We start from the raw sequence: 1,153,433 nt of genomic DNA on the forward strand, positions 1-1,153,433 counted from the left end.
GAGACATGGCGGTCTCGATACGGTAAGCGGCTGGACAATCTAGTTTGAGCAAAATTCCATCACGTTGATTTAAATTTGTAATTTGATTTTATAATTTGTATTAATTGTGAGCTGCAGAAGAGTTTATGTCAATAAAGATTTTATTTATTTATTTGAGAGAGTGCAAGTGGGGGGAGGAACAGAGTGGGAAAGACTCTGAGAGTCCACGCTGAGCACAGAGCCCAACACAGGGCTTGATCTCACGACCCTGACATCATGACCTGAGCCGAAACCAAGAGTCGGACGCTTAACTGACTGAGCCGCCCAGGCGCCCCTGCAAAATAGTTTTGAATACATACCTGGTTTTATATTTGTACGTACTGTACTTCAATGAATCTAAGACCACATTTATGTACCACTAAGAAAAACATTATCCTTCCGAACATGATGCTTTTTCATTGATCGTAAGACTCATTTTTGATTTCAGAAATGTTAAAACATAAGAAAAAAAGGCCTAGAAGTGAGTGATTGAACACAGTATTAAATAACAAAAAATTTAAGTCAAATCTGGCAGTTGCTAGAATTTCTTCAGAAGCTCAGATATCACACGAGCAGAGGGGACACACAATGGTATTGGTCCTTGACATTAACCAATTGCTGACACCTTTAAGATGGTTTCCTCATCTGTAAATCGGGCGGCTGGCAAGCAAACCAGAACATCAGCACGCCACAGGTAACTACCAACCACCTCCCATCGGCACCTCAAGGGAATGAGCTCCTCGGCACTGAAATCTGGAGCCGCGGCACCACGTCTGGAACACACAACACGCTCAGTCCATCCAGCACGTCAGTCAGCTGCCTGCGGGTGGGATCGATGCCCTGGGGAGCAGGACTGGCCCGGCCCTGCAGTATCTCCAAGGCTCAAGGTTGGATGCCAGCTCTGGAAGGGTGCAGGTTTCCCTGCTGTGTTCATGACACGCAAACAGTCTCACTGTATGTTAACTGACATTTAAAGAAAAACTTGGAAAAAAAAGAACGTAACCATCGGAGTGACTAGGTGAACAGCACCCATAAAGGAAGCCCAGACCACCTCCAGACAGGGCCCGGGTCCTCCAAGGATCACTTGGTGAGAGCTGGCTTCCAGCACGAACATGGTGTTCAAAGTTCCCATTTACACAGAAATTCTTTTCAGATGAAAAAGGCTGCCCGGGGGTGCCTGGGTGGCTCAGATGGTTAAGCGTCTGCCTTCGGCTCAGGTCATGATCTCAGGGTCCTGGGATCGAGTCCCGCATCGGGCTCCCTGCTCCTTGGGAGCCTGCTTCTCCCTCTGCCCCCCCCCTCTGTCTCTCATGAATGAATAAATAAAATCTTTAAAAAAAAAAAAAAAAAGAAAAAGGCTGCCCGGGTGAAGTGGATCCAGATTTAACAAAGTCCCACACACGGAGGACCCATGTAGAACACAAGGCCTAAGAATAAACCCTGTTAATGAGGATCAGTACTGTGCTGTCAAAGAAAATTTTGAGTATTTGAAAAACTATTTTATTAATAAAGTCAGTGATAATGTTTGCTTCGCGGTCGGGACTGGCTCTGTGCACCATCACTGGGAAAGCGCCACTCAAGTGGGACTTAAGAGTCGACGTGGCGGCCACTGAGCAAAGGAAACCCTCCTTCCTCCTTCCCGCTGGTCCCTGCGGAGAGGGAGGGGTGCGGTCGGGGTCTGAAGGAGGTTCTCCCAAGCCCCCCCCACAACACTTACTGGCAACATTCCTTGCCCTTGAAACGACTCAGTGTTGTGGGATCTGAATCAGATCCTGTCTGCGGTGGACATCAAGCAAGGCCCAAGGAGAAACAGGAAGTGACTCTTAACTTCCCCTTGTCTTCAGGTGGCCTACGGGCAAGCAGCACGGAGAGGAGAAGGCTCTAGCTCTGCTCGGTGCCCCCACGGCACGAAGCCCCCCACTCAAGGTGGGGGCTCTGAGGGTGCAGGGGAGAACAGTCACTACTGGGGACTCTCCTCACAGACCCTCCAAGGCCACTCAGCAGCTGGGGTCGATCGAGAGCCGGCCCAGTCCTGGGCCTCTTCCCAACCGTCCCACGGCCCTGCCATCTGGTGGGCCTGCCAGAGCCCCAGAGCCCCAGAGCCCCTGCGGTCAGCAGGCCGGCCCGCGGCCACCCCCACCCCCAGCGGGAGCCCCCCCACCCACAGAGGCAGGGAAAGGTTCCCTCAGTGGGACCACGTTTTCTTCTTTAAAGGCCACACCAAGTAGCTCGAGGGGTTAAGGTTTGCAGCTATTTTATTTACAAGTATACATTTAACACAATGAAATAAACACTGATATATCGAAGCCTAGTTAATAGTAGTGTAACAATATGTATCATTTTGATGATTACATTATTTTAAACAACAAACTACACTGAAAAATTAATGCCGATAAAATTCTTGGTCATAATATTATTAAGAAATACAATATATAAATTGAAAATATGATTGCTTAAAATTTGAAAATGGAAGTGAACTCATTTGGACAGAGTCAGAGTTTAACATAATCTGAAAGGGGGGTGGGGCAGGAAAAGCTCTGACCCAAATGAAATCTTTCAGGTTAACAGAAGGAAAAAGAAGCTGAGTTTATCTTAAAGGATAACGGGCAGTCTGCTTCTTCGGGCAGGATCGACTCCCAGTGTCCGGTTCTGCAGCAGGATTACATCACCGAGCAGGACGACTTTCCTTGTGAAGCGGCCCCGTCAATTTTTTCTGCCTCCAAAATTATCCTTCTAAAAACATCAACAGCCGTCTGAAAATCAAAGAGAAAACTAGACCGCATTAGTTTTAAAGTGGAACCCTGATGAATACTTCTACTGCTGGCAGAACTGAAGAAGGCCCACTGCCCACCGTCGCCCCGGCGGGTGGAGGTCCCCAGACTCCCTTCCTGCCCCACACCTCACCCCTGCCACCTCCTGACTCGGGACCTAACCTCGCATCACGCTTCTGACCCGTTTTCACCAGCCGTAGCCCAAGAAGTCCCTCCCCGCTCCCCGCTCTGGTTCCTCTAGAGTTTCAGGGTCCACTACGAGCACCCGCTCACCTGCCAGCTCTCATTCCCATCTGAACGCTGCTTTCCCGGGAGGAGGGTTCCCTCTTCACAGCCCTGAGCCACGGGACCGACAGCAGGGCAGGCGCCCTTCCCGCACCCCACTAACCCCTCCAGACCTGTGCCCCCCCCTTCCCTGAAACACTCAGCTTCAACTCGTACGCAGCTCTGCAATGATATAAGCCAGCTTCGAGCCCATACGAGCCCCGAGTCGTTTCCCCTCCCCCTTCTGGAGCGGCGGCACTGTCTCCAACAGCGCTCTCAGCCCCGTGGCCTCCTCTCCTCCAGTGACCGGTCGTTCCCCACCGCCGCTCAGCCGCCTGGGCAGCCCCACGGGCCCTTCATGAGGAGTCACTGGTATTTTGGGCAGGGAATCCCCTCTTAGGCTGAACACCCGTCCCTGATGATGATCAAAAATTGCCCCTGTTCTCAAAAGCCTCAAGGGGCAGCACCTAGGTCTCGTCAATACCAACAGCTACCCCTCCATCGCCCAACGTCAAGTACCCTCCATCACCCATCTTCTTTCTTGCTCTCATTCCCTCCCTCCCTCAATACCCCAAACTCCCCAGTTCTCAGCCCCACAGGGAAGAGTTTCCTTTGTCCGAGGACACTTCTCTGTCCCTTAACCACTTCTCATCCTCACTGTCCTCCCTGGCCGGCACTGAGCCCAGAGCGCACGCCTGCTGTCACCGTACTGCAGCTTCCTTCTCGGCCAGCCGTCGCCTGCTCGGCACCTGCAGCCGCACAGCCGGAGGGGCCCAGCTCACTTTACCGCTGGGACCTGGACTCCAGAGGGGACCCTCGGCACCACCCAACTGCACTCCCCTGGTCTAGTCACTCCCCGGATGCAGCTTTCATGCCTTCGCTTTCTCCCGGGATTTCTAAAGCCTCTCCCCCATTCTCACACTCAGCTGGTAACTGTGTTTTCCAGTTCGCAGCATTCATGAGAGAACTCTACATACTCCGTCCACCAAACTGACCAACCCTTGAGTCTGGGCTCACCGGCTCCGGCTCCTTCCCTGCTGCCATGGACAAGGCACCCCTAATTTAGCTAAAGCTGGCCCCAGATCCCACCCCTCTTGTCTAATCAAGGTCACTGGCTTCAGTAAGGTTTCCTCCTTTCCCATGATTAGACAAACAAAGTGTTTATTTCACTGTACAAAAATGCACAGAAAAATATTTGGAAAAACACGTGCCAAACTCTCACCAAGAAAACACAGTGTGCCTGGAATTTGGCTTTCTAGATAAATCTCAGAATTCTCCCTGATTATCTGTGTGATCTGACTCTGCCCAAGTATGTTCTCTTTCATCCCGTTGCTAAAATACAGCTGCAGGCCTCCACAAGAAATAAGCCAGAACTGCAAGCACGTCCCATAGTTCAATAATAGAGTACAGGATTCTCACTGACTTGATCATTTTTTCCACCAAGCACTCTGTTAACAAAGTCCACTGAATCTGTATTACTTAGGTAAGTAATACAAATGACAAACAAGCTATATGAAAAATTATAAATAAAAAACTTGAGTAGTTCACACAGACTGGTCTCTAATCACATGACTATTGGTGTGTGGTGTGTGTGCATGCATGGTCTTTACTATATAGACAAATTCTCTCCCTACTCTATACCAATAGTAGCAAGCATTCTGGCACATGTGTGGGTTAGAATCACTTACACCTCTAATATAAGGGAATAGAATTACTTGGTTTCTCCCCTTTGGGTGGGGAGAGACTCGCCAGGCTTAGGGTCTCCTGATTCCCCTCAGCACATTCCAAGACCATGTGGGCAGGAGTACGAGAGCGTGACAGAGAGTGGAGACATCTCTAGACATGCCTTTGAGATAAATGCTCAGGTCGTCAGTGTCCCAAGAACTGCATGTCACTGCTGTATTTACCTGATTTGGGCACAAGGATCTTCTCGCCTTAAAGGATTCATTTCCCGTCTAATGAGGAACCTGCTGATCTGAGGGCAGCGCAACAGAACAGATGACGAGTGCATCACCTCATCTTTGTGCTTCTCTGGCTTGAGCTGTGTGAGGCGGCCATACGGGACCCTTGCCTCCCTTGACATGTTTGGCAACTATCAGATCCATTTGCTAAATGTATCAAAACTGAGAAGAATCACAGTAGCTGGAATCCTTTCTCTTTAGCTCTGAGCCTTCAGCATGATTCATGTTTTATCTGGGTCTTCGGAAAGCACCATGCTACCTTCTAAAGGAAGTGCCAAGATTAAAGAATGACCCAATGGAGAGCCACATCACAAACTGGAAGCTACAGTGAAGTACGGCATAAACCGGACGGCGGAGGCCTGCACCCTGAAACCCTGCAGTGGCGTAATAACGTAGCTCTAGCAAACCATCCCAGGTCATTGTCAGAAAGCTACATTAACCCCAGGCGGTGGGCCTTCCCGAGCAAAGCCCCCGAGTCACGCTGGAGGAGGGCCCACAAGCTACTGACGCACGCGGGGCTGCCCTCACACATACAACAGTGCCACAATCCTGCCGCCACCTATGTAAGGACCGTGTCCAATGGAACGACCGCATCAGGACCCCCAGACCTTCACCAGAGAGAAAGAGTGAAGTCAGCAGACAGAACCAAGACAGCCGGGGCCATTCAACTGCACTTCTCCACCCCAAAAAACGCTTTTTAAATGAGGTATGACTGACCTACAACACTGTGTGAGTTTGCGTGTATGACATAACGATTCGGTGTTTGTATATACTGAGAAGTGAGCCACACAGCAAGTCCAGTTCACACCCACTGCCACAAGTTACGATTCTTTTTTCTTGTGGTGAGAACTTCTACGACCTACCCTCTCAACAACTTCCAAATACAAACAAAAACAACACAGTATCGTTAACTGTAGTCCACCATGCTGTACAGTACGTCTGAGACTTACTGATCTTCTAAGCAGAAGTTTTTATCTTCTGACCACCTTCAAATCTTGATTATGCAAAATTTCAAGCATATAGAAAAATGGAAAGAACTGTACAATAATCACCTAGCCCCACTATTCTAGATTCAGCAAATGTTAACATCTTTGCTGTATTTGCTTGCCGTCTCTTGGTCCATCCACCCATCTGTCCCATTTGGAAGTAAGTCGCAGACATTATGAAACTTGGCCCCTAAATACTTTGGTTTGCATTTCCTAAGAACGTGGATATTCTCTTCATAATTCCAATACCATCACTGCATCTAAGGAAATTAGCATTACTTCCCTAATATATACAGAACATAATAAAATCTCTCCAACGGACCAAAAATGTCTTTTACAAGGTTTTTACAACCAGATTCCAATCAAGGCTGACACACAGACCCTGTAATCCAGACAGTCTCTATCTGTATCCCTCCCCAGGAATACTTTAATCTCTACTATGCTTTGGTCATGCACGAGGCCTTCTCTCCAAATCCATCGGAAAGCATGGTGTAGAGGAGAGAGGACCAAATTGTGGTTAGATTTAAACTTTAGTCCTAATTCTTACACCATATAAATAGAGCGATCTTACAAAACTCATTGACCTCTTTGGATCTTACACTCATTTCCAAAATGAGATAGTGCAACTAAATGATTTTAAGGACAGATTAGACACCCAATAAATGTTTGATTTAATTCCATTAGGAAATGAAGGTATCTCTTACTATCTCAACTCTTGGTATCTGAATTCTTACTGTCTGCACTCAAGAGCTGAGCAGAGTCACACAAATCCCTTGTTACCTGGCACTTGGGAACCAATAACACAGATTTAATCTCCCTCATTATCTGAACCCAAGGACGAAGGGATTGGACTGTCAAGGGGTTCCTGGGTTGACTAAGCACCTACCAGACAGGTGTGCCGATAGAGTCCGCCGTGCTAGACATTATGGAGGACACAAAGGTAAACGACACATCTTGGATTTCGGAATGAATTAAGGGGGTTAAGAGAAAAGAACCTTGAGGGCCAGGGGAAAAGTGGCAGAGGTGGGGAAAACGGGCACCAGGCCCACAGTGTGCCAGCCATGCTTACCCAGGATGCGCCACTCACCCTTACTGAATAGTTTCCTCACAGACACAAACATCAACTACTCTTATTTGAGCATCAAACGAGAGAACAAGTGGAAAAGACTTTAAACACTGTGAAGCACCATATGGATGTAAGTGGTGAATCGAGAAAGGACAGCTGAGGTCCGAGGAGAGCACGAAGGAAGGGCGCATTGGGCAAGTGTCCCTCGTGGGGAAGGTGGCGGGCGCACTCTGTCATGCCTGAGAAGGACTGAGAAAGGACGGGGACACAACAAGAGGAACTGGAAGAGCACCAATCTCGCCCGCCCTCCGAATCACTAAGGGCTCTGAGTCTGTTCTCTAGACAACAGGCAACACGCTGACAGGCCTTCTAGCAGAGGGCGACACCATCTGACATGCAGCTTTAAGTTAGTGGCCGCAGAGAAACACTGGAGAGAAAATGGAGGCAGGAGGCGAGCTGGGGTGCTGCGGGGCTACAGTAAGGCCTTGGGAGGAAAAGGAAAGAGAGGCTGTGCGAAGCCTCCGCAGATAAAACCGACAGCCTTCCTAGGATGTGCCTTTAACGGAACATCTGCCAGCCTGACCTGGGAACAGAGGCCTGTAAAACGGTTCTTAACAGATTCTATGTGAGAAACAATACATCCACCACACTCCGTTTCATCTTACAGAGAACGGGGCTTGGTGTAGGCACAAAATTATTGCCAAAATGATTTAAGATCATTCTCGTTTCTTTTCTACGTCTGGACTTACTTCTGTACCAGCCTTTAATATAAAACAAAAATAATAATCTACGTTCACAAAGTAGTCTTTCCTTCACTCTTAACTTCTGTTTATCCTACAAATATTCTAGGTCCCTTTGGAAGCAGAATCCTGATAGCAACCCAAAGGCTGATACGAGAGCGGTGGAAGGACGGACACAGGTAAACAGGAGAGGCAGGGAGGGCGGGGCTCGGCTGACTGAGGGGACACAGGCCTGGGACTGACGGCTGCAGCACGAAAGGAGTTCTACAAACTTGGTACCTGATTTTCTTTAGCAGAAGATTCCAAGAAAGCCGCATTCCAAGACTCTGCTAACGCTTTCCCTTCTTCATAACTGATCACCCTAGAGGAAAAAGAAAATTCTAATTAATGTACTGCGCTCTTTATTTAGAAAACATCTATAATTATTAACAAACCAGGCTCCACTTTTATCAACTGTTTTCTTGTAACGCAGAAGAATTCTCTCTGCTCAGTCTTACCATCCAGTGTGTACCACAGAGGAGCACTTTATTAATGCCTAAGTTGGGGAACGGGACAGATGTGGCCTTCTGGGGTTACCCATGCTCCAGCAAGCCCTCGAGGTTCAGAGAACACGACGGTGTTTTCCAGTACCCAGGACACGGACTATTTCACAGCGAGCTGGGCTGTGAGCACCCGAGGAAGGGCAGCCGTGAAGGGGCCCACAGCTCAACTCTGCTGCACGCAGGCGACGGGCATCCAGCTGGTGAGCCTCCTCGTCTCCAGACTGGGCTCCGCAGCCCTGTTCGCTGACCTAATCCTGGCTGCAGTACTCAGAAACTATTTGTTGAATGAATGAGTGCTTCTGTGGTCTCTTTAGAGTCCACTTTGCACAAAATGGTGGAAGAACCCAAAGCTAATTTCCTACCACCTTTGCTCCCTCTTTTCTAGAGAAAACATTGGTCAGGACGGGTGAGATTTTATATTGGTTTTGCTGCTTGGGTACACTCACTGCCATATTTCCGAACACAGATATGCTACACCTAAGAATATTTTCACCATGAGAACAATAATTACAAAAGGTACTTTAGTGCATACGTCTCAGACTTGATTTTATAAATCAATTATTCAGAAGTTACATACCTTTCCATATGGAGGTCTTTCTTATTTCCAACCAACATAATAGGTATTCTAGTAATGTGAGACAAAAAAGCCAAAGGAAACTAGTCAGTGCCAGATCTTATTGTTCAGAAGACAGAACTATAAGGAGTGTATCTAACAAAAGAGAGAAACTATTACTACTTACTGCACTTTCCCCACCATGTCCAACAATTTGCCATGAATAACTTTAATCACTTCAAAACTGTAAAACAGAAGCATGAAATAAGACATCCATCTTAGTGTTATATAATGTTTATCATGGGAAAAACATATAATGTCATCAACTCACCATTTTAATATAAAATAACCTGAACACAGGAATTCCTTAATTCTCTCCTACAAATCTTTCTTCATGTGTGCATGTATTTGACACTGAGGAACCCTTACTGAGAATATTCAAAATGAAATAGGTGAGGTATTTAAATGGGAAAGTCTAACACTTGGCTGACGAATCACATAAACACGAATTTTAATCTCTATTTGTAGGATGTTCTTTAGCTAGAAGGCCCTAGCAGTCAGCCTGTGATCCACATTAACATGGTGAAAACACACAAAAAGTAAATCAATTTATGTAGTTCCCATTTCCATTAGCAAAAGAGCTCAGATCACGTGCTCACTATCTAGGCAGCTGGAGGGAAGAAATACAGTTTTTATTCTATCAGTGTCAGAGAACGTCTACTGGGATATTTTTTCTCCCTTAACAACCTATTTGCTCCACAAGACAATCACTGAAAAACATTTAGTCTGGTAAGTCTGAGTTACTATAACCAATTCCATCAGATCCTTTCAAACGATGAATGCTATCTATGCAGAGCAAACAAACTCAAGCAAGCAGCAGGAGTGAGTCCTACCTTTTGATTGATGTAACAGAATACACAAGAATGTAACCATTAATATCTATGGAGTACGTCTGAGGAAAGATGGAGTATTCATCCTGTGGGAGAAAAAATAATTCCATTTGAGTAGAAGTCTTCATGTAGCACAACGAGCAATCTGTACCCAAAGTTTTTCACACACGACCTGGTCAAAGAAATCAAAGGAAACCAAAGTGGATTAAAATATTCTTCTAGAAACACAGCCTACACACTTAGGACTTATTTAAGACTGGTTTGGGGCTGATAATTGCTTTAAGCCAACATTCGAAAAGCGACTCTGGCTATTCTAAGACTTTTGTGGAGAAGGCTAGTAACTTCTGCAATTCCTGGGGAAAGAGGATGGAAGGAATGACAAGACAACAGGTCCTGTGATCTTATAGGGGGCGAAAAGGACTAACAGTTCTTTTATGGAGATAAAGTCCAGAACTTAATTCTCATGGGAGATTCATGAGTGCTTCTGGTTTATTCCATAAATCTGTATTTTCCTACCTAAAACTGTCACGTCCTCACTAAATCTATTCTCTGCGTGTAAGTCACAACGGCCGGAGTGCCAGTCTATTGGTCGTTAGTGGGCTGTCCCCAGCACTTGAGAGGGCAAGGAGAGAGGAGAAAATCAAAACGCTAGACCCGGTGTACCCAGACTTCTGAGGATCAAATGAGTTATTTATTGAGCAAGTTTAGGAATTAAAAACAAAGGTACACATTACATAACAATGTATCAGTACCCAGTTTCATAAAGCAGCTTTAGGAAACTCAAAACTCAGCTTTAGAATTATTACAGCATACTAAAGGTCTAATATCAATGCAGCGTGTCTTAGGACACTGCTACTGCCTGGCATAAAACATTTTATTCTCTGTTGAAATATAATTATCAACATGCCACTTACCCTAAGCACTATTATAGAAAATCAGGGCAAACCATCATTATATCAAGTAACTGTCTCTGTTAACTTTGCAATTCCACAGTATGGTTACAACTAATGTTCATGATGGCCCTGAATTACTGCCCCAAATTATTGCTATTTACCATAGTAACAAAGTATCTTTAAAAAATAAAAATCAAAGGAAAATTAAGTTTTACTCTCAGCTCTTTGATATCATCAACAGTAATCATTCATCAGAAGACAGCGTTTCTACATCTCAGGGCTTACCACATTTGCAAAAGAAAACCTTTGTTTTCATTATCAGTTTCATATTAGTTTCATTAAGTTGAGTTCATTTTAGTGTTAAATTCTGAGAATGCATTTTTGTTAATGGAATGAGAGGTCTTTAAACCCAGATTAAAAACAAAATTCCACATGATTTTAGTCACCAGCCGAGCCACAGTATACCCAGAGTTCAAACCACCTTTTCCCTGAAGAGAAGACATGGAAATAAAGAAACGAGTCATCGTATTTCAGAGGCGCGGTGCAAACCACCACCAGTTACAAAGTATCACGGGGGGCGCCTGGGTGGCTCAGCTGGCTAAGTGACTGCCTTCGGCTCAGGCCGTGATCTCCAGATCCTGGGGCTCAGCCCCACGTCGGGCTCCCCGATCAGCAGAGAGTCTGCGTCTCCCTCTCCCCTTCCCCACTCGTGCTTTCTCTCTCGCTCTCAAAAAAAAGGAATAGTATCAGTTGAAAAGAGATTAATAAATTCAACTATATGAAAATGAGAAAGTTCTTCATGACTAAAAACCTTTCAAACAAAAACCACAGACTGAAAACAAACCAAAACCTTGCGGCTCACGTCACATAAAATGCTGATTTTCTGCGCATTATGAAGGGGTCTCTCAAACCAATAAGCCAAGACGGTCCGCCCAAGAGAAACAGGGCAAAGTACACGGACAGGAGAACTCCCAGAGAAGGAAATACAAATGCCCTCAAACAGGAAAACACGCTCAAACTCCTTCCTGAGAAAAAAAATACTTATCAACCGGGCTACTCTCCCGCACCTAGGGGACTGGCAGGTAACGAGATTCGCTAGAACACTGCGCAGGTGCGCGTGCAGGTGGGAGCGCGCACTCGCTCCTTGCGCGCGAGAACGGAACCGCCGGCCGGGGACGTGCTCTCACACGCACGCGCGCACGGCCCAAAATGACGCAAGACGCTGACGGCCGGGCCCTGCTGGCGGCAGCGGGACTGGACACCACGTCCGTGTCCATCAGTCGTCCGAGCAGGCTGCAGCCAAGCGACACCGTATTGTGCAGCCACGCGGACGAAAACCGCGCCCGTATGTATGGCTATGGGATCACCTCCAAGATGGAGACACGGAGATACCTTACTGCAAGCGAGAAAAAGAAAAAACCCCAACTCTCTCTGTACGTTCATGGAGACAATATCCGGGAAGCATACACCATAAACCGGTCAAGGGGCTGCTCTCGGAGGGTGGAGCTAATGCCGCCGGAGGGGGTAAGCCCGCAGTTTTACTATTTTCCGTTTCGCGCTATTTTATTTCTGTAACATGTGCATTTAGTACTATTTTTAAAAAACTGGAATTTAATACTTGTTTTAAAAGGGGGGATTTGACATTATAAACACGACTGCCACTGAGTCACTTGTCACTGAGTCTACTTAAATTAGGCCCAAACAAAATCTTTCATGCAAACTAAAAATAATCGACCTGTATTTAACTATGTTCATCATCATCCCTTGCTGGGCAATGAAACCAGCTACGATACAAACTACTAAGTAAACAGGACTTGCCATCGTATGTTGCTACAGTTTTACTCCTAGAACGTGTACACCAGTGAACAAATGTGCTCTAGATGGCGGTGACAGGATCTGTCCTTTCTTCATCATCTCCCCCGCCACTGGGGGGGGGGGGGGTCTCAGCCCCAGCCCAGCGGAATCCAATTTTCTTTTCTTTTTTAATTTTAATGATTTCCTTTCTTTTTTTTTTTTTTTAAGATGCATCTATTTATTTGACAGCGCACACACAAGCAGGGGGAGTGGGAGAGGGAGAAGCAGGCTCCCCACTGAGCAGGGAGCCCGACGCCGGGCTCGATCCCAGGACCCTGGGATCATGACCTGACCCGGAGGCAGATGCTTAACGACTGAGCCAGCCAGGCGCCCCAGAATCCAATTTTAGAAGCAGCTCTTGGAGCAGCTGTAAATGTGACATCTCATCCAGTTGCCACCGAACGAGGTGTACGTGGTTCTACAGCACAAGGAAGTGCGCGCATCGCATAATCACGGATCACAGATACGAACATGACCTTCTATTCCATAGTCTCCCAACTGAAATATTCTCTGCAAAAATTCTCTAACTATTCTTATCTGGCAGTAAGAGCAAGACAGGCAGAGCTAGTCACTGACCTTGCCTTTGCCATCCCTCACACCATACACTCACTCCCCGAGATCTCTGCTTCTTTGGAGGGGGGGCATCCTTTATTATTCTGTCATTAGAACAGTTAAAGGCATGTGATGCTCCAGTGTACATTTAGACTTTAGAGCAAAATAGAACCCTAGAGGAACACATCTTCTATTTTGATAAGGAGTCAACATAAAGAAATTTTCTCTCCAGAAAAATGTTTTCAAGGACAGCTCTACTCCAAGTATAAGCAACACCCTCACTGTTCCATTCAGTGTCTTGTTAACATCAACATCAAGTTGCCATACTAGGCACTCCTATGGTCTTAGAAGCATCAAAGATCTACAAATAAGGACCAAATCCTCGTGAAACTCACACATCCACTCTAGACCATGCGACAGTCCTGTGAAGGCAGGCACTACATCGCCAATTTACGGAAGAAGAATCTGAGGCACAGAAAGGTTGATAACTTTCTCAAGGTCAGCTGGTTAGTAAAAAAAACCCAGGATTCAAGCCCCGGCAGCGTGACTGCAGAGCCACATTCCAACAACTCTGAAATACTGGTTCTCCTCCTGGCCTACTACAAAATGTACTTCTACAGTAACATCACATAAAAGTGATTTGCCAATTTACATCCTCATCCCCACTTTCCAGAATCTTAATGAAAATTCAAAATGAAGATATAAAAAGCAAACCCAAATCTTGATGATGTCAGAGGCCCACTATGAATGATGTGGCCGTATTTCTTCGCCCAGGACACTACCGTTTAACACCTGCTGTCCCAGCATAATTATTACCAGGGCTCCCTTCACTCTTAAAAGTGTCTTGTTTTAGGCAATAAATTACACAGTCACCTTAACCATAAAAGATACAAACTCTGAGAATCCAATACAATGTCTTATCCCAGAGGCTCTTCTATGGTAACTTCTAAAATAAGCTGTGTCCTCCACATCCTCTCTCTCCTATGAAGACTTCTACTGCTCCCCTTGTTCCTTTAAGTTCCATACCCCCTTTCTGTCACTGACAGGTACCTGCAGAGTAAGAGCCTAGGACGGCTCAGCTCTAAGACAGCCATCGTGAGGCCTGGTGACGGAAGCCCATTATACCCACTACCAGGGGGCATGTGTAGGGTGAACGAGGGAGACACGTGGTAGATCTCTACGATATACACATCCCATTTATTTTCTTTGAAGCTTCCAGAATTGAAACTCCAGGGTTTCTTCAGTGCTCACCCCCCTCAATATAGCTATTTTCTTGCTTCACTAGGGGGCTACACTTTGCTTCTGTGTTCACTTCAAAACATAAAGCAGCGGGAGTTCATTCCAAACCCGTAAGAAGGCCACACCATTCTAGGTCTATCTCAATCTCCCCAGGTTCCAGAAGAAAAGCCTCCATTTAACATGGCAGACCAGATTACACTACACGCACCCTCCTGCTAGTCTGATCCTTTGTCGATTGTAAGATGCAAGGAAGGACTCAGAGACCAACATCCCCACATCCGGCAACTGTTTAACAGATTCAGCCCAACAGAACGGTTTCTAGTAAAGGCTGGACTGGGCGCCATGGGAATGGGGAAGTTTAGCCATCAGGGTTAAGGGGTTTCTTTGTACTCTTCAAGTTCTCTGAACTTCTTTCACCCACTGCTTCTAGTCAATTCCCTTGGTCTTCCATTCCTCAAATCCCTACTATGTTAAACTGTGACTATGGTGTTGGTTTATTTTTATTTTTTTGGTTACTTAATCTTTGGCAATTACCTACTATCTACAAATCAAATCTACACTCCCTAATCTAGTAATCATGTGACCTATCTATAAACCAGCTCCTTTCTGCCCTATACCTTTCTCATGCCTTTCCTCTGGAAAAGACTTACTTTTGTCTTGATGTAAAATACATATTAGAAAGGAAGAAAAAAGTACTAATAGGATCCTGATATAGAACGCAAGTTTACAAAACGGAAATACACTATCCTACGGATAAATACAAACCTTCCCAATGCTATGAGTATATTTCACACAATTCTAAAGTAGAAGAGCAAGTTAATGATTTGGAAAAACTGCCATAAATGTCTTGGTAGACAGCCCGTTAATAAACCCCGAAGGGTTTCCTTGGCATTGCTGTTGTGCTGAAGCATCGATGGTGGGGCCAGGACTGCCAGACAGAAGGACAGCGAGAAGATTCTGAGACACTAGAGACTTACTTGCCCTGCTGTGTCGACAAGTTGAAGATGATATTCTTGTCCATTGACTGTGATCAATTTTGTGAAAGCTACAGGGAAAAAAAGGAATTAAATATTAGTTTAAAAAGTTGACTTCAGATCACTTAAAGCTTGAACACTGATGACCAGCTAAGCAGAGTCCCTAATAAGTTCATAAAAAGATCCCATAAAACAAAATGGAACAGATCACCCCGAGTTTACAGATTCTTCCCCACGTCCACTATTTAACTAAGAAATACTGGCTGACTGATGAAAATCAAGGTTTACTACGCCTTGAACCTTTATCAAAGGAACTGAAATTAGGCAACAATTCATATCCTATAAGGCATTTGAGTGCTCTATCTATGGCTAGGCCTTCCTCTTGTGAAAAAGTGAAATACATGACATTAAGTTTGAGATCTAGAATGAACCCAAAGCACAAAACTTTTCATTAATTTATAGGAAGTCTGGTGTCAGAGCACAAAGAGCCAATATTAACTGCAGTGTTGAGAACTTTCAGTACATAAAAAAGTTAACAATTTTATTGACAGATAAAACAGCAATGGAACAGGTGTTCTGCGTGAAGCCATCATGCCCACTTAGCTTAAGGATCCAAGCAATTTTGTGACAACTTCTTTTCCCTACCAAGGGGGGGAAAAAAAAACCAGACTCAAGTAACTTCCGGAAAAGTCAATTCAGAATTCTGAGGAGATAGACTTCAAACAAATGCAGACAAAAGAGGAAAGAACTATTAATAGTAACAGATTATTAAAGTATAACCATCTGGAACCCTGGCAACGAAAGGGAACTGATGTCTTCTGCATTCCTGGTCCCAGCCATTTGTCTCAGACATGCGAGTCCTCCAATCTCCTGGCTGCCCACTCTACTTCACTAGAACTGTGCAGCAGAATCTATCCCTTGCACGGCTGGGAGAGGACCCACTGTTGCCCACGGTCTCCCACAGCCAAAAAGGAAAGCAGAAACAGACACAGGAATACTAGGAGAGAAAACTTTAAGTGACAAGGGGGATAGAGAGGAGATCTTATCTGAATGCTGAGTTCCACAGGGAGAGAAAGGGATGCTCATGGTAGCATCGTAGCCTCCTAGTGCAAGCAGGGGTGCGGGAAGCAGGTGGGCAAAAATCACAGACCAGGCCACCCAAGCAGGTTGCCACACTTTCATTCTTGTGCCTTTGATGGAGACGACCACTTTAGGGAATAATTAAATCAGATGAAAACTGAATCCAAGTATTTCAAGATAGGGAGTACCCAATATATTCGGTTTCGTCAATTCTAAGAAAAAATTCTACTGTATTTTTTTTTTCCACATTGCAACCTCTCTGAACTTGGGATGCATCTTGCATTGACTGCGCTTTCGATCACTGTCAGCCAGGGGGCAGTCATGATATTCCTGTGGGAATACCTGCCACGGACACCTTACTCAGGTAAGCCCAAAATGTGCATTTTAGACTTGGTGAAAATTAGGGACGTAACAGCGGTGAGCAATAGAACAAGTAACCTCCAATTAGAACTAAGTAATTGTGGTTACGAAGTAGAATGTAATTACTATGAAAACATCATTCATTCATGCAAGATTTATTTCTTGAGTACCTATTATCCCCAGAAGCACTGTTCTGGGTGCTCTCGAAATACTGCAGCTGACCTCAGTGAGCTTCCAGCCCCGAGGAAGGAAGGCAGACCCAGACACTGTCAGTCATCTTCTCTGGGAGAGGAGCATCCAGGCGGAGATCAAACAGCGAGTGACAAAGCGCCATGAGAAAAAGCAAGAAGGTCGGCACAGCAGAGGCTGAGACAGTAGTGGGCAGGTAATCAGGTTGGGGAGGAGGCAGAAGACCTTATAGGAGATGGTAAGGACTTCAGAGTTTCATTCTAAATGTGATGGGAAACCAAGGGTTTTAAGTAGGGGAGTAACCTGGTCTGATTTATATTTAAAGAGATGGCTCTAACTATGCTGTGAGTAACAGAACTGGACAAGAGCGGCAGAGGCCACTGGTGGGCGCCCACAGTACAGTGCCTATACAGACTCGGGATCTGAGGACGACGGTGGTCTGGGTCAGTGGGGCAGAGAGGGGTGGAGAGCCAGGGTGGAATTCTGGGTGTAGTCAAAGGTAGAGCCCAGAAGGATCTCTGACTGGCTGGAAGTAGGGTGTGAGAAGATGGAGAGGCAGGACAACTCCCAAGGTTTTTGGTCTGAGCAAGGAGACCTATGAGTCGCCATTTACCAATTCGGGAAAGCCTGGGGGAGGAGCACTGGGGATGGGGGAGGACGGAAACGAAAAAGCCTACACCCAAGGGGAAGTGAGGGCAGCTAAATAAAAAAGCCCAGAGTTCGGGGCAGAGGGTGGGGCTGGGGCTACTGTGAGACCAGCAAATTCCCGGAGAGAGGGGCTGATCGCTGGTGACCAAGCAGAGAGAAAGCCTGGGCCTGATGTCGGAGCCCACGGGCACCCTACGCTGCCAGGTCCAGATGATGAAGACTCAGCCAAGGAGACGGGAGAAATACTGGCCACGAGCTTAGAGTAGAAAGGGAGGACGTGTAATTGTACATAAGATGTATGAAATAAAATTATTAATCAATGTTTTAGTATATTCTTGCACATAAAAAGGATGTAAATCCTCCAACGCACAGCAGTAAAATGAAATCGAGGCCCTTCCATCTGTCACAGAAAACTGCCTCTTCTTATTACTATAGAAAAAAAAGGAAGTGTAGAGATTTGTCAGTTCCATAAACTAGGAACCAATTCTTCTGCGTGCTCTGTGTCCAACCTCCTGCAGCAGCAGAAAGCTGGCTTTCTCCTCGTCTCACTTTCCTCGAATCCTCTCTCCCTCCCCCTCCCTTTTTCAATCACTAGAGAAATTAATCCAATTTCCAACAGAAAATCCTGAAATTGCCCTGAGCAGACTAATAGCTACTTACTAGTAAAGCCTACTAAAATAAGCAAGGCAATAGATTTCTAAAACTTGGAATTCATAAAGTAAGATTTGTGTTACTAAAGTGTATTGAGGACTCCTAATTCATATCCTACTGAGAAGCCCACCCACCATGCAATGCTTGATAATGCTGCAAAGCTCCTAATTAGAACTTTCCAATTTTCTGGGAAGGTTTATTAGTGCATCAACAATACCACCTTGAGATGGCAGGAGTTGTAAATTGCTATTCCTCCTTAATTTATAAACTACTGCTACTAAATTTCACCATAGCAATTTGGTTTGTATTGAGTTGTTAGATTAACAATACAGTAGATAATAAAAGCACATTTGCGTAGGCAGTATTTTTGGTATAAAAATTTCCCCAAACTAGAAAATCAATAACTTATTGATGTTATTTTCTTATATTCTGTTTTAAAAGGTGACACAGTCCCAGAATTTTTGCTTTTGTGGTGATGCTTCATAGAGCTGTGTCACCACTGAATGTCTGTTATGAACCACTTGGTCTAGGTTATAAAGTTAAGTGTAAAATAATTACCGGATTATTTCCAGATTTACAGAGTGCGGTGCTTCTTAAAACCATCCATTCATTTGTTAGCAACAGGCTTACGACAACCGTTCCATTTCTCATTCCCTGTAATCACTGAACAGTGTTTTTGACCAAACAGTGGAGAATAAGGTGGAGGAAGGGTTTCTGCCTTGGTTAGATGGTCAGAAGCATGGTAAACAGAAACTCATGTCTGCATATGCCTCATGAACTTTTAAGCCATTCATCTACCCTGATATTCATTTTCGCTCCTGCCTAAAGACTTTAATAAATATTTTTAGTCCATTTTTGAGATGAAAAAGTCTATTACTGAACACTAAGTATTAGATAGGAAACATTAAAAACACAATTAAAGATGATGTCGACAGCCTTCAAAGTAGGGTCACCTCATTCAATTTCTGCGATAATATCAAGGTAAGAAAGCTGGACATTCACTGGATCAACTACTTACATATAAAGAAAATCTATTTATATACAACACCATGACTTTCCCTCCACCTCAACTTTAAGTGGTACAACGACACACAATTAAAAGAACCACTTTTATGAGCAGGGCCTACCTACCAAGAAAACTATATTCTACTATTCTATGAATAAAATGCCCAAATGAGCCTTATCTCTCTTTAAGGACACACAATTCTAAACAGTTATATATAGCAAATATTAAGGCCATGACCACAATTTTCTTGCGTTCCTATTACAACGGAGAGAAAACCAAACTTGTTCACGTAGCATTCAAATTAATCTGCTCCTCCCACTGGCATACATACTATTCTGTAAGTGACAGCCAAACAAATCAACACAGGATGTGTATGTAGTCAGGACTCCTCCTTTCCGGATACCAACAGAGGTTACTTTCAAACCCGGGTCTTCCCAGAGTCGGGTTAGCAACCAACAGGCTTCCTTGCCACCAGAATACTGGGACATGAAGGATAGGTGCATATTTTAAGTCAGAGGTGGGCAAACTCTTCCTGTAAAGGGCCAGTCTCTGTTGCAAGTATTCAACAACTCTGCTATTGTAGAACAAAAGCAGCCACAGACACTGTATGAATGAATGCACATGGCTGTGTTCCAATAAAACTTTATTTATGGACGCTGAAATGTGAAATTCACGTAACTTTCACAGGTCACAAATATTCTGCTTTTGATTTTTTTTTTTTTAAAGATTTTATTTATTTATTTGACAGAGACACACAGAGAGGGGAACACAAGCAGGGGGAGTGGGAGATGGAGAAGCAGGCCTCCCGCTGAGCAGAGAGCCTGATGCGGGGCCCAATCCCAGGACCCTGGGATCATGACCTGAGCCAAAGGCAGACACTCAACGACTGAGCCACCCAGGCACCCCATGCTTTTGACTTTTTTAATTATTAAAAAAAATAAAAACCATTCTTTGTGCATGCACTGTACAAAAGGGCAGTGGGTCTTTCTGGCCTATAGGCCATAGTTTGTCAACTCCCTGTTGTAAGCCTCTTTTGAAGTCTCTCTTGCAAGCTCTGGGCAGGTGAGGTCTACAAATCTAGTTGCTGAAGTGTATGAACCTGACTGTTAAGTCAGCTTCATGTCTAATATGCCCATCAGGTTTTGAAGAATCCCATGTTTAAATGTGTATGTTCCTGGTGACAAATCCTGGGTTAAGTCCAGGTATCAAGAATCTGAGACGACTGGTTCTAGGGTCTACTTAGGGTTTTAAGATCGCTTGAAACAAGACCAGCTTCCAACAAACCAGCCTCCCTAGATGAAATGCTTCAGGTTTTCTTCCATGATCCTAGAATCAAGACTCTCATGGTCCTAGAATCCTTCAGGAAGATTCTGAAACCACGGATTGAAAGCGGACAAGGTAAAGGTTGTGGCTGGTCCTGTTCTCTGGTGTTTTCTGCACATGGCCTGAAATGCCAATAGACTTTAGAGCCATCTTTGTTTTCATGCTGCAACTGCTCTCCCCATCCCAGAATAGCTCACTTCTCCACAGCCTTCTTTCAACTCTTCAGGATTGGAAGGGGTTGGGGGGGTAGGGGTGGGGGAAGGGCTAGTGATTCCATAAGAGTAAGGTACAAAGGATCTGGAGTGTTTTCGTCCTTTCTTTTCAAGCGTGGAATCTTTAAGAAGGGCTACTGCTGAGAAGGAGGGGGAAAAAAAAAGATTGTGCTCTCTATTCTTGTTTTCCTGAAGCAGAGTCTGGGATAGGAGGTTCACTGTAGGACTGGATTCCTATGGAACTGAGTAACAATTTCTAGATGGTGGGATCTGGACACTGAATAAAAACCCATTTAGTGTCAATTGGATCAAACTTTTGGAAGCTTTTTGGGACCCCAGTTGGAGATCTATAGGTTTACCCCCAAGAAGCCCTGCCATCGAAGCCTCCAGGAACACACAATGGCTGTTTGTGTGAAGAATGCAGGCTTCTCAGTTTATAAACCCTTCAAAACAATACTTACTGTTTTCTATGGTTGGGTCGTAGGAGTCAACAAATTGGCCTTCAACAAACTGAATCGTCAATGAGGATTTCCCTATAAAAGAGAGCAAAAGCTCAGTATGTATTGGCATATTAAAGTAACAAAAAATTTAATTCTACTATTTTACAAAAAACCCCATTCTAACAAGATGAAGAGACGGAAAGTACTGGGATCACAACACATTCTTTTAATTAACTTCTGGGCAATTTTAAAAAGGAAATAAATTTCATGAATTTGCTCTATACGATAGGAATTTAAGCAATTAAGCTATTATGAATTAAACACTTTTGTCCCATTAACAAATATTACTGACCAACAAGCATATCACATATTCTGCTAAAGGTAAACAAACTCTGAAATAAGGTCTAAGTTAAGCTAATTTCCTCTGGTGTCCCTGAAATGTGGATATTAATTTTAATACAGAAATTAGTAAGACAGGATTTATTTCTTTGGGCTCTTCCATATATGGCTGTTAGAAATGTTACCAGGTACAGCTTTTAAAGAGGGGAAACTGAGAATATGTAACAGAAGTCTTTATTTAAAAAACTACTTGAAGGGGTGCCTGGGTGGCTCAGTCGTTAAGCGTCTGCCTTCGGCTCAGGTCATGATCCCAGGGTGGGATCGAGCCCTGTATCGGGTTCCTGCTTCGCGGAAGCCTGCTTCTCCCTCTCCCGCTCCCCCTGCTTGTGTTCCCTCTCTCGCTGTGTCTCTCTCTGTCAAATAAAATCTTTAAAAAACAAAACATAAAAAACTCCTTGAAGGTAGAAATCCTGTCTTCACCATTCAGTGTCAAAAGGCCTAGTGATGTCTGTCACACAGAAGACAATTAAGAAATGTTCTGGACTTCACAAAATCACTGCTAATAATTGAGCTGTGTGCTAAGAAATCAAGAGCCAGAGCCCTAAGTTCTCACCCCTCTATTCGTTACCTAAAATTTCTACTCAAGGACTTTAGACCAAGGGACTCTGTAAAGACAGTGCAAGAATAGTCCAGGAAATGCCAGAAGTGGTCCTTCCTGAATTTCACCCCAAACCCTTTCTTCTCTTGTACATTCTCAGAGCACATTTTAAAAAGATGCTATGGTTTTAAAATATTTAATTATCTGAGAGAGTGAGCGCACGCGTGAGCAAGCACAGGGGCTGGGGGGGAGGGGCAGAGACAGAGGGAGAATCTCAAGCAGACTCCCTGCTGAGCGTGGAGCCCCATGTGGGGCTCGATTTCACGGCCTTGAGATCACGACCCAAGCCGAAACCAGGAGTCGGCTGCTTAACGGACTGTGCCACCCAGGTATCACAACATTTTATTTATAAGTAATCTCTACACCCAGCGTGGGGCTTGAATCTCCCACCCTGAGATCAAGAGTCGCATGCTCTTCTGACCGAGCCAGCCAGGCGGCCCCTCAGAGCACTATGAATTTTAAACACGTGCTCCACACGCTTGCTGCGTCTCACTGAACTTCCATCTCAAAAGATCTTCAGGGAGAGAGGTTGTACCAGGAACCTTCTGCCCCTGGGGTTTAGGTTGTGCTTGCCCTCCCCCAGTCTGTGCAGAGGGCAGCTGACAGGTGGCATGTTTTCCCAACAAAGGCAGGCCCTACATACTTAGAAATCAATGAATTAATAAACCAGTTTAAGAGCGGGAGCTGTGGGGAGACAACTAAAAAACCCCAAAGTAGGCAGGCCTATTCTACTCCTCACAAGCAGTTAAACACACAGCTCAAATGTTTCTGGAATTATTAAAACCTGAAATCATTCTCTACAAAGCAGCCTCCAAGAGCTTTTGACAATTACATGTTACCTCCCTGCTTAAAATCCTCACTGCACTTAGAATAAATTCCCAACTCCTAACCAAGGCCCACAACACCAGGCCCTCCCTGCCCAGGCCCTGCTCTGCCTATCACCCTAACCTCTCTCCGCCACCGCCCCTCTGCCCAGACCCGCCCAGGCCCCACTCACATCCCCCGTCCCTTTGTTTCAGCCATCTCCGCAGATCTCCGCACATGACGCACTTTGTCATTATTCTGGTCTGGGATCAAACGTCCCTTCTCCAGAGAAGCCTCCGCTAAGACCGCCCCATCTATGGTGGCGCCCACTCCCTACCGGTCATAGCGATCACTGCCATCCTGCTTTGTTTCTTTTTAGTGCCTGACGTTATCAGACGTTATCTCCAACTCATTAGCCCACTGAGACCAGCGTGGTGGCGTATGCACTGCAGACACTGTCATTTCCGAACACGTGACTGAAATTAAAACTCACATGCCCTAAGGGCACTCTCATACACTCCAGATACTACACAAGATCTCAATTTTATATACATACGTGACCAGGAAACACAGTTCAACAGGAATTAAGAAACAGTTCTGTCGTATTTGGTAGCCAACCACAGGCCTGCCCGTGCTCTACAGGATGCAGGGGTCATCCAGGAGCCCACACACTGCAAAGGGACTGTGTTCAAAAGAAACCACGTTATCTAAACTAGCTCATAAAGAGCATTTAGCTTAAAATACAGCAAAACTATTTTATGTAATGAAATAGCAAGGAAAAAACTATTAAGTTTAAGGAATAAGAAAATTCTTATTTACATTGAATGCTACGGCTTGAAGCAAAAGAAATTTAATTAGAGAGAAGAAACTTCTTTTGGGGCTCCTGAAGAGTACTTCTAGGCACTCTGGTGGGCTTTTGAAACCCTTCTGTAGGCTACGGGGGGGGGGGGTTTCTGGCTTGTAAATGGACAGAGGGAAGGAAGAAAGCAGACGGTAATTTTTTCTGAAGGTAAATGGGCAAGAGTTACAAGGGATTAAAAGGATTTTTACACATTTTCCAAAGTAGAACCGGATTAAAAATAGTGAAAGAAAGGGGTTAAGTACGGTGTACGTGATAAGCCCCCCAAGGGGAGGGCAGGCACACACAGCTGTCAAAGATAGGCCTTACCGCGGGAGTGAAGGGACGGGGACAAGAACCTCAGGAGTTATCACAGGAAATTGAAGAAAGTTACATTAAATAAGATCGCATGAGATTAAGTGCAACAATGGAGTTTCAGATAAACAAGTGGACCACGTTTTAAAAATATAATTATTGGTACCTATCCAAAGAGTTCCTTGTTTGCATCACGAAGGGCAGAAAATATTTGGCAGGCTCAATTAACATTTGACTTGAAAAACGCGAAGAATCATTCCAGCACAAGCAGACAGTGTAGTCCAACCCAAATCAGGATGCAGGGTGACGGCAAATTCTCGTCTTCACGAGTAACTGGGACACCTGAATTTAAAACCCTAGTCTGTAGGGAGCAAACTGCCTTTCTCAATCAGCTTGATCCTGGGAGAAGGGGACTGTCCATTAGCAGAGGAGGACTGTAGAAAAGCCTGAGCCTCCCCTGGGTCTCTCCTCCCTGGTCCTCTCCCCTAAGGGGAGATCATTAATTATTTATATTAAGAAAGGACAGGAAGACTACATTTGCTGACATGACACAGCGGGTTTTTTGCTGTTTCCATTAAAAAGCAGAATTATTAAACAACTAGTGTTGAAATTTTCATATTAATCTTAGTAAACAAATCCCACTGCTCGTAATGTTCCCAGTCCTGGTTCCAGCAGTTTCTGGCTTCCAGGGACATCGCTGTCCTCTAGAGCAGCAGCCTGGCTCTTAGGTCACGCTTCTGTGCAGTTCGCCTGCAGCTACGAGAGGCACTGTTGATGTACAAACGATGTTCTTTACCTCATCATCTTTAACATTTTCCCCTCGTTATAACGTCATACATTTACTTTGGCCTCTGCATTCATCAAACTCAGATTGTGAAACACTATAGTTATTTCCTGAAGATGTTTCATGCTCTCTAGGCTCATAAATTTGTACAACCTGAGGAGGACCTCAAATTCCAGATCAACTCTCTGGAGAAATGTTGAATGAAAACAATCCAGGAGTGATCTGAAATAAACTGAAAGGCAGCGCGTACCCAGATGCATGTTATCAATACACAGAGAGGCACGGATTACTCCTTTTATGACAATAACATCGTACTAAAAAGGTGTGAAAACAATATATCCCAACAGGCCACAACTACCTTCGAAATAGTCTTCTGCCAGACTAAAGGCCACCTTAACTTAAAAAAAAATCCTACAGATCATTTTTAATAAGTTTCTTCTAAACTTCTACCAGGTAAACACAGCATTTATGTATTTCTTGCCAAGGATAATACGGCCAGTAAGTTTGTTCACCTGGTATTTTCATTACGGAAGACATACCTGCAAGGTTGTTGACCAAATTTCTCACACTTGTGATTACTGCAAAATAGGCATTGCATATAAAACATTTTAAGAGCTTTCAGATTAATTCTGAACTAGTTTTCATGATTATTCTCCTAAAAAACCCCACTACTTTTACATATTACGTCCATCTCACACCCCCAACCAGCATTCTGTGGAACAGCTGACACGTTACTTGTTCATTGGGACCTAATGGGAAGGAGTAGGTTTCAATCTATCAACTAGTCTGTCAAGTCATTTGGCACAAGGGTCCACTGGGAACAATGTAATGTATCTGGGACACAATCCATTCCGAGGACTGCTTTCCTTTACACCTCAAATTCTCAACATCACCTTATGGGACCCCGCTGTCCACATACATAAGCTAATAGTTTAGCTTCAAAGCTTCACTGGTATTGCCACTGATAATTATCTTCACGCCACCTAGCGCGCATACCACGAAACACTGGCTGGTCACCCCTCCCATACGACTCCACCTCCCAACACCTGCAACCTCCCTCTTACCAACCACAAGCAGGACGGCACAGTCTCCCAGCGCCCTTACTTTCTGACTCTATCTAGGACATCTCTGGAAGCAATGTTTTCAAACCAGGGGCTGTAACCCACCAGGTCATGAAATTAATATACTGAGCTATGATCAGCACTGTTTTTATTTTTTAAATAAAGATTTTATTTATTTGAGAGAGCGAGCGAGCACAGAGGGAGAAGCAGACTCCCTGCTGAGCAGGGAGCCCGATGCGATGCAGGGCTTGATCCCAGGGCTCTGAGATCATGACCTGAGCCGAAGGCAGATGCTTAACTGACGGAGCCACCCAGGCGCCCCATCATCAGCACTGTTTTTAAAGAAAGAGAACACCAGAGTGGACTGCAAAGAATAAAGTTATTAAAATTCTTCTTTCAGTTATCAAACATTTATGACTGGGTCACAATGTAAAATGGGTTTCTCACTGCACGCTGCAGTCACAAAGGTCAGAAATATACTACTCTAAACGATACTATCCTGAATCTCCAATCTCCACCACGTTTCACTTCTTTGCCTATCACTTTAAGCCCCAAGATAAATCACTGTCCACTACTATCTTGTCTACCCTCCAATTTCCTTTCTCTGGGCTCCTTGAAAAACCCTCTGATGTTAATCTCATCATTTGCCTTTTGGTGAGCCTGTTGAGCTCAGCTGCAGAAAAATTCTGCAATCAGATTGGTTAACAACTATTCTCAATCTATGGTCTTTCTGCCTTCCCCCTGGCTGTCCCAAGGCCTTAGGAATCCTCCCTGGAGCCCCCTTTCCTCCTGCAGTAGTAGTGGAAATGTGGTCCCAGCAGCATCCCAGGGTAACCTATTACAAATGCAAATTAGTGAGCCCCAACCTAACCTCCCGAGAGTATTAACAAGCTCCACTCCCATTCAGCTGCACACTAAAGCTTAAGAAAGCACTGTCCTCAGGAAACAAATTCAAACTTAACTGATCACCCTAAGTCACACCTTGTCCACACCTTGAGTTCAGACTTCTGAGCCCACAGCTGTGAGATGATAAAGGTCTGTTGTTCCAGCCCCCTAACCTGCCATTTGTGTTGCTCTCTTGCAGCCGCCCCGGGAAATGAATACACTTCTTTTGCCTTTTGATTTTAAACAACTTTAATATGAAAGAATTCATATACTATATAATTTAACCACTTAAAGAGCATAATTAAGTTTTTAGCATATTGACAAGGCTGTGCCATCATCACCACAACCAATTTTAGAACATTTTCATGACTCCAAAAAGGAACCCCATACCTGTCAGCTGTCACTTCCATTCCCCTGGGTGCTCCCCAGCCCCCCACAACCATTGAGCTACTTTCTGTGTCTGTTATGCAAAATAGCTCAAAAGGAACCCAATAAAAGAGGCAAAAGACTTGAACGGACACTTCACAAAAGATCTATGAATTACCAACAGGTAAATGAAAAGACGCTCAACCTCCCCAGCACTGGGACAATTCAAATAAAACCACAACCTACAGCATTAGCATGGCTGAAGTTAAAGAGTTCGAGGATACTGAGCATCAGCGAGGATGGAACTCTCATTTGTTGCTGGTGGAAGTGTAAAATGGTACAAATGTACTGGGAAACAGTTTGGTATTCCAACAAAATTATACACTTAACATATATGTAGCCTGTGCAACCCCATTCCTAGGTATTTACCAAAGAAAAATAACCGCACGTCCACAAAGACATAAGAAATACTTCTCACAGCTTTATTCTTAGTAGTTAAATACTGGAAACAATCAACAGGTGATGGGAGAAACAGATCATGACATAGCCATATGAGAGAATACTCCTCAGCGATAAAAAGAAACTACTTACAAATGCGACAACCGGATGAATCTCAAAAACATCACGCTTTCTGAAAGCAGCCAGACAAAAAGAGTATTTACTGTATGATTCCATTTATATGAAAACTGTAGAACAAGAAAAGCTAATCCCTGGTGACAGACAGCAGATCCATGCTTGCCTGGGAGTGGAGTGGGGGTGGGGTATAAGGGAACGTTTTGGGATGACAGAAACGTTTTGTATTTTGGAGTAATGGTTGCACAGGTGAATAAATCTTTCAAAACTCATGTAACTTTACACTTAAAATGCATACTTTATTATATGTAAATAATACATCAATAAAAGTTGATTTAAAAAAGTATATTAAAAAAAGGAAGACATTTACTAGTTTAGCTACGTCACTGCGAGCAGTTTTTCTGAGTCTTTCTCCTTGTTTGTAAACTGGAGGTAATAACAGGACCTACCTTATAGATGGCTGTGAGGTTTAAATGAAAATACGTGGGGAGTAGCTGGTACATAATAAGTCCTCACTAAACGTCCCCATTAGTAGCAATACTATTAACTGCTCTTAAGACTAAAATAATCAGCTTTGGAGAAAAATGCATTCAATAATTACACCTAATAAATTAATCTGTAATCTAAGAAAATGACAGATACTAACAACTATTTCAGCTAAAGCCTCAAAATAACATGACAGGGGCGCCTGGCTGGCTCAATTGGTGGAGCATGCGACTCTTGATCTTGGATCGTGAGTTCGAGCCCCACTTTGGGTGTAGCGATTACTTAAAAAAAAAACACGATAAAGAAATCAGTATTTTTATAAGTATAAAAATACACCCCCCCCAGCAGTAAATGACCAACTGCTTGGTCATCCACTGCTGTGTAACAAACCACCCCAAAACTCAGTGGCTAATACCAACAGCTACGTCATCTGTTCTCGAATTCTACAACCAAAGCTGGGCTCAGCTGGGCCCTCTGCTCGTCTGGCAGTCACTCCCTGGTGCGGGGGGGTGGGGGGGTGGGTGGGGGGGGGTGGCTAGCCTAAGCTGGGCCAGCTGGGCCTTCCACCTTCCACACATCCTCCTCGCCTAGCATGCCCACATGTTACTAACAGTTCCAGAGAACACAAAAGCAGCAGTTGCTGATTTCTTAAGGAGTAAAGTCTGGCACCAGCCCATCATTATATCTGCAGCATTCTGCTAATTCAAGAGTGTCACAGGGATAGGGCATGAATACCAGGAAGGTGTTTCTCTGGGAACCACCAATAGAAGGGACATCAATAAAACAACCCAGTTTGCAAACAGCAGAAAGACTGCAGAATCACCTGGGGTTATAAATGGACTGCAACCTGAACATATTATTAAAAGGGCTAGAATAACAATGAACTGTATAAAGGTTCAACAATGTTCTTCAGATGATACACAATGCCAAGTGGACGCTTACTACAATACTGCACCCACTTTAGTCAATGTGTGGTTCTGTCAATGGCAGGTTGTTGCTTTTTTGAGGGGGTGGGGTGATACGCATGTATATATATATATATATATATACGTATATATATATATATCAGGGTCACCAAGGAAGCCTTTTGAAAAAATACACTTACCTCACCATTCTAATTTAAATAGGCGGTGCGTAAAGAGTTCTTGTGTGTTCTGTGTTTGCCGTGATTCTAACATACATACCCACCCCTACAACATCTCCATCAGAGTCAGATGAAGGCATGTGATGCAGATAATCCAAAATTTAATTGTTCACTAGAACCTACAAGCCAGACACTGTTTTAAGAGTTTGTAAAACATTTTCGTATGAATTATCTCATTTGTTCCTGAGTTAACCAGGGATGACATCACCTCATTCTTTCTCACACCCCCTTCCCGATTTTTTAAAATAGATGCTAGGTGAGAAAAAAAATGAAGGTGCAATTATTATTACAACAAAGACAAGACAGAATGACCAAGCAAAATTGGTTCATAAAATTATTACTCATTCAAATACTTCCAGGGTGCTTACTATTGCCAAGCATGATGCTACCAGATGTACGCCACCGAGGAGAATACAATAAATAAGTTTATATTAAAACATAAAGATTTGAGCTACATAAATGCAGAATGTTATTAACTGTCAGGGTTACTAAACTAAAAGAAAAACAAAATTCTGCTAAGAAAGGCTATGGAACCATCTCCCTGAAGAGTTTTGAAACAGGAGATCCATTTCCGTGGGATGATTCAGAGATACAGCTGAGCTGGAAGGCAGGGACAGACCTGATAAACTGCAGGAAATTCAATGTTTGGCAACAATGAAGAAAGAATTTTGCTACATATGTGGCCAAAATTGGGGAGAAAGCTGGGGTTCAGGGTGGAAAAGAGCTAGGGAAAAGCAAACGAGATAAATCCTCAAATTATAACACAATCTTTAATATATTAAAGAACATGAAGTTTAAGACTCATCAAAACTAGTAACAAAAAATTAGGAAAATGAAATGAGACATCAGCACGAATGGTTATTTATAAAAATTATTTCTTCAAAAGTTCTTTAAGAATCTACAATGATCCATTTATGACCACCAATTCATTCCTCCCTATTCCTGTGCTGTCCCACAGTGGGGAGTCAGTGGGCAGTGAACACCTGAAACATGGTTGGTCCTGAGAGGTGTCATACACAGTGTAAAACATATAGAAGATCTTGAAAGCTTAGCATAAAAAAAGTAACAATATAAAAAATATTCAATATATATTGAAATATTTTGGACATATTGGGCTAAATTAAACCTATACTTAAATTATTTCAACTATTTCTTCTTACTTGCTTAATGTGGTTACTGGAAAATTTTAAATTCCCTATGTGGCTTGCACTATATTTCTGTTGGACAGTGCTGCTCTACACCATGGTTTAAGGGCACAGGAACATCCTACTTGTGTGAACTTAGCTGCCTACTAAAAAGACTTCCACAGAAGTTTAAAAAATAGAAGCTATGTCCATTTTGTGTATAGTCCAATTTTTTAGGATAATAGTCATCCAGAAACATGGTTGGATTAAGAAAACAATTTCTTCTATAAAAACACATTTCATACATTTTGGTAGCAGTTATGTAGAATCAAAAAGTCTAGGGGCACCTGGGTGGCTCAGTCAGTTAAAAGTCCGACTCCTGATCTCAGCTCAGGTCTTGGTCTCAGGGTCATGAGTTCAAGCCCCACACCGGGTGTGGAGCCTACTTAAAAAACTAACAAACAAAAAAAGAAAAAGTCTAGAGATGAAGCCCAACTGCCCATCTCCCACCTGCCTGGTGGAGTGAACAGTGTGGGTGTGTGGGGCCAAGCGGGTCTTGCAAGCTCTGGTTTCCAAGGCAGCAGGGAAACAACGCCGCAGCAGGAAGGTGTTTGAGCACAGCCACCTATCTCCAGGACCACGGGAACTGTGTGGGTCCCTGCTAGGGCCGCTATACCCAGAAAGCAAGGTGAGTGTGTCTATCTGGCAGGTACATAAATGAATGTGGTCCACCCCCAAATCCTGGTCCACCCTTTCTCCCTTTAGCCAGTGGCACCACTGTTCATTCAGGCCCTCGTGCGAACCGCCTGAAGGTTATCCTTAACATCTCCACACCCCAGCCTTGGCGATTCCCCCGTCGTCACTTCTCAACTCTGTCTCATCATCCTGCCTGTACTGCACCAGTCCCTCACACCTGGGCCGGTGAACTTCAGCACATGGCTGGTCCTGGCACTTCCGATCCCTCACTGCCCCATCCACCTCAGAGAGCTTGGGAGGGGAGGGATCTTGAGGATACAGGAGGATCAGCAAACTACAGGCCAGGGGCCAAATGTGGCCCACAGTCTGTTTCTGCACAGCCTAGGAACTCCAAGTGGTTTTTACATTTTCAACTGGTTGAAAAAAAAAATCAGTAATATTTCACAATGTGAAAATTAGATGAAATTCAAATGTCAAGTGTCTGTAAATAAGGTTTCACTGGCACACAGCTACATTCATTGATGTACTATCTACAGCCTCTTGCGGGCCACAAAAGGCAGGAGCGCAGCTGACTCCAACACGATGGGTTTGAACTGCACAGGTCCATTGATGTGCAGATTTTTCCCGATAAATAACACTACAGTACTATATGTGTATTTTCTCTTCCTTATGATTTTCTCAGTAACATTTTTTCTCTAGCTTACTTTACTGCAACAATACAATATCTAATATATATATATATATATATATACACACACACACAATACGTTTATAAAAAAAGTCTGTCAATCCTGGCGTAGATGATCATCTTATCTGTTGCTTAAAATCCGTCAGTGACTTTCCTCTCTTTCTAGGGAAAAGACTAAAACTTCCACAACAAGGCCTCCAAGGCTGTTCTTGATAGACAGTCGGCACACAGATAAACCCCTCCTCGCCCACTCCCATCTTACTCTTCTCTGCCTCGTTCACCATTCCCAGGCCCAGCCACACTGTGCCAAGCTCCACTCATCCTTTGGGAGCTTTGCGCATGCCGCTCCTTTTGACTGGAAGGTTCTGCCCTTCTTCCCCTACCCCAGGCACCCCCACCCTCTGCCTGGCTAAGTCCAGCTTTAATGACAGTTCCTTAGGGACCGTTCTCTACCCTCACCCATGGTTACAGGAGCTCTCCCCTCGATGATTTCTCTCAAAGCACTTATCCCAACTGTCTTTAAATAATCATCTGCATAGTGGCCCAATGAGTGCTGGCTTTGAACTATGGCTTAAATTCAGATCCTGGCTCAGCTACTTAATAAATGTTTGACCTTGGGTAAATCATTTAACCTTGTTGTTGCTCAGTTTCCTCATTTGCAAAACAGGCATCATCATCATCATCATCATCATCATCATCATCATCATCATACCTACCTCACAGAGTTTAAGGGCACCCCATACCACTAATGCTTTAAAAACCACCACATTATTAGTAGCAGTACAGTCTCCCGTGACTCCCTCACTAGATGAAGCTCCCTGAGGGCAGGGATCAGGACTGTCTTTGCTTCTGTGACTAAGTATACAGTGTCCGGCTGATTCGAACATTTAATGAACACCTATCTAAATAACATATGACACCTAATCCACACAGTGTCCTCTTCAACCCATCATTTTAGCAACTCAATCTTCTGGGGGACTGAAGTCCTTTGGATAGTTGACAGAAGCCAACTCTTTACCCAGAAAACAGGCCCATGATTTCAGGGAAAGCTCATGACCTCCAAGAACCACTCCTCTAAGTTGGCAATGCTCCTCAACACGTGACACCCAGCACTGAAGAGACTGCTCTACTTGTGGTTCAGGAGTGTTGGTTAACTAAAATGCCCAGAAAATTAACCCAGGTCCTCAACCTGTATGCACTCAGGAGACTTTTTCTGAAACATAAGCATAAGACTTTACATTTCTTTCCTTTTTTTAAAGATTTATTTATTTGAGAGAGTACGCACACATGAGCTGGGGGAGGGGGAGAGGGAGAGAGAGGGAGAGGGAGAGAGAGGGAGAGAGAAAGAGAGAGAGAATCCTGAAGCAGACTCCATGCTGAGCACAGAGCCGGATGTGGGGCTTGATCCCAGGACCCCGAGATTATGACCTGAGCTGAAACCTACAGTTGGCCGCTCAACCAACTTCACCACTCAGGTGCCCCAAGACTTTACATTTCTGGTCGTCCTTTCCTCCAGTAGCCATGTCAGTAATGTTCTGGCTCTTCGTTCACAGAGCTCTGCCGTCTCCAGAGTCAGGCATTCCAGCCCCCTGGTGTACTCAAGGCCACACAAGCCTGGTCAGAGATTCACCCTACCACATACAGTTCTTGTCTAGAATGTGGACTGGAGATTCTAGTGTTTTCCCACTTCCCCGCTGCCACAGAGCATCAGCAGTTTACCTTGGTGCGTCTGGTTTGCCATGGTCATCCTGAGCCCTCCTTCCCCGTGATGTCAGCCACCATGGTTGAATGTTGCCACTTAGGTTTTTTACTCAGGCACCTATACAAGTCATGAACAAGAAGAAGAAGAACCAGGGTGCTTGGGCGGCTCAGTCAGTTAATCGTCTGCCTTCGGCTCAGGTCATGACCACAGCGTCCTGGGACTGAGCCCCATGTCTGGGCTCCCTGCTCAGCGGGGAGCCTGATTCTCCCTCCCCATTCTTTCGCTCTTGCGCACACGTGTGCTCTCTCTCTCCCCCTCTCAAATAAATAAATAAATAAATAAATAAAATATTTAAAAAAGAAAAAAGAAGAACCTATATTTTAAAATATTCTCTTTAACATAAATTCTAAATGTAACTGGATGCATTTATATCTAATACAAGTCTTAGAAAAGCATTTTTGTTTCATCAAACTATATTAACTGTAAGAGCCAGTATTTTCATCTCCACATGCACAAATTATTTACTGTGACGCTGTAGAGTTAACATTCAACTTCTGATCTTGCAAGAAGCAGGATCTTGTTAAAACACCAGTTTCTGTTTCAAAAGTCCCTGAGGAGTCTTTCTGCAAGCAAGCAAGCACAACAAAAAGAAAAATGAGGGAGGGGGGACGGGGAGCTAAGGGGGACATCAACCAACCGAGGACATGAGGGAGTTCATTTTATTAGGGTCCTCAAACTGCCCTGCTTTCACTTGCCCACAGAGCGCCAGACGTCTGCTTCTAGCGCTTCTGTTCTCAATTAATCTCAATTTAGACTTCAAATTCCAATGTCTTATATGGAACCCTTTTTTTTAATCAGAGGCCCAATATACATTTAACAATATTAAAATACTAAAAACAGTATTCCAGGACCTCTGTGTTTGAGATGTAAAATTGTATTTCCAAATCAAGCAAGCAATTCATGACAAAGGTCCCCACCAGTTTGCACTGTGACAGGTATGAGGTTAAGACAGATTGAGGACTGTATTACTTAAGGCTTACTCTGGTACTTCATGATAAACAGTTCTAGAACTAAGAATAAAGGTTCTCCCAATGGTGATCACTCAAGACCTGATAATGGTTTAACTTGCACAATCATGTCCAACTTCAGTTCTGACTTATTCAAATAAATAAAAGTACAATCCACTCATGGACAATATTGAAGTTAACTCCTTATTTTAAACCTTCAAGTAAGAGAAGTGTTGGGTGTTACTGACTTCATAATCACAGGTAGAGATGGCCGTTTCTGATTTTGTGATAATGTTGCTGTTGGTAGTTAAGTACCCCCCAGCACCCCAATTCTCCTGCTTGTATTGGAAAACCATGTTATTAGCATATAGGTCCTGATATGTTGCCATCCGTGGCAATTTTTATTAATCTCTGGGAGCTTCACCATTACCAGATCAAAAAACGACACTCACCCCAAACTGCACCACAATCAGAGGCCACTTCAACTGCCTTTAGGTACCCTAAGTCTCCCCATACTCTAGTAACCCACCGCTTACTACTCAGAAGGAACGGTCTCTTGAACTTCCTGCAAGGCCCTGCCTCATCCATGGCCCCTGACCACCTCCAACTAACTTCATTTCCTACTCTTACACATTCTCTGCTAGTCACCCTGCCTCCTTCAGTTCCCAAGCACGTTAAGTTCTTTCCTGCCCCACCATCCCTCTCTCCTGCCAGGCGACAGGGCCTCTTCCGGAAGGCTCCTCTAACACTGTGGTGACCATGCCCCTTGAGTAGCATCCACGATGCAACCACTCTTGATCCAGTTCTGCACAAATGCAAGGAGCAGTCTAGCAAGGTTCTGCACACCACGGTTCAAGGAGTCGGAGTGCAGCCAGAGACACTCTGGGGGGTCCCTTGAGCCCTATTCAGGGGGCTCATGAGGTCAAAACTATTTCCATCACCATACCAAGATATTATTCGCCTCTTCCACTATGTCCAGATTTGCACTAATGGTGCAAAAGCAATGCGGCACTGGTGGCTTGGTAGCCCTCAGCACGAATCAAGACCGTGATTACACACTGTAGTGGAAAGCACGGCAGTCTTCACAACCATGCTCCCGCCATTAAAAAACCAAACTATTTCCACTTAACAGTGTCCTTGAGGAAGCAGTAAAAATGATTAATTTTATCCTGACCCTTAAGTATGCCTTTTTAATACTGTGTGACCAAATGGAACGTATACACAAAGTGCTCCGGGATACTGAAGTGTGACGGTTGTCTCGAAGAAAAGCACGTGCACCACTGTTTGTGAAGTGATCTGAAAATAGCCACTTTTATCACAGAACAGCATTTTTACTTGCAGGAATGACCAACAAGCGATCATTATTTCAAATAGTTTGTATTCGGCAGGCATCTTCTTGAAATGAAAGAAATGAGACTGTCACTTCAAGTAAGACTGGGAGCACTCTGCCAAGGATCCAATTCAAACCCTCAGGAGGAAATGCGAATTTTGGAGAACTTGCATCACTCATGGTGAGCTTAAAGCTTTCTAATATTTACATTTTTTTGTAATGTAAATAAAATGACTGATGGTGATACTAAAAAATGCGAATAAAAAGTTTGTATGTTGGAGCGCCTGGGTGGCTCAGTCGGTGAAGCATCCGACTCTTGGTTTCGGCTCAGGTTATGATCTTGGGGTGGTGGGATTGAGCCCCCCGTCGGGTCAGGCTCTGCTCCATGGGGAGTCTGCTTGAGAGTCTCTCTTCCGCTGCCCCTCCACTGACTCACACATGCACTCTCTCTCTTTCTCTCAAATAAATAAAATCTTAAAAAAAAAAAGTTTGTATGTTGAAATGTATCAAAATGTGGAAGGATTTGCATAACAGTGAACCATTCTTTTCAAAACAACCAAGATATGACGTTACAAAATCAGTCATGGGTAGAAGATCCATTCAAAGTGCAAAATAAAGCAACGAAATTCAGTGTAACAGAGTAGAAAAAATTGCTCCACATGATTTCAGGTTGTATACTACAACTAACCACCTATGGAGTTGAAACTACCACCAACACCAATGGCGTTCTGGTGAGTATCAAAAAATAGAAACAATTATCTGAGAAAGGTATTAAAATATTCCTGGGGTACCTGGGTAGCTCAGTCGGTTAAGCATCTGACTTCCCTCAGGTGGTGATCTCGGGGTCCTGGGATTGAGCCCCATGTCAGGCTCCATGCTCAGTGGGGAGTCTGCTTCTCCCTCTCCCTTTGCCCCCCCCTCGCTCGTGCGCTCTAATAAATAAATAAATAAATAAAATCTTAAAAAAAAAAAAATACTCCTCTCTTTCCCAACTAGGTATCTATGCAAGGCTGGATTTCCTTCACATACTGCAATAAAATAACTTTTGCAATGGAATGAATTTAGAAGCAGATATGAGAATTCAGCTGGTTTCAAAATCAGACATTTAAAGATAATTGCAAAATTATAAAACATCCTGTCAAAATCCTAGTGGGTTGTTTTTTTTTGTTTTTTGTTTTTTTTTTCAGAAATTGACAATCTAGACCTAAGATTCATATGGAAATGCAAGGGATTCATAATAGTCCAAACAATCTTGAAAAAGACTAAAGTATAAAGACGGACACTTCCTATTTTGAAGTTTACTACAAAACTATAGCAATCACGATAATATGATACTGGCGTAAGGACAGACATATAGGTCAAAGGAACAGAATCCAGAAATAAACTCTAACATTTATGGTCACTTGGTTTTTGACAAGGATGTCAAGATAATTCAGTAAGAATTGTCTTTAATAAAAGGTGCTGGGACAGCTTGATATCCACATGCAAAAGAGTAAAGTTGTACCCCTATCTCCTACCATATACAAAAATTAACTGAGTAGATCATGGATCAAACATGTCCAAGTTAAAATGATAAAACACTGAGAAGAAAACAGAGTAGTAAATCTCCACGGCCTTGGGTCAGGCAATGCTTACTCAGACATGACAACAAAAGCACAAGTCACCAAAGAAAAAATACACTGGACTTTGTCAAAATCAAAAACTTTTGCTTCAAAGGGCATCATCAAGAAAGTGAAAAGACAACCCCACAGAATGGAAGAAATCATGTGCAAGTCTCATGTGATACCACTTCACACCCATAAGCATGGCTAAAATAAAAAAGACAATTACAAGTGTTGATGAGGATGTAAAGAAATTGAAACCAATGTTCAACTGTTGGTGGGAATGTAAAATGGCACAGCTGCTGTGGAAACCAGTTTTAGCAGTTCCTCAAAATGTTACACACAGGGGCGCCTGGGTGGCTCAGTCAGTTAAGTGTCTGACTTTGGCTTGGGTCATGATCTCGGGGTCCTGGGATCGGGCTCCACATTGGGCTCCCTGCTCAGCAGGGAGTCTGCTTGTCCCTCTCCCTCTCCTGCTGCCCCTCCCCCTGCTTGTACTCTCTCTGTCTCTCTCTCAAATGAATAAAACCTTTATATATATAAAAAAAATGTTACACATAGAGTCACCATATGACCCAGCAATTCCACTCTTAGGAATATACCCAAGAGAAATGAAAACATATGTCTATACAAAAATTTTATAGGAATAGCCATAACAGCATTATTCATAATAGCCAAAATGTAGAAACAATCACAATGTTCATCAACTGACAAATGTATAAATAAAATGTGGCATTTTCAAATAACAGAAAATTACTTGGTGACAAAAGGGAATTACTGGTATATGCTACAAAATGGATGAACCTTGAAAATACTCATGTTAAATCAAAGAGGCTCACCACAAAAGACCATGTATGTGTGATTCCATTTATATGAAATGTCCAGAATAGGTAAATTCATAGAAACAGAAAGCAGGTTAATGGATGCCAGGGGCAGGGGTGAGTGGGGGAATGTGTCAATAGGGATAGAGTTTCTTTTTGGGGTAATGAAGGTTATTATGGATAGATATAACCCACATGGAAAGAGCCAAGATGTCCATCAACAGATGAATGGATAAAGAAGATGTGGTATATATATACAATGGAATATTATGCAGCCATCAAAAGGAATGAGATCTTGCCATTTGCAACGACGTGGATGGAACTGGAGGGTATTATGCTGAGCGAAATAAGTCAAACAGAGAAAGACATGTATCATATGACCTCACTGATATGAGGAATTCTTAATCTCAGGAAACAAACTGAGGGTTGCTGGAGTGGGGGGTGGGGTGGGAGGGATGGGGTGACTGGGTGATGGACACTGGGGAGGGTATGTGTTCTGGTAAGCGCTGTGAATTGTGCAAGACTGTTGAATCTCAGATCTGTACCTCTGAAACAAATAATGCAATATATGTTAAGAAAGAAAAAAAGAAGAAGAAGAATGTAGCAGGAGGGGAAGAATGAAGGGGGGGAAATCGGAGGGGGAGAAGAACCATGAGAGACAATGGACTCTGAAAAACAAACTGAGGGTTCTAGAGGGGAGGGGGTTGGGAGGATGGGTTAGCCTGGTGATGGGTATTGAGGAGGGCACGTTCTGCATGGAGCACTGGGTGTTATGCACAAACAATAAATCATGGAACACTATATCTAAAACTAATGATGTAATGTATGGGGATTAACATAACAATAAAAAATTAAAAAAAAAAAAAAGATATAACCCACATGGACATCAAAATAACATTCGGCACTGAAATATCATAATCACAAATGCAAGCTCTGACTATCCTCTTGTACAGAACAAATGATCACCACCAAAAAAAAGTTAATTTCAAGCTTCAACACAAGGTGGCCACTATAGAACTACCCTACCCACAGGTGCACAACCAAAATGTTACTGAGTGCCTGAACATAACTTCACATGTTAATTGACTTCATATATGGCAAAGAACGTTTTACCTTTAGCGTTTTCAATGAAATGTGTCAGGAAAGGATAGAGTAATTAAAAAAGACAGTAAATCAGAATACAACTGGATTGTATTTTATTGGGAACAAATTTAATGACATTTTCCCTATGAAGTATCCAACTAAAAGGTACATCTTCTTTACTACCTAAAACATTTTGACAAGGTAATAATTTGAGTTACTTCTGAATTCTTTTACCAAACCACAGAGCTGTTTCATTTTCTCTTTAATGATCTTTCACATTCCTGTGATCCTCTCCCCCTTTTGTTAACCTCAGAGACTTTTATAGGACAAAAAATTTTTTGATTATAGTCTGATGGTAAACTGGATTATTAAAACTCTCTGCAGAAGATTCCAGTGAAGGATGTACCAGATTTTATTTAAGGATCATTACCGGACACTACATTTTTAACTTAAGTTTAGTTACCTCCTATCATAGGACTACTTGTTTGTGTTAGAAACAATGGATGTAAGGGAGCTCAAACATTTGCCACCACTGAAACAATTAATACAAAGCACTCCCAGAAAGCCAGACTGCGTTATAGGTGACGTGTCCTTAAAAGCTTAACATTGTAAATAACAGGAAAAGTACTTCAGGAAAAAGGGTTGTATAAATTACCTGAGAATTATACATTCCTCAGTGGTAGTTTTATCAATGTTAAAAAAACACAAAAAACAAAAAACAAACGCAAAATTTGAAAGCCAAGTAAAACAATCATAGAATTTAGTAGTTTTATCTGAAGGCAAACTTTTAAAGTTTGTGACACGACAAAGTCACAGTGACAAGTACCTACTCGTCAAACTGGCATAATCAAGAGAACATTCTAAGAAAGGTGTGGTTTCTAGCTGAACCTTTTTCAAAAAGATTTTACTTTTAAGTAATCTCTACACCGAACATGGGCCTGGAACTCACAACCTTGAGATCAAGAGTCGCATTCCGCTAGGTCAGCCAGGTGCCCCCTTTTCTACCACTCTTTACCTTTAGTCAATATGGCACAACAGCTCAGCATCGCAAAATAACACAACCTAGAAACACGTGTACTCAAACTTCTCTAGTACAGCACCACATGTGAGCAAATATGTCCGTAAACTCTATTAAGTCTGAACACTGAATGATTCTCTGAAGAGTGGCTAGTTAGTAGCATCAGGGAAATACTTCCTTTTTTGATGCTGGCAAAACAAAAGACCCACAAACCACAAAGTGTCTTGGTTCCTAACAAAGGTAAACAACCTTAAAATCAAAGGCAAAGGTTGGGAATAATTTAACCTCTCCAAAATACCTTTTAGTTTAATCATCACTACACTTGAAGTAGGATATGGTAATATGACATATGGAAGGCACAGAAAATGGGGACCAGAACTTAGTCTGTATCCCACCGGACGCTAGTTGAGCACAGTATTTCAAAAGCAGTTTAAAATAAATGTTTGTGAACAGAAGGTCAAGGGGTGACCCGTCACATTTGGGTTTTGAGGGGGATGATTAGATGGAAGACAAAACAGAACGGATCTCAACTGGATATAAGGAACTTCTTGAGCAAAATGGCAATAAAACACTAGACTTGCTTATTACTGAAAACTAGAATCACCACCATCTGGAGAATTTCAAGGAGTAAGTCAGTATCTATCTTTAGGACATTCTCTCAAGTTGAAAACAGGTAGCCCAGGTAGATGTCACCTGTAAATTATTCAGAGACTGCTATCCTCAACCAGTGGGCACTATGTATCTATGTATCTGATTAGAACTCACTCAGACAGGATATGTCCTCTTCCCACTCTTCAAAATGCCAAGGAAATAAAGAGAACAGAGAAGCAAGGGCTGGGTGATTCAGGCTGCCAATAAAGGTTCGATTCTACAGGGGCATTTGGGGAGTGGACTGCTAGTGATTTTTAAAAGCCTCCATGTGATGCACGGTTACTTTAGAGCTGCAGCTGCTAAGGCCCCCTCACCCAGTCTTCCCCCACATACAGACCTATGATTTGGCACTGCATCATACAAGTTATCCCTCTGACTCTCGGCACCCCTATGTCTACACAAGCATCTCTCAGCCTTTGATTTCCCCCCATTCTTATGATCCCTTCACCCCCCCACCCCCCCCACCCCCGGCACTTTGACGAGAGAGATGATAAAAGGATGAGTAAGCATGCTGTAGCTGATCTTGGTCAAAGAGCACAGACCCTGGCACCGGCGGTGGAAAACGGGAGTGAGGAAGCAGAGCAGAAAGCGGCGTCGGGGAGTTCATCCAGTGGGTAGCAGGCAGTTACAAGCTTTCCTATGGCAGTTATTGTTGCCTCCTCCTGCAATCACCGTGGACTCCAAACCTTCGCTTTCACCCCCCCCACCCAAGATCAAGTGCACATTTTCCTTAGACAGTTACTTCTCAAAAACAACACTAAAAGATAAACGTAATTTCTCCAGGCTTCCGGTTGTCAAAGACAATAAAGCCTCGCCCTGGAGCATGGTTAAGTTCAACGGTTGTTTTCTCACTCGTCTTCCGGCACCCAGTCCACCCCCGACCCCACCACAGACCACCCCCGTTAGGCAAAAAGGCGACTGCCACGAACAGTTTCAAATATATGTCAACCTTTGGGGGGATGGGGGGAAACCCCAGCAAACTTCTGAATTACTTCAACAGCCCGGTTACAAGTACCTGACCTTATTTTTTCCCGAAGAAAAATAGGACACCGAGAGATCAGAAATCTCGTTTTCTCTGCCTTCCTACTTCGGTCGCTGGCCACATCTAGGGGGCTTTTCCGAAGAGGGCTCTTTCGGGTTCCTTCGGTAGGAAACTTGCCCTCAGTAGCCAAATGTCCTTTAGGTCCCTAAAACGCTGAACTTCGCCACGGATAGAAAAAAACCCAAGGTGCTGTTTCCTTTGTTAAAATCCCACGGACTTTATTTAATTTGGGGCGGAAAGGCCGCTGGCAAGATCACGACAGCCAGCAGCAAATAGGTGGAGAGAAGACAGGTGCGACTGCTCCCTGCGGCGGTTCCGGCCGGGAGCAGACCCCCTCCGCCAGCTCGGCGGCCCCGGGCCACCCTGGACCTCCTCGTCTGCCCGCGGCCTCCCCAGGCACGTCCTCCCGAGCCCGGGCCGCCCCCCGCCGCCGCCGCCACCGCCCCGCGGGGCCCGGCCTCGCCGCCTCCGCTCAAAATGGAGGTGGCGGCGGGCGGGCGGCTGGTTACGAAACGCGCGGCCGCCACATGGCCGCGCCGACCCCAAACTTGGCCGGGCCGCCGCGTCCCGGCGCCCAGGCGAGGCTGGGCCCGGGCGCGGAGGCCGCGCGGCGCCCGCCACTCACCCACAGACCGGTAGCCCAGGATCGCGATCTTCCGGGACTTGGACTGCGGCATCTTGGCGGCCTCCTCAGCCCCGGGCCAACCACATCAACCGCGGCGGCAGCAGCGGCTCCTGTGCTGCGATCGGCGGCGGCCGCGCCGGGGCAGAGCGGCATCCAGGGGCGGGGCGGGCGGGCGCGGGCAGGCGCGGCTGCCTGGGCTCCTCGCTCGCGCGCCCAACCGCCCGGAACCGCCGCGCGGCCCCGCCCCCAAACACGCCCACGTGACCGCCGCCGCCGGCCCCGCCGCGGCTCGCGTCAGCACCGCCCTCCCCGCCGCGGCGGCCACCCCCGCCCTTGAAACGCACGGGGCTGCGTGCGACGTTTCACTTTAAGGGGAAATAGAGGGGACGCCAAGATGCCCCCGGAAAAGTCACGACTGAAACTCGCTGCGTCATGACCCTCCCACCCTCTTCCGCCGCTGTTTAATTACGCCAATTCTTCTCGGGCGCTGATTGGATAATTCTCGCCCGCCCGCGCGATGACGCGGCGGAAACTCCATCTCCGATTGGGGGTGGCTAGGAGGCGGAGCCGAGGGCGGGGCTGCTCGCCCACAGCTAAAAATAAATTCCGGCTGCGACCCCGGGGTTGAGCGCGAGTGAAGTTTGAAGGATTCCGACGTCTCAGAGGTGGGGGGCGGGTGTGAGGGGCGGAGAGAAACTAACTCCCCAGTGATTGGTTAGAGGGGGGCGAGGGGCGGGGCAAACTGTGGGGAGTGCGGTGATTGGTGGAACGTTGAGCGATTTGTGAACTCGCGCCCACAGAGCCCTTAAAAGGCGCGAGGCACGTAGTTATTGCAGGCTGGGTTGTGGGTTGGCTGCTTCCTTTTTGGTGTTTTTTTTAATTTTTAATTTTTTAACCTCTTCACTCTTTTAGAGTTAGTAAGACTAGGATTGAGGTTGTAGGTGGTTACTAGGCGTCATCCTTGGATGAAAGACCCTGGGAAGAATGGAATATGCGTTAATTCCAAATCTTACACACTTCTCTACAAATGTGTGTGCCTCCCCCGTTCTGGTCTCGGCCTTGCCCACGGGCGAACCCGGCACGCTTCACAGAAAATACCCAGCGCGATTCAGCATCTCTTTACCTGTCAACACCTGAGTGGCTAATTAAGTAGGCAAACTCGAACACCAGCCGTCGCTGGCTGAGAACGCTCCAGAACCATCCTTGCAGGGGGGGAGTCAAGTCTGCTGGGCCTGCCCTCCTGTGCGGGCTGACATCTCCGGGAAGGGGACGCCGCTGTATTTCCCACAAAAAGCACACGGGCAACCCCTTTTTCCACTGGTGCTCGCGAAGAGCACCGGTGTTGGAGTAGGGGGAGGGAAGCCAGCGCTGGAGGCCTCAGTCATGGGAAATAAAGGTGGAAGCCAGGCCTGAGAAATGAGGATGCGCTTGGGACCTTTCCAGCCAGGGAGACTTCCATCATGCTTGAGCTTCTTGCCCTTGGTGGTTGCTAAAGAAGCAGATACTCTTGCTACTCCTACAGATGTCCTCTACTGTCCTCAGGCTGTTTGACCGTGTTGGGACAACCACCTGCTGGTCACAGCCCTTCGCCTTTCCCAGGAAACCCAGAGGAGTGGCAGGATTGAATTCCTGGGTATGAAGATTCAGAGGTGTGACTGTCCCATAAATATGCCCTGTTGAGTTAGAACACTGGCATTAGGGCAGAATCCTTCCACCATCTTGCTGAAGTGCTTCTAAGAGAGGGTTAGTGTGTGTTCACATCCTACGAACTCTACAGATTGAAGTCCCAGACAACCAGCTGGAACTGAGAAATATCTGTGAAATTCTGTGTTTTGTCTTAATGGGTTTTGCATTCTACTCTATATTGAGATATTTAAAAACTTCAGGTCTTAAAATGGGAATCTCCAGGAAAATGTATCATTTTTATCCGGTCAACTCGGATGCCCCTTACCACAGTAAACTGATGAACTGATGCTACTAAACTCCTTGGTTGGCTGTGAAATCAAATTTGTGGGTGTTACCTTTTATTTTCTTAAATAGAAGAACAGAACAGAAAACAGGTTGCTCGAATTGGTAAGTATTGTTTTGTATTGTTTCATGATGTTTTGTTGTGTGTATATGTATTTGTAAATGTGTGATATGTGTTTTGGGTACTGAGTTCCATTGTAAAATGTATTTCTTACTGTGAGTTGCCTCACAGAGTTTGAAAGTGTTGCCCTAGCCTGGGAATATTAGGAGTCCAGACTGAGAAGCTCCATTGTAAAGGACAGAGTCCTTAAAGAAATGTTCCAGGTGTCCTAAAGTCATTAAGGTCAGATCCAGGAATTGTGAAGATTCCATTATTCCAGAATGGGGAGAATTTATTTGGTTTAAGAAATGACTCCGGTTCCCTAAAATTACTTGTGATTGACGGTGTGAATTCACGTAGAAGTGACTGACTGCAGCCAGACCTTACAGGAACATGGTGGGGAGAAACGTGCTTGCTTCTGAATTCAGAGTAGTTCTACTGATTGAGATCACTTGTTAACTGTCTAAGCAGCTGGAACTTCGGCCACCAATCAATATCTCCTTTGCAGGTTCTGCTTCTTCAGGACCGTTCTGTCTTATGGTCTCTGCATGCTGCCTTCCCTCTGTGTGTCCTTCCACTATATTCCATTTCCCTGGGATCTAAGAATTCTGTCTCTTCCATTTAAATTCCAGAGAGAAGACATGATTGGTTCAGCTAATTACCACTATCCCTTGAGTGAGGAGCTCAGGCTAAGCCTGTAGATTTGCCAGGAAAGCCTCCATTGGCCTAAGCCTCCAGCATTGCTGGGTATGGCAATTGCATTTTTTTGAAGCATGAACTCGTCGTTATTATGGGAAAATTATAATGTCCAAGTTCAATGACATCTTATTTCTAGCTTCAACATTTTTTTTAAATTCCCTGTGGTACTATACAAAACTTATTTTTATCTAACACTAGGTTAGACAAAGAATAAAACTGCTGTGCTTGCTTTTGCTAAAAGGACATTTGTGAAATGATTTTACCTTTTTACATGTGGAAGGGTGACCCTAAGTGCAAGTGGATATGAAGGTGTTTTGTTGTTGTTGTTTTGCTTCTCAATATTTGATGAAGGAAGACTGGAAAAGAGCTACTCTTAATCATGGCATAAGCCAAATTAGACTGATCTGTTACGTCTCGCTCATATAGGCTATTATTCAAATCAAACAGTGCAGATTTGGGGAAACAGGCCAAGGTCATTGCATTGTGTGGTCTTATGGATGAGAGAGTGGTTTTCTCAGCAGGATCTTGATAGGCCTGTCCTCAGCATCCTGGCAGGAGGCCATCCTAGGGAAAGCAAGTCCCCGACCTGCACTGGGATGAAAAATATCCTTTTCTCTCTGATGCCTGGGATCAGTCTGGCTCAAACCCTGAGGTACAGAGTTGCATGGGGTGCCCCCAGAGGCGGGAAGTGGAGTAAGGCTCTTAGGTCCATGGAGGTAGGCCACGCGTAAGGGAGGAAGTTGGCTCAGCAAGGAACTCTGAGGACAGGTTTAGATACATGCAGTAGTTGTAAAATGTTTGCAGCTGTTAGAGGTTGAACGTGTCCTTCAAAAAGGTGGGCCCTACTCCAATATGACTGGTGTCCTAAGAGGAGAAGAGACCCTCACACAGACACAGAGCCCACAGCCACGTGAGGACAGAGGCGGGGACTGGTGTGATGCTGCCACAAGCCAAGGAACACCTGGGGGTCCCAGAAGCTGGAAGAGAATAAATTTGTGTTATTTTAAGCTACCCAGCTTGTGGCACTTGGTCACGGCAGCCCTAGAAAACAAATTAAAAAAAAAAAAAAATCCAAAAAAAAGAAAAAGAAATCCATCAGTTATCCTCAAATCATCAGTAAAGTTTCATTAAAAGTTTGAAACTAGTTTCTGGTGGGCCGTGAATGAAATTGGCCTCATCCCTAACCTCCAAAGCCAGAGTGCACCTCGTAGGAGCTTTCACCAGTCCCTGGTAGTGGTCAGGCAAGATGGCTGGAGCAGAACACCTGTTCCTAAGAGCCTGGGGGATGCTTGAGACGAGCCAGGAGGCTAATTCTGTGCAATAAAACAGGTGATGGCTTGTGTCAGTCAGGCTTGGATTATATAAGCTCTTCAACTGCGTGTTAGATGTGGAATTTACTCACGGTGTTCACAAGCTACCCGAAGTTATAATTACTGTTTGAGGAACGTGTTCACTATTGGTTCTTCCTCCTATGGGAAGACGTCTCAGTGTGGGGTTTATTCTAGCATGTTGGGATCCAGGGAGTTTCTTTCATTGGTGTGCAGGGAAAAAAAGAAAAACAAAATTTCTATTTTTTTAAACATTTTTTATTTTTAACCTTTTTTTTTTTTTTTTTACAAAAAAGTCAAAATTGACAAGAGCATTTAAAATATAGATTCACATCCACATCATTAATGATGACTATGTATAATTACATCTTGATGTTAGCTAATGATATATAGTGAGTATCCCTTAACAAACAGCAAGATGTTTAAAAACTAAGCATCCAGGGCGCCTGGGTGGCTCAGTTGGTTAAGCGACTGCCTTCGGCTCAGGTCATGATCCTGGAGTCCCTGGATCGAGTCCCGCATCGGGCTCCCTGCTCAGCAAGGAGCCTGCTTCTCCCTCTGACCCTCCCCCCTCTCATGTGCTCTCTCTCTCTCATTCTCTCTGTCTCAAATAAATAAATAAAAAATCTTTAAAAAAAAAAAAATAAAATAAAAACTAAGCATCCAAAACACTATGGCAGACTTTATAAAGTTTTTCTGCAACTTTTTTGGGGGGGGGAGGAAATTTCAAGCATATATATAAAACTAGAGAGATTGGTATAATGAGCCCCACACAGCCTCTTACCTACTCAGTATTTACTGAATCATGGACCATCCTGTTTCATCTATACTATACCTGCTTCTCCCACCCGCCCATGGATCATTTTGAAGCAAATCCTAGACATCATTTCATTCGTAAATGTCAGTATTTTCCCTGAAAGATGACTCTCTTTAGAAAATAAAATGTACCATTTTTACACCTAAAACAAAACCAGTTAAGGACTTGTTAATACCACCAGATATCCAGACTATTCGATGTCTTCTAATGACTCATAATTTAACTGTTTATTCAAATTCAAATCCAAAAAAAGCCCATATAATGCAGTTTGTTGCTATATGTCTTAAGTTTTTAAAAAATAAACTTTATTTTTTAGAACAGTTTTAGACGTACAGGAAAATTACAAAGATAGTATAGAGAGTTCTATGCCTTGTGCCCAGTTTCCCTCATTCTTAACATCTTACATCAGTGTGGTATATTAGTTAGAATTAACCAATATTGCTACTCTATTAATAACTGAAGTCCATACTTCATTCAGATTTCTTCAGTTTTCTCCTAATGTCCTTTTTCTGTTGCAGGATCCCACCCAACATTTACTCATCACATCTCCTTAGGCTCCTTTTAGATGTGATAGTTTGCTCAGACTTTATTTTTTGATGACCTTGACAGTTTTGAGGAGTGCTGCTCAGGAGTTTTGTAGATTGGTATTTGTCTGATATTTTTCTCAGGTTTAGACTGGGAATTTGGGTTTGAGAGGAAGACCACAGAGGTAAAGTGCATTTCCATCACATCATATCAAGGGTGCAGGCTGTCAGCGTGGCTTATCACTGTTGATGTTGACCTTGATCTCCTGGCTGAGGTAGTGTTTGTCAGATTTTTATACTTTCTTTTTTTTTCTCCACACCGCTTTCTTTGAAAGGAAATTACTGTGTGTAGCCCTCACAAACTGGGGAGTTATGCTTTACCCTAGTTTCCTTCTACCTGAAGAATTTCCTTTGGCATTTCCTGGAGTTTCCTGGCAACAAACTCAGCCTTAATTTATCTGAAAATTGTCTTTATTTCATTTCTTTAACTTTTTATTTGAAATAATTATAGATGGAACCGCCTTTGTGGCTCAGTTGGTTAAGTGTCTGCCTTAGCTCAGGTCATGATCCTGGGGTCCTGGGATCAAGCCCCAAATTGGGCTCCTTGCTCAGCAGGGAGTCTGCTTCTCCCTCTGCCTGCCACTCCCCTTGCTGTGCTCTCTCTCTTTGTCAAATAAATAAAATCTTAAAAAATATATATAGATAGATAGTTTTTAAAAATAGTACAGGGTAGTCTTGTGTACCAATATCCCAATGGTAACATCTAACATAAATATACTATAATATCAAAACCAAGAAATTGAAATTGATACAATCCACAGAACTCATTCAGATTTTTACCAGTTTTACAAGCACTTGTGTTTATGTGGTTTTATTCAATTTTATTACATGTGTAGATTTGTGTAACCAAAACCATAGTCAAAATACAGAGCTGTCCCATCACTACAGAGATCTTCTCATGTTATCCTTTTATTTCTTTTCATTTTTGAAACACTTTTTTGCTGAATTTAGAATTTTAGGTAGATAGCCTGTGTTATGTGTATGTTTTAGTACTTTAGAGTTCCATTTTCTTCTGGCTTCCAATTTTTCCTAATGAGAAATCAGTGATTATATTATTTCCTTTATGTAATACCTGCTTTTAAGACTGTAAAATTTTATTTTATTCTTTTTATTTTTAAAGATTTTATTTGAGAGAGAGCATGAGCAAGGGAGAGGGGTAGAGGGAGAGGTAGAAGTGGGCTCCCCACTCAGCAGGGAGCCCGACGTGGGGCTTGATCCCAGGACCCTAGGATCATGACTTGAGCCAAAGGCAGAGGCTTAACCAACTGAGCCACCCAGCGCCCCAAGACTGTAAAATTTTAAAGATTTTCTCTTTATTTTTGGTGTTCGGAGTTTATGATGTGTTTGTAGTTTTCTTTGCTTTTATGCTGTGTGAAGTTTACTGAACTTCTTAGATTTGTGAGTTACTATTTTTGATCTGATTTGGAAAATTTCCCAGTCAATATTTCTTCAAGTATTTTTCTGTCCCATACTCTGTCCTTTTATTTTGAGACTCCAGTTTCACACATATTAGACACTTTGATAGTGTTCTGCCAGTCATTGAGCCTCTGTTTGTTCTTTTCTGTATTTTCCCCCCTTGCTAATTTAGTGATCTTTAAAAGAATCAGGTAACATTTTTCATTTCTAGGATTTCCCTTTGGTTCTCTTTTATACTTTCCCTTTTCTCCTGAAATTCTCCTCTTTCTACCCAACATACCCTTGTTTTCTCTAGGTTGTTTAACATACTTACTGTTATTTTTAAATCAGCTAATGGTAGCATCTGCAGCATTCACAGGTCTGCTTTTATTGAGTGACTTTTTTCTTGATTATAGGTCATTTTGTTTTCACATCTAGTAACTTTTGTAGTGGGCCTTATGGAGGATGTATTATAAAAATTCTGGATTCTGAAAACTAGCTTTGTTTTAATACTTGCATATGGAGAAATGTATGGAGCAAAGTTCGTTTTTTTTTTTTTTTCCACATGAATATCCAATTGTTCCAGCACCATATATTGAAAAGACTTCCCTTTATCCACTGAATTGCCTTTGTATCTTTGTCAAAATTCAGTTGCCCATATATGTGTAAGGCTATTTCTGGACACTCTTTTATTCCATTGATGTATTTTTCTGTCTTTACATCAATGCTGTACTGTCTTGATTACTGTAGCTTTATAATAAATCTTGAAATCTGGTCATTTTATCCCTCCAAACTTGTTCTTTTTCAAAGTCATTGTGACTAATCTAGTCCTTTGCATTTTCATATGAGTTTTAGAATTGTCACTTTCTATAAAAATCCTGCTGGGATTTTGATTGGCACTGTTTTGGATCTATAAATCAATTTGGCATTTTAACATATTGAGTCTTCTGACCCATGAGCAACTGTGAGATAATAGAAAAAAAAAAAAATATATATATATATGCCCCTGGTTCCTGGCACAGAACTCGTAAAACCCTTGTAACAGGGGCGCCTGGGTGGTTCAGTTGGTTAAGCGTCTGCCTTCAGCTCAGGTCATGATCCCAGGGTCCTGGGATGGAGTCCCGCATCGGGCTTCTTGCTCAGCAGGGAGCCTGCTTCTGCCTGCTGTTCCCCCTGCTTGTGCTTGCTCTCTGTCTCTCTCTCTAGCTCTCTCTGTGTCAAATAAATAAATAAAATATTTATTTTTTAAAGATTTTATTTATTTGACAGAGACACAGCAAGAGAGGGAACACAAGCAGGGAGAGTGGGAGAGGAGAAGCAGGCTTCCTGCTGAGCAGGGAGCCCAATGCGGGGCTTGATCCCAGGACCCTGGGGTCATGACCAGAGTCAAAGGCAGATGCTTAACGACTGAGCCACCCAGGTGCCCCATAAATAAAATCTTAAAAAAAAACAAAAAGAAACTTAACATTTATCTAAAAACAAACAAACAAACAAACAAACAAACAAACAAAAACCCTTGTAACGTATTAAGCGATAAGAACATTAGGAGCGTCTCTTGTTCTAATAGTTGTCTTTGACCCCATTCGTGACACAGGGCTCCTAAAACCCTTGTAAATTTCTAAGGTGATAAGAGCACCTTTTGTTCTAATGAGGTGACTCTGGGTGGGCTCCTGGATGGGGGCTGGTCTCTAGAAAGACCAATGATTAGAAGCTTGGAATTTTCAGCCCTCCCCACCCATCTTCTCCAGAAGGGGAGAGGCACCAGAAATGGAGTTAATAATTGATCATGCCTATGTGGGGAAGCCTCCATAAAATCCCAGTAGTACTGGGTCGGAGAGCTTCCGGGTTGGTGAACATGTGGAGGTGCTGGGAGAGTGGCACCCCTTCTCTCATACCTTGCCCTATGCACCTTTTCTTTTGGGATGTTAATCTGTATCCTTTACTAAACTGGTAAATGTGTTTCCCTGAGTTCTGTGAGCTGCTCTAGCAAATTAATTGAACCCAGAGAAGTGGTTGTGGGAATATCTGATTTATAGCTGATGAGTCAGAAGCACAGGTCGCAACATGGACTTGCAGTTGGCATCTGAAGTGAGGGTGGGGACAGTACTGTGGAACTGACTCCTTAGCCTGATGCTCTCTCCAGGCAGATGGTGTCAGAATTGAGTTGACTTCTTGGATACTCTACCGAGAATTGCTTGTTGGTTTTTGGGGAGAAACTTCACACATTTTGGTGACCAGAAGTGTCAGAAGTGAAGTGTTCTCTGTGAAGAATAAAGGAGACTCCCAGGAGAGAAACGCAGGAGAGAAGAACTGGGTTTTTCCCTACTCAGAAAGGAAAAATCTGAGTTTTTCCATTCCAGCAAGGGACATCATTCTACTTATTTAGGTCTTCATTAATTTCTCAGCAATATTTAGTATTTTTCACTGTACAGGCTATAAATATCTCTTATAAAATTTACTCTAAGTATTTCATATTTTGATACTAATATAAATGGGATTAAGGCATTTTCAATTTTTGATTGTTGCTAGTATACAGAAATACAATGATTTTTGATTATTGATCTCTTATCCTAAAACTTTGCTAAACTTGTTTCAGTAGATTTTTCATGGAGTCCATTGGCTTTTCTGCATAGGTAATCATGTAGTTGTTACTTGGAACATTTCATTTTGGGTGCTTTCAATATAATTGTCTTGCCTTGTTACACTATAACATTGAATAGAAGTGGTGAGAGCGGACGTCCTTATCTTGTCCTTGATTTAGGGGGTAAGCAACCCAAATTCTACCATTAAGTGTGGTGTTTATTTGACAAGATACAATTGGATCAGACCCTCAGACTTCAGCAAGAGATATTTGTGTCTTAAATCATTATGAAAAGAGAAACATTGACTGGTATGCCATTTCTGGAGAAATGCCTATTACCAAGGGAAGGACTTCAGTTTCGAATGAGTACCCTGGGTTTGAATTCCTGCTCTGCTTCCTGAAGTCTGCACAGCCTTGGATAAGCTACCCTACCTTCTGTGCCTCCCAGACCTGCTGTGATCTAACTCTGGTGGAAGGCTTGGCTTGTCATCTTGTCCCTTCCCCTCACCTTTCCTCTTTTCTGGGATTGGATTAAATGCTTGATCTGTCCTCAGTGTGACATATAGTGTATGATAGGACACTGAATATGAAGTTTCCTCTTAATCTCATTTTCCAGTTATTCTGTGATATTGACTTTTCCCTGAATTCTTTCATAATAGTAGTTCATTTCTTGTTACTTGTTCTTAATACGTGGTTTTGGTTAAAGATTTCATTTCCGAAGGGAGGCCAACTTTTCCTTTGATTTTAATGGAGGAAAGATTAATCGGATAAATCTTTTGAAATTAAAGCAACTCAACCAAAACACAAACATGAAAGGAGTATCAAATGCTTCCCTGAACTAAAAGGGGTCCCGTCCCAGAACCAATAAAGTTGGGAGGGCTCTTATTGCTTGACCTTGAAGGAGGTAGCCCAGAAGAAAAGAGAACCAACTGCTTAAGTTAAGAGGAGAGAGGAACAGCCAGCTGGAGAGGAACCAACCAAAAGCCTTGGAGGCAGCTCTTGGCTGGGGGAAGAAAGCAGTCTGATCTCAGTGTGTGGCACACAGGTCTTCCCTGACCTGGGCAAAGCCAGGCTTGGTTCATAAGTCTCCTTTGTTAGTCAGATGTCAGCATGACCAAGGTCAGGGTCAAACAGGAAACTTACAATATGGGTTAGATATTTAAAAAAAAAACTGGTGATGTGCCCAGATAAGCTACAAGGAAAGAAGCCAGCTTGAATTTATTGTGCATAAGAAAATTTGGCTGTTAATTTCTTTCCAGGAGGATTAAAATTTTTAAGATTAATGCAAGCATAAAATTAGTCAACTGTCAATGGTTCAAGAAAATTTGTCATTCAGTGTATCATATACTAAACGGTAAAAATATTTAAACCGGATAATTTGGGGAGTAAGCTGTGTGCCCTGGTTGAACAGTGGATTACCTTATGGAATTTAGCTTAGCAATACATAAATTCTAAACTGAAATATCCCACTCTGATTTGGAGTATAACTGTATTCTCAGTGTTTGCTGAGATAGAAAAGCTTATCAGTAACTTGCCAGCTAATATTAGATAAAGGTCACTACATTAGTACATTGTGTCTGTATGCATAGTTTTATTTCCAACTCAACTGAGCAGATCAGGGCAGGTGTTCCCTGGTTAATTATATAGCTGTTTTCTGGGGAGATCTTGGAAGGTTATTCATGCCCACAGGACTCTTCTGGGGGTTTCTTCCTGCATGGGTTGGCATGTTGTGTGCAATGTGACTTTGTAGTTCTGGCCCACTGCTGGCTGGGTCAGGATGGGCACCTGACAAGGAGAGCCAATTTATACGTCGATCTGTGGCCTGCTCAGAGTTCTGCTCGAAAGGGTCATCTGTATTGCGTGGTGTTTGGCTCAGTCAGTCTGGTCCTCTTGGAGTTTGAATGTAAACCATGAAAAGTTGGCTGTTAGAAGCAGCAGAAGCTGAAAGACCCACAGGGAGATGGGAGCCATGAGCAGCAGAAGGCATAAAGCAGAGAAAGGCACAAGATAGAAACAGTGGTGCTGCCGCTGTTCCTGGGGTGACAGCTGGACCACAGTGGGAGAGCCATGCTCCGAGATGCCAGCTCTGCAGGGCTGAGGTTTCTCTCTGCCTCACCTCTCAACATAACGTCCCCAGGGCACCAACCTATTGCTTCTTCACAAGACCCAGGACACCAAACAAAGGCTTAGCTTATTTAACTGACCTGTTCTTAGCACAGGCGCACCTGGGAGACGTTGCGGGTTCGGTTCCGACCCCCGCGGGGAAGCTAAGAGTGCCAGAAAGCGGGTCCCAGGAATGTTCTGGTTTCCCAGTGCGGGGGTTACGAGCGCGCTGCTGCGGTGTGCGGGCTGGGCGGCAGCCTTGCGTCCGCCACGACCACGAGCAGGCCCGCACTGGAAGAGCCCTCCCTGCGGACGGGCCCCCCGCCCCCGGAGCTCTCAGCGGGGCCGTCTTCCTGCCGCTGGAGGGTGGGGGCGGCGCTGGCGGCCGCTGAGCCCCCCGGGTGCCGGGCGCGGGGTCCCCGGACAACCGTGCAGGTCCCCGACCGACGGCTCGCCCGGCAGCGCGCTTTCTCGGCGGCGGGCGCGTCTCCCCCCAGGACCGCTGCCTTCGGAATGGGAGTCGGGCCTCTCGGGCCCCGCCGCCGCCGCCGCATCAGCTGAGCTTCTGTCACGCGCCGGATCCTTTGTCCCCCCGGCAGGGGACTCGGGAACCCCCGTGCTTGGCTCGTCCCGGAGCAGCACCTGCTCGGCCGGTCCCGTGTGCTCCCGAGCTTGCGGCACGTCGGTCCCCGCTTCAGGCCGCGCTCCTCGTTCTGTTCTGCTGCCGCTTTGTCGTCCCGGTTCGAGAGCGCGGGCGGAGCGGACTGAGCCTCGTTCTTCAGCCCCCGAGGGTTTGCAGACCGGCCCTGAGCGCCGGCTTCAGCTGCGGGCCACCGGCCGCGTGAGCCCCTCGCGACAGGGCGGCCTGGCCCGCGGAGCTCGGCAGCCGGGCGCTGCCTTCCCCTCGGCGGCCGTGGGAGGCCTGGCTGGCGTCTCCTTCCGAGAGCGGGCGGCTCCGTCGGCGCTGAACACCTGGGGCTTCGCGCGGCCTCCGTCATCGCTCAGCTCAGCTGGACCTTCTGGAAGACCGGCCGCTTCCCCGCGCTCTCCTGGTCACGGAGCCGGCCTCTTCCCCGAGCCTCCTGCGCCGGCCTCTGCCCGCTTGGGTTCCCTGGTGCGGGTCTCCCCTCTCGGCCGCCCTAGAGCGGAGGGGAGCGCGGGCCTCGCTCCGGATTCGGCTTCGGCTTAAGGGAATGTGTGGCCGGTGTGGTCTCCTGTCCAGACCACTGTCCCTGTCCCCAGGCCAGCAATAAGGCTGTTTCCCTTTCTTATTCATGTGTTCACCGAAGTAGCACTTTTAATTTCCTTTAAGAACGTCTCCTTTGCATTGACAGCGTGGCTCACTGGCAAAAAAAGGTCCACCCTTTGGCCCTCCTTGGCTTTTGACATGCCTTCCTCACTGAGCTTAATCATTCCTAACTTTTGATTTAGGGTGAGAGACGTGCGCTTCTTCCTTTCACTTGAACACGTAGAGACCCTTGTAAGGTTATTAGTTGGCGTGTTTTCAATATCGTTGTGTCTCCGGGACTAGGGACACCTGGGGGGGGTCAGTGGAGCAGTCAGAACACACACAGTGTTTCTTAAGTTCGCCGTCTTATGTGGGCGTGATTTGTGGCACCCACCTGCGATCACAGTAACATCAAAGACCACCAATCACTATAGCAAATATAATAATGAAATATTTGAAACATTGTGAGAATTATCAAAAAGTGACTCTTGGTGTCATTGAGTGAGCTTGGTACAGTGTTGGCTGAGGGTGTTGTCAGTATTTAGCCGGGACACGTAGGGAGGGAGAGATGGGGGGACAAGTGAGTACTACAGGCAAGAAAAATATTAGGGGGTCGGTAACTAAAAATCTGTAAAATTGAATATATCGTAGAATTTATGACAGTTCATTACTTTTCAAATTTTGGATTGTGTAAGTAGATTTCCATTAGACAAGAATTGTTGATTATGACAATAGTCAACATTTCATAATTTTATTTTTTTCCCTCATGAGCCTCTTTCCCCATTTAAGTAATTTGGCTGCAAATAGGGTAAAGAGCAGAGGCAGTGAAGCTTACTCACCATTGGGATGTAAACTGATACAGCCACTGTGGAAAACAATACAGAGTTTCCTCAAATTTAAATATAGAAATACCATACGATCCAATCATTCCATTATTGGGTATTTACTGAAGGACAACTAAGACACTAGCTCAAAAAGATATATGTATTCCTCTGTTTATTGCAGCATTATTTACAATAGCAAAGGATGAGATCGTGTCATTTGAGACAACATGGATGGACCTAGAGGGTATTATGCAAAGTGAAATAAGTCAGACTGAGGAAGACAAATACCGTATGATTCCACTCATAAGTGGAATCTAAAAACAAAAACAAAGCAACTAAAACAGAATCAGACCGATAGATACAGAGAACAAATTGATGGTTGCTGGAGCAGGGGTGGGGAGAGGGGGATAGAAGGTCGGGCAAAATGGATGCAGGGGAGAGGGAGACACAGCCTCCAGTTATGGAATGATTAAGTCATCGGAATAAAGGGCATAGCATAAGGAAAATATGGTCAATGATACTGTAATAGCAATGTAACAGGACAGATGGTACCCACACTTATGGTGAACATAGCATGGCGTATAAACTTGTCAAATCACTAGTACACCAGAAACCAGAAACGAATGTAACATTGTGTGTCAACTATCCTCAAAAAAAAAAAAAAAATTTACTCACCATTACTAAGTAGGTCCATACAACCAAAGGCTTAACCTTTGATTCAGGCTTCTAAAGGCACTGTGTCTCAGTCTGTTTGGGCTGTTACAACAAAGTGCCATAGATGGGGTGGCTTACCAAAATAGATTTATATCTCGTAGTGCTGGAGGCTGGAAGTCTGTGTTCAGGTTACCAGCATGGTTGGGTGAGGACCCTCTTCTGGGTTGCAGATTTCTTATTGTATACTCATGTGGTAGAAGAAATAATAAAACTCTTGGGGGCACCTGGGTGGCTCAGTTGGTTAAACATCTGGCTCTTGATTTCAGCTCAGGTCATGATCTCAGGGTTGTGAGATCAAGCCTTATGTAGGGTTCCGCGCTGGGCAGGGAGTCTGCTTAGGATTTTCTCTCTCCCTCTGCCCCTCCCTCACTGCACACACGCTCTTGCTCTCGCTAGAAAATAAATTAATAATAATAAAATTCTTGAAAATCCATTATCCAGAGGCAATCACTATTAGTGCTTTGGCATAATGCATTTCTAGACTTACTTCTAATCACATGTCTATCTATAGCTTAAAAAATGAAATACTGTCCATACCATGTATGCATCTTTCTTTGACAAATAGGCACCCATCTCCATAACTCTATGTAGTATTCCATGGTATGACTGACTGTAGCATGCTCTACGAGAATAGCAATTTATGGAGCTTTTACTGGATTCCAACTGTGTTATATACATTATCTCAACTAATCCGCATGCCAGCTCTATGGCGATAGGTATGATTTGGTATCTTCACCTAATAAACAGAAAATTGAGGCTTAGGGCTGTCAGCCTGATAGAGTGCACGTCCATCAAGTGCAGGCTAGAATGTCAGGAGTCTGACTCTAGCACCCGCACTTCTAACCACTGTGCTTTTGTGCTTTCTACCTTTGGGCACTTTGGTGGCTTCCAGAAAGACATATGCCAACCATTATTTTGGTATAAATGTAATTTATCAAATCTTATAAACATTAAATTTTATAGAACACGTTTTTAAAGTAAAAGCAATCAAATTTTATGCCTTTCCCACTGACATTTAATAAACTCAAGTTAGAATGTATGCTGATTCTGTTGGTGGGATTGCTGTGTTCATTCTCTCCGCCCCCCTCCTGTAGTCAGACCTTCCCGGATTTGGGAGACCACGTGGTTCTAAGGCAGCGCTGCTTCACAGAGGCCTCTGGCTGAGCTCCTCAGCTCCTGGCAGGGTCTCTTCCTCTCCAGGCTTAGCCTCGAGGGGCAGTGCCACCCAGGAGATGAAGGCACAGTGTCTTTCCTTCCCAGACCCTGTTTTAGGGCCTCTATGCCACCCCATCCCTTATACCTTCCCCCATGCCCCAAAGTCATACTATGGGTGCTGCGTAAGACCCAGTGTGAGATCAAGCCTTATGCTTTCCCTAGTCGCAAAGCAGTCACTCCCACTTGCAGAAGAGCAAAGCACCTCTCCTTGCAAAGGTTATTTCTAGCAACTGCTAGCTAGGTGTAACTTGAACCCAATACAATACTTCTCCTGGAAGCAGAGCGAATTCCTAAGCTGGTAAAGCGGACCTCCCACATTGTTCGATTGCGATGCTAAATGAAATCGGCAGATATTTTCCAATTTGATTGAGATTATCTCTGAGAAATGGCCAGTTTAATCCAGATTTCCTCAGATGATGCTCTAATGGCACTCTCACTGAGGCTTCTAAATGTGTTATGTCAGCTGGTAGAAATCTAGGAAATGTACTTAAAAGGGGGACAAATCGATTCTAGTCCCCGGAGGGATCAGTACACACTTAAAAATTCAAAGTGTTCAAACAAGAGCACAGGTAGCCCTAGGAGGGTGCAAAAGCTTTCCAAGAGACACACAAGAACAGGTAATTTTAAAGAGGATCAAATTCCAGATTTTCAACTTAATGTATACTATTTCCTACATGGGTCTGCCTGGGAATATGCCTGAGTTCATTGTAGTTCTTTTCCCACTTTACGGAAGTCGGGTAGACCCTTCACCAGTCCTAAATCTTACCAGGTCGCACTGCTCTGGGCATACAAAATATTGGAGCCCCAGGTAAAGGGAAAAACTCCTTTAGTGATTAATGGAAATGTCACAGACCCTTAGAACTTTGTATATTCTTTTTTCTCATACATGTTCATGTTAAGATTGAAGTCTGGTGTTCAGTGAGGTATTTGGGCCTGAGTAGAGATGTTCAGAAATAATATGGGGAGGGGTGGTAAGAACAATAATTTTTCATTTACTTTCCTTTTCCAATCCCTGGACTGGTTAACATAAATCAGTTCTGAAGGAGAGTTTTATGAGAGCAAAGCAATGAGAGTGTCGATAAGAAATAATATCCCCCATGGGGCGCCTGGGTGGCTCAGTCGTTAAGCGTCTGCCTTCGGCTCAGGTATGATCTCAGGGTCCTGGGATCGAGCCCCACATCGGGCTCCCTGCTCGGCGGGAAGCCTGCTTCTCCCTCTCCCACTCCCCCTGCTTGGGTTCCCTCTCTCGCTGTGTCTCTCTCTGTCAAATAAATAAAATATTAAAAAAAAATAATAATATCCCCCAAAACCAGCTTTGGGAAAAAAAGCCTTATCAGAAACATAATTCTTTTCAATTTCTCTCATTATTCATCTCTCAACTCTTTCATTAGTTAGAAAGAAAAGACTTTGAAATAGCTAGAGCAGTATGATAGTTAAGCTGATTCCATTAAATGTAGCTGAAAAAATTTCTTAAACCACAAAAATTTTCAATATACATTGGATAGAAACTAAGGATACAACTTTTATATTTCTTTCACAGTTGGTATGCATTGTTCAAAAATGTTAAAACCCCTTTTATCAAATCATCATGAAATATAGGTACTCAATCATTTTAATTTCATCTTTTAAAATGTTTAAAATTTCTTACTTCCAGGGCGCCTGGGTGGCTCAGTTGGTTAAGCGACTGCCTTCGGCTCAGGTCATGATCCTGGAGTCCCGGGATCGAGTCCCGCATTGGGCTCCCTGCTCAGTGGGGAGTCTGCTTCTCCCTCTGACCCTCTCATGCTCTCTCTCTCTCATTCTCTCTCTCAAATAAATAAAATCTTAAAAAAAAAAATTCCTACTTCCAAAGAGCAAAATATAGAATTACATGCTAGCTGCTTGACCAATTAGTGCTAGTGTTACGTAGTCATACTTTTCTCTTTCACCAAATACATGGGAAAATTTTGATCATATCTAACAAAGTTTTTTTTTTTTTAATGTGTGATTCTTTTAACTTAATTTGAAATTTTAATTCCAGTATAGTTAATAGTGTTAAATTAGTTTCAGGTGTAAAATGTAGTGATTCAGCAATCTATATATTATTACTCAATGCTCATCAACGTAAGTGTACCTTTTTTTTTTTTTTTTTTTAAAGAGAGAACATACAGATGGTGGGGAGAGGTAGAGAGAGAGGGAGAGAGAGAATCTTAAGCAGGCTCCATGTCCAACATGGAGCCCCACATGGAGCTCAATTTCACAACCCTGAGATCATGACCTGAGTCAAAATCCAGAGTCTGAAGCTCAATGAACTGAGCCTCGAGGAGCAGTGCCACAGGATAAGTGTACTTTTAATCCCCTTCACCTATTTTACCCGCCCCCCCCTTCCTCCCCTCTGGTAAACATCAGTTTATTCTCTATAGTTGAGTCTGTTTTTTGGTTAGTCTCTTTTTTTCGTTTTGTCTCTTTCATTTATCTCTTTGTTCATTTGTTTCTGACATTCCACATATGAGTGAAATCACATGGTATTTGTCTTTCTCTGACTTTTTTCACTTAGCATTATACTCTCTAGCTTCATCCATGTTGTTGTAAATGGCAAGATTTCATTCTTTTTATAGCTGAATAATATTCCATTATATATATAATATACTACAGCATCTTCTTTATCCATTCATCTATCAATGGACACTTGGGCTGCTTCCATAATTTGGGTATTGTAACTAATGCTGCAGTAAACATAGGGGTATGTATATCCTTTTGATTTAGTGTTTTTGTATTCTTTAGGTAAATACCCAGTAGTGTGATTACTGAATCATATGGTAGTTCTATTTTTAACTTTTTGAGAAACTTCCATACTGTTTTCCACAGTGGCTGTACCAGTTTGCATTCCCAGTTTGCATGAGTGTTCCTTTTTCTCCACATCCTCGTCAACACTTGTTTCTTGTGTTTTTGATCTTAGCCATTCTGACAGGTGCGAGGTGATAGCTCATTGTAGTTTTAATTTGCATTTCCCTGATGACGAGTGATGTTGAGCGTCTATTCATGTGACTGTTGGTCATCTGTATGTCTTCTTTGGAGAAATTCCTGTTCATGTCTTCTGCCCATTGTTTGAATGGGGTTATTATTATTATTTTTTTTGGTGTTGAGTTGTATAAGTTCATATATTTCAGATACTAACCCTTTATTAGTTACATCATTTGCAAATATCTTCTCCAATTCAGTAGGTTGTCTTTCAGTTTTGTTGATTGTTTCCTTTGCTGTGCAGAAGCTTTTAATTTTGATGTAGTTCCAGTAGTTTTTGCTTTTGTTTCCCTTGCTGCAGGGACATATCTAGAAAGATGTTGCTATGGCCGATATCAGAGAAATTATTGCCTGTGCTGTCTTCTAGGATTTTTATCATTTCAGGTCTCACATTTAGGTCCTTAATACATTTTGAGTTTACTTTTGCGTATGGCCTAAGTATTTTGTGTATGATCTATTTCATTCTTTTGCATATAGCTGTCCAATTCTCCCAATACTATTTGTTGAAGAGACTGTCTTTTTCCTATTGCCTATTCTTCCACCCTCTGTCAAAGATTAATTGAAAATATAATTGTGGGTTTATTTCTGGGTTTTCTATTCATTCCATTGATCTATGTGTCTGTTTTTGTGCCAGAACCATGCTGTTTTGATCACTACAGCTTTGTAATATAACTTGAAAGCTGGATTGTGATACCTCCAGCTTTGTTTTTCTTTTTCAAGATTGCTTTGGCTATTTGGAGTCTTGTGTGGTTCCATACACATTTTAGGATTGTTTGTGAAAAATGCTGTTGGTATTTTGATAAGGAGTGCATTAAATTAGTAGATTGCTTTGGGTAGTATGGAATTTTAACAATGTTTGTTCTTCTGATTCATGAGTGTGGAATATCTTTCCATTTGTTTGTGTTGTTCTTAGTTTCTTTCATCAGTGTTTTATAGTTTTCAGAGTACAGGTCTTTTACCTCCTTCGTTAATTTTTTTTCCTAGGTTTTTTTTTTTTTTTTTTGGTGCAATTGTAAATGGGATTGTTTTCTTAATTTCTCTTTCTGCTGCTTCATTATTAACATATAGAAATGCAACAGATTTCTGTATCCTGTGATCTTACCGAATTCATTAATCAGTTCTAGTAGTTTTTTTTGGTGGAGTCTTTCAGGTTTTCTATATATAGTATCATGTCATCGGCAAATAGTGAAAATTTTACTTCTTCCTTACCAATTTGGGTGCATTTTATTCCTTTTTCTTGTCTGACAGGTGTGGCTAGGACTTCAGGTATGATGTTGAATAAAAGTGGTGAGAGTAGACATCCTTGTCTTGTTCTTGACCTTAGGGGAAAAGCTTTCAGTTTTTCACCATTGAATACTGATGTTAGCTATGTGTTTTTCATATATGTCCTTTATTATGTTGAGGTATGTTCCCTCTAAACCTACTTTGTTGAGGGTTTTTATCATGAATGGATGTTGTACTTTGTCAGGTTCTTTTCCTATATATATTGAAACCATATGGTTTTTATCCTTTCTCTTATTGATGTGATGTATCACACTGATTAATTTGCAAATAATGAACCACCCTTGTATCTTGGGAATAAATTCCACTTGATTGTGGTGAATGATTTTTTTAATGTATTGTTGGATTTGATTTATTATTATTTTGTTGAAGATTTTTACATGTATGTTCATCAGAGATATTGGCCTGTAGTTCTCTCTTTTTTTTTGTAGTGTCTTTATCTGATTTTGGTATCAGGGTAATATTGGCCTACAGAAGGAATTTCGAAGTTTTTCTTCATCTTCTATTTTTTGGAATAGTTTGAGAAGAATAGGTATTAACTCTTCTTTAAATGTTTGGTAGAATTCACCTGTGAAGTGGTTTGGTACTGGATTTTTGTTTGTTGGGAGTTTTTTGATTACCGATTCGAGTTCATTGCTGGCCTATTCAAATTTTGTTTCTTCTTGATTCAGTTTTGGGAGGTCATATGTTTCTAGGAATTTATCTGTTTCTTCTAGGTTGTCCACTTTGTTGGCATATAATTTTTCCTAATATTCTCTTACAATCTTTTGTGTTTCTGAGGTGTTGGTTGTTATTTCTCCTTTCTCATTTCTAAATTTGGGTTCTCTCTCTTTGTCATCATCATTGTCGTCGTTGTGGTCTTCTTATCCTCCTCCTCCCCCTCCTCCTCCTCCTCCTCCTCCTCCTCCTTTTGTGAGTTGGCTAAAGGTTTATCAGTGTTGTTGATTTTTTCAGAAACCAGTTCCTGGTTTCATTGATCTCTTGTGGTTTTTTTTGTTGTTGTTTTTGTTTTTAGTTTCTATTTTGTTTATTTCTATTTCTAATCTCATCTTTATTGTTTCCTTCCTTTTATTGGTTTTGGGTTTTATTTGTTTTTCTAGCTCCTTTAGGTATAAGGTTAGGTTGTTTGAGATTTTTCTTCTTGAAGTAGGCCTGTTGTTGTAAGCTCTTAGAACAGCTTTTACTGCATCCCAAAGATTTTGGACTGTTATGTTTTCATGTCTTCATGTATTTTTTTTATTTCCTCTGATTTCTTGGTTGACCCATTTGTTGTTTAGTAACATGTTGATTAACCTCCATGTATTTGTGCTCTTTCCAGATTTTTTCCTTGTGGTTGATTTTTGTTCGATAGCATTGTGGTCAGAGAAGATGCATGGTATGACTTCAGTCTTTTTGAATTTGTTGGGACTTGTTTTGTGACCTAATATGTGGTCTGTTCTGGAGAATGTTCCATGGTGCACTTGAAAAGAATGTGTGTTCTGTTGTTTTAGGATGGAATGTTCTAAATATGTCTGGGTCCAATGTGTCATTCAAAGCCACCGTTTCCTTGTTGATTTTCCATTTAGATGATTTGTCCACTGATGTGAGGATTTAAAATCCCCTGCTGTTACTATATTACTATCGATTACTTTCTTGTGTTTGTTAGTAACTGCTTTATATATTTGGTGCTCCCATGTTAGGTGCATAGATATTTACAGTTGTTCTAGCTTTTTGTTGATTGTTCTCTTCATGATTATATAGTGTCCTTTGTCTCTTGTTACAGTCTTTGTTTAAAAGTTTATTTTGTCCAATTTAAGTATTGCTATCATGGCTTTCTTTTTCACATGTCTGTGCATGATAAATGCTTCTCCATCCCCTCACTTTCAATTTGCATGTGTTTAGGTCTGAAATGAGTCTTTTTTTTTTTTTTTTTTTTTTTTTTTTTGAAATGAGTCTTTTGTAGGCAGCATATAGATGGGTCTTTTTTTTTTTTTAAGATTTTTATTTATTTATTTGACAGAGAGAGACACAGCAAGAGAGGGAACACAAGCAGGGGGAGTGGGAGAGGGAGAAGCAGGTTTCCCACTGAGTAGGGAGCCTGATGCGGGGCTCGATCCCAGAACCCTGAGATCATGACCTGAGCCGAAGGCAGACGCTTAATGACTGAGCCACCCAGGCGCCCCTGTCTTGTTTTTTTTTAATCCATTTTGTCACCCTATGTCTTTTGGTTGGAGTGTTTAGTCCAGCTACATTCAAAGTAATTACTGATAGATATGTATTTATTGCCATTTTGGTGCTTGTCTTATGGTTGTTGGGTTTTTTTTTTTTTTTTTTGGTCTTATGGTTATTTTCATAGTTCTTCTCTGTTCCTTTCTTTCCTTGCTCTTTTCTTTCATGATTGGTTGGATTCCTTGAGTGATATACTTGGATTCCTTTCTTTTTATTTTTTGCATATCTCTTGCTGGTTTTTGATTTGTGTTACCGTTAGGTTTGTAAATAACATCTTCTGCATATAGCAGTCTATATTAAGCTGATAGTTGCTTAAGCAGGAATGCATTCTTACTTCCCCCCACCCCCCACCCCCACATTTTAGGTTTATGTGGCATAGTTTACATCCTTTTATTTGGTGAGTCCCTTGACTGATTTTTACAGATGTACTTATTTTTACTGTTTTTGTGCTTCCTACTTTCTTTACTCTCTCTTTTTTTAAGATTTTTATTTAATTATTCAACAGCGATAGGGAGAGAGCACAAGTAGGCAGAGCGGCAGACAGAGGGAGAGGGAGAAGCAGGCTCTCCACCGAGCAGGGAGCCCGATGCGGGGCTGAATCCCAGGACCCTGGGATCATGACCTGAGCCGAAGGCAGCTGCTTAACCAACTGAGCCACCCAGGCGCCCCTCTTTACTCTTTCTTATGGTCTTGCTTTTCCACTCAGAGAATCCCCTTTAACATTTCTTATAGGGCTGATTCAGTAGTCCTGAATTTCTTTAATTTTTGTTTGTCAGGGAAACTCCTTATTGCTCCTTCTATTCCTTCTTTATCCTTCTTCCAGCCTTGCTGGAATAGAATATTCTTGGCTGCAGATTTTTTTCTTCCATTACATTGAATATAGCATGCCACTTTCTTCTGGCCTGAAAAATTTCTGCTGAAAAATCAGCTGATAGCCTTATGGGGTTTCCCTTGTATGTAACTGCTTTCTTTTCTCTTGCTGCTTTTAAACATTTCTCTTTATCACTATTTTGCCATTTTAATTTCTATGTGTCTTGATGTGGTCCAGCTTGGGTTGATTTTGCTGGGGGATCTCTTCGCTCCTGGATCTAGGATACTGTTTCCTTCCTCAGATTTGAGAAGTTTTCAGCTATTATTTCTTCAAATAAATTTTCTGCCCCCTTTCCTCTCTTTTCTCCTTCTGGGGTATCCATAATGTGAATGTTATTATGCCTGATGGTGTTGTTGAGTTCCCTAAGTCTATTCTCATTTTGCATAACTTTTTTTTTTCTCTCAACTGCACATAACTTTTTTTTTTTCTGCTCAGCTTGATTACTTTCCATTACTCTGTCCTCCAGGTCACTGATTCCTCTAGTCTACTATTTATTCCATCTAGTGTATTTTTAATTTATTTCTTGTGTTCTTTATCTCTGATTGGTTCTTTTTGTTGAGGGCCTCACTGAGGTCCTCCACTCTTTTTTCAAGTCCAGTGAGTATCTTTATGATCGTTATGTTAAATTCTCTATCAGGCATATTCCTTATTTCCATTTCACTTAGGTCTCTTGCTGTGATTTTGTCCTGTTCTTTCATTTGGGACATATTCCTCTGGCTCTTCATTTTATCTAACTCTGTGTCACTTTCTATGTGTTAGGAAAGTCCACTATGTCTCTTGCTCTTGAAAGTAGTAGCCTTCTGAAGAAGTCCTTTTGTGCCCTGTGGTGCAGTGTCTCCTGTTCACCAGAACCTGGTTCTCCAGGGCTGTCTCCTGTGTGTGCTGCGGGTACCCTGCTGTTGTAGCTGAGCTGCTTTTTCCCTTAGTCTGGTCATCTGCAGTGGCTCACTTTGCCTGTTGTGGGCAGTGTTTGGTCCCTGTGGTGTTAGTGTGCCATTCTGGGGCCACCTGAGGTTTGAGTTGAGTCATACCAGGTGTTTGCAAGATACAGTAGCACTGAAATGCAGGGTGCTTTCCCTGTGTTGTGCCCTGAGAAGTTTTCCTTGGTGGGTGGGGCCTGTAGTCAGACCAGCTGTCTGCCCCCAGGCCACTGCTGGAGCGGCAGTCTGACTGCTCTGCGTGGTTATCTTTCCCTGTCCCCAGGGCAGGGGTCCCTTTGGAGTGGTGCTGGCCTCTGTTGGAGCTGCTTACACATTGCCAGGCTTGTGGTACTGCTTTGGAGGGGCTCTGGCCAAGAGCATATTGGAGGGGGTGGATCTGCCACATTCACGGGGCGAGATGTGCAGTGTTTGCGAGGTTTGCGGGTAGGTCCGCTGCGAGAGGGGACCTGTCACTAAGCAGAACTGAGGCCAGCTGGCTTGGAGGGGGCGGCTCAGCAGAGCAAGTGGGGGGTGGGGGAGGTGCGGTATTATCAAGGTTTGCCTGCCGCCGGTCTTCTAGGGGAGGGGACCCAGAGTGCCAGGACTGAGGCAGTCCTGGCTGAAGGGGGCAGATCTGCCACAGCATGGGGTGGGGAGGTGGGGGATAGGGGGTGAGGGGTGGCCTGGGGCTGTGCTATTAGCAAGTGAGGCAGCAAGTGTGGGCGGGGTGCTTCTTCCCAAAGGTGGCCGTGTGTTTACCTTGGGGGTGCGGGGGAGGGAAACGGTGGCAGCCAGCTCCTCTGTTCCTGGAGGAGTTCCCCCAGCGATCCCTGAGACAACAACAACGCTCCCTCTGGTATGGCCCAGGCGTTTTTCAAACTGCCGCCTCTCTGCTGTATTTCTGGGCTTGTTTGTGGTGCTTTCTCTCTAACGGTGGGGACTCTGTTTCCTCTTGCCCTCCAGGCTCAGAGCCGAGCCTGCTGATTTTTTAAATTCCAGGTTTTAAGTACCCTGGTTGTAAGAACTCATGAAATTATACAGAAAAATTGAAAGTAAAATTGGGAAAAGGCTAAACCAAATACCAGCTGAAAGAAACCCTGTGAAGCTGCATTGATATAAAATAAAATAGGTTTTAAAGCAGAACCGTTACTGTGGACAGAGAGTCTCTAAATAATGGTGAAAGCTTTTGTTCACCAGGAACATATTACAGTTCTTAACTTTTATGTAACCAATAACATTCTGTTTATGCAAAATATGTTAAGCAAAACTTGGCAGAATTGCAAGGAGAAATTGAAATCATATAGGATATTTTAATACCTTTTAGTAGTTGATAGGTGAAGTCATTTTTAACAATCAGTAAGGACAGAAAAGTTTTGAACAGCAGAATTAAAAAAGTTGTTCCATGACCACCTGTAGGACATTGCTCTCAACAAAGGAAAAGAAATATACCTTCTTGTCAGACACGTATAAGCCATTTATGAAAATTGACCATGTAGAGGGTCATAAAGCAAGCTTCAACACATTTCCAAGAACTTCTGTCGACCACATTCTCTGACCACAATGCAATCAAGCTAGAAATCAATAACAAAACATAGAGAACCCCATCCATTTGGAAAGTAGGAGATACACTTCTGCATAATTCATGGGTCAAAAAGAAATCATAAAGAAAATTAGAAACTATTTAAACTGATAATAAAAATGCTACAAATGGAGGCATATGGGATGCCATAAAAGGGAAAAAGTTAACCTTAAGTGCTTACATTAGAACAACAAAAAAAGGCTGAACATTACTGAGTTTAATGACCCATTTAAGAAGTTACAATAATATAATAAACTTAAGGAAAGCAGAAGGAAGGAAAAATGAAGAGCTGAAGTGAAAGATATAGAAAAGAGAATTAAATATTATTTTTTAAGATTTTATTATTTGACAGAGAGCAGAAGCGGGGGGTGGGGGTGGCAGAGGGAGAGGGAGAAGCAGGCTCCCCGCTGAGGGGCTCAATCCCAGGCCCCCAGATCATGACCCCAGCCGAAGGCAGACGCTTAACCGACTGAGCCACCCAGGCACCCCCAGAAAATGCTGGTTTTTGGAAAGAGTAAAATTGACAAGCATCTGGCTGGGCAGCAGGTCTAGAAAAGTCATTGATCCAGATGGATGCAGGAGGACTGCAAGGCCCGTAAGTGATATGTCTAAGAAAAAGGGAACAGATGGGTTACCTCACGTTTTTGAACTCAGGGTGAGGAGACTAGTGTTTCTTGCCGAGACTTTGGAGACAAATTAATAGTAGATGATGGAAAACTAGGCACCTGAAGACAGCTGGGGGCCGGCCAGGGCCCTAGGGGGAGGAGGGGCAGGGAGGGGGTTTCAGCCAGGGCCATGCAGGATGTGGGGGGGCAGGACGGGGGGGGGGTAGGGGGGGGCAGTCTGGGCCCTGCGGGGTGCGGCGGGGTGGGGCTTTTTCAGGAGGACAGGGGTGGAGTCAGGCTGGATGAGGAGGCAGGGCAGCCGGAGGGTCAGACTGTGAGGGACTGCTGGGGCGCGGGGTGCTCACAGGGACTTGAGCAAGAGGCTGGGGGAGCTGATGGTGGCTGGAGGAGCAGGGCTTCCCCCAGGTCTGTGCTCTTTGACCCAGTGACGGCCACCTGAAAATGGCGGTGGGTCTGCAGGAGGGTTCAAAGCCGCAGATGAAGCTTCTGGCGGGGGGTGGGGGGTGGGGGGTGATGGGGAGGCCGGCTTGTCATTTCCCTACCCTGCAGGCTCTGCTCCCTGATGGCTCACACTATCATCTTAGTTTCACCAGCAGAAGTGGGGAGCACTCTTCCTCCAGGCAATTCGCAAATAATAGAAGTACACACTGTTCTCTTTTAAAAACTGTTTACAGTTCTTAAAAAAAGCTTATTTCAAAAAATAGCATTTGGGTCAACTAATTTATAGTATAATAAGTAGAACCATCAGATGCACAAGTATAATGAACAAATCTTAATTATTCATCACTAAGTGTTGTGTTAAGATGTCTGGAATCTATAATATGGTTACTTTTGAAGACAACTTTCCTTTCAATGTGCTAAGAATAGGAGTGTGCCCTATTTCTAACAAATGGTTTCACGGTACCAGAAAATGAACCTCTGTCGCCATCCGAGAAACCACATGTCTGCTTTTTTATTCTCAGTTATATCTTTCCTTTTGCGTATTTTAATTTTAATATGTCTAGGCTAAGAGAAAATTACTTTTAAAAGGAAAGCAAATGGCTTACTTTTGTAAAAATTTTTTGGTAAAGTTTTGAAAACAACTTTTTATTATGGACCGTTTCAAGCACCTGCTAGGTGCCCAGCTTTGTCACAGCCATCAGTCTGTCCCTGTCGTCACATGGCCTTCAGTCATGGGATTAGGGCCTGCCCTACTCAGTGACCTCACTGAGCTTGATCACATCTGCCACGACCCTGTTTCCAAATAAGGCCACATTCCCAGGTACTGGGGGTGAAGACTTCAGCGAGTCTTTTTGGGGGACACAATTCAACCCGCAGTAGCTGTTTAGAACTGGGATTAAGAGCATGGGCTTTGGAATGAGGCCTGTTATCAAGCCCCAAAGTCCTCGAATTCCAGGTGGTACCAGCCTGGCCAGGTTACCACCTCGGAGCCGATAAAGACTACCTCAGATGTTGTGTGAGGATCCGAGAGCGCCTGGCAGGAAGCGCACCCCCTGGTTTGTAGCTTCTTCTCCCTCTTGTCCTTTGCGTTGTTGTTTGTGGTGCTAGTAGTTATTAATAGAATGTGGTCGAAGCGGCCTCATCCAGAAGGCGAGGTCGCAGCGAGACTTGAAGGTGCGGTGAGGGAGGTGGCTGAGCTGAAATCGGGCCGGGGGGGTGTTGCTGTTCCAGGGAGAGAAAATCGCTGGAGCAAAAACCTTAAGATGCTGTGATGTTGCTCTACTTTTAAAATTTTCACCCTGTGCGCTAGAGCTCCTGAGGGCCGAGATTTGTCGCGTTCACAGATGTGGCCCAGACCCCTCGGACAGTGCCCGGCCCATGATAGGTGCTTTGTGCACAGCATAATAGTTGCTAAATAAATTAATTAATATGAAATTCTAATTGATCACTACTAAACAACTACTCTCTTTGATGTGGTTCTGGAAAGTAACAGGGATGACGTCATTCCAGGCTGGTTTATTGGAAATCCCCCAACCAGGGACCATCCACCTGCCCCCCCTTCCACCTGCCAACTCCTTCCACCCGCCACTTCTGATTACAAATTATCCCAAGGGCTGTTCCTCAAACAGCACTTTTTTTTTTTGGAAGTTTCTGGAAATTGTTTCAGCTGTTAAAAAGAAGACAAGGTGCAGAAAGATGGTACATGGGAATTCTCAAAATATGGAATGGCTGCTTCTGGATTTTAAGAGGGTCAGGAGTGAGCTTATCAAATCCTCTGCGTCTCTGGAGGTGTGAAGGGCTCTCTTGGTGCTCATGTCTCTCTGGTCTTTTCCACTCCCAGCTCCTGAAGCCAGCCTCATTTTTGTCTCTGAACAGGCGTGGCTGTCCTTTTCTCCATTCTCCTCCCACGGGAAGGGAGCTTGGCCCTTGTGCTGTTCCATGCTCTACTATCCCAACCAGTCGGGGCAGCCCTCTGCTGTGACCGCTCACAGGCGTTGGGGGTCTGCGGGCATCCACGTCCCCTCCTCTGAGAAGGAAGTGCCCTCTGTGTCAGGGAGCAGGGCGCACGCCCTCAGGAGCCTGCCTTCAGAACTCAAACGTTAAAGCATAAGGCAGAGAAGACGGCTGCCTCGGAATTTATAGATGACACTCCATGTTCTGTGGCGCCTCTCTACCTTTATGAAGTAACCTGGCAATTTAGGGGAACGGCTTCACGTGCTTGGAGCATGTCACCAGCCCCGATCCTAGTGGATAGACTGGCTGTTACCAAGCACTCATCAAACGTTGGGCGGACATTCATGAAGCTCCTCTCAGGCCCAGAGATGAGCCAGTGTGAGAGTATGAGCCAGTGTGAGAGCGGGATACCCTTCCCTCCCTTGAGGGACTCGGGGGACCGCAGCATCAGTGAGGACGGGGCCTGCCACTAGCACTGGCAGGTCCTTCCACGTTCAGGGAGTACCTTACATGTGGCAGTGTGCGTGTGCACACGTATTTGTCCATCTCAGTAACTGGACAGAGGGAAAAGCCAGGTCAGGAAAGGCGAGGGGTTTGACAACAGTTTCCTGGTGCGCAGGGCAGTACTGAGAAGCACATCTTCTGTCCCCAGGTGCCAGGGGCCTCCAGCACCACCTCCGCCATCCAGGAAGGAGGCAGGGTGGACCAGGCCTCTGGAAGTGTGGCTCGCCGTTGTCGGAGCGGGGAGGTATCCGTCTGTGAGCTGGGGAGAGTCCTGCGAGCCTCCACGGTGGAGGTAGCTTTTGATTTGGCCCCAGAGAAAGCGGTTGAATGTCTGCAGGTGGGAAGCGAGGTGGGGGACCAGTTCAGGCCGGTGGGCAGGTGTGCAAGGCCTGGTGCTTTGAGAAGGGCAGGGAGCAGGTGCATGGGAGGCTCAGCGGGAGGAGAGGGCTGCGGGGGCCTGGTCCCCACTCCTGTGGGGCCTATGATGGTTTTTGAGCAGTGGAATGAGATGATGAGAGTTTTTTTTTTTTTTTAAGATTTTATTTATTTATTTGACAGAGAGAGACACAGCGAGAGAGGGAACACAAGCAGGGGGAGTGGGAGAGGGAGAAGCAGGCTTCCCCGCGAGCAGGGAGCCCGATGCGGGGCTCGATCCCAGGACCCTGGGCTCATGACCTGAGCCGAAGGCAGACGCCCAACGACTGAGCCACCCAGGCGCCCCTTTTTTTTTTAAGACTTTATTCATTTATTTGAGACTGAGAGCACGAGCCTGGGGGCGGGGGGGGGGGAAGGGCAGAGGGAGAGCGAGAAGCAGACTCCCCGCTGAGCAGAGCACCTGACGTGGGGCTCTATCCCAGAACCCTGTGATCATGACCTGAGCCGAAGACAGACGCTCAACCACTGAGCAACCCAGGTGCCCGAGATGATGAGAGTTTTGGTTTAAAAATGCAACTTAACAGCTGTGACGAATGTAAATTGGAAGGGTCAGCTTTTGGGGCTTATCAGTATGGATGCATTCGAAGGCTGTCAGAAACGCTGCCACTTTATGGTCTTTTCAAGGGGTGGGAAGGAGAGGAGGAGGATTAAAAAGCTCCCAGAAGGTTCGGAGGTTGCCAGCATCTCTGCTTCGTGTGTGAGGACAGCGAGTCCCACGTGAGGCGCCTGCGGGGCGTTTCGGAGAAGGTGGTGACTGGGCAGGAGTTCGGGGGCTGGGGCCGCAGATAGAGGTTAAGGTCTCCTGAGCGGGACCCTCTCCCCGTCCCCCTGGCCAGCCCGTGGGGAGGCCTCGCGGCCCGAAGGGAGCCGACCCCACGGCTCGGGGAGCCTTGTTGGCCAGGAAGCCAAAGCAAGGAGGGCGCCGGCTGTGCGTGGGCCACAGGCAGGGGCCTGCTCTCTCTCGGGTCTGCTGGCCGGGAGGTCGCCAAGGCTCGTGGGCAGCAGCTTGCGGTTCCCTTGGTCTTCACAGCTGAGGCCGCGGCCCTAAGCGCCCAGGGCGAGGCTTCGGGCCACTTCTTGTTTCTCCCAGGCCTCCGCGGCACAGCTGGGAGAGGCATGAAGGAAGGGAGGGGACCTGTTCCCAGGCACGGGCGCTCGGCTGGCGGGGAGAGGCTCTGCCCTGCAGGAGGGTCCGAAGCCTTTCTCCCTGGGGCTGGGAGGAGGGGTGTTGCCCTGCCTTCTGGGACCGTTGTGGTGACCAGCCTCCTGGTTGCCGGAGCAGGGGGTGGCAGACGGCCAGAAGCTCCCGACGCTGGCGAGTGGGGGCGGCTGAGAGACCAGTCCTGCATCTCCAACCTACCAGGCCGACGGAGGTGCCCCTTAGGCTCTGGTGTCAGAGGAGAGTAGGTGATGGTGATGCGGGCTTTGCAGAGAGGGAAGCCCATACTTGAAATCAGAGCAGCGTTTCAGCGAGTCTTCAGATTCCCATCTGTGAGTTCTTGGAGGTGGAGGTCAGCAGTATTTCAAGCACGGAAGGTTCTAGAAGGAACTAGGTACCTTTGAGAACCAGGTGATCATTGTACCATGCCCTTGCTTCGGTCGATGTCTAAGGTAAATTCCGTGCAGTGTGTTAAGTCCAAGAAATAAAATCAGGCTATGTGTATGTAAGTGAAACTTATTTTCCAAGTATTTCCCTCCGGGTTGGAATTTTCTCCTGAGAGCGCTATTATGCAAAGCAATATTTTCTTTTTGGTGAAAGAGCTTTGGAAGTAAATTCTTTGGAATCCACCTGTGGATTATTTTGACTGTCTCCCTTCCCAGAAAGGCTGCCTGCTGAGTTTTTCTTCCCCAAAGACAGATGGATTCAGTAAGGAAGTAACAAATGTAACCAAAATACCCAGAAGATTATACTTGTTTAGGGCAGAGTGTCTAAGCTCATTCCTTACTGACATCTTGGGCTGGATACTGTGTCGTGGGGACCGTCCTCTGTAGCCTCTGGGGCCTCTACCCACCAGATGCCAGGAGGACACGCCCCACCCCCCACCTAGTCTAGTGGTGACAACCAAAAATGTCTCCACTTGGCCACATGTCCCCTAGGCTCCAACATCTCCCCTGGTTGAGAACCAGTGGTTTAAGAGGATTGTCTGCTCATGCATTTCTGTAGGAGAATCTAGGAAATGTCATTGGTTCAGTAAATCTGTTTAGTTTTTCTTAGAGATTAGAATATAAAACGGTGTGGATGCCCTTCCTTTCTGGAACAGATGTGGTTAGTGTTGATACGCTCTTTCATATTCATCACTCATTTGCTCAAAGCCTTTGGGTGCCGTGAGCTCCTCCTTGGTGTGAGGGCCACGGCGGGGCGGGGGTCGGGGCAGGGGGCAGGCCCAGCCGGTGGCAGTGAGCGCGCTGCGCAGGGGGTCCCCTCGAGCCCCCCGGGGAGCAGGTGTAAACACCTGAGGGTCATCCAGCAATGGTGCCAAGGTGGATTCTCTCAGGTCAGTTAGGCCTTTCCCTTAGAATCCTTCCTGCATCTCGCTGAAGTGGCACTTTTCCTTCCTTCTAGAAGGGCACCGAGAGGGCACTTACCGGAACCGTCTTTTTTCACTTGCTGGAAACAGCTCCTGGGTAACAGCCCTCCGCCTGGTAAGTGGCTGGTCCACTCAGGCTGCTGCGCAGGCTCACACCTGCAGGTGTGTCCCAGACTCTGGTGCAGGGCACGCTTGCACAGCCACACCTCCCCTGGGTCGGAGGCCGCCGGGCGGGAGGGCGCCTCGTGGGAGCGGAAACCGTGACCACATCTCCGTAAGTGGCCCCAGACGGTTTTCTGAAGCGGAGCCTACACAGCACACACCCGCGCGCGGGGCACTCGTGCACACTCGTGTGCGCCGCACAGACCGCGGTGGACTGAAAACAGCGGTTTTGAGTTTCAAAACTGTGCCTTGGGGGCTCTGTGCCTTTCTTCCTCTCCCCAAACATTACCATGAACCTGAGTCACGACCACAGTTTCTATGGGGAAACGGACCATACGCTCTCATACTCGGCCTCTCAGGAGATGAAAAAAGTCCCGGCTCGGTACACGACAACCTGCACACCATTAACTATATTCTACTTAATAACTAATGAAATTCTTTTCATTAACTATATTCTACTTAATAATGGAGAGAGGTAAAGTTTATGGATCAAGTCGTTAAGGGTTTTTTTTTTTTCTGATGATGGAAAAAGGGATACGAGAATTCATGTTCTTCATTTGGGGAGAAATACCTGAATGGGAAACTGCATGTGGATTTTTAATATGTGCTGAAAGACATGGTATTTTAAAGAACTTCTTTAACAAAATGGTCGATAATAAGATTTATTTTAATTTTTCAATCTGCCAAAAAAAAACCCCAAAACAAAAAAAATCAAACTATACTCATATATATATATATGTGTGTATGTGTGTGTATATATATATATGTATATATATATATATATATATATATATACAGTGTCGACATTTTCAGAGCACTTACATTAGGAAACATTGTGTTTCTTTTCAACCATATGACAATACTGTATATGCCACAATAAAATTTACAAAAACAGTCGCATCAGCAGTCATACAAACATCATGATTTTACATTTCAATACACAAGAAAAAAATAGACATCTTCCCGGCACTTTTGTTTCCTCATAATCGCTGCCTGTTTCCAGTCTCCACACGTGCTTTCAGACACTTCAGCTTTTAAAACCTAACAGTGGCTATTTTAGAAGTCCTATCCTCTCCAGATGCAAACTTAAATGAGAAATTTGCCATTTAAAAATAACAACCAATGGTTTATTAATGGGTACGGTGAAGCTTCCCCACCACGATGTGTAAAAAATTGCATGAAAGTAAAAATAAATAAAGCTGTTGTAGAGCAGTTTTGTTTACATCATAGTTCAGAACAGACACTTAAAACATAAAACTGTCATTAAAGTTTTATAAAGTAATTATTTATATCCAAATTACAACTGTTCAACAAATCTAATGAAAACAGACTGATTTGGTAAAGGTCCATAGACTTTCACGCCCCAGCACCGTGTGGCTCCAGCTGCCATGGGCCGCGGTGATGACGTATCGCGTGTTCTGACATAAGGCACTAGGTCTGAAGAGGCCATGCACTCGCCTTATGTCATATTACCTGTTACAGACCAGTGAATTCTTTGAAATGAAAAGTAATAAAAATTTCAAGACACAGTGCACTTTAATAACATACAGCATTTGAAATCGTTCAGACAAAGGTCTGAAAACAGTCTTTTAATGCAAGCCTGAATCTTCAAACACATAAACTCTGTTTCTTATGCTCAGTTTCAATATCACTGGAAAAAATACCCATCACTAAACCCTGATATACATTCTTAGCCATTTGACTGTCTTCTGTCACGGTCAGTGTTCATGAGGCAAAGCGTGACCCAGAATCTCTGTTCAGGTTCTCCTCCAAGGGCTTCTCCGCTCACAGTGGTCATTCTGCTTCCGCCTCCTTCTGTTTGGCACCTGTTGGTAGATGGAGAAATGAAAGTCTCAAAGCAACAGAAAAATATGTCGCAGCTGGGCCTGTCCTACACACAGGAGCAGTGGTCGCCCCCCACCCCGCCCCCCGGCTTGGTGGTCTTCACCCGTATTCCGCAGTGACTTAGGAGAATGTTCTAGGTGTCGGGAGGCGGGGACAGGAGACAAGCAGGTGGCTCCAAGCGCCCCACCCCCACCTGCAGTCACAGCAGCCCACTTCGAATCTGTGTTACGTCAGAAGTCGAAATATGCAAGATTTAGTTTGAAAAAAAGAAAAAAGGGTTCTAGCAGCAGAACTGCTAGCATTTTTAAAAGAAGGGACGCATGTGTTTTAGTGCAGGTGCACGGCGCTGCTGTCCCACAGAACCTCCTTCCTTGTGCTTCGCTTTACTGCACGTTGCAGAGCAGTCTGTTCTTACAGCCTGAAGGTCTGCAGCAGCCCTGCATCGAGCCATCGTGTACTGGTGCCGTCTGCCAAACAGCATTTGTTCGTGTCTCTGTCACATTCTGGGAATTCTGTATTTCAAAGTTTTTTATTATTTTACCTGTTATGGTGACCTGCGATCAGTGATCTTTTTCTAAAAGATTTATTTTGAGAGAGAGAGAGACGCGGGGGAGGGGCAGAGGGAGAGAATCTTTCAAGCAAACTCCCTGCTGAGCGTTGAGCCCAATGTGGGACTTGATCCCACGACCCAGGAGATCATGACCTGAGCTTAACCAACTGAGCCACCCAGGCGCCCCTCAGTGACGTCTGAGGTTACTGTTGTAATTGTTGGCACCACGAACCACACATATAAGACGGCAGCTTAATAAATGTGTGTGTGCTCACTGCTCCACCCACCAGCCTTTCCCCGATCCCGATCCCTCTCCTCGAGCCTCCCAGTCCCTGACACAGTTCAGCAGCTAAAGTAGGAGAGAAGAAGGCAGCGCCCGGCTGCCGAGCTCCGCGGGCCAGGCCGCCCTGTCGCGAGGGGCTCACGCGGCCGGTGGCCCGCAGCTGAAGCCGGCGCTCAGGGCCGGTCTGCAAACCCTCGGGGGCTGAAGAACGAGGCTCAGTCCGCTCCGCCCGCGCTCTCGAACCGGGACGACAAAGCGGCAGCAGCAGAACAGAACCAGGAGCGCGGCCTGAAGCGGGGACCGACGTGCCGCAAGCTCGGGAGCACACGGGACCGGCCGAGCAGGTGCTGCTCCGGGACGAGCCAAGCATGGGGGTTCCCGAGTCCCCTGCCGGGGGGACAGAGGATCCGGCGCGTGACAGAAGCTCAGCTGATGCGGCGGCGGCGGCGGGGCCCGAGAGGCCCGACTCCCATTCCGAAGGCAGCGGTCCTGGGGGGGAGACGCGCCCGCCGCCGAGAAAGCGCGCTGCCGGGCGAGCCGTCGGTGCGGGGACCTGCACGGTTGTCCGGGGACCCCGCGCCCGGCACCCGGGGGGCTCAGCGGCCGCCAGCGCCGCCCCCACCCTCCAGCGGCAGGAAGACGGCCCCGCTGAGAGCTCCGGGGGCGGGGGGCCCGTCCGCAGGGAGGGCTCTTCCAGTGCGGGCCTGCTCGTGGTCGTTTTAAAATTCCTTGGATCTGCTTTATTGCGATATTCGCTTTACGGCATTGGTCTGGAACCGAACCCACAATATCTCTGAAGTGCACCTGTACACACTCCTGAAAATGTTTTAAAAAAGTGTAACATTTATGGATATTTGCACAGAACACCTATCTGGCTGGCACGTTTCCAAGCCAGTGGGAGCGCTACCATTTTTCTCATCACAGCAGCTTCTCCTGTTTTAGCTTCAGGCACAAAACGACTTTGGAAAGAGATTAACAACCTATAAAAACGAGGGGCTAGCACGCTGTAGCTCCCGCTTCCAGAGCAGGTACTCACTGGTGGTGTGTGCGCATAGATGTGGTTCCTTTGGACCGTCTAAGTTTTACTTTAGCTGCTGCTAAACTGTTATGACGGCGAGTCGGTGTCCTCCGCGGAGGACTGCGTCTGTCAGCTGTTGAAAAGAAGATGACCTCTGGTACCTTTTATTCGTGTAACAGTGGCCGCTTTCTCAAAGTGCCTCTTCCTGCCCAGTCCGTGAACACCCACCGGCGGCGCGGGCCTGGGTACGGGCGGTGCTTCGTCGCGCACAAGCCGCTTCGTGCGTGGTTCTGGTTTCAAATCCGAGTATCTGTGGCGGGCCGCTCGCTCTACAGCTGCATGGCAGAGGCTACACGAGCTGAGCAGCTTGCCCACACTCGGGCAGCTCGGAGGGCAGGCGGGGGGTCAGGCACATCGGGCTGCACTCGTCTGACGCCCACACGGCGCCGTCCCTCACGGTGCGAGCGTCTCAAGGGCTGCGGAGCCGAGGCGGGCCCTGTGTTCCCGGAGAGTTCTGCTCCCAGTGTTCACTTGTCATCCAGTCATTAGGAACACGGAGCGTCTTCCTAAATAGTGTTCTGCACATTACACTGTAGAGAATTCTAATTCAACTACTATCTTTAGAACGTTATTTCTGTGGTAACACACATTTCAAATTCTGGCTGTGAAACAGGGTTCCTCCCCACAGAGCAGTATTAGGGACTTAGAATTTTTAAAATCTCAAATGTGGAGGGAAATGTAAACTCATGCAGCCCAATATTCCCATTTTAAACTTTTCAAAAAGTTATTTTAAAGTAATCTCTATACCAATGTGGGGCTTGAACTCACAACCTCCACGTCAGGAGTCTGATGCTCTAGTGACTGAGCCAGCCAGGAGCCCCAGGCAGCATTCTCATTCTTATGGCCTGTGACACTAGGCATAAAGACGATAAAGAACTTGACTTGTTTGCTCTTGAGTTTGTAATGCACGAAGAATCTTGGCCACAGGACAGAGGAGGGCTGAAATTCACGCTGACGCTGTTGGGCACATGTGTGTGTTGGCCCAGGCCTGCTGCCCGGGGAAAGGGGTGCCTTTTTCTGAAGGTGCGAAGCTACGTGCCTGCAAGGAGGGGTCTGCTCTTGAGGAGGCCTTTTCCCACTGCGCGTGAGGGAGCTGTGGAAGTTGTAGGTTAGCGTCATCGCACTCCCTGGACTGGTCTTGCTCCTCTGCTCAATGTCACGTGTGTGAGGTTGAATACAGCAATGTGTGTTCATGGTCAGTTCTGTGTGCGGCATTCCACAGAACGAACGTCACGCAATCTGCTGCTTTTGCTAGGTGTCTGGGTTATTTCCAGTTTTGGGTTATTACAAATAATGCTGTCAACAGTCTCATATTCATTTAGTCATTTTATCACTATTTCATGATTATGAAGATTATCGTGAGTTTCAGGTTCCCTAAGAGCTGAAATTGAAAATGACTGTCCGAGGCCCCAGCTCTAGAGTTTCTGATTCTGTGGACGGCCCCCAGGTGTTGCTGCTCTCACATCGTGGAAGGGCTGTTTCTCACTGGTGCCACGGATTCCTTTCAGATGAGCATCTTTAGGTTATAAACCAACTGAAACCTAGTCTTGGCTAGTTTGGTTTCTGAACTTAAGAAAAATCAATACTCTAGTATATGCATACTTCAAACTCTCAGAAGTGACTTAGTCTGCGGTCTTGGCCTGTCTTGGCACAGCTTAGTCCGGCCCCAGGCTGGACTGTTTGTACTTAATGGGGGTGGGAAGGGGAGAAGCAGGGAGGAGAAAGAGGGCTGGTGGTTATCAGACCCTTCAGCCCACCCCTCACTGTTAAACATGGCACACAGGACACACCAACCCCTCTTTTTTTGGAGCCCCCTCCCCCATCTCCCTGCATGCTCCCTGACTGCGGCGTGAACGCTTGCTCAGAGTTGATCTGGCAGAAAACGAGATTAGCCACCAGTGCTGTTTGCTAGTTGATGTAATTTCTAAAACGCTATTAATGGAAAAAAGTTTGTGTTTAGGTCTTCTGTTTCATAGACTCAAAACACAAGTTTTTTTTTTTTTTTTTTAAGGGTAGATAATGGTTTCAATAGTTAGAACCCAATGCATTTCCCACCTATGTTTTCCAGGAAATAGTCCTAAAAATAAATAGTTAGAACCCAATGCATTTCCCACCTATGTTTTCCAGGAAATAGTCCTAAAAATAAAGCAAAACTGAAGAGATCTTAGCTTTTTAATGGAAAAGGTTATGAATTTGGCAATGAATCCTCAATTATTCAGGCACTGTGGTCGTGGATAGGATGCTAAGAATACTTTCTATAAACTTTTCTCTCTCACCCAACTAGAACAGTAAAACTACAAAGAAAAACCACACAGAACGTGCACGTGGTTTCCAGAGGCGTGGGTGCTGGAGCAGCAGCTGCTGGAGGCACCTGCCCCGCTCCCCGCTCGGCCTGTGTGTAAGGGAAGGGCCGGCAGGCGGCACGCATACCTGCGGGCGTGAGTATCAGTGCTTGCAGGATGTCCGACAGGGAGATAATACCCACGATGCTATCTGCTTCGTTCACGACCACCAGCCGATGCACCTGCAAACGAGACAAGAAGCTCCCCTGTCAGTTTACAGAGGGTTCTACCTACAATGGGTATTAGCAAATACGTCTTTCATATACTATACAAGGAATACATCCCACATGTAAGAGACAGAAACCGTGTCCAGAACCATGAAAGTCTTAGGCTCTAAAGTTAAAATGCAATGCTGACTTTAACTACTTGTAGGAAAAATTTCCCAGCTATGTCCCGCTATTCTCAGATTTTAGAATATTGACATATGAATGATACAACCCAAAACATGAACTACGATGTAGTCATAATACTCTCTTAAGCATAAGTTTTTACATTTTTAAAGTAGTATTTCGGTTTCTAGTAACTATCCACTACTGATTTACACGGAAAGACATCCAAGTGAGCGCTGGAACAGAACAGGTCACACAGTTCATTGTTTTATAGTCTTTTCTCCACGAAGTTCATACATTAATATGTTCATATGGTTCAGAGGATAAATGAGCTATAATAAAGTGAAATAGAGTATATTCACATCTCATGTTCTACTCAGGTCTTTTATAAGCGAATGGCCAGAGGTATTACTCTAACAAAGCATCCTTAACACAGGAAAGGAGTGAGCAGGCATCAAGCTTCTCTGAGCATCTCTGACTTCCAAGCTTTAGCACTTAGGCCTGAGGCAGCCACACACCTGCTGGTTACCCTGGAGATGATCCTCTTCTCCCTATGCAACAGTTACCCCCCCACACACACACACTGTGGGGGGCACAGGAAGGAGATGGAAAGGGAAGGAAATTCTGTTTTTAGATTTGTCTCTGATACTGTGTTGGGGATGCTTTTCACATCTTAGCTTGCTTTGGGTTTAAAAAAAAATGACTTTGTTCTTTCTCATGACATGACTTTTGAAAGTTTTTCTAGGGGAGTCTGGCTGGCTCAGTCAGAAAAGCATGCAACCCTTGATCTCCGGGTCCTGAGTTTGAGCCCCACATTGGGTGTAGAGATTACTTAAACTTGAAAAATTTCTCTAAAAAAACTGTAGGGTCTTCAATAATTCTGCAATACAATTATTTATAAATTAAAATAACAGCTTATATCTAGGATCAGAGAATGCTTTATAGTCTATGAGACACATTTTGTTAACGATCAATAATGCTAATTAAATAACTCTCTTTTGAACTACTGAAGGTCAAGGGGTGGCCATCTCACCCAGAGAATTAATTCTACCAGGCAGAAATGACCACCAAAAACATTTTCTTGTCATTTGCTGCTGAGTCTAAACTAGTGAATATTCCTGGGTATCAAAAAGCTGGTGTGGTATTTATGTCATATAAATAAATCATTGCTGATACTGTATGCCCTTTCTCCAACAACTGTATTTAAGGTAAAATTGGCCTTGGTCCCCCAGTAAGGAGTCATTGGGTGAAAGAAATTTTTTTTTTTAATTTTTTTTTTAAAGATTTTATTTATTTGAGAGTGAGAGACAGAGATAGCGAGTGAGAACACTGAGTGGGGAGGAGAGGGAGAAGCAGGCTTCCCGCTGAGCAGGGAGCCCAATGTGGGGCTCGATCCCAGGACCCTGAGATCATGTCCTGAGTCGAAGGCAGACGCTTAACCAACTGAGCCACGCAGGCGCCCCAAGAAATTAATTTAATGGGGGAAAAAGTCAAGATGCATAATGAGAAAAGTATTGAATTACATCTTTATTTTCCTCAATGACCCATTTCCTATTACAAAGAAATACCTGCTTGCTTGCCAGATGAACTGAAAGGACAAGCCAATTACCTTTTTTCTTTTACCTGAGGGATATATGCTCCAAAAAGAGAGCTCAGAATGGAGGAGCCCTGCACTCCCCGTGTTCTCTGCATTAGCCAGAACCCCGCCACCCGGGAACAGCCAGTTAGTACTGTGCTGTGGGTCCTTCTAGCCTCTCTTCTGCACATATATGCATATAAATGAATAAAATCATACTATATACAGTAATTGGCTTTTTCTCTTAGCAATACATTGCTAATGCTTTTTTTTTTCATATCAACCAAATACTCTTCTAGAACATTTTTCACTGTTATGAGGGACTCTATCATATGGACGTCCATTGTCCTTATAAATAGGATCATTACCTATGATCTTCAAAAGGCACGTAATTCTAAGGACCTTATTAAAAGTTAAGATGTATTCCTAAGTCAATGAAAACTCTTTGGAAAACAAGACTGATGGATATTAAATTCAAGTTGAAAAAGTTAAGAGTTCACACTGAGATGCTAGTGAAATAGGTTTCAAAAGCCACAGTAGTGGTAATGGGAGCTGGGGACTCCCCTCAGGTGAGCACAGGGCAAAGTGGAAGTCTTCAGTACCCAATGATGAAAACAGAGCTGTGTTTCTATCTGACGGCTCCAGCAAGGGAGGCCGTCTTCTGATGTGACCCCTACTTCATATGTAAGGTTAAGAACACCTGTTAGCCTAAAAAATTATCAGGGACTTTTCTTCTTGGACTGCATTCTCATATTTACAGTAAAAAGTACCAGAGCAGACATAGCATTATGAATGGATTCTGCCTACTCAGGGATTGTTCCAGAAAGAACACTGCTGCATCCTTCAGTCCTAGAGAGGGATAAATGGGAGAACATTCCTATCCCTGGCGAATAAGAAAGGAAAGAAATGATTTGGGGAGTGGGTATACTGAATTAGATGCGTTATCCAGTGATCTCGCTCATCTTTTATTTTAGTACACCCAAAAATCCTACACGCAGTGAAGTATGAGGGCACATGAGTGCTGAGGGTCAGGAATTGACATTATTAGACTGTCTACTATTATCCAAATCAGGCAAGAGAGAAAATTAACTTAAAAAGATCAAAAGATAATTTTGATTTATCCTTCACTTTGTTAAAACTATACAATCACACATTTTTAACTTCAAATTCATAAATGCCCTAATGGAACTCAAAGCTCTTGGGATATTTGTTTTCTTAATTATGTATTTTTTAAACCATGGAAGTCTCTTACCAGTTTGATTCAACTATGATTATCAGGACTTATCAATTCAATTCAATAAACATTTCCAGATCACCTACGCATCAGGCAACACGCGAGGTTCTGGAGAGGGAAAGCGCGATATCCGACGGAACCTGCCTCTGCTTCCCTGGCCGTTCCTGCGATTCACGATCCCCCCCCCCCCCCCCCGTGGCACCCCGGCCACTGCGTACTTGGGGCAGCGCGGCTGGGGCAGGGGTGGGGAGGGAGGAGTGGCCCCGCTGCCTCACCTCAGCCCGCACTATTCTGTCCACGATGGTCTCCAGGATTTCCAGCTTACTGCATTTCACGACACCCTCGAAATACTGAGAGCGGTGCTGAAGGGCCTGGGTCACTGTGATATCTAGGTTATTGTAGGTTTTTTCAGCAGCAAGGTTCTGTAATAAAGTAACAATGAATTATATCCTTTCATTTCAATTCACATTCATAACCAAAATTAGTAAGTTTCAAGTGACCTGATTTTTAAAAACATTCATGTTCATCACCGTGCCAGGTTATCACATGCCGTTAGCAGTATTTCATCATCAATAATAACTAAAGCTTACGAGGTATACCTTCGTCGTGGAGCACCCTTGTGACATAGCGTCGGCATGTCCTACAGAAGAATCCCCCCATTCTTACCCTGTGAGGCTCTAGAGCCCGCGTGAATAAAGTCTTTGGAGAGATGGACTAACATTTGTAAGGGGTGAGAAGCACCCCAGGGTGCCCTGGCCTGGGGAGCCAGGTTTCCGCTGGGAAGGCGCTGAGGGAGCCCCGGGATCGAGCAGCTGTGGAGGAAGAGCAGGCCAGACAGGGCCCACAGACCCACGGGGCTTTAGCCTTAGACGGTCCTACTCAACCAAATTCCAATCAACCTGTTTTTGGATGTCTGTTATCGTTAAGCAGAATAAATGAAACAAAAGGGTTTGAGACAGCTGGTTGCAAAGAAGTATTTAACACTGCGATCAACATTAGGGCCAAAAATGATGAGCACATTTGGGGCTACTAGAGTTTCAGTTCACTTCCTTAGAAATACCATAAAACCCTAAGGAAGCACATTTAAAATGGGGAAAAGAAAGCAGCCAGAGGAAAGATGTAGCACTACCGCTAATAGATTTATACTGGGGATTAAAAAATAGGACCTTCAATCATTCTCCTGAATGCTTTTTGCTGTCTTCTTTAGAACGGTTGTTCCCATCAGCAAACAATGGGATCCTTAGCAAGGGATCCACAAATTCATGTGCGCACAGCACTTGCCTGCTGGCAGAATGAATAATGTCTTGTGCATGGCAACAGGACCATTTAAAGTATTTACACATGCTATAGTGCTGGATAAACTATCCATATACTGAAAAGACAACTATAAAATACTAACATATTTTTTTACTGCTAAGCCAGTGAACATTAAGTACAATGACTATGGGCAGTCTACGGAATCCTCTGATCCACACATCCACAAAAGCTATTAAATTAGGGAAAACCGCAAACAGATAAGTATGTTTTAAATGCATTCTAGATGACAGGTGTGACAAAATTAAAAATACTTACAATTACATCAAATTTGGAATAAATATCTACAACTTTTCCTAAAAATGAAAACAGAGGTTAGAAAAATGTCCTAGGAACAAAAAATAACATTTAAAATCTATCTTAACCAGATACATACTAGCAATTAAGTATTGCTAAGTAACAAACTTGTCTAACTTTAAATGAACATGAAATCACATGTTAATGGAAGATGTGAAAATAAGCCAGTTAGAATTCTCATTAACCCGAGGGCTCCTTTGTGCTGACTTGATCTGCCTTATCTAAATTTTCATCCCCAACTCCTGCCCGCCACCCACCGGATCTGATCCATTGACTATTTAACAGTAAATTTGCCCCCAGGGGACAAAGTGTGGTCTCCGAGGCCCTGGTGTGATCAAACCCACAGACCTGACTCATCCACCACAGGCAAGGCCGACACTCGTCTCTCTACAAAGACGTTCAAGGCTTTGATGATGGGAGTGTCCGGGTGGATGAAGGCGATGTTGTGGTAGGTCCCAATTCCAAGGGCATCCAGGTTCTGCTTCATGAAGGCAGGCTTTGGCATATCAGACATCTAAACAGGAAGATAAACACAAATGCTCTAGAGCCCAAACAGACCTTTTTAATGTTCACATGTCCACACTTGGACGAAAAACTTACGTATAACAAATTAAAGTTCGTGTTCTCTACCAATCTACCTGGCTGTCTGAATTAACATGGAAATGTTACGTATAAGAATTGTAGTTTTTGTTCAAACTGGTTTCTATTCTAAGCTTATATTTAACTACTCAGTAAAATACCGCACAACACACAGATTGTAAGGTTCCCTTTCCCTTCACTCACTGAAAACGTGGATGGAAGAGGAAACAAGAGGTCTCTTTGGAAATTAAGACCCATAGCCACCCAAGAATCCTTTATTCTTAGTTATTTATGTTAAATTCCTGGTCCTGCCGTCAGCATTATTTACGAAGAACCCACACATTTCCAAACCCAGAGCGTTTGATGGTAATGGTCTGAGTTGCGGCTAAGCTAGTCCTCACCCCATCCCACCCTACATCCTGAACTCTCCTCTGGAGGACTCTAACTTGTGATTACTAGGAGCAAAGAACAAGCCAACTGAACAGAATTAAAAGAACCTTTAAAAGTTCACTTTTCTTTTCATGGGCTGTTTTAGAGGAGGAGGGAGAAGTCAGAAGAGAGAAGTCTAGGGTCACGTTTGACTAAAACAAAATAAGGTCTATGGTTTCAAAAATCCACCTTGTATAAAGGGTATAGTTGATTCCGTCCTCCTGGTGTACCTTATAATTATCAGGAAAAGATGAACAATTAGAAGAAACAAAATGTTCAAGTCAAAGAGTTCATCAATATTCAAATCATGAGAATCCTAGAAATTTAGAGAAAAAAAGAAAGACCTATTAGGTCATCTAGCCCATCCTGACGCAGGTTAACCCCTGTTCCATATTGTACGCCTAGGCTGTCACATGTCTCCACGGGTAAGGCCACTTTTCTCAGAAAATGATCTCAATTTAGTAAAAACCAGGATCTGAAATTTATTTAAAATTCTGTATTTTAATCTGAAAACCTCTCGCTGCACAGTCTACGAGAGTGATTTAATTACCATATTGGCCCAAATGTAAGGCGGCAGTGGCTGAAGCAACCTCCTCTACTCTTCACGGAAGAGACAACACCAAGGCCTGTCTCCAGCTGATACTCCTCGTCCGCAGGGCGCAGCCTCGAAAACGGGCTGGACTCGACCTCGTCACACCTGGGAGACCTGGGGCGGGTTTAACCCTCTGAGCCAGGCACCTCCGAGCTGAGGGGCAGCAGGGGGAGGGAGGCCACGAGAGGCCGCGGGGCAGAAACCACTCTGCCATGTGCCCGCGGTGACCTGCGAAGTCGTTCCACCTCGCAGTTTCACCACCTATAAAATGGGATTAATCAATATACCTACCTGAGAGGGCAGAGGCGAGGATTAGCCGTGTCTTGTGAAGTGCTTAGGACAGTAGCTGCCCCGTCATCAATGCATAAGAGTATGTAGCTCTGACGATTAACATTATTTTACAATGCTTACTCTCTGAGGGGCTGAAAGCCTGTGGGCCCTGAATACATGGCCCCAGCCTGGGTCCCGTCCAGCCTGGACGCCGAGGTGGTGGCCCGAGCAGCGCACAGGCCTGCGCACGACAGAGGTGATGTCTGTCCAGCCATCTCCACACGTCCCTAACTTTCCCCGACACGGTCTCTCCACTAAACTGTGTGCTTTTCAATAAACTTCCTACCGTCTTTCTTAGCATTTATTTAACCACGGAGAGTGTTAGTTTTACCTGTAAACTACTAAAATATAGGACTGGCTTGATGGACAAGGGATTCCTCCCACTTACTAAAACCCCTGTGGTTCTGCCTGCAAAACGGAGGCAGAGCCCCGGGAGGAGGAACCTTGGCTCCTTTCCATCACCCCAGAATGCGAGTTTATTTCCGTAACTGAAGCTGTGTGGAAGGAAATGGGAAAGCTAATGTGATGTAGATTTTTAATGTCTATTAAGTTCTTTCGAAAAATGATTTCACGGGGCAGCTGGGTGGCTCAGTAGGTTAAGCATCTGACCTGTGATTTCGGCTCAGGTCATGATCTCAGGGGTGTGAGATGGAGCCCTGCGTTGGGCTCTGCACTCAGTGTGGCGCCTGCTTAGGATTCTCTCTCTCCTTCTCCCTCTGTCCTCCTTTCTCTCTAAAATAAATAATCTTAAAAAAAAAAATGACTTCATGTGATCTCTTCTGAAGCAGGAATGAGGCCTCCTACTGGTCACAGCTGACCAACTACTTCTAACCTCAAACTCAGTGCATGTAATCCAAAGGAAAAAAATTAAAGCCCTCTTGTAAAAACTCTGGTCCTTCTGAGCCTCTTTTAATACTGACCAAAGAGATCAATATTATGGATGATTATGAAGACATCTCATTCCAAATACAGTTGAAAAAACCTACAGATAACACAGCCCGAATTTGGACCAACATGGTACTCTCTTGCCAAAATTTTATTCGCTTTGTGTTTTTCTATCACAGCAATTTATAATAAGATAATCCTGGGGACAGTATTTTTTGAATGTTTCCAAAACCATGATACCAATAAAGCATCATAAGGCAGTTTGCTATAAATACTGGCTCAATTTATCTTACACAGCACTTTCTTAGACTGACTTGCAAATTGCTTTACTGCCCTCATATTTTAGGTGATAAAATATTCTAATTTAAATAGAGAATTCCAAGTGTTTTTATTATTTTGATACTTGCACTGAAAGGCGATTGCTTTTTAATTGGAATCAACTTGAAGAATGTACAATTTAAATAGAAGTAAGTTGAGAAATGGCAGCTGAGAAACGGAGACCTCCTAACAATCCCAATTCCAAAATTAATGTCTCCTACTGAGGTGATAGGAGCCAACTTACTTGAAGTAAATTAGTTAAAGTAGATGCAACTACGTCTTTAGAAACACTAAAAACTACTTACAAAAAGCTGGAGGAACTTGAGGATTCTTTTGTGGGTAAGTATATAAAGTGCATTCCCACTGATAGGGTCAATAACTGGCAATCTGTGGATTTTATTTTTGATCAACGAGTATACAGCGTCGAAGAGGCTGCGGGAAAAGCCATCAAAGTTGTTAGGAGGCTTTAAAGAGAGATGTAAAACGCTCTGGACCACCCCTGCTTTAGAAGCATTTTCAGTGTTTTTACATCATAGCTTGTAATAAAAGGTTGACTTGACTTAAAACCGTGTTTTGGAAAAGTTTTAAACTGGCTATCTCAGCAAATGTTTTGATTTTTTGGTCTGTGTTAATGGCAGATAGAAGAGCCAGCTCCAGATCACTAGGAGAGAAGTTTCTAGCAGTGCGTTTAACGCTGCTGTTCGAGGGACGGCAGCGGCGAGCCCCTGGGACCGCGAACGGACACCAGCAGCGTCGGGAGCTGTGGACCGCGCCCCGCACTGGGGCTGACCGCGTGCGGCCCACTCCTGGACCGCCAACCAGGAGACCGGTGCGTTTACCTGGTTGTTTGGAAATAAACTAATAAAAATCAGTATTCCACTTTTTCTCATTCATGCTTAGAGTTTGAAGAACATTTTCATACAATGTGGAAATGTATCAGAGCTGTCCCAGAAGGCCTGGATCACAATGTATGTGCTAGAGCGCTACTGAGGGGCGGCGCGTTCTTCTGACCGCCTCTGGACCAATGTCCAACGGAGACTGCCCTTCAACATCGGGGCACATTAGAGCCCCTGGGGGGGGGGGGGGCTGCTGTAATGCACATTCCTGGGCACTACTCTCCAGAGGCCACCGAGCAGGTCGGACGTGGAGCCCAGGCATGGGCAGAATTAACAAGCTCCCCAGAGGGTTTGTGCGGCAGGTGATCAGGATTTTAAAACTGTTTAGTATGACCATCTTCCCAGCCTATTATCAATCCTTTGAGCAAACAATGGCTGAGTCTATGGTCTCTAAATTTATTAAGTTTAATATTTGAAATAAAGGAGGCTGTCCCCTATCTAGATTAAAAAAAAATCTATCAATCATGGAAACAAAACGAGAATCTGAATGAATGTTTTTAAAGGAGAAAAACTTTACATGTTTACCTTGCGTCTGGAGATATATTCACTAAAGGCTTAAATGTTTCTTGTAAATAAAGCTCTGTTTTTATAGAAAGAAAATATACAATTAGTAACACATTTGCTGTTTGCAATTACATAAATTTCTCTTCAGTTTACAGATAACAATTAGAAGGATTAAAAACCGAAATCAAATAAATCTACTTTACCTAACACTACTGTATAAATTATAGTTAGGACTATTTAAACAACTTATAAACTGTTTTCAGGATGTTGCCATTGTGGAAAAATTAAATATTTGAAAACAGTATCACAATAGATGTTTTAAGGAGAAGAAAAGTCAAGCAATTGGATGTAAAAAGCAGTACCAGCAGAGGTCACTAGAATGCTACCAAATTACTATCACCCTCCAGACATGAAGCGCTCATGAAATCCTTTAAAACTAATTTTCGTAGGTTTTAACAAACTTTGTTCTTTAAGCATTCTTAAGTTTTATTTTACCAAACTAATGCTCAAAATCTGTATCTTGGGGATCTTTGTAGTCTATAGAAATTATCTTTCTAAAGATCCACTGTAACTAATTGCCTTGCTGAGGTTTCTCTACAGAAAGCATTCAAGAATATCTTGACATTACCATTATTACTACCAAATACCATGTAATATCAAATTGTAAATATACTTAAATCTTGGTCTTACATTACTTATATAGAATTTGATAAGAAGTATCTCTCTTGGTGTTAAGTTATATATTCATAATAGGCAGTGCTAAGATACAGATTTCATGTTGACTGAGTTTGTTTGGTTTGACTTGATAAAGCCATTAGAAATCAACTGTATCATTCGATGAAACTTATAGGTCAAAAGGAATTAAAAGAGCCCCTAGCCCTTTAGAGAATTCTAATGGACGTTCAGATTTCACAGCTGCCACTCACAAAGGTTGCTTATCATTCCAAGCAGATTTTCCATTTTTAATTAACGTTTTTCTGTCTACAGGTCCCTCCGTTTCTGTCCAGGTTTTTCTGAGACCCCTACACAAGCCCTCCCCCAACGTCCATCAGACTGCCTTCCTCAGTGACTCCCACCCTGTCCAATCCACCCCCCCGCCCCACCGATCCAGCACGATGGGTCTAAGAACAATCACACAGTCGTAGAATGAGAATTTAAAAAGTAGCTCCATTTCAGAAAAGATCCTGTGATTTTAAAGGGTTATTTTTTCATGTGATTTATCCAAATCTTCCAGTTTAAAGTTCATTTGTTCTGTTTCTCCATAATTTGTAAAGAAATAATTATTAAATTTAAGAACAGATCCTTGCTTTTGTTAGTTGTAGGAGGCATTCCCCTGCTGCATTTTCTATATAGAGACATGTCTGTGGGCAAGGACAGCCACACTCAGAAGTGAGTGGTGACTCCGCTGGGGGCAGCGGCTGGGGCCCAGGCGAGCTCATTCGTCCTTATGTCCCAGCCTTAGTATACAGACTCGCTGTAGGTTCTCCATAAATGTCCATTCAACAGAATGGATCGTATTTATAATAGTATGGTACACTACCGAGATTAAAATAGAAATGTTTTAATCATGTAGTTTATTAAGCAGAGAGAGAAGGATCCGTGAAGTTAAAACATATTTTACACATTAAGAACATTTTTTTCCTGATATTAAAAGATTTTTAACGCCCAATTGTGCTTACCCCTCCATGTTTCAATCTTATGTTCCTCTAATTCATAAATCTGTACCTGCAAATGAGAAAAATTCTTATTTACAAATGTTAACATATACTACATAAGAAAAATTACTTCATAACTACTGCAGAGTCCCATAATTCAGCAGGTGGAAACAAGATAATTCAGAAATACTGGAAATATAAAATGCTCTACATTTCTTTGAAGATAAATGTTTTCTAAATTTAAAACATAATTCAGGCGACTGGCTGGCTCAGTCAGTGGTGCGTGCGACTCTTTTGCTCAGGGTTTTGAGTTTGCACCCCACGCTGGGTGTAGAGTTACCTTAAAAATAAAAATCTTAAAAAAAATAAACTAGTTATAATATTTTTGTTATTTTAATATGAAAATTTCTGATACACTTAAATTTTAAAACATAAATGGACATATATACCCATTCCTTCTTTTTAAAGATACAGAAAATTTTTAGCAACTCTAGTTTAAAGGACAAATGGTTAAATTGTGCTAAGGAGAGATAGAGGAGAATTTACAACCAACACCAGAAATACAATTATAAGAGGACATTATGAGCAATTATATGCCAACAAATTAGGCAATCTGGAAGAAATGGATACATTCCTAGAAACATATAAACTACCAAAACTGAAACAGGAAGAAATAGAAAACCTGAACAGACCCATAACCAGCAAAGAAATTGAAGCAGTAATAAAAAACCTCCCAACAAACAAGAGTCCGGGGCCAGATGGCGTCCCAGGGGAATTCTACCAAACATTTAAAGGAGAATTAACACCTATTCTTCTGAAACGGTTTCAAAAAATAGAAGTGGAAGGAAAACTTCCAAACTCATTCTATGAGGTCAGCATTACCTTGATCTCAAAACCAAAGACCCCAGTAAAAAGGAGAATTACAGACCAATATCCCTGATTGAACACGGATGCAAAAATTCTTACCAAAATACTAGCCCATAGGATCCAACAGTACATTAAAAGCATTATTCACCACAGCCAAGTGGGATTTATCCCTGGGCTGCAAGGGTGGTTCAATATCCGCAAATCAATCAACATGATACACCACATTAATGAAAGAAAGGACAAGAACCATATGATCCTCTCAATAGATGCAGAAAAAGCATTTGACAAAGTACAGCATCCTTTCTTGATCAAAACTCTTCAGAGTATAGGGATAGAGGGTACATACCTCAATATCATAAAAGCCATATACGAAAAACCCACAGCGAATATCATTCTCAATGGGGAAAAATGGAGAGCTTTCCCCCTAAGGTCAGGAACATGATGGGGATGTCTACCCTCACCACGGCTGTTCAACATAGTACTGGAAGTCCTCGCCTCAGCAATCAGACAACAAAAAGAACCAAAAGGCATCTAAATTGGCAAAGAAGAAGCCAAACTTTCACTCTTCTGAGACGACATGATCCTCTATGTAGAAAACCCAAAAGGCTCCACCAAGAAACTGCTAGCACTGATAGGGGAATTCAGCAAAGTCACAGGATATAAAATCAATGCACAGAAGTCAGTGGCATTTCTATACACTAACAATGAAGCAGAAGAAACAGAAATCAAGGAATTGATCCCATTTACAATTGCTCCAAAAACCATTAAGATACCTAGGAAAACCTAACCAAAGAGGTAAAGGATCTGTACTCTGAAAACTACAGAACACTCATGAAAGAAACTGAGGAAGACACAAAGATATGGAAAAATATTCCATGCTCATGGACTGGAAGAACAGGTATTGTTAAAATGTCTATGCTACCCCAAAGCAATCTATACATCCAATGCAATACCTATCAAAATACCATGAGTATTTTTCACAGAGCTGGAACAAACAATCCTAAAATTTGTATGGAACCAGAAAAGACCCCGAATAGCTAAAGGAATGTTGAAAAATAAAACCAAAACTGGAGGCATCACAATTCCGGACTTCAAGCTCTATTACAAAGCTGTCATCATCAAGACATTATGGTACTGGCACAAAAACATAGATCAATGGAACAGAATAGAGCCCCGAAGTGGACCCTCAACTCTATGGTCAACTAATCTTCGACAAAGCAGGAAAGAATGTCCAATGGAAAAAAGACAGTCTCTTCAACAAATGGTGTTGGGAAAATTGGACAGCCACATGCAGAAGAATGAAACTGGACCATTTCCTTACACCACACACAAAAATAGACTCAAAATGGATGAAAGACCTCAATGTGAGACAGGAATCCATCAAAATCCTAGAGGAGAACACAGGCAGCAACCTCTTTGATCTCAGCTGCAGCAACTTCTTGCTAGACACATCTCTAAAGGCAAGGGAAGCAAGGGTAGAAATGAACTACTGGGACTTCATCAAGATAAAGAGCTTTTGCACAGCAAAGGAAACAGTCAACAAAACTAAAAGGCAACCCACAGAATGGGAGAAGATATTTGCAAATGACATATCAGATAAAGGGCTAGTATCCAAAATCTATAAAGAACTTATCAAGCTCAACACCCAAAGAACAAATAATCCAATCAAGAAATGGACAGAAGACATGAACAGACATTTCTCCAGAGAAGACATACAAATGGCCAACAGACACATGAAAAAGTGCTCAACATCACTCATCATCAGGGAAATACAAATCAAAACCACAAAGAGATACCACCTCACACTGGTCAGAATGGCTAAAATTAACAAGACAAGAAATGACAGATGTTGGCGAGGATGTGGAGAAAGGGGAACCCTCCTACACTGTTGGTGGGAATGAAAGCTGGTGCAGCCACTCTGGAAAACAGTATGGAGGTTCCCCCAAAACTTAAAAATAGTTATCCTATGACCCAGCAATTGCACTACTGGGTATTTACCCCAAAGACACAGATGTAGTGAAAAGAAGGGCCATATGCACCCCAATGTTCATAGCAGCAATGTCCGCAATAGCCAAACTATGGAAAGAGCCCAGATGTCCACTGACAGATGAATGGGTAAAGAAGATGTGGTGTGTGCGTGTGTGGGTATATATATGTGTGTATGTATATATATATATATATTCCTCAGCCATCAAAAAAATAATGAAATCTTGCCATTTACAATGACGTGGATGGAACTAGAGGGTATTATGCTAAGCGAGATAAGTCAGAGAAAGACAAATACCATATGATTTCACTCTTATGTGGAATTTAAGAAACAAAACAGATGAACCTAGGGGAATGGAAGGAAAAATAAGATAAAGACAGGGAGGCAAACCATAAGTGACTCTTAAATATATGTAACAAACAGGCTTGCTGGAGTGGAGGTGGGTGGGGAGGTGGGGTAACTGGGTGATGGGCATTAAGGAGGGCACATGATGTGATGAGCACCGGTTGCTATACGCAACTTATGAAATACTGAATTCTACCCCTGAAACTAGTAATACAATATATGTTAACTAAATTGAATTTAAATAAAGAATAAAAAAAATTTCCATTTTGTGGAAAACCAGCCATAGAAAATTTTACAAAGACCCTACAAAATCTTTCAAGTGGGAGCTCCCAATCTCACTGAAAATTCAATAGGGGTAAGGTTTGAAAGTAAGACTGGAGATCACCCAAGGAAGAATTAGCACATGTACGATCAACGACACTAAAACCGGAAAGATGAACACAGGGTCAGAGACCTGTGGGACGGCCTGATACACAAGCAACTGAAGTCCCAGGGGAGAAAGAATGAGACAGAGAAAAATATCTGAAGAAACAGCAGTCAAAAACTTCCCAAATTAGGTGAAGAGCGAACCTAGAAGATCATGGAAACGCAGCATACCTGGAGCAGGATACACACAAGGAAAACCAGATGCAGGCGCGTGGCCGCTAGCGCTGAAACCGAAGGAAAGAGACAGTCTTGAACCAGAAGTGGACTATCCAGAGGACAGAAAGATAAACCTTTCTATTGACTTCTGATCCTAAGCACTGGGAGGCCAAAGGACAATGAAATGACATCTTCAAAGTGTTAAAATGTTAGCTCAGTTTCTATAAAACAGCAAAGTGTTCTCCAGGCACGAGGATGACATCAGGACATTGTCAGATGAACAAGAACCAAGATGGTTGGTCACAAGAGAACTGGACGGCGTGGCCCAGACGGGAGCTCCTCGGACCGCGGGCGCCGGGGGTGGGGTGGGGGTGGGGGGCGGTGCACACACCACAGGCAGCGGTGAAAGACGGCACCTCAGCATAAAAACTATGAATGCTTTTTCTTTCTACTCTTCATTTTGTTTAAAACAAAAATAAGGGCAGATTAAATGGAACTACATTTTAGGTAAAAAGCTCAGTATTAACTCCAAATAGATTGTGTGAAGTGAAAGTGGACTCTGAAATTCATACCGCAACCAGAACAGTACAGCGCGGAGAGGTATGGGAAATACCAGTGGAGCTCTGCCAGCCACGATGGAGGGGACAGGGCTACACTAGTCTCCGGCTGCAGACAACTAGAAAATGGGGGAAAATATGTACAACAGCAGTTCTCAGACATTGGGCAATCAGCAGGGCAGGACTGCCACGCCCGGGAGAAGGCACGCAAACAAACCGAGCCCACGATCACCACATCTCTCTCGAGACTGTGACCCAGTTGGGGCATGACACTCCCGCTGAGTTAGAGAGACAGAAATCAAAGTCTGGGCAGATGGAGCCAAGTGGAATTTGTGGGCAGAAAACCAGACAGGAGGAGCTGTCCAGAACAAGAGAAGGCGGCGCTGAGATCTCCTTGCGTTTTTGACTGAATACTAAGCAGGTGTGCCCGGGGTGAAAGGACAGGAGGCCAGGCCAAGACTCACAATGGAAGACATTGCGTCTTGACCAGGCAGAATGGAAAGTCCTCGCTAAACCACCAAGGAATTCCACGGAGATCCCAGAAGTAACAGAACTGAACCAAAGATTAACACTCTAACAAAGCTTAAAAACTGGCCCCCCAATATAAGCATTTGAAAAGATGCTCATCATCATTAGCCATCGGGGAAATGCAAATCAGACCCACAATGGAATAGCACCTCACACCTGTCAGAACAGCTAGTATCAGAAAGACAAGAAATAGTGTTGGCGAAGATGTGGAGCAAAGGGGACCCTCGTGCACTGTTGTGAGAATGAAAGTTGGTGCAGCTGCTGTGGAAAACAGTATGGACTTTCCTCAAAAAATTAAAAACAGGGGCGCCTGGGTGGCTCAGTTGGTTAAGCGTCTTCCTTTGGCTCGGGTCATGATCTCAGGGTCCTAGGCTGCAGCATGATTTACAATAGCCAAGATAAGGAAGCAACCCAAGTGTCCACTGATAGATGAATGAACAAATGCACACACATACACACACACAGGAATATTAGTCATAAAAAAGAATGGAATCTTGCCATTTAAATGCGGCAATGTGGATGGACCTAGAGGGAATTATGCTAAGTGAAGTAAGTCAAACAGAGAAAGACAAATACTAAAGGATTTCACCTAATGTAGAATCTAAAAAACAAACAAGTAACAGAAATACACTCATAGATACAGAGAACAAACTGATGGTCGCCAGAGGAGAATGGGGTGAAGGGACAAGAGAAACAGGTGAAGAGGACCAAGAGGTACAGACTTCTAGTTATAAAATAAGTAAGTCATAGGGGTGTCTGGGTGGCTCAGTCATTAAGCGTCTGCCTTCAGCTCAGGTCATGATCCCAGGGTCCTGGGATCGAGTCCCACATGGGGGGATGGAGTCCCACATTGGGCTCCCTGCTCAGCAGGAAGCCTGCTTCTCCCTCTCCCACTCCCCCTGCTTGTGTTCCTGCTCTCGCTGTCTCTCTCTCTGTCAAATAAATAAAATCTTTAAAAATAAAATAAATAAGTCACGGGGATATAAATAAAACTGTAATTAACTTTGTATGGTGACAGATGGTAACTAGACCTATTATGCTAATCAGTTTGTAAGGTATAAAAATATTGAATCACTATGTTGTACGCATGAAACTAATATAATATTGTATGTCAATTATAACTTAATAAAAAAAGAATTTGGACTGTATATTTAGACAACTGCTTTTATAGAAATTTTGATTTAATTAGCTACTGCTGATTTTTTTATTTTATTATTTTAAGACTTATTTATTTTAGAGAGAGCGTGTTTGCAAGGGTGGGGAGGGGCAGAGGGAGAGAGGGTCTCAAGCAGACTCCCCACTGAGCGCAGAGCCCCACGTGGGCTGAATCCCACAACCCTGAGATCATGAGCTGAAACCAAGAGTCAGACACTTAACTGAGCCACCCAGGTGCCCCTTGCTGAGATTTTTAATAGGGGTTTAGCTGCATTTTATCAAAATATACCCAGTTATTGGGGCGCCTGGGTGGCTCAGTCGTTAAGCGTCTGCCTTTGGCTCAGGTCATGATCCCAGGGTCCTGCGATCGAGCCCCGCATTGGGCTCCCTGCTCCACGGGAAGCCTGCTTCTCCTTCTCCCACTCCCCCTGCTTGTGTTCCCTCTCTCGCTGTGTCTCTGTCAAATAAATAAATAAAAATCTTTAAAAAATATATATCCAGTTAATAATCATATTTGTGTTGATTTTGCTAGTTCAAAAGCAGACATACGATCATTATAAAGAAAACCAATATTCACCTGCATTGGTAGTATTTAAGAAATCAGATACCTCATGCAAAATAAATATGGGATACATACAAAGTCTTTGGTAAAACTTAATTCTAAGAGTATCTTTTTTTTTTTTTTAAGATTTTATTTATTTATTTGACAGAGAGATAGAGAGCACAAGTAGGTAGAGAGGCAGGCAGAGGGAGAGGGAGAAGCAGGCTCCCCGCTGAACAGGGAGCCCGATGTGGGACTCGATCCCAGGACCCTAGGATCACGACCTGAGCCGAAGGCAGCCGCTTAACCGACTGAGCCACCCAGGCGCCCCTAAGAGTATCTTTTTTTAAAATAGATTTTATTTATTTATTTGAGAGAGAGTGAGAGAGAGCACCAGCAGGGGGGAGGGGGAGAGGGAGAAGCAGACTCCTCACTGAGCAGGGAGCCCGATATGGGACTTGATCCCAGAATTCTGGGATCATGACCTGAGCCCATGGCAGATGCTTAACCGACTGAGCCACCCAGGTGCCCCCTAAGAGTATCTCTTATGTTTTTACTTTCTCATTTTATACAGGAATTTAATTATTGGGCAATATTAACCATTACATGTAAAAAGAATAGTAATTAGATTGTCTTTTACTTTTCAGATACCCCAAATAGTAATAAAGAAAAAAAATTATACAATTCAGTCCTTGCCCACCCTTGCAAAAAACAAAAAACAAAAACAACCCCCCCCACAAAGCAAGCAACCCCCCAACGAACAAAAACCAAAAAAGCTGGTAGAATCACAAAAATCATAGTGTTAGATAAAAGGCCTTATGTGGTTCTCAAACTATGCTTTTTTTTTTTTTTAAAGATTTTATTTATTTATTTGACAGAGAGACACAGCGAGAGAGGGAACACAAGCAGGGGGAGTGGGAGAGGGAGAAGCAGGCTTCCCGCTGAGCAGGGAGCCTGATGTGGGACTCGATCCCAGGACCCTGAGATCATGACCTGAGCCGAAGGCAGACGCTTAACAACTGAGCCACCCAGGTGTCCCTCAAACTATGCTCTTATAAAACAGTTGGACCAGGGACCAGGGACCAGGGAGTTCTCCCACTAAAGTAAGCCAGCAGCAGTCTTTTTGTAACTGGCAGAAAAATATCAAAACTGAATTTCTCCAATTTTAAGGTTTACTTCTTTAAAACCACAGAGTACATATGGTTCTTGTGAAAAAAATTAGGGGGTAACTGCATGAGGTTGCACTCCCATGGACAGGCCTGGGAAGATAAGCTCTGTGGCACCAGACCATTCATGGGTCCACGCAGTCACAACACCGCAACACGCCCATAATGTCATTAAAGATCATAAATTTAGTGACTGTATATACACTGACGTGCCCTGCCCGTTATATACATACTTGTAAAAATCAACTACCAGCACCACCACCCCTCTACACATATGCAGAAATATACAGCTCCAATGACCGACATAAGGATTTCTGGCACTTACCATGGGTGACTTATAGTATCTATGTAGTATATTTATGAAATCTGTAATTGTTAGCATTCCTGGAACAAAGAATTATATGTTAAATATAAAACTATGAAAAATTTCACAGGATAAGCAAACCTGGAATATTTTCTAGAAAAGCTTCTAAAACATACTTTAAAGGTATCAAGCACGTTTAATGTATTATATTATTTAGGACTATTAGTCTGTGAATTATCTACAACAAACTAAGATAAATTTAGCTGAAATTAAACCTGACAATAAGTACAATGGAATCAACCACAGTATTTGGCAATTCAGTGATAGAAAACTTACTGATTAACATAAAACCTCACAGAAGACTTGCAGCTACATGTAAATAATTTAATATACTTGACAATAAGCTAAGGTATTCCAGAAGCTTTACACACAGGACGCTTCCGGGGGCATTTGGATTGTTTCCTGAGAAGCATTCTACAAACGATAGTTCTTTAAGTATTGATTTAGCACCTAGTTATTAAGTGCCTACTATGGGCCAGATTCCAGGGCTACAGAGATGAAGAAGATATGAAACTTCTTTGAGGAAACGGTCACCTAAAGCAGGAGGCAGACAAACTGGTAGTTTTAAATCAACGTAATGCATACTAGGAGAGCCAACATCCGCCGCCTACTGTGATCTGTACAATGAGAGATTCTGGAGTTCAGATACTGAGTTACAGGATGTTTCCGATAGGACAGCAATGACTTAGCGCAGGCATCGGTCACGTCTACATGGCTTCATCTGCCTGGTCCACAGAGCAGGGGCTGCCCGCATACACGCGAGCAAAGGTGGCCCACGGTCAGGGGTCAGCACAGCGTCCTCTGCGCACTCTGTTCCCTGGCCTCACAGCAACTGGCAAAGGCAGAGAAGCTCCTTCAGGGAGCCAGAAAGGTACTGAATCAAAAGAAACTGGATAACTAAATAAACATGAAAAAGAAACTCCGTGGCAGCACCTCAGTGTTTTGAATTTGCTAGCGGCCCCACCTGACCCAGACGTAAAAGCCAGGAGTCCTTTAGCCTGGCAGTATGTTTTCGAGGCTGAGTTCCAAACCAGCACCTATTAGGATACCTTGGGCTTTCTGCTTTTAGGTTCCCATTTCAGATTTCTTCCCAGGCCCACACTGCTTACCTACAAAGCTTTGTTTCTTACTCTCCCACAGTGGCGCTGCTCGAACACCATTGGCTACTAAGGCAAAGAAAGCCTTTTTCACCTAAAGACAAACAGGAGAAACAAAAACATACTTTAAAGTCCATACATCAGGGGGAAAAATACCTTCAACCAAAATATCCAACCAGATCTTACCAGTTATTTTCAATGTTAAGTTTTATAAGTTTGAGAGGCTAAAAAGAGCTGAATTTATTAATATCGGCAAAAATACTTTTGTATTATATTTAAAGACTGGAGATTTTTTGAAACTGAAACAATGCAATTCACTTCAAAAAATTTTTCATTGTATCTAAAGACTTTGTACACAGAGACTTTATACAGTTAAAACTGTATAAAAGAACTAAACTTCAGTTTAATTTCTCCTGTATGTGGTTATTAGTTCTTTTCAAAACGCTGAAGTTATACCAAATGACCTGAAATGAAAATCTGTTTCTCATATGTTCAGTAATAAAACAAACAAGCATCCTTTCTCACTTCCTGGAGGCTGAGAAGAGGTATGAGAGATGTAATATCCTTGCACTTTGGTATCGTCTAGAGACAAATGTTCAGCATGTGCCGGAGCCTGTTCAGGGTGCGCTCACATATGGCGTCTCCGTGAGCCCTGGCGACACAGCCCGTCTGGGGCACCACACCAGGTTGCTATGGCACCGGAGGGGGTGGTGTGTGAAAAGCCAAAAGCTCAGTGCTGAAGATGACCCTCTAAATGCCCAGAACAAATAAACACAGGTAAAATGGCTCCCCTTTATTAAGAACTGAAGAAATGAGGATTAAAGCAATTCTAAAGTATCACTCAGAGCTGCTCAACAGGCCAATATCGTTCGGTTGCAGCAGCTAATGCAAATCATTAGAAAAATGGTGGCGCCACAGCGCGTATCAAGAACCACGAAAACATTCATACAGTTTGTGCACTAGCTTTTTCTCTGTTGAATTACGTAGTCATCCTAAATTTTAGGAGTAGGAATCAAAGATGTTCAATGTGGCATTATTTCTAATATTGAAATTGGAAAAATATCTGCCCCCAACAAAAGAAAATGCATTAAGTACTAGATTACCAGTGGGAAAAAAGTATCAAATATTAAAATTAGGAAGACCACGTTGAAGTAAAAGAAAGAAGGTTTATGGCAGTGAAAAACATCGGCTATACAATTATACATTACAATTATATAAAATATGTGTTTAAATGAAAAAGGTCAAAGAGAAGTGAGCAAAAAATTAAATGATATTAAGGAGCTGGGACAGTGATAGTGTTTCTTTGAAAAAATTTCAACGTGATATTTTCTTTTTAACTAAGAAAGAAGGTTCTCTCTCCCACTGTATTCCAAACCCCTGCTAACTTAATAATGAAAAGTAATGAGAGAATTACAGGAACCCAGACCTTCCTATCAGACTAGGATTAATCATTCAGCACCTGTTTATGCCTTTATTACAACACATCTTGCCTTTGTTTGGCAGGAGTTATGTAGGTGCTCAGTTCAGGGATGACGGGTGGGTGAGGAAATCTCGTTAATTATTTTCTATATTTGTCCCAGCCTGGTCCAGCACTGTGTCCTGATGATGTACAAGATCATCGGGGACTCCACCTGTCCGCTGAATGAATGGCACAGGACTGGGAAGAGGCGTAGGGCCATTCAGGTGACATGAGAGAGAAACAGCAACTTGGTGGCATCCATAAACTGGTCAAATATTTTTTGAACCACAGCATGTATCAAGAACCATGAAAACATTCATGCTGCTCTTGTAACTAAATGGCACCCAGGGATGATGGGCCAATTTGTAAGGTCTGCTATTTCTACCTGGATGATGCTCTGGGAACCCTTGACTGTGGTCCCAGAAAATGTTATAAAAGAATATGGGGGAGAAGTCACAGACAAACAGATTTTAAAACACATTAAATATGAACTCAGCTTGTTTTTCTAAACTGGCTGGAGTAGCAAGGGAGTGGGGGGTATCCTGTAACCACAAATTACTTATTGTTTTCCCCCAAAAAAGAGATTTAAAATAATTTATCAAGATCACCCATGACACCCTAAGTGATCACAGCTGTTGAAAACCCATCTCAGAAGGTTGCAAGTCTGCCCAAGATGAAGTACCTACAGAAGCCGTACAAAACCTACAGATCACTGTTTGAGAGCCCGGCGTGTACCACGCAAGCAAGATTCGAGAAGCTACAATTCCCCAGAGAAGAGCAGCACGTGATTCCAACGCAATAGTCATTTTGGAATTTTTTGTGGGCATTTTCCAAATCATCTTCAAATAGGTGAATCTCAACAGAAAATTGGAATCTATCAAAAAGAATGAAATACACCCCAGGTGGGTTAAATAGAAACAAAACCACACCTAAGCACACATCACTGACAAGATGCTAAGAACCGAAGGCCAGGAGAAAATCAAGCTAGAGAAAAAAGACACGAAGACACTTTCAAAGCAGCAACCACCCCACTGACAGCCCAGCAGGGGTCCGTCAGTCCACACTCTCAAACACACGGACTGTTCTTCAGAAACACACACAAGTGGTGCTTCTCCGGGGATCATTTCCCTGACCAACCTTCACCCGAAAAGCTCTTGAACAGCCCTAACTGCTATGAAGTGAGCGTTCGAGCCTCACAGCCAGTGTAGACACACCACCAACGGAAGGATGCACAGCGCTGATTCTCAATGCGGCAGGTCCCCCCCGGGGGACACACAGGCCACGACCCGGACGCCAGACGCTGACACGGTGTGCGGCGACCGTGAATTCTGCTGCAGCCGGTCAGCGGCAGGGTAGGGGGTGACAAAACCCCCACTGAGGCAGCAGTCCAGTGGCCAAGGGAACGCTAAGAAGTTAACGTGAGGAGCGCCGTCACTGCCGCAAGAGAAGGCAGAACAACCAACACTGAGGAGAATACTTGGAAGTAAAATACCTCCCGCTTCTTTTCAGTGGGTCAGTCGCCAGACGCACTAGAAACTTCTGTGGGCTCAGGTCCTTGGCCCTCTCCGAGCCTCGGTGTTCTGAGGTACAACATGGGGCTAGCAGGTAATGTTCTCCTCCCAGGCGACGATGCGGACTAACTGGCCTCGAATGTGACGACATTCAGCAGGGTGCCAGCACGAAGAGCCAAAAAGAGCACACGCTTTCGTGTCCTAGAGTGACCCGGCCAGCAGCAGACACAGATTCACTGCTCTGACTTCACCCGCCTGCGCCGTCGACGCGGCCACACCTCACGGCGGGAGGCACAGTCCACGCCCCACAGGCCCAAGGCGGCATCCGGAAGGGCCGAGACCCACTCCTGGAGCTTCGGCGCAGCCGCAGCAGCTTCCGGCTCTGGCCACGCCCCCCCGGCCGTGCCGGAGCCTCTGAGCTCGGCTTTCTCGACACCACGTGCGTGGGGTTGAAGAGCAACTGCAAACTATACTTAGAAAATTCTTCACAATGACAGAAGGCACAGGGTGTTACCAATGAACCAATAAACAGGATAAAAAGAAGGCTGGCTCAATCCGGTTCCAATCTGCAGGAAAAAACTCTTGGGGGATCCTGAGTACCTTTGAAAACTTTGTTTCAACTGATATGCAATTTGCTCAAAGTGTTATCAGTTTTAAAATGTACTTTTCAGTAGGATTTTCAAACAACCAAATGTGATAATTAGGTAAGGAAAGATGGAAAATAAAATTTTAATATAGAAATGATTTTTTTAAAACCGTAAGCTCTAAGAGATTCTGGCAGTCTAATGCCAAGTGGAACATCTGTGTTCCAAAATATGGGAATCTGGTTCCTCTGACGCTTCACTGTTCTCTATACAGTTTTACCCTGATTTTCAGTAATTAAGCTGATCGTAGGGCTTTTAAAATTAACGCTGATGAACAGCTAAAGCTCTTGAAAACTACCTAATTTGGTTTCTTACTAAATTTTTACATCAGAGCTTGTCCGGTGGATTTAACACTACCCGCTGCACGAGGAGGGGCTGGCTTCTTAGGTGAGGTACCCACGACCTCCACGCTCCAGCCCAGCTGACGTGTTGCACTGGTCTGCCCTTTTTTTTTTTTTTTTGTGGCACTTCTATGTCACAAAGTTCCTTCTACTTCAAGTGCACTTACCTATTACCATTCTACCTATGAAAACCCAGTTGACCTTTAATTTCTAACTCCACAACCGAAGTTACCCACGTCACTCCAGTCAAGGTTGACATTCCCTTCTCTCTACTCCCACAGTACCCCATTCAGCTCCTGTTACTTTTGGAGTTTCCCTCGTGTCTCCTTAGGCTTAAAAATGGCAAAGTAAACACATTTCTGACACGTTTTCCTGCTGAAAAGTTCCCCCCAAACTACAGGGAATAGAAGCTGGAAATGGAATGAACTAGGAGGTCTGTAGGGCAGCAAGCAGATGGAGGGAGGTTAATGAGTGACAGAGCCTTGCTGGGGAGGGGCAAGGTGGGGAGAGAAGCAGACTGACCTCTCCTTGCATGCGGAAGACCCAAGATCGGAGGCCCTGGCAGGGGTGGGGATGGGGCCAGAGACGAACAGGAAGCCTGGTTCAGATCGGGGAATGGCCACAGCCGCCTGCCACCACCCGAGGATCACTTTCTGGAGAACCTGCTCGGCAAATACGATGTACAGATAGATACGAACACCGGGGGCTGCCTATGAAACCGATCAGTGACAGCCGGCAAGAAGCCCACTTGTGCATCCACGCACATTCTTGCTGCACACCCTTCATGCCGAATAGGCAGCCCAGATTCACAGCCCCTTGACAAGACCTGGAGCGCTGAAGCTGCAGACGCTCCAGCTGCGGACACATCTTCCCCGGAGGGACACGGAAACAAAACTTCCCAGAGGTAGAACCAAAGGCAGGGACAGAAAGAGGCAGGATAGAAATATTAAAGGATCACTTCAGGGAGCCCAAGACGAATCGAAGTCCCAGAGAAAAAAAACAGTAGGAAGAAAATTACTGAAGACGCGACACAAGGAACACAAACCCAAGCGACGTCCACGCCCGGTTCCAAAGGGGCATCATGGGCCGGCACGAGGAATACAAAGACCACAATGAGGCCTGTTAGTCTGAAATTCTGGAGTATCAGATACAAAGAGAAAACCCCAAAAGTTTCAGAGGGGAAAACTCATGTAAAGGTGGAGCATAATTTTAAAAAGTCACAACCGATTTCTCTTTAATACTTGCATCCAGAAGTGGTGGAATGATGCTTTCAAATTTCTAAATAAAAATTATTTTCATCATGGAATTCTATACACAGCAGTCTACACAGTGAGTAGGGTAGATACAGATACTTAAAATTTCACATACTGACCTCCCGTACATCTGTCCATGGGAAGAGTTAGGGTTGAATGTGTCCCCCCAACATTCATACGTGGGAGCCTTCACTCCCAATATTGATGGTATCTGGGGGTAAGCCCTTCGGAGGTGATTAAGTTTAGATGAGGTCACTCAGGTGGGGCCCTGTGATGGGATCAGTGGCCGAGCTCTGCCCTGAGAGGACAGTGGGAAGGCAGCCATCTGCAACCCAGGAAGGGAGCCCTCCCGGGGAACTGAATTGACCACCACCTCCACCTTGGACTTACAGCCTCCACAACTGTGAGAAGTCAGTCCCTGCTATGTGAGCCCCCAAGCTGTGCTGGTGTGTTACGGCAGCCCGGGAGCCCGAGTGGGCTAAGACAGAAGCTACGGAAAAATGTGCTCCCCCCGCAAAAGAGGGAATAAATCAAAGAAGCAGAAAGCTTGTGTTCAAAAGACGGGTGTTGCAATGGAGGAGAGGGAGGAGGTATTCCTGGCCTCAGGAGACAGTGATGAGCAGGTTGGGGAGTGAAAGCTGGAGCAGGAAGACCAAGGACCAAGGACCCAGAAGGACTGGCTCCAGATGGAGCTGAAAACATGTCCGACAGGTCTGACCACAGAAGTCAGAAGGTGTACTGAATTGTACAAAGAAGGAAACGTAAATATAACTAGTTTCCACTGGGCTCAGCTGTGAATAAAACTGACACAGTCAAAATAAGGACAGCCAGGAAGGAATTCACTGCCACCTGAGACCCAGCTACGCTGGGACGATGGGGGCAGGAAGGCCACACAAGGAGCAGGAAGCCCCATCTGCCCGACCCGGAAGTAAAACGCGTCTGAAGTCCGTGAACTGAGGTAACATGGCAGTCCAGTCTAGGTTTCACAGCTGAACTGGTTGTTTCTGGGCAGTGTGACAAGGGCGTGAGGGACGGGGACACAGGCTGCTGTGTTTTACTGTAAGCTTTTCATACTACTTGACCCCTGGAGCTACTCCTACGTCCTTCTTTGAAAACCCACACACGGGTCCCTAGTGCGCTGCCTGTGGGGGTGAGCAGGCGCCCTCCCTAGTTAGTGCAGGCTTGCTGAGGGCAGGGCCACCGGGTCTTCATCCCCCCACTCTTAGCACAGTGCTCGGCCCCCACTTTTATTCTTTTCTGGAACACCGATATGCTATCATGTCCCTCGTTCCGTATACCATCTACTTATTCACTCACTGGTCCTAAGAATAATTTAGCTTGTTGAGGAATCTTTGTCTTTTATTCTTAGCTATCCCCCTGGTTTCAAGTCCTCTGTGAAGTATGTGACACCATCAGCAAAGTCAGTCCTGAAGTCATTGTCCCAAATGTTGATGAACTGAGAGTAAAAGAATCCTGTTTCTTAGCCTGGGTTCCCCAGAAAGCAGAGCCTGGCTTGCACGTGCCCGAGGAGCAGGTGTGGAGGATGGGAGCGAGACGGCTAGCAGGTGAGCCAGCGTGCCGATGGGCGGCTGACGTGGCCCCAAGCACGGGCAGGCTGGCTCAGTTCCACCCGAGGGTGCAAGTGGAGGCGTTTCTCCACTGGCTTCTCTCCTCCGCTGGTCAAGGAGGCTGGAGGTATGCCGGCGGGCCTGGGCTGCGGCGCCCCCCCACTGTACCTGAGTGAGGCGAGGGGTGGCTGGAGTCACAGGTGACCAAAGAGGATTTTAAATGGCGTACAAGAGGCATCCAACGCAACCGGAAACCCTCAAAGTTCTTGTGAGGTCCACGCTGAGCCGTGGATTCACTCACTGCGCCGACAGACTGCGCTCTGATGTCTCCTCCATCGGGGCGCCGTGCCAGGCTCTGTCAGCTGTCTAGCTGGAACCGAGCTATGCCTGTCCTGCTTTCACCTATGGAACTGCCCAAAAAAGAAATCGGGCTCGACTTCTGTGACCTGTGTTTGTCAATTCATGGTAGGTTCCTAGAGATTACTTCTTTGACTTACTAATAATTCATTCACACATCTTACCTGGGACTGGCACCACATTCCCCACCCACAGGTTTTTTTGTTTTGTTTTTTTTTGTTTTTAATCTGTTTTCTTTTTTTCATCTCTAGCCTGGGGCCCAGAACACTCTTCACAGTTCCTGTGATATCACCAAGCTTGGCAATCTGCTTTCTAAGTCCCTTTATTGCACTAGAATGTGATTCATCTGGGTCAGAAAGCAAACTGGTTTAGTGCAGACAGGCACCCTCCCATAATCTCTACACCCATCTCAGGCTTCAATTTCCTCTAATCACCATCTATTGCATTTTTTCCATTTTGAAGATCATTTTCCTTGATAGGGAAAAAGTACAAAAAGAGCTGAAGAGCTTTACTTTCTCTTTATCGGCACTTGCAGCACAAATCCCAAGCAAGAGGCCTCGCTCTCTCATTCCTTCTTGCTTTTATTTATTTTTTTGAGGGTGGTGGGGAGGGGCACAGGGAGAAGGAGAGAGAGAATCTTAGGCTAAACACGCAGCACAGAGCCTGACGCAGGGCTCGATCTCACGACCATGAGACCATGACCTAAATCAAGAGTTGGTCACTTAACCAACTGAGCCGCCCAGGCGCCCCCCCCTTCTTACTTTTAAAATAAGCAAGCCCTGCACCCTCTCCACTTGTGAACCTCAATTCGAGTCCCCACTTAAGACCATCCTGGGTGGCCCCTCCTTGTCATGCCCCTCTCTGAGCTTGCTTTAATACTATGCTCTTCCTTCTTTATTTTCTACGTGTTCTAAGAACTTGGGCTTAGCACACGGTCACTCGGATGCCTGCCTGTTTCCCCCCTTCATTTGCTCTCGGGTTTTATTAAAAGTTATATTGACTGAAATAGTTTGAGCAACAAAATAGTGATGGATCATAATTGAATAGGATACAGATGTTCACAAATCTATGCTGACATAAATGATTGAATAAAAAAATCAGTGGGAGAGAAAAATAACACGTCCTTTGCAGAGGCATTCCAACTAACTTACATAGCTACTGTGCTCTCAGGGGGTGGAGCGCAGCCCTGCACCACACACATGTGCTATGCCCCATAACTTCCTAGGAGGACAGCACGGACGCGGAGAAACCTGACGAAGACCACATCAGCCGGGTGACCCATGTTCAGGTCAACAGTGATACTAAGTGTATGGACCCTTGGTAGGACAGGATGAAATGGCACCTTATTCTCTGTGGTCTTCCTTCTAAAACGCCATAATCCCAATCTGACGGTGAGAAAAACATCAGGTAAATCCCAACAGCGGGGTCTCCCCCCGGAAGACCTGCTCAGTGCTCCTTAAAACCGTTAAGACCACAGGAGCAAGGAAAGTCTGAAACACTGCCACAGCCAAGAGGCACCTCGGGAGACGTGGTGACCCAGTGTCACGGGGTAGCCTGGGTGGGATCCTCAGACAGAAAAATGACATCAGGTAAAAAGTCAGGAAATCTGAATGAACTATGGGCTTTAGGTGATAATCTTGTATCAATACTGGTTCGTGAATCATGACAAGCGTTTGCCACACTGATGACAGATGGCAGGAATGGGGGAACCGGGGCATGGGGTGCCTGGGAAGTCCAGACTCACTTCACAGTTCTTCTATAAATCTAAAACTACTCTACAACAAACATTCTATTAAAAATAGTTATTGTCTGTGAAGAGTATTGCTAAAAAAGTCATACTGCCGTTGTGAGGGAAGGCCTGCATAATTCTTGCTGCTCCCCAACCCCCCAATCTTGGGAAGTTTTATTTATTTTTGAGCCTCTCATCACTCCTGAGGTATCACTGTTTAGAATCTGAAAGCACTAACTCCTATCTTTCATTGAACTACCAGGCTTCTCTGGAAGGGCTGGGACACATCCTCCTTCTCCACGGGGCCACGTAAGAAGCTGCTGTCTCTCGGCTCCAGGCCTTTCCTGTCTGGCCTGTGACTGTGTCTCTGGATCAGCCGTGAATTACTGTCAACTCGATCGCGTGGTGACTAGCTGCAGTGACTGTTCCCGATGTGGCATCTTGGGGGACCTGCCACGACTGCCCGGACACATACTTTCTCTCCACAGCGACTCTCAAGGAACCCCAGAAGCAGTCTCTGCTTGGACCTGGCACGGGACCCCTCACCATGTGCCTGGAGGCTGCGCTGCCCTCCTGCTCTCTGCCTTCAAGCGTCTGCAGAGACGCTCATCCTCTAGACCTTCCGCACGCCACCCTGGTCCACGACGCTGAGGGTATCGTGCTGACTGGAGCTGACGGGCAGGAAGAAGCAATACTCCAGATGATGCCCCCATGAGACGTAAGGACGTCAGAGGGTGAGTTTCCAGGGTGAGGGGAGGCTGGGAGCATTAGCAACAGCCCCTGCAAGGGAAATTCAGGTTGTTGCTCTGCACACACCCTGCCAGCCACACATCGAGGGGGAGGTCTTTTGGAAGCAACACGCACCACCAAGTGGCTACCTGACGCATTCGCTGCGTGGCCCATGATTGTTTTCAGAGTGACCAGAGCAAGGAAAGGCTTGGCAGCAAGTCCAGGCTCCTCGACCACACGGGCCTGTCACCAGCGCGTCCACACGAGGGATCCTGTACGAAGCCCCACGAAGCCCCAGCAGGAGACCCCTAGGGCACACGTCGGGGGCTGAGAAAAGCAGCAGCGAGAAACCATGCCTTCTCCTGTAGGCAGTTACCGTCCTTCCGAGAAACAGTTCCTGGCTTGCTACTGGGCCTGGCAGAGACGGAGCGAACCGTGAGACGCCGAGCTCCCACCATGAACGGGGCGGGGGGGAGGGGATGTCCTCTGACCGTCGAGCAGCACAGCCAGCCGTCAGCAAGTGGCAACGGTGCGTCAGGGACGCGGCTGCCTCCCCTTGCTCCTTCTGCGCCCGTGGTCTGGGGGTGCCCCTCACAAACCGCTGCCGACGAGGAGGAACTGGCTTGCTTTACGGACGCTCCTCGTGGCAGGCCGGCCCCAGGACCGCACGGGGCAGGACCGCAGGCTTGCGTTTGCTTTCCGCTCCGTCGGGACGGAGAGATGGACGCTGGTCCTCAGTGAGTTCTGGTATGAAATGAGAATTTTGCCAAACCCAACCATGGAGAGTCGAGCCGGCCTCTCAGAGACAGAAGCTGGAGGCTGAAACTGTCCGAGACTGTTCTTTCCCCTCGGCTGGGGGAGCCTTTCATTCCACTCTTCTCCATGCGTCTGTGCTCATCTCCCAGGTCTGGGTGCATCTAGGAGTTAGGACTCTGAGACTGGTACCCTCAGAATAATGTGGTCGTAATACTTGTCTTCTTCTGCAACTTGCTTTTTTACTTAAAAACATATTCTTTTTTCTTTTTTAAAGATTTTATTTGACAGAGGGAGAGAGACAGCGAGAGAGGGAATCACAAGCAGGGGGAGTGGGAGAGGGAGAAGCAGGCTCCGGCTGAGCAGGGAGCCGGACGTGGGGTTCGATTCCAGGACCCCGGGATCATGACCTGAGCCAAAGGCAGACGCTTAACGACTGAGCCACCTAGGTGCCCCCAAAAACATATTCTTGACAAACACTTCTTCCGTTCTTCTTAATGGCTACGTGGTATTATTCCATGAGATGCCTACACCAGGATTTATTGAACCAATGTCTTAGGATATGTGGGTTGTTTCTGGTACTCTGTCATCCCTGTGCGGTGTTCTCTACAAGCTTTCTTTGCTCTCGAGATGTATCAACGACTACTACTGCAGTCTGCGTCTAGAAAATACTCTACTCATACCTTTCAAATGCATGTTTAACTTTGCTCCACCCATGACAACCCCCAACCCCCCTATTTCCCTGGTAACAAGGTTTAGCTCCTTCAAAGCCAAGAGCCTCCCAAGATTCACGACCGCCAGGGGATGATGCACACACAGCTCATATTAACTCAGGAAGTGACATTACTGGATCAGGGGCCTCCGACAATCCACAAAAATAGCACATTTTTCATGTATCACCCAACTTTGGCTAAATTTTAAATTCGGAAGAAAGTCAATTCCGTGGCAAGGGACAAGCTGAGTAGGAGTGAAAGCAGACACAGGTCTTACCAGCCATCACTGACTTTGCTGTTGGTGGGAAACCCAGGGTCAGGAGATCTGGGTCTTGAAAAAGTAATGAGCCTTTTGGGGAATGGGAGCGAAGGTGAGACGGGTTGACCAAGTAGTTCTTTACTTTGGGAATTGAGAACTTCTAGCTCTTTTACTATGAAATCTATGGTTACAGTTGTAAAGACTAGATTTTCCGAAGTTGCTGTCTGTCACGTTCCCCATACAGTAGTGTCCTGGATGCTTTCCTGTCCTCGTTGTGTCAAAGAATCAGAGAACTTTAGGGGTTGAGGAGAAACCGTGAAAGTTACCTCGTCTGAAGTGAATTTACCTAAGTCATAGGATATAAGGTCAATTTACAAAAATCAGTTGTATTTCTGTATGATGACAAAAAACCAGTTGGCAAATGAAATTAAACAAGAACAATTCCTGAGAGTCCTGTGTAGCTGGCACCAACTGCAGGCAAAGTGGCCCTGAGAGCCCAGGTGTCCTCTGCAGGCCGCAGGGGCAAGCCGCTGGCAAGACCGCAGACCAGGCTGGGGGAGGGATGAGGACGGCCCTGGAGCAAGGGGCAGAGCTGGCCGAGTCTGGGCACCTTTCTCCCAGGACAGCCCTGGACGAATGGAGAGGCAGGGGTGAGCTCACAAGGGCACCTTCCCCTACCACGTCCTGCCAAGGGGCCAGCTGAGGCCAACCTGGCAGGGCTCCTGCCTCTCCGGGTTCTCCCCCAGTCCTTCAGGGGGTCTCCCGGGAGCACACCCTAATAAAGCACTGACTGCCCATGAATTCCTGGTCAGCGGCTGCTTCTGGGATCACAAGTGAAGCCACTCCTTTGTAAAGATTTATGTACAACCACAGGTACTAGATCCCTACGTGTATATGCATATTTATTACGTTGGATGTAACCTGATCGTTGCAGTGAATGTATCATTTAGGACTTTTCATATATGATTGTACATCATATGGGTATAAAATGAGCTGCAATAAGCAAATTTTAATACCAAAATGATAAGGTTCAATTTTTTCTGCTCAAAGAGATCAATAAAGTTCTTTCTCGAGAGATCATCTACTTGAGTAATTTTTTTTTAAACAGTGCTATTTAAAATTAATTTATTACATATTCTACTAAATAACTAAGAGAAAAAAAGATCAGGATATACTGAGGGAGCTGGTACAGGTTAAGGGTTAATAGCTCAGGCTCTAACATACCGGGCAGACCCCATCATGCACCAGCTCTGTGGATTAAGTTACTAAATTCTAGAATTTGTGGACTAAACTTTGTGATTTCAGTTCTCTGACTCTAGAACGATTTTTCTTATCTGGAGAAAGAGGACGGTAACAGCACGTTCCTTCCACGGCTGCCACGGGGACGGAGAACGCAGACAAAAGCTCAGCGAGACACCCAACATGTCTGCTGGTGTCGCTGGACGTGAATTCCCCGACGAAAGAGCCACGCGGACGGCGTGACAGCAGTGCGTGAAGACCGTGCACACTTACTTGTAATGTAGTATCAAAGACCACAAGCTTTGAACTGGTGGGAACGATGTCGTAACACTTGTGTGACCTCATGAAGCGCATGTAAACACCACTTTCTGAGTCTTCTGCTAAAAAGGAAAGAAAAAAGGCAAATATCAGCAACAACGAAGGGCTTGCTCATCAGCTGGTGAGCACGTATGAAAACCTGCGGCCGAAAGACTTATGGACACTGTGACAGGTTTTCCCATAAGCGCGAGAAGGCAAGGGCGCTCACGCGTGCAGATCCTATCCAACACCGCCCTGGAGATCCTCACCTGGACAGTATGGCAAGGAGAGAAACAAAGGCGTACAGACTGAAAAGGAGAAAGCAAAACTGTCTTTACTGGCAGATCATATGATTTTTTTTACAAAGAAGATACCAAAGAAATCGACAAAAGAAGCTCCCAGACCTAAAAGAAATGAGTCGAGCAAGGTCACAGAATGCAGCATTACTAAAAATAAAGAAACACGTAATTCACAAATAAATAATGAATACATAATTTACAATAAACGCTAAATGAAAATACGGATCTACCCAAGGAGACAGGGCACTGAAAACGGTAACTATATGGACAGATACACAGATTCTTTAAATCTCTGTAAATGTTAGTGACAGTTGGCAAAAGGATGGCAAGGATTCGTGGGGGTTCCAGCAGATTTATAAGCGAACGGCACGGTGCCACCACCCAACCGATGATGCAGAAATCTGGGCTTCCTCCTCATCACATGACCTCTGCCACCCTCCCCGGTTTATCATGGGGCCCTGCAGAGTTTACCGCAAATCTCTCTGTAATTCATCCACTTCTCCCCACCTCCACGGCCCCTGGCCTGGGTCTGATGAATGCCCTCACTTCCTAACTGGTCTTTCTGCGTTCAGTCCTGTTCTCTTCAATAGCTGTCCACACTGCATCCAGAATGGTTTTGCCAGATGCACATTTGATCATGTCACTCCGCTGCTGAGAACACTTCAATGGGTTTCAAAAAAGACAGAATCCCTGGTGTAGCCTATGAGACCCGGCCTGAAAGGTGTGGCCCCTCCGACACCCCAGCCTCACAGGTCACGGCCCGCACCCCAGTGCGCGTCCAGTCACCATATCTTCTCTTCATCCCTCCTAAACACTAGGCTCTCTTCTTCCATGGGGCCTTCAACCACTGTCTCCTCCATCTTCAACATTTTGTCCATTTCTTCTTGGCCCCGTTAAACCCTCCTGTGCTAGACTGTGCTCAAGGCCATGACCGAGAAGTTGTGGAACCAGAATTTAAACCTGGACGCCTCGATTCCAAAGCTGCGTTCCTATCCGGGATGATCACCCACCGCCCCCACCAGCAACGGCCCAACTCCTAACCGGTCTTCATGGTTGAGGGTAAAGTATACTACTTCCAAGGGACTTCGACAACCTCACTTAGCCCACACTGATCTGTACATTTTGGGAAGATTGAGAGTATCTGGGAAATATCTGGGAAGAAAAAAATTATTGTTTAGTAATTACCAAAGTAAGTGTTGAACAGCGTTGACACTAACCAAGTTCCTCAACTGTGGAAGGGGCTCGTTATCCCTTGTATGTCCTACAGTAAACGCTCCGCATACGCTGCCTGGTTTGCCAATTTCATGACAAACTATGCAAACACTCCCAAATCTCTATTTCCAATCCTGACTGCTCTCCTAGGTCCTGGAATGCATAACCCTACTGTTCCATGCACCTCCCGGCCAGTTCCTTCTCAAGCATCTCCCTGCCTGCTTGAGCAAGAGTCGGCCATCCTGGTCTAGCATCCATGAACCTCCTCATTCCTCTACCTCCTGTTCCCATGTCCAGGCAAACAGCTCCCTGCGAAGTTCCCGACTGTATTTAATCTCACTTTCTTGTATTCGTCCATTCTGCTTTAACTTAAACATCCTTCTCTACACTTTGTCCAATTTCAACCCAACCTCAAATGCCATATTATCCACAGAATGTTCACTATGGGCCAAGCATTTTTATATTGTATCCCTCACTTAATTTACATAACAACGTTGAGGGGTATGCCTTAACTTCTTCGCTTTACGTATGAGCAAACTGAGATGAGGAGAAGCTGGGGAGCTGGCCTAAAGTCAGGATTTAAACTGAAGCAGGATTTACACCTACATCCAGGACCCCAACACTTCCCGAGAGAACTCTGCAGCTTCATCAATGCACGCACATGTCGGACAGAGGCCTGTGGAGTGCTGCACTCCATCAGGCAAGGTCCCTGGTGTTGAGATGTGAAGGTGAACACAACAGGCAGTCTCTGCCCTCCAAGCCCACGCGCTGGTGGAGAACGATGGCACCCGGATATATGCCACGTGGCAGGAGAAGCCCTGGACCATGAGAGATCACCTGGGCGGACAACCAACCCTGGGTCAGAAAGGCAAGGAAGTTTAACGACCTCCTCCTCTGAAGACGTGCGGACCTCGACCTATACTTCTCATCAGCGGTCACTTCACATCTCATTTGTAGTGATCTGTGCAGCTCTAACTCTTCTCCTTCTGGGCCGATCACTCCTTTGAATGGCCAGGACTTTGCTCATCTACTACATTAATGAATTTAGTTAATAACTACTTATTGCCTATGGTCTCTGTGTGGTTCTCCGAAAGCTGGTCAGTTGGATTTGTATGATCCTTCTCTCATGATCTCAGTCTTGGGGTGATGTGTTTTGGGAGGGAGACCAAAAGGTCAAATGCCATCTCAACCCACCATAGCAAGGGCACCTGTCTCAACATGACTCACCACCTGGATCCCCTGGCTCAGGTAGTCTCGATCAGGTTTCTGCACTATGGTTACTCTGACCTTCTGTCCTGTAGTCTTTGCAAGAAAGTCACCATGTGCAGCCCTTACTGAAAGGTCAGGAGCTAGGCTCCACCTCCTTGAGGACAGAGCATCTCCATACGTTATTTGGAATTATTCTGTACAGAATTATCTGTCTGTCTGTATCAGTATGGATTTATAATACTTATTTGGGTCAGGAAGCCCCCAGGGCGTTCACCCCCCTCTGACAGCTCTGTGTGCTGCTCGGGAGCATGCTCCAAGTTCGGATAGCCTTCTGCCCTGCTCTGACTTCCTGCATGCCCCCCCCCACCGCCCGGACTTCCCTGCTCAGACACATGGCCTCCACATCAGCCGGGAGTCTGTGGAGAGCTGGGCTCTCTGGGATCTCCTCGGTGAGGGCCGCTTCAGTCAGCGAAGGCGGTGTGAGGGGGACTCCCTCGCTCTCTGTCTGAGCACACCCCAGTCTCCATGACAGGGGGGGACATGTTTCGTCCATCACCAGCATCTGACGCTATTAGCATGGTACTTGTTACGGTTCACAAACTGGTAAAATAATGACGAACAAATTCCATTCGTTATTCAGACTTGCTCAGTTTTGATCCCTCCAGGATAGCACATGACATTCAGCCATGGCTCCTTACGTTCCTCTTGGCTGAGGCAGTTTCCCGGACCTTCCTTGTTCTGATGGTCTTGAGGAATCCCGGGAGGCACTTGGCAGGAAGCCCCTCGGCTGGGGAATCTGACCTGCTCCTCACAGTTATTATGGGTTTGGAGAAGGACCTACAACATTTTTTTAAAATGTAAGAAGCCTGACCAAAGAAAGCCAAATGTTAAATATGTAAAACAAATTATAGTAAAATTTATTTTGGTTTGTAATAAGGATAGAGATTATTACTGCTGTAACAAAACCATATCAAGAACAAAGGTATTAGTATTTTAAATTAGGAAAACAAAGTGAACTATTATAAAATGTCATGGCTTCCCTACATTGAGTATGAACTTACTTTCTTTTTTTTTTTTTTTTAAGATTTTATTTATTTATTTGACAGAGACAGAGATAGCACTTCAGGAAAACTTACATGAGTCTGGGCTTTCCCATATACTTTAAGTTCCATGTTCCCCATTTTTGCTTATTTCTTGCTCAACTATTTTAAATCGTTTTCTAAAAAATAAAAGATAGCATATGTGTATAGTAAACTTGTCTTTCAAAATGTAGAATAAAGAATAAAAGATACATTTTTTAAAAACTAACAGGAACACAAGCAGGGGGAGTGGGAGAGGGAGAAGCAGGCTTCCCACTGAGCAGGGAGCCCGATGCGGGGCTCGATCCCAGGACCCTGGGATCATGACCTGAGCCAAAACCAAGGGTTGGATGCTTAATCGACTGAGCCACCCAGGTGCCCCAGGATGAAGGCACTTTATTTTTTTAAAGATTTGTATTTATTTGAAGAAAGAGAAAGACAGAGAGAGAGCATGAGTGGAGAGAGAGGAAGAAGGAAAGGGAGAAGCACACTCCCTGCTGAGCAGGGAGCCAATTCCGGGCTCGATCCCAGGACCCCAAGATCATGACCTGAGCTGAAGGCAGATGCTTAATGACCGAGCCACCCAGGCGCCCCAATGAAGGTATTTTAAAACAAAATTCACAAATCACCCCAAACTTCATTTAAAACCCCCCTGAAACCAAAAGCCCCAACTCCTTATTTCCAATCCCCATAATTTTAACTTAATATATAGATATTTCATTGTAATTCCACAAACGATCAATGTTAGTTTTTTTTTAATTTTTTAAAGATTTTATTTATTTATTTGACAGAGAGAGACACAGCGAGAGAGGGAACACAAGCAGGGGGAGTGGGAGAGGGAGAAGCAGGCTTCCCACCAAGCAGGGAGCCCGATGCGGGGCTCGATCCCAGGACCCTGGGATCATGACCTGAGCCGAAGGCAGACGCTTAACGACTGAGCCACCCAGGCGCCCCAGATCAATGTTAGTTTTTAAAAAATGTATCTTTTATTCTTTATTCTACATTTTGAAAGACAAGTTTACTATACACATATGCTATCTTTTATTTTTTAGAAAACGATTTAAAATAGTTGAGCAAGAAATAAGCAAAAATGGGGAACATGGAACTTAAAGTATATGGGAAAGCCCAGACTCATGTAAGTTTTCCTGAAGTGCTTAGAAACATAAATGTTAACAAAGTCAGTGCTTAAATATCATTTAACAGGTATAAGGTTTACCCCCTTATTGGTCTTTTCCAAGAACTAGGATCTTACTTTTGTTAAGAGGTAGCAAAATAAAGGAAGTGCATTAGATTTTTTTCTCTCCATTCTTTCTGCATTTGGTTTGGTGCATACGGGCAGCGAGTCCCCACCGAGGGGGAAGTGCATGGGCTCTTCCAGGAAGGGCAAAGACTCAGGAGGAAATAAGTGTGGGTGGGTAAAGGCACACAGTCTCTCCTGCTAGTTCAAAACCGGCTGTAATAAATGCCTGAGGGATATCACAGACAGACAGAGCCGTGACCTTGAAATTACATGTGACTCCTGTTCACTTTAAAATGGCTTCATGTTGAATTCTGGGAGCCACACGACTGAAATGTTCACCCCAGCCAACATTCCCTCGTTCTCAGGACACAGACAGACTACTCCGCTGAAGCCGCGGTGAGGATCAAGCCCCGAGCACCCGACACGCCGGCAGGATGGGGCCGCGCTGACAGGGACGATGCCAGCAACTGCCTCGCGGCCACCAGCACCTTCTACCAAGTATGTTTCCAGCAACTTACAGACGTTTCCTTCTCCCTCTAGCTTATTAAGGATTTTGTTAAAGGAACATATGCTGACCTTGCTCTAGTGCTATTTTGGTATCTACTGAGATGACCAGAAGCTCCTCTCCTTTAACTGGCGGATGTTAATTCCTTGGTGATTTCTTAGTAAACTGCGGTCTTCTTACATTTCCGGGACAACACCTTGCTTGGTTACCGTGCAGCTCGGGGCTCCTCCTGCTGATGTGTACTCGGGCTCTGTCCATATTCTCAAGGCCAGGTTAAGTCATCTGTTTTCTTCTGTGTGTGCCATCAACCGGTTTGGATGTCAGGGTCAAGCTCGCTTCACAGAATGAGCTGGAAGCTGCCATCTTTTTCTATGCCCCTAAATAAAGTAAATTGCCTACATGTTAACTGCTCCTTGAAGGCCTTACAGAATGCACCCACTGACGGGCTGGACACCGGGCCTCTTTTGCAGAGGCAAAGGAAGGCTGAGGACTTTTCATTACTTTTTTTTTTTTTTTTAAATAGCTTTGTTGAGATAGTATTCACATCCATACCGTTCACCTATTTAAAGTGTACAATTCAACTGATTTTAAATTTCTTTTATGGTGACTTAAAAGAGTTCTAAATTTATCGATATAGTTTGATATACTCAGGTTTCTTTTAATGCTATTTCCTAAATCTTTGCATTTTTAATTAAGAACCCCCCCTGACTTCTGAAATTTGCATTTTCACTCACTACATTCCTGAACAGACTTGACAGACGTTTGCCCACTTCTTTGGTCTCTTCCAAGAAGTAAGCTTTTGGTGTTGTTGAGCAAGACTACATTTTGTATTCCATTTCATTGATTGCTGCCATTTCAGTAGGATTTTAGGAGGGAAAAGAGATACATGAATATATTCAGCAAATCATCTTGAGTCACAAGTAGGGCAGCCCAATGCAGTCAATTCCATCAGGTGAACTGAAGTCTGTGCGTCAGCAGAGTCCCACACCGGCGTGCTGCAGTCTGAGATTCGGACAGAACGCTACTCCAACCCCTGTGACTCACTACAGTGTGCCAGAGCTTGGACATCTGTCTGTGAAAGCACGCACATCTTTGGGGTTTAGCAATATGGTGGGTCCTTCTGCAGCGGACCCTCTGGTGACCCAACACGGCACATCATTTGCAGAGTAAGGCACTAACAGAAGATCCGTCTAGAGCCTCCCAGGCTTCTGGGGCTTCCCTCAGGCCTGGCAGGCAGCAGGCGGGTCTTCTCCAATGGGAGCTCCAGGTAGTCTGGGGTCCGGCAGGAGGGAATGTAGAAGGAAGAAGAGGGCAGGGCTGGACCAAACCTAGATGAGAACTGTCACCGCCTTCTGTGTGAGCTCGGGCAAACGACTTCATGCCCTTAGCTTGCATTTCTTCATTTGTAAAATGGGGATAACACCGTCTTTCTTGCAGGGTGACTGAGGAATGGGGATAAACCAACTCCAACACCCCATCCCACACAGCACTCACGTGGGGAAAAGTCTGACAGCGCAGGTACTAAAACTGTGGCTGAATAAACCACTGTCACCGCATGACGTGCTAATGGTGACTTCGACCTTTCAATTCCCGCCTCTCTAGGCCTTCTCAGGCCTTCATCACAGGCCAGACCTGCGGAGAGTGTCCTGCTCGGCAGGCGTGGTCGTGAACGCTACACTCATGTTCCTTAATCCTCATAGAATCCTATTAGCTAGGTGCTGCGAGTATGTCCCAGTTACACATGAAGAAGCTGAAGCGTGGAATAACTTGCCTGAGGTCCCACAGCTATTAGGTGGAAGGAACGGGGTTCCAAGCTGGCTCTGACCCGTGCTCCTAGTGACTATGATGCTAATTACACACACAACTTGGGGTGGGGGGGCAGGCCATACACGTGCTCCAAAGCTAGAGAAGTCGTGGGAAAAGCGAGAGCAAACCAGGGTGTAAATAAGCACGTGAGAGTGCGGACACGTGTCTTCTCGAGATCTTATTGGGATGATGAGACACTCCATCAAAAAAAGAAGCCTATGATCTATAAACTGCTGGTAACAGCTTATCGTTAGTTACAAACGACCAATGTAGAACCATGAATCAGGCAGTTCCATAAATTCAGATTCACAGGAAATAGCTTGAGTGGGACAGATTAAAAAGTGACAAAAATTTAACCAAAAGGTCCCCAAATGAGTTTCCTCCCCCAAACTGACTCCCCCGCCCTTCTATTGTCAGGGATAAGCGAGGCTTCTTCTCCTCTGACGTCAGTACCACTGCAATCCCAGCCACAAAGGAAAGACCTAAAAGACGTTTTCCTCAGTTACCAGATTACGTAAGCGAGCCACCCCGTTTCCACCCACTGCTGCCGTCGTTCTGCCACCGAGAGCTCTGCCTCCATATCGGGGGGGGCTCTGCACCTCTGGGCGGCACCCCGAGTCCTCGTCCTCCCCACACGCCCCCAGCTGTCACTGCTCTGTGAGGGGCACACATTAACTTGGCAGATGGATTTCCTCTCAGTCTTTCATAGAAATGCCTTCTTTCTTTATAAGAAACAACTCTAATGACCTGAAATACACTGAGCTTACGTGCCGGAGTAAGAGTTAAAACCTTTAAAATATATATACATGTACATACACACATACATACACACACACGTATACATGTATGTTCAAATATGGAACAAGTATGTACTGAAAACGAAGTCTCATTCATCACTGTATCTTTGAAACATGGCGAGCGGTAAGTTTTCAGTCCCCATCCTCACAGAGCTTACAAGTCAGTGACCAAGAAACACGAGTAACTGCCTCTCTCCTCCGCAGCCCCCATCAAGCCTGAGGGATCAAGAGAGAACCATCAAGTCCCGTCTGGGGCTTCGGGAAAGGCTTCCCCCGGGGAAGTGAAGTCTGGGCTGAGATCTGAAGAAAACTAGCAGGTGGCCAAGGGGAGAGGAGGACCAGCCCGGGGAGGGGGGCGGCCGAGGAGCGGCGGAGGGGGATGTGAGCACAGAGGTGCGGAGGGGGCGCCGGGGGACGGCAGAGAGCAGGTGAGGAAATGTGGACTCCAGCCCAAAGGCGAAGGTGAACCACCGAAGGCTTTCAAGCCCGGGAGCGACATGATAAAATACCTCTAAGGGCGGCGGGGACTCCTGACTGGAGGGCCGAGCCGATGCTGGGAGCAGCACCACCCACGGCCTGGCCTCGAGCGCTGGCACAGGTGACAGTGACGACGGTGACATGGCTTCATCACCAGGACGTGGGAGGGGGAGCGAGCCGGAGCGTCGTGCTGGTTAATACAACAGCTCGATGGACGGGCCGCCGCTCACCCAACTCGGCCGGGTAAAAGCAGGGAGGACGGGGCGCAGGAGGCTAGAACCCGAGGCCACCGCGGGGCAGCAGAGGTGTCGAGCAGACAACTGGGGGCTCGGGGTGTCTGCTCGGGCATCGCCAGTCACGAAGCATCGTGGTGATTAAACACATGGGGTTCAAACCCTGGGCAACAGGCCCCAGGGTCCGTAAGGCGACGGCAGCGAGCGAGGCTGTGGAACACGAAGGCCCACGAGCAAACGTCCGGTGCTCGAGAAAGAAGAGTAAGGACCATCGAGGAGATACGACCGCCCGCCGGCTGTGCCCGAGGGGCCTGCAAGGGTGCTCTGGGGCGCGGGCAGAGGCCGTCGCTGCGGACCGTCACGAAGGGCTCAAAGCAAGAAGAGGCGTGACAGGTGTCCAGTGGAGTCTGCACAGCGCAGACACTAGCAAGCGCCTCGCGGGCTCAGGCGGAAGCAGGCCAGCGAATTACAGGAGGTGGGAAAACAGAAAGAGGATTTCCGAATAAAAGCCGATTTCGTGCCGGTTACGTGCACTGGCTCACAGCACAGGACTGTGTTTGAATCCTGCTTCTCCACCTTCCTAGATACGGCCCCAAGGTCATTTATTTCTCCTCTGACTTTCTTGATTTCTTCCTCTATAAAACAGGGATGATAAAAACGGTTTACCTCTCAAGGCTGCTCTGAGGGTTCGATAAATGTGAACACAGTACTCGATACGCTTCATACATGCTGGTTCTGAGAACCACAAAAAAGGGATATAAAAAATCTTCCATTTCTTTCAAGTAAACTCCAAATGCTCTGTAGTATCGAGTTTCCCCTCTTTAAAAGCTACAGGTGAAACTTAAAGTCACAGAGATGCTGTATAGTATCTTTCAGGGACTCTGCGGCCCACACAGAGCTGTAGGCTGGGCCCATCCCTGGCCACCGCCCCGCCGTGTGAATCGCGGGTCTGGACTGCGGCCCGCGCACTGGTGGGGTCGGACCTGAGTGCCACCCAGGAGCAGGCAAAGTCAGTCTTGAGAGGGAAGGTCATGGAGATCCATCCGTCATGGAGAGATGCATGCAGAATGCTGCCTCAGCTCCTGATGACTTTCCAGTTACTTGTGAAGCCTGGAGACAGGCCCCTCCTTCCAATGCCCCCCAGTCTTCTGCACTCTCCTCTTTATTTCAAGTAGTCAAGATCTTTCCATTTCGGGAAACAAAACCTCCCCAGTCTACAAGACGACTACTCTATCTCATCAAATCTGAGATACCATCAAATGTCAAGCTACAGCCTGACTTCAGAAATATGAAAACGCATACCTTAAAATCCATTAAATATGGCAAGTTTTTAAGTATGGGGCCAGCTGGAGAAGAAAAATTTTAATTGTAAATGTTTCATAAAAGTGTAACTACTTTTATAATTAAGAGAAAATCTCTTGTCTAAGGTGAGGATATAAACTCAGTAGGGAAGCACAGAGTTTGGATGATAGATTATCAGAGCCTTCCAATAATCTATAATAATCTTATCATTACGGAGGAGCGGCGGAGGGGTGAGGACAAGCCTGTCACAGGGGCCTCTCTACCACCAGAGGTCAGCACTCCTCACATCAGCGCCAGCGCCGACCAAGTGGACTCAGCTGAGCCTCACTGAGCAGCGGCTCTAGGGCTGGTGATAAAGGGGGTGCGGGGGTGCTCTGTAGTTACCACAAAAACACAGACAATTCTCCCTGAAGTCCGAGCAGTGTTTCTCAGACTTTTTCACCGTCCAATCCCCCTCTGAAACTTCTTATACATTTTCCCTCTTAACTGTCCCTCCCCCATGAAACTTTAATACCACAGATACACTGTGTATCTGTTCATGTACTGTGGCCCTCTGGAGAACTACAAACCACTGTAACATCTAAGATCTTCTGTCCCCTGACAAGAACCAAGCTTTGCTCACTTTGCTCCCCAGCTCAGAATGAATGAGTTTGAGTGGGCACAAAATTTTGGTTCTCTTTATAGGGTGGCTGGTAGTTGCTTTAGGCCATATTTTTGAATTAGAAGGAAAAGTTCAAGTTCACCAAGTGCCAGGCCTTGTTTTAGACAGAAAACTCACAATGACAGCAGCAACAAAACAAGCCGGCAAAGCCCCAAGAGACTATGGATTATCTGAGGATGCAGCTACTTCATTACCAAACTGGGCTTAAACTCTGAGAATCTTGACTGAAAAATAATGCCTTCCCTCCTAAAAAAGGTGGCCCCTGTTTCTTACATACTTTTGATCCGTGTAGGCTCGGTTGACCAGCCTTGCTAGAAAAATGAGTTAGAGGTGAGCTCTGAAGATTACGCTTTGGAAAATGCTGTGAGGGTGAAGAAGGACAGCCAGGACAGCAAGGGTGGTCTGGGATCAGGGAAGAGTCAGATGGCGAGGTAAGAGGGGAGAAACCGGCGGGAGAGCCAGCTAAGTGGGACGAGAATCCACAGCAAGCTACTGAAAACCTGAACTCAGTGAAGAGTCCGTGACAGCTGAAGGGACAAGAGGGAAGCTGGGAGATAACACACATAGCTCCAAGGGGCTGTTAAATTCTTGAAGTGGTGCCAGAATTATAGATTTACTAATCACGAATGAATGGCTGGCACTTATCTACTTCGGAAAGCATTCCTGGGCTGTGTTTAGGTCCCTACGAAGTACTTGTGCTTGGTCCCGCCATTAAATAAGTCCAAGACAATTAATCCTGATAAAAACGAACGTAAATATGATTGACATGTGAATAAAAAATTGGAAAAGCAAACACATCCAGTGATTGCTATGGGTGAGGCACTGTTCTCATCCCTTTGCATACGCAGAACCATGGAGGCCTCCCAACACTCCATAAAGTAACATTTACGGAGATGCTGTCCTCGCTAGGAGTCCCAACACTGCTGAGCACCTACGATGCGCCAGCCATCTCAGGCACGGGGAACAGCAAGACAGGTTGTGAAAGAGGCACAGAAGGGATTTAGGGGGACGGCCTCAAAGAGAGGGCAACATCTGGGCAGAGCGGTGATGCATCAGTAAGATTGGCAGGATGGGGACAGAGGAAGAGGAGGTCTTGCCCACAGTATGATGGGACATCCAATGTACAGAGACCATGAAAGGTACACAGAGCGGGGGTCTGGCCAACTACACCTGGGAGCCAAATCCGGCCTGCTTTGTATTTAATTTAATTTACTTATTTATTTAAAAGATTTTATTTATTTGACAGAGAGAGAAAGAAAGCAAGCACAAGCAGGGGGAATGGTAGGCAGAGGGAGAAGCAGGCTCCCCGCCGAGCAGGGAGCCGGATGCGGGGCTCAATCCTAGAATCCCGGGATCATGACCTGAGCCGAAGGCAGATGCTTAACCAGCTGAGCCACCCAGGCGCCCCACCGGCCTGCTTTTTAAATAAAGTTTCACTGGAGTGTAGCCTGTTGGATTGAGTTTGGTCTTCCGTGGCTTTCTGCCTAGCTGCTGCACGGGCGAGCTGGGGAGTCGTGACAGAGAGAGAGACCATCTGGCCCTTTGCAGAAGTTTGCCGAGGCCTGTTCTAGAGCCTTGTTCTTCACAGAGGGGTCTATGAAGCAGCAGCACTGGGAAGCTTGGCAGAAATGCAGACTGTCAGGTGCCCCCCTCACCCCCCAGACCCCCAGAATTAGTATCTGCCTCTTAAAAAGATCTCTGGTGATTTCTGGCACAGAACACTCTCTGATCACTGGTGTGTATGGCTGGGAGGAGGTGGTGAGGCTCCAGATGAAGAGAAGCACGCACTTATCCTATATATAGACGGGAGACAGTGGTAAAGATTTCCCGTAAAGGAGTGGTCCCTCCGTCAGAGTGTAATAAGGAGAAGGGTTGGCAGCAGAAAGTGGGCAGGCCACTGGTGTCAGAACCCAGGCAAAAGATGACCGTGACCAGGCATGGTGGATCGTGGTATAGCTTTTTCCTCCTTCCCAGAAGCAAATGACATTTTAAAAGATGACTCTGACTTCACCAGTGCCCCCAAACTGTTACTAACAAATATAGTATCAATTATAGAAAAATACTTGATAACAAAAATATTAGTCATCATGTGTTTCTGTGTATAGCAAATATATCTCCATCTAAGCAATGTGCCCAGAGTGCAAGGCATACATACGTTACGACATTAATTGGATAAGAAGGAAATTTAAAGATTTAATGAGGATCTATTCAACAGCTCTCTATTATGTAGGCTGCTAACACATCAGTTCACAGGATATTTAAAGGTGTAATGGCTTAAACTGTTAGGACTCCCCCCCCACACCACCAAATAAATGTAAGATTCTGCTTGATATTCAGTTTTTCCATACCATGGATGAATAAGCAATATAAAGTTCAAAAGAAACAAAGCAGCATTTTAGACAACCACGCCAACACTATTTCTTCTTCCAGCTCTGCTAACGGCTTCCAAGCGAGTGCTTAACATTCTGCCTCCTTAAAAATCTAGAAAAGTTTGACAGGGTTATTTGTGGGATTCAGCATGCTTTAAAGTAATGACAGCAATATAGATAAAAATAGATGGGAGAAAACAGGAAATCCCCTTTCTTAGATGCTTAGGTTTAATACTTCGCATTCATTATGTTGGCAGAAACAATGAAAAGAAACAAGGCTTGTGTATCGGCTTTGAGAAATACAACATAATTAAATCAATAAATCTCAAGTAAGAAACCACCCCCCCATCAAATCCATGTTGAGAACAATCTCTATGTTAAGATTCATTAATAATAAAAGCCTTAAAAAGTCCATGAATTCAGTAAAGTGGTTAATAGCACTTAAAAAATAATAGTAACATTTCCAGAGCACTTACTATGGGTCTACACTGTATTACCACTCCACAAATTATCTCATTTAATCCTCAACACACCCCAGTATTAGCTCCATTTTATAAAAAGGGAAAGTAAGGCACAGAAGAGTTCAGTAACTTGTCCAAAGTCACAGAGCTGAATAGGAAATGGAGCTAAGACGTGAAGCTGGGACTGTGTTCTTAACCGTAACTGTGGGCACCTTGCTGACACATCTGCTCTCCACTTTCCTCTTGCCCCCACATGAATCTGCAGAAAGTTTAAATGCAATAGACTCTCATCGTTACTGATCTCAGGGACAAAGAAAACCCCCATGGTTTAGACATTCAAAGTCTCAGTTGAAAGGGAGACACACCATATTGCCCTGTGGACAGTGGTCAAAATTTGACCTGCCACACAGAACTGATGAGTAACGGGGTGGATTCGATTTAAGATACTGGATTATTTTTCAGTAGGATAAAATGCAAATTAAGTCCCAGTAAGATTCTGAAATGTATCGTGTAACTGCTGGTTAATAATAAATACGGATGCAGACTTTTAACGATAATTACCACGCATGCATTATCTTCCAGCTAACGTATTTGTGAAATGCTGCAGGGAATGTAAAACATAAAATAAATGTAGGTACTGGCCTAATACTGTCTGGTTAATATTCTCATCTTCGGCTGTGTATGCTTATTTAAGTGACTGCCTGACTGTAAATGAACACAAGTATTAAAGTAAAGTTGGCACAGGGCACAGCATCCACATGGCACATTCTTTGTTCCAGGAGCTTTATTCCATCAATACTCTCAGCAAAAAGACAAGTCACCAAGTAAATAACGCAAGTACACCAGGCAGTGTGGGGTTCTTTTAAAATAAATGCCTCAAATTGTCAAACATCTTGTACGAAGTTCTTTTTCGACTTTGAGCTCATCATATTCCATTTCAAATGTCAATTTTGCCAAAAAACAAGCTTATCCCCTTCCAGTTTTAACAGTTTCAAAATAAGATCCAGGTGAACGCTCATCTATTCCGTTTTAAAATACTAATTTTGCCAGAGAGCAAACTCGCCCCTTCATATTTTAACAGCTTCTAGACAAGATCCAGGCAAGTAAGAAGAAAACAGGGCAGGAAAAAGAGAAACCGAGTGAGAGAAGAGGCGACGGAAATGATGGGAGTGACAGGGTCACCTGAACTCCAAACCAATGCACTAAGCCGCTTCTGGTGTTCCTATTTAACTTTCCCTATTAACCAGCAGACACACCCTGCTGGCGGTATTTTCGGAAACACAGATAAGGGAACCAGTCGGTGTTATTTAAAGGTAGGGGCCATCGACAGAATTTGGGGGTTACCTCTACGTGTACCGTGGCATTACAGCAATTAGGCTGCATGACACCTTGCTCGCCTTCGAGTTCGGCTCGTAAGGACAAAAGGGCCGCCCTTCGGTGTCGGTGCGGATGGCCGGCTTGCGCCGCTCCCCTCCCGAACCCGGCTGGGATTCCAGCCGCGAACGGCACCCGCGGGCCACTGCAGACGTCCCCTGTGCCGGCCCGGCGGCTGCATCCCCGGCCGTGCTCGCCAGGCACCGGGGGCCGCACGGCCTCCGGGGCGTGAACCCCGGCGGTCCCCGCGCCCCGGCCCCTCGGCGACGACACGGAGCGCGTTCCGGCGGGGGGCACTCACCTTCTTCTTCCAACTCGAATTTCTCCAGCATGCCGGCTTCCGCGGGTCCCGGGGCCGCCGCCAGCGCCGCCTGAGGAGGAGGAGGACAGGGATCAGCATGCGCTCGGCGGCGCTCGTCCCGGCCGCGGGGGCGGGGGCGCGGGGGCGCGGGGCGGGGACGCGGGGCGGGGGCGCGCGGGGCGCGGGCGGGGGCGCGCGGGGGTGCGGGCGCCGAGTGCGGGCGGGGACGCGCGGGGCCGCTGCGGGGAGGGGCCTCCGGGCCGGCGGCGGGCGGCGGGCGGCGGGCGGCGGGCGGGCTCGGAGCGGAACGGAGAGGGCGGCGCGGCCCCGGCCCGGCCTTGCCCCCGCCCGGAGGGCCGCAGGTGGCGCGGGCCGCGGCCTAACCTGCCGCCCCTCCCCGAGTGGAACGGTCCGCCCCCCCCGCCCCCGGCGGCTTTGGTACGGACCGGCGAGGAGGAAGCGTGGGAAGAGGACCCCGAGGAGCCCGAGCAGGGCTCGCGCGACGGCGGCCGGGGCGCCCCCCTCCGGCCGCGGCCCACCTTCCCGCCACGGCCGCCGGGCGGCCATTAGCGGAGGCCGTTTTCCCGTCCTTGCCCGGCCCTCCCACCCCACCGCGCTCGTCCGCTCACCTTCCCCGCCACCCACGGCCGGCGCGTCCCCGCAGGGATAACCTGCGCAGGTGTGGTCTCGGCCAGCCCGGGGGTGGGGCGAGAGGGGAGCGCCGCCGGGTGGGCGGGGCGACGCGCCTGGGAGAGGAGCTGGGGGCCGCGGGACCCCGGAGAGGGAGATGGCACCGCACACGGGGCGGGGCGGGGGGGGGGGTGATTGCTTTTTTTTTTAGATTTTAGATTAAACTGTCCATCCTCGTCCTCTATTTAAAAAAGAAAAAAAAAATGTTCCGTGGGTTACACGTATTGTAGATGCACTTTGTAGCTATCAGTTTTACCCAGCCGTGGAAGTCTTAATTTGCTTCCTTTCTTCACAGCTGATTCTCTAGTTTGGGTGAGCCACTGCGAAAAGCTCACACAAATCTCAGTCTGGTCCTGGCCACGCCTGTCACCCTGGATCTTGGGTATCTGAGACTCTCCTATCGACAGCTCACGTTGGCAGGCAGGGAGGCTGCCAGGGCTGCCTGGGAGAGCAGGGCCGCCGGAGAGGAGGCAGGCGCCCGACTCCCGGGGCCCTCCTGTGTGACAGCCAGTTTCTGCCCCATCTATGGCGTGCCCTTTACTCACTGCAGACTGCAGAGGCCTGACAGCGATAAGCTGATTAGGGCTGTAAAGCACCCCCCACCCACACCCACACTCCCACCCACCCACCCCTTGAAAGGAAGCTAGTTTTATCACTCTTTCAAGCCTGGCCTGGAAAAGGAAGTACTAAAATCTCCTTTGCATTTCCTTTTTGCTCTGTCATCTCAGTTGGGCCAATCCCTGTCTTAAGCTTCTGCTTAAAAGGGGCGGGGGGGGGGGCAAGGAGAGGACAAAACTAATTTTGTAAGACCTTTGGTGGTAAAAAAACAAACAAACAAAAAAAACAGCAAACCCTACAGCTATGTCTTCCTTAACAGCAAGAGCCTGAATGCTTGCCCTCTAAGTTCAGGAACACGGCTACTATGCCTCTTTTCCCAGACTACTCTTACTCAAGGTAGTACTGGAAGTTCCAGCCACCGCAGTAAGGCAATAAAGAGAAAGAAAAGGCATACAAATTGCAGAGGAAGAAATAAAATCATCCCTATGTGCAGATGACATGGTTGTCTTCGTAAAAAGTGCCAAGGAATCTACTGAAAAACAAAACAAAAACAAAAAAACCCCCAAACCAAACCAAAACCTAACAACCACAACTAGAACTAGTGAGTTCAGCAAAGTCATAGGCTACAATGTCAACACACAAAAATCAATTGCATTTCTATATACTAACAATGACCATGTGTAAAGTGATATTAAAAACAATACATAATTTATAATCACTGCAAAGAAAATTAAATGTGCAGGTTTTCCCGTAAACATAAGCCTTTGTTTCCCTCCCAGTGCAGAAGGGATCCACACTTGAGAAACCATGTGCAAGATCTGTATGCTGAAAATTACAATATGTGATTGCAATGAAAGAAGACCTAAATAAATGGAGAGACATCTCATGTTAATGTTTTGGAAGACCCAAATTAGTAAGGATGTCAGTTCTCCCCCGGACTGATCTCTACGTTTAATGCAATTCCTACCAAAATCCTAACAAGATTTTCTGTAGACAAGATGAGCTTATTCTGAAATTTATACAGAAAGGCATAGGCTGGAGAATAGCTAAAACAATCTTGAAAATGAACGAAGGAGGAGTAATCAAGACATTGTGGTACTGGTAGGGGGACAGACACAATAATCAAAAGAAACAAATAGGGAATCTAGAAATAGACCCACAGAAGTATATCGAACTGTTGTTTGAGGAAGGTGCAAAAACAGTGGTGTTGGAGCAAAGGTTGATAGGCAAAAAAATAAACCTTCACATAAGCCTCAGATCTTATACAAAAATGAGCTCAAATTGGGTCATGGACTTGAAAATAAGATGTAAAACTATACAACTTGTAGAAAAAAAAATCTTTGGGATCTCCTAGGCAAAGAGTAAGACTTGATATCAAGAGCATGATCCATAAAAGGTAAAATGAACAAATTGGACCTCATTAAAATTAGAAATGTTTGCTCTGTGGCAGACCCTGTTAAGAAGATGAAAGGACAAGAGACAGAGTGGGAGTAAATACTTGTAAAACCACACAGCCAACAAATGACTAGTGTCGGGTATATGTCAAGACCTTTCAAAACTCAATAATAGAAAAATAAAAGTCAGAATTCAGAAAATGGGCAAAAGATATGAAGAGACACTTCACTGAAAAAGATGAATGGCAGTAAGCACATGAAAAGATGTTCAACAACATCAGGGAAATACAGATTAAAACCACAGTAAGCTGTGACCACACACCTATTAGAATAGCCAAAATAAAAACAGTGAGCAACACCAAATGCTGGTGAGGATGACGAGAAACAGGATCCCTTCTGCATCACTGTGGGGACGGGAAGTCGCACCACAGCTCTGGAAAACAACCTGGTAGTTTTTTACGAAACCACACATACAGTTGCCATATGACACATCATTTGCCATCTTGGGCATTTATTCCGGGGAAACGAAGGCTTATGTTTACGGGAAAACCTGTATACCATGTTTCATTTGCAATAGCCCAAACTGGAAATACCAGATGTCGTCCAGCGGGCAAATGGTTAAACAAACTACGTTACATCCCAACCATGGAATAGTCCTTAGCAACAAAAAGGAATGAACTATTGATACATACAACTACTTGCATGAATGTCCAAGGAATTAGGCTGAATGAAAAGCCAATCCCCAAAAGGTACATACTGTGTTATTCCTTTTATATAGCATTGTTGAAATGACAAGATTATAGAAGTGGAGAACAGATCAGTGGGTGCAGGGGTTGGGGGGGGGATTGGGGACAGAGGGACCTGTGGCTATAAAAGGCAGCATGAGGGATCCTTGTGGTGATGGAACCATTCTGGATCTTCACTGAATCAATGTCACCATTCTGCTTGTGATGTACTATATTCTTTCTCCCACAAGTCAAGCCATGCTGACTTAATTGTGTGGAGAAAATAACCAATTGGGTTTTTGTGTTTTTTTTTAAAGATTACTTATTTATTTACTTGAGAGAGAGAGAGCACAAGTGGGTGGAGGGGCAGAGGGAGAGGGAGAAGCAGACTTCCTGCTGAGCAGGGAGCCTGATGCAGGGCTCAATCCCAGGACCCTGGGATCATGACCTGAGCCAAAGGCAGACACTTAACTGACTAAGCCACCTAGGCACTCCGATATTGGGTTAATTTAAAAAAAAAAAATCTTTATTGAGGGGCGCCTGAGTGGTGTAGTCAGTTGAGCATCCAATTTGTTTAAGCTCAGGTCCTGATCTCAGGGTCCAGTGTGGAGTCTGCTTGAGATTCTCTCTCCCTCTCTCTCTGCCCCTCCTGCTCATGCACTCTCTTTCAAATAAACAAATCTTTAAAAAAAAATCTTTATTGAGATAGGATTCACATACCATAAAATATGTCTTCAGTATATTCATAGAGTTGTGCAACCATCTCTGTTTCCAACATTTCATCATCCCAAAGAGAAACCCTGTAACCTCTAGTGCTCACTGGCTATCACTCCCTTAACCCCTATTCCCAGCCCTAGGCAACCACTAACCTATTTTCTGTCTCCATAGATTTGCCTATTCTGGCCATTTCATAGAAATTTAATCATATAATATGTGGTCTTTTATCTCTAGCTCCTTTCACTCAGCATACTGTTTTCAAGGTTCATCCACTTTCTAACATGGAGCAACACTTCCTTTCTTTTTATTGCTGAATAATATTCCATTGTATGCATATACCACATTTTGCTTATGCATTCATCAGTTGATGGGTATTTAGGTGTTCTTCCCGTTTTGACTATTGTGAATATTGCTGCTACAAACATTCAACTACAAGGATCTGTGCGGACATATGTTTTCATTTCTCTTGGGTATAGACCCAGGAATGGAATTTCTGGGTCATATGGTAACTCTATATTTAACATTTTGAGAAACTGCCAAACTGTTTTCCACAGAAGCTGCACCTTTTTAAATTTTCACTAGCAATGTGTGAGGGTTTCAATTTCTCCTGCACTCTAGTTTTGCAAGATGTTACCATTGGGGGAAACTAGGTGGAGGGCACTCATCTCTTACAACTAACTGTATGTGAATCTACAATGAGCTCAAAATAAAAAGCTTAATTAAAAAAAAAAAGCACAGGGGTACATAGTGGAAGTGTCAATCAACCTCATTTTTGAAAAATCTATGTTTTAATTTCTTGTAGTAATTCTGGTATAATTGTAAAAACAAATCCCTAATTGGTGTTTATTGGGAGCACCATCAGTTTCACCTATAATCCGGATGAGTTGGGTTTTTTTTGGGAGGCAGAAATGGGCCATAAACAGGAATATGTGTGTCTGGAGGCAGTGAGCATGCAAACGTGGTCCTCAGACTAAAAAGTCCTGTACCCATTGCTGTGGAAGTTGGGAGAGAATGGAAATTAAAACAAATTACTCTGAGTTTCTCAGGCTTCACTCCACTTGATCATGGGTGTGCAGGAGAAGACAGAAATAAAAACGTTCCTGTGTTATAGGTTAGCGAGGCAGAATTTCTTTCCGGAGCTTGCTTTCACTTGGTGAGACATCTCAGGGATTAAACTGCTCTCTGTAATACACCAGGTCATTTTCAGGAATTTGAGGGTCTGCCGAGCGTTTCAGGCATGCATATACATGTCGACAGGGTCAAATGCGCGATGGATTAGTTAGCACAAATAATTTAAAGTTGGGGGCTGTCAGTTGCCCTGTCGTGGTGATATTTTAGGTGATGTTTTCTTAAAATCTCCACTGACTTATATGCCAGGCTCCATGTGAGCTATTTCAGGGAGACGGGGAAGCCAGGAAAGAGAAGGGTTTGGGCAACGTGCTGCATGCAGAGAAGGGGTTTGCATGTGTGATGCCATCTCATCTCTCTTGAAAACTAAACTGGCAGATCATAGTCGAGAGGAGATGGGTTTTCCTAGCTGGGCCTCGTGCAGATCGCAGTATTTCTACCCGTATTCTATAGGCTTCTACAGCGGGTCTGGGCGGCCAACCTCCAGCGTGATGGGAGGGAGCAGGAGGCTGGAGTTGAACTTTATCGACAGGATGCCTGAAAACCATGGAGCCATTACCAGTATGACTTGCTGGTTGGTGAGAAATGCTAAATTATTAAGGTTTGTCTTACATAACTGTGCCTAGGTGTATTCTGAACGACCATCGGACAGGAAAACCTATTCATGAAATGACTGCCAAAAAAGCTTTCCTTGAGGCACTGAGGTCGGATATGAGTTCACTTTACCTTTCATTTTATCTTAAATAGCTTCTGCAAGAAGTAAATCAACCTTAAATACTGGATAAGTAGCTCCTGAATAATTTAGCATGTGGAAACCTGCAGCTCTGCTGTTCCCGCACCTCCCCACCCCCACCCCCACTGTCTTCTTTGAACAAAGGCGTCCTCTGTGTGGAAGAGGAGGTAGGACGGGGCGCCCACCAGTGCCAGGACAGGAGCTGCCTGTTCTGCGACTTGCTCAGCTCTCGGACCAGCTTTGACCCTCCCTCCTCTGCGCAGACTACTTCCAAGCCTTAATCACAAGCTCCCAGCAAGCCTGAGCTCGGGACTTCTTCCTGGTGGTGTCCTGGAATTTTCTATGGACAACTCAAACTCATCCCTCGAAAGTAGCCCTGAGTCCTCTCCACCTGTCTTCCTGTCCTCAGAGGCCGCCCCCCTGGTCTCCATCTCTGCTGCAATGCTCAGCTGGGCTTCCCCTGTCTCATCTCATCTTGTGCTGGAGCCAGACTGACCTTTTAAACACACAGCCTTGTTCCTGTTACCCCCCGTTTAGAACTATTCAATGGCTCTAGGGACCTTTAGGGATGCCTTGTGAGCTCCTTAGCGCAGAGCAGGGGTCGGATCCTTTCATTTCTTCATCTTATCTTGCCAATTTTCTCTGCGTCCCCCTCGCTTAGGCTCAGAGCACTAAGGGTTTGATCATTCTGGCCTCCCTCCCTACTTCTGACACTTGGCTAGTTCTCCCCATTCCTTTAAGAATGAGTCTTAAGGAGGAAGGCTCAGCCTTCACCAGGAAGCATTCCTGATTCTTGACTTCTTCTACAGCTCACCTGGTTAACTGCTTCTCTTAACCCACCTATTTCTTTCTACGAGGACTTAACACAGGGTTGGGATTTACTTTGCTGTTTCCCCAAATCCCGTAATCTCTGAAGACTGATCATCTTTCTATCTCCTGTGCCTGGCACATAGTAGGCGTTCCAAAAATAATTGAGTGAAGTGAATTGTTCATCCTTAGCAAATTAGAAAACGTGGCAGGTAAACAATTGATTTTGATAGCATCAATGGGCTCAGAGATGATTTCATTCCATTTACTCATGTTTCTTCTGGACCTCATTCCTATTTACCAATGCTTATAGCTGCTTTCCCTTGAGCAATGGAACTGACATTTAGAAGAAAAAACAAAGTGCCTGTGCTAAGAAGGGGTTGCAGGAAACATTTTTATTTTAATAGACTCCCTCCGAGGATGAGACTTGTCCACAGCACTCCACATCCTGGTTTGGAAATCGGTGGGGAGCTCAGCCAGCTCTGGTCCCCACCCCATAGCTTTAATTTCTGTTAAGTGAAAACAATTGATTTTTTTAAAGTGGTGTAGAGATTTGATAAAAACTCAAAAACTTAAAATATTTGACAGTATAACTATTAATTCTTCTGATCGATTTCAATCAGTGTATTTGGAGAAAAGGTTTTATTCATTTTGATAGTTTTCCAAATAACAATTTCAGATGCTACCAAATAAACTTGGTTCCTTCCTAACATTTACGTATGATTGCCTTTATTTTTATTTTTTTTTTTTAAGATTTTATTTATTTATTTGAGAGAGAGAGAATGAGAGAGAGCACATGAGAGGGGGGAGGGTCAGAGGGAGAAGCAGACTCCCTGCCGAGCAGGGAGCCCGATGCGGGACTCAATCCAGGGACTCCAGGATCATGACCTGAGCTGAAGGCAGTTGCTTAACCAACTGAGCCACCCAGGCGCCCGTATGATTGCCTTTAGAGAGCATCTATTCCACAATATTTTTTCAGAGTGGTAACCAATTTTACAGTTAAAGTCTGCTGAAAATCTGTTTCAGACGATTAAATAAGAGATGAAGAAAATGAACTAAACAAACAAAAAAAGTCCCTTTTGCCTGGATTCTTTCTGTTAAACTATCTTCTAACTTCCAAAAAGTAGACAATGTTAAGATTTTGAAGACAGACATCGAGCAAATATTTAATATCTGCTGCATGTCAGGCACCATGGTAGGTGGGTCACTAAAATATCTGGTAAGATTAGAAATTCACATCAAAGAAGGAGGAACCCTACACGTACATAGGGTGAGTCTGTAACTCTTCCAGTTCCACTTCTGTGGACCCAGGAGTCAGGGTCTGAAATACGTTTTTCTCTTGCTTTTAGACAAGTAGACCCAAATTTGGTTTTATTTTCTGCTAACCAAAATATTTTATTATTAGGTTTGTGTTTGACAGGATTTACTGGGAGCTAAATATATTCTATTCTCTTGATAATTCTTGTCATCCCATAATACTTTGCCAATAAAAAAAATAAGTATTGCTCAATAAGTTCAATTAACCTTTCAATTTTTAATGCATCAAGCCATAAACTTTGTGCTGGGTTTCTATTATAAAGCAACACAAAAGGGGGCTCCTGACCGGCTCAGTCAGTGGAGCATGGGACTCTTGATCCAGGGGTTGTGAGTTTGAGTCCCACGTGGGTGTGGAGATTACTTAAAAATAAAATCTTTAAAAAAAAATAAAGCAACACAAAAAATGATCTAAAGTCACAGGAAGGCTTTTTCACGGTTCTCTACTCTTTCCCTTACAACTGGCCTACTTGTTAGCCCTTTCCAGAACAGACCACTGATAACAGTTTTTGTCTTTTTAATCCCTTCATTTATAGAAACTCTGGCCAGAAATTGGTGAAAAGTTACAGAAATGATTAACAGACTACTTCCATTTTTTCTGCTCTGTTCTACATAAAGTGCTCAGAAGGAAGTCCAATAGTCAAGCTGAAATCAAAGGGGCCTGGTTAATGCTTCTGTTGCGTCTTCTGCCCTTGGCTCTGGGGAATTCAGTGATCTTTATTTACTGTTATTTATGGTGTTACATAGCTATCAGGAGGATTGATGTGAAGGGGGGGGCGGGAAGAGGGGGGACACAGAGCCGACCAACTAAATGCAGATGCAGGATCTGCATACCGCAAACTGTAAATCAAAATGTTAAGAAAGATAGAGTCTCTTTCTTATTGATATAATTTACCTACAATAAACCGGATCCATTTCAAGTGCACAGTCTGATCAGCCAACATAAAACCACCACTACAATCAAGATACAAAATATTTTTATCACCCGGAACGTTTCCTCGTGCCCCTGCGTGGTTCATCCCTCCTTCCTTCTGCCGTTTCAGGGCCACCGGTGGTCTCGGTTTTGCTGCCATAGATATTTTCCAGAATTTTATATACATGGAAGCATTTGGTAAACACTTGTTTGCATCTGGATTACTTCACTTAGCATAAGGATTTTGAGATTCATTCACCTGGTTGAGTATAACAGTTCTTTGTTCAGTTTGCTGCTGAGTAGTGTCCCCATTGCATGGATCCACCATATTTTGCATTCACCTGTTGATGGAGCTTGGGATGTTTCCAATTTTTGACCATGGTGAATAAAGCTGCTATAAACAAACAGTCAAATCTTTGTGTGGACACAACTTCATTCCTCTTGGATAAATAGCAAAGGGTAGAATGACTGGGTCATATGGGAGGTATACGTTTAACATGAGAAACAGCCAGTTTTGCATATTGGCTGGATCATTTTACCTTTCACCATATGAGAACTCCAGTTGTTGCATATCCTCATCAAAACTTGGTATGGTCCTTTTGTTTTTCTTTCTTTCTTTTTCTTTAGTTATTCTAGTGGGTGGGTAATGGTTTCTCCTTGTGGTTTTAATTTACATCTCCTTGAGGCCTGATGATATCTTTTTATGTGTTTATTGGACATTCATGTATCTTCTTTAGTGAAGTGACTGTACACATCTTTTGCCCACTTTTTGATCGGACTTCTTTTGTCCATGTTGAGTTATATGAATGTGGCAGGAGACTCTAAGATGGCCCCTGATGATCCCCACCTCCTGGGACTCATGTTCTTGTGTAATCCTGCTCCCTGAATGTAAGTTAGATATAATGACTTGCTTCTAACCAACAGAACAAGCAAAGATGATGGGATATTGCTTCCATGTTTAGGCTACATGAAACTGTGATTTCTGTCTTACTCTCAGACTCTGTCCCTCGCTGGCTTTGATGAAGCAAACTACCATGTTGGAAAGGCCCATGTGGCAAGTAACTGGGGTCTTCTCTCCAACAGTCTGCAAGGAACTGAATCTTGCCATCAACCACATGAGCTTGGAAATGGATCCTTCCCCAGTGGAGCCTTCAGGTCTGACCCTTTGTCGGATACACGTATTGTGAACATTTTATCCCATTCTGTGCTATGCTTTTTCACATTCCTAACCATGTCTTTCAGAGAGCAAAATTTTAAAATTTTGATAAGATCCAATTTATCCTTTTATGATTCATGCATTTTGCATCCTAAGAAATTTTTGCCCGCCCCCCCAAGACTGTGAAGATGTTCTTCAATATTTCCTTCTAGAATTCTTAAATTTTGACTTTTGTATTTAGGCCTCTGATCTATTTTGGTTTAATTTTTTTATTATGATGTGTGGTAGGAGTTTAGGTTCATTCCCCCCCCATGCTGATATCTAGTTGTTCCATATTGTTTATTAAGAAGACTTATGTTCCCCAATGAAAATAAAAGATAGCTTCAGCATTTATCTAAAATCAACCTACCATACATCGGGCATCTAAGTCTGGCCTCTCCATTCTGCTCAATGATGTATATCTATACTTTTGTCATGACCGCCCTTTCTTGATTATCGTAGCTCTGTGGTAAGACTTGGAATCATGTAATGAGCATTCTCCAACTTCGTTCTTCATTTAAAAAATCGCTTTGGCTCCTCTAAGTCCTCTGCATTTCCACATACACTTCAGAATAACAAGAAGCCTACTGAAATTTTGGTTGGGATTGCGTTTGATCTGTCAGTCAATTTGGCAAGAATTTACCTCTTAACAATGTCAGGCCTTCCAATTCAGGACCATGGTGGGTCCTTCTGTTCCTTTGTGTCTTTGATCTCTCTCAGTCATCTTTTGTGGGTTTCAGTGTAGAGGTCCTACATATCTTTTACTAAATTTATTCCTTAGTATCTTAGGGTTTTTTTTGATGCTTTTGGAAATGAAATTGTTTTTCAGATTTCATTTCCCAATTGTTTGCTGCTAGCACATAAAGATATCACTGATTTTTGTATATTAGCTTTGTATCCTGTGACCTTGATAAATTTACTTGTGAGTTCTAGTGGCTGTTTTGCTGGTTATTTAGGATTTTCCATGCAAGCAGTCATGTCATCTAGTGCCTCTTACGTTTAGTTCTTTACACTGTAGTTCCGTGACATGGTATCATTCTATCTATTCTTATGTGTTTTGTGTGTTATATGTACATTCTGATTCTTAGCTCAATGTGTCATTTTATTTATTCCTTGATTCAGAAGAGATAGTATTTCTCATACTCTACAGCATGTTATATATGTAATTACGGATTACATAAATAAGAATACATGTGTGTATATGGGCATGTATATATACGCACATGTAGTCCCCACTTTAGGCTCAGCTGCATACCCCGTATTAGCTCTGTGTACTCCTCAGAGTGTGGCACATTGTACTATGTTGTGCTGGATACGACTGACTGTCTACATAGCATCCATTCTTCTACCACCTTCTTTCCTAGAATAAGGCCCGAATTTTGTCACAGTATATACCCTTTCCTTACATGAGTCACGATGGTGACAATCTTTCTTACTGTCCCGGAGTAAAAGGAAGGGCTTACGGCTGAAGAGAGCTGGCGCCCGCACGCAGGCACGCACAACCTCGCCCCACCGCAGCTTGCCACGGAGAGCACAGGGCCCTGCCTGCTACTGAGGACCAGCCTTCAGCGGAAGCCAGTGCCGAGAAAGAGCTTGGGTCCTTGGTGACATCACCGAGCAGACCTGTATCTCACCCTGCCTGGAGCCTGTCCTACTTTTGTACCTGTACCATTTCTGTTACTTTACAGCCAAAACATCCTACATGATATTTGGGAATTATATTAGATCTAGGCCCTGCCCTCAGGAGGTGATATGCTAATTGGGTGGAGGTTTTAGCCTAATTGTGAAAACTGTATTTCTGTCAAAAATTACAAAGGAGGGGCGCCTGGGTGGCTCAGTCCATTAAGTGTCCGACTCTTGATTTCCGCTCAGGTCATGATCTCGGTTGTGAGACTGAGCCTCTCATTGGGATCCGTGCTCAGTGGGGAGTCTGCTTGAGATTCTCTCTCTCCCGCTGCCTCTGCCCCCGTCTACCCCCTACCCCTGTTCTCTCTCTCTCTCTCTCTGCTGCTCCCCCATCTTGTGCACAAACTCTCTCTAAATAAATAAATAAATCTTAAAAAAAATTACAAAGCAGTTTAAGTAAAAAGAAAACACACACACACACATACAAAAACAACCAACTCTAGCAACAGCATAGCGTATGCAAATGCTAAGGAACACTTTGAGAGGTAAGGCTTCCTTTAGGAGACGTATTGAGGCAGATTGGAAGGAAGTGAGGGGTGGGGGAGCACTTCAGGTGGTGGCCACAGCAGAGGAAAAGCTCTAAAGGTGAAGACACTGGCAGGACACAACAGGTGAATGGCCTTTATCCGAGAGCGGAGTGTTCTTGTAGAGAAATTAGGGACAGATCAGTGGGGACCCCTGGGAGTCAAGGGGATAGAATTAGATTTCATGAGGTAGGACTCGAGGGGCGAATGTAATCTTCTCAGACTGTTTGGACAATATCAGAAGATCTTAATGCCGGTGTTGAGTGGAAAGGGATGGATATGGGAGAGCCTGAACCAGCAAGAATGTTTATGATGTTTTTACAATGAATGTAAAAATCAAGCAAGCTACTCTGAGAAGTATTGCAGAGATTAAAAAAAAAGAGTTTGGGCTTGATATTTCAGTGGATCAGGAAATAAATAGAAGACACTAGGATATCGGGGAAATTGACAGGATGAGCCTATTTGAGGTAAGAAGAAAGGAGAAATGCTGGGGTAAACCAGCAAAATTTCCGATGTTGATTGGCCGTCTAAGAAGTACCCTTGGTAGGTAACTAGGGTCGCGATGATTATGTGAGTGGAGCGGGCGGTGTGTGCCGTGTTGGGTGAGAATGACAGGGCCTGGATTCATCAGTTCTGCTTCCCAAACTCCAGTCAGGTGCCATTTCATCATATTTCCATGCAACCTGTACAATTATTCAAAATTGACTTTAAAAAAATTAGTCTTTAGGCAACAATTCCAGGAAATTGTAGGTATGGATGTTCTAGATATATTTTTTTCCAGATACACAAATATGTAGCTATTAAAATGTTCTTCCTTATATCACCTAAAATCATCTTGCATACCCTAGGGGTATTCATCCTACACTTTGGGAAAACTGCTCTAGGAGAATGAGAGAAGTCAGCACCGAGAGCCAGAACTCCAGGGTTGGCATCCACACGGGCAAAGGGGGATACTTTCAATGAGAAGACAGGGTCCTCTCAAGGAAGCAAGAAGAGAAGTCAAGAGACAGAAAGAGAAGAGACACATTTGACAAGAAGCAGCTCCTTGTCACTCAGCACGAGCACATCTACTACAAGTGGAATATGAGAAACCAGCCTGTAAGAAACCAAGCCTAAACCAGTGGTTCAAAAGCTGCAGAGTGTGACCCACTCATGGGTAATGGAAGTAGTTTAATGGGTCAGGAGTGGCGTGGTTTAAAATGAAATATCATTGGGACACCTGGGTGGCTTGGTTAAGCGTCTGCCTCCGGCTCAGGTCATGATCCCAGGGTCCTGGGATCGAGCCCCGCATCGGGCTCCCTGCTCAGCGGGAAGCCTGCTTCTCCCTCTGCCTACCACTCCCCCTGCTTGTGTTTGTGCTCTCTCTCTCTGACAAATAAATAAATAAAATCTTAAAAAAATGAAATATCATAGACATATCAATTTGCATTGAGGGGGATCATTGTTTCAAGAAAGCTGTCTTAGTTATATGTACATGTGTGTGAGTCGTGGATCAAGATTTTTTCTTACTGTAGTTTTTAGTCATAAAGTGGATAATAAAGGAAGATGGTGTATAACTCCTGAAGAACCCTGGGTTGGAAGATTTAGTCATACGTGTGGGACATGAGTCACAGGAAGTGTTGTTTGTCACTAAACATCATCGAGTTTCCCTTCAACACAGAGTAGCTGGTGTCTATAAGGACTAAGTTCGGCCTGAGGGAAAAATGATTTCAACTCATTCATTTTTTAAGGCACAATAGAGTGAAAAATGAATCTGGACCAAACTCTTCAGACATGTCAGTTGGCACTTTTTAAAGGTATATTCAGGTATATAGTCTACATATCTGGGAGAAAGCCTGTGCACACGCGTGCACATGCACACACACACACACACAAATATGGGAGTGGCAAAGAATAAAGGCGACTTAGCATTTCTCCTTTCATCAAACATGAATAATTTTAAAGGAAAATGGTAATGGCTTATTATTTTCGTGCTGAAACGTGGGTGGTTAAGAACCCTTTCCCTCCAGGGAGTGGCTTGCGTGTTAAGATTAGGTCCAAATGGGGGACAAGGTTATGGTCCTAAATCCTATGCAACTCCTCAGTCCCTGTCTCTGTCCGTGGAATTCTGAGAGATGTACGGGTCGCAGGAACACCTTGCAACAGCAGCGAAACACCTCTGAGTTATACTGGTGGTTCTCAAAGCATGGTCAGAGGACTCCTGGGGGTCCCTGCAACCTTTCCAGGGAGTCTAGGTCAAAACGTCTCATGAGAACACGAAGGCGATATCTGGTGTTTCCCCACCACTGCCCGTGCCCCATCGAAGTCTGCGCCCTGGAAAACTCCACAACCTCATCTCACACCGAGCTGGTGGCAAATAACACTAACCTTCCACTGCGCGGGAAATAAGCCAGTTTCACTTAAGAGCATCCTTGAGGGTGCAGTAAAATTTATTCATTTTAGGGGCGCCTGGGTGGCTCAGTCAGTTAAGGGTCCCACTCTTGATTTCAGCTCGGGTCATGATCTCAGGGTGGTGAGATCGAGCCCTGCGCCGGGCTCTGTGCTGGGCATGGAGCCTGCTTCAGATTCTCTCTCTCCCTCTCCCTGTGCCCCTCCCCACCCCACCTCTCTCCCTCTCTTAAAAAATTTTTTATTCATTTTATTAAATCTCAACCCTTTAATACGTGTCATTTTAATATTCTGTGTGAAAAAACAAGAAGTACACATAAAATACTTGTGTTTCAAGCTGCAATACGATGGTATTCTTGAAGAAAAACATGCGTGTGGTTGAGCTGCCTTTTAAATGAGACATTGAAAAACCAACAAACTGTAGTTTCTCAGACTTGCGTATTTGGCAGACATTTTTTCCAAAATGAACAAAGGGAGCCTGTCACTTCAAGGCAAACAACTGACCATATTTGTTGCCAACGATGCAATGTTTTCAAGCAGAAGTTAGAATTTTGGAAAAGCTGGGTCTGTCATAATGAGCTTGACAGCTTCCCAATACTTAGAGACTTCTCGGAAGGAGATGGGTGGTGTTATTAATAAAGGTGATTTTGCTTTTTGAATACTGTGTAATGAAATGGGTCGACATTTGGAAGATCTGCATTAGTCAGTGACCCAGTATTTTCCAAATGACCAATGCATGATATTACAAAATCATGCATGGGGTAAAGATCCACTCACAGTGCAGGAGAGATGGGTAGATTTTAATGTAATAGAATAGATTCTGTTATGTAGGCTGTGAAGATTTATTAATATGGCTTCAGATTCCACATTGCAACTAATGTTATAAGAAACTACTACTTGTCCAGAAGACTATCCACAATTTTCTAAGAGGCTATTAAAATACTCCTCGCTTGGGGCACGTAGGTGGCTCAGTCAGTTGGGCATCTGCCTTCGGCTCGAGTCATGATCCTGGAGTCCTGGGATTGAGCCCCGTGTCGGGCTCCCTGCTCAGGGTGGAGTCTGCTTCTCCCTCTGCCCCTCACCCCGCTGGTGCTCTCTCTCTCTCTCAAATAAATAAATAAAAATTATTAAAAAAATAAAATACTCCTCCCTTTTCCAACCATATATCTGTTTGAGGCTGAAATTTCTTCTCATACTTCATCCCAAACAACATATATATGGCAACAGAATGAATGCAGAAGTAGACAGGAGAGTCCCACTGTCCTTTCACCCAGGTCTTGACAAGATTTGCCATCATGCAAAGCAATGCCTCTCTTCCAACTGTTTTGAATAAAAATATGTCTATGGTAATATGTCGTGAGTTTATTATTGATCTTTTAGATAAACATATTTTCAAATTGCTCAGTTTTAATTTTTTTTCAAAGACTTTATTTGAGACAGAGAGAGTGAGAGAGTGCAAGCAGAGGGGAGGGGCAGAGGAAGAGGGAGAAGCAAGCGCCCCGCCAAGCAGGGAACCCGATGTGGGACTCGATCCCAGGACCCCAGGATCATAACCTGAGCCGAAGGCAGACCTGAGCCACCCAGGCACCCTCAGTTTTAATTTTTAATATGGTAACTGTCAATTGATGAGATCCACACAAATAAAAGCCCAATGGGTCCTCACTAATCATGAATGGAAAAGGGTCCTGACACCCAATACATCTGAGAACAGCAGACTGACTGCACGACAGCCCAACCTAACTCAGAAATAACTCCTGCACTCATAAAAATTAAAGGAAATACCCGTTTCATCCTCTTCTCCGGAGTTGAAGGCCTTAGATTGTGTTAGGTAGGCATTTCTTTCTATTTTTATTGAGAGAGTCACTTTGATTATTGAAAGGGAAACTCTTAATCATCACCGTAGCGCCCAGCACAGCTACCATCCAAATTCACAGCACCTTTTATGAACCAATGAGTCCCGTCCTTTTTATCCCACTCACATAACGCATCATTTTTTTCAAACTCCTATGAAGTTTGCTTGTTGGAAAAAAAAAAAAAAGACATTAGCTTCTTGCCTAAATGCTTTTCATTGTACGTATTTTCCAGGGCGAGGCATTTTCAGCTACTGTGGTGTTGACCCCGCTTCCTGTGCAGAAGGTCAAGGTGACCGCTCAGCCGCACCCCCACCACTCCCGCCCCCACCGTCCACACGCAGTTACCTGCCTTTTGTGTTGTGTCAACATTCAAGGCTTAACATTGTCATGACTCTGCGAATCTTGTGCACCGCAGTCAAGCTGCATCCTGTGCTATGATCCACCTTCCTTTCTGTCCAATTTAATGCTTTCTGGGAGTTAAATTTTCAATGTGTCTATCACGAAATCATCCCCAAACTCGGCCAAAGCCAAAACTCTTCTCTCAATGTGATCAGATACATAAGGTGATCTGCGGGTTTTGTTCTTTGCTTGGAGACGCTGTCCCAGGCTCTCTAGGCCTGAGAGGCCATCCAGACCCGCCATGTGGTGGCCTCTCCCTCCCCCATCAGTCTGGGCATCTTTCCTAATGCCCGGGTCTTAATTTCTGCCCTTATCGTGAGGGACCAGATGCTCCAGGAACTTCCCCAGGAAAGGTACATGGGGGTGATTTATTTGAGACCTTGCATGTCTGAGAATGGCTCTCAATTTCACATCCTGCCAAAGCCCCAACTTTGAAATCATCTGCCCTCCATTTTGAAAGCCTGCCCCGTTCGTGGCCTTTTAGCTTCTGCTGTTCTGAAGTCTGACTCCGTTCTGATTTCCAGTCTCTCCCTCCTTTTAAGTAAACTCTGTTTCCGCCTCCTCTCTGGAAGCTTTAACTCATTTCTTTAGCCCTGCTGGTTTGAAATTTCACGATGCTGTGTCTTGGTGTAGGTCTTTTTTCTTTTTCCTGTTTTTTTCCCCCCTTTCTTTTTGTTTTGTGCTGGGCATCAGTCTGGGAACTCATGCCCTTCACTTGCTCTCCTGATTCTTCTCCTGTCTTCCTTGTTCTTCCTCTCTGGACTCGTAGGATCAAGAGGCTGAGCCTCCTGGACTGATGCCCACATGCCCTCCCATTCTTCCTTCCTCCCTCCCGCCTTCCTTCCTACTTAGCTTCCTTCCTTCCTCCTTCCTTCTTCCTTTCTTCCTTCTTTAAATCAATTTCTGTCTTTGCCTTTTGGGTTTACTTTCCAGGAGATATGCTCAATTTTATCTTCTTTTATTTTTTAAAAGATTTTATGTATTTATTCGACGGAGAGAGAAAAAGTGCACAAGTAGGGGGAGGGGCAGAGGGAGAGGCAGACTCCCCACTGAGCAGGGAGCCGGATGTGGGGCTTGATCCCAGGACCCTTGGATCATGACCTGAGATGAAGGCAGACACTTAACTGACTGAGTCACCCAGGTGCCCCTCAATTTTATCTTCCAGTGCATGTGTGTATAGATATATATGTGTATTTGGTTGCATAGTTTTACTTTCCCAGAACTCTTGGTCTTGGAATACCCCTTTTCAATCTTTAGAGCCTCCTGCTCTTACGTCATGGCTGCAGTATCCTTTGCTCCCTTTTTTGCTTTTTCAGACTTTCTTTTTTTCTGTTTGCATTTGTCTCTGTCTTTCATAATAGTTTCCTCAAATGCCTGGTTTTCTTTGGCTGCATATTTAATAGGAAGACCCTAAGAAGCTAGAGCAGAAATTAGGGCAGAAATTAGGAGGTCTGTACGTGCGGATGGGAGTCAGAGACGGGTGGGCTTCTCCATAGTGAAATGGAAGTGGCAAGCTGAAAGTTTCAGGGTCTGCAGATCTTTTCTCTAAAGAGAAATCCTCCTTCTCTGCGTGGCTGGGTGCACATGAGAAAAACCCTGCTGCCAACATTCTGGAAGCCAAGCAGGGATGCAGGAGGGCCCATTAGTCCACCTAGAGGCTTTTACTTAATCTCTTTTTGGAACCCATCTTCCATGAGCAAGTACTCTTCTTGTGAGGGCAAGTATCTGGGATTTCTGTATATTAACTTTCAAACAAACTGGCAGCCTCATCTTCAGAGATAACCAGTGCCTTCGAGCCAGAGTCCCCACGCTCCCATTTCATTTGAAAGTGAGTTTTTCAAGAAGAGCAATAATTAAAAATAGAGGCATTCATCAAAAGAAGCCTTTAAATGGGGCGCCTGGGTGGCTCAGTCGTTAAGCGTCTGCCTTCAGCTCAGGTCATGGTCCCAGGGTCCTGGGATCGAGCCCCGCATCGGGCTCCCTGCTCCACGGGAAGCCTGCTTCTCCCTCTCCCACTCCCCCTGCTTGTGTTCCCTCTCTTGCTGTGTCTCTCTCTGTCAAATAAATAAATAAAATCTTAAAAAAAAAAAAAAAAGAAGCCTTTAAATATAGCAATGAAGTCTTTATGGAAGCAAAAGAAAGCCAATAAAGCAATGTTGACAAGATCACAAAAGCCACACAGTGTGGCTATAAATATCACTCCAAAGCTTCTTGAGGTTACCTGCTTGTTTATCGAAGGCCTTAGCCGGCACCTTTTTATTGTTTGGCTTTTAAAATCTGTGGCTTAGTCTCAGTATTCTCTGCAGTTTTAGACTCTCCTGAAAAGAATGCAACTTGAAAATTCGCACTGTATTCCTGGAGTGGCCCTAAATAGTGTTAAGGGTTGTTTTTTTGTTTTTGTTTTTTTTAAACAATCAATTACAAGATTTATTTTTAAAAAGCTTAACATGATCAGGGCGCCTGGGTGGCTCAGTTGGTTGGGCGTCTGACTCTTGGTTTCGGCTCAGGTCATGATCTCATGGGTTATGGGATCGAGCCCCGTGTCTGGCTCCTCGCTCAGCAGGGAATCTGCTTGAAAGATTCTCTGCCTCTGTCCCTCCCACCCCCCAAGTAAATAAATAAATCTTAAAAAAAAAAAAAAAAAAGCTTCATGATCCTTAGCAACTCGAGACCTCCCTCCCCTCTCCCTCCTGGAACCGACACCAGCAACTGGTCACAGTGTCTGGGTGTCTGCTGTTGGGTTGGTAGTGAGGGCTCTTTGCAAACGAGGCGACATAGGCTCGGGAGCGGCCAGGAGAACAGGGCGGCAAGGAGGCTCAGGAGGCGTGCAGCAGTTTAGATTTCCAAAGCAGAACAATTATTCAGAGTAGAAGGAAGAGCGATCCACTTGAGGTATCTGGAGTGTGAAGAGGCAGGTTGCTGAGACTTGCCATTTTTCCCCCAAACTTCGTCCTTGGTCTGACATCTGCGAGCGTGCCTGAGGCAGGAGATGCAGACAAGCAGGGGAGGAGGAGGAGGAGAAGCATCCAGAAGCTCCAGGTCTGGTCCTGCTATTGTGAATTCACTCGTGAAAATGAAATTATTCCCAAATTTCACCTGAGGAGAGTCACCCGAATTATCAGTATTACTTAGAAAATAGGTGAACCAGTAATTATATTTTTATTCTTCTCCTTCTGTGTAGTTTCCATGGGCATTCATAAGAACAGCAACAGTCTTATACTTGTAAAGGGGCCAAAGTAAGAGAAATTAGAGTGCTGGTCTCCGGGCAGCCTTGTGCCACTGTTTGGGAGGCACCAGGCCCAAGAGCACGCCGCCAGGCATCACTCTCCCCGGGTTCTTCTTTAAAAGGACACATTAGAGCCTAGCTGATGCCTCCTTGGGGTCATGAGCCGTTGTCAGTGACCTCTCCCACAGCTGCACCCAAACCATCATCACCTTGAACAGAGTGTGTGCAAAGTAGCTCTCTGGAGGAGAAATCCACAGGCATCATAGCAAGGCGGCCCCTCTTGGACTAGAACTTACTCTCTGAGAGGCAGGTCAGCATGGGTAAGGAGTGCAGGCTCTGGAGCAGACCACCTGGGCCTAATCCTGGTTCTCTCACGCGAACGTGCTATGGATCCCTAGCACCGGCTGCCCCACTTGCCAGGCCTAGAGCAAAATGAAAACACGGGCCCCTTGCTCAAAAATGAAGAATTTCAAGATGACAATAGATAGAGCTTTAAAGCAGGAAGGGGCCCTCGTAAGCACAGGGCAACTGCATAGGCCACATGCCCACGGAGCTGACTGTGCCTCGGTGTCCCCATCTGTACGACAGTGGTCCCACAGGACCTACCTTGTGGGGCCGTGAGGGATATGTGAGTTAACTAACATAAAGCACTTACACCAGCATTAGCCAGAGCTCAAGACATTACCATCATACGCCCACATAGCCTCAACTTCAAGTCACACCATCTCGAACATACTGTCCAAATTTGGCGAAAATCCAGCCAGCTAGTTCTGATTATGGTGACAGACAAATCCAGTTTTATAACTCTGATTAACAACAATATGGCCAAGGGTGATATGCTTTTTAAATCCTGGGATTTTATCAGTGGATAAACTCTGATGACTGAAGACTCAGTCTCATCCAAAAGCCCGAGTAGCACCATATTGGGCTTCACTTTTGAGGATAAGCTAAAAAAAATGTTAAGCACATCCTTATGTATCACGGACACGGAGAAATACACGCATTGTCTGATGAGTCAAGAAAAACTGGAAATAACTAAAAGTTTAAAACAGATGACAGTACCAGATACGCCTCCCGACCGTGCAAAAAACCACAGCTTAGTTCACAGGCAAGGATCTCAGTCCAGCAATATACTCGGCCAAGCATAAATCTTTGAAAGCTGGGATCCATGACTAAGGATCTGAGGAAGGGGACGCCATGTCTTGGAGAGCACGTGTGAATCAAGCCAGCATCAGCCTTCTCTTTCATTATAGTTTCCTGCCTTAGGAAGGGGAGGTGACTTGGGGCACCTGGCTGGCTCAGTGGGTAGAGCAGGAGACTCTTGATCTCAGGGTCATGAGTTCAAGCCCCATGTTGGGTGTGGAGCCTACTTAAAAAAAAGAAAACAAAGATAAAAAAGGAAGGGGAGGTGACCTGGTTGCATCGGGTGAGTGTTTTAATGCAAGTAACATCACAGAATTCAGAAGCCAAGTATGGGCAAAAATCTCAAAAGGGTATTATTCATCAGGCGTTACTTCTTTCAGGTAAGACTTCTAAGACGGATGTCAAAGTCGAAACAGGTGCCCAAAGCATAGAAAAAAATGAAGAAAGCAAGTTGTGTGGATGGGAATAAGGTGTATTTGACCTCAAAGCTCATGCCCTTCGTAAGGCCTGCAGCGGTCCCGGTTGCAAGTCCCGGCTCTGCCACACGCTGGCTGGGGGTCCAGCACATCCTTCTCCGAGGCGCGTGCCAATGTGGGGTTCTCCCCTCTGGCTGGTTGCCAATGAATGCTGCTCTTAGTGTGGGGACTGCTGTTCGGTACTGGGTCTCAAAGGTAGGTGTACGTGTGCACCATGTCTCTACTAGTTATGAGTGGCAAAGTCTCGAGCAGATTACTTAATTTTTCTACATCTTGATTCTTAACCTGCACAATAGAGATGAAAACGCCTCCTTTGCAGAGCTAGCAGAGATCTGGCCGGGATAGCGTATGCCTGGCTCCTAACAGGCATCCACAAGTGGGTTTTGACTGCACCCCTAATTTCATAATCTGCAAACCAGGCAGGAGAGAGTGACTGTATTGTGTTGTGAGGATGGGAAGTCAAAGAACTTGCACTGGGTGTAAGAAATCAATGCGCCGAATGCTTATTGTTTTAAAGAAGGAATAATAAACGATATTATATTCAAAGAACGGTGGGTAAATTTGTTCCACAGATCCCAGAGCACCTATTGTCATCCTATGCGTTCTCCAAATCCACTGAAGATCATTTTAAGACTGAAAAATGACACTTAAAAAAAAAAAAGATTTTATTTATTTATTTGTCAGAGACAGAGAGAGAAAGAAAGAGAGAGAACACAAGCAGGGGGAGCAGCAGAGGGAGAGGGAGAAGCAGGCTACCTCCTGAGCAGGGTGCCCGACACGGGGCTCGATCCCAGGACTGTGGAATCATGACCTGAGCTGAAGGCAGACGCTTAACCAACTGAGCTACCCAAGTGTCCCTGAAAACGACACTTCATAAATTATTTGCCACCAAATGCGCCTTATCTAATTGAATACTGGGCTAAGAACACATGCAGAAACACTATGAAACAGGATTATCCCAAACCCACAAATGAGGAACATGTTATAAGATGATTTTAACTAACCTACAATGAGTATCACGAAGCATCTAGAACAGTGTGTTATAATCATTCCACCAAGGTTATTTCTGGTGTAGATGACTAAGGAGCTGGTTTATATTATTTCAACTGCTGTGCATTTGTGTTAAGGACCAAACTGGAAATAAGGCACAGGATCTGATGGTCTTCTGAGTCAATTCAGAATGTAATTCAAACTGGAGAAGAGAATGAGGTATTACTGATGGTTACAGAATTTCTGGTGCCATACTGAGGTGCATGAAGATCCTGCTTGATTCTCTAAGCGCTGGGGGAAATCTGGTGACGCAGCAATCAACCACAATCCAAACTAACCTGTTGCAGTGCTGTTGGAACGGAAATAAAATTTGACCTTATTCTATGCACTTAACTATTCAACGGAATATATTTGTAAATACAACTCGATCTTCTCCCATTTGGTCTCGGTGGCTTATTTAAAAAACAGTCTCTTTATATTTTTTGTTTTGAATAGACCTTCTTTTATTACTTGTGTTTGTTTTATCTAGGCAACGTATTCCGTGTTCTACTTCAGTTTCTGCCTCCTAGTTCTCAGAAAAATTAAAAAATGACTTTGCTTTGTTGAGGGGAGTAGGTACACCTCCCTCCATGTAAGTCAGGCCAACGAACTAAATGCTGGAGATGCTCTAAGTCCTCGGAGCTACAGGCCCTCTATACTTGCTTTTACCATCTTATAAACAGGTAATGGATGAGTTTTTATGTTGACTTTATGGCTTTTCCTGTCATATCACACAGATACCTTAACATGAGGGGCCCTTGCCCAGTCGCCGCAGACGCATGCGAACCTAATGCATAAGTCAAATGCAGTCTACAGTTTATGCCCAGTGGGAAATAGACGTTTTCTTTAATTGCCCATTTGTCAGATTGAGTAAGTGGGTAGGCAGAGCGATAACACAGCCCCATCTATGGACACGTGTCCCGAGAGCAGGAAGGATCGCAGACTCTTTCTTTTTTTTTTTTAAAGATTTTATTTATTTGACAGAGAGAGACATAGCGAGAGAGGGAACACAAGCAGGGGAAGCGGGAGAGTGGCCCAGACTCTTTCTTGAACCACTAACACCAGGTCTCTATTTTGAAGAGAAATTCTGTCGTTATTTCAGCATGCAGTGCTATATACAGCCCCCTGGGGGGGGTACACTAGGGAAAATCCCGAATGAATAAGTATATTTTTTCCACTAGTGGAAAATTATTTCTGCAATCATTCTTACATTCTGGAAAAGAATAAACTATATTGATTTTACATCCCAATTCTAGCATCTTCAAATACGGGTAGTGAGCACGTAAATTTGTATTTGGGGATCCTCCCCCCAAACCAATCCTCAATTGCCAGACATGATAAAAGTGAAAGGCCAGAATCAAGTCCACGAATAAGGACAGATCTTTTTTCTTTTTTTTTAAAGATTTTATTTATTTGACAGAGAGTGAGAGAGCACAAGCAGGGGGAAGCAGTAGAAGGAGAGGGAGAAGCAGGCTTCCCGCGGAGCAGTGAGCCTGATGCGGGGCTCGATCCCAGGACCCCGGGATCATGACCTGAGCCGAAGGCAGACGCTTAACCGACTGAGCCACCCAGGCGCCCCAAGGACAGATCTTAAGAATGGGAAAATGTGTTCCTTTCATTCACCTGCTCATCTGACTCCTCAAAGCGGCAGCTGAGTCCCCAACCGGCAGGCAAACAGCTCTGGAACCCCTGCGGCCTCCCGGTACCCAAGTGTTGTATACTAGGTTTTTTTTTTTAAAGAATCTGACTGCTAGTGAATAAGTCTCATGAGATTGTACTATCTTTTTTTTTTTTTTTTTTTAAGATTTTATTTATTTGAGAGAGAGAGAGAATGAGAGAGAGCACATGAGAGGGGTTAGGGTCAGAGGGAGAAGCAGACTCCCCGCCGAGCCGGGAGCCCGATGACTCGATCCAGGGACTCCAGGATCATGACCTGAGCCGAAGGCAGTCGCTTAACCAACTGAGCCACCCAGGTGCCCGAGATTGTACTATCTTTTATCCAAATATCACTACGATCTCTGACGGCTTTGGGTATGTTTGTTTGCGGGGTTTTTTTTTTTTTTTTTTTGTAACTTTCTTTTTTTCTTTTCTTTTTTAAGATTTTATTTTATTTACTTATTTGACAGAGAGAGAAAGAGAGAGAGAGCACAAGCAGGGGGAGCAGCAGAGGGAGAGGGAGAAGCAGGCTCCCCGCTGAGCAGAGAGCCCGATGTGGGACTCGATCCCAGGACCCTGGGATCATGACCTAAGCTGAAGGCAGACGCTTAACGACTGAGCCACCCAGGCGCCCCAAGGGCTTCGGGTATGTTAAACGTGCTCTCCAGGCTACATGTAATATTTATCGTTTACTGGGTTAGACCCAGCGGTCTGCTTCATAATTTGAATAGTATAAAGTAATAATATTTAATATGGTGTGACCACCAAATTTTATGAAAATGAGACCTTTAAAAATGACATCCTCCTGACAGCCAGACTCTGTAAACTGAAGACAGGGGCCTGATGACCACATCAGCAGAGTGCTCAGGCTTAAGTCTGACACGTGTCCACGGCTACGGCTGTGTGTACGAGCACACAGCGAAGGGCAAGCAAAACATGCCCCAGCACAGTTCAACTGTCTCGGCATGGCAGAACCGTGTGCAAAGTTTTTCTTCCCTTTATGCTTTTCTTTTTATAAGCAGGGGAATGTTATTATTTAAAAATTTTCGAATTGTGGTAAAATAACATAAAATTTGCCTTCTTGACCATTTTTAAGCACATGGGTCAGTCGTGTTAAGTACACGCACATGGTTGTGCTGCCACCAATCTCCAGGACTCCCTCATCCCAGAGGGATGCTATTTTTTTTTTAAGATTTTATTTATTTGACACAGAGAGAGAGAGCACAGCAGGCAGAGGGAGAAGCAGACTCCCCGCTGACCAAGGAGCCCGATGTGGGGCTTGATCCCAGGACCCCAGGATCATGACCTGAGCCGAAGGCAGATGTTCAATGGACTGACCCACCCAGGCGCCTAGGAATGCTATTTTAAAAAGAGATAATAAAAGACTTCTCCAGATGTACCTAATTTTAAAAATTAAATGCAAAGACGGCCAATGGAACGGCATAATCAGACTAACCGAAGGTAATTGAATAGCCTTTCCAATTTGCAGATGAACACATGATAGGCAATGGGTTTTTAATCTGCTTTTGATACAATGTGAGAAGAGGAACTCGTCAGCCGAGGCGTAGAGATCATCCTGGAATTTACTCTGTGTAGTTCCTTAGAGAGTTGTTCCTGAACCGCCTCTAACCATGCTCATGATGTGCAGATGTCCTTCGTACTCAGGACTCCACCCGATGGTGCCCTAGGGTTCTGTGCTCAGCCTCAGAAATAGCAGGAAGACAACACACCGCCTCCTGAAGCGGGTGGAGCACTGCTGGGGAGTTTGGGTAGTCACTCATTAACAGGTTACACACTGCAGTCTCAGACACCTGCCGGAGGAGGCTTGTTCTAAACTTTTCCACCATTCCAGTGGCTCATTTCTATGGAGTCATTAAGCAACACTATTAATACTGGTGTTAGGGTCTGTGTCGCTGTTGTACCAACAACACTTCACCAGCCCAAGTTAATGCTTTTCTGAGTGCGGTGGGTTAGAGGACAATCCTGGTTCTGAGCTGAAGGAATTCCCATCTAAATGCAAATCAAGACAAGCCCGTCTAGACTGCATGAGCAGGTACAGTAATTTTTCCACCATCTAACGTTCAGCCCCCCAAATGCATTTTCATACAGCTGTATTGGTGAAAAGTGTCCCTCATTAGAATGAAATTCTGGGGGCGCCTGGGTGGCTCAGTCGTTAAGCGTCTGCCTTCGGCTTGGGTCATGATCCCAGCATCATGGGATCAAGCCCCGCATGGGGCTCCCTGCTCAGTGGGAAGCCTGCTTCTCCCTCTCCTGCTCCCCCTGCTTGTGTTCCCTCTCTTGCTGTCTCTCTCTCTCTGTCAAATAAATAAATAAAATCTTTAAAAAAAAAAAAAAGAATGAAATTCTGCTTGCTTTCTCCGCTGCATCAGCAGCTATAAAGGTAAAGGTGTTCAGAGTCTTGATTTCTTTGATTTAATGCATGGCCCGTAAAAGGGACAAAGAATCATTTTTGAACCTCTGCTTCTCTGCCCCAGGCTTACATATCCAGGCCCCTGGAATCAAAGAATGTGTGGCACAAACGGAGTTAACTTTCATCCCAAGATCTACTTCCCCTCCCAGTTTAAGGACGCTGTCATCCAACATTTCATGCCAGAAACTGGAGAGTCACCTCGAGCCCTCCTCCCACATGCCATGTCCCTGGGTCTCACCCAGGCCAGCCGATTTTATCTGCTACATGCCTTCATAATTAACCCCTTCCTCTATGTCTTCACTCCTGTGGCCTTAATTCAGCCCTTTGTTGTGTCTCACTGGACTACCGTTGTCCTTTCTTTATGGGTCTGCTTGCTTAGTCTTCTGGAGGCTTCCTCTGGCCTCTAGCCTGTCCCTGGAACAATCCTTCTATTAAAATACATGGCTGTGGGGGCGCCTGGGCGGCTCAGTCGGTGAAGCGTCCGGCTCTTGGTTTCGGCTCAGGTCACGATCTCAGGGTCGGGAGATGGAGCCCCACGTCGGGCTCTGTGCTCAGTGTGGAGTCTGCTTGAGAGATTCTCTCTCTCCCTCTGCCTCTGCTCCGCCCCCAGCTCGTGCTCTCTCTCTTTCTCAAAGAAATAAATAAAATCTTTGGGAAAAAAATGCTCAGCTGACCAATTCATTCCTCGAAACCGCCGCCAGGGTAGGCAACGAAGACTTCACGAGGCCCATTTGTGCCATTTACATCAAATTTGCATCCTTTCCTCACTCAAGGAGAGTAAGGGGATGAATAAGGGCCCTTCCACCTTAAATTTATATTACCCCTAATCTCCTCAATCCAGTCCCAAAGCGGACTGTATGACATCGTAACGCTCAGAGGGTAAGGGGAATGCAGATCCCCCAGTCCCAACTCTGCAGGACCACCGGTCAGTTTGCCAACTTTACGGGCAGCCCGGCTTCGGGCGGGGCCTGTGGCGGGCGGGCCCGATGACTAACTGCCCTTGCGCTCTCCCGTGGGACCGGCGCTGAGCCTTCAGTGGGGCAGGGCTCTGCCACTGTTGCCTTTCTGGGGACTAGTCTCACCCTGGCACTTGGCGTGGGAGGTCCTATTAATTAATGAGATGCAGGAAAGGGAGGCTCTGGCACAAATTAGTCAGGAGCTGGCAAGTTTTTTTCCCGAAAAAAGGCCAGATGATAAATATTGTGCATTTTGCAGGCCATCTGGTCTCTGTTGCAAGTACTCACCTCTGCTTCCCCGTGAAAGCAGCCAGAGACGAGGCATTAACGAATGGGCATGGCTGTGTATTAAGAAAACTTGAATTACGGAAAGAGATGACGGGCCAGCTTTGGCCCCGGGGCCAGCCCCTGAACCAGGCGTATGTGCGGTAAGACGCTGTGTCCGCGTGCAACGGGTGGGCCGAGAAGCCTGGACTTCTCTAGAGGCCGTAGGAAGTCACACCACGAACATGGGCTTTGGAGCCCCGTTCCCTTGGTTCAAGACTCGACTTCAGTGTTTGCTAGCAACGGAGCTTCGGGAAGCCTACACACACGCTTTCCTTTGATCCTCACGTAAAGCCTGCATCTTTGGAGGACAGAGGAGTGGGTAGAGAGGGTGGGAGGTTCGGGAACCTTTACCTCCCTCCATCAGCACGTTCACATGCTCAGGCCAGGCCCATCTTTGAGAGAAATGCCCTCTGGCTCCCCGCCAGCCCTGGCCCTCACTCATGGCTCCTCTTCACTCCAAACTTCATGACAAAGCTGTTTCCATCTACCCTTTGTCACCGCGCACTCACCTAGTGGCCCCCGGAAGGCTGGCTTCTGCCCTGAGCTTATAGACAGCCATGATCAAGATGGTTTCTTCAACAAGAGATACATTTAGTCAAGGCCTGTTGCACAGTTAGGTGGCGTCCTTGACAATGCCGGCCCAAGGGAAGGAAAAAGCGAACTGCCACGTAGTCCTCCTCCCAGCAGAGGCCTTATCTATAGATCATCCTGAGAAACTCCAGTGAGCATCCCAACTCCACGGGACCCCAATATTTTAACCATTCCCTTGTCCAGCGTTGTTCCTTTTGGGTGGAAAAGTTCAAGATGAATCCTGAAGTGCCTGCTGTCATGATGGCACATTTGACCAACAGAAGGGTTGGCTCTATCAACCGAGACAGCCAAATAACTCACTCTGGGAAATTTACATTTGTGCCCCCGTGATCACAGTGATGCCAAGTGCATATCCCGCATCTGTTAGGTTGTGGTCCGTGAGGGAAGAGGTGGAGGCACCCCTCAGCTGCTTTAGCCCTGGATCCCAGCTCCATGGGACCTGCTCTTGCTGACACTCTTGTGGCAGAAATGCTCTCAACTGTCCCTGAGCACTCAGTACCTAGCCTGCTGTCAGGCAAATGATGGCATCTTAGGAAACCACCATTGAACGAGTCATTTCCCGCATGGGTCCCTGGGGAGGTGACAGAGGTAGGCCATTTGTCAAATTAAAGAAAAATTGAGGTAAAAAGATTCAACATCCTTTCCTGGAGCTCAGCTACCTTGGGGAACAGAATAAATAAGAATCCCACAGACCCAGGCCAGTGCTCAGAAAAAACAGGCCAAGTGCTCAGCCAAGCACATCTCTCTTATTTGGGCTCTGCCTTCTCTCTGCTCATGAAGTCATGATCCTACCAGTGCAGGGACCCAGGAAGGATGCCAATTATAATACCTTCTTTTGACAGCCGGGAGAGTAGATATTCCCTGCCTGCCTCTTCAACACGCTGGCAACACTTGTGTAAGCAACAACTCTCGTGATAACCAATCCCGTTATGAATCAGCTCTCGCTGGCGCTCCTTACTCCTCGACCCAATGTGAATCTTTCCCAAACTATTTTTAAAATATCTAATCTGTTGTGAGTAATGGACTATGGAACTGTTAGTTTGCCATTTCTGGGCAGATGGTCTTAACACCAAGATCTTATTAGGTTGTAATTTGATATTTAAAATGGTAGATGGGAATAAAAGAACAAAATAGAGCCTCTAAAATCTTATCTATTCCTTAAGGTCAAGTGATTTTAAATATTTTTAGATTTTTAGAGTGCTTTCCTATCTTAAAAAAGAAAAAAGGTTAATTATTCCAAATAACAATCTTGAAAGACTGGTTGGTGACTTCCTTCCAAATATTCATACTAGGAAAACCAGGGATCTTAAAGACTGGCTCAGTGGCAAGACAATCAATTTTTAAAACGAACCCCAAACTTCTGAGTTTAATATCTCCCCAGATACATGATAAAGCAGGTACTAGATATCTTTCGATATATAACAGATCACCCCAAAACTCAGTGGCTTAAGAGAATAATAGTAATTTATTATCTGTGATGCATTGAATTGTGTCCCCCCACCTCCAAATTCATAGGCTGAAGCCCTTAGCCCCCAGTGTGAGTGTATTAGGGGATGGGGCCTTTAAAGAAGTAACTAAGGTTAAGTGAGGTCATAGGGTGGGGCCCTAACCCAATAGGACTGGTGTCCTCATGAGAGGAGGAAGAGACACCAGGGATGCATGCGCACAGAGGAAAGACCACATAAGGACACAGCAGGAAGGTGGCATCTGCAGCAGAGGAGGCCTCCGGATCCTGTCAACACCCTGATCCTGGACTTCTGGCCTCCAGAACTGTGAGAAATGAATTTTTTCTTTTTTTTAAAATATTTTCTTAATTATTTATGAGAGAGAGAGAGCATGAGCAGGAGGAGCGGCAGAGAGAGAGAGGGAGAAGCAGACTCCCCACTTAGCAGGGAGCCCCACGTGGGGCTTGATCCCAGGACCCCAGGATCATGACCTGAGCTGAAGGCAGATGCTTAACTGACTGAGCCACCCACGCGCCCCGAGAAATGAATTTCTGTTAAAACCTTTAGTCTGTGGCATTTTGTTGTAGTAGCCATAGCAGAACAATACATTATTTCTTATGGTTTCTGTGGGTCAGGAATTCATGAGCAGTTCAGATGGGTGGTCCTGGATCTCTGGTATTGGCTGGGGCTATAGTCTCATCTGAAGACTTGACTGGGGCTGGAGGATTCACGTCCATGGTGGCTCACTCCCACAGGCGGGGAGTTGGTGATGGGTGTTGGCTGGGGCCTTAGTTCCTCTCGCCCTGGGCCTAATAAAACCCTCTTCATTCATCCCCAACCAACTATCCTGAACCCTTTTCTTCAGTTTAGTTATGTTTTAAATATATCATAAGAAGAAATATGATACCCCTTGTTTTCACCTATCAGAATTTTGGGATCATAAATTGAAAAAAAAAAAAAGTAGAGACTATAAGCCCATGGTTAGAGGTTGTGATGTACCACTCAGATCCCCTTTCAGAAGTGAAGGATTTCCCCCCAGCTATCGGGAATCTGCCAAGTGATGGCCTTCAACTATTAGCCAGCACTGCAGTTGGCTGAGGAGAGTTGCCTTGGCCACGGTCAACCCCCTTCCAGGAGAGCTGCCATCTAATGAGTGGTTGATGCAACAGTAGAAGGGCCTGGCTCCTTTGCCCCAACTTGGGACAAGTCTGGGGAGCTGCCCCAGTTTTAGGGCTCCCTGGGGGTCTGCCGAGGACCTGGTCGAGACAGCACTGCCTGGCAGCTTCTCCCTCAGACCTGCCTCCCTCCTTCCTTTCTCCCTCAGGCATTGATCTTCAGAACGCTTCGTAATGAACACCCTGCACACTAGTTTCTGGCTAGAATCTGCTTCTCCGGGAGCACAAACTGCAGCAGCGTCCTTTTCAGGGAATTACTCTCAAAAGAGTTAACCATCTAAATTAGACTCCTCACACAGAGATAAATGAACCTCTCGACTCCAGTATGTTGTGTTCCATGACAGGCCCGGCTGTTGAAATCAAGTGATAAGGCGTGTGGGAGATCTGAAAATTGGCCCACACTCTTCACCTCTTCCTGTATCCAGGCTCTCTGCAGTGGGACTTTGTCATTTCTGCTTCTTTCTGTTGGCCGAAGCAAGGAAAAAACCCAACCCAGCTTCAAGGGGAGAGGAAACAGATTCTACCTCAGGTAGGAGTTAGGGTACCAGTTCTGAGCCTAGGCCTCAGGAAGACTTGCCTCCTGGAATCGTGCCACTGTCACAAGAACAAGTCTGGGACAGCCTCTGCTGGGGGAGGAGAGACCACACGGAACAGAGGTGAGACATTCCAGCTGAGGCCGCTCGGGGCCGACCAGCCGCCAAGTAACCTTGTAAGTGACCACAGACGTGTGAGTAAGCACGGCCAGGACAAGAAGAATGCCCAACCCGAATTGACAGCCTGCAGGATTGTGAGCTAAAGAAACGGTTGCTGTCTTAAGTTTTGGGGAGGTTTGTTATGTGGCAATAGAAGAACGGGGACGATACAGGAACCAACCAGGCAAGAGAAGACGAGAGACCAGGCCTCAGCTGATGCCTTGCGTTCCCTGTCATGGGCTCAGGGGCCGCTGCTGATGGCTCAGACCTGCAAACTGCTTCCAGGATTGTCCTCAGATGATCCCAGCTGCAGGTGCATTTCCCTCCACCTGGGGCATCACAAAACTAACGGCTGCTTGGTGTGAGGGTAAAAAGGCCAGCCTCCTTGCCTCCAGGCAGGGCAAATTCTGGCACAGTTTACGCTCCAGAGCTCTCCTGTCATCAGGCTGAGGCTACCACATACTCGCCTTCCTTCTTTCCTCCCCTTGCACCTACAGGTTTATTCTGAGCACTCCGTAGTCAACTGACAAACTTGCAGCCCAAACCCCATCTCAGACTCTGCTTCTAGGGACTCTGACCCAAGACGTAGGTCAAGGGTGAAATTCCTGGAAGAAAAAGGGGAGGAGTGGGGGAATGAGTGTTGTGGAAAGGGAACCGGAAAAGCAGTGATGCCTCGAATACCTTCACGTCAAGTCTTCAGTGCAACAGAAGCTGATTCTTCCACTGGCCCAAGACAAACACCTGCCACCACGCAAGAAATCCTACCCGTTTCCTTGACAAGAGCAGAACGTAAGGCTCGCCCTTTCCCTTTGGTCTTTTACTGCTTCCTTCCTACTAACCATGTCCCGATTAGTATTTAAACCTATTCCCAGTTATAGGAAAAAACCATCACCTCCATTCTAACAGCGACAGCCCCATCTCCTCCCCTTCAAAGTCAGGATTCTCGAGCGATCTACACTAGAGATCTCCACTTCTTCACTCTTCACCATTCAGCCCACATTCCATGGCTTCTGCACGTGACCATAGTATTCCTGCCAATGTCATTGGGGCCGACTTCAGTCCTTACATTGCAGGCCACTCGACTGCATTTGACGTCACTGGTCATTCCCTCCGAATGCGTGAGACACAGTGAAACACATTCCTTTTGTTTCCATGATACTGTGTTTGCCTGCTTTTCTGCCTAATCTCAAGGCAATCCAGAATCCTTTTCCTTTGTTTATGCCTGAAATGTCCACGTTTTTCTGGCTCTCTTCTCACCTACCATGTATTTTTCTAGATTATTTCATCTACAACCATGGCATAAATTACCATTCATATCCTGATGATTTTCAATCTTAATTTCTAGCTCCAGATGCACATATCCAACTGCCCTTTGGATACCTCCTCTTGAACGTTCCATGGGCACCTTATTATACTACCACCACCTGAACACACACACACACCTGCTCACATGCATGCATGCACGCACACATCCATAGCCTGCTCCTCTTCCTCCCCTGTTCCCTATCCCAGCAACTGCAACTACCATTCATCTAGTTTCCTAAGGCAAAACTTCTAGAATCATCCTTGATTCTTCTCTTTCCCCCTCAACCCATCAATCACTGCATTCCAGATTCCTTTCATTTCAACCTCTTAAATAGTTCTTAACTTCTTAACATTGGTCCACTCTGTTCCACTGTCAGCTACCACCAGGCCCAGATAATTTCACACTGTGTCCCGTCTGAGCTCCTGTCTTACTCAAATCCAGTCTTGTTTCCATATCCATCCAGAACAGAGCATCCAAAAATGCAAAGCTGATTATTGCTCTCTGCTGAAAAAAAGTCCACTTCCTTCCTCTGGGATTGGCTCTTCCATGCACTCAGACTGGACTGGGTGTTTCCTCCCATCATAATAACCCAGGTTCCATCAAACTCTGTTGTAATTATTTACCTGCCTGCATCCCCCAGAGAGACAAATCTCCCTCCTTTGTTCAACTAGTTATTAGCTATTTCTTGAAGCCCTCCCATGCATAATGCGCCCTTAATCCAGTAGTGAAAAGGACAAACATGTCTCTTCCTCATACGTTTGTCACCCACTTGCCCTTTCTGAGCACAGTTTATGACACACAGAAGTTGCTTAGTAAGTCTTTGCTGAGTAAATAAATGATAAAATGAGTACTTTCTACCAAAGACAAACTAATTACCCTTATCCCCATTCCAATTTTAGAATAAGACTCATGGGAACATATTTTATAAAAGTGATCTTTGGGGTCAATGTTTACAGAAAGCGTCTTTTTGTTCCAAAGGGCAGAGACAAATTATATCTAAATATTTTCAGGCTGACAGAAGTCTTTAAGCAATCACATTTCTCCAATGAAGATTATGCTGGTAGCCAAATTTATGAAATCAGCCAAGCTTTTAAGGAACTTAAGACAATCAACATAGTCCAGTGATAAAGAAGTGCACTTTGTAGAAACTTGAAATGACCACCAGCCCTGCTGCAAAGCAGGACAGACCCAGCTCAATAATGGCTGCAGAGGCCATGACAGGGGCCCCCGGGGACGCCTCCGGTGATAAAGCTGACCAATGGGGGGCGCCTGGGTGGCTCAGTCAGTTGGGTGTCTGCCTTCAGCTCGGGTCATGATCCCAGGGTCCTGGGATCGAGCCCTGCATCGGGCTCCCTGCTCCGCGGAGAGCCTGCTTCTCCCTCTCCCTGCCGCTCTGCCTACTTGTGCTCTCTCTCTATCTCTCTGTCAGATAAATAAATAAAATCTTTTAAATAAAAAGAAAAAAAGCTGTCCAATGGGAGCAAGCCTGTCTAATGTCAGGGGGCCAGTGGGGACATTGTCTTCCGATTTTGAAATGTATCATTGCATAACGTAGTGGGGAGCCTCTGGTGATCACCCAGATTTTCTGAAGCTCAAACTATATAAACATTGTAGTCTTGCCTGGATCACTTTTTCAAAAAATTGTAGTAAAATATACGTAATATAAAATTTGCCATTTTAACCACTTTTAAAGGTATGATTCAGTGGTATTGAGTACATTCACACTGTTGTGCCATCATGACCCCCATTGTCTACAGAACTTTTCCATCTCCCCAAACTGAAACTCTTCCCCACTGAACAACGACTCTCCAGTCTTCCCCGTCCAGCCTCTGGCGCCCACCCTTCTATTTTCTGTGTCTATGAATCTGACTACTCTGGAAACCTCAGACACGTGGAATCACACAGGATTTGTCCTTGTATGACTAGCTTATTTCACTCAGCATAATGTCCCCAAGGATCATCCATGTTGTAGCAGGTATCAGGATGTCCTTCCTTTTTAAGGCTAAGTAAGATCCCGTTGTACAGAATGACCACATCTTGATCCTCCCCTAGGGACATGTGGATGGTTGCTGAAATGTCACTGAAATGTCACACTCACTGTCAGCCGTGTGTGTGGGATCGCAGGCCCTGACCAGGCACATGGCATATCCATCACTGAGTGTCGGATATAGCTGAGGATACTTCCACTCTGGCCCCAGAACCGCCTCAGAAATCCCGGAAGGACTCCGGCTTGTTGGCCTCAGCCATGGGCTTCTGAGTTGTGTGAGGTTTAAACAGCTAAGAACACCACTTCCCAGTCATTATTGTCAGAGGAAATAAGCTGACACTGGACTGAAAGCACTCTCTGGATTCTCTTTTATTTAAACTGGGAAAGGCCAGCAGCAAACTTCTGCAATCATGGACAAGCCTTGTGTCTGTCAGCATAACTTCCAATGATCTAAACCCCAAATAACTGTTTTCTCTTCAAATCGGTGTCTCTTCCTAAATGGGGTTATTCTATCAACTATCACTAATAAATAATGAGAAGAAGCCAATATCTTGAGACTTTCATATCTCCTTTATCTTTGGGAGCCTGCTGGTCACCTCCCTCTTTGGTCCTCTCCTCTGCTCCCGGCCCCCACAGCCTCCTTCCGTACCAGATCGCCTCGCCCACAGGCTTCGGGGTCGGTTTGGCACAAGGCTGGAGGATTTCTATCCCTCTGCCCCAAAGGGCACCTCTGGCCAGGGGCTGCTTCTCTTCTGTGGCTCCGGCTCCTACCAGGCGGACACACCAGGTTCTACTCCCATCGGATGGGCTCTGGTAACCCCACCACCTCTCATTGCCCCTCTAGCCCCAGAGGAGTAATGACTTCCTGCTTTTGACAATCTGGGTTGCCTCACGGTTCCCTTTTTGGATTCTCTTTTTGTTCCATTATCTCTATAACCAAGTTTCTTTGTGAAGTGCCCAGGAGAGCCTTTCTAGATCTTCTCTCATTCCCACCCAAGAACGTGGATGACCTTCCTCCAAGGCCCATAGCTCTCCGGGGCCAAGCCCTGTCCTGCTCCTCATCTGGACTGTTCCTCTGCTTCCGGGTCTTCCTGTCTCCAGTCTACCTCCTGGTCTGCTGCTACGTTCCTGACCCTCAGACATGGCCCACAGCCCGCTCCTTCTCCATGCTGCACGTCCCCCTCATTCCCACCCAAGTCGTGGCGACTTTTCTTCTCTGGAAGGCTTTCCCTTCACCTCTCCCCTCAGTCAAGGCCCACCACTTACGCAAGGGCCAGCTTGCACTGGGGCCTTCGCAGGCCTTATCAGACCACACGTTTCCCTTCCCCACCTCCTCTAGAGCAGACTCTCCACCCCCCCCAACCTCCTTTCCGCTTTGACCTAACTCTTTCATCTGAGTGTTACTCTGCTCCCAGTAAGACGGGAAGCCCTAGAAGGCAGAAACGACACCTTGCATTTGATCCCTCAGCACCTCAAACAACGCTCTGTGAGCCTACATCTCATAAAGCAATCGCTGAATGAACAAGGAGAATAGTGACGGCATGTTCTCTGCATGACAAACACACCTTCTTTCTCTCCAAAGGTAACAACGCCTATGGTTGGACAGTGTCCCCAGAAAGCCACGGTGAGGGGATAGGCTCTGATGCCTGTGAACGTGACCTTGTTTGGAAACACACACTGTGGATGTGATCAAGTGAAGACGAGGTGGGCCCTACTCCAACATGAGTGGTGTCCTTGTAAGAAGAGGACATCGTGAGGACAGAAGCGGAGATCAGTGTGATGCTGCCACAAGCCAAGGAACAGCCGGGGCTCCCAGAAGCTGGAAGAACCAGGGAAGGCTCCTCCCCACCCCCCAGACACTTTGCAGGGAGCATGGTCCTGCCCAAACCAGGACTTCAGACCTCCAGCCTCCGGAGCGACAAGGCAATAGCTTCTGGTTCTTTTAAGCCCCCCAGTTCATGCCACTTAGTTCCAGCAACCCCAGGGGACCACTACAGCCACCAGACCCCACAGTCCCATCCACATAGATGGACTTCAGGGACACGGTTCTTATGTCCTCGCTGGGCACAGGGAGAACACTGAGGACCCACGTTCCTCGTCGGAACCAGGCAGGGATGGAGAGCGTCTCCACGCTTCGGGCCCACTGTGCCGCTGCAGAGCTCATGGGTCCCGTTGCTCAGCCGCCTTCCTCCATCTGCACTCACTGACCCTCAGCCTCTGCGGGGGCTCAGACGCCCAGCTCGCCACACCACTGCCCTCCAAAAGCCTCATCTTTTCAAGAATGCTTCTGAGCACAAATGAAATCTTAAAACTCCAAAATAAAACTTCAATTTAAAAAAACCTTGCATGGTGACTAACATAACATAATAAAATTAAATTAAAAAAACCAAAACAAATAAAAAAACAACCTTTTTTTTTTTTTTTTTTTGCTTCGCCTATCACTTCTTTCTCTAGGCTCCCAATCTAGATAAATTCAAATAAAGCTTTTTATGACTGACTACTTAAAAGAGGCTGAGGCAACACACACTTTCTGGTCAGGTTCCGGGCGTTACCACTTTCTGTTTTGTTGCCATTTGCCTGCTGCGCGCTCTGCGTTTCTTTCTCAGCCCGGGACTCATGATAAAATACACCCAACACGTCAGGGGTGCACAGCCTCGGCTTCAGCGCCCCCCTCCCGATGCCTGGAGGCCCGGCCCACAGGACGAGGCCAGACTTACGGTTCTGGGGGAAGCATAGTATGTCGGCGACGCTGCTGGAGGCCTGGCCACGCTCTGGAAGGAGGACGGGCAGTACCTCTGGCCTGTGTCCGGAGGGGAAGACGAGGCGTAGATGCGATTTTCCAGTCGCTCAGGCTCGTGCTTGTAGGATTCGAGAGGAAAGGTGTGCTGCTTGGCCACCTGGGTGGGTGTGGACGGAGAGGAAGAGAGGCCCGAAGCTGCGGGGGAGACCACAGAGCGCTGTTAGAAGTCTGACTGAGGCAGAGGAAGGCCGAGAATGCGCTTCTGTTTCTTGGTACCAAAAATCTCAAACGGCAAGAATTGGCATTATTAAATCCTGAATGTTGGGGACAAGTTTTTACTTATTTACTTACTTACTTATTTATTTATTTATTTATTTATTTATTTATTTATTTCTGCGTTGCATCCCCCAAATAGCTGTGTTGAAGTCTTAACCCCCGGCACCTGTGAAGATTTGGGAATAGGGTCTTTGCAGATGTCATCAAGTTAAAATGAGGTCACACTGGAGTCAGCTTGGCTCTTAACCCAATGAGACCAGAGTCCATATAAGACATGGAAACCTAGACGCGCACTCAGAGGAGAAGCCATGTCACTGGGAGCCAGAGACCGAAGTGGTACATCTACGGGCCAAGGAGCGCCGAGTGCAGCCGGCGACCATCGGAAGCCAGCAGTGAGGAAGGACGCTTTCCAGGGTGTCAGGGGGAGGACGGCCCGGCTGACACCTTGGTTTCAGACCTCTAGCCTCTTAACCGGGAGAAGAAACTTCCGTTGTTTTATGCCACCCAGTGTGAGGTACTTTGTTATGGCAGCTCTAGAAAACTCATAGAGTCCAGTGGCTGGATTTGTTTTCCAAGAGAAGCAGAATCTGGATTCGGGTCTGGTGACTCACATTTCTGGATAACTCAGTAAACTTTTTATTTTAAATTTGATATTTAAAATTTTTAAACCATGGGAGTCAAAGCAAAGATGTCAGTACCAAGGGCTACCTCTTTGCCACTCGCCGCTTCTGACCCAGACAAAGACGCGTCAGGCTGCAGAGCTGTAAGCCTGGACCTCCTTTGCAGGGCTGCTCCGTCCCGAATTCCAGAGCCCTCTCCTCACAGTCCACAGACCCTGTACACATGTGTGTTCCCTTCTCTGCTTCCATCTTTGCTCCCCGGAGGAACCTCCTATTCCTCGGGAATCAATTCAACCAACCCCTTTCTTCTGACTCTCCAACCCTGTGACCCCTCTACCCTGGACTCATGAGCACATCTCACCCACATGAGGTCACAACACGCTATTTAACACTGAAACCAAATGTGAAAGTATGTAAGTTTCCCATCCCCAACAAAATCCCCCATCTGTCTTTGGGGCAGGGGTTCTGGGTTGGCCTTTTGGGTCCCCACAGCAGCCAGTGCTGCCCTGGTGGGGGGAGGGTGCCTGGAAGATCCTCACCACCCAACAGGCAAGGCGAGAGAAGGGAGCACGGAAGGGTGTGAGGCTTAAGCTTTGTGGGCGTCTTCACTCTGTCCCCGTGCCCAGAGAGTGTTCAGGGTACGTATTTCCCTGGTGGGAATTTCGGAAGGAACCAATCAAAGGAGGAGGGTCATCTTCTAGGGAACACCCTTTCCCATGAAGCCATCCCAAGTGCCATCCCTCTGGGAAGCAGGTCTAGGTGAAAGCAGGAGATAGAACACTTGATCACCCATGGTTTTGTGGGTCTCAAAACTTAAGATACCAAAGGCCTCCAAAAGGAAAGCCCCCAACTCTTTTAGAAACAAAAGTTTTCCCCCAAAGGTCTTGAGAAGCAAAGCCCGTTTTGAGGTGGGGCTTGGGGGTGGGGGAGGAAGGAGAGGGAGGATTAAAAGCAGGAGATCTGGTGGTTTCCAGCTGTTGGGGGAGGGGTGGCCCAGCAGGCAGGGTGATAGAGGAGCTGCTTGGCCCAAGTCTGGGCCCTTCTCTAGTGTCACGGCTTCGATGCTCCCCAGGGGTGCCCACAGAGCGGTGAGGAATGGGGATGCCCGCCAAGGCTCAGAGGGGGCATGCCTGGGCCTTTCAGAGTGCTCTGCTGGGGGGCAGAAGAGGGAAGCTCGTGTGCTACTCTGTGGAGCCCAGCACCCTGTGGGCCTCACGCCCCCAGGGGTGGTGGCTCGTCCTTCCATGGTTCTTCCAGCGAGAGTCCTCAGCTGGCCCACTAGCCTCGTTCCTCACAGAGCAGCCCGGAACAGGCTAGTTCTCACGTCACAGGCTAACAGGGAATTTACGTTCTGTGCTCCCAACACTCGCCCCAACCACCGGACACAGACGCCCCCTGGGTGCTTCCAGGGGCGAGTACTAGAGACCCGACAGACGGGTGAAACAGAGAGGGATGGGGGGCATTTGGACTCAAAGCTTGTGCCACCAACCACGTTCTAACAGCCTGTGAGAGCCCCTTGGGCGAAGCCCCTGTGGGGACCCGGCTGTCCATGTTACGGAGGGGCCGCCCTCAGTGCGGACGCGCCCACGTCTGTCCAAACACAGGGCACAATCCAAACCGGCCCCCCCATCTTGCTGTGACTCTACTCCCAGACCCAGCTCGGACTCTGGCTCCAACCACAGCCCCAGAGCTGTTTTCAGAAGCCGGGACAAAAATGCCTCCGTGGAGGCATTCTGGCAACATCTACCAAAACTGCAAAGGCAATGCTCCTTGACCCGACAGTCTGCTTGTGGGATTTCCTTCCGTAGACGCAGTTGCGCGGTTGCTGAAGGCGAGCGCGTGGGGCCATTCGTTACAGTGGTGCTTTTAACAGCAGAGACTGCAGATGCAGATGCTCGTCGGCAGGAAGGCACGTCCTCTCCTCACAGTCCACAGTCCACAGTCTGTGAACACGGCGACGGCACGTCCACGCAGACAGCCACGGCTCCCTGACGGGCGCGACGCGCTGCCGCCTCCTTCGTACCTCTGAGACCGAGCGGGCAGTGAAAAGGCAACCCCCAGAGCCGTCTGCACAGAATGACCCCACTCACAGTCTCAGAAAGGGGGATAAGAGCGTACATATTCGGCCCGTCTGCACGTGCCCAGAGTATCTGGGAAGGATGCAGAGGCACCGCTGGAGACAGGAAGGGAGGGAAGGGACAACTGTCATCGTCCACCCTTTCCTATTTTACAACTTTCATATCGTGTGGATGCCTTGGCAACTCAGAAAATTACTTTCTTCAGCCCCTGTTCAGCTTTTGAGCCAAGAGGCTGGCTGACACCGTATAGACGCGCCTCCCGCCTCTTGCCCTGATCCCAGCTGCCCGCCCCCAGCTCTGGGGAGGTCTATCTCCCCCTCCCCCCCTCTCCCCCCCCCCCCCCCCGCCCCAGGATGGAAGCACTCCGAGGGCAGGGCCTGGTCTGTCTCTCTCTCTCTCTACGAGAGGCTGTCCCATTTACAACATTCTTCAGGGATGAAGCCCAGTTGTCATTGTGTAAGGGACATTCAAAGCTGGCAGACTTCCTTGCAAGCTCTTTGGGTATAGAAAATTCCTTCCTAAGTGTAAATAATTTAAGAGAACATGACTAAGCAGCTGCCCCCTAACAGGGCTCTTTAAAGCCCAAATGGTGGCTTCTGCTTCTCCTTTGGCTCATCCTCTGTGGGCCATCCTCTGCGTCCTGGAATGGTCTGAACCCGGTGCTACAGAGGCAAGGAGGATGGTGCAGGACACGCACAGCCCTGGACACAAGCTTGCTGAACTGTCTGGGGTGAGGAGAAGCTAAGTGGGCTTCCTGTCTGGTGGGGGTAACAACTGGCTTCTAGCGGAACAGAATGATTCTCCACGCCCCCAGGAAAGCTCCCCTCAGCGAAGTCCCTCCAAGTTCAAAAATGCTTCCATCTTTCCACCTGGCCTTCCTGCCTCCTCTCTGCCCCCTTCTGGAGTGGGTGGTTTCGTTGGGGAAAACGGGATGATGCTCTGGACTCTAGAGGGGGAGGGAACAGGTAAAATGATGTGAGGATTAGCAATATGTGTAGTTTAAGGTACAGGGAAAGAACCTTCCTAGGGCCAAAAATATGCCCCCTCTTTTCCCTGATACATGAACCATCGTTAAGAGGGGTAGAGTCTTGCAATAGTGACATCTTTTTTTGCATAATGCCTCACTGTTTACAAAGTGCTCCTACACACTCTTGCCCCATCTGCTCCCTGAAGCCATGCCCTGGGGGCAGCTTTATTTTCCCACTTTGTAGAGGGAGAAACCAGTGACCCGAGAAGCTGCTGGTCCCTGGTCCTTTAGTGAGTAAATAATGGCAGAGGGCACACCTGTAACCAGCGTCCTGACTCCAAATCCTAAACCCTTCTGCCAGCATTGATTAGGGAGATTGCAGGAGATCACAAAGACTTAAAACAACATTTTGGGTGTGCGAAAGTGGGATTTCACAGGCCAGCAGGCAGGAGAGCTTAGAAAGCACTGGGTGCAGAAGGGAAGTGAGAGGTAGGAAGGAGGGAAAGGGGGACAGGAGGGGAGGTGGGCTTGGAGCTCTGTGGGCTTCCTCCCATGGGGTGGGCTTCCTTGTCAGCCAGCAAGAGTGGAAACGTGCTCAGCAGAGGGGAGACTTTTACTCGCATTTATGATGTTTTACCGGGAAAAGGGGGGATGTCTTATGAAACAAAGCGGGAGGGTAAGAATGACATTCCTAAGTTTTTTTCTTCTTTTGATTATTGATGTCACAATTCTTTTTTTTTTTTTTTTTTTTTTAAAGATTTTATTTATTTATTTGAGAGAGAGAATGAGAGACAGAGAGCATGAGAGGGAGGAGGGTCAGAGGGAGAAGCAGACTCCCCGCCGAGCAGGGAGCCCGACGCGGGACTCGATCCCGGGACTCCAGGATCATGACCTGAGCCGAAGGCAGTCGCTTAACCAACTGAGCCACCCAGGCGCCCTTGATGTCACAATTCTTAAATGAAGAGGAGAATGGGGCAGTGCAATCCTTACTTTGAAATAGACCAATTCATTTCCTAATCACGGGGCCAACTGCCAAGCCGCAAGCTTTCAGGAAGACCAGGGTCTGCTCATCCAGCTGCCAGGGGCCAAGCGTGTGCAGGCGTGGAGGAGGGGGTGTGTTCCATGAATCCGATGAATCCCACCTTTCAGTCCGGTTGGGGAAAGTGAGGCAAAAACCACACCCAAACCCAAACACACCATACCATATGCATACTCCCAACTCCATATGGGAGTTAAATGCGTGGAACACTAGAGCAGGAGATGCTCGGAGAAGGGGTGGGAAAGCCCAGTAGAGACACCAGAAAAGAGCTGGGCCTGCAATTTGGAAAACAAAACAAATCTGCCCCCCAATTAAGGCGACCTTCCGAAGGGCCCAGACAAGACTGGGCTGTGGCAACAGTACCCAGAGCAGACAGGTTTCCCCCGTTTTGTTCTTCTGAGAGGCTTTCCCTCCTTCTTCTGCTTCTTAAGGACTTTGTTTAGGATCACTGTCAGCCTCTGAGAGTGAACAATGCCTTTGATTCTCCTGGGGTAGCAGCCAGGATGAGTGAATAGGCACAGTGAGTGAACAGAAACGGCTCCTGGCAGCCACACAGGACACCAGGCAAGCGGCTCCAGACACCAGGGAGCCATGAGCTGGTGACTTTACAGGGCCAGGCCGTACTGGCATGAGCTACGTCTACAGAGATGGGGGAGGAGGAGGCACACGGGCGCCCCTGGAAGAAAGTGAGCAGACGTTTGCAGAACGACAGCAGTGTGGTGTGGAAAGCGGAGGCCTGGATTTCAGAAGCCTCAAGTTCTAGGCCTAGTTTTGCCACTAAGCAGCCATGGGCCCTTAGGCAAATCAAGCCCTTGCGTTGGTAAAAAAAAAATAAACCAGGTAGACCAGATGGCTGTTTGGGGTGCACATGCTCCCCCTCCCCCCTGCCCTTGGGCAGCACATGCATACGGTCTGAAATAACAAGGATAAAATTCATTCTGTTCCTGTTCTTAAACGTCCTTGCTGACCATTGTCTCATGAGAAGAGCAAATATTCAATTTACGCTGGATGGGAGGCTTACTTAGATGCAGTTTTAAAAACAACTAATGACTCGTTACAGAGATGAGGGGACTTACGACTTTTGTTCCTAACTTTGAAGAGATGGTGACGAGGGTCATGGGGTGGGGGGGATGGTGGCACAGGCAGGGAGAGGCAGGAGTCCCTGCTGCTCAGGAATTGTGCCACAAAGAGGGGCACTTAAAGGGTCAGAAAGCCTGGTAATATGAGCAGCACAACCGATGTGTGCACACGCTGGGTCTGGCGTGGTTCGAGAAAAAGCCCGTCTGCCACTCGCTTTGCTTAGGATGGCTTTTCTCCACAAGTAAATTTACTGCTTCAATTTTTAACCTTTTGCCTCTTGGCTTTCCCTCTGGCCTGGTTATCCTCTGCTCCTCCTGGCACTGCCCTCCACGATCCCCTTCATTTTTGCCCTGAATTACCTGAGGTGGGACCTACCCGAGGTGAGACCTACCTGAGGTAGGAACTAACCGAGATGAGACCTACCCGAGAGGGGAACTCAGAAGGACAAGAAATCCCTTCCCATCTCTTCTCCCTGGGTTTCCCCCTTGAGGAGCCTGGGGGAGCTCGGGGGATACCAAAGGCAGTGGAGGCTCTGTGTCTAAAGGAATAAGAAGCTTCACTATCAGGAAATGTGGGTCAAAACCTGAGACCCTCTTGAATCCTAGGCCTTGAGATCTGAACCCTGATGGTAGGTTTCCAGGTTCTTCTTCTCTAGGAACCAATCACGTCTTATGGCAGCTGGACTTTCTGGGGCATGAACTCTACTTGTGGGGTAAAACTAGACTTCTCTGGCCTCAGTGGGCTGGGGTTGCAATGGGTGCAAACATAAGCAGTCATTCTTACTTGCTCATGAGGAGGGTTTGGCCGACCGTCCCTGGTACATGTATGGTCTGGGTTTGCCCCAGTCCAGTGATCTGCTCTGAGGTTCTGTGTAGAATATTCCTGAAGAGTCCCCAAATGTTTTTCATTGCACTTTGGACAACTTTCTGCCTTCATTTCACATGGGAAGGTTTTGCTCAAAACCCTTGGTCTGGGCAGTCCCTGAGCTCCATCTTCACTGAGTTAGCCCAACACACTGGACACACTGGACACAGTGTCTGGGCCACAAGTTGAGAATATGTTTTATAATCTTTAATAGTTGAAACTATTCAAAATATGTTGGAGCCTGTCTAGAGTCATTTTGGAATCAAAGCATTATGGTAATTCAGTGGGTGAAAAATTCTTTCTATTAAAAAAACACAAAAATTCTTTTAGGACATTTTCTAAGGTTCTTATTCTCCTAGAAGGCATCCAGGAAAAACTAGTTTTACAGGGCTTTGACTACCCCATAGCATTCTGGACCTAGTTGTTAGGTAGCAGGCTCATATTGATATTTGCATAGGTAAACTGGAAAAGAAAACAAAACCAAGACAGGGATAGAGAAGGAAATGGGAATTTGGCAGGGGTTGACTCTAGATCAGTCCCTACAGGGTGGTCCCAGCCTCTGGTGTCTGCCCCGGCCTTTAGAGGAGCTGTGCCCTCTTCATGCTCATCCGGAGGTCTGAGTTCTGCTTTATGGATCCAAAATGCAACCCTAGATACTTCACAAAAGTATATGTGCCTTTTGATATTGAAGCTAAAAGGCAATCCTTGAGGAAAGGAGAGAAAAAAAAAAAAGCCCTCCATCGCTTTGTAAGAGGGAGAGACTCTAGAACAATCCTAAGCCCTCAGTTCCTTTGTAAGAGGGAGAGATTCTAAAACAATCCATTTCAAAACAGATTCTGACAAGCAACTTGCTAAGGATTTGCCAATGAGGGGAAAACAGTGATGCTGGTCCCTTCTGATGACGATCTTTGTGGAATCACAGAAGCAACAGGTGTTAATTGATACTCTGTAGATTAATTCAGCTGAATGAGAAGAGTCCCCACCTAAAGAATCATAGGGGGAATCGGCGGCGAGTGACCTCAGCAGATAAACATCCCATGGCCTCATTTTACAGTGGAGAAAGTGCAGGCCCTGAAAGTGAAGTGTCAGGTCCAGGGGCAACAGCTGGGTCAGAAGCGGGGCCACGCACAGCAATGACGTGACTCTTTAGACCCCCGGTCTGGTGTTAGAGAGGTTTCAGACACCGGTTTCACAACCGTGGAGGGTCAGGGAGCACACCATCTGTGTAGGTGAGAGAAAAGAGCACGTGTTCACACAGGAGGCCGGCAGGTGCTTGGAGTCAGAGGTGGGAGGGTGGGACGCAAAGGATACCCCTGTGGTCCACACTGCTGCACTCAGGCTCTCTCTGGCCTGCCCCAGGCTCCTCCTCCCATGTCCGCCAGCCACCCCCAGAGCTCCTGCAGCCTGCACGGTGGGGGTGGGGGTGGGGGGATGGAGCAGGTAGTGGGAAGCCATGACCAGGACATACTGGATTTGGGAAGAGGAAATGAGGTGACTCTAGGTTCCTTCCTGGGTCAATATGGTGACCACCATCTCCTGAGAGAACATAAGGGAAGGTTCCTTCCTGGGTCAGTATGGCAACTGCCATCTCCTGAGAGAACATAAGGGAAGGACACTAATTCAGTAAGAGACCCATGGGCTTTCAGACTCCATCAGGTGCCCAGTGGGCAGGGGAAAGGTTATCTGGCATTGGCCACAGCGGGGACTGGAAGATTTCTGGGCAGGAGCCCCCTCCTCAGCGCACTGCCCTGCTCGGATGTGCTCCCAGGTCAGGACTAGCTTTCTATGCACGTTCAGACAAGTCTTTCTAACCTCCATTTCTCCGAGATGCCTGCTTATAACAGTGTCGTTCCGGCAAACTATTCTGCAAAGCCAGCCTGTCTAGCACATGCAGGTATCACTGGGATATAAGATGGCGGATCTGGTTGGTGGGCACACTGGGAATGAACTCTGCTGATATGTGACCACAGGGAAGGCCAGGATATAAGATGGCGGATCTGGTTGGAGGGCACACTGGGAATGAACTCTGCTGATATGTGACCACAGGGAAGGCCAGGATATAAGATGGCGGATCTGATTGGAGGGCACACTGGGAATGAACTCTGCTGATATGTGACCACAGGGAAGGCCAGGATATAAGATGGCGGATCTGGTTGGAGGGCACACTGGGAATGAACTCTGCTGATATGTGACCACAGGGAAGGCCAGGATATAAGATGGCGGATCTGGTTGGAGGGCACACTGGGAATGAACTCTGCTGATATGTGACCACAGGGAAGGCCAGGATATAAGATGGCGGATCTGATTGGAGGGCACACTGGGAATGAACTCTGCTGATATGTGACCACAGGGAAGGCCAGGATATAAGATGGCGGATCTGGTTGGAGGGCACACTGGGAATGAACTCTGCTGATATGTGACCACAGGGAAGGCCAGGATATAAGATGGCGGATCTGATTGGAGGGCACACTGGGAATGAACTCTGCTGATATGTGACCACAGGGAAGGCCAGGATATAAGATGGCGGATCTGGTTGGAGGGCACACTGGGAATGAACTCTGCTGATATGTAACCACAGGGAAGGCCAGGATATAAGATGGCGGATCTGGTTGGAGGGCACACTGGGAATGAACTCTGCTGATATGTGACCACAGGGAAGGTCAGGATATAAGATGGCGGATCTGGTTGGAGGGCACACTGGGAATGAACTCTGCTGATATGTGACCACAGGGAAGGCCAGGATATAAGATGGCGGATCTGGTTGGAGGGCACACTGGGAATGAACTCTGCTGATATGTGACCACAGGGAAGGTCAAGACCCCCAGGCTCCAAAAGCATGCCTCTTGGCGAGAGGTCTCCACTGGGAGAGCTTCTGCCTGAAATACCCCCATTCTGACCGGGCCTGCCCCCCGTGCCGGGAACATGGACGTGCCATTGTTCCCCGTGCTCCGTCTCCAGCCCCTCTTAGAATTCCTCGTCATCTACCATCTGCTTATTAGTCTAGCTACTGGGGAAAGTCCCCAGAAACTGGGAAGGGATTCTGTGAGTGTGTTTGGGTCCCAGGACCCTTGTATAGTCCGCTGAAATTGATAAATGAAGCACAGATACACAAATTATTCTCTTTCCGAAATAACCACATGGCAGTCTAACTCCCCAAAGGCCAGGTTTTAAGAATTTGAATTCCAAGGGGTCTCAAAACATTATCATAGTTCCTTTTCCGAAAAGGCGGCTGGACTCCCACCGTTTCTGCTTCTAGCAGTAGCGGTGTCCCCTCTGAGGGACCCTCATGGAGGCTAAAGATGTGATGGAAAATCAGTGTTGAGAACCAAACCGGAACAAGCCAGTGAGCGCACCTCACCAGGACGCTGGCACACTGAGGTTCCCAAGCGGACTTCTAAAATCAGAAACCGGACCTTGAGTTCTTCCTACACTTTCCATAATTTGGGCTATTTGAATCTAATCAGTACGCCTGAGGAGAGCTCCTCCCTGCCACAGACCGCAGGCCCCGGCTGCCAGTGACGGGGACCCTGCGGCTCTGCTTGATGCCCCACTCTGGAGTTTCCTGGGTTCTTTAACCTTACCCTGGGGGGGCACTCCCGATCCCCCCTGCCTCTATGCTCTGGGCTCAATCCCAGTGGCAAGGGGATGTGGGTGATCTAGAAGGTGCTCGGAGCCACCGTCCCTTCCCTGAGATAAGTCTTGGGTGATTTCCAGATGGGCAAGACACATTATCCTAGCAGGCATGATGGTCTGTGGGCTCCGGGAGCACAGTTTCCAAACCTCTACTCTGGAAGCCATGTTTAGCAAAGCAGGAGGAGGGGGAGGTAGAGGCTGGGAGCTGGGGAGATGGTCTGTGGGTGAGCGGTTCCGGCCTGGCTCTCGCCCTCCCGCCGGGGCTCCGGGCAGGCCAGGTGGTGGCTGGCAGCCAGCTGGGGGCATTCCCTTCCAGGGGTGCTGGCTGTAGCCGGCTGCCATGGGACTCCGACCAGGGCTCTCCTGTGGCCTGTTGACTCAACACATCACCTGACACCACACGCCAGGACCTCTGGGTGTGAGGTGCCAGGGAGACTGGACGGGTGTGTGCGAGGCCAGGGAGGCCTCGGGCTGGGCCGGCGTCCAGGTCGCCTCTGCCACCAGCGCTGGTTTCTGTGGTGCTGGTCTGGGCTCTCCACTCTCCTCATTCACCGCGCGAATAAAGGGACTGTGGGCCTGCTCCCGGGGAATTAATGGGTAGATTCCCTGTGAAGGAGGAAGAGGGGAGGAAGGAAAGCTGCAGACAGAAGGGAATCAGGCAGCTCATGCTGAAAACACATGTCCTGGCTGTGTCCTTTCAAAGGCAATCCAGAACCTTATGCCCAGGATCTGCCTCGGCCCTCGACAAACACCACAACAATCCAACAATCCCACAGCAGTTCTGGGAGTTGAGGGTCAAAGATGACAGCATCAGACCTGAATTTTTCCTTGTGCTTTTAGTAGAGCAGTAATGAGTCAACCGGAGGGGACTGGCAAAGGCGCTGTCCTCCTGGGGAGCCCAGAATTCCTCACCTTCCAGTGTCTGACTTACATTAACCACCACTGTCCAAGCTCGTTTTATGGGTAGAAGAAGCCAGCCTCCTATTTGTATGACGTTCAGGTTTGGAAGGTCCCTTGACCTCTTCCAAATACCTCATCTACTCCATCAATCTCTCTGGTGACCAAGCCTCCCCTTTCTCCATGTTATTTTTACCTAAAGGACTGCATGCCTGGTTCACGGCGTCTGGCCCGGATACTGTTACCCTACAAACGACAGCAAGGAGGTGCGGTCCCCAGGAAGGTGAGTGAGGGGAGGAAGGACAGGGGCTGGAGCTCTGGATTCAGTTGTACCCAGTTAGCACACTCTGCCTCCACCTCATTTTCTCTCTGGTGCTCCCCTCCCTGGGTTTCTAGAATTGGGGCAGGAGAAATGATATCAGAACGCTGTGCTTAGGGGAGCAGGTTTTTCCCATTTACCTTCTGATTCACTCCACAGCGTCAGCATCTATTGTTGGCTAAACTCATCTTTTGTAAAGCTGGTTTCTAGAGATCCCTGACTCCTTCCTTCCTCCCTCCCTCCCTCCCTCCCTTCCTTCCTTCCTTCCTTTAAATATTTTATTTATTTGACAGAGAGAGACACAGCGAGAGAGGGAACACAAGCAGGGGGAGTGGGAGAGGGAGAAGCAGGCTCCCTGCGGAGCAGGGAGCCGGATGCGGGGCTCGATCCCAGGACTCTGGGATCATGACCTGAGCCGAAGGCAGACGCTTAACGACTGAGCCACCCAGGCACCCCGACTTCTTTCTTTCTTTCTTTCTCTTTCTTCCTCTCTCTCTCGTTCTTTCTTTCTTTCTTTCCTTCTTTCTCTTGAGCGTGCATGAGTGGGGGAGGGCCAGTGGGAGGGGGAGAGAGAGACTCTTAAGCAGGCTCCTCACCCATTGCTGAGGAGCCTGATGTGGGGCTCGATCTCCTGACCCTGAGATCATGACCTGAGCCAAAACCAAGAGTTGGATGCTTAACTGACTGAGCCACCCAGGCACCCCGAGATCACCGGTTTCTCGAGTTAACTTATTCCTCCTTTTTATGCACCTTGCACATTCCAATATTACAAATTATAGTATGCTGTAGTTACTTCTTTACATATCCTGTCTCCTTCACTAAGCATGATTGGGAGTGAGTTTCACTTACCATGGTGCCCCAGCCTGGTACCCAATCCCAGCATTTGCTCACAGTGCCTATGTGGCACACCTTAGTTCAACAGAATGCCCAACCAGCACAGTCCCTAAAAGAACAAACAAATGAGCTGGGTTTCATTAAAATTTAGAACTTAAGCTCTTGAAAACATACCGTTAGGAAAATGAGGAAAGATAAGTGGCAGGGAGAAAATATCGGCAAAACATACATGTTAAAGGATTTGTATCCAGAATATATAAAGAACTCTCAAGACTCAATAATAAAAGAAAAAATGGTTCAATAAAGAAAGTGAACAGAAGATTAAAACAGATACTTCAGCCAAGAAGACATACAAATGACAAGCACGCTGAAAGGTGCTTATCAACTATTAGTCATGAGGGGTACCCACTTTAAGACAGCAACGGATACCACCGCACACCTAGGAGACTAGCTAAAATTCTCTCTAAAACTGACGATACAAAGTGCTGGCAAGGACATGGAGGAACAGGAACTCTCATATGTTCAGAATGGTGCAGCCAGTTTGGAAAACCATTGGACAATTTCTTACGAAGCTAAACATATACTTACAGTACAGCCCCACAAAGCCACTAGAAAAGGAAGTAAAAACTCACGTTCATACAAAACTGGAATGCAAATGTTTATACTGGATTTATTCATAGTTGCCCCAAGCTGGAAACAACCCACAAAGCCCTTCAACTCGTGAATTAATAGACAAGCTGGCGCATCCAAATGGAACATTCCACAGTAATAAAAAGGAAGGAACCGTTGAGATATGCAGCATCATGGATGAATCTCAAATGCACTTTGCTAAATAAAAGAAGACTGTACACTAGATTTTACCATTTAAATAGAAATTATAGGGGAAAAAGCAAAATTACAGGGAGCAGAAAATTATAGGTTATAAAAATTATAAAGGGGCATGAGCGAATTTTTTGGGTTCCATATCTCGATGGTGGTGGTGACTATACAATTATACATGTTTGTCAAAGCTCACAGAACTGAACACTGGAAAAGGTGAATTTTACTGTATGTAAACTATACGTCAGTAAACCTGACTGTAAAAAAAGAAAAAGCTCTAATATGAGTTTGAGGGCGGCTATCTATGCAGCCTGGGCTAATGGGGGGACCAGGTATCATTTTCCCTGGGCCCTGAAGAAGGGATGGGTAGAGTAGGGCTATGACGCCGACCCGGATGGGGCCGTGATGCAGACCTGAGTAGGGCTGGGATGCAGACCTGGGCGGGGCTGGGATGCAGACTTGGGTAGGGCCATGATGCATATATGGGTAGGGCTGGGATGCATCCCGTGTCTGCATCCCAGCCCTACCCATATGTGCATCATGTAATGCAACATTACAGTTGAGGTGGGACCCTGGCATGTGACCCAAGAGCTGCTCAGTTACAAATAGCAGCTAGACCCCCCCCTCCCTCTGGCCAGAAGATTGTTTTGGGAAACAGTATGGAGTGACCATGGCTAAGCAGGGGGAAAGTGAGCTCTGGGCTCTGGGAGCCCCTGAGCTTGCTGGCCTGTGCCCTTCAGGCCCATTGGGAAGGGGAGCAGATGAGGAGAGTTCAAAGGACAGGCTGGAGGAAGGGAAGAAAGTCCCTGAAGAGTGTGCAGAGAGAAGCAGGCCGAGTGAGGCTCCAGCAGACAGGTCACCCAAGCTCACATTCAAGGCCGCTGGACAGACACAGCTGGGCGTTGCCCAGAGCAGCACTACAGAGTGCGTTCGATGCCTGCCTCCCCTCCCAGGCCCATCCCTCTCCCTGGGAGTCTTTGTCTGGCTCCCCAGGGAGGCCCCTGCAGGCCCAGGAGGTTTCTGCACAATTGCGTCACTGTGGGGGGCTTTCCCCATTTTATTTAAAAATTTTTAAAGATTTTATTTATTTATCTGACACAGAGAGAGAGAGCACAAGCAGAGAAGCAGCAGAGGGAGAGGGAGAAGCAGGCTCTCCGCGGAGCAGGGAGCCCGATGTGGGGCTCGATCCCAGGACCCTTGGACCATGACCTGAGCCAAAGGCAGACGCTCAACCGACTGAGCCACCCAGGCGCCCCGCTTTCCCCATTTTAAAACATCGTGGTAAAATAAGGGTTTTGCTTTGGTTTTTAAAAACTTATATGCCAAGTACAGGAATAGTCATGAATATCTGAGAATATCTTAGTAAACTTTCTGAGTAAGCTAATTTGTGGATCACAACATCTTCAAAATTTTTTTTAATCATAAAATGCAAAGAACATAAAATTTACCATCTTAACTATTTTTAAGTGAACAATTAAGGGGCATGAAGTACATTCACACTGTTGTGCACCCATCAGCACCCTCATGTCCAGAACTCTTCATCTTCCCAAACTGAAACTGTCCCCATGAAACACGCATCCCCGTCCCCTCCCCCAGCCCCTGGCGCCCACCCCTCTACTTTCTGGGTCTGTGAATCTGACCACTCCAGGGTCCTCCTGAATGGGCATCACACAGGATTTGTCCTTCTGTGACTGGCTTATTTCACTTGGCATAATGTCCTCAAGGTTCATCCATGTCCTAGCATATGTCAGGATTTATTCCTTTTTAAGGCTGAATACTATTCCATTGTATGGCCAGACACACAGTACTTCCTTTCCTTCCCTTTCCCTTCCTTCCTTCCTTCTTTTTTAAAGATTTATTCTTTAATTTTAGAGAGAGAGAGAGCAGGGGGAGGGAGAGAGAAAATCTCAAGTAGACTCCCCCCTGAGCAGGGAGCCTGATGCGGGGCTTGATCCCCCGACCCTGAGATCATGACCTGAGCCGAAACCAAGAGTCAGAAACTTCACCGACTGAGCCACCCAGGAGCCCCTCACACAGTGCTTTCCTTTAAAACTCCCTCCCAGCTTTGCTATTGCTTCGTTTCTCTCAAGAGATGGCGAACCCTCCTGGCGTGCAACCGCCCTCCCCTTTGGTGGCAGTCTTGCTGTGGCTCCCACAGTCCAGTTTCTGCATGGCCCCTCGGGTGGGGCACGAAAGGCCCGGAACGAGGAGTCAGGAGTGCGATGCCCACGCCACTCCTAAAGACCCCCTGGGGACGCCCCCACGGTCCTTCCTGGTCAGAATGTCTGTCTAGCTGGGCTATTGCCTGCCCCTTCCCTCTGGGCTCTGCACGTGTGTGGGATGCTGGGCCGCGGTCACAGGACCCTGCACCGGTCACCCAGGCCTGCAGTGGGAGGGAGTCCGGGGAGATGTCAGACATTCCTTGCCTTCCTGCAGCCAAGTTTCCGAAAGCCCTGCCGAGGGCAATGTGACATTTCCATGACACCTGGGGAGGCTGCCGGCAGTGACATAACCGGAGGGGGGAGGGTTGGGGGTGTGTCCCCTGGGCAGAGAGCCTGCCAAGCGGGGCCCAGTCTGATGACTCGCTGTTGTGTAAATTAAAGCAACAGTCACCTGATCTTCCCTGTCTCAGCTGACCCTGCTCCCCTGATGTGACCCCCCCTACCACGTCGGTCACTCAGGCACAGGGGTCTCTTCAAGAAAGCCGTTCGAGAAAATCCCTATCGTCTTCCTGGGAGGATGACACAAATACCATAGGCAGGTTATTTGGAGGGGTCCCCAGAGGGGACAAGCCCCTCCTAGCAGGCACCTGGGACAGGGCGTTCTGTGGGTTCACGGGGGCTCACGGGGGGCTCATGGGGGCCAGCATGGAGCTGGGCGCTGGACCAGGGGCTGCGGAGGCACCTGCGAGGAAACACAGCCCCTGCCTTCTCTCAACTCACCCTGCGGGCACTTCAGCCACAAACTCTAGCTCTACCGCGAACCAGCGTGGCCCACGTACACCCTGGGCCTCAGTTTAGCTCTCAGTGAAATGGACAAATCAAAAATGAACTCTTGAGGGGCGCCTGGGTGGCTCAGTCGGTGAAGCGTCCGACTCTTGATTTCAGCTCAGGTCATGATCTCAGGGTCGTGAGATCGAGCACCGTGTCGGGGCTTAAGATTCTCCCTCTGCCCCTCCCCACTCGCTCGCTCTCTTTCTGTCTTAAAAAAAAAAGAAGAAAAGAAAAAAGAAAGAACTCCTGAATGGGATACCTCCCCTGGGTAGCAAGGCAACTTAGCTCCCAAAGCTGCTGAAAGCCGGTCCTCTTGAGTGGTCTGTGCCCAAGTTGTCAGGCTGGATCCCAGCTTCAACTTTAGCCCGCTGTGAAGGGCAGCCCTGGTCCGCAGACCCTCACACTAGGCCCACCCGGGGGCTTTAGTCCCAGGGAGAAACCGTGGACGCCACATCCTCCAGACTCAGCTCGGCAAGAACCGTCTGGGGCATCTGATGAGCAGGTAGGCCGCCCGCTGTGTACGTAGCACCCCAGCTCTTCCAGGGTCTGAGGGCGCGCGCTCGATGCCAGAACCAGGGTCCAGTGCGGCCTGCTAGAGGTGCCCAGTGGCTTGGCCTCACGTCAGGTCTCCTGCCCAGCCCGGGCCAGGGCTGTGGGAGCGCCACAGACCTTCCTTCTATTTCAGCCCCCAAATACCTCCCTCTTGTTCTTTACCGTTCGGAGTGTGGCTCTGACCAGCTGCTGCCGCACCTACTACTGTCAGAGACCATCGTGGACCATCGTCCACCCGGGGCGTTCTCACTGTGCCCGTGGCAGCCTGAGCACAGGGCTCCATGGTGGCGTGGGACCTTATCGTGGATGTGGCAAAGCGGCTGTTCTGGAGACCGGGGGCAAGTGGGAAAGTGGAGGGCTTTCGGGGGCCCAAGCCAGGCCTTGGCTGCTGTGGTCATCTGCTCTGCCGTCCTGGGCCTCCCGCCACGATCGCGCAGCCCCGAGGGCCGTCATCCCTCCCGTGACTCGGAACAAGGGCCTCTTCTTCTTGCCTAAATATCGTATGGCCAAGGGGAAACTATCACCCTCAGTTGTGAAAGGTTACAGAGGTTCCCCTCAACCTCCCGTCCATCATCCACTTTCAAAAATGCAGGCTCTTAGGTTTTAAACCCCCCAGTCTGAAAAGTAGGTTTGAGATCCAGGTGAGGGTGGGGCTGGGGCAAACCTCCCTGTCCTTTCAAGTCAGAATGAAGCCAGCTGGAAGGAGAGGGTGTGAAAGAGAAGCTGAAGGGGCCAGGCAGAGGAGCAAGCCCATGGCCGGTCTCGGGCTGGCCAGTTCCTCCGTGGAACTCTGGAAGGCCCTGTGCGCTGAGCCGCTGAGACGCTGAGCTGGGCAGCTCTCCTTCTCCAGGCTTCTGCCGGGGCCTGGGGCTGCCACCTGCAGACTGAGCCCCTCCCTCTGGCTCCCCCACCACGGATTCCTTGAGAGAAAGGAAGAAATGGGCCCTGCCCTCAGGGAACTGTTGGGCGGGAGAGAGGCAGTCAGGCAGGGGGTCAGTCATGTCTGGGTCAGGGAGTCCAGGCACCGTGGGAGGCTCAGCCTGGGGGTGGTCGGAGCCAATTCCCAAAGGATGCCTGAGAACAGCCCAGTGGGAGGGTGGCAGCCTGGGGGTTGGGGCGGGGCACATAGGGAACTCCAGGGCCTGAAAAAAGTGGGGTTCAGCTGTGGCTGCTCAGGCAGGCCCGTGGAAGGCCTTGACCCCAGGTGGGCTTCACTCCGAGCCAACAGCAAGTATGGCAGGCGGGCAGGCTGTCGCCCGATGGGCCCGCCATCACACCTCACTGGAGTGCCGAGTACAGAATGGGCCAAGGCAGGTGTGGGGAAGAGAGAACTGATGGATCAGACCATTGGAGCCATGGACATGGCCCAGCCTTCCACCTTTTCACCTCCTGACACAGAGGTTCAAGGGCACCACAATAGAGAAGGGTGGGTGCAGAGGACTGAGACAAACCCAAACAAACTTCTTGTCCCCGAGCCCTTGTCTCTGAGACCACTTTTGAGGGAATCCACATTCTGAGGAGAATGGGTGCCATAACACTGGCATCAAACCCTTGCACACCTGGGAAGAAGAGAGCGTCTCCAGACACCTGGAGCCTGGCCTTCTGCCCCCCACCCCCACCCCGAGGCAGGCTGAGATGCAGCGAGGGTCCCTGTGAACACCCCGTCTGTGGGAGGTCCAGGCACACTCCATGTACACGGTTGCCAAGCTTGAACGGTCACTGGCATCATCTCTTGCCAGGCTGGCAGAGTTTCAGAGAGCGAAGGAAGTAACCTGCAAGTCAGCAGCCCTTCCAGAAAATCTGGGCAGTGTCCCTAAATGCCCTGAGGAGATGTGAGGCCACCCATCTCTGAGCTCCACCCACCCCCCTGTGCACCACGTTGTCTCCTGTCGACAGCCGGGAAAGCTCACCTGCGTTTGCAGCAGGTGACTCTTGAGGAACCAAACGAAGAGTTACATTGAAGGCAAGGCAGCTGTCAGGATTTCTGGGCGGGGGGTCCTGCCTGGTGATTCCTGAGGATCCCCCTCAAAGGCCACCCTGCCCCCGGGGGTGAGGCTGCTGCTGGCCGAGTCCCTAGAGACGTGGGGGAGATGCCGCCCGGCTGGCCCGAGGCCACATGGTGCCCGCAGGTTTTCTGTCTCGGCCCCCTGCTGAGAAAGAGGAGCTGGAGAGACCAGCGGCGCCCCAGATTCACTGGGGCTGAGATGGCAAAGCACTTCTCTTCAACGTTAGATAAAGGAGGCGGGTATAAGGAGGACCCCCTTCCTGCTGCGGATGTTTATTTTTGATTAAGAAATGGCACCGGGGCCTTTCCGAGGATTTTTGCTTTGAAGTAATCAGTTAATCAGTGAGGCAATGGGTGTTTACTGGGCACCAACTGCAGAGTGAAGTGTTTGGAGGCGTACAAAGAAGGCATGAGCCACGGATCCTGTGCCCGGCATGATGGAACCGGGTCCAGAGACAGGAAGAAATGTACGAGTCCATTAAGCCCTGGTGCAAGGAAGCATATGATTAAGTATGCATCAATCCTCTCTGGAAAAGGAAAAAGTGTTCATAAATACGTCAAAGTATCCTAAGATAAGGAGCCTGGTACACAGCGGGGCAAAGTGATGTAGGCATGGAGGGCGGGGGCTGTTCTTGGAAGAGGTTGGTCTTTGAGAATGACTCGAATCACAGAAGTTGCGGGAGAAAGGGGCAGGGAAGGAAGAGGGTGGCGGAGGGGAAGTGGGCTGGTGCCAGACAATCACAAATTAGTACTCCCAAACTGCAAGAACAGGAGACGTCCACGCCGGCCAATGTTTTGCTGCATCCAAGATTAATGAACTAGTCCCAGTGAAATCCTGCACTGCGGTTCTGAGCAGCGTGGCTTCCGTCTTCATATTTAGTAGGAAACAGGCCATTGCATAAGTCATCGTGAAATGTTTTCTTCCCCCACAAGGGGATATGAAGTGAGTTCTGGCAGCCCTCTCTCTGGCACCAAAATATTTTCAGTTGAATGAATAGGGAAGAAGCATATTGTAGGCCTGCCTCTGTTCTGGGGCTGGGAACAGCGAGCAAGAGAAGACGCCCAGCCCTCGCGGAGCTTAGGTTTTTGGACCCTGGCTACTTGGAGTGTAGTCTCATGACCAGCCCCCTGGCATCACTGGGAGCTTGTCAGACATGCAGACTCCGAGGCCCCACCCCAGACCCACAGAATCCAAATCTGCCTTTAACGAGATCCTCTGGTGACTCGTGCAGCTTGGCTCTGGGCCAGTGGTTTAGACTTGACCGAGGAGCATCATCTCTTGCCAGGCTGGCGGGACCTCAGCCCTCTGGGCCCCAACCCCTGAGCCTGGGCTTCAGTAGTTGGGGTGGACCCTGGGACTCTGCATTTCTGACAAGTTCCCGAGTTTCCGGGTGGTGAGCCAGTTGGGCACCCACGCTCTGAGAGCCTAGTGCTCTGAGGGCTCCCTCAGGTTCCGGGGAAGCTGAGGAAGCCCCTGGCCCCCCCTCCAGGAGAGGCAGGCCAGCGGCTTCCCTGCATGGCCAGTTCCTTACTCTCCACACCCATTCCCTCCACTCAGGAAGAGTCTGGCTTTGTGCCTGGCCCCAGATGATCCTCAGCTCCCGTCCTGCCCGAGTAGAGAGCAGACGCCTCTGCAGAACCCAGGCCACCTCCCTGGGACCTCTGAGCAGGATCTTCCGTGGTGCCCGGGTGTTCCATGCAGACAAGGCCACAAAGAACTGGAGGCAGCCTTGCTGTGCGAGTGAGGTCACAAAATGCATCGGGGGCCCATCAGAGTCCCCTTCTCCCTCATGTCTCAGGGGTCAGTCTGCCCCTTCCTCCCTCCCAGCCCTCAGGGGCCGCTGCCTGGAGAAGCCTCACGGGACCAAGCAGGTGACCCCGGCTTGGAGCTGTCACGCGGCTAAGGGTGGCTCTAAACAGAAATGCCGAATTACCCAATTCTCCCTCCACAGTCTGCCGCTGGGCTGACCAGGAGGCCGTCGCTAGCTGCAGGTGGCTGCTGATATTTAAAATTAAATAACATAGAAACTTCAGGTCCTCATCACTTTTAGGGGTTGAATTATGTCCCCCAAAAGGATGTGTTGAAGTCCCGACCCCCCAAAACCTGTGAGTGTGACTTTTTTTGGAAATAGGGTCTTCACAGAGGTAATCGAGTTGAAATCAGGTCATGAGGGTGGCCCTCGTCCAAAATGACTGGTGTCCTTGTGAGGGGAGAGAAATCTGGACACACTTGTAAGGATGGAGGCAGGGGTGGGGCGAGCAGGTCCGTGCCCAGGATTGTCAACCACCACCAGCGGTGGGAGATGGGCCTGCAATGGATTCTCCCTCCAAACCTCTAGCAGGAGCCAACCTCTGACGCCTTGGTTCAGACCTCTGGCCTCCAGAACCTCAAGAGAGAATTCCTGTTGTCTTAAGCCCTCCAGTGTGTGGTGCTTTGTTACAGCAACCCTGGGCACTAATTAATGCAGGCACACTGTCCGTGTTCCTGCTACTCACCCCCCCCAAAAGCCACACGTGCCAGGGGCTACCACGGATGGAGACACACTTCCATCTTTGCAGAAGGTTCTGTTGGACGGTGTCATTCTACAGTACGCCTTTAGGAGAAAGAAGCAAAGATGAATAGTTCGTTTTCAGAAAAAGTCAACGTTTGTTGGGTTGGCCCAATCCCGTCTTCCATATTGTCCATATCCTCAGTCCCAGTCCTTCCACAGGGAGGGGGCCCGTCATTGTCAAGGGGAAACCAGGGGCACGGAGTGGCTCTCCTCCCTGACCTGAGAAAGTAGACCTTGACACTTAGGCCCCCTCTTCCTAAATGCTGACAGCAGATGGTGAGGGTGCGGGTCCACACTGAGCCCGAGAACCAGAGCCCCGGAACAAGCCCGTTCCTACACAGCCTCTCACCACTCACCGCTCCCTGGACCCATTTCCTCTCTTTGGCCAATCTCTCCAGCCCAGCACACGCCAGCTTGCCCAGAGGACAGGGAAGCCGGGCAGAAGGATATCTGCCTGCCCCCGCCCCTCCTTCCAGGCTCTCACACTGTCTGTTGCCGAAAACGGCTCATGTTTCTTTCATGCCACTGGATGGTCTTTGCCTTACTCATCAGTGGGTGCCAGAGGCAAAGAAGAAAGAATTAAAATCGGCCCTTCTCCACATAACGAATACTGCTCTGCAAAGAGATTGCAGCAGCCCTAAGCAAGAAAATCTGTTTGCAGAACTCCCCCGGCTGTTTTCCCAGTGTGTTTCCAGCTTACTTTACCGATGGGCAAATAGGTCTGTGTCTCTAGCCTGTTCTTGTAGGTTCTACAAATGGAACCAGACAGTGCGGACTCTGCCACATCAGGCTTCTCTTGCTCACATTGTTTGTGAGGTTCGTTATATTTGCTGCACGTCGATGCAGGCTGTTTATTCACATTACTACGGAATATTCCATGGTGTGAACTGATTGCAGTGTGTATCTGTCATCTCTACGGCTGTTGGGCGTCTGGGTGGTTTCCACGTCAGGGCCTTGATGAACGCTGCTACCTGAACATTCTATACACACACTCACCGGGGGGCACGCACGCTTTCTGTGGGGGTGCCGCTTGCTTTTATGTGATGTAGTCATTCAGCACGAAAATGTCATGGGAGAGGAGAGGGGAGGAGCCTAGCGCTGGAGCATTGGCGGAACATCTACCATGTGCTGGGCCTACATAACCTCATCTGATGGAACCCATGTGCCACCTGTGGGGTTGGCATTGACCCCTCTGTACCTGGACTGCCGAGGCTTGGAGGCCGTGCGCGTTCTGGCTGAGGGAGGCACAGCAGGAGTAAGGCTGGGGGCCCAGGGTTTGGATCCTTCTGACCAAACCCCAAACCTGTGATTTAGCAGATGCAGCATGTCCCAGAATGCTAGCATTCAACAGCCCGACCCTGGCAGCCTTGGCCGGAGGAAACCAAGAACCCTGCGCCGGGCAAGGCTTCATGGGGTAGCAGATGCTACCTACCGTCGGATACGCCACTGGACGTGCCAGCCAAATGCCGACCACATGATTGACGAATAGCAGATTAGTGAGAATTTCTCAGTGTTCTGATAAAGTGTAAATGCAGTCAGACTGTACTTGCCCCGAACAGAGGCCCTGGCATCAGGGGTACATGACGAATGTGCTGCTATCAGCTGCTTTGGAAACCCCTGGTCTCCGAGTTGGCTGAGGATGTTAGGTTTCCTTTTCATTCCTGATGATAAGAGAAAAATCCACTTCCTTTTGAGCAACACCAAGAAAACAAAGGATCAGTGCTTATGTTCTCTTTTCTCAATCCGATTGTTAACACACACACACACACACACACAAATTGGAGGTGAATCCTGCCGGGAAGGTTGGCTGGAGACCACTAAGCCCCGAACAGGATAACCCCAGCATCCGGCTGCCAACATCCATCATCACACGAAGCTGGCCTTGGGACAATCGGGAACAGTTCCTGCCGCAGATGAGCTGTGTGTGACAGACACTCCTTGGGGAGACAGACAGAGGAGGGGCTGTGTCTGTATGCGGCTACTTAATAAGACGCTACGAACGCACACAAGATCGTTCTGCGGCTTTTTCTGCTGTGCTGTTATTGGGTGAGGCAGGGTCTCTTTGCCCAGGAAGGACTTGACGGCAGGTGTCAGGGATGGCCACACTCAGCCAACCTGGAAGGCAGACTTGGAAGCCACGCGTCCCTGTCAGGCCAGCTCCTGATACACTTTCTTATGTAAGGGACAGCGGACGTGGCTGAATCTGGCCAACTGAGCCCCGGTAAGGGAAACAGGGACTTTTCTCTGAGACAGAAGGGGTGTGAGAGCAGGTGGTCATTGTTCTCAAGGGCCTGGAGAGAAAATCACTCTATTCGTCCAAAAGATCAGCTCCCTAAGCTCCTGGCTTTACCATCCAAGATTCTAGTGAATTTCCATTTCTCTGCCTAAGCCCCCCAGGCTCTGGGGTCCCCAGCCGAAGTTAAAGCCAGAGCCACGGATCTGCCTTTCTCCTGCTGGCTTCACACCCTTGGCAGTCTCAGGGACAGGGCTGGCCTCAAAGTGGCCCTTCTCGGCCAACGGCACCTTACCTATTGCCTTCGGACCTGACATACCCACACAGCAACTTTATGACCTCGCCCCCAAGATCGGTGTTGTTGAGGGTAGGACTTCAAGCCTGGAGCCTGAGTCTCCTGAGTCCTGCTTCTCACGGTACAAAATGACAACCTGCTTTGTGCACTGTAAGGCAGGTGGGAAAGAGATGGCATACTTCCTTGGAGTGAAAGGTTCCATACCAACTCTTCATACAGCTGCAGCGTGACCTAGAGCAGCAGATCCTCATCCTAGGGAAAATCAGCCCGAACGGGTTTGGATTGGGCAAGGGGCAGGGGGCCTGGTTTCAAACTCACCAGGCCTTATCAGAGGCCCCATTTCTCCAAGCTGAGTTAGGCCCTCCCCAGTGCTGATCCCTTCTTTGGCCACCCCCGGGCACATGACCAACAGAGCGCAAATACAAACCACTGAAAGTTACCTGGGCCATCAGCAGGCGTGGCCAGGGAGAGGCCGTGACTCTGCGGTCTCTCTAGCAGTCACACCCCGGGCCACCGTCCCTACTGTAACCAGCTAGAACAGCAGGCCTACAATGCCACGGGGGGCCTGACTCAGCAGGAGTCCTTGGGGCCCGTGCGGCACATTTGCTCTTGCCACGGAACGCCACCTGAACTGCTGGATCTGGAACGTCAGCCATGGTATGTGAGAAGCAGAAAGCTAGAGGGGCCCAGGGGAAACTGGAGGGAGCCTGCCTGCAGGACGCCCAGCCATTCACAGTGATGGTGCCAAGTCATAAAAGAAGGCTAATTATAGTTAACACAGTATTTTGCCACCTGGGAAGGCAGGGGTGCATGGGGGAATATTCTAGAAAGATGCCATTGGAATGGAACACTTGAAGGGCAAATTTCAGTTCTTTCAAAGACTCATTGATGAGAGAGCGGGTTCTCCAGCCCTCTTATAAAGTGGTTATTCCATACCAGGCATTGTTTGGGGTGATTTGCAAACTGTAGCTGATCTAACCTCCCAACACCCTTGGAGGGAGGCTTTGTGGTCCACTGCAGAGGAGGAAACAGAGACCCAGGGAGATCGCGGGACTTGCCCGGGGCCGCACAGCCGGCGGCTGTCAGAGTTGCGGTCACCCCTGCAGTCTGGCCCCAGAGTGCAGGCTCCCAGCCCTTGGCGGCTCCTGTCTCCAGGCCTGCAGCGCCAACGGACAAGTCAAGCCTCACGTGTAGACAGAGTGACTGGCTAGAGGTGGGGGTCGTAAGTCACAGCCCTCCCTCACTGGGAAGTCAGGCCCCGGCTCGCCCCATCTCTGGCCAGTCGGATTCTCGAAGTGTGCACCTTCACGAGTCTCCCCAGGCCACGCCCCAAGGGTCCTGAAAGGGTGGGAGCATCTCCCCACAGCGGGGTGGAGTCAGCCAGGCTGGCCAGGGCTCGGATCCATACCCCAGCGGCATCTCCCTGGAGGGGAGATGGCTCCTCCCGGGCCAGCCTGCAGCAGCTGAAGGCCCCAGGGTGCGGGTCCTTCCCGGTGGTCCCGGGAGCTCCAGCCTAAGTGAGTCCTGCGTTCTCCCTGTTTCTGAGGGAGAGACTCAGGGAGGGACCAGAAGTTGTTTACTCATCCCAGGAGGTTTAGCCCCTGGTCAGAGGACGACCTTAGGCACCTGGGTAACAACCAGGTCATGTCGCTAAGCGCAGTCCCCAGCTCTCAGAAGCTTCCCAAACTCGGGGTGTCTCTGCCTGGGCTAGACAGCAGCTTGCTGCAGAACTAAGGGCAACGTCACCTCACTGGACCAACCGATGAGCTGGAGACCCTGCTGGGGCAAACCCCTGGGGGGCACAGCATGCAGCCGGTGGCAGGGGGTGGGGGGTCCGGGGGGCGTTGCAAAGGCTGCTCCATGTCCAGGGGTCCCTCACACTAACCAGTGAACCACGGAGCACCATTCCGAGCAACCCACCCCACCCTCTAGCCTGCCTGTCAGCTGCCCCAGGGTCTCCAAAGCTGCTGTCTCGGGGGGGGGGGGGGGCGTGGAGAGGAAGGGGAATTCAAAGGCAGCAACCATCTCTTCCTGGAGGGGGAGCGGTGGGGGTGCCGAGAAGGTGATCCAGTTCTCTCAACAAGCCAGCCATTGATGCCCCACCTGCTCCCCGCGCCTCAACGCTATGAAAGGAGACCAAGGGGGGCCGGGCCCCCGATGAGGTTCCCGCTCCCCCCCAGTGGCAAACACAGGACACACAAAGGATCCAGTGCCTGTCCGAGAGCCAAGTTAAACAGGGCCGGTCAGTGAGCTGGACCCGGCTCAACAGAGGGCTCCAAACGGGGCCAGCTGAGCCTGCGGGACCCCCGGGGGCCACTGCAAAGCACCGCCTAAAGGTAGAGGTGGTCGGAAGGCACAGGGAGCCCCAGGAGGGAACAGGGTTGATACTTAGCTAGAAAACTCTCACCCAAACCCCAAAAGGGTGGGGTAAGGGTGTGTAGGGACAGCCTCCCGAGCATCGATCTTGGCAAGCTGCCCTAGACGCACCATCGTACATGATGCTAGCCGCCACCCGTCACAGGGCTGGACCCAAATCCAGGACTCCCTGCCTCCAAAGCCAAATTGTTTTGGTCCTGAAACCCGCCACGTAGTCAGCTCCTGTTCAATATCGAGAAGGAAAAGTACGATGGACATTATTATTATTATTTCTTCTTTATTAACTGGGCTCTGAGAGGCCAAATTAATGAGCTCAGAATTCTAGGCACTATTGATGTCAGGGCTTGTCCTCAGCCTAAACTGTTCAACGAGGCGTTCTGTCGCTTCTCCATCGTCCTATGACCACTGGAGGCCTTCCTACCATCAGTGAAAATAGGAAATAGAAAATGGAGAATATAAATATCTTCTAAGGAGCATAAATGTTTTAGTTCTTTAACCTTCTCGTTTTGGCACGGTGGAACATTTGCCATGACGGTGTTTAAGGTCCTGAGTCAGTGAGGTGGACGACCTAGGCCAGGGGCACGTGGTGCTTGACAGCAGCCTGCATGCCCCAGCCCAGAGCAGCTCGGGCAGATGCCCAGTTAGTGAGAAAACCTTGTCCACATAGAATGTATATTCCTCTTTTTACAGCAATGTGACCCAGTAAATGCTACCAACAACCACAAGAACAGTGAAATGTCTGGGCAGCATGGCAAATTCTATATGGAAATGTAACCGGCCAAGCACAGGACAGTGACGGCTCATAACTACATCCACGGGAAGCCCTCAGCGGTGCAGATAATTCAAGTTCAGTGTGGCCGCCCGGACAGCCAGTGTGGCCTTGGGCTGCCCCGAGTCAACCGAACGCCCAAGAGGAGAGCTGTCACTGCTTGCTGGGCGCCCAGTGGGCGAGCTACGCCCAATCCTGGGGGACTCCATGACCACCGCACATTCAGAGGGTCTTTCAGGAGGAAAAGCGTTTACACTGGGGCCATAACGAGCAGTCCAGAAAGCTGAGCCAAGGCCAGGGAATGGAAATTACATGATGTTCCAACCTCAATTTCCTGGGGAGAGCAACCATCCCAGGCCTTTGGGCCTCTCCCCGCTGAGCTCGTACGGGCAAGTGCAGATACGACAGCGGCATCTCCAACCAGATTCTAAATCTTAGTTCTACACCTGCTCCCCGCCAAGCCCCACCTGGGCTTTCCCTCCCAGCCGCACCCCTCCTGTCCATGCTCCCTGCCCTGCACAGGTGCACACATGGGGCCTCCTTTGCTCCCAGGACTCGCTCACCCCTCGGCAGTCCTCCTCCTCCTCTTTTTTTTTAAAAGATTTTATTTATTTATTTATTTGAGAGAGAGTTAGGGGAGGAGCAAAGGAAGAGGGATAAGCAGACTCTGTGTTGAGCACGGAGCCCGACGTGGGGCTCGATCCCAGGACCCCGAGAGCACGACCTGAGGAAAGCAAGAGTCGGCCGCTTCACCGACGGAGCCCCCCAGGCGCCCCGCCCATCTTCTGCACACAGAAGCTGCCTGAGTCTTCAGAACAGGAGCCAGTTCCTGGCGGCCCTCTGCTCGAAGTTCTGTGACGGCCCCATCACACCTAGAAGAAATCTGGGGGTCACGGATGGGGGCCCACCGGCCCTCACTTCCTTCCGCCTTCACCCCTAGTGGGTCCCCCACCCCCAGCCTTGACTGACAGCCACATTTCCCCCTCGGGCCTCTGCCCCTTCACCCTCTGGTCCCCAGGTGCCTTGGCCCTGACCCGGGCTCCCGCTCAGGGGGAGGCCTCGCTCTCCAAACCCTCCAGGAGGGCACAGCCCTCACTCACCACACACTCCCTCCACCCGCTTCGATTCCTTTACTCCATTTACTGCTACCTGACTCAATACACAAACAGACACACGACAACCTGTAAAACCCCATGGCCTCCTCCCACTGGTGATGGGCTCCCGGGGCCGGGCACTTGGCTTTCTGCACCTCTGTGCTGGTGGCCCCGGGGGCAGGCACAGCAGTTACGATGATGGGCAGGGGGCGGGGGGGGGGGCAGGGACAACCAGGAGAACTAGAAACACGAGGAACCAGTCAGCACTTTGGTGCATGCACTTCAGAAAATATTTGTGTTCATATTCAGTGGGTTAATCTATTTAAACACCTTGCCTATTTGTTTCCTCCGCAGAGCCTTTGGGGTAGGCGCTATCATTTCCATCACACAGACGGTGACGCCGAGGCCCAGGAAGGGTAAGCAGCTGCAGATATCTAATAAACGTTTGTTGAATGAATAAGTGAACAAGTCGGCCATCTCTAGAAATGTGCAAACAGGAGCTGAGGACTGCTTGTTAGGGTGCCTGGCGATTACGGCAGGGATGAGATTTTCAAGAGAGCTACTGGCCTGTCCATGGACTCAAGGCCCCGGGTTCAGACCGAGGACTCTTCCTCACCTGGGCCCCACGGTGACCGAGTGAACGCGGGATGCAGGCCAAGGGTTGGGGGAGCGTCCCTGGCCGGGTTTGGTGCCACCATCCCAGGAGCCTCCCCTTCCCTGAGGGACTTGGGACTCCCTGGTGCTGCGTCGTGGTGGCAGTCACCCCAGCCGGTGGTGGGGCCACCTCTCGGGTGACGAGCAGCTGGGAGGATCCAGTGTCAGGGCGTGACTGGCCACCTGGGGCCCGGCCTTCCTCCCACGGCCTGCCTGTCACGTGCTATAATAGGACCAGGTGGCTCGTGGCCTCCACCCTCACACGTCCCCCACTGTCCCCCACTGCGCTGCCAACTCTGCCGTAAACAGGAGGGGCCTGTGCACTGAGCCTGGGCCTCTGCACGGCTGGATCTGGGGGTCAGATGAGGTGGCCACAGTGGGGTCTTTCTCCTTACTCCTTGGAACTGACCCTCCTCTTGGGCCCCACAAAGCTGCAGATGGCAGCGACGGGGACAGCCCTACAAGGTCCTCTGTTCTGGTCCCCTGGGAGAGAGAGAGTCCCTGTCCCCCACTGATGAGACAAGACAAACTGCCCTTCTCGGCTCTGGAAGCCAACCCCACCGCAAAGCCCCCAGGGCCGGGGTGCGAGCTGCCCACTGGCCTGCCCAGGAGACTGCGTACGTAGGAGGGGAGCCTGGGTGAAATGAGCTTCCTGTTACCAGCGAAGGGGTCAATGCTGGGTAAGAGCCACTGTGCCAGCCACGTGCTCAGTTACCCAGCGCGGTTCCCCGAGGGAAGATGTGACGATCCTCTCCTACCTCGGTCTTCATCTTTCGTGGAGGCTTACGCACAGGTCAATGATTCAGAGGAGAAAAATGTTCCAGTCATGCAAATTCATTCCACTTGCATTTACATTTTCCATCACTCATTTGGGTATAGGATATTTTCAGCAGATTCCCAGCACCCAAAGCAAATCCTATTTATGGGGTGCCCTGTGTGTTCGGGGAGAGTGGCCAGGCCACGGAGGAGAGGGGTGCAAGCGGGTGTTCTCTCCGCTCCCTCCACAAACACTCCTCACCCTGGTGCACCGATCTGCCTCTGGAGGTGAAGCAGTTTCTAATTTCTCCTTTCTGTGGCCGGATAATTAAATCAAGGCAGGATAACAGAATATGGTGGACACGGGGAAGGGAAGACTCAAAGGCAAACTCCCAGAAGGGCAGCGGGTCGGGGAAGAGAGAATTCGGAGCCTGACGTCTTAGAAATCAGATATGCCGGTGTGTAAATCTGAATGCCCTAAACTGCCTCTGGGAGAGGAGGGAATTTGGGGCTTTGTTATCTTTTGCTCTGACTCTCACCCACCCCCGCCCCGCTGTGGCCCCCAAGACAGACTCTCTTCTTTAATTCCAGAGCCTTGGGAATTCCACACCCCTAATCGCAAGCCAGGCTGTTTCTTCAAGGCCTCGGCGCCCGGAGTCTCTTACATATGTGTAATGCAGTGTTGTTTTACTTTTTAGCATGGAAAAATGTGAACACATAACAAAGGTAGAACAGAATCACGAACCTCCATCTTCCCCTCACCCGGCTTCAAGAACTGCAAACTCACGGACACAGTTGTGTGAGCGTCATCTCTCCACCGCCTGCCAGGGAATCACCTGGAAGTCTTGTTAAAACTCCCTGGGCCCCATCCCAGACCGAGTACCTGTCAATTTAGGGGCTAGAGTCCAAGAATCCCTACTTTCCCCATACGTTCCCCCACAGGATTCTCATGCACGGGGAGTGTGGGGTTCACCCCTGAGGAAGGTGGGGGCCGGCTCACTTGGGCAGCATCTTACACTTTCTCAGCTGTCATCTCCATCCGAATATAGATATTATTCAGTTGTTCGGAGGAATAAACACGGTTCATGAGAAAGGTGCTTGACACACGGCAAATGCCCATCACACACCCAATGTTATTGTCCTGCATCACTGTAGTTGGTTCCCAAACCCCGGGGGAAAATGTACACCAAGATGGAGATTTTTTTTTTTTTAAGAGAGGGAGAGGAAGAGAGAGAGAGAGAAAGAGAGAGAGGAGAGGGAGCAGCTGGGGGGCAGAGGAGAGAGAAAATCCTAAGCAGGCTCCATACCCAGTGGGGAGCCCAACGTGGGGCTCGATCTCACGACCCTGAGATCATGACCTGAGCCGAAATCAAGAGTCGGATGCTTCCCTGGCTGAGCCAACCAGGCACCCAAGATGGAGATTTTGTGGGGGATTTGTCCAAATCTATGAGCTCTGCCATCTCTTGGCACCAAGGCAAGGGTATGCATTTCTGTTTGGGGCCCCTGACCAACAGAGAAAAAAAGCAATACACAAACCAGGGAGTTCCCATCTTGCTATTGGCCCCCAGGGGTCAGATATGACACTGAACCTGAGGTTCCCTGGTCCTTTCTTAAGACAACTCAAGGAGATCAGAGGAGGACACCTGTGGAGCGACTTACTATCAGATACCAAGGGAATGGATAGAGACCTTTGGCAATAATGCCCTGTCATCCTAGCCCCCACTGTGACTCTGGGCATTCATGAAAGGGGCAGGGAGCTGGGCACAGCAGGCCCACCTTGTCCAGCCGGGACTGGATCCAGTCGTAAACCTTACCGCCATGTTTGTCATGCACAGAGCTCAACCCATCCCGCACACAGTAGGCCCGCAGCAATCACTTACAAAGGCAGATGGGGGACATGGTTTCCATTACATCACCGTGGAAACCGAGGCCTACACAAAATCAAGCTTCCTGTGGCTCCATAGAAATTCATTTAGAGAATAGTAGGGATTAATGCCATTGTCCTAGCTACTGGTTTGAACTCCTCTAAGGAAAAGTTTCTACAACGCAGAGCATTTCAGAAAGCATGGAGGCCCGAGGCAGGCAACTGGTTCGAAGATTTAAATACCTGTGGGGCAGGTGGGAGCGCATGTGGATCCAGGAGAAGGGACAGCTTCCATACCCTTTTAGGGAAAGGAGTGCTGGCAGTAATGAGAGCAGCAGCAACGTGCTCCGTGCTCCGTAAGAATTTGAGGAAACAAAAGAAGGAAAGAGGTTGCCCTTATAAAGTTAAGTTTTGAAAAGCACATAAAAAGGAGACGTAATTAGCCATTGATGAGAGTTGCCCAAGAGACTGTGATTACATGGCTCAAGAATTTGGGAACACCCATAACTCCACTCAAGGTGACCTGGGTCACCTGCAGGGAGGCAGAAATAATATTTTATTCCAATTTAGTAAGCAGAAACTCTTTGGAGAAACTCCAAGCACAGAGAATGGTGGAAGGATGGTCATCCAAGGGCACAAAACAGGAAGCTCCAAATGCCTTTCCGCACACGGTCCAAGGGAAGGGTGGCCGGGCGCCAGAACATCCTAGATCACACTCGAACTCACTCAGCAGCTGTTGAGCTGGCTCCCCACGTCACTCGGCAGGTTAGGGTGCTGGTGTCTGCACCCTGGTCCACATACCCACGTGTGCCCATCATCTGCACCACGGAGATGAGAAAGCTTTAGATCCTGATGGTTTGATGAACGGAGAAATAGGCGTGTTCTTGGTGTGCTGAAGAGAGCAAGTTTTTGAGCCTACAAAGTTGATGACCCATCCTGAGACCTGGTGACCCACCAAGAAATGTCACCATGTGGGAGAGGTCTCTTGGCAGCTTGTCTCAACTGTGCTGGGGACCTCCCTCAAATTTACCGTCCTAGGTCAGAAGGGGTTTTTGCCCACCCCGTGTCTTTTGCATCTTCCCTACGACTGGCTTCTAGAGAGGGGGAGAGGGGCTCCGAAGTGGGGGGATTCCCTCAAGACTCACTTTTCCAGGCCCCCTGTGGCAATGGCATGCCACCAGGAGACCTAGACTGACCCTTGGACATCCCGAGCCAAACTTCTCAGAAGCAGGTGCAAAGCAGGATCCCCTGGTTTCCAGAGATGGCTGGCTGGATAAATCTGCTCAGGCTGCCATAACAGAGTAGTATACACCGGGTGCCTTCAACAGCAGAAATTAATTTTCCCACGGTTCTTGAGGCTGGAAAGTCCAATGTCAAGGTGCCAGCGTGGTCAAGTTCTGGTGAGGTCTCTCTTCCTGGCTTGCAGACAGCTGCCTTCTCGCTGTGTCCTCCCATGGTAGAGAGTCTCCCTCTTCCCCATTTTATAAGGCCACCAATCCTATCGGATTAGGTCCCCACCCTTGTGACCTCATTTTACCTTAATTATCTCCTAAATGCCCTATATCTGAATGCAGTCACGTGGCGGGTTGGGGGCACACTGCACGAATTGGGGGGCACTGCAGTGGCAGGAGTCGTCCCGGTGTGCCCGGGGCCTGGCCCCCCCAATGCTGTGTGGGAGTCCACTGCCCCTGCTCTGGAAGTGACTTTGGGCACCTCTTGGTGACACACAGCTTGCAGCTTGGTTCTTTGCATGCTGGGGATTCTGTGAGCTACTCAATAGCCTTTGATAATTTGGGGGGGTCCACTTAAACAGCTAGAACTAATTTCTGGGCTAATTCAGAATTCTGATGCCAGGCCAAATAGGACCCCTTTCCACAGAGTCCAAAGCTGGCTTCTCTGAATTTCCGAAGGGGAGTCTCTGGCTCTTGCTCACCATATGTGAAGGTAGGCCCGCCTCCTCCTCCCTCTCGTGGTGTCGCTACATTAGAATCTCCTGGGAAGGGTGCTCTTGGGCTCCAAGTAGCAGAAAGTCTAATTCAAACTGGCTTTAACAAAAACATTTGCCTCGGGACAGGAAGTCCAGCGTGCGGCTGTGTGTCTTCTCTCTGTCCATCTGGGCTTCAGCTCCCTTTGCTCATGGTCACAGACGGCTGCCAGCAGCCGGGGCAGTGTCTATGCCTGTGTCCCGGGAGGAGGGAAAGAAGGAAGAACACTGCCCCACACCTTGGAATGGTGGCCCCCAGCCCCAGTCAACAGCACTCAGCCTGGGCCAAGACTGGTTGCCAGGTCTGTCCGAACCCCCAGTTTGTCAGAGAAGCTGGCCATCCTTGGGCAAGTGCTCAGGAGCTCGGGAGGAGCTGGGCTGGGCTGGGAGTGACCCTTCAGCAGATGCGAGCAAGCAAGTCCAGCCAGCGGGGAGGACTCTGAGCACAAGACACAGACTGACCAGGGTGACCCCAGAGGTGCCCCAGGGGAGCTGGCAAAGTGCAGGGTCGGGGGCAGGCCTCCAGTTTCTGGGGGGGACGAAGCAGCACACAGGCCCAGAGGGACGGTACGGGGGACGAGAAGGCATCCCTTTGGCAGAAACTGGGTACGAAGTGGAGCCTTGACAGGCTGCAGGAAGCAGATGCCAGGACAGAATCCAGCACGCCAGAGTCATCCTGGTTTCCGGGGCAGGCTGAAAGAAGGGAGCAGGGAGAGGTGGGGAGAGCCCCAGGCCGCGTGCAAGCTGACACCCGGGCACGGAGGGGGCAGGGAGGATCTGAGAATGTTCTGGCCAGGTGGGTGGGGAGCTGCCCCTCGGAGTCCCACGTCCTGCAGGAAGAGCCTTCTCCTCTAGACACAAGGCCATATTGCCCCCCGGGTTCCTCTTCTCCCTTCGGCATCAAAACCTGCTCCAGGAAAAGAACCTATTCTCAGTCCTTGCACCTTCTCCCTCACTGGTGGCTCCTCTTGAGGGCTCATCTCTCATTGGAAAGGAGGACTCTGCTTTGATAACGACATGCTAGCTGTTAACCGGCAGGGCGAAAGGAGAATTCCCTCTGTCCTGAAAGCAGCTGGGTTCTGGTGGGACACACGGAGCCAGAGCCCTGCCTCCCCGGGCTTCTCGAGCAGCAAGGGCGCTTGGCCTTGGCCTCCCTGCCTTCAGCCAACAGCTTAGCACAGTCCCCGCTCGCGGCTGTCACGTCAGCCGGCACGCGCCTGTTTCGGACGGTGTCGCTGGTGCCCCCAAGCTGGTGGTGACTAAAGGACATTCCTCCCTTCCCAAAGGCCTCTGAGTCCTCTGACCAGCTCCCCACTTCCGAGCCTGTCACCCCAGCCCCACACCCTCCCCTCCCATCCTCCCTGGGGTCTCTGCCTGCAGACCCAGGGAAGCCAAGCACTGAGGTAAGAGAGGCTGCCACCCTGTTCGGAGGGGGAGCTGGAGTTCTGTGCTGCTCTTCTCTCCCCCAAGCACCTGCGGAGACGTTCTGAGTCTCCTGGGATTGGCATCAGTTCCGAGTCAGGGGCCCTGGACTCCCCTTCATGCAAGGGGTTCTGGGTCTAAACGGGCTCAGGTCTGGGAACTAAGGGGCCGTGACCCTGTTCCTACGATTTGAGTTAGACATTCATGCACTTGACCTAGGACTCGCCCCCTTATGCAGACAAGCATGTATCAGGCTTCCCCTCCGTCTCATTCCCAGGACCAGCGCCATCAAGTAGCGACCCCCTCGTCCGTGTGAGGCAGGCTCCTCCCATCATGCTCCGCCTCTGCTGTCCTGAACCGTAACCAAGCCCATCCTGTCTCTGGTGATTAAGTGGTGCCAGCTGGGACCTAACTGTCCCCCATTGCATTTAGGATTTCCGGGGCAATGGGGGCACTTCCCACTATAATTTCGGATCTGCAGAGAAGGGTGACCATAGAGCTTTTCCAAGGAACTGGGGCTCCCCTTACCAAGTATTTGTCACGGTCTCAGTGAAAAGTGTGTCCTCCGGATTCTCCTGGGGTGGGGGTGGAGGGTGGCGAGCGGGTCTTACATGATGATCTACTCTCGCATTCCAACGTCCCGAAGCCTTTGGATCCCTTCCTCTAGGGAGTCCCATAGTGTCGGACCCTTGGGTCCATGTTTCAGTCAAACAAACTGCAGAGCCCTCTGTGCCCCTAGAGCCCTTCTGCAACCCCTCGGCAAGCCCAGGAGCGAGCATCTCCACTGAGGGAGTCAGCTCAGCCCCGTTCCTGGAGGCAACATGCCCAAGGAAAGAGGGGACACTCCCACGGGCTGTTCTGCCCTGAGTCCCCTGGGTCAGGAAATCCTGCAAGAACCCTTAGAAGGCAGGGCTGGTCCTCTCTCTCCTGGGACGAATGCCAGGCCTGTCTCCATGTTCCACTGCCCCCCTCCCCCCCGCAGAACCTCCCCCCGGCTTTCTGGGCCTCTCTCTACCATTTTTTCTAAGGACCCCCAGGGCCCCAGGCCACCTCCCCAGGCCAGGCCAGTTTCCTAGCCTCCTGCACGTCTCCCAACCCAGAGCCACTATGCCTCTTCCTCTTCCATCCCCAGTGCCTTGCTCTGTGTGATGGGCTAATTGGTGCTTAGCTGCTAAATGCCGATTTGTACGGGCTCTAAGAGACACAGAAGCTTCTGGGAAGGATAATGCAACAGCAGATGATGCCAGGATCCAAACACATGCCACCCGAGCTGAAACTTGCACCTTTAGAAAGTCAGATGTTGGGGACCTGGGGCTGCTCACTGTGTCCCCCGGATCACACTGCAGGTGGCTGCCCCTCAGGTTCCCACAGGGGCCCGATACCCCAGCGATAACTCAGAGGTGGTCTCCAGACTCTCAGCACCTTCTCATTACACACAGCGGTGGGAGTCAGGAGGCCCTCCCGCCCGTGGGTGCACACTTGAAGGGCTTGCAGGCTCGGTGGGGACAGATGGCCATGTTCACTGACTGACAGGCAAAACATGGTGTCCACATACAATGGACTCCTACATCATCTGAAAAAAGAAGGACAACCTGACACACGCCACAACATGGATGAACCCTGAGGACACTGTGCTCAGTGACAGAGGCCAGTCACAAAGGGACAAACGCCGCGGGATTCCACTTACGTGAGTTACTACGACAGTCAAACTCACAGAGACGGAAGACAGGAAGTGGGTCTACAGGGGACAGAGGACGGATGCGTTAGTGTTTAATGGAGGCAAGAAGAAAGTTCGGGGAAGATGACGGTGGTGACTGCACACTAGTGTGAACGTAATTAATGCCCCAGAACCATATGCTCAAAAATAGACAGATGGCAAATTTCATGGTTACATGTTTTTCACCACAGTGTAAAGAAATGCCAAAATGAAAATAAGGAGTGACATGTCACTCACGGGCATGGAGGGTTCCAGTGGCACGGAGAGGGGACTCCCTGGGAAGGTCCACATCCCAGGAGCCCGGGTGCCCCCACCTGCCCCAGGCCTGGGCCCCGAGGGCTACTTGAAGTACCTCTGGCTCCAACCACTCCCCGTTTCAAGCTTACTTCTTGCTGTTACCCTCGTCCACGTTCTATTCTGCCTGAATCTCAGCGCCAGGACCTTGAGAGGGTCTCAACAAATCTCTCATCCAATGTTTAAAAACTCGCCCTTGGCTGGAACACCCCTTGTATTAACAACTAACACTGCTGAGTGCCTACCGTATGCGGGCAGGGTGCTCCCCCTCGGAGGGCCGCAGCCCCACCCCAGCCCCGTGCAGGTGGGCGCCCCCTTGCTGCAGCTCCCACCTCCAGAACGCTGTCCTCCTTGGGGGCCCACAGAGATACTGGGGCACCCTGCATGCTCGTGATTGTGGGGAACTTCCTCTGGCTTTCCAACGCTTTGACATTTTATTTTAGGTTTTAGATTTTTAAAATGTAGTAAAATGCATTTAAAAAATACATATATCTTCATGGTGGGGGTGGTGGGTATTTCTCTCCTGCGAAGTTGAGTTCTGTTTCGCTCCAGGATGAGAACCTGAGGTGTAGCGTAGTCCCCGGTGAGGCAGTGAAAGCAGTGTGCATCCCACGTCCTGGTCGGCTTCCCCGCTAGCGAAGACTCAGGCTCAGCCTATACATGACACGCCGCGAAGCATAGCAGGCGGGGTCCCCGGCGGATCCGGGAGGAACTCCCGCTTCATTAGGGCACTCCTTCAAATCTTGAGGGCTGTTCTCACCCCTCGCTAAGCTCACTCCTGTCCCTGCCAACATTTTCAATTCTTTCAACTCCTTTTCATATGACAGGATTTTCAGGTCTCGTTTCACCCTGATAATTAAGTCCCTGACCTTGAAAAATGTTTACAATCCCACAGAAGAATTAAAATTTAAGATTAAGAAATGGAATAAGGCCCACCTGGAATGACTTAATAATTCAGTATTAAACCCTGTGGCTCGGACCATGAAGGAGAAGACAGAGGAGGTCTAAGCAGGGGGAGGCTTCCGTGCCCCCCCCCGCCCCGTGGCCCCGAGAATGCTTGTAGGGGACTGGCCATCCCACCCCAGGCCTTTCTGCTTTTAGGTGGGTGGTTAAAAAGGCCCGAACAGCTACATCACCACACCTCGAAATCTGTCTGGGGACTCACAGCTGAGCGGACTGGGCCCTCCCCCACTTCGATTTTCTTTGATTTTTCTATCCTAGGGATGAGGTGATCTATTTTTAGTGCAGAGGCTGCTGTGAGGGAGAAGTTGCTATAGCGACAGTTGGTGGTTACAAACCAGGTCCTGCTACAGTTCCCCGTCATAAATAAATCCCAAACGCCGAGCCCCAGGAAGCATGCAGCCTTAGAGACGGGAGTTCCTCCCGGATCCGCCGGGGACCCCGCCTGCTATGCTTCGCGGCGTGTCGTGTATAGGCTGAGCCTGAGTCCTCGCTAGCGGGGAAGCCGACCAGGACGTGGGATGCACACTGCTTTCACTGCCTCACCGGGGACTACGCTACACCTCCATCACCAGGCGAGGAAAAACACCTGTGGTTGTGCAGCGCTGGATGACGGGCAGGAGGCCGGTTGTGAGCGCAGGGCACCAGGTGAGGAAGCTCGGAAAAATGCAGACCCGGCTTCTGCTCAGAGACTAGCCCCGGGGGGCGGGGCACACACAGCTAACGCTGAGCTATTGACTGAGGCCGCCCACGTGTGCGTGCGACGACGAGCAGCCGTCGTATGCGCGCGACAGAAGCATGCAGATGTACAAGAACATTCGCAGCAGCACTCCCTCAGAGCCCCGAGCCGGAAACCGCCATGCCGGTGCAGGCAGGTGGAGAGGAGCTGTGGTCCATGCAGGGGACGGGGCGGCCAAGGAGGATGCACAGTAGCAACGGCATCAGCTGGGCTGCATCTCACAGGGTGCGAGGGAAAGAAGCCGGGTGAAAAAGAACTCTCGTAGGGACCCAGCACAGAAAAGTTCAGCACCACACCGTGCTGATCTTGCGGGGGAAGTGCCCTGGAGGGAGTGGGGGGAGGCTTCCGGGGTGCTCTCGTGATGCTCTGTTCCTTGATCTGCGTGTCGGTTGCATGCATGTGTTCCAATTGCACATTTACCACCTACGATTTGTACATGTTTATGTATGCTTCTACTTTCATAACATCTACGTTAACGAGGTTTTAAAAGTTAGTATTGCATTGTTAGTCAATCTCAACAACGTGGTGCCCGAGGTAGATCTGTTTGTGGGCGCTGGGACCTGCTGGGATGCGTGGACCCAAGCCCCATCTGGTTCCAGCAAGTCCAGGCACAGAAGTGCCAGACCTGGTCATAAGGATGGGGTGACTCCAGGTGACCTACCACCAGCATGGGGGCCCTGCTGTGGGGCCATCCAGGAGAAGGGACGCTGGTGTCACAGGAGACCCCTGGGAAGGGGGACCCTGGACGGGCTTTGGTAGGCGGCGGCAATCACCCCCAGGCTGGGCGCACCTTGAAGGTTCTTGGCCCACAGGCGTCAGCCTGAAGAGACAGCATTTCACTCGTCTTTTTGGGACACCATCTGGGTATCTCCTCAGGTCATGGCCACCGCTGCTCAGAGGTCACCTCGAGGCTACGGCCACTTCTGTTTCTCCTCTGATCAGCTTTGGCTGTACTGTGACCAGGCTGAGTCCCTCAGGAATGAGCCGCAGGGAGGACAGGGGACTTCTGACTCATCCCCCATGACTCATGGACTGCTTGGGGTAGCAGCCGGAGTGTGGGTGAAGAATGTGGCAGAGAAAGGGGAGGCTTTGTGTGTCGTTGCAGCAGAGGGGAGGGGTACCCGTGGCCCACCTCACGCATAGTCAGTAGAGGGAAGCCCTATGGAAAGGGTGCCCAGGGTCTTGGGGCTGAGGCTGCCTGCAGTGGGCGGAGACACTCATCTTCTTTGATAGGTTGCCACGTGGGGCTGACATATCCCTTGGCCTCTCTGGGCTTCAGTTCTCCCATCTGTAAAACGAGAACACCCCTCCACCATCTCCTCTTCCTGCCTTAACAGAGTTATTGAACATAAAACATTGTAGAGCCATGCAACAGGGCTGCCCATAAGCCAGTGGCAGGTGGTGCAAGGCGGGGGCTGTCCCAGGGGCTGGAAACACCTGCAGCCCCTCTCCCGGGGGGAGGCTGAGGGAAGCTGCTGCGGAAGCCCAGGGAGGATGCTTTTCATGCAGAACCAGCCCTGGCTCTCTCCCCCAGGCCCTCTCGTAACACCTTCCCTGGCTGACACCCCTTCCGGGAGCCCCAGCCTGGCATCCTTGGTTCTGTCCAACCTGGCCCCATTTTCTCTTTCTGGAATTTTCTTTGACTGCCCCTCCCCCTCATGTCTCCACCAGTCCAACCTCACCTCCTGGGTCCAGTGCACACAGAGCCCAACTCCACCTGAGCCCCAGAGCATGGGGCACCAGCGCCCATCTGAGGGGCCTCCTCTGTAGGCAGGGGTCCCCCGGCTAGACTGCAGGCAGCCGTGAGCCACATCTCACACGCTCACCTCATTTTCAGCACCAGGCTAACGTGCACACATGATACGTACCTTTATCAGATGGATTAATTCGTAATTTCTGGCTTATCTAATGATGTGCAGCCAGATACACATCATAAAAGAAATGCGTCAAAACCTGGTTCGTACAGAGTCCAGACCTCGGCCCAACAGGCTCGTCTGAAATTTGCCAGCACACGTGCAGTTGAAACATCATATCCATCTCTCTCTGCGGTGGAATCTATTCAAACTAAGTCCTATTTTATTTTATTTTATTTTAAGATTTTATTTATTTATTTGAGAGAGAGAGAATGAGAGAGAGCACATGAGAGGGGGGAGGGTCAGAGGGAGAAGCAGACTCCCTGCCGAGCAGGGAGCCTGATGCGGGACTCGATCCAGGGACTCCAGGATCATGACCTGAGCCGAAGGCAGTCGCTTAACCAACTGAGCCACCCAGGCGCCCCAAACTAAGTCCTATTTTAAATCCACAAAAAGGGATACTAGTAATTTCAAGAAAACGATCGATTTGTATAAAGCATCAACAGGTCTCATACATTTTTATTACTGTAAATTTAGATTATCAGAGTACATAGAGTGAACACACAGCTCTAAGGAATACGGAGCTGGACAAAGGTCAATGGCGTGGCCTCAGAGACAGGGCCCTTATTGCCGCCTGGGCCGCCCCCACCCACCGTGCCTCAGGGTCCTCAGTCTGAAGGAGCTGCATCTCCACGTGGGGAGAAGCTCACAGATCACTTGCGTGGTCCTCAAGTCATTATGGAGTGCCCAGTGTGGATCAAGTTCCATGTTCAGCTATATCACGGGGATTCAGTTTGTTCTCATTTCACAGAAAAATCCAAAATCACAGTGGCTTCAGCAAGGGAGTGGTTTATTCTCCTTTCACACAAAGGGTGCCTGACAGGTAAGTAGTCCAGAGTTCTCTGGTAACCCAGACTCCTGTCTCTAGATCCCACTGTCCTGAGTGTGTGTGTCTTCATCCTCAGCAGTCACCTTAGGGTCCAAGATGGCTGCTAGAGCTCCAGTCATCACAGCTGCATTCAAGGCAGGGGGAAGGAAGAAGGATCAATGGGGACCCACCCTGCCCCTCTTTTACGAGTCTTTCCCATAAGCGTAAACAACATTCCCCTTTATAGCTCAGTGAATAACATTGTCGCAGGCCCTCCCGAGCCATATGCAGGCCACAGAATGAGAACTGGGGTCCTGTTATTGAGGAAGGCGGGTCATGAATGTGGGCAACAATCGGAGATCTGTCACAGGCAGAGAGAACGAGACACAGTCTCCACACCAGAGGAGTTTGGCGAGTCGGCCCAACCAGACTAACCAAACACTGCGCCGAGTTACTGTCTTACTGCCAATGTGAGCAAGACGGTGGTGGGTCCTGGAGCACTTGGGACAGATTCTGTGGAAAAGCACCAAGAGGGTGGTGGGCCTGGAAGAGGAGGGCAAGGAGGCCGAGGAGGGTTCATCCAGCAAGGGGAAAAACACACTCAGCCCCATTCTCTTTAGCTTATCTTCTGAAGACAACGTGGAGCCGGAGGGGACCCCGTCAGCCATGTGACCCAGAGAAGTCACTCTCGGGGCCTCCTTGTCTTTTCTATCAGCCTGGAATGAGAGCAGACTCCCCAGGGGCCACGGCTATCTGGACACTCGGCACCCTTGACCAACCCAAACAATGCGGAGGTGGATTGGGGCCTGCCAAAGCCGCACAGTGGAAACCTCCAACAGAGCTCCACTGTTTCTTGTTTGGGAGAAAACCTGCTTTTCTAGGGTGGATCTGGGGACCTGCCTCCGGAGAGGACACACTGATCTCAGCAGGAACGTCAAGAGGGGGAGGTCGGGGCCAAATGTGTGTGAGGAGTGCTGTGCTGGGTGGGTGCCACCGAGGATGACCTTCCAGGCACTGAGACACCTGTGTTGTTCCCCTGAGCTCTGGGCAGCCCTGCTAAGGGCCTGTGACGCACAAGGCCCCGCCTGGAGCCCTCTCCGCTCCCCTCCCGTTCCTCTCCCCTCCACGAGACACCCAGCTGGTGATCTCTGCCCAGAGCGGCCTTCCCCTCCCCATCTCCCACATCGAAATCAGACCCTTCTGACGAAATCTCCATTTACCCTCTAATTTGTATCATCTTTTATCATACACTTTTGTGACCTATTTATGCATGTTTGTTCAAGTCCACATGCTTCCCCACTGTGTTCCCAGCACCCAAGTCCCACACGCCACGGCTGGAGCTTACAGGAGCGAACCACGGAGACTGAGCAGGAAGCAAGCACCGGCAGGGTCGGCGATGCCCATGCTGGGGGCCGAGGCAGGGCAGAGACGCAGGGAGAGAGCACAGGCCGGGCGGAGGGGTTGCGCCAAGCAGGAGTCAGGTTGGTGAGGCTCAAGGAGACCTCAGAATGGAAGAAATCTGCAGGTCAGCCGGTCTCTTCTGTGTCTCCCGAGGGCCTGCAGGGCAATGCCGGGTCCTCCGTGGGCCCCTGTGTTGGTCTGACCACACCTTCCTGTTGCTTTCTTCCAGAATTAAGGGCACGGTTAGGTGAGTCCCAGACTCCATGCAAATGGACACAAAGCATCCGTGTCATTTGCCCACCACCAGGCAGGTGGCTTTTTCGTGGAATACTGTTTACAACAATGGGAGAGAAGGCCGCATGGCACACTTGTCCACAGATGCTCACGTGGCACTTTCTGTGGCCTAAAGACACCCCCTCAGGACCGACAGCCCTTCACCTTGGTCCACAGGTGCAAAAGATGGTGTCCTTGAAATGAAGGGAGACACACGTGCCCAGAAGGAAGTAACCCAAGGGGGAGCCGGGCATGGAAGGCCCAGGAGGCCAGGGTGTCTGGACTTGGGGGACACAAGCCCCTCCACCAGGACCCTGCATGCTGGAGGCTCAGCTCTCAAGGAGGGCAGATGGCCACCCAGCAGAGTTGAAAACACTTGGAAGTGAAAGGTGAAGAGGAGTGAGAAGTCTGGGATGATACCTCATATGAACTCTATTTTCTTCTTTTCTGTGTTCTTATTCTGGCATCTGGATCCTCACCTACCCGGGAGAGACTGCCCCTCCCAGGCCAGCCAATTCTTAGACTTTCATATGCAAACAAACCAATCCAGAGCCCAGACTCAGAACCCCCTCCCCTGCCCAGTTCTTACGCTCAGAAGGCACCATCCCCCTGCCCTAGCTAACCATCCCAGGGCCAGGGACCAGACAGCCAGAGACAGCTCGGCACCCCGCAGCCTGCCGGAATTGTCCAAGTCCGCCAATTCCAAACCTGCTGACCCTGCCTGGCTTTGCCTTTCCCACGGAAACCACCATAAAGGCTCCTGACCATCCCCTCCCCTCAACCAGATAGCCTTCTGTCTCCTGATCCACCTTGGTGCTGCCCCGTGTGACTCCCCACGGTGTGCCGTGGCCCTGTTGGGAACCATCAGTTCATGGCAGCATCCCCTGACTTGTCTGTTGGCCTCAGCGAACCTGAATAATAATAAAACCTACGTATGAAAACACATCTCCCCATCATCTACGTATTTCCCTGTTTCCTTCTTTGCTCTGGACCGGCAGACATTAAAAGATTTCTCAATATATATACACACAATAAACTGTCACCATAAAACCTTCCAGGGAAACATGCATTCATTCCAACTAACAGAGAATTTCTCAGAAACCCTTGATGAAGGGCACCCGAACTGAAGTGGTTTCCCAAGGCCTTCACTTTCCCGAGTACTGAATGCAGAGAAAGACAACCGGCGCCAAGCTAGCCATTTGGAGCTCCGGGGTCCTGCTTTCTGGTCGGTTCAGCCTCGCCTCCCAGCAAAACTGAGTTTCTAGGAGGAAGGGGCTATACGTGATTTGGTTTATAGATATGAAAGCTATAGGGAGGCTGAACATAGGCTAAGCTGGGTCCTAGGGGTTTTATCACTTATTTGCTGTTCTTGATGAAATCCCTGGCATTAGCTGATTTGTGTTGTATCTTTCAGCCCAGCGTGGGGCTCGGCCAAGTATTTTAGAATCGCTTCTGAATCTGCCTTGAACCCTCTACGTCTTCCTTCCGGGCAGTGCCCTTGAGCTGGAGCCCCAAGACCGGGTTCCTGTGCACCCACTCTCACAGCCAGCGGCCAAGCACAGGTCTGACCTGGGGCCTAACTGAGAGGACACGCCCTCCTGGGGACTTACACTCTGGACCACCACCACTGCCATGGGATACCTGAGGAGGCCAGGGACACGGTGGGCCCAGAAGCCAGCTCGGCCCTCAGGGAACATCCATGCTGATTGGTTCTTGAGAACATTTGGACCCTGTATGTTTTTTATTCTCAATCATTAAAGACAAATTATTACTGGAGGACAGAATTCATTCTGCTCTTTAGATGTACCAAGCTCTTGACCTCATCTAGAAGCGGGAGGCCCATACAATGCCTTCAGGTGCCAAGGCTCCTGGGCCCTAAGACCCAGCCTGGGCCAGGTCCTTCCGGGAGGGTCTGGATGACAAAGCAGCAGGAGTGGTCTGACCCCAGCTAGGCATTCCAGCCCTGAGCCGAGTCACTCCTCCATCACTGTCCAGGGTCACCGTGTTTAAATCCAGCCCCTTTCCTGAACGTTCTCTCTCCTTTATTCCTCTATGTACTCCACGGGCTCCGCAATCTCGTCCTACTGCCTCAGATGTCCGCGGTGCCCGCATCATCTGTGCAGGGTTGAGCGTCTCTGTTCAGACCAGGGCTCCCCAGAGGACAGCAGCTCTCGGAACCACACTGCTGGCGTGCTGCCGAACCCCCCGGGGCCCACGAACACCCATTTCCCTGTCTCTGTCATCCTCGGCCTGTTGCTAGGATGCTCCTCTCTGTCCTGCTGGGATGGAGGAGGGAAGGGGCGTGGACAGGGACAGCCCCAGCCCCCACTGCCTCCCCCAGGCCTCAGTCAACCCTGAAGCCGTCAGTGCACGGATGGGGAGCCGAGGCCCAGAGCGGGTGTGCACGCTGCCCACGAAATGCCCACCTGCAGCCACTCTGCCGCCCGCCTGCCTGCTGGGTGTGGACCGCCTGACTTGCTCAGGGATCCAGGGAGCCTGTGGAGAGAGGATGAATCCGGAAGGGCTTAACTGATATTTTCCCAGGAAGCCCTCATCCGGGCCATGCCTTCCACCTGTTGTCTACCAGGGGCCCGTGTCCCGGGACCGCCGAGCAGTGCTTGGTGACGGCTGCACAGGGGAGGGCGGTTAGAGGAAAGAAGAGCTCTTCCAGCTGGGCGCAGGTGGGACGGAGGGGACCAGCGAGCCAGGCCTCTCTCGAGTTCTAGCTGAGATGAGCGTTCCTAAACTGTGCACTGCTCTGAGGAACACCAGTAAACGCCCTCCTGTAATCCCAAACACCTCCACCCCTGACTCCTACGGAGTCTGAAACCCCCAGAACGCCCCGGCCTTGATCCCTGCAGACGAGATGCTGGGTCTCCAGGAGTCTTCTGTGTGAGCACAGATTCAGCACAGAGAATGGGAGCCGGGGCTGGGCGGTTCCAGGTGGGCACCAGGCCCACGGAGAGGCAGGGTGGGGGCTCAGCCCCAGGGCTGCTCCTGCATGTGGCCGTGGGGAAGGCCCAGCCCTCAGAGCCCATCAGTGCTCTTCTCAGGCCCCCGGAGGCTCCATCTCATGCAGGTACAACCCCGAGTCCTCTGCATGCCCACACGACCGTGAATAACCTGGCTGCCGGGCTCCCCCTCCCACGTGGTGGGAGACCACGCCCGGTCTCCCACCGAGCACTTGGCTCTGCTTCCTGCTGTCCACACACTGGCCTGTTGCTGCTCCTGGAACACAGCAAGGGTGTCCCTCCTCAGTGCCTGGCCTTCCATCTGTCTGGAAGGACCTGACCACCGGGGTCTGCTCGGCCCACTTCCTCCTGCCCCTCAAGCCCTGGCAGAGGAGACCTCCCGCCCAGCTGGCCGCCCCTCGTCCTGCCTCTTCCTCCGCCACGCTCACCACCACCTGGCATCGCAAACGAAGGCTCACTTGTCTGTTGAACAAGCCAGACGCAAAGGACAAACACTGTGTGACTACACTTGTATGAGGTCCTAGAGCGTCAATTCAGAGAGACAGAAAGTTGAAAGGTGGGTGCCAGGGGCCGAGGAAGGATGGAATGGAAGGTGGTGTTTCATGGGTGCGGAGTTTCAGGTGGGGATGACGGAAAGTTCTGGAGATGGATGGTGATGATAGTTGAACAGTGTGAATGTACTTACTGCTACTGGAACTGTGCACTTAAAAGTGGGGGAGGTGGTAAATCTTATTTCACCACAATTTAAAACATCAGCTCAGACGCTGGTGGGACTGGCAGAGCGCCGGGCCTCGCTGAACCTGACAATGGGTATATGACGCTGTTCTCTCTACTTCTCTATATACTTGAGGATTTCCATTACAGAGTGGTAAGGATATGTATTTGAATGAGACTGAAGGAGCACTGGTATCTTTCGAGGCAGCTGCAATTGCACGAAGACCATGAGGGACGAGCAGGGAGCAGAGGGGACAGCTGGGGGAGGCAGGATGGACCACAGACGACATCACTTTCCAGCCCAGCCCGCTGCTTGAGGCAAAGAGCGAGGGATACTTCCCCCTGCACCGTGCCCCGCTGTGGGCTCTGCTTGCGTTCACAGAGGACAGGATTGCTGGGACGGGCAATGTGGGAGGATGAGTGTATCTGGGCATGAGGAACTCTGGAGTTTTGTTCCAGAAATGATTATATATTTATCCGGAGGAGGGCTAACGGAAGGGGAGGCTCCCTGCAGCACAAAGACGCACCAGAGGTTCCGGTCTTCGGCGTCACTTAGACCTGGTGGCATGGGGACAGAGCGCCAGCTTCCTGACGCACCCCTTGGCTTCCCATCTCTAGGGCGGTCCTCAGAAGGGATCTCTTAAGACTCCAGGTACATATATCTTTTACTACTACTCCACTCTAATTGCAGAGGATAGAAAAGTTGCTGCAGCCAATTCTCTCGTCTGATTAGCATGATCCTTCCTAATCTTCCTTTTACATTTTTATTATTATCGCCACAGGCCCTTTGTCTACATAATCTGGATGTCTGTGGACCAGAGAGGCTGGAAAAGTCAAAATCATTACTTATAGATCACACGGAGAATGAAAACCTGAGCCGCTTGCTTTGCTTTGCAGGGGAGCTGGGTAGACGTGAGCCTCTGAGGTCAAAAGGGATGAGATTTTCATGAATCCAAACCCTCAAGGGTGTTTTATCGCAAGGCTTGAAGGGTTCCAAATCCCAACGAGAGCCCCGGACTTCCAAAGGATAATGCCATCCAGGCAAATACAAATGGGCTTCGTGATTGCTGATGGGCTGTGGCCTGATTCTCCCAGTCGCTCTGGCCGGTCGGGAGGCTGTGGAGACAGCTGGGTGCAAGTGTGAGCATGCTCGTACATGTACACACGTGTGCAGCAAAGAGCTGCCTCGGCCTGAGGAACTGCAGGGACACCAGCCAGTGAGACAAAGCGCACCTCGTCCCACGGGGCACAGCTCCACCCTCCACTGGAGCCGAGGACACAGTGAGCGGCTCCTGGGACAGTGGGCACGGCCCTGGGGCGCGCGGAGCCCGTGCCGACTACCGGAGTGTGCTTGAGTTGAGGGAAATGGAGCACAAGGACAGGACAGACATGGTCACCACCCTCATGGAAGCTTTCTTGGGGGCAGAAGAGACCCCCTCTGGAATTCTTTGCTACGGGAATAACCATAGGAAGGAGTAGAGTTCGGAAAATAAGAACCCCGAAGCAATACCTACTCGACAACCAGGAACAAGGTATCCCATGACCAGTAATTCTGCAGCGAGAGCATAATGCGATGGGGTCAGAATGACGGACTGAATGCTCCTTTGGTGCCACATCCCTGTCCCTGAGAAGCCAGGAGATCACAGAACCGGGTGACCAGGCTTTAGGGGAGGGATGGTTAAGCCGAGTCTGGAGAGGTGGGTGAGGGTTAGCGAGGCACAGAGGGTGGAGAATGCCCAGTGGACACACTGTTTTTTCTTCATTTGATGTCTCCCCGCCCAACACCTGCCATGTGGCCTTGCTCTTGGCTCCTTGCGCATGGAGGCCCTGACAAAAAGAAAACCGGACACACCACAAGCCTGGATGCCTGCACTCCGGCCACCTCGAGTGGCCTCAGCCTGCTTCCCAAACCCCAGAGGAATGTTCTGGAGGGAGCCCTGATTTTCCTGACCCTGGTCAGAGCTGGCATTTGCATGTGAGCACTTAGAAAACTTGGTTGACATGCAAATATTATTTTTGATCTTAGAAGCATAGGAGACATGATGACAGCCAAATTTTAAATGCAAGAGGAGAAACCACAGTCTGGCAAATAATAGGCTCTTAATAATGGGCCTGCCCATCCCCGTTAGCAAAATGAGACTTTTAGTTAAATATTGGGTTCAGATTTAATTCTAAGGTAAATGAGTGTTTATTACTTTATTATTATTTTTTAAAGTCTTCTTTTTAAACCACATCTATGAATCAAGTCCAAGACATCTGCCATTCCTTCCCCAGGCAAGGAGCAGGTGTTGAGCTCCCACCTAACTTCCCCGTAGCGTCCGATCAGATACTACTCCTTAGTTCCTGGTTCCAGAGCTGGTCGCACTCCCCAGGGTCACCATCCTCCCACCAGGGCCACCAGAGGCTTTCTGGAAGTAGCTGGTTAAATTGGATTAGCAAGCTATGTCAGCGAGTTTTATATTCACCTTTTTATTTTCGCATACTGCCTAGATGTTTTGCCAAAGTCATTTCCCTACTACACACAAGGACTATTTTTTTTTGCCATGTACCATGTCATGTGCCACTCAAGGGACACAATTTAATGCACTGCTCTGCTTCCCCATCTTCACCATCTCTGGGATGTGTGTGGGGCTCTGTTGCTCCATCTCACAGCGGGGTGCTCGGGAACATCCCACCTCAGAAAGGCAGTAGCCACCAGGAACTTAAAATGAAGAAGACTACCATCTGATTTTGAGCGGGCAGGTCTTAGCCAGGCCTCCGTGAGCTAAGAACACTTTCAGCCAGAGGGGAACCTACCCCAAATCCATAGGTCACTGGAAGTACTGAATCGCAGACCCTCCCCCACATGTCCTGGTCACAGTGGTGCCAACCCTCGTGTGTGAAGAGGCTGTGGAAGGTCCCAGAAGCCAGGGAGACCACAAAGCAAACTTCTCCCCCAGGGGACACAAATCAGGCCGGTGCTTTTCCCTCCCACATTAACCCTTGATCTGTCTGATTCCTCAGCCATATGGGCAAAGGGTCCGTCCCCTTGACCCCCAACACTCATTTTCTCTACACACACACATTTCATCTTGAACAGCCAAAAATAACAGTTCCAACCCATTCTTTCTTTTTCCCAAGCCGCTGGTTTTGCCTAAATGGATGACAATCCAACTGATCGCTAACCTCATTGGGCCAGGTGGGGTAAAACAGTCTCAGAACAGCGTTGGGCAATTCATGATAAGCATTACCGTCAATAAGGAGGCACCTGTCAACCTAGTCCTCTAACTCCTGCCTGGCAATTACATCCGCACACAGCGACTGCTTAGGAGGCTATGCACACGCATGCACGCACGCCATGGGGTTTCCCTCCTACAGCACGGACCAGCAGAGGATGGGGCAAAGGGCAGCGTCCTACCAAAAAGGCCATGGGGCTCCGACTGGCGCCTCTCAGTGCTCCGATTTGGGTCCTTGTGCTTCTTGTTCCCCCTGAGACTGCCGAAACGCTTCATGAGGAGCTGTGGCCACAGGAGCAGCGACAGGTGACCATACCAAGCCCCGTCGAACCCGGCTCAGCACCAGGTGGCAGGGAGCCAGGAGGGGTGCAGCATCAGCCGGCTGGTGTGGGGCACCCAGCAGCCTCAGCCACCAAGAGCTTAGAGACACGGCCCCGTGAGTCCAGGTGTCCTGGCCGGGAGCCCTCACCCCAACACAGGACAGGTCACTCTCGGGGCCAGCAGCCGCCGCGGGACTTGTGGGGCAATCCCACTGCAGTCCTTCCTCCGAGAAAGAGCGCAGCAGTCCTCCCCTCCACACCTCCGGCCACAGCTGCCGGAGCAGCCCGCTGTCCTGAAGTAGGCAAGAAGCTGCCGGAAGCACGGGCAGACGCTGCCAGTGGGTTTGTTTATGTAGCTAAGGTCAGCTGCACACTCAGACACTGCAGGGCTTTTTCCTCCTTAAAATCAGAGAAGGAGGGAAGACTAAATAGGCAAGCGGAGGAGCCCAGGCCCGCCGGTCATGTGCAGATCTGCAGATGTCTCTTTAAAAAGACTGTAAAAGGAAACCGCCCTGGACAGACAATTCTTGGCACCAATTGGCTAGAGCACATTCCCATTATGACATGACATCACACAACTATTTTGATTCATGTGTTCCAGAGCGCCCCGGGGTCAGAAGGCTCCGGCTGCTTCTTGGTGGAGGAGCCACAGGTCCCTGGGCTGGAAATCCCTGAATCTATTTCAGCTCATGCTCCTTCGCGATGAAAGATGCAAGACCACCTGTGAGACGGGGATACGGGGGGGGCCCTGGCATTCACCGGAAGGTTCTTTAGCAAATGCACAATTTGAGCCCTGGGCTTAAGAACTGTAGAATGACAGAGCTTGCTTTAATTTATGTATTTATGTATTTATGTATTTATAAGTAGGCTTCATGCCCACGGGGAGCCCAACATGGGACTTGAACTCACAACCCTGAAATCAAGACATGAGCTAAGCTCAAGAGTTGGACACTTAACTGACTGAGCCACCCAGGCACCCCCCTCGGATGACAGCTTTTAGACAGGATCTAGTCCAACCCCCTTCCATTACAGATGGGGAAGTCGAGGCTCAGGAAGGGGGTGGGACTTGCCCAAGGTCCTGTAGCTAATGGCAGAACCAGGGCTAGAATTCCAATCTCCTTGACTCCTAAGCCAAACCCCGATCTAATAAAACACAACAAAAACCTCATATGCGTTTTGCAACTAATAAACCAAACTATAAAAATATGAGATAGAAAAATAACTTTTAAATTAAAAAAAATTTTTTTTGCTGATATCTTCACTAGATTAAAGGGAAGTTACAGGATGTGCAACTGACCAGCTTTCTGATCTTGAACAGTTACTTCCCATTTCTGGGCCTCAGTTTCCCCCCTCTGTGTATCAAGACAAGACTCGATCACATTAGGATTTCGTCGACTTCCAGAAGTCTGAACTTCTAAATGGCTGTTCGGTGTGCCTTTTCTTTCCTGCTGGGACTGATGGACAGAAACAGTGATCAAATATTTGTAGCAAGGAAGCATGAATGAACAAACAAAATAGTTTTGCCCTCAAGGAATTTGCAAATGACAAGGATAAACTGTAAAGCAATAGAAACTGCATAAAAAAAGCTGTATGTGATCAACGGCAAGTGGCCAGTCTGGACAATGAGTGCCATCAGCACAGATGGACGGAGGGGCAACTGCCTGGCCCCCCTTGGAAGGGAACGCGTGAGCTGGCCTTGAGGGTTGGAGAGTCCGGAGGAAAGGAGAAGCCCCCAGAACAAGTCACAAGACCTACCCCCAGCTGGGTCTCCCAATGTACGAGTGGATCATCTCTGCTGTTAAATATGGTAGCCCATACTTACTGGGATTAAACTCTGAAAAAGAAGCACAGGTAGGTTTTTCCCATTGAGATTTCTTTCTTTCTTTCTTTCTTTTTTTAATATCTTATCAATTCAGGTCCTAACAGAAGTTGAAATGTTCTTCTGATTTAAAAGTAAAACAAAACAAAGCAGGAGCACCTGGCTGGCTCAGTTGGTAGAGCATGTGACTCTTGATCTCAGGGTCATGAGTTCGAGGCCCATGTTGGGCATAGAAATTACATAAAAAGAAAAAAAATAATGAATAAAAATTCACTTAAAAAAATAAAAGCAGGGGCGCCTGGGTGGCTCAGATGGGTAGGCGTCTGCCTTCGGCTCAGGTCATGATCGCAGGGTCCTGGGATTGAGCCCCGCATCAGGCTCCCTGCTCGCTGGGGAGCCTGCTTCCCACTCTGCCTTTGCCCTTCTATTTGTGCTCTCTGGCTCTCTCTATCTCTCTATCAAATAAATAAAATCTTGAAGAAAAAAAAATAAAGCAAAGCAGAACTTCTTTAGGAAAAGGCTACTAAACATGTGTTTCAGTAACAAAGGGGCATATTTGATTAAAAGGAGAATGAAAAGTTTTTGTCTAAGCCAATATAATATTCTTGTACTATATGAAAAAGAATATAGTGAGGGATAACATTTCAAAGCTTGGCGGCTAAACATGAGCGAGTGTAAATTCGCGTGGAAAGTAAACAGTGACTTTGGTGTGTTTGGTGGTTCTGTGCTTTGTTTTGTGGTCACTCACTCATCAAGTAGTTATTAAACCAAATGTACAGGACAGTTGCTGATGGAGAAGATTAGTGCTATGAATAATTCAAAGACATTCTTGTCCTCTAAGAACTGTGTTTTAATTAGTAAAATAATAAATCCCATTTGTTGAGTGCCTACCACAAGCCAGTTGGAGTGCTGGTCACCTCACAGTTATTATATTATTGCAATCTTCCCACCATTATGTGGGGCAGGCATTATTAACACCATTTTATTTAAAGATGAACAATAGGGGCGCCTGGGTGGCTCAATAAGTTAAGCATCTGCCTTCGGCTCGGGTCATGATCCCGGAGTCCTGGGATTGAGTCCCACATCGGGCTCCCTGCTCAGCAGGGAGTCTGCTTTTCCCTCTCCCCCTGCCCCTCCCCCTGCTCATGCTCTCTCTCTCTCAAATAAATAAAATCTTAAAAAAAAAAAAAAAAAAGATCAACAACAGAGTCAGAGAGGTAGCTTGACCAGGATCACACAGCTAATAAGTGGGAGAACTTGTCTCCTCTGCGCGGCTCGGCCGGGACTTGCTGCTGTGCTCAGCTCTGGGCTCCACACGGTCAGAATTCACTCAATAGGAGTGTCTGGGGCCTTGGAGAGGCGCGTAAGGATGTGACAACTTAGGCAGAGAGAAGAACAGTATTACCCAGATCATTCAGGACCACTGTTCTGTTACTGAGATGGTAACAGAACATTCTGGAAAGAAATGGTGGACTTGGTCTGATTCCGCAAAAAGGTTTTGGCCCAGGATAGTTCCCTGTCCTGCATGATGGATCCTGGAAAGCTTGAGATAGAAGGTTAAGTGCAGCTTTCAGCCTGACATGGACACAAATCCCCAAAGAGCCCCCACCTACGCCAACATGTACTTTTGACCTCACTTGAAATGTTCTTCCCAGGGCCAGTTTTACCCAAGAGCAGAGGAAAAAGCTGTTGGCGACACCCGATTTCAGAAACGGAGAAGCAGTGGTGTCCTGGAAAGTGCTGAGCAGGCCGATCTCTGGGAGGCGGGGAGAGGGAGGACATGGTCGGCCACATTCCGTGGTATAAATGCTCCAACAGTGGCCCATTTCAAGGCACCAATGGGGCATGGACAGACTTGAGAAATTCCTGATAATTTAACAACTGGCTCGCTCACCACTGGGGTCTTCCTGTTCGACTCATACGTGCCTGGAATTCCTTCAATTGGGGACAACGCTTTTTATTCCACAATTAGAGACAAACGCTGATGCGCCGGCAGAGGGGACACATTCACACTGCAGGTGAAGTGACCCAGGACCTTGCCTTCAGTACTGTGACTGAGGAGCTGGAAGAGATGGTCACTCACTGCCTTCTTCAACGTTTCCACCAGCTGATGGTCTCAAACGAACGAGGGCAACACGGCTTTACGCAACTGTGATTCAGCTAGCGGGAGGATGTTCCGATGGAAAGTTTTCCTTACATGGGGATTTTTTTTTAAGAGAAGGGCTAGGAAAAAAAAGGAACTAATGGCTCCCAAGATGGAACTGTCCTCAGGACAGCGCTCCCTCACCACTGCCTCAGGATGCCGGCGGACAGAAAGCTCTTGTGCTCTCCCTGTGCGGCCCGCTCTCTCTCCATGCCGTGCGCATTTACACGTTCACAGAGCTCTGTGTGTGAGACCTCTCTGGTGACCCCAGTGGCCCCAAAATGCACATAACCCAGGGCAATCATTGGAAGTTCTCCACAAGTGATCCGGGAGGCCTTGTTCCCACAGCCCGGGGGCAAGCACTAAGACATTAAGGCATCCGTGGTCCCCATAACTTGGTCCCATTCCAGGCTTGTGGTCGTGGCTCCAACCAGGACTCGTCCCCTCTCTGCGGTAGACCCCACGGTTGATGCCAAACTCCCCTTGTCACCCCATTCCTGTACACACAGATGTGTAGCAGCAGGGGGCCCTACCGCTGAGGGGGTCCTCATGGGGCCACGCAGGTCACAGAGACCATCCCATCCTCCTCCTTTGGAAGCTCAGGCGGGGCAGTCCAGGGATGACCCACGGGAGCAATCCCCCCTGAAGCCCACCCTCCCTCTGGATTTCCAATTATATTAAAATAAAATTTTTCCAAGGCCCAAAACTTTATCATGGAGGCCACTTGTGGACCGTGTTAGGTCAGCTGTGAACGATTCACTGGATGGTCACAAGCGGTCACAAGCCCGATGCACCCCTCAAGCGTGCCCTCGCACCTGGGGCTGCAGGGCTGTGGATGAGGCCCAGGTGCAGACAGAAGCAGCCAGCAGGGCGGAGCCTGGCTGCCAAGGGGGCCGGGGTCTCACCCTGTTAGGGACGCCTTCTGCTGGAACAGAGGATACAGACCTTTCCTCAGGGTTTCCCACCACGCAGGGAGGTCGGAGGCCAGCCCTTACAATTCCGTTTAATTAATAAAAAGAAACGGAGGCTCAGAGAAGCAAACTGATTTGCCCAGGATCCCAGGGGAGGCCAGTGGTAGGGCTGGGGTTAGACATGGGGTCACCGCCCCCCCAACCCCCGTCCAGTGGCATTTAGGACCTCGGGTTGCCTCTTCTCTGTCGGGATGTGGGAAGAGTAAATAAAGACACTTGGACTGAAAATTGACTCCGAAAACCTTTGAGGATCATGTGACAGTACCTGAAAAGCACCTAGATCCCTGAGAGTCTGCGAGCCAAACAAAATCCCATTGTGGAAGAGGAAAGTGGGTGCCCTGGGCGTGGGAGCCGCAGTGTGTGGTAGCACATAGTTGCTAGTGCTGTCCCGCTGGTTGCAAAAGACTGTGTCATATTTCATGGAAAGTTCTAAAGGTCACCGTGGCACTTGACTCCGAGTGAGACTGCCGTGTCACCTCATCGGGGCCTTCCGTGTCCCGTCCCAGAGCCGTTTATGCGGCCAAGGCTCCGGAGAGTGACGCATCCTCACCTTGACTCAGGCACCCGTGCCCATTTGTGCGTCACTCCAGCACGGTCACGGTCACTCACCGCTCCCCCACGAGCTGGAGTTTAGAGGTTCCAGTTTGAGTGACAAGAGGGTGATTTTTTTTGGCAAAGACAAACCACCTCAGCCTAAAGAGTTCAGCTCACACCAGTGACACCTAAACCCAGTGACAATGGGGGTATCATCTTTCAGAGTACAGAAGTGTTCAGGAAGAGTGAAAAGCGATGGCAATAATTATTTTTAGCATGCCCAAGTGCAACACCTAAAAGTATGAATCCCTAGATGATCTTAAAGTCTTCCATGGGGCATCATGTGCCCTATGGGGCCCCCCAGTGGGGGCCTTACTTAATCCCTCCTCATGGCCCTTGCAGGCTCTAGGGTCTCTCTGCCAGGCCAAGAGAGGTGCCAGAGACCAGAGCTGCTCCTAACCCCAGCATTCAGGCGATTCAGGGTGAACCCTGGGCTCAGGGGCTGAAGAGCAATGGCTTTCAAAAATTAGATTCCAAAGATTCTAGAGGCCGAGCATCTGGATTTTCCATTTAGTTCATCCTCTGAGTTATGTCTTGGAAAGGCCAAAGTGGTAAAGAACTGTGCAAAAATCCTTGGCAAGGGTCAAGACCTCATCAACTCCCACAGAGTATGGCCACCTAGGCCTTCACCTCCCGAGCAGCCAAGCACGGTTTCCCTTTTCCAGAATCCGGGGCTCCTCAAGGAGGCCCCAGGGGCTTTTCCACTTCTAATATTTGGAAGCCACGGGTTTAAACTATGAGATCTGAGCTGAAGTTTGCCTTTAATCTGTTTCTTTGGCACAGTGAAATATATTATCAAACAAGACGATAAAAAGGAAGGTTTGAAATACTTAGGTCAAACGAAGCACGTAGGCTCACATACCAGGATGTGATTTTGAGCCATTTAGTTTATTCCTCCACCTTTCTCCCCTAAAACTTCCACGGAAGTTTTGAGCAAATCAAATTAGATAAAACTGCAAAAAATATCTTGAAAGCTGCAGAGCATTTCACAGGTGAAGAGCATCGTCTCAACCTTCACGGAAAGATCCCTCTGGGCTCAGACTCCGAGTGCCTCAAGGACACGGTGGGAAAAGCCAGAGCAAAGCCTCAGTTACCGAAAGGCGCCTCCTTGGGCGCCGACCCAGGGCTGGCTGCCTTGGCTCTGCGTCTCGGGGGAGGGGGCTGGATCCGCTAGCCTGGCTGGCTGGGCGGGCGCCGGGACCTGAGCGAGGAGCAGCCCATGTGCCGTTCCTGCTCCTGATCCCGACCCAGAAGTCAGAAGTAATTGGACAAAACCCTGCTCATCAGCCAAAACACTCACAGCATAAGCATTTTATTTCTTCAATGAGGAACCAAGGGACTTCGCTACTAATAATTTACTCTTTTTAACCACATGCACAAAGAATACTGGTTCTTAGCAGTGCATTGCAATGGGGGGCGGGGGGAGGTGCTATTTAGGCAAGAACACTGCCGCAGAGCATGTAGCTGGCCCGAGGAAGGAGACGGGAAGGATGAGAGTCAGAAGCCCTCATGATACAGAGCCTAGTCCCTGCATCTCAGTGCTGGCTGGATACGCGAGGTTGCATCACAGGCAATCCGGCGAGGACCCTAAGTCCTCTGTAAAGAGTGAAGTTATAGTTCATATCTTTTGAATGAGAAAACTACAAAATGTATAGTGCATCGAACACTTAAAAAGATGCAGGTTTTGGTGCTTAATGGTTTAAGTTTCAAATATCTAGAAAGTTAACTTGGGTGGCTGGTTCACTTCTTGATGTTGACAAAATATAAAAATGGTATTCCATAATCGAGATCGTTGGCTAATTCAGATTGGCCTTATCCCAAACCAGTCAGATGTTACTGTAGTCACTGACGTCACTCACTTCGACTTCCTTTCCCATTACATTATTATTCTCGGGGTGGGGGGGCGTTACTGCCCCTAAGGGGTGAAAATGGCTCTTGGGAAGGGGGATGTACTCTTTTCACATATAAAGCACAGAGAGACACATAATACATAAATAATATATGGTATATCTGTTCTGCTAAAATTGCAAGGGGGTGATTGGAAACAAATGTCTAAGGAGGCTCTTTGCGGGGGTAAAAAAAGAAAAGGCTGATTAATTTAAAAAAGGAAAGCAGACGGGAAACTGAAGATTGGAGGGGTGAGTAGTCATCATCCATCATAATAAGAACATATAAGCTGTAACATTGATAAGCCATAAAACAACTGAATATGTACCCGATTTTAAAAGGTTCGTTTTAGGTTTTGGTGGCGTGGGGTAAGGGATTATTGCCTTTCAATATCTCTCATGGCAACTTGTTTGATTTTCTAATCATGTGAGTGAACTGCTTTACTGAAAACTCAAACGTAAAGAGGAGAAAACAAAATAAAACACAAACAGAATCTCGTAGACGGGGATCAGTACCTACAGCAGGGAAAATCAGCAAGGTGCATTCTCAGTACGTTGCTTCAGCAAAGGCTAAAAAAAGAAAAGCCAAATGTTGGGAAACACTGTTGTAAGCAGCAGCATGAAGAAAGAGCATCTCCTGGCATGCATGCCCGTATCTGGCTTTTATCTCTTATCTCTGGCCCAGAGGTGGAAGATTAGCGGGGAACATTATCCCAACCCTCCCCCAGTGAGGAGAATGGGCTAATAACACAGCGTCCTGCCCTTCAGGCGGCTTGGGGCTGGTGGAGCAAGGGTCCCTGCAGGATCAGAGGGCAAGGGGGAAGGTGGGAGGTCCTCCCAGAGGCCTACGAGCCACAAGAGCTGGAGTGGCATGCCCTTCCGATGTCCCCACTGAGAGGAAACCCTGGGAAGAAACTAGACCCACTGCAGTCAAGCAAGGGGCTCCCTGAAGGTCAGAGGATGACACTCAGAAAGGATGCTCCGGAGAATCTGCTGTCTTCACTCTCCCCTCACTGGAGGCTCTAAGGGGATGGTCAGACCCTGAGCCAGCCCGTCACGATGTGGTGACAGTGACGCAGTCCCCTCCTCCATCAGCCTGTCCTGGCGTCTCCAGAGTCAATGAGCTGAGGTCACCGGCACCCCGCACCCCTTCATTTCAACCAGTCTAAGAGTCCATACGGGCCAAGGACTAAGGAGCAACACGTTAAGGTATTTTTGGTCATCAAGACCTTGCTCTCATCAAAAGTAAAAGTTTTTCTACCGCGAAGGACACGATTAAGAGGGAGAAAAAGCCGCCCGCAGAAAGGGAGAAGAAGAAATCCGCAAAGCATGCGTCAGGTAAGTGTCCAGCATCTGGAATGTAGAAAGAACTTCTATAATTCAGCAACAAAAAGACAACCCAATGGAAAAATGAACAGACATGTGCCCAGAGAAGATACACAAATGGCCAATAAGTGCATGGGAAGATGCCTGATGTCCTGAGGGAAGGGCAGGTCAAAACCACAGTCAGATAGCCCCTGGCATCCACTAGCGGGCAACGGGATCATTGAGAAGCTGCAGGTGTTGGGGCAAAGGGATCATTGAGAAGCTGCAGGTGTTGGGGCAACGGGATCAAGTGAGGAGCTGCAGGTGTTGGGGCAACGGGATCAAGTGAGAAGCTGCAGGTGTTGGGGCAACGGGATCAAGTGAGGAGCTGCAGGTGTTGGGGCAACGGGATCAAGTGAGAAGCTGCAGGTGTTGGGGCAATGGGATCAAGTGAGGAGCTGCAGGTGTTGGAGCAACGGGATCAAGTGAGAAGCTGCAGGTGTTGGGGCAACGGGATCAAGTGAGAAGCTGCAGGTGTTGGGGCAACGGGATCAAGTGAGGAGCTGCAGGTGTTGGGGCAACGGGATCAAGTGAGGAGCTGCAGGTGTTGGGGCAACGGGATCATTGAGAAGCTGCAGGTGTTGGGGCAACGGGATCAAGTGAGGAGCTGCAGGTGTTGGGGCAACGGGATCAAGTGAGGAGCTGCAGGTGTTGGGGCAACGGGATCAAGTGAGAAGCTGCAGGTGTTGGGGCAACGGGATCAAGTGAGGAGCTGCAGGTGTTGGGGCAATGGGATCAAGTGAGGAGCTGCAGGTGTTGGGGCAACGGGATCAAGTGAGAAGCTTCGGGTGTTGGGGCAATGGGATCAAGTGAGGAGCTGCAGGTGTTGGGGCAACGGGATCAAGTGAGGAGCTGCAGGTGTTGGGGCAACGGGATCAAGTGAGAAGCTTCGGGTGTTGGGGCAATGGGATCAAGTGAGGAGCTGCAGGTGTTGGGGTAACGGGATCAAGTGAGGAGCTGCAGGTGTTGGGGCAACGGGATCAAGTGAGAAGCTTCGGGTGTTGGGGCAACGGGATCAAGTGAGGAGCTGCAGGTGTTGGAGTGGGGGTGGAGGAACTGGAAGCCTCAGACGTTGTAATAACTGAGGCAGGACTAATCAATGGATGCTAAAACTAGCAAGTGAATGGTGGGGATGCAAAATAGCACTGCCATTGTGGAAGACAGCTTGACCATTCCTCTCAAGGTAAACCGAGAATTACCATAGGACCCAGAAACTCCTCGCCTAGGTATCTACCCCCAAGAACTGAAGACAGGTGTTCAAACACAGACTTGGACGTCGATGTTCATAACAGCATTGTTCACGGTAGCCAAAAGGTAGAAACAACCCAAACGTCCGTCAACAGATGGATAAACAACATGAGGTCTGTCTGTACAAGGAATAGTATTCATCCATAAAAAGGAACGAAACACTGACGCCTGTTACAACATGGATGAATCTGCAAAACGGTATGCTGAGTGAAAGAAGCGAAGCACAAAAGGCTACATTTTGCATGATTCTATTTATATGAAGTGTGCAGAAGAGGCAAATCCAAAGACACAGAAAATAGATCAGTGTTGCCAGGAGCTGGGGGGAAGGGGCATGGGGAGTCGTGGGTATCAGGTTTCCATTTGGGGTGATGAAAAAGTTCTGAAACTGGAGGGTGGTGAAGGATGCACAACCATAGGAAAGTACTTAATGCCTCTGAACTGTGTACACTTTAAAATGGTTAAGATGGAGGGCACCTGGGTGGCTCAGTCGTTAAGCGTCTGCCTTCGGCTCAGGTCATGATCCCAGGGTCCTGGGATCGAGCCCCGCATCCGGCTCCCTGCTCAGCGGGAAGCCTGCTTCTCCCTCTCCCACTCCCCCTGCTTGTGTTCCCTCTCTCGCTGTGTCTCTCTCTGTCAAATAAATAAATAAAATCTTTAAAAATAAATAAATAAAATGGTTAAGATGGGGCGCCTGGGGGCCTCAGTCGGTTGAGCATCTGACTCTTAGTTTTGGCTCAGGTCATGATCTCAGGGTCATGAGATCAAGTGTTATGTCGGGCTCTGCACTCAATGGGGAGTCTGCTTAGGATTCTCTCTCCCTCTCCCTCTGCGCCCCCACCTCTAAAATAAAATAAAATAAAAAAATAAAATAAAATAAAATAAAATAAATTAATTAAAATAAAATAAAATAAAATGAATAAAATATTAAGATGGCAAATGATATGTTGTATTTTACCACACAAAAAAGAGTTATATTAGACCATGCAGATAGTAGAGGAAAATATACGTGAATTCCTCTATAATCCGATTCAGGGAAAGGCTTTCTATTGATGTCTAAGTGCTTTTACCTATGGTCAAAGGGTCATTTCTATGTTTCTTGAAAATCATCTATTTATGTCTGTTGCCATATTAGCTCAGAGATATCATCTTTATGTTTTTTTTCATAGCCGCATAGTACTCCACTGTGTGGATGTCCCTTCTTTGTTGTATCCAACTACTCTCCTAGATGCAAGCGTATTTCCAGTGTGTCTGCTCAGAGGACCTAAAAGCAGTGATGCCTCAGTATTCAGAAGCACACTTAGCACCGGACCCTATTTCTAGATACTCCTGGCCAGTAAAAGTAGCAAGTGCTGTTTAGAGAAATGGCCAATTCCAGGCCAGGGCAGGGAAAGGACAAGATGAGGCTGGAAGACTTTTATTTTTAATTTTAAAGATTTTATTTATTTATTTGAGATAGAGTGAGAGCGAGTGAGCTAGTGAGGGTGCACGAGGAGGGGGAGGGGTAGAGGGAGAGGGAGAAGCAGGCTATCCACTGGGACCCCGGGATCATGACCTGAGCCGAAGGCAGACACTTAACCGACTGAGCCACCCAGGTGCCCCTGGAAGACTTGGTTTTACCAGAAAGTAAGGCACTGCTTCTGACATGACAATGGGGACAGTCCCAGGAAAAAGGGACCAACCTGGGGGGCTCCTGCAGGCCAAGTCTAGGACAACTTGAACGTCAAAATATGATCGTGACAAACCAAATCACTGAATAAAACAGGAGTCCGTGAGTACATATGTACATACATACACAGGAAAGGAAATTTCCTTCCTTAGTAGAATTCCAACCAATCAATACAGAATTCGTGATGAAATCAGAAAATCACCTTTGGCCATAGTAATAACTGAGGCAGGACTAATCAATGGATGCTAAAACTAGTAAGTGAACGTCTGATGAGAAAGAAGATATTTACATAACTCCACAGTAGTATTACTTACAAAGGGAAAAACAGTAATTTTGTTAGGATCTCGCCGTGGCAGATGCTTCCCTTAACCCAGTGATCAGTCTGCATCACTGGGAGTGGGTCTGAGTGACATCACGTGCTTCCCACTATGACGCCAGGACAGGGCACAAGACGTGTGGCACTGCTGCCCGCCCAGCAAACCCAGATCTAATTGTAAGGATGCTCCAGGCAAACCCTGAATGAGGCAAAGTCTGCACAATAACTGGTCCGGGGTCTTGGAAGATGTTGAGATCATGAGAGACAAGACTGAGGGCTGCTCCGGACTCAGTCTCTGGAGGAAGGAGACTCACAGGCAATGCCTGACTGGGTGTTTCCTCTCCCAAAATACGATGCTATTGAGATAATCTGTGAATGGTGAATATAGCCTGTAGTTCAGCGAATACTATCAGATTAATGTCAATTTCCTGATTTTCATCATTAAACTGATTCTTGATGGTTCAGATTTTATATAAACACAAATATTTACGTATTCAGAGGGGGGGACATAAGCCAATGCGTGAAAATGGTAACATTGGGGAATCAGGATGAAGGGTATATGAGCATTCTTTGTACTATTTTTACAACTTTTCTGTAAGCTTGAAATAGCCAAAATGATATGCTATTTAAAAAAAAGAATTCAGAAATAAAGCAGCAGGGCAAGAATGAAGGGTTCATTATTAGCATCTCCTTCCACTCTGCCCCACAATCGCCCAAGCAGGCCCTTAGAGCGCTGGCGAGCCCTACAGTTCTCTGAGGGAAAGGAGATTCTTCTGGAAATTTCCCCTTGGCTTCTCCCAAATAACAACAACCGCCCATTATGATAATACCCCCCCTCCCCCCAGCCCAGCCCGGGGACACGTTTCACGGACACCTGCATGATCGCCAGCAGAGGGCGCTCTCCCAGGGGACCCACACTGGGTGCCAGGCCTCCACATAGCTCTGCAATGTGTTGGCTGAACTTTTCAGGAAACTTGGATGCCACACATACTTTTCCTTTCTTTGTGGGTAGGCGAGATGAGTCACGTTTTTCTGAAGTCGGCTCGGCCCCAGGATTCAGTCTCACCAGCTGCCCCGATCCAGACAGCTCCAGCAGCGGCGGGTGAGCCAGGGCGGCTCAGGGGAGGTCTGAGGACGGGGTGCAGCACTCAGGAGCACGACGCCCCAGGGAAAATCTCACTTAGCCAGGCACAGGGTAAAGCTCGTGTAACTCTGCATTCTGGCAACGTTTGGGACGCCCACCCGCAGTGGCCCTGAGGGAGAGCCGGGCCCTGGCTCACGGCCCCCCGCTGCCTTCTCCCACCTCACGGCACCTCATCAGAGCCTACCAGTCCTTCAGGCCTCGCTGGTCCCTTCATTTGTTCATCCATTGCTCCCCACCCCCTTCATTCACTCAAATGGCCGCTCTGATCGCGGGACCCGGGGGCAGAGAGCTGAAGCGAGGGCCGACACCTGCACCTAACTGGAAGAAGAGGTGTTGCAGGTGCCCTGAGAGGCAGACCCGAGACGGGAACTGGTGGGTAGGAAGTGTATTTTGGGATCAACACCCATGATGAGGAAAGGAAGGAGACAAAACTGAAGGGCAATGAGGACCTGGAGAGGCCCCTACAGAGAGTTCCAGAGCTGGGATGACCCCTCAGAGCTGTCCTGAGTGGGGCAAGGGGGCCAGTCCTTTATACCCACATGCTAACCAGCTGTCAGGTGCAGGCCAGCTCAGGAAGGGGCAGGACCCTGTGTCTGGTGGCTCTCTGTCGTGGGCACGGCCAGAAGATCAAGGACTGAGTCCCTCACTCCTGAAGGGGGATCCGGGAGGCAGAGCATGGTGTCCATCACTGGGACTGGGAGTGTCAGAGGCCAGGGGGGCATGCAGCGAGATGAGGTCGGAGCCAGCCAAGGGCCAGGGTGTGGAGGACGCGGTGAGCCTTCAGATTTCCACTTGAATGTGGTGGGGAGTATTGGGGGGGGGGTGAAAAGGGGATAAGATGATCAGATTTATGTTTTAAAACAGGGGGACCCGATCCCACTGGCCACCTGCTTTTATAAATAAAGATTTATCAGAACGCAGTTTACATTTTGTCTGTGGCTGAGTATCTGCAAGAGACATCAGGGGACTCACAAAGCCTAAAATATTTCCCATCTGGCCTTGTGCAGAAAACATTCGCCAGCCCCGGTTTGAGAAGACCCTCTCTTTCCACCATCTCTCCAGCAGCCGGATGGCTCCCACGGGATCCGAGGCCCCTACTGACCCTGCCCAGTACTCACCCCCACATTCACACCACTTGGTTTAATGGCTGAGTTTACATTCTTTTGCATATGTAATATATATGTGTCACCCACATTTGCCAAGAGGCTGCTCCCGGGCTGTCGGGGCCTCCCAGGCAGGAGGGGGTCACCGGAGCAGGGGAGGGATGGTCCTCGGTATCTCCGCCCATGTCGGGAGCAGCTGGCCCAGCCTCCACCTGACGTTGGCCCTGTCTAACCCTGTGATGAGGCCCCTGTGTGTGCTGCTAAGCCTCTGGGCACTTCCCTGCGTCCGTCACGGGAAGGAAGAGGGCCACACAGATGGAGTCCAAAAGACAAGCTGCTGTGTATGAGAAGAAAATGTGTGGAAGAAAAGAAAGTCAGGCCCCAGAGGCCAGAGGCATGGGCGAGAGGGGCAGGTGGAATTTGGGAGAGTGTGAAAAAGGTGAGCACTGTCTGGTTGGGGTAGGGGCGGGAAGAAGCCGGGGTCTGCCCACCCTAGAGCCTGGCTGGGAAGGGAGAGTTTTAGGGCCCCTTCCAGCGTGGCATGGGGCAAAATTTCCCTGCTCACCACATACCCTCAGTGTCTAGGAAAGGCTGCAGCTTGCTGGCTGAGCCGCCACCGCGCCCCCCGCCCTCCGGCCTCTGGCTGCTGACGCATGGACAGGTCCCGGGACCCCCTCTGAGAGCAAGGTGCAAAACCAGGCCTGCAAATGATGCCCTGTGAGCAATCAGCAAACACAGGGATCTGCACACGAGGAAGCGGCGGCTGGACCACATATCAAGGACGTCCTAGACTCCTTTCAGTGGAGGTGCCACAGAGGTTTACCTGAGAGCCTCTTGGCTTCCTGTCCCCACAGCGCTGGGGGGTGCGCCTGGACGCATGGCACCCAGTGCGTGCAGTCTACTTGGAGGCTGGCCCCTTGCGGTTGGTCCTCACCTGCACTCCTAGCGGGTGCCCTGCTCCGTCCGCGGGGCACACAGGGAGCTGCCCCTGCAGCCGTGCGGCCCAGGCTCCCTTATCGGCGGGCTTCCAGCTAGGACAAGAGAGAGGCCCTGGGTGGCTGCATCCCCTCCGGCTCCCGGTCCCAGCTCCCACAGGTCATGCCTGCGTGCCTGCCCCATGCTGCCCTCCTCCCTTCGCCTCTGCTACCCAGGACGGCACAGGCTTTTTACTAATCTCTGATTAGCCTCCCTGACTCTCGCTTGCCTTCTCAGCAGCTTCCTAACCTTTATAACCATACAGCCATGAAGGTCTGGCTGTTTTAAATACACAGGGACTCCGACTGACATGTAACGTGAACAGATTCCTGAAAATGGTCAGCACAGACGTTCTGCAGAGAAACCAGCCTCGAGGTCCAGACCCACGTGCTGGGGGACGCAAGTCACCGTCTCGGCCCCCTCCCCGCATGTGGGCGCATCAGGCTCCTGGCACTCCCAGGCTGGCGGACTCCACGGGCGAGCCCGGGCAGGGAGCTTCTCGGCACCGGGAAGCCCTTGGCGTGTGAATCAGAGACTTGAGGCTCTAAATTGAAGTTCATTCCTCTGCACACAGTACAAAACCTCTGGCATTTTACGGGAAAACAAACTTTTATTTGAAAAATAAACTCGAGTTGCCGGGAGAGAAAGGAGGAGCTGTCTGTGATCCAAGACAGACATGGTGTGAAAGGACCAGAAGTTTTCCAAGTTAAACAAACTTCTCTGGAACGCTCGTGCGAATTTCAAACGGCTGTCATGGCATCCTTCTGATACAGAGCCCCAGACAAGGAGCCCGGTTTAAATCACGGAGATGTAACTAACCTATTTCAGGATGACAGTCATCCGTGGCGGGATTCCGCTGTTTCAGCTTAAGTACGAACAGAAAATTACATTTATTTTGGGTGTTCGAAGTACCCATGACCTCGGTCACAGCTGTGAGCGGGTCTTAGAAACAGAAAGTTCGAACGTCTAGCATTGCACATCTCTGGCAAAACCCCAGCGCTTCCTTCCACCCCACTGATTCTCTGTGCCCTAGAGGTTCCTGGCCAGAATGCCTTCGCAGGCATTCCACACTCATCCTGCGGGTTATGACCATCTACGGTGGTACCCTCCAAAGTGCACCCCCCAGCCCCGCCCCACCATGAAACCAGCTGTTGGGGCAGAGAAAGCATGCTTTTAGAAATGAGCACTGCATTGAAAATAGAATGCCTAGGCCAGGGTCAGTACTGTTCTTGAGAAATGGTTTTCAGTCGTATGTACACATGTGCTGGATTACAGCATAAAAAGTGTCTCTTGCTGGGGGTTGCAAAGACATTCCAAACGCCACTGCGATGAAGCTGCTGGCCTCATCGTCATGCCCCGAGCTGTAAGTTCCTCCCACTGGGCTGATGCAAACTCCCTGGGTGCCAGGGTCTGTCCTCCACCGTTTCCTCTTAGCCTGTTCTGCAGATACCACGGTCATGACCTTGAGTAGCCGTCGGTGTAATCAGAGTAGGTGGCTGTCCAGGTCAGCGATTTTCAATGCTTTCTTCTAGTAGGACAAAGATAACGTTCCAGGGCCTGGCGGGGCTGACTTCTGTCAGTAGTGGCCACTTGGTGTGAACCCCTGCCCATGTAGGACAAGATACCATTTTTTGCTCAGTGGGGGGGGGGGGGCAGCTGGCAAAATGCCACCCTATCCGAGCAGCCGAGAGCCATCCCTGCACAATCGTGGTGTTCTGGGAAGACAAGTGCTTCCAAAAAAGTCTGGTTTGGGTGCTAGAAATTCTCCCTTAGTTATACGCTCAATGTGTCAACAACCCCCAAAATATGTAATCTTTAGCTTCTATAACGCACATCTTAGTTTGAATACTTCTGTCAGACCCTTCCCAAAGTTAGTTTTGGTCTGAGGGTAGGGGGAAAGGATAAGGCACTGCAGCTCTCAGAGCTGGGAGGAAGAAGATGGAAAAGGGAGCTCCAGGGTCCCCAAAATGACTTTGCCCCTTTACGGAACAAGGACGGCCAGCCCATTCTCTGCAGGTTACAATAGCCTTCCATCCTTCCTCCAGACACACCTGCTCATCCGGATGCATCCTCAGCCCAGATCCCCGTGCTCTGCTCTCCTCGGGGAGAGGAGCAATCAGAAGCCTCGGGGGCTGCGTTGCTTAAGACTCTAAGTGGCACTGGGGCGGGGGGGGGGGGACCTGGAAGAATGTGGGGAAGTAAGAGGCAAGCACATGAAACCTTAAACACACGATTTCCCCGCAGCCTGAAGGTAACAGAAGCATATCACAAGGGAACACAGACTGCAGATGCTGAAAATAACACTTATATTTCAGGGCTCTGGCAGACTGCTCAAGGCAAGCGTAGTCAGGTAAGGCTTTCTGGAGGTGGCAGGGCCCCAGGAGGTCTCAAAGGAGGTGGGAGGCCACCAAAAGCGATCTCCAGGTCTATTCCAGTGGACCCCAGCCGGTCCCCCACTCTCCCTGCCCAGTAGCCGACTCAGTCCGCCAGAGCGCAGGACATTCCCCCAGCGACAGGTGCTGATGGCTTTGCGGATCACTCCGTGAAAACCCGGAATCCTGGCCTGGCCTGCAAGGCCCCACCCACCTCTCTGACCTCACTGCCCTCTCCCCCACCCCCCACTCAGTTCTAGCCACTCCAACTAGCGGTGGCCCCTGCTCAGGACATTTGCATGGCTCCTCCCTCTGCTAGGCTCGGGGGGGGGGGGGGGGGGGCCCACACATCCGTCCGGCTGCACCACTCCCTGGCTCCGTCCCACCCCCCGCTCAGAGCCTCCATATCCCACGGTCTGGCCTAGAGCAGCACCCTCCAACCCTTACCCCTTTACCCCCGTTATTCTCGGTACCATGCAACATTTCTGTACACACAATACATATGGCTCATCCTCTCTCCTCCCTAGAAGGTAATCCCCACGAGGGCAGGAAGTCATTTGTTCCTGGCTGTGTCCCCAGGGCCTGGCAGGTTCTCATTAAATACTGACTGAACAGATGTAGTCAATGTGAGAAGACCGCCCCCCGCCCTTTAAAAGCCCTGGTGGGGCTGGTCAGGTGTGAGGTCCACCTGTCTGCTCGGTAACATCAGCTTTCTTCTGTTTGGGGCGTGCATCTGAAGGTGAACATTCCAAGCTGGAAAAACCAGGCAGGGACAGCAGGTCCTCTGGGCAGGGCCAACTTGCAGGGGCAGAAGGCTCAGCACGTGGGGCTATATCGCCCCCTAGTGGTCACTTGGCCACAGAGCCAGAACAACGCCCCCACATTTTTCTATGGAAAATCAGGTTCAAATGAGCATTCAGGATATAGAGGCAAAAGGAGGGCACATATTAAACTCATCTTGTCTTGAATGTGGGAGAGATTTATTAATTTTTTAAATTAACATATATGTATTATTTGTTCCAGGGGTACGGGTCTGTGATTCATCAGTCTTACACAACACACAGCACTCACCATAGCTCATACCCTCCCCAATGTCCATCCCCCAGCCACCCCATCCCTCCCACCCCCATCACTCCAGCAACCCTCAGTTTGTTTCCTGAGATTAAGAGTCTCTAATGGTTTGTTTCCCTCCCTGCTTTTGTCTTGTTTCATTTTTCCCTCCCTTCCCCTAGGATCCTCTGCTTTGTTTGTCAAATTGAATATGGGAGAGATTTAATACGGACAGCCTTCATTCTGCTGCCGTTCTGGGGAGACCAGCTGCCCTGGGATTCTGGCTGAAGGGGAGGAAGCCAGCCCTTCAGAGCCTCTCCAGGCATTGACCACTACGTAGGAACTTTTCAAAAGGAAACTTTTCTTTTTAAAGGAAACCGTGGAATGAGTGGCACATAAAAAAAGTGAATTTACAGAAGGCAGAGCTCAGACCTAATGATCAGACCTTGCCAAAAGTCTGCCTGATAAGCTTGCTCACTCGCTTATTGACTTCATTGAGGGTGAGTCTGGTAGGAAAAAAAGCTGGGAACAGACATGTATAGTGTGGCTTTTGCTAATCTGCACCAAGCGTTCGCTATGTCTCAAGACCTCTGTACAGCTCTTCGCTGGCTTGGTCACGGTCCCCTTACGGGACTGCTCCTTCCCTCACCATCCTACACAAAACAGCACCCACCCCCATTGGCCCTTGTACCCTGCTGTTTTTCTTCATAGCGGGGGTGGGGGGGACTAAAGGCTGTCTGCGTGCCAATTCTCCTCCCTCCCCCAGCCCTCCATCTGGAATATTCTCAGTTAGCTCCTATAGCTTTGCTTTGGTTGCCCAATCTGGATGAATCTCACCTCTGTCACCAAAGAGATGCATATCAGCCAGGATGCTTTAATGGCATATAACAGAAAAATATAACTTAAAAGAGACTGGACGACAAGGATGTCTATTACCTAGAATACTGAGCTCAGTGATGCACCCGCACTGAGGATTACACTCCCACCTTCCTGCTCCACCATCTTGCATGTTGGCCATGGTTACAGGGAAACCACGTCCTCACACCACAGTCCAAGTAAGGAGAGGGAGTTAGTCCTTGTGTATCTCTCTTTGTTGGGGGAGGTGCCTTTTCTTTGATCCCTCACGGAGTTCTCCTTATATTTTGTTAGCAAGACATAGGTGCCTGGTTTACCTCAAGGCCAGTAACCCCAAAGCCAGGCGCTTCCCCAAATGGGAAAGGGATAATTCCAACTGATCTAGACCAGTAAGTCCTGCCCTGGGGTGGGTCCTGAATAAAACCAGGCTCTGTTATGAAGAAAGGTGGAGCAGCTATCAGATGGGATATCAGAGTCTGCCAACACCTGGTAAGGACAAAACCACGCACTGGAACTTTGGAGAAGGAAGGGCCAAGGGATGGGGGCAGAAAAGGTAAGAGAAAGAGCCAAGGGCAGCACGGCCACCGGTCTGTGTCTCCAGAGCTAGAGATGATCTCAGCAACAGGCAGGAAAACATTTCTAAGACTGTATTTAATGGACGAAGGGGGCTTAGCTATCTGACAGTATTTACACAGATGTGCGCACACGCTCTAAAATATACACGTATGTGTAAGGACCAAACAGGTACAAGAAAGACTATGGTAGCTCCTCGGGGCTCCAGAGGCAGAGTTAATCCAGTGAGGTCGGAGGGGCCGACGGGTTCCTCTTAGGAAAGGGACGGGTCAAACTCTGCTTAGCACCCACCGTGCTCGGGGCAGACCAGCTCCCATGCACCAACGCCACCACTGAGCTTTGTGACCCTGAACGAGGCACTTGTGTCGGGGAGAAGCAGCTGCCCTGCAGGGGTGCCATGAGGCAGAAGCAGGCTCTGTGTGCAGACCTGAACTCGAGTCTACGCCAAGAGCTCAGTTAAACGCTGGGCGGCAGCAGGAAAGTCACGGCGCCTGCGCCACCCGAGGAAACGTGCTTCACGGTGCAAACAGGACATCCGCACACCAGCGATGCAAATCCCTGAACAGCCCAGAGGGGCCCAGATGGCTGACGCGGAGTGATGGCAGCTCTGGGGGGACAGACAGCCTTGTTGGGGCCATGAGGACAAACAGGTGTCCCCAGAGCAAAAACCCAGCCGTCTAATGGAGAACAGAAGCCAACACCCGAGATGGACACAGGCTCGTGTCCCTGCCCCTTACAACCCGTCCGTGCACTTCAGGAGGCCCCCCGGCGGCTCCTTGCCTCTCAGCCTGTAAATGCGTTCATCTCTCCTATCTTGAAGTAAACAGGCCAATCCAAAACTTCCCTTAACTCCAATCCGTCCACTTCCTACCAGTCTACCTCCATTTGCCAGGATAGGCTCAGCGAGGCCACAGCAAGAAATGAGCCCCAGGTTCTCAGTGGTTTGACATAAAAAGGGTTTCTTTTGCTCAGGTCGCCGTCCCACACAGGGAGGCAGCTGGCCCTGGGCTGCCCTCCCCACCGAGAAGCCAGATCTGGGCTGAATGCCTCCTGCATCCTCAGCACCGTGGTCCCAACCCAGCTACAGGGAGGGGGCGGGAGAAGCAGAGACGCGTACCACAGATGGGCTCCGGGCTCCACCACCCCTCGCTCCCCTTCCCTTCCAAGCCACACGCCTTGAAGGAAGACATCTCCGACTCAGCCCTCGGCTGGGTAACACGCTCTCCTTCCCTTCCCAGCCACCGAAACGGCTCTCTTGGAAATCACCCATGATTCTGAAGTCGGGCCACGAGGAACAGGCCTCAGGATGAGACTCCTTTTTCCCAGAGTGGGGGCATCTGAGTCATGTGGCAACTGCCCTCCCTGAAGGCATTCTTGTGATGTCAAGATCTGGAGCCAAATCTGACGTGAACACCTGTTTCCTATCTGTGAGATGGCATCGCTGTCCCGTGGAAGGTCACGGCACCAAAGTACATCACAGTCTGCAGGTCAGAAGTCGGAGATCAAGGTGTCGGCAGGGCCCCACTCCCTCTGAAAGCTGTGGGGGTCCCTCCTTGCCCCTTCCAGCGTCCGGTCTTGCTGGCAACCCCAGGCACTCCTCGGGTCTAGACGCATCCCTCCACTCTCTGCCTTTGTCACACGGCTTCAGCCCCATCTTCTTATAAAACACTAATCATGTTGGATTTGGCGCCCGCCCTACTCTAGGATGACTTTATCTTAACTAGTTACATCTGTAGTGACTTTATTTTAATAAGGTCACATTCAGAGATACGGGGGTTAGGACCTCAACATACCTCTTTTGAGGGGACACAGGTAAACGTAGAAAAGTTATTATAAGGATTAAACGAACTGGTATATTTTTATAATCTACGTAACAGGGTCTGAAATAGATTATTTACCTTACCTGATTCTCCAACGAGCCCTTGCCTGGTAACTTGACTTTGACTCCTACATGACCCCCATACCTCTGCCCCACTAACCTGCTGCTGCCTGTGACCCTCTGCAGCTGGATCCAGAGCCTTCCTAACACGGATGAATAAGTCACTCAGTAGCCTGCAGCCTAGTAATGTACCTCCAGGAACTATAATAAACAGCAATTTCAGACTCCATTTCAGCTCCTTCCTCTGTGACACCACGTGACAGTCCACAAAACAGAAAACTCAGCCCCCTCCCCCCCAGTCTTCTAGATAGATCACAAGATGCCATCATCAATTCTCACGCAAACTTAGTGTGAGGGTGAGGAAGGGGCTGGCTCTAGGCCTCCAGTCTCTGTTCTAGCATCACTGTTGGCAAAAAACAGCATTTATCAGAATCCATCTCCTTTTAATGGGGGGCCCGAGGGGGGTGGATGCAGAAAGACGCCTGTCAAAAGGAGAAATTCTGGAGTAAACCATAATAGGTGGGAAATTGGGAGGGTGGTGTGGAGGCAGGAAGTGAGGCCATTACAAAATTCACCTTCCAGGAAGTCCCTCCTCCCCCCAGGTGTCAGAAATGGTCTTTCTGACAAACCAGGTCTTCTCTGACTGAGGATGGCAAGTCGGGTCACAGCGGCCGCGGGCCCCTGCCTGTGAACACCTGGCAGCTGGTGTCCCAGGAGAAGGGGCCCCGGTCTCCACCCCGTGTCTGCGCTGAGACTCTGCTGGCCACAGACTAGTCTCCCAGCCAAAGCCATTCAGAGGGGAAAGAAAAAGCCAATGATTCCCCCAAGAACCTGACGCTAACAGGACAGCTGGTGGAAAATGTGTTAGCAAAGCCGATGTCTGGCCAGCGATGCTCCAGGCCGGTAATGCTCCGGGCCGGTTAAAAAGAGGAAAATGCTTCTGTGTCAGGGAAGAGTTACGGCCCAGACACCTCCCTGCCCCTCCTGGGACCTCCGACAACCAAACCATCCTGCACACTTGGACACCCCAAAGGTAAGCCCCAGGACAAGGGTGTCTCCAGGGCTAAGGCCAGAACCCCATTCTGTCCCCAGTGTTCTGGGGCTGGTACGTATGCTGAGTATCATCATGCCAGTTTAGACAGCCCCTGAGGGGGGAGGGAAAGGGACAGAAACTATATTAGCATCAACGCCTCTGTGGTTTGCGACTTAATGCATTTGACAAGCCAGGTGTCAACCCCTGGGGCCCCTCACTGGCCCTAACTTTGCTCAGAGTCCCTAAGTGGGACTCAAAGAGAAAGAAAAAAGAAGGATCCAAGGTGAAAAAAACCTTTATTAGGGAGTTTTATGCTCTGCCCTAGACTAGGAATTAAAGCAGAGAAACCTTTAACTATCCCCAAACCTCACACTGTGGATGGTGACATCACATCGGAAGAACAGTCCCTAGTGTGAGAGGGCAAAGAGAAGCGAGTTGGGAGCTGTGTGGCCAAAGCAACGAGTCCAGGGCTCACTGTGGAGAAACCAGTGGGTGTCCTGCTGCACAGGAAGTCTGTGCCCCCACCCCCAAACTTTTAAAAGTAATTTACAGTTAATAAAAGCAGGGTCTCGTGGCTGTGCTTTAGCACTTCTATCATCATATCTTTATCCTAACTTTTGAGCCAAAACATTATTTGCCCAGAGATCCCTTTACCATAAGAAAATCCATCCTCAAAAGCCAAAGATTGCCCATCACCAAAAGCATCCAAAAGAATAGATAATGGTTCTGAAGGCAGTTCTTAAGACTTCCCCAAACGTGAGGAATTACTGTTCCTTGTTGTTGAAGGAGGGAGAGATTGTCCAGGGTATCATACAGGCTTCCTGGCTTCAAGATGACTGGCTTCCTCCCTGGTCCCACCTCGCTCAAGGAGTCCAAGGGGAGGGCAACCAAGCCTCATTCCCCCTGCTGTCACCCATGAGCACCCCGTATACATCGTGTCAATATGGGTGCAGAGGTGAGCTGCCTAACCACCTTGTCAAATTTCCAGGGCCCTTCCCCAGGAGGAAGTAAACAGGACCTGATTTCTCTGGAGGTTGGTGGTCATTCAGAGGCTGAGCCATTAGCGCTCAGATACTCAATTTCATAATTAGAAAATCATTCTTCGGGATTAAGCCAAAACAAGGTCTTTGTTTCTGATGGAAATGTAAATACTTCCCCAAAGAAGCATCTCCCTTTAAACAAAATGCACACTTCCTTCTTCTCAGGAAGGCTTGGAAAGGCACCTGGGAGATACAGTCTTGAATCCCAAGAAGAGAGGGGAACTCTTCTAGAAATGTCAGGGGGGGGCACCTGGGTGGCTCGGTAGGTTAAGATTCCGACTGCTCATCTCAGCTCAGGTCTTGATCTCAGGGTCGTGAGTTCAAGCCCTGCATTGGGCTCCAAAAAGAATGTCAGGGGAGGTGAGAGATCTGGGCTAAGTTGTAATGACTAACAAAGAAGTGTTCATCGGGTGAGAGAATCCATTAGTTCCACAGTCCTCTGTCAAGTGGAGCATGGTATAGACCCCACATAACCGAATCTTGCCCAGTTTCAAAAGCATCATCAAGAAAAATGGAAGTTTATGTCCTCATAATTCAGAGCCTGCCTTGCTCCACAAAGGATTCAAGGCACTTTACACTTTACACCTGGTGGTGGGATTGGCTCAAGACTCCCGTGGGGCGCAGGACCTGAACGTCTGCAGACATGACCAGCTAGAAGCCCTCTACCATTTCGTTTGTCTGTCCTTTATCATTTCTGAGATAGTCGTGCTCACTCGAGCTGCCGGAACCTCTGGGTGAACGCTCACAATGCCCTGCATTCAGAAGGAGCAGGGGCCCGAGCTTGAGAGCCGAGCAAAGTGGGTGGACTCGGGGCGAACCAAGGTACAGGGGTTGCTGGATGCCCCCAGGTGCTGGGCACTGTTCTAGACACTGAGAAAAGAGCCTGGGACCAAACAGAGCCCCTCTGCTCAGAGAGCGTACATTCCGGTGGGGAAGGCAGCCAAGGGGACCAGTCAATTCACAGTAGTCTCGGTGGAGAAGCAGCATGTAATGTGCAGAACGCGTCATTTTGTGCAGACACCAGAGGAAGGCCCTGCTGAAGAGGAGGCGTTAAGAGGCAGGGTGGGAGCCTGGGGTGCGGCGGTCTTCCCCAAACATGGGAACGCCCCTCTAGATGTGTCCTTTCTCTCCTCCGTCCCTTCCCCTCTGTCCAACCCAGCGCAGTGACTGGGCTTCAGTCTCTGGTCTCGCTGCCAAAACTCCCACATCCAGCCCAGCTCAGATCCACCTTCTGGAGTCTTGCCTTCGCTCACCTGACCACCCATCATGGACGTACACGTTCCTCCCTTGGAACGTTCCCTGCCTTTTCTCATATAGGCCATCCAGCTCTTCTCTACCCGGACCACCGTACTGACACTCTGAGCATCAAGCCTGCGAACTTCCAGCAACGGTGAGAAAGCTGTGAATGTTTACCTCGCATTTATGAACATATTTTTGCACCCTTTACAAAGGCCTGACACCCAAAGATTATGATATTTTTCCATTTGGAGGGACATTTGAATAACATATAAAGTTTTGCTCCACATGGAAATTATTTTGGTGTAAGGAATCTCCAGGGAAACCCTTCTCTTTTCCTTTCTCCTAAATGGCTTGCTGTTGCCCGACTATTCGCTTATATATTCCTAAAATCCACTCCTTCAAAGCAGAGTCTTCGCATCTGGGTTAAAAGTAGATTAGGGAGTTAGACCACCTGAGTTCAAATCTTGGTTCTACCACTTACCAGCTGTGTGGCCTTCGTTCCGTGACTTACCCTCTCTGTGGCTCAGTTTTTATTTTGATAAAAATGGTAAAAACGTAACTTTATAGAGTTTTGTACGAGGATTAAAACAATTGTCATGTATGATGTACTTAGGAGGCACGCAGTACAAGCACTTATCATTATTTATGATCGTTAGGCATAGTATTTGTAATTACAATGATTAGAAAGCAAAGTTCAGTGACATGACATTAAGCCATTCTTGAGGTCCTTGCCTTGCTGTCTGTCCAAAATTACCTTGTTATTATTTTTTAAAACTTTAATCTTACTGTTTGAGTTCATGAACATTCTGACCGGGCTTTCCTTTCCTCATCTCCAAAGGCAAGATCCAGTTCTAAAACTTTCCAGAAGCTTCTACCGCCACATGAGCGCTTCAGACTTCTTGAGCTGCTAGACAAGGTCCAAACATTTCAGACTCTGCGGGCCAGATCCTGCTGTTGTAACACGAAGGCAGCCACAATCCAAAGAACCAAATCAGCATGACTGTTTCAATGAAGCTTTATTTATAAAAACAGGTGGCAGGTCAGATTTTGTCCCCAGGTTGTGGTTTGTCCACCACTGTATTAGAGGAAGAGGCAGAAGAGCAGATGATTGTTTTGGGTGGGGTAAGACCCTGACCATCAAGAGAAATAGGTTTGCTGCTACACAGTGGGGCTGGAGGGAGGATGATAAAAACCCAGAATCCCCACGACACGTCTCGAATCCACATGCCACTAGACCAGTAGACCAGAGGGAGTGAGAGACGGCAGCCGCTCCACATCAGCAGGTCCTCCACGAGATAGATCCTTCTAGAACAAAGTTCTCTTTCCTGGGCCACGAACACCAGCCAGCCTAGGAAACTACAGGTCCCAAGACCAGATGTAGCATCTAGATCTATAACTCCCACCTGTATTCCCCTTCTTGTTCTCAGAGTGTCTGAAGACTGAATTATCTCCTTTTCCTTTTTTATGTCGCCTTGGAAGATGACTGTGCTCATAATTTCTATCGTCCTTCTTCCTTTGCCCCTGATCATTGATAACGGTGTTTATCAATCTCAACTATCAGCGCCACCTGAGGAGCTGCTGAACCTTTAGATTCTACGTCCACCATGTGGGCCCTAAGTCATACCGTAGAAAGACAGGCTGCAGACAGGACTCAAGGGGAAATGGGCATGGCCTTGAGAGTTGTGCTTACATCCTTAGTTGTGCCCGTGGGACACAACGCAGGGTTGCCGCCTACTGAGGAAGCAGCGTGCACACTTACAAGTGTATGTAGGGTGACTGGACGGAGTCCCATGAGGTGTCTTTGTAAAAAGGGGCGCTGTGTACGCACACGCACGCTGGGCACTGGGAGAGTAGAGTGGGAGAGCTGCCTGCTGGGCTCTTCTCTGGGAACTTCCGGCCCATGTCCGGTGTGGGGGGTGGGGATCATCGGTCATTCTGCTCTTGCTACAGGATCTGCCCCTCCCCCCACAACCGACTGGTTCAGAGACCCTAACTGGGCTAATCAGATATCCTATAATGACTTTAGCATGGCAAGAGGAGAGACACAGAGATGAGGAATTGTCTGGATCTCATGGAAAGATCCATGCACTCTTGCTGCCAAGGCCACACAGCCGGCCTTGTTCCCTCCCTCCCTGAGTCCTGAGCAGTCAGCTCTTCTTTGAATTCTATAAATACCCCCAAATCCTTCCAATGAGTTGTCTTCCTTGTTTTTTTTTTTTTTTTTAAAAAGTGGTATGAAAGTAAAGGCTGGGGACCAAAACTGGATTCAGAAACGAGGCTAGAGACGCACCCTTCACACCCCTTGTACAAAGGCAGCTCTGAGATGGCCAGCATGTAACAGAGCTGTGACGTGATCAGTGTCCACTGCAGACAAAACAACCCAATTGCTCACAAGTTCAGCTATTCTTGGGACCAAGGCTGGACAGGAATTGTCTCCCTGGGGCCTTGTGGAATGAACAATGTCTTTGTGATGCTCTACCAACGGACACAGCGGGTCTCACGGGCTGTTTCTCGTAAAGACCCTCCATGCAGACTGATGAGTGACATTACTCCCAGGCTCCATCATGTGAAATCAGTACTGGGGCAGCAGGGAGAAATATACAGTCTGGGGACCTTGATCCAGGAACTGATTCAAGTAGGAGGAAAAAGATGGCATGGCCTCCAAGCACGCCTCCTTTGAGCACACGTGTAGACCAAGTGGCAAGAAGCCCAGGTGATCCTCCTCCCAGGGAAGTAGGGCACCTCCCCTGGAAACAGACCTTCATTAATGACAGGCCTGGCAGGGTTGGCTTCCATTTGGGGAAAGCCAAGGTCCTGGGCTCGGTGGTTCAAGGGCAATAGCGTGGGCAGTCACCTTGGGACCAGGCCTACTCTGGTGTGCATATCCCCTCCTGGGGAGCTTCTGTGGAGAAGCCAAGCACCCACCCCCACCTAATCAATGCTGTCTTCATGAGCAACCACAGCCAACCAGGGCCTTCCTGAGCTCAGTCTACAGCTGCCTGGCCAGATGGTAGGGAGGAGCCCTGACAAGCTTTCCTACTCCATAACATCTTAGAAGACAGACCTTTGAGATAGTATTTTCTGGCAAAGAACATCGAAGAGCCTTTTAAAATGCCCAACAGAAAAAGGCAGCATGGACTTCCGCTTCCCAGGGAGCTGAAAGGCCGGCCCATCCTCACCAGCCAACATCCCACCCTCCCGACCCTGTATCTTGGCTGCTCCTTTCTCCCTTCAGAAATGACCTTGGTCTTCACAGGCTGGCCACTCTACACCCACAAATCCTCTCCATCCCCAGCCCATGACGTGACCTGTCCATCTCGGCTTTTCCTATATAACCCATGTACTGGCGTTGACAGTGTCCCCCCAATTCATGCCTTTCCAGGAGCCTCAGAATGTGACCTTTTTGAAAGGAGGGTCATTGCAGACGTAATTCATTAAGATGAGATGAAATCATACTAGAGTAGGATGGTCTGTTAACCCAAGATTTAGCTCTTACAAGAAGAGGAGCAGAAACCCAAAGACACAGACACACGAGGGAAAGATGCCCTGTGATGACAGAGGGAGAGACAGGGTTTGGAATGATGCTTCTCTAAGCCAACGGGCACCAAGGGTTGCTGGCACCGCCAGAAGCCCAGAGGAAGACACGGAACAGATTCTTCCCGAGACCCTTCAGAGGGAGCACCACCCTAGTGACATCTTGAATTTGGACTTCTGGCCTCCAGAAATGTGAGGGTATAAATTTCTGTTGTTCAAACCACCCAGTTGTTACGGCAGCTCTGGGAGGCTAATACAACCTAGTTCTGTTATAACCAACACAGGCGTGATGCCGCCGTTGAAGAAACAAGATATCCTGATGTAGATCAGCCTGCCGTCCCCTCCTCTTAGAGGATATTTGAGAGTTTCAGGATCTCTGTCAAGGAAGCTGGGGATGCTCTCTAGAGCATTAGGACGTCAGTGCCTGGACATGCCCCTCCCTACTGGGCTTTGTATACATAATTCCCAACTGCATGTCACTCAGTAATGTTTGCTGGAGGGCCACTCTGTCCCATGACACTTGTGCATTTACGCTTAGGTCCAGTCATTGAGGGGGATGACGTTAGGGGTACTAGCAACAATACCTTACACCACACAAAAAGGAAAAGAGCCCCCCACCCTTTCTTTCTAAGTCACGGAGACTGAATTTGCACTCTGTGCCTTGGCCATGCTGATCAAGTGCTGCTTTATTCTGCAGGTCCTAAGTGTACATGCAATCTGGAAACAAAGGAAGACGACCGCACACCTCTGATGCCCAAGGGCAAGTTTGTTTTCCAAATCACTGCCGTCCCAAATAGGAGCTTTCTGCGTCATCAGAAAGACTCAGAAGGCATGGCGAGATGCCTAAGACACGGGGAAGGAGAAAATCAACTCCATCTACTTTATGGTTTGCCTCTTATACTTCCGGTTATGATCAACAGTGCTCCCAACTGAGAGTATTTTATCTTTAGGTCACAGATACTCATGAGCCTTAAAAACTCTCTTCTAAACCCACATTCCCTTCCCTTGTTTCTCTAGTAAATCAACCCTAGCTGCCCAGCGCCCCAAACAGAAAGTCAGGATCTGCCAGAAACAGGTCCATTCAAACCCCGCAAAACCATGCCACAAGTAGTGAGGGCCACGTCTGGCATAGCAAACCAAGGTCTGGGCCCTCTGGCCCCGGGTATGCGCCGAAGCTTAGCTTGCTGCCGCTACTGATTTCAGGGAAGGCTATGGGCCCAGGTTTCATGTGGCTGTCCTTACAAGTCACACTGTGAGTGTTGGGATGTTTGCAGTTACCCCTATACCGACCACTTCGTGTAGGAAGAAAGTGACGGGGGAAACCAACCATGTTCTGGAGAGACAGCTGTCCTTGGGGGAGCAGACAAGACACATGCACTCAGCACCAAGTCACAAATCACCGACAGCTACCCGGCCAGCCCGGGCGCCCTGCAAATGGCACCATGGCCCACTGGCCCTAGAAGGTCCCCAGCAGCCCAGCACCCACCTGAAACAATAGCATCAATGTCTTACTTTTTCTGGAGCGGGAGAAGAACCTGATGCCCCCGGGTGAGGTAGACGGGTTGGAGTTGGGGGAAGATTCTTTGGATGAAGAGCGAAAGATCCCACTGAAGCTCATTCGGCGTGGGGAGCGGGGTGGGGACTCCTGGTAGGAGAACGGGAACACGGTTTTGGGAGAGCCAGGGCTGGTCTTGGGCCTCACGGGAGCAGACACGGGGCTGGAGGGCCGGTGCTGGGGGCCTCTAGAGAAGAACCCTTTGGAGGGGCTGCCCGAGCTGCAGGGGCTGTCCACCTGGGGAGAGACAGACAAATGGATGGGTCATTCCGAGCACAGGCACTCAGCCCTCAGCCCTGAACGGATCTGTCCCTCCCAACGTTCTCTATCATCAGGCTGCTCCTCCAAGGCACCCTGCCCCAGAAACAGCCCTGAGTTCTTGTACAAACATAGGTGGCCGCCCCGTGGTCTGGAGGAAAGCACCTGACCCAAGGATGGCCCATCCACAGGCTCCTCAGCACCACCCAGAGGCCCACTGACCTCCGTCGCCAGCTCTCTAGAAAGAGGTTCCTGGAGCGGAGGGGAGGACGGGAAAGGTAGCAAGATGGCTCGAGACGATGCATCCTCTCTGTAGGTCTGTCCCCTGGCCTTTACTTCTTAAAACCCGACATTTTTCTTTCTCGAGGTCTTACTACACTGGCGTGATGTTCTCTTGGCCCTCATTGAAGGAGGAAATGGGCATCTGAAACCCAGTGGCCCTGGGGCTCCGGCCTGAGGTGACCTGGCGCTAGGCAGCATGTATTTTCCCCTCCAAGCTCCTGTGGCATTGGGACGACAAGGGGTTGCTGACAGAGCTCAGGAAGAAAGTGAACAAGGCCCAAAACCTTGGAGGCACACTTCATTGGTGACATGACCTTGACGGTTTGAGAAACCTCTGGACTCCGTCTATAACTTTAAGCCGAGGCACACAGCTCACAGACTTTGAGGAACAGCGCATGTGTCCTGCTGGGGGGCTCAGGGGCTGGCACCTGCAGCCTGAGGGGAAGGGTTTGACCCCAGCTCACCCCTCCCTGGGCCATCCCGAGTCACTTAGTCTCGCTGTGCCTCAGTTTCCTTACCTGTAAGACCAGGTGTCGTGCCCACCCCTGACGCACAGGAACCATACTCTGCACGTGCAGCTGCCATGGCAAACTTGCAACACAGGATCCAGAAGGATCTCAGGGCCTACCTGAGCCCACAGAAGGAAAGAACAGCGGCTTGTCTGCAGGGCTCATGGGGCACAGAGGAGGCCGGGCAGGGAAGCAGCCAGCACGCTGAGACCCTGGGATGCCACATGGCAGGTGGCCACAGGTGAGCCCACGCGCCCAGGGGCAGCATCTGTGCGGCTCTGGCCTCTGTCTGCACGGGGTGCCTGTGGGGGGCCCAGGGCCCCTGTGAGCTGTCCCACCACCAGAGGGCACCCCAAACTGGGCTTGCGGCTCCTTCCAGGAGGCTCTGCCCTCGTGGGGACCCCTTCGGTGACGCTCAATCACAAGTCACTTCTCCCTGCAACTCCCCACCCTATGCTAAAGGGCCCCTGTGGCCACATGGGGGGTGCACAGGCTGGCCCCGTGCCAGTTCCTTGGGCGAGTGAGTTTCCAAGACGGGGGCCGTGCACAACAGCCACATCACGCAAGCACGTCTCCTTCTAGAGAGGCTAAGTTTTTCGTTATCCATTTAATATGAAAAGCATTGAATCCTCCGATCCCTGTCCTCAGAGCTCCGGGTCTTGCCACTCTCCCCCCTACCTATGGGACTCAGGCTTTCTGGAGTTTTTCTGAACCCCAAGGAGAAGCTCTCCAGGCAGTAGATGTGCCTGTGGACGTGGGAGGTGGGGGCGGGGGCAGGGAACAGCACACAAGGGATGGAAAATGACCCTACGGCACACAAGCAAGGAGTCTGGACACAGGGACTGGAGTTGGAATCCCGGCTCAGTTTCCGGCAGTGTGGACAAGTGACTTAAGCTTCAGGGTCCTCCTCCATCCAGTGGGGCTACAAGGCCGACTCCCAGGGTCTGTGGTTGACGGGATCTACGACAGGGAAGCATCTGGTACACTTTCTGGCACACGGTAAGTCGTCCATGCGTATTTGATCCACGCTCCTCGTCATGAATTTGAAAGGAATAGTTGCTTGATATTCGTGGAAGGTCAGGGAGGCCGGGGCGAATTATGGAAGGACGCCACATGTGGTGTAAGAACCTCACTCTTCTTTGAGGCTTTTTAGCAAGGGAGCGGCATAGTCAGATTCGTGCAGGGCAGACCATCTGGTAGCCTCTCCCATCACTCGCCGAGTGCCACTAGCCCGAAGCCAGGAGAAGCGGCCAGCTGGAGGCAGGGTGAAGGTCACAAAGCTGGTAAGTGGCGGCATGGGACTTCAGGGCCCATGGCCTTAACCCTTACACCATATCCCTCCCGAGAGCGGCAGAAATAGCTGGGAGGGAGAGCAGCCTGGCAGATGCAAAATGGAGTCAAGATCAAGTCTGAGGGCAGAGGCAGAAAGTCACGTTTAGGAACTACTTGCAAGGCTAACCCCACAGGGGAGCCCAGTGTTTGCCATGTTCTGCACGGTGCTGGGAGCTCTGCAGGGAGAAGGGAGGACCGTGGAGCAAGTGCTCGTGTTCAAGTCTGGTGGGGGACAAGACGGAGGATGGCAGGCCAGGCGTTGCTGCCATGAGCACGAAGCCAAGGAAGAAAGGGTGACCTGGACAGAGTCAGAGAAGACCTGAAAGCTGATGGGCTTTGGACAGGCTGATGGGCAGAGGGCAACCAGAGCCTGAGAAGGAGGAGACAGAACGGGAAGCACAGAGAGCCACTTTCTTGGGCTGCCACAGATGCGTGGGGCCAAACGCCACCAGGGAGCCAGTCACAGAGGGCCTGAGTGCTGGCTTGAACCTCCTTCAATAAACCAGGGGGAACTCTAGGGTTCTCCTGCCTGGGAGTCCATTCTGTACTGAGACTTCCAGGCCAACTGGGTCAGGCACTGAGGAGGGAACCCACAGAAAGTAGACCTTCCCCATAAAAGACCAAATAACGGTGGACATGGCCTGGCTTAGCCTTCTCCTATGGGGGGGACCGAGAGAGCCTAATCATGCTCCCCAGCAGTGGGAAAACGAGATGGCCAAGCATGCCCACCATCTGCTCCCCGCCCACTGGGTGGGGGTGATGCCGATCCGGGTGCCAACAGAAGCTGCCAGGGACAGGGCCTCGGCTCATGCCTATTAGCAAGCTGCGATCAAACAGAACTTTGATAAATGTCATTGGATGGTTCCCTGCATTGGGATGAACAAAAGGGCCCAGAGACCCCCAAATGGGTGCGGGCTGTGCAGGGGCTAATGGGGGGCGATCTGGAGATCCTGGCATTGACCTTCCCCCAGAGGCTGGCCTGGGAAAATGCACACCTCAGCTGTGCGGGCTCAAGGGGACCAGAAGCTCCTCACAGACACACAGTATGTGAAAAAGAGCTGCCGCCTCGGGGGGCAGGGGCAGCACAGACAGGGGCAAAGTGAGGGGGCCTGGGAGATTGCATGAACTGATATTATGGAACGCCAGGCTGGGGTCCTGGAGCAGTCAGGGACACCTGTGAAGGGGAGCCCAGGTGGGGCCATCTGTCTCACTACGCATGGGCTCCTGGGACGCAGAGGGGGCTGCCAAGCATCTAACTGTTCCCACACATCTGTGCCCGAGGAGCCTAGCGGGACCTCCCGCCCTCTTTGGCCGCCCACATCACGTCCGCAGAAAGGGCTAGCTGTCGGGAGAACCTAACCCACATTCCCCTTCACAGGGGTGTTTACATTTCGATCTGGATTGCGAAGACGAAAGGATGGAATTTGGCAGGGGAAGAGGGCCACCCTTCCAAGGCAGTTTGGAAATTCTTCTCAGTAGTGGCCAAACTCTGCCTTTCAAAAAGACCGGCCCTATGTCTATATAATTTGAGGTCACTGGGGTCTAATGGAAAGGAGAATTGCCAAGGTTCAAGGGTCAGGAGGAGGGAAGGCCTGCCCTCTGGGGATGGGGCAGGGGTGGGTGTGGGGAGGCCAAGGGAAGGCCACGGGCAGCAAGGTCAGTGGGAATCCCAAGCATCCCCGCCCTGTCCACTTGCATCCAGCATGGTTTTCATCCGAGGCCTGTCTCCAGGTTGTGTTGGGGAGAAGCGCCTTCCCAGCTAACCAGGCACTTAGGTCCCCCCCATCTCCTGTGTTGGTCAGACCCTCTGGAACAATTCCCTGCCTTCTCAGGAGTTCACACCCTCCTTTCCCACGAGGCCACAGGCTAGCGAGGCCCGCGTCCTACACATCACCATCACCAATGTCCTGCAGCATTCCCAGGATATAGTAAACCCTCCAAGGTCCCTCTCCGGCTCTGGAGTCACTCATTTGTGACAGTGATTTTGCTATGGGAGCCCCCAAAGTGGGGGCCGGTGGGGCTGGATGAAGCCCCCGTCCTCACTGTGGGTCTTTACTGCATTCACAGTTCTGCCTTAGGTTTTCACTTGAAAGAAGGGCTTCGCGGAGTCAAACCCTTGGAAGCGGCCAGCCTGCGAGGAGGAAGAGCCCACCCTGCAGCCTCAGACCTTGCCCCGCTGGGCTGGGAGCTCTGCAGCTCCTTCCTGAGGACATCCTCTGAGCACCGTCTCGGGTTGGGCCACAATGACTGCTCATCAGGTCACTTGCTCATTCAGGACCGGGAGCTGAGGCCAATGGAAACCCACAGGCCTAAACCACTATGTTGCCTTAATTGTGTGCAATTCAGAATGCTTAGAGAACAGGCTAGCTTTTCCAGCACTGGAGCTCCCGCCCCAACCCCAGGCTGGCAGTACCCAGAGCCAAAGAATTGTGTGGCTCTGTATCTCCACTCTCAGTCACTGCTCACGGCACCCAGGAGGCTAGCCCCCTCCGGAAGCCACCTCCCACCAGGCTGTGGGTAATGGGACCCAGGAAGGACTTGCCACCCAGCTCTCTGTGCACCCCCTCAGTCTTGACTGCAGGCTGCCTTGACCTCCCCTTTCTCACCATGCCCAAAGACCCTTACAGGATACACACTCCTCCTTGGCTGCCTGACCGTACATGGCCACCAGCCTTATTAAGTTGCTGACCAGCCAGTGGGGGAGGGGAGGCAGTGAGCTAAAGAGAGGCAAGGAAAAGTGGCATGGAGACCAAAGGGAAGGAAGGCCTGGAGCAGGGTGAGGGTGGGGCATGGCAGGTGGAAGGAACTCCTGTCCAGGATGCGACAAGCTGAAGCCTCGGATGGTCTCCAAATCTCCCATTTACTGCTACTTTTAGCCTCTCCTCTTGGCTTATTGTTGATCTTCCACATTACCTCTGCCTACTTTGGGGAGCCTAGGGGGCCATGGCTGAACCCAGATGGAGAAGAAGAGAAAGGAGCAAAGCCCAAGAGGCTCTCAAATTAGACAGCCAGCAGGTATGAGGGGCATGGCCATGTGAGGTGGGTGCACCAGTGGGTAAGCAGGTGGGAGTGCAAGTAGCAGCACAGGTGGATCAGCAGGTGGGAGCACAGGTGCATGTGCAGGTGGGAGCAGGTGGGAGCAGAGGTGGATGAGCAGGTGGGAGCACAGGTGTATGAGCAGGTGGGAGCACAGGTGGATGAGCAGGGGGAGCACAGGTGGATGAGCAGGTGGGAGCAGGTGGATGAGCAGGTGGGAGCAGAGGTGGATGTGCAGGTGGGAGCGGAGGTGGGTGTGAAGGTGGGGGCACAGGTGCATGTGCAGGTGGGAGCAGGTGGATGAGCAGGTGGGAGCAGAGGTGGGTGTGCAGGTGGGAGCACAGGTGCGTGTGCAGGTGGGAGCACAGGTGGGTGTGCAGGTGGGAGCACAGGTGGATGAGCAGGTGGGAGCAGAGGTGGATGAGCAGGTGGGAGCACAGGTGGATGAGCAGGTGGGAGCAGAGGTGGATGTGCAGGTGGGAGCACAGGTGGATGAGCAGGTGGGAGCAGAGGTGGGTGTGAAGGTGGGAGCACAGGTGCATGTGCAGGTGGGAGCACAGGTGGATGAGCAGGTGGGAGCACAGGTGTGTGTGCAGGTGGGAGCAGGTGGATGAGCAGGTGGGAGCACAGGTGGATGAGCAGATGGGAGCAGAGGTGGATGAGCAGGTGGGAGCAGAGGTGGATGTGCAGGTGGGAGCAGAGGTGGATGAGCAGGTGGGAGCACAGGTGTGTGTGCAGGTGGGAGCAGGTGGATGAGCAGGTGGGAGCAGAGGTGGATGTGCAGGTGTATGAGCAGGTGGGAGCACAGGTGTGTGTGCAGGTGGGAGCAGGCGGATGAGCAGGTGGGAGCAGAGGTGTATGAGCAGGTGGGAGCACAGGTGGGTGTGCAGGTGGGAGCAGGTGGATGAGCAGGTGGGAGCACAGGTGTGTGTGCAGGTGGGAGCAGGTGGATGAGCAGGTGGGAGCAGAGGTGGATGTGCAGGTGTATGAGCAGGTGGGAGCACAGGTGTGTGTGCAGGTGGGAGCAGGCGGATGAGCAGGTGGGAGCAGAGGTGTATGAGCAGGTGGGAGCAGAGGTGGGTGTGCAGGTGGGAGCAGGTGGATGAGCAGGTGGGAGCACAGGTGGATGAGCAGATGGGAGCAGAGGTGGATGTGCAGGTGTATGAGCAGGTGGGAGCACAGGTGTGTGTGCAGGTGGGAGCAGGTGGATGAGCAGGTGGGAGCAGAGGTGTATGAGCAGGTGGGAGCAGAGGTGGGTGTGCAGGTGGGAGCAGGTGGATGAGCAGGTGGGAGCACAGGTGGATGTACAGGAGGGAGCACAGGTGGATGTACAGGTGGGAGCAGAGGTGGATGAGCAGGTGGAAGCACAGGTGTGTGTGCAGGTGGGAGCAGGTGGATGAGCAGGTGGGAGCAGAGGTGGATGTACAGGAGGGAGCACAGGTGGATGTACAGGTGGGAGCAGAGGTGGATGAGCAGGTGAGAGCACAGGTGCATGTGCAGGTGGGAGCACAGGTGGATGAGCAGATGGGAGCAGAGGTGGATGTGCAGGTGGGAGCAGGTGTATGAGCAGGTGGGAGCACAGGTGTATGAGCAGGTGGGAGCACAGGTGGATACGCATGTGGGAGCAAGTGGGAGCAGAGGTGGATGTGCAGGTGGGAGCAGAGGTGGATGAGCAGGTGGGAGCACAGGTGGGTGTGCATGTGGGAGCACAGGTGGATATGCAGGGGGGAGCACAGGTGGATGAGCAGGTGGGAGCAGAGGTGGATGAGCAGGTGGGAGCACAGGTGGATATGCAGGGGGGAGCACAGGTGGATGAGCAGGTGGGAGCGCAGGTGGATATGCATGTGGGAGCAGGGGGGAGCAGAGGTGGATGAGCAGGTGGGAGCACAGGTGGATATGCATGTGGGAGCACAGGTGCATATGCAGGGGGAGCACAGGTGGATATGCAGGGGGGAGCACAGGTGGATGAGCAGGTGGGAGCAGAGGTGGATGTGCAGGTGGGAGCAGGTGGGAGCACAGGTGGATGAGCAGGTGGACATTTGTCCTGGGCTCTCAATGAGGGAGTCTTGCCTCAGTGGCACCTCAGGTGAGCCGTGAGAAGCTGTGAGAAAGGTGGCCTTACCTTACGAGAAGAATGCTTTTCTGAGCTCTCCAGGTCTCCGTCCAGGAGCGGCATGGCAAAGGAACTCAGGTCCTGGATGGAAAGAGAGCATATGGTCAATGGAGTGGCCCTCAGTTGCCCATCCAGCCTCGTCCAAGGGCAGCACTGGCCCTATGCACATGCCACTGCCCCCTTCTTGAGTCCTCCATGAGCACCGACCCCCAGGGAGGGGTGTGGATGCAAGTGGAGTAAAAGGAGGGGTGACAAGATGCTAGCTTCCTCATAGAATCTGACCATGCTCACATTCCCTTCCAGAACATAAGGCTACACTGCCCCCCATCACCACGGGGGAGGAGCAAGGAGAAGAGGCTGGGACTGGAGGCAGGAGGGAAAGCATCCCAGGAGGAAAGCAGGAGTGGAGAGCAAAGGCTTCTCAGCATCTTGGGAATGGCTGACGGACAGAACCTCATCTCAGGACACAGAACATGGGGCCTCGAGGAAGTGGTCCAGGACGTGAGTCTTCCTGGGAGAGATGACAGGGGTCTCATGGGGAGGAGCACGGGGCTGGCGGCTGAGGGGGCGGGGAAGGTCAATGAAGCTGGGTACCACCGTGGCCAAGAGGAGTGGCGAGTGCCCAAACCCGGGTCACTTCCCCATCAGCCCTGCTCCTCCTCCCCCTGGTCTCACCAAGTCACTGCCTCCAGAGCCCGAAAGAAGCCCCATGGGGGAAGTCTACCAGGATAACTTGCCTGAGTCCTTAACCTTTCTTTTTTCCTGCTTTTTATTGTGGTAAAATGCATGTAATGTAAAACTTACCATCTTAACCATTTTAAGCATACAGTTTAGCAGTGTTAAATACGTTCACATTGTGCCACCATCACCACCATCTGCCTCCAGAACTTTCTCATCTTGCAAAACAGAAACTCTGTCCCCATAAGACAACTCCCCATCCCCTTCCCCCAGAGCCTGGCACCCACCATCCTACCTTCGGTCTCTATGAACATGATAAGGCCACCACCTCATGTAAGTGGAATCATGCAATATTTGCCTTTTTTGTGACTGGAATATTCTATGTAAGCATAATGTCTACAAGTTCCTCCATGATGTAGCCTGTGTCAGAGTTTCCTTCCTTTTAAAAGTGAATATTCCACAGTATTCAGATGAATGGATAAAGAAGATGTGGTATATATATACAATGGAATATTATGCAGCCATCAAAAGGAATGGGATCTTGCAATTTGCAACGACGTGGATGGAACTGGAGGGTGTTATGCTGAGCAAAATAAGTCAATCAGAGAAAGACATGTATCATATGACCTCACTGATATGAGGAATTCTTAATCTCAGGAAACAAACTGAGGGTTGCTGGAGTGGGAGGGGGTGGGAGGGATGGTGTGGCTGGGTGATAGACATTGGGGAGGGTATGTGCTATGGCGAGCACGGTGAATTGTGCAAGACTGTTGAATCACAGAGCTGTACCTCTGACAAATAATGCAATATATGTTAAGAAAAAAAAAAAAAAGAAGATAGCAGGAGGGGAAGAATGAAGGGGGGGAATCGGAGGGAGAGACGAACCATGAGAGACTATGGACTCTGAAACACAAACTGAGGGTTCTAGAGGGGAGGGGGGTGGGAGGATGGGTTAGCCTGGTGATGCGTATTAAAGAGGGCACATTCTGCATGGAGCACTGGGTGTTATGCACAATGAATCATGGAACACTACATCAAAAACTAACGATGTAATGTATGGTGATTAACATAACAATAAAATTTTTTTTTAAAAAGTGAATAATATTCCATTGTATCAATGTACTGCATTTTGCTTACTCATTCAATGATCAATGGACCCTGGGGTCACTTCTACATTTTAGCTGTTGTGAATAATGCTGCTGTGAATGTGGGTATTGAACTGTGTTTCCCCCATAATTGCCCAAATTCATAGATTGAAGTTGTAACTCCCAGAACCTCAGAATGTGACTGTCTTTGGAGATAGGGTCTTTAAAGTGGTAATTAAGTTAAAATGAGGTCATATGGGTGGGCCCTGATCCAGTGTGGCTACTGTCCTTGAAGAAGAGATTAGGACACAGACACAGAAGGAAGACCATATGAAGACACAGACAGAAGATGGCCATCTATGAGTCAGGGAGAGAGGTCTCAGAAGACCCCGACCCTGCCAACACCTTGATTCCGGACTTCTAGCCTCCAGAATGGTGAGAACAGAAAGCTCCCCAGTTCTGTGGTACTTTGTAACAGCAGCTCTAGCAAATGAATAGGTATACACACATTTCATTGCAATCCTGCTTTCAATTTTTTGGGTAAACACCCCGAAGTGGAGTTGCTGGATCCCATGGTAATCTTATTTTTAACATTCTTGAGGAACCACCAGCCCATTCTCCACAGCAGAGGCCCCACTTTGCATTCCCACCAACAGGGCACCAGTGTTCCAATTTCTCCACATCCTCACCAATGCTTGCTACTTTCTGGGTTTGGTTTTGTTTCTACAGAAGCCATCTTAGCGAGTGTCGGGTAGTATCTCATTGTGGTTTGGATCTGAGTTTCCCCAATGATTAATCATGTTGAGCCTCTTTTCAGGTGCTTTTGGCCACTGATGCATCTTCTTCGGAAAAATGTCTGTTCAAGAAGTCCTTTGACCATTTTTAAACCCAGGTTGCTTGTTGTTGAGTTGGTAGGAGTTCTTTCTATATTCTGGACACTAACCTTCTATCAGATACATGATCTGCAAATATTTCCTCCCAGTCTGTAGGCTGCCGTTCACTCTGTTGATCGTGTCCTTTGAGGCACAGCTCTTAATTTTGAGGTAGTCCAATTGATCTATTTTTAGTTCGTTGCATGTGCTTTTGGTGTCATAATCAAGACTTCAGTGCCAAATCCAATGTCATGAAGCTCTTCCCCGGTGTTGTCTTCCAAGACTTTTCTAGCTTCAGCTCTTACGTTTAGGTCTGTGATCTGTGCTGAGTTAGTTTTTCTCTGTGCTATAAGATGCGGGCCCAACCTCGTTCTTCCCCACGTGCATAATGTCCCCAACACCATGCACTGAAAAGACTTTCTCCCAGTGAATGTTCTTGGTACTCTTATCACAAATCATTTGGCCACATATGTGAGGGTTTATTTTGGGGCTTTCTATTCTATTTCATTAGTCTATATGTCTTTCTTCATGCCAGCACCACATTGTTTTAATTACTATAACTTTGTAGTAAGTTTTGAAATCAGGAACTATGAAACATCTTACTTTATTCTTTTTTTTTTAAAAAAGATTCTATTCATTTATTTGACAGAGAGAGACACAGCGAGAGAGGGAACACAAGCAGGGGGAGTGGGAGAAGGAGAAGCAGACTCCCTGCGGAGCAGGGAGCCCAATGCGGGGCTCGATCCCAGGACCCTGGGATCACCCTGAGCCGAAGGCAGCTGCTTAATGACTGAGCCACCCAGGCGCCCTTATTCTTTTTTTTTTTTTTCCACACTTGTTTTGGCTACTCAGGGTTCCTTGAGTATTTCCATACAAATCCATTAGGATTTAGGATAGATTTTTCCATTTCTCCCCAAAAAGGTGCCCGCTCTCTCTTGGGCTGCCTAATTATTCTCCAAGACTTTCGGCCTTGCCCCTTTCAGGCCATCTCCAAACCTCTGCCAAAGAATGATCCCTGAAGGTGTGGGTCTTATATTACATCAGCCCCTCCCCTCACGCCCCGGGGACTTGGCAATGGCTTCCACACCTGGTCGACTAGAACATGCTGGTGAGCTCTTCTGTGTGCAGATTCCAGACTCAGCCTCTCTGGTGTTCATGTCAGTGGTCTCAGGCCTGGTGGCACTTGAGGAGCTTGGGTCCCACCACAGAAGTGGAGTTGATTAGTCTACAATGCAGTATGGGCATCTCCATCATTCAGCCAGCAGCCCAGATGGAGAGCCCCTAGATTCCCACAGGTGACCGTTGGGAGGAGCCATGGACAGGGGCTCTCGGCCAGGCTTGCAGCCTCTGGTCCAGGCCCCATGGATCTGCCAACCTCTGCAGCCTTATTTCTTTAGTCCCTCCAGGACAGGGCTGGCCGCTAGCACAGAGCCTGGCCCAGGGCCATGCATGAATGGCCAGTGCTGGCTGCCATTCTCCACATGCCCCAAGCTCTTTGCCCCCTCCAGGCTTTGGAGCTCTTCCTGCCCTTCACCCCCCAACCGCCAATCCTGGTTCACAGGGTGAACTTCTATGGGCCATGCAAAGCCCAATTCACACATTAGCTCTGGTGGGGACCCACCCTCAGGCAGAATGAATTCTTCTCTTATCTGTGTTCCTACACAACTGTAGACAGACCTTTATTACAGGACTTATCAGGCCATTTTATGATCATTTATCAGTCTATTTCTCTAGCTAGACTTTGAGTTCATCAGGGGCAAGGGAGAGCTATCCGTGTCACTATTCTCTGCCTGTATTTGCCTGGCACGTAGCGGGCATGCAGACGTGTTTGAATCCGCACCCCCTGACCCTCTGGCGGCCAGCATGGGGGGCTGCACGGTCTGTGCTGACGGGCCGGCCGATGAGCAGGCCCCACGCAGCCCAGTTCACTGGGAAGGAGGAGGAACCAGGTGTGGGTGCTTATCTCCCATTTTAATGAGTACATTCCTCTCCGGTTGCAAATAATCATTACCCTTGAACATTCGTGCGGTACAACAGTTTCCACATGCGAAAGCCTTTTCACAAATACTTGTTCCTCATAGAGCCATCGTGCTCTAGCCACCGAGGCCCCCAGCAGTGAAATGACTCATGTTAGACAGTCTGGAAGGAGGGGAGACTAGGATGCTGGTCCAGCTCCCATCATGGGCAGCTGGTGGCCCCAGGCAGCCGTCAGGAGGGGCCGCAGCAAGGCCCCTGCAGCTATTTCTGACCAGTGTGAGCTCCTGAGAGCATCGAGTCCCTCTGACCACGGCTGCGCGCCCACCCCTCAGCACTGCATGCCTGCTCGGTCGAGCATCCCTACAGGGAAGTCACCTGGCAGGAGTGGCGGGCTTTGCTGGAAGGTTCCTCCACCCCACATTCCACGAATCTAATCTTGGCTCTCATCTCTCAGAGCTCACCAAGAAACAGTGCACACCTTGGAGGCCAGGTATGGGAAAATCTCTAACTGCAGCTATGGCCACAAAACTATTAGCTGGTGCAAGAATTGAGACCTGGCCTCCTAGCTCAGCTGACTTTGCAGAAGGCCCAGGCTCCTGGAGCCTGCCCTGTTCATGTGATTTCTAAATATTGAACTCCCAGCAGAGCTTCGTGCTTTCCTCACAGATTTCTCTTCTCCCTGCCATCCCTGAACCTCCTTTTCTGGTCTGCCAGCCAGGCAGGCCAGTCCTGGCGCTGGGTGGGCATTTCGCTGGGCAATGTTGAGGCTCCAGGAGACATTAAGAGCTGCTTGCTGCCAAGAGACTCTGGGATTGTCATTAGCTGCACACACTACATTTTAGACCTTGACCACAGGCTCTGGAGCTGGGTCTCAGGATCTTTGGGGAAAGTGAATTTCAGGATCTGGGCTGCTAAAGTCACCTGTCAGGAAAGCACAGGGATAAAAGAGAAAAGCCCCAAGTTTGAGAAGAGTCCCGAGATGTGAGCTGACCTTCAAGGTAGCCCATTTAACCCCCCACCCCCACCCCTCTTCAGAAATTCAGGCAACAGCCCACATTCTACCACAAAAAAGGTATCAGCAACAGCGCTGTGAATAATCTGCCATTACTGTGCCCTTCTTCAATCTTACTTTGGTCCTTAGAGCAGCCCATACAAGTAGGAAGGGCAAGTGGTACCATCGCAGCCTAGAGCTGAAGATACTGAGAGTCAGAGACATGAAGCCACTTGCCCAAGTCAGACAACCGGACACCAGCAAGCAGGCCCTCTACGCCAGGACCAGCCACTCCCAGCTCAGAGCTCCTTCTGTTAAGTCCCACCGCCTCCTTGGGATGGCTCAGCTCCACTAACAAAAACCAACTCGGTATCAGAGGCTGTGAAGATGTAGAACTCTTCCTTGCAAAATGAGGAGCCTTGGCCCAGTGCAACTTCAGGGGAAGAGAAGGATGAGTGAGGATTTGTCTAGTTCAGTGGCTCATTCCCATAGCAGCTTATGATGCTTTCTCTTTAAGGCCTACTCTTAATGAAAAGCAATGCACGCCGCTGTGGTTAAAGAGCAGCATCCCACCACCAAATGCCATCACTCCACATGATGGCATGTCTACAGTTTGTGGACTCTGGGGTCTTGTTTGCAGCTCCCCCACTCCCCCGGCCACATATCCCGAACTGATTTGTGAATTCCCAAAGGACAGAGGCTGTTTCACTCATGTTTTAGCCTTGAGAGAAGGTGCGAGGTAAGCGTGTATCGATCAGATGCGGTCTGGCCTTTCCGTATTTCTGGTGCTGCGTCTTATAAAACGCCGTTGTTGACGCAGCTGGGACACCCCAGGCAGGGGCCTGACAAAAGCACAAGTACAGGACAAACAGAAAGGATGCCAATGTCAGGGGCCCGTGGCCTGCACCTGAGGGCCGACTAGGGGTTTTAGATATCAGGGTCACAATAGAACATTCCAGTGTAATTACCAGCGGGCTGATTCCTACTGAGGAAGGAACACATGTAGGATGGTTTTCATTCTCCGCTCCCGCCGAGCAGACCTGAGTAAACAGAGCACCAGTGACATCAGGAGCCACCCTGGGCTTGGGAGAACAGCATAGCCGCGTCCCGCATCCCTCCGCCCGCAAGAACACGACCCGTGCATGAGGAAGGAGCCAGGAGGCTGAGTTCCAGCCCCAGCTCTGTTGTTCACTGTGTGGGGGGGTCTCAGGCATGTCTGAATTCAGTTTTTCATCTGTCAAGTGAGAGGGTTTAACTAGAAGATTCCGGAAGAGGCCTTTTAGCTCCTGCTGTCTCAGTTTTTATCGCTGAACTAAACATCATCCTGGGATCCTGGGAAGTAGTGCTGGATTGAGAATAAAATGCAGCTTCTCACCTCCTATGAGGAGTCATAAAAATAATTTTCTTCTACCCTCAGACTACCAAATAATCTCCCCTGCTTTCGAAGCTCAGGGTTTGGGGGCAGAGTCTGCAGGAACATGGGCTGCACCAGTGGAGGGGTGGGGGCATGTCCTGTGCTCCCTGTTGGTACCTCAGAGGTGAGGTGGTTATGACCCGGCCACACGTCTATCCTGACGTACCTTTTTTTTTTTTTTGTAAAGATTTTTATTTATTTATATGACAGAGAGAACACGTCTATCTTGACGTACCTTTTTTTTTTTTTTTTTTTAAAGATTTTTATTTATTTATTTGACAGAGACAGACACAGCGAGAGAGGGAACACAAGCAGGGGGAGCGGGAGAGGGAGAAGCAGGCTTCCTGCTGAGCCGAGCAGGGAGCCCGACGCGGGGCTCGATCCCAGGACCCCGGGATCATGACCTGAGCCGAAGGCAGACGCCCAACGACTGAGCCCCCCAGGCGCCCTGTGACGTACCTCTTAATCTGCTTCCTAGGTGCTAACCTTCTGGTCTCAACCGGTTTCTAAGGTCTGCCCATCAAGCACCTGGGTCATCTGCACAAATGCCAGGTGCGTCCTCACGGATGCCTGGCGTGACCCCAGGAGAGCCATGAGTAGCGTCCTCAGAATCATGGGTGCCCAGTCACTCGGGTCCCACATAGGACGCCCCTGCCCTGCCCGTCCCCCAGGCTCTCCTGGTCCCCATCACCCCACAGGGCAGCTGCCCACGTGGGTTAGCCTCGTCTACGTCTGATCTGTGGGTACGGCGGCTTGAAGTTCACCTCTTGCAGTGAGGGCCTTGGCAGGCACCTCAGGTGGGAGGCACGCGTGAGGTGTCTCCAGATGGACTGGGTTTGCGCAATCCCTCAAAACCGCCCAACAGGCAGTTCTTGGTACCAATGTGGGGGGTGGTGACCAGAGCCATGGTCAATTGGAGCCTTTGAAAAACATTCACATTATATAACTGCTCTCAGAAAAATAAGGAACAAACCCTGAATCACTGGAACTCAGCAACAGGGGAGGGACAGGGGCCAAATTAGGGAAAGCCTAAACTTAACTCTCAGAGAAGTTCCAGAATTCTTTATTTTCCACAGAGGACGTCGTGGTTTCTGACTGCAGTCTGAGAGACTTCCTGATGTAAAAAAGAAAAGAAAACCACTATTTTTCACTCCTGCAGCCACCCTGCCTGCCCCATGCCCCCCACCTGGGGGTCCTGACTGATTGACACAGCTGGCTTGGGCTCCCCAACCAACTGCCCTGGACCTTTGTGCCAAGGAAAGTACTTTAGCCACTGGGGTGGGCTGGCCTTTCTCCAAAGAAAGAAGCCCTGGGCCCCGGGAAAGGCCGAAGTACAGCAGCCTGACCCTGCCCTGGCACTGAGGAAGTACTCCATCCTGGCCCTGAGGAAGTACTCGGCCCTGGCACAGAGAAGTACTCCATCCTGGCACTGAGGAAGTACTCGGCCCTGGCACTGAGGAAGTACTCCATCCTGGCCCTGAGGAAGTACTCTGTCCTGGCCCTGAGGAAGTACTCGGCCCTGGCATGGAGGAAGTACTCGGTCCTGGCCCTGAGGAAGTACTCGGCCCTGGCACTGAGGAAGTACTCCATCCTGGCCCTGAGGAAGTACTCGGCCCTGGCACTGAGGAAGTACTCCATCCTGGCCCTGAGGAAGTACTCGGCCCTGGCACTGAGGAAGTACTCCATCCTGGCATTGAGGAAGTACTCCATCCTGGCCCTGAGGAAGTACTCGGCCCTGGCACTGAGGAAGTACTCCATCCTGGCCCTGAGGAAGTACTCGGCCCTGGCACTGAGGAAGTACTCCATCCTGGCCCTGAGGAAGTACTCGGCCCTGGCACTGAGGAAGTACTCCATCCTGGCCCTGAGGAAGTACTCCGTCCTGGCCCTGAGGAAGTACTCGGCCCTGGCACGGAGGAAGTACTCCATCCTGGCCCTGAGGAAGTACTCGGCCCTGGCACTGAGGAAGTACTCCATCCTGGCCCTGAGGAAGTACTCGGCCCTGGCACTGAGGAAGTACTCCATCCTGGCATTGAGGAAGTACTCCATCCTGGCCCTGAGGAAGTACTCGGCCCTGGCACGGAGGAAGTACTCCATCCTGGCCCTGAGGAAGTACTCGGCCCTGGCACTGAGGAAGTACTCCATCCTGGCCCTGAGGAAGTACTCGGCCCTGGCACTGAGGAAGTACTCCATCCTGGCCCTGAGGAAGTACTCTGTCCTGGCCCTGAGGAAGTACTCGGCCCTGGCATGGAGGAAGTACTCGGTCCTGGCCCTGAGGAAGTACTCGGCCCTGGCACTGAGGAAGTACTCCATCCTGGCCCTGAGGAAGTACTCGGCCCTGGCACTGAGGAAGTACTCCATCCTGGCCCTGAGGAAGTACTCGGCCCTGGCACTGAGGAAGTACTCCATCCTGGCATTGAGGAAGTACTCCATCCTGGCCCTGAGGAAGTACTCGGCCCTGGCACTGAGGAAGTACTCCATCCTGGCCCTGAGGAAGTACTCGGCCCTGGCACTGAGGAAGTACTCCATCCTGGCCCTGAGGAAGTACTCGGCCCTGGCACTGAGGAAGTACTCCATCCTGGCACTGAGGAAGTACTCTGTCCTGGCCCTGAGGAAGTACTCGGCCCTGGCCTTGAGGAAGTACTCGGCCCTGGAGCTGAGGAAGTACTCCGTCCTGGCACTGAGGAAGTACTCAGCCCTGGCCCTGAGGAAGTACTCTGTCAGCCCTGGCCCTGAGGAAGTACTCCATCCTGGCACTGAGGAAGTACTCTGTCCTGGCCCTAAGGAAGTACTCGGCCCTGGCCCTGAGGAAGTACTTGGCCCTGGCCCTGAGGAAGAACTCGGTCCTGGAGCTGAGGAAGTACTCTGTCCTGGAGCTGAGGAAGTACTCCCTCCTGGTGCTGAGGAAGTACTCGGTCCTGGCGCTGAGGAAGCACTCGATCCTGGCACTAAAGAAGTACTCCATCGTGGTGCTGAGGAAGTACTTGGTCTTGGTGCTGAGGTAGTACTCGGTCCTGCTGCTCTTGCCAGTTCCCACCCAGTGGCTTCGCTAGCTCGACAGCAGCATCACACAGTAGAGTCTTTTCTCAACAGAACCCCTCGACTGGGGTGGTCAAGAGGCCTCCATTCCCCCTCAGCTGTCGAACGCAGCAGATCGTTCTAGCCTCCGGGAGTCTCGGGTGTTCAATCCATAAAGCGAGGTTGGATCACAGGTATCGTGCAGTATTGGGATTGTGAGAGCCACTGGCCAGGGACATACCTGGCCTTACCCAGTCAAGACTGAAGAGGACATAGGACGTCACCAGGACACCCCCCCGAATCCCAGGTCAACTGTCCACCTGGGAAGCCCAGGTGGTCTGTCAGGCCCTGCTCAACTGAGGCCTGATATCCAATTGCAAGTGTTCTGTAAAGACACTAGCTGCAGGGCGCCTGGGCGGCTCAGTCAGTGAAGCATCTGCCTTCGGCTCGGGTCACGGTCCCAGGGTCCTGGGGCTCAAGCCCCGCATTGGGCTCCCTGCTCCGCAGCGAGTCTGCTTCTCCCTCTGCCCCTCCCCCTGCTCGTGCTCTCTCTCAAACAAATAAATAAAATCTTAAAAAAAAAAAAAACAAAGACACTAGCTGCTCCTCCTTATAATTAGAGAGCAGCCTTTACCCCGTCCCCACACTGAGAAACAGGCTGATTGATAACTGGGGTGAGCTGTTGTAAAGGGGGTTACCAAGGGCGGGCTGCCCCTGCTGTCCTCTTGTTAAAAGGAAGCTGAGCCTTGCCCGCCTTGTACGCAGCTTGACTAGAGCTCGACAGAAACTGGAAGGTCCCCACGGGCTCCCGGCCTTACAGCCGAGGACGCTGTGCAGAGGGGACGGTGCCTTGTCCGCAGCCTCCAGGGACTTGTGCTCGGGAAGGCCTGAGGGCCCCCAGTCCGCATGCCCGGGGCCCCCTCCCAATCCCCTCCTCACTCAGGCCCCTGGAGTGACCCCTTAAAGGCACATGCTCCAGACCAGGTTGAGGTCCAGCCCCTGCGAACCACTGAGGATTAGGAACCAGAATCAACCCTGTTTCTTGTCTTCTCCCAACCCAGTTCCTCCTGGAAGAAGGGAGTGGGACGGCAGGTTGGGTGGAGGCTCCAGGGGTCTGAGTCAGCTCAGGTCGGCGGTGAGGAGGGAGGCAAGGGGCTGGGAAGGCCCAGGAGACAGTGAGGAGCAAGGCTCGGGTCTAGGGCAGTCATTCCCCCCCGGGCTACCAGGGTGACCTGGATTGCTGGCTGCTGCCTCAGTCCAGAACAATCCGTATCTCCACAGGTGGTATCTCCAGCCCAAGCCAGGTGATGAGGAGGGAGACGTCACAGATGGGGGAGGCTCATCTTGTTTCCCCGGAGAGCCATGACCGGTCCAGAGTCCCATACCTCCTCACGAGGAGGCGCCGGCCGTGGGTGAGGGTCCAGGCAGCAGGGGCAGCAGTGGAGAGGCTCTTGGCCACCCCTGGGAAGGAGAGTGGGGCCCAGTCGGTCGGAGGGGGTCTCTGTACACTTAGCTGAGCCTTCACTTTGCCAAGGGCCACACGAAATCCCCGAAGGAAGTAGCTGGATGAGAGGATAAAGATGGATAGGATAGGTTGTCCATCCCAGCAGATTTAGGAAAAACCAGGACACAGCCCAAGTAGGCCTATTTTTACTGTCCTGGAAGAACCTTTGCCACACATAAAGGAGAGCAGCAGATTTAGGAAAGTCCCGCGATCACATTATAGCCTCACCTCCTCAAGCTTCGCCTGCGAAGTGGAAGCAGCCACTCTTCTGTCCCTGGCTGGGTGACGGGTTTCCGCCGGCACCTGCTCACGCTGTAGTGTGTCTGAGAGCCCTGCTCCTCTCCGACACCAGCAGTCGGCGGACAGCAAGGACCTCACCTGGTTCACCTGAGCGACTCGTGCCGCCACTGGGCCAGGTACACAGCAGGACTGAAAGGAGAGTTTGTCTTTCCGAGAAACAAAACTGATACCGGAAAAGGTGCTAATAAGCTCCTTCGTACTGCGCTATCGGGGACTGATGACGGCTCGGTGTGCTACACACGGAGATCTGAGGGTAAGGGAGTGACGCGCCGGGGCTATCTTGGATTGCTCGGGCCTTCCGAAGGCAAGGACAGACTGAGTACGCCAGCCATCTGCGAGAAGGGCAATAGCCCGTAATTTCCAGGGCTGTTTTCAGCTCTGACATTTTACTAGTTTGCTAAGACAGATCTTACGATAGGGCTTGAAAAGACCAGGCCTGGTTTCTGGAGAGGGTTTATCTACTCACAAATAAAATGCCAAACCACCAACCAAGACTGTGGTGACCTTGAGGTTGAACCCTTTGCGGGTGCCACGCACTGCCTGGCCAACTGGGTGACCCTGGTCAGGGGGGCTCCCCCACTTTAATGTCCCCTTCATGAGGAAAAACACCAACCACGAGGGAAAGTGGAGGTGCTGCTGGGTCTGTCCCACAGACCCGAATGGCCCTGCGTCAGCCCCGAGGACACCGCCCCCGCCCCCAGCCTAGTGCCCCGCAGACAGCCCTGGCACCCCAGGGAAAAGCAGACGGTTTGGGTCTATGCTTGAAGGCAAACTGCAGGAGGGACACTGCGAATTAGAATACCACTGGGCACCCAGGGAACATTTTTATAAGGTCATGGCGCTGCTGGCTGGCTCTGAGACATACCCTCCGCTCTGCAGGAGAGTCTTGTGCAAGCTCAGAGACCTCATTTCTGCTCCCAACCACCTAGCCAGTGTGGCTCTGGGACTCGGCCCAGGAGCTGAGCTGATAGCCACAAAGGTTTCTAGCTCACAATTTCCAGAATATCAAATGTCCCTATTTGTAACACCATGTATCAAAAGGTTCTTCCCGCTTTCTGCAGGAAAGGAGGATTCCTCCTTCATCCCCTCTTGCTGTGCCACCCACCTGCTCTGGGCCAACACGTCACACGCTGAAAAGTACAAGACGTTCAGAGTAAGCAGCAAACACCAAGGACGCAGAAAGAATTCAAAGGCTTTCTGCACTAAGCATAATGAAGAGAGGTGCTTTTCTTTGTTCACCCCTGGGTGAACTGGCTGCTCCAGAAGCATCTGGCCACAGTTTTCCAACGAATAGTCCAAACCCATCGGTGGACCATCGCATTGATTTAGTGGATCACACGACCATGAAAATACGAATTAGAACAAAAGAAGGATGCCTTTCAATGTTTCATCAAATTTTTGATTACACACACAGACGGACATAAATAATGCACGTCTTACTGCACTGTGGACAAAAGAGCCTGAACAGTTGTGCACAGCTCAGGTCATGACCCCAGGGTCCTGGGATCGAGCCCCACATCGGGCTCCCTGCTCCGCGGGAGGCCTGCTTCTCCTCTCTCACTCCCCCTGCTTGTGTTCCCTCTCTCGCTGTGTCTCTCTCTGTCAAATAAATAAACAAAATCTTAAAAAAAAAAAAAAAAAAGAGCTTTGAAGCAGGTACAGGTAGATTTCAGAGAGGAGCTGACTCTTTGTCCCTCGAGACGTCATGAGAGAGGAGAAGGATGAGCACCATCTGTCTTCCTCTGTCCTGGCCGGAGCCTTCTGACCTCTCCTAGAATTTTGTGCCCAGAAATATGCACGGAGTAAAGAGACAGAGCACGACCTCTCTTTACTGTCATGGGAGGTGGGCAATTCCTTCCCTGCCTCCCTTTCATCCGAACCCCTGCGTCCCTCCCGTGGCCCTGTGAGCCGTGGACACTGCTGCTCTGACCCAGCATGGGCAGCGTGGCTTCCGCCAACCCCAGCAGCCCTGGCCACCACTGGACCCAGAACAGCAGTTACGCCCTTGGGACAACCACCCACCCCTGCAGAGTGCTATCTGTCAGCACCTGTGCCCACCTGGCCCAAACCTGCGGCAGACCCCCTGGTCTCCTGACACCTACGCCCAGGGAAATAATGCAGTCACAATATATGACAGTTGGAAAAGGTCTCAGAAATCTTCCAAATCTGGGGCACCTGGGTGGCTCACTCGGTTAAGCGTCTGCCTTCAGCTCAGGTCATGACCCCAGGGTCCTGGGTTCGAGTCCCACATCAGGCTCCCTACTCAGTGGGGAGCCTGCTTCTGCCTCTGCCCCTCCCCCCTGTCGTGTGCGCGCTCTCTCTCTCTTAAATAAAATCTTGAAAAAAAAAAATCTTCCAAATCAATCAATCCCCTTCCATCCCAAGTGGAGTAATGGATGTCTAGAGAGATCAGACCGAGTTGCTCAAAGCCACGCGGCACAGTCATGAACCAAATCCTGGTATTGCAACTTCTAGCTGGGTTCTCTGTTGCGCGATGCTCTTTTTAGCTGATTTTGACTTTCTAGCTTATGTTTCTATTACATAAGAGGACAACAAAATGACCTTACAGAGTCACAGCCCAGTGCGAGCCCCTCACGTGGGCCTGGTCGTCCTGGGCGCACAGTAAATGTCAGTCATGGTCAGGCCATCCTCCGATGGAGGTTTGTTGGCATTTTCACATCTTTCCTCCAGCGACAAAGCTCTGGTTCCAAATTGCCCTTCTTTGTCATTCAACAGCTTTGTGTGAACGTGTTACTTCCTGGAATCCTCCACTTCTATGTGGAGGAGGCCATCAGGGTGAGCAGCTGCTCCAAGAACTTACTGGAACAACAGGAACCTCAGTGTCCCGCTGACGGAAAGCTGGTGGGTGCTCTGCACAGAGGGGCCCAGGTGCTGCCCGCCAGAGTGGTACATGGAGACCAGCGGGCCAGGAGACGGTATCTGGCCGCTTCCCCTTCCTTCCAGGGCCGGGCCTGCCGAGGGCCATGTGTGGCTCACGCCGGGCAGCTCCGCGTGGGAGATCAGAGTTCTCGGGTACAACAGCGCCCTCCTACAGAGCTCGTGACCACGGAGGCTTCCAGGGACCCCATCCTGGCCCCAAGTTGCCCCCAGGGTAAGTTAATGACGCTCAAAATGGCCAAATGACTGGCTCTTTTTAAAATTTACTTTTTGGTCCTGTTTACTAATTTAGCTCCTGTTGTTAAAAAAGCAGCTGAATTGGGCCTATGCCCCTTCCGTGATAGCCCTGGGTACAGACTTCTGCTCCACCCCACCCTGTCGATTGGAAACCCACTTCCCGTGTCTGGCCCTCAGTCCCCTCACTTGAGATAGGAGGTGTTCAGGCTCAAACCCTAGAGATCCTCCAAACCCCCCCAATTCTGTTCCAGGCCATCCCTTTCCCCAGCCCTGTGACGAGAGGACTCCTGTCTACATGGCTGGGTTTTGCTGCCCCACCCAGCACGGGGTCCAGCTCCAGAGGCACCAGGACAACAGCAGTAAGTCAGAGCCACTGTGGCATGGGGGGAGGGGAGCAGGCATTCTTAGGGCCCACTACTCTGTCTGACACTGAAATGGTAAATACGTGTCACTATCTGTGCGTCCAAACCCACAGAATGTACCACACCAAGAGCGAACCCAACGTCAACTCTGGGCTTCAGTTAATAATAATGTATTAATAAAGGCTCATCAACTCTAACAAATGTACCTCAGAATGCAAGTTGTTGATACTAAGGGATACTGGCGGGGAGGGGAAGGCTGTATGTGGGAACTCTGTGTACTTTCTGTACAATTGTTCTGCAAATCTAGAACTGCGCAAAAGAAGGTCTATTAATGAAAGAAAAAAAGCAAGAGCAACAAAGGGCCAGAGCTGAGTTCAGTGCCAAGGGCCAACCAGTCACCCATCCCACTGGGCTCGGCATCCGCCCTGGCCGTTAGCACCAGGAGACAGAAGGGAGCCTGCAGTCTAGCTGAGGGGCCCGCGCACAGCTCCTCTCAGAGGCCCATGCATCACTCCACTTGGGGACAGGAGCTGGTGCGTGGTCACTTCCCCCCACGTCCACGGCTCTGAGGCCTTCCAGAATGCAGGGGAGCAGGTCCTGAGTGGAGAGGATCTAGTCTAAGGCTCCAGGCAGAAAAGATAAATGAGGAGATACGGTGACCAGTGGGGTCAGGCAGCATGAGGGCCAGGAAGTTCTGAGAGCCCAGGTCCCCTCTTTCAGGCCAAGCTGGCCAGTGGGGACCCAGTGGTGGGGTTCGGGCCTTCACGCTCCAGATAGAAGCAGGTGCTAGCCGGAGTCACCAGGCAGCCTCAGAATGTGTGGCGTGGGTGGACAAATCCCAGTGCCAGGCTGGAGACTGAGTGGGCACAGAGAAACTCATGGTTCCTGGTCGGGGACTCAAAGCCACAAACCATGGTGCTAGCGAATCCAAACAAGGAATTTGCTAGGTTTTTTGTTTTTTTGTTTTTTGCTGCCAACAAACCCATTCTGTTCTGGAGGGGCTCATTATATAAGTAGGGGAGGGAAGAAAAATGCTGGACGTGAGGCCAAAGTCACCAAAACAGCAGAAACTTCTAGATCAGCTGCTGCCGCCGCAGGGAGTCAGGTACAAAACACAGGGGTTGTTTGTGGCTTTGCTTTTTCAAGGAAGAAAAAAAACCTGCTTCTCACATCCTAAGAATTGGGTTAAAAGCCATCATCTCTTAGGAGGATCTGATCACTGAGATGTCCCCGTGTGTAGCATGTGTCCCCAGGCCACGCGTGCCTCCCTGTGGGCCAGGATCGGGCTAGGAAGAAACACGTCCCTCAGCATGTCCTCTGCATTTCTCATCTACCCCCTGCTTCAGTGCTTTGGAACCTTTATCTCTTGCTGAAAAAGCACAGAGGATTCTGGACCGGGTCCTGTGGGGATATTCCTAGAGCCAGAGGACCCCGTGGGACTGTCTGTCCCTTAGCCAGGCCAGCCCCTAGTTTTCACTTGTGGTCACTACCAGTGTGTCCTGGGAGCCTCTGGACCACGTATCTCTCTGCCCTCTGCACCCAGGGGGCCCCAGGGCCACCTCCCTCTGCACGCCCAGCTTGGAGAATGGAATCATGGTGAACAGGAGCCTTGCTGGCTGAAACCCGTAGGGTCCCTCCTGCCTGAGGGCGAAGTCGCCACACCCCTGGCCTGACATTCAGCGCGTCAGTTAAGGTTATGACACACAAAGAATGTTCTTTTTTTATGCATTACAATTTTATTTGGGGCTTGACATTTGTTCAACAGTCACGGAATTTCTAGGCCAGTTTCAGGTAACTGAAGAGCCTTTATAATTCGTTCCCATTGTCTAGATCCAAGGTATGCTGCAAACACAGTCTGGAGCAAAATGGGAAATCACATCTCTCTAAAGACGAGCTGAGAAATTCTAATCCAGTAAGTTGTCTCCTCACAGCATAGGGTGCTCTACCTGTCTCCCTCGGCCACGCTGGGGCTCATGCCAACCTTTGCTCAACTAGCCAGAGCTTGGCCATCTCTCGCCGACACGTGACTCCCCCTACACGACGGTTTGAGGCGTACGAGCTGACAGCACACCCCCCATTTGGACTAACCCCCCTCTTTCTCTTACCCACTGGTAAGAGGACCTACTCGTCCTCCAAGAACTAGCTCAAGTCCCACAGATTCGTGATGCCTTTCCTAACGAGTCCCGTTGGAACCCTTCTCTAACTCACGCATTTCAAGAGTTTTGGAGACTCACTTAAGAATTTAAAGAGTTTTGAGTTGAAGAGTTTTAAGAATTTAAACCACTCAAGCATTGTCTGTTTATTTATAAATTTTCTCTCTGTAGAGCTTGTGAGCCCTCTGAGGGCCACAGCTCTGCGATTCCCCTAATTTTTGCATGTGTGTGGGTAAGAGCTAAATTCATGGGATTCAGAAGTAAAAACAAAACGACGCAGAATGGAAAAGTTGGGAGTCCCACTCTTGGCCCCATCCAGGTTGTGCCCCCAAAGGAACCACCTTTAGTTGCACATCCTACTAGGGCTTCTTTATGCACGAGCACACTTTCTAATACTAGGGATCCCTGTTATGCATACATTCTGCCCCACACCTTGCTTATCCAGGACACGTTCACTATCGGCACAGAGAGATTTTTCTGGTATCCGGCGCACACTCCTTTGGATGGAACATTCTAGTTGCACCAGCCCCTGTGGCAGTCCGAGTCTCCAATTTTTGGCCATCAGGACAAGGCTGTTGTGAGAACTTTGCACATTCTTCATGTTTCTAGGATATGTTCCCAGAAGTGTGACTGTGGCTCAAAGGGCCATGGATTTGTGATTTCTGGACAATACTGCCACGTGTCTTCCTTAGGACTGTGCCATTCTGCTCTCCTCACCATGGGGGAGGAGACTCTGCTCCCTCATAGCCTCACCCATAGATTGTCTATGCTGTCCGACTTCAGACCAGTGAGAAATGGCATCTGTGTCACCTACACTTCACCTGTTTAATTTACTCTCTGGCGTGCCATCCGGCAGGCTCAGTACTTGAGCTGTAAGCTGTGGGACAGGCTTTCTCCACTTGCAGGTACGACAAGGGTCCCGACATCAGTGCAGTCCCAACCGGCTTTGTTGCTGTTGTTAATAGAATAGAACCAGTGCCCCAGGAAGCATGTTTTATGGTGTGTCTATCGGACCAGCAGTGATGTGAAGCTCCTGACGCCAGGGTTCAAGTTAGCGGGCTGCTGGGGAGGGGGCTGCATGCAGTCAGCGCGTTGGCTGTGTGGTAGTTTACGGCTCTGAGCACGCGCAAGCCAGCCGCTCCCACCAAGTCCCTCCATCCCCCCCTTGAGTTTGGGCTGTTGAGATCAACAGAAATGCAGCGGGAGGATCACGAGAGAGGAAGCTGGTGGCTTATCCTTGGATCTCCTGGAATCTGCCCTGGGGGAAACCAGCTGTTAAAAATCCGACTGCCTGGAGACCACCCTGCCACGGGGAAGCCCACGCTAGCCAAGGGGCAGGGCCGCACCGAGAACCAGCCGTCAACCAGCCCAGGCACCTGTCGCAGGGTGAGGAAACCTTGAGAGCGCTCCGTTCTCAGCTGCCGTCTGGCCGAGATCGCAGGCGGAACGCTATGCGGGGACTGGGCCTGCTGCGAGCCAGGCCACCCCTGGATCTGCGATGATCCCCAACCATATTTCTAAGTTTTGGGTGGCTTGTGATACAGCAACAGGTGACCAGAAAACAATGCAATCTTGTGGAAGTTAGTTTCTCTGCGCCTTAGTTTTCTCATCCATAAAATGGGACTCATAGGAGTTCCTATCAGATTATGAGTTAACATATATAAATATGTAAATACATAACTCGAGCTAACATACAAAGAGATTACAGGAAAATGCTACCTATTACCTTAAGATACTTCCCTCGTTTTACAGGCAAGATGTCATTATATAAGAGCAGAATGCTGTTATTATTGAGAAAGGTGGGGGGTGATGTAGGCTGGGGGCTTCTAGTCTGGGGTGGGACGCTCCTGCCATGTCTTTCGGTCTTTCAGGAGGTGGAAAGGAAATGCACACATGCTCATGACCACGCGGGCAGTGAGGACAGCCAACCCCTGCTTTCACCTCTCATTTCATCAGCTCCGGTAATGCTGATGGTCTAAGGCTGATCAGGGGGCTGGTATCAGGAATGACTAAATGCAGAAACTACTTATTAGCAAGTGCTTATCAGACAGTCTTTCAAAATGTAGGATGAATGGGAGAAAGCAGAGGAGGCTTGGGAGGATTTTTAAAATACGTAAGAGCTACTGATGTATTTATTCATTTAAACATGGGTCGGGTAGCCTTGTGTGTGTGGAACTGGGCATTCACGGATAAGCCACACACCCCTCCTCAGTCTCAGGATAGGGGCTGGGGGAGGAGACAGACAGCAAAGGGGCCCAAGGGACCTACGGGGTGATGGAAATGATCTCTGTCGTGTGGCGGTTGCATACCCGTGCACATTTATCACAATCTAACTGCACACTTAAAATTGGTGAATGTTATTGTATGTAAACTATAGGTCAAGAAATCCAAGCCCGAAGTGACCCATCAGCCACCACCCATCCCCGTACCTTAGGAGAGAAAAAAGAAAAACGTACAGTCTACAGAACACGGGGAAGATGTCTACATTATTAATCCTGGAATATTGAATGTGCTTTTTCATGCAGTGGGAGTAGAATTTTCAGGAAGCAGCTGTGCGGTGTGGGTGATGGTTATACTCTATTTTCAGCAAAATGCTCTGGTTTCAATTGCCCTCCTGGTGACAAAGTACCTGGTTACACCTATCAGATAGGACACATTTGTCCCTCCTTCCCCTTCCTGGGATCTGAAAGTCTGGCATTTCATCTTCCGGAACCCAGTCCAGACGCACAGTTGCTACAGATCTAGGAGGAGAGATGTGTGGGACACCAAAAACCCAATTTCTCCCAAGGGTAAAACCCCAATAGCGTGAGGAGTCACAATCCTACATGTGTGCTTAAATTTCCTATCCTGAGGCCCTTTATTTGGATCAAGGCAAAATTTAAATAACCATAGAGATAACCCATGAAATGAACCCCTTCTCTGAATTGAGGGATTACTGGTTTAGTTAATCTCAGAAAAGGACCCTGACGGCCTAGGAAGGAAAAGACAGAAATTCGGGTGGAGGAGAGAGGTTCGTTCAGACAGAAAAAGTGTTTGGATAAGGCCAGTTTGGGGAGCACTGGAGTGGGGACCCTATGAAGGCCTTCAGGGTGGAGAAGGGGATGTCCAGAGGAGCTCACGGGCTGAGGCCACCATTCCCCACCACCTGTTAACTACCCCATCCCTCCAGCCAAATAGGAAGTGCAGCGATCACGGAGCACCAAGAACGCGGGGGATGTTTAAATGTGATGAAGAATGTCGATCACAGCTAGCTTATCTCAAGCCGACATCCTTACCCACTGGCACACCAGATTCTGTCCAAGTGGCATCATTACCGAGGACCTAAAAGTATCAGAGACTGGGTGATGTCAGGTTTGTTTCATTGTTAAGTGCATTTATAGATCTCTAATTTTTTTGACAGTTAACATTCCAAATAAGACATTGCTGCTAGCTCTCAGAACTCTGGATTAACCAGAGTCCCGAGGCATTTGGATTATTGAAAAATACTCTTTGGATTTTTTTTTTGCAATTGCATAATGTTTTCCTTATCTATCTCCATGAATGAAATGAGAGAAAGCTGACTTGGGGGGGGGAAACTGTTAGACTCAGTGTCTAGTTGGACCTTGAGCAAGAAGGTCTAGAATTTTCTTTTAAGATTGTATTTATTTGAGAGAAAGAGCGTGAATAGGGAGAGAGGCAGAGGGACAAGCAGACTTCCTGCTAAGTGCAGAGCCCGACACAGGGCTCGACCCCAAGACCCTGAGATCATGACCTGAGCCAAAGGCAGACACTTAACCAACTGCACCACCAGGTGCCCCTAGAATTTTCTTTTTAGATAAAGGAGCAGGAGGGATGATGCTGACTCCAACTCAATCCGTCTAAGTACAGATTCCTGAGGACCCCATTTGGTAGGCTGGAGTGGGACCCAGGAATGCACACTTTAACAAGCCCCCAAGGCCACCCTATGAGAAACACTTAGGGCTCTGGTCCACTGGCAGAAGTCTTTCCTCCCCATTTAGGAGACAGCGGAGGCAGTTGTGTATATGTGTGCGTCTGGTGGGGGAATAGTTCTCATCTACAAAGTAGGGATCTGGGAAGGAAGAGGAAAAACAAATTTTGTATATGGCGGCATGGCCCAGTGCCCTCTTTCTATGCAGCCAGGAGAAGGAGCAAGTCATTCTGGGGAAAGCTGCCATGTGGCCACTAACAAGGTCTGGAGGGGCATCCTGACACTATCCCAAGGGGCCTAGAGGAGAGGGGTCCCCAGGTCCCTGAGCAGGGTACTCAGAGCCCCTGGCCCCACCACAGGCCAGATGGAGCACGTCCCTCCCCTCGTCCCCCAAGACCCACCCTTCTTTCCAAGTGTCCCCCTGGAGTTTGTGTTGGAAGACCAACTGATAAACGCATTTCTATGCTCTGTGATTTGAGCAGATAAGTGTGGGATGACTCAGAGCGAGTGGGTGGTGACAGATGCCTGCAGCGAGCTCTGAGCCAGGCCTGGCTGGTTCTGGGTAAGCGCCTGGCTTGGGTCTTGGCCTAACATGAAGGGCGAATCCCACCAGGGGATAGAGGGCTCTGGGATTCTGAGTGGAAAATCTGTTCACATGGACGAATCCCTGGCCCAGTCCAGCCCCCTCCCACCCAGCCCCAACTCGGCACAGCATCAGCTGCAGGGTCATCAAGAAGCCCTCGGCGCTTGTGTCAGAAGTCAGAACCCATGTGGTCGAGGGGTCCGTGTGGGCGCCGTGCCAGGCCCTCCCACCCCAGCGTCTGGGCGCTGGAAGTTTCCCTTTCATCTTTGTCTGCCAGGCCTTAAAAGCATAATATTCCTGCTCTCTACTAAAATGCAGACACCCCTCCAAGGACATATCCAGATTCCCTGCTGGCTCAGTCTTGACTCTGAAATAGGAAAGCTCATCTGTCTTCAGAGCCTGGCAGAGACTCCTTATTGTGAGGAGGTCCCGTTATCCAGAAAACTCACCTTTGCAGAATTACCTGCTCCCTGTCACAGCTGTGTAGGGCAGGAGGAAGTGCTAGTGATGGTGCTTGAAGGATCACAGTTATAGTTAACTTGACTTTTTGGATAAGCAGAAATCACCCTTCTCATCCTTTTTTTTTTTTTAAGATTTTATGTATTTATGTATTTATGTATGTATGTATTTATTTATTTATTTAGAGGGAGCGAGCGCAAGCCAGGGGAGGGGCAGAGAGAGAGAGAGAGAGAGAGAATCTCAAGCAGGTTCTGAGCCCAGTGTGGAGCCTGACATGGGGCTCGATCCCATGACCCTGAGATCATGACCTGAGCTGAAATCAAGAGTCGGACGCTCAACCAACTGAGCCACCCAGGCGCCCCCACCCTTCTGATCCTTACTGGTGAAAATATTTCTAAAAGTGTCTTCACACATTTCAAAGCTTTGATAAGGAGCATGGGGTGGGGAGCATCTGACTTTAGATGGCCATGGTTTGTGGGAAGCGCCAGGACCTCTACCTCCACCAGCCCCAGAGGGAGGGCAGGGGCAGAGCGGTGGTGGCAAGGCCCAGGGCCAGATGCCCTCTCTCCAGGAAGGCGTCTTTTCGCACCTTGTGTTCTGCCGTCTTTTTTCCTTCTGGAGAGAGTCCCACGCCTGACATGGCTCACGGGAGATTCTGCCTATTGCTCCCGGTTAAGGGGAGGATTCTGTGCTGTCCCGTCACTACGTGAAGGTAACGTTCCGCCTGTCTCCTCACGACATTTTCCTGAACACAATCCCTCCCAGCTCAGCCTTCCACCCTGGAAGTCTCCAAAACCCCAAATGCCCACAAGTGTCAGCCCCAAGTTTACTTCCAGCCATGAAAATGTGACTATGAATGTGACTCAGCCAATGGAGCTCACAAAGCAAGGAGAATGTCTGCATTTAAGGTCAAATACAGGAGCTGTTTGGGTTATGAGGAAAGAAAAAGCCCTGTAGAGTTTTCTGAGGCGTGGTGCTCGTCTTGGTGCTCCTTAGCTCCTGCTTCTGTATCTGGTTCTCTCTGCAAGAAGCAGCAAAACCCTGTCCTCGGGGTCTCAAACCACAGCAGTCCTGAACCAAAAAGAAAAGGTAGACCAGCTTGGGAGAGAATGTGGAGCCCCAACTCCACAGCCTCTGTTCTACCCTCCTCGGGCCGCCTGGAATCCATCATGTTGTCAGCCCCCCAACATGGCAGTGGGGTAACTGCATGCTGGAGGGCTGGCTCTGCTCCGACTCGCCAAGTGTCTGTTCTCTTATTCACGGGAATCTGTACAGCGCGTCTCTAACTCACGGATGACTAACGAGATGAAGCCATTATTACCAGGCAGATGGCCGACTCCCTTAAAAGCAGACACGAAGCAATAAAATGCCACCACATACCTCACTCGCAAAGCAAAATCAAAACAAGAACCCCAGTCTGGTTTTGTTTTCTTTTCCTTTCTCCCTACTTCCCCTTATTGCTCTATCTTAGGGTGAAAGATGCCAAAAGAAATCAAGAAAGCAATGTATGATTCGAGGAAGACAGTGCAAACATGCCCCTGTGACCTTCAGGACCCTGCAGTGGAAGGGGAACCACCCGGGGCCGGCAGACAGCTGTGTCCACATGCGGCAGGTGGGGCGGGAGGGGCGGAGCGGGCTTGACCAGCTCCAAGGACAGGTGGGCAATTCACTAGCTTGCCTGCAGCAGCGACGGAACTACAGGAACCCAACAGAACCCACAGCCCTCCGGCCTTGATTTCCTGGTGAGTAATCGAAGTGGTAAGACCCGGAGAACTCTATCGGAAAACCAGATCGCTTCAAGGCCCTGCTTTGGGAGGAATTCCGCGGGGCTCAGCGAGGGCACGTCACAACTGACCACTCACCGACAGGAAGAGGCCGGCTACTGATTGCGCGGCTGTTGCAGGCAGGGAACTAGCCCTTGTCCATGGGTCTTCCCCCCAATCCTGTGAGGTCTTATGGTCATCTCCAGTTTCAGAAGAAAAACTGGGCTCAGAAAGGTGAAATAATTGGCCCACGGTCCCCAGCTGGTGAAGAGCAGGACACAGGCTCGAGGTCAAGGCCGACTCCCAAGTCTAGTGCCGAGGGTTCTGGGTGTGAGGAGGCAACTTTGCCGGGTTCTCGTGCATCAGGTGCTTATGATTACACCCTTCTCAAAACCCCCAATTTCAGTCATTGAGATCAGAGCTCTGTACTCCGTCATTAACCTCTTTCAGGACTCTACAGCCTTGAGTCAGGCTCGTGGCAGAGAAGTTTGTCTAGGCAGAGGAAAGGTTTACCAGAGACACAGAAAATCCATGGATTCACGCTGTCCACCCCCGGCGGTAGAATGGCAAGGCCTCAGAGCCTCAGCGCTGGGGAAGTGCAGGGCCTTGTAGGTCCTGCGTGGTCGCCATGGCCTGATGGCGGCTAAGACACACATTTTCACTGTTGGAAGTTCGCCATGTGCTTAAAGAGTGCAGTGCGGGGGGCAGGGGAGGAGGCGGGGAGTGGGGGCAGCAGCTTCGGAGTCAGAGGACCAGAATCTGAACCCTAGTGTGTCAGATACTGGCTGTGTAATCTCTGCAAATAGTTCAAGTTCACAGAGCCTCAATTTCCTCCTGTGTAAAATGAGGCAACCCCCCAGGGTCATCATGAGAACGAAGATAATAATTAACACCCATTAAAATGCCATCTGTGGCACCTGGTACCTAATACAAAGTCAATAAATATTTACCAAAGCACAAAGGGCTAATAGCAGGTGATATGGAGACAAATCCCTTTAAGAAATGAAAACCCTAACTGACCATAGGGAATTATCAATTGAATGAATCCACCTACAAGAACTAACTGAACACAATACAAAATAATGCACAGAACAGAAAATAGAGGCATGAACACATCTTAGTCCACAGGCTGCGTACGAGGGAATACTAAGGGGGTTTGCTAGAAGGTACGGGCCAAGACTTTTCGATGTGGGCATCCTGTGGGCGGCCAGACTGCAACACTTTTAAAGGGAGAAAAAGCTATATGGTTCGAAAGAGAACAGTGAAGAGGTTGGAAAAATCCAAGAAGGATTCTATTAGTTAACAGCTGAGCTGAAATCAGGATGCAAAATTAGAATGTCCATTTTCCGGGATCCCCGGCTGTCCAGTACCATTGACAGATGAGGTCAAGACCAAGCATCATGCTCATCTTGGATGGCTACTGCCTGACACACAGCACTCAAGAGCCTGTCTCAGTAAAGGGTTGACCTTAATACTGGCCTGGGGACCAGAGCTCAGGAGAAGTCCATGATGAGGGGGGACATCCACCCAGCCATCCTCAATCTATTCGCCTTCCTCCTCCCACGCCTGCCTCATCGTGAAGTCCAGACTGGGCCTCGGGGCACCCAGTTTCTCTTCCCAGTTCAATCCTGTGACTGTAGGTGAGACAAGAAGGCTAGATTTTTCAATGACCCCTGCTGAATGAATGTTACATTCAGTGTTCTCTTGCATAAAAAGGAGTCAACACCTGTCTCCTAGGCCTCACTTTGGGCTAAAACAATCAACCAAAAACAAACAAAAAAACCCCACCTAAGATTTTTCCAGCCCTCGGAAGTTCCCGTGCAAACTACAGAAGCAGAGGACAGGTGAGAGGCTGCACTACTCTCCTCTCGGGTCAGGAAGTGAGCTGGGCTGTTCTCGGAGTTAGCTGTCAGTGTGGCCGAGAGGCGGACAGGCCCACGGGCACTGGTCCAATCTCGCTGCAATCTGTTCATCACTTCCCTAGGAAGCTTCCTGGCTGACCACTTGCGTCCCTCCCATCTGCCCCCACACTTCTCTCACCTAGCCACACCTGACAGCACCTGAAAGGCCCTCCATTTATGTTTTGGGGTCTCCCCTGCACTCAGACATAAGCCCGCATCCCCCTGTTCCCAGCCCCTCCATGCTGCCCCCTCCCAGCCGCCCCCAGACCACCAGCCCCGTGCCTTCAGCACTTGGTGTTTGCCGCCATCCCGTGCTTGATTCTCTACTGTTCCCCAAGTCTTGATCTAGTATTCTGTTCTCTCCCCCCTAGATTGTTAAGTCCAGAAGCACAGAATCAAGCCTCATTCTTCTATTTTCCTGCCCCCACCCCCGCTGAGTCCCCCCCAATCAGCAGGACTCAAGTACCAATCATATACTCTGAGCTGAATTTCGGTCACACACAACTAATGCTGCCCCTGGCTTATGGAGGGGGCTGTAGGGGGAGGGAAACAAAAAAACTCAGCAGCTTGCTGGGAGCAGCAAGCCTCCGTGTCAGTGGAGGCCGAGGCGAGAGCACCTACGGCCTCCGATTCCAGCCCTTCCCAGTGGCAAAGCTACTTGCTGCTCTGGAGACTTGGGTTCTCAGCCCCCACCCGTCTCCTCCCACCCAGAGAACAGACAAGCCTTGGCTCAGTCCTGGGTGAGCACCTCTCCCATCTTCCCCTTTTCCCTTCCTGCCCGCTCCCTCCCAGTTTCTGTTTCTTCAATGTATTCTCCGTAAGTTAAAAAGCAACAAGTATGCCTTCTAGAGCTCACCCTCATCGGGCAGGAGGCCAGTCGACTACGTGGTCATGAGCCTTCCAAGGGACAACACAGGTGGTGTCCACAGGCTCCCACATCATCCCTGAGCTTTTCTGCTCTGGACAAATTTAATAAGTGATGACTCGGGAAGTGGGAGAAGAAAAGCAGAGGATGTCAGCTCTGCTAAGGCGTCAGCGGGGAACTGTAAGCCAAGGTGGGAAGGTGGGGTGGAGAGCCGCACTCAGGAGCGGGCAGCTCCAGCTCCTGGGCAGCCAGCCGGGTGGGGGAGGAGGGACAGAAGACAGAGAGGGAACAGTGACGAACACGCCCCCGCACACATACCACCTTCACTACTATCCTCTTTAAATCCCGAGGAAAAGTTATGTAAGGAGAAAACATATAGCTCCAAGGTAGGGTAAGAACGCCGAGTTCCACCTGGGGGTGTTTAATTTAATAAGAGCCCCCGCAGAACAAAGCGACAATTCAGCAACAGTCTGGCAAAGAGAGGAGACAAAAGCATCCTAAGGGGGGAAAGCCGCACACACGGAAAAGCACTGTCACCACGCACTCGGGAATCCGGCTCCGGGGGGTCAGCTTACTCAGCCCCAAGTGGTCCTGGAGGTCTCCTCCCGCGGCTGCGGACGGCAGGTGCCCGGCTGCAGGACGCTGGCCCACAGGCTGCTGGTGCTGCAAACACAGCGCTCCCAGCTCTGACAAATCCTGCTGCCTACACCCGAGGCCCATGAGAGAAGGGGTTTCCCAGCCCCCTCAGCACAGGCGAGTTCTAGGGTTCGGCCGCTCCCCGAGCTGCTGCCGCCGCTGCACGTCTGCAACAGATGGGGACCGGGGCTGGGCGGGTTCCCAGTCCCCCGAGCGGCGCACCGAGCGGACGGCAGACAGCATGAGCTGGCCCGAGACAGCGCCGGCGACAGTCTTGTTGGCTAGAGCGGGTGTGCTGCTCAACACGCAGGCAGAGCGCGGGCAGATCCCCTCCGTGACGGGCCTGCCGCCAACTGTCATTACCACCTGCGCCAGGGGCTGCTGGGGAGGCAACTCCGTACTACACAGGCAAGTGAGCAGGAGGGAGGGCTGAGCCGGGTCTCTTAAAAAGACAGGCAGCAGGACAAATGAAGACAGGCGAGGCCGATGATGCAGCAGCCGGTGGCCTCTGCGCCCGAGGTCCTGAGGCCAGCATAGGCCCTGCTCGGTCCCCATCGACACAGGCCAAGGCCTGTTGGCTTCAGAGGACACAGCGCGGCGGCGGCTGCAGCCACCCGGACTCCCCGGGGAGCCCTGCCCTTGCAAAACAGAGAACGCAGTTTTCTCTCCGGTGAGAATCCTGGCGGAGGCCCTTCCCAAAGGCTCTGCTAGGGAACTTCCCATCGGAAACCCGGGCCCTCCACCCTGCGCACACAACCTGAGCATCTGGAAGGCAACACGGGCCCTCCCTGGATTAACCACGTCTTCTTTTCCGTAGTTCTGATGCTTTGACCTCTGCGGCCTTGCTGACCCAGGCAGGACCGCCCGCCCCGGGTTAGCCACTCCCTAGAGAGGGTGAATAGCTCACCTGGGAGCACGCCTTTCAGACGCAAAGCAGCCCATCCGGAGCGCGCACGCCCTGACCTCCTCCCCCTGCGCTCATCCATCACCTCCCGGCCGCCGCTCCCAGCGCCCGAGAAATGGTTCAAACCCGCCAATCCCAAACCCACTTGCCCTGCCTCACCCGTGCCGTCCAGCAGCAACCACAGTAAAGGCCCTTGCCTACAGCCTCCTCCCACACCTTGCGCCCCCTGACCCAGCCCCGTGCTTTTCCGCCTGGTCCCGCCTGGCATGCTGAGCCCCCTGTTTCTAGGGATCTGTGAGTATGGTCAACTTCTTGCTTCACGACAGTTATTTTGGTGTCTGCGTGTCTTACCATACCTGATTAAAACGAATCCTGGGTAGCCTTTGATGTGGGAAACAAAGGCAGGAGAGAAATTATTAAATTTGTTACGACCTACAGCCCACTGACAAGTCCTTGAAATAGGCGGAGTGACATTCCTCTAGGGACTCAACTGCCTCCATGTTAATACTTTGCTAAGGGCAAAAAGCAACCTTAGCCCGACCCCCAGGATCCTGTAAGTCTACTTTAACGTGTAAGAATTCCTTTAGAAATTTCCTTTATCTCTAAATCCCCCAAGATATGTGTTGGCCATCATCCCCCAAGCATATGGCCCACCAATATACATCTGAAGGGTCTCTTGACAAAGGTTTTATTAGACTGTAATAAATGACCTTTTCCCAACAATAGCTAGCCCTCTCAAGGTCCTGGAAACCTTGCTTCCAAAATTCCTTAGAGACTTACACTGTCCCTAACCCCCTCCCAACTTGAAAGTATATAATGGGCCACTCCTCATGATCCCGGCGCAGCTCTTTCTGCCCATGGGTCCGTCCCCGTGCTTTAATAAAATCACCTTTTTGCACCAAAGACGTCTCAAGAATTCTTTCTTCGGCGTCGAACCCTAATGTCGTCCCTACATCACTGTCACACACTTCCCTGGGGAGTGTGCAAGCTGGTTGGGAAGAATTTGGATTAGGAGAAAATTGAGGGGGGGGCCTCCTGGCCGGCTCAGTTGGAAGAGCGTGTGACCCTTGATCTCGGGGTTGTGAGTTCGAGCCCCACGTTGGGTGTGGAGATTACTTAAATATATATTTAAAAATCTTAAAAAGAAAAAAAAAGGAGAAAAAGGATCCTCACTTCAGAACCCTGCAATGTTAACTATTAAACTTACTAATGACTTCAACCTTTCAGCAGTGGAGAAATTGCTTCGAAAGACAGTGAGCAACTCATGGTTGCCGGTCTACAGGCGGAGGAGGAATCTTCCTCAAAGAATCTGTTCTTCGATCCTATGACAGGATTTAGCTGGCAGATTTGTGGTTCGGGAAAGGGTGACAGCTGTGGATGAGGGATGCAGGACGCTTCATGGGGAGAAAGGAACGCTGCATGGCTTCCAAGGCTCATGAACCCAAAGGCAACTAAGAGTTTGGGACTTCGGGTAACTCCTAATAGGGCTGGAAGTCTGTGGCTTTCTTAAGGTTCCTTTCTGCGCAGAGGGTACGGGCTGGTCACTGTGACCCCATGGTCCATTCCGAGGTCTGAGAAGGGATCAGAGGCACTGGGCATGGGGCCAGGATCCCTCTGGGCACCAGGAATGCTGAGGCCTACATGAGAAAGTCGCCTAGAACAACACTTTTCTTGCCTGTAGAAGGAGCAACGTGTTACCAAAGGACCTCCGGGCCCTCTGGGACCTAAACACAGACCTTCTGTGACAACAGCTTGGATCCAAACCATTTCCCTGAATCTCAGGTCTTCCTCCAAGAAACTAATCTTAGTGAAAACACTCACTCTGCACATCTCCCAGGGCTGCTGTTGGGATAAAGGACGAGCAAGCATTTGGACAAAAATAAGCAGCAACTTGGGATGTACAGGGTAATTCTGGAACCAGAGGGCCGTGCTAGTGTAAACTCATGGCTTAGCAAAAAGCTGGTGCCATTTTGTGATGAGTGGAGCACCACCACCCTGCAGCTGGCCCCCTGGCTCTGGGACTAGTGGTCCGCCAGAGACCCAGCCAATCACAACATTTTCTCCCGCTGGTTCTGGAACTGGGCTCGCTGGGTTTGCTGGGCTTGTTTTATTTTGTTCTTTATTCCAAAGTATACAAATAAGCTGGAGGAAAAAGCCTAATTAGTTTTGCTTGGAAAGGCTGGAGATGCCAGGGAAATGGGCTTCACCATCCCAAGCGTTCCAAGGCCGTCTGCACTTGGAGACAAGTGCCTGCAGATGGCTTACGGGGTGTGAGTGACCTTCTGCAGTTCTGAAAGCCAGTGAGCCCATGTGTCAGGTACCTGGCATTATGCGTCAGAGATCGAGGAGCATCGACAACCCCACTCCAGCCTGCAAGCTCCCAACCACAAATATGGTTATTGCTTTGACCTGCATCATTTCCACTCCCCAAATCTCCACTGCACCCTGTGTCCCTACTTCCTCCTCAGGCTTGGAGCTTTCCCACCTACTCCCCAGAGGGGAGAGGCCCTGTAGATCAAAGACATTTGTAACAGCCAAAGACCACTGTTGGCCCGATCTATGGTCTTGGGAATATCCTGCCTGTGAGACATCCCCTCTGACTCACCTCCCTCTCCCTAATTAATCTCCCTAAACACTGCTTTCTGAGCATTGCCCTTAGCACACTCACCAGACCAAAAAAAGACAAAGCAAAAACAAAATAAAACAAAAAATCAGAACACTAGCTCCATGCTACCTGTAGAACAAAGCCACATTCTGCAGTAAAGGAAACCAGGCCCATGATGGGATTCCTGGGGGGGGGGGGGGCACCCTCTTCCTCCTCCCCTGTGACGTGTGTTTCTAGCCTTCTGTGGCTCTTACACAGCTGAGGTAATTCAGGGAACAGTTTGGGGTTTTAGTTTGGGGTTTTCCTGCCACATTTCCCATGTTAATTGCAGTCTTTGAAGTCACTGCTGTGATTTGCTGTGATTTCCTTACCCCGCAGTGGAGGTCAGGACGTGCGCGCTCCGGATGGGCTGTTTTGCGTCTGAAAGGCGTGCTGCCAGGTGAGCTATTCACCCTCTCTAGGGAGCGGCTAACCCGGGGCGGGCGGTCCCCCCTGGGTCAGTGAGGCCGCAGACGCCAAAGCACCACATCCACCCATCCTTCCAGCCGCTCCGGCTTGCACGAAGCTATCACCCGGGGTCCTCACGGGCCCGTCAGCACCCCATGCCTGCACATTACCGACCCTGCAGTTTTGCATCCCAGAGTCCTCATGGGGCCCCCCTACTCCCAACAGACTTTCCCGACATCTGTATGTTAGTACCTGGCCTCTCTCCTGGAACTGATTTCTTGAGTGTACTTTAGTGCTGGGTATTGACAAATGCTATCTCAACTTGCACAACAGGTAAATGGGTAAAATAATACCTTTTTTTTTTAATCAACAAGGAAATTGTAGCTCAGCGAGGCTGAGTTGCCAAGGTTACGAACACAGCAGTGACAATGCCAGGATTTAATCACAGGTGCATCCCCTCCAGAGCCTGGCTCTGTTCCACACTGTTTAATAGGGTCACAACCCCACCCCCCTTTTATTTATTTATTTTTGCTTATTTGTATCTTCTGGTTTTTTTCTGTAGCACAGGTTTGTGTATTACGTAATTAAAAATAAGAGGATATACTCACTCTTGAAGTTGGAAAGTTCCCTTTTAGGGGTCCGTCCCAAAGAAAATCTGAAATGCAAGTGGAGGTTCATGCACAGAGGTGGAGGCGCTAACGCCCCTCCACGTGCAAGCACGGATTCGTGTCAAGTGTGTTCTGATGGAGTCATGCACTGCGGGGTAAGGAAATGACAGCAAATCACAGCAGTGACTTCAAAGACTACAATTAACGTGGGAAATGTGGCAGGAAAACCCCAAACTGTTCCCTGCATTACCTCAGCTGTGTAAGAGCCACAGAAGGCTAGAAACACACGTCACACAGGACGAGGAGGGTGCCCCCCACCCCGGTCATGGGTAACAGACCTGGGTTCGATTTCTGAGCATCCCAGGAATCCAGAACATACCCTTTGCCAAATCCCATGCCACCTTCAGCCGTAAGCCTAAACGCCAGACGCTGCATGCCAACCTCGTCCCGTGATGAGGCGCCAAGTGCAGGAATGCAGCGACAGCCCTAACCACCCACAGCCCCACGTCCATACTGGCCACGGCGCCAAGCCCATGTGCCACGCTACTCGCGGAAACCTGCAGACCGACAGCAGCTGCTCAGCAAAGCCTTATCTCCCTCCTTTTGTAGGTGGCCGGTGCCAGCCCTGCATTCCCGGCAGCGAGCCTGGGGCTGCCGGATCTGTGCACGGGGAAGCCAGAGACACTGAACCCAGAGGGTTCCCTGGGCCCGGTGCCCGGCTCCTGGCTGCACGTGTATTTCAGTCGGGAGCTCGGCAGCCTGGAAGAGAGGGCACGGCATGGTGTTAGCATGGTGTTGGCTTAGCCACCCATCGGAAACGGCGTCTGAGACGTACTGGGTGAAGCAGGGATGCTGATGGTTGTGGCACTTCACTTTGGGATCCCATTCCTACAGCCTGAGGCCAGCCTTCCTGCATCTATTTGCATTCTGCAATATGTTGGGGACAGTTTGGTAGCTTCTAGAATATCCCAGCTAGGAATCAAGATGACAAAGAGGACGATTCAGCACATCCAACACCCTTACTAAAATCTATACCAGAAGACTTGTGAATCAGCTCAAGAAAGGTCAGAGCTCTTTTCTCTTGGTGGAGTGAGTGGTGTTCAAGGTAAGTGCGTGCTAGCTCAGGCTGGCTCGGTAAGGACGGCACGGGGCGCCAGCACCTCTGAATAAATCAGCTAGCGAGTCTGCCCAAGGCAGCCGCAAGACTTCCTTTGAGCTACAGGAATAGGTTGTACCTGTCTAAAATCGTCTGTGGGATCAGAGAGAGAGACAAACTGTAAGAGACTTTTAATCATTGGGAACAAACTGAGGGTTGCTGGAGGGGAAGGGGTGGTGGGGGGATGGGATAACTGGGGGATGGGCATTAAGGAGGGCACGTGATGTAATTAATGAGCACTGGGTATTATATAAGACTGATGAATCACTGACCTCTACCTCTGAAACCAACAATACATTATATGTTAATTGAATTTAAATAAAAATAAATAAATCTTAAATAAACAAATAAATGAAATAAAATCGTCTGTGGGGGTTTGGCAAACTCCGGTCTGAGATTTCCTTTCATTGTAATATACCACCGGGTACCAAGGCTGTTGGGGTGTGGAGTGGAGGGGGGACACATGGCCTTACTCACCTCCAGTCCTGGAGGCTGTCACGATGTACCAAAGCACCCGGATGTTTGCTGGCTTGGGCTCGTGTGCCCCGCAGCCCCTCACGGGACCCCGCCGGCCGAGCAGAACTAGCAGCTCGGCAACTCCTGGACCGTAAGCTCACATGCAGCCCTTGAGCTCTCATGCCCTGGTTTCCATGGAGAGGAACCAGAACCAAACCCAATCCCTCAAACAATAACCATCTCTCCGTCCTTCACAACCAAGTTCTGGACTCTCAGAAGTCTTCTGGAGACTCAGACAACTTCGTGGAGCTGCTCGTGTGGAGATGGCTCTCGGGCCTCAGTCTCCCCCCAGGCTGACTGCGGAGCAGGTCCTGAGCCCCCCCTCCAGAAGCGCTGTGTGTGCAGACCGGGGGAGCGTGAGTTGGAGCCCACCACCTCCCCCGTTGTGGAGTTGCAGCTCTCAGCTAAGCCAGTGAGTACAGAAGCCCTAAATCCCAGGCGACCAACTGGGAAGTGACCTGCCCCCCAGGCCACGCAGCTGGGTGCTGAGGGGGCCAGGATCTTGACCCCAGAACTGACAAGGAAGGGCTTAGCCCTGCCTGCCAGAAAGCTCGCCAGGCTTGTTCCCGTGCCCTGTGCTGACCTCTCCAGACTGAGTCTGAACAAGTCCAAGGTGTGGAAGGTACAGAGAACAGATGGTAGAAAGGGAAGGATTTGCCATCTGTGCCAGCAGCCGAAGTGGTGATGCACACTGAGGGCGTACCGGCGGATCGGGGGTAAGTAAGACACATGCGTGCACACTCGGACGCACGCACACACGCTTAGCGGTTTGCCTGCCAAAGCACGCACGGACCTCTCCTCCTCTCAGGCTCTTCTCTGAGCCCACCCCCAGCCCCACAAAGACTCTCTCGTGCCCCCTGCCCCGGTTCCTCCAGCGTCCGTCGTGTTAGCTTCTGGGGCCCGCCCATAGCTCTGGGGGGAGTACACACTGTTTTGAACACTGCACAGTCTCTGTCTCATCCAGGGTCACCAGCCAGCCAAGGAGAACGCTCCTCAGACCCAAGAAGTGGGAGTCCACCATCTGGGATGCAGTGTCCTCACCTTCAACAGAAACCCCTTGGCACTTGGGAAGCCCCCATCTTCCTCTTTCATTTTGTCGTTAAGAACAGGATGGGCCTCTCCCTTAACACCATGTTCCCTTGGTCTGTCCCCACAGCCCCCCACGGTTCTTGCTCCACACCTCTTGGGGGTCCCTCTCCTATTGAGAAACACTCACGGAGCCCCTGACCACAGAACACAGGAGAAACTGAAGACAGAGACCCCCGACCTCGGGGCTTGAGTCCTGGCTGGGAGGAAAGTCACGGAGACAAGGAACAAGCAAGCTGAAGGTTGATGCGGTTCAGACAGCAGCCTCCCTAGAAGTTTCAGCAGTGGCTACTTTGGAAGAAAGTCATAAAAAAGAGCTTCCCGAAAACAGTAAGGTTGAGGCTGAGGGTTTGAGTGGTAAGCAGGAGCAGGTTAAGAAAAAGAGGTGTGGGAGAGTCCTTGAATTTGTAAGGCTCCCCAGTACATGCTCCCTCTCCTGCCCCCGGACACTCTGCCAAAGGAAGGCTCACAGCCACCAGATCTTCTCTCTAAGCCCAAAGCCAGGCTTGGCACATCCACAGCTGAACGCTGAGGGGCCGAGCTTGGCCATGTCAAGCAGGCGCTCCAGTTCTGAACGTCTGTGACCTAAAACCACCGCAAAGGCACCGCTGAACAGAAGGCTCCGGGCTGCCCAGGTGGCAGAAGGCAGGCCTCTGCCTAACACGCACCAGTCTTCCCGATTTAATTGAAACCAACACAAATCACACTGGGGCATAAAGCAATTTTTTCCTCCAGATTGCCCTCTATCACCATGCCCCAAGGCATGTCCTCTCTCAGGCTGGATGCATCTTCTGGAGCAGACCGTGAAGGGTAAGAATCTTCACGCGTCCTTTTAAACGGACGCTACTTTTCTGCGGATTCCAACTCCAGTTCTGCCATTTACTAGCACGGTGACCTTGGATAAGCACCGAACCTCTGTGCCTCAATTTCCTCTTCTGTAAAATGGGATTAATGACAACCATACCTACCCCACAGGGTTGCCGTATGGGATGTATATGGAGAGAGGCACACGTGTGCGCATACACACATCCGTATTCGAAATACAGAGACACAGCCTGGCGCACAGCATGGGCTGTGTGGGTGCTGACTCTGAGTCTTAAGGGGGTGCACAGGGCCTGGGAGCTGATGGGAACCAACAGCCTGGGAGGCAGTACGGTCCTTTTAATGACATCTGACGCAGGTGTTAAAGGAGCCCTACTTGGCATCTCAGGCTATGATAATTGCCATTGGAGACAGAGCCTCAGAGACTGAACCTCAGGGTAAAGTAGGAAGTGGCGAAAGGTAATCAACAGAAAGTTCTGGAAACACACGCCTGCAGTCACCTCTGGGGCAGGTCTGGGGTAGGAGCAGAACTGGGGATGCCCACCGGAAGCCCCTAGCAACAGAAGGGGCAGCAGGGCCTGGAGACGGGTTTGGATACCGCCACCACCTCCTGGACTGGACCCACTGACCAGGGTGCGGGGAGCCTTCCCCTGCTGGAGCCACACAGGAACTGGACACAGGCCCAGCCCTAGAGAAGCTTTGGACTCCCGCGGGGGGCGGGGGGAAACAAGGCACGGAGCTGCAGAACATGCCCATGTGATGAGCTCGACAGACAGGTGTCCAGTGTGCTCAGAGAGGACGGGTCCCTTTGGGCTGAAGGCTCTGAGCTGGGGACCAGGGAGTGGGCCGGTAGGATGCGACCAGCCACCCCAGTTGGTGGGGGGGCGGGGGGTGTGTCACACCCTGAGGTCAGGCTTCCTTCTTTCTCACATTGGGGAAGGGGAGAACAATGAGTCCGCAACAGGAAAATGTCAGCCCTGACTTAAAAAAACAACCCTCCCGCATGCATCAGCCTTGGGGGAGCTGAGCCTCTGCCCAGCACGGGGCATCGCTGTGGACATCTAAGTGTCCCTAGGACACCTCAGGGAAACCTGGTTTTCCACTCCCATCATCCCCTTCCCCTCCCACGCCCACAGCAGGAGGAATGCACCTCAGCAGCAGAGCCTGCTCCCTGACCTCGCGCCGCCTCGGGCAGGAGCCCAGGGCCTGAGCCGGTTCCCCGGGCGGGGGTGCAGGCAGGCCTCCCACGTGGCCAGGCGTGGTCCTGGTACAGCGCCTGCCCGCAGACACCCCCAGGAAAGATGGAAGAACAGGAAGGTTCACGTGTCCGGGTTTGTTGAATTCCATCTCCGTGAACTTTTCTGAAAATTGAATGAACACTAAAACTTCAGCTGAAACTTTTTAAACATTTTAACAGTTTTAAGAGGAGAATGCACTGTACCCTTCCTTGCTGTCGTGGGTCGACTTGTGTCCTAACCCTAATGCCCCAATACCTCTGAATGTGACCTTATTTGCCAAGAGGGTCTTTACAGAGGTGATCTTACAGTGAGGGCACTGGGGTGGCCTTGGTCCAATATGACTGGTGTCCTTATAAAAAGCGGAAATTTGGACCCAGACATAGACACACAGAGAGGGAAGAGCCACAGGGAAGACAGCCGCCTAGGAACCGAGGAGAGAGGCCTGGAACAGATCCCCCAAGGGCTGTCGGAGGGAGCACAGCCCTGCCCACCCCTGCATTTCAGACGCTCGACCCCGGAGCTGTGACGTGACCCATTTCTGTAGCTCCAAGCCCCCCGTGTGTGAGGCTCTGTTACCACCACCCCTGGAAACTGACACACGTGCTTTTTTTTTCCCCTTTGTGTTTCAACAGCTTTATTAAGACAGAATTCACAACTTAGTCACCATAAGTTCACCCACTTAAAGTGCACAATTAGTTTTTAGTATATTCACAGGCCTGCGCAGCCATCACCACAACCAATTTTAGGACATTTCCATCACCCCAGAAAGGAACCCCATGCCCGTTAGCCATCACTTCCATTCCCCTGAGTGCTCCCCAGCCCCCTGCAACCACTGAGCTCCTTTCTGTGTCTGCGGACTTGCCTGATTTGGACGTTTCCTATAAAAGGAATAATTCACCATGTGGTCTTTTGTGAGTGGGTTCTTACTTTCTTAACTGGAATAAGCCTGGGTATGTAAACATGAGTCAGTACCTTACAGGGGAAACCCCCTGGCTTGAAGATCAGAGTTTGAATCGCTCTGTGCCCTTAAGTGTGTTTCTTCACCTGTCTGACCCAGAGTCCCCCCCGATCTGTGGGGGGCTGTGGCTTCACGGGGCCTGGGGATGTGGGCCTGCAACACTGGTTCTACTCACTGTTAGTCCCCTTCTCATGCCTTGAAGACTCATTGCCACATTATTAAAGTTGTCGTTTACTGAGATGGCACTGGGGTGCTGGGCAGGTAGGGCCTCGTGGGCCCTTCCACGGAATTCCCCAAATTGCTGAGCTTTCCTAGTAGTCGATGAAAAAAAGTTTTATGTCAGGTAGCCCAGTGCTGGGTTCTGCACACAAATTATTACTGTTTTGATTCGATTCTTCTGGCCCCCTCCTCACTATCAGCTTCTAAATATATTCTCAGGTTTTTTTTGTTTTTGTTTTTTTAGATTTTATTTATTTATTTGAGAGAAAGAGAGCACAAGCAGGGGGAGCAGCAGAGGGAGAGGGAGAAGCAGGCTCCCCGCAGAGCAGAGAGCCTGACGCGGGACGTGATCCCAGGACCCCGGGACCATGACCTGAGCTGAAGGCAGACGCTTAACCACCTGAGCCCACCCAGGGGCCCCTAAAGACATTCTCATTTCCAGAGATGTCTCATCTGTTGCCCTGTCTTGGAAGGAGCCTGACCACCATCCATACGTCCGTGACCAGCTCATCACCCACTTGCTAGTTAGCATGTGTGTGTGTGGCGGAGGGGTGGGTGGTGGCTAAGCACAAGCTCTGTGATGGGGAACTCTTCGCGGTCTCCCCACAGCGATTTGTGAGCACTCACCATGTACCAGGCAGGGTGGCAGTGAGCACAGGGCCCTCCGCCATGAACCGGAGGAGATGGAGTCTGGGACCATCAGGGCGGCAGTGAGCACAGGGCCCTCCACCATGAACCGGAGGAGATGGAGTCTGGGACCATCAGACTAGCAGTTGCCCCACCTGCCCCAGAAGCTTCACAACTCAGCCACGTCAGAGGCTGGGGAGGGAGAGGGCAATAAATGACGCCCTCGGTCTGCTCTTCCAGCTTCCTCAGCCTGGTCCTGGGGTCCTCCACCAGGGCTGGGCCCAGAGGCAGGCCCAGAGCCATTCCAGTGGGTGGGAGCTGGAAGGGAGGTCAAGTCAGCTCCTGGCGAAATCCTTCGTCTGATGCTCCGAACCTGCAGGGACCATCAGAAGCCCTGGGGGCACTATTTCATCAAAACATCGATGCCCAGATTCGTCTGGAGAGCTACTCCCTCAGAATTTCTAGGGCTGAGAACAGGGGTTCAGGGGGCCAAAATGCACCCTAATTAAGAACCAGCACCACATGGTAAAGGCAGGGAAATAACACGGTGGTTCATGGCATCATTTGTCCTCAAAATCGAAGGTGCCTTTGAGAAGGGAGATATGAAGTCAGGAATCGGAGCTTTCCCTTTAGGAAAGCATCCGGTTTTGAATCAAAGCAAACTAAAAAGCAATCGCGTGGCCTTAGGATGCTCACGGGCAGTGCAGTCGATCGCTCTCAGTCCAGAATGTTTATAATGACTTAGAAGGCTTCATAACTGGCTCAGGTCAAAGGTCCCAGCTCGGGCTGCACTCTGCTCTGTGTCGTTCTGCCTGTCTCCTGACATCCAAATTCTGAGAAGACAGAGATGTACTTGGGCTGTGTGGACTGGTCTAACACCCAGGCGTGTGCAATGCACGGCAGATGACCCCACAGAGTCCTGGGCCGCGGCTAATAAGAGAGACAGTGGTCACTCGGGAGCTGCGGGCGGGCACCATTCTCTGAATTGTCATGAGACCCCAGTGGCTCTGGCGGGCCCCGCTCTCCGACAGACATCCCTGCCCCACACCCCAGCCCTGACGTCAGGCCCAGCCATGAAGCAGGCTTTTCCCAGGAGGCATGCGCGCCGCTTCCCAAGGGAAGGTTTGGAAGCTCTCCTGTGTTCTAACACACCATCTCTCATCCCTCTGACAGCAAGGACTCAGGGACGGCTCCTGCAGCCTGAGTCCCCAGAACAAACAGGACACACTGACTGGGAGAGAAATAAACCTCTGTCATTGCTCGCCACTGAGATTTAGGGTCATTTGTTAGCCCAGCATCACCGAGCTGACACTCACTGTCACTGTCCCTCCTCCCGTCTTTCTTGGGACCCTCTTCCCTCTCCCTACAGAAGCTCAGCTCACAAACTTGCTGTGGCTGGAAATGTGGTTTTCTTGGCGTATCCCCCGTGATGCTATCTGAATCAAGTCTGGATCGAAGGGGCCCCTGAGATGGCCTTGAACCCAAATACAACACAATTCAACAAATTCACTTTCTCCTACTAATTATTAATACTTTGTATGATTTGTGTCCTCTGTGATATCTTAAGACAATATTATGACAATCTTTCTGTAAATACTCATAACCCTTAAAGTAGAGCCAGATACCAAACACGTGCTCTCTCGGCTGGGTTTAATCCGACAAACACGTACTAGACGTTCCCTGTGTACTAGGCACATGGGTGACCAGGGTACAAAGATGGAGGGCCAAGTCTCGGCCCCTTAAGCAAGTCCTAGTTTCAGGGGGAAAGAAGACATTCGAAGACAGGTGTTTTTGCCTAAAAGGCCAAAGCCTGTTTTCTCAGCCGTCTGTGTCTCTCTGGGGCTCTCCTCGGGTCCACCTCTCAACCAGGGATTTATTCGGTGTTATCCTTTCCTTAGGACAAACGGGTTAGGTAAAGGTCTACCCAGAACAGAGACCCTGGAGCTTCAAATCCATGCCACTGCTAGCCAGGCCTAACTTCCTGCCCCCACCCCAGGACTCCTTCACTTCCCTTTCCTGCCCACAATTGCCTCCAAACAAAAATTAGTAACCAAGCAACCAGTACTGACAGTGACCGGCTAAGTCTTGGTTTGCCCAGGACTGATCAGATTTTAAAACAGAAAGTCCCACATTCCAAGAAATCCTCAGTCCCTGGTGAACCCGGACAGCCGGTCCGCCTAAGGGACAGAGGCTGTTGCCCTGCACCCCCCTCAGACCTCCCCCTCCCCAGAGGCGGTGTGCACCTCTGCGCGTCTGTCCACACCACCGGCCGGACCTCCCACACCCATGCCCACTTCCTGTCTCTCCTGACTTCCAGTTCCATGAACGTTGCCACTTTCCAGCCCTTTGGTAAAGGAGGAAACACCCTCCCACCTTTCCCTTCCTCTCGGGGTTTGATTTATTTGGTAAAAATTAGCCCTAATCATTGAATAAGAAGAGAGCCAGGGACTTGTGTTCATCAGGAAAAAGTAATTACTGTAAGCGAAAACAAAAGTAACCTAATTACCAGGGTCCCCACGTTCCCGGATATATCGAGGATGTCTAGAAGGATTTGGGATTCCTGTGACATTGTCCATTTAGCTCTTTTTCCTCCTCTGAACAAGCCCACTTTTCATAAAATGCAATTTTAGAGATACACAAAACACCACTGCAATTCCATTTTGCCTCTTGCTTTTTAATTCCTACATCCACTGCCCCATCCACCCAGCGAGCGTGTTCCCAGCACGGCAAAGCCACGTTACGGCAGAGACTGCAGCCACGAAAGGCCATGTTTAAGCCAAAGGCCACTTCATTGCCCATCGGCCAACAGAAACGAGGATCAGAGACAGCTTAGGATGGGAAGCCGGAATCAGAGAAACAGAGAAAGTGGGGGTGGGGGACACACTCAAGTCCAGTCAGACATTTGGCTCCAAGTTGCCCATGTCCCACCGGCTCTCAACCTCAGACACACATCATCTGGGGAATTAAAAACAACAACAACAACAACAGAGTTTCTAATTAAATTCACCTGGGGAGCAGCTGGGCACTTGGAGTTTTAAATGCCCCTCAGGTGAGCCTGACGTGCAGCCAAGTTCGAGATGCACGGCAGTAAGACCAAGGCAAATAATAACACGATGGGTTACGGGTGCCCATTTTACACAGAGAGAGAACAGACCAGTTCCTGGGTAGAAACACGGGCTTTTCCTGACACACGTTTCCATAGAGATTTCTTGAGATGGTTTTGAGTAAAACCCGGATTACAGTAGCCTTTCCTGGTGTGGCTTCCAGCACCAGGCCCCGTACGTCCCTGAGCGCAGCCCCAGGGGTCACAGGGCCCCCTCCTGGTGCTGCTTCTCCCCAGTGCAGATTCAGTGAACCCTGCCTCACCCTGCTTTACCTGCCCTGCTCGTCCCGTCCAGAAAAAGGCCAGCAGAGTGATGCGGGGCAACGCAAGCCTGGGTTCTGAGCTCCTCTTAGAATGGAGGGTGAATCGCATGTGGATGGGGGGCTCTGGGCACCACTACTCATTCAACAAGTAGTAAGGAGCCCCTGCCGCCCAGGGGGAGCCCCCGCCCATAACCCTGAAATGAGTGCAATCCCTTGTCCATGGGTCTCCACGCTTGTGTGAGGAAGATCTGCATGTCCTTTCCATGGAACCTTGAGGCAAGTCCCAAGGGTCAGGGTAGCTGTGTAAGGGTCCTGAGAGGAGGATATTGGGATGGACATCAAATACCAGCTGCACAAGTGGGGGTGGGGCTGTCCTTGAGAGCAGGGCCAACATCTGATTCATCGGGCCTCGTACAGGGCCTGATAAACAGTATGTGCTCAGCAAATATTTGTTGAGAGAGAGAACGAATAATGCCTAAAAAAACAAATGACAAAAAGCTCATCTCACTAAGATGACAGCAATAGAAAGTCTGGAAAAGCAAAAATGAGAGGAAAAAAGGAATTTCTGCAGATTTTGGAAACGTTCCTCAACCCTTCCAGGGCCTTCGGCCTCACGGAGATCCCAATTGGCAGGACACCACCAATATGTGCGCCCACGGCGGGGTGCCCTACGCGCTCTGACAGGTTGGGCGCATTCTTGGACACGACAGCAAAAGCACAGGCAACAAAAGACAAAAAAGAGATAAATTGGGCTTCTTCAAAATTCAATCCGCATGCTTCAACAGACACCAAAAAACAGACAGGGGTTGAAAAGACAACCCCCAGAATGAATGAAAACATTTTCCAACCATGTATTTGATAAGGGATTCGCATCCAGAACATCTAAAGAATTCTCAACCTCAACAGTGAAACGACAACCCAATTTCAAAACACGCACACGGTATGAACGGACATTTCTCCAAGGAAGCCCAGGGAAAGATGCTCGACCCCATCGGGCACTAGAGAAATGCAGATCGAAGGCACGAGGCACCCCACTTCCCACCCGTGAGGATGCGCACAAGCCTGCTGCCGCGTCCACCACCGGGGGAATGCCAGCTGGCAAACCCATCTGGAAAACCTTCTGGTACTTCCTCAAAAGTGAAGCACAGAGTGACTCCACCAGCCAGCGACCATTTTGCTCCTGGGTATAAGCCCGAGAGAAATGAGAACACGTGTCCACCCAGACACGTGCACATGAACGTTCGCAGCAACATTATTCCTCATCGCCAAAAGGTGGAAACCACCCCTGATGTCCTTTAACTGATGAACAAAGTGAGGTGTATTCACACCATGGAATATTGTGAAGCCACAAAGAAGGAGTGACGTGCTGATAGATCTACAACATGGGTGAAGCTTGAAAACATAAGTGAAAGAAGCCAGGGGCAAAGACCACATTATAGGATCCCATTTATACGAAAGCCCAGAACAGGGAAATCTACAGAAGCAGAGAGTCATGTCGTGGTTGCCTGGGGGCGGGCGGGCAGGGGAGCAAAGGAACCCGTTGGTAATAGCCTCAGCGTTAGGGGGTTCCCTCGGAGGGGATGAAAATATTCTGGAGTTGACTGTGGTGATGGTTGCACAGATCCGCGAATATCCTAAAAACCACCGAATTGGGCCTTTTACACGGGTAAATTGTGGCTCTGTCAATTGTATTCAATAAGGCTGTTTGAAAAAAATAGGTCAAACAACAGCATAGCAACAACACTGAGACCCATTTGTCACCGATCTGAGCGGCAAAAATGATGAAGTAGGACTATACACTCTGTCAGCCAGCCTGTGGGAAAAGAGGCCATAGCTGTGTTCACACGTTGCTATTGGAAATGCAAATGGATACGACCCTCCCCGAGGGAAATCTGGTGACAGCTAATGGAAGCGCACGCGCGTGCATGGGGGCACGTGAGCACACCGGACCCTGTCTGCATCCATGTCTGCGTCTGGGCCACGGTACGTGCCCAGGCACTGTCCTCACCGGGACACGCAGTGCTGTCTGCATAGGCCAGCCCACACACTGCCCCGTGGGCTTGGCTCAGTGTCCTCGGGAGACCCGCAACTGGCAGGCACATCACCAGCTCAGCTGAGGTCACTGATACCAATCAAGGAGGCAGTGAGTGACCAGATCGACCACAGCCCTGGTCATGCAGAAAGCAAGGGAAAAACAGGAAACCAAGACAAGCCTGCAGGCGGAAGGGGTTGGGATGGTGTTTGGGAAGATGGGCTGGGATTATGGGAAAGGCCATGACCAGCTCTGCCTTTCCCTAAGGTCAGAGACCACGTCTTCTCCTTACTTCACCATGTGGATTCTTTCAGGAGAGGTTTCCAGCAGAGGGAACGGCAAGTGCAAAGGCCCAGAGGCATGAGGAGGCAGGCCTGTCCGCGGCACAGCAGTGGCCCGTGTGGCTGAGGTCATCGACGGGGTCAGAAAGGCGGTGAAACCATACTCATTTGAACACCACAGGGAGCCACTGGAAGGTTCTACCAGGGAAGACATGACCTGACATATTGTAACACGATCACTCCGGCCCCCTGTTGAGAGCAGACAGTTGGGGGCAAAGATGGGGATGGCCGTCAATTCCAGGTGGGAGCCAACCCACGGGTGATGGGGAGGGAGAGGAAAAGTGGGCAGGAGGACCTAATCATGGAAGAAAACCGGGAGGGAACCAACGGGGTCCTGGGACAGTGGCCCCGACAAGGTGACATCCCCGAGTCATCTGCTCCCGGCCACAGTCCCAAAGGTGAGTGCATGTCACAAGAGAAGCAGAAAATGGTTCATAATCATACAGAAATAGTCCATATAGAATTGAGGCACACAGAAATAGTTAAAATAAATATTTTTTAAAGGTTGGACGCTGTCCTGAGAAAGGGGGCAATCATGAAGCCGAGAGGGGGAAAGAGAGGACTTAGAAGGTTCTAGGCTCAGTGCTGCTCTGCCCACCTTGCTGGCAGTCAGCTCTGGAGCGTTAACACCTTTATCATTTCCCTTTAAGGTGCTAATGATCTATGAAGCCCTATTTCTAGCGACCTTGCCCTGGTCCTTCGCTCCTCCTTCTGCAGAAGGCCCCTCTGAAGGGTTAGGGACAGGGACCGTGGTGTCCCACCACCTGCCACCAAACCAACCCGGCGTGTGGGGTGCTAACGGCAGGTGCTCCTGGCAAAGCGGAACGGAGGAGAGACCTCAGTGAGGGCAGGGCTAGTGTGGGAGTTAGCAACGGAGTCTCTGTGAAGGCTTCGGGCTCCGGGGGTGAGCACGGGCCAAGGCAGGAGGGCTTAAGGAGCAGGAAGTCCTACAACCTGAAATCCACCTTTCTGCCCCGTCCAGGTGGCTCCTCCGTTTCTAGAAGCAGCAATGGTGACACACTAGACTAGAAGACTGGAGACCAACTCCTAGCTCTAGGGCGCGCTGGGCTGGGGTCAGCAGGGGCCGGGGCGTGGCACAATCGCGTGACTCTGTTTCATAGACTGCAGAGGGCCTGGTGTCCCCTGGTCCTGGGCAACACCACAGCTCCACCAGGCGTGGCCCGGCTGGCCTCCGTCTGTCCCCCGTCTGTCCCCCCGGCGCACTCAGCCTGAGCAGCCTCAGGCTGTCACCTTGGAGTCGGGCAAGCACGTTTCCTGGACGTGTCCCGCTTGACTTAATTGGAGGCAAGGTCAACATGAAAAAGAGCGGGTTCCTCCAGGGCCAAGTCCGTAGACTTGCAGCTGCCAGATACACGAATCAGGCCATTTCCTAATCGTCTAGGAGTGGAACACGACGTGCTCACATGTCCCCACCTCTGGCCACCAGCGCTCACCAGACCAAAATCTACACAGGAAAACAGCTTTTTCAAGAATCAAAAAGGTAGTAATTTTCTCAGTCATGAGCCAATTATAGAGACTGACCAGAAAAAAGGAAGGAAGGAAGGAAAGAGGGAAGAAGGGAGGCATAAAGAAAGAAGAAATCAATGATGATTGATGGACAGGCAGAGCAGCTTGGCAAAGCCATCGGACTGGGATTCGCACCCGGGTTTGCAGCTAAGGAGCTGTCTGCAGCTCTGCACACATTCCCTGCCCCAGCTTTTGGGCCTCAGTTTCCCCAACCTAGAAAATTATGGTCCATGAATCTGTTACTTTTTTTTTTTTTTTACATGAATCTGTTACTTCCGTTCTTTCTCACTCAGCAAAGTCGTATTCCATGCTGATGATGTATAAGAACAGTAGTGTTTACAATTCCAAAAGCTTTGGGCACACCTTGCTCACATCTGATATTTTGACACTGCTTTGTGGTTTGCCATGTGCTTCACCTGCACCATTTATTCCTTCAATGAGGGAATAAGGGTGTGAAAGAAAGGCTGCCTGGGGCTTTGGTGACCACTCAGGGAGGAAGGAGGGGAGGAAGGCGATGGAAGACCTGGTCCCAGCTGGATCCGCACTCCCGGCTGGAGCTCTGTCCGGACCCGACGTGCCGAGCCCCAAGCTGTCTGTCACACCTGGATGTCACTGGGCAAGGGGAGTGGCTCACACCCCAGGGCGATCTCTGCAGAGCCCGTGACACCAGGCGGGCCAAGAAGCCTCCACAGTGCAGGCTGAGTTCACTCTCTGGAGCTCTGCACATGCCCAAGGATTCCTGGAAAATGGGGCGGGGAGAGTGGCTCAAGAGGGAGACTTGACGTCCCCCCAGTGTGGTGTGTGGAGGCCAGGTGCCTACCCTCTCTGAGCTTCAGGGTCCTCAGCTGTCAAATGTGAATACAAAGTTTGTTAAAGAATGTAAAGTGAACACAGGACTTGGAGATTTCAGGTCAGAGCTGTGAGTGTGGCTCCTAACCCCAGAGGGTGGGGTGTGGGACAAGGGCTGTGGCCCAGGGCAGCGATGGGGGTGGGGAGGGAAGGGGAAGTCCAGCCCACACGGACTATTAACACGTTCCTAAAGCTCACTTATCAGCACTCTCTGTACAAATTTCCTTCTTAAGCGAGTCCTCGGTCTTAGAATTCAGGTGCAGGTGCATCTCGAGGACAGAGAACGGGTCAGCTGTGGGATGCCCTTCCACGTCCAATTCTGGACAGTGCCCACATGCACATACGAGCAGATACTTCCACGTTCGTGCAAACACACAGGCGTGGACACCTACATATGTGCACGTGAATTTACATACGTGGTGCTCTGGTGCACCGAGAGCTTTCGACACAGTGCCCAGGTCAACAGATGGGCCACGCATCTAGAACCTAGAAGAAACCATAAAGCTGGCATCTGAAAGCAAACGGAACCCCGCAGCAAGGCTGTATTTTTCATTTTGTTAAGTTCTGAAGCTTGTATGCACCAGACACCATATGCCAGACCTTGGGCCTGCCCTTCGTAAGGACTGCGGCGGGGAAAAGTCATCCAAGTCAGGCTGAACTATGACACAGCTGTGGCTGTTGCTAGGGTTTCAAATGTGCTGCCCTGTTGTTGTTTTCCCAAAAGTTTAATAAATTATGTCACCAAAAAAATAATTTCTGGAGCAAAGTTGAAGTGCTATCTTGCTGGTGTGCTTCCAAAGAGAATGAATGGATTTGTCCTTCTCCTTCCAGGATCTGGGATCACACAGCCTGTCTCTATCCACGGTGGGGTGAGGCCTCCCAAGGAAGTTTAGCCTGGAGCGTGAGACCACTTATTACCAAACAAATTAACAAGATAAATTTGTGGAATCAGCAGACTCAAGGTCAGGAAGACTTGGACCCCATTCAAACATCTGGACCAGAGCTGATGCTCTCTTTGATTAAGAGCAGATGGAAATCCACCCTTTTCACATCTCCCATCAGCTGAAGAGCCATGACCTCAGGCGCCGACGCCCTCAGCCTTGGGCCGGGGAGCCTGAGAAGAAGACACAAGACTCAGGCCTCAGGAGGCTCCCAGGGGCCATGGAGAGCAGGCCACGAAGGGGGCGGCAGTGGGCCGCAAGGGCCCGCCTATCTGTGGCCTAGGCTCCACATCTGGCTGTGGACAGACTGGCTGAGAAGCTTTCAACATTTCAGATTCCAAGGCCTCGTCCTGAACCTCAACTCTTGGTCAGGGTTGGGAAGGTGGGGGTGCAGGTGGAGGGAGGTCGGGGAGGAAGCACAGAAATCAATCCTTCCGTTCCCCAGGCCTTTCCCACCAGTCCTACCCTGTGTAGGATGGGGAAGCATAGGGGTGTGGTGGGGCTGTGGGAAAGTTAAGGCAGCTCCCCTCAGAGGCCAGTACTCAGGTCTGCCGTCTGCCGGTGACCTCTGGGCCTCAGCTTATTCTTCTGTAAAACGGGGAGATGCTACTAGGCTGTCTCTCATCTCGGACACCAGTCCAGCTCTCAGCTCCTGTGGTTCTGTGAGGTCAGTGGGCTTCCTGGAGGACAGGGGAAGAGGTCTGCCATTTAACAGGGGGGCAGGACTGGACTGCGCAAGAAGACCCTCCCAACGAGGGGTGGGTACCTACCTGAGCAGTGTTTTTCGAACACTGGCCCCTCTAGTAGATCATAAAATTGTCTGAAGTGGGCCATCCCCACCAGTTTTTAAAAAATGACACGCAACTGAAGAGAGACTGTCACAGTGGCGGGCACGAAGTAAGCACGATGGAAGCATAAGGCATTCTTCTTGTCTCTACTGCAGGCTGCGTCCCGAACAAAGTCCCAGCACACTCACTGAAGTACACTTCCGTGAGCTGTTGTCGATGCGTCTACCCCGCACCGGAACGCGAGCCCCGTGCGGGAGGGACTGCCGACGGTTTTGCTCACCGATAGCCCCGGCATCTCAAACAGTGCCTGGCGCCAGCTAAACGCCGAGAAGTACGTTTGGACAAAGGCATCAGTATCGTTTCATGAAGAGGCAAGTTCGGTGACCAGGAGGTGAGAGAGAAATGAAAGGAAAGGTGGTGTGGGACATCTTTAGGCTTCTGCCCGCCTCCCCACCCTCCTTACCAGCAGAGGAGGAGGCCAGGTTACTGGGCACCAAGAGTTGGAGGCTGGGGAGGGTATTTGCCAAAACGGTGTGGCGGGGGAAAAGGACCCACCTAGGAGGTCAGAGTGCTTCCAGCTCCCCAGTGGCAGGACTCCCAAGCTCATCCGCTCCACTGCTCTCTGGTGCGAGTCTGCTGCTCGGGGCCCCCTGCCTTCCTTCTGGGGCCAGGTTCTCCCACGAGCCAGAGGCCTGGACAGCAGAGCTAAGGTGGGAGGTCATCCCAGCAGAGGGCGAGGAGGGGTCTCTGGAGAGAGGCCGGCCAGCCGAGGGCAGGGAGCTGAGAAGCCCCAGTGGGGCTTTCAGGCGGTTCCCTGACGGACTCAGCTTACCCTAATGCTTCCGTGTTTGTTGTCACGGTTTATCGTGAGCCACACTGGCTTTCCATTTCTGCTAGTCCCGGGATGTTTCTTTTCAGAATAGATTTAAGAGGAGCACCTGGGTGGCTCAGTCGGTTAAGTGTCTGACTCTTGGTTTTGGCTCAGGTCATGATCTCAGGGTCGTGAGATCAGGCCCTGCACTCAGTGGGGAGTCTGCTCCAGATTCTTTCTCTCCCTCCCTCTCTGCGCCTCCTGCTCATGCCCTCTCTCTAATAAATAAACAAACCTTTAAACAAACCTTAAAAAAGATTTAAGTTAAAAAATAGTACTTAGATAGGATACAAACTGTGTAGGTTCAGTGAATCACTGCAGTTTGGGACTGAACCTATCCCACGATGCTGCCTCTGTTCTCTGTTTCCCTGAGGGGTCAGTAACTTAGGACACCAGAGGGAGATGGCATTTCAGCCCAGGCATGGATGCCCGTGTGCATGGATGTGTGTGTGCATGGATGCATGTGTGCATGGATGTGTGTGCGTGTGTACATACGTGTAGCTGTGTGTACTTGTGCATGCAGCTGTGTATGTGTATACACGTGTGCGTGTGGAGCTGTGAGCATTCTTCCAATTACCTTCGTAAAATGAATCCTACTCTCACAGTCACCACAGGTTTCAGGAAATAGTATGTTCTAATACATTTTCCATATTTGCACTTTTCCAAAGTTTGGTCTGAGGATGTTTCCATGACTGTTCTGTGAAACATGCTCAGAGATGAGGAGGGTCCCCCAGAGCCCACAGTTGGGAATGGGATCCAGTTGTTTTGTAAGGGAATTTGTGTTTTACTGACACAAATGTGAGTCCCTACCTGCTTATTAGATTGTTCTCTTGCAAAATCACTAAGGCTCTGATAACAAAAGTGGGCATGGGGGTAAAATGTTGGGGAGAGCTTCCCATGTGCAAAGCCTGGGTCTGCAGGGGGCTGCCTACGAGGGAAGAATGGGTGGGTTGGTTATGGAACCTCCCAGGGAAACCGCCGGGACCTTGCAGGAAGACTGTGTCCCTTGCTGGGGCCTCTGGCTACCTGGTGTCGTGCTGGGCACACATCACTAGCTGCACCGTGTGGCCAAACTGGGGCTGGCAGAAATATCCCTCCTGGGCAAAGCAAGGAAGGGGAGTCCCTGGGTTGTTGGTAATTTCCCCCCAGCCAAGGGTCAGCTGTGGTTAACCAGTAGGGGTGGGGTGGGGGGGCTTCCACGCGCAGACATGAGTTAGGTAAGCTGGTCTTAGGTGACCTTCCCTCCATTGTCAGCTCTGTTCCTTTTCTCAAGCCATATCATCATGGGACGGTAGACCCTAGCACTTCCCACCTGGCCGCTGTCCAGGATCTAGTCTTTCTTAGGCCCTCGAAGCCTGAGACCCCAGTAGAGCACTCTGCTCAGGCTGCACCCCCTAGATTCGTACCTTCCCATCTCCATCCCTGTCCTCCATCCCTTTGTCATCCTCTGAAGATGCAGATCTTCCAAAGTGACAATGAGCTAATCTGCTAAACTGGATGGCAAAGAGCTGACAATGCGCCCCATGAGGGCTGGCCTGGCCCTCTCCCTACCCCCAGCAGACCTTCCTCCTGCCCTGCACGGGAAATCTTTTCAAGTGGCTTTCCTTCCAGACACAAGGCTTCCTTCCTCGCGGGTTCCAGGTCAAGAGAAAAGGCGGTACAACCCTCCGACGTCACACCAGCGGGATCCCATTGGGGCAGCTGACATGCAGGCCATTCACATGCCCCACAAACCTGACCGCTCTTCTCAGCCAGGTGTTAACCATTTACCAGCAGCCCACTGGCCCTTAGACCATGCTGCGAAGGTGCACCCCAGCCTCCTCCCCCATCCCGGACTGCGGAGCCAAACTGCAAAGGCCAGGCTTCACAACACAACTTATGTGCACTGACCAGACGGAACCTTGGACAAACACTTTGCATGTTTTGATCATCGCGAAATGAGAAAACAAAACTAAGGATCATAAATAACTTTAAGCTCACATTCACCTTGCACACATCATGTCCTGTCTCCTCCACACCCCATCACCCGTGAGGAAGGGGCGGGGGCTGGTGGGGCCACACGGAACCGGCCCAGGCAGGCCCGGAGCCAGGCTGCCTGCTCCCACGGTGCTCTTCCCAACGGCGTCTGCTCCTGAATAAAAACTAATTACTGTTTAGGAGGTTGTTTGTGATCCCTGATGGAAACGGGGGAGGTTAGCCGCGTCGAGGGAGAGACGCAAGCACGGGCACACTCGGCCGCCTTGGCACGCTCTCAGGCCTTGAGAGGCCACTTGCTTGGGGAAAGGATGGCCTGATGAAGCGTCTTTGGAGAAAGTTCTGGCGGTCAGAGCGCTCTCCCACCCTCGCGGCTCAGGCAGGGCTGGTGACAAACCGGTTTCCTTGAACTCACCTGCTGGAGTCCGAGGGATCTCCAGATACCAGAGGATGGGTGGGAAGCTCAGGGTCAAGGCACCACCTGCCTCGGTTTCTCCGTGTCTCTGCCCGCCTCTGTCGAGAGGGTCAGGAGAGCCAAAGACAGAGGGTGAAGAGAAACACAAACTGCTGCATCCTCATGCTGGGGCGGCCACAACACAGCGCCACACTCGGGGCGGGGGGCGGGGGGGGGCTCCAAACCACAGACATGTATTCTCTCCCAGTCCCGGAGGCTGAGAGGCCCAACTCAGGTGTCGGCAGAGCTCCTCTGAGACCTGGAGGGGACAACTGTCCCTTGCCTCTTGCAGCCTCTGGTGGTGGCCGGCACTCAGTCTCTGCCTCCTCCTCTCTGCGGCGGCGCTTCCTCTTCTCAAAAGGACACAGTCCGACTGGGTGAGGGGCCCACCTTGTCCTCACAACCCACTCCATCTGCAATGACCCTAGTTCCAAATAAGGCCACATTCTGAGGTACTTCCACACATCTTTTTGGGGGACATGATTCAGCCCACAGCACCTGCTATTGCTGGGAGTGGCCAGTGTGGGGAATCCCACCGTAGTCACACCCCAGTGGTCCGCCGTTTTCCAGAGGACAGCGTAGCTATCCCAAAGAGGGGCACCGCTGGGCTGGGGGGCCCTGGGCTCTGGAGGGCAGTGCACGGGCCCGGGGTAAGCAGCACCAGCGAGGCTGAGACCCTTGGCACCGCAGACCCAGGGGACCTGGACGCAGGCAGCTCAGGGACTGCAGAATGAGGCAGGAGGATGCCATAGAAACATGCCACTGTTGTCCATACCGGGCACTCTGAACAACTACCCTGGGACAGTGGAGGTAAACCAGGCATGTCCAGGACAAACCAGGGACAGTCCCCTTACCTAGAGAGTTTCTTGAGGGTTTAACTCAAGGTTAAACACTCAAGAAAGGTACCCTGTCAGAGGGTTTCTCCTGGAAGAAGAGATTCAGTCTGCCTGTTTATTTAAATTGCAAAGTAACTGACTATAGAACATGGTATCACTTCAACTTAGAAAGGGAAGAAACGAACATCAGGTGCAAGGTGACTCATCCTGTGCTCTGCCTCAGAATAATCTGATGTGGTGGCTATTCCCTCTCTTTCAGAGTTTGGTGGGAAACTGAGGCTCAGAGAAGCAATCGTCCTCTTGGGATAAACCAGCCCAACCTCACAACCAGTGGAAGCATCCCGAGCCTGGATTTGAACTCAGGTGCTCGCATTCCAAAACCCTTAAGGTTTCCTAAGCTCCTTCACACTCACCCCACCTCCACAGTCCTGTGTCCAGGAAGAATGCCCATCCCCAACCCCCTGCCTGCCCACCTTGCCACATGATCTGCCACGGAAGCACAGGAGGACCCTGGGTGCCAAGGAGAAAAGGAACATGCCCCTGATCGCTTCTCACAGAGGCTGACAATAATCTGATTGGAAGCCAAGTGTGACAACAGTGAATCAGAAGTCCTCAGTGAGCCAGCTTCTCAGCCTCCAAGGCCACTGACCCCCACTTGCCTCCACCGCAAGAACGCAGTGGGGCTGCAGACTGCGGGCTCAAGTTCCTCCAGCAGTGAAGGCCAGGACTTGCGCGGAATGCTTTCTCTTCTCTCTGCCCGAACGCCTTATTCTGAGAAACGAACGACTTACACTCTTCCTCCTAAGACAACCATCATCTAGCAGATTTTTAATGGCCTAGGCGGGAAACATCACAAAATAAACACACACCGAGCAAAGGGGAAAAATAAAAGAAAAACCAACTCAAAAGCAAAGGCCGGAGTTCAGCCTGGTTATGACAATCAATTGTGAAAGGCCAAACCCACAACTTTCCGGAGCGGGAGTGCGTCTTCCTGCTGACATAATGCACTTGGGCACTTGGCTAAGAACAAGTTTTCCCCGTTTGAGGCTGGCAAGTTTGGGGCCTCTGCAAACAAGTCGCTTCTGCTTTCGCCAAAGCTGGCTTCCCCTTTTCTGGAAACTGCTCCCCCACTCAATGTCAGGGGCACCGCCTCCGTCGCTGGCCAGGCTCTGGGACGCACATCATAAACAGTTCAGTTGTGGGCGAGTTGTTTTTTTCTGATGTTGATGTTTCTCTCTAAAGTCGGCTACAAGTGGAAATTTCCGTATTCCCCTGTTCAGCAGAAATTACAGACTTTGGTTTCATCATCACTGTCAAACCATTAACCATTAACCCCTGACACCCTAAAGGAAACAGCCTGGGGCACATTCCTGGGGCTCCTGGCTGCTGACTAAGCTGGGAGGTCTCAGGTACCAGGATTACGAGGCTGGGTGCTTCTGGAAAGAAGCACTGAAGCCTCACTTTTCATAGATCCTCCTCCACACCTCACGTCCAAATGTCTTACTCTGTATTACTACCTTCTGCAAACTGAGTGCATCTTCAATCCTATCACCTCCGAAACCCACTCGCTCCTCAGATTCCTTGGCTTCCCCAGGGGTGTACACATGAAGGGGCACTGGGGCCATGCCCTATGTTGGCCCAGGTGGGGGGCTGACCTCCACTCCCCTCAGCGGGAGCCCAGAAGCAACAGACACAGCCCAGAGAAGCCTTCCCGTGAGCCCCACATGGGGCAAGACCAAAATGGGAAGTCAGGCCCTGTCCACCTCCTGCACCTCTCCCTTCCCCTCTTTCTAGAATACCCACCTCAATGCAAACGGTCAATAAATACTGATAATGAGTGGATGGATACCTCAGAACCCAGACACCTGCCCAAAGCCTGCAGACTGATAAGTGCCTAAAAAGACACTGGTGGGAGCCTGGCCTCTGGGGGTGGGAGCGGCTGCAGCCTTAGGAGAGTAACCCCCCGAGGGCAGGAGCGCGGCCGCCCTGCACATCTGCAATCCCACTGCCGAGCCCAGGGCCAGTCCAGGGCGCACAGGAAGCACTCCATCACTTGTCGCGATGCATTAGGGTCACGGGGGTCAGCTTATGAGAAGAAGGGCCCAGGAGGGCAGATTCCACCCCCAAGCCCCCTCTGGGGCTCCCACAGGAATGCCATCACCTTGAGCACCCCTGCCCCACGGAAACATGGGAAAGAAGTGGCTCAGATCTTGACCCCCCCTTCCCAGAAAGCCAGGGCCCCGGCTCCTCCTCTTCTCCACCTCATGTGGCCCCGACTCAGCATCCACCAGCAGGAGGAGGGACACCGGCCCTCGGCGGGCACCCCAGGAAGGCACGGGCTATCTGGACCGTTTGTTCCAGCTCTGGACTAAATTTAATTTCACCCTGAGCATTCCGGGTGTACACTGCATGCCTCCGGAATCCGGCCTAGGTCCGTGTTTCAGGAATCCCTTGCAGAGCTCGCCTCCGGGAGACGTGACATGACAACTTTTTAAAAAATAGGTGACAGCTGTGACAAGGCTGACGGGCTGGCCACGTGCGGCTCCCCGTTCACAGGCCCGCATCTGAGGGGGTGGGACCCGCAGGGCCGTAGCCCAGCCTCGCGGCAGGAGCCAGAAAAAGGAAGAGAAACACTCAGTTTCAGCCAAGGGGGCGGGGGAACCAAAATGCCAGGACTGGCAATAAAATAATTCGCAGTTTTGAGTCCTAGCTGTTTAAAAATGATTCTTAGATACTTTTTTGTATGTCAATTTCAACAATTTTATACGGTGGATGGACCAGATATTAGGTTGAACTCTAAGATGATCATTCTTGAGGTTAAAAACATGGTCAAATATGGGTTATTTCATTTGGTTGAACCTCATATGATCAACTGCTTTTCACTGCCGAGGACACGGGGCACGAAGATGACAAGGGATGGATGGGACTCAAACCAAGACTTCCCCTCCCAATCCAGGCTCTTCCTGAGAACCCACCGCATGGCTTCCGGCCCCTAAACCATGACAGAATCCAGGCCCCCTCACGTCACACACACAGAAACTGTGGCCTCAAGGCCAGGCCCAGCCACCTGCCCAAGGACACTCTGATAATCAGCCACAAAACCAAAGCTAAAATCCACTTCTTTTACCCCAGCTCCCTTCTCCTTGCACAACATCACCATTGCTGTGCCCAACTCAGATCATAAAGTCCTCCTGTCCCTCTGGCTACTGTCATTTATTCCTCTAAAGATCGTATTTAAAATGAACCTCCAGGGCGCCTGGGTGGCTCAGTCAGTGAAGCATCTGCCTTTGGCTCAGGTCATGATCCTGGGGTCCTGGGATTGAGCCCCAAGTTGGGCTCTCTGCTCATCGGGGAGCCTGCTTCTCCTTCTCCCCACTGCCTGTCCCTCCAGCTCATGCATGCTCTCTCACTCTCTGTCTCTCAAATAAACAGAATCTTTAAAAATAAAATAAAATAAAATAAAATAAACTGAATCTCCAAGCAGTTTGATTCAACTTGCAAATTCCAGAAAACTGAACCCGGGACATTCTCTGTCTCCTGGTCTATGTCCATATATCTGTATCTACATGACCCTCTCAATCTCCTTCTCTACACACAACACACACATGCATACATGTGACCCTCTAGTGCTCAGGAAGTGCATGAGCCCGTGTCGCCAGCGATGAGGCTGAGGGTGGCATGGTCCTCCACTTCCTCCAGGGCCGTGTGAGGCTTGGGTCCGGAGAGCCCCTGCCCAAAGTGCAGCCCTTCCCGAGCGCCTGTGTGTGTCCCCCGGCACGTCCTAGGCATATGGAGGCAGACTTGGGTGCCCTGAGCAGAAGGACTGTGTGAGACGACCATGCAGCCCCCGCCTCTGCAATGGGGAATAAGGACAAGCACCTGATGTTGGAGCCTGAGGGTTCACAGCATCGTAAAGGCCTCCTAGGATGAAGTCCACAGGGGTTAGGTGACCCCATCTGAGCTTGTACAACTGAGCTGGGACTCAGCTCTCCTGGTCCCAGGGGACAGAGCATTTTCACCTAGACACAGGGACTATCAAGGATCAAAGTCCCTTGTCCTCCTGTCCCATCTCCTTTGATTCCCAAACCACTGGTTTGAGGGAGATATGATATGCACACGGAAGCCCACTGAACGAGGGAACATGCAGGGGCATGCTGCAAGAAAGGACAGAGTTCCGGCAGGGGACAGCCTCTCTGCTTAGCTGGAGATGGCTGTGGGACCCTGCTCTTCCTGGGCTGAGACTGGGCACTGGGATTCCAGCCACCTGACTGCACATACTCCACCTCCCACCTCCACTGGCCACGCACCCCATGACCCATGTCCTGCCATCCATGCACCCCACCCCCCACCCCCTGCCATCCATGCACCCCACTGTCCATGCACCCCACCATCCACACCCCACTGCGCACACCCCACTGTCTACACCCCAGGGTCCACACTCTACCATCCAAGGAGACAGCAGGAAGATCGGTGCGTGTGGGATGTGCCATCAGGGAAGTGGGGTGGTTGGGAGGAGGGAAGAAAAGGGAGGGCAGAAATAAAAAGGACCAGGAATGGGCCCAGCTCCACACTCCCCCTGGCATACGGCCCCGTGGAGATTTGTTTGTTTGCTTGCTTAATTGGAATTTATCAAAAAAAAGAAGAAGAAAAAAGACTTTATCGAGACCCAATGATACTTATTTATAGTTTGTCTCATTACCAAAAGCTTGCTGCAATGCAGTAGGATAAAGCACATTATAAGTAGGAACAAGAGCAGCTACAGAAGAACCAGGCAGGGCAGGTCCAGAGTGACGCTGTACCCAGAGCCATGAGTCCTGGCCTGGCAGACACGGGCCACACATTTGCTCTCAGGGATTCTCCAACATCACAGCCAACAAATGAAGAAGATACTTTAATAATTATAATTCACTCAAGTTTGCTGCATGCCAGGCATTCATGTGATGTCATTTTATTCTCAAAACAGCCCTCAGGTGGGCATTCTTATTGCTGGTTTACAAACCAAGCAACTTAGACTCAGCAGGGCCAAGGGGCTCATCTAGTTAGAGATACAGTAGTGGAAAACCCAGGTCCCCAAATCTCCTTGTTGTGATCTTTACAAGACCCATTCATCTAAGGAAGGGCCCTTGGGAAACGCACAGGTGACAGGCAACACCAGCTCCTGGTGTTTGCAGCTCCTGGGCAGGCATTTCTAGAACCTTCTGCACACACACACACACACCCCCATTAGGACTTGCAGGGTGAATGAGAAGAAATCTTACAGGGAACGATTTTCGAGGCAACCACACCTGCTTTCCTCACCTGCTGTGTCTCGTGGGCAAACACTTAGTCTCTCTGATCCTCAGCTTCCCCAACTGTAAAAATGGGGGCAGTAACATGAGCCTGACCGAACTGATGAAGAGTTAAGTGACAAAGTACGTGGTAGAGGCCATCAAAGTGCCCCATAAACACGTATCTCACACTTTCATTCAAAGGTGACCTGACGGTCAGAGGAAAAATCAGACAAACCCCATGGCACCAGGGCCGTGTCCCCACAGGAACCTGGCTCGCCCGTGCCTCTCGGCGGGTGTGGTCACCAAAGCAAGAGAATCGGGTCAGAAGGCAGGTTTTTCAAGCCTGGTGAAACCTAGCTCCAAAGAAACAAAACAAAGGATGAGAAGAGATTTAGGGCAGGGAGACAGAAGAAAATGAAAAAATGAAAAAGAAACACAAAGTGGGAGAGAAAATAGAGCAAAGGAGGGGAAAAGGGAACGGATGACAAGAGAAACTACCGGAGGGCAGCCTGAGTCCTGAGCGTCCACCTGCGTCTCTCAGCTTTGATAACAAGGGCACTCTTTCATGGATCCAAAGACACCAACCAGGGTCATTTGTGGAAAGCAACATTAGGAAAAACCCCGCGACCCATCAATTCTCAAGTAGCCAAGGAGTGGTCACTGTCGTAAAGGATGTTTGCTGAGGATGAAGAGAGGTCAGGGGCGGAGGCCAAGAAGGTGAGTCAGGGCCCGTCCTGGGCCGAGACAAGAGGCAGGGGAAGGACAGCACCATATACAAGAGGACACGACAGGTCACTTCCTTTGCCCGGGGGGCATTCAGGACGTGTCTTCTCGTGCCAGCTGGCTCCCTGCTGCAGACCACTGAGGTACGCGGGCCTGGCGCTGGGGGGCCGCCTGCCGCGGAGAAGCTGTGCCCCAGGGGCCCCGTCAGCAGGCCCAAAGAAAGCCTTCAGTTTCATTCGTCTACAGTCAGCCTACAATGATGGCTGGAGGTAAACACCCTCATCCCTTCTACACGTGTCCTCAGGGTACACTTTGCCTCCCAGACCCTGGGGCTGTAGGGCTCAGGTGCCAGGCAGCTCCAGCCTGGAGCCTGGCCTCTGTGTGCCTACCTTCCCACCTGTAGAATGGGGACAATAATAGCACTTACTCCCTTGGCTCAAGTAAGCTAAGGCACATGCATGCTCAGGCATGCCGGCTCGGCGAGCGTGAGCTATTTCTCTTAGCCACGGTTTCTCTTCTTTTCTCTCGAGGCTGACCTTGAGAATCATTTGAGCCAAATGCCACCCGGATGGCCCAGCGCAGGGCAGACATGACCACTCCTTCCACTTTGGATACAACTCTGACCTTTGTTTCTGTCCCCAGGAAGGAATGGGATAGAGGAGACACAGGCTAGCAGGTCTGGCCCTTCAGCTGTTCCTGAAAAGGTCCAGTGTCCGGATGCACCTTCCAGAGCCCTCTCCGGGAATGAAGGGCTCGTTCCGGCTGCTGGCCGAGCCGCTGCGCGGTGGTGCTCGGCTGCCTGCCCCTTGTGAGGAGTGTCCGGGCTGAGGAGGCCACTGTGCCCAGGCCCCAGGCAGCCCTGATCTGATGAATGACTAACTCAGAACAACTCTGAAGTGTCTACTGAGGCCTTCGTGAGACTAGAGCATGCCTCGGGCCCTCTTCCCCTCGTGCTGATGGAAACATCCGCACGCTCATCCCCGTGTCTGAGTCTGCTCATCCAAGAGCCCAACCACGACACGTGGGTGTCTTGAGGGACCAGAAAGACCAAGGGAACGTAAATTCCACCGATGAGTCCAGGTGCAGGGGAGGAGGGATCCTCTTCCTGCAAGACTGAGATACAAACGGCAGGTCCAGCCGCCCCTGGCCTCCATCACTCAAGGGGAGTTTTCAAAAGCTCTCGGATCATAGAAACTGAGAGAACCAGAGTCCTCTGAGGAGTGGCTGGATGCACGCCAGGCCTCTCCCATCTGTCACAGGACAGACTCAGAAAAAGCAGGCGCCTGAGGCTTCCACGGGGAGAGGACAGTGGGTCTGTGGGTGACGTCACCACGCCGCCCAGGACCACTGACCTGGGGGACAGTGACAACCGGGCTGTTCCTGAGCAGCACCCACTGCAAATGCAGGTGGCCACAGGCTGGCCAAGCCATAGCATCCCTGCCCTCCCCTCCTCTCAACACAAGTCCCGCATGTGGAAAAAGGGGTGACCCAGAGAGCCCCCCTTGGAGATGTGTGATTCCCTAAAGAAAGTAGCCACGGGGGGGAGGAGCCAGTCGTGGTCTTCTGTGGGCAGGCAGGGCCCGGCCCCTCCTGGGATTTTCGCCCACGTGGCTCATGAAGCTTGACCTGCAGCAGGAGCCGCTGGGAAGGGCTTTCCAGGGGTGACCTGCCAGGTGGCTGGGCTGCCTTCCTGTCCCCGCCCGCTTGAGGCTTTGTCCCCAGAGCTGCCCTTTGCTTTGTCAGAGCCAAGTGGCTTGTGACACTTCACTCGTCTCCCTCACACTCACTCAGACACCCACCAGCTGGGCGGCCTCACAGAGAGTGAGTCCCCATTTATTCAGCGCGATCACTCCGGGCTCCTCCTGTCTGGCCCCATCAGCCTTCTCAGAACTGTGGGAGGAAGGCATCCTCCCGGCCTTCCAAAGTGACCCCACTGGACCCGCCTGTTCCAGGCAAGAACTTTCTGCGAATGCACTGGGGGTTCATGCACATCGCCGTTGGGGACCAGAAGCAAAATGGGTGGTGAATAACAGCCCGGTCCCCACTTAGACAGAGGTCATCGGCGATATCAGAGGGAAATCTCTGGTTATGGGACTTGCCCAAGTCAGCAAAGCTGGCGGATGGATGTGGGATTGGAGCTGGACCCCCCCCTCCTGCCATGTGGTCAGAGACTCCTTCCACGGTGGCCCCAGCCCTGGCCTCCTGGGGCTGCGGGCTGGGAGGGACAGCCGACGGCTGGACACCTGCAGTTTGGCAGGTATCACAAAATCGGGGAATACTGGACCTGGGCCGGGGGGCCCTTCCAGTCCCTGTCAAGGCTCTATCTCCCCATCAGATCCTTCATCCCTCCCTTAGTGAGAACTGGTCATCAGCAGCCTGTGAGGCTCCCCCAGCCCAGAGAGTTTTGGCCAGGAGGGGGGGAGCCAGGAGGGCAAAAATATAGGCTGCAAAGAGCCCCCCTTTGTTCTTTGTGACAGAGATACACAGTGCTGGCTAAAACCCAATGTCCCTCCCATTCCGCTCCCTGCCTGCACGTCCACGAGGGTCCTCCTTCCCCACGGCTTCCCAGCCCCGCCCCAGCTCTGCTACCACCTCTCCATTCACTCCCTATAGAGTGTTCTAGTCGGTTCCTGTACCAGCAGGAGATGAGAAACAGAAGCCACACAGACTCTATCCCCGAGAGTCACACACGGTGCCCGAGGTCTCAGGGGTGCTAGGTGGTGTTGGTCTCAACTCACGGGGGATGAACTAGAAGACACAAGGCAGAGCCCAGCCCACCCCCATCCCCCTGAGGACTAGAGGAGATAGGACTTGGGGGCCCGAGTGCCCCCCAAAAGCCCCATAACACTCACCCTCTGGAGTCAAGATGCAAAATCCCCAGGAAAGCCCTACTGAATGGCAAATGCCCCACAGGGCTGAGGACAGAAACCAGGTACACCAATTCCCAGCAATGCCAGTTGCTTATTGCCTTCTAGACTCTACTATTCTCACCCACCGGAGCACTCACACCCCCAGAGCCCGCCGGCCTGTCTCTGTGCAGAGAGACTCTATGGGCCCTGTTGGCTCTGGGGCACAAGGAGGTGGAGGCAGGCAGGTGCAGTGTTCTGCTCCCACGTGGAGCCTGCCGGGTCCATTGCACCCCACCACCCCAGGCTCTCAGGAACCCCACCCAGGCCTTCCAGTTCCTGCCAGAGGCCAGGTCTAACCATGCTCAGTGAAGGGCTCAACCTCTCAGCCCCCGGGGCTCACAGTGGCTTTCACTCTGGGCTCAGGCTCTGGGCCCTGTGGACCATCTCCCTGTAAATAAGGAAATCTGCAAAAACAAATTTGCAAATGTATTTAGCCAAAGCATTACAAGGGATACAAACAAGTTCCCATTTTAAGGTATAATTAAGAATCACCTCCATTGAAAAGAGTAACATTGTCTTACCTGGAGTGGGATGGTGGCGGGCTATATTCTTAGGGGGATCTTTCCCATGGGCCCCTTTACAGGGGAGACGAAACCAATATTCCCGGGCCACCCCCTTCCTGCTTTTCCCCGTGTATCTCATTTCAGTCTCCCCTGAGCCCTGTGCAGTGGATATTATTTTACCCACCTCTGACAGGTGAGGAGATCGAGGCTCAGAAAATATGGGGAAACTGCCAAGAGACACAGGAGCAAACAGTGACATTAGCATGTTGCAACGCTGGCTTGTGAGGCCCAGACCTACACCCCCTCAGCATGTCACCCTTCTACAGAGCAGAGGAAACCCAGCATGTCTTCCCTGCTCAGGCGAAGGATTCTGTTCTAGAGACTCTCACACAAATGCCAGTTGGGTCCATGTCGGCCCGGGGCTGGGTGGATGCTCTCCCCTCCTATGGTTGAAGGCCGTGAGGCCAACCTTGGGTTGACCTTGGGCCAACCATCCCGTCCCTCCCTGCTTTTGCTCCACATCTGAGGTCAGTCTAGGAGCTAGACTGGTTTCTAATCAAAGGATTATCATGCCACCTAAAACACCCTGGCATATTTATGATGCTCTTACTAGTCAATTTGCCTGAGCAAAAGCCCAATCAAACTTTCTTGGGTAGGAGATGAAGGAAAAAAAAAAACTAGTATAATAACATTCCTAAAAATTGCTCTTTTACTGAACCAACAAAACACGGTTTGCCTGAAAATTATTTTTTCATAAGATTTGCAGATAATGGACTCACCCAGATTTTTCAAAATTAGTTCACAGAGTTAACGAAGCATTTAGATTCTCAAAGAATGTCCATATTTTTTTAAGGTTTTATTTATTTATTTGACAGAGAGAGAGACATCGAGAGAGGGAACACAAGCAGGGGGAGTGGGAGAGGGAGAAGCAGGCCTCCCGCTGAGCAGGGAGCCCGATGCGGGGCTCGATCCCAGGACCCTGCGATCACGACCTGAGCCAAAGGCAGATGCTTAACCGACTGAGCCACCCAGGAGCCCCAAGAATGTTCATATTTTCTTCTTTTCCCCAGTGAGTTGGGCTTTTTACATTTCCTCACCATCATCATCATCATCATCATGGAATTGGCCGTGTGGGAGATGGTTTCCCAGAGCAAGGGTACGAAAGGTGTAGATGCACCCCATCCTTGAGGAGCATGTGGTCTCATTAAGGAGACAAAAGTTTGGCCACCCTTGCCCCAATCTGGGACAATGCTGAAGGGCCATCCCAGTTCCAGAATGTTCCAGCAGGTCAGCGGAGGTTGAATTTTTAGGTGAAGGTAACAAAAATCATGTGATGGGAGCTCACCATTAAACAAGGAATATAACCAAATAGGTCCATTTGACCTGAAGTTGTACTATGTTTAATATTATTTTATTATGGTAGTAAATTCTATGTCTGCAGGCCAAGCCTACAGAGCTTCGCATTGAGCCTTTCCCAAAAGCTGGTGTTGCCACATCCAGAGAAGGAGGGAGATGGATGCCGAATGGACAGACTGCAAGCCTGGAGCCAGGGATCCCACTCTGAAAGGACTACATGCTTCCTGGCTGCCGCCCACAGCCCTTGGTTTTGAGCCACTGAAAACAGATCTGCTTTGAATTTGTTTTCTGCTCTAACACAAGGTGTAGGCATCTCTGGCGGAGAGCAGACGGGCCTGTGGCTCCCCAGAAGCCTTCCCTCCCCTGTAGCCGTCAATGCTGCCTGCCCCAACATTCCTCCAGGAGAAAACCCTTGTTGTCCTCTCTGCCTTGCCCCTGGCCAACCCTGTGACCCCTGGCAAGCCCCTCCCCCCCCCCAGGCTGCCTCCTCATTATGAGGGGTCCCCGGTGAGTCCCACCTTCTCTGGCACCTGGCTGAGGTATTCCCTTAGACCGGTTCGGCACCACTGCCCAGCATTTCCCTCTGCCTGTGAGCTGAGAATATCCTATTACCTGCACCCCACGCTCATTTCGGAATCTCAAAATACACTTAACAAGCAAAGAAGAGAAAAGTGACAAGAAAAGGAGCTTCTCTGTTCTCCTGGCGCCCGCTCCGCCCCAGGAGCACACAGCAGCTCCGATGCTGGCCCGTCTCCGGCGAGGCAGTGGAAGCTTGGTGGCCCTGTCAGACGCCCGGCGTTGGGAGGACCCAGCTCTGCGGCTCCTGCCTCACTCACAGCCCCTCGAAGCCCGCCTGGCCTTCAGGAGGCCCTGCTTCCTCACAGTGATGGTGCTTGAGCCCCAGGGAGACCCAGCCTGCAGTCCTCTTCCACATTCTCAGAATTTAAGAATTATGCAGGGTCCCCTGGGTGGTCCAGTCAGTTAAGCATCTGCCTTTTGTCTGCCTCATGACCTGAGCCCATGAGCTCAGGGTCGTGGGACTGAGCCCCGTGTCAGGCTCCACACTCAGCGAGGAGTCTGCTTGTCCCCTCCCTCTGCTCCTCCCCCAACTCCCACACTCTTTTTTTCTCTCTCATTCTCTCTAAAATAAGTAAAATCTTTTTAAAAGTTATGCGTATATAGGTTATATATATTTCTATATGTTATACTAAAATAAGTATGTATTAATTGTATAACATTAGTTATTAAATAATATCATTAATTACGTCACATATAAACCTATTTAAGATGTTAATATATTAATTATTACACATTATAATTGAGTAACGTGTTACTAGGTTATATTTATAGCTATATTTTAATATATAATTATGTAACAATGTAATCAATACACTGATCATATATAATATTAATTATTATGTACATTATATGTCTTTGAGAAAGAGTGAATGTGTGTTGTTTTAAGTCACTATGTTTTAGGGTGTTTTGATATTTGATAGCAAAGGTGAACTGAATGGTGAGAGATGCTCGAGGCTCCTTGCAGACTCTAAGCCTTACCAAGGAAGGGTTCCAACTGTCCTCTCTGAGCCTTGCACGGTGCCTGGCACACAACATGCCTTCGATAAGTGTCTGCTAACTTAATAAGAGAAAGCTCTGCAGCTATTTGGCAGAAGACCCAACATAGGATTTCCCAATTCCTGGTTTAGCACTTATTCTAAGACTCTGTTAATTAACGAAAAAATGAGAAAGCACTAAAGAGTAAGACCGATGAAGTTATAGAAGGCAGATTATTTTTGAGATGAGAAGGATAAACAATTGCTTTCAATGACCTTCATCTAAAAATTCAGAAGCCATGTAAAGAGTACAGAGACCTAGTCAACCCCAAGGGCAAACCGCTGGAAGGCAGCTGGCCAGACCAGGGGTTTTGTCTTCCGTGTGCCCCTCATGTGGGTGGTGTCTGCTCCCACCCAGCAGTCCTCACCTCCCACCCTCACGCTGCCTGGACTGGTCATGGGGCATCAGAAGCCAGGGCTGGGGTGGGGCCAAGCAGAGACATCAAAAGCCCAAGTAAAACACAACCGAGAGTTTTCCAGGCAGGCTGGGCGAGAACAGTTGTGAGGCCTGGACAGCCTACGCTCGTCTGTCTATGGTGAGGCTAGGAACCCTGATAATAAGAGTAATGCTATTTCACAGGCTTGTTTTTGAGATAGAGAGATGGCTTATATAAAAGTACACGCCTGCCACATAGCGAGTGCTCCATCAATACTAACTAAATCCGATGACAACCATGCCATCCCAGATGGTATCTGATAATCAATGAGATTGGTAAATCATAGCCACTATGAATGAAACTACCCGTTGAGGGATGCTTGAATTTGGAGGAGGAACCTCTGGGGTGTTTGTTTACACCACATGCTGTAGACAAGAACGGGGCCAGGTGATGACAGCCTCGAGCCCATGACCCAAAGGCTGTGTGCATGGCCCATGCCGCAAGGCAGCGTGGAATTAGGCGGGGGGTTTCCACGTCAGCCCAACAGACAGATAGCTGCCAGACTTCTGGAAGCTGAGCAGGAGACCGAGCTGGGCTGCCTGCTCCCTCTCCCTCTGTCTCCACTCTAGGTCCAAGAGAAGGTACTCCGGACAAGCAGGGTCCTGGAGCTGCTACCCCAGCCTCATTACACCTCCGTTTTCTCGAAGCCCTGCCCAGCCCCACCCACCCTGCTAGGATTTCCAGTCACAGAGAGGAGGGGAAGCAAGACCCAGATCTGGGGGAAATGCAGTCAGTGAGCGGTGGACAGCAGAAACCAAGACAGATTGGCAGGCCTTGGGCTACCCTCCTGGGCAGTGCTGGGGTGTCCTGGCCCCTCGAAGCACCTGCTCATTTGGCTCTACCACAACACGACTGGTAGTTCTCGGTCTGTTGCCCCAGCGTGCTTCGAAGGCAGGGACCCTGTTGTATTCGATCTCTGAGGCCATCACAACATGGTGCCACAAGCAAGGTGGCTTAAAACAACAGAGCTGTATTCTCTCACAGTTCCGGAAAGCAGAAGTCTGAAATCAAGGTGTCTGTAGGGCCATGCTCCCTCCAAATCCTCTAAGGGAGGATCCACTCTTGCCTCTTTCAGCTTCCAGGGGCCCCAGTGTGCCTTGGCTGTGGCTGCCCCGCTCCAATCCCTGTCTCTGTCCTCACAGGACCTTCCCTCAGTGTCTGTGCCCACATAGCTCTCTGCTTAGAAGGGCACCAGTCATCCTGGACTCAGGGCCCAGCCTAATGGCCTCATCTTAACTGGGCTAATTATATACACATAGACCCTATTTCCAAATAAGGTCACGTTCACAGTCACCAGGAGTTGAGACTTCAACATATCTTTTTGGGGACATAATTCAACCCCATAACCCTGTTCATCTCTGTATTCTCACGGCCACCACCTCACCTGGAAAACAGATACGAGTTGACTGGTTTCCCAGAACTAGCTTTAACCCTGCCTACCTATAAATATGATTCCCAGCAATTCCCCAGCCCTCTTTTTCTTTCAAAATGGAGAAGTTGGTGTCCCACTTTCTAAATTCTTCCCTGGCCCGGTTGCATCCTTCCTCCTGAGTGCACCCCCCACCTCCTACTGGGCACAAATGGGGTCACTCTGGGGCTGCCCTGAGCTGCACCCTGCAGCAGGCCCAGCCCCCGCTGTGCTCCCCCTCCCTTGGAGGAGGGTAACAGAGTTGCAGGGCTTCTCACAGCTCAGCCTCATGGGAAAAAGGCTGGACCCCGGGGGTTACCAAGAGCAAACTGGTCTTTCTAGTACATTCACCAACAATGTCGCTGCCAGGTCAGAGTATACCAAAACACAGAGGCCCTGGCAGAAACCCCAAAGCCTGGATGGTATTTGATTGGTCTGTGACAAGCCATGAGCTGGCAGAGAAGGCTTTCCTGTCAACAGGAAGGAAAGGAATGGAGATCAAATTATTTTCAAAGTAGGCAGTGGAAGAGAGAGAGAGAGTGAGATTGGGATTAACCATTCCACTTCGGGCTACACCGGCTGGAGGGCCCACAGGGCCCCCAAAGATCCAACCACTTCCTCTGCTCCACTGCACACACTCTGCAGTGGGGTCTCTAAGGGCTCCCCGTGATCAAGCCTCAGGGACACAGCCTGACTCTCATGGGTCTCCTCTGCCCACCTCAGAGCAAGATCACAGGCAGCCAGCCAAGCAAATTAAGGACTCCGCCTCAGCTCTTGCTTGCTCAGCATCTCACTGGCCTTTGTCCTACATTTTAAAAGACTTGACACCATTTTGACATTTGGTTTGGTGTCATGGCGTTTCAAGATGGGTTGGTCCACCGGCTTGAAAGGAGGAGGAGACAACAGGTATTTCGTGTGCAATCATATTCACTGTTCAGGGTCAGAGGGAGGGTAGCTGGAGGAGAATGGGGAAAAGAGCACCGGATCCTGACCCAGGTCTGAGGAGTGTCCACTGCCCTGCTCAGTAACCTGAGTTGCCCCCATAAAAGTAAAATGGTGCCCAGACACAGAACATCGTCGGCCGTGAACTGAACAAATCAAAACGGGAAAACCGGAAAAGTAAAAGAAAATAGTCAAGAAACAGCATCATCTAAAAGCACACGTATTTGTCAGAATGGTTTTAGGGGATACAAACCGACTTAGAAGTCACGGGATGAAGTCTGAGCGGGCGAGAAGGTGCTCACAAGTACAAAGTGCCTCCATGGTCCTCCCATCCATCGAGTGGTTAGGACACCCAGAAGTGTAACCCTGGCTGGAGATTAACCATAGAACATAGCTTTGCTGGGGTTCATCGGAAGAGGGCAGCTCAAAAACTAAAAAAAACCCCCCAAAAAACAAAAAATACAGGCAGGGAGAGATACTTATCAAGCAACGAGAATCCTAACATGGTGTGTGGAAAGATGCAATGTTGAGCACACAAACTATATTGGGTGGCTGCTTCCGGCTTTGCTACCTGACTACTAGAGATGTCCTTTGGGTGAAATAATGATCCATGATGTCAGTAGTGGTCATTAGGGCACTAGGCAGTAGTCAGAGTCTGGTTTGCACAAGGGTCTTGAACCCCTCCACTGATGGGTACTAAGAGTGAGAACCGGACAGGAAGGCTAGGCTAGAATAAAGAATACATTCTGCTTCCCCATGTCATCCAACCATGGGGGATGCACTTGTTCTCAGTTGGGCTATTTGTAAAGTGGGGACAAGAGGACAAGAAAAGGGTACATCCCAGCACTAGGGTACACCCCGAGGCACGGAATGGTGATTCAGCAAATCCCTGAGTTTTGTGCATGCTGTGGTTATATCACTAGAACTGGTCCATGGAGATCTGTGCACACTCTGCAGGGTAGAGCCTTCAAAGAAGGGGACTTCTCTATCCATTGTCTTCCTGCCATTTCCCTCCAAAGGCTCAGGGCTGGACTACACCTTACTGGCACTCAGCCAACGTGCTCTGCCCACGCGTTGGGAGGCTGGAGGGCAGGCACTCACCGGTCTGCCATTTTCATATCCTGCGAGCTATGGAGGTGTCCCCAGTCCTCACTGACAAACCCTGGAGCCACAGGACAGTTCCAGGGGCTCCATCATCGAGGAATTTGGCTTGAAGCTTGAAGGTCCTGATATCATACTCTGGGCTCTATAAGAGCTTACACTCAGGGTACCCAAGATGCGCCAGAGGGCTGAATCAAGAAACACTGCAGTGTGGCCTAACTGCTGGCCCATACGGGGCTACCCTGGCTGGGGGCTGATGCAGGCTCTCATCTTTATTTGGAAGCCAGCAGGATCCTATGTTTAGTAGCCAAGGACATCTCAATGACAGCTGAAAAAGTGCACATGGTAGATAATGATAGATGGATAGATAGAAAGGCAGATACGTCAGTAGATGGATGGATGGACAGATGGATGAATGGATACCTAAACAGATAGAAAGAAAAACTCACAGGGACAGAAGAAACAGATTAGTATTAACACTGGGGAAGTTGGAACCTGATTGTTTTTAAATCACTGTAGGCATAAGAAGCACCTGGAGAACTTATCAGAAACATGGAACCACGGTCCCACTCCTCAGATGTTCTGATTCAGTAGGTCTGGGCTGATACTTAGGATTTTATATCTCAAACACACACTGGGTACTTGGACTTAAGCTGGTCCAGGAACCCCACTTTGAAAAACCCTGCTTGAAACCCTCACCCCACAAATCGTGTTCAAGGGGTAGAAACTGACCAAGGTCAAGGCCAAGATCAAAACTGATGCCCCACTATCCTGCATAGCACCCCTTTCCTTTCCCTGAGGCTCAGTCCAGGGTGTTTTGGTGATGTGACCACAGGTAGTGAGCACTCAGGGCACGCGGTCCTCCGCCCCAGGGGGCAGCAGGACAGCTCCCATTCCCACCTGCAGCCGGACCATGCCCCCCTCCTTTCTGGAGTCCCTGGGCAGAGTGGATCTGGTTGGATGGAAGTCATAGGCCCCCCTCCAGTGTGGAGGGCGCCAGGGCTCAAGCAGCGCAAGGCTTCCCTCTGGGGACTCCACGGGCAAAGTCATCACTAGCGACAGGACTGTCCAAGCCAAGTGGTGTCTCCACAACCTTTTGTGACCAGCCAGCTACTCCTGGCTCTATTTTTAGTTTGTCTACAGTGACTGTGAAGGATTTCTGGAGCACCACTCCCGAGAGGCCCAGGGAAATGTGCCTCCTGTCCGTGGTAAATATTGGGCCACTGCCTCAAGCCCGAGCTCCTCTGTGCCTGCCTCAGTGTCCCCACAGGCTCCTGCAGGGTCCTTCTCTCTGAAGCCCTCCACTCCCCTGTGGCCTCCTGCTCTGTCACTGGCTTGTCAACAGTTCCAAAGACCCACAATATGCTGACCAACAGTCATCAAGTAAAATACAGCTGCGATATATGAATTTCAGCATTAATAGGGAAGGTATTTCTTCTGAGACGGAAAAATAAGGAAAAGAACACCCCTGCTCAGGCCATCAGTGTCTCTGGCAAAGTTCTGGCTGAATGCCACACCCAGCTAGGCTTCTAAAGAGCTATTTTCCAAAACCATTCCCACCACCTTCATTGTTATTCCTGCTTTACATTCGGGATGAAGGCTAAGGGAAGAGAACCAGGGCAAGGCGCCAACCCACAGTGACTCTAAACAAGGCGCCCATCCCGTTCCTTTAAAGGCCCAGTGCAACCTCAGAGGAGTCCACACTCACCCTTCTGCTTCCTCTCCTGCCTCCCACCTTCCCTTTCCCCTGACAAGACCCGAGAGCGTTTTTCCAGAAAGGTGATCCCAGCTACCTAAGAAAGAAGCTAACACCAAGCCAGGCCTCATCCTCCGTTAGGCCCAGTGGCCATTCTCCCTTCGATGAAATTCAATTCATCAGTTACTGTAGTGGCTGATTCCAAGTCCCCATGACTTGCTATAGCCCATAGGCTGGAGGGCCTCCCCTAAAATGGACTCCTCCTTCCTGGTGCCTCAGGGCACACCAGGTGCTCTTGGTAGCGAGGAGGGTAAAGATGGTTAAGACAATCAGAGCCTGGGATGGAGGTCTGCAGGGGTTATAACACCCAACACCCTAGGTCATGGTTCTGTTTATGCACCAGATATGGGGGTAGAGACTGAGGCCAATTGTGTCCAAAAGGGACTTGAACCAATTCAGTGCATAGACAAGCTGTGTGGACACACTAGAGACCTCGGGAAGCCTTTACCCTGCTGGTGGACTGGATGCCACCCAATGACCCACCCACAGGACTGCCAGGGCCATGGTGTCTCAGGAGCCACTCCTCAGAATCCCAAACATCCTTGGAAATGGCCTTCTCGGGACATCAGAGATCAGCTGGTGCTAGGGCTGAGGAAGTGGACGATTCCCCTTTGATTCACCATGGCTGGGCCTGAACTCCCCACCTCTCCCTTGCTTCCTTATACCAACTACCCTGAAGCCATCAGGTTAACTCAATCCGTGGCTTCCTCCCCATCCATCAGGCACACCGCTCATCCACCCTTCCCTCCAATGTCTCACGTCTTCCCTCACCAATCTGCTCCTATCAGTATTGTGTTCAGCCCCTCAAACTCTAATCTCTGGATATTTGCAAGAGCATTTGAGTTGGTCCCCTGGCCACTAGCCCTCCTTCCACGAAGCCACTTTGTGCTCTGCTCCAGGGGCTAACTCTCCTGATGTTGCTTTCATCACCTTTAACTGCTTCTTAATGTGGAATTCCGCCCCCAAGACAGCAAGACGCTGACTTAGATTCAGCAGTCTATCCTAGGCAGTGAGGGAATGAGGCAGGAGAGCCAGATGAGCCAGTAAGGTACATTAATGAATGGACACCAGTGTGGGCAACCATTCCTGGACACCGCTGGGACCCTCCGGGGTTTCCTGTGGAACATACGGCACCGGGGAATGGGGAGGCGGGAGCACCATCCCACCCGCATCCCTCCTTGGCTGAGGGTTGCCCCTTAGGGCATAATCCCAATCCCTCACTCCCACCCAGCCTGCACCGGGGCTGAGCAAACTGGCACCATCCAAGAGGAGTCCTTCAAGAAACCCAGAGGCAAACTGTGGCGTGGAGTGGAGCTGTCCAGCAAGGCTCCATGAACTCTGGGTGAGCCACAGGGGAGCGGGGCAGGGCATCAAGTGCATCCATGGCAGCTTCCCAACGCCTTCAGAAGGAAGTCCTCACTCCCTCAGGGTGCCCTCTGGGTAGAGTTGCCAGATAAAAGGCAGGACACCCGTTCAATTGGGATTTCAGATAACAGTGAAGGATTTTTTTTACTGTAAATTTTCCCAAATGGTCCACGGAATACTCATATACAAAAAAAGTTATTCGTTGTTTATCTAAAATTCTACTTTAACTGGTCATTTAATATTTTTATTTGCTAAACCTGGCAACCTTGCTTCAGAGTCCTCCTTGATCGGGCCCCAATCCATTTCTGAGTACCCTGATTCTCAAACCCTTTCTTCCACGAGAAGGGGCTCTGTGCTGTACCTGAAAGCAGTCATCCAACCCCCAACTCACAGAGGTGCTCAAGCTGGTTCCCTGGTGGGAGTAACCCAGGTTCTCACACGTGTCTCGGTCCCGCCCACCAGCTCTGGGTTGAATGTCTCTGCGAACACGTCAGTCTGCTGTCCCCTCTCCCACTCTCCCCTCTGAAAAGGGGTGCTGCCAGCACCAGTCATCTGATGCCTTTGGGTCATGTGCTAGCATTTGTCTGAACGCCGTATTTTCCCACCTAGAGTATAACTCTCACCTAGCCTGACACAGTGATCAACAGGCCATTACTAGATAGTCAGTGAGAAGACCCCCTGGTCCCACCAGCAAATGCAAGCCCTATAAGGAGGGAGACAGAGCCCCTCTCTTGCTCCCCTAGATCTCACCATCACCCAGAGCAGTACACACGTGTTGTGGAATAATTGAGTCAACAGCACTTTCGGTAAGGGATGGATCATGCCAGAAGGTTGTTTAAAGCAGCCAAAATCATGTCCAGCAAGCAAGAAGGGTGGTCAGAGTATTCCAGCTACACCGTGGCCTTTCCGCTCTCACAGTGTGGCCTCTTAGTCCTTTTCTGGGTTCTGGATTTTGTCCCACACTAACCACTAGCAGCACCCCTCCAGCGACTCCAAGCATATACCCCACACTGTAGTCGGCCTCAGTACAATATGGCCTGACACTGGACAGTGTCCCTTTTTTTTCTCTATGTCTCTTTAAAACCAGTTGCTCTGATGTCAACATGGTAGCCATACATGTTTATAACACTTTAAATTTGCAAGAGCGTTCCCATGACTTGTTTTATTTCACATCTCCACAAGGTAGGCAAAGCAAATTATTCTCTCTGACAAATGGGAGAAAGTGAGTGGTAAAAGGCTCCCTCAAGGGATCACCGCTCCAGGGAGACTTTTAATACCAATGTCTAATTTTTCATTTACAAACATGGCTAGAAATGTCTCATGTTAGCAATGTAAACAAGAATAATCCATTCTAAAATAGAATGCTTATTCCTGCATATTTGGGTCACCACCCTGGTGGCCACGCAGCAGTTGGTTACCTGCTCCCTGAGCTTCCCCCAGCGAGGAAGGGCTGGCTACCTCCTCACCTCCTCTCAACTAAAGGCTGCTCCCTCCAGTGCCCATCAGACCTTCTCCATCAGGGTGTGGGCACACGTGGAAGGGAAAGGAGCTGCGTTCAACAGACGCTGAAGGAAAGTGCCTCACGGGGTTCAGTGGGAAGTGAGTGGCAAGCAGCCCCACCCCAGTCCTGCCCAGTCGGAGGCGGGCCTCGGAGGGTGGGACTCACTGTGCGCTCCCACCCTGTGCCCAGGACCTGTCATCCCCACAGAGAGAACAAAACCACATTCTTCATGGAGCCCTCTACTCTTTGCGTATGCGGGTGTCTGTGCGCGTGCATCTGCGTGCAGTGTGTCTGAACAAACATTCACTTGGTTGGTGGAGCCCAGGGGCGTGACCCAGCTGGGGGTTTCTTTCGGGTGCAGGTAAGGGCTGCGCCGCATGTCCTACCACCTGACTTGTCCACAGGGAAGCTGGGGAACGCCGCGGGCTACCTGGGTAGGCAAAACCCAGGGTGGGCACACGACCCTGTCGGGCGCTCCCTCGGGATGGACAAAGTCGAGCCGCAGACCGATCGATGTCGCCAAAGTCCGGGCGGGGCCGCCGGCGTGGCCGGGGCTGAAGTTCGAAGCAGCTCTGCACGCGTTAGGGAATCCCGAGTCCCCAAATGCCCGAAATGTGCTCCGGGGGGGGGGGGGGCGGGCTAAGGGAACAGCTGCAGAATAGCTCCCCGACCCGCGCCCAGGCACACCGCGACGGGAATTGGGGAGGAGGAAGGTCCATTTGGGGGCGCAGCTACACAGCCACACACCCCTCGCCCGCTGTCCCCGCCCACCGCCCCTCCCCTGCGTCCCCGGCAGCCGCGCGCGGCTCCACCTCTCCCGAGCGCAGTCTACACCGTCCTTTTTCAACAAAACAACACTACGCACCGCCCACAGCACCCGCACCGGGCGGGATCCGGGGCTACGCCCAGCCCGCCACCAGCCGCGCCCCGCGCCCCCTCCCGCGTCCCCGTCGCAGTCGGTCGCCGAGCCCCGGCCGCACACAGCTGGGGAGAGAATGGAGCCTAGGCTCGGCGGCCCAGCTCGACCCTGCGCCGCCACCCATCTCCGAGCGCCCAAAGTGACAGGAGGGGCACGCACGGCGCGCGCGGGGCGTCCCGCGTTAACCACTTCGGCGCCGGGGTCGACAACGACTGGAGGGTGGGGACCTGGGGACCGCGCTGCGGGCACTCACCGGGATGTGCACTCGCAGCGAACGCCTCTTCTGGCTGGGGTTTTTTTTGCCACTGCTCCCACCAGGGCTGGAAACATCTTTCTTCTTCTTGGTGTCCATGGCCGCGCTTCCCATAACTTTAACCAGAAGTTAATTCCGGGTGCCTCGTTCCTGCAATTCGGTCCTCTCCTTCCTAGCCCGGTCCCTGCTGTCGGCCTCGAGCCGCGCGCTCTTTATTATTATCCTTCCACCCGAAGACACCGCGTGGGGACTTCCCCGGGGAGGGAAGGTGGCGCAGGTACCTCGGGCCGCCGCCACTGGGCACGGATGGCGGTCGGCGTGAGCGCGGAGTTCACGTGTCCTCTTCCTCCTTACGGGCTCAGCCGTGCAAAATCAAAGCCAGAGGCTGTCCTGGTTCTGGTGTCTCTCCGGGTTACGCGTGGCAGAGGTCTCCCGCTGGGTGACAAAGTTTTCTTCCTTTTGCAAAGCGAAGCAACATTTTCCACCCTCTCAGCTCCTCCCACAGATTCCCAGAGGTAATCTGAAAGGCAGGTGCAAAGTAAAGACAGTAATGTGGAAAACAAGCCTCCCGTGCCTGCGCCGAAGCGGACAATCTGGCGAGAGGGAGACAGTTTGTATGTAAATATAAGCCTCGGCCGCAGAATGAACCAGCCGGGAGCCTGGAACTCGGCCCGTCCCCCTTCTGGGCGAGAGAGGGGAGGAGGGCGGAGGAGGCGCAAACGCGAACGCCCCGGCAATTGGGCTCCCGCTCGGCTGCACGCAGAACTTCTGGCGGCGGCTCGGCTCGCCGGGCCCTGCCAGCCGGAGGGCGCGCCCGCTGCGTCCCTCCGCCGCGCCGCGTCCCGGGGCCAGGGAGCCGGCAGTGAGGGGCGGCGCGGCCGGACGCAGGCTCGCCGAGCGCGGGGCGGTGGAAGGCCGCGTGCACTGAACAGGAAGTGCACGGCGCACGCCGCTCGCCCGCTCCCCGTGCCGCCCCCGGGTCGCCGCACGAGGTCGCCTGCCCTGCGGGCGGGGTCTCCCCTCCCCTGCGGCCGCGGCGGCGCGGGACTCGCTGGGAGCCGATTTCTGATGCATCTCGTCCCCCAGCCACTCTGTCTACGCCCGACCCCCTGAAACACGCCCCCGCGCCCTGCCCCGCCACCCCCGCTGCGGCGGAAGCCCCGGGTTGCGTGGGGACGCGCACTGACCCGCACTTGCTTCCGGGAAAACCGCGGTCCCCCGTCCCTCTCCACCCGGCGTGCGGACCCCAGTGCGCCCGGAGCGCGGTCGCTGTTGCCGGGGAGTGCGGCTTTTCACAGCCCACCCTACCCGCCCCCCCCACCCGGCTTATCTCGGGTTCGCCAAGAGTTGCGCAGTGGGTCGGCGGTAAGTGCGGGCGCGGTAGCCGCAGCCCCGCGCCGCGGAAAACGCGGAGTTCCTAGGACTGCGGAAAGCAGTGGGTGCGGAGAGGGCTGGAAACCCCGGGCGAGGCTTCCACGTGCCACCGCGCTGCCACTCTGGTGCGGCACGTAGTAGCCGAGGGCCGGGGGGCTTGGGTGGTGCGGTCCCCCTTCCGAGCGCCCCAGGATGGCGCGACCTTGGCTCGCGGCTGGAAATGGGATGAATGCTCGGTCGGGCGACGCCTCCTTTCCCGCTCTAGGTTCTGAGGACGTAGTGACCCCAAAAGTCACTGGAGCGCCCTGAATGCTGACGTCAGCTCCGCCTCTCCCCCCTAATCAGAGAAAGAACGTGAGGAGGCGGCCTTAACTCTTGTCCAGGTGTGGAGATTTGAGGAGTTCTCTCCTCAGAGGAGGAGGGATTAGCCCGCCTCGGGGACACCCCTTAGGTGGCGCCTCCCACCCAGCCAGAAGCCAGGTGTTTCAGCCATCTTTCCTGTGTTCCTTCCATCATCTGGTGTGCAATCCCCTGCAGTCTGGGTGGTTCCTTGGTTCAATGGGGTTTTATATCTTCCTTCTCTTTCTCCCCTGCTTTCTAGTCCAGAAGGAAGCCAGACTGGAAAATCCTGGAGCACTCCTTGCTTGACAGAAGGTAAAGATGCTCTGGAGGGAACTAGTCTGGGTTCAAAAACCAAGTGGCCATTCTGGCCCCACGGGTGTGGAATTTCACACTTTGACCTTTTTCTGACTGGCTGGTGGTGGTGGTGGGGGGTGACATGAGCCTGCGTTATTCTCCTAAATGCTGGAAACACTGCTTAGTAGCAGAAAAGGAGGTGGGGGGGGGCTTAACTTGTGACTAAAGCAGCCCACCCTTACCTGCTCAAAATCTTCCCCAACTGTCACATAAATTTCATCTCTTTAGCTTAACATTTTAATCCCTGTCACAATAATAATTTTCCAGGGCGTGGAAATCACCCCATTTGACAAGAACTGATTTGGGAAGGAAAGATGGAGAGGTGGGCAGGAGCAAGTAGACAGAAGGGAAGTCAGGGAGAGCCACCAGGGAGGATTCAGAACCAGGAAGCCACTGTTATTGCTGCCAATAAAGGCTTTGCCCGGGGCCTGTCCTGGTTGATGGGCAGTAGTTAGCAGTTCTAATAGGTGCTGTTGTCAGTTGCTTTGTATAAATATGCCCAATATTTCATTAATAAAATTGATGTGTTCTCTGAGTTTATTTTGCTGGAGTGCAGACTTCAGTGCCTGGGGATCCTAAATTAAAATGTACCACACTGCCTGCATTTTAAGAGCCTTTTGTTGTTGTCGTTATTACATATGTTAATAGTTCTGAGATCTGCGTGTTTCTTATAGACCACACCAAAGAAGAAGCTTACCAGACATTCTTTTTCCTTCTGAAAAGATATTAATAAATTGATCATATATCTTCCAATCAGTGGAGACTTAGAATTGAGTTTTTGTGATTGTTTTGCTTTGGGGTGCCTTCTGAAACCCCATCTTTGCCTCCACCTTGCTGCACACACAGTTATTTTAGCCAGTGGCTAAACGCTGCGTGCCAAGCAACTGCATCCATATGATGACCCTTGCCACTTGATTGTTACTGAATGCGCTGACCTCTGACTCCCTTCTCAAAAATAATGCAATACGATCTATGCTGAGCACAATATCAAAATTTAAAATAAAGATAAGCATTACTGAGTTTGCCTTCTGCTCAGGTCAACACCATTACTGATCCTGTCTTTATGAAAAATTCTGACTTTTTGGGGTATAAAATAAAGTTTGTATACATATAAGTTTCTATAGATTATATATATAACAAGTTTATATACATAATAACCTTATATGTGTATTTATACATGAAATATAAAGATTATATATAAGTTCATATATAAGTTTATAATGCGCTATATATATATAGCGAAGCTAGTGCACAGGGTCTGAGTAAAGTCTTAAGTCACCAAATATCTATGTGGTCCTCTACATTTTCCGGTGCCCTGGCAGTTAGGCTAAGAATGTGTAAACAATTCTGGCCAATGAAATGTGAGTAGATTTAGTGTGTATTATTTCTGAGTCAGGCCGCGAAGAGTCAGTATGTCTCCCTCACTTTTCTTTTCCTCTGCTGTCGTCATCTTAAAGACCACATGTTCCAGTAAGAAAGGGGTGGGCAACTTGCTTCGGACTTGATTGAAGTGGGTTAAGCCACTGAGATTTTGATAATTATTTGTTTCCACAGCATTGCCTTGCCTATAAAAAAAATATAATTGCATTGAAATATTACTTATCATGATGACTGAGTTTTTTGGCACCCCTTAAATTTTTACCCAGAGGCATCCGCCTCACCGTGGTGTGGCCCTGTCCTTCTGACTGATGGAAGGATGAGAAGTAGAGGCTGGCCAGGATTGTGGGGGGCCGTGGGAAGCACCTTGGAGGTTCCAAGAGTGTGATTTGAGTCCTACCCCAGCACTGCCACTGATCTGCTATGTAACTGTGAGCAAGTCACTTCCTTCCCCCTTCTGCGAGAGAATCTTCTGACGATTTCTAAGGCCTCTTTAATGGGGAGCTTGTATTTTGTCTTGATTATATATATTATACATCCTTGTTAATTGTATTGCTCTGGTAATCCCTTTTTTATTTAGCTTTTCAGAAGTGCCATTGCACAATGAATTGAAAATTAAAAACAAACAAGCAAACAAAAGACCTCTGGTCCTTCACCACAGATGGCTTAGGACAGTGCTTCTCAGAGAAAGGGGGCTTGTGGAAGATGTTTCCACTGAGGTATCACTAGTCCAGGCTGATAATAATGAGAAGTATGGGTATACAGCATCTACTACGTGCCAGTGCTGGGGCTGTTTTACAGGTTTTAGTACATCTACGGGAGGAGATGCTATTAACCCCATTTTATATCACACGTGTGTTTGTGTAATTGCTGGTCCACAATTTTTCCCATTAAAATCCCCTAGAACTCTCAGAGACATTTTACAGAGGAGGGAAACCGAGACCAGCTGTCAGAGCGTGCTCTGATATCCATTTCACTTCTGTCTATTGATTTTAATTTGCAGGGCCCTCTGGAAAGAAACTAAAAAGCATGGCCCCCCTCTGCTTTTAAAAGCTTTGTATGAGGCTAGCGGTACTATTTAGGAAACTCCTTCAGGGTGACCTTGGACAGGCATCAACATCTTAGCTGCGTAGGTCTGTATATTTAGGAAACCAGTCACTCAGTTCTGTGCAGAAAGCACCTCTCGGAAAAATGAAACAGGGCCTGGCCTGAGGACTCTTTGTGAATGCTTTGCTAACGTGTTGGATACCAGGGAGGCGGATGTTGTCACTTCATCACGAAAACCAGGGCTAAGGGTCACATTCAGATGTTTATTTTCCTTTAAACACGGGCACCGATTATGTAACCTTGTGAAAGCTTTTGCTGCCACCGAGGCCACTAATGTCAATGTGAGGGTAGAGGTGGAGACGCGCTCCCGACCAGTTGGGGAGGGCTGCTTTGGGGCAGCCTATCCCTTGACAACATTTGCCTGGGTCCCTTTTGATTTTACGGGGACCCACACAAGCCACCCCCTTTTTCTGTGTTTCAGATTGCTCTTCCTCCATAATGCCAGTTAACCATGGGTCGTCCTGCTCGTGCAATCCAACAAGTACTTTGGATTAAGATAAAGGTAAGCTCTGTGGCAATATTCTCCCAACGGACAGACTTACTGTTCACTTTTTTTCTCTAGAGAACAGCCTGGTGTCTTGACCGGCTCGGGGCCTAAACACACACTCAGCAGTTCTAAAGAATGACAGATTCAGCAGGCAGGATATGTGTGACCCACAGCACTGTGCAGTGGAGAGGCATCTGTTTGCTAAATAAAAGAATAGGTAATCCCAGCAATTATGTCCCCTTCCTTGACTAAGGGTAGTAGTCACGTAAACAGCATTAGCTGGGAATGAAGTCTTTGGTTCCACCAATGGCTGCTTTCATAACTGCTTTATAGAGTGCCCATGTAACTTTTGTTCTGGTGATCCAGCATTTCCTCCCATCCAGGGAGTGGGTTTGGGCTCCCTGGGCTGCAGAATTTGACTAAAGGTCTGTGTATGTTGGTTCTCGACTTCGTTCTGAGCTTTGAACGCACTATCAGCTTGGAATATGGCTCATGACTGATTTCTGACCTCTCACTCAACCTATCATTTTGGGGAATGATAAAATAATGCAAATTAATTACAGTAATTTCCCAAGCGAATAAAATTTCTTTGGCAGTTCTACTAGCCCCAAAGTTCATACGCTGCAGTACAAATACAAACATTAACTTGCATGAGAGGGTGCTTACCGGCACGACTCAACCATTTGCTCATGTAACTTGCAGCTGATATCCAGACCTGGCCACTAGAATGTCAGATACGGTTTTTCAAAAGACTGCAGAAAAAATCCATTTACAGTGCCTCAGGATTGGCCATGTTTGGAGAGCGGAGCTCCAGCGTGTCCTGGATTTTCAGGTGTTTTACAGACTAGAGCTCTTGACATCTACCCATCACCGCAGATGCAGTTTCCATCCTGACTCTCAGAAAGCTGTGTCCCTCCCAGAGGGCCCAGCCACACCTGGAGTTAAACCCGTGCACAAACTTGCCAGCGTCTATCCCTGTCCTTGACCCTTAGCACTTCATATCACAATCAATAAATGCCTATTTGGTACACGGACAGAGCCTTACAAGATGCTCAGTTCAAGGGCTCTGGTTGTACAAGGAGGCTGTCAAGGACACAGTGATTTTTGACAATCCTCCTTATGCCATGTGGGTCAAAAATGTATTTTGTAAGATGTTCCTAAATATAACTCTGAAGAGTTGCATGAGGTCTTGGGAGAGAATGGGGAGAGAGAAACTCCATGCCGCGCCATGGGCTTGCTAAAGGTCATTTTAAATCATTGCAACACACACTCCCAGTGCACCATTGTGCAAAAGGATTTACTTTGTTTTTGTTTTTGTTTTTTTCTATCCCTATTCATTGTAGCATTTTACCCTCTAGGTGAAAAAGTAAAGCATAATTACAAAGTTCATTGTTCTTTGACCAGCCTGAGAGAACACTTTCCTGTCATTGTAGCTTATTCACACATGATGCAAGGGGTTTCGAGAATCTTGTGGACATGGGTGCAGAGTTTCTTGGGACAACCGGAAGGACATTGCGTGTAGCCAGGCTTGTGTGGGGGGCTCAGTGCTAATACGGAGCACTCGCAGAGACCCCCGTGCTCACGCTGGTCAACACCGAGGCCAGCAGCCTGTCCAGTCTTGTGGCTAGGATGCGAGCACAGTGGCTTCAACCCGAGCTTCAACGAGAGTCTACATCTTGGTAGGATCGTTGGTTCTGAGTCTTTTCTTTAGCTTTGCAGCCTTAAGAAATTGACATAATTTGTTCGCCAAGAACGGAGATAGCTAGAGAATTGGGTCATTTTAACCACTCCCTTGTGAGAGACTGGTTTTTCAGCCTGTCTGAAGATCTGTTCTTTTGCGGGGGGGGAGGGGGGTGTTCTTGTGTGGTCTTTTCCCTCTGCCCTTAGAGCCAGTCTCTGTCCCGTCCTACTCTGGGTTTCCGGGAACTAATGTCCCAGGATCTTTAGCCAGCTGATCCCACTTCGTGTCTGGCCAGGTTTGGCCAGAGGGGGGCAGTTCGGGAGACTGGAGTATGGGAGCAGGAGGGAGGCCAGGGGTTCTTCTTGCCTTGTTTTGCCTTGGGGAGCATTTCTTTCCTCTGTGGCTCCAGCCCCACCCTCCCTCAGTGGCTGCCAGGCCACCCTGACTATGTCCCAGAGCCCAGTGGACATTTGAGTGGAAATCAGGGGGACGTGAGGGAGGGAACCAGGTGGGCAGCTGTGGGGGAAGATTCTAGGACAGGTCAGGAGGGCAGTGTGGCTGCGGGTGGCGGGAGGACAGGTGGGGCTTTGTGTGGGGATGATGTTGGGGAACATCAGCCAGAAGAATGGCATGATCTGGCTTCCGTTCTGAAGGATTGGCCTGGAGGCTCTGTGAAGGAGAGAGTAAAAGGAGCTGTGACCGTCACCCAAGCAAGAGACACCGAGGCTCAGACCACGAAGGGAGAGGCAGGGCGGTGAGGAGTAGTTACTTCCGGGTGTATTCTGAAGACAGAATCCCCAGAATTTGCTGATAGATTGGGCACAGGGTCTGAGAGAAGGAAATGGGTGACATACGGCTCTGAGGGTCTTGGCCCGAGCAGCTAGAATGATCCTATTTCCTAGAAGGGGAGGCTCAGGGTGAGGCAGGGGAAGCAGGGAGTCTGCTTTGGGCTGTAGTAAGTCTGAGGTGCCTGTAGGGACCTAAGCGAAGATACCTGAGCAACAGGGAGAAGTCTGGCTGGAGACATCGGCCCACCTGGCATTTCAGTCCAGAAGTGGGAAGAGATGGATGGATGGAGTGGGGGACAGTCCATCGGGTGACAGGAGGCTCGTCACGTGACTGGAGGGAGGGGTGCCCAGAGACACGGGCAGGGAGCTGGGGGATTCTGGTTTCCCCAGGAATATGGAGCAGTGGACCCCGTGATGGCAGAGAAGGTGCAGGGGTTGGAGGAGAGAGAGACGGGAAAGCAGAGCAGGGAGGCGCCGCGTGGGGACCTTTCCACGCACGAGTGGAAGGGCGCGGTGTGCATCTGCTAACTGAGCAGCATGTCCTGCAGGGTGTGCCTAGCAGTTTGCAGCGAGCTGCCCTGTTCCCGGAACTGGCCACGACGTAGTATTCCACTGTAGAAACACCGCATAACTTACTTGATCGTGATTTGTTATTTATTACATGTGTTTACTTAAGCGGTCCCCTCCTGATGAGAATTGAGCTTGCTCCCAGTGCTGGAATGCTGCCACACAGTGCGGTGTTGTGAGGGACACGCACTCCGATGCAGGTGTTGCTCCGTCCACCTCGAGAGGCAGGCCGTCTGTCCTTCGTAGGTGGACGGCGTGCACTCCCGCCGACAGGGCGCGCGCAGGCCTGTCTCGTGAGGCCCAGCAGCCAAGTCGCTTTTCTAACTTTTTGATATTTGCTGAAAATAGTGTCTCGTACTTGGACTGTGTAGTTTTCTTGTTCTGAATGAGGAACAGCTTTTGTGCATTCGTATTTGCTTCCCGTGAGTTATCTGTCTGTGCTTTCGGCCCTTTCTCCTGCTGGAGCTAGCTCTTTCTCTCACCTGCTTGCAGGGGCTCTTTATACCTTCACAGAATTAGCCCCGTCAGTGCCGTGGATCGCAAGCATTTCTTCCCGGTCTCTTTGTCTTCTGACTTTGTTTATCTTGCCTTTTTTTTTGCATGCAGGATTTTCCCCTTTTTGTGTGGTTTGTGTTATTGATTTATTTCCATGGCTCCTGAGGTTTTCTGTCACATACAGAGGAGTGTGGTGGGAGGGGACAGGCTCTGGACTCACACTTGCCTCTGCCACTCCCCGGTGGTGTATCTGCAAGCACGTTGCACAACCACTTGGTAAACACAGGATGAGAGTGTCTGGGAGTGCGTAAGCACCTGCACGTGGGACGTGCCCCTTTCTCTTCCTCAACGTCAGTCCTGAAAGCAGAGCACACAGCAATGACATGTTTGCTGTTTGCTTTCCGGAATTCTTCTGGAAAATCACAGCACCCATAACTTCCTGGGCATGTGCCCTGTGGCCCCCTGAAGTCCACCTGGCCTGTGCTCAGAGGTGATATATTCACCCCAGAGGAGAGCTCACGTCCTAGAAGCCTGTTCCGAAGTTGCCGTCGGTTCCAGGGCAGCCGAGAGCCTGGCTCCTCAGAGAAGGGGTAGCGTTTCTCACAGTGCGGCCCTCAGGCACTGGGCTCCTTCCCCACGCTCTGATTGGGCAGTTTGGGGTAGGCCGTGTGCACCTGCTGGTTTGAAGTTTGAGACCTGCTGGTCTGACCCTTCCACCGATCCTTCTCCTGGAAAGTACTTTGGGAACCAGGGACACAACAGCTGCACAATTTGCTCTGTCTTTCCAGCCAAGAGAGTTGCAGGCACGGTGCCTGCCTGTCACCCACCAGAAGGTGTGTGGCTGTGGAGGGTGCCCTCGAGAAGAGCCCGTCCCCCAGGATCACCAGGCGGGAGAGCACAGCTGCTTCCCACGGAGCTGAACTGAGCCGCCCTCCCAGCTGTGTGCGCTGAAAGCCTGTCTAAGTCCCGATGGGGGGACAGGTGGGGAAGGGGATGCCAGCATGCGTCCCCTTTCCATTTCACGTGCACGACCTCTGCACCAAGGCTTCCCTGAAGAGAGATTATGTTGTATGAGATGTAAATGTGAGTTTAGGGTTTTTGACTTTATAAGTCTTTCTAGAGACTTTTACATTATTGAACAAAAGAGGAATGAGTCAAAGGCCTGGAAATGAGATACCACTTAAGGCCCAAGTGGAAAGAGGGAATTTTATGAAGGCAGAAAAGGGATCACATGGGATTTTAGAAAGTATGGTGGGCTTTGCACTGGGACTCCAGAGGGAGAAGGGCAATAGAGTTATTTGGGGGTGGTGTTTCAAGGAGGGCATGAGACCCTGCAGAGAAATCTGTTTCTACCTAGAACTGTTCCAACCAGAGCTGTGTCTGAAACCCCGACAGACAGGACTCGATTCTATTAGGGCAGGGGCTGAGTGTGGCTAGCCAACATGGGGATGTGATAGTATGAAACATAAAAAAGACATATGTTAAGATCTCCAGAGAGAAATTCCTGTTTGGTTTTAAAACCAACCACAGTGGTCTTTCTCCTAAACTCTTGGTTCGTTTGTTCCTCGTGGGCCCTGGAACGGACCCTCATGTCTTTCTCACGGGTGGGCAGAGCACAGAGCATCAACGCTGAAAGCTGGAACCCACCCACATAGGTGGTGTCCATTCATTGCTTTATCCTCCTCTTTGGGGGATCTTGCCTCCCCTGCTGGAAGGGGCTGCCCCTCCGCCTCAGGGTTCTGGTCCCTGCCCACCGGCTCAGCCAATCACAACCACCCTCACTCGGGGAGCCAAACAGAGCCCTTCCCTGGGATTCTAACTGGAGCTGACCAAGCCCCCTTCCTCCCCACCCCAAGGCTGCAAGGCTTCCATCTGGAGCTGCCCCCCTCAAAGGACAGTAGCCTTGGCCCCTGAAGAGTAGGGCTCTCAGAAAGAGTAGGGAAGGGGGGACATGGAAGCCTTGGCCCCTGTCACCCCAACACCATTTCCTCCTCTCCCTCTCCCTGTGAGCCAACAACATTCCATCTTTTCTTAAGATAGGGTTGGATTTCTGCCTCTTGCAAGACAAGAGTCTTAACTAACAAGCATCTCACTTTTAATTAACTTAATTTTGTTATTCTTTCTAGAACAGGGTGGGGAGGAAAAGAAGGGACACAGGAAGGGAGGAGAGAAGCAAAGAAGGAAGGGAAGGCTGTATGTGCAGAGTTTGTAGCCCACAGGAGTGCCTGTTATCCGGCTGTTATAGCCTGACCCCTCTGCCCCTCGGCAACCTTGGCCACGGTCTTCACTGTGGTCAGGTAGCCTGGCCCTCGTGGCCAGCAGCCTCCCGAAGGCCCTGCAGGATCGGGCTGTTGATTCCCAAGCCCGTTCTGGATATCAGTGGGAACGGAAGCCTCCGAGGCCATGAGACCTGCCGTCCATGTGGGTGGGCAGCTTCCCAACTCCACACAGTGTTTGCGGGATGCTAGGGCCATTTTCAGAGGCTCAGCTCTAGCAGAGGCATTGGATAATCTTGCAGGTATGGTATCTCTGATGGGATCGGAGTGCATAAATCTTCTCCCATAGGAAAAGAACTTTGCCCTTTGTGCTTGAAGAAAGCCTGCTTAAGCTTACTAATGACTAGGATTATCAAGGTCCACTGGTAATTTTTCAAGTTACCTGAGCAAGAAAAAAAAAAAAACAGTGATCACAGAAGCTAAGACCCAGCATCATCAAGCGCACGTTGGTCATTTGCTTCGACAGACAGAATTCAGTCCTTTTTATTTCTGGCTAAACTCCCGTGGCTCTGTAACCAGATACCTCCGGGCTGGGAGGAGAGGCTGCTCCAGGACGGAAGGGTTGTTGGGTTGATGTAAATGGTCAGATTTCTGGTTCAGAGAATTACCAAGACCTGATGAAAAAGAGCCCATTTTCCTTTTGGTTTACTCTTACCACATCCTCATTTTTTTTTTTTTTAATCCTTATACCTCTTTGTGTTTTTACATCCAGATTCACCAAGTGGCTAATCTTAGGGCTACATGAGATCACAAAATGCCCTGCCTCCCTGTTCTACCACTGTTCTGCTTTCATTGAGAGCAAGCGAACAGGACACAAATAAGAGCATTGTAATAGTCCACTGGGAAGATCTGCATTTGCTTGAATGATTTTCCTATTGCTCAAAATATTTTGGAAATCCTTTTAAACCTTTTGTAAATTTAGGGCAGTTTGTGAGGTGCAAAAAAAGCAAAAATACCAATGTCAGTAGACTTCCAGTGGAATACTTGTGCAAACATCTAGCCAAATCGTCAGCGTAGATGAGGCACGTAAAGGATCCAGTAGTGAAATTCCCACATCACAGTGTCTGTCCACATCCCACTAGCCAGTGAATGTTGCTCCAACTGACCCTTATTAATGAAAACTTGGATCTGTTTCAGGCTGAATTGCTAGGATCCCAGGGATTACTCAGTTCATCTCTCTCTCCCTTATTAGACAAAGAAACAGTAACTTCAGAGGCTCCCATTTGCCAGCATATCTGTGTCAGTTGGGATCCTCGGGGAGGTGGATGCCAAGACAGAATTAGACACGTACGAGATTGAATGGGGGCACTGTGTGCAGGGTGCAGGGGAGAACGAGCAGGGGTAGTCGGGGAGAGCCTCAGACCATGGCCCAGGTCTGAGGGACAGCGGAAAGGGCTGGGTAGGAAAAGCCTCAGATCAGCACAGTTCTGAGCACTGTTCACAGCCAGACCAAGGAGGGGGCGGTCAACACACACGAGTGGTCAAAGACATACTGTGGACCCCATGTGTTATGTTGTTGCCTGGGGACAGCCCGAGGAAGGCACGGCCTCTGAGGCTAAGCGGGAGGCTCTGGGGCTTCGGTCAAGGGTGCCTCCGTGGCAGGGCCTTTGGAGGGACAGCTGGGTGTCATCTCCGTGGCCACCACATCCCCCGTTGCAACACATGGATGCACGGTTCTGTGCCTGTGTAGGGAGCAACTCCCCTGTGGTTTCTTAGGTCTCTCCTCTCACTCTTGGGGATACTTAGAAGGGGATGGATGGGATTAACTGTAAGCCACAATTGCTGCGGCTGGTCTGGGTGCCCCATGGGTGCCCATTCCCCCCCGCCCAGCCCCCACAGTATCTAGTCTAAATGGCCTGCCTGGGCGTGTGACCCAGACCTTGGCCTGAGGGTTCGGAGTCCTTTAGAACCACACCGTCCTTGGGCCGGGGCTGCGGGGCCCACAGTCATGCTGAGCCCGCACGAGGGAGGAGCCGCACAGGTCCCTGGCTTCCACGTGTCTTCCTCCCCCAGCGCATTGTACGAAAGCATGCTAACTCCTACTGCTGATCAAGGTCAACTTACCCCACCAGGAGAGTGCCTTCCTTCCTTGCCCACCGGGCCCTGGCCGTGCGGGGCCAGAAGTGTCCGGATGACAGCTGTAGCCTGTAGTTCAGTAGGACCCTGGCTGTGTCCCCTGGCAAGAGAGTGTCCCCTTTTGGGACCCAGACTTTTAGCTCTACAGAGCCCAGAGTTGCAGGGGCAGGAAGCAAAGAGTCTCCCAGCAGGTCACTGGGGCGACTCCATAGTCCACGTGTCCACGTGTTCTTCCCACGGGAGACACAGCGCCATGGAGAGGTCTCCGATTGAAAGCACACGATGCACCTGCAAGGTGTTCCTTCCCAACCCTGCACAGCATCCCCTCCGAGCTTCAGGGACTCCTTCAATCCCCTATCCCGGCTCTCTGTGAGCCTGGCTGCCTCTGGATGGTGTGATAGACCAGTGCATCTTACAGTCATGGCCCCACCCCTGCACCTTCTTAGCTGTAAAGTGATCTGTTGGATGCTCTGTTGTGTGGAGTCCATGCTTGGCCACTGTCCCATAAAACCCCCAGACAGTGGTGCTAGCTGAGGCTCTGTGGGCAGGAAAGACATAATCCACACCTGGAATAGGTATTTATCCTTGTAAGATGAACTGCTGGCCCTTCCGAGATGTAAGGGGCTTAATGTGGCCACCTTGCTACCAGGCAGATGGTCTCCTCAAGGAATAGCACCGCCTGGGGTCAGCAGTAGTCTCAGTGGCTGAGTGGCTGGAAATCCTGAGGGGGCAGTTGCTAGATAAATGGGAGTCCGTGCTGTCAAGCCCACGCGTAGCCTCCTTCTCTGCCACTCTGGTTGCTCCATTCATGTACCCACCTCGCCAGTCCCGGGGTGGCTGGTGACAAAGGCTAGCTGCCATCGACCAGTGAGGCAGTTTGCACACTTGGCTCTCTGGGGACCAAGAGCCTCCCGCTTAGCCTCAGAGGCCGTGCCTTCCTCCGGCTGTCCCCAGAGTCTTGCATGGCAGGTGCTCTCTGGTGGGCACCAACATGGGATTCAAACATCTTTACACCTTGTGCCCGCTCCCATATGTCCATCCACCTGCCTCTCCCCAGACCTTTCTGTCCCTGACCCTCCAGCCTTTTTCCTTCCAGACCCCTAACCAGCTAGCTGGGCCACTGGCCACAGCCCAGGCACCTTGGTCTGGAAAGAGATTTCCACACATGTGGGTGAGCACATGCCCACTGGGAAGAGCTGTTGCCTGGGTCATTCAGGGCTGCCCCGGAACATGACTGGAACGCAGCTGCCGAACACTTTCAGATTCCTCCCCCAAGATGGCCATCTGTCAGTCAAGCTGGGGTTTTTTTATTTGCTCCTTACAGTAGTCATATAGGACGCCCCACTCCCCACATGGCCATAGGAGCGGGCTGGTAGGGGGGTGCCGGTGAAACCGTTGTGAGTGATGCGGCAGTCTGAGATGCCGGCTCGTGCAGCTTCCTCATGCCCTGTGATTTTGCTCAGCCTCCATCCTCTTGCAACGGACTGCTGCTTGTCTGTTCAGCCTTGTGACTCGGTGGGTCCCATAGGCCCTAGATCCCCCGGGGGCCCTTCCAGGTGCATGCACAGTTGGTGTTCCAAGGTCAAGTGTTCCCTCTACCAGGAGCCTGTTTCTTGAAAGGAGCATGGTTCCCTGCTGTAGCTGGCATGGCTGTGCTCCAGACCATTGCTCCTGCATTGGGATTCTCCCCTGGCTGGTCATGACCTCCATGCTGCATTTACTCCCGCTGTTGACACCACCAGCACTGTCGTGGACTCATCAACCCCCTCCCAGACCACTAGCCCCACCTGCCCTAGCTCTCCCCAGCCCCATTCCCCAGTTCTACCTGGCAGTGTCTCCCCCAGGAGGTGGGCAGGCTGGCCTCTGTGGCCCATGAGCATGCTATGGGGGTTGAATTGTATCCCCCAGAGACACATGTTGAAGCCATATGCCTGGCACCTGTGAATGTGACCTTATCTGGAAATTGGGTCATTGCCGATGTCTTCTGGTTAACTAAGGGGAGGTCATCACGGTGGCCCCTAACCTAGATGACGGGGTCCTTATGAGAAGAGAGGAGACACAGACACACAGCGAGGGGAACGCCTTGTGAAGACGCACGCGCACGGAGGCCACACAGAAGCCACGTGAGGGTGGAGACTGGCCGGAGTGATGCAGCACCAGGATCTGAGAGCCAGGCACCGAGCACCTCCTCCCTGAGAGCCTCGTGGGCTCTGCTGATGGCCCGGGTGACCCGTGATTTCGGACTTCTAGCCTCCAGAACTGCAAGGGACTGAGTTATGTTACGAGCCACCCAGTCTGTGACACTTGTGACAGCAGCCGTGGAAACTGATACACACACCTTTCTCGGCTGCCCCCCTGCACTTTGTCCTGCGTCCTCTCCTGCCTGGAGCCCCCCTCCCCCTCTCCTCCACGTACCCACCACTCCCTTTGTCCCTGTCGGGGCACCCAAATTTCCCTTGGAGCACCCGGGCTCTCGCTCACCCCCTACCCTGCTGCGTTCTTACATCTACGGGCGGCGCTGTACCCCTTAGCACTTAATTTTAAACTGCCCCCTTGATTTATGGATATTTCCCACTTGGCTCCGTGAAAGGATTTTAGGCAGCTGCTGCTTCCCATTGCTGGCTAAAAGGCTATTTCTGCTGTATTTTTCAAGACTGCCCCGATTGGTTTTGGAACCAAGTAGGGTCTGACCTCAGCCCTCAGGGTGGAGAGCACACGGCACGTCTCCACATGGGGTTAGGGCCTGCCTGAGAGGGGACCGGATCACAGGGGCGCGGGCCTCCGAAAAACCCAGCTATCGGGGGCCCAGCCATGCCCAACATCTGACTCGATGCTCTGTTATGGTCAGTCTTCAAGGCTCTGACTCTGTGATTTAACCAGCCCGAGTGGCACGGGGACCACACCAGAGGCTATGAGAGACGCAGTCTGTGGGGGATTTGGGCCGAGCCCCATATTTGAACCCACCCGAGCCTCTAACTCCGAAGGTCCTTTAATAGCTCTCAGGAGAAAAAAAAACAAAACGCAGATCTTACCATGTGAGTTAATGCACAGGAAGGGGACGGGAGGACCCATTCCAAATGTAAATCAAGGACAATTTACATTTAGCAACAGCCACATTTAGCACCCATAGGCTTCAATTTTAATTAAGGCAGAGTGTCTCATCTCCAATCAAGGCCAGAGAATTAGCGCATTCTCGTGACACATCATGTCATCTGGCAGAGTGGCTTTGCGGGGAGCCCCTGGTGTGACAGCCGGCTGGGGACCAGCTGTGCTCTTGGTGGCCCGGTGCCTGCGCCCTGCCTCCCGGAGGACTCCTTCTGACCTGCAGTGTGTGAGCTGAGTGTAGCAACAACCCCATCACGGGACCCTCCGAGGCCCCCGCTCTGTCTCCCCTTTTGGTGAGGAAAGATTTGTCACCCGCTCCCACCCCAGCACCGACAGCCGTGCGTGCCTCAGCTTCCTCATCTGCACAGTGGGCGTCTGCCTCTCCTGGCCCTTTGCTCTGAGGCTTGAAGGAGGAGGTGTGTGGGCCAGCAGTTTGCAGGACGTGAAGCCCTCTCTAAATTGCTCATCATCCCCGTATGTCCCGTGTGTCAGAGAAGCCTGTGAAACTGTCATCCTTTGCTTTGTCGTGCCTGCTGGGAGGGGCGTTTCAGAGACCCCGGGCAGGAGTGACGTCCAGCTGGAGCAGAGGCAGCTGACCACGTGGGACCAGGACGTGGGCCTCGGCCCTAGGATGTCTGGGCCCCGCACGATCCTTCTGGTTACAGAATCCGCAGTGACGTCACAGCCCCCATCGAATGGTGCCAGGCTGGCCCCTCCCCGTCCGGTGCTGTGGCCTCCTCACACAGGGACGGGGTCTTCGGGCTCCTCACGAAGGACAGCCCTCCACTTCAGGCAATCCTGGAGGTTTACAGACAGGACCCCCAGAACCCAGCCTTCCTGCCTTACAGTATTAGGATGGCTGGGTGCCTCTTTCCTCTGAGGCTGCTCTTAACTAGCCCAGGGACAGAAACGTCCCACCCTTTTCACCATCAGTGGGCTTTGGGGGGGGTGTGAAACCAGTGCCCACCTCCCACCCAGCCCAGAGGAAGTTGGGTCATAAAGAGCATTTTCCAAAACACGTAGGAAAAAAATCACAGTTCATCACAAATTCACAAATACACACCTGCAAATTTAGCAGTGCTGTCTTCAGAAAGGCAGGTACCCTTCCTCAACCTCAGGAAGTCCAGAGATCAGGACGCTCGGCTCTCTGCGGTGCCGGGGTCTCTGGTGCTACCCCCCAGCTTGCTGTCCAGTCCTGTTTCTGATCCTTGTTTTAGTGGCTCTATTATATTGTGCCTTTTACTGTACATGATCTCAGATGGTTTTCTCCTAAGTAGGAGAGGTACAGATCACCCGTCTTATTTATAACTGCAGCGAAGATCAGAATCAGAGTGTATAAACTGGGGAGGAATGTGGAGGAAAAGATGCTGGGCAAACAGGCTGCTGTTGGCACCTCGTTTTTGCCTCCTCCTTGGTTTCGATGACCCTGTAGCTTTGGCCAGACAAGCGCTCAGGAAGTAGCTAATGATTCGGCCAAAGGCATTTATCGACCAGGTCATTTCCACGCGGCCAGCACGGACCGTGCTCCCTGGAGGACATACAGGAGAAAGTGCAGGCCCCACACCCACCAAGAGGAGAGGAGAGGGGCCCTCGTGGAGGAATGCAGCCAGTCCCTGACCAGTGGGAATTGTCACAGGAGCTAACATTTATTACGTGCCTGTGTGGGACAGCTCTGTGCTGGGTGCTCTCGGCCCACCTGTGACCTCTCACACGTCCTTCGGTGGAGGGTCCTGTCACTGTTTCACAGATGAAGACATAGAGACGCCGGACACTAACTGTGGTCGAGATGGTGCCGGAGCAAGGGCCAGAGAGCTTCAACCAGGACTGGACAGCCTGGATTTCCAGCAGGTGTGCGGGGCCCTGAGGCAGACACCCAGAGCCACGGAGCAGCAGGGAGGGGGTGGCCGGGCCTCGTGGTCGCACCCTGAGGGACCGGCTACAAGCCACAGGGACCCCTGCACTGCCCGGGGCCGCAGCACACCTCCGAGGTACCTTCCTTCTCCCGCTCCCCTCCACAGCCCTTTCAGACTCTCCCCTCCCCTCACTCCAGCCAGTAATCTTTCCTCCTACTTCTCCGGCAAAGGGACAGTCAGAAGGGGACTTCTGCCAGGCTCCCTCCCCCATGGACCCCCTACCAGCAGCGACTCCCACAGACGCCTCTTGACTCTCTCTTTGCTAGAAACCGCCGTTCTGCTCTCCTCGAGCCATTATTCCCTCTCTTTCCTGCTCCATCAATGTTTCTCTCGCCCTTGCAGTGGTTCTTCCTCTTGGCTACACATTGGAGGCACCCAGTGAGCTTGAAAACAAAATGAATGGGGGCCTTGTTCCTACAGACTTTGACTGGAATAGCCTGGAGTTCTCCCCAGGCGTCCGGAGTCATGAAGCTGATTGTGCCAAGCATCCGCAGCCGAGAGCCAGCTTTCCTAGGGCGCCCACCAGCCAGCTCTCTCCCACCCACGCCCCTCCAGCTGCTTACACCCCCCACCACGTCAGTCCTCAGTCCTCATCTTACTCACTTTCCAGCAGCACTGAGCAGTCGGTCTCTCCCTCTTTCTTGAAGCACTTCCTTCCCTGGCTCCCTGACCTCTCGCTGGGGCTCTCTGTCTACCTCGCTGGCCATTGCTGGTTCCTCCTGATCGACTCTTGGTGGCCCTGCTGGGACCTGTTCTCTTCCCCGGGTACACTCACCCCTTGCTGTGATCACTCAGCCTGCGGGCTTTATAAGTCATCCATTCACTAAGATTGGATCTCTGGTCTGACCTCTTTCTTAACGCTAGACTTGTATATCCAGATGCCCACTTGAGCTCTCCACGTGGGGATCTCTCTGACATCTCAAACCAGACATACCCCAAACCGGGATCCTGCCCTTCTACCCACCACACCACAGCCTTACCAGCCTTCCTGTTACTCAGGCCAAAAACTGAGTTGTCTTGGATTGCTTGCCTCCTTAATGCCTACTTCCAATCCCATCAGCAAATCCAGGGGGTCCTGCATCGAAGTGTATCCAGAACCTTTGCTTCTTTTTTTTTTTTTTTGACATTTTCTATTTTATTTTATTTTATTTTATTTATTTATTTATTAGTATTCAATATTCTTTTTTTTTATTTTTTTTATTGTTATGTTAATCCCCATACATTACATCATTAGTTTGAGATATAGTGTTCCATGATTCATTGTTTGTGCATAACACCCAGTGCTCCATGCAGAACGTGCCCTCCTCAATACCCATCACCAGGCTAACCCATCCTCCCACCCCCCTCCCCTCTAGAACCCTCAGTTTGTTTTTCAGAGTCCATCGTCTCTCATGCAGAACCTTTGCTTCTGACCCATCTTCCATGCCAGTCTGGTCTAGACTGGATCGTCTGTCACCTGGTAACTGGTTTCTACTTCCACCCCCCTCCCCTGGTACATTCTCAAAACAATAGTTAGAGTGATCCTCTACCAAAATCCCTCCAAAGGCTCTACCTTTCACTCTTGTCAAAGCCCATGTCCCCACGATGACCTACAAGGCCTTCATGATGGGCTCTCCATTCGTCCCCTCCTCGCCCCTTCTCCAGCTGGCTAGCTGTTCTCCAAGCTCTTGCTCCAACATGCCAGACTCCCTCCTACCTCAGGCTCTTTTGCACGGGCTACTCCCTCTGCCTGGAAATGTGCTTTTCCTAGGTATCTGGATGATCTACTTTCTCCTTTCCTCCAGCTCCCCACTCAAATTCCACTTCTCAGTGAGTCCTTCCCAGACTGGCCTTTTAAAAATTGAAATAGGGGGCCTGGGTGGCTCAGTCGTTAAGCGTCTGCCTTCGGCTCAGGTAATGATCCCAGGGTCCTGGGATTGAGCCCCGCATCGGGCTCCCTGCTCAGTGGAAAGCCTGCTTCTCCCTCTCCCACTCCCCCTGCTTGTGTTCCCTCTCTCGCTATCTCTCTCGCTTTCAAATAAATAAATAAAATCTTTAAAAAAAAAATAAAAATAAAAATTGAAATAGTCTTTCCTGGCATCTCCCTTCTTTGCTCATTTATCATCTCTTTGGCACATGTCACCTCCTAATACCTAATATCTCCCAATGCTTAATTTACTTATATGTTGTGTTTATTGTCCACTCCCACAGGAGGTTTTAAGTCCCATGAGGTCAGAGATGTTTGTTTTGTTCAGTGCTCCATAATCTACTACGGTGCCTGGTGCTTAGGAGACAGTCAATAGTGTTTGTTGAATGAACGAATGTGATGCAGACCAGGAGCTGTGGGGGATGGTGAAGGGAGGAAGAAGGCCTCGTTCGGTTCCACAGGGATTATCACTAATATTTGGTGCTGGGAGTGCTTCCTGAAGAAGATTGGAGCTGAACCTTGAAGGGAGGATAGTCTTTAACGATAGTAATAACAGTTGGGATAAGCAACGGGACTCATGAAGTCCTAGGAACGATTTTGTCAGAACTCTGCTCTCAGAGGAAGGACAGCCCTGGAAAAGCCGAACAGGAGGTAGGGTGAGGAGGTGGGATGCGAAAGCAAGCCCGGGGGCAGGGACACAGTCTCCTGGAACGTGTGGGTGCTGCAGCGAGCTGCCAGGCCCCCCATCCTTGGCCCCCACTGCGAGCTGCCAGGCCCTCCTCCCCCGCCCCGTCCTCGGTCCCCAGCAAGACGACACAGTGCTTCACAGGGAGGGTTAGGAATCCCGTCTGTGTTTTCCTGGGGATGTACCTGTCTTGAAGGAAATTCTTTGTGGAGACAGAAACAAAAGACGTGCAGATCCGTGGTCAGTGATTGGGCATTGATCCCCGTTTCCAGTCACACTTATGTGTTGCCATGACGACTGCACAGTCAGGACCAAGCCAGAGTCTCACTCGGCGTATCAGATGCAGACACGCTGTGTGCACTTTTCCACCTCAGCCTGAAATGTGGAAGCCACAGGTTTTCATGCCAGAAACCCAAGGAGAAGGCCACGGCTCCCCCTTCAGGAAAGGGAGGGCATGGGGGCGTATTCACCCCCCTGCTCGAAAATCTCTGAAAACAGCTTTGACTGCGCCCCTCCGTGGCTCCCTCCTCTTGTCTACTGTCTTCACTCCCTCACGTCTGCACCACTTGCTTTGGCCAAATTCACTTTCTCATAATTTTCTAGATGCACCAGGGAGGAGAACAGTGTATAAGCAAGGAGACAGAGGAATGAAACAGCATGGAATGTTCTGGAAGCACTTGGGGCTGCGAGGGGCAGGTGGGGAGGAAGGACTTTGGCATCCACAGACACTACGCTAACCCCGGCTCTGCCACGCACGGGTAATGGGCAAGTTCCCTCATTGTCTAAACGTGCTCTCCTCACCTCAGTAGGACTGCCTTGCACATCAGCGCTGAGCTGAGTGAGGCTGGCTGTGTCCACGCCTCTAGCATGGCAGCTCCAAACACAGCAGAGGTGGGCAGATGGGGAGGGCATCCTCATGCTGCACACTGAAGACTTGGAGTTGGCTGGTGGGGGCAAGGAGTCAGGGAGAGATTTAAAACTGAGGAAGGGTTGGTGCTGCTATTAATCCCATTTTATAGACGACAAAACTAAGGTACAGAGAGGTTAAGTAATTCGCTCAAGACTGCACACTTAGTAGGTGGCCGAGCTGGATTCACACCCAAGCTCTTAACCACCATAGTGGTTATTCTTCCTCCAACTAAATAGGAAAAGGAAAGGTCTTTGAGGCTAAGGCCATGTTAGGGACTGTGGAAGAATTGACTGAGATCCACAGAAAAGCTGGACTTGGCTTTGCCCCCAACATAGTGGTTAAGCTGCTGAGAAAGGAAGAATTTAGGTGAGGTGATCGGCATACCCATCAACACATTTTCTTTAGCAAGGATGGACCATCGGCCCTCTCCGGAGCCCGTGGCACCACCCCTTACTCCTAGTGCATTGCGGAAAGGCCTGTCTGAAGTCCTCCATGCTCGGGGCCAACCGTACGGCCTTGTGGAGCTTGTCGTAGGAAGGACAGGTTCCCAGCAGCTGTTTCCAGCCCTCCAGGCCGATCTGGGAAGGAGAGGTCCTGGTGCTAGGACTCAAGACTGCTCACACATACACACACACACACACCCAGCAGAGAAGTGTGCACGAGAAAGCCCAATGCCTACATCGGACTCAGGCTGGAAGACGAGAGTGTCGTCTGCAGCCACGGAGGACTATGATGGCCATCTCTTAGTCAGGGGCCACTGCACGTATCTCAGCCAGAAAGAATTTAATATGGAGCATCAAACCCGGGGGCAGGGACACAGTCTCCTGGAACGTGTGGGTGCTGCAGCGAGCTGCCAGGCCCCCCATCCTTGGCCCCCACTGCGAGCTGCCAGGCCCTCCTCCCCCGCCCCGTCCTCGGTCCCCAGCAAGACGACACAGTGCTTCACCAGGCCCCCCATCCTTGGCCCCCACTGGCCCCGCCATCCCCCCAGCATGGTCCCTGCCTGGCTGCGGGCTGGCAAGCCCACGGAGCCGGCCCTGCTGCTCCTGCCACCCTTTGGGCTGGGGCTCCAATAGGAGGAGAGGTGGTTGGAGGTGGTTCTACCAGAAGCCCCCAAACCAGGGTCATCTGACTGTCGCTTGGCCATCAAAGGAGGGGAGTGTAATTGGCCACCAAGGAGGTGTTGCAGCTTCTTCCAGGGACACCCCAGAAAGCAGAGAAATACTCTGGACCTCCTTCAGCTCTCCCCTTTTTTTTCTTCCAGTGCCTCCATTAGTGGGGCAGAGGGGGACTGGGGTTCACGGGGGCCTGGGACATGTCCCTACAATGAGGGCAGGGTGGACAGGGCAGGGAGGGCAGGGATAGATGGGAGAGCAAAAGGTGGTTGAGGGGGCATGCTGTTAATCTCACCTGGAACAGTCCTGGGTTATCTGGAATAATCTAATTCCAAATACACTATCCCATTGTCCTGGGAAACTACTGAAGCTTTCTGGACGTTTAAATATGGGTATGCACTGATATCGGATTTGTCTTCCTGACACTCAGCATTCCACATTCCACTTGCTCAGTGGTACCTGACCCCAAAGTCTGGCTACAGAGTCTTTATCTGAACAAAACCCAGCATTAAAAAAGAATTTTAAAAATTTCCCAAAATTAAAAAAAATCCATAGTAAAACAGTAATCAAATGTTATTTATTTAACATAATAGAAAATATCTAACAAAATCATTGGAACACCAGAGGTATTCTCATTCAATTCTGAATGGTCCAAGAATTATAAATATTGAAAAGGAGACAAGAATTTGATGATATAATCACCTACCTAGAAAACAAATTAAAATTGACTGGAAAACACTTAGAATGAATACGGTAATTCTGTAAAGTGACTGGCTGGAAAATAAATATTCAAAGCGTAATGCTTTTCTTATATAATAACAATAACCAGGGGTTCCCTGGGGGGCTCAGTCGGTTAAGCGTCTGCTCTCGGCTCAGGTCATGAGCCCAGCATCCTGGGATCGAGCCCCGCGTCGGGCTCCCTGCGCGGCGGGAAGCCCTCTTTCTCCCTGTCCTGCTCCCCCTGCTTGTGTACCCTCTCTAGCTGTCTGTCAAATAAATAAATAAAATCTTTAAAAAAATAATAATAACCAGCTGGAAAATTAGAGGGAAGAAAGATGTGGCTCACAGAAGTTAATGTGCAGCTCCTTTACAAGGGACACGACAGACCTTGGTGGGAGGCTGGAAGATGACCAGAGCAAAGGGGGGGGCATGTTCCTGGAAGGGGAGACCCGGAGCAGTGAAACCAGCCCTACTTCCTGGAATACCATGTCCATCGAACAGAATCAGATCCTATCACCACCATCCCAGCCACCACCACACACACACAGGACTTTAAAATTTGGAATGTGTACTTTTAAAATTTCTCCAGAAGAATAAATATAGGAGAAAATCTATTAATGGTTGGGGAGGGGTGGTTAGGAGAGAATTTCTTCAGCTGATTGTACGTATTACATAGTATAATCCTAAAAAGATATAGTCGTGGGACAACAGGAAGCATGCAGGTCAGTGAAACCCTAGTGATCGTGTCATACATGATGATCATGACGCTTCAAATCACGGATAATCATTTATATATTTTATATGATAATGCGGTCACTGTTAAACTGGCGGCTATCAGTGACTGCTTCCGCAGGGTAACACGGCTTCTCCAGTTCCTTCCAAAGCAGGTTATGGGATGGGGAAGGAAGGAGAGAACATGAAACCTCTGGGTCCCAGGAAGATGAAATAGACATCCTGGCAGGAACTCACACTTGTGTCTTCCGTTAAAAGTACTGGGTGTTATACGTAACTCATGAACCATTGAACACTACATCAAAAACTAATGATGTGTTATATGTTGGCTAATTGAATTTAAATTAAAAAAAAGAAAAGTAATCTCGGAGAGGTTCTCTTACATCCACCCGCGCTGTAAGAAGCAACCACCTCTCTCCCCTTCCTCTCGGCCATCCGCTGGGCAGCCGCAAAGCAGCAACCATGCGTGAGTGCCTCTGCATCCACGCTGGCCAGGCTGGGGTCCAGGCTGGCACTGGCTGCTGGAGCTCTGTTGCCTGGAACGCAGCCTCTAGCCCAATGGTCAGACGCCAAGTGACAAGACCACTGGGGGAGGAGATGACTCTGTCAACACCGTCCTCAGTGAGACCGGGGCTGACGGGCATGTGTCCGGGGCAGCATTTGTAGACCTCCAACCCACAGTTGTTGAAGTTCACACCAGCCCCCACCAACAGCTCCTCCACCCTGCACAGCTCATCACAGGCAAGGAAGATGCTGCCAATAACTGTGCCCGAGGGCACCACACCATCGGTAAGGAGATCATTGACCTTGTCTTGGATGGAATTTAGAAACTGGCTGACAAGTGCACAGGTCTTCAGGGCTTCTTGGTTTTCCTCAGCTTTGGAGGAGGAATGGGGTCTGGGTTCATCTCCTTGCTGATGGAACCTCTCTCTGGCCATTATGGCAACAAGTCCAAGCTGGAGTTCTCCATTTAGCCTCCACCCGGGTTTCCACAGCTGTAGCTGAGCCCTACAACTCCATCCTCATGACCCACACCACCCTAGAGTGCTCTGATTGTGCCTTCATGGTAGACAACGAGCCCATCTGTGACGTGTAGAAACCTCCATGCTGAACGCCCAGCCTACACTAGCCTGAACAGGTTGGTAGGTCAAATTGTGTCCTCCATCACTGCTTCCCTCAGGGTTGCCGGAGCCCAGAAGTCCAGACCAGCCTGGTGCCCTATCTCCGCATCCACTGCCCTCTGGCCCCATCTGCTGAGAAAGCCCCCCACCATCAGCCTCTGTAGCAGAGGTCGCCAACGCGTGCTCTGAGCCAGCGAACCGGAGGGTGAAAGGGGACCCTCGCCACGACAAACACACGGCTGTATCGTGGCGGACGTGGTTCCCAAAGATGTCCGTGCTGCCACTGCCACCATCAACACCAAGCATACCATCCAGTTTGTGGACTGGTGCCCCAGTGGCTTCAAAGTTGGCATGAATTACCTGCCTCTGACTAGGGTACCTGGTGGAGACCCGGCCAAAGTACAGTGAGCGGTGAGCCTGCTGAGCAACACCAGAGCCATCTCTGAGGCCCGGGCCTCGCTGTTCACTGGTATGTGGGCCGGGGCACCGAGGAGGAGAGTTTTCTGAGGCCTGTGAGGACATGGCTGCTCTTGAGAAGGATTTTGAGGAGGATGGTGTGGATTCTGTAGAAAGAGAGGAATTACTTCAGTTAAAAATGTCACAAAGCGGGGTGCCTGGGTGGCTCAGTCACTTAAGCGTCTGCCTTCGGCTCAGGTCATGGTCCTGGGGTCCTGGGGTCGAGCCCCACGTCAGGCTCCCTGCTCAGTGGGAAGCCCGTTTCTCCCTCTCCCTCTGCCCCTCCACCCTGCTTGTGTTCCCTCTCTCGCTGTGTCTCTCTCTGTCAAATAAATAAAATCTTAAAAAAAAAAAAATGTGACAAAGCTGCTGCCTTTACAGGGAACCTCATTCTGTTTTAAATATTGAAAAGTTGTGCTCTGATCCGTTCATTTGTAGGTAGCAGTGTATACTCTCATATGCAATTACTGACCTATGCTTTAAAACACGACTCTGTTACAGACCCAAGCTGTCCATTTCTCTGATGGGTTTGAATAAAGTATTCCCTGTCTTAAATGGAAAAAAAAAAAAAATCTGCTGAAAGGACCGCTGGGAAGTCATTATTGGCTCTTCGTGAACAGCAGACTGCCTCCTGGAAGGGTCCACATTTTTGCGAGCCTGAACCTGCAATGTGAAGCATCTGTGTTCGAGGACCCTGAACTCTTGGCGGGGAGGGTCTCTGCCCCCGTGCGCCCTGCCGCCCTCGTTCCTCGCTGTAGGATTGCAGAGACCATGGCACAGGGGCTCTCTCAGGACAAACACTACAGCAGGTAGCAGGATAAGTCCTTGCAAAGAGGCAACATTTTCAGAAAGAACTTAAAAAAATACATTTCCTGGAAATTGCCTCTGACATTTCAGATCTGCTCCAGGGAAAACCTCTATGGAAGCTTTAAGTAATGAACTGTCATCATTTGGATAATCGCCTTTCAACCATCAATGATTATCCCACCTCGCGGACTGAATCAATTATAAAACGTAGGGGCTCTTAACCTTGAAAAGCCCACAGGGATATGCGATACGGAGCCAAATACCAAACAAGCCACTTTAAAACAATTTTCAGTAGTTGCTCTCTAGAGAAAGTTGGGAGCAGGCAGCTTTGTTGTTTGGTTTGTTTTTTAAATAAGTCTGTCCAATTTTTGAGTCTTTAAACTATTTGAGTTTTTAACGGATTTGACTCTTGAAGCAGTATTTGTGTACAATTATGGTAAAAATAAAAACGAAATAGAAACCCCACAGGTGCCTCATTTCCCCACTTTGGCCTCCCATCTCCCAGTATTTGTTACCACGAGGTCACTGTCCCAACAGTCAGCAGTCCCTGGCTCTTCCCGCTGCCGCCAGAGTGCCTCCTGACCCCAGCGTCACGGTGACTGGAAGGTGAGGAAGAGCTCCAGGTCCCTCAGCCACGGATGGGAGCCTGGCTGCTGGCCAGTCCCCGTTCAGCTGATGGGCCCCGTGAGGGAACCACGTTTCATCATTAAAATGATGAGTAACAATGGGAGCAAGAACCAAACCTTTAAAGAATTCTAACACTGGAGTTGGGCCTTAGCCCTGTGGGCGGGTGAGGATGTTGTGTTGCTGTTTTTCAAAAGCTGAGCCTCCTCCAAGTTTGTCATGCAGGTTCATCATGCAGCAGCTACAGCTCCACTTCTCGACGCAGAGACCCTGCAAGGACCAGGCTCCTGGCGATCTCCATCTGCTGAGTTTCCATCTCAGATTCAGCCAGTAAGGGCCACGTGGTCATGAAGCCTCACATCAGGAAATCTGTGTCAAAACCTGAACTCTGCTGCGGAAAAACTCAAGGGCAACCTGTCGGAATTGGCCAGCTAATTCCCAGCAATATTTAGGAAGTCATCCAGCACTAGGTGAGGCCCAGGACTGATCACACAGACCAATCGCTTTACCCGCTCCTCCAGGTTCATACAGGGTGAACGTAGATTAATAAAAATCAGCACATCTGTATGGGTCAGGGTTCCCCAGGGGAGAGATGTATATTTTTTTATTTTAAGGAATTGGCTCATGTGGTGCTGGGGGCTGGCAATTCTGAAATCCAGGCCGGCTGACAGGTGGAACCTCGAGCAGAAGTTGGTGCCACCCCAGTATGTGTGTGGGGCCTGTAAATTTGTCTGTCCCAAGCACGTCTGCAGACCCACCCCATCAGTCTCTTTAGGTATGCTTCCGGCATTTGCTTTCAGCCCCGCATTCTGGCTGTGAGAGAGGCTCCTAGGACCTCTAACCTGGCCGGACTGCTGCTCCCATCCCCCACAAAGCCGTGGCAACTCTGCCCTCACCCCCAAATCTCTCCACCACGAACAGGCAGCACATTTCTGAGCAGAAGTGTAGCGTGAGGGCCTGTCTGGACACCAGTTGTCTCAGTGTGACTTCCTTCAAAAGCAGAGCTTGAGACAAAGAACTTGCAACCAAGTAAGTGATTTGGGAACTGATCTTGAGAAGCAGGACTGATTGAACAGGAAGGAGTCTCAGAAGAAGAAGAAAAAACGACGTGAGTGTGTGTTATGAGGGTCACTGCCAAGGATGCCTGGTTCTGCCGGAACCTCTGGAAAGCAAAGAGAACCTCCCAGAACCACTCGCCCGAAGGAGGGGAGGCCAGAGCTTGTGTCCCATGCTGCACTTTGTTGAGGGCTGCCCTGGGCCCCTGCGAGCTGAGCCTCTGTTGACAAGGGCCTGGGGGCCTAAAACGGGCAGGCCTGGATGGAAGGCCCTGTGCCCAGAGCGGAGTAGGTCACACAGGAGCCATTCTGAGCTCGTGGGGTCGGCCTTTGAGCTGCGCGGAGCTCCGGGTTGGGCTGGTGGGCTGCGAGCCGCCGAGACATCGTTCTGCTGCCCCACGGGGACGTGTTTGAAGGAACGGAAGCTCGTTCAGCCTGGGGGAGAGAGCACTGGGCATGGGACAGAGGGCCTCACATGTCAAAGGGCAGTCTGTGTTAGATACAGTGGTGGTGTGAGGGCTGGGGATTGGGGGGCAGGGGGCAGATTCTGCACCAGACCTTGGCCAGCCACTCCCCAGGAATATTCACATGCAAAGAAGAGTGGCAAGATAAAGGAAAATAATACTCTACGATGGGGGCCTTGATCGGTTCTCTAATCAGGTGCAGAGAATTTCTGTTAGCTGGGCTGGACCTCAGCAAGCATTCCCTCATCCTAGTTTTTTAGGCTTCTGATGAAAGTAGGCCACGAAGCCCTCCACGTCACCTTTCTGAGACCCAGCCCTAAACCTCGATTGTACCAGGCCTAGAGGCAGCCGAAGGTGGTGGTGAAACGCACAGGTTTTGGAGCCAAACTCGCAGAGCTTGGGCTCGAATCTTACCTCCACCGTATGACTAATCATATGACCGTGGGCAAGTTTCCTGGTGTCTCGTTTATAAAGCAGAGGCAATAATAGTGCCTACCTCCTAGGCCTGGGATGAGGAATAAATGAGTTAACTCATATAAAACACAACAGTATCCGGTGCATCGAAAACCCCCAAACTGTTAGTTATGCTTATTAGTACTCCCTGTAGCAGGAGGAAAGGAAGAGAGGGGGACAACGGAAGGAGGGAGGAGGAGGGGAGGGCGAGGAGGACGGGCAGGCAAGGCTAGACCAGGCGAGGCGGCTGCTGCCTAGCACCACCGCCCACCACCAACAGTGGTTATAGCCCGCGTTTTGAAAAGTCTGATTGTTACTTCGCCCCTTCAGAAAAAGCAGGGTGGTGGATAGGAGAAAATCTGAGAGCTACCTCTTGCTTGGGCACCTACCCAATGGACAAGGGAACAGGCTTATTTTGTGGTGTTCCCGGGAGTTAAACCAGGCCAGTGAGGGTAAGGTTTGTTCTCAGTAGCATTACCAACTGTCTAACATCTAAGTTGTTCTCGATGGGATGATGGGCGGTCCACGGGTGCTTCCATATGCTAGGAAATCAAGGACGGGTGTGCCTGTACAAGACCCGGCCCACTCTCAACATTTCCTCCCACGCTCATGAGACAGAACATGGGAAGCGGGGCAGAGAGAAGCCTGTTCTGCATATACCACCAGACTTTTTTTGTAAATAACATTTTCTAATGTGTATTGACAGTGAGCTTGTTCTAGGTAGTTGGAAGCACTTGCAGTGTGTTACTTGATCATCACATGGGCCTTGTGATGCAGGTGGTTTGTTAACAACATCTACATTTTATTTATTTATTTTTTAAAGATTTTATTTATTTATTTGACACAGAAAGAGATCGAGAGAGAGGGAACACAAGCAGGGGGGGTGGGAGAGGGAGAAGCAGGCTCCCCGCTGAGCAGGGAGCCCGATGTGGGGCTCGATCCCAGAACCCTGGGATTATGACCTGAGCCGAAGGCAGACTCCCAACGACTGAGCCACCCGGGTGCCCCATAATATCTACATTTTGGCCCCACAAAACTCATTTTAGACTTTGAACCTCCAGAACGGTTAGATAATAACTTAGTGTTGTTTTAAGCCACCATATTTATCATAATTTATTACAGTAGCAATCGCAGACTAATACGTGCTCCATCCATTTCTTTTAATTACAATGTATCTGTTAAACTCTGGCCTTTTGACCCATGAAATTTCCTAAGGCAGGACTTTGCTGACTAGGTACTAATGGTACAGTTGAACATTTTCCTTCGTCTTCTGGATGTGCCACGAATCGGCAGCTGAATCCAGCAGCTGGGTCAGGCTCAGATTCCATTCCTTTGGCAAACACTATAAGTGACTTGCTTTCTTTTCAGGATGTGTGTGGTTTTTTGTTCTATTTCAGTTGAGCAGCAAATGATGTTCAGGTCTCTGCTCCATTAACAAATTCATTTGGAGTTACAAGCTGGTGGTATTTGAATTCTGCAGTTTAAAAATTTTTATTAGCTCTACTACTTTACAAGGTGATCCATCCCTTCATCTACTGTTTGGTTGTCTAGCAGTACCGTTTATATAGGAAAGACAGTAAATGCTTTTCCTTTGCTTTTGTTTACTCAGTTTTCAGGATAATGAATTGGTTGCCTGTCATCCTCAAAAGGTGATAGTTTTTATTTAAATATCATTATAGGGGCGCCTGGGTGGCCCATTCGGTTAAGTGTCTGCCTGCAACTCAGGTCGTGATCCCAGGGTCCTTGGATAAAGCCGCACGTCAGGCTCCCTGCTCAGTGTGGAGCCTGCTTCTCCCTCTGCCCCTCCCTCCCCACCCCCCCACTCATGCTCTCTCTCTCTCTCAAATAAATAAATAAATAAAATCTATAGAAATAAAAATAAATAAATATCATTATAAATTTATGGACTTATATTTGATGTGTTTCAATCCACTGAAATTCCTGTCTTTATTGAATCTCAAATTGTCCCACCTTTTGGCCAGTGGGAACTCCTGAGTCATTTGGACATGGCCTTAATAGTCTTTGGTAGTTCTTTGCTATTTGGTATCTTGAGATGTTCCAGACTCTTCTGGAACATTTCTTACCTCCAATCGAGAATCAGCCATTTCTCCTAGAATCTCTGGTTTCTTTTAATGGAGAATGATTTTTTTTTCTTTTTTTAAGAGAGCGAGAGCGTGAGCGGAGAGGGGCAGAGGGAGAAGGAGAGAGAGAATCTTAAGCAGGCTTCATGCTCAGTGTGGAGTCCAACAAGGGGCTCGATCTAACAATCCTGAGATCATGACCTGAGCCAAAATCAAGAGTTGGACGCTTAACCAACTGAGCCACCCAGGAATCCCAATAGAGAATGATATTTTAAGAGTACAATCTAGAGGCTATGGCTATGTATAAAAATATGAATATATATATAGAGAGAGACAAAAATATAGAAACAATGACCAGCCAGAATGCAATGATTATCCAGAGTACATCCAAATGATACATAGTACAACCAAAATGATGTACTTTTTGTTCATATATATATTTGAAACTTTACATATTTATGAATGTGTATCTATTTATGGAGATATCTACCTATCCACCATCTATCTATCTTTCTTGAGTTCATAGAGAATTTTTCAATTCAAGTTAAGAAAACAAGGTTTTTACTTAACCACTTCTATATTCCATCTGTATCTTCTTTCTTTCACACTGAGATTCTTGGTTCTCAGTGATACGGGGAAGAATAAAATTAAAATACCCCATAACTTCTCATTTGCTTCATCCCACATGACACATACTATGGTCTCAGAGCAACAATACTAATCCTAGCACATTGATTATGATTACTGAAAACACTTAACAAGTTTGTCTGCCTATGTTATCCCCATTCTCTCTTTATTTGTTGATTTATTTTGTTGACTTACTTTGTTACGATTTACGTCATCAGATCACATAGTCATCACATACTACAATCTCTGCTTTTAAATCCTCTCTTAGTTTTACGAGTAACTATATATTTAATGCTAAGCAGCCGTCCTTGTGCTGATGTTTGCCGACATTTAGTTTTCTAAAGTTCATTCTCTACTAAATTCCTTAGGAAGAGCTCATGGGAACACTATTTCCTGAGTTCTTCATGCTCACCAGAATGTGTGCTTTTTATACTGAAAAGTATTTTACTGTTTTAAAATCCACAGTCCCCATCTTTCCTTGAGTACCCAAAATACATTGTTCTTGTGGCATAAAGCATTGCTGTTGAAAAGCCCAATGATAAGCCTATACTCTTTACAAGTCACTTTCTTTTTTTTATCAAGATACTCAAGGTGTATTTTCTCTTTTTCCCTAAAGTCCTGTACTTTTCCTGGAATATGCTTAGGCATTGATTTTCATAGATAACTATTCCCAGATGGTACAATGTGTTTTCTTTCAATATGTAGTTTTAAATCTTTGTAATTTGAGAAATGTTCTCTTGAATTATAGTTGTTAGTACCTGGTCTGATCCCTTGCTTTCAATTTTCTACTTTAAGGACTCCTGTTCTCATGTGTTGGATCTTCTTCTTCTATCTTCGATATTTTCACACTCTCAAATACGTTTACCTTTTTCTTATCCTTTCTGGATTCTGGAAATTTTCTCTCCCTTTCCCTTCTACTTTTCTTGTCATTGTTTGTTGTGTTTTTTTTTTTTTTTAATTTTTATTTATTTTTTATTATTAACATATAATGTATTATTTGTTTCAGGGGTACAGATCTGTGATTCATCAGTCTTACACAACACACAGCGTTCACCATAGCACATACCCTCCCCAATGTCCATCACCCAGCCACCCCATCCCTCCCACCCCCCTCCCCTCCAACAACCCTCAAATTTGTTTCCTGAGATTAAGAGTCTTTTATGGTTTGTCTCCCTCTCCGGTTTCGTCTTGTTTCATTTTTCCCTCCCTTCCTCTATGATCCTCTGTCTTGTTTCTCAAATTCCACATATCAGTGAGAACATATGATAACTGTCTTTCTCTGATTGACTTATTTCACGTAGCATAATGACGCAAATGGTAAGATTTCATCCTTTCTGATGGCTGAGTAATATTCCATTGTATATATATATATACACCACATCTTTATCCACTCATCTGTTGATGGACATCTGGGCTCCTTCCATAGTTTAGCTGTTGTGGACATTGCTGCTATAAACATTGGGGTGCAGGTGCCCCTTAGGATCACTACATTTGTGTCTTTGGGGTAAATACCCAATAGTGCAATTGTTGGCTCATAGGGTAGCTCTATTTTCAACTTTCTGAGGAACCTCCATACTGTTTTCCAGAGTGGCTGCACCAGCTTGCATTCTTGTGTTCCTTCTGGTTCAGTCTTCACTTCTAAGATTTGTTCCTTCTGTTTTAGTTCTTTTTTATTTCTGTCAATTCAACTCTGAGATTTTTCTGATTGTGACTTACGCCATTCTTTCTCATCTTGTGTCATTTTCTTAATGTCTCTTAGCTTTTTCTGAAGTACCTTCTAAGATAGCCTCCAAGAGACCAGCTGCCTGGTGTACATCCTGTGGGCAGGACCTGTGACTATAAGAGATTTCGTTCCTGTGATTAGGCTACATTTTATGGCAAAAGCGAGAGGATTTTTCAGTTGTGATTAAGATTCCTAATCAGTTGGCTTTAAGTTAATCAAGGTGAAGTATCCTGGGTGAGCCTGACCTAATCAGGAGACTTGTTTAAATGAGAGTCTAAAGGTCAGAGACAGAAAAGTCAGAGAAATTCAAAGTAGCAGAGATACTCTACTGTTGGTCTTGAAAATGCAAGCTGCTCTGTTTTGGAGAGGGCCATGTCACTGGGGACAAGAGACGGCCTCTAGCAGCTGAGGGTCTGAGTCCTACAACCACAAGGAACTAAACCCAGCCAACACCAGTGAGCTGGAAAAGGACCTCAACCCTCAGGTAAGAACACAGTCCCAGCTAACACCTTGATTTCAGCTTCATGAGACTCCAAGCAGAGGACCCAGCTAGTCTGTGCTTGAACTCCTGGCCTATGGAAACTGCAAGATAATAAATATCTTTTAAGCTACTAAGTTCATAATTCATTATGCCACAATAGAAAATGAACACGGTGCATTATAGTTTCTCCCTGTTCAATGTGCATGTCTTTCCAGCATACTTTCATTGTTTGTGTGGATTGTATGTCATTCTATTTCTCTTCATCTTTTTCTAAATAGTAACTTTGTATGAGATTTGACCTTGATATTTTGTGCTATTGATTTTTATATGAAGTTAGTTTTCCTGAACTTTTATAAGAAGGCTTGGTTCTAATAGCTTTTTTTTTTTTCAAGCTTAACAAAGATCCTTCTGTTGTTTTCATGTAACAGCTTGCTTGATGACATTTATTGGCTTGGTTCTCAGTTATCTGGACGTTCTCTTTTCTTCACTTCAGTTATCCCCATTTTCCTCAATCTTGATTTTACTCCAAGTAGTTTCTCCATAGTGTGGGGCCTCAATCAGTAAGGGAACCTTGCTGGGCCAATTTCAAGCATTTATAAGGTTGGACTGATCCAGCCTTTGAGGTTTTCCTGCAGGACCTTCATATGTTCTCTCTATTGAAATGGGCAAACCTCTCCTTGTTTCAGTCATTGTCCACAAATTGGTCTGCCGGCTTCTACCTGTTGTTCTGTTAGATGCCCCGTGACTTCCCTGAGTTCTCCCACACAGATGTTAGTACCATGCAGGTCTCATGGCTGTAGTGGTTTGTCCCACCTGCTTTTATTTGGGCGTTAATGGAGATGCCTTCACAGCTAATTATCTTGTACATGTTGTGCATGAGTTTTTGTTTTTTCTATCTAGTTGTTCTGTTTTTATTTGGGGAATTGGGAGGACCCAAAGACGATGCTGCAACCCCTACTGTGCATCGCCTAGGAATTTTCCTGCTATCTCCTTTTTATGGCCTGAGAAGGCTGAATTCCCAGGGAGATTAACTAATTTGCTTTAAGTCACACGACTAGTAAGTGGGAAAACTAGCATTTGAACCTGGTCCAAATTTCAGAGTTCTTATTTTTTTCTCACTACATTTTGTTTAAAAACTTCTTTACTATAACAATTCCCAGCGTTAAAACTTAATGGTTTCCCATTACCTAAACCAACCAGTCTAAAGACCCCCAACATTCAAGCCTCACCCTGCCTGTCCACCCTCACCACCTCTCCCCAAAGCACGCCCCCCGGTTCTGCCCCCAAAGCTGTCTCTGTTCCCTCCCTGATCCCTTACTGCTCTTTAACTCATCTGTTACCTCTCCAAATCTAGTCCCCCTCTAATCAATTACTGGCAACTCTAGTAATTTTTGTTTATTCATGATTTGTGGGGGAGGGTATTTTAAGGTATTAACCTATGCTTTTCTATTCCTCCGTGTATTCGTTTCCTAGGGCTGCTGTAAAAAAGCAGCATGAACTGGATGACTGAAAATAACAGAAATGCATTGTTTTATAGTTGTGAAGCCTAGAGGCCCAAACTCAGCATATCAGCAGGGCTATCCTCTCCCTGAACCCTTAAAAGAATCCTTCCTTGCCCCTTCCCAGCTCCTGGTGCTCTGCCAACGATCTTTGGCATCCTTTGGCTCACGGATGCGTTACCCCAGTCCTCTGTGCTCGCGTGCTGTTCTCCCTGTGTAGCTCTGTTTTCACATGGCCATCTTCCTATACGGACACCAATCAGATGGGATCAGGGGTCCACGCTACTCCAGGATAACTTCGTCTAAACTAGTTACATCTAAAATGACCCTGTTTCCAAATAAAGTCACCATTTGAGGTACTAGGGGTTGGGACTTCAACACGTCTTTTTCAGGGGGGACACACTTTGACCCCCAACACTTTCCTTCCCATTTCCTTTCTCCCATTTGAGCAGATAATCGTTTTTGTTTTTTGCTTCAGGAGGAACGTCAGAGAGTGGAAAGAACTGTGTCTATGGTGTGGGCTCTCATACATCCAGAACCTACTTCTGTGCTGTCCTCTGAAGGCATCTCCATTCATCAGACGATTGTAAGACTTTTTTAAATCACCTTCCGCATGCAAAACCTGTGCTGGGACCTGCAGGGAATCTGAAGAAGCATCTCTTTCATCAAACTTAAGACACAGTTGATTGTGTGGCACACCATTATTTTAGGTACTTCCAAGAAAGAAACACCCTGACAAACTGATGTATATCAATTTTTAAAGTGTATCCCAATTTCAGAGTTGTCACAGTGCCAAAAAAGGCGTGTCTTAGAATTGATGAAATAATGCATGATGCACCGTGTCTCCTTTTAAACAGCTATAGGCGTGGTGGAGAGAAAACACACGTGCACGTACTTGCATACACAGGCACATGCACACACATGTGCATACACACACGTGTGCACACACACCTGGCTGAGTACGAAAGGAGCTGCAGGGACTCCGGTGTTTTCAGAGCTGAGACCGGAGGTTGTTGCTCTTTGGGTGGATCTTGAGGTGTAGATGGGACGCGTATCATCCAGGTGGAGCTGAGGAGAGCCATCGAGAGGAGAGGAAACCTGTAACACGGGGAGCCCAGGTGTGTAAAAGGTAGAGAGGTGTCCAAGAGGGAGAAACAGGAAATGATTCATTGGATCGCACGTATATCACCTGTCCATATTGGTGACAGTTGGGGATTGGGGAAAGGATGTTGGGTTTGAGCAGAGTGTGGTCGTGAAGTCCAGGACTTAGAGAGAAGGAAGTGGGCGCACCAGCGACCCTCAGTAGGGAAGACAGTTAATTTCCAGATTATAGTCCTCCCTAAAGAGTTTGGATTTTATTCTTTAAGCAATGGGGAGCCATAGAAAGTTTTGGAGCAGAGAGGAGCACGCCAAGCAATGTTTGGGGATTATTAATCTGGTAACAGGCAGAATATATAGAAGGCAGTTAGGGGACCTGTTTAAGAGATGACCTCAGAGGTCCAGGTAGCAGCAAAGAGAATAGTGGTGTGAAATGAAAAGGAAGGGACAAAGGGAAACTTGTGCAGAAAAATAAACAAGCAGGACTTGTTTAGGAAGAGGGGTGCATCAAGACTGTATCTCAGTATTGGTGTGTGGACAGCTAACAGTGCATTGCCAGAGTGAGGGACTCCTCAGGCCCTATTTACCTCCACAAGCCTTCCTGGTCAACACAAAAGTAAGCCCCACACATACCAGGTGAAGTGCCCATGGGCACTCCAGGCTGAAATCAAATTATGGTTGCCATAGTTTTCTATAAAGTGATTCTAGTGATACATCTTTGGTGAGACAATCAGGGAAGTGAGAGTACATCCTGTCATTGTAAGCACCTGAGACATTTCACAGTCTCATATGATTTTATGACCCGCCTGTGTAGTAAAGCAAGGGCAAGTTTTACTCTATGTGCATCGAAAAATCAGATGACCTTTATAGAAACCGCATAAGCCAGAAACAACCCTGGGAATAAATCCAAGGTTTCCTGATGCAATATTTTTATCTACACATGTATGTTTGCTCTACCTTCAGTAAAACAGAACAGAGCACTGTGTAAACATTAAGCACCCTGTAAATTCTAGGTAGTAACGCAGGGGAGAGAGTCTATTCACAGAGTGAGAATTAACCCTGTGGAGGGCTTCTATGTCCGTCCCTAATGCTGTGGGCAAGGGATGGACTGGATGTGCTGTGGGCAGACCTGGCCACCAGATGTGTCAGGGATGCCCTTGACTGCATACAGATCCTAGATTTTATCTCACTGGTGTTGGAGGCCTTCAGGGGAAACATTTCTTTTTGAAGGCCAAGGTCCAGGGAAAACCCTGTATAAGTAGACTCTTTTTCCTTCTTGTTCTTCAAATGCAACTGTATGTTCAGAGAGTAAGTCCAGTCCCATAGTATCTGTTCTATGGACTCTGTCCCTCGGTGAACAAATAAATGTGGAGAACCTTCCATCTAACAGAGCTCAGGCCCTGGTCAAGGGAGCAAAGATGTCACAGAAACAAAGCTCAGTCTCTGTCCTCAAGAAGCATCATTCCAGTAGAGGGAGGGTGACCGAAGGAAGTAGACAAGAAAAGATGATCATTTCAGGTGCAGCCAGGGGCTACGAGGAAGACAAATCAGCAATGTGGCACAGAATGGCTGCTTCAGCTGCGGAGCTCAGGCAGAGCCTCCAATGAGGAGGAGGGATCCAGCAATGACCTGGGGGAAGCTTTCAAAGCAGAACAACATTGGAGCCAGCTTAGTCTGGCCAAGAGGCAATATGATAGTGGGGAGGGCAGGAAGTAGCAGTACGTGGCCTGACATCCTTCATCAAGAGTGTGCCTTTTAGGGCGTCTGGGTGGCTCAGTCGGTTAAACGTCTGCCTTCAGCTCAGGTCATGATCCCAGGGTCCTGGGATCGAGTCCCGCATCGGGCTCTCTGCTCAGCGGGGAGCCTGCTTCTCCCTGACACTCTCCCTCTGTGCTTTCTCTCTCTCTCTCAAATAAATAAATAAAATCTTAAAAACAAAAAATAAAAATTAAAAAAAATAAATAAATAAAATAAAAAGAGTGTGCCTTTTACCATAAGAATATTGGGAACAGCAAAATTCTGTAAATCAATTGCCCCCACAGCTATATGTGGGTGCCCTATATATGCAGGGTAAGGGCAGTAGCTGAGATGCAGAAAATGGTCAAGGTCAGGGATGATGGTCCAGGTGAGGGGTGATGGTCCAGGTGAAGGATGATGGTTAACATGGAAGAGATGGTTCACGTGAGGGATAATTTTCATAAACCTGGATTCAGGTTTTAGCATCAAAGGTGGCAGAGCTAAGATATGAGAGAACTTAGTAAGTTTTGGCTGAGAAATTGCATGGGTTTCATTTACTGAGTAGGGAGAAGACTTGTGGGGAGCAGATCTGCGGGCATTCCATAGCTCTCTCTTGGCCATGTTACGTTTGAGACACCTTTTGACATCCAAGAGGTGACTCGGAGCAGACAGTCAGATAGTCCTCATGGGCCTCAGATCCCAGGCCAGGACTGGAGGTAGCTAGTGCAGAGCCATGCAGGCAGAGATGGTAGATGGAGTCATGGGACGGGCTAGGATGGCGGTATTCGTCTCCTAGGGCTGCTATAACCAAGTGCCACAAACTGGGCAGCTTCAGACAACAGAAATTTATTCCCTGACCGTTCTGGAGGCCCGAAGGCTGAATCGAGGTGTCAGCAGAGCTGTGCTTCCTCTGAAAGGCCTACTGCGGAATCCTTCCTGGCCTCTTCCAGCTTCAGGCCGATTTTTTGTGTCACCGGCGTCCTTGGCTTGCAGCTAGCTGCATGACCAATGGCAATTCCTAGGGCTGCCAGAGGGCATTCTTCCTCGAGGCTGTGTCCCAGTCTCCCTCTCCTTGCGCGGACCCCAGACATCGGACTGGGGCCCACCCTCCTTCCGTATGACCTCATCTTCACAGGATTGCATCTGCCAAGACCCTATTTCCGAATAAGGCCACCTTTCCGGGTTCCAGATAGACATGTGGGGACACTAGGCAACCCAGTGCAGTTACCTAGAAAAAGAGTGTAGATGGACAAGAAGGCTGCCGAGGACAGAACTTCGGGGCCCCGAGAGAGGAGAGAACACGGGTGCAAGCTGTGTCTCCTGTCGAGAGAGGCATACCACGAGGTATCAACCACGTGGCACCCTGCTGGTGGTTATGGAGACTAACCAGTTGCACCTGGTTAACTAGCTTGGGGATGGAGGGCAGATTGACTTTCGGCTTTGGGGATGTGGAAATAGTGGGCAACTTTTAAAAAGACTCTTCCATGAAACGGTAGGGCCAAGGCATGATTATATTGGGTTGAAGACAGAGTGAGGATGCTGAAACTATAAAAATGGTAAGTAGAGACATCTTTTTCTGTGAGAAAAAGGGAGCACAGACATGGGGCGAGGGACAGTTGAAAAGCCGTGTGGAATGGCGGCTTGCTGGCAGGCAGGTGCTGTCCAGCAGGGTCTAGCAGCGGGGGAGAAGCTGACCACGCAGGAGAGAAGGGGTTCCGTCTGAAGTGAAGTCCTTGACCTTGGGAGGGACTGCAGTTTCACACACAGAGATGGGCCAATCAAAGTAATAGGAGGGAGGGCAACGTTTCTCGGTACCCATTCAGGGACATCAGTGGGCCCAGTGTCGGGAAGACAGTGAGCTCTCATTGGATCGCACGTATATCACCTGTCCATATTGGTGACAGTTGGGAATTGGGGAAAGGATGTTGGGTTTGAGCAGAGCATGGTCGTGAAGTCCAGGACTTAGAGAGAAGGAAGTGGGCGCACCAGCGACCCTCAGTAGGTGGTCAGGCTGTGTTGGGGCCCATTCAGAATCGGAGTGTATTCTGTAGACTCTTCAGTGATGAGCAGCAACTCGGACAGATATAGGGTGAGGCCATGGTTGAGTTTGGTCATAGTTAGGGTGCTGTCAGAGGAAAAATGAGAAAGGGAGATTAGGGTGCCCCTGAAGGAGCAGTTACGGTGAGATGTGGGCTTGGCGAGGCAGGAGTGGGAGCCTGGGAGATTCTGGCAAGTGGACAGATGTAGGGCTGTGGATTGGAAGTCCATTTGGGGAGGAGAGCTGTGGTCACAGGGGCACAGAGCAAGTGAGCTGTGACGAAAAAGGTGTGTTTGAGGGGCCCCTGGGCGGCACAGTTGGTTGAGCGTCCAAGTCTTGATTTCGGCTCAGATCGTGATCTCAGGGTTCTGGGATCGAGCCCCTCGTCAGGCTCCGCGCGCAGGGGGATGTGGGCTTGGGATTCTCCCTCTCCCTCTCTCTCAAATAAATAAATCTTTAAGAAAAAAGTTGTGTTTGAGATTGAGCTTTTGGAAGTGGTACAGTGTTTGGTTGTGACAGAGTCTAGTGTTTGGCCATATGTGTGGATAGAGCTGAGGAGGCAGGGAACCAGGAGGCGAGCCAGAGTGTAGGGATCCAATAGGAATGTGCTAATGCAAGAAAAAAATATGGCTTATTTGATTTTTTTTCCCCTCCATGATGGGAAATAAAAGGCAAAGGAAAGAAAGTCAATATTCAGTGCCAGGAACTGAGGGGCCAAAAACCCAGAGAAAAGGGGTCTCTAGGGAAGCAAGCAGTCTTTCCCACCTCCAGGCTTCAGGGCATTTGTAAATCCTAACTGCATGGGGGTGAGGCCCAGAAACCAAGTGGAGAGTGGCCACACAGAGGCGGGGCAGACTTGCTAGTGGTCTCACACAACTGGGGGACATAAAGCCAGAGTTCTGTGCCGGCCAGGGAGGAGGGCCCAGGAAGCACCTCAGCTTACTTGGAGAATTGAAACACCGGAAATAGACTAACATGAAAGCCCGAAATGCAGTTTGAGGTGGAAATGGCATTGGGAAGGAAGGAACCAGACGTTAACAGAGGGAAACAGTTAACAGAACAGGGGTCCCAGTAAAAGGGGTCCCCTCAAAACAAAGCCAATGAGAATTTGCTCCCAGCTTAATATTTCTGAGGCCCTGGGAACAAATTTTCACTTGTTTTACCTGATCATTAATCTCGCAATATAAAAACAGTTCACTGGATAAGATTTCCTCAAGTGAATCAGGGTTTTCCAAGAGATGGATTTACTAAACATTGAACAATGAAGTATTTGTAGAAATTAGAGGTGAACGTGACAGATGTGTTTGTCTTGGCAAAGGGGCATCTTCAGTCACAACTCCACTCCCGTCTCCTTCTGGTGACTCGTCTTTTGTGTCTTTCCATCGTAATCTTAGACTTTCCTTGATCAAGAACTCAGATTGACAATCTTTTTGTGTGTGCATGCCTCTCTTTTTTCCTCCCTCTATGCAATTGGCGGACAAGATCTCTGGTAATCGTGGCTCCTGAGAAAGGGGAGATGTTAATACTGACAAGGTTGCAAAGATTAGAAATGGGGGTGACCCCTGTAAGGACCCTAGTGTTCCCATCTTGCAGCAGGAACTGAGAGACACCGATATATTACAGAGATATATTACCTGACTTGCTCTTAAAACCCGGGAAGTATGGGAGCCGAGAGTCGAAGCCCAGCCCTCGCCTGTGTATCCAGCTGCCTCCTCCCCATGCTGGGGTGGCCCGGGCTGTTGCATTCATCAGCACCCCTGGCGGTCATCAAAGATGAGAGGGATTCTGACATGGTGCCCGTACTCAGCCTTCACTTTGCTGGCTTGTCATTCTTTCTTTTATTTTTTTTCGGTCCAGCAAATATTTATTGAGGAATACTCTGTGCTCGGAGCTGACGCTTCGAAGATGAGACACCCAAGGAGGTCACAGGCTAGGACAGAGGCAGACAGACAGCAAACAGTCACCCACAGAGTGGTGATGGCAAGCCGCTCCACAACAGACCTATAACCAAACCTCTGGGCATCTGGGTGAAGTGCTGGAAAGAGCCCAAAGGCTAAATAAGGGCTCAATGCCATGGCCAGGTAATAGGATGCTCATCGGCCATTTAAAATACCGTTTCTGGAGGCCTGAGAAAAATGTTCACAACACGAGGCCCAGTGAAAAAGGCAGGCTTCAAAACTGAATCTGAGGTCTGATACCCATGATATTGTTTTATAAACCAAAATCCTTCTGGAGGTTAGCTGACTACCTTCTGTTTGCCACCCCAAGATCCACTCTCCACCTTTCTCCACCTGCTCTGCGCCCTGGCTACTGACCTGTGTGGCCTCTGGCTTCCGGTTGGCTTTGACCAGAGGGAGGCTCTGGATGGAGGGAGGAGAGCGAAGTCGGGAATCTGCTCCTCCTGCTCCTTCGCTGCCGCTCGCCTTAGTCTGGCTGGTCTCCTGCCCCCACCAAGGTTCCAGCAGGTTCTAGTAACTAGTGCCCTGTACCTCCTCAGGCCTAGGGAGGAAAGGGGCCTTGCTGTTAGCAACTGCAGGGTTCTGCACCATCTTGGGGGCTTCCCTACATCCTGCCCACACCCTTATAGATGGGCCCGTGTTTAATCTCTTCCCAAATGACCTAAGTTGTGGTGCCAACCCATTTGTGGGATTGTGGGCCATTGTGTTGTTCTCTCGTGTGATTTGCTCGTTTTCTATAATAGTCACCTTTTGGGGCATCTAGTGAACTCATGACTCCTCATTTCCTCTGAGAATCGTCTACCCAATCACAAGGGTGGACCCATAACTGGTTAGTCTGGAGTAGAGACCAGAGACCAGCTGGGCCAGCCAGATGCTCTTTCCTGGAAGGTCCAGTCGGGGCTGGAGAAAGCCTGCCCCATCTTGGTGGAGAGATATCCTATGAACACAGAAAGAGGAGTTAAAGAAAGAAATAGGACAAGAAATGGCCCTTGACCCTGGAAGTCTGTACAGACCCCAGTTCTAGCCCCTTCCTAAGTCCTGGCATCACGGCATCTTGACACCCGTGATACTCAGCCCTAAGGCCTTGTAATAACCGCCCCCCCACCTTTTAACATAAATCAGCTTGAATTAACTCAACCAAATGACTCCTGAGTAATACACTTGTGAATTACTCTCACAATTAGAAAATATAAGAGATATATTTTTATTTTTTTTAACTTTTTACTTTGAAATAATTATAGACTCACAGGAAGTAGCAAGAATAGTACCCAAAGGCTCACATATGCCCCCACCCAGCATCCTCCCATGGTGGATCCTCTGTGGCTCTAGGACAATATAGAAACCAGGACATGGATGCTGCTGCATGGTTGGTAACCTGACTGCAGACATCAGTTCTCAGCATGTTAAAATCTGCACCTGCCTGTATGGATGTATGTGCAGTTCTATGCAGTTTTATCCCAAGAACAGACTCATACGTCCACCACCATCATCGAGATAGAGAACTGTCCTGTCATCAAAACAGAACCCCCTTAAGCTGTCTTTTTGTATTGCACTCACTCCTTAGGGCCACACCCTGGAAACCACTGATCTCTTCTCCATGTCTATACTTTTAGTTTGAGAATGTTGTATAATGAAATTACATAGTATTGGTAATTCTTTGTGGAGATTGACTTCTTTTTGCTAAGCATAATGCCTTTCTGGTCCGTCCAACTTACTGTGCCTACCAGTAGTTCAATCCTTATTACGGAGGAATATTCCACTATGCAAATGTCCCAGAGCTTATCCAACCACTCACCCGTAAAAGAACATTGGGTTGTTTCCAGTATTTTGCTATTATGAATTAAGCTGCTATGAACCTTCACATATAAGTTCTGGTGTGAACATAAATTTTAATGTCTCATGGATGAATGCCTAAGGTCATATGGTAAGTGCATGTTTGGTCAGAAACTGTTAAACTATTTTCCAGACTGGCCATTTGGTACTGGTAATTCGTGGCTACCATTTGGCATTCCCACCAGCAATGGATGAGAGATCCAGTTCCTCATTCCTGTTTCTCTTTTTGGATCTTCTTGTGGGTTACTTGAACTTCTTTAGAATTCCATTTTATCTCCAGTGTTTTGGAATATTGAAAGACAGCCAAGTGGAGATGTAGCGTAAGGGCAGGCAGCTGGGTGTGCCAGTCTGGAAAGCAGAAAAGAGCGTGGGTATCCATGTACACAATGTTCTTGGCATCTGGACGTGTTTAAAATCATGGGAAAGATGAGGCCGCCCAAGGAGAGAGAAGGCTCAAGCTGGGCCCTGAGTGAGCCAAGTGGTCACGTTAGGGAGATGAGGAGGGGGGCCAGCAAAGGACCCTGTAGAAGGAGCTCCTAGAGCATCGAAGGAAGACCTCCTCGGTGGTGTTCATCAGAGATGTGTTTAGAACTTTTTCAACCAAATTAAGGCAATTGTAGATACATACTGTTCTGCCATCACTTTTACAATTTGCTGTTTTGAGAATATTCTTCCTTGTCATTAAAGATGCTTTTACAACATAATTTTTAACAATTGCATAGTTTTCCATTTTAGGGCTGTATCATGATTTATGTTTTTTGAAAGTTTCTTCTAGAATCTTGTCCAGGGTCAAAATCAAATGTACTGGCCTCTATTTTCTGGAAGTAGCTTCTACTTTTCGGAGCTCAGGACTATAGTTGCTTCTGCTGTTTCCCACATTCTTTCAAGCACATCAGACATTCACCAATATCTTCCATATACTTTTCTAGCCCTCCAGAATTTAGTATGTTCAAAGTCCCGTGATCCCTCCCATAAAACTTAAAAGTGCAGTGCTAGATCCGTGCCACCTATTAATCCTCATGATATCATGTTTAACCTTCTGAGCAACCTGTGTGCTCGTTTTTGTCATCCCCTCTTAGAGACGAGGACACAAGCTCAGAGGGTGTGCGTGGTTCCCTCCCATTACAGCAGCTGGGCAGGGCAAACCTCAGGTCTCCTGACCCAAAGTCTAATGCATAGTGCAGCCTCTCTCTGGCCACTGTTGGTTCTGCCCTCCATGCTTTGGAGACCATGATCCCCGATAGAATAGAGACCAAATGAGTTCAGCAGCTCTGTGTTTTCATCTGTTAAATTTCACCATCTGTCTCGGGGAGAGGGGGGCTCTTTCTTGTTTCTCTAAGCATAACTAAAATCTGTTTTGAAAGGTGACCCAACATCGCCTGGGAACCTTAGTGCTCGGTGGCTGGTTGCTTTCTTGACGGTTTTGCCTCTGCCCCCCCTTCATGACCAGTCTAGCGGGAATCGGGAATGTAGGTTTGAAGTTAGGCTGACCTGAGTTTGAATCCTGAATCTTGGCAGGAGCTGTGTGAACTCAAGTGACCACATCCATCTGTACCTGGTTCCTTGGGTGGCCACCGTCTTCCCATTTCCCATGCCCTGTGTGGTCCTCCCACTCCACTTCAGGGACCCACTTAGGAGCAGAAAACAGCAGGAGTGGTGCTGTGCTGTTCCAACTCTAAGCCAGAGGAAGACCTGGTGGCCTCCTCTTTTATGCTTTGGGGAGCTCTGAGCCATCATGGAAGAGGTCAGGTTGCCTACTAGCAAGCCCATGAGAAGAATCTACATGGAGAGGCAGGGAGAAGAGAAAGAGGCCCCGCCACCCCAGAATCCCAGCTCAGCCTGGCCTTCCAGCTGTGCATGCCGGGGCCCCAGCCCCGATGGGCCAGCCAGGCCAGCCCCCAGGTGGGACAGAATGCCCAGCTGAGTCTAGTCAACCCACAGAATTATGACACCTGATTGAATAGCCATTGTTTTAAGCCACTGAACGTTGGGATGATTCTTGAGACATTAATTGTCCACACTAATTGTGAAGTATTAATTAATACAGTGCTTAGCACGATGCCTAGCACACAAGAGCTTAATAGATGAGAGCAACTCTTATTTGACTTTGTCAAAGCCCCAGGTGGTTTGAGAGCTCCTTTGAGACTAACCTCTTGAACACATGCTTCTGACAAATAGATCTTGAGGAGCTATCTGAATCATTGAAGATATAGTAATCTGAGCCATCAGCACCACAACCAGGTAGAATTACCCTCCATTCACTCTCTACCTGGAGATAATAAATTGGCAGCCAGGGGGGTAAAGGCAGATCAGGGGCTGAACCCACTGCCATGATGGTGTCTTGGTTTTTGAAATCTCTGTTGCCTTTACTCAGTCCCTGCTAAGGCTACCCTGGCTTGGTGTCCTGGAGACAGGAGCTTCTTGTAGGCTCTGGGCCACTAGGAAGGTGACCTTCCCTTGTGAGACAGGCAGTCCTTCTCTGGAGGACCTGGGAAGATGCGGTTTGCTTTGATGTACAGGGCAAATAGGGTGGAGGGTCTACACTCTTCAGCCAGTCTCTTTGTCTCATACAGCATTCCTACTTCCATTGGTTAATTTTTCCATATCCTACAGGTCTGGACAAGAGAGAGGGTGGAACTGGGGTGCCTAATTCAGCTTAGGCTGCTCAAGGAGTAATGACAGGTGAAAACTTGCCCTGTCTTAGTCCACTTGAGCTGCTATAACAGAATATTATAGACTGAGTGGCTTATAAACAACAGAAATTTCTTTCTCATAGTTCTGGAGGCTAGAAGTCCAAAATCAAGGCACCAGCCCATTCAGTGTCTGGTGCATGCCCATTGCCTGGTGTGTCCTCCCATGGTAGAAAGGCAGAGGGAGCTCTCTGGGGTTTGTTTTAGAAGGGCACTAATCCCATTCATGAGGGGTCCACCCTCATGACCTAATCATTCCCAAACGCCCTATGTCCATATACCATCACATTGGGATAAAGTTAGTGCCAGAGAAATACTGAAATCTACATTCAAGAGGCATCTAATTTAATATTGCCGACTCAGTTTCAACATATAAATTTTGGAGGGACACAAATATTCAGTGTGTAGCACACCCCAACGAGGACATTGGGGTGCTGATCTCTATGCAGCGATGACCCTGGACTTGTCCCCGACACACAGGGGTCAGGATAAGTCATGCTGTAGTCATATTCAATTATTTTATAATTAATAAGCTAAAACTCTTCCTTCGCAATGATAGTCTGCAGTTGAAAGCCATTTTCATACACAAGGTGTCACTTTTTTTTAAGGTGTAAGTACATTGAGACTTTGATGCATGCTGGTGGAGGAATGGGCTGTTTCCTTTTCCACGAGCTCACAAGAAAAGAGCAGCTCAGACACAAAGACCAAGGTTGTTATGCTTGTCATAGGCACCCACACTTCCTGGAATGTCCTTTCTTAGTGACCTGGGAGCTGGGGGAGCAGATGTTTCACAAGGAGATTCCAATGAGCAAATACCACTGGAGTTTAGGGCCCCAAACGGGGTGTCAGCTGTGGGATATTCACTGCAATGGCTAGAACAAGGGGGCATGTGGGCCAGGAGCTGGGATGGCATGTGAGGTCGGAGCAGGCTGCAGAGGTCTTCCTGGGTGATTCTAAAACTTTAGATCTTTATCCTGCAGTCCGAGGGAGGCAACGAGGTTGGAAGCAGGTGAGTGACATTACTTACTTTGTTTATAGGAGAAGAAAACCAATTCAGTTTGTTAAGTTCAAGATGCCCGATGTCAAGAACATAGGAAGTTGAAGAGATGGGCATGGAAGGTGAGGGAATGAAAGATACTGGGATTTGGGGCTGGATTCATTAGCGTAGATATGGTGAGTGATGTGAGGATAGGAGATTAAGGGGAAAGTAGCTAAAGCAAAGACAGCAGATGTGTAGCATGCGTGTGCCCAGCTCCCTTCCCCTGCCTGTAGCAGGCCTTGCTGAGCGATCACAGCACCCTCTCTTGCAGAGCCCAGTGCTGCGGAAGTCAGAGGAAAAGGATTTCTAGAAGATAGGCTGGTCAACACAGTCAAATGCTTACTCGGTAAGATCAAACAGGATGTAGACCAAAAACGGCTGGGGGGTTGGCATGCAGGAAGGCATTGGAAGTTTCTTACCTCTCTTACAGAAACTGTTTTCTGTTGTTTTAGCTTTATGTTTATATTTTCTTTGATAAGAGTAAACTTGCAGAATTTGAAAATAATATTCACCTATAATTCCACCATGATTGGTAACATTTGGATGCATGTATTTCCAGTCTTTTTTCCGACAAGCGTACAGCTAATATCATTACATACGTGCAGTCATACTGTAGACACAGTTTGTGTCCTGAGTTTTCACTTAATATCATTTCCTATTATTTACTTATCTTCTCTCTTCATGGTTATAAATGTGGGCATTTTCCAGATTTTGCCATTATAAATAATGGCTTTAATAAACTCTTTTTAACGGGCGCCTGGGTGGCTCAGTTGATTAAGCATCTGCCTTTGGCTCAGGTCCTGATCCTGGGGTCCTGGGATCGAGCTCCAGGTTGGATTCCCTGCTCAACGGGGAGTCTGCTTCTCCCTTTCCCTTTACCCCTACACCCCCCACCTCATGCTCTCTCTCTCTTGCTCTCCCTCTCTCTCAAGTAAATAAATAAAATCTTTTAAAAAATTAAAAAATAAACTCTTTTTAAAGCAATCTTTTTAAAAAATTTCAATATTTCCTTAAGATCAATTTCTAGAAGTGGCCAAAATACTTAAAGATTTTAAGACTCCTGATATAATAAAGTGCATTTCAGGACCATTTTACTAATTGGCATTGCCACCAGCAGACCATAAGGGTATTTAAATGAATGCACCATTTTTTACTATCCCGTTGTTGTTTTTTCTGGAACGATACAAATCCTTGATGGAAACCAGATTATAGTATAATACCATGGGATATACAAGTGTATACGTGTATATATACACACATATATTGGTATATGTACTTATGCGCACACACACACATATAAATATCAGTATCAATGCAATAGAACCAATATCGGAGCAAAAGACTTTTATCATCCTCCTACAGGATAGTGCTGAGCAAATCCCTTTCTCCCTGGCTTAGACGAAGAGAAAAAGAAACATCTGTGAAGCCAATCGCTGACCTGGTACACTGTGGGTTCTTAAACACCAGTCAATGAATGAAAACCTTCTACTAAGACCTACTTCATTCTTGGAGCCCCAGCCACATGATGAAAGTAACATCATCCCAGTTTTACAAAGGAAGGGAACGGAGGCTTAGTGGGGGTAATTAACTTTCCCAAGGCCATGTAATTCGTAAGTGCTGGCACCCGAATTCACAGGCACAGCCTGTCTCAGTTGAGAGTCTGTGCTTTCTTCCTGTACCGTGAACTACATTGCAGAGAGCGAGCCAGCTAGGCGCACGGAGAGGGGTGGGGCTGACTGCTTTCTGAGGCTCACTCCTGGTTTCCGGTAGCTAATGTCTTGGTGGAGATGCCCCACCCCCAGTAGGAAGCCCATCCTCTAAAGGCAGCCACTGTCCCTCTTCTCTGTCTAGTGTGTTTTATTTATTTTAAAAAGGTAATTATTTACTTGTTTGTTTGTCAGAGAGAGAGATCACAAGCAGAGAGAGAGGCAGGCTTCCCGCTGAGCAGGGAGCCCGATGCGGGGCTCGATCCCAGGACCCTGGGATCCTAACCTGAGCCAAAGGCAGACTTCTTACTGACTGAGCCACCCAGGCGTCCCTGTCTGGGTGTGTTTTAGAAATATTTTAGCTTCTGAGCGCTCTCCCCAAATCTGCATGTGTTCACCACCCAGGAGCTCTCTGAACCCCATACTCTGGGGGTTTTATGGAGGCTTCATCACAGAAGTGTGATAGATCACTAAGACCATTTCCAGCCCCTCGTCCCTCTCAGAAGAGTGGGAGGCAGGGCTGAAAATTCCAAGCTTCCAACGACTGCCATCACGCAGGGAATTCCAAGGAATTTAGGAGTTCTGTGTCAGAAGCCAGGGCCAAAGACCAAATATTATAACAAAAGATGCTGCTGGTGTTCTTATCACTTAGGAAGTTACAAGGGTTTAAGGAGCTCTGTGCCAGGAACCTGAGGCAGAGACCAATATATATACGTTCTGTTATCTCATGGGGCGTTAGCCTGACTTGTGGGACAAAAGTCAGCTCTCAGATCGTAGTTACTATATGATTGTGTAACAAAACCCTTTACTGATGAATTGGGCAGTTGGGAGCCTTTTTCTGAGAAATTCTGGAGGAGCAGGATCTCTCCCCATGATAAATCTTCCTTTGAAGAGGCCCTTTGTTTACTCTCCTAGACCCTCGATCTAAGAGCTTGCTTGGGGCCAACATCCAAGTCACTCACGTATGGGCTGCAGAATCCACCTTCTGTTTTTGCAAATTCAGAGATGCTCGATTTTCACTCTTCCTGTGGTGGTTTTCTTTCTCCTTGCTTTTTCTTCCCTTTTACCCACTGTTTCTCAGGTGGGAGCAGTGTTCTGTGCACCTTCAAACTTGTGCCCTGCTGAGTTTGGGCGGCAAGGAAGGAAGCCGCACTCCGGGACCTCAGCACAAAGACCTCACTGTTCTTCCCTCACTGCGCCTCGGGCCGCCCGGTGGCTTCTGTGACCCCACTTACCTGGGACACTTTGAATCACTGGGCGGTTTCTCACGTTTCCTCTTTGGTTTCTGTTGGTCACAGCGTCTCTTGGTGATAACCCCGAAGGGGCCATGTTTGGGGGGAGGCAGGACCACACGTGATTGGACCCGGAGCCAGACTCAGCTTCCTGAGTTTAGAGGGGAGCGCAGCTTCAGCCTGTCCCCACCTCCCCCGGAAGGGCCCAGTGAGGAGACAGCTCGACAAGGTCCAAATCACACTGCTTTGCAGCTCAGCTCCATCCTCTGGTGGGCCAGGATGACCCACTTCCCTAGTTTAGAACCATCCAGAGCCTTTCCTGGATGGAACACGGCGTGTTTTACCTGAACAGAAGAATTTGACTCTCCCCAGTTGTTTCTCTCCATAGCATTCATCTTTCCATATTTATTTTTAAATTATAATAAAATATACATGAAATTACCATTTTAACCACTTTTAACTGTGCAGTTTGGTAGTGTTAAGTACATTCACACTGTTGTGCAACCATCACCACCATCCTTCTCCAGAAACTTTTCTTCTTCCCAAACTATAAGTCTGTCCCCATGAAACACTAATGCCCCATTCCCCTTCCCCATCCCCGGCAGCCACCCTTCTACTCTCTGTCTCTAAGAATTTTCTGTCTCTAGGTACCTCATATGAGTGCAATCACACAGCATTTGTGACTGGCTTATTGCACATAGCAGCACGTCCTCGAGCTTCATCCATGTTCTGGCACCTTCCTTTCGAAGCCTGGATACTATTGCATGTGTGTATAGACTGCACTTTGCTTCTCCATTCGTCTGCCAACGAACACTTGGCTATAGAATTAATTCAACAAACATTTTCTGAGTGCCAGTGAGGTATCAGGCACGGTGCTTGCTCCTGGAGATAAGATTGCTATTGAGGTAGACTAGGAGGTCCCACCCAGAGGTGAAGAAGCATTAATAATAATGGCCAAAAGTAATGGCAGTTTCTTTCAAGTTCACAGAGACACCAATGACTATTCCTAATTTATGTATCCTCCACAATTTTTAATAAAACCTTTGGCACCTGATTTAAAAAATGAATAAGTAGGAGCGCCTGGGTGGCTCAGTCGTTAAGCGTCTGCCTTCGGCTCAGGTCATGGTCCCAGGGTCCTGGGATCAAGCCCCACGTCGGGCTCCCTGCTCAGCGGGGAGCCTGCTTCTCCCTCTCCCACTCCCCCTGCTTATGTTCCCTCTCTCGCTGTGTCTCTCTCTGTCAAAATAAATAAAATCTTTAAAAATAAAAATAAAAATAAAAAATGAATAAGTAGCAGAGGGGTGCCTGGGTGGCTCAGTCAGTTAAGCATCCAAGTCTTGATTTCAACTCAGGTCTCAGGGTCCTGGGATCGAGCCCCACATTGGCCTCCACGCTCAGCAGGGAGTCTGCTTGAGATTCTTTCCCTCTCTCTCTCCCCCTCTGCCCCTCCCCCTCTAAAATAAATAAATAAATAAATCTTTTTAAAAAATGAATAAGTAACAGAAATATTAATAGAAAAGCTTGCAAGTCACTATATGCACTTTACATCTTTGAGGGGGTGCTCCTAACGGAAAGTTTCAATCACAGCCATAAGACGGATGTGCTTATCACCACTTGGATTTCTGTAGCTGCAGTGACAAGAATAGCTATGTCGGTATTTCTCGGTGTTCCATGAATCAACAGCAGGAGTTTCTGGTTTCCCGTGCTGTCCCAGGGTAGCAGCCCCCGAGTGCCTGGCCACAGGCTCCCAAGGACACCGTATGTCCCCCCTGCTTCTGCACCCCACTGATCTATTTTCCTCTTGCTGCCCTGTGCTTTGTTCTCTGCAACCATCTCATGAAACCGCATGTTTTAAACACTTTGGTTTACCGCCGCATCCTGCGATGTGTCTTCTTTACCACGAGTGGTTGCTGTGTAGATTTCTGAGCATGTTAAAAGTGCCCTGCCTCAGCCAGAGGAGCTCCAGCAAAGCTGCCCAAGATGCTGTGCGTCCTCATAGAAGTTTATATAGCTACACATCTGGTTGCTGAATTGTTCTAGATCTCCCTCTTGTGGGCCATCGATGAATAAAACACACCAATTATATCTAAGAGATGGGATGAAGAATCTCATAGATGATAAGGAATCAATTTCTGTGAATCCTGTGAGTTGATTGGGACCTTTCATTGTTTTTATTATGAAATGTGATAAATCTATAAAAAGTATGTAGAGAATATGAAAATACCCATGCACCCCCACACCAGCTTTATGAAATCTTATTTTGCTGCGTATGTACTGTAAATCTTTTTTTTAAAAACTAAAATAGAAAAGTTGAGGGCCCCTGTGTACCCTCCCTTTCTGCACATGCCTCCTCCCTCAGGTAACAGTTACTCTGAATTGGTATTCATTACTCCCACACATATTTTTATATTTCCCTACATACATGTGTGTCAAGACGGTACCAACTATTGTTTTTCACCTTCTCAACTTCATGAGGGATGCTATCACACTGGGTGTGTTCTTTACAATTTGCTCTTCCCCTTCAGTGTAATACAGGTAAAGTGTATCCTTGTTATTCCTTTTCTCTCATTTTCCTCCCCTGTATATATTTTTTTAAGATTTTATTTATTTATTTGAGAGAGAGAGTGCGCGTGAGAGAGAGCACAGCAGGGGGGAGTGGGAGAGGGAGAAGCAGGCTTCCCACGGAGCAGGGAGCCCAACGCGGGGCTCGATCCCAGGACCCTGGGATCCTGACCTGAGCCAAAGGCAGATGCTGAACCGACTGAGGCCCCCAGGCGCCCCTCTCCTGTATATTGCTGATCGTATGAATACCACAGTATATTTACCGATTCCTTTATCTGGTTTATTAGGTTGTTTTGAATTTTCCCCACAACAAGCAAGGTCATACCCAGCATTCTTAACTCGCCTCCTGTGTATTTCTCTAGGGTACATCCTAAGGGCGGATTGCTGGGTCATCATGTTTGGTGCACATGTGCAACTTTTCTCCATATTGCCAAGTAGCTCTCGAAAGGATCACACTATTTACAGCCCCCTACCTTCCTGTCTCTCTCTCATCTGCCAGAGGGCAGCCAGGTGGCAGGAGCAATCCCCACCATTAACTGAGCACCGTGTTAGTCATATTAGCCGCCTTAGCGAGAATGTTCTCTTTTAGTGATGACAACAGTCTTCTGAGGCAGGCATTGGCCTGTTTACAAGAAACCAGAGCAGTCCAGGAATCTGCCCGAGGCCACAAGATAACAAGCAGCAAAGCGGCACTAAACCTGACCCAGAGCTGTGTGCAAACACCTGTAAAGAGTCCCCCCCCCCCCCCGCCCCCTCCACCCCGCAGGGTAGAGAGGGATGGAGGGGAGACGCCCCTCCCACAGCAGCCTGTCTGTCTGGTTGCTGAGAGCTGAGAGAGAGAAGAAAGGATCCACCATTTAATTTTTTTTTTTTAGCATTTGATAAAATTCGATGGAAATTCTTTTTTTTATTTTATTATGTTATGTTATTCACCATACAATACATCATTAGTTTTTGATGTAGTGATCCACGATTCATTGTTTTCATATAACACCCAGTGCTCCATGCAGTACGTGCCCTCCTTAATACCCATCACCAGGCTAACCCATCCCCCCACCCCCCCCCTCTAGAACCCTCAGTTTGTTTCTCGGAGTCCATAGTCTCTCATGGTTGTCTCTCCCTCCAATTCCCCCCCACCTCATTTTTCCCTTCCTTCTCCTAATGTCTTCCATGCTATTCCTTATGTTCCACAAATAAGTGAAACCATATAATTGACTTTCTCTGCTTGACTTATTTCTCTTAGCATAATCTCCTCCAGTCCCATTCATGTTGATATAAAAGTTGGATATTCATCCTTTCTGATGGCTGAGTAACATTCCATTGTATATATGGACCACATCTTCTTTATCCATTCATCTGTTGAGGGGCATCTCGGCTCTTTCCACAGTTTGGCTATTGCAGACATTGCTGCTATGAACATTGGGGTGCATATGGCCCTTCTTTTCACTACATCTGTGTCTTTGGGGTAAATACCCAGTAGTGCAATTGCTGGGTCATAGGGTAGTTGTATTTTTAAATTTTTGAGGAACCTCCACACTGTTTTTCAAAGTGGCTGTACCAACTTGCATTCCCACCAACAGTGTAAGAGGGTTCCCCTTTCTCCACAACCTCTCCAACATTTGTTGTTTCTTGCCTTGTCAATTTTTGCCATTCTAACTGGTGTAAGGTGGTATCTCAATGTGGTTTTGATTTGAATTTCCCTGATGGCTAATGATGATGAACATTTTTTCATGTGTCTGTTAGCTATTTGTATGTCTTCTTTGGAGAAGTGTCTGTTCATGTGTTCTGCCCATTTTTTGACTTGATTATTTGTTTTTTGGGTATTGAGTTTGAGAAGTTCTTTATAGATCTTGGATACCAGCCCTTTATCTGTAGTCTCTTCAATAAATGGTGCTGTGAAAATTGGACAGCTATATACAGAAGAATGAAACCTGACCATTCCCTAACACCATACACAAAGATAAACTCAAAATGGATCAAAGACCTCAATGTGAGACAGGAATCTATCAAAATCCTAGAGGAGAATATAGGCAGTAACCTCTTTGACATCGGCCACAGCAACTTCTTTCAAGATTCATCTCCAAAGGCTAGTGGAACAAAAGCAAAAATGAACTACTGGGACTTCATCAAGATAAAAATCTTCTGCACAGCAAAGGAAACAGTCAACAAAGCAAAGAGGCAACCCACAGAATGGGAGAAGATATTTGCATTTAATTTTTTAAATTATGAAAGTCAGCATACATACACAAGAGCATATGTAACACGAATGTATTAGTAAGGAAAAGCAATAAAATGAACCGGGGGTAAGAAGGGAGAAAAACAGAAATTAAGGCATCCAGATATCTACGGGGGGAAAACACATCCCTGTTAGAAAATTATATTGGGGGGCGCCTGGGTGGCTCAGTTGGTTGAGCAACTGCCTTCGGCTCAGGTCATGATCCTGGAGTCCCGGGATCGAATCCCGCATCGGGCTCCCCGCTCAGCAGGGAGTCTGCTTCTCCCTCTGACCCTCCCCCTTCTCATGTGCTCTCTCTCTCCTCTCATCCTCTCTCTCAAATAAATAAATAAAATCTTTAAAAAAAGAAAAGAAAAAAAAGAAAATTATATTGGAAAAACTGGTTTTTTTAAATTATATATTAGCTTTCCCTTCAATTACTAGGAATCAGTGATCGTTTTATGACGGAAACCTGCTTTCCCCTGTGCTTGGCCGAGCTGACTTCAATCCAGTGTGGTGATCGTATGAATACCACAATATATTCTGCAGAGGGGGCGAGGACCATATTACCAGAGGTGACAGCCTGGGTAGCTGCCTGGAAACAAAGAGAAAAACAGAAATGAGAGTCGGGTGAAAGAGAAGGAGACAAGGGAAACGTATTCTATACTCTACAGCTGCTCTCTGCTCAGCCCCCAGTGGAGCTGTGCATCGTGTTTTGTCTCTTGGTTTTGCACAGTTTCTAAAGAAACTTCCCCCTTTTATTTTAAGTAAGAGAAGGACTTAAGTATTCCAGAAATCAATGGAGCCTGATATTTCATCGAAGGTTGGACATCTACTTACAGGAGAAAAACGCTAGGGTGCTTGTCTGCTTTTGTTTTGGTTTTAGCCTATATATTTTACAAAAATATGTCCATTGTGTATTCGAGGTTTTAATGTTTGCTTTAGTTAAAAAGAAAATGACACCCGAAACAGAGCAGTCGAAGCAAACCAGAAGTGAATGTTAACAAGCATTACAGGAAGTCGACAGGAAGCCAAAAGTGTGGGTATGGAAATGAAAAACTTTTCAAAAAACACATCAAGAGCATAGCTGGTGAGGGGGGTAGTTTTCTTAGCGTAAGTCAAAGACTATAAATCACTTCATGTACTTCTTTTCCTCAGTTTTTTATGTGTGGTAAAATACATATGACATAAAATTTATCATCTTAGCCACTTTTAAGTATACAGTTCAGGGGTATAAAATGCATTATGTATCTCCATCTCTGCCATCCATCTCCAGAACTCTCGTCATCTTGTAAAACTAAACAAGAACTCCCCGCACCCCTCCCCGTCCCTCCCCCAGCCCCTGGCAACCACCTTTCTACTTTCTTTATGATTTTGACTACTCTCAACATGTAAGTGAAATCATACAGTACTTGTCTTTTTATGTCTGGTTTATTTCACTTAATATAACATCCTCAAAATTCATCCGTATTGTAGCAGGTGTCAGAACGTCCTTCCTTTTTTTTTTTTTTTAAAGATTTTATTTATTTATTTGACAGAGAGAGAGAGACACAGCGAGAACAGGAACACAAGCGGGGGAAGTGGGAGAGGGAGAAGCAGGCTTCCTGCCGAGCAGGGAGCCCGATGCAGGGCTCCATCCCAGGACCCTGGGATCATGACCTGAGCCGAAGGCAGACACTTAATGACTGAGCCGCCCAGGTGCCCCACGTTATTCCTTTTTAAGGCTGAATAAGATTCCATCATATGTGGATAGCACCTTTTGCCTACTCATTCATCCACTGATGGACACTTGGGTTACTTCCATGTTTCAGCTATTCTGAATAATCCTGTATAAAAAGATTCTTATTTTCCATGTGAATGGAGCTACCCACATCAGAAGTCTCCAAATAGGCTATTTCTCATTAAATTATTAATATTTTGAATAACTAACCTAGGGCCCTAGAATTTATGTAATTCTCATCTTTAGAGCATCTTTGGCAGATATTCTTGGCCTCTCAGAACAAAAGATTATGATTTGGGTTTTTTTTAATTAATTGAAGACGAAACTGATTGTTCACTCAAGAGGCCATTGATAGACATCTACCAAAAGCAATTTTGGTATTATTTATCCACGGGAACTGGTCTCATTTGGCCAAATCTATTAATAGAATTTGAACCAATGTCTTGAACAATGTCTTCTTCCCTATTGGAGATGTGAGCCACTCTAGGATAGGGATTACAGATGCTTTCTTTGTGTCCCTGGTATAGACTACCACAGGTCTCAGGACACAGTGCCTTTAGCTACTTTAACCAGGAGGTAGGTACCTAAAGATAAAAAGCATCTTCCCCCACACCCAAGTATTCACATCTTGTCCTTGCTTACACGTTCCTTTGTCTTGTACTAAGTGTTATAACCTTGAATCAAATAAACAAAACATTGGTTTGTGACAGAAGCAATCAGCACATGATCTACCAAATAAGATGGACCTCCTTGGATATTAGCCAAAGGAAGTTCTCTGTCTGGCATTTATTACCAGATTCTCCCTTCTCCCCAACTCCACAGCCCCAGCCCTGGGCCCACAATAATCCCCCACACTCTAAGACAGCACGCCATTAATTTCTAGAGGGAACCTCTCAAGTCACAACCCTTCTTGTGAGTTGCCTAAGATAACTGCGCACTTCCATGGAAAAGCTTACTACATGGTTATTGAGGGAAATGCTATTTGGACCCTGAGATGGACAGAGATCCAAAGGATGGTTGCAGTTGGTGCTCTGAATGGCTGGGAACCAGAGTGGATGGGGACTGGATTCTTCTGAAGGGTTCTTAGGACAAAGAACATAGGTTGGTGAGTTTGACCAATAGGATATGGAGGAATTTCGAGGTGAGAGCAGTGTGTGGGAGGGTTTGTAGGCCTTTGTCACTGGAGCAAAGAATCAGTCAGAAGAGAGTTTTTAGATGAATGAGCCCAATTGGGCTGGTGGGAGGGAGCCAGGCAGGGCTGAGACTAAGGTTATTTCATTAATTTTTAATTCCCTTTTTCCTTCTTCTGTTTCCTTTTTACCCCCAAAGATATTCACATTTTGGCATTGCTTGCCAATTCCTTTGTCTTACGAGTCACGGTTACTTGAGGATTTATTTAGTGAATGTCGACCAGCACATATCCCATGTTAGGTGCAGCGTCATGGAGCGCAGAGATGGACTAGTCTGGGACCTTCTCCTCCAAGTGCTTACAGTCTCCCAAAATGCTTGGGATGGTATGCAATAATTGGCAAGTTTTATACTGAAATGTTTTTGCCTGTTTTCTTTTGATTTGCATTCCCTATTTCTGTTTCTCTGCCCTTTGTTTTTTGTTCTGTTGTGGGGTTTTTTGCTACCCTTTGTTTTAAGCATTGCTTTTATCCCTCAGAAGACACAAGCCCAGAAAGAAGATGGTTTTCCTGGCTCTCAGTTTGAAGTTTTAACCTCTCATAAGAAAGGTAGGATATGTTTCCCTTTTCCTTCTCAAACTGAAAGTAAAACTCAGGGCTGTTTTGTTTCTCCTTATACTTGTTTAATTAAGATCAACTAGGATAAAACTTGCCTGCTAATTTGAGATAAAACATGCACTGTTTCAGCCTCCTACTTTCTTTTTACCCAGAGGGAAGGTTCCAGGCTTTCTGGTCACTCCCATGGAATTGACCGTCATTATCACAAATGCACCTTACTCTCTCCCCCACATTCCTTCCCCTCTGCAATTTTCATCTTCCTCCTCTGAACCTCCTCTCTTCAGCTCCTACCAGCTACCTGCCTAGGGTCATAACTTTGTTCTATGCCTTTTGTGGGGTTTTTTGTTGCATTATCCTTTCCCCCTTATGAATTGGTTCTGATAACTGTGCCCCCTGACTCTTGGTTCTTCGGGACACCAGCCTGCAGCAACTCAATACACTTCTTACCTTGTATCTCCCCCTAATTTCTCACATGATTATTCTGTCTCCCTGAAGCAACCCCTGGGTAGCACCATGACTTCTATGTCCCTTATACCTACAGAAAAATACTGGACGTCTAGCATGTTCTCTGTTCTCTCATTCCTGGTCCTCCAGGAAGAACCCAACTCATCCTCCCCCACCCCCCCTCCCCCACCCCCACCCCTGCCTCCTACATACTTTGAAGCAGATGTCTGGTCCCAGGCTGAACAGAGTCAGCCTCCTCAGTGGGGAAAAGGTCAAATCTGCTCAGACATGTTAAGAAGACATTTCACAAGCGTTTGGCTGAACTCATGTACTAATATCTAAATATTGAGTAATTTAGAGTAAAAAATTAAAAGGCAGCCAAACAGCCCTTTGGCTCATCTTTGAGTCCCTTGAGGTGTTCTGAAAGCTTCTTTTTTTCATGTTGATTTAAAAAAAAAAAAAAAGCTAAAAATGAGATCTAGCCTAGATTTTGCCCAAGACGAGGCTTTTCCTATTTCCATGGCTGAGGAATGAGGATTCTAAGACTCTCTGGAAGGACCCTTTGAACTCTGGAAGTTCCGGATTCTACCTGCTGCTCGGAGCTTCCAGGCAGGGGCCCCTGGCTGCTGGCGATGCCCCATGTGACATCACAAGGGCTTTGTGACACACCCGACGCTGCATCTAGTGTAATACCACGCAGGCAGGGCAGCTCCGCACACTCAGCTATTTGCTCAGAATCCGGGCACTATAAAGTCAGCCATTCAGAAAAATATCTCGTCTTTCAGATCATTCAACCTAGACTCCTGCCTAATTTCACCTGTGACTCAGCTTAGACAGTTTATCAACTACAGAGCAGTCAATGTCTTAATGGTAGGTGGGGGAGCTCGGTGTGCTGAAAAGTGGGAACAACGTGGGGGGGCTCCTTCCATCTGGAATCAGTGGAAGCCGCACATCAAATCACTGAATCTTGAATGGAATGCTGGCTCTGGGGATTAGGATTAAGAAGATATGAGTTTTGGGGCGCCTGGGTGCCTCAGTCATTAAGCATCTGCCTTCGGCTCAGGTCGTGATCCCAGGGTCCTGGGATCGAGCCCCGCATCGGGCTCCCTGCTCCGCGGGAAGCCTGCTTCTCCCTCTCCCACTCCCCCTGCTTGTGTTCCCTCTCTCGCTGTGTCTCTCTCTGTCAAATAAATAAATAAAATAAAATCTTTAAAAAAAAAAAAAAGAAGATCTGAGTTTTAAAAAAGAGGTTATGGCTACCAGGCTGGATTATGCCACTCTAGAGGCAGGCTGGGCATTTATAATGACTTCAGTTCTCGAAAATCTAATTATTTATAGAAAATTTAGTTGTGACATCATCTAAAGCAGAGTCTGTTTTTCTGACTCTGAAAAGACACTTTAAAACAAACCCAATAACTGAATCCAGATTTAGTTTAGGGTTTCGGTTTTTCAGTGTGTACCTGTATGTGCGCGTTTGTGCATTTGGTGGGAGTGGGGGTGGGGATGGGGGGAGGGGATGGGGGAGAGATGAGGCGCATAGTCCAGAGAACCAGGGGGAGCTCTGCTTTAAGAAACTGTAGTATAAGAAAACTTACATTCGTAAAAATAAAAAAATTGGATGAGGGTAATTTTCCTAAGTGTTCACATGTAGAGAATTTCCTTAATTTTCTTAATATAGAATCCTCCTAGAGAATATGGATTTATTTCCTTCTCCAGCACTAACCCTATCATGAACCCACATGCATATGTTGTCCATTCAATTTGGGTGCCTCCCCTCGCTTACTTTCTTCCTTAGTTTCTAATTGCTTTTGGTGTTTGGTGGAAGTTAAAACAGTCTCAGCAGGTGACATTTATCAGAAGTAGTGGTGGTAATAGAAGTTAACCAGCTTCATTCTCTTCCCACTCATTTTAATCCATCCATTTCCCCCAGTTAGAGGCTACCTTCTCCTCTTAAACATTTGACACTTTTTCTTTGCATAATCAAAGATTTTGTTTTTATTTTTTAAAGATTTTATTTATTTATTTGAGAGAGAGCACAAGCAGGGGGAGTGGCAGGCAGAGGGAGAGGGAGAAGCAGGCTCCCCGCTGAGCAGGGAGCCCGATGAGGGGCTCAATCCCAGGACCCTGGGATCATGACCTGAGCTAAAAGCAGACACTTAACTGAGTCCCCCAGGAACCCCAAAGATTTCTTTTTTAAAGTGTAATTTGTCCAATCAAGGAGACTTCACTGTGCAATGAGGATTTCGTCAGGGTGTAAAAGCCTATGTCTTGGAATGCTCCAATATGAATAAACACCCAATCCAGTTTTATACCCCCTCCCTTGATCTAGGATCCTCAGGACTAAGCCCATGCACAGGCCCCTGATTCCATTGAGTCCTGATGCCTGGGGGGAGGGGGGGTTCTGCAGTTCCTTGGGGACACTTTCTTTCCTCCCTGAGCTGGGCCCAGCACCTTCCCAGCCAGGCTATGCTGTAACTTGACCCTAGTTATTGATCAGGTGGCCAGGAGGGGCCTGGGTAGGGGGAGGGGTGGTCCGGAGGGAGGGCATGTGTTGCTTGTGAAGTATCCTCAAGCAAAGGAGCAGAGCTGGCCTTTAACAGGGGTGAGTGGGCCATTCCTATAGGCCCAGAGGGTGGGGCCCCGTGGCCCTCCACCCATACACCCCCATCCCAAGTCTCAGCGCCTCCCTCTCTCCCTGGACAGAAGAGCCAGATCTGAGAAGCCACCTTCCCTTACCACCAAGCCCTGCACTCGGTTCTCAGCTTTCTCTGCCCTTCCCACGTAGGTGAGTGTCTCTTTATGTGTCGCTAAGGAGGCCAGATTGAAAGTTCGCCTTCAAGTGGGGACTAATCACCCTCAGTCTTTCATTGCCTTTCTCAAATGCATCTGTAGCATCCAACAGCAGCCATTTTGATTCCACAGGTTTTTTTGGTGTGTGTGTGTGTGTTTTAATTTTATTTATTTGGGAGAGAGAGAAAGCGCACGAGCAGGGGCAGAGGGAGAGGGAGAAGCAGACTCCCCGCTGAGCAGGGAGCCCTACACAGGCAGGATCCCAGGACCCAGAGATCATGACTCCAGCCAAATGCAGACACTTAACCGACTGAGCCACCCAGGCCCCCGATTCCACGGTTTTTATATTTGCTACTCCCTGCCCCATCTCTCAAATGCCCCAACCAGAACGTTCCTTTCCACCAGTATTCCATTCCAGTTCCCCACCAGTGAAGTTGGACAAAGCGCACCGCTTCAGCCCACCAGCGGCTGTCAGAGCACCGCCTTCCCACCAGCAATGGGGTCTTAAGGGCCAGGCAGCTAGGGGTGATCCAGCCCCCAAATCCCATTTTGGTGTCTGTTTCCCAGGACCACCCCCACTACCAACTGTTGTAGCTCCAGTTGCTTAGGAAACAGGCTCAGAGACGGAGATTTGCGTGCAGGTCCTTTATTGGCATGGGTTTGGGAGCCAACACCTGCAAGTGGAGGAAACTGGGTCAAGCAGAGTGTTAACCTTAAAAATAAGACCACCAGTTATTTTGCCAGCAAAAATGGGTTTGAGGAATAGCAGAGACTTGCAACCCGGGACAAGAAAGCTATAGCATAATCTTAGGCAAGTCTGCAGAACAAACAGAAGAATGGTCTTTTACAGAATAAAGGGGAAGTTGAGAAGGCGGTAATAAAAAGTTCATTTGGGCCGTATCACAGTCCCTCATTGGCTGAGCAGTGACTGTCCTTCATTGGCTGGGCTGTAGTCACAGGCCCTCATTGGCTGGGCTGTAGTCACAGTCCCTAATTGGCTGAGCTGGGACTGTCCCTCATTGGCTGGGCTGTAGTCAGTCTCTCATTGGCTGAGCTGTGACTGTCCCTCATTGGCTGGGCTGTAGTTACAGTTCCTCATTGGCTGAGCTGTGACTGTCCCTCATTGGCTGGGCTGTAGTCACAGAACCTCATTGGCTGGGCCAGGGGAGGAGGAAACTTTCCTTCCTCTTGCTGGGATATGTGAAATACTATCCCTACAAGGTGCCTCTTTTCCTGTTGGGTCTGCAGTCGACAGGGAGTGCTGGGCAGGAGAGCTCCCCCTGCGGCCTCCTGACTCCCTTCTAAAGGAGATTTTCTTGTATTTTCACAAGAGAAAGAGGCTAGACTGTGATGTGCTTGCAGGAGGGACCTCTGTCAGTCCCATGGGCAGCTCTGGGCTGGATGGGTCTTCAGAGTCATCCCAAGTTGAAACAAGGCAGTCTTTAAACACGAGTTCTCTCGGGGAGGCGGAACCTGGGGCAAAGCAGCTTGCCCCACCAAAGGTAAGCCTGGGGAAGGGACGCGGCCGCGAGCCAGTACTCGGGGCAGTAGGGTGGCATGGGCGCCCCAGCCCCAAGGTATGATCTAGTGGCACCACACAGCACCACTGCATGAGACGTTGTATCCAGGTGTGTTTGGGTCTCTTTGGGGGGCAGGGTGCTGCCCTGGTGGTTTGACGCCATGCACTTGTTGAGAGTACTGGGTTCTGTGGGGCAGGAATGGTCTCTTCTGTGAACAAGAGCAGTAAGAGCCGGGGGCTCAGTGGTTGAGCGTCTGCCTTCGGCTCAGGTCATGATCCCAGGATCCTGGGATGAGCCCCACATCGGGCTCCCTGCTCAGCAAGGAGTCTGCTTCTCCCTCTGCCCCTCTGCCCCTCACCCGCTCTGGGGCTCTCTCTCACTCTAAAAAAAAAAAAAAAAAAAAAAAAAGGGCAATAAGAGCTAGAGCGCGTATGCAGGCTTGTTCCTAGTGCATGCCTAAGGTCAAAACTGGAAGCCAGACTCTTTCCTCCAGTCAGAGAAATCGGATAAAAATGGGAGACAATACCCAATGGTCAGATGCAGGAAGACACTTGGAAGAATCAGAGCGTGAAGAGGACCCACACCAGAGGCTCCTAGAAAGAGGGTGACACTGGAGAGCTCGGGAGGCTCATATCCTTGATTCCCTCTTCCCCCGCCAGGCTGTCACGTTGTTTAAAGGGTTGGGGTGGGAGAGAAGGGGCTGCTCTATGCGTGTGTTTACAAGCATGGGTGCCATTTGATAGGTACTGTGTGTAATCTCCATTTTTAATTTTTTGTTAAAGTAATGCATACATTAAAAAATAAAGCCTAAAATAAAAACAAAATCTTATAGAGTCAGCAGGCCCCTGCCCAGTTTCCACCCTAATCCTCAGTACAACTCCCCAAAAGCAATGACTTTCAACTCTTTTAATATATTTTGTAGGACAGTTGCCTTCATATTTTAAATAATATTTTTAGGCTTCTACTTCTTGGCTTATTTCACATATCAACTTCATTTTTCTTACATGACTTCCATTTTTTAGAATCTTATTTTCCTTATGAATCTGTAGCCAGTGTGTTACATCACTCTACAAATATCATTCCTTAATTTTTAGCATCAGATAAGTCATCTACTTGCATTTCCCCACCCCATATCATCTATCAAATCTGATATTCTTTTGACCCATCTCATTTTTGGGGAGGGGTGGAGTGCCAGAGTTCACTATAGCCTCTTCCAATGTGGACAGCCGCCTTCCGGGGCCCCCCCAGCACAGCCACCCTCTGGGGCCATCTCTGCCTCTCTCCTGGGTTGGATCCACCACCCTGGGCCATGTCTTCTTTGTTTACTCTTTGTTTTGTTGGCATTTGCAATCCACATGTAGTCTCCCAAAAAAGAATACATGGAGTGTAATTCTTTCTGAGTCCTTTACAGATCTGAAAATATCTTTATTCCTCTCTCAAGCTTAATTAAAATTTGACTAAAGAATTCTAGGTGAAATACCATTTAACTTAGAATTGTGAAGCCATTTCTCTATAGTCTTTAAGAACCCAGTGTCGGGGCACCTCTGTGGCTCAGTCGGTTAAGCCTCTGAGTCTTGGTTTCGGCTCAGGTCGTGATCTCAGGGTTGTGAGATTGAGCCCTGCATTGGGCTCTGCACTCAGCAGGAAGTCTGCTTGAGATTTTCTCTCCCTCCAGCTTGTGCGCTCTCTCTCTCTAAAATAAATAAATAAATCTTTAAAAGAAATAAGAACCCAGTGTTTTTGTTGAGAAGTTTGATATCCTTCTGAAACTCCTCCTGTATGTCAACCGTTTCTTCTGCACCTGGAAGCTTTTAGGATACTTTTACGTTCATTGCATTGGGCATTTTGTGAGCCCTTTTAGTTCTGGGGAAAATATTCATATTACTTATTTAATAATTTCCTGTCCTCCATTTTTCTCTGATCACCTTTTGGAACTCTTTTTACTAGTTAGATGTTATACCTCCTAGAATGAAATACCACATCTCTCCATTTTTTCTTATGTTTTCCCTTATGTCATTTTGTTATGCCTTCCAGAATATTCCTTTCACACTATTTTCCAACCTTCTAATAATTTTTTTTTTAGTTTTCCCAATCATGTTTTAGGTTTCAGCAACCTTTTTTTGTTCTGTAATGTTTTCTATATCATAGCCTGCTTCCCTGGTTTTATGGGTGTAGTATCTTCTTGACTCTCTGTGAGCAATCAAAACCAGTGTTTTGATTTTTTTAAAGCTCTCATTTATTTGTTCCCCTTTCCTGGTTCTGTGTATTTTCCCTCTTTCTGGAGGCTTTCTTCAAATGCCTAGGTCGATCCTTGGCATTTGTATCAGTTTGCTAGGGCTCTTATAACAAAATGCCATAGACTGGGGGTGGGGGACAGGCGGCGCTTAAACAACAGAATTTATTTCCCTCCATTCTGGAGGCTGGAAGTTCAACATCAAGGTGCCAGCAGGGCTGGTTTCCTCTGAGGCTTCTCTCCTTGGCTTGCAGATGGCCTTTCCTCTGGGCATGCACCCCAGGTGTCTCTTCCTCCTCTTACAGGGACACCGGTCCAATTGGATTACAGGCCACCCTTGTGGCCTCATTTAAACTCAGTTACCTCTTTAAAGACCCTATCTCCAAATAGGGTCTTTTTAGGAGCCAGTACTTCAACATATGATTTTAGGAAGGACACAACTCAGAGCATAACAGCGTTCTCTTCCAGTTGAAAAATGAGACACTAACCCACTGATGGGAATCTCTGACCACGGCCACAGGTGTGCTATCTTCAAGTGACACACGGGGCTGGCTGCTTTGTTGGGCACTCCATTTCAATGTGGGGGACCTGTCTACTCACCATAGAACAATTCTCCTGTCTCCTACCTCAGGTGTAGCGACCTGGCTGCCAGGAGCCTATGTGTGAGATGGGGAAGTGGGCAGGGTGATCAAACCCTCTGGATCCAAGGGACCCCCTTGACTTCAGCCCTGACCTTCCCTCTGTAGAGGCTGAGCCTCCTCAGTCCCATGTCTCCAGAGAAGAAATTGCCATGCTCCCATCTTGACTTTAAGGCACAGGGAGGGGTGAAGAGAGCTGACTGCTGTGCGTATAAACATGTGGTCTTCCCGAAGCCTCCCCACTCTGCATCTGACCTGCCTGCACCTCCAGGGCCCCGGCTGCCCTGGGGTTCCACCTCAGAGTCCCTTCCCTGTGTGCGTGGGGTCCTGGCTTCCTCCGGCTTCCTGCTTGTTACCTCATGTCCAGCAGCTTCCAGTCTTCCAAACCTGTGTTGAAATCTCAAGTGCACTGAGCTTCCCTCTACCACTCTTTTCCCAGGGGAGTTTTTAGATTTGTTTTTATTCACAATTGAGTCAAGGGGAGAGGCACAGACACACATTTTCAATCTGTCATCTCTAAAGGAAGCTTCTCAAGACTTTTCCTTTTTGATAAATTAGGAAATATTTCCAACAAAAGGGAAATATAGAGAAAAATATGAACACTTGTGGACACATCATCAAGCTTTATCAAACCTTATAATTTTGCCATATTTACTTAAGAGATTAAAAAAAAAATAAGGGACGCCTGGGTGGCTCAGTTGGTTAAGCGACTGCCTTCGGCTCAGGTCATGATCCTGGAGTCCCGGGATCGAGTCCCGCATCAGGCTCCCTGCTCGGCAGGGAGTCTGCTTCTCCCTCTGACCCTCCTCCCTCTCATGCTCTCTGTCTCTCATTCTCTCTCTCTCAAATAAATAAATAAAATCTTTAAAAAAAATAAAAAATAAAAAAATAAGTGTTAAGAACCCAGTAGGAGCCCTTCCCTCTTCCCAGTGCCCTCCCCCCTGGGAGTAATCACATCCTAAATTTGGTGGACCATTTGCCTGCGTGGGTTTTCCCCAACATTTGCTGCATACAGGTGTATCCATAAACAGTTGCGCTGCTTTTCATGTTTTCCATATGCATGCATGGAAAACATGCATCACACCCTGATTGGTTTTTTGTGCGACGTTATTGTGTTTACAATATTGATCCATGTAGCTCCAGTTGATCTGTTTCCTGTGTTGAGGGAATAGTTCACTTTATTAATTCTCCTATTGAGGGAAACTTGAGTTGCATGTAGTTTCGACTACAAACATTACTGCAGTAAATTCTTTTTTTTTTTTTTTTAAGATTTATTTGTTTATTTGTCAGAGAGAGAGAGAGAGCATGAGCAGGGGGAGGGGCAGAGGCAGAGGGAGAAGCAGGCTCCCCGCTGAGCAAGGAGCCCCAGGCAGGACTTCATCCCAGGACCCTGAGATCATGACCTGAGCTGAAGGCAGACGCTTAACCGGGTGAGCCAGCCAGGCGCCCCTGTGCAGTAAACATTCTTGTACAGATCTCATGATCCATGTAAGAGTCTCTTCAGGGCATGTTTCTAGGCATAGAAATGCATCAGCATACCATTTGCTTAAATTCCCCTGAGCTAGATAACTGCTAAAATGGTGGTACCATTTCATAGTCCCATCAGTGCTGGACCAGTTATCATTGCCCACTTTCCTTCCAGCATGTGAACTGTGTTTTTTTATATTTTTGAATTGGTGTCTAATCAGATTTTTAAAAATAGAGATTTAGGTTAACACTTCAAGATGGGTTGAGCATGAATAAGGGATGAGTGAACCTGCTTTCACTGTGTTTCCTTTAGCTGTAGGCTCAGGAGTGTGTGGCAGTTACTTTAAATGAGTGTATGTTTTATAAGCATGTTACACATTTTGATGTTAAGTGATCTTCTGAATATCAGTTTTAAGAGTTTTCACTAATAAAAAACAAGATATACTTTATCTCATCCAAGTATATGGGTAAATACATATCAAAATGATCCTGTTCTTAAGACACTGAAAATTGAATTTAAGCCAAGTAGATGATCTATAAATCATTGAGATATCTAATATAGTTTCTCTTAAATTCTTCTGACTTAGGAAATTTAAAAATGGACCTTCAAAAATGCTAGGTGTACAATGAGAGGTGTCATATTTCAATGTTTATTCTATGGATCCTTGACATTTGGGATCTGGACAGCTCTATTATATATATATATTCACCATAATCATGTAAGCAACTTGGAGAAGAAACCCCAGGGGCCTGCATTAATTTGGTCCCTTGGAAAAAAATTGCAACAGCAAATTACCCATGACGACAAGCTAATCCCAAGATCACGTGCAAGATTTGAAAGGCCTGACGAAGATGAAACTGCAGAATACCAAACCTTTTTAAAATCGGGTAAGTATTTTGATTTTCTCTATTAGCCTTATTTTAAGGGGGAAATATACCATACATTTAATATTTGGAAGAGGCAAAGAATGTCTTAGAGCAATTCAGTTTTTAAATTATAAAATATTTTACATATATACAGAAAATAGTGAAACAGGCATGTATCACCTAAATTTAACAATTTTTAATATAGTTTGCTATATTTATTTCAGAAAGTGTTGTTTTTTTCACAGAAATAAATGTTAATAGGTACCATTAAAGACTTCACCCCCTTCCTCCTACTCCCTTTACCCTCAGAGGTGGTAGTTAATCTGAGTTGATAGATATCTTTCTTCCCTTCCTTTATGTATGATCTCTAGCAAAATACACTATTATGTATTTTTAATGTGTTTGTAGATACTCCTAATGAATTGCAATGCTGCCGTGAATATGGATTATAAGTCTTTGTATGGACATATTTTGTTTCTCTTAGGTTTGGGACAGATGGAATGTACTGTAGGTATATGCTTAACTTTAAAGAAAATGACAACATGTTTTCAAGATAGCTATGTCATTTAATATCCCCTCTGGCAGTGTATGAGAATCCCTTTGCTCCAAATCTTCACTAACATTTGACAAGGTCAGCTTTTTAGATTTTAGCTATTCTAATGGGTAAGTAATGGTACCATTGTGGCCTTAATTTGCATTTCCCTGATGACTAATGATTTTGAGCACCTTTTCATGTGCTTAATGGCCACCCGTATATCTTCTTTTGTAAAGTGTCTCTTCAAGTCCTTTGTCCATTTTTAAATCGGGATGTTTGTCTTTTGATTTTTAAGATTTTTTCAAATGTATTTTGGATTCAAGTCCTTTGATATGTGAGTTGCAAATATTTTGTACAAGTCTGTGCCTTGTCTTTTTATTCCTTTTTAAAATTGAGACATAATTAACATATAACACCTTATTAATTTTAGAAGTACAGCAGAATGATTTGATGCATGTCTATATCGCAAAATGATCACCACAGTGAGTTTAGTTAACATCCATCACACACAGTTACAATTGTTTTTTCTTGTGATGAGATCTGTGTTGGCAACTTTCAGTACGCAATATCGTATTGTTAACCATCGTCTCCATGCTGTACATTTTTTATTCTCTTTTGAATGATGTCATTCAAGAAGAAAAATTTTAAATTTTGATGTTCATTTCATCCCAATTTCTTGTATGGTTCATGTTTTTTTATGTTTTATTGAAGTAACCTTTGCCTACCTCAAGTTCACAAAGATTCCTTTCTATGTTTTCTTTTAGAAATTTTAGATTTTAGGTTTTACTTTACATTTTACATTAGGGCCATGGTCCATTTTGAGTGAATTTCTGTCTTTTGATTTTTAAGATTTTTTGGGATGGGAGGTAAGGATCAATGTTCATTTTTTCCTGTGTGGATATCCATTTTGTCCAGCATCATTTCTTGAAAAAAATCTCCCTTTTTTCATCTTGGCACCTTTCAAAAATCAGCTGACTGTTTTTGTTGGGTCTCTTTCTGAATTCTATTCTCACTCTTTCCAAAATTGTTTTGGTTATTCTAGGTCGTTAGATTGTTCAGATGGGTTTTAGAAACAGTTTGTCAATTTCTTCAAAAGAGACTGCTGGTATTTTTAATTGCATTGGCTCTATAGATCAATTTGGGGAGAATTGACATCTTATAATATGGCTTCAGCTGTATGGCACATATTTTGATATGTTGAATTTTCATTTTCATTCAGTTCTCTATATTTTTATATTCCCTTTGAGACTTTCTCTTTGGATTATTTGGAAGTAGATTGTTTAATTTCAGAATCTGAGTAATTTTCTACTGTCTACTACTGACATCCAATTTGATTCCATTATAGTCAGAAAATACACTCTGTATGATTTCAATTCTTCTAGGTTTTTTGAGGTTTGCTTTATGATCCAGAATATGGTCCGTCTCTGGTGACTGCTCCATGCACACTTGGAAAAACAGTGTATTCGCTATTGTGGGTGCAGTAGTCTTTACGTACACATCAACTAGATCCTGTTGGTTGACTGTACTGTTCAGCTCTTCTATGTCCTTGCCGAGGTTTTGGCTGGTAGTTCTGTCAGTTGCTAGGAGAGGGTGTTGAAGACCCCAACTATAATTGTGGATTTGTCAGGTTCTACTTTATCTCTATTAGTTTTTGCTTCATGTATTTTGAGACTGTTTTTTGACGTGTTTCTGTTTGAAATCATTATGTCTCACTGGTGCACTGAATCTTTATCATAAGGTAATGTCTCTGTCTCTACTAATTTTCTCTGCTCTGAAATCTATTTTATCTAATATTAATATAGCCACTCCTACTTTTTTTTAAGTAGGCTCCACGCCCAAAGTGGGGCTTGAACTCACAACCCTGAGATCAAGAGTCACATGCTCTATCGATCGAGCCATGCAGGCACCGCAGCTGCTTTTTTGATTAATATTTGCAAATACATCCTTTGCTGTCCTTTTATTATCAATCTACCTATGTTTCACTGAAGTAAGTTTCTTGTAGATAGCATATTGTTGGAACACTTTTTAAATCCACTCTATTAATCTATGCTTTTAACTGGTATATTTAGATCATTTGCATTTAAGACAATTATTGATGTCAGAGTTTCTCAGCCATTTTATTTATTTTTTGTTTATTTCCTCTGTTTCTCAATCTTCTGTTTCTCTTATCTTTCTGTGAGTTACTTGAACATTTTCAAAATTCCATCTTGATTTATTTAAAGTGTTTTTTAAAAGATTGCTTTGTATGGTTTTATTAGTGGTTGCTGTAGGTGTTACTCGATACATCTATAACTTACCACAGTCTCCTTGAATCAATGTTTTGCCTCTTCAAGTAAAGTGTAAACAGTTCCTTAGCCTCCTCAATTTAAAAATATGATTGTCTTTGGTATTGAGCACCACATCAGATGGTGTTATAATTGTGGCTTCAAAAGTCAAATATGATTTAGGAAACTCATGAGAGTTTCTTAATGAGTCTATCATATTTACCCCTATTTTTATCCATTTTGATGTTCTTTTTTCTTTTCTGAAGTTCCAACCCTCCTCTGTTACCATTTCCTTGTTTAGAGAACTTTCTTTTGCTGCTCTTTAAGGGTGGGTTTGCTAGTCACAAATTCTTAGTTTTTCTTCACTTGGGAGTGTCTTCGTTTTCTCATAATTCCCAAAGGATATTTTTGCTGGGTATAGAATTTGATGTTGACAGTTCTTTCCTTTCAGCATTCAAAAATGTTGTCACTTCCTTCTCTCCTCCATGATTTCAAATGAGAAATCCAGTCATTCAGATTGTTCCTCTGTGAGTCCTGCGTTTTTTCTCTCTGGCTGCTTTCAAGAGTTGTCCTTTGTCTTCAGTTTTCAGAAGTTCAATTATGATGTGTCCTGCCATGGATTTCTTTGGTTTATCCTACTTGGGGGTTTGCTCAGCCTCCTGAGTCTATAGATGTCCAGCTTTCATTGAATTTGGGAAGTTTCCAGCCTCATTTCCGAGAGTACTTTTTCAGTCCCACTATGACTCCTCTCTTTCCAGGGCTCTGATAATACAAAGATCAGCTCTTTTGTTGTCGGTACACAAGTTCCTGAGACTGTTTTTTTTCTTGTTTTCTCTGTTGTTCGGATTGGGTGGATTCCATTGATCAGCCATCACTCTGCTATTAAGCCTGCCCAGCGAATTTTTTATTTAGACTATTGTATTTTTTAGTTCTATACTTTCCTTTTTTTTTTTTTTTTTATAACTTCTATTTCTTTGCTGAGATCTTCCCTTTTCCATTTGTTTCTGAGCACGTTTATGAAGGCTGCTTTAACATCCTGGTCAGATCATTCGACCTCTGGTTCATCTTGGTGTTGGCACCTCTTGATTGTCTTTTCATTCAGTTTGAGATCTCTGGTTCTTAGTATGACAAAGGATTCTCTGTTGTATTCAGGGTGTTTTGAATATTATGAAACTCTGGGTCCTAATTAAGCTTCTTTATTAGCAGGCCATCCCCTACTGAGATGCAGCACAAGGGTCAAGGGTTGGGTGGGTGGGTATTCTAGGCTTCCTGCTGGGCCTGTGGACACCACCCCACCAACCAGGGAGCAGGTGCACTGCCTCCCTGAGTGTGGGGGGAAGTTCAGCTCCCCCTTTGGTAACATGGGGCATAGACTTGCATGAAATTGTTGTCTCTGAGTTGGCTCCCCAGTAGGCCTCATGGACACCAGGGTTAGGAGACAGGAAGCAGTGTCACTACCCAGCCTTGCGTAAACTGCTTCTCTCTTGTTGCCACCAGGTGGGATAGAGGTTTAGCTCTCCACTGGGCTCTGCTGACATGAGGGGCAGAGGGTATGTGGAGTGTGACTAGTCCCACCTTGCACCCCCTGGATGAGCCTTGTTGCTGCCATGTGGGCTTAGAGGCTCAGCATGCCATTGACATGGCACTATCTTGGGGAGAATCAGAGCTCCACCTGCTTCCCCCAGACCAGCTTATGGAGGATCAGCTCCCTGCTCAGCTTGCCCACACCACCCATGTAGGTAATCAGAGCTCTGCCTGCTTCTGCCAGGAAGGGGGACGAAAAGGGTAGGTTCTGCTCAGGACCCCCCACATCACTGCCTGCTGCTCCCTTGGGTGTGGTGAAACGCCCACTCCCTGCCCACTGCACTGAAGCCACAGGGGTTGGTGTGGTTCTCCCACTGCTGCTTGACTTGACTAGAATAGGTCCGGCCATGGCCGTGTGGCTAAAGGGACCAGGCTTATCTTGGAGTTTTTTTGTGTGTGTGTGCCTATTGGTGGTTCTACTTGGAGGCTTCTACAGACCTCTGTCTGGGATTTATGGGAGGCAACAGGGAAATCAGGAGCTCACCGTGTCCTTCCTCCCTTCCTGAGGTCTGCCTCAGGAATCTGCCTGTTCGTTTCGACCTTTCAGAGAACCTCCTATCCTTATCTGTTGTGTCATGTCCAGGATTTCTCAGGTGCAAGAAAGAGGGCCTAATGGAAATGGGGTTACTGCATCTTGAAGAGAATCCCTTTTATATATAATCTAGCCTTTTATATCTGTTTTGGAAAGCACTTCATAAGCATTGGAAAAGAAAGTTTATTCTTCAAAAACAAAGCAAAATATAAATCCACTAAGGAAATATAATGAATTACATTAATCAAATTCTTTCTCTCTCTCTGATTTAGAGTTGTTCTTAAAATATTCCATTACTGTTTATTTGTGGCAATATATATTGATATTTCTAATGATTTTAATGTATTTTACTGCAGCAATATTTGATGTCTGCAAGCTAATTCTTTTTTTTTTGTTTGTTTGTTTTTTTGGGTTTTTTTAAGATTTTATTTATTTATTTGACAGAGAGATAGAGAGAGAACAAGTAGGCAGAGAGGCAGGCAGAGGGAGAGGGAGAAGCAGACTCCCAGCTGAGCAGGGAGCCCAATGCGGGGCTCGATCCCAGGACGCTGGGATCATGACCGAAGGCAGCCGCTTAACCGACTGAGCCACCCAGGTGCCCCTGCAAGGTAATTCTTATTTAGTCTTTATTGTGACTTATTCTTACTGTGAGTATAAAATGACTTTCCGGATGCTCCTTCCAGTGAATTCTGTACTTTTTTAAATGATATTTTGACTCCTGTGTTCTTAGACCATTCTTTTAAGCATTTTAGTTCATGCTGTTTATCTTTCCTGATTATATTTTGTTTCTTCATTGACATCTAAGAGTTTTTATTTTTTAATAGGAAATTTACTCCATCTTCATTAATTGTTATGACTGGTGTGTTTGGGTTGGCCTCTGGCATCTTGTTTTATTCTCTGCAATGGAATTTCAGGAGAGGGGTTTTAGCTCTCCTTTCCCACCTTTCCTAAATCCCTCAGTTACAGTTATTTCACACGACAGTTGTGAATCATGATGGAACCAAGGAGGCCAAGCACTTCCTTCCCTAAAGAGACTGAATGTCCAAAGGCTAGCTTGTTTTTCATACTTTGCTAAGGAATCTGCTTTGATTTTAGCCTTATCATCTGGAGGTAGTGTAGGTTCCAGGAAAATGACTGGCTCATTATAAAAGGAGTGAATTCAGGAAATGGTTGTTCTTATTATCCTTTATCAAAGTGATGGGAGTAAATCTGTACTTAGGTAACTGTAATTACCCTTTCTTGCAGGTAAGGATTCTAACTATTCAAAACCAGAATATATTGCTGGATTTTTAAAATATGGATTTAATGCCATTCTCAGTGAAAGCTTGGGCAGTGAGAGAGATGTGCCAGATACCAGGAATAAAATGTATGTTAATCCTCATTTTTTTATTGAGGTATAATTGTCATGTAAGATTATATTAGTTTCCAGTGTACAACATAATGATTTGATATTTATATATATTGCCAAATGATCACCACAATAAGTCTAGATAACATTGGCTACCATGCATAGTTACAAAAGGTATTTGTGTGTGTGTGATGAGAACTTTTAAGATCTACTCTCTTTGCCACTTTCAAATAAGCAGTATAGTAATATTAACCATAGTCACCCTGTGGACATTATATCCCCCATGACTTACTTATTTTATAATAGAGCTTTGTTTTGCCCACTGCCTTCCTCTGGCAACCACCAGTCTGTCCTCTGTATTTATGAGGTTGGGTTTTGGAGGTTTGGTTGGTTGGTTGTTTTTAGATTCTACATGTAAGTGAGATCATACGGTATTTATCTTTCTCTGACTTATTTCATTTAGTGTAATGCCCTCAGGAAAGATGTCATTCTTTTTTATGCTGAAAAGTATTCCGTTGTGTATATAATAGCACATTTTTCTTTATCCATTCATCCACTGATGGACAGTTAGGTTGTTTCCATGTCTTGCTATTATAAATAATGCTGCTGTGAACATAGGGGTGCATGTATCTTTTTGAGTTAGTGTTTTCATTTTCTTAAATAAATACCCAGAATTGAAAGCGTTGGATCTTATCTTAGCCCCTTTCTAAATTTTTTTTAAAGATTTTATTTATTTACTTGACAGAGACATAGCACAGATAGGCAGAGCGACAGGCAGAGGGAGAGGGAGAAGCAGCCTCCCCGCTGAGCAGGGAGACCAATGGGGGACTCGATCCCAGGACCCTGGGATCATGACCTGAGCCGAAGGCAGATGCTTAACCAACTGAACTACCCAGGCACCCCTATTTTTAATTTTTTGAGGACCCTCCATGCTGTTTTCCACAGTGGCTGCACCAGTTTGCATTCCCACCAGCAGTGCACGAGGGTTCGCTTTTCTTCACATCCTCTTCAACACTTGTTATTTCTTGTCTTTTTGGTAATGCCATCCTAACAGGTGTGAGAGGATATCTCATTGTGGTTTGATTTGCATTTCCCTGATCATTAGTGATGTTGAGCACCTTTTCATGTACCTGTTGGCCATCTGTCTGCCTTCTTTGGAAAAATATCTATTCAGATCTTCTGCCCATTTTTTAATTGAATTGTTTGTTTGCTATTGAGTTTTATGAATTCTTTATACATTTTAGATATAAACCCCTTGTCAGATATATGATTTTCTCGCATTCAGTAGGATGCCTTTTCATTTTGTTGATGATTTCCTTTGCTCTGTGGGGGCTTTTTAGCTTGATGGAGTCCCACTTATTTATTTATACTTTTCTTGCCTTTGCTTTTGGTACCAGATCCAAAAAATCATCACCAAGACTGATGTCAAGAAGCTTACAGCCTCTGTTTTTTTCTAGGATTTTTATGGTTTCAGGTTTTACATTCAAGTCTTTAATCTATTTCAAGTTAATTTTTGTGTATGGTGTAAGATAGTGATCCAGTTTCATTCTTTTGCATGTGGCTGTCCAGTTTTCCCATCACCATTTATTGAGGAGACTGTCCTTTCCCCATTGTATATTCTTGGCTCCTTTGTCATAATTAATTAATCATATATGTATGATTTTATTTCTGGACTCTCTATTCTGTTCTATTGATCTATATGTCTGTTTTTATGCCAATACCAAACTGTTTTAATTACCATAGCTTTGTAATAGAGTTTGAAATCAGAGAGTGTGATATGCCTCCAGCTTTGTTCTTGTTTTCTCGAAATTGCTTTGCCTCGTCAGCATTTTCTGTGGTTTCATACAAATTTTAGGATTCTTTGTTTTATTTCTAGGAAAAATACCATTGGAATTTTGATATGGATTGCACTGAATCTGTAGATTGCTTTGGGTATGGACATCTTAACAATGTCAAGTTCTTCCAATCTATGAGCACAGAATATCTTTCCGTTTGTTTGTGTCTTCTTTAATTTCTTTTCACTAATGTCTTATAGTTTTCCAGTGTACAAGTCTATCAGTGAATACATATTAATTTTTTAAATAAACAGTTACTAACCATATTTTAATTTTGGCATATTAGAAGTTTTCCTGTTTTTAGGACTTGGAGTCAGATAATTCAAGAGCCTATTTCAAAATTCTAGAGTTTATAGTGTGGAGAACACCTTCCCCAGTTGCACCAGATGTGTTCTAGGGATTTACAAGAATTGCATTGCCCACAAGATCTTTTTATTAAATTTGGCCAAAGGGATATTTCTTATACAAAATGCTTCAGACAGCTACGTATTTTTTTATTCAAAATCTGCTTTTTCTCATTGTTCTCATTTGTGTTGGTGCCTTTTTTTAAACTTGTGGTAAACTGGACATAAAGTAAAATGTACCATTTTCACCATTTTTAACTGTACAATTCAGTGGCATTGAGTACATTCACATCGTTTTAGAACTATCATCACCATCCATCTCCAGAACTTTTTCATTAAACATGGACTCGCCATTCTTTCCTCCCTCTGGTCCCCTGTACTTTCTATCTCTGTGAATATTAACTACTCTAGGTACCTCGTAGAAATGGAATCATACGGTATTTGCCTGACTTATTCCACGTAGCGTAATGTCCCCAAGTTTCGTTCACGTTGTAGCGTGTGCCTCAGTGGTTCTGAGGGCTCCAGCTCAAGAGGGTTGGCACTCTCTCTTAACTAAATGAGAAGCACTTAAGGAATGTAGGCATCTTCCAGTAACACGGAGACAAAATCCAAGCTCCAGGAAACAGGAGAAAGTGGGGCCCACTGTGTCTTGTTGCAACTTGTGTGTAACACGAACACTTCAAACCACAAATATATTGGGGGTATAGCTCAGTGGTAGAGCATTTGACTGCAAACCACAAATATACGAATCAATAAAGCATCTAGGTAGCTAAATACCACTTAAGATGAGGCACACTCGAGAGACGTTGTGTTTACACGTGATGACACAAAGGAAAAGAATTTAAATTTATTCAAGCCATAGAACATGATATGAATTTAATTTAGAGGACTTTTTTTTTTTTTTAAAGATTTATTTATTTATTTTAGGGGGAGGGAGGGGCAGATGGAGAGGAAGAGAGAATCCTAAGCACACTCCCCGCTGAGCGTGGAGAGCGACGCCAGACCTCCACCTCATGACCCTGAGATCATGACCTGAGCCAAAATCAAGAGTCAAAAGCTTAACTGACAACACCACCCAGGTACCCCTGGGGACAACTTTTTTCTTAACTGGATAGTGAACTACCACAAAGGAAAGCCAATATTTTTGAATGTCTGTAAGCTATGAATTTCTTGCCACACCATCAACTCTTCTCCCTAAATCTCATCTCCTAAAATAGTGCAGCTACCTTTACTTCCTTTCCCCCATGCACATGATTGTTAGGAAAACCAGAAACTTTAGAGAGAGGCAGTCCAAAGAGAGAAGTGAACTTGGAAGTTTGAGTATTCAGAATATTAACTTATTTAATAGGAAATTCAATTATGTACAGGGTACACTTGTGTTTAAAATAAATTTCAACTACTGTTGGAGTCCAAGCAGATTTTCAGCCATTGTTATACTAATCCTATTATTCCATTAAGTGGGATTTCCATTTCAGCTGTGCCTTAAAATTCACATGATTGTTTTCACTAGCCATGGAAATATTTGGTACAGATATTTGAAGAGTACATTTTTTATGTTGCTTGGTCTTCTGATTTAATTTTTTATCTTTTAACTTTTCAATTTTGAAATAATTTCAGACTTACAAAATGGTTGCAAAAATACCTCAAAGAATTCCTATATAGCCTTTTCTTAGATTCCCCAAATGTTAACATCTTCCATACCCTCAGAACCAGAACAATGAACAAAACCAGGAAATTAACATTGATACAATACCATTAGCTAATCTACAGACATGATTCAAATGTTTACATTTGCCCCACTGGCGTCCTTTTTCTGGAAGGACCCAACCCAAGACCCCAGATTGCATGTGGTGTTCCCAAGCCCTTGGTTTTCTTTCATCTGAAACCATTCCTAAGTCTTTATCTTTCATGAGGTCTAACCAGTTATTTTCTAGAATGTTCTTCAGTTTGAGTTTGATGTTACCTTGCGATCAAATCCGGGTCATGCTTTTTGGCAGGAATACCATAGAAGTGATCGTGTGTCATCCTCAGAGCACTGCATCAGGAGGCACTTGATGTCCATTTGTCCCATTACCAGTGAAGTGACTGTGGGTGAAATTATTTTCAATCACTTGACTGAAACAGAAGCTGTCAAATTGCTGCACTGTAAAATGATTATTTAGCCTTTTGTAATTAATAAGTGTGCAGATTTCTTTTAAATGTTAATCACAGAAAACCTGGCATTTATATATTTAAAAAAAAACACAAAAAGGGGCAAGTCAACATACCCCCAGTCCTATTGCTTTTTCTCCTGTGTTAGTGCACAAGGTGTGTAAGCCAATAACCTCCCTCCCTACTCAGTACACTCTGTGTCTGTCTCTGTGCCCTAATTTTCCCTTTTTGCCAGGACACCAGTCTATTGGACTAGGTCACCATAATGACATTTCCCTCATCGTTTCTGCAACAATCCCATTTCCAAATAAGGCCACATCCTGAGGTACTGGGGGTTCAGACTTCAACATATGAATTTGGGGGAGACACAATTCAGCCCACAATAGTCCAGCTTTATACTGTACTCTTGTTGATCTGTATGATCAGCAAAGAATAGAGCAGCTAACCAAGGACCACCAAACTTGGGCCTTGTCCAAATTTCTTTTACCCTGAAAAACTGCTTACTTAGGTGAGAAAAGTTTAGGTCAGAAAAGACCACAGCAACATTTATCAATTAATTTTGGAGAGACTCATACACCCAGGGGCCTAAAGAGACCTGGTGTGACATAGTCTCAGGCCCCTTCACTATCATTGTCTCATTCCTCCGAAGGGACTCTGTTTATCTACAGTTTTCTTAAAAAGATGCCCAGGACTGGATATAATGCTAGAGATGTGACCTAAGTAGCACCCGTTCACCCTGGACCATCATGTCCCTCATTCTTGTGCTGTCCTTTCATTGTCCCCCACCCCGTCTCTCTCATCTCCTTCCTCTTGGAGAACTCCGTGATCTTCCCGGAATTTAAGCCTGTGGGTCGTTCTCCTGCTTGTCTCTGTGAAGCCACGTGTAGGATGTGCTCCCCCCGCCCCCTTCCCAGCCGCTCAGCCCTCTCCCTGGTCCCACTCCCTGCAGCACGATGGCAGCATCTACGTGGTAGGCACATCTTCATCTAGTCTTGGGTAAAAGTGTTCACTAGGGAAGTCCCTCTTCTTCCATGGTGACACCTGCCCATGCATACGCTGTGGGTCTGTGTGGGATACCTGTAGGCTTGCCCCCACCCAGCGCCTCCTTTACTGGCATTTCCTGCCCCACTTCTCTTTCCACAAAGTTGCAGTGGGAATAGTGACTTCGATTTTAACCCCACTCGCTGGCCACAGTCCATTAGCCCAGCGACGGGCACCTGAGCCAGGCTGGGCCAGTGAATCCTCACCTCTGACTTTTTGAGAAAAAGCAAGTCTTACCAGTTTCTCCTTGGGTGCTGGACCATAAGATATGCTGATGTTGGCCACATTTCCCACTCTGTGGAATAAAGAAGTGGAAACGAGCCAGGCTGCAGAGAGAGGATAAGAATTGTATAATGAGCCTGGTGTGATTCTTTCTATCTGCCAGGCATTGTTCTGAACATCTGACGTTTTAATTCATTGAACCCTCCCAACCTATGAAGTAGGCTGATGTTATTACAGTTACTATTATTCCCAGATGTAAAGGCAAGAACAGAAATGGACCAAGTGTCCAGGTGACTTTCAAGCCTCTAGCTCCAGTCATTCTTGAAGTTTCCATCGGAACAACTGTCACTACGTCCTGTGGGACATTTGGGTCCCTTTCCAATATACTTCCCTTTCTTATGCTTAAGCTAGCTCCAGTGGGCCTGTCATTTACAACCAAAGTATTTCAAAATACAACCAACTCATGTAGCAATTCAAACAATAATTAATAGCTAATAACTAATATTATTAGAATTCAGCTCTTGTTTTTTTCTCTCATGTGCACAAAAATAATAACACATTTTTGTCAAATCCTTGGAAGAAATCCAATTACACCATATCCACTGCATTTCTTTGCCACAGCAAACTAAAGCACAAGATTTTCTTTGAAGATAGTACAATGAAGTTAATTTGAACCTTTCAATGTGTATAAGTGTATTAATACACTTTTATAATAGAAACCAAAATATAGGTATAATTCATGTTTATACTATGTTCAACATAGACTTATGATGGCCAAAACAGAGTCTCCAGGGAAGAGCAATTATTGCTGACATTAAGAAGGGAGTGATTTAGAAAATACTAGAATAGCATAAGCAGTTAAAGAAGCTTTTGTATTTTAATTTTGGTATTTTCAACTGTAGTGTCACCTTATTATAATGATCAATTAAGGGAATAAAGAGAAAAAATGCAAATAAAGAAAAGTGCTTCAGCGAGACCCCAAATCATTTTTTCTTTCCTTTTATTTATGCCTGCAGGTGTCTTCAAAAACATTACCCAGCCAACCTACCCACTGCCAGCGTGGTTATCTGCTTCCACAATGAGGAATTTAATGCCTTGTTTCGGACCATGTCTAGTGTCATAAACCTCACGCCACAACACATCCTTGAAGAAATTATTCTGGTAGATGACATGAGCAACTTTGGTAAGACAGAGCGCCATCCACCTGTCATCTGCTTTGGAGGCAGTGCGACCTCTGACGGCACGTGCGTGATTTTACACTTTCTAGACGTTTTACATTCGGCGGGTGTCGAGGCAGGCGCTGTTGGTACACCGGTGGGGGTGTAAACGCCGGTCCCTGTCCTGTGGTGGTGGGCTCACGGGTGGTTAGCGCTTCCGTGAGGTGGCTGAATGTAGGGGCACCAACCTGGTCTTCAGAGATCACGGATGACATTCAGGAAGAAGCGACATCTAAACTGAGGTCTGAGTTATCCAGATGGAGAGGAGGAGGAAAGTTTTAGGCAGAGGCGACAGCACCGTAAAGGCCCAGAGGCCAGAGGTAACGTGGTGAGGTGGGAATAGTCCTGTACTTTATGCAGTATATGTATGAGTATAGCATTGGGGGAGGGGTGGACAGAAAACCACAGCTATGAAAAGGCCACACGGCTTGTGTTGGAATTTTCTCTGGAGAAATGGAGTGCTATTACAGGCTTAATGCAGGGGAGTGACATGACCCAAGTCCTCCTCAGGAAATAATTCTTTTTTTTTTTTGAAATTTTTTTAAAGATTTGTTTATTTGAGGGCGCCTGGGTGGCTCAGTTGGTTAAGCGACTGCCTTCGGCTGAGGTCATGATCCTGGAGTCCCGGGATCGAGTCCCGCATCGGGCTCCCTGCTTGGCGGGGAGTCTGCTTCTCCCTCTGACCCTCCTCCCTCTCATGCTCTCTGTCTCTCATTCTCTCTCAAATAAATAAATAAAATCTTTAAAAAAAAAAAAAAAAAAGATTTGTTTATTTGAGAGAGAGAATGCGGGGAGAGGCAAGGGAGAGGGAGAGAGAGACCCAAGCAGACTCCGCACCGAGTGCGGAGACCAACGTAGGGCCTGATCCCATGACCCTAAACTAAGATCAGGCCTGAGCCGAAACCAAGAGTCAGAAGCTCAACCTACTGCACCACCCAGGCGCCCCCCATGAATGAATTCTAATCACACTAACTGCAGTCAAGTGCATGTTCCTCCCTGCTCAGTGGTTTTAAAGAGTTGTGATACTAGCACAAAATCTGATTAAATGCACTTGGCATTTGAAATGAGTTGTCCTTTTTACAACCGAATTATAAACCCGAGGCAAGCCAAGGGGACCCAGATTAATGAAAAGCTTCTTGGAGTCTGCAGGTCCCTGTGGGGTCCATTTCCCGTGGAAGCAATATTTTCAGTATTGGATAGGTTTCCTGCCTAAAAGTTAACCTATTCCTCTGTGAATCTGACCCACTGCGGGCTGGGAAAGGAAATGAGGAGAGACAGAAGGAAGATGAACAGGCAGGGGTAGAAAACAGGACATCCCAGGAGATTCACCTGAGGGGAAGGGACTTGAGGTGTGTCAAGTGGAAGGTGGAAAATAGCTCAAGCTAATGTCGGCTACATTTAGGGATTTCACACGTTGGCCAGGCACTACTGTTTATGACATTATTTCTCCAGGAGCCGCTGTTTCTACGATTGTGCACAGGAGGGGCTGTGTGGAGATGGTCAGATTCCTAATGGGATCAGTAGCACTGAGCAGCAGATTTGGCCGCATGCTGGGCAGGGGACGGGGTGGAGGGGATCTTCTGCTAGACTGTGGAGTTCTAACTGCTCACCTACAAGGACAAGGGTCCTGCTACGGACATACAGTTCCAGGATGGCCATGGGACACCTCCCCAAGCCTTTCAGAACCATGCCATGAGTTCAGAGACACACCCTGTGACCGCTCATAAGTTCTCTAGGCACCAGGGGAATCACCACTGATGCCCAACATCTGGGTGTGCTGCCAGACCAGATACCGTGACTTCTCCTCCTCGATCCATGTTCACCTAGTTTGTGATTTCACCTGCTCCACCAAGGAGGCTACTGTTTGCCCCATGCAGAAGCTCAAACACACACAGGAAACAGGGTGTTCTGTACTCTGATGGGGCTCAGGATACTCACATTCCTGCTTTAGTTCACAGTGGTTTCACACGGGCTCTAGGAGAACGATGCGAACTTCAGCTTGCCTTTCCCAGCTGATACCAGTAGGCACTTCCGCTGGACTCCCTCAGCCTGGGCAGCAGTGGACGGGGGGCCCACTGAGTTATGCGAGAGGCACGTCCAGAGCTGACCTGCTGCCATGCATCTTTCTCATGGTCCTGGGCCCTCTTGAGCACAAGCCAACAACATGACCGTCTCCTGAAGAAGCCAAGCCCTCCACGTCATGTCAGCGATCACTGCGGCCAGAACCGCCCTTACTTCCCCTGAGCTATGGCTCACAGAGTTCCTCTGCGTTCTGCATGTGGGAGAAGTGTTTGCAGACTTCTGGGCTGCAAGCCCCCTGCCCCCTGCCCTGCAGGTGCAGCCCTGCAGCCCTGCAGCCTGTGTTCTGCCTCTGAGTGGGGGGAAGGGGGGCCCTGGCACTCTTTTTAAAGACAAGCAGGAGATCCCTCGTTCTGCCAAGATTATAATAAACCTGCTTCCATGGATCCTCAGCCTCTTGATGCAGATTCCTAAGAACCCTGAGGAGCCCGAGCCCAGCCCCCTTGACCATCATCATATCTCCCTCCAAATACTGAGGGGCCAGTGAGTACCAGGCCCTGTGCTGCGTGACATATCTGTCCCTCTCTCCACGGTCCTGCAAGGCATTGGTGGCTAGCCCTCCTCACAGGACAGAGCTGAGACTCCACGGGTAGGACGCCTTGCCTGAGTTGTTGCCGAGTCAGAAGGAACAGCTGAGAGCGAGAAAGTTGGATTTCTCCAGAGCGCCACAAATCATGTTTTTTCTATTAAAATGACAACAGCGATTTATCAAAATAGAGGTATTTCACTAGAAACACAGAATATGTGCAGTTGATCTCAATGCTGAATCATGTTTCTTTCTCTTCCTCCTGTAGGGTGAAGTTTTTAAAGTTAGAACTTCTGTGGAAGAACATGGTTTTTAGGAATCAGTCAAAATTGTGATGAATTGTTTTATTTTCTGTAGTTCTAGTTTATACATTGTCAGGTGTTGGGTTTTGTTTTGTTTTGTTTTTTCCCAGATGATTTGAAAGAGAAACTAGACCATCGCCTGGAAATTTTTCGGGGCAAGATTAAATTAATAAGAAACAAAAAGAAAGAGGGACTGATCCGATCAAGGCTGATTGGAGCCTCTCGTGCTTCAGGTATGAGCCTTTCCTTCAGGACTTGACCCAATATCTGTGTCCTGGAGACCTTCCTGCCAGTGCAGAAATAATCTTCATGGGGCCCCCTCCAAGTCTCCACCAGCATAAACAAAAGAGTGGAAATGCCTTTTAGCCTGATGAATCTTTGGACCCTGAAAGTACGCATTCTGCTTCAAAATGTAGATTCCTTATTTCAAATGGAAGAAGGTATTTTATTGCAGGGGCCATAGTGTCAGCCCCCGTTATAGGATGAGTTCCCCCAGATACAGACTGAGATGGAGCTGTACATGCAGCCAGGAGAGCAAAACTTTATGGGGACAGTGGGGGGCTGCGGTGCAGTGGCCCGTGCATGGGAAACCCCAAAGCCAAGGAGCTCCAGTGGGCTGTGTGGCTCTCCAAAGGTCAGGTGGGCTAGTGGGGAGCTCCAGAGCACGGATGGCCCAGGAGAGGAGTCCAGCTCTGGCTTTCCACCCCCCAAAACACACACACACACACACACACACACTCCTTAGTCATTGGCTGCGAGTCCCTGGGAGGCTGGGGGGCCTTGGTGTGAATACTGCAGCAGATCCCAAAGCCTGGGAAGCTGTCAAACCAGTTCACACAGCAGGTTCCCTTGAAGGGAGTCTGAGCTGAGAGGCAGCAGCATCACTCCCATCCCTGTCTCTGTGGTCACATGGCCTCCTCCCTGTGTCCGCCTGTGTCCACATCTCCCTTGGATTAAGGGCCCACCTACTCGAGCAGGACCTCATCCTAATGAATTTCGTCTGCAACAACCCTATTTCCAGATACAGTCACCTTCTCAGGTACTGGGGGTCAGGACTTGCATATATCTTTTTGGGGGGGGACACAATTCAACACATAATACTACCATAGAGTTTTGGGTGTCTTTGTTTTGTTTTTTAAGGAGAAAGTCTTACTCATTTTTTACTTTGAAATGTTCAAACCCACAGAACACTTACATAAACCTTCCCCTAGATTCACTAGATGCTAATATCTTACAATACCCACTACACACACACACACACACACACACACACACACACACACACACTGCATCTATGTCCAAAAGTAAGATTGGCTTATACTTTTCTTTTTTTGAACTGTTTTCTTATACTTTGCTTTACTAGACTTACAGAATGAATTGTATGGGGTGAATATCTATGTTAAACAGATTATCTGTGTTTGGAAAATTACATAAAATTGTCCTATAAACTGTCAAGGCGCTGGTTTCCTCTCTAATCCAGGTATTTTTTGAGGAGTGAATTTTAAAGTGTTCAAACATAAGTAAATTCTTGATTACTAGCTTAATTCCTATTGTGGTTGGAATGTGTGGCCTGTTCTGTTGAGATTTCCCTTGCGTCTTAAAACTAGGTCAATTTTTCTTTTTTTTTTTTTTAAGATTTTATTTATTTGCGAGAGAGAGAATGAGAGACAGAGAGCATGAGAGGGAGGAGGGTCAGAGGGAGAAGCAGACTCCCTGCCGAGCAGGGAGCCCGATGCGGGACTCGATCCCGGGACTCCAGGATCATGACCTGAGCCGAAGGCAGTCGCCTAACCAACTGAGCCACCCAGGCGCCCCAAAACTAGGTCAATTTTTCAAAACTTCTATGTGTTTTTAAAAAGAATACATTTTATCTTCTTGGTTGTAGCTTCCATCTATGTCTAATTTTGTTTTTCAAATATTCTGTATTCTCATCCATCTCATTTGACTCGATCCATAGTTATGCTGCAGTCTTCAGCTGCGGTTCTAGATCTGTCCATCTGTCTCCTTGCAGTTTCATCGGTGCTTGCTGTGCACCCATCTATCCGTATTTGCCCGCCGCGCCCCCCATGATGTAGGCATGCTCCCAGCTTCAAAGCGGTAGGGGAGGGGGGGTCCTGTGGGGTGGGCAGGCGGGCAGCAGCTTGTGAGCCCTCATTGATTTAGTCACATGTTCACTCATCCAGTCAAGGATTTATCTAGCACCTACTATGTGCTATCGATGTATATTTGTTCTTTTTTTCTTCATTTGTATCAACTCTGTTGAGATACACTTTATATAAATTCTACCCACTGAACACGGAGATGGGTTTTCACGTGACATTAACGTGTGTGTGTGTGTGTGTGTGTGCATGTGTAGAACCGTTACCTTCCAGAGGAGTTAGTATTTGCGTCATCATGAAGTGACTGTCTGCCGTGGAGGCCTGCAGATCTGTCCCCAGCTGTCGCTCAGACTTTGTCACTTACCCAACTCCCCTCACTCTACTCCGGATGCACTGACCTTCTTGCTGCTCCTCAGAGACACTGAGCATACTCCTATCTCAGAGCCTTGGCGCATGATGTTCTGCCCCTGGAATTTTCTTCGCGTGTCTTCATGACCTGCCGCATCACTTTGCTCAGTTCTCTGTTCAAATGCTACTTTATCAGAGAGGCCTTTCCAAACCACCCTGTGTGAAATAGCAAACCTCTATCTCTCTCCATCATTCTTACTCTGAGTGGTTTTTCTTTCCGGTATTTGTTCCTGCCTGTCATTTGTCTGGGTTGGCGGTGCTGCCCACAGGATGATGGAAGTTGCCTGTAAACCACCAGAGCTGAGACAGAGCGCTGTGAACTCTGTGTTGTGCCCCTGGGAATGAAGGGAAATGACCAGGTTTGGGGAGAGCACTCCATTGGGAGAATCAGAAGGCAGGCATTTTGCAAATGAGAAGGAGAGAGCTATCATCAGATGGTATGAATCTAAAGGGAAGGTTTTTTTTTTTTTTCTTTCTGCATGGGAGCAGAGTCGATATGGTTTGGAGGGAGCCATGGGTAAGTAGGAAATGCCAGTGTTTCCCTGGACCCAACGATTTTTGCCATCTGGGGGGAGAAGGAGGAGCTTCCTATCCAGAACGTCGATGGGAGCCAGCAGCATCTTCTAGGGAGGGTCAGGGTTTATATAAGGCAAGAAGCCTGTAAGAGAATTTTGTGGAAAAAATTAGTGTAGAGAAACTTACTTTACATGAGGGACCTTTGGAAAGGGTAAAACGGTGGCCCACAGTGGAAGAAAAGGTTTTTGGGGGAATACAGGGCAGCCTTGGGGGTGAGAACACAAGAGAGCATCTTTCACTGAATTGGTTTGGATGGTCAGCAAGCAGCCAAGAAGGCAGAGATGAGGTGTTGATTTCAGCTGCTGTCCTACAAGCAGAAGGTTCAAATCTAGCCTGGCGCTGAGAGCGCGCACTGTTGCTTGACATTGACACAGAATGAGAGACTTTTGTTGTCTAGTGTGATAGACAGAATAATGCCCTCCCCCGAGGAGGTTTCCTGATCCCCAGAACCAGCTAATGTACCTTATGTGGCACATGTGATTAAAATTAAAGGCCTTAAAGTGTTCTGTTATTTGATTATGCTAAATTATTCTTCCATTCTACTGCTGAATCACATTTAGATTATTTCTATTTGGGGCTCTTACCAAATATACAAATCCTTGAGTCCCTGTCTCTTGGCAGATACACGCAGCATTTCCATAGTGCGTATGTCTAGAAGTGGAATTGCTTGGTTAGGGAGTATGCAGATGTCCTGATTTACTAGGTGACGACAGACTAGTGATAATCAAATGATAGAATACTTTAGTAACAATGAATGGCCTACACTATACCCAACTTCATGGATGAATACATATCATTTTGAGGGAGCAAAAGAAGCTAAATGCAAAAGAATAAAGTTGGAAAATCAGCAAGACTAAGCTTACAGTATTTTTATGGATGCATAATTAGAGGAAAAACTAAAACAACAACAACAAAAAAAACCCCACAACAACCAGTAAGTTATTGCCATAAACCTTTGGTTAAATCAGAGTGTAGAATGGGAGGTGGTAGGAATTGGGGAACACAAAATCCTAGGATGCTAACCATGTTCTAAGTTTTGATTGAGTGGTAGTTCTATTTGTGTTTACTTTCTGATACATCATGGAGCTCTACATTTATCTTTTATCTCTTTTTTTAATATACATGTTTTTTACAACTAAAAGTTGTGAAATAAAAGTATGAAATAAAAAATACGAAAATATTAAAATTGGGACACCTGGGTGGCTCAGTCGGTGAAGCATCTGCCTTCAGCTCAGGTCGTGATCCCAGGGTCGTGATATCAAGCCCTGACATGGGCTCTGTGCTGGGCATGGAGCCTGCCTAATATTTCTCGCCCTCTGCCCCTCCCCTGCCCCCCCAAGGAAAAAAGAAAACATTTTAACATCTTAAAAATGATTGCTTCAGAGACCAAATCAAGAATATTTTAACGTTATTTAAAATAAACTAAATGTAACGAGCTACGTTTAAATGTAAAAAAAATGTAGAAACTAAAGACAGGCAGAAAAGAAAAGAAAATGAAGGAGGAGGAGCCTGTGTGAGGCTGACGAGGCATGTGTTGTTTTCTAAAACCAGCCACGACCAGAGAGAGAAAGTGCCCCTGGATTGCAGGCGACAAAGCAGGTCTCTCTGCAGGGAAGGTGAAGTGAGCAGTCAGGGGTTTGGCACATCCCACATACACTGTCTGGGAGAAAGGCAGGGAAGGGTCCTCATCAGGTGGATTTGACCTCATGCCCCTCACTCACTGTAGGCCCTATGGAGAAGCTGGCTTAATCGGGGAAGATGCCAATCTGGGATTAAATGGGATTCAGATGAATTACCTCTAACAGCCTATCTCTGTGAACACGAAAGAGCATTATTCTTCCTATAACCGAGGCCAATGGATGCAGAACAAATGCTCCATTTCCTGGCAATAAACTTGAGATTCCCACGGAATCTTCCTGTGAGTGTAGGACTCCTCCAAGAGGAATCCCATGCCACTCTGTGCTCGTTATGGTGTGTAAATTACCCCCATAAAATGCTTTAGGATGAGTGTAAAAACAGTACAGTTCATTGGAATGGAGGTGCCAGGTAGCTTGTGCCCATAGGCTTCATAGTTTAAATTAGAATTAGGAAAAGCTTGATATTGCACCTAGAATAATTTTAATTTCTTTTGCAACTTGATACTATACTTGTGGTCTTTCTAGGTCATTAAATTGTCGGAAGTTGAAATATTAAAATCTTTAAATGCTAAGGGTGCATACACTACATACAATAAATAAGACACAAGTCAGTATGGGAAGAAGGGCCTCTTTGTTGTTGCTGTCATGGTGGTGGTTCGGTTATTTGGGAGACAATTAGTTATTTGGGAAAATTTTTAATCTTCATCTCATACCATAATCTGAATAAATTCCAACTATATCATTAATTTTAGTTTTTAAAAACTAAATCATTAAATTATTATAAGAATTTTAAAATTACAAAAAGAAAACCTAGATCAATACTCACCTGTTCAATGAATAATGAAGAAATTTCGAAGCTTAAACCTGAGGGAAAGGACAGAGCTGACTCCCAAAACAGTAAACCTATTGTGAACAAAAAAATGATAAAATTAAGTAACAGTAGACTAGGGGAATTAGTACAACTTCCATAGAAAAAAAATTAATATCCTCAGTATGTAAAATGTATCTACAAAGCCATTAAAAAAAGAAAAAAAACCCCAGGGCTCCAACACCTAAATGCACAAAGGATATAAACATTTCATTTACTAATGGCTAATGACCTGAAAAATGTTCAACCTCACTAATGATAATTTTAAAAAGATGGGATTTTTTAATTGAGCTACAATTGACATACAACATTGTATTCATGTCAGGTGTACGACATAATGATGTGATACATGTATGTATTGTGGAATCATCACAATAAACCTAGTTAACATTCATTACCTCACATAGTTACTTTTTTTTTCTTGTGATGTGAGAACTTTTAAGATTTATTCTCTTAGCCATTTTCAAATATACAATGCAGTATTGTTAACTATAGTCCCCATGCTGTACATTACATCCCCGGACTTATTTATCTTATAACAAGAAATTTGAACCTGTTGACCACCTTCACCTATCTCAGCCACTCTCTCCTTCTGGCAACCACCAATCTGTTCTCTGAATCTAAGAGTTCAGGGTCTTTTTAGATTCCACATGTAAGTAAGATCATACAGTATTTGTCTTTCTCTGACTTACTTCACTTAGCATAATGCCCTCAAGGTCCATCCATGTCACAAATGGCAGGATTTCCTTCTTTTTTAGAGCTGATATGATAATAATATCCCGTTGTGTACATACTACAACTTCTTTATCCCTTCATCTGTTGATGGACACTTAGGGTTGTTTCTATGTCTTGGCTCTTGTAAATAATGCTGCAATGAACATGGGAGGACAGATAACTCTTCAAGATAGTGATTTCATTTCCTTCTGATGTATACCCAGAAGTGCAATTGCTAGATTATATGGTAGTTCTATTTTATAATTTTTTGAGGAAACTCCATACTATTTTCTGTAGTGGTTGCACCAATTTACATCCCCACCAATAGTGCACAAGGATTCTCTTTTCTCCATATCCTTGCCAACATTTCTTATTTCTTGTCCTTTTAATAATAGACATTCTAACAGGTGTGAAGTAATATCTTATTGCGGTTTTGATTTGCGTTTCCTTGATGATGAGTGATGTTGAGCACCTCTTCATGTATCCCCCTAGTTGGGGGGGAAGAGACAGTCAGGCAGTCACAGAAGTTTGGGTTCTAACATGGGACTGGAAATCCTAATTGCTGAATGGAGAGAGTGTTTCCAACTTCAAGTAACTGTGAGACCTTCAGTTAACCAAAGAGTAACCTGGAAAGTCTTGGACCTGCTCTGGTTAGTAACCAAGGGCAGGGAAAGGACCAGTCCTCCCTGGGGATTGAAAGGAACAAAATAAAGTGGCTCTTCCGAAGAGTCCTGCTTATTCAAGAATTTGGTAGAATAAACATGAACACGTAGATGCCATTTTGGATGGGTAGATAAGAAACCAGTGAGCTGAGCTGAGGGATCAAGTTTCTATCACTTTTAATGATTTACAATACCATGTGAATTGCACATAAGAATAATTGCACTTTGGGGCGCCTGGGTGGCTCAGTCGTTAAGCGTCTGCCTTCGGCTCAGGTCATGATCCCAGGAAGCCTGCTTCTCCCTCTCCCACTCCCCCTGCTTGTGTTCCCTCTCTCGCTGTGTCTCTCTCTGTCAAAAAATAAAAAAATAAAAAAATAAAAAAATAAAAAAAAAAAAGAATAATTGCACTTTGGTTAAGATGTAGAGGATGTACTCTTTCTTTCCTAAGGATGTTAGTGGGGGTTTTTTGAGATATAATTCACATGTAATTCACCCATTAACGTATGCAATACAGTATTTTTTAGTATATTCCTGGGGTTATGCAACCATCACCATAACAGTTTTAGAAAAAATTTTTTCCTACTCCAGAGAAACTCCATACACATTAGCAGTCACTTGCCATCACCTCTCATCCCATTCCCTCCACAGCCACTAATCTACCTTCTACACATACAGATTTTTACCTATTCTAGGCATTTCATTTAATGGAATTATATAATATGTGGTCTCTTGTAACTGGTTCCTTTCATTTCCCATGATGTTTTCAAGGTTCGTCCATGTTGTAGCATGGGTCAGTATTTCATTCCTTTTTATTGCCAAATAATATTCCCATTATGTGGATATATCTCATTTTGTTTATCCATTCATCCATTGATGGGCATTTGAGTTATGACTCTTACTCTTAGGAAGAATGTTGCTATGAGCACTCATGTACAAGACTTTGTATAAACCTAAGTTTTCTTTCTCTTGGGTATTTGTGTACCTTGGTGTGGAATTGTTGGGCTATATGACAACTGTATGTGTAACTTTTGAGCAACTGCCACATAATTTTCAGAAGAGACCGCAACATTTTACGTTGCTATCAGCAGTGGACAAGGGTTCGAATTCCTCCACAATCTCATCAACACTTGTGATTGTCTGCCTTTCTGATTACAGCCATCCTAGTGGATATGAAGTATTATCTCACTGTGATTTTTGGTTAGCTTTTTCTAACGATTAAAGATGCTGAGCACTTTTCATATGCTTATCAGCCATTTGTATATCTTTGGAGAAATGTCTGTTCAAATCCTTTGCCCATTTTTTTTTTAAGTAGGCTCCACACCTAGCATGGAGCCCAACATGGGGCTTGAACTCACAACCCTGAGATCAAGAATTGAGCCAAGATCAAGACTTGAGCCAAGATCAAGAGTAGGATGCTTAACTGACTGAGCCACCCAGGTGTCCCTCCTTTGCCCATTTTTTAAATTAAGTTGTCTTTTTTTTATTATTGAGTTGTAAGAGTTCCTTATATATTCTGGATCCAAGTCCTTTATCAGATGTGTGATTTTCAAATAATTTCTCCCATTTCGTGGATTTTTTTTCAACTTTATGGTGTCAGTTTAAGCACAAAAGTTTTTAATTTTGATAAAGTCCTATATATTTTTTCTTTTGTCACTTGTATTTTTGGTGTCATATCTAAGAAATCATCTAACCTGAGGTCAGAAATGGATGCCTTTGTTTTCTTCTAAGAGTTTTATAGTTTTACCTCTGACCTTTTTAGGTCTGTGAGTCATTTGACTTAGTTTTTGTGTTTGCTGTGAGGGAATCCAGCTTCATTCTTTTTCTTCTTCTTTTTTTTTTTTTTCTTAAGTAGGCTCCATGCCCAGTGTAGAGGGCATGAGACCCTGAGATAAGGACCTGAGCTGAAATCAAGAGTCAGACGCTTAACCCACTGAGCCACCCAGGTGCCCCTCTTTTTCATGTGGATACCCAGCTGTGTTGGAACCATTCATTGAAGAGACTATTCTTTCCCCCATTGAATTGGCTGGGCACCCTTGTCAAAAATCAACTAACCACAGATGTTTGGTTTATTTCTATGCAATCAATTCTATCCCTTTGGTCTCTTTGTTATCCCTCTGCCAGTATCATACTGTTTTATTATTATAGCTTTGTAGTAAGTTTTGAAATCCAGAAGTCCTTCAATTTTTTTCTTTTTCAAGATCTTTTTAGCTAATGTGGGTTCCTTGCCTTTCCATATGAATTTTAGGGTCAGTTTCTGCAAAAGAACCAGGTGTGATTTTGATAAGAATTATACTGAATCTAGAGATCAATTTGGACAGTATTACCACTTCAACAATATTAAGTCTTCTGATCAACCATGGAATGTTTCTCATACCTTCCTATGATTTTATCCAAACTCTGCACCTAAATTTTGGGGTCCCTTCCAATTTGAGCCCATTAAGGTACTTTAACAACATGCATTCTTCATTTTGGCCATGCCAATTTTTCCCATGTTCTCTAAGCAGATGCTCATTAAAGCTTGAACTCAAGAGCAAAAATAATTACGCATTTTTGTATCCCAAGCACCAAAAAATATACAAGTTATCCTTGCATTAAACATTGGCTAAATTGAGTCAATCAATCAAGGCCACACTAAAATAATATTTTTTTAATTAAAGCCCAATTCAGTTCCACCTGCTTCTTTAAAATCTTACCCAAACCACTCTCTAACCCACAGTTCACCAGCTTCTTCTGAACATCTATGGCACATCATGGTACATGATGTAGTACAGAATAAAGTATATGTTTCTAGTCCCCATCCACCCCCGGTGAATCTGGAAGCACTGTAAAAGCCAAACACATAGTAAATGCTTAACAAATACTCCTTGCACTGAACTTTGATTTGGGTTGTCAGCTGTCTTATCCATGTGTGCTAACACTAGCCTATTCTTGCCTCCCCAGGGGATGTTCTGGTGTTCCTGGATAGCCACTGTGAGGTGAATCATGTGTGGCTACAGCCCTTGCTGCACGCCATTGCCAAGGACCCCAAAATGGTGGTGTGTCCTCTGATAGATCCCATTGACTATGAGACCCTAGAATACCGGCCCTCTCCGGTCACAAGGGGTGCTTTCAACTGGCATCTAGAATTTAAATGGGATAATGTTTTCTCTTATGAGATGGATGGACCAGAAGGACCCACTAGACCCATCCGGTAGGAGATTTCTTCAGGTTATGGGAATATGTATTGGGACCTGGGGAGAAAAAGATGTTAGAGATGATTCTTTGCATTTCTTGGGCTTAATGAAGAGAAATATTTTGTTATTTATCTTGTTTCTAAAAGTCTATGATTATAGGATTTGGTAGGTTTTTAATTTCTTTGATTGGAAATGAGCATCTCACCCCAGTTAAGAACACTGCCATGGATAGTGTCCCTCTGGTTTCAGGTGTCTGTCTTTAGAATGTGGGCTTGGTTCTCAGGAGCTAATTGCATGTGGTCAATGAACGAAATGCTAGCACTGTGGATAGCCCAGAAAAAGTAGATGTCTTTGCTAAATTCATATATAAAACATTTATCTAAGTGCTTTCATCTATAATTTTATAGAGATGAATACGATTTTCCTAGATTATGAGTCTTGGAAAATATATTTCTAAAGGAGAACAATTTGATGTTGTGACTTTTAACTGCATCTATGAGGCTAATTTCTGAAGAGACTTCCTCCAGGTCACTCCCCACATTTACTGATAACCGATGCCTGGCTCCTCCTCTTCCTCTACTACTAAGCTCTTTGTTTTACAAATCACATGAGTAAATCTTCTAACACTGCAGCCTAGCAAGTCCTTGATCTCCGTCTCTATTTTAATTTAACTAGAGCTCTGTGACCTTGTGCAAATTACTTAACCTCTCTGCACCTTATTTTCTTGTATGTGAAGTCTGGAGGTTAATGATACTTCACAGGGTTGTTAGGAAAATGACTTAGTATATCAAAGCTTAGAACAATATCTGTCCATGATGAGTACTATATCAGTGTTTATCATTGTTAGCTATTATTATTCCTATAGCCATATCCTGGGCCTTTCATCTTCTAAATTACCAGATATCTGTTTCTTTGGCCACAGCCTAAGATGTTCCTAATTTTTTCCTGCTATGCTCCACCCACACCTACCCCTGGACATCATCGGGATCTCCAGTTCTCTGATTTCTGTTTTTACCCCTCATGGTTTCTTTCTTCTCTCTCTCTTTTTTTAAGATTTTATTTGAGAGGGAGAGCGAGAGAGCACAAGCAGGGGGAGCGACAGAGGGAGAAGACATAAAGACTAAGAATTGGGAAGAATAACTGGGAAATTATTTAGTACTTTATGCTGGAACCATAATGGGATACTATGTAGCCGTGAAGCATGACTACACCTGCAGGCTTCCGCTGCCTACTCTAACCCAGTGATTAACCAGCTCCAGGGGACTCAGCCTTTGTGATGACTCTCACATGACATCTGTCCATCTCTCTGCCTGTCCCCGTGGTCCAGGCCCACACTGTCCCAGGCTTAGACTCTATGCTATAAGGGATAGTCTGGCCTGCAGGCTCCTCTCCCTCATGCCAATCTCTCTGTTGTTATAGTAATTTTCTTAAAACCCTACTTTGCACATGTCACCAAATGTCTTTCCTTTGCTTTTAGGATAATAGATCCCTTCATGCACCTTCCACTGTGTGTAACTCTGATCTTTGCTTTGTTCCAGCATCATTTGTTAGCTGTTTAGGACTGCTATGTACAGCTGTATAGGTTGTGTACTGCACATCTCCATGAGGCATTGTTCATACAGATCATAGGTGATTGGCATCCCTGGAGTTGTGCAATAAGGCAGCCCTCTGCTGGGCCGGTTACCTCTCTCAGCTTCACTGTCTTCATCTATAAAATGACGATGATAATAAAATACATACCTCTCTGGATTATCGAGGACATTAAATAAGCCAATGCTTGTAAAGAACATAGCCTAAGGCCTGACACAGGGGAAGTGATCAATATAAATGGTTGCTCTTGTTACTGTTATAGACTTCAGAATGAAAAAGAATAAAGATAACACTTCATTTAAGTAAAATTTAATATGTAAAAATCTTGATTTACTCAAAAATAAAAAAATAAAGCATCAATCTTTGGAGTTCATCTCAAAATGAACTTATTTAATTTAAAATAAAGTTACTTTTAGTAAGAAGTAGTTGCAGTATTCCATTTACAAAAAAAATTGACATAATTTTATAATATTTCCATATGTCACATATCAGACATGCTTTAGGCTCTAAAAATTTCAATAGGGAAACCATTCCTGATACTTGCTGAGTAGTAACATTTTTGGAACTCCAAGACACTGTTAGTATAGATGTAGTCACACATGCTTTTGAAAACAATTTGACAATCTTAAAATGTTATTCTTTAATGCAATAATTCCACTTCTTGAAATATTTCCCTAAGGAGTTAATGAGAAGTAAGTACAAAGACATCTATTGCAGTGGCATTTATATTGGTTAAAAATAAAAACAACATAAATGAACATTTATGTTCAATATTGAAATGGTTAAGAACTATATTCATATTTTGTAGAATATTATATAAAGTTTTTTGAAAGCTAATTACTATAAAAGGCAAATTCTCACAATATGCTAATTAAAAAATCAAGCCATAAAAAAACTTAGCATGATACCAATTACTTAGAGACTATATATTATACATGTGATCTGTGTTATAACCTACAGTTCACCTTGAACAACGTGGGAGTTGGGCACGCTGACCACCCTGTGCAGTAAAACTCTGAATGTAGCTTTGACTCCCCAAAAACTTAACTGCTAAGAGCCCACTGTTGACTGAAAGCCTTACTGACAACATAAACAGTTGATTACCCCCCAGCATCCCCACCTCAGTGCATGGCAACTCCACCTTCCAGGTACCCAGGCCAAAATGCTGGGGTCAGCCTTCACCCTTCTCTTCCTCCTATACCCACATCCCATCATAAGCAAATCTGCTGGTTCCAGCTTCAAACTACGTCAGGAGTTGGACTGCATCTCATTGACCTCATTGCTGGACCTTCATCCACCATCCTATCCTCTTCCTCCGGGACCACTGCTGCGACTGGTATCCCTGTTTCCACCCTTTTGCCCTGACAAGAGCTGGGACCTTGGCCTGTTGACTCACTAATGTATCTCTAACACATCATAGGTGTTTAATACATACTTTTAAAAAAATGAATGAGTAGATGAACATGTGATCATTTGCGAACTACTTATTTTAGTGTTATCGGGCCCTGCTATTGGTGGACAAAAAAAAAAGATGCTTTGTAACATTATGTTTTTCCCAAAAGTAAATATTATAATTCACTTAATGTGCTTAGAAAGGGAGATTTGTAAACTCTAATACCCAAGTCAATATTTGTCCCCAGGGGTAACTCACATTCTAAAGATAATGTTCCCTTTCAAGGAAAAGACAACATTTAGAAGATACCATTATACAATTTGGTGAGAGCTAAGTGAAAGTTACTGAGGGGGCGCCTGGGTGGCGTAGTTGGTTAAATGTGGGCGCTTCATTCCATGAGGAGTCTGCTTGAGTTTCTCTCTCCCCCTCCTTCTGCCCCTCCCCACCCCCGCATGCTCTCTCTCTCTCTCTCTCTCTAAAATAAATAAATAAATCTTTAAAAAGAAAAGTTACTGTGTACTGTTAGGTAGTTATGGTTTCGATTTGCTAATTTTACATACCTAAATATAAACAATTTTGGTATCAGTATTGCTAGTTTCTAGTTTTTATGTTATTGCTAATATTCAATATAATTTTGGCAAAAAATCCAGAATGACCGAATCTGTAATTTAATATTTATGTGTCCTTTTTTTTTAGGTCACCTGCAATGGCTGGAGGAATTTTTGCTATAAATAGGCATTATTTTAATGAGATTGGACAGTACGACAGGGACATGGAACTCTGGGGAACAGAAAATTTGGAACTTTCACTAAGGGTAATTCAGACTTGGCTTTTTAAATAGTTACCTTTGTACCGAGAGAGCGAACGCTGCGAACTTCCGCTCGGTTTTCCTGCCTGCGCATCTGGTACCGTTCCCATATCACGTGAAATAAATGATCTATGGGACTCCTCGCAAGATGTGACAATAGTTAGTAAAATACCAGCTTTTATTACTGTATGTTTTATTTCTTTTCTTTTTTTTAAGATTTTTTTATTTATTTGCCAGAGAGAGACAAAGCGAGAGAAGGAACACAAGCAGGGGGAGTGGGAGAGGGAGAAGCAGGCTTCCTGCTGAGCAGGGAGCCCAATGTGGGGCTCGATCCCAGGACCCTGGGACCATGACCTTAGCCGAAGGCAGACGCTTAACGACTGAGCCACCCAGGCACCCCTGTTTTATTATTTCTAATGTATGGCATATTGAACTAATGTAATGTTTTTATTTATTTGTGAAAGCTCTTCTTTATTATACTGATTGTCTTGGTGGTTGTGGTATGGTGGAAATAACAGGATGAGGCAGTGGGGGACTTGGGTACACTAACTAGACAGGCTATGTCAGGCCTCAGGTCCCCGTCTGCAAATTGAGAAGACTCGGTAGGGGGTGTCTAGGTTGTCTCTCAACTCCTGAATCCCGGGATACCTGCTACAGCGTGGGTGGGACTTTGAAAACATTATGGTGAGTGAAAGAAGCCAGACACCAAAGGCCACATATTTATATGAATGAGTCCACTCCTAGGAAATGTGCAGACTAAACAAATCCATAGAAACAGAAGGTAGATCAGCGGCTGCCAGGGGTTTGAGGAAGAAGAATGAATGCTGATGGGTCCCAGGGCTCTTTTTGGGGGTGGTGAGAATGTTCCAGAATGAGATAGAGGTGTTGGTTGGACAACCTCGTGGAAATACCCAGAGTCACTGAATTGTATACTGTGAAAGGGTGAATTTCTTGTAGAATGTGAATTACATCTCAAATCTAAAAGTAGATTTGACTTTTAAATATTCCCGTGGTATTAGATCACTAGACATTAGGCATCAGAATGGGTCCTAGCTCTGTCGCTAACTTGCTGGGTCAGCCATTAGTTTTTCTAATTCCCTATTTCCTCACCTGGTAAATAGGAATAAATATAAATGCCATTCTCAGAATTTTGTGAAGATTTTTGTGTTTTTGTGGTTTTTTAAAATTTTATTTAAATTCCAGGATAGTTAACATAGTGTTATATTGGTTTCAGATGTACAATATAGGGATTCAGCAATTCCATGCATCACCTGGTGCTCATCAGAACAAGTGCACTCCTTAATCCCCATCACCTGTTTCCCCCATCCCCCACCCTCTCTCAGTGACCCATGGTCACTGCAATATTTGACAAATGTAGACCAGTTTTTTCCAGACGTTTTCTTGGAGTTTAGAACAACGACCCCGGTTCCTCTTCCATAGCTCTGTTCTCGGTGTCCGCAGGAGTTTCTTCTGTGCATCCCAGAAGCATGCGTGTTCCCGAGACTGGTGTTCTTGTCCGCTGTCCCTTCTTGGCCCATGTGCTCCTCAGGGCTCAGGGCTGACCTCAGCTGTTTTGTACCCATGAAGCCACATTGGTTGTTAATATAGTGCAATATTTCCTTACCTGGTGGGAAAGAACTTCGACTCTGAGCCAACTGAATACTGCCCACAGGCAGCCCACCAACCCCGTGGATCCATGAGCTTTCCATGACCAGCAACTAAAGGGACAGCGCCGGGCAGGGCAGGGGCACGCGACCTGTTGTCGCACCTCTGTTCTGAGCGGCCTGGGTCTGTGTCATCCCTTGCTAATATTTTTCGGGGCACACGTGCATCAACTCCCATGGTTCTCACTAACACCTGCGTAGTGACAGTGCCCAGGTCTACGTCTGTTTAAGGTTAGGACTCTCTCAGGAGTTCTAATTAGGTCATACAGGAGCACCTGCTGTGTTGGGCCAGACCACGCGCTGGGCATTCCTGAGAAGGCACAGCCCTCATCCGTCCGTTCCCTCACTCAGCAATACTGAGAACCTGTTGTGTGCAAAGTGCTGTGTTAGTGCTAAATACAGCGGCACACAGAGCAAACGTGGCTCCTGCTGGCATGAAGCTCCGTGCACTGAAGTGGAGAGAGGTGATTAGTTCTTTGTTTTTGATAAATGCAATGAAGGAGAAATACAGAGCACTACGAGATCAGATAAAAGGGGAATCTAGCCTTGTGCTGGGGGAGGTGTGTGTCTTAGATGGCTTCCCTGCAGAAATGGCATTTTTAAGTTATGGGGTAAAGGATAAAGATGTATTTCATTTATTTGACAAGGTCTTATGTATGTGACATGCACCGCTCTGGAATCTAACAGATACTAACTTATTTAATCTTCCTGATAAGTCTGTGACCTAGGTGCATGATCTCCTACTTACAGTGGAGAAGCTGGGGCACAAAGTGGTGGAATAACTTGCCTCGATTCACGGAACCTGAGGGTATATTCTCCAAACCTATTGTGTCCTGCTTTGTACTATCTACTCAGCTTGAGGTCTGGAGACCTCGCCAGCTCCGTTCTATTCTCCCTAAGTCATTTCTCTCTGGAAGCCTCCAAAGCTCTGAATTTGTTTTAGTTGTCCTGTTACGGTCACTCTGGAAAGTGGGGATGGGCTGGGTGCCCACGGAGCTGCAGCTTCACTCCAAGCCTCAGGATGGTTTTCCTAACTGGGCTGCAGATCCACACTTCGGTGTCCTGGTGGAGTGGAGGCTGGCCTCCAGCAGTCCCCGACAGCCCGCATGGCCTGCTGCTCCATCCTGGTGGCCCCAGATATGGGCAAGGTGCACTGCTCCAGACCCAGAGCCCTGCCATGTACTCTGAGGATCACCGGCCTCACTGTGGGACGGGGTGAGACCAACATCTAATGTTGAAGCCAGCTTAGATTCAGCCCAAGGTGGCCAAACCTCTTTGGATGCTGTGATTTGAAAGCAAACCATGCACTCGCAATAGAGGTATGGTAGACCAAATTATTAGAGTCTACATAAGGGGGGATTGAGCATGCTCCTCAGCAGCCCCCTGCTCTCTGACCATAGCTCGCCATGGGTTACTTCCATGTCCTCAGAAATTCCACCTCTCATGGGTTGCCCCAAGGCCCTCTTTCTCTTCTCCCTCTACCCTCTCAGTAATCTTATCCACACCACACTTCAATGACTACATGCCAATGACACAGTTCTAGCTCCTTCCCAGGTCTTTCTGTGCCATCAGCTTGTGCATCTAATTGCCTACAGGTTACTCTCCTGTAGGATGAATATCCCATGGGTATCCTAAACCCAACATTTCAAAAACGGAGCTCTTTCTACCCCCTTGAACCCATTCCTCCTCCCGTGTTCCTTTCCTCTTTGGGTGGATGATATGCTGCCCTCCACCTGCCTGCAACCATCCATCCCCCTTTCCCCCAGAGGACCTTCTTGGTCTCCACTCTCCCTTTCATGCCCCACTTCCCATCACCATGTACGGTTAGATCTAGGTCTAAGTCATCACTCACCTCTGTCCACTTTGCTCTTTCCCACTACCACAGTCCATAGTTACAGCTTTGGTGTAATCTCTTCAGGAAGGCTTTCTTGACCTTATCCTCACTCCCCCTGCATGCCCACGCACATGTGCGCGCGCACACGCACACACACGCACATCCAAGTCTGGGGTCTCTTCTCCTGTGTGTGCTCACACATCACAGCGTGTACTTTACCCATTACAGCACCTGTTCTGCCGTACCCTAGTTGTCACTTGTCTGTATGTTCAGGGCAGGCTCTGTGGGCATACAACCTGTGTGGTTGCAGGGAGCCACATTTGGAGGGACCCCACACTTAGTGGAATACTCCTGAAACTCGTTATAATTTTTGAATCAGAGACTCCATTTTTATTTTGTGCTGGGCCCCATCGATCTGTGTACTCACCAGACCATGAGCCCTGTTGGGGCAGGGACACGATCTGACTTGCTCACAGCTGGGTCCCTCAGCACCTGGTATGTTGACCACGTAAAAAGTGGTTGGGAAATATTTGTAAGTGGTTGAACCACTCAGAGTCTAAGAAGCCTCATGTCTAAATGATCAGAATAATCGTGTGCATCCACTGAGGCAATGTGCATCAGGCATTTAAAACAGGGTCTGCCACCTAATGTGCCCTCAGCCAATGTGAGTTCTTTTCTTTCTATGTGACAGCTGTCTCAGAGTTTTCATTCTAAATGGTAGCTGGCTAGCAGCCTCTCCTGACTTTCTGCTGAGATGCTTATGGAGACTGGAGAAAGTGGGATCCCACTAGAAAAGAAATCTGATGGACTGCCTGAATCTGGAAGGCAGCCCCATAACTGTGAGGCCAATGGGACAGCCTGAGAAAATCCGACTCTGGCTTTGTCACATGAGGTGCCCCTACGTCACCTAACAAAAACAAATACAGATTACAGAAGTAAGAAAATACTTAGTAATGCCCTGATTTCTCCCTGCAGACTCAGAAAATAGGCAGCCTTCTAACCCATATATGTCAGTGGAGAAGGGCCAGTGAGGCTGGACCATGATGTAAGGAGAGAAGGATAAGGAAGGCCGGAGAGGGGGCAAGGGCAGGACGCCACAGGACCTTGTAAGGACTTAGATTGTATCTTATGCACGGTGGAATGCTGCAGGTAGGTTTTAAGTAGACAGTGATGGAGATGAACAAAGTGGAAGATAAGCAGGGAGAGCAGGAGCTTCTTGTGATGATCTGGACAAAGGGTGACCTTGGATGGAACTAGAGCGGTGGTAATGGAGGAGGAAAGACTAAACAGATTCCAGGCATATCTTATGAGTGGAGTGGTTGGAACTTAGAGACCAAGCAGGTAAGATGGATGTTAAGAGAAAGTGGTGTCCCAGACGAGCCATTATCAGTCGGCTAATGCCGTGACGATGCTATGTTACAAACCAGCTCAACACTGAATCACTTAGACCAATAAGCGTTAGGTTGTTTCTTTCATATGTTCATGGGCTGGCCAGGGTGACTCTGCCTCTGAATTTAGATGGTCTGGGCTTGGCTCTAGTCTTTGACTTTTGTTCAGGTCTGTTCATCATTCTAAGTATTAAAATTCTACTAGTGTTCTACTAGTATTACTATTCTACTGGTATTTGTAGTACTAGTATACGAGTGGTAACTAGTAGCAACTCAGCATATTCTTCTCATTTGGTTGGGCAAAGATGCAAAAGTCAAGCCAAACCACACAGCATATTTAAAGCCTCAGCATGCATCATGCCTGCTCCTGTTCTGTTGGCCAAAGCAACAGAGGGACAAGCCCAAAGTCAGGATGTCAGAGAAATAAAGGTGAGGGATGGGGGAGTGAGCTAATATTTGTGGAACAATATTTCCATCTATCACACCAAGTTTCTGGAATAAACAACCAAGTGGACGGAGGTCTGTTTTACTTAGTGAGTAAAACTGCAGTTAACAGAAAAATGTCCCCTCGTGTATCAGTTAGCTTTTGCTGTATAGCAAACCATCCCAAAACACAGTGGCTTAAAACAGCAAACAATTGTTATTTCTCATAATTCACTGTGTTGCTAGAGTGGCTTTTCTGGTCATAGACAGGATGCCTGATTTATACTGTTGTTGCCTCTACATCTGTGTTCATCCGGAGGCTCAGCTGGTGCCGGCAAGTTTAGGATGACATCATTTGCATGTCTAGACATAGTGATAGCTGGGGCAGTGGAGATGACTGGCCATTTGTCTCTTATATCAGTCAGGCTAGCTCAGGCTCATTTCCAGTGAAATGGTCACAAGGTTCCCAAGAGAAGCGAGAGAAGGCAAGTCCCATGCAGCAAACACTTTGCAAGCATCTGTTTGTGTCACATTTGTTAAGGTCGCATTGGCCGAAGCAAATCATGAGGCCAAGGCCAGATTTAAGAGATGGAGAAATAAGCTTTACCTCTTGATGGAATGAGGTACAATGTTACATCGCACAGAAGTGTGCATATAGGAATGAAGAGGATCTGTGGCCATTCTTGCAACCTACCACACTTGACTACTGCAGAGATACACGCTTATTTACAAACACCAACTCTAAGCATTTTATAAGTATCAAATTATCTAATGCTCATAACAATCCCATGAGGTGGGTACTGTTATTCCCACTTTACAGTTGAGGAAACTGAGGCACAAATAGGTTGAATAACTGCAGTAACTTGCCTTAGTTCATACAGCCGTTGGAGGACTCGAACCATACTGAGCAGCCCCAGAGTCTGTGCTCTTACCCACTGCGTTAGCCTAACTCTCAGTGGGGTACTGGTGCTATTACTACTACTACTAATAATAATAATAACAGTAGAATCTAGGAGCTGGATGGACAACTTCCAGCAAAATATCTGAGGAAGCAAGCTGACCATCATCTACATGGACAGTGAGCCCAGCAAAATGTATGTTCAGATGGATCATGTCCCTCTTGAGAATGAATCAAGAGTAAAAGAACAAACACATGAGCCCTATGAAGATTAGGCTAAATTGCTTTAGCTTCCTTCAATTTGATATATTTTTTAAAGATTTCTTTCTTTCTTTCTTCCAGAAGTGGGGAGGGAGGGCCAGAGGGAGAGAGAGAATTCCAAGCAGACTCCAGTCAGGGAGTTCAACATAGGACTCAATTCCATGACCCCAGGATCATGACCTGAGCTGAAACCAAAAGTCGGACATGCTCAACTGACTGCGCCACCCAGGCACCCCATGATTTTTGAGAAAGTTTTTTTTTTTTTAAGATTATTTATTTATTTATTTGACAGAGGGAACACAAGCAGGGGGAGTGTCGGGAGAAGCAGGCTTCCCGTTGAGCAGGGAGCCCGATGTGGGGCTCGATCCCAGGACCCTGGGATCATGACCTGAGCCGAAGGCGGACACTTAATGACTGAGCCACCCAGGCTCAGTTTTTTGATAAAATTTTTACTCTTGTACCTCTTTCATCACTTTGATTACTTTTGTTTTCTATTCTGTATGCCAGATTTCTTTTCTAATCAAGAAACATTTCAAACATATAATAAACAGTGATTTTCTCCAGTCTAATTATTAAACAGATATTAATGATCTTCCAAATTTCCTTAAGTTCTCACTTTAAAAAAAGAGAATAAAACATTATAGATAGCTAGTACCAGTTAGCTTTTGCTATATAACAAAGCACCCCCAAACAGTAGCTTAAATGAACAACGATGTAGTTCTCAATTTCAGATGAAAATGAGATCCAGGGGTGCCTGGGTGTCTTCGTTGGTTAAGCGTCTGCCTTTGGCTCATGTCATGATCTCAGAGTCCTGGGATCGAGCCCTGCATCGGGCTCCCTGCTCGGCAGGGAGTCTGCTTCTCCCTCTGCCTCTGCTCCTCTCCCCACCACCCCCCACTTGTGTACTCTCTCTCTCTCAAATAAATAAATGAAATCTTTTTTTTAATAAATAAATGAAATCTTAAAAAAAAAAAAAAAAAGAAAGTGAGATCCAGAGAGGATGTGTCTGATCATAAGCATGTGGCTGATCTGATAAAAGAACCTAATGCTTTGGAATTCTGATCTAACGGTTTTTCTAAGGGAAAAGGAATTCCATAGATATTTTTCTAGACATTCTGAGGGGCTTTTTCTGGTTATTTCTAAAGACATATAGAGGTTAGTTGCATGGGTCATTAGGTCTCATGTTATCAGGAGATGCATTTTCTTAAACATCATCCCTTCTGACTACCTGGGGGATATACTTCACCCTAAGTATTGTTCTTACAAACAATGTGAGTATTGTGTTCAGTGAAAGCCTTATTTCCTATTACTGTTTCCTAAATGATTAGGTGGATTTTATAAGAAATTGTCTATAAAACTGGGCTATATGGTCTTGGCCAGTCCGAACAGTGATTTTCATTGTAGCGAGCATCAGAATCACCTGAGGAGCGGGTTAAAATACAGATTTCTGGGCGCCTGGGTGGCTCAGTTGGTTAAGCGACTGCCTTCGGCTCAGGTCATGATCCTGGAGTCCCTGGATCGAGTCCCGCATCGGACTCCCTGCTCGGTAGGGAGTCTGCTTCTCCCTCTGACCCTCCCCCCTCTCATGTGCTTGCTCTCTCTCATTCTCTCTCTCTCAAATAAATAAATAAAAAATCTTTAAAAAAAAAAAATACAGATTTCTGGGCCCAGCCTCACAGTCCCTGGTGCAGTAGGTCTGGGTGGGCCTAAGGCTTTTGGATTTTGAAGTTTCTGAGTGGTATGATGCTGCTAGTTTGGGGACAATACAAGAATCACAGAATTAGAGTAAACAAAAAAGTCATGGCAAGTATACTATGAGATATGTAAGTGTGTGCACAAGACTTATCCTGTAAGCACATTGTGTTATTATTTATAATACTAAAAATTGGAAACTACCAAAATATCTGAATAATACAAAACTTATAAAATAACTTCACATACCATTAAATGAAAAAAACCCACAAGTTATCCCAATGTTGTGTACGTATGTGTGTATACACACGGACCTGGATTAATATTGACTAACAGACTATCAGGACAAGAAGTGATTTTTAATTTCTTCTGTGTACTTTTCACATTTGTTGATTTTTCAATGGGCATATTTTGTGCAGTAAAAAAGCTGTTAAAAATAAGTGTTATAAAGTGTTTTAAGTACAAAAAAGAGGAATCATTGAATTTAGCCCTGATTAGTATTTCTCTTGTTCCCTGCTGACATTCAGCAATACTTAGTCACGCTCAGAATATCGTTTGAGAATATTTGAAGACAAAATATCTTGCCATTTTTCATACACAGTCAGCATCAGAATTGGTCACATATGGGGCGCGTGGGTGTCTCAGTTGGTTAAGCGTCTGCCTTCGGCGTAGGTCATGATCCCAGGGTCCTGGGATCGAGCCCCGCATCGGGCTCCCTGCTCAGCCGGGAGCCTGCTTCTCCTCTCTGCCTGCCACTCCCTTTGCTTGTGCACGTGCTCTCTCTCACTCGCTCTCTCTGTCAAATAAATACATAAAATCTTTTAAAAAACAAACAAAAAAACCCCAAAGAACTGGTCACATACGAGGGGACAGAATCACTTGGTATTTGGAGAGCTGGCTCTGAGGCCAAACTTCCTGAGTTTAAACCCTGCATTCTCTATCACTGGGCAAGTTTCTTAAGCAACGTATATACTAGTTTCTTTATCTGTAAAGTGGGGATAATCACAGTACCTCCATTATAGGGTTGTTGTGAGGATTAAATGAACAACTTAAGAAATGCTAGCTATTCTTATGTTTGTAAAAAAAAATTCTGCAGTTGCCTTGTACTAGCAAACATACACTAATGTTTTCCGGTTTTGTCTAGATCTGGATGTGTGGAGGCCAACTCTTTATACTCCCCTGCTCTCGAGTGGGACACGTCAATAAGCCGCACTTTCCAAATCAACCTGGGCTTGAAAAAGCCGTGACATATAACAATCTCAGATTGGTGCATGTTTGGCTGGATGAATACAAGGTAAAGGAAGTGTCTCTGATTTGGAAAGACAAGCAAGAATACAGAATGGGACTTGCTCTAAAAGAAACCTGCTACTATCTTTCTAGATAACAAGTTTTGGGTTTTTTTTCTCTGTTTTCCTTAAATTAGCCTTCAGCCACTCATCTACCTTCCCCAGACCCTATTCGCGATTGGTTCATTCTAACCTATTACACTGGAGCATTACTTTTTAATTTCTAGGGAAGCTCAAGTTGCTCAGAAGTAAATCAACCACCATAGGAAGTTTGTTTTGTTTTGTTTTGTTTGTTTGGCCCAGATCTATTTTTCCCCCTAAGGATTGCCCCTCTGAAGCAAACACCTCTCCCTGCTCCCCTCCCCACAGGCAATTCTTTAGATTCTCTTCCTCTACTACCAAGTTCTCAAGGGATGCAGCTGCTATGATCTGGAGACCGCGCAAGAATCTCCACTATCTCTTTTCTACTGACAGTCAAAGATTTTTCTATCAAAGCCTTGCCCCTTCACCTGTGCACCTCCCCAAGGCTTCAGTCCCTAGCCAAGACCTAAAAGGGTGCACAGACAGAGAACACGTAGCTGTGGCCTCATTTGAAAGTTGTCCCTCCAGGATCCATGCACGAACTAATATGGCGGTAACTCCAACAAGACCTCATTTCAGATACATGGGGAGAAATATGTAAGAATCTCTCTATGATATTCTATGTTCTGGTCTTAATCTAATATTTCTTTATTATTTTAAATTATAAAAGTAATAATACTCTTTCTCTAGCAATCAGGGCAATGTGAATGAAAACCTCAATGAGATATTTCTACATAGCCACTTAGATTGGCCAAAATGTTTCAAGCCTGATAGGACCAAGTATGGGCAAACACAGGAATTCTCAGACACCGCATGTGGGAGTATTCATTATTACAAACTCACTTTGGAAGACAGTTTGGCAAAATCAAGTAAAGATCATGAATATACCATGATCCAGCAATTCTGTTCTGTGCATACACCCCAGAAAGGCATGCTTTTGTGCAGCAAGAACAAGTGAACAAGAGTGTTTACAAACAGCATTGTTGGTGTTAGCCAACACTAAATACAACCCAACTGTTCCTCAAGAGTAGAACAGATGAATGTGACGTATTTAATTGATATAATTCTATACAGCCATGAAAATGAACCAACCGTAGATACACATACAATAGTACAGTACACCTTAAAGACATAATGGTGAACAAAAGCAGCCAAACACAATAGAGCATATACTGATTTATTCCATTTCCTATTAAGTTAACAATGGGTAAAATTAAGCCATGTAATTTATGGGTGCACAGTTAGATAATCAAAGCTAAAAAGAAAAGCAAAGAGATGAATCCATAATCAAGATACCATTTAAAACCAAGGGAAAGCCTATGCTCAGGACGGGAAAGGCAGGGGACTTCGGGTGCCATTTATGTTCTATTTCTTGACCTAGTCAATATGACGGGGATTGATTTTTCAGCAATTCATTAAGTTGCACATTTAATTTTATGTACTTTTTGTATGCTTATTATATTTCCCGATTTTTAAAAGAAACTATTTTTTAAAAGGTAAAACATACTCATGTTTGAAAGTCATACAGTATTGAAAGAGTACTAAGTGAAAAGCAAGCTTTCTCAGACCATAGTTCGACCCCTCAGAAGTAACATTAAATTAGCAACCACTAAATCACTAAATTTAGTAATCACTAAGACTAATAGTTTCTTGTTAACACACATTTAAAAACAAATATATATCCTTTTACATAACTAGATTCACACAATATTTTGTTCTACAATTTTTCTACCTGTTAGCATATTTTATTTTAAAAATCTTATTTATTTATTTATTTATTTATTTATGAGAGAGACAGAGAGAGAAAGCATGAGTGGAGGGGAGGGAGGGGCAGAGAGAGAGGGAGAGCCGACTCCCTGCTGAGCAGGGAGCCTGATGAGGGACTCAATCCTCAGACCCTGGGATTATGACCTGAGCTGAAGGTAGATGCTTAGCTTGACTGCCACCCAGGTGCCCCTACCTGTTAGTATATTTTAAAAACATACTTTCAAAGTCTTTTAAAATCTGAACATATAAACATAGCATTCTTTTAAATATTTCCTTTGAATGGATCTTCTAAAATTGATCCCATTAATAAATAGCCCCCTACAGATAAACATTCTGATTATCTCAGCTTTTTATTAATCCTTAACATTGCTGAAATGCGCATCCTTTACACTATCTTTTTGTACATTTGTGCAGATATATCTCTGGAGTAAATCTCAAAACATGGACTTGCTGGGCCATGAGAGGTGCATTTTATATTCTGATGGATAATGTCCAAACTACCATCGCTATCACCAAATACATAAGTGCCTGTCTCCCCACAACTTTTCCAACCCTGATTTTAATTAAACTTTATATTCTAATCTGATAGGTTGGAAATTATTATTATTTTATGTTGCATTTATTTATGAGAGATCTTGAGCTTATTTTTATGTTTGTTGATTTTTTTTCTGTGAATTCTGGCCACAGACTTAAGCAGTTGACTTGAACACATCTAGGACTGAGTAGTTTACTGAATTTCACAGAGGATATAGTGACAAAAAGGTCCATCTAACCTAAAAAGCATATAATGTTTGGCATAAAATCAATGGATGTATGACCCGGAACACTGGAAACTGTAGTGAGTGACATTAGACAAGAGAGGGCTTCGCACAAAATGTTGTCTAAGGTCCTCTGCCTTTGCTCCCCAAAGGCAATACCCCCTCCCATCCTCAGGCCCATCCCCTGCATCGATCTGCCCTGGGAACTAGGAGTGGCAAGACATGATGGCAAAGACCTACAATGGTCAAGTGTCCCAGGGAGAATCCAACATGACATGCCCATAATACACTAGCTTGGAGAAGCAAGTTCCTTCTCTTGTTCAACAATATTACTGTACTATATTCTGGGCACTGGGAAACTCAGATGAAAATACAAGGCTTCAGTCTATTTAGAATATCTTTTTTAATATGGGGCAGACTGAATCCATTAGACATCTGTACTTAATACTGTCTTAAATCAGAGCATATAACAGACAAACCAGGTGTGGTGATAATAATGGCCAGTGCTGACATGACACCATGTGCCAGCCTTTTTTCCCCAGTGCTCTGCAGGTATTAGATGGAGGGTTCAGTCCTCACGACAACCTCATGAGGGTAGGGGCAGAGGCCACATAATAAATAACAGAGCAAGAATGTGAACCCAGGCTGTCTTCCCCCAGAGTCAATTTGCCGTTAGCCCCTACCCCATCTCCCATTTCTGAAACCATGGAAGTGTTGACTGGGACCAGGGAGTGAGGGTTTTGTCCTTGAGTATTGAAAGAGCAGGAGAAAGGGGATATATCACAACAGGTGTCTGGGATTCTTGGGCTCCTAAGAAGCAGGACCTGGATCCCTGGTTCCCTTCCTGGACCCCTCTACATCATCTCGCCAGTTTGTGACAGGACATACTGTGCATACGTGTGGGGCAGGTGAATCCCAGGTACTACGTGTGAGTGGCAGAGACCCTCACTCCATGGATGGAATCGGAAGGTCTTCTGTTTTTATTTTCTTAGTTCAGGTGATAGAAATATATACTCCTACGTTAGATATGACTTGTCTGGTTTAATGAAATGACTTTCTATTTCCATTTAGGAGCAGTTTTTTTTACGACGACCTGGTCTGAAATCTGTGGCCTATGGAAACATTAGTGAGCGTGTTGAATTGAGGAAACGATTGGGTTGCAAATCATTTCAGTGGTATTTGGAAAATGTCTTCCCAGAACTGGAGACATCTAAGGGCAGCCAATGAAAAGGAAACAAATCATTTTCATTAATGAAGGGCTAAAAAATCCCCCTAGGTCTTCAACACAGAGAAGAGTGCAAGTTTGGAACATCATGAAATGATGTGACATGCAGTAAGAAATACAACCAGAGTGCTCTAGAACAAGAGTGCCTTTCTGTCTTCTTTTAACAATAGTTCTTAACACTTTGTTACACATGCCACTAAATTTCTGGGGTGGCAAAACCTTGAACATTAGAAATCTACACGGTCACACAGTTAAGACTATCATACAATTGAGCGAGGTAAAGTGTATTCTCTTCATTATTTGCCAAACTCACTTGGTCCCATTAGACCACAGGGAATGCTCCACTCTTGGAGCCTTTGTCAGCTCCATTGCACTCCAGGCAGGTGACCTGGCCTGGTGGCCTTCTCAGTAAGACGTTCACAGAGAGCCTTGGTTGGTACGTACAACTGTGGCTCAACTGTATTGAGCTCCTCTTTTGCTGCCAGTGTAGATTTTGGTGCTGATTCCTTGCTTGGTTGGGTTCCTGAGTTTCTGATGTCCCATCCACTTGCCGTGGTGTCCCAGTCCAGTTCTCTAGGCCAGCCTTCCAGTTTGTGCCTGTCAGTCCTTTTGTCACTTGGAGACAGTCCTTCTTCCCTGCTTCTGATTTTGCCTTGTTCATATTTCTCCCCTCCTGTGGCTCTGGCCTGTAGCTCTCCTGATACTTCTTGGATTGTGTGCTCTGTTGCTAATCTATGTTCTGGCTAAGAACTGTTTAGCTGGGACTGGGGAAGAGGTAGCTAAGTTCCCCATCTACCCTGTGTGAACATACTTCCAAATGTCTAAAGTACTTCTTTTGGGTTAGAGGGATGGCTGTTGTGTTCACCCTGGTGAAGGTGGCTAGAAAGAGGACATATATTTAATTCACAGAGAAAATGAGGGAAATAACACATTGAAAGGAATAAAAGGAATGGGGGAGACTTGGGGTAGGATCACTAAACCTAGCACATAAGCTAGTTTTTACAGAAGGAGACAACTTATCTATTATGCTCACTCAGTCAACAATTGAGTGGTCCTCCAGGGCCAATATCCTTCTTGGTGCTGGGACGCAGCGGACGAGGGAATAGGAAAACATCCCTCCCTTCATGGGGAGTTTATATAATCTCCTTATACATATGTATTTAGTAAAATACTCTATAGAATCTATTGTTAGAACGACATGGGGAAAACCCAGGCTCATATATTACAGGTGGCCAGGGTAACTTGATTGAGCCTTTAAAAAGTCAATCTGGCAACACAAAATAAGCACCACATTATGATTATATTCTTGGCCCATATTTATACGTTACCTGCTTCTAGAAAGTAATAAAAAATGATTATAATAAACCCATGAATCTTAAAATTAGTGTAAAATACAAAATAGAAATCTGTAGCAGAAGGAAAAAAGAATTCTAGTATAAATAAACCATGATTTTGAAATAACTTTTTTCTAGTTTTGAAATCTGAGAATAATTTTTTTCTCTGGTAAGCATAAAGGAGGATGTTGTAAGTATCAGCTTTGCCAAAAGAAAAAGACAAATGTTCTTAGAGCCATGAAGCCTAATATTAGGTCTTCGTTTTCTTTTTTTTTCTCCTTACAGAGATAGCGGGCACACGTGCGGGCATGGGGGTAGAGGGGCTGGAGGAGACGGGCAGAGGGAGGGGGAGAGAATCTCAAGCAGACTGCCCGCAGAGCAGGGAGCCCGACACAGGGCTCGATCTAGACCCTGAGATCATGACCTGAGCTGAATCCAAAGGTCAGGCGCTCAACAGACTGAGCCACCCAGGCGCCCCTTTAGTCTTAGTTTTTTAATGTGAATGTTGGTTCAGGTACCAGATAACAATGTGAGTAAGTCTTAGAAATGATCTAGTATGTTCCTTAAACAACTTCTTCTGAATATTGACTCTGGAATAGAAATCAGAATAAACATCCAAGTATTGGTGTGATTGAAAGGAAATCCGTATTAGCCTATAGGTGGCAATTTTCTGTTTCATGTGGAAACTTAAAAATCTGATTTCTATCGTGGAGCTAGTTGAGAAGTAGCTGCTAACCCACTCAAAGCTATTCTCAAAACACAGTTTTTGGTATGATCAAATGTTCAGACAAGCCTTAAAGTAAGCCTGGGAGTTCTCTAATTAAAGCATACTTCTTGGAATGTAGCCTAAGACACACCAGCATGAAACTGAGCTCCCATTATGTTTCATGCACAGTGGTAAGTACTCTCAGTTCAACCACACCATAAAATAGGCCCTACTGTTATTGCCATTTCATAGATGAGAAAACCAAAGTTAGAATTTGCCCCGGGTTGGGGTTGCCAGTTTTAGCAAACAAAAATAAAGGATGCTCTGTCTTTGAAATTTGTATTTTAAATAAGCAATGTTTTGTTAGAAGTATATTTCACATATTCCACGGAACATACTTATACCACAAAATTGTTCTTTGTTTCTCTGAAATTCAAATTTCAGGCCATCCTGTATTTCATCTGGTAACTTTGGGGACAAACTAACACAGCCCATATAGTAGCAGAATCAGCCCAGTCTCAGACTCTGGGCTTCACCACAACGTTAGGCTGCAAAGAGCATTTTAGTCATTCTTCATAACAGTAAAACGAGCTAACCCAAACCTCAATGGCTAGAATTATACCATTATACATTAATTTGATGGAATAGCATATAAACCCGTTTAAAATAACAGGTAGAGGGCGCCTGGGTGGCTCAGTTGGTTAAAGTAACAGCTAGAAAAAAATTCCGTTCCAGAAGGCCAACATTCCAAGTATCCGACGCTATGGAGGGTCGGGAGCAGGTGGAGCAGTGGCCGCTCAGGCTCGGACCTGTTCCCGAGCACAGGGATTTCAAACTTCAGTTTGCGTGTGAGTCTCCCGCAGCTCCTGGTAAAACGCAGATTTCGATTCCTAGGTAGGTGTGGCAAGGGGCCTCCGATTCAGCCGTTCCAGCCAGCCCCCAGGTGACACCGCCGCGGCTTGCGGTGGCCGCTGTCCCTCAGGAGGCCTCACTGCTGCACCTGACCACCAGCGCGAGGTTTTCCCCCGGCTTCTGAGACGTACACCGCAAGGCCTCCACACTGGAACCCGCATTTCTTTGAGCAAAGCTGACGTTGCTCATCTCTTAATATGTACAAGCCCGCTTGTCCTTAAGGAGGCCTTTTATATACGAGGGAAAAATCCAAGCCGCCGGTCACAGACCTTCAGGGCCACCGCCAGGCCGGGAGCCTCACGAGCGCTCAAGACCTCGCGGGCGCCGCGGGGCGCACACGCCAAGCGCGGACGGTGACGTCACCCGCGCGGGGGGGGGAGGCGGTGGTGCCTTCTATCACGTGACCCTAAGGGCACGCGCGCTCGGTCCGAGACTGCGGCGCGGGCACTAGGCGAGCCCGGGGCCGCCACTGCGCCGGGTGCAGCGTTCCTTCCCGAGCTGCTCCGCCCGCTGTGGCTAATGCGGCTCGGACCCGGGCTGTGGCGGGAGGGAAGATGCCACGGCCCGAGTCCCAGAGGGCCGGGATCCTGCGCTGCCGGCGTCGGGGTGAGTAGCGCGCGGCCTGGCGCGGCGGCGTCTGAGCCCGCGCGGCCTCCGTCGTCCCCTCAGTGCCTCCAGCGAGCGGCTCCGGCGCGCGGCCCCGAGACCCCGAGGGCTGACGGCTGCGCCCGGAGCCTGGTGCTGCCGGCGGCAGGCTGCAGTGTCAGACCGCGCGAGCACGGCCCCCGGGGACGGGGTGTTGACGGAGGAACCCCCTGCGGGGTCCGGCGCGCCCATGTGGGCGGGGGCTGCGGCGGAGGTCGCGGAGCCGTGGGCCCGGGTCTCCCGCCTGTGTTTTCGGGAACGAGGGTCGGAGCCCTGCGGCTCGGTCTTCCCAGAGAAGAAAGTGGTGCGGCAGAAATGGTAACGGAAGATGTCCAACGCTAGAGAGGAGTGACTGATGCGCCCTCCGCTAGTCCTCCCTCCCCCCTCCTCCCTCAGTCCTCCCTCCGCCCTCCTCCCGCAGTCCTCCCTCCGCCCTCCTCCCCCTCCTCCCCTCCTCCCACTCCTCCCCCTTATCTCCCTCCTCCCCCTCATCTCCCTCCTCCCCCTCCTCCCCCTCCCACTCCTCCCCCTCCTCCCCCTCCTCCCCCTCCTCCCACTCCTCCTCCTCCTCCCCCTCCTCCCCCTCCTCCCCCTCCTCCCCCTCCTCCCCCTCCTCCCCCTCCTCCCCCTCCTCCTCCTCCTCCTCCTCCTCCTCCTCCTCCTCCTCCCACTCCTCCCTCGGCCGCCACAATATCCAGGCCGCGCGCATTTCCCGGGAAGGCTCAACAACTTGTATTTACACATGGCATTTGGTTGATGTGCCTCTAGTTTCTCTTTTATTTTTGTTTGCAATATACTTGTTGTAGAAATTGGGTTGTTTGTCTTGTATAATTTCCCACGTTCTTAAATTCCGTGGCTGTTGGATAAATCTGAAAATACCAAGTCCCTGTCCTCCAGGTCTGAAAGACTTCATCCTTTGAGGACTGTTAATATGCTCATGATAGACTAGTTTCGTTTATTTTTACCATCGGAGATTTGGGTCAGCATTCTTTTTTTACTTTGTATTATGAAAGCAATTGTTTGGTTGGTCGGTTTTCCAAATATAAGTGAAATTACGACTTTGAATGTGCTTTTCATAGTATTACTGTGCACTCTCTTACCCCAAATCACAGGTTTAGACCGGACTTTAAAGTGTGTTTGTTTTACTCCACTCACTTCTTTCCGTTTATCTAGAAATTTGTATGTCGAAATCTACTCTGCCTTAAGAAAAATAAAACTTCTCTCCACTCTCAGTATGTATCAGTTGAGCTTTTCAAGTTAAAGGTGGTGAAAGAGTAACCCACAGTTTTCACATCTTCTCGACAATTTCTGTGCTGTTTGTTCCTTGCAATTTGGGTTCTAGTTTTTTGCTTTTTTAAACTTTTTTTTAATTGTAAAATATATACAACATGAAATTTATCATTTTAACCGTTTTTAAGTGCACAGTTCACCTGCATTAAGTACTTTCACAGTATTGTGTCACCGTCCCACTATTTCCAAAACGTTTTAATCACTCCAAGCAGAAACTCTGGAACCATTAAGCAGTAACTTCCCATTTCCCCCTTCTCCCAGACCCTTTCTGTCTCTCAGTTTGACTGCTCTAGATACCTCATGCAAGTGGAATCATACAGTATTTGTCTTAATTGTGTCAGGCTTATTTCATGTATTGTTTCCAAATTTCATACATGGTGAGCATCCGTTAGAGTTCATTCCTTTTTGTGGCTGAATAGTAGTTTCATTTTTTGTCTATATCACAGTTTGTTTATTGGTTCATCTCTTGAGGGGCACTGGGGCATACTGGGGGGTTTCCACCTTTTGGCCACTGTGCATAGTGCTGCTATGAACATAAGGTTACATATATCTGTTTTTGAATCTTTGGGGTATATATGTAGGAGTGGAATTGCTGGATCATATGGTATATCTGTTCGACTTTCTGAGGAACTAACAAACCCTTCACATTTTTAAACTGCTTTTTTAAGACCTTCGTGCCTTGCTATGGCTAAATCTGATGGCCGCACCTCAACTGCTGCTGACTTGACCTCTAAATCTTTGTGACAGCTCATGTCCCTGGTCAGTACACCCTCTTGAGGGTCTCGATTTTGTGATCCTTCTCATGTCCTTTATTAGTACTTCCTTTTCCACCAGATTTTTAAATGTGCATGTCCCCAGAGGTTCAGTGCTTGCTCCCTAATCCATTACGTAAACCCTCTTCTGCTATTATTTCCATGGAACTTGAACTAAAATTTTGGTGTTTATTTTTAACATCGCTCTGAGGCTTAGATTTGAATTTCAAGCTAGATTTTTCCCCCCTTTGTCCCAAATACACTGCTGCTAGAATTTTCTCTTAAGATATATTTGCTTAAAGACATTAGTTAGCTTTTTTTTTTTGCATGCAGAACAAGTTAATTCTCATCCTCAGGGTCAGAGCCCCAGCCTCTCCTCAGAAGTAATTAATTACCTTCCACTAGTCTTAACCAGCCCATCTATTCATTATAGCCAGTCGTTCTACTTGCTATTCTGTTTGGAAAACCGAAAACAAATACATGTTGCAGTTTTCCAAGACTTGAACTTTCTCCTCAAAATATTTCAGTATTTGGCCATTGAAGTCTTATTTTTTAAAACCAAATTTAAATATCAGCTTCTAAAAGAAATTTTCTTCAAGTTTTTCATACAGTCTTTTTTTCATCTGTAACCCCACTTGTCTTACCTCCTGTTGGTTAATTTGAAGCAAATCTCAGGTATCATGGGATTAGATTATTTTAGCTGTATAAAATAAGCTCATTCTGACTTCTAGTCTTCCTTTTTTTTTTTAAGATTTTATTTATTCTAGAGAGAATGTGTGTGTGCATGGGCATGAGTGGGGGGCGGGGGGCAGGGCAGAGAGAGGGGGAGAGAGAATCTCAAGCCACCTCCCCACCGAGTGTGGAGCCCTACACAGGGCTCAGTCTCACAACCCTGAGATCATGACCTGAGCTGATGACCTGAGCTGAAACCAAGAGTCGGACGCTTAACCAACTGATCCACCTAGGCACTCCTCTAGTCTCTTTTTAAAATAAATTTTATTTTAGAATAGTTTTAGATTTATAGAAAATAGCAAAGTAGTACTGAGAGTTCTTTGATATCCCATGCCTAGTTTCTCCTATTATTAACAACTTAGCATTAGTATGGTATATTTGTCACAATTAATGAACCAATACTGATACATTATTTTTAACTAACATCCAGGATTTATTCATATTTCCTTAGTTTCTTTCTTTTTTTTCCCCCTGTTCTAAGGACATTAGGTAAAAACGAAGGGTCCCATCCAGGATACCACATTGCATTTAGTCATCTTGTCTCCTTAGGCTCTTCTTGGCTCTGACAGTTTCTCAGACTTCCCTTGTTTTTGATGACCTTGACAGTTTTGAGAATACTTGTCAGGTATCTTGTAAAATGTCTGTCACTTGGGATTTGTCTGATGTTTTTCTCATAATTAGATAGCATTTCCACTCCAGAGTGGGAGGACAGTGCCCAAAATGCCACCAGGTGTGGGTCCTAGCTGGGTGATTCAAGACCTCTATCTTAAATGGGACCAATGGCACAAATGTTTAAAGACCCCCAGCCCTGCCCAATTGGCCACCGACATCCTGTCGTCTGGGCACTGGCCATTACATTGCCCTAATTTCAACCCTCACTGGCTGATAAGCTTATGCAGTTCTTACTCCTCTCTGGTGATGCAGGGCCAAACATTAAATTATTGGGAACATACAACTAAATTTTCTTTAAAACAAGGCTTCATGTGTGTCCCCAACCTTTACTCTTCACAAGTGGATACCTCCTACGCCTCAGGAGAGCACCACCCAGTCATTTGCGAGGTGTGCCTCTGGGGACCACCCCCCCAGAATTTATTGAAAACTTGTGATACCAGTAAATGCTCCCAGTGGTGCAAGCAAACCTTAATCGGGACATCCCAAATCTGTGCGATCCTGTTCGATCCCCGACCCTCAGTTCCCGTACCCGGGAGAGCCACCCTTCAGGGATGGCTCCCTCCACCTGTGCCCAGTCCTGGCGATGACAGTGCCCCTGCCCATGAATCGCAGGACCCAGCCTCATATTGAATGCTGCCTGCACAGCCTTCCAGTAGAGCAGAGATGACCCTGAGGAGACTGATGGCAGTGGCTGATGAGGGCAAGCACTCCCTGGGACTTGGGTGCCGAACTGACTCCTTGTGACGATCCCACTGCATGCCATTTCGCAGAGCTAACCATGTGTGTACCCCAGGACGCTCTACTTGCTGCAGTGCTCGCTGCTCTAATGCGGGCGGTACTGACTGCCAAGCTGCTCTCCACTCACCTCTGAGCTTCGGAAGGCTCGGGATGTGTCGAGTCTCACAACCTTCGGGGGACCCCTTTCAACACTTCACTTAGTAGTTTTCCTTTGCTTTCCTCATTGGACTGGCGCACGTTGCATCCTACGGAGAGTTAGTGAATTTAATTTCTCTTGCCGGGACCCCTTACCGGCTGCAGGTGCCGCCACCACGGCATCCCCTCTACACCTTCCAGAACCACAGCTGCAGCGTCGCTTCCCTGTGCCCCCAGAAGGACCCTTTCCCATGGTCACCACTCAGGGCTCCATAATCTTCCTGTGCAAGCCCTCCAATAAACTTAATATTTGTATACAGTAGGCAGAAACTGGAGCGCATTTCTTAGGCCACCGTAATTGCTGGGCACATTACCAGGCTCAACAAAGAAGACTGTTTCTGGAGTTAGTGGCCTACTGGCTGATTATTGACCCGGTCCCATTTGCCCAGCAGAAGGCACCTCACATGCCCCTGCAGCTTACCTGGCCACTCCGTGATGTTCAGCTGCTCCCATGCAGGACACTTTGCAATGCAGTATGTGGCATCTGACTGGAGCCCCAACATGCCCTTTGTAATCCTCCATAGCTGCCCAGGTAACACCACCGCGTAGATGAACATGACCTACACCTCATCCCAAGGAACAGTTTTGGGCCTCACGGCCTAGCCATCCAGGGGGAACCCCAGCTTATTTCAGCTTCCCTGATCAGGCGGTTGGTGTCCGCTGTGGGTCCCGTGCCTTGGAGCCTTCACACATCTTCGCACTTCTCTTTCCTTAACCCCTAACATGCCGGCCTCCAGGCAGTCCTGTCTGTTCATACCAATATACTTTAATCTCCCTGGGACTACCCTTAATTACTGAACAGGACCTCTGATCTGCCTCTCTTTCTGCCCCCTCATGTCAAAAGTGTATGTAGTATTTATCCCCATGATATTAGGAGTAGGTCTGCCGCTGTCCCTCCCATGGGCTGGGCTAGTCGCCACTGCTCGGGGCGTACAACAACAAATCAGTAAGGCTGAACGGGTACAAATACTCCATAATCTCACCCAAGGTTTTTAATCAAATACCAATTTAAACTTTATCCAGGGGCTTTTATTTTCTTGGCTGGACCCCAGCAACTGGGGAGAATGGTTATGGACAGGATTTTGAATTTTTGTCTGTTGATATTGCTGATTGGGATTCTTGCTTTGTTTAGATGTTTCATGCGTTGGGTGACCAAAACCATTCCAGTGGCTTTTAATATCTCCACTGTCCAGATAGTACCTATGATTTTCCCTAAAGATTAATGCCTAGGCATCACGGGGTTAATTGTGATGAGAAAAACAACTTTTGAGAAAAGCACCTTTTAGGGAAAAATTTGTGTTTCTGAGTTGCTGCCTAGGCATTTTACATTTATGATAATGCTACTCACACCCAGAGTCTGGACATTTAGGTAGGGACTTGCGTTTAGGATGCCTGCCATAAATTAATGCTTTGTCTTTCCCAGGGCACCTTTTAAAATAACCACTTCAAGTGAATCTGGGGAAAGTTAGTGACCTCTGCCCCAACCACCTTAGAAGTAATAGCTGCTTGCTACTCTGCTCTCTATCTCCTGCTCCCTGGTAACCTGGGATGTAGGACTGCCCTTTCCCCAGCTCGTTGCACTCTATCCCCCTGTTCTGGGAGCTTTAAGTGATAAATCTTGTGACTCTACTTCCTTTGTGTGGGTATATTGAAATTCACCTTCAATCCAAAGGATGCTGGGGGTTTCACGTCCCCAAAGTGGGAGCTCAAGTGCTGAGGAAGTGACCTGCAGGCCTCCCCCTCCCCCCGTGTGGTAGGTTATGCCCCCTCATTCCTAATTCAGTGCACCAGCTCTGCTTCTCAGCACACCACACACAGTCATTGGCTTGTGGCCCTCTTCAATTTGAAAGCCTGCAACAGCAGTGGAGTTCCTCTTATGTTGCATTATTCTGATCTCCTGTTTTGTCTCCCTTTTGCACATTTAAGGATCCTGAGATTACACTGGGTCCACCCAGATAATCCAAGATAATCTATTTTAAGGTCAGGTGATAAGCAACCTTAATTCCTGGGATGTGGGTATCACTGGGGGACCATTATTCTACCTCCACATAGCATATCAGTTACACTTCTTGTAAAGAAGTTTTTGGTGGTCGCCCTAGAGTTTACAATATACATTTTTAAACTAGTTTGAATCTGCCTTCACGTAACAGTATATTGCTAGCATGTTGTACGGGTACCTTATTAATAAAGACCATCCCAATATTTCCCTCCCATTTCTGTGACATTGTTGTCATTCACTTACCAGTATGCTGTGATCACTCAGTATATTGTGACTTATGTTACTTTGCACATTTTCTTTTAAATCAATTAAGAATAAGAAAAATAAAATTCTTGTTTTTTTCTTCTCTGATGTTCTTTATGTAGATCCAGGTTTCTTACCTATGTCATTTTCCTTCTGCTTGAAGAATTCCTTTTAACATTTCTTGCAGGGCAGGTCTGCTGGTGATAAATTCCTCAGTTTTTGTTCAAGAAGGTATTTCTTCCTAACTTTTGAAGGATAATGTCAGTGGGCATAGAATTCTAAGGTGGGCAGATTTTTTCTTTCGTACAGGAACTGTTTCAGTCCATCTCTTGCTTGCATGATTTCTGAGGAAAATCCCACTGTAATTCTTACCCTTTTTTTCCTCTGTACATAAAGTTTTTTCCTCCCTGTGGCTTCTTTTAAGATTTTTGTTTGTCTTTTGATTTTCTGATTATGGTATACCTAGGTGAGAGTTTGAGGGGTATTTATTCTGCTTTGGGTTCTCATTAATTTTGGAAAGTTCTTGGCCATTGTTACTTCAGATATTTCTTCTGCTTCCTCTTTTCTTTCTTCTCCTTCTGATAATCCGATACATTATATGTTATACTTTCTGAAATTGCCCACAGTTCTTGGATGTACTATTTTTCTCCTCTTTGCATTTCCGTTTGAGAAGTGACCAGGCTCACTGCTTTTTTCTTCAGCCATGTAAAGGCTACTGATGAGCCCATGGAAGGCGGTCTTCATTGCTGCTACAGTGTTCTTGATTGTTTAGCCCTGCCTTTGGATTCTGTCTTAGAGTTTCCATCTCCCTATTTATATTTTTCATTTGTTCTTGCATGTTGTCTTTTTTTTTTCCATTAGCGTTCTTAACATATTATAGATAATTTATTATTTATTTATTTGTTGGGTGGGGGAGTGCAGGGAGAGGGAGGGAGACAATCCTAAGCAGCCTCCATGCCCAGCGCGGAGCCCGATGTGGGCTTGATCTCCCGACCCTGAGCTCATGACCTGAGCCAAAATCAAGAGTCAGACGCTTATCAGGCTGAGCCACCCAGGTGCCCCTAGATATTTTAAAATTCTGTTTGATGATCTCCAAATCTGTGTCATCTAAGTCTGGTTCTGATGATTGTTTATGGCTCTTCAGACCTTACTTTCGCTTGCTTTTTGGTATGCCTTGTTGAAAACCTGACATGTTCTATCAGTTAATAGGAACTGAAGTGATAGACCTTTAGTGTGTGGGTTTATGGTGATCTAGCTAGGGGTTTGGCTGTTTAATGTTTGCTATAGGTACAGATGCCAGAGGCCTCAAATTCTTCCAGTGTCCTTGTTTTTATCTGCCCTCTTGACTTTGGGATTTTCTGAGTGCCCTTCTCCAGAGAGTCTGTGTCTTGCAGCTCTTTCAGCTGTAACTCACCTTTCTTATATATGGTGAGAGTTCAGTCATCTGCAGATATGACCGTCACCAGTGTTTGCCAGTGGTGTAGCCTTTTTCCTCCTGCAACCTCCTCCCCTCCCTAGCTGCAGAATTCCCAGGCTGTTTCCTGGAAGCCGTGACCTTTTGTTGATCTTTTCCTCTTAGGTTTGACTGGAAGGCTAGCAGGGGCTGGAGTGGGAGGAGTGCCCTTTCCCAACTAGGAGAAAGCTCTGGCAGCGTCTTTTCCCCTGGAGCAAATGCAAATCCCTTTGCCTTGGAGGCAGCTCTCGGGTGTTGCACAAGGATTACTCTTTTCTTCCCGGGTCAGAGTCAGAGGGGATCTTTCTGTATCTCCACCTTCACGGTGAGGACCTGGCTGGTAGGGTTCCTGGAGGTAAAGCCCACAGAAGTGTAGGAGCCCCCCCCCCTTGCCGACTGCTTTCCCAGAGTTTCTCTCTCTCACGCCAGGTCACACAGTCTGCAGCACCAGTTTGTCGCTCCAGCAGCTTCTGCTCCAGGTAAGAAGATAGCAGCTGTCTGTCTCTAGGTTTCAAGTGGCAGTTTGCCCTATGAGCTCGGTTCTCTGATGGTCCAAAAGCGTCATTGATTTTCAGTTTGTCCAGTTTTTTCTTCTAAGGTTATGAGTGATGGCTTGTAAGCTCTTCTCATGTTGGAGCTGGAAGCTCCATTTTTTAACTTAGGGTTTATGACTTGTTACCATCTTCAGTGAACTATATGCACAGATCCAGGACTGTGGTATTGTATCTAGATTTGATCACGCAGGCTAAATTTGATGTTTCGTATTTATCACCTGATTAATAACGATTTCAAGCTATACTGCACGATAGCTTTTGTTTTCCTTAGAAAAGCTTATCACTTTCAAAGTTCTTTTCTTGCAACTATGAAAATACCTTGCAACTATTCAGAAAAACTTTTTGTATGCATTATTTTGCATTTTATAGGCAACAAAAGCTATACAGGCCCTGTCTTTATTAAATTTTCTACTTAAAAGTAAAACAATAGTACATACAAGAACTTGTCAAGCTATTTCTTTTCTCTTGAAACCTGATTTTATTAGTTTGGGTTTCTCCAGAATCCTGAGATAAAAATTTCAGTTCACTTTGTTTATTTGTGAGGTGATCTCAGGACACACCAGTAGGAGAATGAAGAAGTAAAAGACATAGGAGAGGAAGCTAGGAAAGGGTATGGATTTCAAGCCATTTTCCACTGTAGGCTCCTAAAGCTTACTCATACTGGGGAACTCTGAGAACCAGCATAGAATACAGGTGTTAGAGTTAGCGTCCAGGGCAAGCGTGTAAGGGAGCTAGGGTATTTTTCCCAGTCTGTTGTTGAAGGCTGCCCTTAGGAAGGTACATATTCCCATATACTTTTGGGCCTGCACTGCACATGGGCAGATGGGCTCCAGGGGCCAGAGATGCAGATGCTGGCCATTGGAAGTCAGACCTGTGCCGGATGGTAAGACTCAAGAGGACGTGCAAATGACAGTGTCTGCTCTATTGATTTCCCACAGCTTGATCCAACAGGATGAGCTGGGGTAGAAATTGGCCATTTGTCCAATCGATTAGTAAGTTTGTCAGCTTTCTAAACCTCTTGATCTTGAGGTGGTAGATTGCATTCAGAAATGAGTTTTCCGAAAAATGCTGAAGATTCTGTCACATGATTTTCTGATATTCTCTTTTTGGTGATACCTAGCCGGTTCACTTTGAAATAAAAAAGCAGTAGTTTAGAAAATGACCCTGGCCTTGTGCTTCTGGTAATGGCAGACTGGCAGGACCTAGTTGAAATCAGTCAGTGCTGAAAAGCATCAGAATTCACAGGTAGTAAAGAATTATTGGATTGAGGTTTGGGAGATAATAGAAATCCAGAGAGGTGAACACCTTGCTTGGGCTGCTCTTGTCCCTGGTATTTGCTCTATTAGGGAAGAGCATTTGAAAAGCTGAGCAGTGTATCCACAGACTCACAGGGTGGAGGAACAGAAGTTGCAGTCCAGGATTTGCCATGGTGAGAATCCTGCTGAGCCGACCACGGGTAAAGTTGGAATCTTGAAAGGCTGTAGGCTGGAATACAGGTGGATTGGGAGTGTACGGGGCTTGCCTGAAATGAAATTCTGCTGTGTCATTTAGGGAGTTTAGTATGTCTCCTATCTCAGATTGCTGGCTATGGCAGGTACCTAACAGAAGCAAATGAAGAGCTCTCCAGAGGAAGATAACATCTTAGGTCTCAAGTTGTTTCTGAGATGATTTTTCACATAGTGTCCACAATCAAATCAGTATACTCAGGTGCACCAGGAGACCACCTGAACAAGAACCCACACGGGCAATAGGCAAGAGAAGCAGCCACTTTAGACAGTGGGACTATGAAACATTGCTTAGGATGCTTATGGAGATAAAAGCTGAACTTAAACATATCAGCAGTGAATCAGAGCAAAGGGACAGAACAGATTTGAAAAAGACACAGCTAAATACTAGATCTAAATACAATAACCAAAATTGAGGATTCATTGGACTAATAGCAAATTAGGAAAGTAATGAACTGAAAGATCAGAAGAAACTTCCTTGAATGAAGTATGAGAGAAGAAGAGTCTGGGAAACACTGAAGAGAGCGTAAAAACTATATAGGACGTAGGGGCGCCTGAGTGGCTCAGCCGTTAAGCGTCTGCCTTCGGCTCAGGTCATGATCTCAGGGTCCTGGGATCGAGCCCCGCATCGGGCTTCCTGCTCCGCGGGAAGCCTGCTTCTCCCTCTCCCACTCCCTCTGCTTGTGTTCCCTCTTTCGCTGTGTCTCTCTCTGTCAAATAAATAAATAAATAAATAAAATCTTTAAAAAAAAAAACTATATAGGATGTAGTGACAAAGTGCAACATGTGTTTGATGGGGGAATCCTAGGAGGAGAGGGGGGACAAGGGAGTAGGGGAATATTTGAAGAGAAGATGGCTGAGAACTTTGAAAACTGACGAAATATATCAATCCATGGAATAGCAGATCCTAACGTTTTCCTTCACGTGAGTTTGTTTGCTTGCCTGCTCTCCATCCTCCCTCTCTTTCCAGTTTTAGCAGTAGTTTTCCGCATTCTGCTGAGGGTAAATGCTTTTCTCACATGAAGAATTACATGGTCTTTTATCACATTTATATAATTTATGCTGGGGTTCCAAAGATTTTGATTAGAAAAAAGATACAGCTGCTATTTGGATTGAAATCCATTGAGATAAGAAAATATGGAAGACAAGATAAGCTTTCCAGACTTAAAGAAATGATTCTGTAATGCAGGGATTTCAGGCAGAGTGGGCACTTAGGGGACAGAGCCTCTGCCCTGCCCTCTTGGGACAGGTAGTTCCTACCCCGTCTCCCCTGGACGGCTAGTCAGAAAGCCTCTCACAGGTGAAGGGCATACTCACCTCAGGAACAGAAGTGTGCTTGGGCTGCCAGTGAGGTCTTTTTTTGGAGAACAAGGGGGAACTCGTACTTATCACAGACACCTGGACATACGGTCATTGTAGGTAACCCCAAGGGCAGGGGTTCCCCATATCTTTAATCTTGTGGAAAACATAAATTTTTGTTTAAAAAAGTTACTGGATGACTTCTATTTTTTAAAGGATGGCAAGCAGGAAATCACTGGCCTTTTCCTTGCCAGGTGGTACAACAAAATCCTTAAGGACATAGGTCTGACATCAGATGACTGGGATTCAAATCTCAGTTCCTCCCCTTCCTTCCTGGCTGCATAGGACGTCCTTAAAGCAAATTAATTTCTCTAAGATCAAGAGGAAAAAAAAAGATAAGCCTTGTTTTTTTTTTTTTTTTTTTTTTTTCTGTTTTACACTTGGGACTAGTATTTTCTTTGTTTGTTAGTTTTGATTTGCATATTTGACTTGTGTAGGTAAGGCGCTTTGTCAGCTCTGTCCACTCCTGGAAACTCCTGACACGCCAGCAGAGTAACACACTCAACAGCCGTGGTTTAGGGCGAGTCAGCTCTGCTCATACCCCCTTGGTCCTGGGACAGAGCCGGCTGTAGAAGGCCATGTGGATCGTGGATATATAGATGCTTGTTTATATTGGGTGTGTTTAAAGCCATTTTATCAGAACACGTGTTTTTAGTAACCATCCTTTTTCCTATTCACCTATTTGTTCTTCATCTGATGTACTTTGGGTTTAGTTCTCCTTTTTATGGGCAGAAGGGGAACAAGAAATAACAGTTTTCAGAATTGTGGGGGTTGTAAATTGTTACTTCATATTCCTTCTATGCGCCCCTGCAGGAGTTGCAGTCTGGAGGCTGATCGAACTTTCGACCAAGCAGGTGTCCCAAGATTGATTTACGTGCTTTGTCCTATTAGCTGTCCTTTTAGTTTCCTTTTCTTCGGTGTTTAATTAAATTGGCTGCTTTCTCCCATCAACATTACCATGTGGTTTTCCTCTGCATTTAAGATATAGTATATAGACACTGCATGTGTTTATGTTCTTTCTGATTTTGTTACAGAGAGGAGATTCATAAATGTTTGAGGGATGTCAGAGGATTATTCCCGGGAAAGCATATGATGCCTGGAATTTGCTCTGAAGCTTTCCTAATTCAGTAATCTCCTTACTTGTAGTTATGAAATATGTTAGAGGCAGTGTTTTCTTCTAGTCTTTCAGGTAGATAAGGAAAGAGAAACACAATTTTGTGTGTGTGTGTTGTCATCACCTGGTAATTTCACAGGGGTCTGTGAGAAGCGCACTGTTGTAAATCAGCATTTGTACTCACATGACTGTAGCTCACTTAAAATATGAATGTGTCTCTTTTATGGAAAAAGCTAACAGATGCTTGCTGTTTGACAACTTGGAATGTAGAAGAGACCAACGAGAAAATAGCCAGAAACTACTGAAAGGTAAAGACTTATCATTCAAGGATAGACATTTTAGGGGCCCCTGGATGGCTCAGTCAGTTGAGTGTCTAGCTTTGGCTTAGGTCATGATCTTAGGGTCCTGAGTGAGGAGCTACACTTAGCGGGGAGGCTGCTTGTCCCTCTGCCCCTCCCCCTGCTCATGCTTGTGGGCACGCTCTCTCTCAGATAAAATCTTTAAAAAAGAGAGACATTTTGAACTTCATTAAACATTATGAAAATTTTGTGTTGAAGGAAAATGAAAGCTGTACTGTGTGTGAGTTAGGTAGTGTGGTCTCATTACATCTGTAGTACCAGAAGTTGGATATTGGGCAGACGAATTCAGACTAGTTAGTGATTTGTGGAGGAAAAAGTTTTTCAGATTGTGCTTTTAGAATACTTGTTCAGTGTTCAGATTTTATTCTCAAGTTTTTGACAAATTAATGGAATAAAAGAAAATAGTCTTTCTTTTAATGTGCTAAAATCCCCTTTGCTTCTGAAGTTAAAAGGAAAGGCTATATTTATTTCAAAGCCTTAAAATACTTAATCCTTTCCAGAGTTGTTCTTATATTTTTAAATTAGGTTAAGAAATTTTTTACCTTGGGACACCTGGGTGACTCAGTTAAGCCACTGCCTTCCGCTCAGGTCATGATCCCAGGGTCTTGGGATCGAGTGCCACTCAGCGGGGAGCCTCCTTCTCCCTCTGCCTGCCACTCCCCCTGCTTGTGCTTGCTTGTGCTCTCTCTCTCTCTCTGACAAATAAATAAATAAATAAATAAAATATTTTTTTTAAAAAAGAAATTTTTTACCTTGATTATTTAAGAAATACATATTCTTGGGCGCCTGGGTGGCTCAGTTGGTTAAGCGACTGCCTTCGGCTCAGGTCGTGATCCTGGAGTCCCGGGATCGAGTCCCGCGTCAGGCTCCCTGCTCAGCGGGGAGTCTGCTTCTCCCTCTGACCCTCCTCCCTCTCATGCTCTCTGTCTCTCATTCTCTCTCTCGCAAATAAATAAAATCTTAAAAATTAAAAAAAAAAAAGATTTAAAAAAAAAAAAAAAAAGAAATACATATTCTTTATAAAAAATGTTTTAAATAAAGGAAAGTCAACAGAAAATTATTTATGATACCACTAAGCTGATTCTATTAAGTTTATTTTTCCATAATTGCCAGTAACAGTGTAACATTTTACATAGTATGAAAGATTAAAAATAAGTACTAGAATATATAGCAAAACATTAGCAGTGGTGAAATTTCAGGTGGTTTTTTTTTTTTTAACTTTTTATCTGTATTTTCTGATTTTTTTTTTTTTTAAGCATAGTAGCAGAGCTTAAAATATTAATCCCCACTGCCTAGCATGGTGTCTGACATACAGAGCTCTACGAGGTTCCCATTGTTAGCCCTTTCTAGAGGATTGTTTAATGATTTTCAGAAGAAAAATGTTGTATTATTTAGTACATTTAATAGGCTATGACTGGAAGATGAATGGTTTAAAGTATCATCTATAGAGTGACATTGTGTAACAGGCATTGTCTTAGTGAACTTTACGTAATTTAACTATGGAACATAATTTAGTAACTGGTGTGTACTGTGTTCTTTGTTAGTAGAAGTTAAGGATGACTATGGAAAGCATCTCAAAATGGGTTTTCTTAGCTCAGACAGTTGTGCTGTTGAGAAATACCCCTCATTGTAATGGATAAGGATGCTGGAATTTTGTTTTTATTTTGTTTTGATTTATTTATTTGAGAGCATGTGTGTGCAAAGGGAAGAGGGGTAGGGAGAAGGAGAGAATCTTAAGCAGACTGCCCCAAACGCAGAGCCTGACGCAGGGCTCAGTCTTAATGACTCTGAGATCATGACCTGAGCCGAAACCAAGAGTCGGACGCTGAACCAGCTGAGCCACCCAGGCACCTCGATGGAGTTTAAATTGAGTGAGATCTCATGAGATTTTCGGCCTTTGTCCTATGTAGTTTGCCAGAAAGCATTTTTGATATAACAACAGTAGATGCTAACAGTAGCAATGATCAGTTTTTGAGTGGACTAAAAAGCATATATGTGCTTAAATTGTTACTTGCATATTTTGTATGCATATCTCTCTAGTTTCCTGAATTGCATAGTAGTGCAGGGCAGCTTTTTGCCAATGAGTATGAAGTCAGCCTTTTAGTCCTGCCCCTCCATTCTGTTTCCTCCGTCTCCTACGAGTTTCAACTTTTTTTTAATGGTTTATGGAAGAATGCTAGACATCAACTCAGTATTATGCTTTTGTCCTTCCTTTGCTTTATCTATCCTTTGTTTTATAATATAAGCAGTTATGTGTATGAATATAGATATATTTGTATGTAGCATTCTATATATGCTCTTCTCCATCTTACTTTTTTCACCTGGCAACATATGTAGCAATAACACCATAGTAATATGTAGAGACATTTCTCTTTCCTTTTTACAGCTGCATATTTATTGTTCCTTAATTTGTTCAACCAGTCTTTTATCAGTGGACAATTGGATTGATTTCAGCCTCTTGCTTATTACAAATAGTCCTGTAGTGAATAGCCTTGTGCATTCATTGTTTCCTACTTTTTCCCTCTGTGGTATAGATTCCTAGGAGTCATATTGCTAGGTCAAAGGGTAAATGCATATGTAATTTTAGTAGATGTTGCCAAATTGCCCTGGGTAGATACTGTACCACATATGAGAGCTTCTCCACAGCCTTACTATCAGACTATGTCCTCAGGCTTTTGGATTTTTATAAATCCAACAGGTGGGAAATTGTATCTCAGTGAAGGCTTATTTTGCTTATTTTCCCTTATTATGAGCAAGGTTCAGCATTTTTTTTCACAGGGTTAAGAACCAATTGTATTTCTATTTCTGTGAATGGTCTGAAGGGGTGTTGGTCCTTTTTCATTGCGGCTGACAAGACTGAAGGGTGATCCCCCAGGGATTTCCTGCCACCTTCTGCCCTCACTTTGTGTAATTCTCTCCCCATGAGTGGGCGTGGGACCTGGGCCTTGCTTTTAACCAACAACATATGGCAAAGATGATAGAATGTCAGTTTCTTGATTAGCTTAGGTTATATAGCAAAGATAATGGGATGTCATTCTTGTGATTATAAGACTCTATCTTGGGGCACCTGGGTGGCTCGGTTGAGCGTCTAACTCGATTTCAGCTCAGGTCATGATCTCAGGGTTGTGGGATTGAGCCCCCTGCTTTGGGCTCCACGCTCAGTACAGAGTCTGCTTGAGATTCTTTCTCTCCTTCTTCCTCTGCCTTCCCATGATTGTGCGTGCACATGCACGTGCGTTCTCACTAAATAAATAGATAAATACCTATCTTTAAAAAAAAAAGAAGACGACGACTCAGTCTTCAGACTGGAGGAGACTCCTCATTGTTGACTTGATGAAGTTAGGGACTGTGGTGATGCCCACATGTCAAGGAACTGCCGATAACTGCTAGGGTCTGAGGGTGGCCTCCAACTGACAGGGCCCCTTTGTCATAGAGCCATGAAGAAAGGAATTCTACCAACAACTTGATGAGTTTGGGAGCAGTTCTTCCAAAATCAGGCCTCCGGGTGAGAAAGGAGTTTGGCTGACAGTTAGCTCGAAGACTTGCTGGACCCTGAGCAGAGGATCCAGTTAAGCTGTGCTCAGAGGCTTGCTGCTTAGAAATTGTGAGATAATAAATGTGTGTTGTTTTTGTGGTAATTTGTTACATAGCAATAGATACCTAATACCAAGATGATACATATCTTTTTGTTAAAAGTTGCATGCATTTTTTTTCTCATTGCCTTTTTATTTTTCTTTTAGTGTCTTTTGCTACCCCCAGTTTTTTTGGTCTTGTATAATCTAGTTTATCTGTCTTTTCCAGGATTGTTTTTGGATTTTCAGTTGCAGCTAGAAAAGTTTTGCCTACTTCCAGAGAATAGAGGAACTTACTTTTGTTTTCTTCTGTTACTTGTATGGTTTCATCTTCTGTATTTTTTAAAGTTTTTTATTTTAATTCCAGTATAGTTAACATACAGTGTTATATTAGTTTTAGGTGTACATTATTGTGATTCAGCAGTTCTGTACATTATTCACTGCTCATCATATAATTGCACCAAAAACCATAAGATACCTAGGAATAAACCTAACCAAAGAGGTAAAGGATCTATACTCTGAAAACTGTAGAACACTTATGAAAGAAAGTGAGGAAGACATAAGAAATGGAAAAACATTCCATGTTCATGGACTAGAAGAACAAATATTGTTAAAATGTCTATGCTACCGTAAGCTATCCAGTGCAGTCCCTATCAAAGTACCATCAGCATTTTTCACAGAGCTGGAACAAATAATCCTAAAATTTGTATGGAACCAGAAAAGACCGTGAATAGCCACAGGAATGTTGAAAAAGAAAACCAAAGCTGGAGGCATCACAATAACGGACCTCAAGCTATATTACAAAGCTATAATCATCAAGACAGTATGATATTGGCACAAAAACAGAAAGATAAATCAATGGAAAAGAATAGAGAACCCAGAAATGGACCCTCAACTCTATGGTCAACTAATCTTTGACAAAGTAGGAAAGAATATCCAATGGAAAAAAGTCTCTTCAACAAGTGGTGTTGGGAAAATTGGACAGACACATGCAAAAGAATGAAACTGGACCACTTTCTTACACCATATATAAAAATAAACTCAAAATGGATGAAAAACCTAAATCTGAGATGGGAATCCACCAAAATCATAGAGGGGAACACAGGCAGCATCCTCTTCCACCTTGGCCGCAACAGCTTCTTGCTAGACACGTCTCCAAATGCAAGGGAAACAAAAGCAAGAATGAACTGTTGGGACTTCAAGATAAAAAGCTTTTGCACAGCAAAGGAAACAGTCAACAAAACTAAAAGCAACCTAGAAGTGGAAGACGATATTTGCAATGTCTTACCAGATAAAGGGCTAGTATCCAAAATCTGTAAAGAACTTACCAAACTTTACACCCAAAAAACAAAAAATCCAGTCAAGAAATGGGCAGAAGAAATGAACAGACATTTCTCCAAGGAAGACATACAAATGGCCAACAGACACTTGAAAAAATGTTCAACATCACTTGGCATCAGGGAAATACAAATCAAAATCACAATGAGAAACCATCTCATACCAGTTAGAATGGCTAAAATTAACAACACAGAAATCAGCAGATGGTGGCGAGGATGTGGAGAAAGGGGAACCTTCTTACGCTGTTGGTGGGAATGCAAACTGGTGCAGCCACTCTGGAAAACAGTATGGCGGTTCCTCAAAAAGTTAAAAATAGAACTACCCTATGACGCAGCAAGTGCACTACTAGGTATTTATCCAGAGGATACAAACATAGTGATTCAAAGGGGCACGTGCACCCCAATGTTTATAGCAGCAATGTCCACAATAGCGAAAATATTGAGACACCGCTGATGTCCATGGACAGATGAATGGATAAAGAAGAGTGGTATATACAGACAATGGAATATTACTCAGCCATCAAAAAGAACGAAATCTTGCCATTTGCAATGATGTGGATGGAACTAGAGGATGTTATGCTAAGTGAAATAAGTCAGAGAAAGTCAAATACCATATGATTTCACTCATGTGGAATTTAAGAAAGAAAACAGATGAACATAGGGGAAGGGAGGGAAAAATAAAATAAGACGAAATCAGAGAAGGAGACAAACCATAAGAGACTCTTCATTATAAGAAACAAACTGAGGGCGCCTGGGTGGCTCAGTTGGTTAGGCGACTGCCTTCGGCTCAGGTCATGATCCTGGAGTCCCTGGATCGAGTCCCGCATCAGGCTCCCTGCTCGGCGGGGAGTCTGCTTCTCCCTCTGACCCTCCCCCCTCTCATGTGCTCTCTCTCTCATTCTCTCTCTCTCAAAAAAAAAAAAAAAAAAAAGAAACAAACTTGAGGGTTGCTGGGGGGGGCGGGAATGGGGTAATTGGGTGATGGGCATTAAAGAGGGCACTTGAAGTAGTGAGTACTGGGTGTTATATGCAACTGATGAATCACTAAATTCTACCTCTGAAACTAATAGTACAGTATATGTTAATTAAATCGAATTTAAATAAAAAATTTTTTTAAAAAGAGTCTTTCTTGGTTTCTCTCCCGTCCCCCCCTTTTTTCCTTTGCTCGTTTGTTTCTTCAATTCCACATAGGGGCAAAATCATATGGTATTTGTCTTTCTCTGACTGACTTCACTTAGCATTATACTCTCTAGCTCCATCTATGTTGTTTCAAATGGCAAGATGTCATTTTATGGCTGGATACTCCATTGTATATATACCACATTTTTTTTTAATCCATTCATCTCTCGATGGATACTTGGGCTGCTTCCATAATTTGGCTATTGTAAATAATGCTGCAGTAAACATAGGGGTGCATGTATCCCTTTGAATTTGTATTTTTGTATTTTTGGGGGGGTAAATGCCCAGTAGTGGGATTACTGGATTGTAGGGTAGTCACGTTTTGAGGAACCTCCATACTGTTTTCCGCAGTGGCTGTACCAGTTTGCATTCCCACCAACAGTGCATGAGGGTTCCTTTTTCTCTACATCCTTGCCCGTCTTCTCCAAAACAGTTATTTCTTGTGTTTTTGATTTTAGCCCTTCTGACACATGTGAGGTGGTATCTCACTGTTATTTTGATTTGGATTTCCCTGATGATGCATGATGTTGAGCATCTTTTCCATTGTCTGTTGGCCATCTGGATGTCTTTGGAGAAATGTCTGTTCATGTCTTCTGCCCATTTTTTAATTGGATTATTTGGTTTTTTTTGGATGTTGAGTTATATCAGTTCTTTATATATACTAACCCTTTATTGGATATGTCGTTTGCAAATAGCTTTTCCCATTCTGAAGGTCATCTTTTATTTGGTTGACTGTTTCCTTCACTGTGCAGACTCTTTTTATTTTGATGGTCCCAATAGTTTATTTTTTCATCTACATTTAAATATCAAGTTCATATCAGATGTGTCTAGGTGAATGGTGTGAGGAGTGGACCCCAGTGTATCCTTCAACATACAGCTAAACAGTTGTCCCAAAACCAGTTAGCAAAAAGTCATTCATTTTTTCACTGGCATGTGATGTTATCTATAATCATTTATGCTAAATTTCTAAATGTAATTGGGTCTGTTTCTCAGTTTTTCATCTGCCCCATTGGTTTTTAGTCTGTGCATGTGTCATGCTGTGCCAATTAGGTAGAAAAACCCTGAAGTTTATTATCCAGTAGGGCTCACCCCTGCTTGTACTTGTTTTTCAGGGTTTGCCTGCCTATTCCCTGCTTGTTCATTCTTTCCCAAATGAACTATAATAATCAACTTGTTTAGCTCCAGAAGAAAATCTGTTAGTATTTTGCCATATACGTGTATATATGTGTAGCATATATAAGTTATCTTAAGGAGAGCTGACTTTTATGATTTGGGGTTTCTCTATTCAAGAGTAAGGTACATCTTTCCATGTGATCAAGTCTTCTTTTGGGGCTTTCAGGAGTGTCTTAAGGTTTTCCTCATACATGTTTAAGACATTGCTTGTTAAATTATGATTAGTATTTATCCTTAAGATTTTTTATATTCATAAGATTGATATTCATAAATGAGATGTGTGTTTTGGGAGGTTCAGTTTTTGTCAGATTTTGAGATAAGTGTCCTCATTTTATGAAATAGATTTGGAAGATTTCTTTATTATTATTATTTATGCTCTTGAGTGGCTTAGGTAGCACTAGGATTATTAGATCTTTAAAGGATTGGTAGAATTCCCCTGTGAAACTCTGTCTGCGTGGTGGTTTGTTTCTGTTGTTGTTTTGAGAAACTCTTAATAGCACTTTTTTTTTTTTTTTTTTTTTTAAGAGAGAGCCCAGAGGCAGGCAGAGGGAGAAGTGGGCTCCTTGCTCAGATCAGTGTAGGACTCGATCTCAGGACCCTGGGATCATGACCTGAGCTGAAGGCAGACACTTAACCAACTGAGCCACCCCAGGCATCCCATGTTTTGAGAAACTCTTACAGTATTATTTCTTCTGTGATGACTGGTCTGTTCGCATTTCTGTTGGGACTGGGGTTAATTTGAGTAAGTTGTATTTTCCTTAAAATGTACTCCTCTAGGTTTTCAAATTCATATGCATGGAATTATATGAAGCTATCTCTTGATTCATAAAATTTGCAGTGATTCAAATTTATCATTAAGAAATCTTAGACTGAGAATGGAAGAATTGGGACTTCTGCTGGCATACTGAATATTTTGCTTAATAAAGACAGTGTCTAATGAAACTGTTTAAACTGGTTAGCTGTCTTCTGCTCCTTCACCTCCTCCTCTTGACAGTGGATGTTTATTCCCCAGGCTGTGCTCATCTCACATCATACTTTCTCTAAGATTTTTACATTGCACAGAATCAAGGTCCTGAACCTTTTCTGGAACAGAAATACACTTTGTGTAATTTTTAATTACACAGACAAGTACTTGTTAATTTTTAATACTGGACACTGTGCTTGGTAAACATAATGGGTTTGAAAAGACAGAAATGACCCCTGTTGCTTATGGTATGTATAGTAATGCTTACCCAATAGGCACAGTGTTTATTGGGATATCTCCAGTTCATGCATCTGGAAAGGACTCCTCTATCAGTAACTGTGCCTCTCCACAGCGGGAGTGTTGGCATCTCATTTTCCAACCACCACATTCAGTCTTTCCTTGTTACTCTTTCCAGCAGTTACTCAGCCACACAGGACCTCAGGTCCATTGGCCCTGCACAGGTTTTCATCCTGCGTCATTCTTCCACGTCCTCACATTTCTCCTTGCCTGGCTTACATCTGTGGTCTGTCATCCTGATCAGCACATTGCATGTACTTCTCCCCGGACCGCTGCTTCTGTTCCTCCCTGGTGAAATCCTGACCCTCTGCTTACAAGGCACCTGTCCCTCAGCAGCTACCAGACCATGACTGCCTGGTCTCACTGGAAATTCCTGTACACAGCTGGTTAGCCTTTTATTCATTTAACTTTTGAAAAATGTATTACGTTGACATCTGAGTGCTGAAGTTTTGGCTTTATTAACTGCTCAAGTTTATGATTGAAAGAATTTGTTCACTAGTTGTTTTGTATTAACTAACCTTAAATGTTCGCTTTGACCCTCCTTTTAAAGGCTTTCAGCCTTGGATATTGAAGCCATGAGTAATTGCCTATAGAAGGAATAGCAAACAGCACAAAGCAGAAAAACTTTATTGTCTTTGTTAGCATAGATTAGATTAAAATTTCATCTTTTGGTTTTTGTTTGCATGTTTTAACTTCTGAGGTAGTTCAGAACCTGTTATTTTATTAAATAACAGGTATCTAATTGCTTTGTAGTTTATTCATATTTGTTAGTAACTTCTTGACCCGTCTAAAAACTGATAGTGTCTTTGTTTCTGAAGACTATTATGGTTAATTATATAAAACAAATGATCTGATTTTATAAATTCCTCTCATTTTTATGGGTTTCTTAGTTTAGTATAAGGATTGATTATGTGAAAAATGTTCTCTAAATACTTATCATAATATAGCTTGAGGAGAATTGTTGAGAGTTAATACATTTTACAGTTCAGGAAGCAAGGACTCTTGATGTTTGGGCTATTGTGGTTAGGATTGGGAGGAGTATTCTGGGAAAAATCTGGACAGAGTTGGCCAAATCCTATGGGTGAGGTCTTGAGAACTTTCTCGTTTCGCCCATAGGTCCTGGCAGCCAAGAGGGAACCTAAGAGCATGCAGTGGACAAAATGGAAAGTGGTCTCCTGTTTTTATCACAAAGGCCTTTATTTAACTTATGAAATTGGACAATGAGAGCCTGTTGTTTTTTGTACCTTTTCTAATATTAACTATGACTGTTGTTCTGCCTAGTTTCGTATTGAAATAAGGTAGTCATGATCTTTTTGTATTGCATAAGGTACTGCTTGGCTCGAATGTGACAGCAATACATTCGCTTATAAATACCCAGCATTTTGCAAACATAGTTAACTGTATTACAGTAATTCATTAATTTCCATGAATATTTATTAAGTGTTTGCTACATGCCAGGCATTGTTGTAAGCTCAAGGTGTACTACAGGAAATGAACAGACAAAAGCTCTTGCTAAGGAAGCTTACATTCTAGCAGGGGGATGGACGAGCAATAGTAAGTAATTATGTCCTATGTAGGAAGGTGGAAGTTTCACAGAGTTGGGAAGATAAGAAGTGCTAGTGTTTGGTGGTGGAGTCGCAGTTTTAAATATGGTAGTGTAGAAACTTACTGAGAAGGTGATATTCGAGCAAAGAGTCAACAGAGGTGAAGTTAGCTAGGATGAAAAGTATTCTAGGCAGAGGGAAGAACCGATGCATAATCCCTCAGTGGGAGTATGACACATTTGGTGACCCATAAGGAGACCTGTGTCTAGAATGAAATGAATGAGGAGGGAAATAACAGAAAATATGGTCAGAGAGGTAATTCCAGATAAGGTAGGGACACGTGGGTCATTGTAAGGAACAGATGGTCACATATACCATTCATATTACATACTAAATTTAGACCTAATGAGAAGGAGGAAAACGTTAACGTTGAATTTGTGCTGTATTCTTTCATTCTGTAGATATCGTTCAACAGCTTTTATGTGCCATTCATTGTGCTAAGTGAGGGAATACAGTGAGCACATTTAACAAAAGCTAGCCACAGTGTTTGTGGAGGTTCTCTTGATCCAGTGCAAATTGCTGTGTTTTGTGTGTTAATGATTGTACTTGATAGTCTACATAATCTATATAATTCTGAGTATTTCATTTAATTCTAAGTATCCAGTGAGATAGACAGTATTATTAACTTGGCATACAGTTGATGAAAGTGAGGCTAAGAAAATTTGGTAATTTGTCTAAAGTTGCATAGCCAGTATGTGACAGAATGGGATTAGAACTTAATCTTGTCTTTTCATTATACCATTGGTTCCCAAATCTGGCTGTGCATCAGAGTTCAGTAGGAAGCTTATTATCAAAGCTATAGATTCCTTAACCTTACCTCTACTCTCATTTATAAATTTGAACTATAACTGTTGAATCTAGAGTAGGCATTAGGGCAGGTTTAATCTTTGGAAAGTAGAACTGTTTTCTTCAGGTTGCTTATTTTTAATAGATTTTAAGATCCTTGGGTTGAAAGAGTCCTATAATTTTGTAGTGGAAATCCAGACTTTAGATAGACTGCCATGATACATAAGGTACTTGTATTTTCCTCATGAAAAGGCAGAATCTGAAAAAAAAATTACCACACTGAAAGCAATCCAGACCAAAGGCAAAATATCCATTAACACGGGCAAATGAAGTCAACGATTTTGCTACCATTGATTTTCCAAGCACTAAGACATTGGCCTGTCGTTTTAATTGTTGAATCTTTTTTTTTTTTATTCAGCGCTATCCACATATCTTCTTTTATTTGAGTCTCTGTTAACAGTATGCCTAGGGGTCCTAAGTAAAGAGTTGAGAAGTTCTACTTGGTTGTTGGAAAACTGACTGTGAACTTGGTGGATGATTTACAAGTGTACCGAAGGGTCTAACATAGCTGTCCTTCTCTTTCAGGAGATTGAAGATGGCCCTTCAGCTATGCTAGGTCTATAATGGGAAGTGTCACAGTTCGATATTTCTGTTATGGATGCCTTTTTACATCTGCGACCTGGACAGTTTTGCTTTTTATTTATTTCAACTTCAGTGAAGTGACTCAGCCGCTTAAGAATGTGCCCATCAAGGGGTCCAGGCCCCATGGACCATTTCCCAAAAAATTCTATCCCCGTTTCACTCGAGGCCCAAGTCGAGTGTTAGAATCACAGTTCAAAGTAAACAGAATTGATGATACAATAGATAATCATGTTGAAGATCCAGAAAAAGGCAACATGAAATTCTCTTCTGAATTGGGTAAGTGTATTGGACTTCTAGTAGCATGTTAGAGTATTTAATCATTGGAAGTTTAAATTCAGTTATTCTTTAAATCACGTGTTGCTCAGGGGATTAGAAATGGGTCATTTTCCCCCTCCAATTTATTTTGTTAATGAACTAGCTGAGGTTTTAGGATTTTGCAGATTCAATGGGGAGTTACATTCTAATTTATCCATTTCTGACTTTAATATTTTATGAGGACTTGGGAGAAAGTAATAAGATCCAGTGTAGAAAAGAAAGAAAAAAGAAAGAAAATGGAACTTATGGGGGAAGATTTTAATTGTTAGCATTATTTAATAAGGGAAAGAAGTGGTCGAAAGGTAACTAGACTATATATAACATATTTTGAAAGCAGAGTTAATTAAAACAGAACATACACTATAAGGTTTAGAGATAAGCTGAAATTATATCTAATAAGAGTTCTACTTACAAGAATTGTTAAGATGCTGGAGTATATTAAATATAGGAGTTTATAAAATCTTAGTATAAAGGGAAACTTTTTTCTTCAAAAATTATATTCTGGGGGCGCCTGGGTGGCTCAGTCATTAAGCATCTGCCTTCGGCTCGGGTCATGATCCCAGAGTCCTGGGATCGAGCCCTGCATCGGGCTCCCTGCTGAGCAGGGAGCCTGCTTCTCCCTCTCCCACTCCCCCTGCTTGTGTTCCCTCTCGCTGTGTCTGTCAAATAAATAAATAAAATCTTAAAAAAAAATTATATTCTGTTCCATTTGGCAGCAAGGATCTACTGTATATGCCTTCTGCATACTATAATTTTAGAATTCTGGTTTTAGCAAATTTTATTTTAAGGGATAAATGAGCCATTTTGGTTATCTTTAAAACTTAAAGGTCTTTAATCTTGTCCTGGAAATCTCAAATAATAAGTAATTTAGAAGTAAGATTTTTAGAGATTGAAAGATTCATAAAATATAAAGGAAATGTTAAAACATTTCATTTGATCATAGTTTCAAAGAAATAAAATCAGTTTCTAGGACTTAATGATTTTCTAATACATGGAGTTGAAAATATTTAAAATTATATGAGGAAATGGAAACTAATACCTTGATTTTCATAAAACATACCTTCTGATCTTTTTTCAGACTGCGATTTAGACACTTTAAAAGCATTAATAGGAAAATTTTTAGCTTCTTTGTTTATTATTAGTTACTCTGGTAAAAAACTTTTATAAAGAAGTAACATTGGGTTTACTGTTTTGAATGGACCTTGTATTTGCCTTCAAATATCTGTGACAAACTCAAATTGCTTAGCTGAAAAACTAAATGCTTTATAACAGATATACAAAAAAACCCGTTATAGCTAATAAATGAATTCAGCTAAGTTGCACGGCAGAAGATCAACACACAAAAACTAGTTGTATTTCTGTACATTAGCAACAAACAGTCTGAAAATAAAACTAAGAACGATTTCCATTTACAATAGTATCAAAAGGAATAAAATACTTAAGAATAAATTTAACCAAGGAGGTGTGAGATTTGTACACTGGATACTACAAAACTGCTGAAAGAAATAAAAGTAGACCTAAATAAATGGAAAGACATGTTAGGTTCATGGATTGGAATACTAAATACTATGAGGGTGCTAGTACTACCCAAAGCAATCCATAGATTCAGTGCAAACCTTATCAAAATAAGATGGAAAGGCTGATTCTAAAATTAATGTGGAATTACAAGAGGCTCTGAATAACCAACACAATCTAGGCAAAGTACAAAGGGGAGGGCTCACACTTCCCAATTTCAAAACTCTCTACAAAGCTATAGTAATCAAAACAGTGTGATATTGGCCTAAGGACAGATGTATAGATCAGTGGGTAGACCGAGAGTCCAGAAATAAACCCTATGACATTTCTGGCCACTTGATTTTTTAAAAATGTGCCAAGACTGTTTAATGGGGGAAAAATAGTCTCTTCAACAAATGCTGTTGGGACAAATAGATATCCAGATACAGAGGAGTAAAGTTGAACCCTTATATGTAAAAATTAACTCAAAATCAATTGAAGACCTAAATATAAGACCAAAACCTTTATAAAATCCTTAGAAGAAACCCTAGAGATAAATCTTCTTGACCTCGGGTTTGGTAGTGATTTCTTACATGACACCAAAAGTACAAGTTAACAAAAGAAAAAAATAAATTGGACTTTATTGAAATTAAAAACTTTTGTACATCAAAGAAGACAACCAGGAAAGAAAAAAGACAATCCACAGAATGGGAGAAAATGTTTTCACATCCTGTCTCTAATGGGGGTCCATTATCCAGAATATATAAAGAACTCTTACAGTACAACAATAAAAAGACAACCCACTTTAAAAATGGGCAAAGAATTTAATAGACACTTTTCCAAAGACAAACAAGCACAAAAGATGTTCAGCATAGTTACAGAAATGCAAATCAGAACCACAGTGAGATACCATTTTACATTTGGTAGGATGGTTATAATTTTTTAAAAAGGAAAATAACAAGTGTTGGCCAGGATACAGAGAAATTGGAACCTTCGTTCATTGCTGGTTCCTCAGTAAGTTAAACTTAGAGTTACCATATGATCAGCAATTCCACTCCTGGGTATATACCCAAAAGAATTGCAGGCAGACGTTCAAACAAAAATTTGTACACAGATGTTCATAGCAGCACTATTCTCAATGAACAAAGATGGGGAGAACCCAAATGTCCATCAGTTGATGAAACGACAAGCAACATGTCTTTCCATACAGGGATTTGTTCAGGCATAGAAAGGAATGAAGTTCCGACACCTGTTGTAACAAGGAGGAACCCTGAAAATGTTATGATCAGTGAAAGAAGCAGGACACAAAAGGTCAAACAGTGCGTGATTTCATTTATATGAAATGTCTAGAATAGGCAAATGTGTGGAGACTAGAAGCAGATTAGTGGCTAAGGGGGCTGGGGAGGCAGGCGGGGGAGAGGCTTGCTTTAATGGGTATAGAGTTTCATTTGGGGTGGGGCCGTGAGTAGCTGCGGCTGGATGTGCCGGCGGCACCACACTGTAGATGTGCTCGGTGTCAAGGTAAACTGTGTGTTATGTACCTTTTGCCACAATGACAAAAATGGAAAAACCCACTCAACTTCTATAAAGAAAACTTGATTTAGAAGGAATTAATATAAATCAGTATAGTAATAGTTAAAAGTATGGTGATTGCTGAATAGGGCCTTATCTTTAAACAGTCAGGGGAAAGAACTTGTAAAGTACATTTTAGAAAGATTATCAACAGTAGATTTAAAATTAAAAATAGATTTTCTAATTTAATTTGCAGTTAATTATAAAGAACCTGAAATAGCTCCTCGGAGGCATGGCTGAATAATACCATGTTCTTTTTATCTGTAGTTTACACAGCCAGACACCTGTAAATGCCTGTGATGGTATGGGGAGTTTTTCATAGCTTATCATTTTCTAAAGTGGATACAAATCAATGAACTAATACTAAGCTTGCAGGAGCTTCCAAGTACTAGTTTAATTGAATCATTTTGCTATTTGATATGTTGCTTATATTGCTTTCAAATGCAGTATTAAAATTGCTGTGGTCATACTGAAAAAAATTTTTAAGTTAAAAAAGATAGCTCCTCCGGCATGCTAGTTAATTGGCTGTGATTTTATATGAGCAGGGGAGGGACAAAGGTAAGCTGAAGTGATTCCCCCCCCCCCCAGTTTTATTGAGATAAAATTGATATATATAACATTGTATTACTTTAAGGTATATAACATAATGACTTCATATAAGTATATATTGTGAAATGATTACTACAGTAAGTTTAGTTAATATCGATCATCTCACATAGTTAAAAATGTTTTTTTCTTGGGATGAGAACTTGTAAGCGCTACTCTTAGCCACTTCCAAATATATAATACAGTATTATTACCCACCATTACCATGCTGTACATTACATCCCCAGAACTTATTTATAATTAGAAGTTTGTACCTTTTAACCAACCTTCACCCAATCTGCACCTTCCCCCACCCCACCTCAGCAACCACATCTGTTCTCTGTCTGTAGTTCTCTTTTTTTAGATTCCACATAAAAGTGAGATCATACAGTATTACGTATTTGTCTTTCTCTGTTTCACTTAAGCATAATGCCCTCAAGGTCCATCTATGTTGTCACAAATGGCAGGCTTTCCCTTTTTTCATGGCTGAATAATATTCCTCTGTGTGGGGGGGGGGTGTGCCACATTTTATTTATCCATTCACCTATCAATGGACGTAAAGTAATCTCTTAATATGGAATAATTTTTTTTTTTTTAAAGATTTTATTTATTTGACAGAGAGAGAGACAGCAAGAGAGGGAACACAAGCAGAGAGGGACCCTGAGACCATGACCTGAGCTGAAGGCAGTCACTTAACCAACTGAGCCACCCAGGCGCCCCGGAATAATTTTTCATCAAAAGATATATATTAGAAAATAATCCTTTCAGTATCCAGTATGAGCTAGTTCTTTGATTTATTGAATCAAGGAATATTTATTGAGAATTTAGTTTACGCAAGGCACTGTCCTAGGTGCTGGGTGTCAAGCAGTTTCTATTTTATGTTTTGAACATGATCAAAGTCTCTGCTCTCGTGGAGTTTGCATCCTCTTATAAAATGTTAATGGAGCTTCGTTCTTTTGTATTTAAAAAAGGATGTACTCCACACCAAAAAACCCCAAATCCAATTTAAAAATGGGCAGAAGGTATAAACAGACATTTCTCCAAAGAAGACATCCAGATGGCCAACAGACACATGAAAAGATGTTCAACACCACTCATCATCAGGGAAATGCAAATCAAAACCACAATGATCTACCACTCCACACCTGTCAGGAAGGCGAAAATCAAAAACACAAGAAACAGGTGTCGGTGAGGATGTGGAGAAAAAGGACCCCTCATGCACTGTTGGTGAGAATACAAACTGGTGCAGCCACCTTTGGAAAACAGTATGGAAGTTCCTCAAAAAACTAAAAGTAGAATTACCATATTATCCAGTAATTCCACTTCTTGGTTTATACCCAAAGAATACAAAAACACTAAATTGAAAGGTTACATGTTACCCATATGTTATTGCAGCATTATTAGCCGAATTATAGAAGCAACCCAAGTGTTCATTGATAGATGAGTAGATAAAGAAGATGTGGTGTATATATACACAATGGAGTATTACTCAGCCATAAAAAAGAATAAAATCTTGCCATTTGCAACAACACGGATCTAGAGGGTATAATGCTAAGTGAAATAAGTCAGAGAAAGACAAATACCATATGATTTCACTTGTGTGGAATTTAAGAAACAAAAAGACAAACCAAGAAACAGACTCTTAATGAGAACAAACTGGTGGTTGTCAGAGAGGAGGTAGGTGGGGCTACGTGAAATAGGTGCAGGGGATTAAGAGTACATTTATTATGATGAGAACTGAGTAAGGTATGTATATTATACACGTGAAACTAATACAACATTGTATGTTAACTGTACTAGAATTTCCTTTTAAAAGTCCATATTACAGGGGCACCTGGGTGGCCCAGTTGTTAAGCGTCTGCCTTCAGCTCAGGTCGTGATCCTAGAGTCCTGGGATCGAGCCCCACATCGGGCTCCATGCTCAGCAGGGAGCCTGCTTCTCCCTCTCCCTCTGCCTGCCTGTCTGCCTACTTGTGCTCTCTCTCTCTGTCAAATAAAATCTTAAAAAAAAAATGTAAAAGTCTGTATTACAGTCTAAAACCATGAAAAGTTAACTAGTAACAGTTAAAATGTCAGCAGAATTCTCTGTTATTGACAAAGACTGAAAGTAATCAGGTGATTGAGAATCCCTGTTTAGGGGTATCTTAATACATGAAAAACACTGTAAAATGGAAGCAAAACATGGAATTTTGTTTTCATTATTATACAGCCAATAAGAACAGAGTATGCAAGGACACTAAATACTGCTTTAAAATGAAGTTTCTAGAGTTCTATCAGTAATGAAAATATTCTGTAAAAAAAAAAAATGTATTCCAGCTTTAAAAGCTCATAGAAAAAAGCATATTAAGAGGTAGTGTTTCCCAAAGTGGATCTGGGGACTCTAGTCATCTGTGGTCAAATAAATTGTGGAAGCAATGCATTCTGTACCCCATCCCCTCACACCTGGGTATCTGTAACAGTCAGCATCATTAAAGGATCAGGACTATCCTTCCATTCCAAATAAAACAGAACAAAACCTATTGGACTTTCAAAATCCATTATTTCTCTGGATTGTTTGACCATGAAATCCTTTTTTTCTTTTTAACATCTGTTAATGTCCAGTGGAATTAGATTTCTGTGACCAGACTTTGGGAAATGCTGGGACAAGGGAGTCATTCTGTGAGGAGAGGTTAAAGGTTTGATATGGGAAAGAGAACGAAAAGAGACATTATCCTTCTATGTAAAGGTAAGGTTTCTGAATGTTAGAGCAGGAATGTTAAATTGTAGTGATTTTGATGGGATCTCCCCGGGGAATTTCTTGCCTTTCTTGACTATGAAGCTGATTAAAGTCTGGAATCAGAGACTTTGTAGAAAGGCTTATCAATAATCTCTATTTTAGGGGCAGGGCTCCTATAAAAACTTGGCTGTCGGGGCGCCTGGGTGGCTCAGTCATTGGACGTTTGCCTTCTGCTCAGGTCATGATCCCGGAGTCTGGGATCGAGCCCTGCATCGGGCTCCCTGCTCCTCGGGGAGCCTGCTTCTCCCTTTTCCACTCCCCTTGCTTGTGTTCCCCTCTCACTGTCTCTGTCAAATAAATAAATAAATAAGTCTTAAAAAAACAAAAAACAAAAAACAAAACTTGCCTGTCATTGGGACCTGTTGCCCATATGGGTTCTATAATCTATTGCTTTTATGGAAAAATAATCATTCTTTTATTTCTGTCCATATGTAAGTATTTTTCTTGAAAATATTCTTAAGATTATGGCTAGTGAGCAGGTATTTATGATTAAGGTATACCTGCTTTTTGAGCTAGACTGACAAAAATTTGACTCTAACTTCAATTTACTTTTTTGAAAATGGAGACAAGTTAGAGTTGAGAAACGTGGCTATTTGGTTACAAGGGGTTAAAGTCAGGATTTTCTTAGGATCATAATATAACAATAACTGCAGCAGTCCTTTCCAGATTTAACATACTGACTGTAACTTCAATCTTTTGCAGGTATGATTTTTAATGAACGTGATCAGGAGTTGAGAGACTTAGGCTATCAGAAACATGCCTTCAACATGCTTATCAGTAACCGCTTGGGCTACCACAGGGACGTGCCAGACACCAGGAATGCTGCGTACGTTTCTCATTAGTTGATGCTGCTGCGTTTTAATGACTGCTTTTAGTGGCATTATAGTAAGTCGTGAGGATGGTGCTAATCAGTGCATTTAGGCTTCGTTATTCAGGATACTGGAAAACTTAAGGCAGATTTCCACTCCTATGACACCTGAAGCCTGAGATTGTACTAACAGAGTTCTAGAGCTTACTGTCTCTCTTGAAATTTAAATCAGAGGGGAAAGGCAATTATCAAATGTAATTAGATAACCTTCTGAGCATAAATTTGTTTGAAATGTTTATTGTATTTTTGGCAAAGGAATTAAAAATTGAAGAATTTCACTCATCTCACTTTTTTGTCTTTGTCATTTTTGTTGTTTCAAAGGCTTTCATTCATATGGTTGGTCAGTCAGTCATTCCACAGACCTTTTTAAGCATCTTTGTTTTCTAGACACTGTATTAGGTCTTGGAAGTAAGTAGAGGAAGACATAGTCCCTGGGATCACGGGGCTTAGGGTCTAGCAGGGGAGATAGATAAGGGAATGGGTAATTGCAGTAGTACAAGAATGAGGGCTGTGGTAGGAACTGGTGATGAAGTGGGGAACCGGAGACCAGACGTAAGGGAAGGCCTCCTAGAGGGTGCTGGCTGAGCAGCGCGCAGGGGACCGCTCCTGTGCAAACAGATGGAGGCATTACAGTACTCGGAAAGGCCCTGGAACCGTTCACTACGGCCGTAGTGGAAGAATGTCAGGAGACTGGAGGTAGCCAGGGCCCAGATGTTGGAATGCTTTGTATGCCATGCAAAAGAACATGGAATTCTGGATTTTATTCTTTAAGTTAGTGATTTTTTTTATTGTTGCTTGAAGCCACCTAACCCTTTTTGTCATTTTTAAAGATATTTATTTATTTGAGATAGAAAGAGCACAAGCGGGCAGAGAGGCAGAGGCAGAGGGAGAAGCAGGCTCTCCGCTGAGCAGGGAGCCCGATGCGGGGCTCGATCCCAGGACCCTGCGATCATGACCTGAGCCGAAGGCAGACGCTTAACCGACTGAGCCACCCAGGCGCCCCCATGATCTTGATTTATATACTAGTTTACTCAAATCTTTTTCTATTACTGGGTAAGAAATAAAATTTTCAAATACAAAGTTTTATATTTCTGTTTCCTTTTGAATGTTCGTTGTGGAGAAGCGAACATTACATTAACTTATGAATACTGCATTAAAAACTTGTAGTGATTTCATACAAATGACACATTTTTATATAACCTCTGTACCAAAAAAAGAAAAAAAATCATTTTTTAAATGTTAATCTAAAAATAAGCAGAGTAGCAGGTATTGGAGAGAGAAGTTATTAACAAACTGTAAAACTGTTGAGTGCGACCCCACAATGTATTCTTAAGTGCTTTTCAAGAAACTTTTGTTACAATGTAGGAAAGAGGCTGAGCAGGAGGCAGTTAATATTTAGTGAATAATGACCTAAAACATTTGAGCCTTTTAAGATGTCACATTTTCTCGTATGTGTCTTTACAGATGTAAAGACAAGTCTTACCCTGTGGACCTGCCAGTCGCTAGTGTTGTTATCTGTTTCTACAACGAAGCCTTGTCTGCCTTGCTCCGTACTGTGCACAGCGTCCTGGACCGCACACCAGCCCAGCTCCTTCATGAAATCATCCTTGTGGACGATGACAGTGACTTCGGTAAGGGCTGTTGTAGCTGATACTGTGGGATCTGGGCTGTTGATCACGGTAGGATTAGCATCAGCAGCATCAGCTGACAGTTCAGACGGGGGGTAGGACCCTGGGCCACACGGTTGCAGCAGAGTTAGCAACAAGTAAGTATCTGTTTGTTGATTAGAGGATAATTTTGAGGAAACAGCATTAGCTTTGTGATCTTTTTACAGACTGTGCTATTTTAAGTTTGGCCCTTGAAATTTTTCCCTTGGCTTACATTCTTAAAAAATGTTTATTTCAAAATAACTATAGATTAGTAACAGTGGGTTACGAAGAGGTCCTGTTACCCCTTCACCTAGTTTCCCCCACTGGTATAGTTAATGTAGTTACAGTGCAACATCAAGACCAGGAATTTGATGTCGGTACGATGTGTGTGTACAGTTCTGTGTCATTTTATCCTGTGTGCACGTTCCTGTAACCACCATTGTGATCACGATAAAGACGACTCCATGACCGCGAAAATCCCCCTCGCGCTACCTTCTAGTACTCACATCCACCTCCCTGACCCACTCCATCCCTAATCCCTGACAGCCTTAATCTCTGTGATTTTGTTTCTTTTTCTGATTTTGTCATTTTAAGAATGGTTGCATAAATGGAATCATACAATATGTGGCCTTTCAACATTGGCTTTTTTCTCTTGGTGTAATGCCTTGGGCTTACGTTTATCTAATGAGTCTGTTATACTGACTATCCCCAGATAAAAGTGGATTGCATTGTGATAGCTCTTAGATGATCTCTGAATGCCGGTGTTTTATGATTCAGTATTTATACACTTTTAAAAAATTTATTGAAATATAATCGACACACCATTTTATATTTGTTTTAGTTGCACAACATATTGATTCAACAGTTCTGTACATTACTTAGTGCTCGCCTCAATAAGTATAGTCATCATCTGTCACCATTACAGTGTTACTACAATATTATTGACTGTATTCCCTCTGCTGTATGTTTTCATCTCTGCGACTTACTTTGTAACTGGAAATTTATATTTTATATACCTTTCTTCAGTTCAACATAGATTTCTTAAGAATGGTTTCATGTACACACAGAAGACTCTTTATGCTACTCATTTGGCTCTAAGCTACCTTAAGAGATAGGTTGTATCCTCATTTCATAGAGGAGGAAATATTAAGTAATTTGCTTGAGGTCCCATAGCTGTTAAGTGGTAGAGCTGAAATTAGACCCTTGGTCCACATAGTTCTAAGCCTTCTGCTCTTTTCATTACAGCAAGCTGCAGAAGTACATTAATAAATTGTATGCATGATAAATTGTATGCCAGTTACAGATTTTTCATTACTCAAGAGCTTATTAGCAACTCTTACCAACAACGGAATTGGTCTACCAGTTGAATATATAAAGCAAGGAAATGTACACTGAGCCCAGTGGGAACAAAATGCTTACACCTTGCAAATACTGAAATAGCACAAGAGAAATTTAGAAAGGTTAATAGAAAACAAAACTTAATTTCAAAAATGAATAATTAAAAAGCCAAGATTGTGCGTCGGCATCAGATAGAAGACTGGCTAAGTACTAAATTACAGAATTGACGGTGGTGAACTTTTTTTAATCTGTATTTTGTTTTTCAGTTTATAGCTATTTTTCAAAGTGAAAACTCACGATAACTTAGAATGGTTTATCTACTAACAATGGAAAGAATTACTTATATGCTCTTTGAAGTTATGAAATTTAAAGGTAAATGAGCTAGAATTTTTAAAAAATATTTAGTGCCCTTGGAAGGTACTAAATTAATAAAAGGACATATTTACTGCTGTTATTATATAATTCTTGGTAGGGGCAATAGAAGTTGTTACAACTATTCTGAAATGGAGTAACAGTAAATTACTTTGAAACAAAAGACATACCTCATTTTTTTGGTTTTAAATCTGATTGAATGCAGTCAGCTGAACATTCAGTCACTCAAGGTAAGTATTCTTCTTGGCTAGTGTTTCAACTCTTACCCTTCATTTCTTTACTTTTTCTTCCTTACAAGATAAGTTATAATATTTTTTTAAATAAAGCAGCAGAAGATTCTATATTTGATAATTTAAGCACCAGATACAATCTTAGAGTAGCTATAAAAAAAAGTCTTTGTATATGTCTCTTGTGGTTTTATTATGGGACTCTTTATTTTCAGATGATCTGAAAGGAGAACTAGAGGAATATGTCCAAAAATATCTCCCTGGAAAAATTAAAGTAATAAGAAACCCAAAGCGTGAGGGATTGATTCGAGGAAGGATGATTGGAGCAGCCCACGCTACAGGTATAACTTCTGCTGCTCTTCTCAGTGGGTGTTGGCAACAAGGGCTTTGTCCTTGGTCTTTCCTGATTGTGCCGAGATCTGTGAAAAGTGATAGGAGGCTTGTTCACTTTGGAAAGGGTTTCTTTATAACTCCACCCCGGTTGTCCCAAAACAGACTCCAAGGACGTGAGCTCTAGAGTCCAAGCTGGTCTGTTTTCATAGTGGCCCTTATTGCGAATTATTGTTCCTCATGTAGGTTTGTATCTTGCTTACTTATATAAGGAGAAGAGTAAAACAAAATGTAACTGTATAATTTTTTTTATTTTTAATTTTTTTTACTTTTAATTTTTTTTAAAGATTTATTTATTTGAGAGAGTGAGCGAGCATGCAGGGGGAAGGGGCAGAGGGAGAAGGGAGAGAGAGAATCTGCAGCAGACTCCATACTGAGTGCAGAACCTGACACAGGTTTCAGTCCCATGACCCTGAGATCATGACCTGAGCTGAAATCAAGAGTCAGATGGCCCTTCAGCAGACGGAGCCACCCAGGTGCCCCTGTAATTTTTTTTAAATACAAAATTTAAAATATGTGTACTTAGACTGTTTGATTTGAGTTATGCCAATAATTCTCAAGTACAAATGCATACCTCTGGTGATAATGCATCATGGTTTTTGTTGGATAAATGGACATAATGTTGAAAATTGAGTTACAGGGGCACCTGGCTGGCTCAGTCAGTAGAGTGTGCGACTCTTGATCTCTGGGGTTATAAGTTCAAGCCCCATGCTGGTGTGGAGATTACTTAAAAAATAAAATCTTTAAAAAATAAAATAAAAATAAAAATTGATTTATAAAACTATAAAGGTACTTTCTTTAAAATTCTCTCTCAATCCTTCTGATTCCATCGAAGATAAAGTCTCCATTACAAATATACCTTTAAAACATTTCCAGCGTATACTCATCTCCCCTTAGAAAAAGAAAGAACAGGGGGGCGCCTGGGTGGCTCAGTTGGTTAAACGTCTGCCTTTAGCTCCTGGGCATCGGGCTCCCTGCTTAGCAGGGAGTCTGCTTCTCCCTCTCCCTCTCCCTCTGCCCCTCACCCCTCCTTGTGCTTTCTCTTTCTTGCTCTCTCTCAAATAAATAAATAAAATCTTTAAAAAAAAAACAGGTATCAAATTTAGTCTTTTGCAGAAAATATATCTGGTCAGTCCTCCGTTACCTGACATTGAATCCATTGTTACTTCTTTTTGTGGTTGCCTCTGTAAGGTTAGTGATCCTGATTTTCATTTATGATCTTGATAAAATTTTCCTTTTAAAATTTTATTTAAGTTAAATGAATCAGTTTTAAAATATTAGGTGTATAATAGTGCAGGTAGTGTATGGTTATGGCAAAAAAAACCCATGAAGGTAATTTGAGAATTCCAGAACTTGAGTTGGGGGCTTGTAGTGACATCTCCCACCTTCCCTGTCTGCCCCTTGCATCGAGATAACCAGTCACGGGGGTTTACAGTGGCTGCACTGCTTTGTCTACCACCCTCCTGCACACCCGCTGGCCTACTTGCTGAGTGTAGGCGGGACTTGGTGTTTTAGTCTTTCTTCCCTCCTTTCTCTTAAAGCCACAACAAACTGAAGTAATTCACAGGCATCCAGTCTACAGTCATATGTAGAATGAATTCAAGGCCTATGATTTTTTCTTTAGAATTCTAGTCAAATAAGTACCTAATGACTTGGGTGAGTTGAGATAAAGAGAAAATTGTGGGGAATGGCAAGATTATGCCATTCAAAATGTACTGTTACATTATTACTAAAAATTTGTATTTTTCAGATAACAATAGTTTTTTTCTTTATGGTCTTTTGGTCCTCGTTCAAATGTAGTTTAGAGTTTGTCAGAAGCAACTCAGGGTTGCAGAAGGGGAGGGGGTGGGGGGATGGGGTAACTGGGTGATGGGCATTAAGGAGGGCATGTGATGTGATGAGCACGGGTGTGTTACACGCACCTCATGAATCATTGAACACTCCACCTGAAACTAACGAGGTACTATATGTTGGCTAGTCGAATTTAAATAAATTTTAAAAAATGAAAAAAGCAGCAAGCCAGTTTTGGGGAAGTCAGTCTCAGGTTCAGCGTAACCAGGTATAATCTTACTTCCTTTAGTTAAATCAAAAAAAGTAACATTTTTAGAATTAAGAAAAGCTATGAATACATTTTCTCCTCAAAGGAACCTTGATTGAATTGACTTCACTTCACCTTGAATAGTGAACAGGCTGAGTGCCTTTCTGTATTAAAGGACATCTGCGGAGCTTTCTTGCCGGAGGTATTTCTGCTGTCATTAGTTGAAGTAGGATGCATCTTGTTAAAATAGGTGCTTTTAAGGAATTCATATAAAATCTATATTGATGCATTTCATGGATAAACCTTTAGAAGAAGAAGAATGCCACCTGGTGATGAGATTCTAAGTTTCTCAGTTGCTAAGAATCACCATAAAGTTATCAAAGAAATTTGGAATTATCAAAGAAACCCGCACTTCTGCTCACGTTTATCAAAAGGAGTTAAAAATGTTGGATAAAATCATTATGATTTTTATTTTACTAGCTAGAAGAAAAGATATCCCATTGGCTCGCGAGAGCCGCTACAGCCAACCAGGTTGGGGAAAGGAAGGAAAGGCAGCAAATGGAAGAAGAAATGAGCATGTGGCCATTGAGTGGTGACTTCAGAGGACAGGGGAGCCCATGTCCCTGGCATGGCGGAAGGGGTACATGGTTCTCGCACTCCTGAGAGAACTGCTGTGTTGTGGCGATGGTCGATAATGTGGTCATGTTTCTGAGTCACCAGTGAAAACAGTTATGTTCTCTAGCCTCTGTTCACTAAGGCAGGGAAATGTATCCTAAATTTAGAATTTTTTTTTTAGAGAAGGGGGAGGGGCAGAGGGAGAGGGAGAGAGAGAATCTCAAGCAGACTCCCTGCTGCTGAGCGCAGAGCCCAACTCGGGGCTCGATTCCCAACCCCAAGATCATGACCTGAGGCGAAACCAAGAGTCGGACGCTTAACCGACTGCGCTACCCAGGTGCCCCCAAATTTAGAAATATTTTGATTGTGGTAAGTGTAATAATAACTACACACAAGTGGCCACTGTCCCTGCACCGCACCCCGTACCTTTCTGTCCAACGAACAGAATTGTTCCTGTGAGACTTTGAATCTCCTCACTGAGGAGAATCGGAATTTACGTGTACGTGTTTCTCAGTCAGAGCAGTGCAGTCGAGGCAGAATCCCGGCTAAAAGTCCTCCTCTCTTCCTGGTGGGCAGTGGAGTAGTGGAGTCATCGCTGGGCTGGAGGCGCGGCGATTGTATTTCATACCATGTGGACGCGTCGTCTGACGGAACTGGCAGCCGTACCTCAAGGGAGGGCTGGTCCCCTGTTGTTTGCCTCCTCAGGAGAAGTCCTGGTGTTCCTGGACAGCCACTGCGAAGTGAACGTGGTGTGGCTGCAGCCGTTGCTGGCTGCCATCCGGCAGGACCGGCGGACCGTGGTGTGCCCTGTCATCGACATCATCAGCGCGGACACGCTCGCCTACAGCTCGTCCCCTGTCGTGCGGGGAGGTTTCAACTGGGGTCTGCACTTCAAGTGGGATCTTGTGCCCCTGTCTGAGCTCGGAGGACCAGCAGGAGCCACTGCGCCGATAAAGTGAGGTTTCTCCTCTGGGTGTGGAAAGTTCTGTCAGTACTTCTTCAAACGAGAACCCCTGCTTCGCAGGGAGCAGAAGTGTTGGCTTAATTTGTCCGCTAGAAATTCTTGAGTGCTCACTGGATTTTATATGCTGCGCCAACTCCTAAGGAGAGATTGGTGAATTCGGAATTACTCATGTCCTCAAGGGTGTATCACTTAGAAGGGCAGACAAATAAGAGCAGTATCTTGGGATAATGGCTGCATAGCATACGGTGTTTTTTATGCCGATTATCATGGTTTATTGCTTTTGTCATCTACTTACCTTCAGTTCTTTGCTAGTATGAGTGGTGTTGTGAAGAACATTTGCTATATGAGCCTTCTCTATAATTAGGATTTTTAGGATGGATTCCTGCTAGTACAGTTAAAAGTCACAGGGTAGAAATTATTTTCAGTTCTCATTCATATTCTCAGTATAATCTGCTTATATATTATTTATTATTTTTTGTTTTAAATTTCTCATGTGGATTTCAGAGAGGTTTGTCTGTTTCTACTTTTTAACATTCTTGGACCTACAGTTTTGTTTTTTTTTTTTTTACTTGTGACAAAATAGCATATATAAAAAGTACACATAGGTATGTATGTATTATGCACACAATTTAATAAATGGTTATAATAACATCTGTGCAGTTACCACCCAGGTCAGGACACAGCACCCAGATGCCCTCTGTACCCCTGTTCCTGGTCACAGCCCCTGCCCCTAGAGCTGTCATTACCCTGACCTGGTGATCATTTCCTCGCCTTCCTGGAGTTTTACCATCTCTGCGTGCGTCTCTAAATATAGTTCAGTTTTGCCTGTTCTTGGACTTGGTATAAAATGAAGCCATTGGACTCATTTTGTCTTGCTGCTCTTACTCAACATTGCTTTAAAAAATTCATCTGTATTACAGTGTATGGCTCTCCTTTATAGAGCAGTGAAGGAGGGTCATGTTCTATGATATGTTCTGTCCAGACTTACCCAGTTTACTGTTGGAGGGCAGGTTGGGCGGTTTTCACTTGTCTTTCTTTAATGTCACAGATGGTGCTGTTATCAGCACCGTTATTCCCACCTTCTAGTTTAAGAAGAAAACTGCCTGGTTGTGGGGCATGCCTCTTTTTACCTTTAGGAGATGATGTTTTCCCAGCACTTCAGGTGGCTCTGCAGTTGGCCTGTGGGGACTTGCCAGCTTCCTTTCATCTGACCCAGACTTGGAGGGAGACCTCGGCCAGTTCCTGGGGCCTGATGTGGTCTGCTGGCCGAGCAGGGCCGTCTTCTGCTCTCTCGTGCTTTGTGCGAGAATCTGCTGCAGCTCCTGCGAAGTTCAGTGTCAGAACCTGACACTCGGGAAAGCAGGGCTGCATCTGCGGACTGTCCGTCTGTGTTTCTGGTCTCTACAGCCGCACGTCCTGTGATTGGAGGCAGGCAGCGGTGACTCCATTTTGTCCTCCCGGCTGTCCCTGGTGCTCTCTGTGACAAGGTAAAGACGCACCGCGCAGGAAGACGGTGCCCCGGCTGCTGCTCGCTCTCTGCGTTCGTGCCCCTGCCAGTTCTTGCCTGTTTCACCATCTTCGTGGGCGTTGGTTGTCATTGTTTAATTTTTAATACTTTTAATCACAAATATGTATTCAGTAACAAAATAGTATAGAAGAACTTTGGATGAGGAGTGGCTGGCTCCCTCCTTGCTCCCTGTTCTCAGTCCTTCTCCCCAGAGGCTAATTCTTATCACTATTTTTATTTTGGATCTTCCATTTATTGCTTTTTTCACTCTAGATGAATAACCTATTCCTCTTTTCAATGTCAAACTGACTTTAGGTCCTTTCTGTGGGCAAAGTGAAGATTTTGTTCCTCTGTGTCACTCTCTTCTCTCTGGCCTGGTGGTGTAGTGTGCATGTTTCTGTTGGTACCAGGAGAAAGCAGCACTCGAGGGCTGGGACAGCACCATCTGACCCTCCTCCTCGCATGGCGAGCATGTTAGTGCCCCTTCCTCCTCCTGCCGCTTTCCCCCACTTTTCTCCCAGTTCTTCTGTGAGTTCTCTCACTTTTAGGATTTCAGGGTTGCTAACTTCTTAAGGTGGATGTTTAGATTTTTAAATTGTTCATCATTTTTCCTTTCCTAATACAGTTATTGAAGGTGATAAACTTTCTTCTAACCATGGCTTTAGCTGTATCCCACAAATTACTATTTTTTGTGATTTTTTTTTTTTAATTTTAAAAGATTTTATTTATTTGAGAGAGAAAGAGAGAGAGAGAGCATGAGAGGGGGGAGGGTCCGAGGGAGAAGCAGACTCCTTGCTGAGCAGAGAGCCTGATGCGGACTCGATCCCGGGACTCCAGGATCATGACCTGAGCCGAAGGCAGTCGCTTAACCAACTGAGCCACCCAGGCGCCCTTTTGTCATTTATTTTAAAATAGTTTCATTGTGATGGTTTTTCTGATCCATAGGTTATTTAGCAGTACATTTATTATTCCCCAGGTATATGAGGATTTTATAATTATGTATTCCTAGCTTTTCACTGTGATCAAAAAATATTCTGTATGATTTTAATTCTTTGAAAATTGGTGAGATTTGCTTTGTGGCCAAGCACATGAGTAATTTTTGTAAATGTTCCTTGTGTGCCTGGAAAATTTGTATTTTCTGTGGTTGTTAAAAAATGGGATTCTATATCAATTCAGTCAAGTTTATTCTATTATTCAGATATTCTATACTTTTGTTAATTCTTTAAAAAACTATGGAAGCATAGTTGACATGTAGTGTTATATTAGTTTCAGGTGCACGACATAGCAGTTCAGTGGTTCTGTGCATTACACAGTGTGCACCGTGGTAAGTGTAGTTATACTTGTATCAGTTATTAAATATGGTATATTAAAGTTTCTCACTGCAATTGTGTATTTGTTTCTCCTTGTAGTTCTTTATCTGTTTTCTTCATATGTTTTGAGGCTGTCTTCTGTCTCCATAGATGTCTGAAAATTTGGAGTTATTAAATTATTAGATCTTGTGAATGAAACCATTTATTCTAGACTTTCAGAATAGTAAAACTTTTGCATTATAGTGACATTAATATGGCTATTCTAGCTTTGTTGTAATATTTGCATCGTGTAACTTTCCTTTTGTTGTCAGTCTCTGTGGTCTTCTATTTCGATGTGTCCCTTGCAAGGAGCATGTAGTTGCTTTTGTATTATGATTTGTTGCTAAACCAGTGTGAAAAACTTCCTTTTACTCCAGTTGATTACATTGAATATTACTTGTATTTTGTGCTTATGATTACAGTGGCACTGTGTTCTTTTCTTCCCCTTCCTCTCTTGCTTTCTTTTGATCTTGAGTTTGGATTTTTTATTATTCTGTTCCCAACTGCCACCCCATTATTAGATGTTATATGTTCTTAATACTATTCTTGTAGTGATTACCATAGAGAATACGGCGTACATTCTTGCAACATAATTTGGTACTTCAAACAATGTAGGGTTCTGAGAATGTTCATTCTCCAGTTTATCTCCCCTCAGTTTATATTGTTGAAGTGTGTGTGTGCTTTAACCCTACAAGACATTTTTTATGTGGCCATTATTCATCTAGGTTTACCCACATACTTCCCCTTTTATTTTACTCTTTATTCTCTCTGCACCTGCAAACTTCCATATGGGATTATTTTCATTCTGACTAAAGAAGACATTTTAAATGTATTTCCTTTGGCTGGACCTTCTGGTGATTACTTCTCTCTGGCTTTTTGTAAAAATGTCTTCCTTTCACGATTACTTTGAAGTATAATTTTACTTCATACCCATTTCTACGTTGGTGGGTAGATTCTTGGGACTTTGAAGGTAATCATTCAAGAACCACTGGCTTCCACTGTTTGTGGTGAGAAGCCAGCAACACTCTCTTATTTTTGAAGGCAGCCTCTCATTGGCTGCTTGAATTTCTTCTCTTTGTCAGAAGGGTTTTTCAGATATACATAAATTTGGTTTCTTTTTTGATCTGTCTATCTGCCAAATTTTGCATCTTGTCTTTTATCCTTGCATATATTGAGCAGTTATTTTAAAGTCTCTGCCTGATAACTACATTATTTGAAACCCCTGCACATCTGTTTCTCTTGTAGATTGTTTCTCTTGTTTTTCTTTCATGTGCTTTATCTTCCTGATTGCCTGGTTATTTATTTGTTTAGTTGCTTATTTACTTTTGCTTGGTGGCGGACACTGTCATGAAAAATTATGGAAATACATTCATACCTGAGATGGTGTTTTCTGCCTGCAGAGAAGTTTTGCTTCACTTCCAGCAGGGAGCTTGGGACGCTGAAATCCACCATCACCTTAACTCAGTTTCAGGAAGTGAGACAGCTGGAAGCTGAGCTTGTGTCTCCTTGAGGGCCAGTCTCCTTCAGATTCTCTCATTAACAGTCTCAGTCTTAGCAGTATTGACGTTTTGGGCCAGATCCTTCTCTGTTGTGGGCGCTGTCTTGTGCATTTTAGAATATGCAGTAGCGTGCTCGGCTGCAGCCCATCAGTTGCTGGTAGAACTCCCTCCGCCCCCATTGTGACAACTAAAAATGTTTCCGGACATTAATGAAATGTTTGCTTGGGGACAAAATCATCCTGTTTGAGAGCCACTGGTCTAAGTCAAAGTTTGTCTGGTCTCCCCTTGGTAGGCTCTGGAGTCCAGTTTTTATCCCACTGTTTTGTGAGACTGTCAAAAGGAATTAATTCATATCTCTTTCTAAGAACAGTGTTATAATTTAAAAAGTACTTTTGATGCTTAGAAAAGTAGCCTTCATTTGCCAGATATCTAGTATATCATTGGCGATCTAGAAAATTCAGTTACATGGCCCAGCTCATTCCCTGATGTTAGATAAAATGTTTCATAATAGTTAATCTGGTTTTCATTAGTGATGTTACAAAGGTGCGCTGAATTTTTTTTAAAACAAAGATGATAGCTAATTGGCTGTGTAGAATTGGTACAGTAATTATTTCCTTTTCTAGGTCACCTACAATGGCTGGAGGATTGTTTGCCATGAACAGACACTATTTCAATGAACTTGGACAGTACGACAATGGCATGGATATCTGGGGAGGAGAAAATTTAGAAATATCATTTCGGGTAATTTTTTCATCTTTAACTCTATGTAGTAGAATATAATTTTCATCTACAATCTCATATTTTCTGTCCGTTCTCTTTGATTATCTTTGTTAACAAATTGTCCTTAATGAATGCTACTTTATCATAATCCGTGATGTGGATAATATCCATTCAAAGTGTGGAAAGTATTTAAGCAGCTTTATTTTATAAGAATTTAAAAAGGAAGGTTGTAATGAATGGTTGGGTATAATTTCAGCTGTCTAAATGTGCATTTATTTTTTTTTAAAGATTTTATTTTTTTGACAGAGAGAGACACAGCGAGAGAGGGCACACAGGCAGGGGGAGTGGGAGAGGGAGAAGCAGGCTTCCCGCCGAGCAGGGAGCCCGATGCGGGGCTCGATCCCAGGACACTGGGATCATGACCTGAGCCAAAGGCAGATGCTTAACGACTGAGCCACCCAGGCGCCCCTAAAAGTGCATTTAATCTAATTTTGTTCTTTGTCAGTTTATTAATCTTATTTGTTAACCCTAGACACATATATTTAGGGTGATTGGATTTCCCTGATTGCTCAAGACCATCCTGGTTCACACCTGTTCTCCCAGGAAAATTATTAATAATTCCCCATCCCACTTTCAGGAGTAGCTAGCAGAATCCTTTACATATACAAGTCCATCCAGCCCGAGGAAGGAATTAATCTTTCGTAATTGGGTCTCTTCTCCAGCTGCAAACGTTGGGAAGATGGTGGTATAGGTGGGGTCTGGAACTCCGGGAACTGGGAGTTGGAGGACAGTCTTTGCCAAGGGCAGAGTGAGGGCCAGGGAAAGAACGCGGACCTCTGCGTACTAGCAGATGTCCTCACTCTCCACTTCCCAGCTCCTGGGCTGCGCAGCAGAACCCCCACAATACCACAGTATGTTGTGCATGTGTCATTTTGTATTTTTGCAGTGTATTGACCACAATGTTTTTAAAAGGTAGTTTTTCCTACATAATCTTTAGAATTTTAAAGTTGAAAGAAATAATAGATATCGTTAGTTCAGTCTTATTTTGGACAGAAGGTAATGGTGTCCCACAAAAACTAAAATAACCATATAAAGTAACCCAGATGGCCAAGGGCAAAGCAAAATTTAGACGAGAACTAAGATCTTTTGAATCTTAATAGAATTATTCAGTATATTTCATTATTCCTGTATATATACATGTTATAAGAAAGTACCAGGAAACTGAGATTAGAGGACCAGCCAGTAAGCATTCTTTGTCCTTAAGTCCTGAGGATCAAGTTCCTTGATCTGTTAAAACAGCAAAGTACATGGTAAGTGCGATTTTAGACACAGAGTAGTAAAAGAATATTACACTTTTTTAGAATTTAGTTTCTTTTTAATCATAAAGACATAATTTTTTTTAATGTACCCTTTGACTTTCTTGTATTTGATAGTTATATAAAACATCTTGCAAAGTCTCATAAGCACCTATTTAATAAAGATTAATTTCAAGAAAACACATACATTGATTTCATTGCAATGCGAGGCAACTATTAATACATATTTTGCTCCTGACCAGATTTGGATGTGTGGAGGTAAACTCTTCATCATCCCTTGCTCTAGAGTCGGACACATTTTCCGAAAAAGGCGACCGTATGGTTCTCCTGAAGGCCAGGACACCATGACCCACAACTCCCTGAGGCTGGCACATGTTTGGTTGGATGAATATAAGGTGAGATTCAGTTACTGTGTTGGAAGGGTCGCTAGGCTGTTGCTTCTTTGCAGACGGCTCTGCTTACCTGTCTTTTCACTCTGGCATGTTTCTGTGGGACGGCCATCCCTTTCTACATTTCTTTTTCCTCTCATTTTTTTGTTGTGACCCTTTTAATTTTCCAAGTGACCACTCTATAAAAGGAAATACAGCTAACATCAGAAGAAATTCTCTTTTCAGTGTCTTTGTTCCTCTGACTCCCACAGAACGTGGCTCCTTTTCTTTGCTCCTTGGGCTTTGCTGTGTCCCAGTCTCACCACTTCCCCTGTTCAATCTGCACATGTAGTGTTCCTTCCCACTTTCTCTTCTGCTGTGATATTTCCTTTGTAACATCTTTATTGAGGTATAATTCACAAGTCATTTTATCACCCCAAAAAGAAACTCCATATCCTTTCAACCATCACTCCCTAATCTCCTGCAGCCCTAGACAACTACCAATCTGCCTCCTGACTCTCTAGATTTTTGCCTATTCTGAACATTTCCTACGAACGGAATCCTACAACACATGGTCTCCTGTGACCATCTTAGTAAGCATGATGTTTTCAGGTTCATCCATATTGTACCATGTAGCGTTACTTCATTCTTTTTTATTGCCAAATAATATTCCATTGTGTGAATACACATTGTATCCATTCATGAGTTATGAGAAATGCTGCTGTGAACATTTGTGCACAATTAATTTTTTTAAACGAGCGTTTGAGTATCTACTATATACCAGGCTCTGTGTTGGGTTTTGGGAGAGTCAGAGACGACTGAGGGAATGCAGTGACTTCACATTGTGCGGTACTGGGCGTGGAGGTGGGTGCTGTGTACTGTGGGGAGAACATCACTGCGTGGAGGCTTTGGTCATGCTCCTGGCACACTGCAGGTCGCCTCCCTTCTCCCTCTTCTAGACTCCGAGTTCGTTCTCCGTGTTCCTCAGCTTTGAGTCACACTATCTCCCAGCAGCTCTTAGAAAGTGGTTCACAGGCCCATGTAAATCCTGGCCACCCTTTCAGGAGGTTTGCCAGGGCAAAGCTGTTTTCATAGCCGGATAATACAGTATTTGCCATTTTCACCGTGTTGACTTTGCACTGATGCTGCAAAAGCAGCTGAGTAGTAGTACTAATTGTGTTAAATCTCGATGTGCTCCAAGTGCCGTGAGCATGCTAAGTGTGCAGAAAGCACCTTTTTTTTTTTTTTTAAAGATTTTTATTTATTTGTCAGAGAGCACAAGTGGGGGGAGCAGCAGAGGGAGAGGGAGGAGCAGGGAGCCCGATGTGGGACTCGATCCCAGGACCCTGGGATCATGACCTGAGCCGAAGGCAGACGCTTAACGACTGAGCCACCCAGGCGTCCCAGAAAGCACCTTTTGCTGTAGACCGAAATACAGTGCTCGTTTCAGGGGAAGATGTGTGCAGTTGTTTGAGTTGTGAGCTGAACTAGTCACTTTTCTCCATGGAACACTTTTTATGTAAAAGAATGGCTCACAAACCATGGTTATTTATATTTGGATATTTGGCAGACATTCTCAAAAATGAAGTAATAACTTAGCCTCTCACTTCAACTGTGATAGCATTTGTTGTAAGTGGAAAACTTGTATCCATCCCTGTGAGCTTGATGGCTTCCAGTACTTAAATGCTTATTTGATGAGATTAGGAATATTTATGAATAAAACTTTTTATATTATATAATGACATTTGCCAGTATTTGGAACTTCACAACCCAGGGAGCAGTGTTTTCTAAATGACTAATGCATGATGGTATACAAATCTTGGATGGGTAAAAAATCCATTCAAAGAGCAGGACAGAGCAGTAGATTTTAATGCAACGGTACAAAAACCTCAATGATATGATTTAAAGGTTAGTTACAATGTGGAATATGAAAAGTTAGAGTTTTGGTAAAATACCAAAAAAAGAGGGGCGCTTGGGTGGCTCAGTTGGTTAAACGAGATCAGGTCTTGATTCCAGGGTCCTGGGATCCAGCCCTGCATCGGGCTCCCTGCTCAGCGTGGAGTCTGCATCTCCCTCTGCCTGCCGCTCCCCCTGCTCGTGCTCTCTCTGTCAAATAAATAATAAAATATTAAAGAAATATGTCAAGAATAGCCGTAATTCTCTGAAACTATTAAAATATTCCTTCCAAAAAAAATTCCATTTTAAACTATGTATTTTCATACACTCATATTTTTAAAAATATATTTAACCAAACAACATGACAGTAACAGGTTGAATGCAGAAATGAGAATTCAGCTGACTTCTTTTTAGCCAGACTCTGCACGTGTAAAGCTGTAAAACTGTGAAGCAGTGTCACTGTTCTCATTACATTTTTTGTTGTTGTTCAAAGCGCGTTTATGTTGATAGGTAATGAGTTATTTTTAACGAATTAACAAATGTTTTAACTTTTCATATGGTAAATACCAGTAGATACAACTCACACAAACAGAAGCTCCTTGGAGTCTTCGTCTTTTAAGATTCCGGAGTCCTGACGGAGTCCGAGAACCGCCAGCCTCAGCGTCACCTGCCTCAAGTCTGAGATCATGTTTTACATGTTTGCCGTTTCTGAAATTGGGATGTATCTTAGAATTTAAGATGTCTTACTGTCAGTGATGGACCTAACTGTGTGAAAACTTTATGTTGACATTTTTTGGCAAAATTAAGAAAACACGGTCATGAAAAATATTTTTGCTGATAATCTTTTTTTTTTTCAGTTCTTTAAATGTCAGGTATAATTGGTAATACCCATTTTAAACAAAAAAGCTATTCTCTTATTTTTCATTTTTCTTTCTAAAATTCAGGAGCAGTATTTTTCCTTAAGACCTGATCTGAGGACCAAAAGCTATGGAAATATCAGTGAGCGTGTTGAATTGAGGAAGAAGTTGGGTTGTAAATCATTTAAATGGTATCTGGATAATATTTACCCAGAGATGCAGATATCTGGGCCCAACGCCAAACCCCAGCAACCCATTTTTATCAATAGAGGGCCAAAACGCCCCAAAGTCCTTCAGCGTGGAAGGGTAAGGAAGTAATATCATCAGAGTGTTTGATTAAAAGTTGTATGGTATAGTAAATGACAGTTTAGACTTCAAGTATCCTTTTAGTGATAGACTTTAGCTTGCTTCCATTGTATTCTTTTGGTGGGACCTTCCTCCACTCAGGACCTTAGAAATGTTAATATCTTCACTGTTAATATTAACATCCTTCACCTGCAGCGGTAAAGAGCGCATGACTTCTATAAGATTGTGGTAGCTTCCAAGAGGATGGATATAAATGTGAGCAGACCATTAAAGGCACTGTGAGTGAGTATAAAACTCGTTTGGCAGAGACCAGTCCCAAAAGGAAAACAAAAGGAGAAATGGGGCCGCTCTCTGCTGTTGGGCCGAAGCTCTGGAACCGGCTCCAGACAGCAGGTGAAAGATGGCGGCATGGTCTTCCGGCTCCAGCCGCTGGGCCGAGCGCTCATGTTTCTGTAGATGCTCCCTTTTGTTTCTGAAGGAGTTTCTTCACAGTTCTGTATCATGTTTAAATTTTAGGAGTCTAGTCATAAAATCATACCTTTTTCCTGAATCGTTTCTTAGAATTTGCTTTCTGAAAGTGTAGATACTCTGATTGTTGCCCAGTTTTCTTCTGTGTTAAGAAGTTGCTCCTTAGTATCGTTCATGGCGCCATCTGTCCCTCCGTGATTGCTCACTAGAGCTTTCCCCTTCCTCTTACGAAATTAAAAACAAAGTCAAGGTGTTCTCTTTTTAAGGAAAAATGCGTATCAGGGTTTGTCCATATAGTGGAAATTCTTTCCATTATTCTTGCCTTGTACATCTAAGCTCCTTTAACACTCACAGTAATCCTTTACCCAAACTAGATACGGTCTGTTGCTTTTCTGTGTCTCACCTCTGCAGTTCTTGATCTGTGTTTATCTCAGTTTAGCATGTACATTACATCCGGTTATGTACTGTCTGGTTTGTACCTTTTATTATTTCCTCGATTTCATTTTAAGGTTCTTTAGGGCAGAGATGCTTTAATTTCCTTTCTCCCCTGTAGTAGAATTAGTAAACCTAGATCTTCAGGTAGAATTTCTACTTGACGCTGCTTGCATATATTGTTAAAGTTGCCTATAACCTTGAAGTCTGTTGTGATACCCTTATGTACTGAAGCTAGAATTTAGGAATTAAAAAATGCTTATATTTTTATGACCTTTGAAATTCATAGCTTTGGAGTAATATTTTCACATTATCTAGCATTCTAAGGTGTCTTCTGACAAGAGCAATCTCTCCTTTTACAGCTCTATCACCTCCAGACCAACAAGTGTCTGGTGGCCCAGGGCCGCCCAAGTCAGAAAGGAGGCCTGGTGGTGCTTAAAGCATGTGACTACAGTGACCCAAGTCAGGTGAGTCAAGTCTCTGGACTCAGCCAGTCCTTGGAAGGTGTCCTTCAGTGAAGGGAACTTGCTGGCGGTCCCTGAGGAGGGGACTGGAGGGGACCCTGAAGATTTTAATCTGACTTTCCTTAGATGATCTGGTTTAAGTTGGGAATGACTTTAGAGATCATGCAATACAACTATTTTTGTCTCCTTTGTATATTTTTCCTCCCTTTGCTCACTATTTGTTAGAAGTACACGGAAAGCCTGAAAGCTCCGTGAAGGTTAGAAGAGGCAGAGGAAGTTCCCCATCCTTCTGGGCAAGCACATTAGCTCTGCGAGAGAGGAATTAATATCTTCTGTAGAGTTTTCTCTGAAATCACACTTCTCTGAGTTTTAGTAGTCCCATCAGAAGAAACCACAACAAAATATCAGTTCATTTCATTCACAGAATCTTTTCAGTGGTGTTAAAGTAGACCTAAAAATAAGCAAAAAACTTACGTGAGTTTGGAACTGTAACTTCAGACTGACTCATATCTGATAATGGCAGTCTAATCCCCTAGTTGCAGAACCTCACGCCTCTGCGGTGCTGAACACATGTCATGAGGAGGCGATTTTGTGCTCGCTTCGGCAGCACATACACAAGGAGGTGATTTTCATTTCTACTTGAGTGCTGGGGATGGTGTCACTCAAGATTAAAAAGGATAGATCGCGTGTGTCCTCTGAAATTTCATAGAAGACCTTTTATTTCTAGGGGAGCTTGCAAAGGATGGAAGATGTTGTCCACACCGGAAAATAGGATCTAAAAGGGGTTTTGTGCTGTGTCTGGGTCTGAGAGGTATCAGGGTCGTGGACACTCTAGCGATGCTTTGGTGGTTTCGGTCACAGTGGGATGAGATAGCTGAGATTTGTTCCAGAAAATGGAAGAAATTTGAGGAGATGGAATTATACTCCTGTTTGTTGGGATCACATAGATTTGTACTAATACTGTAACCACCAGCCACCTGGAGCTCTTTACATTTAAATACAATGAAATAAATTAACTATTTTCCTCAGTCATACTAGCCACATGTGGGTCCCATGTTGGACAACATAGGTTGTAAAACAGCATTGTTGCAGAAAGTTCTGTTTATAGAACTCTTCATGTTAATGAAGACAGCACACATACATTTTGGGCCTGGGGGTAGAAATACTAAGGAGTAAAATAATTTGGAGACAAAAGTGTATTCCTTGTAGATTCAGTGAGGGTGCAGTTTGGAAAATAAGTTATTCCTCGCACTTGTCCAGTTCAGCCAATTTTAGGCCTTTGTTCCTGAAAATAATCTGAGAGACCATAGAGAAGACTATCCTCAAAGATCTGCACATCTAAAGAGAACCCTGCTTCTGGGCCCTCCGATGAAATCATCATCTCAGCCCAAATGCTGTCATGATCTCGGATTAGAGTAGAACTTTCCCCAGGATGAGGTGACATAGCAGCCCCCCCATAGCACTGCCCAGCAGAAGAGGAACCTCTGAGAGTGAGCGCCTGTGTGCTTCTGTCCGCAGGCCCGCGGGGCACCTCTGGGGCTGTGCCATCCAGGGATGGGCCCCGGGGATGGAGAGCACTGTGCGATTGTGAAGTCCTAGAATTGGGAAATGTCTACAGTCATGTGCTCAGTTACTTCAGTCAGTTAAGTTAAATTCAGCGAACAAAAGTTCACTGATTTGGTTTCTTCCTGGGATCACACTTCATTTTCCTGTGTTCAGTTCCCTCCATTTTCACATAACAGCGCTGATGCTGCCTGCGTGTGACTCAGGTTCATTGGTCTTTCCCTGCTCTGAGGCCACCTAGAATAACCCCGTTCTTCTTCCACAGATACGTGACCGGGGGTGCAGTCTGAATTCCAAAATCTAAAGCGGACCTCGGAGTTTTGATCTTTGATTTTCTTCCTTAGATTTGGATTTATAATGAAGAACACGAGTTGGTTTTAAATAACCTCCTTTGCCTGGATATGTCAGAAACTCGCTCGTCAGACCCACCACGACTCATGAAGTGCCACGGGTCAGGAGGATCCCAGCAGTGGACCTTCGGGGTGAGGAGCTTGCTAGTGAGGATGGGAGTATGTGAGGAGGCAGGCAGGGCTAAGGGTGGAGCATGGCAGATGCACTCCTAGTTTACCTTGTAGAAAGTAGTTCTGAGTTTGTAGTATCCCTTAGGTAAGTAAAGCATCTGAGATATTCCACACCTCTTCTGGATTTCTGTATCCTCTCTACCACATTCTGGCAGCAAGGTTTTTAAGTTAAAGCAATTAACTGGTGGTGTATTTTTCTTGCTACCTTTTTTCCAGAAGAGTAATCGGCTGTACCAGGTGTCAGTTGGACAGTGCCTGAGAGTGGTCGATCCACTGAGTCACAAAGGCTATGTTGCAATGGCAATCTGTGATGGCTCTTCCTCACAACAGTGGCATCTGGAAGGTTAAAGTGGACGCTGTGGCTGACGTGGTAATTCATCAGTGTTTGCCTCTGTAGGGTGTGAGGCTTGAGAAGTTGCTGGTACAAGAAAATCCCTGATTTCCTGATTAAGTAGAACCACTTTTGAGAGGATGAGACAGCAGATATCCTAGAGACTGGAACACAGAGTGATCATCAGAGTGAGGGAATCTGTTTTACCAAGACATTAACATCATTTCTGAGCTGCTAAGGAATTTCTTGCTTATGGTGAGAAACTAGAATACAATTTTAACTCTCTAAAGGGTCAGGTTTGCACAGAAGGACAAACCCAGGAAATTGACATTTCTGTTCAAACTTATTTATGCTTTTTAATCCTTTTAATAATGGAATGGCATTTATCTGATCAGGAACTTGTCATGATTTCCTTTTTTAGAAGGACTGCATAGGAAACAATTTTTTTTACTTCAATTATCATGTCCTAAATAATTTTAAACAAACTGAATCCACATTACTTTTAACTTCAGAAGGCCTCATTTACAAGATTATATATTTAAGAGGCAGTTAACTATTATAAATTATTTTGATGAATTATGGTACTATCGACATTTAAAATAAAGGGTCCTTTTGATGACTTACGTGGGACTTTTGGTCTGCTCTTGTATTGGGGTCTCTGATCTCTGTTGCGCTGTGTATATCATATGGTGAGCAGGATACCTGGGTTCAGCTAATGAGCCAATAAGCTAGGTCACAGCACCATTCCTTAGCTTGGACTTTGTGAATTTGATGCTGAAAGTCTGTGAATTTGGATAGTTTCTACTGCCTATGAATCATCCAGGTAGAGTTGTTAAATAGGCATTTGGTATAGAGGTCAGGATCCCAGAACATAGATCCCAGAAATACAAATTTAGATTACTTATTCGGTTTCACTGCTGGTATTTGGTCTGTTCAAATTTTCTATTCCTGCTTCAGTTTTGGTATGGTATGTTTCTAGGAATTTATCTTTCTTCTAAGATGTCAAATGTGTTGGCATATCAGAGGTTTTCATAATCTGTTACAGTTGTATTTCTGTGGTATTGGTGGTTATTTCTCCTCTCTCCTTAGTGCCTTTGTTAATTTGGGTCCTTTTTTTTTTTTAATGAGTGTGACTAGAGAATGATAATTTTATTCATATTTCCAAAGAGCCAGTTCCTGGTTTCATTGAGCTGTTCTGTTGTTTTTTTAGTTTCCATATCCTTTATTTCTGCTCTGATCTTTATTATTTCCTTCCTTTTGCTGGGTTTGGGTTTTGTTTGTTCTATTTCCTTTAGGTGTAAGTTTAGGTGGTTTATTTGAGATTTTTCTTGCCTCTTGAGGTAGGCCTGCATTACTATATACTTCCCTCTTAGAAGCACTTTTGCTGCATCCCCAAAATTTTGGACTGTTGTGTTTTCATGTTCATTTGCTTCCATGTAACTTTTTATTTATTCTTTGATTTCTTGGTTGACCCATTCATTTCTTTAGTAGCATGTTATTTACCCTTCATGTATTTGAATTAACCTCCATGAAATTGAACCTATAATCAAAAAAACTCCCAAAAAACAAAAGTCCAAGATGAGACAGCTTCACAGGCAAATTCTACCAAACATTTAAAGAGGAGTTAATACCTATTCTCAAACTTTTATTCCAGAAAATAGAAGAGGAAGGAAAACTACCAAATTCATTCTTTGAGGCCAGTATCACTGTGATACCAAAACCAGATAAAGACACCACAGAAGAGAACTACAAGCCAATATCTCTGATAAATATAGATGCAAAAATTCCTCAACAAAATAAATATTAGCAAACCCAACCCAACAATACACTGAAAAATCATACACCAGGATCAAGTGGGATTTATTCCTGGGATGCAAGGGGTTCAGTATTCACAAAACAACAACATGATACATCACATCAGTAAGAGAAAGGATAAAAATCATATGATCATTTCAATAGATGCAGAAAACAGCATATGACAAAGTACAGCATCCATTCATGATATAAACCCTCAACAGAGTAAGCCTAGAGGGAACATACCTTAACATAGTAAAGACCTTATATTCAGAGGCGAAAAACAGAGCTTTTCCCCTAAGGTCAGGAATAAGACAAGGATGTCTACTCTCACCACTTCTATTCAACATTATTCAACTGGAAGTCCTAGCCGCAGCAGTTAGGTAACAAAGAAATAAAAGGCATCCAAATTGGTGAGGAAGAAGCAAAACTCTATTTGCAGATGACATGATACTATCTATATACAGGACACCCAAAAGACCACCAAAAAACCACTAGAACTGATAAATGAATTCAGTAAAGTCACAGGATACAAAGTCCATGTACAGAAACCTGTTGCATTCCTATACACTAATAATGAAGCAGCAAAAAGTGAAATTAAGAAAATCCCATTTATAATGCACCCAAAACAATAAAATACTTACTTAGTAACAAACTTAACCAAAGAGGTGAAAGACCTGTACTCTGAAAATTATAAAATATTGATGAAAGAAAGAAATTCAAGATGACCCAAAGAAGTGGAAAGACATCCCATGTTTATGGACTGGAAGAACAAATATTGTTAAAATGTCTGTACTATCTAAAGCCATCTACAGATTTAATGCAATCCCTATCAAAATAACAAAAGCATTTTTCACAAAACTAGAACAGTCCTAAAATTTGTATGGAATTCTAAAAGACCCCAAATAGCCAAGGCAGTCTTGAAAAAGAAAAAACTGGAGGTATCACAATTCCAGATTTCAAGTTCTATTACAAAGTGGTAGTAATTAAAACAATATGATACTGACATAAAAATAGATCAGTGGAATAGAATAGAAAATGCAGACGTAAACCTACAATTATATGGTAAATTAATCTTCAACAAAGAAGGAATAAATACAACAATGGGAAAAAGTCTCTTCAACAAATGTGGTTGGGAAAACTGGTCAGCTACAGGCAAAAGAATGAAACTAGACCACTTTCTTTCACAATAAAACAAAAATAAAGTCATATTGGATTAAAGACCTAAATGTGAGACCTAAAACCATAAAAATCCTTGGAAGAAAGCACAGGCAGTAATTTCCCTGACACTGGTCATAGTAACATTTTTGTAGATACAGTCTCCTGAGGCAAGGGAATTAAAAGTAAAAATAAATTATTGGGAGTACATCAAAAGGTTTCTACACAGTGAAAGAAATAAAACTAAAAGGCAACTTACTGATGGGAGAAGATATTTGCAAATGACATATCCGATAAAGGGTTAGTATCCAAAATATATAAAGAAAGAACACAACTCAACATCATCCAAAAAACAATCCAATTAAAAATGGGTAGGGGCGCCTGGGTGGCTCAGTTGGTTAGGCGACTGCCTTCGGCTCAGGTCATGATCCTGGAGTCCCGGGATCGAGTCCCACGTCAGGCTCCCTGCTCAGTGGGGAGTCTGCCTCTCCCTCTCCCGCTCTCCCCCTCTTGTGCTCTCTCTTTCTCTCTCTCAAATAAATAAAATCTTAAAAAAAAAAAATGGGTAGAAGACATTCTTCCAAAGAAGACATCTAGATGGCCAACAGACACATGAAAAGATGCTCAACATCACTCATCATCAAGGAAATGCAAATCAAAACTGCAATGAGATATCACTTCACACCTGTCAGAATAGCTAATACCCAAAACACAAGGAACAACAAATGTTGGTGAAGATGTGCTCTTGAACTGTTGGTTGGAATGCAAACTGGTGCAGCAACTGTGGAAAACTGTATGGAGGTTCCTCAGAAAATTAAAAATAAAACTACCCTGTGATCCAGTAATTGCACTGACGAAAAATGTAAAAACACTAATTCAAAGGGATACATGGACCCCTATGTTTATTGCATCATTATTTACAATTGCCAAACCATGGAAGCAGCCCAAGTGTCCACCAATAGATGAATAAAGATGTGGTGTGTATGTATATACCAAAATTTATATGTACACACACACACACACACAATGAAATAATATTCATCCATAAAAAAGAAAATCTTGCCATTTGCAACAACATACAGAGCCAGAGAATATAATGCTAAGTGAAATGTCAAGACAAATACCATATGATCTTAACTCATGTTGAATTTAAAAACAAAACAAATGAGCAAAGGCAAAAAAAAAAAAGGACAAACCAAGCAGCAGACTCTTAATACAGAGAACACACTGGTGGTTACCAGAGGGAAGGTGGGTGGGGGGATGGCTGAAATAGGTGATGGATGACGAGGATTAAAGAGTACATTTACCATAACGGAAAAAAGAAATAGAAATTTAGGAATCATCTTTTCATACTGCAGATGTCCAAATATAGTGGGAGGTTTTTTCCACCAAAATTGCATCTCAGAGGGGAGACAGTCTATATAGAGTCCTTTTCAGTTATTTTATCTTAAACCACAAAGCACCATATTAGAAACATGTTGGAGAATAATATATTCTATATATTTTTTGTCATTCAACTTCAAAGACCAGATGGTACATACAGAAAGCAGCAAGATGGCATTTAAAGATTTTATCTATTTATTTGAGAGAGAGAGCACAAGCAGTGGGGCAGAGGGGACAGAGGTAGAGGGAGAAGCAGACTCCCTGCTGAGCCTGATGTGGGGCTCAATCTCAGGACCCTGGGATCATGACCTGAGCTGAAGGCAGATGCTTAACCAACTGAGCCACCCAGGTGCCCCAAGAAACTCACTTTAAATATGAACGCATAAGTACAGTAAAATATATGCACGTGGGACACTAATTGAAAGACATCTGAGGTAGCTGTATTAATATTACACAAAGAAGATTTCAAAGCAAAGAACATTACTAGAGATGGAAAGGGTTGTTTCCTAGTGATAAAGGAGTCCGTTAATTAAGAGGAAATAATCCCAACCTTACGATAATACCTAATAACAGAACTTCAAAGTACTTGCCACAAAAATCGATTGAACTGCCAGGAAAGACATAATCTACAACTATAGTAAGATTTCAACATACCTCTCAATAATTGAGGAAATAAGTAGAAAAAAAATCAGTAGGATATAGAAGACTTTATAATACTATCTACCAATTTGACACAATTAACAATTAATGGAACATTCTACCTAACACCAGACAGAATATGCCTTCTTTTCAATTAAACATGAAACATCTACCAAGATAGGTCATGTCCTGGGATATTAAGTCTCAATAAATTTATACAAATCCAACTCGTGCAAATTATATTAGAAACCAACAATAATATAAGTAACATACGTGGAAAATCTTCAGATATGTGAAAATCTACCAATAACACACTTCCCAATATCCTGTGGGTCAAAGAAGTTATAAAGCTGTTTTGAACTGAAAATGAAAATACAACCTACCAAAGACTGAAGGATGCAGCTAATGCAGTACTTGAAAATTTTATAGCACAAGCCACCTATATTAGAAAAGGATAAAAGCTTAAAATCAATGACTTAAGCTTCCACCTTAAGAAAACAGAAAAAGAGCTAAAGTTAGAAGAGCAAAGAAACAGAAGAAATATTAAATGTCAGAACACAAATGAAATAGAAAACAAAAATAATGGAAAAAAAAATTAAAGCCGGATTAAGAACATCATTGAAATGAACCAAATGGAAAGATACTCCATGCTCGTGGATTAGAAGAATATTGTTAAACCGTCCATACTACTCAAAGCAATCTATAGATTCAGTGCAATCCTTATCAAAATACCAGTAGCACTTTTTACAGAACTAGAATATCAAAATTTATATGGAACCAGAAAGACCCCAAAAAGCTAAAGTAATTTTGAGAAAGAACAACACTGAAGGTATCACAATCCCAGATTTCAAGACGCATTGCAAAGCTGTAATAATCAAAACAGTGTGGTTATGGCACAAAAATAAACATACAGATCAATGGAACAGAATAAAAGAGCCCGTAAATAAACCCATGTTTATGTGGCCAATTAATCTACAACAAAGACAAGAATATACAATGGAGAGAAGATGGTACATTCAAATAAATCCTACTGGGAAAACTGGACAGCTACATACCAAAGAATGAAACACTTCCACCATACACAAAAATCAACTCAAAGTGGATTAAAGACCTAACTGTGAGCCCTAAAGCCATAAAACTCCTAGAAGAGAACACAGCAGTAATCTCTTCGACATCAACTGTGGCAACATAGTGTTGGTAGGGATGAAAAAGGAGAGAAAGGACCCCTCATGCACTGTTGGTGGGAACGTAAATTGGTGCAGCCACTGTGGAAAACAGTATGGAGGTTCCTCAAAAAATTAAAATTAGAAATACCATGTGAGGGGCGCCTGGGTGGCTCAGTCGTTAAGCGTCTGCCTTCGGCTCAGGTCATGATCCCAGGGTCCTGGGATCGAGCCCCGCATCGGGTTCCCTGCTTAGCGGGGAGCCCGCTTCTCTCTCTCCCCTCCCCCTGCTTGTGTTCCGTCTCTCACTCTGTCTCTGTCAAATAAATAAAATCTTAAAAAAAAAAAAAATACCATGTGATATGGTAATTCCACTACTGGGTATTTACCCAAAGAAAAAAAATAAAAAGATATATTCTCCCCTATGTTTATTGCAGTATTATTTACAGTAGCCGATATGGAAGCAACCCAAGTGTCCATTGATAGATGAATGGATAAAGATGTGTATGTATATACAATAGAATATTACTTAGCCATAAAAAAGAATGAGATCTTTCCATTTGTGACAACATGAATGGTCCTAGAGGGTATTAAGCTAAGTGAAATAAATCAGAGAAATGCCATATGATTTCACTTTTATGTGGAATCTAAAACAAAATGAACAAAGCAGAAACAGACCCATAAAAAAATAGAACCAGTGGTTGCCAGAGAGGAGGGCGTTGGGGGGGGGGGGGACAAAATGGATGAACGGGTGTGGGAGGTACACGCTTTCAGTTATGGAATGAGTGAGTCACAAGGATGAAAGGCACAGCATAGGGAATATAGCCAGTGGTATTGTAATAGCGTTTTATGGTGACAGATGGGAGCTATGTGTGTGGTGAGCATAATGTATAGACTTGTCACTGTGTTATGTACCTGTAACTAACATAACATTGTGTGTTAACTATACTTCAATTTAAAAAAGAAAAGTATCACTAAAACTTACAAGCCTCTAATCAAAAACCAACAAAAAGAGACATGAATTATCCACATCAGGAATGAGAGTGGTAACCTCACTAGAGATTCTACAAATGTTAAAGAAGGATTAGGAAGCAATAGGAACTGTCATTCATTGCTGGTAGGAATGCAAAATGGTGCAGCCACTTCTGAAGACAGTTTGGCAGTTTCTTACAAAACCAAACATACTCTTACCATACGATCCAGCAATCAAATTTCTTGATATTTGCCCAACAGAGTTGAAACTTATGTCCATACAAAAACCTGCACATGGATGTTTATAGCAGCTTTAGTCCTAATTGCCAAAACAGGGAAGCAATCAAGATGTCCTTCAGTTGGTGAGTGGATAAGTAAACCGTGGTATATTCTTGCAAAAAAGAAATGAACTCTAACAAGCCACAAAAAAGCATGGAAGAAACTTAAATGCATGTTATTCAATGAAAGAAGCTAATGTGAAAAAGCTACATACTGTATGATTCCAACTCTATGACATTCTGGAAAAGGCAAAACTATGGAGACAGTAAAAGATCAGTGGTTACCACAGGTTGGGGGAGGGAGAGATGAATAGAGCACAGAGGATTTTTAGGGCAATAAAACTATTATGTATGACACTATAATGGTAGATACAAGTCATGATACGTTAGTCAAAACCCATGGAATACACAAAACCAGGACACAATACACACAACCTTAATGTAAACTCTGGACTTTGGGTGATAATGATACGATATAGGTTCACCAGTTGTAACAAAGGTACCACTCTGATGTGGAAGGTTGATTGTGGGCTGTGTGTTCAGTACTTTCTGCTCAGTTTTGTAGCTGGGATGATTATGACCAAGTTTATGCCAGTAAATTTGATGGGCTGAAATAAAATGGACAGATTACTAGAAACAAATTATCCAATTTCTCTGAAGAAATAGACAACCTCAATAGCCCTACAGCTATTAAATACATTGAATTTGTAGTTTAAAAACCTTCCCACAAAGACAACTCCAGGCACAGATGGTTTCACGAACGAATTTGATCAAACAGTGGAGAAAAAATTATACCAATACACAACCTCTTCTGGAAAACTTGTGTCAATTTTTTATATTATGAGCAAGGCTTAACTATTCATTTAAAAGCAGTACAGGGACGCCTGGGTGGCTCAGTCAGTTATGCGTCTGCCTTTGGCTCAGGTCATGATCCCAGGGTACTGGGATCGAGTCCCACATCAGGCTCCCTGCTCTGCAGGGAGCCTGCTTCTCCCTCTGCCTCTCTCTCTGTCTCTCATGAATAAATAAGTAAAATCTTTTTTAAAAAAATTAAAAAAAAATAAAAGCAGTACACCAGAAGACTTCAGACCAATATCCTTCATAAATATAGAAGCAAAATTTCCTTATAAAATACTAGCAAATCAAATCCAGCAATATGTACAAAAGGATGATACATTATGAACAAGTGGGTTTTATCCCAGGAATACAAGGTTCCTTTAACATTAGACAATCAGTGTAGTTTATGATGTTAATATAGGGGAAAAGGCATATGATCATGCAGAAAAAAAATATTTGACAGGATTCAACACCCATCTACAAAAAGAACTCAGCAAACTAGGAATGGCAGGAAAAGTCCTCAGCTTGATAAAGGGCATCTATGAAAAAACTGTAGGTAGTCTCATTAAAAAAAAAAAAAAAAAAGACGATTTGGAACAAGGCAAGGATGCCTATACTTAGACTTCCATTCAACATTTGTGGTGAAGGCCTCAGCCAGTGCAGTAGGCAATTAAATAAAAGGTATATTCATTGGAAAAGTAAAAGTGTATTTGCAGACCACAATCAAGATTAGAAAATCCTAGGGAGTTTTCAAAAATACTACTAGACACAGTAAGGTAGTTTATCAGGACCACAAAATAAAAGGTAAATATAAAAATCGATTGTACTTCTATACAATGAGCAGTTTAGAATGGAAAATAATGGTATTGTAATTGCAATTTACAATAGCATAAAAAACATGAAAGTAGGGCGTCTGGGTGGCTCAGTCAGTTAAGCGTCTGCCTTCAGCTCAGGTAATGGTCTCAGGGTCCTGGGATCGAGCCCCACATTGAGCTCCTTGCTCAGCAGGGAGTCTGCTTCTCCCTCTCACTCTGCCCCTCCCCCCTGCTCATGCTTGCTCTCTCTCAAATAAATCTTAAAAAAAAAAAAAAACATGAAAGTATAAGACTTGTACAATGGAAAGTACAAAACGTTGCTGAAAGAAAACCTAACTAGAGCACTATACTATATTCATGGAGTAGAAAATATCATTAGGACGTTAATTCTCCCAGTTTGATCTACAAAATGCCTACAATCCTAGTAGGCTTTTTGTAGAAGTTCACAATCTAATTTTAAATTTACGTGGAAATGTACCTAAGAGTGGCCAAAATAAATTTGAAAGAATAAATTTGAAAAGACTAAGATTGGAGGCCTTGCACAAGTTCAAGACTTGCTGTGATGTTGGCTTATGGATAATGAGTTGACAGGTGGAACAAAAATAGATCCATGTGAGGGGCGGCTGGGTGGCTCAGTCAGTTGAATGTCTGACTCTTGGTTTCAGCTCAGGTCCTGATCTCAAGGTTGTGGGATGGGGCCCTTATTGGGCCCCACGCTTAGTGTGGAGTCTGCTTGAGAGTCTCTCCCCCAACTCCTCTAAAATAAAATCTTAAAAAAAGATCCATATGAATATGGGCAATTTTCTGTAAAGCAGCCATACAATTCATTGGGGAAAGAAAAATACAACAAATGGTGGGCCCCTGGGTGGCTCAGTCTGTTAAGCGGCTGCCTTCGGCTCAGGTCATGATCCCAGGGTCCTGGGATCGAGCCCCGCATCGGGCTCCCTGCTCGGCGGGGAGCCTGCTTCTCCCTCTCCCTCTGCCGGCCTCTCTGCCTACTTGTTCTATCTCTCTGTCAAATAAATAAAATCTTTAAAAAAAAGAAAAACACAACAAATGGTGCTGGAAGAATTATATATGCCTATGGACAAAAATGAAATAATGACCCCTGCTTTACACCATACACAAAAATTACTTGACAATGAGTCATAGATCTAAACAGAAAAGCATAATGCTTTTAGAGGAAAATGAAGATAATCTTCGTGACTTTAGGGTAGGCAAAGATTTCTTAACTCATTAAAAGAACTAGTCATAAAGGATTAATGCATTGGATTTCATCAAAATTAAAAGCTGCTCAAGACATTGAAAAACGTAAAGGTAAGCAACAGTTGTATCCAGAGTGTATGAATAGTGCTTCAAGTTCAATTAAAAAAACCCAATTTTTAAAATGGGCAAAATACTTGAATAGACCATTGGCCAAAAATGTATAAATGGCTCAGCACATGCAAAGGTATTAAGTGCAGTCATGAGGGAAATGCAGAATAAACCACAGATACCTCTTCCCACCCATTAAAATGGCTGTGATACCGACCACCTGGGGAAGTGACAGGGAAGATGGTCGCAGCCCATGTACGATGAGAGACCAAACCCAAGGATGGCATTTTCACAGTAATCAAGTGGCAAGGCAGCTTCACAATCTCTAACGTGGTAAGGCGGACGGCCGTGAGAGCTGTTACCAGCGCCCGGGTGGACGCGGCAGGAGGAAAGAGCAGGGCAGCCAGCGGATCCTAGAGTAAGAACGGGAACGGGTGGCAGGCTTCCACCGGGGACACGGCGGCGGAATCCGCACAGCAAGGAGCCTGGCAGGATTGGCCCGCCCCGTAGTGGCTTTGCAGCCCCTGTGGATGCGTGACGCTTCTGCCAGGACTTTGAGGTCAGGGCCCCCGACTCTGGAGGAACCGCTGGGAGGGAGTAAAGACTGAGCAGGGTAGGGGTGATAGAGAGAGGGTAGGGATGAAGCTTGGGTACGTGGAGGAGGGAAGCCGGTCCGAGCAGTCTGCGTGGTGGGAGCACAGCTGCGGGAGCCGGCGCTCCGTGGAGAAGCTTCTGAGCCACACCTCCTACAAGGTCCGGGAAAACTTAAACCCTCGTCAGAGGAGCACCGGAAGGGGATCACTGTAAATCCCGTACAGAGTTACTGAAAGGGGGGAAAACGCTGTAGAGGAAAAACCCTGTTCGTGGCCCACCTCCTGTGTAGGGAAAACCAGCTCTTCCCTGACGCTGTCCTGTGAGCCCCCTTTCCTGCTACACTTCGCACACTTCGGTCACCAAACGTGGAGGTTGGCAGCGAGCAATTCTCTGCGACACCTGCTGGGTGTCCTACAATTAAAGTCAATTCTGACACTACCCAGAGATAGTGTCAGACCCACTGGTAAGGGCTCGGTCCCACAAGACTGCCCCACCCCCTTTGCCTGCTTGGTCGCTAGTCCAGGTCACCTGTGCTTCTGACCCACCAGCTGTAGATTGGAGGTTCCCATGACACCCCCCACCCTCCACGTCAATTTACTTGCTAGAGCGACTCCCAGAACTCAGGAATACACTACTTAGGTTTTGGTTTATTCTGAAAGGATATGATAAAGGATGTAGACGAACATCCCAATGGAAGAGATGCGTTGGGCAAGGCGTGGGGAAAGTTCCCGAGCTTCCGTGTCCTGCCTGGCGCCACACTGCCCGCACCTCCTCCACGCGGTCAGCCTCGGAGCTCCGCACCTCCCGTCCGTGTAGGTTTTATGGAGGCTTCCTTACGTAGGCCTCACTGATGAAAGCACTGGCCGTTGGAGAATGAGTCAGTCCAACCTCCAGCTTCCTCCCCTCCCTGGAGGTCCTGGGGGTAGGACTGAAAGCTCCAACTCTAATCACGTGGCTGACTCCCCTGGTGCCTTCTCGAAGTCCCCTCATTAACGTAACAGTCGCCTCTTTCCCTCTCCTCACTGAAGTTCCAAGGGTTTTAGGAACTCTAGGCCAGAAATGGGGATAAAGACCAAATCTATATTGCTTATGACAAATTGCAATGTCATAGTTTATCCCTTGTCTTCAAACATAGATCCCTAATAGTAAAACGAAGAGACGCTGGCATGTGACTAGAATCCCATCCGTCGTAACCATCTAGTCCTTCACGTTCTATGAAAATGTCTCACGGGATGAGGCCGCTGTACGATCTGCTCAGGTTTCAGCAGCGGGAGTGGTCTCAGCGACACAGGACGTCACCCTCGCAGGCAGCTGGAGGACTCGAGCTAAGAGACGGTACCGTCGCTGCCGATCCCCCTTCAAGGTGTTAATGTAACACTGGGTTTCCCTCACGACGGCCCACTTATTCATTCCCGTCGTCTCAGCTACTATTTCTCCTCCTCTCCATTTACACGCAGACTTCCTGACGTTCGGGAGGGCCAGTGGGTTGGGTCGGTGAGGCTGGGGCAGTGCAGACCCGGGGGGCTGTCCCCCGCAGCCAGTGCAGAGCAGGCACCGTGGACCCCGATTCTGCCAGACGGGGTGAAGGGCCTCCAGCCCCGGTGCTTGCAGCCCTGGTCCTGGGACCACTGCACCACGGAGGGCAAAGAAAAAGGAGCTGAGGCGACAAGTGGATGACAAAGTACGCCAGAGAGACGCTCACAAAGCTGAGCAAAACTGTCCCATGCCGCTCGAAACAAGCCAAAGGACACTAAGTAACAGGAAATGACAATTTAAAGCAGAATTTGACAACTCAGAAGTGTGACAGGACTCAAGCAGGCATTAGAAATTTAAAAAATGAGTTGAGGAATGAGTAGAAAAAGGGGTGAAGAAACATGATACCTAATGCCTTGAAAGGAAATAGAATTTGACAGGAAGGAAAATTTTAAATCAAAAATAAATGAGAGAAGTTCTTCTGTCCAAGAGGGAGGAACAGGATCTGGGCTTGTCCTCCTGGGCTAAGCATCTAGAAAAGCACAAAACACACACACGACTCTTTAGCCCCGGGCTGGTAGGGACCGCAGGACGGCCTCCTGAGAAACACGGTGAGTCTGGACTCATCCCAGCTTTCCCCCCAGAGACTGTTTCCAGACTGCTGTGGAGGAGCAGGGGAGGAGGCCAGCCTTCAAGAGGCTGGTGGTCGTGGCGACCGGAGACGGAGTGCAGGGAGGCCAGAGCGGCCGAATGTGCAGCACGGAATGTAGGAGAGGAGAAAGCTACACAGGGAAAGCGCCCAGAAATCTGCACAGGGTCTCCGCGGAGTCCGGCTGCACGCCTGTCTGTCCACAGGTGCAGCGTGACTCCACCAGACCCTGCCGAGAACAAGTTCAAGGGAAGAGCAAGTCCCGGGGAAGGAGATCATGCAGGGCTGGGAATGCTTTAGCAACAGCCCAGTGGGTACACCTCAGGGAACATCCAGGACATCCAGTATGTTCCCCAAAGGGCCATACCGCAGTGCTGGAGCTGAATTAGACTCATCTGGGGCTCCTGGGTGGCTCAGTCGGTTAAGCATCCGACTTGGTTTCGGCTCAGGTCATGATCTCAGGGTCGTGAGATCGATCCCCACATCGGGCTCTGTGCTCGGCAGGGAGTGTGCTGGAGATTCTCTCTCTCTTCCTCTGCCCCTCCCCTCACGTGTGCTCCCACGTCCTCTCTCTAAAACAAATAAAATCTTTTAATAAGTAAATTAGGCTTATCCTAAAAATGTGTAAAGAACAAGCTTTGAAAGGAGGAAACCGATTCTCAGCTGCCGGCAGAATAAAGTCTAACACTCTTTAAAGGAACGCAACACAATCCAGCACTCAACAACATAAAAGCACAAATCCTGGAATCCAAGAAAAATTAACCAGACACGGAAAAGGCAGGAAAATGTGACCTGTCGCCTGGAGTAAAGATCCATCAGTAAGATGGGCCCAGAAATAGATGACAGAATTAGCAGACAGTGATACTAAAAGCACCTATCACCCGTGGGCTCGGTGTGCTAAAACTTTGAAAGGACAATCTTAGGAGGAGGAATGCAGCTGTGAAATCCCGTCAGGGTCACACAAGGTGAACCTGAGTTACTGTCACACACCACAGACTAAGGAAACGTGATGACCAAAGGCCATGTGGCGACCCCGACTGGACCCTGGAACAGAACGAGGAGCGACCCAGCTTCCTCAGGCACGCGGCACACGGCCCTTGCGCTCGGCCAGGAGGCCACGGCGTGGCTCCTGGATACCTGGGTGTGGGTACTGGCAGCTCCGTGAGATGCCGGCAAAGGCGTCTCTCGGGAGCCCTGGTCTCCTGAAGTGGTAGCGTGTCGCTGGAAGGAAACGTGGTCTCTTTTCCTCCTACGCCGGGAGAGAGAGGGAGCAGCTCTTGGGTCGGAGCTGCCACCAGCGCGTGTGACGACACCGGGCCACGGGGTGTCTGGCTGCCTGCTCTGCCAAGCTGCCGGGACGCAGGGACTCTCAGTGCCACAGGACGCCCGTGCCCGTGCAGGTGGGTCCACTCCACGTCCATGACCTTGCGCTTGTCTTTTCCTGGTGTTCGCTGGCAGCCGCCGGCCTGGCTTTCGGATGTCTGAGAAGTTGAGCTCAGGCCGGTGTCGGGGCGCACTCAGCAGAGCCCGAGGGTCACCGTGGAGCTGGGGTTTCCTGGAAGAGAAGATCTTTCAGGAGCTATATTTCAGGTGGAGAACATACCCCTTTTTAAAGTTTAACGAACGGGGCGGAGTGCTTTTAGGGAGAAGATTAGAGCAGAGAGATGGGAGGAAAACCAGGAGAGGGTGGAGGGCCACAAAACAAGGGTTAGGGTTTCAGAGAGACCATGGTCAACAGTGTCCCCCAGGACAAGAAACTCTACTGGCCCGAAACACACCTGCCTTCGGTAGCACGTGACCAGACGAAGGGTGTCTGCCTGGTGACCGGAGGGAGGACGGTGCGGCGCCAGGTGACGGTGTTAACGAGGGAGGACAGGAGGGGCCAGGGTAGGGACGCAGAGGAAGAGCCGAGGTCTTTCTGCAGAACGGTCGGACTGCATGCGGTTCTCCTGCCCGCCCGGGGCGCCGCCGGCTCTCCCTGGACTAGCGCAGGGCCTGGGCCTCCGTGCGTCAGCTCAGCTCCCGCGTTCAGCACCCCCCGTGGCACAGAACACGAGCTCGCCCTCAGGGCGCTCAGGGTCACGGCACTGCCCCCAGCAGCCCCCACTGCACCTGCCCATCTGGACCTCACGACTCGGCCCTGCTCCTGACCTCGTCTCCTGCCACCCTGTGTTCTCGGCTTCCCACACTCAGCCTCTCAACCCCCCCCCCCCCCGGCTCCTGCACAAGCTCCTGCCTTGTACCTCCCGTGAGGTCCCCTTCACTCCTCGGGGAGGCCCCTCCCCACGCCCGGCCCAACGCACCAGGATTTCCATCTTAAAAATGGCCTCTCTCGGTCTCCCCAGTGCAAGCTCAGCGATGCCGTCTCCGCTGTGATGTTCTAGGGCTTTTCAGGCTTTTCATGAATGTGGCGAGTGCAGGGTCCACGAATACGGCCACCGTGGCAGCTGACCAGTCCTGTCCACCGCGGGAGGGACAGGGCCTTGCTCTGGCTCCCTGGGGCGCGCGGCAAGGGCACTCCTCCGAGGGGGAGGCACCAGGCGGCCCCCACGGGGCTCTGCGCTTTCCTCCTAGAGACCCGTCACCCTGGCACTGCGTCTCCTGCGCCCCTGCCCCGGGGATCTGCGTTCACATCCGGAGATCCGACGGCCACAGTGCCCTTCCGTGCTTTTCCTGGCCCTGACCCGGCATGAGGAGTGGGACCCCACTCGAGCCGAGCGCGGAGCTCGGGTTCTGCGAGGACGCAGAGCGGTTCCTTCCTCACGGGCCTGACCGTGAGAGATCCACGAGGTCGGGGAAAGGCTGCACCAGGTCAGGGCTTCCAACCCGCGCGGACCGGCACCACTCCAGCCCCGACCAAGCTGGCGATCCTGCACATGGGAGACGCTTCAGAATACTTTTTAAACCTTTTTGTCAGACAAGTGCTTTGAGAATTTCTGTAAAACCACGCAGTAGAAAAGCTTATTTTTGGGTGTTCATGAAGCACAAGCTGAAAACTGGTTTTAGAAATTGTGAGGGGGATTCTGAGCTATTTTAATTCTTAGCAATCCCCTTCAATGTCAAATACATTCAGTACGATAGAAATCGAGTCTCTATCACAGAATAAATCTGAAAAAGGCTGCCTCAAAAAACCCCAGAAAACTAAATTTAACAATTAAACAAAAAGAGACTTTAAACAAGAGAACAGGACACCTTGGTAAACACCCCTCAGGGGAAACTGAAGTTCCCGTCTCTGCTCAGCTGCAGGGAACACAGTCTCTCCATCTGGAAGGACCTGCGAACTTAAGGTAAACTCGTTATCTGCAAAGAAAGAGAACCGAGCCGATCACGTCGCGCCGGGAGCTGAGGGCTGGGCCCGCGGGCAGGACCACGGCCAGCACCCAGCCGGGCACAGCTCCGGCCCAAGGCGGCCGGCGAACACAGACCCAGGCGCTTGGATAGATGTAAAATATTTTATTTGTAAATGGTGATCTTCTAAATCTGTGTCCACAAATTCCAAAACCCATAACACTCTGTATACTTCAAAAAATTCAATTTTTGCCAACATTAGGTACTATTATACAGAACAGAAAACAAAAACCCGGTAGGACAAATACTGGTAGGATGTCAGAATATTGTACAAGAGAAGAAAAATATTCAAGAAACAAATTTCATACAGCTATTTATCAAGAGAAAAATATATACAATTGATTTATTCTGTAAGATAAAAATACATCATGCCATATACATTACAAGTTCAGAACTGCGTCACTGATATACCAACAGTTTACAGCCCACTTGAATTGTGCACACAAAAACTTCATTTATACTTAGCCTGTGAAGTGTCAGTACCAGAATTTTAAGTACAAAATAAAAAGCTAACCTGGTTCAAAATGCTGATTAAGTTTCTACAAGCAAACACAAAACAGTGCTTTTTTTTTTTTTTATTAAAGAAATGTAAACAAACAGTTCATACAAACACATTTTAAAATTACATCTTCCGAAACCCTATTGTCGGGGTCCTGCAGCTGCAAGTGTGACCACAACTCTTTTTTTTTTTTCCTTTTCAAATTTTTGTGTTAAATAGAAGGCTAGAGTTAGGCTGGAGTCCTGCTACACGATCTAGTATGTATACATGATTCTCTGTGGCTTGAAACAAAGTTCTAATCAAAACTACATCCGCTGAAGAAAAGTTCAGCCTCCATTTGGGTGTATTTTTAAGCATTATTCACAGTTATCACAAATTGTAAGCACAAAAAAACCTGACTGAAGAAGTAGGGATGCAACAATATAATATGAAAAAGTTAGTTTAAATTACCAAAACAGCTATAAAAGTCGTAGTCTTAGCCTACACTCCGTTCTATCAGAAGGTGTATAAAACAATTAAGTACTAATAGACCGTAGTTTCCAAAAAACCCCAAATGCTCTAGGTTGAAATTTTGGTTATTACATAATTATAATGGCATATTTAGTAACACAGAATCATATTGTGACATCCCTATGAACATTTTATAAGCACCCGAGCTGCTGCAGAGCTTGGTAGCATTTGGTCAATACTATTTTTATACTGTATTTTTTTCTCAAAATATTTACATATTTGTACAAAGTAACAGGGTCTGTTAGTTCTGCAGGTAACAGCAGCAGCTTGGCTTTCTTCTAACTTTTATTTAAAAATAGCTTCATTCACTTATTCAATAATAAATACAAAAAGTTTCTCTTATTTTACAGAAATCAAAAACTACAATAAACTGACTCATGGAATCAAGTATTTAAATGTATTTTAGTGCAAGTTATTACCCCTTAGCTCTATCCCTAAGGAAGTCATTTCAGTACATTCCTTGTTCAGTGGTGTCTACTTTATTTTAAAAAATCTTTAAGTTAGAGGGCCTGCCCCTGTTTCAGATAAGGCCGTGGCCAGCACTTTGGACGTCCGTCCCCCTTTCGCTGGTGATCTGTCTGTACATTCATAGGAAGGCCCCCACCCCGGGGCAGGGCGGCGAGCGGCTCTTCGCCCCCAAGGGTCTCCTCAGCGAGACGCAAAAACACAAAACAAAACAAAACCCACCCACAGAAAGAAGGAGGAAAGAAAGAAGAAGAAAACAAAAGTGCTGGACTGCTCTGTGGTCCTGGCGCCACTCCGGCCCAAAGACTGAGGAGGGAATCAGAACTCCCAGAGGCGAGTTTTCAGAAAGTCATAAAACAGAAAACAAAAATCTCTTTCTGTCTGCAAAATTCAAATGGTGTGTTGAATCGCTTCTTCCTAGGGACAAGCCGCCCGCCGAGACCGCAAGGAATGCATTCAGTTCATCCACTTCCGGCAGTTCACGGCCCCGCAGTGACACGGAATCTTGTGCTGGTCATCTTCAAAGTCAAACTTATAGTCATAGCAAAGCTGCCCACGGCAAAGACACAGTGTGAGAGAGGCCGGGGGCGGGGGGTCCTGCCTCTATCTGCCCGATCCGCAAACCCTGCAGACAGCCAACCTAGCAAAGCACCCGAGCCACGGCCGCCCCGTGGGCCTCGGACAGAAGCCCACCTGGGGTCCCCACGGGACAGGGACATCGGCAGGCAACGTTTTCAGGCCGCACCACATCTGAGGAAGGGGAGGCCGGCCGGGAGAGCTGCGTTCCCACACCTCCTCGCGGCTCCCCCCACCCCCACCCCCAGGCCTTCCTCCTCCCCACCTGGGGGAGGGACCAACCACCCCTGCCGGCTGACAGCTTCTCTTCTTCTTTCCTCACTTAAAAGAATGTTTAAAAAAGGTCTACTTAGGGTCAAGTTACTGTGCACATCTCAGACCAGCCCTGCTGCCCTGGAGCCCAAGCCCCCGACCCCCCCGACTCTGCCAGAAGAAGGGGAGGCCCAATCCGAGGGCCTTCTGTCACAAACGTCCTAAGTGAGGGGCTGTTTGGAAAGACTTCCTTTCTACACTGAAAGGGAAGACACCAACATTTACTGGGTAGCTTCTCTCAGTAACAAAACCACTTAGTACCTTCTGTTAGGTACTTGCAGAGTTCTTCAGGGAGACTTGCGCCATTTCATATAAATGAAGCAGAGACTCGGAGAAGTTAAGTGACCTACTCAAGAATACTCAGGAAGGGGAAGGAAGGACCCGGAGCTCGGGGGGTCTCCATCTGTCCCAACGCCCCTGGTGGTCGCTGGCACCACGCTGGGTTCTCACATACTTTGATTTACTCCTCGAGATACTTCAAGATGCGCCGTGAGCATTGGGTAAATTCTTGATTTAAAAAGGGAATTTGAAAAAGACCCAAAAATACAAGAAATCATCACCTAGCTCTGATCCAAAGGGCTGGGGGGTTCCAACATAGATACTCAGGCCCCTCATCCCCTGGCCCAGGAGAGGCTCTTACAGAAACCCGCACTGCTCAGCGGCACCGCTTAGAGCACCTCGAGATGTGTGCTGATCGCCTTTGTGGAAGACAGATCTGGGAAACATAAATAAGTGGTCTAGACTAGTAATAATTTTAACAGGTGAAAGAGACCAGAGAAACAAATGTCGAGTTCAGCATCCAGCACTTTGAAAAGATTGTAACAAAAGAGCCAAATTGAAAATCTGTTGAGAAAAACCTGTAAGCTTGTACTGATGCTAAGTGCGAATACAGGAGATCTGGACCCACATGCTGCCCCCAAATCGGCCGCCTGCAGCCTTCCAGTGGCCTCGCGTGAGCATCATGTTCCTGGAGACCACAGAGGCCACAATCCCATCAGTGGGATGACAGGTAGAATCTTTAAAGAGAGGAATCCTGTCAATCTGTGACCAAGGGGGTCAGGCAGGAGCCCGAAGACACAGGGAAGTGATGCCACATGGGTGCTGCGGGGATGTGTGGAGTTTGGGAAGCACAGAGCGAGGGAATCGGGGGGAGCTGGTAGTCCACACTTGCAATGCTGCCACGAGGAGGAAGGCGGCACGTGGATGTCCCGGGTGAAGTGACGGGGTGGCACCCTCTGACCCACCACCAGGAAGAGTTTTTCTAGCACTAAAGCACTGGACAACCCCCGGGCCGGCCGACCGCATCAAGCAGCGAGCTGCACGCGGGGGTATGAGCAGAGCAGACGGGATCCCACACTCTTACCTCTTCTCCTTTCTGGATTCTCCGGTTGGAGCTGATGATGATTTTGTGTCCTCTCTCAAAAGTCACCACTTCAGCCACACAATTAGGCGCACACGAATGGTTGATATACCTGCAAGCCACCGTGTCAGATACTACTGATTATGGAACAGCTGGAAGAAGCTTTACAAACATTCAGTTCGTAGGGAAAACTTTTTCCTGATTACATTTCTACGTGCCCATTCGTAGAACAAGAACACACACAATTTTAAATGAAAATTCTTTTCAAAACTTATCTGCCCTGAATTTTTAATCATGGAGGCTGTCATGGGCACATGGACCCACTGGGCAGGACTTCCTTGACCAGATTCCCGTTGCCTCACCTGGCAGGCCCTCCTGTGAGTGTCGCATCGATCACGTGGTCATTATCCATGCGGAACATGTACACACCACGGTTCTGAAAGAGAAAAGTCAGAAACTCCTCCACGTGCACGTTCAGAGCAGGAAGACTCAGCTGCGAGTGAATGGAAACAGCCCGATCGCACTCACTGTGGGTGTCACACAACCACGTCAGGGGACATGTATGTCCGTGGTGGGAATGGAAATCAATGCATCGGGAGGTTGCTCGCAACGCCAGGCTCATTAATCTACAGCTGTATCTATGTGAACAATAACACCAACTAGATAGGGTGAGACTGACGGAAAAAACAAGGAAAACACAAGAATATCCAGATGTTAAATAAAAATCTTTTTAAAAAGGAGGGGGGTGCCTAGGTGGCTCAGTCGGTTAAGTGTCTGTGTTTGGCTCAGGTCATGATCCCAGGGTCCTGGGATTGAGTCCCGCGCCAGGCTCCCTGCTTAGTAGGAAGCCTGCTTCTCCCTCTGCCCCTCACCCTGCTCATGCTCTCTTGTGCGCGTGCATGCACTCTCTCTCAAATAAATTTTAAAAAATATCCAGATGTGGCTTCTGTTCAAAACAACCTCACAGGACAGTGCGACTTGGCCCTGTTTCCAGCTTTTCGATGGCACAGGGACAGAGGAGGACTGGCCCTTACCTGAGACTCATACAGTTTCTCTTTTCTGTTTGCAACTTCATTTCGAATGATCGTGCCGATATACTCGATGACCATGGTGTGCTTCTCGATGTCCCTAGCAGCATATAGGCCCAGCCCCTGCAAAAAAATAAAATAAAAAATGGGAAAAATGTGTGTGTATGTACTTCAAAAATCACTTTGATTTCTTGGACAACAAACCTGATTCCCTTTCATACAAAGGCCACATCAAAAGCCACACTGAAGATTTCACCTGAACTCGAATGGTCTTTTTTATTGAATATACTATCACCTGAAACAATCTTACCACTTAAAGTCATGCCATTACTATCCTGCTTTGTGTCTTTAACTAAATTCTGAAGGCATATTTACAAAGCTGTACCACTGACTGGCCACCACATTCTGCCAGGCCATCTTCTCTTCCATTCATGCCAAGATCCCACCAACTAAACAGGCTAATAGCTTCTGGTGTTTATCCCATTACTGTTTCTAAAAGAATATGACAGGACAATAAACTTAATCGATAAGAAATAGGGCTAACCCAAGGGACTGTGAATACTATAGTCAGGTTTCGGATTTGGCTAGGAGTTCCTGGAAGCCAGAGCAAAAGGAGAAGCACAAGTTACTCTGCTCTAATTACCAGGAAAGCTGGAAAGAAATAAAGTTCTTCAGAAAGGTGACTTTCTCCCGTAATTTGAAGTTCGGAGGCCAGAGAGAAATGTACGGGAATGTGACCTGGCGAGAAACACTGCCGCAGGTCTCTCATTTGGCAGCTCGTACTATCTACGCTAGAGGCCTAATAAATCACAGACTATGATTTGTTTATGTACTTTTTAAAGTTTTTAGCATTACGAATTCTGGAAAAATAACATACTGAAAAAAATAGATAATTTCCATGAATATGTGATATTTTCTTGTCCCAATGTGAGTTTCTGCCTTCTCAACTCCAGCTGGCCGCCAGAAGACCGCAGTAACCAAGGAGGGAAGAGCGTGTGCTAAATGGGGAGCCTGCCAGGTACAGTGCATCAAGCCCCGCCGTGGGGCACACGGTACCAGAGGCCCGTCTCAGAGACTTTGGTGTGTCAACTGAGTTATCTTCTGGGAAAAGAAATTTTATGCAATTTATCTGTTCAATTCCAGACATAACTGAGGTGAATGAACCAGAATACACAAAAAAGTAGTATGTATAGAGATCAATATAGTTTGGTATAAGAACAGACAAGATCAGTGAAAAAGAACAGAGAATCCAAGTAGATCCATGCATATGTGAAAATTTAATGTGTAATAGTTATTTAGTAGTACGGTGCAGTCACAATTCAGTGCAACATGGAAGGGTTATTTACTAAATGGTGCTTTTCAACTAGTTACTCAATGGAAGAAAATAGTCTTAAATTAACACTTAAAATTTCTGAAATCAAGAAATCCAAGAGACTACATATACAATAAAATCTACTGTCTTAAACAAGACTAGAAACTACAGAAAATTATGTACATTTAACTATGCAAAAACAAACTTTTATAAGAAAAAAGATACCATACTTCCTAGTAGGCATGGGGTGTTTGGTTAAGGGAGAACATCTATTAGCACAAGTTCTTACAAATTAGAAAATGGGCAAAGGATGAATATGTAATTCACAGAAGAGCAAATCCAAACGACAAGCATGAAATGCTGCTCACTGGTGAGCCGTTAGAAACTGCAGTGAAGGAAGCACTATCAGGCTGGGGGAAATATAAAAGGGCAGCAGCATGACAAATGGGGAAAGAAGAGAGAGTGTCTCCCAAACGCAGCAAGAAATGTGCAATGACAGCCCTTCCGGAAAACCAACAAGGTCTGCTAAGATGAAAAGTACATACGTACTTTTACACAGTAATCTGACTGGTGGGAATATTCTCCAAAGGAGTGAATATATCAATACGTGGGGATATTTGTACAACATATTGATGGCAATGCTATTTTGGGAAAAACTGTAAACAAAATAAATGTTCACCAGTCGTGGAACGGTTTACTTAATTACAGTTCATCAACATCAGGGAACGTCACACAGCCATTAAGGAGAATGAAAGAATGAAACAGAGCCACCTCAGTTGCTCTGGAGGATAAGTGAGAAAAGAAGACTGCAGAACAGTGTATGGGAATGAGTCCACCGGAACATCCATCACAGACGTGCCTGCACGGTCAGGACAGTGGCAAGGAACACACCGAACACGGGGGTTAAGAAATCACTGAAATGACAGTAAGGGAATAAAAGTGACACAGAAATAGGAATGGTAACAAGTAAACAAGCTACTTGGGAACATTTAAAATGGAAAAGTAACTGATGGAGCAGATGAGAAAGACACACCACCAGGAGCGGACGGACCCAGGAGCTGGAGAGGCTCCATTCTTGACGCAACAGCAGAAAGAAAAGAAAGATACCGTATGTGTAATTTAAACACACAGTATCAGATAAAAAGATCAAGAGCAGAAAGAGCTCTTAGTTTTTTGTTTTTTTTTTTAAACACAAAAGAAAGATCAGCAGATAAAGTAGAAGCCACAGAACAAGGACAAGGGAACCAAAACCAGAAGGGGGAGAGAAGGAGGGCTATGGAGACAGAAGTTCCCGTCTGTGTTTGCACTGGTCATCTGGGGGCCCCACTGCAGGGGCCAGACTGAAAGGCACACTTAGCAGGTCCCAGCTGACGCTGCTGCTAGTCTGGGGTCCACCCTATGAGAGCCCAGATCTCATGGGTCCGAATTTGTCTAAAGGTTCAAAGAGAAAGAAATAGAGGTAGGAACTTGCAAGAATTAATACAGAAACACTTCTCAGACTGAAGGCCACAATGCTCCAGGTCGAAAAGGGTCATCAAATAAGGAAAGCAATAAAAAAGAAAATGACCCGAACCTAGGCACATTTATTGTATGATGCCAAACATCAAGACTAACAAGAAGATCCTAACATTTTCTCAAGAGGAGAAAAAAAGTTCCAACAAAGGAACAAGAATCCGAATTGAGTAGAGACAATGGAATATAGATCAGATTTATATTCTGAAGGAATCACAGTGGGTGTGAGTGGGACTGGGCAAGAGGAGGCGGGCAGCCAGACCCACCGGCCATGCACACAGACGCTATGGCAGGTAAACACTGTGGCGGAGCCAGAGCGTGGATCGAGAGAGCTCTTCTGAGGGGGAAGGCAACAGAACACTTGAGGATGCTCTGGATCTGGGCATATGGGGCCAGGGTACACAACTCGTGGACGGGGACAACACTTAGGATAATTAGGCTTAGGGACTGAGATGTTTGGCAAAGTAAGCTTTATACTTCCATCCTGGGACATCCAAGGGGAGATGCTGAATAGGCACTGGGTTCTTTAGGTCAGCAGTTCAGCAAGCATGGACTATGGATATAAATTTACATGCTTAGCCTGCAGATGATCTATAAGGTATTCCACAATCTATGCACCAGAAAATACAGTGCTCTCATGAAGAGATGGCTTCCAAAAGAGAACTCCCCATACTGGAGCACCTTTTGAAAAATATTTTCATTTGTATTTCTCACAAGAATTTGAAACAGCTCTAGTGAACGCTCCACAAATCCAGTGAGTACAAAATACAGTGCTACCTGCTTCCCATGAGTGCTCATCGAGATGCAAAGATGTGGATTCCAGAGGTCTTCCCACTGGGGGAAGAAAAGCATCCATGCTCAAAGAGACGTATTCAGTCACTACTGTTACAAACTAACAAGATGTGAATGGATTTTAAAAACAGGATTCTAATCCCGCAGCCCGTGTGAAACCCTTCTTCACATATGGATGCCAGCATCTTCTGACCGCCAGACCCCGCCCTGTCTCTCCTCTTCCCAAGGACAGACTATTTCCTTACCTGGATACGAGACCGGGCCAGATAGACGTTGGATTTCCACTCGGTCTTCATCTTCCGGTACTGCGAGGACTTGGAGTGGACGAACTGCTTACTGTACGGCGCGTTCAGCTCCCCCGTGACCGTGCTCTGGAAGGACTTGGAAGTGCTGGTGCTGTTCAAGGTGTGAGGCCTGCACACGATGGCGCGTCAACAGGAAAGAGTAAAAGGAAAACTGAAGATATCTCCGAATAACGCCCCAGGCCACGCGGATTCGAACTCTTACTGACAGGAACACACACGGAAAGCCGCCTAGCCACACGGCGGGTTCTCCGATGCGGTCGGCACGGACACAGCCAGAGACAGCAGGGTTTGTAAGCAGCAGACAGATCAAGCACAAAAACCACTAATACGCCTAGAAACCCTGGGCTGTACTATGTGAAGTTAAAACAAAATACCTTAACACAAACCTCTTGACATGGGCACTCATTTTAGGTTCGGAACGGGCACAGCCTGTGGGGTTAACGGCAAGAGGGAGTTCCATGAGAGGATTGCGGCCATACCGAAAGGTGTAGTTCTCACACGCCTCAACCCCAGGGAGCTGAAAAGGAGCGAAACAGACACAAGGTTAATTTATTTGACCACGACTGCAGACAATCCTGAGCTGGCCCAAGGGATGGCCCAACTTGAACTTTTGTGGAAATAACTTGTCAACATATTCCCTGGGGACAAAATGGTCTTTTAACTTATGTTAACATAATCAGCCTGCACTCAGATCTAGTTCAATATTAATACACAGATTTCAGTTTCAAAGCGGGACTTTCATAAACTCTGGCAAATGCTCCTTGAAGAAAAGTATTAACCCAAAGAACCACCAGAGGCCAGCCAACATACATGCCTGTGTGACTTCAGATCTGATTATCCCAACCCAGTGTGTCCTGACTTGCAACTTCGTTCTTTCAACTTTCATATATTTGGAATTTAAAAATTAAATATAGTTAAAAATCATTTATATGGTTTGCTGTCTTGATTTCTCACTTCTTCCAATTTGACTATACAATGAGGTTATCACACTCAATGCCCCAAGAGTGCAGGTGGTAAGTTAAGGTTTACCTGTAAAATAATTTTTTGTTAAAGGCCTTTTCTAGAATACACTTCTTGTGAACATATTTCTCTATAGACATAAAAGATTCATATCATTTAGGCAGAGCTCTACCAAAGAAAGCAAGTAGACCTAGAACTTAGTGGCTTTTTGGGTGTCCTCTGCTTCTCCATAAAAAGAGAAAAAAAACAAACCCCACCAACCATCGATGATTTTTTTCTTGTTCAAAATAATGCCTTATAATCACGCAACTTCTCAAAAGCATTGTGTGCAGACTCACTGGCAAACACGCTTATAATCTTAAAAGATTGCAAAGAAAGGTCAGAGAAGACCCAGTGCTCCTGCGGTCACTGCCCTCTGGTGATGGCCGGGCGCGGGGGCAGGAGAGTGGCTACAAACACCCGGGGGTCAGGGTCAGTGCAGGAAAACGTGAGGAAGCAAAGGGGACAGTAGTCCCCTTACCAGCACTGCCTGAGGACAAAACAGCGCCCCTGCCCTTCCCTCTGCCTCATCCGCACCCTCGAAGAGAACCTGAAATTTGTGAGCCACCTCCCTGAGGGAACGTTAACATTTACTGAGGTGTCCAGATGAATCAGATGCCTTGAGACACACGAAGAGAGCAAAGTGCTCCCTCAGAGTATCCTATTACAGCCCGTGTCAAACGGTCACACTGGGGGGGACCACTACGTGCAACCACAAAGGCTCGCCCGACGGCACATCGGGCCCGAGGCACTCACTGACTCCGCGATCCGTGCCACTGCAGATACCGTGAGCCCAAACAGATCTTCTCCCTTTAGATACGCTGGAAAAAGCTGGAGCATTTCAGACTGTTTTCTCACACATGCCACAGGCTCCAATATTTTATCCCAAACACCTACATATGGCCAAAACAAAAACAAGACAATTTAGAACAAACTTGCTCTCTGGAAAACAGGATGCAGTATAAAACAGCAAACTAAAGACGGACCAACCACTCAAAGACTTACCAGTTTCCAGGTAAAGCCTTGGAGGTGGTAATCTAACGACCCTGCTATTACCTGCTTATCAAATGGCAGTTTATTTTGAAGACTTTATGAAATGTTGGGGAAAAGAATGTGTTCCATTAAGGAAATTAAACAATGAAAGTGGAAAAGAAAGTTTAATGTAACAAATTCATGCAAGAACTTAATTCATTTTCACACAAGGTGCCTAACTTTACATTTTTAACTGATTAATCTAATTAGCAGTACTTAGAAGTATGTTTCTTTCCCCTCAGATTTAAATTAAAATATGAAATTGATATTTCCATTGGAATTATCTTCAGGGCATTTTCAGACTTTTTTTTTAAAAACAGCTAGACTTTAAAAAAAAAGCAATTCCCCGGTACTTTGTGCATCAATAAAATGACAGCCTACAGTCGGAATTAAGTGTCCTATTTCTAGCTCCAAATTTGTTTAATAGCTGGTAATACTCATAAAAGACAACGTACACAATATGCTGTAAATACGGCTTCCTGCCTTCTGCCATTAGGAGAGTCCCCAACGCAAACAACAGGCAACCTTTATCTACAAATCACTGCTTTATCAACTGTGCTCAAATACATATTCTGATTTCGAGTCAGTGTAGCAAGTGCCGAGAAGGTGGCACAGCAGAGACAGCAGGGACAGTCACACAAAGAAGCTAAGCGTCGTGTCTGTAAATGAAAAATCCATGTCTGTTTTCATAAAATATGACCCAAAGAGCGAAAACAAGGAGATACGGACATAACACACTCAGCAGCCGGCTCTGCAGGGCACACAAGCGTGCGTCTCACCTTTGGGCGAGGAGCCACTCAGGACGAGATCGTCGTGGCCCTGCTCCACGATCCTGACGGCGAACACCGGCCGCCCGTCCCTCTCCTCGATGGAGCACAGGTAGCGGCAGCGCCTGTTGGCGTAGCGGGTGCTCCAGTACAGGCGGCTGGCCTCGTAGCCCACGGGGAAGAGCGCCTGAGCCGAGTGGAACGCCTGCATCTGCTGCGGCAGCAGCTGACCGATCGTGTGGAAGATAAGGCTTCCGACACGGAAGGTGTGGTCACGCTCCCCGCGCTGCACGATGCTAGCGATCTGTCGCACCTCGTCACGTTGAACGTAGACCCGTCTGAAGACTGCGAAGTAACTTAATTCCTGCTCATGAATTCCCTTTGGTTTGTGCATGGGACAAAGCATAGTTTTATCCTTAAAAAACATGCATTGTGCTTTAATGGCGCAAGTAAAGTGATAAATGTTGGTGCACCGAAATCGGTGACAGCCGCTGGTGGCGCCCATCTTATGGCAGAAGACACACTTCATCTGCAGGCCCCGCCTCAGCGCCAGCTCCACGTTTATGAGGGCCCCAGCCTGGGTCTCATAGACCTCCGTGGACCACAACGCACAATTCAAGTGGACCCACAGGTCTAAGTCAAGGTTGAGCAGTCTTGCTGGCCCATCTGTCAACCCATCTCCCTCCTCGTGACAAAAGCAACACTTCCGGTAGTCTTTGGGCACAGGGTCAGGTTTAAGGGACGTGCCCAATTTCTTCAGAAACTCATCTATTTCGTCCTCACAAGGGGGTTTGAAGCTCCCCTTGGGGATTACAATGTGAATGCTCCACTTCTTCCACTTCATCCCTCTCCACTTTTTATTGATTGGCCTACAGTCTTCAAACCCGCCGTGGACAGTCCTGAGCCGAGGCTTTAACTTGACCGTTACCTTGAGCTCGTCTGGCTTTGCCTCTACTTTGGCTGCTTCAAACGCCGGAGGGAAAGTGATGGGGGGGGAAGCCGGGGAAGAAGCTTCTTCCTGGAGCTGCGGGAGACAGTGCACGTCCAGAGTGGAGATGTTGTTACTGTACTGATGAAACGCCTTGGAAGGCGTCTCTTTCACAGGCGACTGCGGCAACGGCGGGGCAGATTCCTGCAGTGAAAGGGAACAGGAGTAAGGAGAGCAGCTCATCCCCGAGCAGGAAGCCAAGCAGCAGGTGTCACGGGGCCTGTGCCCCCAGGGTGGGGGTGGGGCACAGGGACAGGGTCTCCGGGCTGAGCAGAGGCGGACGCCAAACACCGAAGGTGCTAACAAACACCCACGGGCTGACGAGAGCACAGCCGGGTCGGGAGTCCCGCCCCAGGCCTTCTCGACAAGGCTGCATCTCTGGAGAATGCTCTGCTCCTAAACCTTCTTGGACACTCCTCTCTAACCATAATAAAGCCAGAAAAATCAATGCTGAAGAGAGGAGCTAGTTTAATTTGTACAATGGAACGGTGCTTTTTGTTGGACCAAATAAAACTTCAGAACATAATCTTCTCTGAGCTTATCCCCACTCTCCGAAATTCATGTCTGTTCATCTCAGGCTGAATTAATTGGCATAAATGTGAAGAAAGAAGGGGCAGTGGTCCCCTATCAACATACATCACACGTGACTCTTCCCTGGTGCTGCCCAGCTCTGATCCAGCTGCTGGAAGAGGTGAGCTCAGAGACAAGCCCCAGGACTTTCTCTCTGGGTACCCACAGGTTCCTGTTTTCACACACCCCCCTCCACGGGGTATCTGAGAAGATACACCTCACATAAATCCAGGAGCACGCAGGAACTGCACACCAAATTTAAAAATTATCTGGTAAAAAAGCAATTCCTCCTCTTATAGAAGCTGACATATTAATTTTTTAAAAGATTTATTTATTTTGAGAGAGCATGAGCAGGGGGGAGGGGCAGAGGGAGAAGCAGACCCGCTGCTGAGCAGGCAGCCTGACGCGGGGCTCGATCCCGGGACCCTGAGATCATGACCTGAGCAGAAGGCAGATGCTTAACTGACGGAGCCAGCCAGGCGCCCCAACATATTTTAATTTAAAGTCTAAACCTATTTGGCATATAGCTTGATTTCATTATACTGGAGACTACTGCCTATTACAAAAATAAGTCTCCAGAACATTCTCCCAGAACAGACAGCAGAGCAATGATATGCAGGGAGGAATGACTGGTGGCACCACAGCATGGGAAGGCTTCCTTCAACACAAACAGTCAAAAATGTCTACCCATATCAACCACACATTTAGATACATTTAAATCACACAGAATCAGGTACAGCAGACCATTTCCACCATGACAAGCAAAATGCTTTCTCCCCCAAAATACAGGAGTAGACTTACAATGTGTTTGTGAACAGGTTTTCCCATCAGGTAAGATCAATAAAAGTTGTAAGTCTTACCGTTGTAATTAAAATAAGATATTTATAATTAAGTAAAACTAAAGATGTTATTAGGATTAGTGTTTTATTCAATTCTGAACTTTTAAGATATAATTCAAGTCTACCCCCCTTCTCATCAGATAAGCTGAATTTATCTGGAATAGCAACACGGGCTGCCCTTCCTCAGCCCGCGTAGCATGTGCCGGGATTTCCTGCACACAGAATGCTAGGAACCTGTTCTATCCATCAACGTAACCAAAAATCACGGAAACCACTCATACACTGTTCACGGAGACTATCCTAATCTTACCTTGCTTTCTGCATTTTTTGCTTGTGTAGTTGATGCATAAAGAACGAAGCAATTATTACTACAAAAGACAATGTCCTTCTCCACTCTATTGGAGCTTTCTCGGGAATCCTGAAAAGCAAAGAGAAACGTGTGGGGATCTCAAGTCAAAATTTCATAAAAACAAGATCCATCCATTGTTGGTTTTTATGCTATGTTAAAAGTGAAATTAGCTCTCTATTGTAAAAGTAAAAAAGTAACTCCCTGCCAATATTTAGCATGTAATTTAGCCAAAGAAAAAATAAATGTACAAAAATAAACTTTATTATCCATATTTCACTCTATTTAGTCATATGTGGGTCTCATATTATCCAGTTTACCAGTCTGCTGTCACTGTTTGGTTTGCAGCTAAACACGTCAAATACATGGTGAGGCTACTTGGTGGAACCTGGGGGCCACGGGGCCACCACAGAGGGGCTCTTTCCGACAAGGAGCAAGCCCTGTGCCGGACACCCCAGCGGAGGAACAGCAGGCACCTTGTTCATAGAGGCCAGGTCTCGGAGAGACTTCCTGACGCCGCTCCCGAGAATAACCACCCTGCAGTGACAGCACCACTGCGGTCTGAGTGCCGCGCCTTCTGCGCCGCCACGCCCAGAGTCCCGACATCCAGAGAGACCTAAGTGCAGAAGACTTTGTTAGTGATTCAAATTAACCAATAACACAGTGTAGTACGAGGTGTAAAACTGCCCTAAATCAACTTAGAACATGGCTCATTTAACGTTCCTGATACTATTCGTTATTCATAAAAATCTTATCTTCTCAGCATAAAAGTGGTTACAGGGCATCTATTACATGCATGGCCCTGGAGTATAAATGGAGGGACATAACTATTCTCAAGCAGCTGGGGAAACAATGCTCGTACACGAGGAGCACAAGAGAAAACCAATTCACCGTGATATTAATAGTCACCCTAAGTGCAAAGCGAGTGGGGTGGGGGATACTACTTTTGTTTGAGGGTTAAGACGATAAAAAATGTTTTATGAAAGATGAAGAGCTACATGTACAAGAGTCTTAAATGAGTGTGATTTGGAAAGTGGTAAAGGGCTAAGAGAGTCCCGGGCCCAAGATGAAAACGTGGTCACATTTGGAGCACATCATCCATGTGGGGCATGGAGGCAGAAAGGAGAACAGGGAAAAATGAGTGAGGCAGAAGCAGCTGGAGGCCGAGCTCAAAAACCCAGCACAGGCAGCTCTCCCTGAGTTCACGGATGAGAAGTGAGGAGCTGCCAGGTCCTGAGAGCAGGGCAAGGACCAAAACAAGACTCTGAGAGAGTGGGGTGAGGAGGCCTCGTCCCTGGGAAGAGCAGGGCCCATGGAGACAGTGCACAGGCCCAACGAGAGGGAAGAGGGGGCGCAAGGCACAGAAGGAAGAGAGAACACAAGTACAGCCACTGGCCGGCCTCGTGTGTGCCGGCCAGAGAGGCGGTGGGGGCGGCAGGCCCTCGGGGGGACGCGGAAGCCAACGCTGCGGGGGGTCAGCAGCCCGCACAGAGAGCCGGCATTCCACGACTTCCCGGGGACATCAGATCCCACCACAGAAGACCGCGCACCCACAGAAGGTTCAGTTACCCACGACTACATACCAACACGCTGTTACTCGTTCAAAACTGAAGTGGGATTTTACAGAGCATCAGCTTAACCTGTGAATGGAAAGTGAACCTGAGGGTGGCAAACGTAAACCAGCTCACCATTGCTTGCTGGAGGGAACGGCACATCGGGCTGCTTCAGCCGGTACGAGCAGGCTAGTCGGGGAGGGTTTGCAGGTCCCGGCGGCGGCCCGCGGAGAAACACGTGCTGTCGACACTCCAAGCCTGGGTTCACTCTGCGGCCGCTGACCAAACCCACAGACGGAACATCCGGAGCATTACTAACCTCATAGCTGTTAGGAATTCGGACGTGAAGAAGGTCGGAAAATGCAGCCACCACACTGCTAATGTTCTAAAACGAGAATGTGAACACTGTGTCACCCCCGGAGGCAGGAGTGAGCCACAGAGGCGAACTTCAGGTACCTGCTCTCTGCAGGACACAGACCATGCAAGCAAATCCAACCACTTTCATTCAGACTTAAGAGTCTCAGGAAAAAAAAAATCATTTTAATGGACCAGTATCCCCATCAAGCTTTCCTAAACAGAAATCCTCACGCAGGGACCCCTATTAACACTGAGTATGTGCGCGAGCGTTACAGTATTCTAGCCATAGGACACCGCCGTAAGGAGGGAGCTACACCGCATCAGGTTTCACAGCTAGGCAGAAACTTCCTTCAAGTGGACTCTGTCCGGCTCTGGGCAGAGGTCTGCAACAGCCCACGAGAATGCTGTCACACCAGGGCTGAGTTATACTGACAGCCAAAATGTCCTATCATTGGACCATCGGTATGGTTGCCAATATCCTCACAGAATCAGACAGAAAAAAATTCTCAGCAATTTATTAGTGTTTGATATGAGCAACTGCTACATGAACATTGACACTATTTCTGTAAAAAGTTCTTTTCCATGGCTTCATTTTCTATGTGTAATTATCGAGAGGTTTCTCTCTAAAGGACACACCCTTTAATAAAAACACGAGAACACTAACTTCATTTTGCCCCGGCTTCAGCTGAGATCCATGTGATGCTTATTCAGAGTGCTCAGAAGCAACCCAGACATCCGAATGACTGCTCATCCCAGCTCTGTGAGCTTCTGTCCGCCACGACCCTGCTCTAAGCCACCTGACACCCCTTAAGAATGGGGACACAGTTTATAATGTAAAAAAAGCTATTTCATCTTTACCTCAGCAGCTGTAGGATGCAGAGTAATTGCCACAGATATAAGACCCGATCTGGGACCATTTGGGGACGAACCAAAAGGCGGTGTGAAAAATAAAGTGCCTGGCTCAGTTTTGATGTCATTCCTTCTAGATTCCAAACCTTAAGTGGTGGGGAGAAAAAAGGGAAGAAGGAGGGAGAGAGGGAGAGAAGGAAGGGAGGAAGGAAAGATGGATTGAGTACTAATGGCTTTTCAAAATCAAATTATGAACATTAGTAAACTGGCATACTGTAAAGAAAAATAATTCTGCGGAGCACCTTCCCTACCTTTCCCAGCACTGCTCGGAAGAATTGGGATGATGGGGGATGCCACAGGCTCTGGAGGCTCCTCTTTGACCAGGGACAAATCTGGGTATCTGCTCACTTCCATTCCAACCACACTCTCCGGAGAGGATGAGGGGACAAAACTGTCAGGACTGTCCCGATCACCACCGTGGTCCTGTATCCTGAGAGAAGAACAAAGATAACATGTCAGCACGGGCAAACCCATCACTGGGGCTTCCTGCACAACCCAGCCCTGTCTACGAGTGTGACTACGAGGTTCCCTCGGACAATGGCAACGATGTAAGAAGACAAAGAATAGGTTCAGGGCCAAACAAGAAATCTCTCAGAAAAAGACCTAAGAAACACATTCAACTGTTAAGCAATTTAAACAGTAGGTTTCCTCCTGACGGAACTTCAACATCAAAGTTTAAAGACCTGCCAAAGAAAGAAGACGTTCAGATTACAACACAGTGGAGAAAGGATGAAGACTTACACTTCTGCCAAGTTCCAGATCCCTGAGACTAGGAATAGTCTGCAGCCGGAAAAGGAAAGAGCCTTCTCGCACACCCCACGGCACAGCCGCAGAGCCCGCTGTGCTGCCGCTCATAGTGGAAACGCAGGGAAAACTCGGTCACTAGAGCTTCATGGGCCTTTATTTTTCCTAACTGATCAAGTACGGTGAAAAGAAGAAGAGAATGGTCTAGCCCAAGAAGTTAGAGGTTAACTAGGGTGACTGAGGTCAGAGGGCAAGTGTGGGCTCAAGCTAATGCTGTGGGATGCCCCCAAACCTGGGGCCTCCCACTCTCCCCCCACAAAGGAGACCCTGTTATGTGGAGAGAAGCTGAGTAGCAGCATTACGATGAGACCCGAGAGTGGCTTCCAGACGCAGTCCCTGTGACATCCAGTGGTGCCCTGCCCCAGGGCACCACACATGCACACCTAGGAGGCTGCCTCCCACAACTGCTCCCGATTAACAAATCTAGCAACTTCTAGCAATAAGATGCAGAAGAGAGCAAGGAGACCTGGATTCTAAATCTGGATGAGAAACATCTCATCTCCTTTTTGGTCCACAGTTTTCTCATTAGTAAAGTAAGGGACTTAATCTAAATGAGGTCTCATCAAATAGAGGGTAGTTACCAGATTATCCAAAAAAGAATCACCTGATGAAGTACATAAGAGCCTTTCCCAGATCTAACTAGGTGGGTTGTGGTTATCTACTAAGGACGGTGGTTTTTCCCCAGTCAGAATCTTGGGTCTAAAAAGCTGATACAAAGAAGTACAAAACTCTGGGCGGGATAGTCCTTAAATTCTCTTCCCCAAAAGCATTCTCTGGTATCGGTGACTGCCGCTCTTTTATTTTAGACATCTGGGAACATCAGTAAGTGACAGTGATCTGTGAAATATTTTGCAGAGAGACTCCCGTTGCCTTAATGTCTATTTGGTTATTTGTTGAACTTCCTATACCATCTAAGAATTTAAAAATGTACAAACTAATTACATTTAATAGTAAGAACGTTTTATAAACTAAGTCCTAAAGAAAACTATTCACCAAATTTTTACCCCTTCAATGTTTTTACATGCTATCCCTACATTCTGCTAAATATATATATTTTTTAAAAAATGAAATAACTAAAAAATATGTGAGAAAAAAGGAAAAAAGGACCTCTACCTTAATTCTTCCTGATTATTATGAGGTGGTGTTGGCAGGGAAGCTGGAACATCAACAGTCTTTGGGCCTTGAGCAATAGCTCTGGCTAACAAGTCATCCTGGGGTCGAAATGGCAGCTGAAACGGTTTAGGTCCTAGACTTTTGGTAACTGGAAAAGCGAAAACACAGAACCAAAGATAGATTTAGTCAAAACGGATACATGGGGAGAAAAGGATTGCCTTTTCACCATACACAGCTGACAAAGGCACACTGTGCAAAGGTGTACAACCCGGAGGTGTAGCATCATACCTTCATGGCTCATTAATACGCCAGCTCTTCCAGCAAGTTCTTCAGTTGTCGCAAAACCATTTGCCATCTTCTGACAAGCCATAGGAGGTGGTGTAGGAGGAAGAGAGGCAGGGGGTGTTGGAGGATTACTTAAATTATTCTGCTGCAGGAGACCAAAAAATTTTAAATTATGTGCTACAGAGCAAATATGCCATGACCTTGCTAAAACTTAGTTCTGTGAATTTTTAGCACATGGAAGCAAGGCTATAGACATGTCATCAAGATGCATCTTCATTCCTAAATGCACACCAAGAAGATGAATAAATGTACAAGGCCAGGAGGTTTTTTGGTGGGAGAAATACTCATGCTCATATGGACAAATTAGCCATTTGCTTACTCTGCCCAGCTTGAGTACTTGAAATTAAGAAGCAAAGTTACATTATTCTATTCTGTACATCTCTTTTCAAATTTCATTGTTATAGCCAGTGAAAGACAGCTTTAATAAATTGTAAAAGTTCTCAAAAATTCCATTATTCAGTTCTCATTAAAATATGCCCCAGTTCTATTAAAAAAACAAACAAACAAACAAACAACTTGAGAATTTGTGGTCCTAATCCTATAATTACAACTCATATCCTCAATATTAGAATCTGGATTGTCCAAAACCTCTATAAAAAGCAAAAGTCTTAGCAATAACATGGAAATGGCTAAATCATTAACAAATGGGAGTCCCCTCCAAACATTTTCTCTCTGCTTAGCATGTCATCAGTTTGTCATTTGTTGATTAAGTGATCAGTCTCTCAGGGATTGTTGGAATCTACCAATAATACCATGAGAATCAAGTGCAAGGTGAAATTACAAATCTTGCAAAGATCTGGGATTTCATGAAAGTAATGAAGTTGTGTTGGAGAACAGGTTGCATCAGAAGAGAAGGCATTTACAAGAGTTAGGACAGGTTCTAACTGAAGAGAAAAGCCGATAGTGATAATAAATGGAGCATCACAAGAGAATGACTTTAATACTAAAGTAAGAAGAGAAGCCGTCCAGAAAACCGATGATACTCTCAAATATTTTTGCAAAAAGAGCATTTTACATAAGTCAGATGTGAAGTAAAGAATGTCTAATAAGGCTATTATAAAACGTTGCTAAAATAATAATACCAAAAGATAAATTTGAGTTAGTTTGATATTTTAGTTTAAGAATTAATGTCTAGTTATAATTAATGTCTAGTTAAATCATCAGACAAAATACACTTCTCAATTTTTTTCATTTCATTTTTCAGGGAAAATTGCTAACTACTTTTTTTATTCTATTTACTATGTATTTGGATTCATTTTAAGAGTTAATAAAGGTTATAGGAAAACAGGTATTTTCTCTACCATGGAAATACATAATGGATGTTCTTCACTATTTGTAGTCTTACCTATAAAACATTACAAATATTTATGTTAGAAACTCTTCATCCAGTGAAATTGTCACCTTTTAGCTGAACTAATAAAGTTTAAATGAAACTTGGAAGATTAGATGAAAAACAAGACAAGCTCTACCAATTCTGACATGGTATCCAAAGAGGAAGCAAGGTAAGACCTTGGTGAAGAAACCTACCTTGTAGATCAACTGAGAATAGTAATCCGAAACCCCTTCAAGGGTGGCACTGCCAAAAGTTCCTAGAAGTCGGCTCCCACTATTAAATTGGCCACTGCCATAAGGAAGAAAGTGCGCAAAGTTCACTCCAATGATTGGTTCCATTAGAGGGAGCAGAGAGAGCTGCTATTAAAAAACACATTGAAGAGTAATGTACACGGTCAACAAAACAGAGCGTTTCGCAACTTTTCTAAGACCCAAGGCAACTTAGTCCAATAAGGCTTGAGAAAAACAAGACTTAAAAATTTCGAGTATCAAAATGCTGGAGTAAGTAAGTGAGAGAGACCACAGAATCTCTAGGATATATTTAAAAATGAGCTTTATTCTTATCTGTCTTAAAGGGATGCTGCCAGGCACCTAACAAGAAAAACACGTTCCTTATCTTTGCTCAGCAAGAATCGGGGCGTGAAGGGAGGCCAGGTACCCCCAGTGGCACTCTTAGTGGCTGTCTCCCACCTTCTGTAACAACCACAAAGGTGTAAGAACAGAGTTTACTGCAGGGAGACCAGCAGCTGCATTTCCTTGCATCCAGAGTCACAAGTAACACAGACAGGTTTTTCTTGGTGCTGAGGCTGCTCCTTCTGAACACAAGTGAATCTTGACCATCACCTACCAATCCATCTATCTTACTGCCATTTTCGGGTGCCAATAGGATATGGTGCAGTTTTGCTTGCAATTAGGAAGTCTACTAGACTCCTTGTTGAGACATCATTTATCCTTGTAACTACTTTAATTAGGAAATATGGTGATAAAGAGAAAATTTCAGTTTAATAGGGTTGAAAAAGCATTTGATGCCTCACTTGACTTTTTAAAGGAGCTGCTCTAAGCGACTCACCTGCTTTAGGTGGGTAAACGTGTCTGTGGTGGAGTACACAGCCTGTTTCTCCTCTTCATCCTTCTTCCTTTTCTTGGAGCGAGGTGCAGCCTTCTCCCCTGTCCTCTGAGTCCGTTTGCTTCGAGGTTTCTTGGTTTCACTTCCTCCATCTGTTTTTGGCAATTGGTTGTTGCCACATCCAAAACCACCTTGCATTTGAGCCCCCAAAGTTTGCTAATGTAATTGGAAAGGTTAAGAGATAAGTGAACTATTCACATGCTGGATTTTGCAGTTCATGCTAATCCAGTTCCATTCTATGACACACACTCCTAACAGGGGCACTAAAAGTTGAGGAAAGGCAGTAGCCTCAAATGGCCTGTTCTCTGAAATATCATCCCCTTTCCAAACATTATTCTCAAGTACAGAAATTGGTAAGCTGCAAAGCTTGAGGGAAGAGCAGAATTCTTAAGTGTGGCTACTTTCCCTCTCAGAGCAAGCATTACTCCTCAGGCGGGACCACGCGGTGCCAGTGTAGACCAGGGCTCCTCGGTCCCGCTCCTGGAAGCTGTGGAGGAAGGACAGCCCCTGCACTGCGGTCTTGGGGACTTATTTTGGGTTCCCCTTAGGAACAGTTGAAATACAAGGTCTGTAGAAACAACAGGTAAGTTCCATAGCCTATGCACCTTCGCTGAGAGAACAGTTAGATCAATAAAAACAAACAACACTGGTCATCGAAATTAGCTCATGATCACAACTGTGACTGAGTAATAACTGCTCTATACTTAAAGTCAATGAAAGGGCCTACATATATGCTAGCAAATAACCCCTCCCCTCTTCTTTTAAACCCTTCTCTTTACTTAATGGCCAAGAACCCTGAACAGGTCCTTAAAGGTACTGCTATCAATACCTAAAAATACAGGAATTTTTTTAGGGGCCAGTATTTCTAAACTTTACAGTTATACTTTGTTAGATAGGTAACTACAGTTGCTAGACTTATTTTGATGTGTTCTGCACTGAATCTTTGGAGGTTTGAAGATTATAGTTTCCAGTTTTATTCTAACTGGCTTGGAGCATGCATGGCAACATTTTTCTGTAAAAAGCCAAATGTAGTATTCCAGGCTCCGCAGTACATACAGTACCCATCATAACTACTCGACACTCTGCCCCGCTACCGCCGAAGTAACTACAGAGCATTCATTAATGAACAAGTGTGGCCGTGGTCCAATAAAACTTTTTAAATTCATGGACACTGAACTTGAATTTCATATAATGCTCACATGTTGTGAAATATTACTCTTCCTTAGATTTTTTTTTCAACCATTTGAAAATGTAAAAACCCTTCTAAGCTCAAAAAAGAAAGGGTAAAAGGTCTAAGCAGGCTCAGACTACCCATCCCAGGACGAGATCAATGGTTCTCAAAAAGCAGTCTCCAGAGCAGCAAAAGGAGTACCACCTGGGGATGGTTCGAGATGCACATTCCCTGGTCCCACTCCAGACTTACCGAATCAGAAACTCTAGGAGTGAGGCTCAGTGCCCTGTGTTTCAATAAGCCCTTTAGGTGATACTGATATATTAAAGTTTTGAGAACCACAGGCCCAGAACTGTGCACCTCTCCATTGGCTCTTACTAAAAAACACATTCTGATTGGTAAGTCTGTGCTGGAGAATAAGATTCTGCATTTCTTAAAAAGTTCCCAGGTAAGCTCAATGCTACTGATCCCCAAGGGCTGCACTTCTGAGTAGCAAGGACCTAAGAATTTCTTATTGGCTTATAAGAGATTAATAATGTAGTTGCTTATTAAGTACGTTTGGGTCAAGCACTTTAAGTGCATTGCAGACGTTATCTCTAATCCTCACAATTACCCTAAAAAGCACGTATTACTACATTTCAAAGAATACTTCTAATTATAGGAGAGCACAAAGGTTAAAAATCATCCAAATGTCTGCCTGAGACAAAAAGTTAACATTTTAATGTATCTGTGTTCAGTCTTTTACCTATGCCTACATATATTGTGTTAAAACACAATGGACACACTTTGTATTCTTTTATTTTAGTGGCTTGACATTATTTCCCATGACATTAAACATCCTTATATAGCATAAATTTTAGTGGCTGCAAAAAGAATGAAAAAACAACTCATTCAGATATAGCTTTATAGAAATAATAATTTAATCAATAACTACTGTACTAGACTTTCTTTCTTTCTCTTAAATTCTCTCTCATTTTTTTCCCTCTACTAGTAGACAGGACATTAGCTATTCATTTGGTTACATCTTTGCATATTTTAGAATTTTATATTCCTTATGTCAGATTCCTCCATACGTAATTAGCAGGTCAAAGATATGCACCTTTTCCAGACATTATCAGCAGAATGTGTTTTAACTCTGTTAATCCTTGCAGCAACCCTACATAACAGGGAATAGTATTACTCCTGTGTACAGATGAGGAAATCAAGGTACAGAAAGGACCGAACCTGCCCAGACCATCCTCCTGGTAAGTGATGACACATGAACTTAATGCAGGCAGAGTAGGAACCTCATAAACTTTCCAAAAAGGCTCTACCACTCACTGCACAGCAACTAGGAAGGTGCTCTTCTCCTAACCCCAACTTACATGTAAAGAAACAGACTCAGTATGGAGGAAAACTTGGTGTATCCAACTACTGCCACAATAATTTTGCCTGTCGTGTGACTAGAAAGTAAACGGGATTTCATCATTTGTAAACCGGGGATAATAACCGTTCCTGCCAAATGACTAACTAGTACCTCGGGCAAGTTCTCAGCATAGGATACCTACCTGGAATACGGTAAGGCATCACTACCCCTAGTAATAAGGTACCCGTCCCCTTGCCACCCTCCTAAATGGATATGAGAATACATGACACAGTCCAAACATTTATACATATACAAGTGATCTCATTCCTTTTTCTATCCTAACATCCTCTCTATATAACATAATCATCAGTATTAAGACTTAACTTCAATTCCATACACTGAGTACTTATTATGTGCTAATACTGTATTAAGTACTGAGAACACAAAGGTGCTCAAGATGCAGCCTATGCCCTTCAAGAAGCTATTTGAGTGGTATTATAAAAACTGCTATGTGAGCACATGGGCATCGACACATCTGAGAATGGTTGAGCTGAGAAAGGTGTGGGGAAGATGATTCTAGAACTGAGTTTTAAAAGAAAAGAAGACGTTGGCCAGATGTGAAAAAGAAAGGACAGCAACAGGCAGAAACAGCAGCATGTGGTGAGATCAGAAAGACCTTCAAGGGGATTGCAAGTAGCTCAGTATTCCTAGGGGGACAGAATGCAGTGGAGAAAGTGGTTAGAGACTGGGCATATTTGGTGGCGACAAATATGACTGAAGAAATATTACCACTAGAGTTTACAAGTTACCGGACTCTATCACTCCAGCACTCAATCTCTCCAAAATGGTCAAACACACAAATAAGAGAAACAAAGAGTAAGACAACACTTTTGCTAAAAGAACGGCTTCATTAGCAACCTTAAAATTGAAAATCTGAGCGAAATATACCACTTCACCCCATTCGATTAAGAAATGAAAACTGTACAATCCCAACTGAGAAGCACTACAGGGAAAGCTTTAGGAATACGCCAGTAAGGAAGCACGAGCATTCAAGCAGACCAACCTTACAACCCGGAAACCCCAGTCCGGGAATAGCTCAGGGAAGTTCACTGAAATGCAGGGGATGGAATCTTGTAAAGGTATATTTTCAAAGAACCTCTTCATACAAAAAAAAAAATGAAAAAACAAAAAAGCAAACTCAATGTTTTGTACCTTAAAAAGGGCAGAATATTGACACAAGGGAAACTATAAAGATAAAATAGTGTAAGATTCCATTTGTATAAAATCAAGTATTAATACACTGCAACACAATGGATTCCCAACACGGGTTACCCGAGAGGCGAGTCCCCCCGGGTATTAGCGGGCGCAGGAGCTGTCTTCTGTACTTCGAAGAGGTTAATGGAAACTGCATACTGATGTGCAATAAAGATACACAGACATTCACTTTTTGCCTCAGTTAGATCAGCTCAATGTGGTAATAATCAGCTGACAGGCACGTGTTACATATTAAATGCATTAGTACATGTCTTTGATTTTTGAAGAAAAAGTAAACAAATTATGACTTAATATGGGTTATGGGTATGAGTCAAAACATGGGCTCCTCAGAGGTAGAAACAACAAAATTAATATTTGGCCTTTAGAGTAAAAAGTTGCAAAATCTTGTTGAAATTAGTATCGTGGTTGGCACTAATCGGCTTAACTGTAATTTAAAACAAAGGGGAGACAAGGAAGTTGTAGTTTTCAGGGAGCACACTTACCAATCCTTCGACTGGGTTCTGCCTCTCAACTAGTTTGTTATCCTTTGTACAGTCGTCTTCTGAAGAAAAGCTGCCTTCAGGTTTTTGACTTAAAAGGGAAGATGATTTCTTATTTTTCAGCAGATGCTTCAGAAGTTCATTGCCCGCATCTCCCTTGGGAGCCGGGGCCCCAGCAGACTGGGGAGGACTCTGCCCTGAGGAGACAGGACCAGCCACCACTCTTTCTTCAGCCTTACTGCCTGTCTGTTCCTCCGGCTCAGGCCCATCTTGGCCCGGGCACTGCTGCGGCTCAGCCGCCTCTAGTTTGACCTCCTCAGCTGGGGCGGGGGTTTCCATGGACAGCTTATCCGCCTCTGGGTTTGCATAAGTCTGTGGATTTGGAGTTCCCTGTGATAAATCACTGTGGGGCAGCTTGTTTTCCAATTCTGTACACAGCTGGCCGGCTGCCGTGTTGGGAGCTGACGGGCAGACAGGCTCCGCCGACTCAGGTTCGACTTGCGGAGGAAGCTCGCCAGGCGCGTTCACTGTAGGCGTGGAGGTAGTTTCTGAGATACTCGGGGTCGGTGGAGCAGTTATATCTGAGTGGGGGGTGGATGGCGCCCTGGTGGATTCCACATCCTCATCTTTCTTCTTCTTTCTTGTTCTTTTCTTTTTCCCTTTTTCTTCTGGGATTATGTCGGAATACAACTGGATGAGAGACTGGGCTGATCCTGGATAACTCTGTCCATGGGCTGCGGCAGGGTCTTGGCCACAAGGGAGACTGCTGTTAGCAACTGCAGATGCTGCAGGTAAAGCAGCTGTAAAAGGAGGCCGCACCGGGGACTGCTGGAAGCTGGCCCCAGAAAGACCTCCATGTACCTGCTTGACAGAATGGAAATTTGGGCTTCCACCAGGAATCGATGGTGAATCAGGAACGAAGGAGGGAGGTCCTATCTGCCTTCGCTCACTGGTTTGCATGAAAGTCTGGGCGGGAGGGGAATTAATAGACCCCTGTTGCATACTCTGCGGCTGTGAGCCCTGCCCCATTTGCTGTTGGTGCTGGGGAGACTGCTGAAGGGGCCTGGGAGGCTGGGGGAAGTCACAAGGCAGCTCCGAACTGCAGAACGGCATCTGGGAGCGCAGCGAGCCATGCGGCTGCATCCCCACCCCCTGCTGCAGAGCCCTCTGTCTGTCCACCTCTTGCATGAGCTGGATTCGTTGTCTTTCCTGCTGTTCTCGTAAACGTTCCTTTCGTTCCCGTTCCTGGAAACTTTCACTGAAGGGGTTATTGTCATCAAATTCCACCCGTGGTGGTGGTCCACTCTGTGGATTTGCACTGGACACCGTCCCTGGTGCTGGTGTGCAAGTTCTTATTGGTAACTGGGCAACGGGAGGCTGAATCCTAGCAGGATTGAGGGGGAGGTGGGCAGGAGCACTGGAAGGCTGCCACCCAGGTAAACTCGGCATCCTGGCAGGGCTGGAATGCCCCGGAATGACCGCTGTGTGCTGTTGGTGCTGCAGCTGCTGCGGCACCAGGGGGAAGCTGGGCTGGCTCATGGCAGGGGCGGGGGCACCTGGAACGAGGGGCGGCTGGGGCTGGACACCTGGCATCACGGGAGGCGGGGCCATTGCGCACTGCTGCTGCTTGATCCGGTAATCTTCAATCAACTCGGCGTGCTCTTTCTGTTGTTTACGGATCTGGAATCAAAAAGTGAGGCTTACTCATTTATTTATACTGCAGGTACCGAACTAAATCACCGGCTGACGACTGCGGTGGGGGTTATACATGAGGCAGATCTTGCGGATGCAAAAGTATTTTGCTTAGGCAGTGGGAAAAAAAAAAATTGGATCGATAAGCACTAACGAAAGACTGCGAATCTTTTTAACAACAGAATTTTCCTAAATCATTTGTAAAACTTCTTTACATATGATATACCAAAAACAAATTCGAAATATATTTTTCTGAAATAAATATTTTAAAAACCTTACCACGAAAGTCATAAACTATTTAAGCTACACATCAAAAAGTAAAATAGGACAATAAACAAAGGCTACACAGGAATCAGCAAAGTGACCTGCCTGAGAAGTTACATTAATACACGAGGTCAGAATAACCAAGATTTAACTCAGATTTGAACCATTTAAAACAAGTTAAGATTTCATTTCTTAAGTATACAAAAATCACACAAGATATTAAAACAAGATGAAATACTAGCAGGTACACCACCCCGCCCCCCAGTTAAAAAGACTAGATTGGTGAAACTCTTCGAATTTAAGGGATCACATACTCAAATTATAATTTCTAAAAAATATACAAAACTCTGAGGTAATATTTGAAATAGTTCCTAATATAATGACTGACTCGTGTCCGTTAATTCATTCCAACAACCCTTGTGCCACCACAATGTACCAGATGCTACGGACACACATCAATAAAGATGCAGCCGTGTCCCCAGGATGCAGCTTGCTCAGGAAGGGGAGGAGGTGATGCTGGTGCTACCCAGGTCCTCGGTAACCATCCGATTGGAGATGCAGATTATACCAGTACACTGAGCCCGGCAGCTCTAATGGTTTTTCAACTTATCTTCTTCAGTTTCCCAGACAACGAGCACGTTCTCTGCACATACTGGTTTTGGTGGGTTTCCAGCGGCTGTAGAACTATCTAATTTTCCTCCTTCCTGCCCAGGTGCCTCGCTGGAACTGGGGGATTACCATGGGACTGGTGAAGCAGGAGTACAAGTATTAGGAATACAGGAAGGGGGTCATCCATGCCTTTCCCATGACATTTTAAAATACTTTTAAACATGTCATCAGCTGCTTATCTTAATGGGATTACACTGGATTGTTGGCAACTATACAGTAACGGATGATGTGTTCCATTTTCCAAGTACAGTATTAGCTCCTAAATAGGATTTGATCCATGGGTATGCAAAAGCCAGGCCCTCATCAGAAGGAATTTATAGAAAGACACCAGCAGGCAACAAAAGTGCTAAAATTATTTAGTAGGAAATACCTATCATTAAAAGAATTTTACTCGCAACAAACATGGACCCATAGAGTAAATTTAGAGAGAAGAACCATCTCATTCCAGAACTGTCCTAGTTTTAAACAATAGGGATTACATTACAATCACCTTACTGTTGGAACATTATTGTGGTTGCTATAGCTTGGAGATGACACATCTGAACCAAAAAAAACCCTACCCTGAGAATCAGCTAGGAGCGAACATGTCACCTACCTCTGTGAGGACTCAAGAGACTCTTGTTGTGTAAGACGGTGACAATACTAGCTTCTTCAGAAAGGTGTAGAGAAGGTTAAATAAGACAACATACGTGAATATGTTTACCAGAGTCTTCACTACACTGACAGTACTCCAAGTTTTATTAAGTCAATCTACTCTGGACTCCTCCTTTTCTACTATTAACATTTGGATTACTTTTCAATTTTCTTTAAAAAATTAAAATTGATAAAAAGTAAAACTGACATTTAGAGATTAGAGTAGCCATCACCACAGTCAAGATTCAGAAGAGTTCTGTCACCCCAAAAAGTGTCCTCATGCCACCCACTTATAGCCACACCCTCCTTCCCCCATCCCTAAGCCCTGGCAACCACTAAACATTGTCCATCCTTATAATTTTGTGATTTCAAGAATGTTATATAAGTGGAATCTGTATATAACCTTCCAGAATTAGCTTTTTTCACTCAGCATAAGGCTCTTGCGATCCGTCCAGGTTGTTCTATATCAATAGTTTGTTTTTTTTAATTGCTGTGCACTATTTCAGTGTATGGACATACCAGAATTTGTCTAACTATTCATCACTGAAGGATACCTGAGTGTTCCCAGTTTTTGGTGACTATATGAGTAGAGTGGCTATAAATATTTGTACACAGGTTTTTATGTGAACCTAAGTTTTTAATTCACTTGGGTAATTACTAGGAGTGGGCTCTTAACCCATTTTGAACACTTCTAATGTTTTACTTTAAATAAAAGTTTAAATTTTACTTCTTTTTTAAGTATAATTATTTCAGTATAAGCATTTTGAGAAACATCTGGTTTATAATGGAAGGTAATAGCAAAATGGTTTCATTTGGGACACCTGGGTGGTTCAGAGGGTTAAGCATCTGCCTTCAGCTCAGGTCATGATCTCGGGGTCCTAGGATTAAGCCCAGCGCCAAGCTCCCTGCTCAGCGGGGATTCTGCTTCTCCCTTTCCCTTTACCCTTCCCTCCCACCCCGCTTGTGCTCGTGCACTCTCTCTCTCTAATAAATAAATAAAATCTTAAAAAAAAAAAAAATTGTTTCATCTTTCAGGAATGTGTCTTTTACATAAGATATACCATGTATTTTAAAACCAAAATATTGAGAATAATAAAAACATCCCATATGAAAAAGAATAACCAGAATACTTCAAATTACCTGTTCTAGCTGTTTCTGAACCATGCTTTGCTGTTCGGTAACATGCTTGAGTTGTTCTGCATCCTCTTCTGGAAATTCACGCCCAGCTTTCTTGGCGGTACGTTGCTTTGCTGAAAGGGCTTTCTTAGATTTTCTGTGTGCACCAATTTGTTCTTCAAGATATTTCTGCTGCATCTGAAGAAGCTGTTGGGTCTCCTGAAGCCATTCTTCATACTGCTTACGCTGTGAATCATCTAAGGAAAAAATGAAAAATTCATCTGTGTTAATTTTCTAAAGGATCCAACAATGTAAAAGTTATACAAATCCATTTTGTAAGGAAATGCAGTTTCACCATGACCTTGTAATAGGTGTCATTAAAACATAATACTAAATATTAGACCATAATTTAACTTTATCAAATAGGAGACTTTAGAAAAACATTTATTTGAGGAAAGCGAAAAATGCATGTTCTTAGTACAGTGTTAACTTCATACTCAGAAATACTATAAATCTAATCTTTGAAAAACAGAAGACTTTTATCTAATGGAATGCTTTTCTCTAACCCACATGCCATACTATCTATTAAGTTATATATGTATTATTAATTCAACTTTACAGAATGTAAATAATTTTGGTTTTTTTAAAGACATTTTTTAGAAATGTTTTGTTTTGAAGAAACAAAGTTGGGTATACACTATCACCAGAGCATGGATTAGGTATCATTTCCCATGCTAATTTTCCTAAGTTTATAAGGTTTTCTTATTTCTTAATAGCGAAAAAATACCCTAAACTTTGAGGAAGGGAACCTAAACTCTTTTAGAGGGGACCAACATGAAGTCTATGTTTTATAAAGGAAATCCATAAGTTAAAAACATTGCTAACTTTTATGAATTTTGTAATTTATATTTCTATAAATAAGCAAAGGTATGGAATAATTATTAACCAGGTAAAATCTTTTCTGCTTTTATGACTGTCATAAATATCTCCCCAAATAGTTATATCTCTTCATTTTGTACCAATATTCCTTCTTTATTCTTTAAGGGCACTTTACGTCACTGATGCCAAATCCCAAAAACAAAAAAAAAGTCATCTTATGGTAGTAAAATTCAAAATATACCTTTTGACTCACTATAAGACAAAGAAATGAATAAATACAATTCCAAGAAGGACATTAGCTGAAAAATTACATCAATGATAACAGAATATTGTCATACAGTAAGAATCCAACCAAAGCCAATGGGCACAATAAAGCCAGAAAAAGCCAGTTGGTTATAGCAGTATACTTGTTTTTAATGCAAATATGTACTCAAATTATAATTATGATTAAATGCAGGGGTTAATTTCAAAAGGTCAGACTTTGGGTTTGTTCCTAAACCCAGAAGTTCCAGTACATGTATGAACTTGAAATCTAGTCTACTAAATTTGAAGGGCATTTTTCAAGAACAGGCTTTTTCACAAGATTTCAGAAGTTCTGCTTCTGGTAGAATGAGACCTACCGCAAGGAAAGCCTTTCTGGTTTCTGGAACCAGGAGAGCAGAGGTGAGCAAAATGAAAAATAATGGTGAAAAAAAAGTTAGCTAAACAGTCTGAAGATTTCAGAAAGGTTCAGTTTGGGGAGAACTTTAAATACTATCCTGAACCACCTTGGGACCCCTGAAGATAACTAGAAAGGATTCCGTGGCATCCTGCATCCTTGACCTTCACACCATGCTGCTAACCCAACTTATTTCTAAGCCTATTCCCTTTGTTGTTCCCATTTAGTGTCCTTGTCACTTAGGCAGACAGTCATTAGAACAAGAAGTGGTTTAATTCTACAGATTGTAAAGTGCCCAATCTATATATAAAAACAGCAACAACAGTATTGAAGAGAATGGGGAAGATGGTTTTTCTGTATTAAAATATTGATCTCTAACTAGAATTCTTCATGCACAGAGAAAAAGAGCAATGAAAATACATGCCTTCAGAAACAGATTTCTAATAGGGCAGGGATGTTCCATAAAAGATGAGGGCACTTAGACTTAAAATAACACATCTACACTAACTCCAATTTTTTTTGTTTGTTTGTTTAGAAGAACACAAATATAGCGCAAACAAGCAATCCCCAGAGAACACATAACTTATTAGATTCATACTTACTGACAAAGCCTGGACCAAAATTTGGAGGATTAGGCCTAGAAATCTGATGTGTTATACTGCCATCCTAAAATAAGTAAAATTTACAAATAGGTTTATTCCACATTTCAGTTAAAGGGGGGAAAACTTAAAAAAAGAAACAGAAAAAAAGAAAGAAAAAGAAATGGAAGGAAAAAACCCCTTAATTTCCTAAGACATTTTTAAAGCTTTGATTTTTATAAAAAGTAGGATGAATTTTGTGGTGACAAACTAATTTCTGAAAATTTAAAACTATCTCTGAACTGTTTTATTTTCTAGATTTTAGTTGAAAAACAATTATGTTTGAGGTAAGGGATTACTCATCAGAAATATAGTATTAGGGCAAGTCAAATATCATTAGTACTTAGCTAGAGATCCACATAAAATCCCACTTTTTGATGAAGTCTACCTGGCTTTTTCTGCAATTAAGACATAAATATGGGTTCCAGATTTACTAAAATCCACTCTATAACACAAAGTTATTTACAAACAAGAACTACTGTCCCTAACATGCACAAATAATAAAATATACACTTACTAAAAATATTAGTCTTATTTTCTAATTAAATATCTTGTTTCTTCCAGGGAGACTGACTGACTAGTTATTCACCTAAAAATTCCCTGGCAATACTCTGATAAATAAAATTAACTTTGAAAAAAACATTTACTCAGTTGTTACAAGTTCTGTTAGACATGAGCTGCACACGAGGTAACAATTATCAGCGTTCCTAGCAGCCAGAATACTTCATGTAACCCTTATAATACTGCAAAAGCAAGTGGTGTAACATTTGCAAGATCAGAAAACAGGGGTTAAAGACCTTGCCCAATGTTGCACAGTAAATTCATAGTGGAACTGAGATTTTTTTTTTAACTCCACTATGAAGTCTATGCTTTTTCCACTGTATCAGACGGTGCTCTCTTCTTTTAATAATGAAAAGAATATAATTATCAGCATAGTAAATCTAAGGCACAACTGTCATGGCAAAAAAGAAAATTTCGAAGACATATAGTAAGTAGCTTTCTCTTTTTTCTTCCTAGGCAGGTAACTTAAAAAAAAAACAAACAAACACCTTATATGTGCTATGGTGAGCACTGTGAATTGTGTAAGACTGATGAATCACAGACCTGTACCTCTGAAACAAATAATATATGTTTAAAAAAAAAAAAGAAGATAGTAGGAAGGGAAAAATGAAGGGGGGGAAATCGGAGGGGGAGGCAAACCATGAGAGACCATGGACTCGGAGAAACAAACTGAGGGTTCTAGAGGGGAGGGGGGTGGGGGGATGGGTTAGCCTGGTGATGGGTATTAAAGAGGGCACGTTCTGCATAGAGCACTGGGTGATATACGCAAACAATGAATCAGGGAACACTACATCAAAAACTAATGATGTAATGTATGGTGATTAACATAATAAAATTAAATTAAAAAAAACACCTTATGAAATGAACAGTTCTACTTTCCTGGACACTGCTTGACACTAGACATTTAAATATTACACTTAAAGCTGATTATTATGAATGGAAAATATCTTAAAAAGCTAAATTATTCTAAGGAATAAATAGCAGAACATGACTATCGACAGCCAAGTCGAATGATTATAGTCATTATTTTGCAGTTTCACATGTTATGGATTAATTCCAAAATGCAGGACATGAAAATGTTCTTGTGGAGTTGAAAGTAAATAAAAGCAAAACCCAAAACCCTAAGCATTTGGTTTCCCTCCAAGTGACTTTCTAACTCGTAAATATAGAGGTCCTTTTCAGAAACTGTCAATTTTTTTAACCTCAGTTTGGCTTTCCTTTAAAAAAAGTAATAAAACGTCTTTATTTCTGCTGAGCCGAGAATGCACTCGGCAGGGTTTTAAGGTTTCTACCGCTCTCTACAAGTGGCCTCCCTCTAAAGAGTAGGGTTTGGTGAGACAGGCAGGACAGCGCCCCCTCTCGGTGACTAGCGAAAGCAGCAGTACCTGCACGACGGCCTGTGGGAGCAGACTCTGCCCTTCGCCAGCCTGAGCTCCCGTCACCGACTGGCCCATAAAGGGGAACCTGTGAAAAGAAAGTTCCAAGTATCAAAATGAGGAGCATGTGGAATGATAATTATTTTAAGTGTTTAATAATTTCCTCTTCCAGGGGAGAAAGAGCAATGGCATCAAAACTATGTACAAAAGCCCCATTTTGTGGTGTCTGCCCATGTTTAATCCTCACCCTGCAGCTCTGAGGTGTGGACTCTTTCTACTCCCATTTCATTTATGATGAGAGGAAGACTCAGAGATTACTTAACTTCTACCACAAGAGCCAAGCGGCTGGGATAAGAAGCCAACTAGGCTGCTCCCAGGGCTTCACTCTCTATTACAGGTCTCGCTATGCCTTAAAATAAAATTAATTCAAGTCTTCATTTACTACATACATTCTTAGAAAATTATTTCTTGTTTCAATTATTACTGGCGGAGAGTGGGGGAATGGACAAATTGGTGAAGGCAATTAAGAGGTACAGTCTTCCAGTTATAAAATAAAAATAAGGAACAGGGAGGTGAGAATGTAAGCCGAGGGAATATAGTCAATAACACTTCAACAACTTTGTATGGTGACAGATGGTAACTAGACTTATTGTGGTGACCATTTCATAATGTAGATAAATATCAAATCAGTATGGTTGTGCTTCTAAAACTAATACAATACTCAAAGTCAATTATTCTTTAATAAAAAAATAATTGGTAGCTTATTTTGTATTCTAAAACAAAAGAGGTATCTCAATTTAAAAGTTTCATACATTTTTGTACATTTCTATATCTAATGTTAAGGCAAATCAAAAATTTGTTACTGACCAAGAACAAATCTATATGGTTAAAAATGTCTGGCAGGGGCGCCTAAGTGGCTCAGTTGGTTAAGTGTCCGACTCTTGATTTTGGCTCAGGTCATGATTTCAGGGTCATGAGATGGAGCCCGGCGCTGGGCCTGGAGCCTGCTTATGATGCTCTCTCTCCTCTCCCTCTGCCCCACGCCACCCCCCGCCATAAGTGCACGCCCTCTCTCTCTAAATAAATAAATAAATAAATAAATAAAAATGTTCGGCAAAATGTGACTTATTCTAATTACAGCTATAAAAACTTCATAGAAACATTACTGCTTTAATGAAAACACTTCCTCCAGAGTTACCAAATGCTTTAATATAACAAGCATAATTTCCAAATTATGTATAAAATATTATACATTAGTATTATACTATTATACTATTACAATTTAGAGCATATGCTTTTTAATTTTTTTACTCAGGTTTTTTTTTTTTTTAATTTATTTATCAACCTCCTGTCCCCACTACAACCCTCATCTGGAATGATCTCTGGATCCAAATACCACAGTCTATCATCCTCAGTCAACACAGTACACTGCTTGAAGGAGGGATCATCACCACTTCTTCAAAGCACTCAGGAGAAGAACAAACAACATCCTAAGACATAACTAATGTACCAATGTGTCTCTCACTGGTTGAGGTACCAATGCTGAAAGATCAGGGGTCTGATTCTGAGGCTTTTTTTTTTTTTTTTAAACTTGAGGTCCCTACTTTAAGTGCGAATGAAATTGGCTTTTCCTTCTATTTTGACTATAGCAGCAAACTACACTATTATTAGCAGTACCATGACTTTATCACCAGTAGAATTCACATTCATAACAAAAGTTGCTGCACATACCTAATTTGGTCACTTAGGTTCATCATTACATACTATGAAATAATGGTAGTTATTAGACTTACTGCTAAATTTGTTAATGCATTAAGCACATATATCGTAATTTTAAATTTAAATAACTATTTCAAATATAATTGATTTCCCTGTAATGCTACATTTTTTGGTTTTGCATATAAAATGTTGAGAGGTAATTCAAAGGTTTCACTGGATTGTCAATAATGTTCATGACAAAAAAGTTAAAAACCCCTGTGACAGAGAAATTGTGGTAATAGATGCCATGTAATAATGAAAATCATTAGAAACTACTATCTCTACTTTGATCTCAACAATGCTTCTGGACCATTTCCAAAGTATCTCAACAATTGCGAAGAAATATACCTTTAAGGATTCCCAATTTACCTGAAGTAACATGTTTATCTTAAATTCATGTAGATTTTATATTCAATTCCATAATCACCCATAATCCTTTTTGTGAAAAAAAGTTCTTCAACAAGGTAATTAGGTTAAATTGAGGCTCCATGCTTACTCTCTTGACAGATTCTCAACCGCAACACACATCAGAATAATTCATGGTGCTCATCAAAAATACATATACACCAGCACCATTTCCAGATACTCTGATTCAGGAGATCTGCAGGTGAGTCAATGAACCTGAACTTTTAAACAACTACCACATAATTCTGATGGCGGTCCATAATCAAAACTTAAGAAAGACTGCCCAGCAGTTATCTAATATACCTTCAGGGGCATACTCTAATTTAATTCTTATAGTCCTGTTTAATGCATAATTTCCACTTCTCTGCTAACAGTGAAAAGACTTACAAATTCTCCAACTGCTGTCAACCATCCTCTTGACTTTTCCTTTCCTGATTCAAATTCAGTTTGGGGACATTTTATTTTAGAAATAAATTCACAGTTGCCTTAACCACTGGGGATCTTTACTGAAATGTCCCACTTTTTTCTCTGCATTGTTCCTTTGATGGAATAAAAAATATTCACAGGCTTAAATAAGCTATCTTCTTTTCTCAAAAGAGCAGTTAAATTTCTATTCTGTTTCATTTTCTCATCTTCCTCTATTTTGGATGAAAGATCTCTGTCCCAAGAAGGCTTTAGTTAGATTAACTATTCTAAAACTACTTAAAAAAACACACTTAAATACCCTGATTTCCTGATTAATCAAGTCAACCTTCCAATCATTCCCTAATCTTTTGTTTACCTTGAAACTAATAGAAATTAAATCCTTACACTTGTAAAACATTTTACATTTGATCATATCCAGCTGACATCACAACCAATTTAAGTATTTATTGTTCATTCCTAGAATATAGGTTTTTGAGTTACTGTATGTTTTTTCTAGAAACTAGTAATAATTCATGTACTTCTTGATGCACAGTAAAAATGAGAAATATCTTCACCTACCTGTTCATAACCATTGGTGGCATGCCCATATTGTTTTGTGCCATTACTTTATTTATGCCTTTAAGGGCCACCATTTTGGCTTTCATTATAGGATCTGTAATTGCATCAAAATCTAAAGAAGAAATATTTTAAAGTTACTTATTTCATAGTACTTGGTTCAAGTTAACACTAAGAGGTAATTTAACTATCACAAACATCAGGTAATTTATAGACTCTTATTCCTTATTATAATAATCGCTGTTATAGGTTTCTGTACTAAGTAAGGAATTATGAGATAATAAAAACCTCATCCTGAATCTAATCTCATCTCACTAATCCATACTTGCATAATGCTTGCATACCTCAGTCATGCAAAAATCAGAGCAAGAAGCTTGCCACATTTAAGGGAGACGGTAGCAATGATATAAAGCAATGCAATTCCTTTCCATCCAAAATTTTGCAATGCTGAACAGAATGGCTTCTTTAGTAATGCAACATCATAAACAAGCAATTGCCATTATTTCCAATACTAAGGAATTCCACTAAGCCTAGTTATCGCTTTTTAAAAGAAAAACGTATCTATTTCTTGAGGGTATACCTTTGCAATAAGGATAGACTACTGAAAAAAAGACCTCTTTGCATATAGATGAATAAGAAATGCCCCCCCCATGATAAAATTGGTAATGCCTATAGGACAGAACGTCAGTTTTACTGTTTAGAAGCATTCCTTTGACACATGCGCTTTGACTGCAAATTCTTACTATTGGAGGCACTCCGGTATTTTAATTCCATTGCTATTTTATGGTTTTTTGTTGTTTTTTTTTTTCAAATTAATAAGGTACTGGATATAAGTTAAAGAGCTTTATATGAAAAATTTTGCCAAGCATTTATCGTACACCAAAGACAGCAAGACGTTTATTTCTATCATGACTTCTTTAAATTCATTTTTCAATGACTCTGAAAATACATGGTAATAATGGTTAGAGGGAACTAAAGGAGACCAGTCTGATTTCTGTTAAACAATACCGTAAGTAATAGAAGTGAGAAGGTCTGAAACTCAGAACTTTGAATCTCTTGATCCCTGGGAGGACTTTATTGCTTTCATTTTAAAGCTGAATGAGGAGCAAAAATATGACCCTCATTGCTCTGGTCCACATGTAATTTTAATACCGAAATCTTGGAAGCTTACTGCATGCCACCCTAATGCCCACAGCAATTACTGAAATCCAAGGGAATTCCTACCGATATTAGGGAAGAATGGCTCTGACCGCTGACGAATCATGGCTTGCATCTGTCTCTGCTGTTGCTGTTCTTGTCTCTCTTGATCCAGAAGATCCTGTAGAAGTAGAGGCTGTTCCTCTAGAAGGAGGGGTCTCTCTCTATTCTGCTGGGCTAATGTTTGAGGGATCATTAGCTGCTGGGGTCCAGACATGCCACTGGTACCAGCCTGGTTTGTTAGAGGCACAGTTTGATTTGTAGGTTTTCCTGTCCCAAAACCGTGATTAACTGCTGACTGCCCCTGAATGAATCCTGGATTTACCTGCACACCCTGAGGAAAAGTATGGTTTACTCTAGAGACTACTGCCACATTAGAATTCACGGTATTATCCAAAACGTGACCAGGCGGTGTCATCAAAGGAGGTGGCAAACTCGACACGTGATTGGATGGTGAGGCTGGCAACGCTGGTGGTGGAGATCCCAATGGCCTAATGTCTGCATTATCGGATTTTTCATGAGCAAGTAAACTTGAGAGAACCGGAGTTGCTCCAGTTATGCCACAAGAGTTTATTACATCCTCAGCGGGTAGCTGAGCGGAGCCACGAACACCACTGGTGTTGGAGCCAGCAGTTTCTTGATTAGTTCTTTTCTCAAGTAGATCTGTACCACAGGACTGCAAGGAAGCCTTCTCTCCATCATTTATGTCTGTGTGAGCAGAAGCCTGTGAGCAGGGAGTGTCAACATTATCCTTACTCTCATCACTTTTCTCCCTTCCGCATTTGGTTTCCCCTTTAGAATTTGGAGATGGTACTTCTATTTTTATCTCACTGGTACCCGCGGATTTTTTCCACGGAGAATGTTTATCAGGAGGAACCACAGTTTTGTCCTCTTGCTCCTTTTTTTTTGGTTCAATAGATACACATTGATTATCTATCTTATCATCAATCGGAACACTAAGGTCTAGTTCCTCATTAAACATGCTTTTCTTATCTCCTAGGTCAAGTTCTGGATCTGTATATGCAATGAGATCAAATTCTCCCGACTTTAAGAGGTCATCCAGGTTGGGATCATTAGTTTCCAAATTACCTAAAGTATCCAATTCATCTCCCTTGCCATCCTCTGTATCTAGATTTAAATTTTCAAGATCTTCATCATCCAAGTCTTTGACTTCAACCCCCTCAAGATCTTTAACATCTAGTTCCTTTACAGATGGGTCATCAGAATCAAGTTTTTCTTCGAGACCATCAGAAGATTGGGTGGTTATCTGTAAATTATCAGATGTTGTTTCAGCTGGTGTAGATGTTGACAAAGAGGCCTCTGAAAATTCACCACCTAAGGGATGGGTTAGAGACCTCATGACCATAGAAGATGAATGAGCAGGATGACCTTGGTCTTGCTGAGATGGTGGCACTTGTTCCAAACTTGGATGCAAAGGTAGCTGAGTTGGTAGACCTTGAGAAGGTCGTCTCAAAGGCTCTGTGTGTCTAGGGCCTGGAAAGTCGGGCCGGGGAATGAAGTTTCCATGTCTTGGATGAGAAGGTGCCTCTATAACGCTGCCAGGAGAAGCAGTGAAGGGCAGCCGTGGCCTTCCATCAGGGGCCCGATGCCTCAATTCAATAAATGCTTGGCCCAGTATGTTATGCTGCTGAACCGTCAGACTCTGTGGTGGAAAATGCTGAGGAAGGCCAACTGGATTATTCATTTGTGAGTTATTTAAAGGCCTCGGCATATCTACAGATATTGATCTTCTCAGCTGTGGAGGAACCCCAGATCCTTGTATTTGTTGAGGAGGTACAAGGAAGCGTTCCTGACTTGACAGGGTACCATGACTACCTCCTGGAAATCCAAATCTAAAAAAAAAAGCAGATCATTAAGAATCATGTTGATTTTAGAGTTAGGTTGAAAAAGGAAGAGCTTGAGGTTTAACTCATATACAAAATTAACGTTGCCAAATACAACAACTTAGCAAAACAAAATTATTACCATTAGAAAACACTTACAAAGTATCTATATGCAAGTAACTTTTACTAAGTACCCTATAATGCTCACCATATCTGAGCTCTAAAGGCATATAATCTAAGACAACATAAACTAACTAACTGCCAATAAGCAGATGGAATCAAATGTTTAGAAATAAGCGTAATACTACTGGAGTTGAGTAAGTCTCTTTTTTCTTTATTTAGGGAGGCTGGCTGTAAGGGAAGGCTGATATGGGGGGGATGCTTGAAGAAGGCAGGTGGTCTAACAAATTATACTAGAGAGACTTATAGGTCTCTGTCCTTGAGAAGACAAAGGCACAGGTATGATGACTGGATAGACTAATCTATTTGCTTAAAAGGAATGAGGAAAGGAAGCAGTAAGAGATAATGCCAGGCATCACCAGTAAAAACTTAGATGAATAAATTATAGGACTATTTTTATTATTTATACTGTACCTCATTCTAGAAAGAATTAAAGGTAATTTATAAATAAATATAAAACAGAACAACAGGCATAAATTATAATTGAGGAAGAAAAAAGGAAAATCAAGTTAAGACTGTAACATGGAGATAGGTATTAGACTAAAAAAACATACATGAGAAAACCAAAGCATATCCTAAAGAACTCTCTTTATTATAACATGTTTGGCTTTGACCCTTGTACCAGCCATTTCACACAAAAAAATAAACAAATAATACCACTAACTTTACAACCCTCTCTCATCAAGAAAAAAGCTCCTAGAGGAAAACATCCCATCAATTTGGAAATCTCCACAGTTATTTACAATGTAAATTAAAATGGAAAATTTGGGGCAAGGACAATATTCACCCATCACATCATAGAAAGCTTTCACAGACTGTGGCAGTTACATGCTAGAGATCTGACTGGTTGATAAACTATTTGCCTGTGGCTGCAATGTAAACCTAATACAGTCAATACTTAATGACAGAGGGAAGGTTTTAAGAGTCTGTAGAGTTCTCAGAGGTTAAAAAAAGAAAAATCCATGACCTCTCATAAGTGGAAAATAACACTGATTATATCTCAAAGGAATCAAAAAGTAAAAAGCACTAACAGTGTCTTAAGATGAGCACTGGGTGTTATATGCAGACAACGAATCATGGAACACTACATCAAAAACTAATGAAGTACCGTATGGTGACTAACATCATAAAAAAATAAAAAATAAACAAAAAAATAAAGAGTAACTTCATTTTTCTATTCCCTTCCACCAGTTTAAATCTGGCGTGAAATTAAAAGCATTACCTAAATCCGTGAGGTCTCATCCCCATACCAGTAACATCAGGAGGATAAGGTCCACGTGGATCTTTCGGGAAAACTGTGTATCTAGGTCCTAGAGGAGGGACAACAGGCGATCTGATGTTCCCGGGATAGGGGGGTGGAGGCCTGCTAAAGGCCTGGCCGATGCCCTCGGGCTGCCAGTGTTGCAGGGGGGCCCCATGAGGCACTGCCGCTGGATCCTGCGACCCTTTCTCCTGTCGACCTGCCATCTTCTTCTGCTGCTGCTGCTGGAGAATGATTTCCCGTAACTTCTGCCGCTGGATGGAAAGAAACGAAAATCATGGGGACTTCTGATAATGAGCTGATGGCTTTTTAAGTCTGAATACTTCCAACATGTGACTATGGTAATGCTTAAAATATCTCAATGTTTACAAGTTTGATAACACCAGTTACACTTAACTATTCAGCAGGTTATAAAAACAAAGTAATAATTTGGGTCCTTTTCCTTGCCACACAAGAATGATAAAAGTTTTCATACTGAAGAATTCCCATACAAATTCATGAAGATCAAAAATGAGACACAGAATAAATCAAATTCAATTGTATTAATTTTACCAATTTCCTTTTTCTTCTTTGCAGTATGACAAATTCTACAGAATAAGATAAACTTTAACATCTGTGTAGAAATTACTCAGTTTGATGAAATGAACAGCATTCTCAAATAATACATTTAAAACATCCGTGAAGATATGATGTGTTTTTACCTGTCTCAATTTCTCTGTATCTGCTTGTGACATATTTACGGTATTCTGTGTATCAGTGACTCCTGAAGTTGGTACAGGTCCAGGAAGATGGGAGACACCGGAAAACTGCTGGCTCTGAGAACTCATTGGAGAGTTTGAAGGTGCACTGAAGCTCCCTTCTGATCCAGGCCTTGACTGATCAACAATATCATGAGCAACCTGACTTGTTCCAAAAGAGTCAGACTGAGATCTCGGAGTCATTGGAGGCTGATCATAGGGATCACGAGAAGCAGATGGAGAGACTCGGTTAAACGTGTCTGAAATACCAGGTCCAGGTGGCCTAGGCGTCTGGGAACATGCATCAGGTGTCCTTATCAATGGGCCAGATAAAGCTGCTCCTCGATTTTGTGCTGCTTGCAGGAAAGGATCCTGATTTGGCATGAGGACTGGTCTTGTCATTGAGGACCTAGTAAAACCCTCCGAAATCCTTGGCCTTGGTGTTGCTGGTGGCTGAGAGTAAGGAACAGAAATTCCAGGTCTTGGTGTTCCAGGGGGATGGGCATATGGATCCGAATGCCTCTGATTAGTGGCAGAGGTAACAAACAAGTCTGCCTGTGTAGACGGCCTTGGGGTTGGTGGCTGCTGACTATAAGGATCAATCGTGGTGGGCCGGGGAGTTCCAGGAGGTTGAGAGTAAGGGTCTGGATTGGAGCGAGATGTTCCTGAGGGTTGGGAATAAGAATCTACAATAGGTCGTGGAGTTCCTGGGGGTTGGGAATATGGGTCCTGAGATGTTGGCCTTGATATGGTTCCAGGCTGGGAAAAAGCCCTTGAAGGATGGGCAAAAGATTCATTCATTGCCGGATGTGGGGTTAGGGGAGGCTGGCTATATGGGTCACTTGATTGGTTATGAGAAAAGTTATCTACAGGTCTTGGTGTCAAAGCAGGCCTTTCATAAGGATCAACAGACAATCGCCTTGGTGGTTGTGACACTGATCCATAGGGATCCTGGGAAGATGGAGGGGGCTGCATTGGAGTCTTAAAAGGTCCAGGACCACCATCAAGAGGGGCAGGTGTCAACAAGGGTCGTGTGTATGGGTCAGGTATCCGTTGTCTTTGAAACACATCTGTCCTAGGAGATGGTTTAGTAAAGTGATCATTGGTTCCAGCTGCTAGAGGACCTTTTGCAGTTTGTTCGGAAACTACAGGAGACCGGGGGAGGCCCAAGGGTTTAGGAAACTGATCTGTCATCACAGGTCTAGGTGTGTCTGGAGGCTTTGCATAGGGGTCACTATTTGTTGTGGAGGAGGAACATAAATCTCTGACTGGGGATGGCCTATTCGCTGTTGTTTCACTCATCTGAGCCGGCCTAGCTACTGAAGGCGGCGGGGCACAGCTGTCCCCCAGTGCAGCAGGATTTCTTCTGGAAAAACTATGGCCCCCAGGAGGTGGCCTTGGGGTACCAACCATTTTCGCGTAAGGATCCACTGGAGATGGAGGTCGGGAGTGAGAAGATCCCGGTGAGAACACCTGCGGGGAGGCTGGCTGACAAGCCTGAGACTGCGGCAGGCCCTCCTGGACGGGCACGCGGGATGGGGCTGCCGCAGGAGGGGGAGCCTGTGGTTTTAGGAACACGTCATCTGACGACGCAGAGGTGGGGGTGCTGGGGAGCTGCTTCGCAAACAGGTCTTTATGGAAGGACTGCGCAGGAGACACATTCCCATTGCCCGGCTGAGGAGTCAGGGGGCTCTGCATCCCACTACTCGGTGTGTCCGAGCCGGGCTGGGCCAGGAGAGGCTGGGCCCCGAACTGCTGCTGCTGCTGTTGCTCATTCTTGACCTGCTCAAGTTTCTGCGTGGCTTCAATTTTGGCCTGCTGCTTACTTTTCTGACGCATTTGCTGTGAAACAGGGAAGAAAAAGCAATCACATGGTCGAGAAAAAGAATGTGACAGTCATGGGAGGAAAAAAGCGACAGAAGATTAATTTGTTTGATGTCCTCAGATTGTGCCCATATTAGAGTACAAGCTCCCGAAGAGCAGACATGATTGTCCGTCACCGCACACCTCCCTTGTGCCGGCAGGACCTCGTCTGCGCTGTTCCAGCGAACGTCCCAAATCAACTTAAGTATAGTTTACTGAGAAAGGGAAGTCTATTTTTAATCTCGTTTTTATATCCTAGTAAGAACTAGCTTCTGAAACAATGACATGAACTGCTCTCCTCTCAAAAAGTAAAAATGCAATTTAAAAGCTAATTATTTAAAAACAAAAAACACATACCTGTCTAAATTTCCATTCCTGTTCATGTTCTGATTCTCTTTGCTTTAACGGATCTTTAAAAAGGTCCGAGTCAACTCGAGAACCAGGATCGATGCTGTCCTGCTGCTGCTGTCTCTTCAGGGGGTCATTGGACATCTGTACTTTATTAATGCGTAAAGCAGCTCTGTTATCTCTGGCTTTTTGCTTTGAAAAAAGGAGAAGAAAGTTATCTCCCAGCAGATGTAACATGTTTCAAGAAACAAAACAAAGTAAAATGAATGAAAATGAAAAAGTTGGGTTAAATAGTCGAAAAGAGCTTCCGGACTCTCATGTGAAAGCCTCTGGACACAAGCCCATCTGCTCCCGTTTTTAATGCATGTCACCTCAGTGGAGGATGGGCTTCCACCTCTCTGTCTGTACCGGGCTAGAGAACCCAGTAATCTACTTTCAATCCTAATCTTCATAAAATTAAAAAATGGGAAAATTAACCTCTCCCCTAATTGAGAAAAAAGGAAAATATCAAATCACTCCTCTAAATCTAAAATCTGGAATTTGAAGCTTAGCATTAAACAACTGAGAAACAACTAAAAATATCCTGCCATTACCTTACTACAGTCAAGCTGAAACAAAACAAGGCATTATCAACACATCAAAAACATTATTTTGCTTTACCCAAGCAATCATTATCTCTGACAATCTATGCACTGAAGGCCAAGTTGGAAAATAAATGCATATATTTTTCAAAACTATACTGTCCATTTAATATGCTTTAAAATAGAAGCAAGGATTTGGATCCAGCTGACAATCTTAATTTGGCTTTTTGGGAGAAAATAATTCACCATCTAAACTGTAACTCTTATTATAAAATATCCTGACTATTCCTCACAAAATTCATGTTTCAAAAGCTCTGTAAAGGTGTCTAGGTACGTCTCTTTCAAGATACACAAAGATTCTTCACTAAACCTAACACGAAAAGAGCTTATTATGGAAGAAACTGAGGCACACTAATGCAGCCTCAAAAATTAGTAGTCTTTTGAAGAGATAAAAAGAATTTTAAAGTGAAACGAGGGGCACCTGGGTGGCTCAGGTGGTTAAGCATCTGCCTTCGGCTCAGGTCATGATCTCAGGGTCCTGGGATTGAGCCCTGCGACCGGCTCCCCGCTCAGCGGGGAGTCTGCTTGTCCCTCTGTGTGCGCTCTCCCTCTCTCAAATAAATGAAATCTTTTTTTTAAAAAAGTGAAATGAATTAAACATGCTCCTAAAATAACTGATTTCAACCTTCAATAACCTGGTTCTATTAACTAGCTTATGAAAACACCAGATTCTACCTTAAGATATAATGAATTAGGAAATCACTATAAAAACAAAGTTGTTTATTAGCTGTGCAAGTATTAATATGTATTTTGTGCAACGGTAAATCTTTTTATTGACCTAAGACAATAAAAGTAAGGTTCACGTATTGTGTTTAAGAGTATGACACATGGGAGTTTCTGTAAATACCACGTAAGGCGCTCTTTCCTGGGAGCTCGCTTTTCTCCACAGCTTGGCAATCTGCTTCACTCTCGTAGTCCAGTCTGCAACACAAAAGCATGGTGCACACATTTACAGAGCTGAGGTCAGGATGCATCGCCACGTGGTGCTGACAGCTCAACTTAGTCTGGCTGTGTTCTCATAAAATGAGTAGCCCTAAGTCCAGTTCTTTGTATAGCATAAAATCCCAGGCACACAGTAGGCCAAACAAATATTTGCCGAATGAAGTATTGCCTTATTAACCATCTCACTTGTAGAGTGGGGAAGCTTTAATTTATTATTTATTTTATTATGTTATGTTAATCACCATACATTACATCATTAGTTTTTGATGTAGAGTGGGGAAGCTTTTAAATCAAAGGGGCTAAGCAGCCAAAATAAAGTTAAGCCAAACATAACAAGTTCCCTCAACCATGTAAGATGCTACCAGAACCAAAGCTGAGAGTTTTGTAAAACATCTGTACTCAAGAGAAGTCTATCAACCTGACCAAAAGAAGGAATCATAATTATAAATAAGCATCTCATCAGCATTTGTGCACAACAAAGATAGGGAAAACTAACAATTTCAAGCCACTTCTATGAAATTCACAGTGTCAGGACAGTAAACAAAATGAAATATGGGTGAAATCAACAATGATAAATGTAGAAATGATTTAGCCATTAAAAAAAAAAAGCTTCAAGAAAGCCAATGGAAATGGAAATGAAAATGGTGACATACGAACAGCCTTAACATGGTATCTCAGGAGGTTCTAGATCACATAGCAAAATTATTAAAGAAAATCACTTTAAAAAAAAATCATAGCTCTACTCTGAGGATAATTTATATTGATACAAAGTGACTTAATAGAGCCAGATATGCTCATCTGTAAACAGCAAATAAAAGTGGGATAAAACTGTATTTGAAGAGTATGTACATTCCTTTAACAGACGACCCTGTACTAAACCACTGATTTTTATTGTTGGATAAGGTAGCATTTATTTCTATATATAATGAATAGAGTATCACAAAGAGGCACCTAAAAGACAGGTGTCATCTGTAAGAAAATCCACTTCTGGGTAACCCCCTGGTAATTTAAAAGAGCTATGTGCTGATAGCAGGGAAACTACTATAAGACAGAGTGTGAATGACCTTTTCCGTCCTGCTCTGTCTGGCAACGTGAACTCACCATAATTAACCAATGTTTGGTTACAAATATTCTATAAATGACATTCCACTAATCCAAATAGTTCATCCTCTGGTTAATCAGAATTTTCAAAAATGGCACCATTATACCATCTGACTTTTTCAAACAGACTGGACAGATGGGGAGTAGGGGAAATACTGTTGAGTTAGCTTGGTTGGGAACAGACTCCTAGAATGGAGTCTGATTTAGCCTAACAATACTTTTGACTAAATGTTAAGTTTCTGTTCTAGGAATTTTTTTTTTTTTTTTTGTAGAGTTACACATGTAACACAACACTGAGTTCCACATTTAGGAAGACTGCTAAGAGCTGGAAAATAGATTATTTCATTAATTGAAATTAACTTTTAGGAAATATAGAAATGGATACAGGGTCTAGGACTGAGAAAATGCAAGACGTTTTCAGACATTCATGGAACCTGCACACTGTACACAGTCCTACCTGATGAAATCTAGTGTGGATGCATGGATTTCTACTATCGTAACTAAACAACAAACAGGAACTACACATGCAGGAAAGCTGGCAACACAAACAGCAATACAATATCCGTGAATTACCGGGGAATTCTTCCTTTAGGCTGGGGAAATTGATGTTTGTGTAGAGAACCGGGGCTACTGTTGCCATTTCACCCAGAGCCTCCTCTTTCTCCCACTTCAGTGTACTTCTCTGGGCGTTTGACATTGTATCGTTTTCTCCTTCCCCCGTGGGAGTGGATGATGTCCAAGAGCTGTTAGGATCACTTGCCATTGGATTAAATGCTGGATTTTTATCCCTGGGAAATAATAAATAACTTGACTTCATACACATAAAATTACTTTCTAAATACTATAGTCAAGTACAATTTCATTAAGACCTCTTCTTATTACAAAGTAGCTAAAATGTTAGATAATTTTTAGCCAAAATCCCAATATATGTAACATACACTTATATAGTACACAGCAACTTAAAACAGACCAATTAACATTTATATAATAAAAATTAGTGTAACTTAAGTTTCCATGGAAAACGAAGCCTCTGCTACCTGGCATCAGTGTAAGGAGATTGTGCCATGGCAGAGAAAGCTCCCAATCCATTTCCAGGAGGCAAAGAATTGTGTGGAAGATGAGGACTGGGTCCGATAAGGCCATTCATGAGTGGTATCCGTGAAAAAACATCTTTAAAGAAGAAAACAATTCAGTTTGCATATTATTCATAAATAATAAAAAAGTAGCTTATTTATAAGTAATATTTCTAAATAAAAATTTCTAGCACTCTTTAAAAGTAGGATTTTTATTCCAATATTTAACTAAAATATTGCATAAAGAGTAATTTTTGGTTATGATATTTTGCAATATGGTCTCTGTACTTCCCTCCACTTCATCATGGTAATACTGCAGGTAGCATGTGCTTTGGAGTCTGATAGCCTCGGGCTTGAAGCTTAATTTTTGCTACCTGTTAACAGAGAGTCGATTACTATTTTTTTTTTTGAAGATTTTATTTATTTATTTGACAGAGAGAGAGAGAGAGAGAGCGAGAGAGGGAACACAAGCAGGAAGAGTGGGAGAGGGAGAAGCAGACTTCCTGCCGAGCAGGGAGCCCGATGCGGGGCTCGATCCCGGAACCCTAGGATCATGACCTGAGCCAAAGGCAGACGCTTAACGACTGAGCCCCCCAGGCGCCCGTCAATTACTATTTCTATAACATGAAGGTACTCCGTAATGTTACTGACACAGTGTGCATGGAGTTCTCAGCATAGTGCCTGGCATGCAGTGAGCTATTCAATACATATTAGCTCCACAAAAAGAATGATTCTCACAGCAAATGCTAGTACATTTTATCAAATATTCTTTCTCTTCTTCATTCAAAATTTACAAACAGATGGTTCTTTACATTTTACTCTTGTTGCTATTAATACAAAAAACTATCCATGATTCTTAAATTGGTACATGGTCTAAAATTGTTTGGAACAAGCAATATTTCATCTACCATATCAAATAGATGATTATTGTTAAAAATACATACATTCTGTTTTGGGCCTAGTTTTCATTACTGTGCTTACAGTTTCAGCATCCCCCCCCCCTTTTTAACTCTCATTCCAGCTTATTCACAAGCTTCAAATCCCTGATCATCGTCTTTCTAAACAGCCATTAGTCAAACCAAACAAGACCACCTTGTGCTTCCCCTAACTCTCCTCAAGCTTATTAACTCCAACCTTGATTATTAAGATCTTCTACTGGTCTGAACTATTGAGGAATAGCCAACTGTCCTTATCTGCACAGTGTTCTGCACCTTCAAAAACCTCCTCCCAATTTAGAGACCTACTCTGAAGTAATAAATGCATGGCCTCTGTTGCAACACCCAGAACAACACTAGGAGACCACATCCACATCACCAATCAATGATACAAATGGAAATACAGTTACAGAGGTGGCTAATACTGGCCCAACATGGTGTAATGACAGAGAACTCTTAACAATGACTCTGCCATGCCATTAGAAAAAAGAATAACCAGCAGCAGCGTCTCACCCACATGTTTTGTACTGCATGCTGTCCTATCACCTAAACCAGATCCTCTAACTGGAACAACTCTGAGTATAGACAGCTCCAGTTCCTATGTGAGGATACTGGGGCTGACTACCAGGAGGTCTGCTTTCAGGATTTTGTCTCAAGGACTTCTAAGAGCTATCTGACTTCCAAATTAGGGCTTATTCTACTAAATGGCAGAGCTGGGCCCACTGGATCAGAATACTACAGTGACAAGTGTCTCAGGACATCTATGTTCACTTCAAGGATGAGATTAGGAAGCAACATTTCTGCTTTTCTTCCAAGTAGAATGTTACCTCTATTTTCAATTTCAATGGAAAGTAGGTTCCATTAAGGAATATGAGGTTTGATTGAAAAATGTCAAATGTCCTTCATGTAATTAAGATAAACAAAAGCTTCTTTATTGGTAATGACAATGTGATCCACATCAGCACTATGTTAACCACAACATGACCATATCAAAACCGTTCATAATAATAGCTTATTAAGCACTTCACTATATGCCAGGCACTGTTCTGAAAGCTTTATATGTATTAACTCTTTGATCCTCACAACCACCTGGGAAATGGGTTATTACATGTAGCTCCTTTGAAGCAAAGACCCAGAGGTTAAATCACTTGTGCAAGGACACAGAAGTAAATGCAAAGCATTTTTCCTTTATTACTATTTTAATTAAGAAGTGGTGTCTCTCTCTCTCTCTCTCGTCTACCATACAACTCAACCTGATGTTACCAGCTTATAAAAGTAATCTTTCTCAAGGCATGAATCATAATAATGACAGAAAAGTTACTTCACTTAACCTTCAGCTAAAGTGATTTCAAGTTACTCTATCTCAATCTTGAAATTTCCCTTCTCCACTTTCTGACCTTCTGTATTACTGCTGACATTACATTCTGGCATCCTTCCTTAACCACTCTTACTGAAGTTACTCTATGGAAGATTTCCAACAATTTTACTGTCCAATGAAACATCTTTCAAGCACTCATCCTACCTGACTTTATAACCTATCTCTAACAATCCTCATCTCTAAGATCCTATGCCTCTCATGCAGTCTCCATCACTGTTTTTTCACTTTCACCTAACCCTTAAAAAGGAAAAAGAAAAGGAACATATAATTGCATTATCTAAGATAAACCAGTGAGTTAAGCATATAACTCATCACATTTAATTAAAGAGTTCTTCAAGATTCTATACTCTACAGCAGTGTGCTCTCTTAAGAAATCTCACCCTTCCCACAACTCCGACTAGTGCCACCCCACACACAATTTATAAATTTTCACCTATATATAGCCTTGAACAACTGCAAGTAAGTCTGCCTGTAAGTCAGAACAATGTATATGTCCCATTTCTAACAAACTAACGATGGTCTAAAACTAAATGTTACACTTCCACTGCCCTCTAATACACACACACACACACACACACACACACACTCCTCTCTGTTCCGTGTTTCTAGTTTATAGCCTGATTACCTGTAGGCAAGCCTGGCTCACATACAGTCTAATTCACTTTGTGTCCCACCTTTCCCTGTATCTTACAGCCATTCAGTAGCAGAGTCCTACATATTCTAACATCACTGTCTCTCATATCCATTGCTTCTTTCACTTAGCACTGCAGATATATTTACATGCATGGAACCCGAACTTTCACTTAGTCCCAACCACAATAAACTCATTAGTACAACACTTGCTGTCTCAAATTCATTTCCAATACTGACAGCAGTGCGACCTTGCCAAAATGTGTGACCCATCAGGTCATTTCACTGGTGGGAGATCTTGGATGGCTCTAAGCAAAAAATCTGCAGAAGAAAAGGCCAACTGCCACTGTCTATTTTCACAGCCATTTACATACAATCTCGACCCAATGTGCATTTTCTACTTTTGCTCCTTAAACACTACCCACTTACTCTTCTCCTTTGCTCTGGAAAATGTTCAAGTTGCCATTATTGAATATCTATGTGCCACTGTGTATGTGGCCTGATCACGCTTTGTTCTTAAGAAAGAATTATTATTCTTTGAAACATGACTTGAAATCTTAATGACTCTTAAGGTTCTACTTGAATCATGGTCAACTATGATATAAATTAGCTATATACCTGAAAGTCTACAATACTAGGATTATAAACTCCTTTGGGTCGGCAGTCTCACTCATCTTTGTATTACACATAAGCATCTAACAAGACAAAGGCATCCCTTCAAAACCTTTCAAAGATGAGCCTACACTGTGAAAGGATTTAAATGATGATAGTAAGATCGTTTATTAAAAAACGTATCTTGGGGGTGCCTGGGTGGCTCAGTTGGTTGAGCGACTGCCTTCGGCTCAGGTCATGATCCTGGAGTCCCTGGATCGAGTCCCGCATCGGGCTCCCTGCTCAGCAGGGAGTCTGCTTCTCCCTCTGACCCTCCCCCCTCTCATGTGCTTGCTCTCTCTCATTCTCTCTCTCACATAAATAAATAAAAAATCTTTAAAAAAAAAACAACAAAAAAACGTATCTTGGGGCACCTGGGTGGTGTAATCGGTTGAGCCTCTGCCTCTTGATTTCGGCTTGGGTCCTGATCTCAGGGTTGTGAGATCAAGCCTTGCATCAGGCTCTGCACTGGGCATGGAGCCTGCTTAGGATTCTCTCTCTCTCCCTCTGCCCCTCCTCTCTCTCACTTGCTCTCTAAAATAAATAAATCTTTTTAAAAAATTGAATCTTTGGGGTGCCTGGGTGGCTCAGTCGGTTAAGCATCCGATTCTTGATTTCAGCTCAGGTCATGATCTCAGGGTCATGAGATTGAGCCCCACATCGGGCTATGCTCTGGGTGTACAGGCTGCTTAAGATTCTCTCTCTGTCCCCCTTTCCCTCTGCTCCTACCCTAACGCCCTGCCCGTGCATGCTCTCTCTCTCTCTCAAAAAAAAAAAAAAAAAAAAAAAAAGCATCTTTAACTGATTTGATTTCTAAAATATATACTTTCCATTCAGAAAACATGAATATAGGGGTTTTTTGTTAATATGTTGAGAAGAGAAATACTGAAGTGTTGCATTCTTAATCATTAAGAAAACATATGGGAACAATTAAGACAAGAAGCACTTATGATGAGTCTGTTTTATCCAAATGTAAATCACATGTTTAGTCTAGCAAAAATCAAGGTAAATTTATGTTTAGAGGCTAAACTGGCAGAAATGAAAATATTTTAATTATGTGCATTATGACATTTTTCATGTATACATAAAATTGGTAGTAAAGATAACATTAAATTATTTGCATATTTCAGCGCTTATACAAAAACAGTGTAAGGGTTTATAAAAGTATCATTAAATTACTTAATTCAGTATATCATCATGAAGCAGTGACAACAGGATATAGAGACATGACCCTATGCTCGAATCGCCAAAGACCCACACCACCCCACAGGACTCCAACCACCCCCACGGGGGATTCCCACCCCTGTGGCGCTCTCCTCACCTACCTCCACAAATTTTAAGTCTAGGTTGTCCAATTTCAGCTCTCCAGAAACACAGAGAAATTAAAGCCTTAAACTTATCTGGCAACTAGTTACAAGTAGGTAGAAGAAAACTGATCAAAGAAGGCAGAATTCCACAAAATTAGAGATTTGAAGTTGACAGTGGAGAAAGGTGGCAGATTTACTCTGAAAGGATGTGCTGGGCACACACTCCATGGCAGAGTAGACAGTGATGGGAAGGACATGACCCTAGCCTTCAAGGACCTCACAGTCTGAAGGAAAAACTGTAACTACCCAAACAGGCATCATATCTGTGCTCCCTGCCGCAGTGGAAACACGGGGCTGGGTGTGCAGGTGGTGATCTACTGATTCAGGAAAGGGAAGGGAAGCCGAGACCAGGCAGTCAGGTGTATGTGTGTGTGTGTGTGGGGGGGGGGGGGGTCATTCTCCAAACATGTGTGCAGGAAGGGCTGAGTGAAGGGGAGCCAGACTGGTGAAGGGAAGCAGGGAGGCACTGTTCTCCCCACTGCCAGTAAAGAGAGCGAAAGAACTCTGGTGCCAAAGGATCACAGAGGGCTGGGGAAGTTCACAGAGATAGGTGGATGAGATAAATTCAGATGAAGTATTGTTCCACTGCCATAAAAGAGGGTTTTCTCCTATCAGTTTGTATACATTGTTTCTAAGGGACAAGGCTGATTTGCTTTAGCGCGTGAGTGTACTTACAAAACTTTTCTAGAGGTGACATACCCTGACTGTGTATGGGCACCAGCTGAGGCGCTGGGGGTGGGGGAGGCTGTGGTAACGCAGCCGGCTGGGTGGTCGCAGGACTAAGCACAGCAGTAAACAAGTCTTCGACATCCTTCCCTCCAAGCTCTGTGAGACAGAATTACAGTGACAGTAAGATTACAATAAAAGACTATCAGAGCCAAAGTAGATAGAATGCCATTTTCATAAACTCGAAATACAGAACACAAATACCTGGAATTTTATATAACTTTCCAAGAATTGCTCCTAGGATAAAATAGAGAAACACAAATATTAACAACTACCATTTCAACGTACTGACACAAAATAGCATTTGACACAGAAATGATCAGAAGAGAAGTTAAATTATAAAGAAGCATGCAGAAATCTTTGAAAATCATATTTACTCATGTCTTTTAGAAAGCCTAGATGTAGGGCAAATATTTTACCATCTGTGACCATTTTGTCTAGCTCAGGACTGAGGATTCCATCTAGCTGCTCTTCACTTAATGGTCGTGAACTCGGATTGACACTTGGCTGAGGCAAAGAGGACGGATCATCAGCGACAGGACCAATATCTATTCCAGCTAGAGGAGCAAAGTAAACAGATTACAAGTGAATTCTGAATATTCATGTAAAATGCACAGCACTATTTACTTTCATTAATACACAACAATATGATTAAAATAGAGCAATGAAAAGTTTGTAATTATAAATTAATCATGGTTCTTATATCAATTTGAATAGTCAATCAGTAAAAATCAGGCACAATGTATTTGTAAACTTAGGTGCCACTTAAAGTTATATTTTAATCGAAGTAAATACATTTCCTGAGGAATAGAAGAACACACCTGGTTCTAAACTTCCACAAAAATAAGCACATCATTAATATAGTAATCTATAAGAAGATTCAATATACAGTATTTAAGGTGTAAGTGATTGCTTTAGCTTGGAAAACAGTGGTTTCCAATGTACAGTTCAACTATCACCTATGGTGTGTGACAAAGGAGGGAGAGACTTTCACATAAATTAATGAAATGCTGTAAAATTCTCAATGTTTAGTAAACATTATCCTTTTGTGAATAATTTCAACTACAGATCATATTTTGGAAATACTCTGTAGTCACAAAACAAGATACAGATTATGTTTATAATGTAACATGGTTTATTTCATACAAATTGGTTTTCAGGCAAAAATCACATTTAACAGTGGTCTATCATCTACTTTATCATGCTCTCTCAATATTACTACTACTAAAAACTAAAATTTAGTCTGCCCTTATATGATCTTGTATTAGGAACTAACTCTATAACATGTGGGTAATATTATAAATTACATATTAAGAAGAATAAAATCATTCACTTAAAAAAAAAAACTACTGATAAAGTCATCCAAAGCACAGCACAGCTGTACCATGCTTTAGCTGCACGCACAAAGGGAAAAGCAAGTATGGATTAGTGACAAATTAGCGCTATAACAATATGCATGCACCTACAGGTTGTTTCAGCTGAAATCACTATAAAAAAAGACTACTTCTAGTCAGCCGTCATCCATTGCTCAGTTTCTTACCAAATGGAAAAGGTGAGCTCTCAACCTGGAAAGTGCATAAATCAAGACCTACAAGACCCAAACCAAATAAAATGGATGATTACCACAGGGGTGGGAAGTGAGGAGCAATGCAAACAAAAGAAGAAACAAGATACAGCAAGACTGTAGGGCAACAAGCCTTAAGTTTGATGCAATTAGAAAGACAACAGAAATTAACTTGCTATTTCCTCTCCTAAAGCAGAAAAGCTGAGGTAGATCAAATAAAATGATGAGTTCTTTGACAAAGCCAAAACAAACTTTCTTTCGGTTTCAGAGAAAAGACTAAACTTGTTCCATACACACACACACACACACACACACACACCTCATCGTTATCATAAAACAGACACTAGACAAATATAGACATATATACCTGAATGATCAACTGATTTTGCAAGGTCATCTGAAATTATTCCAAGAATGTCATCATCTGTGTTTAAGACTTCAGAAATATCAGCTAAGGGGTCATCAGTCGTACCTAAGCATAGCAAGTATATTTTTAAAGTCTCAATATTGTCCTAGACATTAAGTTCTAAAACACACTCACTCATTCAACCATTCACTAAACATCTAGACTACCGGAGATGCTGAGTTAAGCGCTAGAATCATAAGATTATTACTTCTAAAGTAAGGAATTTTTCAAAGAAAACACACACCAATGTTTTGAATAACAAAACATTAAAAATTAAGACTATTTTTGTTTTGTGACTGTTCATTAACAATAAAATAAAATTTAAAATAAAGACCAATAAGAGAAATAAAGGCAATAAAAGTGAAATAGAATGCTATAAGAAAGCAAAAAAAAAATGCATTAAGAAAGTGGCATCTCTAAAAGTGACATCTAGAAAATAAAATACAGAAGATAAATATCAAAGTCAAATGCATTATTCAGAAATTCCTTGTAAAATATAAAGTAGGTACCATCTAGTTAGATGCCCAGTTCCAACTTTGATCTTAATACTGATTAATCATTCACTCAACTTATTCAAAAAATATTTCAGTACCCACAGAATTATGTCTATGGGTTATGTTAACAGGCTTTGTTCCAGCCACTGGGAATTCAGAATAACTACAACAACGTGCATGCCTACTTTGTTTACTTTCTCAGAGAGGTTAGCAAATAAATGACTGCAGTGTAAGTGCTAGAAAGGTAACAATAAGGACAAAGGATTAAGAATAAGAGGTGGAGATGATAAAGTATTAGATAAAGTCGTCAGGGAAGACCTTTTAAAGGACATGACCAAGGATAAATGTAAATGAAATAAGGGAGTAATATGCAAAAAGATGGAGAGAACACTCCAGGCAAAGGGAAAAGCAGATGGAAAGACGGGAGCAGTTAGGGTTTTGCCAAGTGTGGTCAGTGTGGTTGACTGCAGTAATGAAGGGAAGGAGTGCTGGAAATAAAAGGCAGCTAAGTGAGATTACATATGGTTTTATAAGTCGTGGTGAAGACTGAGCTTTATACTGAAATATGAAGCAGCATGGGAACTTGTTGGAAGGCTGATGGCTAGAAGGGATAGGAGTGATATTTGAAAGGGAAAGCGCTGGCTTCCAGGTGTAGAACAGACTGGGGGAGGTGGGCGTGGGGAGTGTTGGCAGCAGGGGAGGCCTGGAGATCAGTCCAGAAGCTGCTGCTGTCTGAGAGGGGGCGACAGCGAGCACTCTGGGGCAGGCGGGAGAGCGGAGGTAAGACATGGTTGACTTTGGGCTACATTTTGAAGACAGAGACAAATTTGTGGATGTATCCACTGTGAAGTGTGAGATAATAGGGAGTCAAGGAGGACTCCAAAGTTGACTTCTGGACTCATCAGTAAGACAACAGGCTAGCTTTAATAATTATATTAGTCACTTAAGAAACATCTGCATTTTTTAATCTATGTCAACTGTGTTTTTACTTTAAAGGGGGGGAGACATAAAATACTCGTAAGATCCTAGATCAAATATCCCTATAAGACACGAATAGTCTTGTCCCATTAAACATATACTTCTCAAACAGAATCCATACATAAGAATACTATAATTTTTCAAACCAAAAACTAATGTAAATTAAGTGCCAAATATTTGTAAAGTTTTTAGAGAAATAAAATTACTTCAATAGTATATCTCTAGACACTTTAAGGGGAAAAAAAATCTGAATTCTTTCAGGCACTGTGTGTGTGTGTGTGTGTGTGTGTGTGTGTGTGTATTAAACCAATGGAATTCTACTACATAAATTACAACTAACATTTTTTCAAAAATGTTTTAAAAGTTCACCCCTACCTGAAGAAAGGGATTTTTCTATCTTACCAACAAATCATTAGAACTGATGTGATAGATTATACTGAATGAAATACAACAACAAGCTGCTACTTGAAAGTTTCCCTGTTAGAAAGGCCAGAGTAGTTCAGCTGCAGAGAATGTCCCATTTAGCCTGGGTATTGGAACAGGTGCTATTCTAGTCCTCCACATTCTGGCTTCACCACTGAACCATTCTCTGCAGCTTTTTGAGTTTATCAATGTTTTTCCTGCCACAATATGCCTTCTGTCCAACCTCAGTTCTCTTCCTTATAAAAACTCAAGTGCAAGTAAGTTCTAGTTAAGTTTTTAAATGGCTAGTCAAAATTTTCACAATAAGATATCCTTCACAGTAAGATACTGTTTGAAGGATCCACAAGTCTTTTGCTATATATTAACAATATATTGACATGGATAAGAGCAGGTAAGCACTTAAAGCAACAGAATTTAAGTAAAAGTAAAATCATCTGCTAAGATAAACAAAAAGCATGGCCTTTAGATCAGTGTTTTCCCCATTGCCAACAATAACAAAGACTAGACATCTTGCATGTGTATAAGAGCAGGTAAGACTGCTTCTAATTATTTTGAGAAGTTAAAATAAAAGCCTATATGTCAATCCAGGGTAATGTCAAGTAAATGGAGCTGTAATATATCAAAAGTCATCTTTCAGTAAAAAGTCACCTTAAGATTATTTTACAAATTGAGTTTATAAAATTCACTGAGTTAAAAAAAGTAATCAATGGTAAAAAGGAAGCTTGTCAGAAAAACATTAATTTATAACTGATAGTAGATAAAAATCTAGACGTGGGGAAGAAACTCTGTGATCACAACTCCTACATACTGAACTAGTTAAACTCCTAGAGCCTTGTTGACATTAATACCACTTTATAAATGTATTAAGTTCTCGTACCTTTCCCTGATTCTAAACAGTCCCCACATTCACTATACCTAGGGTAGTGGTTCTCAATCAGGGGCGGTTTTGCAGGGGACAATTGGCAATATCTGGAGATGCTCTTGATCATCATGACATGAGGAGAGAGATGCTGCCAAGTATCCCACAATGCACCACAGGGCCTCCCTCCAACAAAGGTGCATCTGGCCCAAACTGTAAGTAGTAGGAAACTGTGATCTAACACAATATATTTCACTGAATTAACACAGTCTGTCAGCGAGTTCCCAGCTATAGCATTCTTTTTTTCCCCCCTCTTTTGAATTTCTTTGGGTCATGTAATTAACAAAAATCTATCTCACTTAAGTCAAAGATTATTACATTTATTACTCACCGACTATGGCAAAATGAAACCTCCTTACATTATCCTTAGCATATTATAAACTGAACATTCTCCTCTGCAACCCTTAATTTTGGTGGCAGTTACATAGATAAATTCATTTGCCAAATCCTATAACCTGTCCACTCAAAATAGTTGCATTTACTGAATGCATATTATACTTCAAAGAGGTTGACGTTTAAAATGCATGAGGCCAAACTAAAGCATTTCAAAGGTTTAATTACAAGCAATACAAATGTCATATGATAAAGAACGTATCTGTAAATTATTCCACATACCGTGAGTTCCAGGTTTTGCTGGAGTTGAGGATGAACTAAGTAGTGGATCTAAGGAAGGATCCAAGAAAGTTGTGTTCATGTTTGTTTTATATGAAAGCTGAGCTGTATCTTCTGATAGATTATCTAAACTTAGCTTGTTTTGTCTACTTGTATCTAGAAGATCCTTTCCAAAGAAAGCTTCCTAGATAAAGATAAGCACATATGAAAATGATTTAGTTATAAAATTCTAAAATGCTAACAGGTAATTCTTCCATTTTTGACAAGAAGGCAGAAATAACACAAAAACATAAGAATGTTACAGTTTTTTATAAATAGCATTAAAGTCTTCATGAGTCAAAGAAAAAGTGTCTTGCTAATCATGGTATTCAAGAATACAGAAATTGAATACAGAACTATATGAACAATATAGAAATAACCTGTCAATTGCTTTATACAGATTTCCCCTTATTTTAAAAGATTTTTTTGTCGTTTTACTAGAGACAAATTATGCAAATAAAACCACATAATTATGTCAAATGCGTTTCTAGGAACTGCAATATAATAATCCAATAATTCCAGGAGATTAGGCAACAATTAAATTTAAAAACTGATAAATTTATAATACTATTGGCACTTTAATTCATATTATAAGAAAAACTAAGGCTTCACGAATATTATTAATATTTATAGATTACTTGCAGAGAATAGCACAAGGGTTTGATCTACAGCTTTAATATTTACATACTTCAGGTAGATTTAGTAACCTCCTATTGATTCACATAACCACATTAAAGACTTAACATGCTATAAATCTGAAAGAGGGTTTTTATAGTCATTTGAACCATACTATGTGTACAAAATTTACTACTATTAAAGGCTTTTGGCTTTTTATTCATTTACTCATATTAACATTTCTCTATTTCAATCTATTTCCTCTACCCTAGAGACCAGTGTTTCAAGCTGAGTTGCTTACAACTGGAGGATCTCTCCAAAACTTCTCAAGGATCAATAAGGAGGACAAAAGGAAGCCCTTGAGACCCCCCCACCCCCAACCCAACAACCAGAGCAGAAGTTCTAGTTTATTTTCTGTATGGTGGTTCTGTCTAGAAAAAGGATCCTTTGCGGAGGACAATTTTGCAGAAACTCAACATTTAATATACTCTTGCCAAAGACACATATACAGAAAAGGTTCACCTTATATATTTTTATAATACCAAGTGAAAGCAGCTTCAATGTCTGTCAAAAGGCATTATGACTAAACAAATTACTGATACCCAAACTATAAAACACATCCATTTTTTTAAAAGGATCTAGAGCTATGCTGTCAAAGAAAAGCTTTAAAATACAGTATTAAAAGAAAGCAAGTTGAGTGTCCAGCAAAACATCAAAAACAAACCGAGACTACTCTCACTATGCAAAAATAAATTATAAAACAAGTTCTGAAAAGATAAATACCAAACTGTGAACAATGCTAACTTCTGCAAAGGGATGGGGAAGGAGGTATGTGAAGTCCGACAGAGGTATGATATATTTGATTTGAAATTTTCACATTTTTTAAATGAACAAGCTGTTTCACTACAAAAAAGAAATTTGAAAATCAGCAAAGTTAGAGCACTGGGTAAAGTATGGTCTGCTTCTTAAGAGCGATGGTTTTATCATTAGGAAAGATACTGAATAGCAGAGCATCTTAGAACTTTAGAGATCATTTATTTCATGCCTTTGGTATAAGTCTGAGACCCTGATTAGCAAAACACTTTTTCTTTGACTCATGAAGACTTTAATGCTATTTATAAAAAACTGTAACATTCTTATTAATTTGATAGCTTTTTATTAACTTTATATAAAGGAATGGCTCCACATGGCTTCAGATTTGATAATGTGACTCCCAGAACAAACTGGGGATTTTAAATGTACTACCAGGGTTCCTAAGGTCACATAGCAGCACTAGGTCTTAGGAGACCACATAAATATTTCTATTGGGTAGATTATACAATTATTTATAGTTTATCCTGACACTGTTAAGATTAATAAAGAAAAACTGGAAAATGGCTACTGGGTTCCTGTGGGCTTTCATCACTATGTATTCCGTCAATCAGTGGGGGAAAATACAACGGCTACCACAAGATGCCCAAGAAACAGTAGCATTACAAAGGTTTCCTTCACGTCCCCCTGCCCAAAGAAAGGTTAGGTATTATTGATGTACACCAGAGGAAACAATCCAGCTCAACAGATTAAGATTATAGCGGTAATTAGGAAATCAGATCCATTACTTTTAAAACTCTTTTCCAAAGTATAAAACGGTCAGTTTTCATATATTCATAAACAGCTAAAAAAGGCTTCCTAAATACATATTGCACTTTACAGAAGGTTCAATAGGAGGAGGCGGAGGTGGAGAAGCATGTTAGATATTCCCAAGAAAGGATTATTAAAAGAGAGGGGGAGGGGATAGAGGAACCAAAAAGGATGCAATGAAAGATAATCTAAACAAGGGGGGTTATCTCCTGACCAATAAAATGACTATTATATGTTAAAAAGGGGGTACAGTTAAGATGAGTAGGTATTTCAAGGGAATCCGGGGAAAATAAAACATTTATTAAAGAAAGACAACATGTATGGCACAAGTTAAGTGATTTACACACATAGTTCCTGTTCAATCTCTCAACATTTCGGGGGCACAGAGATGGTGAGCAGAATGAGATCACAACGCTAACTGGTAGCAGAGTGGTATTCAAACCCAAGACTCCAACCTTAAAGACTCAACTCTAAAATGGACACTGCCCTTAAGGTATTAGCTGTCTAATAAAAATTTACACTCATGTACATTACTACATAAAACTACACTTAAAAGTTTTATTAAACACAGATGACTTGTTACTCAAGTGAGCATTTGATTTTTATACTTCTAATTACCAAAAGAGAAAACTGAAGAAGCTGGATGTTAGCTAAATGGAAATGTATTTTTATTTATTTATTTTTAAAGATTTTATTTTTTTTTTTTTATTTATGTGGCAGAGAGAGAGAGAGAGAGAGACAGCAAGGGAGGGAACACAAGCAGGGGGAGTGGAGGAAGGAGAAGCAGGCTTCCCGCTGAGCGGGGAGGCCGATGCGGGGCTCGATCCCAGGACCCTGAGATCATGACCTGAGCCGAAGGCAGACGCTTAACGACTGAGCCACCCAGGCGCCCCAGAAATGTATTTTTAAACCAGTAAGAGCCAACTGGAAAAATTAGGGTAAAAAAAATAACTGCGATTCAAGCAATAAAGCAGTAACTCTGTAGGCCATTATACTGTAGGAGGAATAGCCCAGATGGACACTCCATAATGGTCCGCTCCAATCCCACTTCCACACCTGAAGAGAGAGGACTAGCCCGGTCCTATCTCTAATATCGGGCCTTCTCCAGTACAACATCACGGGGTTTGGAACTCTTCTGTGACTTCATGCTTACAGATGAGCTAGAAAGATTTCTATTTTCATGCAGCCTATACCTAGTAAACAATGTCTTCATGTTGAGGGATGTTTTTCTGATGTATATTTTAGAAAACAAAAACAATTCTACTTAAAGCTTTGGTCACTGGCCTCTAAAAGTGGTAAACAATTATTAAAGCTATAACTTGGCTGCTAAAAAGGAATCTTTATTCAGTGAATATAATTACCCTGACCTGTATTGGCAAAGGGAGCTGTCCATGGGACATGGGTTTGGGGAGCACACAGGTGCAAATGGTTTACAAGAATGAGCTTTCCCCAGTTCAAAATGTCCTTGTATGTCTTATGAAATATTTGGAAGTGAAAAACTGGGATTAAAAAAAAACTTTATGAAAAGTATCAAGGCACAAAAAAGGTAAATGTTAATTTTTGTGGGCCTCTGAAAGGTGAAAGCACGAATTAAAACAAATAAAACATTAACAAAAATAACAAAACCATTTTCAAAAACTCAATACATTACATTTCTTTTGTTAATCAACTACACAATACAATGTAAAGCAAAGCATTACTTGTAAATAGGCAGGGAAAGTTTCTTCAAGCTTATTTTTCCGTTTTCGGTATCTCTTCTTTATTTTTTCAGTGTTTTCAGTAACAGAAACAGATTCATCAACTAGAGTATCTGGTAAGTGCTCACTCCAGCCTGAAAAAGTAATCACATTTATAAGTATGTGGTATTTAAAATTTTCAGACAAATCCACCCAAAGTAACTTTATAGCTTATCAACATATAATCAGATCCATATAAACAAACAAGGGGTTTTTCTTTTTTTCTCTCCGGTTTTATTGAGATATAACTGACATACAATACTGTGTAAATTTAACGTGTACAGCAGGACTTGACAAACAAGTTTTTCACAAAAAGATGTCAAAGCAAGTTTATTAGTAAGCTTTAATTATCATAAAAAATACACTGCATGTCTATCTAGTATCAATATCCATTTACTATTGTCTCTTAACGAGCATTTCCTTACTCGCAAAGCAGCAAATTGTTTTAACATCAACATTGTGTTAAAAATTAAAATAATGAAAATACACAATGCTCATGAGTCTGGGGGAAATGGCTACTCATATATATTACTAAAGGCAATTTAGCAGGAACAACCTTTTGGAGAGTTTCTCGGGCATAGCCAACAAAAGTCTTTTCAAAAATGTGTGTTCTTCAATTAAGCAATTCCAAGTTCAGGGATTTATTGCAAATTAGGTTTTTGTAATACATATATATTGTAAGCATATATTACTATCTACAAATATACTCATAAACATGCTATGAATACCCAATCTTAAAATCAATCAGAGAAATGGAAAGAAAACAAAATTTTGATCTATGAAATTAGCAAAGAAGTAAGTACACTATTTAAAGCAGATAGGTGAGCCATCAAACGACAGGCTCATATTCCCAAGGCAAATAGCACACCCCTTCTGAAAATCAATGCAGGCACTTTTGTTGCCAGAATATGTAAGTGGACTGACTCTTCTGAAAACTACAAATGGTGGATAAACATTCTTTAAACAATCTTTTTAAATGTAGAGTAATCTACCAGAAAATAAAGAATCCTCAAAGACCAAAAATTAAGTAAAACAGGAACCACAGAAAGAAATAAGCAAAGAACTAAGTAAAGCTCTCTGAAATTTTGCTAAAATCCAGTGACCTTGAGCTCCAATTTTCAGAGCGTCATGAGGAATGGGGACTAGAAGACAAAGTTTAAAGCCTCTCCCCTCAAGGCAGAGAGATTAACCAGAGGTGCCTCCTATAAAGGTGAGATCCTGAAGGATTCCATGCTCGGAGCTGGTTTAACAAGAAATACACCCTCCCAACCCCCACCTCCCCCATACATCATTCACCTCCCCCTCCCCCTCCCCACCACCAACAGCAAAGAAAACTGTTTGTCATCTTGTCATGGAATTTGGAGCTGGGTAGAAAGGCAAAAAGTGAAAATCTCCCCTGAGAGCTCATAAACTCAGTATAGCCCTAATGTGTAAGAAACCTGAATTTATAACACAGGTGGACCAAAAAACTTCAAGGCAAGAATTTAAGCTAAATCCTTTAAGCTAAAGAAGTCCTGGGGTAGTAGCTCCTCATGTTCCTGGCGTTAACAGATGCAGATATTCTCTGAAAGAAGCCACCTTCAATTCAGTCCTCAAAAAAGTTCAGAGAATGTTCTACAGAATATGAGCTCATGGTTTAAAAAAAAAAAAAATTTAATATATTATGTGTGTGTATGTATGTATCTCAGACAATAAATACAATGAAATGAGTCACTAGGAGAAGGGGCCAGGAGAGACACACAGGAGAATCACACGTGCAAAGGTGTTAATACTTCATACTGTGCATCACTTAGACACACAGAAGTAACAGAGCGCTGAGACGAGGGGGAGTGAGCTGTAAGGAGAAACTAGAAAGTGTTAAAATACTAAAAAGGCAACTCAGAAAAGGAAACAATGCATAATACAATAAACACTCAACAGATGACTCCGGATGCTGCCGATGAAGGATAAAATACTGACCCAACAGAACTAAAATTAGAGGACAGAATAGAGAAAGATGGAAAACACAAAACCAGTCTCATTGAACATGTCATTTCTTTGGGCTTCTTACAGCCATAATAAATCATATTAGAAATTCCTTTAAAACCATCTGGTGCTTCCTTTCAAAAACACAATTTGTAATTTTCATTAATTCACAGGTCAAAACCCCACCCCATAATAATGGAAGAACTCTAATCAGAGCACATCCTGAAAACATCTCTTTCCTTCACATCCTACAGAAAGCGTTTAAAATATGTAAAGCATACAGATTGTGACCATACCCACACAATGTGTTCATTAGAACCAATTCTCAAGCTATGACTTAAGCAATGATTTAGCTTTCTTTGAAGATCTATGTGAAGATGACAGAATATTAACTGGAAGACATATTTCTAAAATATTATACAATTTTGTTAAAAATTGTTGGAGTAGCCTGTGACTTTCAACAAAATAGTCTAAAGTCTCCAATTTTATACCAAGGAGCTAAGACAGGCAAAGAAACGCCTTTTGTGAGATGAATGGGAAGCACCTAGTATAACTAAGTGATCCAGTCCCTACACTGTTTGTATTTAACTTAAGAAAAACAGAAAGTTGTTTAAAAAAAATCTCAGAGGAATATACTTTACTGGACTTAAACCTTTTCCTTCTCAAACCTAATTTCTGTATTATAGGTATGAACTCTACAGGCACTCACATCCTTTGATCAATAAGAAGCAATAAGGTTGTGACTGCAGCATTATTTAATCAGAGCACATCCTGAAAACATCTCTTTCCTTCACATCCTACAGAAAGCGTTTCAATTCTTTTTCTTTTCAATAGGGATAGCAAGAAAAGGGGGTTAAATCCAACAAAATCAGTACCATACCATCATCTCTGTTAGGTAACTGCTCAGAAATAGAGCCTGAGGAATCTTTTCTGATGACAGATCTTTTTGTTTTTCCTTGCCCAGTTCGACTTCTTTGCCGTACCATAAATCCACCAATACCTATCCAAAAAAGAAATTGGGTAACTTTGTAAATAATTGATTTCTCCTTGTATTTTCTTTTTTTTAAAACTTTTTTTTTTTTTTTTTTTTAAGATTTTATTTATTTATTTGACAGGGAGAGACACAGCGAGAGAGGAAACACAAGCAGGGGGAGCACGAGAGAGAGAAGTAGGCTTCCTGCGGAGCAGGGAGCCTGATGCGGGGCTCGATCCCAGGACCCTGGGACCATGACCTGAGCCGAAGGCAGACGCTTAACGACTGAGCCACCCAGGCGCCCTCTCCTTGTATTTTCAAAGTAGGGTGAAATTGCTTGGAGGCATTTCCCAAATTCAATATGGGCTAATTTAAATCAATAGGGTTTGGAAATAAGCAAATTAAAAGACGTCAAAGCTACTGACTGTTACCTTATCACGAACCAAACAGGTATAAAAATACATTATTATAGTAGAGAAAGAACGCATGCATTTCCTCTTCTCAGTGTCAAAGTAAATAGTACAGTAAATTGTACTTGTTTAACAAATATTAAGTAACTCATATTATCATTCAAATTACTTGTACATTAGCTGTGGGAGAATAGATATACAAGATATAAATGAAACTAAATGATCCAAACAAAATCATTATGACGTCAGGGGTAACATGTCTAGTTAAGGCTCTTGGACATGAGACACAAACAGCTCTGTAGTCAAAAGCACAGAATCTGGTTCTAGTTACTTCTAGTTACTACCTGACTCTGGGAAGTTCTAGTTACTACCTGACTCTGGGCAAGTTATCTAACTTTTTAGTGCTTCAGTTCCCTCACTGTTTTAACAACAGGGATAGCGTCTAGCACCTCACCTCCTCATACATATACTTAGTCAAACACTAACAGTTTTCATCGCAGGATACAGCCATCTAATACACTTTCTGACCTAATGGGTCCCTCAGTCACAAGGATGACTTCCAAAGGAGGTAGAAACAGAAAAAAAACACAATAAATATAAGCTCCTAGAAGGAGTTTGCAGTCTAAAAAAGTTTGTGTAGTTATAAGCCTCCTAATTAGGAAGAAATGAAATGATTTTCATACAGTGACTTGGACGAAGCTAATCTAGGTCCTTGTTACAGATACGGCCCGTCTTATGGAAGGTTACCTTTAGGGTCTTGCAGAATACAAACAACAGTGAGAAAGTTTTTCCATGCACATCAAAAGATATTTAGGACACTCTTATCAATAAAATATAAGCAGTCAGAAGGATAAAGACCAAACTGATTCCATCTAATGTCTCACTGACTGGTAAACAGACATTAATAAACTGCCTAAAGAAAGCCTACACATTCTGCATTGTGACCAGTTCAGTAATTTTTTCTAGTAAGGCAAATAAAATTTGACAAACAAGACAGCTTCTTCCTCTGCCTCTGAGGCAGTGAGGAAATAAGAGAGAATTTTATCAGTCATATATTAACTGAACTATACATTTTAGGAGGCACAAGAACCCTGTTTACCTAATTGTACATTTACTGGCTCCCGCACAAACACGGAAATAAGTTTCAAAAACAGAGAATATTAAGAACGAATGTTGAAAATTAAAAGAATTACAGAAGTACACATCAAGGGAAAAATAAATAAGTGGCTTTAAAAGTCCAAGTACAAATAATAGCCAATGTAGTAAAGCATTTAATACAATGGACAGCATTTGGGATAAGGCATTAAAATAATGATTTATTGTGAAGTATTCACATACTCAACCTAAGGAATTTCCACCTTAAAAGCATATTGAAATAGTTCAGTCTTTCAATTTCTACATTCAAGTTTTAGTTTAAAGAGTTAAGGAGCTACATTTCATCCTGAGTATTTAATTAAAATTGAAGCCCTCAATATTATATTTTTCTTCTTTTTTTTTTAAAGATTTTATTTATTTGAGAGAGAGAATGAGAGAGAGAGAGAGAGCACATGAAAGGGGGGAGGGTCAGAGGGAGAAGCAGACTCCCTGCTGAGCAGGGAGCCCGATGCGGGACTCGATCCTGGGACTCCAGGATCATGAAGGCAGTCGCCCAACCAACTGAGCCACCCAGGCGCCCAATATTATATTTTTCTTAAATTAACTAAGTTTTGAATATATTAAAATGTCTAGCTCAGGACTATACCTGGTCTGTACGGTTTCCTTTTTCTCTTTTTTACACCTTCTGTTCCTTCTACTCCCTTAGTTTCATCATCCACAGCTTCCCGTTCAGGACTAGATTCTGATTTCCCATCACAATCCAGAAGTTCTCCTTCTGGGAAAAAAAAAAAAAGTAAATGTACAGATAAAATCAGAAAAATCTATCAAATATAGAATTCCTGTGTAATAGGAAATGCAAGTCAAAGTGGCCACTGAGCCATTCTAACTGTGCATCCCAGTAGGTGGGGAAAGTATAGAAAAAGATGGAAAAGGCCCCAGATGGTTGTAGAACTCATGCTGCTTAATGCATTGTTCTCAGGAAATGAAAGATCAGCATCAGGGAAGGGGAAACACACACAGAATGCTCAAAAAGACAATTATAAATCAGTTTGCAGTTAACAAGTCATTCCCTTACCTTCAATTACATATTCAGGTTCAGGACCCTAAGGCTGTCTCTCTCTCTAGCCTAGAACCCTCTCCTGAAGTCCAACTATAGCTGTGATTATCACCTAGTTACCAAAACCTCTCTACCCAATATTGAGGACAGGGGAGAGAGTGACACTTTTCACTACTTACCCTTATTCTTTTTTAGTTTTACACCATGTGAATGTATTACTCGTCCACAAATCAAATTTAAGAATTTGAGAGAATTAGTGTTAACGTCACAGGCAGTAATAACCTACCTACCTGGCTGCTTCCTCTCTCCTCCCACTAAATACCATTCCTGGCTCCACTCTACCTACCCTCCCCCCTTGCCTGCTAGAGCCTGAAGGCAACCCTAGGCCCACACCTCCAGGTGTCCCCCTCACACTGGGAGGGTCCACGCTGAGGGAGCCACCTAGAGGGGGGAGGCACGGTGTTCCCACTCTTGAGACACACACAGTGTTTCTGTTTGCTTTAGATTTGGGATTTTTTTTTTTTTTTGTACTAACAAGGTTTCCAGATCCCAGATCATAGTAAGTGAGTTAGAAAAAAGCGTGCTTCTGTGGCACAAAGAATTTGTTTCTGATATGCTAAGGTGACTGTTTTTAACTTATTTTCCTGAAGAAACATTTATCAGAAGAGTCAACAGTTAGCAAAAGCAACAACAAAGGGGCATTGTTAGAATATTTCAGGAGCATCCCAAGTTCATTTGGCCTTTATAGACTCCTGTGGAATCCACTATGTATTTACATATAATATCATGTGTGACGTTACTTGTTATTTTTATGCGGATGTACCTTCAGACTGCCTCAATCTGGAAACTGCCCAGTTGAAGAAACATCCATCGAAATCGTGGTACAAAACAATAGTCAAAGGGAAATCCTTCTCAGGCCTTTTTGTTGTTGTTTTGCCAAGTTTTCAAAAGGTTCTATAATCTCATACTTTGGGAATCAATGTGTACTGTCAAGAAATGTTCCAAATTTTGTGAAATGCAGCATTTCCCAGATCTGGGTAAATATGGAATCATTTTTCAGACATCTACTGTCCATAGAAACTAGAATTCTTCACTGTGCTCTGGTTGAGGGTAATCTAATCAATTCCTCCCAGATATAGACTATTTCTTCACAAGCCACAAATCACCAAAACTTCAAAATCAAACTCCCTGTTTAACAGTATTTGAACATCAGTTATACATAAGCATCAGAAAGTTTTTCTCCCAACCACACAGACCCAAAAACACACCACTGTGAAGGAAATGTGAGGACTAACTGGTAAAAGACATCCACTCTCAGCCAGAACGACCTCTCACCTGCCTCCTCCAACAGCCCCCTATCTGATCCACGCGCCACAACTCCTGGGCTCAGTAGTCTAGGCACATTACAGCCGAGTGTGCCTTTTAAAAATGAGTAAGACTAAGCCACTATTCACTCAGAAACCTCCAATTACCTCCTAGTCCATCCACAGGAAATGTAAATTCCTTAAGCATGGCCTTATGGTTCTGTGCTACCTACTGAGTCATGCCTTCTCTCTCCTTATACCTCTGATCTCGGCATCTCTTGCTGTCACCTCTGTCCACTGCTGGACACACTGGTCTTCATGACGTCCCTCAAACATGCTAGCTAGGCACACTCCTGCCCACAGCCTGTGCACTTCTTGCTGTCTGGGATGCTCTTCCCTCAGATAATCCAACGGCTCGCTCACTCACCTCTTTCACGTCCGTGCTCACATACTGCTTCCAGCTCACCTGATGCCTCACACCACCATAAGCACTGCCAGCTCCTCTTACTCCAATGCTAGTTTTTCTACAGCACTTGCCAAACACACTATAATCAACTCATTTATTACATGTTTTTTTTAAGTAATCTTTTCTAACATTAAAAATAAGTTCCATGAGCAGAGAATTTCATCTGCTTTGTTCACTGACATTACTTCCAACATCCAGCACAGAGTAGGATTCAATACTGTTGAATAATGTGATGGAACAAAAGTATTTTTTACTTTGTTTCTGAGTCAACTGAAAAGGAACAACCAACCTAAAAGAAACACAAGTCACTGTGGTAATCTTCTTCAGAGATAAGCAAAATTATAACTCATTGAATTTAATACTACTAAAATTATTTTGTCATCTCAAGGATTCAGCTAGAAAATCCTTAATATCTACTGCGATCAAGAAAATAGCTATAAAAAGTTAAGTTTATGATGAACACCTATGAATATAACTTTGCACTTGAACATTAATAATGGTTTTTCCATGTAGGATTGCATGGATCAAGCTCTACTTCAACTGAGCCATGGCATTTGAGCTCACAGCATCTGAAGTTCATGCTGCCACCTAGCAACCTCGAGTCCAGCCCTCTGAACTTTCCTATCTGTGATCCTCAAAGATATGGTATTCCTGGAGATTTCTATAATGTAAATAAGCCTGTTCTAGAGAATATGTGAAGGAAGAGAATCTAAAAAGTCCAAGAAGACAACTCACTTAGAAAGGCCAAGGGTCATATCAAGGGTTACCTAAGTCAGTAGAATTTACCCTGAGATAAAACATATGTATTCTAAAAGCTATTTTATATGATTTAATTCTTGTGAACATATTGAATGGAAAATAAATCAGTATTACCTCGACTATCATCCATTTCTCCATCCCTTGAATGCTCTGATTGGATGTCTGGAGGGGTCTGAAGAACAGCCACGCTATTCTGATTTATAATCTTCAACTTCAACTTTGGTTTTGACCGTTTTCTTCGTGGAACTGTAACTGTGAGGCTCTGTAACTGAGTCATCCCTGATTCAGTCAAACACACACCATCCTGGGTGTACGTCTTGGGTGGATCTAAAATTACAATATCCCAAGGATACACATTAAAACTCTCACCTTAATTTGAATTGATAAGTTGACTGGTGTTCCAAAATACCATGTGAAGGGAATGTGACTATAAAGCAATTGTGAAATGCACAAATAATTAACAGTACTCAACTGAAACTAAGAAAACTGGTCGAACTTCCTTGGATTATAAGCAGAAAGGTTACAAAGGTCTACCTGGCATTTTTTTCTCCCCTATCAAATTAAGGATTTAGAAAGAGAGCACTGAAGCTAAAAGCAATGCTTCAGCTACTCGACTATGAGCCTTTTCCCAGAGTATCTTCTCAGACTAAAAGGTGAGGATCAATTTATATAAGAGAAACAAGAATACTACTGAGGCCCATTTGGAGAGCCAAGTATCAATATAATCAGTGACGGGGAGAGGTGATGAATAAACAGAAATCCTGCAAATTTTTAAATGTACAAAATTGCTATCCACTAGGACAATTTCTGTACTATCTAAATGTTTTTTATCCAATGATATCAAATAGAATTAGACAAAAGAACGGTAATTTAATAAAAGTATCCTATTAATCACCACTCTAGCTGATCCATTACAGAAAAAAAGTTAATTCTTTAAAAAATAAAAATAAAAAAGGAAAATCATTGTTTGCTAACCCAGCCTTATTTTCTGCTAAGTGATTACTAAGCACAGTAATATATCAATAAAACCAAAGCAAGTATGGAGTCAACAATTACTTTGAGTGGTTACTTCACTGCTATTTTGCTGAGATTGATAGGAACAGTGTCACACGAAAGCTGGATAAGACGAACATTATACGTGTCAATCACGGATATGATTTACAACATTAGGGAACTCGGGCTGAACACTCATATGACAAAGGCGGGTTTCGTGGAACATGTGACAGGTCAGGTGTATAAATAATTCCTCATTTACATGCTCTCTGTAAAGGACAGTCAAGTAAAGTGCTTCAGGTTTTACCTAGCTCTTTCACTTTTGTGACAATCTGTGCTACAAGGGAAGATTCACAGCAGTCTGAGGAAGGCACTGAAATAGAAAAAAAAAAAAAAAGAAATTGTGTAATTTTTTCAGAAAAGGAATATTTAAGGATTTACATATAATTAAATTTTCTATTTCTGTACCCATTTTATGAAAGTAAATACTTAAACACTAAATAGAGTTAAAGGCTGTCTTTAAAAACACCGAGAAGTAGTGGAAGAAACACACATCATGGAGGCAGAAATGGCCAAGATAAGAACAGCACACTGGATTTCTACACATTCTAGTAACTACAAGATGATGAGTCATGAAGGGAAAATTACACTGTGTATCTATAATACATGCTTAATTTATTTCCTTTATGTAAGCCAACAGTTTTAACATATTAAGTTGGGATAAAAAGAGTTAATTTATAACTAAAATAACTTATCTTTCACAAAATACTTGTCCAAATAACTGTTTCACAAAAAGAAAAAAAGAGGCAAGCGCACTCACTGGGCACGGACAGCACGGCACGAGGGACTTACAGGAGCGCAGGCCCACGCTCGCAGTACTTTCTTACCATTTGCTGTAGGCATATAGGGTCGGCACAGGCTACAATCAAAGCCAATGTCTGCTACGTTTTCCACTTCCTCTTCAGTATTTAAGTTCTGACAAACTGCATGCATCCATCTAAAAAGACCATATTTTGTACATTAAAACAAAACCGCAGCAGGAGTTGACAGTTGCCACACTGAAAGCCCCTAAGGCTCGGATGTTCCTATGTTGCCCATGTTGCTCTTTCTCCTAACCACGCCTACTGACCCACAAAAACTATCAGAGCTGAGAATAAGCAAAGAAAAAGGAATGAGATCAAGTACTAGGAAGGAAGCAAAAGCACATGGAGGATAGGATAACTGTTTTAAGATCATATAGTGAATATATCGAGACAGCAAGGAGGCTAGTTAGGGCAAGTACGAAGGAATTCAGAAGTCTGCGAACGGTTTAGCGTGTATGTGCTCCATGTGATGTGCATCTACTGTGGAACTGAGAGAGCTAATGTATTTGAGGCTGAATGTTAACTGGGAATAAAAGGAGTTATCTTGCCTTTGAACAAAGAATTGACAGGCAGAGTCCTGAGAATCCTGTATTACTGATGAAATAATACTATTGCTAACATTACATGTACAGTGCTAACTATTAACAGAGCACAATAATATACCACTGAAACCAAAGAAAACATTCTTGGTTTTGAAGCTGCTCACATGCTACTGAGAGAGGGTGGGAGCTCGTGTACAGTATCTAGACATTTAGTAGCTAGAGCTTTAAGAAAAAATAGTTTAAGGAAAATAAAATGTGTGAGATCATTTGTAGAATCTAATAAAAGATTCAAAAACACTCCATAGAAAAATGCATATATGCAGGCAATAATTCTGCATCTAATTTCAAGGGATTCATAAACCCTTAAAAGCCCCAAGTAAAAAATCTTTGCCTGGAATTGTGGGTATAAAACAGGAAACTTGTGTAAGTTTCTAACTGACAGAAAATCTGGAAAGCAAAAAGTCTTGTTTCTTAAATTTAAGATGGAAGAAAGTTATTTTCCAATTTCCTTTTGCTTATTTAAAAGAGAAAAGTTTGCAAGAGATAAAAGAATTTAAAAAGTGGCACAATACCTATCACACTGTCTACACTGCAGAATAAGGTCTTCTTCTCGATAGTTCCGGTAGCAGACTGGGCAGGAAGACAAGCTTGCACAGGGAGCACACTGCGTGTAATTGTTCTGCCACTCGCACCGCGGGCCTGCCGACGCCGCCCCACAGTGTCTGCACCAAACACACCTGAAACCCAACCCCCACAAGACTCCGTTTTACTTATGTAGTTTAGGTAGTTACCGGCATTCAAGAAGCTACAGAAGAACAGAACGGGGGGGAACTATTTGACGCGTATCTGAACATTTTTCTGAGTAGTGGCATGGCATCTATCCTACTCAACACGTTATTATGCAATGAAGTGGGTGTGGCTAATTTTTAAGAACAACTGTGGGAACACTGCGCGCCTGAGCGGCTAAGGAGGGAGAGGAAGTCCTGGAGTACCATTTGCACTTCCAGCCCCCCTTGGGCACGGTCTGCAGAGGAGGGGCGAGGCAGTAGGTGTGGTAGCTTATGTCACAGTCATCACAGAGCAGGAGTCTTCCGGGGTCACTCGCCTTCCCACAGGCCTCACACACGGTGCACTCCAGGCACCTCCAACCTTTGCTGAGAACAACTTTAGTGATCTGTAAAAGAAACCACCCATCCAAGTGATTTACACATTGACCCACTCCTCATTTTGCATGATCACATATGCCATATAAACGAGTATGTGGTGCTTACGTACCAGGAAGCAGAGGAAAGGCAAGCAAGTAACACGTACTGAGGACCAACAGTGGCCCAACCCTGGTTTGCGAACATGTACTTTCACAAGTGCCCCGACTGGACAGAATAACAGAAAGCAGTACACACTTTAATGCCACTTGTCAGACCACGTTAACTACCTCGTCCTCTGGACTTTATGTCCACTTATAGATGTGGTGACTAGATTTTGAAGAAATCAAGTATACCGCCCCTTTCCTCTTAATACAAGTTTTGAAAATGTATTGGCCTAGTTTCCATCTGTGATGTTTCATGAATTCATACTTTTGAAACTTGTGTACATTGCAAAAGGATCTGTATATTAAAATCAATATTTAAAAATCTAAAAAAATTAGAGTAAAACATGAATTCCCAAGAAAATACATCCCAAGGACACTTCACGATCTTGGAGGATTTTAGGCCATGAAGCTGGGACTTCTGAAGTTCATCACCCCTCTGTTTATTCTCCTCTGCCACAGGGTCTAAGTTAGCAGGAAAGTTTGAGAATCTCTATACTTCTGATAAACTCCTCAAAGCAGCCACACCATGTACAATTATGAATTTGGAACCAAATGAAAACTCTCAAAAAACTAGAATCTATAAGATAGGACAACAAAGTAGTTGTGTTATAATGAAATAGCAATTAAAACACAGAATAAAAACTGAGATCATGAAGAATAAGAAAGTCTAAAAAAAAGAGCTAACTAAAGAACAACTATCAAAATGGCATCAAACTTTCCAACTCTGGATACTAAAATAGAATAATAGTTTCCAATCCTACAGGAATATACTTTTCAAGATACAAATCTTAACCAAGTAAACAAGCAAATTAAGTGTGAAAGCAGAATACCTTTTTGGGATACAAGGACTCAAACTTCAGCTCCCAAATAACTCTTCTAATGAAGTTTGAGACATGAGGAATAAAACAAGGGCGATACCAAGAACAAGGAAGACATGCGATGCAGGAAACAATGAACCCAACAAAGGACCTCAGCCCAGGGAAGTTGAAGAATGAGAGCTGAGTAACAGACCTAGAAGCTACCAGCACAGATGGGGAGAGAGAAAATGGGAGTGTCAGGAGGCGGTAGGACTTTTTCCAGAAAAAGTTACTTGCCAAAATAATTTAATATGATCATGCTTCTATAGTAGGTAAAAAATAAACAACAACAAAAACTAATGAAGAATCATGAATGATTTTTTTCTTTTTGCTATTAAAAATTCCAAGACAAAGCCATAGTAAACTATTTAGGTCTCCAGTGAACACGTACTGAGTCATAACCAACACTGTTTATTAACTAAATGTAGTAAAAGAACTACATTGGGAGGATGCCGGAGAACGGAGGGGGCATATTTTTAAGACCTAAATCGGCATTTATTTATTCATAGCAGAAAGTCAACAAAATCGAACACAGACACAGGAGAAGCAGCAGCGTATTATTTAGAGCTTTCAAGGTAACTCCAAGAAGGACCTGCAAGGATCAGAAGTGGCTGCCTGGGGGGACAGGACTGAAACGTGGAGGCAGAGTAGGACAGAGGCCGGCCAATCATCATAAGCCTTTTAAAGCTATCTGATTTGTAAGTATGTATATTTATTACTTTGATTAGCCTACTGATTCTTTTAAATTAGTCACAGATTATCAAGTTATATGTTATTTACCGAAATGGAGGAAAGAGCTTAGGACAGAAGGAGCAGGGTGACTTAGAGCAGTAACCAGCAAACTTATTTTTATAAAGGGTCAGATAGTAAATACTCTGAGCTTTGTGGGGCATATGGGCCCTGAACTACACAGATGTGCCACTACGGTGTGAGGCCCACAACAGACTACGTCAACACAAGAACACGGTATGTTTCAATAAAATTTCATTTATAAAAACAGGTAGTACGCCAGATTTGGCCTGTGTGATGCGACTGACCGATCTCTGACTTAGAGGAACAGTAAGATGAAGATAAAGTGGGAGACAGATCCAAGCTATCATGTATCTTCATTCCTACTAAGTTTTCCTATTTCATAGACACCTACCCTGTGGCCCTTTACGGCCAAATTCTCAAGTTACTCAGCAATATTCACTCTTCAACACACCTCAGTCTGGTTACTATGCCCACCACCATTCAAACCCCTCAAGTCAGTCAGTCCAGACCTCCTCCCTCCCAACCCTGGGCTGCCGCCATGCTTGTGTCCCATTCTCTGAGCTCCCTGGAGCACTGCCCCGTCTGGACAGTGCCTCCCTCGCCCCCGCCATGGAAAGGCCCTCCCAGCTCCTGGCAGAGTTTGTGGAACTCTAACATCAACTTTTTTTTTTTCCTCCCACTGAACTGGTTTAGTCTTTATTTTCAAAAGCTCTTTCAAGAAAGGAATTATCCAGGGTTTCATTCATGGCACCAGGTCTAAAGTTCTGATAGATGTGCTTAATAGTCTGTGAGATTATCTGCTTCAACTACGATGGAGTACCTGGGATGAGACCTTTCTCCCACCACAAAATACTAGCAAACGGGGCAAAATGTATGAAACACTTGTTTCAGATACTGAACAAAAGGCAGTACAGGACTGTGGTTTCTGAGAAGAGAGAACAAGTGAGGTGAGTCCTACAACATCCTGCTGTAGACAGTTTCCGGAATGCTGCCCAGGGAGGGAGAACTCCAGCAGAGTACAATGGGCTCACTGAGTTTAGGACACATGATGGAGTGAGTTCTGGGAGGCTGAGGCAGTTGCAACTGGCAGGACAGAGTCCTGGAAAGGAAGGAGCAATAAAGAGAAAGAGCTCTAGAAACCTACACAGAATTTCCCTCAAGTGTTTGGCCAAACACCAAACTGCATGTATAGGAGGCCAAACAAGGACACAGCCGGGACAAGAACAGCTACTGGGGATTTCTAAGTTGAACAACTAACAGCTCCCACAATGCTGAAGACATTTGAATCTCAACCAGTCAAAGTAAAGAGATACTAGCGAGGGGGGTCATGGGGTGCTAGTGAGGGAAGGATATGGGGAGAATTCAACAGAGACGTCATAAAGGCCACACCTCATGTCTCAGATTAAACTCGAGCTAGAAAAGCAGTTACCACAGTGTGGTCTAGGAAACCCTAGTGGGTCTGTGAGGTCAAAACTATTTTCATAATGATATTAAGATGTTATTTGCCTTTTTCACTTTAATCCACTCACAGTGATGTTTTGCAGGGCCTACATGATATATAAAATAGAAAACATCATTGCATGACATCATAACAAACATGCTTGTATATTTAGGTTTTAAAATATTCCCAGTTAATTTCTAAAATGGTAAATATTCAATAATTATTATTCTCATAAACACAAACTCTATGGGGTCCTTAATAATTTTAGACTGTTAATGGTTCTAAGACCAAAAAGTCTGAGAACAGCCACCTCAAAGTGAAGGTTCTCTAGACCTACCCCAGAAAGCCTAGAGAAGCTTCAAATGGTTCGAATGTCTACAATAACTGCCTGCAAAAACTCCATAATTTTTAAAGGAACAAAATCCAAACTGCCAACAATACCAAAATGTACAACTGCCACAATCAAAGATTACTAAATAAAAAAAATATATACATCCTTGTAAGGAGGAAGTAAGCTAATACTAGTAATAATAAACTAATAATGAGAAATGTCAGACATGGTAGAATTAACAACAAATACAAGGACTTGAAAGAAAAAAAATCTCAATGAAGAAAAAAATTTAAACCACAAGATAACTTAAACTATAAAACTGTGATTAAAAAATACAATCATCTCTGAAAAATCCACTGGATGGGTTTAAAAATAGATTAGACACTGCATAGTAAAAGTGAGTTTGGAATGCAAACAATGAATCATGGAACACTACATCAAAAACTAATGATGTAATGTATGGTGATTAACATAACATAATTAAATAAATAAATAAATAAATAAATAAATAAATAAATAAATAAATAAATAAAAGTGAGTTTGGGCAGGGGCGCCTGGATGGCTCAGTCAGTTGAGCATCCAGCTCTTGGTTTCGGCTCAGGTCATGATCTCAGGGTCTTGATACTGAGCCCCACATCAGGCCATGCTCAGGGCACAGTCAGCTTGAGATTCTTTCTCCCTCTCCATCTGCCCTTCCTGCTCATGCTCGAACATGCTCACTCTCTTTCTCTCAAATAAATAAAGCTTTTTTTTTTTTAAGTGAGTTTGGGGAATGTAACAAACTATACAAACTAAGTAGCAGGAAGAAAAGCAACTGCAGAAAAATGTGAGAGCGATCTGGGGACAATATCATACAATTTTGTACACATACAACTAAGATTTCAGAAGGAGGGTGTGGGGAACAGAAAAAGAAATATGAAGAAATGGCCAAAATTGCTCCAAAACTGATTTAAAAATACCAACCCACTAATCCAAGAAGCCTAACAGAAAATGTCCTTCATATACAGGTGAGAGTTGAGAAGAATGAACATGGGGAAGAGACCAGGTGAATGAATGGATTTTTATTAAGTTCCGTGGTTGGTGTCAACTTTTTATTATCAGTAGACAGAATGGATCAATTAAACTTCATGCCTTAGCAAATAAAAGTATAAAGTATCTTTTAAAGACATGCATTTTTATTTTTAGTTTTTTGAGACAGCAGGATAACCACTACAATTTAAGACCACAGATTTATAGGAGTTAATTTTTTCCGGTAACATTGAAAGGCAATATTTAAATATTAAATACTTAAATACTGTCATGTATGTCTAATGATACTAACAAACAATAACTAATTATAAGAAATGGAAACAGCATGATACTACTCATATCAAATTTCAATATAGTTTTAACTGATTTAAATTCAAGTATATTTACCTTAATACTGACACAATATGGATGGTAACACTGACCACACTGAGAACAGGCAAGTAATCTTCCCTCTGCTCCTTGGCCAAAACTGCCACAAACTACACACATATCCTGAAATTAAAAACACATGAACATAATAATTTAGGTTGGAGACTCAGCTAAGAATCTACTAGTTTAATTTTTTAAATTACCTTCTTAGCTATTATAGCTCTAAAGCTAAATAGTAAATGACTTCAGTGCATACAGGATAAAGCAGAAAGGGGGAAAGAGGAACTCAAGAGTGGAAGACCATAACTGAGCTCAAACCTGGTGCAAGGTGAACTTGTCACTACTAGAAAACAGCACCACTGTGTTGTGCATGGAGTTTTCTTCTTCATCCTTATTCGATGAAACATCTGCAGCAGACACCTATAAAAAGCAAAATATACAGAGTACACAGTCATACTTTAAACCTGTAGCACACTTAAATGAAAAGCATGAGAAGATTCATATTCAAAATACAATTTTTGCCAAGGCCCAGAATAACAATTCCAAATTAGATTATTATTATTACCAAGATAATCCATAAAGGTGTAAGTCCTGACACTTTATTACCTAATGGTCTCTTTAGAACTACAAGTCCCATAGATCAGGAGCAGTGAGAAAATATAAACTATCTTTAGTAAGACTTAATTAGCCAGAAATTTTAATAAGGAAACAAAAGAAACTGTATTATATTTGTGTATGTGTATAGCCTATGTATCTATACATACATATGCCCACATAGATATGTATCACTCTGTTTTAGAGACTCTAAAACCTGCAATCTGGCTAGTCAAAACTGAGATGTGCTGTAAGTATAAAATACCTACGAGGTTTTAAAGACTTAAGTATCAAACAAAAAAGAACATAAACATAGCTCATAAACAATTTTGCATATTTTATACACTACATGTTGAAATAGTAATATTTTGGATATGTCGGGTCAAAAGGTATACATTAAAGTTAAATTACACCTGTTCCTCTTTTCTTTTTTAATGTAGCTACTATAAAGTTTTAAATTGCATATGTGATATACATATATTTCTGTTGGACAGCACTGCTTTAAAATATTATTTTGAATAACTTATCAAAATTTCAGTCTTAGCCAAAAGATTACCAACCACAGATATTCATTTCTGGACATGGCTAAATTTTACCAAATCAACTAAGTACCTACTGGCTTGTTAATAATTATTTCCAGAATGCTTATCATGAAAAAAGCTCTAAATTAGTTGCTAAAAAAGAGAACAGGGAGACCAATGCCAAAATTTTAAAATACGATCCTCTTCCCTTACAATCTAGCCTGGAAGGACAGACATGAAACATAATAGGTTGAGTTCAAAATAAAAAGTAATAGTATTGTTGTTCTTGAGGAATGACTGAAAGAATAACTAAAAAGAAGGAATATATTACAGGAATAATATTTTTCATTGCAAGTAAGTTTAAAAGCAGTTTTAATGGCCAGTACTACTATTATAGAATCAACCATAAAAGCAATTTACAGTCATAATAAGTCTAAAGACTACAAGGGAAAACTGTAAGCAACCTACATAGTCATCACTAGGGAATTACTAAAACCATGGTAAATCCAAACTGGAAAATTATGCAGCATTTAAAAAGCAGTGGTAGAAATTTGTTTTGATTTCCATCAAAAAAAAAAAAAAATCACCAAGCCACTTAGTTGAGTAGAAAAATAAGCTGCAGAATCATATGTGAGGTAGAACACTACGGTACAAAAACATGCAAAGCAATTATACATAGTCTACTGGCACATATAACAAGTTGAATAATAAGAAACTGCTGTTTTTCCAAGTCAAAAATGGTTGAAGGTTGGCAACTTCATATGGATCAGCCTAATATGTAAAGACACCAAACTGGTAAAAGGAAGAAAATCAAGACTCAAGAGGCAGCAGCGGTCCTGTTGATCTAACAGTATATTGTATTTTTTTTTTTAGGAAATATATTCAAAAATGTTCATCTTGGGGTGCACAGGTGGCTCAGTAGGTTGAGGGTCTGACTCTTGATTTCAGCTCGGTCATGATCTCAGGGTTGTGAGATCAAGCCCCACAATGGGCTCTGCACCGGGCACGGAACCCACTTAAGATTCTCTCTCTCCCTTTGCCCCTCCTTCCGTGTCTCTCTCCCTCACTCTCTTAACAAAATAAAATTTAAAAAAATGTGTATCTCAAAATTAGCATTTTAAGATTTTAGCAAGTTGAACAAGATGATTCATAAAGTAAAATATCATTTCATTCATAATAATTGTCTACCAAAAGTGAAGTTACCAGTAATTCACCCAAAGGACTAAAGATGCACTGAAAACTTATTAAAATATGAAACCTATGACAATAGATAAAATATAGCTAACAAAAATAAAAAGTATCCATTTCTATATCCCCATCTGCAACACAGAAAACAAAACCGGTTTTATAATTGGATGATACCTAGTGAATAGGCTCAAAGAAATGATAAAATTTTATTATTTTCAAAGACAAATTTAGAGAAATCAGAGAACACTTTTATTTGAAATAAAAACCAAGCGTGGACTACAGTATTCCCAGTACAAACCAGAAACAAAGTCTGTACAGAAAGCTGCAATATCACCTAGATTCAAAGAGCATATTTCAATTATAAGTGCTAAAAAAATCAAGGGTTTTGAACAGCAACTGTACATGTAAGAAGGAAAACAGTATCAGGTAGCTTAATGACCCACTGTTTTTTTTTTATACTTCATTTCATGACCTTTAAACTACGAGATATATAAAACCTACCTCAAAGGTAAAGAAGACAATCTTTGAGAGAGTGTCCTAGTATTGCCTACATACATATTAGTCTGATTTAGCCTAAAGGTGACAGAAGTCTCTAACCTAAACCTCACAAGTGGGGGATTTCGAAGCAAGGACATAATAAGTAAACAAAAAAAGAAGAGCAAATTAAACTCAAAGTGAGAGGAAGAAAATAGTAAAGATCAGAGTAGATATCAATGAAATGAAAAACAGAAAAAAACAGAGAAAAATTAATAAGAGCAAAGGCTGGCTCAAGATCAATAAAATTGATAAACCTACAGCAAGACCAATCAGGAAAAAAGAGAGAAGAAACAAATCACCAACACTGGGAATGAGGAAGGTGACATCACTACATATTCTACAGATATTAAAAGGATAACAGGCCAACAGATTTGTCACCTTACATGAAATGGATAAACTCCTTGAAAGACAAATTCATGTAAGAATAAATAGATAACCTAAATAGCCCTATACCTACCAAGGAAACTGAATATATAGTTAAAAATCCTCCCATGAAGAGGGAAAAAGATAGCCTCTTCAACATATCTTTTTGGGAAAACTAGACAGCAACATGCAAAAGAATGAAACTGGACCACTTTCTCATGCCATACATAAAAATAAATTCAAAATGGATCTAAATGTGACCCCTGAAACCATAAAGATCCTAGAAAAGAGCATAGGTAGTAATTTCTCTGACACCGGCCGTAGCAACATTTTTCTAGATAGGTCCCCTGAGACAAAGGAAACAAAAGCAAAAATAAACGATTGGGACTACATCAAAATAAAAAGCTTCTGCACAGCAAAGGAAACAATCGACAAAACTAAAAAGCAACCTATAGAATGGAAGCAGATATTTGCATATAACATACCCAATAAAGGATTAGTATCCTAAATAAATAAAGAACTGACAGAATTCAACACCAAAAAAACAAATAATCAAATTAAAAAATGGGCAGATGACATGAACAGACATTCCTCCAAAGACATCCAGATGGCCAACAGATACATGAAAAGATGCTCAACATTACTTATCATCAAGGAAATGCAAATCAAAACTACAATGAGGGATCACTTCACATCTGTCAGAATGGTTAACATCAAAAACACAACAACCAACAGGTGTTGGTAAGGATACAGAAAAAGGAACCCTCTTGCACTGTTGGTAGGAATGCAAACTGGTGCAGCCACTGTGAAAAACAGTATGGAGGTTCCTCAAACAAGTTAAAAATAGAACTACCCTACAATCCAGCAATCGCACTACTGGGTATTTACCCAAACAATACAAAAATACTAATTAAAAGGGATACGTGCACCCCTGTGTTTATTGCAGCATTATTTACAATAGTCAAGATATGGGAGCAGCCCAAGTGTCCACTGACTGATGAATGGATAAAGAAGATACACACACACACACACAATGGAATAGTGTTCAGGCATAAAAAGGAATGAAATCTTGCCATTTGCAAAGACATGGATGGAGCTAGAGAGTATAATGCTAAGTGAAATAAGTCAGACAAAGACAACTCCCATATGGTTCCACTCGTATGTGGAATTTAAGAAATAAAACAAATGAGCAAAGGGGGAAAAAAAGAGAGACAAACAAAGTAAGAAACAGACTCTTAACTATAGAAAACAAATTGATGGTTACCAGATGGGAAGGGAGTGGCAGGATGGGTGATATGGGTGATGGAGATTAAGGAATGCACTTGTCATGATAAGCACTGGGTAATTAAAATAAAAACTTTAAAAAAACCTTTTCACAAAGAAAACTCCAGGCCAAAATGGCTTCACTAATGATTCTATAAATACTATAAGGAAGAATGTTTCCAATACCACACAACTCTTCCAGAAAATTGAAGAGAAGATTCTATTTCCCAATTCACTCAAGGAAGCCAGCATTATGCCAATACCAAAATCAAAGAAATTAAAAGAAAATAAGACTATAGACCAACCAATACCCTCATGAACATAGACTTAAGAAGTCTAAAACTTTTAGCCATTTGAGTCCAACAATATATGAAAAAGTAAAAAACATCATGACTAAGTGCAGTTTATCGCAAGAACATGGGATGCGTTAGCATACAAAAAAAGCCAATCAATATACTTCATATCAATAAACAAGCCATAAGTGCAGAAAAAGCATTTGACAAAATCCAACATCTACACCTGATTAAAAGAAAAACATCTCAGCAACTTATGAATAGAAAGGAGCTTCCTCAAACTGATTTAGGATGTCTATTAAAAAAATTAAACAAGGGGCACCTGGGTGGCTTAATGGGTTGACTGACTCTTGATTCTGGCTCAGGTCATGATCTCACAGTCACGAGATCACCCATGCTGGGCTCCGGGCTCAGCAGGGAGTCTGCTTTAGATTCTCTCTCTCCATCTTCCTCTGCCACCCCCCCACACACTCATGCAACACGCTCTCTTGCGCTCTCTAAAACAAATTAATCTTTAAAAAAATAAAAAATAAAACAAAACTAGAGCTAACACCATATTCAATGACGAAAGACTAAATGTTTTCTCTCCTCAAGATCGAGAAGACAAGGTTATCGTATCACCTCTATCCAACGCTGTATGAAGATTATAGCAAATGCAATAAGGAAGAGAAATGAACACCCTCCAGATTAAAGAGACAGAAAACTTTATTTGCAAACAACATGATCATAAGTGTCATAGTGTAGAAAACTCAATGGGTTCTACAAATAAACAAGTAGAAGTAATACAGGAGTTTAGTAAGGCTGTAGGATACAAAAATCAATACACAAAAGTGATTATTTCTAGATACTAGCAACAGACAACTACAATTTGAAACTGAGGTAACACTGCCATTTACAAGAGCATAAAAAATGTGGAAAACTTAGAGATAAATCTGAGAAATAATGCAAAAGACATTTATATTGTAAACTAAAGAACATCACTGAGACAATTTAAAAAGACCCAAAGAAACAGAGATACACAATGTTTATGGGTTGAAAGACTCTTCACAGTTAAAACATCAACTTCCCCCAAATCGATCTATAGTTTGAATGCAAACCCAATCAAGATCCTAGCAGGCTTATTTGCAGAACTTGACAAGCCAATGGTAAAATTCATATAGAAACATGAAGGATTTAGGATAGCCAAAACAACTTTGAAAAGGTAAAAAAAAAAAAAAAAAAGGAAAACTAATTGTCTGATTTCAATAGTAGTTATAAAGTAAAAATAGTCAAAATAGTATAGTATTGGCCTAAAGATGGAGAAATGGATCAATATAGCATAGAGATTCCAAAATTAGATTCACAAATACATAGATAGCTAATTTTTAAGAATGATACAAAGGCAATTCAGAGAAATGGTGTTCAAACAATTGGATATTCAAAATATGATCTTCAATCTATATTCGTATCATACATAAAAATTAGCTCAAATTGGATCATACAGCTAAAAGTAACACCTAAAATCATAAAACTTCTAGAAGAAATCACAGAATATGTTTGTAAATTTGGGTTATGCAATTATTTCTGACACCAAAAGCACAATCATAAAAAAAAAAATTAATAAATGGGACTTCATCAAAATTAAAACATTTGCTGTTCCAAACAAGTTCTTTACCATGTCCAGAATACATAAAGAAAATACAAAACTCAGTAAGTTAAAAAACTATTCAAATTTTTTTAAATGTACTAAAGATTTGAAGAGTGACTTTATCAAAGAAATATGCAAATAAGCACCTAAAAATGTGCCAACATCATTAGTCATGAGACAAATGCTAATGCGATATTATTAACATACCTGCTACAGTGGCTGAAATGAAGACGACTAACCACAGCAAGTACAGGTGAGTATATGGAGGAAACAGGAATCTCATGTACTCTTGCCAACATACAATGTCACACCCAACTTAGAAAGCAGACTCCTCTTAAAAAGCTAAGCATACACCTACCATGTTTCCAGTCATTCCACTCCTAGATATTTATTCATGGGAAAACAAAGCATATGTCCACACACAGACTTAAACATAAAAGTTCATAGCAGGCTTTTTTTTTGCAGTTTTGTATTTAACAGCCAAAAAATGGAAACAACCACAATATCCTTTAACAGGTGAACAGATATACAAACTGTGGCACAAACGAAACAATCCACTAGTCTCCTGAACTTAAAATGACGATTAGACTTTGAAAAACAGGATTTTGATAAAATATAAAGTTACCACATGAAATATTTGCCACTGTTTGCCAAATACAGACTTTTTTCAATACACACTTAAAGCCTCATATACATGCCAATGAGCAAATATTTATCAATCTTGAATTAAAATATATCAAAGATAGTCATAAAATCTTCAACATTTTTAGAGTATGTAGTGATCTGCAATATTTCTAGTTTCTTCTGTAAGCTGTATTATAATAAAAAACTTAAAACATCAACTTAATTAAGTTTTTCAAATAAGCTCAATAATATAATAGGAGTTTGCTTTTATAAAAAATAAAGGAGCAAATATATTACATATATACTTTTGGCAATGGTTGCTATAGAAAGATCAGAGTCAAAAAGGAAGGTAAGAAAAGAGAGGATGGGAAACATAAAATATTAAGAAAAGTTTAAAAGTTAAAAAGAAGGCAGAAGTAGAGTAAAATAAAAATTTTGGCTTATTTATGTGACTCTTACAATCTAACAATTTTACAAATGAGATTATCATCATCAGTCAACAAATTAAGGATTATAGCAAAGATAAAGGATATGAGAAATGAGCCTTACTTACCCCAGGTAACACAACTGCCCCAATTCCACTTTTCAATTTTGACCTGCCTCTGCCACCTCGTCCTGACAATCCTGCACCACGGGGTCTCCGCTTCCCGGGAAATCCCGACCCACGGCCCTACGTAACAGATAAGGAAAAATCAGCATTCTGCAAAAGTCCAAAAAAATTTTAAAATCCAATGTGAGATAAAACATTTTATTAAAGGTTACACAAATACTTGCTTCTCTCTTATTCTGATTAGATGATAAATATTAAAGAGACCAGGCTTATTATTTTTATCTTTCAACACATATTATGCAACTTAAAAAGTATAAACATAAAATGCCTATGACCTTCGAATCAAATGTTAGGTCTGTTTTGTGAATGCCCTGTACCAGCAAACTTTGGCCTTATTTTTCCACTTCCTAATCCTACATTCTAGGTGGCTCAACAGCCACTAACTCCATCCAATTTGTATTCAATATAGAGCAAGTATAAGGAAAGACTCACTAACTGTTCTCTCAGTAATTATAGCAGTAGCTGACATACATTGAGTGCTGACGGTATACTGGTCTAAGCACCTTTTACTCGCAACTATCTCATAAGGTCAGTACTATTTTATTATCCCCATTTTAGAGATAAAAGCACCGAAGGATAAAAAAGTAACTTGTCCAGGGGCGCCTGGATGGCTCAGTCGTTAAGCGTCTGCCTTCGGCTCAGGTCATGGTCCCAGGGTCCTGGGATCGAGCCCCGCACTGGGCTCCCTGCACTGCGAGAAGCCTGCTTCTCCCTCTCCCACTGTGTTCCCTCTCTCGCTGTGTCTCTGTCAAATAAATAAAATCTTAAAAAAAAAAAAAGTAACTTGTCCAAAGTCTAGAGCTAGCAACTCTGGCTCGTGTCCACATTCTTAACCAGTATTCTGCAATGCTACTACACTGCATGAAAGCTAATTTTTGCTAGTGTACAACAGTATTTTTCCTGTCACTAAATTTGTCAATTTCCCTACTATTCAATAGCCATCTGTATGAACTGAACAGGTGTACCTCACTCTACCACAGTATTTAGAGGACAATGTATTTAAAGTTTATAGGAAAGCTGATAAAAAAGTAAACAGCTTGCTTTAACTCATCTGGATAATAATTACTTGAAATGCAAATAACTGATCTGAATTTTTACCCAACACACAAAAATATTCTACAGGAAAACAGGTTAAATTCTCTGATATTCTAACAAATAAATACTAGGGTTACTTGTTATTGTTGTTTTCTTGTTTATACTCCGACTTATGTATTACTTTCTGAAAAAGCCTGACATCAACACATATTTATAATATTCTGTATATCTAAAATTATTAAAATAATCAGGAAAATCCTGATTTTTTTTCCACAGTAAGTTAAATAATAATGTCACATTTTCAACTGATACCATTTTTATTGTAGTCTGAAATGCTGAACTCATTACCTATTTAGCACAACAGTTTCCAAGTTGATAATTTATGGTTATAATGTGAGCATAAAACAAATACACATGAACAAAAAGGAAGGGGGTAATCTTTTTTTCCCTTCAGTGTTGATAATTACAAATTGCATCTCCTTGTTCTCTTAAACTACTCTTCTTTTAGATCTCTTGTGCTTTTTTGAACAAAGGATAGGGAGGATTGAACTGGATAGTTTTCCCGTTGATAAGTATGAAAGATTTTTTTTAAAGTTAAGTCAATTATTAAATCAGGCCTATAATAATCTAGTTTTCCCCAGCATCTAGAGACACAGATGAGAATAAGTGAAAATTGGTGGTATTTGCTACAAAATTGTCAAAACATCTTTTATACTCTTCAACCAACTATCTCTACTTTCAACACCTTGCATATCAGAGTGAGCTGAAAAAGTTCTAATAGTGATAGAAATAAGAAAGTAGAATTGAGAACTCCTTTGAAATCCCTGATTAGTCTAAAATAAACAGCCTTATTCCAGAATATAAAATACAGAAGATGAAGAAAATTATCTTCTCTAGGTAGTAAAATATTTTAACTTCTCAGACAATTAATACTTTTCACATTAATTTTTTACCTTCTAAAATGCATCAGACTACATAACTTACTTCAAGAACTAGCAGAGTCCTCCATCAATGACATGAGAGAGAGGCCCTATAATTGTGAGCTTATTAACACAGACAGTGAAATCTGCCGTGATTCTGGTATTTCTTCTCCATTAGCACATAATAGATTAGTGTAGTTTTCTTTTGTTCTTTTCTAAGCAACAAAATTTTATGATTATCGTGAATGAGCAAGTCCTAAATTACTTTATAGCCTATGCGACAAGGATTTTCCCCCATAGAAACACTGGTAATTACAACATAAAAAAAAGCAACCATAAAAAGAAGTTATTAAAAATTCACACTTAAAATCAGTCATGTAAAATTGCAATATAATTTCCTTCTAATCCAGATTTTTTTAAGTGCAACCATGTTGACTCTTCATACTAAAATTTTTAGATTAAAAAAGTGGCTCTGGAATCTGAACTATTTATCTAGAAAAGAAAGGCTTAATTCTTAACTTCTACTTGGACAAAACCAACTAGAAAGAAATGATATATGAATGTAAATGCAATTTTATTTACCACTTTGATGCTCCAAATGGCACTGCCAGGAAGCTGCCGGGGTTTAAAAATTTCCCGACCTTCTGAAATGTCTGGGGACCAGGAAGGTGGGCTCACTGTATTATGGGTACTCCAAGCCCCCTAGGATATGGCAGGTGAGAAAATAGATGTATAAAACTCAGCAACGTAAAAGGTCAAAGCCAGCAACTGAGGAATTTTAGAACAGCAAAAACAAATGCAGACGTATGGAAATTTAGGACAAATTGCTTCAAGATAGGGACAAGAAGCTTATGGCTTACAATGACTTTATACTTAAATGTTTGCAGCTACAATTTACATTAAGTATTTTATTCAGATGGAAACATCAGTACAATGAAACATACTGGGAATTAGGCTTTATAGGACATCAACACTGACTCAGGAACTGCAATTACAGAACCAAAACATAAATAAAAGTCAATTAAATTCTAGGAATTAACACTTTATGTAAGAATCTATTTGGGGATTATTTTCTTCTAACAACTATCACTCTCCTGGAAAAGAGAAATAACCTTAAAGAATGTTATGTACACCTACTGCTATAAACAACCAAAGCAGTAGGCAAACAAATGCAATCAGAAACATGAGTAATTGATAGACACATTCACTTTAAATTGTGGAAAGTTAGTTTGCAATCTTAAGATGTAGATATCAGTTATAATCCTAGCATTTAACTACTCTTCCTTCCAGTGACCACTAGTTGTAGTTTCAGTTTTTATTTTTATTTAGGGGACTATTATCCTTAGATTATATCCAAGGGACTAATTTGTACAGTGAAAAACGTTAAAGCAAATTGTCCTAAATTTGCAAATTAAAATGCCTAAGATACTTGGTTATTTATACAAGAAATAGTACCTTATTCAAATAGTTAAAATGAAAGTAAGACATTTTACTTCTTAATAACCACATTCAGCATTAACCTGAACTAATCTGATGAAGATGCTAAGCAGCATAAATAAAAAGGTCTACTTCACAAAGATAATATTTTAAAGAAAAACACAGAACAAATGTCAAACAATAAAGAACCTATTTTGAATTAGGCAATTCCATACCATATGCTATAACTTTTACCACTTTAATGACCCAAACTTAAGAAACACAGTACTTACCAGGTTTCTAGAATATTATCAAACTAACAAGTAGTAGCCTATGAATCACATAAAACTACCACCAGGAATTTAAATAATCAACCAAAATTAGAGTTTGACTACCCTTTATATTGCAGATAATTAATGCAATAACAGTATTTTGAGAAAAACCACACAAGGAAGAGACTGGTTTCACTTTTAATTAACCTACCCTCAAGCTCAGTGAATGGCTATCCTGATTTTACTGACAGGTAATTACCTCGCTTTCCCAGTATCAGATCAACTGGCATCTACACCTCTGTCTTCTTTCCTGCTGCGTCCAGGGTAACCTGTATTGCTGCCAGAAGTCATTTCTCTATTCTCATTGTACTCCAACTGTCAATGTCACCATACAGTTCTGTTGGGGTCAATGCAGCACACCTGTGAATGTTTCTCTGCCATTCCTTGCTGACCTTTCTGTCCCCCAGGCATGCTCTTCCTCCACATGGCCTCCAAAGCTCCAGTGTTTCCCAGGGCTGAGGCCGGGACAATGTTCCTTTCTGTGTAGTCTCTTCCTAAATGGTATGATCTATCATGAGGGCTGTAAACACCATCCTGAATGTTGTTGTCTCCCAAATTCACATTTCTAGTTCCAACATGTTCTTGCAGAAGTTAGTATGGTTTTCAACTTCCTCCTTAGCACGTCCATTCTGTCACACCAAACCTCTCAACTTAACCACATCTAAAATCTCTCCCTTACCCAGTTCCGTCTCACAATCTTCCCCCTCTTCAGAAACGGATTCCAGACCTCAGGTCAGAAAATGGGGAGTCATCTGATCTGTTCTCTTCCCTCATCATTCTCCCCTGCCACTCCTTCAATCCAAACCATCAGTAAATCAGTATATTCAATCTCCCTACCCCGCAACCCCCTCAAGCCCTCCTCTACACAGCAGCCAGAGGGACTTGGCAAAAACGTAACACTACCTTGTTTCAAACCCTTCCAACAGCTCCTCCGCGCACTTAGTTTACTTCAAACCTTTCCAACCTCATCCTGTGGCCCTCTCTCATGATTGTTATGCCCCAGCTACCCTGGTTTCCTTCAAACATGCCAAGCTCTTCACCACTTGGGGGCTAACTGACTCAGAACAACTGCAACTCTCCAATGAATGGCTTCTTCTTCTGATTCTTCACGTATGGGCTCAGACATTTCCTCATCAAAGATGCCTTTCTTCAGCGCTCCAGCTGAACTATCCTCTACCCTACAACATGTTTTGCATCTTCTCACTGATTGAAATTTGGGGTCTTATGTTTTACTGTTTCTGATTATCTACTGGTAGAGAATGGGGGCAAGAGATATCTAAATTTAGTTCTCTCAAGGTTTCCATTGGTTTTTCTCTGATAATATTTTCTCTGATAAAATTCCTTTTGGTGGATACTTTAATGTTAGTAGAAAGCTCTTAAAACATATTATAAAAAGTCATACTCTCAGATAATATGTTATTCACCATAATTTAAAAGTTAGCTTTGATGCCAAAATTGTGTCTAATTTTAAAAACATTTACACTTCATAGAACATGGATGAACAAAATGAAGGGCTCCATAGATCAAGAATGTTTGGATGCCATTTCAGGAATAATTAGAAAACCATTCAACTGCTATGAAGAACTTATATAATAAAAGCTTGGGTAATTACATTACGAATTTTAATAACTATATTATCGTAAGACATTGGAAGATAGACTGTGCAATTTTATAGGAACTGGAGAAAAATTATGATTATACTTAGATGTTTTGACAATGAAAAAATTACCTAATATATTCTTTAGACCTTAAAACTAATATACAGCTATAATTATCAACTTTAGTTAAAAATTATCCTACAGATCTCAGCTTTGATGAAAAAGAATTTACACAGACAATTCAGAGGTCAGCTCCCCTGTCTACTGAAACATGGTTTACACTGCTGTTACACTTGAATTTATACTTACTACATTTGTATTTATTTGTTGCCATTGGACTAGAAGCTTGATGAGAAAAGACCATTCTTTTTGTTCACTGCTACGTTAAGCATTCTATTCAGTGCTTATTGAATGCCTATTTTTTTCCACTGGGCATGTTTTTTCAGATGAGTAAATGCATCAATAAGCATTGTACTTTGAAACATACTAATTCCCCCATCAGATATAGCCTACATTCCTGAATTTCCTCACCTTAAAAAAAAATTACCAACCCATCCAATGCAGTGCTACTCTTAAACTATAATGAATTAAAAGCAAAAGGGTTCAAAATGTAGCCATCAAGAAACTAAGCTGTAAAGAGAGCTAAAGAGAAGCAACTTGCTATCAAATCCTACAGAAACTTAAAAAAAATACTACTAGGTTGAGATTCAATTAGATTCTAACAATAATTATTGAACCCAAAACCTGTTTAAAGTTGGTATTAAGCTTCTTTCTACCCGAGGCCAACTTCTCAGGTAAATTTATCAACCTGGTAAATTATACAGCTGTTACAAGGGCTGTGGGATAGGAAAATGCAAACAATAATGGCAAGTGGAGAAAAGGATTATTAAGGTCAACTTTCTATTATTAGAAGCCTAATCCTGTTGGTTGCTGGCTGTTAAGTATGATCAATGTCATAATTAGAGCCCAATAGTATCCCAATCTACTGAAAAAGTTTCAAGAGCAGCCAGAGGTTTGGTGTCTCCTGCGCAGACTTCGCACCTGCAAGTCATCCTCATTCAGGTCCAGCCCCTCCCAACATGCTCCGTGAAACCAAGGTTGCTACTGAAGGGGAAGTCTGATTCAGAGAAAGCGAAAACGATGAAGAGAGAGCAGAAAGGACAATCAGCAAGAGAAACAGAAAACCTAAGCATTTATAATTCCTTTTTGGTATATACATTCACTCATGTACATTACAGCCACAGCAGCAAACGACTCATTTTTATGACTTAAGAGAATTCTTTTCACATAAATAAGTCTCATATACAAAACTGAGTTCAACATCAAATGGAACAAGAAATTTAGTCCTGATAGTGCTTTGATAAGATGCTATAAAAATACAAAAACAGCTGTTACCAGCTTTAGCCTTCAATAATTTAGGAATGTGAATTTGGCTGGTGCTAGCAATGGTTTTGGTAACAGCTTCGGAAATATCACAATAGGCACAAGGAAACCAAGAGAAAAGGGATGCTTCTGATCTGCTTGCCACCCCAGACGGCTAGACACTTTTTAGGTTTAAAACTACAGTTTTTCAGGGATTTAGAGCAGTGTTTCTTGGACTTTAGCTGCACAACATGCAAGTCTGAGTTGAGTTTCCTCTCACCCCCTCTGCTTTTCCATAGTACCCTGGGCTTCCTCTCCTACAGGACATATCACACACAGTATAATTAATAGGCTGTTCAGTTCCAAAATCTGTGCAGCCATTACTTGGCTTTGAACTCAAGAAACCTACTACATACTGTATTTACTGTGTCCAGTATTTGACTCACTCAAGGCCTACAGTTATTTTCATTGGCACATTTCAGTATAAATAATTATCAGTCGATCTGATTGGTTCTCCAGAGCTACATTTAATACAGGATTATTATCTCCTCAAGTCGTCATTTTCACAGAATATATGCATTACTCTGCAATTCAAGAAAGCAAGCAGGGCAGCACGACCACTTGCTACATGTCAGGTGCTGTGCACGTGTTATTGTTAAATTCCAACATCAACCGTATGAGGTAGTTTTACAGATGAAGAAACAAGACAGTTGGCAAGGTAACGTTCTTAGTGTCACACAGACAATAATGGAAAATAAGGATCTGAATCCAAGTAATTGCACTACGGAAATGCGCATGCTGAATTTATAGTAACCAATCTTTCCTGGTATCAGTTACAGTAAAAACTGATGTAAACAATACAAAATACTTCTTAAAAGTCACTTTTTAAAAAGGCAGCATAGTATTTAGACTAGACTATAAGTGGAAAATCACTCTGGGCAACTACAGTGCATCTTTTATTCTCCATAAAGAATACAGAATGTGTTATCTGGTTACTAATGAAACCTTTAATAGACTCTAAGACAAAGTATCACAAATGTAGGTTTTACCTTACCTAATAGGTATCCAAGAAGGGACAATTAAAACTACACAGGGTAATTTCTTTCCTTTTAGTGAATATCACCGTGTATAAGTTATATCAAGTAATGCTTCAAAATTCAAACATTTTAATTAAAAGCTGGATATGAAATAATTTAACAAGAACTAAACCTCTCCTTATTTGGACAGTATGATTTATAGATATGCCTTTTTTTTTTAAACCTTAAAAACAAAACAGAACAAAAATTTAAAAAATCAACAGTGCTTCTTACTAAAGGATTTTTGTTTACAAACTAGAAATGGTGTCTACTATTTTAAAAAAGAAAGAAAGTGCTTACTTGTAATTAATTGTTAATAAAACTACAATCCTCTACAGCTCACCACCTTGGAGGTTTGTTTTTCTCTCACAAGAATAGATTATGAAACTGATTTGTTAACTCAAAACACTTCATTCAAAATGCTATTGCAGTAGGCAAGTATGTCATAAAGTTCTATGGTTCATAATAAAATTAGTTAAATTAATAAATATCCACTTCACAATGTAATGGAAAAGTGGTTATGATCTAATGAAGTACTATCCTGGAAATCTACTATATTGAAGAAATTTCACTTTGTCTGAGAACCCCTCAATAAATTTCAGTCTTAGAACTTAATGGAAATTTCTAAGGTTTCCATATATATGATTTTAGCAACAAAAAATGACGGAAAGGTAAAATCAAAAATGAAAAAATTCCAAGAATTGGAAGTTTTCAAAATACAGTTGAGTACTTAAGTTTATTTTTATGAAATTTCATTGAAATATTTAATATTTCAATAAAACCTATTTCATAGGTTTAATAAACCTCTTTCAATACTATCATGAAAGCACTTAGTACATGAGTGTCTAAAGCAGAGCACAGTCATGTGATTATATGAAATATTTTTCCATAAAATAAAGTGATACAAATAGGATAAATAACAGAAGATGGGCTGAGATTACTATTATCTCAGAATTTCCAAATTAAAATGGGTAAATACAACTGTGGAATGAGAGAAATAAGTAGAAAATGAAAAACACACTGTTATTTGATATGCTGAAATAAAAAATGTTTCCATCCTATTTTCCACTGCTTTTTAAGAATCATTTCCTGTAGTAAGTCGTATGCATACAAGTAACAATAAGTAGCACATTTCCCTAATTCAGGACTCTACTTCCAGGGCTAAAATGAAAGAAGACTGTAGGGCTGTTTTAATTGTAGGGTGGGGTCATTGCACTGATATGTTTCTAAGGCTCGCCAGGCAATTATAACATGCAGTTGGCCAATAATGACTTTTCTATACCTAAGGTCCAAAGCGGATATACCCATAAAAATACTAAAAAAAAATGCAGCACTAAAATATATACAAATGAATAACTTCAATAAAGGATGAAAGAAAGAAATCTCAACTGTTCACTGGGACAATTTAAATGAAACCATGACCAATTGGCTGGCTCCCTGTCATTGCTCCACCAATTTTCTTCTCCTACTACCTATTATGTCTATATTCTTCCTCTTTATCTTTGTGAAATCCTGTGTCTGAAATGAGGAAGAAAACAAGAAAAAGAAACTTTTTCTATCCACAACCATCAGAAAAACTTACATTAGTGTTCCTATAGTAAGAAGGATGAAGCATACATCTGAGATATACTTGAAACAGCTCATGAAGAATATAGTACAAATAACACCTAAACCTTCCATATAAAAAGTGTAATATAAAACACTAAACTTGAATGATTAATCTCTTCTAAAGGGAAAATAATCCTGTACAGATTCCACGGTCTGTGTCCTGATATCTCTGACTCAGAATAGTGATTTATATACCCATCCATACTCCAGTATCACTACACACATACTCATATATATGTACTTATATGTGTATATACAAGAGAATATGAACATATATGGGCACATATATATGACTTCTATATTGATAATCTATTACACATTGAAAATACACAGTGAATTGTTGCTACAACAAATCGTTTTTATCATTCATTTTAAAATGTGTTGTAGGGGTGCCTGGGTGGCTCAGTCGTTAAGCGTCTGCCTTCGGCTCGGGTCACGATCCCAGGGTCCTGGGATCGAGCCCCGCATCGGGCTCCCTGCTCCGCGGGAAGCCTGCTTCTCCCTCTCCCACTCCCCCTGCTTGTGTTCCCTCTCTCGCTGTGTCTCTCTCTGTCAAGTGAATAAATAAAATCTTTAAAAAAATAAAATAAAATAAAATGTGTTGTAGACTATTTCTACTTCAGTACTTAAAAGTAGCGAAAATAGAGCACCATTCTTAATTTATCACTCTTAAATTCAGTTGGTATTTCTTTTCAAATGTAGTTCCTTCTGGAACTAAAATCTTCCTGTTTTTAAAAATGCTTGCCCTTGGGGCGCCTGGGTGGCTCAGTCGTTAAGCGTCTGCCTTCCGTTTGGGTCATGATTCTGGGGTCCTGGGATCGAGCCCGGCATCAGGCTCCCTGCTCCGAGGGAAGCCTGCTTCTCTCTCTCCCACTCCCCCTGCTTGTGCTCCCTCTCTTGCTGTCTCTCTGTCAAAAAATAAATTAAAGCTAAAAAAAAAAAATTGCTTGCCCTTGCATTGTCCAGTAAGGTAGCCATTAGTCATGAGACTACAAAGTACTTCTAATGTATGTGGTGGGAAACCAGATCTTGAACACTGTGCATGAAAAGTGAATGTAAAAGATCTCATTAATAATTTTATTATATACATGATTGTTTATATATGTTATATATTATAGTTATTATATATAATTTATATATAATACAATTTATATAGTTATACTACATATATTTATTATATAATTTATTATATATAAAAGATTAAATACTAACATTTTTAATATATTAAGTTAAAACATTAAAATTTATTTCACCTGCTTATTTTTATTTTTAAGTGGGACTACTAGAAATTTTTAAATTAGATCTATGAGGCTTGCCTCGTATTTCTCTTAGACAGCACAGGCTTACCCTTCTACTGGCTAACTCCTTTCTCCAAAAAACATTCAATAATCCAATCATTAGCTGACACCTCAAATTTAAGCTTCCAGATTTTCTCTGTTTCTAATTATTCATTTAATTTCTAAGTGAATTCTTTAGAAAAGCTCACATAATATTAGAAAATGGTTGAGATGAACATAAAGATTTGACGACTGTGAAAAAGAATTTCATCAATGAAATATGCAGTTCTTTGGTTAGGAGAGTCTTCACTATACTGGTAAAGACCAGAGAACCTTCAACAAAATATGGAAACACTACTGTTAACAATCAAAACACAGCTGAACACCAAAGAATCTTGCTTATATCACAATCATTGCCATGAACATCCATCTCATTTTATACCCAGTCCCCACTACCAAGAATATGCAAAATAAACACAAACCTAAAGATATAACACAGGAATTCTTGACATCAAAGAAACTCATATAACAGAGTAACAGACTTCAGGATTTCCAACATAAAGATATACCCTGGAATACTCCCTGGAAGTTATGACCTCAGTACCTCAGCAATGATAAAAAGTAAAAGAGCTGTCTTGTTCTATCCAATTCATACTCTCCACAAAAACAGCAGTACATCAGCAAGCTATGCATCACCAAGTGAAGGCTGTTTGCTACGCAACTAAAACCAAGCGAAAAGGTTAAACACGCCTAGGAACTGCTCATGAGGTCAGCAGCAGTTACGCAGCAGTAATGAGACAATGGCAACAGAAAACAGACTACTCCAGAATTGGGAACTAAAGGAGAACACAGCAGAAGCAGTAACAAATATTAGGACATGGGTCATATAAAATGGGATAAACCTGGAAGACACTCTCACACACATACATTAACACACACTCAGACTCACATGCACATAAATCTTAGAACATTAAGTCAACAGAAAAATAATCCTAATGGTTTCTCAGTTGGAGTAGAAGTCTCTATATAGTAAAATTTGACAGGAATATTTATGATGCAGTATCTTTAAAAGAATGTAAATATCTAACCAAAATTAAATTTGAGATTCAAATTTCTATTGCTAAAGTTTTTTCAGAGCCAAAACCACGTAACTGTTACTTAACAATTATTTTAAAAAAAGAAAACAAGAGTAGGGAGGAGGAGAACTGGTTTGAGAAGAATACCCTCTCTTGGTAGAACGTAAAATAAGTATCACAGGAAATACTTAGAGAAAGGCATATAGGAAGGAGTGTCTTAGTTTACTGCATATGTCTCTGCCACACAGAAATAGTTCTCTCCCATGAGGTAATTACTTTGCCTCTGGTGTGTAACTTCCTGTCTTCAGAGAATAAAATATATCTGGAATTTAGAGGAAACTAATTCTCACATTAAAATAAAATTCTATTTTTCTACTTATCTTCGGATTCCAAAATTGGATGATCAAGATCAAGATGATACTACTCCTATAAAGTCAAACTTTAATCACTGGAGGCAATTTAAATCATGAGACGTGAAACTTCAGATTACCACTGTGACTAAACACTGCACTGTTGGATATCTTGCCATTTTATAAGAACTTCAGAAAATAGAAATTTTGTAGAATAAATATTAGCTACAGCATCTCACTTTGTCTTCTGGTTAGTTTAAATCCCACTAAAAAGAACTGGAACTTACCCTTAAAGGGTAGAATCCACACTACTTAGGTCATGGGAAGAATTCCCCTCACTTCCTAAAGATCAACAATGCAATTCTAAGACTTTTCCATAAGAACACTGAAATAAGTCCTAGGTTGGGAGGATCACAAAGAAGTTAGCAATTAATAGAAAAATCAAACTGAGAAAAACCCACCATGAAAAACTCCCTTAGTAAATTTTGATGCTTAAACAGTTAAAAATACAGACAAAGAATAATATCAATAAACAAATATCGTAGAGGGGAAAAAATAAACGTCAGTTACAATATACCTAAAACTTCACTGTTTAAGGCTCTATTGTTTCTGTGGCATAGAATTTAAAAATTTAAGTGTTTTCTATTAGAAACTGTAATCAAATAGGTTGCATTTGTATGTTCCAACTAAGTGGAAATTATAAGATCACTTTAAGTTTAATAAATTAGTCTTCATTACAGCTTTAAAAAAAAAAAAAAAAAAAAAACTGGCCAAAACACTTTGGTCAACATTACATCTAAGTTCTACCTGAAAACAGGAAAAATTACTCTCCAAAGTTCCATGTACGCCTTATTTTATATAATTGCTCCAAGAGATTTTTCTGTCTATATCATTAAAATCACCCTACCTGTTTGGACCGAGGTCTACCAGGAGAAAATTTTCTTTTGGTAATAGCTGGTTTACCCATGCCGATTTTTGGAGTGACTGAGATATAGGTTGTTGGCACAGTGTTTCCAACAGAAGCACTGAGGGTTGAAGGGTAAGCGTGCAGTATGTCCGGGGAAGGCAAGTCTGCAGAAAGCGGAGGGGAAGACACACGTGCCTTGCTTACGTCTGCTGCTGACACAAGTGAGAACTCCATCTCAGAGGGTGATTTTACAGATTTGTCTTCTCGGCACAAACCACCTTTCACACAGCTCTCCATTGCAGGGGTCATTTCAAAGTCCATAAATGCAGTGGAAGATTCAGAACTTGCTTTCTGTTCCATTCGTTCTTGTACCCTTTCTACAGCCAACTGTTCCTTAGAACATAAAGAAGTACTTTCCTTACACGGGGACACTACGGTTTCTGGTGGAACAGGGGCAGATTCAATGGTGAATTTTGGAGGCCGTGATTCTTCTGTAGACGCCGACATTTTGGGTTCCTCTAACTGCAGGTCCTCGTGCTGCACAATGATCTGGTGTGTACGGACTTCAACGTTTTCTGTCACTTCCATTTTGTTTTCATTTTGATCTTCACAAATATGCATCACTTTAGAAGACATTTCCATTTTTTCACTATCAACTTCATGAGAAATCTGATTTTCCATTTCAGGATTCATTTTATCTTGGGCTGGTTCTACAAAATTTGGAATATTTGTTATGTTAATGTACTTATAAATTAAAAATTTTTTAATTTTCTGACTTAAAAGTAATAGGCTTGGGCAGGGAGAAGGGAGACAAGGGATTTCCAAAGGACACTTATGGTTAAATCCTGACTTAAAACAGAAGGTATTTATCAAAAAAGAACAATTATCAAGTTAATAAAGGCCAAAATATACCAGGATTCATGAATTAGAACTGGTCACAGATCAGGCCAGAAAAGCTATAAAAACATCACCTTAATAGGATCCCCAGAGTTTAAGGTGGTTTCTGGTAAAAATATTAAAAGAGAATTTCTAATATAATTCTATTGAACATATATGATGTTTTACAATTTGAACATTTACAAAGAGATTTACAATTTTGCAGGCAAAGTTATACTCTCAACAGCTACAAAAAGGAGGCTCAGTGATCTTACATGAGGTATCCAAGTTAAAAAGTAAAAAAGACTAGTCTAAAATATAAAGCAATTTTGCAATAGCAGGCACTCAGATGTAAACAACTCAAATGAAGTATCACTGAAATAACTGAAACTCATTCTGCAGACTCAGATGAGTAACATCACAGATAGAAGACTTATTTTACTTATTAGCTGTACCTGCTAACATACACAATACATTTTTTGGATATAAACTTTGTATTTCCTCATCATCAATAATTAAACAGTCAAAGCTTAGCAAGTCAATAAACATAATTAGATATCAGAAATATCAAGTCACTAATCGGTAAATTTTAAGTCAGGGTGCTAGTGTGTTAAGCCTTTAACCCAATCATGCCTGAAAACAAAAGTCAGAGATCCAATTTACATGAGCTCGACATGGCTCTATCAGGAAAGATCACTAGATAAAAAGCACTTATTTCAAATACTATCAAGGTAATTTCTAAGTTACGTTGACAGAGGTATTAATTTCCTCATTTACTATTTACTGTGGTGACTGCACTTAATCTATGTTCTGATATCAAAATGAAATCCAACTTTCATTCCTACTCCGTGAAAGACTGCAGTTCAGGATAAAGAAAAAACCATCAAATAACAGATCTGATCATACCAAATATTTTTACACACAAAAATGCTTAAAAAAGCTTAACATTAAAAAGGAATGATTAAAGGGAGCCTGGGTGGCTCAGGTCATGATCCCGGAGTCCTGGGATAGAGCTCCTCATGGGGCTCCCTGCTCAGCAGGGAGTCTGCTTCTCCCTCTGACCCTCCTCCCTCTCATGCTTTGTCTCTCATTCTCTCTCTCTCAAATAAATAATTAAAAAACACACTTTTAAAACAGAAAATTACACATAAATAATGAGTGCCATCATTTGAGTCATTTGAGTGACTCAAGTGAAAAAACTTATCCTGATGCCACATGAAGCCTAAACTGTGGTTAATAGAAGACCAATTACCTCAAGTCTCACTGAAAAGAAGAAAATGTGCAACACACATGCAGACCACAAGTATATTATTTTTGTACACTAGGCAGGAAGTATTAAAATACAAACATAAACATGCTCTTCATCACAAGCAGTTCTATTATGTTCTACTACTAGTCTTCTATAATGATTTTAACTTATTTTTTTCAAAGATTTTATTTATTTATTTGAGAGTGCGTGCACACGCACACGAAGAGGGGGTGAGGCAGAGGGAGAAGCAGACTCCCCGCGGAGCAGGGAGCCTGACGTGGGGCTTGATCCCAGGACCCCGAGATAATGACCTGAGTTGAAGGTAGCCACTTAACCAACTGAGCTACCCAGGCGCCCCTGATTTTAACTTAATAATGAACATTTGATTTAGCAACTCTACAGAGACTGTAACCTCCTTTAGAAATCCAATGCCAATTCTCTTTAAGAAAAGGATCACTTAACTAAAAGATTTCATTACTATAATGTGTATATGGCAATAGTAAATAATTCTTTGGGATAATTCATTTGAAAAATTAATAGATCGTGGCTCAAATCTGCAAAGCAGTCATAAAAACATTATGCTGTAATTCCATCAAATTAGATAGTATGCTTACCAGAAATGAGAAGACCATGTGTATCAAGACTTTCTGGTGGATTACTCTTCTGCTGCTCTTCTGTGTGGATGTGAACTGCTGTGAATGACACATTTATGGAATCTCTAGCAAGGACTCAAAATTTCTCTTAACACTGCTCTCTCAATAGTAAGTTGAGTAAGATTTTTATCCTACTACCAAATGTCAATTCTCAATATAAGTACAAAACACACTGTTACTATTTATTAGTAAGCAGTATATGGAGATGAAATTAGGAATCTGATTATGCACTATGACAAGATTTATTGTTACAGTTAGCTTTGTCTTATTTTTCTTCACTTTACATCTTATGCAATACACCTTTTAGTGAAAGTTGTTAAATACAAAACTGAAACTCAATCTGAGGCTTTGTGTGTATACACTCAATCTATATAAAATTTCACATAAAATCCCATACTGTCAGATGAGCCCAAGATTAAATTTAATAAGTAGTTTTTCCCCAACCTTGTCTCATTAATTCCACATCCTCAAGTACAGTAATAGCTATTATCAACATTGCAAAAAGCTTAATTGAAATACCACTGAAATAACTGAAATACCCTCAAGAGAACCACTGAGATGATCTAAAACAATAAATTTTTCATTATCTCAGCATGAAACATCTCACAATCAGTAACAGCTCTAGTTAGTAATTACAAGTATAACTAAAGAAAGAGAAAATAATAAATTGCTTTTTAATGAAAATCACTTGGCCCCCAAAGTATGTATTTATGATTAGGTCTAGATTACAACTGAACTATAAATATATATATGCCCTTTCCCCTATTAATTTCTAATGTTATTTTACTAGAAAGCTCCTCTCTAAACAATTTCCTAAGTGACTACACGTTGTGGCTCATTTTTATTTAGGATAGTAAACATATAGTAAATTTCACATATTCACTGTATATACACGTCTTCTTCAGAAAATAAACTATATCCATTACCAAAAACATTCTTACCATCTGGAACAATTCCAGGTGTGGACTCCTGACCATTGACGTCTTTATTAATTGCTTGCTCTGGAAATACCATATGGTCCTCAGGTCCTTCAACTTCCATCTCGTTGTTGTAATCTTAACAGAATATTATTTATTCTTTAGCTTAGAATAAGTTTTTCTGTTTTTGTTAACTATGTAAATAGTTATTACTTTGCTATAGTGAGGGTAAATTATCACCCAAAATGCCATATTCTTCACATTTTTAAATTTTCAACCATAAATATATCTACATTTTAGATGTAGATGGAAAAACATCTAAATTAAGAATTAAAAGGTTACTGACATATTATTTTAAAAGGACATTCCACAACTGTATACTGATGGCATCCTGGAAACAAAGCATTAGTAATTAAGATGTATCTACTTAAACCTCTCACAGATGATAACACAGGACTTTTAAAAGTTGCCATTCATATTGATGAAAAGGAAAAACTATCTGTAAGAACGTCTGTTTTCTTTACCACCAAAAAACTTGTTATTACGTTTCAACCAAGAGTATACTACTAAAATTACCTAAACAAAATTTTGGGCTCAAAAGATATGAACTAACATTTAAGAAGGACATTATAAAACTAAAATTTGTTTGGAGTGAAAGAACCCAGGTTATAAAGCAGAAACTAGGTCATAGAGCCAAACACTGACAACTTGCACTGCTGCTCAAAGAATACAACTGGTAAGGCACATCAGTCCTGGAATTCAAGTCATTAGGAGAAGGGCTGGAGCGTAGCTACATCAGATGTCAGCCATCAGATTCAGAGATGACCCAAATCACATGTATACTTAAAGGTTGAGAAATTAAGAATAAGATGGGACCTGATACACAGGATTCCCTCATCATTACTAAAATTATTTATTGGAGACTGGTTGGCACAACATCAAAACAAAAACAAAAACAAAAACCCAAAATTCTCAAGATTACCTGCAGTGACTTCAGCCATCTCCACTTCATCGCCTGCCTGTAATGGGTCCATCTCAGCTGCTACGTGTTTACAATACATGCAGATATACTCTTCTTTGAACTGAGAATCCAGCTCATGATCTGTTGGTTTGTCACATTCTAAGTGAACCCATCTGCAGTGACAAATATATTTAAATAAAATTTTCTAATTTAAAGACAATTTACTATCCAGGGAAAAAAGAAGCAATTGCTGAAAACTGGGTATAGGAAGGGTTAAGGATGACAGAGGAGAGGTTATAGAGGTTGGCAACTGGTGAAGGTTCTAGAAGAGAAATTGGCATTTTCAGAGGTCATTAAAGGTGTTCACGTATTTTTACTTCCTTATTTTTAAACCATTTCCTCCTTACATTTCCCTCTTAATGCTCATTTCTGGTCTTTCACCCATTCACTTCCTTATGCCTTTCAGACTCATAAATATGTAATTTAATTTCATCTTTAACAGCACTCAGTACCCAGAGGATCATTAGTGATAAAAGCTTGGAACTCAAAGAGACACGGTAGCACAAATGATCACATGGATAAGAAAACTGACCAAAAACTCAATGGAAGAATTGTATCTTCTTACCTTTTGCACATATTACAATGAAGCATGTCTTCCTGCAATTCCGGATGGTTGCACTTCCCACAGAAAGGACATAGGTTATCCTGCTGCTGATAACAAGTGTCACACACCAAGCAATTGTGGTGCCACCGAGAACTAGACCGTGTGCCACACTCTACACATATTCTGCAATTCTAAACACCAGAAAGAAATGAAAACAAAAACAGTTTGTTATGCATTTGTATTGCAGTTCTGGTGTGAACCTTTCTGAAATCAATGAAACATTTGTACATTATACATTAAGCTTTAATTTTCATGACACTAATTTAGGGTATATGTTTTTGAAAAAGCAGTGTGTTTTGAACATCTGATGTGACATCATTCAATTTGCACTAAAACCTCCAGGAAAATGTAAATAGGGGCGAGAGACATCCAAGAAAACATAAATAGGGAAGGAAGAAAACCAAGAACATAGCAACCCAAACTTCAAATAAGAAACATATCCCAGAATCAGGAAGTAGCTTATGTGCAAAGTAGCTTATGTGGAATAAGTCTATTTGACTCTGGATTGTGAAAACAAACTGGTGCTTCTTAACTATTTCATTTGCTTGTAGGTAGCTTAGGAACTAAAAGCAAGAATTCAAACTGAAGAACTATCATGACCCATTCCAAATGACTTGGGAGTCTGAAACTGTGAAAGTAAAATCAAAATTTCGAGGGGCAAGATATTCACATGGTCTTACATATCTTCTCATATAATGTTTTATTAATTATGAGAGAAAAAAAACTGGAGCAATTTGACAGCAGCGTGACCAAATTATTAGAATGCATGTCACCCATGAGGTCGAGATGAGCACCAGGTGCTCTAGCAGAGGCACCCTGACAAGGGCACAACATCACTTTGGCAGTATTCTGGCCAACAATGCAAAACTCCATATAACTGTGAAGAAGTATCAGACAAAGACAAAGTGAGAAAAGTTCTATTTGGCAGAAAAAAACCCAGGTATGTGGGGAAGAACTCTATTCTTCAAAAAAATGTCAATATCAAAAAGACAGAGTAGGACTCAGGAAATTTTCCAGATTAAAAGAGTCCAAAGTGAGAACTAAATATAAAAGCTTACCCTAGAGTAGATCTTGGAACCTACATTGGGGGGGGGGGGGGGAGATGCTATATGGGATGTTAGATCAAGTGACAAAACTGAAATATGGATAATAGATTAGATGAAAATACTTACATTGATGTAAACATATGAAGTTGATAACAGCACTGTGATTATGTAAGAATATCCCTATGATTAGGAAATACACACTGAAGTGTTTAAGGGTAAAGAGGGCACAGTATATGTAACTTACCCTCAAATGGTTCAGGGCAAAAAAACAGAGATCAGAGGGAAGAAGAAGAGAGAAAAAGGGTACATGCAATGATATGGAAATCCTAACAAAGGTAAAAGGTAAATGGCATACGGATATTTTTATTTTTCCAACTTCTAAAGTTTGAAATTATTTTTTAAAAATTCATGATACACCAACACACAAGCATTCTTGATAGAGAAACAGGAAAAAGAAACCTACCTGACAATGACTGGTATAAAACAAAGTTCCTGAAAAGATTACCCTTACTTCAGTGTGAACAGCCTCACTAGTCTGACACCCCACATGAAGGCAGACCTATTTGCCCAGGTGCATCTCTGGCCCCTCCACAGTGTTTGACACACAGTAGGCCTTCAAATGTTAAATAAATGAACAAATTATGACTAAAGACTATAGACATCTATGAAAGAATTTAACAGTAGAGGAAGAGGATCATTCTTCAAATTACTCAGTGGATAAGCCTTCCTATGAAAAACTCCAGGGTAATTCTTTGGATACATAATATCGACATTACGATGGACACTTTATAGGCATCACCTCACTAAATCTAACACCCCTGTGAGGTAAGTTCTAATAACATTCTCTACAGGGGAAAAACTGGCTTAAGGAAGTCAAATAATTTGCCAAAGATCCTGTATTTAGTAACTGGAAAAGTGGAGATCGGACTCTACAGCCTAAGCTTCTACCACATCATATACCTCCATAGAACAGATTAAAAAAAACAAAAAAACTATCCAGTTGTCTTTTTAGCAATATTATACATGATTCAGTCACTGTGAAAGAGCACAGCAGACTATGATAGAGAGCAAGACAAAGATAAAAGAGAACATTGAGAAATAAACCCAGAATTCTGAAAACGTTTTCCAAGATAATGAAAAACCTAACAAAGAAGATAATGAATTAAAAGCAGGAAACAAAATTATCTAGATGTTACTAAACATTATTTAAGAGACTGTAAAGATGGCAAATATTTATAAAAAAAAAAAAAAAGCAAAGTTAACCAACACTTCTTTAGACCTTTTCTTGGGCCTGACTAGAGACTGACAGTGGTCAACATGTTCCAGGCAACACTAATTAATGTAGAACCACAATCAGATACAACCTGGAAGCAAATTCAAAGAACTGGCAAAAACAAAGATCCCAAAGCTCTTAAGTAGAAAAAAGGATTATAGTTAAGTGAACATTTAAAAAAAAAAGGGGGGGGGTAAGACTTTTCTTCTGTGATACCACAAACTGGGAAAACTGGAGGGGGGGGCGGAGTTTCTACAGCTTAAAAAAGAAAAAATTGTAAAATGAAATGATACCAAACCAAGTTCTTATCATAGTCTGAAGACAACAGTCTCTTTCAGATATGCAGGATTTCAGAAAAATTGCTATACCTTAATGGAGCATAACCAAGAATCCAAAAGACTGGGGTTTAATGAGATTGGAATTTATATAGAAAAAATATATATTTTTTTGCAAGGAAAAAGTGACAAGGTTTACAGTCTCAGTTGATTTAAAACAGAAGGGAGAGAAAGGAAAAGAAAATTGCTCATTTCTCCATTTTCACTGGTAAGTGGGGGAAGAAAACATTTATACTTTCAACATTTATAACAATACTCACAAAATAAAATTCTTAATTGCAAGTCACTGCAGAAAATAAAAGGAACAGAAAAACAGAAAGGAAATCAAAAGAACTAGTTTGTCTTAAAATAGCCAAACATTTCAGTTGCAACCATTAACCTAAATAAAATGACACAAAGGGACCCAAAATAAAAAAGATGTGAATAGATCACATTCAACTGGTAAACTAAAGCCCTATGAGGCCATATTGTCGGACAAAAAGAGCTGGTTCAAAAAAAAAGGGCATTACACAATAGAGTAGCTTTACACTAATAAAAAGTAAAAAGTACAACATATCAACACTGACCTGACCTACCTGCTAAATAACAACCAAAAAATATTAGTATTGTTTACAAAAAAAAAAGTAAAATACAAGGAGAAACTGAGGAAAACTGCAGTGGTCAATTTCATCTACATCCTAATACGTTGTCGAAACAGCTAGTCAAAAAATAAAAAGGACTTCATCTATCTAAATAAAATTAATAAACACAAATATTAAGCCTTAAAGTCACTACTTCAAGTATCAAAATATTTGTGAAAAAGAAAACCACACTGGTTAATTATTGGGTTAAATACAATTAAAGTAGAAGTTAACATGCTTAAGCACAACTGAAACACCAAAAGATACAGCGATTAGGTCAGATGTACACAGAGATAGTTACAAATACAACATATTTGGTTGCAGCCAAAGCTATAATCAAAGGTAAATTTATAGTCTTTAAAAAATACACCTTTTTCCTTAAGAAAGTAAAGAAAACGAATTACGAATTCAACTCCCTATTTCAGGAAAGAAAAAAGGCAAGGAAAGGTGCGCGGAGGAGACGAAAGCATGAACACACAGACCTGCCGCAGGCGGGTTTTCAGAGCCGGTGACGAGGCCGGGAGAACGCGCTGAGAGCACCGGGCCCCGCACACCGGGAAGAACCGGAACTGCGCGAGGCCGCGGCGGCTCGCTCCCCGTCCGCCCGCAGGCCCCGCCTTCCCGGAGCCACCCCGGAGGGCAGTTCCAGCAGGCTCCCGTTCCCAGGGCAGAAGGCCCCGCCCTGCAGACCCCACCCTCCCGCCGCGGCCGCGCCGAACTCCCCGCCCGCCGCCCTAGAACCAGGTGACGCGCCCCAAGCTCCAGGTGCCCCTCAGCCGCGATGGCGGGGCGTTGGCGCAGGTGCTCGGCTCCCCCCGCGTCTCCTCTCACCACCCCCCACCCGGACCCCATCCTCGGGGTCCTCCAGGCGAGCTCGCCCCCCTTTCCAGGACCTCCCTAGGACGGCAAACCACCCCCAAGCCCGACTCGGCCAGCGCTTCCCTCCCGCGGCCGGAACGCCTTTCCAGCTTCGGAAGAAGCCTCCGGCTGGCGCCACCTCCCGGCCTGCAGTCCCAGCCGCCCACGAAGCCTCCACCTGGAGAGTGACCCCTACCCTCGGGTTCCAGGGACCATTTCAGGCACCCCACTCCACCCCGGCTCTCTGAAGCCCACCCCGCCGGAGTCAACAGAAGAGCCGTGCACGGGTAACAGGAGCGCGTTTCTGTGCCGCTGGGACAAGAGCGTGAGGATGCAGAGAAATCACAGATGCAGTCTGGGAGGGCTGTTTTCTGAAAAGTGGAAAGTTTTCATAGAAATGCTAACATAAAAAAAAATTTAACTGACCTTCAAGGTTACCACAATGCAGATTTTAATGCCTGCATTTAGCATTTGTATTTATTATCATGTTAGTCCCAAGTGCCGTCAAGGGCGTACAAAAGATGCAAGATTTTACACAGTAAAATTATGGTAAAAAGAATGAGCTGCTGGGATGACACAGGAACAATGCGGCATCCACGGAGCCAGCAGAGAGGATTCTCATCTTCATACACATCAACTGACAACAGGTAAAGGACAAACAACATACCAGTAACTTAAAATGAAGAACTAATGTTCCATATTTTAGAAATAACTGGATTGATTCCCCCATTTAGTAGATTTCAATTGTACCACGATGGTGCACTCATGAACAAAAAACTTGATACTTATTGACACTTCATTACATCTAATGTTGAAGGACTGCCTGCTGGCACTTTGAGGTCTCTCATTATTCTGAACTAGTAAACAGGGTCATAGCATTATCAATACTATTTTTATATAAATACAAAAGGCATTCTCTGTATTGACATTATTAAAGCCAAAGGAAAAGCTTACACACTGAACTGGGCATGAGAAAATATCTTTCTATTAAACCCCAATCTTGGCAACTTAATGTCAGATGAAATTAGTAATTACTTTATAAATTCTATTTAGTTTTATTTTTTAAAAGTCCGTGCAATTATTGAAGATAAAGTTTATGCCTAGTTTCATGTCTGTTCTATAAAATTTAGATATTAAAAAAAACAAAAAACAGAAAAACAACCAGCTCAACCTGGGGGATGTATAGAGATAGCCTATGGATCTGGAGTCCTTAGGTCTACACCCTAATACAAAAAAAAAAAAATTACATCAAGAAATATTTTTTTTTCTTTTTTTTAAAGAAAATTTAATTTTCTTTAAAATTCTTTAAAATTTAATTTCTTAATTCTTTAAAATTTAATTTCTTAATTAAAGAGAAAAGCCCTGCTACTCAATAAGTATGACAGCATAGGGAGAGAGCATCATATATAGGATAAAACATTATAAGACAGGAAACCTGAGTTTTAGTCCCTTTTCTGCTTCTATAAGTAAGTAAACTTGGACAATTAACCACTAGGGCCTCACCAGCTCTCATCTACAATTTATTAAGTTTGCCTATATAGATTTCAAAGGAAGCACATGAACTACTTTTATGACGGATCCATCCTAGAGAACATTTAAAGAAAAGTCATAGTAAATAGTCTGTAAATATCTTCCAAACAGGAAAAAAAAAAATTAGTTTTATTCAGTCAGTTGGGAATTAAAGATAAATTTGTTTTATTCTTCTACTTTCACTTTAAGAGTTTAAATATTTTGTGCTTCCATGGAAAATACTTCTAAAATGTGTTGCTGTTCACCTGGTGGTGTACAAATAACTCTGCCCAGTAGGTAAAGTTGTCAGCCAACCTACAGGGTTCAGAGATACAGACGACAGCCTCAGTAAATTCCTCAGGAAGCGCAAAGAGACCAGCATAGAACATAAGGTCATAAAGATGCAAATAACAAAATAGATGAAAGAAGGGAGAATCACTGACTAAAAGAGTATCCAGAAAAAATTAAAAATAATTGAAAATACATCTTAAAAGTGTCACACCAAACAGAAAGATTGATATCTTAAGCAATGAAAAAAATGGAAAAATGTCTACAGACCTCTAACTCTCAAAACCAAGAGAATCTTTAAACAGCATCTATAAAATAAATATCTAAGTAAATAATCATTAAAACTACCACAGGGGAGGGACAATATACATATGCATATATAGTAGGATTCCAAATATTTAATACAAGTGTATTTATACACATAAAAAATGTGATGTACATATAAAATCACTACATAATCATCAAAATGTAGTGGATTTTAGTTCTGGATTTTAAATTAATGGATTTTAAAACTATTGCTCTGTGTTTTGGTATCCTCATGGGACCACTACACTTCTGAGAGTTTCTGAGATTAAAGATAAATCATTCAAAAACAATTTCTAAGCCATTAAGCACCATACATATGTTTACATGTTCATAACAACATTTTTCATAATAGCCTAAAATGTAAATGATCCAAATGTTCACCAACAAGTTATTTGATAAACAATTTGTGGTATGGCCATTACTTGGCAATAAAAAGGAATCACTCACGGTATGCACAAAAATATGGCTGATTCTCAAAATAATCATGCAGAGTTTAAAAAGCTAGACCTCTCCCCCCAAAAAAGACCATATACTATATGTCATTTATATAAAACTCTAGAAAACGCAAATTAATTAATGGTGAATGAAAGCAGACTGCCTGGAAGACAAGGGGCGGGGAGGTGGGAATGGGTGAACAGTTGGAAAAGAGGGATTCCCAAAGAGCACCATGAAACTTTTAGGGGTGATGAATTTGGTTGTTATCTTGAAGGTGATGATGGTTTCATAAATGTACACGTGTCAAATTAAATTGCAAACTTTAAATACTTGCGGTTTACTGAATATCAATTATACATCAATAAAGCTGTTTTTTAACAAGTTGATGATACTGTATAGATTTGAATAGGTATCCGATTTGTCTGCTCTATATAAAAAGCATACAGACGATATTTTTCTTAAAAAAATAAACAACTTACTTTGCATTTCCAGCCATTGGTTGGTACTGATTTCATAACTGGTTGAAGACAAAAAGTATGATACCCTTTGTCACACGTATCACACACTAGCATCTTGCTATCTTCTCCCGATTGTCTAAAAAATAAGATGGCATAAGATAGCATTAATGATGCCTTATCTTTAAACTTATGTTTATAACATAAGTAATCATGAGAAGAATCAATCCTAGGAACTGCCCAGTTCATCAATACCTCAGTGTCTGTTTTGTCTATGCCCAGATAATGATAGAGGTAACCCCCTAAAGGACGAGACAGACATCTTCCTAAGGTCCCTACAGGATTATCCTTACTGAATGCTCACCTATGGTGAACCTGCTTTAGCCACGTTACAATTCCTGCAGAAAAGGAGGGGCAACAAGATGAATGACTCTGACCTTTACTTTTTAAATATCTCAGTAAATATCCTTTCTAGGGGAAGGAGCTGTAACTGATAGGTGACGCTGCATGGGAAGGAACAAATCTTGTCATCGGGAATTGGAAAGACACTGTCATATAATAAAAAGAGGATCGAATTTGGCATCAGACCTATATTTGTATTCAGACTGCTGTTTTTCTAGTTGTGTGATTCCTGAACAAAATAAGCTTAGTCCTCATTTCAGGAATAAAATGTGAACAATAAAGACACTGAGAATTAAATATAATTCTGGTTGAAGAGCTTAGAATATCCTGTAAACATTAGTGCTAAATAAACAGGTATAAGAATCATCTTGTAATAATTATTAAGAATAATTATTAAGAATTGTAATAATTATTAAGAATAGTCAAAAACCTAAACTCTTTCCCTGAACATTCCTGTGCCCCAAAGATTGGGCCCCTGGCCTACAGCATGAGCTCTGCCTTGATTCTTGGCTATCAACCACTCTCAGAGACTAAGAATTTAATTCAAGAGGAGGGGAAAAGAAAAACTGGGGAATGCAAGAAGAAGAGCTGAGAGAGGAGCCCTGCGTAAAACCTGGGGACAAATAGAAGTAAAAAGGAAGATGGGTTAGTTGGCCGCCAGTTCTTTCTTACTCAGTTTAAACAAATTCTACATATAAAATTGCATGTTTTATCTCTTTAGCTACATGGAAAGATCTTAGAGGAAAGGTAATCTTTCTTCAAGTTCTCTTATTCCTTCCCAAGAAAGTAGGCACAGATATAAGATATCAAATAAGTGTTTGCTGGTATTTTAATTTTTGCCAAAATATAAAAGCATATTGTCCTATTTATTCCACATAATTGTAAGATATTGATGCTTATTGTTATCAAATTAAATTACAAATAAAACAGACTGATCATGGCAGTGGTGGGCATAATTTCTCCTGTTACAAAAGTCCTCAGCTTGTAAACAATTTGAAGACTGCTATAGATGCAGATAACTTCTCCAAATTATCATGCTAATTAGTAGCAGGAGAAAAAAAAAAATCACAGAAAAGATTGGAGAAATAACCAAAGGATGGAATACAACAAATAGGAAAGGATAACCCCATTACAAACTAGGATCGACTGAAGGTAACTGTTCTTCAGATAGATATAGGGTTTTTTTTTTTTCCTTAAGTAGTCTTAGCATAAATTGTTCTTCCTGGAATGGAAATTCAAACATATCACTGATTCTTTCACTCACTCTCATAACTACTTTCTGCAACTGGAGGTTTATTTTCCTATTAAATCTCCACCCCAGTCTCTCTCAAAAACAGTTGCTTTATTTTCTAATGCTTATTTCTTTTAAATTGTTAGTATCATTCATTTAAAATGTTTGGCAAATTGAAATTAGCTTTTTAGGCAACCAGAGGAATTTAAAATTATTAAAATTAGTTTCTGTTTAGACTTGTTTCAAAATAATGTTAATAAATATCTAGTAATTTTTTAAAACATGATGAAGTCAGTGGGAATGAATGGAGCTGCAGTATGAACAATCTTTATCAAATTACACAAACCTTTAGCACCTAGTAATAGGGTCTCTCTTAATCTCAATACACACCTTTGAGTTGAAATTAAAACTTACTTGCAGTTCTGGCACACTTTGCACTCAGGACATTGCCAACCTGCACGTTTTAATGGAGTAACCGCTATATCCAGGCACATTCCATGATAGTGCTGACCACAAGTAGTACAAAAGAACTGATCTAAGAGGTCTCCCGGGCTGTCGCACACTGCACAGTTTGCATCTTCCTTTGCTATAATTAACAGTAAAACAATGAAATTGTTGTATAAGAGTTTAATATTTTTCTGACTTTACAATTTAAAAATCACTTGAAGGGAATTTGCATGGTCAATCTTTCAGACACTGGAGGTTATGCACATTGAACTGATATCCAATCAGAAGAAGGTCTCAGTAAAACCACTCTTAAACATAGAGTTTTGCATATTTGTCCCTCCATCTACCTGAGACCATAAGCAGTTCTTATCTAATTTTATATCCCTGGTACCAGTATTGATGCTGGGCACCTACTTAATGCTCAACATACACTTGCTGAAAAGAACCAAACAGGAAAATATCAACTGAGAAATGCCTTCAGGTGCAAAAATAACCATTTTATTTGGATGTTAAATATATTTTAAAATTAACAAGATAAGTCGAGACAAAATTAAGAAATGTTAAGATCAATTAAATGCTTCTTAAGCATAAACACACTAATTTTTATTCATAGCAAATATATATATTTTTTAATCCTGGAAAACATCGTATGAAGGAGAACATTAAAGATGGAAACTACATATTCATACACAAACACAAAACTTCATATACTAATTCTATATTCATCTATATTAATTGCCAGTCTGTAAAAAGGTATTAACATCTATATAATTATGGATATCATCTATCCCTAAATGTGGATTAAAAGAAAGAGCACTTTTTAAGTTTTTACCACCTAAAACAAAAAATAAATGTAAGAATAACCTGCCTTGCCAACTACACAGTTAAACTCATGTACATAAGAAAAATAATGTGTCTAAAGTCACACCGATTTGATGATATATGTGTCTATATCTGACATTTATGTTCTCAACGAAATGGTTTGATTAGCTGATTATCTAAAGACTGTTTTAAATTGTATATACGAACCTTTTTTTCTCTTTTATTTTTTGAAGGTTTGGTCAGTCCCCTCTGGCTGTAAGCCCTTTCTACCTTCTTTTTTGTCCTCAGTCAAGCATCTTGAAACAGACTAATAATCTATTCCTTTTACTTCGCAAACCAGTTTTACAGGCCATAGAATTTCTGGCACAGAGACTTTTTGTTTTTATTTTAAAGTCCTTTTAAAATGGTAAAAACAATTCATGGTTTGAAGGCAGTACAAAAACAAGTCCCAGAATTTATCTACATGGCCAGCTGGAACCCTGGGGGCTGCACACCCACCATTCACCTGGCGCTACCTTCATGAGGCTACCAATGATCTATGAAATCCAAAGGTTACTTTTTTGACCTTATCTTATTTGCACTCTGCAGCATTTCCATTCCTCTCCACTCCCACATGACAGTACCTTGGCTTCTGTAATGGCAGCTTTCTCCTGATTTCTCCTTAGGTCTCCCATGCCTCCCTGTCACGCTGTGTTGGCTTTGTACCCCTACAATTCCTCTACATGCTGGAGTGTCTTGGGATTTTATCCTGTTCCTTCTTTTAAAATTTCGCACAGTTTCCCTTTGTGATCACACCAACCCCCATGTTATAAAATACCACCATGATTCCCAAATCTGTATCACCGGCCCCAAACTTCTTTCTAAACTACAAGATGTATTTTCAAGTCTCATGGGACCTCAACAGCCAGATGTTCTAAAAAATACTCAAAACTCAACACCTCTAAAATAAAACATTTTTAAAACCTAAACCTCTCCCTTTTTTCTCAACCAGCTGGGTAAAGGCAGAAACTCTACTATCACTATTACTCTTCCCTGACCCAACACATCCAGCCAGACACCAATTCTGACTGAGTCAACTTCCTATATATCCTTTTTCCTTCTGTTTGTACAGTTCAGTTCAGTCCACTCTGCCTTGTAATTATACTATCTTCTAAAAGGAATTCCTGCTTGTTGACCTTTCCCTAATCATCTTCTACACATCTAGAGCAAGTTTTCAAAATTGTGAATCTGTAATGCCCTGCTTAAAAGTTTACCAATAACTCCTTTTTCACGTGAAAAAAAGATCAAAATTTTCTAGCATAAGGGAAAGGAAAAAAAAAAAAAAAAGCCCTTTACCTCCCTTTCTAACAGAATCTCATGGCCACTCAGTATTCCTGGTGATACCAAGGAGTTTGCAATGCACATTCACACAACATGCTGGTCAGTGCTCATGTGCTCATACACATTGCTCCCCACTGCTTGAAATATTGTTCCTTTGCTGTGCTGTGCCCCTAGCTCTTTCCAAAGAAGCCTTCAAAACTCTGCTCACACACATTCCTGAATATCTAACATTACTACACCTAAAGATCCATCCATTTGTTGAATATTCCTTTTCCCCATATACTGAGAATACACTGTTATATAATCAAGTAATTATAACATAATACTCGGAACCCTTAAAGGGTAGGGACCTTGTTTTGTTCAACTTTGTATCCTCAATTTCCTAGCACAAATCAAGTCTTATTAAATATCTTAAATGAAGAACTTCTAAAATCACTTTTAAATGATTCTTTGAGCGGCATTCAAAATAAAGCATTAATTTAAAAATGGAAATGTCATAAATTAGTTCATTTTTGATAGAAATAACACAATAGGGCGCCTGGGTGGCTCAGTCGTTAAGCGTCTGCCTTCGGCTCAGGTCATGATCCCAGGGTCCTGGGATCGAGCCCCACATCGGGCTCCCTGCTCAGAGGAGAGTCTGCTTCTCCCTCTCCCACTCCCCCTGCTTGTGTTCCTGCTCTCGCTCTCTTTCTGTCAAATAAATAAATAAAATCTTAAAAAAAAAAAAGTAGAAATAACACAATAGGGTGAATTTTTTTAATACTAAGAGACAGTGCCAGTATTTACTCATTCAAACTATGTACATTTAAAAACTAACCCTTGATTTTTTGCCTCTCCTCAAAACTTACAGAAATTGAAGCAAATACTGTGCTCTGATTATCAGATACTCAGTTCATCTTTCTACTGTAATTTGCAGGGAACACTGTCTAAATGCTTCTGTGAAATCTTCCAGAGTTTACTATTCTGCCACTTAACTTGCCGTAGCAGCTACTAGTCACATGGGGCTACTGGGCAACTGAAAGGTGATTATCCAAACTTTACTAGGAAAAAAATAACATCAAATATCTCAAAAATTTTATTGCTTACATGCTGAAATACTAATATTCTGGATATACTGGGTTAAATATATATTTTTTAAATTAATTGTAATTTTTAAAAGTTTTTAACATGACTACTAGAAAGATTTAAATTACTCATATTGTTCACATCATATTTCTGTTGCACAGCACTGTTTTATACAGCAAAGCCCATTCTACAATAAGATAACTGTGTATATCACTGTGGCAGAGATTACTTCTTCCTCTATGATAGTTTGCAACAATTCCTTAATGGCAATACTGTCATGTTGTTCAATTAGTATGGATCACTGGTAATAAGTTAGACAAAGAAAAACATCCACATGACACATTCAGTCTAAAAACATTTCCTATGCATTATGTAAAAATAATAATAGAAAAAAAGCACTACATCAAGAAATGAGGTTGGTTCCAACCATTTCCCCAATCAGGAAGAAGATAAGTACAGAAATACCAAAACAGCCTTTTGGAGGTCATGCAAAAAATATTACTACATAGCTTAAGTGTTGTGTCAGAAATAAGCATATGAACATATACATACATATACGCCCCACAGAGATATTAAGTTTGAAGCAATAATCAAACAATGAAGTGAAATTTTTCTTTAAGTGGTTGAAAAGGCAGAAGAGATTGAGTGGAAGACTAAAGCTAAAGCTAACTTAAGAGAAGACAGGAGTTAAATCCAGGCCAATTTGGCTCCAAAGATCATGCTCTTTACAAATCGCTATTTACTCCCACTGGAAGGGCAAATAAGGTGAAGAGTATCTGCGCATGTACAGAAGGAAGAAGGAAAGTGCCAGCAAAGGCATAGAATGAAGAAGCTAAATGACGGAGGAGGAGCAAGAAAAGAGCGGGAAAAACAGAAGGATCAGCTGTGGACAAGGTCACATCCTGTGGCAGCTGCGACAAGAGAAGAGATGGAGGAAAAGACAAGAACACTGAGCCTAAATGAGAAGGGACCGTGTCAGAGACACTTGGTCAAGCTGGAAGGCGAGACTACTGCTTACGCAGGAGAATATAAACCCTGGTGAAGAACAACAGAAGTCACATTGCTGCCAGACTCCATCCTCACAGCTTTGTAACTTCCATCAACATCACAGCACCTATCATCTCTGCTTCCATTCCTGGCAGGACACTGCACTGGACTAAATGGAATCACTAGCAAGAAAAACTAAATCATGAATGTTGTCCGGAGAGGCTGGCCCACAGAGCAGGCAGGTAGGTAAGAAAGTTCAGGGACTGACAGAATTTAGGGTAACAGAAAAGTAGCAGGACTTGGTATCAAGAGATACAAAGACACCCAAGAAAATGAAGTAAGAGAAGTTAAATCTGAGTGATGAGTGAATACACTGGGAAGAGGAGGGAATGAAGAGATACACCACTCTCACGTTTGAACCCTTCCAAAACTTCTCACTGCAGACAGAATATCTAAACCCTTCCCTTGTTCACAAGACCTAGGTGATCTAGGCTTTGTTCACTCTGATGTTGTCTCTACTGTCCACCTAGGAGACACTGTATTCCAGGCACAGTGACTAGCTGTCATTCCACAATCTTGCCAGGCCCATTCCTCAAGACCTGTACAGTAGTTGTTCACTCTTTCTGGAATGTGCTTTCCTCTGATCTTGCATGGTTGGCTCCTTGCCATTTGGCTTTCCCTGAGAGGCAAAATACTACTCAGTAAGTGTATCTGGCTATGTCTCCAAGATGGTATTTAGTGTAAAATTCCTAGACAAGGTTAGTGTATTACTTGCATCATCATGAAAATAATGATGAAGCCAGGACCAGCATTTACCTATGACAAAGCACCCTAAAATTGTTTTCTGATGAAAATCTTGGCCTTGCTTATAGGTTCTCTCTTTGCTGGGATTTCTTTCTAATGAGGTCCATTTTTTTATTCAACTTTCATAAAAAGATGTCAGTCTAACTCCTAACTCAGCTACCTATCAAGCATATTGCTCTACACTTAGCCAGCAGCATAAAGAATTACATGCAATGTATACATATAATTTGGGTCTTAGATAAGAGCTGGAATAGCTACCATTTTGTAAAGCAATTCATATACACAAAGTAAAATGCTACATGGTTTCCATTAATTGTTATTTAACCCTCATAGTAACATTGGTATTTAAGCCCCATTTTTTAAAAATAATAAGTACCTTGTGCTATGACACACAATTAGATCAGCTAAAAATATTTAGGAAAGATTTTATGAAGACTATTGCATCATCTTGTAAATTACTACAATACATTCTACGTGCAAAATTCTCTATATCCTTGGATTAAGACAGGCGGTCAGAAAGCTGTGTATATATACTGCACTGGTTAAGATCCTCGAGGAATAGAATTTACTCAACTGGGCTTTGGTTTCATACCACTGGCTTATTTTGAGGGCTGTTATAAGAAATTGCCCTGTGGGATTTGTTTTGCTACAGTGTATAATGTATATATAGTCTTAGTATAAAGTGAATTCTTTTGCCATTACTATGAATCACGTCACTGTTCATACTCCCTTCTTTGTGTTGATTGCTGGAAAGCTCTGGAGCCAAGTTTGTGGCTTAGGTCTAGAAAGTATGCATTTATTTCCCAAAATACTAGTGTCACTGTTATCTTCATATTTATACTATCCTTATTTTCCCATGGCCAAATTTCCTTCCATATTTTTAGTTTTATTTTATCCTACTATTCGTGTATTTTTATGAGTCTCCATAAATCTGTTTTGGAACAAGGCACAGTGCCAATAATTTCAGGGTATCTTTTAGCTCTGTATGCCAACACAGACCTCTCATTGTATGTGTGGTGAGAGCAGCTCATCTCCTCTCAGTCCTTACACTTCATGACTTTACACAATGTCTACTATGGTCTCGAACAATAAATGAGACTATTAGAACACAGCCTGCAGTAGAAAGTAGGATGGCCATTAACTAACAAAACATTTAATATTAGAAATGTGGTCCCAGGGAAGTCTGTATATTGTTTACTGAGCTCTGAAGTATGACTAAGTACAAAACACTGAATAAAATTCAGATTCTTAAACACACATACAGTTGTTTTATTTGACTGGCAAAGTGCATTATACCACCCGGAACATAATCAACTCTGATCACCGACATCACGGTGCACCTATGTGAAGTAATTCACTACATGACGTCTTAAAATAAACAACACCCATGACAGCTGCTGTGCATGAATGTTCTTTTCTCCCAGATTTAAATATGTAATCATGAACATATTTTAAATTTTAAATCCCTTATTCACCTAAATACAATCTCACATTTCAGTTTGCCCTACCTGTAATTTCTGTCTGTGATTAAGGACAACATGATTATACACATAAACAAAAATAATTTTAACTGAAGATGAAATTATGTTCCTGAGATTATACAATCTAACTGTATTTGAGACTATTTAAGTTTAAGCCCGAGGTAGCTATATTTATGTTTCACAGACCTGGAAAAGATTTTTTTAGAAAAGCTTTCATCAATATTGCTAAGATACAGACAAAAGCTAACACTAAGGTAACTAACAGGTCACATAAAAAAGACTGAATAAAGCATCACAGAGATTTTACAATGAGACTGGAAATTCAATTTTCCAGGGGGAAAAAAATCCCAAAGTATACATGCTCATTGGAAATCCATATACTAAGAAAAAGGCAAGATCTCTGTTTAACAATAAAGATAGGAAAGAGTTATAATTTTCTGTACAACAAATTTCAAACATTTAAATATTTTCATGTAGTTATAAAATACGGTTTAGAAAAGAAAGGAAAAAAGCACAACTGAGGATTACAGGTAACCAAGATAGATAAATCAAGAAGAAGCAGTAACAGAGATTTCTATTATGATTAGCAGGGCTATACAATTACCAAGAATTTCAAAAGTGTTTGCTAAGCCTATTAATGTACACCCTGAAATAACACCTGAGTGAATCATCTTCTAATTCTCTAACTGGATGGTATTTTGGTGTAGAAGACACTGAATACTGTTTAACTTTTTAAATGACTTTATAGTACATACTAAAATACTTTATACTCAGTATTTCTTTCTACAGTGGTTTAAAAAAAATTTTTTTAATAAGAATTTAAAACATGCAAACTGTCTTTGAAATTTCAAGGAAATACCTTTGGTATTTTTCAATGATATTGGTGATAACAGATTCCCCCCCGAGGATCTCTGGCAAAGATCCCTTAGATTATCAAGATTATATAATATTACCTTTTAATACAAGCAAAATAACAATTAGGGAGTTTACAATATTAGTTATTTGAAGTAAGTACACTGATAAATGTTTAAAAAGTAGGTCTATAGTAAACTTACATCTTTCGGGAGCTTGGTCGATGTGCTCTGGACACAGAAGGAAGAAGTTCCGAAAGTCCTGAAAGGTACCAGCTCCCGCAGCACAAGGATAATGGTACATCTGGGTGCATTTCTCTTCACAGCATTTAATAGTGGCTCCAAGGTGCTTACAAAATGCACATCGCTGAAAGGGGGCAAATGGGAAAGAAATCTCTTTATAAGACCTGGAAAAGGAGCATTCAAATGTGGGGCTAGGAAGGTATTTAAAAAAAGTCTTGCATTCACTACTAGTAAAACAATTTAAACCTCCGTAATACTAAATAAAGGATCCATTAAAAATGAGAAAATCTAAAGTACTCAGTTGAGTGCTTGGTATAATACAGGTTCATCCATTCAAGTTTAGAAAGTGAGCATTTCACTTTTTTCTACTGACTTTTGCCAAAAACAACTAAAAACTTTTTAAATTAGTAATATGGTTGAAAAGGCAGGTGTCTAGTTGTGGGTTATTTCAACACATTTTAAATCCCACCAACAAACCATTTAAAATGAATCTATACTGTTTACAAAACCTCTTACTATTTTCACCCTACCTAAAAATAAGTGTGAAATAAACCACACTCAATCGTAGAATACGTTAATAAGGGATGATCCTAGGATTAAAGGTATACCTACAAATCTACACATTTCCCTGTAGCAATTAGTTTCAAGTTTCTTAATAAAAACTGGGAATGGGAAGAAAAATTACATCATCTAGGTATCTCCTTTCCCTATTTCAACCTGCCTCTACTCTCTTGCTAGTGGTAAAAGCAGAGAAGGAAGCTCCAATACAAACACAGGGGAAGTGCAGGGCAACTAAAGGTGTAAGAAGTCAATACAAATTGCCTACAATGTGACCTGTACTTACTCAGCTTTCCCTAAGAATGATTAATAAACTCTCCCTCATCCTCCCAAGGTAATTCTGGGTATCACTTTCTTTGTGGGTCTTTTGCCAGATAGCCTGCATCATACATTATAAAATCTCTCTTCTGCAGATGCCTAGCTGTCTATCTTGTATAGGCTTCTGTTTTAGCATTCATGCCATTGCATGAGAATTATTTACTTGTCTTTTCATCCTAGTCCTGGATCCTTGAGGAGAGGCACATATTTTGCTATCTTTGTATCTGTAGCACTGTGAATGCCACTTGACACAGAAAGCCCTAATAAACAGGTGTTCATATTTATATGTACTAAATGGACTTCACTGTTGGTAATCTCATTGTTAAGTGTGGTTCATGAAAGCATAATTGAAACAACAGAAGCCAAATGGGACAATCTGTGGTAAAACTGGCCCTCCTGAAAGAAGTTGCTAACATTACTAAGAAGATCTTTTTTTTAAAAGATTTTATTCATTTATTAGAAGAGAGAGAGAGCATGGGGGGGGTGGCACAGAGAGGAGGAAGAGGGAGAGAGAGAGAGAAGCAGACTCCCCACTGAGCAGAGAGCCCGATGCAGAACTCAATCCCAGGACGCTGAGATCATGACCTGAGCCAAAGTCAGACGCTTAACAGACTGAGCCACCCAGGCGCCCCAAGAAGATCTTCACATGCTAACATACTTATTCTATATTCTGCTAGTCTATCAGAGGATACAATAGTTTTTATTTTATTATTATTTATCTATTTATTTATTTGACAGAGAGAGACACAGCGAGAGAGGGAACACAAGCAGGGGGAGTGGGAGAGGGAGAAGCAGACTCCCCTCTGAGCAGGGAGCCCGATGTGGGGCTCGATCCCAGGACCCCGGGATCATGACCCGAGCCGAAGGCAGAGGCTTAACGACTGAGCCACCCAGGCGCCCCTACAATAGTTTTTAAATTATAATTCATTCCAGCATTTTATATAAGGTGCCATCAAATTCTTCCATCAGTCCATGGCACTGAACCAATGTAACAATGTTTAGTATCTCTTGATGAGTCTTCTACACATTTTGAGTACTGTCAATAGACCACTATAGCGTCTAGGTGACTCATAAACACTAGTTGTATCTGTGGCATTTCTGTTGTCTATAATGTCCACAAGTTCAAAGACTAATAAACATTTCACTTCTCTTTTTGTACTTATGGGTGCTACATCATTAAAAAGACAAGAAAAGCAAGCTTTATTTCTCTTTGTAAAGTGTAATAACCAGCTTTTTCTGATTATTATTATTTTTATGTTATGACGTCTCAGGGTCTCTAAATATGTTTAGTGTATTAACACAACCCAGAATTTATTTTTTTTTATTATTGTTATGTTAATCACCATACATTACATCATTAGTTTTTGATGTAGTGTTCCATGATTCATTGTTTGCGTATAACACCCAGTGCTCCATGCAGAACGTGCCCTCCTCAATACCCATCACCAGGCTAACCAATCCTCCCACCCCCCTTCCCCTCTAGAACCCTCAGTTTGTTTTTCAGAGTCCATCATCTCTCATGGTTCGTCTCCCCCTCCGATTTCACCCCCTTCATTCTTCCCCTCCTGCTATCTTTTTTTTTTTTTTAACATATAACGTATTATTTGTTTCAGAGGTACAGGTCTGTGATTCAACAGTCTTACACAATTCACAGTGCTCACCATAGCACATACCCTCCCCAATGTCTGTCACCCAGTCACCCCATCCCTCCCACCCACCACCACTCCAGCAACCTTCAGTTTCTTTCCTGAGATTAAGAATTCCTCATGTCAGTGAGGTGAGGTCATATGATACATGTCTTTCTCTGGTTGACTTCTTTCACTCAGAATACCCTCCAGTTCCATCCATGTCGTTGCAAATGGCACGATTTCATTCCATTTGATGGCTGCATAATATTCCATTGTGTATATATACTTCTTTATCCATTCATCTGTCGATGGACATCTTGGCTCTTTCCACAGTTTGGCTATTGTGGACATTGTTGCTATAAACATCGGAGTGCACGTACCCCTTCGGGTCCCTACATTTGTATCTTTGGGGTAAATACCCAGTAGTGCAATTGCTGGATCGTATGGTAGCTCTATTTCCAACTTTTTGAGGAACCTCCATACTGTTTTCCAGAGTGGCTGTACCAGCTTGCATTCCCACCAACAGTAACACAACCCAGAATTAACAACATGTGTAACATCTAAGTAGTCTGAGTATCCTTGAGTCATACTGGAAAGACCAAGAAAATGCTGAAGGAGGAAAGTGCATTTGTATGTCCAACTGATCACTAAAAAGTTTTTACATTAACTCATTAACATAACAAAATAATTTCAGCTAAACTGTTAAAATCTAGAATCTCCATTATTTTTTAGCATATGGCAAGTTGTACAGAAGCCTTTTGCACTAAAAATAATTTTGGCAAATAAAATATGACTTTTATTTAAGAGCATAATAAGGAAACAAAATAATTTAAATTGATCCTCTTCCCAATGTCTATATCATTTTAAAAACATCAACATGTTCTCTTAATCACATTTGCAATGGAAAATATTACGTGACATTAGCTAAACTACTATGAGAAGTCCTGGAATGTATCCAACATACTAATTTACAATAACATATAAAGATACAGGGAATAAAGGAAGGGAAATAAAATACTAACTGCATTTAAGTGAACGTTTCAAGCCCATCTGTTATAATTACATAGCTAATGAAAGACATTTGGCATTGAAAGAAAATGTATCCTTGATATATAGACTGGAATAGATCTTTCTGAACAAAATAAAAACATTTGTAAAATTGTAGAAATTATGAAAGAATAGATTTCCACAGGGAACTTCTCTAACATTAGCATTCCTGTACAACACATATTAGAAATGAAACAAATTATAAACTAAGTAACAATTACAAAGCTAATTAACATTTGGGGAGAGGGAGGTAAAGTAAATAGCTCTTAAATCGTTTACCAACTAAACAATTTATTTGAATCAGTATTTAAAACCCCTAAATAGCATTTTATTTTTTCTTTTTTTAATCATTAAAAAAAGAAAAAGAGAGGTAGAAGAAAAAAAGTGTTATAATATCTTGACAACTGTCCAAGAGCACATCCAAGAAAAAACTCTCAATTAGAGTTTGTATTGCCAACTACTGTTAAGAATAAGTTTGAGGGGGGCGCCTGGGTGGCTCAGATGGTTAAGCATCTGCCTTCAGCTCAGGTCATGATCCCAGGGTCCTGGGATCGAGTCCCACATCAGGCTCCCTGCTCGGAAGGGGGCCTGCTTCTTCCTCTCCCTCTGCTGCTCCCCCTGCTTGTGCTCTTTCGCTCTGTCAAATAAATAAATAAAATCTTTAAAAAAAAAAAAAAAAAAGAGTAAGTTTGAGGAATTTCCAAAACTTTTATTTCACTAGACTGAAATAAGGAAGGTTCTCTCAAAATAAATCTGAAATACAAAACAAAGCAGGATCAACAAAATTTCAGAGATTAAGGTTAAAGATGAGTTATAAAACAGTAACAAAAAGTTTGAGGCTATTCCAAAGTTCGTCCAATTAATTATGAAGTATTTATTCTGTATCAACTATGGCTATGGGCTAAGTGCTTGAGGAAATATCAGATAATATTATAGGTTTTCCATATACCAAACTTTTTAACCTTTCCCAAACTTTTCTTATCAGTCAACTGGGATTCTCACAGAATGCTGAAGGCAGAATAAAGAATAAGGACAGAAAGTAAGAAAAACAAGAAAAATGACATGGAAAACTGATCCACAAAATCCAGTGTCTCTTTAAGCAAGAGTACCAGAAGGAGAGAAAATAGAAGGATTATAACCAGAGAAATTATTCTAAAAAAAATTATGGAAGTATCTAATAATAAAAGCTAACAAGTACTAAGCATAATTTCATTGAACAGGTGGGGGAGCCAGAGGAGTCTTTCTCTCTGTTCACTGATCTTTGTATCACTATAAAAGCACCTAAGCTTAATATCTGCCACGTTGCCTCTCTAATCAGAAAATACCCACTTCAGATTAAAATGTCTCACACCTAGAAACACTGGCAAAATTTTAAGATAACGAAGAAAAGGAAAAATTCCAGTAGCCTCACAAAAGAAAACAGGCCAGCTACAAAGAAAGGAGAATCAGTCATTACTTCTCATTAGCAATATTCAATGCAAAAAACAAAAAAAATCATCCGAGGTCGACAAAAAAATTATTTGAAGCTACAATTTTAATACCTGCTAAGTTTACATTCAAGTCCATGGATAATAAACATAAACAGGTTAAATTCCCTATTAAAAAAACAGTAACTTTCAAAATGTGCAAAATATACTTTATATATGTCACACACACACATGCTAAATATATATACACACACATTTTATTTATGTATGTTTGTACATATATACACGTATGTATGTGTGTATATGTACATATATGTGCATGAGGCACAGTGACACAGCAAATTCAAAAATAAGAGCTGAAGGGAAAAGCACCAACAAATGCTATCAAAAAGAAAGCAGCTATAGCAAAGAAAATTGGATCCAAACCAAAAAGTGGTGAATAGGGCAAAGATAAAGTTCACATTAAAATAAGTCTGTTAAAAAATTCCAACAGAACAAGAAACAGTTATTAAAGTTTACATACCTCGTATGAATTTCCTTGACATATAAAGTAAAACTGAGTAGAAATATGTACATGAATAAGTCAGACTTTAATATAGCTCTCAGAAATAAAGATACAGATATGAAATAAATAATTTAATAACAGTGATCAAGTTTGATTCAAACTTACACATACACAGATCTCCATAATCCAAAACCAGAGAATATATATCCTATTCAAACATACAGAGAATTCTTTTTTTATTTTTCAGAATTATTTTTAATTCACTATACATATAACCATAAAAAAAGTCCACAAATTCAAAAAATCAAATATTTCCTAGCCCATATGCAAAAAAGCAGGTATTTCCTAAACCTGATACATTAATAATTATGAATTTACAACAAACTCAAAAAAAGCAGATTTCTTTTAAATCAAAAGAAAAAACATATTGTTTTTTAAACGATTGAATAAGAAACATGTCAAAATCTTTGAGATGTGGCAAATTTGGTTATGAAAAAAATACAGCTTGAAAAATGCAAAACTCAAGACCAAAGGATAAAAATAAATGAAGCTAGATTTAAAAACTGAAGCAAGTAAGAACCAACATATACTGCATGAGATTAGACATCTCAGGAAGTAAACCCACCCTAAAATTGTGTTTAAGAAGATGTCATTCATGAGATTCGGGTGTTAAAGTCTCTATCAAAAGAATTAGTGTTTGCTTTAGAAAAAATATGCTTAAAATAGAACTGACTGAAATAAAAATCAGGGGCGCCTGGGTGGCTCAGTCATTAAGGGTCTGCCTTCGGCTCAGGTCATGATCCCAGGGTCCTGGGATCGAGCCCCGCATTGGGCTCCCTGCTCTGCAGGAAGCCTGCTTCTCCCTCTCCCACTCCTCCTGCTTGTGTTCCCTCTCTCGCTCTCTCTCTGTCAAATAAATAAAATAAAATCTTTTTAAAAAAATAAAAATAAAAATAAAAATCAATCTACCAAAAAATTTTATATATAAATTGTCTTAAAGTCATGAATATCTTGATGAGTGATTTGTTGTTGCTGTTCTGGCCCAGTTAATTATTCTGGTTTGTACACTAACAAACATACATTTCTGACTGAAACATCTGCTAAAACAAACAAACAAAATTAAATAACATTACAAAATCAAAATGGACAGTGCTGTGAATGAGATTTTTCTCCCACCAGTATCTTCCCTTTCTGACCCATCTTCCTCACTGCTGTCACAAAGGTCTTTTCTTTTTTTTACTAATTTTTTAATTTAAAAAAAAAATTTTTTTTAATTATGTTATGTTAGTCACCATACAATACTTCATTCGTTTTTGATGTAGTGTTCCATGATTCATTATCTGCGTTTAACACCCAAGGCTCCATGCAATACGTGCCCTCCTTAATACCCATCACCAGGCTAACTCATCCCCCCACCCCCCCTTCCCTCTGAACCCCTCAGTTTGTTTCCTGGAGTCCACAGTTTCTCATGGTTCGTCTCCCCCTCTGATTCCCCCCCTTCATTTTTCCCTTCTTTCTCCTAATGTCCTCGGTGCTATTCCTTATGTTCCACATATAAGTGAAATCATATGATAATTGTCTTTCTCTGCTTGACTTATTTCACTTAGCATAATCTCCTCCAGTCTCATCCATGTTGATGTAAAAGTTGGGTATTCATCCTTTCTGATGGCTGAGTAATATTCCGTTGTATAAATGGACCACATCTTCTTTATCCATTCATCTGTTGAAGGGCATCTCGGCTCCTTCCACAATTTGGCTATTGTGGACATTGCTGCTATGAACATTGGGGTGCATGTGCCCCTTCTTTTCACTACATCTGTGTCTTTGGGGTAAATACCCAGTACTGTGATTGCTGGGTCATAGGGTAGTTCTATTTCTAACTTTTTGAGGACCCTCCACACTGTTTTCCATAGTGACTGTACCAAGTGCATTCCCACAAACAGTGTAAGAGGGGTCCCCTTTCTCCACATCCTCTCCAACATTTGTTGTTTCCTGCCTTGTTCATTTTTGCCATTCTAACTGGTGTAAGGTGGTATCTCAATGTGGTTTTGATTTGAATTTCCCTGATGGCTAATGATGACGAACATTTTTTCATGTGTCTGTTAGCCATTCATGTGTCTGTTAGCCATTCGTATGTCTTCTTTAGAGAAGTGTCTGTTCATGTCTTCTGTCCATTTTCTGATTTGATTATTTGTTTTTTGGGTGATGCTGAATATTTCTTCATGTGTCTGTTAGCCATTCATATGTCTTCTTTAGAGAAGTATCTGTTCATGTCTTCTGCCCATTTTTTGATTTGATGATTTGTTTTTTGGGTGTTGAGTTTGAAAAGTTCTTTATAGATCTTGGATACCAGCCCTTCATCTGTAGTGTCATTTGCAAATATCTTCTCCCATTCCGTGGGCTGCCTCTTAGTTTTGTTGACTGTTTCCTTTGCTGTGCAGAAGCTTTTTATCTTGATGAAGTCCCAAAAGTTCATTTTTGCCTTTGTTTCCCTTGCCTTTGGAGACGTGTCTTGAAAGAAGTTGCTGTGGCCGATTACTAGAACTATACACTAACAATGTAACTGTAGAAAGAGAAATTAGGGAGTTGATTCCATTTACAATAGCACCAAAAACCATAAGATACCTCGGAATAAACCCAACCAAAGAGGTAAAAGATCTACACTCTAGAAACTACAGAACACTTATGAAAGAAATTGAAGAAGTCACAAAAAGATGGAAAAATATTCCATGCTCATGGTTTGGAAGAATAAACATTATAAAAATGTCTATGCTGCCCAGAGCAATCTACACTTTCAATGCAATCCCTATCAAAATACCATCAACATTTTTCAAATAGCTGGAACAAACAATCCTAAAATTTGTATGGACCCAGAAAAGACCCCGAACCACCAAGGAAATGTTGAAAAAGAAAAACAAAGCTGGGGCCATCACGTTGCCTGATTTCAAGCTATGTTACAAAGCTGTGATCACCAAGACAGCATGGTACCTGCACAAAAACAGACACACAGATCAATGGAACAGAATAGAGAGCCCAGATATGGACCTTCAACTCTATGGTCAACTAATCTTCGACAAAGCAGGAAAAAAACATCCAATGGAAAAAAGACAGTCTCTTCAATAAATGGTGCTGGGGAAATTGGAGCTATATACAAAAGAATGAAACTCGACTATTCTCTTACACCACACACAAAGATAAACTCTAAATGGATGAAAGACCTCAATGTAAGACAGAAATCCATCAAAATCCTAGAGGAGAACATAGGCAGTAACCTCTTTGACACAACGGTCTTTCTAAGGGAGTCCCAGATACTTCTGGATCAGGTCCAATCTCCTCAATATGGGACTGTGGCAGGTAGACTCCTAAAATGCCTGTACTCCCCACTTTTACCCCCAACATGTCCACCCCTAATCCAGAGACTTGTAAAAAAATATATATATATGATGAAATATCATGACACAGATTATATTACATGGTAAATGGATTTTTTGCAGATGTGATTAAAGCTGCTATTCAACTGATGCTGAATTAATCAAGGGAGAGATTAGTCTATTCAAATTACACAATTCCTTTAAAAGCAGAAAGTTTTCTCCAGCTGGTCGGAGAAAGGAAAGTCAGAGAAATTCAAAACAAGGGAAGGATTCAATACATCACTGCTATCTTTGAAGACAAAAGGAGCCACATGCAAGGTCCAGGAGTGGCCTCTAGGAGCTGACAGCAACCCCAAGTAAGGCTGGCCAACTGGCAAATGGCCAATAAAGAAATGGTGACCTCAGTATTGCAACTGCACAGAACAGAATTCTACCCTCACCTAAATGAACTTAGAAGAGGATTCTCCCCCAGGGCCTTTGGATAAGCACCCAGGCTGGTAGACATCTTTAAGACCCTAAACAAAGAACACAGTTGAGCCTGCCCAAACCTCTGACCTAGAGAAGTATGACCTCATAAATGGGGGCTGCTTTAAGCCATTAAATTTATGGTAATTTATTATATAGCAATAGCTCACATTTACCACATTTCACAAAGTGGTTTGTTCTCTGCCAAATCACTATTTGTATTTTTAAGAAAATTTTTCTATTATACTTACATTACACAGTGTCTTCTTTACTCAAAACTATTAAGTAAACAGGGTAAATATTTTAAACTCCATCCTAGTAATGAAGCAGCAAAACCTAAGAGAAACTCTCCTAACATAACCATTTGAGTCAAGCATTCTGAGTACACAAATGTGCCCTCTATCTATTGCATCAAGGAAATAGTAAATTCTCTAGTTGATAACAACATACATAAATCAGAAACCCTAACCAAATAACCATAATCGCTATAATCTTTAACATAACCATAAATAAAAACATGAATAAATTTGACTACATAAAACTTTTAAACTTTTATATGGTTAAAAACCATGCATATCTCAGAGAAAATCAAATGACAAAAAAAATTTTTTTAAATAACCTGCAATTTGAATTACAAATGTCTAGTATCTTGAATATATAAAAGTTTATAAATTATAAAAATGAGTACAACTTAAAAATAGACAATGACACTTTATAGAAGCACATAATTTAGGGAAGACATAAAGTGGGCCAATAAAACATATTTAACATGCAGGATTTAGTGAACATTATTTCCCAGCAACCAGGTCAACCACTTTACAAGAATGACCTTATTCAAGTCTAACAAACCACCATTTTAGGTGGATACCATTACTGCTCATTTTACAAATGAGGCACAGAGAGATTGAATTCCTTGCCCTCCCTTACAAAGCCAGGAAGTGAAAGAGGAATTGAACTGGAGGAGTTCATAATTAGTTAGATATGGGTAATTAATGCAAATTCCATTAACACACTGAATAGTTTGTCTCACTTATATCCTCACTCTCAGGAGAAGGTAGCCACTTTGGGATGTGAATTCCATAAAATACTAATCCTCACTGACTACCAAAAGAAACACACTATAATGTTCATAAAACACAATTCATAATACTTTCAAATTGAAAAGCCCCAATGCCCAACAGTAAAACGGGTAAATTACAGTATTCTGATAACAGAATACTACAATCTATCAATGAGAATAAATGAATGACAATTACAATTAGCATTTGGTGAATCTCACCAACATAATGGCATGTGAAAAGAGAAAACAGTACTTGTATGAGTCCAATTATATAAAGTACAAAAACAGACAAGACTAATTTATGATGTTAGTAATAATGATAATGCTTGCCTCTAGGGAGTTAAAAGTAGTGACCAAAAGGAACAGAATCCTGGGGTGCTATTATTCATTTCTTGAACTAATCTCAGTTTATGTGCATTGATCTTATTTAAGGGTGTTCATAGAAATGTACACCTATAGGGCGCCTGGGTGGTTCAGTTAGTTAAGCGACTGCCTTAGGCTCAGGTCATGATCCTGGAGTCCCAGGATCGAGTCCTGCATCGGGCTCCCTGCTCGGCGGGGAGTCTGCTTCTCCCTCTGCCCCTCCCCCCTCTCATGTGCTCTCTCTCATTCTCTCTCTCTCAAATAAATAAAATCTTTAAAAAAAAAAAAAAGAAATGTACACCTATAATAAGTACATTTTGCTGTGTATGTATCATACTTCAATAAAAAGTTTTTTAGAAAATTAAGAGAATTTTAGGGGTGCCTGGGTGGCTCAGTCATTAAGCATCTGCCTTTGGCTCAGGTCATGATCCCAGGGTCCTGGGATTGAGTCCCTCATCGGGCTCCCTGCTCGGCGGGAAGCCTGCTTCTCCCTCTTCCACTCCCCCTACTTGTGTTCCTGCTCTCGCTATCTCTCTCTGTCAAATAAATAAATACAATCTTAAAAAAAAAAAAAAAGAAAAGAAAATTCAGAGAATTTAAGGTGAAAACTAAACTGGTAAGGGATAATATTTGCCCTTTTATTTCTCATATGAAATTCTATATAAATACTACTATTCTACCTGATGTGTTTCTATCAGTGGATTAAAAAAAATTTTTTTAAAGATTTTATTTATTTATATGACAGAGAGAGAGACAGCGAGAGAGGGAACACAAGCAGGGGGAGAGGGAGAAGCAGGCTTCCCGCCGAGCAGGGAGACGGATGCGGGGCTCGATCCTAGGACCCTGGGATCATGACCTGAGCTGAAGGCAGACACTTAATAACTGAGCCACCCAGGCGCCCCAGTGGATTAAAATTTCTTATTCGTCTCCAGTAACCTGCAGTATATTAAGATATTAGTTGAGAGAATAATATGGATGAATGCACTGTAAATCTAATTCTAAGATATTCATCCCTAGCCAAAAAAAAAAAAGGAAAGAAAGGAGGAAGGAAAGGAATACATATAACTACCACATAAACCATCTATTATTTGGTTATTACTAAGAGCACAGAATGAAGTAGTACACATTATCAATCACATTATAACAATGATTGTTTGAAAATTAGAGTATTTGAAAACTGAAACATTTTAATTTAAACATAAGTTTAACATGATACTAGAGTTAGCAAGACAACACTGCATACAAAAGAGTTTAAAACTTCTAAAAGAAAATTTAAAAGCTTTTATGTCAGTACAGGTAAACACAAACATAATATGATTACAGTTAACTGGATGCATTTAAATCATGTCCTTTAAAAACTTAAGAACAGCTACATTTGCATGCCATTTGGTCCAAATTTTGATGTCAATTAGTAGATTTAGCCCACATTTATCTTTTTTAAAGATTTATTTATTTGAGAGAGAGAAAAAGGGTGTGCGAGCGCGTGGTTGGTGGGGAAGGGGGAGAAAGAGAAAACTCAAGCAGACTCCCCACTGAGTACAGAGCCCAATGTGGGGCTCAATCCCAGGACCTCAGTCAGCTGAGATCATGACCTGAGCCAAAATCACTTGAGTCTGCCACTGAACCGACTGAGCAACCCAGGTGCCCCTAGCCCACATTTAAAACCTTTACAAGGAGGATGCCCACCTTCATAAAAGATTCCAACGGTAGTATAAGAACCGTTTATTCTTACAAACAATAAACTAATAGAATAAGGTCATCCAAACAGAAGTTATATTTATAAAAAGCTAGTAAATATATCCACACAGTCAATATAGGTGAACCAGATTCTGGATGAATAAAACTCTCGTACCTGACTTTGGAGACCAAACTGTGTTTCCCACCTATCTCACAGAGAAGTGACAGAGCAGACTTCCATTACTGTCCACTGACAAAATGCTACTCAGCAAGTAAGCACGCTAGCAAACATTAGGATCACATAAATATCAGTAAAAATATTAACAAACTAAAATGCTTGTAGCAGCTGAATTATATATCGAGTATTTATATAATCATAGCAAATAACTCAAATATGTTGTACGCCACTCATGGGCTCAAAGGATGATAGCAAAAAGCAATGAAAATATTAAATCTCATTATTGATCTACTACCTTTGGATGTTTATTTCGATTTTTTAATTTTTTTAATTTTTTTTTTAGAAATCTCTATGTCCAACCCATGATCCCGAGACCAAGAGTCACATGCTGCTTCAACTGAGCCAGCCAGGCACCCCATTTGGATTTCTCTTAGGTTGATGCACAAAATAAACAATAATTTTCCTTTTTCTTTTAGTAACTTTTCAATTACAGGAAAAATTAACTAAATTTAAAAGAAAAGATACAATTATAGATTGGATAAGGGAATAAAAATTTTTAAAGATATAAAGAACTACTGAATTAAATTGAAAAATATCAATATGAACTCATGATTTTGAAAAATATCTTTTCTTTATGTGATTTATTTTTGACCAGTAGTCAAGATAATTCAGGGGAACAACAGCCTTTTAGAATGATGCTGGAACAACTGAATATCCACATGGAAATCAAAGAACCTTGAACCTTATATCTTGTATTCTCACACCATACACGTAATTTAACTATAAAATGAATAAAAAACCTTAAGGTAACCTTGGAATATGCAATAATATTTTTATATAAGGCATACCAAGCATAATCCTTAAAAGAAAATATTTGAAAATTGACAAATGACATACTTCATCAAAATTAAACCCTCTGTGCCCCACATCGGGCTCCCTGCTCAGCGGGAAGCCTGCTTCTCCCTCTCCCACTCCCCCTGCTGTGTTCCCTCTCTCGCTGTCTGTCAAATAAATAAAATCTAAAAAAAAAAAAAATAAACCCTCTACTCATCAAAAAGCACTAAAAAAAATGAAAGCAAGATGCAACTAGGCAAAAATACTTAAAAAATTCATCTCTAATAAATGATTTCTATGTAGAATATATAAAAAACTCTTTTCACTCAATAGTAATGAGAAGACAAATCGATTGGAAAAGGGGGGTAGACGCAAAAGATTTGAGCAGACAACTCACAGAGGATATAAAATGGCAAGTAAGTACATAAAGATGTTCAATTTCACTACTCATCAGGAAATACAAAATCAAACCCACAATGAAATATCATTAAACACCAACCAGAATGGCTGAAATTTAGAAACACTGACAATAACCAGTCCTAGGAAAATGGAGAGCAAATGGAATCTTAGCGGTAGAAATGGAAAAGTATGCAGACCCTTTTGAAGAAACTGTCAAACTGTCTTCCAAAGTTAGACACACACTTTCCAAGAAATCAGCAATTTCAGTTCTAATTATTTCCACAAGAAACATAAAAAGATGTATCATGTTGCATAAATGTTCATAGCAGCTTTATAAATAATAGCCACACAGAGGAAGAAAACTTTCAGCTGCTGAATGGATGAATCTCAAAACCACTATGCTAAGTACAAAAGCCAGACAGAAAAGATTTCATATTCTATGATTCCATTTATATATCAATCTAGAAAAGGCAAAACTACAGGAAGATTAGTGACTGCCAGGAACTAGAGTGTTAGGAGGGGACAGAGCATAAAGGGTCATGAGAGAACATTCTGGGATGAAGGAAACATCCTATATTTTGATTATGATTATAGTTATATACATGACTGTACACACTTCTCAGAACATTCAGCTGCACCTGTCTTTAGAAGGACTTACACTGTATGTAAAATATACCTTAAAAGAACAACTCTCACGCAGGAAAAAACCTCCAAATTTATTTACTGGGTAGTGAATGGCAGACAGACTAGTATCAGAGTAACTTTTTTGAAAATAAAATTTGTAAAATCTGAATAAAATATAAAGCCTATCTACTAGAAGTCACTTGTGAATAACCAAAAGCAAGATGGGAATGGAAGGACATTTGATGCTTGGAAGAAAACACTGCTGGCTAAGATCTGTGTTGAAACAAATGTTTAGCTACGGACATTTCCTCATGTGCATGGAAAGGGGGAGACTGGAACCAGACCTCACATAAGCTTCAGTATACTGATGTGAAAAGACAGATGAAGTTCTCAGGGCTATGGAGATTGGAAACTGAGGGGAAACCTTGAAAAGAGGGAGCCACAGAGAAGGGAGCCCCCAGATGAGAATAAACTCTCAAATTTTCCTTATACCCCTAACGTGTACCTTCACAGAAGGACTCTGAGCAGCTCAGGAAAAGCAACACCTGAACTGCTGAAGAAACCCAGCAGAGATTCATCATGCTGATGGCTGAGATGATGTAGATTGGAGTATAAGTCCAGCCATCATAAAAGCCTCCCAGAACAAAATTTGCCATTGAACAGGATAAGGTAAGAGAATCCAGAATCTATAATCTACCCCCTAAAATGTGCAGTATACAATAAAAATTCCTAGACATGTGAAAAACCAAAACAAGAAAATGGGACCCAGAAGGAAGAAAAAATTACTCAAATAAAAAAATGACAAGATGCACAAAGACTTTAAAGCAATTATCAGAAACATGTTCAACAATATACAGAAAAAGCTGGTCACAACAAAGAGTAGCATAATAAAAGAGACATAAAAATTACAACATGAAAACCTAATGGAAATTCTGCAACTATGAATTAAAATAATTTAAATAAAAATGTCAATTGATAGGTTTAACAAGAGATTGGATAGGACAGAAAAAAGGTCAGTGATGTTGAAAATAAATGAATCATTTATCCATTCTGAGAAATTAAATTATTGAAAAAAATTAACAGAGCCTCAGTAACCTGTGGGACAATACCACATGTATTAACATGAATGTAATTGGAGTTGCAGAGGAAAGAGAAAATGGGACAGAAAAAGAATAAGAAATAAAGGTCAAACTTTATACAAACTTGGTGAAAAAAATCAACTTACAGTTTTAAGAAGCTCTGCAAACCCCAAGCAGGAAGAATACAAAGAAAATCACACCTAGGCACATCATAGTCAGACTGCTGAAAACCAAAGATAAAAAGAAAATCCTGAAAGCACCCAGAGAATAATCAAAACATTATACACATAGGAATAATGATACTAATACACCTGACTTCTCATCAGAAACGATGGAAGACAGGAAACAATGCAAGAACCTCTTTTAAATACTCACAGAAAAACACATCAAAGGGCACCTGGGTGGCTCAGTTGGTTAAGCACCTGCCTTTGGCTCAGGTCATGATCCTGGAGTCCCAGGATGGAGCCCCACATCGGGCTCCCTGCTCAGCGGGGAGTCTGCTTCTCTCTCTGCCCCTCACCCTGCTCATGCTCCTCTCTCTCTCTCTCTCAAATAAATAAAATCTTAAAAAAAAAAAAAAAAAAGAAAAACAAATCAACCCAGAACTATATATTCAGGGGGAAAAAAATCTTCAAAACCAAATGTAGGCTTCTACCTCCAGACACAATGGAGGAGAGATGAACCTTTCCCTACATTTTAACTCAGTATAGCTATAAACCTTGAACACGACACATAAGACAAACACAAGAAGACATTAAAAGGTAGACAGAAGTGGCAGAACAACTAGAGCCTCAGGCGCTGAAGAATAAAAAAGCATAAATTTCCTAGGTTTGCTTTCTGATTCGTATACAGAAGAGGTGCTAAAGAAGCCAACAATCCAGAAACACTAACAGGTACACAACAAAAAGAGCCCAAGAAATGCCTGCTGTCTCTAACCAAAAGAGCTGGAAAGTGGCAGGCTAGCAAGACAGAAAACTGTTAGATGATGACCAACCACTTGAACGAAAATCCCACACCCCACAGCAAAGGCCAAAGAGAACCCAGACACCCCTCTCCCCACGGACAGGGTGATATACAGAAGGCTAGGTTGAGAGCCAGGACATTCATACCCACTGGACAGGAATAAGGCCTCCTTCCTCCACCGTGTCAGTGGAGAGAAAGAGGGAAGCCTGGAGTTGAACATCCACACAGTGATCATAAGGTGTCCCTAACCCTATACCTCCCCACTGGGGTGGTGGCAGGGGACACCCACTGGAGAATCAGAACTTAAACCACTGCCCAGAGCTAACATGCCCCCCTCCACTCCCACTGCAGTGTCACTGGGGACCAGCTGAAAAGCGGGAAACTTCTAAGCCAGGGTGGTATCAGCAAAGCACAGAGGAGAGTCTAAACTTTCACTCTTAGGCAACATCCACTAGAGGCTCCTCCCCAACAATCAGTGGAGGTCGATTATGGAACTGGAATTTCCACACACTCAGGAGTAACACAGTGTGCTGCCCCTTTTGGTTTTCAACCCAAAAGCAGTTTCAGATAAAATCTGCTTCAGATAAAAGGGGGGGGGTATTAAATAATATATAGAGTTTTATAACACAATACTACAAATATAAAGGATTTCATCAAAAATAACTTATCATACCATAATAATAAAAACCATTTCAATTAAAATAAGAAAAGACAATCAGTAAATGTGAGCATATATGTGAAGGCATACATATTAGTTATTTCCCAAATACTTCAAAGTATACGTTATAAAAATGCTTCACTAAGAAATTATGAACAAGCTTGATGCAAATTTTTAAAGAAATACAAAGTTTCAGCAAAGAAACAAAGTCTTGGCAAAGAAATATAAGATATCATGAAGAAACAAATGACAACTTTAGAAGTGAAAAATACACTAACAAAAATAAAGAACTGAAAGGGCTTACCAATGGAATGGAGAAATTACCCAACTTGAAGAAGTGAGAAAAACTGGACTGATAATGATTTAAAATGATATCTTTACCATGAAGTAACTTTTTATTATATATTTGGTCTACATCTGGACTTTCTATTCTGTTCCAGCAATCTATTTATGAATCTGATGCCACAGTTGTAATCGTAGCTTTCTAATATGTTTTTAACATCTGTAAGGGCTGCTACCTCTTCATTTTTCTTTAAGGATGTTTACAGCTGTTTTTTTTTCTACTGAAATTTAAATCTCATAAAAATTACATTAAGTTTATACATTAAGTTAGGGGACATATTGTGCTTTTATTCTCTTTGCTTCCATCTTTTATTGAGAAACGTATCACATAGAGAAAAGTGTATTTTTGTAATTTAAGGAATTATTAAGAGAGTATCTGTATATCAGCACATAGGGTAACATCAGGAATCCTGCCAGTGAAACCATTCACGTGATTGTTCCAAAGCCCTCCTCATAGGTACAGACTATCATGGGTTTTGTAGTAATTAATCTTCTGCTTTTCTTTGGATGTCTTACTAGCTACACATATATCTCCAAACAATATAATTTAGGTTTGCTTATTTTGAACTGCATTTAAATATAAACATACTATAGGATTTTTTTGTGACTTAGCTTCAACTCAGTGTACACTTGTGGAATTCAACCATTTGATTTTTGTAGCTGTAGATCATGCATTTTCATTGCTAGATAGTATTCCTTTGGATGCATATATCCTAATTTAATTACCAAGAAATTTACATTGCTTCCAGTTTGCAGCCATCATGAAAAAAATTTTTTTAAATATACACTATACATTCTCAAACATGTATCCTGACACACATGTGCAGATATTTTTCTATGGAGGAGTTCTCAAAGTATGGTCCACAGACCTGTGAGGTAAATACATCTCAGACCTTTTCAAGGGATCCGTGAGGCCAAAGCTATGTTCATAGTAAGACATTATTTACCATTTTCACTGTGCTGATATTTTCATGTGGTGCCAAAGCAATGGTGGGTAAAACTGCTGGTGCCCTTTCAGCAGCCAAGGCAGTAGCACCAAGCCGTACCAGCAGCCATTACATTCTCAACTCGCTCTGCAACTGCAGTAAACATAAATAACGCTAATTTCATTTAAGACTATCACTGATGGGGGCGCCTGGGTGGCTCAGTCGTTAAGCGTCTGCCTTCGGCTCAGGTCATGATCCCAGCGTCCTGGGATGGAGCCCCACATCGGGCTCCCTGCTCAGTGGGAAGCCTGCTTCTCCCTCTCCCACTCCCCCTGCTTGTGTTCCTGCTCTCGCTGTGTCTCTCTCTGTCAAATAAATAAATAAAATCTTTAAAAAAAAAAAAAAAAAAAGAATATCACTGATGAAGCAGTACAATTATTAGATTTCAAAATCTCAATCCATAAGTACACATCCTTTTAATATTTGTGTGACAAAATGGGAAAGCATCAAGTAATTGTGCTGCACCAAAGTACGAAGGCTTTCTGGAAGAAAGGCACTTCTGTGCTCATTTGATTGGTAAGCTGAAATAACTTTATGAAACATAAATTGCACCTCGAAGAAAAACTGACAAATGACTATTCAGGCTTATTTGAAAACTATTTCTTCAAAAATGAATACAGTGAGCCTATCACTCCAAGGAAAACAACTGAGACCACCTACAGCCAATGACAACACTAAGCAAACGTGTATCTACCACCGTGAGCTTGACTGCTTCCCAGTAGTTAGACTCTTCTGATGAGATCAGGGTTATAATAACAAATGTGTATTTTGTTATTAAAATGTGTCAATATTTAGAATATCTGCATCAATGAACCTATATTTCCCAAAATACCAATTAATAATGTTATAAAATCATACATGAGTAAGGGACCTGTTGAAATTGCAAGATAATAGATTATAATATTAAAGAGTAAAGAAATGTTCATTGATCAGGCTTCAGATTCCACTTTGGGCCAAATCTTGAAGAATCTAAGTACTTCTCAAGTTTTGTGCAATATCAACCAGAAATACTTATAATTATCTAAAGTGGCTATGAAAGTAAGTTTCCCTTTTCCTACTACGTATCTTTTTGTGGCTGGATTTTCTTCATATATTTCAACCAAAATAACATATTTCAACATGGAATGCAGAAGCAGATATGAGAATTCAACTGTCTTCAAAAAAAAAAAAAAAGAATTCAGCTGTCTTCTATGAAGCTAGACATCAACATTTCAAAATAAGAGTATAAAGGTGTGCTGAGACCAAAAAGTTTGAGAACTTTGTCATAAACGTGTATAAGTAGGAGTGAAACTGCTGTCTCTTCAGCTTTACTAGTTGTTATACTCTCTTTTCCCAAATGACTGTTGCAGTTTTCACTCTCCCTCACCAGTAGAGCATTAGAGTTCCCACTGATCTGAATCCAGGCCAACACTGACTACACTCAGACTTCAATTCTGCTGATCTGATAGGAATGTAAGGCTATCTCAGGGCAGTTTCAATTTGCATTTCATGATTATGAATGGGATTGTACACCTTTTCATATGCTTACCGGACATTTGGATTATGTCTTTTGTAAATAGCCTATTTAAATCCTCTGCCCATTTCTCTACTGGGTTGTCTTTGTTTTTCTTACTGTAGTTATTTTATGTATTCTAGAAATGATTCCTTTCATTGGCCATACTCGTTGCTTTATAGCCAGTGCTTTCTGTATCTTAAGACTTACTTTGTAAACATATTCTCCTGTATTATCTTTTCAAAATTTTATAATTTTATGTGGAAATGCAAAGGACAAAAAAATAACTCAAGGACATTTTCCTATTATTTGTTCCTTCTCTAGTTTTTCAGTGATTTGGTCTTATTTTAAGTTTTTTTTTTTTTAAAGATTTTATTTATTTATTTGACAGAGAGAGACACAGTGAGAGAGGGAATACAAGCAGGGGAAGTGAGAGTGGGAGAAGCAGGCTTCCCGCTGAGCAGTGAGCCCGATGCGGGGCTCAACGACTGAGCCACTCAGGCGCCCCTTATTTTCTAATATACCTGGCAATTTGACTTACTGTTGAATTTTTTTTTTTTAAACTATAGAGATATCTGGAGACACTAAATTATGCTATTTTCAACCAGAGAGGATTTGTTTTTTTTCTTCAAACCAGCACTTAGGCTAGAGAGGATCCCTTTAATCCAATCTGCAGATGAGCTGATTTGAAGCTGGTTTTACTTCTTTTTTAAGATTTTTATTTATTTATTTGACATAGAGAGACACAGCAAGAGAGGGAACACAAGCAGGGGGAGTGGGAGAGGGAGAAGCAGGCTTCCCACTGAGCAGGGAGCCCGATGTGGGGCTCGATCCCAGGACCCTGGGACCATGACCTGAGCCGAAGGCAGACGCTTAACGACTGAGCCACCCAGGTGCCCCTGAAGCTGGTTTTCAAGTCTTTGTGAAGACAGATTTTCGTCCCCCCTGCCCCGCCCCCGTTTTCCCTTATTCTAATCGTGTAGCTCAGGGATCAGAAAACTTTTTCTAAAAAGGGCCAGATAGTAAATATTTTAGGGACAACTTTGTGGGACAAGAGGCAAAATCAAGGATATTATGTGAGTACTTATCTACCAAGAAAGAAAATAAATTTTCACAAAAATTTTATAACTATTGTTATTATTCAAAATATGTTAACAACTGGGGTGCCTTGGTGGCTCAGTCAGTTAAGCGTCCAACTCTTAATTTCACCTCAGGTCGTGATCTCAGGGTCACAGGATCAAGCCCTGGGTTGGGCTCTACACTTGGTGCGGAGTCGGCCTGGGATTCTCTCTCTCTGACCCCTCCCCTCATTTGTACACTCTCCAAATAAATAAATAAACAAATAAAATAAAATCTTTTTTTAAGAATATGGTAACAATTGAGCATGTTTTTCTTTTTTGGTAATACAGGCTGTTTGTGAAAAGAACGGAATTTGGAAGGAGGATAACATTTTACTTAACTAGAGTTCAAAAAGCTACTCTTTTCTATCAAAACTGATAGTAAAATATTCATCTATTCATTATGATATACAATGAAATTTTACATATCAATCTTTTTTAAGATTTTATTTATTTATTTCACAGAGAGAGAGATAGTGAGAGCAGGAACACAAGCAGGGGGGAGTGGGAGAGGGAGAAGCAGGCTTCCCGCTGAGCAGGGAGCCTGATGTGGGGCTCGATCCCAGGATCCTGAGATCATGGCCTGAGCCAAAGGAAGATGCTTAACGACTGAGCCACCCAGGCGCCCCTACATATCAATCTTTGAAAATATCTTTTCACACAGAAGTACTGCCAAATACTGATATCAATACAGAAGCATAATTTTATCTGAGCATACTCATCTTTGAAAAGCATTTATAAAATTTTATTAAAATCTTTTGATCTTTGCTTTTAGCATGCCATTATATTTCAGAATATTTCAATTAAAGGAGAGGTCGAAGCTCCTCAATTACAGTTAAATGGATTTTGAAATTTGAAAATTTCCTTCCTCGAGGTCCAAAAACTGTTACTAAACTGTAGTTTGAGCTTGGAAAAATTTCCATACTAAATTTATGTGGGAATGGAGATGCTTTTTATTTTAAATTGTGATGGCATGAAAAAGTGTATAAAGCAGCTTGACATTACTTCTGATTCGAACACCACTAACTGTTATAGAATGACTTTACCACAATTTAAGTTTCACATAAAAGCAGTATTTGTCTTGTAATTTTAGGCTATCAATTTTGCAGCAAAAGTTAACTTCCAAATCCATTAGGTATTTCATTAGAGGTTGAGGGCAATCTTCTTACTCAGAAAAAAATTAATCTCAACCCTAAATTCAAAATTGTGCAATAAAACTTTACCACTGCTAAATCATCAAACTGCTGCATGGTAGGGCAGTTCAGTACTTTCAGCTTCTATTTCTAACAAAAATTCCTAGACTTGAGATACCGACATCCACAAGAGCCAATGAAATTCACTATTAACACCATTAGTTTAATAAACCACAACAGATTAAGTGTTTTCTGCAAAGTACCTGCTGATGAATAAATATAATGAATACGCACAGGCTTTTAAACACCATTATGTTTTAAGAAGTTCATAAATTTGTCCAACTAAACCCTTTTTCTGCTCCATACTTATTTTTACCACTATTAATTTTAACACATCTTAGCAGATTCCACTTCAGGTTATACTGAATTAGTTTTTTCTCAACTTCTTTGAAAATATTTTGTCTGTAATTGTTTCATGCAGATAATTCATAAAACCTAAATCTTCAGTGACTTCAAACTCAGCATCAACCTCTAGAATAAACAACTGAACAGTACTGCAATATCTACTGACACATCAACAGCCTAGGAAAACCACTAGAAATCATTTGACCCATTTTTAAAATGACTATTGATATTGCTCATAATGTCCTCACTTTTAAAACTATTCCTGCTCAAAGGCTGAGTTTATTTTCTGTGCACACATTTCTTTGACTGCTGTAGTCAAACATGATTTAATTAACTCATCTGAATAAATGGCTTTCTGTGGTTGGCTAACAAATGAGCCACTCAGAAACTTACTTTAGTTTTAGTATCATTTTCATTTTTCACTTTTCTAAAGAATTTCTGCTGTGATGAGATAGTCCATTTTCATTTACTATTTTTTTCTGATCATTACCTTTCTGTGAGTTTGGAATAGTATGATGAGTGCTCAGTCTGGTAACGTTGACATATATTGTATTCTTTTCCCCAGCTACAGTGTCCCAGCATAATAAATATAATGCTTTGCCATCTAATTTGGTAACAATAGAATTTATTCCATTATGCTTCAAAAGTACTACATATGAAGTCCACTTTTTTCTTCTTCTCTTATTTTAACACGCTAAGTATGCACCAGTAATAAAAGAAATCAGTAAGCTGCTGAGACAGTACATGTGTCAATCAAACACTGATGAACTGTCATTGTGGCACTGTGATCTGTAGCATGCCCAGACCAGTGCAAAGCACGTGTGGTCTCTGCAGCAACAACTCAGCTCTGTCAAGGCAGCACAACAGAAGCCATAGGTAATATGCAAATTAATGAGTACGGCTTTCGTTCCAATAAAACCATTTACAAACACAAAACTTTGAATTTCAGATGACTTTCATGTGTTATAAAAGATACTTTGAATTTTTTTAACTAAACTGGGACACCTGGGTGGCTCAGTCAGTTAAGCATCTGACTCTTTTTTTCTTTTTAAGATTTTATTTATTTGAGAGAGAGAGAAAGAAAGAGAGGCAGAGAGAGATAGCAAGAGAGAGCACAAGCAGAGGGGAGGGGGGAAGCAGGTTCCCCACTGAGCAGAGAGCCTGACAACGTGGGGCTTGATCCCAGGACCCTGGGATCATGACCTGAGCCAAAGGCAGATGCTTAACCGACTGAACCACCCAGGTGTCCCAAGTGTCTGACTCTTGATCAAAGCTCAGGTCTCAATCTCAAGGTCGTGACTGGGCTCCACACTGGGGGTGCAGCCTACTTAAAAAATAAAAATAAATAAAAAGTAAAAACTATCTTGGCTTGTGGGCTTATAAACACAGGTAGTGGACTGGATTTGACCCACAGGCCATAATTTGTTAACCTCTGATGTAGCCTTCAGGCATCCCAAATGGAAGTCTACAGTATTAATGGTACCTAAATCCTATTTTTGTTTTCCTAACTCTATAGACTACCAGAAGCTCTTCTCAGTTTTCCAGCCTCTCAGCTGGTCTTTTATGAACTGGATAAATGCCTCAAGGGGAAAAGGAAAGTTAACATCAGGCTGACCTCAAGGCTTAATCCTTCCCTCTTGGGCTCTCAATGCCTCAAGTCCTCATGTCTCTGACAGTCCTCTGATGCCTTTAAATATTTCTTTGAAAAGCTATTTTACCCAACTCTTCTAGTTGTTCTCAGTGGGAAAGCTGATCTAATACAAGTTTCTCTGCTATACATGGAGGTGGAAGCAGTATATGCCCTACCAGATACTGAAACTTATTGGGAAGCTATAGGAACCATGGTGGTGTGATACTGTCACTAGGGTGACATAAGCATGCAAATGAATAAAAATAGAGAGCTTAGGAACAATCCACACATACACTGAACATGTGCTAGGTGACAGAAGTTATCTTTCAAATATGTGGGGGAAAAGAAAGCGGTTTCAATAGATAACGTACTAACAACTGGCTCTCCATATATGAGAAAAGGACACTGGACTCCTCTATGACACAATACATAAAAATCAAAAATACCTAAATGTTAGGGAAAAACTACAGAAATGAACTTCTGAAATATATTTTTTAAGGACACATTAGAAACTACTGTAAGCAGGGTGCCTGGGTGGCTCAGATGGTTGAGCGTCTGCCTTTGGCTCGGGTTGTGATCCCGGAGTCCTGGGATCAAGTCCTGCATCGGGCTCCCTACTCCTTGGGGAGCCTGCTTCTCCCTCTGCCTCTCTCTCTCATGAATAAATATTAAAAAAAAAAAACTACGTAAGCATTTTAATTTTTGAAATAAATAATCAAAGTTCAAAATTCAAAACTCTCTAAAGGGGTATAATAAAATGGAAAGTGGCCCTGTACAGAGCCACACAGGAGAAATTCCACAGAGCCAAAGAATTTTACCAGTTTCCTATGTAGCCTTCAAAAGATATTTTGTGTTTATATAAGTTCAGGTCATTTTCCACCCCCACATCAAAGGGGCTCTTTATTGTATCAAAGAATACCTACCACTCACCTTATCAGAAAGGTAAATTAATTTCTTTAAATCAAGCTTAATTAAAACTTAAAAAAAAAAGATTACAAATAAATTATGACTTTTACTGAGAAAAAAACTAAGGCCAAGGACATCTTCACTGAAGGGGCCATCCAAATTTGTCTTTCACCAACAGGCATATCAAACTCTTAATTTTCTAAAACAGAAATTTCCAGTTTCCTCTCAGCTCTACCCAACTTAATTCCTAAAAAAAAATTTAAGAATCAAGTTGCCAAGGTATAAGGAAACAAATACATCAATTTTTAGGTATAGGTATACCTAACAGCATTCCAAGGTCAAATCTTAGAAATTTTTTGCTGTATCCATACTTTGTACTTAGTATTCCAACAAAATCATCCATAATAGATCTTTGATGATATAGCTTGCATTTTAGACTGAAGAGATAATGTAATTTCTTACTAAGCAAAATGAAGAAACTGGGTAGAAATAGGTAGCATGACTTGGTAAAGATGTCACAAGACATTCCTGATTCTTACCTATTAAATATAATAATAATGTTTTATTTAGAAAATGTTTTTAGAAAACATTATAATACAAAAACACACTCGAAATCATTGGCCACATGTCCTTAAATATATTAATCCAGACTAATTCCTGGTAAACTTCCTATAACTTTTATTCTATGTCACATCCATCTTTTCACGGGACTTCTTCCTCTGAACATTGACCAGAGGGTCCAATCTTCCACCTTCTTTTCTCCTCTTGTTTAGCAGTTTGCTTTGCTGTCACTACTAGTTAGGAAAACCATCTATGATTCCAACCCTGACACTTAGTCCCAAAGATGTTTCATGGAGTTTAAGGCTCAGCCTAGTCAAAACAAAACTGATTCTCCTACATGCTCAGGCTTGAAACTAGAGACATTTGCAACTCCTCTTGCATCAAATATAACTCATTCTATCCCAACAACATTCGGTCTTTACATTTTACACGTAATACCTAAATTCAGAAACTGACATTCATTGACCTTAAATTACAACAGTAATCCTAAACATTTTTGTCTTCAAGTAAACCTCTCCAATTTAACTACAAAAGGCTAGGAGGGTTAAGAGTGGATATCTGAACAAAATTGAGATCCTTAGGAAGGAAGAAGGTGGAATGAATGTTTTGTAGTTAATTAACAGTGTGCTTCAGAGGAAGCAGGCACCATCCATGGTCCCAAAGGACAATCACAGTTTAATCAAATGGTGGTTGCCCCAACACTTACTGATTATTGGTTTAAGATGTAAACATGGGAGGTAATTCTAACTAACGAAATGTTAGAAGAAATCTGCTAGGGTAGAGGAAACCATTTGAAAAGGGTTTTTCCTTAATTAAAATAATAATTATAATGAAGAAAAGATGTCCCCCCCATCTGTGAATGTTATCATGAAGGTATGATACTTAAAGTTCCTGCCCACTCTCTTTGGACTATGAGAGGAACTGGACCACGGAAGAATCCAATACACTGTGGATGCACAATGTAGAGATAGTAAGAACCTGGAAACTTGGCATCACAATGCCACTGAACTTAGCCATGACCCTAAGTCCTGATTTCCTATTGTGAAAAACCCAGCACCCAACAAGGTAGAATTCACAAAGCCTGGTATCCAAATAAAAATTACCAGTTACGAGATAAGACATTAAAATAGTTCTATAAGTGTATTCAATATGTTCAAAAAGCTAAATAGAGATATAGAAGATATAAAAAGACTCAAATCAAACTTAAGATAAAAATAACATCTGATATGAAATTACACTGGATATGATTAACAGATTAGAAATTACAGAAGAAAAGATTACTGAATTGAAGGAAAAAAACCAGAAACTAAAATGAAACATAAAAAGGAAAAAAATGTATTAAAAAATGAAAAAAAAAAAAAAGGGCGTTAGTAAGCAATGGGAAAACTTCAAATGGCCTAATTTTAAGGTAACTGGAGTCCCCAAAAGAGAGGAAAGATGGGGGAACAGAAGAAATATTTGAAGAAATAATTGGCAAAAACTTTCTAACCATAATGAGAACTATAAACTCACAGATTCAAGAAATTCAACAAACCCCAACCACAAGAAACATGAAAAAAATCACACCAAGGCATAACATAAACAAACTGTCCAAAACTGGTAACACAGTAATAAGAGTACACAGATAAAAAGACATGTACAGGGGCGCCTGGGTGGCTCAGTCATTAAGCGACTGCCTTCGGCTCAGGTCATGATCTCAGGGTCCTGGGATCGAGTCCCACATAGGGCTCCCTGTTCAGCGGGAAGCCTGCCTCTCCCTCTCCCACTCCCCCTGCCTGTGTTCCCTCTCTCGCTGTGTCTCTCTCAAATAAATAAAATCTTTAAAAAAGAAAAAGACATGTACAGAGGAACAAAGATAAGGATGATACCAGACAGTTCATGAGAAAGAGTGCAAGCAAGAAGACTGTGGCACGACATCTTTAAAGTAGTGTGTGTGTGTGGGGGGGGGGGGGGGAGTCAACTAGAATTCTGTACCTGCCAAAAATATGTTTCAAATATGAAGGTAAGATAAAAGCACTTTGGAAGTATAACTACTAAAGGAATCCATCACCTGCAGACCTGTACTGCAAGAAATGTTAAAGGACATCTTCAGACACAAAGAAAATGACAGAAGGTGAAAATCTGCATCTACACAAAGCAATGAAGAACATCAGAACTGGTAACAACAGGGGTAACTATTTTTTTTTAAGTCTCTTTAGGAGATATCTGACAGCTTAATCAAAATAACATTATCTTGGGGTGCCTGGGTGGTGCAGTCAGTTGGGCATCCGACTCTTGGTTTCAGCTCAAGTTGTGATCTCAGGGTCATGAGATCAAGCCCTGTGTCGGGCTCCAGGCTCAGTACAGAGTCTGCTTGAGACTTTCTCTTCCTCTCCCTCTGCCTCTCCACCCACCGTGTGCTTGCTCTCTCTCTCAAATAAACAAATCTTAAAAAAAATAACAATACTTTATGGCATGTATAACACATGTAAAAGTCAAATGCATGATAGCAATAGCACAAATTCCAGGAGAGGAAAAATGGAAGGAAACAAAAGCACATTTTTATTATATATGAAATTATAATATCACTGGAAGGTAGACTGTGATAATAAAAGATGTATACTATAAACCCTAAAGCAACCAATAAAATAACAAAGCAGTTATAGGTAATAATCCAAAAAGGAGATAAAATGGAATCATAAAAAATATTCAATCTAAAAGAATGCAAGAAAAGGAAACAAAGAACAAATAGGATAAAAAAAAAAAAAGGAAAATTTAATCACATTAAATATACATGTCCTAAACACTCCCATTACAAAAGCAGAGATTGTCAGGTTAGCTTTTAAAAAGCGAAACCACTGCCTACAAAAAACATACATTAAATATAAAGACACAAAGAGTTAAAATAAAAGGATGGACTAAGATATACCATGCTTAAACTAGTCAGAAGAAAGCTGCAGTGGATACATTAATATAAGACAAAGTAGATTTCAGAATTAAACACAGGATTTCTCTGTTAGAGTCAAAAGTATCTTTATCAGGATCTTTCTCTGATCAAAGTTACAAAGTTCTATATAACCCCTAGAGCACTTAACACAGCCTCCCTATGATGGGGAATATTCAATGATGTGTACCTACTACAGTCCAGAGAACAGAAATGTTACCGTTGATATACAATTTTAGTTCTGTGCTAAAAAGGGTTAACACAGCTGTCTTGAGACTACTCTCCTTAGAAAGGCCTGTCTGCACAGCTGGTCCCTGCGAACCTGAGTTTTGGGAGGGTTGCCATGACCCCCTCAGTGTAAAGAGCAGTTTACTGTGCCTATACTATCTGTGCAAACAATGTGACTTCCCTTCTGGTGTGTGCTAGGCAAAGGGTGCCTATGTGACTAGCCACCAGCAAAGACCTTGAGCTTCTCAGGGCAGGAGCATCACACACATATTGCTACATTTTCACTGCAAAGACAAGAGGGTGCTCTGTGTAACCCCTCATAGGAGGGTGAACACCTAAGGAAGGCTGTATGTGAATTCCTCCAGACCCTGTCAATATTTTTCTTCCACTGAGATCCTTCCATTATATATCCTTACTATATCACGGCAGTAAATCTTAGCCACAATTACAACTTTATGGTGCATGACACTAGTTTTCCTAGTGATTCTCCAATGTGAAGGCATTCTCATGGACCCCCAGCAAACACAGAATTCAGATCTGTGAATGTTTGCCCTTCCTCTTAAAAAACTATAGGGCAAAATGAAGAATATATAACTTGATGCTTTCTTTGCACTTACATTACTAGGATTATATAAAAAATAACAGTATTGGACATCATTATTGATAAAATAGGTGCCTGCAAATCACCTTACATAAAGATGCAGTCCAATATTTAAATAATCTTATATAAACCTACTCCCAGTTGCTTAGAGGATGGGTGTGGAGAGACTTCCACCATATACTGTTTAAAAAAAAAATTTTTTTTTTTTACCAAAATTACATTACATTGCTTATCTACATTCTCAATGTGTACTGCCACCCACCTCATGATAGAGAAGCTATTTTTGTTCTTTTTGCAATCTACAAAAAGAACCAAAAATATAAAAAACTTACGACTCTTCTCACAGAACTAAGTTGGTTTTATACAAAACACCTGGCCGAAAATCAGTATAATACAATGGAATTTCAATATGGAGTTGTGGCAGGAGGTGAGGGAGAAAACATAAGAAATTATCAATTCTGAGTAGGGAGGTAATATTATTAATTTTTAATGTTTTATTTATAGAGTAATACACTGAACATCTGATTCAGAACTAGTCAAAAGAACAGAAGTATGTGTTGGAAGTTTACTGGTAATATCTTTTGGAGGGCAATGAGCAGAGTGCAGGAAATGCGGGCTTCAGGTAAATAAATGATCAAACATCTGTAGCATTCAGAACCAACTATTCCATTAATAATATCCAAATTATCCAGATCTCCAAGATGTTGGTAGCACCCCAGGGCTCCAAAGAGGAATTTAAAAGAAAAACACCATTACCTTTCCTGAAACATAGGTTCACAGTATAGCATATTCTTCAATCTAGCAAAAGATAAAGGTCCCCCTGGAAAAACTGAAAACAATCTGAAGGAAATTACAGAAAAACTAAACAATCTGATATAGAATGCCATTTAAAAACTGAGGAAATCAGGGGCACCTGGAAGGCTCAGTCGTTAAGCGCCTGCCTCCAGCTCAGGTCATGGTCCCAGGGTCCTGGGATCGAGCCCCGCATCGGGCTCCCTGCTCTGCGGGAAGCCTGCTTCTCCCTCTCCCACTCCCCCTGCTTGTGTTCCCTCTCTCGCTGTGCCTCTCTCTGTCAAATAAATAAATAAAATCTTAAAAAAAAAAAAAAAAACTGAGGAAATCATAAGGGACTCAGGCCTCAGCTCAGTACCCTATGTGTCCTCCCCACCTTCTTGAATAATTCAGAAAGAAAATAAATAAATAAAACCAAAAACTGAGAGAATTATATTAAATGTTAATTTTTAAATAGGAATAATAATATTAATTAAACCAGAATCTCTCAACCTCAGCAAGACTGGCTAGGTCTTTGCCATGGGAAGCTGGCCTGCATGCGGCTGGGGCTTCAGTGGCAGCCATTAGGTGCGGGTAAACACTTCCCGCTCTGTTCAGCTAACTGCCCTTCCTTGGTAGATTTCATTCATGCATACATTTATCCGATCAATAACTCGCTTGTGTTCCAGGTACTTTGCTAAGCACTGGAGATAAAATGATAAACCAAAACAGATTATTATCCATGTGCTCATGGTGCGTACAGCCCTGGGGGGGGCAACTGAAATTAATAAAAGACTCACACCAACAGTGTAAACTTACAAATGTTGGTAAAGTGTCATAAAGGAGAGATACATATTCCAGTAAGAATGTATAATAATGATGCAGGCTCAAATACTTCTTATTAAAAGATACTGACAATCAAAAAGTTTACAGAGCACTACAACCCCTCCATCTGACCTTTGTATCTTGTTCTCCTCTGTCTTCCTAGGTTGAAAGGCCTGATTCTAACGAGTTTATTTCACTATCCGTCATGAGTTAAAAACAAATGATTCTAACAAAAATAAGATCTAAAGAGAAATCGTGCGTCATTTCTAAAACTGTTTTTCAATCCCAACCAAAATTATCAAAATGTAGTTAAATTTTCACCTTCCATAATCAAGTATTAATTTTTTTATTTTTAACAAATGGGTTTGAAACATACTAAAACTCTTCAGAATATTTTTTTTTAAAGATTTTTTATTTATTTATTTGAGAGAGAGACAATGAGAAAAAGCACATGAGAGGGGGGAGGGTCAAAGGGAGAAGCAGACACCCCGCTGAGCAGGGAGCCTGATGTGGGACTCAATCCTGGGACTCCAGGATCATGACCTGAGCCGAAGACAGTCGCCCAACCAACTGAGCCACCCCAGGCGCCCACTTCAGAATATTTTAAACAGAACAGAAAATTCTGTGTCCAAAATTTTTTGACAAATGTGAGAATTTTTGTTTTTTACAAACTTTCATTGTTTGTAAAACAATTTTATTGCTATCCTAGCGATAAAATATCAAACAGAAATTGTTCCAAACATCCATTTTCAAAATGCTCAACCCCCAGCACATGTTTCTTTGAAGTCATTACATTCTCATTGCTGAAATGTCACCTTTATCTTGAAGAGGCAGATGAAATGTTTATTTTCTTTGAGGTAGGTATCATAATACACTCAGCCACATGTCATCAAAATAAAGGTCAACAAATTTAGAACATCTGTCTTTTGGTAAAATAAAAACATATTCCAAGTTCAACAGCACTTCTACATAGTTTGACCCATAGAGAACATTTTGAGATAGCAAAGATTTTCATTGTCATTGCTCTCCACCCCACATCACTTAGGTAGAATTGTAAAGCTTTACTCTATTTTAGAGGTTTCTTTGACAATTATGTATTCATACATTTTTATAAAATTAACTACATTAGTGACCTCCATTAACACTCTGGCACTTTGGATCTTTCCTGTAACTATGAGTGATTCCATGAATGACCTCTAGTGCTATTCATTTAGGCTACAAATAATCTATTGAGGAATAACCAAAACAGAAAAAGATCCTTGGCAATATCACTCTAGTAAGGAAAGATTAACAAGATCATTAAGTAATTAAATACTATGTTAGATGGCAACAAGTACAAAGGAGAAAACCACAGAACAGGGATGTTATTTGAGGCTGAGACCCTTGAAACTCTCAATAGGGAGCTGAGCAAAGCCCTAGCTGACAAAGCAACTCTTGAATAAACTCCTAAAGGACATGAGGAAGCAAGCCATCACATATCCAAGAAGAATACTCAACAGAGAGGGAACCAGAAGTGCCAAGGCCCTGAGGGAAGAGATGTCCGGCGCATCTGAGGAAGAGGAAGGGAGCTGGTATGGTTGAGGGAAGCAAATGAGGGGCAGAGTCATAGTGAGTGAGTGACATCTTAGAAGTACTTATGGGGTTGGTGAAGATCACGAAGAGCCCTGTCAGGTAGTGAGCACTGGTTTTTTTTTTTTCCTCTCTTTCTCTGAATGAAACAGGAAGTCTAGTACTGAAGTGTGGTAGGTAGAAGAGTGGTATGACTGACTTACACTATTCATTCATTCATTCATTCATTCATTCATATCAGTATGGACTCATGTGTACTTACTTTATTCTGTGAATGAAAACCCAATACTGTATTTTTTGTTGTGGCTCAAATTGGTCTAGCTCTTAGGAGCTCCTTCAGGTTGGCTCCTGTGTGTCTTCAACAAGTCTTCACCTTTTTGAGCACTTCCTTACTTTCTGGCACCTCAGGTTGTATTTTCCCCGTACCATGAACTACTTCTCAAGGAACCCAGTTCCTTTTATTGGCGAATAGTGGTTAGGAACCAAGATCTGGGCACCAGGTGTGTTCACAGCTACTGAGGGTCACTATGTCTAGGCCTTCACAGAGGACAGAACTAGGAATTATATGAAAGCATACTGCCTCATGTGTATACACACATCTACACATCTATATTTCTGTATCTGTCTACATAAATATTAAGAACCGTGAGTTTATACTGATACTTCTGATTCCATTTCAACACAAAATTCATTTTAGCTTTTCCTTATTTGTAGCTCCTTTCTCCAACACTGAAAAACCTAGTTCTCATTATCAACCATATATTTAACTAATTTGTTCACTTACAGTATACACATAAAGTAGTTTCAGAATTGCAAACCCATACCCTTGTGAGAAACACATTTACTCACTGGATTACAGCACATACATGCTGTGCTTTTTGTCCTTAGCTTTCCGGCTAACCAGTCAAGATACTGTTTGCCAGTTACTCAGGTTAGTTCTTTTCTTCCCTATTCCCTTTACTGTGAATTTTGATATTCCTTTCTGGATTCCCCCATATCCTAGATAGTTGTAATTGCTTATTTAGGGGGTATGTGAAACACTCCTATGGTTCTAAGAGTCAGAGGAGCTATACAAAGAGAGATATCTCAGAGTGTCTGTCACACCTCACCCATACTACATCAGACCCTTTCCCATTTCCTCTCCACCTCTTTCCTACTCACCTGCCATAGGTAACCAATCTCTTCAATTTCCTGTTTATCCTTCCTGTATTTCTTTTCCAAAATGACCATATGCACATATATTTTCTTATATTTCATCCTTTCTTACATAAAAGGATGCACATCATAAATGGTCTTTTGTATTCTTTTTTCACTTAAAAATACATGTTGGAACCAACTTCACATCATCTCATAGAGATATTCCTCACTGTATTTTTACACACACAATATTCCACCGTATGAACCATACCATAGTTTATTCAATCATTCTATTATGCAGTTCCAGTATTTTACAAGTTAAACAATGCTGCAATTACTAACTTTTAATAGCACAAGTATTTTGCATTATTGGAGGCATATTTTCAGGGCAGAATCCTAGAAAGGTCAAAATTAGTAGTTTTTAGATATCACCAAATTGTTCTCCAGAAGATTTATACCAATTTGCATCCTATCAGCAAGGAATAAAAAAGAGTGCCTATTTCCCCACAGATTTATTAACAAATGTGTTGTTATGGGTTTGAATTTCTGTCAGTGAGACAAACTCTTCTAGGGACAAGCAAATGAGAAAAGTTCTAGCTAAGTCCTGTGCCTATTTGATAATGGAGAAAACCAAAAGACAAAACAAACAAAAAACTAGAAATGGCAACAGAAGACTGATGCTACCCTAAGTCTGGACTGACTTAACTGAGTGAAGATGTGACGGTTTGACGACGTGCCAACAGTCCCCCTGGGGCCCCACCGCTCCGTCTATGAGGGCTCCTCTTCCACTACTCCTGCCCACTCCGTAGCAATGCCTCCATAAAGACATGGAGTGCAGGTCTCCCACGGCCCTTGATTCCTCTGCCAGCAGGAGGGCACAGACTTCATCTCTAAATCCCATTTAAATATTTATCAGTAAGTATCTAAAACACAAAGATGGTATCTTCTATCCAAAAAGGACAGGGGGAGGCAAGCTTTTAACTACCGTCTTAGTGAACAGAGCTAGGAAATATATGTATACATACTAACTCACATGTATACACACATCTATATTTCTGTATTTGTATAAATATTAAAAACCAGGAGTTTACATTGATTCCCTGATTCCAATCAAACACCACAAAGTTCATTTTAGCCTTTGTTCATTGCCTTTCCTATAATATTTTTCACTTCCACAAAATAATCTAACACTACTTCTGAAGTATTCTGTGACAAAAAGAGTGCTCACTGATCTATCACAGTCTTGATCTGGCCATCTAAGTATGTCCAGATTGCAGAATTTATTATTATGCATTATACTGTTCACAATTTGATGACATAAGCATTTCAATGTAATGTCACATTTCCAAAACAAGCACTCTAATTTGACTAAGCTTGAGGTGGGAGTTACTCATCCATGAAATTTAGGTCATTTTAATAATCTGAGTAAAGCTAATATTATACTAATTGAATAATTATTTGAATCTAAGTCCCTATCTTGACTACACTTTGAAAAGTTTTACCTATACTCCATCTGCTAAAGCCCACATAATTTCTACGATCAAATTCCATTTTTAACATTCCTTTGGAAAGGTTGTTTCACTTCTCCCAAATATAACTGTCAAAAATCAAAGGGAATTTGTAGGCAGCTAGCAATTTCACTTCATAGGGTTTGTTTCCTTTATAGATGGAAGGTAAATGTTGCATTTATTTTTGTGCTCATTTCAAAATCACATGAAAATCTCAGTGAAAACTTTAAAAGACAGTAGACTGTGTACATGGTATTACTTTGGGATGGTGCCAAAAAGATGAACTGAACTGCCAACTTGACTGTAAAAAAATATCTGGATCAATTTTTAAAATATCTAACAGAGCTAACGCACACTGTGGACTAAAGACCTGTCAAATGCTGTCTCTTAACGTTAAATCTTAATCGAATCGTTTTGTCTTAAAGAGTAACCACACAGATATATAAATATAGTTAGAAATTCTCATTTCTAAAATTTTTAACTTCTGATTTAAATGTAAAATATTTGTTTTTAAGATTTACATTTATTGCACAGCTTAATATGTATATTCTACTGGTATGCACAAACTACGCTTGGATATAAAATTAAAAATTCCTATTTTAAGGGTTTTTACATTATAGTAATCATTTAATAAACAATTCTTGCAAGTGAACCTTTATGTTGACTAGAGTAAATGTTACAAAACTGTGGCTTAATTAAATATTTGTTACTTCTACTTACTTCTGTGCTCCCTGAGACAACAGCTTTGTCCACGTTCACTAATGATGGTTCCTCCATCTGGCACACTCCCAGTGACCACTCCACACAACGGTGATGGGCCCAACAAGTGCCTAAAATGGTTGAAGTGAAAAGAAGCAAATGAATAAACATGAAGCATATTAATGCTAATAAGATGTAAAGCCCCCAAACTAACTCTGACATGTAGACACACAATGGCACCCTGTATTTGTGATCACACTAAAGCAGTCAGCCCTTCCCAAATGTATCATCTGGGAACTTGTTAGAAATGCAAAATATCAGAGTGCCTGGGTGGCTCAGTCAGTTAAGCATCTCACTCTTGATTTTTTTGGCTCAGGTCATGATCTCAGGGTCCCAGGATCGAGCCCCGCATCAGGCTCTGTGCTCAGCAGGGAGTCTGCTTGAGGATTCTCTCTCCCCCTCTCCCTCTCCCTCTGGCCCTCCCTCCGTGCTCTCGCGCACACTCGTGCTCTCTCTCTCTCAAATAAATATTTAAAAAATTAAAAAAAAAAAAAAAGAAATGCAAAATATCATATCACAACCAAGACCCACTGAATCAAAAAGTTTTGTAGTGGCGCCCAGAAATCTATGTTTTAACAAGCCCTCTAGGTGATTCTGATGCACACAAGTTTGACAATCACTGAAGGAGTGATTATTTCAACAAAAAATGAGTTCTTAGTCATTTTATTTAAATATTACTATATTTTATTTGGTATCTTTACATAAAAAATAAAGGACATTATATAATACTTTATGACAAAGAGGATGAATGGCAAATAAGCTACATATACACCTCCAGTCTGCTTCATCCCACACCAAGAGCCCACATCAATCACTAAAAACAGTTCAGTCTTTCAATTCTCTACCACACAACACTTGAACCACTATCAATCAATATGTAGCTCAACTGAAATTAACTCAAAATCCCAAAAGCACCATATCATGATTATGGGTTATAAGATAGCCACACGGCTAAGATCTACTGTCTTTCACCCTGCATTAAATAGACCCAGACATCCAAGTTCCCCAACTTCTCACAGTTCCTTTTAAAAATTTTCTTTCCTCAATTATCAGACCTCCATGGCCCTACTGTCTACATAAGAATAAACACAAAGATTTATAAAAGCATCCAGCTCAGCGTTGGCCCTGTGCAGATGCTAAATAAATTACATATACATAATTAGACAATTTATTTTACCTAAGCAAGCATACTTAAACAATGACATTTTTTACAATGTGATCATAATTATTTCTAGATAAAAGGTAATTACTATTAAGTTGATAACTCACTAAAATTAAAATGTCTACAGAATCATCAAAAACTAATGATGTAATGTATGGTGATTAACATAACATAATAAAATAAAAATAAATAAATAAAAAATGTCTACAGAATCAAGAGATAGTTATCCACTGAAGACCAGCTCCTCCTACCTGTAGGATCAAATAAGGCTTGGATATCAATAGCATCTGGAAGGCCAACCAGACTGAGTTCATCCCATAATTTACCAGCCTGATCATCTGAAGTGGTCTGCGTGCTTACACTTACACAAGATACTGTATTCTGCAGAGGAGACCGTTCTCTGGAAAAATAAAATAAAACAAAACAGATGTGAAAGTGGTAACAAGTAGATAATTATTTTGTTTATAACAACTTAATATAATGTATTGCCAAATCAATTTTAATTTATTAGGCATAAACTGTCATAAAACAACTTGTAGAATACAACTGTTATTATTCATAGTGTAATATAAAACTGGGTTGCTATATTTTATCATGTAAGCAACAACTAAAAAGAAAGTACCAAATCCATAAGGAAGTGTTAAAAATTACAGTTACAAATTTATTTTGCCATTCTATAATTTTTTTAATGACACTCTAATATTCTAATCAGGAACTATATTTTATCACATAAAATAAATATTCCCTTCAGCCTTACTTAAACGCTTATGAAACATAACTGGATCAGAAATTTTAATTTGCTTTATTGTGAGGACTAGCCCAACGGAGCTGGCAGTTAATGCGATGTAAAGAAAGGTTATTTCCCAGGGGAAATGAAAACCCACTACAAAGTGTGACGAGGGAGGTGGTGGGAGCAGGCGTGTCAGCTGGAGCTCTCTTACAGGCCTCTCAACAATCTCGACAGCTGGTCTGTGGCATGGTGTTGCAAGTACTCTCTAGTAAGACTTCACCTCACAAGTCAGAAGTAAAATGCAAAACCAAAATAGCTACTAGTGGCGTGGGGAATAAAGAAGACAATGTAACAGTAAAAACAGCAGTATAGAAATGAACACTGAATAATAAAGCATACAACACATGGGCGATTTCAGACTTTCAAAGCCTTCAAACTTCAGCTACTAATTGAGATCATTAAGTAAACAATGACTACTATTGTGTTTAAACATTAAATATGGGAAATCAGATGACTGGCACTAAAACTTTAATCTTCTCCTGATATCATAGTATTTAACCTGATCATAATTCTGGATTAAATCACTATTGAATATAGATCATAACTCACTGCACTTCTGTATGCTGGATATTTATCATGATTCCTATTAAGAGAAAATCAGCACAATGACCAGGGTACTAAACTTTTTTATACCTGGAATCATTGAAAGAAAAAAAGTATTAACATATTTCAATAAGTACATTTAAATATCAAACCATATAAAAATAACCAGTATTTTTTATGTTCAGCATTAGAAATGCATAGACTCACTTTTTTAGCATGCTATTCTAACTTTAAATTCTCATTTTTATAAATGCCCCCAATATAATGAGAACAAACTCTTTCCTATAAATATGATCTCCATTCCTACAAATAGATTCTTCATTACTAATCATTGTTCTTTTATTGGGAGGGGGGGAAAAGACGAACAGTTCATCTATAAAGATTAATGTATTGTTCTAAGGTATTTCCTTTGTACCAGTATTTGATGGGGGAGATGGGTATGAAAACGAATGAAATGACTAATCAGTCTATTACTAACCAATTCCTAACCACTAGCTTAATCATATTTCACCTTTAGGTTCTGCAACCAGTTTTTATGGATATACCATATCAGTAAGATGCTGATGTCAACCCTAAGGATGACAGCAGCCCAACTTAGGAAAGACCATCAGGAGAAGACAGCTGAAACACATACCCCCAAAATTTAAGTCTAAAACAAAAGAGAAAAAGAACCCCCAATTACATATTCTTACAATTTAATGCCATCAAGAGAGAAAAATTCTTTTTAAAACCTCCTTTTCATATTAAAAACAAAAACAAGCTTATGTGGTTTCTATTCATCAGTAATATATTTTGTAACTATTTAAAATCATTACCAAATTATGGGGCGCCTGGGTGGCTCAGTTGGTTAAGCGACTGCCTTCGGCTCAGGTCATGATCCTGGAGTCCCTGGATCGAGTCCCGCATCGGGCTCCCTGCTCGGCAGGGAGTCTGCTTCTCCCTCTGACCCTCCCCCCTCTCATGTGCTTGCTCTCTCATTCTCTCTCTCTCTCAAATAAATAAATAAATAAATCTTTAAAAAAAATAAAATCATTACCAAATTAAATTGTCTACCCCTAAATGAATTCCAAATTTTATAAATGTGTTTTATTCCTAAAGTCCATTAACTGTCTTGTTATCATTACTTAATACATTGGTAAACACTAAGTGAATATAAAGACTAAACCAAGGATCCTTTTTACATACTTATCTTAGCCCACAAAAGTTTTCACCAAAAATTAACTCAGCTTATAAAATAAGTAAACGAAGCCCAACTGTATTTCCCAGAATAAATGTTTATGTAATTGCCATTATTCAAAGGCAGAACATGAGGATATGAGATATAAGCTGGTTCAGTCCATTAGATTTGCTAATTACTGATGGACATTACAAGTTTGCTAGACTTTTGATGTATTTTATTAGGATGTGAGCACTCAATTGATTCCAAAAGGAAAAGCTGTTCTGTATGATCTAGCTCTGGCCTTTCAAACATCAAGACACTAAACATAGGACTTCCAAACTTCCTTAAGCTGTTCCACCTTAAATTTTTTAAAAGATTCTTTCTTGTTATTGTTTCATTTCCTACTTCAGGTCTTCAAGGCATTGGCAGCAGTCCAAAAGAAGGAGCCAATCACATAAGGACAACACAACAATGCCTTAGTACCTAAATTTGGATAGAAGCCAGATAAGCACTTGGATGATTACATCATCACCCTCAAGGGGCAGAGCTGGTTGGCCTTCCAAGCTAAATTAATTTTACACTTTCTCATCGACTACAGAAACTTCTACTCCCTTAACTACCAAAGCCAAATCCACATATTAAGATAGCCTTTAAATAAAACTTAGCAACATACAAAAAAAAATTTTTTTAACTCCAAAATTAAACATATCAGAGAGAAGTTTTAGGTAACTATAATGTTGATGAATACAGACACACATGTATAGTTATACAAATACTTTAGTAAATTATTTCATTAAAAAAGAAAAGAGCTTCTTCTTTAACTTTAGAAAGGGCATTCTGAGCATATAATTACTTAGAAAGTTAACCCTGTATTATAACAGATTATAGGACAGCTCAATATTCTCTGAACCATAAAAATAACTTAAATGACAAATTAAGAACATGGGTAGAGAAAAAAAAAAAGAACATGGGTAGAGAAAACCATCTTGGTTTTCTCATTCTGTTAGGTTATATTCTTACAAACAATCAAAAACTTATTCAAAGGAACGAAAGAAAGACTTCACTGATCTGTTTTACCTTCTTTCCATAAACTCCTTCTAGGTTTATGTTATGTTCTTTAAAGATTTCTTCTAAAGGTTAACTTTTGTGATCACACTGATTTTAATATACAATTAAGATAACACACTTTTTTACACAAGAAATTTTGAGAAATGGAGTGTTTTATGGTGGTAATGGTGAGGCATAAAGCATCCTACGAATGTTGAAAAACATGAGAAATGATTCAGTAACAACCCCATTTATCTATTCACTGAGATGAAAATACATTATAGATAGCCTTACTGCATTCCAACCATTTATTCAAAATTGCTTACTTTCTCTGTCCTCTTTGTTTTCGTGGTGCTGAGTTTTGTATTTTCTCACAGGTTCCATTGCTGTTGTCATCAATGTCCTTCTTGCTAGAAGGCTGGCTTTTCCACGGCAACATAAACCCAGGCGTTACTCTAAATTGTTTTAAGTCTCCTTGTCCTAAGGAACTTTTTTCACCACAGTAACAAAAAGCGCAGAGCTGTTCACTGGTTGAAATGAAAAGTAAGAAAGACAGAGAAGGAGAAAGTAGTTTTATTCAACTATTTGTAAAGTGACAGACCATAGGTACTTGTGCTTTAAAATTAAATATTACGACGTTAGCGCAAGCTAAGCTTGAGTATGTATAGGCTATAAGAACAATTAAGTTTAATAATCAATTATACATTAGCAATTCATAGCATGACTTTTTAAAGTAGACCTACCAAATCAAAAAATTCCAGCTTGTACTTAGAAAAACAATTTTATTTTAATCTAATTCAAGAAAAATGTAAGTAATAAAGAAGAATAAAGAAGGTAAAGCTGAGGCTGGGAAAGAGGGAAGAGTTTAATGGCCACTGGACAACATACCAGCTGGAAAACCTGTGATGACAAAGTTTTATTGAAGCACCTGATGGACCATTCTTTATGCATGACACAGATACAAAACACACGTGAACACAGAGACATAAAAATGTAGATTTAAGGGCTTACTGGGGTAAGTAGTCAGTGATGAGGGGTGTGTGTGAAAGAGTTCAATAGGAGTGAAAAAGGGATAAATAGGTAGGGCACAGGCGATTTTAGGGCAGTGAAACTATTTCCCATGATACACTGTAATGGCAAATGCATGACATCAGGCATTTGTCAAGACTGATAGAACTATATAAGATAAAGAATGAACCCTAATGTAAACTGTGGTGTTTCGTTATTAGTAATGTATCAATACTAGTTTATCAATTGTAACAAAAGTACCACACTAAGGCACAATGCTAATAAAGGGGAAACTCAGGGAAGGAGGGCAGGCTGGGAATGGGAACTCTATACCATCTGCTCAATTTTTCTGAAAACGTAAATTTATTCTAAACAATAACATCTACTAACTACAATAAAATTAAAAAGTTAAAAGACAAAAACAATATATGCTTATGGAATAGATGCTTAATAAGGGACCTTAGAAAGAATAGAATTCAAAGACTGCTCCTTGAAAGGAGAACCCTCTTGCACTGTTGGTAGGAATGTAAACTGGTGCAGCCACTGTGGAAAACAGTATGGAGGGTCCTCAAAAAGTAAAAAATAGAACTATTCTATGATCCAGCAATCACACTCCTGGGTATTTACCTGAATACAAAAACACAAACTCAAAGGTACACATGCACTCCCTACGTTTACTGCGGCATTATTTACAATAGCCACAATATGGACACAGCCCAAGTGTCCGCTGACTGATGAATGGATAAGATGTGGTACACATACAATGGAATACTAGCCATAAAAAAGAATGAAATCTTCCCATCTGCAACAACATGGATGGAGCTAGAGACTACTATGCTAAGCGAAATAAGTCAGAGAAAGACAAATACAATACGATTTCACTCGTGTGGAATTTTGTTGTTGTTTTGGGGGCTTTTTTATTTTTTAAAGATCACGTACATCTTTGACTTTTTATTATGGAAACTTTTGAACAAAGATACAAAAGTAGAATAATAGTTCATAAATGCTCATGAACCCATCAATCAGCTTTACCTGTTAGCAGTATTTTGTTTTTCTCATTTTATCCATCCACCCCTTATTTTATTTTTATTTATGATGGAGTACTTTATTTTATTCAAGTTTTTATTTAAATTCCAGTTAGTTAACAGTGCAGTTAATTAGTTTCAGGTGCAGAACCTAGTGATTCTTCACTTCCATACAACACCGGGTGCTCATCAGGACAAGTGCCCTCCTTATAATCCCCATCACCTATTTCATCCATTCCCCAGAAACACACCTCCCCTGCGTAACCCTCAGTTTGTTCTCTAGAGTTAAGAGTCTGTTTCTTGGTCTGCGTCACTCTCTTTTACTTTTTCTCTTCCCTTTGCTGATATGTGGAATTTAAGAAACAAAACAGAAGAACAACGGCGGGGGGAGCAGCAAAACAGAAAACAGATTCTTAACTACAGAGAACACACTGCTGGTTGGGAGAGGGGAGGTGGGTGGGAGGACGGGAGAAACAGGTGATGGGGAGGGATTAAGGAGTGCACTTGTTGTGGGGTGCCTGGGTGGCTCAGTCGTTAGGCGGCTGCCTTCGGCTCAGGTCATGATCCCAGGGTCCTGGGATCGTGCCCCACATCGGGCTCCCTGCTTGGCGGGAAGCCTGCTTCTCCCTCTCCCACTCCCCCTGCATGTGTTCCCTCTCTCACTGTGTCTCTGTCAATAAATAAATAAAATCTTTTTTTAAAAAAAAAGGAGTGCACTTGTTGTGATGAGCACTGGGTGATGTGTGGAAGTGCTGAATCACTATTATTGTACACCTGAAACTAACATTACACTGTATTTTTTTTTTAAGATTTTATTTATTTGACAGAGACAGATTCTCGCTCTCCCTCTGCCCCTCCCTCTACTCTCTCAAGTAAATAAAATCTTTAAAAAAATAAATTGTTTTAAAGTATTACTTAAACTTTTGTCACCATAAAAATGAAAAAACATTTAAAAATTATAATAAAGAGAATAAAAGGACTGCTCCTCTTGGATATATTTTCTCTTCATGACATAGTTACAGCTGCTGCACCCAAACCTTACTTCTCAGGCACTGAAGTTTGCACCATAACCTCGTACTATCTACTCCATGAACTTTCGTAATGTCTTACATTACAGGTAATAAACTATAATATTTTTAGGGAATTTTTTTTTTATCTTAAGTTAAATTCAAATTGTGTCCCTCAACTAATTACCTATTTACATTTTTCAATTTCATGATAAACTGTGTTGTCCACTGAAATAGACGGAAAGACACACATATACATACACACACTTAAATGTGGTCTACTTTTAGAAAAATAAGGTCGAAAGGAAAAAAAAATGGTTCTTGTAATCTGTGTTCTCATTGCAACTCTCATACATCATTAGTGAGAACGCAAAACAGCAGGGCCACACACGGAAGACACGTTGGCATTTTCTTTTCAAATTACCTTTCTCCTAGCCTAGGTATTTATCTAAGTGAAATAAAAACCCTATGTTCACACCAAAACCTGTGAGTGGATATTTATACCAATGGTATTCATAATTGCCCAAAACTGGAAACTACCCAAATATTCCTAAACTAGGAAATGGATAAACTGTGGTAGGAGCCTCCATAAAACAGAATCCTGTTCGGCAATAAAAAGGAGGCAACTACTGATACATACAATAACACAGATGAGTAAAAAGGCCAGAAAAAGAGTAAAAAAGGCTTTAGCTAAGTAAAAAAGGCCAAAATCAAAAGAACACATACTCTACAATTCCATTTCTATGTTATTGCAAAGGCAAAACGACAGGGACCTACAGAAGACAAGCAGCTGCCAAGGGTGGAAGCTGGAGTCAGGGTTGGCAACAAACAGGCTTCAGGGGCTTTTTCAGTATGATGGGCTGTTCTTCATCTCGTGGTGGTAGTGGTTATGTCATTGTATACAACTGTCAACTCACGAAATGGGTGAATTTCACTGTATATAAATTAAACCTCAATTTTTAAAATTGGGGGGGAAGTTAGGGGGTCAAGACAAGGGAAACAGAAATAAGGAAGAATATAATCTAAAATAACTACAGCATGAGGGCGCCTGGGTGGCCCAGTGGGTTAAGCGTTTGTCTTCAGCTCAGGTCATGATCCCAAAGTCCTAGGATCAAGTCCTGCATCAGGATCCCTGCTCAGTGGGGAGCCTGCTTCTCCCTCTCCTCCCTGCTCGTATTCTCTCTCAGTATCTCTGTTGCTCTCTCTCTCTCAAATAAATTTAAAAATCTAAAAAAAAATAAAAATAAAATAACTACAGCATGAGATGCTAGATGAGAGATGCAAAGAGATATGAAAATATGATAAAGCACTTACACTGACTGTTAAGACTAAGAAACCAATTGGAATGGTAAGTTTGAATTCTTTCAAAATTAAATTCAATAGGGTAAAGAGACATGAGGTTTGACTTTTAAGGGAAACTATCTTAAAAAACAAAATATAATGTATAATCAATAGAAAATAATTATCAATCTAATAGAAAATAGAAAAAAGTACTGCCTTCACAGAACTCACATGATATTGATAATTAAATAATCAAATGAACTGTTGAGAAATAACAAGTGCTACTAAGAAAAATAAAGCAGTGGGGACCCCTGGGTGGCTCAGCTGGTTAAGCATCTGCCTTCAGCTCAGATCATGTTCCCAGGGTCCTGGGATCGAGTCTCACATCAGGCTCCCTGCTCAGCGGGGAGTCTGCTTCTCTCTCTCCCTCTGCCCCTCCCCACTGCTCATGCTCATGTTCTGTCTCTCTCTCAAATAAATAAATAAAACCTTTAAAAAAAAAAAAAAAAAGAAGAAGAAAGAAGAAAAAGAAAGCAGGATTAATGGGTAAAGTCTGCTGGGGATTGTTTTATTTTTCAGCCTACTCTTTTGAGACTTTTCAAACCTTCCGCAAAGTGGGGAACAAACCATGTATGGATGAGGTATCTAGTATACACCTCCAAATGGAGATGTCAAACAGACGGATAGGAAAGTCTGCAGTTCGGAGAAAGGTCAGTCCTGGAAATATAAATATGGGGTTCATCAGCACACAGACAGAACTTAGCCATCACACTGAATGAGCATTCCCAGAGAGCGAGTAGAGATAAAAGTATGCATGCTGAAGACTCCACTGAGGACCCAACATTATAAAAGCAGAGAGTCTCTGCAAAAGCCAGCAAAAAATGAGGAGGCAGGGGTGTCAAAAGCAAAAGAAAAAAAACATTTCAAGAAGATGGGAGTATTCAACTGATAAATGATTTTATAGTTTTATTCATGTCTTTCAAATAAGGTCTAAAAAACTCCAAGACTTCAAAGCTGAAGTATACACAGATAGGTTATAATGTCCTCTATTTCTTTTTTTAAAGAATGAAGAAAGAGTAAGGAACAAGAGTATAAAAGTTTACAGGTAAATATCAAAAATCAATCCTTACACTAAAAGCTTGGAGTTACTTCTTTGGCTAGGACTAGCGTGCTGGTGATTCTCTGTTCTGGTCTGTGGAGGGCAACATGCTAGTCTATACTGGTCTGTTCTACAATCACCTAAGCCCACAGACATACTTTACCCCAACAACACACAGAGGCATCAGCCATAAATCTAAACTATTAAATAATAAAATCCCATCCATATTTACATACCAAGCTTGTACTCTCTGAATTCTCTCTATAGCAGCTCCCCACCTGTCACTAATCCCCAATCCAGCTGCATTCATTCTCTAACCTGATTTTGGCTTCTACACCAACAGAGACCAGGGAGCTCGCAGATTCCTCAGACACAGAACGCTGAAGGACTGGGATCGGCCGTTTGCTGTTGTCCACTTCTGCTTCAGCATCTTCTTCTGCAGACTGTTCTTTGATTTCAGCTTAATAGTGAACAAGAGGATTAAAAAAGTCATTTTCGCATTTAAATCAATCTTTGGTGAATTTATCTGTAAACCATACATGACATGGGAAGAAGATTCAAAGAGCAATGGCAGCACTTCACTAATACAGGAAAAGTTTATGTATGTAATGGCATGGTTTATATTTACTCTCTATTGCAACATGATCATTGAAATAATGTGAAACATAGCACACTTTTTTGTGTGCACCTTACAACTGACTCAGTGGAGTTTCACCTTAGTAATAACTGTTAAGAACCTTATTTGTAGGATTATAGCAGTTCATCTACAGAACAAATGTATTTCAAAGCGACTCACTTAAAAAAAGGTTCTTCACAATTTATAAATAAAATTATCATTCATTTAAAACAATCATTACAGCCTAATTAATAGCCATTCTAAAGGTAAATAATTGAAAAGAACACATCTTGACTCCATTGCCTTTTTCATTTACCCTCAAGACTCCAACCCCAAACACTTCACACATACTATCGTAGGAGGCAAGTTAACAAACACTATCACCCATAATATCATGTGTCTCTTTAAATAAAAACGATCTACCCACTCTTGGAGACTGCATCACCAGACATGAACAGGCGCTGTCCCTCCACCAGCGCTCCTGTGCAATCCCACGCTCCAGTCGGTCCTTCTTTCCTAACCCGAAACTTACCTAGACCTTTCCGCACCACCACCCCAAACCAAAGAAACAAATACCAAGCACTTATAGTCCTTCAAACTCCTCCTCTCTTTCTTTCCTTCTCCCAGTAAAATTTAGGAAATGGGACTTTGGAGGGGCCGCACTCCATTACCTTCCTAATGGGCATCCTCCCACTGCAATGCTGTTCTCCCCACCACGACCGACAGCAACAGAACTCACAATCCAGGGGTTCCTTGCAAGCCTTTCAACTTCCCAGAAATTCATCTGGCACCAAGGACAACCTCCTCCTCAGTGAAAGGCTCTCCCACCTTCTATAAGCAGGAGATGTAATGGATTCCTATAGGCTTCAGAATCATCAAGGCTCTCAAGTACCAGTTCTACCACCTATTGTCTATACAATTTATATAAAGTCATCTCCCAAATTCTCCACATCTCACCTGCAAAACCAAAACGCTACCATGTATCTCACATGGTTGCTAACGAAAATTAAATGACCTAATATCTGTCTCTTCATCTGGTTTCTTTTCAACCTCTACATGTGGGAATAGCCCTTAGGATGTCCTTATTTGCTCTTTCTTCTTGAAGAACTTAATGATTATCCAGGTTTCAACAGTCTCCTCTGGACTTCCTGGTCATCAGCTGACACCTGCAGGCCTGGCTCCTCTCTTGAGTTTGAGACCACACTTTAACTGCATTCTGGACATATCCAGCAGTTGAACACTAAATTCCACACCAATTTTGATCTCACATCTCTCAGATCAGCTCTTCAATCTGACTTTCCTATTTTTATAACTATCAAAGTCTCCTAAATTCATAAGGAAGTTTAGGTAAGTGTTTTGACAAATAACTTTGAGAACTATTAATTGTTCAGTTAGAAAAACTACAAATAATGATAAGTCTTGTCAAATCATGAAATGAATGATGAAATAAAGCATCAAACATGCTTCAGACAGTTTTGGTTCTATTTAAAATAACATTGTTCTGGGCGCCTGGGTGGCTCAGGTGGTTAAGCGACTGCCTTTGGCTCAGGTCATGATCCTGGAGTCCCAGGATCGAGTCCCACATCCGGCTCCCTGCTCAGCAGGGAGTCTGCTTCTCCCTCTGACCCTGCCCCCTCTCATGCTCTCTCTTATCTCTCATTCTCTCTCTCAAATAAATAAATAAAATATTTAAAAAATAAAATAACATTGTTCTGGGGCGCCTGGGTGGCTCAGTAGTTAAGCGTCTGCCTTTGGCTCAGGTCATGATCCCAGGGTCCTGGGATTGAGCCCCACTTCCGGCTCCCTGCTCAGCAGGAAGCCTGCTTCTCCCTCTCCCACTCCTCCTGCTTGTGTTTCCTCTCTCGCTATGTCTCTCTGTCAAATAAATAAAATCTTAAAAAAAAAAAAAAATAACATTGTTCTTTCTTAAATTGAAATAGTAAAGTTGACCATAAATCAAGTGCTTCTGGGCCTATCAATCATGTTGTCTGTCCTGTCTACCCCTAGCCACAAAACTGAGAGAGTACCTAGAATCAAATCTACAAAGTATATTTGTATTAAAGGATTATAAAAAGATTTGCAAACTTTACTACATTAAAATACTAAATTTCTATATAACAAATTTCTATATTTTCATGAACAAAATGAAAAAGTACATCATAGATTGAAAGAAAATACATGTGATTTGTATCCACAAATAGGCATTCAAATCTAGAATATGTAAAGAACTTTGCATCATGAAAGATGAACAAGGCACATTACCCTACAGAAAAATGGACAGAGGATTTCTTTTACACCCAAATTTCAAAAGGGCACATAACTTCTTAGCTACTATTTCTCAACCTTCTTTGTAGCTAATTGTGGCAAATTCTCACCAATACAGTATGACCAAAAGTGACCGTGCAATTTCTACGTGACCTAACAGGCAGGGATTTGCTCTAGACTAAATTATGTTCCCTCTTTCCTATGGACAGGAACACAGACACATCAGCAACCCAGATGCAATGCTGCCGATGAGAACAACACTCTCATGAAGGGCAGAAGAACAAGATGAAAGGAGTCTAGGTCCATAAACAACCACAGGGAGCAAAGATGCCTGAACCTCTCACTTTCAGAAATTCTGCATGAAAAAAAAATTAATTTGTTTTATTTACGCCACTGCTGTATTTTGGGGTCTCCGTTTACAGCATTGTAGCCCATGCCCCAATTAACACAAGAGTGGGGAACTGCAGTAACAAACACTTAAAATGTGGGTTGGTGATCAGGCAATGAGAACAGTGATACTAGAGTTTGGAAACCAATTGACCCTTTTTGTGCTGTATCAAAATATTTGGTGGATCTGTGACCTGCAATAACTTGGAAAGCAGACCAGGTGCCTCCAGAGCCTATAGGTCTAGGGAAAGCATGTGGAAAGACCCAAAAGTTATTTTGTGTTGCCTGCCCTCTATGTGCTTTTATAACCAAAGACAGAAAGTAACATGGTTCCACTAGACAGAGTCCTCTGCCTATTATATTCAAAATACTATAAAATGACCATATATAAAAATGCCTGGGGCGCCTGGGTGGCTCAGTTGGTTAAGCGACTGCCTTCGGCTCAGGTCATGATCCCAGAGTCCTGGGATCGAGTCCGACATCGGGCTCCCGGCTCAGCGGGGAGCCTGCTTCTCCCTCTGACCCTATGCCCTCTCATGCTGTTTCTCTCTCTCTCAAATAAATAAATAAATAAATAAATAAAATCTTTAAAAAAAAAAAAAAAATGCCTTTAAGGAAGCATTTCATTTCTACCCAGAGATGCCCTGAGCACATGTGGGATATGCTCTTTTTGTACGATTCCTATTACTAGGTAATAAGGAAGGGTCAGAGTCAAGATAAGAGGAGTAATAACAAGAGTACCTCAGAAGCTCACAGATCCTGAGCCACATGGACTGGAGTCATGTGCCATTATATTGCCCTGGGAGACTTTTCTCCTAAGGGCCAGCTAGCTCTCCTAGCCTCCATCCCTAAACTGCATTCCCTCCAACAGGGTGCAGCCTGTCTGCTCTCTGATATATGCTGCTATCTACCACGTATGGCCTCTCGTCAAAATTCTTCTCCAGGCAAACTAGCACAATCCCAACTACTTCCTTATTTTGCTCTCCTTCAAAAAGAAAATACAGAACACTTTCAATATGTTTAGGAGCTTTTTTGTTGCTTATAACTAAGGGGAAACCAGTAGGTTTCAGTGTCAATCTCTCAGTGTCTGTCTGCTCTGTCTCTCTCTCCCTCTCCTTCTCTCAAATTAGATCAGAAAGAGATGGCAAGGTTAAACATAAATGTTAATGGTAGGCTGGTAGGTATTCAGGTACACAACCTTTAGAAATTAGGCTCCTTGCATTTCAGAGGAGCAAAAAACAGATTCAGACTAGAGGGAGTTTTTTTCCCCTAATGGGATCTGGAACTGGCCTGATCCACAAAGAGGATAATAGTAAGGCAGGCTTCACGAGTTCATCCTGTTCTCCTTTTGCTTCCAGCTATTACTGGGTCTGCCCCATGATCCTACCCTGGATCTGCTGAAGACACACTAGGAATTGATGGGTTTGGGCTGGGTTTTTGGTTTGGATTTTGTTGTTTTAGTCATTTGTTTTTTAAGGAATAAGGAGAAATAAAGAGGAATCTTATGACTGCTTCCTAGGGAGCAGTTCCAGCCACAAAACAGAAACAGGAAAAAGTATCCGTAAATATGTGAAACTATACATAAAGATCGAACCTATCTTTTTTAATTGTCACTCTTCGTTTAGTAGAAAAAATTAGATCTTACTATCTGTCAAAGTCAAGCCAGGACAATTAAACTAATGTTTATGTCTCTCTCTTCTCCTGAAACAGATTGCTCTGGCTGAAAATGATGCCATCCAGATATCCAACCAGAGAGACCAACCAGAAGTGCTCTGGTGAAATGACCGTAAACTCAATGACAACTGAGGGCAGAGTTCTGATGCCAGTACTTCTTATCCACACTTTACTACCAAAAATGCACTCTTGAACACCATCCTGGGCCTGTGCCAAAACCACAAAAGCTAGCCATTCAACCAGTAAAAGAGCCCAGGCTCGGCTACTTTGCAGAGTTTTTGCCTTTCATGGCATTCTATTCGTTCAAATGCCTAACAGTCTAAAACTATGAAATGGGAGTAAGCAGGCACTTTTTACATTTTAAAATTTTCCATGTTATATTTTTTTTTGATATAAAATATTTGGTGTATCTTTCTCCTTACTCTGAACTTGACCTAAAATAAAGGCAATGCTACTTGGTCACAAAATGTTTTAAAGCCAGAAGAGTCCACACTGACCACAGGGATGACAGAGAGATGATTTTATCGGCAGCCCCTACCTGTGTGTAATCTTGAACCACTAGGTGGCATATGTGCAGAGGTAACAATACTAAAGAACCCAATCATGTGTAAGGAAGTTCTGAGAGAACCTGGACGGCCTGCGTACTTCATTCAGTGGCACGGCCTAAGTGCTGTGCAAATCTCTGGGGATGCAACAGTAAATCAGATCCAACCCCTGCCCCTAAACAATGCCATTCCTCCCATGACTCTTACTTATAGTCCCAAACAGTTGCTTCTGTGAATGAATAGCAAAGGCTGTTTAGTTTGAGGTATTAGTTAAAATCAAAGGCTTGGAATCAAATGGTCCAGAATCTGCATTTGCAAGCCATGTGACCTTGGCAAGTTAGCTCATCTCAATTTCAGTTCGTCAGTCATTTAAAAGATAGCTAATACCACCTAGTATAAAACTCTCTTTAGGAGTAAAATAGATATTACACGTAAAGCACTCAGCCCAATGCCTTAAGTATATGGTAAGGGTAGGTATGTGGTTGCTATTCTGATTATCTACATTCACACATGATATTTTAACTATCTATTTACTTCCCCATCTAGTTAGGTATCACTCACTAAGATACCAAACTCTTGATGTTAGATCACACATGATTACATTATGTTGTGGGAAATAATAAGAATAAAGAGAACATTTGTTTAGGCAGCTTCTGGCTCTCTGCTGAGAAGTTAATAAATCATTACTTTAGAATGATTTTTACCAAACAAAACTTTATGAGTAACTACTGTGTACCATATATTCTATTCAAATAGTAGCCAGTTTTTATAACAGAGTCAGGATTCCTACCCTCAGTGGATCTAGTCAGGAGACAGTGAATAATAGATAATAATAGGATAGCACACTTGTCAGGATGGAGGTACAGGTGGGAGTACAGCTTAGAAAGGCTTCAAAAAGGCATTAAAAGGCGGCTGAAACTGAAAAGACAAATATAGGTGTGCACCCAATAGTTCTCTCATTTAATTCTTCTCTTTTAAAGAACAACAGTAATATCTGACATATTATCCTCATTTACAAGGTAAGGAAACTAAAGTCAGGAAGTTAAACAACAAGCCAGAGATCACACAGCTAATATGAAGCAAAATGGGCTTCCAAGGCGCAGGGATGCTCAACCCTGCTCACTTAACTGCCGCGTGCTCCCGGCAGTCTCTCACGGAGCCCAAAGGTTTTATGAATAGATTAACGTTAAAGGGAAATGTTAATATTTTACTAGCACCATGTTACTGAGGAAGCATTTGTTGAATATGAAGAATATGAAATGAAAACTGAAAATACAGTGTATTTCTGTTTATTTTTTTAAAGCCGTGCTGAGTAAAATTATTGAGTAAAGAGAGCATTTACCTCCCAGCCAACTTCATGGAAATAATACATTCTGATTTTGGACAATTAAGAAATTATTTCCCTCAAAGGTTAAGTAATTCTCTGTATGTATCCTAAAAATATATGCAGTAAACTCACCGACCTGACAGAATAGACTGTCAATGTCAAAACTATTCCAGAGTCTACGTATGGCCTCCCTTACTGATACATAACACATTCTTTCAAAGCACCCTATCTTTGAATGAATTTTAAAGATTGTATTTATTTAGGGGCAACCTGGGTGGCTCAGTCAGTTAAGCATCCAACTCTTGGTTTAGGCTCAGGTAGTGATCTCAGGGTGCTGAGATCAAGCCCAGGATCAGGCTCTGCGCTCAGCATGGAGTCTGCCTGAGATTCATTTGCTTTCTCCCTCTACCCGCCCCCCACTCAAAAAATTAAAAAATAAAATAAAAAATTTTTAAAAATGTATTTACTTAATCAGGGGTTCTAGGATATTAGGAGGGAAAAATTTTTTACTAACCTTTGAAATTTAGAATCCTAAAAACTCATTTCATTATGAATATATGCACAAGTAGAGTGATAGAGCAACTATGTCTCTGTCACCAACAGAAAGCAGGTAATTTCTTATCACATTCAGTGTTTGCAGATATCCCACAATATCATTTACCCTCATCACTACTTGAAAATTATGGTAATTATTAAAATTAAATTAGGATTTATAATTTAAGTATAAATTTTTAAAAACACATTATGAAATTACAAATTTGGCTTTTTACTATTTTGACAATATCAATATAATCATTTATCTTTGCAAACGTATGTATTTTATTTTATTCATTTAAAGACATTATTTGGAAAAGAGCCTGGCAAAGCTGTCGATGACACCCTACCAGACCATGCACTCTACAGAAACAGGCAATGTATCTGTTTTACAAACCACTCAGAGCAAAATCTGGATGATGCCCAATAACTGATTAATTACATGTGGTGTAATTAATATCAAGCAAGCAGACAAATCTTACTGTATACATATACATAAAGAATCACAAAAAGCACAGAGAAAAACATACAAAATATTTTAAACATGCTAGTATTTACTAATTATGTTAACGAACACCAGCACTCACTGTCTACTTCTTATCCAAACAACATGCCTTGCTGCTGGTGCTTTAGTCAAACATTGAATAGAAGAAAAATTTTTTCTCTCTCCTAACTTCCTTTACCTCCACAGAACGGTGATGCCTTTCATGCTTTCTTTATACTAAGACTACAGAACAAAACGTATCTAAGAAATTGTGTAATCACGCCCTTTCCTTCTTTTGAACAGCAGTGGTCAAAATAAGCCTGCATTCTGACAGTTCTATTTTACATTCTGTTTGTATCTTACTGAATCTAGTGTATCCACTACATCCAAAATGTGTTGTACAGCGGAAGAATTAGCACTATATTAGAAACAGTTACCCTATATTTATTCACTAAACTACTTAAAATATTGACACTAATAACATGAAGATAGTCACTACTTTCACAGAGCCATGTAAAGATTTAAAATGTAAGCAACCAAAAATACACAAAAATGTGGAATACTGGTTTTCTCTTGGAGTTAACACTTCTACGGCTAACTTAGTCTCTTTATACTTATCCATAGTTCTATAAATTTTCACTAATACGCATCACTGTTATAATTTTAATGTGATTTTTAGAAATTCAGTAAAAAACATTAAGAATAAGAGTCCAACAGTTATCAAGAGCCAAAGAATACACTGATGTTAATTAAAATAGTAATTGTTAAAATTCAACTGCTCTCTGGATGTTTTATTTAGTTATAAAAGTATTTTGTTTAGTTTTCTGTATGACTTTTTTAAAGTGTGTTATTAATGGATATTCATGGTTTGCAATTAATACAAGAAACTAGCGGCACCCGGGTGGCACAGCTGGTTAAGCAATCAACTCTTGGTTTCAGTTCAGGTAGTGATCTCAGGGTCACAGGATCAAGCCCTGCATCTGGCCCTGCGCTCAGCACAGAGTCTGCTTGGGACTCTCTCTCCCTCTCCCTGTGCCCCTCTCCTCCATGTGTGCTCCCACTCTCTCAAATAAATCAATCTTAAAAAAAAATACAAGAAACTAAAATAAAACCAATAAATTACAATATACATCTTCACCATATAATAGTTATGTAGAGCAATCTTAATCTTCTGAGCCTTATCTTTATTTAGGCCTAAAAATTCAATGCAGAGAATACGAAAATACTTAAAACCTTTACCGCTAACTTTCAGTAAATGCTCACTATGTCCGAGGCAATGCTGTAAGTGATTAACATGTGTTAACTCATTTAAACTTTACAACAACCGTATGAAGGTAGCTTCTAAGTCTGGGATTTTACACAAGCTAATAAGTTAGTCTGTTACTGTTCCATAGATGCTGCAGAAAACACAGACTCCTGGATCAAAGACCAAGGACTTCATTACTCACTGCACAGCAAGTGGCACAAACATGAGGATATTGCTGTCAGTTCCCTTTTGGCCCCCAAGTCTTATGGGGGCCACACCATGGCCCAAATAAATGTCTGTCCTTGCAGTGAAATGCATCACAAGGAAGGAACAAAGAGCATAGGGAACCCACTGCTTTTATAGTAAGCATTAAACATGCCTGCTCTTTGTCCCAGAGGGAGACATTGCCTCTTCTTCAAGACTACTCACTGTGAACAGAACCCTGAGAAATGGCCAGATAAGGGACAGTCAAGGCCTTACATTCTTGGGATACACAACAAGATATGTCAAGTGCAAGAGACCATGGAGGAGTATCTCCCAACAGTAGCTACTATGAACATCTCCATGTTACAGATAAGAAAGCAAGGTAAGAGATTAAGGAACTTTGCTCAAGAATAATTAAGTAAAGGGGCGCCTGGTTGGCTCAGTCGGTAGAGCATGCAACTCTTGATCTCAGGGTTGTTAAGTTTGAGCCCCACAATGGGTGTTGAGATTTCTTAAAAATAAAACTCAAAAAAAAAATTCAATTAGCAGAGGAGCCTGGATTCCAACACAGGCAGTCTGGTTCCAGAGCTAAAACTGCTAACCATTGCTTAGCTGAAGTGTGTGAAGAGTGTGAGTTGAAATGAAAAAATTAAAGAAAACAAAATAATTGCAGAACTGCAAACAAGAGGACCTGCATGAAGCAACAATTCCGAAAACAATGTTAGTATGTGGAGGATGAACTAGAGAAAACACACAGAAAAGTCTAAAAACAGTAGAAGTGATAAAGGAAGATGAATAACATGTACAATGTGCATACTTACTACTACTTGACAAAGAAAATTGAACAGAAAAAACATTCAAAGATTCTAAGGAGGAAAACATTCTTGAAACAAAGGCAGGACCGAACCTATGGATTTAATCTGCAGATCAAAGCAGCAGAAAACATGAGCTGCCCACCTCTCCCTGTCCTTCACAGAATCAGATAAAAAGTAAAGAAGCAGATGGAGGATCTCTACAACATGATCTGTAAGTGGGGCCTATGTAGCGGACATCACAATTGCCTTTTTTGGCATCCATTCTATGCCTCTGCCTTGAAGCCATCATTTTGCTCCCCTTCCTCTCTCTAGGAGTGAGCTCTATTATACTGGGATTGCACACACTATCTTACTTTTGAAATGGACTGGGTTAGAGACAGACATATGATCTAAATAAACTAGTCCTAGAATTCTGTTTAGCTGATACACATACATGCTCCCTCTGCTCTGATATGGACAAGAAATAATGTAGCACCCAAGACTGCAGGCAACCATCTTCCATCAAGGGGAGCCAGCCACAGAACAAAGCTGACTAAAAAAGAAAAAAAAAAAAAAAAGAAAAGAAAACAAAAAACACACACAAAGAAAGAAGAAAGGAAAAAAGAAAAAAAGAAAAAGGCAGAGAGATGCAATGAACCAGGCACTTTGTGACAAGAGTAAACCTGAATTAGGTAAACTTACACCCATCTCACCTCTGAACCTGACAGTGTATGACCCATAGATTTCCTTCTTTCTTGTTTGAGTTATTTTATGTTATTTTAATAACAAGATACTAACTGACTAAATATAATAAATGGAAATCAAGTTTCATATACCATGCAAGGGGACAAAAATGGCTATACATTCTATTCAGTGCCCAGAAAAATTTACATAAGCCACATATTACAATTCAAAGAAAACTCCAGAGAATATCTATTTCCACTAACAGCAGACTAGGTAATTTGGAACAACCCTCCCACTGAAGACAAATAAGAAAGTTGAAAGAAATAATTTAAAAGTAAACAAGTCTTAAAAACAACAAAAAACCTAACAAGGTAGTGAATCACAGAGGAAGCTCATGGAGAGAAGCCCAGCACTCAGGGCTGCACTTCCCATGGGGGTGTCAGTTTAGACTTTCGACAGACCTGTGGATGGTTCTAGAAGTCAACAACCACCAGGAAATGTGGGCTCAAGAATGGCAGGAGCCCCAAAGGGCTGGACATTAAGAGTAAGACAGAACCAGAAATAAAACAATGCTTGCAAGGACTGCTGCACAGCTTTGCATCGCATGCTTAGAACAAAAAATAAAGCCATGAAATTGAACTGAGGTGGTCCTATATTACTAGTGCCCTCAAGGTACCAGGAAAAAAAAAAATCAGAGAAAAACTATCTTTGGAAGAAAAAAAACATCAATTTACTTCTATATATAAACTGTCAAACACATTGTCCACCACACAAACACAGATAATCAGTTATAAGAGGGGACAAGACAACATGAGCAATGAGCAGAAACAATGGAAACCAAGCCAGAGGGCTCCAGACATTGGCATAATCAAACAAAAACTCTAAGCCAATTGTATTTACTATGTTGAAAGTAATAAAACCAGGCATTAAAATCTTCAGAAGGGAACTAGAAATCATAAAAAGTGATGCTGCAATTTGAAAAATAATAGTAAAGCAATTTTAAAATATATTAAATGGACTTAATTCATATGTTTAACAGCAGACTAGACAATGCCAAAAGGGGACAGGTGAACTGGAACATCTATCTAGAATGTATCTAAATAAATCTGTCTAAAATAAAGAACAAATGGACAAGAGGATTAAAAAATACAAAAATGAAGGTAAATGGCAACAAACAGTGATACAGTTCAATGAGCATTTAATTAGAAGAAAGAAAGAATGGGGCAAAAGCAGTAATGGAATATATATCAGCTGAGAATTTTCCAAAACCAATGAAGATTTCAAGAAACCTCAAATTCTAAAATGTACAAAGTGTATAAAACCAACACAATATAATTAGAAATTTGTAACAAAAATAAAGAGAAAATCCATACAAACAGTTGGAAATTTTATAAACTTTCTCAAACACCTCGTAAGTCAAAAAAAAGGATCAAAACTACAACTGAAAACCATTTAGAAAATAAGGAATAATAAAAATAATTAATATCCAAACCTAGGGAAAACACTACAAATCATGTTAAAGGACATTCCAGCTTAATCCCTTTTTTTTTCTTTTAGTAAGTAATGAAAATTGATTAAGTAAATATTTACTCCATAAGTTAGAAAGGATATCCACAAAAATTCCTACAGCTAACCTGATACAAGTAAGTGAAATCCAGCAAGATTTCAGAGAACAAGGCAAACATACAAAAATAAATATTTTTATATATTAGCAATGTACAAGTAAAAACCATTTTTAATTTACAGTAGCTCCCCCCAAAATGAAATAATTAGTGTAACTCTAAGAAAATATGAGAGGATCTATATTTAAAAATTACAAAACACCAATGAAAGAAATCAGAGAAGCCTCATATGGAGAGACTTGGCCAAGTTCATGCAACGGAAGACTCAACATAGTAAAGATGTCAAGTCAGTCTTAAGACTGTTCTACAGGCTTAACACAATTTCAATTAAAATCCCAGCAGGATTTGTTTTTTTTAAAGACAAGTGATTCTAAAATTGATATGAAAAGACAAAAGAAAAAAAATGGCTAAAATAGTTTTGAAAAACAATAATAAAACTGATAGACTAACACTTATAAAAACCTATTTCTACACAAAAACCTATACTGTTCATAGTTTTTTGGATAGCCAAAAACTGGAAACCACCCAAATGTCCTTCAACAGGTGAATGATTACACTACAAATTGTGGTACATCTATACAAAGTACTATCATTCAGCAATAAAAAAGGAACAATCTATATTGATACGTATAATAACAACCTGGATGACTCTCATAGGTACTAAACTGAATGAAAGAAACCAGTCTGACAAAATTACACTTTGTATGATTTCATTTAGAGTTTTTTTTAAAGATTTAAAAATTTTTTTAATTAGTCTCTACACCCAACATGGGGCTTGAACTCACAACCCCAAGATCAAGAGTTCCATGCTCCACTGACTGAGCCAGCCAGGTGTCCCTGATCTCATTTATAGGGCATTCTCAGAGACAAAATTATAGTGAGAGAGAACAAATCAGTGGATCGCCAGGGTTTGGGGGAGGGAGGTAAGATATGACTTTAAAGAGATGACAGGGGTGCCTAGGTGGGACAGGTGATTAAGTGTCCGACTCTTGGACACTTCAGATCAGGTCGTGATCTCAGGATCATGGGATGAAGCCCATGTTGGTCTCCATACTCGGCACAGAGTTTGCTTAAGATTCTCTCTCCCTCTGTCCCTCCCCCCAACCCTACTATCTCTCTCTCTCTCTCAAATAAATAAATCTTAAAAGTAAAAATAAAACAGCACAAAGGAGTTTTGGAGGTAATGAAAAAAAGCCAAACAAACAAAAACTGCTCAGGGTTTTTAGTAATAAGCTTTGCTTCCAGATCTACTAGACTTGTTCAGAAATAAAATTTAAATATCATGTCTAGAGTTACAGGTAAAATGCAATATCCACTAAAAACCTCTCCCCATTGAAGTAAGGTACAAACACTTCCGGATATGTAAAAGCTCTAGAAAAATAGGCTTAGTGAAGTCTAATGACCAAAGCAGAATTTCTGAAAAGGGGGGCCAGGTAGGCATTCACAAAGAAGAGGTGATTCTTATAAAAATACTTGGGTAATTGAGAGACTGATCTACACAAAGTGAAAGCCAAGACACAAGCATGCACTCAGTCTGAATATGTTGAACTTCGTTTGTGAGAAATGAGGTCCTCTGGGCAAGCCTCAAGTCTAGTATGAAGTAAGAACTCTGGATAAAACTGTTGACAATGTAGTCTGAAGGTGTCACATAGTGTAATGTTAATTGAAATATGGAAGGAAGGATTCAAGCAAATGCTCACTGACCGTTTAGATTCTTGAGAGTGAAACTGATGTTATCAGGGATAATCTGAGAAAAGTTCCTTCCAGTCAAACATTGAAAAGTCTGTATAGCCTAGAGAGACTAACAAATCAAGTCAAAATTCTAATAAAAAATGTAAAATTGGCAGAGTACAATGGTACCTACCAGGGGCTGGGGGAGGAGGGGTGGGTGGAGATAGGGAAATATTGGCCAAAACACACAAAGTTGCAGTTACATAGGATAAATAAGTCTAAAGAGCTAATGTAACAACATGATGACTATAGTTAATAATACCGAGCTGAATAGTAGAAATTTGCTGAGAGTAGACTGCTGATCAAAAGAAAGCAAAGTTATATTAATTTCAGATGCAGCGGACTTCATAGCAAGTAAAGTTATCAGGGACAAACAGTGCCATTACCTAGCGAAAAAGGGGTCAATTCTCCATGAAGACATAATAATCCTTTACACATATGCACCTAACAAGAGTGTCAAAATACATGAGGCAAAACTGACAGAGCTGCAGAGAAAAATATATGATTCCACTATTACATATGGGGATGTTAACACCCATTTATCAAAAATACAGATCCAGCAAGCAGACAATTACTAAGGACATGGTTAAACCCAACACCACCATCAATCAACTGGATAAAATGGACATCTATAGACTACTTCATCCAACAACAGCAGAATATACATTCTTCTCCAGATCACATGGAATATTCACCAACAGACCACATTCTGGACCACAAAACAAATTTAAAATAACAGAAATCATACAATGTCTGCCCTCAAACCACAAAGGAATTAAACTAGAAATCAGGAATAGAAAGATAGTTGGAAAATTCCAAAATATTTGGAGGTTAAACAACACTTTTTTCTTTTTAATTTTTTAAATTTTATTTATTAAATAGGCTCCATGCCCATAACCCCGAGATCAAGACTCACATGCTCTACCAACTGAGCCAGCCAAGCACCCCCTAAACAACACACTTCTTTTTTTTTTTTTTAAGATTTATGTCACAAAGAGAGAGAAATAGAGTGCGTGTGCGCACAAGCAAGGGGAGAGACAGGGAGAGGGAGAAACAGGCTTCCCGATAAGCATGGAGCCCAATGCAGGAATCCCAGGACCCTGGGATCATGACCTGAGCCAAAGGCAGATGCTTAACCAACTAAGCCACCCAGGTACCCCTACACCATAATTCTAAATAACATATGGATCAAATAAGAAATTTCAAGAGAAATTTTTAAATATTTTGAACTAAATGATAATGAAAACACAACTTATCAAAATTTGTGAGATGCAGTGAAAACAGTGCTTTGAGAGAAATTTATACCACTGAATGTATATATTAGAAAAGAAGATCTAAAAGCAATCAATCAAACTAGAAAAAAAAAGCTAATTAAATCCAAAGTAAGCAGAAAAAAAGAAGTAACAAAAATTACAGCAGAAATCAATGAAATTTAAAACAGGAAATCAATGGAGAAAAATAATGAAACCAAAAGCTGCTTCTCTGAAAAGATCAATAAAATCAATCAGCCTCTAGCCAGGTTTACTGAAAGAAAAAAAGGGTAGAGAACACAAATTATTAATACAAGCAATTAAAGAAGGGACATCACTACAGGTCCTATGGACATTAAAAGGACAATAAAGGAATACAATTAATAATTCTATACCCACAAATTTGATAACCTAGATAAACTTCTTTGAAAGACACAATTTGCAGGGGCACCTGGGTAGCTCAGTTGGTTAATGGTCCAACTCTTGATTTTGGCTCAGGTCATGATTTCAGGGTTGTAAGATCAAGCCCACATCAGGCTCCATGTTGAGTATGGAGCCTGCTTGAGATTTTCTGTCTCTCCCCCTCTGCCCCTCCCCCCCTGCTCGACTCACTCTCTCAAAAAAAATTTTTTTAATTAAAATGAAAAGAAGACACAATTTGCCAACACTCACCACAAGTAGAAAGATTCAATCTGAATATACCTATACCTGTTAAAGAAGTTGAATCAATAATTAATAACCTTTTAAAACAGAAAACTCCTAGCCCAGATGGCTTCATTGGTGAATTCTACCAAACACTTAAGGAAGATACTATATTAATTCTCAATAATCTCTTCTGGAAGACAGAAGCAGAAGGAACCTAACTCACTCTATGAGAACAGCATTACCCTAATGCCAAAAAACAAAGACATTATACCAGAAAACAAAATAAAACAACAACAAAAACTACAGACGAGTATCTCTCAAGAACATAAAAGCAAAAGTCCTCAACAAGGGGCGCCTGGGCAGCACAGTCATTAAGCATCTGCCTTCAGCTCAGGTCGTGATCCCAAGGTCCTGGGATCGAGCCCCGCATTGGGCTCCCTGCTCCGCGGGACATCTGTTTCCCTCTCTCCCACTCCCCCTGCTTGTGTTCCCTCTCTCTCTCTCTGTGTCTCTGTCAAATGAATAAATAAAATCTTTTTAAAAAATAAAAAATAAAAATAAATTTTAAAAATCCTCAACAAAATATCAGCAAAGTGAATCCAAAAATGTATAAAAAAAAATTATACACCATGACCAAGTAGGATTTATCCCAAGTATCCAAGACTTGTTCAACATTTGAAAATTAATTAATGTAATCCATCGCATTGATAGGCTAAAAAAGAAAAATCACATAATCCTATCTGTAGATACAAAAAAAGTACTGACAAAATCCAACACCCATTCATGATAAAAACTACTCTCGGTAAACTAGAACTTCCTTAACTTGATAAAGAATATCTACAAAAGAGCCCCTACAAGCAACAACGTATTTAATGGTGAGAAACTAAAAGCTTTCCCACTAAGGCAAGGATGTCACCCTTTCACCAGTCCTTTCCAACCTTGTAAAAGAAGTTCTTCCAGTTATTGTAATAAGACCAGAACAGGAAATAAAAGGTATACTGATTGGGAAGGAAGTAATAAAACTGTCTTTGTTCACAGATATAAATGATCATCTATGTAGAAAATCCAAAAGGATATACAAAAACACAAACAAAGACCAAAAAAAAAACCCTGGAACTAATAAACAATTATAGCAAAGTTGCAAGATACAAGGTTAATATACAAAGTCCATCATTTCCCTATATACCTGCAATGAACAAGTGGAATATGAATTTTTTTAAATACCATTTAAAATTAGCATTTCCCAAAAATCAAACACGTGTAAGTCTAACAAAATACACATAAAATCTGTCTGATAAAAACTACAAAACCCTGATGAAAGAAATCAAAGAAGAATTAATAAATGTAGAGATATTTCATGTTCATGGATTGGAAGACTCAATATTTCCAAGACATTTGTTCCTGCCAATTTTAATTATAGATTCAATGCAATTCTAATCAAAATCTCAGTAAGTTATTTTGTGGATATCAACAAACTGATTTTAAAAACTTTATGGAGAAACAAAAGACCCAAACTAGTTAACAAAATATTGAAGGAGGGGCGCCTGGGTGGCTCAGTTGTTAAGCATCTGCCTTCGGCTCAGGTCATGATCCCAGCGTCCTGGGATCGAGCCCCACATCAGGCTCCCTGCTCAGCAGGAAGCCTGCTTCTCCCTCTCCCACTCCCCCTGCTTGTGTTCCCTCTCTCGCTGTCTCTCTCTGTCAAATAAATAAATAAAATCTTTAAAAAAAAAAAATAATAAAAAAAAAAAAAAAAAAAAAAAAAAACAAAATATTGAAGGAGAAGAACAAAGCTGAAGAACTGCCTTCAAGATTTACTATATAGCTACAGCAATCAAGACTGTGTAATTTTGGCAGAAGAATAAATAGATCAATAGTATGGGATAGAGAAGCCAGAAATAAACCCAAATAAATATTTAACTGGTCACTGAAACAAGACACAAAGGCAATACAATGTAGAAGAAATAGTATTTCTGAACAAATGATGCTGGAACTGAACATGCGCACACACAAATCCATCTAGACACAGACCATACGTCCTTACAGAAGTTAAAAAAGTAAGTGTGAAATGCAAAATTATAAAATTCTTAGAACTTAGGAGAAAATCTAGATGACCCTGGGTTTAGCAGTGACTTTTTAGATATAACACCAAAGTCATGATACATGAAAGAAACAAATGATAAACTGGACTTCATTAAAATGAAAAATTTCTACTCTAGGGGCACCTGGGTGGCTCAGTCATTAAGCATCTGCCTTTGGCTCAGGTCATGATTCCACAGTCCTGGGATAGGGCCCCGCATCGGGCTCCCTGCTCAGCGGGAAGCCTGCTTCTCCCTCTCCCATTCCCCCTGCTTGTGTTCCCTCTCTAGCTGTCTTTCTCTCTGTCAAATAAATAAAAAATTTTTTTTAAAAATTTCTACTCTGCTTAAAACACTGTCAACAGAATAAAAACATAAGCCATAGACTAGGAGAAAATATTTGCAAAAGACATATCTGATAAAGGACTGTTATCCAAAATATACAAAGAACTCTTAAAACTCAACAATAAGAAAACTAACAACCTGATTTTAAAATGGGCTAATAAATATAACAGAGAGGTCACCAAAGATACACAGATGGCAAATAACCAGACAAAAAGATGTTCCACATGATATGTTATCAGGGAAATGTAATCTAAAATAATGATATACTACTACACACTTACTAGAATGGCCAAAATCAGGAACACTGACAATACCAAATGCTGGTAAGGACTTGGAGCCAAAAGAACTCTCAGTCATTGCTGGTGGCGATGCAAAATGGTACGGCCACTCTGGAAGACAGTTTGGCACTTTCTTATTAAACTAAATATGCTCTTAACATATGACCCAGCAATCATGCTCCTTGGTATTTATCCAAAGGAGTTGAAACTTATGGACTTGAAAACTTACGTACACACAAAACCTGCATGTGGATGTTTACAGGAGTTTCATTCATAATTGCCAACACTTGGAAGCAACCAAGGTGTTCTTCAGCAGATGAATGGATAAACTGTGGTCCATCCCAAAAATAGAATATTATTCAGTGCTAAAAAGAAAGTTCTCAAGTTATGAAAAGACATGGAGAAAATTTAAAGGCCTATTGCTAAGTAAAGGATGTCCATCTGAAAGAGCTATTTACTGTATGACTCCAACTGTATGACATTCTGGAAAAGGCAAAACTATGGAGATGGTAAAAAGATCAGTGGTTGCCTTGGATTAAAGGGGAGGGAGGGATGAATAGGTGGAACACAGAGGATTTAGGGGAGTGAGAATACTGTGTGATACTATAATGATGGATACATATCATTTCACACTTGTCCAAACTCAGAGAATATACAACACCAAGAGTGAACTAAAATGTAAACGATGGACTTAGGGCGATAATGACATGTCACTGAAGTTTCGTCAATTATAACAAATATACCATGCTGTGGGGGATGTTGACAATGGGGAAAGCTATGCATATGTAAGGGCAGGAGGCATACAGGAAGTATCTGGGCCTTCCACTCAATTTTGCTGTGAAACTAAAACTGCTCTAAAATCTAAAGTCTATTAAAAAAAATTATACTAGAGGTAACGAAGTATTAATGTGAACAAGTATTTATAAGCAGATGAATACACTCTCACATCTATGCAATAACTAATATACCACTAAAATGGACTAACATAATTAATTCTCAATAAAAACAATATAATAATTCGCATCCTTAGAGCCCACTTTTTTATCTCTAATACTATTTTCAGCTAAAAAGAACTAGGAGTTCTTAGAGAATAGTCTACTTCATATCCTGGGGTAGAGAAAATTAAAGACAGGCCTGAAAAATATTGTTGCCAAAGAGCAATGAGCTTTGAAACATTTTGAGATGATAATAAAAGGACTTAGAAGCCAGCTGAAAAGAGACTCCTACTGGCCAAACTACCACAACAGTCAAAATAAATTTTTAATTATAATTAGCTAAATTATAATTAACCAATTATAATTAACTAAAACAAGTTTGCAAAGCCCTGATTATATAATAATTCTGAAAAAAAAGTGGAATTTCTCTTCTTAACTTGCACTTCATTCGAGTTGATTTAATTTATATGGGAAAAAACAGACTAGTAACAGCCACCACCTCCAAAAAACCCATAGGGTTTTCTTACCATAAAAACATAACAAACTGCACTGACCTCTACCTCTGAAACTAATAATACATTATATGTTAATTAAATGAATTTAAATTAAAAAAAAAAACTGATTTGTGAAATTTCTTGTGATTTTCCCAATGGCCACTTATAGGATACTCATTCCCACCACTTACCACCCACCCCCACACACAAACCCCCTATACTCATTTTAATAAATACTCTCTTACATTACTATAAGTCATTAAACAAATGTACCAAGACACAAAATTTACAGATATAAGAGACCTTCCAATAAACCTTGGGCCTTGAGACATGCACATGTTAAAACCTTGCAGCCAACTCAAATGTGCTTTTAAACTGACTAGAAATGTATGGAACTCTTCTCTTAAGAGATTTTTTTTTTTAAGTTTCATATTTAAATAATCTCTACACCCAACATGGTGCTTGAACATAGGACCTCGAGATCAAGAGTCACATGCTCCTCTGACAGAGCCCACCAACCGCCCCTGTAGCTTAGTAGTTTTAACAACTGTTCTCTATTCTTTTCTTTACTATTCTCCTTGCCCTCCATGTTCACTAAAACAACTGGATGAAGGTCTTTCCAAGGACAAAGAGCAAAGACTAACTCACTTGATTTTATTTAATTTTAGTATAAAAGGCCAGAATAAGAAAAATATCCTGCTCCTGTTAAAACCTTTCACTAAACTTTATTTGCCTTGATACCTCTTAAGAGATAGTATGAGAAGACAGTCCATTTGTGGGGCTTAGTACTCATCACATAAGGAAAAATTAAATATCAGAACTTTAGTTTTGTGGTGATGTTCCAAGAACAGCAGTAGCTTAGAAAATACAAAACAAAATAAAACTGTAAGAATGTAATACTTCTTCAGTTAGTGAACTGAAGCCTACCATGTGTCTAGAAGTATTCTAGGCACTGGGAATAAATCAATGAACAAGACAAATCCCTAACCTCATGAAACTTGCAGTCTAGGGTGGAAGGCATGTAATAAACAAGTATGTCATACAATGTCGTATCTGTTTAAATACTAGGAACAAAGGAGAAAAGGACAGAGTGACAAGTGTTAGACAAGTTGGTCGAGAAAGGCCTGAGGAGACAGCAAATGAGTGAGGACCTGAATGAATTAAGAGAATAAGTAATATGAGTATCTGGGAACAGGGGTTCTAAACAAGGCATATGAAAAGTGCAAAAGCCTTATAAAAGAATGTGATTAGTGGACTCTATGAATAGCAAATGGGCCAGTATGGCTGGAGCCCAGTGAGCAAGGGGAAGAGTAGGAGATGTGGTTGGACAGGCAGCCAAGGTCAGATTAATACACTCTGAAGATCATGGTATGGGCTTTGGATTTTATTTTAAGTATCACTGGAGACTTTGGATGGTTGACAGAGGGAAATAAGACTCTTAGTTTGGTTCGAAAAGATCCCTGACTATTATGGGGACAATAAGACCAGAATAAAGAGCAAATGCATGGAGTCAGGAAGCTCTTGCAGTAGTCCACACAAGGAGTGGTGGTGGAAAGTAGTGGAATGAGATTAGTAAAGGAGACGAAAAGTGTTTGAAATAGGATATATTGTGAAAGTAAAGCCCAAAAGATTTTCCAATGGGCTCCATATTTTCAGCCTGAAAAATAATGATGTCATTTAATGAGGTGGAAACACTGGAAAAGAAGTTTCAGGATAACAAAAAATAGTGCCACAGAAAACACATTAAGTTTGAGATCCTCTTTAGACATGTAAAAGTAAATGTTAAGAAGGAAGCTAAAGATATAGGTTGTGCTCAAAGCAAGAAAAGAGCTAGTAATATACTTTTTGGAGTCACAGCACATAGGTAATACTTAAAGCAACTAAACTGAAGATGAGCAAAAGAGAATGAAGAGACACCAGTGATGTAGGAAAAAAACAAGAGAATGTGGTGTCCTGAAAATCAAGTAAAAAAAATAATAAATTGTCACTACTGAAAGTGGTTAGCTGTGTGAAACAATACTGAATAGTTAAGGGCAACAAAGACTAAAAGCTGGCTCTGGCAATATGAGATCATGGGTGACACTGACAAGAATGATTTTAGTGGAGTGGTAGGAAGAAAGCCCAACTTGGAGTAGGTTCATGAGAACCTCTCATGAGGTTCATGAGAAAATGACGTTTTGGCAAAAATAAGCTACAGCCATAAGTATAGACAACTCTTTCAAGGATTTTTCCTATAAAGGTGAGCAAAAAAGCAATAAGTAGTTGAAAAAGGATATCTGATCAAGAGAAGGTGTTCGTGTTCAAGAAAGATAATACTGCATGTTCAAATGCTAATGGAAATCATTCACTGAGACAGGAAATGCATGATGCAAGAAACCCAGGAAAACTGAAGGCATAAAGTCCCTAAGAGATGAAGAGTTAGAATAGAGGACACAAGCAGAAGAGCTGGCCTTTGATAACCAGAGACTTTTCATCCCATTTTAACAGTAGGGAAGGTAAAATATATGTGAGGAGCTACAAGCAGGAAATGTGGGTGAACGTAGAATTTCTTTCCTGGTTGCTTCTATTTTTTCTTTTTTTCATTGAAATAAGCAAGATCATCATATCTGAAGAATGAAAAACAGGAGGAGGTGTTGGAAATTTGAAGAGAGAAGAGAAGGTGGTGAAATAACCATCATTGATAATGGGAGAGGAAATTTCTATATAAAAGTAGAATGAGTGCAGAGTAGCAATCATACCCACTTGAGATTTGAGGTCATAAATTTAAAATGAAACCAGTCAGCAAGGTTATGATTTTCACCAGCCATTATCAGCTGCAGAATTTGGGTTTTGTAATAAAAACAAAACAGTGGAACGATGGTAAAGGCGTTAAAGGTGAATAAGAGAAGGACTCCAACAGTGGATCAGACTCTGAGCTAACACAGGAGGGTAACAACCCCATCACTAAGATCATTGGATTGGAGGACTCAGTATGGTTCAAGAATTATTATGGTGCTATACTAGGAGAAAATGAGCTGGAAAAAGAAGAGGTAGTAGTCAGAGGGTAGAACAGCTGATGCCGAGATTCTGGAAGTGAAACAGCAATTGTCATAGCAAGTGAGACAATGAATGACACAAGCTGATCACATATGACCAGAAGACAGACAGGCTGAGGTAGGCTGGAGAATCACAATGTTGAGAAATCAAGGAGCCAAGAGGCCTGGGTACTGAATAGATTATTAACATCACAATGGGAGAAGCAGAGGGAAATAGAAAGGCAGGTGTTAAATCTTCAGAGAAAGAGGGAAAGTACTCAGGAAGACTGTTGTTAAATGCAGAAAAGGGGGCCTGGGGTACAGTCTGGCAGCACTGGTTTAAAGAAATCTGTAAATAATCATTATGTTGAAAAATGTCACTTAAAACTTGAAAAAAAAAAAAAATCTTTCACTAGAAAGTAATAGTATATGGTACAGAAAAAATTTATGGAAAAGAAATCATGAAAAATAACTAGTGGAGAATTTACATAAATTCAAGTTTAAAACAATGTGGTAACGAATTTGCAGCAAAAGAGCAAAAGGTAGAATTCTGCATTCCAACCTTCAGTCATCACTCTACCTACCAAGACCCTACTGAAAAGATGGATGAGAACTAGAGAACATCTGAAGACTTTCCAAGAATTACAGCCATCTAGCTGCAACACACTGACAACCAAAAGTATTTTATGGAAAACTGTATTTCAAGATACAGCAATTTCTAACTCTTCTCTAAAAACTGTATGATACTCTGTAAACAACAAGAAGAGGACAATCAACTTCAGAGAAAAAGCCTATCACTATGTCTAAACTCTATCCAACCATTGTTAAAAAAAAAAAAAAAAAAACATTGCCCATGAGAGACCATCTCACACAGATAGTCTCTGAATATAATATGAAACCTCATCCCTTTGACAACTTAAGTCATTAACTTTATAAATTCTGGAAATTACTTTGGGCAATCTACTCTATGTTCCTTTTGCAGGTACATAATACACATTAGATTTAAGGTACCTAAATGTCCAGCAGACCAGAAAGCATTTGGTCTGGTTTAACCCAGCATTTCACAATATTATTCTTTAATGGAACATATTTTTTTTCCCCTCACACATATACTAACACAATCAGCTTCAAACAAATGCTGGATGGTTCAAAAGCAGAAATATACTATAAATTATCACATTAACAGCCTGGAATTACTGTTTATTCCAGTTTAATTTTGCTTTAATAAGATATTTGTCTACAGGTATTATATACTTTCCACTAAATCAGGGCTGTAGGAAACAAAGAGAGAGAGAGAGAGAGAGAACTAAATTTTTTCACTGTCATGGCCTATCAAACTATTTCAGCACATGGAGAGTTTAGAACTCAGTATATAGACAAATGCTAACTGTGCAAATTATGATGTAGATTTTTAAAAATCTGTTAAGTTTGATACCTGTTTCCACAATATTTTCTGTTTCTGTTGTCTCCAGGCCATCCATGCTGTCCTCATCTTCCACTGTAGTTTTTCCTCTACTTCGAGGCCTACATAGAAGTAAGGACATAGAGTTAAAAGTTAAATTTTAAAGATTACAATTATATTTAACATAAGGAAGTTGAAGGTATACATAATAAAATAATTTTGGCAATTTTTACTACATGTTACCAAATCAAATAGTAAATATCACATTTAAGAGTCATTTTTCCCTCAAACCCAGCCCTTCCTTATACATAAATGTGAGGATAGGCCCAGATTAATATATTTTGTCATTATAACTTACTTCTTTAAGTATTCTTTATATTAGGCTTTGTCCCTCTTTTGAGCTGACCTTGAGATGACCCTCTGTCTATAGTGGTGGTTAGAAACCACCTGGGTTATCTACAAAATTCATGCACCAAGTTATACCTCTATATCTAGTGAAATTGAAGAATGATGCCCAGACAACTGTATTTTTTAAGACACTTCCATACATGAAAGTGATGCATATCCTTGCAAACCACTCAAAAAAATTTTTGTAAATACTGAACATAATCTAATCACACATCTTACAAATGTAATGCAATTTAATTTATAAAACTCACTTCAGTAAAGTAAGAGTCATGGTAAGGTGAGATTCTTTGGCCCAATCCAATTTAAAAAACAAAACAAAACACACTAATGCCTTTAAATTTTGTGAAATCTCAGAACTTAAGGATAGGAGTTAAAAAAAATTTTTTTGAACACATAAAATAAGAAAAAACGGGAAATCACATATTTTAAAAATTCAGAAACTGACGGTAATACTCAGATAATTTCAGAGTTTTAAATTATTTCATTACTTAAAAAGACACAAACTCTGTATTTAAGTTGAAAAACACTAAGGGCAGAAAATAAAGGAATAATAATATGAAAAAATTAAAAAGCTTTTTTAAGCAATTGAAAATCTATTTAAGTCTTTCCTTTAAATGATATTAATCAAAACCAAAAAAGGAGATGTAACACAAGAATTTTTTGAAGCTGAAGCAAACAGAGTCTAAGTAGTTTTATATATGAATTATTGCAAATTGTCAGAAAGTCATCCTTACCCCAAAAACACTTTAAAAGAAAACACTTGAACCAAAATCCTAACAAATATATCCAAAAACTATGGTTGAAAAAAAAAAATCTATGTTGAAAAAACAAAACCTAAGTAAAATACTAGTAAATATTATCAACATGCAAGTATGATTTAATATTAGAAATTAGTCAATATAACAGAGTAGATCAAAGAGCCAAAACAGCATTGTTTCAAACTTCATGAGCAAAGGGGAAAGAGACAGAACTGAGTAAGAGTCTAAACTGACTTACTGGGGCTGAAGGATTCCAAGGTTGATTGTTCTAGTCATGAAAAAAGGGAGAGGATAATTATCTTCAGGATTTATTAAGTAGTTATGTTAAATTTAAAAGAAAACGTTAGGGGCGCCTGAGTGGCTCAGTCGGTTAAGCATCTGCCTTCGGCTCAGGTCATGATCCCAGGGCCCTGGGATCGAGCCCCGCATCAGGCTCCCTGCTTGGCAGGAAGCCTGCTTCTCCCTCTCCCACTCCCCCTGCTTGTGTTCCCTCTCTCGCTGTCTCTCTCTCTGTCAAATAAATTAATTAAAAAAGAAAAAAGGAAAAAGAAAACGTTAAAGCAATCAAAGGGGGAAGAACAGATGGGATGAGGAAAGTCTGACCAATCCAACAGGAGGCAAAAAGGAAAATAAAAAATACATAATACATAGAAAATAAAATAAGAAGATAAAAATTTAAATAAAAATACGAGTTATCACAGTAAATGTAAGTGGCTTAAACCTGGCTGTCATTATTTAATCATTAAAAGATTAATTTACCAGGAAAACAAAACAGAACTACTCACATTGTATAAAGCGAACATTTACAGAACAACAATGAGGAATTGATAGATTCACAATCATGAAAAATTTTCACATCTCACTCTCAGAAACTGAGATGAAATATAGTTAGAAACGTTTTAAGCAATTACTTGGACAACATATTTAACAAGCATCATTAGACAACTCGAACAATCCTCCTGTGTCTGGCTCTGTTAAAACACCGGATACAGGGTTAAACAACAAAATCTCTGCCTTCACTAAACTACATTCTAGTGAAAAGAAGTATCTGTTACTCTTGTAAACAAAACACACATCAAGAAAATACAAATAAAAAAAAGAAGTATGACAGCCTACCATTTAAAATAAGATACTTATAAAATTTATGAATTAAAATTTAATATGAGTAAGGAGACATTTCAGTAGAGATATGAAGTACAACAGAAACCAAACCATGCAGATATCTGGCAAAGGAGCACTACAGTAGAAGGAACAGCAAATGCAAAGTTATGAGTATGTGAGAGTTGGAAGAACAGTGTTTCCAGTGTTGAAAAATATAGTGTGGCTGGAACAGAGTGAGTGAGAGGGGCAGTAGGGAGATATGAGGCCAAAGAAATTTTTTTTTAAAAGGGATGACTTTTTTTAGAAACCTATACACCAATATAAGGACTATGTACAAAGAGACTGGAAATTCTTGAAATAATCCTAACATGACTGCTACAATGGAATTGAGAATAAGGAATTAATTCAAGAGATATTATAGAGATAGAATTTACTTTTAATCTTTTCTTTATGATTCTTCATGATTATGAACACTCACTGCTGAAGAAAGGAAAACATGTATGACTTAGCTGTCTTTGCCATTTAATCTTCCAAGCCAGTGTTTGTTGCTCTGTTTTATGTTTTTTTCCTCCACTATCCTGACCCTTGCAAAGTTATTGTTTTTTTGGCACAACTGGCTTTATTTCAAACTTATTTTATCTAAAGGTGGGAGCGGGGAGTGTGTGCATGTGTATCACTTGTCTGTATTCCTCAAAAAGAAATTCTTAATTTTTGCTTTGCTTCTTTTCCTTCTTATTCCTCTTAATTCCTGGTTTTGGCACCAATAAGGCATGCTTTTTACATTCATCAATCCATCAGAATTTTTTTTCCTTTTGCTCAATGGACTAACTTATCAACATCATGTGATTTTTATTTTTATTTATTTTTTCTAAGATTTTTTTATTTATTCATTCGAGACACAGAGATACAGAGAGAGAGAGCATGAGCGGGGGGAGAGGCAGAAGGAGGGGGAGAATCAGGCTCCCTGCTGAGCAGGGAGCCCAATGCGGGGCTCGATCCCAGGACCCTGGGATCGTGACCTGAGCCGAAGGCAGACGCTTAACCATCTGAACCACCCAGGCGCCCCAACACCATGTCATTTTTAAATTTCCCATATTTCATTCACATCTTTTTATTGCTGATCACTGGCTTCTGGTATGTGATTGTTCTGACTAATCAAATGCTGAATTTATTTTTTTCTGAATGCAACAGATAATGGTCATACTTTGTCAAACCCGTATCAGTAAAAATAGATGTATACATTTTACATTTCCATATTGCATTCAGATGTTCCCAGTTTGGGTTTTTAATAGAACTCTGAAGTCTCATTACAAATGGCAATGTAACAATTATTTATTCCAATCTTTCTTTGGCTTTTATTCCTTCTCTTTTTCTTTTGTATCTCTTAACCTTTCATTTTAATTTTGATTCATTCTGCTGCAAGGAAATTTGAAGTAAAATAATACCACTAACAACTTGAGAAACTTTTCCACCAAAAATCCAATGTTCCATATTAATACTATAAATTAAAGCTAATTTGAGTTCCTAAAATAATATAGTAGACTCCTATTTAAAGCCACATGGGAGTAAGGAGGAGGTTCAAATTACCCTCCAGCCATAAACAACTAGAAAGCCAGACAAAATATAGGGGGAAAAAATTATTAAACATTAAACAAAAGGCAGGGACAGGACTGTAATCCCTGGACAATAGGAAACAAACAAGGTGAACCCTACCATCACAAAGGCTTTCTACATGGAGTTAATTTGCAAACTGTAGCACAGAGAGGGGAACTCAAAGACTGGCAACTGTACTGAAATGAGGACACAGAAATCATCAGTTCGGGCTAGAAACTGTGGGAGAGAGTACACAAGGGAAGGGAGTTGTACAGGGAAACAGATCCAGACATCTGCATAAAGGTACCCTTAAGTTTTTCTCTGAATACCACTCTGTATAAAAGTGGTATAAAACCCCAAAAGGCTAAACAAGAACAAGTTCCAAGGAGAGAACAATTACAGCACAGCTGCAATACAAACAAGTCCCAAAGCTCCCAGAGCCAGGAATCAGTCGTGTTCCCTCTAGCCAGAGTGCCAAGACCTCACTGACTATGTTAACACATTAAGTAGAAACTAGAATAGAACATGACTTTAAAAGTAGGCTAAATGAAGCCTACAACAACTTATCTTCTAGACCATCCCTAAAGGAGTTCACAAATAAGCCTCAACAGAATCAAAATTTTCCACAACTAACTTAACAGGCAAACACACACACACACACACACACACAGCATCTGTGTACTACAACAAAATCTAGCTCTCAACAAAAAAATCACAAAGTATGGCATCCAATGAAAATTTACAAACTATACAGAAAAGGAGGAAAATGTAAGCAATGACCAGGAAAAAAATCAAGGAATAAAACAAGAAAACAACAGAAATGATAGAAGAGACAAGCATGGACATTAAATCAGCTATTATCGATATGTCTCATATGTTTAAGAACATAATGGAAAATGAATGAGAGAAGAGAAATGGAAGATAGTAAAAAATATTAAAAATGGAACTCACAGGTAACAAAAAAAAATCAAATAAAATTTTCACTTTGACTGATTAACATCTGACAGAAATGGCAAAAGAAAAGATGACTGACCTTAAAGATATAGCAAACAATACCTACCCAACATAAAAGACAAGTGAAAAAAGACAAACATAGCTACAGAGCCCTGGGGATGACAGCAACCAATCTAATGTGTGAGGTTGAAGTTGGAGGGAAGCAGACAAAAAAATATACATATTTAGTAAAATACTGGCTGTAAATCTTGCCAACTGTGTAATTATAAACCTACAGATGCAAGAAACACAACAAAATCTCTCTCTCACACACACACACACCAGTAACTTTATAGTCAATTTGCTGAAATAGAGTACTAAAAGAAAATCTTAAAAGCAAGATGTATTACTTACAGAGTAAGAAAAATAAGAGTGACTACAAACTTCTCATGTGAAACTATGTAAGCCAGAAGATAGTGAAATAACATAATTGAAGTGCTTGGAGAAAAAATTAAAGGAAAAAAACCATAAATCTTAAATAAAACATGCGGCAAAAAGCATCCTTCAAAAACAAAAGTAATGTAAAAGCTTTTCAAACAAATTCTTCAACAAACCTTCATTATACGACAAGTTAGGGAGAGTCTTCAGACAAAAGGAAAACGACAGTTAATAAGAATCTAGATCAAGATATCTGTATGCAAAGGAATAAAAAGTGGTGGAAATGGTTAAGTATGTAAATATAAAAGGCCTTTTTCTCATTTTTAACCTCCTTAAAAGTTAAATCACTGTTTAAAGCAAAAACTACAATTTATTCCAGAGTACATAATATATATAATTAAGTTGTATGGCAACAGGTGGTGCCTAGGTGGCTCAGTTGGCTAAGCATCTGCCTTCAGCTCAGGTCATGATCCCAGGGACCTGGGATCAAGCCCTTCATCGGGCTCCCTGCTCAGCAGAAAGTCTGCTTCTCCCTTTCTCTCTCCTTCTACCTCTCCCCCTGCCTTGTGCACACTTGCTCTCTCTAAGTAAAACCTTTTAAAAAAATAAATAAAAATTAAAATAAACTGTATGGCAACAATAGTTCAAAACACAGGAGAGTAAAAATGAAAGTATACTGGTATGCAGATCTTATAGTACATTTGCAGTGATAAAATGTTACTTGGAGGAAGACTCATATAAATTAAAAATGTATAACATAAACCTTAGAGCAACTCCTTATGAAAACACACACCATGCACACCTTGTTAGTCAAATACAGATAGACTAGAATCCTAAAAAAAAAATATTCCATTAACCCAAAAAGGGGAGGAAAAGAATAAAAGGGAATGAAGAAAAAAATGGGACAGAGATAAAATACAAAACAAGTAGATTTAAGTGCATTCACATCAATAATTTTGTTAAGTGTCAACAGGCTTAACACTACAATTAAAAAGCAGAAATTACCAAATCTTGTTAAAATGTCTATACTACCCAAAGGAATTTACAGATTTAATACAATCCCTATCAAAATACCAATAGCATTTTTCACAGAACTAGAACAATCCTAAAATTTGTATGGAACCAAAAAGACCTCAATAGCCAGCAATCCTGAAAAAGAAAAACAAAACTGGAGGTATCACAATTCCCAATTTCATATTATATTGTAAGACAGTAGTAATTGAAACAGTATGATACTGACATAAAAACACACATAGATCAATGGAACAGAACAGAAAACCCAGAAATAAACCCACAATTATATGGTCAATCTATGACAAAGGAGGAAAGAAGATACAACGGGAAAAAGACAGTCTCTTCAACAAATGTGTTGGGAAAAATGTACAGCTACAGGCAAACGAATGAAACTGGACCATTTCCTTTCATGATACACAAAAATAAAGTCAAAATGGTCTAAAGACCTAAATGTGAGACTAGAAACCATAAAAATCCTTGAAGACAGCACAGTCAGTAATTTCTCTGATATCAGCCATAGCAACATTTTTTTAGACATGCCTCCTGAGGTAAAGGAAATAAAAGCAAAAATAAACTACTAGGACTACATCAAAACAAAAAGCTCTGCACAGCGAAGGAAACAATCAACAGAACTAAAAGGCAACCTACAGAATGGGAGAAGATATTTACAAATGACATATCAGATAAAGGATTAGTATCTAAAATATATAAAGAACTTAAACAACTCAACACCTAAAAAATAAATAATCCAATTAAAAAATGGGCAGAAGACATGAACAGACATTTTTCCAAAGAAGACATCCAGATGGTCAACAGACACATGAAAAGATGATCAACATCACTCATCATCAGGGAAATACTAATCAAAACTACAATTAGATATCACCTCACACTTGTCAGATGGCTAAAATCAAAAATAAATAACAGGTGTTGGCCAGGATATGGAGACCAAGGAACACTCATGCACTACTGGGGGGAATGCAAACTGGTGCAGCCACTGTGGAGAACAGTACGAAGGTTCCTCAAAAGTTAGAAATAGAACTACCCTATGATCCAGTAATCACAATACTGGGTATTTACCCCAAAAAATACAAAAACACTAATTCAAAGGGATACATGAACCCCTAAGCTTATAGTAGCATTATTTACAATAGCCAGACTATGAAAGCAGCCCAAGTGTCCACTGATAGACAAATGGATAAAGAATATGAGGTATACATTTACAATAGACTATTATTCAGCCATAGAAAGGAATGAAATCTTGTCATCTGCAACAACATGGATAGAGCTAGAGAGTATAAGGCCTAAGCAAAATAAGTCAGTCAAAGACAAATCCCAGATGATCTCATGCATATGTGGAATTTAAGAAACAAAACAAATGAACAAAGGAAAAAAAAGAGAGAGAGACAAACCAAGAAACAGACTCCTAACTATAGAGAGCAAACTGAGGGTTATCAGAGGGCAGACGGGGCAATGGCCAAAATAGGTGATGGGAATTAAAGACTACACTTAGCATGATGAAAAAATTATATTAAATTTAAAAGCAGAAATTATCAGTTTAAATGTAAAAAGCAAGACCCAATTATATGCAGTCTATAAGACACATGCTTTAGAAAGACACTTATAGGATAAAAGAACAAAGAGAAAAATATAATGTGATAATACTAATCAAAAGAAAGCTACAGGGACTATATTATTAAACAAAGCAGACTTCAAACAAGGAATATTATAAGAACTAGAGACAGACGTTACATGATGATAAAAATGCCAATTAATCAGAGACAATAATCCTAAATATGTATGCACCCAATGCTTCAAAATGTTTAAATCCACAATTATACTTGTATACTACAACACTGCTCAATAATTGGTATAAGTAGACAGAAAATCCAATAAAAGAATACTTAAGACTACTATCAACCAAGTAGACCTAAATTGACCATTACAGAACACCCTACCTAATAACAACTGAATACCTACTCTTTTCAAGTATACAATCCCCAGAATAATCCAAACTGTAGCCCTTTACACAAAGTTCAACAAATTTAAAAAGACTGAAATCATACCAAACATATTATCTGGCCCTAATGGAATTAAATTGGAAACAAACAAAAAAGATATAAGCAATATCTTCAAACATCTGGTAAACACACACACAATTCTAAATAACCCACTAGTCAAGAAAGAAATGAAGGAAATTGGAAAACAGCTTGAACTAAATGAAGATGAAAATACAGCATTTCAAAATTTATAAGATTCAGGTAGCAGTGAATAAAGGGAAATTTACAGTTTTAAATAGTTGTATCAGAAAATAAGAAAGATCTCAACTATAATAATAACATAAGCCTCCATTTTAAAAAATGCGAAAACAGGGGCACCTGGTGGCTCAGTCGATTAAGCATCTGCCTTCGACTTGGGTCATGATCCCAGGGTTCTGGGATTGAGACCCACATGGGGTTGCCTGCTAGGCGGAGAGGCTCTCTCTGTCAAATAAATAAATAAAATCTTAAAAAAAGAAATGAGAAAACAAAAATCAAATCAAAACCATAATAAGGAAAGAAATAATAAAAATCAAAATCAGTGACATAAAAACACAATAGAGAATTTTTAAAAATTAATGAAATCACCCCCCCAAAAAAAAAAAATCAATGAAATTCAAAGATGGTTCTTTGAAAAAATGAAATAGGTGATTTGCCAGCAAAAATTATGAAGAGAGAAAAAAATACATAAACTACCAACAGAAAAAATTGAAAGAAGGGTTATCACTAGAAAGACAATACCCATTAGAAAGAGAATGAGAAAATATAAATAATTTTACGTCAATAAATCAATAACTTAAATGGTCACAATCCTTGGAAAGCACAAATTACCAAAGACTCAAGACTAGAAATGGAAAATTTGAATAACCCAATGTTTATTTTTAAAACTGAATTTGTAAGTATAAATCTTCCCACAAAGAAAATTCCGATCCCAGATGTCTTTATTGACAAATTCTATCAAATGTTTGAGAAATAATACTAATCCTACACTATCTCCAGGAAATAATGAAGGAAGGAACACTTCCCAACTCTTTGAGGTTGGCATTACATTGACAGCAAAATCAAAGACATTATATATAAAATCAATATCCATCATAAACACCTGTTCCATAGAATGAAAACCAGAACACTCCACCATCAATTTTTTACATATATTACAACTGCCATACCAAATCAAAATAAAGATAATGCAAGAAAATAAAATTATAACACGTTTTTCGCTTTAAATACACATATAAAAATGACAAAAGATTATCAAGGGGTTCCAGTTCTAGATAAGATGGAGGAATATGTGCCAAACTTTTACTGCCACTGAATGCAACTACAAAACATGGATATAGGGCAACCCTCTCAAGTCCCCTCCCTCCTCAGGAGCTTTGTACTATCACTTTGCTGTCACTCAATAAACCTTGCTTTGCTGCCCACCACTCACACACACACACACACACACACACAGATATAATGCATGGAACAACTATTTGAGTTTCCTTAAAAATATAGAACAGCAGGATGATCAGGAACAGACACCAGAATTCAAAGAACTGCCAAAGTATCAGAGAATTTACTATTTTACCTCTCCAGTTTTTACCTCTACCTATCCCCTGGCCTGAGATCAGCACAGTCTGACACCCAGAAGTGAGTGCTGAGATGCAGAAAGAGAGAGCCTGACTGAGCTAACCCACAACCTGCTCACGGTAGACCTGATCCTAATAAGTATAACAAAGACTTTCAGGGCTGAGCTAACAGACCTCTGGCCAGGTTGCAGACTGACCACTTGGTACTGCAACACACAGTGCAGACAGAAAGCACTGCAAAAGTTCTGAAAACTAAACTGAACTTACCATAGTCCACAAAAGGCTGGTTGAAACCTATAGCCTTGCGTACCCAGGCCAAGTGCCCACTAAATTAAAAATATCAACATTCTCCATAAGGTGTCTTTAAAACCCACAGTCTTATAACAAAAGATTCAAAATGTTCAGAAAACAATCCAATATTACTTGATACACAAAATGTCAAATCACATGAAAAAAATACAATGAATAAAGGCCAATGATAAAATGACACAGAGGTTGGAATTAAAATGATGAGCACTTTAAGGCCGCTATTATTAAATGTTCAAATGAACAATTTTGAAAACTCCGAAGACAAAATTTAAAATAGATATCTGGGGGCGCCTGGGTGGTTCAGGCAGTTAAGCAGCTGCCTTCAGCTCAGGTCACAATCCCAGGGTCCTGGGATCGAGCCCCAAGTCAGGCTCCCTGTTCCTCGGAGAGCCTGCTTCTCCCTCTCCCTCTGCCTGCTGCTCCCCCTGCTTGTGCTCTCTCTGTCAAATAAATAAATAAAATCTTTTAAAAAATAAAAAAATAAAAAAAAATAAAATAGATATCTGCAAAGAAATAGAAGATATAAAGAAGAACCAACTGGAAATTTTAGAAATAAAAATTACAAAAATCAAAACAAATAATAAACTATTCTTAGAAACAAACAATAAATGACAGGCCTAAACTGAAACAATAATTACACGAAATGTAAGTGGACTAACTATTCCAATTAAAATACAAAGATTGTCAGACTCGATTAAAAAAAAAATGACCTAACTATATTCTATCTACATGAAACTCAATTCAAATTTAATGACATATTTAAGGAAACATACCATGCAACACTAATCCAAATTAAGCAGGAGTAGCTATCCTAATATCATACAAAGCAGACTTCAAAGCAAAACAAAAAAATTACCAGATGCATCAACTATACTCAAATAAAAAAAAAAATTTAAGGTACCAGGGATAAAGAGGGACATTACATTTTTTTTTTTTAAGATTTTATTTATTTATTTGACAGAGAGAGACACAGTGAGTGAGGGAACACAAGCAGGGGGAGTGGGAGAAGGAGAAGCAGGCTTCCCACTGAGCAGGGAGCCCGATGGGGGGGCTGATCCCAGGACCTGGGACCATGACCTGAGCCGAAGGCAGACGCTTAACGACTGAGCCACCCAGGCGCCCCGGGACATTACTTATTAATAAAAGGGCCAAGGGACTGGGTGGTTCAGTAGGTTAAGCGTCTGCCTTTGGCTCAGGTCATGGTCTCAGGGTCCTAGGATCAAGCCCCGCCTCCGGCTCTCTGCTCAGCAGGGAATCTGCTTCTCCCTCTCCCTCTGTCCCTCCTCCTGTCCCTCCTCCCTCGCTCACACTCTCTCTCTCTCTCAATAAATACCTTTTAAAAAATAAAAGGGTCAATTCACCAACAACACATAATTATGAATGTGTATGCAAGTAACAATAGAACTTCAAAATACATGAAACCCCCCCCAAAAAAAACAAACAAAACACACACACACACACACACAAAAAAACCAAAAAACAAACTACCGGGGCACCAGGCTGACTGAGTTGGTAGAGCATGTGACTCTTGATCTTGGGGTTGTGAGTTTTAGTCCCATGTTGGGGGTAGAATTTACTTAAAAAACAAAACAACAACAACAACAATACACCACTACATCGTTCTCACTGAATCCTCTTAACTATCCTGCTGAAGTAGGTACTACTGTTCCCATTTTACAGATAAGCACATTCAAATTCACAAAGGATAAGTAAGTTACTGGAAGTCACTTAACTGGCTGAAGCTAAACAGCAGTGAGGGTGACATACTGGAGAGATCCATGAACTCCTCCTGCTGAGGTCTATAAAACTACTGGTTCCTCCAAAACCTAATTAAAAACAATTTGCTGGAAGTGGGGCAGCTAGCTACCTAGGGCAAGTGCCCATATTTACTACCAAAGCCATAGGTTTAATTCAGAACTCCACTATTCAGGCCTTCACACATCAAATGGGTAAGGAAAAGATCTTATAAGCTCAGAGTCCACCTCTCCTCTAAGTGTTTTAGAATTTGACTACACTGGTCTGGGACACATTAACTCACATATTCTCAAAAAAGAAGTTAAAAGTAGGGACCTAAACAGATAATTGTACATCTATATTCACAGCAGTATATTCCTTCCAGAACTTCACTCCAATAATCCTTCAGCTTTACAGGATCTGCCAGTTCATCTACCCTACCAGCTTCCCACAGTCCAACTAAGAAGCAGCTGTAATGTAGCAGTTACAAGCACGGGCTCTGGAGTTTGACTGCCTGGGTTAAAAAAGCTAACTATCAACTATATGACCCTGTGCAAGCTGCTGAAACTCTGTGCCTCAATTTCCTCATCTTTAAAATGGTAATAATAGCACTACCCCCACAGAATTACTCCAAGGATATGGGTGAAATAGGTGAAGGGGATTAAGAGGTACAAACTTCTAGTTATAAAATAAGTCACAGAGATGAAAAGTACAGCACAGGAAATACAGCCAATGACACTGTAATAATATTGCACAGTGACGGTAACTACATTTATCGTGGTGAGCACCGCGTAATATGTAGAATTGTCGAATCACTACACTGTGCACCTAAAACTAATATAACATTGTATGTCAACTGTACTTCAGTAATAAAAAGAAATTTGTTTAATGCAAAGTATTTACAATGCCAGTTACCTGGTAGGCACTGATCGGTAGCTATCATCACTGTGACCCTCTCCTGTTCCCCTTATCTTTATAACCTCTTTCCCCGTCTTGGATCCCACGTCAGTAGTTATAATTACTCAGTTCCATATATCCTCAGTAATTTCTGCCTTCATTTCATTCAGTTATATTTGCCTGGCAAAGTCAATCCTGACTAAATCAAACCCTCCTTTTACTCTGGCCCTGAATTCAAGCTGAGGAACAAAGACACAACTGGGGCTACTACTTTAGCTTTGTACTCCTAACCCCACACCTCAAGCAGCCCCTCACCACCACCCAGCAGTCTTTCTACTTTGGTCAGTTTACTATTACCTTACAGAACTGTTTCATACCTTTCTGTCTTCAAACATTTAAGACTCCATTCTTCACCCTTCAGCTGATAGAACTTCAATGGCAGAACAGAGGTAGTCAAAAAAGCTTCCATATCCTCTTCCTACCAAATCCTCCAATTGTCCTGAATTCTTTTCCCATATACCCTACCTTCTTTCCTATTAAACACACTATCGGGCGCCTGGGTGGCTCAGTTGGTTAAGCAACTGCTTTCGGCTCAGGTCATGATCCTGGAGTCCCGGGATCGAGTCCCACATCGGGCTCCCTGCTCGGCAGGGAGTCTGCTTCTCCCTCTGACCCTCCTCCCTCTCATGCTCTCTGTCTCTCATTCTCTCTCTCTCAAATAAATAAATAAAATCTTTAAAAAAAAAACAAAACAAAACACACTATCTATGTTCCTAGCTAACACCAATCCCTCTACATGTGTTCTGGATCACATACTCCTTTTCATGAACTTTCCATCTATAGCTATTCTCTTCTTCTCCTGCTTTATCAGTTTTTCCTACTCTGAAAATCAGTCCCATCAGCATATAAAGTTACTGCAATTAACAATGACCTTCCAAGAAAAGAAAATCCTCTCTGGACTCCACATCCTCCCCTAGCTACTGTTCCACTTCTCTGCACCTTCCTTACAGCAAAGTCCTTGATGAAGTTCTGTACCATGTTCTCCTCTTCAGGTCTATGCCTCTCCAACTCAGTGTCCTTCCCCACATTCCACTAAAATGTCTGTAATTGGGGTCACTAAGGTGACCATACAACTGGGTTTGCCTGGACAGTTCCAGTTTAGGCCTGTCATCTGGCATAATGATTGTGTTCCTGTCACATTCAAAGATTTCTTGGTTTGGTCAATTACTCTACCAAGGACTTACAGCTTACCAATTCCAATGGGCAATTCTCAATCTGTCAAATGCTCATGATACAAGGGATCATTTTCTCCTTGGCTTCTTGGACAAAACTCTCCCCTGATTCTTCTACCACACTGACTGCTGCACCTCACTTTCTTTTCTGGTTATTTAAACCAGGAAAAATAGAGTGTCCAGGACTCAGTCATTTGACCTCTTCTCTATATTCAACAGGCTCATTCCCTCAGTAATTTCACCCAGTCCCTTTTCATATATGCTGATAATCCTCAAATTCCTCAGTCCTCTACCTCTCCAATGAATTACAGCTCATATTTAACTGTCTATTCAACATCTCCACTTGGAGTCAAACAAGCATCTCAAAGTTAACATGCAAAAAAACAACTTTCACACCACACCATACCTCTGCAATTTGCTCTTTTTCCAGTGTTTCCCATCTCAATTGGAGCCACCCAAGTAGCTCAGTTCCATACCTTCAGATTCCTCTCTCATACCCCATATATCTTATCAGCAAATCCTGTCAGCTCTACCTTTAAGATATAGTCCAAATATAAAATTTCTCACCATTACACTGCTAACAGCCTAACGTCATCATCATTTTTTTTTATTACTGTTTAATTGGGAATTATACAATTAACCTTTACTGGGAATTTAGTATGTAAGAGGCACCATTCTATTACCATCTTTATTCTACACATGAGTCATATGAAGCTCAGAGAAGATAAGGAATATGCCCAAATTTAACAGAGCTGGTTCCATAACCAACATTCTTAGCCACTGGCTATATTGCAATTAATGGCCCCCCTGTTTTCTCTGTGGCCCAGAGGCTCCCCAGACAATTCTGAATGATCTTTTTAAACCTTACATCAAATCAGGTCACTCCCTTCCTCTCAACCCTCCAATTGTTTCTCATCATACCTAGAATAAAACCCAAAGTCTGTATGTCTTACAAGGGTTTACGTGATGTGCTTGTCCTTCTTACCTCATAGGCAAACATTCTCCTCTAAACTATCATCCTGCTACACTGGCAAACTTGCTCTTTCACAAACATACCTCATATGTTCCACTTCAGGGCCTTACACTTATGGATTCCTCTACACAGAACACCCTTCTCCCAGATACTCACATACTACTCTTCCTTCAATTAGGTTTCTACTGAAATGTCCCATCCTCAGAGAGGACTTTTTTTACTAGCAAATCCACAAAATAGAGCCTGTCACTCACCATCCATTTCCCTGCTTCATCCGTGTTCATGTCCAACATTACATTATATTTACTTGTCATTTTATTAATCTGTGTCTTAAACTAGAATGTAATCTCCATGAGGGCTGGAAGTTCTTTTCACTACTGTACTCCTAACACCTAACAGCACTTGACATAACACAGGCACTGAATATGTGTTTCGTTGAATGAATACAATGGTTTTATAACTCTAATAACTAGAATTGAGATTATTACCTAATCATTCTGAAGACAAGCAAGTTATACTTCTGCTTCCTGTTCAAAAGAAAGTTTCATATGGAGTCAAACTTTAAAAGAAAGCTATGTAACATAATACTGAATGTTGTGCCATTAAGATAAATTTTAAAAAAAAGTTTAATATCACTCAGGAATAAACAAAACTGTCTTTGTTGGCAGATAACATCACCAGCATCTAGTTTAAAAATACAAGTCACAAACAAAAAGCAGACCAAGACCTATAAATACAGAGAACAAACTGATGGTTGCCAGAGGGGAGGCAGATGAAGAGTTGGGCCAAATGGATGCGGGGGAGAGGGAGACACAGCCTCCAGTTATGGGATGAATAAGTCACGGGAATAAAAGGCAGAGCATAAGGAAAACAGCCAATGATACTGTAATAGCAATGTAACCAGACAAACAGTAGCCACACTTGTGGTGAATGTAGCATGATGTATAAACTTATCAAATCACTAAGCTGTACACCTGAAACTAATGTAACATTGTGTGTCAACTATACTAAAAAAAGAGAGAAAGAGATGAGTGCCTGGGCACTGGACTCTTGGTTTCAGCTCAGGTTGGTATCTCAGAGTCATGAGATTGAGCCCTGAGTCAAGCCCCGCACTCAGCGAGGAGTCTTGATTAAGGATTCTCTCTCCCTCTCCCTCTGCACCCCCCACTCATGCTCTCTTTCTGTAAAATAAATAAATCTTTAAAAGAGAGAGAAAGAGAAAAGTTAATCAAATGAAAAGCTGAGTTCTGTAAGACTGTCAGATCAACAAAGAACATGTTAACACAATAGCCTTCCTATACATCATGCTGAACAGCAACAATAATCAATTCAAATGCAAACTGACCTGAAAAGACATACAAAAATTAAGTTTCTAAGAATAATTTTAATAAGAAATAGTATAACTTTATTCAAGAACACAAAGAAAGAACCAAGCAAATTAAGAGAGAAACCTAACAGAAAACAAGACAAAGAATACAAACAAGCAATTCAGAGACAAAATGAATGAACCTGTAATAAATGACACTGTTCAATCTGTGACCAAGTAATCAGGGAAATCAAACAATGAAATGAAAAATGAAAAATACCGATAATATTCAGTAGTAGTGGGAATACAGGAGACACAAAGACTCACACATAACACCTGGCAAAGATGTAAATGGAACAGCATATACTGGAAGGCAATTCAGCAATATCTATTAAAATATAAAAGATGTACACCATTTATCAATTTCATATCTAGAAATGTATATTACCTCACGTGCATATTGAGATAACAGAGATACATGTAAGGATGTTCACTATAGTACAAACATAAAAACTGGTCAAAGGGAACAAAGTATGCTCTATCCATTCAATGGTTTTCCATCTCTAGTCATCAAAACAATGAGACATGTATTTGTACTAATTTAGGAGGATCTCTATGACATAGTCTCATGCAAAAGAGTATATTACAGAAAATACAATTTCAGGAGTGTTTTATAAGTGTATACAAATGCATAAACATGCATATGTTTTATGTGTGTACATTTGTATATGTGTATGCACATACAAATACACAGCAAAATATCTAGAATATGCCCCCTATAACAATGACTTTCTCTAGAGGTATGGAGGAAAACCGGGGGCCAAGGAAGGGCCTTTCATTTTTTACTCCTCATGAGTTTTTTATAAAGAGTACACATTCATCCACAGTTTAATAAATGGGCTGGAGTTAAAAGATGATGTTTTTCCTTGGGAACCACTGGAAAAGTGTTTCATCTTTTATGCTCTAGTAGTTCAGGGGTCATTTCTTATCCCACTCTACATATACAGCAAACCTCCCAAAATCATACAGCGTTCATCTAATGGTACTTCTTAGGAGTCATATGCAAAAATAAAGGAATAGTTTAAGGTTTCTGGGGTTGTTTATAATGATAGTTAGAAATGTCTCTGTGACCAAAGCCTATGGCCTAATTTTCAACCTCTAATACTTTTAACCATTACTGAAACCATATAATGCCAAAAACCACCTGGAAACTAAAAATTTGTACCCACTATTATTTGGATTATAAGACGCAAAAAAACCGTGTAACTATTTTCTTCAATAATTTGACTTATATCTACGTATGAGTATCTATATACACATAGACAATGAAAATCAAGTCACAGCATTACCATTCTATGGTCAAAGTATAATCTGAACTTTATTCCACCTAAAATATGTCACTTATTGGATATTAAATAATTTCTCTTAAAAATATTAGGAATACTGGGGTGCCTGGGTGGCTCAGTCGTTAAGCATCTGCCTTCGGCTCGGGTCGTGATCCTGGGGTCCTGGATCGAGCCCCACATCAAGCTCTCTGCTCGGCGGGAAGCCTGCTTCTCCCTCTCCCACTCCCCCTGCTTGTGTTCCCTCTCTCGCTGTCTCTCTCTCTGTCAAATAAATAAATAAAATCTTAAAATATATATATATTAGGAATACAGTAATATTTTTAAAAGAGAAAAAAATTCTCAGTAGAAAAACAGAGAATATGACCAGCAACTGAAAAAGAGAATGAAATGGTCTTTAAACACAAGACATTCAACCTCACAATTTTAAAAATGGAAATTGAAGCAAGGAGATATCATTTTACATATCAAATTAGCAAAGAGTGAGAACACCTTCAGCTGGGCAAGTTACAGGAACACAGACACTACGAAGAGTGTAAATTGGATGACCAACCAAAAATATCCTAAATACAGAGCATAGAATATAGCTCTTAGTCTCTTGTGTCAAAAGGTTTGAGAGAAAAATCTTTTGATAATTATAAAAACTAAAACACTATACAAGTGCCAAGGCAAATTTATGTAGCAAAAAGGGCATTAAAGCTAAAGCAAAGAAAAATCAAGAGTAAACATATTCCCATTAAATAGCCAGTAAACATCACAGCAGCTCAAAATACGCATAATCTGTTAAAATGGCATCATCCCTCCTACATAATCAATGTGAGATCTTTATACCAGGTCTACTTATAGATGATAATTACATACAATAGTGTCTACATGTGTGACTGTTTAGCTAGGTTTAGGTTTCACAAAGACTAAAACATTTGGAGTGAATAAGGATGTATCATAGTTATCATAAATAAAAAACTTCCTAAGAAATACCTAAAAGATAATTTTTTATTGTTATTTTAACACTTTACAATGAAAGAGTTCACAGTAATTCATACAAAATTTTCCAATGATAGATAGTTGTGAAGTTTGAGCATTTGTTAAGAATGACAGTTCAAAAATTAAAAAAAAAACAAAAAAACCCACAAGGACAATTTTTCAGAAGGTCCCTGAATTAAAAATAATGACAAACATGGGGCGCCTGGGTGGCTCAGTAATTAAGTGTCTGCCTTCAGCTCAGGTCATGATCCCGGGGTCCTGGGATCGAGCCCCGCATTGCACTCCCTGCTCAGCGGGAAGCCCGCTTCTCCCTCTCCCACTCCCCCTGCTTGTGTTCCCTCTCTCGCTGTGTCTCTGTCAAATAAATAAATAAAATCTTTAAAAAATATAAATAATGACAAACTTTAAAATTAACATCTACTTTGTTTGCCTGAAATTTCCTTTTAAATCTTCTTGAGGAGAGGGGTATGTGAAAACTACTTTCTGCGCAATTCTATAAATCTAAAACTGCCCTAAAAAAATCAGGTCTATTTTTAAAAAAGTATTAACCCATTTTTTAAAAAATCTTCTTGTGTTCCAAATAAATTATTTTCCAAACCATGTTTTGTGGCAAAATATAAAAAGACAGGATAAAGAAAAGTACTAAAATTATTGTGAGGAAGGGAAATATATTTACAAAGGATCAAGAATCAAAGCCACCAAATTTCTCAACACAAATATTGTAAGTAGAAAACAACTCAAAATAAAAAAAAAAACACGGAGCAGACAGAAATAAGTATAAATAATAAGTATAAAATAAGATGATAAAAATAAATCCACACATGTACCAATAATTACAAAACATGCAAATGAACTAAACTCCTCAGCAAAAAGACAAACATGACCAGACTAGATTTATGAACAAAATAGTTTTGACCTATAAAAACATCTAAACATAAAGACAAAGAGCAACTGAAAAACAAAGTGAAGAGAAAAAGATGGAAAAGGTGATGAATCTCACAGAAAATGAGAAAAATGAAATCTGAAACAGTATTAAGATATATCTTACCTATGTTCTTGGAAATGTTTTACATCTGATAATACCAAGAGCTAGTAAGAAACTAAAGCAACAGGGACTGTCAGCCTCTAATTGATGGGAAAATGTGAACTGGTATGATCATTCTGAAAAGCACTCACTATTACCCAGGAAAGTTCACCTATGTACATACCTTAGATGCACTGACATGTTTTGTAACCATAATTGAGAGTAAGAAATATATTTTAAATTGTGACCAAGTACATAAATAAAGTACTATACAGAAGTAAAACTATCTTTCAAAGAGGAGGGCAAGTTTTTAGAAAAACGTTAAGAGATTTTTGTGCCCTCAAAAGACGCCAACCAATTTCCTCAAGTTTCAGGAAGAAGAAAAACTTTCCCACAAGGAAAATCTGAGATGAAAGACGGAATGGTAAGGAAAGAAGAGTTGAACTTGTTACTATTTCTAAACAAAACTGATTTCAAGAAAGAAGATGACCGTAAGGTCTGATATATGGGATACAATAAGGACTCAGATGATGGACAACAAGAGCATGTGTGTCAGGAGGCAGGGTAATCAGAGGTAAAGCATTTTAAAGTTGTTGCTGCTCAGGAGTAAGGTGAATTATTGACTCATGTTACATTTTAGATAAATATGTATGTTAATATTTCTAGGGTAGAGACAAAAACAATACACATAAAATGTGTAACTACCAAAGTGGAAATGTGAACATGAGATGAAATATGGGGAAAAAGTCTCAATGCAGAAGTGAAAATGAATAAACTGCAGTTATGTACATAAACACTGACAAATCACACAAAAATGAGAAAAGCAAGTTGTACAAGACTATATACGGTAAATACAATATATGACTCCATTAAGAGAAATGTAAAAAGCACACAAATCTAAACATACATTGTATAGGGATAGATACATATGTGGTTTTTAGAAACTATAATAAGAACCAAGAAAATGTTAAACTCAAACTTCAGAGTTATTACTCCGAAGAAAAAGAAGTGGTATGATCATGGAAAGGCATTTTAGGGAACTTCTAAGAATACTCTATTTCTTAAACTATAAGGTAGTTACACAAAAGTGTTATTCTTTAAACTATATATAATTATATGCAAAATTACATATACAAGAAAGGAATATGAAATTTCACTAAATTTAAAAACTTAAGGGGCGCCTGGGTGGCTCAGTTGGTTAAGCGTCTGACTCTTGGTTTCGACTCAGGTTGTGATCTCAAGGTTGTGAGATCAAGGCCCCCATCAGGCTCCGCACTCAGCAGGGAGTTTGCTTGAGATTCTCTCCCTCTCCCTCTGCCCCTCCCCGCACTCATGCTCTCATTCTAAAATAAAAAATAAATCTTAAAAAAAAAAAAGGTTAACTTAAAAAGCAATCTCCTCCTCTCCAAATATCCCGGATTCTTCCAATCCTTAATTACAGACTTCTAAAATATCCTTGCCTACACATCTCCTCTTCTTCTCTCAAGGCCTATTCAATTAATTACTATTATTAATTATGTCCTATCTTGACATCTTTTACAGATGCCTTTCATTATCATTTAAACTGTGATTTGTTAACTAACTATTCAAGCAATGGATTTTTTTCTTTTCTTTTTACTTATTGTTTCCTATCTAGACTGTAAGCTCTCTAAGGCAGACATACTTCTTTTGGGCTTCCCACCCTGCACAGAAACTGCAGGTTTGTACAAGGTAGATATTCTGATATTTATTCATTTTATACCCAATTCTAGGTTTACATCTGCATATACACCTAGATATTTACTTGCCAGCTGCATGTTCCTTAACCTGTTAATATGAAACAATAATTATGAACCATGCAACCCAATTAACAAACTCAAGTTCCAGTAAACAACAAACTCCAGTTCCTGTTTCCTCACTCTGAAACATATTCTCTTCAGTATATTGTCAGAAGTCCTGGGTTTTGGGGGCACTGCATCTTACCTTTTCTGTGCTCTATTTTCTTTTTCTTCCTTTTTTTTTTTTTTAAGATTTTGTTTATTTGCTTGAGCAAGAGAGAGAGCACAAGCAGGGGGAGCTGCAGAGGGAGGCAGAGAAGCAGGCTCCCCACTGAGCAGGGAGCCCAATGCAGGACTTGATCCCAGGATCCTGGGATCATGACTTGAGCCAAAGGCAGACGCTTAACTGATTCAGCCACCCAGGCATCTCCTATGCTCTATTTTCAACTTCAGTAAAATAAGGATACAAGCACTCTTACTGCCTTTAAAGACTTGCAAGGAATCAAATATGTAAAAGTTGTTTAGTTTTGGGGCGCCTGGGTGGCTCAGTCGTTAAGCGTCTGCCTTCAGCTCAGGTCATGATCCCAGAGTCCTGGGATCGAGCCCCGCATCGGGCTCCCTGCTCAGCTGGGAGTCTGCTTCTCCCTCTCCCCCTGCTTGTGTTCCCTCTTTCGCTCTCTCTCTGTCAAATAAATTTAAAAAAAAAAAAAAAAAAAAAGTTGTTTAGTTTTCCCCTCTTCAAAGAAAGCTCTCCTGAACTCTTCCTATCATAGCCTCGCTTCCAAAAAGAATCCATACACTGCTTTCTTCCACTTCCTCAGCTCCCATTCACCCCCAATCCAAGGACCTCCCAACACCAATGAGAATGCTTTCAAGGCCACTTTTTGAGCATTTTCTAATCTCCATCTTGCCATTCTTTCAGTTGAACCAGTTTTCCCAAAGCATTTTGAAGAAGTCTTATAAACAAATACCTAGATACATCCTGAAATATTTATTGATAATTGAAATCTAGAACTTGTTTCAAAATAACCAGGGAGGGGACAGGGGATGAAACATGCCAGATTGCCCAGAAGGAGGTAACTGTTAAACCATTAAAAGTAGGTGATGGAAACACGGGAGGTTCAATAAAAACTCTATAACTGTTATATACGTTTAAAATTCCATAACAAAAAGTTTTAGAAATACTCATTTACTACTTGATCTCAACTGTATGACTAAAAGTGTATCTGAAGTAATGTCATAAAATCTTCGTATTAGCAGGGCTTATTCAACTTACTACCCAATGAACGAATGAACTACTACAACATCCCAGGCAAGACGTCCAGCCTCTACTTCTATCAATACCCAGCATGTAACAATACCTTGCATCTGCTGGAGATACAAGTCTGAATGAGAGACATTCATCAAACTAACGGCATGTGTACATGGGAAATAAACAACAGAATGTCGTAAGTGCAAGGAAAGCAAACAGATCAGTTGAGAGGAGAGAAACCACAGTAAAGACTTCACCAAGAAAAATGCTTAGGACTTCAGACCAGAAAACAGGAAGGAAAATGGGAGGGGAGGAGAGGAAAGTGATTCAGGTAGCAAGAATGGCGTGAGTAGACAGAGGCAAGGCTAGAACTCAGCCATGTTCACAAGAGAACAAGTAAGTGTTGACAAGTAAAACAGACCCAGAATAGGGAAAGGACGTTTTACAGCAAAAAAAAAAAAAAAATCAGAACCAATTATACATTGGAAAAAATAACCTCATCAGTTCAATAATCCAGATGAGAAAATGAGATCTGAAAGAACTGCTCGATGGACACCCCATTCTGCTCTTCAGCAGCTTGAACACTCACCAAGTTTTGTTCTGTTGTTTATTCAGAGCCAAAATCTGGTTATTCATTTATTCAAAAAATATTTGAATTCTGGTTATGCACTGGGCACTGTTTTAGGCATGCCAATAACTTCTATCTAGTAGTCCCGGCTGTATACTCTAGAACAGTGGTTCTCAACTTGGCAAGTGGAAAGGGAGCAATTGCTGCTCCCCACCAGGACAACTGGCAATGTCTAGAGACATCTAGTGGATCTAGGGATGCTGTTAAACATCCTCAGTACACAGCACAGCCCACCACAATCAGGAATTAGCCAGCCCCAAATGTCAAAAGTGCCAGGGAGGGGAAACCCTGCTGGAGAGAAGTACATTCCATTCCCTTTCCCTAGACAACCATTTAATGCATGTTACTTCCACCTTCTATTTCTTTTTTTTTTTTTTTTTAAAGATTTTATTTATTTATTTGACAGAGAGAGAGAGAGAGACAGTGAGAGCAGGAACACAAGCAGGGGGAGAGGGAGAGGGAGAAGCAGGCTCCCCACTGAGCAGGGAGCCCGATGCGGGGCTCGATCCCAGGACCCTGGGATCATGACCTGAGCCGAAGGCAGACGCTTAACGACTGAGCCACCCAGGCGCCCCTTCCATCTTCTATTTCTATTACAAAATAAAGGTCTTATGATACCCTAAGAAATGCACAACACATTTTAATAATTTGGCAAGTGGAACCAAACATACCAAGAATTTTGAGATTTGGCTTAAAAAAATTTATAAGCTACATTTATTTTACATTAACTTTTGGAAATAAAATTATCTTCCTCTTCTGACATCTACTGTTCTCAAAAACTTAAGCTAAAAGCTTCAAGTAATGTTTGATTATTCCTTTTCCTTTTGTGTCCCTACAACAGTTAATCACCACATTCTGCCACTTCTTTCCATGTAATGCCTCATATCTCAACTTTCTATTCCCTGTGCCATCAGCTAAAATACTTCACTGTTTTCCCTGGAGCTCTTGGTGTGTCTCCCTCCCTCCCTTTCTATCTTCCTCCCTCCCAAGCTACCCTACTCACTAGCACTGCATTTTTCACCCGCTCAAAATTCCATAAGGTTCCCTACAACCTACCAAATAAAAACCTAATTCCTGATACTCAGCGTTCAAGGTCTTTTTTCAACTGGCCACAATCCACCTCTCCAATTCTTTTTCCCAATAGTCTCCTTGGGGAATATCCTCTCTCAGCAAAATGAGTTATTCTGGGGCACAGAAACAACCTTTCCACATCAGAGAAATCAAAAGCCACTCAGGCTTCATTCAGATAAAATATAGGCTTTTAACTCTCAGGATAGCAATAAGGGATCAACTTATAGGGAATCCTGATCTACCCACATTTTTTTTTTTTTTAAGATTTTATTTATTTGACAGAGAGAGACACAGCGAGAGAGGGAACACAAGCAGGGGGAGTGGGAGAGGGAGAAGCAGGCTTCCCGCGGAGCAGGGAGCCCGATGCGGGGCTTGATCCCAGGACGCTGGGATCATGACCTGAGCCAAAGGCAGACGCTTAATGACTGAGCCACCCAGGCGCCCCTCCACAGCTCTTTTTTAATGAAAGATAACCCTAACTAACCCCCTTGGCTCACTGTCCTTACTTAGAACATCCCCTATTTGCCTTTCCCCCTCTCTGAACTCATCTTCCTCTTCAAATTTCCCACCTTTTCAAAAAATTCTCACAGCAGAGTCATCTCTACCACCACCATCTGCCCACCCAGCACATCCCATACCTGTGGCTCTCAGGTCATTTTATTTATTTGGCAATGAAATATCACTTCATTTTTACAACTTCTCTTTTATATCCAGACAGCTAAAATTATGACTGATTCATTCATAAGCCGAATGGGGGATAAGTGGGGAATTCACATTTCCAAACCAATCTTCAATGTTCTTTAGAAGAATTTTTTTAAATCACAATTCCCAGGACTGGCAAGAGGAGAGGGTACATTCACATATTAGTGGTAAGAATATAAATTGGTACAATTATGCTATACTGATATTTGTTAATACTGAGAGTTTAAAATCTGTATACCCTTTTGGTGCAGGAATTTCACTTGGGAATTTATCATCTATCATCAGTAAATAATAAAGTGCACAAAGGGTTAGCTATAAGGATATTCATTTGCATGTTGTTTCTAATTCTCAGAGATTGAAAAAGCAAAACAAAACAAAACTTCCTTGTCCAACAAGAAAAGACTATTCAGATGCATCATTTATTTAAGCAATGTAAGACTCTGCAGCTACTAAAAGCCTATAGTACTATGGGAATTGACATGGAATCTTTTTATGATTATCCTCTTAAGTGAAAAAATATAAATAATATGACCCATATATCTTATTTTATATTTTTATATGTGTGTCCTATTTTTTTAAAATTTTATACATATGTATATATACATATATAATTTATGTGTCAAAATGTATATTAATAAGTGTATGTAAACCTTAAAATAGGACAAATATCTTCATTTTCTTTTGTTAATGAATATTTATATTTTGGCTGTATTAAATTTTATGGATACAATAAACATTTCTAAGGCCTATTTATACTTAAACCATAATCTTACAAAACCTAAGAAACCTCGGCTTAATGTATCTGTGAGAAAAACATTTTCAGTAAGAACACTAAAACACACCCCTACAGTTCAAAGTCACCCGGTGTCATCAGCTACACCAGGCGTTCTCACTCTGACATAAGCTAGGTGGCTAATCGACCAGAAGCCCTAGGAAAGAATCTGGTGATTTAAGACCAAGGGGAGGACAGAGGCCTGGAAAGCCTGGGACGGAGGGATTAAATGACACATGCTATGTGGAATGGTTTGTGTGTGTTGGGCACAAAGCATAAATAAATGGAGATGAGAACGGTGTCATCAGACCCGAAAGGCAATATACTGGAATGCTGTGGGCATGACTTCCAGAGGCCAAATGCTTAGGCTCAATGTCACCCCTGCCTCCTACCAGAAGTGTAACCTTGAGCAAGTCACTTAACTTCCCCTGCGTGTTTGCTCCCCCGTATAATGGGGACAACAGCATGTCAAGAGCAGTGACTGCCACTGCAGGTGAGGGCACCTCTGCATCTACAGCCAGCACCACCATCACCCCCTGATGACAGGGAGCAAACAGCAACCAGTGATGGTGGCTGAGAGGCACTGCTGCTGTGCTTCTGCACTTTCTTAGCCTACTTCCTCTCCTTGCCAGTGGCCCACACTCGGAAAAGACCCTGAGCCAGGACTCTAGAAGGAGTCTGACACGGGGGAGTAGGGGGCGTTGGGGTGGGGGAGCGGGGGGGACAGGAGCAGGGAGTATATCAAGAAAGAAAACCAAGTCTGCATAAGCAGTTCAGGAAAAGGGCACCACGAGTCACTGCCCACAGTGCTGCCACGGTGATCTTCATAAAACGTGTTTCTTACGTCCTTCACCTGGATAAAATCTTCCCTGGTCTCTCCATGGACTTTGTGGAGTTGAATCAAAACTATTCCTTAAATTGACTTAAAATCCATACTACCTCTGCAGCCCCATCTCGACTCCCCTCCACAAGCACACCCAGCTTCCAGCCATACTAAAGTTCCTCAGTTACAAACTCACTCACTCTCAGCCTTTGCATGTGCTGCCCCCTCTGCCTGGAGAGTAATCTCCAACTCCTCCAATAGAAGCAAACTGCTATTCCTCCTGCAAAATACAGCTCAAGATCAACTCCAGAGCCCTTTCCTGACCTTCAAAAGCTAAGTACCTCTGCTGTGTGCTCCCCACTATGCGCGCAACACTATTTCTGCCTCTTTTAAGGCTCCTTGACCTAATTCCAATGTGTGTGTGTGGAAGGGGGGAAACAAAGCAATTCTCGGATGCCAGCAGGGTGTCCCTCTACCACCTTGAGATGCCAGTGAACAAACCCCAGGCTGTTGCCTATGCTTCTGGCCTACTGGCTACAGCTTGGAAGTTCCAATGATCTTCTCCTTAGGTTTGATTAATTTGCTAGAGCAGCTCACAGAACTCAGGGAAACACTTACTTACATTTACCACTTTATTAAAGTATATGATAAGTGATACAAATTAACAGCCAGATGAAGAGATAGACAGGGCAAGGTCCCAAACAAAGGAGCTTCTGTCCTTCAAGAGCTTGGGGCCCAGTTCAGTGGCATGTGGAAGCATTCTGGTTCCCCAAACATGGAAGCTCTCAAAAAAAAAAGGCCTAAAAGCTATTCTCTTAGATTTTTATAAAAGCTTATCTGTTAATTCCCAGATACTTTCCTGCATAGTGACTAATTCATAAGAAAATAAGAATAAGAAAAACTTATTAATCACAGTTGGGAAATGTTCATGAACCAACTGATTAGACTGCAAACTGGTAAAGAAAGAGAAAGAATCAAACATTTATCCTGCCTTTCCTATATAAACTGTTGTGCTAGGATTTTTCTCTTTATAAAAGTATTCCAGCAAATAAACTGAAGGAATAGCAGAATTAGTACATCATTATTTTACAATCCCTGACAAATCAATAGATCTGGGTACTGGTCATCAATAGCTGCTGATATCACAAAGAGACAACCAGACATTATGTGCCCCTGGGAAAGAATGCACCACCACCTAAGAAGCAATCATGAAAAATAAAATTGAATCGGAATCTGACCAAGTTCTACCTACTCATTTGGAAATACACAGAACAGAGAAACATGTTAAACCTCAGGGATACAATCAGCAAAATCCAGATGGTGGGAAACTCTATGGGGCAAATAAACTGCAAGAAAAGGAGGGGAGCAGCCTATAGTTTAAGAAGAGACTGAATCACAATGTGTGGGCCTATGCAGATCCTGATTCAAACAAACTATTAAAGGAGAGAGAAAGAGAGAGAGACCTGCTTAAGCTGAACACTGAATATTTGATGATATTATGGATTTAACTGTTAAGAATGACAGTGGTATTATTATTTTTTTTTTTATCTTTGCTTTTTAGAAATACATTGTCAAACATTTATAAATGCAATTACATTAGGCCTGCAATCTGTTTCAAAATAACATGAGAAGTAGGTAACAGTATAAATGAAACAAGATTAGCCATGTGTTGATAATTGTTTAAAAGAGGTGTCGGGTACTCAGGGATTCCTTATACCATTCTGTACACATTTGTATATGGGCAAATTTTCTAAAATAATAAAAAAAAAAAAAAACGGGGCGCCTGGGTGGCTCAGTCGTTAAGCGTCTGCCTTCCGCTCGGGTCATGATCCCAGCATCCTGGGATCGAGCCCCGCATCTGGCTCCCTGCTCAGCGGGTAGCCTGCTTCTCCCTCTCCCTCTGCCTGCCTGTCTGCCTACTTGTGATCTCTCTCTCTCTGTCAAATAAATAAATTTTAAAAATCTTAAAAAAAAAAAAAAAACAAACAGGTAGAAAGGGAAAAGAAGTGAACATAAGTCTACTGAATACCAGGGCAAGTGCAGGGAAGGAAAAATGATCACAGATGGAGGTGACAGCAATTTGAAAGAAATTATTTCAGCACAAATACCTTCGCTAAAGAAAAGACACCGAGATAAGAAACATTTGGGACACAGTAGAGTGCAGGTTAACTGAAGCGTGTGTGCACAGGACTTTCAGCAGAGCATTAAAAGCACAGACCCTGCAGTGAACACTGCCTGAGTTCAAATCCTAACTCTACAACTCACTCTGTGCCTCTGTTTCCTCAGAAGTTAATAAAAGATTTTAGGGGTGCCTGGGTGGCTCAGCTGGTTGAGCGTCTGCCTTCAGCTCAGGTCATGATCCCAGGGTCCTGGGATGGAGCCCCGCATTGGGCTCCCTGCTCAGCGGGGAGTCTGCTTGTCCCTCTCCTCTGCCTGCCGCTCCCCCTGCCTGCGCTCTCTTGCTCTCTGTCAAATAAATAAATAAAATCTCAAAAAAAAAAAAAAAAGATTTAAAAAATGGACAATAATAGTCTATTTCTGAGGACTTCTGTAGAATTAAATGAATTAATACAGTTGTCCTAAAACAGTATTTCACAGAAGCTCGTGATACACGTTAACTGTCCCCTGCCTCGTCACCACCCTCCCCACTGTACAGATGGAAACACAGACCCCCAAGAGGTAAAAAGTGACTTGCTCAACAACAACCTCACAACCATCTCCTAGACTGAGTACTCACTGCAGATTGGCTGGCTAGTCACCAAACACATTTCCCTTTCCTGCAGGACATGTGGCTAGACTACATTTCCCAACTTCCCTTCTATGTGTATGACTTCCAGACAATGAAGTGTGGGCAAAATGACTAGATACCTCCTCATCGTTCCCAGGCCCTGCCCCCAAATCTCCCACACCCCATATTTCCCCCATCCACCAGGTGGGTATCAATGCCCAAGGCAATCCTGGAAGTCAAGTGTTGAAGACAGCAGAGAACAGATTAGCGTACAGTCCCAGTAGAATAAACTGTTACTGTCCTAAACCCCTGAGATTTCAGGGTTTATCTGTTATAGCAGCTGACATAACTTCAATTAACATACTTTTTATAGACCCATCACAACAATTATTACTCCTCATTTTACAGACAGGAAAACTGAAGCTTGAAAAGGGCCATGATCACACAATTATTAAGTGGTGCATCCAGGATTTGAACCAGATCCCAGGCTCTTAAATGTCGTAAGACCAGTAAGTGGCACCAGGATTTCTAATTTACAATAGATATGTTTAATATATAATTTTGTTATGCATTCCTAAAACACTCACTTTAATCTCTCAGAAGAGTAACTACAGGACAGTGTAGTTACCTTAAAGCAGAAAGACTTTACAACAAACAAGAAACACATCGGAATAAGATATTTTAAAAACACCATATACCAAAAAAAAAAAAAAAAAAAATACCATGTACATTAAAGAGACCACGTTTCCTTATCCTTGCAAATAGCCCCCCCCCCTTTTTTAAAGATTTTATTTATTTTATTTGACAGAGAGATAGAGGGAGAGCACAAGTAAGCAGAGAGGCAGGCAGAGGGAGAAGCAGACTCCCTGATGAACAGGGAGCCCGACATGGGGCTTGATCTCAGGACCCCAGGATCATGACCTGAGCTGAAGGCAGCCGCTTAACGAAATGAGCCACCCAGGCGCCCCAACAAATAGCCCATTTTTAGTATTTTATTTATTTTTATTTTTTAAAAGATTTTATTTATTTGAGAGAGAGAGAGCGTGAGCATGAGTGGGGTGGGGAGCAAGGCAGAGAGAAAAGAAAAGCAGACCCCCACCGAGTAAGAAGCCCAGTGTGGACTTGATCCCAGGACCCATGAGATCATGACCTGAGCTGAAGGCCGCGGCCTAACCAACTGAGCCACCCAGGTGCCCCAAGTTTTAATATTTTAATCCAACTTTTCCCACTTGATTTTACCTGAGCCATCCCTATTTATTGAGAATTATATAACATGATTTTATAACCTTAGTAATTTTTAAATAGGATTTAATAAATGGAAAAATCATTTTATTTCAATCATCACTGAACTGGATTTACATCATTAATCAAGATGTACCTACAAAAGATGTACAAGATATACTATTAAGCAAAAGAAATTATATAACAGTGTTTACAGCATAATTCCATCTACATCTGTTTTTTTTCTTTTCTATGGACATACATCTCTTATCTACAATTGAAAAATATCTGGAAAGAAATATAAGAAAGTTTCCAGTAATTACCGCTGGGGAGGGAGTAGAACTAAGCCCATGATTTATACCTTTAGTTAGAGTCTGAATTTATGATGAACACATATACTTTTAGAATAAGAAATACTTTTTAAAAGATATATCTAGGATTTACAGTAATGTAAAGTTATCAAATTCCCAAAATCCCAAATTACCATGATATGTAGGGAAACACATAGGTTGGGAGAAAAAAAAATTATAGCCCTTTATAATGAATATATCATTTTATCAATTTCACTCATCTATATGGATATATATGTTTACACATCTATAAGTAAATCTATTTTAAAACATTTTAATAGTTAGAAAAAAACTGTAGCCCTTCATAATGAATATATCATTTGATCAACTGCATTTATATGGAGATATATATGTAGACATCTACAAGTAAATCTAATTTTTTTAAGTAAGCTCTATGCCCAATGTGGGTCTTGAACTCACGACCCAGAGATTAAGAGTCGCATGTACTACAAACTGAGCCAGCCAGGCGCCCCAAGTAAATCTATTATAAAACACTTAGGTACACACACACACACACACACACACACACACACACACACTAAGTATATTCTAATCAGGGGATTTTGACAACAGTTAACCAAGCACATTTCTTTTAATGAAATTTTGTTCTAACCTGAAGAATATCTGGGATTATATCAGGACAAACAATATATTAGAATTTTAAAAACAGTTCTCTTTTGGGGTCCAAACTAGATGTCTGGAGACTATTTTAGTCTTTAGGCTTTCTTCAAATGTTTCAGACCCTTCAAAGAGAAAAGAGCGATTCAGAATCAAATCTCGTTTTTCAAGGACCTGTGTCCTAAGCACTGTTGTAGATTAATGTAAAATTATATCACATTCATCAAAACAGTATTTGTGAAGAGCCCAGGGCTTATTATTATTATAATTAAAATGTGTTTAGATAAATGTTTCTTAATCTAGAATTTTATGCAACTGTACAATAGTGAGACAGGAAACAAATTATTATTATCTGTGTTAGTGGAACTGGGGAGGGAGAGATTATGGTAAAAATAATCCAAAAATAGCAACCATTCAAAATAAATTTTATTTGGCTTTAAAATGTCTTTTTAACCCATTTATTTAAGTATGAGAAACTTCCTGATAGTTTGAAAATTCTAAATCAAAGTTGTCTAAAAATAAAGCCACACTATGAAAAGATGAATCTGCAAAATAGTATAAATTATATGTTTGTCTTTTCTTTTTCCCCCCAAACAAAAGGTCTCACATACTTATTACTGGATCAACCTACTGGTGCAGAAGAACAGTAACAGAGAAAAATCATTTCCCCAATAAAACGTGTATTGTTCAGGTGGTAGTGATGTTTGACCTTCACACAGCCTAAGTATGTGTGCCATCTCATGTGCCATCCCTTTCAGACCCAGCTTCGTTCTTCTCCAATGCCTCCTCTTGGAGTGGTACCTGATTTTATTACCAGTTTTCATCTGAATCCACTGGGCAATGGGATGATTCTGCTTTTGTTTCTTGGCCGGTCGTGAAAGTCTTGTGAGAAGACATGGCCAGGAACAGTCAAAATCACACACCACAATGACAGAGAAAAGGAGAGAGCTCTACATGTGTATCTTTAGCCTCTCCCCACCACTGTCCCATCTCCTAAATCTAGAAATGAGCCACAGCCTTACCTACCGCTAAATGTCTATTAATTCCTGAACTTGTTGCTGCTTCTCTAGACACCATATACTTTACATTCAGAGCCAAGGTTCTTTAGAAAGTCTTATCATTTATGCCTATACTTCCTCTTTAATTTACCACCAAAACTCCTGCAATGTGGTTAACAAACCCACTATTTCATGGATATTAGACAGACTGTCAGATCTATCAGACCCTCAAGAAGTTGTCCTTACCTTCCCCCACACTTATCTCTAGAACAACTGACACTGTACATTACACACAATCTCCTGGATTGTCTGGCTGTTCCCTCACAGCCTCTACAATGTTTCCTTCTGACCACCCGTGACATATAGTTCCAAATCTCTCTCCTCTCTCAACATCCACCTTTACATGGACTCCTGGCTCTCCAGTCCACAGCCACCAGCCACATACCCAAACACCCAGTGACCATCTTCATGTGAATGTAATACATGCACCATAACTCCAGCAAATCCCAAACTGAATCGTCATCATCTAGCATCTACCCAATTTGTTCCATCCACCTAGAAACTTAAATCATTGCGGTGTCCTCCTCTTCCTAAATACCTCCTATTAATCCTCCCTCTAAAACCTCTTTTCAATCTGTTGCCTCTCCCTCATCCACAAAACTACTTCAGGTACTCATTCCTCTCACATCTGCCAACACCAACTACTTCCAATCTCCCTCCGTTTATCCCCATACTAATGCTAGACAGATATTTTGAAAATGCAAATATGCTAGCACTCTCCTTTGTCTTTCAATGGTCACATACTCCGAGCCTTAGAGACAGAAATACAAACCTCTTACGACAACATAAAAAACCCTCCGGGATGCAACCTCGGCCGACACGCTCAGCCTCAGTTGCCGTCACTTCCCTACATGTTATACTTTCATCATAGTTCACCTTTTATCATCCCCCTCAAAACTCTGTGCCTTTACATGTGCTATTATTCCCTCTGCCTAAAATACATTTTGGGCAGTCCTCACAAGCTTCAGGTGAAGCGTTACCCCTCCCAGGAAAGCTTCGTGTAAGCCTCAGGGGGCATCAGTGCAGTACGCAGACTCCTCTCCAAATGGACCTCTACTCCTGCCCCTTCATTTAGAATTTATGGGCAGGGGTCTCATCTTATTCTGCATACAAATCTTAATTTACAGGTTACGTCCTGATAAACACATCATGAGTTGAAAGTATTTTAAGTCAAAAATGCATTTAATACCACAGACCTACCAAACATGACAGCTTAGCCTGACCTACCTTAAACATACACAAAACACTTAAATTAGCTTACAGTTGGGCAAAATCATCTAATACAAAGCCTATTTTACAATAAAGTGTCGGAATATCTCATGTAACTTATTAAATACTGTACAGAAAGTGAAAAGCAGAGTGGTGGTATGGGTACAGGATGGATGTCAGCGTCCGGGTTATTCACCCTCCTGATCACGTGGCTGATCGGGGTTCTGCAGCTGCTGCTGCCGCCCAGCATCACCAGACAGAATCACACCACGTATCAGCAGCCTGGGAAAAGATCCAAATTCAAAATTCAAAGTATGGTTTCCATTGAATGCATACTACTTTCGCACCACTGTAAAGTTAAAAAATCCTACGTGGAACCACTGTAAATGGAACCATCGTTAAGTCAAACCATCAAAGTCAGGGACCATGTATGCTTCCAACGCCTAGCATATGTAGCACCTCACAAAGGAGTCGATACTCAAGAAGTACCAAATAAATAAACTCACAGGCTGACATACACACATAAAAGGTTTTAGTGCATCAAGCACTTAAGACAAATACAAAATCAATTTATATTGAAGAGGCTTTAATATATTGGGATGTACACAGACATACACAAACACATATATGCTTCACAAACACACCCCCCATAAATAGATCATGTCTGGTCCCATATAACAAGTTCATTTTCCCAACCTAATACAACCCTACAGTAATTCTTTGCTGCTATGTGTACTGCTCACACTGAGTTCAAAGAAACTAATTTAATTACCCCTAATCATATAAATTCATATGCCCACAGATACAAGGACAGGAGATTTTTCTGGAAATATATAAATAAAAGTTACTAGTGGTTTTGGAGTAGGGCAGTGTTATAGGCTGAATTGCCCCCCCCCTCCAAATTCTTATGTTTAAGTCTTAACCCCAAAGCCCCAGAATGTAACTGTATTTGGAGATAGGTCCTTTTTAAGAGGTAATTAATTAAAATGGGGTTATTAGGTTGGGCCATAACCCCAAATGACTGGTATCCTTAGAAGGTTAGGACACAGGCACACACAGAGGGAGGGCCATGTGAGGACACAGAGAGAAGGCAGCCATCTGCAAGCCAAGGAGAGAGGCCTTGGGAAAAACTAAACCTGCTGGCACCTTCATCTTAGACTTCCAGCCTCCGGAACCATGAGAAAGTAAGGTTCTGCTGTTGAAGCCACCCAGTCTGTGATATTTTGTTATGACAGCCCGAGCTGAATAACAGAGGGGGCTTCTAGTTTATAATATTTAGATTTCCTCTAAAAAAATTTTTAATTAATTTCCTAATCAAGTATATGGAATTTTTTTAAGCCAACAAGAATATGTGAATGAACAGTGGGATTATGGACATTTTCACCTTCTTCTTTATGTTGGTTTGTATTTAAAAACCTAACAAGGTGCACCTGGGTGGCACAGCTGGTTAAGCATCCAACTCCTGGTTTCGGCTCAGGTCATGATCTCAGGGTGGTGAGATTGAGCCCCACTTTGGGCTCCAAGCTCAGTGCGGAGTCTGCTTGAGACTATTCCTCTCCCTCTGCCCCTCCCCGCACTTGCATGCACGTGCTCTCTAAAATAAATAAATCTTTAAAGAATATTAAAAAATAGGGGCGCCTGGGTGGCTCAGTCATTAAGCGTCTGCCTTCGGCTCAGGTCATGATCCTGGGATCCTGGGATCAAGCCCCGCATCGCCCGATCCCTGCTCAGCGGAAAGCCTGCTTCTCCCTCTCCTACTCCCCCTGCTTGTGTTCCCTCTCTCGCTGTGTCTCTATCAGATAAATAAAATATTTTTAAAAAAAAAGAAGAGTAAAAACTAAAAAAATAAAAACCTAACAAAATGTTATCAAATGAAATGGCATAACTGAATATCCTAGACATCAGAGTTGACCATACTCTGACCACAAAAGCCACATTTTTATCTTACTATTTTTCATTTGAAACAAAATAATATACAATGTTGTTAAAATAAGGTATTTTCTAATTTTTACCAGCTCCACAAAGGAACTGGGGAGGTAGACATTGGAGAAGAGCACTACTGTAAACATATCCCTGGAGGTGCCTGGATGGCTCAGTCAGTTAAGCATCTGCGTTCAGCTCAGGTCATGATCTCGGGGGGTCCTGGGATTGAGCTCCCGCATTGGGTTCCCTGCTCAGCAGGGAGTCTGCTTTTCCCTCTCCCTCTACCCCTCCTGCTCGTGCTCTCTCTCTCAAATAAATAAAATCTCTAATAAACAAACAAACATACATACATACATCCCTGGAGATGAGAGAACCAACAGTTATAAAGTACAGAACAGCCGCATGAGTGAATCCTTCTTGTACTGGGGTAAATAGTCACTGTAGCAACTAGGCACCACGTATTAGATCCTGTGAGTTAGGCCTCTTACATACATTATCACTTAATTCACATAACAACCCAGACAGAGCAGCAGAGATGAAAATTCCCCCATTTTTTAGGTAAGGAAACTTGGGCACAGAGAGATTAAGTCACTGGCCAGGGTCATACAGTTAGGAAGTAGAAGAGCTAAGACTCAAACCCAAGTCTCTAGGTCTTAAACTCCCATGCTGCTTGATACTAAGAGCCCTTGAATGCTTAACAAATATTTATTAAACACCTGCTATATGCACTTTGCCAGGTGTGTAAGACAGAGCCATGACTCAAGAAACATAGTCACTATTCTCAAGGACTTAGAATCTCCTCCTTAACATTCTGTTGCATGTGTATTTTTCCTACCTCTGTAACTAGGTTTTAAAGTTCCTCTAAAGAGCTGTAACATAAAAGGGAAAACAGAGACCTTTGAGTTAGAAACCTGAAAAAGTTCTGGCTTTTTCACCTACATAAATTAACAAACTGGATTCCTCATAGTAAACGGTTATGGATTAAGTAATATACATGAAAGTGCTTAGAAGAGTGCCTGACACACAGTGCACACTAAATAAACGTTCATCAAATACGAATATTCATTTACAACCTTCTAGACAAGCAGACCCAGAACTCAAAACTTTCTATTTCATTAGTGCTGAGATTTCTCCAATGGCCTCAGCAGTATTCAAAGATTCCACTCTATCCCGTTCTTCTACAAGACATACTACTTAACACTCAAACCTTAACTACTTAACACTGAAGCTTCTTTATAACATAGTCTTTTAGAATAATGGTCTCCAAAGTGAAATGCACACAAAACACGTTCCTAATCACAGGCCTGAAAATGCTAGAACTTAAGACTAATAATAATAAGGAATATAAAATTTAACTCTACTACTTAATGTATGGACTGTTTATAATACATGTATACAACTTATTTCAAAAAGAAAAATGGGGTGCCTGGCTGGCTCATTCAGTGGAGCGTGCAACTCTTGATCTCAGGGTCATGAGTTCAAGCCCATGTTGGGTGTGGAACCTACTCAAAAAAAAAAAAAAAAAGATATAAATGCTGGGTTTATGGATTCAAATTTTTAATAATGGGGGAATTATTCAAATATAAGCTTGGAAACAACTGCTTTAAAGCCACAATTATATCATTAGTTATGGTTAAGTTCCATGTGGGAACTGTGACATAGAGTATATTGTATTTTTATCAACACTAAACACTACAAATAGGCCTAGCAATTTCCCACTTCTGTGCCACCTATCCTTAAGTTGTTCCTTCTGTCTGGGCACCCACGAACACATAATTCCTACCCTTCTCAGCAAATATCCATTCACTTACCATTAGCCTTTCCAGTTGTGTGCATAGTGAGAGGCAGTTAGTAACAACCCCATAAATCTACAGCTATGAGTTTATAAGTCAAATCATAATATAGGGCTAATATAAGGAATAATGCAGGTACCTTTCTCTTCCTCTAAGATATAACTTCATTAAAGAAAACGATATTGTTTATCATTACACTCCCCTCTGTACCTTCTGGAAAACCATTCCTCTGGGCAAATCTTGATCAGATAGAATACACTGTATATAATACATACTAAACTGATTTTTTCCTTGTAAATCTACACTTAAATCTTCCAGTAAAAAATATTCCTCACGAAAAAGATGTAAGTGAATGTGTATTTATTTTTGACCCCTAACACACTAGACACCCAACAACTGCTTTAACAGCGTGGTAACTATTCACATTATGGTAGAAAGTAAACCGGGTGACTTCCTCAGAGAATCTGTTGTTTTTAAGTACAGAACTTGGAATTTAGAAATTATTCTAATATCCTACCAAAAGTATATTAAAGTGAACACTCTGAAAACAAAGAACTAAATATATTTTTACTGGCCTGCACTGAATTCTCTTTCAGCTGTGCCTAAATTACCATATGCAAAAGATGTAGATGTATCTCACCCATCTGTGCTCCCACAACCCTGTCTATCTTCAATATGATGGAAAATTGGGAAGGTCTCAGAACACCTGCATAACTGTGGAAATGGCTTAAATTCATATACTCACAATTTTGTCTTGAACAATGAAGTGATATATAGTTAGAAGGGGGAAAATACAGCTTTTTAAAAAGTATCTCCTGGGCGCCTGGGTGGCTCAGTCATTAGGCGTCTGCCTTCAGCTCAGGTCATGATCCCAGGGTCCTGGGATCGAGCCTGGCATCGGGCTCTCTGCTCAGCGGGGAGTCTGCTTCTCCCTCTCATTCTCTCTCTGTACTCTCCCTCCCTCTCTCTCTCTCTCTCAAATAAATAAATAAATAATCTTTTAAAAAAATTAAATTAAATTAAAATTAAAAATATCTCCTGTAACAGCTCACAGCTACTTCAAATGACTCTACTTCCCCACTTATAACTCACCTAGGTAGTTACTGGTAATCAACCCTTAGTCAAAAGCAAAAAGGAGCACTTCCCCTTAAGTGTCTTAAAGGCACAGTGTTTAGCATTCAGCACACATTATCTCACTGAAAGCTCGGGGTTTAATTAACTTGCCTAAAGTCAATCAGAAGCACCAAATTGTAACTCCAAGAAGCAGCATTTGCATTGTATTTCATATGAATGGCATCCCCAGCACAACATGAGTGGAGCTGTGCAATGAATGAACTGGTCTGGGTCACAAGCTAATAAGTAGCGGAGTTAAAGCTCAAAAACTCTGCCAGATCTGATGAGAAAGAACACCCAAGTTTAAAGCTATACCACCTCCCATCTTGAAATTGAAGGATGAACAATTAATCATACAATAAAACAAAAATATCTTGTTATAAATAACCCAGTTATCAGCCTTGCTGGTAAAGAGAGAAAGGGGGATCAGGAGTAGAGTCAATAGGTAATGACTACTGAAGAGACAAGCAAGAAACTGAAAAGCAAACCCTACTGAAGAACTTGCCTTGGATGAAAGTGCACATCTTCGGCGGCAGGAGGCAGTAACAACAGAGAGATCTAGGGGGGCACAGAGGAATCAAGGCACTTAGGGTTTTCCCATCCACCCCACTGTTGCCCCTTATAATACCACTACGATAGCTTTATAATGAATGACTAGCCAGCATTTGGATTAAAATGACAAACCCTTAGTAGGAAAAACTATAAATTATGCATCAGACTCTACATTCACCTGTCCCTATTCGTAACTTTGAAAGGATTCATTTATTTCAAAATTAGAAAACTGGTCTCAGAGTAAAAAACTCATTAAAATATATGGTTTAGAAATACTTAGAATCTACTGCAATAAGCGTTTATTTTCTTAACACCCAAAGAGCATTACAAGTCACTTAAAAAAAAAGATGACCAACACAACAGAAAATGGGCAATGACATCCAGAAGTCAGTGCTGGCTACACGACCAACAGTCACCCCCTCACAACTGTTCTTGCTGTCAGAGTCCACTGCCCATTATAAGGCCTTGAAAGGAAAAGGTTTTTGCTTTCCTGGACTCACCCATACCTTTGACGTGGGTACATGACCAATCACAGCCATAGGATCTGAGGAAAAATCTGCTGAGGGCTTCCAGGTAGGTTTTTGTTGTAAATAAAAGAGTAGTGCATGAACAAACAGACCTCGTTTGCACGGGCTGTGGTCATGGGGACTGCTGGATATGCGAACTATGACTCCTCTCTACTTCTCACATCTAACTCCTCAACAGATCCTTTCAGCTCGACCTTCAAAACATACAGAATTACTTCTCTGTCTCCTATCGTTTTCCAAATCATCTCTCACCTGTCTGCTTGCAATGCTCTCGTGACTGCCATTCCTGCTTCAACCTTTATCCCCTTCATTCTCTTCTCAACACAGCAGCCAGCATGAACCTCCTAGAGTCACAGTCAGATAAGGTCAGTGCTCTGCCCCAAACCCCCAAGGGTATCTTATCTCAGGCAGAATAAAAGCCAAAAAGATCTCACAATGGTCTACAAGGCCTCGCATGCTCTGACTCACTGCTTCTCTCTCCCTCCAGTGCTCAGCTCTGCCCCTGGCTCTCCTGTCAGTTCTTTGAACAGGCCAGCACACTCCTGCCTCAGGGCCTGTGCACACATCATTCCCTCTGACGTGCTCTTCCCCACACCCCTGCCCCTGCACTCTGACTACCTATAAGACTAGACTCACATCACCTCACTGAAGCCCTCCCTGATCACTCCACTTAAAATAACCCAATTCAGCCTGGTCTGCTTATTACTTTATTTACTTTATTTTTATTACTTTATTTTTTGACTTTTTCTCCTTAACACTTAACATCTTCTTAAAAACTATTTATTTTACCTACTTGTGTATCCCTTCTTTGCCCCCGCCAAAACATAAGCTCCCTGAGGGGTCTGTTTTGTTCACTGCTATACTTCCCATACTTTACTTTTTATTAAGTTTTTTATTTTAATTCCAGTATAGTTAACATACAGTATTATATAAGTGTCAAGTATACAATATAGTGATTCAACCATTCCATACATTGCTCAGTGCTCATCATAAGTATACCTCCCATACTTTAGACTACTGCCTGGTACCCTGTAGGTACTGAATAATGATTTAAGTGACTTAATCGATCAACCATCAATAACAAGCTGAAGATTAAAAAACAGGAAAAGGGAAAGCATCTGGGTCCTTGAAAATTTCACTGAGTACTTAATTACATCTGGACTTCTGGTCACGTGAGATAAAATTTTACTCACTGTTTAAGCCATTTTAAATTAAGATTTTTGTTATTTGAAGCCAAAAGGTACTGATACAGAATACAGGTGGACAGTTGCAAAAGAAGAAATGCTAGTGACAAATATATTCAATTTAATTCATTCATAAGACATGCAATTTAAACCGCAAAATAATGTCATGCAGCAAAAACATAAAAGCTTAATACATACATATCCCATTCAACATGACTCACTAAAACACTAAATTTAGTACTTTTAAAATTTTATATATAAACAAATATAACTCAAAAGACTGTGATATTCCATTGCCTGTATTTTTCCCCATACTTTGAGTGCTCTTAGCCAACAGTGTAAAAACAATAGTTAACTGATGCAGTATTTCCTCTAAACTCAGTCTCATGCTATCCACCTTTACATGCATTACTTATTGCCCACAACCACCCTACAAGATAGGCACTATTGTTATCCCATTTTAAAGCTGATGAAACAGCTACAGAAAGATCAAGGATCAGCCACAACTCAAGCAGCTACTAAGTTAGGAGACTAGAGTTTGAACCCTGGTGATTTTGTCTACCAAGATCTCTGCAACAGTATCAGCCAATGAGCAGAGCACTCTCCCAAACTGAGCAACACATTTACTCCACCAGTGCCTTTTTTTCCTGCCATTTATATTATGTTCGCGTTCTGACTCATAACAACTAACAAAAGATATTCAAGTGACAGCGCCAAACTTACCAGAAGGAAACCCTTTGACAGAAAAAGATAAAATGAAAAGACAATCAAAGATTGGTGGAAGTCCTTTGTCTCAGTTTTCTCAACTTAAAAAAAAAAAAATGAAGGTAATAATAGTATTTACTTTTTAGATTGTTGTGAGGATTACATAAATTAATACGGCACTTATACATGTGAAGCACTTAGGACACTCACTGCCTGGCACATGTCACACAATCAATAGCTTTTACTGTCACTATCACCATAATAGTGCGGAAGGGCTTCCTAAAGCTGGAAGGACCGGCCACCTGCTGTGAGACTAGCAGCTAGAGGAAACTTCCGCCAGAGACTCTAGGCTTTGACTTCTGGACACTGAAAGGGAAAGGACTGTGCTGATTTTCATCCTGTGAACAAAGTGCTTAAGTGACTTAGTAAAGAAACAATTCCATTAGAACCACCACGTCCACATTCAGAAATGCATGCCCGGCCTGCACATGCTATTGGGGAAAAGACCCTCTCTATTGTGGGACCTCATTTTTGGAGGGCATTTGGTCAGTATAAACCCTCCAATGGCTTCCACTGCACTGAGAACAAAATCCCTGCCCCTCACCATGGCATGAAGAGCACTGTATGATCAGGCCCCTGCTTACGTATCAGATGGGATTTCCTCTAAGTTCTCTTTACTATCCAATAATACCAGCCTTTTATTTTAGGAGGCAGGGCGGTCCCTTGAGTATGACACGCTCATTCTTGTTGAAGAGCCTTCACAATGAACCATATTCTTCCTAAATTTTCTAAACTGCTTCCTCATCATTCAGATCTACTTCAATGTCATCACTTCAGAGAGACCTTCCTAACTACCCCAGCCACCTACATCATTGTCTCCCAGAGCCATCAGCAGATACTGTCCATACCATGACTATAATTTATTTTCTTTATAACATTTCCCACTGTCTGAAATTAGTTACAAGGAATGCACTTATTTTGTATCTCTCACCATTGAAATACTGGTCCATGAAGGTAAGGGCTTGGTCCCTCTTGTTCACCCCTGAATCCCCAGAATCTAGAATACTCCTTGGCATAAGCAAGCACTTTACTCATACTGGCTGATGAATATTATGCAGTTTTTGGGGAAAAAAAAAAAGAGTGATATGTATATGCTAAAACAGAAAAATGTCCAAGATACACTGGTAAGTGACAAAAGCAAATCACAAAGCAATATACACAAAGTGATCCATCTGTATAAAATGAATATGAGCACATTATATACAAAAAGAAACATATACGCATAGCAAAAGTCAAGGACACAAAATAAGTTAAAAGTAGTTATTTCTGAAAACTGGGGCTGAAGAAGAGGGGAAGGGGCCTTTCACCTAAGTCATGCTCTCCTGAGCTATCTGAATATTTTTACCCTCGTGTATCACATTCATAAGTTTTTTGGGACACCTTTCCTAATCCTCCAACTGTTGTAAAAAGTCCAACACACACAGTGGGTACTCTCTTTCCTAAACAGCCAGAACACCACACACAACTTAGAGTTTCTATTACATTTCTACAACCTAGCACATTCTGAAATACTGTATAAATAAGTACCTGAATCTTATTAGTTTTTGCTCTAGTCCAGTCTAAGAGCTGAAGGCCAATCTCTGGTTCAAATAGCAGTTCAAACATACACACTTACCTCCCTTCAATGGAAGATTATTTAAACAGTAGCTTAAAAAACTTTAAGAAATATTGTTGCTTAAAAATTTTTTTTTTTTTTTTTTTTATTTATTTATTTGAGAGAGAGAGAATGAGAGAGAGCACATGAGAGGGGGGAGGGTCAGAGGGAGAAGCAGACTCCCTGCCGAGCAGGGAGCCCGATGCGGGACTCGATCCAGGGACTCCAGGATCATGACCTGAGCCGAAGGCAGTCGCTTAACCAACTGAGCCACCCAGGCGCCCCGCTTAAAAATTTTTTTTTAGGGGCGCCTGGGTGGCTCAGTTGGTTAAGCGACTGCCTTCGGCTCAGGTCATGATCCTGGAGTCCCGGGATCGAGTCCCACATCAGGCTCCCTGCTCAGCAGGGAGTCTGCTTCTCTCTCTGACCCTCCTCCCTCTCATGCTCTCTGTCTCTCATTGTCTCTCTCGCAAATAAATAAAATCTTAAAAAAAATTTTTTTTTAAATGGAGAGTTTTTTTTTCCAAAGAGAAGAAATCAATGGGCTGGGGAGAGGGAACTAGTGATCTAGTGTGGGGGTCAGCACTTTGTGATAAAACAACAGACTCCTAAACGTCAGAATACAAGAGCGGTGGGACGCCTGCGGCTCAGTTGCCTAAGCATCTGCCTTTGGCTCAAGTCATGATCCCAGGACCCTGGGGTTGAGTCCTGCATGGGGCTGCCTACTCAGTGGGGAGTCTACTTCTCCCTCTGCCTGCCCACCGCCCCCCCCTTGTGCTCTCTCTCTCTCTCTGACAAATAATCTTTAAAAAAAAAAAAAAAAAGAATACAAAAGCAGAATTACCAGCTTACCCCTAAAGTAAAGCTTACCCATCATTAATTGTCACCAAGATCTCATAGCAAGCCCTTCCACTAACTCTTAAGTCTGAGTGATACCGGGCACCTGGGCGGCTCAGTTGTTTAAGCGACTGCCTTCGGCTCAGGTCATGATCCTGGAGTCCCAGGATCGAGTCCCGCATTGGGCTCCCTGCTCAGCAGGGAGTCTGCTTCTCCCTCTGACCCTCCCCCCTCTCTCTCTCTCATTCTCTCTCTCAAATAAATAAAATCTTTAAAAAAAAAAAAAGTCTGATACCAAGAATCAGCAACTGTTTGGTAAAAAGCCACCATATAAATGAGATCAAGATAAACAACAACAACAACAACAACAAAATTACCCTAAAACAGATAAGGGGAGGGTGACAACCTTAAAGAAAACTCTTATTAACATTTCAAAGAGATTCAAGAAGATTCTGAACCCAAAAAATGAGAAATGAATTGCTGGTGTGGGGGTGCAGAGAGAGAGAATTCTTGAAAATTTAAAATATGACTGCCAAACTAAAATTAGAGAGTCTAAGAATAGAGGAAATACCCAGAAGAACAGAACAAAAAGACAAAAGGAAGGGGGAAGGGGGCAGGAGTTACTTCAGGAAGTCCAACAACCAACTAAAAGGAGTTATAGAAAGAAATAAAAGGTATCCAAATTGGTAAGGAAGAACTTTCGCTACTTGCACATAGCATGATACTACATATAGAAAACCCTGAAGATTCCACAAAAAAACTACTCGAACTGATCAATGAATTCATAAAGTCACAGGATACATAATCAATATACAGGAATCTGTTACATGTCTATATACTAATAATGAAGCATCAGAAAGAGAAATTAAGAAAAGAATCTCATTTACAATTGCACCAAAAATAACAAAATACCTAGGAATAAACTTAACCAAGGAGGTAAAAGACCTGTACTCCAAAAGCTGTAAAACACTGATGAAAGAAATTGAAGATGACACAAATGGAAAGATCGATTCTATGCTGATGGACTGGGAGAAAAAATACTGTCAAAATGTCCATACTACCCAAAGCAATCGATAAATTTAATGCAATCCCTATCAAAAGCAGTTTTCACAGAACTAAAACAAATAATCCTAAAATGTCTACGGAACCACAAAAGACCCCAACGAGCCAAAGCAATACTGAAAAAGAACAAAACTGGAGGTTTCTCAATCCCAGATTTCAAGATATACTACAAAGCTGTAGTAATCAAAACAGTATGGTACTGGCATAAAAACAGACACATTGATGAATGGAACAGAATAGAGAGCCCAGAAATAAACCCATGATTATACAGTCAATTAATCTATGACAAAGGAGGCAAGAATATGCAATGGGAAAAAGACAGTCTTTTCAACAAATGCTATTGGGAAAACTGGACAGCTACATGTAAAAGAATGAAACTGGACCACTTTCTTATACCATAAACAAAAGTAAACTCAAAATGGATAGAGACCTAAATGTGAGACCTGAAACCATGAAATTCCTAGAAGAAGACACAGGCAGTAATCTCTTTGATACTAGCTGTAGAATAATTTTTCTAGACACATCTCCTGGAGCAAGGGAAACCAAAACAAACTACTGGGACTACCACAGAATGTAAAACTTTTGCACAGTGAAGGAAACCACCAATACAACAAAAAGACAACCCATCAAATGGAAGAAGATATTTGTAAGTGATATATCTGATAATAGGTTAATATCCAAAATATATAAAGAACTTATACAACTCAAGACCAAGTAATAATAATAATAATAAATCCAATTTAAAAACAGGCAGAACATACGAATAGACATTTTTTCAAAGCAGACATACAGAAGACCAATAGACACATGAAAAGATATTAAACATCATTCATCATCAGGGAAATGCAAATCAAAACCGCAATGAAGTAGCACCCCACACCTATCAAAATGGTTAAAATCAAAAATATAAGAAACAAGTGTTGGTGAGGATGTGAGAAAAAAGGAACCCTCATGCACAGCGGGGAAGAATGCAAACTGGTGCATCCACTGTGGAAAATAGTATGGAGGCTCCTCGAAAAAATTAAAAACAAAATTAGCATAAGATTCCATAATTTCACTACTGAATATTTATCCATAGAAAACAAAAACACTAATTTGAAAAAATACATGCACCCCTTATACTGCAGCATTATTTATGATAGCCAAGACATAGAAGCAACCCAAGTATCCATCCATAGATGAATGGATAAAAAAGATGTGGCATATATATACAAGAGAATATTACTCATCCATTAAAAAAAAAAAAAAGAATGAAATCTTGCCATTTGCAACACGGATGGATCTGGGGGTATAACAGTAACTGAAATAAGTCAGGGAAAGACAAATACGTTATGATTTCACTCATATGTGGAATTTAAGAAACTAAACAAATAAAAAAAGGAGACCAAAAAAAAAACAAAACAGACTCTTAAATACAGAGAACAAACTCCCAGAGGGGAGGCAGGTTGGGGAAAGGAGGCATGAGTAAAATAGGTGAAAGGGATTAAGAGTACATTTATCATGATGAGCACTGAGTAATGCACAGAATTGTTAAATCATTACACTGTACACCTGAAACTAATATAACACTGTATGTTAATTATACTTGAATTTTAAAATATCAGTTAAAAATAAAAGAAGTAACAGAGAGAGAGAATGGAGAGATAATTAAAGCAATAATAAGAGAATTTCCAAGAACTACAAAACATCAGTCATTAGTTTAATAATAATCGAAAGAACCACATCCAGACATCTTTGAGCAATTTCAACTTAAAAAGGACAAAATAAGGCTCTAAAGAGCTTCCATGAAGGATGACAAAAACATTATTCACAAAGGAACAAGAATCACAACGTATCAGACTTCTCCTCAGCAACAACAATGGATACTAGAATACCTTTGAGCAGTCTTCAAAACCTCCGAAGGAAAATAATCTTCAACTGAGTTTGGCTTGAACAAAATAATAGCCAGTCAACTATAAGGGCTAATGAAGACTTTTTCAGATATGCCAGGATTAAAAAACTTATCTCCCACATATTCTTCCCAAGAAATTTATGTGAGGGGTGCACTGCATTAAAACAAGGAAGTAACTCAGGAAAGAATAAAGGTCCAGTTAACAGAACCACCAAAGTGCAAAGGCAGTGAAGCGAAGTCCAACACTAGAAGCAGTATGCAACACATCGAGGTAACAGCTAGTCAAAAAATGAAAAGGACTGGGAGAACCTTTTCTCAGGGGGAAAGTACTCATATACATAAAATAGCAGTGATTAAATACAAATCGCTTATAACGCTGATAACACAGAAAAAAAACTGACAGGCAAGAAAAAAGGCAATTACCAATTCAAAAACCAAGAAACAATGCAGGAAATGTAATCATATTCTCCTCGCCTCTGCTATAAATAATACTTCTATCACCGCAACAAGGTAGACACTACTCATTGATTTTCAACTACTAAAACCAAGTCATTGGCAAAGTATAAAGGAATACAGGACAGAGTATAAATGTTCTCAACCTTGATAATGCCAAAGTAGAAATGACAGACGCAAGGGCTTAAAGGGGGAGAAAAAGGTGAAAAGTAGAAGTGCTAACATCCTCCGTTTTACTATTTGGGAAATCAAGATAGACAATCCATATTAACAAGAAGAAAAGTCTATTATATCACATAAATTAAGGATAACAGAGTATCTATTGAGGAAATAGGTATGAGGGAGCCAAATCCACATTTATCAAAGCAAAAATCAACCTGAAATTGATAAATCATAAAATAAGCTTATTTAGATACAATAATACCACAAAATGAAACAATTTAAAAATTTCCTTTGGAGAGTGTTACTAAGGATGAGAAAGGTTGTTGACCTTTATTATAATCATTCTGGTCACCTGACTTTTTTTTCTTTTTTTAAAGTTTTACTTATTAATTTGAAAGAGAGAATGAGTGAGTGACAGCAAGCACGAGCGGGGGAGGGGCAGAGGGGGAGGGGCAGAGGGAGAGGAAGAAGCAGACTGCCCACTGAGCAGAGCAGAGCACTGACCTGAGCCAAAGGCAGACGCTCACCCGACTGCACCACCCAGGCCCACCCAGGTGCCCTGGTCTATCTAACTTCTTTCAACTATACACATATTACTTTGTAAAATTTTTAAATGGATTTAAGAAAAAGCCTCAAGAAATACTGATCTCATGAAAAACACAATGTGTAACACACACATCCTGCCTAATTTTTCTTGATGATATAATGGATAAAATTTCCTCTTTTTCCTAATATTCCTAGATGCCAGATTAAATAATTTCTGAAGTTTTACAATCATCTTTATAGGTATTTATAATAGAAAAATAAGTCAAATTACAAAATGTATATATTACCATTATCAAAATTATTGGACCAATACTCCATATCTAAGTAAAATGTAACTTAAATTTAATTCACAGCACTTCAAACCAAGCCAAATCATCCATATCTGTGGTCTCTCAATTTTAGTACTTATTTTACCAAAAATATGGAAATGTGTCTTTAACACCTTTTTTCTAGATTGCTTTAGATTTTATTGCTGTTAGTGGCATATGCAACAGTATTTTGAATTCAACAAATCTAAATTTACTTCAGTTGTCATACCATCTTTTCCTTTGTGCTTTTTACAAATTTTTAAGTAATACAAAATTTTTTCATTATTTATTTTTTAACGTGTTAGAACTTGAAGAGGAAAGATATTTCTTAAAGTTTATATATAGCACAAGATGCAAAAAGGAACAATTTATTTATTACTATTCAAAACAATTTAGTTAAAACAAAGAAGGAGGTGCAAAACTACAGAATAGATTGGTAGCAGGACCAAATATTGTAAAATAAGACCAAATTCTAGGAGAAATATACCCGATTTTAACCTATCATGGAAGATTCAAGTGAGGTATCAAAAATGGCAATAGGAAAATCTTAAATACGCCATTTGTTTTCCCAGATAAAAAAAGGTTTTTGACTTTTTTTCTGTTGATAGAGATGGTGGTGGATTCTTTATGTAGGGAGTAAAGCAGCTGAAGGGGAGGCCTGCGGCATTACGGTTTGTGGTGTTTAAAATATTCTCAAAAAACAGAAGCTTTGCCTCTACATAAAACAAATAAAAACAAACTGGGATTTATTGCTCAAAATATAAATTACATTGTGATGAATCCTCATATGATGACAACATTTTTCTTTAACATCGCAGTGTGTCATCAATACCAGTTAAACCATACATTTGTGGAACTGTTTCCAAGAAGAACAGATGAGGGTCCATTTCCCCATTAGGAGCCAAATGTCCGTGGCAGCCCACAAAATGCACATGTCACATATCACAATTCAGTCAAGTCACAGACCCACTTTTCCATTATCCATGCAACATAAGACTAAGAAACACTAAAAAGTAATTTACCAAACTCCTCTCAAACCAAAATACAGGAAGCTATTGCATATTTTGACACTTTAAGAGAATTTACATTTTTATTGTCATTAAAATGAATCAAAGAAAAAATGGTTCAGTGCTCTTTAATAAGGCATTAGGTAGCTTAGAAAGAACACACTTGTATCACATTAATCTTTTATTTTACATTTTGCATAGGTCTGAATGGTAAAAACATGTGCATGAGAAAACTACAAGTAGAACAATAATTTTTTAACAAGTATGACACCTTACATTGGAAGCAGCAACTGTTTATTCTAAATTATACAGTATCAGAAAGTTAAAATTCAAACTTATCTTGTTAGAATACACTGTTTCCAAATCAATGGTCCTTACAAAAATTAAAACAAATACTTCACTATTATTTAACCTTTAGAAAAGTGGCCAAGAGGGGCGCCTGGGTGGCTCAGTCGTTAAGCGTCTGCCTTCGGCTCAGGTCATGATCCCAGAGTTCTGGGATTGAGCCCCACACCAGGCTCCCTGCTCCACGGGAAGCCTGCTTCTCCCTCTCCCACTCCCCCTGCTTGTGTTCCCTCTCTCGCTGTGTCTCTCTCTGTCAAATAAATAAATAAAATATTTAAAAAAAAAAAAGAAAAGAAAAGTGGCCATGCAAGACTTGATGACATTAAAAAAAAAAAAAAAGTGGGGGAGAGGGGGCAGGGGGGTGGGGGGAAGCCTGGGTGGCTCAGTCCATTAGGCCTCCAACTCTTCTTGATCTCAGCTCAGGTCTCAATTGCGTTGGGCTCCACTATGGATGTGGAGCCTATTAATTTTTTTAATTAAAAAAAAAAAAGAAAAAGATTTCTACTTGTGAATTAGGTACTGCTGCTTCACTATATAATAAAAATTATTCCAGAAGAGGTAGTTTATCACACTTAACATATACTACAAGGTTCTGTAAGAAAAAAAGATGTAATTAATGCCACCTGAGATTAAATATATTAAAACACATTAAATACTACATTTAAATATTAAATATTTTAGATTAGGTAAGGTGATAGTTTAGTTGTGCACACAATGCAGTTAATCCTATACTATCACAGTCTTACTTAACAAAAAGAGAACTTGTATTTAACTCATCAAACTTTTTCTCTCAGCTTGAAACAAGTTCTCTAAAGCACTTTAGCTACATTATAGTTTGGGGCTTTTTAAAATTTCTTCTAATTAAATTCTAGTGGATTACCAGGAGAGAGAGATTAAAATGCTGGTTAAGAAACCAAAGGTCGTACTTCTCCTTTTTTTCTTTTCTAACTGGGAATTAAACACCCATGAAGAAATAGGTGAAAATCCTCAAACCTGTAATGAAATACTTCAATCAAAATGTTTTCAGAGTTTTCAAATTATATAAATATTTCAAAATGTGTTAAATCCATATTACCCCTTAAAAATTTTACAGAGATATATCTATTCTTAGGTACATACACACAATTTATACAAAACTGGAATCAAAATGCTGAATTATTCTAGAATAACTAATAAAACTACTTAAGAAACTAAGTGAAAAATCTTGAGAACCAAGGAGGCAAAGATATTACCATTACTCTATCAATTAACTTCCAAATCCAGAATATAAAACTTTTAAGACTGTGTTCTCTCCTTATTTTCAAAGCTAAATTTGATTCCGTGACAGAAACACACATCTCAATATCCACTGCCTTCACAGGTAATGCTTTAATACATAACAGAGAAATAAAATAGTTTTGTCTTTGTTTATTTTTAAGGGTAACAAGCCAAGCCACCCTCCGGAATTAGATGCAAAACTATGATCCTCTGAAAAGAAACGAAAACTTTTCACCTTTAGGGCATTTGGGGTTCTGGCTCTTTTTATTGTCATTTTACATTTTTGTACCTAAACCATCTCATAAAAATTGCTACCAAGACTTGGATCAGCCATATTACCCTGCCAGAGCCAATGCCACTTGATAGGAACACTTTCAGCCTCACCATCCAACCTCCGGCAGCTCGATTCAAAAAGGCAAGCTCCGTGGCTCCCAACCAAGCCCTGCCAACCTGATCCCACGGCAGCACCCACACAAGACAAAACAAATGAGCACTAAGAGTCTTCCTTGCAACTTCTCCCACGGCTCTGAGAATCTCCCGCCACACACACCCACCACCAAACACATACACAGACACACTTGAGGGAGCTTACAAGAAAGAGGAGGGGGAAGGTAGGTGGAGGAAAAAGCACGTCTAGAGAAAGTAGATCCGTGTGTAGCGGGCGCCTCAAAAAGGTGGGATGGATTTCTCCGAAGCCCAGATCGGGAACCTTGCTACAGATAACCAACAGAAAGCCCTCAAAGTTAACTCTCTGCTAACCGTTTACAGGAACTCTCCCCTCTGAAGCTTAATTTCAAATAAGTCCATGTTATTGTTTTATGCTATTTAATGAATTTTGTTAGGAGCCAAGAATATAAAACAAAGGGAAACAAACACCTTTCGAATCATTTTGCATCAAAATGGTTAAGACCTTATGTTAACCCTATCAGTAAGTCTCCAAATCCTTTCTAATCTAATATCCCTGGAGTAAGAAGGACAAAATTGAAATATTAACGACCTAAAACGGTCTTCAATGTCTACCAAAAATTTCCTACTCAGGTCTCACTCTCCAAAACCACATCCTTTTTTCCCCATTTAACAAGAATTTTTCCTGAAACAATTCTACTTAACATGGTGCGACCATTTTTGTCAATTTTTTCTTCCTCTTTTTATTTATAGATGTTCATCATTTTTTTTAAATATATGGTTTTGTTTCTTTTTAACCAACCTTTCCAAACCTCAAAACAAGCATCTGTAATTATGGACAATTACCCTCCTGCTCAATAAACAAACAATTCCACTTTTCCTCCTCAAACTTTCTAATCCTCTATAAAGCTGGCCAAGTGTTTTCTACTCCTGGCACTGAACAAATAGAAATATTATGTAACTGTCGTCTACCTCTGTTGTTCTAATAAACTAATAAACTAGCTTAAATGATGATTTAACAGGGGTCTTGGTTACCAAAGAATCCTTATTCTCAAATAAATATTTTAAAGACTATCAATGGGGGGGGGGGGGGTAGCAGGGTAAATGGAATCCAAGTTCTTGACTTTGTTTCCACAAAGGCCAGGTCAAGAAATCTCCTTTTTCAGATCTGGTATCCTATAAAATCTTACCAACTCAGATAATAGATCATCATCTTTCATGTACTATTCTTCAAATCTAAAGTTACAGTAATCCTGCTAAACTTCAGAATGAAAGTGAAGGAGTTAAGATTTAAACTGTAACCAAGAAAACAGCCCTTCTATAAAGATGCTGACTGCTTGACCAATACGTGTGTGCAGATGGACAGACTGCACAGAAACCCAAGTTTTTTGGTCAGAAACAAACCACTGAAAAATAGTCTATTCTTTTATTATAACAAAGTCAAACAATTCCAATAAATCTATAATGAACTGTGAAATTATTTTAAATGGTTTTAGAAGACACAGTGCAAAACAGTTTCTAGTTTTTATTTCCACTGTAACATAATAGGTTGCAAACATGAATAAAATTCTACCCAGTTCAATTCCAAGATTTTTATTCTAATTAAATTAACTTTACAAAAGTCTTTTAGAAAATGTATGCGACAGACAAAAATTTGCCAAGGGTAAAAACTACTCAGTAAGATTTAACAAAAATGCTGTATTTGGAGAAATCATTTTTATTATCATCAATTAACAGACTGCCTTCACTTAATCATTTTGGTCTTGAAGCAAAAACTAAGATGCTACACAATGGCTTACTCTGTGTAATGGAATCTTGTCAGCAACAGAAAGATTAATCAACTACCATGGCTTTAATTAACTTATCACTTCCCCTCATCCACTCCATGGTTCCCCTCACTTCCCCCACAACTTCCCCCACAATCCTAAATATCACATACAAAAGCAAGCTACAGAAAACGCAGCACATTGCAGTCAGGTACCCTGTGGGAGCATAGCACTATGTGGGAGCATGTAGCTACCACTATCAATATTAAGGGAAAAAAGCAGTAAGAGTTAAAGAAAGGAAATATGTGGTGGTAAATAAATCGAACCACTATGAGTTTAGGTTAACACTTTTTTGTGTGGTTTTTTTTTAAAGATTTTATTTATCTATTCATGAGAGACAGAGAGAGGCAGAGGGAGAAGCGGGCTCCCTGCGATGCGGGACTCGATCCTAGAACCCTGGGATCATGACCTGAGCCAAAGGCAGACGCTTAACCAACTGAGCCACCCAGGCGTCCCTAGGTAACACGTTTATTTGTGACTCTCGAAGTATTTAACTATTTTTCATTAACACTGAAATAAGTTAACTTCTCAATATATACACTGATAGAAGGTTCATTACTAGTCTTAGGTTATTTAAAAAAAAAAATAGGAACAATACCATGATTAAAACTTAAAGGAGTTTCTCCTGTTGTATGCTACTAATTGAGAATGGGATTGAACAAAAAGGACATTAAATGAAATGTTCTACCTTTCCAAAAAAAACAGAAATCCTAATGGCATTGTTATCCTAATCTACAAAGATTTTTCTTAATTCTCTTCTACTAAGAACTGAATAAAACTGAATAACTTACACAAAAGGTAATTTTCTATATAGCCAAAGGAGGCAAACTACTTACATCAAATGTCTTAAAATGTTATATAAACAGCTTAAATTAATAGGAAAAACATTAAGAATTCCCCTCCTCAAACAAACTATGCACAAAACATGACTGAGCAATTCTCAAGAAATATAAGTAGTGAATTTCAAGAATGTTCAATACTCCTACTAATCAAGTAAGTAAAAAATTAAAACTGAAATATAGTTTTTCATTTACTAAACTAAGAAGATAAAGGTTTTTAATGTACTATATATGACCAAGGTTCAGTGAAACTGGTCCTAACACACATTGCTGGTGACATTAAAATCTGATACAGCCCTTTTGGGGGAGCATTTTAAAATTTTAATAAAAATATTTAGTAGGAACTTACTGAGCAATAGACACTGTTGCAAAGTTTTCAGAACATGTACCCTCTTGAATTCTCTCAATAACCCTATGGCAGGGATTTTATCATCCTCCCCATTTTATAGGTGAGTAAACAAATACAGAGAGATTCAATTTTTTTATACCAAGTCCCACAAGCAGAAAATAACAGTGCCAGAATTTCAGACCCAGCAATTGGACATTAGAGCACTCACCTTTATGGATCAAGAATCATAGCAAGCTTCTTTCTTTTAAGCTAGTGATCCTGCCCATGGAAATCTGTCCTATAAAAATAATCCAGGGGGCCTGGGTGGCTCAGTACGTGAAGCATCTGCCTTTGGCTCAGGTCATGATCCCGGGGTCCTGGGATCGAGCCCTGCTCGGCGGGAAGCCTGCTTCTCCCTCTCCCACTCCCGCTGCCTTGTGTTCCTGCTCTCGCTATCTCTCACTCTGTCAAATAAATAAAATCTTAAAAAAAAAAAAAAAAAAAGTTAAAAAAATAATCCAAAAACACGCAAAGGATTTTATCTACAAAAATGTCTGCCAAAGCACTTTACATGGTATAATAATAAACAATAATAATAATATTAAGTAGAGAAATAGAGGTGACTGAGGGGTGTTTAAATCAGTTTACTCGGTGGAAAATTAAGCACCTTTCAAAAATGTTATGGAGATTAACAACATGGAAATTTTCTTCCACATGTCAAGGCAGAAAGTAGGTTACAAAATTCTATATATACCATCATTAATACAACAAAAACAAAATATGCATATGAAAAAAGTTGGAAAGAAAACAGGTCAAAATAACAGTGTCTTTGTTAGAGTGGAATGACAAGGGCTGAATTTTTATTTCTTTTTCTTCATGTTCCACATTTTCTATAACAAAAAACTAATTTTTTATATGGAAAAATATTTGAAATAAGATTCCTATGATTAGCAATGCACAGGTTCTATGATGATAGAAGAAATTCAGATTCAAACTGAAAAGGACAAGTGTTTTGACATGTTTTAGTAAACAAAAGGATAACCTAGGTATATTTTCAAAATTTTAGAAAAGAATTATAATCTCAATCATGGTAATTTTAAACTAAATGAATTCTATTTTAACCAAAGTTCAAATTAATGCCAACCCATCACTATTCTCCCAAAGACTCTGAAAGAAAAGGCCTACATTTGACAATAGCCTCTTAACACAGGTAGGTTAAAAGTTACCATGAACTGGATTAGGATTCAAAAGTACTAGGACTGGGAAGAATATAAATAGATCTCATAAACAGAGATTTGATATAGAATTCTGGTGATAAGCAGAGCCTAAAAATAATTTTTAAAATTTGAAATGATCATTAAGTTCTTCACCCGGCATCATTTTCCAATGGCAGCACTGGCAAATACCAAGAATCTCAGGACACTTGTCACCCGCTACCGCAATGTTGCCAGAGCCCAGCTACTCCTCACGAACAGTTCCTCCTGCCCCAGGAAGAATGAACCAAAAGATGAAGGAGCTAAACAAGGGTTAGTTGGAGGAGTAAAGGGTCACTAAAGAGGATAGTACATGGGTTATATGGTAAAGACAAAGGTGGGGCGCCTGGGTGGCTCAGTTGTTAAGCGTCTGCCTTTGGCTCAGGTCATGATCCCAGGGTCCTGGGATCAAGCCCCACATCGGGCTCCCTGCTCCGCGGGAAGCCTGCTTCTCCCTCTCCCACTCCCCCTGCTTGTGTTCCCTCTCTCACTGTGTTTCTCTCTGTCAAATAAATAAAATATTAAAAAAGACAAAGGAAAAATAAAAGCAGAGAAGTTAGGCCAGCAGTAGAAAGAGAAAATAATTCCTGATTTAAATTAGTTACTTTGAGGGGAAAAAAATCTACACTCTGGTTTATTCCCAACCTTCATTACCCTTACAAAAACCAAATCCAACAAATGTGTAAACATAAGGATATCAAAAACTTTGCACACTGTTTACTGGGGATACAATGTTGAAAATCATAGGCACCATCTTCAAGAAGCTCATAGTCTGATCTATTATTTCCTTCAACTGTGTCTTAGCTTACCTGCAAAAATCCTGAAGCTTAGAGTAACAGTTCTCAGTCTAGATATTGCAACATAAGGTTTGCCACAAGTACTTTATTATTTATATTTGAAGTACTGAAGTTTGTGAAAATTTACTTTAAAATAAATTAGAGCAGTTAGGGTTATCACTGTAAGAAACTCACTCCCACTCGTATTTTAACATGCTTTCTTGGGTATAATCATAATATACACTCTGAAATGCACATTACCCACAATCGATCAAAATCTGTTAATACTCATACAAGAGTACCTTCCCTTGAACATCATCTGTCAAATGATTTCCTAAAAGAATAAAGCACTGATGCTGTGTTTACTTCTTAAACTGTTCCGTTCAAGGACTCAGGGTTTTTTTTAAAGTTTTGTTTTGTTTTGTTTTGTTTTAGAGGGGGCGGGCGGAGGGAGGGAGAGAATCTTAAGCAGGCTCCACACCCAGTGCAGAGCCCGGATGTGGGGCTCCATCCTACAACCCTGAGATCATGACCTGAGCCTAAGTCAAAAGTCAGATGCTTAACTGACTGAGCCACCCAGGTGCCCCAAGGACTCAGTTTTGAGGAGATAAAAACCTCCATCTCTTTCTGGAACCAAGGCAGTTTCCTTCAGATGGTACACTATCTTTAGAAGAAAGTTTCTTTTTTTTTTTTTCTTTTTTTTTAGTAAGTAGGCTCCACACCCAATGTGGGGCTTGAACTAACCACCCTGAGATCAAGAGTCACATGCTCTACCAACTAAGACAGCCATGTGCCCCAGAAGACAGTTTCTTATTCTGGAGGCTATGAACTTCTACAAAACTTTTAGAATAAGCTTCACTAAAACCTCCCCCTTAAATTATACAAATTTGTATATCTATATCCATGCATGCTTTCTTCTGAGAATGTGAGGATATATCCAAAAGGATCTGTAACTCCAAAAAAGATTAAGAACCCCCCAAGATCTAACTCACACTATGATGATCTGATCAGTTAGGCAGTTTTCCTTTCTTAAGCTTCCTGCTTAATTCCTCCTATTTAATGTTAATAAAACTAACAAATCGAATAAAGTGCTTACAGTACATCAGCCACCATTCTAAGTGCTTTAACACACATTAATTTATTTCATTTTCACAACAACCCTATGAAGTAGGTACTATTATTATCCCACTTAGATGAAGCAACTGAAGGCCCAAGAAGTCATTTGCCAAGTGTCACACAGCTGTTCTGTTTGAAAATTGTAAAACTTCTCAAAATGAGAAATGGCTATTTGCTGTGTGCACATTTCCTTCTTCTCTTAGTTAATATATCTTTCTGTTTAACCCTCACCTGAGTCAGAGAAAATGAAATGATTTTGTTGTCAAAGACTCATCTCTGCTAGGCTGCCAATCATGCAGATGAACTATTCAATTTGAGAAAGACCTTAAAAGTAAGGGGCACCTGGGTGGCTTAGTACGTTAAGCACCTGACTTGGGTTCAGGTCATGATCTCAGGGTCCTGGGAGTGAGCCCCGCACTGGCAGGGAGCCTTCTCTCTCACCCCCTCCCCCATTTGTGCTTGCTCTCTCCCTCTATCAAATAAATTAAAATAAAATTTAAAAAAAAAGATTGATTTACAGATTCAATGTAATCTCATGTATTGAAATAGAAAGGTATCGGGGCACCTGGCTGGCTCAGTCAGAAAAGCATGCCAACTCTTGATCTCGGGGTCGTGAGTTCGAGCCCCACGTGGGATGTAGAGATTACTTAATAATAAAATTTTTAAAAATTTTTAAAAGAAAGAGTAAGGTATCAATTCTCTCAAGAGTGACCTACAGATTCAATACAATCCCTGTTAAAATCCCAATACATTTTTTGTAGAAACTGGCGGGCTAACCATAAAATTTACATGAAAATGCAAAAGACCTATAACAGGCAAACAATTTTGGAGACCACCACCAAAGTTGGGGGAATTAGACTACCTGATTTCAAATTTACAATAAAGCTATATTAATCAAGATAATAAAGTATTAGCATAAGGATAAACATACAAATCAATGGAAGAGTCCAGAAATAAACCCACACATTTATGATCAAGTGACTTTCAACAAAGATGCCAAGACAATTCAATGAGGAAAGAACAGTCTTCAACAAATGGTGCTGGAATGACTGAACATCCATACACAAAATAATACACTTAGACCTTACCTCACACCATAAACAAAATTAACTCAACATATCACTGACCTTAATGTAAAACCTAACACTATAAAAGATTCTAGAAGTAAACATAGATCTTTTCAATCTTAGGCCTCACAAAAATCATAATTCCATAAGGGAAAAAAACTGATAAACTGGACTTCATCAAAATTAGAAACCTTAGCATTTCAAAAGACATCATTAAAAATTGATTAAGAATAAGCCTCAGACTGGAAGAAAATATCTGTAAAGCATATAACTCATAAAGGGACTTGTATTAAAAATATAAAAAGAAGGCAAACTATGGATATAGTTTTAAAAAATGGCAGTAGTTGCCAGGGGAAGGCAGGGAAGGGTGAAATAGGCAGAACGGAGGACTTTTTGGGCAGTGAAACTATTCTGTATATTGTAACGGTAGATACATGTCATTACACATTTGTCAAAACCCATAGAATGTACAACACCAAGAGTGAACCCTAATGTCAACTATAGACTCTGGATGATAATGATGTGTCGAGGCAGGTTCATCAACCCTAACAAATGTACCTCTCTAACAGAGGGTGTTGATAATGGGGGAAGCTGTGTATGTGTGGGAGTAGGGATTTCTATGAGAAATCTCTGTATCTTCCTCTCAGTTTTGCTGTGAACCTAAAACTGCTCTAAAAAAATAAAGTCTGATATGTATACATATATATAATGAACTTTTATGACTCAAAACTAAGACACATACACACCCAAAATGGGATAAATATTTAAATTCATACTTCACCAATAGAATCGATACTTTATCATAGAAATGGCAAATAAGCATTTGAAAAGATGCTCAACATCATAAATCATTAGAGAAATGCAAATTAAAACCACAATGAGATACCACTATACACCCACTAGAACAGCTAAAATCAAAAAGATTTACAATTCCAAGCATCAGCAAGGATATGAACCTTTATACAATGTTAATGAGAATATAAAATGGTCCAGGAACTTTGGAAAAGTATGGAAGTTTCTAAAAAAGTTAAATATACACTAACCATATAAGCAAGCAATTTCTATTCCTAGGTACCTACCCAGAGAAATGAAACCATTTGTCCAAAACATTTTCCAGCATTGTTCACAGGAGACAAAACACTGGAAACAATCCAAATGTCCATCAACTGGTGAACTGATAAACAAAATGTGGTCCATCCATACAGTGGAATACCACTCATCAACATAAACAAACTATTAATAAATGCACAACATGAATGGACCTCAAAGACATTTTTCCAGGCATATGTCTACATTTCGTCGTTAGCTAATGGAACCTAGGATAAGTACCAGTTATTGACAAAAAAGACCATCATCTCTGGATCTTAAAGTGTAATCTCAGATGTCAAACCTGGCTGTCGGTGCTCCATTTCCTAATCCATAAATTGAAGACACTGGAATTGATGACAGTGAAGGTCTTTCTAGTTCTGAGGTTGGATAATTTGAAAACAAAAGTTAGGCAAGTATTATTTCTTGATGAAAAAGAGTATGGAAAATCACTTTGGGTTCTCACTCTGGTCCCTGTAACATGACACATGGGATATATACTCCCTCTGTACCATCTTCCCTGTTGTTGCCAAGGCTATTTGCTAACCAAGTTACATTGTTACTCTTCTGTTTAAAATCTTCAATGGCTCCCTACTGCCTGCAGTAAATATTCAAAATTCCCAATTTACTTTCCCTTCCTCATTTTCTCACATACTAACCTGGGTTTTGTTTGTTTGGTTAGCTTTTTTTTTTCTTTTTTAACTTTATTGTGGTATAACTGACAAAACTGTAAGATATTCCAAGTGTACATCATGATTTGATATACATATACATTGTGAAAGGGTTCCTCCCATCTAGTTAACTAATACATCACCTCACATATTTATCCTCTTTTTGTGTGTGAAAACATTTAAGTTCTACTCTCACAACAAATTCCAATTCTATAGTACACTGTTATCAACTATAATCACCATGTTATACGTTAGACCCTCAAACTTAATTCACAGCTGAAAGTTAGATTGGAGTTTCTTAAAAAGCAAAGACCAGAGTCAGACACACGGGGATCCAAACCCTGGCTGCATCACTTACCAACTATATGATCTTCCTGAACAGCTCCTTCGCCTGTGCAACAGTACTACCCCCTCCTCTCTTCAGTAAGGTTTGTTTTCATTCTTCAGGACTCAACTCAGATGTGGTTTGTTTTGTTTTGTTTTTTAAGATTTTATTTATTTTTTGTCACACAGAGAGAGTGTACAAGCAGGGGAAGCAGCAGGCAGAGGGAGAGGGAGACGCAGGCTCCCCGCTCAGCAGGGAACCCGATGCAGGGCTCGATCCCAGGACCCTGGGACTATGACCCGAGCCGAAGGCAGACACCTAACCATCTGAGCCACCCAGGCGCCCCTCAACTCAGATGTTTTCATGTCTTCATTCCCCTGCCGTAAGTTCTTCCTTCTCGAGCTCCCTAGCACTCTGCACAATGTTCCATCACAGGACTGGTCACTTTCCAATACAGTGTGCACTGAACTGGTAGAAACTGAGGGTAGGGATTGTCTTATTTTGGTTTCTCCAGTGTACAGTGCATACTAGATGCTCAGTAACATCTTCCCTGGGTAATTAATAGAAAACAAATGGACAAAGTAACCCAGACTGAAAATAAAACATGTTGTAAAAACTTACTTTGGAAAAAAAACAGATTTTAAGTCACCTATAATCTTACTAACATTAAATACCAATTTTAACATTTGATGCCTTTCCTCCTTTCAGGTGGGCAGAAGAAAGTAAACAGGCATGAAGTACAGTAGAGAAAGAATCAAGAACCCAAGCCCTAGGACTCCTGTATTATTTCTACCTCCGGAAAATGTTTTGTATATTTAACAGCATTATTAAACACATCACCTTAATCAATATGTTGTAGTATAGCAGTCTACCAGATGGTCATATTCAATTATAGGTAAAAACAAAACATAACAAACCTCCATATAGGTAACATACTCCAAAGTGAAATACGAATTTTTGGATGAAAATAAATGTTACCCTGTGTGGTGTTTACTAGTGCTCTTCACCAAATATTTCTAGTTCTCCCTCCAGAAATATGATAGGATTTCACTTCTGTGCCCTCATGAAGTTAGGTGCTACCATGTGACTTTCTCAGGTCAATGAAAGGTAAACAGAACCAACATATGCCATTGATTTAAGTCTTTAAGAGCCAGAGCACAGGGGCCCCTGGGTGGCTCAGTCGTTAAGCGTCTGCCTTTGGCTCAGGTCATGATCCCAGGGTCCTGGGATCGAGCCCCGCATCGGGCTCCCTGCTCAGCCGGAGGCCTGCTTCTCCCTCTCCCAATCCCCCTGCTTGTGTTCCCTCTCTCGCTGTCTCTCTGTCAAATAAATAAATAAAATCTTTAAAAAAAAAAAAAAAAAAGAGCCAGAGCACAACCTACGATGTTCTCCTTTTCCTGCCTTGGCAACAGTGGAGGACAGAGATGGGGTCCCCCTCAGCCTGGTACAGATGTCGTAGAGCAAAGCTTCCAAGCCAGCCCATGAGGAACTCATAGCACAAGCAAGAAATCAACTGTTGCTGACTGAAGCAACTAAGACTTGAGGCTGTTTGTTACTCCCACATATTCTAGCTATTCTGATACACACTATATAAAAAAGTTTAGTATTTCTCTACATCATCCCAATCTCCAGTTTTGAGAATGTTCTGCACAAAGTTGGGACTCAGGTTTATTAGCAAAATTTTTACATACGGAATGAATTTTAGGATGTCTTTAAGAGGAAGAAAAAAAAAAGACAGTCCAAAGGTTAGCAAAATAAGCAAATATTTTCAATGAAAAGATTTTAAAAATTGAAGTAGCTACACATAAAAAAGGCTAAAGTATGTAGCATAGCATAAAAACGACAGCATGCTATCATTCCCCTATTTACCCAAAATAAATCCTTCCTCTACTTCCTCACCCTGCTGAGGGCAACAACTAGGACTCAGGCGGGGTTCCAGAGAACACTGCAAGTAGTCACTACCAATCAACTGAGGCTGGCCCTCAGTATGAAATCTATCTGCCATCTCAAGCGGTTCTGTATCATCATTCTCACACTCGAGAAGTCTCTAGAGTTAAACTGGTTGCTCACAGTGGTGGAGACTACTGGCTGTTTCTGCAGTGTCCACTCCCTCCCTTAGCAACAACACTCTAAATCTATTCTAGGCAGCAATGCACTCAGCTAAAGGACTATGTTCCCAGCCTCCTTTGCAGCCATACATGGCCATATGACTAGGCTCCAACCAATTACAAAAAAGCTGAAGCATATGGTACTTCTCAGAAGGGTGTTTTAAAGACAGGAATTGCATCCTTGGTCTACTCTTCCTCCAGTCTACTTCAATGGACATGGGTGTAATGAGTAGTCCTCTAGGAGCCATCATGGAATCTGAGGGCAAAGGCCATATCCTAGAAACATCTGAGCAGAGAGATAAAAGGAACCAAGTCCCTGATGATTCTGCAGTGCAGAGGCACCATACCAGAACTAGCGCCCACCCTCCAGACTTGGATGTGAGAGAAATAAACATTCCTAGTCAAGTCACTGTTACTTACAGTGATACATAAAGCGTCACATAAAGACAAACCTAATCTAGGCCCAGGAACAGACCCCAGGTATCCCGACACAGAGTCCATAAACCTCCAGATATGTAGAAGGTATCTGTAAAAGTCAAAAAAGTAAAATCGTATCTTTTGAAAGCTGATAACCATAATTATTTTCTTTCCATTACATATTATCTAATTATAGTCTGATCTACACTGTGACAGCTAAATTTTTAAAGACGATTTAAATTCCCCAATAATAAAAATCCCAAAATACCTTAGTGAAATGAGGGGCAAAGGTTAGGGGGCAGCCTCATTTAACTATCTCAGTAAAAGAAGTTGGAAAACAATAATGATTTTTATCATTTTATCATTTGTATCTCCAATAGTTTTTGTTCTTACAATGCCTTAATTCACAAAACCATCTGCTTCCATTTTATAACAAACCACCACAAAATCGAACAGATTAAAACAACACTCAGCTGGCTGGTTCCTCTGCTAGTTTTACCAGTGGTCACTTTCATAGCTGCATTCAACAAGGAATTTGACAATAGGCTGAACTCAGTTGGGACACTGGGATAACCGGGCCTCTCTTTTTCATTGTAGTCCAGAATCCCTCCCTGTGCACATGGTCTCTCCAGCAGGTTAGGACCTACCTTCTTTCATGGTGACGAGGGCTCCCAAGTATGCAAGAGTGGAAGTTCCTGGCCTTCTTAAAGCTTTGGCCCCACACTAGCACAGTGCCATTTTTGCTGCCTTCTACTGGTTAAAGTGAGTCACTGGGCTAGACAAGATACATGGGGTGGTGACCATACAATAGCATAAATCCCAGCAGGCATGGTTCATTGGGGGTCACCAACATAATAGACTACCTTTTCCCCCTTTATTTACTATGCAGGTTAAGACCTTGATGGATGATCTATGGCATGCGATCACCTCTCTGAGGCTCAGCTGTCTGCAAATGACATGTTCTTAAAATACTCATCTGGTTTTAACATTTTATGAGTCTCTAAGTATGTAAGTCTGATATGAGAAAAACTTGGCCATACTAACCAAATACTTCAACCTTGGTAGAACAATTAGATGATGAAGCTTTAAGGTAAAAAATACAATTAATTCTTTAATATGTTTCATATTGTTATTTTATAATGCAACTGGGAGCTAATCCAGACATGTGGTATATGCCACTAGGATCCCCAAGATCAGGAAATCAAGGAAGTTGTTTGTTCATTTGTTGGTAGGCTCCACTAAGAGATGGCATCAGCAAAATCACAGAGACTTCCTATGAACACTGGCCATACTGCTTCTCATGCAAATGATTACACGGAGATGCAAAGAGTAAAAACGACCCAGTATGAAAGACATAAATCATTTTAAAACCACCTGATAGGAAGTCTCATTCAGGAAGACCTACTAATAAAAACAGTCGGCACAGTTGTAATATAAAAAGATCACTATGACCACATTCACAAGTTTGGATAATGAAAAATTTTTAATAATTCTGTACTAAGAGTACTATATGTACAGCTCTGAGGGAATTGCTTTTTGTTGTTCTTCATGTGTTCCTCATAATAAGAAACATTCTATAGAGATTTCTGCTGACCTAGCTTTTTTATCTTTCTTCTTTTTGTCTTTATTAGGGACAGCTGTACAGAAAGGAAATCTTTATTGTCCCTTCCCACCCCCAATAACTACTACATTATTTTATGCCATGACATTTTTAGAGTCTGGCATCTCATCACATGTCTGTAACTAACAAGTTCTAGGATATCAGGCAAATGATTGATAACTCATGGTAGAGGCAATAACAAATATTAGCAAATTCTTGTAATAGTACCTCTTAATAGCACTTAGTTTGTGCCACACACTGTTCTAAATTCTACACATACATAAATTCACAACAATCCTAAACTAGGTGTGCTAGTATGTTTAGTTTGCAGATGAGGCGACCAAGGCAGCAAAGAGTCCAGTAACTTCCCAATATCAAACAGTTAATAAGTAGCGGAAACTGGATTTGAACCCAGGCGATCTTGGTGCTAGAATCTGTGATGTCCCCCAGAACTTGGTTTTTTCTCATTCGTAAAACAAGATTATGGTTTTAAGCTATTGGCTTTTTAAAAATTGCATAAAGAGCACCTGGTGGCTCAGTCAGTTAAGCGTCCAACTCTTGATCTTGGCTTGGGTCATGATCTCAGGGTCGTGAGATCAAGCCCCGTATCTGGGTCCATGCTCAGCACAGAGTCCGCTTGGGATTCTCTCCCTTTACCCCTGCTAGCTCTCTAAAATAAATAAAAAGTGCATAGATGTACATACAAGATTATATACTCCACAAAAGTATTAATGATGCTATGTATTCTTCCAAATAATTTTCTTTCTTTTTTTTAATTTTATCATGTTATGTTAGTCACCATACAATACATCATTAGTTTTTGATGTAGTGATCCACGATCCATTGTTTTCGTATAACACCCAGTGCTCCATGCAGTACGTGCCCTCCTTATTACCCATCACCAGGCTAACCAATCCCCCCTCCCCCTCCCCTCTAAAACCCTGTTTGTTTCTCAGAGTCCACAGTCTCTCATGGTTCATCTCTCCCTCCAATTCCAAATAATTTTCTATACACAAAATACATGCATAGTTTGGGGTTGTGTGCTCTTTATAAAATAGTACTAAACTTACTGCTTTGCAACTTTTAGAAGACTTTTCCTCAAGTTTACAAATGTATCATAGACATTCTCCCACTTTGGTACCCACAGGTCCACCTCTCTGTCCTGAGAAGAACTGCATGGTGGTGCACTGATGGGTATTTTGCTGTAGCCAATTTTTCTCTATTTGTTTTCTACTTTTCTCTGCTGCCATGAGCATCTTTGCACGTACATACTTGCCCATTTGTAGGAACATATTCTGATTTCCTTCCTCACTTTTATGGACTTTCTTGGTCCCTTCCCACCCCACCACCATGTCCTAAGAGAAGTAAGCATCCTAATTCTTTTACTAAATTCCACACACTCTCCATATTCTCAGTGACTTCAAGGAAGTCACATCTTTAATCACCTATCCTAATCAAGCTCCTAAGCTTCAATGCTACACCCCCAAATACTCCCAGACGTTTCTATCTCCTCGACATCTATGCCAGAAACTTCAAAACTCCTCCTCTGCATTGACTGAAATCTCTCTTCCTTTCCATCCACATTACCAACAATATACTGTCTGCCTTGATCACCTCACACCATGACTATTACAACAGGCTGTTAATCTCTGCCTCCAGGTAACTCCTCTCTTCATGTTATTACCAGTGTGGCTTTCCTAAAATAACTGCCATCAAATCACCAAGTACTAGAGTACCTACATTCAACTGTATAAAACGCACACAGAATACAAAGTAATTTAATAATGTTCCTGTCCTCTGGAAAACTGCTTTTAAAACTTTAATTTAAAAAATAAAAGAGGGGCGCCTGGGTGGCTTAGCCATTGGGCGTCTGCCTTCGGCTCAGGTCATGATCCCAGGGTCCTGGGATCGGGCCCCACATCGGGCTCCCTGCTCCATGGGAAGCCTGCTTCTCCCTCTCCCACTCCCCTTGCTTGTGTTCCCTCTCTCACTGTGTCTCTCTCTGTCAAATAAATAAAATCTTTAAAATAAAAATAAATAAAAAATAAAATAAATAAAAGAAAAGAACCTGGGGGCACCTGGGTGGCTCAGTCGTTAAGGGTCTGCCTTCGGCTCAGGTCATGATCCCAAGGTCTTGGGATCGAGTCCTGCATCGGACTCCCTGCTCCGCGGGAGCCTGCTTCTCCCTCTCCCACTCCCCCTGCTTGTGTTCCCTCTCTCGCTGTGTCTCTCTCTGTCAAATAAATAAAATCTTTAAAAAAATAAATAAAAGAACCCGCTGGCGGTCCACAGATTAAACCTAACCCACAAGGTGTAGTCCCAAATAGTGTTCTAGATCTTAATGGAAGATACTTAAAAAGATACTTAAAAAGAGATTTCACATAAAATTCCAAGTCCCCAGTCTCTGTTGAAAAACCAGAGTATCTAAAAACAACATCTGATAGTCTCACATGGCAACCATCAGCCAGAATTGTCTATCAGCTGCACCTAAGCAAGGCGTAGATTCCTAGAACCCCTCAGGCAGTTTTTACTCACCATTTTTTCCCCAACTCAAGGCCTTAAGTTATGTCAGCTGTCATTCAGGATCTTACAAGCTGCATGCAATCATTTAAATTACCTACCTGGTCCCTGTAAACAGTTTATAACCCCTGGACTACAAAGCCCAAACTCATTAGCCTGGTATTCAAGGACCATCATGGCACGGCCCCAACTCCCACATTAAGCCTCTGTTCTAGTCACACTCCACCAAGAAAACACATTTTACACTTCCCGCCTCAATAATTTCACTTACATTGCTACCCCAGAACACTCTCTAACTTTCTCACTGTACTTGGCTAAATCCTATCAATCCTTCAAGTTCTAACTCAAGTACTGCTTCCTCCAAATCTTTGCAGAGACCCTTCTTGGCCACAAGAACCTTCTTCCAGAGTTGACTGCTCACCCCAACATACACTTAACACTTACATGCTCCTTGAATAACACGTGCCAAATGAAAGATCTAAGAAGTTATAGAAGAGTACTTCCCGGGCTTCTTAAACAATTTCAGCATTTGTGTATCAGACGTAGTTACTGCTATCACAAAATTAACAGCAAAAGCAAAGTCAAACAATTTTCCCATCTTTTACATGAGATTTTTCTCTAGACAAGTGCGAAAAGAGCTGTGTCATTCCTGTTTCTCTTGTGTTAAGTCCTTCGAATTCTGCAAAGAGAGAGACTGACACTTCCCATCACAAATTCAGAATTGGTCTTTCTACTAAATTTTCACACTAACCACAAGCATACATTTATATGCAGGCCATCGCCAAAAAAAAAAGAGAGAGAGAGAAAGAAAGAGAAAAAGAAAAAGAAATTGTCCCTATTTCACTCCATAACTTTTGCAACTCATACTGCCAAGAAGTTCTGAAAATAGACACTGTAGCACAAACACGATAAAGACAATTTTTAAAAAGAGGAGGAAGGGATTAATCAGCTTGCTGGAATTAAAAGATGGGACAAAACAATAAAGAAAAAAGAAAGGGAAATACACACAACACACAGAGATTGGTAAATTTATTCTATATCAGCTAAAAACTATGTTCAGTCCAACCATCTCATGGATTAAAAACTGTATCAAATCCTACCCAAGGTATCTCACACCTCCCCACCAGGCAAGAGCACAGAGAGCATCTAATATTATCTATAACTAAAAACTGACCTTTTTTTTAAGATTTTATTTATTTATTTATTTATTTATTTATTTATTTGACAAAGAGCGAGCACAAGTAGGGGGAGCAGGCAGAGGGAGAGGGAGGAGGAGGCTCCTTGCTGAGCGGGGAGCCCGATGCAGGGCTTGATCCCATAACTCTGGGATCATGACCTGAGCCGAAAGCAGACGCTTAACGACTGAGCCACCCAGGCGCCCCACACTGACCATTTTCATTTTGGAAATGAGGTTTCATGGAAGCCCCTCAGTCATATCTGCAAGAGGCTTAAGGAAACAAGGTTGGACAATCACTATCTGCCCAAAGGAAATCTGATTGTGCCCTGGGGAATACCATGAAGTTTTGCAAAAAGGTGGGGGAGAGAGGAAGGGTAGAGCAGTTTGTTTGTCACCCTGCAAATGGACTACAAACCTGGCGTGACAGAATTAACTGATAGTAAGAAAATGTATTAAATCACTGTTTTCAGAATTGGAAAAGAAACTATTCTTTTTTTTTTTTTTTTTTAAGATTTTATTTATTTGACAGAGAGAGACGCAGCGAGAGAGGGAACACAAGCAGGGCGAGTGGGAGAGGGAGAAGCAGGCTTCCCACAGAGCAGGGAGCCCAATGTGGGGCTCGATCCCAGGACCCTGGGATCATGACCTGAGCCGAAGGCAGACGCTTAACGACTGAGCCACCCAGGCGCTCCGGGAAAAGAAACTATTCTGATACTTTTAAATTTACATGGAAACCTATGTTTATCAAATTTACATAATAATAACCAATATACTGAACATAAAATTGTATATTACACTAATAACATTCTCAAAGACTAGAGATTCCATGAACAAGACCAACAGGACAAGAGCAAATTACAATGAGGTCAGGTTGGAGAACAACCGCCTAACAGATGAGAGGCTGCCATTCCTGGACCAGCTTTTCAAGTACATTAAAACATTTCAATGCCTATTAAGTGCCAGAAACCAGTAGCTGCCAAAATTTCCATGTATCTAATTTCTTGAAAAATAAGAAAAAGAATTACTATCATACAAATTTGCATTATCTCAAGAAGCATGAATAATAGTGGTATCTTCCAACTATAAATTGTTGCTTTATGAAACTGCATATATTACAATGCAATACACCTTTTTATTACTTATTTCAAGTTCACAGCTATGGAAATGAGATTTTGTTGGGGGAGGGGCCTTACAAATATAGAATAGCAACAGTCATCTGCTGCAGAGCCATTTTTTTGCTGTCCCTTGTATGACATCACTGGTTGTGCCCAATTTTCTACAACAATAAGGCTCAAGGTGGCTTTCTAATAACAGTAATTGCTCTCCGAAAAGAAAGTGGTTCAGAATATAGTTTTTTTTTTTTTTTTCAAAAAGAGTCAAGGATAGTGCCTCAGAAATCCTATCCTCACCACCTGCTTCTCCACCACCCCCACACCCACACCCACCCACCCCATCCCTAACATTAACTTTGTTGACTTGGTAAAAAATATGGTAGAATGGTTGTCTTCCCAATTTAGTAATGTGAATATATATTCCCAAGAAGGAAAAATAAAATCAAAGCTTTGGGAAAAGTTTCCCAAATATTAACAGAAAATTAGACCTCTAGTATGTGCCTACTCTGTGGCAGGAGCTTCTTCACCAATGGAAAGACCTGTATCTCTGATAAAGATTATAAGCTATTCCAAATAACCAATTAGATAGTCCTTATTGTCAAGTAGAACTTCTAAACAAATGTAAACTTCACTGTCCCACTTCACGTTTGTGCAACAGGAAATCCTAATTTATATACCTACTTTTCAAACTCTGCCTCTAAGATCAATAGCTACAGTTCAAAATTCTTGATTTTAGTAAACAACTTTAAGATAACAATAGTTAATTAAAACTAGTAACTATATAGCCTAGACTTTCTAAATGTGATAAAACAAAAATTATCTAACAGTATAAAACAAGAAAATGCTAAGTTTACTTACCTAATTATTAAACATTCAAAAATTCAAACTCAAAAAAAGTGTAATTAGCAGTGCATGGCCACCCTCTTTTTTTAAATCCAAAGACAAAAACACAATCACACTTTTAAAAAAATAGTGTTGTAAGACATCTTCTCTAGCGTAAAACAACCCACTTAGTGACCATCTAACATGGACAATTTAAAAACTTGTATCTCCACTGCATTTCACAAAAAAAAAAAAAAACCACATTATTTTTCATTTCTTAGATAATTATTTGCAATCCCCTGTAATTTTAGCATTTACAAACCTACTTTACATTTGCTACACTGCAGTTTCACTTTCAGGATCTTCACTACCCGACTGCAGAGTCTTTTCTCCAGTGTATCCCAACACTGTACTGAGATACACAATTGAAAACCCTTCCTTTTGCTTTCCAGCTCACATATTAGTTTCCACTTGTATGTTTCTAAAACAAGTGGAGATTCCATTCCCCTCAAAAGACACACCAAATTTTTTAAAATTCACTAAAAAGTTTGGAATCATCAAAGTTACCACTAAATTTCGTGTGAGGAATGCTGTACCAGTTCTCAAATCCAAGAGAGAAAAGTTTCCTAAGACTTAGAATTGTACTAAACATTTCCCAACGTGTTGTTTTTATAATGTTAGCATCACTGTAGAAATCCGCAAATTTCTCAAAGGGCTACTTTTTCTTTATTCATAAACTGAGATAAAAATTAAAATAATACAGTGGTAATACCCTAATCCAACCTTTCTTCCGGTACACCCAGGAGATGCACTAATACAAATGAACTCCTTTCGATCTCAGGGGAGCTGTGCATGTGTGTTTGTGCCTGTGTGTTTGTGTCTGCTTGTGTGTGTGTGCGCGTGCACTTGCATGTGTATGGGTGAGGGGCGTGACAACAGATGGGTCTACTCTTCCTAGAGTAATAATTTAAAAGCAAATCTAAAACATACAATAATCCCAAATTAATATTCAGAAAGAAACCAAGAAGAAATAGTCAAAATGGGAAGCAATTAAGTTAAAACCCTGGTAGGGCTTGATATGCGTTGCTTTAAAGGATACAAAAAAGTGCCAAAGTTTAAAGTGACTTAAAACTCCACCTTCCTCCTCCAAATTCCACTTAACAGGGGAGTAATGATGGCATTTTTACACCAGACGCTTCATTACAATGCTCGCCAGTGGCCTAATAAACCCTAACTTTGTATCACGAAGGGGCCAGCGCAATAATGTATATGTATCCTGTACCTGTTTCCCTCACGATGTCATAGGTGAGAGCTGGAAATAAAATATGGAGGCAAGTTAAAGGGCCTGAATCATTTTCATAGTAATAGGAGAGCAAAGCAGAAAAAGAGAACATCCAGCCGGGCTTCATGGGTCTCCCGCAACCCTGCTCTGCTCTGCCTCCGGGAACACTACTGCCTTCTTCACTGTGTATCCCCAGACGTAACACGAACAGGACTACACGAATGCGCCCGGACAACACACCGCCAGACTGCCCATAAACGTGCCGCTTCCCTGCGCGTCCCGCTGCACCCTGCCACCGCCGACGGTTCACTGACATGATCATATAACGAAATGAGTAAGCAATGCACGCCATTCTACAACTTCCGAAGACATTCGCAGAGCTTCCCGAGCACCCTCCAGAGCCACGAGAGCTGAGCGACTCGCTGCCACTGACACGGGTTTCTTAATTTCCAGGCAAAGTTGCCGAATAACCATTTTGCAGAAAGACATTTCCAGTCCTCGAATAACCCGAGCCGAAGTCCTCGTGCCTGCTGGAAACCAAACGAAAGCCCTTCCCGAGCCGGTACCGGCTCAGAGCGACGACTCGGAGAGAAGTTCGGCAACATTCGCATCTGTCTTCTCTCTGAATAAACGTGCTCTTGCCACTCGGCCTGGTGTGGGAATCCTGGCTACGCTTCCAAAACTTCTGCACGCTCTGGCCTCAGCTGCGCGATCGCACGGGAGCCGAGCTCCCCCGCGCCGGGCAGTGCGGTTCGGGGGTGGGGGAGGGGAGAGGAAGAAGTCGAACGACTTCCTAATGTATCATTAAGGGATGAAAGCACAGGTTGGGAGCACGAAAAGTTAAAGGGGCAGCTGGCTGACAAAGGAGAGCAGCGCGCGTTCCTCCCGCGCCCTCCTCCCCCAGCGAAGCCGGCGGGGCGACCACCTGGCCCCGGCGCTTTGACAGCTCCGCGAGTGTCCCGCAGCGGACTGCTCTGTAGTTGACAATGCGCTCGTCCGGGACGACCCAGGTGTGCTCCGCTGTGGGCTTCTCCAGTGACCCAGCTAGGCCGAGGAGAATCTACGAGAAATTTCTCCAAAGACAGAAGCACCAAGAAAAGCCGGCGCAAGGGCCAAACTAAAAAGTAAAGTGTGGCGGCGGCGGCGCGGGCCGTCGGAGCCCCGCTGGGCGGAGTGAGGTGCGGGCGCCCGCGGGAGGCCGGGCGGGCGGCCGCGCAGGGGGCGCGGGGCGCGGGGCGGGCGGGCGCCCCGGGCCGGAGCCGCGCGGCCGGCGGGCCCCACCCCCACCCCGCGGGGGCGGCCGGGGGCGCGCGGGGGCAGGGGGCCGGGCGCGCCGGTGACAGCTCCGGCCCGGCGCCGCGGCTGGCTCCCGGCCTGGCTCCCTCACACTCAACTTACTTCTTTCTGGCTCTCTGGAAAGGGGAAGCGCCATCTTTGCGAGGCCGGCCCCGAGGTCTTTTGTCTGCGGCTGCGGGGCTCGGGGCCGGGGCTCCGGGCTCCTCGGGGGGTGGTGGCGGCGGCTGCGGCTGCTCCGCGCTCTTGTCCTCCTCCGACGACATCCTAGTCACCAGGAAAGACACATGGATCCCGGTCCTCCTCCTGGGGGGCTCCTCCCGCCGCCGCCGCCGCGGCCGCCGCCGCCGCTGCTGCTCGGGTTCCTCCTCCCCGGCTCAGCCTCTCGCATTTCCCGCAGCCCCGGGAGCAGCAGCAGGTACCGGGAGAGGCGGCAACATGGAGCGAGCAGGACACGCACTCACACACATACGCGCGGGCGCGCGCACCTCGGCGCGCAGGGGCCGGGCGGGGGGCGGGGGGCGGCGGGCGGGGCGCGGACGGGAGGGAGGGAGGGGCCGGCCGGCCGGGCGGGAGGTGCGGGCGGCGGCGGCGGCGGCGGCGGGCGGGGCGCGGGCGGGGGCCGGGCGGTGCGGGCGGGCGGGTGCGGGGCGGGGCGACTGAGGGGGCGCGGGGGGCGCCGGCCGGGGCTGCGCCCGCGCCCCTCCCCCAGCGCCCGCGGGCGGGAGGAGAAAGGGGCCGCGGCGCGGGGGGCGGCGGGCCCGCCGGGAGCGGCGGGCGGGCGGGGGGTCGCGGCCCCGCCGGCCGCCCCTCCCCCGCGCGGGCCGCGTCAGGCCGGGCGGCCGCGGCGAAGTTTTGACAGCTGCTCCAGTTGTTGTTGTGGGTTCCGGGCTGCGCGAGCGCCGGCCCCTCAGCGCCCGCGCCCGCCCTCCCGGGCCGGGGAGGAGGAAGTTTTGCGGGTGTGCGTGTACCACACACAGACACACACACACGACCGTGGCCGTCGCGCGAGGGCCGCGCCGGGTCTCCCCCGGGCGCCCCGCACCACAGACCTCTCAAACTCGCCGCCGTCTCGCCCACACACGGCCGCCGCGACGCCCCCGCCCCCTCCCCCACTCCTCGGCCCCACCGCCCCCCGCGCGCCGCCGCTGCCACTCACAGGGCTCGCTCCGCGCATGCGCCGCCCGCGGACGCGCCGCCGCCGCTGACCTCACCGCCCCTCCCCCGCCCCCGCTCCCTCCGCCCGCCTCCCCCCTCCCGTTCCCTCCCCTTCTCTGACGCGGCCGCCGGGGCTGCGCCGCGACTCCGGCTCCGGCTCCGGCTCCGGCTCCGGCTCCGGCTGGGGAGAGCGCCAAGCTGCGGATGCGGCGATCCGGGATCGGGGTCCAGGGAATGCGCGGCGCGCGCCGGGGGAAGAGGAGGGCCGCGGCGGCGCTCCGACTGCGCCCGGGCTGCCCGCGAGCCGGCCGCCGCGGAGCCCTCTCGGGGCCCCCCACCCCGGGCGCCGCCGCGCCGCCCCCGCGCGCCCACCCGTCCTGCGGCCGGAGGGACCGAGCCCGCGGGCGCTCCAGCAGCTCTCGCGGACGCGGAGTGCGGTGCGACTTCGCTGCGATCCGATTCCAGGGAGAGTTTTGTTATTATAACGTCATTTTAAAAATGGGCCAGGAAGGGCTTATAGAGCTGTCAGACAAAAAGAATGGTGACATTTTGAGGAACAAAACGCCGAAAGACACAACACACCAAAAAAGCCCCAACTTGATTTTGACGGGCAGTGTGTTGGGATGCCCAGAAATTCAGGTATTTCTGAGCCACCCCACGATACGTTAAAATGGTAAAGGAAAAATGGGGCTAGAATGGGAAATGGGCACTTTCTCCGGAAGGACAGTCATACATGTGGACTTCTGGACTTTTTATTCTGAGGGGGAGGTGACTCTTCCGCGCTTTCCATTCACTACTGATCAGTGTGTGTGGATTGGGGGAGAATATTAAGACCTATCAGCATCTGCAAAAGCACTAGGATAAATTCTCATGTAAGGAGCGTGCCCTCCAGGCCGGACACGCTGGGCACCTTCTGATTATGGCTCCTCTCCATTTTCACGGCACACTGCGAGGCTCGTGCTGCATACTCTGGTTTCCCAGCTAGGTTGTTCACCTTCCATTTTTTCCAATAGCCAGAACATAAACTTTGAATTGTGTTTCCTATTTGGGCAAAGTATACACAGATTTCCAGAGTCTTTTCTGACTAAATGCAGCTCTTTGAAATGGCTGAAATGAAGGCTATAATAAGATAGTCATTTGAATTCCTACTGGGTTTAATCCCTGCTGGCTTGTTCAAGTTTACTAAATTTACAGCCACAGGAATTTTGAGATTGGGGAGAAGCTGACTTGGTAAATGCAAACTAAAAATTAAAAGTGTCTGACTATTAGAAATACAACATGTATATACCTAATGATAAATTTATAAAGCGGTATATTTAAAGTTTTTTCATTACTCTTTAACATTTTTTTTCTGCACATTACACTTTCAAACATCAGATTACTGATCCAAATGTTTATCTGAGTTCATTACTGAAATTAGAGCAGTCATTTCCAACTCTGAGTTTCACATGCACAAAATTAAATATCAGGATAATTTATTTCAGTATACTTCTTCAGCACTTGGGAGAATTTAAGTGTCAGTATGGGCAAATTGCAAGTCACTCCTGCTGGAGAGAAGTTTTAAAAGGAAACAACTATGGACTGAGAACAGAAAAGTGGGTAGAATGGATGAAAGGGTAAAAAATAGAGGTTTGTGCAGTGATGCTTCTGGAAAGAAAAGATGATGAAGGATAGTAAGCCCAGCCTTAAATCTCCATTCCTTCAGCTACTGTGAGCAGACAAGCAGTTGGGATCTGTTTAAATAGGATAGCAGCCTTGTCGGACTAAAGTTATCATGGGCAGAGCAAATAAAATATAACTCAGGATGCAAAGGAAGGATTCAAAGAATACCTGTTTAACATAAAGGTCTTCAAAGGTTTTTCCATGTCCATGATCCAAATTTTGGAGCTCTGAGACCACAATGGCAAAAATCCAGGAGTCATGTAGCTGAGGTTACTCAAAATTATAAAATCAGAAAGGCAAGAGTGTCTGGAAGCACCAAATGCAAAAAGAAAAAATTTTTTTTTAAAATCTACTTTTTAATAAGTACACATGTAGGCATTTTTAAAACATGGTAGATATGCACCAAAATGTTAACAGCAACCTATCTCTGAAGGGTTGGATTACAAGGGACTTTCACTTTCTATATTACATTTTTCTATAATGTTTGAATCTTTCAGAGCACATGCAGTATAATAAATATATATTAAATATTTAGAATGTGGTTTGGGGGTGAGGATTGTTATCTACACCAAAGAAAAAGCAACATCTCATAGAACTAAGCAAAATAACCTCAAAGTGTCTAGCGAAAAAGTGATGATAAATAAAAATTCACAGTACAATACCCATTCTTACTAATTGGAGGCCTATAAATGTCATTGATACGGTCTTTATTTAGAGTTTGTCTGTTTTGCTTTGTTTTAGTGAATGTAAAATATAAGTCTCTCCCATAGGTTCACTAGCAATTGTCTCTTTTTTTTGTTTTGTTTTGTTTTCCTGTAAAGTCTTAAACTCCTGAGCGTTTTTTAGGAACGAAACTTTTACAGTTGTAGAGGACCACTGAAAACTTAAATTCTAGATCTTCTGATCTTTATGTTCATATTTTTACTGTTAAAGTTACACTTCAAAAAGTTGCTGTCATAGGCTATCAATTTTTGTCCTTTTTCAGTGAAAAAAGGTTTTTAAAAGAATTTCAGGGGCACGTGGTTGGCTCAATCAGTAGAGCATATAACTCTTGATCTCAGGGTTGTGAGTTTGAGCCCCATGTTGGGTGTAGAGATTGCTTAAAAAATAAAAAAATAAAATTTTAAAAGAATGTCAGTCACGGGGCGCCTGGGTGGCTCAGTCGTTGGGCGTCTGCCTTCGGCTCAGGTCATGATCTCAGGGTCCTGGGATCGAGCCCCACATCGGGCTCTCTGCTCGGCGGGAGGCCTGCTTCTCCCTCTCCCGCTCCCCCAGCTTGTGTTCCCTCTCTCGCTGTGCCTCTCTCTGTCAAATAAATAAAAAATGAAGTCTTTAAAAAAAATAAAAAATAAAAAAATAAAAGAATGTCAGTCATTTAAAATTAGTTCATATTTAGTCCACAGTGTGTTTTTAGCTTTGAAAATTCTTATTGCGTTACATGAGTTATTTCAGTAATGCATACCATGTACCTGCTGGACAGAAAAATTAAAGGAAGAAACTGAGAAGTAATTAAACAGAACATTCACCTTTGAAAAAAATTTGTGTATGAGTGTGAGGCCTAAGTAGATGGTCTGCAGCACATTTCGTACAGATAGGAATCTTGCCCTCTAGGGGTCTATGTTTTAAGCCTGGAACTACTTAGCAAGATAAACACAAAAAGGGCAAGCAGGCAACTGAAAAATAAACATGGGAAAACACACAAATAGAAAGATTAAATATTTACATCCATTGTGTACAAGACCATAGTTTTAATAGAAATGCATCTGGGGATATGGGGGGAAGGGCAGAGGTGGAGAAGTCAGCAGACAATTACGTCTATTTAGAAGAGGGATATAAAAACATTCTGCCAGCCAGTGTTATAAACTAGAAACCTACCCCAGCCTCCCCAGCCCCCCCCACCTCCCCCCACACACTCTTAGGTTCCTCTCCTTTATTGATAATACAAGATTACTATTACATTAGTTTCCCAGGGCTGCTGCAACAAACTACCACAAGCTAGGGGCTTAAAACAACAAATTTATTCTCTCACAGTTCTGGTAGCTAGAAATCCAAAATCAGGGGCACCTGGGTGGCTCAGTCGTTAAGCGTCTGCCTTCAGTTCAGGTCATAATCACAGCGTTCTGGGATCAAGCCCCGCATCGGGCTCCCTGCTCCTCGGGAGGCCTGCTTCTCCCCCTCCCACTCCCCCTGCTTGTGTTCCTTCCCTCGCTGTGTCTCTCTCTGTCAAATAAATAAATAAAATCTTAAAAAAAAAAAAAAAAGAAGTCCAAAATCAAGGTGTTGGCAGGACTGGTTCCTTGTGGTAGGCTCTAAGGAAGAATTTGTTCTATGCCTCTCCGCTTCTAGTAGTTGCCCACAATCCTTGGTGACCTTGGCTGCAGATGCATCACTCCAATGGCCATCTTCCCTCTGTGCCCTCACATGATGTTCTCTGTGTATGTGTATCTTCTCTTCTTGTAAGGACACCAGTCATATTGGAATAAGAATCCACCCTACTACAGTATGACCTCATCTTAATTAATTGCATCTGCAACGATCTTATTTCCAAATAAGGTCACATTCTGAGGTTTGGGGAAGGATGTGTATGTTGCGGGGACAATATTCAACCCAATCTAGCTACCAAACAGCTTATATTGGTGCCTACCCATCTTAGCAGATCAAAATTTCTATTGTTAGAAAAAGTGTATATAATGGGTTAACTGCATGCAATGTTTTCTGGGCACAAGATATTCACATTTATTTTACACCTAATCAATTTATCTGTAGGATAAATAAAATTAAAGTGAATTTAACAATGACAGTGTCCACATAGTAATAAGTAAAATTGCGATAGTAGTTCCTTGGTTAGTCTGATCTATGTAAAGTTAGGGCAAAAAATTTTGGTCCAAAATATACTGTTTGGGGCCTGTTTTCAAAATCAAAGACAATGATCAGATCCTCACTTTCCCCTGTGCTGTGAGGTGAAATGGACGAAGATACCACAACATAAAATTATGTACCTTTACAATGGAAATGGAACTCAAGAATCCCACCCGTCACTCTTCACGTTGAAGTCTAAATGCCTTGGCATGGCCCCCTAAGCCTGCCACCCCCACAGCCAAAGTGTCCGTCCCCCCTTCCTGCCCCCCTTCCTCCTCACAGTGAGCTCCAGCCTTCAGAACTACCTTTGGTGGACTACAAACTTTATTGGGCTGTCCCAACTCCCTTCCCTTCTCATGTGGCCAATCCCTGCTTCTTTAGACCTCACTTCCATCCCTGACCACCGCTCTCCCCATAGCAGTGACTATGTGCGCCCCCCATGCTTCTACAACACCCCTGCTTTCCCCATCACAGCTCTCATGGTCTGGAACGTATTCCACCCGATGCCTTGTAGAGATGACTGCCGTTGTCTGCCTTACTCATCTTTTATCTCTATGACTTAGCAGCAACTCAATAAATGGTTGTGGAATAAGTGATATAAAAGGGAAAATATATGTGAAGTGTAAGAGAAAGAGCTAAGATATCCTTTACATGAGTGTTTATCCCCCCACCCCATACACCAGGAGTGTTTATTTTTAAAAAAGAAATTGTATGGTGATTAACATAACAATAAAAAATAAATAAAATAAATAAAAAAGAAATTGTATCTTTATAAACAATGTAAACATGCATACTTTGCTACATTTTGTGTCGATTGTTACATTTCACATTTCTATAAAGAAACCCGCTAGTTATCTTTGCCCCTATGCCCAGCATTTATTATATGACACTCTTCTCAGGGTTATTGGCTTCCAGAAGCCGGGGCATGGAGGTTCACACCTGTTTCTAAAGGATTCTCCAAAATCAAAAAAAGGTCAAAATAGTTGTCCACGGTCTTCAGACAGCATAATACCTCCTTAGAAATATTTCTCCGCTTCACCATAATGTTGAGGGGGGAAATGATTACAGAATAACTTATATAATAATTATCATACAATCCACTTATGGAAAACTGTAGAAATCCATGACAATCTACTTATGAATATATGTGCAAGGTAACAATGTTCATCAAAACGCAAACAATGATTATCTCTGAGCTGGAATTCCAAATGACACTGGCTTTCTTTGTATTTTTCTTTTTAACTTTTATAATGAATAGCTATTATTTCTACAAAAGCGATCAAGTTGTTTTTCAAAGAAAAAGTTTGTTTCTCCAAAATTATCTCTATTTTAGCCTTAATTATATTTCACTCGCACGGATTTTTTTTTTTTTTTTTTTTTACTTTTCTCTCTTGCCATCATCTTGTCTGTGGAAATATTGTAACAATGCCTACCATACAAGCATGACTCCTGACTGGTATAATCAGGTTCAGAGTTCTCCCCCACCCCCGGGGACAGCTGCTATTAAACAAAGTAAAAAGGGTTTTTCCAAATGAAAATGAATGGTATTGCTTGGTCTTTCCCCTACTCTTTTTTTTTTTTTTTAAGATTTTATTTATTTATTTGACAGAGAGAGAGACAGCGAGAGAGGGAACACAAACAAGGAGAGTGTGAGAGGGAGAAGCGGGCTTCCGGTGGAGCAGGGAGCCCGATGCGGGGCTCGATTCCAGGACCCTGAGATCATGACCTGAGCGAGAGGCAGACGCTTAACGACTGAACCACCCAGGCGCCCCTCTTTCCCCTACTCTTAATAATCATAATCTTCATCTCTTCCAGCTGGTGCGCTGCCTAATGCCTGCAGAAGTTGTATTCATGGGGTGCAAATCTCTTCCCCTCCCTGGTGTCCATGTTCCTGTCCCTTTGTATTCCTCATTCCATTGAACATAGTGGGCACTCAATAAAGATTTATTAAACTAAAAAAGGAGCAATCATTACCCCAGTAGGCTGTACTTGAGGAAAGGAGGGATTGAGAGAGCCAGGGAAGGAGGGCTACTGGAAGGAAGGAACTGAAATTCTGGGGGTTGAGGGTAAGACTGGGGGGGCCTAAATTCATTCCCTGTGGTTTTCTACCTTTCTCACCACTGGGAGGCTACTCACTTGCACTCAGCTGAAACATTTCTATTCGTTTTTTCTGTGGGCAGTCAGCATCTTTCCCTCCCTTGTCTTGACCTGCCTTTGCCAGCTCAGTGACATCGTTGTCACTGGAAGGAGGAGCATCACACACCTGCAACCCGAAAGACAAACAGACCAATAAACACCGTAAAGAACCTGATGAACAGCACCAACGGAAAAGGTGGCCAAAGAGGATAGATAACACAACCTAGCTAGTAGTACACAGTCCTTCACAAGAAAGTAAAACAAAACCCTCCTTCCCACTCAAAAACTTCAACACACATCACAGGCGCCACAGCTTGGTCAGGAATTTGAAGTGGGTGGGTGTTTTCACTTGATTTCCTCTCCACTGTCTCCAAAGTTTAAATGAAACTCTGGGGCCCAGCGCAGACGTGTGTCCCTCCTCTGCCAGATGACCGGGCCTGATTTGTGCCTGCCCGCAGGGCCTCCCAAACTCTAAGCATCCTTCTGTGACCTCATTCTCTGTCCCCTGGTTCCATGTGCCGCTCTGTGACTTCATCACGGTCAGGTCTGTTTCAGCTCCCCGAGCTTCAGAGGCCCCAAGAGCCCCGTTCCTTTCAGCTCAGTCTGGGGGAGTGGTTGAGCGCGGAGCTCTCAGCAGATCATCCCTGCACCCGATCCTGGAGCGCCCACTTCTCCAGATCCCAGAGGGGAGGGGGAGCGACATTCGGCTCCCTTTCCCACCGAGCCCTTGAGAAGCGTCAAAGATCCGCTGCGAAGGCGCCCCCGCCGCGGCCCCCAGAGCGCCTCGGCCGGCGATGGCCCGCAGAGCCACCTCGGCGCCGCCGCAGCTGCCTGAGCGGCTGGCGCCCGGGCGGAGGCGGCGCCCGAGGAGCCCGGGAGCGCAAGAGAGGCACCTGCTCAGCGGCGTGCCCGCGGCGCAGACCTTGGCCAGAGTCATCCGGCCTTGCTACGGCCCCCACGGCCGCCAGAAGCTCCTGGTCACCGCCAGAGGAAGCACCGTGTTCACGGGCTACGCCGCGGCCATCCTCCGGGCCCTGGAGCTGGAGCACCCCGCCGCGCGGCTCCTGCGCGAAGCAGCCCACACGCAGGCGGAGAGCTGCGGCGACGGCGCGGCCTTCGTGGTTCTGCTGGCGGAAGCCCTGCTCCGGCAGGCCGAGCACCTGCTGCGCGCCGGCCTGCCCCGCTCGCAGCTGCGCCAGGCCTACGCCGCGGCGACCGCCGAGGCCCTGGCCCTGCTGCCCTCCCTGGCCGTCCGCTCCCTGGGGCCTCTGCAAGATCCCTTTTGGGCCCTCTATTCGGTGATGAACACCCACACCGCGTCCCAGATGGACAACTTGACCAAGCTGGTGGCCCACGCGTGCTGGGCCACCAAGGAGCTGGACGGCAGCTTCCGCCGCGAGCGCGTGGGGGTGTGCACCCTGCGAGGGGGGAGGCTGGAGGACTCGTGCCTGCTCCCGGGGCTGGCCCTGTGTGCGAAGCCCTGCGGGCAGGTGATCTCGGTGCTGAGCGGCGCCAGGGTGGCTCTCTTTGTCTGCGCCTTTGGTCCTGCCAGCCCAAATGCTCCGGCAACGGCCCGTCTCTCTAGTCCTGATGACCTAACTAAATTCAGGAAAGGAAATGAACAGTTGATAGAAAAGCAAGTAGCCCAACTGGTAGCTGCAGGTATTAATGTGGCGGTGGTATGGGGGGACATCGATGAGAATACACTGACACAGGCTGATAAGTACGGCATCATGGTGGTTCAAGCTAGGTCCCGGAGGGACATGGTCCACTTGAGTGAGGTATTGGGCACACCTTTGATGCCATATCTGCTTCCTCCCCTGACGCCAGGACAGTGCCAGAGGGTATACCTGCAGGAGCTGGGGGAAGGTTTGACTGTAGTATTTGAATGGGAATGTTCAGGCACCCCTGCCCTCACCTTGGTCCTCAGGGGGGCCACCGCCGAGGGGCTAAAGGGTGCAGAGCAGGCTGTCTACCATGGCATTGATGCCTATTTCCAGTTGTGTCAGGATCCCAGACTGCTCCCCGGAGCGGGGGCCACAGAGATGGCTCTGGCAAAAATACTCTCAGAAAAAGGAAGCAAATTGGAAGGGCCCAATGGCCCAGCCTTCCTAGCATTTGCACAGGCCCTTCAGTCTCTTCCCGAAACCCTTGCAGAGAATGCAGGCTTGGTGGTCTCCGAGGTCATGGCAGAGATGAGCGGTGCACACCAAGCTGGGAACTTCCTGGTAGGCGTGGGGGCTGAGGGGATAATAAACGTGGCCGAGGAAGAGGTGTGGGACACCCTAGCAGCCAAAGTCCAAGGACTTCGAGTGGTAGCTGATGTGGTTCTCCAGCTCGTGAGTGTAGATGAAATCATAGTGGCCAAGAAAAGTCCCATGAGTCAACAGGACCTGAATCCTCTTCCTAAGAAGGCAAGGGAACACCCATCTCCTGTGAAGAAATCAACTCCTTGAACATCCTCAATAAAATGGGGATTGCCAAGGAAGGCAAAATCCCCCCCCCCCCAAAAACAATGTTTGCCGGGTTTATTCCCTCCATGTTTGGTACTGTCCAGAGTCAGTTTCTTTAGATAAGAATAGCAGAAAGGACTACAAGATAAAAGTCCTTTTCACTGATTTATCTCGTTTCAGATTCTTGACTTTTTTCATTTCCTGTTTCTCTCCATCATATTCTGTTCCTTTCCTCCAATAAGAACAGGATTCAATTCTATTAAAGATTTTTAAATTGAGTACCTGGGCTTTGGGGATGAAAAAAAAAAGTACAGGAATCTCTTTCCAACTGCTTGAGTTATCCCCACACGATATCCTAATAAATGTGAATTTCTGTCTAGATGTCACATTAGCAATCTGAGAACGTCAGTTCCAGCTCACAGGAGCGGCTGCACATTCCTGTTGTGATTATTTGGGAAAAGAAGGGAATGTTACTTTAAGGCAGAGAAGGAGGAGAAAAGGAGGAGAAAGAGGCGAAGGGAAAATGAACCGGCAGGCAGAAATAAAATAAAATAAATTCTTGGCATGGATAATGAAATAACACACACCTTAGAAGTGCACTAAGGTTGTTGTGTAGGGGAGGAGAACTGGGGAGCACCTGGCACCAGGGTATCCCCGGTAGGGCTACGATTAGGGGTGGATGCCCCTGGGCACTGAAGAGGGAGTTCGAGCAGAGCTGGGAGCAAAGCAGCACATTATTACCCAAAGCCTTTTCCACTTTAACCATCCAAGTTATTCTGCCTCTGGGAAAAGAGCAGAACCTAGGGACAGCATCTAGGCGATGGGAAGCTGCAATCTCCTACAATCATTAAAAAAAAAAAGAAAAAATGCTTTAAGTATCTGGCAAGAGAACCAGACTCGAGAAACAAATGTCTTACAGTGGGCATATTAGCTTCAACAAAGCAAAACAAATGTACAAAGATTCCTTTAAAACTTGGAAGAAGTGAAATCCTGAAAAGCTGTTAGTGAACAAAAGATGGGAAATGGAAATGTATAGAGCCATACTCATTATTTCTCATTTAAGATATATAAAACATCCTTGATGTGTCTTTCCTTGTTTTGTCTCCATTGTTATATTTTAGTGAATATAACTGCTTTCATATTCCCCCCTGCCCTCAAGTTCTGTATCGTTCTCATAGTCTCAAATTCCATAACGGTGATGATGATAGAAATAGCTAATATTTTAAAGCAGTTCAAACACACTTTATATACATTTTATATAGTCATCAAAACAAACTTATAAGAAAGGAGCTTGGTTAACTCTCAATTGCAGGAGCTTCAAAAAAAAGTAATTGACCAAAGTCACATAGTAAATAGAAGAGGAAAATCCATTCTCTTATTTGTTGTTTTATCACCGCAATCTTACATTCCTCAATTGTGATGTTTTCAGAGATACAACCCCTATGATTACAAAGAAAGTATGTCTCAAAGGCCTTTTGAAAATTTACAATGTGTTTTTTAAATCAGACAAAAAGCCTTGTTTATTTTATATATATGTATATATAAAAGACGGCTCTTGCTCACAGAGAACATTTTAGTTATATATCCAAGACATATGTAATCCAAAGAATGTAAGATCATGTATTTTAAAAGTCCTAAGTTTGATATATGGGGCATTTTTTGATAATCTATTTAGGGAGAAATCATATTGCAGCATTAACATCTCCTTTGTCCCTGGACAGACAGACAGACATACACACACACACATACACCATTTGTATACATGTAAATACAAGTTAAAATGATCGAGGATAGTCTTACAAGGGACAAAGAAAGGGATAGCAGACACAAATTCAACTGGCATATGCTGAGAACTCTGAAGGTAAAAACACCTGACCCAGACCTGAAGCTTGAGGAGACAGAATTCAGGCATCTTATGGGATGTGCCGGGGAGGGTCTGGAGCTCGCACTGCTCAGGCTCCTGAACCGCCTTGGTTCCCATCTATCCCAAGACTGGTGGGTCAGCTCTTCAATTCTGTGAACTGCCAAATATCCTTCAGATCAGTCTCCTTGAGTGAGCCAGACTTGCTCTCCCCTTCTTGTACCTGAAAAAGCATTAGCAGCTCTAGAAGGGAAGGAAACATCATAGGACAGTGAAGGTGACCACGGGGGCAGCTGGTAGACCAGGCTTAGGGAAGAGGAGCAGAATGGGGAGTTCGCTGTTAGCTCAAAGTGCTTCGGTTGAGGACACCTCCTTCTCTCCAGCCCGCCTCCTGAGCTCTTGCTGCCCAAAGTGTGATCCCTGAACCAGGAACAGATCACCAATGTGGAAGCTCAGCCCTAACCCCCACTCCCCAGACCTACTATGTTAGAATCTGCACTTTAACATGAGCCCCAAGGGATGGGGTGCATATTAAAGTTTGGGAAGCACTGATTTAAGCAATGACCCGGATTAGCTCTAGCTTGATTATGCTTAGAGTATCTTCTTAATATCTTTATGTTCTGTTTAAGGGTTAAAATATATGACTCGACAAGTTTCTTTTCTCCTGCTGACTTTGGAGAAGTTCACCAGCATTTGACCTCAGTTTTACTGGATCCAATCCTGCTTCCAAGGTTACAAGATCAAGGGTCTCAGGTTTTCCAAAGGCCCACAAAGTTGGCTACATATTTCTCTTCCAAGATGGGCTTCTCTTCAACTCCAGCAGCAGCTGAATTTCAGAAACGACACGTCCTGTCGCACATTCCTTATGGAACTTGCTCCTGGTGTACTTGTCTGTTCTTCCATCCCCAATCCCTTCCAGTTTAGCAACATTGTTTTATGGGACTCTGGGTTGACCCGGCAAACAGACAGCAAAGAAACAAGACCCAGAGAAAATAGGAAAGGAAAACGAGAACTCTGAGCCTGGGGAATGAGAGACATGAGTGCCTAGGTTGGGGCAGTGGAGGCTAGGGGGCTGAGTCATGAGAAATGTTCCCTCCATTTGGGCACTAGAGAGCACAGACCCAAGATTGGAACCTACAAAAATACTGGAGTCCTAAAGGGAAAAAAAAAAAAAAAGAGGCCATTGATCCCAAACTGAGAAAAGAAGATCAAAACAACAGGAAAGTGTTGCTAGCAGTTTGTTTCACTCCTTTGTCTGTATTAACCTCTTCCCAAGAGTCCCTTCTGAAGACAGCCCTTATGACAGGAGCTCTACCTTCTTGGCCTACAAGTCTGAGGTCGCTTAAGTGCAGAAGCCAAGAGAGAGAGAAAGGTAAGATTAAAGAGAAAAAACCCCAAAACACCAAAACTGGGACATCTGAATGGGAAGAAAAGAGAATATGAAAGCTCAGGGACCCGACAATTTCATTTGTAAATAAGCAAAACTAGGGTTTTTTGTGTTTTTTTTAAGATTTATTTATTTATTTGAGAGAGAGCACATGCACGGGTGGGAGGGGCAGAGAGAGAGGGAGAGAGAATCCCAAGGAGATTCCATGCTGAGTGCGGAGCCTGACATGGGGCTCCATCCCAGTACCTCGAGATCATGATCCGAGCCAAACCCAAAGCTGGTTGCTTAACCAACCGCACCACCGAGGCGCCCCCTAAGCAAAACTAGTTTTAAGATTTGCTTGGACCCTATCAGCTGGACTGATGTAAATTGTACATGTTCACACCCCCAGACCACTTCCATTTCTGCTTGAGCCTTTCTGGAACAGGGACCAACGGTTGATGACCCTTCACCATGAATGTGAGGGTTGTGAGTGACACTGTTAAGAATTAACTGATGGGCTACTTCCTGCTGTGATATACGGAAAAATCCCCCTCATACTCAGTTACCTGATTAAGATAACTATGCCAGGGAAAATTGTCCTTGTAGTGCTAAAATGTTGAAACCTGCAGTAGGCACAGATCTCAGAATGTCTGATTCCAAAAATAGCTCACTTTTCTCCCACAACATTAACCCCCCCCCTTCATATACTATAGATCCCCTTCCTAACTGGGGAGGGAGAGGAAGAGGCTGGGTGGGAATGAGGGAAATGTTGGCAAGATGTCTAAGGGTCTCACCTCCCAATGGGTTCTAAGGACTAAAAAACGAGGAACAGGACAATAGAATCTCCAGGACAGTTTGGGGGTCTGAGAACAGAGGAGAGTCTCTGCTTCCAACCAGGAACTCTGGAGCCCCAGAGGAGTTCCGTGTGCCAATGGGATAGAGCAAAAATGCCTGTAGGCGGTGGCAGGAAGAAAGGGCAAGAGAATCTGAGAGCAGTCAGGTTTCCCTGTGCCCCAAGAAGGAGGAGATGAAGAACTGACATGGTTGAGGTCTGGATTGACCGAGGAGAAATGTGAAGGGACTAAATTTACCTGGAATTAACTAGATTAATTATTCTACCATTAGGTAGAAAACAAGCTGGAAAAGAAGTATTAAAATCATTTAATTACAGAAAGACATGCTTCCTATACATTGAGTTCAGGGCTTGAAAATTCAAACTCTCTACAAATGTAAAGACTGAGTAAGGAATTCAGACACTGTCCTGCATGCATTACCAAGGGAACTGGATGTTGGTTATTGCAGAGCTAAGTAAGAGAGACTAGATGCTGGTTAGCAAAACAATGCGAATCTTTCTGTAATGCGGCACATATTCAAGATGCGGTTTTATTCATTTTACAAGTTTTTTTAAAAATGGCTCTCTACAGATGCACCCCGGCCTCAGTAGTGAGGGCGGCTCCCGCCGGGTCTGAGTGCCGCCAGCCCCTCCCCCAGGAGACCGCTGCACTTGGCCGCCCCCGGCTCCTCGGTAACCATGTGCCACCGAAAGGCCGTGATCAAAAACGCTGATATGTCGGAGACGCGACAGGACTCGGTGGCGTGTGCGACTCAGGCGTTGGAGAAATGTAACGTAGAGAAGGACATTGCAGCCCAAATTAAAAAGGAGTTCGATAAGAAGTACAACCCCACCTGGCACTGCCTCGTGGGGAGGCACTTCGGTAGTTCCGTGACACATGAAACCAAACACTTCATCTACTTCTGCCTGGGCCAAGTGGCCATTCTTCTGTTCAAATCTGGTTAAAAGCATGGACTATGTCACACACCTAGTGATCATCCAAAACCAAGGACTGCAGCCTAAATTCCAAATACCAGAGACTGAATTCTTCAGCCTCCTTAGGGGAACACCTCGATCTTTGAACCTTTATTGTGTTGTTTTGTACAGGGCAGTCTCTGTACAAATTTGTTGTGGTTATAAAACAATTAGTAAAACAGCTTACATTTGTATTTATTTTCCATTCCATACCTCTACCCCGTGTTTTTTCTCCTCAAAATCCATTCCTTTCAAAATAAATCTGTTGGAGAAAAAAAAATGGCTCTTGACAAGTTTTCTTTTAACTCACTGAAGGCATCAGAAATGAAAAGTGGATCCCAGTGAGTTTAGGGAAGATAGCCTTTCTAAACTTTACTGAACTCACAATGAAAAACATTTTCAGGGGCGCCCGGGTGGCTCAGTCGATTAAGCGGCTGCCTTTCGCTCAGGTCATGATCCCAGGGTCCTGGGATCGAGTCCCCCATTGGGCTCCCGGCTCAGCGGGGACTCTGCTTCTCCCTCTCCCTCTCCCTCTGCCACTCCCCGTTTGTGCGCTTTCTCTCTCAGACAAATAAATAAAATCTTAAAAAAAAAAAAAGATGTTTTCATATCCAGACTGTCATTAATCTTTTTAAACATCTTAATACCTGTGTATTCTGACTCCTATGTCCAGACTTCAGAACCCCATCTTTGCAGAGGCCCCTACTCTGGGTGCTTACCGGAGCTTACTCTCTTGGGAGGCAACCAAGCTCTGGACAAGTTTTCCCCTCCAGAAAAGATGAGATCTGTCAGCCAATCTCAGTCTTTCCTGCATAGATACAAAATATTACATGGTTCACATTTCATTACTACATTTTTAAAAAGATTTTATTATTTATTTATTTGAGAGAGAGAGTGAGCAAATGAACAGGGGTGAGGGGGAGAGGGAGAGAATTACCAGTCGATTCCACAATGAACACAGAGCCCTACGCAGGACTCGATCTCACAACCATGAGATCATGACCTGAGCTGAAACCAAGAGTCTAGCGTTCAACTGACTGAATCACCCAGGCGCCCCCATTCCTGCATTTGTTTTGATAAAAAACCTGTTTCAATTTTATTAATGTGATTTGTTTACAAAAAGTATAATAATCTATTGCAATATTGTTTCATGAGAAAAATAGTTTCCAAAGTTGCTTGTGATGTTTTTTTACATTAGATTTTGAGAAGAATCTGCACATGCCTTAATTCCTGAAACTAAATAGAAAACATTTCAAAATATAATCAGATGTTATTGGAATTTAATTTTTTAAAAGATTTTATTTATTTGTCAGAGAGAGACAGATATCACAAGCAGGGGGCGCAGCAGGCAGAGGGAGAAGCAGGTTCTCCACTGAGCAAGGAGCCCAATGGGGAACTCGATCCCCCAGGACCCTGGGATCATGACCTGAGCCAAAGGCAGATGCTTAACTGACTGAGCCACCCAGGCGTCCCTGGAATTTAAATTTTTTTTTTAAATGGAGATGTATTTGACATACAACATTGTATTCATTTTAGGTATACAACATAATATTACAAATCTATATCTACCTATGTATGATAGAAATGTTTACCCTAATAAGTTAACATCCATCACCTCACAGTTACAATTTTTTTTCTTAGGACTTATGACTAGAACTAGATCTACTCCCTTAGCAATTTTTTTTTTTTTTTAAGGGAGAGAGTGTGGAGGGGAGGGGTAGGAGAATCTTAAGCAGGCTCCAGACCCAGCAAGGAGCCCAACACAGGGCTCAATCTCACCACCCTGAGATCATGACCTGAGCCAAAATCGAGTTGGACGCTTAACTGACTGAGCCACCCAGGCACTCCTCCCTTAGCAACTTTCAAAAACATAGTACAGTATTACTAACTGTAGTCACCATACTGTACATGACATCCCCAGGAGTTATTTACAAATGGAAGTTTGTACCTTTTAACCAACTTCACCCATTTCACCCACCCCTTTATCCCCTGCCATCCTCTGACAACCACCAATCTGTTCTATGTATGAGTTTTTGTTTTGTTTTGTTTTTAAGATTCCACAAGTGAGATCATACAGTATTTGTCTATCTGACTTCACTTAGCGTAATGTTCTCAAGGTATATCAATGTTGCTGCAAAGGTAGAATTTCCTTTTTTTTTGACTGAATAATATCCCATTCTATATGTTTATATTCATAACTATATATATTATTACATTTTCTTTATCCACTCATCCATCAATGGCCTTAAGTTGTTTTCATATCTTGGCTATTATAAACAATGCTGCAGTGAACATGGGGGTATAGATAGCTTTTTGAGATAGTGATTTCATTTTCTTTGCATAAATACCCAGAAGTTGAATTGCTGGATCAGATGGTAGTTCTATTTTTAATTTTTTTAAAAAAGATTTTATTTATTTATTTGACAGAGAGAGAAACCATGAGAGAAGAAACACAAGCAGGGGGAGTGGGAGAGGGAGAAGCAGGCTTCCCGCCGAGCAGGGAGCCTGATGTGGGGCTTGATCCCAGGACCCTGGGACCATGACCTGAGCCGAAGGCAGACGCTTAACAACTGAGCCACCCAGGCGCCCCTATTTTAAATTTTTTGAGGAACCTCCACAGTGTTTCCTATTGTGGCTGCGCCAATGTGCATTCTCACCAGCAGTGCACAAGGGTTCTCTTTTTCTCCTCCACATCCTCGCCAACACTTGTAATTGTCTTTTTTTTATTTGAGAGAGAGAATGAGAGACAGAGAGAGAGAGCACAAGAGGGGGGAGCGGGAGAGGGAGAAGCAGACTCCCCGCTGAGCAGGGAGCCCGATGCGGGACTCGATCCCGGGACTCCAGGATCATGACCTGAGCCGAGGGCAGTCGCTTAACCAACTGAGCCACCCAGGCGCCCTGTAATTGTCTTTTTGATCACAGTCATTCTGACAGGTGAGGTGATAACTCACTGCGGTTTTGATTTGCATTTCCCCGACGATGAGTGATGTTGAGCATCTTTTTATGTGTCTGTTGGCCATTTGTATGTCTTCTTCAGAGAAATGTCTATTCAGACTTATTTTTTATTCTGATTTTCTGGGGGGCTATTGAGTTGTAGGAGTTCTTTATTGAAATTTAAGGTCTTGGGGTGCCTCGGTGGCTCAGTCGGTTGGGTGTCTGCCTTCAGCTCAAACCATGATCCCACAGTTCTGGGATCCAGCCCTACATCAGGCTCCCTGCTCAGTGGGGAGTCTGCTTCTCCCTCTGCCTCTGCCCCTCCCTGCACTGGTGCTCTTTCTCTCTGTCAAATAAATAAGTAAAATCTTTAAAAAAAAAAAAAAAGAAATTTAAAGCCTTAATTCAGATGTCCCACATCACAACATAAAGGTACCATCCATAGAGATTGGTATGCTAAAGCTACTGTCACAAGCTAAGCTTTCTGAGTTTGGCATACATTTTACTTTGTCCTATGATATGATACGGACTATGTAGATTTTTTTTTTTTTTTTTAAGAGAGAGCGAGTGAGCAGGAGGGAGAGGGAGAGAATCTGAAGCAGACTCCACACTGAGGGCAGAGTCCTACACAGAGCTTGATCCCAAGACCCGAAATCCTGACCTGAGCTGAAACCCAGCAACCCACACTTAACCAACTGAACCACCCAGGCGCCCCAGCATGGTGTAGTAGGGAATGAGAACGTCATTAATGATATAGAAATATTAATGTAAAAAATATTTAGTCAGAGAAAATATTCCTATTTCCCTTTTCATTACAGTTTACTTCATTTTCTATTATATTACAAATTCATTAGGTATAATTGCTTTCCTCCCCCCTTATTTTCTGTTTTTTCTCCACTGGTTCATTTCATCTACTTCTCACCCATTTCTTTATTTCTTTATTTCTATGCCTGTGGTTTCTACTTTTTTCATCAACTTCTATTGGTCTCATTACAGTAATTAATCCTCTTTGCCTTTTATTCTACAGTTGCTGTTTTTTGTTTTTTTTTTTTAAATGAGGATATCAGGGCAGTTTTACTGATAACAGGCTACAAGACCGGGAGCTTGGGTGAGCGGGCGGGATGAGGCCCCACCCAGGCCTCCCGCTTCTCCGGCAGCTTCTTGCACAAGCCTTTACTCATCTCCTTAAACGCTTCGGAGGTGACTGTGGACAGGGTCAGCTCCTCATGTCCCACGGACAGGCCACAGAAGCGGGAGTCTCCGGGCGAGGGTGCCTGTGTGCGTGAGAGTCGGCTTACAGGCCTAAGGCCCGGTGACCCAGGCGTCCTCTCCCTCTGGAAGGGCCCCGAGCTACCAGCCGCCGCAGTCAATCCCACCTGATGGTCTCGCACCTGGCTGGATCAGTCAGCGGAGCATGCGGCTCTTGATCTTGGGATTTTAAGTTCAAGCCCCCACACTGGGTAGAGAGATTACTTAAACATAAAATCTAGAAAAACATAACTACCCAGTAACAAGATTTCAATTTGGTCAACAGGCAAGGACTCTCAATCAGGCAAACTTGGCTAATATGGGACTGTAAAAATACCCCTTAGATCTCCTGCTGCAGGGAGGGCAACTGGCGAAGCCCCTCAGCTGCTGGTCTCTGAACCCAGCACCTCAATCCTGGGAAGGGAGCATGGGCTCCAGCACTCTGGTCAGCCTGGCCAAAGCCATCTCTGAGCTACAGTGCAGTCAGGGACCTTCCTACCCACTCTCCCTCCTCTGCCTCCCCTACCCAGGGCTCAGATCTCCCTGCCTTCTCCAAACCTCTCTCCTTTCTTCCCTCATAGATATTTCTTCCTATAAATCTCTTGCATGACAATCCTGTCTTGGCGTCTACTTTGCAGAGGAACTGAAGTAACACAGGATGGTAAGACATAAATACAAGATGACTCTGCGACAGATTGCCTCTTCCTTGCATTAGACTCGCCCTTCCAAGTGAGTGACTCTCCTCTTCTCAAAAGTCACTCAAGGCTAGAGAACTTCAATTTATAACCAGCTACCACACCCTACCTCCACCTAAGAGCCGCTCCCCACACCACTCCCTAATTGGCATAGCTCAGGTCCCACCTGGACTGCAGCCTGACACCTTCCCAACTACCAAACAAGTGTGTGTGCGTGCAGGTGTGAGCATGCACAACACCCCCCCCCCCCAACACACACACACTTTCCTCTTTCCCGTGTGTTATTATTCACTTCCAGGAGTCAACGAAGCTTATCCTGAAGACCTTTCTCCTTTTACTAAGGCTTTACTACTAAATGAATAATAATTAAAACAGCCTTGCATAAGAATAGCATTTGTTACCTTCTCAAACCTTTCCTAGTAAACATTATCTCATTTGAGCCGCGTGGTAACTGTGACTATAGATAGGACTAGTATCATCAGCCCCACTTCACAGAGGAAGAAACTGAGACACAGACTGACCTCTGTGGGCGTCAATTTCCAAGTCTGTCCAATGAAGACTTGAATCCTATGACCTCTGAGTCCTCGTCTCCTTTGAAAATGGTATTATTTTCATAATTTGTCTGAAATTGCAAAGCTGGTGGTTAGTGGTAGACTAGAGATACGAGATGAATGCCTGTTGGTGCCAGGCTGATTCTCCCACACCAGTTTTCTCTGCGGACAAGACGGGCTAACATTGATGAGCTGTCCCCATCTGCCATGCCCTGTGCTAGTGACTTACAGGGGCACTGATGAATACCTGCGCATCATCCATCCTCCTCCTACCCATCTAAAAGTAGATTTCAGTTCCACACACACTTATCGGGAGCTGACACCACCCCTGCTCTAAGAATATGCTCCTGTTCGTTTAACTTGATCAACATTTTCTGTTCTCCAGGTGACGGTCACTGGTCTAGGGCTGGGCCCAGGCCCAAAAGGTCCAACCAGGGTGAACTGGAAGATTCTGGCCTGGATGCAGGAACAGAGGTGTACTCTCCCCTTCCGGATATAAATCAGGAAGCACTGTCTTTATTGCTTCTGGCAGCCTTTCTACGGCCCCAAGGGGAAGCCACAGGATTCTTGCTTGGGCCAGTAGTTTTTAGCAGCTAAAATCTGAGATGTCTATATCCCCAAAACTGAACAATCAACACAGACAAAGACAGATGAGGTCATTGAGACCCAGAGAGTTACTAGACGTAGCCAGGCTTGCACTGCATGTTTGGGGAGGTGAGGATTACATTTCAGCTCTCCACCAATGGACCCAGGGTTCTCCTGGCCTGAGGAAGTACAGAAGGCACCCCAGTGCAGAGATTCTTGAGAAAAATCAGAGCTGTAGCTGCTGAACAGACCAAAGAAGTACGTTTGAAGGGGGAGGAAGGAGAAACTAGAAGGGGCTTCCTTCTATTCTGCTTTCCTGCCTAGGACAGAAAGATGACAGGGCCCCAGCTGAGCTCAATGGTAACACTGAACCAGAAATCTTTCCCTTCCCCCACCTCAACCTTCTGTGAAGCAAAGAGCCTCTGGGACTGCCCCAAAGGAAGAAGGCGTTGCCTGCCAAGTATCTGCCTACCTGGGGTCAGGGTGAGGGCAAGGCAGTGAGGACATACTATGAACAGCTAGAAAAGAGATGGGCAAAAGGCCCTGTTTCTCACTCACCTTGTCAAAGAATAGCCAGAAATAAAGCACACACAAATTAAAGAAACACAAAACATTTACAAACAGAATACCTATTTTTCCAACTCTTGCTTACAAGGGTTGTGTACACAATTTTGGTGGAATCAGACATGGACAGTTTGGTTAGTCCATTTGATCACAGACAACAGCATTCATTTATTCATCAAGGATTTAAGTACCTACCTTATGTCCTAGAGATGTGCTCACATCCTAATGGTGGAGGGCAGCTGAAGGGGAACAGACCATAACAAGTAAATAAACAAGATGATTTCAAACCCTGCTCATGCTCTGCAGGAAATAACAGGGTGATTTTGTCAGGTGGGAGGGGCCATACTTGAGCTACGCTGTCAGAAATGTCTCCCTAGAGTGACACATGAGCTAAGCCATGTGAGTCTGAAGAAAAGCTAATCTAGCCAAGTCAGGAGACAACAGCAAGTGCAAAGGCCCTGTGGCAAAAAGTGCTTGGCAGAAAGGTGGGCAGTGTGCCTGGAGTGTAGTGAGCTCAAGCTGGAGAGGCAGCCAGGACCCCATAGGGCAGGGCCTTGGAGGACGAGGCCGGTGGGGGCTTTGTGCGGTGCCAGCGCAGCTGGAAATACCAGTCTGCCATTCTTCTGTGTATACTAATGAGCCATGATGGACTCTCCCGATGGACCTCTGGTGTCTGACCTGGGTTGAAGTTTGAGATCTCCCACTTCAATGGCCTTGGGAAAGCTACTTGAGTTTCGTCATTTAAATAATCAAGGGTTTGAAGCCAAAAGACTCGTGTAGGGATTACTTCCAAATCTCAGCATTATCAATTTATCCTTAGAGTCAAAAGCAGACATTTACAAAACTAGCCCAAATTTTAGAAGAAACACAAAATTTAAATTGTTAGCAGAATACTGCATGAACAATCGATGTGAGTACCCCCTGGGGAAAAACGTATTATACTGTCGGGATAATCAACGCTGTCATTGCAGTCTCACTCGGGCCCTTGTAAGAACTCAATCTCCATCCTGGGTCTGGGTGGATCTGGGAATTCCGGCTCATTTTCCGTTTCAAAGACTCAAAGCAATACCACCTTAATACTGACATTCATCGCGTCGGCGCCAGCCCTCCGCCCCGCCGCACCGGACGGTCCCCCCGGGCCGGGTTCGCGGGCGGGGGAGGGGCTGGGAGGGAGCGGGCGTAATTGAGGAGTGGGGCGGGGAAAGGGACCCGCGCTGAAGACCTGACAGATGGACACCGGGAGGAAACCTGGGGAAGACGTTGTCCGCCTCCTATTCGGGGAGAAAGGTGCAGCGAAGTGACGCCAAGAGGTGGAAAGGGGCAGGAGGCGAGCGAGCGGGCAGCGCAGGGCGCGGAGCCCCAGGAGTAGGCGGAGCAGCGGAGCGGGCGCGCCGCGGGGCTCCGCTCCCGGGGCGGCGGAGGGGAGGTAGGGAATGCTGGGAGTGGAGAAGAGGCGAGGGACCCGAGCAGGACTCGGGAGGACGACGGAGGCCGGCCACGGAGGACCGTGGATGGACGTCGCGCGCAGAGGCCAGCGGGGGCTGGCTCAGGAGGGGCCGCTGGGAGGGGGTGGGGCGCCGGGCGGGAGGCCAATGGGAGGGCGAGCCGGGACGGGGCGGGGCGCCGGGCGGCTCGAGGCCAAAATTGGGGGGGCGAGTAGAGGAGGGGGCGGGGCGCCAGTAGGCTTGAGGCCAATGGGGGGGTAGACAGAGGCGTGGGCGGGGCGCCGGTCGGTTTACGGCCAATGGGGTTGAAGTAGAGTAGGGGGCGGGGCGTCGGGCGGCTCGAGCCCAATGGAAACACGAGCTCGGGCAGGGGCGGTGTGCCAGGCGGCGAAAGGGCCAATGAGAGGCTGAGCCGGGGAAGCGGTGGCCGTGCGGACCGACGCCTGGGGAGAGGGACCCGGAAGGCGGTGGGGGCGGGGAGCCGGGCTGACAACCTGTCAAATCCACTTTGGGGCGAACTAGGTCACGCGCCTCCCCGAGCCAGGGCGCCCCCGCCCTGCGAGGCCCGGCGGGTGGCCCGCGGGCCCGGCCCGGCTGCTTCCTCTTCCTGCTGGCGATGGGGGCGGGGCGGGGCGGGCGCCGGGACACCTGCCTCCCCGGCCCTGCGGCGGCCGCTCGTTCTCCCACTGCTCCCAGTCGCTCCTCTGCCCGGCTCTGCTTGAGACAGCCGGGCCCGCCGCGGCTCCGCAGTTGAAAACAGGGCCCGCCCGAGCGGCCCTCCAAAGTTGAGAACTCCCCACGCCGCTGCTCGCTCGCTGGGGACAGTGGCGCGGTCCCCGCGGGCCCGCGTTTGCGGAAGCCGTCTCCCGACGCACTACTTGGCGCGGAAGGAGCCGCGGGCGGAAGGATCCGGCGCGCCGAACCTGGAGCCGTCCGGGGGGTAGGGTGGGCGGGAGGATGCGGCGCGAGCCGGGGCCCGCGGCGAGGTGCACGGAGCGGACCCGCGCCGCCCCCGCCGCCCCGCAGCAGCCCGGTCACCCGCCCCCGCGGGGGAGCGAGCAGGCGGCTGGCAGCGGGCGGGCCTGGGGTGGCGGGGGCGGCGCTTTGTGTCTCTAGTGTAGCGGGTGGAAGGGGAAGCTCTCCCGTCTGTCCGGCCCTTGTCGTCATTCAGACACTTCTCACTGCTTGAGCTCGGACACGTAGTTCTCGAATTGTTTCCAGGCGAATGAAAGGAAATAAAAGCCTCAATTAGAAGTCAGCACTATACAAGTCCCGGGGATTATAAATTTGCTCCAACATCACCATGTGGGATTTATGCCCTTGCACTTCTGCTTAGACCATACGTCCATTTCTCTTCAATATGGATCCTTAATAGAGCTGTATCTGCTTTTTTAAGGTCTTCAAAATGGATGTTGAAGCAGTCTCTAATTACCAATACTTACGTTAATGGATCGATTATGTTCTTCATTATTTCGCAATGCAGATTTACTTAGAACTTTTGCATCGAATGGACAGTAAATATAATGCTTTGTTTAATTTTTACTACTTGGCCATTCAAATTATGTTAATTCCCCCCCAGAACTAGGTGATGCATTGTTTTAAGTAACAATGACCAACTCCTCCTCTACTCCCAGATTGGATAAAACCTAAGGGTAAAATGTAGATTAAAAACGCTAAAATTTGAACGCAAAATTTAAATTATTGACTTAGTAATTATTTGAAGTGTTTCTTTGCAATACTACAGTGAAATGGAACAAATAAAAACATTTCATTTTCATTCAAATACTGCTTTAAACAAATACAGTATTTAAATATATGCAAGCATTCTGCTTAAACATTTGCATGTGTCTATATGGAAAGCATTGTGCTCAAACGTTTTTATTACTTTACCAAATGCATATTTCATCAGTAAAATAATTTTATTTCCCTTGAAAGTCTAGCTTTTAATTAAATGAATTTTAGCTACCACTTGGAGAAGAAAACAATATACTGTATCATCTATGTACAGAGTATACAAATATTTTTTTACATTTACGAGAAACATGGTCATCAAGAAAAAACTGGATAAAGTAAAATGTTCTTTAAATTCAACATAAACAAGAGCTTACTCGTTAATTAGCCGTAGGATTATAATACTTGAACTACCGTATTTATTACTCTATAATATAGTATTACCAATAAAAGGTTGGGATAGATGTCCAACCTTATTATATGAATTAAAATCGAACAAAGCAACAAAAGACCTTTTTTATGTTTTGTTATAGCGAATTCCTTACTGCCAGCTAATTTTCCAAATTGAGTAGTTTTCTATTTTGACCAGTTGGTAACCCAACAGTGTTAGAAGCTCTTAGCCCTTATTGGGGAGGTAAAAAAAGTAGTATCTTTTCTTATTACAGAAGTTTTATTATCAATTCCCACTGAAAGATGTTTTCTTTTTTGTTATCCTTTTAATGCTAATTAATACTCACTAAAAAGACAATAAAACCACAAGTGGTTTTCTTCAACAAATAAACCACAAGATTGTTAGTAACAGAAAGTCAACACTCAAAACATAAGATTGAACTGCATATCTTTAGACAAAAATTGCATGCTGGAATTTAGCCAATATATATATTATATTAATAAGTAAAAATGGAGTTTTAAAATTTAAACAAAGTGCAATACTAAAACTATCATCTTGCTACTTTGGGGTCTATTTTCACTCTTTAACAAAGGGTTTAAAACTGTTTCTTAAAATGAGTGTTTTGAGATGCTAACTCCTTCCATTTCTCTAAATATGAAAATTAGAAACATTCTGCCTTAATTATTTCTTTTTTGTATCCCTTGCTAGGAAATTCTTTTGGAATAAATTTGGGAAATTAATTAGCTTTGTAAATGGAGTTACTGTTTTGCCTAAACACTTCATGTATAATTCCTTACAGGAGGATTTTTCTAATTCTCCACCAAAATGTCTTGGCACAATTTTATTTCTCAGATGGTATTACATTTCCTGGACTAGAAGAAAAGAGCAGGCAACCTCTTTACTTCTTTTGGGGAGGAGGGTGGGTGGCTTTACCCGAGGATAAAGACATCCTCATGGCAGCTCAGCCTATGTAATTGGAAATTCAGCTTGGACCAAAAGGGGTAAAAGATCTGTGAATGGGAAATAAATATGCCTTGAGTTAGAGGTTGCAAACCAGTGGTCCGCAGATGTGTTTCTTTGCCTCTCACAATGTTTAGAAATTTTTAAATTCGTTTCCAAGATTTCAAAAATGGGAGACTTCAGATAAAAATATACAATTGTAGCTTCTCTTGAAAACGGACAGACATGGCTCATTTCTTGCCTGGTTACGTGGTTCTGTAGCTGACTAGCTGCTGCCCCCTTTAGACGGGGTGTGCACTCTATACACTGGGCTCAATGCAATCATTTCTTTCAGCCAGCTGGCCACTGGAGGAATCTGTGTTTGGGGTACCTGCTCCAGGTTATATAAAACTGTGAAAGACTTCATCACAGAGAAGTAAGCTTAGGAAGAAGAGATGATCCTAAGTTTCTGAGTAAATACGACATGCTCAGAAATAGAAAGTTATTGTAATTATAGATGGCAACTGGATGTATCCCATTATTTCTCTTATCAGTCCCTTGGCACAAGAAAAGGTGAAGTTGAATCAAAGAGAAAAAATGTTTTAATAAAGGAAAAAATGTTTTTGTGCTGTACTTCCAACTCGTAAAGGCATGCCTTGACTCAAATGAGTATCACTGGAAATCTTGGCTAATGGAACCTAGGAATAGTAGTCAACTGTGAAAGATTGTGCAAGAGAGGATTCCCCAAAGGGCTACAGAATAACAGTGATGATGACGATGATGATGATGATGACAATGTCTTGACATTATTGAGCAATAACTGTGTGCTGGACATTGTTCCAAGTGCTCTCTGAACTATGTCTCATTGTTATATTTTACTTTCCAATTTGCTTCTACCCCACGTTCCTTTTCTTCTTGTAGCTATCCTGAACTTTCTAAAACTGAGGCATGAGGTGAGTGCTATAATTTGCTGTACCTTAGGATGGCACTGACCTTTGGCCTTTACTGGTTCTGAGTGTCTGGATGTTTTTTCTTTGTGGCCTTTTCCAGACTGTACCCCAAGCTTGTCCTCTCTTAGGCGTCTTCCTGTCACAGTCTGTGTGTCTTTTCCTACTGGCATCAGACTTCTCACCTCAGCAAGAAATATTCTTGGGCAGAAAATGGAGAGAATCAGCCAAGACTGAGGCAACAAATGAGGTAGGAAGAAAAAGAGAGATGAAAGAGAGAGAGGAGTAAGATCGATAGCACTACAGACAGGGAAATGGAGATGGACACAGAGACAGCCACCTCCTGTCCTTCCCATCAACATGAACAAACTCAACAACAAAGCCCAATGAGAACAGCTGCACACTAGAAGTTTCCAAGTTTGTGTCCAGATGGATTATGTGTTTAATGATTGTTGGGAATGTGAAGTAGACCAACTCTGCAGTTACTTACATTCAGGTGGAGTTCAGATACATCTGAGGGAAGTTTAAATAAAACGTGTACCTTCATATGATAGAGTATTTATGAGTGATTTTTTTTTTTTTAAGATTTTATTTATTTGTCAGAGAGAGCACACAAGCAGGGGAAGCGGCAGGCAGAGGGAGAAGCAGGTCCCTGCTGAGCAAGGAGCCCGATGCAGGACTCAATCCGAGGACCTTGAGATCATGACCTGAGCCAAAGGCAGAAGCTTAGCTGACTGAGCCACCTAGGTGTCCCTGAGAGTTTTTTGGTTTATTTTGTAGATTTACTTATTTATTTGAGAGAGAGAGGGAGAGTGTGCACATGCACACATGTGAGTTGGGGAGGGGTAGAGGGAGAGGGAGAGAATCTCAAGCAGACTCCACACTGAGCACCAAGTGCAGAGCCCGATGAGGGGCTTGATCTCCTATCCCCAAGATCATGACCTGAGCCGAAACCAAGAGTCAGATGCCTCAACTGACTGAGCTACCCAGGCACCCCATGAGAGTTTTAATAAGATGGCTCAAGGGGCACCTGGGTAGCTCAGTGGGTTAAGCATCTGCCTTTGTTTCAGGTCATGATCTCAGGGTCTTGGGATCTAGCCCCACATCAGGCTCCCTGCTTTGCAGGGAGCCTAATTCTCTCTCTCCCTCTGCCTCTGCTGATCCCCCTGCTTGTGTGCTCTCTCCGTCTGTGAAATAAATAAAATCTTTAAAAAAAATAAGATGGCTCAATATCATATTAGATGAAGAAAAAAGCAAAATATACATATATATTTACATATATAAACATATTTAGGAGTTAAAATATTACTTTAGTTTTTAATTGGTTAAAGTATTATATGAATATATTTAAAAGGCTAGAGGAAAATATGGCAAAATCGTGGTGGTTCTGGATTTCCAAAAATGCTCTAGTGATCATAAAGTGCTTATATAATCCAAAGAAGATAAAATAATTAAGAACCGGGGGAAAAACTAAAAATCAAGCTGCGAATGTACATACTGAATTTTAGTTCTATGAAAGAAACAAAAAAACTCTACTATAGCAACAGATGTTACCACATCCAGATTTCAAAAATGTTTTTCAACTATCTCAAGGAGACTGAGCAAGAAAGGACAGATGGCTGAGCAGAGCCGACTCCCAGTGCTAGAAAAGTAACACAGAGTACCTGTCATGCTGATGCCACATCTGTGACATCCGCTCTGAGCAGAGAAGTATGGCACATACCATTTCCCCCTCCTGCCGCACCCAGAGCGTAGCGGTCCCCCATGTGCATTGAGGAAGGAGAAGTATACGATCCAGAGCATCGAAGAAGGTATATTAGTTTTTTAGGGCTGCCAAAACAAAGTACCACAGATTGAGCGGCTTAAACAACAAAAATTAAATTTTCTCAAAGTTCCAGTGGCTGGCAGTCTGGGTCAAGGTGTGTACAGGGTTGGCTTCCTTTGGAGCCTCTCTGCTTGGCTTGTGATGGTTGTCTTTTTGCTGTGTCCTCACATGGTCTTTCCTCTGTCTTTGTGTCCTGATCTTTTCTTATAAGGATGCCAGTCATATTGGATTAGGATCCACCCTAATAACCTCATTTTAACTTAATTACTTCTTTAAAAACCCTAAATTGAAATATAGTCACATTCCGAGGCTCTGAGGGTTAGGACTTCAACATGAATTTTGGGGATGCCGCCCATAACAGAAGGTGAGGAACTGGCTGGAGAAGGTGGTTCTTTGAGTGTAAGAATATTGATCAAGGGGCTCCTGGGTGGTGAAGTTGGTTAAGTGTCCTACTCTTGGTTTTGGCTCAGGTCGTGATCTCAGGGTCATGAGATCGAGCCCTGCATCAGGCTGCACACTCAGCACGGAATCTATTTCAGATTCTCTCTCCCTCGCCCTCTGCCCCTCCCCCCCACCCTGTGCATTCGCTCTCTCTAAAATAAATAAATAAATCTTTAAAAAAAAAAATATTGGGGCACCTGGGTGGCTCAGTCGTTAAGCGTCTGCCTTTGGCTTGGGTCATGATCCCAGGGTCCTGGGATCGAGCCTCACATCGTGCTCCCTGCTCCGTGGGAAGCCTGCTTCTCCCTCTCCCAACTCCCCCTGCTTGTGCTCCCTCTCTCGCTGTCTCTCTCTGTCAAATAAATAAATAAAATCTTAAAAAAAAAAAAAAGAATATTGATCAAGACACTTGGGATGGACATTCAGTTGCTGGGGTACTTGTGAGAGATATGCTGTGACTGGACAGACAGACAGCTTTCAAGAGGGTACAGTAGAACTGGTAAAAGTATAGTTAGCTATGTTTCCAGAAACTTTTAGCCAGTTGGCTCTATTTACATTTTGCACGATTGAAGAAAACCATCTTAAGGCATACCTCTAGATTAGACTTTTCCAGCAGTGTCATGAAAATTTACCTAAAGATTATTAGAACTGAAGATTTTTTTTTTAAAGATTTTATTTATTTATTTGAGAGAGAGAGAGCACAAGCAGGGGGAGCGGCAGGCAGAGGGCGAGGGAGAAGCAGGCTCCCCGCTGAGCAAGGAGCCTGATGCAGGACCCAATCCCAGGACCCTGAGACCACGACGCTTCACCGAAGGCAGACGCTTCACCGACTGAGCCACCCAGGCGTCCCAGAACTGAAGAAGATTAAGAGAATAGCAGATCTGTTGAATACCCTAAATGAGCTTTTTGCTACTCTCTTTTATTTAGATATATGAATTACATCATGCCGGCCTGGGGGGAGCTATTAGAAAGTAAATTTATATCACCAGCCAACAACTGCATTTGAAGAACCAATGTCCATATGCCCGAATGTAAAGAATAGTGTGCGTCTTCAGACATTTCTTGCCTTGCCTCTATGGGAAGATGGAGTAGTCTTGGGAAGGTGAAAGAAAAAATGAGGAAAAGTATAGTGATAGCAAACAACGACAACATAAATCTCAACCTGCCTTGGCTTTTTCTGCAGTAGGAGAATTCTGAATTTGAGCCAGAGAACTCTATTTCATTTTGTAGCAGGCTCCAGTCCCTTCTGGAAAAGGTGAGGGTACATATGATGAATAAATAATATCATATTTTGCTTCAGTAGAAAAAAACCTGCATGTGCAAGCAACAATCTCTTCCTTGTTTCAGTATTAAATTGCTTAGTTGGACTAAAGCAAACCTTTAAAAATAAAAAAACTGCTTGGCATCCATATCGGTTAGTATAAACACAAAGGAAATCAATCAGCATGAACAAATGACATTGAGTCAACTTTGACTTTCTTTCCCACTGTACTTCTTTTTACTTAGGCTTCATGGGAATAATATTTTGGGAAACCCTGAGGCACAGAAAGTTTAAAGGATGCTATGGACTGAATTATGTACCCTCCCTTCCCCAAATTCATAGGTTGAAGCCCTAACCTCCAATGAGACTGTGTCTGGAGCTGGGGCCTTTGGGACATAACTAAAGTTGAATGAGGTCATAGGGTGGAACCCTGATCCTGTAGAATTAGTGTCCTTTGTAAGAGACACCAGAGAGGTTGCTGTCCCCACTGCCATGTGAGGACACAGCAAGATGGCAGCCTTCTGAAAGCCAGGAAGTCAGTTGTCACCTGACACCTCATCAACTGGCACCTCCATCTTGGACTCCCCAGATATGAGGAAATGTCTGGTGTTTAAGCCACCCAGTGCATGGTACGGCAGCCCAAGGTGACCAGTTCCAATGACCTGTCTACACACCTGTCTCCTTCTCTTCCTCTGGGTCTTCATTACCTCTCATTACCTTATTTTCTGAAGAAATGACACCCAGTTCCCCCCAGGCTACAATAAGCTCCCTCTCTTGTCAGAGCACTTTTTTTTTTTTTTAAGATTTATTTATTTTAGGGGCGCCTGGGTGGCTCAGTCAGTTAAGCATCTGACTCCTGGTTTCGGCTCAGGTCATGATCTCAGGGCCTGGGATTGAGTCCCGTGTTGGGCTCCCCGCTCAGCAGAGAGTCTGCTTGTCTCCCTCTCTCTCTGCCCCTCCCCCTGATCGTGCTCTCTCTCCCTCTAAAGTAAATGGATGAATCTTTTTCTTAAAAGACATAGGAAGTATTGTGTAATGTAGGTTAGGCGATTAACCTATTAATTCAGTAAGCCGAGGCTACATCAGCATGATTTGGTCCAAATTCTACATTTGAATTGGTCCTCTCACATTAAAAACAGGCTCAAACTGGATGGAAAAGAGAATCCGCTCAAAGTCTGGTCACAGGTTCCACTTGTTAATAGTTGATGATGGTAAATAAGCAGAGTGTATGACAATTTCACTGTGAAAAGGGTTCAGAGCTTGGATCTAGAAAATTTATTCTCCAATTTGGATTTTACTATAACCAGTTGTGTGCCCTTGGCTAATCACCTACCACTTTGCACACCTGATCGTGTCCTGGTCAGATGAGACCACACCAGTGTCTGTCCTACATGCTTCTCTCAGGTGGGGTTCGGGATGCTGAAACAAGATAAGAGAGTTTTAAAATCCCATAGCAAGGGCGCCTGGGTGGCTCAGTTGGTTGGGCGACTGCCTTCGGCTCAGGTCATGATCCTGGAGTCCCTGGATCGAGTCCTGCATCGGGCTCCCTGCTTGGCAGGGAGCCTGCTTCTCCCTCTGACCCTCCCCCATCTCATGTGCTCTCTCTCTCTCTCATTCTCTCTGTCTCAAATAAATAAATAAAATCTTAAAAAAAAAAAAAATCCCACAGCAATTAAAAAAACAGGTTTAAAGAGGTATAGTTGATGTACAAAATTTTGTATATATTTAATGCCCATAATTTGAGTTTGGACACATGCATACACCTGTGAAACCACCAGCACAATCAAGGTACTCATCACCTCCAAAAGTTTCCCTCTGCCTCCCTGTGTGTGTGTATGTGTGTCTGTTAAGAATACTTAACATGAGATCTACCCTTCAACAAAAAAAACTTTTATTGAAATATAGTTGACACACACAACAAATTTAATCCAGATGGATTAAAATCTATGTCAATGTGGGCCACCACTGAAATCTTGACTTTGTGACCTGGGTCCCAGAGAAACGGCACAAATATCCCTTTGGATGACAGAAGTGGATGAGATACTGACATCCTTCATGGTGCTTTTCGTGGCTGTACCCAGGTCAGCCTTTGGCAAAACTGACCAGTCTTCTATCAGCCATGATCGGCTTCACTCGCAATCATTACAGGGGCAAGTTGGCTCTTAGTACCTCAGTGTGCCAAAAGATGCCTCCCACCCACGTAGAGGGTGAAGAGGTGGCAAGTAGAGCTCTTTCTCCCTAGGCAAAGATGGCAGCCTCCCTTCAGAACCCGCTCTCTTCAGAAACTCCCCTACCAGAAAATTAATAAAGGTGTTTGCCCATGAAGAAATCACTTTGGAAAAGTAACGACAGCCAAGTCTGGCCACATCCGCCAATACAGCAATGGGAAAGTTAGCCAAGAAGAATCAGGTAGAGGCTCGTTCAGCTGGGGGCTAATGAGCTGACTGCATAGCCGACAGAAAACTCACAGGCCAGTGTCTTCTCAAATACAAGTGAATTCTGATCTATGGGGCCAAACCTAAGAACCTGTTGGATTTCTTTTTACTATTTTTCCGAGAGGCTAATTAATTCCAACTGTCCCAGCCTTCCCTGGTCAGTGTACCTGGCAATCTCCATAGTTAATTCTGCACCTACAGAAAAGTGTTTTTCTGAGGGATGGTGTAATGTTTAGGTAAAGCCAACCCAGACAGATGCCAAAGAGGTCCAAGCTGGGAATTTAATTATGTAAGTGTATAACTGACCACTTTCTATATTCTACTTTTCCTAACATATGTATACAAATCCTCAAAATGAGAGAGAAGTAAATTAAGGAAGGATGGTTGGAGGGAAGAAGGAAGGAAGTTCAAGTGTTAAACATTAAAATGGCCTACTTTCTTTTTTTTTTTTTTTAAGATTTTTATTTATCTATTTGAGAGAGAGAGCGCGCACGCATAGAGGGAGGGAGAGAAGGAGAAGCAGACTCCATGCTGAGCAGGGAGCCCGACTCAGGCTCGATCCCAGGATCCCGAGATCATGACCTGAGCCGAAGGCAGACACATAACCCACTGAGTCACCAAGGTGCCCCCAAATGGCCTTTCTTGAGTCCCTACTTGTAGATACTCCTCGGGTTCTGGCATTGGCCCATCTTTGTCTGTATTCCGTAACAATTTTGTAAATTACTGTTTGCCAAATACCCAACCTATTTTCAAACACTATTCAGAGCGGCCATTTTCAATTGTCACCTCTCCATGGTAAATTCTTCAACCCACATTTCGAATTTAACCTCAACAACTCCTAGTCTGTATTTCCATTATTTACTGGGCATGTCCATTTGGAAGTTCCACCAACTCCTTGGACTCAGTGGCCCAGAAGGATTTTTCTGTTTCCTCACAAACTAACTTCTGTATTCCCTATTTCTCCTCATGCCTGGACTTTGGACACTCTGGTCACCTACGCTCTCGGTAGGTGGGTCTCAGCTCAGCTGCACACTGGAATGGCATGGGGGAAAATCTTACCCAAAAATGTATGGGCCTTACCTCAGATCAATTATATCTGAATCTCTAGGAGTGAGATCCAGCCTTCAGCCATTTTAAAAGCTCCTTAGGTGATTCAGACGTGCAGCCAAGGTTGAGAAGTACTTCTCCAGGCCTTGGGGCATCTCTGACGCTGCCCGATGCAAGCTGGCATCACAAGTCCGGTCTATGACTTACCCCTAAAATCTCTCAGGGATCTCTCTCCTTCTTCCTGGCCCCAGTGTGGTCCCTTTACCTTAAGCATCATTAAAGTGCCTCTTGGTCTCTTTTCTCCCCTTCGACTCATGCCAGACAAATTCTCCCTGATATATGGTTCTGATCATATTAACCCCCATTTCAAAACCCTTCCAGCTGCCAGGTGCCTCGGTCCCGGTCAAGCATGCCTGTGGCAAGGTGCTAGGTCTCTGCCAGGCTTACACCCACTACTCCCTTTAAGAAACGTTATGACAACCCAAACGTGCTGGCCCTTCCTTGTGTATGTCCCCACGCCTCCTGCTTGCGTGCCTTTGCTCACGCAATTTCTGCTCCCTTCTGTTCTGCACGTGTCTCCATCCCAGGTACTCATCAAGGGCCTCCCCTGATCTTTCCAGCCAGGAGTAATGTCTTTCTCCTCTGATTTGTCTTCGAACTTCTATGTTCTTCTGTCAGAGAACCACTGCAGGGAAAACAGTTTACAGATTAATGTATTCTTTTTCTGCTTTTACTTTATTATTTATAGTAAGATTTTTTTAAAGATTTTTTTAGAGATTTTAAAGATTTATTTTTTAAATTTTTATTTATTTTTTTTAAAGATTTTATTTATTTATTTGACAGAGAGAGACAAAGCGAGAGAAGGAACACAAGCAGGGGGAGTGGGAGAGGGGGAAGCAGGCTTCCTGCTGAGCAGGATCCCAGGATCCTGGGATCATGACCCGAGCAGAAGGCAGATGCTTACCTACTGAGCCACCCAGGTGCCCCTCTGCTTTTACTTTAATACTCAAAACTAGTTACTTGCTTTACGAGGACAATGGTGTAGACATAAGGATCATCTGGGGAACTTGTTTAAAATGCATATTCCTAGGCTAATTTCCAGAGATTCTCAAAATTTGAGACCTAATGCTCTAGTAGAAACACACCAACCTGCAAGGGTTTTCCAGATGGTGTTCCTGTGACTGTACTTTGAAAACTACTGAGATAGAAGGCTCTTTCTAATTTCATGTCAGCTGGATCCCTGACTATCCTGACACGTTGAAATTCTGTAATATATAAATCCACGTGCAGCCATGTAGTAGCACATTGTTAACATTCCTGAAAGCTGTATAAAGTTCTTCTAACACCAGACACTGAAAACTCACATGACTCTAAGGATGGGCAGACTGGGTAAATGAGTGAAGTGGCCTCAGTGCTGGGGGGGAAGAGGGGGATCTCAGGAAGTGGCAGGAGCTATGATGGACCAGGGAGGGTCCCTGCTCTTTACGTCTGGGTCCTTATTTCCATTTCAGAATGGGAAACAAGTAATGCGTGATCTTTCCATTTTCCCAGAAAGCTGGAAATCCAGATGTTTACGTGATATTTCCAGATTATGTTTTTAAAACACTGTGAGTTTTCATATAGTACATTGAGCCTTTGCAACCCTGACTTAAATCAACAATTTAATAACAACTGATGTATAAATAGAAGTAAATACTTTGTGTTTGTTTGTTTTGCTGCAAGAGTGACATGCAATATTTTCTCATCTCTCAACTGACAAATGCAATCCATAGAAATTAAGAGACAAGGACATTTAGGATTTCATAAATCATTGTTTTAGAGAGAGGTCTACCCTCTACTTGACAGAGGCAAGAACCGAGATTCAGACAAGTCAAGTGAGTTATATGACTTATATAATATTAAACTTAACTTTCCGATCTGCAAAGTGTAAAATGTATGTAAATATATCTACATATAAGGTAGATATATATATTTATGGGCTGAATGTTTGTGGCCCCCCCCACAAATTCATATGTTGAAATCCTTCCCTCCAATGTGAGGACGCTAGGAGGTGGGGCCCTGGGAGGTGATTGGGTCACGGGGTGGAGCCTTCGTGAATGGGATCAGTCAGTGCCTTTACTGAGGGGACCCCAGAGAGCCCCGTCTGTCTGCCATGAGAGGATACAACTGGAAGACTGCGGATACAACCTGCGAGGAGACCTTCACAAGAACCCTCCTCCCACTCCATGCTGGCGCCTGATCTTGGACTTCCACCTTCCAGAACCATCTAAGCCGCCGGGGCTAGGGTACTTCATTATGGCAGCATGGACCGATGAAGACACAGTGACTGGATTCTGGAGGCATCTGAACAATATGCTGTATGGAGACTCCTGGCACCACCAGATATTAGCTCTTATTGTTCCTGAGGTCAAGATCAACCTCATAAAAGTCTCACTTCGGACTTTCCCCATTGGCTTTATCTGCCTCAGCCCTCATGCGATGAGATGATTTTTATGAAGACAATGGTTTTTTAAATTATCTGAGTTTCAACTAGTTTGTAGATTAATTTGGTCAAGTACCTGAACCTTGCTGAGGTAGTTTCCTTATCTGCTAAAACAGTTGCCCTAGGGACGCCTGCCTGGGTGGCTCAGTCGGTGAAGTGTCTGCCTTCGGCTCAGGTCATGATCCCAGGGTCCTGGGATGGAGCCCCACATCCGGCTCCCCACTCAGTGGGGAGTCTGCTTCTCCCTCTGCCTCTGCCCTTCCCCCTGCTTGTGGTCTCTCTCTGTCAAATAAATAAATAAAATCTTTTTTAAAAAAAAGTTGCCCTATTTGATCTTTAAGGTCCTGTTTAGTTCTATAATTTTATTTTTATGATTCAATTCATAGACTTTATTTATTTTTTTAAAATATTTTATTTATTTATTTGACAGAGAGAGAGAGACAGCGAGAGAGGGAACACAAGCACGGGGAGTGGGAGAAGGAGAAGCAGGCCTCCTGCCGAGCAGGGAGCCCAATACGGGGCTCGATCCCATGACGCTGGGACCATGATCTAAGCCGAAGGCAGACGCCTAACGACTGAGCTACCCAGGCGCCCCTCAATTCATAGACTTTAAAAATAAATGTTTAAACTGTCAATCAGTTTTTATGTGTCTGAATAAGCCTTATCTACCAATTTAGAGATTGCAAAAAATATATATATACATTTATTCAATGTTTTAGTACTCAGAGAGCTCATTAGTTTCTCAATTAAAGACCAACAACTATATTTTAAATTATAAATTTAGCCCTTTATTGTGCTTCATTATTTGAGATATTTAGCTTATACTTTTATGCCTTGCTGGAACAGTTAGTTCTACGAGTAAATCTTTTCATTCCCCACCATGGCCATCTTTATTTTGTTTTATTTTTTTTAATGTTTTTAAAGATTTATTTATTTGAGGGGGTGGGCAGACGGGCAGAGGGAGAGGGAGAGAATCTCAAGCAGACTCCCCGCTGAGTGCAGAACCAAGGCAAGGCTCGATCCCAGGGCCCTGAGATCACGACCTGAGCCCAAACCAAGAGTCAGATGCTTAACTGACTGAGCCACCCAGGCACCCTATGGCCGCCTTCATTCAGATGTGCCCTGCTCCAGCCCAGCGGTTCTCAGTGTGTGGTCGGTCTGAAGAGCCCTGGAATCCTGGAGACCCTTTCCAGCTATGGATATGCGTGAAGCCAGATTGTCTTCATATAATTCAACCCAAAACATCATGCGGCAGTAGATTGAATGCAGATATGAGAATCCAGCTGTCTTCTATTAAGCCAGATAGCAAAGTGATTTACAAAACCCTAAAACAATACCACTCTTCTCAAACTTTCTGTTTCAGAAAATAGAATTATTTTTCATAAAGATGTGTTATTTAAATTAACATAAAATAGGTTCATTATTGTTCTTTTACAATGAATTAATAAACAAATGTTTTCAAGGGGTCATAACTTTAATTTCTAATACGGTAAATACTGAGAGATATAACCTACCTCATCAGATGTCCTTGGGGCTCTTAGTATTTTAAAGAGTGTAAAAGTGTCCTGAAGCCAAAAAACTTGAAAACCTTGTTGAGAACTTTTTGCTCCAGTAGAAACATATGCCATGTGGCAAATGTTTTTCATATAGGATGGAAAGAAATCAAAATTGTAAAATGAAGAGTTTTGCTCTGGCCCTGAGCTTCATCCTGTTGTGGTTAGTATGGAGCTGATCTAGGCCAGTTGTTCTCAACTTGGAGCCCAAGTCAGAATCACCTGGGGGGCTCCTTCCATGACTGAGTTTCCCACTCATTAGATTTGGGTGGGTCTGAGGGTCTGCCTTTCTAACAAGATCCCGCTGCAACCGAGGGGTCAGAGCCCACACTATGAGTGCCACTGATCCAGGTGCCTGCTTCCAGGATTCCTTCCCCAGCTATTCTACCAACTCCATTAAGTAAATGAACTTTTGTCTGAAACAGTCAGAAACACACATGTAGGGCGCCTGGGTGGCTCAGTTGGTTAAGTGACTGCCTTCAGCTCAGGTCATGATCCTGGAGTCCCTGGATCGAGTCCCGCATCTGGCTCCCTGCTCGGCAGGGAGCCTGCTTCTCCCTCTGACCCTCCCCACTCTCATGTGCTCTCTCTCTCTCTCTCATTCTGTCTGAAATAAATAAATAAAATCTTTAAAAAAAAAAGAAACACACATGTAGCTGGCGTTTTAGGAGGTGTCTAAATCACTCGTAGGTCCTTCACTATGGGGGTTATAAATGGAATGGTAAGTGAAGGGGGCAGTTTCTGTCCATTCAGATGGATCAACGCTGTCTGGGTGAGACGTCAGGTGTCAGGTCATGCCATCAAATCACACTCACGTCCAATAAGAATGTCCTTCTGGGAGATTTGGGTGTCTGTCGCATTCTTTTCATTTCAATTTTACAATACTGATTAGTTACTGAAATACAAAAACATACTGTACTGTGTTAAATAGTGCTCCCCACCCCCAAATTTATGACCTTCCCAGAACCTCAGAATGTGACCCTACTTGCAAACAGGGTCGCTGCAGATGTGACTGATCCAGTTAAGATGAGGTCATTCTGGAGGAGGGCGGGCCCTTATAAAAAGAGAAACGCAGAGACATGCACAAAGAGGAGAGCGTCACGTGTAGACAGCTGCAGAGGGAGGACAGACGTGTGATGACAGAACACAGACTGGAGAGGTGCCCTCACCAGGAGCCTCCCTGCTTCTGCCGTCGGGGCTCCTGTTGATGCCCGGCTCACCAGCGAGTGCGCACAGCCCCACGGGTGGGACAGCTAATACCTCTTGGGACAAACCTCTGAATAATGGAACACCGGACTCAGTGAATAAATCCTTCCCTCTTTCTGCCAGGGAGAGATTTTCCTGGAATGTAGATTATGTAGCTTTTAGGAGAATGTTCTGTGAGATCGAACGATCCGTCACTCTTCAGGGCCCGTGTGAGAACACACATTGGTACTGGCTTCCCTTCTTCCTCTGTCCCTCACCCCTGCTTTCCTGGGACCGTCCTCCCTATGACATCCAGAGCATATAAGCCTTTGCTTTAGGCTCTACCTTCTGAGGAACCCAGGGTAGAACCGGCCTTAAACAGCCCTGCTGACATTTCAATAACAAAAATAATAAATAAAGAAATAAAGTAGAAACACAAACATGGTAAGAAAATTAAAGTTCTCATAAATGTTTTTTAAAAAGGTAGCCCCAGTTTGCTTATCCTTTCTGAAAGGATATATGTTTATATCTTATATATATATAAAATATGTTTATATATAAAAATATATTTTAATATATTTATATATAATATAAAGATATTATATATATATATATATATATATATATATAGTCAGCACCTCCAGAACTACCCCTTTTTTATTTTTGCAAAGTATTCCAATGTATACTACACCATATTTTATTTAGGTAGCCCTCCGAATAATGGACATTTGGGCTGCTTTTAATATTTTGCCATTACCAACAATACTGCAGTCACCAGCCTTGTAAATGTTTCTTGGTGTACTTTTGCAAGTATATAACGTTGTAAACTCATAGGAGTGGAGTTTCTGGGCCAAGTCCAACCAGAAGCCAGAGGGCAGGTGAGCCTGTCCATATAGTCCAGACAAGCCAGCTTCTTGGGGCCCTGAGCAGTTGAGAAGGATAGAATGTGGACCTGGAGAGGCAACTAGAAAACAACTAGTATTATTAGGAACATGTTTGGCTGCAAGCAACAGAAAACCAGACCAACATGTCTTAAACAGAGAGAGGTCTGTTTTTCCCAGGCAATGAAAGATTCTGGGGGTGAGCAGTGTAGGCCTGGTGCAGGTTGTCCAGGATGTCACCAAATTCCAAACTGACTCTACCTCCTGCTGGGCCATCTTCAGCAATGGGCTTTTGTCTTCAGGACTGTAACCAGCTGCTGGACCTTGAGGCAGGGTATCCATGCTTCAAAGCAGAGAAAGGGTGAAAGGTAGCAACAAGGGGCAAAGCCTACAATTGTGGGCAAGCACCACTGTCTTCTCAGTCCAGATAGAAATTTGTTGAGCCCATCTTTGTGCAACACAGTCCAGAGATGTCTCTCTCACTGAAAAACTTGGAAAGGTCACCATCTTCCATCCCCTCTGGTATAGATGACTCGAGATGACTCGTTAAAAAATGTGTCTCCCCAGCTGTGAATCTCCTTCGTGATACTTTACCAATTTTCTAACAAAATCAAGTCTGTTCTGTCGACATACGCTTCTGAAGCTCAGAATCTTCACGGAAAGGAGTGGGGTAGCAGGAAGGGGGAGTGCTTGCTTCATTGCAAGGATGATTGGTGGTGACACTGATGTCTCCCTGCAGATGCTGGTTTCCTCTGGAGCTGTGGTCATTGGCTCTTGCACATAAACCGTAGCGTAATCTTCACGCCAATGTTCTGTAACAAATGCTGTCAAATTCAGTGGTGGTCGCTGTGGCTGGCCCATCAAAGGGAGGAGCCATGGGCTCTGTACCAGTGGAGAATCTAATTGCCTTTTCACTCTTCCCCAGAGGTTCTGATGGCGTTGTAATCCAGATTAGTGTGGGAAGTCACAATGGGAGCACAGGGCTGGCCTCTTCGAAAACAGGCTCATTAAGGAAGGCAGGAGAGTGCCTGCACTGAGGTCAAGTGAGTCCCTTCTAAATAGCTTTCCCAGAGACTTTTCCTGACTGTCCTAGGGTAGAACGTTTCCATGACAAGGCCAACCTAGCTGCAGGGGATTCTAAAGACATGAGCCTTTCTGCTTTCTCACCTCCACTAGAGAGGAAGGCAATAGGATGGGGTTATGAACGACACCAGAGAACCAAAGCACACTGATGTGACTCCCTACAGAATAAACACTAATGGCATTTTCTTAGATTCCTTCTAGGGAAAAAACCCAAATAGCTTTAGGAGATATATTATTACATATGAATTTCTATGATGTTTTAAAAACTGTTTTACAAAAGAGATCATGCTTGTATATGGAATATGACTCAGCCATCAAAAAGAATGAAATCTTACCATTTGCAACAACATGGATGGAACTAAGACGGTATTATGCTCAGCGAAATAAGTCAATCACAGAATGACAGTTATCATATGATTTCACTCATATGTGGAATTTAAGAAACAAAACAGATGAACATAGGGGAAGGGGAGGAAAAAATAAAACAAGACGAAATCAGAGAGTGAGACAAACCATAAGAGACTCTTAACTCTAGGAAACAAACAGGGTTGCTGGAGGGGAAGTGGGTGGGGGAATGGCGTAACTGGGTGATGGGCAGTCAGGAGGGCACTTGATGTAATGAGCACTGGGTATTATATGCAACTGATGAGTCACTAAACTCTACCTCTGAAACTAAAAAAAAAAAAAAAAAAAAAAAAAAATATATATATATATATATATGTAGTAAAAAAACAAAAACAAAAGAGATCATGCTAAACATACTGTTTTGTACTTTGTGCTATTCATTTAATAATATATTTAGGCATTTCCAAATTACATATAAGATCACTTTATTGTATAGCAGAACCATACATAAATTATTATCTAACTGGGGCCATATTGATAGATACTTGCTAGTGTCCAGGGTTTTACTGTTACAGTGAATATCCTGGTGGAATTTTTTTTTTTTTAAGATTTTATTTATTTGACAGAGAGAGAGAGTGCCCAAGCAGGGGGAGGGGCAGAGGGAGAGGGAGAAGCAGACCCCCCACTAAGCAGGGAGCCTGATGTGGGGCTCGATCCCAGGACCCCGAGATCATGACGCCGGCTGAAGTCCGACACTTAACTGACTGAGCCCCCCAGGCGCCCCCACCCTGGTGGAATTCTGGTGAGTGCTGCACAGCTGATCTGCAGTGAGGTCGCACCAGGCTGCAGTGCCCCAAGCTGTGCATGAGTGCCTGTCTCACCACACTGTTGCGTGTCAGATACTGCCAAGGGCTCCCATTTTAGCCAAGTTATTACGTAAGTATAAATATGTAACTTTGGGTGCCCCTTCAGTAATGGTTGGAGCTAAGCGGTTTCTAATTACTGTACTGTAAGCACCCATATCCGTTTACATTTGAATGACTAGAAAACGTCTACTTCCATCTCAAACGTCTTCTGAGCTCCTGAATAGTCAACTATTTATTTGACAGACAAGTGTAAACTAGACATAACAACTCAAAGGGGCTTAAACAATAATGAGATTTAGAATTTCAACACAAGAAACTGTGAGCTGGAGTGTCTGCAGGAGGGTCCATGCAGTGACTCAACAATGTCACGGACACCCTGGATGCTGCCATCATTCCTCAGTGTCTTCGCTTGGCTCCCCCAGTCATCACGACCTCACATCCTCCTCTGGAGAAAGAGAGAGGATCACTGTCCTACGCGTAAGAAACTTTCCCCAGAGACACCTCCAGCAGACTGAACTCTCATAGGATCGGGTCACGTGACTTTTCTCAATCCAATCACCAAGAACAGGAATGTAATGGTCTTGATTTGCTGAGGTTAATTAGGAGTTGGCTTTTAGGAGGTGACTGGGGCCAGAGTTTAGTGAAGCACACAGCCCAAAGAAAAGAATGGAGACCTGCACCCAGGGAAGTTATATTAACAAAAACAAGGATGGCTGCTGGGTAGGAAACATGTAGGTAGTGTCTTCTGCAGCCCACATCCAACCCAATTACTATGCTTCAGGGAATTTTAATGTCTCCTGAGATGTGTACTTCTTTCCGTCTCCACAACCGCCTGTTCTGGTTATCTTTTGAAGTATAACAAACCACCTCAAAACTTAGTAGCTATTTATTATTGTTATTGGTTCAGTTGTGTCCCTGGCAAATTCATATGTGGAAGTCCTAACCCACCAGTACCTGAGAATGTGACCGTATTTGGAAATAAGTTCTTAATAGATGCAAGCAAGTTAAACTGAGGTCATTAGGGTGAGCCTTAGTCCAATATGACTGGTGTCCTATTATAAAGGGGGAATTTGGACACAGAGACATGCGTAGAAGGAAGGTGATATTAAGAATGGAGAAGACAGCTGTCTACTAGCCAAGGAGAAAAGCCTGGAACAGATCCTCCTTCATGGCCCTCAGAAGGAGCCAATGATGCTGACATCTTGTTTTCTGACTCCTACTCCCCAGAACAGTAAGAAAATTAATTTCTGTTATATAAGCCTCCCAGTTAGTTAGTGATGGCAGTCCTTGGAGACTAATAAAATTACCTCTCATGGCCCATGGGTAGACTGGGCTCAGGAGGGCAGTTCTTTCTTGGTATTGGTCATGCAGTTGTAGGCACATAGCAGCTTGGGCTACAGTTATCTGAAAGCGTGGCTGGATTGGTCTAAGATGGCACACTTGCATGGTTGTGGGTGGGGAGCTGTTGGTTCCAGTCCCTACACTTGCCTCTTCATGGGACTTGGGCTTCTCCCGGTATGGCAGCTGAGTTCCACGAACGAGTATTCAAAAAGGCAGGAAGTGGAAGTTGGTAGGCCACATTTTTTGCCCATAACTGACACAATGTCCCTTTTACCATATCTTATTAGTCAAAGCAATCCCACTGCCCACCTAGGTTCAAGGGGATGGAGAAATAAAGACAAGTGAACAGTGCAGAAGAGCATAAAGGATGCTATACTTATCATGGTGAGCATTGCGCAACGTACAGACGTGTCAATGCACTATGTTGTACGCCTGAGAGTCATAGAACATTGTGTATCAATCATACTTCAATTAAAACAAAAACAAAGCAAACATACAGGATGGACGAGACTATTGAGCTCATCTTTGGAAAATATAATCTGACCCTCAAGTCTCAGCCACCAGCCCTTCCTTTGACTGCTAGGAGCCTGCCCCCTTTATTCTTCTAATCTTTCCTCTGAACTGCAGTCAGAATGATCTCTTCTAAATGCAAATGCAACCATTTCCCCTCTACTTTAAACAGTTCAATGGCTCCCCATTGTGTTTAGGATAAAAATAAAACTTTTAACATAGACTGTGTGCTGCTCAGGGTCCTGGTGGGAAAAACACAGTTCACTCAAAGTGGGCAATTTGAGACAAGTTTAAGGAATGTGCTATTTAGAAAGGTATCAGCAGGATTTACTAATATTACCCTTCAATTGTACCGCATGTTATATATTACAAACATCTTCATATTCAAGCATTGTCTCTTTTGAGCCTCACAACAACTCAGCGATCTACTCAGGAATTTTTACTCCAATTTTCCCGAGGCTCAGAGAGGTTACTGTCGAGGCTTAGAGGTTACCGTCTGACTTGTCTAAGATCATCTGGTTAGTAAACAAAGAAATCAGGAATTAAAACTAATCTTGTGGCTTCCCCACCACAGTTTGAAAAGCTTTTAAATATTCTCCTATATTTTTGGTTTCCCTTCCAAGTATTTTTCTATCCTCTTTTTGAACATGACAAGAAGGGAACTGCATAATGGAGACCAGTGGCAAAATAAAGCATGTTTTCCAAACCTTTTGCCTCGCCCCCCCTGTTTAAACTACTATCCTTTCATCATTACCAAAGGCTACGGAGCAAAGGCCCTGGGGCAGCCATTTGTTGCTGCTGCATAGTTTCACATTTATTTGAGTGTTGATCGTGGGGCTGATACCATTCAGAACACCCGATGACAAACCTTGGCTTCTGTCTTATCGAAGTGTTTACAGCAGCAGGAGTAAACTCCAAGTGTCAGTTAATCTTACAATTATTTCTTGTTGGCTTGTCTTCTTTGTCATTACACAAGAATTTGGGTCTGTCTAAAATTTGGGGGCATGATAATACTTCAAATAAAATAATGAACTCATACAGGAGGACTTGGAGTACTGTTGAATTTCCCCAGATTTACCCCTGTGCTCAATTCCTGTCTGCCCCCCTCTCCATGCTGGGGAGACCAGTGTTTCTCATACCAATGCAAGGTACCACTCTGTTACTCTCACATGAAAACCATTTTCTTTCAGGTATCCCTGGGGCTGAAAAAGATAATTAAGAATTTTTTCAAGAGGAGGAAATCTCCAACTTCTCTCTCTCTTCCTCTGGGCTACTGCTCTCATATAAAAATAAGATTTCAGTAGAGAGGACCACACCTTAGATTTTTTTTTTTTTTAAGGATTACTATGTGGAGCTTTCCTTACCTTTTATCAAATATACAGTTTTTGCTGAAATATCTATTCAGTTTTTTTGAAACTTGATGGGTAGTATTGTCAACCTGGGAGAGTAGAAAAGGTTTCCCCAAGCTCTAGATCATGAACCATCCCTCTGTTGCAGGAATAGGGAAGAAAGAGGAGCTTAAAGATGTTCCATTTTTACTTTGCACCTTGAAAACTGCCTTAATTTTATGCAATAAGCATGTCTTGCTCTTGTAATTAAGACTTTTTAATTAAAAAAGAAAATTTTCCTCATTGTTCAGTATCTGGAAAAAAATAATCTCAACTTCAAAGCATTAGCAATTATACTACGTTGTTCTGGTAGAGACTTTTTTTGAAATAAAAACTATTGCCAGCTGATATTTTGCAACCAAGAATCAGAGCTTAAAGCAGGTGCAGACTCTAGATGAAGCAGAAACTCTTTCTTCTTGGAGTAGGTTAACGCTTTGTAGATTCTACAGCTATAAATTATAAGACAATATCTTAAAATATTAACTGTAATCTCCTCCACAGTTTATTGTACTCCTTGTACTTCCCCTGCTTAGGGGGTATCTATCAATAAATTTGCTATAGTCTAATGGAGAAAAACCTCAGGATTCTCTCAAAAGTTCAGGCAAGTATGCAAGTTCAGGCAGTAATCTCCTCTTCGGCACTCCATGTTGAAGCTCCATCTTGGCTTCTCTGGATTTCCAACTTAATCTTCTCAGTTTAGGGAGACTTCTGAATTCTCCAGCTCCCGGTTCCAACAGCGCTCAGAGCAGGCTGTCTGCACATCACACCCCAGCAGTGGCTGGTACCAGTTTAAGGAAGGTCTTTCTACTCCTGATTTTCTAATAATTTTTTATCACCAATGGGTGTTTAACTTTTTCACATACTTCTTCTGAAGATTAAGTTGGAAGTCCAGAGAAGCCAAGACAGAGCTTCAACATGGAGTGCCAAAGAGGAGATTACTGCACAGCACAAGACCTCCAGGGATCTTCGGAGAGTCTCCTCAGCTGACCAGACCCCTACCTATGGCCAGGGGAAGAACCACTTGAAAGGAGCAGGCAGAAGATTCCAAGTTCACACAGGAAGGGTTGTTATTGCCAACAGCCAGTGAGAAAAACATCATAATATAAGGGGAGTCAGGTAGAGAACCAAGAGATTACCTCAGTAAAGGAGAAACAGCCCAAGGCTAAAGGCTGCTCTGATCCTATTTGATAAAGACTTAGAAAGATCAAAGTGTTCCCAAGTAACCTACCTGTGTCCCAGAATGAAGCTCAAGAATATATATATATATATATATATATATATATATATATATGGGAGGTGGGGAGAGGCAGAGAGAGAGGGAGAGAGGGAATTTTAAGCAGACTCCACATGCAGTGCGGAGCCCCATGCAGGGCTCGATCTCACAACCCTAAGATCATGACCTGGGCTGAAATCAAGAGTTAGATGCTTAACCAACTGAGCCACCCAGGTGCCCCAAGAATATTAAAAAGAAATTTTTTAAAAATTAAGTATGCTCCACGCTCAATGTGAGGCTTGAACTCATGACCCTGAGATCAAGAGTCACATGCTCTACTGATGGGAGCCAGCTGTCAGTATATTTATATTTAAAAATATAAAAATAGGGGCGCCTGGGTGGCTCAGTTGTTAAGCATCTGCCTTCGGCTCAGGTAATGATCCCAAGGTCCTGGGATTGAGCCCTGCATCGGGCTCCTTGCTCTGTGGGAAGCCTGCTTCTTCCTCTCCCCCTCCCCCTGCTTGTGTTCCCTCTCTCACTGTGTCTCTCTCTGTCAAATAAATAAATAAAATCTTTAAAATAAATAAATAGGGCGCCTGGGTGGCTCAGTTGGTTAAGCGACTGCCTTCGGCTCAGGTCATGATCCTGGAGTCCCGGGATTGAGTCCCGCATCGGGCTCCCTGCTCGGCAGGGAGTCTGCTTCTCCCTCTCCCACTCCCCCCTCTTGTGCTCTCTCTCTCTCTCACTCTCTCTCTCAAATTAAAATAAATAAATAAATAAATAAATAAATAAATAAATAAAAATAAAAATATAAAAATATCCTGCACCAAGAAGGTAAAATCCACAATATTTAGCATGCAATAAAGAATTGCTAGGCATGTAAATAACAGAATAAAATAGCCAATAGGGTAACCTTACCACTAATTATGACACAGATGTGGTAGACAAGCACATTCAAACAGTTACTGTAACAGTATTCTACATGTTCAAGGAGGTTGAAAAAAAAAAGCATGTTAGGGAGAGACACAAAAGGAATAAAAAAGGCTCGAGTCACACGTAGAGTGAAGAAAACTGCAATGTCTGAGAAGAAACACATGCTGGATGGATAAATAAACTAGATGCTATAGAAGAAAAGATGCCTGAACTTGAAGACATAGCAACAGAAACTCTCCAGAATAAAGCACAGAGGGGAAAAAAGCCTTAAAGAAATGAACAGAACATCAGTAAGTGGGACAACTGCAAGTTGGAATTGGAATTGGAGTCCCTAATATACTTGGAATTGGAGTCCCTCAAAGAGAGGGGAGAGAGGAGGGGACAAGTATATTTGAAGAAATCATGGCCACATTTTTCTGAATTGGATGAGAACTGTAAACCCACAGACCCATGAGCTCAATGAAGCCCAAGCAAAAGAAACAAAAAAACCTACACTAATGCACATTATAATAAAAATACATAAAACAAAACTAGTGTTAGAAAAATCTTATAAGCTGTGAAAGACAATGATGCTGTCTGTCCAAAGGAACAAAAATGATGCTGACTTCTTGTCAAAATGTTGTTATATGAGACAATGAGTTGTGAGCACCATTTTTTTTTAAGCTAAATTTTCTATTTCTAAGAGCAGAAAGTATCCTTTTTTTTTTTTTTTTAAAGATTTTATTTATTTATTTGAGAGAGAGAGAATGAGAGAGAGCGAGTACATGAGAGGGGGGAGGGTCAGAGGGAGAAGCAGACTCCCAGCTGAGCAGGGAGCCCGATGCGGGACTCGATCCAGGGACTCCAGGATCATGACCTGAGCTGAAGGCAGTCGCTTAACCAACTGAGCCACCCAGGCGCCCGAGCAGAAAGTATCCTAACTGGTGAATAGTATTTTAAAAATCTCTGGCATATAATCTGGTAAATGATGTAGGTTACCTTTTTTATTTTATTTCTGTGTTCCTATCACCCAGGAGGACAGAAATGATATGTTTTCTGTCAATCATTTAGGAGAAATTCTTGTTTATGGAAAATAATAAATTAGGCAGTGATTCTTTCAAGGGCGATAGAAATATATACACAGGGAGGATAATCGTTAGTGCTTTGTGACTGTTTTTGCACTGTGGCCAGTACTTTACAGATATAATCTAAATGAATTCTCACCCAATGTCTGTGCCTCTCTTCTAGCAACAGAATCCCTGATTATTTGCTAGCCACGTGACTGTGAAACTATAAAGCTCCACCCTTCTCATGGCTAGTGTGTGCAACTTCTGGAAACTGGCCGTTTCGCTCCTTTCTTCTAGCCAACATGCAGATGAGAAAGCAGGAGTGGAAGCAGGTGGCTTGGGCCTTTGAGGCCAACTTGGTAATGCTCGGGAGCGAACCTGGGAGGAGTCAGTGTTCCAAACACCACGGAGCACTGCACCTGGTGGAAGCCACTGACCTGAGACTTTACCTGAACTTTTATCTCCTTAAGCCACAGTTTGGGGCACTTGCTCATTGCAGCTGAATCTAACCATCACTACTACAAGTAGGTGTCTTTATCTCTACTTTTTCTGAGACACCAAGCAAGTCCCCCATGTGTGGCAAAGCTTGGATTTGAGCCAAGTCTGTCTTTTTCTAAAACCCTTGTTATTTTCAGTAAATTACGCTTCTTACCATTAACGTTTAGAAAGATGGCAGCTATACTATTAAAGGATTTGCAAAGGATACTAAATCAAAATATCCATAGCCACTAAAAGCTTTAACTAAAGCTCTCAGATAAATAAATATTTAAGAACATCTGAAGACTTAGGGCTTTTAAAGGGAGTATTTACACTGGAATAGTGACATAAACGGAATTTTTTTTTTAAATCAGAAAATGCAGAAGGAAGCACTCCCAATATTTTAATTTCTGGAGTGTTTTTGTCCTCCTATTTTGCCTGGCTCTCCCCCTCACGCACACAGTTTAGTGATGAGAATTGGGGGAGAACAACGGTGACTTCTGTGGCTTACAACGTGGTTCTACAGTGGAAGTCAAAACTCCTACCCTACCAGCACAACCTGCTGTTAGCATCTCTCATGAGAAAACCAAGGCTGAATGACTGTCAAGGCCAAGGAGCACAGTGTGCAAATCAGCTTCATCGTGTGCACCAGCTCTGCCCCCAGACAGAGCGCTGGGCTGGGGGGATGCCGAAGGTTTGTCGGGGGAGTGCTGTAATGATGAGTGGTGTCTACAGAAGGGGATTTATGTGCACTCCTGTTTGCCTTTCCTGCAGCATGGTATTGGCTAGTTGGAAATTGAAACCTTTACCATTATTTCTCAATCCACAAGATTATGCTGATTGCCACCTGAAGCTTCTTCTTTTACCTTTTGAAGGGGATCCGAAGAAGCCACCCCAAAATATGCCCCTTTGGCAGACTGTTCTGCTTGGAAGGCCTTGAGAGTTAGCAGATGCAGGAAGGGCTCCCTGACTCCCCCTTTCTACTGATGAACAGGTCTTGAAATTTCCTGCCAGGAAGGGCCCTCCCTGCTCCAGAAAGAAGAGAACAGTCTTATGGCCAGAGACTGAAACGGACCTGGACAAAAAACAAAGCTTCTAAAATCACCCCAATCTCCAGCGCCTGGGTGGCTCAGTTGGTTAAGCGTCTGCCTTCAGCTCAGGTCATGATCTCAGGGTCCTGGGACCAAGTGCTACATCGGGCTCTCTGCTCAGCGGGGATTCGGCTTCTTCCTTCCATTCTCCCTCCTATGCTCTCTCTCTCTCTCAAATAAATAAATAAATAAATAAAATCTTAAAAAAAAAAAATCACCCTGATCTTTCTCCAGTTTCCCGTATATGTCCTAGTCACTGTCCCACAACAGACTACCCCTAATGGAAGTCTCTGTCTTATCAAATTGTTTGTGTAAAAAGGTATATAGGGGCATCTGGGTGGCTCAGTTGGTTAAGCATCTGCCTTCGGCTCCGCTCATGATCTCAGGGTCCTGGGATCGAGCCCCACATCGGGCTCCATGCTCGGTGAGGAGTCGGCTTCTCCCTCTCCCTCTGTGCTCTTGCATGCTCGCTCTCTCAAATAAATAAAATCTTAAAAAAAAGAAAAGGTATACAAACTTTGAGGCTTAATGGCTTCTTCAGATCTGAATCTTCCTTCTGAAGACTCCTGTGTACATGCAAACATGTGAAATAAATGTGTAGGCTTTTCTCCTGTTAATCTGCTTAAGTCAGCTTAATTCTTGGGCCCAGCCACAGATCCTAAGAGAGGAGAAGGAAGTTTTTTCTACCCTACATTTTAATAACATTAGATGTTAATGGAACATTTATTTTATCTGTGTAGAAATTCTATTATTTTAAAGCTGGGTTTCATGTATAAGCATAATAATAAAATCCTAGGGCATCCCAGGGGCTTGATCTCTGGGGTGTTTATCCTTTGCCCTCCAGGGCTCAGACCTGCTCTGAGACGCAAGAAAAGGGACCATACAGCTCCACGGAGGGTCCAGTGCAATATCCTGCCTTTTAGGACAGGCTTTGTAAACTATACAATTTACAAATTTACTTGCTACTGTACATCAGAGGAGAAGATCTTAGCAGGAGGCAAGTCACCCTTTGTCTCCCTGAAACCTTCCCGCAAACCCACAGCATGCTCTCATTTTGGTTTTGTGCCTTTGGTCATGTTATTCCTTCTATTTGCAACTGCTTTCTTTCCCAGTTATCCGCCTCAATGTTCTCCACCGGGAAGCCTTCCAGATTGCTCTAGTTTAAACCAGTAGCTCTCAAAGAGGGAGGAGCTGCAGCAGCAACACCCCCTGGGACGGGGACTCGTCAGGTCCCACCGCCCACCCTAGCGGAAACTGCTGGTGGGCCCATCAGTTGGTCTGGGGTCTCCCGGTGCTTCTGCTGCCCCCCCCCCCCCCATCAGCTAGCGTCAGCTCCAGGGCCACATTGGCCTGTCCCGCCTCTGGACAGGGTGTGGGGACGCGGGGGGGGGGGGGGGGCGCGGATCACAGCACCTCACCTGGAGCCAAGCTTCCCCTCAAATGATTCCTGTGTGGGAGCCCCTCCAGGTGCAGGCAGTCTGCGCCTCCCCCCCCGCCCCCCCCAAAGATTGAGTGCAGGGCTCCTTGACCGAAGGCGGTACTTTAACCCTTTAGAATGATGATAAAAGTCACCTCCGCTATGGATTTTGTCTTCGGTCACTGTGGGCGCCCAGAGCAAGCGGAGAGAGCCTTATAAGGCCTGGTAGGACCCGAAACAGGTATGGCCTTTGGCCTTTACAAGCTAAGATGTGACAAGGCCTGTCAGTCGCACGACGCCATGCGGCACATACGTGTTACATGCTCATTGTAACGGCGGACTCTGTGCGCCTCCTACCCGGCGGGCCCGGCTCTCGGCGGGAGCGCTCACACGGCGTGCAGCGCCCGGGGCAAACGCACACGCGGGCCCCTGGGTGACGACGCAGGGCAAGGGCTGCTGAAAGGACTGAAATAGTAAACATCTTCCTTTCTTCTGTTGTCTGTCTCTGGACTCCTCCTGGTGTTTTTAATTTTCTATTTAATGTCACTCTCCCTGGGGCACAGGGACGCTCCTGGGGGAGCGCAGACCCGGCCAGGTGCCCGCCAGGCAGTGCTCACACTCCCGCCTTCCAGCTGCTGGACCCCCCCCACCCCACAGCCACCAAACCGAAGCACCGCGCGCTGGCGGAGGGAGGGAAGCCTACCCGCTCAGGGGCGGCAGACCTGTGGCCCCAGGGCATTGCTACCTCTGCGCCCGAACAAGCCGGGAGCTTAGATCCGGGCGGGCACTGCCAGCTCAGGAGGGCGCACGCTGCCAGGCCCCCATCCGAGACGCCGAGACGCGGGGACGCACAGGCGGCCCGGGACCCTCGGGAGCGCGCACACCCCCCCGGCGGGGCGCCGAGTGGGGGCGGGGCAGGGCAGCCAGGTGGGGTGGGGGCTGGGGGCCCGGCTGCCTGGAACCTGCTCTGGGGAGGCAGGAGGCGGGATCACTCCCGAGTGCGGCCTCCGAGCCTGGCGCGTGCTCGCTCTAGTGTCCCCTGGGACTTGATTTACAAAACAGAAATTCAAAATGTAAAATTAAGAATTGCAAGTCCATGGCTCCAGAGCATTGAGTCCCAGGCTGGGACCCTTTGGGACACGGGGCCGGATCACTGCCCCCGCTGCATGTCCCTGCAGCCGGCCTTTTGTAGGATTTACTTCTTTAAGTCTCACAACAAGCCTATAAAACTAGGTCTTATGGTCGTCTCCATTTTGCAGGTGGGGCAGTTGAGACGTGGAGGATGGAGGTAGCCTGCCTGACAGTGCTCAGCCATTTGAGTAGGTGGAGCGGGGTTCTAACCCAGGCGGTCTGACCCAGAGCCTGCGTTCTTGACCTTGTGCATGCTACTGCTCGGAACAGAGTACGTGCACGACAGACGCAACGTCGGAATGGGCAGCCAAGCGTCTGCGGCTCCTTCAAGTCCAGCAGGCCTGAGTGCCCTGTCTTCCCTGCAGTTTCCCTCGGGTTCTTTTGCCCCCTACCTAAAACCGTTTTGTTAATCTTCTCCCAAAGGAGAAGTAGGAACAGGAACACAATGTAGGGTTTCCGTTCAGGACGCCGAGTGCCAGTGACATGTCTGGATGTCACTGAAAGGGGTGAGGCTAGCTCGAAGCGGGCGCTCTGCCAGCCGCCTTCCCTCCTGTGGGTTTTACAGCCTGGCACTGAAATGAAGATCCCGGTCCCTCCTTTGTACCTGTCTGACCGCTGACCTGGATCTCTCGCATCTTCCTCCCATCACCCACCATCCTCAGCATCATCGCCACTGTCCTCACCCTTCTGAGCATCTGCTGTGTACATCCGAAGAGGACAGAGTCCAGTGAAAGAGACTCGGCCTTAACTCACTCTTGGAAGGAGTTCCCATCAGGCAACATCTTTACCAAATATCTCTTTCTAGAGTTCGGGAGTGGTTGGAAGGGATGCCTTTCATCTGAGTATACCCCTCTGGAGAATAATCTCATATGGTCACTCCATTCCTTTTTCTAAATCGGCTAGGGTGAGGGACAGAGCGAAGTTCTCATGATCCTTCTAATGTCAAGGAGAGTATTGACATCAGAAATGAGAAGAGAAAATTGTGAAAAAAGTATATAAAATGTACATAAATAAAAACTTCATTAAGTAACATGCACTGATTTTAAATGTACACAACATTCTTGTTACTACTTAAAAATAGAATGATGAAGGATGATTTGGTGGGAGTAATTGTTTAGTTAAAAAAAATCAATTTAACATCACTTTGCTTTCAATTTCTGCTGCCAAGAAAACTCATGCTGTATCTTCTAATTCAAACATAAGTGTCTCCAGAAACCTTTGGATCCCATATTACAAAGCCCCATCTGTCTTACCCTCTCCAAATTAGCATTTTAGCTTAATTCACTTATGAATTTTCTGACATTCGCTTGATTTCCCCCCACTCTTGTTATCTAAAGTTACAACTGGCATCTTTTAGATTTGGATTCAACTTAGAAAATAATTTTTAGCTTTTTAAAATCCTTTTTGGTAGTAAGCAGGGTATAAATAAATAAAATTTAAAACGCGATGCAAATATGTATGCACAAGGATGTTTATTGCGGCATCGTTTGCAAAAGCAACAATTGGAAACAAATGTCTATGAACCCAAGGGTGGCTGAAGCAGTAATTGCTAAAAAGGGTGAGGTATCTATTGATCAATTGTTCAATCTGTTGACTGAGACATCCTGATATGGAAGTCTGTATACGATAAAGGACGTAGGAAAAAAGAAATTGAAAAATCAGTATAAAGACAGTTTTATGTATAGGGAAAAAAGCAAATACGGAAGGGCACAGGAAGTAGATTGCAAGTCACTCCAAGTGCGGAATGTGATTAGCTCTGGGGGGGTTTGGGGGGGGCACAGGGCAAGTGGCACAAGCAGCTGAGGGAACAGTCACGTTTCTTTCTGTAGGCTTGTGTTATGTTTGAGTCTTCTACGATAAGAACGTGTGGCTTCATATTATTTTGTAATTTAAAAAATCCAAACCAAAGCAAAAATTCTTGAATTACCCGGCATAGATAATAAAATCGCAAATGACACAAATAAGGGTCATCAGAAATTCTGAAGGGTTCCTTTCTATTTCTAGTTTGAATAGTTACATATCCACACTTGAGGCAAAGTAAAAAGGAAAGAAATTTAAAACATAGACGAGAGGAAATGATTAGAGCTGAAGAAAACAGCCAGCGTACAACTGTCTGTCTAGAAAGCATAAAGAGATTACAATTTTAGGTAGAATACAAGGCAGAGACAAACACGTATTTGTGCTTGCAGAACTGTGTTTTGTGTTTGGGGAGGACGTTTTTCTAATACTGATGATAATAAGAATACATTGTCATGATGGTATGGCAGGCAATATCTTAAATAATTTTACTTTTATTAACTCATGTGATCTTAACACGCCAGTTAGGAAGAGTCTGTTGTTATTCCCATTTGACAGATGAGAAATGGAAGCAGAGAGAGGTTAAGGCCAAGGTCACATAGGTTGAAAAGGATGGAGCTGGGATTCAAACCCACGCAGGATGAATCCAGAGTCTAGACACATAACCACTCCCCTAAAGCTGTAAAGTCAAATAGACACATGCGTCTACTCGGCAAGCGCATCTATGCAGCAGGGAGTGAGTGCTGCCCCAGGGATGCTGGTCCAGCAGCCTCAGCTTTCCTCTGAGCTCCCCGTGCACACCCAGGCTGCCCCTTGGCAATTTCTCCCCACACATGCAGCCAACTGTTTCTCTGATTGCTTATTTCCCGGTATTTCTATGTAACCGCACTTAGACGAGGAGGCTAGCTTGCCTCAGAAAGCAAGTAGAGGACAGGGCACCAGAGAAGCTGGGGGACTCTGAGTTGGGGTGGTTGTTGGGAGCAAGGACTAGAAAATTGGTCAGAGCAAAGAGACGGCTGGCAGAGGTGGAGGGCAACTGAACGGGATAACTATGATTTATTCATTAATCAGCAGCCAGGACAGGAGTACTCATTCCTCCAGCTTTCTCCTGCCTTGCCTTGTTGAACTAGCTATAGGTGAAGGACGGTGTGAATCACTTTTTTGTAGTTAAAAAGGAAGAAGTCAGAGCCCAAAGTCAAGGAATTTATCAACTATGCTAATATGAGAAGGCCATCCACAGAGGAACACAGAAGACAGAAATAAATACTAAGCCGGGGATCTGGGCTTTGGATTCCGTGCTGGTGCCAGCTGAGTTACGTAGTCACGGGTAAATGACTTCACCCCTGAGAACCTCTGGGAGAACTACACCTGTGTCAGTAGGTCGTAGTAAGGGTCAGAGGAAGTCATGCACACCAAAGTTGGTCAACGGGGTAGAGACTCAGAGCTCACTCTCTACCTGAAGGAGGCAGGTAGGATACAGAAAATAGACTCCTCCCCTCCCTCTGCCCACAGGTGTCACACCTGCATTAAGCTCTTCAGGCCTGACTAGCCTCCTTCTGCTCCCTCTCCTTTTGTCTTTCACAGACTTGCCCCCTCAAAGTCTCCAGACTTCAAATCCCATCAGGAAGTCCGAAACTGGCCTGGGCTAGAGAAGTAGCAACATGCTCTCAAGGATGGGAAACAGGCCTTGAGAAAAGAGGTTGAGGGGTCTGAGGAAGCAGGGTTAGCCTGTTGGTCAGCGACATACTGGCTCATGGCCGGTGTCTCCGAGAGACAACGTTCCCATGCATGACCTTCTGTCATGCTCCAGCTGGGAGACTGAAGCTGCTGCTGGGGAGAAAGACAGCTGGGGGATGCGTATCCCCCGGGATGTGCTGCCCTCCAAGGGACCTCGGGCTCTGCAGCGCTCTCAAGACTGGCAAAGGGTTTAGAGCCCCTGGATGTACACACCCCCCTTCTTTGTTTCCATCCGCCAGTCACACTCTCCCCTCAGAATCTCCCAGTCTTATTTCACGAGGCGTTTAGTCTCAGTCAGTGAGCTAGATTCGTGGACGCCCCACCCACATTCCCATTCCTGGACCGGCACACTTGCCCTCACTGCTGAGAGAGGTCCTTGCCATGAAACTCATGACTCTCCCTTTTTCTGGGATATTGTCCCAGCGGAGGGGGACCAGCTGGCCAGAGTGCTTGCTGTCATGCAACCCCCACCCCAGGGCAACCCCCAGCCACTGACCGCTGACCGGTGCAGAGGTACAGCGGGCTGCCCCTTTGCCTCAGAGCTAGACTCCCACAAATCCCATCCCTGCCTGGCCATTCTCCTTCCCTGCCCTCCCTCCTTACAGGTTCCCCATGCATCACAGGCCCTGGAATCCCCATCTCAGTGTATGGGGGAGACTCTAAGGATGCGATCCAGGGGTTCACTGACCCAGCCGTCCTCGTGGAAAACCTGCCTCACAGGCACTAGAGCACATCCCTGAGGGGCGCCAGGGTGGCTCAGTCGGCTGGGCGTCTGCCTTCGGCTCAGGTCGTGGTCCCAGGGTCCTGGGATCGAGCCCCACCTCGGGCTCCCTGGTCTGTGGGGAGCCTGCTTCTCCCTCGCCCTCTGCCTGCCGCTCTCCGTGCTTGTGCTCTCGCTCTCTCTCAAATAAATAAAATCTTAAGAAAAAGATGCACATCCCTGGGGCACCTGGCTGGCTCAGTTGGTAGAGTGTGTGACTCTTGATTCCAGGATCATGAGTTCGAGCACACATTGGGCGTGGAGCCTACCTAAAATTAAAAAAAAAAAAAAAGTAAAAGGGGTGCCTAGGTGGCTCAACCCGTTGAGTGTCTGACTCTTGATTTCAGCTCAGGTCATGCTCTCAGGGTCGTGGGATCGAGTCTCACCTTGGGCTCTGCCCTCAGTGCAGAGTCTGTTTGTCCCTCTCCCTCTGCTCCTCCCCCCCATTCTCTCTCAAATAAATAAATAAATAAAATTATTTTTAAAAACGCAGATTCCTGAGCCCAATCCTGGTTCCACTGAGCCAGAATCAGCTGGTGGACCATGAGAATTTGCATTTTCTTTCTTTCTCTTTTTAAAAAAGATTTTATTTATTTGATAGAGAGAGACACAGCAAGAGAGGGAACACAAGCAGGGGGAGTGGGAGAGGGAGAAGCAGGCTTCCTGCTGAGCAGGGAGACCTATGCGGGGCTCGATCCCAGAACCCTGGGATCATGACCTGAGCCGAAGGCAGACGCTTAACGACTGAGCCACCCAGGCGCCCAAGAATTTGCGTTTTCAACAGCCTTCCAACTGTGCTCAGGAATACTTAGGTTTGTGCAGCACTGTTACCATCTCTTCTCTCCCATCGCTCATGGCATTTCCACTTAGCACGGTCTCCCTTCCGTTAACATCGCCCTGGGTCCTCTCCCTGCACCTCTCCATGCATGGTGCCTGCTGCCACTTGCCTGGCGTTCACCGCCAGATGGGAAGCCCTCCTCCATGGAATCACCCCAACTCCTCTCCTTCACCTCCCAAAGGGCAAAACTACCTACACCATGAATCTGACACTCTAGTCTATTCTTCTTTACATTGTCAGGAACCTTTTTTCCCAAATACTTCCCCTGATCTGTACTCTAATCTGCTTGAGGACCTCGAATGTGGCTTAAACTTCTTTGTAGCCTCCTGCTCAGCACTATGCGAACATTTAGAAGTGTTTCACTCATTCAATAGATATTTATTGAATATATGTGCCATGCACCATATTAGACTCTGGTGATCCAAAGATAAATAGATTGTTCTTATCTTGGTGGGCCGCACAATTCAATTGATCAAATGCTTTCAAGAGTGAGTTTATTGTAAAAGTATCTCTAAAGACAGCATCAAAAGGCTTTCGTTCATTTATTCATTCAGTAACTATGTATCAAGCACTGATTATGTGCCAGGTACGTAGGTACCAGGTACACGATGGTAAGCAAAACAGACATAGGATCTGTTCTCCGGAAGCTTATGGTTTGGTGGAAGACATATTGATTACATGATTATAGAAATTATAATTACAAAATATGGCAAGTGCTTTTAAGGAAAAGTGCAGGGTGTTAAAGCACCAGGGCTTACCAAAGGTTAGGTAGAGCTTTAAATAGACAGCTTGGGGAGAAGATATGAGGGAACTTGCAAGGTGCACGGAACAGCATGTGCAAAGCCCTTGTGGTGAGAGGAGTTTGGCTTCTGGGAACTGAAAGAAGGGAGCAAAGTGAGTTCCCGGGGCGCGATGAGCAGAAGGGGGAGAGGCAGTGGGAGGTGAGAGGTCAGGGAGGCAAGAATCTGATCTCTGGGGCCCTGATGGCCACATTAAGGATTTTGCTCTTCATTTTAAGAACAATCAGAAGCCAGTGAAGACATCAGTCAATGTGAAAAAGCAAAGGAAAGGGCTCTCAGGCTGGAGTGCGGGGCTCCCAGGCTGGACTGTGGGGCTGAGGCTGGAGTGTGGGGCTCCCAGGCTGGACTATGGGGCTGAGGCTGGAGTGCGGGGCTCCCAGGCTGGAGTGCAGGGCTCCCAGGCTGGACTATGGGGCTGAGGCTGGAGTGTGGGGCTCCCAGGCTGGAGTGCGGGGCTCCCAGGCTGGACTATGGGGCTGAGGCTGGAGTGCGGGGCTCCCAGGCTGGACTATGGGGCTGAGGCTGGAGTGTGGGGCTCCCAGGCTGGACTGTGGGGCTGAGGCTGGAGTGCGGGGCTCCCAGGCTGGACTGTGGGGCTGAGGCTGGAGTGCGGGGCTCCCAGGCTGGACTATGGGGCTGAGGCTGGAGTGTGGGGCTCCCAGGCTGGAGTGCGGGGCTCCCAGGCTGGACTATGGGGCTGAGGCTGGAGTGTGGGGCTCCCAGGCTGGAGTGCGGGGCTCCCAGGCTGGACTATGGGGCTGAGGCTGGAGTGTGGGGCTCCCAGGCTGGAGTGCGGGGCTCCCAGGCTGGACTGTGGGGCTGAGGCTGGAGTGCGGGGCTCCCAGGCTGGACTATGGGGCTGAGGCTGGAGTGTGGGGCTCCCAGGCTGGAGTGCGGGGCTCCCAGGCTGGACTGCGGGTCTTTCACTGGGCTGCAGGAGCAGGCTTCGCCCCTCAAGCCCTTTCCCACCTGGGACCTCTGCCCAGGCAGGTCCCTCTGCGGTGATGCTCTTCCCCACTCTCTGGAGGTGAAGGAGGGTGGCCTTAGGTCTGAACCTGAAAGCCATCTCTTCCCAGAGGCCTGCCCGGCCACACCCTTCAGTGATACCCCTTCTGTTTTCTGTCTTAGCCCTGTGCTCCTTTCCTTCCTGTGCTTATTACAACCTGCAATAATTTGGTTTCCTTGACTTGTTTTGCTTGTTTTCAGGTGTCCTCATGTAAGCTCCCCTGAGGGAAAGAACCATGACCGCCTTGGCTCTTCTTTGCCTCACACACAGTATCTGGTACAACGTGGCTGCTTCTACATATCTGTCCAGAGAGTGGGTGGTTGGGGTCAGAGGGGTGCCCAGCGGGAGTGGGGCCCAGATGGAGGGACGGTAGTGCAGCGGTAGCCGATGGTAGCGACCAGAGAGGAGAGGAGTGGATCTAAGCAGCCCTTCTCAAAATGTTTAAGTTCTGAGATGCTTTTCACTCTTCATGATTGAGAACCTCGGCGACTTTTCTTTACGTGCGTGATAGCTATCAAGATTTGCCATATTAGAAATTAAAGTGGAGAAAACCTAAAAATCTTGATTAATTAATGTTAAATGAAAAATAATAAGCCCATTACATAGTAAGATAATTTTTTTTATGAAAAAGAACTGTTTTCCCAAACAAAACAAAATCTAGTGAGACAAGTGACATTGTTTTACATTTTCCCAAATTTTGTAAATGTCTGGCTTATTCTAGTTGGACTCGTATCTGCTTCTGCACATAATCTGTTTCAGTATCTCGTGCCGCGGAGCCTCTGGAAGGCTCTGCTGTACACTTGGGAGCCAGTGGGAATGGAAAGGGCAAATAACGTCTTAGTTTGAAGGGTTTGGGGCAGTGGGCATCCCGAAAGGACTCGGGGGGATCTCCCCTCCCCTCACCCCCCACCCCCCCATCTCTGCAAGGGACCCAGACAGCCTGTGAGAACTGCTGAGCAAGGAGATATTTAGGAGGCGATATTGACAGGCCTTAGATATGTTACTGTAATTACTGCTAATAATGACTGCGAGTTTATTATATGCCAGGCATATTTTAATCTTCACAACAACTCTGTGTAGAAGGAACCCTTTTACACATGCGAAGCGTTGATGACTCGATGGTGTTAACCAATACAAATTCTGCATATGTGCCCGTGTCTACCTTTTTCACAATGAAATTGGACATTTTTATTTTTGAGAAAGTGACCAAAATGGTTAAGGATGAATTTCCAGCTTTGGGATGGTAAGGCTAAGTCCAACTCCAAACAGTGAGCCTCAGACATAAAAGTACCCTCTGTTACCTTCCACAATTCAATTACTTTGGAAATCTGACTTTGATTTAAATGTATTTTTGAGCCATTTCATTTTTAAAAGCCCATTTGGGGATCTTAAAAAATTAATTAAATCTTTTGTCTTTGAGGCTTAATCTCTCCACTTCTGGCATATTCTCTATGGCTGTGAGAAAACTGCCAATCATTTCGGTAATTTGCACCTAAAATAAAGGTGCAGGAAAGTTGAAATTAGAAACAGCTAGAATAGCAGTTCCTTGTTTTTTTTTCTGTTAAGGTTTTGGACCAAATTTCACAGAACCCTCCTGGGTCTGCCCAGCTTCCTTTTCCAGGTGCTGGGTTCAGTGCTTGCTTATTTTCACCACCTAGCATTCCGGGTTCCTCCAGCTGAATTTCCACCTCTCCTCTCCTGTTGGCTGCCTCACTGCTTTGCCTGCGCTCCTTTTCCCTGGTGATACTGACCACACTTGGCATCTCCCTGGTCCACACCCACCTTGATTCTTACCCTGGAGCGTGGTCATTTTTCCAGAGCATGTCCCCTTTGCTTAGTCATTCCCCACCCCATGTCAGGCACTGTGGCAAGCATTTTACATGTATTCTGTCATCTCGTGCTCACAAAAGCCCCATGAGGTTAGAGTTACCCATTTTGGGGTCAGAAAATGAATTTGAGGGGGCTAAGTAACTTGTTAGCGGGGAGAACCACAGCCCACACAACTTGGGAGCAGAAAGGCATTCCTGGAGCCCACGGCTGTCCGATTCCGAAGCTTTGCTCTAAATCACTGAGCTCTCTTTCACCTCTCTGCCTTTTTTTTTTTTTTTAAGATTTTATTTATTTATTTGAGAGAGAGAATGAGACACAGAGAGCACGAGAGGGAAGAGGGTCAGAGGGAGAAGCAGACCCCCCGCTGAGCAGGGAGCCCGATGCGGGACTCGATCCCGGGACTCCAGGATCATGACCTGAGCCGAAGGCAGTCGCTTAACCAACTGAGCCACCCAGGCGCCCCCACCTCTCTGCCTTTTTAAACGCTGTGTCCTTTGCCTGCTTTTCTTAAGCTTCAAGTGTCTTCTCCAAGGAAACTTCCCTTGACTCAGTCCCAGATGCCCCCTCTGCTTGAGTCGCATCCTGCACACACACCTGCACACTAGCTTGATATGTGCTTGTTTTCTCCCCAGTAGACTGTGGGCGCCCTCGGGGTAAAGACTCTGCTTTTCACCTGAGCCTCCGCCATCTATCTACTCCCTGGCAAACAATGGGTGCTTCCTATCAATAACTGATACATTTTTTTTTTTTGCTGAATTAATTAACAAATGAATGAAGTCCATTTGTCAGCCTATTGTTTGGAATCTGGACTAAAAATAGTGCTTACGTGTTGTTGAAATTGTGCATGCACTTTCAAGGTAGGTCCTGGATTAGCAGAATGAGTGGGTTGACTGTTGTGTTTTCCACAGTTTTACTACATTGTTTCTTCTGGAAAATATGGTCCACATTTGGGGAACTATGGTCCACATCTGGGGAATAGTCTTAGACCTAAGTTTTCGACTGTCACTGACAGTTTGTGGACTCCCCTTGGAGCTGACTACATTTTATCGTCTATTTAGAATTTACTTCAAGGATAACTGGATGGCCACCTGTACATTTTTGTCCTTCCTTCCTTCCTCATCCTATTCTCCTTGTTAAGGGCTTACTGCTTGCCAGCCCTATCCTAGGCATGAGGGCCACAGGTGGGCAACAGCGTCTTGGAAATGAGAGGTCCAGTATAACGGAGACCAGTAGTTACAGCCGTGTGGTAAGAGGAGTGTGACAAGGTGTCAAAGCTCAGAGGGGCAGACACTGGATTCTGCTCAGATTGTCTTGGAGAAGCTCCCAAGAGGTACTTGCACTGAGTCTGGCTGAAGGTCCTAGTTTCTCAGATGCCTGGTAGCTACCACTGTCACTTTAACCTGAATGTGGAGGTTTAAGGACACTTACGGGTAGTAAATAGTTTACAGTAACAGGTATCTATAGAGGGGCTTAGGATTGCACAGGAAGAAAAATGTAGACTATTGCCCTGACGGTGTTGTTCAGTTGTCCAGTCAGTCCTAAATGGCAGACACAGATCTGTTCGCAACATCTTAAGAGAAAGAAGATAAAATCCATTCTGGTGGCTGTGTTGTGAACATCTCATCGCCTTGACTATGCAGGATCAAGACGGTGTCCGCTTGTCCTTTGCTCCACAGCTAAATGCATTCAATAAATAAATTAGGGCGCCTGGGTGGCTCAGTCGTTAAGCGTCTGCCTTCGGCTCAGGTCATGATCCCAGGGTCCTGGGATCGAGCCCCACATCGGGCTCCCTGCTCCGCGGGAAGCCTGCTTCTCCCTCTCCCACTCCCCCTGCTTGCGTTCCCTTTCTCGCTGTCTCTCTCTGTCAAATAAATAAAATCTTTAAAAAATAATTAATTAATTAATTAATTAATTAATGTTCAAGTGATCAGTGTACTCCTGAGGGTCCCTCAGCTCCTCTGAGACAAAGCAGTTTGAAAAAGGGTTAAAAGAAATCATGCTGATTTTGACAAACCTTGACTCCTACTCTAAAGCCTAATCTAAAGAAGAAATTTTCACTGGGTTCCGGAGCTCTACTCCTGGAAGTCAGAGATGGACACACTCATTCCTGTATCCTCGGTGTGGCCTGACACATGGGAAGTGCTCAGCAAGTTGGTTATAAGACGGCTTTGATGCCTGATACCTGCATTCATTGGATTACGTATGTAGTTGGAGGGATTTCATCTGGGGCGATATTCACTGCAAGGAAGGACCCCGACATGCCTATTAATCTAGAAATACATTTGACGGTCTGCTGGGCCCTGAGTGACCATGGTAGTGAGTATATGGATAAGTGATGATCTCCAGCTATCTTGCATATTTTGGCTGAAGCACTGTAATTACTGTAACATCTGAGATGCTGGCGTCAAGACCAGTGCAGTCCATCCTTGGCTTGTCTCCTGAAGGAGGACCAAGTACTATGGTAGAAAAAGCATAAGACACAGACTTTGGAAATGTGGGTTTATATCTTTTCTGGATATAGTTATCTATTGCTATAAAACAAATTATACCAAAACTTAGTAGCTTAAAACTACTGACAAAGACTCTCCTTGACCCAACTTTAGGCTCCTCTGAGCTCTCTTCTCAATGAAGTCTCAATCTTGGCCCAGGAGAACTGCAAAATCTTGGCACCGACAGTTTTATCCACCCCCTTGAGCTTCCAGAAACAAGCTAGTGATTGTTCAAGTCTCCTAGTGTGAGTGGTGGATAAAACTTGTTTGTGTCCCTGGCATGACCCAGCCCCTTCAGAGTTGCTGTCTGGGGGAGCTCACCCTGCCCAAAGAATTTTCTGTTTGGGATTCACCCAGACCCAACACCTGCCTTGCCTAACAGTTCTCATTAAACAGCTCCCAACCTGCTCTGTGTAATTTTTCACTTCTCTGACTCTGCTCAAGGTCTCAGTGGTTTCTTCTCCCTTCCCTCTTTCTTCCCTTGAAACACCCAGTCTCTCTGCACAGATTGGAGCCGAGCCCTGTTTATGCTGACATCTCTCTCCCCGACTGCAGTAGTCCCTATAAAATCCATTTTGCTACCTTTAACAAATGCCTGGCTCTGTCTCCCTCTGACATTGCAATAAACTCTTATTAACTCCTATAATTTCGGAGGGCCAGGGATTCAGGAGAGCCTCAGCTGGGTAGTGCTGGCTCAAGGCTTCTCAAGATGCAGACTGGGGCAGCACTCATCTGAAGGCTTGACTGGGGCTGCAGGGTCTTCCAAGGGGTGCTGGCTGATGGCGGGAGCCCTCAGCGTTTACCGTGTGAACCTTGGCAAAGGGCTGTCTGAGTGTCCTTGTGACATGAGAGCAAGGTGGGAGCTGCACTGTCATTTATGACCTACCCTGGAAGTTATACACATCCACTTCTGCAGTATTTCACAGGCCAGCCCTATTCACTGTGGGAGGGGACTCCAAGGCTGTGGATACCTGGAGGCGGGAGTTACTGGGGGCCCGCATGGAGGCTGCCTGCCATGGCTCTGCTAGCAGTCTGTGTCATGACCTTGGGCAGGTCACCAGGGCTCTCTGGGCCAGAACAACGAGGGGAAGGCTACGCTTAATCTATGAGGCCCCTCCCAGCCCTGAGTTTATCTTTTATTAAATGAGAGAGTCAGTCAGTGAATGAAAGAGTTAATGTGCTTACAAAAGCATTTCTCACAGAGAGTCGCTCGTTTGCCAGGGTCTGGCCCAATTCCTAGAACTGGGTAGCTTGTTTTGTGGGGGAGGGGGAGGGGGTCGCAGCAGCTGTCTGGGTTTCCCATCGTCTCCCCTCTCACTTCCGAGGTCAGGGAGGTGGGAGGGGACATGAACAGGTGGCTCCTGATTAGGCTGGCTTGAATCAATCCTGATACAAAGACACTAAGGATTTGGAAATGAACATGCAAGTGGGGGAAACTGGCAGGCTGCCCTTGGAAGGAGCTGGTCCTGGTTTTGCTCCTTTCAGGAGTTTTGCACCTGATTAATGATTCTGTTCAAGATGGATTAAGCTGCTGGAACTTTCTCCATTTAGCAATACCAGCTCTTCCCCGCCAACCCCCCCCCCCCGCCCCGTAACACTTCTTTTGGCTAATCTTGCCTCCCCCACCCCTGACTTGTTCCTGGGGCAAACCATTGGTCCAGGATGAACTGGGTGAACGGCACCTCATGTACTACTCCCTGAGGTAAGAGACTAGGGGCCATTACAAGTCAGGGGGGCTCAGGTTCAAAGCCCACCTGGACCCTTGACTCAGATTCTCTTGATTCCCTCAGTTAAGTTTCACTCTCAACAAATATTGTCACTTTCAGAGGGTGTTCCTGGTTCTATTCTGCCTTCCCCAGAATGAGCAGGAGGAAAATAGGGAGCAGGCACCCAAACCAGGAAGTTGAAAGGAGTGGCTGTTATTCAAGATGCAAATAGAGCCCCCTACCCGACATCCCTCCTCCTTCTGTCTTCTTCCCCCATTCCTTGTGTGAGACTCTGCGAGAGCACAGTCCTGTGCACAGTCTCAGACAAGGAATGTGAAGACCCAGCGTCATGGCCCTGTGATGGACATTACAGCAGTGGAGTCCAAGTTTCTTCCCTACTCCCCACTTCCTGCGAGAGCACACTTTTAGTGCTGGTTGACCAGTCATCTGGTAAATCCCTCTTCCTGCAGACGGCTGTCAAGAGGATAGGACCTGGGTGACTGTGGGCGGTGAGGGGGCAACAAACAGATGAGGGGCTATGTTTGCAGCCTCCACTCCAGCCCTGCCCATCCCTTTTTCACGGACTTTCTCTGCCCTCCTCCATGCTGCTCTTTGTTCAGCAGGGACCCAAGGATCCCCTCCAGAGAAAGCAGATCGTCGCGGGCTCAGGGTGCCAAGTACCCTGCGGCCAAGGAACTCGGCACAATGCTCCTTTATGCCTCGCTGTGTGCTCTCCTTCCTGGCCCGGCTACCCCGTGCATGGTTTTCCTTAGTCTTTCTTCACCATTTCTTTTCCAGTTGACTTAGTTATTACAGTACATGGATGGTGGGGGAGGAAAGACCCTGGAGGCCGGGCCTGGCACCAGCATCTGAGCGGGAAGGGGGCTCCCTGGCCCTGCTGTGACTTCACTGGGGGGTGGTGCATCATATGCCCACCAGCAGGGCCTTGGACCCACCCACCTTCCAGAGGCAGGGCATGCCTCTTGATCATGGCTTCCCTGTTGGAGTTCTGGACCCCATCAGCCTAGGACATCTCTAGAGAGTGCTGAGTATGGAGTCAGGGGGTGACTGAGGTCCTCCTTGCTCAGCTCCAGACTGGGTGTAAAGTAGGTTGACACACTTAAAAAAGAAAACTGCACCAATTCAAGCCAAGGATGGATGTTGAGGAGACCAGGGACTCAGGGGACTTCCTGTCTGTGGACAAAATCTCAGTGCAGCTAGCTGCGCCTCTGTTGCCCTAACCAGCCCCATTTAGCCTCGCCCTGAAGTCAGGCCAGCGGGGTCCCTGTTCCTGCTCACAGATCTGACTTCCTCCTTCAGTCACATTTTCAGGGGGTTACTAGACCTCCTTTTTTTTTTTTTTTTTTTTTTTTTTTTTTAAATTTATTTATTTGACAGAGAGATAGCACAAGTAGGCAGAGCGGCAGGCAGAGGGAAAGGGAGAAGCAGGCTCTCTGCTGAGCAGGGAGCCCAATGCGGGGCTCGATCCCAGGACCCTGGGATCATGACCTGAGCCGAAGGCAGCCGCTTAACTGACTGAGCCACCCAGGCGCAAGATTTTATTTTTATTTATTTGACAGAGAGAGAGAGAGATAGTGAGAGCAGGAACACAAGCAGGGGGAGTGGGAGAGGGAGAAGCAGGCTCCCCACTGAGCAGGGAGCCCGATGCGGGGCTCGATCCCAGGACCCTGGGATCATGACCCGAGCTGAAGGCAGACGCCTAACGACTGAGCCACCCAGGGGCCTCATAGAACTTCTAAGACCTACACAACACAGCATTGACATTAAATATCTGCTTTACATTTAAATAACTTTTTAAATAAAACTCTTCTAATTTGTAATCAGACAACTGGAGTTTCACTTTCGAGGTCACAGGCTTCATGGGGAAAATACAAAAGTTAATACAGAGAACAAAGTTCAGCCCGAGTCCTTGGCCACCTTGGTGTTCCCCAACATTTATGCCAACCTCAGACAAGTGAGTACCTGCCGGTGTGTATTGCATGAGGACTAGGAGGAGATAACCAACTCATTACAGCTGACAAAATGTAAACGTGTGGAGAGTAACTGGGGGCAAATTTTCAGGTGTGATACTGTTCATGAAATCTGTCCCAAGTGTTGGACATACTAAATGTGATTGCAAGGGGACTCTGGTCTGGTTAGGGGACAGACAGTCCCTGCTGAGATGCCCAGGCTGCTATAGGCAGGGGTGGTGCTACGAGGTGCCTGCACCATTCTACACATTAAAACACTCAAATACATCTCTACCAGGCATTAAACAGATGCTGCTCCCCGTCTCCCCCAGCCATCCCCCAAATCTGTCTACTCCAGCCCCCCTCTAGGCACCTCCTGGAGCTTCTTAAAATGCGGCTACTAAAGGGTTAAGTCCGGCATAGCTGGCGGCCAGGACCCTGTTTCAGTGTTACAGCTAGTATCCCTTGTCAAACATTTCGAGTATTACCCCCGGCTATACGGATGACTATAATATGTGTTGGCAGAGAGATCTGGAAGGAGCTTTGCTGTGGCAATGCTTGAAGGTCTGATTCACTGAATCTGAGAGTGAGTTCTGGTACATGGGAGGGGGGGCCCATGGCATTAAACCCGTTCCTAGACATCGAAATTTGATTTATTAACATTGGCAACAGTTACAGGCCATCTTGCCAACAAACTTTCTGAAATTGAAATCACATGAAACTTTCCTAGTTCCTGCTAGTGCCACATACGCCCTTTCCTTTCTAAAGCAGCAAATTCACTTAAAAATAATTAAGAAAAGATTGATGGGATTTTGGAATTGTAATGAAAAATATGATCTCATTAGTAAGTCATGAGTCAGGGCCAGGCACTCTGTCAGATGTATGCACTTCTGCATAATTAGAAGAAGCTGATACAAGGGCAGCTAATAACGGCATGAATTAAAAAATTAAAATGGTTTCCCTTTATACTTTTTGGCTGTGCTGAGATTCTTCCTTTTGCAAAAATTCAGAAAGAGATCTCTTTCAAAAGAACCCTATCAAAGGGAACAGTTGGTGGAAAAGAAAATGGCAGTAGAGAGAATTAAAAACACTAACTAAAAGGCGTCTTTGCACCAAATCTGTCATTAAGTGTCATTTAGGTTATGGTCCAACATCAGAAACGCTCTCAGCCACTTATCTTCAAGAGGATAAATACACCCCTGAGGTGAGTGTATTTTGAAAAGAACCACTAGATTAATCATATAAACTCTATATAATCTCTGATTCGAACTATACAACACACAAAGCGATTCCCCTTCAGAAGAGACGTGTAAGCTCTGGGAAGGCCACAAAGAGCTGGGAGGGAGACAACAGAATGACAGCCTCGTTTCTGCCACGTCCAGCTGGGTGACCCTGGACCGACCAAGTCTAAGCCTTGATTGACTCATTGATAAAATGGGGCTGGAAGACCAGCCTGTGCATTTGACTGTGAGGTTCAAATGATATAATGTTTACAAAGCAGGCATTCATTCAAAATTGTTTCTCTCTCCCTTTTCCTTCGGAACCTTACATAGGGGGCGCCTGGGGGGCTCGGTGGATGAAGCGTCTGCCTTCGGCTCAGGTCAGGATCCCGGAGTCCTGGGATGGAGCCCAGCATCAGGCTCCCTGCTCAGCGGGGAGTCTGCTTCACCCTGTCCCTCTGCCCTTCCCCTCTGCTTGCGCTCTCTCTCTCAAATAAATAAATATAATCTTAAAAAAAAAGAACCGTACTTAGTTGACATTTGAAAGTTAACAATTTCCCTTTCTTCATTTAAGAGGTGGCTGAGTAGCCTCGAGGTGCAAGCTGCAGCAGAGGAGCAGAGTGAGGAAGGGATTTATAATCTTGTTGCAGGCGGGGTGAAAGGGATGGACAAGTGCACATGGCTTGTACACAAAGCAGAATTAGGTTGGATGCTGCGGAAGCTCAAGGACACTGGAAGCTGCTAAAAGAAAAGTGAGTGTGTGAGGGTGTACGAGGAGCCGAGGCTCAGCTGGTATACGCTCCTATACCCGCGGTTAAAATACTGATGTCCCTCTGCCCTGAGCCCCCCACACTCCCACACCTTGGCTCCCTCCCCTGCCTCCCCCAATCCAGCAACAAAGGATCAATGTCCATCATGGCAGGGCCCTAGAGGCCCTCCTCCTCTACCTATGGCCAGAGTTTTGTTGTGATTGGATGGTGCCTATGATGTGCGCATGGTCAAATATTTTCAGTATCACCCCTGAGTGTGCAAGGGATAAGGGACTTCATAAGCTTGCTGGTGTATGAAGTGACGGTGACAAGAAGAATGAGATTTTGACCAGCAAATCAGAGAGAGGGCATCCCAGGCAGGAGGAACGGCATGAATGAAAATAGGGAAGAAACAAAATAAGGCACTGATCTGAAAAACAGGAAGTGGGAATTCGCAAGCTGGTAGGAGTCAAGATAAAAATGTTATCAGGATATTGTTGAAGGTCTTGACCTTTAAATGAGGAGATTTAACTTTATTTAGTTGGGAGGCGCTGAAGATTTTTGACCAGGGAAGTGATGGAGTATTAACTTTGAAGAAATACTTAAGAAATGACACAAAGGCAGAAAAAACTCCGTAGCCAGGACAGAAGCATGGGAGCCTGAATCAGGATGTTCTTAATGGAAATAAGAGGAAAAAATGGGTGTAAGAGATAAGGAAGTCACTATCAACCAACTAAATATTCTTAAAAGTTCCTGAGAGAGAGGGCTCCAACTCCAGTGTCACTCTCCAGACATGATCCCAGAAGAGTTTGAACCCCGGGAAAGATATTCCATGGTGCTTCACATCCCTGACTTCCTTACCACCCAGAATGTGTATGCCTCCACTCAACTGTATTCTCATTCTCCTACTGGTGAGGGCCCCCTCATCCTCCACACATTTGCATTGTGACCCCTCCTCCCCTTCCATAGTGCCTCTCAATTAACCTTTACTGACCATCTCCCATGTGCCAGCCAGTGTGGGGGGACTTTGTGTACATTATCTGATGGAAAACCTTGTACCTTTTCGTTCAGTCAAAGGCTATCTCTAGAGCTGTGGTAGGTGGACATGGTTTGTTCATGCAAACCCCACATATCAAGGACTTGAGATCAGTGTTCTCTTGGTTCTTAGTTACCCACCAGCATTTCCAAATCATTACACCTCTATGCTAGTATAAAACTCCACATGCTCTTTGTGGATTTGCCATTTGATAGTATTACTTTTTGCTCCTCCTCCTCTATGGTATCTACTCAAATCCTGACCATGCTTCCGTGTTCACTGCAGGCTACTGCACAGGTTTAATCTTCCATATTAATGTTCTGAGTGACTTCAGTGCCCATTTGGACAATCCATATAAAACCAGCCCAGGGTGTCTGGGTGGCTCAGTTGGTTAAGTGACTAACTCTTGTTATCAGCTCAGGTCAGATTTCAGGGTTGTGAGATCGAGCCCTGCATTGGGCTCCATGTTCAATGGGAGTCTGCTTGATATTCTTTCCCTCTGCCCACCACTTCCCACCCCCCCTCCCCCCCCACTCTCTCTCTCAAATAAATAAATCAATTAAAAAAAAACAACCCAGCCCAACATCCCTTCACTTCCCACTCCCACAGACTTCTTCTTTCTCTTTCAGCCACCTATTCTAATGGTGCACCCAAAACTTGCCATCTCTGGAACTACAGACCTTGTCAGAAATAACACTCTCAAACTCCAACTTCTTGTCTGTCCAGTTTCCTCACATCACCACCTACCTCCAACACAATGTTAAACACAAACGGTAAGAGCAGGCATCTTCATTCTGAATTTCAAAGGGAAATCTTTCAACATTTCTCTATTAAGTATATTTGCATAGGTGAATTTTATCAAACATTTTAATGCATCTATTAAAATGATTTTTCTCCTTTTTTTGTTAGTGTGCTAAATTACCCTCTATTTTAGTGAACCAATTTTACATTCATGTTATATACTCAAATTGGCCATGATGCCAATTAGTTTGGAAATATTTGGCATTTTTGTATTTATGTTTATAAATGATATTGGCCTGAAATTTTTATTTTTTTTCATGTAATATCTTTGGCAGGTTTTGATACAAAGTTATGATAGCCTAGTATAATGACTTGAGGAACATCCTCTCTTTTTCACGTATCTGGGAAAGTTTGTGTGAGATTGGTTTGATTTCTTTCTTACATGTTTTTTTTTTTTTTTTTTAAGATTTTATTTATTTATTTGACAGAGAGAGACACAGCGACAGAGGGAACACAAGCACGGGGAGTGGGGGAGGGAGAAGCAGGCTTCCCGCGGAGCAGGGAGCCCGATGCGGGGCTCGATCCCAGGACCCTGGGATCATGACCTGAGCCGAAAGCAGACACTTAACGACTGAGCCACCCAGGCGCCCCTCTTTCTTACATGTTGATAAAGTTCACAGGAAAAGCCATCTGGGCTTGGAGTTTTCTTTGGGGGGATGTTTTAAAATTACAGATTCAACTTCTTTCATAGTTATAGGACTACCCAGGCTTTCTATTTCTTTTGCTGTCAGTTTTTTTCCCCATCAAAATTAAAAAAAAAAAATTTTTTTTAAGACTTTATTTATTTGAGATAGTGACAGTGAGTGAGAGCACGAGCCAGAAGACAGAGGGAGAGGGAGAGGAAGAGGGAGAGGAAGAGGGAGAGGAAGAGGGAGAAGCAGGCTCCCCACTGAGCAGGGAGCCAGATGTGGGGCTCGATCCCAGGACCCTAGGATCATGACCTGAGCCAAAGGCAGACGCTTAACCAACTGGCCACCCAGGTGCCCCAAAATTTTCAAATTTTTACATAAAGTTATTTATAGAATATTATCTTTTGAATGTCTGCAAGTTCTATAGTGATGTCTCTTTTTTCATTCCAAATTTCTTTGTGTTTCCTTCTCTCTCTTTTTCTTTAGCAGTCTTATCAGAGATTTATCAATTTAACAAATCTTTTAGAAGAACCAATTTTTGGCTTTACTGATTTTTCCATTTTATGTTAGTTTTCTATTCGATTTGGTATATTCTTATCTATTTTACTTTCTTCTTTCTGCTTTTAATTTGGTATTTTCTGCTATTCCACTTATAACTTTTAAGAGATGGTTAACTCATTAATTTTCAGCCTTCTTTGTGTGTGTGTGTGTTTTTTAAAGATTTGATTTATTTATTTGAGAGAGAGAGAGTGAGTGAGAGGGAGAGAGAGGGAGAGAGAATCTGAAGCAGACACTGCACTGAGCACAGAGCCCGACACGGGACCTTATCCCACAGCTGCAATACCATGATGTGAGCCAAAACCAAGAATTGGACGCTTAAGTGACTGAGCCACCCAGGAGCCCCTTCTTTGTGTTCTTTTTAAAAGATTTCTGTTTTTGGGGTGCCTGGGTGGCTTAGTCAATAAGCGTCTGCCTTCGGCTCAGGTCATGGTCCCAGGGTCCTGGGATCGAGCCCCCCATCAGGCTCCCTGCTTCACAGGAAGCCTGCTTCTCCCTCTCCCACTCCCCCTGCTTGTGTTCCCTCTCTTGCTGTGTGTCTCTCTTTGTCAAATAAATAAATAAAATCTTAAATAAATAAATAAATAAAATAAACATTTCTGTTTTTAACTAATCTCTACACCAAACGTGGAATCAAACTCACAACCCCAAGATCAAGAGTTGCATACCTCACTGACTGAGCCAGCTAGGCACCCTCATCCTTCTTTGCTAACACAGCACCTAAGGCTACAGATTTTTCCCCAAATAATGCTTGAGGTGCATCCCACTAGCTTTGTATATAATCTTTTTATTATCGTTCAGTTTGAAATATTTTATAATTTCTACTGTTTTCTTTTTGTTACTCCATGAGTTATTTAGAATTATGTTTCTTACTTTCCACCAATATACAGATTTAAAATTTCTATTAATGATTTCTAGCATAATTGCATTTTGGTCAGGGAAAGCATTGTTTACTTCGATCATTTGACAACTGTTGAGACTTCCTTCATGAGGCAGGATATGATTAACTGTATGCAAATATTCCCTATGCACTTGAAAAAGTATGTATTCTGCAACTTTGGGGTGGAGTGGTCTATTTATATCCCTTAGGTCAGTTTCTTAATCTTGCTATTCAAATTATATATTCTTACTGATTTTTTTCTTATTCTAATAATTACTGAAGAGGGGTATGTAGAATCTCCTAGGATAATTCTATTGAATTATTTACTTAATTATAGGATGTGGATCTATTTTATTAGGCTTATATTTATGATTCTCAGAATGTGTACCCCTCACCTTTGAAATTTGCAGATATCTGGAGCATTAGGACACTCTTTTGCCAAACCTCTGTCCACCTTCTTCAACTGCTCCCACCTGCTTTTTGTCTGACCAACTGCTGTTCTTCTTTTAGAACTTGGTTTAATGATGTTTTTTCAAGGAAGACCTGCTTAATTCCCCAGGTTTGTGTTAGGTGATCATCCTCTGTATTACCAAAGTGTTATCTGTGAGATTGAATCAAAAGACTTACCATATTGCATTATAACTCCCTAATTTCTTAGTCTGAATCCTTCAATGTTAAAGGGAATCCCCCAGGGGGTGCTTGGCTGGCTCTGTTGGTAGAGCATGTGATTCTTGATCTCAGGGTCATGAGTTCAAGCCCTACACTGGGCAAGGAGCCTACTTGAAAAGAAAAAAAGAAAAGGGAATCCTCCAATCTTTAAAATCCTGTCATGACAGGAGAAATATAGGTCTCCCTCTTTTTCTTTTTAAAATATGTATGTATGTATGTAATTCTACCCCCAAGACTGAGCCAGCCAGGTGCCCCTAGATCTCTTTTGCCATTGGATTAATTATGCCTTGTACAAAAGAGGCTCAGTAACTATTTATTGTATGAATAAATAAATTAATGCTCCTAAGTTTAGGTGGTTCACTTTCAACTTTTATGTATACAGCTTTTAACCCATTTCTGGCTCTTGACTCCTTTTCTCTGGGCCTATTGTTTTCTACTCTACCTGCTTCAACCTCTAGATCCTTTTTACTGTGGGGCTGCCCATTCCAAATGATCTCACCAGATGCTTCACTCTTGTAGGTCTGCCCTGATTTTTCAGTCCACATACTTTCTATATCTAGATGCCGTTGTGTTACTGCCTTTAATCATAGTTGTGAGGCCAGCTGAGACTTTAGATTGGTTCTGACATGGCAGAAAGACTATAAGAATCATCTAGGGGCACCTGGGTGGCTCAGTCAGTTAAGCACTTGACTCTTGATTTTGGCTGGAGGTCATGATCTGAGGGTTGTGAGATCAAGCCCCTTATCTGGCTCCATGCTGAGTGTGGAGACTTCTTAAGATTCTCTCTCTCCCTCTCCTTCGGTGCTCCTCCTACCTCCCACCCTCCCACCCTGCTCACACGCAAGTGCTCTCTCTCTCTCCCTCTAAAAAAAAAAAAAAAAGAAAGGAATCATCTAGATGGGCCTGAGATATGCTTCAGAATCAAAGTTTCTTCGGAATTATTGTTTCTCTTTTGTTTTCCACTTTAGCCTGCTATGTTGATGGTTGACAAACCTGTTTTCTTGTTTACTTGTTTTGCTTAGATGTGGCAATTCATCCTTCTGTATCTGCTACCTTGTTCCTAGGACTTCATGGATTTTGAGTCATCACCCAGTCAACCATAACTTCAGTCCTGGCTCTCTTTTGGCCATAGCCTCCAGAATGCTATTTGGGTTTGACTAACTCTCATAATCTCCTTACTAGAGGCACACCATGCCTTCCTGCTGCTCACCTTGGTTCTTTGCCAAGTCTGTGATTCAGGGCAGCACTTGCTGACTGAGGACCCCAACAAATCCATTTACCAGCACCACGTCCAACTTGTCAAAAGCCAGTGTTGGGGCACCTGGATAGCTCAGCTGGCTGAGTGTCCAACTCTTGATTTTGGCTCAGGTCATGATCTCCAGGTCATGAGATTGAGCCCTGCCTGGGGCTCTACACTGGGCGTGGAGCCTGCCTGAGATTCTCTCTCTCCTCTCCCTGCCCCTCCCCCCACTCTCCCCCACCCGCTCAAGTGCATGCACACATTCTCTCTCTAATAAAAAAAAAACCCAAAACAAAAAAGCCGACGTAATAAGGGGTCCCCGTTGGCTCAGTTGGAAGAGCATGCGATTCCTGTTCTTGGGGTCATGGGTTGAGCCCCACGTTGGGTGTAGAGAGTACCAGAAAAATAAATAAACTTAAAAAAAAGTCAATGTAGGGGCGCCTGGGTGGCTCAGTCATTAAGCGTCTGCCTTCCGCTCAGGTCATGGTCCCAGAGTCCTGGGATCGAGCCCCGCATAAGGCTCCCTGCTCCGCGGGAAGCCTGCTTCTCCCTCTCCCACTCCCCCAGCTTGTGTTCCTTCTCTCGCTGTGTCTCTCTCTGTCAAATAAATAAAAAAAATCTTAAAACAAAAAAAAAGTCAACGTAGTATCATGTTCACTTACTGAAAAGTTAGTTACAGAGTAATCTGTGTAAAGCCTTAGAAATCAAGGAGTAGGGGCGCCTGGGTGGCTCAGTTGTTAAGCATCTGCCATCAGCTCAGGTCATGATCTCAGCGTCCTGGGACTGAGCCCCACATTGGGCTCCCTGCTCAGCGGGGAGCCTGCTTCTCCCTCTCCCCTGCCCCTGCTCTCTCTCTCTCAAATAAATAAATAAATTCTTAAAAAAAAAAAATCAAGGAGTAATTTACCATTCCAGAACTTGTTTTCTCTTTCTGTTTTTTCTCTTAGAATTTATATTTAATTTCTCTAATCCATAAATTTGGGAGTTGCCATACCTCTATAGTCATGGATATAGCTAGTAATAATAGAAGCATAAAAAGTTAGAGTTGAGGGACGCCTGGGTGGCTCAGTTGGTTAAGCGTCTGCCTTCAGCTCAGGTCATGATCCCAGTGTCCTAGGATGAGTTCCGAATCAGGTTCCCTGCTCAGTAGGGAACCTGTTTCTCCCTCTGCTTGCCGCTCCCCCTTCTTGTGCTGTCTCTCTCTCTCTCTCTGACAAATAAATAAATAGAACTAAAGAAAAAAAAAAAAAGGTATAGGGGCTCCTGGGTGGCTCAATCAGTTAAGCGTCTGGGCCTTCAGCTCAGGTCATGATCCCATGGATAGAGCCCCATGTTGGGCTCCCTGCTCAGCAGGGAGTCTGCTTCTCCCTCTCCCTCTGCTGCTCCCTTTGGTTTGTGCTCTCTCTCTCTCTCTCTGTGTCAAATAAGTAAATAAAATCTTTAAAAAAAGTTAAGAGTTGAAAAAGCATTCAAGATAAAATAGTACAACTTTCTCATTTTATAGATGAAGAAACAGACCTAGAGAAGTCAAATAGATTTGCCTGAGGTTGTTTACTCCACTTCTTCTTAGAGAAGAATGACTGCGTTTATGGACAACTCTACAACACAAAATGCAACGTTGTTTTTGAGTATAAGTACCTATTATTTAAATGTTACTGGGTACTAACAAAGGAAATAATCAACAAAACTAAAAGGCAACTTACGGGATGGGAGAAGGTATTTGCAAATGACATATCTGATAAAGTCTTAGTATTCAACATATATAAAGAACTTATACAACTTAACACCCCCAAAATAAATAATCCAATTAAAAAATGGGCAGAAGACGTGAACAGACATTTCTCTAAAGAAGACATCCAGATGGCCAACAGACACATGAAAAGATGCTCATCATCACTTATCACCAGGGAAATGCAAATCAAAACTGCAATGAGATATGACCTCGAACCTGTCAGAATGGCTAAAATAAAAAAACTCAAGAAAAAACAAGAGTTGGCCAGGATGTGGAGACCAAGGAACACTGGTGCACTGTTGGTGGGAATGCAAACTGGTGCAGATACTGTGGAAAACAGTATGGAGGTTCCTCAAAAAGTTAAAAATAGAACTACCTTATGATCTAGCAACTGCACTACTGAGTATTTACCCAAAGAATACAAGAATACTAACTCAAGGGGATATATGCACCCCAGTGTTTATAGCAGCATTACCCACAATAGCCCAGTATGGAAGCAGCCCAAGTGTCCATCAACTGATGAATGGATAAAGAATGTGTGTGTGTGTGTGCGCGCACACACACATATACACACAATGGAATATTAGTCATAAAAAAGAATGAACTCTTGCCGTTTGCAACAACATGGATGGGACTAGAGGGTATTATGCTAAGTGAAAGAAGTCAGTCAGAGAAAGACAAATACCATATGATTTCATTCATATGTGGAATTTACGAAAAAAACCAAACAAGCAAAGGGGAAAAAATAAAAGAGAGAGAAACCAAGAAACAGACTCTTAACTATGGACAACACACTGATGGTTACCCAGGGGTGGTGGGTGGGGGGATGGGTGAAACAGGTGATGGGGATTAAGGAGTATGCTTTCCTGATGAGCATAGGGTGATGTGTGGAAGTGTTGAATCACTATATTGTACACCTGAAACTAATATTACACTCTAACTAACTGGAATTAAAATAAAAACTTAAAAAAAAAACAAACCCAAAAACAAAATAAATAAATGTTACTGGGTGTTGACCGGTTAAGCAAGACTTACAAACTACTTAGATAAGTAAATGAGGTTGTTTTTTTGTTTTGTTTTGTTTACTTATTTAACTTGTTACTTTTACTTGTTCAAACTAAACTGCGCTGGATTCATATTGCAGTGTGTGCTTACTTGTGAATGATAATGGCTTTTATTTGTAAGCATCTTCCTTAATGAGGCACTACTCTGAGCACTTTATATTTCATCAAGTTATCTGTTTCTCACAAGTTATCTATGTCTCTGTTTCTTACAAGTTAGGAAATAAAGGCTGACATGATAAAGTAGACCCTTTATCACTCCCATTTTGCAGATGAAGAAACTGAGGCATGATGACACTGAGTAATCTGCCTAAGGTCACACCACTAGTTAGTGTCATAGCTAAGCAATCCAGTGCCCAAGTCTGGGTCTTCATCATGGCTACCCACCCTATGCCGATAGCTCTTCTTCCGATAATGACTTTCCTCTGCCTTCGCTGGGACAAGCTTCTGATGCGTCTAGATGCTCTCAGGGGTCATCTGTCTCCTGCAAGTGCTCAGGGAAAGCTAGGACTTCTCTTTTTCCCTCTCGCTGCACTTCTTTGCTCCTGTCCCCCTTACAGTGCCCACCCTGTGACACTGCAATGACTTGTCCACGAGTCTGTCTCATCCTCTGAGAGGGCAGGGTCACGGCTTGCTCCTTTGGTATTCCCAGAAGACAGCACAGTGCCTGGCACGCAGCGGACATAGTAAATGTGCCCTAGTCCCGTTTAATCCATAGTAATTGAAGGAATCTGAAAGATAAGCAATCTCTACAGGCATAAACTCAATGCCCTAGATCTACTGATTTTTTGCCTTAATAATGGGTAATGGATTGTTTTCACTGACTTTTGATGGGCTCAAACGATTAGAAAATAGTCATATATAGAAGTACCCCGAGCAGACTCTCAGCAGAATTACAGAGTTGGTGGCGTCTGTCTTTGGTTTTTGAAATCTTGAGAGCTTCCCACCTCTGCTTTCGGTGGCCTCTCACTAATCCAGGCATCCCGCACACCCTTTTTACATTTTATTATTTTTTAAAGATCTTATTTATTTATTTGACAGAGAGAGACACAGCGGGAGAGGGAACACAAGCAGGGGGAGTGGGAGAGGGAGAAGCAGGCTTCCCGCGGAGCAGGGAGCCCGATGCTGGGCTCGATCCCAGGACCCTGGGACCATGACCTGAGCCGAAGGCAGACGCTTAACGACTGAGCCACCCGGGCGCCCCCCCCCCCCTTTTTACATTTTAGTCCTTATCAAAAGGTCTGGTTCTCTGCTTGTCCTCAAGGCTGGCAAACATGATGAATGAGTTCAGTGTCAAGGCTGAAAGAGCATTCAAGCCTCTGGTCGGTAATGTGTCCTGGATGGAGTTGGGAGTTCTGAATGCTTTTTCTCTTTCTCAATTTGGCAAAACAAGGTGACAGAAAGAGATAATGACTAGGATTACAGTAGCTACTTATGCAGCCAGACACATGGTAATCATTTTACACGCATTATTGTGTTTGTAGTCTTCATGACATTTATTTGAGGTAGCTATTGTCTCCTGTTTCTCACAAGTTAGGAAATAAAGGCTGACACGATGTGTCTACAGTTCTGCAGCTAATGAGTGGCAAAGCTGGAGTACCAACTCTTAACTGTCTTGCTCAGAGCTTGCTCTCTTTACCCCTACTATAAACTTTCACACACCATGACATTTTGTGAGCTGGGAGGCGTGGCCAAAACTTCAATCCAAATGATGAAAATCCTATTGTAGAATTTAGTACGTGAGGGAAATAGTGAGGAAATGTTTTTGGGCATAAGGGCCAAGTTGTTGCTCCTAAAATCCCATCACCTGATCTATTATTTATTTGGATTTGGCGAGTGTGAAGGTAAGAAAATTGGAATGGACAGGTTAGAGAGAGTCCCTCAGGCCTTCTGTAGACCAATTCAATACTCCACTGGCCAAACCAATTATCCCTGTTCAGTTTTTACCAGGAAAAGGCCAGAAGTTTGTCAAGGATCATTCATCCTTCTGCTAGCAAAACAAACCTCCCACCATTCCCTGGAGAGTAAGTCCACTGCAAAGGGAATAGATGTGAGTTCTTCTGAGCTTTCAGAGAACTTAATGGGGAGTTAAAAAACAACAACAACAACAAAAAGCTTCTATAAAATGTAAGAAACATTGAAGGGAAAATTCCCTGGGTAATCTGATTGTTAAAGTGATTGTACCAAAGTTAAAAATCTCTCAGATATTTGAACATTCCTGTTCTTGGAGTCGATAATATTAAACATATTTGTAATATAATTGTTGGTATTTTCATTATAAGTTAACAATGGTGCCTGCGTGTAGTGTTTGCTTAATTGAAGAAGTTGGTTTACAACAAGGAGTATTGTATCAGCATACAGTTTAAAACAACCCAAGCTGGATGGGTTTAGTGCCATAGCATTAGGTACTATGTGCCAAAGAGTAGCCATAACGTCCATTTAAGACTCATTCAGTGGGTGATCTCAGGCAAACCATTCAATTTTCTACTGGTCTCAGTTCCTTCCACTATAGAATAAGGGCTGGAGAAGATGACTTCTAAGAATTTCTTAGAACTTCTTTCTTAGCTGGGAGAGTCTCATACTAACGGCGATATTAATTAGTTAATTTATTAATCCCTTAAGCATTCATTACTTATTAATTCCTTCAAGCATTTATTTATTAAGAGCGCACACTAGGCACCAGGCATTCTGCTCCATGCTAGGAATGGATAAAAGGATGAAAAGACACAATCTCTTCCCTCAAGGAGTTGACCTGCTAGGGGAACTGGGCGTGTCTCAAAGCAGGGTTGAAACTGGGTACACATAGTAAGGGCCACCCATCTGAAAACAGATCTCCTGAATTTTAAATTTAATATTCCCGTACTACATAATCCTTTGGTTTAAAGCCACATCTTTCAGTGTGTATTCTTTGGAGAATTCATTTATTCATTTGACAGGTGTTTACTGAGGGCCTACTCTGTACCTGGCTAAGTGCTGCCTTCAAAAAGGTTCCACCAAAAAAAAAAAAAAAGAAAGGGGCGCCTGGGTGGCTCAGTCGTTAAGCGTCTGCCTTCAGCTCAGGTCGTGGTTCCAGGGTCCTGGGATCCAGCCCTGCATCGGGCTCCCTGCTCAGCGGGAAGCCTGCTTCTCCCTCTCCCACTCCTCCGGCTTGTGTTCCTTCTCTCGCTGTGTCTCTGTCAAATAAATAAATAAAATCTTTAAAAGAAAAGGTTCCACCATCAAGTAAATTTGGGAAATATTGGATCAAATGAAGTGGAGGTTTCTTATGCTCATTAACATGTAATATGACCCATGCTCTGCAGAATTTCTTGTCATGGGGACCTTATTTGGGGGGAAGAGCTCATAGGACACATATTGTGCAGTTCACACTTCAATGAAGTACTGAAGGTCCCTCCGTGTCCCCAGCAAGGGTGGAAGCATGTTGGTGGGGGGCTCATAAAACGGAAGGCTATCCATGCATGTATCACTCAATATCTGAACTAGAACTAGACTATTTAGCTCTATCAAAATATTCTTCCCAGAAACTTGATGTAAGGTCATCTCTTTCTTGAGATAGCATTCATTTCAGGATAGAAGTAGAGGATTAGAGGAACTACATTTTTAAGGTCTTGGGCAAAAAAGCAGCTGGAGCCCACCATAAAGAGCTGTGTCACCTGATTTATTAGAAATAAGGCTATTATTTCTGCGGGTGATGTCTCTGTTCTCAGTCTGCTGGAAGAGAATGGGCCAAAATACACTAATTGGATGAAGTGGAAATTACAGGAATTTGGAAATGGAGCCCATGAAAACACAACCAGCACTAATCAAAGGCTAATTATCCTCAACTGGCAAGATGGCCGCCTGGGGGTGTGAGTGACAGAGCCAGCAGAGGGGGAGCCGAGACCGGTCCTGGAGGCCGCTGGTTGAGGGTGGACGCTTCCAAGAGACTGTTTTCTTCAAGTGTTTCTGATTAGTCAAGACATGTTTCTGGGTTTGTATCCTCTTGTTTACCAGAGGAAGGGCTGGTTGGGGGGCTGGGGTTTCTGGGCCACAGTGCTGATTGCGGTTAAGAGGATGACAATTTACATTTGTACTGCACTCCCTGGAGGACTCAGAGCTCTGGGAGGAGTGTTGTTTGCTTCCTCCCTTCCTAACTACATTTTAATGTTAGATGATCAGATTAAGACGAAGGAAAAAGAACCTTACAGAAGGCCCTGACAATATGACTGTGGAAGGGAGGAGGGCCTGCGTGGGAGGACACGAGGGCCAACTATTTCCCACCATCTCCTCCCCACATGGTCTGGTCCAGTTCTGCATCCAACTGCCTCACCAGCGGCCTCACTGTGGGCTCCAATCAAATCACCCCATTTCTGAAGCAGTCGGGAGAGCTCTGTCCAAAGCTCTTCCCAGGACTTGATTTCAGGCCATCCATTCCTTGAGACGGTATCCTTTTTTAGGGGTTTAATTTTGGTAGTTTTTTAAACAAATTTTTAAACATTTATTATTATTTTTTTAAGTAATCTCTACCCCCAACATGGGGCTCAAACTGACAACCCCCAGATCAAGAGGCGCACACACCACCGACGAATATAATATAGGAAACAGTGAGCTCCAGCTGAAAGTCAGGGTGGGTTACGGCATAACATGACCCCACCTGGAACTCCCTGAAACAATAAGGTGAGGATTTCAGAGTGACTCCACATTTACTCTCAGGTTATCCTAATTCAAGATATGTCCAGAATGCTATCCAGGGTCTGAGATTTCTAGCAAAACCTACACAGAATGGAGGTACTTCAATGAATCTTTCTGAATATTTCTGCAAATAAATTACTCGGCTTGTTACTTCTGGCCTTTTTTTTTTTCAGGCACAGACTGAAATCGCTGAATTTCAACAATGGTAGGAAGGGAGCTCTTTGGAATAATGGGGAAAACTCTTGACTTAGGGAGACCAGACTTGGGTCGATGTGGCCAGGTACAAATGGCTAAAGGAAAACCATGCTCACCTCTTCTCTTGGGGACCCCACTGCCTGAGGAGCTGGTGGGGAGTCTGGTAGTCTGGTGAAAGGAAGAGGGGGAGACCAGATAGGGCTGATACAGCTTCTGATCAGACAATTTAAGAGCCAGGAGTATTGGTGCACAGATTGAATTTAGGGGAAAATAAATCTTAAATTATGGGAGGCATCGTGTTCCTCTAATCCAGGGCTCCACCCGAGGCAATTATCTCTGCTCTGTGTTCGATCTGTGCTTGAATGCATCCACTCAGGGGGGCAGTGCCGCCCAGGCAGCTCCTGTCAGTGGCTAAAAAGTTCCTTAGATTAGGCCTAGATTTACATCCCAGTAACTTTTACCCTTCAAAATAATAGAAGCAAGTACAGTTAACTGTGAACAACAAGGGTTTGAACTGCATGGGTCCACTTATCTATATGCAGATTGTTTTCTTGGATAAATGCAGTACAGTACTTTAACTGCATTTTTTCTTCCTTAGGATTTTCTCAGTAACATTTTTTCCTCTAGCTTATTTTATTGTAAGAATACAATATATAAGGGGCGCCTGGGTTGCTCAGTCATTAAGTGTCTGCTTTCGGCTCAGGTCACAGTCCCAGGGTCCTGGGATCGAGCCCTGCATCGGGCTCCCTGCTTGGCAGGAAGCCTGCTTCTCCCTCTCCCACTCCCCTGCTTGTGTTCCCTCTCTAGCTGTCTCTCTCTCTGTGTCAAGTAAATAAGTAAAATCTTAAAAAAAAAAAAAAGAATACAATATATATTATAAATAACATACAAAGTATTTATGCTTTATGCTATCGGTAAGGCTTTCAGCCAACAGTGGGCTATTAGTAGTTCAGTTTTGGGGGAATCAAAAGTTACACATGGATTTTCAACTGTGGGGGGTTGGGAGCATGGCCCCTAACCCCTGTGCTAAGACTCAACTTCCTTTTTCCTTCTACACCATTGCCTTCCCAGTAGTTGAAGATAGAAACCAGTCCCTATTAATATTCTCTGCTCAGGTGAAGGCAACATCACAAGAAATAAGTAAGTGCTGACCGAGTGTGCTTGGGGTTAGGAGCATCCCTACCAACCCCAACTAGGAAAAAAATTTGAGATATAAATCTTGAAGTAATTTTCCTGACCAAATCCGTCAGGAGATACAAATATTAAACTACCAGTGATAATATTTGGAAAAAATAGTGCTATTTTAAAGATCTTGTTCCCTATTCCTGTCAAACCTCTGAAGTAAAGATTATGAAAGATTCTTAAAAAAAGAAAGACAAGGAAAAAATATTTGCAAAGTATATGGTCAAGATATTATTCCTTTTTTTTTTTTTTAATTTTTATTTTAAGTAGGCTCCATGCTCGACATGGGGCTTGAACTCATGACCCTGAGATTGAGAGTCACACACTCTCCTGACTGAGCCAGCCAGGCGCCCCGAAGATATACTATTTTGATAAAGTGCTCTTATACATCTATGTATTTAATGGGTAAACAACAGCTAACTGACGTTATCCTCATGAGCCAGGGTGATGTGCATGTATAAAGTCACTGAATTCTTACAGTGACTCCATGAGTTACATGTTACCCCATTTTACAGATGCAGAAACTGAACTCGGGATCAAACAGCGGACGAGTGAGACAGGACTGGAGCCCAGGTGGTCCCTGCCTACTCCATGGTGCTGCCTCTTGGGAATAGTGATATAGCCGGAGAAGAGACACTGATAGGGAAAAAAGAGAAGCCCTAGCAGCAGTTAGGGGCATGCGGGTGAGGCCCTGAGATACCATCTCTCTAGAAGCTTCAAAAGAAAGCCTCTGGTATTGTGAAGTCGCAGAGAAATAAGCACTTGCATGTGCTGCTGGTGGTCTGTGGCCTTTCTGAAGAGCGAGATTAGCATCAGGCACCCCAAGATGTGCATGTCTTTTGATTCAGAAGGGCTATTTGCAAGAAATTATCCTGAAGAAATACATAAGAATGTCTACAAAGGTTTAGTTACAAAGATAGGCACAGTGGATATGGTGGAGTCACTGTGGTATAGAAAAGCTAGAAAAAAAATCCCAGTTTTCAAGCCTGGGAGATTGATTAAACCAGGCAGGACACATTCGTGGGGCAGGACACCAGGGCACCCATAGAAAAATGTGCAGAAGAATTTTTAATACATGGCAATCTGTATATGATATAAGTGAATAAAACCCTAGGTTTCAATGTAAGAACAAACTGCTATTTTTTCCTTTTTGGTAATGAAAGAAATGTTTATATATGCAGTGAGAAATGAGTGTAAAGATACATGCCAAGTTGTAAATAACGATTACCTCTTAAGTAATGGCAATTTTAATTCTCTTCTTCAAGTCTATTGTATTTACATTTCCTTCTGAGTTGAACACATAAAAATCTAATAATAAAGTAATAGGCAAATAAAAGTTATTTTTAATTAAAAATGGGAAGGCAAGAATAAGCAGAAAATTCCAAAATGAAGAACCCTACTGGGACTCTCCTATCCTCCATGGCCCCTTGTCAGTGTCCACAGGGGATCTCTGAAAAATGGTGATGACAGTTTTGTCTCACCATTAAAACAAAAATCCCATCAGGACGCAGTAATTTTCTTGTAAAGGAGAGAGGTGTTGGTGAGGGAATCACGAGTCAAATGAGTTTTTCCTCTCCCTTAAATGTGTCCACGAGAGTTTCATAGCTGAGTATGAAATCCCTTGAGAAGAGCAAGGATGTGTTTAGTTTCTGTCTCAGCCACATTTCTAAAGAGGTTCAGACGTCCCTGTTGCCCGCAGGATAGCCCCCTTCACGGGGACTGAGGGTCTCCAGGCACATTCCCCTTCAGAATGGGACGCTGCCATCCTTTAGCAGGTGTCCCCTAAAGTGTCCGCAGTGTAGGGATGTGTGTGACCCTCAGCAGCACACAGTGCCTTTGTCCATTACTGCTGCCTTCAAGCGTGAAGGGCTGACAGCAGTTTTCTGGACAGCTTGAGGCAGCAAGACCCAGGTCTGGGCTGAGGCCTGCGGGGAGGAGTGCTCTTTCTCCCTGGCCGAAGAAGAGAGACCTATTTCCTGCGGGGCTCGGAGGGTCCACACCACCGCTGAGCTCCTCTCCAGCGCTCTAAACCCTGGAGTGTCAGAAACAGTAACTCAGAAATCTCCTTTCTGCCTAGGCATCCTCCTCTTTCCTCCCTGGGGCATTAAAGTTTGAGAGAGAGAGAGAGAGAGAAAGAGAGAGAGAGAGAGGTGTTTTAAGCCCAAATATGGTAATTTAATGGCATTCTTCAAAAGGACATGATTTTTTACAAGTCTCAAAGACTATCAATATTATCTGAATATCCTAAGGCAGGAAAGTCAAACCTATAGACGATTTAGTCTTCTTGGCAGATGATGTGAATGGTTTTCTTGCTTGGACTTGCCAGAAGCACGAGCAGAAAGAGACCTGGGTATTGGGATTCCCCACTGCTCCCCCCACCATCTGGTGTGGTTCCATTTCCCTTACTTATTCCCCATTTCCACTGTGGGTATCATCATCCACACAGTTCCCCAAACTAGAAACTTGGCCTCACTCCTCACAACAAGCCCAACCTCCACTCCAGTAACCAAGCCTGCCGATTCTACCTCCACCATCCTTGGGACATATCACCTTCTCTGACATTGCCCTGGTTTAGGCTTTCTTTTTGTGTTTTATCTACCTATAAAATATAAGTTTAAAGGCCAAGAAAGAAACTGCTTCTAGTTCATCTTTGGAATGAGAGAGAGTTTGTCCTCAGTCAGAGTAGCACGTCCGGCAGCAGAGACTTCCTATAATTACAAAGTAGGAGGTAGGGAGAGCAGTCTTGCAAACAGATGAGTAATTGAGGAAGATAAAATAATAACTGGTGAACAGCAGTAAGAGATAAATCAGGGTCTGACAGCATCATTTAAAATGGACCAAATCAATGTGTTTTGTAGCTTACACATATTTGTCCCACTATGGCAGGACGCTGTGCGAGGCTGTGTGTTTAGAGAACAGAACCCTGAGACAAGAACAAGGCTGGCTGGCGTGAAGATCGCGGGAAAGAAGGTGGATGGCTCACAGAGCTCGAGGTAGCAGAAGAAGAGGGCTGCCGAGGGCGGCAGAGAAAACCAAAGAAACCAGCAAGGACCCACAAGACTAGATTGGACTGAGAAATTGGAGTGCAGAGATGCAAGCAAACCACGGGCCAGGGCGCGGGAGAAGAGGGGCATTCAGAGAGACCTCCAATCCCTGCAAAGACAGCCTTGTCTTAGCTGTTCCTGCCGTCTGAAATGCTCCTCCCCCTGAATTGGGCATGAAGTCCTCCGTGACCACTCAGTGTGAAATAGCCCAGGTCCTCTATCCATTACCCTGTTGGATTTCTCTGACAAGCACTTATCATTCCCTGTTACTTTCTCGCTTCTTTGTTAGTTTTTTCTGTGTCTCCCAGCAAGGATGTGAGCTCATCTCGGGCAGCAGAGTCTGGGACTGCAAGGCACACAGTAGGTGCTCAATAAACAGTACTGAATGACTGATGGAGCCCTTGCCTGTGTCCACCCCTCCCACTCGTTCTTGCATTACCGAGGGCATGACTGCCTGTGAGGTGGGAAACGGACACCTAATTCATCCAATCTACATTTTGGTACTGAATATATTAACACCGACCTGTTGATCTCAAGTTCTTCCATCACCTACGGCTCAGACACGTATCTCTCACTTTCCCCCAACAAACCCTCCTAATCAGCCCCCTTCATCATCTCGTCGTTCTCACGGGCCGTGGGCAGCCTAACCTCCCTGCGTACACACGGTGTCCTCAACACTGCAGTGCTCCCTCTTTCCCCTTCTGCTTAAATCTGACTGCGTTTCAGATTCCAGTCCGAATTTCCCTTAAGGTTCTTTTTCACGGACCTGCAAAACTTACTGTGTGTTTCAAACTATATATATGCTCCTACTTAATGTTAGGAGCATATTGTTTCATGGAGGCTCGTGCTCTTTCCCCAGCACGATTCCCCAAGTGCAAGCAGGGTACCCTAAGTAACCCACCTTCTTACTTCCCAAAGCCCCTCCCACAAAGCTGGACACAGAAACCAGACGTGTAGCGTCGAGATGACACTGGATGGAACTGCCCGAGACAGAACACGTAACTGCCCATCTTTGTCACTTCCCTGTGCTCCAGCCACAGCCCGCCCCAACACACAACTAGTGAAGGCTTGTTCTAAACCTGATGTGGAATCCACCCCGTGCAGTAGACTTCTGCTGTTTTCTCACTGCCTTAAACCCACTTCTCCATGCTCCAGGTACAATTTTAGAGACTGGGATTTGGGAATCTTTCCCCTTCTCCATTCTTAGCCGATTTGGATCCTAAAACCAGGGTGACCACAAAAACCTCATTATTCAAACTGGACACTTAAGAGTAAAAGGGGGGCCCTATGCATAATTCTGCCAGGTCCAAAGGTGTAGGCCAGGCTCATCCCGGGCAAGGTGGGGCGTTTTGTCACTCTGTTTGGAGCTGACTCTACACCGGGGGCCTGGAGCGTCCCGTGGCCCAAGTCGGCCAGTGACTCACACTGCCCCAGCACAGCGCCTGCTCCAGGGACAGGCCCATGACTCCTCAAAGCCAGTGAGCCGCCAGGAGGATTCTGCTGGTAATTCTGGAATTACGGCAGGGGCTCCTTCCCACTGTCCTTGTTTGGAGTGGTTTTGAGGCCTGGAGCTGCAACACTCCTTTGGGAGCCCAAGAAAAGGTCTGCTCTTGGGATGCTCGGTCTTGGATCTCCGTGTTGTAAAAAGCTCAACCACGAGAAGAGGCGACAGGCGCGCACTCTGGCCGACAGTCCCCGCTGAGCCAACAGCCAGCGCGACCGCCTGCTGTGTGTGTGTCCGCCTGGACGTCCTGAACGTGCTGTCACAGAATCATGACACGTAATACATTCGGTTTCTAAGCCACTACGTTTGGGGCTGGTTTGTTATGTAGCAGGAGATAACCAGAATAAAGGAGATGGAGGAGGAGTAAGCATGACCCCTTTTGGGCTTTCTGGAGTGAGCCAGGATATTTCTGCCTTCATGACATTAGCCAAAACTGCTAAGGTGGCTGAGAGGTGTAGTCGTCCAGCCTACTAACGGCGACCTACTGAGCCATCGGGGGCTCTACAGGAAGGACAGAAAGAATCTGGGGAGATAAGCAGCTACCGCATAGCTTTTCTGCATTTTAAAACTTTTGCAGCGTTCCAGTTTATCTCCATCTCTATCACTCTCAGAAGGTGAGATGCTGAGGCTATCTCCCTCCGCCTCAAGACCCTTGCACCCCCCCACCCCGTTCTCTCTTCTCTTGCTCAAGGCCACTCCCTTGCTCTTGATCCTTTCCCCACAGTCTAGCACTAGGCTCCATCTATTATCTCTCTCTCATTCTCTACCTCGTATACTCTGGGGTACCCGGGAGCGAACAGGGAGCAGTGGCAAAGGCCAACAGTGAGGGACCCACCTGGAAAGGGTGGTTGAGGAGGGCTTCCATAAAGAGGTGACATTTAAGTCAAGACCTAAACTGGGAGGAGGGTCCATCATCGTGTGAAGAGTCGGGTTGGCCAGGGTGGGAGTGGCGGCGGGAAGTGTTCGTGCAGAGTAGTGCTACATTTGAAGGAAAAGAGTTAGTCTTTTGGGGGAAATGAAAGAAGAGATGTATATGAGTGCTGTGGGCAAGTGGGAGTGGGGAGAGGCTCTATGTGAAGGAAGAGGGGTAAGCAGTGGCCAGATCCAACGGGGCTTTGAGACGATCAGAGGAGCTGGACCTCACTTGAAAGGTAATGGAACATGGTGGATATGTGGTGAGGAATAAAACGGACATTGTTCCTTATTCCCATTGAGCTTACACTCTAGGATACTCTAAGAATCTTACAAGTGACAAAGGATCACACTTGGAGCTTTGAGGCATACAGTCTTCGAGCTCTTGGAGGGAGGTCTTTGAGCTCCTGGAGGAATATGGGTATGTTCTTGGGAGTTTGAAAAAGCTCCATGAGAATTTTGTAATTTTTTATTTTTGTTTTGAAAAACAACATGACATCTTCTAAAGTATCTGATGATTGCCTTAAAATTGCGTGTTACTACACAATATTAGGGCTAGCGTATGTGTCATGGTTACTGGCCTTCTTCCTCCCTGGCATTCATTCTCCGCCCTTCCCCCTCTGCTCCTGGCCCTGGGGAACCTGGCCTGCATGGATTGTACCAAGAAGCTGCCTCGTCTCTGAGTGTCTGGTTTGGTTCAGCTAATGGGGAGCCCGGGCAGAAGAGGAAGAGGACAGGAGTCAGGTTTTCCTGCTAGCTCTCTCCCCTCAAGGCTGTCCCTGGTCATCTGTGTCCTAAGACCAAAGGCCACATCTCCTTTCAAGGCAACTTCTCTACTTGACTCCCTCCTTCTGTCTGGTCACCTGTTCCTGTCCCTGGATTCCACTTGAAATCCCTGCCCCCAGCAGCTCCTCTGTGGTTACTGGCCCAGCTACTGAACTCCCACTCCCACGTCCCTATACTCCCCACCATGCCTTTAAATAGCCTCTTTGTAAGGAAGTCCTCCTCAGGTTACCCAGGTTGAGTGTGCCCTCTACCTCCTACGGAGATCCTGACTGATAGAAGCACAGAGGGACTTGGACTTTTCCAGGCTAATTAAGAGAGAGGTGGACTGAATCTGGGAATGACTCATTCACAGCAAGCAAAGGCTAACATTGTGGGATAATGGGCCTCGCCCTGTTCAAATAGAGATACTGAGCAGCTGGAATAGAGGAGTCAGTGGGAGAACGGACATCTCACTGCAGGGCCAGGACGTGCCGAGCAGCGGCAGTTGGTGTTATATTCTCGTGTGAAGAGTGATTTTGTTTCATCAACCATGACACACCATTAAACTGGTTCATCTGACTTATTTGTGTTGTGTTTGTGTTTGCGTGTTATTTGCAACTTGTTCTAATGTAGCATTAAGATTTATGATCCTCAGAGCTCATATCTATATTCATGGTTACTATTTTTAAATAACACTACGATAAAATGATATGCTTACATGGGTGATTTGTGAGAATTTCTTTCCCTTTAAAATGGATCTATGCATCACTCAATCTAGGCCTACATTTCATCCACTGCAGAAGCGCTTCTGATCCACAAACGGCTCAACATTCATTTGCCAAGAAGTTTTGACACAACAGTGAAATTTAACATTTTTCATGGCTGGTCCCAGTTTTACCCGCTAGGATGACACTCATGAAGAGTTCAAGCTGTTCATCCCCTGAGACCCCAGCTCTCCACCCGTGTCCCCCTTGCGCCCCCCCTTGGGGGCTCAGCACCAACACCCCTCCTCCAGGAAGTAGCTCCCTGGGTCCTTTCCTGACCGAAGGTGAACTCTCCTTGGCTTGAACTTTCGAAGCGCGTCACATCCCGCTGCGTACTCTGCTCACTGCTGGACATCTTCCTTCCTCCTGTTAGGATCTGTATTTCATTCTTTTGTATTCTCCTTAGTCCTTACCAAGGTGCCTTACGTATTCTGGATGTTTCATAAGGATTTAGTGAACGAATCCGCGAGCGATACGAGCGTGTGTTATACACATTTTGTATGGTGCGTACATACAAATACAGTAACACTGAGAAGTTCTGTGTACTGTGTGACACATTTGCCTGCAGTTCTGAATACGTGTTCCCTCTGCCTCCGGAGCACAGCCCAGACTGCTCTACAGCAGCTCCTTTAAACGCTGTCTCTCGGGGCGCCTGGGGGGCTCAGTCGTTAAGCCTCTGCCTTCGGCTCAGGTCCTGATCCCAGGGTCCTGGGATCGAGCCCCACATCAGGCTCCCTGCTCAGCAGATAGCCTGCTTCTCCCTCTCCCTCTGCCTGCCGCTCTGCCTACTTGTGCTCTCTATCTCTCTGTCAAATAAATAAGTAAAAAATACCTTAAAAAATAAATACATAAAAATAAACCCTGTCTCTTACTCTGCAACCTCAAGCTTCTCTTGGGCCAAGGCTTCTGGAGTGAGATACCCTCCATTTGTATAACCCTGCATCCCCTGGGGCCCCTGCCCCTTCTACCACTCCTTCTACTAATGGACTCTGTCACAAGCAACCTCTCTTCACTGAGTATCCACCGTCAGAGTAGCATTATTCTTTTTTTTTTTTTTTTTAAAGATTTTATTTATTTATTTGACAGAGAGAGAGAGAACAAGTAGGCAGAGAGGCAGGCAGAGGGAACGGGAGAAGCAGACTCCCCGCTGAGCAGGAAGCCCGATGCGGGGCTCGATCCCAGGACCCTGGGATCATGACCTGAGCCGAAGGCAGCGGCTTAACCGACTGAGCCACCCAGGTGCCCCAGAGTAGCATTATTCTTGTGATTTGCGGGGGAAGCTGGATGAAAACAGTTCAAACACAGACTATGCCCTTCAGGAATTTACATGTAACCTACGTATGCTTAGAAGGCCCATGAAAACACTTAAAAAGTACACCCATATGCAACCATATACACCCATGTGCACCCGTGTGCAACCACGAACAACCACGTGAGCCCACGCACACCCACGCACACCCACGTGCGCCCACGTGATTACAGTTTGCAATGTTGCACGTACACCTGAAATCTGCTAATTAGCTTGACTGTGGTGGATATTTCACAATGTATGCATGAAATCATCATGTTGTGCATCTTAAATTTATGCAAGTTTTAATTGTCAATTATACCTGGGAGAAAAGGGTACCCACAAGCATAAAGAGATATTCTATCAAGAAAACTGAATGTGTAAAACTCATAACTTCAAGGCAGTACATAGGGAACTATCGATTATTCATTTTTTTAAACATTTTATCTATTTGGGGCGCCTGGGTGGCTCAGATGGTTAAGCGTCTGCCTTCGGCTCAGGTCATGATCCCAGGGTCCTGGGATCGAGCCCCACATCGGGCTCCCTGCTCAGCGGGGAGCCTGCTTCTCCCTCTCCCTCTGCCTCTCTCCCTGCTCATGCTCTCTTTCTCTCTCTCTGTATCTCTGTGTCTCAAATGAATAAATAAAATCTTTAAAAAAAAATTTTATCTATTTATTTGACAGATAGAGGGTGAGAGCGCACAAGCAGGGGGAGCAGCAGAGGGAGAGGGAGAAGCAGACTCCCCACTGAGCAGGGAGGCTTACGCGAGACTTGATCCCAGGACCCTGGGATGATGACCTGAGCTGAAGGCAGATGCTTAACCAGCTGAGCCACCCAGGTGCCCCTTGATTATTCATTTAACAAGATATATATATATATTTTAATACCTAGCTTCCTGAGGATATTGGAATTGTCCCAGATTTTGAAAGCTGGAGGGACCTTGAAGGTTATCTACTTTCACACTTGCATTTTACAAATGAAGAAACAGGAGCCATCTGCTTTCTCACTCTTACTCCAGGACGCCTGAGCCATGTGAAAGAGTAAGCACACGGCAGAGCAGGTGGGCGTCATTGCCAAGTTGAGGGCCGCTTCAGCCGCGTCCTCAGCACTGCTGGATGATGTCGCAACCTTTTAATTTTCCTTTGCTCACTGCCCACCTTGTCCCCCTTCCAATGCTAACCAGATCCTTCTTGTGTTTCTTTCCTTTTCCACCCCTTTACCCAAACTCACTCTAAACAGCTGACCTTTTCATTCAACAAATATTTAGGAAGTACCTATGATGTCCCAGATTCAGTCCCAGGAGCTGTGGCTACAGTAACTAAGGTCTCTGATCGTAAGAAGCTTCTGTTCTTGGTGGATGCTGCTGCCAGACGACAAACGGGCAAACACACATATTTAAAAAGCTGAGAGTGGAAGAGAATCAGAAAGAGTGATGGGCGGCTATTTTACATCAGGCCTTTTAAAAGGCCTCCAGAAGGGCGCCTGGGTGGCTCAGTCGGTTAAGCGTCTGCCTTCGGCTCAGGTCATGATCCCAGGGTCCTGGGATCGAGCCCCGCATCGGGCTCCCTGCTCCACGGGAAACCTGCTTCTCCCTCTCCCACTCCCCCTGCTTGTGTTCCCTCTCTCGCTGTGCCTCTCTCTGTCAAATAAACAAATAAAATCTTTAAAAAAAAATAAAAGGCCTCCAGAAGAAGGTAATGTTTAATCTGAGTTCTGAATGAACGAAAGGTCCGCTTCCTCACAGCTGAGTGGAAGAGCATTCAAGGTGGGGTGGTGAGGGGAAAGTAGCAAGAATTAGGTCTAGAAAAGTAGGCAGGCACTAGGTCATGCGTTTTGTAATCCAAGGTACGAAGTCTAGATTTTATTCCAAGGGGGGCTGGAAGAAGCCACTGGAATATCTTAAGTGGGGTTGTGACAAACTTTAATTCATACTTTACTTATTTATTTTTTTAAGCAGGCTCCACGCTGGGCACGGAGCCTGACGCAGAGCTCGAACTCACAACCCTGAGATCATGACCTGAGCTGAGATCAAGAGCCAGATGCTTAACCGACTGAGCCACCCAGGTGCCCCTGATTCATACTTTTTTTTTTTTAAGACTTTATTTATTTATTTGAGAGAGGGAAAGCACAAATGGGGGAGGGGCAGAGAGAGAGGGAGAAGCAGACTCCCCGCTGAGCAGGGAGCCCAACACAGGGCTTGACCCAAGGACCCTGAGATCATGGCCTGAGCTGAAGGCAGATGATTAACCGACTGAGCCACCCAGGCATCCCAAGATTGATTGATTGATTGATTGGTTGATTGATTTTGAGAGAGTGGGGTCAGGAGCAGAGGGAGAGGAAGAGAGAATCTCAAGCAGACTCCATGCTGAGCATGGAGCCCAACTTGGGGCTCGAACCCAGGACCCCGAGATCATGACATGAGCTGAAATCAAGAGTTGGCCACTTCACCGACTGAGCCACCCAGGCGCTCCAACAATAAATTATTTTAAAAACCGTTATTAAAAAGAGAACTAATTTTAAAAATCTCTGAAGTAAAAAAATTCAAGTTTAATATTAAAGGGTCAGGAGGTGGGCTAACTGTAAGATTGTGCGGGGCTGAAGTGTGAATTCGGGACCTGGAAGACTTTATTTACTGAAGTCTTCTCTGATGCTGCAGCGTAAGAGAGAAGCAGAGGGACACTACTCCATGGAAGGAAAGTTCTAACATTCCCTTAACAGGAATTCCAGGAGAGAATGGAGAGGGGCAGGTTAAAGGCTTAAAGACCTCGGATGTCCCAGAACTATACGTTCTCATACCGAAGCTTCCAATCAGTCCCGAGAAGAATAAAAACAAAAAACTCTAGACATGTGCTCGTTAAGATTAAAGAGAATCTGAACGCTACCAAAGAAAACCAGGCAGTGACCCAGAGGAACGTGGACGGATGGCTATCAGCCGCGTGGCCTGTGAGGAGATAATGGAATGACATCACCCAGGTGGTGAGGAAATAATCAGCTTTGATCTTAGAATCTTATTCTCCGTCAATCTCCCATTTGATGTTAGGAGTAAAGAGACATTTTTGGACCTGCCCAGCTACAATGGCTTACGACCTACAAACTGTCTGAAAGGAAGAATGAAGGACATTCTCCAAGAAGAGGAGAAATGGATCTTGCAATAGGTAATGGGTTACAAGAAGCCAGTGCGTGCAAAGAAATTAGCAAAAGGGCTTTTGTGTGATAAGCATTGACTACGAATTGTTTTGAGGTTTTAGAAAGACGATCTGTGACCAGAAGGAAAGGGACTTGGAGAGGAAGAGGAGCCTACTCAGTGTCCAAGTTTCTAACCACGTATCTACAGACCCACTTCCCCCCGTATACAAGCACTGGGCCGGACACAGAAGTGCTTAATAATTGCTTGCTGCAAGAATGAATGAATGGATCGATGAATGCTTCTGTCAGCTTGTGGCCTGTCCAGAATTTCAACATTTTCACAGAGTGAGACGTAGCACCTCCACGAGTCTGCTGAGGTCACCCCAGCCGTGAGCTGGGATATGGGCAGCCAGGGAGGGCTTGATGCCCGACTATTCCAGAGACAAGTCTGGATTGTGCTCCTTCCAAGGGCTTCTGGGAAAAACGCCTCTGCTGGTGGCTCTGCCCTTAGGCCTGAGGCCAAGAACCTCTGGACAAACAGTGTGCTGCTTAGCCAGGCAGGAGAGGACAGCCACGTGGCCGGGAGGCACACGCTTCCTGTCTGCAGAGCGCCCGTTGGGATGCTCTTTCTCCCTGTTCCAGATCAGGTCCAGATTCCACACGAAGCAGACCACTCCCCTGCTGCAGCCCTCACTTCTTGCCTCATGAAAAGAAAACGTAAGAAATCCAAAGTCCGCTGCGGAATCTCCTCACCGCTTTTACTTCTGACACTCTGAACCTGAGCCTTCCTAAAAGAAGTAATAACCTGGGACCTGGAGAGGCTGCCCTTAAATCCCATCTAATTCAGATGATGAGAAGCTTTCTGATGCAAGGCGCAAAATAAGCAGTCACCGCTCACATTCTTCTAATCATGCTGTGGGGGGAATAAGCAGAAGGGCAGGGCAAACTCCACCCACTATTTCCCGGAAAGAGATCACCGCAATCTTTTAAGAGAGTGGAGACAAATCTTGAGTGTCTCCACCAGTTTCTTTTTTTTAAGATTTTATTTATTTCTTTGACAGAGAGAGACACAGTGAGAGAGGGAACACAAGCAGGGGGAGGGGGAGAGGGAGAAGCAGGCTTCCCGCCGAGCAGGGAGCCCGATGCGGGGCTCGATCCCAGGACCCCAGGATCATGACCTGAGCTGAAGGCAGATGCTTAACGACTGAGCCACCCAGGCGCCCCTCTCCACTAATTTCTAAGACAACCATTGCATTTCCAAGAGTTCAAAACCAAGCCAAGACAGACAGAAGAGCTGATCCGGCTTGGTCACTGACAGTGTGCATCGGCATCATCTACACTTCCAGACAAGACTGTTTTCAATCTATTTATCGAGACCATTGCAACTCGATCTTGAAGGTCTTTCCAATTCTAAAATTGTATGATTCACCATATTCTGGCTGCAATACTTTCCTGGGTTCCCACTGCCACTCCTGTTCATTTACTCACTTTCAAGTACACCAGTGATGCCCGATGCACACTCTCGTAAGCATTTTTACACAGTTCCACTGCCGCTCTCAAAGTAGCAGGGACACGCACCACAGAAAGGCTGCTGAGCGCTCCTGCGGGAAATCATGGGGTTCTTTTCAATTTCTACCCAATTCTCAGTTACTACGTCCACTTTCTCTTGTCCCTGCTGAGGACTTCCTCAGCTCGCTCTTCCTTAAAGCCAGCTGTACCGCCTCCTCCCTGCAGCTCCCGTGGGCGGAGCCACGCGGAGGGATCGCTCTACCTCGGGCCCCACCACTGGTCCATATTTTCATTCCCTATTTTGGGCTCAGAAGAAGTGGCTCATCTCTTCCTCCTCACTCTAGGACCCCTCCTGCCGGCGCCTCAGGGCTATGACATACCCTCACCTCAGCAGGAGCCAGCCCCCCCTCCTCTGCGGGTGTCACCCCCACCTCCTCTGTGGGTGTCACCCCCACCTCCTCTGCAGGTGTCACCCCCACCTCCTCCTCTGCGGGTGTCACCCCCACTTCCTCCTCTGCAGGTCCCCCCTTCCTCTGCAGGTGCTACCCCCCCTCCTCCTCTGCAGGTGTCACCTCCCCTCCTCCTCTGCAGGTGTCACCTCCCCTCCTCCTCTGCAGGTCCCCCCCTCCTCCTCTGCAGGTGCTACCCCCCTCCTCCTCTGCAGGTGTCACCTCCCCTCCTCCTCTGCAGGTGTCACCCCCCCTCCTCCTCTGCAGGTGTCACCCCCCCTCCTCCTCTGCAGGTGTCACCTCCCCTCCTCCTCTGCAGGTGTCACCCCCCTCCTCCTCTGCAGGTGTCACCTCCCCCCTTCCTCTGCAGGTGTCACCCCCCTCCTCCTCTGCAGGTGTCACCTCCCCTCCTCCTCTGCAGGTGTCACCTCCCCCTTCCTCTGCAGGTGTCACCCCCCCTCCTCCTCTGCAGGTGTCACCCCCCTCCTCCTCTGCAGGTGTCACCCCCCTCCTCCTCTGCAGGTCCCCACCTCCTCCTCTGCAGGTGTCACCTCCCCTCCTCCTCTGCAGGTGTCACCCCCCTCCTCCTCTGCAGGTCCCCCCCTTCCTCTGCAGGTCCCCCCCTTCCTCCTCTGCAGGTGTCACCCCCCTCCTCCTCTGCAGGTGTCACCTCCCCTCCTCCTCTGCAGGTGTCACCCCCCTCCTCCTCTGCAGGTCCCCCCCTTCCTCTGCAGGTGTCACCCCCCTCCTCCTCTGCAGGTGTCACCTCCCGTCCTCCTCTGCCGGTGTCACCTCCCCTCCTCCTCTGCAGGTGTCACCCCCCTCCTCCTCTGCAGGTGTCACCTCCCCCCCTCCTCTGCAGGTGTCACCTCCCGTCCTCCTCTGCCGGTGTCACCTCCCCTCCTCCTCTGCAGGTGTCACCTCCCCTCCTCCTCTGCAGGTGCTACCCCCCTCCTCCTCTGCAGGTGTCACCTCCCCCCCTCCTCTGCAGGTGTCACCCCCCTCCTCCTCTGCAGGTGTCACCCCCCTCCTCCTCTGCAGGTCCCCCCCTCCTCCTCTGCAGGTGTCACCTCCCCTCCTCCTCTGCAGGTGTCACCCCCCTCCTCCTCTGCAGGTCCCCCCCTTCCTCTGCAGGTGTCACCCCCCTCCTCCTCTGTAGGTGTCACCTCCCCTCCTCCTCTGCAGGTGTCACCTCCCCCCCTCCTCTGCAGGTGTCACCTCCCCTCCTCCTCTGCAGGTGTCACCTCCCCTCCTCTTCTGCAGGTGTCACCCCCCCTCCTCCTCTGCAGGTGTCACCTCCCCCCCTTCCTCTGCAGGTGTCACCTCCTTTACTCCCTGCTTCCTTCAACTTTTCTATGGAACTTGCCTGAGTTTCTCCCAAATCGTCACCAACAACCACTCCCCGGGACTGTGCGGAGCGAGCACCCTTTTCCTTCCCTCTCCACCAGGTCTCTTGAAAGAGGAATCTGCCTCTTACCTTTTACTCGGTGTTGGTTGCATTTCTGAGGCCTTGCTTGCTAAGGATCACCAGCAACCACCTACTAACTAGACCTATGGGGCTTTCTTCTGGTCTCACCTCATTTCACCCGGACCAGTTAGCTGCTCTCTCCTGTCATGGCCACGCCCCCACGCACGTGTACCTGGAGCCCCTCAGTCTGTTGCTTTACGGCAGGTTCTCTGCGGGCCTCTTCCTTCCCCTCCCCTGGTGTTCCCAGGGCTCTAGCCTCGGTCCCCTGATTCTCACTTCCCGGGATCTCTGTGAGCAGGGCTCTCCACGGCCCGGGCTTCACTGCTGCTGGAATCCAAAGCTCCCCATCTTCATCTCAGATCTCCCTCCCTCCTTCCCACCTGCCCACCCCCCTCTGTCCTTAGACATCATCTGCCTAGTAGACTTCCTGACCTAGAACACCTAGACATACCCCAACATGGTCCCAAATGGAATCAATGATCTTCCTTTCAAAACTGCTCCTTCTCAGTTGGGTTTAGAAAAGTCATGCTGGCCTCCTCCTCAGGCCCACACCCAGGCAGCTGCTGGTCCTACTGCTCTACCTCCTGACTCATCTCTCCTCTTTCCCAGGGCTACCGTTTTAGTCAAGCCTCCCTGTTTCTTACCTGGACCACAATGGCCCCTGCCGCATTGACCTCACTATCTACAGCTGTTAATCTCCCCAGTTCATTTTCTATAAGCCCCCAGAGTAATCTTTGTTTATTTTTTATTTTATTTATTTATTTATTTTTAAACTAGGCTCTGTGTCCAGCGTGGAGCCCAACACAGGGCTTGAACTCATGTCCCTGAGATTAAGCCCTGAGCCGAGATCAAGAGTCGGATGCTTGAACTGACCGAGACCCCCAGGCGCCCCCACAGTAATCTTTTAACAGTAAAATGCCATGGCATTTCACTTTTAAAATCCTTCCATGTCTCCACACCTCTGGAACAACTCCTAAATTTCTTAGCTGGAATATCAGATCCTTCACGAGGCTCCTGTCTACTTTCTTAACCTTGTGTCACACCATCCTCCTCCATGAACCTGGCCTGACACCTGTTGGGAATTCTTTGAAAATTGCCATGCTTTTTCACTGGCCACCTCATTTTCCAGGCCCAGTGTGAAATGAAAATGCGGGCCTCTTGTTAAACAATCATTAAGGAGTTCAAGGCCGTGACAGCCAACCTTTACACCAAGTGTAAGAGCCTTCTGAGTGAGCCATGGGCTCCATGATCGTGAAGACGCTTTGCTTCTTCCTCACATTTGTGGTTTTCGGTAAACTGCTTGCTCTGCCTGGAACGGCCTTTCCAATGTTGCCTTCCTGGCAAACGTCTAGTTGTGCTCTTAGACAAGCATCCATGCTTCTTGACCTAATGAGATGGCCAGTAAACCTTTTAAAAATAGGCTGAAAACTATGGACCCTCATGATTCCAAAACTACACATCCATTTGACATAAAGTTGGGAATATGATTTTAGAAGCTTTGCACTCTCTCTCAGGCCTGTAACCTGAACTCCAGAGAGGCCCATGAACTTGAGACGGAAGATCTTACCTGAGAGTCAGTTCAAATGTCATCTTCTCTACTGAGCCTTTCTGGCCCCTGCAAGCACTCTGTCCTCTATAGGGCCTTCTCTGTCCCTCTATTATTACAATAATCATTGTAAGTCACAGATGACAGTCACAATTTCTTGAAAGCCCACCGTATCTGAGCCAAATTTCAGCACTTACTGTAACTTGGACAATTAGGTATTTCATGACCATTTTCACAGATGAGGCACCTGAAGCTCAAAGAGTTTAACTACTGAGCTTAAAGAAAGGGGGGAGTGGGGAGGGAACCTGGCTTCTGGTCTGTATTACGGAGGCTGGGGGCGGAGCCTCTCCTGTCACTGACCCTCTGCTACCTCCACCTTCACAGACTGAGGTGGGACGGAGGGAAGATTATAACCTGTGCGCTGGAGGGCTCTGGGCCCCTCCCAAGGACAGTGTTTACTACATAAACTATGGCTCAGTGAAGAATGCTTGGTTCCATCCCACAGCTTCCCTTTGCAGGTACATCCCCATCGAAGCCTGGCATCCACCGATTACTTGAGAGAGCCAGCACATTACTCCACAAAAAAGGCCACATCCCCGTCTCTGAATGGACATGCAACCCCCCAAATAGTGAAACCCACGACTTTATCCTTCTGCCCCAGACTTGAAAACCAGAAGCCCCTGTCTGAGTTTTCCAGCTAGCACGATGGCACAAGGTTTTCCTTAGGAGGCTTGAGAGCCAGGGCCTGGCCCCTGTTTTGACCCCCCGTTCTTCACAGGGGGCTGCTTGGCCTGCTGTTGCCATGTCTTCCAGGACAAATGTGCTAAGTCAGAAGGACTGAGCCGTCACCTGAGGGAGCCGTGTCAGAAGTGACCACCCCCGACCCATACAGATCTGTAGGTGCTTCTTTCTGAGGGGGAGCTGATAGGAACAGACTGTAGGTGGGTGCATCTGCGGGAAGGTTTTACTACTGTTAGCAGCATTCAGAGACTTTGCTAAGGTTTCCCCCAATCCCACAAATGACGCACTAGGAGTAACGAGAAGCTCCCGGTTATCTGAGGGTTACAGCGTTCCAAGTACCACACCCAAGCTTGCAGCACACAGTAAGCCTGGGAGAGATTTGGGGTTTTATTATCTATATTGATGAGTGAGGAAGCCGAAGCATGAGGCTAGGTAGTTTATTCATGGTCACATGATTATCCAGGGGAACAGGCTGGATCTGAAAGAGGCTTTCTTTGGTTTCAAAGCCTGTCCTCTTCATCATTACAATCTATCGTCCGCTGGGTACGCCTGGCTCATGTGTGGCCTCCAGATCCCGCTCCAGCGTCCGATGTTGCCCCTTCCCCCACTTAATCCAGTCCATGGACTGAGGCAGATGACCTCTTCCTAAAATACTGCTTTACTCCCTTCCCTGCCTACTCAAACTCTCCCGGTTGCCTGTAGGCGAATGATAATGTTCAAACTCCCTCCACACTTGAGATTTTCTGTCAATTGTCCTTATTTTACTCAGAACATCCCTTCTACTGATCCAATAACTACAAGTGAAGAACATTACACTCTGGAGCAAAAATCAGGAGAGGAAGATACACACTTTGCAGGAACCTATAGAAAACCTATGACTATTTTCTACCTTCAAGCATTTTAAATAAAGAGAATATCATGACAAAGGAGGGAAGAATATCCAATGGGGAAAAGACAGTCTCTTCAACAAATGGTGTTAACCAGACACCTACATGCAAAAGAATGAAATTGGACAACTTTCTTACACCATATACAAAAATCACCACAAAATGGATTAAAGACCTAAACGTGAGACCTGAAACCATAAAACTCCTAGAAGAAAACACAGGCAGTAATCTCGTTGACATCAGCCTTAGCCACATTCTTCTGGACATGTCTCCTGAGGCAAGGGAAACAAAAGCACAAACTACTGGAACTACACCAAAATAAAAAGCTTCTACACAGTGAAGGAAACCATCAACAAAACTAAAAGACAACCTACGGAATGGGAGAAGATATTTGCAAGTGATGTATCTGATAAGGTATAATATCCAAAATATATAAAGAACTTACACAAGTCAGCACCAAAAAACCAAATAATCCAATAAAAAAAATGGTCAGAGAGTAGACATTGTTCCAAAGAAGACAGCCAGATGACCAAAAGACACATGAGAAGATGCTCAACATCACTCATCATCAGGGAAATGCAAATCAAAACCACAATGAGATACCACCTCATACCCCTCAGAACAGCTGAAATCAACAACACAGGAAACAACAAATGCTGGTGAGGATGTGAAGAAAGGGGAACCTTCTTACACTGTTGGTGGGAATGCAAATTGTTGCAGCCCCTCTGGAAAACAGTACCATAGTTCCTCAAAAAATTAAAACTAGAACTACTGTACAATCCAGTAATTCCATGACTATTTACCCAAAGAAACTGAAAAATACTAATTTGAAAAGATATATGCACCCTTATGTTTATTGCAGCATTATTTATAATAGCCAAGATATGGAAGCAACACGTGTCCATCAAAAGATGGATGAATAAAGAAGATGTGGTATCTATATACAATGAGATATTACTGAGCCATAAGAAAGAAGGAGATCTTGTCCTTTGCAAGAACGTGGATGGAGCTAGAGGGTATTCTGCTAAGTGAAATCTAAAAAATTAAGCAAATGAACAAACAAAAGCAGGAGACCCCTTAAGTACAGAGGACACACTGATGGTTGCTTGGGGCGGGGGAGCTTGGAGGGATGGGCAGAATGGGTGATGGGGAATGAGAGAGACGAGCTTCCAGTTATGGAATGAACGAGTCACGGGGACGAGGGGCGCAGCAGAGGGAGTCTGGTCAGGGGTGTTGTAACAGTGCTGTGGGGGGACGGATGGGAGCGCGCTTGTGGTGATCCCAGCAGAAGAGGCAGACTTGTCACATCTCCCCGCTGCATGCCGGAAACGGATGAACATCGTGTTCAACGCTTCCTACTGTACTTCAGTAAAAATAAATAAATTCGTAAAAGGAAAACTACACAAAGAAGAGAGACAGAATGTCAGTGACATTTTTCACATCATAAATTACGAGTGGTGGCTAATGTACAATTAAATTCTCCTTACCACCTGCTGCTTGCTCAAAACTCTAGTGTCTCTGTCCAAGGCAATTTTCGTGAAGGGCTTGTAAGAAAACAAACACTCCCCCCGCCCCCCCGCCCCCGCAGATATTTGTCCTACAATCTTTGCTGATTCTCCATACAGTTGTTCGGTGCTGCTTTGCACGTGGTTTGTCAGGGAGCCTCACGATGTGGGGATATTTGATTTAAGTCTCCTTCCTGCTGAACGAAGGGATGAGGAAGGCTGCATGCGTTCGCTACGTTATGGCTCCACCACGTTTCTCTGTTCGGAAACGCTCTTCCCAATCATCTATCGATTAGCTGGTGCTTACAAAAAGTCATTGTTAGGAAGCTACGGAAAAATGATGTTGAGAATAAATGCTAGGGCTGACTTTAGGGTGTTTTCTTGGTGTGTGTGTGTGTGCACGCGCGCGAAGGGTGGGGGGGGTGACCTTTTACATTTTTAAATGTTTCCTTCGTGCACAGTGAACAGGACGGCTCTCCCTGACCGACTGCGTGCAGACCCCTCTGCTTGGTGCCCTGGCTGAGACGGGCACTGCCCGGCCCTAGCCTACGAGGAAAGCAGCGGGCTAGGTCCTTGTCACACAGGTCCTCTCTTCCTTTTATCACCCGGGGCAGCTCTCACTATACAGAAAGCTTTTCCTAGGCCTATCAAAAGTTTGTGCAATGCTGAACCTGGGATCTGGGCTTCGCTCCCTTACTAACTAGCTTTGGGATCTGGGGCAAGTCCATCCCTGGGCCTCATTTCCCCCACTTGTAAAAAGGCAAGAACAAAAACAAAGGGTCACACTATCAGAGGATCTAAAATCCAATGGTTACGTGATTAACCTGAGGCCAAACAGAAAATCAGTCTAAGATACTTAACTCACTGCTCTTAGCCAGGGACGGTCCTCCAAACCTGAGACCCGCCTCTGCCCTGGAGGGTTCAAACCCAGGCTCTCTGGCTCCAGGAGCTCCACAGCTGAGCACCAGGCTGCCCTGAGCAAGTTTCTCTCTGCCCCGCCTGCCCCTAGGCCCAGGGCAAGCCTGCTTCTGCAACCACAGAGAGCCCCATAAATATTTAATTCGTCACTACCACCTGAAGCAGGCTCCCTGCTCTGGCAGAAAGGGGGAAAAAAGCACTCTGTTCAGCTGCAATTTACTCAGCAGAGTGATTAATCAATTAATTATTCCATTCACCGAGGTATTCAATAGCGTTTTAGAGTGTTTATCATGTGCTTCCTCGTACTGTTGGAGAACCAGAGGATAAAGAAGGGAGGTCTACTGGGAAAGGCACAGGTAAGGCCTGAAAGGGGTTAAAAGGTTTACAGTAATCTTCGTTAAAAAATATTCATCTGCTTCTAAATTAAATAAACAATTTTTTTTTTTTTTTTAAGATTTTATTTATTTGTGAGAGAGAGAATGAGAGACAGAGAACACGAGAGGGAGGAGGGTCAGAGGGAGAAGCAGACTCCCTGCTGAGCAGGGAGCCCGATGTGGGACTCGATCCCAGGACTCCAGGATCATGACCTGAGCCGAAGGCAGTCGCTTAACCAACTGAGCCACCCAGGCGCCCTAAATAAACAATTTTAATGCAAACAGTCAGTAAGGCATCTTTGCACGAGACGGGTCGGCAAGTGGCCTGGTCCCGGCCTCGGGACTGAGCAGTCGTCTGGGGGTCCTGCCTCTCTTGCCCCCAAACACCCCCAAATCTAAACAATCCTCAAGTTTCTGTCCCTGTTCGTGGACAATGAATGAATTCCCTTGCCCATCTTCAGACCCACCTCATTTCCCTTCATCATTAATCACACGCTGGCCAGTTCGATTTTCCCGCACGATTTTTCTACACAGAGTGATCATTTTAAAGTGAAAATATGCCTGAAGCTCTTCCTTGAAGTTCTTAGGGCTTCCCCAGCCCTTCAAGAAAAAGAGCCTCTTCACAGGCACAGAAGGTCCGCCAGGAGTGGGTCTTAGCTTCTCTGATAACGGTCCTGTTAGCCATTCTCCAGAACTGACCCCAACTGCCCCTTGTGAACACAGACTGAGCCCTACCCCCCAACACTCTCGACAACAAGAAGGCCTGGCTAAGGCATCTTCACTCTCTCAGACACCTGGACCCTGAGAAAGCGTCTCTGCCCTCCTGCCCCACTTGCTCACCCATGGCTTCTTTGCTTCTATGTCTTCTCCAGTCCCTGAAAGCCCCGGGGGGTGTCCTTATTTGTGTGTGTAAGTCGGGGCCTGGTGCAGGGTTTGAATTAAAGCAGGCGCTCCATACGCACGGGGTTGACTGAATAGATCTGGGATGTGTAAATTACATGTCGTGGTCATGCTGGCTTTTGGTTTGGAGAAGAGAGGCAAAGTCTACACTTCCGTATTGAGGAGGTTAAAGAGAGCAGCAGATTTTAGAGCAGCAAGTGGGTCAGAAAGCCGCCGACACAGCCCCACATGGACTGGCCTTGCCTCTCACTAGGCTTTATTGTGTCAGGGTCAGAAGATGCCACTTTGCCTTTTAAGTGCCCGTGACGATCTCTCTCTTTAAAAAAGTAGTATTATTGTATGCCCAGGCCAGGTTTTTTTCTGGGATTGGAATTGTAAAGCCCATCTCAGTTCTTCTTGTGTTTCTTGTTCTCCATGTAGAGATGGAGCTGGGGACATCCCTTCCATCGATGCCCACTCTGCGGGGTGTTAATATTAGATAAAAGACTGCATTTGGAGCATTTAGCATAATGTCTGGCAAGCAGTAAGCACTGAGTAAACGCTAGCTGTTATTGTTGTTGTTAATCCACCGTGCTAGCAATTTTGTTGTGACGTTTCTCCAGGACGGTGCTGCATTGGACCTGAGGATTTGCAGTTTTGTAGAAGGGACCCTGGTCATCGCTGGGATATGAAGCCTGCTTGCCATGGGAGACAGCTGGCCTGATCCCCAAAGTTCTTCATTCCTGGGCGGAGCTACTAGAGGAACCCCTGTCCCCATGGCTTCATGATGCACCTGCACCTGCTGGGAAGCAGCTGCCTTGAACTTCGACGGCGAGCTGCTAGTAAGGGGAAAGTTTCTTTGACAGTCTAATCCCACTCGTGCCGGTGATGTCATGCTTCAGTCTTAATAACACTTTCTCTCTTCATTTTTACTGCATTTGGACATTGAAATTTATCCTTGCTGATTTCTTTAAAATCTCAACTTAGCCCCTTGGAGGTAATGTTTTGCATGTTTTCCTGTTGATGAATGTTACAGACAAACGGAAGGGTGATTAGGCTGCTCTTTACCGGATTTCCCCAATTCTTCATGGATGGGAGAAGGGGGTTGGGGAAGAAGAAATGTAACTTCGGGGGTAGGTGGTATGGTTATCACATCATTTCCCAACCTGTTTATTAGAGGGAAATGTGGTTAAAAGGTACATCAAAGGGGACATAATTGAAACAGAGCAATTCAGTCTACAGGTCAATGTAGAGAGGAAGGAGGGCTAGGACCACCCTTTTATCTTGGCGACAGTGCAAATATTATACGCTGATTTTATATCAAAGAGGCTCAAGGGGCGCCTGGGTGGCTCAGATGGTTAAGCGTCTGCCTTCGGCTCAGGTCATGATCCCAGGGTCCTGGGATCGAGTCCCACATCAGGCTCCTGACTCAGCGGGGAGTCTGCTTCTTCCTCTCCCTCTGCCTCTCCCACTGCTCATGCTCTCTCTCTCTCTCTCTCTCTCTGTATCTCTGTGTCTCAAATGAATAAATAAAATCTTTAAAAAAAAAAAAAAAAAGAGGCTCAAGTTTAAGAAACAAAAATCCAGCTGAGCTCATTCTTGTGCCTTGCCAACTGGTACCATTAGCTACCGCCTAACTTCCAAAGACATGGGAAGTATGGCATGACTTGCAAGCTTGGGACCTGGGCCTTACCCTGATTCCCCACCCAGGCCCTCTTCTTCAACAATCTATGTGGACAACGGCAGCAGCTGCTTTGGAGAACTCCCTAAAATTAAGTTGAGTTATCGTCTTGGCTAAAAATACCCAGGAGAACAAGGTGGGAGTGGATTTTGTGCTCAGGCCAAAGAATTCGCTGTCCTGAATGATGACTCCAAGAATACTTCATGCTTTCGGGGGGACGGCAGCATGGATCCAGTTCCAAGGAAACGGACATGGCATTGGGATTTGAGTATAGGGCTATGAATTTAAGTCAGGTTAAAATTCCAAAGCAAGGGGCGCCTGGGTGGCTCAGTCGTTAAGCGTCTGCCTTCGGCTCGGGTCATGATCCCAGCGTCCTGGGATCGAGCCCCACATCAGGCTCCCTGCTCCGCGGGAAGTCTGCTTCTCCCTCTCCCATTCCCCCTGCTTGTGTTCCCTCTCTCGCTGTGTCTCTCTCTGTCAAATAAATAAATAAAATCTTTACAAAAAAAAAAAATTCCAAAGCAAGCTTCCCAAACTGCCATGGGTTGAGAATGGCAACCTAAATTGCATGAAAAAGCAACAAAGCATTTCTTTTTCTTTTTTTTTTTTAATATTTTATTTATTTGATAGAGACACTGCGAGAGAGGGAGCACAAGCAGGGGGAGTGGGAGAGGGAGAAGCAGGCCGCTGAGCAGGGAGTCCGATGTGGGGCTCGATCCCAGGACCCTGGGATCACGACCTGAGCCGAAGGCAGATGCCCAACGACTGAGCCACCCAGGCGCCCTGCAACAAAGCATTTCAAAGGTAGGTTTTATTTTAAAATAGCTTTATTAAGGTATAATCGACATACAATAAACTGCACGTACAGAAGAGTATAATTTGATAAGTTTTGACATAGGTATACATTCATGAAACTGCCAACAGTCAAGATAATGAGCATATTCATCACCCTGAAAGTGTTTTCATGTTCTTTTATAACCTGTCCCTCCTGCCTCTCCCCACCACTCACCCCACAACACACTCCTAGTCATGTCCCAAGGTAACCTGATCTGTTCCTACAGACTTATGTCTTCCAGAAATTTGTATAATCATACAGTATGGATTCTCTTTGTCTGGCTTATTTCACTTCACAAAGTTATTTTGAGATTCATCCATGCTATTGCCTGGGTTTCCTCGTACAAATGTCCTAGTTTATATCCATCGTCTGTTGAAGGGCATTTCGGTTATTTCTGAATTTGGGGATTTGGAAGACAGTGGCTATGACTCTTGTGTACAACTCTGTGGGTGGGTGTATGCTTTCCTTTCTCTTGGGTCAGTGAGGAGTGGAGTGAATGGCACAGAGTCAATGGGTGTTTAACTTTTTAAAAAGCCACCACATGGATTTCCAAAGTGGTGTGGTACCATTTTACCTTCTCACGCAGTCTGTAAGAGTTCCCATTCTTCCTATCCTCACTAGTACTTGGTAGTGTCAGTTTGAAAACTTTAGCCATTCTAATCAGCGTGTAGTGGTATCTCATTGTGCTTTAACTTTGCATTTCCCTAATGGCCAATGATTTGAACGTCTTTCTTTTTTAAGATTTTATTTATTTATTTGAGAGAGATAGAGAGAGCATGAGCCGGGGAAGGGCAGAGGGAAAAGGAGAAGCGGACTCCCCGTTGAGAGGAGAGACTGATATGGGGCTCGATCCCAGGACCCTGACATCATGACCTGAGCCGAAGGCAGATGTTTAACCAACTGAGCCACCCAGGCGCCCCTGATCTGAACATTGTTTCATGAGCTTGGCATCCATACATCTTCTTTGGTGCAGTATCTGTTCATGCTTTTGCTTGTTTTTTAATTGAGTAATTTACTTTTTTATTATTAAGTTTTGAGAGTTAAAAAAAAAAAAAATATATATATATATATATACATATTTTCTGGATGTAAGTTCTTTTTCAGATATATGATTTACAAATATTTTCTCCCAGTTTGTGGTTTGTCTTTTCATTCTCTTGATGTCTTCTGAAGGGCAGAAATTATTAATTTTGATGAAGTCCAGTTTATAAATTTTTCTTCATTTATGGATTGTTTTCCTTTTCTAAGAAATCTTTAAGTCAAGGTCAATGGATTTTCTCCTATGTTTCTTTTAGAAGTTTCATAGTTCCAGTATTACATTTATTTATTTATTTAAATTTATCTATCCATTTTAGGGGAGGGTAGAGGGAGAGGGAAAGAGAGAGAAAGAATCCCAGGCAGACTCCCTGCTGAGTGCAGAGCTGGACACGGGGTTTGAGCCCATGACCTTGAGATCATGACCTGAGCCGAAACCAAGAGTCAAACACCCAACTAACTGAGCCACCCAGGTGCCCCCCAGTATTACTTTTAGAGTTAATTTCTATATGGTGTGAGGTAAGGGTTTAATTATTATTTTTACATGTGGATATCCAAATGCTCTAGCACCATTTGTTGAAGAGACCATCCTTTCTCTAAATTGCCTTTGCATGTTTGCTGAAAATCAATTGATGTCACTGATATCCATATACACATATATATGTATGGGTCTATTTCTGAACTTCCATTCTGTTCTACTGATTTGTTTATCTCTTTTTATACCAATGTAACATTACCTTGACTATTGTAGCTTTATAATGAGTGTTGAAGTCAGGTAACACAATTCATCACATTTCTTTTCAAGTTGTTTCAGCTATTCTAGGTCCTTTGCATTCACATATGAATTTTAAAATTAGCTTGTCAATTTCTACAAAAAAACCTACTGTGATTTTTTTTTAAAGATTTTATTTGTCAGAGAGAGAAAGGGAATGCACACAAGCAGGGGGAGCGTCAGGCAGAGGGAGAAGCAGGCTTCCCAACGAGCAGCGAGCCCGATGCAGGACTCAATCCCAGGACCCTGAGATCATGACCTGAGCCGAAGGCAGATGCTTAACCAACTGAGCCACATAGGTGTCCCAAGCCTGCTGTGATTTTGATTGGGATTGTGTTGACATTAACAATACTAAGTCTTCCAACTGATAAATATATTTCTTCATTTTTTAGGTATTTTTTTTTTTAAGATTTTATTTTTTTAAGTAGTATCTAAACCCAATGTGGAGCTCGAACTCACTACCTGGGATCAAGAGTTGCACACTCCACCAACTAAGCCAGCCAGGTGCCCCTCATTTTTTAGGTCTCCTTTAATTTCTCTCAGCAGTGTTTATTTTTATTTATTATTTATTTATTTAAGAGCAAGGGAGAGTGCATGAATGCACGCATAACTGCCACTGTGGGGAGAAGCAGAGGGGGAGGGAGAGGGACAAGCAGACTCTGAGCAGGGTGCAGATCCAGGACCCTGAGATCATGACCTGAGCCAAAACCAAGAGTCAGATGCTTAACCGACTGAGTCACCCAGGCACCCGACTGCTAAATTCTTATTAGTTCTATTAGCTTTTTTGTAGATTCCATCAAATTTTCTACATAGATGATCATGTCATTTATAAATAAAGACAGTCTTGGGGCGCCTGGGTGGCTCAGTTGTTAAACGTCTGCCTTTGGCTCAGGTCATGACCCCAGGGTCCTGGGATGCAGCCCCATGTCAGGTTCTCTGCTCAGTGGGAAGCCTGCTTCTCCCTCTGCCACTCCCCCTGCTCGTGTTCCCTCTCTCACTGTCTCTCTCTCTGTCAAATAAATAAATACAACCTTTAAAATAAATAAATAAATAAAGTCTTATTTTTCCTTTCCTTTACCACTTCCTTTCATTTATTTATTTATTTTTCAGACCTTACTGTCTTGGATGTTGAATAGAAGTGACAAGAGTAGACATCCTTGCCTTCTTCCTGATCTTAGAGGGAAAGCATTCCATCTCTCACCATTAAGTATGATATTAGTTGTATGTTTTGCATAGATGCCCCTTTCCAGGTTGGAGAAGTACCCCTCTACTCCTAGTTTGTTGAGAGTTTTTATTAGAAATGGATGATGAATTTTGTCAACTGCTTTTTCTGCATCTACTGAGGTGAAATTTTTTCTTGAGTCTGTTAATATGGCAAATTACATTGATCAATTCTTGAATTTTTTTTTTTTTTCAATTCTTGAATGTTAAACCAACCTTGTATTCATGGGATAAACCTCACTTGTTTATGATGTATTATCTTTTTTATATATTGGTACATTTGATTAGTTAAAATTTTTGCATCTGTGTTCATGAGGAATATTGGTCAATAGTTTTTCTTTTGTAATATCTTTGATTTTGGTAAGAGTAACACTGGCCTCATAGAATGACTTGGGAAGTGTTCCTTTTTGATTCTCTGGAAGAGTTTTTGTAGAATTACTATTACTTATTCCTCAATATTGGGTAGTATTCAAGTGTGAATTTTTATAAGTGTAGGAAAAAAATTGTGAAAGACTGAAATGGACCCAAAAGATGACTAGGTGTATCCTGTCTGGGTCATGCTTCTAGGTTATCTCAGCCTTTCTTTGTTTTTGAGCTGTTTATAACTCTGTGAACTGTAGAACACTGATAATAATGCAAAAGATTCTTGCCCATAAAAATGCAGGTTAATTGTATTTGGTGGAATGCAATTTACTACTGCCCTGAAAACAGACCTATTTTGCATATACTGTAAAATCATTTCACGTCATTGCTTGTCCTTTGAATTACCTTTTGAACCAGATGTTAACATCTAATGGTTCCCTCATTAGTTAACACGTTAAATAAAATCTTTGACACGTGTTCATTTTATACTTGCATAAGAATAGTAATTTTACCTTTAACATCATCTTTTCCCACAGGAATGATGAGAATTCATGGCACAGGCTTTGTTCAATCCAAGTATTACCAGGTTGGTTACCTGCGTAGGTGATGATAACCAGAGAAGAGTTTTAAGATGAACGAGAGGACTGGCATTTGTTTTTTCATCTCTAAAGAGAGGTATTGGGATGGATAATTTCTAAAGTCCTTTCTCATTCTAACCATCCGGCTCTGACTTGGTGATTTCATGATGAACTTCCTTCGATTTGCGGAGTTCAGTTTCATTATCTGTTAAAATGGAATAGTGCCACTTTCTGTACCCATCTCTGATAATCACATGAGATAATAGATTTGAAATGTTGGAAGTGCAGTATAAATCTGGAAGGTTATTATCTGTTCCTCGTGAAAAGCAAAGATAAATGATCCCAAGCCTCATTCTCTCATTCTGGTCAATTGTTTAAAATTTGAAATCTTTGTAATCTTCTAGGAAACCTGAATGAGCTGATTTGAACTTAAACCTTTTTTTTTTTTTTTCCATTGAAGAAGAGTCATCATCTTAAATTAATTTCATCATGGGCTTTAAATAATCTAGAATGATATTAAGTTCTAAAACCAGACATTCTGAACTACATCATATGCCTCTAAGGCTGCTGTCAGATGCTGGGTCACTTGCTCGCACAGTGCTGAGAAGGAGACATTCTCATTTCTATGCTGTAATGAAAAGGTTCACAGAATTCTTGAAAAAGCTCTAAGTCTCACACTTCCTCATGGCCAGTGCTGCCTCCTCGCGAATGGTCTTCCCACACTCGTAGCCCCTTCCTTATTCCAGCCTGTTTTCTAGTCACCTCCCGTAAGGGTCTGGGCATATCCAGCTTGGGAAGGCACAGGATCCACGCAGAACTGTGCAGGGGCCCAGCGTAGGTCGACCCTGCACTTTTCTCCAGGGTAAAAACACTGAATTTATGGTCTGGTTTACGTTCTTAATAGCTAGGGTCAAGTATATATTCTCTTACCTTGTTTTCTTATCCTTAAAATGAAATGAAATCAGGTGATATTAAGTTCTCTTCCAATCTAAACTTAAAACCTTTATGATATGAGAGAAAAATAAGAAATATATCCTATATTTTTATGTGTCTATGTATGTATTCATCCATACATCCATCCATTTATTCTACAAGTATTTTCTGTGTGCAGGGTACTATGCACGCTACCAAAAAAAAAAAGTCTCGGATGTAACCTTGCTCTCAAGGAGGACATGAGAATCCTTCTCCCACCGGAGGGGGGGGCGGTGAGGGGTGAGGGGGAGAGCACCTCTTAAGGTCTTTACTAGCCAGTGCTAGAGGAACTGTTACTCGATTAATTAATTAATTAACAATCAGCAAACAGTATCCAGCGGGGAAGTGTGGCTTAGCTTCCAAATGCTAATTATTGGCCCCTTTATGGTGCTGAGACAGTGAGGGCAAATCATTGCAGGATCCCAGATGAGTTGGCACACAGACATCGCGAGGAGGCTGTGATTCTCATTTGTATCAGCATGCATGCCAGTTTTTATCTAGTGAGATTAATTAGAACTTTTAGAAGTATAAGTTACAGCCATAAAAGATTAACATTCATTTCATTGGTAATCTGTAAATGTACTGAAATAGCCCGGGGCAATTTTCGGGTGCGTTGCTTTGACTGGTATTTGGAGATGGAGTTTTCCACTGACTTTAGTGTTCTGCTCAGTGACTCTGGATAGTCACGAACCTGACCTTTGCCCTTTAGCTTCCCTTGCCTCTGCATATTCTTGCATCCATCTTCCAAACCCCGTTTGTACTTCCCAGAAAATGTCGTATTACTTTGATGCATTGGTCATGCACCTGCAGCTAGAATTCTAGCTGTGACATCTCCGGGAAAACCTCTGGCTCAGTGTTCTAGGTTGTTCCTCCATCATTAACATGACCTATGCTGCTCCATTAACTGGGAAAAAAAGAAGCATTTCTTTCTCCTCAACATGCAATTCCCAATCACTGGATGCTCTGTTAAGGTGATGGTAATGATGAACTTGTCCATTTCCTGACATCTTTCCACGATGCATTTCCCAAGTGTTCCCATCTAGTAATTATTGTTGATCCGTTAACATAAACTTCTAGAGAGAAAGGCCCATGTCTGTATTGAACAAACTGCAGTTCCAGGGACAGTGACAAGTGTAAATAAACGCTTCATGTTTCCTCCATTCACAATTACTGTATCATGGGTTTACATTAAGAGGCGCATACATTGTCAGAACTTCGGCACTGTGGAGATGCTCTAATTCAGATTTCTTACGTACAGACAGGTCAAGCACCTGCCTTATACTGCACTGTGGGTGAGAAGCAGGACCCTGATGCACTTCCCACCAGCACACTGTCTTCTAAAATGTGTGGTGGTGTTTTTTTTCAGAGGGAGAGAATCTTAAGCAGCCTCCACACCCAGCACGGAGCCCGACATGGGGCTCGATCTCACAACTCTGAGATCATGACCTGAACAGAGATCCAGAGTGTGGAGCCACCCAGGCGCCCCAGCACCCTGTCCCCTAAAGCACCCCATGACCCGGGCACAACTGGAACCCAGCAAACCTGACCTGGTCTATTCTAGTTCCATCCTGACGGGACATCTGCCACATTTGGGGCTTCCTATCACTCTTTGTCTTTCTACAGCTGGATAAATTCCCACACTGAAATCTACCTCTCCTACCCAGAGTCAGAACCCGAACTCCCTAGCCACCACGTGGGGAAATGTGGACCTACTTCCCAGGCTGCACCCACCAGATGCCCCTGTGCTAGACTCTGACTTGACAGTGACCATGTGATGAAATGGGCTGTGTGGGCATCCCATTTTGCTGATGCTGGGGGCAGCAGTGACGGTGATAGTGAGTCCCAGATGCAGAAGTGGCACCATGCTAGAAGCATACCTGGGGAGGTCGAGTTGGCACCGTGTGGTTCTCAGTGGATGCTGTGGCTCGGGGCTGGCTCCAAGAGCTGCTTCTGGAAGCTCAGCCTCAAATCTGTTCCTCGGGCCGTTGCACCAGCCTGTTACCTAACATCCGCAGTAAATCCTTTTCTGCTGAAATTAGCCATGGTGGATTCTCTTTCATTTTTTGATTTTGGTAATTAAAACCCCGACCCTTACAGTACTGGTACCAGAAGTAGTGCCAGGCCACAGACTGTCAAGAAAATAATGATCGTAGGGTTGTTCTCTGATCCAAGTGGGTGTGAACACAGTGAGAACATATTTACTGTTGAAAAGTGGGGCTTGGGCAGCCCCCAGCATCAGTGGCAAAACTGTTAAGTCAGAGATCACTTTGTGGTTACCAGGAATGACATATCCATTGAAGGCAAGGCTCTGGGGAAATGCGTGGCCACAGCCACGGAACAATATGACAGGAATGAGAAGGTCAAACCCTACAGAGTTGTACAGTTGCTTTTAAAGAGATGATGTGGGGGGCGTCTGGGTGGCTCAGTCGTTAAGTGACTGCCTTCGGCTCAGGTCGTGATCTCAGGGTCCTGGGATCGAGCCCCGCATCGGGCTCCCTGCTCGGCGGGAAGCCTGCTTCTCCCTCTCCCACTCCCCCTGCTTGTGTTCCCTCTCTCGCTGTGTCTCTCTCTGTCAAATAAATAAAATCTTAAAAATAAATAAATAAATAAATAGATGATGTGGTATTTATACACAATGGAATACTACTCAGCCATCAAAAAATGAAATCTTGCCATTTGCAAGGACGTGGATAGAACTAGAAAGTATTATGCTAAGCGAAATAAGTCAGTCAGAAAGACAATTGTCGTATGATCTCACTGATATGTGAAATTTGAGAAACAAAATAGGATCATAGGGGAAGGAGGGAAAAATGAAACACGATGAAACCAGAGAGGGAGACAAACCGTAAGAGACTCTTAATCTCAGGAAACAAACAGAGTTGCTGGAGGGGAGGGGGGCAGGAAGGATGGGGTAGCTGGGTGATGGGCATTAAGGAGGGCATGTGATGTGATGAGCACTGGGGCTATATGCAACTGATGAATTACTGACCTCTACCCCAGAAACCAATAATACAGTATATGTTAATTAATTGAATTTAAATAAAAAATAAAACTACTTGATGCCAATAAATAAATAGACTGCAGACAAAAAAGATTACAAGCCCCAAATCTTAAATTGTGGTTTAAGGACTTTTCAACAAAGTGGGGAGTTTCTGATTGCTCTGTCAACCACCAACAATCAGCTCGGAGCTGCCAGGTGGCAGGCCCCAGCCCCGGTCCTAACATTCACAAGCTACAGTGAGCCAAGCACTGTTATCACACGCGCGTTAGGACTCGGGTCGGGAAGACGAGGATCCTGTGACTTGGAATGGGGCCGCGTGGGGAGATCTGGACGCCTCGGAGAATGCTGTGAGACCCCAGCCCGCTGACCGCCCCGACAGAAGCCACCCTCTCCTCCACTGATGGAGCTGGGAGCCCCTGCAACAGAGGAAGCTCGTCCTCCTCATGCCAGGCCCTCACTCCACTCTTGCCTCCAGGCCGCTCAGTACGCTGATTCCAGCCCAGCCCTAAGGGAGGTGGGTTTTATTACTTGCAAGCAGAGTCCTAAACAACGTAGTCGCCACGTCAGGCTCCGGAAGCAACTCGGGTTCTTCTGGCAAAACACAACCAACCCTGCTTCCTCAGGGCTCTCCCTTCCCTCCTTCCCCGGCCTTCCCATCTTGGGTTAGCAACGGTGGTAGTGGGTCGCGCAGAACAACGGGCTGGCGTCAGAAATAAGCCAACCAGAAGCCACATAAATGAGTCCAAGGGCGTTAATACAGTATCTTGCCCGGGCCCACCTCAGCTAACCCCATCGGCCTGTCTGTTCTCTTTTGCATCTTCAGCTACACGTGGCCATTCCTTAGTTCCTGGGTGAATATTCTGTGTTTTCTGGTCTCCTGCCGCATGGCCGCCTACAAACACCTCACAGGGATCTCCTTCTCTTCTCCAGAGCAAGCAACTCTGTCCCCGCACAGTTTCTGGACCTGTTTGTGGAGACGTCAGAGAAGGCAGACGTGGACATCTCCACACGGACACCACGTCCTGGGAGCTGTGACCGTGACGATGACAGTGACTGCGCGCTCTTCCAGGCCTGCAGGGGCTGTGGGGCCGTGGCCCTCCTCACGCCGGGTGCACCGCCGCAGACCGAGGTCAACGTCGGCCTTCAAGATGTCTCTTGGTCCGCAATGTGCATCTGAACGCTCATGTCAATTCTTGCTGCAGTATTGTTTCAAATGGAAAAAACAAACAAACAAAACACCCTGGAAAGTAACCTACATGTCGCCAACAGGAGATAGGCCGAATTTATTACGGTACATTTAGAGAAGGGGGATCCGGCTATCAGGCAGATGGCAGAAACAAGCGGAACTGTCAAAAGCAAAATAGCTAAAAGACACCATTTTAAATGGCTGCCCAATGCTTGGTTCTACGGATGTACTATAACTTATTCATCTGACTTCTTATTCTTAAATTGTAAGGTTGTTTTCAGTTATATCTGCTATTACAAGTAATAACCTAGTGATCATTTTTATATACAATTTTCTGTAATTTAAAATACTCTCCTCCAGTTAGATTCCCAGAAGGGGAATTTCCAGATCAAAGGACACGGATTTTAAGGATCTTGATACGGAGTTCCACAGTGCTTTTCACAGTTTGCATCGACGTCTCCTGCTCTGCAGTGCGCGAAAATTTAATTCCACTCTCCCCAACATTATCTTTAATTGGCCAAAAATAATGCTTCATATTGTTTTAATTTTCATTTCTGGATACCAGTTAGGCTCACAATTTTAAATGATTTCTTAGGTTATTTGTGTACTTTCTGAGAATTACCTGTTTACATATTGGGCCCATTTTCCTCCTGAGTTTTAGTGTTTTTCCTATTAATTTTTTTAAGATTATTTATTTAAGTAATCTACACTCAATGGGGCTTGAACTCAAGACCCCAGGATCAAGAGTCACTTGCTCTACCAACTGGGCCAGCCAGGCGCCCCTGTTTTTCCTATTAATTTATATAAAGTCTTAAGTAGGACAGTTTGTGCCGCTGCACACTGCACAGCCCGTCCACTGGTCTTTGGAAACCGTCTGGTTCAGTCACAGCAAACGACCACTGCCTCACCCCAAAAGGCTCGACTGCTAATCCCAAAGTAAAGCCCTCACGCCTCGTGCACGCCCAGAGACCTCCTGCAGACTGTGTGTAACAAGAATGCATTTTTCAGACAGTGTGAATAACTCAAATTATAATTTATTTAAAATGTGTTCAACTTGCATTGTTTGATATGTTAAACCTAAAGGAATCAATAAAATAAATTTATTTTCTATGCAGTGATATAACAAATATATTTTATTTAGACCAAGGAATTGTAAGTGATTTGTTGCCTTTGAAAAATAAGAGTCCCAAAGATACTATACCTATAATTTTGTCAGATTTGACATCAACCGGGCATTTTGGGGATGCTTGTTTGTGATAAGACACCAAAAAGTAGGGCAAGTAAGAGCCTGCAGTGGATAGCATGACTGATCCTTGAGTGTGAATGATGGCACCTCTACATAAATGGTAGGGTACCTGTTTGAGAGTCTTCGTAGCTACTCCAAGGCCCAGGGTTGGAACGGGTTAATGATAAATGAGGGTGTTGGCCTTCAAGAAAAATCTTGATTATTAAGAGACGACTTCTAGAACTGAAAAAATAACATGGCATTGTTCAGGCAATGATTCCAAGGCTCTGTGGAACTGAATAAAAGAAATCTCAAGGGGCACCTGGGTGGCTCAGATGGTTAAGCGTCTGCCTTCGGCTCAGGTCATGATCCCAGGGTCCTGGGATCGAGCCCCACATCAGGCTCCCTGCTCAGCGGAGAGTCTGTTTCTCCCCCAGCTCATGCTTTCTCTCACTCACCCTCTCTCTCAAATAAATAAATAAAATCTTAAAAATAAAATAAAATAAAATGGGGTTGACGGGGTAAGGAAATGGGCAAAATAGGTAAAGGGGATTAAGAGGTACAAACTTTGAGTTATAAAATACATGTCACATCGATGAAAAGCACAGCATAGGAAATATAGTCCGTAACACTGTAATTAAGTTGTATGTAATTATGTTGATGGTAACTACACTCATCAGGATGAGCACTGAGCAATGCATAAAATTGTCCAATCACTATGCTGTGTACCTGAAACTAATATGACATCGTATGTCAACTATACTTCAATAAAATTTTTTAAAAATAATTAAAAATTTTAGGGCGCCTGGGTGGCTCAGTCGTTAAGCGTCTGCCTTCGGCTCAGGTCATGATCCCAGGGTCCTGGGATCGAGTCCCACATCAGGCTCCCTGCTCAGCGGGAAGCCTCCTTCTCCCTCTCCCACTCTCCCTGCTTGTGTTCCTGCTCTCGCTGTCTCTCTCTCTGTCAAATAAATAAATAAAATCTTTAAAAAAAAATAAAAAATAAAAATAAAAAATAAAAAAAAATAATTAAAAAATTTAAAAATGTAGTCAGGAGGCCAGAGGAGGAGCTCTCACATGGTACCACTGGTTGCAGCCCTCTGCAGACCCACGAGGAGGGGGTGCACCTTGCACTCTCCAACAGGAAGCAGCTCACTTCACTACCCCAGCAGGAGGAAAGATTTTCTCCTCCCCCAGCAAAGGCTGCATCCAATGAGGAGCCGTCATGACTCAGCAAATGAGAGACCACCACTCCTGGTCTCCTCCCAAGGACTCTGGTCCAAAGCAGCCCTCCCACCTTCCCCTTTCCTCTATGCAAGCAAACTCTTCTCCTTTGTTCTCGATACTCGCCCAGGCTTCACCAGAGCTTGGTTGTTCTGCATTGCCATTCCTCTGCTATTCCTGAAGAAACCCATCTTAATGGTATTTTCAAGGTCAACAGATACAAAACCGATCCTTAAGAGTCTATAGGAGAAACACAAACTGAGCCTTGAGTAATGGTCACTCCTCTGACTGGTCAGCTCTCAGGAAGTATTAAGAGTTGGTGGGGGCAGGTTTTCCCGTCTTCGCCACAGGTCCCTGAGCGAACCTGCTTTTGCTAGTCGTGTACCTAACAGAAATGCATGATGCTTCTTGCTTCCTTTTATGGTTATTCTTTTCATCCTCCTCCTCGGGCAGATGCACACCATAATCATAATAATGTGGTTTTCATGCAGCTGACATTCTCTTACCACTTCTTTTCCCAAGTAAACACCACCATCATTTTACTCAGGTCAAAAAAAAAAATCGGAGTCATCTCTGACTGATGCTTTCCTTTTCTCCCACATTCTATATCCATGAGCACAACAGTAAAACTATCTGCTGGATGATACCACTTCTCATGTTCTCCCCTGCTACCACCTATCTATGCCACCACCACTACTCACCTTCTCTGTTGAATGAGCTTCCTAACTGCTCCCGTGTCCACTCATGCCTCTGGCGGTCAATTATATACACAGAAGCTGGACTTGACCTTCTTAAGTGTGAATCAGATAATGGCACTGCCCAAGACAAAACTCTCCAATGACTTCTGATCATAGTTAACATAAAATCCAAAATCCCATACCATGGCCTGCAAGACCTTCCATGCCCTAGCCCTGACTCCTCACTGAATTTGAAACTATTACCCTGCCTTTTGCTCAAGTCCCTGCTGTTCTTCATGTGCCAGCTCACCTCCCACTGGAGGGCCTCTGCACTTGCTACTTCCTCTCCTTAGGATGTTCTTTCCTCAGATATTTGCAAGACTCTCCTGCAATGCAGTTAGGACTCTGCAAAAATGTCACCTCCACAGAGATGCCTTCCCTCACCACCTTCACTAAAATAGCAACTTCATCATTCCTATCTCCTCTCCTTTACTTTTCTTCATAGCACTTGTCACCATCTGACTTCGTATTATGTAATTATTTATTTATGTATTTGTTACTATCTGTGTACTGACCCCCCCCCAAATCTTGTTCACTGTTGTACCTACATTCCTACAACAGCATCTGGCCATATCATATGCTCAGTAAGTTCACTATTAGCTGAGTGAATGCATTTTTGAAACTACTTATGCTTTCCATGTTTAAGTCTGCATGAACAGAGACTGTCAGCAGTGACCTAGATGATATGGTAGATGATAGTTTCATTTCAAAGAGCAGCACCCACACGGGGAGCATCATGGACTATGTGTAAAACAGGCCTCAAGCAAGGCTGCAGAGTTCAACTGAATGGGCAGACGGAGAACCTGAAGGAGGAAGTCCATCCGAAGAACTTCAAAGTTAGGAGTTAAGTTGTTTTTTTTTTTTAAGATTTTATTTATTTATTTGACAGAGAGAGACACAGCGAGAGAGGGAACACAAGCAGGGGGAGTGGGAGAGGGAGAAGCAGGCTTCCCGCCGAGCAGGGAGCCCAATGTGGGACTCGATCCCAGGACCCTGGGATCATGACCTGAGCCCAAGGCAGACGCTTAACGACTGAACCACCCAGGCGCCCCAGGAGTTCAGTTTTTAATTCTACATTTAGAAGGTACCAGAGAAGTGAAGCGGATTTAGAAGATTTACATCATTTTGTTACTGCTGTTGTAGTCATCATTTCACTCAAGAGAATTTGTTACACACTTACTGGTATACAATGTTTTTCTGTTTCACTACAACACATGAGCCAAAGCAGTATTAGTCAGTAGGATAGCAAAATGAAATGGAATTACTGAACTGAGGGGGCAAGGGCATGCGAAGATTAGATCAAGACAGCTATGCACAGAAAGGAAAAAAGCAAAACTACAAAAAGCAAGATAAATAGAAAACATGAAGATACTAAAGATCAGACCAGCCATATCAAGGATCATTAAAAATTTTAATAGGTTAAGTTCTATTAAAATACAAAGAATCTCAGATTGCACTTAAAAAGTTACAAGCTTTTTTACAAGATGTACATCTAAACAGAAAACATGAAGATATTAAAAATCAGACCAGCCATATCAAGGATCATTAAAAATTTAAATAGGCTAAGTAAAAAAATTAAACGGTCTAAATCCTATTAAGATACAAAGAGTCTTAGATTGCATTTTAAAAAGTTATACACTTTTTATAAGAAGTGTATCCAAAACAAAATTCCACAGGAGGGCTGAAAACACAGGGATGGATATAGATGAGAAAAAATAAAAAAGCAAGACTTGCAACCATCAAGGCAAAAAGCATTAATGGAACTGAAATATTTATATTAATAAAAGATAGTCATTAAGAAAATATAATAATGATTCTTTGTGAATTGAGCAAGATAGATTTAAAATCGTAAAGCAAAAACTGTTAGAAATGCTAAAATCTGAGGGCGCTGGCTGGCTTAGTCGGTAGAGCATGTGACTCTTGATCTTGGGGTTGTGAGTTTGAGCCCCATGTTGGGTGTAGAGATTACTTAAAAATAAAATCTTAAAAAAAAAAAAAGAAGAAATACTAAAATTTGGTAAGACAGTGACTGAGACTTTAAATCTTAAAAAAAATTAAAACATCAAGTATATAAGGAAAAGGAATTTATTGCAACTTCTTATCAATGAATTTGGAAACAGAAGCATGATTGGAAATGTCTTTTTAGAAAAACCTGAATAAACTAATACTTATGGGGAAAAAATGTAGTCACAGACTTATTTCTCCCAAATACTCTAAGCCAGTTTCATGTTGTAATTGGTAAATTTTACCAAATCTTCCCTAAAGTTATAGATAGTATAATTTTTTTTTTTGTTACTCAACTGCTCCAGAATTCATTCTAGAAGGCTGTAATAACCTTGATCACAAAATTGGGCAAAAACACAGAAAGGGAAACTGTAAACATAGAGGCAAAAAATGCCAAATAAAACATGAGCAAATCAAATTCAGCAATCAATGAAAAGTTTAGTATACAGGGAGACATAAAACGGTGCAATCTATTACCAATGAAATTCACGACACTGATAGAGAAGAGGAGGAGCACGGAAGTATTTCAACAGCCGCCACAGCTTGTCCTGAACGCACTTGGCAGCTGGGGAACAGACAAAGCTCCCCAATCTGGTGGACGGTAAGTGTCAGTAAGTGTCCTGCCCAAGGACAGAGGCCATGTCATTCTTGTTGAACTCAGGAACACGACCAGAGCGTGGGAACCATGACTGCGGGTCAGTACCGTCCTGTGGGCCCTAGTCAATGCAATAAATACTGGAGAACAAGCTACATCTAGAAAAGGAAGTGGGAACTCACCATTATTTACCGATGACATGACGGCCACTTACAAAATCTACAAGAAGGAACGGAAAAACTAAAAGACCTTCTGATAAGCCAGTTATAAGTAAAACACAAACATTAATAACACTGATAATACTGACAAGAAATTAGAAAATTTAATGGAAAAGAAGAATTCTATTCAATAGCAAAAAAAAAAAAAAAAAATCCAAAACTCAAAAACTCAAAACATAAAGTATTTAGGAAAAGCAGAACAATAAATATGTTATTTGTTTCCTACAAAGGAACTCTCTAAAATTTACTCAAGAACATGATGGGTACCTGAATAAATGGATATTTATGTTGGTTCCTGACAGAAAGACTCATTGTTAAATGAGTGTCTCTGTCAAATAAAAATAAATAAATAAATAAATTGAGGTATAATTGATATATAACATTATATTAGTTTCATGAAGTAAAGATTTAAACACTACAAATAAAACTGCAAAAACACCAGAAGGAAATCTAGGAGGGTATTTTTGTAATTTGGTTCTATGGGAAAGGCTCCTCTCCTTCAAGACACCACCCAGAAGCCATAAAAAGTTTCTGATTTGACGACAGACAAAAATGTGAGCTTCTGTTCAATGGGAGATACCATAAATAAAATTTAAAAATGACCATTTAGAAAAAGCATATAATGATAAAATAATAATGAGTCGATATTAATATAGGTGCAATTATCGGCCAGGAACTATGCTAAGCATTTTACATGAATTATCTAATTACAAGTGATAGGTATAATTATTGCTAATATTATTCCATTTTAGAAATGGGAAAACTGAGGCTCAGAAAGGTCACATATATACTAACTGGGTTAATATCTGTAGTTGGCATTTATTGCTTTGCATTGTTCAAGATGCCCATTCTCTGGCCCCATCACTCCTTGGACATGTGAACAAAGTCAGTGAGAATCTTTTTGGCTTTGGTCCTAGAGGACAATGGACCTCGCCTTTGGGTTTAGAAAGCTTGAAGGATGTGAATTTAAAGCTTCCGGTGGCCATCAATGTTTCCTGCTACATAAAGAAAACCTAACTCCAGAAGGACTGAATCACAGAAGAGATAAGCAGAGGTGAAAGGTAAATGGAGAAAAGTTTTGACCAATTGTTTGGGGCCCTCAATCCACCTGTGCCTGAATTATGGGAGTCAGTAAATTCCCTCTTAAGCCAATTTGGATGGGTTATCTGATGCTTAGAATACAATATCCACAGTATATAAAGACTCCATCTACTATTTAAGGAGAAAAAAGACAAATCAATAGTACAATGGACAAAGCATGTGATTAGAAACTCTACGAAGAAGTAAGTGGGGGTTAATTCTAGAACTCTTATCTGGGGATGCCAAGCCTCTCTGTGGGGATGGACCACGCACAGCTTTTATCTGTTCCTCTTGAGGTCTCCCCGGTGTAAAAGCCACATAGGTAAGAACATCCATAGTTAATGTTCAGCTAGAAGTGCAGACAGTTTATCTTGGTATCACTTCTGCCTTATATGGACTTCTTGTTTGGCTCTATGAATTTAAGAAGTAATATGCCTTAAATATGTAGTTATAAAAGATGAGAAATCATTAATCATTTATTATTTCTGAAATATTTAAGAACTGAGGAAAGATCTCCCCCACCTTGGCTTCTGTGAGCTTTATGGAGGCGTGGGGCCTTAAGTGTGCTCCAGAAGGGGTGCTGGTCATTAACTGGCTCCTTCTCGCAAGGTCTTTGACTGCCCTCCCAGGTGGCTTGCTGCAGAGCCCATAATGAAGCTGACAGCAATTGGAGGCACGATTTTTCTTCCTTAATGCATGGCTTCTTTGGAATAGAATCAATTACAGAGTTTTATTTTATTCCATCTCTACAAATTGGCTGTGGGATGATGCGTCTTAGGTGTTGGAAAAAAAAAAGTCCCTGGATGAGAGATTGATATAGAGCAGAAAAAGGAATGTCACCACTAAGTATGTGACACAAATTGGGCACTGTGACAGTTTAGGGGAAAAGTTCATTGAAAACCTACTCGGTGCTCAGTGTGGAGGACTCAGAATGAGTAAAAACATCCTTTCTCTCCAAAAGCTTTCAATCTAGCTTGAGAGAGAAGGAAGGGGACAGGGAGGCAATGGCGGTCACCTGTGACTCATCAACAGGGTGCGGACCAAGATGGAGGACTGTGAGCAGGGAAATGACAGAGCTTGTTCTGGAAGCGGAGATATTAACAGCCTATTTTGGATACATGTTCCTTTGGGACAGGAAGGAAGAAGTTTAAGATAAGTACAGATGTCTATATACCTGTATGATAATGACACCAAGTTGAGTTTAATACAGGTTCATTTTCTCTCTTTAACATGATGTGTTGGGACACCTGGGTGGCTCAGTCAGTTAAGCGTCTGCCTTTGGCTCAGGTCATGGTCCCAGGGTCCTGGGATCGAGTCCCGCATCGGGCTCCCTGCTCGGTGGGAAGCCTGCTTCTCCCTCTGCCTGCCACTCCCTCTGCTTGTGCGCTCTCTCTAACAAATAAAATCTTTTTAAAAAAATGATGTGTTGGCCTCAAGCAATGATAATCTATTAGCAAGGTCTGCCCAGCTCTACTAAAAGGAACCAGAGCTCCTTGGAAAACTGTTACTCCAGACATGGGGCAGAAAAATTTCAAAGACTAATAAAGACAAGTCAAAATGGTATAAAACAAGTCTGAAAAAGCACCACTGATTAAATTTGGAATAATTTTAGCATCAAAAAAACTAGGACTGCAATGTATTAAAACACACCAAACATACAAAAATCCAATCCAGTATCATACTGATACTGAAACATTTTTTTCATAGTTACATTATGAGGTGGCTTAGGGAATCAATTCATTAATCTGGTAAAGGGAAGGAATCCAGCATTTATCCTGCCTTTCCAAACAGGAGGGCAAATTCTTCTCTGTGTAAGAATCATGGCTAATACACGTCAAAGGAATGAAAACATTAGAATACCACCATTTAGGAACCCCTAATGAAATAATCATTCTAGGCAATGACTGTTAATGTCCACTAAAACTGTAAGGTGAAATGATGTCTGAGAGTTGCCCCACTAAAAAAAGAAAAAAAAAGATGGAGGTACAAGATAGATCAAAAAGGACAGCAGAATGTAGAGAACAAGATGATGGATGTATGGGGGCTTATTATACCATTCTCCTACCTTCATGAATTTTTGAGAATTTCCATAACAGAGCTTAAAAAAAAATCCTGCTTCAGTTTCTCCTCTATGAAATATTTCCTGCTACACAGCAGAGTTATGCATTTCACTCTTCATCTCCAAGTACCTTTGGAAATGAAGTGACCCAAGTCTCTCAGCAGTTTTCCAAAATCAAGACAAGCCATCTAGCCCCCAGGAGGAGGCATTCTGCCGGCTCAGGCATCTCTGTGGAGCCTGGGACACCGTGGGTTAACAGCCGGTCCCTGGCAGCTGAGCGGGGGCCCACAGCTGCCAGCAATTAGGCTAGCTGGCAGTCCCCTTAGGAAACTCCTGCTGCCTGATTAGGACTAATTGCTAGCCAGCATCTAAGTCCCCGATCGATAGAAAAGGAAATCCATTAGGGAAAGGCTGGGGCCGGAGAGGCTGCCTTCTGGTCAGTCAGCCTGTGTGAGGACCTGCAGGCATGTTCACTAGTCTTGACTGAGGACTCCAAACGCACCCCACCCTGCCAGTGTTACCGGAAGGACTACACTGTGAGACACTCCCATGGTTTCCCTCTGACCCTGACTTTGGTCTACAACTGAAAGGTGCCTGTTTTACCAAGGATGGCATTATGACGATCGTTTCTTAGAGATATCAGCAATGTGTCCTGGGAGGGTGGCAGAGGGCAAGTCCAACTGGGAAGCCCAGGACAGGTTTCGTGCAGGTGTGGGATTTTAGCTGAGCTTCCGACATCGGCCAGTTGTTCTGTATTAGGTAGACTCGGTTCAGAGACTCACTGGCAGCCACTGAAAATACGTCAGATCCTTGCCAGTTTGAAATCTGTGACTGGACACCAGACATCCTGGAGGGCATTTTCATGGGAGCCGTTTCAGCCAACCGTGCTAGGTTCTGAGTGTACAAAGATGCAGAGGCTCTGGTCCTCACCTCAAGGAGTCCTACAGCCCCCTGCAAGTTCAAACCCAGACAGAGAACACAGACGGACCACCGAAAGCGCTTACACCGCAGAAGGAGGAGGATTTTTACTCCCCCACCACCAAATTAACTTTTCTCATTTTGTTGAGTTTCTCATTATAATGAAACACACACACACACACACACACACACACACGGAGTTTTCAGTTTCAACCTATTTTGAAATTCACGGGTCTTATAATCAAGTATGGATTGTATTATTTGAGAGAATACATTGTGGGCTTACTTTTTTTTTTTTTTTAGGATTTTATTTCGTCTTGAACTCCCAACCCCGAGATCAGGAGTTGCACACTCCACTGACTGAGCCAGCCACCAGTGAGCTTGCTTTAGGTTAAGTATCACAAGTAAGACATGAGACCCGTAAAGTAAAATACCTCCATAGATTATACAAAAACTAGATTAAATTCAAGATGTGAACTTATTTCTCCAGAAATAACATGCATCTGAAAACAAGACAAGGGAAGAACCATACCATTATTCACAACTCTGTACGGAGGCAAATTCTGGTCCCTCTTGCACTAAACGTGTAAAAAGTCTGAAAGATATTAAAGTAAAACTATTGTGAAGAGGAAAAAAAATCCATAAGGATGTGTCCCTAACTTGCTATTTACCTCAAATGTAATCTAGAGCAACTTTTTAAAGCACTTAAGCGCATTCATTTGCTTTAAAATCAAGTTCATTACAAATAATCCGTTTATTAAAGAAAGTCGGGCATCAGCAACTCATTAAAGTTACTGTGTATACATGGGAGTAATAAACTCCATTCCTGTCAAAAGATTCTAAGACTCAGATTTTCCCAAAGTCCTACCATATTGCTGTTCAATTTAGACATCAGATAAAGGACGCCTGGGTGGCTCAGTCGGTTAAGCGTCTGCCTTCGGCTCAGGTCATGATCCCGGGGTCCTGGGATCGAGCCCCGCATCGGGCTCCCTGCTCGGCGGGGAGTCTGCTTCTCCCTCTGCCTCTGCCTGCAGCTCACTCTTTCTGTGCTCTCTCTGACAAATAAATAAAATCCTTAAAAAAAAAATAGACATCAGATGATTGTGAATCATGATCACATTGCAGAGAGCTCCTTAATCGCTCTAGAGGGCTTTCTTCTCTGGTGAATGCTGCAGAAGGGACCTCAGTAGGGACGGTCTGATTGTGCCACACGGTTTTGTCTCTGAGGTTATTGGTTATCAAACATTTAGAAGACTGTCCCGCAGAAGTAAATTCTTACTATTCTTTTGTGTTGCTGAATTGGGATAAGGTCATCCTCAAAGTGACAGATGAATTTGAGTGACTTGGCTCAGGAAGCCATCAAGAGAAGACAAATTGTCACCGGCAAACTTTAAGACTTTACCCTTTTTTTTCCCCAGAGGGTTCCCATAAAAACCCCGATTACAGAGTAAGGAGACTGGCTTTATAAACTACAAAGGAAAACAAATCTCATTGTTTTATGCTCAGAACCCATACTTTGCCATCTGACCCCAAAGAAGGCAAGTGTTAGGGACTGCCCTGGCCAGCGAAGGAAGAGGTAGGGGAAGAACATGATTTATTATAGCAGAGCTGGTCCTGGAATCGGGTTCTCCCATTTCAAATCCGATGCTCATCCTTTACCATTCTTTTGACCTTGCTATTTTTTTTTTCCCCCAAAGTGGTCTCTTTATTCATTTCCTTTTCTTTTATTCCCTATTTATTCCTTTTCTCAGTTAGATGCTTTTGATTTCTTCCCTCTCCTTGAGTTCTTCCCTTTCCAATTATGTGGATTTCCTGGACTCCAGGAGTAGTTGAACTGCCTGGAATTCTGGGCTAGGCGGCCTTAAAGAAGCATTAGAGACTTGGTTCCCTCAAAACTGAAGGACAAATGTGCTGTTTAGTAACTAGAACGTCAAACTCTGTACATGTGATCGTACACTGAAGTTTAATGCAGTTATTAAGAACTCTAACATAAACACCCAGATCCTCAAAGGTCTTGATCTTAAACTTCCACATTCTGTTTTTGCATAACTTTTCAAGGAAGTCCTCGCCATCCCAGTCAGTTTAAAGTGCAGAATGTGGGGTACAGGTCAGGTTTAAACCGCTCTCCTCTGGCGTTCTTCACCTTCCTTTGTGGAGCAGGGCTCTCGAGCTGCGTATTATTCTGCTTTGATTCCACTGTCCTTATTTGAACCCCTGTCATTCTAAGAATCCCCAAACCTTCCTTCTGAACGTGATGGTTTAGCTTCACAGTGCACAGGACGCTTACACTGAGAAACATTCAACACCCTGTTATGAGGTTAAGTGACAGCAAGAGATTCAAGCGTTAACAGAAAACAAAGGATTAAAGAAGGGGACAGAAGCAGCAAAGCAGAGACCTTGGGGAAGCCCGCAGTGCTCTGAGAGGAGTAAGTAGAGAGAGGAGGATTTGGCTCTGGGAAGGAAGACTCAAGATTCCAAGTCTGAAATCTTCCACAGTTGAGTGAAGCAGATTACTGTTAAAAATTAGATTAACTATCAGGGTTTATCTGGGTGGCTCAGTCGGTTTAGCAGCCCACTCTTGGTTTCGGCTCAGGTCATGGTCTCTGGGTCATGAGACCAAGCCCCACCCTGGGGCTTCCCGCACAGCGGGGAGTCTGCTCCACCTCCCACCCCTCCCCACGCTTGTGCACTCTCTCAAATAAGTAAGTAAATCTTCTTTAAAAATGCATAAGCATTTTATTTATTTACTTTTTAACAGCTTTGTCGAGTGGTCTTGTTCCTGATGTTGGAGGAAAAGCTTTCAGCTTTTCACCACCGAGGATGATGATAGCTGTGGGCTTGTCATGTTGAGGCAGGCTCCCTCTACACCCACTTTGTCAAGACGTTTATTGTAAATGGATGTTGAATTCTGTCAAATGCTTTTTATGCATCTATTTAGATAACTGTGTGATTTTTATTCTTCATTTTGTTAATGTGGCATATCACAGTGACTTGCAAATGGCCACCCTTTCATCCCCGGAACAAAGCCCACTGGATCACGGTGTGTGATCCTTCTCGTGTCTAGTAAATTCAATTTGCTAATACTTTGTTGAGGATTTTGCATTTCTTTTCTTTTTTTTTTAAGATTTTATTTATTTATTTGAGAGAGAGTGAGAGAGAGAGAGAGCACAAGAGGGGGGAGGAGGAGAGGGAGAAGCAGACTCCCTGCTGAGCGGGACTCGATCCCAGGACTCCAGGATCATGACCTGAGCTGAAGGCAGTCGCTCAACCAACTGAGCCACCCGGGCGCCCTTTGCATCTATTTTCATCAGGGATACTGACCTGTAATTTTCTTTCCTTGTGTTTTTCTGGTTTTGGTATCAGGGTAATGCTGGCCTTCTAAAATGAGTCTGGAAGTGCTCCGTCCTCTTCTGTTTTTTGGAAGAAGGATTGGTATTAATTCTTCTTAAGTTAATTCTTTTTTATTTTTTATTTTATTTTATTTATTTATTTATTTGACAGAGAGAGACACAGCGAGAGAGGGAACACAAGCAAGGGGGAGTGGGAGAGGGAGAAGCAGGCTTCCCGCGGAGCAGAGAGCCCGATATGGGACTCGATCCCAGGACCCCGGGACCATGACCTGAGCCGAAGGCAGTTGCTTAACAACTGAGCCACCCAGGCGCCCAAGTTAATTCTTTTTTAAAACCAGTTGGTTTTTGTTTTTTAAAACTTTGGCTTTTTTCATGATTTCTATTTCCTTATTGATATTCTCCGTTTGATTAGACAGTGTCATTAATAACGTCCTTAATTCTTCAAGCATTTTTTTCCAGTTCTTTGAAGGTACTTATGATTGACTTTTGCCTCCTCATCCAACATCTGGCTCCTTCAGGGGCAGTTTCTGCTGCCTGTCCTTCGTCATGTGTATGGTCACATTTTCCAGTTTCTTTACATAGTGACATTTTCGATAACACGGTAACTCGAGTGCTGATTTCCCCTCCCCCACCCATCAAGGCTTGTTGTTTCTGCTTATTTTCTTAGTGGTTTGGCTGGACTGTTTCACTAAAATCTATGATCCTCTGCAGGTGCTCCTCAGAAGCACAGCCCTAGGCACACAGGCACACCTCCTTCTGATCTCTACCTTAAGCCGCCTGCTACTTTGGGTATCACACCCAGCTGTTAGTTTTCAGTAACAGCTGGCAAATTGCTCTGTTGTTTTCAATAATGCCCTGGGGCATACATTCCTCCACAGTCGGATCCAATTAAACTCAGGCCCCTCTGTGGTAGCAGAGTTTGAGGCCAGTCTCTTTGAGTTTTGTTCTGACGCTAGTAGAGCTCTTCGGAGTGCCTCATTCCCTGATTCCCTCTGCTAAACTTCTAGCTGGTTTATAATTTATCTTTTTGTTCTACTCCATCTTCCTGCCTCCTCTTAATTGCTTAACATCAAACTTTCCATTATTTTGGGGGACCACCTTGCAGCTTGAACTTCCTCATATTCTGCTCCGAATAAAGTTGGATCTCTTTGGAGCTTTCTATTCTCGTAGCTTCCTCTCTACCATGGCCCCAGAGCTCCTCAGAGTGGCAGTGCCAGCTTCTCTTGGAGGGACACCCAGCTGCTGTTGCGCGGGGACAGTAGTAGCCTCTGCTTTCTCGGCTTTCCTTTCCTGACATCAATCCTCTGCCCTACCAAGGAGCTGGGCTGAGGGCTTTAGAGGCCAGTTCTTGGCCTGTTGTGCCTGTTGAGTTTCCACCCTAGGAGTGGGTACTGGGTAGTGATGAAGACCCAGATCTCTCGAGCTTCCTCAACATGTATTTGAGAGGAAATGAGAAATGCTGCTAGTCTGTCCTTCCTGGAAAGATACTATGTCCCACAGCTGGAAGCTGGAGAGAGAAAGCCCGATGTTCTCTTCTGGATCTGCCCCGGGTAGAGCTTCATCATTCCGAGCGGGGCTGGGGAGGAGGGAAAGCAGCAGCTCCTGCGTCAGATGCCGCAGACACTCCCAATTCTCTAAAAGATTTAGCAGATTTTCCTGAATCAATGTTTCTTCATTTGTGGTATGCCTTTAACACACTTCCAGAGACTGCAGACAGATGTTTCCCAGTTACAGTTAATTCACAAAGGGGAAGGTCTGCAGAGTTCCTTATACCACTATTCCAGAAGTCACCTCGATGGATTAGATTTTTTTTTTTAATCTCATATTCTATTTAAGACAAACTGTATCTTCCAGTATCAGTAAGGCCAACCTCCAATTAAGGAAGACATATCCAAACATCCTTGATTTGTGGTCCTTTAATCTCTGCTAGGTGACAAGTTATTCGTGACTTCCTACACAGGCAACTGGTTTGCTGCTGGACGGCTTAAAGAAGTAAGAAGTTCACTGTGGACTAAAATATGCCTGTAACTGATAATATTTTGAAAGCATCTAAATTGTCTAATCCTTCTTGTATTACACAGTCCTTCAAATATTTGAGACCAAGCATCAAATCCCCCTCTACTCTTTTCTTTTTAAGTAGTTAACCTTCAATCTTTCTTTAAACGAGGAAGTTTCTGAACTTTTAAACATCCTAGTCACTTTTTTTCAATATCTCTCTTAAAACTGGCCTAAATTAAATGAAAACATCTAAATGAAATGAGTGATTCAGTGTATGAAACTATTGTTTTCAGCAGAGATGGGTAGAAGTAAATAGGATCAACGGATCGGTTAATACAGATAAATGATTAGTTGAATACCTTCCTGGCAAAGCTGCTAGCATTTTCGGGCACTTTTGGTATGGCCAGTATGGTATCTGCTCGTTCCATGGTGCTAGTAGAAACCAGAGATGTCAGAGGCCAGGTGAGGGGTTTCCTAAGGGAGATTCCCAACTCTTATTCAGATGCATTATTCCTCATGTCAGTGCAGGTGCACTCTTAAATTAGCCTTTTATTTTTTCCCTTAATAAAGACAAATGAAGGACCACAATGCAAATTACTCACAACGCTTTCTAGGTCTTAGGTAACCGGAGGAGCTCATGAGGAGGCATTAAATTAAGCCGATATCTGTGCTAGAAAGTATTTAGCTGAAGACTCTTTTTGTTTTTCTTCACTATGTCACATTAAAACATATTTGAAATTTACATTTGGAGCCAGAATTTTATTTTATTTTATTTTTATTTTTTTTAAAGATTTTATTTATTTATTTGAGAGAGAGAGAATGAGAGAGAGCACATGAGAGCGGGGAGGGTCAGAGGGAGAAGCAGACTCCCTGCCGAGCAGGGAGCCCGATGCGGGACTGGATCCAGGGACTCCAGGATCATGACCTGAGCCGAAGGCAGTCGCTTAACCAACTGAGCCACCCAGGCGCCCTGGAGCCAGATTTTTAAAGGGCATCAACGAGGTTTTCCATTTGTATGTTTTTGTAGTATAGTTGGGAATTATTTTTGAAATGAAAATCAGCAGATAAATCGTCCTCTGCTTACCATCCTCCAAGGATTCTATTTTTCCATATGAATATAACCTTATTATGGGATAGAATTTCAGCTTGGTGTTTCATCTCTATAACTACTATTAAATTCCACTATGGGTTATAGGTAAATCCTTGCCTCTAATATAAAAGACCCAACATTTTTTGCTTTGAATAATCTCAAATGCAGTGAATTCACATCTGGGAGCATCTGATACTTCACTTCCTAATCATGCCCCATTTTTCCACCACAAATAGCTTATTACTAGGAAGCAAGGGGGCTGAGCCTTATTTTGTGTTGAAGTAACAAGGAAACCTGGTAGAGAGAAGGCATAATGGCCCTATGGGCTAGAACATGAAGAAGAAGAAAAAAAGAAAAGTTTCAGGAATAGGGTAGATTTTAGCACAGCACAGAAAAGTCTGAAAATCCCAAATTCTCTAAGGCAATGATTATCAAACTGCAATCCCAGACCAACATTGAAAGCGCTACCTGGGAGCTTATTAGAAATACAGAATCTCAGACCTTACCCCAGACTCACAGAATCAAAACATGCATTAAAAAAAAAATCTCCTGGGGCTCCTGAGTGGTTCAGTCGGTTAAGGGTCCAGCTCTTGGTTTCGGCTCAGGTCATGACCTCAGAGTCATGGGGCTGGCCCCACATCAGGCTCCATGCCCCTCGGGGAGTCTGCTTGAGATTATCTCTCCTCCTCCCCTCTGCCCCTACCCCACATGCTGGCACGCGAGCTCTCTCAAATAAATAAATAAATAAAATCTTTTTTTTTTTTAAAGATTTTATTTATTCACTTGACAGAGAGAGACACAGTGAGAGAGGGAACACAAGCAGGGGGAGTGGGAGTGGGAGAAGCAGGTTTCCTGCTGAGCAGGGAGCCCAATGAGGGGCTCCATCCCAGGACTTTGGGATCATGACCTGAGCCTAAGGCAGACGCTTAATGACTGAGCCACCCAGGCGCCCCTATAAATAAAATCTTAAAAAAAAAAAAACTCCTGGTCTTTTGTATGCACGTAAACATTTGAGAAACACTGGTGAAAACACCAAGAGTTTTATTCTTCTATGCCTAATGGTCCTGCTTTATTTAGGACTCTTTATAATAGAGTCACCCTAAAGTGTATTTGGACTTAGGAAATACTTGGAACAGAGCTCATGATCACATAGGATAAGGTGGTCATTTATGCTGTTCCTAATTTGGTTTACAGCTTACCCTAATGATTCATTCAAGGAATATTTAATAAACTCCTATGAGCAAGGTACCAAGACACGTGTTATAGGAGATACATTTTTTTTTTTTTTACAAAACCTTAATTTTATGATTGGGAGATAGGCTATCCTCAAAATAGGAAACAATCCCAAGAGCATCCTGTGAGACTCTAATACTCTATCTAGACTTTTTTAGACTCCAACTAGCTGTCATGAAACATAGGCATATTGCTTTAATAAATGTTTCATTCAACCAAATGTAAAATGCATATGATTATATGGAATTAGATTTGTTCTTTCCTTGTGCACATCTTGCTCTTCATTCAATGAATCAAATTTAAATGCCACATTGAAAATTCAAGGGTAGTTTCAGAAGCTTTCTGCTACATAAATACAACTTCAAAATTTTAAGCATACTGTTGTATGAGGAAAACAATTATGGGTATAGATAGCTGAAAAAATGCTGCACAGAAGCTGCAGATCATCCAGAAGTAAATTCTATCAAGTGGCAATGAATCTGATTATCTTTAAAGAGAGTGAGGCAGAGGCGCCTGGGGGGCTCAGTTGGTTAAGCGTCTGCCTTCAGCTCAGGTCATGATCCCAGCGTCCTGGCATCGAGGCCCGCGTCAGGCTCCTTGCTCAGCGGGAAGCCTGCTTCTCCCTCTCTCTCTGCCCCTCCCCCTGCTTGTGCTCTCTCTCTCTGTCTCTAATAAATAAATAAAATCTTAAAAAAAAAAAAAGTCAGGCTGCAATACCTTGTCTCTCTATTGGCCAAGAGTAATCTGCTCTCCTATAAACCAACCAACCGCTACTGATTATGGAACAGTTACTACGTAACAAACACTGAGATATAAAAGTATAGAATACAAAACTTCTCCTCCAGGAATTACAGTCCAGACCCATAGAAAAAGAGATGCACGCAGAAGTGATGGTCAAGATAGTATAGCGATCTCAAACAAGGGGCACACACAAGTCTGCAGAAGTTAACTTTGGCCGTAAAGGATCAGAGGAGCTGCAGGGCAGGTAAGATTTGAGCTGGGTGTTGAAACTCAAAATGAGTTTAACAAAATGACAGAATCAATTACTGTCTTGAGTAAAAGAGTCTCCCTCAGCCATAGTTCTCATGCTGCTTTTCCCAAAAGAAACATTTTCTTGGGACTCTCATATCAGAGATCTGATTCTAAGGTCCAAATCTTGTTAGTCTACTAGGTTAGCTTTACTAACCGTCCAATAAAGAAAACGATCATTTCTGGATGATTACTTGGCTAAGCTGCATGGGGCTTTGTCTGTTTATCTGGCAAAATGCTAATGTATTAGCTTCATTTCATTATCCTTGTTAATTTTTCCTTCCTGCTTCGGCCTAGCAAAATTCCAGCTGAAAACAGTAACATGAAACCATGCAGCAACATCCCCTCTTTACTGTCTGTTTGCTGTGCCCTCCAGAGCCACACTCTTCAAAAACAGGGCTTTAAAAATGTTGTTGGCAGATGGATTAACTAAAAGAACAATTCTCTCTAGCTCATCTTTTTAGCTTACAAGCAGAGAAAGTAACAATGAAAGAAGAAGTAAGGAAGGCTGGGATTTGAGTACCAGTTGGAGTATTTTTACTATTAGTAATATACATTTTTGTTTACCAGTCAACCTAACCTACTTGGAGGCCAAAGTAAAAAGCAGGGGCCTCTAACACTATGCCAAAAATAATTTTCAAAAGGTTAAAAACATGATTTCATATAAATATAAAACGAACATGAGCCCAAAGGTTTTATTCAACTCATTAGATCATGAGGGAAATGGCAAGACTGGGTTCAAATGAGAATTTGAGGGGCTAGGTATTGATAACAATACAGGAATGTTAGGATAAGATGACGAGGTTATACTTAAAACTAGCGAATGTCCCACAGGGCCATGAGCCACAACCTCTGGAGTTATCTTTCCCACTGGACAGAAATTATTTGCATCTTTAAGCAGACGAGAATCTACAAGTTAACCTCTGCTCCTACAGAGTTGTCCGGTAACCCAGTCAATAGCCAGTCAGAGGAGGAAGCCCGGCAGGGCACTGGAAGAGCACCAGGCAACCTCTTGCATCTACTGCAAGTTCTGAGTAATTCTTCTGACACTCAGAAGAGACTCTCAAAAGGTAACGGCAAAGGTCCACCATCATAATGGAACAGTATGCAGATCTTTATAACACAGGTGACATTGGACCAATTATAAAAGAACACTGGTAGGAGCAGGTACTCATTCTGCACAGTCCGAAGAAACAAGAGTTAAGTAATAACACAACTCAGGGAAGGAGGGCACAAAAAATGTTCCAGTGAACACTAATGAGCACAGAGGTCGTCTACATGGCAGCCTCCACGATCTGGAGCCCAGGCGAGAGTCACCCAAATATAAGTTTAAAGGGTAGTTAAGTCCGATATTAAATTCTCACACACTCTCGCTCATCTGGAAAATGCTGGGCACAGTCATACACCAGTGGGGAGACAGCACCGGAGAGGAATACATAACCCACAGAGTACAGGGCCACTTGGTTGTAGCATTTCGCACTAGAAACCTCTGAAGGCATTAGTCTCACAGCAAAGTCCAATAAATCATATTTCTGTAAATGTCAATTATGAAAAATCTTAAACTGTTCGATAAACTCTCTTCAAGAAAGTATGCAAGTATACAATTCAAACATACTTCCATGAAAAATATTTCTAAATGTAAAAGCGCTGTTATTTAAAGAGAACAAATCAATTCAACCTCTTGTATTGAATACATACTAAGTGCAGGATATGTTATTTGGCCAAGGTGAATTAATACGAATAAGATATTGTTCCAGCTTTCAAAAAGCTTATAATAGGGAAGGTATCTCTGCAAACACATGGGAGCGCCCAGGAAAGGACGAGTGATGCAGACCTGAGTCACAGCAAGTCAGGGAGGGCTTCCTGGAGAAAGCAACATCTGAGTTGGGCCTTGAGGGATTCAGCATTCATTTGACTGGAAAATCCCCTGAAAGGAATGACTATGAATAGATTAAAGGTTACTCTAATATTTTTTCTTAAAATTACTCCAATTACGTAGAAAAACATATGTGAAACAACAGAGGCAAGTGACAAATTGAAATAAAAATATTAAGAAAAACAGAACCACGTTATGGACAATTCACAAAAGAAACAGAAATGGCCGATGAATGTCTGAAACTGTATTTGATCCTGTAAATAATCAAAGAAATGCAAAGTAAAATGAGATGCCATTTTGCACAGAGCAGCATAGCAAAGATTAGAGAGAAGATAATACTCTGGGTCAGCAAGTGCATAAAGAAACAAGTGCTCTCGGGGCGCCTGGGTGGCTCAGTTGGTTAAGTGTCTGCCTTCGGCTCAGATCCTGATACCAGGGTGCTGGGATCAAGTCCCACATCAGGCTCCTTGCTCAGCGGGAGTCTGTTTCTCCCTCTCCCTGTGCCCCTCTCCCTGTTTGTGCTCTCTCTCAAATAAATAAATAAATAAATAGATAGATAGATAGATAGATAAAATCTTTAAAAAATAAATAAAAAAAAAGAAACAAGTGCTCTCATATACTGTTACTAGTTAAACTGGAACACTTCCTTTAGAAATGAATTTCCACTCTGAAGACCCTATCACAAAAGTAGACAGCAATACGAAGATTGCATCTACATGAATGTCTTCGAAACACTGAAATAATCTTTAAAAGGACAAAGCAAAGAAAGAAACATCCAACAACTGAAAATTGGTCAAATTATGGATCCATGAAGTATCATGTGCCATTAAAAACTATAATCATATAAAAGTTAATGGTGTGAGAAAAGTTACAAAATATTAAGTGTGAGAAAATCATGTTATAAAACTTCAGTCTGTATGGTCCCACTATTGTTTTTAAAAAACAGAAGAAAAAAAAGGATCTTAGTTTTCCTGTGTCTTTTCAGATTATGCCTTTAGGTCTCATCTCCCACATTTAATAGTGATCTAATTCTAAGCCAATGCATCCTTTTTTCCTTATGACAATCTCTGGAATCAACTAGTAAGTCATTGTTTTTAACTATTATAATGCTTAAGAAAATCTGAAAGATGTACAGTATACCAATAAAGTTAATATAGCTTTTAATTTTCTTTATGTCTGCAATAAACATTACTTTAAAATCAGAATATCAATTATTTACAAACTGAAAAAAATGGTCTTATTTTTATTTTTTAAAAAGATTTTATTTATTTATTTATTTATTTGAGAGAGAGAGAGATAGGGCATGAGAGTGGGGTGAGGGGCAGAGAGAGAAGCAGACTCCCCGCTGAGCAGGGAGCCCGACGCAGGGCTCGATCCCGGGACTCCAGGATCATGACCTGAGCCGAAGGCAGACACTTAACTGACTGAGCCACCCAGGTACCCCCAAAATAGTCTTATTTTATTTTTTTAATTTAATTTTTTTAAAAAAGATTTTATTTATTTATTTGACAGAGAGAGAGACACAGCGAGAGAGGAAACACTAGCAGGGGGAGTGGGAGAGGGAGAAGCAGGCTTCCCGTGGAGCAGGGAGCCCAATGCGGGGCTGGATCGCAGGACTCTGGGATCATGACCTGAGCCGAAGGCACACACTTAATGACTGAGCCACCCAGGCACCCCAAAATGGTCTTATTTTATTTATTTATTTAAAGATTTTATTTATTTATTTGACAGAGAGAGAGAGACAGCGAGAGAGGGAACACAAGCAGGGGGAGTGGGAGAGGGAGAAGCAGGCTTCCCGCCGAGCAGGGAGCCCGATGTGGGACTCGATCCCGGGACTCCAGGATCATGACCTGAGCCGAAGGCAGTCGCTTAACCAACTGAGCCACCCAGGCGCCCAAAATGGTCTTATTTTAAATAGCAATAACACTTTTACAAATTTAGTCTAAAGAATTAACCACAGATAACACAGAAAAATCTGTGTGCTGGCACTATCTTAGCCCATGTCTATGAGGTAAAGCTAACAGGCTAACACCTTATTAGAGAGGGCAACGGGAAGTCAGAAGAGCATACACAAGGGTGCACCACAAGCCTGGTCTCACAGGATGTCTTCGGTGCATTCACAGGAAGTACTGCACCGAGGAGCAGTCCATTTTTGGGGAGAAGGAGAAAATAAGTTATATGCTAGTCCCCTTCCCTTCCCGAACTATCATCAGTCAGAGTCAGCCCCAGAGGGCATTAGGCCCCTAAATTTCCAGGCTGTATTACCTGGCCTCTTCAGGCAGTTAGTAGGGAAGCCAGTAGGCAGGCACAGTAGATGGGCTTTCACGGGAGGTCGGTGCTGGGGGCTCCTCCTTGTGCGGCTACAGCAGCAGCAGCTATGAGCTGGGTCTACCACCACAGGAGGAATGTGAGCCAGCGCTAGTGATGCTCCTGTCCAGAAGGTAAGTGGCCAAGGTGTGTGTGTGTGTGTGTGTAGGGGGGTGAAGTAGGCATGGCCATGTGGATTGCGGTATCGTGGACGACACAAAACAGTATGGCACAGCCAACCCCTTGCAACATGTGGATCTACTCATATCCTCTTATGATAGCCAGATCTCATATGAAAATAAGATGCCCTCACTTCTCCACAGGAAGAAATGAAAATTAACCTAGTTTAAAGATTTTATTTATTTATTTGACAGAGAGAGAGAGACAGAACACAAGCAGGGGGAGCGGCAGAGGCAGAGGGAGAATCAGGCTCCCGCAGAGCAGGGAGCCCGATGCGGGGCTGGATCCCAGGACCCTGGGATCATGACGTGAGCTGAAGGCAGCGCTTAACGACTGAGCCACCCAGGCACCCCCAGTTACTTCTATTTCAAATGCACTATTCACATGTAATCCTATGTATGAATATTCTTGTATAGTCAAGAATCCTCTGTAATAAAAAAATACCTGTATCTCTGGCATCAGTTAGATTTTCATACAATGAACTTGAACAGACAAATCTGTATTTGGTAATGTAGTTAGAATTTTAAGTGAGATGAAGCGTATCACCCTATAAATAATTAGTACACTAAGATGGACTTAGAGGTAGGAGAGACCTCAGAGGTCAACTGGTCAGAAAGAAACAAAAGAATAAACTAAGCCACAGTGAAGAAAACTGTCCCCAAACAGACTTCAGGAAATTCTGGGCTGTATTTGAGATGTAAAGACATGAATTATGTGACTATCCATAAATATTTCTTAATCTTTTAAAAGAGATCCTTTAAGAAACTTCAAAATAAATTAATGGAATCTAATAATTTAAAACTCAAGTGCTGTTATTTCTATGAGATCTTGGGTTATACGTTCATTTGTTCATTGGAAGAAAAATCACATTTTCATTTCTTATATTTTATTTATATTAGCAAGCACTTCAATATTAATTCAAATATCTATCCATTAAATGCAAAAATGTTAATGCAATATTAAAAATGAAATTTAAATGGAAGCAAGGGACTATCACATTAAGGTTCCCATGGCAACTCTCACTATACTTTCCAGCTTCTGAATTGTAATATGGTCATTTATTACAGGCTCATATCAAATTTAATTTTGTAAATATTTAAAGATGTATAGGTTAATTCATGTCAATTCAAGACTTCAGATGCAATGTAATATATCAGGGAACTGCTACTCTAAATATTAACCCATATTCTCAATTTAGACGTATCTACATAAAATACGTGCAAACTTCCTAAATTTTGAGTGATTTGTTAGCACTCACAGGAAGCACAGCATTTTGCTGAAATCTGAACTTTGTGTTACTTAAATACTAATATAGGTAGGTCAAGTGCCTTCCTCTTTAGCTTAGCAAGAGTTTGAAATTACAGATTAATAATCTTGCCGTACTAGGCAAAATGTAAGTTCATTAGTTCACACAAGTTAGAAGTCCCGGAACCGAATAATGCGGGAGATCAAATGATACTGCCAAAGCCTCACCTTTATGATCAGCTCACTGTTTCCCACAACCTTCAGCAGGACATATTAATATACTGAGAACTCAAAAAAGTAAACATCCTTTAACCTAGCAATATCTCTTTATTTACCTAAAGGAAAGAATTGGACCCCTACAAAGCTGTATGTATAAGGATTTAGAAAAATATATAAACAATCTAGATGTCCATCACTAGGAGTGGGTTAAGCAAACAATGATACACAGAGCTTTGGAAATGATTAGATCAGTATGTACCGATGTGGAAAGGTGTCCACAGCACGCTGTTAACAAGTATGTATGTACAGCAAAGAGAAAAAAAAAAAAACGAACCAAGCAAAAACAAAAGCCAAAACACTATCTCAAAAACAATGTGAATACATGCATAAAGACCGGTCCAGAATAGTCCAGAATATTAATAATAGAGATCATTGGATGATGGGATTATGACTGATTTCTTGTTCAGATGAATATAATTAGAAAATAACATATAAAATGTAAATACGTATGCCTGTTGTTACGGTGTGAGATGCCAAGATCCTCCTCCACCGAAGGCAGGAGTATAAACTGGTATAAACCTTCTTGAGACATTTGATAACATGAAAACATTGCAGCAAATGTATTTCCATGTTCTGTTTTAAAAAAATAATTGGAAGGTGTCTAGGTGGCTCAGTCGGTTGAGCGTCTGACTCTTGCACTCAGCTCAGGTCTTGCTCTCAGGGTTGTGAGTTCAAGCACCATGTTGGGCTCCTCACTGGGTGTAGAGCCTACTTAAAAATAAATAAATAACTGGCACATTGGAAACCCCCAATTCAAGAATGATTAGTAAACATCTGCAAAAGGGAATGCCATGTAGCCTTTACATCTCATACTGTAGAATATTTCTATGGGAAAATACTATTGATAACATGTCAGATCAAGATGCTCTTAGCTACAAATAGGAAACCTCGACTCAGTTTAAATTCTAAAATTTCTGGATAATCACAGCCGTTGAACCTATCTATTCACCTCTTAATTCCTCCTGAAATCTGGCTGAACTGTCAGAAAACGGGGTGCAGTCAAAACCCGGAAAGATAAAGCAAGGAGGAAAGACAACAGGCACGTGATCTCCGATCCCTGAAGCTAGAAGGCTGGTGACTGGGGGAGGTCTGTGGACCCAATAAACAGAGGACATGGAAGCCTCAGCAGGCAACCCACAGACATGCTGATTTTCCCATCAGAACTCAAAAACTGCTCAAGAATGGACATGTTTGGAAAGTGGGAGTACAGTAGAAGAATTCATGTGCGAAATGAGAACCCAGGTATCCCTAAGAATCAAAACCTACTTGCAGATTTTAGAGGCCAGCGACCCTCCCACAATCACCAAACTTTTCAAAATGTGGAGGCCAGAGCACCCTTTCCAGCTGCGCCTTTGTGTGTATGTTATGATTACTGTAATGTACGATAATGACCTGAGGCTTATTAAAAATGAACCTTAATGAACTGGATAGAACATCGACAAATCTTATTCTGCTGCTTCCTTCCTTTTCTTTCTAATCTTAGCATATACTGTTTAGTTTTGCTTGTCTTTGAACCTTATTTTATTTTATTTATTTATTTATTTTTTTTTTTTTTAAGATTTTTTTTATTTATTTATTTGAGAGAGAGAGAATGAGAGAGAGCGAGTACATGAGAAGGGGGAGGGTCAGAGGGAGAAGCAGACTCCCTGCCGAGCAGGGAGGCCGATGCGGGACTCGATCCAGGGACTCCAGGATCATGACCTGAGCCGAAGGCAGTCGCCCAACCAACTGAGCCACCCAGGCGCCCTGAACCTTATTTTAAAAAGAATGTGCACATTAAAACTTATGAGTGTTCACAGCAGCATCATTCATAACAGCCCCAAACTGGAGGCAACCCAAATGTCCATACTGATGAATGGATTTTTAAAAAGTGGCATATTCTCACAACGGAATACTATAAGGCAATACAAAGTAAGAGTACTGACTCATGTTGCAACATGGTTGAATCTTGAAAACATGATGCTTTGTGAAAGAAGCCCACAAAAGACCACATATTGTGTGATTCTATTTATATGAGAGGCCCAGAATAGGGAAATGCATGGAGACAGAAAGTAGATTAGTGGTTGCTAGGGGCTGAGGAGAGAGGGTATGGGTTTTTTTGGGGGGAGTGATGAAAATTTTCTAAAATTAAACAGTTGCACAACTCTGGATATACTAAAAACCACCGAAGTGCAAATTATATTTCAATAAAGCTATCAAAAAACAGGTATTATACTGAATATGTTCTTTGGCAATATTTTAAGAAAATTCAACATTATGCTTAAAAATTTATCCAGGGGCGCCTGAGTGGCTCAGTCCGTTGAGTGGCCGACTCTTGGTTTTGGCTCAGGTTGTGATCTCATGGTCTTGGGATCAAGCCCTGTGTTAGGCTCAGTGTTCAGCGGGGAGTTTGCTTAAAGACTCTCTCCCTTGGCCCCTCTTGCACTCACACGTGTGTGTGTGTGTGTGTGTGTGACCAAAATAAATAAATCTTTGAAAAACATATTTATCTGATGTTTATGTACTTCGCAGTAGTGCATTCAATTTTAACACTGCTGAGTGCTTCACGGTATGAACAAACTATCATCTGTTTATCCATACTATGGTGAATGGATGTTTTAGTGGATTCTGGCTTTTGCTGTTAAAAACAACGCTAACTATTTATACATCTTTCCTGATGCATATAAACACGAACTTCTCCAGGACATATACCAGAGTAAAGGGTGTAGGTGTTCAGCTTGATGAAATAATGGCGAATTAGTTTCCCAAGCGCTGCCCCGTCACGGGCTCCCATTGCCACCAGCACCTCAGTCTGTCGCACACCTTCACTGCTTGCTACTGTCAGCCTTTTAAGTTTCTGTCCTCCAACTACGGAAGAGATGACATCTGATTGAGATGACTTCATTTGTATTCCAAATGAACAATGAGACTGAACCTCATTTTATGTTTTTTGATCATTCCCATTTCTTCTGTGAAATGCCCTCAAATCAGTTTTGCCCATTTTTCTTTTCATTAAATTTTCCTTATTGTGTGTATACCATATATTCATATAGTATCATACACATATAAAACAAATTAGGAAAGTTAATGAATAGAAAAATATATACAACGTGTATGTGCATATTCATATGATGCATATATGCAATTTGTTTTGGATACCGAGCACGTTCACATGGATTGCAAATATACTTTGTTTGTAGCTTGTTACTTTATCTTTCGATGCATAAAAAGTTTTAATGTCAAATTTATTTATTTAGATATTTATTTTTAAGATTTTATTTATTTTTTGACAGAGAGAGACGGCGAAAGAGGGAACACAAGCAGGGGGAGTGGGAGAGGGAGAAGCAGGCTTCCCGCGGAGCAGGGAGCCCGATACGGGGCTCGATCCCAGGACCCTGGGATCATGACCTGAGCTGAAGGCAGATGCCTAATGACTGAACCACCTAGGCGCCCCTCAAATTTATGTTTTTGCATTAGTTATTTTTTTGTCTGTTTGAAGTACTTCCCTACAATATCACAAATATATTCTCATATTCCCCTGTGGTTTTTAATCTTTTGCCTTTACATTTATGTCTTTAATCACTGAAATGGATTCTTTTAATATTATATAAGGATCCAGGTTTTTTCCATATGTATCATCTATTCATGCTACAATTTGAATAGTCCATCTTTTCCACAATGATTTGCTCCTTTTGACATGTATCAAGCTCCATTCCTGGGTGGGTTTGTTCTGGAGCTCTTTCTGGTCTACTTGTTTATCTCTGTACCAATAACATTACTTCAATTACTTTAGCTATAGAACATCTTTCCATATAATAGGGTAAGTCTCCCTCCCTCAGTCTTAGTTTGGAACACAGAGCAGCCTTGGAAGGGCAGTGTTCAGACCTCCCTTTGAGAGGGGATATGCCACCACTCACTGGTGGAGTTGACAGCCTCCAGCTAAAGCACCTTCTGGATCTGCTGCAGCATTTGAGCTGAGGTAATGCTCTTCCCAGGCAACTAGCCAAGGCCTGGCCATTTCTGCCCGACGAGGGACTCCCCTACCATCTCTGTACTGGGGCTCCCTGTTGATCAGGCCAAGACTTTCTCAGAGCTCTGCTACCAGGCTGAAGTTCCTGCTGCCAATTCTCCTTCCTTCCCCCCTGTGCCCACCAGTGTCAACCTGCATCTCAGCCTGAAGGCTTTCCCCGCCAAATCCTCCTCTTCCCTTTCTTTCACATTTTATACTTCTAACCACATTTTGGCCTCTTGTCTCCTTAAGACCTGAACTGATACAAGGGTCTTGACTATTTTTGATGCCTTGCTCTATTCGATTCAAGAATCAGATTGCCAAGTTCCAAAATGAAGACAAAAACAAAACTACTTTGTTGGGATTTTGACAGGAATAACACTGGATGGGTTTATCCACTGCAGAACTGATAGCTCGAAAATACAGAGTCTATGTATGAACCTGGTATCTCTCGCCACTTATTTAAGTTTTCTTTAAAGCTTCTTTAAATATAGCATTATAATTTTCTCAGGGTCTTGTGAATTTTTGAGATTTCTAGGGATCTCATATTTCTAGTTATGACTGAAATTGTAAATTTTTAAACTCTATTCTTCTAATTCTGCTGCTAGTATTTAGAAAAAAATTAATCTTTTTTTTTTTGAGAGAGAGAGAGAGAGAGAGAGTGCTGGGGGGGGCTCTGGGTAGGAAGAGAGGGAGAAAGAGAATCCTGAGCAGGCTCCTTGCCCAGCGTTGAGCCCGACATGGGGCCCAATCTCCCAACCCTGAGATCATGACCTGAGGTGAAACCAAGAGTTTGATACTCAACCAAATGAGCCATCCAGCTGTCCAGAACAAGTTCATCTTTTAACTAGCAAATTTGCTAAACTATTAATTCTAATAGGTTTATAGACAATTTTAGGTTTCCATATTACACAATCGTACAATTATGAGTTTTGTCTCTTCCTTACCCCTTTTATTCCTTCTCCTTGCCTTGCTGTGCTGACACTTTCAGGGCAACGTTGAGTACGAGTGATCGCAGGCGTTCTTGTTCTGTTGATTTTAAAGGGAATCCTGCTATTTCACTATTTAATAATGTTTACTATGGGATTTTTGCAGACCTTGTATCTGCTCAAGGAAATTATCTTCTATTCTATGGTAAGAATATCATGAAAAGATGTTGTATTTTATTAAAAGCTTTTTTTTTTTTTTAAGATTTTATTTACTTGACAGAGAGAGACACAGCGAGAGAGGGAACACAAGCAGGGGGAGTGGGAGAGGGAGAAGCAGGCCTCCCGCGGTGCAGGGAGCCCGATGTGGGACTCGATCCCAGGACCCTGGGATCATGACCTGAGCCGAAGGCAGACGCTTAACGACTGAGCCACCCAGGCGCCCTATTAAAAGCTTTTTTGTGTCTGAAATAATCACACTGTTTTTTACTTTTAATCTGTGAAATTTACACTGATATATTACCATGAAGATACTGAATCCTATAAAATACTTTTCTACATGGTCTGAGATCTTGTTTTTCCCTTTAATCCAGTTTATGTGGTAAATTATACTGATTGATTTTCAAATGCTAAACCAATCTGTGTTTCTGGGATAAATCCAACTTGGTCATGACGTAGTATCCGATTTCTATTTCATTGAATTGTTTGTTGATTGTGTTCAGTATTTTTGCATATATGTCCTTCGGTAAGAAGGGCTTGTAATCTCCCCCTCATATGTCTCTGTCCAGTTTTGGCATCAAAGTGTTGGTACCCTGATTAAATGAATTGGAATCTGACCCTGACCCTCTTTTTTCTATTCTCTGAAAGAGTTCACATAAAATTGATACCATTCTCCCTTCAAATGCTTGATAACTCATTGGAGAAACCATCAAAGCCTGGAGTTTCCTTAGGGGTCTTTTATTTCCGGTCCAATTTCTTTAATAGTTAAAGACTATTCAGGCTTTTAAAATGTCTCCTGTGCAGGCTTTAATAAGCTGTTATTTTTCTATTAATTTGCCCATTTTACCCCTTATCAAAAATCTTGAACACGAAATAATTACTAATAACTTATCTTTTGAAGGTCAGTAGAATCTGCAGAGGTGTCCCCTTTCTCATTTCTGATATTGGGGTTATTTGTGCCTAGCCAGGGGTTACCAATTTGATTAGCCATTTCAAAGAAATAACCATTGCCTTTGTCGATCCTTTATTACATTTCCCCTTTTATTAATTCCTGCTTTTATTACATTTCTTCTACACAGGGAAGGGGGTTTAATTTGCTATTCATTTTCAAGTAAATGCTTATTTAGCTCATTTTTTAGACTTTCTTCTGATCTAATATAAGGATTTAAGGCTGTAAATTTCCCCCTAAATATTGTCAATGGAGAACTTACTCTGTGATTTCAATCCTGTGAGCTCTGTTGACAGATTTATGGCCCAGTATAAGGTCACTAAAAAATGTTATAATCACGCTAGAAAATAATGTATTCTGCACTTGGTGGGTGGTACGACATGTGTTGACTGTGCTGTTCAGTCTTCAGTATGCTTCCTGCTTTTGTTTGCTCCTTGTATCAAACACTAGGGTGTTAAAATCTACCCATGATTCTGAATGGACTCCTTTACACTTCTGTAAACTTCATATTATCCTGGTGAACTAAAAGATTTATCAATTTTGTTACTAATCTTTACCTCTAGTAAAGATACTTTCCAGCTTAATATCTTTGGATATTAATATACATAGATCAGTCTTCCCTTGACTCGTGTTTGAGGATCTTTCTTCCATTCCCTTAATATCATTTCTTGTATTCTTATGTCTAGAGGTCTCTTTAAAATAGCAAATATGCATTTTTAAAATCCAGTCTGAAAATGTATGTTAAACCAGAGAACTTAGTCCATTTAAATATAATTATTGGTATACAAGGACCCAGAGTCTGAACACTAACTCCACTGGCCCCCACTCCCACACCCCATGTTGTTCTTCCTAAGTACTCTAGGGCTGTATGAGTTGTGTATGTGTGCCTGTCTTGGATAGTGCATTTGAGAATGCACTTTTAGAAATAATTTGAAGCCTCAGATGATACTATCATCCTCCTCAGAGAACTTTTGTTTTGGTTGGGATATGGGGGCACTAAAAATCTGAGACCACTTTAACCTACCCTCCACCCAGACTTAAGTTACCAACACTGTGCCATTCTTGTTTCTTCTATACCCCCTAGTTCAAATTTTTAAAACAGATTTTGAGAAATTTTCAAGGCTTGTGATTTTTCAAACCACCCAGATGATGAGAGGCCAAGATGTGGCCTGTGCAAGGCTGGTCTACTTCAATTTCACCCTCAATCCTAGGACTCCACCAAGCAGGGTTCCTAGTGAGGGGAGTGGTTTACTAAGGTTCCCCGGCAAAGCGACACCAACAAAGTACAGTGCGCTCTCAGACCCTTCAACTGACATCGGGATGTCCTTCCTCTTCTGAACCTTCATCTGGTAATTCCTCACCAACTGGTTAGCTCTTTGATACCTTAAATATAAATGTGTATTTTATCCAGTTGTTTTTGTTTGGTTTGTTTTACATGTTCTGCTAGTACTGGAAGTAACTCCGACTGGGAGGGTTCAAATTACTAGTTCAACGATGATTATGTATTTTTCAGTTTCTCTCTTTTTTTTTTTGAGTGTTTTGGTAAGAGGTGTCCATTGTCTGTTTTCAAATTTATTGATATAAAGTTGTTAATATGCTAAAAAAAAAATCTGATTCCTAAAAACTGAGCTCTTGCTCATTTGACTTTGTTGTTCCTGTTTTGTTTTCTATTTCATTAATTTCTACTGTTTTCTCCTATGTCCTTTGAGTTTATCTTTTTTTTTTTTTAAGATTTTATTTATTTATTTGACAGAGAGAGACAGCGAGAGAGGGAACAGAAGCAGGGAGAGTGGGAGAGGGAGAAGCAGGCTTCCTGCGGAGCTGGGAGCCCAATGCGGGGCTCGATCCCAGGACCTGGGATCATGACCTGAGCCAAAGGCAGATGCCTAACGACTGAGCCACCCAGGCGCCCTTATCCTGTTTTTCTAACTTAAGCTGTATGTTAGTAGTTTCTAATTGGGATATGACCTTTTATTTGACCTACTGATTTAGAAATTTAAACATTTTTTCCTCTATTTGGAGACTTCTAGCATCCTTTTGTTAACTTCTGACAATTCCATTATAATCAAGAAAAATAATCTCCATGATATGGATTCTTCGAAATTTTATGTCTTCTCATAGCACAAGATCACTTTATTCATAAATTTCCCTTTTGCGTTTAAAATATACATTACTGGGGCGCCTGGGTGGCTCAGTCGTTAAGCATCTGCCTTCAGCTCAGGTCATGATCCCGGGGTCCTGGGATCGAGCCCTGTGGCATCCGGCTCCCTGCTCAGCGGGGAGTGTTTCTCCCTCTGCCTCTCTCTCAAATAAATAATCTTTAATAAAAAATAACGATTTTTACGTATTTATTTGACAGAGAGAGAAAGAGTACAAGCAGGGGGAGCGGCAGACACTTAACCAACTGAGCCAGCCGAGCGCCCCTTCAATCAATTTTAATTGTTTGATCTCCCAGGTACATTAAAACATCTACCGTGATGGTGACTTTGCCAATTTCTCCTTGTGGTTCTATAAATTTTGCTATATAGTTTTGGAAGTTATCTTACTGAAGACATATAAACTTAAAGGATAAATCAAACCTTCTATCTTCATGTAATGATCTTCATTAAAACAAAATGTTACCACAGTTAGAGTCTACTTATGCAGCCACAGAGAGCTTCCTTTGATCTTTCTTAGGCCTTTTTTTATCTTTTGGCTCTGGGCATTTCAGTATCTTTGTTTTAGATGCATTTCTTTAAAAAGCATATTGCAGATTGTTAAAAATCTAATGACCAAGATTTTTTGCAGAAGCGCTCAATCCATTTACAATTGGATTTCTCTCTACCAATTATTTGGCGCTTATTTGTCCTATCCACTTTTCCTCCTATGTGTATTTATTTGTCTCTTGTTTTTCTCATTTCCCCTTGCCTCCTCCACAGATAGCGCTGGAGCACATACTGATTTGTTTCTGCTAGAAGCAGCCCTTCATCTTGTCAAGTCCATACCTAAGTCTAAAGTGGGTCCGTATCTTTACTCTCCTTAACAATAACACCAGATATTTAGATTGATATAATTTCAATTACCAGCTTCACATGCATTAGGCTTACAAGCAACAAGATACCTATTAATATTTCTTTAGATTTACTCAAGTGCTTACTATTTTTTTTTTTTTAAAGATTTTATTTATTTATTTGACAGAGACACACACAGCGAGAGAGGGAACGCAAGCAGGGGGGAGTGGGAGAGGGAGAAGCAGGCTTCCCGCTGAGCAGGGAGCCCAATGCGGGGCTCGATCCCAGGACCCTGAGATCATGACCTGAGCCGAAGGCCGACGCTTAACGACTGAGCCACCCAGGCGCCCCTCAAGTGCTTACTATTTTCTTTACTCACTATTACTTCTTACATCTCAGACCTTCTGTGATAATATTCCTCCTCCTTGAAGTTTATCTTTTAGAAGTTCCTTTAGTGAGGCAATTTTGGTGGAAAATTCTGTTTTTGTTCATCTGAAAACGTCGGTCTTTCACCCTCATTCTTGGATAATCCATAAAGCAGAGTGTCTGCATCAGAATTCCCTGGAATGGTATTAGTAACACCGCATTTGACAGCTGAAGGCTGAGAACTGTATACAAAGGGAGCAGTAAGGTAAGCACTGTCTTAGTTTTGTATTGCATTTATCAGATGAATGTCTGGAATACCTTTCATGTGCAATTTTCTTTCACTAGATTCTCACAATGATTCCAAGAAGTTCACCCCCTTTTTACAGGTAAATGGAACACCCTGAAGATTTGTAAGCCCTCACTCCATTATTCTGGTTCTAACCAGCACCCCTGTATCTGGTATCTGGATAACTTAGGACGTACCATTTCTCTTTCCCTGTAAGTCTCATTCTTTTTATAAGTATTAAATTTTCTGTAGTGTTCAAGAAATCCCATTGGTATAAGTTTTAGTTTAAAAGAATTTTTTATTAACCAGGATTCTTAATTCCTTCCAACACGTCAGATAACAAATCTTTTTAAGATAACTAAGTCTTTGGTCTGACACATTAATATATAATTGATAATTTAAGTTAATATAAAAGTTCATTATTTTTTAATCATGTTCCCTAAGAATAAGTTATAAATCTGTGAACAAGTCCATTAAGTTAATATTTCATTTATATAGATGAGAAATGGAAACAAGGATAGAATTCTGCTAAGAGTTGCTTAGTTTTTCATACATGCGTGTTAACGCATATACCCAGAGCTAGACCAGGGAAGGTAATGGAATTTTCTTATCTTTTCCAAACAGCTAAAAAGAGATGGAACTTAGAGCAGACCAAGAGATTTATCTTATTTTTTAAGATTTTATTTATTTAAGCGTGTGTGCACACACACACTCCCACTGAGCAGGGAGCCTGGGCGGTGGGGGGGAATCCCAGAACCCCAGGATAACAACCTGAGCCCAAGGCAGACGCTCAACTGACCGAGCCACCCAGGCGCTCCAAGAGATTCTCAATCTTACTGATCACACACTTATCCAGGGGGAAACCAGCATATTCCTCCAACATACAAATATTTATAAATTACTTACACGTAACATGTAATAAAAACCACAAAAATACAAAGCGAAAAAGGATGAACTGGGGATAAAATAGGTCATATTCTTAAGTATTTTAAAGTTTATTAGTGGCAAAATAAAATTTGTTGAGGGCATATGGGTGTGAGAGTGTGAATGACAGAAATGTGATCCTGCGTAACTTGACTTGATTGCCCTTGGGACCACCATCGTTTTAAATTTCACGATGTGGCTGAAAAGCAAACACTGGGCCTAGGAGGGCTGTTTGTCTGACAACTTCTTACTGTCTACTGACAGTCTGGTTCCCCCTGGACCCACAACAGAAGTAGCTCCTACCCCAGGACTTGTCCTTCATTAGGGTGACAATCCCAGGAGGCCCCATGAGGGTGAAGTGAGACGGAAGGACAGAAGACAGTATGCAGTGTGTTAATAAATGGACTGCTGCTGTAAGCAATGGGAACCAATCCTACTGGGGCCACTCTTGAGAGAACCTCAGTGTCCTCTCAGCTGAGGGTAAGGAAGCTGGAGTGTTTACACACCAAATCCTGCCCTTCACTGGCCAAGGACTGCCCGGCCTGGCCCACACGCAGCCCAGCAGGCTCTGGCAGCCAGCAGACACCTCCACAAGTGGGTTTTGGGAACTGCAGGTAAGCTAGAGGTGGCACAGGGTCCGTGAGCAGGGCACAGACGGCATACGCCACCTCTGCTGTCCCTGTATCATGAAGAATATTAACTTCAATCTTAATTTCTTTGCAGGATCCTTTCTAAGCCCTTAAAAAGAATCTTTGTTGGGTAGGTTAATTTACAGTTAGTTTTAACTAAATTGGTAACATATAAATGAACATACCCACGAAAACATCACAGTCAATATTTTCCACTTTCCCCACAGGATACTTCAGATGTGAATGCGACAGATGACCACCGACACACAGATCAATGAGCGCACCAGAGTCAACTGAATATCAAATACTGATGCAATTTCATCTTTTCTTAGATTAAAATGTATAAATAGAAGTTCTGAGATTTTCTTCCTCTCCACAATACGTTACCTTGTGTACCTCTCGAGGTGCACGCTCCCCACTCTGGCCACCCCTTGGCCAAAGTACACAGAGCCTTGTCCAGCTCTCAGCTGGAAATAATTTGATTCATTTCATGGTATGGCTGGACTATTCTAAATGGCTAAGAACATACTAGTAACATACAGTTCTAATACAGTTTTAGCATGTGTCTATCACTTAATGAGGAGATGAAAATTTCAAAACAATCTTCACAGAATTCCTTGAATGGGTATATTACTTCCCTGTGTTAAAAAAAATGATAGAGACCCAACCAGAATGCAACTCCATCTTGGACTCATTCTAACTCAGATCAGAATGCTCTGACTTTCCAGTCTTTGGTGTGAAAGGCAGATGGGCAGGCTCCTTGTTTTCATCCCCTCTGCAGAAATAACAGCTCTACAGAACATTTTCCAAAGTCACAGCTTCCTAAAGGAGTTACATATGAGAAATCGGAAATGCATTTAAACTTTCCTGAACAATTAAGTACTTAACTAAATTCCAGAAATGTGACACAAAGTTATAAAAAAGTTCATTTTATTTAGGCTGCAATGTGTAGATTATTTATTTAGTTTTAAAACAAGCTTAATATACAGTTTATTACCACCAGTTTGATTTATCTTCAACAACCTAAGAAGAGAATAAAGTTCTACTGTACTAGTTTAAGAAATCCATTCTGAAAAAAAAAAAAAAATTCCATTCTGTGTAGAAATATTTATATTAATTCTCCCAGAGTTTAAAGCTTTATAATCGAATCATTTTAGCCCATTAAGAACTTTTTAAATTTTGCATAATATCCTGAAAAACACTATTTTATGATACATATCAACAAAACTCAATGCCGCTTTCTCCAATAATAAAAATATGCTTTTTTAAACTGTTACTTTTTAAATGACGTGAAACCAAAGAAAACTGGTTGCTGGTTTTAAAATCCTCTTGTTTGGAGAAAAATATTCTATGCCTTACTACTTGTTGCCATGCCTTACAGAGATAGGGTCTATAGTCCGCATCTGCCTCACTTGGATGGTTCAAGGCAGAAGGAGGCCCTTCTGTCCAGTTTGTGGTTTTCTGCATTATACTCTGTGTTGTTGCAAAAAGAACCAAGCGATACTCATTTACGAGCTTCTCTAAGAACTGAGCACATTTCTTCAGGGTACACTCCTGTAGGTTAACACTTTCTCCTCCATTGACGCGGTCTATCCAGTAAAAAGCAGACAGGCTATCCAAGATCAAAAGGCAGAGGGAAGGGCGGCTACAAACCACGGTTTCTAGTGAGTACAGCGTGAGGAGCAGCTGGGTGTTACTACTGCAGTTCACCAAAAGCAACCTTCCGAGGCAGCATTTTACCATTTCTTCAGAACTCTGGGATAGTCTGTGTTCGAGAATTGTAACCAGCCGAAGCATATCAAAGTGATAATCTGTGTCAATAAATAAGACTTCTACTTCCAGTCCCCCTTCTGATTTTGGGAGTATACATCGTGCTGTTAAATGATAAAGCATTTCTGTTTTTCCTGTTCCCTCTGGACCATGAAATTCAAGAATATCACCTGCGTAAAATGTAAAAATGTCAGTCAAAGTGGAGCAGCACAGTAACGGCAGGCTACAGAACGAGTCTGCAACAATGTGTAAAAACACATTTACTGGAATGTCAAAGAAAAATCTAAATCCATTTGCCAAAATGGATCCACATAAGCAAATACAAATAAATAAGGAAATTAAATCACTAAATTTCACCTCTGAGGAAGGAGCTGGCTATTAATTAGCATCAAGAAAATGTGGAAAACAATGGCAAGGTTGAGGCACCCAAGGAAGTCTCCTGGGGAGGGGTCCACGTGCAATCACACTGAAACTGGCGATAAGCTAAGAATAAAGTGCCAGACCTCTCGACTTTCAAAAATCTATTGATTACTACTATGGTACACAGCATTTCTGGTACCTGATTACCCACTATACATTCTCTCCTTTTCCTTAAGTATAAAACCTCAATTTGGGGGGTGGGGGAAGGCAGTGCACCCAGCTGAAAAACTATTTTTCTTCGTACCCCTTGCAGAGAGGGGTCAGCAGGCATCACGCAGCAGGTATCACCGTTGTAGCCAATGAGACACGCGTGGATTTCTGTTGGGGGTTGCTAAGTTTTGCTTTCCTGGTACAGGGGCCACTTCTGCTCTGCCACGCCCCACTCTGGAGTGAGTACAAAAGGGACACCCTAAGTAGGGTGTCCTGTGGAGAATGTGGAGCAGGAAGACAAGAGGTGCCCAGGACTTTGATGACACTATGGAAACCCACTCAGCTACGCGGGGCCTGCCTCTCTACACTTGTGAGGTGAGGAACATAAGCCTCTATCAGGAAAGCCCCTAGGCTGGACTTCGTGACATGCGGATGAAACAATCCCTAATTAGGGTTTCTCGTGTTACTGGCATTACGGGCAGAACAATGCTTGGTTGTGCAGTTTTGTCCGTACACAGCCTCAAGAGTCCACAGCTCTCAGGCCTAAATGCCAATAGCATCCCTCAACTGAAAACACCCCTCCACATTTCCAATATGCTATCACTTATTCTTTGCTATAAAAATTTCTTGAAATTGTGCCCAGCTGGAATGACATCTGCACTGTAAATTATTTTCCTAGCATTATAAGTGGAAGTAAACCACTCTGAACTTCAAAGACTCCAAATCTTTTTCTATATAGGTTCCAATAACTCTCTTCCAGTGAGGACAACGCAAATTAAACACCTGGGTAAACTGTTCTGCCTCCAGAGCTCTTCAAAATCCACTCTGGACAGTGGCCGTCCAATTCTTGCTAGTTTGTTTCCATTTAATTTATGGCTGAACCACATAATTGGAAACACTGTGTTAAAAATGCAGATTCTTAGGCCCCAAGCACATTACATAGTCTGAGAATCCAACCTGAGAATAAAGTACTGAGAATCCAACCTGTACTTTATTTCCTGTTATTACTAACAAACCATTGTAAACTGGAACGTTCACAAAGAATGTGTAAAAAATCTAGCATGTTACCACTATACCATATTTAAGGTACTGTAAAACTTCAAACAGTTTCTACCATAATCTTACATGCAATTCAAAATTTAAATAAAAACGATCACCCCACACCCCTCCCCCAAAAGATTCCAGACTCAAGAAGTAAAACTATTTTCACAATTACAATTGTTCACTGATGCTCTTGCTGAAAGTTAACATAGTAACTAAAAAACTATTCAAGGGCGCCTGGGTGGCTCAGTTGGTTAAGCGACTGCCTTCGGCTCAGGTCATGATCCTGGAGTCCCGGGATCGAGTCCCACATCGGGCTCCCTGCTCAGCAGGGGGTCTGCTTCTCCCTCTGCCCTCTTCCCTCTCGTGCTCTCTGTCTCTCATTCTCTCTCTCTCAAATAAATAAATAAAAATCTTTAAAAAAAAAAAAAAATAAAAAAAAAAAAAAAATAAAAAATAAAAAACTATTCAAGCCAGATGTTCAGTTTATTCTCTCCTACTACATGACTAAGGAGCTAAGCTGAAATCCGCCCTTTACCTACAAGTCTTTTACTTCCCTATATTAGAGAAGGAGAAAAAACTACATGCATTAGATGAAACATTAACATAGAACAGATATTGATGGTAGTGAAGGAAAGCTGAAAACACAGTTTAGCAAGACTAATCTGAAAACAGTTTGCAGGACACAGTGAACCACGCAGAAACACAGTGGGGAAACCAATCACCAGACTGCACCAGACCTTCCCTTCTTTCCCCAGAAAGAGGCCTATCAATAGCAACTAAGTTTTCTATCATATTTTACAAACGAAAAGAGACAACTTGATGATATCTCATTTGATCCTAATAACAACACTCTGAGGTAAGAAAGCAAACTTTATCACGTTCCATCATCACAGTTATCATGCTATATATTTTTTAAAGATTTTATTTATTTATTTGACAGAGAGAGAGCACAAGCAGGGGGAGCAGCAGAAGGAGAGGGAGAAGCAGGCTCACCAAGCAGGGAGCCCGATACGGGGCTCAATCCCACCACCCTGGGATAATGGCCTGAGCCGAAGGCAGACGCTTAATGACTGAGCCACCCAGGCGCCCTCATGCTATATAATTTTTTAAAGATTTTTTTATTATTTTTTTATTTTTATTTTTTATTTTTTATTTTTTTAAAGATTTTATTTATTTATTTGAGAGAGAGAATGAGAGAGAGAGAGCATGAGAGGGGGGAGGGTCAGAGGGAGAAGCAGACTCCCTGCCGAGCAGGGAGCCCGATGCGGGACTCGATCCTGGGACTCCAGGATCATGACCTGAGCTGAAGGCAGTCGCCTAACCAACTGAGCCACCCAGGCGCCCAAGATTTTTTTATTTTTAATTAATCTCTACACCCAACGTGGGGCTCAAACTTACAACCCTAAGATCAAGAGCCGCACACTCCACCGACCGAGCCAGCCGGGCGCCCCTCATGCTATATGATTTCTGACTATTTCATTATATTTCCTGTATGCTCCTTTCAGGTTGGGACTTTACTATTCTATCTCCAGCACAAAACATAGTATCTTTCGAATGCACTTCATCAGATTACTTTCTTTTTGAGAACTTCTTGAGAGACATCTAAAAAATGAAAATGTACGTCCTATCTGGTGAGGGGTAAAGGCTCCAAAGTGAACTGTGGAACATCGCATTCTGAAGATTTTATTTATTTATTTGAGAGAGAGAGAATGAGAGAGAGAGCACATGAGGGGGCATAGGGTCAGAGGGCGAAGCAGACTCCCTGCTGAGCAGGGAGCCCGATGCGGGACTTGATCCCAGGACTCCAGGATCATGACCTGAGCCGAAGGCAGTCGCTTAACCAACTGAGCCACCCAGGCGCCCCTGAACATCGCATTTTGAAAGGAAGCAAGTCTGATAGGGGAATCACAGGTAGGGGGTGTGGCACTGGTCAGAGTCCAGCAGGTGCAAAGGCCCAGGACCAAGGCTGGAAACAAGAGACCGACACAGGAGACAAGCCAGAACAGGAACAAAGTGCCCAGTGAGTCCAGTGCCCTGCCCACGGCCCCTGGCCCAAGGGGTGCTGACACTTGGGTTCTGTCAGCTCTTCAGCCCCTTCACATATTCAGAAGATAAGGGTAAAGCTAAGGTAGCGTTGTAAAGGTTCTATTCAGAGACAGGGTTGGAAGTACCCATGCAAATCAAATACGTAAGGAAAGCAGGGATTTTTAATTCACATAATCACATAAATATCCTAACAAGAATTTAGCTTTCAAAATACTATGTTAGCTAGATGTCACAAAATAAAAATGGCTTACAACACTAGGATTAAGATTCAAGACAGTTAATAAGAGTGCAGACATAATGATCTGAGAGTAAGCTACACAGAAACAGAGAACAGAAAGCTCAATTTGGTGGGTGAGAGTGAACGAAAAATTAAGAATAGAGGCCAAAAACTCAACTCTTGGGATACATCCACGTTAGAGGAGTCAGCATGAAGACATATAAAAACAGAAATCTAATATAAAAATTAGGAGGAAAATGACACAGAGCATGAAAGGTTTCAAGAAAATGAAACAGTACTAAATAACATTAAATGCAGCACAAAATTTCTAAAAGTAAAAAAATGGCCGGGGAGAGTTTGGGAACAGATCACTGAATCGGTCCTGGATAGTTACCTTACAGCAGTAACTGTGTAGTTTGCAAAACCACTTTTTTTTTTTTTTTTTTTAAAGATTTTATTTATTTATTTGACAGAGAGAGACACAGCGAGAGAGAGAACACAAGCAGGTGGAGTGGGAGAGGGAGAAGCAGGCTTCCCGCTGAGCAGGGAGCCCGATGCAGGGCTTGATCCCAGGACCCTGGGATCCTGACCTGAGCCGAAGGCAGACACTTAATGACTGAGCCACCCAGGCGCCCCCAGCAAAACCACATTTAATATAAATATTATTTTATGAACCAAACTTCAAAATCAGATACTCAGAAGGGCTCTCCAGGGAGCACTCAGCATTCTTCCAAGAATCAGGCTGCAGGGAAGGCAGGGGGCACATGAGGAATTAGGGGAAAAATATGATGGTCTACATTCATTTAAAAAGTAAAAATATTCAAGAGCAGTTTTGTGAGGCTGGAGTCAAATGAAGACAACCGAAGGTAGGAGAAAGGCAACATATTCTGAAGTAAAAGGGAAGAGACTCCACAGGGAGACAGAACTATATGACACTGGCCAGAGAGTAAGTGTGAGCTATCTCTGGATATTTCTGGAATCCTCAGAATAGGAAAAAAATGAAAACCTAGCCAAATATTTTCTTGGAGAGAAGGTGGTGCTCATAAACATCTTTCAGCATAACTCAAAAGAGTAAGTCTCGAGCACTTGCTTACATGGTTTAACAAGGTTTGCTAGAAATAGATTATGTATGTAGTATATGGATTCCTTAGATTCTTGGTTTGGCATGATTGAGATGAGGCAAAGCTTAAGGTGAAATCCTTGGTTAGGAGATGATTAAGGGGTATATAAAAATACTCTTTTCCTTTTACAGATTAATAGCAAAGCAGTAAAAAGGTCATTTGTAACAACTGGGGAAATAAAATGTGCAAACTTGCAAATTACACATAAATATTATCATTAAGGTCCCAGATTCTCTACAAATATGTTTAATGATCAACTGAAGTCAGTTTTGCTGATTTTATAAACATTTACTGTCTAATCATCACATCAAAAATCATATTCAAACATGATGTTCTACAGAGGGGCATAGTCCTTTTAGGGGTATTTGAAGTCACTATCTCGAATGTTTCTGTTAGCTGTTACAAAAGAAATCATACCCTTGTCCACTCAAAGTATTGGGTATGACAACTTGCAGTAAAAAAAACACACCACTAAACACACATACACACGCACACACCCCAAAAAACACCTCTACAGTTTGGCACTTGACAAATTAAACTAAATCAGAAAATCTGGATGGTTTGGCCTTGATAGTTGCTCTCACAAATAGAATGCTGTAAGGGATCTGGGTAACAGATTGTCAGAGTGAGTTTATGAATCTGAAGATCCTTCAAAATAAGGATAAAAAAGAAAAGCCAAAAAATCCATCATCTTGGTACCAACCTACTAATTGTGTAACAATATGTTGAATTTGCAGATTACAATCATTACAGTATGGAAGAGGTAATGAGTTGGTATATACTACTGAGTAACTACTACGAAAAAGCACTTAGAGATGTTCACAATGGCATTAGAGCTTTCTATAATCCCTGAATGTCTTCTGCTTCAGTCTGAGCTTCCCCACACTTTCTGATAAACTACTGTTGTTGATAAACAGTCCTTCTAATACCAGTCTTCAGTCTACTGCTCCCAGGAACACTCATCTAACTGGTTTTACAGCTAAAATATCGACAGTATTTATTAAATATTGAAATTAAGATGGTGTTAATCCAAACTAAGTAAACTTTTTTGTTAGTGACAAGCATGATGGTGTTTTTGCAGTTTCTACAAATGTAATATTCAAATGTATAAGCGGTGCTGTGAACCCATGTTTTTGTGTCAGTTTCATAAGGTCCAACTTAATAATATCCTTTCTGATAGAATAGAAAGTTCAATCTTTTGTCTAACATGTTTGGTCAAAAGTTGTCTTTATTACTGATAGTTCAGAAAATTGTTTGCTAACAGATCTGCTTTATAAAAAATAGTACAGGGAATCTTCTAGGCTGCATGAAAGGACAGTAGAGAGTTACTTGAACCAAATGAATTAATAAAAACCACAGGTAAATGCAACTACATAGGTAAATATGAAAGACAGTATATATTTATATTTGTAACTTTTTTCACTTATCTGACTTAAACAAATGAACTGAGTAATAATTTTTTATTTGTTATAATACATTTTCTTTGCTGTAATGGCTTTTTAATTTCTTGCATTAAGTCAATTTTAGAAGTGTTTATGGACATACAATGTATAGATACATAATTTGTAACAACACAAAGGAAGGGGGAGGAAATGGAGCTACCCAGTAGCCAAGTATTTAGAAAATATTGAAATTAAGATGGTATTATTAATCCAAATTAGATTGTTTTAAATTAAGATATTAATTGTGACCCTCAGAGCAACCATTAGGAAAATAACTCTGGGTGCCTGGGTGGCTCAGCTGGTTAAGCGTTTGCCTTCAGCTCAGGTCATGATCTCAGGGTCCTGGGATGGAGCCCCGTATCGGGCTCCCTGCTCCATGCATGGAGCCTGCTTCACCCTCTCCCTCTGCTGCTCCCCCTGCTTGTAATCTCTCTCTCTGTGTCAAATAAATCTTTTTTTTTTTTTTTTTAAAGGAAAATAACTCAAAAAAATAAAGTAAAAGCAATGACCAGGAATAAAAATGGTACACTAGGAGCACCTGGGTGGCTCACTTGGATAACTCTTGCCTCTTGATTTCAGCTCAGGTCATGATCTCAGTGTTGTGAGATCAAGCCCATGTCGGGTGGGGCTCCGTGCTGGGTGTGGAGTCTGCTTAAGATTCTCTCTCCCTCTCCTTCTGCCTTCCCCCCGCCTTTAACAAAATGGTACACTAGAAAATATTTATTTAACACAAAAGAAGACAGTAAAGGAGGAATAGAGAAACAAAAAAGATATAAAATGTATATAAAAGAGCAAAAGACAGTCATAAACTCCATCTTATCAATAATTCATTAAGTGTAAGTGGCTTAAACAGTCCAAACAAAAGGCAGAGACTGGCAGAATGGAATAAAAACACATGCTTCAACTACAGGCTATCTACCGCAGGCACACTTTACCACGTCATAAATAGACTGGGGACAAAAGGATAGAAAAAGACGTGCCGTGCAAACAGTAACCAAAACATAGCTGGTGTGACGATACCGTCACCAAAGTATACTTTAAGACAACAACTGTTCTTAGAGACCAACAAGGACATTTTTTTTCCCATCATGCTAACAGATGGCATAAAAGTTACCATTTTTAAGTGTACAGTTCAGTAGTGTTAAGTTACATTCACATTGTTGTAAAACAGCTCCAGAACTTTTCCATCATGCAAAACCGAAACTCTACACCCATTAAACAACAACTCCCCTTTTCACCTTTTCCCCCGGCCCCGGCTACTACCATTCTACTTTCTGTTTCTATGAATTTGACTGCTGTAGATAGCTCGTAAGTGAAATCACAGTATTTTCCTTTTTGTGACTGGCTCATTTCACTTAGCATGTCCTCCCAGCTTATCCATGTAGTAGCACGACAGGATTTCCTTCCTTTTTAAGGCTGAATAATATTCCCTTGTTTGCATATACCACATTTTGTTTATGCATTCATCTGTCAATGAACATCTGGGTTGCCCCCATCTCTTTGCTATTGTGAGTAGTGCTGCTATGAACACAGGAATGCAAATACCTCTTCAATACTCTGCTTTCAATTCTTCTGGAGATCTTCCCAGAAGTGGAATTGTTGGATCATATGGCAGTTCCTTTTTTTTTTTTTTTTTTTAACATTTTATTTATTTTGAGAGTGAGCGAGCAAGTGCACGCACGAGCGGGGGCAGGAACAGAGGGAGAAGGAGAGAAAGAATCTCAAGCAGACTCTGCACCAAACCCAGAGCCCAAGCTGGGGCTCGATCTCACAACCCTGAGAGCATGACCTGAGCTGAAATCAAGAGTCAGATGCTTAACCGACTGCGCCATCCAGATGCCCCAATCATATGGCAGTTCTGTTTTTGATTTTTTGAGGAACCTTCATACTGTTTTTCATAGTGGCACCATTTTATATTCACATTAACAGTGCACAAGGGTTCCAATTTCTCTACAACCTCACCAACACTTGTTATTTTGTTTTTTACTGTTTCCATCCTAATGGGCGTTAGGTGACAAAGAAGGACATTTTATAATAATAAATGAATCAATCCATCAATAAGGTAAAATAATAAACTTATACATGCCCAACAGCGCATGAAGCCCCAAAATATATGAAGCAAAACTGAGAAATAAAGGGAGAAATAAACAATTCAATAGTAATCGACGGAAACTTCAATACCCACTTTCAATACCGGATAGAACATTAGGCAGAAGATGCAACAAGGACAGGAGACTTAATGCTAAAAATCAACCAGAACTACAAAACATCAAGAAAACACTCAATCCAACTAGAGCAGAATATACATTCTTCTCAAGTGCACATGGAACATTCTTCAAGATAGACCATACGTTCAGCATAAAACAAATCTCAATCAGTTAAAAAGGTTGAATCACAGAAGACTGCTCTCTGATCAGAAAAGAATGAAAGCCGTAAATCTTGACCTTGGATTAGCCAATGGCCTCCTAGCTATGATACCAAAAGCATGAGCAATAAAAGATAAAACAGATAAATTGGACTTCATCAAAATTAATAACTTTGTGGGCACCTGGGTGGCTCAGTTGGTTAAGCGACTGCTTTCAGCTCAGGTCATGATCCTGGAGTCCCAGGATCGAGTCCCGCGTTGGGCTCCCTGCTCAGCAGGGAGTCTGCTTCTCCCTCTGACCCTCCCCCCTCTCATGCTCTCTATCTCATTCTCTCTCTCAAATAAATAAATAAAATCTTTAAAAAAAATTAATAACTTTGTGCTTCAATAGACACCATCAAGATAGTGAAAAGACAACCCACAGAATAGGAGAAAGTATTTGCAAATCATACTTGATAAGGGACTTGTATCTAGAATATATAAAGGACTCTTACAACTCAGTAAGAAAAACACAACCCATTTTTTTAAATGGGCAAAAGATATGACATTTCTCCAAATTACATATACAAATTGCCAATAAGCACACGCAAAGATGCCTAATATCATTAGCCATCAGGGAATGTAAATCAAAACCACAATGAGATATCATTTCATACTCACTAGGAAGGCTATAAAAACACAGACAATGACATTTGTTTGCAGGATGTGGGAAAATTGGAACTATTCTACACTTCACCCCTGGCGGCAAGTAAAACGTGTAGCTGCTGAGGGAAACAGTCTAGCAGTTCCACAAAAGGTTAAACACAGTTGCCGCACAAACCTAACAGTCCCTCTCGTGGGTATTACCCATGAGAACCGAAAACATATATCCACAGAAAAGCTTGTACACAAATAATCACAGCAGCGTTATCCATAACAGCAAAAACGAGAAACCCAAATGTCCATCAACTGATGAATGGATAAACAAAAAAGAGAATATTACTCAACAAGAAACAGAACTACTGATACATGCCACAATAGAAAACTTGAAAAGATTATGCAAAGTAACAGAAGCCAGTCACAGGAGACCACATACTGTTAACTCAACTATATGAAATACACAGACAAGGCCATCGAGTCATCAAGTAGATTAGTGGCTGCCTAGGGCTGAGGGATGTGGGAGCAAACGGGGAGTGACTGCTAATAGGCACGGCTTTCTTTTTGGGGTGATGAAAATGTTCTAAAATCAATTGTGGTGATAGGTACATAAATGTGAATACTACAAATCATGAAATTGCACACTTAAAAGGGTGAATTATATCTCTACAGAGCTCTTCCACTAAAGAATAGAAACACAATGCCAGCACAGTACCTTTCTGTAAGTCTTCCTTAGTGTAGAAGCACTGCGGGGAGCAAGTGGGCACGTCCTCTCCCTTCTACAGAAGTATTAACAGACAACGGGGTACCTAAGGACTTTCTTGTGATTCTCAAACTTCTAAAGAATTAAAAAATAAATTATAGTAACAAAACTCCCTCAAAAATACTGTGTCGGGATAAGAGAGGTCAGTATTTATTCTGAAGATTTACTGCAGATGAGCCAAACTTTATCTCATCTGACACAGATAATGAAGACTTAAAAGTGTTCTGCCATGATCTATTTCTCACTTTTTAATTTTACAGGTTAATCCATATAGCCGTTTGTTACGAGTATGTACATATAAATGAGTATGTTGGAAAAAAACATGTTTTATAAGCCTTAATGTATGACACTGTATTTTGGTTTGAGATTGTTTTTACCATGTACAGATGAATCTTCATCAGCAAACAGATATGGTTCTATTTCTTTCAAGGAACTTCTACCTTCAAGTCGGGCAAGGAGCTTGCAAAAGAAAAAAGAAAAACTCATTACCTAAAAATATAAAATCTTAGAAATCTACATTTACACAATTTTCCAAAAATCTATAAAAAAGACTAATTTAGTCTTGAGGATTTGGAGGAAATTATGAAACAGGAAATACAATTCAGGAGAAAAATTATGTTCGTTTATTCAAAAAAATATTTCCTTTTTTGTTTATGTATCAAATACTGATGGCATAAAATGAGTTCCTGCCCTCAGAAGAGCTGATAGTATAGTTTGGGAGATAGGACCAAACTGCTAATTACAAAGTATTTACCTTTCTTACGTGTCCCAATTTTCCTTCTCAGCATACTTAATACACTTACATACACCAGCTTTTAATCTGTCTGCCTATTATATTGTCAATTCCTTATCTAGTAGTGGGAGGGGACAAAGGAAAACTGGAGAAAAACTGCCCCTGAAGAGCTCCCGCCTGGATTTGTTGGGTGAACAGAGCACAGGCATGAGCACAGCCAGGGTGCAGAGGCTGTTACTTTGCATGTAGGTGAACTGTAAGCAGATTCACCTGCTAAAGCTTGCAGCACAAAACAGGCAGGAGATAAAGAAGTGCTAAGAGTGGAAGTCAAATCATAGAAGGCCCTACATGCCATGTTTAGGAGCTTATTCTCTGGTTTGCAGACAAGAGCAAGGGATTGTAAGCTACGTAGTGAGAAGCAGTCTAGAATAGTTTACTCAGTAGACAGTTGGGACTTCAGAACCAGACCTGCTAGCTCCCTTCTCTGGGCCTCAGGTCTCTCATCATTCAAGTGATAACAAAGAGAATCTCCCCTCCCAAAGTTGTTGAGGATTCAGGGTATTAAAAAAAGTGCTTGACATAGAGTAAGCACTCTGTTAAGTACAGCACAAGCTACCATCATCTGCATTTCAAATAGATTATCTTGGTGGCTAGGAGGGTATGTATCTGAAAGTAAAACCAGATATGGAGAGTAGGCTGGAGTCTGTCACACTAATCTGGAGGAGGAATGCCCGCACCAAGACAAAAGTAGTTAGGATGACAGCAAGCAGAACTGCATGACTGATTTAAATGTCAATGAGGGACATGTAATCAAAGATATCTAAGCTGATTCTCAAGTTTCTGAGAAATCAGCACAGATTTGACCACTCCTCCATACAACAAAAGAGAAAAAGAGCGTATCACAAATGGGAACAAAAGCAGTCACTCTGTTTTTTTTTTTTTTTAACTGAAGCGAAAGTTTTGAAAAGATTTCCTGAAGTGATGAAAGGGTTCTACGCATTAATTTAGCAAATGTTTACTGAGTTTCTGTTACATACAATGCACCATGGCAGGTAAAATGCAGACTACAAAGATGAAAAAGATAACCTACCCTCAAAGAACTTGCTGTAACCGTCCTCTGGGAGATGATATTTTATTACAAAAGAAAGTAAAGCACTGCTCACTACACAAGAGACACAGCGCGCTGAGTTAGCGCAGACTGGGCAGGCATATCCGAGGTGAAAACTCTCCTAAGTATTTAGACACCATCCTTCTCGCTGAGTGGACACCTGCGCTGACAGCGGACCAGTGGCGGCGGGTGGAAATGCGGGCCCAACCGCAGAAGTGGCACCAAACTGTCCCAGCACACACGCATTCCTCACCACTCACAGAAAACACGCAAAACCAGTTTTTCACAAGAATGCCTTTGATGAGAAGGTTAAAAGTATTAGTTCTCTTAAATCATGACCCCTGAGTACTTTTTAAAATCATTGTGATGACACAGGCCTCATACTAGCAGTAAAGAATTTAACCTTGATCAGAGAGGTCTGGCCTTTGCCCTTGGCCCCTGGGAGGTCATCTGCAAGTCTCCTGGAATATCCTGCCTGATCAAAGTGTCTTTGTTTACCAGGGAACCTTCCGCCACACCAGACAGTCTAACAGTGTGACTCAGCGTTGGGGCTTTGGATCAATTTGACCTCTGGTCTCAGGGGGGGCCAGAGAGTGAGGTCAGCTGCTTGGGCAGCTGACTGTGCCTACATGAGAGAGCCCCAAGAAGACGCTGGACACCAAAGTTCAGGGGAGCTTCTGTGGTTGGCAGACCATCACAAACTGTTGCTGGGAGAACTGAGCACCATCCACAACTCCACCAGGAGAGGACAACTGGAAGGTCTGCATGTGGAATTCTCCTGGACTTTGATCCATTACATCTCCTCCTCTGGCTGCTTTTAAATCTGCATCCTTTCACTGCAGTAAACCATAACCATGACTAGAACTGCCTTCAATGAGTTCTGTGAGTCCTTCTACTGAATTGCTATACCTGAAGGTGGTCCTGGGGACCCCCCAACTTGCAATTAATATCAGAGTTGAGTGTAGTCTTAGGTATCTAACTCTGCAGTTTGTGTCTGAGGTCAAGTCAGCTCCGGGGGACGTCCCCAACTTCACACACAGATGAAGGACTTCTCCAAAATGAAATGCAATCATTTTGTTTTGCTTTGTTTTGTTTTCTCTAGGAAAAGCACTTGTGTTGAATATTTGAGTTGGATGCTTTTTTCAATCGGCTGCCCTTTTATTTGAAAGAACGACTAAAAGACAAACTGATTATACAGACTTTGGTATTTGGCAGACATTTTGTTGAAAACAAAGAAAGTAGGTTTGTCACTTCAAGAAAACTGACAGTATTTGTTGCCAATGATAACATCTGAATTTTGGAAAACTCATCCGCCACTGTGACCTTGACAGCTTTCCAAAATTTAAGGTCCTTTTTGGTGAAGTCACCAGTGTTTTAATGAATGTGATTTTTAAAAATGATTATTTAACAAAACACGCCAATACTTGAAAGATCTGTGTAATTGTGAACCAATATCTCCAAATGACCAATGCATGATGTTAAATCAGTCCTGGTTAAAATATTCACTCCAAGTGTTAGACCAATCAATGATTTTAACATATGAAAAAAAATCACGGATATAATTTTATATTCTACGTTGCAATTAACTTTTAGGAAACTACTATCTTGTCAAGTTTTGGAACAGAATCAAAGAAGAAAACCCACAATTATCTAAAAAGACCTTCAAATACTCCTCCTTTTTCCAACTATATGTATCTGTGAAAGGCCAGGGAGTCTTCATGTACTTTAACCAGAACATACAGTAATAGACTGGATGCAGAAGAGATGAGAACCCAGTCAAGTTCTATTCAACCAGACCTTAAAGAGATCTGCAAATATGTAAAACAAGTGTCACTCCCCACATTTTTTGTTTAGGGAAATATAACTATTTTTCATTAAAATATTTATGGTAATAATCAAAGGGGTTATAATTGTCACTTGTATATGAATGTAAATATTTAAAATTCTAAACTTCTCATGCAGCTTTCTTGAGCTCGCCCGCTCTGGAGATCTTGCGAGTGTATTTTTCCCTTTAATAACCTTCTCGCTTCTGCTATTCAATAAATAGATATAACCCACATAAACAAAAGCTCTTTTGGTGACAGATACTAACTGCACTTATTGTGGTGATCATTTAGCAACATAAATATCAAATCATGATGTACACCTGAAACTAATACTATGTTTTAACTACTATACCACCAAAAAAAAAAAAAAAAAACCTCCACAAAAAAATGCACAAAAGCTCTTTAAAATCCTCAATAATTTTTAAATGTGTAATGCACTCCTAAAGCCAAAAAGTATGAGAACCACTGAGTTAGAAGATGGGAGAGTCCAGCTTGAAGGACAAGAAAGAAACTTGCATGGACAAGATAGAACACATACAATGACTTTAAAATGTTTTAAAAAGCATGTATACAAATAACTATCCTCATCAGAATGATTAACTTAGGAAGTTACTCCAACTGTTTACTCTTATTGTCACTCCTCAAAATATTTTAGAATTCTCTACTGTGAGAATTCCTGGTAAGAAAAGTATTCAAGAAAGCTTTATATTGGCATGACATTTGGACAGAGATGGTATTACTCCTCTTACCAAACTGGCTAAGTTAGCCAGTTTGCATCTGATTTTCCACTATTATTAAAAAATCAAATTCATTTTCAAAGGATGAAAACTTTCCACTATTGAGAATATTCAAAATAATGTTTTACAATGCCAAAGCAGAGTCTGTTTCTCTTTCAAATAAATAAATAGTAAAATCTTTAAAAGAAAAAAAAGGGGGCGCCTGGGTGACTCAGTCATTAAGCGTCTGCCTTCCGCTCAGGTCATGATCCCAGGGTCCTGGGATCGAGCCCCGCTCCCTGCTCTGCGGGAGGCCTGCTTCTCCCTCTTCCCACTCCCCCTGCTTGTGTTCCCTCTCTCGCTGTGTCTGTCAAATAAATAAAATCTTGAAAAAAAGAAAAGAAAGAAAATACCCTAAAAATCTGACATAACCTATTATAGAAATTAAAATTAATGATGTCCAGATTTAAGGAATGAACTGAAAGAAGCCAGGTATAATCAATCTGGAGTTTCTGAAGGGCAGAAAAGAGTTTGTTAAAAGGAACCCAAGTAAGTTCTGCTAGACAAGACAGTTTCTTTTAGGGAAGATTAACACACTGGGCAATCTGAGCTTGGTGATGGATTTCCCTTGAGTCTCTCAGCAATCTTTCTGAGGCCAAATTTCCTATTTAGAAAAGAAGGCACAGTGGACACAACAATTTTAGCCTATTTGGCAGTTTCACTAATATTGTTAATTAATAGATTTTACATTTGGCTTGTAAATCAGTATCTGCTAAGTTTTATCATAACAAGAGTCATCAACTAATAGCTACTATTTGTGCTTACTGTGGTATCAGCAGTACATAATTTATATACATTATACCTTTTAACTGTTACATTAACTCTATTTATCATTCTATTTTTCAGATGAGAAAACTAGTGGATGCCAGAGCCAAGATTTAAGAGATCTCTTCTGGCTCCCAAAGCCTGGGGTTCTGGGCTCCACTACCTCAGAGTCAGCACCACCGAGACTAATCAAGTCTGAGTTCACAGATGAAACGGTTTTTGGACCTACTATGCTGCCGATCAAACCGGTCCAAGATCCTGTCCAGGCAATTACCTGGCCTCTTTCAACCATCTCTGTTAGTACTCCCTCCAACAGCAACAAGGAGCCCTGAATGTTTCAACAGCAGCATTATTGACATAACAAAACAAGTATATAATCTGCCAAGGGGGTAATACTCTATTGTATAGATATCCACTGGTAAACATTTCAGCCAAGTCAAGTGTATCCCAGGAACTGAGTGAGGTGCTAGGGATTCACAGATGTAGCAGACACAGTTCCTATCTTCAAAGAATTTAAGAGGGGAGAGTCAGAAGGTTACAAAAATGCAATAAAGTACTGTAGCTGCTACAACAGAAATCAGGCAGGGTGCTGCGAAGGTGTGGGAACCTAACGCCATCTTGGACAAATCACCTGGGACAAATCACGCGGAGGCCAGTCAGTGACCTGGGACCTCCTGGAGCACAGCACCCCTCCCAACATTCTTTCCTTTTGTTTAACCACACCCTTAGGTACACCCTTAGGGCATAACATCCTTGACCTGCCCTGGAGATCTGACTATGACACACAGCCATTAAACATTCTCCTCTTGGGTGGTCCCACAGCAGTACTCCCAACCTCCGGGCAAGAAAAGCCCCGTCTTGTCTTAAGGGAGGTGGGGTTGAGAAGATTTACTCATCTTGAGGCTGCCCGGAGACAGGCTCAGTCAGTAAGTCCCCTTAACAAGCCATTTCACATCAAGCTGGACTTGTCAGCCTTTCTGTTCAGTCTCAGGGTCAGTTCTAATTTGTGGGAGGCACCCTTAATTTTGAATGAGAGATTTAGTATATAGTTCTTTTAAATACATACAAAATGTGCCTTGATAGAGAAATGCTTTTTTTCTTTCTACAGGGAATGTCCTTTGCCTATTCTCTCATTTAAATTTCTAAGGCCAAGACTATTGAACAAACAATAATATACATTCTTCAAGGCCACCGCCTTCCATGAAACTATTACTGTACTTAACACATTACATCCCTCATCTGGATGTAAAAGCTCAAAAGGAAAAGAATCTTATCTTGGCTCACAATGGACTCCAAAACGCTTTTGTTTGGCAGAAACTCAGTAGCTCCCTGTTAAATTAAAGGTAAACAGGGCACAGGTAGGCAGGCTTGGGAAGGATGGAGAGTGTAAAGAACCTCAAACTATTTTGATTTTCATGTTTGGACAGTCTGCAAACTTCTACCAAAAGTCCATGAGTATTCATGTCGAAATTCTTCATACTAACAAAAGTCCATTTCCAATGCAACTGTATACCTTCAACACCTAGTTAAGGAGAATACCTACCATACAGGTGTTTCTAAAAACCATTTAGTTATGGAAAAGCTTACACAAGAGCAGAAAGACGAACTTAAAAGATCAAACCAACCAGAAATGAATGGCATTAAGGTAAATATACACACATACATAATATATAGCTCATTTGGATAAAGGCTCATTTCCCCTGACCTTTTGTAAATAAATCTGTCTGCAGATGGACCCCAGCAGCAGGGTTGCAAACCGGTTAAGTATAAAAGGCTACTCAAAGGGGCTTCTGGGTGCTTCAGTCAGTTAAGCGTCTGCCTTTGGCTTGGATCATGATCCCAGGGTCCTGGGATGGAGCCCCACATCAGGCTCCCTGCTCAGCTTCTCCCTCTGCCTCTCCCCTCAGTTTGTGCTCTCTCTCAAATAAATAAATAAAATCTTAAAAAAAAAAAAAAAAGCTACCTAAAGAAGCAAACATTCTAAACAAAATATTCCCACCCCTGCCCCATAACAAGCCTGGATTTCACACCTACAAAATGAATACAATTCTTAGTTTTACTACTCATATGCAGAGGAAATTCAGGCAAAAACATGTTAACTATAACACAGGGAATATAAGTGAGGAGCTGGAATAAGGAAGCAAGGGAAAGCAGCAGCTAGGTGAATATGTATGTGATTGATGCAAAATTTGGATCTCATGGTAGTTCCATAAATTAGAGGACCAATTCCCCTTCACATGGGAAATTAGGCTCCTCTGCCTCTTTGAAAATTCAACTGTCCCTTCAGGGCAGAGTACTAGGCCTGGCTCTTCAATCAAGCTGGAAGAACTAATGCTTTTATAAAAGCAATCATCCTGTAAGAGGAAAAGGAAAAATAGATAAAGTAAAGCAAAAACTACTATATATACACCTGACAATTTAAGCAGCATGAATTTCTTTTTTTAAAGTTTTCAATTCCAGTTAACATACAGTGTTATATTAGCTTCAGGTGTACAATATAGTAACTCAACACTTCCATACATCACCCTGTGCTCATCAGGACAAGTGCACGCCTTAATCCCCAACACCTGTTTCACCCATCCCCCCCACCCTCCTCCCCTCTGGTAAACATCAAGTTTGTTCCCTATAGTTAAGAGTGTGTGTCTTGGTTTGTCTCGCTCTTATTTTTTTCCCCTTTAAGATTTTATTCATTTGAGAGAAAGAGAGCATGAGCTGGGGGGTGGGGAGGGAGAGAGGACAAGCAGACTCCCAGCAGAACAGGGAGCCCAATGTAGGACTCGATCCCAGGACCCTGGGATCAAGACCTGAGCTGAAGTCAGACGCTTAACGACTGAGCCACCCAGACGCCCGTTTATTTCTTAAATTCTTAAATGAATGAAATCATATGGTATTTGTCTTTCTCTGACTTATTTCACTTACCATAGTACTCTCTAGCTCTATCCATATCACTGCAAATGGCAAGATTTCATTCTTTTTTATGGCTGAATAATATTCCATTGTATGTATATACCCCCCCTTCTTTCTCCATTCATCAATCGATGGATATCTGGGTTGCTTCAATATCTTGGCTATTGTAAATAATGCTGCTATAAACACTGTATCCCTTTGAATTAGTGTTCTTGTACTCTTTGGGTAAAATACTCAGGAGTGCAACTGCTAGATCATAAGGTAGCTCTAGTGTTTTTTGTTTTTTGTTTTTAAGATTTTATTTATTTGACAGAGAGACACAGCAAGAGATGGAACACAAGCAGGGGGAGTGGGAGAGGGAGAAGCAGGCTTCCCGCTGAGCAGAGAGCCCGATGTGGGGCTTGATCCCAGGACCCTGGGACCATGACCTGAGCAGAAGGCAGACGCTTAACGACTGAGCCACCCAGGCGCCCCTAAGGTAGCTCTAGTTTTAACTTTTTAAGGACCCTCCATGCTGTTTTCCATAGCGGCTGCTCCAATGTGCATTCCCACCAACAGTGCACAAAGGTTCCTTTTTCTCCACATCCTGGTCAACACCAGTTTTTTTTTATATTGCTGATTTTTGCCATTCTGAAGGTGTGTAAGCAGCATTAATTTCTAGCAGAATTTGTAAGGACTAAATTTTAAATTTATGATATCCCACAAATGAGTAATTCCATTAAATACATTCTTTAGATTTCATCAGGAAGTTGTATCAAACTGCTTCAAATTTTCATTTAGATAAAATATAGGGGCACCCAGGTGGCTCAGTTGATGAAGTGTCCAACTCTTGATTTCGGCTCAGATCATAATCTCAGGGTCATGAGATCAAGCCCCACATCGGGTTCCAATGGAGTCAGCTTGAGATTCTCTCCCTCTGCCCCTCTCCCCCTCAAATAAACAAAATCTTTAAAAAAATCAAATATATACACAGTCCCAGAAAGAAACAGAAAGCACAAAATCAAAATTACAGGAGCTTAATGTTGGCAGAACACTTATTCTCACCTTGCATGTAAGGAACTCTGCTGGAGAAATATTTCTGGCATATTCTCCTATCCTCTCATTCTCTCTTCCCCAGGGAAGATTTTCTAATGGGTTATTTTAAGAGCAGGTACTAGACACCCATGGGTCATCCCCTTCCTCCCTCCCAACGGCTTTCCTACAGGAAGTACACTTTCTCCTGTGTTCCTATACTTCAGTCTAAAAGGAGTGCACTCAGAAATGAGTATTGGCAACATAAGTTGGCTGATAACCTAGACAAGAGAACTTTTAGTGGTACAGTGGGAGACCGAAGCCTGATCACCATGGGCTAAAGAATGAATGGGAGATAAGTGAGGCACAGAGCAGAAACTCTTTGCTGTGCTGAGGAGTAAAGGAATGGGGCTGGGTGGGGCGTTGACATCTAGGGAGGTTTTCTGCTTCGCGGTTATTGTTTCATGTTAGGATACCAACGGAAATGACTGGTGGAAAAGAAGACTAAAAATGCAGAAGACAGGGACGCGTGGATGGCTCAGTCGGTTAAGGGTGCTGGGATCAAGTCCTGCATCGGGCTCCTTGCTCAGCAGGTAGCCTGCTTCTCCTTTGCCGCTCCCCCTGCTTGTGTTCTCTCTCTGACAAATTAAAAAAAAAAAAAATGCAGAAGACAGAAAAATGACCATAGGAGTGGGAACATCTGTAGCAGTGAGGTCATTTGAGAAGGAATGGGATGGAAAAAATCCATATCATAAGTGGAGAAGTTGCACTTTTTTTTTTTTAAGATTTTATTTATTTATTTGAGAGAGAGCCCCCGCTTGAGTGCCCACGCAGGGGGAGGAGCAGAGAGGGAGGGAGAAAGAATCTCAAGCTGACTCCCAGCTGCACCCAGAGCCCAAGGTGGGGGGGGTGGGCCCCCCCCTTCAGCCCCCTCCAACCCCCCGCGCCTCCCCTTGATCTCACGATCCTGAGATCATGACCTGAGCCAAAACCAAGAGTCAGATGCTTAACTGACTGAGCCACCCAGTCGCCTCGAAGTTGCAGTTTCTTTTCTTTTTTAAAAGATTTTATTTGAGAGAGAGATTGAGAGAGAGAGAGAGAGTGAGTGAGAGAGAGAGAGCATGAGAGGAGGGAGGGTCAGAGGGAGAAGCAGACTCCCCACTGACCGATTCTGGGACTCCAGGATCATGACCTGAGTCGAAGGCAGTCGCTCAACTGACTGAGCCACCCAGGCACCCTCGAAGTTGCAGTTTCTTAGAAGCAAAAATATTTACTCTATTTTAAGGAGGAAATTCAGAGAAAAATCAGTGCATATATTATCAAGATAGACTTCATGAAAAAGCAGGAATTGCTATATTAATATCTGATAAAGCATACTTCAGAGGAAAGAAAATTCCTAGAGACAAAGAGGGACATTACAGAATGAATAATAAAAGGATCAATCCACCAAAAAAGACATATGATCCTAAACGTGTACATATCAATCAGAGCCTCAAAATACAAGAAGCAAAACTAATTAATACAGGTGAAAGGAGAAATAAAGAAACCCACAATTATAGCTGGGACGTTAACAGTCACCACTCAGCAACGGATAGACTTACAACAGAAAATCATTAAGGATACAGAAGATCTGAACACACAAGATCTGACTCATGTATATAAAACACTGTACCCAACAACAGCAAATATACATTTTTTTCAAGTGCCCATGGAACATTCATCAAGACAGATCACATCCTGGGCCATAAAACCTCAACAAATTCAAAAGAACTGAAATCATACAGAGTATGTTCTCTGACAATGATGGACACAAACTAGAAATGAGTAACAGAAAGACAACAGGAAAAATTAAGGGAGTTCCCGTGAAATTTTTTTTTTCAATTACGCATGAAGCAAGGCAAACGAGGGGAGAGGGAAGAGAAGATATGAAATTTATCCACTAAAGAAACAATTACTGAGTGCCAACTGTGGGCTAATCACTGGCACTAAAGGAGTAAACTCAACAGACAACAAAGTCTGCTCTCATGACCTTTAAATCGATATAAACTGTCAGCTGTGCTAAGAAGAATAAACAGGATAAAAGAATAAAGATTAACAGTAGGCAAGGTAAAAAAAACAGGTTATTTTATTGTAAACTGTAGTCAAATGCTAGTCTTTAAATCAAGGGTTCATTATTAAGTTTTCCACTTGCTACCTGGCCCACCATAATTCCATCTCTAGAATATGTTAAAAGAAAATATTTTTTGCAACTTTATTTTCTTGGAAGACCCTGTATGAAATGTCTTTTCCCTACTACTCACAAAAGGTGGGAATGGTTAGCTGCTTTCTGAAGTTGTAATTCTCATGAATTAAAAATTTAAGGTAGTTTGTTTCTTGGGCTAGCTTTTGACTTCAGTATCTTCCTCAACACAATGCCTCCAAGTAGAATCCATAAAGCACTGTAGCATAATGTGCAAAGGAAGAAAATTGTGTCCAAACAAATTAAGCACTAGCCACTGAGCGCCCAAAAGCACTTAAAGGAAGAGTTTCACTTAGCTGGTTTTCTTAACAAAAAGGAGAAAGAATAAAGTAGCACCTATTGCCCAGCTTCTTGTTCCCCTCCAACCCTCTGTACTCCAAAGTAGTACGAGCCAGGCAATCTGGTTTAGGGTCTCCATGCAGACACGGCAGACCAAGGGTATGTTGCTAAATTTTTTGTTCAATGATTTGGCTGTGTTAGGCTCCCATTTTTTTTTTTTTTTTTAAAGATGTTATTTATTTATTAGAGAGAGAGCGCGCAAGCAGGGGGAGCGGCAAGCAGAGGGACACACACATACACCGACCCCTGGCAGAGAGCCCGACGGGGGCTCGATCCCAGGAACCTGGGATCATGACCTGAGCCTAAGGCAGACGCTTAACCGGCTGAGCCACCCAGGGACCCCAGGGCTCCCATTTTTTAGATACTAGGCTTGTTCTGACTGCAAAAGTCATCTATGTTTAACCTTGGTTTCAAACGATCATCTAAGTAAGTAAGGTTTTAACTATTGTGGTTCTTATACATGCAGTAGCTCTACTCTTAAGGAGCAAGGGTTGGTAAACTATGGCCAGCAGGTCAAATCCAAAAGTTTAAAAGTAATTTAACACAGCCATGCTGGTTTGTTCACCTCTCTATGGATGCCTTCACATTAGAACCGCAAGGTTAAGGAGTTCTGACAGAGACCCCCTGGCCTGCAAAGCCTAAATACTATCCCGCCCTTCACAGGAAGTTTGTTGACTTAAAGAGTACTGTTTCTCCGCCGCCTGGGTGGCTCAGTCGGTTGGGCATCTGCCTTCGGCTCAGGTCATGATCCCAGATCCCTGGGATGGAGCCCCATGTCAGGCTCCCTGCTCAATGGGGAGCCTGCTTCTCCCTCTGCCTCTCCCCTCCACTTGTTCCCTCTCTCAAATAAATAAATAAAAATTTATTTAAAAAAAAAAAGAGTACTGCTTCTCTCCCTCATCTGTATGAGATCCCTCCTAATCCACCCTGGCCTATTTCTCAGTGCTCACTGCCCAACTCCACTCTCCCTCACTAGCTTTGTTCCAACTATTCAGAACTACCTGCAGTTCCCCTAAATAAGCCGTGCTCTTCAGGCAGAACCCACGTTAATTGCTATTCTCTTTGACTGCCACCCCCTCCTTGCTAAACCGATTTCACATGGTTCTTTTAAAACTCAGTCATCTGCTCCTCCTAACTAGATGCCTGCCCCTCTACTGGGCAGCGTGCTTTCCTACACATACTGCAACTTTTAAGTCGGACTCCCTTACTAGTTCTTCAATGGCAGAAGTTGTTTCTTTTGTTTCTTACTCCAATTCCTTAACCAGTGGAACCCGTGGGTGACACACTGTAAGTACCTGAAACTTCCTGGTTCAATTCCTGAATAAATTCTTGCAGGATGTCAAATAGCTGGCGTGTTTTTTGAGATACTTAAGCTGGAAATGCAAGCTGGGAGAGCGAGGGCTTGAAGCCATAAGCAGAGATGCAGCGACTAGAGGGAGAAGGGGAGGCAACCTACTCAAATATTGCCTGTCCTGGCTAAACGTCTATAAATTCTCCAACTGGCAATCCCTCCGTCTTCCTCGCTTCTGTTGCCTGGCTCACCATTTCTAACGGCAGTTAACGTGTGACAGATTCGGACCGTCAGCCTAGCGAACAGAGATCAGAACTGCACGCCTATCTGTGCACGCGGCGGGGGTGCCTTCCTCCGCCTCCGCTCTGCGCGCGCGCGTTAGCCTGCCCATCTCAGCAAACTCCCAGGTACTGGGGGCCGGCTCCGGGTGCGAAGGCGGGAGGGGTCGGCCGGGGGGCTGCAGCCCAGGGCGGCTCGCCTACCCTCCGCCGAGCGCCCCGCGCGCCCCGGGCCAGGGCACCCGCCCCGCCTCCCCCGCCCTCCCGGCTCCCTCGGCCGCCCACCGCCCTGTTCTCATCTCTCTCGCTCCCGTCCCAGACTCGGCGGCTCTCACCTCTGTCCCAGACTCGGCCCTGCGGAAGTCACTACACATCGCCCCGGAGGCTGGGCGAACCAGACACTCAACTTTCCCGCCACTAGCGCCATTTACCGCGAGCGGAAGAAGCCCCGCAGCCAGTCAAACGCGCTGACCCGTGACCCGGAAGCGAGCATGCGCATTGCGCCCGCCCTCAGCCAGGGAGGCGGCGGGCATGCGCAGTAGTGTGTACTGGCGTCTCTCGCCCAAGTGACGTCAGACTCCGTCTCCTAGGAGACCCGGAGACAGCTGGTGATTTTTTTCTTCTCTCATAAGCTTCGATTCGTTTTTATTAGGTAAAACTAGCAGCACGTACCTTTTTTTTTTTTACTATAAAAAAGCAGTTACTGAGTACGCAGGGCTTTTTGTCCGTTGTGGGTTAAAAGCCTCTGGCTGGTTATACATGTGATTCATGGTTAATTCTGAAAACAAAGAATTACACTAAGTTTGAAAGAATCTGTGTAATTAAGAAATAATTATTATAATAGTAATTACAGCTAACACTTATAGTGCTTAGTATGTGTCCTCAGTGCTTTATGTATAATAATTCATTTAATCCGCACAGTCCTATGAGGTAGCTACTGTTATCCCCATTTTACAGACGAGGAAACTGAGGCACAATTTTGGCACACGTGACCAGAGTGTAGTGGGTCAGCACATTAACGGGAAGTAGGAAAAGAAGAGCATGAATACAAACAGTTCTTCAAAGAAACTTGGTTGTGAAGGGAGGAGATAATATAGTACCAAGAAAAATCAAGGAAGAGTCTTTTAAGAAGGCAGAGCCTGGGATATGTTTAAATGCTGGCAGGGAAGAGCTGTGGTAACTTACCGGTTAAAGGAAGAGGAAGAAAACCTGATGGAGTCAGGACCTAGAGACAGTGGAGGGTGTAGGTATAAGAGGCAGCTTTAGCTGTGGGAGGGTATGTCTTTCGCTGTGAGTAGAGACAGGGTTGAGAATGGGTGCAGATGCAGATAAATTTGGGGATGAGAAGCTCAAAGAGCTTGAGGAAGTTCGAGTCTGAGGCAGAAAGCAAGGCAGTGGAAATCCGGGACTCCTCTTGTGAAAGTAAAGTGTGTGCCCACGTTGACTGCCTGAATTAACGTTACCGTCCACAGGCTCTGCCGAAAACCTTCCTCAGAAATCCGTTCTTGGTTCATGCTGTACACAGAGCAGCAGTGACTGACCCAAGTGCTCTATGGCAGTAATTATTTTAACCAGGATAATTTTCCTTAACACTTACTGTCTACAATCACATTTAATACACAACACATACTAGTACTATTTCTTCATTGCACAGAGCTTTTCTCCCTGAGTTACAATTTTCTTGAATTTCAAGATAAATTTTCTGAAATCATCATGGATTTGTTTTTTGTTTTTTTTTAAAGATTTTATTTATTTATTTGACAGAGAGAGAGACAGCAAGAGAGGGAACACAAGCAGGGGGAGAGGGAGAGCGAGAACCAGGCTTCCCGCGGAGCAGGGAGCCCGATGCGGGGCTCGATCCCAGGACCCTGGGATCATGACCTGAGCCAAAGGCAGACGCTTAACGACTGAGCCACCCAGGCGCCCCTCATCATGGATTTTGATATCAGATACACCTGGAATTTTAAATCTGGTTCTGTCACTTATTACCATGATACACATCACTTACCACCCTGGACCTTAGTTATCGTTGTGTTGTGGTGATGAAACTATGTACTTAAAAGCACTAGCACAGCACCTAGCACAAAATATTGATTCCCTTCCTACCTCCCTATCTTTCTTAAATCATATCTTAACATAGTGCCAAAGATACAATAAATATTCAATACCCATCTCCTGTTTACCATGATGGCAGTGATTAGGGCCAGATTAAGAGATGAGCCTGTCTGGAAGTTGTCCAGGGTGGTACATCATAAAAGCTGCTAAAACTTCTCTATGTATTAAAATATCACAGGAATATGAGATGGAAAAAATGATTTTTAATTACAATTCTTTTCAAACAGGATACTGTATGTGGTTGGGAAGAAAAGACACTTGGAAAGATGGTAAAACAGGCACCCTAAAAGACAACGCTTGAGTAACAGAGAGTTACTATGTGTAGGTTTAACCGATTGGGATAGAAGGTAAGGTGAACAAGCTGGTGCATTACCACCACCAACATTCATTCACCTACTCTGCCTTCTCCCCACCCACTCTCACACAAGGAAGCAGGACTGTGAATCTCCAAAAAATATGTCGGCAAATACTGAAAATGCATCCTTTAGAAGATGTGCCAACTTACTTGCTCCCCTAGGCAAGTCTGCAAATCTTAATATAATTCTGATAGTATTGATGATAGTGATGGCTTGTGCTATAACCCCTTTTGAACTGGAAATCCTGGATTTCCTAACTTAAAAATGTGAAGTCTAGTTTTTCTAATTCTGCAAAATATCCAAGACATTTGTGTAATGAACAGCTATGGAAGATATATTCAGTGTCTCCCTCAGGAGCAAAGTCCTGCTTATTGTCCATTAGAAAAGATTTGTGTTCGCTGAGCTGAAATGTCCTCTCCTATAATGCAACCCACTCCACATGCAGGTGTTATCGTACCCTCTTCACATTCTCTGTGCTTACTGCGGCTCTTGGAACCAGTGTACCGAGATGCTGATATTCTGGCTGCTGGTTTGGACTCTTGTGTCTTTTTTTTTTTTTTTTAAGATTTATTTATTTATTTCAGAGAGAGAGAGAGAGAGAGAGAGAGTGTGTGTGTGTGTGTGTGTGTGTGCAAGCAGGGGGAGGGGCAGAGGGAGAGGGATAGGGAGAGAGGGAATCTCATGCAGACCCCTGCTGAGCATGGAGCCTGACACAGGACTTGATCCCTGGACTCTGAGATCATGATCTGAGCTGAAATCAAGAGTTGGATGCTTAACCCACTGAGCCACCTTGGTGCCCCGTGACTCTTGTGTCTTTTATCAGCATCCATGAAATTGTGGTTGACTAACTCATTAGCTTACAGGAAGAGTAAAATCTCAGACTCTGTGTAGTTCTTGATGACCCACACTAAGCAATCTGTAACAGGATAAATTAAAGATTTTGAGTGAGCAAAGAAATTCAGAGAAGCAGGAATGTAATTATAATTGAGAAAGGCAGGATTTAGCCAAAATAGATGAATATGTCTTTCATTCTGACTGAAAGTTTTTTTATGCCTTGTTAAGCTTTCTTGATAAAGTTTTGGGCCTAATCTCTAGGATTTGAGAAACTAGAAATTTAGTCCTGGTAATAGTAATGCCCACTTTTGGGTTCTAAGAGGCAAGAATCTGGAACTAATAGTATTAGCCATTAATATCAAGGGGAAAAACTAGAATGAAAAAGTTTCATGAGGGGCACCTGCGTGGCTCAGTCGTTAGGCTGAGGTCATGATCCCAGGGTCTTGGAATCGAGTCCCGAGTCAGGCTCCCTGCTCCGCGGGAAGCCTGCTTCTCCCTCTCCCACTCTCCCTGCTTGTGTTCCCTCTCTTGCTATGTCTCTCTCTGTCAAATAAATAAGTAAAATCTTAAAAAAAAGGGGCGCCTGGGTGGCTCAGTTGGTTAAGCAACTGCCTTCGGCTCAGGTCATGATCCCGGAGTCCCAGGATCAAGTCCCGCATCGGGCTCCCTGCTCGGCAGGGAGTCTGCTTCTCCCTCTGACCCTCCTCCCTCTCATGCTCTCTGTCTCTCATTCTCTCTCTCTCAAATAAATAAATAAAATCTTAAAAAAAAAAAAAAAATCTTAAAAAAAAAAGTTTCATGAAAAGATATATTTTCACCCATCTATTCTTTAAAAAGCTGATGTAATATCATATACTTATGAAATAATTCTCATAGATAATACTAAAATTGCTCATGGTATAAACTGGAATGTTTTTGGTTACAAATCACAGAACGCTCAACTCTTATTGGTTTAAATAACAAATGAGAGGGGTGCTTGGCTGGCTCAGTCAGTAGAGCATGCAACTCTTGATCTCAGGGTTGTGAGTTCAAGCCCCATGTTGGGTGTAGAGATTACTTAAAAATAAAAATAATAAATACATAAATAAATAAAGAAGTTTATTGGGTCACACAGATAAAAGTCCAGAGGTAAGACAGGCTTCCGGGGTAGTTTACTGGGAGGTTGAATTAAGCAAACAAGTACCTAGTTTCTTTTTTTTCTTGTCAGATTCATATTCTCTACCTTGGCCCTTATAGGGCTATGTGTCTGCACCTGAAACATTAATACATTCAGGGAATAAGGTTGGGCTGGTTAATGGGGGCCTGAGCTACATGCTCCACCCCCAGACCCAGGGCTGGAGGTGTATTCTTTCAAAGTGTATGGGCTCTGTGTAAGGTGTGGGTAACAGTAAATAACAACGGCAACAACAACAACCCAGTAGTTAGGAGAAGTGGGAGTGGGTGCTGGGGAGGCACCCTCCCTCTCATTATATCCTCCATAATGAGGACACATATATACAAAGCCACATATCTAGGTCATCTCCTCTTCCATTCTGTTCACGTCTCTACAAAGCAATTCTTTCCTTACATGTAAGAAAATCAATATTTGAGAAAGAAGCCTTTACAATTGAAGAGCTGCCCTGGGCTGATTGAGCTTCTTGGTCCTCACACTGTTCCTAATGGAGATTATGTGTCAGCTGAACAAGCTAAGTTCATTAAGTGCACACCTGTTTGTATGAGCCATCTTGCACAACATGGTTTTGAAATTCCGTTTCAATGTTCTAGAGATACCACTTCTCTTTTAAAAGAATGTTCAAGGTGTTCTCATAACTTGCTGGTGGAAATGCAAACATGTGCATTCTTTATGGAGGGGAATTTGCCAGTTCATAACAAAACTACACATTCATTAACTTTTTAACACAGCAATCCTACTTCTAGGAATTTATCCTAAGGTTGTACCTCCGATTCCATACGGAAATTTAAAATCCATCATCAACTCTGCCGTATGTCTGTGATGCTGGGTACGCCTCTAATTTCCATGAGATGGTAGCCTCCACTTCTTTCCCTGGGAAATGAGGGATTTGGACTAGATGATAGCTCCCATTTATCAAAAGTCAACTCTGTTGCAGACACTCTGCCTTTTGTTCTATTGTATGATTCCCAACCCTTTCTTGCAAAGTGTTTATTATTCCCCCATTTTATGGGTGAGGACTTTGAGGCTCAGAGAGGTTTAACCATCACACAGTCCTCCAGCTAGTAAACCCAGATTTACCTGACTATAAAGCCTGAGGTCTTCCTAACACATTAAGTTGCTTGCAGAAGATGCAAAGGGGGGCGCCTGGGTGGCTTAGTTGGTTAAGCGACTGCCTTCGGCTCAGGTCATGATCCTGGAGTCTCTGGATTGAGTCCCGCATCGGGCTCCCTGCTCAGCAAGGAGCCTGCTTCTCCCTCTGACCCTCGCCCCTCTCATGTGCTCTCTCTCTCTCTCATTCTGTCTCAAATAAATAAATAAAATCTTTTAAAAAAAAGAAGATGCAAAGGGTCTAAGGCCTTTTGTAACTCCAGGTTCTGTAATTCTCTATGATTAAGAAAGGAACCAACAGGGACACCTGGGTGGCTCAGCCAGTTAAGTGTCTGCCTTGGGCTCAGGTCATGATCCCAGAGTTCTAGGATCAAGTCCCAAACTGGGCTCCTGGCTCAGCGGGGAGCCTGCTTCTCCCTCTGCCTGCCACTCCCCTGCGTGTTCTCTCTCTCTCTCTCTCCGACAAATAAATAAATAAAATCTTTTTTAAAAAAAGAAAGGAATCAACATGTCTGCCGAGGTACTAATAATTCATAACCTAAGCATTCTATCCCTTTTCCTGTGGGAATTAACCAGCAGCGAAGTGAGTATCAGGTTCGCTTACCCTAAAGTCATTGTCACCTCAACCTCAGGGTACTCAGGGTAGTTCATTGTACTTTTTTGGCTTGTGACCAGCTCTCTACTCCTGCAAAGCCCTGCTCTGGTTTCATTTATTTGTTTATTCCCTTTTAGTCCCACTTCTTACTCTTTATCTCATCCCTGCCTGGGCAATGACTCTAAATGTTCTATATGTGTACTTGCGTTTGTAGCTTCCTTACAAAATAAGTAGTTTTGTTTGACTATGTATGTATTTGTGACTCACAGAGAGAAGTGTGCTCATTCTTTGTCCTGGCCGGGATCTGAGACTCTCAAATCCATTTCTTGTCCTTTCTGTGCTCTGCTTTGTATCCCAGGGCGGTGCAGGGTGCAGTGGGTCAGGGTGTGAGCTGAGCTTTGCAAGCTGCATTTCCAGGTTCCCTAGTCAGCTCCTAGCTGCATTCAGCCAGTGGGAGGCACCAATGGGAAACAGGAGGATGGAGGAAGGGAGAAGCTGGTGTGTGCTCCTTCTCTGTCCTTTTTAGGCTCTTCCGCAGCAACCGTGTCTTCTCCAGAGCTCCAGTTCCCACGGAGCAACCCCGCCACAGTTCCAGCTCTTATAGGGTGACCTCAGCCCCTGGACTTAGGTCGCATCACTTCCTGCCCTTGTCCCTCCCACCTCTACTAGCAGAGAGGGCTCCCTGCTGTTACAAAAGCCGAGGCTTCACCTGTCTCCTGTTTGGCTTTCCTAGCTGTTTTGTCATCTGTGCCACCAATTTCTCATATTAAATTCTCTCTGTTTTAAAATACTTAATGTGTTATCTGTTTTCCTAGTTAATTCTCAGCAGATACACTCAATTTTTCCCTTGTTTTAAGGTCCAGCTCTGTTCCTATTTGTCTGTGTCCCTCTCTGATTGCTGCATGATGGTCTACACTGTGTACCCACCACCTTGTGCTTATCTTAGTTATCTGTGTCCTCCATAACTAAAGTGTCTCCAACTCCTGCTCCCACACACAGCACTCTGATGAACGTTCGCTATGTATGTACCCTCACAGATCTTTTGTGAGAATTTTTCTGCAATATATCCTTGGCATGGGGTGGCTGGGTCATGAACACATCAACTCAACTAAGTTCTGCTAGGTTGGTGGACAAAATTTCCTCTTTCCCCATATTCTCAACTCTTGCCATCGAATTTTTTGCCTTACCTATTAAATTTCACAATAATATTACTTAATAGCAGGATTAACTAACAATTTTTGAATGCTGTACCAAATGCCAACCACTTTACATAGTTTCTCCTTTAGTTCTATGGGTTAAGTGCCAGGTGAAGGAACAAGGGATGGGAGGGGTAAGCAACTTGCCCAAGGCCACATAGCTAAGAAGTTGCAGACTGGATTACTATCCAGGCCGATCCATTCTAGAGCTTGAATCTCTGACCCTTATGGCATACTGCTTTTACCTCAGTGCTGATGGCCCTGCTTTATACCTGAAGAACTGAGACTGGAGAGATGACATCAGTTACATGATGACATTTGCGTAGCTGGTTAGAGTTGGGGATTATTTTGACCTTGGGTCTGACCCAAAGCCAGTGCTCTTGACTTCACACACCATCCAACAGGCACCATGTCTGGGAAACAGAGAACCCAGGGCCGTGAACTTGTGACTGCCAGTGAGACTTCTGAATTCTCTGGGTCACGCCGACAGAATACCAGCAGAAAATCGGGTTCACAAAAAGACCTGCAGAGGTAAAATTGCCCTAAATTTAATTTAATTGCTTTAGGAGGTGAAAAGATTGAGATCAGCATCCATGTGAGAATAAGGGTTTTGAGGAGTCTGGGCATCTAAAGCCCAAGGTACTGGAGTTCACCAGTTGACAACATTGATTTCCCAATTAAAAGGCTTTTGACCAATCAAAACCATAATGAGATGCCACTTCACAACCACCAGGATGGCTAGAATAATATAAGCAAATAAATAAATAACTAGCATTGGTGAAGATCTGGAGAAATTGGAATCTTTGTGTATTGCTGGAAGGAACATAAAACGGCTCATCTTCTGTGGAAAACAGTTTGGCCATCCCTCAAAATCTTAGCTGTAGAGTTCCCATATGACCTAGCATGTCCTCTCCTGGGTCTATTCCCAGAGAACTGAAAAACATTGTGCACACAAACACTTGTATACAAATGTTCATAGCAACATTTTTCATAACAGCCACAAAGTAGAAACCACCCAAATATCCATCAACTGATGGGTGAATAAATAAAATGTGGTATATTCATACGATGGAATATTATTTGTCAATAAAAAGAAATGAAATGCTGATTTGTATTGCAGCCTGTACAAACCTTGAAAACATTATGCTAAGTGTTAGAAGCCAGTCACAATGGACATGTACTGTATGATTCCATGTATATGAAATGTCCAGAATAGGAGAATGCAGAGACAGAAAATAGATTATTGGTTGCCTAGTGCTGGAGGGTATGGGGGCGAGTTGGTGGGTAACGGCTAATGGGTACAGGGTTTCTTTTTGGAATAATGAAAATGTTCCAAAATTGTTGGTGTGATGGATGCACAACTCTTAAATAAGCTAAAAGCCATTGAACTGTACACTTTCATAGGTGAACTGTATGCATGTGAGTTTTTCGGGAAAGCTGTTGAAAAAGGCTATGAGATTAAGACTTCTAGAGAAATGGATGTTGGGAATGGACTAAGACAACATTATCTTCTTTATTTACAAAACTGGCATTTTATTATTTTTACACACAATTAATTATACAGACCTCAGCTCATTCCAGAAGAAATTTTTACTTCTCGTTTAACTAAAAGACTTCTCTTTTACCCATCTGTATGTCTTTTTTGGTCTTACAGGATAGGGTTTCCCAATTCCCTCTCTCTTTTTCCTTTTCATTTATATTTGTAGACATATATGAAAAGAGTTGTTATAATAAAAACCTGTTATATAGGTGAAGATGGAAATAGTAGATAGAATTCTCCCACCTTTTTAGGTAAAAAAAAATTTCAAGAAAACTGTCCAGACTGAATTTGAATAATCATTTAAGGGCAGCAGCTCTCAGAATTTTGGGGTTCAGGAGCACTTCACACTCTTAAAAATTATTAAGGACCCCAAAGAACTTTTGTTTATGTGGGTCATATCTAATGATATTTACTGTATTACAAATTAAAGTGAGAAATTAAAAAAAGTGTATATTTAATCAACCTTTTACATGTCAACATATTTTATTTAAAAAAAGTATTTTCTAAAATAAAAAGTTGGCGAGGGGCGCCCGGTTGGCTCAGTCAGTAGAGCATGCAACTCTTGGTCTTGGGGTTGTGAGTTTGAGCCCCACGTTTGGTGTAGAGACTACTTAACAAAAACAAAATCTTTTTTAAAAAAAGGTTTTATTTATTTATCTGAGAGAGCAGAGAGAGAGAGCACGATTGGGGTGAGGGGCAGAGGAGAGAGAGAAGCAGACTCCCCGCTGAGCAGGGAGCCCGACTTGGGGCTTGATCCCAGGACCTTGGGACCATGACCTGAGCAGAAGGCAGATGCTTAACAGACTAAGCCACCCAGGCGCCCCAACAAAAATAAAATCTTAAAAAAAAATAAATTAAATAAAATAAAAAATTGGTGAAAAGAATAGCATCGTTTTACATTTTTTGCGAATCTCTTTAATGGTTGGCTTAATCGGATGACAGCTAGAATCTATCTGCTTCTGAATTCAGTCTGTTGTAATGTCAGCACAGTGCAAATGCCAACGCAAAGAGAAAGGAAAATAACATCTTAGTATTTTTATGAACACAGTTTTGATCTCATGACCCCTGAAAGGTCTTGGCGATCCTAGGATCCTAAACCACTGGTTTACTACTTGCTAAAATTCCTGCTAGTAGTTCCTTTGACTAGGTTTCACATTTCATTTTAACAGAACTGTTATTTAATAATCACATTTCAAAATATGTGCACAGATACCTAGGTATATGTACAAAAATTATTTAATTAAGCACGTGCTGCACAACTGAACATTTACTTTTGCTCTGTGAAAATATAGAAACCAGGGTCGCCCGGGTGGCTCAGTCGGTTAAGCGTCCAACTCTTGACTTCAGCTCAGGTCATGATCTCAGGGCCGTGGGTTTGCTCTGCACTGAGCACGGAGTCTGTTTGTCCCCCTCCCTTTGCTCTTCCCCCTGCTCTCTTTCTCTGTCTCTAAAATAAATAAATAAATAAGTAAAAGAAGCCATTTTAATAACAGAAGAAGAATGGCTAGCAGAAAAAGGAAATCCCTCACAACGACATGATGGTCTTAGAGTTGATGACTCCAAATGCAGAGCACATTTCTCCTGAACCTGAGGTACACTTTTTAGTAATCACATTTGCTGAAAAGCCCAGAAGGAAGCTAGAATGTGTCACCAGTGGTTTTGAAGCCTTGGGTGAGGACCTGGGAGAACAGCAGGAAAGGAGCAGCTTTCAATCCAGGCCAGAGCAGAGGTCAGTAACACAGGAGCGAGAACAGCGGTAACACGGGTCCCAGTAATTCTGGGGGCGATGATATAGCAGGGTCTAAGCAAACCCACAATCCTGCAGCAGTTGGTATGCCATGTACGGAGCCTGGGCACTGAACAAAGTGAACTTTGAATAGATGGATATGGAAAAGGATCTTATCAAAGCCACTGAAAATCAGGGATATAAAATAGGCTATGAATAAGGAAGTGAGGGGCTACACTCTTGTTTCAAAGAACCACATATATTAAAACAGAGGGGTAACTGGCGCTCTCCCCAAAACATGTACACCCACTCTGGAAATACACATACCAGTAGGGAAGATGGCGGGAAGCATTCGGGAAAGCAGAAATGGGGGGAAGGATGCTGGGGGGTTGTTGGTGGGAGAGGAGACCACAGAGCGCCAGGCCACACAGAGAAAATGAGTCATGTTTTCTCAACACGAGATGCAAAACCAGCAGAGGAAACAGAAAGAAGCCTGAACTGTCTGTTCACTGATGGAAGCCTCATTCTGTGGAAAGCAGAGCTTCACACATATCCTTTATGGTCCTTTGTTGGAGATTAAAGTGTTCTAATTTAAACGTTAAATGAGAGGAACCGTTATACAGAACTTCACTCTGACCACGCGGAAAGCAGCAGCGGAAAATGACCGTATTTTAGAGGAAACATGGGTCTAGTCAGATACGTCCCAGACCTAAGAATAGTAGAATTTCAGAGGAGGAAAAAAAAAAAAACTATAACCCTGTGGGTAGACAATTTAAAAGTGAGTTGGGCCAAAGGAAGATGGCTCTAAAAATAAGTAAGTCTCTTATAGAGTGGAATTATCTTTTTTTTTAAGATTTTATTTATCTGAGAGAGAGAGAGAGAGAGAGAGAGAGAGAGCACGAGAAGGGGGAGGGGCAGAGAGAGAAGCGGACTCCCTGCTGAGCAGGGAGCCTGAGGCATGGCTCGATCCCAGGACCCTGGGATCATGACCTGAGCCGAAGCATACACTTAACCGACTGAGCCACCCAGGCGCCCCTAGAGTGGAATTATCTTAAATATGATATATTTTGATTAAACCAAGCATTTAATAGTTTATGAATAACATGGAAAAATAAGAGTGGACAGATAAAACCTTCACTACTGTGAAATCTTTTTTTTTTTTTTTAAGATTTTATTTATTTATTTGAGAGAGGGACAGAGACAGCGCGAGAGCATGAGTGGGGAGGAGAGGGAGAAGCAGGCTCCCTGCTGAGCAGGGAGTCCGATGCGGGGCTCGATCCCAGGACCCTGGGATTATAACCTGAGCCGAAGGCAGATGCTTAACCAACTGAGCCACCCAGGTGTCCCTACTGTGAAATCTTTATTTCTAAAAGGTTTAAAAGAGTACAACCAATACCCCTGGACTTATCAGTTCCCCTCCAAGAATCCATCCCTTGGAAAGACAGTCCAGGTACATAAAGAAATATGTCCCAGGATAAGTGCTGAGGCTTTGTTTGTAAAATAATACCAATGTCTATAAATAGGTGATTGGTTTAATAATTACGATATTCCACATCTTGGAACATTTCATAGCACTCGCGCAGCAGGGAATTGTATATAGGGACATGGAAAAGATAGGAGCACGATGCGGCTGGGGTGAAAAGCAAGAGGCAGAGCCTGGTGTGGTCCGAGGCTGTGGGCGTGTAGGGGTAGCAGCCTGTGAGCACAGAGGGAGAGCCCCGCGGGGCCATGGGGCGGCTGGCCACGGAGTGGAGCCTGAGACAGAGCCCAGCACCACTGAAGGCAGAGAGGCGGAAAGAAAGCAAAAGACAAAACAGGAGGCAAGTGTTAATATTGGTTTATCACATGTAACAAATATACCGTACCACCTTAAGATGGTAATCATCGTGGAAACCAGGTGTCAGGTACATGGGTACGTGGGTCCAGGTACCTTTTGTTCAATTTTATCAATTTTCCTGTAAATGTAACAGTATTTTTTAAAAAATAAAGCCTAGTTAAAAACGTGTGTGTAGGGGAGCCTGGGTGGCTCAGTCGTTAAGCGTCTGCCTTCAGCTCAGGTCATGATCCCAGGGTCCTGGGATCGAGCCCCGCATCGGGCTCCCTGCTCCGCGGGAAGCCTGCTTCTCCCTCTCCCACTCCCCTGCTTGTGTTCTCTCTCTCGCTGTGTCTCTCTGTCAAATAAATAAATAAAATCTTAAAAAAAAAAAGTGTGTGTACAAGGGTGAGAAGTTTGTAGATAAAAAGATGCTCTTTGAAGTGGCAACTTAGTATATTTTATCACCTTTGCATGAAAACTAAAGTGAGGGGTAAAGTGTGACAAATATCACAATATGTTTACTAGTTACATTAGAAAATCCCAGTAACTCAGTGGTGAGAGACTGCAACATTTCATACAAATTACACCTTCCTCATAATTTATAAATTAATGTTTAACTACTGGTAGCAAAGGAGTACTCTTTGCCTTGTTTTAGATCAAGTACAATTGAAGTGGGAAGCTCATTTTTACCCACTGTAGACTCAAACGTATTTTGTTCCTGCTGGTCTCCCAAAACCTCCTGTCAAGCTTGAATATATAACTTTTCTTCATTTTTGATCTCAGCATTTGTAAGGGATAAATAATTGATTAGCACAGGAATTCTGGGAATATATTCAGCTTATGCTCAGCACTAAACTATTTCTAAATGTCCTTAGGCCTCAACCCAAAATGTGCATCACAGAGATGTCAGCTGGAGCTGGGAAGTCAGTGACAGTATGGATTAGAGTCATGAAATGTGAAGTGCAACCAGAAAAATAATAGACATCAGTTTCATTGCTAGTTCAACAGTCAGTGCTTGTGTGCGTAAAAAATTCCCCTAAATGTCTCTCCGCTAAGACTATAACCTCTTTGAGGGTAGAATCTTCCCTTCTAATTTTAACAAAATCTGGTTGAAAGCAGAAACTTCAAAATGCATTGAAGAAAAAGTATAATTTAAATGTTTTTTTATTTTATTATGATAACACAACATGAGATCTACTCTCTTAATAAATGTTTAAGTGTACAATGTTGTACCGCAGAGTTCTAGAATTTATGCATCTTACATAATTCACTTTTTATGCCATTGATTAACAGCTGCCCATTTCCCCCTCCCTGTAGCCTCCAGCAACCACCATTCTGTCTGACTCTATGAGTCTGACTATTTTATTTTGTTTTATTTTAAGAGAGGGAGTGGGGGGAGGAGCAGAGGAAGAGGGAGAGAGGATCGCAAGCAGACTCCCCACTGAGCGCAGAGCCTGAAGTGGGGCTCGATCTCATGACCCTGAGATCATGACCTGAGCTGAAACCAAGAGTCAGATGCTTAACTGACTGAGCCACCCAGGTGCCTCTAAAAATAAAATCTTTAAAAAAAAAAATTCCGTTGTATGTACATGTCACGTTTTCTTTATCTACTCATCTACCAATAGATATTGAGTTTGTTTCTTCATCTTGAGTATAGTGAATAGTACTGCTGTGAACATTGGAGGGCTAATACCTCTTTGAAGTCCCAATTTCAAATTTTTCCTATAAATACCTGGAAGTGGGATTGCTGGATCAGATGGTAGTTCCATTTTTAATTTTTTGAGGCATCTCCATGTTGTTTTCCAGAGTGGCTGTGCTATTTTGCATTCCTGCCAGCAGAGTATAAGAGTTCCCTTTCTCCACATCCCTGCCAACATTTATTATCTTTGGGTTTTTTTTTTAAGATTTTTTAATTTATTTGTCAGAGAAAGAGCACAAAGCAGGGAGAGTGGCAGGCAGAGGGAGAAGCAGGCTCCCTGCTGAGCAGGGAGCCTGACTTCGGGACTCAATCCCAGGGCAGTGGGATCATGACCTGAGCCGAAAGCAGATGCTTAACCCACTGAGCCACCCAGGCATCCCTCTTTTGGCTTTTTTTGTTTTTTTTTATTTTTTATAACAGCCATTCTGACATGTGTGAGGTGGTATCTCATTGTGATTTTGATTTGTATTTCCCTGATGATGAGTGATGTTGAGCATCTTTTCATGTATCTATTGCCTCTTTGTATATCTTCTTTGAAGAAATGGCTATTCAAGTCTTTAGCCCATTTTTTAAAAGCTTCATGACGTTGGCCTTGGCAATGATTTCTTGGATATGACCCCAAAAGCACAGGCAACAAAAACAAAAGTAGAGAAGTGGGATAATATCAAACTAAAAATTTTCCACCCCACAAAGAAAACAACCAATGAAATGAAGAGTCAACCTAAAGAATTCAAGAAAAGATCTGCAAACCATCAAGTAACAGGTATATTTCCAAACTAGATTTTAAAAACTCATAAAACACAAGAGCAAAAAAGTTAATAAGCCAATTTAAAAAGGATGATTTTTAAAACTTGATTTTCTACGCATGTGTAAAAGGGTAATCTTGGTCTGAAAATTTTTCATTCATAAAATTGTTACTTTTTATTTAGTGCCAAAGGTCCCAGGCCCTGCTCAGGGTATAACAGAGGAACACTGTAAATGCCATAAATAGGATGAGCCTCAGTTTTCACATGCTCAGAAAATAACTCAGCCTCTTTTATTCCTTCCCCCTACTCCCCAAGGCATTTCTGGGGAGTCGTGTCATATCCTCAGAAACGGGTCCAGGTAGGTTCTTCTGCCCAGCTTTCTTGCTGAGGATCTTGCCTTGACCTGCTACTGGCGCCCTAGTTGAATGACGACTTGACTGGATCCAGCTGTCCTGCACAGGTGGTTCTCCTGAACCCTCAGAGGGCCAGTGTGCCGACTGCGGTGGATGGACTTCCCACCAATTTTGTGTTGGAGTCTCTCAGCTGGCCCTCAGCGCCACACAGCTGTCAGCCAGAGTCTTACCAGACACAGCCTTTGGGGAATACATCTCTTCCACTTTGAGACCCTACCCCTCAGTCAGTAGCGGCTGGGGACATATGCCTGGCCATCCTCCCTCTTTATCGCATTTCACCCATTCTGTCCAGGCATCCATGCACGCCATACCATATCCTCCCAGCCCCCCACACCAAGACCTCTGTTCATACCAACTCATGCTTATAGGGCATCTGGAGGAATTCTGCCCATGACCATCTCTTATACTCTAAATTCTAGTTTGAGTTTACCAAAGATCTGTTACGTACTCCTAAAGCAAAGTGTTACTTTCCAGATATGCTGGGGGAAGGGAAGCTTGACTAACTCATTATCATTGACCTGCATTCATCAATTATTAAGAATATACTTAGCCTACCATATGCAATATTTAATTGAAGGCATAGAAAAGAATATGAAAAGGACTATATTATCCAATCGTGTTTGTATTACTGGCCTCATCTCTTGCCCCAAACTAGTCATATCATAAGTGAGAGTCTGACCAAATCAGGAGTTTTAGAATTGGCATCCGTAAGACCGTCACTCAGTCCCTATGTATGGCTGGACCACAAACCATAAATGCAGGACCTAGGGGGTGGCCACAGTTGGCCTTGGAAAAGAGAAATCCAGGCTTCAGAAGGATAGCCAAATGAATGCGGAAGGTAGAGAGAAAAGGGGAGAGACAGTACTTCTTGGGTTTCTAATAGTTTTCTTCGTTCTGTTTGGATCCTTTCCTGTGGCCCTTGAGTTCCTTGATATATGCTTGTGTCTTTAGAAAAATCCCACCTTTTTTGCTTAATTGACATAAACTTGAGTTCTGGCACTTGTAATCAAATAGCCAATATCTACTAAGCAGTTACTTAATATTCCAAGCATTGTACGGTACTAAATGTTTTGCGTATACTCACTTAATCTTTACAGCAACAGCGTGAGACATGGAGAGATTATACAGTCTGATTTCAGAAATCACGCTCCTACTATTCTGCTTCCCAAAGAATATTAAGTAATAAACACTGTGCTGTAATTAGTGATTTCTCTTGGCTGTCTCTCCCATTGACTACAAGCATCTTGAGGTCAGGAAATAGGACTTATTTATCTTTGTCCTTACAGCACGATGTTCAATGATTGGGAAATTAATTGATTAGGGCTTTACTATATTACAGTGCAAATGTTTGCACCTTCTCTCCCAAAGCATCTCAAGTCCTTCAGGGGATTAGGGGGAGTGTCATATCATTTGGGAGATGTTTTTAAAATGACACACACCTTCAAGTTCCAGTGTATACCCTTGAATCCCACCTTCTTCAAGTTGCTCTGTAAGGAGCCCACTGTTAATGATGGGAGTATGTCATATAGCTCAAGTGTGCCAAGCTGTGTAGTGAGGTGTTGAGTACCATCACTGAGCTTCTTGAACTAAGGAATGTGCTTTTTCATTGCTAAATAGCCCTTGTCTAACAGACTGCCTGGCACACAATGGATGCACAATATGTGCTGGTTGAATGAATTAATAAGGTTGCTTTTTATCAGGTAGTTTCTAATTCTATTTTTTTTTTTTTCACCACTTTAAAGATATTTCATATCTTCTGGATTCCATTGTTTCTGTTGAGAATTCTGTTGCCAGTGTTAATGTTGTTCTTTGGAAAGCTTTTTTCCCTCTGGCTGCACTTAATATTTTTCTCTTTGTTTTTGGTTTCCAAGAAGTTCTACTGTGATATATCTAAGTGGGAATTTTTCTTTGTATTTATCTTGCTTGGGGCTCATAGGAATGATTGTATCTGTAGCTTCATATCTTTCATCAATTTTGGAAAATTCTCTACCCTTATCTCTTCAAATATTGCATTATCTCCATTCTCTCTTTTCTCTCCTTGGTACTCCACTTACATGTCTTTAGTCACTTCTACCTCTTACTTTCTCTTCTATGGTTTCTGTCCTTTTGTCCCTCAATGCTTCATGCTAGATATTTTTTTCCTGACCTAGCTTCTGATTTATTCTCTTGTTAGCTGTGTCTAATATGAGGTTAAACCCATACCATATACTGAGTTCTTAATTTTGGTTATTATTTTTTTAATCCTATAACTTTCTTTTAATTCTATCTTATGGTTTCCAATTCTTTTTTGAGTTGTCTTTAATCTCCTGGAACATATTCAGCATAGTTATTTTAACACCTTTGAGTAGGAAGAACTCCATTATTTTGATCCCTTATGGGTATATTTCTATTGTTTTTTGTTTCTCCAGGTTTCAGCTGACTTGACTCCTCATAAACCCATTTATTTTTTATTGTGTACAAGACATTGCATACTAATTATTACAGAAATAATTTGAATCTAATATAATGTTATCTTTTGCTAGAGAAGACTTGTATTTGCTTTTGGCAGGTGGCTAGGGACACTAGCAATTCCAGATCAGATTAATTCAATAGAGGCCTTAAGATAATTGGAAGCTGAGCTTTAGTTCATCCTGATTCCTAGGATCTGGCCCTTGAATTTCCCAACCCAGTGTGTGTGTGTGTGTGTTTCTCTAGAGCTCCCCCTCACTGAGGTCTCCCTCAGAAGGCTATTAAAATATCTGTTCAGCTTTTCAGTCTTTCAGTTACTTTTTTTAGGAATTGGCAGATGCCCTGGGACAACAGTAGACCTAACGCTGGATGCCACTCCTTGGGTTTAATTCTTCTCTAGATCCCAGCCCTGTAATCATTTACTGTGTTGTTAGTTCCCCTAATGCCTTTAAACAAATTCTTTTTATATTTTGAGCAGCTTTTCTAATTGTTCTCAGTGAAAGAGTTGTTCCCCATTATCTAGTCTGCCATTTGCAGAAGGTATCTAATTCAATCCTTATTAAAATTTTATCCTTACCAGATAAGCTAATAGTAAAAACAAAACAAAAGCTTTTATTTTTTTAAATGTCATTTACTGTTTCTTTACTCATTGGTGAAGATGCTATTAAAGCACTTTCTAAATAACTGAGAAGGAAGGCAGGTGGCCAAATGAGATAAAGGAAAAGATCTGGTTGATTCCCAAACTGTATCGTTAGCCTGAACAATGGAGATAGGAGAGACATTTCCCAAATTAGGTTGAGCAGACACTCTCCTTTTTAAAAGGCAATCCCATTCTCAGCGTTTATGTGTTATGTGTTACCTGAAGCGAACTTCTCTTTATGCAAAGCATAAAGTAATCAGGTATTTCATCAAGTAGGACCGAACTTGTTTTTTCTTCCTCGATGACCTGGGGTTATACGCACCATATGTCACACTGGGTTAAAGGTGCAAGCAAGGAGATGACCTCTTAAGAAAGGTTATAGCGAAGTCAGGGATCAATACTAAGTATGTCAGCCAAAGCCTGGGCCAGGCTGGGCCAGAGTGAACAGGAGCGAAGGAGGCAAGATGGTGCTGCAGTCAACAGGCCACAGTGCCCGAGGGAGGTCACCAGACCTGGATAGGGCAGTCGCAGCTGGAAGGATCCAGTGAGACATTGTAACTGCGGCAAATCTGCTTTTATTTCCTTCTTGTCCAGAGCCAGCCTCATTCTCAATGGGACTGGCCCAGAGGAATGCAAGGGAAGAGAACTTCACTCTGGTTTCTGTGGCAGAGGGAAGTGGGATTTTATACCTCTCCTGACAGAAGCAATTACAGCCTATAGGAGCAAAACCCAGGTGGTATTTCCCCAGAGTTGATCCTATTTCTCTCCCGGGTTGACAACTACCTCAGGACAGGGATAATGGTTGTTGATACTATCTGCCACTGTGCTGATTTGAAACTAAAAGAGAGATTAAATATACAAGCAGAAAAGCATAAGGAAAAAAAAATCAAGACTAGGTTGCAACTTCCCTCTGCCTCTGATAACCACCATTGATTCTGCATCGGTGTGCACCTGGGAAGCTAACACCCCTTCTCTCTTGGAGCCTGGAAGGAAATGTGAGGACCTCCCCCCTTCCCCTGGCTCGCCTGCCTCATCTACCTCCACCACACTAACCTGCTCATAGATCTCTAAATCAGAAGGGAACTTGGGATTCTGTCGTGAACTGGTCCTCACCCAAAGCAGGAATTCTTTTTAAAGTAATCTTATGTACTGGTCAACAAGACTGTGCCCAAGCACCATCAATATTGGAAAAATTGCTGAGGCATTCCTTTTATTTTCATTTTATTTTATATGAAAACACATGCAGAACAAGAGTATGCTGAGCAGGAGAATTCTCCGTCCGTTCAGTGCCCCTCCCTGTGGCAACCATTGCGACGTTTCTATGTATTGTACCTGGAGGGTTTTGTTCACATGTTCATATGATCGTAGTACCCTTCCTTCAACCAGTGCCAAGCACATACTTTTTATTTAATACGAATGACAACATAATTTCGTATTAAGTTCCATTCTGAGCACTCTAATTGACAGGAAGTTGTACCTAAAATTGAAATGGAATTTCTGTCCTTTCAAATGGTTTAGTCCTTGTCTTGGCTTCTAGAACTTCATGGAATGAGTGGAGCTCTTCCATGCAGTGACGGTTCTGCAAGGGTTTCAAGACAGTGGTCTTTCTCTCCCACCACTGCCAAATATTTTGAGTTTCCTTATTCCTCCTGTGGCATTGTAGAATTAAGATAATTATATGTATTTCTTGCCAAAGACAAACATTCAGAGTAATAAGCTGGCTTTGAGTTAAATGAAACCAGTTAATCACTTCTGGTGAAAGGTTGGTTGGTTTGTTCTTGTTCTTATAGCATTATTATGCATTTGGTTATATGTGGTTACATCCTGAAGACTTTGTGTATCTCAGTTATCTGAATTTTACTTGTATAAATAAGGTATTTATGTGATTTGGGGTTTTTTTTGCAGCTACAAAAGTGAACTTTAAAAATTAAGATAAAAAAAAAATGTATAGACAAGGGGCGCCTGGGTTGCTCAGTCGGTAAAGCAGCCTACTCTTGGTTTCGGCTCAGGTCATGATCTCAGGGTCTGGGATCGAGCCCCGTGTGGCTCCGTCCTCGTCGGGGAGTCTCTTTGAGATTCTTTCTCTCCCTCTGCCTTTCCCCCTACTTGTACTCTCTCTCTCTCTCTTTCCCCCTAAAATAAATAAATAAACTTTAAAAAAATAATAAAATAAAAACGTATAGACTATGTCTCCTAAAGTGGAAAAAAGTTTAAATACATTTTATTGTATAGCATGTTCATAGATACTATCAAATTTACTTATTGAAACGAAAACAATGGATTCAACTGAAAGGCATGGACATCCCCTGCTAAACAAAATCTGTATTAATTGGAAATTGTTTACTATGATCATGGATCAGGCTTTCTTCCTCAGAGTCATGAAGATGGAGCTACTACTGAGGCTACTGTATTTATGAAAGAATTTGTACTTGTTTTTGGTTTTTGTTTTTTTTTAAAGATTTTATTTATTTGTCAGAGAGAGAGAGCATGCACAAGCAGGGGGAGCGGCAGGCAGAGGGAGAAGCAGACTTCCCACTGATCAGGGAGCCCGATGCGGGGCTCGATCCCAGGACCCTGAGATCACGACCTGAGCCGAGGGCAGACGCTCAACGACTGAGCCACCAGGCGCCCCAGAAGAATTTGTGCTTTAACATAAAGGTCAAAATACAAGATTGCAGGAGACATTTCAGGATGGAGGGACTTGGGATTTTTAAGGTGTATGTGTAAGAAAGAAGAACTCTGGATCAGAGTCAGAAGACTATATGGTTTATTCGGATTTGCCCCTGGTTAGTTTTTGATCCGGTCGGGCTATGACTTCCTCACGGTGCTGTCATTTTCATCCCTGACTAGTGTGGAGAGCTACCACTGTACAGCGCCTTCTGCAGGTGATCTCTGTAATCTACATACGATCCCATGACGTTCATGCTCTCATCAACCCTGTGTTACGGGTGAGCAACAGGCTCAGGAGGGTTAACGAGCTTGCTCAAGGCCACACAGCTCAAAGTAAGGGAGTGGGAATTCATAGGCAAACAGCCTGAGCACCTCCTCGCCTAACTCAGCTGTATTTTGGGGATACTTTTTTAAAAAACTGCTTCTTTGCTCATATTTCATTCATTCTCTTCTACAGATCTTCCTACAAGACACTTTTTAGCTCTTTTCTAAAAATCTTGACCGGCTCTTTAACAGGCACCTGTCAAACTCCCCATTTGCTAACCACCTCACCTCTCTAGACATATCCTGTAGAGATTTACTACCTGCTGCATCTTGAACCAAGTTGTGCTTTTCTCCCTCTGTTCCGTCTCCTCTGAGAAAGGCCTCTCTCAGGTGCCACCATTTTGTGCAGCCAGATTATTCCTGTCTGAAGGGATCTCTCCCTACTCCACCTGGAAACCCTTCATCGGGGATGATACCGTTCATATTATTTCCTTAAATACACCATCCCATATAGTTATTTGTGCTTATGAATTACCTCCTTTAAGATCCCAGAAGAAGATAGAGAATAAGATACAGCTCTTTCTGAGCCCCTCCTAGGAACTCAGTGACCATTTCCAGTGGACCTGGATTGTGGGCTTTTCCTGGAAGTAGGAGTGGAGGGGTCTGTGGCTCTGGGGAGGGTAGAATCACCCACAAGGCCTGCTGTAAGCCTTGGAAGCCAGACCACTGCTAGCTTCTGTCCTCATCACTTCTACTTCGTTTTGCCAACAAAGGAAAGCTGGTAAGCCTCAGGCCATAGGAATCAAATAGAAAATTCCCTCTGGTCAAAGCCAGTGACTTGGGCATCATTAAGCTGCAAGTTTACCCCCAAAAAACCATCTAAGCTTTTCTTCAGTTCCAGGACACTTACTCACAAGAATCTCTTTCAAATTCTTGAAACCAGAATTTGACCCTGTGGTTGTGGGTTGAACGATTTATGTAATCCAGTTAACACAGGCAGGCTGTAGTCAAAACAACCTTTGCATTTTTCTCTTGCGGCTTCCCCCATAAAGCTACTATATTTCAATTGCTGTGAAGTAGACAATTAAGAGTGTTCCCTCACTTCTTTAAGATAAAGCTTCAAAGTCCTTTAGCAAGTGGAACGAAGGAAAAAAAAAATCCTTGCAGTTGGCCTTGCAAACAGACACGTAGACAACAGTGCCTCCTAGTGTCGAGTTCAGACACTGCTTGACGCGTGGACTGGCCGCGGTCCGCTAGGAGAGCGAGGTTTCCCAGTAGGAGCGAGCACGTCCTGCCCGCCAACGGAAACATGATGGGTGTAAACGCTTTCTCAGAAAGTGGATCCCAAGCAAGGGGCTTTGCACGATCAGGAATCAAACCACATCCACAAACTCCTATGCCTTCGTGAGCCTGGCAGGTAGTTGTGATCGCAGGAGCCGTGGCAAAGGCTCGCCCCTAAAAGGGCATTCTCTTTCCTCGATTTTTAGAACGTCGCAGGAGCCCCAAAACACTTCTGAGGGCCGCCTCAGGCTGCCAGTCATTAGACCGCATTGAGAGGATTCGAAATGGGAGAGAAGAGAATTTTTTCCTTTTTATTCTAAGACGTTGCCAGAGCTGTGAACTGAGCTAGAGTTTGCAAATACAGGCCGGCCTCACTGGCGCATGACCTGTGCAAATGGGGCTCCACCCTGAGGATGGGCCCACGCTTGGCACGACACCGCTGACCCTTGCTTGAGGTTCTTAACACTTTTTTTTTTTTAAGGTTTTATTTATTTGGCAGAGAGAGAGAACACAAGTAGGCAGAGAGGCAGGCAGAGGGAGAGGGACCCGATGCGGGGGCTCGATCCAAAGACCCTGAGATCATGACCTGAGCCGAAGGCAGCCGCTTAACCGACTGAGCCACCCAGGCGCCCCTGTTTTTAATACTTTTTGAACCAGGGCCCCATGTTTTCATTTTGCACCGGGGCCTGCAAATTATGTAGCTGGTCCTGCCTTTAGTAGAATTGGCTACATTTGCCTCTTGTCTCCTCCCCTCATGTCTTGCCCAATTCTGTGCTCTTGGCGCCATGCTATGGCCCCAGCGCCGAAGACTAGGAGTGTGTGTCTTCTTTAGAGGAGGGTCTGCGGTGGTCACCACTGGACAACCCACAACCGGGGTCGGGGGCGGGGGGAAGGCTCAGCCATTACCATGCTTTGTTTTATTACCACTTACTGTATCCTGTCTAGAGACCATGTTTATTCTTGCTCCCCAGCTGTATTTTTTTTTAAATATTTTATTTATTTATTTGAGAGACAGAGAGAGCGTGTGAGAGCGAGGTGCAGGGGAGGGGGAGAGAGAGAATCTCAGACTTCCTGCTGAGCGCAGAGCCCTCCCTAGCTGTATCTTCCAACAGTTACCCCCTCCCCCTCCAAAGCCAGGTACCAGGTACCAAAGCCCGCGGGGCTGATTGCTCTTTGGACTAGGGAGCTATTCTGCCCCATCTTCTTTCGATTACAAATTTCCTCATTTCCTCGTGCTCCTTGTCATTTCTTCTCTCTCCGCCTACGTCTGGCTTTCTGTTTCTGTTTAGAAAAGAAACCATTTTGCACCTGGTTTCCATTAACTAGGTTTCTGTTCGCCTACATGACTGTCTCCCTATCTCCCTATCATCCTACCTACCTACCATCCCGTCTTCTTCCTCCCTACCTCCTGTAGGATCACACACTGAACACCAGCTACCTGCCGGACTCTCTTAGGAGGCTCTGTACACCCATACCCCTTACTCTTTGAGGTAAGTAGTTTATTTCAGCACTGATTAGACATGCGAATTCTAGGCCCCAGTCCAGACCCACTGAATCAGAGACTCCGAGGTGGAGCCCCGTCCTCTGCATCGCCCTTCAGGGGACACGCTTGCACATGACACCCACTCTTCTATACCGCATGGCACCCCATCCTGGCCTGCCTTCCCCTCTCTGTCCATCCTGGAATTGGCAGTCAGATTTGGGGCTGTCGCATAGTCCCTTGTTGAATCGTGGCCTCTTCACTCCTGCTCCGTGGGGACGTGGCCACTGTAGAGGGCGGATTGCCCCAGCTCCAGGTCCCTGCTTTTGGTCTTCTCTCCACCTAGGAATCCGTGAGCTTCGGGGGGGCACGTCCCAAACCCAAGTCATCTTTTCTCACCTCACACATGCCCTTCCCCTCACTCCTTCGTTTGGGCCCATCGTTTTCCTTCTCTCCCACATACTCAGACTGAGAGCCAAAGTTCTCTTTCAGTCCCTTTGCGGTGCAGAAGCTCTCCTTCGCGCATCCCTGCTCTCCTGGCCCTAACACCGGTCCTCTCAGAGTCCCACCCTTCCAGCCCTCTCCCCCTACCCCTCTCTCGGCTCCTCAGGCTGCCCTGTGAATGGCTGGGAGACTCATCTTTCTACAGAGCAGTTCCCGAGCCCACCAATCAGATAGAAAAAATGTCGGTCCTTTGGTCTTCCCATCCCCCACAGCCCTCCAGGCTCCTTTTAGGGCCCCTTCTTTGAATTGTGGTAATTTGTGTGCTTGTCTGACGTGATGGCACAGTAAGAACATGAGACTGGTTTCCAGAAGCCATTCAATATAAGCAGCTTTAGTTTTTTTTTTTATAGTCACATCAACTGGCTGATTAGACATATGCCATTGGAAGAGAACTTGATGGGCATTACCAACATTTTTGCAGACCAATAACGAACATTCCCAGTGACCCAGAACAAACTCTCAGTAACCCAGAAACCACTTTTCAGTGACTTTCAATAAGAAAAGCTCTGCAAGTTGAAAGCAGAAAGCTTTTTTAATGACCATAGAATCACCTTTGGAAAAGTTGCCTTAGGGCCAATATAAGAAGTAGACAGATTCTCAGTATTAAGGCCTAATGACACAATTAACACCACCCTCCTTGTTCCGTCTGTTTCATTAGGCCCCTGGTTTCCATTAACTAAATCCAGTCCTTTTGTTTCTGGTTGAGGTAATAAATAGTGAATGGCACCTTTCTGCAGCCACCCATTTGATTAGCTTAAAATGACCTCATACTAGTTTTACATGCTAGCATGACTCAGACTGATGTCATATAATCCCGCTAAATGACTGTTGATTCCCCACGGCAATCAGCTTCAACGAGAACATTCTTAAAAGCCTGCTGTTCCAACTCTTTTTTTTGGATGTTGTACAATAGGCTTTAGCCTCGAGTTCATTGTCTCTGTTGACATATTAAGTCTTTAATTTATAGTGTCTTACATGCAAACAACTTGTTGAGAATGAGCCACCCCCACACTTCCAGTTTTAGTAAAAACTATGGTCTCATAAGAGTAAATGGAATAAAAAAAAATCCAAGACCCAATTCACTCTGGTTAAGGAGTATAAATCAGTGTTTCAGTTCATGAATTATTAATAATAACACCTGACATTTGTTATCACTCTTCTCGATTCATCAGAGCACTTTCACATTTATGGTCTCACCTGACCCTCCAATAGTCCTTTCAAGTAGATAGGGAAGGCGTTATTAGTTTCCCTTGTTGGCAGCAAGGATGAGGGAGTTGATCTGGGTCAGTTAGCTAGTAAGTGGCAGAAGAATTTCAGTCTTGTGGTCTGCTTAAGAAAGAAGTGGGTACTAAGAAGTCTTTCTAATTATCAGTAAGTAACACCTTAAAACTTTTTTCAGTGGACTGGTGACCTCAGGAAATAGAAGAGATAAGAGGCGGACAGATGAGGGCAGGAGAGAAAGGAAAGGGGGAGAAAACTGTCTATTAATGGACATCAAATCTCAACAGTGCAAACCTGAAGAGAAATATGTTAGTTTTACAAAATTAATGGGCATCAGTAGTTTCAAATTCACACCCTCCTCTTATTACAGCCAACTTCTAGATTTTTTTAGCTTTATATATTTTTTAAGATTTTTAAGTTTTTAAGTAACTCTACACCCAGCGTGGGGCTCGAACTCATGACCCCGAGATCAAGCGTTGCGTGCTCTACCGACTGAGCCAGCCAGGTGTCCCTCAACTTCTGGATTTTTAATATTACCATAGAGAACAGCTGGAATTTAAATGGGGGGGATGTTTTAAAGGTTAAGAACTGTGAACTCCTGCATGCACGTGGGGAAAGAGTATCTCTGTGCCACAGCCAGAGTCCAGCTGCCTTTAAGGGAGAAGACAGCCTGGGCTCTGTAAGGCCCCTCAGAGCACTCTGCAGTGCTCCCAGCGGCTCCCGCCTCCTGCTCCAGGCTATCGACCTGCTCTCAGCCGGTGAGAACAGCCTTCCACCCACATGCAGTGCTCAGTCATTTCTCTGACTTCACCCTGCCCATCCTGGCCCATTACCCACTTGAATAGATCAATCGTATGTTTGACTCTCATGTAAAAACTCTAAGGTTGATTTGGAAACCTAGCAAGATCAACAATTTGGTATTGGTGTTGACAATGAAGTGCTTTAAAATAATTTGTACTGAGGGTGCCTGACTGGCTCAGTTGGTAGAGCATGCAACTCTTGATCTCAGGGTTGTGAGTTCAAGCCCAACATGGGGCATGGAGCCTACTTAAAAAAAAAAAAACTGTTCTGAGTATGCATCTTTTTTTGTTGTTGTTGTTAGTTGTTTATTTATCAAGACAAACTATTCCATAAAACTTGAAAATAGCATCCAAAGGTGAGTGGCATGTCCTTTCAAAGGCACAAAGAGGTGAAAGTTCACCCGGGGTTTATCGGGGGCAATGCACTCTGGCTCAGGCTTCACTACTGAGTACGCTCAAGGGTAAGGCTCTAGGATAAATGCCTGGCACTTTGCAGGAATACATGCACTATAAATTTTTCTTCAGTTATAAGGTTTTTTCCCCCCACTCATTAAATTTTCTAAACACTATTTAAAGCATTTTTCCCCCCACAAAAAGCTGTTGTAAATTGAGGGTGTACCTTATGATTAAGGCAATATTGTACTATTTTGGCTGAATTTTACTTATATCCTTGTAAGTAATCATATTAACTGATTCAATGTTCTAATTTCCCATTTATCCATCTAAGACATTGACCGACAATAGAATAGCAGTGGCTCACAGCAATCAATCAATTATAAAGCACAATTATGAGAACAAGGCTTGTCAGTGGGTTTTAATTTTCTTCTCCAATGGAGTGACTGTTTTGATTGCTAGATATCATGAAGCAAAAGATATGCAATATTTGGTTTTGATGGAGCATTGAAGTTTCATATTTTGAATAACACAGTAGTAGCTATAAATTAAAAAGTATATATTAAATGCCTTGGGTACAATGGCGTCATAAAGTAAGAAGAGTAAATGGTCCCTTGCTAGTTACATGTCTTGATTTTGAGGCTAATTTAGGCTTCTTGCTTCTCTTCCTCTTAAGAGCCAGTGGGATGAGAATTTAAAAACATTAGGACCGGGGCACCTGGGTGGCTCAGTCAGTTAAGCATCTGCCTTCAGCTCGGGTCATGATCCCAGGGTCCTGGGATCAAGTCCCGCGTCGGGCTCCCTGCCCAACGGAGCACCTGCTTCCCCCTCTGCCTGCCACTCCCCCTGCTTGTGTGTGCTCTCTCTCTTTTTCTCTCTCTCCGACAAATAAATAAATAAATCTTAAAAAAAACCAAACCCCAAACCATTAGGAACTTCCACTTGAAGGTGAGCTGAGAATAGACAATAAAAGGACCTGAAAATAAACCTTGCTGCTTTTTAATATTTCTGAGAACAGGCAGTTTTAATAAATGGTCAGTTAAAATACATGTTTCTCCCCCATTTCATGTTGATAATGGAAAGCAAGCTGTAAGGTTATACACGTGAACATATTCTGAGTAGAAGGGAATATTTGAGCAAAGCCCCGCAATTCCTTGTTTACTATTTACAGGCAGTAACGAAATCGGAAATTATGGGAAGGTTTCCTTCAGGAGAAGGGGATAAGACGCTTCCTGCTTATCTTTGTCCACATTTTCTCCAGACTGTTTTTCGTTCCATCAGAGTGAGATGCCCGCCCTTGCTATTGACATGTTGAAGGTCTGGTGGCAGCTCTGGATTAACTCCATGTGGGAACTTGTAGGATGTAAGGTCCTGAAGGACATCAGTTATTAGGAATCCAAAGTGGGAAGAGCTGGTGCTGATAGACAAATGCAGCACCTGGATTTAGAAAATGAGGAGAAAGAGTACAAGTACAGATTCCAGTCCAGTCCACTGAATTCCAATTCCTAAAAAATTCAGAAAGCCGGGGCACCTGGGTGGCTCAGTCGTTGGGCATCTGCCTTCGGCTCAGGTCATGGTCCCAGGTCCTGGGATCGGGACCTGCATCCGGCTCCCTGCTCAGCAGGGGGCCTGCTTCTCCCTCTCCCACTCCCCCTGCTTGTGTTCCCTCTCTTGTGCTGTCTCTCTCTGTCAAATAAATAAATAAAATCATTTAAAAAAATTCAGAAAGCCACTTGCAAAAATCTCAAATGTTGAGAAACAACAGGTGTTGGCGAGGTTGCAGAGAAAGGGGAACAATTTTGCACTGTTGCTGGGAATACAAACTGTTACAGGCACTCTGGAAAACAGTATGGAAGTTCCTCAAAAAGTTAAAAATTGAGCTACCCTAAGACCCAGCAATTGCACTACTGGGTATTTATCCAAAGGATACAAAATGCTGATTTGAAGGGCCACATGTACCCTAATGTTTATAGCAGCATTATCAACAATAGCTAAATTATGGAAAGAGCCCAAGTGTCCATCAAGAGATGAATGGATAAAGAAGATGTGGTATATATATACAATGAAATAGTACTCAATGATCAAAAGGAATGAAATCTTGCCATTTGCAACAACGTGATGGAACTAGAGGGTATTATATTAAGCGAAATAAGTCAGAGAAAAGTCATAATTATCATAGGATCTTCCCCCTTTGTAGAATTTAAGAATCAAAACAGATGAACATAGGGGAAGGAAAGGAAAAATAAGATAAAAACTGAGAGGGAGGCAAACCATAAGAGACTCTGAACTACAGAGAACAACCTAGGGTTGCTGGAGGGAGGTGGGTGGGGGGATGTGTTAAGTGGGTGATAGGCATTAAGGAGGGCACTTGTTGGGATGAGCACTGGGTGTTATATATATTTAAGTGATGAATCATTAAATTCTATTCCAGAAACTAATACTATACTATATGTTAACTAACTTGAATTTAAATTAAAAAAAATTTTTTTTGAACTTGAACTACATATTTTTGTGTGTATGTATGCCCTATATTTATACACATATATTGTTGCATGTATATGCTACTGTGTTAATATTATTATAAAACATACACAAAAAACAAAAATATGAAAGAATGAAATAATATTTTTAAATAATTCTCATTTAATTTCATCCAGTAATGGAACAAAAAACATTTTACTTTGTGATCGATTATGCTTCACTATTTCACAAGATCTTTATTTAACACTATGATAATTATTCAAAGTCTGGTATCAAATTTGGTTTCCTTCTGTGCTTGTTTTCATTACTGAAACTTGCCTGCATTGCTGAAAAAGATATTTTTTACAGAAATGGAGAAATGAATGGCTTGTCTTTAAACTCAAAGATTCTTTGAAGTACTCCGCAGTGAAAATAACCCCTGGACCTACGTGCCATTCAAAATATTTTCAGGGTCATTCTGCATCTCATTACAAAACTTCTGTGATGATCACACAATTTAAGATAGTGTTATCCATCACCCCCATGCACATAAACAGGGGGGCTTCACAGGGGCCACTGTCAGCCCTGCAAGTGCCCACTCTTCTTTGCTTTCCATTAGGGACACATGGCCAGCTAAGGCACTGACCTGTGTCCACGAAGCTATTAGATATTAGCAAAATTGTGTTTTGTTTCTGTTTATATAAAAAAATAGGTACAATCAGAATTCCTTTTTTTAAAATATGTATTATCTAAGTAGCAGTCTTTTATTTATTTATTTATTTGACAGAGAGAGACACAGCGAGAGAGGGAACACAAGCAGGGGGAGTGGGAGAGGGAGAAGTAGGCTTCCCGCAGAGCAGGGAGCCCGATGCGGGGCTCGATCCCAGGGTCCTGGGATCATGACCCGAGCCGAAGGCAGACATCTAACAACTGAGCCACCCAGGCGCCCTCAATCAGAATTCTTTATATTTCCCTGCAACCTCACAGATTGACTGACATATACCCTGGTTTGGAGACTGCTGCTCCAGGAAAAGGGAGGTGTCAAGCACTCAACAGGTTGTAAAGGATCCGTCACCAAGCCTCAGGCTTGTAACCTAGCATGATGGTGGTAAGGGTCACGCTGAGAGGGGGTCGCTCGGCAGGCTGCCAAGCCCCCAGCCATAACTGCAGTATCCCAGGTCCCATGAGTGAGGGCGAGTGAACGAATTCCTCACCCAGCCATTAGGGATGAATGGAACCATCCCGAATAGTTTTTAGTTTTCTTTTCTCATGAACTCAGGGATTAGGCAGGACCAGACTTAATGGCTACAGATGTTCAATTCTGCGCTTGGACAGAGCTGTGGAGGAGCAGGGACTTGAAATAGTAAGTCACTGAGAAAATCATTTTGAACGTCCTTTATCAGTTTCAAAATATGGGACCTTCAGCAAAGCACATAGCCTCCCTAAGTCTCAGCTTCCTTGTTTGTAAAGTGAAGGGGTTAGAAGAGGTGATCCTTCTCAAAAAAAAAATATGTTCGCTATTTTTATTATTAGACCACTCCCAGCTTACACATGGCCTGAGCTCCAAAAGCTCATTTTACTTTCAGTTGTTTGAACTCCGAACATATTTGCCCACGTAAAGAATATCAGGCATTTGATTTGATTCCCCGTAAATACTACCTAGTGTTGCTGATGGAGCAGGAGCCTGGATGTGCATCTCAGAAGCGGGGCTCTGCAGCGTGGGAAGGGGACAGGGCCCCGTCTACCACACCCCAGGGCTGTTCTCGGGGCGCTGAGTTCAAGAGCCCGCAAGCTGCGTTCAGCCCCCATTCTACGGCAGGTTTTCTGCTTCACTCTGATTCCCTTCCTGCAGCGGTGATGAAATATTCAGTGCCTCTGGCAGTTGTCCAGACCTTAAAAAAATAAACAGCCTCTTCTCCCCGCCACCTTTGCCCTGTGCACCCTGCATCCAATATCCCATTTCCTCAGTAGCTGGCTCAGGAAAGCAACCACTAGTTTATGATGATATGTGAATGCCCCGAATCCCCTTCACCTTCCCAAAGTTGTTTCCATTTTTAAAGAAATGGAATCTAGAATTTCAGGCGGTGAAACAGAGCACGAGCCCAGGATCTGTAGCACTGGGACGTTAAGAATGCCCTTCCTACAACGTTGTTTTGGGGCTCCTCCGACAGGATTAACTGCCCCCTACTCTGTTTTCTTATAAAACACCTTTGCTGACAGGACTTGGAAGCAGACCAGCTGGTCCCTGGGGATCCTCTCCCCTAAGCTGGCCTCGCTGTCTTCATCACCTCTTTCCTTCTCCCATTCCTTAAAGCAGTTTCTCCAAGAGCCCCAGCAGTTTTTCAGCGAGCTGCAAGGTGGAGGGTCTCTGGCAGACATTGGGACCTCAGATGGGGTACGCGCTTGGTCAGTGACTAAGCCAAGGATTGTCCATTATCTGTGGGACACAAGGAGTATGTCCAAGCCAGTGGCAGAATGTGTGGGTTATGGATAACTGATGACTAAGGTACTCGTATTGTCCAAACCAAAAATTGGGACACACAATCTGACAAATACAAACAAATTTATGGGGACAGTGGGGCTGAATCTTTGAAACTGGGATGCAGGCCAGAGATAGGGCGGCTGAAAGAGCTAGGCGGTGGCTGGCAAGGGGCAGGTGACAGGGCAGCGGGCAGGACTGACATGTCTCTATCCCCGGGTCATAGACAGAGACAGGGATGGATGACCCAGCCACGCCCTGTGCCTCTTCCAAACATAACAGAGAATTAATTACATCCTTTTTATGGTACTGGAACCATGAACATTGCCCTGTCCTCTCTGCTTAGCTCCTGGCCAACCTTTCCAACTGCTTCTTAAGTATCTTTCCCCGGATACCCTAGAAGTGCCTCAAAATGATCCTGCTGGTCCTTCCAGCTGAGGTCATGGCTTCACCATGCACAGAGCCATCTGAGCTAAAAATAGCAATTATTTCATCTTCTTCTTCCTCGCTTTTTTTTTTTTAAACCCAAATGGTCCCCGAGACCTTTTGTTTCTACCATGAAAATGTCTTGTTTATCCTGAGTGCCATAAAGATCCTCTATTGATACCACCTCCATAATTTCCTAAATAATTTCCTCCCTTCCCCACCTCCTCCAGGTGCACACACACACACACACACACACACACCCCTCCTTCCTAAAACACTTTTGGATATTTATTGTCGAGAATAATGTACACATGTCATAAAATAGCATTGAAGACGTTTCCCAACTTGGTTTCAAACCTTTCTTTCCAACTTCATCTCAATCAGTGCATCCTGCGCTGGCTCACACTGGGCTACTAGCCATTCCCTGAAATCCTCTGTGCTTCTGCAAATGCTGCTCTTTTCCCGCTTTTCATTATTTTATTTTCAATGGAGCTTGTCCTAGTTCTCCTAATCAGAATTATTTGTTCTCTCCTTGGTGCTCCCTAAAATGTCCCCACTCTGTCCTAGCCATGTTCACAGACCGACTTGTACGCGTCTCCCTCTCTACACACCCTTGCCGGTGTTCATCTTTAGACCCCAATCCCTTAGCCAGCATCTAAAAGGGACTTAATAATCGTGTATAAAATGTGTTGAAAATCTTTTATTTTGGCAGAGGGCGACTGCATCTTGGGGACATCTTCTTTCATATCTCTGAAGTTTGGACCAGAATATGCCACCCCAAAAGATGCCACTTTGGCATATGATTATTTTGAGCTGCAGGCAATTAAGCAACAGCAGATGCAGGAGGAACTCTCTGCCCTCTCCCTTTCTGCCTGAAAGCAGGACATAAATTTCCTTTTGTGCAGGTGCCGCCCCCTTCCTGAGCCAGGGGGAAGGGAACAGCCCGATCCCAGGAGACAGAAAGTCAGCATGCAGATGGGTCTGCATAAACAAACCTTACAAATAACCCTTGTTTTCCGTTAATTTCCCCCATATATTTACCTTCCCATAATGTACTGCCCCTAGAGGCCCACACCTCTTTTATTTGTCTTGTCACTTTCCCCCATGTATTGCCCTCTGTTAACGTGGTATATAAGCTCCCAGGCCTCACTGCTTTTTAGGGTTTTCACTTTTTTGGGGGGAGGCTCCCTGTGTGTATATGAAACAAACCTTTCTCCTGCTAATTCACATGTCCCAGTCACTAACCTAAGAGGGTGGAGGAACAGTTTTCTTCCCCTCCCCTACACTTCCAACCAGGCAAACAAATGTTGACATCCACAGCTCTCCCGGCCCTCACCTCCTGCCTCAGGGTACAATGCTCTCTCCTCTCCACATGGCCCATTTTAATGCCTGGGGGGCAACTCCTTGCCTGCTCCAAACTCCCCAGTGTGGGGCCCTGTGTTCTCTCACTGCCCCTTGCTGTGTTATGTCCATTTACTCTCAAAAGTGATTCACTTTGTGCTAATTCCTACTCAGTAATCATGGATACTAGGTTAATGTGACGTCCATCTCAAAACAATCGTAGTGCAATAGTGGGCTCTTGGAAAACTCAGTTCTTGACTAAACCTAAAAAGAATGGTGACATTTGAGCACTATGGCCAGGCTAGAGGACCGGAGAGTCTGCATATGGGAGAGGAGAGATGTGGGTGAGCTCAGGGGCAAGAGAGATGAGGGACAGAATGGTGGTCCTCACAGAGGCAAGTAAATCAGCAATGGCTCAACAAAGGCTAACAGCAGAGGGAGCCCCGGCGGTGGCCCTGTGCCCGCACCCCCCTGCGGGAAATCCAGGCGTTGCAGGGAAAGGTCGGGAAGCTTCTGCAAGTGAGTCTTGAAGGTGGAAACTGGGGAAGGACGTTTGAAGCAGAAGCTTAGAATGCTGTCTGCAGTGGGAGGGAACATGTTCTGTTCAGTGGAGGGGATGACACACTGAAGGAGGCCACGTGGGGTGTGCGGCTGCCTTCAGGCCGGTAGCTACAGAAATCCATTAAATGGCACATACTGGCCATTTCCATTGGCTTATTAAGGGGAAATTCACTCTACATCAGTGAAGAGGTGACCAGGGTCGTTCTGGTTCTCAGGCAGAAGACCCATTCTCCTCCCTCATTTCACACAACAAAAGGGACTCAGAGGAAGAGTATTTTCTTTTTGGGGAGTGTTCAGTTAAAATGGTGCTTGAGTGAGGGGCACCTGGGTGGCTCAGTCGGTTAAGTGTCCGACTCTTGGTTTTGGCTCAGATCATGATGTGGGATCAAGGTCTGTACTCAGCACAGACTTCTTGAGATTCTTTCCCCCTAGCCCCCTCCCCCTGCTCATGCTCTCTCTCTCTCTAACTAAACGAATAAAATCTTAAGAAAAAAAATGGTACTTGAGTGAATCTTATAGCCCTTCCCTTTCCTTCCCTCCACCCTTCTCTCCCCCTCCCTCCTAGTCCTCCCTCTCCCCTCTCCTCCCCTCCACACAGAGTTGTTGATTTGCCCCGTGTGCCAGGCCCCTGCTGGGTGTTGGGGATTGATTCAGAGATGGGCAGGGTAGGATCCCCTCGTCCAGCAGCCTGGCCTCCACTTCTCCCATGCTGGCTAGGGATGTAAATCAGGATGACTGTCCTGGAAGGTCACCGCTGTAAGACCAGGCATTAGGAGCAGCTACAGAATGGAAATGCCCGGCCCTTGGTTAAAAAGATGATTAAGAATTTCGGGACAGCTGCCACAGTGGAGCATTAAACCAGGCATGGGGCCCTTCTAGTGTGTGCGTTCAGATGACGGCCAACAAAGCCAGCCCTGCCATGCACGGTGTTCCTGCCCAGTGACCCAGGGACAGAAGGGAGGGGGAAGGCAAGAGAGAGGCTGTAACAAAAGGAGGGGAGAAGAAGGTAACTGAAACCTTCTGAGGCTGACGTTCACACTGATCACCCACAAAAGGCCTCTTGTCTGTTTTCTTACAGTAAGTATCCTGATCCCTTGATTATTTGCAGAATCACATCTCAAAGGGACCTTCGGTCATCCTTCCAGGTTTTTAACATTTTGCAGAGGGGAGGACACTGTCTTCTGATTTCTATGCACCAAAGCTGGGTCAGGAGAATGGCTGGGAGGAGGAAGCATGTGAGGAGGGGTATGGAGAAAGGGGAGAAAGTTCTGATACTTGACTAAAGATGGCATTTTCCAAAACTAGCCAGCAAGAATTTGATTGGCAGGAATTCCGTTAGCTAACTGAGTTCTGAATGGAGCTGTGTTTTTGGCTGTGAGACGGATATCCGTATAGAGACAATGGGGTTCACAGTTACCAAACCACAAGTGACCAGCTCCTGTGGTCAGTAGGTTGGTGGTAACCAGGATCTATCTTCATGCAATTGAATATCCAGCCACTTCAAAAGTGTGAAACTGCGCTTACACTGACTCCTGAGTGGTAGAGAACTCTGTATCATGATGGCATAAATATTCATATTTATATATGAACTGTGGGGTGGAGAAAACATTAGCAACCTCCTCTTTGCCCAATGAGGAGAGTGTTGGGAAGGGTTTCAGCTGAGATCAGTCTGAACTACTGCTGTCAATAACCATTTTCTTCCGTGAGCAAGACCTACAGATGGGAACAGAAAAGACAAAACTCTTGTTACAGTCTTTGTTCTAAAGTCTTTTTTATCTGGGGTGCCTGGCTGGCTCAGTAGGTAGAGCATGCAACTCTTGGATCATGGGGTCTTGAGTTCAAGGCCCACATTGGGCTTAGAGCCTACAAATGAAAAGAGTCAAGTCTATTTTGTCTGATGTAAGTATGGCTACTCTGGCTTTCTTTTAGCATGCCAGTTGCCTGATTAATATTTCTCCATCCCCTCGCTTTCAATCTGCAGGTGTTTTTAGGTCTAAAATGAGTCTCTTCTAGGCAACATATAGATGGGTCTTGTTTTTTGATCCATTCTGTCACCCTATGTCTTTTGATTGGAGCATTTCATCCATTTACATTCAAAGTAATTATTATTATTATTTTTTAAAGATTTTTATTTATTTATTTGACGGAGAGAGACACAGTGAGAGAGGGGAACACAAGCAGGGGGAGGGGGAGAGGGAGAAGCAGGCTTCCCACCGAGCAGGGAGCCCGATGCGGGGCTCGATCCCAGGACCCCGGAACCATGACCTGAGCTGAAGGCAGACGCTTAACGACTGAGCCACCCAGGCGCCCCTAATTATTATTTTTTTTAAGATTTTATTTTAAGACTTTATTTATTTGAGAGAGAAAGAGAGCGAGAGAGTGAGTGCACAAATGGGGGCAGCAGCGGAGGGAGAGGGAGAAGCAGGCTCCCCCCTGAGCAGGGAGCCCGATGCTGGACTCGATCCCAGGACTCCAGGATCATGACCTGAGCCGAAGGCAGACGCTTAACCAACTGAGCCACCCAGGTGCCCACATTCAAAGTAATTGTTGATAGATATGTATTTATTGCCATTTTATTATTTGTTTTGTGGAAAAAAGACAAAACTCAAGAGCTAGATGGGTAAATTTTGCAAGGGCAAAGTTACTGATGAGAGAAACGAGTTGTGGTAGGAGGAAGGGACCCGTGTGGGCTGACTTGGAGCTTGGGGCAGGCAGACTGAGCGAATGAGCCTGTAGACGGGGCTTCGGGCCGGTCTGCACGGTGGGGTCATGCAAGGCCCTCATGCCATCCCCCTCTTTAGTGTTTGCTTGAAAGATTGCCACCTAGTTTAGTCTTTCAGTGATTTTAAATACCTGACCAATGCTCCTCTGAATGAGACTGCTTCCAAGGTGAGCACGAGTAAGCCCATAGCCTTTTGTACATTGCAAGTGCAAAAGCAACACAGCTTTCCATGGGTGCTAAGCACTTTTAAATAGAGCTCACTTTCTTCTTCAAGGCAGAAATGAGGTATTCAGCTTGGAATGACTAGAAAATTTTCCAGTGGTAGTTTTTCTATAGCTGGATGGGTTAAAAACTAAGTACTGGGGCGCCTGGGTGTCTCAGTTGGTTAAGCATCTGACTCTTGATTTTGGTTCAGGTCATGATCTCAGGGTTATGAGACTGAACCCCACGTCATGGTCCAAGCTGGGCGTGCAGACTCCTTAAGATCCTCTCTCTCCTTCTCCCTCTGCACACCACCCCCCTGCTTGCGTGCGCACATGAGCACGCGCTCTCTCTCTCAAAAAAGCTAAGTACTAATGAGGTCAACCTGGAACACTTGATTCCCATATAGCAACAATAATTACAACATTAGGATGATAATAACTATTTAATACTTGCTAGGTATCAGGCACCATTGTAAGCGTTTTACCTAAATTATCTCTTTATTCTTTGCACCAGCCCTCATGAAGCAGGTAATATTATTTCCTTAATTTTACCAAGATGGAAGTTGAGGCACGGAGAGGTTAAATAACTTGCCCGAGATCACAAATTTGTAAAATCAGTGCTGAAATTCAAACTCAGGCCATTTGACTTCAAAGCTATACCTTTTACCAATATAAACCATTTAACTCTGAATTAGACAAGTTTTAGCATCATGAGAATTAAGTGAGCCTGGTCATAGGGAGAGCTGGTGAGAGGACATGAATGATTTGATACAGCTCATGTCCACGAATGGAAAAATGTCTCAAATCTTAAGTAATAGTGAGGATCAGTCTATTCAACCCTTTTTAATACCTTAGTTATCATCCAAATAGTCAGAATAGAGACCACAGATTGTGGACACACAAATCTGAGAACTAATCAGAGGGAAAAGCAGCTGCTGGGAGCCAAGACAGTGAGGACAGTGAACACTTTCCCTATTACAGTGCCTGGCATTTTTGTAAACTCACTGTGCAGCTCAGAAAAACCCTTCCTTACCAATAAGGAAACTAAAGCTCAGAGATAGTGAATAACTCATGCAGAAACACATTTAAGTTTCTGAGATGGCATTTGAACACATCCACAAAGACTTCAAAATTTGGGCTCTTTCCATATGCTAATAAAATTAATTTTATACATTTTTTATTGTTATTATTAATACAACTAAAAATGTCTAGATTAAGAATACAGTATAATTTTTACATTAACCGATAGCTATTTGTTATCAGCTACATATATCAGGAACACAGTGACTCTTTTTCTGCAAACTGTCCTTGCTTAGAATTCATTTCGCACCTTGGTAAGTAAGGCGAGCACAAGAAATAGTGATCTAAGACATGGTCCAGTTGCAACACACTGTTGCAACCAGAATTTTGGCTGGATGAAAAGACTCAAACTTAGCCGGCCTGGGTTCTTGCTCCCTGCCCTTTCACGTGCCCCTGTTCAGGTGTTCCACAGCATTCACTATGCCCTCTTTGAGTTTCCCTGAACAACTTCTCTGGCCCAAAAGGACCAAGTCAACATCTGGTGAAGATATTTTGAAGTGGCACAGTCTTGCTTCATTCATTCCAGTTACATAAAAGTTCCTGCTGTGTTGCTTCTAAAAAAACATTCTAGAATGGACATCAGTAAGGAAAGGAGAGGCCCCTGGGCAGCCAACTCCTCCAAAACCTGTTGCTTGTGAGATTGCACAGTGGCAAGAGACATTTGGACTTCGCTGTTGGCAGCACGCTCTGTCCAGAGTGCCTGGCATCCAATTACACTACTCAGCGGTTTCATTCCTATTGGTAAAAGAATTAGACTTTTATTGGATGCTACTCAGTCTCTAGAACATACAGTCATTGCCTAATGGAAGTTCATGGGCAATTGTTACTAGAAATAGAAAACATTCAAGGTTAAGAGCTCAAAATTTTCAAAGTGTCTTTGAAATGATCAAAGGTCCAGGTCAGTCTGAAGGGCAGGCTTTTGGGATCCCTCCCGGCTCCGCACACACATTATCTCTGTGCTTCCAGATGCTGGTGTTATGACACGTTAGCATTTCCCTGTTTTCTCAAGAGGGCCTAAAGAAGGTACCCTGAATGAAAATGAATTAATGAATTAATATATCCTAATTTGAAAAGTATGAGCCCCAGTTTTCTTTTTTGATTAAAAGAGGTATTTATAATACCTACCTCATGGAATGTGATGGAGAGTAAGTGTGACGATGTCCTGAAAATGCTTTGTAAACCAAGACATTATTGTAGTTCAGTTCTCCATCGGAGTTGGATAGGACATCGTTACAAATAAAATTATAATACTGTTTGGTAGAACAGAGGGTCTTATTAATATGCACATCTATAGATTCTTTTCTAGATTCTGACTGGTAGACATAGAACTAGTGATTGATCTGATTAGAGACATAAAGAAGCACTCACCTTATTTTGTTCCTTTGTAAATAAAGGCAGTGGTTTTGAATTGCAATTGAAGGATGAGTGAACTTTGAATGGAATCTTGAAGGATGAAGAGGATGGGTAGGTGAAGAAGAACGTTCTAGACTGACTTGACAACACAGAGCGTTTGGTGTGTGGTCTGGTGTGCTGCCCTGATGTGTCAAGGGCATAACGTGAGATGAGATTAGGAAGGTAACTCAGGAGCGGATTGTGGAGGACCTTGAATGCCACAATCAGGGTTTGGGTCGAATTCCATAGTAATTCATAGGGATTCATCAAAGGCTATGGGGAAAGAGGTTGCTGGCATGATGTACAAACCTTCTGTATTTTGCCACGACATCTCTCATAACAGTATAACTTGCCCAAAAGTTGTGTTGGACAGGCAAAGCATGGAGACAGGGTGGCTGGTGGGAAGCCACCGAATAGTTCAGTCAGAGTGATGGTGGGCTAGAAAGCCGGGCTGCAGACGCAGGGGAAGTGGGCGGACTGAATGAGCTGGACTTGGCCGCTGAACAGGATGCGAGGAGGGAGGCCGAGGAGGACTTCCGGCCTGAGTAAGTGCCACGGGTGGAGGCAGAAACACAGCAGAGGTGGTCTGAATGTGTTCACGATCTCGGTGATTTCCTTACCCGTCCTATGGTTTGGGTCTATTATCAACTTTCTGACACACTCAACACACTCTGGCCAACCAGCTCTGGTTTGGACCATTTTCTCCAGCGGTTGCCAAGACCTCCGGGAAGTCCATTGAGTGTAGTGACAGGCCCTTCCTCTTAAAGGAGAATGCCAGCTACTTTCAAAGGAACGGGTACTGATTTTTTGGTACTCTTCTCTATTTGCAATCTCACGGCAACAGGGAACACACAGATCGTTCCTGCTTACAGCTTTACGATTTAAGATTCACAGAGCGGCGGGGTGGGCAGTTTTTGAAGGCAGCCTTTGGTTTTTATGTTCTTTTTCCTACTTGGCCCAGCACAACTAGTTAAACACAGGAAATTAAGATCACATTGTCTGGGTGCTCACTGATTAAGCTGCATTAGATTGACAATCTCTAAGCCCTGATTATTTTGTTTTAAAGTTGTCTTCATGTGCATAAATATGCATCATTCCCAGCATCAAAAGGTGTTTGTTGAAAGTTCTTTTGAAAGTGGTCCTGGGCGCCTGGGTGGCTCAGTCAGTTGAGTGATCGACTCTTGGTTTCAGCTCAGGTTGTGATCTCAGGGTCCTGAGATCGAGCCCCGCATTGGGCTCTGTGCTCAGTGTGGAGTCTGCTTGGGATTCTTTCTCCCTCTCCCTCTGCCCCTCCTGCTCGTGCTGTCTCTCTCTCAAATAAATAAGCAAATCTTAAGAAAAAAAAAGTGGTCCTGAGTTATTCAGGACTCAGGATAGCAGTTGGGAAACGCTCACATCATGTGCCATGGAAGAGATGCTGACCTTTTGGGAAGTGTTCTGGCTTCCACATTTCTGCCGGTTGGGAGAAGGTGGAGTGGGAGTCATTGTTGGGGAGAAGCGCAATAAAGAGATGCCTCTTTCTGCTTAAGAAAGCCAACTAAAAATCAAATGAGTAGAATTTTGCAAAGTATATTGGAGGGAACAAACCTCTTTGGCAATATTATTACTAGAGATTGTACTTGAAGCGCTTCTTCCAGAACATGAGGTTTATTTCTCTCTGGGTGTTTTGTCCTAACACTGTCACAAGCAAAGCCATTAGTCTCTGATGTATCATTTATAATCTAAGAAGAATGACACAGATGCATATTTATAATATATAGAAAAAAATGGCAAAAACATGAACATAGAAGTTATGCCTAAGGTTTGCTTTCCTTTGCTTTTGATGACAACAAAAAAGTAAATAAAAGCAAAAGTCATGTGTAATTGAGAGCTTTAAAAATTTCCTGATGGCTTTTATTTATTCAATAATCATTCCTTGAAAGTGGCAACAGGATGCTAGGTAGTGTGTAATGAACTGGAGACAGAAGTATATAAAAGACATGCCTCAACTATCAGGGAGCTCCTGTGCATGGGAGTGATGGAAGCGTCACCCTCACGATGCCATCCAATAAGGCAGGGGTGGAAGGGCGCACAAGGCTCTCTGGGAGCACAGAGGAGAGAGTGGTGAGAAGAGGGATAGCTTCACAGGGGTGGCACAGCTCGAGCTGGGTCAACAAGGATGACTTGTTTCAGCGACCGTCCAAAGCAGAGGCTAGAGGAGTGAAAAGGCATAGAATGAGTGAGAATATATGGTTTAGTTGGGAAAATTACAAGCAAAACAGCAACTGTTGATTGTCATTCCCCTTCTTGTTGCTCAAACCCGATTCCAACCAGGAATTGGCAGCCACATGCTTCAGAGGACACAGGTCCCTTTCCAGCCCAAGGGAGGTGGTCTTTAATAGTGTCAGCCCATCACAGCCCATCAGTTCCCTGTACCAATGGCTGCTTTTGGCATAGGCTGATATTGAATTGTGTCCCTAAAAGACATGTAGAAGTCCTAGCCCCTGGTACCTGTGAATGTGATCTTATCTGGAAAGAAGGCCTTGGCAGATGTCATCAAGTTAAGATGAGGTCATTAGAGTGGGCCTGAATCCAATATGACTGATGTCCTTCTAAGAAGAGGAGAACGCCATGTGATGATGTGGGCACGTGGGGAGAACCCTATGTGATGGAAGAGGCAGAGATTGGAGTGATGCATCTATAAGCCAAGGAACACCACGTATTGCTGGCGACACCAGAAGCTAAGAGAAACACATGGAAGGATTCTCCCCAAGTCTTCAGAGAGGACACAACATTGCCAACACCTGATTTTGGCCTTCTTTTCTCTAGAACTGTGAGAGAATAAATGCCCCCCTTTTTTTTTTTTTTAAGATTTTATTTATTTATTTATTTATTTATTTGAGAGTGTGAGTCAGGGGAGGGGCAGAGGGAGAGGGAGAGGGAGAGAATCTCAAGCAGGCTCTGTGCTGAGCGCAGAGCCTGATGCGGGGCTCTAACTCAGCACCCTGAGATCATGACCTGAGCCAAAATCAAGAGTCAGACACTTAACTGACTGAGCCACCCAGGCGCCCCAAGTGTTTATTGTTTTAAGCACCCCAGTTTGTGGGCTTTGTTTCAGCAGCCCCAGGATACTAATTGAGCCAGGTTAATGAAACATGAGGGAAGCAGCTAGGGAATTCTGGGAAAGCATTTCCTCCCTCTCCCTCTTGGGAAGGAAGATGGGGGCATTTCCCCCGGTCCCCGTCCATTCCAGTTATGGTGTGTGGAGTGGCTATGGCCATCTCTCAACAGCAAGGGATAAGTCTGAGGACAAAGGCCAATGTGCTGGTGGAATGGAATGTACAGGCCTACAATATGTCATTTGGTTGAATGGTTGAATTCAAGGGGTTGGATTATCCTGGAGTTTCTGGATTTCCTATCGTATGAAATAAAATGTGCTCATTCCTTGTGGCACCTTAAGTTTTCTGTTATCTGCATATGGAAACATCTTAGCTGATAATGAAGGGTTAGTGGTGTCTAGAGGAAATAATTAGGGTCAGGAAATCTTTTATTTCCTACCAGCTGCTGACTGTGGCCACCATTCCCAATGAGTCCTATGCAGAAGGGACACTCCCCACAAAGGCACATATGCTTTATATATTTATTTTTATTTTTTAAAAAGATTTTATTTATTTATTTATTTGAGAGAGAGACAGAGCACAAGCAGGGGGAGGGGCAGAGGCTGAGGGAGAAGCAGGCTACCTGCTGAGCAGGCAGCCCGATGTGGAACTCGATCCCATGACCCTGAGATCATGACCCGAGCTGAAGGCAGATGCTTAACCGACTGAGCCACCCTGGTGCCCCGCACATATGCTTTATTACGAGCTAGTCCCAGTTCCACTGAGGCTTCTTCTCTGGCAAAGCAAACTGGGCCATATATGAGCCTTGAGGTCCTGCTGGGTTTTGTATATATTTCTCATCCCAGAAATACTCTCCCACCCCACATTCTCCACCATGCAGCTACTCTCCACCCACCCTCTGGGTGTCAGCTTAGATACCATCGCTTTGAGAAGACTTCATTGACTCCCAGGTTTGGGTCAGATGCCCTGTTATTGGCTTTCTGGGCACCCTGGACTTCCCCCATCTTAGCATTTACCACACTGTGTTGTGGTTGCCCGTTTACTGTCTCTACCCCTCACTAGACTCTACAGTTTGGAGGCAAACACTGTTGAGTCCTCTGCTTCCTGTTTCACGCCCAATATAATACAAAGCCCACCTCACTTGATAAATATGTACTAAGTGAAGGAAAATAAGAGACAAGGCAGTGCCACAGTTTGCAACCCAGAGTTTACCTACAACACTCTGACTAGGGCCTTCAAAGAACAGGAGCTGGGCAGGCCCTTGGCAACACACAAAGCAGGCAAGTCACTGTTTGTCCCTGGCCTTGGGGTCCTATTCAGGGATTCCTCCACCCTCCTGACCTGTCATTTCCCTCTCATCTTCTACTCCTCTCTCCACTTCACTTGGGGTGGGCGAGGGGAAAGGAATGATCATGGGTTACCTAGAATGACCAGTACATCTAGTACTTCTTCTAGGGAAAAAACACATTGCTTTAAATATTAGTGATACTACATGAAACTAAGTCTCCAGAAGCTCCTAAAAAATTAATGTCAAGAATTTATGGTAGGGCAGGGAGCTGGAAGCAAGTGGGGCTTTCATGCCTTCATAACATAGTGGGTAGGTACTTGCCTGTTTTGCCTCCCTCTCCCCCACTAACTCCTTTTAGAAGAAAGTTTATTTAGTTATTTCTGCACCCCATGTGGGGTTTGAACTCAGGGCCCGGAGATCGAGAGCCACATGCTCTACTGACCGAGCCAGCCAGGCACCCCTGGTTCCTGGTTTCACTAAGAACTTTGGGAGAATCATCTCCTGTTTGATACTTGCAAACATCTTCCCGTGGTGATCTTGCTGGGGTATTACCTCCATCCAAGGTCACTGATCCATCAGTTCTGACGGTAATTGTTTCATCTTTAAGGTGAAGGTTATTCATTCACTCAACAAACACTTAGGTGCTTCCCATGTATGCACTAACTAGTGTGCTGAGCACCAGGTCACCCACGGTGAGACAGACACCAGCCCCATCCTGGCGGAGCCTACAGTCCCGTGGGGCGGGGCTGGGGGAACCACAAACAAATCAGCATTAAAAATTTGCTCCAAGCGCTGTCAATGAAAGTAATAGGTCCTTGAGATAGAGTAAGGTGCAGGGAGGGGACCTACTTAGGATGATTAGGAACAACTTCTTGAGAAGGTGACTTTCCAGCCGAGATCTAAAGGATGAGAAGGAGCCAGGCCCCGGAAACGAGGTCACGTTCGTGGTAAGTCAGTTAAAAATAGCCCCCAACCGCTCAGCAGCGGTATTGGACGTCCACGCGAGGAGGCCTCGCCGCCAGTAGTAAAGATGGCGGTCGGGCGGCGGGGCGGGGCGGGGCGTGCCCGCAACCTGATTGGCCGGCTGGGCAGCGTCACGTGGGCGGCCGCTGAGCATCCGGGCCCCCGGCGGCGGCGCTGCGGAGGCTCCCGGGAGCGGGCGGCGCGGCGAGCGGACGGCGGCGGCGCCTCCCGGGCCGCCCGCGTGGGCCAAGCGGCACGCGTGCCGAGCATGGCGGGCTCCCTGCCTCCCTGCGTGGTGGACTGCGGCACCGGGTAAGAGCCGCCGGCGCCCGCCCCGCTCCCGCGCGGCCCGCCCCTGCCCCGACGCCGAGCACCTGCTCCGCGGCCCGCCCTGGCTCACCTGGCGGCCGCACAACGCCCCGCCGCGGGGCCCGGGCCCGGCGCTCGGCCGGCCACCTGTGCGCCCCGCCCCCTCCTCCCGGCCCCCGGGGCCACGCGCAGCGACCGCTCACCTTGAAGGGCGCGGATGGCGGCAGCGGTGCGCGCACCTCGCCTCCCACTCTCCCGCGCGCCGGGCCGCTGCAGACCTGCTGACGTTCCTTGCCTCCCGCCTGCCCAGCCGTGCCCCTACCTGTGCCCCAAGTGCCTGTCACTTCTTGCTCATGATTCTTGACCACTTACTTGTGGAGGGTTTCGCATCACTCTACCAACTTGACACCTTTTGTGCAGCCCGCTCTGCTCTCTTCCAGGATCGAACGGCTCACGGCTGAGCGCTTGCTTCAGTTTGCGTTCACTTGCCTTTTCGCTTAAAAACAAATGTTAAAAAGGCTCCATTTTGAAAAAAAAAATCTAAATCTGGGAAAGCCTCTTTGTGGTATAGTTTTTTTTTTTTTCCTCTTTACTTTTTGGTTGAGATTGTTTCTTTTGATGTTGTTACAACATGCAGAAGAGATCTTAGGAAATTTCCTGTATTTTCAGCGGCCCAAGCTTAGCTGATTTTAGGAAGATGAATCCACCTAGCTGGTAGTTTGGAGATTTAGGCATGCCTGCTTGCATTATAGATGAAGTGCTCAATGAAATAGCCTGGAAGTAAATGTAGTCTCTTAAAGATTTTTTGACACGGGACTTTACATATTTTTGTCAGAAAATCTTCCATGGCATGTTCACCTTAGCCTTGATTCTTTCTGTAGAAAAATGCACTTGGTTTGGTTTCCTTGACAACCTTGTGGGGGTGTCTTCTTTAATCTGTTACAGTCCATCTCCTACTGATCATGCTTTCCTTTTGCTGCTGAAGCCACTAGCATTGATTACAGGCTGGAAAAAATGGCCTCTTGGCTTGTGCTAATTCTTTTTGAAATAAGTATTGTATCAGAAGTTTTGTGGCTCTTTATTTTAGAAGTTGTTTTGCTACCTAGAACACAAACGAAAATCAAAATTGATGTAAACACCCCCCCCGCCCCCATTGTTGCCTCCTTATGCCCCCTTCTCCCACAATATGGGTATTCATCCCATGCCCACCTGAGGTCTGGTTGTGTCAAGAGTGAAGGCAGCAGGTAAATGTATTTTTTCCACACGTGCATGTGAAATTTTGGCTTTTGTATTTTTGGTCTTGTAAACCTATTGAAATCTAAAGCATTTCTTGGTAGTAGCATTAAGGTAATGGCTACAGAGTTTGTCATACCTTTAATATTAGTAAGCTGGGGGCCTTACTCATCATTCTTGCTATAAATGTCTAAACCGTGGTGCTGTTCTGACCTTTTGAGGTAAGTGGTAAATGTAACTTGGCTCACTTGGAGATATAACTTCATTATATCATTGTTTTATGACCCCAAATCAATGCAGTTGTCTTTTGTCTGTTGTAGGCTTTGGCAGTCTGTTGTAGACAGTGGCAGGGAATCGTCCCGCTAGGTTTCACATGGACATATTCTGTCGTGGAAATGACGGTGATTTACCATGAATTCCCAGGGTCCAGTATATGGTCAGAAGGAGCAGCCTCGGAGGGCTTAAATTTACTTGAGCATATCAATAGTTCTTATATTTCCCAGAGAGTGGAAATTGTTTTTGACTTTTACATCAAAATAGGATTTAAAAAAAGGTAAAATGCCCCTAAAAATAACCGGGACGAAGGAAAAAGACCTAGGTAGTCATCCTAAACTGTAGACCAGTGGTCACTGTGGTTGGGCCCCACATTTGGCCTTAGTCTGCCTGTCTGACAAAATTAGTAGAGAGTCATTGTCAGTTATGCAATTCTTGTCATCAAGAAGGAAGAGAAATACCTGCTTCTTAGGTGAAAAAGCTTTTTTTCTAGTACTAAATTCTAAAAGAAAAATTCACGTGGAACTACACATAGTGAACAGTAGTCATTTAATAGTGTACCAAGTACTATTTTTTTTATCATAAATAAAATTCGTTCTTGTAGCTGTGCATCCTCCTCTAATAGTCCCTGAGACCAACTCAGTGAGCACAAGTGTGCTGGGGAGGGGGGGCAGGATAATGTGGACCAAGGTACCTCTTTGATCCAAAGATAAAGCTTTGTTTATTTAAAGGGATCACTGGGCTGCATAGTTTTCAGAGACCATTCCACAAATTCTAGTCTCACTTCTCTTACCTTTTTTGGTATTTTTTAAAAAAGATTTTTTTTTTTTAAGTAATCTCTACGCCCAGTACAGGGCTTGAACCCACAATCCCAAGATCAAGAGTTGCACCTCCACTGACTTAGGCAGCCAGATGCCCCTTTTCTTGCATTTTTAAACTTACTTTGAAAAAATTTCAGATTTACTAAAAAACTGCAAGAAGAGTACCAAAAAACACTACTATATATATATTTTTTGGGGGGGGAGGGAGGGAAAGAGGGGTAGAGAGAGAGGGGCAGGCGTGGAGGGAGGGGCAGAGAGAGAATCTTAAGTAGGCTCCACACCCAGCGTGAAACCCAACGTGGGGCTGGATCTCACAGCCTGAGATCATGAAGTGAGCTGAAATCAAGAGTTGGACGCTTAACTGACTGAGCCACCCAGGCGCCCCTGCCTCTACTATATATTCTTCATCCATTTTCACCAACTATTAACATTTGCTTTATCATTCTCTGTATAATCTATACATAGTATTATTTTTCTGCACTGTTTGAGAGTAAGTTGCAGATATTGTGCCCTTTTATACCAAAATACTTCAGTGCATACTAAGAAGAGGGACTTCCTCTTATATAATCAGAGACCAATGATTTAAAGTAAAAAAAGTCTGACGTTTACGCAGTGGTGTTCTCTAATATGCTGTCTGGATTCCCATGAATGGTCCTGTCTGTGTGTTGTGGACTCTTATTCCCCTCCCTCGTCCAGCACTGCACCTGTCTTTGAAGTCTCATCCAACTGGACCAGTCCCTTAGCCTTGTTCTGGTTTTCAGGACGTTGACATTTTTGGGAGCCAGTTGCTTCGTATATTGTCCCTCAGTGTCAGCTTGTCTGGTGTTTCCCCATGATAGATTCAGGGTATGCATTTTTTGTCAGGAATATTGCAGAAGCGACGCCCATCTTTCTTGGTGCATCCCACCAGAATCTCCCCACCCCCGGCATTCCTGAGATATAACTGACATATAACATTGTGTAAGTTTAAGGTTGTACAACATTGTGATTTGATATATTTATATATTGCAAAATAATTACCACCATAGCTTTAGCTCACACCTCCCTCACATCACATAGTTGCCATTTCTTTTTTGTGGTGAGAACATTTAAGTTCTAGTCTCTTAGCAACTTTCAGGTTTATAATACAGTATTACAGTATATATAGTATATTACAGTATATAATACAGTGAACAGTATTACAGTACAGTGCTGTACTGTACGTGAGATCCCTCTAGTCGGAAGGCTTAAAATAGTGATATGCCTCCTCCTTAATGAAGTTCACTTGGGTTATTTGGATGGGGTGACGTCCACTAGATATCCCCACTGCGTTGTTCATTTTTCCCTTTGTAATTAATGTCATTTATGGAGAGATATTTTGAGATTATGTAAATGCCTGTTCTTCGTTAAACTTTCACCCATTAGTCTTAGTATCCGTTGGTGATTTTTGCCCTAATTGATAATTGCAGTGATGATGGCCAAATTGTGATTATTTATACTCTAGTGTCATGTCTACATTTATTAGTTAATGTTTTACTCTAAGCGCACACTTTCCTATAGTTCTCATCTATTTATTTATCATTTGTATGGGTTATTATTTTATTCAGAAGGTTGTTCTTACTATATTTAATGGGTTATTATCTGTTATTGCCATTACTTGTTTTGACGCTTAAATTTTTTGAGATTTGACCAATAAAAGCCCATTCAAACTGTTTCTGGTGTTCTTTAGACATGGCCCTTTTTTTTTTTTTTTGAGCATGTTGCTATTATCAATAGACTGCAATGATAGTCTTGTGTGCGCATACATCTTTTTGTATTTTTTGCTGGGTATCTCTGGGATAGATTTCTAGAAGTGGGATTTCTGGGTCAAAGAGTAACTGCATATGTAATTTTGCTAGTGAGTGTGAAATGCCACTCAGCAGTGTGTATCCTCACCAGTAATGTATGAAACTGCCTGTGTCTTCTTACAGACTCACTAACAGAGTATATTGTCAAATTTTTTTTATTTTTACCAATCTAGAGGGTAAGAAATGATATTATAGTTTTAATTTGAATTTCTTCTTATGTGGGGAGATGGGCATCTTTTCATTTGGTTAAGAGACATTTACATTTCTGTATTCTGTCGTGTCATTTCTCTGGCCCATTTTTCTGTGTGTTTTTGGTTTTGTGTTTCTTTGATTTCGAAAGTATTAGGGTGTGTTGGAGGTCCCACAGACCGCTCCTGGCTTCAGCGATTTGCTAGGAGCAATTCCAGGACTGTAGTGAAAAAGTACAAAGCAAAATCAGCCAAGGGAAAAGGCACATGAAGCAGAGCCAGGAGGAAACCAGGAGCAAGCTTCCGGAGTCCTCTCTCACTGGAACCACACGGACGTGCTTCGTCAGCCTCCGTTCTGACAGCACATCGAGGAAGCTCCTTAAAGACTCCACGCCCAGCATTGTCGAGGCTGGCCATGGCACCCCTGCCTAGCGCATACCAAAATTGCAGAGCCCCATGAGGGAAAGCAGATGTTCAGCTTAAACTATTTGCGTGGTTCAGGCACAGTGAATACCATTGAGGGAATGGCAGGAATCCTCCTGAGCCCAGAGTTTCCAGATGCCCGCTGAGTGGCCAAGCTTGCAAGCAGGATTTCTAAAGAGCACAGTCTTGGGCCTCTTAACTCTTTTCTGCGTGTTGGGCTGTTAGCTCTTGATGATGTAAGTCACAAATACATTTTCCCTATATATCATTTGTCTTTTGCCACGCAAAGGTTTTTTAAAGTAATCAAATTTATTTATCTTTTCCTTATTTTTTCTAGATTTTGAGTCATAGTTAAGAAAGTCCCCCCCCCCCGCCATTCCCAGGTTATATGGTTTTTTTTTCTAATGGTTTCATTACCCCCCCCCCCATTTAAATCTTTAATCCATTTGGAATGTATCCTGGGATATGGTATGAGGAAAGGACCCAGTTGGAACTATTTCTGTCTTTTTTCCTTCTGGCTATCTCATTTATCTCAACATCATTTATGGAAAACAAAACAAAACAACCCTGTGCTTGGAGATTCTGCATTTATCATGTACTAAATTTGTCTATGCAGTTGTGTTTATTTCTAGATTTTGTTTCGAGTTGCATTAATCTATCTATTCATATACCACCGCCACCACAGAGTTTTAATTACTGAGGCTTTAGAATGATTTCATACCTGGTGGGGCTGGCCTCTCCTACATGTCCCTTTTTTTAGGGCTTTCTGGTAAATTTTTGCTTGTTGTTCCTCCTAATGAACTTAAACTCAGCTTCTCTAGTTCCATAGGGAGAATGCCTGATGGTATTTTTATTTGGATTCTATTAAATTTATAAGTTAATTTAATGAGGACCATCATCTTTGTGATGGTGAGTCCTCCCATGGAAGAACATGGCATCTCTTTCCATTAGATCAAGTCTGTTTTGTGTCTGTGGGAATACTGTGTTTCGCTCAGGTGGATTTCTTGTTAACTTTGCACCTAAGTATGTGATTTCTGTTTCGCTATCATAAATGGTGTCTTCTTTTTCATTACGTTTTCCATTTTTCTTCAATACATTAAGGCTCTTAGTTTTTTTCTGTCAATTTTGTAACCTACTTTACAAAATACTCTTAGGTTGTATGAATTTTTCCCTTGATCTTTAAGATTTTCCAGATATGGAATCTTTGGCAAATAGAGAGGGTTTTACCCCTTCCTTTTTATTGGTAGGAACTCTATTTGCTTTTTTTTGACACACTGCAGTGACCATTACCTCCAAAATAATGTTAAATAGGAATGGAGTCAGTGGGCATTATTCTTTTGTTCTTTACTTTAGTGTGGCAGCTTCTGGTGTTTCTAAAATAAGATGCTGACCTACGGAATGGGAGAAGATATTCACAAATGACATATTGGTTGAAGGGCTGGTATCCAAAATCTACAAAGAACTTATCAAACTCAACACCCAAAAACCCAAAAATCCACTAAAGAAATGGTAAGAAGACATGAACAGACATTTCTCCAAAGAAGACAAACAAATGGCTTATAGACACATGAAAAAATGCTCCACATCACTTGGCATTAGGGAAATGCAAATCAAGACTACAATGAGATACCACCTCACACCAGTGAGAATGGCTAAAATTAACAAGTCAGGAAACGACAGATGTTGGCGGGGATGCGGAGAAAGGGGAACCCTCCTACACTGTTGGTGGGAATGCAGGCTGGTGCAGCCACTCTGGAAAAACAGTATGGAGGTTCCTCAAAAAGGTAAAAATAGAGCTACCCTGTGACCCAGCAATTGCACTACTGGGTATTTAATACAGAGGATACAAACATAGTGATCCAAAGGGACTCCTGCACCCCAATGTTTATAGCAGCAATGTCCACAACAGCCAAACTGTGGAAAGAGTTAAGATGTCTATTGACAGATGACTGGAGAAAGAAGATGTGATATATATCTACAATGGTACATTACTCAGCCATCAAAAAGAATGAAATCTTGCAATTTGTAACAATGTGGATGGAACTAGAGGATATTATGCTAAGTGAAGTAAGTCAGTCAGGTAAAGACAACCACATGATTTTACTCATATGTGGAATTTAAGAAACAAAACAGGATCATAGGGGAATGGAAGGAAAAAGAAAGTAAGATTAAATCAGAGAGGGAGACAAACCATGAGAGACTCTTAACTCTAGGGAACAAACAGGGTTGCTGAAGGGGAGGTGGGTGGATGGGGTAACTGGGGGATGGGCATTAAGAAGGGCACGTGATGTGATGAGCACTGGGTGTTGTATGCAACTGATGAATCACTGAATTCTACCTCTGAAACTAATAATACACTACACGTTAACTAAATTGAATTTAAATAAAAAAAAGATGCTGGCTTTTGCGCCACTGCTGGTGTGTGTGTGTGTGTGTGTGTGTGTGCGCGCGTGCATGTATCATGTTAGTAGTCCATTTCTATTTTTTGGAATGTTTATATGGGTGTTGGACGTTGTCACATACTTTATCATAAATGGAACATGTAGTTTCTTCCTAATCCAGTTAATATGATGGGTTGTATTAATGGATTTCCTTGTAGTGAACCACTTGCATTCTGGGATAATCCCCGTTCGATCATGATGCATTATTTTTTGCTGCGTAGGTAGATTGTTAATGTTTTATTTAGGTTTTTGCATCAGTATAAGTGTGAGTGATTTATAGTTTGGTTTTTTGGTGGAATCCCTGTCAGATTTTGAGATCAGTGTCACACTCTCTTCATAAAGAAATTAAGAAATTTCCCTTCTCTTTCCGTGCTCTGGAGTGGTCTGTTTTGGTATTGGGATTACCTGAGTTTTAAGGTCTTGGTAGAATTACCCCAAGAAACTGTCTGGATGGACTTAGTGCTTGCTTGTAGGGAGACTTCTGCTACTCATCCTATTTCTTAAAAGCCTGTTGGACGTTCCGTCTCAAGTGGAATCAATTTTTTTGTGTTGTATTTGTCTAAAAAATTTTCATTTCATCTAGATTTTTCAAATGTATGTATATAGTAGCCTCATGATTTAAAAAAATGTCTTCTGCATTTATGGTTATTTTCCCTTTTGTCACTCAAATTTATGTGTTTTGTTCTCATCCTTTTTCTTGGTTTACCTAGTGACTTGTCTTGTGCATCTTTTTTCAAAGAATGAGCTTTGGGGTTTATTTACTGGTTTTGTGATTTTTCTGTTTTTTGACTCATTTATGCTGCTTTTATTTTTATTTTTTTTCTGCTTTCCTTTGTTTTTGTCTGTTTTTGAATTGGATGTTATATTCATTTTTATTTTTTCCTTTAATTGAAGGTACTTAATACTACAGAATTTTGGCTGCTATATCTTAAGCTGTATGTGTCCCTTAGATTTAGATATATTTTTTATTATAATTTTCAAGAAATTTCTGTATTTTTCTTCCGAGTTTCCCCCACAACTAGTATTTCTATGCTAGCATGTTTTAAAATTTTCAGGTATAGAGGCCTGTTTATTTTTTTAATTTTGTTTTTAATTTCTAGTGTTGTTGCAGCATGTTCAGAGAGTGCTGTTTGCTTTATTTCTATTCTTTGGACTTGACGGTGTCTGAGACGTGGTCCGTCCTGCGCACGTTCTGCCTGTGCTCACGTGAAGATCTGTTCTCTGTTAGTGTGTTCAGCGTTCGACGTGAGCTGCCTTACGCATGGTGTTATTTATGTCTTGCAGTTTTTTCCCCACTTACTCTGTGTTGGGCTGAGGGTGGTGGGTCAGGTCTTCTGTCACTATTTCCCCTTGCTTTGTGAAGGTACGGTACTGCTGCCTCGTGGAGTGTCTCCCCCAGCTGGTGCTGGAGCGTGGTGATGGCGCCCTGTTTCCGGGGGCCTTTCGGGCTCCTGAGAGTCTGAGATCTGCTTTGCCAGAAAGTAAAAGGATGGTCAAATACATACCAAACAAATGCAAAGCAACAGAACGCAGGAGTATTATTTAAACACAATGTAAAAAGTTTTGATAAAAATGTAGACTTCATCTCAGAGTAATGTGCACGCTAATTAAGAGTCAGGTAGTGCTCAGAGGCTGATGCGCAGACATGGGGTGCTGTCCTGCCTGCTCTTCTGTCTTTGCCCAGAAACAGCTACTTTCAGCTTTTCATTCTGTGTCTTCTAGCATTTATGGATTTCCGTGTTTCTAAATAATGGGCATGTGGATCTATCTTTTGATTATCAGTTTTTCACGTTATCTGTTAATTTACTGTTGTTAGATGATGGTGTCTTGCATCCTGCCTTTGCCCTGTTTCTCCTCCCCTGTTCTCCCAACAGAGGTATATTATTACATTTTCCGCTTAATTTGTGATCACTGTTTGTATTCCTACGGCTGTGCAAGTGTACGTCCTCGTTCATGGAAGTGTACCGTAAGGGTTTTTTCTCTTAAATTTTGTTGTTATGGAACTTAATGATTGCCTTCTTTGTTTTGTTTTCTTTGTATCCACTGCTAATTATTTTCCATATTTTCAAGTAGCCACCTTCTCAGTACAGTTTTCCATAAGGCTAATCACATTATACGCCCTACCAGAGTATGTTTGTTTTTGGAGACCTCCCCTTTGCAGACATCTGTCCTCCTCTCGGGGGTGGTTGCTTCCCAGGCCTGCCACACAGCCCGGGACTTTCCTTATAACCTTCTAGGCCTTTCCTTTGTCTTTCTCCTGGATTGAGTGTGTTTCCCAAGTGCATTCCTTCCTGCTCTCTGCTTTCCTCCCTGCTGGTGGTCCTCCAGTAGCCAGCTTTGTGGAGCAGGGAAGGTAACCCGGCGGTGCAGGGGTTCGTGGTGGGTGCCTTTGCCGTGCCCGGGTCCTGGGTCTCACGTCTACCCATCTGACCCGTGCACGTTTGTCATCCTGGCGTCTCCTGCCATTGTTCTGAGGGTTCATGAACCTCTCGCCTGTGTGTCTCTTCCATGTCTTCTTTTTTGGTTTTCTCCTTTGTTTTGGTAGAGGGCATCCTCCAGTAGCTTTCTGGGAAAGGACATGTGGGAGGTAAATTTTTAAAATGTCTTGCTTTTCTGAAATGTTTTATCTCTAGTCCCTCACTTGGTTGATTGTTAGAGTGTAGTATTCAGTGTTGGAAATAATTTTCCTTCAGAATTTTTAAGACGCTGATTCTTTGTTTTCTTGCTTCTGGTTTTGCTGCTGAGAAGTCTGAAGACTTTGTAAATGACTTTGACTCCCCCATTCTCCTTTCTGGGAGCTTTTAGGATTTCTCTTTGTCACTGGTTTCTGAAATTTCACAACAACATGCCTTGAAGTGGGTTTGTGTTCCTTTGTTGTGCTGGGCATTTTGTGAGCTCCTTCTGTCTGGAAACGAACATCTTAAATTCTGGGTAATTCTTTTAGATTATTTCTTCCTCTGCTGTGTGTGTGTGTTGTGTGTGTGTGTGTGTGTGTCCCGTGCTGTTTCTGTGTAGAATTCTTGGGCTGTCTCTCTGATTTTCTTGTCTCTCTCGTTTCCCGTCATCCGGTCCTAGTCCCTTGCTTCCAGGATGCACCTTGTCTCCTTAGCCCTTCTCTTCAGTGTTTCCATTCTGCTCTTACTTTCAATTTTCAAGAATTCCTTTTGTTTCCTAAATGTTCTTTTACTAATAGCCTCTCATTTTGTTTCTTGGTTGTGGTATCTTCTCATAGGGTTTTGAGGATGGTGGTTTTTTTGGTGGTCGTGTTGGTGGGGTCTCTCCCTACGTAGGTTTTTTTCTTCTAAGTTGGGTTTTGATTTGTGTGCTTTCATCTCTGTTTTGTGGTAGAGGCTTTCCTCAGATGTTGGTAATTTCTGGCTGCCCGGTCATGATGGAGAGTCACTGGACTCTCAATGTGTAGATTTGCTTATTGATTTTGAGCTTCACCATGGCTGATATGGGCAGGTTGTTTGTTGTGGAGTCTCCTGGCATTAGGGTCTTTCGATCTTTCCTTTTGAACTGGTCATTTCCCCAGAGACTGTACCTGAGATCCTCTGCTTGGTGGGCCGGGCCTGGGTGCTGGTGTTCTGAGAGCTGAAAGGGGGAGAGAGGAGGGCGTGGGAGAAGGTGTCTGAGCCATCAGCGTTTACACTGGATGCAGTCGGGAGGGCCCTTGTGGTCAGGATGGTGCTGGCTTCCCCCACGCCCAGTGACTTGGAGTCCAGAGACCCTTTGCTTTACCGTCTCCAGAGAATCAGCTTCTGGAGAATGCTGGGGTCAGGGAGGAGCCGCGGCCCCCAGCGCAGGGTGGGGGAGGAGAATCTCACCCGGGCCCCCGGATTTGGGCCCTTCAGTCTCACTTCCACGGCACCTGTGCAGCTACCCATTCTGGAACCTTTAAGGATGCAGGCATGTGTGCTGGGCTGGTTCTCAGCTTGGCCTCTCCTGTTTTCTTCTCTCGAAGCCAGTTACCACTGATCGTCTGCTATCCAGAACCAAACCTTTGCTATCGCCTCCTCTTCTTTTCTTCCTATTGTTGTGGTTTAATATATCTTTCAAAAAATCATTTTGCTTTGATTTTAGTGGGGCTTTGGGATGGAGTGAAATAATTATATTATATATTTAGTCCACCATTTTAATCTGAAAGTTAGAGTTCACTTTATAATGACCAAAATCCACAAAAAGACCATACCTCATGGTCTTATATTTACCAAACACAGATCAAAAAATGCTGCTTATAGAAGGACAAATGAACAAGTGTATTCAGTAATGTAAAATTCACAGATCACATAGACAAAAAAAGGATATTGGATTTAGATAAAATAACTAGTAAATTTGAAGTTATATATTGAACTTTTTGTCCTATAAACAGAGACTACCCTTTTCTATTCAGTAACCCAAGGAATGTTTGAAGAACTTGATCATGTATTAATTTACAGTATACAGTGTAGAGAGGGTGTGTATTATTTAGAAACTGTACTTGAGATCTGGGGATAATTTTAGTTTTATCAGAACCATATTCTAAGGCAGGTGTAGTCACTTTTTTAAACTGAAAACCTTAGGAAGGAGTAGAGCTATTTTGGCTGGAGTTCGGGGTTTAAGACTGGACCTCATAAGGGGTCTCAACCAAAAGAACCTCCCCACAGGATACAGTTTGAAAAACACTGTTCTAGGATGTGACATTTCCACTTTTAAACATAGATTAATTGAGCTTAAGTTGTCACCTTCTGCTCTAGACACATGGTTGTAGGAGGAATTTTAACTATATATAAATATGTTGAGTTGACAGTAGTCAGATTAATTCTCTTGACGGCAGAATTGAAAAGTCTGTGTGTTACTGCTGTGGAAAAATAGTGGCGTTTAACAGAAGAGTGAAAGAAGCTTTGCACCAGGGCTGTTTAAAATGTTTGGGGCAAATGAGGATATATTGTATTTACAGAAAGAGACTTTGGAAGGATACATAAGAATAGGTGGTGGAAGGTAGAAGTGGGGTGGACGGTATAGGCTTGGGAGTGAGACTTCTTAATGGATACCTTTCTACGGTGTTTTGAAGTCTGAACTAGGAGGACATACTTGTGTACGAGGCAGAGTGGTGACTACGGGTTTTGCTCTATGCAGCTCCTCATTCTGTTGGCATGTGAGAAAGACTTTCAGGCCAGGGGATGCACGGAAGTAGCCCTGAGCTTGAGAATGTGGCATAGTTTATGTTTTCTTTGAGAAGGGTGCCTACCTTTACTCCGCTGGCTATCCTTTTGGAAGAGAGTGTTCAAACAAACAAAGAATCAAGGGCTTTTAACATAAAAGTTGTTGGTCTTGATTCCTTATGTACATTGGGAAAATTTGATTGACATAGCTCTGCCCATTTGGATGAAAAGATATACATAGAACTGGAAGAGAAACAATATGAAATTTTAGTATAGCGAGGGACTTTCAAAGTAGAAACTACACAGGAAGTTATTCAGGAAGATAATTGGTAGATTTGATCGTCTAAACTGTCAACAGTTATATTCCAGGAAATGTGTAACTGGGAAAAATTGGTGATGTATAAGAGCAAGGATTCATATCCTCAGTACGTAAGGATTTGCACAAATTGATAAGGTACTAAAGCTCTAGTAGAAAATTATCTAAGGGTAGTATGTGGAAAAATATAGATGGCTCATACACCTCAAATGACATTTTTAAAAAAGATGTATTTATTTATTAGAGAGCGTGCGTGTGTGCAGGGCGAGGGGCAGAGGGTGAGAAACTCAAGCAGACTCTGCCTGGAGTGTGGGCTGTCGCTGGGCTCGATCTCACAACCCTGAAATCGTGACTCTTGAAGTCAGGAGTCGGGTACTCAACCAACTGAGCCACCCAGGAGCCCCTCAAATAACATTTAATAGTAACAAAGAAAATTATCAAATAATGGATCCTTTTACTTTTTGAATTAGAAATTTTTTCTGGAAATGGTAATATTTAATATTTTCTGGAAATGATAATATTTAACATTAGGTAGGGATTATTATTATTTACCTTTTACAGTTGAAGAAACTGAAGTATGGAGGGATTAATTTACTTGCCTAAAGTCACGTAGTGCTGTGTTTGAACCCAGCATTGCCAGCCCCATTAAACTCCCTCACATCATAAATATGTACTGTTTCAAACAGCACATATTGCCTATCTGTGTATGGCAGTAACGTAAATCTCCATTTTTGATGGCTGTATAGCATTTTATGGAATTATTATGATTTACTTAATATGTCCTGTGTTGATGCATTTGGGTGTTTCTAGTGTTTTGTTGTTGTTTGCTGTTACAATGCTGCAGTGAACATTTTTTGTTCCTATCTTTGCCTACATCTAAAAGTGCTACTGTGGGGTAAATTCCCAGAAATGTGCTATTTGGACAACAGGGGATATGCATTTAAAATTCTGATAGATAATGTGAAACTTCCCTGTATAATGACTCTTCAGGCTTTTACTGCCACCCATGTATAATTTACCACCACCTTCTTTAGTATTGGCCCAGAGGTTGAATGGTCTTGAAACCGATTTGTAGCTGAATTTAATGCTATTTGACATTTCTTAAAAAAATATCACTCTTCCTATGTAAGAGTAAGGCCTGTCTCAATTTATTTGCCTGTTTGTGTATCGAGAGTTCTTCGCGCACATCTCTCTCCCCATCTCTGTATCTCCCTCTGTCTGTGTAGTTTAGTCTTGAAGGTAATACGATACTGTGTCATTGCCGTTGTGAATGGGATCTTTTCATTCGGTGTGTATTCTCACTTCTCATTAGGTAGGAAAGTTGTTGATTTTTGTCTATTTAGTAACTGGCCATCTTACTGAATTCCCTATTTCCTTTAATTTTCTACTTAATTTCCTTAGATAGTCCAGTCTGCAATTATCATTTATAAATAAATTTTTGTCTCCTCCTTTCCAGTGTTACTCCTTTTATTTAGTTCTTTGTGATTTGTACTGTCTAGTGATTTCTTTTTTTTTTTTCAAAGATTTTATTTATTTATTTGACAGAGACACAGCGAGAGAGGGAACACAAGCAGGGGGAGTGGGAGAGGGAGAAGCAGGCTTCCCGCGGAGCAGGGAGCCTGATGCGGAGCTCCATCCCAGGACCCCGGGATCACGACTGAGCCACCCAGGCGCCCCCTGTCTAGTGATTTCTAAGCACGTTGACCATCAGAACCACAGGGTTGGGATAGAAGATGTTAAAAATACAGGTGCCCAGGCTCCTTCTCTGGAGATTCCCATCAGTGATTCTGGGGCAGGTACTAGGAATATGTATTTTAGAAGTTTCCCTGATGATCTGTTCAGAAGGTTTGGTACATTTTTTCTGGAAGCCTACCCAGGTGACCTTAAACTCGCCTACCAGAGAAAGTAGGCCATGCTGCAATAAAAAAAAAAAATCAATATGAAATTCGATTTCTAATAGGTAAACATTTTGAGGAATATTTTGAGGACCGGGGCCATGCTTTCCCCCCTCCCTTCTTAGTATCCTCATGGTATGCCTACTACATGTTTCTAGCTAGGAAACTGACAGGGATTAAAAAAAATGCTTCTTTGTTTTCATAAATGGTGTCTTTTTTTTTTAATTTTTTTTTTTTAAAGATTTTATTTATTTATTTGACAGAGAGAGACACAGTGAGAGCAGGAACACAAGCAGGGGAAGTGGGAGAAGGAGAAGCAGGCTTCCCGCCGAGCAGGGAGCCCATTGTGGGACTCGATCCCAGGACCCTGGGATCATGACCTGAGCCGAAGGCAGACGCTTAACGACTGAGCCACCCAGGCGCCCCCATAAATGGTGTCTTGAACATGGTCCATATTTAATAGTTGTGTTTTACTTGTTGTTTTTTTTTTTTTTTTTGGTTCTGCTCTTTATATAGTTGAGCTGTTATAAGATTACCTCTAATGGGGCATGCCAGTCTAGCATTGGATTGTCCTCCTAGGAGAGGATTATAGGATGAGCACTTGTTAGGTTACATTTGCAGTGTTACATTTAATATGTTCTCATTAAAGTTTGGTATGAGCTGGGTTGATAAAGGTTTTATTAAAATTTTAAATTTGAATGTCTCTTTAAAGAAATCTTGTTAGACATTCATTACATTGTGATTATTCAAAGTAACAAAACCTCAAGCGTATTTGATGCTCTATAAGGAGTAGCAGAAAAAATCTAAAGATATTAAGTTACCTTAAGTGACCTGAATAGTTTATACTTTGCCATTGTTTTTAATGGCTTCAGTTTTGGTAGGAGATAGGGAGGATCTCATAGTAATTTGTTTATACATAGAAACACTAATATGTCTTAATGTTAGTTTGCCTTAGTCATGAAAATCATTTGCTTAATGTTACTGATGCTCCGTTACCTGTGTGACTCGATGACAGAAGGCCTCCCTTGCAGGCTGTCTGTCCGGGAGAGCGCCGCGCCTTCAGGATCTCAGCATTCCAGCCGCGGTCGGCGAGCGGCGCGAGGTGGTGGTGTCATCAGTATTCAGTTGAATTTTGGAGCTGTGAGTCTAAATGTGCTCCAGCCCATTTCTGCAGTCTGACCTTTTGCTGCTCCGGGTTACATGTAGTTCATGATTGCAGGGTACAAGACACAGTTGCGGAAGGATAGCTGGTATCCGCTGGGTTTACCATTTGTGCGTTTCATTTCCACCACAATGCAAAGGAGCGTGTCTGTGGTGTGTAGACTCGTGTACAGCAGAAAGACCGAACACAGCCACACACCATCCCATGGGTGTGTTTTCTGAGCTTTTCAAAATTTTAAATTAAGAAATATTTCAAACGGGGTGCCTGGGTGGCTCAGTTGGTTAAGCGATTGCCTTCGGCTCAGGTCATGATCCTGGAGTCCCGGGATCGAGTCCCGCATCGGGCTCCCTGCTCAGCAGGGAGTCTGCTTCTCCCTCTGACCTTCCCCCCTCTCATGTGCTCTCTCTCTCTCAAATAAATAAAATCTTAAAAAAATATATATTTCAAACGTACAGAAAAATAACAATAGTAAAAAAATAAAACTTAATGTAGATAGCACTGTTCTAGTGCTTTCTCTGTTTCCCTATTTATACATAAAACTCGCCCTAGGAAATAGGTTGTATTATTATCCCCATTTTACAGATGGAGAAACTGAGATACAGATAGGTAAAGTAACTTGCTCAAAGTCACACATTTGGCAAAAAACAGAGCTGGGACGTGAACCCGAGCAGTCTCATGCCGGAGTGCATGGTCTTAACCAATACAACACACTCTTGACTTTCAGAAATACAAAAAAATAATAGATAGAAATGATACTTAGCACCTAATTTTAAAAAGTGTTAATATTTTACTGTATTTGTTTCAGGTTTTTCTTTTCTTTTTTTGAAAATAACCTCATCACAGAAACAACTGTTTTCTCACCTATAAAATGAAAGATTATGCTAGTTGATGGGTCTGGTCTTTTGTGGCCCCATCACCTTGTGTTTCTGACTTTCAGCATCCCCCTTTCCAGCGCCGCTCCTTTGCCCAGCAGCTGGACAGCAGTGGCCTTTCCTTACGTTGGTAAGAGCGCACGGCGCAGGTCTCTAGGGAGTGCCCGCCACGTGCCAGGCACAGTGCCGGGGGTGTAGGTGCAGTCGGGAACAGGGACTACGTGCTGTCCTCGTACGTCCTCGTACGCCTTGAAATCTCACAGTGCGGGGAGGCAGATTAAGCGCAAGCTGTGTATTTTTGGGGGGTGGGTGATGTGGCCTTTTAAAAACCATAGTCTTAAATTTGAGGATTTTAGTGTTTCTGACCTGCTTGCTAGGCTTCTTTAGCCTTGGGTCAGCAATTCAGTTTATTTGTATTTATTGTCTGGAAGATACTTCCAGAATGATGGTTGAATTGGGAATTTTTAGAAGTTTAGTATATGTTGCCTGCCTTCTGGAAAGTCCCCGGCTCTGGGTTGGCTTTGAAACCTCCCTCTGGGTCTGGTGAGCCCTGGAGTGGGGTCCACTTGGTTTGTGTGTCTGGTAATTTGTGGAACTTGGGGGGCCCTCAGATGGGTCTTGGAAACTTATTATGGGGCCTGTTGGGTTTCAGAGCCTAGCCTCGCCCAGGTTCTTGTGGCACCAAGACGTCAGATCCTTGGAGACTGAGCAGTAAGGCGTGATTTAAATGGAGCTAACTTGCCATTTTTGGCTCACCAAAGCTTATTCATTCACTGTGTGTTCAAAAATAGTAAAATTAGCATATGGTAAAATACATTGAAAAATCATAAAATTAATTTATTAGAATTTAGAATGTAGTGCCACATCAAAAAATTTTAGTATCGAGCATCTTGAAATAATTTATAAAATAGAATGAATTAATAAGGTTACTTTCAACACTGCTGGGGGGTATTTTTCTTCATTACAAGCATTACTGCGGAACGATGGCTCAGTTGTCCAGACTTTACTGTTCGTTACAGTAAAGCCTAATAAGAAAGGAAGAGCTGATGAGTCTTTTCGGTTTTCAATTTTTTATTTCCAGCAGATGGTTCTCAGTGGTGGTCCCCCCCCCACCACTTTTTTTTTTTTTTTTATTTAAGGGATTAGCAAATGCTTTTGGAACAGATAGTAGTATTTTGGCATTTGTTTTAGTTAAGACTTTTGGAATCCATCACACAGAGTATCTTGACAGAAAATGGGCTCCTTCTGAAATGAGATGATAGAGATGCTCCTGTCAGATATTCTCAGGAGGTGGCAGTAACTGTTTCTAGACATATGCCATGACATTTTAAGAAAATTATATAATCATTTTTAACCTCCCCCCCCCCCCAAAGTTCATGAAGTTTGAGAAGTAAGTACACTTCTTTGAGAGCCAGCTCTGGGATTTAGCCTGCATATTTAGATTGGGTTTTTTTTTTTTTTCCTGTTCACCAGCTGCTTGGCTTTGGGCAGCTGAATTAACTTCCCAGTGCCTCAGTGTTCTCATCTGCTAAATAGGGATAATATTTACTTTCTCTCCTGGGTTTTTGTAAAAAGTAAAAGAGTGTAAAAGCACTTGGAAAGTCAGTAGGGATACACAAATGTGATTTATGTGTTAATGCATGTGTGCAAGATTTTCCCCAGTAGAAACAAGCATAACATGTTATGTTTTAATAACAGCTTGCTTATCTGAAATTAGGGTTTGATTCTCATCATAAGCTTTTTATTTTTATTTTTTTTACATTTCAAGTGACTATTTTGAGGCTTGGTATTTTCAGACTTGGAGAGCTTATAATAGAAGACGCTAAGGGGATGCAGGGGAGAGTATTATTGTCTAAACCTGTGTTGATGACTTTGTGCTTTTAGGTACACCAAGCTTGGCTACGCGGGCAACACTGAGCCACAGTTCATTATCCCTTCATGTAAGTACAGCCCCGCCCTTGCGCTTCTAAATGATTGGGGTTCTCAGCATTCCGATTGTTTTTCAAGGCATATTAATTGACTTGCCACCTGCTTTTAGAAGACTGTTCTGGTGACCGGGGAGGGTTACTAATGTTGACACGCCTAGGGCTGAATATTGCTGTGGACTGTAGCTGCGGCCTACAAAGCCCCCAACTTTCTGACCCTCTGTCTTCTGACAAGCCCCTTGTCACTGTCATTGGAGTTTCCGCCTGGCTGGTTGGCAGGGGCTGTTCATTCAGTCATAAATGTCGGAGCTACTTGGAAGAAGCATATCTGGTCCTTTAAGGTTAATTTGTAGTTTTAAATAAGTGCAATTTTATTAACTTAGCAACTCCGTGGACCGAATATCCATTGTGCTGCACTGTTCACTCTATTGAAAGACCTTTTTTTTTTTTTTGAAATAAGAGGCCTGATGACTGTTTTATTGTGTTCAAAGTATCTGCCTTTGTTTAAATTTTAGTTAGTAGAGAATGATAAACTTAAAAGAAGTGTTCTCATATTTTGGCAAGAGCGCATCCTCCCCACTCTTTGTTTCCTACAACAGCCTCCAAGGACAGGTCAGTTGTTTGTAGGGTAGAATTTTTCTCTGAAACCGTTCAAATTCTGAGTTATTATTTGGAGACAGTTTACCAGAGTAACGTCTGTCCATCCAGAGTGAAGGGAAACACTGCTTCCTAAACGTAGCTCTTGTAAGATGAGTTGTGATCTTAGAAAGAATTCTAAGTCGTTCTGGGGCCAGTGACATTGTAACAACCGGCTCTTGTGAGCAGTATGGAACAGGGAAAGCTCAGGAGAGCTGGAGACAAGGAGCTTAGCATTTATTCAAGGGAAGACTAAAGCCTTTTTGGGTACGTATATGTATTCTCTCAGATTCCTTGAGCACATTTTATTCACCTCATTCTCCTTCCTTGCTGGCTGGCTGAAGTTGATCATGCATTTGATTTCTAGGTTTGAATACCTTGGTACCATGATGCGGTGTCTTCAATAAGAGGCATGATTTGTCTGCTGTATCTTTTTTTTTTTTTTTTAAGATTTTATTTATTTATTTGACAGAGAGAGACACAGCGAGAGAGGGAACACAAGCAGGGGGAGTGGGAGAGGGAGAAGCAGGCTTCCCGCTGAGCAGGGAGCCCGATGTGGGGCTCGATCCCAGGACCCTGGGATCATGACCTGAGCTGAAGGCAGACGCTTAACGACTGAGCCCCCAGGTGCCCCTGTCTGCTGTATCTTTATTTAAAATTCATAATTTGGTGTCCTAGTTTGCTAGGGCTGCCATTACAAAATACCACAGACAGGGTGTCTTAAACAACAGAAATGTATTTGATCCCAGAATGGAGCCTCGAAGTCCGAGATCAAGGTTCAGTCAGGACTGGTTTCTGGTGAGGCCCCTTCCCTTAGTCTGCAGATGGCATCTTCTCACGGTGTCCTCACGTGGCCTTTTCCCTGTGCTCAGTTGAAAGAGAGATCTCTGTTGTCTCTTCCTCTTCTTAGAAGGCAACAGTGCAGTTAGATTAAGGCCCCACCTTACGATCTCATTTAACCTTTATTACCTCCTTCTAGTCCCCATCTCCAAATGCTGTCACACTGGGGGCAAGGGCTTCAACATAGGATTTTGAGGGGACACAGTGAAGTCCATCACAGTTGGCACTTTGTAGGCTAGATGAGTCTTTTGTGAATTTCATTATTACGAGTGCCCCAGAACTTGATCGTTCCATGCTGGATTGATAAATTGAACTTTCTGACTTTTCAGAGCAGATTGGATTTTAACCTTGTTAAGTGCCACAACTCTAAAAGGCTGACCTTGCACCTTTTGCTTTAATGCATTGCCATTTAAAACTGCCAGCAGCATTCAGCTGGCTGGCCCATTTAACCTGTCATCATTAACAGGGAGGAGAACTGAAGTCACTTAGTAGCAGGATTTCATTCACTGTCAGACCGCAAGGCAGCCCTCAGATGGGTGCTGTCAGAACCTTCACAGTAGCAGGAGCTAGAAAGAGCATAAAAATGTCAAAGAGGTGGGAGTAAAAGAACAGTTACATTGTTGGCTGAATTTGTTGCAGGAGATGGAGAAGCCCCAGGAGGCGAGGTGGGAAGATGTTTGGGCAGAAGTGAGGATGCTGAGATAGGTAGAGGGCCTCGGTTACCTCGGGCTGTTGGCTTCCCTGCTCATCTTAGTTCTGGGAGCTGAATCGCTTTTCTGGCTAGAAAGGCTCCATTCACAAGGTGAAGTTCAAGACACGTGCAAAAGTGGCACCTGCAGAGAAAAGGTGGAGTTTGTGTGGACATGTGGTCAGGCTCTCTGATGCTGGTGGACATAGAGGCGAGGTGCACTGGGTGTGTGAAGAATAGAAGTGCTCTCATGGTGTTGGAGATCCCAACTCTGAGCAGAGAGTGGCAGGAAGTGTGGTTGGAAATGTGGAGGAGGGCCAGACGATGAGAGACTTTGTTCTCTTAGTTTTATTTTGCATCCAGGAATTTTCCAGTTGTTCCTTGAGGGGCTCCGTTGGGCCTTCCCCCGGACTAGAGAGGTGCCGAGCCCTGAGCCCATCCTGCTCTACCAGGCAGCTCCACGCGTATCTGATTTGTTTGCACTTGTGTGCAGGATTTTCTTGATTGTTTGAACAAAGGTTTTCCCTACCTTTTTTTGTCTTTAAGTTGTTGGAGTATACTGAGAGTCATTGAAACGTTTCCAGCAGAGGGGTGAGTGTATGTGTGGTGATCATGTCTATAGAGGAGCACATGGGGGGTGTAGGGAGGGGTCAGGAAAAAGTAAGTACATTTCAGACATTCTGTGTTTGAAGAGTAGGGGTGTAAAGTTCCTGTAGGCATCAGGCGAAAGGCGTCATGCTCAAGGGAAGGTCTAGACTGGAGATAGAGACTGAGCCCAGAGATGTTTTCATTTTTTTTTTTAGTGAATAGAGTTCTTTAATTTTTATTTCAGCCAATGAGTTTTGCAGAAGATAATACGGCATAGACCCATGTACCCACCACCTGGAATGAACAAATGCTGACGTGATTTCACCCTGTACATACATAGTAAACACACACATCAGAGTGGGTGCGGCCCTCTCCCTTTTCCTCCAGCCTGACCCCCTTCCCTGGTGCTCCCTCCTCTGCCAGGTGCTTCCTGTGGCCAGTGTGTTCTACCCTGACCTTGTAGGTACAGAGCTCCTTAGCTGTATGTAACGTTGGTCTATTGTTTAAATATTTCCAAATGATACCATACTGTAAATCACTTTCTGCATTGTCCTTTAAAAAAAATCCCTCAATAATGTGTTTTTAAGATTTATCAATGTTGATATATATAGTTCTCGATCACAGTTCTAGCATTTGAATCTCAACAGTTCTTTGTTTTCATTTGGGCATTTTCCAGTTTTCTCTAATATACAGAATGGTGCAGTAAACCTCTCTTTATCCACACGTGCTAGTTTCCCAAGAGAAAATAATGCACGCATCGTCCAGGTGTGCACCTCTTCAGCCTTCTCAGCTGTTGCCAGGCGGCTCTTGGGAGTGCTTGTACTGATTTAAACTCCCATCGCTGGTGGTGGAGGGTTTCTGTTTCCGCACAGCCTTGACAACAGTTGATGTTGGTAGACTTAAATTTTTGCCAGTCTAATGAATGTGCATTTCTCTGATGACTAGTAAGGTTGAGCACCTTTCATTGCCTGTTCATATCTTTGCCCATTTTTCTATTGCATTTTTTAGTCTTTTTGTTATAGAGTTTTATGGAGCTGTTTTTGTATACTCTGAATATTAATTTTTTTGCAAATATTGTCTCCTACTTTATGACATCTTTTTAAATGATTTTTTAAATGTAGAAATTTAAAATTTTGATACAGTTAAAATATTCGGTATTTTCCATTTATAATTTGTTTCCATCTTGAAAAATACATTTCTGCTCCAAAGTCATAAAGACTTTCTAAATTTTCTTCTGGGAAAATTTTGAGTTTATTTTTTGAATATGGTGTGAGGTAGTTATTTTACTTATTTTCCAAAAGGAAGGACACTTGTCCCTGGGCCATTTATTAAAGAGTGCATTTTAACTTGTCATTCCTTTTTAATCATATTGAGGTACCATATATGCTTGGGAATATTTCTGCTGTTTTTATTTTGTTTCATGTATGCATTTATTTATCTCTGCTCTAAATTTGTGCTATCTTAAAATACTATTAATTCAGCAAGTGTCTCGATATCTGGTAGGTGTAGTTCTTCCTCCTTTTTCTTTTTCAGAATAACCTTGGCTATTCTTAGGCCCTTACTATTTTTTTTTTTTAAGTTTTATTTATTTATTTGAGAGAGAGAGAGTGAGTGAGAGAGAGAAATTGAGAGCATGAGCCAGGGGAGGGGCAGAGAAGCAGACTCCCTGCTGAGCAGGGAGCCCACTGTGGGACTTGATCCCAGGACTCCAGGATCATGACCTGAACTGAAGGCAGACACTCAACCCACTGAGCCACCCAAACACCCTTAGGCCCTTACTCTTATTATAGATTAGATCTACTTATTATGGATTTTAAAATCAGTTTAAGCTCCCTAAAAAATTATAATGGGGTTTTGATTAGAGACACATTCAATTTATAGATTAAGTTGGGAAAAATATGACATCTTTATGAATTGGGTTTTTCTATCTATGAATATGGTGTATTTGTTTTGTTTATTCATGACTCATGTTTTTCAGTCATGTTTTGTAATAGTCTTCATAAAGCTTATATACCTTTCTTTTTTTTTTAAAGATTTTATTTGACAGAGAGAGACACAGCGAGAGAGGGAACACAAGCAGGGGGAGTGGGAGAGGGAGAAGCAGGCTTTCCGCTGAGCAGGGAGTCCGATTTGGGGCTCGATCCCAGGACCCTGGGATCATGACCTGAGCCGAAGGCAGACGCTTAACGACTGAATCACCAAGGTGCCCTGCTCATACACCTTTTTTTTTTTTTAAAAGATTTATTTATTTATTTTACAGAGGGAGAGAGTGCACCAGTGGGGAGAGGGTCAGAGGGAAAGGGAGAGAGAGAATCCCCAAGCAGACCTCCTGCTGAGTGCAGAGTCTGACAAGGAGGCCTGATCCCAGGACCCTGAGATCATGACCTGAGCTGAAACCAAGAGTCGGCCGTTTAACTGAGCCACCTAGGCGCCCCAAGCTCATACATCTTTTGCTAGATTTAATTTTAAGTACCTTTATGTGTTTGTTGCTGTTGTGAATTTTCTAAAATTACATTTTCTAATTAGTAATTGCTAGCATATAGGAATGCTATTGAGGTTTTCTGTTTTTTAATCCAACAATCTTTTTTTTTTTTTTTTAAAGATTTTTTATTTATTTTTTGAGAGAGAGAGACATAGCGAGAGAAGGAACACAAGCAGGGGGAGTGGGAGAGGGAGAAGCAGGCTCCCCGCGGAGCAGGGAGCCCGACGTGGGGCTCAATCCCAGGACTCTGGGATCATGATCTGAGCCGAAGGCAGACGCTTAACGACTGAGCCACCCAGGCACCCCTTAATCCAACAATCTTACTTACTTCTCTTATTTGTTCTGTTAGCTTGCAGATTCTTATGTTTTCTATGTAGATTGTTAACTGCAAATACTGGTTGTCTCTTTCAATCCCAATATTTCATGTTTTTTTTCTTGGTCTTTTGTACTGGCTAGAACTTCCCTGCCATAGTGACTAGAACTGGAGGTAGTGGGTGTTTTTGTCTTTTCTGATTTTATTTTTTAATTTTCTTAAACCTTTTTTTAAAAAAGATTTATTTATTCATTTAAGAGAGAGAGAGCACACACATATGTGTGAGCACAGGGTGGGGGGGTGGTGGTGGTGGGGTGGGGGTGAGGGGCAGAGGGAGAGGGAGAGAGAGAATCTTAAGCAGACTCCCTGCTGAGCTGAATGCGGAGCCCAATGTGGGGCTGGATCTCAGGACCATGAGATCATGACCTGAGCCGAAATTAAGAGTTGAATGCTTAACCAACTGACACCCAGGCGCCCCTGTCTTTCTGATTTTAAAGACAATGATATTGGTGTTCCATTAGTGATTACTCTTGGTTTTTGTGGAAATGCTTTTTTCTGGTTAATACAGTGCCCTTTCTGTTCCTAGTTTACTAAGAGTTGTTTTTTTTTTTTTTAATTGTGGATGGATATTAACATTTAAGGTTTTTTGTGTATCTGTTGAGATGATCATATGGTTTTGGACATTTAAGGTCCTAATATGATGAATTACATTAATATATTTTCAAATATTGAATAGTCATTTATTTCATTCTTGAGGTAAGCCCTACTTGGTTATGAAATACCAACTACCTGCTGAATTGTGTTTGCCAGTATTTATTTGGGGTTTTGCATCAACGTTCAAAAGTGAGATTGGTCTACATTTTCCTTTCTTGTACTGTTTTTGTCTGGTTTGAAATCAAAATTATAGTGGCTTTAAAAAATGAGTTTTTTAGCTTTCTTTTCTGTTCTTTGAAACAGTTTATGTAAGATAGGAGTATTATTCCTGAAGACTTAGTCAGTGTGTGACATTCTTGTGGGAAGTGTACTGGATATATTGATTAAAGCATTACCATTGTCTGGTAAGCACTGCAGCAGGTGTCCCTGAGATACGGAGTTTGTACCTACGTCACATGTACCTGCCGTAGACACGCTCTTCTGATGATCTTCCCTGGGTCACCCTCAGGTGACCTTCTGGCATTTGGAAAATAATCCGTCTCTTCTGGTATTCTTCTCTTATTCTGTACCCATGTAAATTTTTTTTTTATCTGCAGAACTTTTACATTTTTCTTTATTAGGCTTAATCTTATGAGTTTTGATTCATCGTTACAGCTAACTGAGGGGTTTTATTTTTTAATTTGTTTAAATAATTCGGAAACTATATTTTATTTGTCTTCAAATATGCTATTTTGAAATAATTATAGATTCACAGGCAGTGTAAACAATAGTGTGGCTAGGTCTTGTGTACCCTTCTCCCTGTTTCATCCCAGACTACATCTTAGGTGACTACAACACAGCATTACACCCAGGAGTCGGACACGAGTGCAGTGTGTGCAGTTCTGTACATTTAGCCCATGTCCTGTCATCATCCCTACAGTCAAGATACGGAACTGTCACATCACCACAACAATCTCTCCTGGACAGTCTCTTTACAGTTACACTCCCTTCCCCTCCCTCCCACCATTCCTAACCTTTGGCATCTACTGATCTGTTTCTATCTCTGTACCTTTGTTTTTTTTTGAGAATGTTTTATAACTGGAATCATACAGTATGTGTCCTTTTGAGATTGGCTTTTTACTTGGAATAATGCCTTTGAGATCCGTCAAAGTTGTTGCACGTATTGATAGATTGTATCTTTATCTGAGTAGTATTCCAGTGTATGGATGTACCACAGTTTGTTTAAACATTCATCTATGGAGGAACATCTTGGTTATTTCCACTTTTTAGCTATTACAAATAAAACTGCTATGAAAATTGTGTTGCAAAAAAAAATTATGTACAGGTTTTTGTGTGGACATAATTTTTCATTTCTCTAGATAAATGCTGTGTAGTGCAATTGCTGCATTGTATGGCAAGTTTATGTTTAGTATTATTAAGAAACTGCCAATGTATTTCCCATAGTGGCTGTATCATTTTGCATTTCCACCAGCTGTGTATGAGAGAGCCAGTTTCACTGCATCCTTGCCAGCATTTGGTATTGTCACAATTTTTTATTTTAGCTGTTCCCATAAGTATGTAGTGATATCTCATCATGGTCTTAATCTTCATCTCCCTAATGACCAGTGTTGTTGAACATCTTCACATGTGCTTATTTTCCATCTGAGTATCTTCTTCCCTTAAATGTCTCTTCATGTCTTTTGCTCATTTTCTAATTGGATTGCTTATAATTTTACTGTGAAGTTTTGAGAGATCTTTATATATACTAGATATGAGTCCTTTGTTGTATATGTGGTTTGCAAATAATTTCTCCCATTGTGTAGCTTCTCTTTCCATCTTCTTCCCAAGGTCTTCTGCAGAGCAAAAGGCTTAACTTTTGATACACCAGCTTTTGGATTCATTGGTTTTTCTCTGTTTTTCTGTTTTAAATTTTATTGATTTCTGCTCTTATCCATATTTCTTTCCTTTTTCTTGCTTTGGGTTTATTTTGCTCTTCTTTTTCTAGGTTCTTAATGTGCAAACTTAGATTATTGATTTGAGACTTTTTCTCTTTTCTGATGTAAGCATTTAGTGTTAAAATTTTCCCAGTTAGCACTGCTTTTGCTGTGTCCAACGCATTTTGATATTTTGTATTTTCATTTTCGTCCCGTTCATGTGGTTTTTAGTTTCCCTGAGATTTTCTCATTGACTCATTTAGAAGTATGTGGTTTAATTTCCAATTGTTTGAGGGATTTTCTTGTTACCTTTCTGTTATTGATTTTTGAGTTTATTCTGTTGTAGTCAGAAAGCACACTCTGTATGACTTTATTTTTTTATTATTTTTAAAAGATTTTATTTATTTATTTGACAGAGAGAGAGAGCATAAGCAGGGGGAGCAGCAGGCAGAGGGAAAGGGAGAAGCAGGGAGCCTGATGCTGGACTCGATCCCAGGACCCTGGGATCATGACCTGAGCCAAAGGCAGATGCTCAACCAACTGAGCCACCCAGGTGCCCCTGTACGACTTTAATTCTTGTAAAATTATTAAGGTTTCTTTTATGGCCCAGTATAAGGTTTATTTTGGTTCCATGGGCACTTGTAAACAGTGTATACTCTGTTCTCATTGGGTGGAGTGTTCTGTATATGTTGCTTAGTTCCCATAGGTTGATGGTATTGTTAAGTTTTTCTGTCCTTGTTCTATCAGTTGTTGAGAGGTATTGATGTCTACAGCTATAATTGTGGATTTGTCTGTTTCTCCTGTCTGTTTCTGTCTCACGTATTTTATATTTCCATTCTTTGTTACATGCACATTTAAGATTGCTGTGTCTTCTTGATGGACTGACCCTTTTTTTTTTTAATGTTCTTCTCTATCTTCTCTTTCTTTTTTTTTAATCTTCTCTTTCTTTACTATGAAGTTTACTTTTTCTGATCACAGTATAGCCACTCATACTTTCTTTGATTAACATTTGTGTGGATATCTTTTTCTGTTCTTCTACTTTCAACCTGCATATATTCTTACATTTGAAGAGACTTTTTTGTAGACAGCATAGAATGCAGTCAGGTTTTTTTATTTTTTATTTTTTTTAGCTTTTAAAGATTTTATTTATTTATTTGAGAGAGAGAGAATGAGAGAGAGAGCACATGAGAGGGGGGAGGGTCAGAGGGAGAAGCAGACTCCCTGCCAAGCAGGGAGTCTGATGCGGGACTCGATCCAGGGACTCCAGGATCATGACCTGAGCCGAAGGCAGTCGCTCAACCAACTGAGCCACCCAGGTGCCCCTGCAGTCAGGTTTTTTTAATCCACTCTGCCAATATCTGTCTTTTAATTGATATAGTTAGACCACTTATATTTATTGTAATTACTGATTAGTGCTTTTTCTGTTTGTTCTTTCTGTTTTTTGTTTCTTTGTTTTGTTTTACCTAAGTTTCTGGGGATTATTTGAACATTTTTAGAATTTTATTTTGATTTATGTATTGGTTTTTTTGAGTACATCTCTTTGTGTAGCTTTTTAAATGGTTGGCGTGGCTATTACATTAGCTATACATAACTTTTCTTGTTCTACTGGTGTCAACACCTTACTAGTCTGAGTGAAAGGTCCCTTTACCCTCCCACATTTCTAATATAATTGCCTCAAATATTTCTTCTACATACATTGAGAAGGACATCAGTGTTATAATTTTTGCTTTAACTGCCAAACATAATTTAGAAAAACTCAAGAGGAGAAGGAAAGTAATTATGCTTATTTTTGTTCTTTCCATTTTTCTTCCCTCCTGATGTTCCAAGATTCCTTTTATCATTTCCTCTGTTTAGAGAACTTTCTTGAGCCATACTTTTAGAGTAGGTATGCTAGTGACAAATTCTCTTAGCTTTTGTTTATCTAAGAATGTCTTGATTTGCTCTGCATTTTTGAGGGATATTTGGGCTGAATATAGAATTCTGAGTGGACAGTTCTCTCAGCACTTGAAAAATATGCCATTTCTTTCTGGGTGCCCTGATTTCTGATGAGAAATTTGATGGAGGCTTTCAGAATTTTTTCTTCGGTCTTCAGTTTTTAGAAGTTTGGCTGTAATGTGTCTTGGCATGGATTTTTTTGGTTTATCCTGTTTGGGGTTTGTTCAGTGTTGAATCTGTAGGCTTATTTCTTTTTTAGTCAAGTTTGGCAGATTTTTAGCCATTATTTCTTTGAATACTTTTCCAGTCCTACCTCCTTTCTCCCCTCCTTCTGGGACTTGGAATGCATGAATGTTAGTGCTTTTATTATATATCCTACGTGTCCCTAAGGCCCAGTTCATTTGCTCTTTAGTCTGTTTTCTTTGTTGTTCAGATTGGGTAGTTTCTATTGTTATATCTTCGAGATCAGTGATTCTTTCCTCTGTCCTTTTCTGCTGTTGAATTCATCCACTGAGATTTTTATTACAGGTATTGTGTTTTTTAGTTCCAAAATTTCCATGCAGTTTTGTCTCTGTGTTCTATCTTTGCTTTCAGTTTGTGTTTCTTTTTTTTTTTTTTAATTTGCGAGAGAGAGAATGAGAGAGAGCACGAGAGGGAGGAGGGTCAGGGGGAGAAGCAGACTCCCTGCTGAGCAGGGAGCCCAATGTGGGACTCGATCCCGGGACTCCAGGATCATGACCTGAGCCGAAGGCAGTCGCTTAACCAACTGAGCCACCCAGGTGCCCCAGTTTGTGTTTCTTTGCTGAGACTTTCTTGTATTTTCCATTGTTTCAAGTGTGTTTGTAATTGCTCATTGAGGCATTGTAAGATGGCTCCTAAAGTCTTGTTTAATAATTCTGTTATCTGTGTCTTCTTGGTGTTGGCATCTGTTGATTGTCTTTTCTCATTTCATTTGAGATGTTTCTGGTTCTCGCTATGGTGAGAGATTATTTTTATTGAAACCTGGACATTTTAAATATTATATTCTGAGATTCTGGATCTTGTTTAAATTTGATGTTTTAGCAGGTTACTTCTGATACCACTCCAGCAAGGGAAGGGGGATGCCCCTTGTTAATGCCATTTTGAGGTTGAAGTTCAGGGTTTCCTCTTGGCCTTTGTTGACACTCTGTTGGGGAGAACTCCATGTTACTGCTCATTGAGGGTGGGAGGTTCAGCTTCTGCACTAGGTCTCAGCAGGTGGTATATCCTGGCCAGGAGGGACAGGAGTGCCTTGTTACTGCTGGTGGTGGTTGAAGTCCTGACTTTCCACTAGGCCTCCTCTGATGAAACCGCAGCATTGGAAGCAGAGAAATGGATTGATTCTGCTGGGTGGGATGGAAGTCCAGCTTCCCCAGGAGGCGTCTGCGCTGTGGGGGAGGGGTGGTTTGACTGGAGTCAAGCAGGTATTGTTTAGAAGTTTTTTTTTTTATCTTTTCAGACTGCCCCTTTATCTTCTTTGGCTGGAGCTAGCAGGCTGTTCTGGAGACACCTTTTTTGTTTTGAGCTCATTGTGTTGCCAGCCTGCCCAGCACCTAGCATGAGCTGCATGAGACAAAAAGAAGGCCCAGAAAACTCACTGCTGTGTTGTTCCTGGGGCCCTGCAGTCCCCAGCTAGTCTGCCTGCTCTTCCCCTTTCAGCCTCTCCATTTCTTTCATGTAGAAAGTCCAGAGGTTCTGGCTGTGCGTAGTGAGAGCAACAGGAAAAATATGTTAACTACCCTTGCAGAAGCAAAAGCCCAAGTTTAATTAATTTTGTAGATAATATATTCATATGCCATGGAAGTTAAATGGTATAACAAGATACACAGTGAGAATTTCGTCTCCCACTTACTTCCCCTCTTAGATGACAGCTGTCATTGCTGGTTTCTTGTGTGTCCTTCCTGAGATACTCTGCACGTACCAGCGGTTTTCACGCACATGGTGGCATTTTGCCACATCCACTGCTCTGCGCCTTGTGTTTTTTCTAACACTGTATCTTAGTGATCCTTTTAGAGTCATATATGAAGACCTTTTTCATTCTTTTTTATGGCTTCATGATATTCCATTGCATGGAGATGCCTCCTCTGTGTAACCAGTTGGAATGTGTCAGTGTTGACTCTATTATCAGTTCTATTTATTGTCCTTTTCTTCTCACTGTCTTCCCTGCTTATCTCTGAGTCAGGGTCTGTTCTGTATGTTGTGGAGGGCCGGAGATCGCTGCTGGGGCCACAGGGATCCTTACTCTGTGATGAGTCACATAATCTGTGAATACTCGTGGATAGTCTTTGATAGCGACTCTCTTAGACACATTTCTCTGTCATGTTCAGAAGGACTGTTTGGACCACATCTTGCTTTTCAGAGGCATAAACAAAAGATCGTGAACATAAGCTCTATATACCTTTACTCTGTTTCATGGATTCAGTTGCTTCATGTATAATAATAGTTAATAATAGTTAAAAGAAGTATACTTTATGGTTTTAAAAAATGTTTTTCTTATTTCTAATGGCCACTAAAACATAGATCTACTGATTTGGGGCCAGAGTACTTTGATTACCTTTTTCGGGAGGGATAAGATTTACTTTGTTTTCATTTAGGGTTTGAGTGTGGTAGTGTCACCTCACTAAGTCTGGCATTTTTCCTCAAGGTGATGATTTTTCTTTTGGGTAATATATTGCCCCCAAATTTCTGGTAAACTTGAATGATGTCATGAATTGCTGAATCTTTTTGCCCTTGTCTCTTCACAATTTTTTATTTTGACTTGGCAGTTTAATTCTAAATTCATGCATAATTAAGTTTGATCTTGCCCAGAGGATAGAATCTGTCCCTTGTACTGGTACATCGTGTGAGGACTGGGAGATTTGCTGCGAGCCATCTTGCCGGGGGCCCTTCGCAGTACAGGACGTGCGCATCGGGTGATGCAGTGTGTCTGTCCGTGTGTGGCGTGGTCAGTTTCCAAAGGTGGTTTTATTTGTTTCTACAGATCGCCTCAGCCAGTTAGGGCCCACCAGACTTCTCTGCCCTCTCACCAGCCTCAGGGCTCTGGACATGCTCACTGCCTCCGACTTGGACACTCTCGCTAGGCTCTGTCCCCAGCATTTCCACACCACACCCGCTTCTTCAGTCCAGCAGAAATCCTGTCCCTTAGATTTGTGCCACCTTTTATAACTCGAAAGCTTTGAGTCTAAATGTGGCAGTGAGTTGGAGTGAGGAAAGGAGGTGGGCAGAGTGGTTTCTGTCCTGGACCTTTCCCTTTTCACCTCTTCCACCTGTTACTGCAAGAGACGCCTTTCTGAGAAGAAGGATTCAGTCACTTGTGAAGCTTTGTTGCGATTCTTCATTTGTAATAAATTGGGGATTTCACATAATCTACTTTAAAAATAATTGTATATGTTTACTAATTTGTTTTGGAATAAATTTGATGAAGATGAATTAATGGGAGCTCAGAGGGTGATCAAGGCTTAGGAATTTAAGTGGGAAATTGAATCTTTGCGAAGCTTCCACATTTCATTAGATGTTAAATTCTGGAGTGAAGTCCTATTTGATTATTTACTACTAAGTATACTCCCAAATACCAAGGTTAACCTCTTAAGGAAATAATGTATCATAAAGCCATTGATACTTTTATATAATACAGCTATTTGATTATTGTACTTATCTTTTCATGATGGATATTAGCCAGCAATCTCTTTATTTTTCCTTTTAATGAAGTCAGTTATTTTCCTATGATAAGATTAAAAATAAATATTTTAAATCTGATGCAGAGTTTTAGTGAAATGACTTAAGAGTGTATAGGTATTATTTTTCAGTTTACTCTTTTGTATCATATTTTTAACTTTGTCTACTTCTGTATTGTATTTTAAAATTTGGAACCTATTGATATATACTGTACTCCATGGGCATTTCCTTTACTATCTCGAGGGATTTTTCCAGATGAAATTGAGAGATTTAGTGATGTCATTTCTGTCCGATTAGCAGCAGATCAGCGAAGTTCCTTTGTGCCATTCTGAAAAGAACGCTGTGACAGAAAACTTGTTTCTGTATTTTATGTACTCATTGATAGTGCGTTTTCTGTGAACACCTCCACCCCCGATAAAACCCTAACACTGAAAATGTACTTGTACATACATGGGGATTATAGTGTCCTTTCTTGATCATTCAAATAAATGTGAATAGTGATGGAAATCTTTGTGTTTTTGTTTTTTTTAAGGTATTGCCATCAGAGAGTCGGCAAAGGTAGTTGATCAAGCCCAAAGGAGGGTGTTGAGGGGAGTCGATGACCTGGACTTTTTCATAGGGGATGAGGCCATAGATAAGCCCACGTATGCCACGAAGGTGAGCTCCTGAGGAATTTGCTTCTTTAAGTGTGTAGCCAAGAACGGAGCCGTAGAATGCATAATGCAAAATGGCAGATTATCTGGAAATTGTACTTACGAGTTAGGGGTCCATTTTTATTCTTATGTTTAAAAAGGTTTGCTGTTTTTGAGTGGGGTATTTCTGATGCGGGGAGTGAAGTGAATTTACAAAACTCTGGAAGGCACACCTGACATGGCAGCTCTGGGTTACACGCAAGAGCACAATCTGCTCCTGTGCAGTTGCAGGTTGACTGATTAACCCATCAGGTACGGGAAGTTACAGATGGATTAATGAAAAAAAAGGACTAAAATTAAGTAGACATTTGTTCTAGGAAAAAAAAAAACCCTCCAGATTAAATGGTATCATGGATTGTCTGCACTTTTCCATCTGTTACCCATTGTTAGGATGGTTCTCCGTACTTCGAAGTGGGTGCAGTAGAATATAAACAGTAGTGTAGCTTAATCTCTCTGCTAAAGTGCCTGTTGTTTCTTTCCGTGAATTCGCGTCAGTCCCCGTGCAGAAGGCCGGACTCTCCACCAACCCAGTCTGTCCTGGGCCGGCGTTGTGGGGCTCTTAGTCTTACTGCTGTGAACTGAAGCTTGATGTATTTTGGTTTCTCTTGCCATAGTGGCCAATAAGACATGGAATAATTGAAGACTGGGATCTTATGGAAAGGTTCATGGAACAAGTGATTTTTAAGTATCTTCGAGCTGAACCTGAGGATCATTACTTTTTAATGGTGAGTAACTGGAACTAAGGGGATTATATCCCTCAGAATTCCAAATTATGTAGATTTTTTTTTTTTTTTCAGATTACTTAGATTTTAAACTCAAGATACTCTTCTCTGGAGAGTTTTTAATTCTTGTTAAATCTGTTTGTATGAATTGGGGTGCTTTTTTGGCAAATAACAGAAAACTCAACAGAAATGTCCAAAATCAAAAGGGGCTCATTATCTCTCAGAAGAGGAAGGCCAGAGCTGGGCGGTTCCAGGGCTGGTTACCCTTGGGCTCTAGCGTGGCCTCTTGTGTTGATTCCCTGCAGGTCCCGGGGTGGCCACCCAAGCCCCTATACCACCTTTCGGTTTATACACTTTCAGAGGTAGAAGCGTTTTGTAAGAATGAAGTTCCCAGCAGATGTGTCCATCTGTTCCTGCCTGGCCTGGTCGCTAGCAAGGGGAATGGAATAACAGTAGACTAATCACATTTCTTCCCTGGGGCTGGGTGGGGGACTGTCTCTGATCACCTGGCCCCGGGACGGTAAGTACCTAAACAGGCCTCCCTCTGTAAGGAAGATGGAGGGAGGAATGCATCTGGGTAGGAAACCATCTGTGTACTTTGATGTCCTCCTGAAGTAACTTGATGACCATGATTTTTGCTTTATAGCAGAGGAAACCGAGTCAAAAGATTATTTTGCCAGGGTTTAAATCTTTTTTTTTTTTTTTTTTAGTTTATTGTTTATTTTTAAGTAATCTCTACACCCAGCATGGGGCTTGAACTCATGACCCCCGAGATCAAGTCTCATGCTCTTCCGACTGAGCCAGCCAGGCACCCCAGGGTTTAAATCTTATTATAAAATAAAACTGAGCTGAGTTATGGGCCCTGATTATGGTACTTAATTGATCTTGTTCAGATAAAATAAAACATTACAAAGATATGAGGAGAAATGTCTCTTGGTTATGGAATCTGTTCTAGTTGTTCTACTCAACATTATGTGTTTCCTTCCATGAAATGTTCTTTTTAAGTTAAAATTAATTACATGTTCACAACACTTGCTTTATAGAGAGCAATTGCATGTAACATAAGCTGCATATTAAAACGTACATAATTTAGCTTTGGATTTTTTCCACACAAGTATATTGTCAAATGGTCCCAGATCCAATTATATAATTCTTTCTAATGTTAAATATGGAGTGTTCTTCAGAATTATCTGACTTAAAATATGTTAACTATAAGACTATTATGGTAGTGGAATCTATATATTTAATGTCTATTAAAGCAAGTCCTTGAAAGTGCTCTGATCTCTCTGGCTGTGTCTTCACAGCTGGGAATTGCCAAGGATGGGTCCCCTGTTCTACAGGCCACTGTAGATTTTCTACGCTGTGTATCTACCGTGGTTTAGGTAAGGTACAGAGCCAGGAAACTGACAGTGTGTCTTTATAGCCAAAACAAATCGCAGGCTCCCACCTGTCACACTTGGCTTTTTTCCTCCTTTAGCACATCACATAACTACCTGTTGGGTAGGATTTTAGGAGCAGGCACCATGCCCAGCTGCTTCCTTCTGTCTTCTCCCGCTCGCTGGGCCCGGCGTTCTCCCCTTCTTTCCACACGCAGGGGGCCACCAGGACATGGCCACACAGGAAGTTTTTCCTGATGAAAGAAATTTTTATCTGATTTAGCTGGCACAAAACCACTTGCCAGGAAGGAATCAGAGGTGTTTGAATATGGAAAAGCTGAAGTCCATTGGCCAGAAAGGAGTATCTGTAATGAATGTTCAGAAAAAATCAAGTTTATTAAAGATAAGACAATATTATATTATTATACACATTGTGCTTTGAATCCTGCAAGTCCATTCATTGCAGGAGGTGCTCGAGGAAGTGGTGAGAATGGTAAATTTCTTTCAGGTTTATACCCTTAATCATCAGTTAATGGAACAGTTAAAGGGGAATAAAACAAGTATAGAGATTTATGGCCAAGTCAGAGAAGTTAATTGAAGACATTTACTGAACTGCTACATCAGATAAGAGCTTCTTGGTGTTAGAGTCTCAGAGGTCTAAATTATAGGTCCCTCGGTAGCTCACAAAATTGTTCTTCCTGACTTTGTGAGCAGACATCTGAACATACCAGGGTGAGGATGAGCTCATTACAGCTCATATCTTTCAAGAAGTTTCAGAGACTCCAGTCATATTGGTCATGTGGATTGAGCAGATAGCAAATGGGAATTGTACTCCTTTCAGTACTGAGTTGCCCAGCGTTCAAAATAGAATCATGTATTTTAAAGAATTGCAGTGCTCTTGAGTAGAAATTGAGTTATAACTTCAGAAGAGATTTGCAAATTTTTTGAATATGAATCAAGCAAGAACGAGCAAGCAGCGCATGCTGCTCAAGAAGGCCCGAGAATGAGGAGCTCCAGTGTCCAAGACCAGGGAGGATGGACATCCCAGCCCAAGGTGGGGTGGGGGGAGAGAGAGAGAGAGAGAGAGAGAATCTCCCATCCTCTGCCTTTTTGTTCTATTCTGGTCCCACGCACATTGGTGAGAACAGATCTCTTTACTCAGTCTACTGAATGCTAATCTCCTCCAGAAACAGCCTCACAACACACCCAGAAATAATGTTTAACCAGTTCTCTGGGCATCCCTTAGACAGGTCAAGTTGGCACATAAAATTAACTGTCGCACGTGGTATGTCCTGACTTGTGAGTGATGTAGACCCGCTCTGTGCAATGCTGTAGCCACCAGCCTGGGCAGAGCTGGACATCCTCGGGCTCACTAAGTCAGTTCCCACCGGCCCCATGCTTCCCCGATTCCAGTATACTGTCCTCTCCTCTCCCACTCTCCTTCCTTGAGGATTTATATTTTTAAAAAGGTTTCTTTATTGCTGTTATAGAGGCATATGGGAGTGGAGCAATATTAGGTACATGTGTTCATTTTGCTATCTTTATCCAGAAATATGGATTGATTTTTATGGTCCTGATTAATTATTCATTTCTGAATTAATACCAGATGATACTTTACCATTGTTATGAACAAAAATGTTTATGTTGCTTGCATTCTTATGATATTTTAATCATATGCTTTAGTATTTAAAAAAATAAAAACTCAATACTTACACTTTAGGTCTTGTTATACATAATGGTTTGGGAAAGTTTTATTTAAATTGATCTGTGTTCACTTTGGGAGCACACACACCAATGTGGGAATGATACAGAGAAGATTAGCATGGCTCCTGCACAAGGATGACATGCAAATTTGTGGAGTGTTCCACATTTAAAAATACATAAATAAATAAATTGGATCTCCTAAAGGAACAGCTACCGGCAGGAGGTGTAGAAGAAATGGAGGATTGAGGAAGAAATGGATTTATGATTGTGTTTCTCAGAACCTTTGAGGATATTGCCCTTAATAATGCTGAATTCGATTCAGGAACCAGGAGAACCTAATTATAATATAAACGTTCCCTTAAGTGGAAATACATAGATTTTAGTGTAAATTCTTCACAGATGGTGAATTGTTTGGCAGTAAGTAATAAAAGTGTAAAAAACAGTCATTTAAACAAGTTAGGGGTTTTATTTTTCTTTGATAGCAGTAGTAGGGAGGCCAGTGCTGGTACGGCAGTTCTCTGGTGTCATTAGAGATCTCTGGGCTCTAGTATCTTTAGCATACGGCTCCCACAATAAGGAAGCCTCATGATCACAGGTTGGCTACTGCAGCTCCAGTCATCACATCTGCATTCCAGGAGAGAAGAAGGGGTTAAGGGCAAGGGGAGTCTACTACTCAAGTCCTAACCTTATAAGGTGCTTTCCTAGAAGCCATACTCTTATCAGCTTTTGCTTCCCTTATTGGCCTGAACTTACTCACTTGGTCATCCCTGTCCACAAGGAAGTGTGAGAAATGCGTCTCCTCTGGGATCGCTGCCACCTCCTGTGAGTGATCGGTGCTCTGTCAGTATGGCAGAGGGGAGAATGGATACTGCATATGATGTGACTGCCTATGAGGACAGTGGCAAAACAAGAACTGAGCTGTTTACAAAACCCTGGCTGGATCCTACCTGTGTGGAGAGGGCCATCCACTCCGGGGAGCCAGCGGGCCAGGGGAGGGCCCTGTCAGGGTGTGCTGCTTCTCCTCCTGCGTGGGGGTCTCTGGCTCCTGTTGTCTCCCTGTGTGGATTCATAAGACAGGAGGTTGTCTTAGGAGTTTCTGTGGCCTTTCCCCAGCAGGCCGCGACCCAGGGCTTCACCCCTCCCATTATGGAACTGTGATTATGACAGAACGTGCGGAGGCCATCTCTGGGACTTCGCGCTGTCCTGTCACAGGAACGGAATGACAACATCTGGTATCTTCACATGTGTTTTGATGATGCAGTCAGTACGGTGTCCCCGGCGCCCCCCTGCCTTTCTCACGCAGTTTCCATCACTCCTGCTTAATGGCCCTGCACTCATCTTCCAGTGGATGCTTCCTGTCTGTTCAGTTCTGCTCCTTATAGATGTTTACTATGTTTACAATTTCTTGATTTTGTTAGAAACAATACGGTCTTTGCACATACAGTTTCTTTCTACATTTAGAGCATTTTTTCTATAAAAAGAACTACCAGTGTTCTGGGGTCCAGAAGTATTAATACCGTATGAGTCTTTAGCTTACCGCCTCAGGCTCTGTATGCAATGTTCAGAGGCCACTCTGTACTCCTGTCAGCGATGGTTGATACCATTTCTGATTATTTGATGGAGTGAAAGTTCACCTTGTTTTTAATTTGCATTTTTTGAGAACTTTGTAAACATTTTTCACATCTGTACTAGTTGTATTACGTCCTGTGAATTGCCGGTTCATGTCCTCTGCTCTCGTGCATTTCAGTGTTTTATTGCTTTTCTTACTGCTATGATTTCTATGAACTTTTTTCTTAGAAATTTTTTTGTGATAAAATGTACACACTATAAAATTTACCATCTTAACTATTTTTAAGTGAACAATTAAGGGGCATGAAGTAGATTCACACTGTTGTGCACCCATCAGCACCCTCATGTCCAGAACTCTTCATCTTCCCAAACTGAAACTGTCCCCATGAAACACGCATCCCCGTCCCCTCCCCCAGCCCCTGGCACCCACCCCTCTACTTTCTGGGTCTGTGAATCTGACCACTCCAGGGACCTCCTGAATGGGCATCACACAGGATTTGTCCTTCTGTGACTGACATATTTCTTCTCATGATGCTCAGGTTCATCCATGTCGTAGCAGGTGTCAGGATGTCCTTTTTAGGGCTGAGTAAGATCCCGGTGTATGCATGTCCTGTGTTTTGTTTATTCTGTGAGCTCTTGCAGATAATGGGAAGCTTTTGTCAGCACCAGATTATGTTTTTCTCAGTTGATTTTTTTCCTTGCTTTTGTAGGCTATGTTTTTTGAACATCTATAACTTTAAATTTTTATGTAGTAAATCTATTTTCCTTTGATGTCTATACTCAATCTTCATCCATTTGGGGTTATTTGGTACATAATTTGACACAGATTTTAAACCCAGGAGAGATCCGGGGAGCCAGGGTTAATCTACTCCCTGCTGGTGCTATCTTCCTGGAGGCTCACCTTTTGCTCCAGACCATGTAGGAAGCTCCTACCTGGTAGGCAGGAAGCACTCCTTGACTTATGTGACCTATGCTCATGCTCTTCCGACATTTTAAACCTTTCTCTCCCCCTTCTATGCAGTTTAAATGCCCCCCTTATTTTTTTTTTTAATAAACTTAACTTATTATTAAGGTGCTTAGATTCCTGTTAAAGGTGAAAAAAAAGTGTAGATCTCTTTAGTTAATGTATGTTATTTCTGCTGGTCTGAATAACATTTATTGATAGTTAAAGCTGAATTTCTTGAATACATGCTATGTGCCCAGGCTCCCTGCCTTCCAAGTGTTTACATGTATTAACTCATTTATTTCATTCTACCAACAACCTTGAGGTGTAGGTAGTTAGTTATTAGCCCCAATTTTTAGACTGATAGGAGGTTCCTTAAGAGAGGGACATTGTAGCCAATACTGTTGGACATCTGCAGCCATTGATCATGTGCTTTAAATGAAATAAACACTAACATTTATAGTGTTAGGTGTGTGCTGCACACTTTACAGGTATTAACAAATTTACTCTCCGCCGTTCAGGGTAATAAGCACGTTAACATAAGTAATATATTGTTGAGTGACTTTTAGATCCCTTATTTACAACCTGCTTTTGCATATGACTTCATTATTTCTCTCCTGTGTTTTAAGATTGCTTTCTCTCTCCCATCCAGGGAATATATTGCTTCTAATTACAGTGATTAAAACTTTCTTGTGGCACCGTGTTTGAGCTTGGTGCCACTTGCTGTGCAGGCGTCTGAACCAAAGCATGCAGCTGGTGGGTCTCTAGGTTTGTTCGTTTGATGAGGTAATACAAAAGCACAGCATTCAAAAGGTGCGGAAGGATTTCCAGTGCAAAGTATGTTTCCTTCTCCCCTCTGTTCTGGTTCCCAGACCCTCCTCCAAGAGGAAACCACCTTTATCAGTTCTTAACCAGCTAATTGTTTCTCTTTCCAGAGGTAATTGTGTACAGGCATATGGATTATACATAAACTCTTGTTTTATACACATGGTAACAAAGTATATACCTTGTACACCTTGTTTCTTTTTTATTCAAGAAAATAAAAATGTTGTGACAAACATGTAATGTGAAATTTACCCCCCCGACCGTTTGTAAATGCGTAGTTCAGTCGTGTTCTCTGTTCACATTGCTGTGAAGCGGAACTCTAGTCCATGTCCGCTTTTGCCGAGCAGCCTCCATGCCTGGCGGGCAGCTCCCCGTTTCCCTCCCCACACTGTTTTCTAAAAAGTTTTTGTTAAAAATCACTGACACCAAAGAACAGTTGAGCATGTGTACGACTTGGAGACGCCTTTCTCTCATGTAGCAGCTTCTCATAGATTGTTTCCTGGGGGCACAGAGAGAGCTCGTTCTTCCCAATTGCTGTGGAGTGTTCTACTCTCTGGACGCCGCATCATTTACCTAATCGCTCCCTTCAAGATGGCATTTAGGTTTCTCATCTTCTCATACGACCAGGGCTGACGTTCGCCCTCTCTGGAGCATCTTGCTTTAGATGGCTGTCTTGCCTACAGAATGTAACTTGATTTTCTTTCATGGTCTTAGCTGAGAGACATTTTTTCTTTTTAGTAGGTGAGTTTCTCACTTGTGTTTGCTAAAGATTTTAGTAAAAATAACTCACTTTCATTGAGCCCATTCCGTGTGCCAGCTGCTGCTGCACACAGTTTACTTAGACTCCATCCGTCTTTCCAGCTCTGTGAGGTAGGTACTAATTCCGGACAGAGAGAGAAAATCACTTTCCTTTTTTTTTTTTTAATATTTATTTATTTATATTAGAGAGTGTGCACACAAGCAGGGGGAGGGGCAGAAGGAGAGGGAGAGAATCTCAAGCAGGCTGCGACTCCCTGCTGAGCGCAGAGCCTGATGCAGGGCTCGATCTCACCACCCTGAGATCATGACCTGAGCAGAAATCCAGAGTTGGCCGCGTAAATGACTGAGCCACCCAGGCGCCCCAGAAAATCACTTTCCAAGCACAGTAAAATTGAAGGCTAGGATTTAACCCAACTACTGGGACTTCAGAACCCTCATGTGAACTCCGCTGGTCTGGCCTGCAGCTACGTGACAGACATGCTTGCTCTTTGATGAGCTATTTTACACTCTGTTATGCTTTCTCTGTTTAATGTGTTTTATTTATGTGTTTATTTTTTAAGACTCCGGCTTGGTGGGGCGCCCGGGTGGCTCAGTCAGTAAAGTGTCTGCCTTTTGCTCAGGTCATGATCCCAGAGTCCCGGGATCGAGTCCCGCATCGGGCTCCCTGCTCGGTGGGGAGTCTGCTTCTCCCTCTCCCTACCAGCTCGTGCTCTCTCTTACTATCTCTGTCACTGTCTCTGTCTCTGTCTCTCTCAACTAAATAAATAAAATGTTAAAAAAAAAAAAACAACCTCTGGCTTGGTTTTCTCTTTGCTTTGTAGTGAGTGTGTATTCTTTCTAATAATTTGGTATTTTTTTAAAACATTTTTTTAAAATATTTTATTTATTTATTTGACAGAGAGACAGCGAGAGGGAACACAAGCAGGGGGAGTGGGAGAGGGAGAAGCAGGCTTCCCGCTGAGCAGGAGCCCGATGCGGGGCTCAATTCCAGGACCCTGGGATCATGACCTGAGCCGAAGGCAGACGTTTAACGACTGAGCCACCCAGGCGCCCCTAAAACATTTTTTAGTGTAACTATGATTGTATATATTTACGTGGTATTTGTTTAGGGGTGATTAACTATTTCCTACTGTGATTAGTGAGCAAGTTGGTACATTTCCACATTTTCTTACCTCCTCTTCCTTCCTTCTACCTCCTGCTTTTGATTGGTTGTTACTGAACTTGTTCTCATATCAACATTTATAACATGATGTGTACTAATGTGATCAGTCTAGAACAATGTGTTTGCTTCCATGATAAGATGATATCACTGTTTTTATATTCTCTCCTTTTCTTTTATACCTCTCAGCTTGATATTATTTCTGCTGTTTTAATTTGTAACATTTGCATTCTGTTGTATAAACCCCAGAAAAGACCAGTCTTTAGTTCTACATCCTACATGGATTAATTGCTCACTGTAAGTCTTTGGCTGTACTTTGTGCATTCTTCTTGTTTGGCTGAACTTTATCTTCTGGTAGAGTTAATTCACTTCTTCAAGTTCTTTTATGTTTAAAGATAATTTTGTTTTTGTAACATGCTTGATTGGCAGTGTGACCATATGTAGAGTTCTTGGGTCACACCTTCCTGCTCAGAAGGCTATATATATGGCCCCATGTGTCCCAGTGTTAAGTGAAGCTCTGCCCCTTCCCCGGGGCCAGCTGTGCTTTTCCCACTTGAAAGGTTTCAAAGTGTGTGCAAACTGCTGAAACAAAGTACCACAGGCTGGGTGTCTTCAACAACAGGCATTTGTGTTCTCACAGTTCCGGAGGCTGTAGGTGCAAGATCCCCGTGCTGTCAGGGTTGTTTGTGGTGAGGGCTCTCTTCCTGGCTGGCAGGTGGCCACCTTCTCGCCGTGTGCGCACGTGGCCTTTCCTCTGCGTTGACGTGTAGGGACGGAGAGAGCTCTCGGGTGTCTCTTCCTTTTCTCATGAAGGCATTCATGATAGCGAATTAGGGCCCTACTCTTATGGCCTTGTTTAACCGTGATCACCTCCGTAGAGGCCCCATCTCCAAATACAGTCACTTTGGGGGTTGGGCTTCAACATACGAATTTTGGGGACACAGTTCGGTCTATAATGAAGGGTCATGTGCACTTTTTTGTTGTTGTTGTTTTTTGCCAAAAGGCCCAGAGAATTTTTATTTATTCTTTTTTTTTCTTTTTGCAGCATTAAATGTGATGTATGTCCGTATTTATTGACATGGAAAAATGTTCACAACATACTGCTGAATGACAAAAAGCAGGTTTATTTATTCTTTTTATCTTTCTATAATCCTCCTATTTGATAATGATGATTTTAAAATGGATATTTGAGTTTTTCAAGCTGTTCTTGGTCTTGATTTGTATCTGCTTTGTTTTTATATCTTCCTGGGCATGCGTGTTTTGCCTGCTGTTTGTTTTTCCTGTTTTCTCTCTCTCCCCTCTTGTTTTCTTTTAGTATTTACATATGGTGTCTGGCTGGTTTCTGTGCGTACTTTCCTCACCTCCGAACTCTGGGGGAGTTCTTCCTGGACTGTGTGCTGAGCTCAGGCTGGGCTGGGGGCTGGGCGGAGTCTGGGTGAAGCTGCCTCTCACCTGCACTTTCCTGCCTTGTAGCTGACGACGAGGATGTTTCCTCTGACCTTGCCTCATGCGCTCTGAGGGCAGGTGGGGCTTGGGAGGCGTCTCCAGCTCTTCTGCTCAAACTGACATTCTGGTTCCAAGCCAGGGCTGACTCATGCTTTTGCTCTTCTGTGGAGAGCTCTATTCTTTGCCTGGGATCCAGAGTCACTGGTGTTCCCTCTTGGTGTTTGTCTTCACGTGTCTTGGTTGAGTTTTTACTGCACTTGGCAGTTTGCTGCAGGTCTTTTCAGTTTCAGGGTATTTTAGATATTATGTTCTTGAAGAAAGAATTTCCTTTTCTGTAACTTGTTCTTGTTTTGGGGTGGTTAATAAGAGCAGAAATGTTTTGAGAGGTCTTTGCCATCTTAAAGCTTTTAAGACCCACACCAGATTTCTTTAATTAATCACTGTAAATATACTCTATCTGTAAAATTAGGGAACGGTACAGCATCCTAATTAACATGCTTTTAGGTTAATTTTTTCCTGGCTCTGATTTAATTACAGGAAATTTGGGTGAAGGCTAAATATAGTGAATGTTTTCTTACAGACAGAGCCTCCACTGAATACGCCAGAAAATAGAGAATATCTTGCAGAAATTATGTTTGAATCATTTAATGTACCAGGACTCTACATTGCGGTTCAGGTAAAAACAAAGTTATTTTTACAATTCCCAACAGACCTTAGCTGTCCAGCGGTGGGAGAAACGGTGATTCCAGAGGCTCTCCATGGGATGATGGTGCGCTATGTTCTTCCCTTTCCCACTTCCTCAGCTCACACCCCAACCCCACTCAGGTTTGAGCTCAAACACTGTAGAGAACGTGTTCTGTGGTTTAGTTTTTACATTTACACTGTTGATATAGGATTTATCTGGCTGTTTTTACATGCATTAAAATCCAACGTATTTCTCTTTGGGTGACAAGATCGGGAAGTAGGTGTGGTTCTTTTTTTGACTTCTTTCACTCCTGATCATAATAGAGGAAAGATACTATAGAGTCTGTTAAAAAATAAAAAAATACTTTTAGAGGGTCCCCCCTATGGATTTTGGGCTCCTGTGGTTCCATGAACTTACAGAACTTCCTTTGAAGCTACTTGTTCATAGCGTGGGGATTTTTGTTGGTTTTGCTGGTTATTTGTCTGCCATCCTATATAAAGGAATTGGCTGAAATTTTGGGAATAATGAGATAGGTGTTTCCCAAAATATTTTCTGCATCAAACTAGTCCCTTTTAAGGAAAAGGAGGAGGAGTTGCATAGGAAAATCATTTGGGAGATCCTGCGCGCTGTAGCCTGCACGTGGTGATTCACAGTGAGTAGCAGAGTAAAGGCCCTGAGAACGCCTGCATTGAAGAAATCTGTTCATTCCAGCACTTCCGAATTTATTTAACCAGAAGTCTCCTCTTCCCCAGGTTATTTACATCCCATGGAGTAGGGAAGTACTTTAGAAAACACTGAACCACAGCCAGTGTGTCAAGGTTGCTTGGAGAAGTTTTTATATGAGAACAGATTCTCAGGCTTCATCTCAGACCAAGGCTTTCCAACCTCAGTGCTTCGGAATGTGTAGTTCTGCGTGGTAGGGGCTGACCTGTGTGTTGCAGGATGTTTAGCTTTCTGGCCTCTACCCACTAGAAGAAGCACTACCACCAGCCTCCCCTTCTCCAAATGCGACAATCCAAAATGGTTCGAGACGTTGCAAAGATCCCCTGGCTGAGCACCACTGCCCTGGTCCTACCAGATTAGAGTTTGTGGGCGTGAGGCCTACTAATCTGTTTTTTAAAAAACTCCACAAGTGATCTTACCGCAGCCCATCTGTGGACCCACACTGGGAATTAGTGGCTTAGAAATTAAAATCCTCTTACTCCATAGTGAAGTTTCTTTCCCATGGGCTTTCCTTTGTAAACGTTTGATTTACTTTATCGAAAACTTGACCCATCCAGTTTAAGTATACTAAATTTGTGTGTTGTGCAATTTGGAATTTGAATTTTGGAGCGGCGGGGGGAGGATGGAGGATAGGGAAGGTTGAGAGTTACTTGGAGTAACTAAGGAAGAGCTTGTCAGTGAGCCTGAGAACAAGCAGGCAGAAGACTTGAGAAACATTTCCCTGTGTGCTAACGGTTTCTGCGTCCTTTATCCAGGCAGTGCTGGCCTTAGCTGCATCCTGGACATCTCGGCAAGTTGGGGAACGCACGTTAACAGGGATCGTCATTGACAGCGGGGATGGGGTCACTCACGCTATCCCAGTGGTAAGCAGGATAGTCAATGCTTCACTCTCTGTAGGCCTCACCTAATTTTGAGGTAAGGGTAGAAATGAAAGAAAAAAACCCCTTGTGTAATTAAAATACCACTTTAAAAGTCATGGCTGTACTTAGAAAAGGTAACAGGAGGTTTGAAAACCAGGTATAGGAGAAAGGACAGATGCCCCTTCACCGTGGCATTGGCGGTTCTCAGTTTGCAGTGGCAGATGTCTGCAGTCAGGACGTGTGCCGTGGTTTGGACTTCGTGGCCTCTGCCACTCCTCTCGCTGTAGAATCACCCGTGGGATTTTCCTGGCTTACGTGCCGAGCTGCATCTTGGAGACCAGATTGTCGGCGTGGGGCACGACCACTTGTTCCGTGACAGGATGTGTATGGCTTTGACCACCTCATGCTTTAGAGGAATTACTTCTTGTTTTTTTAAAATGTATTCAAGAACGAAGAAGGAGAGATTATACATTTTGACTCACAGAATGCTCTGCAATGTCACTTTTTCGTTTTAATTTTCAAAACATTAGAGAAGTGACTCCTCATTCAGGCTTCAAGAGACATCTGTAGTCAGGAAGAAGAAATGCCGGATTTGTCCCATGCTCCATCCTGGGGCCCCTGCTGGAGAGGGGTCGGGAGAGACAGGGCAGGCGCCGGTGACACCTGAAGATCCTGGGCTGGGAGTACCAGGCCTGTCCCAGTACACTTGCTCCTCTTCTGGGTCATTGTGAAGTGTTAGTGCCACTCGATCTGTAACGCTGACTGGGAAATTCTGGCATCGGGCTTCTCTCTGAGATCATGCCCTCAAACCTCAGTGCAGACGGAGCCCCGGGGGTGGGGGTGCTGGAGGGCCTGCTGCTTGGCCCGTCCCATGTCTCAAATGAGGAGAAGTAAAGAAAACAGATTTCACATAGTGTTCAGGTCCACTGAGGAAGTGTTTTTAAAAATTTTTATTTGTGTCTTTTTATCAGTTTTTTTCTGATTGTAAAAATTACATTTGTTGTACAAAATTTGTGTAAAACAGAGAAATGTGGAGAAGAAAGTAACATGACCCATAAATCTGCCCAGAGAACTGCATTATGCTTTGGTTTGGAGAACCTTCCCAGTTCTTTTTCTTAGGTGCACAAGGATGCACACTTTAAGCAAAATTGGAATATTCTGTGTCTGGTTGTGTATTCTAATTGTATAATACGATCCTGAAGTTATGTTTTGCATATTGACTTATCCCTATTATTTTTTCTTATGGTTAAATATTCTGTGAATATTTAATAATTGCATATAGCCCATCATGTAGGTATGGGATAATTTACTCGTTTATTTTCCTGTTGTATGACATGTAGGGTTTTTTTTTTAATGTTTTTAATGTTGTGATGAAGCCAATACCTAATGCTGGTTGACTTCGTTTTAGAAAATGCTACATGTAATGCATAGAATGTAATAATTGTGAATAGTTTGTGTTAGCTAGTATTCTTGTGAGTTTAAGTTAATCTTTATTACTTTAATAATTTGTACATATCTTTTATTTCCATCTTAAATATTTCACAAATAGCTTGGACACTGTGGAGAGGCCAAATCTTTTCTTACTTCTAGAGTTCACGTACGTCGGAAAACACACGAGGGGAATTCGGGCACCTGTCCTTGCAGCTTAACTGCTCACTGGGTCTGGTGCTGGTAATCCTTAGTTCCGACCTGCCCGTAAGGTGAGGTTGGCAGTCACTTCCGTCCCCTGTCTCCCATGGGCACGTGGCACAGAAGCTGGTGCTGGAATGTGGAGCCTGGAGTGTCTCCTCTTTTCGGTTGGAACTGTGGTAGGAAGCCGTCCACTATGGCCACCAGCCCCCAGAGAGCGAGCGGGCTGTGGGCCCAGGCCCTGGCTTCTGGAACAACTTGTGCCCCCAGAATGGCTGGTGAGGGGCTGGGGCCGGCCTGCGAACTCTGCACTGCAGTCCTCTCCTGGTCCCCGCAGTCCAGCCAGAGGGTCCCAACTCCTGACCAGCAGTGGTCTCAAACTGCACAGGGTTTAGGGTAACTTATCAGAATTATTCCTAACAAGTGCAGCTCTTGGTACAGTAAATGGGACCATTTATCAAGTATCAAGTACATCCCCCACACAGTGCTATGTGCTTGACTTACTGTGTTTAAGTCTCTGTTGTAAACCACATGTGGGGTATTGTTTGCCCCATGGTGTGGATGAAGGTTTTGGGGCTGAAATGCGTTGACAGGCTTGTCCGTGGTCACTCAGCGGACAGTCGTGGAACCAGGATTTGAACCCAGGTTGTCTGAGTCTAAGCCCTGTGTACTTAACCAGATTGTTGACTCTTAAATATAAGTAGGTTTATAGTTGGTTTAACAGTTTATAGGTAAAGTTTTTTCCTTGTTGTTAAAGGAACATAAAACAGTTTGCTGTTCTGACAGACGGCATGACTTTTTGGAAATGCACTGGTTTTTCTCTTCACTTTTCTGATGTAATCATTTTGGTTGCTTACAGAGAGTCTCAGCTTATATTAAGGGAATTGTGCATGCAGTCATTTTAAAAGACCTCCAGTCCTGAGCTTTGCCTGGCGTGGGGATTCAGTAAATGCTGTGCTACGAGGGGGTAGGAAGCAGAGAGTCTGGGGAGCTCTGCCTGCTAGAGTTACTCATTCCCGTCGTTCTGCCTCCTCTTCTTCCCTAGGCAGAAGGTTATGTCATTGGAAGCTGCATCAAACACATCCCGATTGCAGGTAGAGATATTACGTATTTCATTCAGCAGCTGCTAAGGGAGAGGGAGGTGGGAATCCCTCCTGAGCAATCACTGGAGACCGCAAAAGCCATTAAGGTAAAAACAGATGGGAAATGGGCCGGTTTGGGGGTGAGAGAGAAATGGTGTTTGGACACTTCCCCTTCTGCCATCACCCCTGCTCCCACCCTCCTTCCTCTCCCCTCCCGAAAATGTGGGTCTTACTCTGTTTGCCACTTGAGTCAAGGGGCTGAAAGCCTCAAAGCTTAGCCTTTTCCTCTGAGCGTGTGAATGCCGTGGAGGTTCTGGCTGTAAATGGGAACAGCTTGATAACTGGTATTGAGCACAGGGTGCATGGAGTACAGCATCATTTAATTGGAGCCTAATTAGATGGAACCTTCAGTTAACGGAATGTGCCTTCCATATCTCCCTCTGTGCTTCATGTCTGGAATAAGGAGCAAACCCCAGCAACAGCGGTGTTGGGAATTCGGCCGAGTCAGCCGGTACTTAGACTGATGGCTGGTACTCGGGTGAGGTTCTGTGTCCTGAGAATGACAGTTGAGAATAGTGCCATTCTAGAATCTCAGGTCATTAAACAAAATCCATCTGCATTTTCTAGACTCTGGTACCACGCTGGAGAAGTCACAGGACGTTTTGCAATTTAAATCAGTAAGATTAGAAGAAAAATGGCTCATTGGTCCTTATTTAAAGTGTCCACGTGACCTGATCCATCAGTTTAGTCTTTGTATTACTCTGTATGTGGCAGCTGACAAACCCTTTCTGAAGAAACTTCTCTTTTTAGGTTTCAAAATCAAGACAAATTTTTTTTTAACCAAAATGCAAGAGACTTTTAGTAATACAAGGATAACTCTCATGGATGAAGAGGGAAGGGTTTTGTTTGTTTTTGGAGAGGAATGTAATTTTGAAGTGACCATGAGCATCTCCTGTTTCATTGAACACATGCTTGTTAAGGGGAGGCGAGCCTAAACCCCCACCTCCTATCTAAGCACCCAGGAGCAGGCTGGTCGAAGAAAAGTCATCAGTGAGGACCCCATGTTTTGCATGCTGCTCTTGGTAAAAACTGGTATTTTTCAGACAGGGTGCGCTGGTATAGGCCAGGGCTCCTGCTGTAGGATGGCTAGCTGCCCCAGCGTCCCTGGGACTGGAGTGTCAGGGGTTGGGTACCCGCAGGGCTAGAACAGTTTGCCCTGGGCAAACCTGGGGGCAGAGTTTACAGCAGTATTATAAGACTTTCTTTTTAGACTAAAATATTTCCCAAGATTTTCCCTTTTTCCTTGCCTTTCGTCAACGAAAGAAATTTGGATATTTGACCCATGTTCTCTTGTCACCCCAAATCTGTCACTAATGTGAATCAGGATTGAACTTCTTGTCCCTGACACTCAGGGGTCCTCCACCTGGTGAGTGTGAAAGTTCCATTTTTAGTAAAGATTTCTGAGTATGATGACTTGTGCAGTCCTGGTCCTTGTAGCAGTGTTTACTCTGCTCACAGGCTGTCCAGGGTCCAATTGTGGCCCTGAAATTGGAGCTTGCCATTCAGGTTGTGACCACGTCTTGCTCAGCGGTGAAGGCCGGGCGTCCTCCTGTGCCCTCCGGGTGAGCTGTGCTGGCCCTGTTGTGTGGCCGAGTCTGCTGTTCGTTGTCTCCTCTCCGCTTTCTGTAAAAGAAAAGATTCTGGCAAGAGTGGTTGGGAGGTACCCCAGTGTCATGTTACTCCCGTGGCCGTCCCCCATGGTCACGAGTAGGCACACAGCATCCTTGCAGCAGGTCCCAGAATTTAAGACTCACACGGCCACGCTCCAGCCAACTCGGTTGAGGCTCTTTATGGATCCGTGAAGCCAGTTGAGATGCCGCAGGAAACGGACCAGGCCTCTGACAGCCTAACGTCTTTGTCTCCAGCCTGGTGGCTTTAGAGTCATATTGCCTGACTCACCCTCTCTCTAGCATCAGGGAGCACAGGGATGGTAACAACCCTGGCTTGTCAAGTCTCAGAATTGTGCGAGAGTCTGTTAAGGATGGTATTAGAATACATTTCGGGAATTCTAAAAAACTTTGAACTTAATATCAGGAAAACACCTGCAGAGGTCCTCCCCAAATGGGTAATGAGCGCGAGCTGCGCGCCCGACGCGGTGCCGCTGGTGAGCAGAGCCCGCTTGGCCCACAGAACGCTTTCTTTCAGAAGCTGGTACCCCAGTGCCACCTGCTGGTTTGCTGAGGTCAGCTCTGGGGACAGAGATTCCCAGTCACACGTTACCAGATGCTGAGGGGACGCTGGGCGCGTCTCAGGTTGGCTGCTGGTGCCGGGTGCCGAGCGTCAGCGGGCTCTCAGCAGCAGTGTGTAGGACCCCGGTCCTCCCGTCTACATCTGCCTGCTCTGTTTCCTCGGGGGCATCCACCGCCTTGTAACATACTGTGTCACTCACTTATTTACCACGGCCGTCATTTACTGTCCAGCTCTCAGCCAGAGCGTGTGTTCCAGCGGCAGGGCTCTGTGTGTGTTTTGTTCCTTTGTAGCTCCCACGTGCCCAGGCCCTCAGTAAATACTTGTCACGGAGCCCGGGACCGTGCGTGTCAGACTGCGCGGCAGGCTCACAACCGAATTCCTGGTCGTGGTAGGCGTGAGGATTAGTCTGCCATCAGGACCTCAGAGGAGTAAAGGAAAGATGACACAGGACACTTAAAGATTGTTCTTTCTTTATTTGAGAGAGCGAGCAAGAGAGATCACAGAGGGAGAGGGAGAAGCAGACTCCCTGCTGAGCAGGGAGCCTGACGGGACCATGACCTGAGCTGAAGGCAGATGTCAACCGGATGGGCCCCCCAGGCACCCCGAGATAGGACACTTAGTAGACATGTTTAGACATTGTTTCAGATCATATGGCAACAAAACGTGCTAAAGTAAGGCTGAGATTTATAGCTGAGCTACTGAGAAAGCCGACTTACATGTCCAGAATCGAAGCACGGTCCCGCCGGCTGTGAAGGAGGACAGATAGGAGGCCTGACGGCACGTCCACACAGTCGTGCTGTGTTTAACGCGTGGGGTCACTGGGTATTTGGTAGCGGGAGGAGACTCTGCCTAGTTAATGCCTGTGGACGTCTCTGTGTTCGTGTCTGCAGGAGAAATACTGCTACATTTGCCCTGACATAGTCAAGGAATTTGCCAAATACGACCTGGATCCCCGGAAATGGATCAAGCAGTACACGGGTATCAATGCGATCAACCAGAAGAAGTTCATCATAGATGTCGGCTATGAAAGATTCCTGGGACCTGAAATTTTCTTTCACCCAGAGGTGAGATCAGGTTTGCCTTTGAGTGTGCAAGTCAGGCGTCCATGGAGCGCTACTGCCACCTTGTGTGCGTGGAGAGCAGCGTGAGGAGGGCCGGTGTGCCTGCGCCAGGCCCCGCGCCAGCCCCGTGCCGTCTGCCATGTGTCCGTGTGTCCGTGTGTCCGGGCGGCTGTTTCAGTCTGCCTCTGCACAGACCCGGTTGTTAAATGGTTCATGACCGATCATGCCGTGGGTGGTTGGGAAGAGCAGTAGAAGGTAATGGAATTAAAATCAATCTCACACTGATAGGAAAACTAGTCAGTCTCAGGGACCAAGTGCAAGTTGCCTCTTTTTAAAAGTGGGGTAACATAGACTCTGTCCGTCTTCCGTGACCGTCCTTCCTAGTCCAGGTTTTCACCAGGACATTTGGTCCTGCGGGGCAGTTACAGCTTCGGTCGGAGGAGGACTAGCCTTTCCGTTAGTCGTGTAGCGTAAGGATTACGATGTCAGCACTTTAACTACTAGTCACAAAGAATTATTACTTTTGCAGGAGCGGTAAGCATGAGGCAGCATTTTAAGGTTTAAATAGAAGGCATTTCATTTGTATTTTGGTATATTTTCCTGCCTAATTCAGTTTATATTCACTAGGTTACAGACTGCTGCCTGTTTTTAGGTGCGTACATGACTATTGTGTGGGAAGTGACACAGGTGTCTGTGTTACTGCTACCTAATGGGATCATGCTCGCTCACGCATGCCTTAGGTCATAATGACCTAAAACAGACATGAAACGGACAGTGTCGGGTGAACAGCTAGAGAGCAACTGGGTGTTACCTTCTTTCCTTGAAACTAATGTACCTTAAAGCTTTTCTTGATTTTTAAAATCTGCTTAAAATGCAATTGATTTATACTTTAGTGTATTTAACTTAGAGAATTAAGTATAAGATTGTTCACTCAGTAGCTTGATCATCACCATGTTGGTTATGTCATTTTAAAGCCCCCATCATCAGGTCGGGGGCACCTGGGTGGCTCAGTTGGTGAAGCGTCTGACTCTTGATCTCAGCTTAGGTCTTGATCTCAGGGTCGTGAGCTGGGCGTGGAGCCTGCTTAAAAAAAATAAAGCCACCATCATCAGATAGGGTACCCCTGCGCCCATCTTCTGGCCCACTACAGTGATCTTTCATTGACTGTGGTTTTGTTTTGTTTTTTTTTTTGGTTATATCTTGGCTAATTACTTTCATGATGCGAATGTTCATAAGTGTTATGCTCATTATTTGCTCATGGTGTTTCTCATTATGTATCATGAACGTGCTTTTATAGTCTCTTATCAGCATGATACACTGTGTATTCCTAACGCAGGGCTGGTCTCTTTGTTCAGTTTGCTAGTTTTCCTTCACTAAACCCAGCCATCTCCTCTCTTGAGGGGACATATGTCTTCATCACTACACACAGTCACATGGGATTCATTTGACATATTATACATTCCAATTGAAGTTTTGAAAGGTATGGTAAATTCTGTATTTGTTAAAGTTACTTTTTAAAAAGACTTTTCTTCCGTATTGAGAGAAATGTATAATGTTTCTTTTATATTTATATAAAATTTAGTTTGCCAACCCAGATTTTATGGAATCCATCTCAGATGTCGTTGATGAAGTAATACAGAACTGCCCCATCGATGTGCGCCGTCCGCTGTATAAGGTATAAGCTGCTTGGGTAAGGTGCTTTGATTTCATTTCAGCATTAAAGAATATGCAGACATTCCTATTTCACTCTTGTTCGATAGGCTTTGTTAAAGGCCAGTGTAATGGTAAAATATTTTTCTTAGACTGGGGATGACTTAAAGATTTGGAAATATGACTCAGTTAACTAGAGATATTTAATTTAAATATTCTAGGATTTTCTAGTCTCATCTGGCAAGCTATATTTTAAATTGGACAACCTTAACCATGTATATTGGTTGAAAGATAGAAGTGATACTTCCCCTCACGCTTTCCATGAAATCCACTGGTCTTGTTTCGTGCATATGTAGGTTTGGTGCCAAATGTGGTGTTGCCAGAAGTTAGAGCCTGAGATGAAACAGTCAAAGAGAGAACGGCCACGTAATATTTTCTCCAAAATTCTTTGATTGCGAGGAATTTTGGACCTTGAAATGAGAAAAATCTAGCCCATGTCATTGTAGGATAGAAGGAGAAATTGCTGACAGCCACGTATTGAGAGCAGAGGGTGGAGGTCCGTTGGCCTTCATCGTAAACTGGCTTCTGCCTGAGCGCATCATGCTGTCAGCCGTGGGCCCCCCGGCTCCGGCCCACCTTACCCGGACTTGGGTGGCAGCGCGTGACAGGAGAGAGAATCAGGCTCAGGGAAGAGGGCTATTAAGTCTTGTTTCATCTGTGCAGTGGAATACTACGCAGTTTTTAAGGAGAGTGAGGTAAATCGTGTTAGTTCAAATTAAAAGATGTCTACAGTGTATATTGTTAAGTGAGAAAGCAAGTTACACGATTTACACATAGTATTATGTCATTTTATGTAAAAATAGAGTTTGCATGTGTATACGAGAAAAGGAGTTGAATGATTGTGCCGTGTCTTTGGGGGTGAGGAATGGATAGCTTTTACTTTCTACTAGTGTTTTAAAATTATTGGAAATTTCATAGTTAACAAATGTTATTTTTATTATTGGAAAAAATTCACTATGTAGGTAACTTTTTATGGGTGAAAAAAATTATAATTCTATTTTTATTTGTGCATATCTTAACATCTTTCTCCTCAAGTAAAATGTGCGAGAAAGGGAAACTGAGGCCAGACTGGGGGATTGAGGCTTCGCGTTTGTACTGTTAGAGTGGCATGTGCCCTGCTCCCCCTTCTTAACTCTCACTGGAGGTTGGCTGTGTCCCCTCGTCCCCAAAGGTGAGGGGCGAGTGTGTTCAGCTCCCAGCAGTGGCTACGGATTGCTCGTGGTGGGGGGAGGGCTTTCTCATGACACTGTAGTTCACGTCCAGTGATTTCTAGGATTCTGGAAGAAGAGATGGCCTCGGAGACTGTGTGGACCGACCCAGAGGTGGGCTCAGGAGGCAAAGCTAGAGGTGCCCAGGCCAAGTGGAGCGGATCGCTCTCAGGCTTTCTTTGGTCCTGCTTAACATCTTTTGTCGCAGGACAGGTTCCTTAACCCCAGTGACTGGAACTGGTAAGGTTGGGCGGGGAGGACAGTCTTTGCTGCTTAGAAAAGAGGAGACCGTCTTTCCTTTCACCGTGCTCTGCCCAGGGTCCTTTAAGGAGTCGGCCTCTTGTGTCTTCCCTTGTGGGGTACCTGCTCCTTCCTGTCTGACCAGTAATTGCACTGGGATGCCATTTCCAGGTGCAGGATCTTTAAGTTGCTAACAGCAGTGTGCTCATAGCAGAGTCATCAGAGAGAAGAAGGATTACAAGTGGGAGAGGATATGACATAAAGTGGAGGAGGGAAAATGAGTGTTGGGGGCTGGGAATGAGAAAGTCTTCTGCAGAGGCTGCTCAGATCGGGTGCTTTGCCTCCTCACCACTCGGGGGATCTAGCCTCCAATTCCATCCACTTTCTAGACGCTCGCAGGTGACTCCCCCGTAGCCGCCACAGAAGCTGATTGTGCACAGGGGAAGCCTGTCCCTGACACTTCACCCGTAGGGCTGGCGTCTCTCCCCGGTGGTGGGGAGGGTGTGAGCTTGGCCGCGGTTGTGCTGAGTCAGTCTTGTGCTCCTTCAGCCACGTGAGTTTTTCTGTGGCGGCCTCTGCAGGGTTATCCCAGCCTTTGTCGTATGGCCAGGCTCTGTGCCCTGTGGGGAAAGAGGGATGCAGAGGGGACCACACCCCTGTGCCACCTTTGTGAGATACCAGAGGGGACTAGAACGTGTTATGGGAAGACCTAACCCTGAGGTCTCTGTGCTCAGCAGCAGAGGTTTCCTTGCTTGCTCAAGGGACACATCTGGTGTGGGGCGTCACCGCCTGGAACATGACCTCACTGGTCACCCTGCAGTGCTGGCAGGCCCCCCCACTCTCCTCCGTGGGCATCCCTGTCACGCGGCCAGCTGTGCCGCTGGGCCCTGGGAGGTGGGGAGGGCGGTGGAAGGTCCGCTGGGCACCGCTGTGTCCTCTGTGGCCACCACGAAAGGGACTTGTTTCCAAAACACGGGCTTCGTGGGACATCGAGAGGCCTCCAGACACCTGCCAGCAAGGGGCTGTTGCAGGGCTTTCTCCTCAGGGTGATTTTTCTGCAAAGGGCCAGACGGTAACATTTTTGGCTTTTCAGGCCATTGGTTCTGTGTTGCATTTACTCAGTTCTGCCAAAGCTGCCGTGGACGACGCACGGACGGCAGGAGGAGCCTCTGAAAACATCAGCCTGTGGTCGAGGTAATTACTTTTGGAAGCCCAACCCTAACACCGTCCAGACCAGGCCTCACCAGGCTGTGTAGGTCAGGTGTGGCCTCTGTTCGTTGGCCCGTGGTCCCGGGCTGCTTTCAGGAAAGACGCCACTGTGTGAGGTCCCGACGGCTCTCCTGGGGCTTCATGGTTCAGATTCACTCTGTTCTTTTGGTCCCAGGGCCTGGCGGCATGGCTCGCCACGTGACAGGGATGGCCACGGAGGAGAGCTGGGGTGGCCTGCCAGCGCCACGGGGGTGCCCAGTGAGGTGATGTTCCAGGCGGTGCGCTAGCCACGTAGGTAGGCCGCCCCTCCAAGCTCTAGGTGCTGGGTTCCTGGCCCTGGAGCCACCGTGCGCCGCCCCTCCAGTCCCCGCAGCCTCACTCGGGCTGCTGTGGTGGCCGACTCGGCAGCAGTGAGACCCTAGAGGCCCAGCAGGAAGGAGCGCCGAGCCAGCTCCTCGCTGCCCTGAGGGTCTGCCCTTGGCTTCAGGCGTAGTTGTCTTCCTGTGGCCGGTTTGCTCCCAGTGGTGCCGTCAGCCCAGCCGGCCAGGACTTGTGAGGTTACCAGACCCGCTCCCGGTAACTGCTGGTGGTTTCTTGGGAGGAGGCTTGTTTTGGGCTCTGTTGAAAACACCTGAGGCATTCCTGGCCCTTGAGTTAACACCTTTCCTCAGGCCAGTAGACAAGAAAGCAGAAATGGTGGACAGATGAGAATAAGAGGTGGCTTTGAAAACTTAGAATCTTTATAAAAGCAAAACAGCTTTTCATTTTTATTTTTATTTATTTATCTTTAAAAAATATTTTTTTAAATTTAATTTTATTATATGTTAATCACCATACATTACATCATTAGTTTTTGATGTAGTGTTCCATGATTCATTGTTTGCGTATAACACCCAGTGCTCCATGCAGAACGTGCCCTCTTTAATACCCATCACCAGGCTAACCCATCCTCCCACCCCCCTCCCCTCTAGAACCCTCAGTTTGTTTCTTAGAGTCCATAGTCTCTCATGGTTCGTCTCCCCCTCCGATTCCCCCCCCTTCATTTTTCCCTTCCTGCTATCTTCTTTTTTTTTTTTTTTAGCATATAACATATTATTTGTTTCAGAGGTACAGGTCTGTGATTCATTAGTCTTACACAATTCACAGCGCTGAGGAATTCTTTATCTCAGGAAATAAACTGAGTGTTGCTGGAGTGGTGGGGGGTGGGAGGGATGGGGTGGCTGGGTGACGGACATTGGGGAGGGTATGTGCTATGGTAAAAAAGATTCTCTACACCCAATGTGGGGTTTAAACCAACACCCTGAGATCAAGAGTTGCATGCTCGACTGAGCCAGCCGGGCACCCCATAATTTTTTAGATGAAAGTAGTCCCAATCTAATTTTTATTTCGTTCTGGCTTGTAGATTAGAAGGTATGTATTTACATGCCTCCTTCTCTGTTCAGCTGCTACATTATGGAGGTGGGGCCTGGATGGGGGGACTCGGGTGAGGGCCCAGTCTTGGTTAGGCCTGTGATTTCTCCAAAAGGCCAAGTCCTTACAAGGAGCAGGTGCTTCTGGAAACAAGAAATTTTCAGCCCTGGCTGCTTATGGCCAACACCCCTGAGTGCAAAAATACACACATGCCTGGGTCCCACCCCGGAGATTCTGATACAACCAGGCTGGGCCTGGACATCTGGATTTTAAAAGCTTCCCAGGTGATTCTAATGTGCAACTAAATTGAATACCACTGTTAGCAACTAGTTCACTCTCGGATTGGTCAGTGTTCAGTAACTTTAATCTTTACTTGAGGGCAAAGCCAAGTTTGAGTTGCTTTGTAGTGTAACCGGATGTCTTCTACTTCTGAATTCCGTTTGTCAGATACATGAGTGCCCCACTAAATGCAAGACTCTGTTGTTGCTGAATTAGAGGATGTGCCTATGAGAGGTGGTTCTTGTCTTCAAGAGCTTATAAAAAAGCTACAAATAATACTGAAATAATTTTAATGGAACCACTACAAGGTAAAATGTCATTAAAGTGAGTCGTGCAAATTATGGTAATTGAGAGAAGGGGCAGATTGCATTTAACTGGAGGGGATCCCAAAAGGCTGCAAAAGGTGGCGGTTGAGCAGCGTCTGAAGGCTTGGCCTGGCAGGGGGTGAGCGGGGAGACAGAACTTCCTAGGTGGCAGTGGGAGAACGGGGCAGGTGTTTCAGAAATCTGTTTCGGGTGGATCCTAAGGTAGTACTGAAGGTAGTTGGAAACAAATCTAGGACGGAGGGCAGGGCCAGCGATAAAATGCTGTTAAATGTGCTTTAGCACATAGTGGGTTGGGAGTTGTTAAAAAGTCTTATTCATTATGTTTGTCAAGCAGATGTGAACACATCTTGATATAGTTCAAGGAATGATTTTTCTGTAACAAATGGCTTGAGTTGGGTATACATATTTTAATTATGGTAATGCCTTTTAAATCAGAGAAGCATATTGCAAAGTAAATGAATTATATTTATTATTTTCCTTCTTAATGTTGAGTAAGTTCAAATATCTTTAGTATTTAAGAGAGAAAAATACATATGTTAAGGTATTACTGTTTTTTTCTAACCCTTTTCTAAATAGGCCCTTTTATTCAGATGAAATCCTGATTCGAGTCTGACATGTGAACAGATAAGAGGGAAACAAACCACAGGGTAGTGGACAGAGAAGGTTCCAGAACTCTCCTAGTCCAGCCCTGACTTTACACTTGTATCCCCCGTAACTCTCCGTGGTGCATCCTGCTGACATGTCCAGAACTGCAAGGTTCTCGCGTCACTGGGGAGAAGCAGGGATGCCCATCACGGGGATGCCCATCATGGGGGTCCTGCCACGGGACGTTGACTTGCCACGCTGAGGATTCTCAGAAGCTCATTGTAACCTGAGTGGTGAAGGCATCAGTGACCCGTCCACTGTGTTGACAATGCCGAGTGGATGTGCACTGAGCACCTGCAGAAGGCCAGGCCTCCCCGTAGGCCCTGAGGACACAGATGGGCAGTGAGCTGTGAGGGCACAGAGAGGATGCTCACTCCGGTGGGGGTGTGGGGGAGAGCTCCTGGTGAGCAGTGTCTGGCCCGTGTTCTTACGCACTTTCCTGGGATGGTGGACACAGTCTGTGTGTGGTTTCATAGAGTGGCCACTCGCCATGTGTGGCTGCGGAGCTCTTGGGATGTGAGTAGTGCGACTAAGGAGCAGCATTTAGAATTTTGTTGACCTTAAACATAAACGGCCATCTGTGGCTAATGGCTGCCACGAGGGACTGCTCAGACCCACTCTGTCCTGAAGGCTGTGTCTGAGCAGGGAATGCGGCAACAGGAGGGGAAGGATATGCTAGTTGGTGGAAGAAACCTGTTTGCAGGGCCAGGGGTGAAGGCCAGCAGAGCATGTGTAGGTCTGGAAGGCATTCAGCATCTCTGGACCGGACGCGGGAGGATGGAGCCTGGGATGTGCATGGGGCCCACAGCAGGGGCGATGTGAGCTGCCGTGTACCAGACGGGGTTCAGAGGTGGTGTGGCATGTCCGCCTGGAGGGACCTTGCATGGAGTTCGTTTTTATCCTAAGGGTATTGAGGGTTTTGTGCAGGGAGGTGACACAATCTGATTTAAGTTTTAGAAGTGCTATACCAGAAGAAATGATTGGGGCCAGGAAGGCTGCAGGCCAGGCAGGTGGGTGCCCAGACTGGGGAAGTGGCGGGAGATATGGAAGAAGATGGGTGGGTGGAGAGAGATGAGAGAGAGGCTCTGGAGTGTCTGATGGTATTTTGATGAGGTGGGGAAGAGGTTTAGGTTTCTTACTTGCACATCTGGGAGGATGGGGATGTCATTTACTAGGATAGGAAATGCAGGAAAAGGGGAGCCCACTGAGGAGTCAGAAGATGAGTTCCAGCTTCCAGTGATACTGAGATGAATACATAGGCTGGAGGTTCAGGAATATCTGAGTTAGATTTTTGAGGATCATCGATGTGACTGTCACCAAGGGAGAGCATACAGGTGACAAGATAAGAAGACCTTGGGTCGAGCCCACAGGAAGGTCAGATTGTAAACGTTGTGCAGGGTTGTGTTGTTACGGAACCTGGATTGGATCGCCCGATGGAAGAACCAAGTGGCACTCAGAGATCTTGGAGGATAGGAGGTTTATTTAATGCTGGTAGGCTCAGAGGAGAGTGGTCTCCAAAGGTCTGAGTCCCAAGCACAAACAAAGGGGGCAATTTATACACTTTTATTTCCGCATACTGGGCACTCTCGGCACGTGCGCGAAGCGGGGCAGGGAGAGGAACCCGGAAGAGCCCCGGGACAGGGGCTGGGACTCCCTTGCTGGCTCAGTGGGCCATCTTAGGACACAGATTTCCCTTATCATTCTCCCCTTTGATGCCCCTTTAAACACCTAGTTTAGAGGGCATCATCTTCATCTTCTAAGGGGCGATAGTAAGGAGTAACTGGAGTCTGATTTTAGCAATTTGAGTAGTCATAAACCTAGTAAGGGCATTAAGAATACAAGGACCAAATGCTACTATGAGGAGGAGCATTAGGAGGAGGCGGACGAGGGGGGCAAACCAAGGGAACCATTGTGAGAGGGTATCCCACCAAGTTGTCCGCTGGAGTGTTTCCCACCGGCGATGTACTCGTTCCTGTAATTGGGTCATAGTTTCTAAGACCACCCCCGACTCATTAATATAGAAACAACATTCCTCCTGTAAGAAGAGGCAGAGCCCCCCTTGCGCGGCCGTGAGCAAGTCGAGCCCACGCCTATTTTGGAGGATCACTGAGGCCAGTGAATCGAGTTGGCGCTGCAGGGCCAGGGCTGACTGAGTGAGGGCAGAAGAACCCGCCGTGAGTTGTTGAGTTAACCCCTGGTACTGCACCTGAGACATCCCGACACCAGTGGCTCACCGAGGGCAACCCCTGACCTGGCTGGCAGGCTCACAATAAGAGCGATGGCCGTGGGGGAGTGTCGAGGGCGGCTAGGAGGTCTCCATATGAGTGGGGCATCGCTCCTGGGGAGGACTGAGAGATCAGGTAAGAGACTGACAAGCATGCATGAGTGATCGCGCGGGGTGACGCAGATGTACACACCTTGATCACAAGCCAGAAAAGTGTAGTTAGGCGCACAGACCCGACTGTGGCCCGTGATGGGAGAGGAAGAGTTGCCATACAGCAGTACCGGAGCCAGAAAGGGATAATCTGAGGTCCCCGGTGCCGAGGTGGGAGGTGACACGGTGGACTGGTTGAGGAGGACACCTAGGTATTGGACGGGACCGGGCTTCATACAGATCCAGCAGTCAGACGCTAGGGGTGGATTCGAGTGGTTAAGCGCTTGGTGGGAGGCATTAATCATACCTAACAGTTGCGCTATAGATGCTTGCTGCGTGTGGATGGGGGACCCGGGGATGTGCCAGGGGGAGTTATTTTCTGTCTGACTCTGGGGGTTGACTGTAAGGCTTGGAGTGAACATGGACTTAATCGTAAATTTGGCCATGGGGTCGGTCCCTATAGGGTGATATTGGCTCAGCAGGAGAATGATTCCTGTAGCCCATGATGTGTTGGGTTCTGAGACCGAGAGGGTGAACGGTATACAGTGATTGTTAGAGCAAGAGGATGGGGTGTCGTTGCGTGACAAGGAAATCCGATGTCACTGCGCTCTTTGAGATGCCACCACCTGGTGGACCATCGTTCCATTCTGGGCCAAGTCGCTACCCATAGCTGACATCCCCAGGCTTGTGAGCAGAACTGAGGGCAGGTGTTGGGCTGTTGAGGCGTTGGGCCCCCACAGATGTAGATATCTACCAGCCGGTAACCTGAGTGAGGGCCATGGTAGGAACACCGTCTGTGAGGTTCCCAGGAGGCATCAAGAAGCTGGCATCCATCAGGATGGAGGTCAACCTTTGGTGTGTGCCCATCCCAGGTGGAAGAAGTCAGTGAGGGCGCTGGTGGGGGATTGAGGGGGATAAGCTGGAAAGTCCATTTGCCAGGAACGGTGATATGAGAGTTTGCCCCCCTTGCCTGGCCGGGCAGCTAGAGGCAGGGCGGAGGAACCGCACACCAGGTAGCAGAAGACCGGGACTGACTGGGGCCAGGAAAACCATGGTGACATGTGCTCAGGAGGAGACAGCAGAAGGCCAGTAAAACAGAGGGAGCCATCGAGGCTAACCCATCAGCAGATGAAACCCGTGGACAAGTAAGTGCAGTAATACACCCTAGGGACACCCAATAAGCAATGACAATAGTAAGTCTCTGGGGGAAAGTCCAGTCAGGAGGGGCAACAGTGTAGAGTCCAACTCCCAAGATGAGGGAAATCACGCCAGTGAGAGGGACCACGGTAAGCAGGTGTCCATCAGTTGTCAAAGGTGAAGCTGGAGTGGGTTCGTGAAGTCTGGCTGGACTCTCCACTGGTGCAGCTCTTCGTCCGAATGATGAGCTTTCTTCACTCTGGAGTGGTGGACCCACAGAGTTGACACCTGAGACCTTGAGGGCAGTAGGGGCGGTTAGAACAACAGTGTGGGGCCCTGTCCACTGCGGTTTGAGGGGGTCTTTCTTCCAATCTTTGACCCAAACTGAGTCCCCTGTCTGGAAGGAGTGTACCTGAGACCCTAAGGAGATTGGAGCCCTCCCGATGGTGTACTTTTGTAATTTATTTAGGGTGGCCCCCAGGGCCTGAAGCTGCTCCTTTATCCCTTTATCTCCAACCTGATGCAAGTTTCCTAGAAGGCTTCCCAAGCACGGGGGAGGCCGTCCATATATTAATTCGAATGGGGAGAAACCTGATGTGCCGGGCGTGCAGCGAGCACGCCGGAGAGCTAGGGGTAGCAGATCCGGCCATGGGAGGTTAGTCTTCTGACAAAACTTTGCTAAGATTCCCTTGAGGGTACAATTCATTCACTCTACTTTCCCTGAACTTTGGGGCCGGTAAGCAGTGTGGAGTCCCCAGGTGATGTTGAGAGATTTGGTCAAGACCTGTACAACATCTGCCACAAATGTGGGTCCATTGTCACTCTGGATTGTTAATGGTAGGCTGAACCGGGGCACCATCTCCCGCAAGAGGACTTTAGCTACTTCCCGGCTTTGCTCTGTCCTAGTCGGGAAGGCTTCGACCCACCCAGAGTCTGTGCATACTATTACTAGGAGATATCTGAACCCCCTGCTCGGCTGCACATCTGTGGAGTCTACCTCTAGATCTTCAAAGGGGGTTGCTCCCATCCTCTGGACACCTGGCGGGGGCCGTGGTGCAGACCGAGCATTATTTTTAGCACATGTCATGCATCGTTCACTCGTTGCTCGGCATAGTGCTGGCAGCTGACTGATGTAGTGGTGCTTCTTGAGAAGGGCCTCTAATGCAGTTTTTCCCAGATGAGTGAGTCGGTGGTGTCCCTTGACCAGATGCCCTCCAGTTGCTGTTGGAACAAAGATGCGCCCGTCTGGCATCATCCACCATCCCTTTTCAGTCAGGGTGGCCCCCTCAGCCATGGCCCATTCCTTTTCCTTTTTAGTGTAACTGGGTGGAGGGACTTCTTCTGGGGGTGTCAGGGCCATGGTGAGGGAAGGGGCTCTGTCCATGTCCTCACTGGCTGCGGTCTTGGCTGCCTCATCTGCCAGACGATTTCCCCACGCTATGGGGTCGTCTCCTTTCTGGTCTCCCTTACAGTGCAGGATCGCTACTTCCTTTGGAAGCCAGACAGCTTCGAGGAGTCTCAGTATCTCCTTGTTCTTGATAGTTTCTCCTGGTGCAGTTAGGAGGCCCCTTTCCTTGTAGATGGCTCCCTGCATATGTACAGTAGTGAAGACGCACCGAGAGTCGCTATAGATACTGACTCGCCTTCACCGAGGGTGAGGGCTCGGACTAAGGCATATAATTCAGCCTGTTGAGCTAACCATCCAGCTGGTGATGCCTTAGCTTCTAGGACTTCAGGGGTTGTGGTTACTGCATAACCCGCTTTCCAGGCACCCTCTTGTAGGTAACTGCTGCCATCGCTGAACAGCGTGAGCTCTGGATTCTTCACGGCTTAATCCCGCAGATCTGGATGGCTCGTGCAGACTTCATCAGTCAATGCAGAGCAGTCATTGTCTGGTTTCCCCTCTTCTGTGGGGAGAAAGGTTGCTGGATTTAATGTCCTTACTGTTTCAAGGGTGACCCGTGGGTTTTCGCAGAGGAGCCCTTGGTATTGTGCTAGCCGAGAGTTGGGAAGGAAGCAGTGTCCCTGTGCGTTCATGAGGGACACAACTGCATGAGGGACCTTGATGTTAAGTCCTTGCCCCAGGGTAAGTTTGTCCGCCTCCTTGATGAGTAGGACTGTGGCTGCCAGCGCCCTGAGGCACGGTGGCCATCCTGCTGCCACGGCGTCCAGCTTCTTTGACAGCTAAGCAACTGGCCGTTGCCAGGGTCCAGCAGCCTGGGTGAGTACCCCAAGTGCTGTTTTTTCCTTTTCTTTCTTTCTTTTTTTTTAGATTTTATTTATTTGATAGAGAGAGACACAGCGAGAGAGGGAACACAAGCAGGGGGAGTGGGAGAGGGAGAAGCAGGCTTCCCGCCGAGCAGGGAGCCTGATTGCGGGGCTCCATCCCAGGACCCTGGGATCATGACCTGAGCCGAAGGCAGACGCTTAATGACTGAGCCACCCAGGCACCCCTATTTTTTCCCGTTCATGCACAAAGAGATTGAAGGGTTTTTCTACATCTGGTAGGCCCAGGGCTGGAGCCTGCCCCAGGGTTGTCTTTTCTCTCTGTGAAAGCGGCTTCTGCTTCCTCAGTCCAGGCAGGGGGTTCTCGATCTGATCCCCCCAAGAGATCATAGAGGGGTCTTGCTATTGCCGAGAACCCAGGGATCCAGATGTGGCAGAATCCTGCAGACCCCAGGAATTCTCATAGACCCCTTTTTGTCTAGGGCTGTCGCAGGGAGATGATGACTTTCTTTCTCCCCGGCCCTAGTTCTCTCTTCCCTAGGGCGAGGAGGAAACCGAGGTATCGGACCTGTTGTAGGCACATTTGTGCTTTCTTCCATGAGGCTCGGTATCCCGAGTCTGACAGGAGCTGTAGGAGGGCCTTTGTGCCTTTTGTGCAGACTTCTTATGTGTCACCGGCGAGGAGGAGGTCATCCACATACTGGAGGAGGGTGCATCGTGTGGTCTCTCTTGGGAAGCTGGCGAGGTCCGTGGCCAGCACGTCCCCAAAGAGGGTTGGTGAGTTTTTAAACCCCTGCGGGAGGCGCGTCCAAGTCAGTTGCATCTGGCGCCCTGTATCAGGTTCAGACCATTCAAAGGCAAACAGTGGCTGGCTCTGGGGAGCTAAGCGGAGGCAGAAGAAGGCATCCTTCAGATCTAGGCAAGTGAACCATCTGGCCGACCCTGGGATTTGGCCGAGGAGGGTGTATGGATTCGGGACCACTGGGTGCAGAGAGATAGTCACCTTATTGATGGCCCGCAAATCCTGAACTGATCGATATCCCCCTCCTGGCTTCTTGACTGGCAGGAGTGGGGTATTCCTGGCCGACTGGCACTCGACTAGAATACCTGCTTCTTTGAGTTTGGTCAGATGTTCTTGGATGCCAATCTTAGCTTCCTGTGGAAGGGGGTATTGCCTTTGCCTCTGAGGTTGGGCTCCTGGGATCAGTTCAACAATGATAGGGGCCCGATTCCGGGCTAGTCCATGTGGGTTGTTTTCAGCCCATACTGAAGGAAGGGCGAGTCTGAACTCTGGTGGGCTGCTCGGTTGGGCCTGGGCACAGAATAGCCTCCATTCTTCTTCCCTCGGCGTGGTAATTGCTAGTACCAGAGACCCCGTCTCCTCTTGCCTTGGGTTCAGTCGGAGGCTAGTGTGTCCGGTGGGCTCAAAGGTTATCTGAGCCCTAAGCTTGGAGAGTATGTCTTGGCCTGGGAGAGGGATGGGGCAATCAGGCAGATAAGGAATTCATTTTGGACCTTGTGGCCCCCGAGTTCACACTGGTGAGCCTGGCAAAAGAGCTGTTGTATCGCCCGCGTCCTGGTGGCCCCAAGGATGGTCGCAGTCCTTTTGCTTCAAGGGGCCACTGGGGAGGTGACATCAGAGTGCTTGGCCCCAGTATCAACCATAAAAGTCACTGGTTGGCCCCCCACCTTCATTCTGACCATGGGTTCATGGGGGCTGAGGAGAAAGAGCCCGGTCCCCCTCAGTCTGAGTCCATTTCCGCAAGGCCTATGAGCTCCTCCTCTTGGGGTTCTTCCTTGTAGCGGCTGGGCTTCTGAACCTTTCCCCAGTTGGGACATTTGTTTTTCCAATATCCTTTCTCCTTACAGTAGGCACATTGATCCCTTGCCAAGGGGGTTCTGGGTTTCCCTCCTTTCGGTGGTCAGGGTCTCCCCACCTTTGTGTTATTCTTTTCTTTCGGGGTGGCGGCGAGGAGGCTGACTTTCTTTTTCATATTTTTGTCAGCTTCCCATTCGGCTGCGACCTCCCTATTCATGTAGACCTCATTGGCAATCTTTATTAGCTGGGTGATATTCATCCCAGCAAAACCCTTTAGTTTCTGAAGTTTTTTTCTGATGTCTGGGGCGGGCTGAGCCACGAAGGAGGTGTTTACTATCTGTTGGCTTTCCTGTGCCTTGGGGTCAAATGGAGTGTATATCCTGTAGGCTTCACATAGTCTTTTGTAGTAGTCCCTGGGGGATTCCCCTGGTTGTTGAGTGACCAAGGATACCTTAGTAATGTTCATGGGTTTCTTTTTTTTTTTTCGAAGATTTTATTTATTTATTTGAGAAAAAGAGAATGAGAGAGAGAGAGAGAGAGAGAGCACATGAGGGGGGGAGGGTCAGAGGGAGACGCAGACCCCCTGCTGAGCAGGGAGCCCGATGTGGGACTCGATCCAGGGACTCCAGGATCATGACCTGAGCCGAAGGCAGTCGCTCAACCAACTGAGCCACCCAGGTGCCCCAAGTGTTCATGGGTTTCTTAGCTTCTGCCCAGATTCCCCAGAGGAGGGCCTCCTGGTACTTGGACAGGTGGGCCTGTCCCTCGGTTGTGGTGAAGTCCCATGCTGGGCGCTCTTCGGGTGCGGCCGTATTAGCCCAGGCAGCAGGGTCGATGACTCCCGCTGGTGCGTGCTCTTCCAGGTACTGCTGTGCACCTTTCATTACTCTCCTCCTTTCCTCTGTGTTAAATAGGGTGTGGAGTAACTGTTGGCAGTCTTCCCAGGTTGGCTGATGAGTCTGGAAGAGGTAATCTATGAGGTCTGCCATAGCCTGTGGTTTCTCAGAATAGGATGGGGTGTTATGTTTCCAGTTGAGAAGGTCGGAGGTGGAGAAGGGCTGATAATACATCATGGAACGGCCGGGTTGGACCGTTCCGTCTTCATTGTGCCTCTCGGGTTCCCGTGTCTCTCGTACCAGCATTTGGAGGGCGCTTGTGTCTGGCCTGGGGTGCAGCCGGTGGATCCTCTGGGCCTGGGGGTGCCGGTGAAACTGATGGCGGTGGAGTTTCTGGAGCTGAAGGAGCTGAAGACCGGAGTAGACGGTCTTGGGGTTACGTATGGTGGGGGCAGGGTTGGTTCGTCCTTGGGATCTCTGGTTAGGATTTGTGGAGACTGGGGCTTTTGCTGATTTTCTTTAGGTCGCTTGGATGAGGCGATTAAGACCCTGACCTATCCCTGCCTATTGTAAGCGAATCGCACCCAGGCGGGAAGGGTCTGAGCAATTCCTAGTCAGGAGTCAATGTACAGAAACTGGTCGGGGTGTCCTGGTTCTCCTGTTAAGACTCGCCATACCCGACGAATCGTTGGGACATCCAATGTCCCTTCTGAAGGCCACCCAACATTAAACGTGGGCCATTCCAATTCACATAGGGTTCTCAACTTGCCGGGGTTCATCCTGACTCCATAGTGTCCCGAAAACCCCTTCTTGAAATTTTTGATCATGGTCTCTAGAACCGTAGGTTTACTTTGCCCTGACCCCATGGTGATGTCCCCGTGTGCGGTGGCGCAGAGACAGAAAAAGGGGGGGGGTGCCTCCTGAGATGAGGAGACCAATCAGATGCCCATCTGGCCGTGTTCTGAAGGAGCTTAGGTGAGGCTTAGCTGTAGTGGTCTCAGTGTTGTGACTTACGATCGGAAACTATTCCGATGCCTCCCTAGACAGTATGCCGTTGACCACGGAATCGCAGATGGACCCATTCAGACTCTGTAGGCTTCTGGGGACCTTAAGGGTGCCCGCCCGTGGAGTCACAGAATCAGTCTGCTTGAGCAAGCCAGGCCGGACTGCACAGTCCCTCACACGTTCACACTCCGGAAGTTATCACATTCCCTCCCTGGGAATCCCTACCTGTGAGACCTCTAAGAGGTCTCTGGGAGGTGATCAGGCTTCCCTTCCACCCCAATGGGGGTGGGCCTGTCTGGGTCCTGGGGCCCCCAGGCCTTACCGGAATCCGACGTTGGGACCAGGTCCTCACCTGCCAAGTCTCCTCGAGTCCTGCAAGAACAGCAGAGCAGGGCTGGCCTGAGGCGACCGGGGCGGGAGACTGCCGAAAATTAGGCAGGGCGCGCCTTCTCCGTTATGATATCTCGTTCTGTCACCGCCCCGCTGTTGCCCCCAAACCGGTGGCAACAATGGGCCAGCGCGATTGGGTTTCCTGGTCAGGGAACCAAATGTTACGGAACCTGGACTGGATTGCCCGACGGAAGAACCAAGCGGCACTCAGGTATCTTGGAGGATAGGAGGTTTATTTAACGCCGGTGGGCTCAGAGAAGAGTGGTCTCCAAAGGTCTGAGCCCTGAGCACAAACAAAGGGGGTAATGTATACACTTTTACTTCCGCATACTTGGCACTTTTGGAGTGTGCGTGAAGGGGGGCAGGGAGAGGAACCGGATTGGTACGAGCGGGAAGCAGAGCAGGGAGAAGAACCTGGAAGAGCCCCGAGACAGGCTGGGACTCCCTTGCTGGCTCGGTGGGCCATCTCAGGACACAGATTTCCCTTATCAGTGTAAGGGTTGAGGCCAAGGAGGCCATCAGTCAGGGTCTCCTGAAGAACAATCAATAGGATATTACCCCCCTCCCCAATCTGTATCTATCTTCTACCTGTCTGTCTGTCTATCTATGTATCTATCTGTCTATCTATCTATCTATCTATCTATCTATCTGATCTTGCTCTAGCTCTCTATATATTTATTTTAAAGAATTGGACTGCCTTCAGTCTGGCAAGTCCAAAATGTTTAGGGCAGGCCGGCAGGCTGGAAACCCAGACAAGGGTTGACCCTGCAGCCTTAAGGTAGGATTCCTTCTACTGTGGGAATCTAGGTTTTTGCTCTTCAGACAGGCCTTCACCTGTGTGAATGAGGCCCATCCACATTATTGAGGGTACTCCGTACATTAACTGCATCTACCAAATACCCTCATAATGACGTCTAGGTTAATGTTGATTAAATCACTGGGTATGATAGCCAGCCCAGGCTGACACATAAAATTAACCATCACAGAAGCTAAGAGGGAGTAGTTGAAGAAAGAAGAAAGAAAACTCTGGAAGCCAAGGGAAGATGACTGTCACCAGCCTTGTCAGGTGATGCTGAGAGGTCACGCAGGATGAGGGTGGAGAAGTGGCCGTCGGGTTTTTGGGGAAGAGGTGAGCAGCCTGGGAGGAGTTGGGCAGGGACACGATTACAGCAGTTGCAGGAGAAAGGGGTCACGAGGGAGAGGGGGTTGTGCAGACATTCTTGTGAGACATTTGTCATTAGTTGTCTCATCCCCCAAATCAGGCAGCTGTTTACAGTCAGCCCTGGAGGTTCACTTGGATTTTCTCTGGGACACGGGGCTGTGCCCTGCGGCCCACATTTTAGAGAGAGGCTTGTTCAAACTTGGCTGGGATTGTGGTCTCTGGGATCCGCCCGAGAGTCAAGAAGCTCTTGTCCCTCAAGAGGGACAGCCTTTCGAGAATACAGTGAGTGGGGGGCACCTGGGTGGCTCAGTTGGTTAAGCGACTGCCTTCGGCTCAGGTCATGATCCTGGAGTCCCGGGATCAAGTCCCGCATCGGGCTCCCTGCTCAGCGGGGAGTCTGCTTTTCCCTCTCCTGCTCCCCCCTCTTGTGCTCTCTCTCTCTCATTCTCTCTCTCAAATAAATAAATAAAATCTTTAAAAAAAAAAAATACAGTGTGGGGGGTGGTGCCTGGGTGGCTCAGTTGTTAAGCGTCTGCCTTCGGCTTAGGTCATGATCCCAGGGTCCTGGGATCGAGCCCCGCATCGGGCTCCCTGCTCCGCGGGAAGCCTGCTTCTCCCTCTCCCACTCCCCCTGCTTGTGTTCCCTCTCTCGCTGTGTCTCTCTGTCAAATAAATAAATAAAATCTTAAAAAAAAAAAGAGTGCAGTGGGGGTTCCCAGGAGGTTCTGATGGGGTTGTCAGCCTGACCTGCAGTGAGCGGCAGGGGGAGACTCCCCTTGAGCACTGTACTGTGCACTGCAGGAACCCAGGAAGTGGGTTAAAGTTACACAGGATGGTGGGTAGGTGGCAGTGTATGTCTGTCAAACTAGGTTAAAAATAAGAATAGAGTCTCTAGCCCAGAATCTGCTTAGCATTACAGGAATGGGAATTTTTGCCATTTTTAATACCATATTAGGTGTTAATGGAATGAACTTACTGGTGATACGTTATTTCAAGTCTTTCTGACTTAGGCTTCAGGTGGCCAAGAGGTGATGTGTGGTGCTAATAATGGTAAGTGCTGCCCTCGTCTCCCCTACATAAAGACAGGACCTTTCTGTTTGTGGAGGGGTTTCATAATTGAGGCTTTTATTTGCCATCATGAAACAAGCATTTGTGCAGCCAAGTAAGGTATTAACTGTAATTGCCCAGGGCCACTGAGAAATCCAGCCACCACAGTGACCTGAATAAACAGATCGAACACAGAGTGAGAGGAGTGCTGTGCAGTGAGGATTCGTGGCCATTTAGCAAGTCAGGGCACCGCATCCTAAGATACAACTTTAGTCTAGAAAGCTTAGACTCCATAGATGAGCAAAGAAGATTATTTACCACTTAAAATGCATTTAGAAAATTTGAGAAATACCAAAATCTTTAATAAAACCGAAGTCACTCCTCTGTAATCATTGCTTATCATTACTTTGACTACCTTTCTTTTTCATGTTTTTGAAACATGAATAGGTAGATCTGTCGTGCTACGTGTATATTTCGTATCCTATATATTAACTTAGCATTATGTTTTGAACATTTTCTTAAGTAATCAACATTCTTCAAAAACATTATTTTTAATGGGATCTAATGCTCCGTCCTGTGTCTGTTTCAGTATCCAACTCTTTTCTTACATTAGGGTTTTGATATTTTGTAGCTGAGGTCAAGATCTCTCTCTTCCCAGGACATCGTCTGGCCCTCAGGGCGGCATGTCATTATGATGCCGTCCGAGCCGCTGGTTGTGGACGGGGCCGCAGCAGCTGCTTCCTGGCTGCAGCGCTCGTCTGGGTCAGCAGGTCTTTGATCACTCGTGGGTTTCCGGCCAAAATCCCGGTGGGCCTGCAGGAGGAATTGTCGGGCACCGATTGGGAAGGCGTCTGTGTAGACGGTCCTGACTGCTGGGAGTCTGACCCAGGAAGCTGACTGCTCTCATTCTCTGTGGTGGGGAATCACTTGGTCTGTTTTCTAAATTAAACTGCCTTTAGAATGAATCACAGTGAACACTGGCTTTTGTTGAACATTTCTGGAGAAGTGTGATGCTTAGGAGGGCGGACCCCAGAGCCAAACTGCCAGGTTATCATTTTGCCTGAGCCACTTGGGAGCAGTCGGGACAGGGCGGGGACTGTTCGTCCGGTGCAGGTGGGCGTAATTAGCGTGACTGTCCCGTGGAATCACTGTGAGGACGCGCTGAGACAGTCCTGACAAAGGATAAAGCGCAGTGCATACTATGCAGTTAGTACTAAGTAAATATTACTATTTTATCAGATTCTGCAAATCCATGGGCTTTGGAGCCAGATCTGCAACTTAGGAGCTGTGCGGCTTTGGGCCAGTTATTTAACTGCTGATCCTTGGTACTTTAATCTGTAAGACAGGGTCACTTCATGATGTTGTTGTGAGGCTTGAATGGGACAGTTCTGTTGTAACATGGTAACGGGCACCCGCTGAGCGTGTGAGTGCTGACTGCTGTTCATGGTGGGACAGACCGGCCACATGACGTGACAGGACATCGATGTGGGTTTAGTGCTGCAGAAATGCTGCAGTTCTGTTTTATTCCAACGAAGTAGTTGTATGAAACAGGCATTTTTCTATTTGAGTTGATTCATTTACGAGGGAAGGGAGGAATTTTGTGACTTAGTAAAGCAGCCATCAGATTTGATATGACTTTCAGCAGATTAATGCATTTTGAGTTTTTCTTCTTGGCCTTCATAAAGACTATGCAGTAAGAAAATACAGGGGAGAGAGATTCCCCTCAGCCGAAGCCGATTGGTTGAGAGTCCAGGGCAGAAGTAGAACCGTTAGCTGGGTGGGAGAAGGGGTGGCTGAGGTGAGGGAAGGCTCTGAGTGAAGACCCTTAGGCAGGGGTGCGCCTGGCTCCTGCACGGGCCTCATGCACAGTCCTTCAGTTCATTTATTCATTGAGCTTGTGGGGACCTGCTGTGTGCTGCTCATTGTTCTGGGCCCTCCGGGCTCAGCTGTGACCAAAACAGGGAAAAAAATCCCTGCCATTGTGGGAGATTCTTCCAGGTGTCTACTTGACTCACTTCCTTGGTACCTTCAACTCCTTGCTCGAATGTCATCTTCTCATGAGGCTTCCTGACCAGCTTGCTGAAAATAGCCTCTCTGCCCTGCCCCTTACACCCTATTTCACCCTTCCTTGCCTTAGTGTGTCCTGCACAGCACTTATCTCTGCTGCCTTCCCCATTTTGACCTGTTAGGTTCAACACTGACCAGCCGTTTCTGGCACTCGGTAGGCTCTCAGTAAATATTGCTGGATCATGCACAAGAGCACGGAGAGCTTCGTGAGCTCAGAGACGGGTGCCTGGGCTGCGTATACGTAGGCAGGGAAGGAGGTGTTGTGAGTCCTGAAAGATGATGAGCATTGGTGTCCTGGCACGGGTGCCACCATGGGGAGGTAGGGAGGACACGGAGCTGCAGGGGCCAGGTGGGCGTGGCCACGAGGAGGCAGGGCAGGTAGCCTGGAGTGAGATCAGGGGGGCCTTTGTAGGGGCGCCTGGGGGGCTCAGGGTCGTGATCCTAAGGTCCTGGGATCGAGCCCTACCCTACGTTGGGCTCCATGCTCAGTGGGGAGTCTGCTTCTCCCTCTCCCTGCGCGTGTTCTCTCTCTGTTGCAAATAAATAAATAAAATCTAAAAACAAAAACAAAAACAAAGAAGGGCCTTTGTATGTGCTCCTAAGGAAATTGGGCTTAATTAAGACCAAATCTAGAATCTTAGTGAAAAAAGTGTTTTGAAGACTAGGCTCAGTAAGTGTTTGTTCAGCTGTCAAAATAAACATTGAGTTCAAAATCTTATTTTAAGAGGTCATGGTGACCTGTGCTTTACAGACAGGGAAAGTAGTGGGATACACTGTTTCTCTAACTTTGAAAATGCTGGTAGAGAAATAGGGCTGTTAAGGTGCTTTTTCTGTGCTAGGTTTCTGCTGTGAGCTTTCTCTCAAGACCCGCGGGCTGTGGTAATCTCCTTCATGGGTCTGTTTCTTTTCTGTCAGTAAAGGATTTGATTTTATAATATTAAAATTTTATTATTTGTGGTGACCTGTGGACAGACTCCCTTCGAAGGACGTTTCCTTACTCTTCCGTGTGGGAATGGAGCAAGAACACTGCTGGGTAAATGCTCGTGCTTCTGAGCACAGAGCCATGGCTGTGAGCCTTATTGCCTCTTTTTGCAGTGAGATGGAGAGAATATGTTTATTGGTCATTTCACTGATTCCTCTGTTTCTGTTTCTGCTCCACCACCCCCTCCCCCCCCCCAGCTCTGAAAGGGAAACAAGCACTAAACCAAACAGATGCTGCTTGAAAGCCAGACGTGAACTGTTAGGACAGCCCTCTGAACACTCACTTGGGTTAAAACTAGCCAGTTCAGTTACCATTTTGCTGCTCTTGAGACGCTAGGTAGGAAACCAGCCCCGTTCGCACGCAGGCCACCGGCGGCCGGTCAGGAACGCCGGCAAGTGTCCAGGCAGATCGCACGCGGTCTCCTTGCCGCGCCCCGCTGCTCCCTGCACGTCTCGCGTCTGTCCCGTCGTCGGGAATCCCGCGGACCCGAGTCAGGAGTGACAGGCCGGCTCTCAGCGGGGCGGATGGTACACTGCTGATGACGTGGCCGAGGGGCTGAGGACCGGCCTCGTTGTGGCTCCTGAGTAACTTATTTCTGGCATCTTCGTGGGCAGGAGCAGCGCGCTGACTCAGGTGCAGGGGCCTAGAGGCTGCGTGGTGAGGTGAGGTCCGACTTCCTGTCTCTGTGTAACTTTGCCACTCAGATTCTGCTTGGGGTGAGGGGAAAGGTGTATTTTTATAGTTGAATGTTGAGAAATTTTTTCCTTGGTTAGTTAAGGAAAAATAGAATTTTTGATCTCCTGTTTGTAATGTCCAGCCTGGTGGGTGGTTGTAAGAATTGTTCATCCTCCTCTGCCCGAGGGACTTGAATTAGTGCGTCCTCTAATTCCTGCTGCTTTGGGTGTAGCGCTTTTATAGCCACCGTGTGGTTTTTGCTCTGTTAGGAGAAGGGAAGTCATTTGGCCTTGGTTGGCCCCCAGGGCAGGACTCCGTTTACCCTCTGGAGTTGTTTATCCTAGGCACTGCTGCACCCGCCCTGGGATTGTGCTGCGTGTGTGTGCGGGGGGCGGGTGGGGGGCACACGGGAAGCGGCTTGTTATCAAGGTCCGCAGCATGTCCAGAGAGGGGTCACCCGGTTATTGAGAGGTCTCAGTGGAGCTGCTGTGTGGGGGAGATGGGAGGAAATGGCTCTGTGGCACTTGAGAAGGCAGATTTGGTGGGGAGCCCCGAGGGCAGTCGTGTGGAAAGGGGTGAGCGGTGGTGCCGGTGGCCAGACTGCGTGCGCGGTGGGGGGGTTCAGCTCTGCAGGGGACAGCTGTCCCACCCGCTGTGCGTCCCGCGCGGCTGGGTCGGAACTCCCTGTGACGGGAGGGACGCCGTGTGCCCAGTGGTTGCGGTGCAGGGGTGCATGTGTGAGGTGGGGTCTGAGCCCTCCCCACGGCTTGTTCAGCTCTGTGACCTCGGCAGCTGCTTGACCTCACTGGACCTCAGTGTCCTCATCGGCAGATGGGGCATATGGTCCCCACTTCGTGCTGCTGCTGGGAAGATCGGTGAGTTGGTACTTGGAAGCGCTTTCACCAGCGCCAGGCCCGTAGTAAGCAGCGTTGCCACGTTCCGTAAATGGCGGCTGGCGATGTTCTAGATGCCCTCGCATCCAGGCCTGGTCGACGGATCTTCAGGACCCATGGTGGGCTCCAGATGATCGAGTTTTCTGTTTTTCAAGTTCCCAGGGATTTTCCTAGTTTCCTCTGCTCTCTCTTTGCAGCGGCTGCTGATTTGGGGATTGTCGTACGGCTGGGCTTAGCTGCAGAGTGGGGCGCCCCTTCCCTGGGGCCCCTCGCCTTGCTGCTGCGCAGGTCTCTTTGGTTTTATTGCTTAACATCAGAGCGGAGTTTCTTAGCCTTGGTGCTGTGGACATTCGGGCCGGATGATCCTCTTCCGTGGGGGCTGCCCTGTGCACGGTGAGAGCTTCAGCAGCATGCGCGGCGTGTACCCGCTGGGTGCCAGGAGCATCCCACCTCCCCGTTCCTGACTATCACACATCTCCACACAATCCTGAATGCCCCCTGGGGGCAAACTCGTCCCTGGTTGAGAACCTGTGCCCTAGGGAGAAGCGTGAGATTACCGAGGTTCAAGAATTCAGTAGAGATGATTACGTACTCTTATTCGTGGTTCCTGAATTACTTGCTGGAGTCCTTTTCCTTCCCTTCCCCCCTTTATTCCAGAGTTCAGTAAAGCCAACAACATCCTTTACTGTTGGGCGCCTCCACTCACCCACAGACATTTGCTGAGGACCCGCTGTGTTGCCGTGCCCGTGCGGAGTGATGGGGTGCAGAGAGCGTAGCCGGAGAGCGGGGTGTGGGTGGGCGTGCCCTGCTCGGTCCTGAGTGTGGCACAGGGTGGCGATGGTCCCACCAGTGTTGGGAGCGCACCCGTGCTCTGGATGCCAGCCCCGGGCCGGCCGCTGTGCACACCTCAGCTACTTCAGTTTCCTTAAAAACCTCGTGGGCTACGTGATGAGGAAGTTCAAGTCCAGGGAGGTGAAAATGTTTGACCTTTGGTCTCAAAACCAGCAGAGGAGTGTGAGCCGCCCTTGGCCCATCATTCCCGGCGCTGGTGGAGTAGAGCAGAGGTTGGGGCTCAGACCGGGAAGAGCTTGGAATGCCTCGTCAGGAAAACAGCATCCCTGCAGTCCGTGTTTGCTCCTCTTTTAGAATGCTGTGTTCTAGTTCTTTTCTTGCTCTGGCCTCGTATTCCTTTCAGGCAGGAGGATTTCCTAGAGCCTGGCCTTCTGCTGTAGGCAGTATAAACAGTGGGTGTATCTTCCTTTTCAAACTGTATCCCCCTCCATCGCCCATGGCAGGCTCCCCATCCGCTGAGCCTCTGCGGGGCCGCGGGGCCGGGGAAGGAGTTGCAGCAGGGTCAGTGTGAGGGGTGCTGTGGGTGGGTGGTAGGCCCCGCCGGGCATGTAGGAGTGTGCAGAGAGGTTACTGACTCCACGTTGTTGCCGGGCTCCGGGAGCACACACATGGACGTGTCCCCAGTAGCTGTGGTGCTCAGAAGCCCAGGCGGGAGCCGAACACGAGAGCCAGACTCGTGACGCGGTCCGGGCACCACAGACCTCCCCCTGGGGCTGCTGTGTCACGTGTCTGTGTGAAGGAAGCTGTTTGCTGGTGGGGAGGCATCGGAGCGGGGGGTCCGGGACAACGGCTCTGTGTCCAGAGGGTGGGCAGTTCCTTGTGGGCGAGTGGGTTGAGATCAAGGGTTGGTCCTCCGTAAGTCCGTTGAGATTACTGGGCCACATTAGAATTTCTCAGCTCCCAGTGAGGCTTGGAACTGGGGTGAGGCCTGGAGCTCCCTGTGCATAGCAGCCCCTGGGAGGGAGTCCAGTGTTTGATATGCTTGGATCTGGGCCTGTGCTTCCTTCCTCACATGGGCAGAGGGTGGTACGGCAGGGGAGGTCTAGAGACCGCAGGTCCCTCCGGCCTCCCCCGCGCGTGGCTCGGTGCGAGGCCTGCCTCTTCAGCAAGTCCTCCATTCATCATAGCTTTCTATTGGATTGCCCTGTTTGTAAAAATTCCACTTACAATGAAACAAACCCAGTTTCGAGGAGATTGGACAAGTCTACATAGCCATAGAATCGGCACCACAGTTAAGACAGAGAACGTGACCATCGCCCGTACACGGTCCCCGTCCTCTCCCCGGCCATCCCTGTCCCTCGGCCCCGGCTGCTGGAGAGCATGGACCTGCTCTCTGTCACTGCACGTCAGACTTGACTTTCTGGGGCTGCACGCACGCGGAATCATACATGCACCCTCTGTTCCCTGTGCTCCGTTTGTGCTTTGGAGCTGCAGCTTCCTCGTTTTTGTGCCAGTTAGCACTGCTGTATGATATCCCACAATGGATCTTTCCCCCCACCGATGCAGAATTTGGCTCGTTTCTAGGTTTTGGCTACCACAGAAAACCTGTGCTGAACATCTGGGTACAAGTCTGTGTGGATATGTGTTTTATTTCCCTTGGGCAAATACCTGGGAGTGCAATTGCTTTGTTATATGATAAGTGTAGTTTAACTTTATAAAGACCAGCAGACTTTGCCCAGAGTGGTTGTGCTGTCTGTTCCTGTCTTAACCTGAACTTGCTCTGTAATGGATTTAATTAGTATGATCCTGATTACAGAGGCTGTTGACTGTCTTTTCATGTTGATCATTTGTGTACCTTCTTTTGTGAAATGTCTAAACTTTTTGCCTATTTTTTTATTGATTTGTTTTATTGAGTTGTAAGAGTTGTGTTTTTCATTCTGGATACAAGTCCTTTGTTAGATATATGTATGGCAAATATTTTTTTCCTAGTCCGTGGCTCGTCTTTTCATTTTCTTAGTGGTATCTTTTGTTTGTTTGTTTATTTTTAAGTAATGTCTACCCCCAACGTGGGGCTCGATCTCATGACCCGAGATCAGGAGTCACATGCTCTACTTACTGAGCCAGCCAGGCGCCCCTCTTAGTGGTATCTTTTGAAGAACAGAAGTTTTTCACTTTATGAAGTCCAGTTTATCCATTTTTATCTTTTATGGTTAATACTTTTTTTATGTGTCATCAAAGAAATTTTTTGCCAACATCAAAGTCATGAAGATTAAAAAAATTTTCTTCTAGAGATTCTATAGTTCTAGCTTTACATTTAAGTCTGATCCATTTTGAGTTACACTGTGTATATGAAGGATGGTAGTGAGTGTCCACATCCTTCCATGGATATCAGTTATTCTAGTGTCATTTTTTGAGAAAGACTGTTCCTTCCCTATTGAAGTGCCTAGGCAACTTTGTCTAAAATCAGTTGGCTACATATATATGCAGTGGCATTTTTATTGCATGAATGAGAAATTGGATTTTACATATTATTTCTCTGAAGGCAACTCAAGATCTTGCAATGCTTCTAAAGTATCATAATGAACATTCATGTTCATACTCTGGTGAATTATTTCTTAATTAAAAAATCCATTACAGAGATATGACAAATAATTGCAGTAACCCTAGACTGGCTCCTGGACTGGAGGGATAAAAATGCTATAAAGACTATTAATAGGTCAAGTGACAAAACTGGAATAGGGATAATAGATTGGATAAAAGTTTTGTGTTCATGTAAGTTTACAAAGTTGACAGTTGTGCTGTGGTAATGTAAGAGAATGTCCCTGTTTTTAATAGATACACACTAAAGTATTTAGGAATAAAAGACTGTGATGCATATAATTTACTCTCAAATGAGTAAAGAAGTGTGTGTGTGTGTGTGTGTGTGTGTGTGTGTGGAGAGAGTGCCAACGATGGAACAGATGTGGTTAAGTATTCACAGCAGGTAAATCTGAATAAAGGGCATGTACCACTTTTGTTACCTTGAAATTACTTATTTCCAAATGGAAAGTTTTTTCTTTTCAAATAAAAAGTAAAAAGAAATCCATTACATCAAATTTTAATATTTGCCTTTTCCAAAAAAGTAGGATTAAATGTATTAAAATAGCCGTTAACAGTGATTTTAAAAAAAATGCTAGGTTACTGTGCTTATCTTGTTTGAAATGTAAATAGAAATTGAAAAATAAATGGCCATTTTAGATGTAATCTACTCAGTGTTTAAAGTATTTTATGATGATGGCTTATGTTGCAAATTCTCTGTCTCTGAAACCCAGCTCTGAGTTCTGTTGGGTAAACTGGCCTAATTGAAATTTTCTGTTGATAGTTTCTATTTCTTAAAATATCTTTAAGTACCTAGTTTGATTGATGTGAGTGATTTAAAGTTACTAAGAGCCCTGTGCACAAGATCCCTGCGTATGTCTTAGTCAAGAAGACAGGATCACTGTTAAGTTCAGGCATCACTTCAGGGACTTAATGTCAACCCAGCTGTGTTTTACTAAGTACTGTTTTGTATTTGATCTATTTTCTGCCACAACAAAATCAACAGAAGAAGCCTTATAATCTGCCAGATACAGATGATCTATTCTAGGGCAGAAATGGGAAGGGATTTAGAGTGATCAGTACAGCCAGTAAGTTCTCATGAAGTGATGCTTAGTTGATCTGGTCAGTGAGAGCCATCCTGTCCATCTACCATGGTCAATGAGAGCCATCCTGTCCATCTACCATGGTCAGTGAGAGCCATCCTGTCCATCTACCATGGTCAATGAGAGCCATTTTGTGCACTTGCAATGGAGAGTGAGAGCTACCTTGTCCACTTAATGATGGCCAATAAGAACTATCTTGTCCACTAACCCTGGTGAGAGCCATTTTGTCCACTTATCATGGTCAGCGAGAACCATCTTGTCCATTTACTGTGGTCAGTAAGAGCCATCTTGTCCAGTTACCATGGTCAGTGAGAGCCATCTTGTTCACTTACCTGGTCAAGGAGACCATCTTGTCCACTCACCGTGATCAATGAGAGCCATCTTGTCCACTTACCCTGGTCAGTGAGAGCCATCTTGTCCACTTACCATAGTCAATGAGAGCCATCTTGTTCACTTACCGTGGTCAACGAGACCATCTTGTCCACTCACCGTGATCAACGAGAGCCATCTTGTCCACTTACCCTGGTCAGTGAGAGCCATCTTGTCCAGTTACCATGGTCAGTGAGAGCCATCTTGTTCACTTACTGTGGTCAACGAGACCATCTTGTCCACTCACCGTGATCAACGAGAGCCATCTTGTCCACTTACCCTGGTCAGTGAGAGCCATCTTGTCCACTTACCATAGTCAATGAGAGCCATCTTGTCCACAAGGGGGACCCATTGGTGTTTTATCTCACCACTTGTCCCTCTGAGTGTCTTTTTTTTTTTTAAGATTTTATTTATTTATTTGACAGAGAGATACACAGCGAGAGAGGGAACGCAAACAGGGGGAGTGGGAGAGGGAGGAGCAGGCTTCCCACTGAGCAGGGAGCCCGATGCGGGGCTCGATCCCAGGACCCTGGGATCATGACCTGAGCCCAAGGCAGCCGCTTAACAACTGAGCCACCCAGGCGCCCTGTCCCTCTGAGTGTCTTAATTGACTTAGTTCAGGGATTCGCTTTTCTTCATCTCTAGTCATACAGTGAAGTTTAAATATACATTTGCACACAGAATATTCTATGTAAGTAAATCTTATTACAACCTGGATTCAGACCACCCCTAATTTAGTCTCTTCAGTTCTGCTTTCTGCTATCTGTCCTGTTCCACATTCCTATCATTTGTTGAGTATCTTCTGAGCTTATGATGTTGTTTTCTAAACTTTCTGACCTCTCCAGAATCTTCTTGATGGGTAGAGCTATCTTGAATCTTGCCAGTATTCATGCTGGTATTTTCTTCAGGTTTCCTTGTGTTGCGCAGTATCTGAGTTCACGGTCTTTGACCATATTAACTGTGCTGACTTAGGCAGAGTATAATAACGGTGTGGATGGAGCTCCAGCCTGTGATTTTGAGCTCATATTCATTTCACAATGAGGACGAAATAATTCTGGATAACAAGCAAAGCAATGGAAAAGAGGGTTGTTTGTCTTTTACCTGTCACTGGGTGTGACCTTGCCTTATAGATTCTCCTGAGATGGACGCCTGCTCCCTGGATGACTCCTCTCTTTTTCAGGGACCTGTTGGGTGGATGCATGTATGTAGCTCTCGTTAATGGTGATGAGTGGGCACCTGGGGGTAGTTCCGCCAACGATGCAGGGACCCTGCTTCCAGAGCCAAATCACTGCCAGTTCAAGAGCATCCAGAGCTTGGGCTCGCACTGACCTTCCTGGGCACCTCTCAAGTGATAATCAAGATTCAGTCACAGAGGGGCACCTGGGTGGCTCAGTTGGTTAAGCGTCTGCCTTCGGCTCAGGTCATGATCCCGGGGTCCTGGAATCGAGCCCTGCATCAGGCTCCCTGCTCGGCGGGGGGCCTGCTTCTCCCCCTCCCTGCTTCTCCCCCCTGCTCATATTCTCTCCCTCTGTATCTCTGTGTCTCGAATGAATTAAAAAAAAAAAAAAGAACAGTCACAGAGCCATTTCTTTCTCATGCAAGAAACAAACAGTTCCTTTTTAGAGAAAAATCTGAAATGAACAACTTTAAAATGCTTTTAGGAGATTCACGATACTAACTTTTTAAAATGTAAATCTCCACAGTGATAGAAAGTTGTGTTTTAAAGTTTCATTTTTTACATTTTCTAACTTTTTTGAGATCTCTCAGGCCCCTTTGGGAATCTCTAGATTCCTGGGATTCGGACATTTTCTTCTAGCCTGTGAATGAACTTGCAGCCCCCAGGTACAGTCTCTGCTCTTTGGGGCTCCAGAGGTCTTTTGTTGGCACCTGTGACAACAGGTGTCGTGGAGGAGCCTAGGAGGTTCAGTGGTGATCACGGCAGACTCCAGGCTGTCGAGGTTTGTTGTGTAGGGAAGGAAGGATGGAAAGAAGGAATTCAAAATGAAGACTAAGCATTCTTGCATAAACTCCAGTCTCATTTAACCCTCTGCCCTATTTTGTCTGAAGCCAGTTCTAATGTGTTCAACTTTCCTATTTGTCTGCCCCTAGAAACTTGCCCCTTCCTACCTGCCCATCCTTTAGTGCGTGGAGTTTGAGGCAGTCGGGAAAATACATCCCATGTAAGAGCAGTCTGGGCGTGGGAGAACAGGGGTAGCAGAGTGACATAGGGCAAGACGAGGACAGAGCGGAGCACAGCATGGTTCTATCCAGCCATTCAGGAAGGGCCTAAAACCAGAGGAGAGAGGGATGGCTTAATCTGTGACGGGAGTCACAGGGCCTCTGAGACATGTGATCAAAACCAGTGAGTTTTCCTGAGAGCCCAGCTTTTCCTGACACTGAGACCTGAGAGAAGCTGCTGCTTCTTTTTTTTTTTTTTTTAAAGATTTTATTTATTTCTTTGACAGAGAGACACAGCGAGAGAGGGAACATAAACAGGGGGAGTGGGAGAGGGAGAAGCAGGCTTCCTGCAGATCAGGGAGCCTGACACGGGGCTCGATCCCAGGACCCTGGGATCATGACCTGAGCCGAAGGCAGACACTTAACCGACTGAGCCACCCACGTGCTCCTAGAAGCTGCTTCCTCAGACCTTCACTGAGAGTACCTTCTCCACCCATCTCTACTAGTGAGAAATTCACTGCTCTGTCTCGTGGCCTGTGCTGAGGGCAGGGAGTCTAGATTAATGGTCCTTTGGGTGGATACCAAGAGGACACCGAGCACCCAGGTAGCTCTCTGATGGCCTGTTTTGATGTAGTAATAACACTGAGATCACTTAGAAGCATGAATGAGCTGCATGCTCTTCACATTGTCCTTCAAAATAACCACCACCCAGTTTGGAGATTGGGCAGCAGAAAATTCTTGGTTCATAGTATTGGGTATTCCGTTAAAAGCAGTTCCATATCTTTTGACAGTCATTTGAGGGCAGGATAACTCAGAGTCTTCCTGTGACTCTCAAGGAGCCACTGTGGCCCTCTTCCCTACACTGAGATGGGCCATCGGGGGCTCCCAGACAGACCCGGGCTTCCTCAGGAACCCGCGGGGCCCCACCCGACACGGGGTTGTTTTGAGTTCATGCCACAGAGCAAGGCTGTGGTCATCTTAGCCTGGAAAGGTTTTAGAGGAGTTGTCTGTGGTGGGATTTAAGAAATCAAAGTAAGTGAAAAACAATAGCAAAAAACTGAAAACAAGGCATGTCAGTAAAAGCACACTTAGAGATGTCAGATTTCAGGCAGGTGCTGTCCTTGGGCACCCCCTCCCCCCCCGCCAAGCTCCTGCTGGATTCTTCTGTGATAGAAGCTGAGGTCTTTCCTTCCAGAAAATAGTCAGCCGGTCTGACCAGCATTTAGAAAGCAGGACCAGTTGCCAGGTGAGGCTTGCTCTAGCATACGATGACCAAAATGTCAAGAATGCTTTTAAGGTGTGATTCTTTTTTTTTTTTTTTTGAAGATTTTATTCATTTATTTGACAGAGAGAGACACAGTGAGAGAGGGAACACAAGCAGGAGGAGTAGGAGAGGGAGAAGCAGGCTTCCTGCTGAGCAGGGAGCCCGATGCGGGGCTCGATTCCAGGACCCTGAGATCATGACCTGAGCCGAAGGCAGACACTTAACGACTGAGCCACCCAGGCGCCCCTTAAGTTGTGATTCTTCACAGCAAACAGACACATAGTTTGTGTCCCCAGGTGACAACACCTCTCTGAAAGGAGATGGGTTTTACTTTATCTGGTCCATCGGGCACTTGGTCCTGCAGGTCCTACCTCTTGGTGGTGTCATGCACGAGCGTCAGTGCCCAGGGTGACCCCCAGTTCGGTGTGTCTGTTGCTCTGGCTGTGGGGGATGCCCCCTTGACTCTGACAGGAACCAGACCCCCTCCTGTTGTTTCTGAGAGAGTTCTCCCCAAGGAGACAGAGCGCAACAGTGATTATTCATGACACTGATCCTGGGATGGGACATTGCTTGAAAGATCTGGGTTTGCAGCTTGTCAAGAACAGACGGGTGCCTGACTGTGTGTGTCTGTGTGGGGGGGGAGCAGTAGAAGATTGCCCCTTAAGAAATGGAAGAGGCTGGGCTTCCTGGGGACTGAGCCCACACTTTGCTAAGAGCAGTCAGGTTTGTGTGCATTGAAGTGCACAGGTGAGGACTGGCCGTGCACCATTCTGGTGGCCAGGACCCTTCCGCGGTGCTTCATCTGATGTGTTTATTCCTAGATGCTCTCTGAGGAGGGCTTCCCTGCCTAGGGTGTCTGCAGTGTGCGGTGGTGTTTTCCTTTCAGTAGAAGGTTGGAAGAAGGGGGGACGAGGGCAGCACCGTGGTGTAGGTCAGGGCTCTGGGCTCCCATAGTGCTTCTCCCACTAGGGAGGGCCATGGATGTCTAAAGTCAGAATCCCCCCTCATTCCTGGCCTTAAAGGCCAAGCCCAGATCCTCCCTCTCTCTCTTTTTAAGGATTTATTTATTTGAGAGAGAGAGCGTGCCCATGAGTGAGCGGCAGCAGGGAGGAGCAGAGGGGGACGGAGAGAGAAAATCTCAATCAGACCCCCGGCTGAGTGTGGAGCTCGGTGAGGGGCTCGATCTCATGACCCTGAGATCATGACCTGAGCTGAAATCAGGAGTCAGACGCTTCACCCACTGAGCCACCCGGGCACCCGCAGATCATTTCTTAAAAGTAGCTTGTACGTGAGACTTTTGAAGGTGATAGAAGATGTGAGTTCAGTTTGGTGGCCGCTTGCTGATGGGTTCCCCTGGCCCATCCCCAGCTAAGGCCCCCTGAAAGCCTCAGCCTCCGGCAGTTCTCTTCAGCCCAGTGACTGGAGGGCGCGTTCTGGTTGATGGGCAGTCTGCTGATAGGTCATGAAGGTGACATTTCTCTGTGCAGACCCTCAGGGGTGGAGTTGGCGTGGGTCCAGGTAGGAGACAGGATCACCGGTGGCCTCTCCTGGCCCCTGCTCCTGTCTCGTCCCGTCTCTGATCTCACCTGTCTCGTCCCGAGTCTAAGTGGGTGCTGGGCTGGCTGTTCGCAAGAGCGGCAGGGGTCAGGAAAGGGGTACTCTAGCGCCATGTCATGTCACCCGTGATCTGGGCCAACTGGGACAGGGAGGTGTGCTTCGCCCTTCTGTTCATGTGGGGAGGGATTGACTGTCGGGACGGAGCTTACGGGAGGAGTCCTGCAGTCCCTGCCGGGATCAGAGCAGGGGTGGGTCCGGTGTTGATGAGGTAGGGCTTTCTGGCTCCGGGAAGGGGCGTTCTGTACAGGTTCCTCCAGTGAGGTTTTCTGTAAAAAATTGTCAGGACATGCCTACTTTCGCTTTCATTGTCCTAAATAATATCCTGTAGCCTGAAAGAACACATTTGTCTCTCATCAAAATCTGATGAGATTTAGTACAGCCCCCCCCCCCCCACAGGCTTCTTTTGGCCACCGAGCAGAATGTGAGTGGTGGAGGCCAGTGGGCAGCTCCCAGTGGCCCCCAAAGGCACCCTCCCTCCCTGGCCTCACCCTTCTAAAAACGTTCAAGTATTAATTGGAAGACTTCCCCCCTCTCCCCGTAATTATTAAGGCAAAATAACTAAAGATCCACTGTTCCTTTGGCCTTAGATTATTCTAGCAAGTCAGTTTGTTGGTTCATAGTGTGTTTGGGCCTCCTGGTCCTTGTGAAGTTCTCTCATTGCTGAAGGGGCACGTGGAGCAGAATTTCTGCTTTCACTTGGTTATTGTTGAGGAAAAGTACCGAGAGGCCGACTTTGTGGAGCAGGAACAAGACGCGGCGGACGCTCTTGGACAGCAGTGACTCTGCTTCAGCTTTGTCTTCCCACGTGGGCCGCAGGGTGTTGCTCACAGGAGCAGGGGGCGGGTTACCAGGACGGCGTGGGTGGGTGATTTCATCAAAGGAAACCCCTCTGCTTTGTGTCTTTTAGAATGTCGTTCTTTCAGGAGGTTCGACGATGTTCAGGGACTTTGGACGTCGGCTGCAGAGGGATCTGAAACGAGTGGTGGACGCCCGACTGAGACTCAGTGAGGAGCTCAGCGGAGGCCGGATCAAGGTAAGGGCGGGCGGGACGGGCACGCAGGCCTGGCCGCTCTGGCCCCCTCCCGCGGCTGCTCTGCCCCGACCGATGAGCGAGCGGCGGGGGCCTGAAGTCGGGGCAGGTTCGAGGCACTGTCTCAGCTGCACCGTGAGGTTACGGTCGGAGATTTGTGTCTGACTCCTTCCAAGTGTCGCGAAGGCCGAGGGCCACTGGGCTGGCGGCAGCCGCCTGGCGCCCACGCCGACCCGCGCCTGCTGGTTTCTCTGCCTTGCGAGAGACGGGGCCTGTTGTGTGGTGACCAGCCTCTAGGGAGAGGTGGTCCGTGTGCCGTGAGGGGCTTCACGTCCTTTGGAAACGTTCTCATTAAACGACAATAACCAAGAGTAGCAGGGAGTTTCAGCGTGTGTCCCTCTGAGGTGATCGTTCTTAGTGAGCGGTGATGTTCCCTGGGCTTCCAAGCAGGACTGGGCTCTGGTGTGGGGTAAGTGGGAGCAAACATGCACCCTTTAACCTAGCGGGTCACACTCTTGGCAAAGGGTCATTTTCACAGTAGTTTTGGGACACGTAGTGTTTGGAATTAGCTCTACGATGCTAAAACATCTAATTGGTTTAGTAAAAAAAAAAATCAGTTGGGTTAGTTGCTTGGATTTTTTACTGTTAAAAATGCCTCTAGCGTTGTGAATGACACGCGCTCCTTGACTGGTGTGCTTTGATCCCTGCACCAGCCGGACGGGCCGGCGCTGGGTGGCTTTGGCCATGGGAGTGGCTCAGACGCTTCCTTTCAGAGTCACACGTGGCTCATGCCACCCCAGAGGGACTTGAGCACAAGGGACGGGCCTCGCGCCATCAGCTGGGAGGAGGCCCACGTTGGTCGGCACTCAGAGCGGGGCTGTGCTCTTGTCTGCAGACAGGTTGTCAGGTGACCTGTTGTCTGGCCTGGCGAGTGACCCCACGTTACTCTCCTTTCCAGCCGAAGCCTGTGGAGGTCCAGGTGATAACACATCATATGCAGCGCTACGCGGTGTGGTTTGGAGGCTCCATGCTTGCTTCAACTGTAAGTCCTTTTCTAGACTGCTCTGTATTTTCATTCCCGCGCTTTGTTGAGTTTGAATAAATGTTGTCCCGTGAAGGTTAAATAGTGTGTGTTCGAATCGTGTGTGGCTCTTTAAGTTCCGGGAGATAGAAAAAATGTCTTCGAGGTAATTTCAGCTGCACGGCTAATCCTTGCTAATTAGGGGTTACAGGTAATATGGATGAGTGAAATCCAGAGACAACCTCAGACGTCTTGCATTAATCATTAATTCCAGTGACTTTTTCAAGTAATTATTCCTTTTTCTCCTCAAATTTGTGAGTAGCTAGTGAATTGCTAATTTAGGGTGAGCATGTAGCTGGTCCTGAGTGGGGGCTGAGTACGTTTTAAAGAAATGAAATGAAGTCCTGGTTCGTAGCTCAGGCCTTGGAGGGGCGCAGACCTTCCCGCAGGGGTCTGGCTAAGGAGCGGGGTGCCGGGTCAGGAGAGTCTCTGGCTTGCATCACGGTGTAGGACTCTGACCTCCTTTTGGGAAGGTCTCTCGATGCCCTCTAACCGCTGCCCCCCAGCCCGAGTTCTTCCAGGTGTGCCACACCAAGAAGGACTACGAGGAGTATGGCCCCAGCATCTGCCGCCACAACCCCGTCTTCGGAGTCATGTCTTAGCGTCCGCCTCGACACGGTCCCCCGGTCACGTCGCGCCGGTGAGCAGGCACCATCAGGGCCCGCACGAGACCGCAGCTCCTGTAAATAGTGGCGTTTGGTGTCGATGTCGAGAAGCGTGCTTGCGTCGCCGAGTGCATGAGGCAGTTCAGTGCACGCCACCCGTGTGCCCGCTGACCGACGGCCCTTCCCTCCCCGCCCCTGCCTCCCCCGCCCGCCCCCCTCCTCCTCGCCTCCCCAGCTTCTAGTTGGCGAATTGAATTCTGGAGGAATTCACCTGTGACTTTAAAAATTGTTAGGGAAAAAACGGAGAAGATGACGCAAAATAGTCCCCCCAGGAAAGAATATGGGGCTGCAAACCCTTTTCCTCCCGGCCTATTTTTGTAAATAAAATGTTATAAACTTGAAATACAAATTGATGTTTATATTTCCTATCATTTTGTATTTTCTGGTATTTGGTACGACTGGCTGATCCTAAGCACGAATAGATATTGGTGTCATGGAGTGCCGTAAAAAACGTTTTAATTGTGAGGCATGTTCTGATATGTCTGTAGGCAAACAAAATAAAACAGCAAACTTTTTTTGCCACGTTTGCTAGAAAATGATTACACTTTCTTGGAGTGACATGAAGTTTCAACACTAAACACTGTTGTATGAGAATCATTACAGATAATGTATCTTTTCATTTTCCTGTTTGAACTTTCTGGAAGTGTTCTATGGAAGCTGCCAGTTTGCTGTTGGTGAGTGTTGGATGAAATGCTGCCTTGCACCCTCGTAATAAAAGCACTTAGACTCTTTATAAAGATTTCCTGCTGTGCCGTGCTGGTCTTTTGGTTTTCCCCTCTGTGCCCATTACTTCTTTTGAAGAAAGTGAAATTTGTTTCCTGTCACTGGAGGATTTGGTGATTGGTACCAAGCTTGCGGAAGGAGATTTCCCAGAGGGACGAGGACTGCCTGTCCTCAGTGACCGCTCCGTCCCCCCGGGGAGTCCGGGAAGTGCCGTGAAAGTGTCCAGGAAGAGTCTGGGTAGTGCCGTGGGGTGGGGGGGGGACGCTTCTACGGATTTCCAGCAGCCCTTCCTAGGAATTCAGAATCCTTGCTAAGCTTTCAGTAACTGCTCCGACATTTGCTGCGTAGATCGCTGGCTTGAAAGGTACTTTGCTAAATTAAGGGATCTAGGGTTGCTCCATTCTTCGTGTAATACTGACATTACTTTTTAAACTGTTACGGTGTTTGTTTTAAGTCATGATGTAGGTTTTATTCTCTGAAAATTTGCCTTCATCAAGAAAGATTTAGTTTCATTGTTTAAGTTTAGAAGCAAGTATGAGAAGAATAATGTAAATTCTCCGCTGAGCATGGGGAAATCTAAGTTCCCCATGCCAAAGGCAGTCCCTGCTTATTTCTGATTAATTGTCAGTGACCCCAGACCCTCGGTCTCCCCACTGGAGAGTCTCAGACCACTTGGTTCTCAGGATCACTAGACTGTTTCGGTTTCTCATGGTTTCTCCAGCCACTATCACGCCGAGTTCGGGCCGATCTGTATGCCTTCAGACACGCACACCCATGCATCCCACGCGTGGTCGCAGGAGTGCTGTGTGCGGTGCGACTTGCTAAGTGCGGGCTGTGCGGGACCTTATTTAATCTTAACAACAGCCCTAGGAAATCAGAATTACTGTGATCCCCATTTTCCAGATAGGAAACCATGGCTGAAAGAAATTCAGTGCCTGCTCACGAGCACAGCTAGGAAGCAGAGAAGTCATGACTCCCATCTGTTCTGAAGGGTCCATAACCGTCCTAGTAAGAGTAGGAGAATAACGGCAGTCAGGTGGGAGAGTGGGTGGTCAGACCCGACGGCATGAGTCTCTCGAATGAATTCCCTTAGATACTGGAATAAAAAGAGTTTGGAAATGGCCATGAGGAGCTATAAAGTATTCCCCCTCTAATCCAAATCCTTTGGTAAGTAATGTGTTCTAGGAAGCCACCCACATAGGACATTTTGATGTTGAATTATTTTCATTTTTGTTCATAATGCTTTGCCAACGTATGTTTTGTCATATGCATTGACTTTGTTGTATTTCACAAGTAAGATAAAAAGAGTTGTTCGACTGAGCGTTTAGAGCCGTAATGGGCCCACAGTAAGTATTCAATAAATCTTTGCCATTGTTATTATGTTATAAAGCAATTATTGTGTCCTGAGAGCCCTCCTCATCACAATTGCATTAAAAAATAGTTTCGGTGGGGTGGGAGGATGGGTTAGCCTGGTGATGGGTATTGAGGAGGGCACGTTCTGCATGGAGCACTGGGTGTTATGCACAAACAATGAATCATGGAACACTATATCTAAAACTAATGATGTAATGTATGGGGATTAACATAACAATAAAAAATTAAAAAAATAGTTTCGGTGGGAGAAAAGAATTTTAGGTTTGTGAACTAAATGGCCTTTAGAAATTTCAGTAAGGAAGTATTTTAAAAAGCTCTCTGTATAGAATTGTAGGATCTAAACATCACCTGGCCTTTTCTTAGTATTACATTGCTGATACAATTGAATCACTTTCATTCATGTAAAAGTCACCCTTTGCTGTGGGCACAGCCGTTGTCTTCCCACCGAGCTCTGTGCTGTGAGCCCTCCTTCTACAATCAGCACGAAGGTGTCCTCGGTTTGGGTGAGGCATGTTCCACGGACGGGCTTTATATCACTGGGTGATCTCGGCAGCAGGACGGTGCCAGCATCCCGGAGTGACCGGCCCCCGGAAGGGTTCCGTTTCCCTGGCGTGCTCCAGCACCCCCTTTGGATGAAGCCCCCATCGAGCCGGCTTCTCCTTACCCGTGCACCACTGATGCCCTATGCCCCTCCCCAGACTGAGGTCCTTAAAAATGGGGAATGATCTTTGTACCCCCGGGACCTCCCAATGCCCAGCAAATACTGAACCAAATTCCTGTTCACATGGAGACTCCCTCGCTGGTTTTTCCAGGCTGCACGTGCTCTATACTGAGAAGTGTTACGTGTTTGGGGAACCTTGTAAGAGAGCTGGTTTTCCAGTGTCTGGGACGTTAACTGTCATTACCTTAAGACTGCTAAGGATATAAAATCTAGGTCTAAACAGTGACCCTGGTAGGCGTTCTGTGTACCTGGAAGGCGGATGTGCGATGCCGTAGCACGTGTCGGAGCGTGGGCACGGTGATCTGGAAGACCTGAGTGTATTTTATGGTAGTAATAGCCAGTTCATTCTCCAACTTAACTAATATGAATAAAGAGCTCTCATGTGACTGAAGCACCGATTGTTCTGTGATTAATTCCTTCTTTATGATCCCTCCGTTCTATCCCATTTGTAAAAATTACGGTTGTGCCAAACAAGCCTGTGAGGTTAATCAAGTGCTCAGCTTATTTAAAACCACAAGAGAGCCCCATTAAGAATATTTATCTGTTAAATAATTCTTTACTTAATTGAAGAATATTTCATAATGTTTCTTTTAAAAGTTGCTGTCAGGCTTGTTAAGTAGAAATATAAATTGATTGGCAAAATAATTGTGTGGGTCTCTAATTGGCAATTACATCAATTTCACGTGGTCAGATGGAAATAAATCTTTTTAAAAAGGAGAAAAGAAACTACAGCTTGATATTGGTATCATGGAAGGAGGTTTCTAATATTGAGATGTTAATTCTTTCTACCCTGTATTATTTCTCAGAAGTCAGCGGTTTATTCCCTGGTTGACTTCTCAGGTTTCACCCTTTTGTTTTTAGCTTGGGCTGCTATGGATGATTTCTAATTATGTGTGTGTGTGCAATAAATGTATATTAATTTAGTAGGACTTGCTGCTAAAAATTTCAGAACTTTGTAATTGATAAAAAGGAATATAACTTTAAATTATTAAAAAATTAATAATCACAAACCTAAGGGTTTATGATGTCAAAATATAAATGATGTGCTCTGGCTGTATTTTCAATATTAAGGAGTCAGATCAGCTGTAGTAATTGATCAGAGCTCCATTTAATTCACCCTTGGCCGCATGTGCACTTCTACAGATAAATTCTGAAGTTTCCCACCAGACCCACTTTGGCCTCGAGTAGTCTTTCTTCTCACTTCTGGTTAGTGCTTGGCGGTGGTGCCCGGGTGATAGAGGGCTTCAGCGAGGGCGCTCTGTGTCGTCGGCTCACGACAGTGTGGTGGAGCTGGGGGTGGGGGCACAGAACAGGTTGTGTGAGATTCCGACTTCACACCCTGGTGCTACGCCTGGCTGGTCGTTGGTCCCGTGAGTCCCAGGTCACTTCTCTAAGCGCCCGTGAGCTACGGTGTGCCAGCCAGGGGTGTGGTGCCGACGGACACGGGTGTCCTCTCCCGGGGAAGAGATGGACATTAGTTACAGAGTGCCACACTGTGGCTGACCGTGGCGGGGCCCTGGGGGCGAGTGCCGGGTCTGCGGACACAGGGCCTGAGCCAGCACGGGAGTCGGGGGGCCTGGGAGGAGGCTCCCGAGTGAGCGGTGTTCAGCGGAGATCCCGGGAGTGCGTGGAGGCCAGTGAAGGATGCGGGGAGCAGGCGTCCAGGAGGAGGTTACCACGGCAGTTTTCAAGGCAGCGCTAATAGCCTGGAATGGAGGGCAGCGAGGAGGTAAGGGTGTCCGAGGCGGGGCTGGGGGGAGAGTTTTGGCCTTTCCCCTGAGCATAAAGCCCTTAAGAAGTACAGAGGGATTCTCAGATTTGCACAGACACGCCTGGGAGTTTCTACCAAGAGCTGTAGCTTTTCTCGAGTCACGGGGCAGACCTGGAACAGGGCAGGTGACGCGAGCTGGACAGGAATGCTGCTCTGGAGCTCGAGAATGGGCAGCTCCAGAGAAGTCGGCACGAGACCAGATGGCCTGGGAGGCACTGACAGGAAGGAGAAGCTGAAGGCTTTATGTCTTACTCTGTAAAACAACGGGCAGAGTTGAGGAGGAGTGTCAGGAGGGAGTCAGAAATCAGAATGGCCAGATCCTGTGATCTTTAGGTGAAGGTAGGGAGCAAACATTTTGAAGTTTAGGGATACTAAAATACGTAGCTGGTGGATGCAGTTTTCAGTCTTAAAATGGAAAGATAATTTCTCTGGCTGTATTTAGAAATAGCAAGGTCCTTTTGTATCCTTAGCGTGGTGCTGTTTTTGCAGAAAAAGCTACTGTGATTTGTCCATTACCAGTGATATGTGAGAGCTGTCAAAGCATTTTGGATAACAGCATAGTGCAGAGAAAGGACTCATAATAATAATTAGAAATTAGCTGCTTAGAGAGATAAATTGTGAGGGGTAATGGTGCCAACGACGGACTGAAGCTGTTCCGCCGACGTGTCTCGTCTCAGCTGGGCTCGTATATGAGCTTGGGTTTCTGACCTGCAGTGGTTTCCTTGAACTGAATCAGTATGTTTTAACATTTATTCATTAGGTCTTATGTCCACAGTAAATTAAACTTTATAGGTAATCGAAACATTATTGCGTGATAGAATTGCAGCTCTCTGCGTGAGAGTGTAAGAATGTTATTGCGATAGGGCACACAAGTTAAATGTCCCCTAATGGCAAAGGTCGATAGCATTATAAACTTTCTAGAAATACGCAGCTTATGTCCTGGTTGATTGACTGTTGAGTAACTTCTTAGAAAGTTTAATTAAATTAAGGTTTTTTTTTTTTTTTTAACGTAATTTCTGCACACAATGAGGGGCTTGAATTCACAACCACAAGATCAAGAGTCGCATGCTCTTCTGACTGAGCCAGCCAGGAGCCCCTTTTTAATTAAGTCTTTATTTTAACTCCAGTGTAGTTAACATGCAGTGTTCTGTTAGTTTCACGTGTACAGTATAGTGGTTCAACGACTCAGTGTTCACCATGTGCGTGTGCTCTGTAATCCCTTCATCTGTCTCCCTCATCCCCCGCCCCCCCGCCAACCCCCAGTGTGTTCTTTGTAGTTGAGGGTCTGTTTCTTGGTTTGTCTCTCTTTTTTTTTCCTTTTGCTCATTTGTTTCTTAAATTCCACATATGAGCGAAATTACGTGGTATTTGTCTTTCTCTGACTGACTTATTTCGACAATTGAGTAGCTTTTAAAGGGCCGATAGCACTTGCATGGAGACTTTGTAAACAGCGTGGTTTCCAGGTGGGAGCGTGCTCGGTAGCATAGTGTGGTCACCAGACCACGCACGGTGACGTGTGTGAGGGGTTTGCGGTGCCGGCGCCCCGGGAAGTCCTTCCACTCATGACGCGCTGAGAGTGGGTGCCTGATCTCATGGCCAGTAACAATATTGATGGGGCTTTGTTTTTCAGGGTTTTGTTCTTTGCTTGTCAAAAAAAAAACATTGATACATTCACACAAAAGGACACACATTTTTGAGCTTATGGTTTTCTTCTTAAATCTTAAACTCCACCTTTATGACGGGTTGCTCTGGAAAGCCTGGGGCTGGGAGTACTGGAATTCAGTCTACTCAGTCCCTGCCCAGAGGCGGTGCTCGTGGCCAGTTTGAGCAGAGCAGGGAGTGGGCTTGGTGTTCTCACCCCAGGGTCAGAGATGGGTCTGTGGGATGACGAAGTACAGCCCGTCAGACCAGCCCATTCACCGCTGCCTCCCCTCCCGATGACCTCGTCCTCTTGAGGACCTGTGCTGAGTGACCGATGGCGCGTGGGGTGGTCGGAGGCTCGCTGGGACACGGGAGTCACACCTGCGAGCTCCCTGTGGAGGAGACCAGCGAGTTACGGGCAGTCCTGCTCACCGTGAGCCGTGGTGTAATACTAAGGGGTGGCCTCTAAGTGTGCTTGCTCCAGCAGAGGTAGGAGAAACAGGTCCCAGGGCCAAACCTGCTTGAGAAGCCTCGTGTGCAAGTGCAACATGTCTCTTCATCGAGTGGACGAGAGCTTCTAATCAGCGGGGAAGCATGGCGTCCTTCTGCGCAGGAGCCCCGTGGACTAGTATGAAGGCCTCCATGTCGGCCACCTCCCGCCAGGCCGGTGATGGCTCTCGGGCCCGGGCTCCTGAGGCCACAGTTTGGGAGACCCGTCTCTGAGGGGTCCCCTTGGAAGAGCTGCCCTCCGAGGGGGCTGCCGATGGCGGGCTGCCCGTGTTCCTGCCCTTGGTAGACCGTCGAGTGAGAGAGAAGTTGAGGGTTCTAAAGAGGCGTGTTTTCCCTTTGGAATATTACTTTTATTTTGCTGTGAAGAGACATCGTGATCGTGGTTCTGATGGTCACTTGTGGTAAGTAAGGAACATTTAAGTGGCAGAGGGTATTTCGATACTTTGCGGAGAGATGAACAAAATGGGCTGTCTTGTGTTTCTTTTTGTAGTTGATCATTTCTTACGCTCACACTCCTCTAAGACAACGCAGACGTTCCGTCTTACTCTCTTCAGACTGCATTCAGGCAGACATTTGTTCCTTAAGGACGTAATTTTCATTTATTAGAATTCTATCTCAAATATAAACAAAATGCCCCAAAGGGAAGGGATTTAGAGGTGCCGGTGATTCCTACAGTGTTAACCGCGTGGTAATCACTCTGACGTCTGATTTCTATTTTTTAGTGAAAACAACCGCCTTTCATGAGCAGGATAAGAATAAGAATGACGTGATGCTCTGCTGACTCATCTTTTGTTCCCGAGTAAGAACCCCCAGTTTTCTCTACATTAAGTTGTGTGCTCTGGGGAACATTCTTAAAGAGGAAAATAATTTCTGTTGATTTTGGTAGTTTTAGTGGGCATCGTATTTGTGGTTAGGGCAAAGAGTTTGTGACCATCATTTACATTCAGAGGTCTTCTTGATTTGTAACTGGGGAGGCTGGGGTCAGTTCTCAGTGTGTTCTGTCTTCTCTCTCCGCTAGCCAGCTAGAACTCGGATTCTTGGCCACCCGCCCTCTGGCCTTTTTATGTCACGGCAACATCTCTTCTGGAGAATGTAGAGGAAAATTTAAAATGGCAACCACGTTCCTTTTAGATCTGGGAGAAATAATTTGTGGTAAAGAAGGCAAAGCTTTGTGGTGTGGAAATAAATGAAGAACAAATGAGAACGGTCATGGCTGTTGGGGGTCCGCCGCCATCGTGCGTGCTCGGTGGGGACACAGAGACAGGCATGGGGTGGGACAGCCTCACGGTGGAAAAGGGGGTCAGGGGCGCCCCGCCGGGGGCCGTGGGCGTGGGGACCCTGGGATGGCTAACTGGAAGCAGGATCCTACAGGACTGGTCGAGGGAGTGGATCTGGCTTTCCCGTTGGCCCTCAGCTGGAGGCGGGGGGTCGGGGGGAGCCAGGGCAGCTTGCCGTTATCGATCGGATCTGGCCGTTTGGGGCTGATGGCTGCGTGCTGTGGGTCAGAGTTCTGTTGTCACATACGGTCTGGCTGTTGTCTGTTCACATACGTAGTCTCTGAATTGGAAAAATGAAATGTTGAAAAATGTGCGGATGGTTGGTCCCCATTCTTCGTTACTCAGAACACGGAAACTGACTGTGTCAGTCCTGGGTCCGTGCTCCGATGTTGCTGTTACTTGATTCTACATTATTTAAATGAAATATCTGAGGCATTTCTACTATACAACGCACCTTTCCTGAAAAGAATTTGGGTTCCCAACTGTGGCCTCGCGAGATGGTGACAGGGCCTCTGAGAAGATGGGGTGCCCGAGTTCTGGTCCCCCCTCTGTTCCTAGCATGTGGCATGTCCTAGGGAACCAGTTCACTCGGGTCCTGTTGAAATGGACATGATGAGGGCCCCGTGACTCTCCCCGAAGACTGTGACAGACCTGGATTAGTGTCCTAGGGCAGCATCACGGAAATGCCGCGTCCCTCAGTCCGGGGCCAGAGGTCCGAGGCCAGAGGTCGGAGATGCGGGTGTGGCCGGGCTCGCCGGCAGGTGCCAGGGAAGGATGTGCTCTTGGTGGTCCCAGGCTCGTGGCCGCAGAATGTCAGTCCCCTCATGGCCTTCCCCTGCACCTGTCAGCATCCACACTCCCCTTTTCATGAGGACATTTTTCAACATTTCATTTTTCCAGTTCAGAGACTAAGTATATGAACAGACAACAGCCAGAGTGCGTGTGACAACAGAACTCCATCCCACAACCACAGCCATCAGCCCCAAACAACCAGACTTGATCAATAATGGCCAGCTGCCCGCCCCCCGCCTCCAGCTGAGGGCCAACGGGGAGAGCCAGATCCATTCCCCCGACCAGTCCTGTAGGACCCTGCTTCCAGTTAGGACTGATTCCCTTCAGTTCTTTTTTTTTTTTTTTTTTAAAGATTCTATTTACTTATTCATGAGAGACAGAGCGAGAGAGAAAGGCAGAGGGAGAAGCAGGCTCCCAAGGAGCAGGGAGCCCAATGCGGGACTCGATCCCAGGATCCTGAGATCATGACCCGAGCCGAAGGCAGACGCTTAACCATCTGAGCCACCCAGGCGCCCCCCTTCAGTTCTTAATGGTACCCACTATTAAAAGTGCTGCGTCCCCTCAGAGCAGGCAGGAGGCAAACAGCTCGTGGATGAATGTGCCACGGGGTGTCTGGGCTGTGGTACTTATTGATTCATGAGTCTTCTGGTAAAGCAGAGGAGAAGAGAAACAGGTGCTGAAAAACACATTTTAATTTCTTAAGTGGCTCCATTACACTTTACACTTGAATAATAAATCAGAGCAGCCGTGGGGCTGCCCGCGAGCCTCGTGCTTTTCCTCGTGCTCTGGACACCACGCCGGTGTCCTCAGGTTCAGGGGCAGCGCCCCGCCGCGCCCACCGCACCACCGCGTTTAGCGCCCCGTGTCCGTTACCGTGTTGCTGTCGTCCGCCTCTGCCCTGATCTCCAGGCTGCTGGAACGTCCCGCCTCGTGGAATGTCTTTGTTCCCCTGGGGCCTTGGGCCACCCCAGATGGTCTATGCTGACGGTGGGATTTGGGGTGGGGGCCTTGGGTCCAGAGTGGCTGGACACTGAAGGTCAGTGCCTGATTGAAGGTCATGGCTACGAGTCCCTGAGCCCGAGGATTTGGGGCACCGGGGTTTGGGTGAGCTTCCCTGGTCGGCAGAACTCTGTGTGCGTCGCCACACGTGGATGCCGCGAGGAGGTGGCGCCGTCCACAGCAGCCCTGGGAGGGGACAAGCTCGGCCCTGCCTGGGAGCCTCGTCCCTTGGCTGCCGTTAAGCTGTGTCTGTTCGCTGTCGTGAGCCCTAGCCGTGAACACAACAGATTTCAGGGAGTTCTGGGAGTCCTTCCAGTGAATTGTCAAAACTGAGGGTGGTCGTGGGGACCCCCCAAGCCCCACAAACACTATTGACTGAACCGTTAGGTCAAAATTCCAAGAATTGCCAGGAATCTACTTGGCCCTGTCTCAGAATCACCCCCTGGGCTGGTAAGGATGAAGCATTTATCCACTGCTCCTGCCCCGCCCCGTAAAGTTTGTCCCCCAGAGTGTCTGTTTTCACGCATTTCTGGAATGAGGTGGGCGAGTCCCTGAGCACCAGTGGATGAGCCGCGGGGTGGGCGGCGAGGGGAGTGCAGGGTGGGCGTGCTGGGCTGCAGCTGGGGAAGCCGTCCCGGCTCTGCGGGCTGCACGGCGGGGGGGTCCGGCGGGGGCGCCCCGAGGGAGGAGCCCAACCGCACAGGCTTGCAGATGCGGCACCGTCTGTTGGGATGGGCTTCTGAGCTGCCCTGCCGAGGGCAAGCGGCCAGTCGTGCTCTGGACGTTGGTCATGGTGGAGACTGGGGGCTTAGTTTGATTTTTAAACTAAAGCTCCTGCCTGTGAGCAGCCCCTACATGTAAATATAACTGGTAGAAAGTGGTCTCTTGACTTTCCACACACATCCTGGCTTTCATTTTGCCCCCAGCTGGGCTCAAACCTGGGTACACACGTGTCAGGTTTAATGTCAGCCCTAAGCAATGATTTGTCTTCTGTCATGATTCGCTTTTGGTGCTGAGCGGGCCATGGGGCATGTTACAGCTTTCTTCTTTGTCAGGTGAAAATGATAATCACCTGATGTGGGGCTCGATCCCAGGACCCTGGGATCATGACCTAAGCCGAAGGCAGATGCTTTACTGACTGAGCCACCCAGGCGCCCCTAGAATCACGATCTTTTTTTTTAAAGTTTTTGTCTTAATTCCAATTAGTTAACAGGCAGTGTTACATTAGTTTCAGGTGTACATTATAGTGATTCAGCACATCCATACAACACCTGGTGCTCTCACAGCACGTGCACTCTCAGTCCCCATCCCGTTTCCCCCGTCCCCCCGCCCACCTCCCCTCTGGTCACCACCAGTGTCTAGAGTTAAGAGTCTGTTAGAATCATAATTCTCAGCCAGGGTGGAGATTAAAGGGGAGGGCAGACCATGCAGCTTATGGACCAGCTGATGGCTTTTTTTTTTTCTTCATTCATTTGAGAGGGAGAGAGACAGAGAGAGCACAGGTAGGGGGGAGAGAGAAGCAGACTTCCTGCTGAACCGGAAGCCGGACATGGGGCTCGATCCCAGGACCTGGAGATCATGACCTGAGCTGAAGGCAGACGATTAACCGACTGAGCCACCCAGGCGCCCCTGATGGCTTTGAGCCGTGGCACAGAGACAGCATCGGGCACAAGGCCACTCCCAGCGATGGACCCACTCAATTTTTCCACTCAATTTCATTTTCCTTTTGGCCAAGGACAAATCGATTCTCCAGCTTGAACCTGTGGTTGAATCAGACAAGTCAGAAAGTACAGAATTTAAAAATCTGTGAGAATGCGTGTACAGACATTTTACTGGCCGTGTATCCAGTGGTTATGGACTGTAGCTGTCATTGACAAAGGGAGACTTATCTTCATAACGTGAAGCGAGGACAGGATTTCAACAACCGTGTCCACAGATTTCAGGCAAGAGTTTGTATAAGCATTGATCAATTCAAACAACATTTATGTACCTTTTACTTTTGCAAGGTTGTCTTTTTATCCCCAAAGAGCCTCCTATTAATAAATGTTGGAGTCGGGCCGCCTTGCATTGAGGTTGTCCTTCAGAACTGAGTATCCTAACCCTCCACTGGCGAGCGTGTTGGCTACGGACAGAATACACTAAAAACAGTGAGGTAACGCGACAGAGTTAGGTGGGAAGGGGACCTTAAGAAACACCTGTCCCACGTCTTGCAAGAGCAGAAAGCTGTTGATGCTTTCATAAATAAAATCCAGCTGCTGGAAGGCTTAGCACGGGATTCCTGAAGAAAGGGCAGGGCTTTGCACCACACTGATCACCACGTTCCCACGTTTCGGGGCTTCCAAGCAGCTTTTTAAAGGAGCAAGTGTTAGGTGGCTTTATAATCCTGGGGCGCCAGGAATACCACACGTGTGTCCGAGCCAGGAGCACCATTACCAGGAGAAATGTCTGGGATCCAGCCAGAAATGCAGATCCACTGCCCCCGGCCCCCCCGCCCCCACATAGCTGTCTGCTGCTGCGGCTGCTGAAACAGAACCCAGGGCTGCCCCCGCCACCCCCCGCCGCAGTGCCGGAGACCGGATTTCCCCGTGTGGGCCCTGCCCATCTGACTTCTGCCCCAACAGACCCTGGTCCCACCCAGAACCCCGCTGCAAGGCCGTCTGGGAAGTGGGCCTTAGCTTTCCTGTCCCGACTGGGCAGGACACACGCAGATGTGCTTGGTGTGGGGTTGCGCGCGTCCCGTGCAATGATTTCCACAAGCACACCTCCACGGTCTCTCCTCTGTGTCTCCACGCCCCCCCTTCCGCCTCACCTCCCGGGCCCTCCGTGCTCATTTGTCTTCAGCAGTGGCCCCCTGCTGCCGCACCCTGCAGGGGCAGTCCCATCCATGCCCACGCTATCTTTCTCTTGTGGGGAGAAGCTCCCTGCAATTCTGGTAATAAAAATTTCCATCTCTGTATATCTCTATTGTTGCCAAAAATATCTGGCTGTGGCCTGGAGGTGAGGCTTCAGTGTCAGCCTGGGTTATGAAGTGTGTCAGGAAGATGCTTCCCCCTGCCCTCTGGGTAGGGGGTGTCTCCTGGGTAAGTGGCTCATTCTGCTGCCTTTGAGGAAGGCAGTTGAAATGCCCAGTTTACTTCGGGCTTCCTCAGACCCTTGCTCTTTTTTTAACCTTCATTTGTCACCAATCTAATCCTAAACATGTTAATACCCTGTGCTGGAGCATCTGACATATGTCTGCAGCAGTGAAAAGCACATGAGCTCCTCCCCGGGAACAGCACACGAAGGACAGGGGCTGAATGCAGGGGCCGTCGGAACCCTTTGTGCAGGGACAAGAGAACCGGAGGAACGAGAGAAAGACTGTGGGGGAGGGAGGAGCTGGCCCAGCCGTCCCCTTCGTCACGAGGGACAACAGATAAACGCGAGTTCCAGCACTAAACTGTATTTTTTGTAGCATCAAATTCTTCGAACAGTTTTAGAAATAAAAATGTTACCCAGTGACCGTGAACCAGGAGCAGAGAGAACCCAGGTCAGCTGGGGACAGGGGCCCACGTGTACTGTTCGATTGAAGCATAAGACGAATCTAAGGATTAGTGCAGAAAAAAACCAAAAAGAAGTAATTTAAGTGGTTCTTAATCTTGAAGCTCTGTAACTTCTCCTTCAGGGTGAGTAATGATTCCTGTCAGGCAAGTCAGAGAATATTCCCATTTCATGAATCTAATTATTTACAAACAAGCTTTCCAGGGATAGAGGAGGTTAGTTAATCGGCCTAAATTTTTTTCCCCTCCACATATTTATTGGACTGATGTAAGAATGGAATTTTTATTTGCAAATAAAAGAATCTACTTATTTTGACTGCACATGACAGAAAACTGCATTGATGGTAGTTTAATACATACTTCTCTTTCTCTGTTTTTATGTAGCTGTCCATGGCCACCATCACGGTTTCCGTGAAGACCTCAGGGACCCATGCTCCCTGCAGTGTTCCAACCTTCCAGCCCTAGACTGAGGCCCCTGTTCTCCTAGCCCAAAGTGGTGGCTGGAGCTCCAGCTGACACACCTGCATTCCAGCCACCTGGTGAAGGAAGTGACAGAGCATGGGTTCTCCCTTTTTAGGATACCTCATGGAAACATCATCCCACACTTTCTAGAACTTGGTCACATGGCAGCAACTGACAGCAAGGGGTGGTGATAAATGTAGTTATTTAGCTGGATGGCCATGGGCCTCGCTAAGAATCTGTGGTTTATTATTAAGGAACAGGGGAGTGGGTGTTGGGCAGTCATGAGCGGTCTCTGGCCACAGCTGAGTTGAAGGATCAATTTTTATAGATTTCTTTGTAAAAAGGGTGGGCTGAGGACTCCAAGGACAACGGTGCTGAGCCTCCTTCCCAGCCCGTGGGCTTCAGGGCTGCCCTGCACTGTGGTCTCAGGGGCACTGACATTCAGCTCTGTTCCCCAGGAGTCCATCCGGTCAGCCTCCAGGAGCACTGACACTTTCCAGAGCTCTTTTCTTTGATCTTAAGGAAATAGAACACTTACCTGGATGGCACTCATGGCTGGCTTTTAACTCCCTGTGAACCCCTAGTCCACCCCACCCCCGCCCCTCTGAAACCCTCAGTTTGTTCCCTAGAGTTAGTATTTTATTAATTAGTATTAGTTTGTCAGGCGTGCTGTAATAAACTGCCACATCTGGGGGCTTTGAGCAGCAGGAGCGGGTTCTCTCCCAGCTCTGGAGGCTGGAGGTCTGAAATCAGGTGTCGGCCGGGCCGCATGCCCTCTGCCAGCTTCTGGGGCGGGCTGGCGCTCCTTGGGGTCCCCGGGCTGGCGTCTGGGTCCCTGCAGTCCTGCCGTCTTCTCTCTGTGTGTCTGTCCGCATGTGTCTCTCCTCTTCTTGTAAGGACACCTGTTGTACTGGGTTAGGGGCTCACCCTCCTCCAGTGTGACCTTGTCTTAACTGACATCTGAATTTCATCAAAGACCCTATTTCCAAACGAGGTCCCATTCTTAGGGACCAGCGGTTGGGACTTCGACCTAGCTTCTTGGAGGACACGGGTCAGCCCGTTACCGCGCAAGTCCACACTGGAGGCTGGTGTTCAGGGCCCCTCGCCAACCTCTCTGCGGTGCCGGTGGACAGCACCTGTTCCGACTGACCCAGCTGTGCACTAACTGGGGGAATATCATTCCTATACGCGCTCCAGCTTTTAAATTCTCCAGCAGCATCGAGATCTTGAAAAATGAGAAGGAAAAGAAATCAGAAGATCCAATTTTCCAAAAGCTCTTGGTTGTGAGGCCTAGAATAAAAGAGTTGGCTGTCCACATGATTGTCCAGAGAAGACTGGAGCCTTGCCACTCGTAGGGCGCTCCTCGGACTGGAGGATCGATGTCTTCAGGAATTTGTGAGCCATGTGACCGCTCAGGCCTTGCCCCAGAACTACTGAATCTGACTCTGCATTTAATAGGCTCCCAGGTGATTTGTGTGCAGAGTCAAGTTTGGGAAACGGGCCTAGAAGAGTAGAGTGGAGGAGGAAGGAAGAGAGAGCCTGAATCTCACATGCTTTGATAATTCTAGCAAAGCTGGATCCCTGGTTAAACTCGGAAAGGCTGTTGGTTTAATGGTTGAGAAGTTCTCATGGGAGCCGATGGGAAGAAGGCTGAACTGGGGCAGGGTGGGGAGGGATGGGGTGGGGTGGAGAGGGACGGGGCGGGTGCTTCCTTCGGCCTGACTCCACGGTGCTCGGCCGGAGGAGCAGAGAGGCTGAGGTGCTCTCCGGCCTGGGGCAGAGTGATGGAGGAATGTGGGGGGCCCTGTGCACCAGGAGAGGACTGGGGGGCAAGAAGGAGCTGGAGGAGGTGCCCCACCATTCTGACCCCTCCCACACTGGCACCCCCCGAGTAGACTCGTTATTTTTTGTTTGTTTTCCCCACCTTTATTGAGTCTAATTGCCACACCCCGTGGGTGTGCTTACGGTGTCCACACTACCTACTTCTGAATGAATGTCTAACAGATCAAAGTTTTACATTTTACAGTTAGAAACAACTCACTTAAAATGCAAATGTTCTGTTGAAGCAGTTAGCTTGAGACTGTAGACTGAAGTGAGAAATGACAAATGTCCTCTCCCCAGGAGGGTAGGGAGAGTGGGGCAGGAGGGCGTGAGGTGCTTGAACTGGAAGGCCGAGGAAGCCAGGGGTGCACTCGGCCCACTTCTGGTTACTTGTGGTTCTGCCGTGGGGGTTTCATGCTGACCCCTCCTCTGCCCACTCAGAGCTGGAAGGGAATCCAATCCTCCCGGCTTCACGTGGAAGAGAGTTCGGATTCTGCACGTTGAAGCCAAAGGATGAGCCCCGTGTGGACGATTGTGATCTGTGTAACCAAAGGCCTGGTACTCGATCTCCATCTTGACAGTCCGAGAATCCGGGAGCTTACCTTGCAGGGAGGGATGTTAGAGAATCAGTGAGGATGATGCATGCCCTTTGCAAAGTCACTGCTGTCATGATGGTGCTTAAATTTGGCCGATGTCTGTGTAAAGGAGCATCATTCTTGGAGCGTTCGTCGGCCAGAAGAATGGGACATAAGGCCACCATTCGAAACATTTGCAATTCTGATCCAGAGACAAGACATCCACTCGACGTCCCGAGTGATGCCACAGGTCAGGCTGCAGGGGTCAGCACAGCATGTGGTTGTGTGGTCTCTGTGGCTGGGGAGGCCCCCGTGGGGAAAGAGAGTCTATTTATTTGAGAGAGAGATCGCACACAAGCAGGGGGAGCAGCAGAGGGAGACGAAGCAGGCTTCCCGCCGAGCAGGGAGCCCGATGCAGGGCTCGATCACAGGACCCTGGGATCATGACCTGAGCCAAAGGCAGACGCTTAACGACTGAGCCACCCAGGCGCCCCTGGAGTTAGAGACTCAAGGCAGCTTTTGTGAGTCGGAGCCGCAAAGCTGAGCAAAGGGAGATGCTCACCGACCGGCTGCCCCGTGTCAGTCAACCAGGGCTGAGAGTCTGCGGCTACCCACCAGGGTGACCTCATTGTGCGGACCTGATGGAGGGGTGCGCTGGGGAGGAACTGGGGAGGGCGGGTGCATAAATTGGATCAAGAAGATTGGAAAATGACTGAGGAAGTGGGTGATCTGTTTCCGCAATGGCGCTTTCTGAAATTCTAATTAGTGGTAGCAATTGGGTTCTGTGATTTTTTTCTTCTGTGCAGTCTCAACAAAACCAATTAAGTCTTACTGCATCCATACGTTACTACGAGTACAGGCCATAAGCAAGAGAAGGCCTGTTTAGTCTGACTGTTGGCTCCTGGCTTTTAATGGAAAATCAGTTTATTTCAGCTTATTAAACTATTAGTGCATATTGGATATTAATTCCACTTTTCTTTAAACTCCTCTCTCCCTTCCCTCTCTCAGGCACCGGGGAGGAGACTCTAGGATTTCAGAAATGGCGCACGGGAATCCTGCCGGAAGCAGAGGAGCAAACCAGATGCTCACTAGATGCTTCTTGGGCGCTCAGGGAACTTTATATTCGGATCACAAAGGTCCTCCTGGCTTCTGAATTCTGTGATCAAGTGTCAGCTTGATCCTGTGGAGAACCCGCTGAATGCATGGCTGGTGCCTTGTTTCAAGGGTGCAGATGGTGTGGATGGGTATAGGCTGGAGGAGGGGCCGAGTGAGGGTGATTTTACGTGTCCGCGTGTCTAGGCGATGGCACCAGTTGTTTGGTCAAGCACGAGTCTCGGTGTCACCGTGAAGGTGTTCGGTAGGTGTGATGAGCACATACAGTAGCCGTTGGCTTTGGTTTTTATCGTTACTTGTTTATTTTTTTAAAATGTTAACATTTGAGTATCGTTGACACACAATGTGACATCGGTTTCAGGCGTACAACATAGTGATTCGATGTCTCTAAACATCAGGCTCTCACATGCGTAGCTCCCGTCTGTCCCCATACGACGTCACCACGACACCCTATTCCCTACGCTGAGCCTTATTCCCAGGCTCCTTCATTCTGTAATGGGGAGCCTGTCCCTTCCCCTCTCCTCGCCCATTCCCCACCTCTCCCCTCCAGCAACCGCCAGTTCTCTGTATAGATCTGCACAATCTAAGTGAAGGAGATTACCCTCCATAACGTGGGTGGGCTTCATCTAATCACTTGGCGGCTTTTTTTTTTTTTTAAGCATGCGTGTGAGAGTGGGGTGCGGGGAGGGGCAGAGGAAGAGGAAGAGAGAGACTCCCAAGCAGACTCCCTGCCCAGGTCCCACGACCCCGAGATCATGACCAGGGCTGAAACCGACGGGGCCACCAGGTGCCCCTCATCAGCTGGTGGCTTTAATTAAGAGCAAAGACTGAGGGTTCCTCCAGAAGAAATCCTGCCTCAAGACTGCAGTGGCAGCTCCTGCCCAAGCTTCCAGCCTGCATCCTGCCCTACATATTTCAGATTCAGAACTGCAAGGCCAACTTTTACCTGAGTTTTCAGACTGCTGGCCCACCCTCCCGGCTTCACACTTTCCGGGTCCTACAACTGTGAGCCAACTTCTCAAAATAGTATCTCATACGTGTCTGTGTCCTGTTCGCTCTGTTCTCTGCAGAGCACACACACCTGATGCCAGCCCCCTCTCTCCAGCCGGGGAGCTTCTGGGTAACTGCTGCCATGCTCTTTCCTCCCGACCCCAAATGCAGCCTCAGAATCTTCTGGAAGAGTCCATGAACGCAGTCGTTCAGAGTTGGCACTAGAGAGGAAATCTGTTTGCCGTTCTGATTTTAGGGGATTCTCTTTATTGCTGTTGGCTAGTAAAACCAATGATTGTTCTCATATTAAGTACCTTCTAATTAATTTTTCACTAACATTGGTGGGTTTCTGATGCCGAAGTATGGAGCATTTCTTGGCACCACTGGCTGGGGGCTCACTGTGGGCAGAGCTGGGGAAGGGGCTGAGGCAGGGGCTTCACTAGTGCCCGGGACCTGCACCGCTTACTGCACTTGGTAAGCTGCGTTGACGGGGGCTGGGTGGCATCGGCGATGGAGCGGTGGGAGTGGGTCACGGGCACCGTGAGCACCCCAGGGCAGCCTGGGGATCACCCACTCCATCAGTTTTTGATGCTAACGTTCATCGAGCGACTCCGTCCAGTCACCTAGATACGACAGAGACAGCACTCACTGGGTGGATGGAAAATCGAGTTTTTAACCATAAAGGGGAGACAGCAGAGGAAGGACTTTGAATCCACAGGACGTGGGTGTGCTCATGCGTGCTGCTGGGGGGGGGGGGCTGTGGCTGTTGTGGGGGACGATTGAATGACAAATGATGCCATTAATAAATGAGGAGGAGCTTTTAAATTAACAGAAGCCCAAGACTGGAGATTAATTTTTTAAATGTTTCCTAACAAGAAAAATGAAGCAAATAAATCCCGACAATTAGGAAGTAATGAAGACCTTGCAAGAATAGCTTATTGCCAAAGGCAGATAAGGGAATTCGCGGTCCATCTGAGGCAAATGTAAATCAGCAGGCTTGGATGCACGCGTCTCCGGCACTAGGGGACTTGGCTGGCTTACTTTTTGAACCTAAGTAGTCATTGAAATGTCTTAGAGAGCATGCAGAGAAAGGCAATTGCAGCGAGCGAGCTGGGTCCCCGTCCCCCGCGGCCCTCACCCATCCCGCCCATCCCACCGTGTGGTCGGTGCTGACGGGGCACCAGGGGGCCGTGACTCTGCACCGACCGGATGCTCCTGGATGCGCTGGTCTCTTGGATGGCGGCTGGTGACCACCGGGGCTGCCGTCGGCTTGTACAGGTGGCAAAGGACTCACAGCCTGGACACGGGGGGCAGTTCTAGGAACTGGATAAAGCGAGCAGTGGGCCTTGGGTGCACCGTCCTTTGCAGATCAGGACCGTTTTGGATGGTGGGCTGCTAGCGACTAAGTGTTTTGTACCTGAAGTCCAGGCTCATAAAAATGTCCCTCTTAATCTCAGTTTGTTCAAGCGTGCTGTTTAAACATTGGTAACTGACCGTGGCCTCTAGCTTCCAGACCTCAGACACCTTCCCCGTCAGCGCAAATCCTACATCAGCTGCTGACCATGATGCGTCTCTGTGCACGGCCTCCGGCCACCTGAGGATTTAACCTGACCGACCTTCCCGTGAGTTTGTGCCTGAGTCCCCCGCTGCATTAAACGCCTTGAGGTTTGCAATGGTCTGTGCTCAACTTTGTAAAAGCCCGTGACAGTGGCAGTAATAACCAGGGGTAACGTTGATACGGCATTTACGATGCGCCGGGTCCACACATCCACTTCATCCTCATTACAAGTGGGTGGAGGCGGGTGATGCTTCCACACCGCCAGGAACGCTGTGGATCAGCCGCCTCTCCCCCCGCAGCCCTCAGAAGCCCTGTCCACACCTGGATCTCAGACTTCCAGCCGCCGGAAGTGTGAGGTGGTGAATCGCTGTCTTTAAGCTGCTCAGTTTGAGGTACTTTGTTAACAGCCCTCGCAAACGAATACAGTATTCGTGTTTGAAATCTTCAAAAAGGCCGGCACCTGCCAGACCAAACCAAAATGGTGCCATGCTGACTTTGGCCACAGCAGCCCGTGATCTGCGCCGTTTCAGATGCTCGGCCACTTTGCAAAAACGTCCCGTGACCTTTCTCCCCGAACTGCCCGGTGATCTTGGAGGTGGAGGGTCCTTGGCCTTTGCCTAGTCAGCTTGCAAGAGAGGGAGACACCAGAACTTTGCTTACCCTTAGATCAGATACCCTCCCCTGGACGCCCTCTAGCACGTGTGAGCTGTTGTTAATGACCGTGGCTGGTTTAAATGTGTACAATGCCAGGCATGTTCTGAACGCTTTCTGTGAATCAGTTCCTCTAGTTCTCCCCCAAAACTCTGCAAATTACTATTGTCATGCCCTGTGTTTAGACTTGGAAACTGAGGCGTGGACTAGGCACTTGCTGGCTGGCATGTACTTAATAAACAAGGTCCATTTTATTTTTTGTACCTGAAAAGCCCTAAGCATAAGCATTTTTTTGTTTGTTTCTGTTGTGTTTTTTTTTTTCCCACTGTTCAAATGAAATGATTCTGGTCCTCTTCACCAAGATTGGTGGGGGGATTGGCCTCTCGTTGGTGTTTTGATGATTTTGTGGATGAGTGGGAGATAGGCTTATATCCTTCCATGCATGAAAGTTGGAAACTCACTTATTTTTAAGTTAGGGATGGTGATGGAAAGGGGACTGGGTGGAGACAAGTCCGTGAAGACCCTGGAAGCCAGCGCCAGCCATCCGCCATATTTATGTTCTTCAACATCTTGCCCCAGCAAAGACATAAGTGACACTCTCTGAACGAGATACCGTTCACATCTGGATTAAGGGGTGGGTTTGCCAGGAAGCTGCCCGAGGCACTGATCTGTAATACGTATTTAGACAATATTTGAATAACGCAGAAACACAGTACCAGTTTCCCCATGTCCGACATAACGAACAAAGTGTACATTTTTAGCCCCATTTGTGCAGAAGTAGATCCATAAAAGATTCATTACCATCAATTCCAAATAGGGTAAAATATTATATTACATTCAGGGCACTTAATGAATGTCTTATTTTGAATATGAAGAGGTGTGAAATATTTATTAATAGAAAAGTCATTTCTCCCCACCTCCACTGAATATACGGTAGTCAGATATGAAAGACTATTGCTCGGGGTGGACACCATAGTACTAGTTTTCCTGGCATAACGCATAACCTCATTTGTCCGTGTAGCTGTCTCATCGTGAACTGGGCTGGCCCCGAGGTTTGTGGTCCTTGATGTTTCCCCTTAACCTCTATACCTCCCACCTTCTGGGAGCGCCAGCTCTCTTCCTCACGTACCGCCCACCATAGCTGCTTCTGTGGGCCCTGAAGATGTCTCCCGCCAGCTTTCAGATAGGGCTGCTGGATAAAATACAGGACGCGTCCAGTTAAGTGGAAATTTCTGATAAATAATACGTAGTATTTTTTAGCATAATTATGTCCCATGCAATATTTATGGCACATTCCAAACATTACATGGGATATAGTTATACTAAAAAATTTTTCATTGTTTATCTGAAATTCAAATTTACCTGGATGCCCTATGTTTTTATTTGCTAAACGTGGCAACCATATTCACTAGTGGTTTGGGTCATTTCTTGGAGGAGATGTGTGTGGTTGTGTGTGTATAAGGGATTGTAGAATTGTATGAATTACTGATTCATTGGGTAGGTTAATCTTTGGTAATAATTTCACAACAAACCATCTATTTCACAAGTGAAGACAGACATATGAACAGTAACTCCACTGAATGGAATGCCTTCCTTGTACACGACATCATCTAATATTTGGGCAGTGCTTATGAGGTGGTGTGTTCCTTTCCTTTTATTAGTAAGCACCCTGCAAAGTCCAGTGCATACATGCTGTCCAAACCCTGAATCTCCTTTTGGTTCAACCCCTAATGCCTCCCATCTGTTCTCCTCCATTCATTAGTTCGTAATCGTGTTTATAAGCCCTGACCTGAGAATCTGGAGGCCAGGGTTTTAATCCTCGGTCCTATTTATTAATTGTGTGAACCTCAGTGTGTTTTTTCAACTCTCTGACCCTTGGTGTCTTGGTCTCCCAGTCAGGGGATGTATATGGAGCTGTTACGGTTGCAGGGAGAGGAAAAGGTGGCAGGGATGCGAAGGGGCTGGGATGGGCCAACGCTGGGCATGGGCCCTTCGCTCTCTTTCCTCCCTTTGTTCTCCCACTCCTTCAGTTCTGGTTCCGGGAGGCGAGTGGCACCTGTCGTTGCAGGGTTCGTGGCCAGTGAGCGATCACCGTGGGTCTGGCTCTTGAAGCGATTTGCAGGCTGCCTATCCCAGAGGAGGACGCCAGAGGGCGCCCCACACCGCCGTCCGCCTGCTCGGCCGGCGCGCGTCCAGGCTCCGGGCGGGCGCCGAGGAGCAGGGCAGGTGCGGCTGGACGCGCTGCACCCACTAAGCAGCGGAGGTCGCTTCTGAGTTGCAATCCGAAGTTGCCTTTGCTTTAAAGTCTTATCATTGCATGGAGTGGTAAGGAACCAAATGGGATTTAAGGTGGCAGAGCAAGCGGTTTTCCTTCAGAGCAAATGTGCCCGTAAGACCCTCTCAGCTCTTTGGAAACAAGACCCAGAGGCAAGAGCAAAGGATCCAGGGCCCCTGCTCCTCTCTGCTGCTCTTAGACCTGGGGCCCCAGCTGGGTGGGATATGCCTGGGAGGTGGGCCCTGAACCCAGGAGGCTGGCAGGCTGCTGGAGGTCCCGGAGCTCCCTCTCAGACCCTGGTTTCTCATGCACACCTGTCAGACGGCCCAGCCCGTCAGCCTCTTAGCACATCAGAGGGGAAGCGAAGGCCGCCCTCCAGCTGTGGACGATGACCCTCGACAGTAGAGAAGGAAGAAACCAGCTCAGCCCTGTAGTTAGTGTGCGCGGGGATGGTTCCCAGTGATGAGGAGGAAGTGTGATCAGGGCTCACGGCTGACGAAGGTGTGAAGCCTCGGTGTCAACTGAAGAAACCGTTTAGGTTACCACGGCTCATAAGGTGTTGGTGGATGAATAAGCAGACCTCACGAGTCGTCTAGAAACGTTACTACGGCACAGTCTTATTTATTGAGCCACCCTGAACCCTGAGAATTTGCTGAGTTGGTTTTTAATGACAAGGATCATATGAAAGTCTTCTGTGCTTTGTAGGTTTTAATGGGTGTTTTAAAACCCCCCCAAAAAAGTTTTAAAAAATGGCCCCAAAGCCTCTGGTTGTTGGTGAGTGTTGGGATGGGGATGGAGAGGCGACACCACGGGGAAGTCTGGTGTGTGTGTCGGGGCTGCAGGAGTGAGCGTTCACACTTCTGGGCATGTGGTGATGGAGGTCTTTGCTGCCGCCGCCAAAACCTCCCCTCGCTGAGGGTCCCTGGGAGGAGAGGAGGCAGGTGGGACACTGGGAGCCTCTCGTGGCAGCCCGGCTCTTCCAAGCCGCGGAGGAAGGGTCTGATGGGTGTAGGATTGCCTGGCAAGTTGAACTGCGGCTCCTCGTGGTTGTGCGGCCTCTTGGCTGTGTTTCTCTTTTCTCCGTACAGCCCCGGGCTCACCTGCGTGCACCCCCCCCCCACTGTGTCCCACAAGAACAGAGCTGGGAGAGGCAGTGGCTGGGGGCTCCAAGGAGACTGCTTTCGGGCCACATGACAGGCACACCGTGCTGGACACCAAGCGTGGCAGGTGGAACAGTGGACGGACGGATAGACAGAGCGTCGAGTACTGATGGTGGCCAGGATCCCCCCAGCCATCAGCAGCCCCATCCATCAGCTGCTTACCTCACTTTATGGCTTTGCAAGCTCAGCATCTGCACATTTACACTCTGCAGGGTCTGGTGACCAAGTGTGCCCTCCCGTCCCTCGTGTCTCTATCATGTCGCCTTCGCCGGAGTCTGAGCTTGACCAGCAGACTGACTGAAGCTGTCTCAAAGAACATACAGCCTCCATCAGGCTTTCAACACGAAGACCAGCGAGTTGGTGGGCTGTGTTCTTGGGACTTGTCTGTCATGCACCCATCTTAGCACAGAGCCGTGGCTTCAGAAATCCATGCAGTACTGCTTGATTTGTGCGCCTGCGTGGCGCGGTCTTACCCTGGGAGATCTGGAGAAATTGGAATGTTCTTCGCTGCCCAGCAGGCTCCAGAACCAGGGGTGGAGGGCGGCCGAGGAGACCCTGTTGTTCCTTGTGCTCGGCATTTGGAGATGAGAGGTCTGCAGAGCTCATTGCCAGCCACAGGGCACCCAGCCTGGCAGAGGAAAGTTCTGTTTTCCTAAAGACAATGAGAGATGAGGAGATCCCTTACTTGTAGGATATTTAATTCAAGGCAGTGCACCTGTATTTGTGAGAGGCCATTTTTAATGGTCTTGTGGCTAGTAACAGGTGGATGTCGGAATGTGCATTCAGGGCTGTGCCACCTCACCACCCCCCGTAATGAAGGACTCACCCTGACAGGCAGCTCTTGGCTGAAGCCCCCACAGGAATGCCTGTGCTGTGGGAGCCCCCCAGGCCACGCCCATTTCCTGGTCCCCGTTTCTCCCCCTCGCTCCCCCTCCAGTGACTTGTCCCAGCCCAGGGTCGGCTGAGGTCTCTGTTCAGGTTGCACTCCAGCCCAACTTCTCCCCTGGCTTAATGCCCCCTTCCCTCCCTGCCCTTCCCCGCAGGTGAATCCCAGGACACCCCCGTGTGCTAACCACCTTCTCGGAGTTGGCTGCCCAGGAGCTGTCCCGACAAAGCAGCTTCAGATTTCACGAAGGAGACAGACCTGGGATCAGCTAATGGTGCAGCGGTGTGGTCCGAAGAACACAGGGGGGCGGGAGGAACGTCCTCGGGCATGGAAGGGTCACTTGGGGGGGATCACACTGACTTGAAACTTTAGGGACTTTTAAGGATGTAGGAGGCTCCCAGATGGCCTTGTGTGAAGAGGCAAAGTCACAGGGATGATGCAAAGGGAGGTGGGGCTGGGAATGGCTCGGCCCGAGGGGGAGTGGGGAGACCAGGCTGGACACGTGGAGTGCTGAGCTCAGGTGTGGGGGTTCTGCTCTGTAGCCAGGGGAGGCCATGGGAGCATTTGTCACAGGGGAGGAACCTGAGCGTATTTTTATATAAGAAAGACCATAATCGTGAGCACAGTGCATGAATGGCGTGGGGGCTGGAGATGAGGCATCCGCTGATGGCTGGGCATCCCAGATCTCCCCCTCTGCCGATTCGGAGATACAACTGGGATTCCATCTCTTTTGAACAGATTTCTGTCTCCCTCAATGCCACCAGCCCCTTGGTGTGTGTCACAGGACTCTGCACGGTGTCCGCGGACTCTCACGCAGGCCTGGAAGCCATTGATTATAGGGTGTGCATCGGCCCAGTGCCGTTGGTCCCAGGGTGTGCTGTATTTGGGGCTGCCTCTACTCTCTGGACTGGATCACACGTTGGCTTCCTTTAATCACAATGAGAACGAGATTGTAGCACCTGGTTAAGGGGTTTGGAATGCCCTTGATGCTCTGTCAAGGGCAAGGCTCACACAGTTTCTGGCTCGCTCTGCTTCTCGGGCCGGCCTCCAGGCGGGGACCCACAGTTATCTGAGCAGCACCGTGCCCCGGGGGGGGGGGCGCACACGGAGACACAGGGAGCGAGCACAGAGGGCTTCCTCACAGGCTGTGGGCAGACAGAAGCCCAGCCACCTGCCAGCAATAGCAAATAGGGGTTTTCTCCATTTTCTGTGTTGTTGTCATGTCTTTCCGCCTCATCTGCTACTTTTCTCAGGGCAGAAATTGTCCATCCCTGAGAAATCCAGTTACAGGTTGCTTTTCTCTCTAATCTGGGCATAGCAGAAAGAACACGTGGGGCTTCCTTCCAAAGGGACAGTCATCAGGAGATGAGCTGGTGCTGTGGGGCCTGCCTTCCAGCAGTATGCTTGGCCTTTGGGTGCACCTTGCTTAAGAACACTGGTCAGCTCTGACTTGTTCCTGGAAGAAGGAGAAAGGATGACCGAAGTCTGTGGGCTTCTGTTCATTTTGGGGGTTTTCCAAGTAGCTACGGTTATTTATTTAGTCTTCAGATCTTATTGAGGACCTACTATAAGCCACTGTATTAGTTTGCTAGGGTTGCCATAAAAATCTGCTGCAGACTGGGTGGTTTATGGTCTGGCAGCTCTGCAGGCTGAAGTCCAAGATCGGGACGTTGGCCGGGTGGGTTCCTCGGGGGCCGCACACTCCCTGGACCCTGGTTTCTCTGAGAGCCCGAGGCTCCCTGCTCAACGCCTGTCCCTCAGCACAATTCAGGTCACTCTATGTGTACTTTCCTAAATAAAAAAACCTGCTCGGTCAAGCCCAGTTCATGGCCTCCCTTCTGGGGGCAGAAAGTAGAATACGTTGGATCATTGCCATTGTAACAGGTGCCCCCTCCTGCAGGGGGCCCGTGTGGGGGCTGCGAGGCTGGCTGTCCTGGACAACTCTGCCGCAGGGGTGCGGGCGGCTGGTGCACAAGGGAGGGGGCCGCCTGGCTTTAGGAAGAGGTTTGCAGATTGGCTTTCTTCATTTTGGAAACCATCTGGCAGTGTTATCTGGACTGTTTTTAAAAATTAAGTGACGCGTCCACACTTTCTAGGGTTTACGTGTCCAACAGTGCCTGGCTCATTATAAATGCTCAGTGACTTTGAGTTTAAGATGTTTCCTATGAACTGAAAGGCATAAAGAAATACATATGCATCTTCCTTTAGATTATAGGTCTGTCAGCTTTGCCGGAAAGATGTGGATGATCTTGGTGGTGAAGATGGGGTGGTGGCTGGTGGTAGGTGGAGGACAAAGGCCCAGAGGAAGGAAGGAGGAAAAGGAAAGAAGGATGACTGTGACATCATGAACACATCATGATGACATTGTTGAGACAATGGTGTTGGAGAAGGTTGAGGTGCTGTGCCTTCTTGAAGCTCACATTTGCCCACAGAGCAGAGATGAGGGCAAGTCTTCCTCTCCTGAGACTCCCTTCCCTCTTGGGGCTTGTAAAGCCTGCCCGATTTCCCCTGCTCATAGTTATTGATAATGTCAAATTTAATGGCAAAGAGGAAACCCTATGTAGTTTCTTGGCACTAGAGCTTCTTCTTCCTTTTTAAAGATTTATTTATTGGTGTGCCTGGGTGGCTCAGTCGGTGAAACATCTGCCTTCAGCTCAGGTCATGATCCCAGGGGCCTGGGATCAAGCCCCTTCCAGGGCTCCCTGCTCAGCGGGGAGCCTGCTTCTCCCTTTCTCTCTCCCTCTGCCTCTCCCCCTGCTCGTGCTCACTCTCTCTCTCTCAAATAAATAAATAAAAGCTTAAAAGAGAGCGAGAACAAGTAAGAGAGTGCAAGAGTGGGGGGAGGAGCAGAAGGAGAGAGAGAATCTCAAGCATACTCCCCGCTGAGCACAGGGCCCACCGCAGGGCTTGATCCCATAACCCTGAGATCATGACCTGAGCCAAAACCAAGAGTCAGACGCTCAACTGACTGAGCCATCCAGGCACCCCCTCAAACTTCCATTTTAACTTCAGTTAGATTTGGTTGGCAAGAAGAAAGATCTAGATCTGTAACCTGAGATGTTTTTGTAAGCTAGCAAGAGGATTTATTCAGCTTATATAGAGGTGGTTTTACTCCTAAGAGGTCAGGTCAAAGTTACTGGGTTAATTATAACAAGTTGGTAAGTGAATTCAATTATCTATGGCAAACATTGTTCATAACTTTAAGAGAATAAGCAGGGCTTTCTGTAACAAACATATTCTAACATCCGACTTCCTATAGCAGACATTTAAGGGTATCTAGAGTTAATCTCGATTTAAGGTTACAGGTGAGCAATGAAGACAAGTTCTCTGAAGATGGAGGCTGCGGGTGGTAGTGACCAGACACACGACATATTCCATTTGACCTTAAAGGAGACTTTGTTCCCTTGGGGGGAGTTGATTCTGTCCTGCTGCCTCACACGTTGCGGTGTCATGAATGAGCCCTGTGCAAGGGGCAAACAGCGTAATGCAGAATCACATTTTCCTCAGTGGTTTTCCCTAGCATGAGAACGAGTAAACAAGGAACCAACGAAACTCAAATTAAGCAGAAGAAAGAGGACAATAAAGATAAGAACAGAAATCAACGAACTGGACTGCAGATAAACAACAGAAAAAAATCAATGACACCCAAAGTTGGTTCTTGGAGATCAACCAATCTGATAAATCTCTAGCAAGACTGGGTGGGAACTGAGGAGCTGAGGCCGTGAGTACCAACATTAGGAGCAAGTCCAAAATGGCCAACAGATTCAGCACACATTAAAGGGATAAGAGAATATTATGAATAATTTATGCCAAAATATTCTACAGCTTAGATAAAACAAGCAAATCCCTTGAAAGACAACCAGTCAAACCCATGCAGGGAGGAACAGATATGCTTAGTGTTCTTACATGTATGAAAAAAATGAATTTATAAGGAAAAACCTTTTCATAAAGAAAACTACAGCTTTACTGGTGAATTCTACCAAAATTTAAGGAAGACATAATATCAATTCTATGCAAACTTCCAGAAAACTAAAGAGGAGAGAATACTTTCCAATTTGTTCTCTAAGGCCAGCGTTACATTGATACCTGCGTCGGAAAAAAAGACAATACAAGAAGATAAAACCACAGATCACTATCCACCATGAACTTAGATGCACATATTCTCAACAAAATTTTAGCAACTTGAATCTAAAAATATATAAATATAGGAGAGCCTGGGTGGCTCAGTGGGTTAGGCGTTCAACTCTTGATCTCAGCTGAGGTCTTAATCTCAGGGTCGTGAGTTTAGGCCCTGAGTTGGACCCATGCTGGCCATGGAACCTACTTAAAAGAATACATACAAATTGGAGCACCTACGTGGCTCAATTGGTTAAGTGTCCAACTCTTGGTTTTTGCTCAGGTCATGATCTTGTGAGTTGCGGGATTGAGCCCTGTGTCGGTCTCTGTACTCAGCAGGGAGTCTGCTTGAAGATTCTATCCCTCTGCTCCTGCCTGCACTCTCTCTCTCTGTCTCAAATAAATAAATAAATCTTTACAAAAATATGCACATATGTATGTATATAATGTGTATATCTAATATATACGTGCATATGCGTACATATGTATGTGTATATATATGTATGTAATGTGTACGTGTGTGTGTGTGTATAAATGCATCATGGCCAAGAAGGATTTATCCCAGGAATGTGAGGTTGATTTGACATTCAAAAATTGGCATAATCCACCGTGTTAACAAATTACAGAAGAAAAACCATATGATGATCTCAACAGATGCAGAGAGAGCATCTGACAAAATCCAGTGTCTGTTTCTGACAAGAACTTCCAGTGAGTGAGTATTAATAAAAGTACTTTCACAACCCGATCAAGAGAATGTCCAATCTACAGCTGATGCTCTGCTTAATGGTGAGAGAAACTTCATGCCAACACACCTGAATATATATACATGGAACATAATGAGTGCCTAGAAGGAATGACAACTCAGCAAAACTGACAAAAGGATACACAGAACACAGTGCATCACCTACTATTAAAGCAGTGAAACTTAACATTAGAACTTTCCAGCAAAGACAGCCCCAGACCCAGACGGCACCACTATTGAATTCTATGAAACGTTAGTGAAGAAATAACTCCAGTCTACACTCTTGATTTCCATGAATTAACGGTCTTTTCATTAAACTCTCCAGTCACGCCCTTTGAATGTACCATTCATTTCCTTCTGGGGCCCTGACTGACGTACTCTATCTTGAGACAACTCATAAAACCAGAAATGTACAGTCTTTGGGAATGTATTGAGTGCATCTCTATTTTATGAATCACAACAGCATCACATTTCCCCCCAAACTGGGTGCACAGTCAGTACTAGTTATTCAGTGTTCAACCAGTGCTTGGTTAGTACAGATTTGTGGGTCCCTTGTAATTATTCCCTGTGCTCTCAGCAAGGACCCATAGCCCTGAGCTTGGAACCCCTGTCACAGATCATTGGAAATCGGGGCCATCAGTCACCATTGCCTTGAAAATCACCTGTGACTTAAGTCACAGACCCCAACCTGGCTGGTTAACAGAATCACCCGAACCTTCAAAAATGCTGAGTCCTAGGTTCCACCCAAGACCTGCTGTGTTTCACCCCCAGTGGCTCTGATGATCATCCATGTTTGAGATCAACGATTTCAGTAACTGAGAGCCCCTACAGGGGACTGGGGAGTTTGATTCATAGAAGTCTGGCTCTTGGAAATAAAGGTCAGCAATGAGAGTGAACAATTCACTTTCGGTAAATTCAACGTAGCTTGCCTACCGTCGGGGCTCACAGTACTTCCTGTGCTTCCTCCCTTCCTGGACACGTGGAAGATGTTCACCAGCCCCACGGCCGTGACTGACTCCTGCCACTGGTCTGGGAGCAGAAGGGGCATGTGTCACTTGGAGCAGGTAAAAGCTGCTGGTTCTCCATGTGCTCGTCCCGCTCTGCAGTGACTCTGACGTCACCCCCTGGGGGCCATGCTGGGCATGAGTGGGCCATCTGTTGGGGACAGCCGCCTACAGACTCCAGACCCGCAGCACAAAGTAAACCTCATTGAGAGAGTTTGAAACTGATTGTAATTCCAGCGAAATCTATCTCATCTGATTTACCATGGTTGAGATATTGCTTAGCTATTAAAGATTATGATTCTAAAACTACATAGCATCCTGGGAAAACGCTCAGGAAGGGGAATTGGGGTGCTTAAATCTGCCTCACCCACCAGGAGTTTGCTTGACCTTGACCTAAATCCTGCCCCCAACAGAGTATTCATAGCGTTCTTTGTAGACTATGAAGGTCAAGGAAGTGGGATTGCTGGAGAACTTCCTGGAGGGAGCCTCCTGAGAGGCACTGATGGTGTGTGCACCTTGTGGGGGGCGTGGAGATGGCCACCCCGCCCCCTTCAGGGAGGGGACCTGCTGCCCGCGATGCTGGGAGGCCGGCCAGGACGGGTCCTGGTGGCAGAGTGGCCCCAGCTGCAAGGGCTCACCCTGGCTTCCGGGGAGCGAGCCAGTGACCGGGGAGCGGTGTGTGCTGGGGGTCCGGCCCTCCGAGCTCTCAAGGGCTTCCAGAGGGGTTGCGTTGAAAGACTTCCTGACGAAGAGAAGCCACTCAGGAAAGAAAACATCAAAGCCATTTGCCACAAAGGCCCTGGAAACTGCTGAGACGGCGTTCGGGTAGGGCTCCTTCCCGCGGCGATCACTCACGTCCGGCTGTATATTTTCCTGGCCGCGCTGCCCCTGACAAGATGAAGTGCGTTCCTGACACACAGAATTTTCCAATAAAGATTTCATTGTCTTGTTCCCCCGTGAGGAGTGATAAGTGAACTTGGTATCTCTCTGTTCAACCTTCATCAATAAAAAATTTTTCTGGTTGGGTTATCCCCGTTGATTCTTAATGAAGTGGCGTTTTATGAGGTGCCGTTGAGTTCTAAACTTCGGAAAGAGTCAGGGATCTACGGCCTGGCAGAGTGGATGCATTAAACATTGAAATGTATATTAATGGCTGTGTGCATACATAATGCGGCGAAATAAATACACAGTTATCGGGGATTTAATACACCTCAACCAGAAAAGGATATATCACGCATTAAAACATAATTACTGGCTGGAAATAGAAGGAGATCACCTGCTAAAGCAGATTCATCAAGCTGACTCACGTATTTCACCCACGGAACCAGACGAGTACCTACTGAGCCTGACATATTACCGCCCCGCCCAGACACGCGGCAAATGATTTAGATCCGTAGCACTAATACACTAAATCGGTGACCACCCCTTGACTGAAATATATTGTCACTTAGTGAAAAATATCTTTGTGACAGAGCACACTGACTGAAAATTACATCCACCGTACGGTCTGGTAAACTCAGCCGGGGCTGCCCCCTGATCAGGCCACAGCTGAGTGTGGGCCTGCTCCCTGGGGCCCGGGAAGGGCGGAGGCCGGCCATGCTAGTGGGGGGCAGCTCCCCGTCTGTGAGTCAGTCGGCGATGGAGGCCAGCACAAGCCGAGAAGCCCTCCCCACGCAGGGGTCTCTGGGGACAAAGGAAGGGGCGGGTGCGGGGCTTCCCTTGCTGGCTGCAAAGCGTGGGGCAGGAGGCTGCCGTCGGGGAGCCAGTCTGACTGTATTTTCGCTATAAATTCAGCTTATGTTACCCCTTTCTCTAATCTCCAAACACCATTTTGTGTGGGGGTGTTTGTGGGGGTGGGGAGTGGAAAACCCTTTCTAGGCGTTTCTTGGAGTTTCTCTTTAAAGATCTTGCTTCTCCCAGAGCACTTGGTGTTCACCTTCAGCAAGTTTAACTCCCAGAGGGACGTGTGTGTGTGTGTGTGCTGTTCGTGAGTTTGTGTAAGAGTTGGTGTGTGAGCATGCGTGTGTGTGAGCGTGCATGTGTGCGTGTGTGTGTACGCCGGGCGGGATCTGCTCCAGGCTGGAGGTCTGTGCACACTGCCGAACCTGGCCAGGAGCTGAGGACGGCGGACGCAAGAGGTGGAGGGAGGTGTAGAGAGCAGCCGGCCCGGCTTCTTTGTGTTTCGGGTGCGGACGCTGTTCTGAAAAGGCCAGTGACGTGGCCTTGGTCCCATTCTTTTCTGGAGGGTCGGGCTCGCCTGATTCTCAGGCCGCTGGAGGGGCCCCATCTCCCCAGGGTATGAGCTGAGCCTGCAGGAACACGTAGCCCCACGTCTGCTCAGCAGCAGCTGGTGACCAAACGTGATGCGGAGCACGATTCCTGGACTGCGTGATGAGTACCTTCGGTTTTGTAAGAAACCACTCAACGGTCACGTTTCGAGTCCCCACTTCTGATCACTCAATTCACAAAGTGTGTAATTGACTAAACCTTGGAATTTTCTATGTATTTCCATTCTGGAAATAACACTCTCTCATTTGTTCAGTCTGAATTTTGCGGCTAGAGACCCAAATTGATTTTAAGCCAGAATTCCTGGATCTCTTAGTCTGTTTCCTCACCTGCACAAAGGACCTATGGTGGGTGAATTCCTAAAGTCTGACCGAAATGATTCAAAGTGAGAAAAAACTGAGTAAGTACGGCAGAGTCTTGGCAGTCGTGGGGGTGGTGGGGGCCTGCAGGCTGTCCCTGCCTTCTACTGTCCCAGAGCTTTTTGATTTCTTCCCATATTTCTCCTCTGAAACTAGGGGGTCTCTGAAAGCTCCCTGTGACTTATTCTGAAGCCCACAGGGGCTCCCCGGCAGCAGCCTGAGGAGGCCCAGGTTGGAAGAGGGAGCCGAGCAGGTGCACCAACACACACGTGCTGCTGGTGCGTTGGGGTCTTCCAAGGGCCCCTTCGGTAATTCAGTGCTCACAAAGGGCATGAGGGGACGTCACGAAGGGGACGGGGCAGCCCGCCTGCAACACACAGGAAGGGGCTCAGGCGGAGGAGGCTTGTTAAGAATTCACCTTCCCAGGTCCCATCTCTAGAGGCTCCGATTCAGCAGGCCCAGGATGGGGCCCAGCAATCTGTATTTTTAATAAGCACTTGCTGTGTACTGAATTGTGATCTTCCCAAATTCATATGTTGAAGCCCTAAAGCCCCCATGTGTTGACTATTTGGAGATAGGGCTTTTACAGAAGCAATTAAGGATAAATCAGATAAAAAAAGGTGGTGCCCTGATCTGATAGGATTAGTGGGCTTATGAGAAGGGACAGGAGCTCGCTGGCTCTCCATCCCCCATGAGGACAGAGCAAGGGGGTCGCTGTCTGAAAACCAGGAGGACAGCTCTCCCTAGAAACCAAACTGGCCGGCTCCTTGATCTTGGACTTCCAGGCTTCAGAACTGTGGGAAAGCCAATTTCTGATTTTTTTTTTTTTTTTAAACTGGCTTGAATTCCCTTTATTTTTCTTGTATAAGACTAAGCGGTGGCCACAGCTGGAGCCCGGTCCTCCGCACGGGGCCTCGGGTGTGGGTCTTTACAAGCTGTCGGTGAATTCCTGATGGGGCGACGTGGTGGACACGGTCTCTTTCCAGAGATATCTCCAGCGGCGAGACAGCTGTGGGTCTTGGGAACGGCGTCAGAGTGGCCTTGGCAAAGTCGCCCAGTGGGACAGTACAGTCCCTGGCCGAGGGGCAGCAGCGGTCAGACCGCCGTCACCCGTGTGCCAGGGCCTCGGGGGGGGGGGGACGGGATGCTCCGGCACGGAGACGCAGTGGCCGGTCACCTTGCACGGGACAGTGCGGGGCTTGTCGCTCTTGCTCCCCCAGTAGCCTCGCCGCACAGGATGCCGGAAAGCGTGGCCAGGATCACGGCCCCACCGAAGGCAGTGGCTGCCCCCTTGGAGCACCACCCAGACCGACGTGTCCGTTGTCGTCTCCGACGGCAACGAGTGCCTTGAGCCTGGTCCGATGGCCAGCAGGGGTCTGCTTTTGCACCCGCAGAGTCTTCGAAACCTCATCCCTGAGGGATGCCCCCAGGAAAGAATCAGTGATCTCAGATTCCCTGGTGGGCAGGGAGAAGAGATCGATCTCCTCCAGGGACTTGATCTTCATGTCCTTGACCAGGCGGCCCAGCTTGGTGGCGGGGATCCCCTCCTTGTCCTCAGCCTTGCCTCGGTGCGCTCTGTGGCCTGGCCCACAACCATGGCCAAGGCCATGACCCTGGGTCCTGCGGCCAAAGCCTCCCGTTCCAGGGCCCTGGGCCCTCCGCACCCTCCCATGGCACCAGCCTCATTGGCTATTTGCCATTTTCTCGAAGAAGCCAATTTCTGATGTTTAAGCCACACTGTGCATGCTACTCTTTCATACAGCCCTACAAGGGATTCTGATGCTGGGTCCTTCCATAGACAAAGAAACAAAGACGTCACAGCTGGGTATGTTGTCGGAATCAATATTTGAACCCGGGTCTGTTGGCTTCCGTAGCCCGAGTCATTCTGCCCTTTGTTGACCCAGCACCGGATTTGCCTTTAGAACCAGAGGTCACAGGAAGTAAGGGGGGTACCTTGGGCCCCCAGTGTGGGTGCTCGGTGCATGCTCTGCTCATACCAGCCTCACGCCCTTCTTCACGGTGGGCTTGTGCGGACGGTCCTGTCACCCCTGTTTAATAGATAAGCACATTGAGGGGCAGAGAAAGAAAAGTTGCCCAGCTAGAGAATGGCAGAGTCAGGATGATTTGGACCCAAGACAGTCTTCCCCTTCCAGCATGTTACTAGTCTCCATAAGGGCTCTTCCCCTGTGATGTCATGGTGGGAGCCTGGGGCATGTGTGGGCACACAGCCGGGGGGCTTTTCTGAAGCTCTGAGACCCATCTGGAGGTGACATGCCTGAACTTACCGGATCCCTTTCATGTGTCTCTCTTCTCATTTCCTCCTGGCTTTGGAGACCAGAGAGTGGCGTCTTCCCAGGGCCTTGGGCTTGGTCATATTTATCAAGGCTGCTCCCTGGATCTTCCTCCATGCTTGTTAGATTGTTCTTTTACCTTAAGATGGAGAGCCCATTCCGGGAAGGTACATATATTTTTTTCCAATTGATTTCTTGTCAAGACTAACAAGATCAATCAAATCATATGGCCAATAAAGCTGATTTAGCATTCATAAAGCCCCGTGACATCTCATATGTGCTGAGAATGAATGACGTGGAGGCAAAGCTGCTCTGCATCCCTTCCCTCCTGGTGACAGGAGGGTGTCCTAGCCACACGCTCAGCTTCCGGGCTCCCTTCCCACCCAGCCGACAGGTGCCAGGGAGTGCACAGGGCAGGGAGCTCCTTACGACGCTGGTAGGAAGCAAAGCTACCAAGAAGGCAGCAGGAGAGATTTTATCCATGAACTAGCAGGAGGATGGTGCCATTAGAGAGGGACTATCTGAAACGCTCAGGAGAAAACATAATTGGGAAAATCAATACTTTCCCTTTTGACCTTGTATTGGGACACTCTGTTGCTTACTCCCACCCACGGTCTCATAAAGAGCAGTGCTTGCAGAGCTGTGATTGAACCATGTGACCTAGTCCTCCTTGGTCGTGGCTGCTTGGCCAAGGCCAGGCACCCGGTCTAGGAGAGGTCCGAAGAATCCTCCCTTTGGAATCTGAAGGTGGGCACTTAGAGACTGAGCGGAGGATAGAGGGATAGAGAAGAAGCCAACAGTTGAAGGGTAGCTCGTCCCATCAGTGGTGAGGAATGAAGCTGAAGGTTCACGGGATCCTTTCCCTGGGGTCTCTGGAGGTGATCCTGGCCCTATTCAGCTTCTCTTGTGATTCCTGAAACCTAGTACTCCATCATAAACCCCCTTTCCTGGAGATAGCTGTGTGGATTTGTATTTCAGACCACCAAATATATCCTGATTGAAACATGTCTTTGGGGAGTAATCTGCCCCACCTCATACAGATCTTAGAACTGAGAAATTTTATGTATGGCAACCTTCACAGACCATGCAGTTCTGGGGGTGCTGATTTGTGGCCGGTAGGAGTGTTTTTTGTGGGTTGCACTAACATTTCTTTGGAATATTTTTAGATGCTCCTGTAGGCTCTCCTGTTTACCCCAGGCCCCACCATTCCTTTTATCTTACACTTCGCTTTCTTCACACAGTGCTACTCTTACCCAGCCCCTGAGGACATTCACCTGTGACTCCTATCCGAGCCCAACCCTTGAACTTTTCAGAGAGGTGAAGTGACTTTCCCGAGGCCACACAGTTAGGCATTATCACGCCTGGGGCCAGGATTGAGTTTTTCTGACTCCTAAGAGAAGTGGAAATGGAATAGGAGCTGTGGTGTTTAATTCCCTTCCCCCTGACTTTTTGGAGATGTAATTGACATATAACATTGTGCAAGTTTAAGGTGCACAATGTGATGGTTTGATACACGTATATGCTGTGAAATGACTGTTACAATAAGGTTAATTGATACATTGTGATGGTTAATTTTATGTGTTGACGTGACTTGGTCAAAGGATGCCCAGATAGCTGGTAATTTCTGGGTGTGTCTGTGAGGGCGTTTCCAGAAGAGATTAGCACCGGATTCAGTAGACTGAGTTACGAGATCCATCCTCACGGCTGTGTGATCCACCGAGGGCCCAAATGGGGCAAAATGGCAAAGGAAGAGTAAAGTCTTTCTCTGTTCTTGAGCTAGGATAGCCATCTCCTGCCCTCGGACCTGGGAGCTCCTAGATGTTGGGTCTTCAGACTCATACTGATTCATACCAACCACTTGCTTTCCCAGTTCTTGGCTCGCAGGTGGCAGACTGGGGACTTCTCAGCTTCCCTGACTGCACGATGTAATTCCCAGAATACACCTCCCATCTTCTCTCTCCTTCTCTCTGTCTCTGTCTCTCTCCCTCTCTCTGTCTCTGTCTGTCTCCCTCTCTCTGTCTCTGTCCCTCTCTCTGTCTCTGTCTCTCTTCCTCTCTCTGTCTCTCTCTCCCTCTCTGTTTCTGTCCCTCTCCCTCTCCGTCTCTGTCTCTCTCTCCTTCTCTCTGTCTCTGCCTCTCTATCTCTCTCTCTCCCCCGTCTCTCTCTCCCTCTCTGTCTTTGTCTCTCTCCCTCTCTCTGTCTCTCTCTCCCTCTCTCTGTCTCTGTCTCTCTCCCTCTCTCTCTCTCTCTCCCGCTCTCTGTCCCTCTCCCTCTCTCTGTCTCTCTGTCCCTCTCCCTCTGTCTCTGTCTCTCTCCCTCTCTCTGTGTCTCTCTCCCTCTCTGTGTCTCTGTCTCTCTCCCTGTCTCTGTCTCTCTCTCTTCTATTGGTTCTGTTTTTCTGGAGAAGCCTGACTACTCACTAGCCCCGTGAAAGAAACAAGTATATGTTTCTGAGCCCCTCATACGTGCACTGATGCTTGCCATTGGGTGATTTGGGAGCAGGTGGTCTTCCTCTTACTGTGCCCTTGGCCTTGCCCCGCCTCTTAGACAGTAGCTGAATAAAAGGGCAGCGCTATCTCGAGAAGCCTCGCAAGGCAGGGAGCTGTCCACTTCCCCTTCCTCAAGTAGCTGGCTCTTAAATTACCCTAGGAAACCCCACGTGGACCTCCAAGTTTCATGGTGGTTTTCTGGCGTCTGAGATGTTTTCTCAATGCGGGATTAGCGATTCTGGTTCTAGTGCTTTGGGGCCCATGGGGAGACTTGTTTCTGACACACACTGAGACGCAGGGCAGCTGAAGGTTTACCAGAGGGTCCTTTATGCTCCCAGGCTTCAGGGGAACAGAGTCCCTGCTGGCATCCCTGGGTGGGTACCTGCCTTTCTCCAGTGGCCTGAGGTCAGAGCCTACGTTCACCGACGACAACTGGAAACGCAAAGCAGCCTGGGAACACACCCAGTGCCTGGCTCCACCGGGTGTCACCGGCAGGGCTTTCGCCCTCTGGGTCTCAGCTCCCTGATCTGTGAGGAGACTGGTCCCCTGTGCCCGTGGGCTGTGCCTCCCTGTCAACAGTCACCGTCAGTGTGCCGGCTCATGATGACTCTTCACCTGTTCCCAGGAGCCGGCATTCTGGGCGTGGTGAACCGCGTCCTCCTGTCGTCTGGCCGTCTGCCCTCGGTCAATGGCAGGGGGCTCCTAGTTGGCACCACGCGGGGCAGCGATCAATCACAGCAACTCGTCCACGGGATGCCAGGTCCAGACAATGTGTTGGCGGCTGTTTCTCAGGAAGTGCTTGGTGTCACCAGGAGCTAGTGTCTGGTTAAGCCCGAGTGTGTGTGTTTTCACTCCCCTTTGCCCAAAGCTCAGCCGAAGACTCGGAGGTGGTCAGGAGGGAAAGCATTCCACACCCAGGACCAGAGTTACAGAATCATAAATGTGTGTAAGTGGGAGAAATCTCAGAAACTCAAAAGCTGCCCATACCATGACAAATGAAAGCAATACTCACGGGCAAATGATTTTGATTGATAAATTGCCTCTATGAGTTTTTGAGGACCAGCAGCAGCAAATTCTATATTGCAGCAATTCTCAAGCAACCCCTGTAACAAAAAGCTATTTTTTTTTTTTTTTTTGGCATCAACAAAGTAGTGACTGTGTGGTCTCCATCCCAGGCTCAGGTATGTGTCCTCAGCTAGGCCCCTGCAGTGCTAGCACCTGAAGGGGGGGTTTCCAGCCTGGGGTGGGTGAGCCCCTTCCCCATACAGGGGCTCTCCCTCTGCCCCATGACTGTCTATGGGAAAGAGCCAGGACCTTCACACCTACATCCAACCCTGGGCAGGGCACATAGAACTTGGGAGATGGTGGTACCCATCTGGGCACACGTGGTGTTACCAGGCCTGCCAAATTCAAGTAAAACCCAGAGGAAGGAGGGCGACTGGGCAGAGTGAGGGGCTCACACACACGTATTGTATGTGACTCAAATGCTGGGGGTCGGTATTCTGGGGGCCGTAGCGATATGCCACACATGAGGGCCTGTCAAACACAAGTTTAATTTCCGAGATGGCTAGAGCGAGAGTAGAATTCCCGGTGAGCGTTTTCTGGAGCGAGAGGCTGGGGTCGCCTCCCTGAGATGAGGGCAGTTCAGAGCATGAATGAGGCAGAAGAGCTGCCAACAGGGTCCCCCTCTCCCCCCCCGGGGCTGGGTGTGCTGGCAGGACGTGCACCCGACGGACTGGGGGGTTTCCCCCTCAGCACGAGGGCTCAAGGTCGCAGGGATGCCCCTGGTCCGGCTGGGGCGGTCGTCTTACCTGCCACCGCCCCTTGCGAGGGGAGGCCCCCAGCGAGTGAGCGTCCGGAGCCTGCAGACCCAGCCGGCGCGCGGCCCAGAGCAGCCGTCACTCCCCGGGTCCTCACGGAAGCCGCTTGCTGGGTCCCGGCCCCGCGGAGGACAGGGCTGTGCTGCACTTCCTGCCAGGCCGGACACTGATGTTGAATCCGCTGCGGGTCTGCGCAGTTTTAGAGGGCCATTTGGCAATTGGTGATTTCCCTATACCGTGCTTGCTGTACAAACCCACTCTGATCAGCTTCTGTTACACGAGACCCAATCCCCTCCCTCTCTGGCTGGTATGCAGACGCTTCGGGCTAAAGACGTCCCACTGCCCTGCTTTCCACTTATCTTGTCCTGGGTGGGGTGGGGGGGTGCAGGTGGGAGGTCGGGGTGGGGAGGGGATGTGGGAGAAGCTGGGCCACTCTCCTTCTCCCGGGCTGGATGCCTGGATCCTGTCCCTGCAGAGCTGAGGAGCCACCGTGTGTCCCCAGGGAGAAGGGTTGAGAAGAAAATGATGGAATCGGGTGTTTTCCACGAGCAGCTTCTGCTGGAGGAAAGTGGGGCAGGGAGGCCCCATGAGGGCACTGAACACCCTACAGAGGGGTAAGGTGGGTGCTCTAGACAATGTTTGTGTCCCCTCCTCCCTAATTTGTATGTTGAAACCTCATCCCCAAGGTGATGGTGCGGAGTTGGGGCTTTTGGAGGGTGATTAGGTCATGGGAGTGGAGGCCCCCTCAGTGGGATCAGCGCCCTTATAAAAGAGACCCCAAGCGCTCTCTGCCTCTTCTGCCGGTGAGGACACGGCCAGAAGCCGCCGTCCACCTTGCTGGTGCCTCGATCTCGGACTTCCAGCCTCCAGAGGGGAGAAATAGATGTCTGTGGTTTATATACCGCCCGTTACAGCGGCCCGAACAGACACGCCGGGCGCGGGGAGGGGCAGGGCCGCCGGGGAAGACACAGAAGAGCAGGGCCCAGAAAGGCAGGCAGGTGCCTCTGGAACCTGGGGGGCCCCTCGCTGCTCTAAGCTCCTCCAAACGGTTTCACCGCTTTGTCTGAATGGTTTCACCGCTCTCTGGCCCCCTCGGAGAAAGCCAAAGCCCCGAGAAGTGTTATGAAACAGGGCGGTGCGGAGAGGTTGGAGCCGTGGTAGTGAAAGCGCTGGGGAGACGACCGGGAAGGCCGGGGCGGTTCACGATGCAAAGTGCGGGCAGAGCGCCCATAGAGGATGAATACAAGTAAAATACAGGGACGGATGCAATTCCAGTGGGACGGGAGGTTTTAGGAGGAGTTGCTGCCCAGAGCCAAAGACTCAGAGGTAGGTGGGGAGCCCCCCCCACCAGCAGCGGAGGGGGCAAGAGGAGGGTAGAGCAGAAGAGAGCGCTCCCGTCCGTGTGGGAGGCAGCGGGTCCTTCCTGAGCTGGGTGGTCTCAAGACCTCAGCCAGATTGGAAGCAGTTCAAGGCTGATCCTGTCTCTTTGTCTTGCTTCTTGCCCCGACACCCTTCTCCCCGGCAGCCCCCTGAAGGGGTGGTTTTCATGTAATCATCACTGATCCAGAAATCCTGAGAGATATTGAGGGCCGGTGGACGGGAGTCTCTTCTGCCGAAGACTGGCCTCCCGCCTCCCTCCCAGCTGCTGCGTCCGGCCAGAATCGTGTGAGTGACCCCCCAGCTGTGTGGCCGGGACAGCCGAGGGTCAGCGGGACCCCGAGCAGCACTGAGACCAGGTCACCCCGGGCCCCCAGCCTGGATGACTCAGGGGAAGGAAGGACGAGCCAGCGATGCTGTCCGCATGGGGACGGTCAGGGCCAGCCCAGGGCCAGCTGGTCTTCTGACGACAGTCACTGGGAGGATGGAGAGAGGCCAGAGCATCTCAGCATGGCTTCGGGCCTCCATGCCCTCCTTATTTCTTTATATTTATAGTATTTTTATCTTGTCAGAAGACTCAGAGCTAAGGTTTGCATTTCTCTTTAATAGACTTCCTACGCCGGGGCGCCTGGGTGGCTCAGTCCTTAAGTGTCTGCCTTCGGCTCAGGTCATGATCTCAGGGCCCTGGGATCAAGCCCTGCATCGGGCTCCCTGCTCAGGCAGGAAGCCTGCTTCTCCCTCTCCCACTCCCCCTGCTTGTGTTCCCTCTCTGTGTCTCTATCTGTCAAATAAATAAAATCTTTAAAAAAAAAATAGATTTCCTAAGCCATAAAATTATTTTACTCTTCCATTTTCACTGAGTCGATTTTGTCATTTTACCCGATTTTAAGGATTTTCCTTGTGTTCATGTCTTTTGTGAAAAGGCACCGCAAAAACTGTCTGGGGTGAAGGTACTGTTGCATGAATGCTCTGATCCAGCCAATTTCTACCTTCCATCATAGCCCCAGAGACACCCTGCGGTCTTTGCCCCTGTTGGTGCAACCTCCTCTCCCTCACATGAGAGCCCTCCCATTTTTCTCAAACTCTTCGCTGTGCAGAGGTTTCCCCCTGTACAGTGGACCCTCTGACCTATCATTTGCTGCACAGATGCACACCGCTCTGTAGTAGCTTTGGGTCCCTGAACTACTAACAGGCTTTGCTACTGGTCTCAAATTCTCCTAAGTGCATGCACGTCCCAGCGAAGTTCTAAGTTCCCGGAGGAACATCATCTTTTAGGTAGATGCATATGTAAATATGGCTGAGACTTATTATTCCGACTAATTGGGGTAAGGCCAGAAGGTGTCTTGCAGTCTGAGTTACAGCATTCATTTAAACAGCTGTTATTGTACCACCTTCAAGTTCATACAAAACACTAGTGAGACGCGCAAAATATCGTCTGTTCATCATGCGAACTCCAAGGCTCTGTTTTAACAAATGAATGAATCATTAATGATGATTCATATTTGACTTTAGCCTATTGTATATTAACTGGTCCTTCTCTGTATTCAAAAGTAATTGTTCTGTTTAATTAGGTTAAATGTGCTACTGTAATCTTGTTTGTGCTCTCTTTTTTTTTTTTTTTAAGATTTTATTTATTTATTTGACAGAGAGAGACACAGCGAGAGAGGGAACACAAGCAGGGGGAGTGGGAGAGGGAGAAGCAGGCTTCCCGCGGAGCAGGGAGCCCGATGCGGGACTTGATCCCAGCACCCCGGGATCATGACCTGAGCCGAAGGCAGACGCTTAACGACTGAGCCACCCAGGCGCCCCTTCTTCATGCTATTTCTTAGCAAACAATTCTTTTACATTTATTTGTATGATCCTTAAAACTTCCAGAAAGCTCAAAGCTAAGTTACATACATATTATTTATGATTTTATTTATTTATTTTTATTTTTATTTTCTAAGATTTTTTATTTGACACAGAGAGAGGGAGTACAAGCATGGGGAGAGGCAGAAGGAGAGGGAGAAGCAGGGAGCTCAATGTGGGGCTCGATCCCAGGACCCCGAGATCACGACCTGAGCCGAAGGCAGATAGTTAACTGTCTGAGCCACCCAGGCGCCCCTATTTATTTATTTTTTAAGTAGGCTTCATACCCAGCATGGAGCCCAACTCAGGGCTTGAACTCATAACCCTGAGATCAAGACCTGAGCTGAGATCAAGAGTCGGATGCTTAACCGACTGAGCCACCCAGGTGCCCCCTAAGTTTTATATTTAATTTAAAAATTAATGCTAGTATTTTACAGCCCAGACCAAGGTCAATGGACACAAATTCTGAGTGAGTAGGGTCTGAGAAATGAGAGCTTGATTCTCCAGCTTGGGCGGGAGGGAAAGCAGCCCATTTGGCCCCCGACATCACTGAGCTGGGCGGATTCCTCCTTTCCACACTGAGCAGGTCTGACGACCATTCAGCTGCCTTTGGGGCCGAGGAGTTTAAGTGGCACTGGGTCAAAGGGACCTTCCAGGAGGCAGGTGCCCCAACCAGGTGGCGCCTTGGGATCACACGGACGTGAGGCTGGTCTCGGCTTGTTCTGCCCGCCTGGATATCCTCATTTTGGGTGTTGTAACTGTGGCCCACCGGGGAAAAACATTACCGGTCTTAATGGAATACCTTTATCTTGTTCTCCCTGGTCAATGCCAGCGTGCTGGAGAAAAAACCAAAAGCTGCCGGAGCCAGTGTGTGGTTGGAAGACGGTGGCTAAGTCCTGCTGCGAGCACGTGGCCCTAGTGTCTCCCACGGAAGCGGGGCCCGGGGTGGGGGGGTGGGGGGAGCGCTGCAGGGGGGTGGGGGGAGCGCTGCAGGGCCGGGTCATCGTCCGACAAAGCGACACACTGGCCTCCACGTCATTTGCTTTCTGCAGGATCTGTGGTTGTCCTCCCCTCCTCCCGAAGACTGTTCTGGGGTTGAAATGGAACAGAAGCAATTAAACAGTGTATGCGAATTACTGGCTCTTCGGGAGATCCTGGGGTATTGATTCGAGTCCCGCAAGAACGAATTGTCATCCTCTTTGACTTAGCCGGGATCATATTTCACCACTAATTAAAGTTCACCCAGGGAGTGTTCCCTTGAATATAAAGTGCTCCTGGGCTCAGGTGGACTCTAGAAACACGTTCTTCCCTTTGCTGGAAGGGAGTGAAGACCTCTTACAGCTGAGGCCCTCTGCACACTGTGTGTGAGCAGGCCTGCAGGAATGGCTGCTTTATTTAGGGCCCCCCTCCCCCCGCCCCGCCCCCCAAATCCGTAACCTAACAAAATGGACTCGGTATCCTTAAAGCAAAGGGGATTTTCTTGGCCCACTACTGCCTGAGGCTGACTTCACTGCTGACAGAACGTCATACTGCGGGACATTTTTTTTGTTAATGGTGTTACAATCATATCTAAATGGCAAATACAATAAAGTCAGCTATAATTTGTGTTGGCCGCAGAGTGTCTTGTTATTTGGAGGATCGATTGCTTCAGAAACCCGGGCTGAGACAGAGCTGCCCTCGGTTTTGTCTGATCAGGGATGGAGCCGTGATGAATTTTAATACCATTTGGTTTAAATGCAAATGTTAAAATAAATAATTGCTTTGCTGCAGGCCTCGAATATCTTACCAAGAAGCACATGCATAAGATGAATGTTTTAAAGGGAGAGCTTGACATGTTATCAATTATTTCATGTAGAAGAATTAACGGGAAAAAAATGCTTGTTGTGGCAATTTCCTGTTCTCCGATCGCACACCGAGAGGCCATTGTTCATCTGACTTGCAAAGCATTGTGACCTCTCATATGGATGGTGTTAATAAGCGTTCTCATATTTAATACAGCGTCCTCGGCAAAATATTAGTCCTCGGCCCAGTTTGTGTTAGCTGACGAGCAAAGACCTTCCCTTACGTGGTGTGTGTGTGTGTGTGTGTGTGTGTGTGTGTGTTCATTCTCTCTCCCCACACTATACCACCCTCTAGGCAAATCTAATTTCTATTTTCCCAACATGTCTTTGATCTACAGCCTACCTATGCACACAGACGAGAGGGTGAGGGCCCCTGGCCTGTCCCGCGGGGTCCTCCCTCTGCATGGTGGGGCGACGACGGGCTCTCTGGGGGTACCAGTGGCAGTCTTGCACCCGCGGGGCTCAGGGAGAAGGCTCAGCACCTCTCCCTCCTGTGCCGCCCACCGTCCCTGCAGCTCCCCGCATTTCTCCAGCCTCCTGTTTGCTTTGTCACATTCGGCTTTAGCGCCGGATTTCCTGTGTCCGTGCAGTGTGAACGATTGCCAAGTTTATCAAGCCCGGCTGAATCAGACACTCTCTGTGGGCGACCTCTCCTCCCCCCAGGCCAGGCCTCGGGGTCCAGCCACGGCCAGGGCCAATGGCCATGGTCACAGGGTTCTGGCCCCCCCCGAAATGTCAGCTGCGCCCTGGCTTTCTGCCCTGGGGATGCTCTCACATCCTGCAGCGGGAAGCATGCATTTCTGCACAGATGAGAGAGGGGAGGGATGCCCCATGGCACCCGCAGCTCATGGGGAGTGGGCGCCTCGGGATGAAGGCTTCCCTCTCACCTCCCTGGTCGCTGGTCCCGCCTTCCTTTTCATGGAGCATTTACTTAGACACTTGTGAACTATTTCTCTGCCCACTTGAGATGTAAATCTTTTTGAAGCCTCTTGCTAGTTTGACAATTCAGGCCTGTCTTTCTCAGGGACCTGGAGCCACCTCTTTGAAGTGTAACCATCTGGGGGGATGGCGCCCCATCTTTGGTTTGCAGGGGAGTGCTGAGCCTGACTTCTGTGGGTGCTTTGTTCCACCTGTAGAACTAGCTCCTGTCCTGAAGACGAAAAGTTTGCTTTCCTTTCGGGTCAAGGCAGTTGGGGATCGGACAAACGAGACATCCCCTTGCTCCAACTCCTGAAACTCCCCCTGCCCTTTGTTCCAGCTGAGTGGAGCTCAGACTGAGTTCTGGCCTCTCTCCCCTGTTGCAGTAGCCCTGAATAAAACCTTCCCTGCCTGTTTCACTTCAGTGCGAGTTTTGCTTTGACAGTGGGGTGGGCAGCACTTGAGGGAAGACAGCAGATCACTTCATTTTGGGAAATGGAAAGATGGAAGGTGAATCCCTACGTCCCCAGTATTTTTGTGGCTCGTTTTCATTCTTTCGTGTGTGTGTGTGTGTGTGTGTGTGGCTTATTTTCTACAGATTGGACAGATTAGACAGTGAAACTGCAAAGGTAGTTGGGATTATTGCTGCTGTCCTGGAAAAAAGTACCTGCCAGCTACAGGAACCAAAGCTGTTCTTCTGTTCTTATTAATATTTAATTCAAAAGGACAATGGCTGCTACATGACACCCAATTGTAGCTGGGGGCAAAGACCCCTTTGGATCTTTGGCCTTGTCGCTTCCTCCTGGGGGCTTTGTGCTGGTCGTGCAGGCCCCCCCCCCCCCGTTTGTCATCCTGCGTTTGGTGTCAGTGGATTTCCTCAGCGAGCTACTGAATTTAGCCCTTCCTGCCTTTCCCCCTGTGTCTGGGGTGAGGATCAGAGCTGAGCATGGTGGGGGCCTGGTGCTGACCAGCCCATCAGGGGGTGGGGCTGTGGGAGATTGCACCTAAGAACAGGAAGCATTGGATGATTTTGGCTTTGATCTGGAACCGAAGCCAAAGATTCAACTCAACAGAGGCACTTACATGGCTCTCCAACGAAATCACTATGTTTTTTCTGTTTCAATGCCTTTTGTGGCATCATCTCTATGTAGCCTATTTAAGGTAAACCTTTTTCCCTCTGTGTGTAATAGCCTCTTAGCATCCGATTAAATGCATACCCTTTTCACTTCAAAAAATATTTCCATTGGGACTAGTTTTTCTCTCTTTTTCTTCCCAGTCCATCTGCATTACGGGGAGCACCCAGCACTCCTGCTGAGTGGCGTTCATTAGTAAACGGGAGGCAGAGAGTCCAGACCACGTTGCATCGACTCTAGGAATTCAGTACATTTTCATCCCCTCATTTGTGTTTGTCCTTGTGTACAGTTCTGTGCATTTTTATCCCGTGCATAGATTCACGAAACTTCCACCAAAATCAGTATTCAAAGTCAACACAAAGGACCTCCCTGGTGGATCCTCTTAAATGCACCCCCCATGCACGCTGCCCACCCCTGTGTCCTGGCAACCAGTAATCTGTTCTTTGTCTTTGCACTTTTGTCATTTTGACCATGTTGTATAAGTGGAATCCTGCCGTTTGTAACCTAGGGAGACTGACTTTCCCACTAACCCCTTGAGATCTGTCTAGGTGGTTGTGCAAACAAGTCTGCTCCTTTTTATTGCTGAGTGCTGTTTCACTGCACGGGTGACCCAGGGTTTGATTCACCATTCACCCACTGAAAGGCATTTCATTATTTTGCTGTTATGAATGAAACTGCTATGAGCTTTTGTGTACGTGTGTGTGTGTGTATGTGTATAAATGCCCGAGACTGTGAGTGTTGGGCTATATGGTAAGTGCACGTTTGGTTTTATAAGCAATGGTCCAGCTGTTTTCCAGAGTGGCTGCACATTATACATTGGACACCCAGCTTCTCTGCATCCTCACCGGCACTGGGATCGGAGTGGGTTTTCTGCTTCCGCAGTTGGGAACAAGATTCCCTCCTCCTCCCCAAATTTCTAGAGATGGAGACTAGAGAGAAAGGGGTAGAAAGCTGATCTGCAAATACAGTTAAAAACATTCAAACAGTATTGAAATAAATATATTTTGTACAGTTACGTCCTTGCTGTTTTGCTCCATCACAGTGGTGCGGTGCCGTGGGGGTGTGGTCTATACGGCTTCCGGGTGAGCACGACTTCTTCCCTTTTCTGCACACTTTCCACCAACCTGTGGGCTGGCCTCTGCCGGAGGGCTGGCCTTACCCTTGTCGGCTGATGGGAGAGTTCCAGAAGCTGTTCCCACCTCCCCCACCCCCACTGCTGCCACGAGCCCCACCACAACGCCTACAGTCCCCACTGGCAGCACTGTAGCCGTGATGACCGTCACCACCATAACCACCACCAGCTTTTACCATGAGTCAAACGCTCTGGAAACATCCTCATTGCAACCTGTTGTCAACTTACTGTTTCCTTGTTAACACTGAAAAATCCTGGGTCTCCAGAACTGCCCTTGTGCCCAGCGGCAAATGGGTTGTGGGCTCCACCCTGACCCTGACATGTAGGAGCTGGCTGCCTGTCTTACTCGCTTGGCCAGTTTCTTTCACTCCTTGGTTTGCAGACGTATTTCTCCATCTGTCCACAGCCCCATCCATCATCCAGAGCTGATCGTGTGTCTACCATGTGTAGGCTCTGTGTCAGCTCAAGACACGCCTCTGTCTCGATGGAAAGTCTAGCGGGAAGAACAAGTCAGGCCAATGACCGTAGAACATGACAAGTAACAGCCAAACACGAACAAGTCTCTCCACCTTGCTCCCTGGTGACTGCTTGTCTTGCCTTGTACTCTGGTCTTTTGGGAAAACTGATTTGTCTAAATGATTGACTTTTCAATTAGCTTTAGGATTTCTGAATCCTTATTGACTTTCTATCTTTATCTCTGCCACTGGCTTGGTGGTTGAACCATCTTCTCGCTCTGCACCTGGAACATAATGCATAGTAACAAATATAATTTCTAAGGAATGAGTGAAGCTGTCCTGGCCGCCTGTTCCCATCTGGTTTTTATAGACACTCTGCACATTGCATTTGGGACTTGGACTAAGGATCCTTGAGTCCTGCCTGCCATTCCTCTCAACCTGTTCTTCTTGCACTGTATGATCCTCACATCCCTGGCCCCTTGGCTCCCCCATGTCGTTCTCCTGGATGGATCCATCCTTAGGATGTCTGTGTGTGAATTCCAAGAATGACCAATGCATGGCCTTGCATGTGTGCTCCAGAAGTCTCATTCCGTCCAATTCTGCCTGATGCCTGACTGGACATCAGGTACCTAGAGACCCTCTCCCCTGTTCTGCGTTAGCATGGCTATGGAAGAGAATGGTTTTCTGAAATATGTACATGGAAGAAACATTGATCTTATAATGCAGTTGGGTTCACAACAGTAAGACCCTTGAAATTATTTTCTTGTAGGTCTTTGGTTGTTTTCCTTTGAACAGATTGAAAAATAATGGGACAAGTGGGGATACTTTTAAGTTTTGCTGCAGTCTGGAGGGAATTAATTTATTCCTTTGTAATTGAAGATTAGATACAAAGATTATTTTTAGCTGGAGCCTTTCTTAAGCCATAGAATTCTTGGCAATCAAACATTTTAAGTGTTCCCCCCCTCTTTTGAATTTCTTTTTGTTATTTCCTGACTGGATTGAGGCACAAACAGATGGAGAGTTTTCTAATGCTCTGGCTGATGCCTGAAAATAATATGCTTCTTTTCTTCCCCTCCTGAGTAATAAAAACAAAATCAAAACGTCTTCTGTGTGTGCGGTTACTTAATCAGATCAGTTGAAGTAAATAGCAGAAATCACTGAAAAGGTCAAGTAGGCAGTAATTAAGAGCAGACTGTGGGCAGACTGTGGGTTTGAGTCTTGGTAACTTATTAGCTGTCCGACCTTGGGGAAATTATTTCATTTCTCTGTTCTTGGCTTTCCTCATCTGTACACTGAGGATAATGGTGAGACTTCTCTCTTAGGGTTGTTTTGAAGATTAAAAATAATATTTATAACTCACTTAAGACAGTGTCTGGGTATATTTAGAAACATAGTAATTATTTTGAGCGTGTTATTTCTTTTCAGGAAATTGTGTGATTCCTTGGAGGAAGGGTCTAACTGCCTTTTGTAAAAAGCCTGATTCCTGAGGTCATGTGGGAAAGCAGCTCGCTCGCTCAGAAACTTGACCCTTATTGATAGGAACTGACTCGCATTGAGAATTTTCCGCATACTTCCCATGTACAATACATACCAGCCTCCCACCCGCCCAGAGAGGTAGTGCTATGTTGTTCACTTTCTGCAGATGGGGAAACCGAGGCCCAAGGATTTAAACGGACTCCCAAGGTTACAAATACAGCTGAGGCCAAATCAAGATGGGACCTGACTTGCTCCCCAAGGTACGCCCTGTTTTCAGTCCTCCAAGGTACGCCCTGCTTACGTGAGGCTTACTCAAGGAAAGCATAAAGAGGGGACCCCATTATCTTTCATTACACGAATAAGTGGGGCAGTCTGTGGGAAAATAGTGGCATATTTTGGAGCATTCATTTGTTTGCTTATTCCGTAAACATTTACTCAACTCCTGCGGGGTGTGAGCTCTGGTCTGCGGTCTGGGGGAGCAGGCGGGGAGGGGGGGAACAGGAATTGGCCCTGCTGTGGTACCTCCTGGTGGGACCCATCACATGAGGTTGGTTGTGTTTCCTAAAGCAGAGCATTTAAGGCTGCCTGAAATTACTTAGGCTTAAATACTCCATACAGGAATGTTTTCCTCCTTTAAGAGAAGGTTTCATTCCAGACCCCTAAGCCTGTAAGCTAAGACCATAGAGAAAGATTCCCTCGTGCTTTAACTGTGGGGTTTAAACAGGCCTTCGGCTCCTTGAAGCTCTAGAGCTTCTGTTCAGCTCCCGCCTCAGGGCAGGAAAACCAGCTCCTCTGATCGCCCAGGGAAATACTCCGTGCTTTGCTCCTAAGTGAGGGCTGGCCATACAAGTCATATTTCACACAAAGCTTGATCTAACCTTCAGTCTATTTAGAGGTTGTGGTTTTTTTTTTTTTTTCCTCCCTAGGTTAATCGTTTCATAAAGTGTTAGGAAGAATCTTGGATTATCAGTTTGTGAAAATGTCAGGACTGAGCTCCCAGAGCTTGTCTTTTAAAATTCATCTAATTTCAATGAACATGAGAGGTGATTCGGGAATTCTCAGGTTAATATAAAGATATTTTGATTTGACAGCAAGTGTAAAGGTGATCCTGAGTCATGGATTTGCTGAGTTGCCCCTTGTGAAGGGACACCAGCTTGAGTCTGATGCAGGAGAACCTCCTTTGTCTGGTCCTCTGTGGTCCCGCAGAGTGGCAAGTAAGCGTGCAGTGTGACACCATCCACATCAGATTTCACTTCCTTTCTCTTTTCCCTATTTCCTTCCTAATCCCACCCAAATACACTCCCCCTCCTCCCCCCCTCCCCCCCAAACATACTCGGTCTGGTTCTCGTTCATTCAATAGGAAGAGAGCAGATTTTATTTTCTGGGTTGATTTTGACCGAGCATGTATTCCATCCCAGGGGATATTAATGGATGCTACATCAGAAAGTGTCCCATGGTCATATATGTCTTAGAGACTCCAGGTTAATTATAGCTAGACAGGTTTCGGTTCTGGAGAACTTCCCTGGGCCTTAATGTATGGGTGGGTGCTGTCAGTCTCTAAGAGGAGGGTCCTAAACACCATGTTTCAAAGCCACAGTGGAAGAGCTGCTCCAGGGAAGTGCGGATTCAGAGCACAAGCCCACGTAGGACACCCTCTGTGAACTCGGGGACAAGGAGCGATTCTTCTTACACTTGAAAAGATGGAAGACAAATAAAATCACAGCCTCTGAAGACTCCTGGGGGCTTGGAGGAGTGTTTTGTTGTCTGAAAAAGGCTCATGGCAGGAAGGGTTTCTGTGGAGTCATTTTGTTTACCTCCTGCTCCCATTATGATTATGTTCCAAGTCATCGGCCACAAAGCAGGCTTTGCTGTGAAAGCTGGTTGCTGGTTTGGCACCGTGGGGCTGTGGGAGCTCCTTCTCACTGAAGCCACATTAGTTGCATCTTGTGGGTTTTTTTAATGCAGGCAGCCAGTCTATGTCTTCTGATCAGAGAATTAATCCTTTTACATTTAAAGTAATTATTTACAGTGGTAAAGCCTTCCTATGGCCATTTTGTTCATTGTTTTCTGATTGTTTTGTAGCTCCTCTATTCTTTTCCTTCTCTCTGGCTGTCTACCTTTGTGATTTGATGATTTTTGTAGTGGTATGCTGGGATCCCTTTTTCTTTAACTTTGGTGTCTGCTAATTTTGTGATTACCTTGAGGCTTACAGAGAACATCTTATAGTTATGACAGTTACAGAGGCAAGAAGATGAGCTCATCCTTACATGCTAGAGTTGAGGTACCTGTGGGTCAGGCAGCTGGAGATCTCATCTGAAGCTGTGGTACACTCATGGCCTAATATTGTAATCCTGACCTTTGGAATAACCTGACTATTTAATCCTTTAAAGGAAGAACTTCAATTTGTAGACTTAGAATATCCTTTTTTAAAAAAAAAAAGATTTTATTTATTTATTTGACAGAGAGAGACACAGCGAGAGAGGGAACACAAGCAGGGGGAGTGGGAGAGGGAGAAGCAGGCCTCCCACTGAGCAGGGAGCCCGATGCGGGGCTCGATCCCAGGACCCTGGGGTCATGACCTGAGCTGAAGGCAGACGCTTAACGACTGAGCCACCCAGGTGCCCCAACTTAGAATATTCTGAATCACGGTAGAGACAGCCATTGATTGTGAAAACAGATTTCCAGCATGAAAATGATTCTTCCTACAGCTGGAGAAATACAAGAGTGTCCTTGACCTCATGACCTTTCAGAATTGGTGTGGGCGTTAGCACTCTGCTTCCTGACTGGCTTTGCCTACCAGCTTGTTCTCTGTGGTCCCTTGGTCCTGCTCATTTTTGTAATTTTGAGCAATCTTGGTCTCCAGCTTCCATATTGTTCCATTTACTCTGGCTGTCTAACAAACTACCCCAAAACTTAGTGGCTTAAAAAAACCCCGAACATGTGTTTTTATCATGGATCTGCGATACGTGCAGGACTCGGTCTACTCCATTCAGTACCAGCTGAGGTGGCTTGAAGTCTAGAGGCTGGCATCTTCTGATGGCTCACTCACTCACTCACTCACTCAGTCACCCGTCTGGTGGTTGATGTTGGATTTTGGCTGAAATCCTAACTAAGACTCTGGGATGGAACACTCTCCATGTGGCCTCTCCATGTGGTCTGGGTGTCCCAAAAATATGGTGGCTGGGAGAGAGAGAAAGAGTGAGAGATTGAGAGAGAGAGAGAGAGAGAGTGAGGTATGGAGGGAGGGAGATAGAATTGTCCTATGACCAAGCCCTGGAAGGCCCACAGCTTGACTTCCCCAGGACTCTATTCATTGGGGAGGTCACAGAGTCCCTCCCAGGTTCAGTGTAAATAGATATCCCCTCTTGACGGGAGTGGTGAGGCTTGGAAAGAGCACGTGGGCCCGAAGTACTGCTGTGGGTAGTGTTGGAGGATCCATTCTGCCCCAGGTGTCCTGGTGGTCCGCACCATTCCCTCAAGCTGCTCCCCAACCTCCATCTTGCCCCTCCTGGCCCTGGCTGTGCTCTCTCCTTCATGTTTCCTGACTGTGGCTCAGACACACAGGAGGGATGGGGCGTAAGTTGTCTTTCTCACATTCTCATGTCCCCACAAACAAAGTGATCAAAGGTGACAACATCAACTTGACAGCCACTGATGGAGAACGCCAAAGCCAAGAAAAATGTCTGTGAAGTCTGGGCCTTCCTGATTTTCTTCTCTTGTCAGCAAAAACAGTTAGATTTAGGGACCTGTAGTTAGCAGTGAGATTTAAGATGTTTACTCACACAAATCAAAAAGCACAGGTCTTCTTGGGTTAACCAGGACAAATTTATGATGGAGAAATTATGCTTAAAAAAGAGAGAGAGAGAGAGAGAGACCGTGTGATGAGCTAAGATTCCTCCGCCCGCAGGGTAATTTTTCCTTCTGAAATTTTGAATTTCTCATCAAGGTGAAGGGTGCTGTGGGTGACCTTGTTTATGACTGAGAAAGCAATAAATTTGCAAAGTGAAGTTCTTCCCTGGAAGTTAGTCTGTCCCTGACTTTTGTCGCAGAGCTGCTTTGATTTATCCACAAGCCGAACTTCGCCGACACGCGGGATGATTAAACTGGCTAGCGGCTGAAATCGGATTCAGGGTAATCCTGACGGGCCGGAGCCGCTCGCCTGGCTTGACTTCCCCAGGACTCTAGTCATTGGGGAGGTCACAGAGTCCCTCCCAGGGACTGGGGCAGGCCTTCTCCAGCCATGCCCGGTGACCCTGGCCAGGTGTTTGCGAACACTGATAGCACGAATGGAAAAACAAAGAAGAGCCACGGAAATGGGCAAAATAAATTCCCATCCTGAAACCAGTCAAGGCCAGAGGCTGAAGGAAGCGGATATAAAAACGAGTGTCTCACCAACATTTTTTAAGCGATTTGCAAAACATGCCTTAAAGCACATAATACATTTGTATAAAAACACGATCGGGCACTAGCCAAAGGCAGTGACCGTGGAAGTATGGGTGAGTCGGCCAATGCGCTCACTTGGCACACTTTGTTGGGCGCTGTTTACATCACCGGGCGGTGCGCCGGGCTCGTGGAAACAGAGTCTAAAAGGCACTTCTTGCCCCCGAGCTGTTCATAGTCTTACAGGGGAGCGTGTCAGCGGAATAAGGCCCCCCCCAAATATCCTGATCCTGTACGTGTTACCTTATATTGCAAAAGAGACTTTGCAGGTGTGACTCAGTTAAGGATGTTGAGCTGGGGAGGTTATCTGGGTTGTATGGATGGGCTGTGGCTGTGATCAGTGTCTACAAGAGGGAGGCGGGCAGAGATGTGGCCAGAGAAGACTGCCCCCGAGTGCACCCCGAGCCGTAGGCTATGCTGCTGGAAGGAGGGGCCGCCAGCCGAGGAGCCCGTGTCCAGGAGCCGCGAAAGGGGGCGTGGGCTTGCCAGCACTTTGGTTTGGTCCCGTGCAACCCAGTTTACATTTCTGACATCCAGAACCGCGAGGGAATAAATTGGTGTTGTTTCAAGCCACCAAGTTTGTGATCATTTGTTAGAGAAGCAGCAGGAAACTCATAGTTAGAATATCTCTATCTACACAGTATCATTTTAAGGAATGTCCTGCTGCTTCTCAGATAATGTTTATCATCTAACTGATGATAAATAAAACATTTCCACTGTTTATGGCTTTGGCTTTAATTAACAACCGGGAGCCCACATTCAAATGCCTGGGGCTGGCTGGGGGGGTGGTAGCGATTACAGATGACAGCCCATCGTCCATGCTCTTGTTAGAAGATTTTAGTAAAGCAGTGAGGAGGGAGGGCGGTGGGAGACTCACCAGGAAGGGTCTCCATTCTGGGAGATGTGTGACGTCAAGAGGTTGGTTTTTAAAAAAACAAATAGATTGAAACTTAGGCATGCAAGCAAATTTTGTCCCTGTCAAATGTCCATTTGGGATATTATATAGTAACTCCAACCGTATTGCCATTGCTTAGAAATGAGTTACATCTTCCCCCTCAGAGCCTTCAAGTCTCCTCAACGGTGGCAACTCTATCATCCAGTGGAGAATCTGATTTTTGATGGTAACTCCAAATTGTCTCTGAAGTCCAGTGGTTAGTTGAGGTATGAAGCTGTCTGTTATCATTTGGGTTAAAATTTGGGTAAAGACGGACTAGTTCACGCATGCAAACAGACCCCACTCGGGGCATAACCCTGACGAAGTACTGAGTTGCACTTGTGTGTGTGTCTGTTTGTGTGGGATATTTCACTGAATTCAAGTTGCCCCACGCTGTGCGAAGCCTGTTACTTTCTGCCTCACTAAGAAAGAAAGTAACCTGCACAGTAAACAGTAACACAATTCTTTTCTAGAATTGTTACTTTACGTTTAGTTATTGAAAGAGATATTTAGGGGCACCGGGGTGTCTCAGTCAGTTAAGCATCTGCCTTCAGCTCAGGTCATGATCTCAGGGTCCTGGGATCGAGCCCCACATCAGGCTCCCTGCTCAGTGGGAAGTCTGCTTCTCCCTCTCTCTCTGTGTGCTCGCTCACTCTCTGTCTCTCTCTGTCAAATAAAGAAAGAAAATCTTTAAAAAAGAAAGAGATATTTTAGCCTATTTAGACAGATTTTTTTTTTAAACTCACCACTCTCTGCATGTCTGAAAAAGAAAATGTGGGTAAAATTGGAGGAGACAGTCCCAAAACATCTTCCCATTCAGAGTCTGACTCCTGTGAGGCATTTTTGACTCACAGTCCCTAATTTCCAGGCTGGGCAGCACGGTGTGCCTGTGGGCTGTGAAGGCACATTCTGGAAAAGAGCGCTCCCCCACATCCCGTGGGCTTTTCTGCATGCTTCGTGTGCCCACTGTGCATGCAGGTGACCTCACTTTGTGCAGGTGATCCTTCCTTTGCTCTGCTGATATCGCGCGTGCTTTGGCTGCTTTCTTGCCATGCCTTTCCGTGCACCCAATAACATTCTGTGTTAATGTAGAATCATAATGTCACGAATAGACTTTTTTTTAAGAGCTGTTTCCAGTTTACAGAAAAATTGGGCAGAAGGTACAGAGTTCCCATGAACTCCCTGTCCTCCCGCACGTGACCTTTCTGCAGACATTTAAGCCACACGTGGAGGCTGGACAACGCCACTTGGAGGAAGGGAGATCAGGCGGGCCATCGAGACGGGCTCTGCACACGGATGGACGGTGGCACCTGCCTGTGAGCAGCGCATGGCTGAGTGCAGGACCGTAAGAAATCCCAGCTTCAGAGAGGTTAGCACGTGACAAAATGTGCCTGTTGGAATCGCTAGAATGTATCGCCTTTGCTTAAGATTGTACACTTTAAATCCGTGTATAGCATCTCTGTGAGTGGCTTGTTACAGCTATTGTTATTTACCATGTTACGAATAAATGACAGCTCAGAAGGGAAAGGGATTTGTTCATGGTCAAGCAAACTCAGGGACATTGACCCACAGCCCAGAGTGAGGAGGGCAATCACTCTGGGTTTTTTTCCTTCTCATGGAGATAGGATGCATTGCCATGCACGACAGTTTTTGAGAAACAGAAACCTGTGCACAAAAATTTAATATAGAAAGACAGATACTCTTCCTCTTGATGTTGATTTCTTCGTGGTTGGTGATGACTATGGAGAAAGCATTTATGCAGGTAAAAGTTCAGTGGGATAGAAAGGGTCTTTATATGTTCAGTTTAGCATTTTCAAATGGGAATTGACTTTTCAGACAAGGGAGGACAGTTCTGTTTCCTTCCTTTACTCTCTTCTACTTGCTAATTTATCCTCAAATGTTATCCCCAGTAGGAAGGAACCTGAGTTTTGTTTTTTTTTAAAGGTCTTTAAAACACTTTCATTTAAAAACCTAATTTGCAAGGACTATTGATTTAATTAGCCTGAGGTCATTTGTTGGATTACTAATGTCTCTGTGCTCTCTCCTGGAAGTAGACAAGTGGGAATTATGGCAGAAGGAGGCTTTATTAGTTCAGCTCCTGTGAACAGTTCAGCTAAGGCCTCCTGGTGATATCTGCCCAGGCTTTCTGTCTACAT

At 44.5% G+C, this 1,153,433-nt stretch overlaps 8 protein-coding genes, 3 long non-coding RNA genes, 1 other non-coding gene and 3 pseudogenes across 35 annotated transcripts; 9 read left to right on the forward strand and 6 right to left on the reverse strand.

Annotated features, from left to right (window-relative positions):
* Positions 1–2,255: 2,255 nt before the first annotated feature.
* RHEB (Ras homolog, mTORC1 binding) lies at positions 2,256–43,072 on the reverse strand. 2 transcript variants are annotated; one of them, XM_036102083.2, is made up of 8 exons: positions 42,854–43,072; positions 21,234–21,305; positions 15,307–15,374; positions 9,795–9,877; positions 9,089–9,145; positions 8,926–8,973; positions 8,086–8,167; positions 2,256–2,771 (listed from the first exon to the last, which is right to left on the reverse strand). In XM_036102083.2, exons 1-8 carry the CDS (start codon positions 42,903–42,905, stop codon positions 2,679–2,681), a joined length of 555 nt encoding a protein of 184 aa, XP_035957976.1. In that variant the 5' UTR covers positions 42,906–43,072; the 3' UTR covers positions 2,256–2,678. The 2 variants fall into 2 exon arrangements, with proteins under 2 accessions (XP_035957976.1, XP_035957977.1); XM_036102084.1 differs by lacking the exon at positions 42,854–43,072 and adding an exon at positions 33,693–33,729.
* Positions 43,073–43,331: 259 nt separating this feature from the next.
* LOC118542169 (uncharacterized) lies at positions 43,332–89,777 on the forward strand. Its single transcript, XR_004920453.2, has 3 exons — positions 43,332–44,926; positions 84,232–84,368; positions 89,541–89,777. It is a non-coding gene; the product is annotated as an uncharacterized LOC118542169 (long non-coding RNA).
* On the reverse strand, positions 75,566–331,832 carry PRKAG2 (protein kinase AMP-activated non-catalytic subunit gamma 2). 7 transcript variants are annotated; one of them, XM_078059764.1, is made up of 17 exons: positions 331,744–331,832; positions 330,557–331,076; positions 255,724–255,795; positions 248,142–248,421; positions 167,501–167,718; positions 129,320–129,389; positions 113,971–114,077; positions 101,155–101,236; positions 100,007–100,065; positions 91,978–92,023; positions 90,320–90,374; positions 89,204–89,330; positions 86,114–86,279; positions 85,727–85,764; positions 84,430–84,576; positions 81,104–81,197; positions 75,566–76,743 (listed from the first exon to the last, which is right to left on the reverse strand). In XM_078059764.1, the coding sequence occupies exons 2-17, from the start codon at positions 330,668–330,670 to the stop codon at positions 76,712–76,714; spliced, it is 1,707 nt and encodes a 568-aa protein (XP_077915890.1). In that variant the 5' UTR covers positions 330,671–331,076; positions 331,744–331,832; the 3' UTR covers positions 75,566–76,711. The 7 variants fall into 7 exon arrangements, with proteins under 7 accessions (XP_077915890.1, XP_077915891.1, XP_077915889.1 ...); XM_078059765.1 differs by lacking the exon at positions 331,744–331,832 and having other exon boundaries at positions 113,971–114,074; positions 330,557–331,377; XM_078059763.1 differs by lacking the exon at positions 331,744–331,832 and having other exon boundaries at positions 330,557–331,376.
* LOC144379630 (uncharacterized) lies at positions 283,666–285,142 on the forward strand. The gene is made up of 2 exons (XR_013442948.1): positions 283,666–284,005; positions 284,153–285,142. It is a non-coding gene; the product is annotated as an uncharacterized LOC144379630 (long non-coding RNA).
* Positions 331,833–331,930: 98 nt separating the features above from the next.
* Positions 331,931–442,795, forward strand: GALNTL5 (polypeptide N-acetylgalactosaminyltransferase like 5). The gene is made up of 12 exons (XM_078059770.1): positions 331,931–332,313; positions 332,532–332,584; positions 335,532–335,612; positions 389,452–389,521; positions 399,210–399,510; positions 405,650–405,770; positions 412,362–412,528; positions 415,580–415,702; positions 425,374–425,623; positions 429,286–429,403; positions 438,702–438,851; positions 442,521–442,795. The coding sequence occupies exons 5-12, from the start codon at positions 399,249–399,251 to the stop codon at positions 442,674–442,676; spliced, it is 1,347 nt and encodes a 448-aa protein (XP_077915896.1). The 5' UTR covers positions 331,931–332,313; positions 332,532–332,584; positions 335,532–335,612; positions 389,452–389,521; positions 399,210–399,248; the 3' UTR covers positions 442,677–442,795.
* Positions 354,947–357,408, forward strand: LOC144379685 (tubulin alpha-1A chain-like; annotated as a pseudogene).
* A 3,246-nt stretch (positions 442,796–446,041) lies between the features above and the next one.
* Positions 446,042–504,485, forward strand: GALNT11 (polypeptide N-acetylgalactosaminyltransferase 11). 4 transcript variants are annotated; one of them, XM_078059761.1, is made up of 13 exons: positions 446,042–446,232; positions 470,734–471,066; positions 478,235–478,358; positions 479,865–480,031; positions 482,202–482,327; positions 485,735–485,984; positions 490,972–491,089; positions 492,627–492,779; positions 495,593–495,811; positions 497,074–497,178; positions 499,083–499,220; positions 499,476–499,629; positions 501,245–504,485. In XM_078059761.1, exons 2-12 carry the CDS (start codon positions 470,772–470,774, stop codon positions 499,605–499,607), a joined length of 1,827 nt encoding a protein of 608 aa, XP_077915887.1. In that variant the 5' UTR covers positions 446,042–446,232; positions 470,734–470,771; the 3' UTR covers positions 499,608–499,629; positions 501,245–504,485. The 4 variants fall into 4 exon arrangements, with proteins under 4 accessions (XP_077915887.1, XP_035924945.1, XP_035924947.1 ...); XM_036069052.2 differs by lacking the exon at positions 501,245–504,485 and having other exon boundaries at positions 499,476–500,213; XM_036069054.2 differs by lacking the exons at positions 446,042–446,232; positions 501,245–504,485 and adding an exon at positions 446,399–446,589 and having other exon boundaries at positions 499,476–500,213.
* An 11,612-nt stretch (positions 504,486–516,097) lies between these two features.
* KMT2C (lysine methyltransferase 2C) lies at positions 516,098–783,309 on the reverse strand. Of its 3 annotated transcripts, XM_078059759.1 has the most exons (61): positions 783,149–783,309; positions 709,886–709,974; positions 685,617–685,758; positions 680,205–680,405; positions 676,591–676,739; positions 675,139–675,248; positions 639,091–639,253; positions 631,524–631,695; positions 629,501–629,615; positions 622,313–622,482; positions 621,709–621,860; positions 620,751–620,864; positions 619,771–619,848; positions 617,032–617,741; positions 606,612–606,731; positions 604,018–604,134; positions 596,773–596,874; positions 596,473–596,577; positions 591,358–591,539; positions 590,938–591,102; positions 589,848–589,957; positions 589,268–589,333; positions 588,082–588,294; positions 585,028–585,156; positions 582,784–582,903; positions 579,903–580,033; positions 575,932–576,112; positions 572,464–572,568; positions 570,910–571,089; positions 570,737–570,769; positions 570,482–570,631; positions 564,810–564,942; positions 564,346–564,560; positions 562,577–562,650; positions 561,098–561,280; positions 558,842–560,719; positions 558,102–558,394; positions 554,883–556,708; positions 553,662–553,773; positions 550,524–550,602; positions 548,542–548,605; positions 546,427–546,659; positions 542,032–543,708; positions 537,702–537,914; positions 536,828–536,992; positions 535,244–535,385; positions 534,956–535,103; positions 533,290–533,468; positions 532,988–533,124; positions 531,908–532,157; positions 530,696–530,835; positions 530,184–530,291; positions 527,489–528,608; positions 526,434–526,570; positions 525,053–525,195; positions 524,619–524,787; positions 524,359–524,415; positions 520,764–520,880; positions 520,092–520,165; positions 519,733–519,841; positions 516,098–518,030 (listed from the first exon to the last, which is right to left on the reverse strand). In XM_078059759.1, the coding sequence occupies exons 1-61, from the start codon at positions 783,307–783,309 to the stop codon at positions 517,938–517,940; spliced, it is 15,003 nt and encodes a 5,000-aa protein (XP_077915885.1). In that variant the 3' UTR covers positions 516,098–517,937. The 3 variants fall into 3 exon arrangements, with proteins under 3 accessions (XP_077915885.1, XP_077915886.1, XP_035924944.2); XM_078059760.1 differs by lacking the exon at positions 572,464–572,568; XM_036069051.2 differs by lacking the exons at positions 524,359–524,415; positions 536,828–536,992 and adding an exon at positions 572,073–572,120 and having other exon boundaries at positions 570,506–570,631; positions 570,952–571,089.
* Positions 783,310–791,652: 8,343 nt separating this feature from the next.
* On the forward strand, positions 791,653–794,126 carry CCT8L2 (chaperonin containing TCP1 subunit 8 like 2). Its single transcript, XM_036069038.2, has one exon. The coding sequence runs from the start codon at positions 791,653–791,655 to the stop codon at positions 793,312–793,314; it is 1,662 nt and encodes a 553-aa protein (XP_035924931.1). The 3' UTR covers positions 793,315–794,126.
* Positions 794,127–794,548: 422 nt separating this feature from the next.
* On the reverse strand, positions 794,549–806,469 carry LOC118520850 (uncharacterized). Of its 5 annotated transcripts, none has more exons than XR_013442945.1 (4): positions 806,174–806,469; positions 805,121–805,164; positions 803,747–803,847; positions 794,549–795,395 (listed from the first exon to the last, which is right to left on the reverse strand). It is a non-coding gene; the product is annotated as an uncharacterized LOC118520850 (long non-coding RNA). The 5 variants fall into 5 exon arrangements; XR_013442946.1 differs by having other exon boundaries at positions 806,010–806,469; XR_004909863.2 differs by adding an exon at positions 799,068–799,156 and having other exon boundaries at positions 805,121–806,469.
* On the forward strand, positions 798,073–798,339 carry LOC118520848 (dynein light chain 1, cytoplasmic pseudogene; annotated as a pseudogene).
* A 131,576-nt stretch (positions 806,470–938,045) lies between the features above and the next one.
* XRCC2 (X-ray repair cross complementing 2) lies at positions 938,046–962,856 on the reverse strand. The gene is made up of 3 exons (XM_036069063.2): positions 962,715–962,856; positions 949,484–949,565; positions 938,046–939,072 (listed from the first exon to the last, which is right to left on the reverse strand). Exons 1-3 carry the CDS (start codon positions 962,751–962,753, stop codon positions 938,351–938,353), a joined length of 843 nt encoding a protein of 280 aa, XP_035924956.1. The 5' UTR covers positions 962,754–962,856; the 3' UTR covers positions 938,046–938,350.
* A 44,685-nt stretch (positions 962,857–1,007,541) lies between these two features.
* On the forward strand, positions 1,007,542–1,096,520 carry ACTR3B (actin related protein 3B). 8 transcript variants are annotated; one of them, XM_078059771.1, is made up of 12 exons: positions 1,007,567–1,007,722; positions 1,026,198–1,026,253; positions 1,040,513–1,040,637; positions 1,041,287–1,041,397; positions 1,051,756–1,051,851; positions 1,053,339–1,053,446; positions 1,056,118–1,056,261; positions 1,059,295–1,059,468; positions 1,061,048–1,061,140; positions 1,093,913–1,094,038; positions 1,094,994–1,095,077; positions 1,095,638–1,096,520. In XM_078059771.1, exons 1-12 carry the CDS (start codon positions 1,007,679–1,007,681, stop codon positions 1,095,716–1,095,718), a joined length of 1,242 nt encoding a protein of 413 aa, XP_077915897.1. In that variant the 5' UTR covers positions 1,007,567–1,007,678; the 3' UTR covers positions 1,095,719–1,096,520. The 8 variants fall into 8 exon arrangements, with proteins under 8 accessions (XP_077915900.1, XP_077915899.1, XP_077915897.1 ...); XM_036069035.2 differs by having other exon boundaries at positions 1,007,568–1,007,722; positions 1,095,623–1,096,520; XM_078059773.1 differs by lacking the exon at positions 1,056,118–1,056,261 and having other exon boundaries at positions 1,007,566–1,007,722; positions 1,095,623–1,096,520.
* Positions 1,044,538–1,044,644, forward strand: LOC118520853 (U6 spliceosomal RNA). The gene has a single exon (XR_004909867.1). It is a non-coding gene; the product is annotated as a U6 spliceosomal RNA (small nuclear RNA).
* A 33,473-nt stretch (positions 1,096,521–1,129,993) lies between the features above and the next one.
* On the reverse strand, positions 1,129,994–1,131,107 carry LOC118520840 (small ribosomal subunit protein uS5 pseudogene; annotated as a pseudogene).
* Positions 1,131,108–1,153,433: the final 22,326 nt, after the last annotated feature.

This window comes from Halichoerus grypus, chromosome 12 (assembly GCF_964656455.1).
Source record: "Halichoerus grypus chromosome 12, mHalGry1.hap1.1, whole genome shotgun sequence".
Classification (NCBI taxonomy): Eukaryota; Metazoa; Chordata; class Mammalia; order Carnivora; family Phocidae; genus Halichoerus; species Halichoerus grypus.

Coding starts and splice junctions, on each gene's coding strand:
- ACTR3B (XM_036069035.2), top strand. CDS start 1,007,679: ATGGCGGGCTCCCTGCCTCCCTGCGTGGTGGACTGCGGCACCGG. Junction 1,040,638..1,041,286: donor AGCCCACGTATGCCACGAAG/GTGAGCTCCTGA, acceptor CTCTTGCCATAG/TGGCCAATAAGACATGGAAT. Junction 1,051,852..1,053,338: donor GACTCTACATTGCGGTTCAG/GTAAAAACAAAG, acceptor TCCTTTATCCAG/GCAGTGCTGGCCTTAGCTGC.
- GALNT11 (XM_078059761.1), top strand. CDS start 470,772: ATGGGAAGTGTCACAGTTCGATATTTCTGTTATGGATGCCTTTTTACA. Junction 491,090..492,626: donor ATTTAGAAATATCATTTCGG/GTAATTTTTTCA, acceptor GCTCCTGACCAG/ATTTGGATGTGTGGAGGTAA. Junction 499,221..499,475: donor CCCAGCAGTGGACCTTCGGG/GTGAGGAGCTTG, acceptor CCTTTTTTCCAG/AAGAGTAATCGGCTGTACCA.
- GALNTL5 (XM_078059770.1), top strand. CDS start 399,249: ATGAGAGGTGTCATATTTCAATGTTTATTCTATGGATCCTTGACATTT. Junction 425,624..429,285: donor GGACCCACTAGACCCATCCG/GTAGGAGATTTC, acceptor CTTTTTTTTTAG/GTCACCTGCAATGGCTGGAG. Junction 429,404..438,701: donor ATTTGGAACTTTCACTAAGG/GTAATTCAGACT, acceptor GGTTTTGTCTAG/ATCTGGATGTGTGGAGGCCA.
- RHEB (XM_036102083.2), bottom strand. CDS start 42,905: ATGCCGCAGTCCAAGTCCCGGAAGATCGCGATCCTGGGCTACCGGTCT. Junction 21,306..42,853: donor CCTGGGCTACCGGTCTGTGG/GTGAGTGGCGGG, acceptor TCTCTTTTATAG/GGAAATCCTCATTGACGATT. Junction 2,772..8,085: donor CTTCTGCTAAAGAAAATCAG/GTACCAAGTTTG, acceptor TTTGATTTTCAG/ACGGCTGTTGATGTTTTTAG.
- KMT2C (XM_078059759.1), bottom strand. CDS start 783,309: ATGTCGTCGGAGGAGGACAAGAGCGCGGAGCAGCCGCAGCCGCCGCCA. Junction 604,135..606,611: donor CCATTTGGAGCATCAAAGTG/GTAAATAAAATT, acceptor TCTGTTACGTAG/GGCCGTGGGTCGGGATTTCC. Junction 536,993..537,701: donor CGTTTACCCACCTAAAGCAG/GTGAGTCGCTTA, acceptor GTTTTTTAATAG/CAGCTCTCTCTGCTCCCTCT.
- XRCC2 (XM_036069063.2), bottom strand. CDS start 962,753: ATGTGTAGTGACTTCCGCAGGGCCGAGTCTGGGACAGAG. Junction 949,566..962,714: donor GGGCCGAGTCTGGGACAGAG/GTGAGAGCCGCC, acceptor TTCTTTTGCAAG/CTCCTTGCCCGACTTGAAGG. Junction 939,073..949,483: donor TGAAGATTCATCTGTACATG/GTAAAAACAATC, acceptor CATTTTACGCAG/GTGATATTCTTGAATTTCAT.
- CCT8L2 (XM_036069038.2), top strand. CDS start 791,653: ATGGCCCGCAGAGCCACCTCGGCGCCGCCGCAGCTGCCTGAGCGGCTG.
- PRKAG2 (XM_078059764.1), bottom strand. CDS start 330,670: ATGGGAAGCGCGGCCATGGACACCAAGAAGAAGAAAGATGTTTCCAGC. Junction 101,237..113,970: donor TCTTTGATACTACATTACAA/GTAAGTGTGCAC, acceptor GTTTGTCTTTAG/GTGAAAAAGGCTTTCTTTGC. Junction 86,280..89,203: donor TCAAGTTCCTCCAGCTTTTT/GTAAGTAGTTTT, acceptor CTTCCTGTTTAG/ATGTCTGATATGCCAAAGCC.